The sequence below is a fragment of the Dromiciops gliroides genome, chromosome 1 (genome assembly GCF_019393635.1).
Source record: "Dromiciops gliroides isolate mDroGli1 chromosome 1, mDroGli1.pri, whole genome shotgun sequence".
In the NCBI taxonomy this organism is placed as follows: Eukaryota; Metazoa; Chordata; class Mammalia; order Microbiotheria; family Microbiotheriidae; genus Dromiciops; species Dromiciops gliroides.
Window position 1 is genome coordinate 754,643,621 of NC_057861.1, and position 1,153,433 is coordinate 755,797,053.

A 1,153,433-nucleotide genomic window follows, 5' to 3' on the forward strand; every position below is an offset into this window, starting at 1 on the left:
CAGAAGAGCAAAGAAACAGTGATCTGGAAGAGGGCCAGTGGAGGGGCTTTCCAGCTCGGATGAGATGCCAAAGTCGGATGATGTGTTCACAGTGCATGGCAAAGTAGTTTTGTTCCTCTTTTCTATAGGAAGGAAAGGAAACAAGCACCTACTGTGCGCCAGGTTGAAATGGCTAGAACACTGGGCCTGGAGGCAGGAAGAACCCACTCAGCCTCAGATGCTGACTAGCTGTGTGGCCCTGGGCTATGCACTTTGCTTCAGTTTCCTCAACTGAAAAAGGGCTATTAGTGCCTCACTCCCTGGGCTGTCTGAGGATCATGGGAAATGCTGATCAAGTGCACAGCACATAGTAGGCCCTAGATTTGTGCTTATTCCTTCCCCTGTAATTGTCTTTATTTTACAAATGAGGAGACTGAGGCAAACAAAGGTAAAACGACTTGTCCAGGGTCTCAGAGCTTGTACGCATCTGAGGCTACTAGAATTCAGGTCTTCCTGACCCCAGGCTCAGCGCTCTACCCACTGGGCCACCGGCTACCTGTGGCAAAGCATTCCAGAAGAGTCAAATGAACTCAGCCACGCCTGAGCGATGGCCTCCTGCAGCACAAGGAACATAAGCCACATTTGTAAAGAATTAATTGTTATTTGAAGTTTTTATGACCCCATCTTTTGGCTAGAATTTAAAAAAAACCTCAATGTGCACTGGCCTGGGGCTCTGGTTGTAGCCATTGCCATGGCGCTGGTACCTCACGTCATCACCACGCCTACATGGGCCTGGCAAAATTATAATGATTGGAAGCCTAGTGAGAGCAGTCCTGTGACTGTCAGAGCAGCCATCCCATCGGCTGGGGCTCTGTGGGGGTGCTGGGAAGAAGGGAGTTTTTTTCCAGCATTCTAGCTGGAAGCTGGAAGGCGCTGGAAGACGCTGCTGTGTGTTCTCATCTGATTCCTGGGTGGGGGTGTAATCCAGGTTGTATAATTTTCCTTTCCCCATTTTATTTCCTTTCCCTTGATCCTACTGATCCTGTTTGTGTTTAAGTTCGTTCTTGTTAAATAAATCCTGTTCTGTTTTGAGGGAGGCTGCCGGTCTCCTTCCTTGCCCCAATATTGCGGCGAGCCGTCTAGCTAACACTCCCCAATTAGAAATTGGTCCCCATACATTTCTGTGTGGGAGGAGTGACAAGGGAAAGCCAACGCTGCCAGGGCTTCCCACGGAGCTGCTCGGCTCAGCCCGTGGGCTTGGCCGGCACAGAGGGCAGAGCCTTTGGAAGGCCTCGGCACGAGATGGCAGGGAGCCCAAGGCTCTCACTGAGGTGCATTTGGAAACAAAGGAACAGACCAAAAAGCCAACAAGAACAAGGCAGAACAACAAGGCCTTGGGGTTCAGTAGCCTTGGCGGCCACCTCTGGCTAAGCCCAGGTCCCAGGGAGGTTCCCTGGGCATGCCGGGCTCAGGTCCTGCTCCACCACTTCCCATGTGGACGGTGCTACCACCTCAAAACCCTCACCAGTAAAATGGGATGAATTTACCCCCCACCCCCCATGGGACAACCCTGGCTCGAAATCAAGCAGTGAGACCTTCGCTTCTCTGGGGGAGGGGGACCTGCACAACCACCCTCCCTGGTGATTCTGGAGAGGACTTTGTACACCGTCAAGTGCTGGAGAAACGACACTGGGGCCGGGTCACACCCCGTGTTTCTGCACCAGGGTCTACTCTCGCCACACCTCTGAAGAACGGACAGCCAGGGGCGCTGGGCTGGAAAGGCCCCATCAATTCCAGAGCTGTGGCATTCACCAAGGAGCCCTACGTCCCCCCAAACCCTTCTCGGGCCTCACTGTGAGAAGCCCGGGGGCCCCTGAAGGCTTGGTTGGTGAAGCACAGGCTCTGTCAGGGCCTCCCGATGGGGAGAAGCTACGAGGATGGACTGATGCTGGCCTGTGTGGCTGTCCTTCAAGGCCTGGCCCAAGTCTGGGGGGGCTCAGCATCAGTCCGGCCCCAGCTACTCTTGAAAAGCCTCCCCTGGGACCCAGAGAGGCTTTGATTTAGCTTGGTGAGACAACAGCCTCAAGGGCATGCCTGCCCTCTGAAGTGTGGAGGGGGGGTGTATGTGCGTGTGTATGTGTGTGCACAAATGTGTACATGCATGTGTGTACAGGGCATGTATGCATGTGTGCACAAATGTGTACATACATGTGCGTGCACAGGCATGTATGTGTGTGCTGGGGGGAGGCAGACATACGAGCAGAAGTATTTGAGGCTTCCCACCTTTCAGGAAGACCACGGCAGAGCAAACACTAGCGTGGCCAGGCCTCGCCCTAGGCCTAGCTCTGTGTCTTTAGAAGTCTGGGAGTTCTCTCAAGGAGTCACTTACTGCTGGGGAGTCTTATTAGGCGCTTAAGAATTCAATTTCCCTCTTTGGCTTTTGTTTTCATTACTGAACAAAGGCCGCACCAAGGGCATCAGGGATGAGACGCATCCTGTGAAACCCGACGGAGGAGGAACAAACTGTCTTTTCTGAAGTAAAAAGAAAAAGCTTCAGCTCCAAAGTCAGAACCTGGAATCCTTTATGGTTTTTTTGGAGAGGGAGGGAGGGGAGGACAACATAAACATATATAAATCTCTCAACCAAATGCTTTTGTCGTACAACAAGGAGGCGACAGGGATGGGGATGACGAAGAGCTGGCTACTTTTTCATCTCCAAGATGGTGCTTCCTGGGCCCCGGTTCTTAGCGCTGCAGATGTTGCAGAACTGTCCAGTAGAATTCTGAAAACACAACGGGACAAAAGAGATCCATGTAACAACATGAGAACTCATTTATTCCCCCACCCATGGAGCATGGAATAATCTTTCCTGTGTTCTTGATTACAACTGCTCATCTTTGAGGCTGCTCTTGTCCCACCTGGCGTGTTCTGGATGAGCATTATGCCCAAGAGAAAAATGCATCACTCACAAGGCTGGAGCAATAGATATGCCTATGCACAGGCCAGTGAACACGGATGTGTATATGTACGTGTGACTGGTCTACACGGACATGACTTTAGTTAGGAGCAGCCTGTGATCCCGGGGCAGATCCTGGAGGTGGGGAGACCTGTGCCCACTTCCGATCTGTGAGACCTGCCGGCCACATGGTCTTGTCAGGACCCCGAGAAGTCTAAGGGTCTCAGGGCTACTGAACACCAGAGGGGAGAGCTGAATCTAGGCCTGCACCCCAGCAGCTGAGCCATGATGCCCTCTCTGCCCCCGCCCATCTCTCTTGCACATGTATATGAAAGACTCCTCGGTATGGAGAGGGGTCCATGCGAGGAAGAGCAGAGGAGGTGCCTGGAGCTGCTCGGCAGGGGCTACCTCCTGACCACCCCTCAAAGGCTTGGGGCAGTGCCCGGGATGACGTCCCTCCCCCCTCAGTGCCCAACGGCAGCTCACCATGCTGGGGACGGGCAGACACTCTTTGTGGAACATATGCCGACAGTGGAAGACGACCATGCTGAAGGGCTTCGCTGCGTCTGTTTGGGGGGAAAACCAAACTCAGTTTCCCCTTTGCTGTAGCTGGCGGTGACGTCCCCATCCTGCCTCCCACTACCAGGGGCCGAGTGGAGGTTCCCGCGGGATCGCGCCATCAGAGGAGGACAGAGCCTAAAGTAGGGCCGAGCCTGCCCCTGGAGGGGTCTTCTCTATGTCATATTGGACCTTCTCTCGGAAAAATAAATGTTTCTAAATGCACCAAATAAAGCCCACAAGATGACAAAGAAAACCCCAGCCAAGTTCACATGCCCCCTGCGATTGGCCCTCAGCCCCACCCCCAGCACTGGGGGCACCAGCCAACCTTGGGCCCTGTGGCTACAGCCCAGCCGGGCACGAGCCCCCTCTGGTCTGAAGCCCCACAGCCGCCTCCTCCTGCAGCTCATGGGGCACTGCCTGTGTCTCCTCTGCCTGTTCTAGATGCCGCCTGCCCGAGGCCCCCGCTTCCCTCTGCCCCACCTAGAGCACGCCTGGTACACGGGAGGCCGTTAATAAGGGCCTACAGAACTGCCCTGAATATGAGCCCTGGTTAGTTAAAGTCTACCCTGGCAGTAACCCCAGGATGCATTGCACTGCCCACGATTCGGCATCACTGGAGGAGAAGACAGCAGTGGAGCCAGATGGGGTCCTGCAGGGACAGTTAAATGGGAGAGCACAGACTGGGGCAGGGGGGACCCCAGGCAGGATGAATGGGAAGAGAGTGGCCCAGGAGACCAAGGCATCTGGACTTAGGGAACAGGGATCTGGGCAGACAGTGACCCAATGAGCACCCAGTGCTGCCCTTAGGTCTTCGGGGAGCCGTTACAGACATTGTCTCCATGGAGACTCACAAAAGCCCTGTGACGGAGGAACTAGAGGCCGGCTTAGCCTCACATCAGCATGTGACTTGCCCAGAGACACTCAGCCCGTGTTAGAGGCAGAATCTGCACCCCAGACTTCCTAACTCCATCCCTGGTACTCTCAGGATGCTGTGATGGCGAGGCGAAGTCGGAGGAAGGTGGGACCAGGGGCTGCACTTCGGCAGGTGAGGGGAGGTGAAGGCCGGAGGGGGAGGGGGAGGAAGGGACAGAAATGAGAGGTGTGGGAGTAGGGTCCCAGGACTTGGGGGCTGGGGGACGAAGAGAGCGGGGCCTCCCCAAAGCCAGAGAAGGGCCTCGGGGGCACAGGTTCAGAAGGAATTACTCCTTGGGGCCCAGGAGGCTTCTCCAGGCCCCGCACTGTCCCATTAATACCAAGCATCTGGACTGTGCTTTCAGGTCTGCCTGCCGCTGCTCATTTCATTCTCCCAACAACCTGGGAGTCGGGGCCTTTCCCGTTACGCCCGTTTTAGAGATGAAGAAGCTGAGGCCCCAGGAGTCCAAGCCTCTGAGGCAGATCTCCCGACTCCAGGCCTGGCCCTGTCCCCTGCCTCGCCTTGCTGCCTGTGGCCCGAGCTGGGAAGCCGCTCCCAGCTGAGTCTCTTCCCGAAGGACGCCCTCTTTCCTTCTCCTCAAGCATCTTACCTGAAGGGAGGATAGGGGAGAGACAGGACTCGCAGATGTTTTCTTCTGTAAGGAAACAGAGAGAGAGTCAGCATCCTTCCCCGCTGCCCGCCTGGAGCCGCGGCTCCTCTCCCAGGCCTTGGGCTCACCCACCATCGACGAGGACACCTTTCATCTGCGTGCGGTGCATCTTCTTCAGGAGGGACAGAGAGTCGGCCACCAGGATCTTCTTGCAGCCCTCGCGAAGAAGAATCTGGGGGCACAATGACCAACACGGATTGGTCAGAGACCCAAGTAGAAGAGGAGGACACAGAGGAAGCGGCTGTGCCCAGCCTGGTGCCCTCCTTGTCCTCCTCACGCTCTGCACACCAGGGGCACGGTGCCTCACTCCCTTAAACGCCACCTGGGGCTCCCTAGTACCCACCAGATGAAATCAATCTGTCTGGAGGGGGACTCTAGGAACGTGCGTACATGCTTGCTCCCCCCACCCCCCCAGTACTTATAGAAGGAGAATCCCATGGTTCCAACATACCTAGACTGCCTACCAAGTGCTGGCCCAAGGGCAAACACCCTGAAAGGGGAGGGGAGGCGCTGTGTACCCGGAGGGTCAAACCACTGCCCCCAGGAGAGCCAGCCCAGGACTGTGGCTGAGGCCCTGGGATGAGCTGTGCCTCCCGGACCCCTAGCCTTGTTTCCAGCCTAGCTACCCCCACTCCACTACAGGGACCTGACAACTCCCTCTCAACGTGCAACAGGCCCTGCCTCCTCCTCAGTGGCCGCAGCCGCTGAAACCGTAGGAAAGAAATCACTTAAACCAAAACCATCGGCACCAACGGAGGGCTCCGGGCTGGAAGTAGCACTGTCTTTATCAACAGAATAAAGAAGGATAATCGCTAACATTTATAAAGCACCTACTATGTACCGGGTACTGGGCTAAGAGCTTGACAACCATTCTCGCATCTGATCCTCCCAAGGCCCCTGAGAGGGAGGGCCTGTTATTATCCCCATTTTACGGCTGAGGATACCGAGGCAGACAGAGGTTGGGTGACTTATCCAGGGTCACCCAGCTAGGAAGTACTTCAGAGGCTGAATCTGAACTCAGGTCCTCCTGACTCTAGGCCCCAGAACTCTGTGCACTAATTGCAAAGAAGAGGCCCCACCACCTGCTGGTCACTGGGCCCTGAGGATCCCCGGGACTTTCCAGCGGGCTTCTGGCTCAGAGCTTGTGTGTGTGTGTTTCCCTGCTCGAGGGAGGGCCCACCTTGTTCTTCCTGCAGAATCCCCATTCCCTTGGAACACTTGGTCCCATGCTTTTTACACCAAGCTAGTATGTTCTGCTCCCTTCCCCCTTTGTTTTCTCTCTTTTCCTCCATGTTCCTTCTCTCCATAGCTGCAGTTGATACAGCGGTACCTAGTTCTAGTGCTATTGATCCACCTTGGCATCTGTTTGTAGCCAGGCAGCCACTAGGGGTGCCACAGGACACAGAGCTCGGGGCCTGGGGTCAGGGAGACCTGAGTTCAAGTCCAGCCTTAGAAATTTCTTAATTGTGTGTTCTGGGCAGTCACTTTGTCCACCTGCCTCAGTTTCCTCAAATATAAAATAGGGGTGATAACAGCATCTTCTTCCCAGGGTTGTGAGGATCAAATGGGATTAAATTTGGAAAGCACTTAGCACAGTGCCTAGTATGCAGTAGGGGCCACATAAATGCCAGCAGGTAGTAGTAGTAGTGTTTTACATAAGGATTCAGGCAAAGGGACCCTCAAGAGCATCGATTCTAACATCCACACTGGGCAGAAGAGGAAACGGAGGTGAGAGGAGCAGTAAGTAGTGGATGCCCAGCAGCCTTTGGTTTACGTCAGGTGCTCAGCCCCTGCACTCCAGCTGGACCAGACTCCCAGAGCCCCAGATTATTTCCATCTCACACCTTTCACTCCTGCTGCTGCCTGTTCTTTCTCTCCCTGGAATACTGCCTCCCTTCTACTCCATCACCTCAAACCATTCTCTGCAGGCCAGGCAGGAGCATCCTCTCTCTGATCAGCCTGTGAGTCCCTTCAGAGCAGGGACCTGTTCTTCCCTGCTTTCATTTTCTGCAGGGCACCAAGCACTCTGGGCAGTTTCCCTCAAAGTGGATGATAATGAGCCGAGTGAATCCAACCTCGGGGTGGAGGACCAAGAAAAGGGCCAGGAAGAACCAAACCATCCCCTCGGATGGTCCGGGGCTCTAGAAGGAAGCTGTAGCTTGGTCACTGTGCCCACAGCCTCCCCTTCTGCCTTCCCACAATGCCCAATAATGAAGAGAGACTCCTGTGAGGCATCACAACAGACCCAGTGTCCCATCCTCCTGAGAAGGATGATGGCCCTCACTACACTGGCCCATTCACTGCTTGCCTGATCGTCCCTTGTGCTGCAGGACAGATGTTTTTGGGATGGCTTCCCCAAGTCAGGGCTTGGGTCTCCGAAAGAGAGGCACTGAAGGATTTACATGGTTAACAGTGCTCCAACCAGGCAGTTCTAAAATCTCTCTAATTTTGGTGGGAAAGGAAAAAAAGACCCCGCTCTCTGAATCGTGTGGCTGTGACCCCCCTTTCTTGGCTGGGCCTCTAAAGTGAAGGCGCCTGCAGGATCAGTGGGAAGACGAATGACTGCAGACCTTTTGATGAATCCTGGCTTGAAAGGAGATCAGCTTAGCCTTCGCTTCAGGGTCTCGCGAAGTCACAAAAAGAGTCAGGTAAGAATATAAGAGAAATACTAATAAAATTAACTCCAGAGAAGTCTTTGAAAACTGATTTCAAGTGGGTTAGTGTGAGATGTGAACACACGGAAGTGAAAGAACTATGGATGTTTGGTTTGGATAGGAGGTGCATGACAGTTGTCTTAGTGCACTGTGTGGAAGTGGCACCAAATGTGCTCTGTCTGGCCCTAGAGGAAGACAGGAAGACTAGGGCTGCCCAGCTTGTCCCCGACTGGAGTGGCAGGACTTGGAAGGTAAGGCGTTCCCCATCATCGGAGGGCTCCAAGGGGAGGCTGGATTTCCTACGTCGGGGAAGTCAGGTACAGCTTGAACTAGATGATCTCCGAGGTTGTTTCAAAATCTGAAATCTGTGGTTCCCAACCCAAGAACACAACTGAGTCACGCTTCCTGGTAGAAACCTTCACAAAGGAGTGGGGCTCATCTTGAATGGGTGACAAGCCCCATTCCACTAACTATACAATAGTGAAGGTAAGAGGCTTCTGCAGAAGAGGGAGCTTGTAAGACTCAGCTCATTTGAGTGAGAGATGAATTAGATGAATTGATGATTGGTTCATAAGAAAAAAAGTGTCCAAGGGGGAAATGTTAATGGATCTAAAGGAAACAGGAGAAATCAGAATGAGCAGAGAGGTGAGCGCCAGTCAACAGATCTGCACGTCACCTGGGAGGCCAATGGCAAACCCAACCCAAAGTCTGACTTGTCTAGGGACTCTGATGCCAAGCCCAGGGCTCGTTCCTCTGGGCCAAAGGGGCCCTGACCTCTGTGCTCAGCCCAATGAATGTAACTACAACGGGCCGGCGGCGCTCACTGCCCTCTCCTCCACCCCTGCCAGTGGCCTCAGTCATTCTGGAACCATCCCTCCTCCATGCCGTCATTTCCAATCCACTGCCAAGACTGCTAATTCTCCCTCCACGACACCCCCTGGCCATGATTCGGGGGAGCTCAGGGCCTTCCAAACAGCCTCCTGACTGGTGTCCCCACTTCCGGTCTGCCCTCTAATCCACCCCCCACAGAACTGCCAAAAGTGTTCCTGAAGCACAGGCCTAACCGTGCCCGAAGCATCCCCACAACACGCTCAGGCCATGCTGAAAGTGGGCCTTAGGGAAGTGCGAGGGGTTTGGACCCCCATCTGTGCTCACAAGACGGTGCCCCCTCGGTGATTTCGGAGACATCTCCCTCCACACTTTCACACACAGATCGCTCCACGGTCCAGGAGGACAGTGCCCGCTTATCTCCTCCTCCCACAGTCCTTGTCTCTCTCTAGGGCACAACTCAGCAGGTACGCCCCTCCTTGTTTCATCCTTATCTGTGCCCATGTCCCCCAGAAGATAAGCCCCTCCTCCCCCAAGGGCAGGGGCTGCTCTGCTTCTTCTGTTTTGTCTTGTGACCAACACCTGGCCCCTACGAGCAAGTGCACCTTGAATGAAGCTGAGCCCAATGAGCGCTCTTCTTCATGACTGCTCTGGACTTCCCTTTCCCTCCTTCATGAAGTCAAGCAAAGGTGGACAATGAGGCATCTGATGACCACCAAGTGCCATCACGTCACCGCTATGGGGGTGGGTTTCTGGCCACACTACAGGGCCACTCTTCTCTCGGTGACATCCACAGCCAATTCCTATCACCTCAACCAGGGTAACTCTTGTCCCTCTTCTCCCAAAAATCTTCCAATGGGCAAGAGTCCTCCCTTCCTCCTGATCTCACACGTGGTGGGCACCAGTGAGTCTTCAAGCTGCCAGCCTTCTGTGCCTCCGTCTCCCAACATGACTCCCAACATGATCCTGTGTTTCTTGGGATAGATTCCTTCTGCTCTCCGCTGAGCACGATCGTCACTGGAACATCCTGGAGAAATCCCTGCCCCCCATTGCAGATCTCTCCAGGCCCTTTGGGCACCATCACAGGGATAACTGGCCAGCTGCATGATACTATGACTTCTGATAACCCCAGGCTTCACAAGGGGACTCGGGGTCAGGGGGCAGACTGGGCCCCCGGGTCTGTTCTCTTTCCACAAGTTAATTCTGGGGACACTAATTCGCGGCGTTACCCATCCTATCACATGCGCATGCTTGAACAATGGGCAGCTCACGTCCATGGCTTGTACTTTCTGACCTACTGGGCCAGTCTCACTAGAGGAGTCACCGATCACACAGAGGATGACCCCACGGTCACTGGCATGGGCCTGGCTATGAAAAGGACTGGGGAACATCCCTCCGTGTTGGACTCTGTGCCGGGCACCTTCCTGGCAGTGGTGAGCCCTTCCTGGGAACATACACCTCCTCTCTCCATGCTGGGAATCAGTGTCCCCACAGAGGGTGCTTCTGCGCTCGCATTTATCGAGGAATCGTTCTGGGAGGAGATGGCTTCACAGAGAATTAACTCCTATGGTCGATCACGAGGCTAAGAGGCCCAGGAGGAGGACAGGGCTTTGGGGGCCGGGCTCCCACTCCCAGCTCTTCCAGGACTCCATCACACTGCCTTTTGATCTATTTCCTTGACATTGTTCAGCCTGATAAGCTCACCGTGAAGCAGCCATAATGTCGTCTTTGTTACGGAATCACAGGATTTCTGGGTAAGTGGGCCCTGAGACGTCGACTCTTCTCATCCCCCGATTAACAGGAATGCTCACCACAACCCACCCCAGGGGTCACCCAGACTTGCCAAAGAGAAAGCTCTGTAGGGAGCTGCTTACTCTGCAGTCTGTGAAGGGACCTTCACACCAAGAGAAGCTGCTTCATGGAGACAATGCCCCGTCTTGGTTCTGCCGTGGAGGCTTTGCCCTGGAAGGGACGCCTGATTGTAAGGTGTCAGGAGTGCCCCAAGTCCTTCGGGGAGACCCGCAGTCTGTCCCGGAAGCAGCCGTCGGTGCCTCGGAGTGTCTGTGCCTTTGGCATCCCCTGAGCATCTCCCCTCCTTTGGAATAAGACTCACAAACACCACTGTCCCCCCAGGCCTCGGCCTGCGCTGGCCACAGGCACCTTTGCCTGCCCAGCATCGCCATGGTGCTGGGAGACTTCCAGGCGCTGACCCCTTCCTGCCTAGAGAACTTGGCTCTCTAGACGTGTGACTAAACTTCTGGGCTGTAAGAAGTGCCAAGGGGGATGGCTTCAGAAAAACCTGGGAAGACTTGTATGAACTGATGAGCCAGGAGAACATTGTATAAGACCTACCTTCTTAAACGATGGGGTCATGATCCCACTGTGGGGGTCACGAAAAACTGGCAACAGTAAAAGATTCTCTCTGCCTATTTTATACATCTATATACCCAGGTCGAGCAAAAATGTCTTAGGTGAAAGGGTCTCGAGTGGAAAAAGTTTTAAGAAGCCCTAAAATACGGTACCAGCAATAATGTCAAGGTGGTCAACTGTGAAAGACTTGGCTACTCTGATTATGACAACGATCTAAGACAGTGCCCAAGGACCCGTGATGGGAAAATGCTGTGCACCTGCAGAGCCCCCTGAAGCAGACCTTCTTACTTTCCTTTTTGCACGTGTGTGTGTATGTGTGTGTGTGTGTGTGTGTGTGTGTGTGTATGTGTGTGATTTTGCAATATGGCTAATGTGGAAATGCTTTGCTTGACTTTACATATATAGTCGATATCATATTGCTAGCTTTCTCAAGGAGTGGGAAGGTGGCAGGAGGGAGAGGGAGAATTTGGAGATCAAAATTTTTTTTAATGAATGTTAATTTTTTAACAAAAGTTATTGGGAGGGGCAACTAGGTGGCACAGTAGATAAAGCACCAGTCCTGGATTCAGGAGGAGCTGAGTTCAAATTCGGCCTCAGACACTTGACACTTACTAGCTGTGTGACCCCAGACAAGTCACTTAACCCTCATCGCCCCACCAAAAACAAACAAAAAGTTATTGGGAGGTAGTTAATGAAATAAAAGTATATTAAAAAATTAAAAACAGATCAGTAATTCAATTTCTTTTCTGAATTTCTTTCAACGGTGAGAGGGGGAAAGAGGTGAAGGGAACAAGCATTCACATATAGCACCTATGGGCCAGGCACTGTGCTAAGCCCTTTACAAATGCTATTTCACTCGATATTATTCCCATTATACCACTGAAGAAACTGAGGCAGGCCCAACACTCTGTGCACTGTGGCACCCCTAGTGGCCTCCAGCATCTGGGCTTCCCTTTTGACAGAGAATTTTTTTTTTAAATAATAAACATTTGGGTTCCAATTTTTATTCCTCTTTCCCTTCCTCCCCTCCCACCTCGGGTTGAGTATTTTAAAATAGTCACTGATCATTTGCTCTACAGGATTTTTCTTCCTTTCCCCCTCTGACATGACCATCAATCTATATTTGTTTTAATGCAGGAGTATTCCATAAAAAATTAATCCCAAACAATTTGCACACAACAGAGCTGGTGACTTTGGGCTTAGGAGATCTATTAATAAAGCCTGATTCTGGGCAGCCTAGTGGAGTCTTTCTCTCTTTCCCTCTTTCTTTCCCTCTTTCTTTCTTTCTTTCTTGCTGGCTTGCAATAAGGGTTAAGTGACTTGCCCAGGGTCACACTGCTAGTAAGTGTCAAGTGTCTGAGGCCGGATTTGAACTCAGGTCCTCCTGAATCCAGGGCCAGTGCTTTATCCACTGCACCACCTACCTGCTCCAATAACTGATAATTAGAAGGTTATAACCCAGTGAGGAGGGGGAATTATCACAAAATCAGAATTAATGGGGATGCTCTAAACTTGCTCCTGACATAGAGTCAAGATGAATGGAGGCGAATCATTAAAATGCTAGACGTTCTTCTCCAAAGGGGGAACACCGATGTTTTCCTTACCCTGGCATGGCCTGTACTTGGTTTAAAGGAAATAAACTTGAAATGAACTGACAGATTCAAGTCAGGCACAAACACCTCCCAGGAGCTGACAGAGCCACTGAATAGTCTATGTGGGGCAAATGAGGCAAAGGAGAGATGGCGCAGGTGCCATAAATATCACATCCGGGCATCCCCTGTGCTCCCCAGGTATCCTGGAGAAGGCCCCTGGCCAAGTGGGCAGATGCCTGATGGGAGTCATCCAGGAGGGGAGGGCCTGGAGGGGCTTCAGGGGTTCTGATGATGACGATGAGACCACAGAGTCCTTACACACTAAACTGATGACTTGTTAAGTCATAACTGAGCAGGGGAAGAGATCTGCCCTGAGGCCCAGAGAAGGGAATGACCTTCCCAAGGTCTTGCAGGTGGAATCAGGGCTAGGCCTCAAACCTTAATCCTCTAACGTGAATCCAGTTCGTCCCTAGGCCATCTAAGAGTTTCTGGAAGGTCATCGAGTGATCAAGCACTGAGGTCAACGACGCTGAGCCTCAGGCCACAGCTACAGACCGGAGGCTGGTGTCCAGGCCCCGCTCCCAGCCTTCACTAAAAGCCTGGCAGCAGCACTCATGGAAGGCCCAGAGTGCCCTCCACGCCACGGCAGGTCAGGACAGGCGCCTATGGACAGGAGAGCCTGATTCCCAAGGGGTGGGAAGTGTTACTGTCACTGAACCAGAGCTGGCACCTGGCAGAAGGTGAAGAGGACCGTGGCTCTGGTGCCAGTCCCTGGATGGGCACCATTCTTGTGGACCACAAGGGCATTTCTGCCAGGCATCGGGAGACGCACCCAAGGCCCCCTTCTGTTCTGGAAGGGGCCACTTACTTGAAGATTGTAGTCCTGCAGGATTTTCACCAGGGAGTCCCTCAAGTTGGGAATCTCCATTCCCTCCTTAATCCGGTGAATGAGGAGAATGGGGTCCACGTGGGTGCCGATGTTGTTTAACAAGCCGGTGATGAAAGCTGAAGGAAGACGCCATGAACACATTAATGTATGGTCACAACGTGCGTCCAACACAGCCTGCCCCCCCCCCAAGCCAGGAGCTTATGATTTGGGCTGGGGGAGTTAGGGGGAAATGGGGGGGGGCAGAGAATGAAACAGGGAGATTTGGAGGAGGAGCTACCAGGGAGGGGATCCTGGAGAAGGGGGATGGGGGGGCAGGGAGGAAGGTGCATGGGCACAGTACCTACTGTGTGCCTGGCATTGTGCTCGTGCCTCCAAACAGCATCTCACTGGATCCTTATAATGACCCTGAGAGGTAAGTGCTGAAGGAGGAGACGCAACAGGAGGAGCTCTGTAGGTGTATGAGTGTGAGTGTGAGTGCACTGTAGGAGTGTGTGTGTAAGAATGCATTGCAAATGTGAGTGTGCATGAGTGTGTGGGCATATATGTGAATATGCGTGTATGAGTGCAATGCCCATGTGAGTGTATATGAGCGTGCACATGTGTGTTAAGTGTGCATGCAGTTTGTGTAAGCATGTGTGTGCACATGTATATGCATGTGTGTATATGCCTTGAGTGCCTGCATGAGTGTAACTGTTCATGCAGCATGTTTGTGTGTGTGCATGTGTGAGTGCATGAGTGTGCATGAGTCCACATAGCATGTCTGTGTAAGTGTGCAGGCATGTGTAAATGTAAGTGTGCACACCTGAGTGTGTGTGCATGTGTGTATATGCCTTGAGTGCCTGCATGAGTGTAACTGTGCATGCAGCATGTTTGTGTGTGTGCATGAGTGTGCATGAGTCCACATAGCATGTCTGTGTAAGTGTGCAGGCATGTGTAAATGTAAGTGTGCATACCTGTGTGTGTGTGTATGCCTTGAGTGCCTGCATGAGTGTAACTGTGCATGCAGCATGTTTGTGTGTGTGCATGTGTGAGTGCATGAGTGTGCATGAGTCCACATAGCATGTCTGTGTAAGTGTGCAGGCATGTGTAAATGTAAGTGTGCAGGCATGTGTAAATGTAAGTGTGCACACCTGAGTGTGTGTGTGTGTATAGCTGGGGGTTCAGGAAGGAGGGTGACGAGTGTCAAGGAGCCAAGGACACGCAGAGGGAAGGATGGCGCTGGGAGAGTGGATTTGGTCCAGCCTGGCCCAAGTGCTGAGCCCACAAGCGGCAGCAGAGTGTACCCTGGCATCTGCAGAAGCTGCTGGGGGCCCTGAGGGGGACAGCAGGGGCACACGGGGAGGCTGCCAGTTACAAGGAAGCGTGGGGCTGGGTACCCAAGGAGAGGGGTGTGTGGAAGGGACTATCCTCTGATGGAAGAAGACTGGGCACAGTCCTGCCGACTTGGGGCAGAGCCGGCTCAGCAACAAGAGAAGGGCCACCCAGGTGAGTCTTTGGCATCCGGGCCCTGTGGGTGACCGGCCCCCGCTTCCGTCCTGTGATGCTGTATGTCCTCTGAGAGGCAGAGATGTGCCGGGGACAGGAGAGGAGCAGGAGGCACTGTGGCCTCTCCCTTGTTTCCCCAGCTCCTGCATCCATCGATGCAGCACAACTAGGCCTGGCCCAGGGAGGGCAGCTTTCCGCCCCCCAAGTGGGAGTCCCCCATGGCTCTCCTGCAGCCCCCTCCTCTTGCTCCATCACAAGGAACCAGCCAAGTCTCCATCTCTAGCTCTGCCTGTCGGTCACGCCCTGTCTCTCCAGCTCTGACCGCCAAGGGTGGGGTCCGGCTGTTTGTGAGCCACGTCCAGGTGAGGCGTCCTGGCAGCGGCTCTGAAACTGGACTCGTCTGTTTCCCTGACCATCTGATCCTTCCCTCACTTCCTGATTTACCTTGATGGTGCTGCCATTCTCAGACTCACTGAGACTTGAGCTAAATGCAAGGGGAAGAAATAGATGGAAACCAAGGAGCGTGACCAGAGGGGGAGGAGAACAGGACAACAGAAGCCCAGGAAGGGGAAGCCCCGAATGCCAGGACCAGAGGGGCCCCTGTTGGGAATCGGCCAGGCCACCTCTTGTCCGCATCCTGCTCCTTGTCGGCGACGTTTCTGGCCAGAACGAGCCCCTCCCTCCTCCCTTTCTGGGGCAGCTTCCTGGGTCTGCGGGGATGTCTCTGACGCTGACTCAGTTTCCCCCCCAATAATCCCCCTCAATGGCCCCAGTTCTGCCTCGTGGAGCCATGAAGAACACATCTAGTCCTTTTCCTCCGTGCCTGACCTTCAGTTCTCTGAAGGATGATAATGCAGACGCCCTGGCTCACTGTCCCAGTCTGTCCACAGCGCCACGAGAACGGCCCCCAGACCCAGAGCCGCCACAGCACACATGTCCTCGCCAGGATTAGGTCAGTAGGAGCAGGAGGGGCAAAGGCTTCAGACGCATCAAGGAAGGTGAGGCCTGAGAAGGGGTCGGGGGAATCCCGGTGACCTCGGACAGAGGGGTGTCGGGAGAATGGTGAGGATGAAAGCCGGGGAACAATGGGCCAAGCAACTGGAGGCCACAACAGGGGCTCGACTCCTCTTTCGAGACGTCTGTCCCTGAAGGAGGCCGAGGGGCTGGACGAGCACGGGGGAGGTTTTCTGGGGGATTCCGTGGCCCGGACATGAGGAGCGCAGAAGGGTGTGACGGCGGCATTCCCAGGGGCCGGTCTTCTCTCCCTCCTCCCTTGGGCTCGTGGTGCGGTGGGGGCAATGGGAAGGCGAGGAGCAGATGCCACCAGTGCCCGGCCTGTGGCAGATCCTTCGGGAATGCCGGGGAATTGCCCAATCAATACCTGTTAAGTCTGAGGGGAAATGGCCGAGCACAGGGTCAGGATTAAGGGTAGAGAAGAGGTCAGCCCGGGCTAAGAGGAGGGTGACCTGGAAGGAAGGAGGGGACAGGACACAGCTTGCAGAGAGGTGCAGGAGAGGAGGCCAAGGGAGTCTGAACTGGCTGCGTCTCCTCTTCCCAGGCCCATGCGAGTCAAGGCCGCCTCCTGAGAAGGAGAGAAGTCTGGAAACAACCGCGGGAGAGGCTGGGACTGAGGCGCTCACACCAGGAAGGCTCACGAGGCAGGCGTGAGGGCCCAGCTGACGCTGGACAGCGTGCGGGCTGACAGGACTCAGACAACACGGCCTCTTGGACTTCTTCCTGAGGCCTTCAGGAGGACTCTGACGTGGGCATGGGGAAGATGGACGGTGGGAGCTCATCCTGGGCTGGACATCAGCAGCAAAGGAAGAGGGGAGGCCAAAGAAAAAATGACTCAAGGGGAGAGGAAAGCGCACTGTTGACAAGGTGGCTCCCAGGGCCAAGGCTGTGACCAGGGCGGCCACGCTGGGAACAAGAAGGAGGAACCAGAGGCTTGGACGTTCCCACGAGGGCAGCGGGCAGTGTCGGGGGAGAGGGGGCAACAGGAGGAAGGAAGCCAGAAACTGTGGGCAGGGAGCGACTTTCAAGGCTGGAGGCCCTCCAGGTAAGGTGGGTAAGAGACAATGAAGGCTGAGGGCAGGAGCCCACCTGCGGTGGCTGGGATCATGTGAAGGCAATAGGGATCTTTATCAGGAACCCGAAACTATTCCTATGAGGTCAGCTCTGAAACCTCCCGGCTTCCCAAGAATGAATCTCCTCCAGGCCATGAGAGAGACCCCCAACCTGCCAGGAACCAGGGGTCTCCTGGCAGAGACCAACTTTGATCAGAGGCTGAAATTAAAAGACGTCAAAGATTTTTTCATTTGAAAAATAATTACTCCCATGAGGCATAGCCGGGCCATTCTGACGGGACTTTCCAGGGCATTCTAAAAGCAGCCAGGTGCGATTGAAACAAAAGCCCATCTGCTCTACTTCACCACAGCAGGTCTTAAATTAGGGGCTGGGGAGACAAGACTTAGGGAGAGCCTTCTATCCCAAATGGAAAAGGCAGAACCCAAAGTGGGTCATCAGACTTCAGGTCAGCAGAGCCAACGTGGTGCCAGGACATGTGGGCAGAAGCCAATCTCTCATTTCAGAACACCAGGAACTCCAGGTTCTAGGTATGGACCAGGTTGTGAAACAAAGATGTCTATGCATCAAAAGAGCCCCAGAGGCTTCTGGGGTCATACTCTCTCTCACATACCTACACCCTCCTATCCAACCCCCCCCCCCACACACACACGTGTAAGCGCCTGCACTCTCCACTTACGCGGCTTGTCAATGGAGTACAAGATCAGGTCCTCCCACAGCTCGGCGTCGTCGTGCTCCTTGGCAAAGTCGATGGCTTTGTCGACGTCATGCAGCTCCTCCATGATCATCTTCAGGGCACTTCGGCTGTTGCCCATTCTGCCTGGGGGGCAGGGAGGTGAGCAGGTGTCACCTTTACCTTACAGGATGTTTATCTCCTTCAGAAATTAGCTGAACAGCCCACGGACTTGCCCGCCAGCCCTGGCGTACTCTACTGGTACCAGGGCTCGACAGGACCCATCTCTTCCTCTTGGGTTTGTGCTGCGTCTACACTAGCACAATCAAAGAGACAACTCCCAAGACAAAGGGTGGCCCCTGTGCTTACTGAGAAAGAGAAGCCGATCCCAAGAGGAGAGGGGGCTTGGCTAGGGTTGCCGGGGAGGCCGTGACCCTGCAGCGAGGGCTCTCCTGCACCCAGGGGCCTCAGGCCCATTGGGTGCAGCCTCCTCAGTCTACAAACCAAGAACCTGCCAGGTACGCTTGGCCAAGGTTACAGAACCAGAACCAGAACCCGGGTCTGGAGGCTCTGAAGCCAGGCCTCCGTCTCATGCAGGAGCCATGTTTGCCCTTACAAGGGTCTCACTTTCTCTCCCCAGGTGTGGAGGGGCAGGAGGGAGTTCCCAAACAACAGATACTTTTATCTCTGGAAAAGTCTGGGTGCCTCCTGGGCCACCCACACAGCCCTTTAGTGAAACAAGCTCGCTAAGGACACTTGGAAAACCTTTTTTGGCTCACCAACTGAACGCTTTTATTGAACATGTTACCTGTGAAAAATGTTACTAAGGGCTACCAACAGATAATTTTTAGTTAATTTTAAAATGAAAATTAATGGGGGCAGGGGGAAGAAGCATAAAGCACACAAATATCAGAAGGTGTAATGAAGAAAGCCCTGGGTCTGCTGTCAGAGGTCCTGGATTCAAACCATGACCCTGCTGCTTACTATCTTTGTGACTCTGGACAAGTCTCTAACTTGTTTGGGAACTCAGTTTCCTCATCTGTCAAAACAATCTATAAGGTCCCTTCACACTCTGGACGCACGGTGTATGATGTGTGAGCATGGTTTTCTCTAGCCTGAGCTTCTCTATCTATAAAACGAGGAGATTGGACGAGATGGCTCTAAGAGCCCTTCTAGCTCTGAAGTTCTGTGATTATACAAAGTCCAGTTAAGAAGGTGCTTTAGCGGAAAACACATTTTAGAAACGTGCAGGTTCTGACGCACGATGGAGTCTGGGTGGGCTGTGCGCCAGAGCTTATCCCAAGGGAGGACGCTACTTACTCAGGAGATAGACGGTCTCTTCCACAAAGTTCCTCTGCTGGCAGATCTCAAGAGCCTGCATTAGAGCAGAAAACAAGAAGAGGTGACACCGGGTCCCCGAGTGGCAGCACCGAGGTCTAGCGATTCAGGCTTTTTAAGCCGAGGTCTTTTCCAGCAACAGCAACAGCTGAATGACGGCCATGTTGTAAGAAGGATAATCAGGCAAGGAACAGGCCAGTGGAAGATGGGGGGGTGGGTGATCAGTTGGGAAGCTGTAAAAACTTAGGTATTCCGTGATGAGGACGACCTGGCTGGTTAATAGTGGTACTGGAGAGAGAAAAGGGAAAACAATTAAGAGAAGAAGAGGCGGTAAAGGAGCCGGGGAAGGAAGGTCACAGGACAGACAGAAGGGACCTCAAAGGCTGGTTTGACCCTCTCCGATTTCAGATGAAGAAGAGCTCAGAGATGCTGACCAAGGATTCAAGGGAGGCTTCGAGCCAAGATCCCGGGCAGCCGGCTCTGCTCCACTCTAGAACACAAGGATGTTCGTGTGGTGGCATGATGCAGAGGCACCGGGACAGTGGCCCGAGTCTGGGCTCCCTTTTGTGGGCATCTGGTTCTCCTTCGGTCAAGGTTTGATTTTGTACCGTCTGAGACCTCAGTGGAGAAGGCGCTCCCCTTCTCTTCCACCATCCCTTATGGAGGGATGTCATTTCCGCAGCTAACAACGATTTAAAATCTGGGCTTGGAAGATTCTCAGAATTCTACCAGCTGGAAGAGGTCGCCGGAAGCCGGCCCCACAGGGCAGGACACGGCAGCGTGCTCAATGATTAAGGCTCCTCCTCTTCAGACATTAGGAACAGAGAAGCTGCTCTGGAGGGCTAATCACTGGGCTCAGGATTCAAACACCTTCCTCGGAGCCATTTCTATCCCCTTTCATTTGCATGTCTAAAATCCAAACCGGCTGAAATGTGTATATGTATGTGTATGGGTATGTGTAAATCCATGTATGTGTGAATGCATATGTGTGCGCATCTGTGTGGATTGCATACATATGTACATTTATGTGTGCAGCGTGCTGTCTATATGTGTACATGTCTATGAATGTACACATATCTAGTTTGTGGCCTGGCAGCATATTAGAGCTGTACACCACTTCTAACACACAGCCCAGACAAGAAGAATACTTTTAAAAGCATCAGCCATTTCCCAGACGTCCGTTCCCATCGGTCAGTCACTCCGCATTTATCCAGCACTTCCTGTGCCTGGGCCAGGCCCTGTGCTAGGAGCTGAGGAGACAAAAAGAGGCAGAAGACGGTCCCTGCCCTCAAGGAGTTCATGGTCCAATGGGGGAGACAACAGCAAACAGATGTGCACAAAGCAGCTTTGGACGGGATGAAAAGGCACTAACCCACAGAAGGAAGGCTGTGGCATGAAGGGGGGGACACACTTCCTGTAGAAGGAGGGACTTTGGTTGGGACTTGAAGGAAGCTGGGGAACCCAGAGGTGGCGATGAGGCGGTGATGAGGCATGAGGGAGAGCAGAGAAAACGCCTGGGGCGAGATGGGGGGTCTTGTTGGTGTCAGTGGCCTATGCGGACTACATGGTGGGGAGGAAGGGATAAGGCTGTCAAAAGAGCAGGGGGCTGGGCTACCGAGAGCTTGGAATGCCAGACAGGACACGCGGCAGCTGTCCTTGAGTTTACTGGGGGGTCAGACCTGGGCTTTAGGAAAAGCACTTCAGTAGCTGAATGGACGATGGCCAGGAATGGGGAGACTCCAGTCAGTCAGGCCCACCTGGGGCTGCGATAGTCCAGATAGGAGGTGATGAGGGTCTGCACCCGTGTGGGGCAGTGTCAGAGGAGAGAAGGGACCGTATTCGAGAGATGCTGCAAAGGGGAGATCGCCGGGCCTTGGCGACAGCTTGGATGTGGGGGCCAAGAGATAGTGAGGAATGCAGGATGACTCTGAGGTTTGGAGCCTGAGGGCCTGGGAGGATGGCGTGTCCTCCCAGTAACAGGGAAGGTAGGAAGGGGAGAGGACGTGGGGGAAAGGTCATAACTTCTCTCTCAGCCATGCCGACTTCATCTACTGGACAATCAGTCTGGGACAGCTGAGAGGCAGAGATGCAAGGATGGAGGTCAGCAGAGAAGCTGGGCAGGAAAGGTAGAGCTGAGAATCGTCAGTATAAAGATGGCAATGAAATCCACAGGACCAATAAGATCACCAGGCGAGGTTGTATGGAGGGAGCAGAGATGAGAGCCCAGGACAAAACCCCAAGGGACACCTGTGGTTGGAGGGCTTGTTCCGGGGGGGAGGGTGCCCAGCAAAGGAGCCCGAGAAGGACCAGTGAGAAAGGGAAGAGGAGAAAGAGGAGAGAGAGAAACCCCGGAGAGGAGCAGAGAGTGGGGAGCAGGGCCAAAGGCTGCTGAGGGGTCAAGGACAATGAGGGCTGGGGAAAGGCCTCTGGTCTTGGCAGCCAACAGACCCCTGGCACCTCTGGAGAGAGCGGAGTCGCTGGGAGGATGTCCCTCCTGAAATGGCTCTTCGTGGGTGGTGCAGTGCACGCCAATGGCCTCACCCTACAGTGCGGCTGGACAGCAAGGCCCACCGGGGACCCCAGGGGATGGAGGGAAGAGAGGAAGGGTCTGCAGCTGCCACTCCACGGGGGGCTGGGGCCCAGGCACACGCCCTGACCTTTGTGCTCCATCCTATCTGAGAATCCCCAGTGCTTTTACCCGAATAGTCCCATCTTTTCATTCTTATTCCCAGGCCAAAGAAAGGAAAGGCCCCCCGGGGACCGCCCAGAATGTGGAGGGAGAAAGCTGGTGGGGGGGGGGGGGCCTTCCAGGACGAGGATTTCCCAGAGCAGACAGACAGGACCAGACCCGGGAGCAAACACCATCCAACTGGATCCAGGCTCATTCCCGGGCCGACGTGCTCCCTCTAGAGGGAAGCTGAGGAAGTGACAGGAGCTCTCTCCTTTCCCAAGAGAGAGAGAAGTGAGCAGGGAGAGAAGGAAGGGAGTGGGACAGGACCCACAACTGACCACTCCCACCTCACAGACAGCAGCGGCTGCATCACGTGTCCAGCCATGCCTGGCCGGGCCTGACCATCTGGTCCTGTCCTTCTCTGGCTTCGGCCACTAGAATCCCACTGGGATGTCTTATGGGGCTGGGGGAGAGTCTGGGGCCTTGAAGGCTCTGCTCACAGTCTAGGCATGGGGCCAGAGGTCACGTCTGCTGCTGAGGACCCGCCCGGCTAAGCTCAGGGAAGGCCCTCACCAGGCTGACCACTGGGAGATGACTTTTCAGCCAGAGCAGCTTTGGAGGACCGAGTGATGGAGGGAGCGTGGGCTACCCTGGTGGATGGGGAACACCCAAGGGTTAATCACCTCGCCCCAGAGACTACACTTTGCTCTTTCTTTTTGTGCTTAAGTTAGCGAGAAGCCCCAAGCTCCACAGAATCTCCCCTTCCCAATTCAGGCAGAGGTGGGCTCCTTGTGAATTCCGGTTTAGGGAGTACTGATTACTCAAGAGGCACACATTTAATGAAGCAGAAAAGTTTAAACGCCCGCTTTTAGCCCTGGGAGCTGAAGAAAGTCGGTTCTTAAGATTTCCAGCCTCTCTCACACCACCTGTATTCCTTAGAGCAAATGAAGGGAAGTGCTCAGGACACCTAAGGGACCATAAGCTGTTTCAAAATAATTAAACCCCTTTTGAAGCCGACACATTTGTCCCCCTCCTAACCCTACCCTTTTTGGGGGGTGGGAGACCATCTACTCGGCAAGTGCAGACACTATGATTTCCTTTAAATTTTAGACCTCCGTTCAAAAGGCAGTCGAAGGATTGAGCAATAGCGTAAGAGCTTTTCATGTTGGGATTTAAGGGGGCAATGATTTGTGACCTTAAGCTCCGGGCTCAAAGGTTTTCCAAGACGTCCTCACTCTAGAACAGAGCTTTACCACTAGAGGGGCAATTGACATCGGGGGACAGAAAGGGGCCCAGTACCAGGCTGGCAGGAATTGCTCAGCATCACATTCCAACCTTCTACTTCAGTTACCCTCCCCGCTGAGCCCTTGACCAGTACCGATCTGTGAGCAGCTCCCCAAAGACCAACATACCCCACACACTGAATTAAGAGGTGGCAACAGAATGTATGAAGTTGTGAAAGGCCAACTTTAAGCCCCCAGGTGCTGAAAGGGCTGATGAGGAAAGGCCATCACTAAAGTGCTCGAGCGGAGATGTGGGCATCTGAGGGTGCTCGTGGAGGTCCCGAGACCCTCCAGTTTTCTTCTTTCATTGACAACTTTCTAAAAATTAGAAGAGGTCTCTCCCTTCTCCCAATGCCGACGTGGTGTGACAATGGCTTGATTTCACGTGGGATTTTTGCTCTGTGTCAATGACTGGCCCTCGATTGCTTCCCTTCTATATGCTGAGGCACGTGCATCTCCTTAGCTTTTGGAAGGTGGTGGGTTAGAACCTGAGATTTCGCTTGAAGTCCTGGACTGACAAGCTGCTCATTCTATCCCGGGTGTCTAAGCTTTTTGGAAGCTATTTTCAGTGTGACAATGGGCAGGACTCAGCAGAAGCAAATCCATTATGGGCACAGGCTTGATCTGTGTTTGCTCAGCCTGGCGTCTAATGGCCTGAGCCGCATATTCTATTAGCTGGTTGAGATATAAAATGGATTTTTCACTTTCCAAATAAAAATGTTACCACTGCTGGCTTCAAAATATGGTAATGTGTGAATGGAACTTCTTTTTCTAAGAAGAAAAAAGACTGACAAATGGACTGTGAGCTAATAAGTCATTCCCATCTCCTTTAAAACCACAGCAGATGCTTAGGTAAGTGTAAATGTGCCTCACCCACAATGAGGACATCCATCTTTCAAGCAATGCTCTCCTTCCTCGGGAGACAACAGCAACTTATTCTAAGCAAGTCTCCACGAGTTACCAAGGCAAAAGTCCATTTCGGGAGCTGAGCAGCCTGACTCCATGTAACGACCCAGTCTCCTGACGTGTTCATGATGCCTCCAGGGATTGAGTCGCGTGAGGAGCCCGAGTCTGTTCTGACCTTTGCGGGGCACTGCCTCTCGCTTGCTGCCCCGTCTGGACATCGCAAAGCACAGCTGAATGTCAGTGCCTGGGGTTTCGCACATCTGAAGAAGCCGGGTTCTTCAGACTGAAGAAAATGGCCAACCACGTTCCCTGGGTTCTAAGATAGTGCTCACATCAAGGACGGGAAAGGCGGACTTTATGATAAGGGTGTTCTAGGCATCTCTGCTCTCTACCAAGGATGGGGACAAGAACCCCATGGGCTTGTTGGCTGAGGGGAGAGGCTCCAATCTGTGTTGGAAAAGGGGGGATCCACAACAAAACACTGTGGGCTTATGCAAGTCTGTGTGTCTTACACATCAGGAGTCGACTTACAAATGATACGGGGGGCTGGGAGCGCGCTGGAGCTACCTAGAGTAAGAGGCAAGGTAGGAAGAGGGGAGGGAGTGGGCGGAAAGAAAAGGAATGAAGCATAAAACTTGCTGAGTGTAAGACGTCTATGGGATATCCAGTCACAGTCGTCCAAGAGCAAGCTGCAGCCACGAGGCTGGAGATTAGGAGAGAGGTTAGGGCTTGATAAATCTGAGACTCGTTGACTTAGAGATGACCACTGAATCCATGGGGACTGATAAGGTTATGAAGCAAAACAGTCTAAAGGGAAGAGAAGAGGGCCCAAGAGAGGCCGTGAGTCACCACAGTTGGTGGGCAGGGCTCGGGTGAAGATCCAGAGAAGTATCAGTCAGCCCAGTAGGAAGAGAACCAGGAGAGAGAAATGGCATGAAGACCTAGGGAGAGGAGAGCGGGTGGGGACAGTGTCCAAGGCTGCTGAGAGGCCAAGAAGGATGAAGATTGAGAAAAAGCCTCTGGATCTGGACAACTAAGAGATCACTGGGGTCTGGAAAGGGTGGATGTGGTTTTCTTTGCTGTGGGAAGGAAGGAAGAGAGAGAGGGAGGGAAGAAGGAGGGAAGGAAAGAAAGAAGGGAAGAAGGAAGGGAGGGAGGAGGGAAAGGTGGAAGGAAGGAAATAAGGGAAGGAGGAGAGAAGGAAGGAAGGAAGGGAGGGAGGGCGGGAGGGCAGAGGGAAGGAAGGAGGACTTCCTGAATCCCTGACCTTGGCTGAGCAAGCCTGAGGCTCTATCCTGGCCACTGACTCGGGACCAGCCATCTGGCTCTGACTGCTTCCTAGTTACTAGGTCTGTTTCTCCCAGATCTTTGGCACAGAGTGGGTTTCCCAGCCCGGCCCGGCCCCCTGGATGCCAGGTGGTTCCCTTGGCTTGAAGCTCTGGAGCGTCTTTGTCCCCAAGACCTAAGTAAGCCCTCTCCCCACTTATGGGGGGGTGTTCAGTCATCAGGAAGGCCCAGAGCTGCTGCTGCTCCCCCAAAGAGAGGCTCCGGCATCAGGGGCAGCGGCCTCTCCGCCCTGGGCCGGGCAGGCAGGAAAGCTCAGAGGGAGAGGGGTGGCTTACCTTCTCCAGGGGACAGTGGGTGCTGTCTCGGAGAAAGGGGAGCAGGTTGGGGCGGTCGTACTCGGCATAAAGGCTGATCTGCTTCTCGTGGAAGCGCTGGCCCTTGTGATGGTCCCTTTTGAAAAGCTTGTGCAGATACTGAGAGGAAGGAGGACAGAGCAAACAGGATTAAAGTGGGGAGGGGGGACCCGGTCCGTGTCATGCTTTTCAGTTCTCTCAGAGCCCAAGGAGTTTCATTAGAAAGATGTGGATTGAGCCCCTTCCAACAAACTGGCCCTAACCCAAGTATCCTAAGGCCCCTTTCCAAGTGGGAAGCACACGGAGATGAGGGGAAGCATGAGGTCAGAAGGCCTAGGTTCTAATCCTGACCCTGGCTGAGTCTCAGTTCCCTCATCTGCAAGGTGTGGGGTTAGAGCAGATGGCCTCCGAAGGCCCTTCTCCCTCCTGAGCCACGTAACCCTCTGAAGAGAGCGGCCACGGCCTGGCCTGTGGCTGTTTTGGAACCGAGATGCTCACAGGTAATTAATTCCCCACGGCCCCCATTAAGGAGGCCCAAGAAGCCTTCGGTCAGTTACGGAGGCCTCGACAAGGTTGACGGCTGAGTTGCTGACTGGGGGCCGGGATTCCCACGGGCTGGCCACCCAAGGGCCAGCCCTGCCAGCAGGCACCAGCAGCGCTGGGTAAACACCAGGGAAGCCTGCCGTGTGTCCAGGCTGTGTTTGAGGCCTGGCACCCCTTTCACCTCTAACTGACACTTGCCCCCTACTCTCAGCAGTCAGATCTGACAGCACGTCACCCCGACATCTCCATAAGGCCCCACCATGTATTCATGTCCAAGGGGAGCCGTGCCCCAGGAGGCTCCATGGTCAGAGCCCTGGGGCACAGGAGAGCTGGTCAAGCGGCTCTGCGCCGTCTTATCAAAGGGCTGGATGGCCTGCGATGTCTCCTGCTTCGGGCCCTCACTGTCCAAAGGCCGAGCCTTGCTGGTGGCTCTGCAGATGGACAGGGCTCAGGACCAAGGACACCCACAGAGGCCTCACACCAGGGAAGGCCTCACACTCTCTAGGGTCAAAGGGCGCCCAGCGAGGGACAGCTGAACATGAGGGCAGGAGCAGCTCTGGCGAGGGGGCCGGAGGGCTGAGGGGGATCAGCTGGGCTTGGCTCAGCCAGCGTGGGAGACACGCGGCTCGCATGCAGAGAGAGAACAGCGGCTTGAGACCTGATGCGAACTGTGACTAAATGAGGGGAGGAGTCCCCAGAAGTGCTCTCTGTGGTAAAATATGAAAGTTTTTAACAGTCGGTTAGGATAACTGAAAGACGCCAGTTTTTCAAGGACCACCCTTTTGGGGAGGCGATTTTTATGCCTGCAATTGAAATACCTTTTAATACCACACCATGAGATATGGTATGATAACCTTTCCATAACATTTTCAGGTGTCATGAACACATACTAAATTTGACTTTGATCCAGACACATGGTGGTAAAAAGTGTTACTGATTGCAAAACTACCTCAACCCTCTATTGGAAGTCTAAGGATATAAAGAAGGGAATGTAATGGAATTTATTAATTTGATCATTGACAATGCTATGCTAAGGTTTAGTAAAAAAAATACAGCAATTCAAACAGTTAAAGAAGATAATCCAGCTTTCCAGACCAGAGTCCAGAGTCCAGAATCCAGACCAGAGTCCAGAATCCAGTTTTCCAGACCAGAATCCAGTTTCCTCCTGATGACATCTTACCACTTCAAGAAGACAAGAGAACTCAGAGACTTTATATGAACTGTTTTGCTTTATTAGCTTTTACTATCTCCTTTCTGTTATATACTATCTGTAACATGTACTCTCTGCAGAGGCTCTCCCTTTGCAAGACTAATGTCAAAGCATCGGTTCATGAGGAAAAAAAAAAAAAATCGCCCCTCTGGACAAAACTTTCCTCTCTTTCTTTTCTGTATTGTTGTTCGCATATTATTAGTCAGCAAAAGTTATTATGTTCTTTTTACTGTTCCATCAAGGAAACATTCCGTTTCTTGAGGAAGCAAAGGGGGGAAATGTGGTAAAATATGAAAGTTTTTAACAGTCGGTTAGGATAACTGAAAGACGCCAGTTTTTCAAGGACCACCCTTTTGGGGAGGAGATGAACAGTCCACCTGCTGCGCATGTCAGACTGCCTGCCGGGCTCTTGACTTCCGGGGTGGAGAGAACGGCAGTAGGCCTTTTTGCCTGCTTGGCGGGACTCCTGACGGCGCGGCACAGATGGTCTCTCTCTCTCCAAAGGTGGCCTTTTCGGTTTGGTGAGTTTTTATAAGGAATATAGACTAAGCCTAGATTTAAGACGATTTGTATTGTATTTCTATTTTCCTATCCTTCTAATCAACATCACCTTGTGACTATCATACAATAAAGGCTTTATCTAGAAAACCAGAAGCTTCTTCCATTTACTAGTCTGGGAGATAAATTAGGGAAAAGTTAAGTAGGGGAGATTTATGATCTAATATCCAATTTTAAATCTCACATCTCCCTGACGCATGTGAGAGATGACAAGACCAGGACCAAAAGCCGTCTCTTCCTCTGCGGAAATGCTGCCGTGGGTGAATGCCTGGGCGCATGCCCGCTCTCCCATGCACCAGGGCCCCCGGCCTGGCGAGCAGAGGCTGGTCTGTATCATCTACTCCTCAAAAAACAAATGCCGCCTAAGGGGGAGAGAGGAAGCGGCCGGACTCACCACATGCTGCAGCTCTGGTCTGTTTTCTAGTTCCTCCACGACTTTTTTTATCTGAAGAAAAATGACAATCACGACGTGTCAACAAGGATATATGATCCAACAGGCCTGCGTGAAGCGCTGGTGTAGCCGCAGGCTCAGCGTGCCTGTGCCCCACAGCTCTGGGCAGCCGGGCCGGAGCTGACGTGTGAAAAATTTAAAAAACACTCACGGAAATCTTGTCTTCGTTGTCCAGGAGCATGTCGACAGCTTTCTGAAACACAAAGAGACATGCTGCTAAGAGCGGGCACCTGCCGGCTCCAAGAGAAGCTCGATCTAGCGCGTGTCTGGCTGAGTGAACAGCAGAGGAAGGGTCTCCCACACTCCACAGGAGGCCGGCAGTCGAAAATGCCAGCGATGGACGGCGTGAAGAAAACGCGGCAACGTCTGCCCCAAAGTCCCGGCCACTCTGAGGTCCCGGGTCTGCCGCCAGCAGCCGCACAGAGCCTCGCTCTACGTCCACGCCCTGTCCGCCTCAGCATGTGCCTCTGGATACACCGGCGAGGTGTGGCCTCCTGCTGCTGCCCAAAGGAGGAGCCACCCTCCCCAACACCCGCTCTGTACAGCGCCCCTGACCTCCGGGGCATCTGGTCTAACGCTCTGCCTCTCAGAATGAAGGGGGGCAGTAGAGAAACGCAGGTTTGGGAGACGAAGGAGCTGGGTTCCAATCCCACTTCTGACTCCAACTGTATGAGCCTGAGCAAACCGCTTCCTCTTGCTGGCCTCAGTTTCCTCCCCTGTCGATGAGGTTGGCCTGGCTGACCTCTGAGGTCCTGTCCGCTCTAGAGCTGGGACCCTATGAGCCCTTGGACTGGGGTCTGAGGATCAGGGGCTGGGAAAGGCCTCTCCAGACCCACCCACGAGGACGGGTCCCACTTGGGCCCAGGTACCACTTCATGTTTAACAGCAAAGGGAACTCAGCGGGAGGCGAGGGATGGACACCCCAAGTGGGGAGAGGCTGGCAGCGGAAGTTCTCCCCTCAAGCCTATTGGGGGAGACCTGAGAGACCCCGATGGATCCAGAAGCCAGTCAGTCTCAGGTGTCTCAGTGTGATAATCACACCCACAATAAAAGTACTGCCAGTTAATCGCTCACTCACCTGACCACTAACGTGTCCCTGCTAATCCATCACCCGCCCTCACTCAGTGGCGCCCCTGGCGTGCCAGGCACTGGGCTGACAAGCCCTTTTCAACCACCAGCAAGCCTGGGAGGTCAGGGCTAGATCATCCCCGCTCTACGGATGAGGAAACTGAGGCTGACAGAGGTGAAATGACTTGCCCAGGGTCACGCAGTCAGAAGGCGGCTGGGGCAAGATTTCCACTCAGGTCCTGATTCCAGGCCTGGGGCTCTATGTGCTGCCCCACCTCCCCGGCCTCTAACAGGAGTGAGGCTTGGGAGGAAAGGTGACGTTCTCCCACAGCTCACTCTCTGTAAGGAGGCTGGAATTGCTCTTTCAGAAGAAAAGAAAAGTCCAAGGGTTTACAAAAGCTCCCCCAGGAGAAAAGGTTACTGGTCTGAGCTCATTGTGACAGCTGCTGCTTCGGAACGGGCCGCTATCAGCCTCGCGGGGCCTCTATCAGCGCCCCGCTCACTCAGGGTGCAGGCGTCCCCATGAGAGCTCACCTCCTAATTCCTGAAAGTGTGGGGCAAAGCCAGCGTGGGGCCTGGGGCATGACCATACATACCTCGGAGTCGAAGTCCATGAGCAGCACGATCTTATCTTGGATGGAGCTGAAGAGATTGTGCTTGTGGATCAGCTGGAAGACGTCTTTGTGCCGCAGCGTCAGGTAGATCTGCAGAGCTTGGCTGTAGCTTTTGTCGTAGGTGTACCTAAGGACACAAGGGAGGGCGGTGGTCAGTCCCCGAGGGCTTACTGAGCACCGGCTGCATGCCAGGCGCCGGGCAACACTCCATCTGGGGGACGACTGGCACAAAGGTCAGTAACTGGGGACACGCGGGACCCCGGGCCTGTTACAGCTGTGGGCTGGCAGAGCGTTCACACTACACTAAGACTTCTGGGACACCCGGTGTGTTGGGGGTGGTCGAGAAAGGAATCACGAAGAATCAGCACTGAGGAAAGAAGAGATCCTAAGAGGAAGGACAGACAGCATAGCAGGCAGGAGGGACGGCCAGGGCAAAGGCTCCGAGGCAATTAGGCCAGTCGAGGGCCGGAAGCTCCCGACGGCTGAGTAGGGGAGGGAGCGACCGATGTAGGGAGAGACCTGAGGCTGGGGGCTACTGGGCCAGACTTGGAAATGATGAGACGAGGGGGGGAGGGGGAGGAGGGGCAAGGAGCATGGTGAGGTTGTGGACGTAGGGCACTGGAAGCCTGGAGGTGCCTGGACAGAAGCCGGGGAGTCTGGGGGAGCGCTAATTAACAAGCGTGACTTTGGCCAAGTTGCATTAGAGAGGCCTACAGAACATCTACATTGGAAAGTCCAATGAGCAGCTGGTGCCAGGCCATGAGCCGGCAGCAGGAGCTGGGGGGTCTGGGCTCCTCTGCAAAGAGATAAAAATTAGACCCAGAAGTGGTGAGGTCGCCGGGGGGAGAGCGTAGAGGGAGAAGGGGCCCAGCACAGAGAGCATGACTAAGTTAAAGGCCACCCAGACTTCTAATTTCAAAGAGGAACGAGACAACGCAAAACTCCCCAGGGCCACGGCCTGGCACGAATGTGGACGTGAAACAGAGAATGAAGAGGGCGTGAGTCCAGCACTGACTGAGATCAGGTCTTAGCCAAACGACCTCGGAGGAGTCACTGGAGCCAACAGAGCCATGGTCTTTACTGGCAAAACAAGGGGTTGGCCAAAGTGATGCCCAATGCCCAGCCCAGCTCCAACACTGACCCGATGCATTTCTTCTTTCTGAACCTTTGCTGTCCTTCTACCACAAACAACAACAACAACAAAAGCAGCCTTCCTAATCCTTGTGCTGAATCTTTGTTCCATTGGGCTTCACCTAATTTCTGATGGGTCACGGGTCCACCTGCAGACCAGACTCCAAGACCCCCAGGATCAGAACACGCCACCTTCTCCTTTGGGCAGGAGGGGCCACTACTAGGGGAAGCATGACCGTGACCTCAGCCTGGTCTCCCCCCCACCCAGTGACTCCCTGGTGGCCCTGACCCCCTTCTTTCACCATGAATGAGAGATGCCATTTTAGGTCGGCACAACTGAGGCTAGTCTGCAGCTAATTAAAAATAGCTTCACTTCTCCAGGCAGGAAAACTGGAAACTCATTCCCAGCCTCCATTTCACACTTATCGTGCTGACGAAGTGCAAAAAGGGAAACGATCATGCCATTGTACATTTAAGTGGGTAGGTGTTCCAAATCGATACTTGTACATGGGAGATGGGAGAGAAAAAGATCCCTGCTAAATCACACCGGGGGGAAAGGGAGGCAAGGCCCGGTCAGGATGGAAGCATGCCCAAGGAGGCGCTCACAGCTCGGCCAGCGTCCGCAGCAAGGTCCTGTTCTGTGGGTCCTTCTTCAGGTGGTCCCGAACAGTCTGCACGATGACCGAGTTGTTGTAGAGGTCCCCGGGCCACTCTCGGATCAACGTTGCAAAGCCCTTTGGGAAAGCAGGAAGGGAAGTTCTGGAGTGGATCCTCACCCACAAGGGCCCCCCAGGCTCTGCTGGCAGGGTCTCCGTCTCCTGAGGCAGGCCGGAGGGCCCGGCAGCCAGACGACCAGGCCAGGTTGCTGGCAGGGGCTGAACACAGCAAGTGCTGAATATTGGTCTGTGGAGCCAAACTACCTGTCATCAAAGCTGCCGCTCGGCACCATCCCTGCCGCCTGTTGGGCCAGAGAGGGTCAGGAGGGATCCGCAAAGCCCACGGCCCAGAATCTGCAAGGACTCAGCCTGGATGAAAGGCTCAGTCTGCTGGGGGCAGGGTGGGCAGAGGAAAGCAGAGAATGGACTCCGGCAGCGGCTGGAGGCCCAGGCCTGATGCCTCACGGCCGGGCGGCTGGCCTGCACCCCGTGTGAGCTGATCTGTTACCCTGCATTCAGTAAACTCCGGTGGCTCCCATCTCCTCTGGGCTCAAACACAGAATCTTCCCCTTGGCATTGCAACCCTCCATCATCCACTCCCCTCCCCACACCCACAACCTCTCCGGTTGTCTTCACACCTCGGAGCTTCCCCTTGCCCTCCACTTCTGGCCCATTCTCTCCAGCGATCTGGAGCTGTACCTTGTAGCCCACAAAGCTGTTCTCTCCCCCTCACCCCAGGTTTATCAAAGTGGGAGCCAAGGGACAGGGTCCCCCAGGCTGACTGCTCTGTCCTACTGTTGGCCTTCACCTTGCACCAGGCAACCTTCAAGGGAAGGAAGTCCTTCGCACACATGAGGCAACGACCTTCCCAGAACATGACAGCTTACCTACCCTCACACTCAGCCCGTTTAAGAGAACCGCGGGGGCTCCAAAGCCAAAGATGGCGCAAAAAACAGACGAGGACTCGTGTGAGTCTTTAATTGGGAAGGTTTGCCTTTTTGAGAGGAAACAAAGGAATAGGTTGTGTCAAGATCTGATACCTCATAGTCACTCTCCAAAAACTCATGCAGGATCATTTCATAGATGAGAGGCTTCAGAACGGGATCCCCTCTCGGCAAATACGGACTAATGGCCTGGAGGACGGAAGGGAAAGAAAACAAGGGTCAAAACAAATAGGAGCAAATCTCAACCCTTCCCGGCATTCAGTAAAGGAAAAGCATGCATGGCTTTCCCTGGAGGTGTCAGGGAGGGCCATGGCTGGACCAGCTGCAGACGACGCTGCGCCAGGGCGTCACCTCCAGAAAGAGAACTGTGGCCGCTGCCAAGAGCCGGGCCTCATGTGGGTGATGACTGTCTCCTGTCATGATCGGGACACAGTCAGAGAAACTGCCTAGAGCAATCGGCCAGCACTACACTGGCTGGTGACGGGCACTGCAGATGGACAAGGTGCTGGGCCCAGACACTTCAGGCGGGACTGCCTTGGGGAAACTACTGAGGGTCTCAAGGGGCTTCTTGTCACAAGAGCCCTTCTTTTTGAGCCTGATGCTCTCCTTGTCAGGCGCGTGGTCGTGCAGCATGATGAACATGGTGTGAACAGCCCGAGTCACCAAGTATCCAAGTTACTGCTGACCCAAAGGGCCATGGAGAGACACACGGTGGATTCAGGGGAACTGATTCTGAATTCTTCTGTAGACACGTTATTAGCTGTCTAATCTCTTCATCTATAAAATGGGGACAGGGGCAGCTGAGCTTCCAACTTCACAGCCCTGTTGGGAGGAAAGGCGCTTGGTACACCTTGAGCAGCCATGGAAACGTGAGCTCTGGTGCTGGGCCCAGGTCACCCCAGCACATTTCTGAGGACAGATGAGCGTACAGCAGAGGCATGAGAGAGACTGTGCAAGAAACAACAGAGCAGGGTCAGTCTGTCACAGAGAGAAGGTGGACAGCCCAGGCACTGCCCTGGACCGCCCCAAAGGGAGAAACACCATCCTGTGGGCAGAGAAGGCTCCCTGTGTGCTGGATGGATGGCCAGTGGGTGGTTGCTCAGTGGATGGATGGTCGCTGGATGGAAGGTCACTAGAGGATCTCCAGGTGGACGAGACCAAGAATGGCTCAGGAAGGGTTGTGACTTAGGTCACTAGAGGGACCCCCTCCCCTTCATGCATGTGGTGCCCACTTCGCAGATATCTTGGTGTATGCTACAGAGTGCTGCTCTGCTGCTCACCTCATGGACCTTGGTGAGTGCAAACAGGTGAATCCTTTGGAGACCGACCTTGTGACAAGGAGAATCTGTGTGCTGGGTTAGGCTGGCCTTTGCCCAGCGGGCACACGTGGTACTGCCAGGCAGATGGGGGAAACATTTTCACCTTGGGAGAACCCACCAGACCTTGTGCTTGGTTGGGATGGTCAGTGAGAACAGGGTAATCCCACGTCACTACCCAATGCATGCCATCCTCTGGGCAAACTGCACTCTTGATCCTCTTTGTTCTGTGAGAATTCCTAGACTTTCAAAGGGTCAAAACTGCTGGGGACCCAAAGGGGAGGGGAGGGGAGTGTAAGTGACTGGCCACATATCACTCACTGAGACACGTGCACAAGGGCGTAAGAGAATCAGTAAGGACACCCGGGACAGGGCAATGGGACGGATGGATGGCACCGCCGTATAAGAGTCAGAGCAGGCCTGCAGTACAGAGGACTCGTGGAAGGACATGCGGAGCCCTCCACAGAAGGAGAAGGCCTCCTCCAGCAAAGAAGTGCTGGCATGGACAGGATCCCAGATCCAGCAGAGTAACGGGCAAAGATCCATGGGCACATGCGCGTGTTCCAGCAGCCGACAGAAGAAACCCAGAACACGAGGCAAAGCTCCCTCTGCAAACGTGGCCTCACTTTTTACTGAACTCTTACATCCTCCATCCTTCTGCTTAACGTGTCTAGCTGAGGATGGGGGACAAATCAGGCAGATGTCTAACCTGCAGGTTGGAACCAAATCATCACTTCTCTCCTTCTGTGGCCATCGACAAAGGGAGAAAGAGCCCGTGGAAAAGACAGAAATGGGAGCGAGACCTTCGGGAAAGCCAAAGATATTTTGTATTTTACAGTCTGCTGAACAGCACAGACCGAAATCAAAATAACAATCTTCTCTCTCGACTCTAATGTTGACTGGGAAATGCCTCTCCTCCATTAAAAAGCACTTCCAGACTTCATGGGCTCCTTACTGGGCAGAACTAACTGAAATGAGGTCTCATATACATGATGGCTCAAAGCCACCGACCTGGAAAAATCCTGACAAAAGACCACATCCTCCCCCCATAAGCGTGGCTCCAACGAAAGTCGTTCCTAAAACCCATTAGAATGAAAATACCTCCAACCCAGAGGAAAATCAAATGGCTCAAAATCAATGGTGCACCATATTCTAGAAAGATCCTCATACACCCATTTTGGATTATTGGCCTTAAATAGACAAAAAGCAACTTCTGAGTGTTGGGAGTGGGGAGGGAAGGAGGAAGAAGGGCAGAGGAAGAGGAAGAGATGGGGGGGGGAGGATGAGAGAAAGAAGGCAGGAGAAAGGGAGGGGACAAGGAAGAGGGATACTATGGAAGAGAAAAGGAGTACTCGTGGCTGGCAAGGACTTCCAGGCTGCCGGTGGTGATCCTGACATACCCACTGATGGAAAGAATCAATGTCGCTTCCCCAGTAACAGAACCTGACTCCTTCATTAATAATGACACTGCACAGGAGCAGTCGAGTTCTTCCCCTTCTTCCTTCCATATTCACAGAAGACGCCCTCCCAGGGAGTCATGAGCCCACTGGGGAGGGCACAGCTTCTACCAGCAGAGGTGCCATCCTTCCCCCCACATCCTGTGCACTTTTCACCCTCTTCTTCCCAAATGTTGTCCATCATGGATTCACCCCAAGACCCAGACAGCTTCCCTGGACCTCCAGCATTGTCCGGCCACCAGGGAAGCCCTCAGCTGCCTATCCGTCTTTCCTTTCCCTTCTTCTGAGGCATTTCCTTTTCCCCATAATCTCCCATATGCCTTTTTTTTTTTTTTTTGCACAAAAGCTTATCATTGGAAATAGAGAAAAAGAAGGAAGTTTGGAGGCGTGTGTGTGTTCCTCCTTACCTATATCCCACATCTGCACCTGAAGTCCCATTTCCTGCTCCCTGTTCTGCACTTATGGGACCCAACACAACCCATCCCTCTTCCATACAAGAGGACTTGGATACAGCCATCATTTCGTGTTCTGATCTGGATGAGAGTTTATGCGTCTGCTCTTCCAGGGTAACCAAACCTGATTCCTTCAGTGCATCTACAGATGGCCTGATTTCCACTCTTCATACACACTGGCTCCTTACGGTCCTTCCTAAAATGTGGTGCCTAATCAATCAACGAGCATGGATTAAGTGCCTATGTAGCGTGTGCCAGGCACTAAGGAGAGTACGGCAAAGAACTGAAGCCAATCACCCGGTGTGGCCTCCCCAGTCCTTGGTTCCAAAAGCATGCTGGGAACAGAAGTCAATCAGACTGTTCTATAGCCCATAGACTTAAATGCTCATCAGTACTTTGGAGCATAAGAACAGTCATGGAAACTTCCCTTCATGATCCTTCAATGAAAGGAGCCTTGCTAGAAGCTCAGTGGACACACCGGAATAGTCATTCAGGACCCAGGATGCAGTTGGGGAGGGCCTGGGGGCTTGACTCTCTTACCATTTCCCTTGGGAACCCACTGCCTCTTAGCTATGTCTCCTCTGTTCTTTTTCCTGCAATGATCCTTCTCTTAGGGGGAGAAGACAGAAGTGAAAGGTGAGTAGTCTGCCTTGTCTCCATCATTGCTTCTTTTTCCTTATCTCCTCCCAGATGACTTTTCCCAACATGGCTATGAAAGCTCTTTCTGTGTCCTCAGAAAGTGACCACAGCTCATTCACAACTTGATTGTCTCGGATACTCCTCAGGCAGAACAAGGCAGGGTTCTGATGCTCATCCCCTGTTGTGGGCCCTCACGTGGTCGATGAATTTCCGATGCATCCACACCGATTTCTTTGGAACTTTGCCCCTTTTCTGACAAATGGCAAAGCTGCTGTCTTCAGAATTCCATTCTTGAGACTTCTCTGTTGGGTTGGTTTTACTCCAACGGAGACCTTGGAACACCAGAAATCTGCCTTTCTGAACTGCAGGACATCTATCAGTCTGGGCCTGGCTTTCTTCTCCTCTACCATGAACCTGAAGACACAGTGAACACTTCCTGCCAAGGTGTTCTTTGTTTCTCAGCAATCGCCTTCTCATTGAGGTTGGAATCAAGTAGAGGGCATTTGTTTCTGTGGTCTCTTCCTCTAGCAAGGGAAGGAGAGACTCACAGCCTAGGAGGCTGAGGAGGGCTTTCACGGCTCCAGCATCCAGCTCAGCCTCTCCTTAATTCAGGAGCAGAGGAGGGCGGAGAACGCCCAAGCTCAGGCGTGAGATGCCCCCCACACCCACTGAGACACGTCATCGCGTGGCCACCAGCACAGAGCCCGGTAGATTCCGTCCTGTGACAGGCAGGCCATGGGCACAGAGGCCAGAGCCAGGCCTGGGAGGATGAGGCTCCAACATTGTCCCTCGGCAGAGCAAAGGGCAGAAGCCCGAGGAAGTCGTGTGGACAGTTAAGTGAGGTGACTGAGACATAGGCTCTCTTCCCCAGAACTGCCTGTATTAGAGTGCCGTGCCATGGGAAATCTACCCATGCTGAGGAGACTCCGGCAATGAATGCTGCCCTGGTCCAATGCAGAGAACAATATGGTGGAGCCCACGGAGAGAGCGGGCTCCAGGAAGCTGCTGACTCAGCCTCACTGACCTGTCTCTGCTGGGCCCCTCTGCCGTGCAGACCAGCACCGGCTCTGAAACCTCTGGTCCGAGAGATCTGCCGGGGCACCAGTGGGCGACTCCTCAGAGTCACGGTGCGAGCATCAGAAGCACAGTGGGCACAGAGGAGCGAGGCCGGCCTCAGGGCCAGGGTACCAAGGTGCAAGCTCTAGTCTCTCCTGGTCAGAGATGATGCTCTTTAAAACATCCAGTCCTACAGCAGGATGTGGCATACAGGGTAGACAGGCAGAAATTAGTTTGACATACCTTCAGCTGTCCGATTTCTTTAAATTTGTAAACTTCATATTCCCAGAGGGCTGCATTTTTTCCAAGAACTTTCTGACATTTGCTGAGAATGAAAACAGAGAAAAAAAAATGACTGAGTGAAAGAATATACACAGAATGTACAAAAGAGCATTTTCCCAATTTGAAAGTTATCAACACCTTATTTTTTTTTCTTTTTCTCTTTCTTTCTCTCTCTCTCTCTTTCTTTTGTAGGGTAATGAGGGTTAAGTGATTGGCCCAGGGTCACACAGCTATTAAGTGTCAAGTGTCTGAGGCCAAATTTTAACTCAGGTCCTCCTGACTCTAGGGCCAGTGCTTTTATCCACTGCACCACCTAGCTGCCTCCTCATTTACTTTTTTTTTTTTAAATGAGGCAATTGGGGTTAAGTGACTTGCCCAGGGTCACACAGCTAGTAAGTGTCAAGTGTCTGAGGCTGTATTTGAACTCAGGTAGTCCTGACTCCAGGGCCAGTGCTCTATCCACTGTGCCACCTAGCTGCCACCCCCCCCCCATTTACTTTTAATGTACTTTAGATGTGTGTGTGTGTGTGTGTGTGTGTATACACACACACAGAATCTTTATTACTCAAGTAGTTCTCTTTTCAATCTTTTGGAGCCACAAAGAGACACACAGATACATATATATGTATATATACACACATACATAGGCCCACATATCACTTTGTCAATGGCACCAGTGACTCAATTTTTCTCTGTTTGGGGGAAAATGCATGGTATGGTCCATTTATCTGGTCCACATGAAGAAATTCAATAAGTAATTCCTGAACCACAGTTATTTGCTGAAGACACGTCCTGACCCATGCTGGAAATTCTACCACTGAACTGGCCTGAGGAAATGAGAACCCTGTCAGCAGTGGTCTGTAGACTGGAGATCCTTAGAAACACTTATTTACTTCAAGTGACATCAGAGTTCCTAAAATAAAGTCTCAAGAGCAGAGCCTGGGCCCCCTGTTCCTCCAGTCTCCTCTGTGACCTCCCTATTATCACCTTAAGCCCAACAACCACTGACTGCAGCACCCAGGCTTCCCTGGGGCTTCTGCTGCCCATCCCTTCGGACTGATATCCTGTTTCACTAGATCTGAGGCAGCTTTTCCTCTCATCAGTGTAATTCTTTGGCAAAGATGATGTAGTCGGGGCTACATAACACATGCTGATCCCAAAACCTTCTTTTCCTGGTTGGAATCCTTATTCCCCGGGTAATGCCCCTTTCAAACATTTGGAGCCACAAAGAGATCCAGTTCAGATCCGAGAAGGCAAGAACCCGTCTCTGCTCTGTTCCCGTTCCTACACCAAGATGGCGGCTGCGCCCAGGAAGCTGGAATAGATAGCAGGAGCGTCCTTACCGGGCTGCCATGTCATACTCTCCTTTCTCCACCAGGTGACTTATATAGGCCAGGCCTATGTCCTGAGGAAGACAAACAGAGACATCCCATAAACCTGTGTCGTGATGTTCGACCAGACACGAGAAGAGGTTCTGGCTTCTCAGCTTTTCTGGCCTGGCTCCCAGGTTCATGGATCATAGATTCAGAGCTAGAAGGGCCCTGGGGCTCATCTAGTTCAACCTTCTCATGTGACGCATGACAAGACGGAGACCCAGAGAACTCTTTCAGTTTGGCCGGGTGGGATTTTGTAGGGGTGCTGCTCCCTGATCTGCAGGGATGAGCCATCAAAGAAAGGCTTCACCCCCTTTCTCTCTTAGAACAGGAGTCCCCTGACTCCTCCCCCAGTGTCTCCTCAATCATTTGGTGTCTCCTGTGCTGGGAAGATGGAAGGACAATCTCATAGCTGGTGTCTATGCTGAGCTGACCTTTGTCCTCAGTTTCCATCTCTGTCAATTCTGGGCCTGCAGGAGGTGGTCACCTCTTATGTGCCATTTAGCTTTCGAGCCAGTCCCACCTCCCTCGTCCTGCCCCAGCCCCGCTCCCTGCACTGTTCACCTTCCCAATGAATTTGGCAAAGGTAGCACACACTTCATGCTGTACTTTACTTCACAAATGAAAGGAATTCTAAAAAACCGAGGTGTGAGGAACATATAAACTGTAAGTAATTCAGCATCATCAGAGCAACACAGCTCTGCCGTGTACTCCAAGACAGAAACAGACCCCTTCTCCAAAGTGCTTCGTCTGTGTGATCTCGCTGGCATGGATTCTGCCCATCTTCCCTAGGCTTGTGGACCCAGAAAGCTCCGTACAGAATGAGCTCCTCACAATCACCGCTCACAAGAGAGCGCTCCCTGTTAGCTTCTTATCCTTCCTCGTTACCTCTGGCCATCAACGGTCAACAAACTTTTATTCGACCTTCCCAGGTGCCAGGCACAGAATTCTTTTAGCCCCACAGATGACTGAGACTAGCTGGGAGGCCCTCTGAGTCACCCCAGGGAGTGAATGCTAGGTTTGTACTCACCAGAATCTTGTGTCTTTTAATATTCCTTTGGCTAATTTCAGCAGCCATCAAAGCTTCCTATATGCACATGACCAGAGAGAAAGAAGAGAAGAAGAGGCCTAAGTGAAGCTCTCTTTGTAGGATATCTAAAGTTCTGAACCCCATAAAAAGGCATCTGCTTTTTGATGTTCATGGGCTCTGTCTGAAGACTTTGACTGTCATGGCTGAACAAACATCTCTGAAATTAAATTGTGAGACAAAAGCTCTCAACTAACAAGACGACTTCTGTTTTCATCAGGATCACTGCACTGGGCTCAAAATTCTGCTAATCTGACAAAATCTACCAGTTAATTTTCAAAAATCACTTGGTACCCCAAATCCCCCAAACAGGCCAGAAATGGCGCTTTGTGGTTTTCCCTCTCCCCTGTCCCACCCCTCACACCCTTTGTATTTGCATCTTCTATATCTAGAAGCAAATGACCAGATCCCAGCCAATTCCTGACATTTGGGAAGTTTTGCAATTCTACCTTTTGCCAAAGGGATGTCTGAAAAGAATTGTTGCTTGACAACCACGGAGGGAACCGGACAGTAAGACTGTTTACAGACTTTTGGACTGCCAGGTTTTTACTTTTCAGTGCAACCCCATGGGAATTGGTGAGGTTGTAAAGCAACAATTCCACACCTGGATGACTCAAACCAGTCTTTCTTTCTTTAAAAAACAAAACATTAAGTGAACTATTTCATAAAAGCCTTTGATTAATACCCAGGTAGATCACTTTAGGAGGCTAATGATATAAAGGCTGTTACATAGCAATTTAAGTGAAGAAATCAGTGAATTTCCTTTATTCTCCAATTCTTTAATTTTTCAACCTTTCCTCCAATCAATGTGAATCAAGCACATAGATTCCCCTTTAAATAAAGTGTTTCTATCACCTTTGTTGGTGGTAAAAGCTGAGAAAACCATCTTTACTTTAAAAGGAACAGCAGAACATCACCTTTTTAGCTTCATCTGAATCAAGCCTGCATGAAATGGTCAGATATTACTCTGCCATTGTGCTTTGAAATCTCAACTGAATTGGCATTTTGGGGATGTGGGTTTGTATATCAGATAAGAGCAGGAGTCATAATTTCACCAAGATTCTAAAACATTCATTCACTGCAGCGACACTGAATGAAGAGTTTGTTTTGTGGAGCTAAAAACCTGGCTTCTTTTTTCATGGTCTAAGAGCTTGCAATTCAAACAAAACACATTTTTTTAAAAGTAATATAAAATTTCCCAGAAATTACTTCATATTTTTTCTTTTCCAGGAGCCAGTCGATGTGATCATCTTGGTCCCGTTCCTTAGCCACAACAACATCTCTGGGACTGACGATATAAAAGAGCGATTCACCTTCAGAATACTCTACAGACAAGGAGAGGAAGAGAGGGCCATTAAAAAAAAAAAAAAAAAGGCTCTTTGTCAAAAAAACCAGTAAAGAAAAGAGGCAGGATCTCAGCCCTAAGTGCTTCCCATCCTAAGATGGCTTTTGACGCTCCGTGTCCCAATAAATTTAAATTCTGACTTCAATTGCAACACAGTATTCAAAATAGTGCGTTCCTTCCTGCGTGTTCTGATTCATCTACCGTGTATAAACTTTATTTATGGCCATTTATAACACTGTTCTACTTTCACAGGACAATTACACCACACAGCCAGCAATAAACGTCTCTTCACCACCAAGGTCAAGGCCATAGAAAGCATCAGTGATAGATGCCCCCCTCCCCCCTGGGGCACCATACATCACACAGGCTGGTATTTACAAGGTGGCCTGTTAGGGTTGCATGAGGAATTCAATTATCGAACCCCAATTCCGAAGGGTTTGTAAGTAGGTGGCAAAGTTGGCTTTGGGCAAAAACAGAAGGTGATGCCTCCTGGCTGAAGAGAGTATTCAGATTTTGACAAGGTGGGAAAATAACCTCACGTTTTCCCCTTGTTTGCGGCTCCCTGCAAAAAGAGGAGACAAGAAGGGTCCTGACCTTCACAGCCTACCATACGTCCCCCTCTGGATTGGCTGGGGTTTAAAGGTACCTGTTCACCAGAATTTGGCCTGGAAACACCCAACAGAGCAGCAGACACTGTTCAGAGGTTCAGTCACCCAACTGTGGGGGCTCTGACTCTGGTTTGTTTTTTCTCTGTGTCTGTTACTGGTCCCCATGACTTAGCAGGGTTTTCACCTACTTATTTTGGGGCTCCTTGATGATCCCCCCAACTCCCCCGGTTGCTATGATAGCAGCAATGCTCTGTTTGTTCCAACTGAGAAACCCACCTAAGTTGGACAATTCACCCCCCCCCCCCCCATTTATTAAGCACCTATTAGGCACCACTGTCTCAAAGCTAGAAAAGAGACTGCATGAGGCCACTTTATGGACAAATAGTAGCAGCAGCTAAACTGTGAAGCTCATTCATACTGGGGTAGGTAACTAAAGGCTTCTCATCCCATTTTATAGACAACAGAACCAAGGCTCAGCAGACGTAGCTCACACAGTCATAAGCTGCTAAGTGGACAGCACCACAACTTGAACCCAGATCTCTGGACTCCAACTGTAGAGATCTTTCTGCTATAATCTCCTACTGCTCTGAAAGCAAGGGCACAACATGGGCTGAAAGATCTGAGTGAATAAAAGTAAAATGAACTGTCAGATGTGTGTGTGTGTGTGTGTATGTGTGTGTGTGTGCATATATCTATGGATACAGATCTATATATGCATACATACATATAATATATCTAAACACACCCAGAGTCATATATGTAAACATATATAATAAATACATATACATAATTTATGGGTGAAGAGTAATTTTTACAAGAAGAAAACCCAAAGTTCTGGAAGCCTGAAGGCCAAGCAGGAGGGGAACCCCTCAGCTGGAGGAATGACAAAGCCCAGATCGGTCCCTTCTCACCCAGGTGGTAGTCTCTGCATTCATTCTCCTGAAAACCTCTCACTGTGAGGGCATCAGAAGAGATCTCTTCACAGGTCTCCGGGAGGGGCTGAATGATGTCTAGTCTTGGCCGGGCACAGTACTCCTTCTCCTGGGGGACAAGGAGAGAAAGGCTCCCTTGGTCACATGATCACAAATGACCTGAACTGCTTCTTCTGGACCCCCACTTCCCCTAGCATGGAGAGCCCTAGGCCACACCATAAGGGGGCTTTCTCATAACCCTGGCTTTTCCGCACTTTCTGGGTTCATTTTCAAATGAACACTTGAAGTTGTTAGAAGGAGAAAGAAGTCTGAATCTTAGTGACTGACTTCCCCCTGCCCAGGCTTGGGCTCACCCAGGGCACCACACTCTCATCAGTGTGGGAGAGGACCCAAGGCGGAGCACCCAGTGATGACACTCCTTTTGGGGGGGTACCTCTGCCTGAATTGGGGTGGGGTGGGGGTGCTGTGAGTGCTCTGTGAACTGCAAAGCTTTATACAAACACAAAAGAGTCTCACTAGCCAGATTAGCCCATGGGCTACTTTTGCATCTCCCATTGCTATGCCTTTGCCCTGGCGGTATCCACTGCCTGGAATGCTCCCCCTTCCCCTAGAATCTTTAGTTTCCTGCTGAGAAGGGCATTTCCTGGCCCTCCCAGCTGTGTGAGCCTTCCGCTCTAAGCTTTCCTTCCTTCTACTCTGAATGTCTCTTACACACACACACACACACACACACACACACACACACACACACACACGTCTCCCCATCAGAAGGTAAACCCCTTGAAGGCAGGAGCCATTTTTCTCTCCTCAGCACCTGGCACAAGGCCTAGAACACAGGGAGTGCTTAATGCTGTCTGACTAACTGATCTACCATCCAAAACTGTAAGGAAATGGTGAGTCAGTTCTTGTCATTTGAGCCAGCGCCACCACAGGAAGTGGATTTCTTGGCCACTTCTGTGAAGGAGAGGTTAGAACACAAAGCTGTGAGGCAATCGGCTAAAGACTCACGAGTGGACAATTCAGAGCAGCTCTGGACATATTCCTCAAGTCCTGTCCGGGCCCACTTGAGAAACTCAAGTTTCCTTTGGTGCTTAAGAGTGAACAAAACAATTCCACACACACACACACCCCAAGAGAAATGACAACAACAATGCCCCACCCTGGATCCAGTCCCCAGAAATGAGGCCTCTTGGCTAATATTAAAGATGACGCCCTGAGCCTTCTTCCCACTTGAAAGACTCTCCTCCCAGTGTGTCCCACAGGCTTGGCCTGGTGAGGTTGTGCCCCCCCCCCCCGCCCGCTTCTTCTTGCTCTTTTCTAAGTCCTTTCCAATAATGCTTTTCATTAACAAAGGCTTCTGCTGTCCTTGTCAATTATTTATTAAGTTTTTCCTCTTTTCATTTGACCTCTTCATTTCTTGCTTGCCTTTTATCGTCCTCTCCCCTCCACCCGCATCAAAACAGTCGTGTGTTAATTCCCCAGGGAGTCACTGCTATTTTTTCCCTAAAATAAAATAATAAACTGATGTCCTGCAATAGGGCTAGACACGAACTCTATCGATTTCTGTAGGTTGGAGTGCTCACTTAAGCCTACAGCATTTGGTCGCCTAGCAACATGGGCATCCAGAGCTTCAGGTTACCATAGCGATGACTTCCTAATGCAAGTGCGCTGTCAGAGAAACCTTCCTGAGCATTTCCCACTCTGAAAGTGAGGCTCCTAGGCTTTTCTATCCTCTTTTAGTCCTTGTATTCAGAAATAAGCAAGACACAGACAATGAGAATCTACTACTATGAACAGCTGCCCAATCAATTGTCCTCCCTTTTAAACACAGTTATTGAAATAAACTCTTTTCCAATCAATTCTCAGCTGTCTGGACTCATCCATACTTTCTGATTTTCCTTCCCAGTTGTGTGCCCAGCAACTAAGAGCAGGGCCAGGCTGGCAATGGGCCCGTAGCAGGTGGGGAAGATTACTTCTGATTAGACTCCCTTTCAAGCCCACAGCCAAGTGTAAAGATGTCCATGTCATGGGGCACACATGGCCCCAAAGAGCTATGAGAAGGTGCTTTGCTGCACTCCTCTGCAGAGGTCAGGGTCCATGAGTGTGGAATGATGCACACAACTTCAGATTTTTTCTCAGTTTCTTGATCTATTTTGCTTAATTTTCCCCATTTAAACTCTCTGTTGTGAGGGATGGGGCTGGGGAAATGGAGGAGGAAATCTAGGTGATATAAAAGCACAAAATCACAATCAAAATCTATTTTACAATGTTTTGTAAAGGCATGGACACCTGAGAGTAGACCACCTTTGATTTTAAAGTGGGAATATCCACTTAATCAGAACCCCTACACCACAGGGGGATAAGTGAGTGCATCTGTGGAGTAAGGAAACAGGAACTAACTGCCCTTTGGGTAACTCCCTGACCACCCTGACGCTGGAGCCAGTCACATTTGTGGTGATCACTTCTGCTAATGCACAATGTCAACTCAGTTTCTTCTGAGAGAGAGAGGAATTCTTCATCCCTTCTCTCACTGCAGGGGGGGGGGGGGGGAGCAGGAGGGAAAGGGGCCGTGGACGCGGGAGAGCAGAGCTTCTGAAAGGCAGAGAGGTTGGTCTTCTGCGTAATTGCAGCAGACTTCATTTTCTATACCTGGGAGTCTCACCAGGCCTCTTAATGCTCCACAGAATTTTGTGTCATGTTTAAAATAAACTCACAAGCGTCTTCGTATGGAAACGTGGAAATTGTTACCATTTTGTCTGAGGTCTCCTTGACGTACGAAAGCACCACAAGCTGGTCACAGAGAGGCGCGAGCCCGCTGATGTAGAATTCCATGTCAAACTGAGACACTGCAAAGAAAGGGGGGACACAGCTCTGTGAAGTGGAGGGGGACAAGGCAGTGTACGACCAGAAGAGGCGTCCACACACACCAGAGCCATCCCTTCCCCAGCCACAGCACGGGAACTGAGAAACCCCCACACCCTTCCCCAGGAACCTGACAGAAAAATGGAGAGAGGAAGATGCTGATATGCATTAGGGCTAACAGGCTTTTGACAGAGGTGTCCAAGAAGGCTGGATAAGAAGTAACCATCTAAAAATGAATCCATCCGAGTTAAAAAACAAAACACTTCTCAAAACATCCGAGGAAAAAAGACCAACAGGATGATCTTAAAGCCAGTTAGGAGTGAAAAAACATACAGAATCGTTCTAAAAACCAGCAAAAAGTCATGCAGATTTTTATCACATGTTGTTGGCTAGAAGAAGCTCCCGCAAGGGCAATGCCTGAAGCTGGCCAAGGTCAATGTTATTTTCTTGAGCAGAGCATCAGTCTAATCATGAAGGGAAAAGAAGTTTGTAGAATTCCCTTTTATTTGACCTGTGGCTGTTTTTTTCTATTTACATGATTGTAGTGACTGTGAACACTGTTTCCTTGGCTCTAACTTCCCTCTGCATCAGTTCATGTAGCTCTTTTTAGGCTTCTCCGTATTCGCCACATTCATCTTTTCTTACGGCACAGTGGCGTTCTATTGCATTGTTTTAGCCACTCCCCAATCACTGATTTCCACTGTATCTCCAATTCTTTGCTATCACAAAAAGTGCTGCTACAGATATTTTGATCTACGTGGGGACTTTTTCTTCCCCATGGACTCCTTGGGGTACCAGGCGAGTAGAGGAATTTCTGGGCCAAAAGAGCCAGATAGTTTAGTCACTTTATCTGCTTCACTCCAAATTACTTTCCAAAATGGTTGTAAGATCCACAGATCCCGCACGATGTGCCTCTCATCCCACAATTCCTCCAACATGGGGGCCATCTCCAGTCACACTGATGGCTCTGGAGGAGAGAGTGAGGTTGGTGACTCTGAACAGCCCTCCCTCACTTCAGTCACCGAAAGGTATGACATCGCCTGCCGATGTCATGGTCCCCTTTGAGAAGAAAGGACCAAGAACCGCCTCCAGCACCAACTCTTCCCATTTGTTGTTCTCTTTGCCCACTTGTCTCTTAGCATTAATGAGGTGGAGCATTTCCTTGGGGTTGTTAACAGTCTGTGATTCTTCTCTGAGAATGTTTGTTTCTATCCTCAGATCCCCTCTCCAACTCTGCAAACTATCCACGACCAGGCACCAGCCTGTGCTTCCCTCCATCCTTCCAGCAGCCCCTCTCTTGTACCAGAGTTCAAGCAGGCTGGGCTGCTCTCTGCTCCTCAGACGTGCTTCTCCATTTCCCACCTCCTCGCCTTTGCACAAGGGGCCCTCCCTGTTGGGAGTGTCCATCCTGCTCATCTCCACCTCAGAGACGCACCCTCTTCCCCCAAGTTTTGGCTCCACCAGACCCATGACATGACCCCTTTCCTGATCCCCCTCCAACCCCCAGTGGCCCATGCTCTCCCTCCCTAACTACCATGCCTTGTATTTATTCTATATATATATTTATGCATCTGTAACATCTATATGCTATATGCCATATATTGATAGACATCTTAAATATCAATGAAATGTAGTATGGCACAGGAGATCAAGACCTGGTCTTGGAGCCAGGAAGACCTGAATCCAAATCTGTGTGTCAGTCAGTCAATGAGCATTCATTAAGCACCTACTGTGTTCCAAACACTGTGCTAAGCCCTCCGAGTACAGAGAAAGGTAAATGAAAGTCCCTGTTCTGAAGGTGCTCATAGTCTCATGGGGGAGATAAGATGCAGATGACTCTGTACAAACAAGTTATAGATGGGATAAACTGGCGAAGCACCAAGGGGAATGAGGGAAGGCTTCTTATAGAAGGGGAGGTTTTATCTGAGACTTGAAGGAAGCTAAGAGGCAGGGTTGAGGAGAGAGTCCCAGGAATGGGGGACAGCAGGGAAGATGCCCATTCAGGAGAGGGAGGATACAGATTGGGGGTTAGTTAGTGTCTAGCTCAAGGAAGACAACATCACTGGCTAACAGAATATGTGGGAGTAGGAGGAGGAAGGGGGTATAAAGAGGAGCAAGATGGGGAAAGTACAAAAGGGCCGTGTTTTGGAGGGCTTTAAAAGTCAAACATTTGATCGTGGAGCCAACAGAGAGCCAAGGGAGTTGACTAAAAGTAGGGCGGGGAGGTAACGGTGGGGGGCATGTGTCAAAGCTGTATGGTCAAACCTGAGCTTGACAAACTTGACAAGTGACTGGCTATGGGAGGGATGACACCTACATTGTGAGCCAGAGTGATTTGGAGGATATAATAGAGAAGTTAAGAAGGGTAGAGAGTTTGGGGGGGAGAAAAACAATCACTAATGACAAAAGACTACCAGGAGAAGAACAAGCAAAGGGGCCTAAGCAGTGGTCTGAGAGGCTTGAGAAGTGAGCTAGATGAGGAGATACAGAGAATGGGGAAGACAGAAGGAGGCTGGTTAAAAACTGAGAGAAGGGGGCGGAGCCAAGATGGCAGAGAGGAAGCAGCAAGCTGCCTGAGCTCTCCTTCTGTTCCCTCAAAATGAACATTAAATCAAGCCTCTGGACAGATTCTGAAACTACAGAACCTGCAAAGAGACAGAGAGACACAATCCTCTGACCAGAGATAATTTAGAAGACTTCAGGAAAAGGTCGGTCTGACTCGGGCAAAAGGGAGGCCCAGCGCAGGGCAGCAACCCAGCGCCGAGGGGGTCAGGGCAAGTCAGCAGGAGCTGCGGGCCACAGCCGGACAACTGAGGCTCCCGGAACCTGGTTCAAAAATCTGGTGGCCAAGAAGGACAGTGGAAAAACCTACCTGCACTGGCCGGGAGGGAGACGAACAGGTCAGGCAGGATCAGACGCCAGGGTCTGGCACCTGGCTGGCCTAGCACAATCAGACAGGAAGTGGAGGGCAGGGGATCTCCACACACCATAAAGGCCTCAGAGTAAAAGCCCGGTCACACAGCACCTATACACCTGCACAAGAAGCCCAAAACAGGGACCCTGGTGCCCCCAGAGCAGACCTCAACTTAAAGAATAAATAAATAAGCTGCAATAATGAGTAAGAAGCAAAAAAGAGCCCTCTCCATTGAGAGCTTCTGTATCAATAGGGAAGAAGCCAACACAAACTCAGATGAGGACAATAGCCTCAAATTGCCTACATGTGAAGCCTCACAAGGGAAGGTGAATTGGTCGCAAGAACAAAAAGCCTTCCTGGAAGAGCTCAAAAAGGTAGAAGAAAAAATGGGGAGAGAAATGAAAGCAAAACAAGAAAACTATGAAAAAAGAATCAGCAGCTTGGAAAAGGAAGCTGAAGAAAACAATGCCTTAAAAAATTCACTTAGCCAAATGGAAAAAAAGGTGCATAATCTCACTGAAGAAAACAATGCCTTAAAAATTAAAGTGGGACAGTTGGAAGATAAGGAATCCATGAGACACCAGGAATCAGTCAAGCAGAATAAAAAAAAATGAAAAAATAGAAGAAAATGTGAAATACCTCATTGGAAAGACAACTGATCTGGAAAACAGATCGAGGAGAGACAATTTGAGAATCATTGGACTGCCTGAAAGCCATGACCAGAAAAAGAATCTAGACACCATATTCCAGGAAATTATTAAGGAGAACTGCCCTGATATCATAGAATCAGAGGATAAAATCATCATTGAAAGAATCCACCGATCACCTCCTGAAAGAGACCCCAAAAGGAAAACTCCAAGGGATACCGTAGCCAAATTCCAGAATTATCAGGTGAAGGAGAAAATACTCCAAGCAGCCAGAAAGAAGCAATTTAAATATCATGGAGCCACAGTCAGGATTGCTCAGGACCTGGCAGCTTCAACATTAAAGGACCGCAAGGCTTGGAATATGATATTCCGGAAGGCAAAGGAGCTTGGATTGCAGCCAAGAATCTATTACCCAGCAAAAATGTGCATTTTCTTTCAGGGGAAAAGATGGACATTTAATGACAATGGGGACTTTCAATCTTTCCTGGTGAAAAGACCAGAACTGAATAGAAAATTTGATCTCAACATACAAGACTCAAGAGAAGTTTAAAAAGGTAAACAGAGGGGAAAAAAAAAAGTTACCCTATTAGGTTAAACTGTTTATATCCCTACACAGGAAGATAATACTCATAACTCTTAAGAACTGTAAATATATTTGGGCAGAGAGAAGGACTTTATATAGAGGGTATAAATATAAATTGTCTTTGATGTGATAATACAAAAGATTTAAGGGGTTAAAAAGGGAGTCTATGGGGAGGAGAGGAAAGGGGAGGTGGAATGGGATGAATTATATCATATGAAGAGGTGGAAAAAAACCTATTACAATAGAGGGAAAGAAAGGAGGGGGGAACATTGTTTCAACCCTATTCTCATTAGATTTGACTCAAAGAGGGAATAACATATACGTTCATTGGGATAAAGAAACTTAACTCATTCTTTAGGAAAATAAAAGGGGAAGGGAAAGGGGAGGACTGATAGAAGGGAGGACAAAAGCAAGGGAGAAAAGGGTAAAGAAAAGAGAGGGGGGTGATAAAAAGGGAGAGCAGATCGGGGGAGGCAGGGGTAAGAAGTAAAACATCGGGGAGGAGGAATACGGTGAAAGAAGGGGGGAAAAGTACAAAGGGGGTAAATAGAATGGAGGGGAATAGACAGTCAGTAATAATAACTGTGAATGTGAATGGGATGAACTCTGCTATAAAACGGAAGCGAATTGCAGAGTGGATTAAAAACCAGAACCCTACAATATGCTGTTTACAAGAAACACATTTGAAGCAGAGAGATACACACAGAGTAAAGGTAAAAGGCTGGAGCAGAATATACTATGCCTCAGCTAAAGTAAAAAAGGCAGGGGTAGCAATCCTTATCTCAGACAAAGTGCAGGCAAAAATAGATCTCATTAAAAGAGATAAGGAAGGAAATTACATCTTACTTAAAGGTACTATAGATAATGAAGTAATATCAATATTAAATATGTATGCGCCAAGTGGTATAGCATCCAAGTTCTTAGAGGAGAAGTTAAATGAGTTACAAGAGGAATTAGACAGTAATACTATACTAATGGGGCATCTGAATCTCCCCCTCTCAGAATTAGATAAATCTAGCCAAAAAATAAATAAGAGAGAAGTGAAAGAGGTGAATAGATTACTAGAAAAGTTAGACATGATAGATGTCTGGAGAAAATTGAATGGGGATAGAAAGGAATATACCTTTTTCTTAGCAGTACATGGCACATTTTCAAAAATTGACCATGTATTAGGGCACAAAAACATCATAGTCAAATGTAGAAAGGCAGAAATAGTCAATGCATCCTTCTCAGATCATGATGCAATAAAAATTACATGTAAGAAAGAGCCAGGGAAAAGTAGAATGAAAATCAATTGGAAACTAAATAATTTCATTCTAAAGAATGAATGGGCCAAACAAGAAATCATAGAAACAATCAATAACTTTATCCAAGAGAATGACAATAATGAGACAACATACCAAAATCTATGGGATGCAGCCAAAGCAGTGCTTACGGGAAAATTTATAGCTCTAAATGCTTACATGAATAAGAAAGAGAAAGAGGAGATTAATGAATTGGGCATGCAACTTAAAAAGCTAGAAAAAGAACAAATTAGAAATCCCCAATTAGACACTAAATTAGAGATCCTGAAAATTAAAGGAGAAATTAATAAGATTGAAAGCAAAAAAACTATAGAATTAATCAATAAAACTAAGAGCTGGTTTTATGAAAAAACCAATAAAATAGATAAAATATTGGTTAATTTGATTAAAAAAAAGAAAGAAGAAAACCAAATTACCAGTATCAAAAATGAAAAGGGTGATGTTACCACCAATGAAGTGGAAATTAAAGCAATAATTAGGAAATATTTTGCCCAACTGTATGCCAATAAATTTGACAATCTAAATGAAATGGATGAATATTTACAAAAATACGAACTGCCCAGGTTAACTGAAGAGGAAATAAAATCCTTAAATAAACCCATATTAGAAAAAGAAATTGAACAAGCTATTAATGAACTCCCTAAGAAAAAATCCCCAGGGCCAGATGGGCTTACGGGTGAATTTTACCAAACATTTAAAGAACAATTAATTCCAATATTATACAAATTATATGGAAAAATAGGTGAAGAAGGAGTTCTACCAAATTCGTTTTATGACACAAATATGGCGGTGATACCAAAACCAGGCAAAGCAAAAACAGAGAAAGAAAATTATAGACCAATTTCCCTAATGAATATTGATGCTAAAATCTTAAATAAGATATTAGCAAGGAGATTACAGCACGTGATCACCAGGATAATACACTATGACCAGGTGGGATTTATACCAGGAATGCAGGGCTGGTTCAACATTAGGAAAACTATTAACATAATCAACCACATCAATAAGAAAACCAACCAAAATCATATGATTATCTCAATAGATGCAGAGAAAGCTTTTGACAAAGTACAGCACCCATTCCTAATAAAAACACTAGAGAGTTTAGGAATAGGGGGAGCTTTCCTTAGAATAATAAACAGTATCTACCTAAAGCCATCAGCAAGCATTATATGCAATGGAGATAAATTAGAGGCCTTCCCAATAAGATCAGGGGTGAAACAGGGATGTCCATTATCACCCCTATTATTTAATATTGTCCTAGAAATGTTAGCTTTAGCAATCAGAGAAGAGAAAGGAATTAAAGGAATTAGAATAGGCAAGGAGGAAACAAAACTATCACTCTCTGCAGATGATATGATGGTATACTTAAGGAATCCTCGAGAATCAAGTCAAAAATTACTTGAAACAATTAACAACTTTAGCAAAGTAGCAGGATATAAAATAAATCCACATAAATCATCAGCATTTCTATACATGACCAACAAAGTCCAGCAGCAAGAGATAGAAAGAGAAATTCCATTTAAAGTAACGGTAGATAATATAAAATACTTGGGAGTCTACTTGCCAAGACAAACCCAGGAACTCTATGAACACAACTACCAAACACTCTTCACACAAATCAAATCAGATCTAAATAATTGGAAAGATATCAATTGCTCATGGATAGGCAGAGCTAATATAGTAAAAATGACAACACTGCCTAAATTAATTTACTTATTCAGTGCCATACCAATCAGACTACCTAAAAATTTTATAGAGCTAGAAAAAATAATAACAAAATTCATCTGGAAAAACAAAACATCAAGAATATCCAGGGAAATCATGAAAAAAAAATTCACAGGAAGGTGGGTTAGCAGTACCAAACCTGGAGCTTTACTATAAAGCGGCAGTCATCAAAACTATCTGGTACTGGCTAAAAAATAGAGGGGTAGATCAATGGAATAGGCTAGGCACAGGAAATGCAGGAGTAAATGACACTAGTAATGTAGTGTTTGATAAACCCAAAGACTCCAGCTTCTGGGATAAGAACTCAGTATTTGACAAAAACTGCTGGGAAAACTGGAAGACAATATGGCAGAAATTAGGCATAGACCAACATCTTACACCTTATACTAAAATAAGGTCAAAATGGATACACGATTTAGACATAAGAGGTGATACCATAGGTAAATTAGGAAAGAAAGGAATAGTCTACCTATCAGATCTTTGGAAAGGAAAACGGTTTATGACCAAACAAGAGATAGAGTATATTATGAAATGCAAAATGGATGATTTTGATTACATTAAATTTAAAAATTTTTGCACAAACAGAAGCAATGCATCCAAAATTAGAAGGGAGGCAGAAAGCTGGGAAACAATTTTTATGGCCAGTACTTCTGATAAAGGCCTCATCTCTAAAATATATAGGGAACTAAATCAAATTTATAAGAATCCAAGTCATTCCCCAGTTGAGAAATGGTCAAAGGATATGAACAGGCAGTTTTCTGATGAAGAAACCAAAGCTATCTATTCCCATATGAAAAAATGCTCTAAATCTCTAATGATTAGAGAGGTGCAAATTAAAACAACTCTGAGGTACCACCTGACACCTATCACATTGGCTAAAATGACAAAAAAGGAAAATAATAAATGTTGGAGAAGCTGTGGGAAAACTGAAACACTAATGCATTGTTGGTGGAGCTGTGAACTGATCCAACCATTCTGGAGAGCAATTTGGAATTATGCCCAAAGGGCAATAAAGCTGTCCATACCCTTTGACCCAGCAATACCACTTCTGGGTCTTTTGCCCAAAGAAATCATGGATAGGGGAAAGGGACCCACATGTACAAAAATATTTATAGCTGCTCTTTTTGTGGTGGCAAGGAATTGGAAGTTGAGGGGGTGCCCATCAATTGGGGAATGGCTGGACAAGTTGTGGTATATGAATACAATGGAATACTATTGTGCTGTAAGAAATGATGAGCAGGAAGAGTTCAGAGAAACCTGGAGGGTCTTACGTGAGCTGATGATGAGTGAGATGAGCAGAACCAGAAGAACATTATACACAGTATCATCAACATTGAGTGTTGACCTACTGTGATGGACTATATTCTTCTCACCAGTGCAACGGTACAGAAGAGTTCCAGGGAACTCATGATAGAAGAGGATCTCCAAATCCAAGAAAAAAAAAGAAAGAAAGAACTGTGGAGTATAGATGCTGATTGAACCATATTATTTCTTTTGTTTTGGGTGCTGTTGGTTTTTTTTTCTATTTTGAGGTTTTGCATCACTGCTCTGATTCTTTCTCTTGTAACAGGATTAATGTTATTATGTGTATATATATGTGTGTGTGTGTGTGTGTGTATATATATATATATATAGAGAGAGAGAGAGAGAGATATGTATAGAGATATATAGATATAACCTATATCAGATTACCTGCTGTCTAGGGGAGGGGGGAGGGAGGGGAGGGAGGGAGAAAAATCTGAAATTGTAAAGCTTGTATAAACAAAAGTTGAGAACTATCTTTACATGTAACGGAAAAAATAAAATACCTTGTACATTAAAAAAAAAAAACTGAGAGAAGAGGAAGAAGTGAGAAATGAATGACTGGTGACTGCACTCAGTTAGAAAGGCCCTAGCAAACTTCTGATGGGCTCTGAGGGTGGTAACTGTCCAGTAAAGGCTGTTGAGCATGTGGGTCTCTGCTCCTAAGAAAAGTCAGGAAGACCAAGAAATCACCAGGCTTGGCCTGGGCGCCAGGCAGACTACCACGAGAGCCAGCCTCCAATGTTCCTGGCAAAAGTGACTGGAGATGAGGCTTGTGCCTGCAACAAGTGGAGCCTTTCCGTGACTTGTCAAGTGTCAGGAGCACTTGATCTTCTACAGAGTCTGAGAACTATGTATACAAAATAGGCCTGTGAATTGGTCCACTCCCTTTGTAAAGTAATTGGGAATTATACCAAATGAGAGAAATCATTATCAACAGATAATCACCAATATCAGGGCAAAAAGGGTTTTGTTTTGTTTTGGTTTTTTTCCCTTTCTATTTCTTCATTTAGTTACTAGGCTAAGGCAGCCTCTGAAGGAGAGGGCTAATGAGGAGACCGGCTTCAGTCTTGGGCAGGACCTCACCAAGCCAGGAAAGGTCAGTTCTGATTAAAGAGTAAAGACCCTCTTCTCTAGGTGGAATTCTTGCCCAAGCCACCAGGGTCCTACTCAGGAACACCAGGGAGAGGGGGTAGATCCTTTCATCTAGACTGCTGGAGGTGGGGGTGATCTGGTAGAGATGAGTCGCTTTGTCCAAGAATGACATAACCAGAGTCCTACCCAGCCTCTCATTAGAATATTCATTCTCTCATTAATTGTTAACCAATCAGAGTTGATTTTCCTGTCAGGAGCACCCACTCTTCCAAGGATATTTAAATGTCCAGCAGCCCTCAAGGTTCATCTTTGGTTTCTCAGAATGCCACTGATCTTATTTTATTAAGTGTTTGCTAGCCTTAATTAAGAAACTGGTTTTCTGGGGGCAGCTAGATGGTACAGTGGATAGAGCACCGGCCCTGGATTCTGGAGGACCTGAGTTCAAATCTGGCCTCAGACACTTGACACTTACCAGCTATGTGACCCTGGACAAGTCACTTAACCCCCATTGCCCTGAAAAGAAGAAAGAAAGAAAGAAAGAAAGAAAGAAAGAAAGAAAGAAAGAAAGAAAGAAAGAAAGAAAGAAAGAAAGAAAGAAAGAAAGAAAGAAAGAAAGGAAGGAAGGAAGGAAGAAAGGAAGAAAGAAAGAAAGAAAGGTTTTTTTTTTCTCTTTTTTTGTCCTTTCCTATGGAATGACTCTCTGGAAGGTAGAGGTAGAGGGTTAATGAGGGAAATAGAGGTGATATAAAAATACAAATGATATAGATACAAACTTTTGAAATACATTAATGGCTTTGGAAGAATTGGGTAAATCCTTACTCATGCCTCCCTTCGTGACTAATATATGAGATGACATTTATGAAATGTAACAATGTATCCCCTTCTAACTCTTGAAGCTCCTTACAATCACATGGCAACTAGAGCAAATGTGAAGCAAACAAATCTATTTCTCTGTGGGGTCAGCAAGAGATCTCACGTGTCCTCCTTAACTCTTCCAAGGCCTCCTGTGACCCAGGCACAGGGCAAAGTGGCTGTCTGAAATGAATGTGATGATCAAAGTGGGAGAGCTTATGCTTGGGATACAATGATGCCCATAAAGATAAGAATTTAACCTAGGAAGAGTGGGGGCCATGCCTCCTCTCAGAGTCTGGCATAACTATTTCCCAATAAAGGCTTTGCCTTCCACTGGGGTCCCCCATTCCTCACCCCAGCTTTGCTAAAAAGCTAAGAAGTCATATTCACAATTTATAAATCATTCCATTTACACTGCAGACCCGTAGAACCCCTTATTACTGCCCAATACCATTATGCCCTTGCTATCATGCTTCCCTGCCACCCAGCCTCCCTCTGTCCATTGTCAGTGGGTCACAGACAGGGTTCTCCCCCCAAAGTACCAGGTTGGCCTGCTATGGGGTTGAGAGATTCTTGTGTTGTTACAGCTGCTTTCAGTTTCATAAAAATCATGTTCCCTAATAATTACCAAACCATGACCATACTCCCTTAATTTTCATCCTTGGGAATATACAAAGTAAAAGTAACCCTCAAGGACATATCGTGTGTGTGTGTGTGTGTGTGTGTGTGTGTGTGTGTGTGTGTGTGTGTGTGTGTGTGTGTAGCGGGGAGGGGGGGGTTCTTTTTAAAAAATCCATATACTTCAACTTCACTAATTCCTTGCAGGTCACAGTCAATTACATAAAATTTCAAAGACTTTTAAATAAACGTTGACATTTCAATCAAACTGACCATTTGATCTATGAAAATCTAACTACAACTGTCAGCCGCAAAAAGAAGGAACCATAAACATTCTGTCATAGACCAAGGCTAAGATACTGGCCTCTGAGACAATGAATACCTCACTCACGCCAGCTGCCTGCTAGCCACCCAGGCCAACGGGAAAGGCTCCTCTGGGGGCAGATGTGAAGGATGACTCTTCTCACACCCACCTGAGGTGCTCCTTTTGCATCTACTCTATTAAGTCCATGGCTGTAACATTTCAAAACCAAATCTGGTGACTTTTCCTGAGGCTGATGAAATAACAGATTAGTCCCACAAGGGTTGATAAGATCCAGCTCAAGAGCGGTGGTTCTCAAGGTGTTGTCGGCTGAGCCCCAGGGTCCCTGTGACCCTTTCAGAGAATCTGAGAGGTCAAAAGGATTCCTATGATAATACTAAGACATCATGTGCCTGTTAAAACACCCCTCCTTCTCCCAACTACATATTGTGGGTGGGGCTGGATTTTCTTCATATGGTTCAACCAAAACAACTCATCACAACAGATTGAATGCAGAAGTAGACAGGAGCACCCAGCTGTTTTCTATCAAGCTAGACATTAAAGAGCTTCATAAATAAAACAATGCTACTCTCTCACTGGTTGTTCTTGGTTTGGCAAATATAGCTATTTTCCCTAAAAATATGTTATTTGTGTTACCGTGTAATGGGTTCATTATTGTGATTTTAAAAAAGAAATTTTTAAAAATCTCATCAGTTTTAAAGTCTAATACAGTAAATATCAACATATATGACCACATAAACAAAAGGTCTTTGAGGTGCTTGATCCTTTTTCAAAGTGAAAAAGGCCCTGAGACCAGGAAGTCTGAGAACAGCTGGTCTAGAGAAAAAGCCTCTTCTTTTCCATCTCAAGATATAAAGTGGGGAAGTTGGGAGCGTGAATGAGGTTTGTCTAAGGCTTTTCACAATTCTTACTCTCATTGTTTAAGGCAACATTGAAGTGACTGACCCAAACTGATCTGGCCCTTTCAAAGTGGCCAAGTGCCCGACATCCCTCGCCTCCCTGGGAGGCTGTGACCAGATGAGGACACAAGGCCCACGATCACACAGCTCCAAAGGGTCAGGGGGCTTCCCAACCCTGAGTCCAGCCCTCTCCACCCCATGCACACTGCCTCTCAAAGATATGGCACGAGCCTGTGGTAGAGGCAGTGATCTGGACTGCAGATGTCAGGCTGCATGTGCTGGGCACATGTAAGACCATCATCCTACTCAGCAATTGTATCAGGTGGGTGTTTTTCTATTCGAACAGAAAGCAGCGGGGGGGGGGGGGGGGAGGAGTGATAGAACACTGGACATAGTCAGGAAGACCCAAGTTCAAATCCTCCCTCAGATACTTATTGGCTGTATAGCCCTGGGCAAGTCATTAAACCCTCAACCTGTTTCCCTATCTGTAAAAGGGGGTCACACGGGCACCTATCTCACAGAGGTGTCATGAGCATCAAACAAGAATATGTGGAAAGCAAATCTTTAAGAACTACCTCAATGTGAGCTACAACTATGATCCCTACTCCTGATAAATGCTCCAGGCTGCCAGGTTATGCAGAAAAATGTCCGGGGTCTCTGGAGAGCAGAAAGTGAGCAGCAGGATGAGAGCAGGAGCAACCGGCTCATTTCTGTCTTTGAGCCCCAGGTCGACTACAATTCTTCCCACAGAGTGGATGCTGAATACTTATAAGTCACAATGAAGCCTTGTAGGTACAGGCAGAGCAGACCAGCCATACTCCAGAATCTGCATTTGTTGTTTATTTCCAAGTGTGAGTCAAGACCTGGGCTTCAACTTAGAAATCCTTTCATTATTCGTTTGACTCTCGGTTACTCTGGAGTCCCTAGAGTTATTTCAGGTGCTCCTCCCCAAAACAGCCCCAATCAAATCTGAGGAAAACAAGAAGTTTCCTTAAAAACCCAAACTCTCCTACTTGGGGGCATGGCGGGGCATGCCTGTAATCCTGCCCCGAGAAGTTGAGGTTGTTGGATCTCTGGTGTATAAAGGGCTAAGCTGGTATCACGTGTCCACAACAATCTGGCAGCAGGAAGTGCCCTCAAGGATGGTAAGGAGGGGACAACTAGTCTAGGTCCGAATTGGATCAGGTGAAACTCCCACACCAACCAGCAATGGGCCCATGAGTGTATGCCGAACCTCCAGCATGACAGATACAGAGAGACTCAGGGGGGAAAGAAAAAAAAAAAAAAGGCTTGTATCTCTTACATTTCATTCTTCCAGCGACCCCAGAAAGCTCAAAGCTATGACCTTGTTCTCTCAGGACTGGGACGTGCCTTCTGAGTGAAACTTATCATGAAGTAGGAATCAAGTCCTTTGTGGTGACTGAGGCTTTCCTAATTGTACATTTCAATGTGTCAATTATGTGTGCCTATCTGTTACACAATAGCTTACCACAGAGTTTGTGATATCCCCAAAACACCCAGGTGTAAGCCCAGAGAACATGGTTCTACATGGAGCTAAAGAAAAACAGCCAAGTCTAAGGGACGTCCGACAAGAAAACAAAGCACCACCTGATTGCTGATCACTTGGTGGGCCCTTAAGAGAAAATCTCTTCCGTAATATCATAAGCCCGCGCAGTCTTTACTGAGAATGTCAAACAAGGGAGACAACCCATGTTAAATCACACCTACCAGAGCGCCGGCAAACCCCAGAGTGAAGCCCAAGGTTACCAGGTAGGGAAACGGCAAATTTAGACTGGAACAAAAATCCAAGGTCACAAGAAGCCTGTTATCTTGCCACCGTGTGTTCCTCCCCCTGCAAAGCCACGGAACCCTTATTCAGCTGACCTTTCATGGAGTGACCTCTCTTTTAACCGGACAAGGCCGTCCCCTCTGGCTCTGCTGGGAGGACTCGTCGTAAAAGGAGGCCAGGTCCGTGTTCTCCAGGGTTCTTCCCGATGAGATCCAGAGGTGTCCTTGCAGACGGCAGCCCAGCCATGACCAGGTCACTAAGCCCTTGCTAACTGCATTCTCCAGTGCGCTGCTGAGGTAATCTTCTGAGGGTGTGGCTCCAACTTTGCTAGGATCTTGCTCAGACACCCTGAGCAGCTCCCCAGAGCTCACTTGGCACCTGAGGCCCACCCCAAGCCTACTCCAACCCACCCTTCTCGCCTTAACTTCCATTTCTTCCCATCACATAATCCTTCAGATAGGTGATGGATACACAGGACGACAGGGACGTGAGAAGGGATGGGCAAGGACCGGGATAATCCTGTGGGAGGAGGGTGAGGAAGCACTACAGAAATGCTGATGCTCTGGGTCCTCTGCGAAGGGCACCTGGGCTCAGACAGAGCTTGGATGCCCATTTCTCAGGCCGACTGTGGAGGGGATACCTGCACTGTGAAGGGCCCTCCTCACTAGGAGAGTCTCTAAGGCCTCCCTGTACTATTGCAGGGCACGAAGACTAACGTTTGAAAGGATGGAACTGTTCAGGAAGTTCTCCTCAGTCTTCTGGGATGCTCTGGTCACTAAGGCAGCCGGTTTGTCGCGTACTTTAGAAAGATTCCCATCAACCGCAGGAAAACTGACGAAAGCTTTGTGCTTGGAAGAGTTCGTTATGCCAGGTCTCCTGCCTCCAGGGAAGAGGAGAAAGGCTCTGACCTCGAGCCTTTGGGGTCAAAGCAGATCTTTGTAAAGCACTCAGCATGCGCCTGCACATAGCAGGTGCGTCACAAGTGCTTCTTGCTCTTTCTCTCTGGGGTGAGGACAGATGCCATCCAGTTGTGGTAGGTCTCCTGATGCCACCGCATCAATCCCGGGTCTCCTGTCTGGTCTCCTCCCTTCTGGCTTAAGGGAGGGACACTCCATATACCAGCAGCTCGCCCCCAGTCCTCCCCAATGAGCCACTTCACACTCCAAGACGACTCCACCCTTGATCTTGCCACTGCTCATATATGTTCAACTCTGTAATTCCTCATCACAACCGGCTGCCGCTCCACCTCTCCCTCCGCCCACACCTCCAAGCTCAGTGCTGGGCCCTCACCTCGACCTTCAACACCCCCCACCCCGCACCGGCTTCACTCTCTTCCCTCCCCAGCCTGACCCTGTGGTGAGCCAGTTCACGTCTACACTAGCCTCTCTCTCAAGCCCTCTGCTCCTTTGCCATATCAAAGACCGTGCCCTGCCACATGCCAGCCTTGGATGACTCTTGCCTTTCACTCCTCCTGATGCCCTGCTGGTTGATGCTGGAGAAAATCATGAAACCATGGACACCGAGCCCACTATGAGTTCAGGTCAGACATTCTGCACCGGGCCCTCACCACAGCGAGGCAATCCTTCCACGATGCCCTTACGTACGCCTGCTTTCCCAAACCTCTGCACCCCTCCTCAAATGCCCCACGGCCCCTCCTACGCTCACCCTCTCAGCTGAGAACCCGGCTTCATTCCACTGAAAAACTGAGCCCATTCACAGACAGCTCCCTCATCTCCTCTGGCCGCCATTTCCTGCCTCAGCTGTTTCACATGAGCTTCACTGGGCCCTTCTGGCCGAGGCAAACCCCTCTGCACGCACACGGGTTCCCCTTCCATCTCACCTCCTCCAGCGGGCTTCCCCTCTAGCATTCCCCTCCCCACCCCCACGGGCTGTTTCTCTCTCTCTCTCTCTCTCTCTCTCTGGCTGCTTCCTTTCAGCCACTAACCATGTCTGTGTCTCCCCATCTCAAAAGCCTCTCCCTTGATCCCTTGGTCCCTCGGTCCCTGCTGGCTACCATCCCACATCCCTCCTGCAGCTAACCTCCTTCAGAAGGCGGGCTAGACGACTGATGCCTATGCTCCCTTTCCTCTCACTCTTTTACCTCTCTACAGTTTGGCCTCCAACCTCATCATTCAACTGAAACGGCTCCACCCCAAGTTACGAGAGATCACTTCAGCTGCCAAATCTAATGGTCTTTTCTCAACCCTCTTCTCCGACCTCTCTGTAGCCCAGGGCACTTTTGGTGCCCACTTCTCCTTGATGCCCTCTTCTCTCTCCTGGTTATCCTCCTGTCTGCAGCCAAGGAGACTGAGAAGGACTGATCACCTTCATCCAGGGGATGCCCACCAACCGCAGAGATGCCCCAAGGCTATGTCAGGGGTCCTCACTTCTGCTCCCTCTATACTATCTGACACGCCAGCTCCCATGGGTTCAATTATCATCTGTGTTGGTGGTTTTTAGATCTACTTATCCAGGCCTAACCATTCTCCCAACCTCAGATTGGCATCTCCAACTGCATCTTGAACATTGAGAACTGGATGTCATAGAGATATTTTTAATACAATTTTTTTTTTCAGATTCACATTTTCCTCCCACCTTCCCCTCCCACTGGGAAAGCGAGAAAAAGAAAATTCGTTACAAACATGTCAAGCAAAACAAATCACTGCACCGTCACATCCCCAAAGCCCCCCTGCACTTCAATCTGCACTCTGAGTTTATGACCTCCTTTTTGTAGGCCTTTCATCATGCGCTCTCAGGAATTGTGGCTAGCCACTGTCTCAGTCAGAGTTCCTAAGTCCATCAGAGTTGTCTGTCTTTACAATATCGCCATCTGTATTAAACTGTTCTCCTGCTTCTGCTCACTAACGTCTGCATCAGGTCAGGTAAGTCTTCCAGTGGTTCCTCTGAAACCATCCCCTTCAGCATTTGTTACAGTAAAATAGCATCCCGTCCAAAACTGAACTCAATATCTTCTCCCCAAACTCTTCCCTCTTCTTAACTTCCCTGTGACTGCTGAGGACATCAGCACCCTCCCAGTCACCCAGGCTAGGCAGCCAACATGGGAATGAAAACCGCGGTAAATCAAATTCATCATTCAGAGAAGGGCTAATACTGAATAAAAAATGGGAACTATATTCAGGAAAGTTTTGTAAACTTTAAGACAAAGAACACTTTCCCATTCTTGGACATCACACCCTGCTGTTAACAAGGCATTGAATGAAGGGAAGTGCAGAGCCACAAGGCCCCTGACAAAATGCCTAACGTTTCCCAGTGTTTCCCTTCCTCAGAGACAAGGGGCAGAATCATACCTATTTCAACGTAACGGTTTGGCAAGTCTCGTATTTCACTGGCGTGCCTCTCCTTCACCGAACAGATCTGGAAAAGAAACGTAGAGGCCACTGGAGTCATTACCATTTACTGGGAGATGTTCCTGACTGAGGGGTCCCCTCGGCCGAGGTCAGCTCAACATAACTCTGCAGCAATGGCAGCAGAGCCCAGACGACCTGACGCAAGAAGCAGCTTCAAAGAAAGCCAGAAGAGCAAGAAGAGCTGCTCTCACCAATGACAGGCCCAGAGGGCGGTCACAGAGAGAAGATGCCTTAGCCTATTATCTCGTTTGACTTCTCATGACCACAGGCCCTGGAATATGGACCCATTTCAGGGCCTCCTTCTGCAGTGGCCTGGTCCGGCCCAGCCAAGGCTCACGTGGGAAACCCCGGCTAGGTCACTCTGGTGACCAACATATCATCGACGCAATTGTTCTGCAAAACTGCATTAGCCAAGATGCAATGGCAGGCAGAGTTCCCTGGGAAAGAAAGTGCTGAGAGTTCCTCACTCTGTATCAGCTGTAAAAACTGAAACCGTTTTACTAGTGAGCGCCCCATTGGTGCGGATTAAAGGGAGTTCTGAGCTGTGCTCCCTCTCCCCTCCCACAAAGACCCTCCCGTGGGAAGGCCTTCAGGAACAAGGCTGAGGCTGCTCTCCACTGCATCCACCACACAGAGAGGCTTGTTTATCTTGGAGTGGTCATCGCTCTGTACGAATCTAGCCACACTCATGCCCAGACTGAGGAGTCATTGTGTGGTCAGAGTGCCCAGCTGGGGCCCGGGCCCATGCCTTCAGCCTTGCTGGTGTCAGGTTCTAACGAGATGGGCTAAGCAGGCCCGCGCAGGCCCGCGCCAGCCAGCCTCAAGCAGGAGGACAGATTCCCATCTCCTCCCAGTCTCTATCAAAGCCTTTCTCTCCCTGGCTGATCTGCCTGTGCGGACAGCTCTCTATCTAGGGCTCCTGCAAACCCAAGGGACAGAAGCTCCTGCAAACCCAAGGGACAGAACGCTTACTTAGCTCAATCATGATAATGACCAGGGGAAGAACAAGGCATGGAAGTGGGCTGAGAAGACAGCTGTGGAGGCTGACACCTGCGGGCAAGCAAAACAATCCTAAACACGGGAAGAATGACATGGAGAAGAAAGAAAAAGGGAGGGAGGGAGGGAGGGAAGGAGGGAGGGATGGAGAGAGGGAGGGAGGGAAGGAGGGAGGGAGGGAGGGAGGGAGAGAGGAAGGGAGGGAGGGAGGGAGGGAGGGAGGGAGAGAGGGAGGGAGGGAGGGAGAGAGGGAGGGAGGGAGGGAGGGAGGGAGGGAGGGAGGGAGGGAGAGAGGGAGGGATGGAGGGAGGGAGAGAGGGAGGGAGGGAGGGAGGGAGGGAGGGAGAGAGGAAGGGAGGGAAGGAGGGAGGGAGGGAGGGAGGGAGAGAGGAAGGGAGGGAGGGAGGGAGGGAGGGAGGGAGAGAGGGAGGGAGGGAGGGAGAGAGGGAGGGAGGGAGGGAGGGAGGGAAGGAAGGAGGGAGGGATGGAGAGAGGGAGAGGCTGCGTCCTCCCCTCCTCAGCCCAGCCCTTCTGGAGAGAGCAAGAAGAGCATGTGGCCTGTCCCCAAGGAGCACTGGCTAAGAGCCGCCAAGCCACGATCTCCACCGCCAACAAGTCCTCTGTGTCACCCGCTGGAGAGAAAGGCAAAAGCAGGCTCTTGGAAAACTGGAGCCCTTTACTGGAAAGCAGGATGTGTGTATGTGCATCATGTGCACACTTGTGTGTGTGTATGTGTGCGCCTCTGTACCGACTCACACACATACCACCCTCCTCGTCTTGGTTCATTAGCTTCATGCCTCCTTCCTTCATTAACACTTTCAAGTGACAGCCCCATGTCCCAACGATCAATAAACCAAATATGAGAATCGAATATAAACCCGAGTGCCCACGCCCCGCCCCATTCCCTCAGGACGGAGCTCATTCCTTTGGTGCCTTTTGGTAACTGTGCCCATTAGAATGGATCAGCATTAGTTTTCTTTTCCAAAGTAGATGAAACCACACAAGAAACATTAGATGTCTTGCTTTCTTGGTAACGAATGGTCTACATGTGGGGTATGTCCCTGGCGGAGGCACTTCACACTTTGTGGGTCCCACGGGACCCTGTAGCTCTAGACCTCAAGGGTTCTGCTGATCCCCAGATCTACTTCTTGCTGACTTTGTCTAAGGTGACTTCCAGGCAGGTCAGGAAGCTGACGGGGGCAATGTGGAGCTGACGGCCCTCTCAGCCTTGGTGACCCATGTGCAAACAAGAGCTGATCATTCAAAGGCACCAGCATTCTCAAACTTCATTTCCACCATTAGCTTCTGCCTTCTGTTTCCTCAAACTTTTATCAAAGCCACCAGTAACGAAACAAGCACGAAGGGGATTGATGGGACTGGCCTCACTCTTTCCTCTGATGAACCAAGAGAGAAAGGGAAGAGAGGCAGGAGAGAAGTGAGGAGGATTATGAAGCTGGGGACAGAGAGAGGAAAAGTAATATCCATCTGACATTTCAGAGAATCTCTTAGCACTCAGAGGTAAAGCAAACACATATGACCTGCACTGTCTTATATATGCGGAGCACTGAGCCCCAGCCAGACTTGTCACTGCCAAGGCCAGTCTACCACAGCCACAGGGCTGAAGCTGTTCTTTCAGAAGGAATGCCCCCTCTGGTTCCTTCAGGTCTATCTGCCTCCATGGGCCCTTTCCCAGAGGGTCTAAGGCCCAGGATAAAGGTGAGTCCCGTACCTTGACAGAGGAGCCCCAGCCAATGATGAGAGTGACATTATCCTTCCAGCAGAGGCTGCAAGGATACATATCGGGACGAAGACTGATGTCATCTCGGGGCACGTTGGTGATTCTCTGCTTTGATATGATGTCAAGGATCTTGACACCCTGGAAAACAAAAGGTCATTCAATGTTCTGGGCTGTGAAAGGGAAAGCACCACCCACCTGCCCGGGGCCCATGGCTATGCAGTCACCCCATTGAGAAAGGGGCACTGACTGGCCCTGGGACAGAACCTGCCAATCATAGCACCGGGGGAGCTCCAGATCGCTGGCTCACCATGTGCCCACCTCCCCAGGCTCCCACTGGTCCTGGCATCAGTGGCTCTGCCTCCGTGCCAGTCTACACCGGCAGATTCTCACCCTTCCCCACTAATAAGCACATGAATAAAAGAGGAGTATGGAGTCAGAGAGCTCCAATGCCCAGGAAGCCGTGGGAGGGAAGGCATGAGAAGCAGCGAGCACCTTCTTTGGAAACCACGACTTCTCAATCAACAACACCAGACAGCCCAGCTAGACCCAGGAGCCCCAGGAAGGTGTCTAAGCCCTGCAGGAAGCAGCAGAGTGAACCAGGAGAGGGAGGGTCTCACCCCTCAGGAAAAGGACACGCCATGAGGCGTGAATGCTCGGTGCTTTGTGCTCGGCCTGGATTCTGGTTTGCACCATCTACTCTCAAGCCTTTCTGGCCAGGCCTCGGGTCTCTACTGGATTCAGTGAACCAGCCTGACCTTTTGCTCATCCATGTTCCTGCTCATCCATTCCCGTTATGTGGACCTCACTCTTCTCAAACATGTGCACACACTCACGCACGCACACACACGTACACACATGTGCACACACATGCACACACGCACACCCCCCACTCCCCACTCCCCAATGAATGCTTTTGATTCCAAGACTATTAAGTGCCCTGAATCAGCATTTCCCCTTCCCTACTGCTAAAAGCCAGCTTGGGGATGCAAAGGGAAGATGATGCTTGTGGGTTTGGGCACATGGCTCACACAAGATTTTTTTCTTTCATCTGATCTTTCTCTTCCCAGAAAAGAAAATTCTGTCAGTGGGATGATCGAGATAAAACGATCCCTATTTAGTGGAGAAGAAGGACAGGGCAGGGGGAGGAGATATGTGCTTCTGTGCTTCTAAGATAAGAGGTGGCCAGATAATGCCCCAAATATAGTTTTCTCCCAGAAGAAGACAGTTTGCATTCTTAAAAGAAAACACAACGAATAAAAAGCCCTTCATCTTATAAATGGGGAACAAACAACCGCTATCCAAAGGGGGCAGCTGCAGAGAAGCAGCCAAGAAAAAGGCCTCTCACAGGTTAAAAAGATGCTTGTCTCCTCACATCAGGCCCAGGCCCAAGCCAAAGGGCACCCATAGCCTGGGCTGATGGCCCGTGCTGGTCAGTGCCACAGCAGAGCTGAAGGGTGTATCAAAGGCTAAATTGTGAAGGAAAACAGTATCACGGCAAACTACCCAAATCTGCCTTTGAGTACATTCCACATTAAGCAAAGGCAGAAACGCACAGACAAAATGACTGAGGGACTTTCCATCGCCCAACAAACCCCCAGCTGCCGTTCCACAGGAGCACAAGACCTTCCCCCAGTCCGGTTTCTGTGCTTCTGTGGTTGCCCACCTCAGGCTAGCGGACAAATGTTACTGCCCCGGCTCTCTGACAAATGCTCGTTTTAAGTTTATTCAGCCGGCCTTTCATTCTCTCGGCTCCTTTCTGAGCCTTGGATTCCTTGTCCTGAGATGGGTTAAGGAATGAGCTGGGGATGACATGCCATTTTTATGTCTGTTCCTATGCCTTTGGATGCCCAGACCCCCTTCTCTAGTCAATACAATAGGAACACGATGACCATTGTTCTTACAGTAGGCCCCGCATGATATTTACCATATTATTGGCCCAAGCGATTAGATTTCCCCTCCATTTCACGTTTCTGATGTTTCCTTCTCCTTCGTGCAAAACGGAAGACTTCCATCTGCTCATCCAAGATCGTTCAAACAACACCAACTGTGGAGAAATGTCACCAAAATGGAGAATGTGAGGCATGAAGGCACAGTCCAGTGTCAGACTGCTTGATTACTGGGCTGGCATACTTGTGGAGAAACAGCATGGTGAAGCAGAGTCGGGAAGACCTGGTTCAAGTGCTACTGACTGCACAAACATGGAAATGTCACAGCTTCTCAGGGACACCATTTTCTCTCTGTTAAGAACATGAAGGAACTCTAAGGTCCCTTTCAACATGAAATCTATGATCCTCCTCATCTTCTCAGGGAACTCAGACCAAGGCCACATGTGGGTTGCTATCAGCAGAACAGACTTTTTATGTTGGGAGTTGACTCCCTACAATGACAAAGTTACAGGTTTGGACCAAAAATACATTGTACAACTACAACAATGAAACAAAAATCCAGCTAACCAAACCGAGGAACTTTCTTCCGCACCCCTGACAAGTTTCATTTTATTAACACAGATTGTAGTTGGCACAGTGCATATGGAATCAGGAAGACCTGAGTTTGAATTTGGTCTCAGACTCTTATTAAGTGTATGGTGTGTGACCCTGGGCAAGTCATTCAACCTGTTTGCCTCAGTTTTCTCATCTGTAAACAGGGGTAAATAACAGCACCTGCCTCTGGGTGGTACTATGAAAATGAAATGTATAAAGCCTTTAGCAAACCTGGAAGTGACAGAGAAAAGCCATAACCCCCCACCCCCTCACCATCACCACCACCATTATCATCCTATTTTTATTCCCTGACTTTCATCTTTTTAAGGTTGGGACATTGGGGAGAGAATCAACACAAAAGACCAAGAATACACTAAGTGGAACCAGCACAAATCTTTCCCAGAGGGACTTGTGCGTCAGCACACCTCATTACGCCATTTGCAATAAAGGAAGAATCCCTGGGTAACAGCGGAACTGATGACCATCTTCAATTGCTTTGGAGGCACTGCCAAGTGAAGCCACAAGATGGCACCAAAACACAGAGATTCATTGAAAACATGTGGGCATCTGTGACTGCAGAAAGACTTTTCTTCACATCCCCTATGAAAATGCTACCCTTGCCCCAACTGCATGGAGGAAGAAAAGCCTGGCCCACTTTGTTTAGCAGATCAAAGGAGCTCCACACCGGCTCATTTAAAACAAAGCTCATTCTGTGCCTCTCTGGGAGCCGGCCAGGGCATCCTGAGAAAGCAGAGGGATGCAGCAGGCACGAGCCCGGCCAAGCCCCAGCCGCTCTGGACAAGTGTCCTCATGATGGCCCAACAGAGGAATAAGTGGGTGGTTCCTGGGGCCTCCTCCCGGGGCAGCAAAGACAGGAGAGCCCAGTGGAAAGCGTCTTCCCCTCCTCATGGCGTGTCCTACAAGAGAAGTTCATGGAGTAGGTGACCAGAGACTCCGTGGAAAAGCAAAGGTGGTGAGGCCTTTCAAAAGCTCCCGATCCCCACTGGGCAGCAGCCCCCATGGGCTGTGTAAGGAGACTCCAGGGGGGTCAGGAACCCCCCTCCCACTGCCACAGGGACCACCAGCACCAAGGGTAGGAAAGAACTTTCAGTTCAGGAGTGGCCGTGAGATCTGCCCCCAGATCATAAAACCACTGAGAACCCCTGAGTGTGTGGGAGAGGAGGGAGGAGAAGAGGTGGGAGGGAGGTGAGTTCAGGAGGAGGCAGGACTAGAGTCTTGATGGAAAGCAGGGGGTGGAGGGCGAGCGTCTTAGGCAGGGAGCTCAAAGACAGAGGAAGGAGAAGCTGGACCACTGAGGACGAGCCAGTGTAAGAGGCCTGGGAAGGAGGAAGGGGCCCATCGGGGACAGAGGGAGGTGGCAGGGAGCCGTGGGAGCTTCCTGAAGAGAGTCACAGCGGCAGCTGAGCTGGGGATGGATGGGAGACAGAGAGACCAGAAGTACGGAGACCGGCGGTCCAGAGGAGCAGCAATGGAGGCCTGTGCTGGGGTGGCCACGGAGCGAGGCAGCGCAAGGACCAAAATACCAGGATGTGATGACAGATGAGATGTGTGGGGTGCGCGAGGGGGCAGGCAGGGATAACCGAGGTCTGGCGGTCCTCTGGACACTGAGAGGAAGGCGGGAAGACAGGAGATCCAGTCAGAGCTATCCAAAGGTGAGCCAGGCCAAGAGCCCGGGAAAGAGCCGGGGCCAGGTCTGTCACCCTGGGAATGTTCTTCATGGAGTGGGCAATATCAGTGGGCCAGGAAGCAGAGGGGGAGAGAAGAGGCCCCCGCATGGAGCCCTGAACAACACTGAGGTGGGCGGGTCTGACTGGCACGTAAAGGCTAGCAAAGGCACCGGAGAAGGAGCAGTCGGACAGGGAGAGGAGAGGCAGGATGGAAGTTCGCGGTGAAAACCCAGAGAAGCAAGGCCATCCAGGGAGGAGGCTGAGTGACAGTATCAGAGGCTCAGAGGGTCAAGAGGATTAAGAAAAGGTCACTGGACTTGTCGATTCAGAGACCATTCCTAACAGGGACGATGAGATCAGAAGTCAGACTGTAGGGAGGTGAGAAGACAGGGAGAGGAGCGGATGGCTCTGACTGGGACGCCTTTCCCAGGGAAGACTCACTGGGCTGGCGTCCGGAGGTTTTACTGGTCACGGGCTTCCTGTGGCTGAGAAGGATGTCCTTATCCACCAGGTACTGTGCTGGGCACTGGGGACATGGGGACAACCCAAAGGCTTACCTTACAAAGGGGCTAGGGACACAACAAGCACAAACACACACACAGCACCAATAGAAATATACATACACAGATGCAGCCGACATCACTGCAAACAGCTTTCATCTGTCTCTATCTGCCGCAAACACGTGTTGACTGACTGCACGTGATGGGCCACTGGGGGGTTCAGGATGGGGGCGTCTGGGTGACTGGTGGATACAGCTGTGTCCTACAAACCCAACCACCCCTTTTTAAGTGTCCAAGGGAGCAGACTCTCCCCATGGTGACTGAGGACTTGACCGTTTCTCTTTCTTTCTTTCTCCTGCCTGCCACCTGGTGGCAATGCCAAACAGAAATGGGGTTCCTGAAGTCAGGCCTCAAATGAATGTATTGGACTAAAATACCAGAGGGGGAAAGGATGAAGTGAAAACACCAGGGACGTGGGGGCACATGTACGTACTCTTTGTCCTTAGGAAGTCCATAGGGGAGGGAGGCTGCTCCGGTTAAGCTCAAAGCTTCAGGGAGAATTAAGAAATACATGACCGCTCTGTGTTGGCAATAGGATCATTGATTCCAATGGAAATGATCACACCTGGGGAACAACAGCCTGAAACTGGAGTGGTCAGTGGCCTTAACAAAGCTGCCGAGAGGCAGATAACTGTGAACTGAGTGATTCCAGATATTCTCCTAACCTCTCAGCAGACCCAGGATGTAGCCCCTGGCCTGGGCTGGGGAAACAAAGAAGCCTTTTTCCCTTCACACACTCTGCTACTCACTGGGACTCACTTTATTCAGGAGGTTTGTACTTAAAAAGCTTCCTGTCGATCCATTTTGTAAACTGCAAAAATTTCCTGTGACAATTTCCAAGATGCTCCCATGTTCCGCTCCCTATCCCTCGGCAGGGCAGCCCCCACCCCCAGCAAGCAGCTAAGGGAATCCTATCGACCTCCGAGTTTCTTTGCTGGGCAGACTGGCACTTATGTCAGCCACGTCCAAACTGTATGGCAGAGTGCAAACGGAGGTAACAGAGAATACTGATTTCCACATGTCAAACCCGGGAGGGTTCCTGGGAGAAGAGAAAGAGCCCCAGCCTGGGGGCCAGGAGCCCCGAGCTTTGGGGCTGGGCTCAGGCACTAGTTAAGTGGGGCCATGGACAAGTCACTCAACTTTGGGGAGCCCCAGCTTTTTTCCTCCCTGGAAAAGGGGCTTTGGCTTTGCAGGGTCTTTTCCAGCTCACAAGCTGTTTCTTTTTTTTTTTTTTTTTGGTGAGGCAATTGGGGTTAAGTGACTTGCCTAGGGTCACACAGCTAGTAAGTGTTAAGTGTCTGAGGCTGGATTTGAACTTAGGTCCTCCTGAATCCAGGGCCAGTACTCTGTCCACTACGCCATCTAGCTGCCCCACAAGCTGTTTCTCTGTGGCCCACAAACTTGGCACTTTAATAAGAAACATTCCTAAACCAGTACCAGCATCCCGGGGAGTGGGGAGCATGCTGCCGGATGCAGGCAGAAACTCCCCGAGGGCACACGGACAGAGGCGCCAGCTGGCGAAAGAAGCAGCCATAGCTCGGCTGGAATGAGCCTCCATGGGTCAGTGCAGGGAGGCAGATGGGTGCTCGGGGGCCAGAGGGGTGGGCCGAGGCGCTCCTCACAGCTTGTCTGGGCCTTTCTCCCCATGTCTTGGCCACTGTGGTCTCAGGACTCCTGCACAGCTGGGGTTCCTGCTCATCCACAGCTCCGGGGTCTGCACCAGGGTGAGGTGCCCAATACGTACCATGCCAACCAAGCTAGTTCCCAACTCCCCACCCCAAAGAAACAGTGTCGCACCGGGCAGACCCGACACTAGTCCTAGGTTGTACAGTAAGCTCCCACTAGAAGCCGAACACACTATCAAACAATTTACAATGACAAATTTGTCTTTAATAACCTTGCAAAGTAGGTCAGCAATGGTTCAGCTGTTTCAGTTGTGTGACTCTTTGTGACCTCACTGGGGTTTTCTTGGCAGAGATTCTGGAGGGGTTTGCCATTTCCTTCTCCAGTTCATTTTACAGATGAGGAAGAAACTGAGGCAAAGAGAGTGAAGAGACTTGTCCAGGGTCACACAGCTGGTAAGTGTCTGAGGCCAGAGTTGAACTCAGGTCTTCCAGAGTCTGGGCCAGCACTCTGTCCACTGAATCACCCAGCTGTGTGCAGTTCAGCATTACTGTCCTCATCTGACAGAAGGGGAAACCCAGGCACAGAGAGATGAAGGAAACTTTTCAAGGGCATAGAGATGGAGGCCACAGTCCCAGTCAGCTCCCACTGGACCGCCGTCCAACTAACTCAAGCTTGCTTTCTTAAAAGAGTTTTAGAAATGAAAATGTGCCCATTACTCAGATGTCAGAGTTAAGGTACACTCCCACATTTGTACCTTCCCTAGGGGCACTCCTCTAGGATGACCGCTGGCTCCTACCCAACCTTCATGGCCTAGGTTAAGGCCCATCCCCATGGAGGCCCCCAGATGGCCTCTCTGGCCACCACGACCTCTCAGTGTTGAGATGCCTCTTACGTTGACTGCCTATGATGCAATAATGAGAAAGAGCCATCATTCTCTCTCCCCGTCTTACTTGCTTATACTTCTGTCAATGCCGCATCTCTCATCTAACACACGTCTATGCATGCACACACGTCCATGTCGCGCTCTCTCTCTCTCTCTCTCTTCTAGCACAGGGTCTAGGCACACAAATGCAATAAGAAACACAACAATATTTGCTGACCGACTCGCAAGGAGAAAACATTACATCTCAGGAGTCTCCCTTCCTCTCAAACAGATTTCAACAACAGTAACATTTTCCTCTCAGAGTGAAACTCCTAAAAGACGAGGTGACTGTACAAGAAAGCAGGCCAAGGGAAGGGTCTCTGGGACCTCCAACCACACCCTGTAGGAGATGCAGCATGGTAGAGTGGGAGAGAAAGCTGCTGCAGAGCCAGAGGCCCCTGGTCCACGTCGAGGGGAGAGATGACCTTCACCTGAACCTCAGTTTCCTCCTCTGTAAAATGAGGTGGTCAGACTCACTGACCCCAAAGCTCCTGGTCATGATCTCATTCCTGTCCACAGCTTCAATGGTCACCTTGCTGAAGACACTAACCTTATCTTCAGTCCCAAGCAGGTCCATGCCTCGTGTTTCCAGTGGCCTACTAGAAGTTCTCTCCATATAGAAGTCCTACCAGCCCCTCAAATTCGGGATGTAAAAAGCTAACCTCATTTCCCTCCTAAGCCAGCTCCTCATTCCAGTTTCCCTTTTTCTATTTAGACCACCATCTTCTCCGTCACACCAGCCCAAATTCTTCGTCATCTTTGGTGCTACCATCTCCCATGCCCCCTTACAACCAATTGATCAGTGAACAAAGCTTATGGCTGCCTCCTCCACCATCTCTCTCAGACTTATGCTCCTTCCTTTTCTCTACCATTGCAACCACCTGAGCTTGGGTCAGATCCTCAACTCTTACTGTAAAATGATTGAAAGAGTTTCTTAATTGATCTTCCCACCACAATGCACCTCCTCTCTGATTCACCGCTCAGACTGATGCCCAGTCATTTGCCAAACTAAACTAAACTTAAACTAAAACAAAACTAATAACCTCTCCAAGTAGGCCTACCATGGCCAAAGTCCTCTAGACCACACGCTGTGGTAGGTGGGAGCCTACATGGGCAGGAGAGTGACTGCAACCCTCTGTTAGCCTTTGCACTCCGATACCTGGGGATTTCCACTGGAACTGGCCTGAAAGGCAGAGGTGCCAAGAGAAACGCACGCACTTCAGCTGCTTCGCTTTAAAAAAGAATTACAGAGCGCCTGCCTCGCAAACACTCTCCTAATTTAATGGCAATGAAATGATATGCCTGGATTTCTAGTGATATTTAATAAAATCTATTTCTTTCTTCTTGCCAAAGAGCCTGTGAGAGCCCAACAGAGCAGGCCTGAATGCTCTACAAAGCATTTTCAAGGGGAAGCCATTGAGTGTTATTTCCTTAAAAGCAGCTGGTTAATTTATTTGGTTCATCTTCCCCATCTCTGTAATATTGAATTGCCATTATCACAATGCTGAGAGCAATTTAAGCTCAATGGGAGCTAAGTACAGAGAAAGGAAAAACAGCTTCCAAGAGGACACTTTGTGTTGCTGTTGCTGTTGCTGTTGCTGGGGAAAGTATTTTCGGGCTTTTTTTCCTGTAAATCCGCCGTCTGGCAGGCGGCATTCACAGGGCTTCCATTTCACCAGAAGCAGCCCAGTCACCCGCTCCTGCCTGCTCCTCCCCACCCTCCACAATATACTTTGGTCCTCCACGGGCAGTATGTGACGGTAAATTCATCTACACTTGGTCACAACGGGGCAGCGCTTAAGATGCACAACCCTGCAGCCCCTGTGCTCCTCACAGGGTTGGCAGTGGGCTGGAATAAAGTGGGGCAGTCCCCTCCGCACACTCCTGCACTCCCCCTAGACCCACACAGCCACACCTCTACTCCCCAGACACGTACCCGCAGCCCCTCTCCTCCTGAAGAGGGGAAAAGGAGGAGCATGTCTGGCTCCTCTTTGATCCGTAGGTACTTGGATATGGGGGCTTCCTAGAGGCCTCTGAGCTGCTACAAAGTGGTGAGAAGCAGGTAGCAGTGGGGGACACAGGAGGGAGCAGATGACTGGAAGAAAGGGGGGAAATAGGGGAAGAGGTTGAGAAACATGAGCAAATCCAGGCAGAAGAGAGATGAGTGATGGTGGGCAGCACTGGGAAGAATTGTGGGCTAAAGAAAGTAAATGAAAGAGAATGAAAACAAGCAGGAGAAACAACCAGGACCCAAAAGAAGGGATGCAATGAAGGTGAGGAAGAAAGACAAGAAAGGCTCGAGTCCAGAGGAGCTTGTAAACCCAAGAATGAAAAGAGAGGGTTCTCCTTGGAGAAGGGGAAGACAGACAGAAGCTCTTGGGGTGACTGGGCTCTACTGACGCTGCTGTAGGTGAGAGGCAGAAGAGGCTCAGTGCCGCTGTCTCGCTTCCTGCTTCGGCCTTGCTCCCGGGTCCAGGGGCCTGCCTCTCTAAGCAATATGAGCATGTTCCATTTTACTAATATGAATTCTTCCCAACCCTCCTCTCAATCCAGACTGCTCTTCCATCGAGGGTATTTACCCAGTTTCAGTCTTAAGTATAAGTCCAATACTTTATGGTGGTTATGTCAGTTAACTGCTACCAGGGCAAGCAGTGATGCTTTGTGGTGGGTACAAAGAGCACTGGGTATGGAGTATGAGGGCCTGGGTTCAGTTCTCACTTCTGCCACTTATGACCTATGGGATCTGGGACAAGTAACTTACTCTTCCTGTGCCTCAGTTTCCTCAACTGTAAAACGAAGGGGTTGGGTTAGAGGACCTCTGGAGTCCCTTCAGACTCTAGAACCGTGATCTTTCAAGATACCTGGATCCTCACGACATCTATCACCAAGACGACTGCAAGCTGTTCTCTGATCCTAGGCAAGTCACTTCACCCTGTTTGCCTCAGTTTCCTCATCTTTAAAATGAGCTGAAGAAGGAAACAACAAACCATTTCCGTATCTTTTCCAAGAAAACCCCAGAAGGAGTCATGAAGAGTTGGACATGACTGAAAAAGCAACTGAGCAAGAACACCACTATCCCCTTCACCCTGAGTGTCTGTGTATAAATATTCTGGATGTTCGAGGATATGGGTTTCACTACTGGCTTCTTTCTTGGGATCTGTCTTCTTTTGACCCCTGGGTGCCTCCTCTACTCTGCTGTCCGGCGTAGTGCAGGTAAAAAGGCCTTTTTCTCCTTCCCCTGCACTTCCCCTTCTTTCAGTGATAATGGGGAGTCCTTGAGCAGTGAGGAGAGATTCTCCAGACTTACTTTGTACCTTCATAGAACCCCCTACCCTTCACACTCATTTCTGCCTGAAATCTGTTACCTGCCTAAAAGGAACAAGTAAGCCACCTGAACTCCCAACCAGCAAAGAACTGTTGAGGCATTCCCCATTGATACATGTTTGGGTTGGCATTAAGCACCTCAGGTTTGGGCTATCACACACGTAATGCTCCTGCCCTACTTTTGTGCTATTGATGACAATTGCTGACATTTGTCCGGTGCTTACCCTTTGCAGAGTGTGTTACCTCCACTATTCTGGGTTATCCTTAGCACCTCCCTGCAAGGTTGGCGCATGTCCTTGTTGCATGGTGTCAGCAGGAGGACCTGGAAGCAGACCTCTCCCGGTCTCCTTGCCAGCAGTCTTCTGACAGCATACTGTTATTTCCTGCAATGTTTTCAGTGTTCTGAAGCACTGGATATTTTTGCTTCTTTTATTCTCACAGACATTGTAGGAGATAGATCTTGTTGTTGTTATTCATTCAGTCTGTCCTGTCTGACTCTTTATGACCCCATGGACCATGGCACACTAGTACTTTCCATGTGGTTTTCTTGGCAAAAATACTGGAAAGGTTTGCCATTTCCTTCTCCAGTGGATAAAGGCAAACAGGTAAAATGACTTACCCAGGGTCACACAGCTAGAGTCTGAGGCTGGATTTGAACTCATGTCTTCCTGACTCCAGGCCCAGCACTGTATTCACTAAGCCATCTAGCTGTATCAGGATATAGGTGGAAATTTTCATTTTTGATACTAGTAATTTGGTTTTCTTCTTTTCTTTATGAGAATGTCAAACTATTTATTTGCAAGGTAAACTCATAAGGAAATCCAGAGGTCAGTTCACCTCCTGCTAGAGAGGTGATCAACTTAAAATGCAGAATGAGGCACATTTTTGGACATGGCCAACATGGGAACGTGTTCTGCTGGACTATGCATCCTTGTTATGAGGACTTTCTTTCCTCTTGCTCAATTCAGGGTGAGGCAGTGGAAGGGAGAAATAAGAAATGATGGTAAAACAAGAGGGAGCACGGGAGGTCAATGGAGGCAGAAAACTAATCAGAGAGCTCATCCCAAACCCCCAGAGAAAGAAGGCAGAGGCAGGATGATGCCCCAGGGATGGGTGGGCTCCGATGACCAAGACACTAACCATCAGTAATTCTGGATTAAGAACCACATCATCCCTAATCAGAGTCAGGGTTGGGAACTGAGCTCCTTCTAAGCACATGGCTGGCCTGTGGCCGGGTGGGGGTCGGAGTGGTGCGCCTAGAGTCCACAATGGGCTTAGGATCCATCTTTTCTGTTTTCAATGAGTTTTACCCTGTTTGGATTCTTGGTGTCCTAGACCACCGAGACAGCTGAAAGTGCTTTAGCTCTTACAAAGAATCCCTGTTTTGGAGAGGCTGCAGAAGTTGTGAGGACCAGGGAAAACGTCTAGTCCTCTGTCTTGTTGCTCATGTGCCTCATAAGTCTGCTTTTTCTTCCAATATCCAACCTGGCCCTAGTTACCCCTTGCTTACAACGTGGGTTAGGAATGGATGATCTTGAAATGAGAGAGGGGATGGACCATGGAGAAGATGAGCCCGGTGGCCCTCAGACATCAGGTAATGAGGCTAGCAATGGAAGCTGCTCCCTAGAAAGAGTAAAGCTATGGCCCCAATCTTTGGCTGCGCAGAGGTCACCAATCCTTCTGCCCCTCAAGTCTCCCAGTCCAGCAGCCCTGCACTGCTACTCTTGCCTGTTCTCTGTCTTGATGCCTCAAGGGATCCCCTCCATTCTGCTCTGTCAGCTCTCCTGAACTGATCCCCATCCTATGACCCAGCATGCCCTGCTGAGCCTTTGACCAGTCCCCCTATCCATGGCCTTCGCTCCCACTTGCCGGCTGCCCAATGAAGCTGGAGAAGATCGTGGAGTTGTGCCAACGGAGTCCACGGTGTACGGCAATTCCATAATCTCAGCTGTCCCTCATGTTGCAAGGCGATCCTTTTGCATTTCCTCCATCTACTCCGTGTCTCACTCTCCACTGAAGCAGCAGGGAGGGTCCTCCTCAAATGTCCCCTGCCCCATCCCATCCTCATATTCTAGGGGAAGAATGAAGGCCACTTGCTCGTGCTCCCCTTTGCTCCCTCCTCCTCACGTGACACCTCTCAGGCGCCTTGGGCAACTCTCCTTCAGGCATTCTTCCCCTTGTAGGAAAAGGGGAGCCCTCGTCCTTGTGAAGACAAGAACCTGTCCATGCATAAGTGACCCTGTCACCTTCACTTCTCTAGCAGATCCCCCTCTGTTATCTACCCACTAATCTCTCATCCCTCATCTCCACTGCCTACAGACATCTCCCTGTGCTCCCATCCTCAAAGCCCCTCAACAGACCTGTCTGTGCCCACCAACTCTCCACTATCAATGCTGCCACTGTTTTTCCTCTCACTCTCTTATGAAGTCTCTAAAGTCTGGCTTCTGAGCTCATCGTTTCACCAAAACTCCTCTTGACAAAGTGAATGGCCTTTTCTCAATGTTCACCCATCTTGACCTCTCTGTAGCCCAAGGCACTAGGGTATTTTTTTTAGGTCATACATGTGCAATTATGAAAAACATGACCATATTAGTCATTTTGTACAAGAAAACCTGAATAAAGGGGAAAAAAATGAAAGAAAGAGAAAAATAGCCTGCTTCAGTTTGTGTTCAGCGAGTATCAGTTCTTTTCTTTGGAGGTGGATAGTCTGCTTCATCATTAGTCCTTTGGGACTGTCCTGGATCATTTAAGTCACTCACAGTTCTTCATCCAGCAGTACTGCTGTCTCTGTGCACCACGATCTCCTGGTTCTGCTCTCTTCACTACATGTCCGTTCATATCAGTCTTTCCAGGCCTTTCTGAAATCCTCCTGCTGGTCACTTCTTACCACACAACATCCCATCACCACCACATACCACGCCTTGTTTAGCCATTCCCCAATGGATGGGCCTTCCTTTGAGTTCCAATTCTTGGCCACCACAAAGAGCCGCTAGCACTATTGTTGTGCACATCTTTGGGGATGTCCAAGGCGCTGCTGACCAGCTTCTCCTCAATCTCCCTTCTCTCTAGGTTTGCATGACATGATTCTGTCCCGCTCCTCTTCCTGGCCGGCCCTTCCTCTTCAGCTTCCTTGGAAGGACCTTCATGCAGGTCACACCTGCTAATGGCAGGTGTTCCACAAAGCTCTCTCCTTCCTTCTCGTTCTCACTTCATGATCTCAGCAGCAGCCAGGGCTTCAGTTATCACCTCTAGTGTGTGCTGCCCTGGCCTAACCACTCTCTAGCCTCCAGACTGGCATCCTGACGACCATACAGCCCACATGTCTAAAACAGAACTCCTCTTTCCCACCAAATCTTCCCCTCTTCCTATATTCCCTGTAACCACAGAGAGCACCACCATCTTCCCAGTCACTCAAGTGTCAACTGATGGGCCATTTTCTACCCTCATAGCCAATAAGTTGTCACGTCCTCTCAACTCCTCGGAATGACATCTCAGAATCCACCCCCCTTGCCCTGACCTCGCAGTCACCGCAATCCCTCCGGGGGCCTGCCTGCCTCCAGGCTTTCCCCACTCCAATCCAGCCTCCATCCAGCTGCCAACGTGACCTTCTTAAAGCACAAATTTGACCATGTCACCCCATTCAAAAAACGCCAACAGTTCCCAGTCACCTCAAGACAGGCAAAACCTGTCTTGTATTCAGAGTCTGTCATAAGTTAGTCCTTTCCCAACTTTCCAGTGTCATTATGCCACATCCCGCCCTGCAGACCCTGAGATCCAGCGACCCCAGCACCCTCACTGTGCTAACAGAAGACGCCCCACCCCTTGATGGTGCACCCTCCCTCTGTTGATTCTGTCACATTTACCCTGTAAATAGCTTGCTGGTACATCATCGTCTGCATGTCATCTCCTCCATTAGCAACTCGAGAGCAGGCACCATGTTTGTGCCTTTCACTGTTATCTCTAGTCCCCAGAATGGTGCCTCATACATGGTAGGTGATTAATTAATGCGTACTTACTCAACCTGGCCATTCAGAAAATAGACACAAATGGGAATAAGCTCACTGTCTTTATGAACGATCCACTCTTCACATAAACATTGTGCACTATTTTTTGTTGTTATTAAAGTTGCATCATGTTTGTATTTGGTGGTGATGTATTGATTAGGTCCACCAAAAGGGAGACCTGCACCCCTTCATCTCTCTGCATTGTATTTTTGGCACAGTCTGATAAACTTTGCTGAAGGAAATCTGGAGGAATTTTTTTAGTTGGCATCGGGAGGCCCCTGCAAACTATGCCATGTGGATTCTCTTCTGATTATGTGGGATGGGGCAGTGATTGATCCTCCCCAGAAATCCCAAGACCTTTTCAGAACCAGGGATGTGGACAAATGCACCCTGTGCCAGGAGGGACTGTGTCAGTTAAAAAAAAGAAGTTAAAATACAGGCAGCTTCTCCCCTCGTTCTGGAGCTAAGGAATGCAACTGTCTCCCACAGATTCCAAGGAAGGATGAACAAGAGCTCTGTGGGGCTTGAAGACATGGCACCAGCCTGGCCCCTGAAGAGAGGGCGCACAGACCAGTGTGGACGAGGTCTCTATCTTTGAGGGGTTTCTGCATCACGTCTCTCCAAACACTGGCTAGTGATCTAAAGCTGGATATCCCTAGTCCTGGGAGCCGTCTTCTCAGTTCTAAGCATCCAGAGCTCGATTTCTCCAGTGGAGACTGCCAGACAACAGGAGAAATCTGCTGCATTGAAGAGGCGGCCACTCTGTGCGGCATGACCCCCCCCCCCCCCAGGAGCCTCTTCTCACCTCATCAATGGAGTGCATCAACCTAGGACACTGGCACTGTCAGTGGAGGCTTGGGAACTATGACAATGCAACAATCTATTTCTCTACAAGTCCTACCCACGCTCTAGCTCTTTCTTGCACGGCCAAAGAGAACAAATCAAGTCCCTTTCCCACAAAACAGCCCTCAAATACTTGACAACAGTCATTGTGTCTCCCAAGATGCCCCCGGTTTTTTTTTTGGTTTTTTTTTGCAGGGCAATGGGGGTTAAGTGACTTGCCCAGGGTCACACAGCTAGCCCCAGTTCTTTCTGGGTTCTCAATATGGAAGAATAAACCTCAACATCATAGTCATCCTCTGCAGGTTTCAACTGATGAAGACCCTCCCTCAAATGTGGCATCCACAAATAAACCAATACTCGGAACTTGGCCAGAGCACACACAAATGATCTTTTTCATGTTGGACGCCATGTGTCTGCTCATGAAACTGAAAACAATTCCATCTAGTGCTAGAAGGTAAGGTAGGAAGGAGTGGGTGCCACAATATAGAGCACTGGACAAGCCCTGAATTCAAATCCAGCCTCAGGCACTGACCCACTGTGTGACCCTGGGCAAGTCACTGACCTGACTGCCTCAGTTTCCTCATCTGTAAAATGGAGATAATAAACTCCCAGGGCGATGGTAAGGATCAAATCAGGTCACATTTGAAAAGTGCTTTGCGAACTTTAAATTGCTGTGTAAATGTGGGCAATCATTGCTACTGTCGTTATTATTACTAATTCAACAGGAGACCAAGGTGGCATCCCTCGCCACCACATCACAGTGCTGAGGGACACTGCTTTAAGTTCACAAATGTCCGTATCCTCCTTCCCCGGGTGTGGCCTCACTGTGCGTCCCCTACCTTCCACTCCTGATCTGGATATTTCCCATCTTTAGGCAGACATTTTCAGATGTGGTCCCACCTCCACTGGGGAGGAAAAACTCACTGTGTTCACGGGGTCCCCTTCCAGCTAAGCCAGCCTGCAAGACTCTCTCTACTAAGCCTGGCTTGGCACTCTAGAAATTTGACAGGCTGGTCTTGGCAGGAATTGAAAGAGATTATTGATGATATATAAATGTTACCTATTATTATTGTTACAATAATCAACCTCATGGGTTTATTGTAAGGAAATCTCTCTTTAAAGTACCACATAAACGTAGTTTACCATTAAAAAAAAAAAGATAAGCAGGATGCTATCAGAAAAACCCAGGAAGACCTACATGAGCTGAAGCAAAGTGAAATACAGTATACAAAATAACAGCAATATTGTGAGATGATCTGCTGTGAATGACTTGGTTATTTTCAGCAATACAATGATCCAAGACAACACTGAAGGACTTATGAAAAGTACAATCCATTTACAGAGAGAGAACTGATGGTGTCTGAATATAGATTGAAGCATAATTTTTTTGTTAGTTTCTTTTTCTAAAGTTGTGTGTGTGTGTGTGTGTGTGTGTGTTTTCTTTCACAACCTGACTAATGTGGAAATGTTTTGCATGACTTCACATGTAAAACTTATATTGAATTGCTTGAGTTCTTAACGGGGTGGGGAGGGAGGGAGGAAGAGAATTTGGAACACAAAGTTTTAAAAATCGATGTTAAAATTTGTTTTTACATGTAATTTGGGAAAAATAAAATTCTAAAGAAAAAAAGAAAAAAAAAAGAAAGATCCTTGACTTCTGAGGTCTCTAAGGTTGTACTTTGGGAATGACACATTGAAATGGAACTCAACTGGGTGCATTAGTAATGCACCCAGCACAGACAAAGGCTGGTGGCCAATAGCCCCCTCCAAGCACCCATGGGTCCTACCTGAAGAGTGCAAAGAACCGTGGGCATCCTCCCCACAGCCCAGCTCTCAACCAGGGCAGGCTGGTCTTTCTGAGTGTCTGTGCTGGGAAAATGTCAGGGCCTCATGGCCTGGTCACGGGCTGGTCCTCAGATGATTAAAAGACATGCCATCCATGGGAGGACTCATTCTCTTGTGCTTTTTCTGCTTTGACCATGTGGCCTGGTGGACAAAGGGCTGGACTGACATCAAAGCTTTGACCTTGACTAGATGAGTCAGACCTCTTGGAGCCTCAGTTTCTTCCTGGATAAAATGAGAACAATGCCCAGATATCTGTTTCAGAGCTGCTGGCACTCTCAATAATGTACAATAAGGCTTAAAAACTGAATCGATGCCAGGCATGTGCAGGTTCCTCTGCCGGGGCCTGTGTTCTCACTGGGACAGTCGGCATGAATCCAGACTCCCTGACACGCCAGCAGGGCCTGGAGCAAGACTTCAGTGCGGGAAGAAAAGAATCGTGGGGCTTGTTGTCGTGGTGACTGAGTCATTTCAGTCCTGTCCAACTCTCTGCGACCTCACCTGGGGTTTTCTTGGCAAAGCTTCTGGAGCGGTCGGCCATTTCCTTCTCCAGCTCATTTTACAGATAAGGGAACTGAGGCCAACAGGATGAAGTGACTTGCCCAGGGTCACACAGCTTGTAAGTGTTTGAGGGCAGATCTGAACTCGGGAAGAGGAGTCTTCCTGACTCCAGGCCCGATACTCTATTAACTGTGCCACACAGCTGCCCCTATACTGGAGCTATTAAAATACAACACATCTTGACACCACTACGATCTCTTTTTTAATGAACATCTTCCTTACCCAACTTAGAACGCCTACAGGTTCTGGTCCGAGATGAAGAGAGCGCGGGTCGATAGTAAAACCAGGAAGCTCAGCTCACGTTTGAGTCCAGCGCCACAACATGTGTGAGGCCGCACACGGCAGCCCCATGGCTCACTGTGCTCGGCCGGCCGGCACTTTACAGCTTACGAGGCAGTCTGTCCCTGTCGCCCAGCCACCACCACATCAAAGAGCTGACTCTCTGCTTTCTAAAAATGAACTCTGCCGCCAACAGCATCCTGACAATTTAATAATTTGTCAAAGTTGTCCGCCCCGCTATTATGAAGAGAGTTCAAAGGTAAAGGGCACCGAAAGCACGAGTGAATGTGCTGACTCTGAATGTCTGGCAAGTCACCAAAAAACACCGCGATCCTCGGTGGCGGCTCCTCCAAATAGGAGCCTGGCTGCCACCCCACAGCTGCCTGCAGAGGCCCCGAGCTCCGTCCCTTGGACCAGGACTGGGGAGCCCTTTCGGGGCTTTGGCTGTGCTGCTTTGATCAACTTGGAAACAAAACAGAATTCAGAATAAGCTCTTTATGCTCCCACTGATCCGGCCTTGGCACCCGAGTGCTAAGAAGCTCCCTTGAGAATCCCAAACAGAAGTCTCCGTCAGACGGGCACAAATTCCCCCTTCATCCCAGGTGAAGGCGGCTACAGCGCCAGCATCCTGGTAGCTCACTGTACGAAAGAGAGAAGATGCCCAGAGAGGAAGCGCAACAAGCAGTCAGGGCTCACGGCCTTCTCTCACCTCTGCCCCCACCTCGCAGTGCCATGGGAAGCCCATTACGTTGTCTTCCCATGGCTTAGAGAAGCCAATGATAAAAATCTCTCCAATTCCTTAGACAGTAACAGCCCGTGTGCCTCCCGTTCCAAAGAAGCATCCTGCCTGATCTGCCTCCTCACTTTAGACCAGTGTTTGTAGGGGGCATGCATACAACCCCACATGCTCCATCAGCTAGCTAGCTTCCAGATGATCCCTGCCCCCAGAGTGAAGGGCAGGTTCCCTTCAAAAGCCCTTGTGACCTTCTTTGGGTATCCTTGGGAAGCAGACCCCCCCCCCCCAGCCCCACCTCTTCAGAGTCCAGGGAGCTCACTGCTGTCTCTGCTGCTTCCCAGCGAGATGGATCTGAGCCACCTTCTCCCCCAAGTTCTGAGTGACCCTGGTCTGTGTGTTCTTGTGACAGGGACCCAGGGAGGCCGCCTCCTTAGGCAGAGCGGGCCTCTGCAGGACAGGTCTTCTCTGTGCTCCTACAGAAAGCTCTGCCCAGCCTGGCAGCCGGGCTTATACCCCATCGGCCAACTCCAAGGGCCCAAAGACAGGAGACCGGGCCTCGCACCCTTGGCCCCTCTGAGCTATGTGATTACAGCGAAGTAACAAAGAGCCTCAGTTTGCTCATCTAAAGATACCCAGAAACCTTGGAGCGCTCTGTGAATGTGACCTGTCAAACTTTCCATCATCGGAGGGCTGGCCTAGGGCTCAGGGCCCTCTGCTTAAATGCACAGCTGGGGATGAGGGCGTGAACACACACGTGACCACAGGACAACCCAGACTGCAGCTGAAACCCCATCTGACTGCGCTGAGGCACCCAGACCCTTCTCTCGGTGCCTCTGGGAAGTCCCAGCATTGGGATTTAAGCTATGACTAGAGTGTGAAGAACACTGGGCTCCGCCTAATCCTTGCCTGGAGGGGGGATGGTAACAGCTGTCTACCAGGTGTCCTCCACATGATGTCTGCTCATGTCGGCCTCGGATGCAGCCCAAAGGCCAGGCAGCCGAGGCTGGGCCCTTGGAGGCCCCCGGGGAGAAGGCCCCCTCCAGGCTGGGCACCCTTTGTGGGGCGGGGGGGGGGGGGGGGGGGGGGGGGGGGGAGATGGTCCGCCTGGGAGAGTCTGGAGAACTGGGTAACAAGAAGTACAATCACCTGCAGGATCACGCTCTAGCTGTGGGGGTGGGGAGGCATTCTGTGGTCCGGATGCCACGTTGCTTTGTGGTGGGCACATGCCGATGCCAGGCACGTCTGCTCTCTCCCCTCCTACTCTAAGCAAACACCACTGAAAAGCACTGAGACCGATCTGCCTTCCCCGGCCAAACGGGCATTTCCCTTCCCTTTATGATCACTTCTGAAATACAGTTTGTGGAATTACTTTAATAAATACTATTTTAAACTTTTCAGAATAAAAGAAGGGTTTGATAAACTTCATGACCAAATCATGAGAAAGCCCAAATCTGGCTTTTGAGGACAAAAAAGCATCACTTGCCACTTACCTTCTTTCCTCCAGTTACAAACTGCTTGCAATGGGACCTCAAAAACTGGGGGTGAACCGCAATGATCTGCAAAGGAAGCAGAGGAAACACATTTCTACTCATTAGCCTCCGTGGCTCCAACAAGGACCTGGATGCCTCCCTTGGCAGAAGAAAGGGTGCTTTCACTTAGGACCTTCCCAGGCCATGAGTGGCTCCTGCCCCGTCCCCAGGGAGTCCTCCGAGCCCCTGTGCAGCCCACAAAGCTTAGACGCTGCTCACCAGGAGCCTGTGCCACGGGAAACGCCTGCAGGACTGATGTGGGGTCTGCAGGGGCACAAAACTGTCCAAACCCAGTCAGGACGGAGGGCGCAATTCCTCCCTCAGAGTGAGGTGATAGCTGCCGAAAGAATCCAGGTCTCCCCTCCAGCTTCTAGCTTTCTGGCACACCTGCTGTGTTCTTACATCGGCCAACCCTGTGAAACAGGGGGCCCAGGACTGATTTAACAGCTGAGAAAACTGAGGCCCAAAGAGATGATTTTCAAACAGCCAGCGCATGTGGAGCCGGGGTCAAAGGCTGGACAAAGGCCGTGGCTTCGCAGTGTGACCATGTGCCTTCCTCGGGTTACTGAACACCCCCACAGGCCCAGCCCCAGCCTAGGGATGACACGGCAGGACACGGTCCCCAGGCTGTGGGCGCATGGAGCACCCTAAGAAGGGTTTCACTTGATACCTTCACTAACTTTCTGTCTGGCAGACTTTATGTCCGTCTTCCAGGGATCCTTCTCAGCCACCAGAACCCCTGCACATCCAGCTTGAGCCGGCTACGAGAGAATGGCCAAAGGGAGGCTGCCGGGTGAAAGGCAGCGGGGCGGGGGAGGGGGAGAAGCGGGCAGGATGCTGGCTCAGAGGTTCCCCTGGGGCTCGGTCCCCTCTCTACACCCGTGAGCCGCATGACCTCGGGCATATAGCCCCTTCACTGTCTGTGAGCCTCAGCTTCCTCACTGATCACACGGGGGTAACACCTAGATGACCCGCTTCACACCGTCTCTGTAAAGCACTCCACAAATGATCCTGATGCCCAGAACATCTTCAGAACTTCCTTATGTCCTCCCGAGCTTTTACAAATTCTCATAAAAATATCTTTAATGACGCAGTGGTCAATCTCAGTTTCTTCCCTCATAGCCCTGAATCCAACAAGCAGTCCCATTAAAGACCAGCCAGTAAGTGCCGGCTGCCCTTGAGTGAGTGCCGGCCCTCCCCGCGTGCCCACCGATCCTCCCTTTGCTCCTCTCCTCTCCCAGGTCTTCAGTCAGTTTCCTTTCCATTTGTCCTCATCCCCATAGGTCACCAGACTGCCCAATCTTTATCCAGGGTCCTTGGAAGAGGACCAGATCTCGGCATCAGGCCTGGTTTGATACCCAATTCCATCTCTGATGCCCTCTCGCTGTGCAACCTTCTTGGAATGAACCTCTGCTCCCTTATCTATAAAATGTGCACGGTGACGCCCATCCTGGGTTACCCACAGGGCCACGGCTGTTGTGAGAAAAGCTTTCTGTAAACCTTAAAGTGTTTGAGAAAGGTGAGTCTATCGCCTCCTCTTCCTTCTCAATGTCCCCTTCCTATTTGCACCCTCTGTCAATTTAGGCAAGGGCAGCTTGGTGACACCATGGTACAGAGATCGCCAGGCCTGGAGTCAGGAAGATGCCTTTCTTAAATTAAAATCTGACGTCAGGCACTTCCGAGCTGTGTGACTCTGGGCAAGTCACTTCACCCTGTTTGTCTCAGTTTACTCATCTATAAAATGAGTTGGAGAAAGAAATGGCAAACCACTCCAGGATCTCTGCCAAGAAAACCCCAAAGGGGGTCGTGAAGAGTCAGAAATGACTGAAACAAGTCAATAACAACCACCACCAATTTAGACTCTTATTACATCTCCCTTAGTCTGCTGTAATAGGCTCACAGGACCTGCTGAGCCAGGGACCTCAGAGCTATCACCTCCAACCACATCATTACACCACTTTACAGATAAGGAAACTGAGGCATAGGAGTAAAGTGACTTGTCCGAGGCCACATGGGTGGTGAATGGCAGAACCCAGAGATGAACCCAGGTTGGCTTCAAACCCAACATCCTCTGCCCTACACCTATTCCCTCTCAAAAAGCCAAGAGCCGCATGCCTGCTCTTACCCCACACAGTCTGTCCCTATCAATCATCCTCATAGGTCTTGGCACCAAGGAATCTTCATAAAACCTATGCCCAAGAACCTTGACTAGTTTTTTATTACCTTCCTCCCCTGGCATTCAAAGCCCTCGTTCTAATCTCCTTTTCATTCTTATACCCTATTATTTGTTCTGCATGCACCTTCTCCTTCGGTCCAAGGGGCCCATTCCCTGAACAAGCTCTGGTTTTTTCTTCTTCAAAATATTTGCTTTTCCTATCACCTCTGCTCAGAATGAATCCTGCCCTGCCTCCTACCTCCCACCCAAGCCAGCCCAAATCCTACCCCCTCACACGGAGGCAGAAGGAGCTTTGGAGCCACCTGGTCCAGATTCCCCATTGTCCGTGTGAGCAGCTGGATGACTTGTCCAATCTCACAGATAATCAGGGTCCGTATCTGAACCCTGACCTCATTCTCTCCATTCCCCAATCCCGGGGCTTCCCTGGGCAGGCCCCCACCACCTCACACCAAGATGAGCGCAGGGGCTGCTGAAGGGTCTCCCTGCCTCAGCTCTCTCTCCAGGCTAGTCCATCCTCCACTCAGCAGTCAGAGGGATTTCGGAGAGTACTAATCGGACCACATCACCGCCCACTCAATATTCTTTAGTGGCTCCCTGTCCCTCCAGGATCAAATAGCAATCAATAGCCCCTCCGTGTACTTGATGGCCAGCAGCCTTCGTCCTGGTCCTTGCAAAACAGTCTTCCGCCTCCCACCGCCATGTCTTAGCCCTGCCTGTGCTTGTCCCTGGCGTGTTGCCCCCCCCATTCTGCATCCCGGCTTCTCTGGTTTCCTGTAAGACTCCCCTCAACCCCATCTTCTGAAGGAGATCTCTGCCGGTGCTCCCATCTTCTCCTCTCCCAGGGCTAGTGCCTTCCCTGGAAGATAACCTGCCATTCAGGCTGCACCTATTTTTACAGGTTTCCTCCTCAAAGTGCAAGCTCCCAGAAGGCAGCACAGCATTTTCCCTTCCCTACCTCACCCAGGACTGCCTGCTATTGCTCAATAAACTGCTACTTCCAGGCAACTTCCAGGGAACCTTGTCCATGAAGCCTCCAGTCAGTCCAGTCAGAGTTCTTTCTTCCTCTGAACCCTCAGCACATTTTGTTTCTGTCCTCCATAGCATTTGGCATCAAATCTCTTTGCTACTTTGGTTTGTTGTTTGGCTTGTCTCTCCCCCATAAGACTAGGCCAGAATCTTGTTCAACTTTGTGTCTTTCATAGCTTTGAAATTACCAGGCACACAAAAGATTGAACAAAAGGATAGAGAGAAGGGAAAATTCTCCTCGTGCACCAGGGTGGGTCTCCTGTCTATGTAGGTAAGGACCCTTACAGGAGAAAGTGACCGCATACTTACTTTAATCGGACAGTCGAAAGTCTCATGAAATTCTTCCCCGGAATACAGTCCAAATACTTGCACCTAAAACATATAAACGGATCAAGTCAGCTCATCTTCCCTCCCACCAAAGATTGCTGAGTGGGGGACAATACATGCTTTCATTAAAATGTGTAGAACATTTAATAATTCCAAGGCCTTTGCAATTTCCATTAAATAGCTTATGAAAACAATTTCATCACGACTGAGCTTCTCCACTGTAATTAAGTTTTTACAAGCACCGCACAGACAAAGAGGTCCCTTTGCTCACCACAAATCTGTTCTATTGAATGGAAGAGACCCTTTCGAAATGAAACAGATATGAATAAGTTATTAATATTCTTTCACTGCTTCCACAGACTATTCCTAAAGGGGCCTGGGTTTGTGTGAGTCACACAGATCCTCATGCAGACCTGCCTTTGAGAGCACAGAAGAGAGAGCAAGGCTGACTTTTATCAGTTTACCCTGAAGATCGGGACATTCTATTTTATTCACCACCTGTCCCTTTTCTACAAGGTCTTCCAACAGCTTCAATTAATTTCTTGAATTCCCAAAAGGAAATGAAAATACACAAAAACATGTTATGTCTTAACCTTTGGGAGCCGGACCAATACAGGGAAATACTGAGCTTCAGGAATCTCAATGTAACCTTCTGTCTACTAGATTTTGGCCCTCACACCGTGGAGTGCAGGCACAGTGAATGGACCCCAAGGTAGTGAAGACGAGAAGCTTTTACTGAAGGATGACAGGGTGCCAGGCACTGTGCCGGCCAGTGGGAAGCTTCCAGGACATACCTCCCTCCTCAGCTCCTTCCACATCAGATTCCTGGCATCTCTCCGCCTCAGCCCTCATGACCTCATCCCATCAGGAGCTCCCAAAGACCACCCGCCTCCCTTGGCCAATGCTGCCCAGCAAGGGCTGGACAATGAGTCATCCAGAGACGCCCGGGTACTGAGACGTCAGGGAACTTGCTGAGCTCACCCCCAGAGCCATTCAGGGTCAGAGACAGAACTTGAACCCAGGTCTCCCCGGCTGCAAGACTGGCTCTCTCTGGTTCTCAGCTATGTCTTTTAACATTGGCTCTCTGAGGCCCTGGCATTGGCGGGGAGCTGTGGTCAGCTGCTTCACAACAACAGGGGAGGTGGTGGAGGGCACACACCTGTGCCCGACATTCAGATTCCAGAAGATTAAAATGCTTCCCGAGGATGAAGCCAGGTCTGAACCCTCCCTGCTCTTTTCTCCCCTGGAGCAGCAGTGACTCTAGCGCCCACCCTGAGAGCGGAGGCCTCATCAATGCTACCCAACAGCCCAGAAGCTCACGCCTGATACTCTCGCTGGGAGGGGCCCTGTGAGGGGGGAATGAGGGGAGAAGGACAAGGAGAAGTAACAGCCTTGGCAGTGCCTTGGAAGGTGGATGGGATCATTCCCCCCAAATCTCCCAACGGCGGGTTTAAGGTTTTGCCAAAGATGACAATGCTTAGATTCAGCTGAGCATTGTTTCTCAAAGGAAAATTGAAAAATCTACTGTCTACAACTGGAAAGAGTGCAATCCATCTCCCTAGAGGAAGAGGGCAATGGGAGAGTTCTGAGCGCTAATGCGAGGAAGGGGAGGAGGGTGATTGATTGGAGGCAGAAGCTGGGGTTCAAGAGCCAAATCCCCTGACCCCACGTCTCCGAGAACCTGAAGGAACAGGCAGGCAGTGGGAACTTGCCGGACCCGCCTCCAAGTTTAAAGAAACCTCACACTTTGTTTTTTTCTTCTCTCTCCTTTGGGCTCCAGAAGGGGTCAGCTAAAGCAATTATCTCCGTGCCTCTGTTTGTGAATTCGGCTGCTCCTGCTAAGAGTCTGGCTCTTTTAGTGAATGGTTTGCTATTTCTCTGGGTTATTTAATAAGCCAAGAGAAGAACAAAGATTCTGACTGAGCACGGGGGCTGGGTTGGACCGGGCTCCAGGGAAGGGCTGAAGGCAGTGACAGTGGGGAGTCGGGGTGGCACTAGGTGATCCCCTTACAGCCAGTATACCGCACAAAGCTTTGTGTTACAGTCCAGTCATGGGAGGGAATACTTGGGGAGTATGTGATCTCGTGTGTGTACGTCGTCTTCTTACACACATGCAGACGGCTATCTCCCTAAAATGTAGTAAATGGAGAATTACTGTGGCCAACAAAAACACAAAACGGCTCCCAGGTTTTGGGGAACTCCTTCTGTACCCCAGCGATAACAGTGAAGAGGCAGAAAAGCATGATGATGATAATCGCCCTTTTCATTTCAGCAGCCCTGGACAGCTCTAAGTCATGAAATAGCAGCCTCCAAAGAGCAAGGCAGAAGTGGTCGGGAGTCATGAGCTTCAGGAAGCACCCCTGGTGAAGAGCTGCTGAGGAGAAGCCCCGCAAGGGAAGCATCAGAGAAATGAAGGAAGGGACCAGAGGGAGACCAAGGGCAGACACAGCCAACAGCTGGCCCAACTCTACTGGGCCCCAAAAATGGGACGTGACCTAGTGGACGGTGCCGGGACACTGGGCTAACGGGGGGAGAGAAAAGAGAAGAAAGTGCAGCTGGGCAGCCATCGGCCCCTGAGAAGGCCAGTCCACAGACACAGAGCGAAGCTATGGAGCACACCTGGGCTTTCAGAGAGCCTTGGTCCAGACAAGTCGGGCAGGTGTTTACGGCGAGGATCATCACCTACATGTGTGAGGTGAGCAGGTGCAGAGAGATGAGGAGTCATTAGCAGGACAGCGAGTGACTTGCCAAGCCAAGATGACACGCCTAACCAAGGATGGAGAGTGGATCAGAACCAAGGCCTGGGACACCAAGATCGGCTCCTGGTGCTTCACCCTGAAGCTGCCAGGCATCACTGAGCTTGTGATCAGACCAGAGACACTCATCTAAATTTCTGATCATCTAAATTTGAGATTTCTATCCACAACTAAGGAAATTCTGCTGGATGAACTCCACCCCACACAAGGACGCTACAAATGATACTGGGAGGAACCATGCCCCTGCAGGGAATGGAGGGCGGCTCACAGACTCTGAGCGGCGAGCTGAAGGCAGCTTCATTACCCAGCAAAGAAGAGACAGGCTGCTTACTGAGACCCTGGTCATCTTGTGGTCCTAAGCATAGATTACAGAGGTTCCCAAGCACTTATCTGTTACAGAGGGCAAAGTCGTAGAGAAATGTTTTTGAAGAATTTCACATGAATCTTCAAGTCGACATCTACCTTGACATTCAATATCATGTCAATATGAAGGTGGGAAACAATGGAAAAATGGGGGAAATGGAAAAACAATGAAAAAAAAAAAGGTTGAAATTAAGAGGCAAGAAAGGCCAAAGGCTTGTGGACTAATCAGAAACTTGCAGAACATGGATACTTAACTCAAGGGGCATATTAAAAGGCTAGGGATGGGGCGGCTAGGTGGCGCAGTGGATAGAGCACCTTCCCTGGAGTCGGGAGTACCTGAGTTCAAATCCGGCCGCAGACATTTAACACTTACTAGCTGTGTGACCCTGGGCAAGTCACTTAACCCTAACTGCCTCACTTTAAAAAAAAAGGCTAGGGATGGGCAGCTAGGTGGCTCAGGGGATAGAGCACCGGCCCTGGATTCAGGAGGACCTGAATTCAAATCCAGCCTCAAACACTTAAAACTTACCAGCTGTGTGACCCTGGCAAGTCACTTAACCCCAATTGCCTCATCAAAGGAAAACAAAACAAAACAAAACAACAAAAAAACAAAACACAAAAGGTTAGGGATGGTAAACAAGCCCCCAACAGCATCACACACACACACATACAGCATCTCAGGACACACGATTATATGTTTAAAGCTGAGCACCCTTAGAGGCCACCAAGCCCAAACCTTTTGTTTTTTACAGATGAAGAAACTGAGGCCCACAGAGGGCAAGTGACCTGCCCAGGATCACCTGGCTAGGAAGTGTCTGGGGCAGGATTTGAAGCCAGCTCTGACACTGACTCTGGTATAGGAGGAAGAGGATGGGATTTGGAGTCTGGGACCTCAGTGACAATTCACACCCTGGAAACAAAAGAGGAACAGGATAGGCCTTTCAACAATCCCACGCTGCTTGCCACCAGGGAAGCCCATACCTCAATCGATGATCTGAATGGATAAAGACACATGTAGATATATATGTGTGTAACTACATGTAGACATACACATATGCATGTGCCTGGTGTACGTGCATACACATATGCAAATACCTGTGTATACATGTGTCTGCATGTACATGTGTGTGAGCACAAACATACATGTATATACATATTCTTATATAATATGTATATTTTCATCATTGTTGTTTGTTGGTTTGTTTGGCTATTTGGCTCAGAAGTGATTTTACTGATGTAGGGAACTACTTGTTCTGTAACTCCCAGGTTCAGAAAGTCGCCGCAGGCCCTGACGGGTTCCATTACCTGTCTAGGGTCACAAAGACCATCTTTTTAATATCAGTGTTTTCCAGGCATTGCAGTGATTCGTGGTATCAAAATTACAAGCCAGATAAAAGGCTGTGAGAAGACAAATGGTCAGTATTAAGTAAAGCTGGTTGGTTATTGTCCTTCATTCTTGAAGGGGAGCAAAATGACATCACCGTTAGAATCAAGTGACAGTGGGTCCGACTGTGGCTGATCAGACCACTATGAGCTTGGAAGGCTCTAATACAGGTTGGGCACAAATAGGCCACGTGAACATTTGGGTTCGAGTCTCTAAATTTGCACATCTTGATTTCTTTTGAGCTACTTCAATTCTGCTTTTGCTCACAGAGCACAGCACCTTCTCTGATGTGGGCACACCATGCTGGGCAGTCCTGTGCCAGTGTCTTCCATACCATGCAATCAATTCCAGAGTTCTTAAAAGAGACCTTGAGAGTGTCCTTGTATCGCTTCTTCCAACCTCCGTGTGAATGCCTGCCCTGTGTGAGTTCTCCATAACATAGTCTTTTAGGGAAGCGCATTCGAACAGTGTGGCGCATCCATCAGAGCCAGGCTCTCTGCAGTACAGTTTGAATGCTTGACAGTTTAGCTTGAGAGAGGACCTCAGTGTCTGCTATCTTATTTTTCCAGGTGATCTTTAGAATCTTCCCAAGACAAGTGGAAGCAATTCTGTTTCCTGGCATGGCACCGAAATACTATCCAGGTTTCACAGGTATACAACAATGAGATCAGCACAACGGCTCTGTAGACTTTCGCTCTGGTAGTCAGTCTAATACCTCTTCTCTCCCACATTTTCCTTCAGAGCCTCCCCAATGCTGAGCTAGCTCTGGCAGTGCGTGTGCCAACCTCATTATCAATGTGTACATCCCTGGAAAGTAGACTGCCAAGGTAAGTGAACTTATCTGCAGTATTCAAAACTCCCTTTGCTGTAACTGATGGTTCTACATATGGATGCTGTGGTGCTGGCTGGTGGAGCACCTGCGTTTTCTTGGTATTCACTGTTAGGCCAAAATTAGCATAAGCAGCACTTTGTTGCATCTCAGCTGCAGAGGCTGCAATGAGTGCCCAATCATCTGCCAACAGACAATCATACACAAACACTCCCTCTTCTTTAGTCTTGGCTTGTAGCCTTTTCAAGTTGAAAAATTTACCATCCGTGGGGGAGCTGACCCGGCTGCTGTCTGTCCTCACTGAAGGCGTCTGACGACACATCCTGCTAAAAAGCAAAGCACGGGAACAAGCACGCGGCCTCGTTTCACCCCAGTGGTGACTGGGGAAGCACAAGAGCATCGTCCATCATCCAGAGCCCGGGCAAGCGCGCTGCTGTGAAAACGACAGGACTGATGAACTTCTCCAGGAAGCCAAGTTTTGTCATCAATGCCCTCATGACCGACAGTGTCAAAGGCCTTGGTCAGGCCAACAGACATCCCATGCAGACCTCTGCTCTGCTCCTGGCATTTCTCCTGGAGTTGTGAGGCAGCAAACGCCTCATAGGCCGGTCCTCAGCCCTTTCTGAAGCCACAATGGCTCTCCAGGAGATAATCATCTTCTAGGCGAAGGGTCAGCCTATCAAGGATGACTCTGGCAGGCATCTTGCCAGCAACGACTAAGAGAGAGACCCCACCCTGTGATTGTCACAGGACAATCATTTTCCTTTACCTTTATAGAGATGGACAATGGAGGCATCCTTGAATTCCTAAGGAATAACCTCCTCTTGCCATATAATCTGAAAGATTTTAGTCAGCTTTTGTATTAGCAATGAACTCCTGACTTTGTAAATCTCGACTGGAATAGAATCAGCACCAAGTCCTTTGTCACTGGAGAGGACCATAATGGCATTCAAAGCATCTTCTTCAGTTGGAAATTTGTCTAGAGAGGGATTGACTTCAACCTGAGGTAGAAGGTCAATGGCTTCAGCATTGATTGATGATGGTCTGTTGAGAACACTATGGAAATGTTTGGCTTATCTCTCCAGGATCATGTCCTTGTTACTAATCAATGTGGCTCCCTCAGCACCGAGTGGCTGAGAAGTACCATGGTTATTTGGCCCATAAACAGCCTTCAGGGCATCATAAAAAGTACTTTGGATTGTTACTAGCACCATAAAACTGAGTTTATTTATTCATTCATTCATTCATTTATGTTTTTATTTATTCACTTGTTTGTTTATTGATTAATTGATTGAGCAGGGCAATGAGGGTTAAGTGACTTGCCCAGTGTCACACAGCTAGTGTCAAGTGCCTGAGGCTGGATTTGAACTCAGGTCCTCCTAAATCCAGGGCCCATGCTTTATCCACTGCCCCCATAAAACTGAATTTCATCTACCTTCTTACTGAGTCAAGAATCCTGCATCTCTCTAAGCTTTACTTTACTTTTGATGGAGTTAAATGCTGCCTTCTTAGGGGTGGACAAACTGTCCTGCTGGTAAACCCTGAGGAATTCTTTTTCACCTAGCAGCATCTGACTTTCCCCATCATCTTCATCAAACCAATCTTGATGTTTGTGAGTGCTCTGGCCCACATGCAATGCTGTGCACCAGATCCCTGACAGCAGCCCACTCCTTGGCTGCTCCACTGCCACCATTTCTGTGTTGGCTCCGCTTTCCTCCAAGTTAGCAACAAACTGTTTCTGCTCCCAGAGGCGCTCCGATCTGCGGACATGGGCCGCCAAGCACTGTTGGTGAATGGGAATATTGAGCTTGGAGAGGATAAGTCTATGATCAGTCCAGCACGCTATGGCACGCAGTGCCTTTATCACTCTCACAACCTGTCCTTTGTTCTCCTTACAATCACACGGTATACGAAATGCCACAAAGTTTTATTTATTTAGGTAAATAGAAGACAGGGTTGGTGCTGAGAAGGTCGTGAGATGCCCAAGTCTTCAGCAGTAAAGGACTGCTGCTGTTGCTGTTTCCAAATCCGTTCCTCCCAAGGACTTCCTGCCATGTCTGGCAATCTGAGCCTCCTCTAGTGTTACAGTCACTCAGAACTAGAAGCTTGTCCTCTTTTGGCACATTGAGGATGAGGTCTCCAGGTTCATCACATTTTTCTTTGACCTCATCAGGGTTTGTCATGGGGGAAGCATGGGCACCAATGATGGTGGCTTGGTGCTTTACTGAAAGTGGCAATCACATTGTCATGAACCTGTCATTCACTCCTTTGGGGAGGCATACAAGTTTGTTGGCTATATTAGTTTTGAAAGCAAAACCTACAGCAGAGTCACAGCGCTCGCCTTCACTGCAACCACTCCAGAACAATGTATATCCAGCTTGGGCTTCAGTAAGCTGGCCTTCACTTGCCAGCCTTGTTTCACTCAGGGCTGCTCTTTGGATGCGATACCTGCTGAGTTCTCTCGGGCATGATGCCTGCTGAGTTCTCTCGGGCATGATACCTGCTGAGTTCTCTCGGGTACGATGCCTGCTGAGTTCTCTCGGGCACGATGCCTGCTGAGTTCTCTCGGGCATGATGCCTGCTGAGTTCTCTCAGGCATGATGCCTGCTGAGTTCTCTCACAACAAGGGCTCTACATCTTTCAGGCCTATTGGATTCTGTGTTGCCCATATAAGTGTGTGCACATTCCATGAACCGATGGTGAATGGAATCATCTTTGCAGAAGTCTTTGTACATTTTGTGTTCCGACCGCAGGGTGGGATCCCTGCCTGCAGTGGTAATCAGGCCAGGGATGGGTAAACAGACAATTTTGAGGGCACCTTTTCTAGTCCTGTCCTCACACTAGGAGATGAAAAGTGTGGTCCTGAAAAGGCTGCTCAGACCCCCAGGGGCTGCCAAATCCCACTGCTGCTACCAGTAAAAAGATAACCCCGTGGCCTGGGCTGTCTGTGTACAGGTTTATGACTACTGTTCCCAGCGTATCAGTACCTGCTGCTTCATCACTTGCCTGCCACCACAGGACCACGAGATAGGTAAAAATGGTAAAATGGTATGGGTGATGTCTTTTGACTCACGCATCAGTTGCATTTAAGAGATTGCATGAAGTTGTTGGCCTCACTCTCTCTTCCAGAGTCATCCCAGTCCAGTGGCAGGACAAAGTCAAGGTGACTGGTGATGGCTCAAGATGCAGTGATTGACCCTGGAATTTTCAGTGTCTAACCAAGGCTCCACAGAGTCGGCTTCAGCTGCCTTCGTGGCCATTGGAATCAATTGTTCTCAGCTGCCCATTCCACCAGGAGAAGTCTTCACATACTTGGGTGAGATACCCCCAACTCACCGACGGGACTGAGACCCCTCATTTACCCTCAACCTGGTTCAGCCTTCCTGCCTAAATGGTTTACCAGGATGTGGCTACTGAAGGTTCCACATCTTCTTGGAGCCAAGGTGAGAGTCAGGTGGCTCAGGTAGACACTAGAGGCAGAAAGCGGCCCTGCAAAGGGCTGGGCAGCCCTCACATCAGAGCTACTAGTCTTCTCTGTGTACGCCATACAGCCCACAAGTGAGGTACAAAACTCAGGGACAATCGACTATATCCTTCCGGGGAGGAGCTGAGTGAGAAGCAGGCAGGCTGGCCACGTAACAAGAGGGAGCACAGCTTGCTAGCTGAATCACCAAACAGACGTGGTGATCATTAAATATTAGAGAAGCCAAAGGAGGCCCCCAGGACATGGGACAAATCCTTTATGGCGATTTACAGAAAGAGACAGCCAGGAACTGCTGAGGATGAGAAGATGCAGATGGGCTGTAATGTGCATGAGTGGAGAAGGTGCCTCCACACCAGGAAGTCATGGTCCCAGTGAAGTACTGAATGATGGCCTGCTCTGAGCTCCTCTACTCCTCTGGATGCCTGTGCTTGCCTCGTTTTGTCTGTCCAAACTCATCCTTAGGAGCCAACAGTTTTATCATCAGTGGAGTGAAGCCACAGATGTTAAAGTGGTTATCTCACCTCAGTTCCTTCCATCAATCTGAATTCCTGGTGACCCAGGAAGAAGGCTTGATTCTTCTGAAATATACCCCTTTGTGTTATGCTCAAGAACACATTCACTGAATCTCCCCAGGATTGCACACAGAACATGCCTCTCTTATGTTAATCCCATACACAAGGTAGTCTGAAGTCCACATCTAAAAAACAAATGTGTGAGTAAACACTGCAAGCAAGACCTGAGCATGCAACGGGCAGTAACGAGAGCGCTTCAAGCTTCCAAAGCTGGGCACATTGGCCCTAAACTCAACCGACCTTTATTCCTTACGGTCAAAGCAGGAAAGTTGTGGGGACACAACTGATACTCAAGATGAGATATTTTTTAAAATAAAGGACACATTATTTTTACTCAGTTGAAGGGTATCTAGGGGTAAATAACTGGTGGTGTGCACCTGATGGAAAAGATTGATGTAACAGTAAATGAACAGGCAGATACTACCAGCTGAATAATGGTGTAAATGATCTTATAAATGCCAGGTGATGAATGTGCCTTGAAAATTGTGAATGCATAATGCAGAGGGGAGCACAACCCTCAGACGGAATGACTGGAAACAGCTGAACACATCATCAGAAGCTCCTAACAAATGGACCCGACGACCTCTTGTCCCTTTCTTGCAAATCACAAGAGCACCAGTAAGAGCGCTTAAGCTGTCAAAGGTCTAGCACCCACACATCATGAATATTAGTTGGATGGATGCATGAATAAATAAGACATTATTAGGAAATGAGCTAGAAAAATACACAGAACAATTCAGATCTGCACCTTTTCAATTCAATCTCCAGCAAGATGCTCACCTGCTTCTTACTACTAGCTTACGTTTACATAGTCCTACTATGTGCCAGGCACTGAGCTAAGCACTTTACAAATATTATCCCATTTGATCCTTACAACACCCCTGCATTATTATTATCATCTCCATTTTACAGTTAAGGAAATTGAGGCAAACAGAGGTTAAGTCATTTGTCCAAAGTCACATAGTAAATGTCCGAGTTCAGATTTAAACTCAGCTGTTCCTGCCTCCAGGCCCAGTGCTCTACCCACTAGGCTGCACAGCTACCTTAGTAGTCTGATATAGAGATAAGTCACTATGCCTTACTCAGAATTTAATAAAACCAGTATCGTAAATTATATATGGCTGGGTGCTCTGCAAATCTCTTCCCCTCCTATTATTTCCTATAACTATGTCCTGCTTACCCAGCAAGGATATGAAACAGCATTATACAAAGTAAGTTGATCTATATTTCAAACTAAAAGTCTTTTCTAGGTTTTGGTGGGCCACATTTCTGAAACTCACATTGCTATATGAAATAAACCCCCTAAAAGCTCTCTTGGAAGCTTGAAGGGCTTAGGAAGATCAGGTGTGACACCAGGTGTTCTCTAGGGAAGATGCAGAGGGAAGGAGTGGAGCTCCAAAACTCTGGGAGTCTCCGGCTGCAGGTACCAAGCAGAGCTTTGGAAGCAAGGCAAGGGTCACTCCTAACTGGCTTCTGCGCCGGTGCCCCCCTCTACAGGAGCTTTTCCTGGTGCCCTGCACTCTGGTGCTTCCCATCTCTCCTAGATACAGCTGCTTGCTTGTTGTCTCCCCCGTAGAACAGCAGCTCTGGGAGGGCAGGGATTGTCTATTCTCATTCTTTGCCTCCCTTGCCTGACACACACGTGGGGCTTCATAAAGGTTTACCAACTAGGATTCTTTCTGCACCTGATCTTAAAGCAGCAGAGAGAAGGAAGCAGTGAGATAAGCAAAGAGGAATGGCAGGAGGCCCAGGGACCAAAAGAGGAGCTGGGCCTTGATCAAGGGCCGGGCCTCCTTGAGGAGGGGGTGGGCCCTGCACGCACCAGGCCTCTTCCTCTCCATCCCTCCTTGGTCCTCACCCCAGGCTAGGGTGCATTACACTTTTCTACCACAGTCATAGCCCAGCTCTTGGCATGCAGGGGATGGCTAAAGACATGGCGGCCCACGTTGGAATGTTGTCAGTGCGCTGCTGTGAGGAGCTCAGAAAGACTTCTGGGAACGAATGCAAAGAAAAATCAGCAGAACTCACCCCACCGGACACAGAGCCCACAACAACGGCAACTGAAGAACAAAACCAACAAAACAATAGGAGCATGGCAGAACAATAAGGGCACACCAGGGCCCAGAGAAGAGACCTGAGAAGACCTCCCCCACTTCTCTGCAGAGGTGAGGGGCCTTGGGTGGGGAACACTACCTATGACATCAGGCTTCTAGCGATGGTGGCTTTGCTCTATTTAAACATCCTTACTGCTCAGGGATGGCTCTCTGACACTGGTAGGAGTGGGACACAGTGAAGGTATCAATAACCTTTTAGCTGACAGAGGTGGGCATCGGTCACTTTCGAACTCTGAAATCCTGTGGTCTTGCCAAGAGCATCTGTTTCAGCACACTGCAAAAAGCCCTCTCCTTGGAGAAAAAGGCAAATTGGCTTTTATTCCCCCCACAAAGAGATGAATGCAAGAAAGGCTTAAATTGTTTGGTTAATCCTCCTCAATTACTAGACACGCTGACTCCTTCCTCATCTTGCTTTGACATCTGTGTTCATGTTCAGGCTTCAAAAAGCACTGTGGAACCTGACAACACTTTGGGGAAGGCATGAGGTTTCCAATTATGGTTTCAAAAGCCTTTCTGAGAAATAAGAACAAATGGTATTGCCATCTAAAAGAAGAAAATCATTCTCTAATTGTGACAGAAGAAATGTCCTCTTATCTATGCATCAATAAGGCTGATGCTGTTTTTAATTTCCTCACTTTTAATGGGGACCCTGGATCATGATCACTTAAAAAACAGACAACAAATTAGTTAAGCCTGGCCTCTCCTTAGCAAACAACGTCACTGTGGTTCAGATGTGATTTTTAAAGCCCCATCTGCCTCCTCAGAATGTTACTTTAAACAAGGAGCTTAAATACATGGTACATTAGAATTTTATCATTGCAAACCCACACTGGAAAAGACTTCCATCGACTTAAAAACAAAAAAGACGTTCTTCTAAGTGGAAGAATCCATCACCTCCACCACTAACTGTCAGCCGCCCCACTACAGAGAGGCCCTGATAATTGTTAGTTACACCCGGCACCAGTGATCTATGTCCTCTGATGGCGAGGACGTCGCTGCCAGTTTTTTAGAAAACTGTACATACATTGATTTTACATTTATTTAATGTGGCCGTTGTAAGACACTTTATTCTTCTGATAAACTATGATTGCTTATCAAAAGATTCTATAATTCAAGAGAAACATTCATAACTTGTGGGTAAAAATGAAAACCACCAGCCCACAGAAATCATGCCACAAAATCCAATTTCGTGGATTTATGGTAGAAAGGCGTTGAACTACTACTGTCTTGCTGGAACAGCAGACTAGTCCTAGAAGTCTAACTGGCACAGAGGTAATGATTAAAGATGCCTGCCCCCCTGCCAGAGCTGTTCGGCAGCTGAATCTCAGTTACATTATTGACATCCATGTACTGTAATGACTTTTCCTAAGGCACATTTGTGCAAAATATATTTGGCTTTATTTATTATAGGAGGCAAGTCCAGTGCTCAAACACAGTCCAGTCCCACTCCATGCAGGTGTCCCCACCTCCCGGCTTTCCTGGTCACCTGGACTGCATTGACTGCTGGAGATAGTGAGACTCTTCAGTGGCCACTAGCACCCCCGTACCTTGCCATCCTCCGAGCACACACCCATGTGTTCTCCACTTTCATCCAGGCTAATCTGATTTATCTTCACGGGGCTCTAAAAAAACCCAAAAAACAAAAGAACATTAATTTTAGGAAAAGGTACGTCAGTGATCAATTACCCTTCTTCTTTGCAAGATTTAAGAAATAAAAAATGTGTAGAGGTTTGCCAGCACAAGTTCAGAAAATTAAAAAAAAAAAACAAGGTCTTTCTGCATCCAAAGTACAATACAGCTTTGTTAGCTAGCAAAGTCCAAACCCAGACTCTAGACATTTCCACTAGTTTTCTATTTTAAAAAGATAATCTGCATCGTTCCATTTTTGAAATTGACACCCCCCCAACACACACACACACACACACACACACACACACACACACACACACACACACACACAAAATGCTGCTCTCACAATCCAAAATCTTCATTTTTAAAGAATCTTATAAAAAAAAAAATAAGTGGAAAAGGCATGTGTTCCAGTTTGTTTCCTGATCATTCAAACAGCTTTTTTCTCTCAAGTCTTGATTCTAACTTTTTTATTTATAGCTTACATTAAGGCAGCCATCAAAAGCATTTAAAGTAGAAATAGGCTTCCTATCAATAACCCAATACTGTTTTTAGAAAGTACTTAAGTTTCAGGGTCTAGATGCTTTTACTACCTTTGTTTTCTCCCCCTTTAAAATACTCCTGAAAGTGTAAATCATTGAGGACATGAAGCATGTGGCTTCTTCTGACTGTCCTCCCCCCCAAAGCTGTGCACAAAGGGAAGTGAGAAGGCACTTAGAGAAGGCAATTCTGCTGCCTGCCAGCCCCTCGAGCCAGCAGCTGTTTACCAACCCATCCTGAAGTAGGCACACAAGTGGCTTCTCTCACAGAAAGGAAAATAATGGATGTGGATACCAATGAGACTTGCTACTGTTCTCCTTGCCCAGATAGACAACTGCAATTTTTCTTTTAAATTTCCTGAAGCGTTGGATGTATTCTGCTTTAAGAAAACATCTCAAAACAGGAAAATCTGAATGCATTCAATGCAATCTTTTTTTTTTGGACGTGGGGTGGGAGGGTGGAAAAGGACACTAGGATTTCCTTGGTGATGAGAAATTCTGGTGAAGAAACTTCCTCTTTAGAGTCTGAGAGGGATGTCCAGGGCAATGAAAGTGGAAGTGCCTTGGCCAGAAGTCACTCAGGCAGTCTGGGTCAGAAGGAACTTGGGCCCAGGGTCTCTCTGACTCCAGGGCAAGCTGTCTCTCAATTGACAGATTAGGAAATGATTTTTACACTCAGTCTTTTAGCTTTGGTTTGGTTGAGGTTTGTTGTTGTTACTGTTGTTGCTCTTGTTCTTGTTTTGGCTTTATCCAACAGCCAGATTTCTTGAAATGGCAAGTTCTAGCACATTCAACACATATCCCTGTTGATTCAAAGACAATCCCAGGGGGCAGCTAGGTGGCACAGTGGATGGGGCACCGGCCCTGGATTCAGGAGTACCTGAGTTCGGGTCCAGCCTCGGACACTTGACACTTACTGGCTGTGTGACCCTGGGCAAGTCACTTGGCCCCTATAGCCCCGCCAAAAAAACAAAAAAAAAACAAAGACAATCCCATTGGGTCCCAATTTTGCCACTGATGAGGAAGGATACCAACGAAAATACAACCTTGAAGATCAATTTTAAAAATATTCTGGCTAGAACTTGAGCCACAAACCTTAACTGGAATGAAAATCAAGCAAAGGAGGCAAAGGCCAGAAAAATAACCAATGTCCAACTCAGAAACTAACAAAAATCCAGATGTTATGGAAGAATATGGTTAACTACTACTAGAAGGCATCCCTAAGATATTTAATTGTCAAAAAAAAAATCAAAAAGACTTATATGATCCTCAAATGAACCATGCCACTCCAGAGAAAAATTTTTAAAAGACTCTAATTGAGATAATTTATCCTGCAGCAGTAAAGCAGCAGGATACAAAGTAAACCCACAAAATCACTAGCATTTCTACACAGAAATAACAAAATCCAGGAGGAAATAACAGAAAGAAAAGACCTAGTCAAATTACTACAAAATGCACAGTTTCAGAGAGTCAATCTACCAAGGTACTCTAAACATACAAATATAATTACTAAATACTTTGTTAGCAGAAATCAGGAATAGGCCAAAACTACCTATTCCTGAGAAAGACTGAAATAGGTACATGCCCTCAATGTAAAAGGTCATACAATTTAAAAAAAAAGAACAGAATATCTTTGATAATGAAGGCTGCAGGAGAAAATGAAACAAAGGATACAAGAATTCAAAAAATAAAATAGATATTTTCAATTACAGGAAGTTGAAAACTTTTTGAACTCACAAAATTAACGAAACTAGGTTAAGATTGAGAAAAAAATCTCTAACAAATATCTCTATACAAGTTTGATATTCAAGACATATTGGGAATTGTGAACTGGTCTAACCATCCTGGAGAACAATTTGAAACTATACCCAAAGGGCAATAAAATTGTGCATACCTTTTGATCCCATGATACCACTATAGGTCTGTATCCCAAAGAGATCAAAGAAAAGAGAAAAGGAGCTGTACCTATAAAATTATTTATAAGCAGCTTTTTTGTGGTGGCTAAAAATTGGAAACTGAGGAGATACCCATCAATCAGAGATTGGCTGAACAAGCTGTGGTATATGAGTGCAGTGGAATACAATTGTGCTAGAAGAAATGAGTAGGACAGTTTCAGAAAAACCCTGGGAGGACATGAATGAACTGATGCAAAGTGAAGTGAGCAGAACCAGAAGAACATTGTACACAGTAACAACAATACTGTAACAAGGATCAACCATGAAAAATTTAGCTACTCTGATCAAGACAAAGATACAAAATAATTCCAAAGGATCCCTGATGAAAAATGCTATCTCAATGTAGTCTTTTAGGTGGAAATGCAACAAAATATGGAGTCTCTGATGCTTGTACAAATTTTGGTCTAACAATTAACATCAAGGAAATAGAAGTTCTCCTTCAACCAGCACCATACTACCTATACATGGAACCAATGGTTACAGCAAATGGAGAAATTTTGAATGCTATGGATAAAAGTTCACTTACCTTAGCAGTATACTTTCCAGGAAAGTACACATATATGATGAAGTATTAGACCACACACCAAACCAAAGGTCTACAGAGCTGTTATGCTGACCTCATTGTTGTAAAACATGGGAAACCTGGACAGTCTACCAAGGCCATTCAAGGAAACTAAATTGCTTCCATTTGAATTGTCTTAGGAAGATTCTGAAGCTCATCTGGTAAACTGAGGTTCCTTCTTGAGCTAAACTGTCAAGCATTCAAACTCCACTGCAGAAAGACCAACTCCAACAGGCTGGCCCCGTGGTTCAAAAGCCAAAAGTACGTTTGCCTACAAGACTATTTTATGGAGAACTCACAGAAGGCAAGCGCTCACATGGACGTCAGAAGAAGCAATACAAGGACATTCTCGAGGTCTCTCTGAAGAACACTGGACTCAACTGTGAGAAATAGGGAGACACTGGCACAGGACCACTCAGCATGGTGTGCCCACATCAAAGAAGGCACTGTGCTCTATGAGCAAAGCAGAACTGTAGTAGCTCAAAAGAAAGGTAAGAAATGTGTAACGGTGTAAATTTAGAGATGCCTCCACGCCAAATGTTCATATAGACTCTTTGTATCCCCCCTGTGATAGAACCTTCCAGGCTCAGACTCGTCTGATCAGTCACAGGTGGACGCATTGTACCTAGATCCCAACACAGTGATGCTGTTTTGGTCCTCTTCAAGAATGAAGGATAACGAGAGAGAAGGGATGAATGCTGAGTAGAGACTGAAAATAGAACCTTTTTACTTTCTTTAGTTTTCTTGGTTTTGTTCAACATGACTGATATGGAAATGGGTTTTGCATGATTTCACATGTATAACTGCTATCATATTGCTTGCTTTCTCAATAGGCAGGGGAGAAAGGGAAGGGAGGGAGAGTATTTGGACCTCGATTTTTTAAAAAATGAATGTTAAAAATAAATAACATTTTTAAATAGAGACATCTAGGGAACAAACAAAAACATTCACTTCTCAGAGCCATTCGCCAATGGGTAAATGGCAAAAGGATATGAATAACTGGCTCTCAAAAGAAGAACAGAAACTCCCCAAAACTACATGAGTATTTTAAAACACTCATAAGAGGAATGCAAAGCAAAACAACTTTGAGGCTTCACATAATACCCAACAAACCAACAAGGATGACAAAAGATGAAAATAGTGAAGTGGTCACTGAATACAGATCCTAGCACACTAATAGGTGTACTAAATGAATGAATGAATGAACAAATATATTGTTGGTGGTATAGTGGTTATGGGGTTCTAAAAAAGTCAGGTGTGGCAGTCCACACCAGTAACACCTCATACTGGGGAGGCAGAGGCTGTCAGATCTCTGGGGCTTCAGAGTTCTGGGCTACAGGGGCTAAGTTAATCAGATGGATGCTCTAAGTCTGACCCCAACATAGTGAATGGACTTGCAGAAGACCAGAAGCTGCCAGATTGCTTAAGGAGGGTTAATGGTATGGGTTGGAAATGGAGCACGTCAAAGCTCCCATGTTGATCAATAGTAGGGTTGGGCCACGACAGGTCCCAGTACTTCCAGCCTAGGTGAAACAGGGAAACCCGGGTGGGGGTGGGGGGGCGGTGAGGGAGAGGAAGAAGGGAGGGAGGGAAGGAGGAAAGGGGGAGAAAGAGAGAAAGTCACTAAATTCTTGTTTAAAAAAATTCTGAATAACAATTTAGAATTATGCTAAGAAACTGTCTTTGCCAAAGAGTTTCATTACTAATGTAGTCCCTAATGAGGTCAACAAAAGAAAGAGTGGAGATAAGCATGTAGGACAATCAGTGAAAATGCATGGCATTGAGGCAGGCCCTAGATTCAGGAGAACCTGAGTTCAAATCTGACCTCAGATACCTGACACTTACTAGCTGTGTGACCCTGGGCAAGTCACTTAACCCTCATTGCCCCACAAAAAATAAATAAATAAATAGATAGATAGATAAATAAATAAATAAAAACATATACAATACCCTGCAAAAAAGAAAGAGAAAAAGAAAAGAAAATGCATGGAGTTGAGAAATGCAGCATTTTGTAAGAGGAACAGCAAGGAGGCCAGAGTCACTGGAACACAGATGACATGGGAAGGAGTAAGATTTAAGAAGTTTGGGAAAGTAGGAAGGCGCCAGGTCAGGCAGGGCCTTAAGAGACAAAGAGGAGGTAACACGGAGCTACTAGAGCTTAGTAAGTAGGGGAGTGACATAGTCAGCCCTTCACTTCAGGAAGAGCATGCACTGGGGAGGCAAGAGAGACTGGTACCCGGCCAAAAGTCACGATGTTTTAATGACTTTTTGAAATTTATTTTTTCTTCACTTTTTGCCATTTACCAGATTCAATTCCTCACATGTAATGTAAATTCATTTCCTATATATAACGTACATGCTGCTATGGTATTGTACATTAAAAACAAAAAATGAAGGAGTTATTAAATATGGAAACCCCTTTGTGACTTCTGGCCCTCCCTGTAGAGGGGAGAGCAACTGCTAGGCTACAGCAACAGTCCAGTTGTGAGGTGATGATATGAGAGAAGTCAGGAAGCTGGAATGAGCAGGACTTGACAAAAGATGGGAAATGGGGTGGGGTGGGGGTGAGGGCAAGAGTGAGACATCAAGGATGACATCTAAATTTCAAGCCTGGGTAACTGGGGGCATGGTGGTACCCTTGACTGCAATAGGAAAATTTTTAAAAAGGGGAGGTCTTGGGGGTGGAGGAGAGATAATGAATTCAGTTTGGGGCATGATGAATTTGAGAAGCCTATGAGACAAGCAATTTGAGATGTCCAACAGGCAGCTGGATAAGTCAATCTGAGAATTATCAGCAAAGAGATTATCACTGAATTCATGGGTCTTAATGAGATGGTGAAGCAAAATACAGTTAAAATAGCAGTCAGTTCTGCTAAAATATCTTTCAAAAATGTGAATTTATTGTAATGGGATCACTCTATTAAAGAGTTTGCTTCTGTGCAATCCTGGGAAACAATGAGAGAACCCAGAAAAGTGATGAGGTCACCAGGAGTGAAAGGCCCAGGACCAAGCTTCCAGGGCACACCCAGTGAGGACATGGACACAGATGCTAATCTGTCAGAGGAAGCTGAAAAAGAGTAGCCGGAAGGTAGGCAGAGAAATCGAGGCTGACTCCTGTGACAATCCAGAGAGGAAAGAATGGCCTGGAGGAGAAGATGGTCCCCGGTGTCTAGTGGGTGATCATTTTCATCAAAGCAAGGCAAACCACCCCAGAATCTCGCACGAGTGTTGTCTACAACTGCCCCAACAGGTGGCGATCCAGCCTTTCTCAGGAGACCCCCAAAGGGTCAGGCTGCTCACCACCTCCAGAAGCCTCTAACCACTGGAGAGTTCTTCCTCACAAGCAGTTAAAAGCCCGCCTACAGCTCTTCACTCGTACAGGATGGACTGCGGTTGGGATGGAGAGCAAAATGGGGCAGGGAGATCAATTATGTATGGGGTCATTGAGATCATCCAAGTGAGAGGAAAGATAGATTCACGCTAGCTTTGTGGCAATGGGAATGGAAAGAAGAGTGTGGATGGGGTCTCTTCACTGGGTTTGATATTGGGATCCATTCCCTGAAGAAAGGCTGGGCAACACATTTTTATGTGCAGTGCCTACCATGTTACCTTAAGTAACCACTCGGGTATCATGACAGCAAATCAAACCAGGGCCTGTATAACACTAAGAAATGCCAGAGGGCCATTTGCATTGTCTTTGTTCCTTCTTAATAGCACAGCCACGATAATGAGCTTAATATTTCTAAAGAGAAAAGTAGCCTTGCGGTACTATCACATTACAGGAGCACACATTTATCTCCTAGAGAGAAAAAAACATTGGGATAATATAATCTCTATAACGTAGCATTATTCAATTCATCGGTTTATTCTTTGTTGTGTTCTTTCTCGAATCAATGCGGGGAGGCCTACAGGAAACAGTGGATTTCTAAATTGGGTGGACAAGCTTTACAAAATTTCGAAGAATTAGGAAAATGTAAAGCATTTTATTTTCACCATTCCATCCTTCATGACACTGCCCAGTTAAGTCTCCCAAGCCATTCTTCCATTCCAAAACCTTCCGTGTCTCCCCTTTGCCTATGCAATACCCACAGACTACATCAACCAGCATTTAAGATTTACCACCATCTGAAGCCAACCCAGCTTTCCAGCCTCCCATTATATTACTCCCTTTCACATACCATCAATGCTAACCAACCTGGATTACTAGCAATCCCCCAAAATCAATCTGGGTGATATATAGGTGAGACATAGTGGAAAGGGTCCTGTCTGGTGTTTAAACATTTGATACTTCTAAAGGCTTTAGGGCCAATGCATCCAATCATAAGGCAGCTAGATGACACAGTGGATGGTTTTAGACTTGGAGTCAGAAAGACCCAAGTTCAAATCTGGCCTTGGACACTTACAGGCTGCGTGACCCTTGGCAAGTCACTTGACCTCTTAGCTTTTCAGCCTCAATAGCCTCACCAGTACAAACGAACAGGTTGGATGCCACGGCCTCACAATGGAGTGATCTGCTGCCTCCCCATGTGGACAGCGGCCATCTCCAGTATCTGGAATGAATCCCATTCCGACACTCGTTCCAGCACAGCTGAGATGTTGTCTCCAGATGAAAACGTTTTCCTGGATCTCCTTTGCTTTTATCACCCCAACTTTGCATTCTACTTAGGTGAAGAACATAAAGGCAGGGAGCAGGTCACTTTTTATGTGGGGATCACTACCCTGATGCCTTGCACATGGTGGTGACTCAATAAATGGATCAGCAGAGCAAGCCTGAACAGAGAAGACCTTGATCTCAATGAACTTCCATGCTTCGAGCACCTCTGATTGCAGAGTTCCAGGCACTTCCTTGACCATCACAAAGACCCTCTGGCAAGTCAGCATTGGATATGAAGAGAGCTTGAGTGCAGAAGCACCAGGTCCAGTGCCCACCTAGAACATCTCCATTTAAAAGGACCCCAAAAGGACAAAGACCACAAATACCCTTTCAATTGCACTTGCTAAAAGGAACCAAGAATAAGAGATGTATGGGATTCACCTTCCTTAGCCACCACATCCCGTATCAGATCTAGGAATAAGTAGCAAAATGGGGCCATTTTGAGTTTCTTCTCCTTTTACTTCCCAGGCTTACCTTTTGAAGAGTATTGTAGGCACATACAGGGAGTCAGAGGCACAGGGTCTATCTAATTCACAAATTGGATAAATAAAACTGCAAAGTAAATGTCGAGAGATTTGACATGAGCACAGGCTTCTACCATGTCATTTTGCAAACTCATTAAAGTTATCAGTCGACAAGCCATGGCCTTGCTGCCTGTTGACAGCATCGTCTTGGCTATTTTTGTGTAGAACTGGACAAATCAATATCCTAAAAACGTGTGCACATGCAAATGGGCACTACCATTATTTACTTATTTTGCTCTTGGTAGTTTCTCCATGAACTACTATGGAAGAGTAACAAACTCACTCATCTAAAAAACCTGAAGCTTTACAGCACAAGCCTTCCCTGAAGACCTATGGCTATTCTGATCCCCTCGGTCAATGCCACGTAAACCTGGCTGCCATCAATTCTTTGTAAAAAGAAAAAGTGAGCAAAGCCAGGATTTCAATATGACGACTCTTAGTGGTGCATGCTGCAGCTTCATCAGGCTGGCATACAGGAGAGGTTTTCAAAGTGAATGGATAACAAATGTCTCCCATCCGTCTGCCAGCTTTATTTCCTGTCCAGCAAAAGGAAGGGGCTGGATGTGAACAGACTTGGAGAAGACTCTCCCAGTGCACAATAAGAGTCTGTATGCCCTAAAGAACTCATTTTTCAAACATGCAGAGCCCCCGGGTCATCCTAAACTGCTCCACTGAGAAGTCTGAAGAAACTTCAAGTGAAATACATGCTTATGTCAACCTTCCTTTTGTAATCAGCCAACTAGGCCAAACGGGGCTACAGAAGAGCACACACACCCAACACAATCAGAATTTCAGAGAGGAAACAGCTGCAGAAGGCGGAGGGGGAGGCAGGGAAAGGGCGGCAGCCGCGGGAGCAGGGGGCAGAGAAAAACGGCCTCCGCTGAATTTCCCATTAGCTACAATCTTATTTCAGATGGAGACACGTTTGGAATTCTGGACAATATAAGTAAGTTTGACTGTTCAAAGATCAATAATGTCAAGCTGACACCACAGAACACACAAAAAACGTTCCTTTAATGGGGGGAAAAAGAATTTTAGAGGAAGGGAAAAGGCTCGTGTGCACCTTCTCCACGTAGGCCCACTCCAGGCTATTTCAAAATCTTCCACTGGAAAAAAAGGTAAAACTGCCAACAAACAAATACACCTCATGTGATAATCAATTAGCTAATGTGAAATGCCTGAAATAAACACACTTAGTATGGATTATGTCAGCTCTTCAATTAGGAATAAATTCACGGTCATTCAGAAAGCTGCTTTTAATTGTGTTCTTTGTGGCAAGCCCTTCTCCCCGGACACCACTCATCATCCCACCTTAGCCTATCAGGCCCCCAATGGTGAACCTCAGAAATCAATCTGCTAATGTATAATTTGTAAAGCTCCTCTGACTAACAAATGGATAATTGATTCTTTTACAAATGCTTTATCCCCATGGATATGTGGGGTAGAATGAATGAGAAACAGAAGACTGGATTTCACTTTCCTTCTCCCAGAGATCCAATATTTGAAAGCTGAAAATCCAAACATTCTAATAGCTGCCTTTGTGACTTCACGCCTATTAGTCACAGTTAGCGAACAAGCAACACTTACATTACAAGTGTGAGAATCGCGCTGCTGTTCTGTCCTACTTAGGGCAAGCTCACGCTACTTCAAGGGGCTCCCATTGAAAAAACCTATTCCAATGAGATAAAAGTGTCACCTCGCTTTTAGGAAAAGCTTTAAAAAGTGACTCAATATTAAAAGCAAAATCTGAGCTACTGAATTTTAAAACTTTACTGTGCATTATACTCCCCCCAAAAAAACAACCTTAAAATGGTTTATGCCAATGAACATTATGATCATTTCATGTTGAAAGTAGGATCTACATAGTCTATACAGTGGGATTTCTCCAAGTCTACAGTAGCATTCCCTGTATCGCCTGCCAAATATAAATTGAATCTTCATTATTTAGGAAATGGTTATTAGGCTGTCTTGATGTGGAATTAAGGATTAGAAAGCAGAGGCCAGAAGCGTAAGTCAATCTTTTAAGTAAGGAAAAGGAAAAGATGAACCATCCATCTTTTAAAATGTGAGCCGAAAAAAAAAAAAATAAAAAATTTAAAAATAAAAATAAAATAAAATGTGAGCTGTCTGAGAATAGGGTCTGTCTTTTATACATTCCAAAGACTTTTAGCAAATAACAATAACACAATACAAATAAAGGGTGATCCCTTTGCAAGAATGTCCCATAAAAATAAGAAGGATAAATATACATTGTGGTTGATTCCATCATAAGAAGTAGCTGAGGTTTGAAATCACCAGGTTAGCAACAGGTATGCAGTAAACATTAAGGGAGGAAATCTGTGAAATCCATGGGGAAAAGATAAAGATGGATGCTCTCAAAGCACAGAAGATAAGCCTCAGAGAAGAATGAAATCCTAAATTAAAAAAAAAAAAAGGTTAAAGAAAACATTTCAGAAGTTGAGGGTTCTAGGAAAAAAAATGTGTATGTAAGAATACACACACACACACACACACACATACACACAATCTCATGCCAGAAAAGAGAAATGATGCTTAAGCAACAAAGGCTAAAAACTGGTTTTTAATTTTTAGAAATAAAGTGTTTTTACACACCAAGATAGGCACTAATTATGAAATCACACACATCTATCCCCTCCAGACCAACAAAATAGGAAGCTGACAGTGTAGGGATCTCTCTAGAAAGATGATGGTGGTAATGAGCATTTCTGTAGTGCTTTAAGGTGTGTAATTAAATTTGCAGTCATTATCCCACTTTCTCCTCACTACTGTGGGAGGCAGGTTATTTCTATCTCCATTTTATAGTTGAAGGAACTGAGACTCAGAAGTTTCTTGCCCAGGGTCACACGGATAGTTAAGTGTCTGAGGGAGGACCTAAACTCAGGTCTGACTCCAGTCCCAATGCTCTGTGCACTGTGGGAGGGCCAGGAGATCAGCATAGAGGCCAGAACTCACTCCAAGCACCGCTACTGGGAATGAGAAGCTCGGCGGTCAGCAAGCCTTCTTGCAGGTTCTGGTGGGAGATGACAAGAGAGGAGACAAATGATTTCATCCAATGCCCCAAACAACAAGCTCCAGGATCTGGTCATCACACGTTACTGCCGTGCTACGTAGGACTGGCAAAAAGACCATGCAGAAGGTAACTGCAGCTTCAGCACCAAGAAACAGCAGCTGCTGAGGTCAAGGGGCAGAGAAATTCTAGGAAGAACCTGACAATAAGATCACGCAGAGACTGAACCATAATGTTTCTGCTTTTGTTTTTGTTTTTACTTTTTTGAGGTTTTTCCCTTTTGTTCTGATTCTTCTTTCACAACATGACTAATGCAGAAATGTGTTTAATGTGATTGTACATATATAACCTCTATCAGATGGCTTTCTGTCTTAGGGAAGGGGGAGGGAAGGGAGGGAGAAAAATTTGGAACTAAAAATCTTATGAAAACAAATGTGGAAAACTATCTTTACATGGAACTGGAAAGCAACAGAATACTTTTATGATTTAAAGAAAAGAAGATCATGCAGAGCACTGATGCTGGGTGACTCTGACGCCTCGGTAGAAAGAGGGAAGGACAAGGAAACACATGGGAAAGCACAGTTCAAAAAGAAGGAAGGATAGAATCCAAAGACTTGTGAGATCCAAAGAAGCTTCACAGCTTGAGATCAAAACCAGAAAGAAACAAGTGGCCGTGGGCACTGGGCACTAGGTGTGGCACACACCCAGAGGCACGACATAAAGAATGAAAGACCCACTATTAACCAGGGGAAGGAAATGATTCTTGAGGCAGCTGGGTGGGGCTTTCACCAGCTCTGAGCTATCTAAGCAAGTCAGACTTCTCACTTGTTAGAACTGAGATAAGAATTTGTAAAAAGAAAAGGAAGGAAGGAAGGATAGATGAAGGAAGTAAGTAAAGAAAACCAAGAAAAAAAAATCAATCCACATTTAATGAGCTCCTACTATGTGTCAGGTATTATCCTGGAAGCCAGAATACAAATACAAAGGAAATAATCGCTACTCACAAGAAGACACCAATTCACACAGGCATCCCCAAAGTCTTGGTGCAGTGTGAAGCTATCAAAATTTGACAGTATTTTATTTTTATATTTATTTAGACCATTATAGCTTGAATTTTAGCTATTAAACTATCCACACATATAATCATTGCACCAAAACTTTTGGGACAGCCCAGAGTGTGTGGAATGAATGAATACAAATATGCAATGATGCTAATTATAACGTAGTTCAGGATGGAGAATGGGAGAGGGGGGTGGAGTGGGCGGTATAGAAGGTGATGCCTGAAGGAAGACAGGGATTCTCAGAGGCACATGTGAGGCAGGTGCTGGCCAATGCAAAGCCATACAGATGTGAGAGGCCAGTTTGTCGGGATTGGGGAGTGCACAAAGTGTCCACCCCTGGAATTCTGACACCCGTAACAGACTGGAGAGATCCAAATTTGGACAGAAGGGGATCGCTCTCATGGGGAAGCTGGGTGGGGCTTTCACCAGCTCTGAGCTGCTCTGGCTGCCCAGTCTGGCCAGTCCCTTTGGAACCAATAGCCTCCTGGTGAGGCTCTCGGCCTGCACGTCTCAAGAGAACTGGAGCCAAGGCACACCACAATAAATGGAAAGATGAGGGAGTATCCAGGTGAGCTAAAGCAAGTCATCACAAACTATGAATGTGCAAGAAAGCAATCAGAGGTGTTGCTTGTGAAAGGCAAACAGAGGAGACGCTTTTCTTACCTGGATTCTTTTATAATGAAGTTCCTACTGTTTTAGGTGATGGTCATTATCCTAATATCAGGTAAGAAAATATTACCCTCTGCACAGCTGGTGCTGAAGTGGTATCTGTTGACTTGGATTGAATGGATGCACCTAAAGAATCGGCCCTGAGCCTTAGGTACCAACAGAAGGTACCTACAAACATTAGCTGCTGGCAGTTACGACGCCATCTTCGCCCCACACGCTGATCCATCACTAGTAGAAGTGACCTAGCAGCTGGCGGTGCCTCTCCCTAGGAATAAAACTAAACAACACACAGAGGCTGGTGCTCCATCCCAGGGTTTCACGAGCATTTAGTGTTCAAGGACAGTCTGTTGTGCACACTCCCAACTTACAGCATCACAGTCGCAAGGTAACACGTACTAACCAAACCTTCTACACGATGCTTTCTCATTTAACCACTGAAGTAAGGTACGGCATCCTTCTAGGCCAATCTTCTCCTTACCTGGCCTGTTGTTACATTTGTATGAATGCGTCCATAGGCCTCTTCCCTATAAACAAAGCAACATACAGGCTAATGGGGGGTGGGGGGAGTCGGAGGCAACTGGAAATCTGCTCTTGTGCCTCAGATCTGCCGCTTCCTTGCAGTAAGAGCTTGAGCAAACTATGGGATTCCCCTGTGTGGTTCTCAGTTCCCTCATCTGCAAAATGGGGGGCTTGGATTAGAAAATCTCTCAGGTCTCTCCTAGCCCTTCCAGGAGGTGGAGCCAAGATGGCAGGGAGAAGCCAACAAGTTGCCTGAGCTCTCCTTCGGTTCCCTCAAAAAGAACATTAAATCTATTAACCTTCCAAGCACAGAGCTGTCCACAAATGGACTGAGATGCCCAGGATGGAGGGAGTCTCTCCCTGAGAGAGTCATTAGTCAGATATACAGTGAATCAGAGGATTCACAAATAAGGCAGGGGGCTGGACTAAATGACCTCTTAAGTGTATGACTCACTTCAGCATCATCTCCTATCAGCAGAGTTACCAAGGCTGTTTTTTTCCCCTTTGTGTAATTTTCAACTCATTTGACACATTTCTTGTCACTCAGAAGCACTGAGCCCTAATGTGGAAAACTGATTCTGGCAGTGCACAAGATCCTTGGACACGTCAATCAATCTCGGGCAGGTATCACAGGCTCTCACACACAGAGCCGAGGAAATGGCGTGCCATTCTGACAATGTCAGAAGATACATGGCATGCTTCCCGCCTGATGATGATGTCAAGGCTCGAATGGCGCACTTAGAGCAATATTTGCTCCATGCTGATAAGAAAGTCACAATCGAGCATCATTGTGGAGCAAGACATCTTTGCTAGGAGACAGATTGCTTCCGTTTCCGATTCTCCACTCAGAGGGCTCTCTCGGTGAGTCATCCCAAACACCTGAACATTATCCCACTCCTGCTGGGAACAGGGCCCAGATTGTTGAGCTGCCTCCCAGAGGGACAGGGATCATGGAATATTCGGGCTGATCAAAAGAGGCAGAGAAGTCCTTGTGTATAAGATACTCTTCCTATAGGAGTGCCAGAATCACTGGAAAGGACAGAACCCTCCTCTAGGCACAATGACCTCTAACTGGCCTAAAATGATCCTTCTGCACTTACTTACTAGCTGTGCTTCCCTAAACAAATCACTTAACCCTCCTTGCCCAACTCTCCCAAAAAGAAAAGAAAAATAACAACAACAACAACATACAAAAAAAGATACTTCTGTTTGGGGGCAATATGGTATATTACTTAACAGCCTCTGGAGAAGTCAGTCTCACAATTCATTCCGCCATTTTCCTCTGATTGCCCAAAGTCCTTCCTTACACCTAAATCCAGCATCCATTACAAAATGATTGTGTCTGCAACCTTCCATTATCTCCTTAAGGGAGTTCAAAATGTTCAGATCTTGAAGAGCGCTGATGGAAACAGCAGCCTCATTCACACAAAGCTCTACGCTGGTTATATATGCAAACAACTATGGGCCTGTGGGCCACAGGCACAGGACGTAAGGGGCTCCAGATGTTTCTTAACGGTTTGAAAATTCAGGGCTCTCTCCTATGATGGCTACAGGGAAGAAGATCTCTAGGGCTGTACTCCTGATTCGAATATTCTACAATGACAATAACACAGACTCTGGCCCAACCGAGTGAGCCAGCCATCCAGCCATTCACCTCTCTGCTTGTGGTCTGCAGCACCGAGGCTGCTTCCTGGTGCTGAGCTGCTCTGCAGCCCTTTGCAGAGAGGCCCACGGGCTCTCCTAGCATTGCTGTACACCTTCTAGAGACACGGAAGACAATGGAGGCCAGGGCACACAAGACACAGCAACGAGAGGAAGCAGAAAGGCCACGGGACTCCCACAGACTCTAGCTCCTGTGAGTAATGAACTAGCTCAGAGAAAGGGGTCTTCTTGTTAAGCCAAGAAGAGTCTTGTGTACGTACCAGCAAATCGCAGTGCGTGAGAACAAACGGAATTTAAGCTTGGAGGACTGAGAAAGCACAGCAATAGACAGGTGGAAATTCTTCTTAGAAGACACTTTTAATTGGGAGAATGGCCAAATATTAGCTTGGGAAGAGAAAAGCACCACATCTGTACCACAGAGTCCAGTCGGCTCTTTCCCATACAACCATGCTATCATTTGTGGTTGGGTCTCCTTCCATGCCCTCAGCTAATGAACAGCTCACTCAATTATGCAGATGCTGCTGCAAAACAGCTGATTCGGTACTGCCCTGTGCCCCATATTCACAGCGTTTTCACTGGTCCTCAAACTAGAAATATAAAAAGCCAGACAGTCAGTGAAGCATGCATTGCGCACCTTTTCTATGCACTAAGGATAAAGGGATCATAGATTTACAGCGGGAAGGGACCATACAGAGGCAAACCTACCCTCAGGGACCTTATGTTCTATAGGGAGACAATACATGCTCATGAGAACACACAGAATACAGCCACATCCTAGCTGTGTGAAGCTGAACATGTCGCTTCCCATCAGCCTCAGTTTTCTGGCTTGTAAAATGGGGATAATAATAGAGCCTACCTCACAGGTTGTTGGGAGGTACAGATGAGAAAGCTATCAAGTGGTTAGCACAGTGCCTGGCTCACTGTCAGTGCTTAACAAATACCCCCTCCCTCCCATACACCAAGTAGTCTGGGGAGAGAGGGAAGGCCTGAGCAGGCGAGGATAGCAGGTTAAGGCAAGGGAGACATGCATCATGTGGTTAAGTCAAAATGTTGCTTTAGAATATCTGAGGAGAAGAAGAGCTTGGGTTCCTAGGTTTAGGAAGCAGAGTGGCCATGGGCTGGCAGGGCAACAACCTACACTGAGGGCCATTATGACCATAGTGTTGTTGCATGTACACTTAGAACATACTTGCACACTGGCTTCAGATGCAAACTAGCAAAACACCAATGTCAGCAAATGGGTTTTTCGTGCTTTGTCCTGCCCTAGGAGCAACTGGGCACAATGGGGAACACTGGGACCTCCACTGGATGAGGCACCTGCTAATTACTCCCTACGTGGCCTTGCGTCAGCCACTTAACCTTAAAGGGACGTGGCCTCTTTGTGTCAAAAATGAGGGCTGGATGCAGGTCTTAAAACTGTTACTGTGATCCCAGCACCTCACACGGAACCACTCTCTCCACAGTGGTTCTCCTTTCCTTCTCTTACTCATCCCTTAGCTTCTTAAACCATGGGCTACAGCCCCGAGTGGGGTCCCATAACTGAACTGGGGCAACATTCAAAGGTCGTGTCCACCTCTTTTATGCATCCATATACCCAGGGTCACTTAAAAACTTCTCAGGCACAAAGGGAGGAAAAGTCTAAGAAGTTTAAGAAGCTCTGCACAATCCCCAAGAAATAAACCAGATCTTTGATCATTTGCAAATGAAGGGTCAATAGCCCATAGCAAACTGCTTGCCATCTCAGGGGAGGGAATTTGGAATTCAAAATCTTTGCAAAATGAATGCTCAAAATTATTTTTACATGAAAAAAAATTTTAAAAAGGAACTATGTCCCTTTCCTGAATAGTCCCATAGAAAACTGAAACACTCATGTACCACTGGTGGAGCTGTGAACTGATCCAACCATCCTGGAGAGCAATTTGGAACCATGCCTAAAAGGCTATAAAACTGTGGATACCCTTTGACCCAGCAATACCACTACTGGGTCTCTATCCCAAAGAGATCATACAAAAGGAAAAAGGACCCACATGTACAAAAATATTTATAGCTGCTCTTTTGTGGTAGCAAAGAATTGGAAATTCAGGGGATATCCATCAAGTGGAGAATGGCTAAACAAGCTGTGGTACCTTATTATAATGGCATACCATTGTGCTGTAAGAAATAATAAGATGGATTTCGGAAAAACCTGGAAAGACTTAAATGATGCTGAGTGAAATGAGCAGAACCAAGAGAACACCGTACACAGTACCAACAACATTTTGTGATGACTGATTGTGGTAGATTTAACTCTTCTCAGCAACAAAATGATCTAAGACAAGGTCAAAAGACTCATGGGGGAAAATACTCTCCACATTCAGAAACAGAACTATGGAGTCAGAATGCAGACTGAAGCATACTATTTTTATTTTTGTTGTTGCTTTTTTGTTATTGTCCTGATTTATTCTTTCTTGCGCCCCCCCCTTGGCTCTGTTTAATGTGGAAATATGTTTAACATGATAGTAATGTATAACCTGTATCAAATTGCTTGCTGGTCTTGGTAGGGAGGAGGAAAGGGAGGGTGAAAGAAAAAATAGGAACTCAGAAATATCTTTACATGTAACAGAGAAAAAAATTAAAAATAAAGAAATAAATGGATAAATAAGTAAATGAATGAATAGATAAATAAATAGATAAATGGGTGAATAAATAAATGAGTAAATAAATAGATGGATGAATGAATAAATAAATGGATGGGACGGAATAGTCCCATAGAAGAATTGTAAATAATGAATTTTGGAAAGACTATTGACAGAATTGGACAAAACAACAACAATAAAGCAAATAATACAGCACTTTAAAGTGATTCAGACCAGGAAACTACAAGAAAAACATTTAAGAATCCCCGTGTGTGTATGTCTACCTAAACATCTAGAGAAAGCAAACCCCCAAACCAGAAAATATTAGAAAAATAAAAAAGAACAAAATCCTAAAAACAAAAAGGTCATAGTAGTGCCTTACTTACTTGAGGGATCATTTCTCTCAATCCTTTTCCTTGCCACCCCCCAAAAGCCACACACTAGAGCTCACACCTTCCCAAAGAACCCCAGAAGATGCTCACTCACAGCCTACTTGTTTAGACTTTAAATACCATCCTAAGAAGTCTAGTTTTCTCATTTCCCTCTTCTGAGTAGATTAGAAAAAAGAAGAGGAAGAAAGCACAAGGCAAATCGGACAGCAACAAGACCTAAACATGGACAGTCTCACAATTGGAAACAAACAGAAAAAGTTCAAAGGACAGAGGGAAACACTTCAGATGCATACAAACCTGGTGCTACCTGGAGCAGGGCTTCTTAAACTTTCTCGCTGACACGACCCCGTGTACATAGATATATTAAATACATATACAAATCAAACATTTACTGACAAATTTTTCACAACCCCACATTCAGTTCCACAACCCGTGTGGGGTCATGTAAGAAGCTGTGTCCTGGAGGAGGAATAAACAGATCTACTGTACTTGAAAACTCTTGGGGCTTTTGTTACATGGTAATGACTTCAATATAACAATGATGATGATGCTATTTGAGTTGCCACAAAAAAGACTAAATTATGTTCAGCATTTTATTTCTAAAAGTGGGAAATGGTTTAAATATATTTTAAAACTATTTCTACCAAAAACGTTTATTTTTGTCAACTGTGCTGGGAAAGGGTTGGCTTCATGAATCTGTAGGATTCACTCCCAAAGGGCCTGATGAATGAGGCCAGAATAGGGTTAACAGACAGACTCAAGGGACCAAAGTAAAACCATGGGAGGTGAGGAAGGAGCAAGGAGGCCACCAGAGGTAAGAGGGATCTGTTCAGCCTCAGATTTCTCCCAGCTCTTTGTCTGTATCTGGCCATAATGATTTTGCTCACTCCTAAATCATGGCGACATTTTGATATGCCTTCTATTCAGTAGACACATATTAAATGGTGACTGAATCCAACTGGTCAGCATTAGGGACCAAGGGAATCACTCCCCAGGGCTTGTTCTGCAAACAGTGGTCAGGCTCATCTGGCTTCCAGACAGAGCCGAGGAGCAAAAGAAACACCACGATGAGTAAAAGTCAGGTTGGTCTAACGTCCTCCTTGCCTTAGAAGCCTCGTCCTAGCCCGAGGGTGAACCTTGCGACCCAAAAGCCAGGCCAGCACCAGAGCAGGTTCCAGGTTCTAGCAGGCTGTGGGCCAAGCCGGAAGGAAGGCTGCAAGGAAGCCACTCAAGAAGGACCCTCGACTAAGAGAAGCTCTTCCGGAGAAGGTGAGGCACCAGGGAACTGGGGGTTTGTTTTCTTTTCAGTGTGGCCATAGGCAGCTGATCAAAGTCCAGTATGCCCAGCACACATCTGTGAGAGGAACATATGCAGTGGTGAAGTCACGGATCCTCTGAAGTAGAAAGGAAACGTCTGGATAAAATCTGTGATTGTTCACTTACCACCCACAATGCCTGTAGAAGGTGAGGTAATGATCCTATACCCCTGCTCTCAACAACCTCACGGCACAGGGTTAAGGGAAATGGTGGAATGTCATGACTGAGCGAATCAGGTAAGCTAGAATGTGACAGGCGCCAAACAAATGTTGAAGGCAGTGAGTGCCACAGACTGGAATGCAGAGAGATGGCCAATGAGTGGGCATCAGCGTGATCTGGGAAGGCTTCAGAAGACATGGGACATGGTCCAAGTGGACCTGAAAGGAGGGTTGGGGTCTGGTTGAGCAGAGACAAGGCATTCTGAGTGGGGAAAGCAAGGAAGTATGAAGCAACAAGGCAGGTCTGGGCACCGGTGGGAAGGGAGGCCTGGAGCGAGCTCCTGAAGCAAAGGAATGAAAGACAGGACCAGAAGAGGGATGGGAAGGGGGCCGATTGAGGGGAGCCCTGAAACCAGTGCTAAGGACTTTATACTTTCTTCTCCAGCGATGCGAAGTGATTTAACAGGGAAGGGGCATGAGGAAAGAGCTGTTCACAGAAAAAATAGTGTAGCAGCATTGTGTTGGACAGATGAAGGAGAAGGGGAGGGGGTGGTGTTGGGAACAGTATAGAGCAGGGAGAGCAAGCTGGGACACTACTGGAACCGTCGAGCCATGAATGGGATATGAAATCTGATAGAAATCTTAATTTTTCCATGAAAATGTAAGCATCATTACACAGTCTATTAATTCCATCTCTTCAAACCATATCAAACACAAAAGCGGGCATTCCTTTGTAATCTCCTATCTGGGAGAGAGAGAATCTTGGGACCGGGCCTACTCTGCCCTCCTGGGATATTACTTTCAATAGCTGTGTATTGATCTTAATAAAACTCCCCAAACACCCTTGGGGTTTTCTGTAATTCCTTTTCTTCTGCTGCTTCCTATTTCCTATGTATTTATTTACCTATTAGCCCCTATTCTGCCAGGCATAGTGCCCATGGGCTCCACCGTGAAGCTCTACCTGCAGAAAAACAGTGGGCAGTCAGAATTCCAATTCAAGAGGTTTCTTCTGCCCACCCTCGGCACTTAGGGGAGACCAACCTCAAGGCTGCTTCCCCACTCAGAATGCTTCAGCCAACTCTCCCAAAGGTGGACTTAATTTGAAAACTGGTCCAAGTGGGCTTTCAAGTGAAATTATTCTCGTTTACAAGTTCAAAGAGAAAGAAATAACTTATTAAATGCATTATCTTCTCAATTGAAAAGTCATGTTGGTGTTTTTTTTTCCAGGAATGTGAAACCATCTGAAAGTTATAATTAAGTATTTAGAAGAAAGCATTGGTTATTAAGGCAATGTAAATTATCTCTGGTTGATGAAGATAATTTTCTCAGCAACTTGGATAGTTTCATAATTGAAACTGAGCCTATTTTAACTTTTTCATTGGTTGAATTTGGGTCAACTAGTAATTATCTTTATAAAAGTTTCCTAAATTAAGTCTAAATTAAGTTAAAGTTATATTATAAAAGCATTTCCAACGGGGAATATCCAAACATATGTGGCTAGAGTATCTTAATTAACTTGTATATTTACTACCTATTCTCATAATTCTACTAAAATTAGGGCATTAAGGTTCAAAATCCTCCATCATATTCCAACTATTTGTATCTAGTTAACAGATCTGCCCTGATATTAAAACACCAGATGCCTCTATTGGCCCCTCCCCCCACCCTGCCCCCAGAGTTGGAGGGGCAACCTCAGTAGATCTAATCTCAGTGTTATCTTGTCATATGCTAGGAAGTCATTATCACACAGATGGATTTATAGTTAAGAAATCCAGTGGCATTTTAGATGCAGAAAGAAGGATTACTTCAAGGGAAAGACATGATTCTGCCACTTACCAAGCTATGTGGTACAGTAGATAGAGCATTGCACCTGAAAACAGAAAGACCTCAGAATGAGAGTTCAAATCCGGCCTCAGACACTTACCACCTGTGTGACTCGGGGCAACCCACTTAACCTCAATTTCCTCACCTGTAAATTGGGGATGATAACAGCACCTGCCTCCCAGAGTTGCTGTGAGAATCAAATGAGACATTTAGAAAGTGTTTAGTGTAGTACCTGGCACACATTGATCTGAGGGCAGACTTCACAACTATCACGTTTTCTACACTGTGATGGGACGAGGTCAGTTGATTCCCAAACCTCATCCTGTCGACTAGAAAAGCCACACTCAACAAGCAGCACACGGGCTTGACAGAAGGTCCAACACAGTGACATTGGGCACCTTCATGAAATCAGTGGCCTCCTTTGGCCTCAATTTCTTTCTGGCACCACCTGAAAACAAGGAAAAAAGCGATCCGCTACCAAGGAGCCGGGGCCTACCCAGGCATCTTTGCCATCTGCCCTGCTGCTTTCCACTCCCCACCACCCTCTCAGAACCAGTGCCCTCTGGACATCCAATAACGCATTTCTGCCAGTTAGATTTACAAATCTTTAATAAGGAAGCATTTAAGTATGAAAAACAAACAGGATTTGGGGGGTTGGGTTTTTTTTCAGCTATGATAATCATTAAAGTCAGGTACTGAGGCAAAAGATGGGAAGTCAATGATGAGAGTGATGAAAAGAGGGGCACATGCTTTTTTTTGGCGGGGCAATGGGGGTTAAGTGACTTGCCCAAGGTCACACAGCTAGTAAGAGTCAAGTGTCTGAGGCCGGATTTGAACTCTGGTCCTCCTGAATCCAGGGCCGGTGCTTTATCCATTGCGCCACCTAGCTGCCCCCATGGGCACATACGTCTAACACATGGTTGCTGGTGAGGCTATGAATTGGTACAATCATTCTGGAAAGCAATTTCGGATTAAAGAAAGTGTTCAAATGCCCATACTCTTTGGCCCAGGAAGATTCCACTGTTGGCCATACACTTAAAGGAGAGGTAGAGGAAGTCAGTGACAAAAAGTAAGGTTCTAGATACATAAAAATATGTCGAGTGGCACTTTTTATAGTGGCAAAGAAGGCACAACAAAGTGAATGCTCATCAATTAGGAAATAGCTCATCAAAGTAACAATAGAAAAAATATTATTATAACATAAACAACAATGAACAAGAAGAATATAGAGAAGCATTGGAAGCCTTATGCCCTGAGGCACACAGGTGCTAAGTGTCTGAGACCAGATTTGAACTGGCATTCTGAGGTCTTTCTGTCTTCAGGTCCAATGCTCTGTACCACATAGCTTGGTAAGTGGCAGAATCATGTCTTTCCCTCAATGCACAGAAAAGCAAGGAGAACCCAGCAAATAATAAAGACAATGACCCTAACACTATAAAAGGGAAAGAATAAAAACCACAGAAACCACACTTTAAGCTATTATGAACAAGCTTGAACCAAAGAAAAGAGGTAAAAAAGGACACCCTCCTGCTGCTTTTCAGTACTGCAGAGGGGGGCTACAGCTGGGGAACACTGCATATAATGTCAGACTTTTTCAGTGTGTTACTTAGGTTTTATTTTGAACTTTTTTTAAATTAAATTTAAGCCCCCTTCTTTCCCACTTTTCCCCATTAATTCCCTTGAGATACTTTTTTTCCATTAATTCACTTGAGATAATTGACCTTTTGCTCCTCCTGGCAATTTTGCTATTATTTCTTTTTGCTCTATAGAGTAATTCTTTGGTAGTTTGATTAGTATGGCACTGAATAAATCAATTTAAGAAGTACTTTTATTTTTCTATATTAGCTTGGCCTAACCATGAGCCATTAATATTTCTCCAATTATTTAGATCTATCTTTGTGTAAAGAGGGTTCTGTAGTTGTGTTCATAGTTCCAGTGAGTCTTTGCAGGTAGACTTCCAAGTATTTTATATTTTCTGTGAATTTTTCTTTCCATGTCTTCTTGCTGGATGGTGTTAGTAGTATACAGAAATGCTAATGATTTCTGTGCGTTTATTTTATATCCTGCAACTTTGCTGAAGTTAATTATTTCAATTAGTTTTTGTTTTGTTTTGTTCGTGGGGTAATGGGAGTTAAGTGACTTCCCCACTGTCACACAGCCAGTAAGTGTCAAGTGTCTGAGGCCGGATTTGAACTCAGGTACTCCTGATTCCAAGGCCAGTGCTTTATCCACTGCACCACCTAAATGCCCCTTCAATTAGTTTTTAAATTAACCTCTAGGTGTTGTTGGTTGTTTTTTTTTAAGTAAACCATCATGTCATCTGCAAAAAGTGATCATTTTATTTTCTTTTTGCCTAGGCTTATGCCCTCAATTTCTTTGTCCTGTCTTATTAATATAGATAGAAATTCTAGAAGCATATTAAATAGTGATGGTGACAATGGACGTCTGTGCTTTATCCTTGATTTTGGTAAGAACAACAACAAAGGGGCAGCTAGGTAGTACAGTGGATAAAGCACCGGCCCTGGATTCAGGAAGACCTGAGTTCAAATCCAGCCTCAGACACTTATGCTTACTAGCTGTGTGACCCTGGGCAAGTCACTTAACCCACACTGCCCCGCAAAAAAAAAAAAAAACAACAACAACAACAACAACAAAAACACCACCACCACCAACAACAAAAGCCTTTAGTTGATTGTCATTACCAATGATGCTGGCTCTTAGTCTGAGATACCACTTAGCACTGTATATTACAGGAATGGGTATTATAACTTGCCAAAAGCATTTTCTGCATCTACTGACATAATGATTCTTGTTCTTCGTATTAATATGATCAAGTATATCTGTAATGCTCCTAATGGTGAACCAGCTCTGTATTCTTTCTATAACCCTAACCTGACAACAGGGCACAGCCTCTGTGATACAACAATGGCTAGGCACTTTCCATGGATGATTTCTGTTGGTCCTCACTACAAGCCTGAGAGGTGAAGTGCTATGTTTATCCCCATTTTATAGCGGAGGAGACTAAGGCAGAAAGAGCTTATGTGACTTGCTCGGGGTCGCAGAGTCGGTAAGTGTCTTAAGGCTATATTTGAACTCAGGTCTTTCTGTGTCCAGGCCCAGGCTCTCTCTCCTCGGTGCCGCCAAGCTAGCTGCCTCTGTGATGTGTTGCTATAGACTCCTTGCTAACATTTTTAAATTTTGATTCAATATTCACTGGGCATATTGGTCTATGGTTTCTTTCCTTTGTTTTGACTCTTGCTGCTCTAGGTGTCAAGAACATATCTGTAAACTTAGTATGATTTGGGATTTTTAAAAAAAAACATGTTAGCTAAGAGATTATTTAATTATATTTTTAAAGCTAGTTTTTATTTTTATTTCTTTTGCTTTCAATTTTAAGTTTTAATTTTCTGGATTTTTGTTTTAGTATTTAATTGGGGACTTTGTTGATTTTATACATTTTTTTAAATGTTCATGCCCAATTCATTAATTTGCTCTCTCTTTTATTGATAAAAGGATCTAGAGATATAAATTTTCCCTTAACGGTTGTTTTGGCTGAATCCAAAATTTTCTGGCATATTGTCATATTGTTGTCATTATCTTTAATGAAATTATTGATATTTCTATAATTTGTTCTTAGATCCCTGTTTATGGCATTAAGTTATTTAATCTCTTCATCATTTCTTTGACATCTCTTTATTGAATATAACTTTACTGCCATAAACATTTCTGCTTTTCTGCATTCATTTGTGAGAATACTTGGTCTATTTTTGTGAAGGTATCATCAAGAGTCAAGATATAGATATTCTCATTTCCATTCATTAATCTCCAGAGATCTAACATATCTAGATTCTACTCAGGTTTTACACATTTTTTATTTTTTGGTTAAATTTCTCTAGTTCTAAGAAGGGTAAATTGAGGCCTCTCATTATTACAATTTTACAATCTATTTCTGTAACTCATTTAATTTTCCTCTAAGTATTCAGACGCAATGCCATTGTGTGTACATATAGTTTATTATCAATATTTATTCACTATCTGTAGCAGCTTTCAGCAAAACGTACTTTCTTTACCTTGTTGTTGTTGTTGTTGAGTCACGCCTGACTCTTCAAGACCCCATTTGGGGTTTTCTTGGCAAAGATAATGGTTTGCCATTTTCTTTTCCAATTGATTGGACAGATGACAAAACTGAAGCAAACAGGATTAGATGATTTGCCTCCAGAAGACAGCTAGTGTCCGAGGCCAGATTTGAACTCACAAAGATGAGGTGTCCTATGGTTTGACATTCCAGCCACGGTGCTACCTAGCTGCATCATTTCCTTACTTACCTCTTAATTAAGTTTAATTTTGCTGTTGCTTTGTCTGAAATTGTGATTGCTACTCCTGCCTTTTTAAATTCAGGTGAAACATGATATATTTTGTTCTAGCCACTTATTTGAGCTCTGTGCATCCTTCTGTTTCACATATATTTCTTGTAAACAACATTGTTAGATGTTGCCTTCTCATCCAATCTGCTACTCTCTTCTACTTTATGGGTAAGTTCATCCCCTTCCTATATGCAGTTAGGATAGTTAATGGTGTTTTTCCTCTAATCTATTCTCTTATAACTTCCCTCTCAGCTCCAGGTTTGGTGTAAGCTGCTGCTTCTGTCCTCTTTCCCAAACCCAGAGCCCAATAACAGATTCTTATCTTTTTTTTTTTCTCTTCTTTTAAGCCCTTCTTTGAAATAGCTCTTCCTCAGAGTTTGTTTTACTTAAGATAAGTCTCCCCTCCCCCTCAAGATAAATGGCTGTTTTTATCGCCCCCATCCCACAAGTCTTCTCCTATTTCCTTCTTCCTTTCCCTCCAGATGTGAAATGTATTTCTGTACCCAATTGTGTGTGCATTTGCATTCTTCCTCTTTCAGATGAGAGTAAGGCCCAAATGTCACTCACTTCTCCCCCACCTCTTTCTCCTTGCATACCTCAATTATAGGAGATAATGTTCCCCATTCTTCCTCTCCCTTCTCCCACCCTCCTGCCTCTTCCCTTCGATTCTTCTTTTAAGATCACCAAAATAAAACAGAAGCGCTGCCACGCCTCCTCCTTCTGAGGGGACCTAGATTACCCCTTTGAAGGTAAATAGTTTCTCTGTTCCTCATGCTTATTTGTCTCTGTTTTTCTTGACTCCTGAGTTTATACTTCAAAGTTTACACTTGGAATTCTTGGAAGTCCTCTATTTCATTAAAAACCCATTTTTTCCCCTTTGAGGATTATTTTCAAGCTTTTCTGGTATGTCATCCTTGATTCTAAGACTGCCTTCCGGAACATCCTAAGCCAAGCTCTCTGCCCATTTATACTGGAAGCTGCTCCATCACATGTGAGGCTGACTATAGCTTTTCAGAATTTGAAGTCTTTCTTCTGTCTGCTTGCAGTATTTTCTTCAGCCTGGAAACTCTGGACTTGGGCTATAAACATCGTTGGGAATTTCTTTCAGGAGGTGATCAGTGGGTGCTTTCTATTTCCATTCTGCCTTCTGGTACTAGAAGATCTGGGCAGTTTCCTTTTCCAATCTGTTGAAATCTAATGTCTAAGCATTCTTTCTCTCTGTTCCTGTATCTCACACAAGATTGGACCCCAACAGTCTAGATCTGGAACTACTTCTTGCCCTCAGTCCTCTTTTAGTTCCAGTGCACCCCCCACATGCCACATCCCTGGCCAGACCCTAACCCAGGTGTCCACAGACCTCTCTGTCTGTCTTCTTATGCTGACCTGAGCTGGAACTCTGACTCACTGTGATGTTTTCTTAGATGGCCCAAAGAGGACTTGGTCTGGATCTTTGTGGAATAGCTGTGTTGGAGGTCCCAGACTGACCTTCCCTCTGCGACTCCGCCATCTTGCTTCTCCCTCCCCCACGCCACTGGCTAGTTTTGTTCAACTTTTTAGTTCCTCTTTTTTTGTGTCTGATATGGGGGATGGTGTACTGAGAGAGAGAGGAGGATGGCTGGGATATAGAATTGATATAAAAACAAAAGAAAATTTTGTTGGTAAAAAAATCAAAATAACGTGAACTTACAGACAGACCTTCAAATTGCTTTATCATGTTGTTAAAGCAAGATTCTCAAAAATGAAGGATATTGGGGCAGCTAGGTGGTGCAGTGGATAGAGCACTGGCCCTGGATTCAGGAGGACCTGAGTTCAAATCCGGCCTCAGACCCTTGACACTTACTAGCTGTATGGCCCCGGGCAAGTCACTTAACACCAATTGCCTCACCAAAAAAAAAAAAAAAGAAGAAGGATATTATATGCTAAAACTCTCTCAGTAAACATCATTATGTTATGTCATTAATAAAATTTTAAAAATTATTTTAAAATAATATTCATTTCATTGTTATCTCATCCTTTTAAATTTCTATTTGGGGTTATTAGTTATATTGTGTGTAGGATAGGTGGACTTGAGTCAGTTCAGATTCTGAGGATGGAGTCTGGAAAGTACCCAGCCCCCAGTCCCTGTTACTGTTAGATTATTCTGTTCATGTTTTATTTCACTGTTAAAAACAGAACTTGATGCACCCTGGTATCATCCCTCTCTGCCAACATTCCTAAGCCCCCAGTTCTTGCTATGGTTAGCCATGCCGTTGCTACAACATATGTCTTACTCCCCCCTTGTTCTATGACCAGGCAAGAAAGACATCTCCTGCTAAAGCAGACCCCACCCTGATACTACCTTGCCCTTGGTGCATTCCTAAGCCATAGCTCCTGGTACCATTGCTCCCTTCTTCCCCCCTGCCCCTCCTTACATGGGTGGGGTGGTTTCACCCTTTTCCCCTTTTCCTTTCCCCTCACTTTTGGAATATGCATCCATACAATGATCACGAGGTAAGCACGTATACTGGGTGAGACAGGATTGGATGTTAGATTGTGAGCTCACCCTATGCACGAGGGGACTGCCCCCCGCCCCCGCGCCCCCCGCGCCCCGCAAAACTTCCATAAAAACCCAACTCATGAGCTCATTAGTGCGCTCCTCATCCTTTGCATGGGGTCACCCATTCTCATGAAAATGTAATAAATCTGCCTCTGCTTGACTTGACGGTCTCCTCGAGTTACTTGGGTACCCTGAGGCAATCCGTCCCAAACATATTGTCTATAACATATTTACAAAAGAGTACACATGATTTACAAATGTTAACTATACACATATTGGAATGTTTGCTCAAAACGTTTCCCTGATCAAAAGGTTTGGGACTGGAATCCCACGCACTCCTGCTTCCTGATAATTGGGATTCTGCGTGTCCTGACCCTCCACACGACTAAATCAGCTCAAGATTCCTACGGCTTCTCGGTATCTTCACCTCTTCCTCCAAACTCCCAAGCTCTTACGGGCTGATCTCTGACTCCCAATTATGATTGAGAGCTGGCCAACCCTGGCACTGACTCCTTTCCCAAGACGCTGTCCTGCTTTCCTAGACCGATTCCTGGCCAAGTCTAGGTCCTGGGATTTGACTCTGCTGCTGTACAGCCCGCACTCTCTGGACCGCCTTGAAGAAAAAAGCAGAAACAGCAGAAAACCGCAGGGTGCTCAGGCTCCCAGTCCTCCACCATTTCCACTGCCCCCCGTAATAACCAGTGAACAACCGCGTCTCCCCCTTAAGAACAAGGTCCCTGAGGCAGGAACCACGATGCTCTTCTTTGGTTAGACAGTGCTTGGCACAGCAGGCAGTCGGCCGAGAACAGAAAGAACGCTGGATCCGGAGCCTCAGCGCCTGGCTTCGGATTCCTCCTCTGCTCCCCACTCCCCGTGGGACTTTGGGCAAGTTAATGCACCTCTCTGTTCCTCAGCTTCCTTATCCATAAAATCAAAGAGACTGGACTTGATGCCCCCCCCCGCCCCCCAGGCCCTTCTGACTCTAAATCCACGATCCTGTAGGTCTTGTGTGCATGTTAATAAAATGTACCACAAAGAATTTCACCTCTTTAGTTACTTCTACCCAGCATCACCCACACCCCAAACCACCAGAGGGAGAACCTATGCTTCGAGGCAACCCAGGCTTCCTCCAGAGCTTTCTCCTAAGGAATCCAAACCGATCAATGAAGGAATTAGATGAAGTGATCCAAGAAACAAGGTGAATGAAAGCATCTCCGAGTATAACGAGCATCTTCCACATCCAACAACACTGCCCTCATTTCATTTGCCTTTTCTCTTTATAATTTCTTCTGAACAAGTTTATCAAACATTCAGAAAGCTCCCTCTCTGTGACCTGGCACAGTCCTGGGCAGAGACAGGATGAGGCCTCTTCCCAAAATAAGCCCCGAAAAGAGCAGCAGGCGTGAGCTCTTGGAGCCCTTCTATGATGCTCTGTTTCTCACCATCATCTTAGACTGTTCAATGACACGGCCCTAGCCTGAGTGTCCCCCGTCGGCCTCACTGAGGACACACAGCTTCGGGGACTGGCCTGACCACCAGAACTCTCTGCAAAGTTGGAAAAAAGGAGCAGTATTCAACGTCAGACAGCTGATAACCTCAAGAGATGGCAGGGCCAGTCAACACAGAAAGAGGCCAAAGGGCTTTAGACAAACTTTCGAGTGACACAGGAGCCACAAAAACACCTCAAAGAGGCTCGGGCGGACTTAACTTTGGAGGCTGATGTCCAGCAGAAAGAAGCGTCCACCCCTCCAAGCACACGGTGACTCACACAGAGTAGGGGCCCAAGGCATCTGCTGAGTGAATGAATGAATGGCACTGCCCCTGTCCTGAGGTCTCACTGGGATGAATGAAGTAAGGGCTTACTCAGTAACAGCAATTCAACTAGAAACTGTGACAATGCAAAGCGGCCTTCACAGAGACAAGCTGGTCCCAGAGAGGAGCACCTTCCTCATGAGCTTGGACACTTGGGAAGAATAAGAGAAGGTCAATGACTCAGGGAAACAAGACATCCAGGTCCCAGAACGGACCTGAGGAAAGACAGGCCGCCCCACATGGACCAAGACAGGAAGGCTTCTGACTGGCTTGTCATGAACTGGGTCGACATCACTCCAGCCAAAGCACCACCCAAACTCCCATCCTGGGCTCTCCTTCCCTCAATTCCACAATCTGATTTTTCAAAACCAAAAGGAGACGACTCCCCCAGCGTCAGCTTTAGAACACACAGCCCAACTGACAAGCTGCGCCATTATCTCCGCCATGTCCTCTGGCAAGGGCTGAAACGCTCTGAACAGGAATGCCGGCCCGTAAATACTTACTTCACCAGCCAATATTCTCAAAATACATCCCCACACACACGTATACGTGTAAGTTTTTCATACTGTCAAGGTCCATCTTAAGATAGCAGAATACAGCTCTGAGTTCAGCATTTCATTCATCCTAAATGATTCCAAGAACCACAATATAATACAAGCCTGGCTCTTCTCCTTCAATCAATACAATCCCCTAAGAGTCCAAGCTTCCAAACATTCACATAAAATATTAGCTTTATATATTTGGAGTAGATAAACTGAACTAGCAAGGTAATCAATCAATTTTCAATTACATTTGGCATCTCGATAAGACGATAGGGCATGGCACTAACAATCGACAATAGTCAGCTAATGAGTGAGCTCATTCCTTTAGGATCTTACAAATCCCTTGAAATATGTAAATCAGGAGTGTTATTTGCTAGCAGAAATGCAAGATGTTTCCTCTTTTAATAATTTATCCAGACAATATGTGCTTGTATATTAACAGGGACACAGACACATGAGACAACTGAAAGCAAACTCTAAAGCCAAATACCATTGCATTAAGGTATTTAAATAGGATTCGATGTAACTAGCCCCTGTTTGTATGTAACTACTGAAAAGTTATTTAAGCTGAGAGGGAGAAAATTTCCTCTTCCCTTAACTCCATATAAATAAGACTTCAGCAGCTCCCATGAAAAAGGAGGATATGTACTCATGCCACACAGAAATTGTTGCTCAAATCTATTTCCTTAAATGATCCAGACTGAAGTTCAAAATACATTTGTAAAATATTGACATTTTAAGGCTTTACTATGATTTGATTTATAATATCAAGTTTAGCCTGTGAATGGCTATCCATAGTGTATACTTACAATGTCGAACTTTTGAGTGATATTTCCTTGGACATCAAGCAAATAAACCTTGCCATAATGCGTGCCCAGTGCCAAAAACTGTAAGAAGAAGAGAAAGGTCAATTAATCAACATGGGATTAGCACACATTAAATAAACCAGTTTTGAAAGTCAAGATGCTTAATGGGTGAATGATTAGCAATGTGTCAAACAAATACATGCTTTGGACAAGGGTTGTTTTAGCTTCCTGAAATGACAGAACGGAGCCAGCAGCTCCTATTATTGGGATAGTGCAAGCTGACTGTCAGAATGAGTCACGAGGACCCTCATCTACTGACACCTAATGGGATGTTTGCCGTCTGCACCCAATGCTTGATGGTCTGTGGCAGCAAATTAAAAATGCAGTGTGAAAGAAGACATGGAGCCCAACACAAAAACAATCACATCCAAGGCTAATCACCAAGACTGTTACGAAACATTTACTTAAGAGGCATATGTACAAGGTCTTAGCAGCCACGTAAGAAAAAGCTGGGAAAAAAAACAAAGCTTTCCTTGGACCATTTTTCTACAGGGCACCCCCCACCCCCACCCCGCAGGGAAATTGAAGAGGAAGAGACTCGTATACATAGATTTGTAGAGTCAGATGTCATTAGAGTACAGTTCAGAAAGTCAGTCTTGAATGCTCTGGGTAAATCTCCATTTTCTACTTACAAAGCAAGGTCTTTGTGCATCACAAAATTACTGGAGAAGAGCACATGCATTCGGCATAGATGTGGAAGGCAATAAGAGGCAAGCATGCCTTGGGGACTTGACCTCCTGAACTAACCCTAAGTCAACCAGAAGCAACTTCAGGACTGCTTGGAATACACCAGAGAACTCAATGCCTTTTATTTTTCTCAGCATTCTTCCAATGGTCTCAGCCCCTAAATTCTTAGTATTTCGCTGCATGTAAGCATGCTTCATTGCAACCTATAATGAAATGCTCAAATTTACAGGCACTGCTAAGCGTGTCAGTCAAGCAGCACAATCTTTAAAAAATAACCTTACAGAAAGTCAAGGTTTAAAAGGATTTATCAAAATGGAATTGCTTAAAATGAAATTTCAGCCTGGGCACTTAAAATATGAAGCTCCACTAAAGAGGAGTCAAAAAAAAAAAAAAAAAAGGAAAAGAAGGGCTTCATTAGAAATTCATCCCCTGCAATGCCTTTCACTCCTGCAAGGTTGCCTTTTTTCAGGAAGAAAAAAGTCCCCCGGGTACAAAAATCAATACTGGTTAATAAAACATCAGGTGTGCAGACATAACTAGGGATGACTATTCCAGTGCACAAGGCCTGCCTGAATGCACCAGGTGCCATGATGATTAGTTGTCCAGTGCAGACAGCAAGCCTGGTGAAAATAGGATGCCTTAGCACTTGGGGGCCCAAGGGGGAGAGCATTCTGGGGGCCAGGAGTCTGAAGACTGAAACCAGACCCATGTGGTCACTATGAAGCCCAATTATCCTCATCAGAATACACCTTAAAAGTCTGAAAGATTTTGCAGTGCTACTTTGGCAGTGTCTACAAAGGCAAAGAGCGGTCTGTCCTAACAGCCCAAAGTAAACCCCACCTTTGTTTGGAGGCCCCATGGGGAAAAAGCCTGATTTTCCAAACACCACTGTACTCCAAGCATAGAACACTACCGATTCTCCTGACAAACAATTCTTGTTTTTGTTTCTGATTTTTTTGTTGTTGTTTTTTGGGTTGTTTTTTTTTTTTTATTTAAAAAGAAAAAAAAAACCATCTTGGGTACATAAACAGCTTTCCCTACATCACTCTCCCACACCTCAGCTAATATGATTTTTGCATGCTCCTACTATTTGGTGGGCCTCCTAAAAACTAAAAATTTAAGTTATTTTCCACAAAAAAAGTTCTTCCTTAATTTCCATAATAATGTTTGTTTAAATTTGGACATTGAGCATTCAATTTTAATTCATTTAAATTTTGAGCTGTCAATAATAAAATAAAAACTACTTAAACCCACTGTGATTCCAAAGGACTACAATTGGAAACACTGTATCATGCATTTAAAGGACAAGTTAACAAGAAAACCTTTTGGAAACATATAGAAAACATCCCAAACTGAGTCCTGATCAGGAAAATCACAGTGAATCTTTTTTCTAGGGCAGGTTGATATAGGTAGACAGATAGGTGTACAGCCAAAAAAGGTCAGGTGGAGCATTCCAGAGCACAAAAAAAGCTGGGATCCACGGCAAGAAGAGGTTCCCGATCGAACAGAGAGGAGTACAGGAACAGCTGCCAACTGACAGGTCATCCCCCCCAGTTCTAGGTCACAGATCCAGGGCTGACTGAGGAACGGACCTGAGTTGACCCAGAGCTGACCTGTACCTAGAACATGAGACACAGTCAGGAACTCTATGCTGGGTACCAAGAAAGGAGTAAGTTCAGACAAAAGTAGCATTTCTCTGGCTCAGAACCCAGGGAGAGGGACCAGCTCTCAGTTCCACGCCGGGAAGAATTCCAGACCAAAGAAGAACCTGCACATCTATCTTTCGGAACCAGCAGAGCTTTCTACCTGCTTGATAGCTGTTGAGTCCACCCACAGTCCACTGATACTTCAACTAGAGCAAACCCACAGGCACATGGCTTAGACCCAAACTCAAGCCAGGACCTGGAAAAGCTCAGACACAAAGGGCAGAAATCAGGCTTTGCCCTCAATCAGACCACTGTAGGAATGTTGAGAGCTTGCAGGTTCCCAGCCTGACTTGTTCCCTGAGATCCTGGAATAACATAACACTGTAAGCAGCAGCAGCAGCATCTATCCCACCCCAAAAGCATGCAGAGCCAGGCTATAACATAAAGTCTGAAGTCAGAAGTAGGCTAGAAGAGTAAAAAAACAAGCAGACAACAAAGAACCCCACCGAAAAGCTATGCTGACAGAAAGACGCAAGACCAACTCAAAAAAAGAACAATTCCAAACATCCACAAAGCCTCAAAGAAAAACACAGAGCTAGGGCACAAGTTCAAATAGATCTCCCGGAAGAGATGAAGCAAAAGTCTGGGTTATTTTAAAGAGTTAAAAAACATTTCTATAAATGAAATGATGGTGATAGAGGAAGAAATTGGGGAAGACGGGGAATGAAAACTACTGAGGGAAAAAGCTAGAAAGGGAACTAACAGCTTGGAACAAGAAGTACAAAACCGTACTCAAGGAAAAAAAAAAAACACCCTGAAAATTATAATACCCCAAACAGAAGATAATGACTCTGTTAGACAACAGGAATTATTAAAACAAAGTAAAAAAAAAAAGTCTAAACAAATAGAAGATGTAAGGTATCTAACTGCAAAAACAACTGCTAGAGAAAATACATCTAGTAGAGGCAATTTAATAATCATTAGACTACATAAAATTCATGATGAAATAAAGAGCCTAGATGATACAGTTCAAGAAATCATCACTAAAACAACTACCAGGACAGCTTAAAGTTAGAGAGCAAAGGTGAAATTAGAAAGAAAGCTCAAAATACAAACTTCTAGAACATTATAGACAAAATCCAGAGCTTCCATGACAAAACTAAACTAAACTACAAATCCACGCAACCAGAAAGAAAATTCAAGTACCAAAGATTCACAGTCAGGATCACAAATAATTTGAAGCCAACACGATAAAGAACTGGAGAACTGGGAATATGCTATTGCACAAGGCAAAGGACATAAGCTCAGAACCAAGAATAACTTACCAGAAAAACTGAGTATAATCCTAAATGGGGAAAACTGAATCTTAAGTATAATAAAAGACTTCCAGGAATTTCTGATGAAAAGACCAGAGCTGAGTATAAGCTTTGAAGTGCAAACATAAGAGTCAAGAGAAATATTAAAAAGTAAATACGGGTGAACAATCAGAAAGGACTCGACAAAGATGAATTGTTTACATTCCAATATGGGAAGATGATACATGTGTCTCTTATGATCATCATCAGGAAGCACAAAGGTTAATTAGACATAGGGCCTGGGAATTTTCTATTATGTTCTGATGATCTTAAAAAGGAAGGTAGCAAAAATGCCTTGGGGCACAGGGTGGGGGGGGGGGTGGAGAAAAGGAAGGATGGAAAAAATTTTCTCCCATAATTGGGATACACAAGTAAAAGTCTATAAAATCAGGGAAAAGGGGTGGGGGGAACAGGTGACACGAACTTCATTCTCATCTGAACTGGTCAAAGGAGGAGAAAATAACACACATACAAGGCTGGCTAAAGAATGCCATTTCACTCAAAAGGGAAACTTGGGAATGAGAAAAGGGAGGGAAGGAATAAGAGAGAGGGTCCGTTAAGCAAAACCAACTTAACTAAGGGCACACATACATATAGAGTTATAGGAGCTCTTTTTGCGTGATAGAGAGCTGGAAGCTGAGGGAGCAGCCAGCCACCAGTGGGGACTGGCGGAACAAGTTATGGCCTATGAGATAGTGGAATACTATTGTGTGGTAAGAAATGACAAAGGGCATCGTTTGAGAACCATCCAGGAAGACTCATATGAACCGAGCAAGATGAACAGAACCAGAAGAGTCTATTTAGTGACAAATAATTGGGAAAGGTTTGGAAACTCTGACCAACACAATAACCAGCTGATATTCCAGTTGAAACATGCTATGTCCTGATAGGGAGGGGATATGACTCAGATATAGAAGGAGACATATTTTCTTAAGACAAAGCCAATGTGGGAATTTGTTTTGTGTGATCCTGTTTTTATTGATTTATTTCTGTGGAAACTGAGAGAAAGAAAGAAAGAAAGGGGGTTCATTGAGGCACTTTTTGTTGTTTTTTGTTTTTTTGCGGGGCAATGAGGGTTAAGTGATTTGCCCAGCATCACATAGCTAGTAAATGTCAAGTGTCTGAGGCTGGATTTGAACTCAGGTCCTCCTGAATCCAGGGCCAGTGCTTTATCCACTGTGTCACCTAGCAGCCCCCAACCCTATATGTTTTTAATGGGGCATTTAACTTTCTTTTAAAATGAGTTTTCTCCACTACATTGGTAGGAAGAGGTGAGAGGTAAAGATGGACTGTCATTGATTGATTGAAAATAAAACGGAATTTTATTTTAAAAGTATATATCAAATTCAACAAGAAAATAAGCAGGGATGGGGGAGTGGGGGGTTATAAAGGAAGATAAAACTGAAGAGGGAATACCTACATCCAAAACAAACTTCTTGATCCTGCAGAAGGATTAAAAGGAAAAACAGAAAAGCAAGGACTAGAATCTAAGAGTGTCCATCACCTGGGGAATGGCTGAACAGATTGTGGTGTACAAATGTAATAGAATGCTACTGCACTGTCAGGAATGATGAAGGAGATGATCTCGGAGGATCCTGAAGACACATACTCCTGTGATATGGACAGAAATTAAGTCAGCAGATGGACAATTTATACAAGGACAATATTGTGAATAAAAGCAACTTTGAAAGACCCAGGAATTTTGATCAAAGCAATGGCCAACCATGTCTCCTATGGACATATAAACAAGCATGTTACCCACCTCCTAGAAGCCAGGTGATGGACTTAAAGAGGAGAAAGAGAGAGACATTTCTGGACATGGCTGGGATATGGAGGAATTTTGCCTTACTATGCTTGTTTGAGATGAGGCTGTTGCTGCTCCTGTTTTTCTTTCTCTCCATTTTTCATGGAAGACAGGAAGGTTGGGAGAAAGAGGTTTTGAATTAGTGATGTCACCCTGCCCCTTCACCTCCAAAAAGGGTATTTTTAAAATACAAAAAAAAGAAAGAGAAGGAAGAACAGATAAGCAGAATAGTTTTGAAAGTAATGTGGGTTGGGGTAGCTAGGTGGTATAGTATATAAAGCACTGGCCCTGGATTCAGGAGGACCTGAGTTCAAGTCTGGCCTCAGATACCTGATACTTACTAGCTGTGTGACCCTGGGCAAGTCACTTAACCCCCACTGCCCCTCGAGCAAAAACAAAAAAAAGAAAGAAAGAAAGTAATGTGGAATTATATGCTGGGGGGAGGGGGGGAGAAAGTGGTATGTGACACAGAGATTTAGTATTCTATACAATCCTCTTTTTTGTGTGTTTTTTTTCTGTATATATGGAAATGCTCTTTCTTTTTGGAATTAGAGTTCAAAAGGGAAAAAATGAAAATGTAAAAACTTTGGATAAGACATCTCTTTTGTCTGAGAATTATCTATTTACATCTGGATTGAGATAAATCATTGCCCTAACTTGGAGATGAATAACACTCAAAGCCCTTCAATCACTGTAACTTTACAAAAGTGAATAATGGCACCTGTGGAAACACCTAACTAAAAATTATTGATGAATGTCATTCTCTTTCATCTCCTGATATTTTCATTTCAATGTTTTTTCTTCTCAATAACAAATAACAAAGACGGGCATTTCCATACAAAGTAGAACAGTGAGCACTGCACATGACATCGTAAATCTGCCTCCCTCCAAGCATACACATGCAAACTGTTATTTTCAAAATTGAATGCATCCCTTGAGGTTTTGCAGTTGCTTAAAATGTAAAACTTATAATGAAATCATGAAAATGACCAACACATGAAGGAGTTTGCAACATTCAACTTGGAGCAAAACTCAAAATCTCACTTCCTTCACTTCTAGTCCCCTCTCTCTTCTTAAATCAATGTAGGCTTTCGCGACCATGACTTCTATCTTTGCTTCCTCTTGTGGTAAAAATTATTTGGGATAAAATTATTATTGCAGTTTTTAGCTGACTCATTTGGGAGGGGCCACACCTGGCCCACCCTGAGGTTACATATGCTACTGAGGTCAGGAGAACTCTCCATAGGCAGTTTTTGAAGGACCTCCCCTTTTGGGGGAGGAAAGACTGAATGGTCCCTGAAGGGAAGAGGAGGCTCTTCCAGAATTCTAGGTGTCTTCTGGAATGTTCTTTCTCTCTGGCAGCTGCTCTTTCTCAGACTGCTCCCCTTCCGGTGGTGGCACGAGTTCTCTCACTCTGGAGCGGCTGCTTTTCCCCGTGGTGCGAGCAACTTTAGAGGATCCAAATGTTAGTGAATTAATTATGGAAAACCCTAAATTCCTTTGAACTAGCTTAATTGGAAACAGTCTGGAGATTGAAGAGGTTAAGTTTAGAGTTAAGAGTATTTATCTGTATTTCTATATTCCTATTTCCTTATCTTTGATTTTTATTAGTTTTACCTTTGTTGTTTAATTAATTCCCAAGTAACAAAATCTGATCCTTGTGTGAATTAAAGCTGTAAGGCTCCTTTCTTATTGGCCTGGGAGAAATATCTAAAAAGGGCAGTTCAGAGGGGCGGGTGAACCTAAAAGGTCCCTCATTATTTCCGGAACCCCAATATTAAAGCGAGTCACCCAAATAACACTCTGTATATCAAATTTTGGCCCTCAGCCTCTTCAGGGGCCTTCAAACACTTAACAGAAAGGGAGCAGGGGCAGGTGGCCAAGATCACAGCATCATACATCAGAGAAGCTAAGTCTGGATCTCTGGAGTCCCACCGCTGAGCCCATCTTCCCTACTTTACAAACGAAAGGTGGAGTGACTTGTCCAAGGTCCCATGGGTAAACATAGCAGCAGGAGCTATAGCATGGTCCTCTGAGTCTGCAGCCAGCCAGGCCTAGCCACTGCCCCATCCTGCCACACAGGAAACTCATTTGGGGAAACGCCAGCACACTGTCCAGAGATGAAAATGTCCAGGGCTCAGGTGAAGGGAGAGGCTTAGAGGTCAATGGAACAATGGGGCTGGAGATCTAGAACAGAGAGCCAGCTGCGCAGTGCCTGGTACCTGGCTGACCCTTAATAAAGGCGTGTTGGTAAATGGACTGATCTCCACACAAGTGGTGGCTGAACCCATGGAAACAAATGAGACTATCAAGGGCAAGAGAACAAAGGTCAAGGTCAGAGCCTTGGAGGACCCGACAGAGTGGAGAGGCTAGGAAGAAAGGGAGCCTTGGAGGGAGACCCAGAAAGAACAGTCTGACACATAGGAAGGGAACCAGGAGAGAGCTACTAACTAGTTCCTCTCGGACCTCACTAGAAAAGCCTTAGTTATTTGGCAATATAGAGAGGCAGCCAAATGGCATAGGCTATAGGGAGCTGGACCAAGAATCAGGAAGACCTGAGTTCAAATCCATCCTCAGACACTTATTAGCTGTGAGACCCTGGCCAAGTCTCCATCAGCTTCAAGATAATAAAAGCACATGAAGAAAAAATATTTGTAAAGGACTTAGGATAGTGCCTGGCACATAGTAGGTGTTTTAATAAATGTTTGGGGCTTTGTTTTTATATAAGACGTGAATATCTCTAATCCTTCTAAATCAGGAGTCAGCAAATTATGGCTTGAAGACCAAAGCCAGCCCAGAGCCTCTTTTCTTACTGCCTGTGAGCTAAGAATGGTTTTTATATTTTTAAATAAAGTGTTACTGTATTTTTTAAAATTCTAAGAACCCTTCTTAGTGCAGCAATACAAGATCTGGTGGTGGGCTGATTTGGCTTTTAGGACCACAGGTTTGCTGACCTCCTGCTCTAAACTACTCTTTGATATAACTAAGTTTATTCTGAGTGACTCTGACATAGACAAGAAAATAAGAACTGTGAATAATACCTAGTCCACGAACCACATTTTTTTTTAAAAAAGAAGAGATCCAAACTGAGCCAGCCCCTTGGTTTATCATTCTTAATAATGAGATATATCAGACACTGTCGAAGATTTCCAATTTCATTACTGTGGGGACACTTATCATGGAGGCATAGAACCAACTTGGCTCCCATACTGATGAAACTGGAGATCTGACAATGTTGGCCATACAAGTGTAATTAAGCTGACAGAGGGTACAGACGGGAAGTGCTTTGTCATCCTTCCCAAACCCATAATCTGGCCTCTTTAACCAGACTACAGAGGCCTGTTTACCAGTGCTCTGTCCCAGCTAAACATCCAGCAGCAGTTATTTTCCAACCCTTCCTTAGGTTAATAACTGTATTCTCATCCTCCCTCCCTCCCTCCATCTCTCTCTCTCTCTCTCTCTCCCCCTCCCTCCCTCCCTCCTGTCTGTCTCTATGTCTCTGTCTCTCTGTAACTCTCCCACCTTCTCTCTGTCTCTGTCTCTCCCCTCCCTCCCTCTCTCTCTCTCTCTCCCTCCCTCCTGTCTGTCTCTATGTCTCTGTCTCTCTGTAACTCTCCCACCTTCTCTCTGTCTCTGTCTCTCCCCTCCCTCCATCTCTCTCTCTCTCTCTCTCTCTCTCTCTCTCTCTCTCTCTCTCTCTCTCTCTCCCTCCCTCCCTCCCTCCCTCCTTCTGTCTGTCTCTATGTCTCTCTCTCTCTCTCTCTCTCTCTCCCCCTCCCTCCCTCCCTCCTGTCTGTCTCTATGTCTCTGTCTCTCTGTAACTCTCCCACCTTCTCTCTGTCTCTGTCTCTCCCCTCCCTCCATCTCTCTCTCTCTCTCTCTCCCTCCCTCCCTCCCTCCTGTCTGTCTCTATGTCTCTGTCTCTCTGTAACTCTCCCACCTTCTCTCTGTCTCTGTCTCTCCCCTCCCTCCATCTCCATCTCTCCATCTCTCTCTCTCTCTCTCTCTCTCTCTCTCTCTCTCTCTCTCTCTCTCTCTCTCTCCCTCCCTCCCTCCCTCCCTCCCTCCCTCTCTCCCTCCTGTCTCTCTGTAACTCTCCCACCTTCTCTCTGTCTCTGTCTCTCCCCTCCCTCCATCTCCATCTCTCTCTCTCTCCCTCCCTCCCTCCCTCCTGTCTGTCTCTATGTCTCTGTCTCTCTGTAACTCTCCCACCTTCTCTCTGTTTCTCCCCTCCCTCCATCTCCATCTCTCTCTGTCTCTGTTTCTGTCTGGATCTGAATGCCCCATAGGGTCCCTTCCTTCACCAGCGCAGATCTCCCACTTAGGGTCCCAGAGGGACACCTGGCCAGAGAGTCTCAAATGACTTTCTCACAGTCAGGGTGCGCCAAAGGCAGAGCCGCCTAGGTCCTCCTCACCCCCTCCTCTACTTGGGGCTCCTCCCTTCCCTCTGGGGTCACCGAGAGCACCTGCCACCTCTCTGCGGGGATTGTGAGAGCCCATGGGGTGGGGGGTGCCCAGGGCATGGCCCGATACCTTCTCGTGCACCGTCATACAGCTGGCGGCGTCTTTCTGTAGGATGTCCGTCACCCCATTGGAAAGCCGCTCATATCTCAGCTTGGGCTCCTCTTCACTTTCTTCTTCCTGCCAGAGAAAGGGACAAAACAAGGTCGGTCAGCACCCAGGAGGGTGGGCGGAAAGGACACCCTCTCCGGGGGTCCTGCCCACGGACGCGGCATCCGCCCTGTCAGGCCGCTCTCCTTCCCACCGGAACACGGTCACGCGGGAGGGCACTGGCCCCAAGGTACAGAGTGGACCTGGACAGTCAACCCTCAGCCCCTCGGGCCGCCTCTCACACCCTCCCCCCCACCCCCCAAGCTCCTTCCTGTTCTCTCCTCCTTCTGAATGAACAGACGCTCCCTGAGCACAGGGACTGTTTGGTCTGGGGGTCCACACCCGAGCCCCGCGGCAGCACTTCAGGAAAGCTTCCTGAATGAAGCCGAACCTGCAGCTCCCAGCCCGGATCTCGGCCCGGATCTCAGCCCGGATCTCGGCCTAGATCTCGGCCCGGATCTCAGCCCAGATCTCAGCCCAGATCTCAGCCCGGATCTCGGCCCGGATCTCGGCCCGGATCTCGGCCCAGATCTCAGCCCGGATCTCGGCCCGGATCTCGGCCTGGATCTTGGCCTAGATCTCAGCCCGGATCTCAGTCCGGATCTCGGCCCGGATCTCGGCCCGGATCTCAGCCCGGATCTCAGCCTAGATCTCAGCCCAGATCTCAGTCCGGATCTCAGTCCGGATCTCAGATCTCGACCCAGATCTCGGCCCAGATCTCAGCCTGGATCTCAGATCTCGACCGGGATCTCGGCCCAGATCTCAGCCCAGATCTCAGCCTAGATCTCGGATCTCGGCCCAGATCTCGGCCTGGATCCCGGATCTCGGCCTGGATCTCGGCCTAGATCTCAGCCCGGATCTCAGTCCGGATCTCGGCCCGGATCTCGGCCCGGATCTCAGCCCGGATCTCAGCCCAGATCTCAGCCCAGATCTCAGCCCAGATCTCAGCCCAGATCTCAGCCCAGATCTCAGCCCGGATCTCGGCCCGGATCTCGGCCCGGATCTCGGCCCGGATCTCGGCCCGGATCTCGGCCCAGATCTCAGCCCGGATCTCGGCCTGGATCTTGGCCTAGATCTCAGCCCGGATCTCAGTCCGGATCTCGGCCCGGATCTCGGCCCGGATCTCAGCCCGGATCTCGGCCTAGATCTCAGCCCAGATCTCAGCCCAGATCTCAGCCCGGATCTCGGCCCGGATCTCGGCCCGGATCTCGGCCCGGATCTCAGCCCGGATCTCGGCCCGGATCTCGGCCCGGATCTCGGCCTAGATCTCAGCCCGGATCTCAGTCCGGATCTCGGCCCGGATCTCGGCCCGGATCTCAGCCCGGATCTCGGCCTAGATCTCAGCCCAGATCTCAGTCCGGATCTCAGATCTCGACCCAGATCTCGGCCCAGATCTCAGCCTGGATCTCAGATCTCGACCGGGATCTCGGCCCAGATCTCAGCCCAGATCTCAGCCTAGATCTCGGATCTCGGCCTGGATCTCGGCCTAGATCTAAGCCCAGATCTCGGCCCGGATCTCGGATCTCAGCCTAGATCTAAGCCCAAATCTCAGCCTGGATCCCGGATCTCGGCCCGGCCGCCACAGAAGCCCTCTCTCCCAGCCACCTGCACACACGTGCTCACTTGCCAAGCCGGCAGCAGCTCTCTAGACCCATTTTACAAGTGAGGAAAGGCAAAGGTCTGAAAAAGGAGGAGCTCCTCTCCTGGGGAGTCACTACCAGATGCCCCTTTAGCTGGGGAGGACCAGAGGTGGAAGGAGCACAAACCTAGTCCAAGGTTCACTTCTTAATTTATTGTATTTTTAATTTATGGAAAAAACAAACATTTCCATGACCCTGGATAATGAAGAAGGCGATTGCACAAGAACCTGCGACTCCATTGTGTACAACTTGCTATTCCTTTTAAGTAAGTATCTAATAAAGATAAAAGCGTCTAACAGAAATAGACTAAATAAATGCTTATTGACTGAATGACCAGACACCAGAGGATTTGAAAACACAGGAGAAATCAAAGCCACCCAAACCACAGAAATAAGAGCAGGGAGAGCAAGAGCGTCACGGAAGGTCACCAGCCTTGGGGAAGCAAAATATGCAGGTGTGTGTGGGTAGGTATGCACACACATACACAGAAACACACATTTATAATGAGTGTTGTGACAGGAGCAGTTTCTCTTGATCAAACCTGAACTAACAAGGTGAATACTACTTAGGCAATCAGAAAACATTAAACACCTACTAGATGCCAAGCACTGGACTAGGCCCTGATAAGAATAAAACCACGCTGCCCTCAGGGGGCTTACAGTCTGCTGTAAATGCAGACTGTCTCCAAAGTAGACACAAGGTCACTTGGGGGAAGGCAGAGCCCCTGGCAGCAGGGGTCAGGAAAGGAGGCCCAGAGCCTGCAGCTCTTGAGCCAAGCTTGGGGGAGGGGAAAAGGCTACCAAATGGAAGAGGTCTGTTCCCGGCATCTTTAATTGTAGGGACAAAGGATGCTGTGCCAGCACAGCGACAGAAGATGCTCCGTGATGATGGATGTGCCATGGGTCCCGGGTTGGGTCTGCTGAGTTTTCATGATCAGCGGTATTCAAGGGGCAGCCAGTGAACTGGATGGAGACCAAGCCTCCCAGTCACAAGTCTCTGACCCACCGAGGCTGAGTGACCTCTGAGTGCCCCGTTCACTGTAGAAGATGCCCTGCTAGAGTCAGCTTCCTCTTCAGGGCGCCACCTCATCACTGAAATCACAGCCTAGGACAAAGAGATGCTACTTGGCGTGCCCCATCCACGGCTCCAGCCACAACAGATCTGAATGGCTTCTGTCAGGCTTCTCCAGGGGACTAACAGCCAACCAATGTGCTGAGAAGATGGGTGGCTGACAAGGCCTGAAGAAAAGGGAATCCTATCACTGGAGAATTTGGATAGCAGAAGCCAGCAAGTGGGGTGGGGATTGGAAAAACAGCACTTGCACTGAACTGGATTTCAGTGAAGGAGGGCTTTGCAAAATCACCAACCTCTCTCACTCCAGAGCCTTCTGGGTCCAGTAGCAATATATGAGGATGACTGGAGATGGCCCCAGATGTTTAAGACAATCGGGGTTAAGTAACTCACCCAGGGTCACACAGCTGGCAAGCGTCAAGTGTCTGAGGCCAGATTTGAACTCAGGTCCTCCTGACTCCAGGGTCCGTGCTCTGTGCTGTCACCTAGCTGTTCATAGCAGATGCTTCATAAATGTTTAACAACTGACAGAAACAAGAATAACAACAATAATGGCTTCCATACAAGCACTGGACTTAGAACCAGGAAAAATCGGGTTTGAGTCCCAACCCCAGTGATACGAGCCTGGGCAGACTACAGAAGCCAAATCTCAGTTTCCTCATCTGTATAAAACATAATTGCGTCGCAGTCTCTCGGTCCCCAAACGTGCACCTGTTCCCAAGAGTACCCCCCTCTAAGAGGCCCAGAAGTGATTTCCTAAGAATGATAAAAACAACAACTCAGCTGTCAACAGTCTGGGACACAATTATCTTCCATATCAAAGAAAGGCGTCTTATTAAAAAGCAAGCCTCTAGCAAATCCTTGGCACAAGCCAAAAGGTGACACTGTCAATTTTTACATTAATCAGCTAATGAATGGAATTCCCTTTTTCAAAACAACAGAACTAACAACTTCTGTTTGTCTTTTGTAGGTAATGACTAGAGCATCATTACAGAACTTCCATTTAATGCTGCCTGGATGGCCTGTGCATTCTGAAATGTGTTAAATAAAAATTGAATTCCTGGCACCTCGTTTAGATAATAAAATGCCACATGTTGCTGAAGCCTGGACATCCAATGTGCAGCCAATGTGAAGAGTTAATTCAAGTCTCTTGCCTATTTTGCATAAAAGCCCTCATCCACGGCCCATTAGATAAAGTTACTGTAAATAAGTTTAGCCTGTCTTATTCATGAGTTAAAAAGGAAGTCATTTCTCCCACATACATATACGAAAACATATACTTTCCAAACTCAGTGCACTGAAGCATTCTTGCCAGGCTTCAGAAAACAGAAATAAAATGAAAACTTGAAGATTAGGCACCTGATGCAGCATTTCATGTTTTCCTGACAGGTATCTTTTATGTTAAGTTAAAGGTGATTTTTATTTTTTTTTCCTTCCTATAAACAAAGAAAAAGGAAAATGATTTATAAAAATCCATTTCACTGAGCTTCTAATGCTGCAGAGTCTAGATAACATTGTAAGAAAAAATAGCAAAACACCAAGGGGATTTAATCTACCTGAATTTCACTTTAATTTAAAAAAAAAAAAAACAGAAAAAAGCTTTCATGCAGTTTGAACTATGGTAAACACAAGCCGGTGTTAATAAAAAGTAAATCAATAATTTTTGTTAAATTTTAATAATCTCGCAAACCTACAAATAAAACCATCAGTAGCTTGAGTTGAAATGACAGTTAGCTGCGTTTCTATGACAACCTGGTAGAATAGTACAAGTCCTGACTTGCAGCCAAGCTAAGATATGAACAGAGTGACATTTACCCCATACAAGGAAACTCACAGCTTTCCTTTAACCAAGGGGAAAAAAAAAAAAAAAAAAGAAAAAAAAGAAAAAAAAAGAAAAGAAAAAGAAAGAAAAAAAGAAAGAAATCAATTTCTCAACGACTGGATTTTTACTAAGTGTTTAGATAGCACTTTTAATTAAAGGGAGGCTCTTCAAACTCCCCCGTAGAACCCTGGAAGACCAGTTTAAAATAAATTGTGTATTATTTGTACTAAAGATGCTGAGTTTTCACATTTAAAAGAAAAGTCACTTTTGGGGGGATGACGGATAAAGTACTTCCTTTCAGAGGTTATCAAATTTCTGCCAGAAATGCCAATAAGTACTTTGTAACCTCATATCATGTGGGAGATTTTCATGAGAGAAATCAGGCTACACCATCTTGATTTGAATGCAGCCAAAATGGTATATAGGTTTCCACTTTCCAGGTTACACAAATCATTTATTTAAAATCCATCTGAACCACTTGCTTCTCTGGAGGATGTAACAACAATGTCATAAATAGGCTTCTATAATACAGTTTTACAATGGCCTCCGAATTTTCTCAACATCCTTCATAAAGTGATATATACGGCATGTAATGCCACTGAACTTGCTATAATTCAAAGGGAGAATTAGAATGTCTTTCATTTGAATTCTGGAAGTCAAAGGGAAAGAGCCTTCCTTCTCCATTCCTTACTTATGAAGGACTAGAGTCCCCTGCGGGTCATTATTCTTTACCAAAGTCTGAGCTTATTATCAAAATAAAAAGACCAGGATGCTTTGGGGGTAAAAATGGTGACAGACAAGCTTGACCAATAGAATGCCCAAGCCAAGATCATCCAGAGCTCACCACCCTTCTCCTGAGATGCTCTTAATCATGACCCTACCATGCACCCTAACTGACTTCAGTACTTCAAGAATCAGAGATGTCCTTGGGGTGCACCTGCCTTCTCTGAACTCCACGGGCACAACGCACAGGAAGCTGGGGTCTCAGCCACATGAAGCAGTCGGGGGCCCATTCACGCCTTCTCGTCTGCACGACCCTTGGCCGTGTGCTCCCAGCTATCAAGGCCAAAAACTTCCCAATCACCCAATGTGAATGCGCTGTTGGCCCCCTGACTCCAGCCCGTGTTGCCTCTCTCACATGCCCCCAAAACATGGGGCCTTCTCCCCAAGTACTTTTCTCAAAGGTTCGCTCTGGCCGGTCATTGTTTTTGCCCCTTTATTTCAGGAAATCAAATGCACAAATAATAAAGGAGCACCCTCTTTCACCACCTTTGTTGAATTCAGCTTTACCTACTCCACAAATGCCAGTGGCTTCCTATTGCCCCCAGAATCCAAAGTAAAGGACTGTCTGTCATTTAGAACCAGAGGACGATAGATTTAGCGGTAGAGGGGCCCTTAGAGACCAAGGCCAAACCCTTAGTCTGCAGGTGAGGAGCCTGCCACCAGGAGAGGTTCTGTGACTTGTCCAAGGTCACACAGCTCATAAGAGGCTGAGGCAAAACCTGAACTGATTCCAAGCCCAGTGCTCTACCCACTGCACCACCCAAATGGCTCTCATTTAAACCTCTTCAAACCTCGTCCCCCCCACACACACTTCTACCTTTTCTGGGCTTCTTAGTACCTTCTAGCAAGTAAAGTGCTAGAACTTTGAGGCACCCCCCAAAATGGGTGAACATTCACTGGCACTGGAACCTGTCCATCAACTCAGCTCTACAAATGAACAACAAATGAACATCAAAAGTTTCCTCAGTTATCTTTTTTTATAACATGACTAATGTGGAAATATGTTTAATATGAGTGTAATGCATAACCTATATCAAATTGCTTGCTGGCTTTGGGAGGGGGGAGGGGAGAGAGGGGGAGAAGAAAATTTAGAACTCAAAAATATCTTTACGTGAAATTAATAAGTTTTTTAAATAAAATCAAATTAATTTTACAAAAATAGATGAAAAAAAGTCTCCTCAGTCAGTGGGAAGTCCAAAAGGGAGAGAGGAAGAGGGAGTCCAAGGGGCCAACTGCTGGAGACCCTTGTAAGAGAAGACAGGTGCAGAAGAAAGAGACTGGAGCTTCTGGGCATATAAAGCTCAGATGCACATTTAGGGCTAAATCCCCCTAAAAGGGCAGAGCCAGTTCAAGAATTTGCTTCAGGAAAACCACCCAGAAAGCAAGAAGGTGGTGGCAAATCAGCTGAGATTTGTAGGAGCCAGCCCCACCACAGTTGAGCAGAACTGTGAACCCTGAGGCTGTCATGTCTTGTCCCGATCAGGGGAGCAGCACATGTCCCCTCTGGACCAGCTTCTCAAGTATTTCAGTTGTTTTTCTTTAAAATATTGGGGTTCTACAAACTCTTCTCAGGGCTTTGCTCCATTTACTCAGCATCTGCTCTTATGGGACCTCCCCGTTTTCTCTGAAACTGTCCAGTCCTTTTCCTCTCTCTTCAATCTCTTTGGGAGAAAGGCCTCATAGCAAAGAACATGTGCACAGTTCAATATGACCTTCCCAGAAGAGTGGGACTAAGGCCCCACCAGCAATGCGTTATTGGGCCCGTTTTCCCAAAGCCCCTCCCTCACTTGTTATTTTCTTTGTCTGTCACCATTGCCAATCGGACGTGAGATGAAAACCTCCGAGTTGCTTTAACTTGCATTTCTCTAGTTATTGATGATCTAGAGCATTGTTTTCATAAGTTTAACAGCTTCTTACTTTTAAAACTGTTTACAGCATGGGGGCAGCTAGATGGTGCAGTGGAGAGAGCACCGGCCCTGGAGTCAGGAGTACCTGAGTTCAAATCCGGCCTCAGACACTTAACACTTACTGGCTGTGTGACCCTGGGCAAGTCACTTGACCCCAATTGCCCCGCCAAAAAAAAACAAACTGTTTACAGGTGATTTGGGTCATTTATCAGTGGGGGGCTGGTTTTCTTTCTTATAAATTTGAATCAGTTCTTTATACAGAGTGTTCCAAAGTCTTAGCGCAATCTTAAGCAAGCAAAGTTTAAAACTTTGCTAAGACTCTGGGATGCCCCATATATCTTGGATGAGGCCTCTTCTAGAAAAACTGGAGGCAAAGATTTGATTTCCCTAGTTACCTTTTTCCCTTCCAATTTTAACTGCAGTGGTTTTGTTTGTGCAAAAAAAAAAAAATTTAATTATACGATCAAAATTATCTATCTTCTGTGATCTTCTCTATGCTCTGTTTGATCATAAATTTTCCCTCTCTTCATAGATCCAAAGGGCAATGTCTTCCTTACTTTTCTGATTTGAAAACTAGCAGTCTTGCCAAACTGAGCACAATTCCTGGCTCAAGCCCTGGAAGAAAGGGTTGAGTAAAGGGAACAAAATAGTGGAGGCCTAACCTTCAATCACATGGAAGGAGCTGTTAGCCTTCCAGAGCAGGACTATCGGGACTTTTGTTTTCTTTTATCTTAAGTCCTTGTATACTTTCCAATAATAAGAAATCTTTTTCTTTCTTTCTTTTTTTTTTTTTAAAGAAAGGACGGAGGGGCAGCTAGGTGGTGCAGTGAATAGAGCAACGGCCCTGGAGTCAGGAGGACCTGAGTTCAAATCCGGCCTCAGACACTTAACACTTACTAGCTGTGTGACCCTGGGCAAGTCACTTAATCCCAATTGCCTCACTAGAAAGAAAAGAAAAGAAAAGAAAAGAAAAGAAAAGAAAAGAAAAGAAAAGAAAAGAAAAGAAAAGAAAAGAAAAGAAAAGAAAAGAAAAGAAAAGAAAAGAAAAGAAAAGAAAAGAAAAGAAAAGAAAAGAAAAGAAAAGAAAAGAAAAGAAAAGAAAAGAAAAGAAAAGAAAAGAAAAGAAAAGAAAAGAAAAGAAAGGACGGGGCAGCTAGGTGGTACAGTGGATAAAGCACCAGCCCTGAATTCAGGAGGACCTGAGTTCAAATCCAGAAGAAAGAGAGAAAAGTCTTAAAAAAAAAAACAAACTAAAAACTAAAAGAATAGCAGAAGGAAAATAGACAAGGAACATGGTCCCACCAGCACCTCAGGAAATTTTCATGCAGGCAGAATACTAGAGAGGGGAGTGTACTTTTAAAAACTAATGTTCAAGGGTTTAAAGCTCTATGGAATCATTTTGTTTGCCTCCTTGGTGGGGAGGGAGAAAATTGGCAACTCAACTTAAAAAGAAAAGGCATTGCTAAATAAAAAGGATTTTTTTTAAAGCTCTATCTACTGGGAATATACAATTTCACACTGAATCTCTTGAAGAGTTCTTCATTGTGTGTGTGCACACGTGTGTGTATGCACCTATGTGCATGTGTCTGCATGTGCATGCGTGTACATGTGTGTGTAAAAGTGTTTATGCATGTGCAAGTATATGTGTGCACGTGAGTGTGTAGGAAGGCAGGGGGAGAGCAGGAAAGAACTCTCGCCTGCAGAAGGTATATTGGAGTTGAACCTTTGAGAAGCCAGGGATGATGGGAGTCGGATGGGAGGAGGGTAAGCCTTGAATGCCAAGGAGAAGGTTTTACATTTGGTCCTAAAGGTAGCAAGAAGCCACTGGAGGCTACTGAATGTGGATGGGGGCTTGTGTAACATGGTCAGACCTCAGCTTTGGAGAGACCACACAAGATGGATTAAGGAGGAGAGACTTAGACAAGGCACAAAATTAGGCCAGAATGCTCACTCTATAATTCCAGGTACCTGGAAAGAGAATTCAAATTTTCAAAATATGACGCAGTTCGTGTAATTTCCTAATTTGACACTTTAATATCAAAAATTAAAATGCACCCTGCCTGTTTTGTTCCTTGGATCTTGTGACCTTTGCTACAGCAAGGAGGCTGAGGTGTCCCCACTGGGATGAGTCCCCAGCGAGCCTGCCCAGGTGAGGAGATGCAGCTGATCAGAGCTCCAGGCTGATCCAGTGGGATCAGGCCAAGAATGATCTGGGTACTGCTGGCCTGGCCCCGATGGGGAAAGCAAGTCAGCCCCCCAGCCTGAAAGGGGCTCTTTCTTTTCACCAAAAGACTTGTTTGAGTGCGTTTTCACTACATGTCGAGGGCCTGGATAAGAGGAAAGACTGTAACGGCATCACCTGAGAACGCGCACGGGAAAGGATTTCTGATTTCTGACGGTCCGACGTGGCACAGCCCTGCAGGACCCACGCGCCACCTCCAACAAGCTCCTCCTTCCTGTCCCTGGACCAGGAGAAGGCCCAGCAGAGTCACAGAAGCAGAGAAGGGGGCGACCTCAGTGGCCGGCTGGTGCAGCCCGTCCATGTCCATGATCACCAGCCAGGGAAGCCACTGTCCCAGCCCTGGCGGGTGCCCTCCACAGAAAAGGAAACCCCGAGCCTGGTCCAGAAAGAGCCAATTCCACCCCTGCAATCACTAACTGTGAAGATCAGCTCTACGTGTGCGACGTGAACATTGTAAAACCGACACAGAACAAGATGCTACAAACGTCTTTTAAGTAACAATAGACCTGACAAAAAATACTGTTTGCAATTGTTTTATAGCACCCAGCTTCTGATGCCTGACATAATGACTGGGGAAAGCAAGGCTGGGGTGCGGGACAGGGGAGGGGATAGGAAAGGGAGAAAGGGAAGGAGAGAGACAAATAGAAAAACAGACAGGCAGGTAGAAGACAGATCAACAGATAGATGAGCACTTTGTAAAAATGGAAGCACATTAATAGATTAGAGAAAAAAGAAAAAAAAAATAAGATATTTAAACACCTAAAAGAAACTGATACAAGGCAAGTGGCCCAAATTCAACAAAAGGGGAGAGATTCTCCTACATAGATGTAATGGTTAAGATTCCATTTGAGGGGCAGCTAGGTGGTGCAGTGAATAGAGCAACGGCCCTGGAGTCAGGAGGACCTGAGTTCAAATCCGGCCTCAGACACTTAACACTTACTAGCTGTGTGACCCTGGGCAAGTCACTTAACCCTCATTGCCTTGGGGGGAAAAAAAGATTCCATTTGAGCAAAGAACTGGAAATATAGGAGATAACCCTCGATTGGGAAATGACTAAACAAACAGTGGTATGTGAATGCCCAGAACCAGGAGAACAATCTTACACCAGGCTCCAAGGGGCAAGCGGCCTGTCTGAATTCCCATGGACTGATGGGAAAACAAGCCTCCTACCTCTGGGCCAATTAGGGGGCAGTGATACACCACCCCCTCCAAAAAGAAAAGCAAAGAAAAAGTATCAGTGAAACGGTTTTCTAAACCGCACAGAAAGGGGTACAACCAGAATGACGGGTGTGTCAAATTTAAGGTACTTCATTAAAACTTGTGTCACAGTCCATGGTTTCATACACATTTTTTTCTTTCTACATTGAAACATTCAAGTTTGATGATTGTGACATTCATAATAAACATTTTAATAACTGAAACAAGGACCTGCTGAGAACAAATCAGCAGCAGTCCCTTTGTTGTCCGATACCCTAAAGCCACAGCAGTGAGAGAGCAGAGGAAGAAGGACGGGCTATCTTCTGGGTCTGGTTCTCTGGCCAGGATCCTTTCCCTGATCCCCGCCCTATCCTGTGGCCCTTGGCAGCAGCCGGCATCCCTGGCAGCCACCACTTAGTGCTCCCGGGCAAAAGAAACCAAAGCTCCTCTCTTTTTGCCTCCTGTGACCTCCTCCTCATGTTCTACCACATGCGAACATAATAAATGTCTCTGCAAACTTTCTCATTCAGCCAACTAGCATTCATTGCTTCCTGTACAGGCTGGTGGCAGACGCAGTGTAACCGAGTCTATAGTCAGGCAGTAACTCATTTCCAGGTCCTGGAAGTCACTTTCTAGGCCCCTTGGATATTAACCAAAGTACTGTCTGCCACCAGCACAGGTGTGACAGTGCCTACTACAAATATCTGAATGCACTGTGGAATGGGGCCAGAAAGGTTTGCTCTCACTCTGAAAGCAATATTTAATTGGATCCACGTGGGCCCCACCTCCCTGAGCTGAGATCAATCCTATACCATACTGGGTGATTTCCTGAGTTTGGCCCCAAAACACGCAGCCCTAGCACTCCAATCCAAACCTAGTGGAGTTAACCCTCTGTCAATGTAAATAATAATAAATCCAGCCTCAGGCTGTACTCAAAGTCTTTACCTCTCAATAGACCTGCCAGACTACAGGACTGTCATCCCAAGGTTGCCTCTAGACCAATACATTTTCTTTTTAAAATATTTTTTTTTAAATCCATACACCAGAAAGTGAAAGTGTCCAATAATGCATTAGTTGGACAAAAGTCAAGCAACATGTTATCACAATACAGACTTCCCTAGACTAAAATAAATCCAAGGAGTTAACAATAATTTTAAAAAGAAAACTGTATGGTAGCTAGTTCATCAATAAGAGAGAAAATTGGGCAAGAGAAAGGAATATGAATTTATTACACTGGAAGACTTGGAGTAGAGGAGGCAGAAGGGAGCCAAGTGTAACCAGGACCCTCTCTGGCGTGGGGCTAAGAAATGCTAAGAAAGCTAGCCTGGTCCACAACCCAATCCACTGACTGAAGAGAAAAGCCCGGGGGCCATATCTCAAAAGAACAATGTCAGCTTTCTCCCCACCCTGGAAAAGACAGGGGCAGACAGAGCATGCCCAGGACTGGGGTGGGAGGGAAATGCTGGCAGGGACCTTGCAGGAGAGATACTGGGGTGGTGCTCCTGGGAGGAAGATGACGGCAATGGGTTCCCCCTCCCCCTACTGATCCCTACCCAAGAAGAGGCATTTCTCTCTCACTCCAAAGCTGACCTCTACTGCTAAAGTTACCTCTATGATTTCTGCTCAATCCATTTGAATGCCACACTTAACAATAGTGGGGTGGTCATCAGGTGGACGGGCCTCCTCCAGCCAGAGTAAGAGAAGCCCTTAGGATTCCACCTGGGTATCTGAGGACCAAGTTCCGTCTCCTGCCTACTGTGAGCCCAGATACTGCCACACCACACTGTGACAATAAAAATCTGAGACACAGTTTCTGCGTAATGAAATCACATTACTAATAAACAATCACGGTGGCCGGGCTAACAGCTTATATACCCTTGAAACAACAGGTGCTTCATCAAACAGCAATCAAATCTAATTGGTTAAACGTGATTGGAGGTAGGCTATATTAAAATGACCGCCCCCAGCCTTGGGCTATCAACTAGAAGAATATACACCCTTTTCAATGGGTGGGCTAAGGGACCCCTTCCAGAGTGGCCTTCCTGGAGGAGACAAGACGATCAGTCTCCACTCAAGGCTGAGCAGAACACAATGAGCTCGATTAAATTCCTTGCATGCTTGGGTAGGGTCTGGCCTAGATGAAGAGAGTTAATGCAATCTTTTTTATTATAAAAGAGAAACTGTACCTGGAAAAACCAGAACTTTGGAAGGAGGGAAGCTCTACATGTCCCCAAGATTCAGTTCTTAATAATCCCTTCTCCCTCTGCCCCCAGGGAGATACTATCAGTCTGATAAACATCATTGCTCTTGTCTCTGTCCTTCCTCACCTCACATCTCACCTGGCCTAGCCTAAGAGCCTTCTGATTGGTCATCAAGCTTTCCAAGCCTTCCTTCTCACAAGAGCACAGTAATCTTCCTAAAGCATATGTCTACCCACATCACTTTCCTACTCAACACCCTTTAGTGGGTAGGTACCCTACTATCTCCTGGATTAAATATAAATTCCCTACTTTGGCATTCAAGGCCCTCCACCATCCATTTGTACCTGACATTTCCAGCCTTATTTCACATTATTTCTCTCTACTCTCTACTTGAGTCAAACAGCCTACTAGATGTTCCAAAATGTCAACAGGCCATCTTCCATTTCTCTGCATTTCATCCAGGCTGCCCTATTTACTCCCTCACCTTGTCCCATGTACTTCCTCCTTATCCAAGCCTTTCTAAAACCTTATCTTCCTTTGAGGCAGGGACTATCCTTTCTTTGTTATGGGCCTAGGGCACCCCAGAAGTTCTCTGGGGGTAAATCAAAGAACCTTCTCCTTGAGAAACTAAACCAAAGGACAGACACACCTAAAGAGATAAGCAGCACCCAACTGGAACTGAGTGAGCTCCAGGACCACCACCCTTCTTTCCAGTCTCCCCCATGCCTTTGTGGCATGAGGACAGAGATGGCTTAAGAGATCCTGAGCCCTCCCCCCCCACTAGTCGGGGATGGTCCTACCGCAATAAGGGAACTTTCCACGGTCAGATGATCTCCCCCATCAGTCTATCTGCCTGTCTCCTATTCAAGGAGATAGGTATCTCAGAGCCACACCTCCGTGCTATGCCTTCTCCCCATGAGAAGTCGTCCAAGGATTTCTCTCTTGGTTTCCTTTCCCTAGCCCCTAAATAAACTATTATTTTATTCTAATTGGATTTGTGTGCAAGAGGGTGTAATTCTTTAAAGAGGAATTCCTAAGAACCCCTATCCCAAACCCCCACCTATTTCCCCATAACACTTTCTCTATCCTATCACTTGGAATACTGTCTATACCTTTCAGTAAATTATGATATTCAAGATGTGGTCTGGTATAAAAAAAACTTCCAAAAACCTCTCTGTTCCCTTCCCATATTTTTGTTAAGGATATTCATATGAATGTATGCTCAGAGTTTTTGGAGCTGAAAAAGTAAGCTGGGATCAAAATTAATACTAGGTTAGAATTTTAAAAAGAGAATATATGAAATTCAAATAAGGCAACTCTAACCTGACCTATTTAAATGAGCTGTTAATACTGAAAAACGAGAAATAGATAAAGGAACTGATACCAACAGTCTACCACCACTTTTAAGGAAAGTTTAATTTCTATAAATCAAGCAACATAAGACCAAGAACCGAGACAATGTCTTAGCTAGCAATTATATGATCTTCCTGCCAAGTCAAGTCATATAGCAACCACAGACAATATCAACTTATAGTAAAAATTCACTTGTGAAATCTAACAAAGGTGGATGGTAGAGAATTATAAGAAGCATCACCTCGTATAACTGTAAGCACTGTTAAAAAGAAAAAAGTTAAAAGCAAGCTTGACAAAAAAAGCCAAATTAGGCAAAATCATTCCAAGAGTGCTTAAAGATGAAATTGGAAGTAGAATGTCAAACAAGCCAAAAATGGAAACTATCTGTCAAGATTTCCAGTGACAAAAGATCCTCTCCATCAAGAGCAGCATCGGAGTCTCAGATGTGCTGCATGAGAAAACAGGCTATGGCACTAAAGAAAAAAAGGATGGAAAGAGCAGCTGAATGAGACAGAGGATGCCCACTCTGGAAGTGGCATCATTTTGAATGCCCTGAGAGAACAATTCTCAAGAATAACAAAAGGAGAGGACACCAAATACTTGGGGGCTGGAAACCAGACCTTATGATTACCAGAAAAAGACAAAAGAAAAACATGTCAATAAGTAATGGCCCATGTGCCTGTTTTCCCATCCTCCTGCATTCTTTATGAAAATAACCAATGTTCAACCCCAAAGTGTCTTTGATGAAGGCCAGAGAAGAGAACAAGATACCTCTGCAAACAAGTTCTCGAGCAGATGACGTCTTTCATCACGGAAGTGACTGCAATGGCCGAATCTAGTGCCCTGTCTTATCTAAGCTCATCCTTGATGTGCTTGCTGGGCTGGACTGTGCCTCGGTGAGGGCCATATATCTCCTGTTTTGTCCTCCTCCAAGCAGAAGAACCCAAAGTTCCAGAGTGAAATGTACCACCGAGTAGTCACTGCCTAAGATGACTCTGGCTACCTACGCAGGCTTCCTGGAGCTGCCTCCAAAGCCCCAAGTAGGGAGCACAGGATGCTCTGAGGGGAAGAGTACAAGAACCAGCTTGGCAAGAAGGGGTGGGAGAAGTGTGGTGAACAGGAGCTAAGTTAACATTTATAATGGGGTGGCTTTAGTGGAAAGTGGAAAATTCTCAAGCAAGAACCACAAGACTGAGGCCAGGAGTTCATCTGCCCCAACTTTCTCACTGAGAAAGTGATAAGTGATGCAAATAACATTTATGTACAAAGACATTTGGATGAGGTATCTTCTGTGATGAAAACACTATCAACAATATTATGGCATTAAAAATCTGATAGGATGATTTTTTAAAATGTCTTCTCTTTGAAAATAAGTACACTCTAAGTCTGCCCAGTGGAGCATGGTGGTTGTGAGTTCCCTGAAGCAGGAAGTCTTCAACAGAAGGATCAATGACCCCTTGCCAGGCTCCTGCTTTAGGCTGGAGTCAGACAAGATGACTTCAAAAGTCTCCAGCTTCAATCCTCAGCTCCTCATGATGACCCCACAGGGCAAGCAAGCTCTCCACAGAATTAGGGACAGAGACAGGCCCAATGGCTTCAATGGTGTAGGGAGACCCTTCTATCAATGCAAGTCATCACCTATCTCTTCTGCAAATGAGCACCAAGAGACAGAGGCCCAAGAGTTCATGGTCAGAATGAATCCAAGGGGCTTGAATTCAGGTCTCCCTAACTGAAGCCATGCCTTTATTCACTGTACCAAACCGCTTCTCTGTCATATGTAAATATAGTGCATCACACAGTTAAGGCTTCCTGAAGGACACTGACTTGCGAGGTGACCCCGTCATCTCTCTGAATCTCAGCTTCCTCACTGAAAACACTGGAGCTACTAAACTATAGGGAAATTGTCAGGGAAGCGTTCTGCAAACCTCCGAGGCTCATATCAACCCGAATTCTATTTCCTAGTATAATACAGCATCTGCCCCGGGTATTGTTTTTGCACACCAACAAGGGTATGTGCACCATTTCTGGCAATTATGATGATATCTGAACATAAATTTTAGATTCTTAATCATTGAAGGATCTTTCTACTCAGAGACAAACATAACTAATGACCTCAGTCCCTAGAGTATCGACAACAAGTGTTTGCATTAGCTTCTTATTCCGACTGTTTACAAAATTTTTTAAAGTCCTTGTCTGTAGATGATATCAACGCCACCAATAACATCAATGGGAACCATAAGCTTCTCCTAGAGGCTCAGTAATAACCAAGGACTAAGAAGCTGTTCATTTTATTTTTCCCATTAACATTTTCTCTCACAGTAACTAACAAAATTCTTCTGGGTTAAATTTCCTTCTGAATAAGGCAACTGTTCTATTCAGAAGAATCAGTGGATGTAAATGGAAAGACCAATGCCTCCATCTGCTGGGAACGTTTTCTCAGCTCCATTCCTGTGAGCTGGCCAAATGCATGGCAGGGAATGAGGAAATGGCAAGGGTGGGCTGGGTGAATAATCTCCAATTTCCATCAGCAACAGAAGCTATTAGAGCTGCCTCAGCAACCAAAGTTTTTAGGTGAGTGACAGGTAGGATGCACGCACAGCAGAGTATGCGAGTCCCAGCCCAAAGCAGGGCTCTTCAGGAGACAAGTGGCGAGTAAGCTATTACATCCTTGTGTGATCGGGATTTTTCTACAAATACTTTTGTTCAATTTTCATGTTTCAAGGGGAAATGCTAAGTGAAGAAAACATGAATAAACAATGACCTGAGCAAGAACATAACCCCAGTGTTTTGGTCTCCCTTTCACCAACAGAGTCACAACAACATTATTTGTCTTCACCTTTATTTCTAATGATGTTACAGACATCCCGAACACCCCCGGATCCTCTGAGAGACAGTGGAATGTCAGCTTCTCTGAGTAAGTCCACAAGCCTTTATTTAGTGCCTACCATGTGCTAGGCATCGTGCCAAGCGCTAGGAAAGCACCCGGGGGTTTTAGGATGACCTCATGGTTTTCCTATGGTGTGGCTTTAGCACCAAAAAGTCCCTTCTCAACACCCTGTTGAATACCACACGTCGGGGGCCCAGGTTCTGGGCCCCAGAGTGTCTGTCCTCATGACAGTGAATCCAGCCAGAAAAGTAGGGAGGACCCGAGCCTCTCATAGCAGGGCTCGCCTCAAGATTCACAAGACATGCTGGCTTCATAAACCCTGGTCTCTCCTTTGCCCTGCAGTAGCAAAAGAAAGAAAGTTGAAGGTCCCACCTCTGGGTCCCACACGGCAAACAGGAGCAGCTTCCATCATTTCTTGTAGATGGGGAAGGAGGTAAGAATATCCACAGGAGAAGGAGAAAACCCTTCCAGGAAAGCAAACATGCTTCTCCCTTCCAGCAGTACAGAGGAATCCCGGCAAAGCATGCCTTGCAGGGGCAATCTTCTCCCTTAACTCTAAGACAAGCGCAGGGCCCTCCCTCCCTTCCTATGTGCTCCTTCCAGTTCTCAGAAAAGCTACTGGAGATGTGGGGGTTTCTAATGCCAATAAAAAGAGAAACCAATTAAAGCCGACCTACCTAACTGGGAGAAGCAGGCTTTCCCCACCAGCCAGGCCATTCTGCAGATGAGAAAACTGAGGTTTGGGAAAGCTCCTGCCCCATGGGGTACGGTGTTCTCTCCCCAGTGCAATGACTTACCATACATAATGATTACTACTCCTACTATGCCATTCATATAGTGCTTGACAAGCATTTTCCCATTTGATCCTCATGACAATCCTGGGGCATAGTTGTTATTATCCCCATTTTACAAACGAGGAAAACCAAGTCAGAAGGAAGTGAACTGACTTGCCCACCATCACACAGCTAGTTAGTTATTTACAGCAGTATGTGAACTCAGGTCTTCTTTGCGCTAGCTCCTTCACTTCTATCTCAATACAATCAAAGCTAGATCCTAAACTCAAGTAGAGGAAAAGCCCCACAAACCTTCTAATCTAAGCTCCTCATTTAGAATATGGGGAAAAGAGAGTGTGAATGAGGGGCAAGTGCTCATCAGAGATTTCCTTTGCAAAGCATCTTCATTAGATGCAGGCACATCCAGGAAGGCTTAGCCCTGAGAGTTCCTGGCAGTTCTCCCCTAATGAAGGAGCGAGCCACGCCTATAATCAGCCCATCAGCTCCTACGATCAAAATGGATGCTTCTATGCTAGAGTTTGTGGGTGGCTTTAAAGCTTCACTCCCCCCTTGTGCTTTTTAAATTATTGTGCTAGACTGGGTTTTTAAAATTATTGCTACTTATATACTGATGGCTATTGCACCCATTTTGGCAGTGTTTGTTATTAATTAATATCACATATACCAGTAAAGAAATGACTGTGTGGCAGTTAGCACAAGCAGGAGAAAAGCCCTCTCAGAGCGACACCACATGGTCTCAAAGCCTCCATCCCCACATACCCCTAAGCAGTGGAGCTGGCAGAGAGGGCAAGAGACCAAAAGAGAGGCTGACCCTGGTGTGGCCAGACAGGGGAGGGTCACCGGACATTGATTACCGTGACCAGAGGGCCATCTGAAGAGTATACCAAAAGGGTGAATTCCCAGGTCTAGGGGCTCTTCCCCGGCTAAACAAAAGAATCCATCTGCTTTCCTTTTGTTCACCTGGGCTCATCCCAGGTAGGAACTGCCCTTTCTGGGGTGAGGGGGAGAGGGCAACCAAACTAAATTGGATATGCCCTAGAATCCATTATGAATAATGATTTTCTCACATCCTCTGAAGGCAGGCCGGCAGGGCTTGGTTTCTCCTCCCTGAGAGCTTTCAAGGGATCTGTGAGCTTGATTTAAATACGCAATGTCCTTGTTCTTCTTTGGTAATCCTGTGCATTGAAAAGTCTGGTGGGTTTTTTGTTTGTTTCTTCTTTCTTGTGGTTTTTTTCCCCTTTTGTTCTGATTCTTCCTCACAACATGACCAATGTGGAAATATGTTTAGCATGACTGTACTGTAAAGCCTATATCATATTGCTTGCGGGCTTGGGGAGGAGGAAGCGAAGGGCGGGAAGGAAAACAATTTGGAACTCAAACGCTTACAAGGATGAATGTTGAAAACCATCTTTGCACATAATTGGAAAAAAATAAAGTAAAATACTATTTTTTTTAAAAAAGAACAAAAAACATGGTTCTGAGGAGCCTGTCATTTCAGCCAATGCCAAAGTGGGCCTGGAAGCTTCTCCTATGTCTCCTACACTTCCAATCTGTTAAGAGCTTCTTACAAATGCCCTTATTTATGGCCAGTGGGCTCTGAATAAAAGTTTGAGTGTCAAAGAAAAAACGTTAGTACTAATAATGTACTTTGCAATTCAGGCTCATCTGCCAGGAACAATTTTATCCCATTTAACATTAATCTATAGCCAAACTGGCCTGGTTAGTCCCCCATGCCTTTTGCCAGGGCTCTCCCTGCCCCGAGGCAATCTGAGGTGACGTTCCTAGGAATCCTGAACAAGGATATCTGGAAGAGTCACTGACTCGGTTCTTTCTGGACCACTTCCCCGGAAGAGCTTCTTTCTGTTGTCATCCTTACTTTTCTAAGAGGACCAATGGCAGCATGAGGGTGATGGCAGACTTTCACATGAGCTGGATGTAAGTGAGGGGGAGTTGCACAGAGTCCTCAGCCAGTCGTCCGAGTCCATTGGCAGGACAAAAGTCGGGATGATCGGCAATGGCCCAGGATGCAGTGGATAACCTGAGCATCTTCATGTCGGACCGAGCTCTGAGCACTCTGCGCTGCCCCCTTGGCCGACTTTGTGACCTTTAGATCGGAATGCTCTCATCTGCCCATGCCTCGGCGGGGTGGGGAAGACTGCATGTGTTTGGGACAGATACCCCCTTACTTCACCCACAAGCTACGGTGATCAGTTATCTTAACCCTGACTTACAAAAGAGAAGACTGTTCTCAGGTCTGCAAGTGGGGGCAAAGGCCACCATCCCACCTGTCTGGTAACCAGTCTTACCCCCTTTCAAAGGAAGGCCTAAAGTTTTGTTCTTCCCACCTTCCTAAAGGAAAAGTCTGATTTTATGCTGGAGAAAAAGTATTTCTTAATATTCCCAGAGAAACTGAAAAGGAGAATTGTTTTTGTTTTTCAATATGCTTCCACAATGGTGTCTCCTGGAGGCAAAGTAAATTAATTTTAACCCCTAAGTTGTGTGGCATCTATAGTGGCTGCTAAAAGGTGGATCCCTTTACTTAAGTTCTAGGTTTGGGCTATTTCCAATAGTAAGGGGTGGGATAAGGGACCCTGGGTTAGTGAGCTGCTACCGTCATTTGGAATGAAACCTCTCTTGGACAGTCCACAAAGACTCCATTTTATTCATTTACTGGCTTCCCTCCCAAACTATCTTCTGTTTCACCACTCTGCATCTATTTGTATTTATTCTCTTCTTCTTGTGAATATTTTTAGGTGGGCTTGTGATCTCTCCCATTAAAACGAGAGCTGCCTGGGAGTCAGGATTGGTTCTTTGTTTGTATTTTCATCTCCAGCACAAAGAACAACGTATGGGGCTTAGTAACTGAATAAGAAACAGCTAAGGAGCAGGGAAGTGCCCAGTCTGCGGAGAGGCAGGACCTTCAAAAATATCCTCTACCCCAATACTTCCACTGTTCCATACAGAATTCGCTCCAATGACAAAGAGCTAGGTGGGTATGATAAGACAGAGCCCCTGCCCACAGAGGAGGCTCACAGGATCAAGACTCTTCATAGCAAAGAGGAAGAGAGACCACATGATGTAGGGCAAGGAGAGGATGAAAATGGAAAGTTAAAGAGAAGATCCAAAGGTCAAGACAGAAGGGATGAGAAAGCAAGGAGAGCAGAGAGGATGCAGGGAGCAGGTTGGAATGGGGCCAGGCTGTTCCAGACTGTCACAAATTCTGGCTTTTCCACCCAAATCAACAGAAGATTCAGTTTACTGAAATTCTAAGCAGAAATTCACCCATCTGAGGAGAAGAAAAATGGCAGTGCCCAGAACAACACCAGGCCTGTGGTCCAACCCCCTCGCCGTCCTGCTGAATTCATCTAATTAATCACTCACTCACACAAGAGGAAAGCATGATCAAAGATTTTTAAAAGTGATAACTGACTCTCTTAAGCACTCTTTGCTCAGGTGGGAAAGAAAGCTGCAGAGGCCAGGTCCAAAGCTTCCAGCTTTCAATTACGGGCCTCGCACCATCCTCCTTACCTCCTTTCCCCCTGCATGTTACTTCTAAGTTAAATTTAAAAGCCATTCACTTGCTAATCTGCGTTAAAATCATCCCTGAGGTGCACAGGAGCCCCCCAAAATAAAAACAGAGACACAGCTTCAATTCATCAGATCATAAAGACATTTCCCCCCCCACCCCAAATGCAAATTTTCCAACAGGAAAGGAAAAAGGCATGGCTACTGCTTGCTGTAACCCTGAAGACATAGGGGACAATCTAGTATTTGTAACAAATATAAGGTTCATAAACAAAATGTGTCACCAACCACAGGAAGTATGATTCTCCATAAGCCAAGTCTGTCTAAACTACCCAATCACTGGTGGAGGAAATGTCAACGATAGATTAAAATCCTAAGATAGCTCAAAGGTTTTTTTTTTCTTCCCCTTCTGATGCCATTCTGGAGGGATTTACTTAATCCACTGGGCTTTTGGAAAAAACTCCGGCATATTCTAAAGCACAGAATTATGATGACATGGGTGCCTGTGAATATCTATATTAAAGACCACGGCTCTGAAAGCTATGAGAGCCGACAAGAGGAAATCGAAGCAGCATTTCCAGGGAATGCCCGTCCCTTCTAGTCGGTCAGAAGCCAATCGAGCCCGAGCCGTCAGGCAGATTTAACGACGAGCAGACACACTGTACATAAGCAGTCATCATAAATGACACTTTTTTAAAATCCAGTGTACATCAGCCACGCTAGATCTGTTCTCCCCCAATCACATGTGCTCCCAGAAGCTACATGGGAGAGAACGTTCCAGGAACCAGGATCAATCTAGACTGTTAGGTAATAATGCACTGGGAGTGACACGAGATGGCAGGGACAGCAGGTATGGACCTGGATAGGCCAGGTCAAATCCAGGGCTGTGAGAGACAGATCGAATCGATTCCCTCCTACTTTATTTAGTCACAGGCTTCCACTGGCAATCCCTGCTGCCTGGACAGGTCAGTAGAACAGAGGAGCCTGTGCCCAAGACTGGCGGGTACTTGTTGTTGTTTGTCCTTCATTCTGGAAGAGGACCATGACATCAGGTGATGTCATGATTTGCACTGAACTGGATTTCAGTGAGGGAGGACTGTAAGGTCACCAGCCTCATTCTCTCCTCTAGAGCCATCTGGGTCCAGTGGCAAGACAGACATCAGGACAACTAGAGATAGCTCCAGATGTTTATGGCGATTGGGGTTAAGTGACTTGCCCAAGGTCATACAACTAATATGTGTCTGAGGTGAGATTTGAACTCAGGTCCTCCCAACTTCAGGGCCAGTGCTCAATCCACTGTACCACCTAGCCGCTGTGGGGTATTTCTAAACAAGAGAGAATAGCATTTGGTTACCTACTACTTGGTTTTCTTGGTGGCTCACTTGCATATCCTTCTGGATCCTCCAACAGGGCACCAAAGGAACTCACCCACTCCCCTTCCAATCTGTCCCTCTTCTAAGATCTCCCACAGAGTACCACCATGCTCCTGGGCCTCTCTGCTTGAAACCTGAAAATCAGTTGTAGAAGGCCCCTCCCGTACTCTTCACCAAGGCCCAGTGAGCTGCCAAGCTCATACATATCCCATCAGTCGTGTAAGAAGCATTTTATTAAGCACCTACTCTGAGGGTCATTGTGATCTAATGGCAATAGGGCCTACCTTGGAGCAAGGCAGAACGCAGTGCAAAACTAACAAGATCACCACTATCATGTTGGGGTGAATATGTACTTTTCATAAAACACAAAATGGCAAAAGTCTGTGATAATCTTTTTCCTTGTTTCAGTTTCTGAATGGGAGAATACATGTTTACTACATTTATAGTAAATATTTTTTTCAAAAGAAAACACCTAAGTATACTCCTGGGGGTTTCCCATGGTATATTAATAAATGTGTGTACTATAGGCTGAAAAAATAATTTGTCTGACACCCACCAACCCAGACACACTAATCAGGACAACTTGTTAATATTAATGATTCATTAAATGAAAGAAGCAGCTTTTTAATCCAAAGCCTGTTGTGCTCTGAGGAAGAGAAGAGGGGGATAAGCCCACACTCCATTTTTCTGGACAGTTGATCTCTTATGAGCTCCTCATCACTGCAAATTTGTTTTTTAAAATTAGTGCATGTAAAGAATCCATTTGAGCTTCAGTCAGTGATTCACAATACTCTGCACAGGAGAGGCTCAGACTGAAAAATGATTCTGCAGGATAGTTTCTGGATGACCGGATCTGGGGTTTTGTTTTTAGCACCCTTCTCACCCTTTCATGGGAAGCTAACCACGGAGCTAGTCGGCTGCCGGCTAATGTATTCGGAAGTAACTGTGTACTCCAAAATAAATTTAAAATTCAACACAAACAGCATCTAACTTGATTGTAAATGGGTTCAGGTAGTTTTTCAGTCCACTTGGATTTAATAGAACCTGTCCATCCACCGCACCCAAAGACAATGGACTGTACTTGCTCGCCAATGTATGGGATTTGTTTTGGAGACCTATCCAGATGAGCAGCCAGTGAGTAGAGAAATCCTGAATGGTGAAATTCATCAACAAACCAAACAAGCTGTACTTTCCAAAATCAGATTATCTACCAGGGGTCAGAGCAGAGAGAAGTTCTGATTGCCAACCTCCATGTACTCTGTTTAAATGGCTTCTAATCTATGCATGAGTGGTTCTGTTTGTAGTTCACAATGAACTGAGAAATCCTTTACAAGAACTACAAACATGCAACGGAGGGATTTTACTTTTTCAAGAAAAATAAGTAAAATGCACAGAAACAATACAGAGATGTGTACCTTTGTTGCCTGGCTCTACGGTATTGGAAACACTAAGCAGAGTTTGTATATAATTATGTCATGTCAAATTTTTGGAAAAGTGAGATTTTCAAAGGAGATAATTTAGGATTTATCTAAGAACACAAACTTGTTCTGTTTGAAGTATCACTTGGCTGTTGATACTTCAAACAGCCAATGACCAGAGAGCAGAGAAGCTACCACAGGGAATGAATAATCTCCCTCTTTCCATTCTCCCTCTCAACAAAACAAAGGCTGAAGGAAGCGAGAGGCTCAGCAGCCAGACAGCTCCCCCTTGCCCTCAGAGAGGCAAACTCAGGTGTCAGGAGGCTTGATTTTATCACATATCCAAAGGTCCCCAAAACAGCATTTCATGAGAGATCTGGTCACCTCCCATTACGGGGCTTGTGAGGATCTACAGAACCATCACCATGGGAGAAGGTGCAGCTTATGCAGCAACATGCATTGCAGAGGCTGATGAACTAGAGAAGTCAACGCAATCCCCCAAGCTAAATCCACATGTATTTTAATGCCCACTGACTTCCAAGCAAAGGTGTGGACAGGGAAGGCCAATGGACAATTACCATGGAAAACATGGATGGGGAATGAGGAATGGGAAAGGGCCAAGACTTGTCAACTAGAGAGAAGCTTCATACCTACAGAGCATGAGTGCTGTCTTTGAAAAAAGAATGGGAATGTGCCGGACAGAGTGAAATGGAAAAGGGAAGGGAACAAGCATTTACTGAGCACCTACTACATACCAGGCACTGTGCTGAGTACTTTACAAATGCGATCTCACCTGACCCTCTGTGAGGCATGTGCTATTATTACCCTCATTCTACAGGCGGGGAAACGAGGCAGAGAGGTAAGAACCAAACATCATAACAGAAAATAATTCGTAACTGAAGTGGGGACATTACTGAGTTAGCTATCAATGTATGCAGATGCAGCAGCAAAGATTAAAAACTCGTATTAAAGGGTGACAGATTAAGAGGTGGAAGGTTCCTTAGAGACCACCTTGTACAACTTCCTCATTTTACAGAAGAACCTGAGGCTCAGAGATGTGAGAAGACATGACCAGGGACACACAGCTATTGAGTGTCAGAGTCAGGATTTGAACCTGGGTCTTCTGCACCCCAAGGCCAATTCTCACTCTATCTCTGGCACCAAGCTATCTCTAGAACAATGCTAGAAGAATAAAAATGAGGAAAAAAGATGGCCTCTTTCTAAAAAGTTATTGAAAACGGGATATGGAAGGAAGGACAGGCACAATGATTAATACAATGTCATAAAAAACTTAACTGACATAAAAGAGCTGCCATCTTGATGGGAGCAAAGGAGCCTGACAAGTACCTTGGTCAGGAAACATGACCTATTTACCGAGCGGAGATGGAGGCCAGGAACAACACCCGTCACTGACTCACTTGTACCATCTCATGGGAAAGGATGATGAAAGGCGATGAGCGGCATCACCTCCCAGAACAGAGAGAGAAACACTGGAAGGAACCCAAATCAAGTCTGGCAAGAGATCGGACTCAGCAAAACCCCAGGGTATCTAAGGATGACAACTGTATGATAGGAAACAGATGAAAGGTAGAAAAGATCTGCAAAGATTCAGAGAACACACTTATTTTTTAAAATCATTTAAGGTCATAATGTTAACCCATCCGCAAAGGAAAAATCAAATAGATTTTTTAAAAAGTCCAGCATCTACACTATGACACAGGATTAAGACAATTTATAAACTCATTTGAATGAGTGTGTGTGTGTGTGTGTGTGTGTGTGTGTGTGTGTGTGTGTGTTTATCTTGGTTGTATAGAAACGGAAAAGAAACTGGGTACAGAATAAAACTGGATGGAGGAGAGCATGATAGATTTCAACTGTCTAAACTCAGTTATTTTGGTGACCCCAGACTTGCTTTTTAATACAAATATTCTCCCAGGATTCTTCTGTGGCTGTGAGTCCCTAAACACCACAGTCTCTGGGAATAAGCGAGGTAAGCAGGAACACATGGAACATGGAACTGTGACAGAGACCAGAGTTGAGGATGTCAGTGGAGAAGGTGGTCCTAGGACAGTGAGCAATGAGGGTTGGCCCACGTACTGATGCATCTGGTCAATGCGCTCAGTCAACATCCTCACAACATCAAAAGAAGAGGAGGAAGGTCTCTGGCCTGCTGGCGATGAGCTCCTCACAGTGGGCAAAGACAGGCAGGGACAGGCTGAAACCGAACCACAGAAAGGAGCATTGGCTCAATGAAAGATCCCTCTGGACACTGGGCTCTTGCAAGGTGGTTCCCCATCACTGCTGGGCTTCGAGCCAAGGCTGGATGACCAAGTGCCCAGGGTGCTATCATATGGATTCTTTTCTGAACATAGACTGGGAACCCTAGATGACCACCACGGTCTTCGAACTCTGAAATCCTGGGACTCTGGATGGAGAGGAGTACAAAACCAGACAGCCAGGAGCCATCACCCAGTCAAACGCACCCTGACTGTGGTGGAGGAAAAGGAGGAAGGTCATTAGAATAGACCAAGAGGCCTCCAATAAAGAGGGGAAGGAGTGAGGGCAAGGGCAAACCAGGGCCGCAGAATCCATTTCCACCACACTTCCCATTACAGTAACACAATAAACTTGGGGTTTTTTTTTGGGGGGGGGGGGCGGGGCGGGGAGGCATTTGGGGTTAAGTAACTTGCCCAGGGTCACACAAGCTAGTAAGTGTCTGAGGCCAGATTTGAATTCAGGTCCTCTGGGGCCTGTGCTCTAGCCACTGCGCCACCTCGCTGCCCCAACCCTATAAACTTCTAATGATGTAAGACAGAATGAGAGAGAAACAAACACCAGAGAGCTAGAAATCAAGGGAGATGCTGCAGGATCCCCTAACAGATACCTGCACCTTCCAGGACACTTCACCTGAAACAATGAGGGAGCAGCAAAATTAAATGCTCAATGGGGGCAGCTAGATGGTGCAGTGGATAAAGCACCGGCCCTGGATTCAGGAGGACCTGAGTTCAAATCTGACCTCAGACACTTGACACTTACTAGCTGTGTGACCCTGGGCAAGTCACTTAACCCTCATTGCCCTGCCAAAACAATTAAATTAAATTAAATTAAATGCTCAAGGTTTCGACCCTTTCCCCCATCACCTTCTGGGAAGGGCTAAGTACAGCATTCTCTAGGCCAAACCCTTTATAAAGGAGTGGCACATAATGCGTAATGATTAACCTTGGGAACTCCATAATTTCCATTATAGCACAAGATGAAAAAAAGAGGGCTCCAAACCTCCCGAGCGGCCTGCTCCTCATGGTGACCTGTGTACTCTTGGTGCAGGCGATGGGAAGGGCCAGAGCCCCAAGTCTGTCCTGGCAAAGAGCTGCTGCGCCACGCACCTGTCCTCTCTGGCGAAGGCAAAGCTGATTTACAGCTTGTTTGTACTAATAAAATATTACACCATTGACTCAGTAATAAAGGGAGATGAGAAAGTTCAAGGAGAAATGGTTTAACAACAGCACCAACAAAAGAATGTATCTTTCTGAACTTCTTAAAATTGTGAAACCATAATAAACTTTGTGGATGCAGGGCCGTGGACCAAAATGACTGATCTTACTGCTCGGTTTTTTACGGTTGGGCTTGAGAAATTTATTTGTTTCCATTCCCAGGCTCAGCCCTGAAAGTGCGTTGGACATAAAGACAGGAAAGACTGGCTTCCCTGCCTTTCTACGTCGTTTAAGATGAGAACGGCACGTGGGCCCAAGTGCCCGGACACCACAAGAATGCCGCACGAGTTGGAGACTGTAAAAATACACACCAAGAATTACAGCAGGCACCACGAGGAAGAGGGAAAATATTCACGGAAAAGCTAAGGGGCAAAGTAAAATAGAAGCAATGAATGCAAGTGAAGTCAGAAGAACCAGGGTTGAATTGAGGCTCCATGACCTATGAGACAGCTGTGAGACGTGGGGCAAGTCGTGTAACTTCCAAGCCTATTCTATCATCCACCTTAAACTTCATAGAGCGTCTGGGGGCTATCACATGAAATGCAGCATCTCCACGGTTTGTTTACCTCTACTTGACAGCACTGACAAGCCGAGAGTCTCACTCCTGGGCACTGAGTCACCCGTCAGTTATTCGTACATCTATAAAACTGAGAGGCCAATTAATGGGCGCCCAACTCAGACTTGGGCATAATCTCCAAAGATCTGTGACTTCTTCAGTGTGGGGTCAGTAGGGACAGTTCAGTACGGGGTTTGGGGTTTTTTTAAGAGTTCCTGTGTCCAGAAACATCAATCACCCTGCTGCTAATTTGATGAGGAGGCTATATGCATTGTCAGACAGCACACACAGTCTGTCACCAGGTCTTTATTTGAAGTCAGGACCTGCCATTGGTACAGACTTCTGGAACTCAGGATCCTCACCACGTCATGATAAGCTATCAGAGGTCTTTAATAGAACTCATAAATAATGGGTGAGGCAATGGATAGAGCACTGGGCCTGGAGTGAGGACGACCTGAGTTCAAATCCAATCTAAGACACTAGCTGTGTGACCCTTGGCAAGTCACTTAACTCTGATTGCCTCTGGAGCCCCCCCTCCAGTCATCCTCATGTATATAGGGCAGCTAGGTGACACAATGGATAGAGCACTGGCCCTGAAGCTGGGAGGAGCTGAGTTCAAATCTAATCTCAGACACTTACTAGCTGTGTGACCCTGGGCAATTCACTTAACCCTGATTGCTTCTGGAACCCTCTCCAGTCATCCTCATGTACATGGGGTAGCTAGGGAGTGTAGTGGATAGAGCACTGGCTCTGAAGCTGGGAGGAGCTGAGTTCAAATCCAATCTCAGACACTTACTAGCTGTGTGACCCTGGCCAAGTCATTTAACCCCAAGTGCCTTAAATATCCGGGGCCATCTCCAGTCATCCTGCTATATATCTTGCCACTGGACCCAGATGGCTCCGAAGGAGAGTGAGGTGAACCATAAAAAGTTACTATGGCAACAGGGAAGCTCAAGGCATAAACTCAGAAGAATACGACAACTTGAAAACGGCTACAAACCCAGCCTCACAGATCCAGCTGAAGACTTGAACTAAGGCAGAGCCAATCAAGACAGCAGAAAACATTCCCTCTGTGCTGGACGCCTGAGTGCAGAGAAAGGGCAGACGGAGCCTGAAGCCAGAACACAGCGTTTCTTGCCCCAGACTTACCTCAGACTCATCTGTAGATTCTTCAACAGATATTTCCTGGGGGGAAAAAAAAAATCACAAGAAAAAAAAAAAGGTTAGTCAGTAACCTGGCCCAAGAGTTAAGGAAATGTACCTGCAGAGGTGGGGGGCTATGGGTCTGGAATGTTGCATATGCTGTCAGAATAAGGTAATATGTTAGATGGTTTTGTTCAACTGCTTTTTTTTCCCTTTGTTACACAGGATAGCTTGCCAGGGCAGTGGCAGGGCGGGGGGGGGGGGGGGGGGGGAGGAATACTTCAGAAATAATGTAAATAAAAATATAACAGTAAAAATTAATATCTGTACAGTCAGAAGATATATGTATGTATGTATGCATATAGACATATACATACACATATGTATACATACTTGAAAACTGGAAAACTGAAGAATGTTTTTCTTTTCCCACATCCTGCTTGCTTCTTATTCTATTTTATCTGAAAACCACTAGGTCCCCACTGGTGAGATGCTAAGAAGACTTATCCAATAAAGTGGCTAAGTAGTATGTCACCCCCACCTTGTCCAGTCCCTTTAATGTATCCAGGCCCTGTGTCAGGTAGGCCTCAACTCCCAAAGCTGCCAACACTATCTACCATAGTCAACAACCAATACCACGACATTCCCCCTGAAGCCCACCATACAGGCAGGATTGGGAATCTTCTCTCCCCAACCATGGGCCAATCTCCCCAAGTCACCTCAACCCCAGCTTCAGCCAAGAAAATTGTAGCCTCGAGCCTCTTATAAGAAGGCACCGCAATGCCATTAGCATAGATGGGACAAGAAAGGCCTCTCTGGCTGACCCAATTTTCAGAACAATCCCCTGTCCATTGGTTACCTCTTAAATACTTCACCAACCAGTCATTTGATCTCCATCTATTTTTCTAACTCTCAAACTTTACACAAACTCTTCCTTTAAGCACACTTTTTTCTCCCATTGGACAATGAATCTTGCTGTCCCAGAGGAAAAAAAGAAAAAAAGGGAAAAAATTGACTTTACTCCTGTCTGCTAATCTCTCACCTGTCCACTGAAAGGGAGAATCTGCTGATGCCGGGCGTCCTCCAAGAGGTCAGCAAAATGAAGATTTACTTAATGTACTTATAGTTATCAATAGCAATAAAAGGTCCCCACTAATATGCTGACGGTGAAAGTAAGCATTTTACAAGGCCCTCGGATAGAAACCCCAAGGGAACAAAAGAGCCAGAAGCATCCCTCCAGTGCAGCACTTTGACAATACACAAAGATGCCCATCTTAGCAGTAAAGACACATTCATTAGCTATAGAATGAGGGGAAGGAAAACAGCAAGCGGGCAGGAAGGCCACGTCATTTACATTAATGAATGTTGGGGGACAGGAGGATGGGCAGGGGATAAAGCGACAGAGGAGGCATTGTCATCAGGCTGGCAATGCCAGAGGGATGGCCAGCGATCCAGCCAAGAACCAGCTCGACACAGTCGGTGCTGCCGTGGATGAGGTGCCACACGGGTATCAGGAACGCCAAGTCCGAATCCAGTCTCAGAGCATGTGACTAGCAAGTCACGTGACTGACCCATCTGCCTCAGTTTGCTCATCTGCACAGCAGGAGTAAGAAGAGCCCCTACCTCCCAGGGTAGTTTAGAGGGAAAAATGCGGATTTATAAAGTGTTTCGCAAATATTACACTATAAAAATGCTCATCATTACCATCATGTGACTACTGCCGCCACCATCAAGGCTGAGCTTCCTAAAGTTCCCAAGCAGAACGCAGCGGCAAGTCTTCCAGTGTTTTATCCTTTCATTGAGAAAATTCATTGTTCTTTTGGGGCGGATCTTAACGAAAGGCCAGCAGGGCTCATCAATAAAGATGCACCGCTTGGGGCTTCACAAGTAGGTTTAAACTTCTCAAGATCTGCATTTCTCACAAAAAGCTGAGCAGAGCCGAAGAGGAGAGTCAGGACTTCAAGAATGAATTTTCTCATACTGGCTCATCAAAGCATAGCTCCTTCCCTCAGATTTGCCTTCTCTTCGTTTCACTATTTCCTCTAACTACAAAGATCACAGCTCCTCCATACCCACCCACCCCAGTTCCCATCCATGTGCTTCTCTCAGCTTCCCAATGTGGGTGTGTGGGTGTTGGCCAGGCAGGGGGGTCCACGACTTTCCCAGAGTCCTTCTGCAGGATCTTCACATGGCCCGAGAGCAATGGAGGAGGGAGGTGGGGGGCTGTCCACTCCCTCACTCGCATGTGACTGGCCTTTTGTTTTAAGTCATGTATTTCTGTGACAACATCCTAATTTCTATTGCTTCACTTGCACGGTTTATCATTTGCAGTGTACCCTTACACCTACCAGGGGCCTCTCCACTGCCCAGTGGGAGTGCTCAAAGTCTGCGCTTGCAAGAAAGCACTACCTGACTCAAAGACCTGGTGTTAAAAAGACAGATCTTTGTGCGGGGCAAACCTTAGGAACTTTGCAATTTCCTAAAAACACCAAGACAGCCCTTGTCCTCCTCCTCTTCCTGTTCCAACTCTGAGCCCAGATTTTTGTCCACATGCAGGGTTTGGCCAGGAGATATACATGGATGCAACCAAATTTTTGGCAAAGCATTTGACAAGGTTCTCACATGATTCTTGTTCACCACACGGAGAGATCTGGGATCGACAGAGGCGTGGTCAGTCCAGTGCTTTCAGAAATGGTTTAGCATTTAAGGTAGGGGGTTCAGAACAGCCCCAAGAGACCTTGATTTACCGGCATCAGCTTGGAATGAGATCACTCCCAGATGCTTCCTCGGGGATCGGGGCTGTGCTGCTATCAATGACAGACAAAGGCTTGGGCAGCACACTTATTATATGTGCAGATGACTCAAAGTGAGGAAGGACAGCTCAGAGGCTGGATGATTAATGAGCAGAAAAGAGCTGAACAGACTAATGTGATAAAATATAAGAAAGAAATGTCCAGTCTAACATCTTGGTTCAAAAGTTCAACTTCAAAAGTACAAGACAGAGGAAACAGAACTGGAAAAGAGTTTGTCTGAAGAGGATCTAAAATTCCCAGTGGACCACAAGCTCAAGGAGTCAAGGAAGTAACACGGCGGCCACAAGAGGGCTTCATCACTGTGCCCGGCTGCTTTCTCACCCTGGGGCTTTGCCTCAGTTCTTGGGGCCTCCTCACCCTGGTACATCTCCCCCTTCCCTCCCCCAGGCCAGGCCCTGTACCTCAGGGGCTTTCCTTCTTAGAGGACCAGGTCAGCCATACTCCTTCCTTTCCTGGCTATGCCGCTGACTCTCTAGACTGCGCAGCTTTACCCTCTACATGGGTCCCTTCTTTCCCCCACCAGCTTTTTGCTTTTCAGTTCCCCTCTTGGAATGGAAGCACCCTTAGGACAGGGGACAGCTTTCCTTTTGCTTGTGTCTGCACCCCCAGCATGTAGCCAGTGCTTCATCAATGCTTGCTCTGCCGGGCCCGCGGCAGGACAATCCCACAGCACTCTGCCTTGGTCAGATCGCGCCACCTTGGACTTCCTCTTCACTGTGGTGCTGCCATATCCCAGTAACCGCATGGCCGTAACTCCACAGGAGAAGAGTCGACCGCCTTCCTTTGCACCTGTTTCTAATGGGAATCTCTTCCCATTGGACATGATGCTGGAGGCTGGTTCAAATAGAGTCTTCTTATTTCTGATGCTTCCTCCTTCTGTTCACTGGAGGGATCCTGGTGTACATTGAGTACAGGCAGAGGCTCGATGTGTCAGCCTACAGGACTGAGGATAACAGTGCACGATGCTGTAGCAGCATCAAGAAATCTTCAAAGAGACCTTTGCAGCCTGGTATGGCAATGAAAAAGGTTCAAGAGACACAGTCTCTGGGCAATTGAACCCTTCTGTTAATGAAGCCAGTCAAGCATCCCATAAGCAATTTTTCAAAATGTCACAGAAGAGACCCAAGCTAAAGAAAGATCTGTTTAGATATTCAGCCTTAGCATAATAGTTCTAACATGTTGGCAGGCAGTCAAGATGCCAACAGTCTGCCACTGCACAAACCCTCCAAGAGGCAGGCCAAGCTTGTGGTGCGACACCACTCAACATCAAAGCCAAAGCTAAGGAGCTCAATGGCCAGCACTCTGTGGCGCTGCTAAGACTAGTCTTGTTACAGCTCAAACCAGAAGTCTAGCTCAGAATGAGCTCCCCAATCTCTGCTCTTCCCCTGGCACCTTGGGCCTAGGAGCCATCCTCCCTACTCTCTCCCACCCTTGTCTCCATCCATCAGGAGAAGGCCAGCCTTTCTTGCACACAGTGGCTGGTTAACATCAGTTCAATTAAATTGACCTACATCATATAAATCAGGAAAAATAAGGCATAAAGGAAGAGAAGGTAGTTCCTGTAAGTTTGAGACTCAAGGGTGTTACTCTGAATGAAAGGCAGGTGTAGTGACTCTTACAGCTGTTGCCAGATGCTCCAGTGATTTTTGCTTTAAAATTCCCACTTGGGGCAGCTAGGTGGCACATTGGATAAAGCATCGGCCCTGGATTCAGGAGGATGGACCTGAGTTCAAATTTGACCTCATACACCTGACATTTACTAGCTGTATGACCCTGGGCAAGTCACTTAACCCTCCTTGCGAAGAAGGAGGCAAGTCATTTCACTCTATTTGCTTCAGTTTCTTCATCTGTAAAATGAGCTGGAGAAGGAAATGGCAAACTACCCCAGTATCTGAGCCAAGAAAAACCCAGATGGGGTCACAGAGTCAGACAGGACTGAACAACAAAACTGTTCCTGTTGCTGTTCTAGATTCTGCAGAAATCTTCTCACACTAACCTAGTACATTTAGAGTTCTTCCACGATTGCAGTTTATTAAAATTCTATTAAGTTCAACAGCTTCTACCATGAACAAGAAACTGTTAGCCTCGGAAGGATAAACGGAAAAATTAATTCTTAGCTCAAGGAATTTACATTCGATGGGGCTACGACCTTTAAACAAATAAATAATCAAGATAATTTGGGGGAGAAGAGCGTACTATCTAGCGCGGAATCCGGAGAGACTTGTGCAGAAGGCAGCACAAGAGATGAGCCTGAAAGGAAGCCAGAGGCGGCAACAAGAGGGATACCGGGTGTATTAGGAGAGACTGAGGCACAAGGACCTGAGGGGGGAGAAACACGGAGCAAAACATTAGACAGTAAAAACCACAGTCAAGGAGAAGCAGAGAAGGGGGAGAGGAACAGCATAGGGCTGGAAAAGATGGGAAGTAACGAATGGAAGCCTTCCCTCACCCTTCCCTACTGAAGTCCGTCCAGCTCCATCTTCCACCAACCTTCCTCTGCCTCCAAACTATTTGGGGGGATCCAGAAACAGCAGGACAGTCTCTGCCCTCGGGGTGCTCACACTCCGTGGGGGAGGGGAGGAGAGCCACAGCACATGGGGGGGAAGTCAATACAAGAATACAAAGTATCTTCAGGGAGGGAAGCTCTAGGCTGCTCAGCTCAGCACATCGGGTCAGGGGGGGCTTCCCGTAGAAGGGGGCCCGGGGCTGAGCACCCTCACAGGAGTCTAGATTTCGAGGACACCGGATCCAAACTGCTCGTTTTACAGATGAAGAAACTGAGGCTCCAAGTGCCTTGAGAGAGGCCAGCCGGGTAATGAGGCCAGAGGCTCGGAGTCCGGGGCTCTGCCCACTGTGCCATGCTGCCTCTAACCCTGCCGCGGAGATGCCGAGCCCAGCCCCCTCCTCACACCCAGCTGCCGAAGCACCCCTGCCCCCAGGCTGGACAATGAGATTGCTCCCCGCTTTCCCCTCCCCATTACGGCCCTCCGGCAAAGCCCCTCGCCCAGCCCCGGCACCACACCCCATCCCTGGCCTCGGCGCCTTTGCACTGGCCATGCCCCACGCCTGGCGCGCCCCTGCTCTCCTCCCCCCGGCTTGCTCCGGTCCTCGAGATGACTTTATAATGAGTCTGGGGGCGGCGTCAGGCAGACAATTGGGAGCTTCCCACCCGCCTCCGTGTCCCCGCCGCGCTCCACCTGATGCTGACCCTCGAACGAGGCCCCCGCCACCCCCCACCCCCCACTCGCTTCTGGAATATCCCACCTTTTCCTCAGCTTCCGCCATGGTGCTGCCGGCAATATCATGTGACCGCCCCGAGAAGTGACATACCGGATGTTACAAAGCTGCGGCCCCGGTGCCTCCTGGGAAATGTAGTTCAGCTTGAATCCGCCAGCTCGGGGAGCTGTCCAGCTTCTAATGGAGCTACCAGTGGTGGACGCTCTCTGGTCCCCGGCTCTGGGTTCTGGGCTCCCAAGAGCCAGGAGGAAAGTGGGTGCCTTCCCACTGCTTGACGAGGGAAGAAAAAAATTTTAATAGGAACAAACCCACCTTCTGTATGAAATCTTTTTGATCTCCCACAGTTGCTTGTGTCATCCCCACAAAATTACATTTTATTTATTTTGTGTCTCAGTTATTTATTTGTGACTCCCCACTCAAATGTGAGGTCCTTAAAGACAAGGATGATTTTCTTTTTATTTCTATATTCTCAGTACCTAGAAAACCATCTCACATATTACTTCTTAATTGATTGGTTAATTTATTTTTTAAAAAATGTGTACTTTCTAAAAATGGATTGAGCTGAAGAGATAGTGAGAAATCTATCAATAAGGGTCTCTAAGCAAGAACTGGATGACCACTTGTCAGAGATGTTTTACATGAGAATTCAGCTCAGGTATGAACTGAACTACATGACCTGACAGAATCATAGACTTTCAAAAACTGGTGTCCTCAAAGGACATTGCTGATAACAACAATTTTTACAGTATCCATCAAAATGTTTATCCGGCCTATACTTTCTAGTAGGGAGTGGGGTGAAGGGGAGGAAGGTTGGCTATCTCCCATACTAGTACAGTGGATAAATTGCTAGAACTTAAGGCAGAAAGACTCATCTTCATGAATTTAAATCTGGCTTCAGACACTTATTAGCTGTGTGACCCTGGGAAAGTCATTTCATCTTGTTGGCCTTATTTTTCTCTTCTGTAAAATGAGCTAGAGAAGGAAGTGACAAACCACTCCAATGTCTTTGCCAAAAAACAAAAAAATAAAATTCCAAATGGGGTCATTAAGAGTTAGACAGGACTGAAAAATGACTGAAAAACAAACAATACTTAGTTTCCTTCAAAGACTTAAGTCAACAGGCCCAAACAAACCACATCCAGGATACTGAAGAAAGCCTGATAGATAATCATTGTTGAACTGTAAATGATCTTTGAATGGTTTTAGAGGATGAGATGAGTGCTACAAGATTAGAGTTGCTTTGGGGACACCTAGGTGGTGCACTGGTCCTAGAATCAGGAGGACCTAAGTTCATATCTCACCTCAGACACTTACTAGCTGTATGATCCTGGGCAAGTCACTTAACCCTTAAATATTCAGGGTTAGTTCCATTTGTCCTGATGTATATCTTGCCACTGAACCCAGATAACTCTGGAGGAGAGAGTGAGGTTAGTGACCTTGCACAGCCTTCTCTCACTTAACTCCATTTCAGAGCAAGTCACAACATCATCCTTATGCCATGGTCCTCTTTGAAAATGAAGGACAAACAACAACACCACCACAAGACTAGGGAAGAGGAAATACTGTCTTGACTTCCAAAAAGAGAAAGCAGTACATACTGTAAGGCTCAGTATGAGATCAACATCTAGAAAAACTCTTGAATGTTTTATTGAGGGAATGTTTGGTCAACATTTTAAAAGATAAAAAACACAATCATTAAAACTGAGAAAAATGGGGGTAGCTAGGTGGCGCAGTGGATAAAGCACTGGCCCTGGATTCAGGAGGACCTGAGTTCAGATCCAGCCTCAGACACTTGACACTAGCTGTGTGACCCTGGGCAAGTCACTTAACCCCTGTGGCCCCACAAAAACAAACAAAAAAAAAAACCTGAGTAAAACCAACATTACTACTCTTACTTCTTTAGTCACTTCTGGATTGAAGCTTTCACTGAAGACACAACGATGCCCCTGAGACCCTTGGACTTTACCCATAAGACCTTTTGCTCCCTCTCTCCTTAATCCATAGGGACACCTCTACGCCCCATTGTTCAACCTTGAAGAAGCTAAAGAAGATGGACCTTCACTCCTTTCTCCCCAGAAATAAGAGAGGGGGGAAGTTGTGGGATGAGGGACCCATCATTAATATGTGAAGGTCCCTGGTAGAGTGACCCATGGATTTCTCCTTTTTGTGCTGTTCACCATTTTTACTAATGATTTGGATGAAGGCAATGGAAGATATTCTTAACAAATTCATAAATTGCACAAAACTGGGAAGTTTGGGTGACAGCATAAATTCCAGATTTAAAAAAAAAAAAGCTCTCTCAATGACTAGAATGAGTTGAAATTTAATAGATATAAACTAAAATTTCTACAGTAGAACTCAAAAAACTGCAATAGTAACAGCAATAGATTACATTAATATAACACTTTAAGGAGTGAAAATCACTTTAAATATATTATCTCATTTGATCTTCTCAACAACTCTGTAAGGTAGCTATTATTGTTATTCTTACTTTACACATGGGGAAACTGAGTTTGAGAGAAATTAATTGACTTGCCCAGGGTCACACAACTAGTAAGTGTGAGTCAGAACTTAAAATCATGTTTTTCTGAGTCCGGCCTCTAATCACTATGCCATCTATTAGAGATTTGAGGAGGTGTGGCTAGATAACTGTTAGTGTTAAAAGATCTGAATAAAAATAGTATGATATAGGGTGGTTCTTGTTGCCACTGTTGTTTATCGTTCCTTCTAGAAGAGGACCATGACATTGGAAAGTGAGGTGATGTCATGACTTGAAATGAATTGGATTCAAGTGAGGCAGCTGAGGAGGGTCACCAACTTCACACTCTCCTCCAGAGCCATATGGGTCCAGTGGCAAGATAGACATCAGGACGACTGGAGATGGCCCTGATTATAGTGGGATACCTTGTCCTTTTAAGCTAAGGCTTTTCACAGGTCTCAGTTTTCCAGAGGCAATACCCATTCAGTGATTAAGGCTAGGCATTGTTGTTGTTGCTACTGCTGTTTTTGTTATTGTTGTTGTTTTTTTTTCCTTTGTTCTCCTAGAGGACCATGACATCAGGGTGATGTCATGACTTGCAGTGGATTTAGATTTAAGTGAGGGAGGGCTGTGCAAGGTCACCACTCCCTCCTCCAGAACTATCCGGGTCCTGTGGCAAGATAGATATCAGGACAACTTAATGGCCCCGGATTTTTTTGGGGGGGGGGGCAGTGAAGTGACTTGTCCAGGGTCACACAGTAAGTGTCTGAGGTAAGATTTGAACTCAGGTCCTCCTGACTTCAGGGCCAGTGCACCACCAACATGGTAAGGAGACAAAGAAAGGCCTCTTTTACCTAGTCAAAAAGAAAATAAATAAATAGATAAGGGGAGACCTTCAGGGTTTCTGGCCAAAAGAGAAAAAGTTGCTATTTATGCCCACTCTGTGCCATCAAGAGGCCAAACAATGGCAAAATGAGGCCTGGACTGGGCCCAATTGTTGACCACTATAGGGAAAGAATACTTGTTTGAAGCCAAGAGAAAGCTAGGGCTAGTCCTCAGAGTGAACCACTTGGCACAAAGTCCCTCTGAGATTCTGTGCTCTATGGATCTAAGAATCTCTCTTGCTATTACTCTACAAAATGCTCAGTTTTAGAGTCAGTGGTCATCATCTGTTGTGCAGAAGCTTTCCCTCTCACCTGCCAGCTCCAAACTAATGGAAGCTCAGGCTTGTAAATATCTCAAACTCACAAGCTGCCTTCAAATGTACATATACCCATTCAGAGGTTGATGTTCATTCCATCATCTACTCAGAAAAGGACTCCTGAAGCAGAAAAGCTGGTAAGGAGGGGCCAGGAACAAGTGCTCCTACTTGAGTTCATGTTCTACATGAGGGTAGTACAGAGCACCTCCAAACTCCCAATCATGACCTGTACATGAAAGTCACATCCAGGAAAGCTCTCTTAACTAATGTAATACCCCACTGACACTGCCTTGGAAGTGGAGGAAAACCAAGAGACCACCAAGGGTTTATAGTGCCATACTAAAATGACACGTGTATTTTATGCCCAAAAGACTGAATTGATAAATCACCATAGTAGGAATTAGCACACTCACCAAGATCCCACATTCTTACTGGGAATTAGGAATGGTGACTCTGAGCATGCTCCAGACAGGAAGAGGGGAGGGAAGTCTACACCTCTGTAAGTAAGACATAAAATATTAGTATTAGTTCAATGAGAGTTAGAAAGTGGTCGTTGTTCAATTATTTTTCAGTCTTGTCAATTTCTCTATGACCCCATTTTGAGGTTTTCTTGTCAGAGATACCGAAGTGCTTTGCCATTTCCTTCTCCAGCTCATTTTACAGATAAGGAAGTGAGGTAAATCTCATTTCTAGGTGGTGCAGTGGATAGAGTGCTAGGCCTGGAGTCAGGAAGACTCATCTTTTTTATTCAAATCCAGCCTCAGACACTTAGTAGGCATGACCCTGGACAAGTCACTTATCTCTATTTGCTTTGATTTCTTCATCTATAAAATTAGCTGGAGAAGGAAATGGCAAACGACTCCAGAATCTCTGCCAAGAAAACGGCAAACAGGGTCATGAAAAGTTGGATATGACTAAAATAACAGTAAAGGTTGCAGGAAGGAGAGAATCTTAAAACAACAGTTCTCCTTCCTGGCCCTCTTCATTCATAAAGAACTATGTTATAAAAGCTCTTAGCACCCCCCTGTGTCCCTTTATTTGGATGCCACACTCCAAACTGAATAAAGAAAATCTGAGTCCGAAAACCACTCCAGACACTTACTAGATGTATGACTCTGGACAAGTCATTTCTCTTCTCTAAGAGTGAGTTTCCTTACCTGTAAAATGTGAAGAATATTATGTGCATCAACTTCAAAAGTTGTTTTGAGGATCTTAGGATCAGATATTTAAAATGGGGATCTTATTGGTCTGATACAATCTTCTCCTATTGCATAGAGGCAAATTGAGGCCAAGGGATGCTGAAAAACTTAGATAGATAGAAAGAGGCAGAACCTGAGTTCAAATCCAGTCCTTTGACTCCAAGTCCAGATCTCTTCCCACTTTACTAGGTTGCCTAGTAAATGAGATCATAACTATGAAACCTTAAGCAGAATGAGTTATTAAGGTGGCTATTATTTTGATTAACAAATTACTAATATTTTGGAATTTTTAGCATAAATATATGCCATATGGCATGTTTTGAGCTTACTACCCAAATGTGTATAAATCAATTCCATAATTGATTTTATTTTTAAAATATGAACTACAAGCTCATATGAAGGCAGGGTTATACCTACACTTTGAATCTGCTTCAGGAACCAGCATAGTGCTTTGTACCCAGTGGGTACCTGACATATGTTCAATTAATGGTGAAATAGGATAGCTATGTTGTACAATGGACAATGTCTGGGCCTGGAATTAGGGAGATTCATCTTCCTGAGTTCAAATCTGGCCTCAGACATTTACTAGCTGTGGGACCCTGGGCAAGTCACTTAACCCTGTTTACCTTGGTTTCCTCATCTGTCAAATGAGCTGGAGAAGGAAATGGCCAAACCTCTCCAGTATCTCTGCCAAGAAAACCCCAAATAGTGTCAGGAAGAGTCAGACGTGACTGAACAACAACTGAACGACAGCAAAAAACGGTGAAGTGAATGAGCAGTAGTTTTCCCCCATCTTTGCCTTCGGTATTTTCACTAAAGAATAATGAAATGATGATAACGGTAGTAATCGCTGACATTTATAGAAATCTTTAAAATTTGAAAAGTACTTTACAAATAACATATTCTTTAATTCACACAACCATCTTGTGAGGCAGGTGCTTTCATAATCTCACATTTTACAGATGAGAAAACTGAAGTTGAAAGAAATTAGGTGACTTGTCCAGAGTTAAATAACTAAGGAGTATCTGTCAGGATTCCAACCCAGGTCTTTCTGACTCCAAGTATAGCACTCTAACTGCCACAGTGCATAAAGCACTGACCCTGGAGTCAGGAAGACCTGAGTTCAAATCTCACCTCAGACACTTACTAGCTGTGGGACCCTGGGCAAGTCACTTAACACCAATTGCCTCAGACATCCAAGGCCATTTCAGTCATCCTGCTGTATATCTTGCCATTGTACCCAGATAGCACTGGTGGAAATAGTAAGGTTGATGACCTTTCATGGCCTTCCCTCACTTATATCCAATTCAGTGCAAGTCTTGACATCACCTCCTGATGTCATGATCCTTTTCAAGAATGAAGGAGAAAGAATAGCACTCGACTATACACATTTTCTCCCACTCAAAGCATTTAGGATTTTAAGAAGTGGCCCGTGAATCCCTGGTTTCATTTGCCAACCAGCCCCTTCCTCCTCACAGGGCAACAAACACTTTTGTTTGGAAGTGCCTACCTCAAACATGAGCTGTATTCCAAAGGTTCTTTGGGTGATAGAATTGAGCAATTCCAGAGCTTTTTTTATTCAGACTGTGTCTCACTAACAAAGAGCTCAAAGAACATCTGTTCTCAGTCTCTCCTGACATAGACTAAACAGCTTTTAAAAGTACATTTCATTTACAGAACTTCTCGTATCTTTCACCAGAAAAGCACAAAACTAATTTTTCCTATTTTAAACTTGGGCCATGAATTCAATTGACTCTGAATGCAGGTGTTTAGCTCTTCCAGGTAAACTTGTTATTTTATTGAGAAGCTTTCATTTCCAATCAGAATTTGGAAACAAAATACTTCATCTCACCCTGCCATTGGGTCTGCACATCATCAGGGCACTAGAGGCTCTTCTCTGCAGCAAGAGTACAGTCCCCAAAGATGTTTATGGTCCCAGAGGCTGATCTCTTCCTGTGTCCCTGTTCTGTTCAAATGCAAAAGTTTTATCATTTAAAAAGAGGGACTTGATTCTTGAGTTTCATCTGCAGAAAATCCTCTTGGGAAAGGACAATGGCATTGGAGTGGGGGGAGTAGGGGAAGTGGGGGAAGTGGGGGGAATGGGAGGGGGGTGTTAAATACTGGTTTCTACTTCTTATGGCCTTGGACAAGTCATGTTTCCACTCTAGGCTCTAGTTTTCTCATCTGAAAATATAATAGGGAATTGGACAAGATGAAGAAGTTTCATTCTACATTTAGGATCTAGATTAAAGATAGGATACTCTGATTTTATGATCCTATTCACTTGGCACCTGTTTTCATTCTGTGTGTATCTCTGAATTTCTGTGTCTCTCTCTCACACACACACACAGCAATAAATACTTAAATCATACCTATGTTCCAAAAGTTGGTCATTTGGAATTTAGAATGCATTTTCTTATAGAACCAATGTTCAAAACCAGGAAAGCAACATGTTGCCCCCCAAAGTGTATCAAACCTGCAGTGAAAAGCTCTTCATACTAAGCCCTGCTATATCTATAGGGCCATGTGCTAATAATCACCCTAACTTCTTTGAGCTTTGTCATTTACCCTCTATCAAGTGGGAATCTTGATACTTGCCCTGCTTGCCTCCCAAGAGTTCAGAGAGGAAAGCATTTAGAAAAATTTACAAAGTAATGCTTGGTTGTGATCTCCCATTATAAATGTTGCTGTTCGCTCTGAATCTAGCAAAAGTCCATCCGAGGGGAAGCAGAGCCAAAAAAGCATTTATATAGTGCCCACCATGTACCGAGCACTATGTTAATGCCTTTTACTAATCTGATCTTATTTGATCTTCACTTCGAGATAGATGCTATTATTATCCCTATTTTACCATTGAGGAAACTGTGGTAGACATAGCTTAAGTGACTTTCCCAGAATCACACAACTAGTGACTGTCTGAGACAGGATTTGAACTTGGGTCTTCCTGACTCTAGACCCAGCACTCTATCCACAGCACCACCAGCTGCAATCTCATATATTGGAACTATGTGCAGTAAAAAATAGTAGGGAACAACAGCTATTACAAGGATACTAATTAAACAAAAGAGAAAGACAGATACTTAAGAGAATTGTTTCTTTTGAATGCTGGTACTTAAGCAGAAACATCTTTCATTAGGGGAGAATGTGCTGATAATCTGCAAATTGTGCAGATTCTGATGAAGAAAAATTCATCTCTGGGAGCATTCAAGGAATTTGAGAGTTGATCAATCAGTGTGGCAAGCCCTATGATAGGGACTGGGGATATAAAGATCAATGAAATAGTCCCTCTCCCCTTTACCTCAAAAAAAAAAAAAAAGCTAGCTTTCTATCAGAAACAAATATGTACACACGTGCATTTATACAAAGTACCTGGACTCTAATTTAGAGAGAGCCAGAAGCAACTGGGAAATCAGTAAAAGTTTAAGGTAGAAGAAGGAAGCTTGAGCTTTGAAGGAAATGAGGGTGAGAGTGAGGAGAGAACACATTACAGACATGGGGGGCAGGATAAATTCTTCAAAATCTGTATCTTTTTAAAACTTTAAATTTATTGGCACATTTTGTTTTGATACAATGATACTTTCTAATTATAACCAAACCACCCCCTCCTTTAAAAAACACATCCCCCCCCAAAAGATTTTGAACTATTAAAAGAATATTGGTGGTTTATTTTAACTTTAACAATCTGTTAGCAAAATTGACCATTGTAATTAACCAGAGTTTTGTCCCTTCTCCCTCACTCAATTTATCTACACTGCTATAGACATTGCTCACATTATTCTTCTGGATCTGCTTTCTTTGTTCTGCATCAGTTTATACAAATCTTCCTATGGTTCTCAGAATTATCCTTAAATGTCCTTTCTTATCATGTAATAGTATCATGTTTATACACTGTCATTTGTTCAACCATTGCCCAATCATTGGGAACACATTTTGTTGGCAATTTTTTATTTATCGTGTACAATTTGACTTCAGATTTTATGGCTCTCCTTTTCCTTGGTATAGTCATGCATGGATTTATTGTTTATCTCACAAAGAGAAAAAGGACATGGAGAAAAATGAAGGAAAAGAGAAAGGGGAAACAGAAGAAAGGAAAGAAGTTTTCCTAAGAAAACTGGAAAAGATTTGGAAAATAGAGGAAGCAAAAAGGTGGTGGTAGATGGGATGGGATAAATAGAATGTGTGGGAATACCTAAAAAATGCTTGAACTAGAATTTACTGAGATGCCATAGGGCAAACCAAGGAGCCATGGCTGGAAATTTTATAAACGTAAAGATTTCGGCATCAAGTAAGGGGGTGTGAGTTACTAACCATTAATAACTAAGACAAAGTAGAATGGATTGCCTTAGGAAAGTAGTCTCATTGGAGGTCTTTAAGCAAAAGCTGGATACTGATTATGTGTATTGCAAAAGGGATGCTTTTTTTCAGATAACAGTTGGATTGGATGAGTACTAAAGTCACTTCCAACTTTGAATTTATGTGATGCTCTGAGTGATGGAAGACAGAAAAAAGTGGTTTCAAAGTACACACACACATACATACAAACACACACACACACACACACACACACACACACACATATATATATATATATATATGAAATGTGTATATACTTTTATATAGTAGATATGCACACTGAAATGCATATGGATCTCATTGATTCCTTCTGGCAATGCAAATTACAACCCATTGAAGCCTAACCTATGTCACTTTTGTCCATGTGCTACCACAAGTTTTCCACAAGGGGTCTACCCAACATGACAGAAGCCTTCCTTGATTTCTCCCCACATTACAAGGGCATCAGTGATTCAGTTTAGCTATGTGTCAGTCATCCCTCACTCTCTCTACAGGACCAAGCCCCATCTCCTTTTTCTGTCAGTCAATTCTTTTATGACATCCCTAGGCTCCTGTTTTATTTTGTGGTTCCTTATTATGTTTCAGCTTGTTCCTATCCTCATAGAGTAGGTTTTTGTGTGAATATGTGTAGATGTGTGGATACATACATATACATGTGTAATATGTATATAGTTTAAATATTATATAAAGTACCTAAATATAATGAGCAAGCATTTATGATACACATATACAGTAAATAAGGATGTGCACCTAGATGATGTGATGGTTAGAGCAATGGATTTGCAGGAAAAAAAAGGACTGTGTTTGAGTTTTGCCTCAGAAATATACTGTGACTTTTGACAAGTCATTTAACCACTATCAGCCTCAATTTCTTTATCTGTAAAGTGGGGATAGTAATAGCACCTACCTTAAAAGGTTGTTATGAGGACCAAATGAGATCATATATATGAAGTACTTTGCATTAAGAGAAGCAATCTCATTTTATCCACAGGGAACTATTACCTTCAAGGTGCTTCATGGAAACTGTCCATGGCTAGGTGACTTCTCTTTCTGCCTAGAAGACCACCATTTTTATAACTCTTGTTAACCTAAGAAATCATTTGTTTCCATTACAACAGTACTTCTATGACTGTCTATGCTTGGCCTTCTCTATTTCCTGTTAGCCAAGTTGAGACTCCCAGAGATTGTAACAGAATTACACCCTGACATGCTACAGGTGGTGAGATGGTGGTGCCTCATGGAGAGCCACAGGTTTTGATCAATGGTTCTCAGTCATCTTCAACTCTGATGCCAAGAAAGCAAAGCCCTGCTGGGTTGTCGCTGGTCCATCTTGACATTCACTTGAGCTGGGAAGGCACTGTCACTCTGCCCCCGAGTTACTGTAGTTTACAAATACTAAAGCTGATCAAATATAGTGAAAATTGTCAGAGAAACCTGAGTTCAAAGAGTTTTCTATCTTTGGTGGTTTTAGAGAAACTTCTGCAAAGAATTCCCTTTATCATAGACTGTCAAAGAGTTATTTGGGGAGAGCATGTTTTCCATTGGTGTCAAAGCCTCTGTGAAGTTTAACCTTGAAGCAGCCTCTCCTTTCTGACATACTTCTATAGGTATGCTATCAGAAATGCACACTTCAAAATATTAATAGTGTATTATTCTTTGCACATTGCTTTTGGAAGCCATTGGAAAGGGGACAGAGAGGAAGTCTGGTGTCATGAATAAAGTGATGAACCTGGAGGCAGGAAAACCTTCGTACAAATACACATCCCAATGTTTACTAGCTTTGTGACCATGGGCAAATCATATCATCTCCCTAGGTCTTCTAGTATTAGATCAGGAGTCAGAAAGACCTGGGTTCAAATCCTGATGCTTCTACTTCTTGTCTCTTTGAATGTGACTAAATCGCTTAACTCATCAGAACCTCCAGTAACTCACTGAGAGACTTTGCTCCATCATTCACTGGAAGGTTGGGAGCACAGGACAATAGACTTAGAACTGGACAGGACTCAGAGATCAAGCCCATGCTTTTATTTTACAGATAAGGAACCTGAATCTCAGAGAAGAAAAATAACTCGATTGGGATTACCTCGATAGCAAAATTGATGGCAGAACTGAGAACTGAACCTAGGGCCATTGATTCAAAGACAATGGTGTTATTTCCACAGTGCTATAGAAATGTACAAAATGAATCAAACAGCGGGCATTTATTAAGCAACCACTATGGGCTAAGCATCATGCTAAGTGCTGGGGCCAAAGATGTAAAGGCAAAAATATCCTTTGTACTTAAAACACTTACAATCTGGTATATTGGGACAAGGTAGGGGAGGCAATATGTCCAATCCAAAAAAATAGATACAGGGTGGGAAAGGGAAGGTCCAAATGGCTGGGGGCATAAGGTAAGGAATCATGTAGGGAGGCAGCTAGGTGGCACAGTGGATAAAGCACTGGCCCTTGATGCAGGAGGACCTGCATTCAAATCCAGCCTCAAACACTTGACACTTACTAGCTGTGTGACCCTGGGCAAGTCACTTAACCCTCATTGCCCCACCAAAACAAACAAAAAAAGGAATCATGTAGCATTAAAGGAAGTAAACCATTCTGAGAGATAGAGATCTCTGACAAGGGAGTTTATTCCAGCTATGGTGAATAGCTAGTGCAAATGTCTAGAGGAGGGAGACAGGGTCCTGGGTGAGGAACAGAAAGAAGACCTGTTTTATAGGACCACAGAGTGCATAGATTAGAGATTTGGATGGATTGGACTGGATGACCTCTTTGGTCTTCTCTGATTCTGAGATTCTGGGGCTCTATTGTGATTATATGATTATAGAAGAGGAGGAGGAGAAAGGAAGAAGAAAGAAGAAAGGAGGAAAGGAGGAGGAGGAGGAGAACAAGAAGAATGAGAACAAGAAGAAGAAGAAGAGAAGCTATTCATTTCATTTTAGGTCACTTCTCCAGGTATTCATTAAGAAAAGCTCCAGCTTATTTTTTTTATAATGAATATTATTATTCGTTGCTAAGTTCCAGGACTATCCTGCGTGCTGGGGATACAAAGATAAAAATATCCTTGTCCTTCACAGACTTGCCTTCTTTGGGGTGGGGATGGGGGAACACAAAATATAAATAAATGTAAATTTATACAGAGTAATTTAGGGCATGTGACAGAGAGGACACTAACAGCTTGGGAAATCATGAATCTTCTCATGTAGGAAGTGTCTTTCCTTTCAACCTTGAAAGCAGCTGGGGAACTTAGAAGGCAGAGGTGAGGAGGAGGAGGAGGAGGTGTATTCCAGGCAGGGTGAAAGCACCAAGGCTGGAGATAGAATGTAATGAACAAGGGGCATCAAGGAGGCAAGTTTGTCTAGAATGTATGAAGAACTATAACATGTTGGCTGCTTGGCAAGATAGGCTGGGATTAGCCTGTGAAGACCTTTAAATGCCAAGTAGAATTTGTATTTTGCTGCTTGGCAAGATAGGCTGGGATTAGCCTGTGAAGACCTTTAAATGCCAAGCAGAATTTGTATTTTGTCTTAGGAAGGATGGTTAGGTACTTCTTGAGTTCCTTGGGAAGGGGGCAAGTTATATGGTCAGACCTAAGCTTCAAGGATCTCATTTTGGATTAGTTTGGACAATGGAATGCGGAGACTCTAATCTGTGGCTTTAGGGAGCCTTATCCATTACTATTCCCTTACTACTATTACCTATCACTACTGCTGCTGCTACTACTACTACCACCAACAACCACAATATTATCTCTTTCTGTCCTTTGCCTTGTACTTCACTTTTCCCCCAGTGCATCTACTCATGGCTAATGGTTAATAAATTTAAAAGAGCTGTCTACTCAAGGTGAGGTGGTGACTTATCTACACATGAGCATCATGAAGAATTTTTATATCTGCTCCTTGTCTGTAAAATGATAATAAGCATCCACATATTAGATACTTTCCAGAGATGTTGTGAGATTCAAGTGAGCAGGGAAAGCATTTTGAAATCTTTAAAGTACTAGATATATGTAGTTGTAACTGTTGTGGCTTTGTTACTGTGGACAAGCTCACAGTGGTGTGAGCAAACTGCCACACATTACAGACAAGGAATTAGGAAGGACAAGTACAAGATGCCATCATAAATATACTACTACCACTACTACTACCAACACCACTTAGACCACCATTGTTACTGCTGCTACTCCTTTGGGAAAATAAGATAGATTCTTTCTAGTCATAAGATCATAACTTTGGACCTGGAAAGGATTTTAGAGTTCATGTAGAGCAACTGTCTCATTTAACAGAAGAATATACTGAGACCCAGATAGCTGAGTAGTTCATAGCCTTAGAGAGCTGCCTGGGGTACAATGAGGTTGAGTGACTTGCCTGGGCTATTTACTTGTGAATTAAAGTGGTAACTATTTCAACATTATGTTCCTCAAGGCTCTCTCTGAGTCTTATTTCTACCTGTTAGCTTTTAGGAGGATCAGGGAAGGTGAATAGTAGGTTCTTCTGTGAATTGATAAAACGGAATAACTTCTTTGTGATTTCCCAAGATGTCTGAATTGTAGACCAAAAGCAGCTTCTGGCAAACAAAGTCCTGAATCACAGCAGCATGGCTGGCCAGCTCTATGAAAGTCATGGAGCTCAGAGCAGCAAAGGTTCATGTCCACCTTGCCTCTGGTTTAGAGGACCACAGCATTCACTATTTTAAAGCTGTGCCAGGTAGTTTATCCTACCATCACCCCACTCCTACCTGGTTTAGGGACTGACTCTGAATTTCCACTTCCTGAATTGTCTTTCCAACTCCAAATACAGAACACTCAGACTATAGTAACTGTAAGAATTCTTTTCCCCCTGTTCTTTTTGCCTGGGTACAAAACATTATATCTAGAGTTTACTTTTTTTTTTTTGTCCAGACCTAAAATGTCACTAGTGTGCTGGGGAAACTCCTTCCAACGATGCAGAGCAGCAACACATCTGTAGCTTATAGTCTTAGTAGTCTGCCTGGCACCCAGAGAGGTTAAATGGCTTGTCTAGGACCATACAGTCAGAAAGTATCAGAAGAAGGACTTAAACCCAGTTCTTTCTTTCCCCAGGGCAAACCCCTCAGTCACTGTGTTCTGTTGTTTTTTTTCTGGAGTCTGTTCCTGGGGGAAATAACTGGAGGACTGACTACTGACTTCTCTTTGTTTTCTGGGAAAATGTATTTCCCTCCTCAAGGGCTGCTGTGTTATTGGCATGGCATTCCCCTCAGCAGTGAAGGCCTCAGTCTCTACTAGATTCCAGAGATGCCACTAGCAATCTTGGTACCTGGGGTCAGGAGTTCAAGTCTTTCCTTCTGATCTACTGTTATAAACAAATTCGACCAAAACTTTAAATAAAAATGTTTATTTTTAAAAAATAAAGTAGAGGATGACTTGACACTTTGATAAAAGACAAATTCTGTTGGTTTGTGGCCATGAGATAGCAAGAGATATTGGCCAAGAGACACAATTGGAGAGAACTTGGGGCACAGCCCAAGTGGGAAGAAATCAAGATTTCTAGGGCTTCCCAGCTCCACTGAACAGAGACCACAACTCCAAGAGGCTGCTGCTGGGGAAGCTGCCACCAGAGAAGGGAAAAAGGCAGGGTCAGGCTGGGCCACGGAGGAGCTTAGCAGCTCAATGTCCAGAAGAAAAAAAACATATGAGTGTTAAAATCATCACATTCAGAAGGAAATTAAAGGGAGAATGAAATAAAAAAGAGAGAAGGGGAAAGAAGGAAAGAGAGGAGGGAGTATGGGAGCAGCAGAAGGTGAAAAGGAAGATAGGGGAGAGAGAGAATGTGTGTGTATTTGGGAATCATCTCTTTGTGCTTGAAAACCCAGTAGATTCTTATCTATTTGGGATGGTACCGATTCCAGACAATAAAAAATAGGCTGGCACCATCCCTCAAGTCCCCTCCCAGCATTATGATTCCATGCTACTATGTTAATCATTTCTCGGTGGTAAATTGGATTTAGCGCCCCAATTCTCAAGTACTACAATTCAGTGGAAGGCCTTGGTCAGAAGGTTGCCTGGATTGTGAAATCTGGCTCTAATTGCTGTTGGAAAAACTAGGGTAAACAACCCATATCAGAGCATTGAGAGAACTGATTTTTTTCATCCTGACTGATAAATTCTCAACCCCCTACATGACCCCAGGTTCCATCTGCCCAAAGTGCTCTCCTTGGGGAGCTGAGTGCTTCTTGAACTCTCTCTAATCATAGCCTCACCTCCCAGAGGGGCTGCCTCCTGCATTACACTTTCCACTGTATGGAAGGTATCAAGCCCTTCCTCCTGCCTTTTGTCTTCCCAAAGTCCCTCAGGAAATGGTCCTTCCCCCACAACATGGAAGCATGACTGTTCACCCTGGGGCAGCTCCTGATTATAGGGGAACAGAATGGCTGAGCAGACCTCAAGACCCTGATAGCCTTGGTCTAGGAAGGTTGAACCACTAAGTGCTGCCTAAGTGCCTCCCTTCTTGCCTTCTCAGGGAGCTGCCATCCTGAAAGAAAAAGCCATTGTGAAATGGGAGCCCCATCCTGTGCTGATAAGAAAATGGTGGTTTTAAGGAAGTTACAATGCAGTCCAAGGACCTGGCAGGGAGCAGTTATCAAGCCAAGGGCCTCACTGGAAAGGAGAACAGTCTTTATTAAGAAAGTGAATCTTCTACCCAATCCAGAGGGAATTTTAGATCTTTTACAGCTGAAAACCAATGACATTTCCAAAAGATTGTACCTCATTCAATGGCATGGAGCGCCATCTTCTACCAGAAGCTTTTCCTGACTACCCCCCACCCCCAGCTGCTGGTGTCTGCCACTCCCAAATAAAATATTCAAATAGAATTGGGACAGGATCAGTTTGGGAACTTGCTCCAATGATACAGAGAACAATCCACCCACCCTTATCCATCTACTTCCATCTCTTTCATCTGCTCCTATGCATTCTCTTCTCTCTCACATTTCTTGTATGTACTTTGTATTTTTTAAATGGATAATTGTTGTCATCTCTTATTGACTGGAAGCTGTAGGGCCTTTTTTCACTTTTTGTATGTGCATTCCTATCAACAACTGAATATTTATTAAGTGCCTACCATGTGACAGACACTGTTCTAAGTGCTGGAGATGCAAAAAAAAAAAAAAAAAAAGGCAAAAGATATTACAGCCATGGAGGAGTTCACAGTCTAATGAGGGAGGAAACATGTGAACAAATATGTACAATCAAGCTATTTATGATAAATAGGAAATGATGAACAGAGGGAAAGTATTAGAATTAGAAGGATCGGGAAAGACTTCTTGTAAAAGGTGAAATTTTAGTTAAGACTTGAAGGAAGCTAAGTAGGCTAAGAGGCAGGAGTGAAGAGGGAAAGTATTACAGGCATGAGAGACAGCCAAGGAAAATGCCCAGAGCTGAGAGATGGAGGTTCTGGGTGGATGTACTGTCTTATAGATGGAATATCCCTAGCACCTAACACAGCAACTGAAATATAGTAGGTGTTGAGTAAAACTTGATTGATTGAGGAGAAAAATTCCAATTCAATGGTTCTATCACATAATCCAAGAGTCAATGAAATGGCTACATATGCATAACAAAGCAAAACTGTCCCCCTCTCTTCCAATCAAGTGGTCTTGTCACCATTCTCATTTTGTTCAGACTCAGAAGAAATTTAGGAAGTCATGACCAGGTGGCATCTCTATGTGCCTGCACTTCATAATGAGAGCCAGTAGTCATGATGTACCCCTTATCCTCTACTGACTCCAAAGGACTCCTAGACCTTGGTATTGGCATCTCAGAGAATGCTTATCTTGTGGGTTATTACCTAATGTCTGGTATGATGCCCTCACATCTGGATGAGTAGGTGATTTGGTATTTCAGAAAACATACTGCACGTGATTTATTTAAATGAGGTAATTTATTTAAAGAACTTTGCAAATCTTAAGGCTCTATGTAATTTTTTTTGCTCTTTTTAATAAGTAAGGCAGATAAAGGTTAAATGATTTCTCAGTTAATAAGGGTCTGAGGCTGTATTTGAACTCAGGTCTTCCTGACTCCAGGGCCAACACTCTATCTGCTGCACCACCTAAAAAAAAATTAAAATAGTAAGACTTTTCATCTAATTTTAAGGGTGGAGTTGACTGAGCAAATCAGTCAAGTCACCCCATCCAACTCTAAATGCTAAGGTTCCCCAATACCTTCATGAGGGAGAATGTTTTAATCAACCAATTAGTCAAAGATTTTAGATTAAATATGAAAAGTTCTTGGAAGAACTAGATTGTCTTGACAGGAATCATGTTTAGACTAGCCAGAGAAACTTCGTCTCTCCCTGTGGGTAGTCTATACAATAGAAGACCAGTTTAGAACCCAAGTTATTTGAGCATCCAGTGGAAGAGTGATTGCAGCAAACAATGAAAAAGGAGCAATCTGGCCAACTGCACTTAGGAAGGAGATGGTTGGGAGTGGGGGAGAGAAGAGAACTTCCGCTTTGGCCTTAGTCTCCAGTGTCACCACAATAGCCCCTGCCTCAATATTTACTAGAAAAGTATATTTACAAGGTATTGCACATTTCACAAATGTGTAGCTTTGTGATCTTTCACCTTCCTACTGATGTATGAGCATTGCCACCTGGGACTGCAGAGGCAGGTAGTGGTGTCCACATTGGGAGCCAAGGACAAGTTCTATAAAGAGCCTAAAAAAGAAGCTCGACCAAGTCCAAGAGGAACTCCTTGAGTATCCACTAAGGAGTGAAGAACTTCCACCAGCCAGAATTTGTGAGTTGTCCCTCCTTCGTGTGCTTGATAAACTTGACTCCACTTTCCTTAGGACTATGTATATACTTATAGGAGGGTGTGTCACAGACTCTGATTGGGGGGCAGGTGAATGTTCTTACCAACTGTTCTTTCTCTATTGCCTTAGAAAATACCCCATTGCTAAAAGCTACTTAAAGTCTGTCCCTTTTTTTGATTTGTAATAAACATTTATTTTATTTTTCCAGTTACATGTGAAGGTAGTTTTCAACATTCATTTTCATAATATTTAGAGTTCCAAATTTTTCTCCCTCCCTCTCTATCCTTCCTGCTCCACAAGACAGCAACCAATCTGATATATATATATATATACACATATATATATATATATATATGCACACATATATATATACACACACACACATATATATATACACATATATATACATATATACACACACACACACACATATATATATATACACACATACACACACACAAGTGCTCTTTTTTTTAGTCTGTGTTCAATCAATATCAGTTCTTTCTCTGGGAGTGGATAGTATGCTTCATCATTAGTCCCTTGGGATTGTCTTGGATCATTGTGTTGCTGAGAGTAGTTAAGTCATTCACAATTTCTCATAGAACAATACTGTTGTCACTGTGCACAACGTCCTCCAAGTTCTACTCACTTCATTATACTTCAGTTCATATGAGTCTTTCCAGGTTTTTCTGAAATCATCCTGCTTGTCACTTCTTATAGCACAATAATATTCCATTACAATCATATACCACAGCTTCTTCAGTCATTCCCCAATTGATGGACATTCCCTTGATTTCAAATTCTTAGCCACCACAAAGGGTTGTTATAAATATTTTTTGTACAATTTCCCCCCTTTTCTCTTTTTCACGCTTACTATTGTTAACTGTTTCCCTCCCCCAAGATATTTACTTCATTATCTATCTTCTTTCACCCTATCCCTCCTCAAAGGGGATTTGCTTCTGACTGTCCCCTCCCCCAATCTGCCCTCCCTTCTTTTGCTCCTCCCTCTTTATCCCCTTCCCCTCCTATTATCCTGCAGGGTTATATAGATTACTCCACCCAATTGGGTGTGTGTGTTAATCCCTCCTTGAGCCAAATCTGATGACATTAAGGTCTTTGAGCCCATTCTGATGAGTGTAAAGTTCATTTACGGTCCTGCTCCTCCTCCATCTCCTCCCCCACTCCATAAGCCCCTTCCTGTTTCTTTCATATGGGATTTCACCCCATGCTACTTCTCCCCTTCACCTTCCCCCAGTTCATTCCTTTCACCCCTCAGTTTTACCCTAAAGATGTCATCATGGGGCAGCTAGGTGACACTGGGAACAAAGCATCCACCCTGGACCTAGGAGGACCCCAGACCCAATCCAGCCTCAGACACAAGACACTCAACAACTGCATAACCCCAGGCATGTCACCCAACTCCAACTTTTTAGGGTTCTCTAGAGTATTGAATTTGAAAGTCAAATTTTCCATTCAGTTCAGGTCTTTTCATCATGAATGCCTTCTTTTTTATTGAAGTCCCACTTTTTCCTCTGAAAAATCATACTCAGTTTTGCTGGACAGGTGATTCTTGGTTGTAATCCCAATTCCTTTGCCCTCTGGAATATAATATCCCATGCCTTCCAATCCTTTAATGTAGAAGTTGCTAGATCTTGTGCCACCCTCACTGGAGCTCCGCAATACTTGAATTCTTTCTGTTTGGCAGCTTGCAATATTTTCTCCTTGACCTGGGAGCTCTGGAATTTGGCTATAATATTCCTGGGAGTTTTCATTTGGGGATCTCTTTCAGGAGGTGATAGGTGGATTCTTTCAATTTCTATTTTACCTTCTGCTTCTGAAATATCAGGGCAATTTTCCCTGATAATTTCTTGGAAGATGATGTCTAAGCTCTTTCCTTGATCATGGTTTTCAGGTAGACCAATAATTTTCAAATTATCTCTCCTGGATATATTTTCCAGGTCAGCAGTTTTTCCAAGAAGATATTTCACATTGTCCTCTATATTTTTATTCATTTGGATTTGCTTTATTGTGTCTTGGTTTTTCAGTAAGTCACTAGCTTCCATATGTTCAATCCTAATTCTTAGGCAAATATTTTCATCAGAGAGCTTTTGTATCTCCTTTTCCATTTGGCTTTTCAAGTTGTTGACTTTTTTCTCATGTCTTTTCTGCATCACCATCATTTCTCTTTCCATTTTTTCCTCTACCTCTCTAACTTTATCTTCAAAGTCCTTTGTGAGAGCCTCTATGGCCTGAGACCAATTGGTATTTTCCTTGGAATCTTTAGATATAGGGGCTCTGACATTGCTATCCTCTTCTGAGGGTGCACCTCTATCATCCTTGTCACTAAAGAAATTTTCTATGATCCTCACCTTTGTCTGTTTGCTCATCTTGTTTTTCTTTTACTTGACTTTTAGCTCCTTCAAGTGGGGCACTGTTTCCAGGATGCACTGTCCCAAGCTTCAGGGGATCCCAGGTCGTATGATTTAAGGAGGGGCAGGTTCTTCACTCACCTGGCCTGTTCCCTGGTCCGTAGATAACCCCAGGCCACTAATCAACCAGAAAGCAAAACTTTGTGTGCTGTGGTTGTCAGCTCCAATTAACCTGTCCCCTTCCCCCACCTGGGTCACTGCTACTCAAGCCTACCTACTGGTTCCCAGCAATGGTGAAAAACCCAAGTTCTTCCTCAGCCCCAGCAGGGACCCTTGTAATCTTCCCCCTACCAAGGACTCAGCCCTCTCATCAGACTGTGAGCTTAGTTCTAGACAACACTGACGCTGCAGCTGATTTAGAGGTTCTGGGGGTCTCTTTCTCTTGCGAGGCCTTCCTGAGATGAATCTGTGTCAGTGTGATTGTGGGGTTGGGCTCCACTCCTGTCTCGGCATAGCAGCTCCCTCTTTCCAATCTTCTAAGCTGCCTTTGGTTGGAAAATGACCTCAGCACATTCTGTGGATTTTGCTGCTCTAGGAATTGTCCTTTCAACTATCTGGAGGCCTGGGATAAGTGCGCTGAATTTAACTGGTCTCTGCCAAGCTTTGCCCAATGAGTCTCTGAAGTCAGCTCCACTTCTGCCTGCTAATTAGCCTGTGAGTTCCTTCAAGTTTGACGGTCTTAATGACTTTCACTTGATAATCATTGTGGGAAACACCTATAGGGCCTCAAGATATATAGCTTTAAAAAAAAGACATTACCAAGCCCCCAGGGATACCCCCTAGAATGCTGAGGGGATGCAGTAGCAATGTTCTTGGGACCCAACTTATCAAAACATAATTACAAAGAGCAATCGTTTTGTCCAACTACCCAATATTCTGCCAAATATTAAACATGAAAGAACTAAAATAGAATAGTGATTTGTTTGGGGATGATTTCTCTAATAGTCTGAACTTCATCAAATGTAAGATGAAAAAAATGAGAAAAATAATAAAAGTAATTTTAAAATTAAAATGAGAAAAACAATTAAAATAATAAGGAGAAAATAATAAAAATAAAACAATAATTTAAAAGTGTGCATAACCAACCCTGGAAGAGAGGAATTCTGTGTATAATTACTATCATTTTATAGATGAAGAAACTGAGTCACAGAGAGGTTAGATGCCAGAGCCACACTGAGAGTAAGCATCAGAGACAGTATTTGAACATGAGTCTATTTGTCTCCAGGTCTTCCATTCTAAGATGAGATAATGTACTACGTATCACACAATGCATCACAATTACCCAAGTACACAATAAAGCACATTTCAGTTCAGTTCAATTAAATGAACATTTATTAAGTGCCTCCTGTGTGTACTAGGTGAGGCAGTGTGGCATAAAGAGCATAGATAAGAGAGATATCTTCAGTGCTGGAAAATCTGGGTTCTCAAATCCTGCCTCTGACCCATCTTGAGTGACTTACCCTAGGGAAATCACTTAACCACTTAGTGCCCTAGGAAAACTTCCAGAGATGATCAATCGCTGATCTTTACTGGTAAGTTCCTCACTCAGCATTCCCTCTATCAGTAAAATCACAATAAAATCAATAAAATTGTGTGCTGAGCCAGGCACTTGCATTTGACTCTCCCCTACATTCTCTCACTGGATCATTCCAACAACTCTGTGAGATGGGTAGTAGACTGATGCTCACAAAGGTTAAGTGAATGGTCCATTGTCCCATGCACAGTAAATGACCAGAATACACATTTCTCAAGAGTTTTTAAGTACACAAAGTACTTTCTTCATAACCACCCTACAACGTAGGAAGCCCAAGTCAGGGAACCCAGGGCTTACAGATGAGGAAATGGAAACTCCTCAGAGAATTCAAGAGACTGATTTATGTGGTCACAAAGTAAGTTTTAGAGATGGAACTTGAACTCGGGCCTTCTGACTCCACACCTAGCTCTGCTACTACATCCTGCTGTCACTCCAAAGCTTCCTGAGCCTCAGTCCTGACCTTTGCATTTCGCTGATCCTGAATGAGCAGACTGATCTGCTAGGGTTCAACACGATTGAAAATAAAAGTGGGAATGCTAAAGCAGACTCTTCTCAGACAGCAAATTCTTTGGAACATTTGAAGGGGAAAAATCATCCCATTGCTCCATCTGTCAAGATTGACATAAAAGTGATTATTTGGGAGGAAGTGTGGGGATGGCCCTGCTTTGTCCCTAGAGATTTTAATTTCATCTGTAGAAGAAAGAACATATCTGAGAACCTGAGGCCTTAAGATTTCTTAAGCATCAAGTCTCTCTCTCTCTCTCTCTCTCTCTCTCTCTCTCTCTCTCTCTCTCTCTCTCTCTCTTCTTTTGTGTCTGTCTCTCTTTTTGTGTCTTTCTCTCTCTCTGTCTGCCTACTTTCTACTGCTCCCCCTTTCTTCCCAATTTGGATGTTTTTTGTACAATCTCTGGGTAGTTTTACTTTGGGCACGAGAGAGAGAGAGAGAGAGAGAGAGAGAGAGAGAGAGAGAGAGAGAGAGAGAGAGAGAGAGAACACATTTTAAAACACAATTAGAGATTTATCCAATAAATGCAGAACTAGATTTTAATCACAGCAGTAATCCAGACAGGTCATAGCAAGTGGTCAGCAAAAATGCCAAAGATACATTAGAGAAATTGACATTCCTTGCGGCCATCTTCAACAATTCTGATTTTGTTTATGAGTTAGCTGGTCTCCTCACCATTCTGTCTTTCTTCCTTGACTCACCTCTTCCCAATCTTAAAATGGGGGTGGGGAGACAGGAGAGGGTTAGTGGTTAATCTCAGATCTGAAATGCACTGCTTAGCTGCTCATGCAGAAAGGAGAGAACTGGAGAAACAGGTGTGAGAGATGGAGCAATTTCAGAAATTTAGAGCCGATTGTTCAGCTTGGGGGAAAAAATAGGGGACAGAAACAAACCAACTAAAAGTTTGACTGAAGCAGGATGAGATTCAGAGGCAGTATATTTTTTAATCCAGGTTTTCTTTGCAATGTTCTTTCCAGGTGGTTAAGTTTTTAATATTTGCCTAATGTTAGAAAGGAATACAGCTGCAAGCTTTAAAGTGGGGGGGGGGTGCAGTGGGGGGGTTCTCCCATAACCATGGAAAGTCTGAGAGCAAAATTTCCTTTCCTACAGACATCACCCTTATCACTGAGCAGATATGGATTTCCATATCTCTCACTAACCCCATCCTCTTCTTCAAAAAAATAAAACCCCCAAACCTTCAAACTCAAAGGATTCCTTTGGGTTCCTTTCTTCAGTGGGCATCCAGCTCATCAGTTACCAACTATTAGTCAACCAATAGGGGGTGCTCACTACACATTTTGATGTGGGGGAAAAACCCCTCATTCAAAAGCTTCTCCGGTGTTATCCTTTCTTTAGCTTTTTAACTAAAAATTAAGGAGACCTTTTTTCCCTTTAATACATTGTCGTTTTTTGTCTTTTGTTTTTGAAGAGGACCCAAGGACATGACAGGTGATATCTTGACTCATGCATGAATTGGATTTAAGTGAGGCAGAGCTATATGAAATCGCCAGGCTCAGTCTCTCTGCCAGAGTCATTGAACTCTTGTGGCAAGATAAAAGTCAAGATGTCTGGCAATGGCCCTGGATGCCGTGGATGATCTAGGTGTCTTCTCTGTCTGACCACGCTCTAAGCTCTCCACAGCTCCTGCTTCAGCTATCTTTATGGCCAATGGAAGAAATTGTTCTCACCCCCCCTCCCCATTCCACTGGGTGAAGTCTTCACTTGCTTGGGGTAGATGTTTCCCTGACTCATCATTGTGTTTGAGGCCTGTTGGCTACCCTCAGCCTAGTTTAGCCATCTGCCAAGATGGTTGACCAGGGTTTGACTGTTGTGCTACAGCTATAGCCTCTTAGAGCCATGAGTGAGAATCGGGCGAAAGGCAGACCCTGAAGGTGGATGAGCAGCTCCCCACACCAGAGGCACCAGTCCTCTGCAAACACTCCATAAACCTCTCTGAGACATTCGTATGAGTTCTGAAAGCCAACATAGAGATATGAGGATGAATGACTCAATGAATTAGGCCTTAGAGGGGATATTTAATTTAATTCAATTCATTGAACTCTTATTAAATGCCTTCTACATATCAAGCTAGGAGAGATGGATACAAAGACAAAATAATGAAACAATTCCTGCACTCAAGGAGTTTACATTTTACTTCAGGGGAAAACAATATCTACACCGTTAAGTAAATGTAATATTCGAGAAGTGAGAACAATAGCAATTTGGTGAGAAGGTAACTCCTGGGATTTTGAGGCAGAGTACTTGGGTGTGGCTCCTGGATTGGACAGGCAGGTATTCACTTAACCCCTCTGCACCTCAGTTCCCTCATCTGTAAAATGAGGTATTGGACTAGATCAGGGCTTCTTAAACTGTTTCCACTCGTGACCCCTTTTGGCCTGAAAATTTTTTATACAACCCCAGGTATTTAGGTATATAAAATAGGTCTACATAACTTTTTACAATTGCCGAATTTTTCGCAACCCCCACATTCATCTCCACAACCCCATATTGGGTCTTGATGCCCAGTTTAAGAAGCTTTGGATTAGATGACTTCCCTTCTAGTTCTAATTTAATAATCCTAAGGCCTAGGTCTATACCATTAAATCAGAAATTGAGCTCAAGGGGCCTGGAGTCTTGTCTGCCTTAAAAGTTTGTTTATGAATTTTACTTGAATTATCTAGTTTAGGGTGATTCAATTTATGAGATAATTTACTAGCTCCAAAGCACATGTGTGGTTGTATACAAGTGTCTTTGCATGCTTATTCCTTCATTTAATAATCAATCAATAAACATTTATTAAGCATCTACAGTGCTAAGGAAATGGAAGAATTTATTAAGTGCCTATTAAGTGCCAGCATTTTACTAAGTGCCAGGATGTCAGGACAAAAATTTAACAACTCCTGCCCTCAGGGGACTTATTGGTCCCTGTACACAGATGAGTATATGCATGTAGCAGGGGGGCTGCACATGCTCAAACAACACCAGCTTGTTCTCAGCTGATTCAATGCCTCTATGTAGACCAGTTGAAAAGTCTGTTTCCTAGAGACTCATTATGGCTTGAAAGGGAAATGAGTTGGAGAGACTGTGGAGTATGTCTTGGCCTCTGAGTTTGTTTATTTCCATTCTAGGTGAAGAAAATAGTGTTGGAAGAAGGTGTTATAAGAGTCCAGGAGTCGCTCCAGACTCAATTTTGCTGCCAGCTGAGTATAGATGCCCCAAGGAACAAGCAGTAGCCTTTGGAAGTGACCTTCTGGACCCCAAACAGAGGAAGCTGAGACAGGGACTCATCTGGGAGCAAGAAGCAGCTGGACTTGAACTTGGCGGAGTAAATGCTATGTAGGAACTGAAATTAGTTATGAGCCTCTTCCCAATAGACACCAAAGTGGACTAGGGGAGAATATGCCCATAGGTGTTGGGGAAAATATTTGTTCCTATGTTCTTGACATACTTTTGAAGTAAATTTCCCCTTTCTAAAAGCTTCTTGATATTAAATAGTTAAATGGGACTAGTCATTGCTCCCTAACAATGGCATGGGACACAGATACTGGGGGCTCGAGCCAGTAGCAACAATAGAGATACCTCAATGCTTTGGAGTACCCTGGAGGGGTGATGTAGTTGGCCTGGGTCTGGGAGAGGTAGCCAGAGCATCCTTGCTACATACAACGGCATTACGGGTATATCGGGAAGGGCAGTCACTGAGGAAGTCCTTGTGCATGAAATAGCATAGTAAGCTTTGTAGAAAGCCAGGGATCCTAAGGGGTGGAAGTGAGGACTGTGCACATGCCAAGAAGGAAGAGAGAGTTTGCACCAGGCCTGATGGATTTTAGTGGAAAGGGGCATCCCATGTGTGCCATTTTGGCTACAGCATAGAGTGCATGAATGGAAGTTATGTATAAAAACCTGGAGAGGTACTGGTGTTTCTTGATCAGGGGAGTGACATGGTGACTGAACCCCTAGCATGGGATCTTGCATCCACCAGGAACTTAATATATACCTGTTGATTTTGGTAGATGACATATAGATGTGTTGGCATAGACATAGACCTAGGACACATCAGGAAGCATCTTGGCACCAGAATCTCCCCTTGTCACATGTGGGAGACAACTAGGTGGTTCTGCCTCAGACTGAATAGGGGAATGTTGTATCCCCCTGTTAAGAACCAGGACTCCACACCACTTCCCAGACATCTCACCATCTGCACCTCTACTAACCCCAATTTACATGGTGGGCTTCCTATTAGAATGCAAGCTCCTTGAGAGAAGGGGTTGTCTTATTGGCTTATTTTTATATCCAACACTTAGCATAATGCCTGACACATCGTAAATGCAGAATCAATATTCTATCTCTCTATCATCTCTCTCTCCATCCATCCATCCAGACAGCTAGCTAGCTATTCATCAACCATCCTTCTATTGATCTCTATTTGGGACAAGGGGAGTTTGTTCTCCCTCTCTCTCAGAGGGTATCTCTAGCTCATCTTCTGAGTGATTGTACCCAAGAGGTGATTAGCAGAAAAGACATTGGCTGAAGGGATAAAGAAAGAGAGTAGGGCTAGTGGTAACTTTCTGATGGAAGAAAGATTGGTGAATTCTTTGGATTCAGAGTGGTATATTCATTTTAAAAGAGCCACGAATCCTACCTAAATTTAGAAAACACATGAAGCATATTCTGATTTTGTCTGATTAGTTGTAATGTTTAAAAGATCAAGGCAAAATCTCAGAGAAGGAGCCTATTTTTTTGTTGAAAGTTGCTTAAATACCAATGACAGATTCTGACAGAAACAAGCTATTTGTATCTCTCGCCTCAGAAGACAGATGAAAAAGATTGGGGGGAAAACTTGGCCTCATTAGAAGAAAATGTACTGTGTGGCAATCCCTATCAGATTGATCAGGATGGAGTATGAAGAAACATAAGGAGGCAAAGGTATGTAGCAAGAAATGAGGAAAAAATCGCTAATCCAACTTCCTTCTTTCAGCCTAATAAATAAAGGGGCAGAGTTTCGAAGAGCCTTCAAAATGCTTTCATTTGGATTTACGTAACCAACACAGACTGGGGGAAGAAGGATGAATAGCTCATTATTCAACAAAAATCAGAAGAAAAAAAAAAAAGCAAAGCTTGTCTTAGAGACACATTTTGTTTTCTCTTTCTGAAGCCCAAACAACTTCTAGCTAAAAGACATATTTTGATTAAGATAATATTTTTCCCTAATCAATATTTTTTACCTCTGGGTTATTGCTTCCTTGCAGACTGCTCTTCTCACACACACACCCCCCTTTCCTTTTTCTAAATTGGTCTGTGTAGTTTATGAGAAACCTGCAGCAGGGCCTGCCATAGGCTGCTGTTTACATTAAATCTCTCACGCGTTATTTACTGCCCACCACGGCAGTGCTTGTCTCCAGCAGACTTTATGGCTTGGCATCAAGCTCTTGAAATGTGTATTTTATACATAATTGGGGTGGGGGCAGTGGAGTAGAATTAGTCAGGGACAAAATCCGCCATTTCACTGTTACTACTCAAAGCACACTATCCATTCCAAGCAATTAAGAGGTGATTGGTAAGCACCTACTATGTGTTGGGCACTGTGTCTTGAAGGAGGCTACATGAATCCTTTGAAGAGCACCAGGAAGGTGCTTTCCTATCCAGATGATAAGGCATCTGAAATTCCAGTCAGACATTCTTTACTTTGATGGCCTCTTTTTTTAAAGGGCAAATGCTCCTATGAAGAATATTAGGCATAAAGAGATTGTCCCACCTGGGCAGAGGCTCCTTCCTCAAAAGCTCTGATCTGTGCTCCCTAAAATCAGCCCTCCATGACATCTGAGTTCCATGAGAGGCACCAGAGTGCAGCAAAGAGCACTGCACTTGGAGTCAGGGAGGACTTGGTTCAAAGTCCTGTCTTAGTTCCTAGTTGCACGACCCTGGGCAAGTCTCTTCTTCTCTCTGGACCCCAGTTTCCTCATCTGTGGATAGACTCCAATGTCCTTTCTAGCCTTAAACCTGTGATCCTGGAATCACAACAGATATGAGCTTTCACCACAATTTCCACTGGAATGAAAAAAATAAGGATACCCACCCTACAGACAGGAATGGGGACAGCCCTAAATGAGACTGGGAGGGTAAAGGGGAACTCTGTGGGCAGATTCCTCACCTCATTGAAAACTGTAACTAGGGACAGATAACAGGAGCTATTTCTCAGTGGCCCCAAACTGAGAGGGTTCTGCTAGCACTGGCAGCCCTTCTGCAAAGTGGATACAACCGAGTTTATCACTTACTTAGTGAGAATATTCAGATCCACTGGAAAGCTCTTATTTTCTCCTTATTGGCCATGTCCCAGCTGAGGTCCTCCCTGGCCTGGCCTGATTTCCAGCAAATTCCCCTGAGCATCCTCTCTAGTATCAGGTCCTTGAGGCACATTTCCTTCCCCCAAAGTGAGATCCTTCACTCCAAGTGAGATCCTTCCTGACTGGCCCACTTCCCCTCCATCTTTTCTGCTGCCTCAACCAAGCACCAAATTGCTAGTGATAGCTCTGTTTCTCATGTCATAAAAGCTTCTGTTTCTAGGAACTTCTTCCCCTGGCACTTTGTCCCCTCATGCTATCCTCTGGATACCAGAATACGAGATGTATCATTCCACCAAGGCTCGCCTTTCCTAGGATACTGGCCCAAGTTTTAGGTCTACCTTCCCTCTCCTGTCTGGGTCATACAAACTCTGGTTAAGTGTCCTGCAGCCAACAGTATGCTCAAGAGAATAGGATTATAGATTGAGAAATGGGGGAGGCTCTAAGAGTCATCTGGTCTAACTTTCTCATTTTACATATGAGGAGACCAAGACTCTGAAAGCTTAAGAGATTTCCCCAAGGTCACAGAGCTCAGATTTGAGCCCAGGATCTCATGGAATCTGAGGGTTGGAAGATGCCTCAGTGGCCATCCAGCCAAACCCTTACTTGAAAATGAATCCTCTCTATAACCCACCTCCTTTGTTTGAAGTCTATAAAGGAAGTGAACATCACCACCTCCTGAGGCAGTCCAATCCACCTGTGGAAAATTCTATTTGTTAGGATATTTTCCCTTAAGCCCAGCCCAAACCTGTCTTTCCTCAAATTCCATTCATTATTCCAGGCTCTGGCCACTGGTTCCAAGCAAAAATGTCCCCCTATCTAGAGCCCTTACCTAGATACTCTCTGACTTACCAATGCTGAAGGAAAGGGCTTGGTGGGTGTTGTCAAGATCATAGTTACTTCTGACCTCACAAGAGTCATGACTGCCCATACTTTCAGTGTTTTCTATTCACAGAGAAGACCCAAAGGTTTTAGATAGTTTACAGCACAGCTTGTTACATGAGACTTCCCCAGGCATCTAGTCATCAAAAGCCACTTAAGGACACAGGACTGCCAGCATCACATTGCTTTCTCATATAAAGATATCCCTTATCTGTCCACTTTTCTTCCTCTCCTTCCACCACATACCATTCTATTACTCGAGTATAATGGGCTAGCCTAGAAATTCTGCCTTTCTATAATTTTATAGGATAACTATAGGTAGCCTTTCTCACAAGTCCTCTTCTGATCATTTCTCTTGGAGGTGACCCTGGCTGGGTTCTTGAAGGCTGGGCCAGTGGAGTGCAATATCTATTGAGATGAAATGAATTGGCAGGAATTACCAAGTAGAGAATTCATTCATTATGGACCCAGTGATGCATGGGATGTTTCTTGTCTGAGGATAAGCATGGATTAGGTCTAAGAGGCTCATCGCCAGGTTGTGGGTGCATGAATATGTTGGCTACAATTTTTGAAGATCTTGTACAAAAAGAAAAAAGTTTCAGCCTTTATTGGTGAAAAGAATAACCATACCAAAAAAAGTCCCAGGTCCTTAAGGTATGGAGGCATTTATAGGCCACATCAGTGGGTGAATGACTAGTTCCCTTTTGGTTCTATTCACAGCACCTCCTGCCTTCCTACTACATGGCTCAGTTGCTTTGTCCCTCTCCTTCTAATAATGTCTGCCCCCTCAGGGTTTAACTTTGAACCAGCTACCAATCCAAAAGAATTCATATGTGTTTGACCCTAATACAGGGCTTCTTAAAGTGAAGTCCATAGATAGATTCAGAGGGTCAGCGAACTTGGATGGGGAAAATCTCATGTTTAATTTCACTAATCACTAACCAAAATGGAGCATTTCCTTTATTTAAGAGCATAGGCCATAACTATTCTGAGAAGGCATCCATAGGTTTCACAGACTGTCAAGAGGTCCATGATTTAAAAAAAAAAAAAAAGGTAAGAACCGCACCCTCCAAGTGTGAATGAATGACAAGAATTTAATGTGTTAGTCATAGAGTTTGAGCTGGAAGGGATTTTATAGGTCATCAAGTCAAACTCCTCCATTTTACAGAGGCTCAGAAAGGAGAAGAGACTTGCCTGGTATAAGTAGTTGAGCTGGAATTCTAATTCAGGTCTGATGAGTCCTAGATCATCATTATTTTACTGCCTCAAAGCATTTGCATTTTATTAGAGGACTTTTGACAAGCCAAAGGAGGTAGAGTTGAATTTCTCCACTCTCCTAGCACCCCTTTCTGATCACAGCTCTCATCCCCATTCTCCCCAAATCATTACAACTGCCATCAAGATTCATTTGACCTGCATAAGTGATTTCAGTCTCTGGCTCCCTCCCTCTTTCTTTTGACTCTGAACCTTCCCTTTAGTCCTAACTACTTTATAACATCCTGGATACCTCCTCATCAGATCCTTTGACCTCACCTGGCACATAGTAAGCAATTAATAAATGGTTGTTGATTTAAATACATAGACAGAAGTCTTCTTTGCACATGAGCCACAAAGCTGCAAAGACTCTCCATGCCTGAATAACCCTCTCTTTTCTTGCCCCTACATCACAGACTCTCTAACTTCCTTCTAAGCACATCTAGGTGTTACCTCCTATAGGATGCCTTTCCTAAACAATTCTCTTCTCCATTCCCCTGCCCCAATAACTTTTAATTTACTCTGCATTCATTTTACATATTTCATGTGTACATATTGTTTCCCCCAGTAGAGCATTAACTCCTTGAGGGCAGGGACTGTTTCATTTCTGTCTCTTGTCCCCAGTGCCTAGAAGAGTCACTACCACATAGGAGGCACTTAATGTTGTCTTGTTCGCAGATTTTCCTTCACTTGAGAATCCATATAGTCCTATTCTGGAACTGCTCAGCATGATGAGAAAAACAGATTTTTGGAAACGAACAGCTACGGAATAAGATGGTGTCTGAAAATGGAAATTATCTTTATGGATCACAACTTGAAATATAGGAATATCAGGTCTTTTCTTAATCTGATTCTGGCCACAGAGTTGGTTGCTGGTATAAGAAATGATTGGAAACTGGTAGGAAAGTAACAACTCTAAGAATCTGTGGTCATGAAGATGGAGAGGAAAGGCAGAAATAAGCTTTCATGCACCCTAGATTTTTCTGGGTAGTGCATTTTAAAGGGCACAGAGAAGGAACTGCTAATATCCTATGGACAAATGTTATATAGCAGATGTCACACCAAGAACCACAGGAATCTCAGGAAGCTCTCAGTAATGAAATCTTGAAGACATGAAGAGAAATCACTCCAATAAAGAGGAAGAATGGGAACTTTACAAAGAAACTGAGGCAGATGCCAAGAAACTCACCACCCAATTTTGATTTTTTAAATACAAGAGCAGAAAATAGAGGCAAAGGCAGGTAACGTAGAGGTGATGGAGAGAGCACTGGATTTGGAATCAGAGAACTCAGGTTTGAATTCTGGCTCTTTGACCCTCTGTGCCTCAGTTTCCCTAAATAACAAATGAAGTGTTTGCCCATGATGGCTTTGAAGGGCCATTCTAGCTCTAAACATATTATTTGTGGAAGGTAAAGGAGAGCACAAACCCACAAAAATGAATCAGGAAGCCTAAAGCCCAGAATGACCTAAGGTTGTTGAGGAAAGGTAAGGACAACAAAAAGGGTTTTGTTTGCTTTAGCCATTTAATTGTTCCTAGATTCAAGAGGCATCTACATGGCACAGTGACTAGAGAACAGGACTTGGCATCAGGAAGATCTCTGACCTCAGACACTTACTTGCTCTCTGACCCTGGGCAAGTCATTGCCTTCTCTCAGCCTTAGTTTGCTCATCTGTAAAATGAGTGTAATAACATCTGAAAAGGTTTTCTAAATATTGGTTATTATGATGAAGTGAGGGCTGGGACTTAAATGGCCCCTCTGGTCCTTTCAGCATGAAATCTGGGATCCTCTGGGTCTCTTTGAAAGGGCTCCATGTGCCTCTTCCTTGTGGTAAATCTATCCCCTAGGGAAATCTTACATTTTGGGCTATGCCATGTAACTCCTTGAGAACTTCAAGTAGGAATGTCAACTCAACTCAGAAATCATTTATTAGGCATCTGTGATGTGCCAGGCACTGTTCTGAGTCTTGGATGAGGAACCTGTCACCAAATCAATGAAGAGAATACCTCCTTGAACATTCCTTCTCTCGGATCATGTTGGAATCAGTTCAAGGGCTCTACCAGTGAGAAGCCAGAGGACCCTTGCAGAGGATCCATCAAATTACAGTGACACATATAGAAAAGAGAAGACATTTGGGAATCTAGGATCACCATCCATACTTGGATACTGTAGGTCTTTATGTTAGCAAAATTGTAAATAGTATCCCATACATCTGCAGAAGAGATGTCACCATTTCCACAAACATTTTCTGACTTCTCTGCTGTGAGTGCACTCTCCTGAGTCCTTGCTGAGCATAGATGGCTGCACTTGCTCCCTCCCTACCTTCATAAATTGATTGTATCTCTTCATCTGTACTAACACTGGCATTATTTGTCAAATTTACCAATTTCCAGCTCCTCTACACCCATCTACACTTCACCTCCTAGTCACTCAGCCTTGCTATTTCAATTAGCCCATTAGGGTCAACTTCCTGGATACCCTAAACTGGCCTAGAAATTCATGGTTAGTCACTTTGGATCTGGGCTTATCATCATCCCATCCTTCTAAACTCCCTTGACCTTCTGATGTGAATACCTAGCTATTAATTTTGGATGATGGTAACGACTAACCTAATGTGTGAAAAGACCTTAATCATTCCTGCCATTTGCTAACTTCAGTATAGCAGCTGGGAAGTAATGCCCTTTTCCTCAAGAACCTGGTACTCTTTACGCTCTGCCTTCATTCTCCATAGATAACCTTAAATTTCTTAGTCATAGAGAGGATGGAGGTCACTCTTATTATCATTTATCATATTAGCTCTCTTCTCTATCTGATCACATTTGTTTCTAGACCTAACCTCTTGCCATTCAGTATCAGAGAAAGATTTCCATCTTTTAAAAGCAAACCCCTCCAGCTATGCCTTTGATACCATTCCTTGCTGACTCCTGAGGAATCTAGCTTCCCTACCTATTCTCACCCATTCTAATATCTTCACCCTCTCTCCCATAACAGGCTCCTTGCCTTCTATCTACAAACATGTATTGGCCTCACTTTTTCAGAAAAAATTCTTTGTTTTATCCTGTTGCCCTTCCCAATTGCCTTACCATTAATCTTTATCCATTATCAAGTTTACTGAAGGCTAGATCAGTCAACTTTTTGTCATCACCCCTTCACCTTTTAACTCTTTGAACTCTAGCTTTTTGTTCACTGTTTTCCTGAAACTAATTGCCTGAAGATCCCCAATGATCTCCTTGTTACCAAAACCAATCACCTTTTTCCCAGTCCTAAATTGCCTTAACCTTTCTTCCATATTTGACACCACTGGCCACTCCCACTCTCTTTGCTTTCAAGATTCCCTACTGTTCTGATTCTCCCCATTTCCCAACATTTTGTTGTTGTTGTTGCAATCACTGGTTCTTCTTTCTACTTCCATCCCATGACTCAGGACCATCCCTAATACTTTTCAGGTGCTCTACTCTTCTCTTTTCCACTCCTCCTTAAAAGAGTTCAATCATTGGTACAGCTTAAACTATCACCTTTATGTGGAAAACTCTCACCACTATATCTCCAGGCCAGTCCTCTCATCCATGTTCCACTCTACCATCATCAATGGCATGTTGAATATTTAAGCATCCTACAGCAGATAACATGGGGTGGCAGTATGAGGTAGTGGAAAGACCACTAGGGTTTGGAGTCAAAGGACAAGACTTTCTGGGTTCTTGACGTCAAGTAATTATGTGGCCTTATGCAAATTACTTAGCCTCAGTTTCCATTTTTGTAAAATTAAAGGGGTTAGATTACAAAATCTCTAAGGTGGTGCCACATTTTCCCAAATGCCCTTATTTGAATCCTTATATTCATCTTTCTCTCAAATGTCTTCATTTCTTATGTCCATTAGCTAAGCAAATTTTAGCATTTTCCCTTTCCTCAAAATGTCATTATATCCCTTCTAGTTCCCCACCACCACCTCACTGCCAACACCCTCATCTAGTTCCTGAATCTTTACAAGGCCTGGCCTCTTTAGCTATAGATTCTCCACCTCTCCCTCCACACCATTTTTAGATCGACCCTTTATAAGCATCATCTTTATCATGCCATATACCTCTCCAAAGCTTTCAGTTGCCACCTATTTCTACTACATTCTCTAAACCCTTCTGTCTGATTCTAAAAGCCCATCCAACCTTATTTTCTTCAGCTCTAGCCTTGCTAGTTCCTCACTGGCCTTTGAATGTGCCATGCATACTCTTTGTTTTCTAAGAGATGGTCTTTTGGAATTTTTTAAAAATAGATTTTTGCAACTCCCAGCTCTTTTAGAAAGTAGATTATATCAGAGGGCAGGCAATAAAGGTGATGGTTGCTCTGGGAATGATCAAACATACAGTTCACCCTAAGCCAAGCTAAGCTATGGAACAGAAGGGAGGGGAGAGGTTCAGCCCAAAATGGAAAACTGAGGTAAAGATGTCAAGGTGGAGAGGAAGTTGCACATGAATGGAAAAGCTAGTCAGAGAGAGAATCAGATGACACATGAGATGACTATAATCACTCCCTTTTAGTCTTTTGCCATGGAGAGATGACAGCTGAGAGTCAAACAGAATGTAATTCCTTTATAGCTCAAAGACCAAACCAGGATATCCCTTTATGTAAATGTAGCATCCTACTAGCCTGTTGGTGGCCAACTGAGAAGAAAAGCTCTGAACACTTTGAGAATTAAACACAAGCTATTTTTGACATGCATCAGATTTAGAAAGCTAGATTAAGGAATCCATTGTCATGGCCAAGTGTAAAACTATTTCTAAATAAATAATATCTGAGAACAGTTGAGAGTTAGCAAGGAAGGTACCAAAACACATAACTAGAATTTTCCTCTAAAGCTTCACTCTTCAAAACTCTGTTTAGTTCTTTAAAAAACAACAGAGTTCTACTTTTCTTTTTAAAAATGAATGATTGAGTGAAAAGACATGTTAAGCTCCCTTCCAGTTATTCTTGTTTACCTGTTCAGTTCACGAGAGCACAAACCAAATTGTCATCATAATTGTCATTATGGTTGTATGAGTGAGAATGAGTGATTGGGGAGAAAATATCCAGGTGTGTGTCTGAAGCCAATTTGAGGTCATATTGGGAGACTCCAAGTGCAGACCCCTGCACCAAATTTTATGTTGAGAATGAGTCTTGAGTTTCAGATGCATATGGTAAAAGTAGATTCTAGGGTGAGTCAGAGGCAGGCTTCCTGTAACTTAGAAAAACCTTGGGTCTTAGTCTTGATTCCCATGCACTCAAAGTCAGCAAGTGGGGAATTCTGAAGACAAGGTCCTGCAAGCTATTAGTTATGTGACCTATGTTATCTGAGTCCTCCGTTGTATCTGCCCAAGAAAAGAGAGCACCTCCAAGGTATGCTTCTGAGCCATAGGGAGAGTTTAAGTGAGTTTGTGTTACTGTGTAATGTTTTGCCTCGTTCCTTTTGTTTTGTGGATATGAGTTGTGGCTCCCAAATAGTCTGCAGGCTCATTGAGGACAGGGGCCATGCCTTGCATCCTCATATTCTCCAGAGTAACTATTAGAACACTGGACATAGAGTACTTGTTCAGTAAATATTGCTTGATTGATTAAACCAATTCAAGAAAGCTGGCTGTGCTAGGTTTTCCATGAGCTATGTCTGCTGCCACTTAGGAAGGAGAGTAGAAGCAGCCAGGAGCTGTCCAGCTATAACTCATATCGGAGAAAATAGGTGCCACTGGCTTCATGAGTCCAAGCATAAAAAACATGCGCATGCCCACCAGAAGCTGAGTGCTACAAAGGGTTAGATTTGGGGGCTCAGCCACTCTCCTCTTTGGGTATTGAATATCTCTGGTTTGCTTTGGGAGGTCATGGTTTGTCCCCACCTGGAGGTCTTCAAGTGAAAGGTAGGATGACCATTGGATAGACATCTGGTGCAGGTGATTCACATTTGCCTATGGATTAGACTGGATGACCACTGAGATTCTTCCCAATGTTGGAATTATGTGATTCTGACGCCTCTCCCCAAGATAATGCCATTTCATTTCTTCAAACTTTGAGCCTGGGAATTATCCATGTTTCTGGCTTAGACCCCAGCATCTGACTCTGGCCCCTCAATTGATCTCTGGCTCTGCTGGACCAACCTGGCACTTCTCTATGTGCTTCCCCATCCTCTCTCCATTCATGAGAACCTTTCAGTCCTGGAATCCAAAACTAGGCTTGTGCATTTAAACATATAAGTGGAGCTCATAAAAAGTGCCCTAGTTTAAGCATTATGTGTGTCTCCAGTAATACCCTTTGGCCTAGCCTAATGCTTCTATCTCCTCCCTGAGCCAGAAGTGCCTGGCTTCATCTTTTCCCAGCTCTATGGCTTGGTAAACTTCTGTTTATGTCCTGGAAGTCCAGAGGAGAAAGACATGGCCGATCCTGTCCATTACACTGCCTTGGGGTGGGTCGGGGAAGAAGATTATAGTAGGGAACAAGCACCAAGGATAATGGTTGCTTCTACTTCCTGAATTTTCTACTATCTTTTCTCTTTTTTGTTTCTTCAATCTGTTACCCTGTAGATTTCAGCACTGGTCACTGCTTACTTTCATTAATCCTTGTCTTGGGGGCGTTACCCACCCCCTAGATTATACCCACCTCAGTTCCCTCCTGTCTGGTTGACCTTTTCTAACCCCTGTCTAAATACGAGGGTGGATTGTAGGGGACTCAGGGGAAGTGGCAGCTTTGCCACTTCTCCACAGTTTGGCATGCTCACGCCCTGAATCCTTAATGCCTACAGCTTGCCCTGTGACTAACCAGAGACCGTATATCAAAATAAAGCCTTTGATATTTTGTTATTTCTTGTGTTCTCGTTGCCCAGAATGATTAACATCGCTTTTGAAATTGCTGATGCTATTGGAAAAGCTGTAGCCAGGAATACCTCTCACTATCTATTTTACACGATTACTGAGATAAAAGGAACACTTCATCATAAATGGCAACCCATTACTATGTCCTTTAGCAAGAGTCACCCAACTTGCTAAGGAAGCCTGGGACAACTTCTGCCCAGCTGCCCAGATTTTCAAGTTGAAGAATGTCATTCCATTCAACTTGAGAAACCCTCTTATCAGGGTTTGCCACACAGCTTTCTCTGTGTCTTTTGCTGAAGATGAGGTTTAATAGCCATGAAAGGAGCAGATCATAATGCTTTAGTAAAGTGAACTTCAAGAGAACTCATTTCTTTGTAGCTTCAGTGGGGAGATTTGCCTCCTACTTCATGGCTTTGTGAAAGCTAATGTGTGAGTGTCTCTAATAATTCTAACTACTATTTAGATTTAAGCTTTGAGGTTTAAGTACTTTACACATGGGATCTCATTTGATCTCCATAACAAACCTGGGAATAAGTGCTATGGTCATTATTATCCCCATTTTTACAGACGAGGAAACTGAGGCTAAAAAGATTAAGTGCCTTGTCCAGGATTACATAACTGGTAGCATTTGAACTCATGCTTTTCTGACCCCATGTCAAGCACTTAATCCATTCCATTACTTCATTTCCCCACTGGAATATAAACTCCCTGAGGTCAAGGGCCAGCTGTTATTTATCTTTGTGACCATAGTGTCTTGTGAATTTCTCAAAAAATGTGTATTTATGATTTCATCAGTACTGCGGAAGCCTCCATTAGAGAGTATGGATACAGAATGACACCTGCATTTGCTCTTAAAGTCTTAGAGAGTTCCCTGGGGCCTTGAGAAGTGACTTGCCTAAGGTCACACAGCCAGATGTCAGAAGTAGATCTGTACTGTCCCATTAGGCCACGCTGCTTCTCTATATTCTTTTTTTTAATCTTAAAAGCATTTTATTATTTTCCAGTTACATGTAAAGAGTTTTCAACATTTGTTTTCATAAGATTTTTAGTTCCACATTTTTTTCTCCCTCCCTCCCTTCGCTCCTCCCTCCCCAAGACAAAAAGCAATCTGATATAGGCTATATATGTACAATCACATTAAACACATTTCTGCATTAGTCATGTTGTGAAAGAAGAATCAGAACAAGAGGGAAGACCCTCAAAAAAGAAAAATAAAACAAAAAAAAAAGTAGAAACAATATGGTTGAATCTGCATTCAGATTCCACAGTTCTTTTTTCTGGATATGGAGAGCATTTTCTATCATGTGCTTCTCTATTCTTTACAAACAGTAGATACTTTATAAATGTTTGGATAGCTCCATTCCCTAGATCCTCCACCAAAGTCCAAGGTGGATGTGTCAATATGAGGAGGTCTGCAGTTCAAGCTTGATCAGGTCCTACCAAGCTAGAAAGCCTCACCATTCATGTCATGTTCTTTATCTGAAGGCCTGCCTAACTACGTTTATCTCTAGAGGGCTGGACAATAAGTAATGAATATCTTTTGTGTACAGTATGAAACAATTTCCTAAGACCTGGAAGAACTTTGTGGTCTGCCTTGGCTGAAGGGGTACCCACAATGAAAAAAATTAAAGACCGCAGAGCTAGGAGGGACAGAGAGGTCATCTAGTTCATTAGTCTCATTGCACAGAAGAGGACACTGGGACCAGGAGAGATGTAGTTACTTTCCCAGTGCCACACAAGTAGTAAGGGACAAAACTGGGATTGGAGCTTAGTCTTCTGATTCCCAAACAAACATTCTCTGCCTGGTACCATTTTGGAAAGTTCCTGAGGTAAGAAGTGTGATGTTTTCCATAGTTCAGTGGAAAGAACGTTGGATTTGGGATCAAAACACCTGTATTTATGCTCCAGCTCCAGTGTTTATACTTCAGGTGGCTTTGGTCAAACACCTAGCTTCCCATGGACCTGCAGTCTCCATATCTGTAAAATGTGATTCGTGATAGTTGATGACAGTGACTACAGCCATCTCCTGGCACTGTTGTGAACCTCTGGGGGATGATATCCATTGAAACATTTGATATGAATTTAATTGAACAAGCCTTAATTAAGTGCCTGCTGTATGCTAGGTTCTGGGGATATAAAGACAAAAACTAACGCTGTCCTTGCCCTCAGTGTGCTTACATTCTACTGGGGGAACCACGTAAATAGAGGCGAAAATATAAAGGTGTCTTGGTCTGGTTTTTGGAGGACCAGGAGAAGCCTCGTGCAGGAGGTGACACCAGAGCTCGGCCAAAGTGTCCTCTAAATGTCCATTTCCATCATCACTGTGAATTACAAACAGGTAAAGGCATTTTCTTTTTGTCCATTTGTAAATTGTGTATCTGAACCCATTAAGCAGTTCAGATAAGTGGATAGAGTCTTGGACCTGCAGTCAGGAAGACCTGAATTCAAATACAGACTTGATACTTGATAGTGATGTGACTCTGGATAAGTCATTTAACCACTTTCTGCCTCAGTTTCCTCAACTGAAAAATGGATATAATAATAGCACTTACCTCACAGAGTTGTTGTGAAGATAAAATGAGATATCATTTGTAAAACACTTAGCACATTGCCAGGTTCCGAATAAGTACTCAATAAATGTTTCTTCCCTTTTCCCACTGAGTAGATTAGCATGTGTGGTCACAGAATCATGAAATGTCAGTGTCAGAAGGGATCTTAAAGATACTTAGTCCAGTCTATCAACCCCAACACCTGGAGTCCGTAAACTTTAAAAAGAAATATCCTTGATACTGTATTTCACTGTACATTTTTTCTTCATAATCCTGCATATTTTATTTTATACACTTAAAAACCTCATTCTGAGAAGGAATCTCTAGGCTTCAAGAGACTTCCTAAAGAATCCATGACACAAGAACAGGTGAAAGAACTCCTGTCTTTTAGGCTAGAGAGATTTCACAGATGGCTCTTCTGATAAGAACACAGCCTGTGTTCCAAGCACAGAATTGCCTGCAGATGTTAACCCGCCTTCTTTGTCACCCTTCCCTTATTCAGTGCTTTCTTCACGAAATAGTGTAAAAAGCTAGCCTCTGTCATCTCGCGGCATGCTACATAACACAAAGAGCATGTTTTCCCTGCTAATTCTCATGATTTAAGAGCAGATATTGTACGTCCCTAACTTGGCCTTTTGTGTATGCTTGTGGATTAGGATGTCAACGGTCACTTATCTGCCATGGTGTTATCTGTATTCTAGCGCCTCTAAATGTTTTCCTTGACAATTCTGGTGTATTGACAAGGAATGCCCCAGGCGAGTCCATGACATATGGCTTGGCTTTTGGCTTTTGGCTTGGTTGGTATGTCATCTGCTTTCTCATATCCTAGAATCTCAGAGTTGACAGCGAGCTTAGAACATCATTTGTCCAACCTCCCAGGGCATGAGGGCATCTCTGGCCAGTGGTCACCTAGACTGTGCTCAGACACCTTCAGTGACAAGTTTACACATGTAAATATGTTTGATCTCTCTTCTAGAATATAAGCACCTGGAGAGCAGGGCTGTCTTACTCATCTTTGTATTCCCAGTGCTCTGGATATAGTAGATGCTTAATGAGTGTCTGATTACATAGCCCCCTCTATTTGTAGGAAGCTGTAATGTAATAAGCTCTTTTTAATCCTGAAATCTGACTTCCTATACCTTTCATCCCTTTTTGAGAATTGTGCCTTTCAGAGGGACACAGACTAAGTCCAGTTTTTCCCTTGTGTAAGATCCTCTTACAATAATTAGTCCATTTTAAACCTAGGAGCAATGTATGTCCCCACATATCCTCTGCTGCTTTATGATTTTTGTTGTTGTTTGTCCTTCCTTCTCAAAGAGGACCATGACATCAGGGTGATGTCATGACTTGCACGGAATTGGATTTAAGTGAGGGAGGGCTGTGGAAGGTCACTAACCTCACTCTCTCTTCCAGAGCCATCTGGGTCCAGTAGCAAGATATACATCAGGATGACTGGAGATGGCCCTGGGTGTTTAAGGCAATTGGCAATTGGCAAAATGACTTGCCCAGGGTCACACAGCTAGTAAGTGTCCGAGGTAAGATTTGAACTCAGGTCCTTCCAACTTCAAGGCCAGTGCTTTATACATTGCACCACCTAGCTGCCCCTTTATGACATTTCTATTAGATACAAAGTTAGGAGTAGTTACAACTACTCTAAAGCCCCAGTTAAGAAAATTCCTATAGTTTAGGCAAAAGCTTGACTCTCTAATTTACATTTATATCTATCTCTAGTTAACACCTAGCCTCTTCGTGGTTGAAGCAGTTTAGAATATTATCATGTCTATTGATAGACAGATCCAAAAGGGGAAATTGGACAAAGAGCTGACATTTTCTTGGAACTTAATCCTTAAGGAAGTGAGTAGGAATGGTGGCATAAATTTGAATGTTCTGCTCTCAGGTGTAAAGAAGAAAAAAGAGAGAGAAAGAAAGGAGGGGGGAATCAGAAAAAAACAACAACTAATAAACATATCCAAAAAAGCTGACATCACATGCAATGTTCTCTGCTCATGGACCCCCACAGCAAAGAGTGGGGTGGGGATATTTCCTCACATATCTTCTTTAGAGCCACACTTGTCCTTTGTCCTTTTGCATCATTCATTTTTTATCATTTTGGGAGGGTTCATTCCATTTACATTGTTATAATTTTTGTGTCTACTGTTTTCTTGGCTCTGTTACTAATAATACTAATAATAGCATTTCCATAGTGCTTCAATGTTTGCAAAGTGTTTTACAAATATCACATTTTCTTACTTATAATATCTATTATCTATGCGATATGAATTCATATCTTCCCTATCTATCAATTCATGTCATCTCAGCCTTCTCTGTAGTCATCATATTCATTACTATTCAGTTGCATCCATGTGCCACTTTCTCTGACTGAGAGCCATCAACTTTATTTCCAGTTCTTTGCTACCAAAAAAAGTGCTGCTATAAATATTTTGGCATCTATAGAGCCTTTCTTTTCATCAGGAACTGTTGCCCCACAAGTTTTTAATTCTCTCTCCCTCCTCAAATTGCCATATATTTACTTTTTAAAAATAGCTAGCATTTACATAGTATTTTAAGGTTTGCAAAATGCTTTGCATTTTAAAATTTTCATTTGATCCTTATGACCACCCTTGGAGGTAGGTGCTCTTATTATCCCCATTTTATAGATATTAAAACTCAGGCTGATGAAGGTATTCTATTTTTCCTAAAGTCACATAACTAGGGCTTATCTAAGGCAGGATTTGAACTCTGGTCTTCTTAAATCCAAATGCAGCTCACTGCCTATTCTACTGCCTAGCTGTATCCATTTCTTTATGTATGTGGGGAATCTCCCAATATGTCCCAAGGATATAAGTTCCTTGAAGGTGAGAGCTGTTTTGTTTTTGGCTTTGAATCCCCAGCAACCAGCAAAGGGCTTCTTTCCATGTGGTAGTCTTGTCATGAGTTTTTGTTGAAATGAACACTTGAGAGAGTTGGCTGTCTCTAAATGCTCAGTCATTTTAACGTGTATTTCTCTCTTCAGCAGGCATGGCCTCTTAAGTGATGAGTTCCTGAAGTTTTCCCACTATGTGGAGGGAGCACTACCTCTATTCATTTGCCCTAAATGTACCTCGTTCAAACTGTAAGGAGTGAGTGGGCATGAGGTGGGGAGGGAGAGATTAGATTGAGGGGAAAAATTCAGAAGGATATATTGGTAACCAAAACAAGCTACCTAATGCCTTAATTCAACAACTTCCCCCGTCCCCTCACTCTAAGGATTTCCTGAATCTTTCCCTTTTGCTATTTCTTTCTCCCTCCTCTCTGTTCTTGCAGCTACTCTGCCAATTACATTGGAATTCACAAGCAGTCTTTCCCTCCTTGAGCCTACGTCATTGCAGAGCAAATGTCTCCTGACTCTTTGGCTTATGTATTCCCCTCTCAATAGCCCACAGTGACTGTCCACTGCCTCTCCATCAATGTTGACTGAGTGCTGAACTGGAATAAACCAACTTGGTTTAAAAGATAAAAGACACTGGATCAGAGGAAAAAAACACAAGCAGGTTTGTTTCTTCCCGCAGATTGACAACCCAGTGGAATCAGCAGCATGGCCAAAAGGATTCAACGTATACGACATGGTCCCTGAGACTCTCAAGGGGAGGAAGGAGCCTTTGGCCCAAAGCTGGCTGATTCAGTGACAGTTTGTAGATGGGACTTTAGTCTCAAAACACACAAGACCAAGGGCATCCTCAGCAGTGACAGGTGCCGGGCTCCCATGAACACAGTGAAGGCTGTTCATGGATATGTGGGCAGTAATGCAGCATCACAGATAGAGGGCAGTCTTTGGATAAAGTCAGACTTGGGTTCGAGTTCTACCTTTGACATATACAAGTTATATGAGCCGGAACAAATCCCTTGACCTCTCAGAGACGCGGGCCTTATAACAGGAAGTTAGATGCAAGCAGTCAATCTGCCTTGGTGGAAGGAGTCTCCAAAGGGGAGTTTTCTATTCTCCCCCACCCACCCCCTCACCCACACTATGAATATCGATATCTCTATGTGTTGGAGAGAGTGAACCAGGTTAGTACCTAGTGAGCCTCAAAAGGCTGGGAAAGGCATGAAAAGTCCCCCTTTGGGAACTGGAGCCAATACCTGTCACAGCTGGTGATGAGCTGGCCTTGAACGCTTACTTGCCTGAGCCAGTCCAGGAGTGGACTGTCCCCTTAGTAAAGTCACTCTGTCCTGCAAACAAGGTTGTGCCTTGTCCACTGGCCATGCATTGGCCAGAAGTGAACTTGGGGTACGGGCAAAAGAGGAGGAAAGAGGATGCTTTAAGCTTGAGCTTGTTCCATTTTCTGTGATCTTCTATCTCTTCATTGTTTGCTTTGTCTCAAGTGAGGGCTCAGCCTGTATGAGGAGGAGGATTAAAATGATTGTGATATAAAGACAAAAATAATTCAATAGAAAGTATTTTTGCAGGGGGCAGCTAGGTGGCACAGTGGATAAAGCCCTGGCCCTGGATTCAGGAGGACCTGAGTTCAAATCTGGCCTCAGACATTTGACACTCACTAGCTGTGTCACCTTGGGCAAGTCCCTTAACCCTCATTGCCTTGAAAAAAAAAAGTGTGTTTGTAAAAAGAAAAAGAATGTAAGCCTACTCTCTCCAGGGACCAAGGAGGTGGAGGAGAATAAGTTCTCTGTTTGGGAAGTTGTATTTCAGTCCTTGCTATATCTTCTCAGTAAATATCCCTTTGAAAGTACTAACCGATTTTAACTGGTTAACTGATATTGGGGAAATTAACAGGTGATTGAAATTGGAGGGAGGTCTACCAAATGGGGGCAAGTAAGCAAGATCCTTGAACCACACCAGCCATTCAGGCTAACTCCCAGAACCCTGAGGGGAACAATCTTGTTACTCTGGGGTCCTGACCTGCTAATCCAGATGTGGGTTGAGAGACTGAGTTCAAGGCTTCACTCAATTCTAGCCCAGTCCCCTTATTACATATAATAAGCTTCAAAAGTCTTATCAGAGGGGCAGCTAGGTGGAGCAGTGGATAGAGCACCAGCCCTGGAGTCAGGAGCACTTGAGTTCAAATCTGGCCTCAGACACTAAACACTTACTAGCTGTGTGACCCTGGACAAGTCACTTAACCCCAATTACCTCACAAAAAATAAAAATAAAAAAATAAAAAGTCTCATCAGGCCTGGTGTCTCTTACATATATGATAAAATCAGAAGTCTCCTGGGATGACTCTATTCATGATTTGCTGAGTGGAGACATCAGGTAAAGTGCTGAGTATTGGAAGATGTCCAAACTAAAGAAGGATTTTCTAGTAATGATGGACATCTCTATGTGTAAAGTGCCACATACCAAGGGAAAGTTCTGCCATGCTATAAAGCTTCCATAGAGAATTCACAAGAACTCAACCTAAGCATCAACACGGAGAAAACAAAGAGGATGAAATACTATGTACATAACACCCAGATTGTACATGATTGAAATTTGATGGGGAGTCTGGGGGTTAGGTAACCCCTCTATGCCTACTCCCCATGATAGCCACACTGGTAAACCTGCTCTTCTCCAGATGGGCATGCACAATCATAATAAAAAGGCCAAAATTTTAGGAAAGATGAATGGTCAGCAACCTGGGTCACCCTGAGTTAGCTTCCCAATTGGTCAACGACTCTCCTATCCCTCAAACCTTAGACCTGCAACCTGTCTTCTTGTTTACCTCATTCCTTTAGATCTTGGCATTTCTCAAACAACTTGGGCCCAACCTGGCCTAGCTTTTGTGCTTAGACTTACTCCATTCCTTCCTTTTATGACCCCAAATAAGGCTTACATCCTTCTTCTCCACATATCATATGGGTCTAAGGACCATAAGGGTCATTGGAGTCAGGGTACAAGAAACACATCCAGAAATTAAAGGTTTTCCTCCTGTAGTATTCCATCAAATTGCAACTTCAGTTTTCCCATGGCATTTGGAGTGGGGCAGGGGCTGTTCTTATTTGTACACATGTCCAGAGCCCAACTAGATGATCTCTGACTGCCCTTCTAATGGAAATTCTGTGATTCTGTGACCCAGGCATATCATCACATCAAGGTGGGGCATTAGAATAGAAAAGTTGCTCGTTCACAAAAACATTGGCAGTCTGAGTACGATGGGCGGAGGGTCTTCAGGAATTGAGTAGGGTCTGCACCTTTCCCTCCTCGTTCAGAATGGGGCCTATCAAACCAATGGTTCCCTGGGTCAATCTGGCCCTGAAACTGAGAAGAGTCAGTTACAATAAAATTTCACTTTTTTGGGGGGGGGGTAATGAGGGTTAAGTGACTTGCCCAGGGTCACACAGCTAGTAACTGTCAAGTGTCTGAGGCTGGATTTGAACTCAGGTCCTCCTGAATCCAGGGCCAGTGCTTTATCCACTGCGCCACCTAGCTGTCCCCTAAATTTTTTAATTTAAAAAAGTATTTTCCCATTTCTAGGATATATTAGATTTTCTTTCTCTTTTGGGGAGTGGGGGTGAGAGGGAGGGAAAATGTGTTCATTGGAAAACAACATTTAATTGAAAAAACAAAATTAAATAATATTGATTATTTTGGTTTTGATATTGCCTTCATTTCTGAATGCATCCTTTTCCTTTCCCCAACTCAGATAGTCATTACCTACAGTAAAGAAGGAAAAAGGTAGTTCAGCAAAGGTATAAACCAAGCAAATCTAGCAGCATCTGCTTATTATACAACCACACTCCCCCAAAGAAGGGAGGAAAGTGTCTTCTATCTCTTCTTCAAGGCCAAACATGGTCATTATAACTAGAGAACACTCAGCTTGGTGTTTTACTCCATTTTCATTTTTGTGCTTGTGTATTCTGCTCTGCTGGGTTTATTCATTTGCCTTTGTATAAGTTCGTGTCTCCTTCCCATGGTTTTGTGCATTCTTCACATCCCTTTTCTCGTATGGTACACAGTAATATTCCACTACATGTACCACACCCTTGTACCCATTTCCCAACTGATGGGCACCTACTCTGTTTGCAAATTGTTGCTACCACAGAAATACCACTTTAAATATTTGGGTGTCTATGGGCCCTTTGTGGATCATAATTTTACATTTATTAATATTGTTTGAACTCAGCTATGTGCTTAGAAACCTAGGCACTATGTGTACCCAGAATGCCATCCTGACCCCAGTGACTCTCTAGTAATGCTAGAAATGGCTACAAGGTATTTCAGGTTCCCCCAGGACCTGGATTCACCAAAAGCATTCTTGTATTGGGTCTCCATAACCAGCACTTGTGTAAGGGTTACCCAAGCTTCCTCCATGTGATTTGTGTTTGTGTGTCATGTATAATAGATACCTTGTCGGATGATTCGTGTGTGGAAAACTTTATCAAAATTCTACATAATGTAAATCCTCCAGAACCTAGGGTAGGGAGCCACCCCTTCTTTCCAGCTTTCTCCTCTACCAAACGAACTAATAAATTTCTTTCTAAAACTATTGTAGACTTTGCATAATCATACATGTATAACCCATATCTGTTTGCTTACCATCTCAGGGAGGAGGGAGGGAAGGAAGCATAAAAATTGGAACTCAAAACTATAAATAAAAATGTTTATTACATTAAAAAATAAAAATTAAAAGTAAAACTATTGCAGATTCTGCGGTTTGTCCTTGTGAACCCAATCTTTCTATTATTAACCTCCATGGAGTGTACATTTAGCAGTGGAATTTCTGGGTCAAAAAGTCACTTTTTTGCATCATTCCAAATTGTTTTCTAGTGTCATTGGGCCCATTCACAGTTCTGTCAACAGTCTATTGGTATTTCCATCTTTCTGTACCTCATCCATCATTGCCGAGGCCAATCTTCTGACTTTCATCATCTTCGCCAATTTTCTGAGTATGAGATAAAAGCTCCGAGTTGTTTTGCTTTTTCTTATTGGTGATATGGAATAAACTTTCATACACTTGTTAATCATTTGCAGTTCTTTTCAGAGCTTGTTTGATATACTTCTACAAATGCACTGGAAATGGACAGTTACATTCTTCATGAGCACATACAAAATGCAGTTACTTGGATATTAAATATGTCATGTTAGGTACCAGTACGCACATGAACCTCCATAGAGAAGGTCTACCTCCAGCCTGGAGGGAGAAGAGTCAAAACCAGAGTTACAGAAAGGTGACAAAAGCAGCCAATTCTGCAGCTGGCAATTTTGTGTCTCCAAAGCATCATAAAAATTGTGAATATATATCTGTGTATGTATATATAGCATACACACACATACATATATATATAACTTTAAGATTTGCAAAGTACTTCACACATTTTCTCATTTGATCCTCACAGTAGCCCTATAATTTACATAATATTATAATCCTCATGCTACAGATGTGGAAAAAATATTAAAGGGGTTTAAATGATTTACCCAAGGTCATACAACCACTGTGTGTGAGACAGTTTTTGATGCTAGATCTCCCTGACTTCAAGACTAGCACTCTATGCCCTGTACCACCTAGCTGTCTCCATCTTGAATGCCTTTCTTGTCTTTCCCCCTGGAAGGTATGTAATTATTTCCCCTTTGAAGCAGAAGTACAACAGTTCAAAGGAGCCTTAGTGTTTAAAACTGGCTTGAGACAGCCCCAGGAATGCTTCTTTTCTCCTGAAGTTCTTGGCAGCAATGCCTTACATGGGGGAACAAGGCATTTGTGCTGTTTTTAAAACAGATGATGGAGGGAGCGAGTCACAGTATTGCATAAATAGACCAGAAACAGGCTAAATTTAAATTAAAAATTCATTTAAATCTTTGCATGGATTCCTTAAAAAGATTTGTTTCATCATCATGGTGTAATTAGAAGATGGCTACATTTGGAACCAGGGGATCTGGGTTCTATTCCTGGTTCTGTCTATTACTACTTCTGTAACTTTGAGTAAGTCATCTAATTTCTTTGTGTCTCATTTTTCCTATGTGTCAAATGAAGAGGTGAGATTATATGACCTTTAAAGTCCTTCCCAGTCCTAAATTATGATCCTATATTAAGAGTTGGTAGCCTCTGCAGCTGCAGTAATTCTAATCTTTCCATTGTTTTGACAAACGTGGTCTTTGTGAGAGCCTTGTTCAGAGACAAGGATCACTGCAATTGGTTAGGCTGGTCCTCAAGCAACAGTCCGACAATCCATCACTGGTCCCATCCTTAAAGTCTTCCCAGCTCAGTGGCGCCTTTCAGTTTGTGTTCTGTTGGCATAGCTGGCAACACCCCATTTCTATATATACTTTGGAGGCAATGGGAAGGTTGGGATGGAGAAACTAGAGAGAGGGAGATCCATCAGCAAGCTATTACCATTGTCTAAGAGGTAAAAAATGAAAGCCTGGATTGTGGTAGTGGTAGTGAGAGTAGAAAGAGGTAAATGTGAGAGAGACTAGTGGAGTCAATTCACCCAGTCACAGGTAGGAAACGAGAAAATGGAAAGTCAAAGATGGTGCTAAGGCTACTGTGCTGGGAGAATAGTGGGACAACCAACAAAAAATGTGGGACGGATTTGGGAGGGCAAAATGGTGAGTACAAGATGAGACATAGTTGAAGTATCATTAAGTCATCCATATGTTGATGTTGAGTAAACAAATGGTAATTTAAGACTGCAGTATAGAAAGACCAGAGCTGGAGGAACACATGGAGTAGTCATCTATGTAGTGAGGCCATGGGAATGGAGGAAATCACCAAGAGTTAGGATGTAGAAGGAAGGGAGCCAAGGATAAATCTTTGGGGGCATGCTCATACTTAGTGGGGGAGAGGACACAGGGGGAATAATGAAGCATAATGAGGAGGATCAGTAGGAAGCAGAAGTGCTAAGAAAAGAAGCATGGAATCCAGGGAAAGAGAGAGGAAAAGCATTTTCTATCAATCAGCTCTATCCAAGAGTGGACTGGACCCTGTAAGAGGTGCTGGGTTCCCCATTCCTGGAAGTCTGCAGGCAGAGTCCAGATGACCCCTGGGAGAATATGTGGTAGAGGGCATTTGTGTTCAGAATCATGTTGGACTAGATGGCTTCCGAAGTCCTCCAAGCCTAAGGTTCCATGAATGGTATCAGCTGATATCAAGAATGAAACCCAAGAAAGGGGCTTTGGATTTGACAGCTGGAGAAAGCAGTGTCAACAGTGACAGGTCAGAACTGAACTTTCAACAGGTTCCTTATATAACTGGCCATACACTAGACGAATGGTAGGGAGACTAACTATAATCCACTCTTTGCAGAAGTTTAGAATCAATCGGTCAGTTAGCAAGCACTTAATAAGCATTTACTCTGCTAAGTGCTGGGGATACAGTGAAAGGCAGAAATACAAAAGAGGAGGAGAAAATCTGTGCAACAGCTTGAGGAGCCAATAGGATTCAGAGAAGATCTTTATAGGAAAGAAGTGAGCAAAGCATGCTTGTAGGCAGAGAGAAAGGAGCCAGCAGAGAGGACCAAAATGGACATGGAAAGACTAATAGGGAGACATGTTAGAGCAAGTGCTCAAAGGAGATGAGAGCAAATCCAGGAGATGGTGGAAGGCTTTGTCCTCACACAGAGCAGAACCACTTCATTCTCTGAGACTGGAGGGAAGGGGGAAGGAAGCTGAAGACACAGGGTTTCTTTTTCTTTTCTTTTTCAAAGCAGCCCGTGAAATATTCCAGCAACATGCGCTGTCATTCTGTTGCTGAGTCTTTGCCAGATGGAAAACGGGACCATTTTCAGGCAGTGTCAACATTTGCAAGCATGGTGCTGCTGCCTTAATGAAAAAGCAGCACACCCCATCACAAAGTTCCTGACCCCTAGCCAGGCATACTTCATCTCCAGGAGAATTTCTAGCCTGTCGTTTTGGAAAGCCAATCATTTGCTGCCCATCATTCAGCTGACTGGTAGCAACAGTGATGTCAACCTCCATTACGATTGGGCAGCAGGAGTGACAAACCCACCAAGCCATTCCTGTTGTTGAGGGCCGCCGATCCTCCTTCCTCTGTGAAACCTAAACACAGTCTGGAGCCAGGCTGGAAAGATGAGGCACATTTCAGAGTTCATTCTATCCTGGGATCGTTAAAACAATCAGTGCCAACCGGCATGGGCCCACCTGAGAGAGCCCAGTTGGCTGACTTCAGCTGTATCTCCAGTGTGCACTTCCGAAGGTATAAACTGCAAGGTCTCGGCTCTTTACCATCTGAGGGAAACATGTGGCAAATTTATTTGGAACTCGGGATAATGGAATAATAAAACTGAGATCTTTTACCTCTGGCTATTGCTTTGTGCTAAAATAAGAGCGATTGATAACTATGCTACATGGAATCCAATGGGGGGGGGTGTTTTGTTTTGTTTTCTGCTACAAAACCCTTCCCAGATTCTGCAACTCAATTAAATGGCCTGTGGTTGAAGCTTTTTTCCCCTGTCAATCTCTCTCCCTCTTCCAGGGAGTTAAATGTTGTTTACAGATAATGCAGAAGAAGGTTATGATGTTGTTCTCGTACAAATATCTGTCAGTGTTGCTGCTTCGAAAGCCTCTAGTCAAGATAAAGCATGACTCCATAAAGACTGGAGAATTTGCTGAGAAGGGACAAATTATTCACCTCTCAAGAGGCGGCTTCATATTATGGGTCACATGCTGGATCTGGAGTCAAAAAGACCCAGGTTCAAATCCTACCTCAGACATTTCCTATCTGTGTGACCCCCCCCCAAAAAAAAAAACAACACAAGTTTCCCTAAGCCTCAGATTCCTCTTCTGTAAAAGGAGACTAATAGACCTTCTGTCACAAGGTTGTTGTGAGGATGAAGTGTGATGATGTATGTAAAGCACTTTGAAAATCTTAAATTTTATAATTATAAATTGTACAATCATCAGTTATTATCCACAACAAAGTGATGAAGCTTGTCCTGAATTATTCCTGGTGTTCTTAATTGTGAAGCTGTCTCAGCCTCCCAATAAAGAAGGTACCACCAGGCCTATTTTTCAGAATTTTGATTTGTGTTTATTGTTGATCAAATCAATGTTTTTAGAGAACAGGGATTGTCTTCATACCTTCACAAATGGAGCTATTATATGCCTGGGCCCAAGAGCTTTCACATGGGGCTATGTCAGGAAGCACATATCATGTTCATGCTGGGACCACACCAGCCCATCAGTGCAGGGTAGGGGTAGAAAGTGCAAGCAGTCACCATGAAAGAATGAAACTTTGGAGAGAGACTGAACCACAAGTAAACTCTCCCCACATCCCTCTGTATTTTGCCTCTTGTTCCAATATTAATTCTTACTCTCCCTTTCTGAGCCAGCTCTAGGGCCTGTTCTAGCTTAAGGCTTGAATAATAATAGCCCACAAGCCCATCTATGGAGCACCAAGCCAAAGGCCTGCAGTGAAGGTAAGTCGGCTTACTTCTCTCCTTACATATTTTGGAGACTAGAGGCTGGCATAAGAGAACTGAATTCAATTGGACGTTTGGGCTCATTTGGGCCCCTTTGTTCTCATATGAGCTGGTGACCACCTGTGAAGGGAAGAAGGTTGTCTACAGCTCAAACAAGGCCAAAGCCACCCATGATTCAGATGTTCTCATGACTTCCCTTTGCTCCTTCAACCAAATACAACGTTCGACAGTCCCAAAGTACATATCTAAAAGCCAAGGTAACATAGCACCTTGTTTTCTATGAATAACTTCCTGGGAGTCTTTGAAAAGCAGAGGTCTGACCTTAACATGTGCTAGAGATGGAATTTTTCCTCTATGTATGGGGGAAATTGAGTGATCATTTGGAACTTCTATATCAGTGTCCCAATATCCGTGTACATGGGAGCACCACCCCATCCCTATGTCTCCAGCCTATCTGAGGCCTTCTAGTGCACAGGATATCAAGTGAGGATGATGAGTTGCCACATTTGGAGAGGCCTTTGACAACAAATATAGGAAGTGAAATGGCTGGGAGGCTCATGAAGATACTGATGAATCTTTCCTTTAAAACTCCTAGAATTCACACCAAGAGCCCGTCGGTTTAATTCAGCTGTTAATATTCTTTGGGTCTGTGAAGCCCACATTTATTCCCCAGTCAATGATTTCTCAGCTTGAGCTTCTTACCACTGGAACACTGAGCCTGAACCAATGGGTAAATTGTTGGGGACCATCCTACATCATCGCACTAGCCTAAAATTGTTCTTAGTGTCACTGTGTTATTTCCTTTCTAGGTTAACCTCCAATGGCTTTCTATTACTGGTAGGATCAAATGCAAATTTCTATTTCATTAAACCTTCCACAACTTGGCTCCAGTCAGGCAATCAACCTTTATTAAGTACCTACTATGTGCCAAACACTGTGCTAAGCACTGGGGATACCAAAAAAGGCAAAAGAAAGTCCCTGCTTTTAAGGGTCTCACAGTCTAATGGGGAGACAATGTGCAAACAGCTGTGTACAAACAAGCTATTGACAGGATGCATTGGAGATCATCTCCAAGAGAAGGTACTAGTTAAGAGGGATTAAGTAATTGCTTAATAAATGACTGATTGGATGTCATTCCTTTTTGCAGCCCTATAGGCAAAGCCTTAGAGGCTTCAGTTTTCCTCTCTCCCTTCCCACTCCACCCAGTGGAGGGTTTCTGGTTCTGGAGTCTGCCTTCATCGAGTAATTGTTACACTTTCTGGCCACATTTCTGGCCATCAGTAAAGCAGCTTCTAGGGATGCAGGGGGAAAGTCCCTTCTTTGTGGAGCACCTGTGCATTGGAAATATTCAGTTACATTTTTGTTTGAAAGTAAATGTGATTTGACAGCATAATAAACTGTCATGGAAGCCAAGAGTCTGAAGGAGTTGGAGAGCTACCTACTCAAATGAATGATTATAATGAAATATTTATTTTAGACTTCTAACAATTTAGTTGCTTGTGATAACAGGCCAGTACAAGGATATGGATTTTCATTTATTTTGTGGTGTGTGTATATATATATATATATATATATATATGTATATATTTAAACATATATATATTGTAATGGAATGTATTAAATTTGATCAGTGACAATGCTATGCTAAGGTTTAGTAAAAAAATCCAACAATTCAAACAGTTAAAGAAGAAGAATCCAGCTTTCCAGACCAGAATCCAGCTTCCTCCTGATGACATCTTACCATTCCAAGAAGACAAGATAACTGAGAAAAGACTTCCAAAGACTTAATTATTTTTTACTGTTTCATCAAGGAACACCTGTTCCTAGAAGAAACAAAGGGGGGAATGTGATGAAATAATGGGATTTAGCAGATACTCAAAGACCCACCTGGAGATTAATCAAGACTGATTGAATCAAGTGAGAGTAATTGACTTCTGATTAAGCCTACTTCAAGTTAATTGGATTTGGATGATGCCAACCAATCACCTTGAAGCAGTGTGTAAAGACCGCCTCTGTTCCAGATCTATAAAAAAAGCTTCCACAAACAGCTTGCGGAGGAGTTCCTGATTAAGACAGGCTCATTGAGGAGTTCCTGATTAAAGCAGGCTTGTGGAGGAGGACTTCAGGAAGAACCCAACCAAGCTGGAACTCTAGGCTAGGTAGGACTTCTTTTTCATAACCTTCTGAACTCTTTGTAAATATCTGTATGTTCTAATAAATGTTTAATGCCCAAAGACTGGTACTGAAGCCTTTTAATTTTTGGCGACCACAATTAAGATTTTAAACATCACAATTTATATATATTATACAGTCTGATGGGGAAAATATTGTGGGCTGGTCATTTTTTATTCATTGGCAACACTGAATTATTTACCAAACACTTAATATCCAAACCCCTTTTAAGTGGACAAAAGAGTGAAAAGTGCAGGAAAAAAAACTTGTCTTTCCCAGAACACGACAATGTTTACAAAGTTAATAGAGAGCTGATCTTTGAAGCAAGAAAACCTGAGTTCAAGTTCAGTCCCTGATATATACTTCCCATGTGACCCTGGGAAATTCACTTAAACTTTCAGCACTCTGGGCAACTTGTGTTAGGAGACAATCAGTTATACAGAAGGTGTTGAGCTGCAGTGCTAGAGGACTTTCTTCATCAGAGATTTCCCTAACCTTATAATAACAGTGATCAATATTGTTGTTATTAAAATATATGTCCAGAGCCTTAGATATGAGTATCAATTACCAACCTGAAAGAAGGAAGTTCATGTGATCTCAGGCTACATTAAGAGAGCCATCAATTCCAGACATAAAGAGATAATGAGCATCCTTCTGTCCTCTGCCCTGCCCAGAGCACATCTAGAAGGGACCTGGGGTACATTCATTTCTGTTATTGTGTTCATTTCTAGGCAGCCCAGTCAAAGAAGGACATCGATAAGTAGGATTGCCCAGAAGAGGTTACCAGAATGGTGAAGGGCCTTGCATCCATGTCCGGTGGGAATCCTCTGAAAGAGCCGTGGGCATTTAACCTGATAGAAGAGAATGGGAGGGGACATCAGAGCTGTTCTGGAGTATTTGAAGGGCTGTCAGGCGGAAGAGAGACTAGTTCTGTTTGGCCCCAAGGAAAGAACCAACAGTCACGGCTGGTAGAAGTTGCCAAGAGGAAAATTTAGTCTTGCCCTCTTTTAAAACTTCCTAACAACAAGAGAAAGGGAACCAGCTACTTAGAGAAGTGTGATTGCCCCTTTCCTTGGGGGTCTTCAGGCTAAGGCTGGATAAGCCCTTCTCAGGTATCTTACAGTGGGGATTCCTCTTGAGTAGGGATTGGGCTACAGAGCTCAGGACAGAGCTTCTGACACTTAAATAACTTGATTCTATGATCAACACTTCTTCTTTGTTGTAATTTGCAAGTAGGAAGTATTTCACCTAGTAGTAGAGTTTAGAAGATTGCTTTGTTTTCCAGATCATGAATACTTTCCAAACACAGGGATACATTTTGGGAGGGGGTGTGATTCCCATGCTATTGATGCACTCAGAGGACTTAGATTTCAAAGATCAGGAGGAAACTTCTCACTGCCATTTAGAGCAGGACTTGAGTGAGGTTGATTGTGATGTTCTGCAGAAGCCAACAATACCTTCCAATTAATTTTCATTCATTTCAACAGCTGGAAAGAACAGAAGGCTAGGACCAGTTCCTAAAACGAGCATATTTGCTCGTATCAAGAACTCAGAAGGAGGGTGAAAATGTAAGTTCCTTCATTTTGAAAACAATCATAGCTGGCAGAAATCCTTTCCCAAGTTAATAAAAATCATGTAACTATTGAGGAAGAGAAAATTTTAAGAAACTTAATTTACTTTTACTTTCGGCATTTTTATTTAATTCAGTAACAGTTCTATTTTATTAGTGTATTTGTGGAGGTCTCAGCTGAGACCAAGATAGAAGTAGCCAGTTTCTTTTTGTTCCTATTTAGTATCACTGTTTCTTTCCATGAATGGCATTTGTGAATGTCTCAGATCTCCAATGCCAGCTAGTGAAAGGATAACAGAAATCTACAAAATACTGCAGATACCAATTTCTAAAAAGCACAAATGGCAATAACTTTTTTCTTGAGCAAGAAAGGTTTATTAAGTACCAACACTTCTAGGCAACTTGAAAAGTCCGTACTTACATTGGAGTTGGGGTGGGAGAATACATGTTCATAAACAAATATTAATGAGAAATATACAAAAATACTCAGTAGATATGGGGTGGTGGTAAGGACTGAAAGGATCAACAAAGGAGTCTCGAAGAAGATGAGATTTGAGCTGGCTTGAAAAAAGGTATGGGTTCTAAGAGGAATGTGTGAGGAGAGAGGATTGGCATTTCAGGGGTCAGGGACAGCTTTTGTAAAAGCATGAAGGTAGGAAACAGAATGTCATGTATGAGGAACATCAAATAAGCTGTTCTCTCCAAGAAGCGTTTCAGTGGGCACTGGACAAAGCAAGAATCAAAACATCTGGGCTTTGTTTAAAGACCTCCAGTGATGGGGAAACTCACTACCTCTTAACACAGCTCCTTCCACTTATTTTTTTTTTAATTTTTTTAGTGAGGTAATTGGGGTTAAGTGACTTGTGCAGGGTCACACAGCTAGTAAGTGTTAAGTGTCTGAGGCCGGATTTGAACTCAGGTACTCCTGATTCCAGGGCCGGTGCTCTATCCACTGTGCCATCTAGCTGCCCTACCCTTCCACTTATGAGAGCTCTTCTTGTCAGGAAGGCATCCCCTTCACCCCACTTCAAGCCTAAATCTGTTTCTTTTCTCATAAAGTGAGTGGTGTGAACTGAGGCTCTCAGAGCCCAAGCTACTTGTCCATGATCAGCCAAATAGGGAGTTAAACCCAAGTCTCTTGACTTGTTCAAGTTCAGGATTCTATCCATCACACCATACTGGCTTCCTTGTCAAATAGTTATCTGGATAAGGAACTAGTACAATGAGGTGTGGTAGCCCATTCCAATTTTGAATAGTTTTAAATGCTTTTCTCTGTTTGTACACCTACCTATTACATCCCATATACGTATATTATTACTGTACACCTATTGCATCCCATATGTGTGTTATATATTATTATTGTACACCTATTACATCATAAATGTATGTTATATGTGTATGCACATGCATACACATGCATTTTCATGTTGAACCAAATCTTTATCTCTGTGATATCTCATTGCTCCAATTGCTCCTACTTCTGCCCTCCGAGGCCAACCAGAACAAATCTAATTAGAGTTAAGACATCTCAGTTTTCTCCTTTCCAGGTTAGTGTATTTACAATAAACATGTTGCTTTTTCAATATTTCAGTGGGCCCAAGATCTCATAAATGGAGGTGTAGCTACGTCATGTAAACCACAATTGTTCCCCACCTTCCCATCCTGTGGGTCTCTTGGACATTTAGAGTATCCATTGTGTGGCGTACCCACTACCTGAGCCATAGCAGTCTATGATCCTTTTTCTACTGCTTCCCTTCCATCACTGAGAGCCAGCTTCAATTTTTCTTTGTTTTCTGGATCATCTTCGACAAAGAAGTCATCACAAGCAGCCAGCCCAGTAAGGATGCTTCTGTATGCTCACCCTTGGACAGCAGATGACCTGTGACTGGGACCATGCTGGAACCTCCCCAGCCTAAGAGATTGTCCTCTGCCCTCCTGGTACGAATTTGTGAGGTTTCAGGCTTCTCTTTACCAGGTGGCCAACTTAGGACTCTGATTTGATTTTGTGCTTCTTCCTAGTGACTGTTGTTCTCTTGGATATTTTCCTTTCTCTGTTGGACTTCTTCCTTTCTAACTTCTTCTAGTACACCTTCTCAGGGGCTTCAGTTTTGAGGCTGCTATAGAGGAGATGGAAAAAATAGAAGTCCCTGTTTTCAAGGAAATTATAGTTCAGTTGTGTGGGCTATACCTAATGAAAGAGTTCTTAAAGATCACCAGGACCATTTCAGAGTGAGAAAAATGAGACCCAGAGAGATAAAGTGGCTTTTTCCAGGCCCCACACTTAGATGTATGAATTAATTCAAGAATAATCCAAGATGGCACCATCTGCTTCACATCTCATCAGCTAGCAACTAACTACATGCTAATGCATGCAGTAAAGAATCTAAATGCCATTGAAAGCCACAGAGAAAGTGCATGTGGAGGTGGAAGGAGTCAGGATGGAAATACAACTTACCTTATGAGACACAAAATGCACTTCAGAAATAAACTGAGCCTTAAACTGTCTCTCATGAAGCAAACCATTCCAGGTTAAATGGTCCTCTAGCAAAATTCAGATCACTTTCTGGGGTTTTCCAGCTTCAATACCTTGCTGAGGTCGCCTCTGCCACCACATAAATCCACCAAACACCGGACAGGTGTCTATGCAGAAGCAGGGCAATTTGTTGCAAGGATATTGTTCTAAAATGTCCAGTTTATGTCTCAAGACCATCACATTTGTTTTCTCCTTTTTTTCTTATCTTGTTTGTGCTTTGGGATCTTTCACACACATCATAAGCTCCTGGTTTGCCCATAAAATGAAGGTCTATTTTCCTCCAAGAGTATCTGGAGCATCTCTCAAGTCTTAATGCAATATTATCATTGATTCAGAAAGCATTCCCTCCTTGGAGGATATCACATTTAGGACACTTATCTACAGATACTTGAGTGTAGATCTAAGAAATTTCAGAAATGAACAAGGAGGTTTTCAACTTGCCCAATAACCAACCATTAAGATGATGAATCGTGTACAAACCAACATCCACAAGAGTCCTACTCTGATGCCTAATTATGACTTCAAGGGGCTCTTGAGTTTTCAAAAGGTGTGTTAGGAGGAGGGAATCAATCAATGAGTCACCAGTTATTTCCTAAGTGCCTCCTCTGTGCAGACACTAGGTTAGGCATTGGGGGTCCAAGATCAGTGTGAGACAGCGCCTTCCTTCAAGAAGCTTCTGGGTTACAAAGACATTACAACATCATCACAGAGAAGTAAATTTAGGATTAATGCCAAACAAATGGACGGTGAGCTCAGGATATTTCTAACAACTGGAGGTTAGTGCCATCTCCTCGCTGGTCCTCATAGAAGACACTCCTCTGTCTACCCGCCATGCCTGTGTGGTTCTCCCTTCTCTCGGTAGTTCTGAATGCTTGTTTTCCTTCAAGACTCAGTGCAAACTCTCCTTTCCATGGGACCCCTTCATTGTTCTCCCCCAAGCACTAAAGCCTTTCCTTCTGAGGTGATCTCCCATATATTTGATGTGTATATACATGTATGTATAGACACATATACATGTATATATGTATACACACATAGATGTTTGATCCTTGAGAGCAAGGTGGTTTTTCTTGTTTTCCCCTTTGTGTCCCCAGTATTTAGCACTGTGCTTGGCACTCAATAAGAGCTTAACTGCTGTCATTGTTCAGCCTTCATTTTCGAAGAGGACCAGTGTCTTCATTGGGTGATGTCTTGACTCTTGCATGAATTAGATTTCCCAGAGTCATCCAAGTCCAGTGGCAGGACAAAAGTCAGGATGATTGGAAATGGCCTGGGATGCAATGGATGACCTTGACTTCTTCATACCTGACTAAGCTCTTAGCATTCCACAGTGCCTGCTTCAGTTGCCTTCATGACTGTTGGAACAAATTGCTCTCATCTACCTATTCTGCCAGAGGATATCTTCACATGCTTGGGGAAGACACTCTTCTAACTCACTCACACATTTGAGGTCTATTGGTTACCCTCAAGCTGGTTTAGCCCATCTGACAAAACGATTTGCCAAGTGTGGCCACTGCAAGTACTACAGCTTCTTGGAGTAATAGGTGAGAGTTGTGTGACAGATGGACAAATCCCAACTCTGACACTTCCCTATATGGCCTCAAACATGTCACTGAATTCTTCTGGGCCTCAGTTTCCTCTTCAGTAAGATGACCGGGTTGATGAGAGGATCTCTAAGGTCCCCTCCTTCAAGCTCCCCTAGTGAAGTGTTAAAGAAAAACCTATTTAAAATGTTAGCTTTTGTTGGCAGCTAGCATAACTTAGAGCAGTAGATATATAGAACCCTGAACCTGAAAGATCTGAGTTCAAATCCAGTCTCAGATACTTAAAAGGTGTATGACTCTGGACACCCCTGTCTGCCTCAGTTTCCTTCTCTGTAAAATAGGGATAATAAAGACAACTACCTTCCAAGGTTGTTGTAAGGATCAAATTATATTACTTTGTAAACCTTAAAGCTATTGTCATTTGTTAGTATTGTTGTTGTTCTATTTGTCCCAAGAGGACAGAAGTAACACCAATGAGGCACAATTTGAGGGAGGCCAATTTAGGAGGAAAAAAACCAAACAAACTACTTAACCATTAAAGTTCTCCTAAAATGAGTAGAACCTCTTCTGGATGTAGTATGTTGCTCATAATAATAATAATACTTGCATAGAACTTTAAGGTTTTATATGCATCATCTGAGTTGATCCTGACCACAACTTTGTAAGGTAGGTACTAGATATGTCGTTTCCCTTTTTTCTAACAAAAGGGGAAACTTAGGCTCAGAGAGTTTGGGACTTGGCCAAATTCACACAGTGGATTTCAGAGGCATGCATGGCAACAAGGTCTTCCCTGATTCCAAATCAAAGTTCTCAAGAGAACATTTCTTGAGTATTTTATCAATGATGAATATTTTATCTCCTCTGAGACTAATGATGGATTTTGAACTAGATGAAGACGTTTAGAAATTAATTGAGTCTGTTGGGTTTAAATCTAGACTTCATTTATCAGAGCCATGTCTAACAATTTTGACACCCTGGGCAAACAGCACACAAGGCGACCTAACACTAATCTTTTAAAGACAAATTCAGTTGAAGATGAAGGAGAGATATCAGACTTTGGCAGACAAATCACAGTGTGGAGAAAGGCTCTGGGATACTAGTTGCTCATCAGGACCCTGCAATAAGGTGAGGGAATAAGAAGAGACTGGGCCCAGGGAGGAGCTCACTTGCACTGCTCAGTTCTTTTTATTTGCAGAAAGAATACAAACACTGTTTATGTCTGAATTTTAGTCCCCGTTGCCCTGCCCTAGTTGTGGATCTGCTATTTAAGGGCAGGGTAGACTAGAAGATCTTTGAAATACCTCTGAACTAAGAGAATCTGAAAGAGACATTGAGAGCCAACTTTAACCCCAAATACTTCATTGAATTTCTCTTATGTTATTTGTGTTTGAGTGATGGAATTTGGTCTACCACCCTGTATAGTGAAAGTGGCATACAGGTGGATTTTCTTCTTCTGTTATATTAGTGCAAATAGAATCATCTGTAATAATAGAGGAGTCATACTCAAAGTGGCTGCCAAAGAGAGCAATGAGATTGGAAAGTTCCTATTGTCATATTGATATTCATACTTTCACATCAATCGATTTTATATATGTGTATGTATACACACATGGATATCTCTGTGTGCATGCATGTGTGCATAGGTAGAGCCCCCTCTACATTACCTCCACACTCACACACATTGATTGGGTTTCTCGAGAGATCAATTGTTCCTAGTTTCCAATACTCTATGGGTCTATAATCCTCAAGCTACCACTTGCAAGTCTCCACTGATGTACAGGCAAGTACAAAGCCAAGACATTGGCTAAAATGGCAAAGTGAGAAAAGTAGCCAATAAAGACCAGAGTAAAATCTTCTGCAAGTACAATCTGCTCGGGAAAAGCGGACACCCATAGAGGTCACATGCAGATAGGCTCACAGGTAGGGAATCGATGTTTCCAGGACATTAGGGAAAAACAGGTGTCCTGGGCAGGTATGAGAAGCCATTCCCATCTCTCCATGCTGCAGGACCAGACACATTCATGCTGCTCCTGCTGCCCTAGTTCTCATCCTCAGCAGATTGCTGCTCTACTGGACCTTGTTCTGCCATAGTCTCCCTGAGCTATAGCTTTTTGCTCAGGTGAAACCTCAGCTAAGATACTGTTACACTTTTCAGAATGACAAGGAGAGAGTAGAAACTCTTACCTAGAACCAGTAGAAGCCTCCCCAGTTGTAGTCCCTTAATTTCAACTCATGTCAACTCTTTTCCAGGCAGGAGCTAGAAGAGCAGGGTCAGCCCAGCATGCCAATATCCACAGGCTTAGCCTTTTCTTATGGTTCAACACTTTGGGTGCAGGCCTGGGGCCATTCAGAGACCTCACCTTAACTTATGCTGACTGTTCAAAATACTTTCTATAGTTCATCTTAGAAGGCTGAAACATCAACTGGACTTTGATGCTGTTGTTGTTTGGTCATTTCAGTCGTGTCCAACTCTTTGTCTCCTTTTGGGGGGTTTTCTTCACAGAAAACCAAGGGCTTTGTCATTTCCTTCTCCAGCTCTTTTAACAGATGGAAACTGAAGCAAGCAGGTTAAGTGACTTGCCCAGGGTCACACAACTAATAAGAGTCTGAAGTCAAATTTGAACTCAGATCTTCCTGACTCTAGGGCCAGGGCTCTATCCACTGCCCACCTAACTGTGCATAAAGAGTAGCCACCAAAACACTTTGGGGTTAGAGTTCCTCAATTTTGAAATTCTAAGAATCTCTAGTTTGCCCAAGAAAAAAGAGTGAATGAAGGAATTTGTATCCAAGACAATAGGATCTTTGTCTCTGCATTCCTAAGATTTCACATGCGAAAGTGATCACTCATTATCTCAAAGGACACATCTCATTTTCTTTGTTACTTGCCTCTTTCATGCTATGAATGAAGTCACTCAAAGACTGAGAGGACCAACCTTTACATAGATACATGAAAATATTCCCAATGTCCTGATTTGTCAAGGACTGCCGGAAAACATTCAGCCCACCAATTGTTTGTGTCTTAATTAGTAGCTATGAGCCAGTATGACCAAATACTTGATCATGTGATTCAACTGAAGTTCAACGTGGGAGTTCAACTCCCAGTGTTTTAGGCAAATTACTAAGTACTTAACTACTAAGTCAGAGAAAAGTGGCAATATGTATTTGGTAGATGTAATTCCCATACCAGGAGTTTCCTATATTGATAAAAATTAACAGATCATTTAAATATTACAGTTTGATTCTGCTGAATATACATAAATGACCCAGTACCAATTGGCTCAAAGATTTACAAATAGATGCTTTGAGATACAACTCCCTATTTTTAGAGATAAGCAAACTGTAGTGCAGAGAGACTTGATCACTATTAACCCAGCTAGAGGCAGAACTTGTTTTGAACACATACTCTAATTCTAAAGGCAACAAATACTCATCCCACTCTACTGTGATGCTTTCTCCATATGCTTTTCTCTTCCTTTCAGAACAGCTGATGGGATGCATAAAGTCGCTCATTCTTTCTCATCTTAGGACCAGTGTAATATTTTTCCCAACTGAATGAGCAGGGTTAGAAATAGCATGAAAATATGTGATCTCCTAACTGTAAATCCTGTTATTTCTCATGATCGCCTATTATCTTGTTCACAGGAAGGCAGTGTGATTACAATGGAAAGAATATGATATTTAGAGTCAGAGGGCCCAGTGTTAAAATCATAGATTTGCCACTTGCTAGAGGTATGACCACAGCTAGGTGAATTGTCTTCTTTGAGCCTTACATTCCTTCTCTGTAAAATAAGACTGTTTGGCTACTTGACCTCTTAGGTCCCTTCCAAATCTCAATGACTGTTGGTAATCCCATGCTCTGGTCTAAAGAGTCAGGCCAACTGGCCCTGACCCAGGTAATGTCTCTTAGAGTTGATCAGGCAAATGTGCCAGCTATGAGGAGTTCATCAGAGCAGGATCGAGATGTGGCCAGTGGCTGCTGTTTGTGGGATGTTACCCATTGCATGGGACAATTTCCTCAGTTTACCTAAATAATTCAAGAAAACCACAAAGTCAAGCAGAGAATGGGAGACCCTATGCAAGGAATGAGGAGCATGCCTATGAGCTCAGGAGTTGGGTTTTTAAAGAAGTTTGAGGGGGCAGTCCCCTCATGCACTAAGTGGGCTCACAATTTAACATCCAATCCCGTTCCAACCTGGTGCTCATGTTGAGCTTGTGATGAGGGTACAGAAGCATGCTCAGCTAGATCTGGGAGCTGGGGAAAGGAGACAGAAGAGGGTGTAGGTGGTTATGAAACCACTCCACTCCTGTAAGGAGGGAAAAGGGGGAAGGAGGGAGGGGTGGCATCAGGAGCCAAAGGGGCTTTGGAATGCTAGAAAGGAGGGGTGGTACCAGTGTGGGGTTGCACTAACAGGAGACAGCAAAGAGGAGGGGGTTGGGGTACACCATGTTCAGGAAGGCAAAATTCACGTCTCTCGGGGAGATTGCTACAACACCCTGTTTGGCCAAAGAACAGGGGTGGGGGGAAGTGTGTTTTAGTACCGGGATGGAATATGGACAGAATGGTCAAGCAATAACAGGGACTGGGAGCTGGGTACTTTCCAGACTTCACCCTCAAAGTCTGAACTGACTCAAGTCCACTATATCCCACTCACTCATCAAATGTGGAAGTGCCATTCATATGGAGCCTGCTCTTATCAGGTCTTAGGGAATGACTAAACTTCCTGTGTGTGGGCAAAGGCTGAAGGAAGGAACTAGAGTAGCGGGGAGATCATTTTGAGAAATGTTCAAGTTGCATAGACACATTGCTCCAAAATGACAGGGCCTGGTGATCTCTTTCCTTATTGAAATAGGAAGAGAGAGTATGCTGGAGTGAGTTAGTGGTAGAGAGCCTCAGAGTCAAGAAAAACTGGGTTCAAATCCTGTCTCTAATTTTCCGGTTGTGTGACCCTAGGCAAATCATGTAACCTCTCAGTGTTACCAGACAATTCTAAATGACTATAAATTAATTACAGGTCTCTATAAAGAGTGTCAACTTTCTATACTGGTGAAATAACAGGTCTGTTTCTCCTCTCAAAAAAAAAATGTAGACATGCCTTGTGGAAGAGCCAATACTATGGAATGTGTGTAATTGGGAAATATCAGAAAGCTTGCTCTGTTTTTTGAAGTCCTGCCTGGCGCTATAGGGAACCTTCAATATAGTGTGTTTTAGGGAAGCCAAAAATGCCTCCTTCCCCAGATACCTCAAGCTTTGGAATCTGGAAATCCACCATTCATTCCTCTGAATTAAGACTTTGCCACTTTCAATACTCTCTTCAAATGCAAACATCCCAGGAGTGTGAGACCTTATCAGCTATTAACACCTTGATAAGATTAGTTTTTCTGTTGCTGACTAAGAAGAGTGCTCTGTGGGCTTGATAGCTGGGAGAGACTAAGTTTGTTAAGCTTTCCCCATTGAAGTTCAGGTAGACTACTGGGCCACTTGGAAAGATCTGTAGGCTGAGTGACAGAACTTTAGTCTCCTCTTGGCCCAGAATTCCTGCCCTGGGTATTTCTCTGAAGGCTGGCTCTGAGGACCAGCTCTACTCTTGCTCTATTCTTGCTGCTTATTCAGCATACTGGATCTCCACCCCTATGTGTGGGTTCTGTTTTGAATCCATTCTGGTCTGTGACCAGCCCTGAATAGTCAGTGATAGTGCTTCCAGTTACCATCCATTCCTGCTCCATATACAAGGTCTGGGACCCCTCCCTGATGTCCTGCTGAGAACAGCCCTTCATTCAATGTCTTCCCATCACTAAAATACTCTGTGGGATACACCCTTAGCCAGACCCCATGCCTAGTGTCCAGAGACCTCTCTGTCTCCATTTGCTAACCTAGGCTGCAAAAAAATGATTCATGTTGTTTTTTATGATTATTTCTTACATTTCCTCACTGGGACTCAGGCTGATGTATTTTCCAGATCTTTGTGGGGGTAAACATGAGGGAGATGTTGGCTATGCTCCTCCTTCTTTGCCATCTTGGCTGGTCTCCAAACATTATTTTTAAGAAAGTTCTCCACACCACCACCCCTTGCTGTCTTTCATGTTTTCCTCCCTTTCCCTATTTCCCAAACCGTAAGCACTGGACTATTTTTGAGAAGACTCACAAAAGAAATGTTTTCAGGAGAGACTGGAAGAAATCCTAGCAACATGATTGAGTTGGATGTCACATGGAAGAAGAGCAAAGCTTGATATGAGTAAACAATGAGACATGTCAATCAAGGAAACGACTTTCTTCTTGGGCTGTACTAAGGAGCCAGAGCATCTGGGACCAGGGAGACAAGAAGCCCCCTGCAAGCTGGCCAGGCTAGATGGTTATCAGAGTACATGCTACTCCAATTCTAGGTGCTGTATATGAGGGATGGCAAGGGAAGGGAAGGCAAGGCAAGGCAAGGCAAGGGAAGGGAAGGCAAGGCAAGGCAAGGCAACAGCAGGGAAGGCAAGGCAAGGGAAGGCAAGGCAAGGGAAGGCAAGGCAAGGGAAGGGAAGGAAAGGCAAGGGAAGGCAAGGCAAGGCAAGGCAAGGGAAGGCAAGGCAAGGGAAGGGAAGGAAAGGCAAGGGAAGGGAAGGGAAGGGAAGGGAAGGGAAGGGAAGGGAAGGGAAGGGAAGGGAAGGGAAGGGAAGGGAAGGGAAGGGAAGGGAAGGGAAGGGAAGGGAAGGGAAGGGAAGGCAAGGCAAGGCAAGGCAAGGGAAGGGAAGGCAAGGCAAGGCAAGGCAAGGGAAGGGAAGAAAAGGCAAAGGAAGGCAAGGCAAGGCAAGGGAAGGAAAGGCAAGGGAAGGGAAGGAAAGGCTTAAAAACAGAGAACCTGGTGGGGATGTGATAACAATCCCCCAAAATTTAAAGAGCTCTTAAGATGAAAAGGGATTCGAGGCATTTCCCTTGGCCCTGGAAGACAAAACCAGCAGCAATAGGGGGAAGTGGCAAAGTTAAAGACCAGTTTAGGCTTTGCATCAGGAAACATCGCTGGGCTGTCCAAAAGTAGAATGAGCTGACATTGGAGGCAGAATTCCCCCTTCTCCCCCATCACCAGGGTTTTCAAGAAGAGGCTGGGTGAGCATTCGTCAGGTATGTTGTGTGGGATTCTGTTCGGGTACGTGCATGGGATTATGAATCATGGGACTATGGATTTAAGAGACGCTAGAGGCCATCGAATCCAAGCCCCTCATTTTACAGATGAAGAAACTGAGGCCTGGAGAGGTAACGTCACTTGTCCAAGGTCACACAAGTGGTGAGTGTCTGAAGCAGGATTCGGCCTCTGGTCTTCCAGGCCCCTTTGCAGCTTTCCATGCACCAGGTGCCCTCCATGCCCAATCGTTGTCAATCACAGCATCCTGAATCTGTGGAGCTGGGAGGGAAATGAGAGTCCACCTAATTCAGGCCCCAGGACCTAAGAGGACTTGCCCAAGGTACAAGGCAGAGATGGCACTTCAGCCCGGGTCCTTTGACTCCACTTGAGGCGATTTCTTGCTGCCCTTGTTCTTCCTCCTGTACCCCAGGGTGATAATCACTAAGGTCCCTTCCAGCTGCGATCTTGTGAGTCTGTGACTCAGAGCGGTACATTGGGGGGCTCCTATGAAGGAACTGAACTTTGAAAAGGAAGGGCAGCATCACAGCAGTTGGGTCCGAATGACTCCTGGCGTCTCTGGAAGCCTTCTTGCTCCTGTGTCAAGTTCGGCTTGATTCTCGGCTTGACTACCATCAGTGTCCTCTGCTAAAAAAAGAAGAAAGCCCTGATGATGTAACAACCTACATGACCCCTGGAAATGGGCCTAAAGGATGTGAAATAGCATGAATACTCAGGACACCAATGTGAATTCAGAAAAGTGAAAATCTAGGAGTAGACTCTGTTGCCATTTCTAATGCCTGCGCCTTCCACCTCTGGTCTGGTCCTTCTTCCCAACTTGGCTGGCATCATTTCCTCCACATGGATGCCCAGGAAGGCCTTCCTTCCTTGGTGCTGGGTGTTGCAGATCTGATTCTTCCCCATCAGGTGCCGTTATGTCACTGCTCAGGGTGGCTCCCTCTCTGCTGCCAGCACCTCATAATCTGAGGAATGGCTCAATGTAAGCTCGTTAGCATCCATGTCAACATAACCTGTCATCTTCTGCATGCCTGAAAGTTGGATGTAAATAAATGGAAACTGTTGCTTGTATTTTGCAACCACCTCTTTCATGTCTAATTGTAATTGACAGAGCAATTAGGGTCCCCAAATTTCCCTACACTGCTCTGAAAACAAACCTGATTATCTCATTACTGTACTGATCATCTCTTTATTACAGTAAAATCTTGGGTTTCTCCAAGGACAATCAGTGGCTGTCCTTGTTTCTATCTTTTTATAGATATCCATTTGCCTTCAGAATGTCCAATACTAAGTAGCCAATATCAACCCTTCTAGCTATAACATTATCCTGAAAACTCAAGTTCTGTTGTGCTAGGGAGATTACTGTTAGTAATTACTGTCACTCTGATTAGCATGGCGAGATAATGATTTGTTTCAAGCCTTTTCATCCATTTGTTAGCCACAATAGTTAGAGTCAATGAATGTTTGAGTGATAATGGTTTTTATTTTATGTTTGGTCCATAGACAAAGTCACAGACTCAGATTAAGGCATGACAAATAGTTTACAGCTGGCTTTTGATTGTAAAATGAGGGGGCTGGACTGAGACATGGGATACTGGAGACAGCAGGGGACTTAAAGGTCATATGATCTAACCCTCCCATTTTACAGATGAGGAAACTGACACCCAGAGAGGTGAAGCACTTTCCCAAGGTTTCACAGCTAATAAGTGGCAAAGCCACATCCCAGCTCAGGTCTTCTGACTTCAACTAACTCACCAAACAGGGAGATACTTCTCACTCAAAGAAAACAGCTGTTCCCAGTCCAGACAGGCAGGACAAGGCACTGAATTTCCAGTTTTTGCCTTGCCTGCCACTGAGGAAATTGACACGGGGACCTCCTGAAATGCACGTATTGGGTGTATCGATCTTAAGATGTTTTGATTTAATCCCCCATCCTGATTCAGGTCTTGAAATGGTTTGTAAGAGATCATAGAACTAGAGGTGGAAGGCACCTTAAGGGGCATCTAATGCAACCTTTTCATTTTGTAAATGAGGGGACTGAGGCTTAGGGAGAGGAAATGACTTGTCCTAGATCACGCATCCTCAGAAACGACTTTAAAAGCAAAGGTCACAAGTTAAGAAGCAGCTGGCAGGGCCCCTGATTTCTGAGTCTGGATTGGATAATATAGATTTAACCCCTAAACTGATGTGAGATCATTTGTACCATACAAAAAGAGTGGCAGCTAGCTGCTCCAGGTCTCTCTGTGGGTTTGTTCCAATTCATTCCGCTTCTGTCTTGCTTGCACATCATTGTTTATGTGTTGGCTCTTCCAGACTAAGCTTTTTAAGAGCTGGGGTTGTCTTTGGCCTTTCTTTGTACCCCTGGTGCTTAGGTCAGTGGCTGGTAGGTACACAGCAGGCACCTCATAAATGCTGGTTGACTAATATCTGATAGAAAAAACACAGGGAGTTGGGGGGAGTCTCCCCAAGTATCCCCTAGGTGGTGTACATCACACGTGCTAAACATTTACCACTAATGAACAGTAATTAAATAAAAGAACTTTTCAAATGTTAATTGTGTCCTCTTTGATATGCCCTTCCACAAGTAGTTTATTCCTTGTTTGAGGGTCCTCTTCTGTGAAATGAGACCCCTTTCAAGTCTCAGACATTATTAAATATGTCAGCCCCTTCCCTAGAAGGAGAAGGGGTAGAAGAAATCACCCCCCACCCCCGCCACACACACACACACACACACACACACACACACACACGCACATGCGCACACACATGCTTCATGTGTGATCAGTGAGCCCTGCAGAAGCTCCCAGTTCCTATATGGATCCTGTTAATTGCCCCAAACCTCTACAGTGAACCAAGCTCTTTGATCTACCAAACCACAGACCATGTTCTGGGCCTATTGATACCACAGCATAAAGGCACAATGGTAGCTTGGCTTCTGCTGACAGTGTGGCCCTCCCATCAGAGGACAGAAGAAAAGCCCCTCAGTGAACAGTTGCCGGGAGAATAAGGGATGCGTGTTTCTATTCACCAAGGAAGATTTCTGTGAGGAGTTACAAGTTAGCATCTCGGCTGAGGCAACAGAAGGTAATTACAGAAGCTACTGGGAAACCAAACAGCTTTTCAGTGCAGTTTTCAAAGGGCACCCAGTCGACCATCCAACTCTGAGATTCTCGAGCCTGTGATATTGTCTGAGGCAAGAGCTGGAGCAAATTCTGGGTGTGAAAAATGCTGATTACCAACCACAGTTCTTTAGGAAATGGTTAAAAAAGGGGGGGAGGGGGCAACAGCTGCCTCCCTCTGGTTGGCCTTTGTTTTGTTTTTGTTTGTTTGGTCCCCTGAACAAGGGATGACAGTGGGGGCTGCCACTCTCTCGATGGATTCTCAGGCAGCTCTCACCTCAAGTGAGCCGGCTCTGGAGCAGCGGCCCAGCTCTTTGCTTTGAAGACAACGGCATCTCTCCCGCTCTTCCCCCCCAGAACAGGGGAAAAAAGCCTTCCACAAAGAAGGAGGAAGAAATAAGTTGAAATCAAAGGATGCTGTACTGTGTTCAACAGTGCCAATCCCACTGCCAAGGCCTCACTTCCTGGGCTTAGTCGGGCAACTGGATTTCTTCATTTTCTTAGTCTGCCTCTGGCTCGATTTAACATCCTGGTCTTCTTCCGAAAACAAAACAGAAACAAACAAGCAGAGATCCAGGATAGGTATCATATTTACTATTTCATAGCAAAAGAAACCAGGCTCCCCAAGTAAGTGAATACTGAGCAAATGTTTTTCTCCAAACACAAATGGATGCTTGGCCCATTTGGAGATGTCACAAAACTGTCGGAAGAGTTAACACACTGTAGGACAGAGTCAATATCCAAAAGAGACAGCATTAGGATAAAACATTTAGCCCAGTCCAAAAGGGCACGACTGAATTAAGGATGAATTTCAAGTCTTACATCTGGGTTCAAAAACATCAGCTTCACAGGTACAGGATGTGGGAGGACAGGCTAGAGAGCAGTTTGTATGAAAGAGATCTGGGGCTTTTAATGGGCTGCCAACTCAATATGTGTCAATAGTGCAAAAAAGTTCATTGATTAGGCCCTCATTAGGCTATGCTTAAAGATGAATGCCTTTCCCCTAAAGGTCATCCCTTAAAGTATATAGGTGATCATCCCTATTTTCTTTACCCCAAGGAATTCTCCCATTAATGCAAGTCCTAGAAGAAGGAAAGTTAAGGGGATGCTGATATGCAAATTTTATAAATTATTTAAGAAATACAATTAGGTACAGATAGATAGCCAACACAACCCCACACCGCCTGGGATCTAGTTTCCCATCCTGTTTCATACAAACCTTTGAGGACTGAGGATTATAAAATCTGGGTTGAAGATACCCAACCCTAAATATATGGAAATTCACAACACAAGAAGAATGCCAAGGGTCAGGTCTCCGAAATATCAAAGGGCCCCTCCAGCCCAGCTTTTAGCAAGAAAACACAGAAAAGTAAAGCAAGCAGAGGGAAAGATTTTGACAATAGAAATGCTGGACTTCAGAATCGAGAAAGAACAAGACCAAGGATATTACAGAGTGAAGGATACTGAAGAATACTGGAGAAATGAAAATGTAAACAGATGAGAGGGGTGGATTTTTAATTTTTTTTTTTTTGCAGGGCAATGAGGGTTAAGTGACTAGCCCAGGGTCACACGGGATTTGAACTCAGGTCCTCCTGAATCCAGGGCCGGTGTTTTATCCACTGCACCACCTAACTGCTCCCCAGCTTTTTTTTTTTTTTGATGGGGCTATGGGGGTTGTGACTTGCCCAGGGTCACACAGCTAGTAAGTGTCAAGTGTCTGAGGCCAGATTTGAACTCAGGTCCTCCTGAATCCAGGGCCAGTGCTTTATCCACTGTGCCACCTAGCCGCCCCTCCCCTCCCCCTTTTTGAGACTAGGTCTCCCTATCTCTCAGGCTAGATTGACAGTGGCCTCTCCTAGGCCTAATCCCTCTGGTGATGGGCGCAGGAGCTTTGACATGCTGATAGTTTGCTTCCTTCTTAGCAGTCTGATACCCCCCATTTAGGATACCTGATTGGCTCAGCCCGCTGTACCCCCAAACTTCTGAGCTCAGGAGGTCTCCCAGTCTCCCAGTAGCAGGGATGATAAGAACTCACTGAGAATGGTTCACTTCTGTCATCATCACTGGTGATCTTATGTCTCTATTCAGCACAATCAGAAAGATTTCTGGTCACGAGAATTGACATCTCCTTGAGTTTTTCTCAGTTGTGATGACTTTTGTTGAACCACCTGCATTTTCCTACAGAGTCTAATAGTTGGAATGCCCCTCCAGAGCTAATGAGTCCATCTGCATCCATACGAGAATCCTCACCGGCTTCAAAGACGATCTCTGCCTTCATGGAAGGCTTGCTAAAACTGTCCAGCAACACTGGGTCAAGGACAGATGCCTGGGCACTTCCCTTGACTGGAGCAGAGCCAGGTCCAGGCCTGCTACCAGTTCCAAATTCACCTAACTCCATGATGGCCCAGCTCCCATCTCTACACATTGTGTCCACAGGCTCAGCAACAGAAGTTCTTTCAAATGCTTTGCTGGAATCTAAGTATATACTATGTTTATAGCAGTTACTTCTTTGGCCAGGCTAGTTACCCTATCTCCAAAAAGAAAAAGAAAAAAAAAACAAGGCTATGCTGTTAATTTCTCAATGAGCCCTTGCTGGCTTCTAGTGGTCACGAGAAATCACCCCTCGTTGTGATACAATATTATCTCCCTTGTATCTATACTATACTTTAACTTCTGCCCATGCCATGCCTTCTTACCTAGCTGACTTATTTTCCCCCTGGATCCGGGGAAATGATTAAACAATTCAAAGGCAGTGAGTTGTAAGATAGTTTCTTACAAGCCCCAATTTCCTTCCTCTGGGAGTCTGGGAGAACACATGTTCTTGAGGGCAAGAAGCTACAAGAGAGGTCTGGGAAGTTAAGAGAGCCTTTGAGAGAGAATTCCTATCTTGCCACATAGGACATAAGGAACAAAGAGCTGCAGTGATCAGTTCAACCTCGGACTTTCAAGACTTCCATCTTGTTAGCGAACAGAAAGCCTCTGTGAGGACTGACGCTTTGGGCTCAGGGTCAGGGGTGGGCATCAGCTTCCTTAGAAACTGGGAACTGCTGCGTGAAGTGGCTTCAGGTCTCTATAGCTCGAGGCTCCATCTGCTTTGACCAGGAGTGGAGGGAGAGCTGAGGTCAGGAGGGACCAGAGTTGGAAAGGTCTTGAGAACCTGAGAATACATGTTATCTGGGATCCTGCTGGGGAGGGAGCCAAGAGCAAGAAGTTTTCTCTCCTCCCCATGTTTCCACTGCCTGATCTTGTGTGGGTGAGTGTACCTGAAGAATTGAGAGCACAACTGAGAGGCATTTGCAAAGATAGTTGCATGAAGGAACACAATATTTTCTCTAATAATCTTTGCTGAACTTGCTGAACTATATGGCCACATTATGTTGAATGTCTGTCTTCTGAGAATGTGGGGGTTACTAATTGAGAGAGAAAGTTCCAGATAAAGGTGAGGTTGATAGCCATAGGTTTTCTGTTTTGTTATATACTGAGAAATATTTCTATTATTTGGTTTGGGAATGGACTTGGGATTTCATTTCTGTAGGAAACTCCCATTTTTCTACCAGTGCAGACCAGCATCTGCTTACAATTTATCATCTAGCAGAGTTCCCTGAGAACCTGAGAAATTTGGTGACTAGACCAGGGTCACCCAGCCAGAAGTGAGACCTGAAACCAAGACGTTCTTCCTTGGACCAGCTCCCTAACCACTACTCCACACTTGTTTTCTGCTCTCTATCAGCATCTAGCTAAATCTACATCTGGCCATCATTGAGTTAACCAGCCCAGTGTTCGCACTTGCAGCCCCCTGCTGCTGTGTTTGGAAAACTGCCCTCTAGTGGCCAGAGGGGACACTAAACCACCCTGGGAGGCTTTCCTTCTCATGCCTCAGAGACCACACCCTAATGTTGTAACCTGGGGTCTATGAATTTCTGTCTAAAAACATTTTGACAATTGTATTTCAATATAATTGGTTTCCTTTGTAATCCTCTGCATGTTGTTTTGTGCATTTAAAAAGATTTTTTTGAGAAGGGTTCCAAAGATTTCACTTGTCAAAGGGGAACATGATAGGAAAAAAATAAAGTGAAGAATCCCTGCAAATGAAGACCATGTTCTTGATGCTCAAATGAAGTGCCCTCTTTGGGGACAATCAGACATTTGGCTCCTTCACTTGAAACAGGCTTCAGAAATGGGATGTGGGCTGCTGGTCCAAAAGTCATCTGGTGGGCATAAAAGTGGGGCCCACAGGTATTACAGATGTGCTAGGATTTTGCTAGAAACTGAAGTTAAGCTCACAGGTCTATAGTTTATAGATGCATCTCCCTCCTGGTTTTTGCGAGTGAACCCCTTATGTTCTTCTCTAGTAGTACAATGCCCTTCCTGTTCTCCATGATGGGTATTTTTTTCAATATTACTTTTTATTTTATTTTTAAATGTTTCATTGTTAATTCTATGAACTTGACAAACATCGGCAAACATTCCATATACACAGGCAGAAAAATAGAATTGTACACGAGGCCACAAATGTTTATTATATGCTTCTTACATTTAAAAAAAATAATATGGGCAGCTAGGTGGCGCAGTGGATAAAGCACTGGCCCTGGATTCAGGAGTTCCTGAGTTCAAATCCGGCCTCAGACACTTGACACTTACTGGCTGTGTGACCCTGGGCAAGTCACTTAACCCCTATTGCCCTGCAAAAAATAAAAAAATAATAAAAAAATAATAATATAATAAATTCAACTTGTTATTTTCAAAGCCATCCTAACTTTCTGTGTTTCCCGAACCTCCTTCTGTTCTCATCTGCAGATTTTAGAAACATCACAATGATTCTTTTTTCCTTCTCTTTTGGGGAGCATCATTATTTCTAGTTCTCCCCTCCCTCCTCTTCAAAAAGTTATTATTTTTTTAAGATCATGAAGATTTTTTAATTGGGGCTAAATCTACATGATCTTCAAAAGATTAACAACTCCCTCAGTGTTCTTTCGGTATCCTGAGATGTAGTATTTCTGAGCCTAAGATAACCTCATTAAAGGCAGTCAAATGCTTTCTTACTCTTATATTGGGTTTCCAATCCCTACTATAATTTTTTGTTTTATCCTTTCTAGTCCAGAGGTCATTTTCCCTGGAAGATTTTTTTTAAAAAGAATCAAAATAAGGCTTGAGTAGTTTAGCTTTCTCAGTATAGTCATCTGTTATCATCATTCCCTCCACCTTGGGCTGCAGCTCAGAAAAATTTGGTCTGACTTTTCCCTAAGATGGCTAAAAAGCCCCTTTTGTTTCCCTTTTCTTAAGGATTCTTAAGACATAATAAAAATTAATAGTAATTCATAGTTAAAGCAATGTGATGGAGCTGACAGCATAGTGTCTGGAATAAGCCAAGATCTGGATTGATTTGGAATAGTCAGGTTGCATCACTATTTTGAGTTTATTGGTCATCTGGTATAATATGTTGGTCTAATCCTAATTTCTGCCAAACTGCTTTCTAGCTTTCTCTTTTTTCTTTTTCTTTTTGGTGAGGCAATTGGGGTTAAGTGAATTGCCCAAGGTCACACAGCTAGTACATGTCAAGTGTCTGAGGCCGGATTTGAACTCAGGTCCTCCTGAATCCAGGGCCGGTGCTTTATCCACTGTGCCACCTAGCTGCCCCTTCTAGCTTTCTCAACAGTTCTTGTTGACCAGGGAATTCTTCTTCAACTATGGTCTTAAATTTATCAGACACTGAATTATTGAGTTCAATTGTGACTGATTTCTCCTTATCTAATCTGTTCAAGTGTTCTAGTTTTCTATTAGTACTAAATTATTTAGATGTTTGCTACTTACTACTAATTTATTTAATACATTTTTTCATGATTTCCCCTGAGATTCTAGACCTTTTCTTTCTCCAAGTGAATTTTATTATTTTTGTCTATTTTGATAAAGCATCTACCTGGTAATTTGTTAGCATACTAAATTTGCGTATTAATTTAAGTGATATAAGTTTTATAATATTGTTGCAGCCCAGTCGTGATCATTAAACATTCCTACAGTTATTTAAGCTAGTCTTTATTTCTCTAATAATAATAATAATAATAATAAAGATGATTTTTATCTATATAAATTTCAAGTATATCATGGTCAACTTAATCCCAAATATTTTGTGCATTTTATAGATATTTTAAATAAGTCTTTCCTTTCAAAAAATTTTTCTTAGATTTTGTTATTCCTGTATAGAACACTGTTGACGTATGTGAATTTACTTAGTATCCTGCTGCTTTTCTTTTGGACTGAACCTCTGCTTTCCCGGATATGGAACCTCCCAATAAGGCCAAATAAAATGGGGAGTAATGCCTGCTCTGCAACTGAGTCTTTAGGGAGTTAGCTTCCACTTTACTGAAGCTATTGTCTCAATTGGTTTCTTTACTGATTTTGGAGGATTTTCTAAGCCCAACATATTATTATCAGCAAATAGGGATGGTCTTGTCTCCTCTTTGCCTGGGTCTATGATTTGATTTCGTTTGCTTTTCTTATTGCTATTGTTAGGATTTCTAGAACTATGTAAAGTGAGAGAGGAGAAACAAGGAACCTTGACTTTATTTTTGTACTTCTTGGGGAAGCTTCTCATGTTTTCCCATTGCAAGTAGAGTCACCTTTTAATTTTAGATAGTTTTAAAATTGTATTAGTCAATCAAAATGTTTACCATTTAAAAGTGATGTACTTTACCAAAAGCTTTTTCTGTGTCTATGGCTATAATTATATGGTTTTGGATGCCGTTCTTTCCAATATGATTAATGATAATAATTATTTTCCTAATATTGAACCATACCTAGTCTGATTCCTACTTGAAATTAATGAATATATATTTGGATCTTTTTGTATGTTCAGTTTGCCAGGATTTTGTTTAAAATGTTTGTAATCAATATTCTTTCCTGGGACTGTGTGTTTCTCAATTCTCTTTAGTGCTTTTATCTTTCTGCCCATTCCCATCTTTGCCTTTGAGTTCAAATGCTCCCTTTTGTTTTGGTTGTTTGGGTTCATACAACAGGAGTCTAGATTTCTGATAATCTATAATGTAGATGCTGTTACCACATTGTCAGTTCAATTTATTAAGTATTTACTAGGTACCAAGCATTGTGGAATCCAATATGTCCTTACAACAAGCCTGTCAGGCACATATTTCAAGTATTATTTGCCTTGCTTCACAGGTGAAGAAGATGTGGCTCAGAGGATGAGTGATTTACCCAAAGTTACACAATGGGCAAGTTTGAGAAGCAAGCCATGAACCCAGGTCTTCCTGATTTCAAGTCCATTGCTCTTCCCACCATGTTATCCCAGTTTCTCAAGAGCACCTATGGCCTTAAGAACAGTGCTAGACTTGAGGGAGCATCATGGAGAAAGAAGTTCCCAACAAGTCAAATTCCCAAAAGCACATGGATTCTGATCAGACCTATTGGGCTTCCAGAGCACACCAGGACTGGAAATAGCTCCAGTTATACCAAGCACCTCACCAACTTCCCCACACTGCCCCTCGGAATGCTGGAAGTTGTCCCTCCCCAGTACCACAACCTTCCAATTCTCATGGCAACAGTATATCTGCAGGTAGTAGTCCAGCAGAAGGTGGCTTGTAGGGAACGGGGTGGGGGTGGGGTGAAAAAAAACTCCAGGCTCTCCTAAGACTTTGGTAAAAAAAAAAATGAAAGGGGGGGAGCCTGAGGCACTGACCAGGAACAAAGGGGAGGGAGTCAAACTATGATAACTCATGCTTGCATAGCTCTTTAAGAGGTACTAATATTATCCCCATCTTATTGATGAGACCAGTGAGGTTCAGGAAAAGTCAGCCTTTTCCCTAGGGTAGCACAGTAGGTCTTCCTGATTCCAGGCCCAGGGCTCCATCAAAGCATCTGCCAGGTGCAAAGCAATTGCTGGGATGCTAGAGATGCCAAAACAAAACAAAACAAAACAGTCCTTGCATTGAAGGAGCTTACATTATCCTAGGTACCCTAAATACGAGACCAGAAAGAGCACCTGATTTGGAGTCAGCCTAGATTTCAATGAGAGCCCTGAGATATCGTGCCATCATCATTTGTCATAAGGCAGGTCATCCACCTCTCTTTGCCTGAGTTTCCTCAGCAGTTAAATGAGGAATGAGATCCAGTGCTGCTTTGGCTACTTGTGAGTTTTTGTCTTCTCCCGGGACCTGTTTCCTTATCTGTAAAGAGGAAGAGTTTAGATTTGATGATCCCTGAAGTCCCTTCCAGCTCTGGATGGAAGATACTGGGATCCTATGGGACCTCTGAGGTCCTTCCTAGCTCTAAATCCTCATTCTTATGTAGTTAAATAAATGCAAGGGAATTTTAGCAGGTGAGAGCATGGCCAACCAAGAAAGGTTGAACAGCTTCCTCTAGGACCTGAACCTTAAAGGAAGTTAAGGATTCTGAGAGTCAGAGGTGAGGAGAGAGGGCATTCCAGGCATGGGGGATACCTATGTAGAGCCAAGGAGACAGGAGAAGAATAGGAAGGAGCCAGATTGTGCTAGGTCTGAAGAGCCAAATGCATCTCCAGGCAGGAGGGCTGGCTGCTAAGGATATAAGAGGTGTGGACATACCTAAGCCAGGTCTGGAACAGGAGTAGTGATCCTGAGAGGCACCCCCTTTCCCTCTCCCCATTGAAAAAATGTCCACACTAAGACTTGTGGATATCATTTATTGGTTTGGACAGGACACGATTATATATGAAAATGAACAGTGGCAAGGCACACAGACTGTCCAGCTGTTTCTCAGAGCCAGGTGTCTGCCATCATTGTGAAAGGGTTATTAACAAGGTCCTGGGATAGTAACCCATCAGGTGTCTCAGTTTTTTTGAGACAAGGGAAGGATGCTCTTGGACAGAAAGAAATGAATAAACAATCTTGAAAAATCTTGCAAACAGCTTAGCTGAGAGACAAAAAATAGGTATCACTTTGCTATCACTTTGTATGAGTTTGGAAGGATAGTGAACAAACCAACTCAGCCTTTAGAAAGTCACAAATGCACTTTAAAAAATGCTAGTGAAATCTGAATGCTTTCTGTTTTGAGTGGTCATCACAGTTCACTCGAATGGTTGAGTTTTATAAATATCTCTAGTCAACAAATATCACAGGACATGGGTGAGTTCTTAGGCTGTCAAGCTTGCAATTAAAAGAAAATAATTCTGTAACAGTTCTTTCACATAGTCTAAAAGTAATTTAAAGAATTTGTGAATAAAATCATTGGGTAGTCAGAGAAGTAGCACAATGAATTTCAAAGGAAAAAAGAGAAAGAGGGAAAGAAAAAAGATGAAGGAAAGGAGGAATGAAAGGGAGAAAGAAAAAGTAAGAAAAGGAAAAGAAGACTAACAAGGCAAAAGAAAGGAATAGGAGAAAGAAGACAAGGAAAGAAAAAAGGAGAGAAAACAAAGAAGTAAAAAGAAAGAAGAAATGGGAATAAAGAGAAAAAAGGCGGAGAAGAAAGATCAAGAAAGGAAGAAGAGGGAGTAGGCAAGAAAGCAAAGGGTTAAAGTTTCAATAACTGTGCTTAAAAATAACACCTTAACAAGAAAGTTCAGGGTTTTAAAAAAAGCTTCTAAATTTGTTAAATCTTTAGCTGAAGATTACAGCAAATGTTTTGTCTTTGGTGGCTAGCTGTTTGTCCCACTTTATTTACTTGATATTGGATATTTGTCAATGTCATTTCATATCTAGAGAAAATTCCTCCATTCCTTGGAAGTGCCTCTGTGTGTGTGTGTGTGTGTGTGTGTGTGTGTGTGTGTGTGTGTGTGCTGGAGGTCACATGACTGTTTCATCCTATTTGGTGGAGCCGCTGGACTTTTTTTCCCTTGCTTTTGGTGATGGTTGGGAGTGCAGAAGTTGATTGACAGATGCATGCCAGAAAGCTCCATTCTTCTTTTCAAAGACAACGTATGATGGATTGCGATCTCTCAGCTCAGCAGGACACATGGACCATGCAAGCTGTAATTGGTCAGGTATGGAGTCAGCCATCTCTCAACTCCCCTTTGATTTTTTTTTCCACAAGGGTCTCCCCATATGATTCACATAATTCATATTTACAGTACCATCTTTCTATCTGTATTTCTGCTGCCTTCCAGCGTAGTCCTGAGAGTAAGACAGCCACAAGACCACATTAAACCTGGCCGGGGTAGCAGTGGTTAAAAGTCATATCGAATAAATGCTTTTAAAAATATCCCACCTTAAAATGTTGTCTGAGTTTTGCAAAAACTGGTTTTTAGATCTTGCTTTAGACTTTGCTACTGTGATTTGAGAGAAAGACGAAGTGAACGAAGTAGAGAAGAAAGTGATGCATTTACTGGGTACTTATGGGTTTTATTTTAAAATTTCTGATGTTGTTCAATTTTAAAAATATTGACTGTAATTCTTATAGTCCTGTCTACAGATTTTTCCTTTTATTTATTTTTTCTTCTTTTTCCTTCTTTATCTTTTTTTTTAAACTTTTACTCCTAAAGCTGATAATGTGTGCTTGGTAAATGGGGGAGTCTTGTCTGCTGACGAGGGGGCCAGCTGCCAATGGAGCCCGACCACAATCTGGAAGGGCCAGGTGGCCGGCTCTAATGCAATCCCGGACAACAGCTCTCATAAACAGCTCTATTTTGTTCCTGGACTCAGGGAGGTGAGCTGGGCTGGGGCTGCTGTGATGAAATGTCAGAAGAATCCCTCGCAGAGGCCTCCCCAGCTGATTTTGCTTAGAGCTTGGCTGTTTGGGCGTCTTTGTCTGCCAAATGGGTCAGTGTGAGTCCCGCTTCTCTCTGTTTTTGTGATTGCTGTTAAATCTGTAGTTTCTGTCCATGGTGAAATGTTGGTGTGGAGAGCAGAGAGAGGAGGCATAGGCATTGTCTTTGAATTTGCCTTCCAATAACCTGAGGGGGGAAGAAATAAGAGGGTCCTCTTGTAGAGGGAGGTTTATTTGTCTGTGAGTATGATGGGGGTGGGAGGTGGAGAAGGGGGTGGGGAGGGATGCCTGGGATTCCTGGGCTTTAAAAATCCTCGTGTATCTCTTTTTTTTAGTAAGAATTTTCTAAGTACTCTCAGTTTATTCATTGACCATTGAGTCAGAAATTCTGAATACAGTAAAAAGATATTTTAAAACTCTCAAAAGTTTCTTATTTTTTTATTTTTGCATGTGTTAGGTTCTTTTTCTTTTCTTTTCTTTCCCTTTCTTTTTCTTTCTTTCTTTCTTTTTTTTTTTGTACACACAGTGTCTAATTAAGACAAGCGAGGGACGTGGAATTTGTCCCCTGTATTTTTAATACAGTCATAGAAAACCCACCGTCCTACGCGGTTTTCAACTAAATTACAGCCCAACATTTACGGCTCGGAAAGCACATGGTTTATTAATACCAGCGTGCCTTGTAATGTATTTTTAGATGGAGAATGTGAGATAGAGAATGCCTTGTTTACCAGTGAGTTGCACTTATTTCAACGCAAGAAATAGGGCTAGTGGTTGTTTTTCTTTATCAAGGAAATGTTTTTTTTTTTTAACTTTAAAGCTTTGTTCTCCCATGCAGTCTTTCAAGTAATGAAGTGTGGGCAGTTATTTGTCAGGGAAAAATACATATATAGACCCTGTTGTAAAGTGCTCATTTCCTTCTGAGACACGTGTGCCTTGCTCGATGAGTCCAGGAAACGTTCCTGAAACAATCGTGGCAGTGAGGAATCATATAGGTACCACCACTTAAAAACAAATACCACAATGAAACTTGAGTTCCTGAGAGCTTTCCTGTCCTGTTTCATCAACCCATTCCTCTCCTGTTCGTAAGCAAGGCGCTTGTTTAAATACATGGCAGTGAATAAATACTGGGTGACATGATTTTGCCCTGCTCTCCAACGAGAAATACGATTTCCTTTCGTGTTGCTTATTACATGGGTGTCCCCCTCAGCTGAGGAAAGGTGGCTCAGGCAAGAATCAGGTGCGATCTTTCTATTTTGTTATTTTCAATGTTCTTCGAAAATCAATAATAGCGGGGTGGGCCCCAGAAGGAAACAGGTTTTATATAGACAAGACATAGAGGATTTTTTCCTTTTAGGGTTAGGATAGAAAGCTGGGGTAGCATCATTGTCATCATCGTCATCATATGATTCTGAGTTTTTAATGCACTCCAAATATCGTTTCCAGGAACAGTATGCATGAGTTCCATATACATCAACAACTTGCTGTGCATTCTGACATTAGAATAAATACTTAATAAGTCATTATATTGAAGGACTTAGTTTGGAAAACAAGTCTATCTCTCATCACTTATTTGGTTAAAACAACAACTCAGGAATGTGTTTTCTGGCTGGTTAAAATGAGGCAAGTTACTAGTTTGCAAATTGCAATTGAAATAGACTTCATGTACTTATTTGGTTAAGGGGAAAAGGGACCTTTTTTATTTGAACCTGAAATACTATACTGCATTTGAAGGAAGGAGAAAAATGGCTAAAGATCATCCTCTCCCTGAAAATCAGAAAGCCAAAATGAGGTAGATGCATTGCGGCTGATGTAGGATGAAGTAGGGCATGTTCGTATTGGAAAATGAGTATAGTTTCCTACTATGGAAAGACAGAAGAAACAAGTGATAGCAAATGACTACCTAACTTCTAACATTGTAAAGATGCAAAACTTTAACACAATTCTGTAGCTTTCCATGTCAAGATTCCAGTAGCTCTCAATTTAAATACCATTTTCAGAGGTCCATCAGAGTTGTGGACCTGCCCATTTGTCAGAATTTAGTGTGCATCCCTTTACATGTATATTTTAGAACTCCAATGTCAATCTCAATCTCTCTGTCTCTCTCTGTCTGTCTGTCTCTCTCTGTCTCTGTCACTCTCTCTGTCTGTCTCTCCCTCTGTCTTAGTGTCTTTCTATATGTCTGTCTGTCCATTTCTCCTCCCTCCCTCCCCATTCCACAATTGCCAGCTTAGTTGCTAAATGACCAGGGTTACAGGAGTCAATTATCTGCTTTTCAGACACATTCTTCCTCCAGACTGCTTAAAGCTTCTTGTGGGAGGGCAGCTCCAGATTTTCCTTTATCTCAATTTCTTGCACCTCCAGGAGCCGGTGTCCACAGTGGCTTCCCTTGGAGATGACAATGGGTAGACAGAGGCTGGTACTGCTGCCCATTATCTAGCAGCTGGGAATGTGGGCTCCAAGGTACATTGCTACTCCTCTACCTTTCCCCCTGGATTTTCCCTCCCCCAAGCAAGCAATTAAGCAGCCCAGCATTCTGCAGGCCGGTCTCCTTGCCTGGCATGTCAAGATCTAGAAACTCATTGCTCATAGTGAATTTGATTCATAACTGCACTGTTTGGAATCCAACCCTGATTCCAGGGAGCAAGAAGCTGTGTCAGGCTTCTGTATGCCCTGAATTTCAGGATGAGTTTTTACAGCATTCCATTTTTATTTTCCAACTCTTTAAAAATGGAACCACGAACTTCTGGACCTCCTTCATCTTTCTCCAGTAAATCTGAATAAATTAAACTAATGTGCGTCTCTAATGGGGTCTGCCCATTTTCAAATAAATGAGTGTTTGCATTTCCACCTCGTGTGGTCACTAAATATTGACTGCATCTTCTCTTTTTTGCAGACCTGAGCTTGTGAGTGACAGGTTAGTTCATCAGCATTACAGACCTCCTGTTTTTGTCTCATCTCATGCAGACAGGTCACTGTGTCCAATCACCCTTCTGGCACTACTATCCCCAAGGGAGTTCAGGCCAGCCTGCCATCTTGATCCACAGGCCTGAGGGTCTAGGCTGGCTGCACATTTCTGCATTCACTGGCTTTTACAAATATAAAAGAAGAGAGGATATTGAATTAGCTGGTAATAAAAACAACAGATGAAGCAAATTAGATAAAAATATTCACATTGCTCGTGAGGATATTAGGATGTGGGAGAAACATGGCAGATAGATGGTTTCTGGGGAGGTCCCCATTGATAGGTTTTGTAAAAAAAAAAAAAGACTTGTCAAACAGGGAAGCAAGAATATTAACTATGCTAAGAAGAACCATGAAAAGCCCAAGCCCATTTTTCCATTTTTTACCCCCATTGGTAAAACAGGCACCCTTCCCAGGATGGATTTAAGTATTTAAAAAGTTTTCCATTTATAAATTAAGTACTAGGGTGTACTAATTGAGGGGAGCAGTGGTGAGACCAATCAGAATCAACAGAGAATCTGAAGGCTTTTACTTGACCATTTTTAAAGCCTTTGTAATATATCTGGGATTCTAATTTTATTTGCTCAGTCTAGCCAGTTTGTAAACAAGGATACATGAAGACCCTTCCCCACCCCATGTGCTGGGTACTGTGCTAGGCAATACAAAGACCTCAAATATCTTAAAGTTTTAAAAAATTCCTTCAAAATCCAGCAACTAATGAAAAGAGGAGTCAGCTTTGCTGTGGTGGTGGTGGTGAAGTCATTTGTAGTCAGGTCTGACTCTTCATGACTCCTGTGGGGTTTTCTTGGCGTAGATACTGAAGTGGTTAGCCATTGCCTTCTCCAGTGTCCCTACTTTACAGTAATAAGGGAAAGGGAAGAAAGTCTGGTACTAAGAATTTTGTTTTGCTTTTTAAAAGAGAGGGAAAGCTGCAGATTATCCATATTCAGATGTCAAGTGTTGACTACGTGGACATACAAGGAAATTGCCTTTTTGCAGATAAACTTTTATGGTCAATGTAACTATGTGTGTGTGTGTATATCTATGTGTATGTATGTAGAATATATACTATATAATACAGTATATATGTATGTAAGTCAAGAGGTAAGGCAATGGTCTACAGCAGAAAGAGCATTGACTATGAGGTCAAAGGATCCTGCTCCAAGCCTGTTTCTCATGCTTACTATGTGTGTGATCTTGATCAAGTCAATTCCTCTTTATGGGCTTCACTTTCTGCACCTGTAGAATGAGGGGGTAGGATAAGATTGTCTCTATGATCTTAGTAGAATGTAGACCATTTTTCCCTCAATATAAATCCCTGCTTCTCTTTCAGAGGGACCTGGTTTCTCCACCTCCACCCCCTCACTTCCTAGGCTGGTAGTTTGCTTGACCAAGACTGGGGAAAGAGTGCTTCCTATCCCTAACGGAAATTAGGGTTTGTTAACGGATGTGATTTAGCAGAATGGAGAGCAAGCTGACCTTGATGACCAGAGACTTGAGTTCAAGCCCTGGTGATTCACATTTTAGGCAGACTGAACATAAGCAAACTGTTGGGTTTCTCTGAGTCTCAGTTTCCTTCTCCAACAAAATGATAATAATACTTGTACACCTCCTCCTTCACCATCCCCCCCCACACACACACACCCTGGGATACACTGAGGGAAAGATTTCATAAACTCTAAGCTAAGTTTATGCCAGAGAAATGGATGCCATTATTTCCCTAGGTCTGAAGGTTTGATTTGAATTTGAACATTTGCTATTCTCCATTTTTCACTGGTGAATGCTTTAAGAAGAGAATTCAAACCAGTCTTTGGGTAGTTCTTTCTAGATGCAAAATAGTATTTAGACAATTTTATAGGCTTCTGAGTCATTAAAATTGAAATGTATCTATTCAGAGTTCTTGAGGATGCTAAACCTCCATGGGTGCCAGGAGAAGAATCCTATATTAGTGGTGGGATTTTTTTTAACTGGAATGTATCTATGACAATTTGACAATTCATACTTATTACCATAAAACTACTTTGAACTTGAATTTCAGAAACATTTCTAGTCTATGATACCTGAGCTATCTAGGAGAAGTCAATATTAATAGAGAAACCAGGTGAAATGGTTGGTTTTAGTAACATTAAACATTAAGAAGATACTTCTATGTTAGAAAATAACTCCATAATTCAAATAATGAAGCATTGAATAGGATTTGAGCCTACTGTGTCATGACACCTCATATAAAATAATGGAACCTTAAGAATGAGTGTTGTGGGGACAGCTAGGTGGCGCAGTGGATAAAGCACCGGCCCTGGGTTCAGGAGTACCTGAGTTCAAATCCGGCCTCAGACACTTGACATTTACTAGCTGTGTGACCCTGGGCAAGTCCCTTAACCCCCATTGCCCCCCAAAAAAAAAAAAAAAAAAAAAAAAAAAAAAGGAATGACTGTTGCTAGAATAGGGACAGATAAGGCCACAATATTTTACATAAAACATATGGAAAGGAAGTTTCCATGTCATTTTCACATATGTTTAATTTCAGGTTGTTGCTCCAGAGTACAATGGCAGCACACGTTTCTCAGTTGACTTTTTCTTTGCCATATGAATTATGGGCTATTACTAATTTTCTTGTATATCTTAAAACATGTTGTTATGTCCTCTTGCTTTTTGAAACAATATTAGATTTTAATTGGTCTACTTCAGGTACTATTCAAAGGAACCTCTGTGTATATGTGTTTGTTTGTGTGTGTGTATGTGCTCATGCCTACACATGTATGTATAAAGGAGAAAGATATGGGGGGAACAGACAGGGGAAAAGGGAGGGAGAGAGAGATTCTTCAAGCAGCTCTCCTTTTACTACCAAATATCTGGAGAATATGCAGTAGAATGTTTAAAACAAACAAACCAGTGTGTGAAAAGGACAACATTCCATCCTCATTTGAGCACACATACAAATCTACCCAATGTGACCTTTATATTGATGGGCATTTTCCAAATGTCCCTGGGAGAGAATAGTCAGGATAAGGATAACCTCATAGATGTTCATTTAAATTTGGGGGTATTTTTTGAGATCTGAGCTGATAAACTTAATTGAAGTAGTAAAGGCCATATTCTAGTGCTCAATGTATACATAAAGCACTCCCAACTCCTAGACTGGAAGTCTTTGGGGGCAGAGATAGCTTTGTGCTAAGTGCTTTTCTATCAGAGCAATTTAGTATAGTGTCTGGCACATTAATAGGAACCTAATAAATGCTTTCTGAGAAACTCTCTCTCTTATGCTGCTCTGGAATAAGCCCTTGATTGCCCCATATGATGGTGATGGTGATGTAGTGGTGTTTTTATAGTGCTTGAAGTTTTGCAAATCCCTTTATAAAATGATCTCATTTTATTATTACAAAAAATCCTGGGAGGAAGGTACTATTACTCCCATTTCACAGATGATGAAACTGAGGCAAAAACCATTCCATCGCGTCAGAGGCCAAATTTGAACTCGGGTCTTTCTGATGGCAGGTCCAACACTCTGCCTCTACCAAAGTGACCTACATCTCAAATTGGCAATGGGACCATAGTGTAGGCAAAGGAAAGAAGCCCCGGAACTCCATGTGTGGAAATACTTCTTAGTAGGTAGGTTTCATTTCTGCTTCTTCATGCTTACAAAGTGTGTGGCAGTGGGCAGATCAGTCCCCCTTATCAGCCTAAGTGTTTTCACCTGTAAAACGGAAATGTGACTGCCTGTAGTAGCTCCTTTACAGTCTTGTCGTGAGGCTTCAAAGTGACCATGGCTGGCTTTTCAAGGACTGTAGACTTGTCACTGATGATGCTCCTATGGGGTGATCTTTGTTTCTGTTTTCCTCATTTCAACCATGAGAACCAGCCATGATAATTTCTGTTCCAGACAATGCCCTTGGAACCCAGTTTAGCCTCCGAGGTAACCTGGCTCCCTTAGGAGCCACCATTCCTATGAATGACTGTCACCCCCGGGAAAGGCAAAGTGGTTTCCTTTAACTAGCAAGGCAAGAATTGGAATACAAACTCTTTAAAGATCCAGTCTGACACCAGGCATTAAAAGTGGCCATCTCTAATTCTTCCCCATTTGCCAAGGGAGCCTTGGCTTCAGGTAAAGGAACTGACCCCACTTAACAGGTTTCTGTTTTATCCCAGACTTTGAAATCTCAGTGATTCTGAGGCCTGCTTCTTCTGTGGCCTGGAATTGGCCATTGCTACTGGCCACAGCTTCTTTCCTGACAAGTGGAGTTGTTCTGTAGGGGAGAGTTTTCTCTAACCGTTAAATCAAAAGGGAATCTCGAAGATCAAGGGACTCTTCTAGAGTTCCTCTCTATTTTAAAGGTGACTATGGGGGGACATTTCCCAGCCTGGAGACTTTTTTCTCCTCCCCAGCCGTCCTCCATCATCTTCCACTACAGGTGTGGATGAAATTGTGTCCACGTCTATAGTACAGTTTCCTAAACAACAAAACCCTTTTGGGGAGGGTTCCTCCCCTCCTCATTCTCTTCCTGTGTGGTCTCTCTCACATGATAACCCCAGAGTCAGTGTGATAAGTGATAGATGGAGTGTAGATGCTCATAACTCTCCCAAGCAGGAAAAGACTTCAAGGAGAAACTCCTAAGGCCCAGAGAAGATCAAAACTAAACCCCTGAAGGTGGGAGGTGGAGGGAAAACACACACACACACACACACACATGCCTGCTCTCTCTCCTTCCCTGAGTCTCTTTCTCTCACTTTCACATACAAATGGACACGTAGGAACACACAAGAAGAAGCCCTTGTGACTTGAGTCTGTGCTTATTGTTATTTTCAGTGGTGCTTATTACAAGGCAGGAAATGTGTTAGTGATGGGAGGTGGAAAGAGAGCTAGCCAGCCTTTGATGCAGAAGAGCTGTGTTCAAGTCATACCCATGATGTCACATCCTGGCTGTGTGACCTTTAGCAAATTATGTAACCCCTGAGTGCCCCAGGCAACTCACCAAGTGTTACCCTCTGCATTGGCAAAGGGAATTTCCTCATCAGTTATTCCTGACATCAGTGAGAATGACAGATGGACAAGGGATAGGGAGAGGGGATAATTCAACCATCCTATACAACTTTAAAGAAAAAACTTTTTTGGTTTGAAGGAACTCCAAGTCGAGAAACTCCCTTCTCCAATGGGGTTCAATTCTTTCCAGTCCTATCTGACTCTTTCTGACTCCATTTGGGGTTTTCTTGGCAAAGATATTGGAGTGGTTTGCCATTTCTTTCTCCAGCTCATTTTACAGATGAGGAAACTAAGGCAAGCAAGTTTTAGTGAATTGCCCAGGGTCACAAAACTGGTAAGTGTCTGAGGGTGAATTTGAACTCTGGTCCTCCAGACTCCATGCCTGGTGCTTTATCCAGTGATGCCTAGCTGCACCCCACCACTACAACCACAACCCACCTCCAATGCATGTCAGCAATTCATTTGTAATTCATAACCTTTGAGATGGTCAGGGCACTGTGGGGTTCAATGACCTACCCAGGCTACCGAGACAGTACATATCAGACATGGGACTTGAGCCAAGATCTTCTTACCTCCAAGGAGAGCCCCTTATCCACTAGATCAGTGTCTCATAGAATGAGAAATTTACATTTGTATAAGAAGCCATACCACCAAAGGATAGAAATTTTAAACAAATGTTTGGTTTTTGTTTTGTTTTGTTTTTTTTTTTTAAAAAAGCTTTCAAGATTCTTCTGCAATAGAAACAAGAATTTCAAGACTAAGAGAGATTTAGATGTTACTTGTAAAGTTCTTGGAAGGGGGGCAGCAACTGGACCTCTGATTTCATTGGTCCTAGGAATTCTGTGCAGAAACTCCCTCCACTAATGTAGATCTGCACCTTCTCTGAAACTTGGAGTCTTAGAGTTGCCTGCAGCACTCTGAGATTTAGAGACTTGGCCAGGGATACATGGCCACTGTGTGGCAGACACAGTACTGACCTGCTACACCATAAATATACTCACAGCTTTGTGAATGCCTTGGAATAATATTAACATGAAAAGTTGCACTTAGTGGATGCAGTAAAGTTTACAAAGCGTTTTATAGACAAACCCTATTATAGGGGATCCTCTTCAATGCAACTAGTGAATGTCACCAACTCCAATCAATGTTGGTACCCAATATTACTTATTTCATGAGTGAATTCCTTATCAATATTTAGAAATATTTCTATTTTAAAATTCCCTATCCCTACTGACCAAGAATCTTATTGGTAATATGATATGATGGACGCAGGAAGACCTATGCTCAAATTCTACCTCACAATGGCAAGTCGTTTAATGCTTGCTAGTCTCAGTTTCCTCATCTGTAAAACAAGAGAATTGGTATCAATGACTTCTAGGGTTTTTATGTGTCTAAATCTATCCATGCCTTAAGAAATGCAAGTCACTTTTTAATTTTTTTAAGTTTTAAAATTTAGTATTTTATTTTTGCCCAATTACATGTAAAAACAAATTTTAACACTCATTTAAAAATTTTTTGAGTTCCAAATTATTTCCCTTCCTTCCCCCTCTCCCCTCCCCATATTGAGAAGGCAAGCAATTCAATATAGGCTATACAAGTGTAATCATGCAAAACATTTCCATATTAGTCATGTTGTAAAAGGAAACAAAGGCCAAAAAAAACTCAAGAAAATAAAGTTTAAAAAATTATGCATAAAATCTGTATTCAGACACCATCAGTTCTTCCTCTAGGTCTGGATCACACTTTTCATCATTAAGTCCTTCAAAATTCTCTTGGATCATTGTATTGCTGAGAACAGCTAAGTCATTCATAGCTTACAATATTGCTGTTACTTTGTACAGAGTACATTTCACTTTACATCAGCTCATGTAATTCTTTCTCAGTTTTTCTGAGAGCATCCTGCTCATCATTTCTTATAGCACAATAGTACTTGATTATAATCACATACTACAATTTGTTCAGCCACTCCCCAATTGATAGGCACCCCCTCAATTTCTAATTCTTTGTCACCAGAAAAAAGCTGCCATTAATATTTTTGTAACTATAGGTCCTTTTCCTTTTTTTTCTTATCTCTTTTTGGATACAGTCCTAGTAGTGGTATTGCTATGTCAAAGAGCGGGCATGGTTTAAAGCCCTATGGGAATAGTTCCAAATTATTCTACAGAATGGTTGAATCAGTTTATAACTCCACCAACAGTGCATGAATTTCTCATTTTCCCCTTTCACATCCTTTGCAATATTTGTCATTTTCCTCTTCTGTTGTATGGACAATCTAATAGGTATGTTTTAATTTGCATCTCTCCAATCAATAGTGAATAAGAGCATTTTTCCATATGGCTGTAGGTAACTTTGATTATTTCATCTGAAAAATGTTCATATCTTTTGTTCATTTATATATGTATGTATGTATCATGAATACATGATACATATTCAGAGAAACTTGCTCCAGTCTTTTTTCAGTTACTGTTGCTAACTGTATTTCTCTTCATACTTTCTCTTCCACCCCCATTTATTCTCTTATTTTTCTCTTTTCACCCTCTCCCTCCTCTAAAGTGTTTTGCTTCTGACTACCCCCTCCTTCTTTCCATCAATGCCCCCCTTTTCTTATCACCTTCCCCTTCTACTTTCCTATAGGGTAAGAAAGATTTCTATACTCAACTGGGTGTGTTATTCCCACTGAGCCAGTTATGATGAGAGTAAGGTTCACTCTCTCCTCCTCACCTCTCCCATCTTCTCCTCCATTTTAAAAGCTTTTCCTTGCTTCTTTTATGTGAGATAATTTACTACATTCTACTTCTCCCTTTCCCTTTCTCCTAGTGCATTCCTTTCTTGCCCCTTATTTTTATTTTTTTATATGATCCCACATTCAACTATCACCTGTGTGCTCTCTCTCCATATATATTATAAGGGGCTAAAATTCTAGCTATACAGTCTAAAATATCTAATGAGTGGTCACCAATAAATTATAAGCTTTAGCAAGAGTTAGACTTTTAAGCATTTATTAAGGAGAATAAAAATTTGGTAAAGAGAGAGAGAAAGGCCTAGATTAATCTATCTATTAAAGGGAGAGCGTATTTCTAGCTTCCTTCTCTACCCGAGTCCTGAGGAAAGAGAGCAAGAGTGCCCACCTCACCCCCTCTTCCTCCCACAAGCAAACGTCACTTCCTGACGCCAAAGAGCTGGATGTCTTGCCCTCAGATGCCTTCTCCTCATGGCAGAGCTTTGCTACAGTAAGTCTCCAGCAGGTGGCATCATTCTAATTGTTACAGTATATATATGCACACACACATATGTATGTATGTATGTATGTATGTATATACATATATATTCCTTCCAACTGTCTTAATAATGAGAAATTTCTTATGAGTTATAAGCATCATCTTCCCATGTAGGAGTAAAAGTAGTTTAAACTTATCAAGTCCCTTATTATTTCCCTTTCCTGTTTACCTTTTTATGCTTCTCTTGAGTCTTGTATTGGAACATCAAATTTTCTATTCAGTGTTGGTCTTTTCATGAATACATGAAAGTCCTCTCTTTCATTGAATGCCCATTTTTCCTCCTGAAGGATTATAATCAGTTTTGCTGGATAGGTGTTTCTTGGTTGTAATCCCAGTTTCTTTGCCCTCCAAAATATCATATTCCAAGCCCTCTGATCCTTTAATGTAGAAGCTGCTAAATTTTGTGTTATTCTGACCATAGCTCCACAATACTTTCTTTCTGAATGCTTGCAATATTTTCTCCTTAATCTGGGAGTTCTGGAATTTGCCTCCAATATTCCTGGGAGTTTTCATTTCAGGATTTCTTTCAGGAGGTGATTGGTGGATTCTTTCAATTTCGATTTTACCTTCTGGTTCTAGAATATCAGGGAAGTTTGCCTTGATAATTTCTTGAAAGATGATATTTAAGCTCTTTTTTGTTCATGGCTTTCATGTAAACAAATCTTTTAAAAATTATCTTTCATGGATCTATTTTCCAGGTCAGTTGTTTTTCCAATGAGATATTTCACATTGTCTTCTATTTTTTCATTTTTTTGGTTTTGTTAAATTGTTTCCTGATTTCTCATAAAATGATTAGTTTCCATTTGCTCAATACTAACTTTTAAGGAATCATTTTCTTCAGTGAGCTTTTGTGCTCCCTTTTCCCTTTGGCCAATTCTACTTTTTAAGGTGTCTTTTCTTCACTGAATTTTTGCATCTTCTTTACCAAGATCTTGACTACTTTTTTCATGATTTTCTTACCTCACTCTCACTTCTCTTCCCAATTCTTCCTTTACCTCTCTTACTTGATTTTCAAAATATTTTTGTGCTCTTCCATGGCCTGAGACCAATTCATATTTTACTTGGAGACTTTGGATGTAGGAGCTTTGACTTTTTAATCATCTTTTGAGGGTGTGTTTTGATCTTTCTTGTCACCATAGCTACTTTCTATGGTCAGAATTTTTCCTATTATTTGTTCATTTTTCCCAGTCTGTTTCTTGACTTTTAATTCTTTGTTAAAGTAGGGCTCTGGTACACTGTCCCAAGATTTAGGGGGTTTGTGTAGCTGTTTTTAGAAATACTTCTAGGAACCTGCAAGTTTTCAGTTCTTCCAAGGTGGTATGATCTAAGGAGAGGTGCATTTACCCTTCTCTTGGTCTGTGAGAAGCCACAAACAAGTTTCTTTGCCCTGGAACTGTGAGGAGGGTCCCTGTTCCACTGTAGCCAAAAGCTCTGGCATGCTAACACTCCTCCCCACCCTGAGACTTCCCCACCCTCTAAAACTGCAACTTGGAACTGAGTATGGGAAATGCAACAGAGTTCTGCCTCACTGCTAACAAAGAGACTCACGTAATCTCTTTTTGACTAGTTGTTTAACCCCCTTACCGTCTGTGGTGTGAGACCTCTGGAAGCAGCAACTGCTGCTGCTGATTCAGTGGCTCTCAATGCGTAACCCTGGTTTGCCAGGGGCCAGGTGTGTACTGGAGGTGGACTGTGCTCCAGTCTCACCCTGGTGTTACAGACCTTTCCTGCCAACCTTCTAAGTTAATTTTTGGTGGGAAAATTATTTCACAATATTCTTTTGTCAGTTCAAGAATTGCTTTACCAGATTATTTAAAGGTATTTGGAGGGGTTGTAGGGAGTGCTCAGGTGAGTGCCTTTCCTTTACCATCTTGGCTCCACCCCCTGAATTCTAGTCACTTTTTAAAAAGAATAAATCATTCCCCAATGTTTGACCTATAATAGTTCTCCAAAGGATGTCAATTAAACTGCTCTTCTTTTTGAGAGTTATGTTCTCAGGGTGACATTTAACCAGATTTTTAAAGCCCCAGAAATTTTATTTGGGAGAGTGAGAAGAAAGCATGAAAATAAAAATATCAATAACAACTACTATTAAATTAGCAATATTAAATGTATTGAACTAAAATTAAATATTAGAGTATTTTAAAGTGTACAAAACACTTCCTAGGTTATATATATATATGTATATATATATATATATATATATATATATATATATATATATATATATATATATATATATATATATATATGTAATTTTTTTTTTTGGTGAGGCAATTAGGGTTAAGTGGCTTGCCCAGAGTCACACAGCTAGTAAGTGTCAAGTGTCTGAGGCCAGATTTGAATTCAGGTCCTCCTGAATCCAGGGCTCTGGATTCAGTACTCTATCCACTGTGCCACCTAACTGCCCCTTATATGTCTTTAAAAGCTCAAAACTACCCTATGGTAGTATGGAAATAATTATCTCCATTTTTCACATGAGAGACTAGTGACTTTGATCCCAGGTATGCCTGACTTCAGCCTGAGCACTCTAGCTGCACAGAGACTGCCACTTTGGGGTCCATAAGCACCCCATTAATAAAAGAACCCCAATATTTTGTGTAAGCATATTCATGTCTAGTGCACAAAAGCCATTCCTACTGTATGATGTGAGTCATCCATAAATCCATGATATAACCACATCCCAACCACTTGCCCCAAGAGAACCCTAGATGGGTGCCACTCTCTACAGAATGAGCATCCACCAGAGCCCTGAATGGGACCAGCCAATGATACTCCAACAGCCTTTCGGAGGGAAGGTTGAAAGCTGTGGCACATGTAAAGGGCCTCCTAATGGGCTTGAATAAAGCAGAGAACATCCAACTCATTTCACTTAGTGTCACTCATGATGATTTATCATTCGAGTCAGGGCAAACTGTGGTCTCAGAGCTGAAACAATTTTATCCATTTTTTTAAACAGAATGTTCCAGCTTGGTTCTTATATCCTTAGGGTTGCAATATTGAATTCAGAATCAGGAAACTTAATCTTGCAGGCCAGGTTGACAAGATGTTGGCTGAATGGTAGACAGAAGTGATGCTTTGTGGGGTACAAAGCCCAAGGTCAAAGATTGGGTGAAAAAGGGAAAGGGAGATGCTTGGGGGAATTTGGCTCAAATATTGAACCCCTGAAGTGGAGATTTCCTCTCCAAGAGAAAGCATTCAGGCATTCATGGGTCTGGAAACTAGACCCGAGTTGGATTTGGTCTCTGCCAAAAACATCTTGCACTAGCCACAGAAAAAATAAAATATAATAATCATATTTCAAAGTTCTTAGAGGTTTCAAGGTGATTACCAAAGGTCAGCCCTGTGATATAGGTAGGGCAAGTATCATTATCCTCATGTTACAGATGGAGAAACTGAGGCACAAAGACATTAGGTGACTTGCCCATGCTCACACAATTAGTAAGGGTTAGGCATAGAATTTGAGCCAAGGTCTCCAGATGTGGTGTCCTTGACTAGAGTCAGTGCAACCAGCGTGGGGCACCAGACAGGGTTCTAGGTTTGTAGTCAGAGGACCTGAGCTTGAATCTTGGCTCTAATGCTTATGTGCCCTTGGACACATCCCCTTAGCTCAGTGGGCTCCGGTTTTTCATCTGTTAAATGAAGAGATGAGACTAGACATCTCGTAAAGTCACCTTCAGCTTTAAATCTATGATGTTATGAATGTTTACCTGTCCCAAATCAGGCTGGCTGGGACCAAGATTGTAGGACTTAGCCCATGTAGATCTTGTCTCTTGACTAGAAAGATGGAAAGAGAATGCTGTGGTTAGAGCATTGGGTCTGGATTCAGGAACATCTGAGTTCAAATCTGGTCTCACTTAGTAGCTATATATAACTTAACCTTTTCCCTTAACCTCTGTCTGCCTCAGTTTCTTCAACAGTAAAATGAGGATAATAATAGCACCTATCTTTCAGGGTTAGGGATTATACACAATCATATTTGCAAAGCCCTTAGCACAGAGCCTCATGCACAGCAGGCATTTAATAAATGCACGTTCCTTTCCTGTAATACCTGTTCAGGTTCTTTAGTGAGCCTTCACACATGCTTCACTCTACTGCTTATTTTGCTGACTTAGTAAGTATCTATGGTAAATAAATATTTCATGACTCATGTATTCACGTGACTTCAAATCTAAGACCATCACATTTGATGTCAAAAATATAAAACCAGAACCTAGGGGGATGTTCTTAGGATCATAAATAAAGAACTGGAAAGGACCTTAACAGCCCCTGTCTAGTCCAACTCTCTCATTTTAGAGACAAGGAAGTAAAAGCCCAGAGATGTTGTGACCTGCCCAAGGTCACTCAGCTCATAAGTAATAGAGTTGGGAATCCAACAGGGCCCATAACCCCAAGGTAAGCACTCATTACACTGACCCATGCTGCTTTCCTTTGTTATTCTTGTCTTGATACCTTTTCTCTTCCATTTGGTTCTTAAAGAAACATAGTTAGAGTCTCCAGGACACGGGAGACTGAAAACAGACAATGAAATGGGGATTTCCTGTGATTTGCCAAGAAACCTGAAAGATGCTTTTGAACTCTTTTTTTGATCCAGTCCTGAAAGTTCATTGGTTATAGGCAGTGCCTATGAAGGAACTTTTTCTACTAAAGCATATCGGTAACTGTACTGCGACTTAGCAGTGTACGGCATTGTCCAGGGTCCTGACAGATCAAGTGACTTTCCCATGTCATAGTCAGTATGTTTGTGTCTGTGTTTTTTGTGGAGAGGAATGAGGGCTTAGACCTAGGTATTCCTGACATCAAGGCTTTCTCTCTATCCACCACTAGGCTGCCTAGTTTATTAATCTTAACTATACCTAAAAGACAAAAAAACAAACAAAAAAACCACTTTTCTAAAATCTTAGATTTTTTAAAAAATTAAATTTAATTAAGATTTTTCAAATAGGAATTGAGTATAAGACTGACATTTTAAATAATCAAACTATAATGGCCCTTATGTTTTCAAAGCATTAGGTCAACAATTGCAAATTAACATTTTCAGAGAAGTTGTTTAGCTATAAGTAAGAATAGAACAGAAGGAAGGCCAGACGGAAGCAAAAACAAGCTGGGCAGCTTTGAAAGTTCCCTGTGGAATTTCTTATACCCTTAAAAATAAAAAGAAGCCAAGCATAGGAAGAGACTTGTAGTTTCCTGCATAATCTCTTTCTGTTCTACTTTGTATATGGAAATGCTCCTTGTGTGTAAGTTCAGAATTAAAATAAAATTATAGTTTGTGGTCCAATTTGGTTTCTTTGAGCATGGTAGAATAAGTCTCTGTTATCAAAAGTCTTCTGAAGCTGAAGGAGTTTGCAAGATAGTTGAGAGGTACTCTGAAAAGAGAATCTATGGGTATGGTAGACTGGGGGAGGATTTACTTCCAAAATAAAGGGGTTATTTGACTGCAGATGCTCTTGGAGAATTAAAAGACATTGCCTCTTGTTGGTTAGATGTTGACAGAACCCAACGGAATCATGCATGGGTCAATAAGTGACATTTGAGGATTCTGCAAGGAGATCTACAAGGAAAATCTTTTAATGTAAATGTAACCAGGGATTTTTTTTCATGAGTGAAAGCACCACAAACTGCTCCCTGGTCACATGGTGCGAAGAGCCCCTTAGCTGAACAGGGGATGATGTACAGAGATGCTGCTTTGGAGACTGAGGCAGGGGAAGGTGGAAGGAGAAGGGGGAGATTAAGGCAAGTGAGGAGAGAAATTTGCTTTAGAGTCCTGAATAACTAACTGTAAGTGCTATCAGCATCCTTTCAAAACAGCACCCTGGAACAAAGCCCAAGTCGTCCGGTCCTAGTTATGACTCCATATTTCATCCCCTCTGTCTTTTAATACAAACTTTAAAAAATACATAAATCTACTAATGGAATCTGCTTTTAATTGTCTCCTTTGTGAAGAGCAAGTCAGTGGGTAAGAAACTGGATTGATGGTTAAGATGTTTCAGAGGAAAAGACCTTTACTATTCTTGTATTGAATACTCAACCCAATTAAAATAGCCGCAAAGGAAGCATTACTTTATTCAGTAACAAATAAGTAAGAATAATAGTGAAAGAAAGAACAGATTTTTAATCAATCAAGTGCATTATGGTTTTAAAACTTCCATGTTCCAAACCATCGACTAAGCTGAACAAAATACCCAACTTCTTTCTCATGGATCTCAATGTTATTTATAAAACCAATTGACAAAGATATATGTTTCCAGTGCTTGATTCAGTTAGTACACATAGATTAGTGAAAAAGAGACCAGATGAAATTCATGGTAATTAATGTCAGCTAAATTCCTGGTTTCTATATTTCATATTGTCAGACTAATCCTTCAACTCTGATTCATAGGTTAAATAATGCAGCTATGGGAAGGAGGGTTGAATCCAAACTTATTGGTCTACTGTTAATAATTTAGAGAAACTGGCCAAAGAGCTAAGACGTCTACCATTCTCCTAGTTGCAAGAAAGGAAAAGAGCATTATGAGGATTTTTGAAGGCTACCATCTCTGCTCATGCCCTAACCATATTATCTCAATAATTCTCATGAAATTGTGGTGAAATATTGGAACATTGTTATCCTACTAAATGTAACTTATCCAATGGGGAGAGTCCCATTTTACATATTTAATAACAAACAACAAAAACAACTAAGGCACTGAAGGGGAAGCTATATATACAAAGTTTCCAGATACAGTGGAAAACAGCACATGCTTGTTGTTAAAGGACCAAAGTCAAACCCAGCTCAGCTACTTACTACCTGTGTGACTTTTGGCAAGGTGCTTTACCACTCTGGGTTCTATTGCTCATTTGTAAAATGAGGGGATTTGATGAAGTTATCTCTGAGGTCCCATACAGGTCTAAATCCATAAAACTAAGTGAACCCAGTCCTTTCCTGTGTTTTTGCAAAGAAGCAACTCAAGTATCCTGCTGAATATTTGAGAATCCTTAGATTTCTGGTCTACAATGAAGTCTGTGTAAGGGTGGGGATTAGGGGTTTCTACTCCCCGCCCCTAATTAATGCAATCATAGCAGCTCAAGACAAGTTTAATTGAATCATTGAACCAAAAATATAAACTAGGTGTCAATTAGTACTCTTTTGGGGGGGCTTAAGTGACTTGTCCAAGGTCACACAGCTAGTAAATGTCAAATGTCTGAGGCCGGATTTGAACTCAGGTACTCCTGAATCCAGGGCCGGTGCTTTATCCACTGCGCCACCTAGCTGCCCCAAACTAGTACTCTTATAATTGGATAAATGTGTGATCCTGTCTGATGCCCCAGAGGAAACTTTTTTTTGGTTTGGTTAAAAGAATCAGACACATTTCTGGGCCTATTTCAAAAATAGCAAGCCCATTTTAAAATAGGACTATGAAGCAACCAGTGAGTCTAATGGTGGAAGACCATAAACCATGTTCCTCAGTAAATTTTTGGAGGAAGGACAGGGTTTCTTATTGTCTCCTCCTCCCTCACCCTTGATGACTGTGTGAGTTCCAGGGGATCCAGAAGTCCCTCAGAGGTCCCACTGATAACCAGTCATGGTAGCTATGACTGACAAAGGAGGTATCTACATCATATGGGAAGACACTAAAATGGGAGCAGCTGCAAGGATTGTGATACCAAATGGCAGAGAGAAATGTTGGTTATGGACACAATAGATACACCCAAGCCTGGAACCCATTAGACAGCTATACATAAGAAGAATACATTGTTCTCTGAGACTCTATAAAGGAAGAAAAATATTTCCAGTGAGCAGGTTCTGTGAGTAAAAGTGCTCCAGCCCCTCAATGTTATCCTTAGAATCCTGGGAGGAATAATCACTAACCAAGATTTTGGGGGCCCTAACCTCCCAGTGCAAGTTGGGGGAAGTGGCCCAGAAGGAATGTTGCATTTGTTCATTTCCCTTCCCAATGACAGAGAACTAGTCATCAGGCAATCTCTTTGGCTCCTTGAATCAGGCACAAAAATGGCTATAAATTGTGACCAAGGGCTCTGTCTAGTATAGGGGTAGTCTTTATTTCACTGGATGGCCCAGATGGGCAATTAATGTCTTGGCCCAAATGACCATTGCTTGTCAATACCTCATACCCAACATTTTCTTCTTGACACCAGTGAACACTAGGTATATTTAAGACCTCCCCCCACCCCAGTGAGATGTAGGAAAGCCATCTCATACAGGACAGAAAAACAATGGAGAAGGACTTTACTACCTAAGCCCTTGCTTATCACTTGGTTCAAGAATTTCACCTCTTAGGATTTTGACAAACAAATCCAGATTCACAGCCAGCAATGATTCAGCTAGCATCACATTCATTGTGAAAAACCAAATTTCCAATTGGAATTTCTGTGAAGGCATTGTGCTTGACACCTGATTGATGCAAATTTGAGGATAGCTGTCTGGGACTGCTTTCTGACACTGTCTCCTTGCAGTGTGGAGTAATATCCTGGGAAAGACATTTCTCTCTCTTCTCATTCATTTCACATTTTTGCCCATGATTGAAACTGTTCTGCTAATATGAAAAGGGGGTCTTACTTTATAAAATTCCTTGGTTGTATAAAGTCTGTCAGCTGACAGGACAATCTTCCTAAGGCACAGGTTTGGCCATACCACTCCTCTGCTCAAAAAACATTTACTCCCCTTGCCCTTTAGATAAAATAGAACACCCCACTTTGACATTTAAAGCCCTTTATAATCTCTCAAAGGCCTTTCCAAACTTACAAGAGATTTCTCCCCTTCACACGCTCTATTTTCCATTCAAGCTGGCCTAGAATCTATTCCCTGAGATTAGCATTCCATTTTCTACTCTGTGCCTTTGCCGTGGCTGGTCCACATACCTGACATGACTCCTTTAGAGTTCAGAGATTACTTCCTTCAGGAAGTCTTTCTCCTTCTAAGGCTCTTTCCCACCTCGAATTATCTTGTATTGTTGATATGTTTACATGCTTTATACCACAGCAGAATCTGGCAACAGGCACTGTTTTTTCCTCCCTTTTTTCAAGTTACCCATAGACAGAAGAAATTACAAATCTAGACCAAAATAAGACAAAACTTCCCATTGCCTTATAGTGCCTGGGAAGTGTTTAATAGATGTTTGTTGAATGACATTTGAGGTTGATGAAGAGGGTGAGTAAAACATTGGATTTGAGGTCAGAAACTTCCAGATCGTTATGTGACTTGGAGCTAGTCAATGTTCTTTGCTAGTCTTCAGTCTCCTTATCTCTAAATGAGTGGCTTGGAGTCAGGAATCCTTAACCTTTATTTTGGGGGCGGGGCATGGGTTCATGTACCCCTTGAACAGCAGTCTCTCAAAGCCTAGGGACCCTTTCTAAAATTGTATTTGTAAGCACATAAATAAAATTTCAAATATACAAGATCAGAAACTGACCCAATATGATATGTAATGTGATATCATATGATTTGCTCTCCTGTATGTCTCTCCCCATCTTGCTTCAAACTTCAGCTCAAGTGTTGCCTCCTCCAGGAAGCCCTTCATGATCTTACCAGTGCTCAGCATCCTCAATCTCCTCCCTCCTCTGAAATTACTTTGCATTCACTGTGTGTTTATTTCATATTTACTTTCCTGTTTACCCACTGTTTTTCCAGGGTGGTCTATCAGTTCCTCCAGGGCCAAGAGGATTCATTTTCTTCTTTGTAACTCTTGTACTCCCACTAAGAAAGGGAGCAAGACATAATAGAGAGTCAGGGAATCAGGGAGATCTGGGTTCAGTTCCTGCTTATGGCACAGCCTGGTTGTGTGACCCTGGGCAAATCACTTAATTCCTCAGTGCCCCCAGGCAAATTTTGAAGACTATAAATTGCAAAGGTTCATTCATTGGTGGAAGGAGTTTTCTCACCTAAAGTTCTCAACCCTGATGAAATCAGAGGTCCAGCATAAAAAGAATTCCACTCCCTGCAAAAAACAAAACAAAACAAAACAAAAAAACAGTGCACAGTATAGTGTATGGCATCTAATAGGTGCTTAATAAAATCTTATTGAATTTTGTAGAGAAACTCTCTTCACTAGAAGTTCTGTCCACCAATGAAATTACAGGTACAATACAAAATAATAGAACAAGAGATTCTGAAGTAAAATTCTTCTTTGTGGACAGCATCAGAAAGAGCACCAGACTTGGCCAAACCAAATTCATTGGCACTTACTGTCTTCTCCTGTCCCCTCCAAACACCCCCCCTGACTCCAGGACAACCATCATCTCGTATACTTTACTTCCCCTCCCAATGGTCTGGGCTGGATTAAGAACTTGTTCCTTTCTATTCTTAGATTTGGCTGGGACAGCCTTCCACAGAATTTCTTTCTTTTGTTCTTCTCTGCTCCCATATCATGTCCCTGACAACAAAAATTTCCAAAAGATCTTTCTTGACTTTTTTTTTGTTTTGTGGTTTCCTTTCTTGATGACAACAAGGAGAGGAAATAATGTATCCTAAGGAGATGAGCATTTTTTCTTTAGAATAAACCAGAAAAAAAACTAATTTAAGAAAATAAAAAACAGAAGGATTTTACACCAGACTACTGACCTCAAGTGTTCATTGTTTGACTCTGTTTATATAAGTAGCGTCCATGTAGAACAGCTTCTGGATTTGAAGATCAAATTCTATAATAATCTAGTTGTGGAAAATGAAGAAATGTATATGGGAGATCAGAAAACTACATCATGTCAACAGAAGTATGTTTATTCACAACTTTAAAGGGCAGATGTTTCCCAAGATAAGTGTTCACACTGGCCACCAAAGCTTCCCTTCCAATGGAAGTCTTACAGAGCTGTATGCCTGAGTTTAGGGTATAGCCATCAATAAATCAATCAACCAATCAATAAGTAATTATTAACCATCTAGAATTTATCAGGTGCTGTTCTTGGGATACAAAGGCATAAATGAGACATTTCCTGCCCTCAAGGAACTTATATTCTATTGTAGGGGGAGATATGCATACATATGAATATATACAAACCATGTTCAAAAAAGACAAGGTACTTTGGGGGTAGATACTAGTAGCAAGGGCATGAGAATCAGGTAGCTGAAGCTGAGTGATACTGATCTTCATATCTTCAGGACTTCTATATAGAATGAAAAGTAGCAATATCCACACCTGGGGCAACCATTGCCCATTGCAAGCAATATTAGTTGGAGAAAATGCAAAAAAAGTACCCTCATATCAACTTCATTTTTTTCTCAGGTACCCAGATGGATCTTTGATTGCTTGATGAGTACCTTCTATCAATTCAAATCACAAACCCATCCATGCCTGCCTACTCTATGACTTGTATCCATCTCTGTTGCCATAAGTTCACCATGGGGGAGGAGGGTTTCCAATGAACTGGAGACCTTTCTCACTTCCTCCTCCCAGTGTAAGGGTACTTATGGAGCACTCTCACTTCAGACCTGTCATCCTTTGCCCTTGTCACATGACCAGCCTATCATACATGACATCTCTTCAAAGTTAATCATTAGTTATATGTAGAAGCTTGCTCAATTCACCATTTTTCTTTCCATTGCTTGCTGTGGAGTAATCATTTTTAATTTTTCAGACTGTTGTGTTACATACCTCACTGCCATATAGCTACACTGGCCAACTGTTGATAGGAAAACTGATGGGACTTTGTGTCTATGGGAAACTTGAGTGTTTTTTTCAGAGAATTTTGCAATTTTGAAGGCAATCTAGCTTCTTTTCCTCTTCTAGAACTTTGTGCTCAACTTATTCCTCTGAACTGACAGAGGAACACACACACACAGGCTTTCTCTATAGATGTTCCATCCAAATATATGCTGAAATGTGGGCAATATGTATTCTTCAGCCACGTGGTCTCGTCTGTAGAGATAGTCACATCAAACTCATCTAGGTTGTTGCAATCTCTTTCAGAGGACTCTATAAATGTTCCAGGATTTGATGCAACTATGATTCAATGTCATCCACCAATAGGACCATTGGAAAGACCTCACAATCCAGAGAAACAATCCCTCTTCAACTTGGACTTTGTATTAGATGTCCTCCATTCCAGCGGCAAATACCTTTGTCAAGCATGTATCTCTCAGTTCTAAAACAGGGAGATAACAGAAGCATAAGCTCAGTCTGATATTTATGATCCAATAGTCACTGGATACACTTCTGTTGTTAGGTCTTCCAAGAAATCTTGAACGATTTTGATGTATAAATGGGTGACACCCTAATGGGGAAAAAACTTTAAGGTGATACTTTGAGCTATCAAATCACATTTTTTTATCAACAGACATTAAGTATGATGGCATCTCCTATTCTTGACATCTTTGGGTCAGTTTGTAAATTGCTCAAGATATAGTACACTGTTAAATATAACTTGTGAAAGCCTACTTGTTCCCTACTAATTCTTCTGTTGATGATGCTGTTGATTTAGGTAGAGATGACTTGCATAACATTTTGTATAGGCAGGGGGAGTAGGCCACTAGGTACACATCTTGATATTTTCTCAGTTTACTTTTTTTGTTGTTTTTATAATGTCCAAGAATTTTTTCAATCCTTTGACATCTGACCTTCCTTCAAGTACCTTGCATTTCCATCTCTCACAATTGTTTCTCTTCCTGTACAAATATCCTTGATATACACTTGGTCTAATTTCAATACTTTCTATATCTTTGTTCTCATTAGTGCCATTGTATTTCACTCCTGAGCACACCCAGGACCAGAATGCGTGAGTCAGGGTTGTGATTCTATTGTCCTTGATGGTGAAAACAGTTTGTTATAGTAATAATTACAGATATTTTCCATTTTCTTCAGTGTGTTGTCCTGCTTATATATTTGAATGTTTTGGGGGTGACTTTGCTTAGTTAAGTTTTCTTTAAATTATTTTTACCACCTCACTGCTTTATGAAATGATACTACTCATTATCATTCACCATGTTTCTTCATCAAACTTTCCAAATGAGTTTGTATTCTATACAAGCAATGCCTCTGTCCACTACTTGGCAAGTAAATGAAGTGTTTGTTGATTAAGATGTTTCCTGGGCTCTTTTAATATGTTGTGGCAATAACTTTACAGATGTAAAGCTTCTGTATAAAATCTTTGTAATTGGGGTGATACTATTTCTGATGTCCATCTTCCATGTCTATTTTGTAATTATTTCTTTAAATATTTTAGGGTAACATTGTTCCAATTATGCCAAATGGATTTCTCATGATTGTTCTTCTTGTTTTTGCTAATCCTGATCTTTGCCTTGACAAGTCAGCAGCCAGATTACTCACAGAGAGCCATCTTAGAAGAGCCTGCCATAACAATAATGAGTCTTCTACTATTTGTTAAAATATCATGTACTTCATTTTGTGATGTCTTTTGAGGTTTGCTATGTCCAGCATCTGCAATTATTTTCTCAAACAAAAAGAGATTATGATATAAAAGTAAGGGGCTGGGGGCAGCTAGGTGACACAGTGGATAGAGCACCGGCCCTGGAGTCAGGAGTACCTGAGTTCAAATGCGGCCTCAGACACTTAACACTTACTAGCTGTGTGACCTTGGGCAAGTCACTTAACCCAATTGCCTCACCAAAAAAAAAAAAAGTAAGGGGCTTCAGTACAGTTTATATTGTCTTATAGTGTTTTGTCTCATTCATTTTTCCTGAATCATGATTTCCCATGTTTCTCACTATCCTCACCTTTCCCCACTTTTGCATGGAGGCGACTGAGTATCAATGAGTATGTTGATTTAATTATGAGTCAAATCAAGTTATTAATAGACTTTCCCCATCTCATCTTCCTCATAAACTAATGTTCTCCATAAGCTGTGATCATTTCCACAGTGGTCTTTTTGCAAATACTTATCAGTAGCACAATATGAGATTTAATTTCATGAAAGGCTTTTTCTTTATGCCTTTGAAGATACTATAAAACCAAATGTGTTAGTTCCATTCTTTGCCTCTCCAATGGGTACTATTGACTCATCCCTCCATTTTAATGACATTTCCTTCTTCTGATTTTGTTTATGTCAAGAATGGCAAGATTGAAACAAAAGAATGAGATCGAGACAGTTAAGTTCCTCCAGTACTCTGTCCTTTCTTGGTCATTGGACAAGTATCTCTTATTTAGAGTACCAAGAATCAAATGGAACTTTATAGACAGCTAGAAACAATGTGATTCTTAGCAGCCTTTGCCCTGTTCCTTTTCCATGACATCATCATTATTAATAGCAGAAGTAGAAGGGGATTGAAGAACATTTGGTATTTTTCTTTGCTTCATGGGTTTCCACAATTAAAGCATCCATCGTCAAGGGACCAGCATACTGATGATGGGCCTCTCCATCCATAGCTGTCTTGATGGACATCATGTAGACTGTCTCCTACTGGGTAGTCTTCTAGATCCACCTATAGAATTGAATGTCCCAGGTTTCCCCTACGCTATAGTCAACTAGTGTACAGTAGATAGAATGGTAAGCCTGGAGTGATGAAAACCTGTGTTCAAATCTGTGTGACCCTGGGCAAATCACTTTGCCTTTGTTTATCACTTAATTTCTATTTGCTCAGTTTTCTCAACTGTAAAATGAGGATAATAATATCACCTACTGGCTGGGGTTGTCTCGAGGCTCAAATGAGGTGATGTTTGTAAATAAGCACTTAGCACAATGCCTAACATGTGGTAGGTACTATATAGATGCTCATTCCCTTCCATCCTCCCCATCCCACCCTCTTCCCTATATTAACAAACACCTCAATTAGATTCCTTCCCAGAAAGCACAGGGGAGGAAAGATAGCCCCAGGACTACTTGGCCTTAGTGGGGTGAAGGTCACGGCTTGCAAAAAGGATGGATAGGCTTAGACATCAGAAAAGGATGGGAGGAAAGGAAAGTTCTGGGTGGGGGGAAAAGATGCAGAGGAGGGATTTCTTTATGGGACTCATTGAGAGCTGCAGCTGTAGTCAATCTCCCCACAGAGACCAGAAATTCAACTTCTGCTTCTTGCCCACTCCTTGTCCAGTTAGTGAGCTCACACATACTTCACATTCTGCACCATAGGAGGAGCACAGGTGTGACATTTTTGCACACTCTAAATCTTTTTCTTCCCTTGGGTAAAATCCTTCAGCCCCACCTTAGTTGTGGCTCTAGTCTATCACTTGGAAGAAGAGCCAGGCCTGTGCATTTCACTATTGCAATCTTTTCATTTTTCCTCATAAGAAGGAAAAGTTCAGGAAATCTTGGTGGAACTGAGAAAGTGCTTCAACTTTGATACAAAAACTCTTAAGTAAGAGAAATACCAGATGTGTATGCTTAAGGATGCTGAGAGTCTGATCCTGCAGCAACACTAAGAGAATAAGCTCTTTGGTGAGAGACTGAAGCATTTCTGCTAGAGGGGTCATTTCACTCTTGGAGGACATTGGAACAGTCTTTAATGTCTGGGAAGAGGTTATTTACTTCCAAGTCCTTCAAACTGCTATGAAGGTACCTCTGGGAGCACTTTACTTTCCAAGAACTCCAGCCATTTGAAGTTCCTTGAGATGATAGTAACAACTTATGTTTCTCAAGTGCCTTAAGGTTTACAAAGTGTTTTCTTCATAATACCTTATGAGGTAGGGAGTGAAAGAATTATGATCTCATTTTACAGATGAGAAACTGAGGCCCAGAGAGGCTAAGTGACTTGTCATGATCATGGAGCAACTATCAGAGACTGAATTTGAACTCAAGGCTTCTAACTCCATGACTGGCTTGCTTTCCACTATATCATCCTGCCTCTCAGAGAGAGGTGGAGATAGTTATTCTTTATAAAATCAGCTCCTGATTATTCCCCAGATATCATGTTATTCTTTGTCTGTTTGGTGAATAATTCTTTCTCTAGATTTGTTCCAATCATCTCTTTAATCATCTATTCTAGTATGTTCTTGGGAATCTAAGTTAAGGTCACTAGCTAATAGCGTGCAGATTATTATCTTCCATAATTGGAAAATAATCAAGATATTTACACTTCTATAGGATTGTGATGGTCATTTTTCATGATCTTTCAAGTATCACTGACAATGGCTCAATAATCACATTCACAAAATCTTTTAGTACCAATGTATGCAGTTTATTAAGACCATGTGACTTGAATCCATTAAGGGCAACTGGGGGCTTTTTTTACTATTTCCTTATCTTGGATATTACCTCCCTTGAAGCCCTTCTTGTCTTGTCATTTCCAGGACAATGGTCATTCTTCTGGGCAGAAAAAACAGAGGCAGAAACCAAAAACGAATGAGCAGCTCTGCCTTCTCCTTGTTGTCAGCTACAATTGTTTGATACCTTCCAAGCAGCGATCCTGTACTTTTTTTTCTTCCTCCTCTTTCCCACAATGAAGGTTTTAAAAATAATGACACAAACCCTTTTAATTTTCTTAGATTACATCTATCTCAATGCATTCTGAATTTGAACATTCTCAACATCATTTTATAGGACTGTGCTATACTCACACTCCAACTCTATTACCTCCCCTTGCTTCCATTTTTTTTACCCTTATCTTTAAAAAGTCTAATTTGGAAAGTGAGTTTCCTATGCAGCCATATCAATTTATTTAGACCATTCCCTGCATTTTTTATTTCATCATAATTGTTTTTCTTCATTTCTTCAAAATTTCTTTATTGAGAGTTTCCCATCTAACCTGGGTTCACTATCTCTCTAGAATTTTAGTCCATGGGATCTTGAGTATCTTTCCTTTGAACCCTTTGAAATCTGCTTTCCCCAAATCAAGGGGGCATATTTGACTCTGCTCAGTTTTTTTCTATCACAAATTTTCAAAGGGAATGTTTACTTCCTCTGAAGGTTCCCATAAGCCCCAGCCCCAGCAGCCAGTTCTTCACAATTAGTGAGAATCAGAATAGAATTTCCCCTTGATGGGAACCTTCTCTTCTTCTGTATTCCATGTGTTTGTTTACAGCTTGTGAACTGTTTCCCAGATTAATTTACTTTCTCTTCCTATTAAGCAGTCTATAGAATCCTACAATGACAAAAATTACTTCTTTAAAAAAAGAATTTATGGAACAAAATTGCACTTTATACATGTAAATGTTGCTTATTAACCTTATTATCCTAGAGACTTAGGGGCCTAAAGGAAATGTGACTGGTTCTTAAGATATCTGAGAATTTCTTTTTTTCCTTTTTTTCGTGAGGCAATTGGGGTTAAATGACTTGCCTAGAGTCACACAGCTAGCAAGTGTCAAGTGTCTGAGGCCGGATTTGAACTAAGGTCCTCCTGAATCCAGGGCTGGTGCTTTATCTACTGTGCCACCTAGCTGCCCCTATATCTGAGAATTTCAAGTTAAATAAAAACTATACCCTGCAATGCTGAAGCAATAAATATTATACATATAAATTCTATTTTAAAAATCACTTCTTTTCCTCCTTCCATTAGTCTTTACCCACACACTCTCTATCATGCTTCCCCATTCTAGTTCTCAGATTTTCTACTATGACTATACTTTTTTAATGTCTAATGCTAACATACTGTTAAATAGCCTTATTTCTTTTGAGTCAGGTGTGTCCATTAAGATTGACATTCCAGTCAGGCCTTCATCTGCCAAGTCTCTGTCATGCTTATGAAGTGATTCTTGCCTCCTTTCATTAGGATCTCTAGTTGGAAAATTGGAATATAACCATGATTCGTTCCCATGTGAATCAGCAGAAGTGGGTAGCTAATATCTATTTTTATTAGTCTTAGGAAGGTCTCTGCTGTGTCTTGGATACATGCCCTGGGAAGACACCAGATTTTCCTATTGCTGTTACCAAGGCTGACAGAGAGCTGCCTCTACTCCTGAGCAAGGAATTACCAAGTGTCACTACCCTTCCCTTCTTCCTCTGAGCCTCATTGAATAATCTCTGTTCCGGGGCTACCTGTAGCTCTACTGTCTTACTTCCTATCAATGTTGCTGCTTCCTTCTCTGAGTGTTCAGCACCCGCTTTTCCAATAAGAGCCTCAAATGTGGTTTTCAGTACCCACTTGTCTCTTCCCTCCCCTTCTTCCTCAATGGGATGTCTGTTGCCTCTCCAGCCTCCTGACAAGAGTCCAGTTTACAATTTCCCACTTTGGATCCTTTTCTTCGCTTTGAAGCCCCGATTCTGTTTTTTTAAAGGCATTCTGCATTGTCCTTGATAGCTAGCATGTGGACAGGAGTTTGATGAGCCCCTTCATCTTGTTTTCTGAAAGGAAGACCAACCTATATTTGGACTGTAGAGATCAGTTCCTTAGTAGTTATAAAAATGACATCACTCATTCCGCTCAAGCTACTGCAGAATTCACCCCTTTCTCTAATGAAAATTACTTTCAAAACTCCCAGTGGGACCTAGGCTCTGCCTTGGACATAGTTAGCACTCAATACATATTTGTTGGATAGTCATTTGGAACCAAGGAAATCTGCCATTTTCTCAAATGTGTACATCTGACCGCTTGACCGGGTATTACTTTTTTTTTTGTACAATCCATGAATAAGCATTTATCAAGCATCTATCTGGATAAATGGGGTAATAGCACCTACTTCCCAAGGTTGCTGTGAAGATCAAATGAGATGAGAATCGTAAAGTGCTTAGCAAAGTGCCTGGCACATAGTAAATTCTATATAAATATCATTATTATGGAAAGGAAGGGGAAAAGGTATTTATTAAGCAAGTACTATGCACCAGACATTGTGCTAATTACTTTGCAAATATAATCTCATTTCATCTGCACAACAACCCTGGGAGGTAAGTGCTATTATTCTCTCTAAAAAGATGGGATTTTGCATTATGAAGCAGACTGAGATCATTTGAAAGTCCTACAGTTTGCCAAATGCAATCCAGCCTACTTGTACTCTCATATAGTTCTGGGCCCAACTGAGGACATGTCTTCCACATGGTGAAATAAAAGTATGACATGGTAGAAAGAGTAATAGATTGGAGTCAGGAAGACCTAAGTTGGAATTTGGCCACAGGCATTCTTTAGGAGAGTGATCCTAGGTAGGACAGTAGATAGAACGTAGGGCCTGAAGTCTGAAAGATCTGAGGGAATACAAGGCAACTTCTAACCCTGTATGTAAAGAGGTGTGCAAATCCTAAAGCACTAGCTACATTTTATTACTATTATTGTTAATATTGATAGTTATTAATATTGATTGTTGTGGGCAATTAAGAAATATTTGCAGATGAGGATAACTTGAGTCATCAATGAATCAATAAACCAACCAGCATTTATTAAGTGCTTACTCTGGGCCAGACACTTTACTAGGCCCTGGGGATACAAAGATAAAATTATACAGTCCCTGAGCTCAAGGAGCTCACATTCTCTCAGGGAAGACAACAGACATACAATAAGATGTTCATATTACATATAAAATGAGTACAAGGCAAATTCGAGGTCTAGAGATAACTCAGTAAAAACACCGATCTGCTTTCTCTAATTTCCATTCCTATTTACTTCATGGTGCCTATAGGATCCTTCTAACCATTGGTTGGTAGGTGGCATAACAGATAGAGTCTGGGGCCTGGAGTTGGGAAGACCTGTATTCAAATTTCACCCCAGAAACTTACTAGCCATGTGACTATAGGCAAATCACTTAACCTCACCTTGCCTCAGTTTCCTCAACTATAAAATGAAGATAGCACTTAACACCTTGCCTGGCACATAGTTGGGGCAATATAAATGTAGTGGTGGTGATGATGATGATTATGGCAGGAGACTTTGATTTTAGAGATTGAATCTTCTTATGTGGATCCATCATCTCAGGAACAAGGTCAGTTTTTCATCTGGTTCTCTGAGGCCTTTTGGCTCCTACAGTACAGGTTGGGGTCTATTCATTTCATGGGGAAACTAGGACCTAAAGGGGCCTCATTCCATTTCTCATAAAATTGGTGGGGGGTGAAGAATATACTAGTAACCAATTATGATCCCCCCCACCAAACTATACACACACACACACACACACACACACACACACACACACATATATATATATATATATATATATATACATATACATACACATACCCAGGGTATCTAGCAATTTACCTGGTACCTAAAACACACATCTATGATTTAACACATATAACTTATATAGGAATGGATGGACAAATACATGAGCAATGTCTAAGTATTGCACTTGGAAGAGGGAATCTGTGGGGACAGGGCAGATAACAATTATCATTGGTAGCATTTATATGGTCCTTCCAATGTGTAGGCACTGTGCTAAGTGCTTAAGATAATTATTTTTCTTGATCTTCACATCAACCTTAAGAGGTACATGCTATTATTCTCTTCAGTTTAGAGATGAGAAAACTGAGGCCAATGAAAGTTCAGTAACTTGCATCTGAGGCTGTATTTGAACTCAGGTCTCCCTGACTACAGGCTCAGCACTCTATTCACTGAGCCACTAGCTGCCCTATCCTGACAGAATAATGTGGATGGGATAGTGGATGAGTCAAGCTGATTGATCAATCTTTTTTTTAAATGGGGCAATGAGGGGTAAGTGACTTGCCCAGGGTCACACAGCTAGTTAAGTTTCAAGTGTCTGAGGCTGGATTTGAACTCAGATCCTCCTGAATCCAGGGCCAGTGCTTTATCCACTGTGCCACCTAGCTGCCCCATGGACAAATCTTTTAATCAATAAGTATTTATTAAATTCCTATTATATGCCAGGCAGTGCTGAGACATCAGGGATACAAAGACAAGATAAAGGTCAGTCCCTGCCTTCAGGGAACTTACGTTCCATCATGGGAGTTCACATGCACACAAGTACATACAAAATGTTCACAATGGAAATTCAAGCTAATACCTTGGGTGTGAGGCACTAGCGAGTGGGAAGATCTGGGAAGGCCTTCTGTAGGACTTGGCACTTGAAATGAATCTCAAAGGATCCAAAAGATAGAGTAGGCTTGATGGGGGATAGCCTGTGATTATAGTAAATAGTAAGATCCTTGAGGGCAGGGACTATTTCACTTTTCCCTTTGACTCCCCAGTGCCTGGCACATAGTGGTGACTAATAAATTACAGAATCTCAGACCAGACAGAGAGCTGAGAAGCTAATGAGCCCAACCACTAAGTCACAGTCTCATCAAATGTGAGCACTGGGAGGTACCTGAGAGATGACCTAATTTGTTCCACTCCCCACAGGACTCCCCAGTACAACATTCCCACAGAACTTTCATCTGTTTTCTTGCAGACCTACTGTAAAGGGAAGCTTGTCAGCCTCCCAAGGGATGCTGCCTCACTTCACCCTATGCTCTCCCCCAAATTTCTAGTTATAGCTCTGATCTTGGTGACTGATGTTTCTCCCTATGTGAATTTTTTTTCATTTCTGGTAGAAGTGTCTATGGTCTGGGTCTGGTAGGAGGCAAGTTCCACAGTCTATACCACACTTTCATATGTCAGTGGGGCATTCCTTGGGACCTGGTATTAGTGGTGTTGGTGAATGGCACTGGGGAGGGAAAACATCTGTAAAACCATCATGCCAACTTTATCTCCATCTTCAGTTCCTAGTGCACAGAGTGCCAAGTCCAACCTTCTCATTTTACATGCAAGGGAACAGACCCCCAAAAGTCCAGTGTCAGACTGAGGTCAAACTGCTTTTATGACCCTGTGCAAGTCATTTGACCCCAGTTAGCCTCAGTTGGACTAGATGGATTCTAATATTCTTTTCAACTCTAAGTCTTTGAGCCTAAGTGTCCCCTGAGTGGATGAAGGATTTTTATACTGACTGTGCATGGTGAAGACTTCACATAAGTATGTATATGTGTGTAAGTGTATTATATGGTACATGTCTATGTATATGTAATAAAATGGGGCTCAATTACAGTTGTGGAAGTGATAGGCTTTCTCCGTCTGGCCAGACTCTGACTACCTAGGACCTGGGCTAATGAATGCAGAGGCATCTTTGGCCAGCTATGCTCAGTCCTACAATTCCACTGGCTAAAATGTTTTCTTCTTGATTTCTGAATAAAGCCTAAATTCCTCATCCCTTGACACTGAACTTAAGCCAGCTGGAAAGTATGACATGAGTTAGAGTTTTATATGATCAAAGAAACTTGTCTCATCCATGCGATGGGGTGGAAAGGATGCTGGACTCTGAGCCAGGAACATTTGGCTTTAAATCCCTCCCCCCCCCCCGCCCTGATAACTGCAAGCTTCCTGAGGACAGGCATATTGCTTGACCACTATTAGTCTCAGTTTTCCTTGCTGTGAAATGGGGACAATATATCTACAATATTCACCTTACAGGGTTATTAGGAATATTAATTTAGGTAAAGGATGCATGTATGTCAGTTAACAATAACAGTTAGCATTTATATACCACTGTGAGACTTGCAAAGTTATTTACAAATGTTTTCTCTTTTGATTCTCACAATAGCCCTGGAAGAAAGGTGCTACTATTAGCCTCATTTTACAATGAGGAAACTAAGGCTGAAAAAGCTTAAGTGACTTGCTCAAGGTCACCAGTTAGGAAGTGTCTGAATCACGAATCAAACTCAGATCTTTCTGACCTTATTCTATGTACTATGTTGCTTAGCTGCACCTAGTATTACAAACAAGGAAGCAGATGGGGTGATTTAATGTAGAGATCCATATAATGGCCAAAGAGGGACACCAAACAAATACATATAAAGGAACAGATTCCTCACAGGTGCAGGAATGAACCATCCCCTGCCACTGCCTTGAGTATCTCAACCAGAAGTCTCCTAATAGTGTGTAAGAGAAGGGTCCCATACCACCCAGTACCAATTACTACCATTTATGGGGTACTCTAGGCTTGGTGTTCATATCCAGTGAGAACACAGAATTAAGCATTCAGTTAAAGGTATAAATCAGCCATGAATAAGTCCTTAGTTAGAAGGAGTTAAGTCCTTTGACCTTTTGTATGAAATCACATGGTGCTACACAGGTAACATATGAGGGCTAGTTGAAAGAACCAGATACCCCTTTGAAGTCTGAGAAGGGGTCTTACCAGTGAAAGAGTAAGGCTTTAGTCATTCTTTGAGGATCAAGACCCTGGTGCCTATACCAGGGGACAGTAATGGGGAGAGAGCAGGTGAATCCAGAGGAAGTTACACCCATCCCCATCACTGAGCCTGCCACCAGAGAGACAAGATCCATCACAAACAATGCATCTAGCTGAGAGCTGAAAGAAGACAGACTAGATGCATTAAGGACAGGCTGTCTTAGGGTTCTACAAAAGCCACAAGGTCAGCAGATAGCTTCACTTGAGAAAAATTAATGAGGAATCCATGAAGGGAGAAAAGTACTTGCAAAATTCAGGAAATGTAAGTTACCTTTTGGCTACATGTGCTCTCTAAGCTAGGACCCATTTTCTCCAGAAATCTTGAGTGTAAAGGGTAAGACTTGGAAAGGCATGGGGGGTAGATATTTCCATAACAATGATTTTTACTATACTATATTAGTAAATTTCATTGTCGTTGTTCAGGCATTTCAGTTGTGTCCATCTCTTCCTGACCCCATTTGGGGTTTTCTTAGCAAAGATACTGGAGTAGTCTGCCATTTCCTTTTCCACCTCATTGTTCATAGAAGAGGAATTAAGGCAAACAGGGTTAAATAACTTGCCCAGGATCACACAGCTAGCAGGTGTCTGAAGCCAGATTTGAACTCAGGAAGATGGGTTTTTGTGACTTTAGGCCGAGCACTCTATCCATGGTGCCACCTAGCTGCTCTTAGTAACTACCTTTTTTTTTCCTAAAAGAAAATGAAGTCTAACTGACTGTTAATCAATGAGGAACACACCAGATTGGGGCTCATGATCAATCATACTAGAAAATCCTTAACCTCTTAGAGTTACTCATAGAATTTTCAGAAGAGTGGTCAGCTACCCTGTTAGATTCATGACCACTAATGTCAGTGGAAATTGGGAAGAAATGCTTACAGGGTTGTTGTGAGGATCCAATGAATTCCCAACATTTGTAAAATGCTTTGCAAACCTTAAGTCACCATATGAATTCTAGCTATAAGTTAGGTGGAGTAGCTTGCTCTACATCACAGAGCTTGAAGGTATCCTAGGTGAAATTTAGACTAAGATTGCTGTGACACGAAAGCCCAGGACTCTATCCCTGATGCCAAATTTCACCTCAGCTCAAGATCTGGATTCAAGTCAGAATTTCTGACATGCACCAGCTATGTGACCCTGGGAAAATCATTTCCCTTCTCAGTGTCCCAGGGAACTGAGACAATTAGCTCTGGAGAAATGGCACACCTGAATTGGCATGAGAGGTTTCTTTACAGGGAACTCCTGTAGGGATTAAGTAAAACAAACAAAAAATCTGTGAAGCATTTCATGAAGTCTTTTGTGTTCTCTTTATGGACAAGATGGAGAGATGTGGGAGTAAATTATATTAGAGCTAGGTGGAGGGGAGACTAGTTAATTGTCTGTAATCAGACAATGACTGTTCATTGATTCTGGGCAACTTGGAGCAATCTCCCCAGTGAAGAGCCCGAGGAGTTGTCCTTGGTCCTGGGCCATTTAGCTCTTTTTTTCAATGATTTGGATGAAGGCATACACATTATGCGTGTCAGATTTTAAGATGACACCAAATTGGACGATTCAGTATTTTAAAAGAGCTGGACAGGCCACAGTGACAGACTGAATCTAATAAAACCAGTTGAAAGGTCTGGGAATGTTAGCCTGGAGGAGACCGAGAGAGTGGAGGGTATGATATATCTCTTCAAGTATTTGAAGAGGAGGTATGACTCCTCTTGCTTGGCCACATAGAGCAAAATAAGGAGTTGAATTGGGTGGTAGATTGCAAATTTAGCCTCAATTTCAGGAAAACTTTTTTCCTTACAGTGAGAGCTCTCTAAAAGTAAAACGAGCTCCCTCCCGAGGTGGCAAGTTCCCTCTCATTCAAACAGAGGTTCAGTGGTTACCTTTAAGTTATATTGCAATGAGTTGTACTGCATGACTACTTAGGTACCTTTCATCCCTCAAATTCTCTGATTCTATAATAAGATGAAATCGAATAGACATCACTGTAAATAAAGCTTACAATTGGGGTCAAAAAATAAATCAACTTCAAAACCCAGGATGGGGGAATGATGACTACATCACCAACTATTCCTGTGAAATATCTGGAGGTTCCAGGAGACCATTGGCTCAAGATAAGTCAACTATGTGTTGTAACAGCGCTACACCTGGAAACTATTAGAACTATTATTAGAACTTCCTGACTATTAGATGTGGGGCAAGCTGCCTCAGGATGGAGCTGGTCTCCCTTCAGTTTATAAGGAGATTGAAATCAAATAGAGGTGCTTGACCATGTGAGGATGTGGTGGAGGAATTCTTGCATTGATACATATTGGTAACCTAGGAGGTGCCATTTCTGTGCTAATTTTGTGATGAGCACACATATATTAGCATACACAAGAAACTCCTTTTACATCAAATGAACAGAGGTGGAGTTTTGTCTACTGTGTATCCAGGAAGGGGCCTGTAAGGGACACTTCAATCCCTTCTCTTTTGGTGCCCTTTTTTTCTGAGGCCCATAGAAACCCCTTGATCATCTACAGCTGATCAGACTCACACTGAGGTACAAGCCATGGCCTGTCTCTCCATCAGCACTGAGGATCCACCTGCACCAATCCTTCTTCCAAATCCAAATGTGCCTGTTTTGTTTCTTATTGCCAACCAATCTAATAAGGCGATTCACGACTAAACATTATTGTGTCTCGTTGCAGTAACCCATTCATGTTTCAAAAGAAGTTTTAAGGAAATAGATACCTTTACGCAAAGAAGTAGGTGTTTCCAGGCAGGCAGGTGTATGTCATGTTTTTAGAAGGTTGGATTTTCTTAATCACACTTAGCCAAAGGCATCTCCTCTGCTATATGGAAGGCTGTTTCTGGATATAATCTTTAGTATACGGACACTTTAAAAATGACTTCTTCTGGGGGTAGCAGCAATAAACTCACTTTTGAAGAACAATATCTAGGATATCAGAATAGAGACCCTTGAGATATCCATCTTCTTCAATATCACAGGGGACAGAAACCTCTCTTTTCTCTCTGCATCAGACAACCCAGCATAGTGCCTAGAACAATTGAGAAGGGGAGGGACGCTGGAAATCATCTCTTGGGAAATGGCTAGATGAAAAAAAAAATGATGGTGGCAGGAGAGGATGAACTTAAGAACTGATTCTGTGATGGAAATAACAGACTAAAGTGAAATGTTTGGCTTCAAAGTCCCCCTACCCCAAATGCCTAGAAGTACCAAAGAAGTAGGAAAATGTGTAATTCTCTGTGTTTCTCTTGGATGCATTTTGTGTATACTTATATGCCTACAGGTTATTTGTCTTTATAAAAAGTAAGCTCCTTGAGGGTAGGGCCTCTCTTTCGGTTTTGTATCCCCGATGCTTGTGATAGTGCTGGCACATAGAGCTCAGCAAGTATTTCTGAAGCACCAACTAATAATGATAAGGAATAATAACCACTGATGGTATCAGATTAGAAGGCTCGGTCCCACCTCCCTTCTCAAGGCAAATTTACAGCCAAAGCTTGTAAATGAGGGAGAAGCAAACAATTCCAGAAGCTCCCCTCTTCTCCGTGGGGGTGGTAGACGGGGATGATCACTCAGAGTACATTTCAATCAGGGTTTAAGGCTGAGGGGAGGTGACAACAATTCAAATGGAAGATCTGCAGGCTCCCAAGGCACCTATGATCCCTGCCAGTCAAAAGTGGGTTATGGCAGCCATTGAGAAAGGCCATGGGAGTCCGATGCCCTGGTGAGACCACATCTAGAGTCACATGTACAGTTTGAGTGCCACAGTTTAGAAAGGCATAGACAAGCTCCAAGCGAGGCAGTGTGGTGTAGTGGAGAGAGTGGATGTGCACAGGCCAGGTATATTGCTTGTGAATGTTTCTTGTGAAGACCAGTAAGAAGGCTGGCTGGAAGGGGGAAAATGAATATTCTGCCTGGAAGCATGGGTTGGAACCAAATTGTGAAGAGGTTGAAATGCCAAACAGATGAGTTTGATTCTCAGCCTCACAGCAACCTTGAGATGTGATTATTGTGGGAAACACTACCTGCATTTTACAGAGACAGATACTATGCCTAAAAGAGGACAAAGGGGTGGCTCAGTGTCACATAGATGCTAGTAGCAAAGGCAGGATTTGAACCCCAGTCTTCCTGGCCTGATGTTTAGCTACCATGTTAACTTTTGTAAAGCACTTCACAAATACTATCTCCCCCCGCCCCAGGGGCAATGAGGGTTAAGTGACTTGTCCAGGGTCACACAGCTAGTAAGTATCAAGTGTCTGAGGCTGAATTTGAACTCAGGTACTCCTGACTCCAGGGCCGGTGCTTCATCTACTGCGTCACCTAGCTGCCCCCAATACTATCTCATTTAAACTTCACAGAAATGCTGTGAGCTGGTATCATTTATTATTATTATTATTATTATTATTATTATTATTATTATTATTATTATTATTATAGCCATGTATACTAATGATATTCCATCTCATTCATAAGCTGTGCAGGGCTGCTTATAGAGGAAGAGAGACAGGTCCTTAATCTTAAAAGACAAAGCTGTGAGGTGGCAGGATTCCTGGACTTGAATAAATACCTCCTTGACCACTTCCTACCTTTGGGACCTAATAAGCTTTGTGACTTCCTAGCAAGTGAACCTTAGTTTCCCCATCTGTAAAATGTGACTATTGCTAATGGTACCTATCTCCCTCTGGGAGGCTCAGACAGAACATCTGCATGTGTTTTTGTACATATTAGCTGTGATTCATGTGTTTTAACCCTTTGCGCATGATGCTGTGGCAGCTAGTCAGACCCTGCAGGCAATGGCTCTGATTTCATTAGGGTATCTTGGTTTTCACTTCAATTATTATTGTTTTTCAAATGCATGTCTAGGCCTCATTTTAGAAAATTTAATTAAGCATGATCTCTTTGAAAGTGAAGGGCCCAGAGACTTCCCAGAGGTTAATCCTCTCTTTGCCATTATGACAGTTAATAAATGAAAGTGGGTTCCTTACCTCTCTGCTGGACAGCCCCTTGAAAGCGCTTCTCAGGAGAAGCCATTAAGCCAGATTTTTGCCATCTTGGGAGAATCATTCCCAGGAGCTTGAGGAACGCCATAAAGTGGATGGGGCAATGGTTTGCTCAGACAGGAAAAGGTACAAAGCCAGCACACCCATTTACCTTTGTTTTTCTAATATTGGTGGGCAGGCAAAAGGAATGTTCCAATATATTTCTCTTCTACTTTTTTCTATTAAGTAAAGATTCTTTGGGGGAAATAATCCCCATCTACTTAAAAAAGATTTGGTCTCCCTATCTTGTTTAGGATGGAAGTGAAGGGGCTATTCACAGGTCAGATCTCATGGGAGTTTTAGTCTGGTCCACTTCTGACCTTGGGTGGTTCACCCCTCCTTTGGCTGACGTGTGGCTCTGCTCCCTGGGACTCAATATATACCAATACAAAACTTAGTGTGGACAACCAATCAGCATAGCCCACTGCAGCTCACAGAACTCTAGGGCTCAAGAGAGGGGCCAGCCTCAGTTTCCCCAGCAGGTGAGATTACAGGCATATGCAAGATGAGGTCAGCCCACTTTTGAAATGTAAACTAGCAAATAAACAGCAAGGTTCATCGAGTCTCTAAAGTTACAGAATCTCAAAGCTGTATGGAACCTTAGAGATAATCAAGTCCACCCTATACTTGAATACAAATCCCCTCCACAACATATCAAACCAAGACATCATTCAGCTTTTGCTCAAAGACCTCTGGAATTGGGAACTCCCTCCCTCTGAAGGCAGCCCATGCCATTTTTACACAGCTCTAATTGTAAGGAAGGCAACTAGGTGGTCCAACGGATAGAGGGCTGGCCCTTGAATATGGAGGAACTGAGTTAAAATCCAGCCTCAGGTACTTACTAGCTGTGTGACCCTAGACAAGTTGCTTAACCCTGTTTACCTCAGTTTCCTCATCTATAAAATGAGCAGGAGAATGAAATGGCAAACCACTCCAGTATCTTTGCCAAGAAAACCCCAAATGGGGTCCCAAAGAATTGGACATGACTGAAATGAATAATCAACACCAACAAATTCCTAGGAAGATGAGATAGCTAGTTGGTACAGTGGGTAGAGCATTTGACCTGGAATCCAGATGGCCTGACTCAAATCCCACCTCAGACATTTAGCAGTTGTGGGACTGTGGGTAAGTCACTTACATTCTGCCTCAGCTTCCCCATCTGCAAAGTGACAGTACCTCTCTCACAAGGTTGTTGTGAGGTAAAGTGAGATAATGTAAAGTATTCTGAAAACCTTAACAGGCTACATGGATGCTAGTTATCACTGTTATTTAATACTATTATCATACTGAGCATAAACATGTGTGGTTACAACTTTCCTTCCTTGTTCCTTTGTTCTGGCGTCTGGAGCCAGGCAGAACAAGTGTCATCCCTCTTCTAGGTGACAGTGCTTCAGATACTTGAAGAGAGCCATCTTGTCTCCCCTGAGTCTCCTCTTCTTCAGGTAAGATGTCTTCAGTTCCCTCCATGGACCCCAACAAAGCATGATCTTGGGGCCCTTCACCATCCTGGATTCCTAGCCTCTGGATTTTTTCCAGCTAAACCAAGGATTCCTGAGCTGAACCCAATCATCAGATGAGGCCTGACCAAGGCAGAAGATAGACTCTTCCCTTTTCATTCTGGGCCCCTCAGCTTGTGTTCCTTCAGCCTGATCCAGTGCTAGCTTGTCCACATGGAATAGAGCTAGCCTTACTGAAGTGGGGCTGAACTGAGGACAGGGAGCAAGGAAGGGAACATGGGAAAGAACTCAGAGCACTTGAGGATGGGCAGAGCTGCTCCAATGGCTTACCATGATTGCAGCTATATTGTTAGAGCTGAAATTTACCTTCAAGATCATCTAGTCAAATAATCGCATTTGATTTTTTCCATTTTAATAGTATTTGATTTTATCTAATTACATGTAAATGTAGTTTTCAACATTTATGTAAGATTGTGAGTTCCAATGTTTTCCTCCCTCCCTCCCTCCCTCCCTCTCTCCCCCATCCCTCAGAGAGCAAGCAATCTGATATAGGTTCTAGAGTACAATCACGTTAAACATATGTCCACATTAGTCAGGTTGTGAAAGAAGAATCAGAAAAAAGCTAAAAATTCCAAGAAACAAAAAAAAAACAACCAAACAACAACAAAAGTAAAAATAGTATGCTTCATTCTACATTCAGACTCCATGGTTCTTTCCCTGGATGTAGAGAACATTTTCCATCATGAGTCTTGGAATTGTCTTGGATCATTGCATTGCTGAGAAGAGCTAAGTCTATCACAGTTGATCATCCCACGGTGTTGCTATTACTGTATATAATGTTCTAGTTCTGCTCACTTCATTCAGCATTGGTTCATGTAAGTCTTTCCAGATTTTCCTGAAATCTGCCTGCTCATCATTTCTTACAGGACAATAGAATATGAATTACATTCATATACCACAACTTGTTCAGTCATTCCCCAATTGATGGGCATCCCCTCAGTTTCTAATTCTTTTCCAGCACAAAAAGAGCTGCTATAAATATTTTCGTACATGTGGGCCCTTTTCCCCTTTTTATTATTTCTTCAGGATACAGACCTAGTAGTGGTATTGCTGGATCAAGAGGTATGCATAGTTTTATAGTCCTTTGGACATAGTTTCAAATTGCTCTCAAGAATGGTTGCATGGGTTCACAGCTCCACCAACAATACATTAATGTTCCAATTTTCCCCCATCTTCTCCAACATTTATCATGTTCCTTTTCTGTCACATTAGCCAATCTGATAAATAATCTCATTTTAAAGATGTGATGAGTGAGTCCTAGAGAGGCAGTGATCATCCCAAGTCCTGCAACCCATTAGCAGACAGCAGAGCACATAAAAAGTGGCTTCTGGACCCAGGGTGAGCAGCAGGAAATGTGAACCTCAGTATTTGGGGGACATAGAAGATTATTTCTCTATTGGGTAGGACGCAATGGATACAGAACTTGAGGCCCCTGCTGGGAATTTGAGAAGGAATAAGATGGCTGGGCATAGAGCTCGACAATTGGTGGCTCCCTGTTTCATCTCTATTTACAATGACTAGGTGTTAAGCTCTCTTGTGTCTGTCTTGCTAAATGATTACAAGTGTGGTTGTCACCCCCTAAATTCAACACCCTGGAACAAAGCCCCTTTTGCTCTACCTTTGTTAGATCTTGAATGAACAAGCCTGATATCATTATTCAGAGCTCAGTCCCCTACACTAAGATCTATCAGTGAGAGCTCTGGACTGCCTGCCTGTATGAAGTTGTTTTGGTTTGTTGTTTTTTCAGGGCAATGAGAGATAAGTGACTTGCCCAGAGTCACACAGCTAGTAAGTGTCAAGTGCCTGAGGCTGGATTTGAACTCAGGTCCTCCTGAATCCAGGGCCAGTGCTTTATTCACCATGATACCTAGCTGTCCCCTGTATGAGGTTATAAAGCAATTGGGGAACAAAAGAGGAAGCCCCTGGGTAGAGAAGATGCACAAGGGCAGAGGGGAGATGGTGTTAAAGATAGTTTTCCTTCCTGAATGTATGGCCCCAGGGGCATGACTGCAAAAACTCACAGATGGGCAGCCCTGGTGCCCCTGACAATCAGCTCTCAGCCAGCAGAGATGTCTCCTCTGCCCCCCTCCCTGGCCAGCTCAAATGGGGGCTTCCCTAGAGGCCACTTAGAGATTCTGTATTCCTAGAGTTAGAGATATTTTAGGCAACTTTATTAATAAAGATAATGCAGTTAATTTAGTTGGCTTCCTCAGAGGAATACATTGCTGCCAGAAGGGGTTGTGGTTAATTGAGCAGATGTTGCTATTCACTTGGAATTAATATTGACCCCAGTGGCCTGGTGTGTGTGTGTCTGCGAGTGTGTGTGTGTTTGTGTGTGTCTGTGAGTGTGTGTGCATGTGTGTGTGCATGTGTGGGGGCAGCCAAAGCGTTTCTATCTTGAAGAGACCTTACAAATCTCACCCACCTTCCTCACTTTTCAGATGACCAAACTCAGCCCCAGGGGGGTTAATTAGTGACTTGTCTAAGTTCACTTGGCTGGCCTTTCTGGATCCCTCCAACTTCTAGAGCCTTCTTCCCCACAGTTACCATTTAATGGTTATGAATGTCTTTTTTCATGTACTTATACATGGACACGTTATCTCCCCCTATAGAGTGTAAGCCTCTTGAGGGCAGGGAGGCAGCACGGGGCAGTGGACTTGAAGGAAGGAAAGGAAGGGAATAAGCATTTATTAAGCACCTGATGTATGTCATTCCTGTTATATTTCTTTTGTTAAGTCATTTTCAGTTGTGTCTGAGTCTTTGTGACCCCATCTGGGGTTTTCTCAGCAAAGGCAGTGGAGTGGTTTGCCATTTTCTTTCCACCTCATTTTGTGGGTGATGAAAATGAGGCAAACAGGGTTGCTGAGGGTTACACAGCTAATAAGTGTCTGAGGCCAGATTTAAACTCATGAAGATGAGTTTTCCTGGCTCCAAGCCTGCACTCTATCCACTGTATCACCTAGCTGCCCCATCAGCAAGTATGGGCTGAGTTAATATTGGTCAAGAAGTAAAAGGGCTCAGGCAGATGAACAGCCAACAGTGGCATCTTCACTTTGGTATTTTGTAGCTAGGTTTCCCTGCCCAACAGAACCCCTGTTTAGTTTCAGGGCAAAGCATCATCTGAAGCAATGGTCTCTTACTCTCTCAACAGGAAGCTGGAGTATGAATAGAAAGGAGTCTAAAGCTGATTTTGCCCTGACCATGTGTCAGGCACACAGTATTAACTAGAATAATCCCTGTTATTCTAGTGGCTGTTTGGGTAAAGATAAGGTGACAGAAAAGAGAGCTATTGGGAAGGTAGACATATCCAGACTTGGCAACAGATTGAATACGTGTGGGTGAAGAGTCAAGAATGATACCTACAGTTCAGACCTGGGTTACTGGGAGCATGGTGTAGCAAGTTGGGAAGAAGGGAGGGTTTGAGAGAGAAAGATAATGAATCTGTTCTGGACCTGTGAAGTTCAAGATGTTCATTGGCAGTTGGTGATGTGAGACTGGAGGTTGAGAGGGAAGGTCTAAAGAATTAGATCTCAGAATCATCTAAACAGAGATGATAACTGAACCCATGGGAGCTGATGAGATTGCCAAGTGAGGCATTGTTGAAGAAGAAGAGAAAAGGGCTCAAGACAGAGCTCTGAGGGATACCTGTGGGTAGTGGGTAGGACCTGGAGGAAGATCCAACAAAGGAAACAGAGAAGGAGAGGTCAGAAAATAGGAGATCCAGGAGGCAGGTGTCATAAAAACATAGAGCAGAGTTTCCAAAGGAGGAGAGTGAACAACAATATCAAAGGCTGCAGAAAGGTTCAGAAGGACGATGATTCAGAGGAGGCCATTAGATGGAGCAATTAAGAAATCCTCAGTCACTTTTGGAGACAGAAGTTGTGGTTAAATTGGCATATCCTGGGAATGCCACATAATAGCCATGTGACAAATCTTTGGCAAGTCTCTGAACCTCTGTGGACTTCAGTTTCCTAATGTTTAAAATGCAGGAGCTGGATTAGATCAGAGCCATCAAACAGAAGGCCCTCAGCACAAGCTTGCCTGGAACCAAATTAAAATGTAATTGCGAGGGGGCAGCTAGGTGGCACAGTGGATAGAGCACTGGCCCTGGAGTCAGGAGGACCTGAGTTCAAATTCGGCCTCAGACACTTAACACTTACTAGCTTTGTGACCCTGGGCAAGTCACTTAACCCCAACTGCCTCACCAAAAAAAAATGTAATTGAGAAATAGTTACCAAAATGAATAAAAATACCATGAGACAGATAACATTGCATTTGAACATTAAGTTCATACAGGGCCCATAAGGATCCTTACGTGCAGGTGAGTGGCCCCACTTCTGATGGGGCTTGGTGCCCCTGGGTTAGGTGACCTCAAAAGAGCCTTCCAGTTCTCCTTTAATCCTGAATCCTGAGGAACCTGCTCTCCATCGGTGATGCTGGACAGAAGTAAATGAATCCAAAATAGGAACAAAATCACACAAAAGGATTTCAAAAGAAAGCAAGTGCTCAGTCTTGGGGAGGGGGCATCAGGAGGGTCCCCAGTAGGAGGAGGCATGGGAATTGCTCGTTGTCGTCATGTTATAGCCATGGCGAGCAGTTCCCAACTGACCCTGCACAGAACACCTGGAAGCATCTGCCTGCCCAATAAAGCATCTTAGTGGGGCTCCGCCTGAGCTCTCAGCTCATACCTTCTGCCACCTGTGGGGCTGGATCTGAGGCTGGGACTGGAAGGTTTCCTGCTTTTGTGTGAGGCAGGGAGAGTCAAGGTGAGTGAAGGAGCACTTCCCGCCAGGTTCTTGGGCCCCTCACCTCATCTCCCTAATCCCTCCCGACTTCCTTCGGGTATTGATCGCCTGTGTCACAGGCCCTGGCAGACCAAGGCAGGGGGCTGAAAACCTTTCCAAGCAGCTGTGGCTGATGCGCCTGCTCCGAGCGCCAAGAAGAAAAGCCTGCTGTGAAAACAATCAGTGCATTTGCTTTAGATCTAAGTGATTTCAACTAGGTCGATGCTTCATGCTGATGTGTTGAAAACATTTAAAAAATTTCTCCGAGTTGGGTTTCGACTGAAACATTGTGGCATGGGTCCTCTAAGCTACCCGTGCCATTTCTCCCTAATGTAGCTGACCCTTGTTTCCTGACACCACACACAAAAGCAGGAGGAAACTGGGCCTTTTGTCTGGATGGGTCACGTCGTTAATGTGGGGAGGGGAGCAGAGAGAGATGTGTGTGCAGGCTTGGCTGCAGAGCTGCCCGGCAGATTGACCTGCTGGGGACTCCCCCCTCCCATCTTCTGAGGCAGAGGAAAAGGAGGAAATGGCAGGCAGGTGGCTGGGGGTAAGGAAAGACTGGTGCACTCTCTCCTTGCTTTCGAGGGACGCTCCCAAGGCCGATTTGGATCTTTAGAACCAAGGCAGGAGGGCTGCATTTTCTGAAGGACCAATCCCATCTCTGCAGAAACTTGTTTACACTCTGAAGTAATCAGTCCAGCTCGCCGCTGGACTCAAGAGGCAAATGAAGCATTGAGGGGGAAAATAGCTATTCTTCACCCAAATTAATATTTACTCAGACTCTGGCAGGGACCCAAGCCTTCATTTAATTACAGGAGGCTGGATGACAATCAATTTCCAAACTGGAAGGTAAGTTCCTGTTGTAATTAAATGAACATCTAATTGGAGTTTGACAGTTGGACAGGGAGGGGGGCTGTCAGGAGGTCACTGAGGTTCTGACTTTCATGAACACACCCCAAGATCATAGACTGAGAGCTGAAAGGGACCACAGAGCTCATCTATTCCAACACCTCCCCCTTTCTTTTAACAGATGAGGAAACTGAGACCCATAGAGCTGAAACAACCTTCTTAGGGTCCCACAGCTAGCAAGGATCAAAGCTGCTCTGGCACAAGAGTCTATACCACAATGAATTCAATTCATCCACATCTCAGTACACAGTTCTATCAAAGTAGCAGATTTCTTCTCTCTGAGATGCTGCCATTTAAATACAGTGTTGAAGCTTCCTGCTAGGAATGAACAAACTCTCTTGGGAAGTGTTTCCCTTTTTGCTTCCTACCGTCATAATGAATGGTTCAGGAGCAAAGGGCAAAATATGGATCTCCTCTGGTCTGTTTGTTAATTTTTGATTCTTGTTTTAGGATGTCTACTGATAGGAAATCTGAAAAACACCCTTGTTCCTGGTGAGAATGGAAGGGGGTGGGAATTGTTTTAATATCCACAGTGGGAAGAGAGGGATTTCCCTCTGCCCAGAACTGCTGCTCCCCTAAATGTCAGGCAGCAGCCTGCCTCCATCTCGGGTGCACTTTGCCTCCACAGGTGATATTTTTGTGCTTTTCCTCTTCCTGAGCATAGATGGACAGTGAGACAGTTGTGTCATGGCCAAGAATATGCATATGTCTGCTAGCAGTACACAAGCTAGACTAGTAGATGCTATTCTAAACAAGTAAACTGCACCTGTACCAGTGCCAAGTTTAGGGTATGCATGTGTACTATATATATGTGTGTGTGTGTGTGTGTGTGTGTATGTATATATATACACACACCTACCTATGTATATACATATGTACCCAGGTAAATATATATGTACACACATAACATGCATGTATACAGACATGTATATACACATATACTCTATATATGCATATAGAGACTATTAATTACCTTCTCTGGATTTTTAAACAGTTGATCTTCCCTTATTTTGATCATTTCATATTTTTCATTAGAAGTCTTGTCCATGGTCATCTTAAGAGATAGTGCTGTATTTGGTGGGAGTTTTTTATTATTAAATTTGTTCTTGAGAAAGGAATTAAACACTCTCACTTGTTTTCACATAGAACTTTATATGTGCTCAATAATTATCAGTGTCTGTGTGGAAAGGCAGTGTAGTTTTCTGGATAGAGAGAGTTGGGCTTTGAGTTAAGAATTCCTGGGTTTGAGTCCCACATCTGACAATGACTGACTGTACGACCCTGGGTGAGTCGTTTAATCTCTCAGTGCTCTGACCAACTGTCTTAAGACCAGGTAATTACCCATGGATATCAGGGGTTTTGAAGTAGAGAGCTCCTTACCCTGATAAAATCATGTTTTCTAGCCATATAACACCCACAGGAAGCATATAGGTGTGGTCTCTTGCTTTAATATCCCATTTTGAGAGTACTGGGGCTCATGTGCCATTCTACTCCAGATGATCACAAGGACTATTGGATTCAATGTGTAGGATGACAAGTGGACTTCATCTGGCTTAGGCCCCTGGCCGAGCTCATCATAATCTAAACTCAGTTTGGACTGGGCTAGCAGCCCAGATGAGGAATATGCCTTTTGGCATATCATTTAATCAGAGCTAAAACAACAAAGGAATGGGGGAATCCCCTATGCACTGGCACCCTTGCTCACTATTGAGTGAATAAATAGTGTGGCAGACCATCTCTGGGAGGCTCTTACTCTGGTGGGGAAGGGCAGGGCAAATGGTGAGGGTGTGACCCAATCAATGAAAGGGGCCGGGCAAGATTCATGCAAGCTTTGCCTAAATCTCTCCACTTTAGCAGGCGTGCCCCTTCCTGAACCAGACACCACCATGACAATCTTGTCCCCATGCAGCTTCTCCCCCTTCATCCTCTCAGAAGTCTCTCTGCCCCAAATAGAGTGTGTACTTGGTGACATTATTGTCCTGGGCTTTGAGTTTCCTTCTCTTAAGGAAATGGAATCCTGAGAACTTGTATTAGTCACTTAAAACCTGGGTGACCTTGGATAAGTTGTTCCCCTCGCCCCCCTCCCCAGGCTCTTGATTTCCTCATCTATCAATTAAGGAGGTTGGACTAGATGACCCTGGGGGTCCCTGCCAGCTCTAAATATGAGTTCCTATGACAACTTCTTAAGGACTAAAGCCCCATGGGAAATGAGACCCCCATTGCTTGGTGTTGCAGAAGGGCTAGCTGGTGGGTGTGAGAATCAAGTTTGTCATCTGATTTCTATTCCAGTTTGCCATCCTTTGAACAGTAGATGTGATTAGAGTGTCAAGGTCCAATTTGACTTTTTTTTACAGTACTAATCTCATGGGGCTAATGGTCCCTGTGTTGTTCATGTTGCTGTTGGGCATTCTGTAGTTTAAAACAGTAGACATTTCAGCAAGATCCCACCACCTCCTCACTCCCCACAACAGTGTTCATCTAAAAGCATTCAAAGAGCAGAGTAGCTGTGAGTCAACAAATAGGGAAAAATAATTCTCAAATGTCATCTTTCTAGAATCATTTCATTCGTTTTAAAAATGAACTCCTAGGGTATGCTGGAGAAGTGCTATCCAGACTTTAAATGTGCTACCAAGAGCCCCATTTGTAAGGGATTTACGTACTTCATTTATGTCCTGGGGTTGTCAAGTTACTGATTTTCTGGGGTCCCCACCACCACCACCACCCAGAGCAAGCGGCAAAGCTTGTATGAGCACACAAGGAAGAATGATAGGCTTATAATAAGCTTATTCTGGCTCCCACTATTCTATAGCTTTTCCAGAAAATCAAATATGGATACGGCCGAAATCTCCTTTCTAGTCAAAAGAAAACACTCATTACTGGATCATCAACTGTGTCTCTGGGAAAGCTCTTTAAGCAGAGACATCAAAGCCCATGTTTAGCAATAGAATTTCCAAAAAAGCACAGTCCAATGATGGCAGATGTCTAAATCTTTTTTTTTTTTTTTTTTGGTGAGGCAATTGGCGTTAAGTGACTTGCCCAGGGTCACACAGCTAGTACGTATTAAGTGTCTGAGACTGAATTTGAACTCAGGTCCTCCTGACTCCAGGAGGCGACCTAGCTGCCCCTGAATCTTTTCTTTTAAATGAATGTGAAGTCAGGTGAGATGATGGAAGTACCAGATTATCAGAGTTCCTTAGCAAGTGTGAAATTGAGTAGTCCAGAAGAAAAACAACACAAAATTGATGGTAGTGGGTGAGGATGGTTAGGGTCCATGATGAGATTGAAAGGGGGATATGTAGCTGAATGAAATTTTTTTGGGGGGGGAGTGAGGCAATTGGGGTTAAGTGACTTGCCCAGGGTCACACAGCTAGTAAGTGTCAAGTGTCTGAGGCTGGATTTGAACTCAGGTCCTCCTGACTCCAGGGCTGGTGCTCTATCCACTGCCCCACCTAGCTGCTCTTGGATGAACTTTTAAACAAATCTTGTTTAATAAGGCAATGCCCCAATTCAATTCCATGTACGTAGGATCACCCACCACATACAAAGCTTTATCATGAGAACTGAAATTCCAAGGATAAAAATGGATGGTCCCTGACTTCAGGGAGCTTATGCTCTATCGGGGGGAGATACCATGAATATGGAAAAGTATGGAAATAATAAGGGTGAGAGATAGAGAACTGCACTTGTAAACTTCTTGGCACAGGCAGCTTCCAGAGGAAGAAACTCCGTCCACTAATTCAGGTCAGCATTTTCTCTGCCACTTTTAGACTTAGAGAATTGCTCAGAGCCACATGGCCAACGACAAGACTTGGACCCAGATCTTCCTGGATCATTATCCACTGTTATATTGTTCTTCATACAGAATAATTACAAAATAAATAAATACAAAGAAGTTTAAAGAGGGAAGACACTAGCAGGTGGAAAAATCAGAAAAAGATTGAGCTGAATCTTGAAATAAGTAAGGGGTTCAACAGGGAAGGGGTATGGTTATTGCAAAAGATAGAGACATCTGATAACTAACATTTGTATGATATTTGGATAATTCAAAGATCTGTAATTTTGTGGGTGTGTATGTTCCCACTACTTGCACAGACAGCAAGGTTCAATAACTGAGGTCTTTAGGGGTTATTGTGGCTGAAGCATTCATCATCCTTCAACCAACCTGGTACAGATCCTCTTTGAACTCAGCTAGGCTAGACCTTGGAAAGCAGACAAACAAAATATTGCTGAGCCCATAGTCAAATAAAGCCTGTCCAATGTGAGAAGTAGGACCTGACACATTGTATGCTCTACAAAGAGTGGCCTTCAAATAGCAGGGTCATCTCCATACCATGAAGAAGTATTTGGAAAAGGAGAATATTGGGGTTTTTATTTTTTAAAAATGTTTTATTGATGCCATTGATTTTTAGAAATTGTTTGGGGAGCAGTTAGATGGCACAGTGAATAAAGCACCGGCCCTGGATTCAGGAGGACCTGAGTTCAAATCTGGCCTCAGACGCTTGACACTTACTAGCTGTGTGACCCTGGGCAAGTCACTTACTCCTCATTGCCTTGCAAAAACAAGAAACAAAAACCAAAAACAAACAAAAAAGAAATTGTTTCATGTTATCTTTTGATTTTATATCATCTTAATCTCTCAGTATATTCCTCCTCCCTCTCACAATCAGATAGAAATCTCTTATACAAAATAATTTCCAAAACAAAGAGAAATGACCAATAGATCTCTCAAATCTGACAGTTAAAGGATATGAACAACTTACTGACTCTTTTTCTTATAATTCCAAATAGTTTTAGAAGATTGTTGAACAAAATCACAGTTCCACCAACATTGCATTAATGTACCTTCCTCCCCACCTTTCTTTCTTTCAGTCTTTTGTAATCTTTGATCCTTGGTGGAGGGGAAGGTGGAGTTTCGAAGTGAATTAATTATTCTTTCATCCCCTCCCTTTATGGTATGGGAGATAAAATGGGTCACTGCTTAAAGGATGAGGGATAGAAGTGACCAGTCAAAGTTTGAAATGGAAGCCTATATAATTGCCTGGGGAAGTGTGTGCTGGATTTTAAGGAGGTATTTCAGAAGACTTTATATTTGGTAAAGATATTCCCCATATTTTCCTTTTCTTGATGCAATGTTTCTAATTGAACTAGACTCGTCCTTGCCACAAATCCAATAAATATTCAACAAGCCTTTGCTTGAAGATGCCCAGTGAGTGAGAACCCATTATTTCTTGAAGGAAACCATTCAAGTCTTGAACAACTCCAGTTGTTGATATGATTCTTTTGACAATCTTCCAGAAATGCTCTCTACCCTTTGCAACAAAATGTGCATGGGGGCAGCTAGGTGGCGCAGTGGATAAAGCACCAGCCCTTCAGTCAGAAGGACCTGAGTTCAAATCTGGCCTCAGACACTTGACACTTACTAGCTGTGTGACCCTGGGCAAGTCACTTAACCCTCATTGCCCCAAAAAAAACCAACCAAACAAAATTTGCATGCATGTGTGTGTATTTGTATGTGAGTGTATATGTGTGTATGTGTAGAAACAACAACCATGTTTTTCCCAGTCAACTCAGGTAACAGTGGAATTAGAATAATATAACTGATGAATTTTAGAGATGGGAAAGGGGGGACTGAAGTCCTTTCTAATCCAACCACTCATTATACAGGGGATGTAAACTAGGTCCAATGAAGTGAAGGGACTTACTCAAGGACACACAGGTAGTAAGTGACAAATTCAGGGCCTCAAACCTACCAGATTTCCTTCCTCTAGTTGCTCACTTCTTTTGATGCCATGCTTTAAAATGGGCAGACCACTCTGGAGACACTTTGCTTGTTATGAACTCTTATCCTCACCCCCAGATGATGCCCCAAAGACAACTGAATCTACAGCCCTTTACTGGCCCTCCTCTGACCAACTTTCACGGCCTTTTAGACACATAAACAACCCGGGACCTCTTGCTTATCTCTCTTTGCTCTACCTCCCTCAGAGGAAGGCAAAATGGGAGGCCACTGGGAGAGAGAAACTGGAGAGACTAGGGACATGGTACAGAGAGCTGAATGTCACGGTGAGACTATGCAGACCAGCAGCAACCTCTCCTAGCTTCTCCACACCTAGAAGGAAGTCATAATGGATCTTGGATTGGAGAAAGAATGAAGGTCTAAGTCTGACGGGTGCTCTGTTATCCATAATCTAAAGGATTTTTAAGAAGCCCAGGAGACCCTGAAAGGAACAATCTGGGTATATAGGACAATTCTATGTAGAGAAAGAAATCGCAAATTCCCAGTTTCACTCTTCTGGTAGTAGAATACTATAATTTATTTTTTTCATGATCATGAATTCCAATCTAATTCAAATTCTGCTTTAAAAATCCAGCACTTGTTGGGAAGTATTTGCCAGCAGAAAGATCAGCCATATATCACTCCCATGTCCATTGTTGAATCTGTGCTAGGTTCTAAATGCCATTGCATCGAGCACCTGGAAAGCCCTCTCTTCTACCCTGGCCATGCAAATCCTATTCATCCTTCAAGATTCATTTTGGGTCCCACTTTGTCTTTTGGTTTTTGTTGAGATAAAATGATGTAGTTCAAAGACCTTGGTTCAAGGTGTGTCTGTTTCTGCCTAATTGTGTGGTCTTGAGTAAGTAACTTGGACTTCTTTAGATCTCAGTTTCTTCATCTGTAAAACTGGGAGCTTGGGCCAAATGATCTATAAGGTCCTTTCCATACCCCTCTCCTGGTAGTATCTCTTTCTTCAAGGGTTGTATCAATACTGAGCAAACACCCATTTGCTAATGCTTACACCTCAGCGAGATGTCTGTTGCTCCTTGCTAGTTACTTGCATTTTTATCACTGATATAATGGCGTTTGCTCTCATGCTAGTTGGAAACTCTACTATGGGGCCCTTCTCTCCTCAGATCTTCCAGCAATTAACTAGAGAAATGAACATTTAATTATGTTGTCTTTTATAGTTTTCTATTTTCTTATGTGTCCCATTCCTTTCCTCGATCACTAAAATATGTTTCTGAGTAGCAAGTTACTACATTTTTGGAGTCAGGAAAGTCCAGGGTTCAAATCATGCCTCTACTACTTAATGCTAAGTCACATGACAAATTAACTTCTGTAAGCCTCAGTTTTCTTAACTGTAAAATGGAGATGATGGTACCTGAACCAATAGTACCTATCTATTGGGGTTATTCTAAGGGTAAAATGAGAAAATAATAGCTAACATTTCTATTGTACATTTTGGGGAGCAATGAGGGTTAAGTGACTTGATTTCTATTGTACTTTAAGGCTTACAAGCTACTTCACTTATATTGCCTCATTTGATCATGATAATCCTGTGAAACAGGTGCTACTATTATCCTCCTTACACAGATGAGGAAACTGAGGCTGAGTGACTTGCTTAAAGTCACACAGGTGATAAGTGCCTGAGGTAGGATTTGAGCTCAGATATTCCCAACTTCAAGCATGATGCTTTACCCAGTATCTACTGCACCACATAGCTGCCTTTACAAAAGCACATTACAACCCTTAACATACCACATAAATGTCAGTTGTTATGTTAGGTATCTGTATTTCCCACACAGTAAGCAGCTAATTGTTCGGTTGGGTTTAGGACTCTTGTGACTCAATGTCATAGCAGTTCAGCAAGTGTTAGGCTGTCACCAGATGGTTCTTGGAAGTTCAACCAGGACCCTCAGTAATGAGACTTGGACTCTAACAAAGCTCTCTATCTCCAGGGTGAAACCCTTTGGTTTCAAAGACTGTCATCATTTCCAAGGGAGCAAATTCTTTTTTTGTTGTTGTTTTTTTGGTTTTTGCAGGCAATGGAGGTTAAGTGACTTGCCCAGGGTCACACAGCTAGTAAGTGTCAAGTGGCTGAGGTCGGATTTGAACTCAGGTCCTCCTGAATCCAGGGCTGGTGCTTTATCCACTGCGCCACCTAGCTGCCCCCAAGGGAGCAAATTCTAAGTCTGTTCCAGTGAACTTATAGCAAATCCTCCTTTTGTTGGCAAGGGTTAAGAAAGTGATTGCAGCAAGAGAGATAATAATGGGAGGGAAAGAAGATGGATTAAAGGGAAAACTTTCTCTACGGTTTTAGCTTTTCAAGGCTTCAAGACACTCACATGTGTCTAATACTTTTATTCTCTTTTTTAAATAGCTAGATGTAGAGATGCTGAAACATGATACAAATATCACATTTTTTATTCAGTTCTCCATTGTGGTAACTTGCTGATGATTTTGTATTGCAACTTTCAGGCACCTCTGTCCAGATATTTTGAATTGCCTTGAAGATATTTGTTATAGTGTTCTCCTCTTGAGAATGATGTTGTATTGAGGCAATACTTATCCTAGGCGTACTCATTCTGGTGTGTTCTCTCCAATATCAATAACCAGTGATTAGTGCCCAACCCCATTAAGTAATTAGCATCAGTTGGTTTTCATAAAAAAGGAAGTTTACTGAGAAGATTATAGCAAGAACAGAAGCACAAACATTCCCCCTCCATAACTGGGGTTGCTCCCTCTGTACCACCTTTGGCCCTTGGGAGAGTGGGCTCAGGCTTAAAGCAGTTGCTATCAAGCAGCTGATGTGAGCAGTACCACCAGGTTCACCTCTTAATGTGCCAAAGACAACACATGAATTTCTCCTTCTTGGCTGCTGGATCAAATGGGGACTCAGAGCCCCGCACTTCACCAGGTTTGGCTTCCCATAAACTGTTGTTGCATGCAGACCAGTCACTAGACATCTAGTAGCTTATTCTTTTGAACTTTTGGAGTTCATAGGATCACTGCTCAGTCAATTTCACCTCTAATGCTCTCTCATCTGAAGATAAAAGGATAGGTACTATTGGGACAGAAATAAAAGCAGGGCTTCAGGCTCAAGGTTTCACAACAACCTGTGCTGGAGAGAGTAGGACACTGGTGCTCCCTCTACCCAGGAGCAAAGAGGGCAAAAGAACAAGGCCAAGTGTTTGGGAACTTTGCTACACATTCTCTGTTCTGGCTCCCACTATTCTATAGTCCCTCCATTCCAGGTTGTCCAGCATATCCAGAAGCATCCTTACCAAATGTGCACGTTCCCAGGACTGAGCCCTCATTGGTCAGTTCCCCAAGTACTTATACTCTATTGCTAATAGGTAAAGAACTCAGGAGACCAAACAAGAAGAAAAGTTATTCTATGTAAGAAAGGTAGACAGAAGAGAGATGAACCAGAGTTAATCCGTGTACACTTAGTAAACAAAAAGATTTGGCATCTACCAACTGGGTAATGAGAATGAGCAAGCAATGATAAAGAGGACAGAGGTAAGAGGGTTTTCTCTGTCACCATCAACAGGTCTGTCTCTGTGTTCCTAAAGGTTAGCAAGTGGCCATTGTAGTCTCTGGGTTTGCCTAGTGATAGCTTAGATAGGCTGAACCCTTGAAGAGTTGAGTCTAAAAAAATTGTAAAAATTGAAAAAAAGAGTTGAGTCTAAAGATTTCCAACCCATACAGGTTAAACCTCTCCACTGATGACCTCCTCTAGGTGTTAGATAGAGTGCTGGACTTGGAGTCAGAAACATGTGAGTTAAAGATCCTTGCTCAGAAAGTTTGTGACCCCAAACAAATCATTTGATCTCTCTGTGACTGAGTTTCCTCATTTGGAAAATAAAGGGATTGAACTTAATGTCCTCCAAGACTCTTCCACAACTAAATCTTTGTTCTTGCAATCCAATGACCTCTTTATGGCATGGAGATTAATATGGCCTCCCAAAGGTTAGGCCAATGGGAAAGAAGCTTTATCAGGCCCTATCAACCTCACAATGTTGGAATCTAGTCCCAGTCATAGACCTGGCATTGAAAGCCCTCCAAATCAGTTTTCTACCTACCTTTCTAGTCTTATTTCCTATCTCTCTTCTTCATGTACTCTCCCTTCTGATCAGTCCTGCCTGCTGGCTCTTTATCATGTATCATTTCATCTCTTGTCCCCATGCACTCTCTCTTCTCCTTATTTCAGCCCTTATTTCCTTCAAAGAAAAGTTCAGGTGCCACCATCTATTTAGGAAATTTTGTGGTCCCCTTCAAGTTAACACTCCTTCCTCTTGGATTACTTTGTATTACTTTGTACATTGTATTTAATGACTTGTGTGCATGTTCCATACCTTGAATAGAATATAATTTATGCTCATTGAAGGCAAGGACTGTTTTGTTTTGATTTTTATCTCTAGCACCCAGCATAGTTTCTGGAATATAGGTCTTCACTAAATCTTTGTCACTGAACCGAATTTTTGTCCAAAAGACGAGCCTAGCTAAGTACTAAGTGCACTAGGTTGGTGAAAAGATAAAGACTCTTTCAGCCATAGCCATTCTTGAAGGCCACTCCCCCAGGCATAGAGGTTTCATAGGCTGTATTGAGGTAAGTAAGGCCTATACTGGCAAAATGACAGATTCTTGGCATATTGAAATACTGAAATATTAAAGTCCAGGCCAACCTGAATAATGTCAAATCAGAATTTTAAAAATAATAAATAATCTAAACCTGTTTACCCTTCAACAAATTCCCCTTGAGATTTATCTGAAATTAGTCTTTGAAAATGTGGTGTCAGACCATCTGATGTGCCACAGGTGGACCCCAAATCTTACCAGTATTTGAGTGCCAGCCAGCATTGCATTAGTACAGGATTTTGCCCAAAGATTATGCCATTAGCCAAAGTCTAAACATTTGATTCAAAGAGTCATTCTATTAAAGGTATGACAAAGGGCAAGGGTGAAGGTCAGAAAAATTTGTGGCTACTCATGGGACATTTGAGATGGCACAATGCAAATATAATGTGATCCAAATGTCTTTTTTAGATAAGAACACCTCACAATATATAAGCTCATAAGAGAGACGTTTGCCTGGAAAAGAAAATGGGCCGGCTATGTAATGAGAGTGAGAGAAAATCAAAGACCCTAAGCTCCACTGGTATCCTCATGATGTCAGGAATTCTAGAGAAAGGCTTCTAACACATTGGACAGCCCCTCCTGGGAGTGTGAGGAAGACTATGATAAGAGCTGCCCAGAGGGATAAGAGGGAGCAGGGATGGTTAGTGATCCATCCATGGAAGCAATAGTGGTGATTGCAGTGGTGGTTGCCATGGTGATCATGGTGGTAGTGATGGTGGCAGTACTAACAATGGACTTTCATAAAGCACTTCATGACTTATGAAGCATTCTATTCTACACGTTATATCACTGGAGCCTCCCAACAATCTAGTAAGATAGCTGTTATGAATGTTGCTACCCCCATTTTATACATGAAGAAACTAAAGCCCAAAGAAATGAAATTATTTGCCTGGGGCCACACAGCTAATGATTGCAGGAGCCAGGATTCCAGCCTAAGTCTTCCTACTCCATGTTAAAAGCTTCTCCCATTATGCCTTATCTCAAATGAGGTAATGCACAATGTTTCATCAAGTACTACAAAAATGCCAGCTATTGTCCTTATTATTCTCCCCACAGTATGCCTGAGTTAAACAGTGGTTAATTGACTAGAACAAGGTCATACAATGTAACTGTGTGAGCTAGGACCTGAACTCAGGTATTTTTGTCTCCAGATCCAGAAAGTGAAAGTGCTTACTTTACTGGATCCATAATTTCCAACACAGACCAGCATCCAAGCATGCCATCCCATTGGAACAATCTGATAGAATCTGTGTCTTTTAATTGATCCTATTTATAGTTAATTGATTTTGTCCTGTGACTGCCTAAGTCATGATTCTTTGTCTCTCAACTTAGTTCAGAAATTCAGCTGTCCTATAATGAGTTTAATTTAGAAACCCAGTTCTCCTTTTAATTGCTGTTCTATTCTTGTGTCAAGGAAATCTGTTACCCTTGAAGGATGCCAGTGGACACTAGAGAGTCTAGTATAGTATCTTTACACCACCAAGCTATCCTCAAGGATGCCTGGCTTGACAATGAACAAACATTCTTTAGTCACAGGAGGTAAGGAGGGGGTTATTGCTAGCCCTTATTCCCAATCTTTTTCTAATCCTATTCTCTTTATCTTTAATGCTAGTCTTCCTGTTTTCCATACTCCCCCAAACTACAAAATGTTGTGTTAACCCCATAACTGGATCTTGGCTTTGCTATGGAAGCTGAGATCCTATTTATTTGGTAAATTCTTGCTTTACCAATAAATTTATCATGCTTGGAATTTTGTGCCTCAGTCTACCTTAATTTTTTTTAACTGTTGCACCATCCTGAGCAACTCTTGGTTTCAGTCTTGCACCCTCTCAGGAGGAGCTGTCCAATGTGTTGGAACCCTTCCTCTAGAATACCTGACATCAGCAGGATACCAGTGGAGCAGGAAGTTTTACCGTTGATTCTCTCTCACTCATAACATAGCTTGACCATTTCCTTTTCTAGTCAAAAATCTCCCTGATTATCTTACAGAAATGTGAATTATTCTTATTTAAAAAGACATCTGAATCCCACTGGATTTCCATTCTGCAGCCTGAAATCACTACCCATACCACTGCCACCATCAGCAAACCCACTTAGACTATCATCATATGATTTCCTCTGCCAATGCTTCTACTAACCAACACCACTATTACTTCTGTTACTTTCACTATTAGTATAATCTCATCATCAGATTATTGTGAGCTAAACTTTCAAATGCTCCTGAAACAGGAATGATTGTTATTTTCCTGGGGGGGGGGGGGGCTATCTTTCCTTATCACCTGACTATCTTCAGTTTGATGGACTTTGGGGCCCTAACTTAGAGACCATGTCCTAGGTTATTGAGGAATTCTGTTCTGCATCAGTCCAGGGAGTATCTACACATAGAAAATCACCCATCCTTCAGGTGTTGACCTAGTCCTTCACTAGAATGGATAAAACTTTCTCCAGACCAAAGGAAAATCTAAGTAGGGATTTAACTAGAAAAGGTGTTTCTTTACATGTATATGCCATTGCATCTATTTTCAAATTAAAAGTAACAAATATGCAAGTAACAAACTCTCTGGGATGAAGGGGAAAGTAGGAATCTATGAAAATTATGCACAGAGTAGCATTTACTTCAGCTCACATCAATGGCAGCTACTGAATGCATGCCCAAGGTTTAGTACAGTCCCTGGCACATGTTTTGTTTAGTCATTTTCTTTTCTTTTCTTTTCTTTTTTGGTTGGGCAATGAGGGTTAAGTGACTTATCCAAGGTCACACAGCTATTAAGTGTCAAGTGTCTGAGGCTGGATTTGAACTCAGGTACTCCTGAATCCAGGGCCAGTACTTTGTCCACTGCACCACCTACTGCCCCCTAGTCATTTTCAGTTGTGTCCAATTCTTTGTGACCCCATTTGGGGTTTTCTTGGCAAAGACACTGGAGTGGTTTGCCATTTACTTCACCAGCTCACTTTACAGATGAAGAAACTGAGTGAAACTGGGTTAAGTGACTTGTCCAGGATCACACAGTTAGTAAATATCTGAGACTGAATTTGCACTCGTCTTTCTGACTCCAGGCACTATGTTGCCACCTACTTGCCCTCAGATACTTAGTAGGCACTTAATAAATGTTAGTTGAATGACTGTGCGAATAGCTTATTCTGGAATTATTCTATGTAGTGCCAGGCCCATCACATTATAATGTGACCCATATTATTTGTACACTCCTCTTTCTGGAGAAACTAAATTTTATAGATGTTAACTTCCAACAAAAGGGTCGCTTCCCCATCCTATATCAAATCCCTACTTTTTGTTTCCTTAAAGGTTCAGTTCAAGTATCACCTCCTCTAGGAAGCCTTTCTGGATCTCCTTGAAGCTGCTGGGGGCCTTCCTCCCACAAATTAGTACATTCGTTTTGCATCTGTCTTGAATATGCCTACAGATATACATGTTGTCTCCCCTTATAAAATATAAGCTCTTTGAGGTCAGGAACTGTTTTGTATTTTTCTTGTCATCCTCAGCACCTAGCACAGAACTTGACACGTAGTAGGTGCTTAACAAATGCCTTTTGTCTGATCAATTGATCCTTTGTTGGATCTTCATCCATATGGCAAGCCCACCAAGCATAGGAGTCCCTCCAGATTCTGTTCTGGGTCACCTTTTTCTTTTCTCTCCATAGACTCTCTCATTCATGGATCTCCTCAGCTCTCCTAGGATCAGTTGTCATCTCCAGAGTGGTGATTCTTAGATCTATATATTTCAATCTGGATGTCATGAGACATCTCAAATTCAACATGTCCAAAACTGAATCCATTATCTTTTCCCCAGAACCTTACATTCTTCCAAGCTCCCCATGACTACTGAGGTCACCACCATCTCTCCAGTCACTTAGTCTTAAAACCTAGGTGTCCCCCTTAATTCCTCCCTCTTCCTCAGCCCACTTCTCCAATTAGTTGCTGTATTCTCTCATTTATTTCTCTGCAATATCTGTCACATATTTCCTGCTCTCCACTCCCATTGCCATCACCTTGCCTAGGCCCTCATCCTCTCTTGCTCGGTCCATTCCAATAGATTTCTAATTGTTTTGCCTGCCTCAAATCTCTCCCCACTCCAATAAATCCTGGCTTAGCTGCCAGCTTCAGATTTCATTCAAGGTTGCCTTTTTCAGTAAGTCCTTCCTACTCTTCCCAGCTGCCCCTGCCTTCTCCCACTAATGTGGGGACTCTACATTGGCAGCTAGGTGGTGCCAGAGTACATAGAGTGCTAAGCCTAGAATCAGGAAGACCTGAGTTCAAATCTAGACTCAGTTTCTCATATCCAGCTACTTACTGTGTGATCCTGGGCAAGTCACTTCACTTTAGTCTCCTTCCATTTCCTTAGCTATAAAGTGATAGAATAATAGCAGGTACCTCCCAGGGTTTTTTGAGGATAAAGTGATACAATATTTGTCAAGTGTCCAGCACATGAGAGGTGTCTAATAGATGCTTCCTTCTGTGTGTGTTTTGGATGTGTCCCTTTAGGGCTAGAGTATCTTCTTCATTAGAACATGTCAGGACTCTTTTTATTTCTTCTTTGGATCTCTAGCACTTTGTGCAGGGCCCGGCACATAGTAGGTGTTTAATAAATGCTTATTGATTCATTCATTCATTGACTGAAATACAAAGACATTTTCATGAGCAGCTGCCCTTCTCAGACTCAACTTTTTTTTGTCCAGATAATAGTGGACTCATGATAGAAATCATTTTCCTGGACACCTGCTAGGTTATCCACATTGGCAAGTCATGGTGGTGGTGATGATTATACTGAATATTTTTATATCAATTTAAGGTTTGCAAAGTGCTTTACATATGTTACCTCATTTGATCCTCACAACAACCTTGTGTAATAGATACTATTAATATTTATCTCCATTTTACAGATGAGGAAATTAAGGCTGATCCAATTTAATTGACTGGCTCAGGGTCACACAGCTGATAAACATCTGAGGCTAGATTTGAACTTGGGTCTTCCTGATTCCACATCCTGCATCCTAGCCACCTCATCTATATAAAATAACTTCTTTAACACCATATGAGGGAATGCTACATGCTTCTTGGAAGGCTATGATGGAAAGCTGTTCTCTGGGGCATTTTCCCATCCCTAGACTTGTCATGATACACAGTTCATGCCTACTTCCTATAGCATATTACTTAAGATTTCAAGTTGTACTAAAAGAATTTTGGAGCAAGGACTCCCAGACAACAGAATGGTCAAGAGCCATAGCTTTCTAGCTGTGTGGAAAAGGGACAATTTGCTAGTGGAATATGGCTGGGGGTCATAAAACTCCCATGCTTGGGAGAGAAGGTTCTGAGCTGCTTTGGTTTTTTGCAAGAGGGGAGAAAGGAGACTGTGGCCAGAAAGGACCATACAAATGTTGTGACTCGGGAATGTGTCCTTCCCTTCTCCCACCTCCTCCCAAGGAATAGTGATGCATGTAGATGGGAGGCATACAGGGTCATAATCGCCTCTGTAAACCAGGCCACTGTGTGTACTTGGTTGGTGCCTGCAGAAGGCATATCATATGGGCACACACAGGGAGTGATATAGTAAGCGGCGAATATGTGTTTGCGGGGTAATGACATTTCCTTGTATCACATCTATCAGGTTACAAACAGCTAATAATTTTCTTTTTCTAGTCACTGCCAAGCCTCATAATGGCATCTCCCCATAAATCACCATCAACATGGAGCCTTGCTTAGCAAATATAAATGTATGTGCATTGCAGAATGATTCCAGATTACAAAAATATATCAGAAGTCCAAAGAAGCGGGTGGAGACGCGCTATGATGCCTTTAGCTTATTGAGATTGTTTGGAGGGTCCTAATGCACTGTCACTGAAAGAATAATTTTTTCCTTTACAATCTACTTAGCAAAGATTTATCGATCCTTTCCCCCTTCATAGAGAATTACTGATCCATTTTAGAAAATCAGATTTTCACACCTTTCAGGAGAATGTGCCCGGCACGGTTCCCTGGGGGACTGCTGGGGAAGCTGACTTTGACACGCAGTCCCTGGAAAGCTGCGCACAAGATGGTCTCATCCCTGATTTGTGGCATGGGGTGGTAAAATACTTTTACACATTTATGGAGGAAGGATTGCCCTGCAAGGACTGATTTTTCCATGCTAGTGGATGTATTCAGGGGCCTGTTATTTGTGTAAACAGCATTTTTCAGGTGCTGTTCACTCTTACCCCTCCTTGCCTAGAATGCTCTTAGCTATAAGGTAAGATAAAAGTTGCTGGAATTTGTGTTGCTAAGATTGGGTGGGAGGAGGAGATACTGTTGAATTTTCCCAGCATTGCATGTAAATAACTTTCTGGGAGGGATGTGTTAGCTCTGTCCTCATTATGAAAGTATCCCAGGTAGCACGAGGCCTGCTCTACCTCAGCATGCATACATCATAACAAAGGTGATTTATTATAATTAAAATGGCGTGGGGAGCAGCTTTTTATCAGACATACTGTTGCACAGGAGAGCTTAATAAAGAGCATTATTATTAGTTATGGATCGAGGTGACGGATGTTGTTTACTGAGAGTTATAGGGGTATTAGTCAAAATGTGAAGTTACTCATTGGAGCTGTCCTCTACTTGGGGAGAAAGGCATCAGCCAAGAGAAGGATTCTCAGATTGGTGAGAAGAGGTCAGGGTGTGTGTGTGTGTGTGTGTGTGTGTGTGTGTGTGTGTGTGTGTGTGTGTGTGTGTGTGCTGGGGAGCGAGGAGGGAGGGAGAATAAGAAGATACCAACTGCATCTTGTAAGAAGCAATCTTGGAATACTTGATTACACAGAGGTAGAGACACTGGTTTGGACTGTAAGTAGCTCTTGCTTGTCCATATAATAATGCCCATAAAGTGGGGGTCAGGCCAGGGGCACCCGGGGCTTTGATGATGTGGAAGGTTGCTGAGGGATCGATGGGCTACAAAGAAACCTGAACTTCAGGCCATCAGGGAGATTTTTCTACTTAAAGAAGACTCTGCTGGGTGTGAGGCTCGGGCTGGGCTCAGCTGGACCAGGTAGGATGAAGGATGTGATGGAAATGAGTTGCTTTTTTTCCTTAATGACCCAGTGACAAGAGAGGTACCAGACAGAGCAGGTTAGATTTTTGCAAGTCTTCCACTAAATGCTGCCCAGTGGGCAGATGGGCAAATTCAGCCCCTTCTTGTGTCTCTGCTAGCTGGACAGGGTTCCTAAATCAAGGAAAAGGAGATAGGTTAATTGTGAAGATGTGACTCTTCTTAGAGTGGTGACAATGATTACAAAAAGGGAAGAAAAATACAACAATCATCACAGCAAAGAGGCAGTTTGACCTTCGAGTTGGAAAGACCTGAGTTCCAGTCTTTCCTCTGATTCATAATACTGTGTGATTCTTTTCCTGTGTAGGTTGGAATAGATGGCCTTTGAGGTCCCTCCCAGCTCCCCAGTGCTGTGATTCTTTGATTCTGGCAGCATGCCAAGTCCCCTAACCTTTTAGCACTCCCCCTCCCTGCCCCACACTTCCCTAAGCTTACAGGATTTGGAACAGGCACCAGTATTCAGTGGTAGAAGGAATTTCCTCATTGGAAGTTTCCTATATGGATGAAATAACAAAGCTGGCAAAGTAAATGGAAGAACAGATGAGAACAGAAGAGTACATTGGGCATTGTTTCTGACTAAACAGTTGAAAAAGATGAAAATGCTACGATGATGTAACTGATGTGTATGACTCTAAGGTTTGCAAAATTGGTCCCTCTTCTTCTTCCTGCCCCTCCCACTTTGCCCCACTTCCCTTTCTCATTGGTTGGTCCAGAAATGAAATCTTTGAAATTCACGGCCAGATATCTAAGTTAGATTCTCCACTGTAATTTCCTATGTCATACCTAACACAAGACTTTGAAAATAAGAGGAGAAAAAAGTTTTGACACCATGGGTGAAGCTGAGAGATGCTGGGCTCTGGGCTGTTGTGAGCAGCTCCCTGCTTGTTTTCAGGGACAGACCATAGAAATGGAACCAACCCTAGAAGACAGTCTTTTGGGCTTCTGGGAGAGGTTATCCCTTTGTAGGGCCACTCTTGCTACTGGCAAGCACAGGTTGTCATTTGGAGGCAGAGCTCTGAGCAGGATTGGTGGAGGAGAAGGGTCCTTCCTTCCCAGGTGACCTGGGGGTAGTAGTGGTCTGCTCTGTTATGGTAACCCCATGAAGGGTTCTTCTGACCGTAGGATGGAATGGGAGGAGCATAGACCAGATGCTGCATTTCACCCTCCCGGAGAAAGGTTCTGGGTAGACACATGAAAGAAAGAATTTGAAAGTTTCACTTACTGATACCTACTACTACTACTACTACTACTACTACTAATAATAATAATAATAATAATAATGATGATGATGATGATCAGCATTGATAGAACACTTGAAGGTTTGCAAAGTATTTGCTGAACATTTTCACATTTGATCTTCAGAACAACCCTAGGAGGTACATACTATTATAATCCCCCTTTGATGAGGAAACTGAGGTAAACAGTGGTTAAGCAACATACCCAAGATCACAGAGTTAGTAAATGTCAGAGGCTAGTTTTGAACTCATCCTCCTGACTCCACGGCTAGTGCTCTAGGCATTCTACCCCATAACTGCCCTGATGATTATTATAATACTATGCCATTGCGGACAGAGAGGTAGCCTTGGGGTTAAGATGCCCTGGGTTCAAATGCTGCCTCTGAAATTCACTGACTGTGTGGCCCTGGGCACAATATGTGATATCTCAGTGACTGCAGCCAACTCCCCATCGCTATAAGTTCCAGCTGACTGCAGAGAGTTTCACACTGAAGAGACACAGGTCGGGATTATTTTTGTGGTTGTTTCTGAGATGGCATAGTGGATAAAGAACTGGATCAGAGTCAGGAAGACCTGGGTTCAGGTCTTTAATATATATTGGCTATGTGACCCTAAGACCTTAATGAATATTTATTCATTACAGTAATGATCTGAAGCTAGTATCACTTGTATTGTTATGAACTCTCTCTTACAGATAAAGAAACTGAGACTCAGAGAGGTTAAGAAAATTGCCTGTAGTTACAGTCAGTGCCCTACTGGTGAAAAAAGAGTTGAAGGAGGTATATTACCATTCCCACATCCCTGTCACTATTCAGCACCTTCTCCCTCCCTTTCTGTGAACGAGCCCGCTAATGTCCAGTGGCATCTAATTTAAATTTAAGTCTATCCAGCCACGATGTTAACTTAGTAAAAGACTGAGAAAAAGGAGAGTATAAGCACTGTAGGTAGATCCATGGGAGAGCACTAAGCACACATAGAACCAGAACTGTGCCTTTGACCCTTTTTCATGTAAATTCAAATGTTATAAAGGAATGGCAATGTGAGGAATTCCCAGTTCATTTACTGCTGCTAGAAACATGCCCCTAGGAAGAAGTAGACACATTGGAATAGTGGAAAGAGTAATATCTTTGAAGTCTGAGAACCTGGATTCAAATTGTGGCTCTGGTTCAGGCTTGCTGTGTGTGAACTCAGGCAAGTCCCCTCCTCTCTCTGGGTCTCAGCTTTGAAGTTTGTCAAATGAAGAATTTTGACTAGATCATCTTTAAGGTCCCTGCCCGCTCTAATTGGATGAGCCTTGTACCATAGAGCAGCCTGGAATAGTCCAGGACCCTTTGCTTCTGACTGCTTCTAGATAGGTAGGCCATCGCCAGTTGGAACAGAAAGCTTCTTCAACTGAATTAATTCAGATGGATGCAATGACTGTATTAAACACTCTGACCAGGCTAATGCTGTCAGATGGGTTTGGGGTGATTACCATGAATTACCAATCTCAACAGCACCTGAAACCATCCAGAGAAACAGCCTTGGATCTAATAAAAAATTTAAATCTCACATTTGTTTTATCACTAGTTCTTGTCTTCTGTTTTCTTCCTTTCTTTTCTTTTTTAAATTCTTATTTTCACTTCCAAACACTCCCTCTCCCATCCATTGAAAAGGTAAGAAATGTGATACCCATTATATATATATATACATATATATATATATACATATATATATGTATATATATATATATATATATATAGTTCATGCAAAATATATTTCCACATTAGCCATATTGCCATATTGCAGGCAGTGGGGGTTGGGAAGAGAGGCAGGAAGCAGGGAAAATAAAGAAAAAATGTGCTTCAAATGACATTCAGAGTACATAAGTTCTCTGGAGGCGGATAGCATTTTTGAGCTTGAGTCCTTTGGAATTGTCAGGGATCATTGTATTGATGAGAGTAACTAAGTCTTTCACAATTGATCATCTTTACAGTATTGCTGTTATTGTACCCAATATTCTCCTGGTTATGCTCTCTTCAGTTTGTATGAGTTCATGTAAGTCTTCTCAGGTTTTTCTGAAAACATTTTGTTCATTATTTCTTATAGCACAGTGGTACTCAGCCATTCCCCAGTTGATGGGCATCTCCTCAATTTCCAATTCTTTGCCACCACAAAAAGAGCTGCTATAAATATTTTTGTACATATTGGTACTTTTCCTTTCTTTTTCATCTCTTTGGGTTGCAGACCCAGTAGTGATATTGCTAGGTCAAAAGGGTAGACACAATTTTATAGTCATTTGTGCATAGTTCCAAATTATTTCCCAGAATAATTAGACTAGTTCACAGTTCCATCAACAATGCATTAATGTACCTATTTTCCCACAACCCATCCAACATTTGTTGTTTTTCCTTTTCTGACATCTTTGCCAATCTGATGGATATGAGGTAGTATCGCAGAATTGTTTTAATTTGCATTTTTCTAATTATTAGTGAGAGTATTTTTTCTTCTGAAAACTGCCTGTTTATATCCTTTGACTATTCATAAGTTAGGGAATGGCTCTTATTTTATAAATTTTCTCAGTTCCCTGTATATTTGAGAAATGAGAACTTTATCAGAGAAACTTGCTGTAAAATTTTCCCCCTGCTTCCCTGCTTTTCTTTTAATTTTGGCTCCTTTGATTTTTATCTTTTAATTGAATGTAATCAAAATGATCCATTTTACCTCCTGTGAACCTCTCTGTCTCTTGTTTGGTCACCATCTCTTCCCCTATCCATAATTGGACAGGTGATTTTTCCATGCTACTCTAATTTGCTTATGATATGTCTAAATCATGTACCCATTTTGAGCTTATCTTGTATGTCAGGTGAGATGTTGGTTTATGCCTAGTTCTGATATACCACTTTCCAGTTTTCCTATCAGTTTTTGTTCATTTGGTGCTCTTGTCCCAGTAGTTTAGATCTTTGGGATTACCAAACGCTAGGTTACTGTGCTCATTTCTTTCTGTATGTTGTGATCTGTGATCAACCACTTTATTTCTTATTTAGTACCATATTGTTTAGATGTTTACCACTTTGTAGTATAGTTGATATCTCATACTGATAGACCCCTTACCTTCACATTTTTCATTGATTCCCTTGATATTCTTGAACTATTGTTCTTCCAAATGAATTTTGTTATTATTTTTTCTAACACTATAAGATGATTTGGGGGTAGTTTGACTGCTATGGCACTAAATGAGCAAATTAATTTAGGTATTATCATCATTTTTATATTGGCTCACTCTACCCATGAACAATTAGTATTTCTCCAATTATTTATTATTTGTAATTGTGTTCATATATTTCTTGTGTATGTCTTGGCAGGTAGACTCTCTATTGTTTTATATTGTCTTCAGTTATTTTAAGTGGCATTTCTCTATTTTTTTCCTGCTGGGTTTTGTTGGAAATATATAGAAATGCTTATGATTTAGGTAGGTTTCTTTTATGTCCTGCAATTTTGCTAAAATAGCTAATTGTGTTGACTAGTGTTTTTTTTAATTTGATTCTCTAAGGTTTTCTATCATCTGCAAAAGTGATAGTTTTTTTCTTCATTGTCTCTATTTATTACTTCAATTTCTTTTTCTTGTCATTGCTATAGCTAGCATTTCCAGTATAATATCAAATAATAATGACAGTCTAATCAATCTTAAACAAGCATTTCTACCTACTATGTGCCAGGCACTGTGCTTACTTATCATGCAGGTATTGGGGGAAAGCATATTTTTTAATCTTACACATGTCAGGGATGTGAAGGATATACAACTTCCAAAGTTTTAAGTGTAGTGGGGACAGGAAAAAAGGACTGGATTGTAGTTATCCCACACATTATGTATGTCGCTGAGCAGAACTTCTTTCCCTGGACACTTCTGCTGATGCAGGTAGTGCTGCACTGAAGAACCTATACTTTGGGATGACAAAACCATACCTTTACTGGTTCCTTGGACTACATATGCCTCCACTACCATATGGCAAAATGCTATGTTGAAGTGGATTGGCCCCTGATTCAGGAAAAATGGTCCACTCAGTCAACTCTTGTGAAAGAGGGAACTTTTATTCACTAAAACATTAGTAGAAATAAAAAGTTGACTGGAAATTTTCCATATTGACCTAATGGTTTCTCAAAGGGAGGGAGGAAAGGAGGGAGGGATAGGAAGGGAGAGAGAGAGAAAGAGAGAGAGGAGGAAGGGGGAGGGGATAGGAGAGAAAGGAGGGAGGGAGACAGAGAGAGACAGAGGGGGAGGGGGAGGGGAGAAGAGAGAGAAGGAAGGGAGAGAGAGGGCAAGAAAGAGAGAGAGGGGAGAGAGAAAAAGAGAGAGAGAGAGAGAGAGAGAGAGAGAGAGAGAGAGAGAGAGAGAGGAAGAAGAAGAAGAAGAAGAAGAAGAAGAAATATTCCTTGAACGAATGAACTGGATTGTGTTGTTTAAAGCTTTTCAATGTACTGTACAAGGATTCCAAACAATTAGACATGTGTGTCATTTAATTTTGAAAATCCCCTAGTCCTTGAGCCCTGAGGGTCTATGGCAAAAGGTCATAAAGACTCAGAATCATTGAGATTTCAAAATCATCACTATTTTAATGTGAACTCTCAGAGAGCCAGCTGTTGTTTTAGAGAGTGTAGGGAATTTTATTTTATTTTTGTTGGCTAATGAGAAGAAATAGAATGGAGAATTATGGTAAAGGTTTGAAGGCTTTCCTAGGGTGAAGTGGAGAGGAAGGTTTCTATGCATTGAACAGTATGCCATGCTGAAAATTAATCTGATTCTTTTTGGAGATCTGGGGAAAATTGGTCCAATAAATTAAAGCTTCCCCCCAGGCAGCCTTAGCTTGGGAGACCAACACTTACTCAAAGGATCACCCCAGGTCTTACCGACCTTGGCAATGTTAGAGGGGTCATATTTTTACCCAGATGAACTGCTCGTGACCAGTTTTCCCAGCGCGTTCTCCCCAAACAGGCTTTTCTTTGATTTCAGAGATGAAGGTGGCCTTCTCTTTTGTCTTAATTTTTTTCAGAGAGACATATTTATAATGGCCATTTCAGGGAAAATCCTCCTTTGCGCTAATGCCTGCTTTCACCGGTGTGAGTCTTGCTATATATCAGCCTAATAAAGAGGCTTGGGATCACATGTGGTGCTATATGTTTTTATTTTGGTTTGGAAAAGGCCCTGCCATGATACCACAAACACACAACAAGTGGTACTTACTATTGATTCTTTCCAAGAACCTCCATAGTTTTGAGAAAGAAGTCCTGGGGCGGAGGAGGGGTACATTGTGATTGATGGGCTTTCCAGAGTCAGCTTTTTTCCCCATATTCTGTAAGTGTTCAGTGGCACAATCCAAAGTGAGGAAGGTAAAAATAAAAACAAAAGAATTCTTTAGGGTCTTCTGAAGGAGGGGGTTAGGTCTCTTTCAGCTCTAGACCTAAGATCCTATAAGGCCAATAATAAATGCCGAACAAAAACATGATCCCTGGTTACTAGGAGGTGGGGGAGATGAGAATGAGCAGAGAACACATCTTGTTTCTAAATCATCCTCAGCAGATCACAGCAGCACCCAAGGGTGCTGTCCTTGAGGGGCCCTTCGCTCCAGTGCTTAGCACAACACCTGGCACAGAATGGAAGTTTAATAAAAGCTTGTTTCCTGACTGCTTTTTGTGAACTTCATGGTCTCTGGGATAACCTAGTGGAACAAACAGCTGTGCTCTCTTCCAGACTCCTGATAAGAGGGATGGGAAAGATGACCTTTTTCTTTACCTTATCATATCCTCTCATTAGGAGGCAGTGCCTTGCAATGGAAAAGGTGTCAGATTTGGAGTCAGAACCAAGCTTCCACATATGAACTGATTGACCTAGAACAAGTCCTTTCACCACTTCCCGATCTATAAAATGAAGAGGGTGGACTACATTCCTGTAAAAGTCCCCCCTAGCTTGAAATCTGTGATCCTCTTATCTAATTTCCGATTTCTGAATCCAGTTTCTTTGAGGAATCCATGGAGTGACTTTTCTCTTGCACCATGCTCCAGGATGGTGTAGGATGGCCCAATGAATGGCGTCACCACCCAAAAGTAGCATACCATTGTGGCCAGAGAGCTAGACCCATAGTCCAGAAGACAGTGTCCCATGTCCTTTCTCTGATATACGCTGCAAGACTTTGAGAAATTTACTTAATTTCTCTGAGCCTCAATTGATTTTTCTGTAAAATGGTAATAACATATAAAATCCAAAACTCACTAGGCTGTTGTGAGACTCAGACGCAATCATGTCTACAAAGCCCTTGACAAATGAGAAAAAAACATAGAAAGGTCAGTGATTCCTTTCTCATGGGATTGACATGAGGAAGTACTTTCCAAACCCTAAGGCATCATAGAAATGGAAGCTATCATTATTACACCAATCAGAAATGGTTCCCTGCACTCAGGCATCACTTTTCTCTAGCTTTTTTTCCTTATGGACCATAAGCAGTTACCCATCCTTCCTCTTGGAAGCTGGCCCCTGGAACTTGGAAGTTGAATATGTTCAACCTGAGGGGGCTCAAGTGAAGGTAAAAGAAATAAGTTCAGCAACAACAGTCTCTCCAAAAAAACAAGCTGGCAAACACTTATGGGATCCACAACCAGCAGGCAACTAGAAACTTGGCAAAAATTTCCTCCTAACTTGCAATGCTACTTCAATTTCCTGTCTCTTTCAAAGATAATATTTATTTTTCTTCTAGAGATGAAAGTAAATACTTTACATATACCTTAGGAGACATGGTGTACCCTTGACACTGTTGACTGTTTGCTTTGGCCTGGAACAATGTCAGAGAAGGACTCTTGGCCTGAGGGACTCGATCTTAATTTTGTGATAAGCATGTATATTCCAAGTACATAAGTATGTCAATAGAAGGTTTGTGTAGGTTGCATTAACCAGATACTAGTTATGAGAATGCTTGGTTGCCTTGACCAATAATTGGACTATCCAAGATCTATTTATCATAAGCTATTTACTAAACATATAATAATTCCCTTGAAGTGTTATATCAATGTGTACTCTAATAATAGCATAAACAACCTTGGCCATGATTTATAGGTGCTAAAAGCTGATTGGCTAAGTTCCCCTTAACACAGGACTAAACTCCAGGTTATAGACATCTACCTTGACAGCAAGGTTACTTTGAGTGCAAGTTGCTACTCCTGATTAGGGAAGAATGGCCTGGTGCTGCAGTGGAGATCAAGTTTATCATTAAACAAAGTGGAACCAAGAAAGCCCATTTGGGTAATGACCTGGCACCTGAAACTTTGAAAGTCTGATTTCCTGGAACCAGAAGGAACCTCCTAAATTCTCACCAGAGGTTAGATGAGGCAGTATCCAGCCCCCAGCCATCACTGCTCAGAGCTGCATGGCCTATCTGCCCAGATTTACCTTCCCATGTCCTTTACCCTTAGAATTCCTTTCCACCATTGTTTTTCCACTGTCCTGAAAGTGGTAAGATTACTGGGGTTAGTATGAATGAGATGATGGCCTGGTTATTGTCTAGGATCTATCTCAGGGAACATAGGTGATTTCCATTGTGTGGTGTGGGAATTAGAGTAGGGGCTTTCCCCCTCTCTCTTAAGTAAATTGAGTAAAGTAACTGAGTGCATATATCGATCGGAGTAAATAAAAGCAATTTGATTGACCAAATCATTGAGTGCCTTGTCTTTCCTTGGAGGATATGTGTTCAGTTTGGGCCGCTCTTTTTCACTTAATGCCTTGGGTACTTGTACTCAAGAAGTCAATAAAAAAATTCCTACATAATCTCAACGGCAAAAGACAAGAATGTTGATCAGTGATGGTCATAATTGTGATCTGGAGACATGCAATGTGCAGAGTGCCTCTTGAATCACCAAAGGCAGACTGAGTTATGGTCAGCAGAGTTTTGCTGAATGAGAACTGCTTGGGAGTGATAATCCTTGCAATATTTAGCAAATTTACTCAGAAATAAGGGAAGCATGCTATTTATAAGAAGTAAACAGTTCTGGGTGGGTGGCTGGCTGTTAAACCTGGAATTGACACATGAGAGTATATTTTATTTCATGACTTCATCAATATCAGTGCATCTCTCCTACCCAAAGTGGACTGCAACTCCATCATGCACTTATTTTGCATGGACTTAGATGTGTTAATGTATAGATACGTACATTTATTTCGCATGGACTTAGATGTGTAAATGTATAGATATGTACATTTATTTTGTATGGACTTAGATGTCTAAATGTGGTCTGCTCCAATAGAATGTAAGTTCTTTGACAGCTTGGAATGTTTCACTTTTGTCATTGTATCCCTGGCACAGTCCCTGGCACATAGTAGGTGTTTAATAAATGCTTATTGATTTTTTGACTGATTAACCCCCGCTTGCCAAAAACCATCAAAGAATCACAGAACTTCAAAGCTGAAAAAGAATTTTAATGGACTTCCAGTCTGTCGTTACCCTAGAAAAAGGCTCCCCCATCAACCCCACACCACTCAATGCACCCAATAAGGAGTAATACCCTTTTACAATAAAAACCTCGTTTTAACCCTAGCATCAATATGATAAACTCAATGACTTGCTCCCGTGTAGCAAAATCCCTAATATATAGACAGAAATTTGCTATTTGTCTTAGTTTACATTGATATTTGCCAGTTTCTAAATCCTGGGCTCTTTGTGGCTGATGCAGAATTGGGGTTTCCAGAAAAGTTTGGGTAAAGAAACAGCAGAGTATAGGGTAGTATATATGAATAGGTGGCTACTTAGAGGGAAAGTTGGGGGGAAAGCTGACCTTTTCTTGGAACTTCCCTCAGTCTTTGAGTAGATGGGTTGAAATAATAGTGTTTTCTTGAGTCTTCCTGTCTGAATGAGAATAAGTTGGTTGCTCTGATCAATTTCTTTCTCCTGCGAGCCACAGTTTAGTCTACTTTCTCCTTTTCCTTTCTCCAGTTGGTCCTATACTGCCAATTCTTTCCAAATGAGCTCTTAATATCCCCCTTCCTTCCTCTCCATTCTCAAACCCTTGAAATCTCCTTGCTTTTATGCCAGCCCTACAGGGCATTACCAAGTTTGTCACCCAATCAGCACATTGACTTTCCACCATCAATATCACTACAATTTATCCCATGACTGTCAATGGGTTTTTTTTTTGTTGTTCTTGTGATCCTTAGTACAAAATAATGGTTATTAAACTTTTTGTGTCATAGATCTCTTGTAAAGTCTATGGGACCTCTTCTCAGAAAAAGGTTTCTAAATGTATAAAAATAAAATGCATAGGATTAAAAAGGAAATTAATTCTATTGAAATATAGTTATCAAAATAGTTTTTAAAAATAGTTTACAGAGCCAGGACATTATCTCAGCTAACAAATGTATCAGGGCTATGTTGAGATATATTCTCACCTGACAAACATTCCAGGGCTAAATGGGTATGGGGTAGCTAGTATCCAACCCTCAAACTCTGCCACTAGTTTTAATATTTGCTGTCTTCAGCAAACCTACTGGTGTATGTTTGGCAAATTCCATAGTCGCAAATCTGAAAAGCCCTTTGATGACCTGTGCTGGTTTTGCATTTCCTTTTGGAAAGTTTTACTTTGTACATTGCACTAAAGAGCCTTGGGGAAAGTCTATGTGGCCATTTTTAATCAAATATAGTAATTAAAACTCTTCCAAATACATGGTGATTCTATTTAACAAAGAAATGACATTTTACAGAATTCGAATAGATTGCTTGCCTCTCAGTGGTTGTAAAAGCCTTCCCCTATCCCCCCAAAATAAAGAAAAGGAATATTAAGTCTTGCTTCTTGGAGGAAATACCCTAGTTCCTTAGCATGTGCATGAGCATGTGCAGTTCTTCCCACAGTAATCTGGGACCTGGGATTGATTGGAAGTCATCTCCCCTCACTCTTCAGAATGTGACTAGAATAGGGCTGAGGAATGAACATTAGCAGAGCTTTTAAATAGCTCATGCAAATCTCACACTGTTTTCTGCCTCAGTTTCTCAGTCTGTTAGAATTGTTCTGCCCCCTTGGAAAAGGCAATAGAAAGAATTGTGGATGATTCAGAAGTATCAACAACAAAAGTAACTATAAACAACTTGGAGCTCTTTGGACAAAAATGATACACAAATACAAAGGAATTTTATCCTGTGGATTTAAGCCAGTTGGAATTCACCTAAGATTTGTTGAACAATCGTATCAGAATATTGACTCGAGTCCAGATATATCGGTCTTGGTGCATTCTCTTCTTTACTGGTTTGCAGTTTATTGTTTCTACAACCCCATTATTCTCTATCTGATTTCCTCAATATTTTCTCACTATTTTACTGTGGTCAAATGTTCTCTTTAGCCACAGTAAACACGGAGGGGTATTCTTTCACTAAAACTAGGACCACATCTGCTCTCCCTAGTTTAAGGACGACCAGTTGGATCTCCATGATTTAAAATATGGACTGTAGCATCAGAAATTTGGAGCTCAAAGGGACTTCAGAAGTTGTAGCTCTTAGGATCATATTCATAGATTTCTCAAAGGAAGCTCTGAGATCATCTAGTCCAAATCCCCCATTTTACATTTGAGTAAACTGAGGCCCAGAGAGGTTAGGTGACTCACCCAATTCTTTTACCACAAAACTCTCCTTTTATAAAAAAAGAAACTAAGTCCTAGGGAAGTCCAGTGACTTCTTTGGGTTCACAAAGGTAATAAGCAGCAGAGAATGGATTCAGTTCTTAATCATCTATAGTTCTAAATCAAGGGCATTTTTTTCAATTTTGCCATGCTGACTCTGGTGGAGAGCTCGTTGCCATTTTTAGTTAATTTCTTTAAAATATGCCATTCCTTTTCATCTGTCCATTGGTATTTATGGATCAAATTTTTTGAAGTGCAGCAGACATATTTCATTCCTTCCCCATTAGAATGAAAGTTCCTTGAAAGCAGAAACCATTTCATAGCTGTCTTTTTATCCACAATACTGAGCATAGTGATGTGCTCAGTGATGCAAATGGAACGTAGTAAGTGCTTAATAAACGTCTATTGAATAAATCCATATGTACACATACTTATTTTGATCATTTCACACTTTGACAAATATGTACAACAAAAACTACATTCAATTATGTGGATGAATATATGAAGTATCATCTTTGTGCTCTGGAGAATCAACTGGTGAGGAAGGTGGCTAATAATGAACATTTATGGTGAAAGAGCACAGGACTGGAGGAGGGGTTGGATGGGGGAGGAGGTGGTCATCTGGAAATTCAAAGTGTTAAGGCCGGAAGCTGGGCTGGGCTTAACTCTGTGAGATGTCAGCTTCAAACTCAAGCCTGATTAAATGGCTTTAAATCCCCACACAAGCAGGTCATGGGAATCCTGGTCCCTAAGTATTCCTTCCCCTCCTTTTTATCAAATGTCTGTGTTGACAAGCTTCTCGTTATTTCCTTGATTCTGGTGCTGGCTCTTTCTTCATTTTTCTGGTTAAAGAACAGTGGACAGTTCTCTATCGTAGGCTGACCTGTGGTTCCATTCTTCTTCCTTCCCATTTGTTAATTGGTCCTTTCTCTCTGAGCCCACTCAGTCCAGCTTTAGTTGGGAAAAAACCTTCTTATTTCTTCTAGTCTCTTTTCGTTAGTATTGACTCATTCCATTTCCTTTTACCTTTCTCTCATGTTTGTTCCTTGATAAGCTATCAGGCCAGCTTTTCAAAATTAAAACTTTTTTACTGATAGGTTTTCTTTTTATATTATCTTCATATCTACATATGTCCTCCTCATTTTCCCTAACCAGTGAGTTACTCCTTGTAACAAAAAAGAGAGAGAGGAAATTATAGCAATAGCTAACAATTCTATACTACTTTGAGGTCCACATGTGTTATTTCATTTGATCCTCATAACAACCCTGAGAAGGAGTTACTATCATTATCTTTGTTTATAGATTAGGAAATTGAAGCTGAGAAAAGGCAAGGCATTTGTCTAGAGTCACACAGCTAGTATCTAAAGTGGGATTTGAACTCGAGCTCTATCCTGACTCTGAATGAAGTACTTTATCCTCTCTAGGAAGCTGTCTCTCAAATACATATGCATATAAATGTACACTTACATATATGCATATGTGTGTGTCTGTGTGTAGCATTTCAGCAAAACTAACTAACCGAAGAGCCAGAGTTAATATATGCATGCAATGTATCATACCCATGGTTCTCCACCTCTGTAAAGACAGGAAGGAGGGGTGTTTTCTTATCTCTTCTTCAGGCACAAGCTTGGTAGTTATAAGTACACAGTGTTCAGTTTCTAGCAAATCAAACTTCTGTCAATTCTACTGCCTGTAAGATATACACACACACTATGAGTATCTTCTATCAATAAATATGTCCTAGATACATGAGAAAGGGAGGAAGGGGGAGGGGAAGGGACAGAGCAAACAAGGGAGGGAGAGATGGAGAGAGATGGGGGAGAGAGAGAGAGAGAGAGAGAGAGAGAGAGAGAGAGAGAGAGAGAGAGAGAGAGAGAGAGAGAGAGCCGAACTATTCACTTAGGCAAAGAGTAAGGTTGCTATTCTCTCTAGTGCTGGCATATTGCAATAATAGGGCATCAAACAGGTAAAATTGCATGTGTTGTCAATAGCCATAAATATAATTTTATTGATTTGCAAAGTTTAAAGTGAAAATATGATTTCAGGCTTATATAAGGTGTCACATTGGAGTAATTGCACACCAACTTGATTCTATGGCCAGAAAAGCATGCAGTAATGCCCGTACAGATTCCTCAGGCTACCCCACATACATTTCTATTCTGGGATGAGTGTGGGGTGTAGGTCTGATGAGCAGCTTCACAGCTTGAGTAGGTGGGCACACAGAGTTGAGAGAGAGAGGATCTGAGATCAAGTAGTGTTAATTTATCCACCTAAATCATTGGAAGAAAGGTTTTCAGCTTGCTTGCTTGGGTTGCTCCAGCCCAGCCCCATATTCTGTTAAACATCGGCTCTTCTTTGTTACTTTCTCTTCTCTGGGTTTCTGTGACACGGATATCTCATTGTTTTCCTCCTATTTATGTGACTGCTCCTTCTCAGTCTCTTGTTGCATTTTCATCTGTGTCATAGATACTAACTATGGGTATCCTCCCATAGTTATGGCTCTGTCTTGGGCTCTATGCTCTTTCCTTCTACATACTCTCAATGATACCATCAGCTTCTCTGGATTGAATCATCATCTCTTTGCAGATGCCTCCCAGATCTGTATATTCAGCCCCAGTCTCTCTCCTGAGCTCTGGCCCTGCATTATTTTCCAGTCTCCAAGCTCTGGCTGGTCTACACAATGGGACCCACAGGCATATAGCCTGGTACCCACTCAGTATTCTCTTCCTTCTGCTGTGGTCTCTTCCAGACACTCCCTGCCCCCCACACTCCACCATTCTATGGCAACAATCCACAAACCTCCATTCTGCACACATACTTTTTTGTACAGAAGATGGAAAAGAAGCAAATCAAAAACCTGTACTGCCTGAGGAGGCAGCATATTCTGCTGTAGCAGAGATCCGACAGATACCTGAGGAATAGAGAAAACTGGGAAAGGACACTAGGTTTGAAGGAGAGGGAAATGACATCCAACTAGACCAATTAAATCCCCCTAGAAGTCACGTGGGGTAGAGACTGAAGCCAGCAAAAAGTAAATTGTCGGGGCAGCTAGATGGCGCAGTGGTTAAAGCACCGGCCCTGGATTCAGGAGGACCTGAGTTCAAATCCGACCTCAGACACTTGACACTTACTAACTGTGTGACCCTGGGCAAATCACTTAACCCCCATTGCCTGCAAAACAAACAAAAACAAAAAAAAGTAAATTGTCCACTGTGGGTGGAAGCTGAGAAAGCCTTGCAGTCTAGCCATGAAGGGATTCTGCTGTTAAAGGGGATGGAGACAGAAAGTGAGTGATACTGTAACAGAGGAGGGGAAAAGACTAAAATGACCAAAGATCTCAGGAGGAAGAAGATTTAGTTATGAACTCTGAGCACAAGCAGTTAAACCAGCGGAGAAGATATTCATCACAGAAAGAAATATGAACTCCAGCATATCTGAATAAATCCAAATGCCTCAAAATAAAAATTACAAGACAAAGGAAAATGAATCAACACCCAATGAGGCAGAGGGTACTGTGGATTCCCAATGGAGAAGGGAGCCACAACAGGCTCAAGAGAGAAATAAAAATTATGAAAGCAAAATTTATATCTTGTATGGAGAAAATAATTGAAAGGAAAAAATTTAAATGTAGCAAAAGAGGCCTATCAAAGAATTGAAAGAAAGAACAATTATTTGGGAATGCCAATACATGGAAAAGTGATATCAAGGTCTTGAAAAGAAGCAAAAGTAATAATGTTACAGGAAAATATGTTCTCTATGCAAGCAAAAAAACTAATCTCAAAGACAGGATGTGTAAAACTTAAGGATTATATCCCAGAAGAATACAACAAAAAAGTAAGTACTATAATGTAGTGGTTCTCAAACTTTTTGGTCTCAGATCCCCCTTACACTTAAAAAATTATTGAGGAACCCTTGAAAGGGTCTTGGGGACCCCAAAGGCACTAAAGACCACACTTGGAGAACTGATGCAGTAATGAAAGAAAAAATAAAGAAAACATTCAGATCTTCTGAACACAGAAAATAAAGTGCCAGGTGAAAATCCATAGATTACCTCCAGAAAAAAAAGTATTCTAAGCTGCAAACTCCAGGACAGGTTAATAGTGGTTAAATATAACTGTTCCCATGACAAACAATAAATTCTGCAAGTAACCAGGAGAAGGTCCTTCAAAAGGAAAGGAAAGGAAATTTGAATAACACAAGACAATTCTGTACCCACCAAAAGTCAGAGGAGGAAATGCAATAATGTGTTCCAAAGAGCAAAGGAGTTCAAGATGCAATCTAATTTAATGTATCCTGCAAACCTGAGTATAATCATCAATGAAAAAAGATAGATATTCAATATAAGGGAGGCATTTGAAGTTTCCCACAAGAAAAGAGACTCACTATTCCCGTGAGATGGATAAGTTTGAGGCTTTTCCTCTCTATAAAGGGTTGTAGTCAGCTCAGATGATCCTTGAAATGAATGGAAAGTGATGAATTTACTCTGATTCTATTCCTCTTTCTTTCACCTTTTCATTGCTGTTGTTTAGCCAATTGGTCCTGTTCAACTCTTCGTCACCCCATTTAGGGCTTTCTTGGAAAAGATACTGGAGTGGATTGTCATTTCCTTCCCCAGATCATCTTACATATGAGGAAACTGAGGAAAACAGGGTTAAGTGACTTTCCCAGGGTCACACAGCTAGTAAGTGTCTGAGGCTAGATTTGAACTCAGGTCCTCCTCATTCCAGAGCTGGCCCTCTCACCATTGTGCCACCTAGGTGCCCCCCTTCATCTTAATCATTTGTACATTATAAAGAAATAAGAGAAACAAGGATGAAAGTACTAACAGTGACTCAAGGCAATGCCAATTTTGTCCTGGAAGGAAATTTTCAATGGAAGCCCACAGTACTTTTGAATCTACATACAGTGCTTAGTCATATGCCGCTCTTTCGCTTCTCCCTTTTCAGGGTTGGAGGTGATGTGACAGCAGCCTGGCTTCTGACATGGCAGGAGCTATCTCATTATGTTTAGTCTGTGAATCCACTAATCTCACAACCACGTCGTCGGCAACCTTGTCTCATGTCTGACAGCCAAACCTGCTGTTGTGACTACTAACCACATTTAATCCTCCAGCAAATCATATAGACCAATTGTGTACTTATCTTTTTATTTTCCAATTCCTTCCCTTTTATGGATGAGTGATTTTTTTTTCAAGAAAGTGGGTCATAGAAGTTACTTCGTCTGTAGGAAGTACTCTGAATCTTTTCAGTGATATCTTGAGATGGGCCGGGGAATGGTAGAGGGATCAGAGATTTTGAGCCAGAATGTACCTTAGAAGGAACCTAGTTTAACTACCTCATTTTACAGATGGGGAAACTGAGGACCAAAAAAGTGAAATGACTTGACACAGGTAACATGAATGGTAGAATTTGAACCCAGTTTCTCTTCCTCCAAGAAAAAGGATTTTTCTTTTCATTATGCCAAGCTTTTCCTGTTTCTTTATCTTATAACTTTTAAAAATTCATCTTTTGGCCTATTCTTCCCTATCCCACTTCATCTCTTTTCTGGACAGCTCCTAACTCACACCAAGAAGATACAGTGTGAAATGAAGCAGGTTTTCCAGAAAAGTTGGAAGATAGTCAGCTACTCAAGAGGAGGAGGCTGCTAAAATATTTCTCTGTGCATCTCCCCTCCTGCTTAGCATAGTGGCTTATATGTAAGGTACTTGAGAAATTTTTGTTGAGTGAATGAATGGATAAATAGCAGAACTGAATTCCTCATCTGAAGGAGAGATATGCAGTAGAATGTCATCTTGAGGACAAAACCAACTTAACTTGTTTTCCTCCTCTAGCCTGTAGGAGGTACTTAGTAAGTATTTTCACAGTATCTTTCTATGCCCCCTAAACTTTTTTTCTTTTGAGCTTCCTTATTTTTAGGAGGATCCCACCCTCCAAAGTACCTGGATTCCCAAACTTGGTTTATCCTTCACTCCTCATGCTTACTCACCTCCTATATTCAACAAGCTGTAGAAACTTAGAATTTTTTTCTCCACATCATCTTTTGTATAACTTCTCTCCTCTCCACTTACATAGGCACCATGTTAGCTCAGGCCCTCATCACCTCTCATTTGGAATTTTCCAGTCACCTTCTAACTGGTTTCCCTTTATTCTCTCATTATTCCAAGCCAATCCTTTTCACAGCTGCAAGCTGATTAATATAAAGGGTAAGAATGACTAGTCACCCTCCTACTCAGTACAATCCAGTGGCTCCCTATTACCTCCAGGATAAAACTCCTAAGTCCTTTGCTTAGCATTTAAAGCTCTTCAGAAACTGGTCTCTTCCTACTTCCCCAGTCTTCCCATACTTTAGTACCCTCTACTCACTCCAGAATTGGGTGATACTTGTGTCCTTGTTGTTTCCAGCCCCTGACTCTGTGACTTTAAGATGGCTGTCCTCCATGACTGGAATGCTTCCCTTCAGACTCAGCTTTGATCCCATCCTCTGGAGAAGACCTTTCCAGATATGCAGGCTTCTCGAGTGTGAGCTTAGCTTCCTTCAGCTCACTCTGCAGATGAGCAGAACCTACTTATTTCCATGTTGTTTACCTCATTCAAATTTGGGCTTCCTGAGGTTAGAAATTGTTTTTATCTTTTTTTATACCACCAATACCTAGTACAGTGTCTGACAAGCAATAAGTACTTCATAAATATTGATCAATTGATTGAATGGCTGATTTGGATTGCATTGAAAATCATTTCTCCTACTTTCAACACACCTCGGATCCAGTTAGAAATGAAGCTTGAACAAAGACACATACATAAAGACACATATAAACTCCTGGCTTCCCTGGTACTCTCTCCACTCCTCATTCTCTCTGTCTCTGTCGATGTTTGCCTCTCTGTATCATGTCAAAGACACATTGATAATTAAAGTTAAATCATAAATCATTGAAATAGAGTTGAAAGGGATCTTAGAGGTCATCAAGTCCATTCTTGTTGAGCAAGTTATAAGAGGAGATTCTTGCTTCAGACTGGGTTTAGAGATTATATGACTTCTTTTGGGCGGGGTTGTGGGGCAATGAGGGTTAAGTAACTTGCCCAGGGTCACACAGCTAGTAAGGGTCAAGTGTCTGAGGTCAGATTTGAACTCAGGTCCTCCTGAATCCAGGGCCCGTGTTTTATCCACTGCACCACCTAGCTGCACCGCCCCCCCCCATTCTTATTATTTTACAGATTAAGAAACTGTTTTTGTTTTTTAGTGAGGCAATTGGGGTTAAGTGACTTGCCCAAGGTCACACAGCTAGTTAGTGTCTGAGGATAGATTTGAACTCAGAAAGATGAGTCTTCCTGACTCCAGGCCTGGCACTCTATGCACTATGGTGCCACCTACCTGCCCCAATAAACTCTAGTGGCTCCCTATTATTCCCAAGATCAAATGTAAAATCTTCTGACATTTAAAGTCCTTCATATCCTGGTCCCTTCCTACCTTTCTAGTCTTTTCACTCAGCTCCCCACCACAAACTCTATCATCCGGTGATGGAGGCTTACTTGATAATCATCAGGACAGTCTCTCTCAACTCGGAGCCAATTCCCTGGCTGTTCCCCTTTCCTCGAATGCTCTCCCTGCTCCATCGACTTCCTGGTTTCATGAGCTTCCTTCCAGGCTCAGCCCAAATCCCACTTTCTGAACCACACTCCTTTCTGCTAGCATTTTCCCTCTGAGCAAACCTTCCACTTACACTGTATATACCATGCATGTCTCCTTTTGTACATGCTGTCTCCTTCATACAGTGTGAGCTTCTTGAGGGCAGGGATAGAATTTTCACCTCTCTTTGTGTCCTCAGTGCTTAGTGTAAAGCCTGGCACTTGTGAAGCCTTAGTAAATGCTTGTTGACTGGCTGACTGCTGGGGAGTTCTCTTTCATTTTCTTAAAATCATACTGGAATATAAATGAAAATCTACACTTTAAATAACTTTAATTTAGGCCAAGATTGTTACTTAGCAGAACCGTCACAAGTGTTTAGCTTTTATTCAGGGAAAACTCAAACAGAAACAAATACCTGGATTGATTTTTTTAGTGAGGCAATTGGGGTTAAGTGACTAAGTGACTTGCCCAGGGTCACATAGCTAGTAAGTGTTAAGTGTCTGAGGCCGGATTTGAATGGATTGATTTTTAACATTTACTTTAATGAAAGTGAATTCATGCTCATAAGAGTGAACCAAAGGCTTCACTTTCTGACATGGTAGTCATGCTTCCTGAAACCCAAGACAATGAAAAGGAATCTTTCAGAAAGACTTTGCAAGGAAATAAAGGTTTGACAGAAGACATTTGGATGGTACCATTTTGATAAGATGACAAGATAGCATATCAATACAGATCATCCTCATTTATTGTATGGCATATCACCTTGGGTCACATTTCAGAAAGATTTGATCATCAGCTTTTGAGATCTTGAAAAGATGAGGCATTTGAAAATTAAGGGAAGAAGCCATCAGTCCCATCCCAATTGGATTTTTGTGTTAATGTTTAATCACAGATTCCCTAGGACACTCTGGATCCTTCCTTACAGATTTCCTGATCTGTTTTAGTCTTCTTTCATAACTTGTATCCAGTCCTCATTCTTGGTGACCTTACTATCTGAGTTCACAATCTTTACATCCTAACCTCCAGGGTTTTGCTGGACCTTCTCAACTCCAGTGACCTCCTGTGCCACTGATCTTCTGATAGTCTAGTCACATCCACGGCCACATGGGAGCACAGGATCACTTATTTAGAGCTGGAAAGGGTTTTCAGAGATCATTTAGTCCTATCTCCTCATCTTACAGTTGAGGACACTAAGGCTCTTCCAGATTTTTATATGAAGTATTTATGTTAATAAAAATCTTTAAACACTCTTCAAAGACACAAGAATTTAGAGATATTTCCACCATCCTTCCTCCCAAGATGCATATGAAAATTCAACACAACACAAAACAGGAGAAATTGAGCAAATTCCATATATGGGCTTATCGTACTCAGTCTACTTCAGGACTCTCTGGTTCTTGAACGAGTCTGAGATCCTTCTAATATATTTTGATGTGAAATTTCCATATCTTCAGCACCTGATTCTGTGTTTTCTTCTACCTCTTTCTTTTGCTTCTTTCATCCTGTTTTTGTTAGCAAATCTCCATTTTCCAAGATACACAAATCCTCAGACTCTAACTCTCATACCCTATACAATCCTTATCATGTCAGGTTTTGTTCTGTTGGAAAGGGTTCAGACTTTACCCTAACACTCTAGCCCTTGCCATCCCTCTATGTGTTCACATTACAAAGACATGAACCACACCACCTGCCTTCCCTTGACTCTAACTCCCCTTACACCTGTTCTTCGTCTTCACTTTAACGGCCATTCCTTCAACCTCACCCTCATTCTCCAAGCCCATTCATTGACCCTTCTCTGGCTTCTCCTCCCTCCCTGCCTGCCTGATTGTGCCTACTCCCTGCCCTCAGCAAGGATGGCTATCTCAGCATTATCCTCATCATCATGCCAAAGTCCTTTAGCTGCCCACCCCAAGTTGTCATCATTTTTCATTCTTCTAATTTCCAACCCGGAGTAAATCTCAACATCTCATTTTCCCTCTCCTGCCCTGAAGCTGCCAAATACTCCTGAAGAAAGCAACAAATTCTATTCATTAGAGATTCTTGCCACACAATCTTAGCTAGACCCACATTACCATTTGTCAGAACATTACTTTATCACTTACTAACTTCCTTTTGCAATCCACATAGCACTTACTGCAAATCTCCTTTCAATTTAAGTTGATTCAACAAGCATTTGTTAATCATGTTCTCTGTGTAGGGGAATGTCTAAACAATGTGGGGTGGAGGTGGGGAGAGATACAAAGACAAATTCAAAGCATTCCCTGTCCTCTTTGAGCTTCCATTTTACTGGGAGGTGGTCACAACATGTACACCGATAAGTAAATACAAGTAATTTAATTTAACAAAGAGAGAGCAGTGACAACAAGGAGGTCAGGGAAGCCTTCAGGAAGAGTGTCACCTGAGCTGAACTGTCAAAGAAGATAAGACAGAAATGAGAAGGGAACACATTTCTGACATAGTGATGATTTATGTGGATGTGCAGAGGCTTGGGATAGGAAGTAAAGTTCAAGAAACATGTATCAGCCACTTTGATTGAATGTGAAAGAAATAAGGTCAGAACGGCAAATGGGAACCCAATTAGAAAGTCTAAAATGGGAGGCTGAGAAGTTTGCCTTTTTTTTTCTTAGAGAGAATAGAAAGTTACTGAAACTCTTAAGGCACAGCGGGTATAGGATCCCAAATTTGCTTTCAGAAGTTTACTGTGGGGGCTAAGTGTAAAGGATGGATTGGAAAACATTGAACAGACTGGCAGGGGTGATTGATTATTGAATGATCACCACTAGCCTCTGAAAGACTGTGGAGAAGCCCCAGGACAGTGCAAGGGCAAATGCTTGGCCAGTTTTCAAACAATGGGATGGTTAGTGAACATTCAGAAAAGGAAGCAATGATCCCAAAGAATCAGCCAGCCCAGCTTCTCCCAGAACAAGTCAGGCCAAAATGACTCCATTTACATTTTAAACAAGCTTGCTAAATTGGTACATCAAAGGAACTCTGTAGGTATAGTTGACCTAGATCTCATCGAAGTCTTTACTAAAGTGCTTTGTGCTATTCTTTGAGGACAAGAAAGAGAAACATGAACTACATAATAGTATAGTTAACCACCTAACTATATAGCCACCTAAGAATCTCTGACTGATTATGTAATTGAATCCAAAGAGTACTTTTTAAACAAACCAAAAAAATGTGGACTATTCCAAACATCTGTGTTTGGCCCGGATCTGCTTAATATTTTCTTTTAGTGATAAATTTCATAAAAACATAAAAGGTATATGTATGAAAATTTCAGTTGACCCAAAACTTGGAAGAACATCAAATATGCTATATGACAAAATAAGGACCCCAAAAGATTTCAACAATCTTAAATGCTAAGTTAAATTAAGTAAGAATAAATTCACTACGAATAAAAATAAAGTATTATACTTGGGTCCAAAAAACCAATTCACAAGCATGGTATGAAGAGGTATGGCCAGAGTGCAACTTGTCTGAAAAAACCCTAATGATTTCAGTGTAAGCTCAGTAAGAGTCACCGAGGTGATGAGGTCACCAAAATAGCTAATGATATATACTCCATCCAGTACATCCAGAGAGGAACACTGTCCCAAACAACTGACCTTGAGAGTCACACTGTCCTCTGCTTTTGTCAGATCAAAGCTAGAATATTATTGTCAGGGTAGGGCAGCACAGGTTATGAAAGAAATCAAGAAGTTGGAGAGTATATGGATGAGGGTGGCCAAGATGGTGAAAAGTCCCCAAATCAAGCCACTTGATGACCCATTGAAGCAATCAACTCTCAAGAGCTGGTATGAACTGACTTGAGGATCACCTTGAATGTGGGAGACCAAGGGAATAAAGAGTTAAGAATGATTCTGAATTTACAATCCTGGGTGTCCCGGAGAATGGTGATGCCTTCAACAGGAATAGGAAAGTGCAGAGGAGACACAGGTTTGGGGAAGGAGACTATGATGAGTTCTCTTGGGGCATGATGAGTGTGAAGTGCTGATGAGACATCCCCTGTGGAGATGTTGGTAGACATATGTGAGTGGAGTTGGGAGGGGGAGATGATTATTTTCTAATAAAAAGATAGTGGTCAGAAATTTTCATCCTACAATTTAGTATCCACTTATATGTTAGGAATCTCCAAAAAGAAAAAGAACAGCATTGGATGGAAAATACATCATTTCAAAGTGAACCTGTCTGTGACTCAGTTTTTATTCAATAGAAACAAATTCTAGGGCAAAAGTCATGGATGGAAAAAATAAGGATAAAATGAATGGTGATCAACACGTTTCATAGCAGCCATGAGTGGAAAATTGAAGCCTGAATCATTACGAATTTCAGTGAATTAAAAGGGAGGGGAGTAAGTCCAATAAAAACATCTTATTAAAAAGGAAAGTGATGTATTCAGTTGTGATAATGGTATCTTGGGGTGGTGAAGCTTGTTGGCTCTATGTCCAAATGTCTCCCATTATCTGTTTCTTTCCACTGGCTCCATTACATGTCCTTTGCTCCACAATCCCCAAATTCCTACCCTATTCTCTTCTCCCCCTTCTAACTGTTTTCCTGGCTCAAGTGTCTCACCTTTTTAATTCATTCTTTAAAATGTTGTCTGTGTTATCTTCATTACATGTGACTCTAATCACTTAACTCCTTTGCTCAAAACCTTCCCTTTACCTACAGAGGCAAGGATAAGTTTCTTATCCCCATGAGGATTTGCAAAGGTTTGGCATACAGCTTGTTCTCCAAATGTTTATTCAATTGAAGTGAAAAAAATTAAATAGAATAGAGACCCTGCCATAGGAATACATGAGGAGAAATGATTCAGTGCATTTTACTCAACAAACTTTTGTAGAGCACTTCTGGTGTGCCTGATGCCATGTTCAATGTTGAAGATATAAAGTTACAAATGCACCAAGTCTTGTGCTCAAGGCACTTTCTTAAGCTAATTAGACCTTTTATATTATCACTTAAACCCCAAGGAATCAGATCATATATTTAGTGGGCAAAATCTGTAGAAAACTCTCAATGCAACATGTGCAAAATGAGACATGCTTGTGCAGGATGGGTTAACACTCTAAATAAGAACCTTTTATAACAAGAAAAAAAAGAAAGAAAGAACCTTTTAGTAGGAGAACATTGCATGAAGGTGTGATCCAATGATTGATTTGTGAGAATTTATGGACCATGTTTAAATGACCTTCACACTGTCTACAAAGAAATGGCCAACCAGATCATGATGGCAATTTCAGGGGTTTGTTTGTTTTGTTTGAACCAAATCTTGTTGGTTCTATTTTCACACCATCTTTCAAGTTAGTCCCTTCTGTTTCCAGCCTTAATTGAGGCCCCCTTTCACCTGAGCTATTCTGATAGCTTCCTCATTAGTCTCCTTGCCTCTTGTCTGCTCCCTTTCCCATCCATGTGCCCAATGTGGAGATTCCTAAGGCATGGGTCTGGCCTCCTCACTCCTCTGTGTAAGGAGGCCCACTGATGCCCCAGTGCAAGTCCTGGATTTCAGCCTTTCATGCTCATCACAATCTGGCTATAATATTTCTTCCCAGGCTCCTTTCCTGTTATTACCCTTCACTTACCACTGCCAAAGTAGCCTCCTTGCTGCTCCACCTTCCTCTCTGTGGCTTTGCACAGACTGTCTTTGATGTCTGGGATGCTCTCTGTCCTCACCTCTGGCTCTTTAGATCCCTCCCTCCTTTCAAAGGTCAGATCCTGAGCTCCTCCCCACATGGAGCTTCCTTAATTGCCTTTTGGTTAATGTTGCTTCTCCCCCAGTTGGCCTTTCTGTTGACTTTTCCTCCATTTTGTCCTTCCTGACCTGGGTCTCTTTGGTTGTTTCCTACCCTTCTCCCCCCCCAAGGGCACCCAAGGGAAGCTCTTTGATTGAGGGGTCTACTTTGTCTTTGTCTTTGTATCCTTAGATTCTGCATGCCTACTTCAGTGCCTTGAACATAGCAGGTGCTTAGGAGATACTTGTTGAGCTGACTTTTTTACTAAACTTTTAAAACTTACTTTTTGGGGACAGCTAGGTGGCGGCCCTGGAGTCACGAGGACCTGGGTTCAAATTCGGCCTCAAACACTTGACACTTACTAGCTATGTGACCCTGGGCAAGTCACTTAACCCTCATTGCCCTGCAAAGAAGAAAGAAAGAAAGAAAGAAAGAAAGAAAGAAAGAAAGAAAGAAAGAAAGAAAGAAAGAAAGAAAGAAAGAAAGAAAGAAAGAAAGAAAGAAAGAAAGAAAGAAAGAAAGAAAGAAAGAAAGAAAGAAAGAAAGGAAGAAGAAAGGAAGAAAGAAAGAAAGAAAGAAAGAAAGAAAGAAAGAAAGAAAGAAAGAAAGAAAGAAAGAAAGAAAGGAAGAAAGGAAGAAAGGAAGAAAGAAAGAAAGAGAAAGAAACCATTTTTAAAGTCACTTCGATATCTCCTGTGATTCCCTTGGTATAGGGAGCTTCCAGTAAAGGGACTCCCTTTATCAATATAAGTCAACAAACCATCTGTAATGAATAGCTTTAGAAAATACAGAGGGGAAAGCAGAGCCAAGATGGCAGAGGAAAGGAAGGGACTTGTCTAGGCTCTCTCCCAATCTCCTCCAAATACCTTTAAATAATCCCATAAGATTATTCCTGGAGCAGCGGAACCCACAAAAGGACAGAGTGAAATAATTTTCCAAGCTAAGACAACTTGGAAGGTTGGCAGGAAAACAACTGGTCAGAATGAGATTACAGGGGTCTCTTTGCTACAACTGAGGCAGGACTTTGTTTCTTTTCCCATACTCAGATCCAGGTGGCAGTCCTGGGTGGCAGTCCCAGGCTGAGGAGGAGTACTAACACACTAGAGCAGGGACCCTCATCACAGTTCCAGGGCAGAAAAAGAGTGCTTCTGGTCACTCACAGACCAGAGCACTGGCCAGGAGAATAAGAAACACACCTCTCCATAGATCATACCGCCTTGGAACAACTGAAAACTTACAGGTGCCTAGAAGTATCCCTTAAAACAGCTACACAAAACCCCTGAAGCTTGGGACAGTGCACCCTCCACCCTGGAAGCAGAGTCCTACTTTAACAAAGAGTTGGGTCAAGGAATAGGCTGGGGAAATGAGGAAACAAAAGAAAAAATTCTGACCTTACATAGTTACTATGGTGATAAGGAAGATCAAAATATAGCCTCAAAAGAAGATAACAAAGTCAAAGCTCCTACATCCAAGGCCTCCAATAAAAATATAAATTGGTTTCAGGCCATGGAAGGGGTCAAAAAGGTCTTCAAAAATAAAGTAAGAGAGGTAGAGGAAAAATTGGGAAGGAAAATGAGAGTGGTGCAAGAAAATCATGAAAAAAGTGTAAAAATCTTGGTAAAGGAGACAAAAAATACAGAAGAAAATAACATTGGAAAACAGATTAGGCCAAATGATAGAAGAAGTACAAAAAGCCAATGAGAAGAATGCCTTGAAAAGCACAACTGGCCAAATAGAAAAAGAGCCACAAAAATTCACTGAAGAAAAAACTTTAAAAGTAGAATTCGCCAAATGGAAAAAGAGGTACAAAAGTTCACTGAAGAAAGTAATTAATTAAAAATAGAATTGAGCAAATGGAATCTGACTTTATGAAAAATCAGGAAACAATAAAATAAAACCAAAAGAATGAAAAAATATTAAACAATGTGAAATATCTCATTGGAAAAATAACTGACCTAAAGAGATAATTTTTAAAGTATTGGACTACCTGGAAGCCATGATCAAAAAAGATGCTAGACACCATCTGCCAAGAAAATACCAAGGAAAACTGCTGATATTCTAGAACCATAGGCTTAAATAGAAATTGAAAGAATCCACCAGTCACCTCCTAAAAGATATCCCCAAATGAAAACTCCCATGAGCATTATAGCCAAATTCCAGAGTTCCCAGGTCAAGGAGAAAAACTTGCAAGCAGCCAAAAAGAAACAATGCAAATATTGTGGAGCAACACTCAGGATATTACAAGATTTAGCAGCTTCTAAATTAAAGGATGAGAGGGCTTAGAATATGATATTCTGGAGGGCAAAGAAACTGGGATTACAAACAATAATCATCTACAAAGAAAAACTGGCTATAATCCTTCGGGGGGAAAATGGGCATTCAATGAAAGAGAGAACTTTCGGTTATTCTTCATGAAAATACCAGAGCTGAACAGAAAATTCTATATTCAAATATAAGACTCAAGAGAAGCATAAAAAGGTAAACAGGAAAAGGAAGTCACAGGGGATTTAATAAGGTTAAACTATTTACATTCCTACATGGGAAAATGATACTTGTAACCCAAGAACTTTCTCATTGTTAGGGTAGCTGGAAGGAGTATATATAGACAGAGGACACAGGTTTGAGTTGAATATAAAGGGATGATATTTTAAAAATAAAATTAAGGGATGCGAGAGATGTACTGGGAGAAAGAGAAATGTATATATGGAATGAGGAAAATTACCTCATATAAAAGTGGCAAGGAAAAGCTTTTAAAATGGAGAGGAAGATGGGAGAGGTGACAAAAGTGAGTGAACTTTAATCTCATCAGAATTGGCTTAAAGAAGGAAATAACATACACATTCACTTGGGCATAGAAATCTATCTTACCCTGCAGGAAAGTAGGAGGGGAAGTGGATAAGAAAAAGGGGGACTGATAGAAGGGAGTGTAGATTCGGAGAGGGGGCAATCAGAAGCAAAACACTTTTGAAGAGGGACAGGGTAAAAGGAGAGGGAGAATAGAATAAATGGGGGATAGGATAGAGGGAAATAGCAATAATAACTGAAAAAAATTTGAAGCAAGTTTCTCTGATAAAGGCCTCATTTTTAAACACAGAGAGAGCTGAGTCAAATTTGTGAAAAACCAGAGCTGTTCCCCAATTGATAAATGATCAAAAGATACAAAGTTTTCAGATGAAGCAAAGTTATTTATAATCATATGAAAAAAATGTTCTAACTCACTCAATTGGAGATGTAAATTGAAACAATTCTGGGATGCTACCTATTAGATTGGCTAATAGGACAGAAGAGGAAAATGACAAATATTAGAGGGAATGTGGGGGAAATGAGGCATTAATACAATGTTGTTGGAGTTGTGAACTGATTCAATCATTCTGTACAACAATTTGGAATAGGCCCAAAGGGCTATAAAACCATACATGCTTTTTTACCTAGCAATACTACTACTAGGTCTGTAATCAAAAAGAGATTTTTAAAAAAGGGATAGGACTTATATGTAGAAAAAAATTAAATTTATAGCAGCTTTTTTCTGATGACAAAAAACTGGAAATTGAGGGGACACCCATCAGTTAGAGAATGACTAAAAAATTGGGGAATGTAATTTTTATAGAATACTATTGACCTATAAGAAATGATGAGCAGGATGTTCTCAGAAAAAAACATGGAAAGCCTTACACGAGCTGATGCAAAGTGAAATGTACTGTGTACAAAATAATAGCACTATTGTAAGCAGTGAATGACTTAGCTATTCTCAGCAACACAATGATCCAAGAAAACTCTTAAGGACTTATGAATAAAAATGCTGTTCCTCCTCAGAGAAAGAACTGATGGTGTCTAAATACAGACTGAAGGAGTTTTTTGCTTTATTTTTCTTGAGGTTTCTTTTGTCTGTCTTCTTTCACAACATGACTAATATAGAAATGCTTTGCATGACTACACATGTATAAACTATACCAAATTGCTTGCCTTCTCAATGAAGGGGAAGGGAGAGAATTTGGAACTAAAAGTTTTAAAAACGAATGTTAAAATTGATTTACATGTAAATCATGTTGGAGAAAATAAAATACTAAATAAATGCAAAAAGAAAAAGAAAAGAAAAGACTGAGGGCTCTGAGAATTCAAGTGACTTCCCCAGGGTCACAAAGCCAATGTATGTCAGAAGCAGAACCTGAACCCAGGTCTTCTTGTCTCTTGGGTTTCTATCCAGTGTGCCATGTTGCCTCGTTTGTTATCAGGGTTTTACTAGATGCTGCTGCTACTTTCAAGCTCTCCTAGAAATTTATCAAAGCCCAGAGAGACTTCTAGATAACACATAGTCAGATAGAACAAAAGGCTACATGGGACTATCGTTTCCTTCATTTGGAACATTCTACCCCTTCCATGGCTGGCTCATATTACCTTAGAATTGAGTTGGCCCTTATATACAGAGCTTACCATCAACACTATGCTATTGCTTCTAGGATTGTGGATTATTACTGGAGAAGCCCTAAAGAGCCATCAAGTCCAACTTTTTTATTTTATAAATGAGAAAACCAAGAGGCAGGAAGCCTAAGCACCCTGCCCAAAGTGGTCAGTAGCAAAGCTGGAATTCGAACTCAGGTCCTCTGTCTGGAAAAACCACGTCACTAAGCCATTTCCTTTTTTCTGCATGAAAATTGACATGTCAAATCTCTTTCATGTGGATGTGTGCCGTTAATGTTTTGAAGCTAAGTGCAGCACTTTATATTTACTTTATTAAGTCTCATCTTGCTGGCCAATCATTCAAACCTGTCAAGATCCTGTTATAGCCTAATTATGTCATCTAATGTAATACTTTTCCCTCTTAGCTTTGTGCCATCTTCATCTATGTATTCATGGGGGACAATTTCAAAGAGTCAGAGTCAATAAACCACTTAGTACCTGCTATGTGCCAGGCACTGTGCTAAATGCCTGGGGTACAAAGAAAGGCATGACAGTCCCTGCCCCCAGAGAGATCACTATCTAATGGGGAAAGACAACACACAAAGAGAAACTGAAACTCTGGGGAGTAGAGAGAAGAGAGAGATTACCTGGAGTATAGGGGCATAAAGAAGCCCTCCGGCAGGGGAGAAAAATTATCAGAGGAGGTGAAATTATATGAAGTGATTTCACCTTGAACAATGATGAGTTTCTAGAGTTCGAAAGTCCAGGGAATTAGCCAGGGAGCAAATGATAAGGTGAATTCCCCAAGAGCCTTCTTAAGTGGTGGAAGATCAGGGAGGAACTCTCCAATGGCCACCCTCCCACTTCTCCAGGGACCTGACTCTGGTTGAGTCAGACCAGAGACGGGGGCACCCTATTCCCCAAACAATTTCATCCTTGTTCACCATGGGTTTGGACTCCAACAGAAAGCTTCCTACACAATGATGGACCCGAGTGTGGGAGGCTCAGAGACTATTGCCTCAGCCCCAAATTGATGATGAAGAGAATGAGCAAGACTCACTAGGGTGAGATGAAATCCATTGCTCTTGTCCCTGAGCATCAGGAAGCTTAGTGTCAGGCAGAGAACTGGACATGGAGTTGGGCATCCTGGGTTTGAATTCAGGCTTTGATAATTACTATCTTGTGAAGTCAGGATGATCCCTTTCCTTTCCTGAATGAAGAGGATGAATCACATGATCTGTAGAATCCCTTCTAGCTAGAAATCCAATGATATCTACTCCCAGGAGGTCTTTGGGAAAAGGCTGAATGACCACTTGTGACTTATGTCGTACTGTGGATTCTTTTCTTTTGTTTTTGATTTTGCTTTTTCAATATTGCTTGAATCAGATGGCCACCGAGGTCCCCTCCCAACTTTGAAACTTGGTGATACTTTGGTAAAGGACTACCTAAAGACAAATGTTTTCATTGTTGCAGCTGAGTCATTTTCAGCTGTGTCTGACTCTTCATGATCTCATTTGGGGTTTTACTGGCAACAATGCTAGAGTGGTTTGCCACGTCCTCCTCCAGCTCATTTTTCATATGAGGAAATCGAGGCAAACAGGGTTAAGGAACTTGCTTAGGGTCACAGCTAGTAAGGGTCTGAGGCCATGTTTGAACTCAGGGAAATGCATCTTCCTGACTCTATAGCCAGCATTCCAACCACTGTAGCACCATCTAGCTGCCCTTAGAGAAGATGCGTGATTGTCCAAAGACTGACTAAGCAAACTCCATTTCTGAACCATAAGCAAGGTGTGTTCCCTGGAGCAGAAGAAAATTAATATAGAGTAATAGATGTTGCCCTTCTTTAGAAATGATGCCACATAGTGGAAAATATGCTAATGCAAAGTCATGGCAGCTGAGTTTAAATACCACCTCTGATATTTGCCTCCTGTGTGATGCTGGATAAGTCACTTCACATTCCCAGTTGGACTGGATGACTTTTAATGTCCTCTCTATCTCTATCTATAATACTATGATCCCTTGCTATCATATCATGGGAGATGGTGGGGGAAAGGAATTCTGCTATAGCCTAGAAATACTTGTTTTTCTGGGAGGAAGATGTCTCTCCTCTAAAGACACCCCACCTTTCCTTGTTTCACCTCTTTCTTGCCCTTCCCCCTTCCCGGAATATATCCATGGTTGGAATATTCTATGTTTGGAAAATTCCAGGCCAGAAATGTCCAAGTTCTTGGATAATCAGTACCCTTCCTTTGTGTAAATTTAGGGGGCAGTAGATCCATGCCCCTTCCAATCAAGCACCCGGCCCTTCTTCCATGAGCCTGTAGGAATGCCTGACCCAGGAGTCCAAGCCACTGAACTGGCTGAAAGCTTGATATAACAGGACACCAGCTCCTAGAGAAAGCCTCTGTCCAGACCATCCACTGTGGACACCTTCCACTTCCTTTGGCTCAAAGAACATAGTTCCTACAGGTGTCTGGGCATATCCCAGGTTGTATCCCTTGAGAAGCAAACATGGTATTATGAAGAGAATGCAGCACTTGGAGTCAGGAAAATCTGGGATTAAACCCTATCTCAAATATTTACTAACCATATGATGTTGACTAAGTTTCTTCATCTGTCTGTGCCTCAGTTTCCTCATCTATAAAATGAAGGTGTTGGACTTGGTGACCCCTAAGCTCACTTCTAGCTCTAAATCTATGGTCTATAGTTTGCCTTCCTCTCCCTTTAGTCAGTCTTAACCTAGTGTGGGGATTTGGAAAGCTTTCTGAGGTTTGGCAGCCTCATATCTTGCTAACTCATTTTGGTACTAACTCATTTGAGTGGCTACTGCCCTAATATCCTGGTCTTGTTATTCTTGCCTCTGATTCTATGGTCCCACTTAAGCTATGTGGTCTTGCCTTAAACACACCAAACAAAAAGGTCTATCCTTTTCTTCATTAATGGGCTGGTCACAGTCTATGGTGAAGTCCCTTTAAGTCCCAACAACAGACCCTGATGAAAATTTCATAGAAGCTTTACATAAATATTGGATCAGACCTTATCTTACATTTTGCTATAGGAAAACCCATAGAATATCTTCATTAGTGGCTAAAGAAGTTAGCAAATAAATGAAATAACAAAAATACTACTTTGGGAATAATGAAAACATGAGATCTCAGATCCCCAAGAATAATAAGATTTAGTTCATCTTTCTACCCCATCTCCCATCCCATTCCCCCATCCCATCCCCACTTTGGAACTGTTATCACTGTTCCTTTTTAAAAGCTCAGAGGACTTTTGAATTGGAGTGGCATTTGAAGGGTTACCCTTGGGATATTAAGGAGAGTAGATTATAGATGATAAAGTGAGAGAGCAGTGGGGTGTTAGAGGAATGGGAATACCAGGTTTAGCTAGGATTCAGATGAGAGAAATCTGATGGAGCAGCAATTAGGTAGGGAAAAGCCGATCAGGAAGCTGGTGAAGACAAGGCAAGAATGACAGAATATTATGAGATTTAGAGATCATCTGACCCAATTCTCTTATTTTACAGATGTGGAAACTGAGGCCCAATCAGATTAGAGAGTTGTAGAGGGAGTTCTTTAGTGTATGGATTGGCCTATGTAGCTGCTGAAGGGCCTTTCAACTCTCAGTGAGATTCTGTGACCTGTCCACAGTTCAATAGTTGAGATCCTGATTACAAATACAGATCTCTATCCAAGGCCCTCATATTCCCAAGACCTGGAACAATGGGACACAGCAGATTCTTAATAAAGACATTATTTGACCAAGGTACATATTTGCAGGTTAGAGTCTCTCCACCCCGCCCCCACCACATCTCTCAATTTCTCTCTATCTCTCTCAATCTCTGTCTCTATCTCTCTCTGTCTGTCTCTTTATCTGTCTCTCTCTCTTTCCTCTTTGCCCCCCTCCTCTCCTCTTTCTCTCTCTTTCTCCATATCTGTTTCTCTCTATCTCTCCCCCCCACCACTGTCTTTGTGTCTGTGTCTGTATTTGTCTTTAGCTTGGTCTCTTTCTGTTTCTATCACTCTGTGTCTTTGCCTCCTTCCTTTCTTTCTCAAATGTATCAAAAAAAACCCAACATTCTAATTTGAGTTTTAGTTTGGGTTTCCCACATAGAATGTTGTGTGCTTATTTTAGGTCCTATCAGATTATAAGAAGGCAGGGACCAGTAAAGGTGTGATATCTCTAATATGGGGCCCAACGACTCTCTCTGGTCTGTGTTCCTATTGATGTATTTTCACTGAGGAAGCAGAAATGAAATTGATGAGACAATTAGAATGTCAATAGCTGTCCCTAACCATCCTCGAAGGTGTGCCCACTATTGAGCAGAGAAGAGGCTATGTCTATGCAGTACCTCTCCCTTCTCTGAGGCCACAATTATTGAGAAATATAAGTCACAGGTCTTTTGAGGAGAGATGGTGGATAGGAATGGCCTGAGTGGTTTGCCTGAGGAAATGTGGGGATCTAGAGTTGAGAGGTGGGGTTTCCGTTCTCTGGATTTAATTTATTTCCTAAAAGTTTGCCTTCATGGAACAATTTGAAAAACTATGAAACAAAATAAAATGTTTTCTGTTCCCTTGTGAGCAGAATTCTTTCCAGGTCATCTCAAATAGAATTGGACCCCTGTGAGCGGGGACTCAAGTGGGCATGGGCAGCATCATATTGGCACCATCAAAAGAAAAGATTTAGGCTCTTTCCTTAAGGAAAAATGAATGGCATTGCCCTCATCCCAAAATACAAACACACACAAATGTACATGCTCACACACACACACACACACACACACACACACACTGGCAGCACAGACCCTGTTCTTTTCTTCTTCCAGGTTCCTTTGGATCCTAGTTTAAATCATATTTCACCTATGGGCAAGGGGAAGGAGTAAAGCAACATCTCATCCCATTATGATTTGCTCGCTTCCATGAATCACCATAAGATATTGCTATCTTCAGTTAAGACCTTATAAAACTAGAATTTTTTGAGCAGGATGAAGAGTGCATGAGGAGACTCATCTAGCATGCAACTACCTGTAGTATGAAAGTCCTAGAATTTTCTACTTTTACTAAATCTTCTCACTAACTAGGTGCTGATTGCAATTCATTATTATGTTGCTTAAGGACTGGAAGTACTATCACCCTCTCTAAATTTCAGAACTCTGGAATAAAACCCTAGTTGTCCCTCCCTGGTTTTGGCTCTGTCTTAAAGTCTTCAAAGAACAAAAGGAAGGACTTCAAGGATCCTACCCTCAGGACGGTCCTTCACAGAGGATTTGTGGGAAAATCTGAACAAGATTTGCATAGGAAAGGATGGGAAAGGAATTGGTGGAGGAAATATTTAACACTTTGCCACAGATCTTTGGAAAGAGCAGAGTATGATAGAAGGCATTCAGAGGAGAGCAGTTAGGTTGGTGAAAGCTCTCAAGGCCTTGCCATGTGAAAATTTGTTGAAGAACTAGCAATGTTTAGCCTGGAGACTTTGGGGAAACATGCTCACTGTTTTTAGATATTTGAGGGGCTGTTACATGGAAGAGCGAGGATTAGCCTTGTTCTTTTCAGTCCTGGAGAGAATTAGGAGCCACAGAGAGGAGAGCATTGCAAACAAGCAAATGTCAGCCCGACAGAAAAGCTTCCTAGAAATGAGAGTTTTCCTAGAGTGGAGAGGGCTGTCCTGGGCAGTACTGGGGTCCTCCAAATAGAGTTCTCCAGCCAAAGTCTGGAAGACCACAGGTTAGGTATATTCAGGTATGGGTTATACTAGATGGCTAGCAAAGACCCTTCCAACTTTGAAAATGTGATTTTAAGGCACTTGCTGCAAACTTGGGTAGAAAATAATGTCTTCAGTCTGGTGGGAAGAGGGAAGATCTTTTGCACCCTTGAAACGGCAGAATATTTTGAATTTAGAGAATTGTGGTGGATTGTAAGCTCAACATGATTCTGCAGTGTGATATAATAGCAACCTTCACCCCGCCCCACCTGTGGGCTGCATCAGGAGATGTAGAGCTTCCAAGGATCAGGTGCTGATTTGTCCCACTGTGCTCTGCTCTCACCAGAATACCTGGAATACTGTATTCCATTCTGAGCACTGTGTTTGAAGAAGGACATTAGTAATCTAGTTGTGATCTGCATTGGGGGAAGAAATACACACAACAGTGAAATAATAGTCCATCCAAAAGATCAAAGCAAGCTAGAAACAATGAGAGAAGAGTAAGCAGAATGGTGAGGAGTCTTGAGCCTATGCCCTATGAGAATCAGTTGAAGTAAGTGGGAATGTTTAGCTTAGAGAAGCTTAGACTCAGGGGTGACATGATAGCTGTCTTCTAGTATATGGAGGGTTGTCATTAAAAGGAGGGGATCATTTTGTCCTTTTTGGGACCAGGGAACAACAGTGGTAATTGGTAATAGGAACAAAGAGGAGATTTGGGCTTTATGTCAGGGGAAAACATTTTGGGCTGTCCATCCCACAAAGGAAGGGACTGCCTGGAGAGCACTGGTGGGTTCTCCCTCCTTAGAGAGCCCAATGACCACTTGGTGAGTATGTGACAGCGAGGATTCCTTTCACTGGGCTAGGTAACCACTGAAGCCCCTTCCAATTAAAATTCTGTGATTTTGTGGCTTAATTTGGGTCTTAACCAGGTGATCTGGAGTTCCATGCTGAGTTATAATTGGATGCTTTTATCCTAAGCAACCTGCTTTGAGGAAAGTGAGGTCAAGGAACTGACTTACCTAAGGTCATGCAAGTGGTAAGCATCAGTGATAGGATCTGAACCCAGGTCCTCTGATTCCAGAGACAATATTCCTTCCATGGCATCATACTGGCACTTACCACATAGATCATTGTGGGGCTGAAATAAGGAATAAAGAGCTTTTTAAACCATAAATTGCAGTGATGATAATGGTGATGGTGGTTGCAGCTTGGAGGCTGGTAGCCATGGTGGTGGTCATGGTAGTAGCAACAGTGTAGGAAGGGTGACCGTTGCTGCTATTTCCCTTCTGTTCTGTAATCATTTTGTAAAGAGTTGGGGGCAAAGAATGGGAGAGATTAGGCACAATGAGTAATAGCTGGCTTTATTAGCCAGAGGATGGATATTAACCTGGAATGAAGATTTTGCTTTCAACAGTCTGCATGGAGATAATCAAAAGTTGATTTTTTAAAAAAATGTCTGTAATTTGAGCTCATTTTAATGTAATTTGGGGGTTTGCTGAAAACACAGAAGCTTCTTCCCTTCTCAGGTGGCTGTCATTTTTCTGATAAGAAATGATACTCAGAGTGAAGTCTGGTTTCATTTCCACAGGTCAAATGGAATGGCTTTTTTTTTTCAGAATTATTAGTGGAAGAACAGAAGGAGATAATCAGAGAATCATAGCATTTTAGTTATTAACTCACCCCTAACAGAGATATTAGGATTTAGAACTGGAAATAACCTTAAAGATCAACTATTCCACACCCTCACTTTACAGGTAGAGAAACTGGCATCCAAGGAGTTTGAGGCATGCCCAAAGCTACATAGGTAGTAAGTAGCAGAGATGGTACGTGAATCCATATCCCTTGATTCACATTTTATAGTATGGAAATAACTTATTCTAAACCCCTTCATTTTCTAAAGATAATTTTTAATTTTTACAATAATAATACTATTTTACAGTGATTTGATGTAAATTTTTTTTAATCATGGGATGAGCTTTACATATGTGTTAACTAACTTGAGTCCACATTTGATTCTAACACTGTAAAGTAGATTCTATTATTATCCTTACTTTACAGATGAGGAAATTAAAGCACACAGAAGTTAAGTGACTTGCCCAGAGTCACACAGCTAGTCAGTACCTAAGGCCAGATCTGAACTTAGGTCTTCTGACTCCAGGTCCAGTGCTCTACCTCCTACCTACCTTGCTGCCTCCAATTCAATTTCATATTGTTAAAAAAAAAAGACATTACAAAACTTCTTCCAGCTATATTTCATCTTATTTATTAAGCAGTAATGAAATATGAATAGCACCTATGGCTTGTGCCCTTGTCCATTTTCCACAATTGAGATGACCTTTTATTCTCACTCAACAAACTTCCCTTCCTTTCCATTTTGGATTTGGGTGCTACTGGCTACATTTTCTTGGAGCAAGCATATGAGATAAGTGAAATGATAAAATTCAGTGTAATGCCTTCAATAGTTCTACAGATCAACATAGGTGATGTTTGTTTAAAGATTCAAGTTTTGCAGACCATAGGCAGGAAATCCCCCTGAAATCTCTCTGATTCTAATGGCTGCCATTTGGCTATTGGGTGACTAGGCAGAGATAAACAATGGCTGTGACTACGCTGGTTACCCACTGGATAGATTTACCTTCTTGGACTCTGAACACCTACTTCTCTTAGTCCACAGTTTTCTTAGGGTTCTATCACTTTTCATTTGCATATTTGAAAGCTGGCCTCTAGGCACAGAAAGCAAAGCAAAGCAAAGCAGAAAATGCCATTGTGCAATGAGGATCTAAAACTAAGGTGCCTAAAAGCAGCATAGAGAAGAAAGACACAAAATTGGGTGAGTCCATGCCATGTACAGTCACACAAAGCAGTGTGGCCCAGTTAAAAGGGTGATAGAACTGGGGCTACGAGACATGGAGCCCAACTCCTCTCTCGTTGTCCCTAGGAGAATAATTATGAACTAGTTGCTTAAACTCTTGGAACTTTACTATTCTTATCTGTAAAAAATGGGTACAATGTTGCCAGCAATATCCACCTCATGGGGCTCTTGTGAAGCTCAAGGTAGATAATATCTGTAAGGTGTTATATGAAGATGTGTGTCAGCTTTTCTATCACATGGATGACCATATGAGTAAATGTTAGAGGTGTGGGTTTGAAGTCCACCGGAATTTAGTTGCTCTGCTGTATTTTGCTTCCTGGATGAATTTTGGGTTCAGGTTTGGTCAGCAGGCATGTGGCATACAGCTAAGTGTCTATGATTCCTTTGCAGTTCTCCCACCCCCACTTCCTGCATCCTTGGCTACATTTGACTTCTCCTAAGGGAAAGAGAAGGCTTTCTCAAAGAGTAGCATCTCATGTTAGCCTTCCCTGAAGACCCTACAAATGAGTAATGTAGCTCTCCAAGGCTGGCAGAGGACAGGACCCAGTTCTCTCCTTGAGGCTGCAGAGGTTGGGTGTGGGGACTATCACTCCAGAGCCACAATCAGGAATTAGCAATGTGGACGCCAAGGCCAGTTTTCTTTACTTGGTGAAGGAAGAAGACTCCAAGACTCCTTATGGAGTGTTGGGGAAGAGACAGAGACCTTGGAACACTACAAGGTGGAAAAGCTTTCACTGTAGGAGAGAGGGATACCTGAGACAAGTTGCAGAAGAGCTCTTCTGTAGTGCAGCCAAGCAAGAGAGGAATTTACATCTTAGTAACTTCCTATTTTAATGAATTGTGCTTGCTAAACACATGTGCAACACAGTTATTTTTACCCTTCAGAAGGTCTGCAAGTGCTGACATCACCCTGTAAATTTTGATCCCCTTGGGCAAAACTCAGGTGCTCCACCCTAGTTATGCCTTTGGATTCAAGATCCGATGTCACAAGGTCCAATTTCCAAGTATTGTCACAGAATGCCAAATGAGCCTTTTTGCTTCCAAAGAAGCAACTCATCTAATTAATCAATTGATCAATGCTTCCTTAAGATACTGAGTAAAACCAATAGCCCTCATATTAAAGCCTGTTCCGAGGCTCTGCTTATGATGCACAAAGGTAATTATATGGGTTAAGGAAACAGGTAAATTCCATGAACTTTGAGTTCCTTCTCGCTACTTTCTCCACCAAATAACTTCAGAAGATCAAGATTCTTGCCACCTAATGAACACAGTAAATAAAATGCAAATACATCATGAGCAATTTAGCTTGCCAATACTATGGATCAGCTGCTTCGATTCCATTGATTTTATTTCAGATATTTACAATACAGAGACACAAGCCTAATTTATTTCCTGAAGAGTTCAAGGCAGGTATCATTGGCTAAAAACACCACACACACACACACACACACACACACACACACACACACACACAACAATGGAGTAATGTTTGGGGCACTATCTGCAATAATCTAATGCTGACAGAGAGCAGTATTTTATTTAGTAATTAACAGTGTAAAGGGGAGAGAAGCTGTCATGTTGGTTCTTAAGCTGGGGAATGTGATGAAAGATGATATCTGCGATCTCATCCTTTCCACTTGTTTAGAATTGTCAGGATGAGAAATGTCAGCATTATGAAAGCTCAGCTCTGCTCTTGATATGATAAAACCCTTCAAAAGCCAGTCTTTCTCTCTCCCTCTCCCCTCTTCCTCTCTCTCTCCCCCTTCTTTCCTCTCTCTCTCTTTCTCTCTCTCTCTCTCTCTCTCTCTCTCTCTCTCTCTCTCTCTCTCTCTCTCTCTCCACTTGCTTTTTTATTTATCCTGTTTTGTTAGATGGCAGAAATATAATTCTTTTCTTTCTTCCTATTATAAGCTACCATTTTTGTTTTATTATATGTTTCACAACCTCTAATGCCCCACTGAAAATTACCTTGTTAAATGACAGTGTTTCAGAGCCATGAATCCTTTCCCCCATTCCCTCAGAGATTTGAAACAGTCAACAGACTGTAAAGAATAAATAATAAAAAAGTATTGATTATTTTGATGACTGTGAGATTCAATTAAGTATTAATTTTGCCCTCCAGTGGACCTATCAAGGTATTCAAAAGGGAGGATTCGGCTCAGCTAAATGCGGGCTGAGTGCTCCAACCTTAAATAGGGAGAAAATGTGTTTACCTACAGTATTTGAAGGGAGAGGAGTGCATTGATGCACAGAGTCCGATATTTAAGTGCTGGGCAAATTAAGCCCTGGTGACAGTGACATTGTTTTCAGGGAGATGAGTATTGACCAGAGAAGTGCATTTCATGACAGCTTAAACTATCGCTATTGATTAACATTTTCATAGATTATCATGTGTCATATCAAATCCACTTTCCAGACATGACTACATTAAAAAACCCTCAGGCGACCTCAGGCCAATGTAAAGATGGGACCTGGGGTGCAGACTGACCAAGCTGCTTCCGAGCTGGTCACCTGTTCCCTGCTTGGAAGCCACTTAGGCATGAACTTGGCCATAAATAGCTGCTGTGGGAGCCCAAGGAGGTCACTCGGGTCTTTCCTCTCCCTTATGCTACTGGTCTTTCTGTTCCAACAGGACGATACGTCTTCGTTTGCCAACGAGCTAATAGAGTGTGCTTGGGAATCATACTAACCCCCAAATGCCCTCCGACTGAGCTGGAGAGAACACAGATCCAAATCAGTGAGGGAAAAAAGTTTAGTGTTGGAGGGGGGCATTTGGGGGGGGGGGTTGGTGGGTTTTGCTGCTATTTTTTCTTTGTCATATGGTGTGAGTGCCATGTCCTTAGTACAAGACTAATTGAAAACAGTTTGTAAGTATATTCACCATTCTTTTAAATAAATTTACATATGCTGTTACCTGCATATCATCTTTATCTACAGCTACATATATATCAGTATCTAACCTACTTCTATGTCTATACCTATATCCATAGCTATAGTGTTATTTTTAAACTATGCATTATAGCTGGGGTGGGGGGAGTTTCTATCCAAATTTGTAAGTGGAGTTAACTTATTTCTGTATTGGTTTTATATGACAAATACCTTTTATTTTATCAACCCATTACATCCCCACTCCCCCCTTCATTTTTCTTCTTTTCTTTGCTTTTCTGATAAGGTTTCTTTCCTTCCATCCCATGGGGAGTGATCCTTCAAAAAGCTTCTAGCTCCTGCCTGGGGAGTACTCCCTTTGGAAGGGGTTCCTGCATCCCAAGCTCAGCTCTCTCTCTCTGTTTTTCCCGGTTCCATATTAAAGCCAGAACAAGGTGTAAAAACATCCCTAGCCAAGCCCATCCCACAATTAAAGCAGTGTTGCTCATGTGGCTTTCAAAGAAGTTTTTCCTTCCAAGCATCCTGCATCTCTCCCATGCTGGCTGCACTTTAATGGGGGGGGGGGGGAGTAATGGAAAACTCATTGGATCCGTAATAGCTCTTCACTTGACTGCAGCCAGCAATAACGGCAGGAGCAGCCCGAGATAAGAGAGAGAGAGAGAGAGAGAGAGAGAGAGAGAGAGAGAGAGAGAGAGAGAGAGAGAGAGAGAGAGAGAGAGAGAGAGAGAGAGAGCACGCCAGCCAGCTAAAGCTGCCACTTTCTTCCCCCCTCACTCCTGTTCCCCACCCTAGGATCCAATGATAGCTGGACAAGTCAGTAAGCCCTCGCTGCTGCTGTCAGTGCGGAGTGAAATGAATGCAGAGTTGAGAGGTGAGGACCAGGCAGCGACTCCAGACAGCGAGCTCAATGAGCCCCTGCTTGCGCCCGGGGAATCCAATGACAGCCAGGACGCTCCCAGCAAGCTGTTCGGTAAGTGTGGCGACGTATTTCATTTCAGCCCGACCGTGTTGTCCGGAAGAGCAGTTGCGTCCCCCTGTCCCTACCCCTCCCCCCTTGTCAAGGTATTTGTCCCCTTTTCTCCCAAGTGCAAAAAGAGGAGTTCGGGGCTGCAGGGACTCAGCCCCAAGGCGGCTCCCGGATGCCTCCTGGACTGCCCTCCAAACTTTGAGCCCACTAGCAAGTTAGGGCATGCCGTTGTCTAAGCTGCCCGCCACCTGTCTCTCCCGGGTTCCGGAGCAGGGTCTGGATGATTACGGAAAAGGGAATGTGGCAATGCTTAGGATCCGGGTCCCCTCAGTGTTCGGGGCGAAAGGCATTTGGCGTTGACAGAATAAATCTATCCACTCCCTGGTGGGCTGTGTGGCAGCTTTGGGGAAGGGGAAGTGGTTCTCCTCTGTAGTTGAAAGAGGAGAGGAGAAAAATACCCAAAGAGACCACTCTACCTAGATCGACAAAGGCCATACCCCAGGGGGCCCGCTGAAAGGCCGATTGTTTTGTCAATTTCAACCGGAAGGATTTTGTTTTGTCTAAGGGGTTGGAATGTTGTCGATTTCTGCATCCCCCATGGCCCCTTTCCCTTGTTACATATTGATACACGATTTCAATCTGATGCATAGTTTCCATCTGAGACAGTTTCCGTGCGAGCCACAGTTTTGAGCTCAGTGGCCTAAGGAACACAAAAACTTGCCTATCTCAGGACCCAAAACAGAGCAGGAAGAAGAGTGTGGCTGGTCTGGCAGGCCTGGACATCTGTCATTCAAACAGATGACACCCTGTAAGGCAGCCCAGGCAACAGTGATCTCTAATCAGAAAGGGGAGCAGAGTTGTGGAGGCGCGGGGCCAGGACTGATGGATGTTGATGGATGTCTCTGCCTGAGCAGCATTTTATAGCACAGACAGTGGCATTTTGTTTTCAGAACAATTACTCCTCAAAGACTTCCTTTTAATTATTTTCAGACATGACTTTCTGAAAAGAAAAAAAAATAGACAATGACCAGCCACAGTCAGTCTGCCTTCATGTAAGGAGAATCTCCTGGCCGGGATTTCAGCAAGCCTGGAGTTGCCTGGAGTATACAGCCTTTCAAAAGTCTTAACATTGTGGTTAATATCTGAGTTGGTGATTTTACCCCTGGGGCAGAACATTCCACAATAGACTGGACTGTAGTTAGCATTTCTAGGGTGTTTTTTTAAATGGATCTCCTTTCATCATCTGGGGCACCTGGGTATCATGCTGAGCATTTTATGGAGAAACTTTTATTTGAAAGATAGGATAGGATAGGGTGTTAAAACACAACAGATACTCGGATATTGTGCTTATTTGACAATAGACTAGAATCCTGTTTTAGGATGTTGGTAGTAACCTTTCTTATGTGGAAATCTGCCATTCTAGTTTCAGTATATATGGATCAAGCTCAACCTTCTCATTTTAGTCAATTTTGTTCCAACATGATACTGTGATGTGGATTGAATTCTAAAATTCATGTAAATCCTTATTAGTAACAAACACCTGAACTTCCTGAATTTATAATCACCTTATTTTGCTGGGGAAGAGGAGGAGGTTAGGGAGAGATGGATCAAGTGATGTGCTTATAAAATATACTTGAAAAGCTTATGTAGTTTTAATCTGCCTGAAAAGATCAATATTGGATAGTTTTTTGACCCTCATGCAGTGAATTCCACATTAACTATAGATGATGAATTACTGAGCTGAAAACAGTCAGTGCCGAAAGTGGGCATGAATCCTTGTCAGTGGCCGCTTTTGACACAGTCACTCCTGTCCTGACTGACTAGTTTTCTCTCAAGTAAACCCACAAATAAACGAGCAGCTTCTCTTGCTGAGAATGGGCAGAGCTCCTGCACATTTCTGTAAGTTCTCAAACAGGGATAATTGTTGCCAACTTTTTTTTTCCTGGGGGACAAGCCAAGAGGAAGAATGAATCAACTTGTCTAATAATATTAATAATAACAACAATAACAATAATAACAATAATGAGAGGTATATTATTTTGCTAGGCCAGGAAAAAAGTTTAGGAAGCTTGTGATTTGGGGAGGACACGTTGGCTGTTGGACCATTTTTTTTCTGAAATCCCTTGACTTGCTTATATGACTCATCCTTCGAACCCTTATTTTATGATGTCCTTCATTTCACATCCTATGAGGATAGACTGAGGAGCCTCTAAACTGTATTCTCTGAGCCTAGGAAAGGGTTTTTATCTTTCCCAGTGTCTACGTGGTGTTTCAGACTTACTGTCAATGGCTCTCAGCTTTTAGTTATATGGGCTACAGAATGAGAAAATAAGGACCGTTTCTGGAAACAGGAGCGAAAGGAGACTAAGAGACAGGAGGTATAGATTTCCAAATGCAAGCTAGACCTTTGTCCTTCAATTTCCTGTAGACATTGTTGAAAAAATATTGAGAGGATCACACTCTTACGGGACTGACTTAATATAAGCCTAGGTGCTGCCTGGGCTAGGAACTTAGCCTTGACTTGAAGAATGAACTCCACCAGGCAAAGTCTGTCTTTCTTGACTTAAGCTGTCTGGGTGAGCATTTCGTGGATCTGTTTCTAATGGGAGCAAAAGACACCTACAAAACAGCTTCCCTAAATGGAAACAAAGAAGATTGTTTTCCTCAACGTTTTTCATTAGGGCCCATTTTTTTCTTGTGCCTTTTCCCAGAGAGACTTGCATTCAGGAGAATGCTTGAGAACCTGCAATGTTCCTCAAAACCCTGCTTTTCTATTTTTAAAAAATTAGGAAAAGGAAATGGGATAGAGGACAGAGATGCTGCCCTGGGGCACAGAAAGTAAAGCCACTTATACTACAACCAGAGCAGGTGGAAAGGAAGCTTCTGTGGAGCTTTTATGCCAAGATTCACAGAGAGCCCAAGAGGAGGATTAGGAACCAAGAGTAAGGCAAACAAAAGCCTCCTTTTTCAGGTCTTTGAGATTGTTGTCTGTTGATCAGTTGGCTCCAGGGGAGGATCTCCCATCCAGGCTTCCTTGGGTGGGTCAGCGAGGTCCGGAGCTGGTGCCTGGGCCCAGCCTCCTCTGTGGGCGAACAAAGGGAATCCCAGGAACAATCAGGCCCTTTGTGGTTTTCCCTAAATTATACCCCGACACTTAGAGCATCTAGGGGGAAACATACTGAGCAGAAACCACCCGTGCTTTGAAGAGCTCAGAACGGCAGCAGGAGAAGTGAGCGGCCAGATGCCGGAGTGAGCAGGAACTTCCAAAGAGGGCCCCTGTGTTCTCTGAAGTAATTATATCAGGGGTAATGCTTTGCTTAACTTGCACGGCCGTCAGCATGATGGCACACTTATGAGAGATAAATCTGCCTCGTGTGAAGGAGCCGGGGCCTAGAAATCATTAAGTGGGGTGTTATTTATTCTTGTAAATCCCGAGAAAAAGCTTGCTTCTGGGGTCGACTGGATGGCATGACAGGAAGCCCCACCCTGGATGTGGAAACCCAGCTCCTATGTCAGAGGAGGGCTGTCCCAGGGTCATCCTGTCTCCCCCTGCTTCAGATGGAGGAGTCAATGAGGGATTTCCTATAGGGTAGTCGTTTGCTATCCCCTTAACCAGGTCCACACTCTGGACTGTGATCACAAGTGGCTTTTAGGAATCGGCCCCCGGCTGAAAAGGCTAACATGTTTTTGTAGTGACATTTATACCACATACACCAATGGTGGTGCTTTCCTCTGCAGGTTTTATACCCATCCAACATTCCTTTGTCCACATTCACCCAAAGGGGGTAATCGGAATTTAAAGCAATCGTGTCCACTACTTGTTAAGAGAGATGGCCCCTCAAAGGATGGAAGATATAGATTGGATAAAAGTAACACACGGAATCAGCTTTTTTCTGATCCCCTTTGCTTTATTCAGCATGGAAAGTTAGACCTCATGGAAACATGCCTTAAATATTTCCTCTCTCCTATTTGAGCATCAGAGGATGAATTGTTAGCATGTCTCCTCCTGGGAAAATTTTACTTGTTTCAAGTTCAGTCTCATGATTGCTTTTCCTCCAGTGATGACGTGTCTCTCTCAGCTTGGATTTTGCTTTTGAGTAGGGCTGGACTGTACTTGAAATGGGCAGTGCCTTGGACGGAGGCTTCAACAAAACAGAACATAGAAACAGTGCACCAGAAAGCAAAATTGATGCCTGTTTTTAATGATACTGTATTTTTCCCAGGGTAAAAGTAATTGCATGCATGCAACTAGGTTTGAAAGAGAAGCTATCCAATGACATTCATCTATGAACTCTCTGAAAAGGCTTTTACAAGTCAGGTTGGGGAATCTTTGCTAGAAAATCTATTTAAGGGGCTGGGCTGGGCTGGGGGGGGGGGGGGGTGTAGTTCTACCTTATACTTTCCTGTATTTCTTTTTACAGAAAAATATTTATTGTAAGAATTTTTTGAAAATTATCATCTGATTTGGCTTAATTAGAATTTATTGCAGCAGAGTCATTTTCAGTTACAAAAGGATGAAAGAATAAATTGTCTTTCACTCCTCGAGATAGTGGTCTCTGCAGGTCAGAGTGGAGGTCATTGGTGGGGGATTGTGGGGAAGTCTGTTCTTAGACAAATGGTAGCCCCTGTTACAGTATCACTGGCTTTAAGAGTCTCTTTCTGGGACTTCATGTTTTCATCGTTAATAATTTGCTCATAAAATGTATTAAGGGCATGACCTCAGAACAGAAGGCCTCACCCCAGTAGGAATTTGGGGGGAATGGGGGTGGGAGGAAGAAGTGTTTAGGATCAGGCAGAGAATTTCACAAGAGTGGAATGTTTATTTTGCTTCAGGAAATTTAAAAGTTGCCACATTTTAATCAGAGAAAAAATTCACATTTCTGTTAACAGAAAACAAAGAGTTTCATTGGAGGAATCTAAGAACTCTAAAAACCAAAATTTACCAATGGCATAATTTGTGACTTTGTTCCTGTGATGATGGAATCGTTGTAAGTTTGTTTGTTTAATACTAGGTGTAACTAGTATTCTGCTCAATTAAGTCAGAACTAATTGTGATGGCATCAGAAATATATCTTTGGATGTGCTTTGATATCTGGTGATCAAGGGAAGCCGTGTGCATTTAGGAATGTTTCTTAGAGCTCTTTAATGTAACACACAGTGGTTGTTATCCAGTGGAGATGCTGCATATGTTCTAACAATATTAGTTGTCATTTACATATATTTATAGCTTGATAAAATATATGTAGCTGTACATGAGGAAAGGAGTCCACTTTTGTAGGCTTCTTATAAGAAGCCTGAAATATCCAAACTGTGAGCCATGTATTGTCACTGAGCCGGCACCATTTCCCAGCAGTGTCTGGATGGAGGATGGCATGCAGAATGTCACATAAGAGAGTGAATTGATCCCTGCTTCCTTTCTCTTCTCCTTCTTCCAAAGAGGCCTGATGTCCTCAGGTCAGAGGTTTGAAGGGGAGGAGAAGGTTACCTGTATGTCTGTCTGCCTGTATCTTTGTCTGCCTTTGAATGTGTTTGTTTCACAGTATGTAAGCACAATATGATGTCAGTGAATGAAATTCTTGACGAGGTGGTTGTGGATTTTCTTTCTTTTGATATACTGAAACTGTCAGGACTTTTCTAGCTTGCTTTAAATATCCCAGCTCCAGACCACTTTAGAATCATTTGGAAACTATCACCGTCTGAACGCTTTCTAGAATTGATCCCGTTGTGGTCAAGCAAAGCTTCCTGTGTTGTTTTTCCTCAGAGTTGGCTTGCCAATATGAAGTTTTCCTACTATCCAAAATATAGAATAATTCATAGTAAGCAAAAGAGTGCAGTGTGTGCATGCGTGCGTGTGTGTGTGTGTGTGTGTGTGTGTGTGTGTGTGTGTGTGAGCTTTAACCTACATTTCCAGCTCAGAAGGGTGTAAATCCTGAAGCAAATTTAATTGCTCAACAATGACCTGGTGGATATTATTCTTCTCAGGAGTTAACCAAATTCTCCCTTTTGCCTGCCCTCTACTATGAAGGAAAAGACATAAGTGGCTAATGGTTTCAAAGGGCATTTACTTGTTATCTGGAAGCAAACAGACAATTTGGGAGAGAGCTGGTGCTTTCTTTGATTGAGAATCTTGCTGGTTTATGTTTAGTGATTAATAATACATCAGACATTCACACATTAAAAAGGAAGTGGATGGGAATAGGGAAGGAGAGGCCCCACAGTGGCATTTTGCTCTCTATTGGCTTCCGATTACACAGGCCCTGCATGGGAATGCACCTGGGCTCAGACAGAGGAAGAGCAGGCATCCCAGGTGCCCAAACATGCACCTGGAACCACTTTGCATGGCTCCTGATTTTCCTATGCTAAAGAAAAAAGATGGAAAAGTGCTTCTAGCAAGCTGGCACCCTGTCAGGGGGCAATCTGGAGAAAGTTTCCTGCTGTCAGGTTAATAAATTTTTAAAAAATATCCAAAGGCAGAGGGAGCTGGAGAAAGCTCATAGTAACGGTTGCCATTCTCTAGTGGGTTGGTTTTCTCTTTAATATCCTATGGAGCTCTGAATTTTTCTTGTTTGGTTGTCCACCTGGCTTTGCGCTCTCGTGGCATGCTAAGCTCTGATTTCTTTTTTATTGATGCCATTTAAATATTTTCATCTTTATACTGATGCTTTTTTAAAAAATCCCTTCCAAGCCTCTTGCTTTCCCTTCTAAAGAAAAGAAAATTTTGCAATGAACATATACATATATAATACACATATGCATAAGATATACACATATGCCTATATTTCCTCTTGAGGGATTGGACCTAGGATTTCATTGGTGTGTGGTGGGTATGTATGTATATGTATGTATGTGTGTAAATAAATACTGACATATATATGAAATATATCTGAATTGCAATCACCAAACATCATATATGTTTGTATGTATGTGTGTATGTGTGTATACCTCAATTGCTCATCATAATGCTTGCTTATTTCTAGAGCTTTTAGTACTATGCTTTTTGTATGTCTTATTTCAACATATAACGTTACTGAAACATTCAAATTCAGTTCCTTTAGAAGGAATCCCTTTGGGCTTTCATCAGTGCCCCCAAGTGTCCCCTCCCCTCCCCTGCCCTGCCCTTAAAGTAATTGGACTCTGCTTCTTTCTTTTAATGTAAATTCCTGCCTGGCATTTCTCTGGATGGAGAGAAGTCAGAGCCCATAACAGTAAGAAGCCAGGGCAGACTTGTCTGGTGACATCTCTTGCTCTTCGAAGTGATACTGTTTTGCTGCTATCAGAAACAGTACTAAGCCCCTTTTAGCGTGAAAGCAGAGGTCACTCAGAAAAGAATAGTGTTGGAGCTTGGCTGGCTCAAGGAGGCTTGTCCTCAGAGAAATTGAAATTGAGTTTGCTTTGTAAGTATTTGGAGGAAATAAAACCCCACCTATTTAAGATAGAAAGAACCTAATATTTCTTTTTTGAAAAAAAATCTGGCTGCCTCTTTTGTTCCAAAATGTGGCAGGAGAGATGGCATTTTATTTCCAAATTCCCAAGAATATGAATAAACACAACTCAATGTAAATGGACATCTCAGCATACCTTTGAAGTGTTTCCAAAGTCTTTAAAGGGGACAAGAAAAATGACCCCTAATTTTTAAAGGCCCCTAAGCCTGATGTGATCACTGAAAGTGTTAATAGACAACCTCTTTGTTTGTATCACCAGCAATACTCCTTAACACTATGAACAGAAACCCAAGTGGCTGCACCTTGAGAAACTGAGTAACATTGGTATCTCTGCATTTCATGGGTGTAGCAATCTGGGGGATCTTTCAGCTCATTGTTAGGGACATACAGCTTGAGTTTGCTCTCACAAAATGTGCCTCCTTGCAGACAGAAGGCTGAATGTGCCGATTAACCTCAGCATCCGGGAAAGAACCAAAAGGCTTCTTAAAACGGCTTTCTGTGTACTCCTTCCTAACAGCAAACATGAAAAGATTTCTTTAACCATTCAGCTCAATGTTTGCTTTGAGACAGGCTGTATGATCATCTTGCTTTAAGCTGTTTCATCTTCTTCTCTGAGACCACTCCTGTTTGGCGAACTGTTGCTCTCATGTACTTTGGGGGGAGGTCCCTCAAGTTTCATCTGTCTAACAAAGGAGGGAAGGCCCCAGTGGTGGTGGAGGGCTGCGTTCAGCTGGGAAAGACCAAGCTATCCAAGCTTTAAACTGGGAGCTTAGAAATAATAAACTTTCCTGCTGTTCTTCTCCCCCCCCCCCATCAGGTTGGAGTGCACATGAATTAAAGAACTCATCTAAGTATATGTGTGTGTTGGACCTTGTGTGTGTGTGTGTGTGTGTGTGTGTGTGTGTGTGTGGCTTGCTTCTGTTGTACCAACGACCATGCACAGTCAGCAAATAGCCACTGTATGTTCAACACAAAATTGATTGAGGCTAATTTACAATTATAAGCTGTTTCCAGTTTGTGCCATTCCTACAATCTCATTTAAATGCAATTCTCAATTACTTGGATATCAAACGGCTTTTGGTTAAGCTCATTTAAATTAATATCCAACCAAGGGATGGAGAGTAATGAGCTTGGTTTTCAGCATCCTCGGAAGGAAAGTGAGTCCCTATCTCTCTTCTCTACCATACTGTGAAGAAAACAGCATGGACACTCTACAGACAAGACTCTCGGGAGCTCTAGAACATGTTGGCACATCAGAAATGTTTCTTGGAAGGAATATAAAGGCTGGCAAGCTTCGGGAGGATTGAAGCATTCCAAGGGATTTTGTCTGGGGCATTTTCATCACCTACAAATGTACAATTATACAATATGGAGATCCTGTTAAAATGCCATTTGTCCAGTACTTGGCATAGTGAAATTTCATTTAATCGTGTATGAGTCATGTGTGTATCCAGACACTCTGTGGGATTGGGGGTGGACAGCTTTAGAAGGGGCAGCAGCGGCTTCCCATTGTTTAACATTAAACTGAGTGGCCATGTGGGAGTGGATAAGGTTAGAGTGAAGCCTTGCCTCTGAGTCATCCTGTTGTACATCCCTCAACAAGTCACTTAATCTCTCAGCGTCTCAAGCAACTCTCAAAGACCACAGATTATAAAGAAAAATTGTCAAATCTGTGGATGGATTTTCCACATTGGGAGTTCCCCTAATGATGAAGTCATGGGTCTGAATACTTTCTTCTGCACATGCTCACGAGATCGTACGTACACACACACACACACACACACACTCCTCTACCCCTATTTGTATTTACAAATTTATGCAATGATTCCTCTACTGAAGCCCTCTTGGGGTAGAAGTGACCCAGGGTTCCAGCAGTCTACACCAGTTGTGTGCAAGTTCCTAGACAGATGCCTTACTAAGCTAGAAAAGCTCCTTTGCCAGGCCAGGCAATCCACTGTGTATGCCACTTGCCAGGGGACCAATCTAAGTTCAGAAAGACCCCTTACTAGAAGGTCATGGGGGAGGGGGGAGTAAGTTATTTTCCTCCACAGCAACTTATAAAACTGTCCTGAGTTGTCTTAAGATTGCCACCTGTACTGGGGAAATGAGTAGCCCTAGGGTGGAAGTCACCAATAGTGAGATGTCAGAGGAAGAAGAGTCTCATTTTGTTTTCAAGTTAATTGGTTGCTTGACATTAGCTGACATTCTTTTTCAATTGAGAACCTCCTTTTGGGGGCACCTTAGTTGGAGAGGAAGTGAAGTAAGGGATGTCTCCCATGTGACAACTCCAACGACTTAATTCATCCAGCACCGGTAGAGAAAGATTGCCTGGAAGTCTAGCACCACCCACAAAAGAAAAAGGGGCAGAAGATTAAACTGAGAACTTGCCCCCTGGATTGAAGAAGCTGGTCAGGGCTTGGAATTTCCTTTCATCTGACACCCTGGCCTTGTTATGGTCTTCACTAGGGCAAAGCATCAAGAAAAAGGAAAAGGATGCAAGGAAACAGGCCAACTCCCCAAAAGATGGAAGGCTGGTACCGGTGGAATTCATGGGTTTCCCCTCTATGCTAGCCTGCTTCAGCTCCATCCCTGCCTTCAGGGTTGTCTATTGACATGATGGCTTCCAGTGCCATTCTGGAAAAGAGTTTCCACAGACTTTTGTGGAGAGGAAAGGGGTCCCAATCAGGCTCTTAAGCAGGGGCCACTTCCCCAACAGCAGAGTGCAGGAGAGATTTAATGTGTGCAAAAATATCACTTTACAGTCTGATTTAATATAACATAGACAGTTAGGTGGAGAGAACACTAGATCTAGAGGGAGACAGACCTGAGTTTAAATCCTGCATTAGAAACTTACTAGCTAGGTGGCCATGGGTGAGTCACTTAACCAGTGTCTACCTCAATTTCCTCATCTGTAAAATGGGCGTAATAATGGCACCTACCTCCCAGGGTTATTGTGAGGATCAAATGAGAAGTATGTAAAGCACTTCATAAACCTTAAAACACCATATAAATGCTAGCTATTATTATATAAAGCTCTTACTTTTAAATATCTTTAGTGCATTGGCTCAGACGAAGGCAGAAAACACAGTTGGATGGAGTGTTGAACTAGGAGGACAGAAGGTCTGGGTTCAAATTCTCTCCTTGACACTTACTAACATTGTAATAGTAGACAAGTGATTTAACTTCTCTGAGCCTCAGTTTCCTCATCTGTAAAATGAGATTCCTCAGAGAGCTGTGTGGCTCAAATAAAGGAATATCTTGAACACCTTTGCACACTTAAGTTACCATATAAATATCAGTTACTAATATTATTGTTGATACAATCTCAAAATGATTACTTAAATATTTCACTTTAAAGGTAACAGTAGTGAGCCATTCTCCATTGTTAAGTGGAGATCCTTTCCTCTCCACCACGAAATCCCCTTCATATCCTGAGACATTTTACAAAACTCAGATGCATACCTTCACAGGGTTAGCTAGCTTTTTAAAAAGCCAGTGCCCATGCTTAAAAGGCACACATATTACATTTGCGGGGAGGGATCTCCAGTCCAGTCTGATAGGGCCGATAGCATTCTGATGATTGCAGTGAGCTAACAGCAGCTCCATGTCTTGTCATCCATAGTGTATCAATATGTTTCCGTAATGATACAATAACCTGAACTCTCTAACAGTTTACGATCGTTTGGAGAATTCTTATGGATTTGCCGAATGACGGAGGTTTGAGAAAAGGACTTGAATGCTTTCGCAAAACCCTGACTTGGTGACAGAAAAACTAGTGAGTGACTGTGATTTAGTTGCTAAGGAATCCTATTGATCTGAGGCCATCATTAAACTTAGAAGGTTTTTTTTTTCTTTTTCAAATCAAGTGGTTGGGGATGCAGAGTAAGGGCCTGTGGAAGTGGTGGCCAGGAACAGGAAAGTGACAAGGGTCTGGATAAGAAGTGAAATAGACCATCCCTGGTGCTGATATTGATCTGTTGCTAACAAAGATGATTTTTTTGCATCATGATAGGCAATAGTCTACATTACACTGTGTGCCGGACCTCCTTGTTCTTAGAGAGGATGCAGCCTGCTTGTTGCTATTTGCCTTTCATTGACTAAAAATAGTCAATGATAAAGAAAGAACTTGAACAGCCTTAGGAATCTAGCACCAGCAGGCAAAACATCAAGCCAGAAACAGCAGGAAATCAGTGTAATGAGTAGCCCCACAACAATATCTGCACACAGAGCCTCGTCTTCTTAACATTTGTAATGCTGCTAATTTCCAAGTGCTTTTAAAGAGCCGCTTCCTTCCACATGAGCTCTCAAAACCCATAAAAGTGTGGCAAGGAAAGTAAATTGTTTGTCACTTTCTGACGACCTGCCATATTTATTGTCAGAAGAAATGGACATTAGTTGGAAAAGCAGTTGTTAAAGGCCAAACAATTTTTAAAGATGGCAAAGATGTGTGAGGGCTTTCCTTTTTCTAACAATGAGCCACCCCTTCAGACATCAAAAGACAAGATAATAAGACACTCCAAGCGCAATTCTAGATTATATTCAACATCTAAAGGCTCATCTCTTGTCAGTTTGCATTTACTCTCCCAGGGATGTGATGCTTCTATCATCATTCTGTCAAGAGGAGTCTGGCAGAAGTGATGAGGGCTCTTATTTCACACACTTAGTGTTTTTTATCAAATAGCCCACACTCATTCGGATTCTACCAAAATGGAGGGATAATTTCAAGAAGGTCATGCACAAGTACAAAAATCTTATATTGATTTGTGTGATTAGGAGGCATTAAAACGGCACATTTATCCTAGGCACAAGGGCAGATTGTCAGTTTATTCAGTAACATACTTTTGTTGCCTTAAAAAAAGTGATTAAAAAATTTTTAATAGACTGACACCAGAAGTTGTATGCTTTAAAGTAAATGTCAGGGGGGCATTTAGAACATGAATACAATGGTTTTGCTGTTGCTAATATGTTTATATTGGAAATTCTTTGATATGTAGTTTAAGTCTTTGGGCAAAATTTAAAAATGTGGTATCACAAAGAGTACAAAAGCAAAGCTCCCTCCCTGGGCACACAGGATGAAGTGAAGGTGTCCGATAATGTTCTTACAACATCTTTCAAACTGGTTTCGTGTATCATTCATTCCACATAGAGATGAAAAGATCATGATGAGCCCATTTTCAATACAAATTCAATTATAAGACTTTGGTTTACAATGCTTATCAGCTTTTTAAACTTTCTTCAAGTGGGCATTTTTACAATGTCAATTGATCCATCATCTCTACCACTCTTAGCATTTCAGTTTGCCATTTCTGGAGAAGGTATTGAAGCACGAATAAGGTGGTTTTGTTTGCAATTTAATTACTGTAGGGGAAAAGTCAGCCCATTTTTGTATTTTGCTCTCTGGCAACCATTCATCTGAAAAAGAAAAATGCATAACAAGAAATAATTATTTAGTAAGTGGGGAAATGGTATAGTGGTTTGGGCTACCACTTTTTTCACCCCAAGGAAACAATTTCAGGAAATTCCATTTAAGAGGATACCTTCAAAGTATTTCTCTATTGAATCTCTGAAATTGCCTCTTGGGAGATGTGTTGTTTTTTTTCTTGGCATGTATTCCCATCACCCTGAATCCCCAGGCCTTTTGTTTCCGTCCTTTGCTAATCAGCTTTTCCTTATGGAAACAAGGAGAAACTGAGGGATATGAAGAATTTGGAACCTGGCTTTGTGAATACAAATAAAAGCGATTGTACTTGGCTCCAATGGAAAATCGAGTTGAGTTCTTTTCCTGATTTATTTAAGCTTTTCTACAAGATAAAGCATGTGGGAGGAGTCCGATTGGACAAACAAGCATCGCACAAACCCAGCCTACAATATCATAGATCCCATATTGACGGGGAAACCTGAGCAGTTTCGAGAGACTGTGTGTGTGAGGTGGAGAGGTGGGGGTGGCAGTGAGGTTGTGAGTGGGAAGTGATAATGCACGGGCGGGGGGGGGGGCCGGCATTAACTGGCCCACCAACAATGCTAAGCACCCTCCTTTCCTTCCTAACCATTTGTTCCTTACTTTCTGTTGCTGAAAGGAATGGTGAGCCAGGTTTTGTTCTTTCTTTCCTTGACTTCCCAGGGACTTTTTTCATTCTTTTTTCTTTTTATAGATTTCCATGCTATCTTAAAAGTTAGAAACAGGATACTTACCTTTTTTTTTCTCTTTTAGAAAGGAAGTGATTAATTGGTAGCCAGTGAGACTGGATAAACAGTCAGACCCATTATCGAGAGCCCTGGAAAGATCCACACGCTTCCCCCTTAATACATGTGATCCCCCAGGGTTTTCCTGGCCCAGTAAACGAAAGGTCAGGCATTCTCTTCTTTCCCAAGGCAGCTCTTCTTCTTTTACCAAATGCATTACTCAGCCACAGGATCCTAGAATCTCAGACTAACCTCATGTCCTTTTATGTCAGGGTTATCAAACCTAGCATTCCAAGAAAGGCTGTGGAAATAGGTTACCTGGATTTTAGCAAGGCGTTAGCTAAAAAATACTTACAATCTTCTGGGTGGAAATGGAGCAATGTGGGTATGACAATGCAATCAGATAGATTTTGGGCTGATCGAATCCCCAGACCCAATGGTAATCATCAATGATCTCTTGACAACTTAGAAAGTGGTCTCTAGTGAAGAATCCCTGAGATTTGTGTTTGGTCTTGTGCTATTGAATATTTTTGCCAGTGACATAGATAAAGCGATAGATGGAGAAATCATCCTATTTGAAGAACACACAGAGCTTGGAGGGAGAGTTAAGACTAGGTGAGTAGCACCTTGTTAGTCATATCAAATAAAGTGCAATTGAGTATCAATAAACATAAAGTCTTATACTTAGCTTTCTAAAAGCATCTCTCCTGCTAGGCTACAGCTCATTGTGAAAACATCTTTGGGTTTTAGTGGTCCAGCTCCTTATATTTCAGCTGTGATAAGGTGGCCAGTGTCCAGGCCCAAGGAGATGATTCTTCCGCCATACTCTATCTACCCTGTTCAGAATCCAGCTCGGTTCAATTCTGAGGATACATTTTAGGGAGGACACAGTTAAGCTGGAGTGTGTCCAGAAGAGAAGCAGTCAGGATGGGGAAGGGCCTTCAGTCCACCTCAGATGAGGACAGGCTGAAAGAACTGGGAGTGTTTACATGGAGAAAAGAATACTGGCGGGGGTGAAGGGGGGGTGGAGAAGGGGAGGATAATCACCTTTCTCAAAGGTTAGAGGCTCTGACACCTGGAAGAAGGATCATATGTATTCTGTTTGGCCACAGAGTGGAGAATTAGAAGCAATGGGTAGTTGGTATGAGAAGGAAAATTTATACTTGATGTCAGGAAGATTTTCCCAACACTTAGAGCTCTCCCCAAGGGAAATGAGCTACCTTAGGTATGAATGAGCTTCCCTGTACTTAAGCAAACAAGGAGGATCATTTGTTGGGAGGCATGGGGGTGGAGGCAGGATTCTTGCCTAAGTGTGGGTTGTCTAAGTGAGGCCACGAGGCCTCTTCTGATTTTCAGATTCTGCGATTCTTTGGCAATTTTAGAGCTGGACAGAACCTCAAAGGGTGTCTAATCCAACTCTTTCATTGAACAGAAGAGGACCCAGGGCCCAGAGATGTTGAATAACTTGCCTATTGTGTCAGAGACTAATTGGCAGAGTGAGGATTCAAGCCCAAGGCCTCTGAGTACAAATCCAAGACTGCCCACCGTGCTGGGCTGCCTCCCTTTCTGCCTACCTCTACCCAGGACTCTGTGACCTGCACCCAGCAGCATGAACCATGAAAATCAGATTCTCATGCCTGCACAATTTTCCATTTTCCCATAGGTAGAGAGTAGGAGATGTAGCATCTTGACCATGTCTAAATCTGAAGCAAAAGGATAATTCTTGCAAAGATGAACATTTCAAAAATAGTTTTTGTTGTACAGAGGAATCAGAACCCAGATGACTGTGGGTGGCAGCAAATGTTCTGTGAACTGGCAGGCCTGCCAGCCCCCTGGGTGGCTAGACTCCTTCGGCATCATTTTCCTAATGGTTTTAGCTCTTTCTTTCTAAAGGTTCTTGGGTTTGAGGAAAACTCTACAGGGGCTTCTCTCCAACAGTGGTGACACAATTCTTGAGAGGATTTGGCCTCTGGTAATCTTGTTCTGGGCCAGGTGGGAGAACCTCACTGGAGACGACACTGGCTGTGGTCAGGAAGTAACATCTCTGCTTCCCTACAACCCTTGCTAAGCTCCTGCCACAAATGAATCTGGTCATATTTCTTCAGAGAGTCCCGAGTCTAAGGTCTAGAGGAGGACCACCAAATCCAAGCCAGACCTTGACAAGAACCCTTTTTGGAAAGCCCCAATAAAAGGGCTCGCAGCTTCTGCTGAAAGGCCCCAGGGAGGGGCCCCAACCTCCCACAGTGCAGCCCATTCAGCTCTGGGAAAGCTCTTCTTCTGAAGAATGTTCCCTGACACACTGAGCAGCTCCATTCCTCTTTGGGTCTTCCACACATTCAGTGGGCATTTATTAAGCACCTGCTGTGTTTCCAGGCACTGGCTTAAGTGCTAAGGATACAAAGAAAGAAAGGTGGGGAATCTGTGCTCTCAAAGAGCTAATAATCCAGGGGGTGAGATGACATGCAAACAGCTATTTACAAACAAGCTATATAGAGGATGAAATGAAGATAATCTAACAGGAGAAGGGGTGCTAAGATGAAGGAGTACAGAGGACTGTGAGAGTCTTATCACAGAGGATTGTACTTCAGCAGTGACTTGGAGGAAGCGAGTAATCCAGGAGGCAGGGATGAGAAGGGAGAGAGTTCCAGGCGTGGGGGAAAGCCTGGGAAAATGGCCCAAGTTGTAAGGTGGAGTCTCATTTTTAAGGAATAGGAGGCTGAGGTCACTGGTTGAAGAGTATGTGGAGGGAAATGAGGTGGAAGAAGACTAGAAAGGTGGGAGGGAGCCAGAATGGGCAGATTTTATATTTGATCCTGGGATGATAGGAAGCCACTGGAGTTTATTGATTAGGAGAGTGACATAGACAGACCTGCATTTTAGGAAGATTAATTTGGTAGCTAAGTAAAGGATGGACTGGAGAGGCGATAGACTGGAGGCAGGAAGACCCCATCCCAAGCAGTCATTGAGAGAATCCAGCTGTGAGGTGATGAGAGCCTGCAACATGAGGTGGGGTAGGTGTTTCAGAGGAGAGAAGGGTAAATGTGAAAGATATTATAAAATCAGTAGACCTTGGCAACTGATAGTGGATGGGGCAGGGGCAGAGGTGAGGGGGTGAGCGAATGAGGGGTCCAGCCAGATGATTGGAAGTATGGTGATGCCTCAACCAGAACAGGAAAAGAAGATGGTCTGTGTGGGTCTTCTTCCTTCTCTATACTCTCAGTTCCCATGAGTACAATGATCGTCTCTGTACACCTACTACCTATAGATAGTCCTCTCTTTCCTGAGCTCCAGCCCCATATTTCCATATTCCATCTGAATTTCCTCTCAGCAACTCATGCTCATTGTATCCAAAATGGAATTCATTATCTCTCCCTTCTTCACAAAAACCCTGATACTTCCCTCTTTCTGTCAGGATACTGCTATGGCCTTAGTTGCTGAAATTTGCCACCTCTAGGTTTGACAGCCTCTCATCATCACCCCCTTTCCAATCCCTTCCCATGCCTGCGTGATTCTGCCTTCACAATATCTCTTGCTTCCATCTTCTCCCCATGTGCATGGCTATCACCATAAGTCAACTCTTTGTTACCTCTTGTTCAGGCTATAGTAATAGTCTATAATCATCATCAATCCATTCTCCATACAACTGCCACCATAATCTTCCTAAAGAACTGGTTTTACAGTGTTACTCCTATGCTCAAGAATCTACAGTGACTCCCTGTTGCTTTTAGGGAAGACACAGAATCTAGTTTCATTCTTGATTTCATATGAATGTGTGTGCTACACGTACAATTGCACAAATGCGCGCGTGCACACACACACACACACTCACAGTTTCCCAAAATTCTTAATGTAGATTTAAGCTTAAATCTACACTTAATCATGCTTAAGCTTAAATCTCTGCTAAGACTTTGGAGGCATCTCGTATGTAGTCTAGAATCTCATCTGATCCACCCAACAACCTAATAGTATCTATCCTGGAAGAGGATACAATGGGTGCAGAAAGAGTTAAGTGACTTTCTAAGGGTCACGCAGCTAATAAGTGTCTGGGGCAGGATTTTAATTCAGGCCTTCTTGACTGAAAGTCCAATACTCTATTATCTACCGTGTCACCTAGCTTCCTTTTTACTTGTTTAAAAAAAATAGTCTTCTTCCATATAACAGATCTTCAGACATTTATTTATTTACTCATTCATTCATTCATTTGTTCATGTATTCATTTATCCATTTATTTATTTGTTTGTTTATTTACCTATTTGTTTATTTGCAGGGCAATGAGAGTTAAGTGACTTGCCCAAGGTCACACAGCTAGTAAGTGTCAAGTGTCTGAGGTCGGATTTGAACTCAGGTCCTCCTGAATCCAGGGCCACTGCACCACATAGCTTCCCCCCTGCCTTTATACTTGTAAAGTCACCATTTTGTACCTCTACAAATCTCAGTCTCTCTGTCCTGCCTCCTTTTTCTTTCTCCCAGTGCATCTCCAACATTCCTGCATCCGCCTCCTACCTTCTGTCCCATAGCCCTTAAGGTGCTGTCCTTGGTGCTGTTTTAGCGGTTGCTTCAGTGAACTGTGTTCCTCCCATTCTACATGGTCCTACTAAGTTAATGGCATTTTGTTACTGTAGAGCAATAACAAACTATGGTTCTTGTAAGGATTCACCTCTTGTGCTAATAGCGTATCTCATGAGGCCAGAGGGTTGGTTATACTGGGGAAAGGATGGTTGGATGCTCTTTTCTACTATCATTTAAAATTCCATTGTTTTGATACCTGATAGATGCTGCTGTCCTGAGTCTCCCCAGTTTCCCCCATTTCTTTCATTTTCTGACTCAGAGATGAAGAGGTGATATTTGGGTCCTAGGGATTGGTTCTTTAGTCTATAAACATGAAAGACATAAAGGAAGGCCCATGATGGAGGGTGAGTGTAGTGGGAGGGATGTGGGAGCACAGTGTGCTCAGGCTTATGACAGACCATTGGTTGCAGCAAATGAAAATAGATTTCCCAAACCTAACATATTAAGTTCAATACATTTTTCTTTGGTAATAACAGACAGAGACTTCGGTGATAATAAACCCTTTCTGTGCCTTTCTTTGTAACACCAGTAATTCTAAAGAGGGATGATCTTGAGAAGGATAGTTGTTGGTATGTGCCAAATGAGGCTATGGGAGTTCATGGGATTATTGTTGGTTGTAAAAGACCTCATAGAATCATAGACTCATAGATTTTGAGATCTGGAGGTTCTCCAGTTTATCAGTGTCCTGCCTAAAATGAGGTGCCCAGAATTGAATGAAATACTCCTGATGTGATCTGACCAGGGCAGAATACCATGGCACTAAGACCTCCTTATCCCAGAGACTGATACTTTTCTTAATGCAGCCCAAGATCACATTAGCCTGGGGAGCCATGATATCATACTGTTGATTGGAGCTTGCAGTCCATTAAAACCCCAGGATCTTCTTCAGACAAATGACTTTCTCATTTTGCCACTCCCTTCTTATATTCCTCTATTGGATACTTAGAGCTCTTCCCCACCTAATCCCTTCCTAGATTTACAGTCTTCTTACACACTGTTCTCCTCTATGTTTCACATTCCCAGCATACTGATTGCCTCTTATAGGTTCCCTCCTTCAAACACTCTTTCCTTAGCTCTACCGTCTGGCATTCTCTTTGAGACTCAATCCAAATGACACTTTCCACATGAAGCATTTGCTGACCCCTAGGAGTGCTCTCCTCTCCAAACTAACTTGGATTTGTTGTGTATACATGTGTATTGACATGATATGGACACATTATTTCCCCCCATTATAAGGCAAGCAGCTTGAAGGATAGGTTTATTTCACTTTTGTCTATCACCAAGGGCCCAGTACATTTCCTGGCACATAGTAGGTGCTTAATACATATTTGTGGGTTGGCTGGGGAATCAGTTTTCTGAACTGAAGTGTGAGATAACACTTTGCTTATTCAGTTTCTTATTAGATTTGGCCCAGTGTTCTAGCCTGTCAAGGTGTCTTTTGATGCTGACTCTGTCAACCCAGGTATTAACAATCTTTTTCTCATCTTTGTATCATTTGGATGTCTGGCAAGCATACCTTTTGTGCCTTGGTCCAGTAATTAAATTGAACTCAATGCGTAGAATCAGATGTGTCCCCATTGTCTAAAAATATGTCTCTTTAATTAAAGAAGCTCCCAGTTTGAAGGTTCATTCTGGGAAATTTATCTGTGTTGAGATTTCTTTTGAAGTATTTCTCCCCTTTTAAAAAAATTCCACTAAAAATTGACACTAACTAATATATGACTCAATGTATAAAGGAATTTTATTGGCACTGGAATGGACATTCCGAGCCTTTCAAAGTGGGCCATTCAAATGTGATCTAAAGTGCTCTCTTTTAAAGGGGGAATTAGGAGACACACACACACATGCACACACATGCATGCACATGAGAGACACATACATGCACATGCACATACATGCATGAACTCACCAGGAATATTTCCTGCAATTACACATAGAGAGAAGGGATAGAGATGGAGAGACACAAGGAGACAGAGAAAACACATGCTATGTCATAGTGGATGGGGGATCTAGAGAGAGCTTCAGAATCAGTAAGACCTGACTTCAATTCCTGACTCTTACCCACACTGGCTGTATGACCCACATCAAGTCACTTAAGCTTTCAGTGCTCTATGAAATTCTTCAATATTACAAATTTCAGATCTCACACTGGGCAGCATTGGCAGAGGGAATTTTCTCATTTGGAAGTTTCTTATATCAATGATATTGTTTATGTAGTTTTTATCCATATCCTTTTATATTATATGAATTACAAATAGAACATTTGTGTTTATTCATCAGTGATGTCATAAGTAAAAGTGTGTGGTATCTATAGATACATAGGTAGGGATTTCTATAGATAGATATGGATCAAAGGAATACTATAGTTCTGTGGTGGTTAATTAATAATAACTGACAAAACAATCTGGGCAGAAGTAATTTATTAGCTAGGCAGTCAGAATAAATGGGTTGGTGGACCTCCCATTCAGTTCAAAGACCCTGAATACAGAGTGAAGCAGACTTCTTCTTCTTTTTTTTTTTTTTTTGGTGAGGCAATTGGGGTTAAGTGACTTGCCCAGGATCACACAGCTAGTAACTGTCAAGCGTCTGAGGCTGGATTTGAACTCAGGTACTCCTGATTCCAGGGCCGGTGCTCTATCCACTGCACCACCTAGCTGCCCCAAAGCAGACTTCTAAATGTAAAAAATATTAATCAAGTAAGACCAATTAATTATAATTTTAAAAATTAACTAGGATACAAATTAGGATATAAAATTAGGTAATCTAATTTCTAATTGGAGGATAGATTAGGGACTTTCCAAGTTTAGAGGGGGTAAGAGTGAATTAAGGTTGGGTTGGAAGGAGATGAACAGGTTTCAGGGTCTTCTATTCATAAAATGGAAAGATGGTGATTAATTACATCCACCTGCATTTATGAAACAATAGATGGCTTAGATAACCTAGCTTCCCATGGATGAATAACAGAAAAAACACCAAGATGGAGGAGAATACACAAGATGGAGACAGCTCGTAAGATAGAATCTGATTGGTTCTCACACCTCCTGCTATAATCTCCCATCCCAGAAGTTGAACTTCCTCATCCCACCTTGCTGGGTACCCTCCCCCACCCCAACCCTTTTTTGAGCTTCTTTTCATATGGTGTCTTCCTTCATTAGACTGTGAGTACCTCAAAGACAAAAACTGTCTCATGGCCCCACTCGTTTGTATCCCCAGAGCCTAGCACTGGGCCTGGCACATAGTAGGTGCTTAATACATGTTTATTGACTCTGACTCTGACTCTAACTCTGAGATAAGCAAATGAATCGTTAAATCAAGAAAGATTTCTTAAGCAGCTGCCATGTACCAGACACTGTCCCAACCCCTGGGGATGTAAGTACAAAGAATACATCAATCCTTCCTTTCAAAGTTCTGACATTTTAATGGGCAAGATGACAAATACCTCCTCAAATATCTCCACCATGAATAGAAAGTTAACTTATATACACATATACACATGTATGTGTGTGTACACATCTGTGTACATAGGTCTATTCTAAGGCAATTTGTGAGGGGGAGCACCTAGGAAAAGCTTTACCTAGAAGATGGTACTTGAGCTATGTTCCTGTTTTTGTCTTTTTTTCCCCCACATTTATTTTATTTTTTATTTACGGAATGCAACAAATATTTCCATAACATAGTATAATAAAAAGTCTAGAGGGGCTCTATCAGGTGGAGATAAGGAGAGAGTGCATTCCAGGCATGGCACCCAGCCAATTCAAAGGGGAGGACAAAGGAGAGGGAGTGTCCTATCTGTCCCCTAGTGAGAGCCCTTTGCTGAGGGTAGCAGCACATTGGAGGGGGAGGCTGGAAGCCTGGGTTGGCCTCAGGTTGGGTACTTTCGGTTAAAGTGAGGAGTTCCCACTTTATTCTAGAGGCAGCCCTGCCGTCATTAAGAAGGGAGTCACGTGGTCAGTTCTTGCCTTACTCTCAGGGCTATACAAAGGAATCTTAGGCAGGGGAGACACCTAAAGACCAGGAGGACCAGAAAAGGCTTCCTGTAGCTTCCAGCTCTTGATCTTGATGGGAAAGCTGGGATGTTAAGAGGTGAGGAAGGGAGAATGTTCAAACATAGGAGATAGTCATGGAGAGGTCACTTTGGCTGGAGCCCAGAGAGTACAGAGGGGAGTAATGGGAATCTGTGAAGCAATAGACTGGAACCTGATTTCAAGAGCTTTAAATACTAAGCAGAAGAGTTGGTTTTGTCTGAGAGGAAGCAGGCAGCCACCAAACCTTCTGGAGTAGGGGATGGAGTAGGATCAGATGGGATTTTTAGGAAAATATGTGATGGGCCAGAAAACTGGTAATAAGTGTACATGTGTGTGTTTGTGGATGTATATGTGAGTGTGGTTTTTCTTTCAAATTCCTTATAGAATCTCTGTTAAAATCAATTGTGATTGAAATGTAACAGAATTCATTTAGGTTTTATGTCTCCAAGGCTTGTTTTTTGGTCAGAAATTTACATCTTTTCAAGCTAAGTTAACAGTCGGGAGGGAAAGAGAAGGGAGAGAGAGCAGGACCTACACCTGTTGTCCTCTTTTCTTCTCTCACCTACACTAATTCTGGCCTCTACTCCACTACCAGCCTAAGTCTCCCAGTCTAAAACTACTGATCTAAGGCTTGCCAGCAATGCATCCAAGACATGACTCAGACTCTCTCTGGGCTTACTGGCTGGGTTTCTTTGTGGAGCCGCCTGATTCCAGATAGATCACTGGATAGATAACAGATCAATCGATAGATGATAGACAGAATGTTTAAATGCTTTTCATGTGTCAGGCATAATAATAAACACTAAGCAAGCAAAGCAATCCCTGCCTTGAAGGAACTTACATTCTTTTTTAAAGTAAAATTTTACTGGTATTTTTTACATTACTAAAATTTCCTACAGTATCCCTCCCCCTTCCTCTCCCAAATAGTCATCCCATACAACTATAATATTTTGAATACAAAAAGGGAAACAATCAGAAAAGCTGATCAATACATTGAAGATGTCTGAATACATGTGCAATATACCTTCTCCATATGGGACATCCCCCACTTCCACCTTGGTCCAGGCTGGGGATGCCTTCTTTCTCTTCTTTGAAGCCATGCTTATGCACTGTAATTTAACAACATTTACTCTTTTTTGTCTTTGTTTTGGTTTGTTTTTTGTGGGACAGTGAGGTGCTTTATCCACTGTGCCACCTAGCCGCCCCCGCAACATTTACTCTTGATTTGGTTTGTGGCTTCTCTTTTGATTTACGTTGTTGTCATTGTGTAGATCGCTTTCTTAGATCTGCTGACATCACTTTGCATCAATTCATGTTGGTTTTTATAGACTTCTCTGTATTAATAACATTCTTCTTTTCTTATAGCTCAGTAATATTCTATTTCATCCATTTACCAGTTTGTTTAGCCATTTCCCAATCTATTGGCATCTACTTTGTTTCCAATTCTTTGCTATAATAAAAATGCTGCAGGGCAGCTGGGTGGTGCAGTGGATAGAGCGCCAGCCCTGGAGTCAGGAGGACCTGAGTTCAAATCCGGCCTCAGACACTTGACATTTACTAGCTGTGTGACCCTGGGCAAGTCACTTAACCCCACTTGCCTCAAAAAAAAAAAGAATGGTACATACATACATACATACATAAAAATAAAAATTCTGCTATAAATATTTTGGTGCATATGGGAACTTTCTTCTTATCCATGTCCTTAAGGTGTGAGCCTAGTAGTAGAATCCTTAAGTCAAAGGGTATAGACATTATAGTAACCTTATTTACATAATTCCAAATTGTTTTCCAAAATGGCTATACTAATTCAAAGGACTTTACATTCTAATAATCAGTCAATCAATAAATATTTATTAAGTGCCTACTATGTTCTAGGCACTCTGCTAAGTTCTGAGGATTTAAAAAAGGCAAAAGATAGTCTCTGCCTTCAAGGAGCTTTACAATTTAATGGGATTTAGAAAGGGGGGAGCATTCAAGAAGGGGCTAGAAAGTTCTGAAGAGACCTAGGTTGCTGCAAGATAAGGCAAAAACTGAAAGTCATGGGGCTGAATCCAGGCTTTCAATGCTGGTGTATATAAGAGGCATGATTTGAACCCCAAACTTCTTAACTGTTATATTAGCACAGTGCCTCTTATAAATATGAATGCCAATTACTGAGTACTATCTCTTGGGCAGTCTACTTGACCTGGGTACCAGTTTTAACTACAGCATTACTGCCAGTCAAACAGCCCAGGACTTACTAACAGTGGGACAGAAGTGGAAAAAGGGATGGACTTGGAGTCCACACTCCCAAGTTTGAGCTTCAGTTCCAATACTTGCTACTTCCTGTGATTAATTTTCCTTATCTGTAAAATGGGAATAATATAGTAATGCTAACACCGTTCACCTCTACAAGGTTGTCATGAGGTATGGCCTTTGTAAACCTTAAAGTTCTATATAAATGTGAATTGTTATGTGAATGTATGTAGTAGAAACTGATTTCAGACATCCAGCCAGAAGGACCTGGTGACAACAGTGAGTGCAATGGTTTCGATGCATGAGGACAATGAATGTGATGTATCTGAGAGAAGGAAAAAACAAGTTCAGATTTACCTGGCATCTCTTGCTTCTGCTTGGATGGAACCTTCAATTAATGCCACTGGACGGCTTCAGTTGAAGTGTTTTGTCTTCAGCCATTCTCAGTGGATAAGCAAGAAATGCCTAGCTTAATGGAAGAGTTCCTTTGGTTTTTGAAAGCCTTTATAGAAACTCACTCATTAGAGGTTGGATTGTCTGTTGCCTGATGGGAAAAGAAACTCACATCTTTGACTTACCTATGCTCCCATGTGATGGTTTTGACATTATTTTCAATTTGAAATGTCTTACCAATAGGGAAGAAAGACGCTGTGGTCTGGAGTGGGACCTCCCTCCTATGGGCAGAGTCTTTGAACCAGTACACTTTGAAATTCCACAAGGCACCAAAGTGAATGTGAAGCACTGTGGTACAGTGGAAAGAGCCCTGGGTTAGGAGTCCAGGGAAATGGGTTTGAACCTTAACCAGACCACTTACTAACTCCTTCTGGTCTCCATTTCTTCAGGTGAAATGAGTGGGAGCATTGAGGAAGTGGGGCAGACTCATTGTCCTCTAAATTCTTTCTAGTTCTAAAATCCTCTGGTCCAATGATGTCAGCATTATCCCTTGCCTGACAAGTGCTTCTGAAGTGGATATCTCAAAGTCCCTCTGGGCTGTGTGCACCTCTTCCTCTCTTCTTCTGTCTTCATGGCCTCTGATAATACCAATCCAGGTAAAAGATACAAGAGCAAATTGGACTGCTGGCTGATCTCTACTCCTTATTAATTGGGACTGATGCATGGAGGAAGAAAACTAGCACTTGGGGTTTGTGACCAATCTCTCAAGCTCCTAACAAAGACAGGGATTGCCTGCTTCAAAGCCCACCCTGATCTTCACTTTCCCAATGCTCCTACAGATCTAGGAATTACGCCCAACCCTAGGGCCTCCTGAATTTCTAGGTTCCTGGGGCACATAATCACACTATCTGTACTGTTCAACACACACATCATTCCTTTCTATCTCTCTGTCTCTATATTTCTATTTCTGTCTCTATCTATCCTTCCTTCTCCCTGTCCTCCTCCTTCCTTCTTTCTCAGTCTGTCTGTTTCTCCCTAACACACACACACACACACACACACACACACACACACACACATACACACACACACTCTCTCTCTCACACACACACACACACACACTTTGTCTTTCCTATATACATTCCCTCATTCAGCAATCCACCTAGCCTCTCCATTTCCATAAACAAAACCAGGGATTCGGTCTTGCTGCCCACAACAAATTACATCAATGTGATTCATTTCAATTCAACCACCACTTATAAAGCAGATCCTATCAATCGCCCCCTGGATGCTGGGTTCTAGGAGCATAAAAACGAAAACCAAGCAGTCCTTGCCCTGGAGCAGTTTACCCTCCATGTCAAAGCATCACCAGCCTCAAAAGAATAAACCCAGCTAGAGATGGCTGATGGCATCTTCCCTGTCTGATTTCCAACTCAGATGACCCCAAGCTGTTGACACGAGGCATCCTAGGATTCCCAGCATGGAGACCAGTTCCTTTTCTAGTACAGGTTGGCTGGATGGCCGCTAAGGTCGAGGGTTGTGAAAGTAGCTGGTGGTCACATTCCTATTTCTCCTATACATCCTTCTCCCAAACCTACACTTAGCTCAGGGACTTTACTGTCTGATCTCATCTTTCCCTCCCACAAATGCTGGTGATCATGAAACATTGGCAGAAATGAAACATTTTTAAAAACCAGATTTTTCCTTGAGAAAAAATGTCCCTAGTCTAGTGTAATTCATCTTAAATTCTTTCATCAAGGGCATCTTTGAGAAATTTATGAAAAGGGAACAGGAAGGCTACAAAAGGTGGTATCTTCAAAGTCCCACAATGGACTGAAATGGGCAGAAAGCACACAATCCTTCTGTGCCAATTATTTGCCAACTATAAGAAATCATTTGATTCAGTGTAGCAAGATGCTGTCTCAAAGGCATTGTTTCAACAGTGTCCCAGCTCCATGGTCATACATCCTTGTGGGATATAACAACAGCAATAGCATATGGTGGCTCTCTGATGACTAATATAAAGCAAGGCCTAAAACAAAGATGTGGCTTCACCAAAGGAATTTGCCACCATTATACAGTCTGCTGAGCTCAGTATCCAAATGAAAGAGATATTCCCCTAGTGTTTCTGAAATTCTCCAGATGTTCCTTTTTGTGGGTGACAATGTGTTGATGGCATAGAGCCCTTTAATATTTCAGAGCCTCCTGAATCTGATCCATACTCACTCAAGAGTTCAAGCTAATTTTTCATGGGAAAAAGTAAGTGGAAGAATAATTCCTACCATCTGAACTATGATGTGATATTGGATGGATGATGACGGAATCACAAAATTCAAGAGTGAAAAGAGACCTCAATGGCCATGCAGTTCAACCCATATCTGAGAAAGAATCCTGAAAATGATATGCCTGGCCAGAGATTATCCAACTTTTACTTCAAGAACTTGTTGGAGAGAGAGAACCCAAGATATCTCAAAGAATCCAATAGAGTGAATTCAGAAATAGATCTTGGACTGTATTAAAGGCAAATGAATGAATAAATTATTTATTAAGCATCTATGCATACCCAAAGCTCTGTGCAAAGTTCTGGAGCTACAAAAAAGGGAAAAATAGTCCCTGCTCTCAAAAGGCTCACATTCTAAAGGGGAAGATTAAATCCAGGGGAGGTTTCAGCTGCTTGTCAGATGGAGGGAGGAACCCATGGTCCTTAGGGTATAGCACCAAACCAGATGATCATACCTCTTCTTTAATGTCATTTCCACTGATAAAATTATATGAATTTCTAATGTTGAACCATTTGACAATGCCAAGGTCTTTGGTGGAAAGCACTTTCCTTTCTGCTTGGAAAACAATAAATTGAATCCAGAGGAGAAGAACATGCTGGATGCTTTTTTACAAGTTGTGACCAATGATCTCAAGCTTTTCCTGGAATAAAAGACTATCATTTTAAGACCAATATTCTTCTACTGTTGCTATATAATGATAAGCCATGGAATTCCATAATCTCTAAGAAATGAAAAATTACCCATATAGAAATGAAGAGATGCATGATAGGGGCTAAAAAAAGGCTTCAGAGGATAACCAATGCTGAGTTGCATTCAAAAAGTAGCTGGAAAAAATAACTTCAGAGATATATGCCTTTTAAAGGAGGTTAGTTGTTCACACATCAAGAATGAGAGTACCAGATTAAGAACCTGTGTGCTAGGGCAGCTAGGTGGCACAGTGGATAAAGCACCAGCCCTGGATTCAGGAAGACCTGAGTTCAAATCCAGACTCAGACACTTGACACTTACTAGCTGTGTGACCCTGGGCAAGTCATTTAACCCCCGTTGCCCCGCAAAAAAAAACCCAAAAAACCAAAACAAAACATGTGTGCTGCCTTGATACCCACAGAGTGTCCAGAGACTGAAAAGGTCTCTAGAAGATTGAATGGACACCCCCCCCCTTACTGCTAGGGGATTTACAGGAGGATGTGGCCAAGTCACATAGAATGAAGAAGTATGGATGGTCTTCTATCTGTGTCACTGGACAGACAGCCACATCGATGAGATCATAGTCCATAGAATTATGGAAGAAACCTTCTCTCTCCTTAAAGATTGAGTAATTATAAGTGTTTTATTATCCCCAAGAATATCATCAATGGTTTTAGAGGTAAAATTCCACTTTATAAACTTTTTCCTTAGGACTTCAGGCCAAGTCGTTCTTCTGATTTGTTAAAGAGGAAGCTGGATTGCAAATGATCTCACTTCTTGGATTTCTGGAGGTTGTGAAGTTGATATTTGAAATGTGATCTCTTGTGAAGGTGGGAATGGAAAACACTTTCTGCTCAGTTGCACATTCATTTGGCGCTTTCCTCAATAAGAAAGCAGCAAGAATTAAAATCAGGAATGATGTTTCTTAGATTGACACAACCACACTCCCTGTAATTATCATCATTTTACCTGAGGATAATTATAAGGAAAAATGAGATGCTGAGTTAATTATGGGTGGGGGGGGGAAGGTGGGGGTGATGCAAACTATACACACACACACACACACTGAACCAGCTTCTTATATGTACCAGTCAAGCTCTCTATCTACCCTTCCAAGTTCAAATTCAATCTCTGACACTAATTCTGTCAGACTGGGCAAGGCACTTTATCTCTGTCTGCCTTAGTTTACTCAACTGTAAAATTTGATTATAATAGTACCTACCTCCCAGGTACTATTGTTGTGGGGATCAAATAACAGGATGTTTGTAAAGTGCTTTGCTGAACGGAAAATGCTATACAAGCGCTAGCTATTAAGGCCCATATAAAGGCACTGACCCATCTGCAAATGGGCCCAACCAGCTGTAAATTGGCAGATTTCCAAGCGATCATCTCAATAAAATTCTTAAAAGTTTTAATGAATATTTACTAAGCCTTAAAAAATAGACCAAAGAACTCTTACTTATGTGCTATTTACAGAAGGATAGAATAGCTCATGGAAAGTTGGGCTTAAAAACAGAGAAATGGGTTCAAATCTCACCTCAGACACTTTCTTGTGACCATAATTTAACTTATGGATGCCACAGACAATGCCCTAGGACTAAGTCGATCTCTTTCCCCCTTCTGTGCCATTCTGATTCTGCTTTGACCATTCCCTCCATCTCCTTCCCACCTGGCAACATTATGGCTCATAGGTCTTTTGGCTCTGATAGGTCAACTCCTGCCTCAAAAAGACACAGATCTTTCCATCTCTCTTCAGCCCTGCACAAAGCCGCACTTCTAGCCTACTGCCACTAGGCCTCTCCATGTCTTCCACAAGAGTTGTCATCCTGGGGGATGCTAGGGGGCACTGGCCTCCGAGTCAGGAGGACTCAAATCTGGCCTCAGTCACTTGACACTTACTAGCTGTGTGACCCTGGGCAAGTCACTTAACCCTCATTGTCCCACAAAAAACAAAAGTTGCCATCCTTTATTAGGTTGGAAGCTCCTTTAGAGCAGGGACTATTTGGCTTACTTGTATTTGTATCCCCAACACTCAGCATAATCCTTAGCATTTAGAGGTACTCACTGAGTCTTCTCTGTCTCTGTCTCTGTCTCTGTCTCTCTCAGTGTGCCTGTGCATCTCTGCATCTCTGTCTTTCTCATCTCTGTCTTCCTCTCTCACCATCCTAATTATTGCTAGAATTTCCATTTAAATGCTAACCATCATATGATTTGCAAAGAAAGCACTTCATAGATAATATCTTAGTTTCTCCAAACAGTCTTGTATAGAAACTATTATCATCCCTATTTTATAGATAAGGAAAATGAGGCTAAGAGGTTAAGTCACTTACCCAAAGTCACAGTCTAGTACGTTTTTGAGTCTATATTCCTGCTGATCTTTCATACTTCAAGTACAAGGCTATATTCCCTTCTTTTTGTAGCCATTGCAATCTCAGAAGGGATCAGGGATGTGGGGGAGCCAACTAAAACAGGAGAGCCAATTGTTAAATTATGAGAACTGGTTGTTAAATATTTACCAGCACACCATTAGCCAGGGAACCTGTGTTCATGGAGGGAATTTTTACATTGTGATATGACTATATTGATGAGATGTCAATTCATTCTTGATTTACGTATCTAGTATTTTATGATAGCTACTTTGTTTTACATTCATGACAATCATATGAGACATATACTAAAGGAACCATCCTATTTTGCAGAGGAGGAAACTGAGGCTCACAGACATTGAATGACACATGTGCCTCCTCTACGACAAAATACCTCTGTAATTGTTTTGGATATGTTTCTATGTGCACATATTCCATCACCCGAGAAGAATAAGCTCCCTGAAGGTAGAGAATGTATTTCTATCACCTAACACACCTGGCACACAGTACCCACTTAATAAATGCTGATCAATCGATCGATCAATTGATTGATTGGCTTGGTACAGTGGAAGAAGCACTGAATTTGAAATCAGAAGACCTGGGTTCAAATGTCCCTCACTCAATGTGACCTCGATCCTCAGTTTTCTCATCTATAAGAGGAAGAAGTTGAATTAGAAAGCTTGTGGGGTCCTTAACAACTCTAAGTCTGGGATCTTATGACTTGCCCATGATCATACATTATCATATATGCACAAGACGCATGATTTGAATACAGGTACTGTGTTCTTACCCTGCCCCCACTATTTCATGCCTCATACTTAGAAGAGTCTTCAGAGACCATCCAGTACAGTATGGACACCTCCATACCAACATGTGGCCAAGCCCTCACTTGATCTCCTCTTGTGATGGGTCCCTCTCCATCTCATAGATCGACCCATTCCATGTTGTGGAAAGCTCTATTTATTAGGAATTTCTTCCTCATATTTTACTGATACCTGCCCTCCTGAGACACAATCTCACACTCTGAAAAGTATGCCTTAAGAGCAACAGATGTTGATATGCCATTGACCTTTGGTTCCTTTGCTATAGGGAAAAAAACCAACAAACTTGTGGGAACCAATAGTGTTGCATGAGGTCTACAGAAACTCCCTTCTTTGCCTCTAATAACTCAACTAGTGAGTGTCCCAGGTGGGAGCCGAAAAGGTTTTCCTGGGTCCAGTTTCTAGTCTACCGTGCCTCTCTATTGATTAACAAGCAGTTCTTAAGTGCCTACTGTGTGCCAGGCACTGGGGCTATAAATTCAATGAAACCAGGAGAAAATATTTGCAAATCACTTTGGAAAACTTGAAGTGCTAAAGAACAACAAGAGCAGCTAACGTTAATCTAGTCCTTACTATGTGCCAGGCTAGTAGTTTACAAATATTATCTTGTTGATCCCCACAATGACTCTGGGAGGTAGGTGCGGTTATTATCCCCATTTTGTGGATGAAAAACGGAGTCAAAGAGAGATTAAGTGCCTTGTCCAGAGTCACACAGCTATTAAGTGTCTGAGGCTACATTTGAACTCAGGGCTTCCTGACTACAGGTCTGGCACTCTATCTACTACACCACCTACATAAATGCTAGCTACACTTATCACCACTAGTCTTACTATTATGGATAATAATAATAATTAAATAATCCCTACTTGCATCACTATCTCCCAAAAGCAATATGTAGATATAATGTGAATATATCATAACATAACACAACATAATACAATGTAATATTATATTATATGAAATCTTTTAATAGCAAACACCTTTACAAAGAAGTTTTCTTTATAACAAACATATTCCCATTTTCCAATGAATATCATATAACAGTGGAGCTTTGTGGTCTATTAAAAGTAGATAATCCTATAGAACAATAGCTTTCTCTGTTCCTTGTCAATTAAACCCTCGTTCTCTGTGATGAAAGTACCTTATTGTCTGCTATGGGTGCTCAGTTTGCTCAAATAGTTCTCCAATGTCCCCTTTAACCCTCGCTTTTTTTACAGTTTAAATGGGGAGGGGATGGAGAAGTAGGGAGGATAAGTACTCAGCAATGTCCCCCGACAACAGTAAATACCTACAGGCTGGGTAATTAGAGTCACTGAGCTTCCCAGGGCTAGATGAGAACTGTGGAAGAAGTGTTAACAGTTGTTGTAGGGAAAGTGTTTGTGCTGAATTTATACATTATCCTTAGTAGGATGTAATTAGGTGAAAGAAAAGATCTGTGTTTTAGTTGGGAAAAAAAGTTCATCAGTGAACAAAAATGAGATTTGCTTGGCATCTTGGAATATTAATTAAGCTTAGTTCTTTAATAGCTTTGTGCTGAAAGGATCTGTGTTGATTAACAGCTAATCAGAATGTCAAATGATGTGGAGAGCTCTGATGGGACTGATATGATAGGATTATACTTTCTGCTCTCCAGAGAAAAGGTGCCACATTTAACCTCTAGAGGTGGCTCTAGACTTGGACCAGACACAGCTAGGAGTTGAAAACATTTTCATTTTAATCCTACAGTAAATGTAGAAACAAAATTTCTTCGGGCTGCAGCAGAAAGAGAGCTATCCCATACACTCAATAAGCATTAGATTTAGAAGGGGAATGTGGGAGCCATTGAACCTTAATTCATTTTACATGTTCTTCCTGATGTGGCAGCAGATGACAGGGGCAGAGCTTCTCAACCAGTAGAGGATGCTACTATGTGGTTCAGCCTGTGGAGAAAGGGATTCTTTGGACGGGGCCAAGATCCTAAGAAAGTGCCAGGACTGAGTCTTTTAGACAGAAGAGAGTTCATGGTTGGAGCCAGTCCCTTGGAGAACACTTGCTCCTAGGGCTACTCTCCCTAGAGCAGAAAGATACTGAGCCATGATATGGGAGCGCAAAAACCTGGAGCTTACCCTCTCTTGGACTTTTCATATATTTCAGTCAGATGAGGGAAATGTTGCATCTCTAGATACCTCAAATTTGTTTCATTTTCAGGGGAAGTCCAAACACATAGATAGTACTATGAGGCTAGAGGTCTGCAGAAGTCCCTGGGGTAAAAGGAGGACTCACCAGAAATGGGAGAATTTTATCAACTATTGAGGGACTACTAAAAGTTCTTTGGGTTTTCTGAAAATTCTGTCAAGTGAAAAAAAAAGACTCTCCTATGTCTAATATACATTGTTACCTTGAGTGCTTGTCTGGAGCTTGGGGCCCTTATTGATGACAAGAGCCATGGTCTGAGGTATCCAAGGATATTCTGGTGCAAAACAAGCTGAGAGGTGTAATTTGGTGTGAAACCTCCAAGACTTCATGAACCTGTGCTATGTCAATCCAGAGCTTGGGATCTTGGGATGTGGGTTGATTTCACATTCCTCATTTCTTTTGGCAAATTATTATTTTAATATACTTATATACTATACTTTCTCCTGTCAAATCTAGTGTCCTTCTCTTGACCTGGCCTAAAATAGAGAGAAGCACAGAAATAGCACTGGAAATTTGCCATTTCCATGAATTCACACTACATCAGGAACAAGAATAGTAACTGTATGTCGGCTGTTGTGAAAAGGCATCACCGCTGTTTGCAGAAAGCACTATGATCAAAGGCTTCGCCTTCTCCCTAAACTAGCAGAAGGAACAAATAACAGTTAAAGAGTATAGAAATGAGGAAACCTTGCCAGAATGTGCTGTCAAAAGTCTGCCCAGAAACTGTAGCCTCTTGTCTTCTGCCTTCAGAGGTTTGTAGCTGCTATTGACAGTGGCAGTGCACCTGGGGGAACAATAATATAATGGGAGAGGCAAAAAACTATCTTGGTGTGTTCTAAGAAACCCAACCAAATTGTGTGGGAGGGGAGGAAAACAAAGCCAGGACCTCTGTGAGTAAATAGGGTAATTAAGATGCACTCAGAAAAGGGAGAACTGAGGGGCATTGAGATGTAGCTAAGTGATATGCACTGAATTGTTCCTTATAATTTGGGCCATCATTTTCTGCTGTTGTGAAGCAGTAATTACCTTGGTCAGAATCACAGAGTTGGAAGAGACCTCAGGGGCCATCTAGTGCTACCTGTACCTGCACAGGAATCCTTCTTACCATGTGCTGGTGTATGTTCATCTAGTCTCTGCATCATTACCTCCGAGGATGGAGAATTCCGTATCTCCCAAAGCAGTCTGTTCCATTTACTGACAGCTCTCATTGCTAGGAAGTTGCTACCCATTGCTCTTTGTTTTGCCCCATGGGACTAAGCAGAATAAATCTAGTCTCTCTTCCATGTGACTGACCTTCATATGCTTGAAGATAGTTGTTTCTTTTTTCCATGAATGGTGGTTTGATGACCCACTTCCTCAGTGGGTCTTTTGGGTTACCTTTAATATTCTGATATGTCACTCTCCTTCTACCACAAACATTACCAACTAATCTACAGAGCCATCAAAACATAGAGAAGTAGACAAGATGGAGGTTGATGGAAGTCAACACTTGGTGGGTCCCAATTTTTCCTCCCTACCTTAAAGAATTTTTATGAGGAAATATTGAAGTGGCTGAGAATTAGTAGCTTTTATTAGGGTAAGGGTATTTTCAGATGAAAATAGGCCATGAAGAAGCTGGTTATCTTCTTTGTTTAAGCCCCAGATCCTATATACATTAGGAATGTGACTTGTAACCCTTTCCTTGTTCTAACAAGATCTCTCCTATGGCAAAATAATGTGCATGGTTCATTGAGAAAACTTAGAGGGATTTGCCTTCATAGATCTGGAATACAATACTAATGAGACTAAAGTTATAAATTTAATCCTTCATGTTCTAGGACCTCATATTTGGTACTTAGATAACACACAGAGGTTGTGTGACAAAATGTAGAGAACACTGGAAGTGAAATTAGCAAAACATAGGTTCACATTCTGTCTGAGGTGCTTGGCATGATCATGGACAAGTCACTTAACCTCTGTGAGTTTGAGTTTCCTCCTCTGTAAAGTGGTGGCAATGATAGTCTATCTCTCCCTGGGCTGTTGTTTGTCCTTTGTTTTCCAAGAGGACCATGACATTGGGAGGTGATGTCATGACTTGCAGTGAATTGGCTTTAAGTGAATGAGGGCTGTGCAAGATCACCAACCTCACTTTCTCCTCCAGAGCCATCTGGGTCTAGTGGCAAGATATATATCAGGATGACTGGAGATGGTGCTGGATGTTTAAGGCAATTGGGGTTAAGTGACTTGCCCAGGATGACATAACTAATCAGTGTCTGAGGTGGTATTTGAACTCAGGTCTTCCCAACTTCAGGGCCAGTGCTCTCTCCACTGAGCCACCTATCTGCCACCTCTCCAGGCTGTTTCACTGACCAAAGCACATAAAGTCCTTTGCAACAGATATTAGTTATGACTGAATTAGGGCTATTAGTCATTAGGAGAATCGTGCCTAATATTGTGCTAAAACAACAATAACACTCAACAACTATTTGACTCCTACTGTATTTCAGTATTGTACTAAACTCTGTAGGATAGAAAGAAAGGCAAAAGATAGCCCCTGCTCTCAAGAAACTCACAGTCTAATGGAGGAGACAACATCCAATACAACTTTATACAAGAGCACAAATTGGAAATAATCAACAGAGTGCAGTAGAATTAAGGGTGGGAGGGAAAGGTGGATCTCTGTAGACGTAGGCCTTGAAGGAAGTCAAGGAAGCTAGCGGTGGAAAAGAGGAGGGAAGGTATAACAGGCTTGGGAAACAGCCAGAGAAAATGCCCAGGGAAAGGAAATGGTGTTTATTGTTCTAGGAACTTCAGAAGTACAAGACCAAGTCCCTGCCCTGCAGACTTTACACAGAAACTGTAAAGGAAACCTTCTAGGCCTTCTGCAGGAAGCCTTTCCTGCACCCTCTTAATTCTAATTCTGCTGATTAGCTCCACCTGATCATTTCCTTTTTAAAAATGTTTAATTTTTAAAAAATTTTTTCACTGCTCAACCCTTATTTTTATTTTTCCATATATATTTATTTAGAATTTTCCCCAAGTTACATGTAAAAACAAATTTTCACACTGATTTTTAAAAACTTTATGTTCTGAATTCTCTTTCTCTCTCCCCACCCCTCCCTATGAACTCAAGAAATCCAATATGTTATATATATATGCAGTCATGCAAAACATCTCCACATCAATCAGGTTCTGAAAGAAAACAGACAAAAAACTTTAGAAAGAGGAACTAAAAAACAAACAAAAAATTATACTTCACTGTATTCAGATACCATCAGTTCTTTCTCTGTAGATGGATTGCATTTTTCATAAGTTCTTCTGATAGCATCCTGCTCATCATTTTTTTCACAGTTACTATTACTAATTGTATTACCTTAAATCCTATTCCCTCCCCTTGATATTTACTCTATTTTCTATCTTCTTTCACCTTATCCCTCCTCAAAAGTGTATTGCTTTGGGGCAGCTAGATGGCGCAGTGTATAGAGCACTGGCCCTGGAGTCAGGAGGACCTGAGTTCAAACCTGGCCTCAGACACTTGACACTTACTAGCTGTGTGACCCTGGGCAAGTCACTTAACCCCAATTGCCTCACAAAAACAAACCAACCAACCAAAAAAAAAGTGTATTGCTTCTCACTGCCCCCCCCATCCCCTTCCCCTCCCACTTTCCTTCAGGGCAATATATATTACTATACCCACTTGAGTGTGTATGTTATTCACTCTTTGAGCCAATTCTGATGAGATTAAGTCTCACTCACTCCCCTGCTCCTTCCCCGTCTTCCCCTCCACTCCATAAGCTTTCTCTTGCTTCTTTTATATGAGATATTTTACTCCATTCCACCTCTCCCCTTCTCTTTTTCCCAGTGCAGTCCTTTCATCCCTTAATTTTATTTTAAAGATGTCATCATGGGGCAGCTAGATAACACGGTGGACAAAGCACCAGCCCTGGACCTAGGAGGCCCCAAGCCCATAAGCCACCCTACCCTGATTACCCCACAAAAAAGGATAAACAAAACAGAAATGCTTTGCAGATGTCATCCCTTCGTATTCAATTCACACCTGTGCCCTCTGTCTAAGTATACTCCATTCAGCTGCCCTAATACTGAAAAGTTCTTATCAGTTAGAAGTATCATCTTCCCATGTAGGAATGCAAACAGTTTAATCTTTTAACATCCCTCATGATTTATTTTTTCCCATTTACCTTTTTATGCTTCTTTAGGGTCTTGTATTTAAAAGTCAAATTTTCTATTCAGTTCAGGTCTTTTCATCATGAATGCCTGAAAATCCTTTTTCATCAAAGTCCCATTTCTTCCCCTGAAAGATTATAGTCAGTTTTACTGGGTAGGTGATTCTTCGTTGTAATACCAATTCCTTTGGCCTCTGGAATATCATATTCCATGCCCTCTGATCCTTTAATGTAGAAGCTGATAGATCTTGTGTTATCCTATGGCTCCACTGTACTTGAATTGTTTCTTTCTGGCTGCTTGCAATATTTTCTCCTTGATCTAGGAGCTCTGGAATTTGGCTATAATATTCCTGGAAGTTTTCCTTTTGGGATCTCTTTCAGGAGATGATCTGTGGATTCTTTCAATTCCTATTTTACCTTCTGTTTCTAGAATATCAGGGTCATTTTCCTTGACAGTTTCTTGGAAGATGATGTATAAGCTCTTTTTTTTTTGATCATGGTTTTCAGGTAGTCCAATAATTTTCAAATGATCTCTCCTGGATCTATTTTCCAGGTCCTCTGTTTTTCTAAGGAGATATTTCACATTGCCTTCTATTATTTCATTCTTTTGGTTTTGCTTTATTGTGTCTTGATTTCTCATAAACTCATTAGCTTCAATTTGCTCAATCCTAATTCTTAAGCAATTATTTTCTTCAGAGAGCTTTTGTATTTGGCTTTTCAAGCTATTGACTTTTTTCATAACTTTACTACATCACTCTAATTTCTCTTTCCATTTTTTCCTCTACCTCTCTTACTTTATCTTCAAAGTCATTTTTGAGCACTTCTATGGCCTGAGACCCATTCATATTTAACTTGGAAGTTTTGTATGTAGGAACTTCGACTTTGTTATCTTCTTCTGAGGGTGTATTTTGATCTACCTTGTCACCAAAGAAACTTTTGATGGTCTGCATCTTTTTCTGTCTGCTCATTATCCTAGCGTATTTATTAATTTTTACCCCTTCTTAAAGTGGGGCACTGCTTCCATGATGCATTGTCCCAAGCTTCAGGGGGTTCCAGATGGTATGATTTAAGGAGACACACATTCTCAGCTCACCAGACCTGTGCTCTGGTATGTAAGTAACCAAGGGCCTGCTTGATTTTTAACCTGGAAACAGAAATCTGATTCCCTGTGGTTGCAAACATCCAGTGCCTGCACCCCTCCCCCACCTGGGCAAGCCTGCTTCCTGGTTCTCATCATGGCAATACAACAGTGTTCTGCCTCAGCTCCAGCAGAGAACTCTGCAAAAACTCCTCACCTCCAGCCAACAGGTGGCCCTCCTCCAAGCTCGGTAGCTCCTTTCTACATAGTTGTTTGCATGTTGTCTCCCCCATGAGATCATGAGCTCCCTTGTAAGGGCAGAGATTATCTTTTACCTTTCTTTGTATCCCTAGTGCTTAGCACAGAGCCTGGCACATAGTAGGTTCTCAAGTGTTTATTGACTGATTAAACACACTGATACAACATGTATTGGATACATAACAGCTGAAAAAATGTCTTGTCTCTAGAGAATGCCTACATCAATATTTCAAATTGGTCTTTCCTGTTCTTCCCATGTGCTACCATTCCTTTACCATATTATCTTTTATCTACTTTTTATGTATTTTCTAGCTGCTTGCAATATTTTCTCCTTGACCTGGGAGTTCTGGAATTTGGCTATAATATTCTTAGGCTGTCTGATGAAAATAACTGCCTAAGAATTATGTATTTTCTATATAACTATTTCATAACCTTGCTGCCATTTGAGTTTAAGCTCCTTGTGAGCAGAAACTCTCACTTTTGTATTTGTGTTCAGCACTTCTGGGACTATGAGAAAAGAATATTTCTCTCTTATATTTAATAATTATTGTAATAGGACCGAGGTTTTTTTCTCTTTTCTACTTTCTCATCCAGAAACCAACTAATGTGAAAAGTCTTTCTTATAAATTTACCCAGGCCAAGATCTAATCAGACAGTAAAAGAAATTCCAAGTTTGGGCTAATGGATGCATTCCTGCTTATTGTGTTTGCTCATAGATCTGGGAAAATGTTGATTCTCCCTGTTACCAAGATAGGTGGTATGGAAGTGATGTCTCTTTGACCAAGATTTGAGTGATCTAAGTTACATACCCCAAGATAGCCCAACTTCCATTGTGTTAACCAATCAGAGCTGATTAGGCACCCATCAGAAATGTCTCCTCTTCAAAGGGCATAATACACTGTGACTCATTGCCATGAGGAGTCTTTGGTCCAAGAGACTCAGCCAAATGACCATCCTCTTAATAATAACATGCTGGCATTGTTAATAAAATTATTGACAATAACTATTTCTCTTGAAACTTTTTAATCATCACAGTACAGAGTAGACACAATATTTGTTAAATGATTGGTTGCATGTTGTCAAACTACCACCACTGGAAGAATGTAAGCTCCATGGGACTATTTGACATATTATCCTTGTATCCCAAGGACCCACCATAGAGCATAACATATAGTAAGTGCATAATAAATGCTTGTTTATTGATTGATTGGATATTTCATTGGTAATGGCTGGTCTTTTAGAATTTATGTGGAGGGGCAGCTAGGTAGCACAGTGGATAAAGCAGTTGGATTCAGGACGACCTGAGTTCAAATCTGGCCTCAGACACTTGACACTAGCTGTGTGACCCTGGGCAAGTCACTTAACCCTCATTGCCCTGCAAAAATAAAATAGAATTTATGTGGCTAAAATTTTCCTCACACTCTTGCAACCCTGGTAGTGAGACTTTCTGAACTCAGTGAGGCTAGTTCTTGAATGTCAGACATGCTGTTCATTGCCAGGACCCAACACAGAGTCCTTCTAATTTGGTAGGACCAGCAAAATCTTCCACTCCCCTAGTAGAACCTTCAAGAAACCAGTGAAACCTTCACACCAGGGAAATCTTAGGGATACTTTAATGGAGGATTGGTTTCATTGAAACTGAGGCACAAAAACATAGGAACACACATTTAGATATATGTATACACATATGCACAGGCATACACACAAATACTTCCCAGAAGAGTCTCTTTAATTTCTTGTGAAAAGATTGGCAGTTTCATCAGTTGATGCTTCTCCGAGTTCGGGTAATATCTCTCCCCAACTGATCCACACCTTTCCTAGTTTTATCCTTTTAGGTTAAAAAGAAAAACAATCCCATTCCAGATCCCAGCCCAACTGTTGTGCCCTCAGTGTCTTCTCCTGTCCATTCATCACTAATTTCTCCTCCTGGTTCTTCAATCCACTTTTGAGTGCCATAGTCTCCTACTCCTTCACCATGTTGGTCCCTTTCCTCTGTAACCATGCCACCTTGTCAGCATCCTTTCTAAAAATGGAAATGAGGATTAGACAGAGGACTCCCAGTGCAGTTTGGCCAGGGTGGGGGAGAGCAATCAACTCCCTTGTTTGGAACACTGTGCTTCCATTGATAGAGTTAATAGCATTAGAGACATCATAATGTACTTGATAGAGAGCCAGTCTTGGAAGCAGGAAGACCTTGATTCAAGTTCTGCCTTTGTCTCCTACTGACTGTGTGACCTTGGCTATATAATTTAACACCTAAGTGATCTGTAAACTAATCTGATTAAAGTTTCAAAGTGTTCACCTCCATTGGGAGAAGGAGGTTTTTATCCAGGGAAGTCCCTTATACCCATGAAATCACAGGATGGGTCTCCTTTCATCTTTAAAATAGAATCATGTTTTGTTATTTTTGTTGTTTCTTCCCCACACTGCTTGCAGTCCACTAACATCCCAGATCCTTTTAATATGAATTGTGGCTTAGTCATAGCACTTCTACCCAGATCATCAATCAACCAATCAATTACTAAGCATTTACTAGTCCTTTAATATGAGCTGATCACTTTCCTTAGCAGTAGGGATACACAGGGGGGAAAAACCATGCCTTCCTCAAAACCTGACATTCTACTGGAAGGGATACCATGTACATAAATACATACGTATAAGACAAATACAAAGTAGATAGAAGATGAGCTCGAAGAGAAAGTTAATAGCATCTGGGGATACTGTCAATGGCCTCCTACAGAAGGTGTTGTTTAACTGAATATTAAAAGAAGCCAGAGACTTTGTTAATTAAGTGATCCTGAGCTTAAATATTGTGCTTTGCTTTTAATCCTTTTAAAGTTATGAAAATAAATTTCAATTCATCACATTATTCTGATATGTCAAGTTCTTTTTGGATTTTGGATCCTGTGTATTAATTAACTACCCCTCCCATCTTCATGGTATCTGCAATTTTGATGGGATTCCATCTTTGCCTCTATCTAAGTGATTGATACAAATCTTGAACAGAACAGGACCAAAGAGAGTTCCCAGGGTAATCCATCAAAAAACTCCTCTTTCCCCTTCAGGTTGACATCAATTCACTAATTCTTTGGATCTGGTCATTCTGCTAGCTCCCAGTCCAACTCACTGTCATCTTTTTGAGGCCACATTTTTTCATCTTGAGCAGAATGAGAGACTTGATCCAGTGCTTTACTGAAATCTGGATCCCCTCTGCTGATGGGGTCTTATGATCTACCAGTCTAGTAATGATGCTGAGTCTCACTTTTCAGCTGCTACTAAAAATCTTATCCATCTCACAGTAATTTAAAGAAGCGCCCAGCTCATCCATCTCTTTCAAAGGGTTAGAATGAATATTTGGCTGCAGGAATTTAGCATTTACCCTTCATGGGTCAGTGGATAGGTTAGTCTTAAAGACTCTTTAGGGAGAAATTATTCTAATAGAACTTTTTCCTTGCCTTTACAAGGCCCTCAGTCACATCCTCTATTTCTTAGCAGAAATAAGACCGTGGCTGGGCAGAGTCAGTGCAGATAAACTAGGTCATTTCCATGAAAACTATCACCCCAACTTTCTTAGATGATAGTTTTATAAGAGGTTGAATTTTTCTTGAATTGTAGGAAGGATTTCTACCCTCACCCCTACACTGTTCAGTGTCATAATGATGAAGGCATTGATTTTTTTATTCTGAGAAAAATGTGGTTTGTTAAATCTTTTATATTAAGCCAAATGATCCTTAATTGCCTTCAACTTTTGGTTTCCATTTTCAATGTTCCAAACAAAAGACCACTAATTTCACAATCTACTGAATGTGTCACAGCCAAAATAACAACTAGGAAAGGCTATAGTTAAACAAATGAGAGTTTGAGATATTGGCAGTTGGGCTGGGATTTAGGGAAAACTACAGGGATTTTCCTGCAACCCCTTCACCCTGAACAGTCAGGGATTGCTAGCTCTGCCCATACAAGAAGCCAAATTGAAGAAGCTTCTCGTTAAGGAACATTTATCTTTTTGAGGATGGCTGCTAGATAATGCTCATCTTCACTGGCCTTCTGAGTTGTGACTTTGAGAAATAAGTCTTTTTTTTCCAGAGGATACAACTCAATGTTCCCGAAAGGTCATTCAGTGGCCTTGATCATCTAGTATCCATTATGACTAAATTATTATCACAATGAATCTTGGCTTTGGCAGTGGTGGTCAAAAAAAAAAAGCTAGACCAAAATACCTTGAGCATATGGAGAGATGCAATTGAATTTTCTTCCTTTTAAGAAAATCGGGGCATAATAGGATCCTTATAACAGGGTGACAGGATAATCACTCAATCAATAAACATTTATTAAACATTCACTTTGTGCCAGACACTGTGTTAAGCATTGGATGTAACCATGGAAATGGAGACATCGATGGAATAAAACCTGAAAGGTGTCTCCACTTTCTGACCAATTAACGGCACAGAGTAGGCTTAAAGTTGCTCTTGTTCCTCATATCTCCATTCCTCCAGAAGGCAGAACAATACCTGTCAGTTTTTTAGAGTGGCCTGGGGAAGAATAACATATTAATATCATACATGGGACCATTCCAAGGCACTATATATAAGTAAATCTCTGAAAGGAAAATCTCTAGCCCTTGGAAAATTCAAAGGGTGGGATTAAATCTTTTTTGAAGGGTTACTGTTCAGAGATTCTCCGAATTAGAAGGGAGCTCCTGGGGCTGAGGAGTCTGACCTGCTTCTGAAGAAAAGTTCTCTTTATAATGTACTTACCAAGTAGTCAACCACCACTGGTTTCAAGACTTTAAATTAGAGGAAGCCCTCACCCTCCCAAGGTAGTCACTTCTACTATGAGACTGCTCCAGTTGTTAAGGAATGTTTTTCTGACATGGAAAGTAAATCTACTCCTTTTCACTTTCTCCCCTTTGCTTCTAGCTCTGCTCCATTTTAATCCTTCTTCCACAAGACAACCTTTCAGATGTTTTCACACAACTATCATGTATCTCCAAGCCTTTTCTTATTCTGGCAGCCATGTGGTACATGAGTAAGAGCACTGGACTTGGAGTTCAGGAAGAACTGAGTTTAAATTTAGCCACACTTTCTGCTTTGACAGAGAGAACAAAGAACTACAGGCAGTAGGGAACAAGATGTTGTGGGGGTGACACTCCCCCAAGAAAACCCTTTTCTGCAACCTCTTCTGGCCTCTTCCTGTTCTTCTTCAAATGGATCTTCTTCCTGATCATCTGTTATTATCCTGATGTAATCATCCTTTCCCTAGGCACACAGTCTCATAGGAATTGAGGTCCAAAGAACTTCAATCGGGTCCACTTTCGAGGCCCATGGCCTCATCAGGGAATGCAGTCCTTTCCTTGCTGCTCTCAGAGACTTGGTATGAAATAGGGAAGGCATCAATTTGCATTGACATTTTGAGTCCCCACCCAATATCTCCTTTCAGATTGACTTTTCTGAGCATTGGGATAAAATGTCCACCCTCAGAGCTGCCCCTATTGGGCATAATTTCCCTGGTTATTGGAAAATAAGCCATTGTTTGCTTTCTCCCTCCATGCTGCAAACTTTGGGAAATCTTTTCTGTTTTCATTTTTCACTTGCACAGGAGTTAAAGTACAATAACAATCCTTCTATTATCTCTCTCATTCTCCAGATGTCTGGGGCATTTTTAAAGTACCTATTATAAGTGTACAGGCCTATAGCAATGACTCCTGAGTTTGTGGGAGAGCGAAACTCAGCCTTCCTTATCTTGACCTTTATTCTACTTCTCATTCTTTATTTTATTTACAGTTACATATACTGACATTTGAACGACTTCACACATGTCAAGAAGAAAGGTCCAGAAGCTTTTGTTTGGAAATTTAGGAGGGGAATGAATTTGTTATTTGTGGGGGTATACATGCGTATGTATGTATGTATATGTACACACATATGTATGTATGGTATACATATATAAAATACATGTATACATGTGTCTCTGGGCATGTTTGTATGTACATGTACACATACACATACATGTAGAAACCTGCATTGTACATTGCACATGTGAATCCATTAAACATGTTTACATATATCCTTACATAAATTACATGTATGCATTTTGGGATATGGCTAATGTTGGAATTTCTCTTGCTTTACTATCCATATATGTTACAAGGGTTTTATTGGTTTTTTCGCCTTGGGGGGAGGAGCAATGAGGAGAAAAACAAATGCTCATTAATTAAAAAATTTTTTAAATATTTGTATGACTGCCTATAAAAAGCTATCCAAACATTTCCACATGTTTGTATATAAATAGACATGGCCATGTCTATTTATACATATCAATACCTATGATTTCATCAGTATAAGAAGCCCCTAGGGGGAGATGCCCACTCCCAGTATGGTAGAAACCTTCTCTCCTCTTCTCTTTTGGTCTTGGAGGGTCTCCTGAGCCACTCCAGTGAAGTGAATTGCCCAGAGTACTGTAGCTTATGTCTCTAGGTAGGACTTAGACCTGTGTCTGACTGCCCCTAGACTGGCTTCCTCTCCATCCCCCTGATGCTGCCTCTCAGATGCATATTTATCCCCAGTGATTTTCGTGCTTTCTAGGGTTACCTCTCCTGCACGGATGTTTTTCTGCATGCAATGGTCTGAGATAGATGATCTTCCTGATTTCTCTTCATCATTGGCATTTCAGCTTCCTCCTCTAGCACCCCGGATCGGGATGTGGCATAGTTGATATTGCACATGTGTGTATGTTGTTGTTGTTCAACAATTTCCATGTTCCGATATCTTCAAACTCTCTTCTTGAAAATAAGTGTTCCTGATCTGTAACTCAGGGGCTTGGGAAAATCTGAAAACTTTCGGCCCCTTTCTTCATCCTGATTTACATTTTCTAGCATCGCTGTCACCTCACTCTCTCTTTGCATTGAAGTCACCAAGTCTGTTATCCCATAAAGAGGAATAGTTCTCTTCCCGGTGGTCTTTTTCCTTATGTTCCTGGTGACCATGGCAAATTGGCAGGATGATCACATATCCCACAGTTTGATATTTCTTATTGCCATTTGGTAACAAGGTAAAGACATTGATTTCAAGTCCATCTTTTTAAGGTCAGTGTTCATTATTCTTTGTAAAAAGAGTCAAGAGGCAGTGAACCTGGTGAACACCAAATAACACCATAAAAAATCAAACTGATTATATTTTAACAGACAGGAAATGACTGGTTCCTGATGGGGAAGTGAGTTTTGAATAGCTGTCTAAATGCTGCATTGCTCCAATGCCGAAATGGCTGTATCATAAGAGAAAGAACTCGAAATCAACATCCAGTTAGAATAAAGAATAAGAAGAGAACGCACAGCACACAACTGGGAGCTACTGTTTCAACAAATTGTTGACCCTGAAAAGTGGGAAACAGATAAAAAACAGATGTCAACACAGACTATCATTCTTTCCAAAGGATGTTTAGCTCACGCAAGCTAATTGCCATTATGAGAAGCAGCGTAATAGAAAGATAGTGGAAATGGATAGAGAGCCAGCTTCAAAGCCAGAAGGGCCTAAGTTCCATTCAAGCTCTGATACATCCCGTATCTGTGACTTTGGGCAAGTGTCTTAATCTCTCAGCTCTCTAGGCAACTCTGCAAGACTCTGAGTTTCAGAGAAGTGCCAAACCATCTTGGTAGATGGAGTTCTCTGTAATAATGAAGCTACAGATTTGGTTCCCACCCTTGTCCCTTTGAGGACATAAATATACTCAGAATGTCCTCAGCCAGCAAGCAGTTGATGTCCTTGCCAAGAGGAAAAATATGGCAGCCAAGGGAAACACGAGTTTAGAATTTAAACTCATCTATGAGATCTCATGGAAGAAGAAGACTATGAACAGCAACATGTAACTAAGCAAAAAAAAGTAGGGGAGGAGGAAAGCTTGGCATGAGATCCATCTAAGCCAAGTCCTGCTCAAGGGCATAGATGCTCTATGAGCTTTATCATTTTGTGAAGTGCTTACATTGATGAAATTATGATTCATGGAAATTTTGGAACAAAGTATCCATAATAACCATTGGTGGCCATCTATTCCAGAAAAAAAAAGAACTCAGGGCCTGTTCTAGATTCTAGACTGTGCCTGTGGAGTATTTTCCCCTAAATTCTTCAGGAAATGTAAACTAGAGAAATTCAGAATGTCAATATTAAAATAGTACCAGTCCTGGAAATTCCAATCCTTTTTCTGCCAACCAGTATCAAACCCCTGTAAGACTGGGCTCACGAAGATGCTTTTGAAGAAGTGTGGAAGGAGGAAGAAGGAAAGTGACAGCTCATTGAAAGGCCTGAACTGTCATCACTGAGGCACTTCATTCCCCTGGAGCCACTGCTGGCTCTGCTGCCCTGTTTTCTTTGATAATCACTCACATCTTACCATGGAAAGTTTTCTCCCTGAGACATCAGAGATATGATGCAGTGGCTAGACCTCTGGATCAGTTCAAACCTTTCCTCAGATACTTAATAGCCATGTGACCTTGGACAAGACACTTAACCATTGTCTACCTCGGTTTCCTCATGTGTAAATAGATGCCTGGCCTCAAACACTGACTAGCTGTGTGACCCTGGGCAAGTCACTTAACCCTGCCTGCCTCAGTTTCTTCATCTGTAAAATGAATTGCAGAAGGAAATGGCAGTATCTTTGGCACTTCAGTATCTTTGCCAAGAAAACCCATATTGGGTCAGGAAGAGTTGAACGTGACTGAAAACAGCTGAACGACAATAAAGAATAGGTATGATAACAGCACCTAAAACTCAGGGTTGATCAAATGAGGTGACATAATCAAAGTACTTTGTAAGCTTTAAAGCATGATTAAAATACAAGATTATTATTATTATTATTATTATTATTATTACAGTGATCTCCTGGATACGACCATACATTATTTTTTTACAGAAGTAGGTTCTCTAAAATAAGCCAACCTTTAGGAACATCTGTTTGTGTATAACCCCAGTATCTGTCCAACCAAAAGATTAGATGGCTCTGAGTCTGTGGCTCAACTAGTCAGTCAATCAATAAGCATTTATTAAGTGTCAACTATGTACCAGTCATTGTAGTAAGTTCTGGGGATACAAAGAAAAGGAAAAGATAGTTTCTCTTCTTGAGGGACTCACAAGCTAAGGAGGAGACAACAGGCAAGCACCTATGTACAAACAAGCCATATGCAGGCTAAATTAGAGATAATTGACAGAGGGAAGGCACTAATGTTAAAGGGAATCAGGAGAGGTTTCCTATGCAAGGTGAGATTTTATCTGAGACTTGAAGGAAACCAGGGAAGCCAGGAGGCAAAGATGAAGAGGGGGGAATTCCAAGCATGGGGGACAACCACTGGAAATGCCCAAAGTCAAGAGATAGAGGGTCCTGCTGGAGGAATGGCCAGGAGGTTGGTTCATGAGATTGTGACAAAAATCAGTCCTCATCTGGGGCAGTGAGGTGGTGCAGTGGATAGAGCACCGGCCCTGGATTCACGAGGACCTGAGTTCAAATCCGGCCTCAGACACTTGACACTTACTAGCTGTGTGACCCTGGGCAAGTCACTCAACCCTCATTGCCCCGAAAAAAAAACCCAAACAAAACAAAGAAAAAAATCAATCCCCATCAACTGTTTCTTGCCAGTGACAAAACATTCTGATGAGCCTCAAATATATCAAACTTTCACTCATGGATATAGCCCTTTGTTCAATCTTGGGGTTCTATAAGTTCAAATTTCCCTTTCCTTGTCTTTCTCATCTCTAGATTTTTATTTTGTAAACAGAGTTCCTATGAATTACATGGACTATGGAAGCTATGTAGCAGAATAAGATAAATTATTAATCAACCATCAATTAATTACTAATTATTTACTTTTAACCATTCATCACTTTCTTGATTTTTATTTATTTTTTTTAGTGAGGCACTTGGGGTTAAGTGACTTGCTCAGGGTCACACAGCTAGTAAGTGTTAAGTATCTGAGGCCAGATTTGAACTCAGGTACTCCTGACTCCAGGGCCCGTGCTCCATCCACTGCTCCACCTAGCTGCCCCTTCTTGATTTTTATTAATGAATTACTCATTAATCCATAAGCATTTATAAAATGCCTGCAATTCCCTAAGCACGGGGGCTTCACATACAAAAGTGAAGTATTACCTGCTCTTAAGAAGCTCACATTCAGCCAGATTTAACTAATTTCTGCTTCCTAGAGGCTTCAAAAGGCCTGTGATTTCATGGCTGTCAGCAGGGGATGTAGACAGCACCCCAGTCATTGATGCTTTTATGCCTTGCTGTGACCAGCCTGAGCCTCTCTGAACTCAGGTGGGGCAGTCCTCCGAGGAGAGGCACAGTAATCTGTGCCATAGGATCCTACTTACTGAAGGTCTTTCAAACTTAAGAGCAATGACCAACCAGACGCCATCCCAGGCCAGTTGTATGGTAGGATCAGGCAGCAGAGGAAGGTTTTTGTGCCAGTTCATAAAAGTGATCCTACCCCCAAAAACCTCAATAATTACACTAAATAATGTATGTATAAATGGCATCCTCACCTTCATATGCTAGGAAGTGGGTCCAACATTTCAAGGAATGGCCCTGGAGACTGAAGAGGTGAAGGAAGTAAACCTTTGACAAGGACAGAGACATACAGGAGTGATTTGGTCCTTCCACCCAACAGAATTCAGGAGAAGGAAGACTTATCTCAGCAGAACTACCAGTAAGCATACCAAATCCTTTTTGCATACCATCGATATGTGTGTGTCTTTATTTGCTTAGATGGTACTGATAATAACAAGAATAGCAGCTAGGATTCAGAGAACATTTTAAGGTTTGCCAGGCATTTTCCCTATTATCTCAGAACAACCTTGGGAGGCAGGTGTTGCTATTATCCACATTCTGCAGATGAAGACATTAAGGTTTACCAGTAGGTGTTGATGCTGAGGATCCAAGTGCAGGAGTAAGAGCTGGGGGGCAGACAGTGGTTAGCCAATTACCAAAAGTGGAGCATCTTTGATCTAAACCTGGAAGAGACCTCAGAGTCATCTATTCCAACCCCTTCACTTTTATCGTTGAGGAAACTAAGACCCAAGAAAGTGAAATTAATTAATGGTACAGTATCCCAAAGGAAGTAAACCTCACAGGTGGAGGGATTTGAATCTGGATCCTCTGACTCCAGAGCCACCGTTATTTTCACTGAACCAAAAGACTAAGCCAGATTAAAATCAGAATAATATTTTAAAAAACATGAACTTGCACCACCAACATGGTGAAGCAAAGGGGCACAGCCTGAATGGGCAGTCACCAGTGGGAGTTGTTTACCAAGAGGTCAAGTGTGCGGGCTCTTTGTGCCAGCCTTGCTCACCAAAGAACTGTCCCCCACCTGCTCTCATCATGAAGTGTTGATACTTGGATTCATTTCTGCTGATCCTGAGTCCAGAGTACTCAGCCACCCCGATTCCTGCCCTTGTTCATCACACTCCATTACTGTCTCTCCCATCCCCTTAATATTAGCTCTGCCTTTGTTTCCAAGGTATATTTGTTCTATTGGCAAATGACAACATCTTATGATTTGGCACTCCTGGAAATCATGGACGCGGCGCCCTGTTTATTTGGAGACTTCCAAACAGATGTGAGGGATGGAGCCGTGGCAGCGTTCAGCAACAACGACCCCCTACGCTCAGATGTGATGCAAGCTGGTCGTTTTTAAGCTGAAATTAGATTCGCTGCTTTGATTATTCTGTTGTGGGCCTCCAGTTATATTTGAGTGTCCTTCACTCTTTCCTCCTTTATTATTTATAGCCCCGTACTCTTTGAGCAGTGACCAGTACTAATCTGTAACCTTCTGTCCTTCTGCCTGATTCGACAGCTTTTGAAACTCCAAGATTGAGGCATATATTTGGTGACTCTCTGTAAAAATATCTATATTGCTTTTCTTCCTATTTCTGAGCCCAAAGTAAGAGTCAGCATAGGGTTTGCCCTTCTCATTCATTTTGAGCAGACTGCCTTCAAAGGAGAATAGGCAGGCTTGGGGAGGTAAAAATTTGATATTCATTGTATTATAAGGTGTCTCTCCCCTCACCAGAGCACACACACAAATCTCTGTACATATCATGTATTGTGTATGCACAGACACGTGGGCTTTATCTATCTAGACATACACACATCTACATATGCTTAAGGAGTTTGTTTTCCCATAGTAAGGGTAGGTGCAAATGAGATAATGCACATAAAATGCTTTGCAAATCTCAAACACCAGACACTGTAATGATCATCTTAATGAACTTAATGACAGTCTTTTTTGCCTCCTCCCTATGTTGGTGTTAGATGGACATAAAAGACAAAGTCTAAGAAGTCCTCAGTGCTTATTGGGCACTAGAAAGAAGTGGGACAGCAAGCAGCCTTTGTGGCAGAGCCCCCGAGGACCACAGGCTCTTGCCAGGCTCTGGGTCTCTGAACGGCTCCATCCTCCCAAGCACTTGGGACTAAAAGCAGGTCCAGGGCCATGGGAAGCTTCCAGTTTCCTTTTGCTGGACCAAGGATTCTGAGGTAGTTTTGCATGGCAGCCACCAGGCCAGGCCAGATCAAACCCAGCTTTCACAGAGGAACAGGGCACCCATCTCTCTTAGGGGGCTGGAACCAGGATGCACACTCCTGCATGGAGAATTCAACCCTTAGATAAGCGAGGAAATGATTGGAATAATTCAATCATGGATGTAATAAGTGTTACAGCAAAAAACATCATGAGAAAATGGAACAGGATGTTTTTGACCCACTTTTTAGGCTCTTCTTGAGATACATACTTTTAAGAAAGCCAACTTAGAGAGGATTCAAGTTTGTTTAAAATCCAGAAACATATCTCTCTCTCTCTCTCTCTCTCTCTCTCTCTCTCTCTCTCTCTCTCTCTCTCTCTCTCTCTCTCTCTGCCTCTCAAAGCCTGTTAATTTTCCATCATGTCTAAGATCTGTAGTTTCTTGACTTGAGCTCCAGCTTGCTGTATTTCCTAACCTTTGTCATCTTTCCCACACCCTTCAGGAACAGTCACATAGCCCAATACATTTCCTGTAGTTCTAGGGAAGCTCAATCTCTGCTGACCAAAACTTCAGCTGTTGAGGAAACTTTACCCCAAGTCAAATCAAAGCTTTTCCACAAGCCTCACCAGGCCTGAGAGGTTACCTTGCACTCCCTGCTCTTAGCTGGGTCTCTGAGGAGAGAGAATAGCAGTGGAGAAAGGCTTGGCTATTCTTGAGAAAGCTAAAGTGAGGTATCTCTGAATTTGTACATACATACGCCAAAGACCCCTCTAGGCTTGTCTAGTCTTCCTCTAAGTGCTGTATGTTAAGTTCTTCCAGGGCAAGGACTCTGTCTAATTCTTCTTTGTTTTCTTAGCATTGGGCACGGTGATTTGCATATTACAGGTGCTTGGCAAATATTTGTGGAATGAATGAATGAATGAATATTGTATACAATGACATCATTACCTGAATGGAATATGATTATCTAAGTCAGAAGCAGGACTGGGTGTTGAAGACAATAGACACTGAAAGAGAAGGATGATAGGAAACAAGCATTGATTAAGCCCCTACTGTATGTCAGGCACGATGCTGAGTGCTTGACAAATATTACTTCATTTGATCCTCAGAGCAACCCTGTGAGTGAGGTGCTGCTATTATTATCCTCATTTTACAGTTGAGGAAACTGAGGCAGGCAGAGCTTAAGTAGCATACCCAGAGTCACACAGCTGGTAAGTGTCCGAAGTAGGATTTGAATTCAGATCTTCCTGACTTAGGGCCAAGCACTCCATCCACTGTGCCATCTAGCTGGAGATGGTAGAGGAGAGGACATGTCCCCTACACATGGACAAAGACTCATGAGAATGATTTAACACTCCAGAATGGAGAGCAGAACTCAGAAGTAAAAATTAGGCTTTTGGTAGGATCAACTTTGGCCATATTGACTTTTCATTTGCATCATAAATTTGAATTTTTTATTTGCTTGTGTATGTATTATCATACACGAAGAGAGGAATGGTGGATAGAAGATGTGACCTTGAACTCAGGAATGCCTGGGGTAAAGTCCTCTACAGGGGTGCTGTCTATCCCTGGGCAACTCCACTTTTGAGCACCATCAGGCAACTTTCAAAGACTCTAAGGACCAAGCAATTACTGAATTGAATCAATAAAGAGCATTTCCACCCTGAGAAATTCAAGGGACTGGGCTAATGATACTGACAATGGTGATGGTGCCATGCAGAATCTTACCTTTCCATTACACTTTACAAAATGTCTCCTCACCTATTAACACCTCAGAGTCATAACCCTGCGAGGTGGACAGATCTGGTGTCATCCTTATTATCCAGATGGGGAAACTGAAGTTAAAGAGAAGTCGAGTGACTTACCCAAGGACACTAGGACTTGAGCTTTGACCTTTTGATTCCTTTTCTATTGATCACTATATTAAGATTAGATGGTAAATTTAGAGCATGTAAGTGCTTAGTGAATGCTTGCTGATTAATTACTAGTACCCCAAATGGCTACCCAAGATAATAATAGGTGACACATAACATTTTAAGGTTTGCAAAACACTTTACTGTATGTTCTCATTTGATCCTAACAACAAGTCTCTGAAATAGGTGCCTTTATTACCTCCATTATCTCCATCGATGAAGAAACTGAGGTTCAGAGAAGTTAAAAGACTTGCCCATAGCCTTATCACTTTTGTGTGCTTGAAATGAGATTCTAACCATGGTCTTCCTTGACTCCAAGTTCAGAGCTTTGTTCTTCGTATCATGTGGCCTCATAGAAACAAAAAGGAGCCACTAGAATTTAGTAAGCATGAGAGTTACTTAGCATAAGATATGGCTTAATATAAATAAGGAGAGGACTTGTGTAGTGTTCACCAGACAGTCTTCACTTGGTGGCTGGATATGAAAAAGTAAACAGATAGCTCATGGGAGGGCACAGCAGTGAAGCTTGGCTCCCCTCTGTACTCATAAACAGTAGGTGCTTAATAAATGTCCATCGAGTGACTGAATGATGACTCATGAAAAGTCCAGTGTTCTCATTTTTTTGGTCTTTTTTCCTGGTATTGACTTAGGGAAGGAAGATTTATTTGAAAACCCCCCTACACCCCCCCCAAAAGTGTTAGAAATGCCTCCCATTCTAAAGGAACTGCTTTCTTTGCTGCAAGGAGCTAAGGCAACATTCAGAATCAATGAATCAGTCATTCCACAAGTATTTCATTAGTACCTCCTATGTGCCAGGCACTGTGCTAAGTGCTGGGGAATTCAAAGAGAGTGAAAAAACAGTCTCATATGAAATCATTTCATATCATGAGCAGTGATTGGAGGGGGAGAGAAGGGAAAGGCTAAGCATGATGGGCTGGGACTCATGACTCTGATGTTCCTTTTAATTCTGGGGTGGAGGGAGGTGTGGGCTGAGAGGTGGCCTGACACCAGCAGGCGTGGTCTCCTGGTTTGGCTATGGTGGGAAGGGACAGAAAAGGGCTACAGAGAGTCAGACACGACAACAGAGCTTACTGCATGTGTGACCCTGGTCAAGACACTGCACGTCTGGATCTCTGTGTCGACTCTCAGCTTCTTATTCACAAAATGAATGGCTTGGATTGGGCTGACTTCTGGGGTAAAATCTGGAAGCTCGGGGACACAGGGAAGTGTGTGGGACTGTGAGTCAGGAAGACCTCAGATCCAGCACTCCCTTGGGCAGTTACCAGCTCACAGTTCCCCATCTGTAAAATTGGGATAATAAGAGCCCATACTTCATATGACTGTTGAGGATCAAATGAGATAAATGGAAAGTGCTTTGCAGACCTTTGTCTTAACATGTAATTGGGGATATATATATATATATATATATATATACACACACACACACACATGTATTACCATATATTCCATATATACATATATCTACATGTATATATATGTATTTATATACATAAATATATAGGCTGCATAACTTCTAACTATTGATATCTTTATTTCCCCCCAGCCAAACCTTTCTGAGCTAAGAAAAGAAAAAAATTAATTTTTAGCCCAGTAGAGCCCCTAGACTAAATGTTTTCTCCTGTGTGTGTGTGTGTGTGTGTGTGTGTGTGTGTGTGTGTGTGTGTGTGCTAAGTAGGGTCTAGGTAAGATTGTCAGTCCTATATAAGGCAAAGGAAGCGGTGTCTTCAGACACCCCCTTCCTTGCAACAAACCACCCCATGTAATTAAATGCTACTGCTGGGGGCTTCACTGCATTCGCATTTCAAAAGGCATTTTGGCTCGCCTGCTCCCACCTGCTGCCAGGCTGAGCCCGGAGCTGCGAGTGCCCAGGGTCTTACAGATGCAGGTGAGCTCGGAGCTCAACCACTTTCACAGTCCAGAAAGCATGACATTCCTCGTTACCAAGGGGAGGAGAGGCTAATTGAGAAGTGTGTATAAAAGCTGTAATGAGTAGCATTTACATGTATTGATTAGAAGCCGGGCCACCGTTTCTCATTTATCACCACCAGCAGCTGTGAAATTTCCCCCACGCGCCCGGCACGGCTCAGATTCCCGGGCCCTGGGTTCTTTATTGCTTTTCTCCCTCCTCCTCCTGTTCCAGAATGCTGATCCACCAGCTGGAATGGGCCCGTAATTACTCCAGCCCCTCCGCCAGCTGCCACAATTGCCAAGCCGCTGGAGTGAAAAATTCCATCCGGCATTTCCGATTTTTTACATTACCACTGCATAATCATATTTGACGAATAATTAACCTGGGTTAATACTTCAGGGAGCCATTTGCAAGTAAATTGATAAGCTGAGTGCTGGAACGGTGCATGGGGACTGGAGGTTGGAGCCCTGGCACAGGAGACACCCCCCCACCCCACCCCACCCCTGGCTACATTGGGCCAGGATGGCCAGGATGCTTGGGCTGGGCTGCACAGGTCTGATCAGTGCCGGCTGGCCCTCCGGTCTCTGGGGAGCTGGGCCCACAGCCCAGAGCTTGGGTGCAGGGGCATCAAAGAGCTCCAATCTTGCCATGACTTCTGCCAGCTCGTTGACGGAGCTGCCATCTCCTTTTTTCTGGAAGAGCTAATTCCATTGGATGCAGGATCCCAGTCCAGGAATTGCATGGTGTGCATTCCAGAAAATTCTCATTGCTGATAAAGAAGCCCCAATTTGGATTCACTGACTCAGCAGCTCGAAGCCTGAAACCCAGAAAATCATTCATATTGCCTTGTCTTGAAATCTTTTTTGACTGTAGAATGAAGAATTTCCCCAAAACATAAAAATCTTCCTTTTCTTACCTAGGATAGCTAAAGGCTGATCTTTTCACATTTGTTGGAGTTGTTGTTGTTGTTATTGTTGTTGTTGTTTGTCCTTTGTTCTTGAAGAAGACCATAACATCAGGGTGATGTCATGGCTTGCAATGGATTTGGATTTAAGTGAAGGAGGGCTGTGCAAGGTCACCAACCTCACTCTCTCCTCCAGAGCCATCTGGGTCCAGTGGTAAGATATAAATCAGGATGACTGGAGATGGACACAGATGTTTGAGGCAGTAAGAGTTAAGTAACTTGCCCAGGGTCACACAACACAGCTAGTATGTGTCAAGTGTCTGAGGTCAGATTTGAACTCAGTTCCTCCTGACTCCAGGGCCAATACTCCATCCACTGCACCACCTAGTTGGCCCCCATTGGGGGTGGATGATGGGTAGAGAAAGCAAAATCTATGAATGTAGGCAGAGATGAGATGACTCTGTGTATATATGTGTGTGCATATGTATGTATGTGTATACATGTATGTATGTGTGTATGCATGCATGTATGTATGTCAGAAGACAAGTGATGCTTACCATTTGAAGGCTGACAATTTTTAAAATTATCCTAAGCATTGCCTTATCTCTTCTCCTTTCCTCCTTTCCTCCTTTCCTTCTCTCTTTCCCTCCCCCTTTTCTTCTTTGTTCCTTCCTTTCTTCCCTCCCTCCTTCCTTCCCTTCCTTCCTTCGTTCCTTCCCTGCTTCTTTCCTCCTTCCTTCCTCCCTTCCATCCTTTCCTCCTTCCTTCCTCCCTTCCTCCTTTCTATCCTCCCTTCTTCCTTCTTTCCTTCCCTTCTTCCTTTCCTCTTTCCTCCCTCCCTTCCTTCCTTCCATCCTTCCTTCCTTCCTTCCCTTCCTCCCTCCCTTCTCTCTCATGCTTATCTGGTGCTCCTTTAATCTTTCATGCCCAATCACAATGGCCTGTGCTTGCAGAAATTCTCTTCATATCCTGCTGCCATCCCCTGATTGGTGAGCTAACCATTGAGGACTCTGTGGACAGAACTGCCACTGGCCACCCTTGGTATTTGTCACTGTGTGAGGCAACACTAGGCAAAGCAGGTCCTTTCAGAGCTGCTTTGTAGCACTAAATGAAATCAATGGCCAAACGATCTAACACAATTGGTCACATATTGATAGAATTCAGCACTGCTGCTAACGTGACTTGTCATTGATCTGACAAAAACAGACCCCAGGCTCAAAGTGGCCAGGAGCCTTTGGCTCTGAGTTTATGGAGCCAGGGATGGGGGGAGATTATTTGCTCCATTGGCTTCAAACATCATCTTTTTTATTATTTTTCTCTCTGACTATGTACTGTCCCTCACTCTGGAAAGCACTTTTGGAACTTTAACTGTCTTGCCATGGGGAACCTGACAGAAACAAGTGAAAGACTCAATTAGAACTGAGACTTGGAACTGGGTTGGCCGACTAGCTCTGCTGCAAATGTATTCTAGGGGCCCTTGTCATGGGAAATCCAGTAGAATGCCAGGGTCAAGGCCAAGACAAGTCAGTGAGAGGCATTCCACCATCTCTAGCAATTTGGCCCATTAGAATGGCAGGGATCCCCTAAAATGACATTGGTCACTGTCTAGAGGCTGCTAAGTGACACAGTAAGCTTGGGAAGCCAAGGAAGTTTGGCACCTCCTTCCAAATTAGGTCTTCATTGCTTCATTGCCCATGATCCTCCCCTTCTCTAAGTACTCCTTGTTCTAAGGAAGCATGTAGCTGCTTGGAAAAGGACCCTTTTGTATTAATTAATGCATAACCAAAACAACAAAATTTAATTTTTGCATAACGGTTAGCATTTGTATAGTACTTATGTAAAAGTGCCAGACATTGTGATAACCATCACTCTGGGCTGGGATCAGCAGAAGGGGCAAGAGAAAATCAGACATTTGGATTTTTTAATGACTTAACATAAGAGGTAGGAGACCAAAGTTAGGTTCAGGCACAGGAAGTGGTATTTGGGGAAACTCCATCATCAGATAATCCACAAGCCTTTAGTAAGCACCAGGCACTCTGTTGTGCAGTTGGGATACAAAGCAAACAATAGCACATGCCCAGCCCTTAAGGAGCTGACATTTCCTCTGGGGACACAACCGGAGCACCTCTAAGTAATGATTAAGTAGATAAAAATAAAAATGAGGTCATTGGTGGGGTGGTGGTGAGGAGTTAGCTGCTGGGGGATCAAGAAAGGAGAATGTTTTAGCAGTTGCTGAGAGATACTCTCCTTATGTGGGATGGTAGAGGAATGAGATCCTTGAGTTTGAAGGGCCTTAGACCCATCACAATTCTCTGAAGTAGAGGGACTATGTCTAAGTAGTCAAAGTCAGATTCAGATTTCCCCCTGAGGGGTGAGCTGGGAAAAGCGGCAGTCTCCCCATGCACCAGGCGACAAGACTCCAGGGGGCTGGCCAAGGACTAAGAGGCAGGTGCAAGGACAGAGCAATCAGCGGGTCTCAATGAAGAGCTTACTATGTGTCAGGCAATGAGCTGAGCACACCTCAGATAGAGAGAAAGGCAAAAAACAGCCCTTTCCCTCAAGGAGCTCACATTCTAATGGGGAAGATAATGTAGAGGAATAGTCATACCCCAAATACTAACGGAGTAGATGGAAGGTGACTTTCAAGGAGAAGCTAAGTAACTGGCACAGAACAGAAGCAGGAAAGTCTTCCAGTAAGAGGTGGCTCTCAAGCCTAATTGTGAAGAAAGCCAGGGATTCTGAGAGGCAGAGGATGGAGGGGGAGCATTCCAGGCGGGTCTTCTGAGGGAGGACATTGTACCTCTCCCCTAAGAATAGAGTGTACCCCGACCCTTTTATGTCGGCATCCTGAGACAAAGCTCCGTTTGCCCCGTGCTTGTTAAGGCTCTGCACTTACTGTAATGATCCAAATGAATCCTTATTTTACCTCATTGTAGAGAGGCAGGTTAGGAACGGGATTCTGAGGAAGATCTGTGTTCTATTCCTGCCTTTGCCACTAACTAGCTGTATGACCTTGAGCAAGTCACTTGACCTCTGCCTGCCCCTGTTTCCTCATCTGTAAAATGAGGCTAATAGTAGCACCACCCTCCCCAGGGCCATTGGAAGGATCAAATAAGATAATATTTGTAAGGTGCTATAAACATTAACAATTATGCTATTACAAAAGAAAATGAATGAAGAATGGATGGTTTTCATCCAAGCTACAGCAAGAGTGGAGTGATGTGATCATTGAGTTCACGTATTTCCGTGACACTGATGTTTGTGGGGCTATTCTGAGAATTTGGGTTTTGTCCCTGTAGCAATCATCCCAGGCAAAGGAAGCTCAGGTTGTATTTTGCTCACAAGTCTAGCTGGGCACGTTTTTGGATGCGCATTTCAGTGTGCAAACAGGGGATACACTGCTGCAGTGATCCTGCCAGCCTATGGTGCAGGGGCCTCAGACGCTGTGATGTCGTGCACTCGCCATGCTCGCAGGGAGCTCTCATGCCAACTGGCTGCACTGTTCAGGAAAAGGCAGGATGGCCAAGTGCTTGCCTTCAGTCTTCTGTTGAGAGAAGCCTCAAGCCTACATGATAGCTGGAGTGACTGAATGAAAGCAGCTAATGGCACATAGAAAGCCAAGCACTTCAATTTGTGCTTTATACAAAAGAAAGCAGCAGGCTGGTCCAGGGCAAAGAGAACTGAGCTGTGAACTCGGTGACTTGGCCATGAGTCCTGGCTCACCTGTTTGACCTTAGCAGAGTCCCAACAGTCTCAACCTCGGTGGCCTCCCCAAGAACCAAGCAGGACCCTGTGATCTTGTCAATGTGGGGATCCCTTCCATAGAGACGGAATCACAGAAACAGAGAGTAGAATATTGCAGAGCATTTAGCAGAGAAGCCATGTAAGGCAGGAGCACGCAGAAGGTCCATCCAGAAGCTTTGGTCATCATATGAGATGCTGCAGTAGGAGACAAAATCTTCAGAGGGGCTGGTCCCATGGAGGGCAGGTGCAGTGTCCTGATGGTGGTGCTGAGGTGGGCTGTTGTGGATTCTACTTGGAGGGAATCAGGAAAAGTATGGAGTAAATCTGTTTCTTAGGATTAGGGATTGGTTCCTGTGTTGTCTAGCCGAGTACTCGGCACAGAAGGCAGTGCCAAATACATGTTTGTCACCTAAGTGACTTAAGAGTGTGACATGGAAAGAAATCAAGATGAAAACTCTTTCCTTGGGTACCAGCCTCATGAACCTGGCCTTTCCTAGATTAAAGGAGAGTAGTTCGTTCAGGGACTGTCTCCTTAAGGAAGAAATGCTCAGAAAAATATGTCCTGGTGAAGACGGGGCTCATAGAAACCTGGATGAGAGAGAGAGAGAGAGAGAGAGAGAGAGAGAGAGAGAGAGAGAGAGAGAGAGAGAGAGAGAGAGAGAGAGTGTGTGTACACAAGCCTAAGACTTGGTTAAAGCTGGTAGACAGGGGGTAGCTAGGTGGCGCAGTGGATAGAGCACCGGCCCTGGATTCAGGAGTACCTGAGTTCAAATCCGGCCTCAGACACTTGACATTTACTAGCTGTGTGACCTTGGGCAAGTCACTTAACCCCCATTGCCCAGCAAAAAAAAACAACAACAACAAAAAAAAAATAATAAAGCTGGTAGACAACCAGGCACCAAACCCTTATTCAGTGCTTCCTGTGGGTCAGGAACTATGCTAAGTGCTGGGGCTGCAAATACAAGGCCCAAGAAGCACAGACACTGGAATTTCCATTCTAACGAGGAAGACAACCCAGGAAAGGGAGCCGAAGCGAGGGGCTGGAAAGTCCCGGTGTCGGGGCACAATGCCAAAGTCCAGAGTGAGGGAGGAGTGAGGGCAACCAATCTGGACCCTTCTCCAAAAGGGCGGCTCTGGGACAAACTCACCAGTGGGGAAAGGGGGCAGCAAGGGGAGGCATGTTTTAGAGAAGGCAGCAGAGGCACAGAGGTGACGTCACCAAAGTAAGAAGCTGAGCCTGGGGAAGAATGGCAGGAGCTCATTAGAGCCTCCTCCATATGATCTGGGAACAAAACTCGGCCCTCATTCAAAAGGGAAGTAGCTCAGGATGGCAAGGACATGCATAGATCCCTCTCTGCGCCCCATGCAATGCCTCACACACAGTAGCTAGGAGATAATCCAGTCTCTGCTGATGTTTATGCCTCCAACTTCTTTTCCTTGCCTTATTGCTATTGCTCATATTTCTAGGTTGAAATCAAGGAGCACAACTGTGCTTTACTCTTTGATTTATTGGGAAAGTTCCTAGTGTTTCCCAATTTCATGTAATTACAGCTTTTGACAAATACCCATGTGTATACATATTTCTATGTATACCTATTTTGACTCAAGCAAAATATATTATCTTTTAGAAGGTATTTCTATGCTTTTGCCTTCTAAGTTTATTTTTATGCATAAGTAAGTGTACTTTGTCAAAGGCTTGTTCTTCTATTCCTATAATGCTGTATTTGGGGATGGTTTTGCTTTTAACAGGATTAATTGTGGTCATTGTTTTCATAATGTTGTATCATCCTTGCATCCCTGGTATAACGCCAACTTGATAATAGTGAATGATTTTTAATCTATTGCTATAGTCTCTTTGGCAAGATTTTATTTAAACTTTTTGAATATATATGCATTCATGTCATTAGGTTTCCTGAGCAACCAGCCGCTGCATAGCTCTTGCTGCAACCTGAAATCAGTAAGGCAACAAGCATTTATTAAATGCCTACTATGTTCCAGGCCTGCAAAGACAAAATGAACACCTCTTACCCTCAAAGAGCTTATGTTCTATCAGATTAAAGAGCATGTGCTCATATTTGTGAGTACAAAATACATGCAGGGTAAATGCAAAAAAAAAAAAAAATGTGAGGGAGGTACCACCAGCTAGGGAGGATCTGGCCAGGTCTTGTATAAGAAGCATTAGCCAAAGCAATTAGCCATAAGCTAGACATTAAGGGTGATTTCTTATCCCCTGAAACAGAGAGCACATGACCACCTGCTGAGTATATTACAAAGCTGGGCTTTGTCACCATTTTTGTGTACTGGACCCCTCCCACTTTGGCAGGAAGCTAATTGACCCTTTCTCAGAATCACGTGCTTAGATGCATACAATAAAACACATAGGATTTCAAAGGAGTTCAACTATATTGAAATCAAGAAGGCATTTTCCCCATCGAAGGTCATGGACTCCCTTGGTGGTCTGTGGACGCCAGGTCAAGAATCTCTGTTACAGAGGGCTTCTTGTCTAGGGAAGTATGGAAGCAGATAGTCTCCGATGGCTCCCTGGGATCCGCACTGACTCCAGCGTCTTTGACTGGCCTGAGTCAGAACAAAAGCAGGCCTGGGACGCTCCCTGATCCATCAGTTCTGAAGTCGGGGGTCGGGGTGGGGGTTGTTAGAGGAACAGATCAGCCTCTATCTCATCTCCTGGTATTCCAATGTATTTAGGGGTGGGGTTCTGTTCTAGGATATCCAGACAAAATAATGCAAGCCCAGGAAAGACCTGAGTGGCTGTTCATCCCTGGCCAGCTCTTCAAAGCAGCCCCCAAGCAACCCCTGAGAAAAGTGTGGGCTCGGTGAAGTCTGCCTTCTGTCTCAAAAGAAGATGGAAGTACCGTCTGCCTCTCCAAGGCAGCCTTTTTATCTGACTTGCATCTAAACCCTCCTATATATTCCCAAACACACACACTTGAAGTGAGTTTCTCAAGAACAGGGACTATCTCAGTCTTCCATTTGTATCCCACGTACTTAGCACAGTGCTTTGCACAAAAATACATTTTCATTCATTCATTGTCTGGAATATTCTAGAGGCTCTTTGTGGGGAGGGTGTAGGATGGAGCAGATGGTCTCTGAGTTCCCTTCCATCTCTAAAAGTCTGTGAAAATGCCCTAATGGCAAATAAAAGCATTCTCTCTGTGCAGTACACCCAAGTGTCTCCTAATCCATCAACCCAGAAGAGATTGTTGGCATCTCATCTTTTGTGGCCAATGGACGATGATTACTAAATGGTTTGCCAGTTGCACTATTTGTCATGAACTTATAGCAGCCTTGCAGATAGCTGGGAGCCTGCGTGGAATCTTCAGTCACCTTTTGTCCTGAGCCAATAGAAAAGATGGTTTGTGCCCTTTGTTTTATTGCCTCTCTATAATATCCTCTGCAGTGCTGCGGGGTGGAGGACTTCTCAAGACTTTCTAAGCAAGCCTAAATTCAGTGATTCATGTTTCTGAAAGCCTATTTTAACAGAAATAGAAAAAAGTTTAGGGCTAAATTAAAGAGAATGGAGTGTGGTTTTCTTTCTTTATAAAGGTTCATTATTTGAATATTTTGGCACATGCTCTTCAGTTAAATTCACCCTAAAGTTACATTGTATGTCCTTAATTGAATTTCTTTGCCCTCACCCTTACTTTTATCCATCATTATTGGTACAGAGTTTCATACACTTGACATATTGTTAGGTCAAATAAGCTATGTCAAGTGCTTCACAAAACTAAATGTGTTGTATAATTGTCCGCTATGATTGGCTGGACAGCTTTGGAGTTAGTCTGTCAGAAAATTTGCCTGAGACAGAAGCTATAGATGGGCCATGATCTGGGTCCAGAACTGATTTAAGAAGAGGAGAGCTGGCTGGGTCATATCTGGGAAATTGTGTGGCATTTTCAATTATCCCAATCTGCCCATGGCACAAAAATCAATATTCTTCTGCCCGTGTGGCATGGGCTGTAAACTGGGGACCACTACAATTCTCTAAAGAGCCAAAATTACAGGTGGCCCATGAGAATGGTGCCATGCACACTGGCCGTACATAGACTGCAGGTTGTGGATGTAGGAACAATAACAATAATAAATAGCATTTATCTGACGCTTGAAGGTTTGCAAAGGGCTTTACAAATGTCATTTCATCCTCACAGAGACCTTTGGAAGTTCTATTCTCATCCACATTTTACAAATGTGTAAAATGAGCCAGGCAGAGGATAAATGATCTTCCCAGAGTTCCACAGGTAGCAAGTGCCTGAGACCAGATTTGAACTAGGCTCCTCTTGACTCCAGGTACACCTAGTTTCCTTCCTATGTGAGAGATGGGGGCAAGAACAGCACACAGTGAGGAGGCACCACTTCCAGGCTTCACTCCTGTCCAGAGGTGTATCAAGGAATCTTTGCATGTGCCTCAAATTGAGCCTGGAGCAAGCCTCAGAAATCATGCCCTGAATCACTGTGGTGGAGGGGACACAGTTGTATGAATCCTATGCTAGGAAGGAAGCTTGGTGGGGGCCAAAAAAGGGAGCAGGGCGAGGAAGGGAAGGAGTCCTTTCCTCCATACACACATTTCTAGGCCCCCACCTGGTAGCTTCCTACTTTAATTGGTTCTGCTTGCTAACTTGTGCTTAGTTCAGTTACTTTTCTGTACTACTAAGGTTCTGTCAATGCCCTCTAGATTCAGCACCCTGGTTAAAAGCCCCAGTAACCTCAACCTAGTTCCAGCTCTGCCCACATGGGTAAGATCCCAGATCCAATAAACTGTGAAGAATTGCACATGTTGAATTCAGTCTTCCCAGAGAGAGTTTGGTATCCAGGGGAACCTGTGAACAGTTCTCCGAATGAGAAGGAGGAATGCAGGGGAGAACTTTCCCTAGGTCTTCCTTTTCATGAAATATCAAGTTCATGTTGGTGTCTTAGAGACCAGTGTTGTTGATTCTCTTAACATTGCCCCTTGCTTGATGAGAAGGGCTCTTGGCAAAGAGATATGGACATCAATATGTGATCACAAATGTCAAGACAGTCTGGCTACATTATTCCATGTGCACAACTGGTTTAAGGGGAGAGAGGCAGGGATTGCAATTGCTTCCATGTATTAAGCAACTCATTAATTACTGGGCACATGTCACATACAAGGTGCCAGGCCTCGAGCTGTGCTTCTGTATTTTTTTCTGAAGAAAATCTTAAGATCTGGATGATGTCTGGCCTGAAGAGGGGACATGAGATGAGTATCTCATCCATCAAGAGCACTTGAGGAGATTCAGACTTTATAGAGGTGTCTGTATTTCTCTTCCCTATGATAGTTTCCTAATGGATTCTTCTAGGGTTACAAGTGATCTAAGTGGCATCAGACGTGGATCAGCCAAAGGGAAATGCATTAGTTAGGGAGAAAAGATGGAATACCTACTGTGTATGAAATCCAGTCCTGTTAGGCATGGGGAGTGGGGAGGGCCCTACAAGAGAAATAGACAGGGTGGTGTAGTTGAGAAAAAGAAAGTGCACATACAACATCTGGAAACTCCTTCAGGGAAGGTAGTGTTTCATTTTAAGTTTTGTATCCACAGCATCCAACACAGTGCCTGGTACATTGTAGGCACTTCATAGGTCTATACTTATTAAATGAAGACAGCTACAGAAGGGGGTATGCACATTGGGGAAAGCAGTGGTGCTGGAGTTAGAAGACCTGGGTTCAAATCTTACCACTGATGGTTCATACTTGTGTGACCTTGGGCAAGTCACCTAAATTCTTTGGGCCCCGGGTTCATTCATCTATAAAATGAATGGTTGGGACTCGAAGGGCCTTTCAGCTCTGTAGCTATCATACAGTGAATGAATGAGTGAGTGAGTGAATCACAAGGACAATACCAAGCAATTCAGAAAGTATCAAATGAGAATGCAGCTCAAGCAGCTGGTCTTGGCTAGAGCAAGGTGGAGAGTCATGGAGTTTGGTAAGAACATGATTCAGTTATCAAGCACCAACTGTATACCAGGTACTTAGGATAGGAAGACAAAGTGACACAGTTCCAGGCCTTAGGGAGCTGCATTTCTACTGGAAATGACTGACATCTTTGTGATACTTTAAGGTCTGCAAAGGGATTCATATAAATTTTCTCCCTCAACCTTGATTTCCTTGGTGTATGGAATTTCCAGGGAGAAAAATACCCTACTAGAACTTAGAGTTTGAGAGAGTTGCCTGGAATACTGAAAAGTTACGTGACTTGCCCAGGGTCACACAGCCAGGATGTGTCAGAGGTAGGACATGAACAGAGGTCTTCCTGACTCTGAAGCCAGTCCCCTATCGACTAATCCATAAGCCAGTCTTTATTTTTAAGTGTATATAATTGATAATTATATATAATTGGAATACATAATTAGTATACACTTTAGAATTATTAGATAATTAATCATTCAACATATAGTTATCGATTCCTATAATATATACTCAGTAAGTTAAATATTTAATATTATTTAAATATATAGTTTAAAATATGGGATTAATTCAATCAGATTATCTGTGTGTATATGTATGTGTGTATGTATGTTATTGCACTTAACCCTCCCAACAATTTCATGAGTTGGGGTGACTTTTATTTTATAGCTGAAGAAACTAAGATTTCTCAAGGTTAAGTGATCTGCCTGTGGTCATAGAGCTATTGAGTATCAGAGATGGAATTCATGCCCAAGTCTCTCCTTGCTCTAGGTCTAGCTGAGCCTCTACCCATGGCACCACTTCGCCTCTCCAAAAAGAGGCTTAGGGATGAGAGGGGTGAGGCTCTTGTCAGAAGATTTTGCCTCCTCGTTTAGAGCCACAGATGTGCTTGGTTCCCAAGTTCTACAAAGAGGAATAAGCAGCCTTTTAGATGCCATAGGTCCCTCCATTAACCTAGCCTTCCCCCAAGGTCCATTATTGCTGTGCCAGTGAAGCACCCATGACTGTGTGAGAATCGTTAAAATTTCCCCAAAGTTAGACTGTCAGGGGTCATGTTCAGTTGTCAAACAAAGAGAGGCAAATGTGCCTAGAATTCGTACGATGTGGGATTAATTGTTCTGAGCCCAGCACGGGTCAGAAAGGTAGAAAGGACATCTTCAGAAGAGAATCAGTTGTTTTTAAAACTCCTGTGCCATGACTTGTTCTAAACAAAGCATCCTGTCAGTCATTCAGTGTGCATTTATTAAGGGTTTACTATGTACCAGGCACTGTGCTAAGTACTCGGGTACAAAGAAAAGTGATAATAGTCCAGTCCAGTCCTATTCTAACGAACTCCCTATAGACATGATAGCTAGATGGATAGAGGAGGAGAAGGAGGAGAAAGAGAGAGAAGAGAAAAGGGGAAGAGAGAGGGAGAGGGAGAAAAAGAAGATGGAAGGTTATTTCAGAGACCAAAGCACTAGGAGGATCGGGGCAGGGGGGAACCAGGAATGGTCTACAGAAGAAAAACCATCCAATCCAGGTAGAGACAGTCTTCCTTTATTAGAGGCTAGCTGTTCATGAACCTCAAAATGACACGAGAGTCTATTAAGTAGAAGAGAACCTCAATTTGTACCTAAGGACACATTCCTGAGCAACCATGTGCAAATAAAACCTTGGAAAACCAAAACCAGAGAAGGATCCAGTGATCATCTCAGACAGAGATAATGCTTCTTCATTTCAGATTCACCTTGAGTTTTTCAGTGGCTCCTGTCATGAGTTATCTTTGACTCTCTTCAATAAATCAATCAAGTTGGGGGCAGCTAGGTGGCACAGTGGATAAAGCATCGGCCCTAGATTCGGGAGGACCTGAGTTCAAATCCAGCCTCAGACACTTGACACTTACTAGCTGTGTGACCCTGAGCAAGTCACTCAACCCTCATTGCCCCGAAAAAAAAAGAAAAAAGAAATAAAGTTTTAATCACCTCCTATGTGCCAGGGACTATGCCATGCATTGAGAATACAAAGACAAAGAATAAAACTATTTCTGTTCTCCAGGAGTTTAAATATATACATCTAAGATATGTGAAATAAATGTGTAAATACAAGATAATCACTAGCAACTCCTTCCTTTCTCAGTTCCATTAAATTCCACAAGCATTTATTAAGCACCTACTGTGTGCTTAGCCCTATGCAGTGTGCTGGGAGTATACATACACAAACAAAAAAAAAGTAGTCCCTGCTCTCAAGGAGGAGCTAGAACATACAGAGGAGTAAATAAAAGGTTTAAACAACATCTGTATAAGGTGACACTGGATGTGAGTCTTGAAAGGAGCTAGATTCTGAGATGTGGAGAAGAAAGAGAATTTCAGGCATGGGAGGGAGCCTGGGCAAAGACAATAGAGGTAGATAGAATATTGTATGTAGGGAGTGGCCAGTAGACCTGTCTGGATAGAAAGCAGAGAGGTGTGGATTAAATCAGGAAAGAGGGAGAAATCAGAATAGAAAGGTCATTAAATGCCAAAGAATGGAGATTCTATGTTATTCTAGAGGCACTAGGGAGTGATTGAAGAATCTTGAGCAGCAGAGGGATGTAGTCAGAGCTGTGATTTAAGAATATCATCATAGCAGTTGTGCAGCGGATGGATTGAAGGGAGAGAGATTATTCAGGGACATCAATGGAGACCAGAGAGACCACCTAGGGCTTCATGATGTCATTGGTTCTCTTCGAAACAAAGTTCAAACAACTACGTGTCAGGCACTTTACAAATATCTCATTTGATCCTTACAACAACCCTGGGAGGTAGGGGCTATTATTACCCCAATTTCACATTTGAGTAAACTGAGGCAGACGGAGGTCAAATGACTTGTCCAGGGTACGCATGTAGGAAGTGTCTGAATTTGACCTCAGGTTTTCCTGACTTCAGGCCCAGCTGCACCACCTAGCAGCCTAGGGCGCTACTGCAGTGGCCCAGGGGTGAGAGGATTAAGTTCTGAATGACAGAGGCAGCTGTGTAATTGGAGAAAAGAGGGTAGAATGATGAGGTTGTTGTGGAAGCCCAGTTGCCTCCGTCAAGCACCTACACAGCCACAGACAAACATTTAAGTGCAGGGGAATGACTGTTGATAAGTGGATGTTTTATCTACTTAAAGAAACCCTTCCCTGAGTCCTTGTGCAAAATGAAGAGACCACCTGCCCGAAAATGTCTGCACCAGGCTTCTGGAAGAATCCAGATGTGATGGGGGTGGGGGTTCTAGTGTGAAGACTTGTGGTCAATCTCTGTCATTACTGTGAGTGTGGTCTCACTGGGAATACACACTCGTACTCATTCACACTCACACTCATGTATTCACGCATTCACTTACACAATAGTAACTAGCACAAGGGGTATACTTGTCAGGGACAAGGCAAGATGCTCTTCCATTGGGAATGTCAGCACTGGCTCCCTTGATTTTGTGCCGGACAAGATTCCTGTCCTGGAACTCTACTTGTGCCATCAAGCAAAAGAGCTTCCCAGCAGATGCCCTGGTGCCCACTCACGCCCAGTTTACAGGGGGTGAAACTAAAGCCTAGGAAAGAGAGGTGACATCTCAGATCACAGAGAGTAAGGGTCAAGGTCAGGATTCAAACTCTGGTCTTGGGGCTCCCATGTTCTTCCTGTTGCACCATGACCTCCAATAGGAAGTGATCCGGAAGGTCTGGCAGCTTTCTCTGCTTCTTAAGGAAGACTTTGGGCTGTTGCTCAGCCTTTAGGCCTCCCAGCCTCTGTTTTATTTCATTCACACACACACACACACACTACATGAATAGTTCCCTATACATTCATGAAACTTGACACAGACCCATTCTGATGGCTTCGAGGACTCCATCTATGGACCTCAATAACATTCGCTTCAGGTCTCGTCTCTAGCCCCACAATTTTCAGACCTCTCCATGTACTTTTTTCTTCAAGAAAAAGTAAAGAGGGAACCAGTTTCTGTCCATTTGCTAAAGTGTTTTTAATGACAAAACAATGGCAGCAACAGCCCAAGAATGCTAAATATACTCTCCCAGATCAGCTAATTAACACATGCAGTGCAAGCTCCCTTGTGATAGAGTGTATAGTTGTGGGGAGAAGCAACAGCCAATCTCACATGCCATCAGGAGTGAGTCTGCACATGTTTGTAGGGAAAGGGTCAGAGGCAGTGACAAGATCACAGGGTGTCATCGCTCTTCTGGGTACTAGGGAGACAGGTTTTCAAAGCTATCAGACCATGTGGCCACCCATTTGCAGAAGGAAGAAGACTCATTTGCACATCAGTTACCCACTTCTGAAAGGGAGAGAAACTCTCCACACTTGGCCGTCCCTGTTTGCAAAAGGCCTGCACAGCTCTGAAATGCTTGTACTGTCTCAATCAGTCAACAAGCACTTACTGTGCAATTGTGCAAAACACTGGACATGAAAAAGAAATAAAAACACAGGCCCTGCCCTCAAGGAGCTCACAGTCTTGTGGGAAGACAAGGCAAGGCAAGGGAAGGGAAGACAAGTGGAAGGATGAGGAGAGAGGAAGACAGAAGAATAGAGAGAGGAAGACAAGAATAGGGAGAGAAAGGCAGAAGGATGAAATCATTGCTACGCCCTTCATCTACCCTCTCCCACACACCTCTTGTGAATAGGTCACAGTTTAGGATGATAAATCTAAAATTGCCAATTCACAGTATTGTTTAGATGACTAGCACTCATCCTCCATTAAACTTTACCTCTCTATAACAAAAATTATACTTTGGACATTGAGACAGTTTTATACTGAGAAAAAAGCCCTAGCTCTGGAGTATGAGAGGCAGGTAGGTAACTCAGTGGAAGCACTAAAAACTTACAGACCCCTAGAACTAGCTCTGAAAATAGAAACACAAAAAAACCTGAAGCTTAGGAGAGTGCTCCCGTATGCCCCAGAAGCAGAGTCCAACTTTAATATAAAGTTAAAAGTTAAGAAATAGACTGGAAAAAATGAGCAAATAACAAAAAGAACCTGACCATAAAAAGCCACTATAGTGATAGTAAAGATCAAGAGAAAAACTCAGAAAAATACATCAATTTCAAAACAGCTGCAAGCAAAGCCTCAAAGGAAAACCTATGAATTGAACACAATTCCAACAAGAATTCCTGGAAGAGTTCAAAAAGGATTTTAAAAATCAGATAAGAGAGGTAAAGGAAAAATTGGGAAAAGAAATGAGAGTGATGCAAGAAAAAATATGAAGAGCCAACAGACTGGTTAAAGAGGGGGGAAGGGGACACAAAAAATCCTGAAGAAAATAACACCTTAAAAACGAATGGTGGGCAGCTAGGTGGTGCAGTGGATAGAGCACTGGCCCTGGATTCAGGAGGACCTGAGTTCAAATCCGGCCTCAGACACTTAACACTTACTAGCTGTGTGACCCTGGACAAGTCACTTAACCCCAATTGCCTCAAAAAAAAAAAAAGAATGGTAAAAGAGGTGCAAATTTTCACTGAAAAGAAGAAGTCCTTAAAGAACAGAATTGGCCAAATGGAAAAAGAGGTACAAACACTTATCCAGAGACACAATTTAGGAAACTGAAGAGAAGGTGGGAAGTCCAACATCCTCCCTACCCCCCCAAAGCTGGAAGTTCCTCCTCTGGTCAAAGGCAGGTAGAGGAAAGAAGACAGGTTAGTGCCTCCACCTTGGGGCAGAGCCAGCTGGCATTTCTTGAAAAATGAATCCTCAGCATCCCTCAAAGCTCACCATAAAATACAGGGCTTGGACTGGATGATGTCTAAATGACGTTTGTGTTATTACTCCATGATCTATCTCCTCAATGAATGCTTACTGTCCCCAGAGGCCTTTTCATATTTCATGAGTTCTAGCAGTTCTTGGACTCACTCTGTTATCTGACCAGTTCTCCTCCATTTTCACCTTTACCCACCCTCCATAGCATCTTCTGTGTCACCTCTGGTATGCTAGTCCTCATGCATTACCCTAGGCATCCGTCTAGCTCTCAGGTCCTTTACCAAGCAGGAGCGTTGCTTTGGAGTCTAACTGGCTTTCTATCTTCTTAATTATCCTGTCCTCAGCATCACATCTGTAAGCTTTAGGAACTAGTCACTGAACCCACATGCATACACAGGTTTACAGGGCTGACGTCACACCAGCCCCAACTACTGCACAGTGAGAGTGATTTTATCTTTCTAAAATCTGTCCTAAAATTGCCTTAGAGGTCAGCGTTAATCAATAGAGCCTCCTGACCACATGTGTTCTCTATGTGGGGCTATTAGCCGTTACGGATGACTTTGTCCTCAGCTATCAGCTTTCTTCCATCCAGGTCCCTGGGACCACAAGTTCAGATCCCAGTTGGGCTTGAGGGAGCCCAGGATTTTTCTGAAGCAGGTCAATTGAACATCACAAAGATGGATGTGAGGAAAGTTCCTTCTCTGCTCCCCACCATCAGAAAAGGCCTCCTGGCACATTTTTAAAAAAGAAAGGCCTCGACCTTATTATAGTCAATTCTCCCTACACCTGTGCCCCCAACAAAATAATAATAATAATAATAAATAGTTAACATTTTTGTAGCCCTTACTATATACCAGGCACTATACTAAGTGCTTTACAATTATAATCTCATTTGGTTCTCACACTCTGGGAAATAAGTGCTATTATTATCCTCATTTTACAAATGAGGAAATTGAGGCAGACAGAAGCTAATTGACTTCTCCAGGCTTTCTTGGATTGATTCTTCCATATAGGTAGATTAGTGGACCATCAGGCACTGTGTGTTTTGAGGTATGCAAAGTTCCCTTTTTAGGACCACCCTGTGAGGCAAGATTTGAACTCAGTTCTTCTGGACTTTAAGTCTAGTGCTCTAACCCACTGTACCACCCTGTTCTTCTATTATATTCAGTTTTTCCCTAAGAGTGCAATGCTAGGGACGGCTAGGTGGCGCAGTGGATAAAGCACTGGCCTTGGATTCAGGAGTTCCTGGGTTCAAATCCGGCCTCAGACACTTGACACTTACTAGCTGTGTGACCCTCGGCAAGTCACTCAACCCCATTGCCCCATAAAAAAAAAGAGTGCAATACTAAAGGTTGCTTATGCATTTTTCTATCACGTAAGTAAGTCAAAGGCCACTGGGGCCTTCACTCTCTCAAACACAAGGGAGTTACAAAGGGCTAATGAGGCGTGAGTCCTTTGAGCATATTACAGCCCTCTTAGAAAGAGCACCTCATTATTCCAGATAGGTCTGAGTACCTGTGTGACCTTAGACAACTTATTTCCTTCCTCTGGGGAGGTTTCATCATCTGCAAAACGAGGGCACTGGCTTGGCTGACCTCTAAACTGCTCCCCACAACTCTCGAAGACTTTCTAGGAGGAGATTTCCAATGGGAAGGCCAGAAAGGACCAGAGGATGGCTGCAAGATGAAGTTTGCTTTTATACACTCAGGCTCCTACTTCTGCCTTCTGAGGGGCTGATAAAACTCTGGGGCTCCTTGCTCTTCCTCTCCCGCTACCTGTTTCCTTGGGACAGCCGCCTGCTTGTTTCCCTTCCTATAGGCAACTCAAGCTGCAGATACCCAAGTCTTTCTCTCATTTACCAACAGGGTTGTATGATTTTTTTCCAAGGTCACTCAGTGGCAGAGTTGAAAGTAGATGTTGCATCCCCTGGCTCTCCATTTGATGCTCTATTCATTAGGCCATGTAGCCTTCTGTAACTGGGCGGACAGACAAGGGACACTTTAATTTTGGAGTTTGATACAAGACCCATTTTTCAGTCATTCGCATCTACATTCTGGGGAAACCGGGGTCGAAATAGCCTGCAATCCAAATCATTTCCTAGTTTACTTGGGAAACATTCTGATTCCCAGGCTTCTGGAAGACTCACAGCTTGATAAAATGGGCCTTTCAAATCAACCTTTCCCAGTTTTTATATAGAATTTAATCATCCAGATTAGAAAAGGCTTTCTCCCCTTCCTGAGCTTCTCTCCTCTTGGGAGAAGGGAGCACTGGGGGGATAGTTCATGCTTAACCAGAAAGATGCTCTATTTCTAATCAGCAATAAGGGATTTTTAAGGCAAGAAGAAAAACTTGAAATTTATGTAAGGCTCCAGTGTTTGCAAAGTACTTTACAGTACACACATTATCTCACGATTCTTATAATAGTTCTACAAGATACATATTATTATCATGTCCATTTAAAGTGAAGAGACTTGCCCAAAGTCACACAGCTAAGTGTCCAAGGTAAGATTTGAAATCAGATCTTCATGGGTCTAAGAGCAGGGCTTTTCCCCCTCCACCACCAACAGCACAGGAACAATGTCTTCTGTAGAGCAGACCAGGGAGGTCTTGTGTTGCTTATGAGCAGATTTTTTAAATCCTTCTGGCTAACTCTGCTAGCTGTCCTCTGGCTTCAAAGCCAAGGACAGTGGTTTCTTTGTTTTTACTTCTTTTAAATAATTGGGTTTCTATTTGAAATAGTAGATCAGTGGTGACTGGACGTGGAGATGGGATTAGTCTGACCTCTCCTATAGTTTCCCTGACCATGAGAGTCATTCTAATAGCAGGTTTTTATTGCAGCCACTTTCTGCCACACCAAAGCCCTCCATGTCTGGAGCCAGTCCTGATGCCCCTGATACTCTGAAAAGAGGGGAAGCCAACTGTTGCGATCTATTTGATGTATGGGGAAGTTTCCCTTGAGGGTCCCAGTCTACTGAATAGGAACAGAGACCTCTCCCGACGCAGAGGACAGTGAGACTCGGGGCATCAAAATGCTTCATTTGGTTGGACATTAGGATGTCAAGACTGGAAGAGGTGCTGGGTCTGAACAAAATGGCCTTTGATTTCCAAATGTTTTGATAACCCCCCAAAAACAATATATCCTGAACCAGATTAAGAGAGATGCAATTCCCAGGAATGAGGAGGGGCTGGGCTCTGTGTCCTCTGCCCTACTCCATCTTGAATCTTGTGCTCAGATGCAGGAACTGCAGTTAAGGAAAAATACCAATAAAGGAGAGAACATCCAGGGAGATCAGGGTGATGAAGGACCTTGAGTTCATGTCATGTGAGGATTGGTTGAAGTAACTGGGATAAATTCAAATCCTAGCTTTAGTACGTCCTACTTGGTTGACCCTGGCCAAGTAAATTCACTGTTCTGGCCCCCAGTTTCCTCATCTGTCAAACAAGAGGGACTAGATGAACTCTAAGCTCCTCTTTAGCTCTAAATCTATAGAATTTAGTATGGAGAAAAGAGAGCTGGGTTGGGGAAGAGACTCAAGTTGGCCATCCTGAAGCACTGGATGGGAAGGCTTGGGAAAGAGGAAGAGGACTGGTTCCATCTTGCTCCGTATGACAGAACTAGGAGAGATGGTTGGATGTTCCAAAGAGGCAAATTGGGGCTCGATGCAAAGAAAACTTTCCTTACAATTAGACCCCAAACAAAGCCACTAGAGTGTGGGATCCCACTGTAAAACCAAGATCATGATAGCACCTACTCCCCAGAGTTGTAAGGATCAAAGGGGATGGTATTTGTAAAGCACTTAACACAGCACCTGGTACTGTGGAGGTGTCCCCTGTACCAGCCCTCCCCTCATGTAGGTCCTCAAGATTATGAGAGGACCTGTCATCTAATCCCTGTCATTTTACAGATGAAGACTTTGAAGTCTAGAAAGGCTAAATATCTTGCCTAAAAATACAGAGGCAGACATCAGCAGAGCTGGGATTTGAACTCAGGGCCTATGCCTGCAAGTTCAATCCTCTTTTTCATAGCACCATATCGCTTCCATGAGATATGTTGCAATGGGGATTCTTTTAGGAGTATGGATTGGATTCAATGTTCCTTGCAACTGTAAAATGGAATAATTCTATGCTTTCTACCTTCTTCCTGGGGGGTTGATTTCCCAGAAGGGGAGAAGATAGAAAGAATAAACTAAGTCACAGGAACTGAAATTTAGGAAACTGCCATTGGGAACAATGGCAACATTAACCTTTGGCCCACGAATTGGCCAGGCTTCTGGAGGGACAAGAGACAGAGCAAAATAGAAAGGGGAAAAGAGATGGGAGCTTTTGCTGGCTGTGAGAAATTCAATCAAACACCCACTGCTCAAATGCCTATTGTGTACACAAGAAGTATCCTGAGAATTTAGCACATTTTATAACTTGCTGCTCCCAGGGCATCTGTGACCACAGCAGGATAAATACATCGGGTATCTGGCTGTGATGGTCCTGGCTTTAGGAAAATAATGCAGGTTGCTAATTTTGTGAAAAATAGGGAGAAAAAGTGAGAAATAGGTGGGGAAAGTAGAGGTAGTGGGTGCTTTAGAGTCAAAATACCTGGGCTAGAAAACAGGATTTTCTGCGCTCTGCCTGTCTGAAATTGTGGCATCAGGCTGTTTACATCCCCTCTCTTGGCCTCAGTTTCCTCTTCTGTCAAATGAAGGCGGTTGACTAGTTGATTTCTAAGATTCCTTCCCAGCTCTGAATCATTTCTCCTAGGATGGTGATAATAGTGTTGGTGATGTTGGTGGTGATGATATGGTACAGTGGATAGAGTACTAAACTCAGAGACAGAAAGACAGTTAAAATTTAGTCTCAGATACTTACTTGCTGTATGACCCTGGGTAAGTCCCTTAACTTTTATCTGCCTTACTTTACTTATCTGTAAAATGGAGATAATAAGAGCACCTACCTCCCAGGATTGTTGTGAGGTTAAAATTATGTAATATTTGTAAAGCCCTTTGCAAACCTTGTAGCCCATTAAAATGCTAACTGTTTCTGTTGTTGTTGCTAGTTGCTACTATTATTATTATTATTATTATTATTATTATTATTATTACAGCAATTCAATAGATGCTATAGCCATGCATTTGTTTTCAACTCACACAGAAAGATCAGAGATTGCAAATATTGCTTGACATAACACCATTTTGCCTTAAAAGGTACAGAGGATCATGGATTTAAAGCTGAAGCAAAGCCTTCGGGTCACAAAGTCCAACCCCTAAATTTTCCAGACAAGAAAACTGATGCCCAGAAAGGTTAAGCAGTTTACCCAAGGTCACCCAGGTTCTAGGTGATGGAGACAGAATTTAAGCCTGTATCTTTTGCCTCTAAAGCCAGCACTCATTCTGCAGGACTGCTGGCCCTTAGATAAAAGCATACATTAGTGGACTATTTCCAGGATGGAGACTGTTTCAACACCTTGGGAATAGGACTTCATGTCTTGGTTTCTGTGAAGGCTATGGAAAACAATGGGTGCTTCCTTCCTTGGAAGGAAGATGCTTCAGATGCACTGAGGGTAGTCTGTCCTGGAGAGTACTGGACCCTTACAAAGCTCGTTTCCTCAATGGTAGAAAAAGCCAATAGCAGCTGCCTAGTGGATAAAGCAGAAGGTATCTGCCCTTTCCCAGAGTATGTGGCAGGGCGATGGTGGGAGACTGACATGCCCTTTTTCTAGCCCTATCCAAATGCTGACTCATGCCTCTAAACCATGAAGGGAGGTCTCCAGTAGAAAGCCCCAGGGATCTGTGCTTCTCTCTCCCCCCACACACACATTGTAGTGCTTGCCACTTTTACCAATGATCCTGATAACTGCAGAGCTGGAATGTTTCTCAGTTATCCAGCTGCTAGGCAGTAGAGCTAACACAGAGGATGATAGGACTCATAAAGATCTAAACAGGCTATAGTATTAGGCTGAATTTACTGATTTACTGAAATAATACTGATCAATGTATAGGCTTATAATTTGGTTCAAGAAATTGACTTCATCTGAATAAGTAAATACACACACACACACACACATATATAACACCTATATCAGATTACCTGCTGTCTAGGGGAGGGGGGGGAGGGGAGGGAAGGAGAAAAATCTGAAATTGGAAAGCTTGTATAAACAAAAGTTGAGAACTATCTTTACATGTAATGGAAAAAAATAAATAAAATACCAAAAAAAAAAAGAGCTGGGGGTTTAAGTGGACAGTATATCCAATATGAGTTAGCAGAGGGAAGAGGCAGCCCACGAAGCTCACAAGATTTAGGATAGATAAGAGAGAGCAGCAGAGCTACTTTTATAGTAGCAAAGATCTGGAAACAACATCAGCAGTCAACTTTTCTTCTTATTCAGTCAAATTTCAATCACGTTCTACTTTTCGTGATTCCATTTGGGGTTTTCTTGGCAGATATTGGAGTGGCTTGCCTTTTCCTTCTCCAATTCATTTTACAGAAGATGAAACTGAAGCAAACAAGGGTAAGTGACTTGCTCAAGGTCACACAGCAAAATTTGAACTCAGGAAGCTGAGTCTTCCTGACTCCAGGCTCAGTACTCTATTCACTGAGCCATCAAGCTACCCAGTCAGTCAATTAGCACCAATTAAGTACTTATTATATAGAAGATACTGGGTCAAGTACTAGAGGCATAAAAAAAGGAAAAAATAGTCTCTGCCAGGGGCAGCTAAGTGGCTCAGTGGATAAAGCACTGGCCCTGGAGTCAGGAGGATCTGAGATCAAATCTGGCCTCAGACACTTGACACTTACTAGCTGTGTGACCCTGGGCAAGTCACTTAACCCCCATTGCCCCACCAAAAAACAACAACAACAACAAAAAACAGTCTCGGCCATCAAGGAGTTCAGTCTAATAGATGTTCATCATTTTGGGAATAGTTAAATGGGATAGAGCTTAAGTGTATGGGAACATTATCATGCTGTATGAAATGAAGGCTGTGACGAATACAGAGAATCATGGGAAGACATGTGAACTGATGCAAAGTGAAGGAAGTAGAGCCAGGATAACAACATACACAATGACTACTGCAACCCAGACAGAAAAAACAACCAGCACCCAACAAATGAAACTGACTGCTGCAAAAGGGTAATGACTAAGGTTCTCCTCCAAGAAGAGATATGAAGAGACAAGTCCTCCTATCTCTCTGTAAATGGGAGAGGGTAGCAGGATGGAGAACCATTTATAATGAAAAGCTTTTTTATATATTGGTTTAACTGACCTGTTTTTTTCCTTTATGTTTTGTTCTTTATTTTAAGAGATCGTTCTTTGGAAGGGGAAAGAAGGGATAGATGCATTGGGAAATGTCAGTACCATAATAAAACAAACAAAAAGATTGATACAAATTATTTAAAAACAGAAATAAATCAATCCCATACCCTTGTGACAAATCAGCATATTCTAATAAAACATATGCATGCCATTACCATGTCTGAGGGTGCATGCCTCCTTTGTCACCTTGAGTCTGTCCCCTCTTTGTCACTGGATGGATAGCAACCTTTATCATCTGGGGAGAGTCATGGTTGGGCATTGAATTGTTCAAAGTTACTAAGTCTGTCAACCCCATGATTCTAACAAATAAGGCAACTGTGACTCAGAAAGTGTGAGTGTTTGCCAGTGTTCACAAAGCTAACAAGTAACGTCATCACCACCATCGTCGTGGCTATTATTTCTATAGCCTTTAAGGTTTGCAAAGGACTTTGCACATATTTCCTCATTTGTCATTTTGGGAAGTGGGTGCTATTATAATCCCCATTTTATCGATGAGGAAACTGAGGCTGAGAGAAGTTAAAGTCAAGATGCACACAATTTTAAGTGTCTGTGTCAGGATTTGAACTCAGGCCTTCCTGACACCAAGTCCATCTCTCTATCCACTAGATAGGTAGACCATGTCACATGAAGAACAGCTGAAAGAAGTGGGCAGGTTTCGCCCAAAGAAGAAAAGACTGGGCATAATAGTTATCTTCAAGTATCTGAATACTTTTTATATCAAGGAGGTTAGAACCAGGAGCAATAGCAGTGAGCCATAGAGACTAGTTTAGGCAGAAAACGCTACTACACATCAGAACTAACTGTCCAGAGGTGGAATGAGCTGCCATGGCTCTGAGCTTGTGGGAGGACTTAGCTTAAAGCCCGGATGAACTTCATCAGGTATGTCATAAAGGGGAATCTTGTTCAGCTATATTGTGGATTGTATGGCCATCTCTGATGGGAGGTCCTCTCCACCTCAGAAATTCTGAGAAACAGCCCAGGCCAGCTGGACCCTGGATGGCTGATGGCCATGTGCTTGTCCAGGCAAATGGGGCTGGCTTGGAAGTCTGAGCAGCTGCATAGACAGGTTTCATGGACTCAACAAGTTTGAAAAGCCCTAGCTGTGAAAATGGATTGGTACGGGACAGCTAGGCGCAGTGGATAGAGCACCGGCCCTGGATTCAGGAGGACCTGAGTTCAAATCTGGCTTCAGACACTTAACACTTACTAGCTGTGTGACCCTGGGCAAGTCACTTAACCCCAATTGCCTCACCAAAAAATAAAAAAAGAGGAAAATGGATTGGTACACTGCAGCCCAGAGCAGCATGGATGCAGGCAGGCAGAGCCAGATCAACAGGAAGGTAAAGTATTTAGGGGTTTGCAAGCCACAGAACAACTTAGGGAAAGGAAGGAGGATTCCAGACCAATATTTCTGACTGTTATTGACTTTTGAAGAGTTCAATACTGGAGAATATTGGCAGAAGGTAGTATGGGGGGGGGGGGGCTTTTTCCGTCTTGATAAAATATTGTTATCTCTCAGTCTTTTGTTTTTACATTTGCATTGTTGCTATGATGAAAAGTCTGCATAGTGTTTTTCATCTTAAACATAATAATAACACTCAAGAGGGTGATTCTAAAAGGTGATTCTGGAAAAGTAAAATTTCCATGGAGAGAAAAACTTATCTTACCACAGAACCTCAGCTCTGAAGTAGAACATGACCTTTAAAAACTTTTGCAAACCAAACCAAATCTAACATGTCCAAGAGAGTTCAAATCCTGCTCCTGATGTTTGCTATCTATGTGACTAGCAGCCTTACTTTCCTCATTTGTAAAATGAAGTAGGGAGTATGGACAAGTTGGCTCTGAGGTCCCTTCAACCTCTAAATCTGTGATCCTGCAAACCCAAGATCCCAATGGGAGCATCTCTGTTCCACTTATTGGGACCATGTGACCCTGTTCAGTCACCAAACAACTCCCAGTCATAATCCTCCACCCCTGCAAGGGCTTACAGGGCAAACAGGAATCTGGACATGTCTTCGTTTTTTCTCTTCCGCCTTCCTCCATCATGAAGCCTTGCACAGATTGGTCAGTCTACAAGTATTCTCTAGGGCTTATCAGTAAGGCTATCAGTGAGGGAAAGCCCTAGCGAGTTCAGTGTTTCAAATGTAAGTTGTTTCCTCACAGAGCAGTCTAAAAGCAGAGCTTGCTATCCTATCACTGGAAGATTTCGAGTGGAGGCTGGGTATGGTTACATGTGTCATCAGGAGATTCGTAGAATAGATTGTTGGCCAGATATAGATTCAATCTAGTGACCTCTGAAAACTCTTACAATTTAGAGATTCTGGGATGAATGAGATTGTGCTATCTCACATTCCTGCGCTGTCTTGGACCCCCACAAGTGACATAATACACCTTAAAATTTATGTAAATGCTAGCTATTTATTTAGTAGTAGTAGTAGTGGTGTTATTGTTGTTGGGGGTGGTGGTGGTAGTTGTGGTAGCAGTAGTACTATAGTAGAAGAAATCCTCTAATTAAACACTTTGCTAAAAATGTTGTCTCAACAAGAGAACTCCCCTAGCAAATTACTCAAGCTTTCTTAGCTTCGGTTTTCCAATGCATAAGACAAAGGTAATATATAATACTTGCAGCACATACCTCCAAGGACTATGGTGAAGAGCAGCTGAGATTACTTATGTATCATCATCATCTAATTATTATTCTGTTTTAATTACCATCCCTGACTCAAATGGCCACGTATTTGGCAGTGCACACTGTATGTATTGAATTATAGCACGAACCAGAAAGAAATGTGGACAGAAGTTGAGTTTCATATGGAGCCATTAGGGTAAAGGCCCATATAGCTGTTGTACAAATGATATTCACAAGTTACTCTGCCCAGATGTAACTCAGAGGCAGGGTTACTTTCCACCATCATCAAAATTTGGCACCTCCCTTGAACCAGCCCCGGTATAGGTCTCTTTATTTCTCTTTATTAAAAGCTGCCTTACTCATCGCACTCACTACCATGCGTGTGCTCAGAATTTATCTCCTCTTTATTTATTTTAATCTGCGAATATTGTGTTTTACAGGCAGTAAATTAGATATGTGATTGAATGCCAAGGCAGAACACAGAGTGTTAAAAAAAAAATCTTCAATTCCAGTGGGGAAAGCTGAGAGCGGCTCAAGCCTGGTGCATATAACGTTAATATTACATTAACTACTCTGTTATTGCACCGGATGCTCATTGTTAATGTCTTTGGGGAGGATCAGTCCCAGAGATTTCAATTTCAATAAACAGATTACGCAGTTCCACCATAGACAATTAGGGGGGCAGTAATGAAATGGTTATGAAGTCCCTTGCCAGGCCGTCATTGTTTTTTTTTTAATTTTGTAAATAACATCAGGAGCATTCTAGAGGGAAGTGCTTATGTATTTATTTATTATTGATTTTTTAAAAATACATTTTGCATTCCTCGTTATTGCAAATCCAGCCTCCATGGGTTGACGAAGATAAGCTGTTTCTACATTATTAAATGCCAAAATGTATGGGGAATTGAGAAGTGATATCCCTCATATAAATATATTAAATATTAATGAATGGTGATTACAGAAATTAATTGACAGATGCTTTTAATTTGCAAATAAAACCTTTTCATAGTTAGACTTTCTTTGTTGGCTATGATACATATTTACAAGGTACCTTTTGATCATTTGCTTGCCTGGGATTGCAAAATGACTCTCGCCTGCTCTAGGAACAGTTGTTGCCTCCCAGAGATGGCCCTCAAGCTGCAGGAGGAGGCCCAGACTGTTGGAAGACCCATGCCAATCCCTAAAGCAAATTGCATAAATCTCAAATGAGCCCTAAATATTTGCTTGATTTTTCTCTCTGTCCCAGAGTCTACTCAAGGTCCTACCATGTTGTTTTAACTTGGTGGGAGTTAGGTAGAACAAACAATGCAAAAAGTATCTACTACCAGTCATATCTGGTGAATTCAAAGAAGCTGGCATGGGACTGTTGTTGCTGGTTGAACATCACAGTCTTGTGACTCTCCCAGATGTAACAGTCCCCTCTCCCCTGTGGCTCCTCATCTCATCTTCTTTGCAGCCAGTGCTTAGCCAACTGTTTGGCCGTGGTTAGGACCCAATAAATATGCACTGAGAGGATACTGAATGTTCACAAAAAAAAAACAAAGGCAATCTATGTCCTGGGAAAGAACTGTGAGGTCGTTACTGACCTAATATAGACATTTCCCCCCACAATTTGTACTTTTAAAGTTTTCTGACAATAATTCTTTATTTGTTTATTTTAATCTTTGTCAACCTTTATTTAGGCTTCAGTTGGTTATGTGTATTTTTTAATTCCTTTCCATTGAAAGGATAGACTCAGTGAATGGACAGGCATTTATCAAGCACCTACTATTTGCCAGGCATCGTGCTGGGCACTGAGAAGAGAAAGACAAAAGTGAAACAGCCTCTTCCCTTGAGGAGCTTACATTTGATCAGGGGAGGCTGCACAGACAGAGCCACATGTCTGCACGATAAATACCAGGAGATTTGGCTAGGGATCAAACGTGAGCCAAGTCTTGAAGGAAGTAGAGGAAGCTTATAAGAGGTGAGAGAGGAAGATGGAGATAAATTCTAGGAATGTAGTTCAGGTACTACAAAGGAATGAAGGCAGAAGTGCTCCTCTGCAAAGCAGGAACAATTTGAGGTTGGGTTTGGTATCTCCAGTGGCTGGCACCGTTTTTCCTCTTTGTTTTCTTTTGGTCTGGGTGCATGATTTCAACAGAACTCTGGGGTGTGGGAACTCGGTCCACTGAGCCCTGAAATCTATCATCTCGGCTCGCTGCCTAAAGCGCTGAGAGATTCAATGAGCTGCCTGTGGTCACACAAATGGCATGAGGCAGAGGCAGGGCCTGACCCCAGACCTTCATCACTCCAAGAGCAGCCCCTGTCCACTAAGCCACATGGCTTTGAAGTCACAAAATCCCAAAGTCAAAGGGAACCTCAGATGCCAATGAGAACCTGAATAAGGACCCTTTGACAATACTCAGAGAAACTGCTCCTATAGCCTTTGCTTGAAGAACTAGAGTAAGGGGAAACTCACTACCTCCTGCAGCAGCCCACCCAAAGGAACCAGTGAGATTCCAACACTAGTTCTCTATCATCTCCCACCATTCCATAGTCCTTGATTTTGTTCTTCTAAATTAGTCACTTTCATGGGTGGATTAGAGATACCTGTAGGACTGTTAACAAGTACTTTTTCTTTGGGAGTAAGCACTGTACCTGGGATAAGTGATATTAAATGGGCCTGCAATAAACTTTCTAAGATAAATACAATTGGGAGAGGGAGACTATAAAACAGTGTCTCTACTGTACATAGCGGGAAGGCAGGGAAGGAAGTGCAACCTTGGTCTGTGGTTGGGAAGGGGCTCACATAGGAGATGTATGATGAAAGGAGAGAAAGCATTCACTAGTTTCCTATATTAGTTAGTTATTTTTGCTAACTAGGTGCTAAACTCTTCTGTGTTTTGTGCTGGTAAAGGACTGTGGGTATCCTCTGAATTTATTGTTCTTGAACAAAGCCCTATTTGCTCCACCCTAGTTATAGTTCTGATACCTGTGTACATCATGACAGATTCTATGATGGATGGATAGCTTCATCCTGTTCGTGTTAATTCATTCTACACATCAGCCCCTTTGCCACTCACTTATCACCATCTGCTTTGAGTGTATTTCTCTTGTGCTAACTTGCTATCATTTCTGCAAAATCCAATAGAATCTCAGTACTAAGATTCGGTATTTCTTCCTACTTTCATTCTAGCCCAAAAGCAGTTATGTGACCAATCTGTTAGTCTGAATATCAGCCACATGAGGTAGGGTCATACTGCTGTCCTACTTTAGAGATGAGGAAATCAGGCAGGGCATGGGAAGGCAGCCCGGTTGGAATTGGAATGGCCTCAGCAGACTGAAGAGCTTTCTGTCATGCCCCCAAAGCCAGAAAACTCAGACTTTGCTTGACTTAGTCCCATAGTGACTGAGAAGGGTAAGAGCAATGTTTGTCCTTATGAAAAGTTTAACTAGGGTAGGGTCAGTGGGGCTTTTTCCCAGGGTGCCAGCATTGTAATAGGAGATCTCTTTCTTTCTGCTTGCCAACTGTCCACATGCCTTTTAGACTACTGCCAGCCTTGTCCCATTGCACTTTTGCTTTAGTTCTTTCAGGGGCAGATGTCTCTCTCTCTCTCTCTCTCTCTCTCTCTCTCTCTCTCTCTCTCTCTCTCTTCCTCCCTCTTTCTCTTTCCTTCTCTACACACACATACATACATCCATACACATGTGTATACACATACACATATATGCATACCTACATCCCTATATATACATGTATATACATATGCATACATACATCTACTTGCCAATATGAGTCATCAGACAGTAATAGTGTTTATTTAAAGTTTAAAAAGCACGATATGTTTTAGCTCATTCAATCCTCACAGTAACCATGGAAGGCAGATGCTATTATCTCCATTTTACAGATGAGGGAAATGAGGCTAAAAGTTAAGTGATTTGTCCAGGGTCACACAGCTAGAAAGTATCTGAGGCAGTATTCAAACTCAGGTTTTCCTAACACCAAGGGCAGTTTTCTATTCATTGTGCCACCTAACTGTATCTTTTAAAAATTCAAACAGCCCACCTAAGCAGTTGGCTAGTTAATATACTCCAAAGAAGAAAAAAGAGAAGAAAAAAAAGAGAGAAAGGAATCAACATTCTTTCTTTCCAGTGACATGCCATGCCTTTGCATTATAGAATATTATGATCTACAAAGAATGCAAGAGCAAAAAGCACTGGGCAGGTCCATGGTGGACAAATCTCCCCTGAGGGTTAACACTTGGAAAGTAGCACAAAGGACATCAAGGGTTTCCAAAGGAGCTGGGTGGGACAGGTAGTTGGAGTGAGGAGTATCATCTGGACAACCTCAGAGTATCACAGTCACCACAGAGTATTACAAAAACCAGAGGGAGGTTTTTCACTAGCCTTTGTGGCATCTATAGGGGTGTTATGTTATGATATGGACCAGAACAGCAGAGAATAAGAAAGCATGGATGGATGGATTGTGTGTGATTCGATCATAGACCCATGTGGGGAGTTACACTACCCAATCATGTCTAATCACAAAACACTTTTCAATCTAAAATGAGCTTATCCTTCTCACCAAGGTGTTTGTAATACTGTTAGATTGAAAATCCTTTTAAGATCTAAAAATGTAACTTTTGTATTTGGGAATTTCAAAAGATTAATTTATGACTCCCTACCACCACCACAAATTTGACTGAAGTGGAAGTGTTCTGACACGAGAACGAAAGAAAATTTGAAAATTCTCCACCAATCTAGAGAACCAAGGGGATCATGATGGTCAGTACTTTGAACTTGGAGTTAGAAGGACATGGTTGCAAATCCTACCTGCTAGTTGTGTGACCACAGTCTAGTCATATTCTTTTTCTCTACCTCAGTTTCCTCATCTGTAAAATGAGAGAGTTATACTAGATACCTAGCCAAGGGGTTGACACTGAAAGCTACCACTGTCTACACTGCCATCTGATCTTAATCTGTAGTCTTATACCAAAGCCCCTTTAAATCTCATTAGTGGTTGGGCCTGGTACGTTTTATTCAGGAGTTGGCCTGGTTTGGTGGAAAGAGAGCACTGAACTCAGCAACAAAAAAGTTATTTGGAATCCTGGCTCTGACATGGATTAGCTATTTGACCTTAAGTTTAACTTCTTGAAGACTCAGTTACCTCATTTGTAAAACGGAGATAATAGTGTTTGTATTAGAAACTACCCATAGTTGTAAGAAAAGTGCTTCAAGAGTCATAAAACATTAGAAGAATCATAATCAAAGTTCACAGGTCTAGAGAGCTCTGAGATTTATGAAAGGAATTCAAATGTCCAAGAATTACCCACAGACCTTCTGACATCAAGCACAGTGTTTCTGCCCCACTCTCCAGCCCAGCAGGTTGCTGGGATCACCATTATTGTTATGGAGAAAACAGTCTTCCCCTCTTGTCTGCTGGTCTTAGAGCAGTTGTGCCAGTCTGAGTCACTACCCTGTTACTATTCCTTTTCACTTGAGGTTCTGTGAACTGTCTCACGGGTGGAGAAAATCACTTCTTGTTATAGTTGAGCCAAAGTATTATGGCTTAACCTGATCTCCTGGAGGCTCACAAAAAGCATCTTTGGCATGACTCCAGGAGCAGGTAAGATGATGAGGCTGAGATGACCCTCATTTGGATTTCTTTTGCTACGTCTCTGTATTTTGAAAGCCTTTCTTTCCATGTAGCTTGAAGATTAGGAGTATTTGATAGGACAACATCTATTAAAAACATTTGGTTCTCAGTTTCTATGGATCAATGTTATGTCTGGGTGACTGGGGGCATAAAATCAAGCTGTGATACTGTCTTGGTTTCACTAGGTCCTATTGGCTAGATCTCAAGGTTATGCTGTGGTCTCTTTTTCTTCCTTGTCTCACATCATTTCCAATTATCTCCTTCACTCCAGTCTCTGATGATGATGACTCTTTGTATGTCCCTGGATTCCATCCCCTCCCCTCCCATCTTCTCCAACAGATTGCTTCTACCATCATCCCCACTGTCTCTAATCTTCATCATCTCCCTGTCAGCTGGTTCCTTCTCTGCTGACAAGAACAGACTCAAGTCTCCCAGTCTTTTTTAGGGCAGTCCCTTTATTTTTGCAGGGCAATGAGGGTTAAGTGATTTGCCCAAGGCCACACAGCTAGTAAAGTGTCAAGTGTCTGAGGCCAGATTTGAACTCAGTTCCTCCTGAATCCAAGGCCAGTGCTTTATCCACTGTGCCACCTAACTGCCCAAGTCTTCCAGTCTTAAAAAAGATACCTCATTAGATCATGCCCAACAGCTATCAGCCTATAGTTCTCATCTGCTTGGCCAAATCCTCTAAAAAGCCATCTATAATCGATACTTCTGCTTCCTCTCCTCTCTCTTCTGAACTCTCTTCAATCTGACTTATGACCTCAGCAGTCACAGGACTGTAGACTCATGAAGTCATAGGTTTTGAGCTGAAAGGGACCTAAAAGTCCATAGGGTCCAGGAAGGAAACTTAGGCACAGAAGGGATAAGTGATTGTACGTTGTTGTACAGCTAGTGCATGTCTGAGACAGGATTTGAATTCAGGTCTTCTTGACTATAATTCTAGCACTCCATTATATTGCTTCACTACCTAAGCAAATGGAAATACCCAGGACTGAACCCAGGCTTCACAAATGCAAAACCCATGCTGACTCTGATCTACAACTGAAATCGCTCACTCCAAAATTACCAATGATCTCTTAACTGCTCAACATCATGGCCTTTTCCTATTCTCATCTTTCTTGATATCTCTAAAGCATTCAACATGATAGTGGATCCTGTCCTCTCCTCTCTGGATTTTCAGGATTCTGCTTTTTCTTGCTTCTCCTTCTGCTTGTTCAGTATATCTTTTTCAGTCTTTTGTTGCTGGATATTAATCCAAGATACCCTCTAACCATAGCAACACCCCTTCCAAGGCTCCCTACTGGACCCCCTTCACAATCTCATTTGGTGATCTCATCAGCTCCCATGGGTTCACCTATGACCTCTTTTCTGGTGACTCTCAGAGCTTTATATCCAGCCCTGGTCTCTTTCTTAAGCACCAGACTTGTACCACAAGCTGCTGTTTGCATACTTGGAATTGGACAGCTCTCTGAGATTATTTTCCATTTACACTGAATCTATATGGTATGTACAGTTTTTTCATTTGCATGCTATCTCCATGATTAGAATGTAAGTTTCTTGAGGGTAGGGACCATGTTTTTGTCTTTCTTTGTATTCCCATCCCTAGCACTCAGAACATTTGGCACATAGTAAGTGCTTAATAATTTTTTCATTCATTCTTATTATTGTTATTGTCATTGTCATCATCATCAATGATTTCTTGAGTGTAGATAATACTCAGGATGGTTTCCTGCACTGATGCAAATCATGAACTTCTCTACAAATTAGTAGGGAAGGAAATAAGCATATATTAAGTGCCTACATAATATCAGGTACTATGTTAAGAGCCTGTCAAATATTATTTCATTTAATACCCACAAAAACCCTGTGAGATATGTATTATTACTACACCTATTTTATAATCGAGGAAATTGAAGCAGACAAAGATTAAGTGACTGTCCCAGGATCAAACAGCTGGTAAGTGTTTAAATCCAAATTTTAACTCAGGTCTTCCTGGCTCTAGGCCCAGCACTCTATCTATTGCACCATGTAGGTGCCTCTAATTAGAATCATAGAAAGAAGACTGGAAGAGATAGATAGATAGATGATAGATAGATGGACAGACAGAATCTACTTGGATAGAAATATATTATTTCAACTAATAGAATATAAGTTTCTTAAGAATAGCAACTATTTCAATTTTCCCTTTGCATCTCTATTGCCTAGCACATAGTAGTTTAATAGATTCTTTTTAAAATAGTATTTTTTTTACATCATGAGTCTTATGGAACTGTCTTGGATCATTGTATTGCTTAGAAAAGCTAAGACTATCACACTTGATCATCACATAATGTTGTTGTTACTGTGTACAGTGTTCTCTTGTTGCTCATTTCACTCAGCATCAATTCATGTAATTCTTTCCAGGTTTCTCTGAAATCTGCCTGCTCCTCATTTCTTACAGCACAATAGTATTCCATTACATTCGCATACCACAACTTGTTTAGCCATTCCCCAATTGATGGTCATCTCCCCAGTTTCCAATTCTTTGTCAGACTTTAATAGATTCTTGTTGAATGATGGTAGTGGTGGTGATAATGATGATGGGAATCTGGGAATGAGGGAGAAAAACAAAAGCCTCTTGCTGAAATAAAAAAGATAGTTTTATTTCTGAATTTTGCCTCTGGAACAGATTGTGGTAGCAGAGTAAATAATCGCTGTTTATCCCACAGTATGTCAGATGAGTGTTTTTTTTACCTCTTTCAGGTCTCCATTAGCCCTGATCTTCCCTCTCATAAATATTAATCACCACGCCACTTATTATTTCTATTTCTTTGAAGTCAACTTTGGCCTATTTATTTAAATTATGCAAAGGGTTTGCATTTCCTAAGATTACAACTTCACTAGGGATCAATTACAATGTCCCATCTCTCCAGAGGAGAGCCAGTTCTGATTGATGGACATATTCAGGAACTCGATAGGAATTTTTCATCTCTGTTCAACATCCTTGATTAAAAAATAGCAGAACCCCTTTTAATAAAGGAGTCTGACTATTCCATGCCTTACATGGTAACTTTATTATATTGCTTTTTGCTGTGGATATTTTCTGTGTTTTAAGGCCCAAAAGGAACATTCATTTTGTGGGTGAGGGAAATAAGCACATTAATTCATTTACTAAAAAAATCATTTAAGTGTTCACCATATTACCAGAAGGGTACTGGATTCTGGGGATACAATGGGAACGGTATGTTTATATTATCTGCCTATACTCTCCAGTGGATTGAGTGCTGGACCTGGAGTCAGGAAGACCTGGATTCAAATCTAGTCTCAGACACTTTCTAGCTGTATGTCCCTGGAAAAGTCACCTCTGTCTACCTCAGTTTCCTCATCTATAAAATGAAGGTAATACCACCTACCTTCCAGGGTTATTGTGACCATAAAAGGAGATAATATTTGTAAAACACTTTGAAAACCTTGACACACTATATAAATGCCAGTTATTATTATTTGGAGAAAATAACATATATACAGATAATTAAATATAAAGCATGTACAAAGTAAATAGAAATCATAGGAATTTAAAGATTTGCAAAGCATTTTACATATGTGATCTCATTTGATCCTCCCAATTACCCTGTGAGAGAGATGCTCTTGTCCCAGTTTTACAAATGAGAAAACTGGGGCTAGGAGAGAAATTTCAGGGCACCAGTGATGGGATGGGGGAGGGCCAGGATAGGCTTTCTGGAGGAGATGGCTCTTGCACTGAGCCTTGGGGGTAGCTAGAGATTCTAAAAGAAGCAGGATGGAAGGGAGAACATTCCAGGTAGGGAGTGGGGTGGCATTGTATGGAGATACAGAGATGGGAGAAATCATGTACTGATGAGCGTCCAAAAGAAGACCATTTTTACTGGAATTTAGAGTGTACAGAGGGCATGAATGTGTAGGGAAGGTGGGATGGAGGCAGATGGTGAAAGACTTCGAGCCTAGAGAAAAGAAGGGTCACACAGCTTAGTCAAGAAGCCAGTCCTCCTGACGGTCCAGCTCTGCTCACTATGCCTATGTTTGAGGTTGGTTTCTACCGAGCAATAGCCCCGGCACCAGAGGACCCGGGTTCAAATACTGCCTCTAACACTATCTGGGCAGCCTTGAGCCAACCTCTGACTTTCTCTGTGCTTATGAATGGACATGTCATAATGGCTTACATAGGAACGCGACCATGCGATTTGGTGGGATCCTTACAAATAGCTACCAATAGCATGACAATCTTATTTTTTATTTTGGGCTAATTACGTTCTTCTGAAAGACCAACTCAAGGAAGCTTTGGGGAGGGGCGAAGCAATTCCATTTGCTCTTCTCGGGCATGACATTCTATCCATCTAGCCCTTGTTCTATGAACCTGTGTGTTTTATTAACATAAAATTACTAACGTAACTGTGAGGCCATATCAGCTTATTCATGCCCTGTCTGTGCTGACCTCCAGTAAAAAATTCGATTTTCCCCTTTTTAATTGATCATTACTGAAATGTATTTCATAGATGTGGTGACTCCCTCTAAGAGTACAATTCCCAACCCATCCACACCTGTGCTTCCTATGTATGTGGATCAGCTGAGGGGAGTGGAAATGATTAACACACAGAGAGAGAAGCCCTTTTGGCAATAACAGAGCGGGCTTTAAGTATTTGAAGGACAGTCACACCCAAGAAGACTGGCTTTGTTCTGCTTGGTCCAAGAGTGCAGATCTAGAAGAATATGAGGAAGTTGCAGAAAAACTGATTTCCTATCCACGTTTTAACAATCAGCGTTCTCCCAAAGCAGAATAGGCTACTTTAAGAGGTGGGAGGTTCCCCCTCATTGGAGGTAATCGAGCAATGGCCAAATGACTACGTGTCAGAGATGGTGCAGAGGGGATTCTTGTCCAAGCCTGGGTCATACTGGATGGACTCTAAGGTACCTTCCAACCCTGAACTACTGTGATTGTAATCAAAGAATATCAAAGACTTGCTTGGACACCCTGTGAGCATCACCATCCTTACGTCTGGGTGTGGATAAGCTGCAGGAAATTTGAATGCTTTGTCTGAAAGAGAAAAGACTCGGGGATGGATGTTATGAAGCTGACATCAAGTATTTAAAAGGATATATTCTGCTGGTCTCCAGGAAGAAAAACCAGGAGCAATATTTCTGTAGAAGCTACAAAGAGGCCAGTTTGAGTTGCTCGTTAATGAACTTCTGAACAAGGAGAGCTGATCTAAAATAGAGTGGGCTGCCCAGGGAAGCAGTGGAATCTCCTCCATTGGAGATTTCAAACAGAGTCTGGATGGCCCCCCTGGGAGTATGCCATAGGGAAGATTCCTTTTCAGGTATGAGTTGGACTCAGCAGCTGCTGAGTTCCCCTTCACCTCTGAAATTCCATGACTCTAAGGTATTTTAAATATAAGCCAGAATGATTTCTTTTAATCAGTTCAATTATTTCTGCCTTACCTATGAGAAATCTGAAGCACAGAGAGATTGAGATACTGGAGTAAAGTCACCCAGATCATCTGACTCCCATCCCATTACTGACTTTCACTTTAATTACTGGGTTAAGCATTTTCTCTTTTATAGAGAAAAACATGAGAGACCTAGGCATTATAAAAGGAAAAAAAACTCATATGAGTTCTGTCCTTTATACTTTTGATTGCTGAGGTGAGTTCCCTTCCACCCCTCTCTTTACTTCAAAATGTCTTTGCTTCAAAGGATCTGTGAACTCATAGATGTGGTGACTCCCTCTAAGGGGACAATTCCCAACCCATCCACACCTGTGCTTCCTATGCAACCTTGACCATTTTTTTCTCATCAATCCTTGATGGAGGGGTTTCCAATGTGCAGGGATAGGGGGCTTTCTCTAGTTCTTTTGACATTATGTGAATACCATTGGGGAATATGGGTTGTCCACCCCTGCCTTTCACATGTTAGATGGTCTTCTTTTCCTAGTCGTATATTTCTCTAATCATCTTTTTTCTAAACCAGCTCTCTTCTGCCACTCTTCTGTGGAAATATGCCCTAACCTACCAATTCTCCCCATGTACCTCATCTTCATCAGGTTCCCTGAAACTTTGATTTTGGGGGACTGTGGTTTCCCATTGACTCATAGCCATACCGTCTCTAGCATAATGGCATCTAAAAGTTGGTCCTTGGTTTTAGGGAGAAGCCCAGAGTCCTTAAGAGCATAGAACAATTTCCCAAAGGCAATGTCCCTTTCATGACCTGAGGAGAAAAAAGAAAAATAGAAAAAAGAAATTTCAGTATTGATTTTCTAAGATCCTCGAGCCCAACTCCTTCCACTGATCTTTGGTCTGCTACTGAGGTCCATAGCTGAGCAATGAACCTGCTGACAAATGGGGTCTCTGATGGCTGTACCCATGTAAGCTTGGCTATTAGCGGCTGTGGGGCAGATTGTGCCTGTATGATTCTTAATACAAGGAGGAAGAAAATTGCTGGTCCCATTGAGAGTGGTTAACACAATCGAGAGGCCCCTGAAAGAGAAGCCTGACGTCTCTCTCCTTCATGGTGCTGGGCTTTTTTTAGGGCTATTTTCAGAAGGGATAAAATGACATGACATTGGGAAGAGGAGTCCCCCCCACCCCCACCCCAGCCACAGTGATTGCTGCTTTGAATGCCCGGGCAGCTGCTCCTTTGGAGGCCGATTGATCCATTCCAAGGCGATGACCATTATATTTCGTTTTACTCAGAAAATGCAGGCCTTTTCTTTCTGTTCCCAGTTGTCTGCGATGATGGATAGCATGACACTGTCTCTTAGTGCATTATTTTATATTGAATAATACTTCATCAAAGAATTAGCCAGGTTGGGCCATTCAAAGGTCTCCTTAAAGAAGATGTTCTATGAAAAGAAAGCAAATGCTACCAATTTAGCAAGGAGACCATTTATGGAAAGGGCCGGTCAAACAGGCCTGAGAGTCTTCTGGTGAAGCTGCAAGTGGCAGATATAATTGAAAACACACATACACACACACACACACACACACACACACTCAAAGGTAGAACTCTTCCTAGATTTTGTTAGTTTCATGAGCTAATTTCTTACCCAGGTATTCCTGGTTCTTATTTTATTTTTAGAGGTATTAGATAATCTGTTTGTCCATATAGGTCAGAACTAGAAGCCCCAGTGAAAGATATAAAGAGGCAGATTTAGACTGACTGAAAAATCTGTGCTAACTTCTTGGGGCCCATATTCTACCCTCTTCAGTAGACTGTAAGCTCCTTGAGGGAAAGATCTATTCTTTGTTCTGTTCTTTTCTTTGGGTTCCAATACCTGATACAGTTCCTGGCACATACTAGAGGTTTATGGACAGTTGTTACATAAGAGCTAGTAAGTGGCACAGTGGATAGAGTGATAGGCCTGGAGTCAGAAAGATCTGAGTTCAAATCAGGCCTCAGACACTTAATACTGTGACCCAGGGCAAGTCATTCAACCCTCTGTTTGTCTCTGTTTCTTCAACTGTAAAGTGGAGATAATCATAGCACCTCCCTCCCAGGGTTGCTGTGAGAATCAAATGAGATAATCATTGTAAAGTTCTTTGCCATCTTAACGTGCAATAGAAATGCCAACGATTATTATCATTGTTAGTGCCCCACCCTCATCATTTATATGTGTGTATACGTATTTGTGGACGATAGATATGCATAGACTGTTCCACTGTGATTATAGACTTATTTGACTCAGCCTTGAAAAGTGGTGTTTTGATCTGCTATCGTCCAACAATGTGTGCCTTCCCCCCCCAATATGTGTCAACATTACACAAAAACTCCCTTAAAATATACAGTATAAATATGTGTGTGTTTATAAATAATCCTGAAATACATACTAAAAATGGTAGGAAGTAACCAACAACTGTTATTAATCCTCTTTGTGCCAGGTCCTATCCACTAGGAGCTGGAGTTACAGAGATAAATATTACATGGTGCCTGTCTGGGTGTATGTGTGTATATATGTGTGGTATACACATATTTATATATTATATATAAGATCTATTATATGTGTGTGTGCTTGATATTTACTTCTTCAGGTCCTTGCCATTTCTTCCTAATGTTAGCTCTTTAGGAAAGGGACTATCTCATATATATCTCTGTATCTCCAGTCCCTAATTTATAGTACCTACCACATAGAAGAGGGGTAATAACAGTTATTGGTTACTTCCCTGTGCCCCCCCATTTTAGTGTGTATTTTAGGCTTATCTATCTCTATATATCCATACATCTATCTATCTGTCTGTCTGTCTATCTCTGTCTTCTGTCTCTATCTCTATTTCTATATATCCATATCTATCTATCTAGAGAGATATATATAGATATAGATACACACACATATATATACATATGTTGTATGTGTGTGTATATAGATATATAGATATATATACATATGTGTGTGTATTTCTCCCTGACAGAATGTAAGCTTTTTGAGGGCAGGAAATACTTCATTTTTGTTTTTCATCCCTAGCACCTAGCAGAGTGCCTGGAACATAGTAGGTGCTTAATACTTTTGTTGAATTGAATTGAAGAGAGGAAGATTTGTAAGAAACAGTTGCTTCAGGAAGGCAGGGGCTCCCTCTTGCTGGCACTGGATGCTCACTTGTTAACTAGGAATCTTGTTTAAGCCTCAGTTAAACTTGATGATCACTGGGGTCTGATCCAATTCTGAAATTCTATAGTGGAGATTTTCTTCCTGGAAAAAAGACAAATGCCCTACAAAGTTATCTCCAGTTTACTTTTTGCTTTTCCATTTGCTGGTTCATTGTGTTCATAGCAATGACTCTCTCTCTTTCTCACCAGCCACTGGCTGGAAGTCAACTTCCATTGCTGGCCAACATTTTTAGAATTGCTTTTCAGTTCATTGTTCATGAGATATCCTTTCAAGGCTCATTGTTCCAAACAAGCATGCCCTTTGATATGGTTCTAGGATTCTACTTGGGTAAACCAGAGAACTCTTGGGAACATGGGGCAGTGGAAAATATAAGCACTAGGCCATACTCCACTCCAGTGTTCTGACTCTTCTACACCAATAATGTTCCGTTATCCACAAAGCGTCTGTAACCTCAGCCATGGGAGCTTTCCTCCCAAAGATGAAGATTGAAACCTGGGCATGTCTACACACGCCGTTTAACCCCTGTCCATTCTTCCCATAAGTTCAACACTGAGGGTCCATCCAACATGCTCAGGGCCTTCCTCCAGACCTGGTGACATTTCAAAGATGCCTGTGGAGCATTCCAGCTATCCAATGGTTATTCTTTGCTTTCTCTGTGTGACTGACCCATTGGGTTTTCTGATCATACATTTCTCTGAAGATTTTCTTTATATGCTTCTCCCAAGAATTTCCCATTTGTAATGTGTTGCAACTGATCGCTTCCACCACGTACTTACCCATGATCCTCTGGAGGTTTCTTAATTGTTCAGAGATGGTTGTACACCATGATTTGTAGATAGAAAGATGTTAGTCTTAAAAAGATGCGCCATTGTTTCAGGTAGAAGCTTTCAGGTCATTACAAGGACTTTGCTACAAAGAATTTAAAAAGACTAAAGTATCAATGTGGAATGATTCTTTTTCTGATTTCCTTGATCTTGACAGTTGCAACACCCCAAACAAGCCCCAATTCCCTCTACAACCTGCTGGGTGTTTGTCAAGGGCCCAGTAGGCATTCTTTTGGCAGGGAGGTTATTTTGTGGAGGATGTGATGTTACTTTTCATGTGATTGAAATTTGAACAGATTGTGTTTGATCTTTTCATGGCTAAGGGTGTGTCCTGTTTGTCCAATTCATATCTCCATAGCTGTGTGTATAGTGTTTGACTTTGCACATTAGTTGGTTAAGTGGGTCAAAATGTGTACTCTTCTCTCAGAATTTCTTTCTTTCAAAGAAACATTGAGCTGAAATGCAGAACCCCTCTTCCCCAGAATCCTTTGCAGTCTACTAAGATTGCAGTTTGGCATTGAGGGATGCCACCTAAACCTTTGTCAGATGGATGAGGTTCTATCACCTAATGAGGCTAACTCAGATTGGCCACCTCAGTGTTGTACCAGCATCCTCTCTGCATTCAGCTAGTCATATGTTAGCTTTCATGTAAACAGCAGGCTAATGAAGACCTGCCTAAATTTTATCTAACTGAGGCAAAAAGGGTCCCAGATTTAGAGTCAAGATCAGCGTGGGTCCCCATGCCCCTTCTGATCCTGCCTATGTGACCATGGGCCACCTAATTAACCTGTCAACTTTTCTCATCTGTAAAAGGGAGGTCATTTGACCTGAAGGCCTCCCTCATGACCTTGCTGAGAGGATCAAACGTATATAGACCTAAGAACACATATGTAGAAATCATGCATACAATAAATAGGACTTACCAAATCATAAAGCACCACACAGGATCACTACTATTCACTGATCCACCAACCTTCTAATTCCCACCATTAGCTCCTGACCAGTTCAGTATACTTTTCAGAAAATGTTCACAAGCTAGGGAAATGAAATGAGGTTTTCAAGGCTTTTTCCCAGTTTACACTATGAAATCTGTTACTGCTGAGGGGGTCAGAACCTGTTAGAATCCCAGGACGTCTTTTTAATGTTTAATGTTTAGAAAACAGTATGCAGGTTCCATCATGACAGCAGTTTTCCTCTGAGCTGGAACTAGAAATTCTCATCTGGATAAAATTCAGTTGGCCAGCAGGGCAGGCAGTGAGGGGTAGGAGTTATCAGAAAGTTGTCTGCTGAAGTTGGATGCAATGATAGCCAGAGAGCAGATGGTCATCACACACACACACACACACACACACACACACACACACCAGGAATCCTACCTGACCCCATGTGGCAGTCAATAGTTCTAGATCCCCTTATTCTCAGAAAGAGGTGGGGTGGAAAAGGTAACAGCTTATGGGGAGCCAGAAAAAAGCAGTCTTTGGGAGAAGGAAAGTGTAGGTGTTAGCTCAGGGCTAAGCAAGATAGTAGGGAAATTGTATACGGGGATGGCAAAGGTAGAAAGAAATACCCATGTTTCCTTTCTCCCACCTGTATACATATTAGTCACCTGGGGATAAATTCCTGGTCCCTTTGCCATAGGTGTGTCTCAGGATGCATTGTTCACATCTGTTGATTGTGAAAACATTATGTTGAAAAGTAGTCTATAATAGTTTAAATAAATGCATATCTTAATCACTAGCATATCATCTACACATTTAAAAAGGATCATAAAGAATTCCAGCTAGCACTTATGTAGCACTATAAGGTTTGAAAAGAGCTTTACATATATCATCTCATTTGATCTTCATAACAACACATCAAGGTAGATGTTATTAACTTCACTTTACAAAAGAAGAAACTGAGGCTGAGAGAATGTAAATGTCTTGCCCAAGGTCACACTGCTAAGTAAGTGTCTGAGGTGGGATTTGAACTCAAGTCTTCCTAACTAAAAGTTCATCATTCTATCTACTGCACTACCTAGCCATATTTTTGTATTACATATATGTGTGTATACATATATGTGAATATTTGAGTGTAATGTGTGTGTTTGTGTATATATATAGTTTATCTACAAAATGATAGTTCTTGGTACATATATAGATTCTTGTCATCTTTACTGTAGCTCTGTGGCTCCCTAAGGGTCCATGACCCAGAGATCACAAACCACAGGTCTAGTATAGGATGCTGATATCTCCACATGGTATAGAGGTGACCTTGTATTCTCAAAGACTATTCCAGAAGAACTCTCTTAAGCAGGTTCTACCACACTGGGAAGGCTTCAGACACCATTGTAGTTTTGTCCCTTTTTCCATCACTCTGCCACCATCACTGTACAAGTAGATGGGAGTCATGCTGGACCAATGACACCTTTTTAAAACAATCTGGGGGCGGCTAGGTGGTACAGTGGATAGAGCACCGGCCCTGGAGTCAGGGGGCCTCAGACACTTAACACACACTTACTAGCTGTGTGACCCTGGGCAAGTCACTTAACCCCAATTGCCTCACTAAAAAAAAAAATCTATAAGCATTAACTTAGCTGTTGGTGCTCTAAATTTGGCAGCCTGGCCTAAGGACCAATGAGTGGACACAGTATTGGATGAACTGAATGGTCTCAATCTTAATATTCTTGTTGTGAATAAAACCAGAAAATAAAGGAAGTTGCTACTCACTTGAAAGTTGGATTACAGGTTCTCATTGGAGAAGACAAAAAAATTTAGAAGAATTGGTTTTATTGTGTGTCCAAAGGCAACACAAAACATAATTTTCTGAGATATCTTGTATTCAAGTGCTCATATTTGCTAAAAAGAAAAACATATTGCCCCTAAAAATAAATGTAGCTTATGTACCAACATTTGTTTCAGAGACTAAAGACAAAAATTTTATGAAGAAATTAAGTTCAAGGTAAATCAAAATTTATTTTGATTCTGGGTAACTTCAATGCCAAGTTGGGCAAAGGTAAGGATGAAAAAAAGTTGGAAAATAAATATAGTTAAGAAATAAAGGGGCAGCTAGGTGGCACAGTGGATAAAGCACAGGCCCTGAATTCAGGAGTACCTGAGTTCAAATCTGGCCTCAGACACTTGACACTTACTAGCTGTGTGACCCTGAGCAAGTCACTTAACCCCTCATTGCCTTGCAAAAAAAGGAAGAAAGAAAGAAAGAATAAGAGGCCAACAATGTGTGAACTCTCCAGAAGTTTCATGTCTACATACTCTACACTCTCTTCTGAAGAGAGTACACAATACTGAATTACATCACAAAAATGAAATTAATCATATTTTCAGAGATAGGAAATAATTCATCATTGCTGAACTTCTTTTCTAATTCAGTTGTTCCTAAAAATCAGACCATTAAATTGTGAGCAAAGATCATAAATAACACAAAGCTAGAAGAATAAAAATATAGAAAAAAAACTACAAGGCACCCCCATTTTATCACCTCTAACCTCACCTATTTAGATAAATAATTGACATGGAAACATGAGAAATGGATGGATGAAGGGACATTGACACCAATTATAACAATTTTGTACAGAAGTTTAACTCCTTTAAATTTGCCTTAAGGGATAAATCAAAAGAGACTAAAATTCACCTTAGTCAGCAAACACTTTCCTGACTTTCCAAGTAGAAAGACTCAGCACCCTAAGGCAGCACAAGTTTATAATAGAAACTTCTTTGTAAAATCTTATTGAGAAGTATGGTAGAAGATCATGAGCAATGCTGCCTGATAAAACAGCAAGAAGCCATGGAGTGAAAGAACAATTTAAAGAAAGCGTGGTTCGAGAGGCAACTCAGCCAAGTCATCCTGAGGGCATTGAAGGCTGAAACTGGAAGAAGAAAAACAGACAAAAGAAGGAAAATATTTTTGTTTGTTTTTTTTTTCATTTTTTATCATAAAAGTATTTTATTATTTTCTAGTTATATATACAATCACATTAAACATATTTCTGCATTAGTCATGCTGTGAAAGAAGAATCAGAGCAAAAGGGAAAAACAAAATAAAAGAAATAGGAATAGTATGGTTCAATCTAAATCTAGATGCTATAGTTCTTTTTTTTTCTAGATTTGGAGAGCATTTTCCATCATGGGTCCTTTGGAAATATCTTGGACCATTGTATTGCTGAGAAGAGTCAAGTCTATCACAGTTGATCAACATACAATGTTGTTGATACTGTGTACAATGTTCTCCTGATTCTTCTCATCTCACTCAGCATCAATTCATGTAAGTCCTTCCAGATTTCTCTGAAATCCGCCTGCTCATGGAAAAGATTTTTGTAAAGAACTTCTTTCACTTCCAAGGACAGTGGAGCCCCCACAACTGAATTAACATTTGCCCCAGATGGACTTCTAGAAAGGGAAATAGCATTGATCACCTTGTTTCTACTCATATACATTTTGTGAAGATAATATACACATGTGTCAAGAGCAACCTTTATGAGAGTGTTAGAAGGGATCAGGCATCTGTTCTTAAGTGATGTTCCATGAGCAACCACATGTCTGCCATCACACAATTAACTGGGAGATATGGAGAATGCTAGATCCCAGTATGATTATTGTAAGTTTATTATAAAGGCTCTGACTCAGTGGAGTAAAACACTAAAGGCTGTCGTCCAACAAGGTGTCCTCTGTATATGTGTCAACATTATAAAGAACATCCTGGAGAGATATAAAATAGATATTAGCCTCTGATCATTAATATCAAGGGAGATACAGAACAGGGAGATCGCTAAAAGTGTTTGCTCTTGTCAGGAAGGAAACTCAGCGTCGAATTCAAATCAAAAATGGATTCTTTGTGTAGTTGCTCCTACTTGCATATAATATTTTGATTATTGCATCAAGCCCTGGAGCGTTGCAGAGCCTTCTAAATGAAATCCAAAGCACTCCAAGAAAGTTTGATATAGTTATCCACACAGGAAAAACCAAGTAAGTGAAGAATCCTATGATATGTGATTGAATAGGCGATGTTTAAGGATTATCCATCTCTAGATAAATCTTGGACAAACACTACAGAGAGACACTGAAGCAGCCCTAGAATTTAACAAGAGGAGAAGAGTAGACTGGTTTGGCTTTCTAAAACTACACTTATTTGAGTGAGCCCAAGCTCCTTCCTTAAACAGTGGCCCATCTTCTCCCAGTGATGTAAGGATAGGAGTTGGGAAATGAAGTCTTTAATTAAAGGGCTAAAGTAATATTCTGCTCCTGGACCGTAAACGCTTATTAAACTTTGTCACCTCTTCAATGTCTAGCACATGTTCACTAGACCATGTCATCAATCAGTGGTTTCCTGAAGGTGGCAACTGCCCCCACCAATCATTGTCACCATCGTCATACAGAGAACGAAGGCCCTTAGCAGCCACTTTCCTAACCTCATTTTCCATGAGGAAACTTAGGCCCAAGTAGCTTAAGGGACCTGAACAAAGTCCCATAGATGCTAAGTAGTCAAGACAGAATTTGAACACAGACCCTGTTGCAAATCCAGAAGTCTTTCCACTGCACCATGCAGGATGAAGATTGAATTCCACATGTAATTGCACAGATAAATCATTGAATGAGGGGCTAGGAGGAGATGAATGACATGGTCTTAGTTGTAGTTCAGAAACAAATCCCTGTGGTGGTTGTATAGGGTTTGGATTTCCATAGGCAGAGACTCGAGGCTAGATGGCCAATTAGAAAAAGTAACAGTCCTTGCCCTCAAGAACTTACATTCTATTGTGAAAAAACAACATAGACACAGATAAGTCAAAATGAAATATATTCCAACAATCAACAATCATTTCCTGGTGGTGGTGGTAGAGCCTCAAGCTCCCGGCTCTACTCCTCCTTCTTCAGACTTTTTCTCCTCCTCCTCCTCCCCAGAAGCTTTGCCCTTTCTCACCCCCTCACTTCAAACTCCCTTTTACACATTTCTTTCTCCCATTTGAATGTAAACTTTTTGAGGTCAGGGACTATTTTTGTATCTGTATCCCTGGGACTCAGTACAGGGCTTTGCCCATAGAAAACACTTAATAAGCATATTCTATCTGTCTATCCTTCTAGACATCTCTCTAGAGATGGAAGGATGCCCTGGAGTCAGGAGGACCTGAGTTCAAATCCAACTTCAGACACTTGACATTTACTAGCTGTGTGACCCTGGGCAAGTCACTTAATCCTCATTGCCCCACCAAAACAAAATGAAGTGCAGAAGCAGCAGCAGCAGCAGTAGTAGTAGTAGTAGTAGTAGTAGTAGTAGTAGTAGTAGTAGTAGTAGTAGTAGTAGTATGATAGTGTTGGTGGTGGTAGCAACAGCAGTAGCAGTTGCATCACAATGGCAATAGTAGTGGTAGTAGTGTGAACTTCCTTGCCAGACATTTCCTGTGCCACAAAATCACCAGTGCAGACCAACCATCTACCCAATACTTCTACTACTAATCATAACCTGTATTTTTATGGCACTGATAGTTTCCAATTATCCTTTATGGACACACATGGTTTTTCTCTCGAAACAATTTTTCCCTGAAAAAACAAAATGTTGATAGAACTAAGTCAAACCAAATAGTTTGTGCTCTATAACAGACTAATGTGAATGTTGAAAGTTCAAATATGATGTTTTTCTCATCACCCAAGAGACTATAATCAACAAATATTTGTGGAATGAATGAATGAATATTATATAAATGCAGTCAATGTGTCCTTATTGGCTAAAGCCAAGGCCAATTGATTCATTGGCATCTCTCCAGGTAGAAGTTGGTCAGCATCACCCCAACAATTGATTTCATCAGTATTGTAAAACTGTCCTTGGATATAGACCAGGTTCATAATGAGTCCTCCAAAAAAAGCAACAAAGTGATTCTTTAGCCTTATGGCTCATCGGCTTTCAAAGCAATTCTAATTTTCTAAAGCTATGTCTGGTGCCATTCATGCAAAGTATAATGCAGGAATCATAATTTAGGCATGTACATATCAAAATTTCCATATATATGAATTGTTAATCATAATTAGAGTGACAAGGAACCACAGAGATTAAACATGGACAAAGAAGAAAAGACCGAGAGACAGGGACAGAATAGTGAAGTAAAGCCAGATCAATGATCTGTTATTGATGGAGGGAAGATTCTGCATACCATTGGTTCCTTACACCAAGGAAATCACAGGTACATCATACTCCTGACACTATCTCCTCTAGTACCACCACCACTACTACTACAACAAAAACATCCCTGATGTGAAGCAGCATGGTGGGTAAAGACCTACCCTTGAAGTTGGGAAGTCCCATCCAACATTCAAGGCCTGCTTCTGACACATTGTGTAGTCTTAGCCTCTCAGGCAGCTCTCAGTTACAGAGAAGGTGGGACTCTTCTGTGGTAGAGGGAGCTTCCTTATCCAGAGTTCACTATATTTCTGACCACACGAGTCTATACTCCTGGAGCCCACAGTTATAGTAACACTAGTAACACCTTGGGGTGTATCCCCGAGAAGGAAGCAGGGATCAGGTTGGAAAGTGATTGGATCCAAGAACTCTTTTTGAGCTTGCGGCCATTTGTTGTTGCTCTTTGAATTAGAAGTGGCTTTTTCTTACCTCGCGACCTTCCTCCAAGCTGAAAGGGACCTCAGAACCCTTCTAGTCTGGCTTTAACCTAACGAAAATCACTTCTCATCTTGAATGACATCTGGTCATTCAGCCTTTGCTTAAAGACCTCTGGTGAGGGAAGGACTCCTTACTCCAAGAAAGGGTTTGTGTCTCTTCAGTCTTGGTTGTGTCTGTATAGCCTGGCCAGTCATGGGAGCTCAGAGGAGTTAATATGTATGAAGTACTTTGCAAATCTCAAAGCACTATTTAAATGATAGCTGCAGCTGTACCTGGTCGCTATAATTAAGAGTAGGAGAGTTAATTGGTTTTGAGAGAGTGGCTCTAGAATGAGATTGGCCAAGAGTTAGGTCAAATCTGGCCAGGTCCACTCCAACCAAGCAGGTGGTAAAAAAAAAAGTCAATAAGACACAATATCTGGCTAGTATGTTCTCTTTCAATGAACCAATCCAATCCAATTCAGGCATTATGCTAGATTCTGAGACAAAGCAAATAATGAGAAAGGTTTCCTTGCCCTCAGGGAGATTGCATTCTAGAGAACAATCAAGACCTAAGAGAGGTGGAAGGCTCTAGTCTGAGTTCTTGGCCTCTGAGCAGCCTCCAGAACTTGGACATGACCACTGGCCAAGGGTAAGTCGTTTTTCTCTGCAGACTATGAGAAATAGTGTTTCTATTCATTTTCGTAATGGAGTCTTTGTGTGCCAGACAACGTGCCTGCTATCAATGGGCTAGTAAATCTTGTAACCTTATTTTCAGAGCAGCATTAAAATAAGCTTGAGGGACACTCAGGAAAATCACAATAATTGGGACAACTAATTTCTCTTTTGGTTTAAATTGGATAAGTTTCCCCTTGGATTTGGGGGAGCAGAGGAAATGGTCCAGTGTCAGTTCTTTTCATTGGATTTTTAAACATACAAGTGTAAAAAAAATCAAATAGCCCTTTTAAGCACTGGGGAAAAAATTAAACTTAATGAGGACCAAATCAATTAAGCAAATTGCTTCTAAAGAAAAATAAGAGCCAGACCTTCCTTTCCAGAGGAGACTTGTTTTGCTAAGTCTTAGGCCAGAGCAGTTTCTTTTTTCTTTCTTTCTTTTTCACAGCTAAATTACAAACTTCTGAGAAGTGGGAAGTTGGGAGGGGAATTCTGACCCAGCCTTTAAGGTGTCAGCAGGAACGACTGAGAGACATTCCCATGATGGTGCAGTTTTGACAGCACTCATAGGCTAATGCAATACAGATCCTTCAAGCTAAGTGCTTCTGCTTGGACCTAATTTACTCGTGTGGACATTCCTATTTAAACCATCGGCATGCTGATGTATAAAACAAGACACTGTCTCTTCTCCTTGGGGCCACTGGACAAACACACACAAAACATGAAGTTGCCCAAAGCGTGGGGGGTGGGGGACAGTGTGCCTGCTGAGGTAGCATTTCTTTCCCCATTTTTCCTTCTTTCTTCTCCCTGCCTTGCATTTAATAAACAATAGCGCAAGGGCCATATATTCATTGGAGTGGTAATCTGTAACCAGAACTAACAGAGGACACAAGAAAGGTGGAGAGAAGTTAGATATATAAGCAAGAAAAAGTGAGTTATTGATTTTATTGACTGGTCTGTTAACTTCTGACATCGCAATAAAGCCTTATTTATTTGTATACAGAGGACTCAATTACACAGATACATATCATTTTAACAACTGGGTTATTTACAGGAGAATTGCAGCTTCATAAATAATATAGACCTGGAATTTGTCAAGCTGATCTTTACCCATTGTTACCTTAGGAAGTCGCCTGGTGTCCACAGATACACCTCTGAGAAAAGTCATTAGAACAGCGTCATTTGTTCTGTGCTGGAGGAGAGCCGAGGGAGGGAGGGACCAAGCCACACTGTACAAAGGATGAACTCGCTCGGCTTACTAAAATGTATTGGAAATGGTTCTCAGGGGGATCCCAGCGACTCCCTGCTTCCTGCTGTTGGCCATTTTCTCCTGTGTCATTGAGTTTACAGCCAGAAAGGTGAACAATTAAGTGTCTTAGGTTAAAGGACTTCTCATTGTACAGGCAATTAGCAGAGATGTTCATGATTTTTCCTCCATATATGAGGCAGCCTAGTGTGATGAATAAAGGGCCAGCCTTAGAGTCAGGAGCACTTGGTCTCAACGCTACCTCTAACATATATTGTCTAAGTGACCCCTGGACAAGGCACTTAACACCTCTGGCATTTGGGTGCTCTCCAAATTACAGAGGGGGTACAGACCTGCCTTGGAAGATGGAGTCTCCTCCTCTGGGAATTCTCTCTGCCCGTGAAAGCATAGACAGGATCACACACAAAAGCAATGGTGTATCCCTTGCTTGCTTGCTTGCTTTTTTGTGAGTCAATGAGGGTTAAGTGATTTGCCCAGTGTCACACAGCTAATAAGTGTCAAGTGTCTGAGGTCGGATTTGAACTCGGGACCTCCTGAATCCAGGGCCCTGTGCCACCTAGATGTCCTCAATCCCTTGCTTTCTTGAAACCCCACCCCAGTACCTCATGGCATTGTGGAGATAACCCCAGACTCCTGAAGAGCCCACCAGAAGAGTTCATTGTCTGGTAGGTTCATCCCAAAGGGAAAGGCTCTCACCAAGCACATGTCTGGTGTCATTGGACAAGCTAAACAAAGGTCAGATGGAGAGGTCCATTGCCTGGATGGCCCCATTGATTCTTTTTTTTTTTTTTTAGTGAGGCAATTGGGCTTAAGTGACTTGCCCAGGGTCACATAGCTAGTAAGTGTTAAGTGTCTGAGGCCCGATTTGAACTCAGGTCCTCCTGACTCCAGGACCGGTGCTCTATCCACTGCACCACCTAGCTGCCTGGCCCCATTGACTCTTAAAGCTGATCTTCTGATTCCAGGGGGAGGGAGGAATGGGATCACAATTGCTCCCCTTCATATAGTGCTTCAAAATAACTCATTTGATAGTCACAAGAATTCTGTGAGTTAAGTGCTATTGTTCTAACCATTATACAGATGTGGAAAGTAAGCCTGAGAAAAGACGAATCATTTACCCAGGGTCACGCAGCTACTGGCACAATCTCTAAGATCTGTTTAGGAGGTAATGGTGCCTATAAAAGGGGAGAGGAGGAGGAGAACTCATAGCGTATTTCATCCAGCTTCTTCATTTTACAGGTGAGGAAACTGAGACTCAGGAAGGAAAGTGACTTGGCTATCATTATTCAAGGAGGCAGGAGTCCAGCTTCCTCATTTCCCAGATGAGGAAGCTCAGAGCCAGAGAGGCTGTGACCTGCCCCAAACCACTGATAAGGGGGACACAATGAAAGAAAACATCATAGTCCCTGATCCCAAGGAGCTCGTGCACTGAAAGGCCTAGAGGTCCTGAGGATTCCTCAGCTCCTGAGGAGCTGAGATTATTTCCAGAGGGGAACAAGGTCACACAGGTAGGAAGGATTTGAACTCAGGTCCAGTGGTCCAAGTTCAACCCTTTATCCATGTGTACTTTGTGGAACTGAATTGGGTTGGATTTTGACCTGAATCTAGAATAACTTTACATAATTTTAAAATATGAGATTTGTCATAGACTTCAAAGTAAAGTAATCTGAGCAATGGATGTTTTGGCATTATTATGTAGCAGAGTTAAATAATGATCCCCCAAGAAAGGATGAACGCCAATATTGTTAGAGTTCAGTGAAGTCTTCACTGTCTTTGACTTTAAGGGACATTAAACTCTGAGGCCTGAGAACACAATAATGTCATGTTTTCTAAAGAGGGTGAAAAAATGTGGCTGATCTGTCAGTGCTGGAAGATACCATGAACACTCTAACATCAAGAGCATCTTTTAGCAGGAGATATTTTTCAATTATGGCAGTGCTGAAAAAAAATCAACCAAGTAATAGAAAGTGGCTGGCAATGCATAGGGTTGGTTCAATTTTTAGAAAATAACTTCCCCCCACCCAAAAAAAGGGTCTTCTGCTCCCCTGGTGGCTTGGTGGGAACTCATTCCAGTTGGTTATTGCAGTTCCCTCAAAAGCCTTCCCTGATCCTCCCCTCCCTTCCCCCAGATGTCAGTGCCTCATTCCCTAAAGGTTATCTTGTGTATAATTTTTGTATAAATGTGTATGTGTACATGTTGTGTTCCCCAATAAGGAAACTCCTTATGGGAGTGACTGCCATTTTTATTACTGAATCCCCCTGCCTATCATAGGGTCTGCCACATAGCAGACACTTAAGAGATGCTTGTTGATTAATTGATTGATTCTAAGCTCAGTTCTCTGCCTCTCCCCCTTTCAGGGGGTTCCATCACCTGTGGGGTTGTTCTAGGAAGGCTGAGCAGCATCCTGATGACTGGCACAGTCTCGTGCTGCTTTATACTGTTATTGATTCTTCCTCATGATTCAATTAAGTGAGCAATTGTTGTTGTTCTTCCTTTTCAGTTGTGTCCAATTCTTCATGACCACCCTTTTAGAGTTTTCTTGGCAAACACATTGGAAGGGTTTGCCATTTCCTTCTCTAGCCCATTTTACAAATGAGGAAACTGAGGCAAACATGGTTAAGTGACTTGTCCAGGATCACACAGCTAGTAAGAGTCTGAGTCTGTATTTGAATTCAGGTCTTCCTGACTTTAAGTCTGGTACTCTATCCACTGCGGTGCCACCTAGCTGCCCAACTACAACAACAACAGCAACAGACTGAGATGCTTATGAGACATCACCAGTGTGGTCACTATTGTGATTGTCATCACTATGACTGGGGGGTAGAGGAGGCAAGCTTCTTTCCTTCCTGTCCTGTGCAGGTCTTTAAGTGAGGTGAATTTGGCTTTACTCCCTAGTCTTGAATTACTTACAGGAGGCATCTGCCCTGTTGAAGGATCCCTGAAGACTCATGGCTCTGTTTGGGCTTTAATGGATTGTATATTTGGGGGACTAGTTGATTTTTATCCTCTTTTCCCCCTGAAACTGTTACAGAAGATGCTTTTGCAATGAGTGGGGAGCTCTGAGAGTAAATCAGTAAAATGGATCAGTCAGCCACTTAGCTCCATGGATCCCCACAAATAGATGAGCAAAGATATGGATATGGAAAGGAAAAGTGGGCAGGAAATTGCCATAAATCACAGAGCAATAATATGGAGTCAGATTTGGCATCATTTTTGTTGTGCTGTAAGAAGGATAAATATGTTTCCCATTAAGAATGTAGGACCAACTTCCCCCCAGCTGTGAATCTCTCCTCAGTGGGAGCTCTCCCAAAGAGTTACATCAGGGTGAGAAGTGCTCCGATGTTATTATTTTGATTGAGTGTTTTTCACTTAACCATTTCCTCTTTCCACATTATCACTCCCCCCCTCCCATGGGGAGGGGGGAGGGTAAGCAATGTGAAGTTAAACCAAAAAATGTCCACTGCAAAGAGCTTGAGAGGTGTGAGGTTGGCAGGGAACTTTGAAATGCTGCCCAAATTGTAGATTTGCTTTCTTTTTCTTTGTCTCCACAATTACTTACTGTTCCTTACACCATGGTGAAGAATACCATTTCTCATTATATCCACTGCTTATTTGAACTAAGAATAGAGTCCTTGGCCCTCAACCACTTCCACCCCCTGACCCCAGTGGAGGAGACAAGTTCCCACATAATTTCAGAGCTGGAAGGGATGTCAGTTGCCACCTATTCCAGCTCCTATATGAACACAAATCCCCTCTTAGGACATGATTACCAGCTTTTGCTTGAAGACTTCCAGTAATAGGAAGTTCACTGCTTCTAGAGGCTGCCCATTCCACTTTCAGATAGCTTTCATCATTAGAACATATTTCAAGTTTTCCTTGAGACAATTTCTACCCATTGCTTCTAGCTCTGATCTTTGAAGCCAAGAAGAAGGAATCAATGGGACATTGGGTTGTATCTGTAGAGAGGTACAACTTCCAGGAAGAAGGAGCTGATAGTATAAATTTCTCCTTGGTTGGCTAAGGGTCAGAACATCAATAAGCTGGAGAAGATTGAGAGGAGAGCAAGCAAGATGAGGACTGGCCTCAATTCCCAACAAACCAGAAGTTGAAGAAACTGCAAATATTTATTTGAAGGGGTCTAGCTTCAGACACATTCAGTTCGATATATCAACATGTCCAAAATGAAACTCATGATTTTTCTTCTCCAAATCCATCCCTCTTCTGAACATTCTTGTCTCTGTCAAGTGAACACCATCCTTCTGATCTCCCGAATCTACAACCTCAGAGTCATCTCCATTTCTCTCTCATCTCACATATCTAATCTGGTGCTAAATCTCGGGATTTCTATCTCTTCAACATCTCTCATATCCATGTTCTCCCCTCTGGCCACACAGTCACCACCCCACAATTCAGGTCCTCATCACCTCTGACTACAGTGTTGCTATAGTCTCCCAACTGGTCTCCCTTGTCCATGTCTCTTGCCACTCCAATCCATCTGACCAAGTGATTTTCCTAATGTACACATCTGACCATGTCACTCAATAACCTGCAGTATTTATTACCTCCAGTTTCAACTATAAAGTCCTTTGACATTTTTTTGTTTTTGTTTTGTTTTGGGGGGTTTTTTGCGGGACAATGAGGGTTAAGTGACTTGCCAGGGTCATACATCTACTAAGTGTCAAGTGTCTGAGGCCAGATTTGAACTCAGGTCCTCCTGAATCCAGGTCCAGTGCTTTATCCACTGCACCACCTAGCTGCCCCTGTTCTTTGACATTTAAAGCCCTTCATGATCTCACCCTCAATTTCAATTCTAGATTTCTTAAACAAGACTCCTCTCAATTTACACTGGCATCCAGACAAACTGACCTCGATGTTCCTTTCCCACCTCCACACCTTTGTACTGGCTATTCTTCGTGCCTTGAATGTACTCCCTCCTTACCACTGCCTCTCAGAATCTCTAGTTTCCTTTGAGACTCAAGTCAAGATCACTTTCCATAGGAGATATTTTCTACTCCCTCAGCTGCTAGTGCCTCCTGTATGACCCAAAGCAAAATTTTGAAGTTGAAAAAGTTTATGCTTTCCTAGTCATCTTCTTTTCCTTTGCTCACTTTTAGTATCCCACCCCTCTCTTGTACCTGGCACTGTCATGTTACAGAGGAGCCTCCCACTGGAAGAAGCTGATAAGTCTCTTTATACTATGGTAGCAGTGACTTTGTGTTTCTGTCTCAGCAACATTAGCATGCTACAAAAAGAGAGAATGCAGAGGAGAGGGCAGCCTTAAAGGGACCACTACGTAGCTGTTGAATTTGAGGATGGGAGATGCTTTGAGCTGAGTGAAGGATGGCCACCAACCACCTTTCAAAGCAGATCATATAAGTGACCACCTCCTTTCCCTGGACTCCAGTTCTCTTGGTTGTAGCAATTAAGGCATAATCATCGACTGATTTCTATTGGAAGCATCTGAGCTCTTGTAGCATATTTATTAGGAACTGTGGGATCCAGATACCATCACTTTCTATTGGAATAATGACTTCTCTGATGGCAACTCTTGGTTCAGTCTTGCTCTGACTGTCCAACTATCTGTCTGCCTCAATGCAGAGGAGGCTTTCTGCATTCAGGAATTTCTCAAGGAGTCAGGGACAAAGGGAGAGGGGAAAGGTTTCATTCATATATATATATATATATATATATATATATATATATGTGTGTGTGTGTGTGTGTGTATATATATATATATGTATACACACACATACATACACATATACATATATATACACACACATATGTGTGTGTTTCTTTTTGTTAAAAGAGTTGCTTAAAAGCTTTTCTTTTTATACAACTTTAATTTTTAAAATATCTCCTTCCTCCCTCTTTACTGGAGAGCCATCCCTTCTAACAAAGAAGAAAAAAGAAAGAGAAAACAATGACCACCAATACTTCCACCATATCAGAGACATTGTGCAATTGTGCATGTGAGGAGACATGTAAAGAAGGGAGAGAGCTGGATTCTCTCACTTCTTCTTCAGGGAAAAACTGGTTCATTATAATCACTATTCAATTCAGTTTTATTATTCTTTCCATTTCCAGGGTAGTAGATTGTTTTCTTGATTACCTGCACTTTACTCTGTATTGGTTCATATAAGCATTCTTATGCTTTTTTTTGTTTATTTATTGTTTATTATGTACTCACACACCACAATTTGTTTAGCCATTCTGTAACTATATATAGGCTTGGTGGTATAGTGGATAGAGCTGGACCTACAGTCAGGAAGACTTGAGTTCAAATCCAGCCTCTGATACTTACTGTGTGACTCTGGTTAAGTCACTTACCCTCTGTCTGCCTCAGTTTTCTCATTTATAAAAATGAGATCATAATAGCATTTACTTCCCAGGGTTTTTGTGAGGACAAAATGAAATAATATTTGTAAAGTATTTAGCAAACCTAAAACTCCATACAATTGCTAGCTATGAAGTATTGTATGTTTGTATAAGTTGTTAATGCCTCCACTCACCGAAAAGAAATTACTTAGTTTTATATATATATATATACACATGTGTATATATATGTACCTATTTTTGTTGTTGTTCAGTCATTTCAATTGTGTTTGTCTCTTCATGACCCTATTTGGGGTTTTCTTGGCAAAGATACTGGTGTGGTTTTGCCATTCCCTTCTCCAGCTCATTTTACAGATGAGGAAACTGAAGCAAAAAGGGTTAAGTGACTTGCCTAGGGTCACACAGCTAGGAAGGGTCTCAGGCTGGATTTGAGCTTGGGAAGATGAGTCTTCCTGATTCTCAGCCCAGCACTCTATCCATTGTGACACCACCTAGCTGCTCCTGTGTTACCTAGCAGCCCATGTGTACATATATGTGTATACATATGTTTGTATTTACTTATTAATATATGTATATTCTTTTGCCCTATTAAAGCTGAAGCTCCTTGAAGAAAAAGACAGTTTTGTTTTTAACTTTATATACATAGCTCCTAGTATTGTGTTTAGTACACAGGAGGTGCCTACTACATACATATTTGTTGAATGAATGTGCTGCTCTAAGTTCTAGAAATAAAAATGTGTTTTTTGTAAAATAGTTCCTGCCCTCCAAAAGCTTCCATCATAGTATGTGTATAACAAATGCCCTGCTAAGTAAACACAGATTATAGACAAAGCTCTGAAAGATGAGTTGTTGGGTTTTTTTTGCGGGGCAATGGGGGTTAAGTGACTTGCCCAGGGTCACACAGCCAGTAAGCGTCAAGTGTCTGAGGCAGGATTTGAACTCAGGAACTCCTGAATCCAGGGCCGGTGCTTTATCCACTGCGCCACCTAGCCGCCCCCTGCCCGCACACTTTTGCCATCATCGTCAACTCTCCATCTCCCTTCCATGAAAACCTAGAATCTCCTCTGGCCTTGGAGCCGCTCTGGGTTCTGCTGCATGAGGTTTCTCCTGTTTGTGCCTGGAACCAAATCTCTGGTAACTTGATAGTTTCCAAGTCATGGCATCCCCACCCTTGCAGTCCCTTTTTAGAAGCTATGAAGCAGAGTGATTAGAGTGCTGGACATGGAATCAGGAAGACCTGATTCAGACTCTCACTAGTTCTGTGAACCTCAGACACTTACTTGTTGTATGAATTAACCTCTGTATGCCTCAGTTTCTTCAGTATAAAATGGGGATAATAGCACCTAACTCACAGGGTTGCTGTAAGTATTAAGTGAGACAGTGCTTCACACAGTACCTCTAGAAGGTGCTCTAGAGATGTTTATTCCCCGCCCCTTCCCTTGCTCGACCTCTCCTTTCCCTTTCCCCTTTATGTGCTCCCATTGGAATTCAAGCTTCTTGAGGAGAGGAATTATCTTCCTTGCTTGTATTTCGAAACTCGGTTCTCAGGACAGTGTCGGGCACACAGGATGGATTTAAGAAGTGCTTCGTCACGCATCCATTCATCTTTTAGCATTTACAGTAGCTCTCCCACTTCTGGACAGCTCTTAATGGAAGCAGATTTTTCCTGCCATTAAGTCTAAATCCGCCTCCCTGTGGCTTCCATACATAGCTCCTGATGATGCCCCCTGAAGCCTCTGAAGCAGGCAGAGGCTGATCTCTCTTTCACTATGGCTATCACCGCCTCATTAATGACTTCTTTTTTCCAGAATAAACACTCCTAATTCCCTGATAAGGCATGATCTAGAGGGCCTTCTGCATCTGGCTCAGTGCAGAAGAGTCTTTCTACTCCATTTAGACGCTCCCCAGCTCATCAGTGTCCTTTCAAAAATGTAGAGCTCACAATGGAACCCAAGCCTCCAGATGAGGCCTGACCTTAATAAAACATGTTGGCGTATCCTCTCCCTAGACGTGGGCAGCGCGTCTTTCTTCCTGCAACCTAAGATTGCATTAGCTTCTTTGGCTACCATATCCTGATACTGACGAATGTTAAATAGATATACAAGGAGGGGCAGCTAGGTGGCGCAGTGGATAAAGCATCGGCCCTGGATTCAGGAGGACCTGAATTCAAATCCAGCCTCAGACACTTGACACTTAACTGTGTGACCCTGGGCAAGTCACTTAACCCTCATTGCCCTGCCAAAAACAAAAAACAAAATAGATACACAAGGGGCAGCTAGGTGGCGCAGTGGATAAAGCACCAGCCCTGGATTCAGGAGGACCTGAGTTCAAATCCGACCTCAGACACTTGACGCTAGCTGTCTGACCCAGGGCAAGTCACTTAACCCTCATTGCCCTGCAAAACAAAAAAAAAACAAAATAGATATACAAGAAGATAAATAGATGATAGATAATAAGCATATAGCTGGATAGATGGAAGGATAAATCAATGGATGGATGGATAGATAACAAGCAGATAGTTGGATAGATGAAAGGATAAATCAATGGATGGATAGGTTGGTAGATAGATATATATCAGATAACTATCAGCTAGACTGATAAAAGTATAAATCGGTGAATGGATAGGTAGATTTATGATGATTGAAAAAGAGATATCGATAATAGATGATTATACAGATCATGGATAGATGGACATAGCTAGGTAGATATAATTATAGGCATATAAGGATGAATAGATACGTAATGAACAAATGCTGGACAGTTGATGGATAGAGAGCTAGATAATAGATTGATAGCTAAAGAGATAGAGATGGATATAGAGATATGTGGATAGATAGATGATAGATGGACAGATGATATGTAGACAGATCATCAATTTTTAAAAATCTTGATAAAAATAAAAAATGCTTAACAGTTTCAGTAGCTCTGAAAAGATTTTCACAGATCTGACCACTCCCGTCTTGGCATTTAGTGAAGTTTGAAGAAATAGAAAAAAAGCCAGGTGAAGGCAGAGAAGCACAAGGCTGGTATTGATGAGAGGACATAAATGAGCACTACATCCCACCACCCATTTGGTAATCAGTAACCTTTCCCATCCTCTTCTTCTCAGGTGCTAACAGCAAATGGGAAGAGAGGGATGTCTGAAGAGCAGACAAAGCATCTGAGCTCTCGATGACCTTAATGTGATTATGTTTGTGCTAATGCATGGAGTGGAATGTGACCTCTTGGGATGAAGGGAGGGCCCAAGTTATAAAAGCTGTCTGGGCCATTACAGGGGTGGGAAGCTTTCACAGGGAGCCAGTGGGGAGCAGGGATACACGCTGGTGATTTTATTTCCTTCTCTTCTCTATGGTATCTCCCATGTCCTCTTTTAAAGGGAAGAGATGACATCAGAACACTATACTCTCTTAAGAGAAAAACTGATATATTTGTTTCATAATATGGCTTAGTGGAAAGGCTCAGTTTGGTAATGAATAAATGAAGGAGAGATGTCTCTGGGTTGGGTTTCCTTTTGGAATGGCTAAGAGATGCGCTGAAGAGCCTTTGCTCCAATCTGAGACCTTTCACTCTGGATTTCATGCCACAACTTTGCAGTGTGTTCTTGCCTCTTAATCTGTGCCGGGCACTGCACTAAGTGATGAGAATACAAAGAAAGGCAGAAGCAGTCCTTGTTCTCAAGGAGCTTACATTCTAATGTGGGAGACAATGGGTAAAGTCCTGGCCCAGAGAAAGTGTATTCAGAGAAGATGAGAGGTAACCCCACAGAGAAGCCACCAGCTTGGGGAGGGGGATAGGGGAGAGACTGGCAAAGGCCTTATGAAGAAGCTGAGATTTGAGCAAAGTCTTAGAGGAAGCCACAGGAGGCAGAAGTGAGGAGAGCATTCTAGGGATGAGGCATATGCAATGCACAGACATGGAATGCAAGTAGACCAGTTCGGGGGAAGGGAAGAAAAAGCCTAAGAGGACTGGAAAGAGAGAAGGGGATCAACTTGTGAGGGGCTTCAAATGATCCTGGAGAGAATGAGGAGCCACCAAGACCTTTGGAATTGATTGCATAGAATGGGAAACACTGGCACAGGACCACCTAGCATGGCATGCCGTCATCAGAGAAGGTGCTGTACTCTTTGAGCAAGGCAGAATGGAAGTAGCTCAAAAGAAACAGAAGATGCGTTAATTCAGAGAATCCACCCCAAGTGTTCCCATGGACTGTTTGTGCCCAGCCTGTGGGAGAGCCTTCTGAGCTCCTATTGGTCTGATTGGCCCAGTTGGACAGACTGTAACTTGACTCTAACATAGGGATGTCATTTTGGTTCTCTTTGAGAACAAAGGACAACCATTGAGTGGATGCAGTGGGTAAGAGGATATAGTCAGTACAGGCCTCTGGAAATATCCTCTTGGCAGCTGAGTGGGGGTTAGATTGGAGTGGGGAGAGACTCGAGGCAGGAAAGCCAACCACAAAGCTATTGTGAGGATCTACTCAGAGGTGATGAGGAACTGAAGATGGGTGATGGCCATGTGAGCAGGCATTCAGGGATATAGCCAAGAGATGCTGTGAAGAGGCCGTTAGATGGTGCCACAGATAGAGCATTAAACCTGTGGTATGAAAGACCCAAGTTCAGATCTGTCCTCCGACACTTACTAGCTATATAATCTTTAACCTTTCTCAGCCTTGCTTTACACATTCGTAAAATGGGGACAGTAATGATAGCTCCTGAATTCCTAGGTTGTGAAGATAAAATGAGATAATATTTGTAAAGTACTTTGCAAACATTAAGGTGCTATATAAACATTAGCTAGTTATTATTACTGTCAAGCTTAAAATGACAGTATCTTTACAACAAATTAGATTTGATAAGGGAGAGAGTGGAGCATGGTTGGGAGTATGGGTGGCAGAAGGTTGTGGTGCCCTTAACTATAATTAGTGTGTTGTTTAAAATCTAAATTGTGGGTTCTAATCTGCACCCCCCCCAAGTCTTGGGGAGAAAGCTGGCTAAAATCACTGATAAATTCAGCAAGAGTTTAGGCTTTTAAAGATTTATTAAGGGGCAGCTAGGTGGCACAGTGGATAGACCACCTGCCCTGGATTCAGGAGGACTTGAGTTCAAATCCGGCCTCAGACACTTAACACTTACTAGCTGTGTGACCCTGGGCAAGTCACTTAACCCCAATTGCCTCACCAAAAAAAAAAAAAAGATTTATTAAAATATATATTGTAAGTTAGTTAAGAGAGAGAGAGATTACGAACAGATTCCTTATAGAATGGAAATCCTAGCTCGGTATAGCCAGAGAGAAAGAAATCAGTTTCCTTTCCTAGCAGCCCATGCGAAATCTCTCATCACCAAGCTGGTGTCCAAATGACTAAGAGGGCTTACCTCCCCCGACCCCTGCCATTCTCCATTTGCCACCATGCTGGTTCCTCACCCAAAAGAGAGTTCTTCTCTGAGCAAGCGTTCACTTCCTTATTCCTCTCTCCCAGAAACCTCCTCCCTAACAGGAAACAGGGACACACACACACACACACACACACACACACACACACACATACCCAAGCTCATTGGCTGGTAGCTCTGATTGACAAGTCCCACGGGTGGTTCTATAGATGTAACTTCTACCCCTTAGATGCTCTCTAGGTTATTAATGCCCTTTCCAACATGTGACAGCCAGAAGAAAACAAGTTTTGCCAGCTTGTCATCTGACCAGGGCAGAGTAAAGCAGGATGATTGGCCCCCATCCCTTACAGAGTTGTTGTGGGGATCAAATGGGGTAATATATGTAAAGTGCTTAGTGCAATGCCTGTCACATAGTAGACATTATATAAATGCTTGTTCCCTTCCCCATTCCTGGAAGCTCTGCCTTTCAGTGTAGCCCAAGATCCTAACAGCCTACTTGCCTGCATATCATATCCATCACTCATATTGGGCTTGAGGGCCACTAAAATCCTCAGATATTTTTCAGATGAATTACTGTTCAGCCACATTTCCCCCATCTTTGACTTCTAAGGTTGATTTTTGAGCCCAATTATATGGTTTTAAATTTTTTCCAAATAAATTTCATCTTATTAGATTTGGTCCAATGTTCCAGCCTCTTAAGATCTTTTTGAATCCTGACTCTTTCAAACAGGTCACTGGTTCTCAATCTTTTTGGGCTCAGGATCCCTTTTTTTTCTTAAATATTGTTGAGTATCCTGCCCTCCTCAAATGAGCTTTTGTCAATGTGGGTTATATCAATGAATATTTGCTATATTGGAAATTAAACTATCTTAGAATTATTCTAAAAATAGTTTTGAGCTCACAGATCCCCTAAAGGGTTCTTGGGGACTCCCAGAAATCTCCAGACCATCCTTTAAGAACTGCCAGTCTCATATAGGAAAAAGAGATACAGCTGTACACAGTGATTAAGCACACTTCAATACACTGGGAGGGAACCCAGCACGCCAGGGCCTGAGTACACCTCTTCATAAACAATATCACCCCCTCCCCATCAGAGTTCATTGTCCAGAAACTGAAGCTAATGGAATAATTCCCTGCTTCTGAAGAATCAAAGTGAGAGCTAGGAGGGATGTTATCAGGCACCTAGCTCAACCCTTTCATTTTACATACAATGCAACTGAGGCCTGGACAGGGAAAGTCATTCATCCAAGGTCCCATGGTTGTAAGTGGCACAGTAGGGGTTCCAGGCTGGCTCCTCTGATTCCGCTCCCAGTGGTCTTTCTCCTCCCCTAGCTAGGCTAGTATGACTATCTCTTAGATGAATCACTTTCACTCTGCCCAGAAGGTCCTGCCAATATATTACATGGTGGCTGACCATTCCTCCCATTTGATGAGGTATACGAATGAAACCAAATGATGTAATGTGTATAAAGCACTTTGCAAACCTTAAAACATATATTAGCTATCATCAGCATTGTTAGCAGCCACACAACTACCACCATCAGCAACACCACCAGCCATAGGGAGGTGACTGGGTTCATTATCAGGCTCTCTAGATTGACCAGACATGGAAGATCCTAGTTGTGGTTGAGGGCTTCGAGTGACTATCAACCATAGTAGATCAGTGTTGACTTCATGCATTCTTGAGATTATCAACAGACATAGGGGCTAGACCATGAAACTTGTCAGCATCTTAAGTGAATAGAATCGAAATCCTTATAAACTGTGGGTGGGAGATTCTGTAACTAATTGTCCATGCTAAGCTGCGCTAGGGACACCATTTGTGTGTAGGTCTAGAGAAATTAGAAGGTAATCAATCCTAAAAGCTACAAGTTCCTTCCAGGTTAAAAGACATTTGGTTTAATCTAAGTTCATGGACCCTATGGTTTCCCTTTTGGGACTTGTTTACCAGTGGAGCAGATATTTGGAATTAAATAGTTGGGCTGATGGGATTTAAAAAAAGAAAATGCTGAGACTATTTCATTGGGCTATTCTAGGCAGGCTTAGTGTGAGTCCTATAGCAATTCTTTTCACAAGTAAGTGGCTTAAATATTCCCCCATAAGCCATTGCCTTGACAATATAGAGGTAATTATGGACTGCCTCCACTGGAAGGCTGAAGGATGCAATTCATTTTCTGAATAGCCATTCAGAATGTCACTTAAACATTTTCCCTAAGAGTATTGGTCGCCTTCCAGTTCTCTTTGCCTGTTATTCTTCACCCATAGTACTTCCAGACTCTTGGGTCTGTAAGAGGCATCTCCAAATATTAGCATAAAGGAAAGAATGCCAAATTTGGAATTAGGAGGACCTGGGTTTGAATTCTGTCTCTGACCCTTTCTAGCTGTGTAGTTTGTTATGAATACATTATCTAAACTCTCTGACCCTTGGGCTCTTCATCTATAAAGTAGGGATCGTGATTTCTATACTATCTTCATCACAGACTCATCATAAGGATAATAAGGAACAACTTTGCAGACTTTGAAGGTTTCTCTGTCCATTATTATAATCAGTCCTCTGTGAAACCCTAAGAAAGGTTCAACTGGTGGTGGATAATGGAGAGCTCCTAAGTGTTGTGGGAGCAATCCACCAACCAAATCAAAAGGCAAGCAGTCTTTACACCAAGGAGCCTGATCTGGACACCTCCTGAAGAAGCTGGGAAAGTCTTTGCTTGGGCTGCTTCAAGTCACTAAAAGTACTTAAGACTTCCAACCAGAGCCGAGGACAGTGGCTGAAACAGAGTCCACACTTCTACCCTGGGGAAACCACAAGGAACAAAGAGTATTCCCAAAGAACACAGTATCAGGGAACTTGATGGAGATTTTGCTTGTGAACTTGTTTAGACATCAAAAGGAACTCAACAGATGCTTGAAAAGTCTGCCCCATGCAACACAATGGTATAGAAATACAAAGATGGATAAGACAGATTCCTTCCCTCAGAAATTTTACAAACTAGTAAGAGATAGGAAATCCTAGCTCCCTCCAAGACTCAACCCACATTCCAACTCCCTTACAGTGTGATGATTAAAATATGAGAGACATAGTTTCTGCGTAATTTAATCATTTTATTAATAGGCTGGCAGGTTATTAATAAAAGGATGGTCAATGGATGTCTCTCTCAGACCAAAGACCTCTAATGGTGGTGGGGGTCACAACTTATATACCCTTCTAACTGAAGGAGGTCCATCACATAGCAATCAAATCTAATTGGTTAACAGAAATCAAATCTTTTCAGTTGACATTACTGAAGGTGCATTATATTAAAATGAAATCTAGGGATATGTGACATAGGTCACTCAAATCTTGGTCAAAAAGACATCAGAGAAAGAATATAGACCTCACCCAAACTGATCAGAGCACAATAGTTTCCACCTAGGTATGGTTTGGTGCAGGCTAAATCTCATCAGTAAAGTACTTCAGTTATCTAGATAAACAGATCTGTCTCCACCCAAGATTCTTTGTAAGATTGAGTTGGATTTGACCCAGATGAATCTTATTTTCAATCAGAACTACACCTTAAAGTTTTGGAAGAGAGAAAGAACTAAGAAAAAAAGGCAAGAACACCGGGTCTCCTCTCCCAAGATACCAGTTATAAATATTTCTCACAACTGTCACCTTTCTTTAGCACTCTGGTTATGAGTGCCCTCCCCATTCCTCTACCTTAACTTATATTGCAGACACATACATACAATATGTACATACAGTATATATAGTTTTTATTAGTCAATAGGCATGTATTTATATACATTTATGTGTGCACACATACACATATAAGAATATTAATATGTTGTTAATGATATTAATCAATCAATGATATACTAAGTCCTATTCCATTCAATGAAAACAAACTTTTTGAAGGTAGGGATGGCTTCATTTTTTTCCTTCTACCCTTAACATTTAACAATGCCTGGCACATAAAAATGTTTACTAAAATATTTCTTTTCTATAATGAGGAGAATGAGGAGGAGGATAACACTAGTAACAAGCCTGCAGTAAAACTTTGTATAACACTTCAAAGTTCATGAAGTATTAGACATGTGTTATTGGACCCTCACAACAGCCCTGGGAGGTAATTACTATTATCACCCCCATTTTCCAGATGAGGAAACTGAGGCACAGAGAGGTTGGGATCTACCCAAAGTCACTGATGTGGCAGAGCTGACATTGGAATCCAGTCCTCTTGACTCCAAAACAAATTTTCTTTTCACTGAACCTCACCGCCTTGTCGAGTTCTTCATGAATCCTATGTGACTTCGACGTAAGGCCCTTGACCATCCTGGCTACCTTGCTCTGTATCCTTCCCATTCATCTATGTCCCTCCTAAAAGAATAGTCAACAAATTAGCATGGACTAAAGCAAAAGTAAGAGCATTTAAAGAAGGGAAATGGAACAGCTTTGATCGTCAGTGGGACAGGGCTAGTTAGAGGTGAGCTTTTCAAGGTGCTCACTAGCTGGGTGGTTCTTTTAGGCCATAGAGAGAATATCGGGAAGTCTGAAAGGCCAAGAGTCCTGGGAGAGAAAAGAATTCAGAGGGGGCTTTACACAATGTCCCATTGTGTGCATTCTTTTCAAAAATAACTAAGCCTCCATGTTTTTGAAGAATAAGTTAATCAAACATTAAAAAAAAAACCTCAAACAGTCGAGGTCTTCTCTTGCAGCTTCCTGGGGAATTGCTGGCACCTCTGCCTATTATGATAGGTCATCTCACCCTTGTTATTAAATGACGGCAATCATTAAAATGCCAAACGTACTTTGACAGAATTCACTTTATAAAATGTCAGCAAGTCTGTGTTTTTATTAGTTTGTTCCAAATCAATTTAGGAATTTCAATAGAATGCTTGTAAGTATTCCCTGAGCAATGTCCATTTCAGACTTTCGGCACCAAGAAATATTACAAATTAATCAGATTTCCAGGTTTCTGCATAATGGCCTGGCTCACTGATTGCGTAATCTCATTATCCAATGCGGTTATGATTGACACATCGCAGTGGAGATAGAAGTCAATTGAATAATGTGTAGCACTCAATTTTATTTGTAGTTTAATGTGCTGCAGTATTTTTGCCACATTTCCATTATTTATAAGTCTGTCCCTTTAGAGAATATAGAGAAGAATTTGTTTTAAATGAGCCGATAATACCTTCTTTAAAATTTATAAGTATGACAGAATCATGCCCCCCCCTTTTTTCCTTGGCAGTTCATGGTGTGCCAATAAACAGGTTTTGACTTGTCTTCTACTTGCTATTCCTAGGACAAACAGTGGGGAGAAGGGCTTGTTCAGGTCTACATAGAATTGGATTCCAACTACCCATCAGAAAATGCCAAGAGAGGTCACAAAATTGCTCCTTCCTTCCTTCCTTGTTTCCTTCCTCTTTCCTCCCTTCCTTATTTCGGTCCTTCTTTCCTTGCTTCTTTCTTTCCTTTCATCTTTCCGTCCTTTCTTCCTTCACATAGGGAAGAGAAGAGAAAAGTCCTTCTACTCCTACAGATGAGGAATTGTTCTCCAACTAGGGCTCCAAGAGGTTAAGAGAGATGCTCAGGGTCATGTGTCCAAAGCAGGACATTTGGGCTCCAAGGCTAGTCCTCTAGCCACTATTCACATTACTGCTTCTTCCTTCTCTTAATCTTTACCAGGAATTGTCCAGACATAAAACATGCCTTTGAGAAAGACTTGGCCATGTTGCCATCATCATCTTTGACAAGATTCTGGTCCAGCCAATACAATCCAAAACAATTTTACAAGCCCCTGCTATAAAGCAAACCCCCTGAGCATTTTCTCTGGCTGTCCCCCATGCCTGGAACTCCCTCCTTCCTCATTTGTACCTCCCGACTTCCGTGGATTCTTTCATGTCTCATTTAAATCTTCCCTGATCCCCCTTAATTCCAGTGCCTTCCCACTGTGGATTATCTCCAGTTTACCCTGGATCTTTCTTGTTTATCCAGAAGTGGTTGCAAGCTATCTCCTCCATTAGACAGTGAGCTTTTTAGAGCCAAGACTTTTTTCCACCTTTCTTCACATCCTCAGCACCAACCACAATGCCTGGCACATAGTAGTCACTTAATAAACACTAGTTGGTGAAACACTAAGGATACAAACATTAAAAACCCCCAAGTCCCTGCCCTGCATTCAAACTTTGCCTTAGAAGCTTACGAGCTGTGAGGCCCTGGACAAGGTATTTAACCTCTCTGGGCCTCATTTTCTTCATCTATAAAACAAGGTGGTTGGAGGTGATAACTTACCTGTACGGTGCCTTCAGAGTCTAGAACTAAGGTCTTATGCATCAACCCAACCCCCACCCCATCCCCTCTCTACCCTAGGTGCCTCACTCCGGGAGCCTCCCGGTATATAGTGGTGGATACACCACATGAACATATAAGTAAACACGATGTAGAGGCAATGTTTATACAAAGTAATACATCATTTGGTGAGGAGGTGGGTGCCCTGGATGGGAGGCGGTGTCTGGATTGGGCTTTAAACAAGAGTGGGAACTCTCTGATTTGGAAACGAGATCCCTGAATCAGTCCAGGCACAGGAAGGCAGGCAGGAAGCGACACTTTGGGTTCAAGCCTGATTGCTTCTATAAGCATCCAGGAATTCTGTTTCTCTGCTTCTGTTTAAAGAATTGCCTGAAGTGACATTTAGCCAAGGTTTTGTTTTTGAAGAACTTGTACATAGTCATGAATTAGAATCTAAGTGTGTATTGTGTGGGAGGCAGGTGGGGGAGAGGCCTGGGGAACACTTGATTAAAGAGAGACACAGGAGATGTGACTTGTTCACATCGCCAATATTTTTTTTTGCTTTGAGGAATTAGAAATGCTGTTCCTCATCACAGCTGAAGAAACGCAGCTCCCACCTGGGAAGAGAGTGCTTGTGCTCCACGTAAAATGATGTCTAATATAAAGCACATTAGGCAGGCTGACGGGGTCTTCAGTTTCCCTGCTGTCAGCTCATGAGATATCTCTGAATGAGTTGGCCAACCTGAATGAGGGTGAGCATAATTGATGCCACTGAGAAGTGATTGGCGTCCTGGAGTGACTGATAAGCCCACTTGGGCCCATCACATTGGACTTGGGGGCTTGTGACATCACAGTAAGAGGAAAATGGTGAGTTGTCAGCCTGGATATTAAGGGAAGGCTTCTCTTTTGATTGCCAGGGGCCAGAGGAAACCCACCACCTGCTGACACGAGCATTGCCGACCAACACTCGTCCAGCCAGGCCCACCCAGCAGCCTTCCCTGTTGGGCCCCAGGTCAGTATCTTTCCCATGCTTTGGGGTGGTGAGGAGTATCTAGCAAGACTAAATATGTAAATAAATAATAATGAGTGAAAACCAATTAACTCCAGTGGAGCAAAGTTGGTGATGAATTATTGTTCGGGAAGCGGCTGGAGAGCCTCATTATTTATTAAGGGGATGAAGAAGGGAGGTACTCTCTTTTAAGAAATATGCCCCTCAGGATGATCTGAGGCCCCCCAAATTTGTTTTCTTTGGGCTCCCCACAAGTGGGCCGCTGGGTTCCTTTACAGCTTTCCAGAGAGTAGACCGTTAATGGCCTGGGTGTGAATACAATGAAGTTGTTTCAATGTTCCCAAGGCCTTTTTTGAAATCTGACATGATTTAATAGAAAACGTTAATGCAATTTTAATGCAAGTGCGGCTTATTGGGTTTGACAATACTGTACATCATATGCAGCTCCTGCATTAATAAAGAAATGTAGTCATGATTTTTTTAAAGCCCAATATTTAGGGGGAGGGCAATAGGTTTTTGTTTGGCTTTCTTTTTGTGTTTGTTTTGTCTTACTTGCAGTCTGTTGGGGATAATAGAATCATAAAAGGCTAGACTCTTCTCCCTTGTCATTTGGTATGGGGCTTCCGATGTTCACCTCACACTCCTGGAAAGGGGAAAAGATGCCCCCACCCCATTTGTAGCCATATCATCAAATCTCCCCTTTTCTACTATTGCTGTGCCTAGAAATTAACCGTCTGGCATATACTGGGAGGTCAGCAACTCAAGGCTTCTAATCTCAGCTTTATGATTCGCGTGGCCTGGGCTGCACTGCACCCGTCATTACAAAACCTTGTTTGCAGGAACTCCTTCTGTGGCATGGCTCATGGCTTCCTGGGATGGTCAGAGCCTGTGCACTTAAAGGTTAGGGAAGACCCCCATTCATTTTCAAAGGTGCAGATGCAGCCCGAGTTTAAAGGTACGGGATCAGTCTTCCTGGCTTCTAGGTCATAGAATCACAGATGTAAAGAGAGACTGAATTTTAAAGACCATCTGGTCCCTCAGAGAAGTCAAGGTGTTGCCTAAGATCACACAGGTAGTAAGTGGCAAAATCAGGTTTTAGCCCAGGTCTTCTGGGGCCCAATCAAGCCTGCTTGTCACTGAGCCCAACTCTAACCCTGCCCCATGACTCACCGCAGAATTATGGCATATTTTTGGCACTGCATGACTGGTGATCACAAAAATAGGGGTTGAGTTTCCAAAGACTCCTCCAGCAAGGTCCTGCTTACAACACATCTTTTTTTTTCTTTTCCTTTGATATAAATTTGGATTTTGTGAATCCAGCAGCATTTACATAATATTTATTGGAAAACTAGTCCCATATGGGGGTGTCAGACATTTCTTACTCAGACAGCAAGGCTTCTAAGCACCCTTGTGATAACTTTTAGCCCCCAACAGGGTGGGCAACCTACACACTGGCAACTCCTGATCTAGCCCACATTTCTCTACCCACTCCAGAATGATAACATGGGAGACTTGCCTAAAGTCTGGGCAAATCACATCAACAGCATTCCCAGAACAAAAGCAGCTAGGTGATACAGTGGATAGCCTGACGTGAGTTCAAACGTAGCCATAGATGCTCACTTATAAATCATTTCGTTTTTGTATGAGTTTCCTCATCCATAAAAATAGGATAGGGTAACTAGGTGGCACAGTGGACAGAACACCTGGCCTGGAGTCAGGAAGGCCTGAGTTCAAATCCTTCTTCAGACACTTGCTAGCTATGTGATCCTGGGTAAGTCCTTAACCCTATGTGCCTCAGTTTCCTCATCTGTAAAATGTGCTGGAAAAGGATATGGCAAACCACTCCTGCATCTTTGCCAAGAAAACCCCAAATGGGGTAATAAAGAGTCAAACGTGACTGAAATGACTGAATGGCAACAAAAAAGTAGGATAATAAAAGCACTGACCTTGCAAGGTCCTTGTCAGGATTGGATGAGATAATATCTACAAATCCTAAAATACCATATAAATGTTAGTCATTCTTATTATTATTGGTTTTCTGCAGCTAGGCAGCGTAGTAGGTAGACCTAACGTCTCTAAGAATACTCTTCCTGAGTTCAAATTTGGACAACTGAACTTAGTAGCTGTGTGACCCTGGGCAAGTCACTTAACCCTGTTTAACCTCAGCTTCCTCGTCTCTAAAAGAAATGGAGAAGGAAATGGCAAACCACTCCATATCTTTGCCAAGGAAGCCCCAAATGGGGTCACAAAGAATTAGACACAACCGGAAAATGACCAAACAACAGATTAATCTAACGTGGCTTGTTCTTTCTTTTTCTTCAATTAATAAGCATTTATTATCACCCCTTCCTACTGACCTGCATTGAGGGGGGGGGGGGGAGAAGAAAACCAAAAACCCTTGTAACAAACATATATACTCACACAAATGTCCACATTGGCCATGAGCTTTAGCCTATATATGTCTTAATTCCAAAGGACTTATGATTAAAAATGCTCTCAATCTCTACTAAAGGAACTGATAGAATCTAAATGCATATTGAAACATTTTTTACAGCTTTCTTTTTTTTTGGTCTGTGTTCTATTTCATAACAGAGAATAAAAAGTATATTTCACATGATTCCACATCTATAACAAATTGCTTGCCTTCTCAATGAAGGGTAAGGAGGCAGAACTCAAAAAAATTTAAATTAAAGTTTAAAATTGTTTTTACATGCAATTGAAAAAATAAAATATTTCACTTAATGTATGTATGTCTTGATCTGCTTCTTAAATCACCTGTCTGCCAGAAGGTGAGGAGCTGGAGCCACAATGGCTCCTTCTGATCACTGCTTCCCTTTCTGGAAGTTGACTGACCAGCCCTTGGATAATAGATCTTAGAATTTTCCCAGGAATCAGGGTTAAGCTTGCTGCCCTGTTGTTTACTTACTCTACTCTTTTCCTTGCCCTCCTCCCCTAGCCCAACCTCCTTTTTCTTTACATTCACTTACGACTTAAGGAAATCAGTTTGATGCCCTATGTTTGCATCCCTTCTTTGTATTCCATTAAATGAGGAATAATAGCTTTTAGTTGTCTTACTATAGGGAGAGAATGTATCAGTCATGTCAGTCAAATCTGTAGGTAGGCAATATAATAATAGCTAGAATTATATAGCACTTTAAGGTTTGAAAGTTCTCTATATATGTTATCTCATTTGAGCCTCACAACATTCTTGTCAGCTCAGCACTATTATTGCCCTTCTTTTACACATGAGGAAGCTAAGACTGAGAAATTTGAAGGGTCTTGTCCAAGGTTACACAGCTAGCAAGGAGTTGAGGCTGGATTCAAACTCAGGTCTTCGTGACTCTGGTGCTACCCAGCTACCCTACCATCAGAGGGAGACAGTATGGTAGAGTAGGAAGAGCCCTGGACTTGGCACTCAAGACCCAGGTGCTACTCCTGGCTCTGCCGTTCAAACAGTGGGACTTTGATCTACTCCTTTTGCCTCAGTGGGGCTGATCTTCCTCATTGGTCAAGTGAAGAGGTTGTACTAGATGTTCAAAGGCCCATTTTAACGATTGTCTTTAAGACTTCAGCTTTCTCAGTGAAGGTCACCAACAAAATTGGATTACCAAGCATCTAGAGAAGCATCATGGAAGATGAGTACTGATTGGCCAGACATGCAGCTGGGTGGGAGTTAAAGGGGCATCTTTGGTAGGAGAAAGAATCCAAGTCATGCCCCAAACCACCTTTTCATTTCTAGTAATAGCATCTAGGATAATACCAGCTTCCTCCCCACCATAACCCCATGAAGATGAGCCAGCAATCAGAACAAGAAAAAAGTTGGGAATCATTGGTTTAGAAATAGATTGTAAGGCTAGAGGTGAGAAGATGTGAATTCTAGCCCTAATCCAGATTTAGATTACTGTGTCAAATCAAAAATTATGTAAGTGCCTACTGTGAATCGGGCACTGTCCTAATTGCTGAGGATACAAAGAAAGACAAAAAATCCAAAAGAACAAAAACAAACAAAAACAAAGAAAGGTCCCTGCTCTTAAAGATCTTACATTTCTGTGTGATCTTGGGTTGGTCACTGAATGCCTCTTGCCTCAGTTCCTCTGTCTGTAAAATGGAGGTAATAATGTCTATCTTACCTGCTTCCAAGAAAGGTAAAGATGAGATCATAAATATATCCTAGAATTTCAGCATATCCAAGTCAGAAAGGCCCTCAGAAAGAATCTTAACTTTCCAAGCAATGCTTACTTATTTCATCACATTGTAAAGAAGTGACCGTCCCTGCAGTGACAAAGAGCTCACTACCTCACCAATTAAGTCATTCACTTGTGGTTGCTAAAAAGTTCCACTTCCATTGAGCCTGGGCTCAATGCTGCCCTGTGATTCTGACTGGGCCAGGGTCTGCTCTCAGGAGCAGTTCAGATCAGCTCTTCTTCATAACCAGACAGGCCTTGGGACTGGATCTGTGATTTTACCGATCTAGTCTAGGGATCTAAACCAATCTAAATTGGTCTAAAGAGCTCCCAGGTGAGGAAATGCCCTATACCAATACAGGTCAGGACCTTCTTTGCAACTCTGCAACAGAGAGAGCAGCCTAGAGCCCCTCTGGGTCACAGAACAAGGATGTGTTCAAGGAAGGACATGAGCCATGTCTTCCTGGCACTGAAACCAGTTCCCTAACCATGATTCCATACAGCCATTCTCCACATAATAGTATCACAAATATTTAAAGACATCTACTATAGAAAAGCTCTTGAAAAGGACATGGAATCACAAAGAAGCTGTGATTGTATCCCAACAATGCCAGCATGGTAATTCCCTCCACTGATGCTAATCACAATCTACCATAAGCAAATAAATCCTAGTGAGTTGCCTGAGGCACATAGAGGTAAAGGGACTACTCCAGAGTCACAAAGCTATTGTCAGGTTTGAAGCCAGGTTGTCCTGACTGCAGGAGGGGCTTTTGATCTGCTGTGCTGTGCAGCCTCTACAGGAGGACACAGCTTCAGAAATGGGAGTTGTCTCACTTAGAAATGTTTGAAATCCTCATAAGAAGACACAGCATCCAATTAGCTCTTGCAGAGAATAAAACATCACACAGAAACACACACACATTTCACAAACACTTACTGCCAGCCTACCTATTGTTATGTCTTGCTCAGACTATGTACTGGCCGTGATAGAGCCTGCTATATACCAGGCCATTCCAAGAAGCAAGTTGGAAATGCTTGCTGGGTTTCTGGGTGCCATGCTGAGCACTAGGGATTCAGAGACAAAACAAAAAGCAATCAGCCCACCAGGAAATCCCATTCTTCTGGGTGAGAATATGGTATGGACAAAGGAAAGTCTATACATGACAGTGCAAGGGGAGGAGAGAGGGATGGAGAGAGGAAGAGAGGGAGGGCGGGAGAGAGAGAGAGAGAGAGAGAGAGAGAGAGAGAGAGAGAGAGAGAGAGAGAGAGGGAGGGAGGAGAGGGAGAGGGAGAGGGAGAGGGAGAGGGAGAGAGAGAGAGAGAGAGAGAGAGAGAGAGAGAGAGAGAGAGAGAGAGAGAGGGAGGGAGCGGAAGAGGGAGAGGAGAGAGACACAGAGACAGAGAACTGGCAAGTAGGCACAAGCTATGGATTCTAAGAGGCTAAGGTAAGGAGGAAGGTCATCACAGGCAGAATGGACACTCTGTGGCAATGACAGAGACTAGAGATAGAATGTTGAGTTCAGGGAATGACATACAGAAGAGTTTGGCTGGGACAAAACATATCCGAAAGGGAGGAGGACAAAAAATGTCTGCCAAAATGGTAGGCATTAGATTGGGGGGACATTATAAATGCTAAACTGAGGGGTTTTAGTTTGGTATTTTGTGCTAGAGGAAATAGGGAGCATCTGAGGGTTCTTGAGCAAGGAAGTTCCATGGTCATACATGTTTTGGGCAGCTGAGAAAAGGAAAGAAAGGATAGAGATAAAACTGGATGAATTCCATCATTCTATTGTATCTGTAACTCCGGTGATTCTTTGGAGCCTCCTGTGACAGTAAAGCAGTTGCTTCTGTTTGTTTTATTGTAGCCGCTCCTGACAGCACAGCAGCTGGCCTCTGCCGTGGCCGGGGTGATGCCAGGGGGCACACCAGCCCTCAACCAGCCGATCCTTATTCCTTTCAACATGGCAGGACAGCTGGGCGGTCAACAAGGACTGGTTCTCACCCTGCCTACCGCCAATCTCACCAACATCCAAGGGCTGGTTGCAGCCGCAGCTGCAGGAGGCATCATGACTTTGCCATTGCAAAATCTCCAAGGTAAACCTCTTCTATCTGTTGTCTTTCCTCATGTGAGCAGGGTTTCCCATTGCACAGAACTGATTTTGTGGAGAAGTCTGAAGGCTCTGGAGGCAGTGTTCCACATGACAGAGGGAGTTCATGTTTGTTCCCCAGTGGTAAACATGGAACTTACACACAGCCCAGAAGCTGCTCCTCATTTCTAGGAGGGTAACTCAGCATTGTTCAAGTAGCATGATTTGTGCATTAATCTTGGCTGCTTGTGTACTAAGGATCAAGTCTCTGGAATCTGAATCATAACAAAGGTGGGGCTGCCAAGATTTTACTGCAGGCACCAGCTTTAGAGGGGACAAAACTGAAAAGGTGCTAACAGCAGCTGTAGTTCTTCAGCAGCATAGAAACACTAGAGCTTAGCACTTAGGTAACAAAAAGAATCAAAGTGGGAAGGTACCTGGTGGTGTGCTGGGGTGAGCTTCTCCCTTGCTCCACTGGGCAGGTTCTCTTCCAAACCCATGTGACAGTCTCCTAGCAGACACTTCATACCAGGCTCCTGGGGCTCCAGCTCCCCAGATGAGGGCAAGCTTCATGCCTCTTGTCCCACACACTGTTTCTGGTACTGGCCTTGAGCATAACAACCTCAGTGATGGCTTTTTGTAGGCTATTAGGCCTGTCAGAGTCATCTGTTGGCAGCTGTCCCTAAGGTTGTGTCTATACATAGCAATTCTTAGTGGAGGGCCTGGGTCCTCATTTTCACGATGTTTCCCTTTGCTCATCTGTGAAGTAAAGGAGAGTACTTGGAAGTCTGGACCAAGCTGTTCAGGCCAGCCCTGTTGCCAAGTGTCACTAGCTGTTATTTCTACTCTTCAGTAAAGGAAATGCCATGGAATGGGAGCTCAATCTTCTGCTGTGTTGGGAACATGTACCCTTATTTCTTTGCCCTATTGAGTGAAGCTACCATTAGAGAGAAGGAGGTAACCTCACTTAGGAAACAAAACACATGTTGTCAAATGTGCATATATGCCCTGCTTGTCATCATGAAACAGCAGGTTCATGGTTCTCCTTTCAACAAAGAGCTGAGGGAATTGTGGGAATTGAGTGAACCATACTGACTCCATCTTGTGACTGAGTTCTGGAGCTAGCTCGGTTTCCTTTCTATTCAATTATGGGTTTTGTCCAATTTCTGTCTTATGAGACAGGATTGCATTTTTAAGCCTAGTCCTGTGTGACTGGGAAGCTGGACCACCACTATCTGCTGCTTACACACACTAAGCAAAGGACCTAGGTTATGTTGACCAAAATCCCAGTAGATCCAAAGACTGATGCAAGAAATGTTCTCACAATTATACATGTCAAGCAACCTATATGTCTTATATAAAAACTGGCCTGGTCAATCAATTACTGTTTCTTTGTTCCTTTGAATGAAGACACTTGGGGTGGGGAGTATAACACCTCATTTTCTGATTTCAGGGAAGAGCACCTGTTCACTCTCCTCCCTCCCAACTTGGCAAGTCCCTAATCATTCCTCAAAATGAAATCAGATTACCTAATTATATCATGGCTTATATCTCACTAGAATTGATTTCTTTTAATGCATAAAATCTGTCTCCCCCTATATTCAGTCTAGTGCCACGATAAGGAGGCTTGGTACCAATTTGTTATGCAATTGACATACATCACTTAATAAATTGGTGTGCTTGGAAGTTTGAACCTTTGTTTCCTTAGTCATTTCAGATTGTACCCATCGCAAAGACCAATTCACCTGATTTCTCACCATTATTGACATTAAGAGACAAAAATAGAGACAGAGAAGCTGACAGAGACAGAGAGAGAAAAAAGAGAAGAGAGAGGAGGAATAAGGAGAATAGGAGAGGAGAGGAGCAGAATAATAATTTTAATGGAACTGGAGAAAAAGGGTAGGAGTTTTATAAAGGTGTCACCACAGGACACCAGGGCAACTGAACTGTAGCAACAGCAAGTAGCAGCTGCAGGCAGCCTCCCCCAAAATGGCCAAAGCCTCTTTCCTACTCTGAGGTTGCTTTCAAGTGGTAGATAAAGGCTGCTAGAGGCACACTCTCTGGTGTTGCCTTGGGCTGACACATGCTGCGCTGCTGCTGCTTGCAGTCCACAAAGAAACCCTTTTCACAGTGGAGTAGTGGAGTCAAGGTGGGACAGGTGTTCTTGGGTGACTTTCTCCATGTATATGTGTTTATATTTCCCTTTGTTCTGTGTGTCTTTGGGACAAGTCATATGTGCCAAGTTATACTGCTGTGAATGAGGTTTTGGGTGCAGAGAACACAATAATTTAGCCAAGTTGAATCTGTGTCACAAAGTCATCATCAAGCATGCTCTTAACCTTCTGAACCTTTCTTTTTGTTGTTGCCTGTGTTTGTTGAGGGACCTTAGTATAAATAAGTCAATTTCCAACTTAATCCTTGTAACTGCTTTTTAGGGGGCACCCTGTGATCTCACCAAAGTGGTCCCTTGTCTATATCCCCTGACTTCCCATTGCTTTTCCATAGCTGTGCTTCTGCTCATCCTTTCCCCTGTCTGGACTGTTTTCCCCACTTATTTCTGCCCCACTCCTATGCTTCCCCCTCCACGAAGACTTCCTGAATCTCCCCAAGGAGGAAAAGCATTTTGTTCTCTCCTCTCCAACATGCTTTGTAAAAAAGATAGTTTCTAAGACTATAAACTGAAGAATAGTTGTCAATCTCTACGGGTAGAAGCAATCTCTTCATCAGGAGTTCCCTACACTAATGAAATCACAGGTCTGAGCTCCACCTAAAGTTATCTGTGCCATTTGCAGTTATGATCTGGCTCTCCAATTTAAAAGATGAAATTCAACCTTGAGGGCTAACCTAAAATCGTTCTTTCTGGATCATTTTGTCACCCTCCCTCGAAAAGATTACTTGAGTTTTTCTATTGCTATGTCTACCTTTTTATATATGCAGACAAGTGGATTTCCAATTTCCATCTGAGCACTCAAGATAACATGCATGTTGGGTAGATACATTTCAGCCTTTATCTCACCATGTAGAAAATGTGAAGGTCCACAAACAAATATTGAAAACCACACAATAAGGGATTCATATTGTGAATAATCAATACAATTCTCCTCACTTTCAATTGAATCTAACTTTCTCTACACAGTACCAGCCAGGTTCATGGTGCTGTGCACCACTCTGACACCTATCTTCCAGAGGAGCCAAGAGATATACTCACACCGTTTAAAGGGAAATGCAATGAAAGACTATCAACTCTGTAAAGTCACCAGTTTGCTTGGGAACTCCCCTGGTGCCCCTCCGTTGTGTATCAAAAGTTTCACAAAGGCTCACCCCACCCCCAGCAAGTTTATCATATTGATCAAGGAACTCTATCATATTTTCCTATTAGACAGCAAGCTCTACAAGAGCTGAGACTTTATCTTATCGAAATTTGTATGTTTCCCAGTGCTTAGTACAGTTCTCTGCTTATAGTAAGCACTTAATAAATGTCTTATGATTTGAGTAAAATTCCAGTTCACTTTGTGACTTATCAGCTTATTTAAAGCCTTGGTTTCCATAGATAGACCAAAGAAGAACCACTTACCACATCAAGCAAATGTTTTTGCATCCACTCAGTGGTCCATCCACACACCTGTTGGTGTGGCTTCTTATCTTACCTTGCCTGGATTTTAAATGGTTTTCCTGTTAATGTTTCCAACTATGTCTTTCTCTTACCATTCAATTGTGTCTAGAAACTTGCATTCATAAATCATGGATGCACAGAATTCAGTAAAGCACAAATGTGGTGTGTGTGGAAAGCAGCCGGCTTGAGATTAGGAAAAAGAATGCAGGAGCTGTCCAAGGTAGAGCAGGCCCTGCCAAGTGAAGGGAGAGGCTTTTTAACATAGGTGGGTGATGAAATCTTAATGAAGAGAGGGACATTATAAAAATGCATCCTTCCATTTGGAGCAGTTGTGCTTATGGGGATCCTGAGAATTATAAATAAACATAAGCTCCCACAACTCCGAGGTCATGAATTCATTCTGCCTTGCTCAGCCCGCCAGGGCAGGCCGAGCTGGGAAACGAGCTCACTCTAGTTCTGGCAAATGTGCGGGCTCTTGTTGCCTTGACACATTAATATCACTTTGGTCATTTGGACGTCCCCAGAGGAGTGACCTGTTCAAATGAAGTTTCCGATGGAGATAAGAAGCCACCTGACATAGGAGAATGAAAACTAGAACTCTTCTTTGAATAGACCTTTGTGGCTTACGAAGCACTTCCTTCCCAATAGTGCTGGGACAAAGGGCTGCAGATATGGTTATCCCCATATTGTAGATGAGGAAAATGAGGCTGACAGTGGTGAAGTGATTTGCTCAGGGTCCCAGAGCTAGTAAGTAGTAGAACCAGCATTCAAACTTGAGGATGTGGATGGTAAATAATGTTAGAGTTCTCAACTCCAGCTAGTTAGTGAGAGGCAGTGATTCTAGCTAGTTTCTAAGGCTTGGCTGATTTGTGAGTCTTGTCACAATGTGGGTAGAGTTTAGGATTTGGAGACAAGAACAGCTGGTGCTTGCTAACTGAGTGATCTTGGGTAAGTCACAACTCTATAAGCCTTGGTTTTTCCATCTCTAAAATGGAGATTTATATTAGTAACAACCTCATGGGATTGAGGGGGGAAATCAGAGACAATATAAGCAAAGTACCTTTCAAATCTTAAAGTACTGTTGAAGCCTTACCTATGAAGATGATGGTGGTGATGGTGGTATAATTTGTACTCATCTCTATAGGTGACTGTCTCAACTCTGTCTCTGCATAGATTATCCCTCCCATGGTTAAAATGATCTCTCCTTACTTTTATCAGCAAGGGACTGAAGGAAAGACTGAAAGATGATAGGAGACAGGAACTGCATGGAGTGGAGAACTTTAGGGAGAGAAGGGCCAGAAGTATGAGTTCAAGCAAGCACCTGCAGCCATCCAATTGCTAAAGAAGGGAGAGCATGGATACCTCAAAACGAATCTAATTCTGAGCAGTTGGAGGCTTAACTGAATCACAGACCTGCTCACAGAGAGAATGGGCAGCTAAGGGGTACAGCGGAAAGAGCACTGGCCCTGAAGTTGGGAGTACTTGAGTTCAAATCTCACCTCGGACACTTACTAGCTGTGTGACCCTGGACATGTTACTTAACCCTAATTGCCTTAAAACATCCAGGGCCATCTCCAGTCATCCTGATATCTGTCTTGCCACTGGATCCAGCTGGCTCTGGAGGTGAGAGTGAGGTTGGTGACTTTGCATAGCCCTCCCTCACTTAAATCCAATTCACTACAAGTCATGACACCCCCTGATGTCATGGTCCTCTTTGAGAATGAAGGACAAACAGCAACAATAAAGAGAGAGTGATCTGCTAAGAGAGAATGATCTGCCAAGAGAGAATTTTGCCATTTTTCTCTGTCTCCACTACTGGGACCTGGTGCATTTGTCCCTTCCCCACTTCCTTTCCCTTCCTTGCCTTATCATTGCTGGTAAATTCACATCACTTACTCCTGGGACTTTCTTGTTCTCTTTAAGTCATATCTGTTTGCTGTATGAACTTTTATGATGGGTTTTGTCTCCAGACAAAGATAAGCAGATGAGTGTTTGCTATAAAAGGGTGAACCACACACTAATTAAGGACAAAAGGAAAGCCATGAGCTGACAGCCTTGGACCCATGCATGGGCCAGTTCAGAAGCCCTTGTGCTCCCTCTGGGGAGACAAAGATGGGCCTCATTCTGTTCCTTCCTCTCTTGAAGGCTCAGCTCAAATGTGACCTCCTAAAGGAGGCCTTTTCTTATCCCCCCATACCCCACAATCATTTCTATGTTTTGTGTTTACTTATCTGAGTGCATGTTTTCACCTGGTAGAATACATGACCCTTGCTTATCCCCAGGGCCTAGTACATAATAGGTACCTAATAAATGCTTGTCATTCAGTAGTAGTATACTAGGATTACAGATCTAGAGCTAGAAAGAACCTCAAAAGCCATGTCTTCTAACACCCTTGTTTTCTAGATGATGAAACTGAAGCCAGGGGAAGTTGTGACTTGTCCAAGTTCATATAGAAATTAAGATATGGGATGTGGAGGCCAGTTCACATCCAGACTCCAGAGACAGTTACCTCTCCACTGTACCCTGCACAGTGCCTCCTCTCACATATTTCCAGAGGCGACAGCATGCCTTCCTCTCCTCCCCAACTTCACAGTCTGTGGCTGCAGCCCAAGTGGCCACAAGCTACTCTGAGAGATTTCCAACAACGATCTGTAAGTTTGTCTACACTCCTAAATCCTACCCTCCAAAGTACTGTACCAAGAAGAAGATTTTCTTAGTTAATGTACTGATGTGGGTTTTAAAGTTTAAACAAACCCCTGGGACTAAAGGAGGACTTGTTTCCAGACCATTCATACAATGCATTCTGATTGTTTTGGTCCTGGATATATATGTCTATTATTTTTGCTTTCCTTCTAGAAAGCTTTCCCTGTAGAGGCTTTTTTTTTTTGTAGTAGCTGAGCCCTGAAAAGAATCTTAATAGACTGAATACATAAAGAAAGCAGGCTCTTCCTGCCAACTTGTCTCTGTGTATTCTCCTGCCCTCCTAGTCTCCTTCCCAGCCCTACCAAGCTCCCTGCTCACCCAGATCAAAAGCCACAAATCAGGTACGGAAAAGAAGAGATGCTCACCTCGGTCTCTTAATAATGTATACTCCAGATTCTAGTCTTCAAATATTCTTCCCTTTTACCTAAAGTGATCCAGGGCCCATTCATTTACATTCTTCTTTAAGGACCATGAAATGCCTTTCAGAGCTCACAGAAAAGTCATGCATTGCCTATGTATTTTAATGAGCACCAATGTCAGTAATAATCAAAATAGCATTTCACTTCGAAGATTTGTTTCTTTCCAGGTGCTTCCTGGATTCTGTTGCCAGTGACAGGGATCTATAGTATCACAAGAAGTCACTTCTTTTTCCTGGGTTTCCCCAGTTCCTTACTTGTGAAATGAAGGAGTTAAACTAGAGCATCCCTTGGGTCAAAGTACCCCAGAATGGTAGCAGTTGTGAGTCAGAAGGGATCTGAGCAGCCACCTAGTCCACTCTAAATGAGCTCCCACTCTTATATGTTAGACGAGCAGTCATTCAGCATTTACTTTAAGACCTCCTGTAAGTGCAGGAATACCCAAATCCTTGCTGGCATGCCCCTTCTCACTTTGGGGCAGCAATAATTGTATGAAGGTTCCTTTCTTTTTTCCCCCCTAATTTCAAGTCTAAATTGGCTTCTGGGATATTTCCCCCCATTGCTCCTGGTTCAACTCTCTAGGTCCAAGCAGAACAAATCTAATCTCTGTTCCATAGAACAGCCTTTCAAATACTTGAAACTCGCTACCATGTGTCCTGAGACTTCTCTTCTCCAGGATAAACACCTTGTTTCTTCAAGCATTTCTCATGCGGCGTGAGCTCAGGGCCCTTTGTCATCCTAGTTGTTTCTCTGTCCTTCCTGCTATTTGAGGCCTCATAATGAACCCAGTACCGCAGGTGTGGTCTGACCTGGGCAGAGTATACGAATGCTCTTACCTCCCAAGACAGAAAAGCAGAGTTAGTGAGACTTAGCTTATTGAGTTCATGAAACATAGTGACAAGTCTTTGCTTATTAACTTCACAGGGCAGGAATTACCAAAAAATGAGACTGAAGCTAGAGACCCAGAGAGTATAATAGTGTGTTTTCACCAGGCAGATGTTTCTGAAGCCAGACTGAAGGAACCAGGTATCCACAGGCTAAGATGAGAACCCATTTCTACCATGGGACAGCATCAATAAAGGGGGGGAAAAAAGCTTAAGGAGAGGTTTTATTTTAAAGTATGAACCATTAAGTTTAGCCATGCATAATCTTTAAATTAATGACCCAAGAATGCATTAGAGAGATGCTGTTTAACCTGAACAGGGAAAAGCCATTAGGTCCAAAGCCAAACAAAGAATCAGGGCCAAGTCTGGCTAGCCTACCCTTATCTATTCTCTCTCTAATCCATTCTTGGCTTGCTGATGATGTCACCTCTTCGGAAGAGGGAGGAAGCGATGAGGGAATTCTGAACATATTCTAGCCAATAAGGAAGAAGTGGCAGGTGATGCAGAGATGATGGGACCTGTGGGAGGAAACAGTGGAGAAGGCAGGGAAGAACAGGCATGATCTGACCTGGACTCTAGCCTATAGGCAAACATATTTCACAGAATTCTGAGCCACTAAATGGGAAGTCAACTCAAGAGGGATGGGCCACTCTCAGGGGTTAAGAATCCTGATGCTGAAGTCACAGTTGATTCTGAGGAGGAAGAAACAGAGGGGCAGCAACTAAAGGGGCCAGTGTGATTAACCAGAAATCACTGACCTGCCCCTAACTTGCAAAGTCTGTGCCTCCTTCACTAATGACCTGTCTTCCATTCTATCTGTAACTAACAGCAGCAACAACAACGATGATGTTGTTATGTCTACATCTGTTTATGGTTTGTCCAGTGCCTTATGTCGTTGTTGTTATTTAGTCATTTCAGTCATATGATGCCATCTGGGGTTTTCTAGGAAAAGATACTGGAGTGTTTTGCCATTTCCTTCTTCAGCTCTTTTTTTAGAAGAGGAAACTGAAGCAAACAGGGTTAAGTAAGTTGTCCAGAGTCACACAAATAGAGATTATTTGAGGTCAGATTTGAACTCAGGTCTTCCTGACTCCAGACCCAGCACTCTATCCACTGCGCCACTTAGCCACCCTGCTGCCTTACACAGATTATCTCACTTGAGAATCATAAGAACCTCGTGACATAGGTGATGATGGTGATGAAGATGATACTTATTTTATAGATAAGGCAGAAACCCAGAGTCCCAGAGCTAGTGAATTGCTGAGGCAAATTCAAATCTGTTTGCCTGACTCCATGTCCACTATCCTATCCATCGCATCAAGCTATTTATTGTACAAGATTGGAAAGGTCATGTAGAAATATTACCAGATCCTTTATGAACAGAGAGAAGAGCTTTTGGTTGAGTTTCTTTTCTCTTATGTTGGAGACAAGAGCAAGATCAAGATAATATCACAATTAAGTTCAGAACTGTATCCAAAGAAAGCTGATCAATGGATTTTTGTCAAAGTTCAGGAAGGTCTTTAGTGGAATGTTCTTCTGTTCTTGGCCCACCTCTGTTCAGCACTGTTCTCAATGAGTTCAGTGAAGGGGACACAAAGTGGGTGCTTAGCACATTTACAAATGATGCAGAGTTCATATATCAGACAGCAAAATTCACATAAAGAAAAACCTGCCACAGGGCAGCACAGTGAGACAGAGATGGGATTTAGGGATTTATATATGTTTAATTCTTCATAGTTGCCTTTTGTTCTCATGTCATGGTCAATTCTGGATAGCCTCCCTCTTCACATGACCACTGAGGCAATGAATCTTCCTTATGACAAAGAGAAAGACTTAAGCAAAGCCAACCAACCCAACAAGCTTATCTGACTGCATCTGCAACATATCATACCCATAGGCTCCCACCTCTCCAACAAAAAGATGGAAGGGAAGTTCCAAAGATGATGGTTAAAAACTACATCTCACCCAAACGTGTGCCCACCAGGTGACACTTCTCCAAGTTTGCATTTTGACAGTTTTATAGCAGACCTTTGGAGGAAAGTGAGAACACATGTTCTGACTGGTTGAGGTCCTAGGATTCTGGGATAATGCTATAAACAGAAACCACTACTGCCAAGGTTCAGGAGGTCCAGAACCTCTGAGGATAGTAGGGCCACCAGAAAAGCCAAAGAATGTGGCCCAGTATTCTTAGAAGACTAGTTCCCTTCATTACCTCCCTATTACTGGGTCAGTTTCTGCTTCCCCTCATAGGTCCAATTCACTGAAGAAGACAGCTCCAGCCAGCTCCAGAAAGAGGACCTGTGCTCATTACTTAGTTCCTACAGTTGTCAGCAGGATCAGAGGAAATAATGATAAGCGTATATACATATATCTGTATATACATTTATAGCAAATAGCATATTTTATAACTTGTTTGTTGTATTATATATAGCAAACAAATACAAAATTTCATCTCCACCTCACGGTACTAAAATATTACAGGTTTTCTTAATGTGAATTTTGCTATCTGATATATATGTGTGTGTGTGTGTATGTGTGTGTGTGCAAGTATATAGTGTATACACAAAAACATAAACACACATATACAATTATAAGGTGTACATAGCATTTTACATATATTATCTCGTTTTATCCTATGAGAAACCTGTGAGGTAGGTGCTATTATTAGCCCCATTTTACTGATGAGGAGACCGAGGTAGACTAAGGTCAATTGACTTGCCCAGGGTCATATACCTAGTAAGTGTCTGAGATTGAATTTGAACTCAGGTCTTCCTGACTCCAGAGCTATAACCACTGTGCCACATAGTTGCCTAAAGAGAGAGGTGCCGGTTATCATCGCTATAGTTCCTGGCACTGGAGGTAGAGGTGAGGGGTTGGGGTGGATCAGGATGGGGAAACATATTAACTTTAAGGGAATGGGAGCTGATCTATACCAAAGGTTAATAGTAATAACAGAGGTAGAGAGGAAGATGTGCTGGGGGTAGAACGAAGGCAGCAGAAGGGTGTGTGCAACAGTAAATTATAAGAGAGCTTTCTTCACAGGAGGTCACATTGTCTATTCCTTCCTTTTATAAATGAGTAAACCAGGATCCCCAGAGGCCCAGTGGTTTCCCCAGACATGGGAACAGCCTATACAAAGGAAAAGAAGTGGCCAAGGAGGAAGGATGAGAAGGGGGAAACCCAGTACGGTTTGGCCAAAGGATTCAATGAATGAAAGGGGATGGGATGAGATAAGACTGGATGAGAGGCTGGGATCAGATGGTGGAGTCAGTGGATGCTCACACAAAAGGTCTACCTTGGCTCCCCATTCGAGGCTAATCTTCTATTTATTTATAAAGTTGCTCTAGGCAATAACGGCCTTAACTCTCAAATTAAAAACATTTGACCACAGAGCTGCACATGCTCTGCCTAGAAGCAATGTTTATTTTAAATGAAATTGCCTTTAAATCTGCTTGGCCGTGTTTTATTGATCAGAGAAGAAAATATGGGGAAGAGGTGGTGTTTACAAAGCTTTTGGCTTCATTCTTAGTAAAGGCAACATGGAAGGGGCCGGTCCTGACTTTTACCCAGGATGTGATCTGGTGTTCCTCTAAGGCTATCCAGACCCACGGATGACCTGGCAAGTGCTGGTACACTGCAGCTCTAAGGGGCCCTTGGAGCAGAGAGCTCATTCTTCTCCTGTCATTGTTCATGGAAGGGGTGTGAGCACAGGTTGGGAAGGCATAGTTTAGGGAGTAGGCATTGGTGTCACACAACCTGACATCTATGTGAAGATTATCAAGGTGAATGTTAGGAACACCCAAGGCATCAGTGAACATTGAAACAGTTTTCCTGAAGACCTTCCTTTGCCAAGTAGGACCATGGTGACCAATTCATTGCTTTTTTTTTTTTTTAGTGAGGCAATTGGGGTTAAGTGACTTGCCCAGGGTCACACAGCTAGTAAGTGTTAAGTGTCTGAGGCCGGATTTGAACTCAGGTACTCCTGATTCCAGGACCAGTGCTCTATCCACTGCGCCACCTAGCTGCCCCCATTGCTTTTTTAAAAGCTAGAAACATCTTTCCAGTATCTTATATTTTGACTGTTTTTCAAACCTCGATGTCACCAAGATGCCTGTTTGCTTTGTTTAAATTACCCAATAAGCAAGCACACTGCTCAGTACTTTATTCTCTAAGTGCACCTTGCGGAGGTACTGGAAGCATCAATTAAAATTGGAAGTACTTGAATGAGGAGCCTGGCACTACCAACCACACCTCCAGGCATTTTAGAGTCATCATCAATGGGATAAAACGTCATCTCAGGACAATGGTCTCCAGCCAGCACATAAATGTCAGCTCTGAAAGCAGCAGAAGGTGGGACTGGAACAGTCACACATATCAGCCAAAAATCTATCAGGACTCTTGAAGACATCTGAAGAGCCATCCACGGTGGGGAGTGGACATTGTAGGGAAATCAGAAGGGACCCTGCTGGCCATCAGCCACTGCCCAACGTGACCATTGCCACTGTACATACATGTGAGAAGAGGCTGTTTGGCCCTCCCTTGGCCAATGAATAAGGTTAACTCCATGGCAGAACTGCCCATGCTCATGTCCCTTTAGTGGCCATGATGTCATTGATTCCTGTCCTTTCCTTCTCTACATTCCTAGAAGTCCTCACTGCCTTCTGTGTTAGGAAGGCAGAGAGTGAGTGCTATCGTCTTGGCAGTTGTGTCCTACAGGAAGCTTTAATGTAGGATTTAGGTTTAGGGCTGGAAGAGACCTTAGAGGCTTTCGAGTCCAGCCCCCTCATTTAACAGAAGAGGAAACTGAGACCCTGAGAGTAAGTGACTTGTTCAGTGTCATACGCCGCTAGTAGGGAGCTGAAATGGAATTAGAACCCAGGTCTTCTTTTCTTCTGGTCTGGTCCATGTACCATATGTCTTGACAAACATGAGCCTACAGTCCCAGGCGTGCCCAGTGGTCTCCCATCCAAGTATTAAGCATGTCTGACCCTGATGAACATCTAAAATCAGACAAGATCATGCCCATTCAATGTAGTATGGCCATAGATGACACTGGTGGCTATTGTGGCTGGGAAGGAAGGGAGACGAACACAGAAGCCATTGACTGTTTAGCAGGTAATCTGGTCACTTAATACCAAGGTGGAAGGAGGGTGAGAAAAGGTTTTCTAAATACAGGGCTGTGTTCTGTCTTTGGGCAATTCAGAGTATTTTGTTTGATAGTCTATGTACATCTTAGCAAATTTGAGTTAAATTAATGTCCCTTTATTCACTGCTATTATTTCCATCTGCATAGTACAGGCATAAGTAAGTGAAAAGTTCCACCCACTTAAATTAATCCTACCTGTCTTCTCTGGCCCCTTATCTGTTTTTATAATCATATTATCCATTAAGGCAACTAGGTGATATAGTAGATAGAGTCAGGAAGATTCATCTTTCTGAGTTCAAATCTGACTTCAGACACTAGTTGTATGACCTTGAGCAAGTCACTTAACTCTATTTGCTTCAGTTTCCTCATCTGTAAAATGAACTGGACATTTGTTGTTGTTCAGCCATGTCTCACTCTCTGTGATCTCATTTGGGATTTTCTTGACAAAGATGCTAGAATGACTTACTATTTCCTTCTCCAGATCATTTTGCATATTAAGAAACTGAGGCAAATATTAGTGACTTGCCCAGGGTCACAGATTGTAAGTGGCTGAGGCTGGATTTGAACTCAGGTTTTCCTGACTCCAGGCTAAATTATCTATCCAATGTACCAGCTGGTTGGAGAAGAAAATGGCAAACCACTCCAGTATCTTTGCCAAGAAAAGCCCAGATGAGGTCACAAAGTGTTGGACATGACTAAAATGACTGAACAATAACAACAAAATTGTCTATTAATCCTTTCTGTTTCCTCCATACAAGTAACACCAGAGCTGTTCTATGGCTACAAATAATAGCACTCAAAGTCATGGTTCTGAAGAATCCAAAGTAAGCCTCACCCAGAGGACAATGGAAAGGTGGATGGTGGGCTGCAAGAAGAAGAGGTGGAGTGTGGTCATTAAAGAACCGTCTAATGGGGCAGCTAGGTGGCACAGTGGATAAAGCACTGGCCCTGGATTCAGGAGAATCTGAGTTCAAATCTGGCCTCAGACACTTGACACTTACTAGCTGTGTGGCCCTGGGCAAGTCAATTGCCTCAGCAAAAAAAAAAAAAAAATAGAACCATCTGATTACAGATGTACATCTGGAAGAGACATTTGGGGCCTACCAGCACCACTCCTTCATTGTATTGGTAGGTAGTGAGTGATAGAAGTTGGATGAGAGTGAGGGAGGATTAGATTAGATGGCCTCTGAGATCCATTTAATCTTGAAATCTGTGATCATTTGACTCCAGAGACTGTGTCCTTCCCATTGGATGGGCTGGCCAAGAGGGAAGAATAAGGGATAAGCCCACAGGCTACATTGGTATTCTACCAATGGGAGGAAATCTGTGTGGAGGTCTCCAGTTTGTCAAAGTCCCTATGGTCAGTGCATGGAGGGCATGGAAAGGAGTTATGAAAGACAGAAAAGAATGGAGGGGCTTTGAAAGGGAGGCCCCAAAGATCCAAGCACTGCAGTGCTATCCATTAACCACCATGGACTATTCAGTAAAATATGAGATGGAATCTCTGGAGAGTCTTCCAATGTTGGACCACATCAGCAATGAGGCGAGGTCTTCAGTTAGCTAAATTTTGGGATGGACAATTAAAAGTGTGGACAAGAGGTAACTTCAAAGGAAATCTACAGTACCCCTTCCAGTGAGGCTAGTAACCCTACTAAAATAATATAACAACAACATTAGCTGACATTTATATAGCACCTTGGTATGATGTTTCTCTATCCTTCCTCTTGGTTGAACCTATGTGTTTCTCACACTCTTCCTTCTATTGAACTTCCACACAGACTTTCATTTGAAAAAAGCATGGAAACCATGTTCAGAGTGAGTCTTTTCTTGGCATCCTTATACTGTTGTGAGAAAATAATTATTAATAATGGGGCTTGGGGAGGGACCCAGAGACTCCCCCACTCAGAAACTCTGGCTGATTTCTCACATCCAGCCCAGAATCCTTAGAAATGGAAATCAGAGTAACTGGGTAGAGATAATAGAGATTAAAACCACACCTACCTGAAAGCCTTTTCCCCTCAGAGTGTCTGTCCTCTGGACTCTGAGCACGTTCTGCTCATTTTAATATGGACCACCCTCAAGTCCAGTAAACCAATAGATTTGAATGATGCTAGCCAATTAGCTTTGGGCAGTGTGGAAGGGCTGCCTCTCATCTGGTCCACAAGAGGCTTTCGTTGCCTTGCCACAGCCGGACATCCCCTCTCCTCTCTTCCCTCCCTCCCTCCCTCCCTCTCTCTCTCTCTCTCTCTCTCTCTCTCTCTCTCTCTCTCTCTCTCTCTCTCTCTCTCTCTCTCTCTCTCGGTAATGTAGGATCTCTGAACTTTGAGGAGCCATGTGCTCACTCTCTGTGGTGCTGGGGATTTGGGGCTTGCCTTAAATGCGGTCACCTCTTTATTAACATTTAATATGATTTGATAATAAATGCTTAATGCCAAAAACTGGTGCAATAGCCTCTAATTTAAAAGTAGCAATATATTAGAAACCCTGGCTAAGTTCCCCAATAACTTAGAACAGAGACAGGCCTCCTCCCAATATTTCAAACAACATACTATGTATGACCCATCTAAGGTCCAGCAAGAAAGAGGTCAAGACTAAACCTGTTAGTTCTCTTTTGTTTCTTTGTTCAGGGGTTCTTTTTTGGTCTAGACTTTTGTTTCTGCAGGGGACCCCTATTAAGAAAATTCCTCCAGCCAATGAAAATTAGCAACTTTTCCGCAGATGACAGCCTTTGTGGCACAAGGCATTGAGAAATTAAAAGACTTGCCAAGGCTCACACAGCCAGTATCTGTCAGACCTCGGACTCGAACCAGGTCTTCCTGCCACTGAACTTGCCTTTTTATAATAAAGATACAGGGCAGCTAGGTGGCGCAGTGGATAAAGTACTGACCCTGGATTCAGGAGGACCTGAGTTCAAATATGACTTCAGATACTTGACATTTACTAGCTGTGTGGCCCTGGGCAAGTCACTTAACCCTCATTGCCCCACAAAAAAACAAAAACAAGCCAACAAAAAACAATAAAGATACAACACGTGCTCGTGTAAGAGAAGCCTATTTCAAGATCTCATGAATTTAAAGTAATAGTAATGCCCAGTCTTTTCCTAAAAATCAACTAAATGAACTTCAGTGGGCATCTTTTGCAGTAGAAGTTATAGACTGAGAGTCTCAAACTTCATATTTCTGATCCTCCCCCCGCCCATTCTTGAATAGTAGCTCTCCTTGATGCAGAGGCAGCTTGGCATAGCAGCTAAAGAGATTGCCTCAAAATGAGCAAGACTCAGGTTCAAGTCTCACCTTCTGACTCATATTGGCCATGTGACCCTGGGCTAGGCATTTAACCTTTCAGCAATCTAATCGACTCTCTAAGCCACAGAGAAGGTATTGACTTGCACTGGAGTTTCCTCTCCTAGGAATTCCCCAATCCCAAAGAAATAACCTGTCCAGTCCCTATTTATACTGATACATGATCCGGAACCCAGCTGGCACTGGAGGAGAGAGGGAGACTGGTGACCCTGCACAGCCCTCCCTCACTTCAATCCAGTTCACTGCAAGTCAGGACATCACTGCAATGTCATGGTCCTCTTTGAGAAAGAAGGACAAACAACAACAACCTACTGATAGAGCTTCAAGTTTATTCAGTGCTTACCTCATCACAGCCCAGGGAGGATTATGGGTTCACTAACTTAGAGCTGGAGGGGGCCCTAGAACCCACTGAGTCCAGTCCCCCTTATTTTGTAGATGAGGAAGGTGAGGCTTAGGGAGGCTACATGACTTGCCTAAAGCCATACAAGGAATGTCAGAAGTTGGATTTGAACCTAGGTCCTGACTCTAAAGTGCTTTTCCCACTCTGCCATGCTCAGAGAGGGTGACTCACCTACAGCCACAGAGCTAGGAAATGTCAGAGTAGTGATAAGTGTCTGAGGTTTCTAACAGCAAGTGCAGTGCTGTTTCTGCCATGCACTACTGCCTCTTGAGTCTCTGTGCAAACATGTAAATAGCAGTATTTCCAACGTAAGATGAGCAGCTTCTAGGGTGGGTGGTGGAGCAGAACTTGGGACCTTCCTTAAACAAGAAAATGCATCACCTTAGTTCTAGAAAAGGGGGAAAAGGTGTTTCCCTCTTAAATATAGGAGTCTCATTTGTCTTCTTTCCCCTCAGTGCTGAATTAGGTACAATCAGCTTGCAGCAAAGAAAATTGATTTGCTAAACCCTTTTGGTTCCACTTTGCCTTTTCCTTTTACTTAGAGAGTCAGAGTGGTAGGTGAGAGTAATATTTTCCTAAATTACATTTATCTGGTGTGACCCAAGGCTCCAGGCTTACAGCCAAAGGTACAGTAACACCCCTAATGCCTGTGTCATTTGTCTGCCATTCATTCTCTGCAGGAGGATTAGCAAAAACATGGGGATCCATTACCAAATATTCTCTTGCATTTAGTCACTTTGTAAGCTATTACTAAATATGTAATATACATATGCATATGTGTATATGCACACATGTGTGTACGTATATAAAGAGATAGACAGACGGATAGATAGATATATTCATTCAACAGTTGCCAAAAGATCATTTGAGTTGGACTATATTGGGGAGACATTCCCAAGGGAGAGAGTTACATTAAATAAATAATCAAGATAAAATGTTTCCATCCCTATATTTCAAAGTGAATGCAGCCCTTTACAAGGGAAGACACAGAGCTCTAATTTGATTGATTTGTTTTGACAGCAGCGAAATAATTGAGAGTGAAAGGTGTCAGCACAGATGAAATATTATCAGAGCCACAGTCAGAAAAGCCAGCCCCAATTGCAGCAGCAGCAACACCAAATGGAATTTTATTTCCTTTTATAGGACATCGTTACTCACTTCCAGTTTATTGTATAATCATGAAAGGGACCCAACGTCACCACAATGAGGGTGGCTTTTATGGAGAAGAGAGAATTGGAAGATTGGAAGTGCATCAAATGCTCCAGGGATGGAAACTAGTAATGGATCCAGGACAGACTACCATAGCATCCAAAGCAAAATTATTTTAATCTTTCTGTTTCTCTTCTCTTAAAAAAAGAAATATATATATATATATATATATATATATATATATATATATATATATATATATATATATATCCTACTCCCCTTTCTATCCTGCTTCTTCTGTAGTATTTTATCTTGAGTTTAAAGGGCAAGTGACTACTTCTAGAGCAAATGTAGATGGGGCATTTTCAGAAAACACATATACAGTACATATGTATATATACACAAAGAGATACAGATGGATATAGATATGTGTATAAATGCAAACATACATATATCTATATAGGTGGACATACATGAATACGGATGTACATATATCTAGATAGATGGATTGATTTACCCAGCTCCACATATAGGATTGTCATGGGAGCAATAGTTCTTGAAACTGCCACTGTTTAAATGAATGGTTTCCTATTTATTCTATTCTATTCTGTTCTGCCATTCATTCAAAATTCATTCATTCAAGCACTTACTAGGGACTAGGCACCGTATAAGGGTCCAGGACAACAAGGACAAAAAAATGAAACAGACTCTACCCTCAACGAGCTTATATTAAATTGGGCGGGGGAAGGTAGTAGAACAGTGTATTCACTGGTAAATAAATACATATTTGTCCAAAATAAAAGAGAATTATTTCAGCAGGGAGGGTACCAGCTACTGGAATGACTAGGATGGATCATGTTGGGGGGTGGTACTTCAACAAAGTCCTGAAGGAAACTGGAGATACTAAGAGAGTAAGGGATAGAGGACCAGCATTACAATTATAGGAGATGTGTGTGCCAGGAATAGGAAATGGAGTGGCATAGGGAAGGGAAAGGGAAGACAAAGGAATAAGTATGTAGCATCTACTTTGTACCAGGCACTGTGCTAAGCATTTTTTAAAACATTATCTCATTTCATCCTCGCAACAACCCTTTAGGGTTGACACTATTATTATCCCTATTTGGAAGTTGAAGAAAATGAGGCAGAGGTTAAGTGACTTGCCCAAGGTCACACAGCAAGCAGGTGTCTGAAATCTGATTTGAACTCAGGTTTTCCTGACTCCAAGCCAAGCATTCTATCCATTGTGCCACCTAGCTGCTTCCTGGGAAACAAGCAAGTTGGCCAGTTTGGCTGGAAGGTTTGATAGGGATTAATGGAAGACACCTAGAAAGTTGGACCAGATTGTTATGGCCTTAAATGGCAAATGGGAATGGGGGGACCAGCATAAATAGGTACCTGTCAGGTCAGGAGAATACTGAAGAAAGGGTTCATGAGAGATTCCTCTCAGGTTGACCCCAAATCCAATTGTATCCTCTGAACTTTGTACAGATTCATCACTCAACCAAAACTGTTTTCTTCAGAATTACTAATGATCTCTTAAGAGCCAAATCCAGTGGCTTTTTTTTTTTTGGTGTGAGGCAATTGGGGTTAAGTGACTTGCCCAGGGTCACACAGCTAGCAAGTGTTAAGTGTCTGAGGCCGGATTTGAACTCAGGTCTTCCTGAATCCAGGGCCAGTGCTCTATCCACTGTGCCATCTAGCTGCCCTGCAATGGGCTTTTCTTAATCATCATCCTTCTTGAGTCCTCTGCACCCTTTGATGCCTCTCTCCTCTTAGAAAATGTCTTCTCTCTAGGCTTTCAAGGGACCACTCTCTCCTCCCACCTATCTGACCACCCCTCAGTTCTGTTGTGGGCAACACATTTGAGGAAATACATCAGTGACTGAGAATGGGTCCATAAGAATACAGCCTGGATGAGAAAGAGATTGGACACTATACTACAGCAGATGAGATGCAGGCACTGGGGATATTTGACATGAAGAAGACAAGACTTGGGGGGAATGAGTATGATCGACATCTTCACATGTCAAATGGGCCCCTGGGGGACAAGAATAGCTAGAGTCTCTAGAGCACCATACGTTTCAAAGCATTTAGCATATGTTATCTCATTTCATTTTCACAACAACCCTTTAAAGTAGGTGTTATTTTAGTAATCCTACTTTACAGCTAGGGAGACAGAAGCTGACAAAAGTGAAGTGACTTGCCCAGGGTCACATAACCAGTAAATGTCTGAAGCTAGATTTAAACTCAGTCTTACTGACTTCACCTCCAACACTCTATTCACTGTACCACCTACCTGTGAATGGGATTTGCTTGTTTGTCCCTTAAATGCAGAAGTACAAATACTGGGTGGTAGTGGCAAAGAAGAGAATTTGAACTTAAAGAAAAACTTGCTAATGGGCAGCTAGGTGTCACAGTGGATAGAACACTGTCCCTGGAGTCAGGAGGACCTGAGTTCAAATTCAGCCTCAGACACTTACACTTACTAGCTGTGTGACCCTGGGCAAGTCACTTAACCCCAATTGCTTCACTAAAAAAATAAATAAATAAAAATTTTAAGAAAAGGAAAACTTGCTAACAATGACAGCTGCCTAATATTGGAATAGGTAGTGTCACATGGTAAGAGTTCCCTGTCACTGGAAGTCGCCATGAGCAGACGGGATGAACATTTGAAAGAGGTGTTTGGAAGAGACTCCTATTGTTTTCAGTGGCATTAGCTCTGGGGTAGAATATGGCTAAGATGTCTTCTATTCAGCAACATGTATTGATCATCTATGATATGCAAGACATCGGGGATCCAAAGATAAGAACAAGTTGGCCCCTGCCCCCGAGGAGCTTCAATCACCTTCCTCCTAATGCAAAGTGCGCACAGATGAGAAAACAAAATAATCTGTAAAGAGAAAGAGAGCGACAGGGACAAGGAGATACAGAGAGAGACAGGGGAGTCCCACTCTTCCTTTGACCCCCTTCTACTTGAAGGTTTTTCTGATCCTGCCCTCCCAAATGATTAGTCCTTTGCCTCTTGTTGTTGTTCAGTCATTTTTCAGTGGTGTCAAATTCTTTGTGACCCCATTCAAGGTTTTCTTGGCAAAGATACTGGAGTAGTTGGCCATTTCCTTCTCCAGCTCACTTTGCAGGTGAGAAAACTGAGGCCAGCAGAATTAAATGACTTGCCCAGGGTCACACAGCTAGTCAGTGTCTGAGGCAGGGTCTGAACTCAGGAAGAGGAGTCTTCTTGACTCCACGCCCAGTGCTCTATCTACTGTGCTGTCCAGCTGCCCGTTGAATTTGCCTACTTTGCATTTATATTTATTTTTTCTATATTCATTCTGTATACACCTCTAGATGTACCCCATGGTTGTGTCAGTAAACTGTGAACTACTCATAAGTAGAAATTGTTTTTATTTAGTGTCTTTGCATCCCTGGTCCTTAGGGCAGTGCCTCACACACTATAGGTGCTTAATAAATAGCTGTAGTTGATTGATAAATTAATATTCTGAATATAGACTAAGTCTTGTAAACTCCAAATATTCAACCAAGTACGCAAGCATTTATTAAGCACCTGTTGTGTACTAGGTATTGCGCTCAGGGCTAGTGATACACATACAAAAAATGAAATGAGGTTTTACAGGGAGACCCTCCCTCCATAGCAAAGATATTAGAAGAATGGAATCCAACCCATCATCACAGAAGGATGAGCAGCCCTGGGAAGATCTGAACTCTAGAGCATGTTCCTAACTTGATATTTAGAAGAAAGATTTCCACTCTTCAAAATACCCCCAAATGTTTCTCAGTGCAAAAGACAGCTCACTTTTAAACTAGTTTAGATGAGGTTTGTGTATAAACTCTGTGATTTCCCAATGCAGCTAGGATCTCCCTGGTGTGGGTAGGCCCTCCGTCAATGCAGATCTCAACCCATCCTTGCCTGCCCATCCTGGGTGGCTCTCATCTACATCCTCCCATAAGCTCTCCCTGCTTGCAGAGGCCCGCCTTATTGCCCTATGACACCGAGACAATACCAATGGAATTCATGAGCCATCCATTGCTTACATTTATAGTAACATACCTTTCTTGATGCCACATTAAGCAGTCACACGTACCTTGCTGAAGCTTAGTCCAGAACAACATTTCTTTGGTTTCAGGAGAAGTTTGCTTACAACGGAACAATGTTTGGCCATGTGATTTCATGCTTCAGAACCACATCTGCATTTTCAAGGGAAGAGAGGGCAGCGGCCCAGCTCCCATGGCCAACTTTAATGTAAAATTAATTCCTTTAAAAAGATTTTTGAAGGAAAAAAACCCAGCCACTAGCACAACCCCAACATTTTTCTAATGTACATTAAGAGCAGTGGAGGGGCTCACTGAAGCATATGCCTTGGGCTTTCAGGAGCAATCTGTACTCAGGCATTTTAAATGAAAATTGATTTGTGATTTACATGGTCAGTGGAAAGAAAATTAACTTATGGAAGGTTGTAATGAAATATTAGACAAGTAAAAAAGTAGATGGTGATCTAGTGGAACTAAAAGTCCCATCTGGAAGAATTCTGTGACATTTTTACATTTATCTGTGTTCTGCATGAGCTGTAATGTTAGGGGTAATTTTATGGGACTGAGCTGAAATGAAAAGGGTGTTATCACAGATTGCCTACAATATAGGATTGTACTCAGTGCGCGCGGCGGCGGGGCGGCCACATCCTCGTCTCCATTTTCACATAATATGACTCATTGCTCTTTTTTCAGCGACTGGAGTTGGAGCTATTCAGCCTTTTACTGGAGACCATTAGACAAGAGCGTCAAATGGTCCCGAAGAGTATCTCACAGCACATTGAAAAGCCTTTGCCATGGCTCTCACTTACTTCTGCATTGTCTAGGCTGGCACCCAAGAAAACACCTGCACAATGGCCCCTACTATGGAAGGGACCTTACTGGAGACGGCAGCTTTGGCATTGGCCCAGGCCTGCCTGCTTCAGAATGCCGGCCCAGGCTAATGCAAGCGTGTGACGCTAGCAGCAAAGGAAAGTCGTGGAATCAAAGGATCGTAGACTGCACGTAGACTGAGAGCTGGAAGGAACCGTAAGAAAGAACATTCAGTCCAGTGCCTTATCTTACAGGTGAAAAGGATTTCAGAGTTTAAGAAAGTTGCCTGTGTTTGTTTGCACAGCTAGTAAAAGCTGTAAAGTAAAATCAGGAACTTTGTTGTTCGGTCACATCTGACTCTTCATTGCCCCATTTGGGATTTTCTTGGCAAAGGTACTGGGGTGGTTTGCCATTTCTTCCTCTAGCTCATTTTACAAATGAGGAAACTGAGGCAAGCAGGGTGAAGTGACTCGCCCAGGGTCATGCAACTAGATTTGAACTTAGGAAGATGAGTCTTACTGAGTCCAGGCCCAGTACTCCGTGCACTATGGGGCCACCTAGCTGCAGGAATATGTAAATTCAAGTCATACCTCAGACACTTGCTCCGTAATCTTGGGCAAATCACCTAATATCTTTATACTTCTGTTTCTTCACTAACAAAACTAGAGGGATGGATTAAGTGGTTTCCAAGGCCTATTTCAGTTCTAAACCTATAGTTCTATGGTCATATAAGGAGTGCAAGAGACTCCAAATACAGAGCTACCCACCACACCGTGCTGCTTTCTTTATTGTGTCCTTAAACCTCCCTTTCCTGAATGTGATCTTAAGCTGGGACAACCCTCATTGCTCCTCTTACCATATTCTTACAGAATGACGAGGAGCATAGGAAGCTTTGCATCAAAGCCAAATGGGGATCAATGAAAGGAACGGATAATATTTAACGTGGAAAAAAGGAGACTCAAGGGACACAAGAAGTCCCCCTTCAAGTGTTTGAATAGCTGGCATGTAGAAGATGGGTTGGAATTTTCTTTGGCCCCCAGAGGGTCCACCTAGAAGCACTAGAAGGAAGGTTCCTCAAAGCCAATTTAGGCTTGAAGTGAGGGGGAGGAACAAACAACTTAATAGTAATCAGGTGTGTGGCTGTCCCCAAAAGAGAGTGAGCTGTCTCTAGAGGTGGTAGGTTTGCCCACACTAGAAGTCAAGCAGATGCTGGAGGACTACTCATTCTTAACACAGGGCTTGGCACATATCAAGCACTCGATAAATGCCTGTTGACTGACTGACTGATTACCAGGTGTGTAGGAGAGGGGCCCTCCCACCTCTGAGAGTCTCTACCTAAATAATGAGGAGCTAATTCCACCCCATTTCTTTTTCCCCATTTCTTCTTTAATAGAACAGACTCTTCCACTTGTGCAGGAGCGAAAATGGAAGGCAGGGTAGCAGTGGACACTCCAAAAGGGTCAGGGCTGGTGGACCTCACTTCTTTTCCCCCAGTCTTCATTTTCCTCCATTCTTTTTTGTTCTTTTTAAAATGTTTTCCAATTCCAAGTAAGCATCGTTTTCAACATTCATTTTTGTAAGATTTTTGAGCTTCACATTTTTCTCCCTCCCTCCCTTCCCTTCCCCCTCCTGAAGCCAGCCAGCAGTCTGATATAGGTTATGCATTACAATCGTGTTAAACATATTTCCACATTAGTCATGTTGTGAGAGAAGAATCAGAACAAAAGGGAAAACTACAAGGAAGAAGAAACAACAAAAAAGAACAAAAAGTGAAAATAGTCTGCTTTGATCTGCATTCAGACTGTATAGTTCTTTTTCTGCATGCAGAGAGCATTTTCCATCATTAGTCTTTTGGAATTGCCTTGGATTGTTGTATTGCTGACAAGAGCTAAATCTGTCACAGTTGATCATTGCATAATGTTGCTTTTACTGTGTACAATGTTCTTCTAGGTCTCACTTCACTTAGCATCAGTTCATCTAAGTCTTTCCAGGTTTTTCTGAAATCTGACTGTTCATCACATCTTATAGCACAATAGTATTCTATTACATTCATATACCACTAGTTCAGCCATTCCCCAATTGATGGACATCCCCTCAGTTTCCAAATCTTTGCCACCACAAAAAGAGCAGCTATAAATATTTTTGTACATGTGGGTCCTTTTCCCCTTTTTATGATCTCTTTGGGATACAGGCCTAATAGTAGTATTACTGGGTCAAAGGGTATGCACAGTCCCATAGCCCTTTGGGTACAGTTCAAAATTGCTCTCCAAAAAGGTTGGATCAGTTCACAACTCTACCAACAGTTCATTAGTGTTCCAATTTTCCCACATCTTCTCCAACATTTATCATTCTTTTGTCATATTAGCCAATCTGATAAGTGTGAGATGGTACTCAAAGTAGTTTTAATTTGCACTTCTTTGATCAATAGTGATTGAGAACACTTTTTCATATCATCCATTCTTTTTTAACCAATATTCCTAACACCTTGAATGTATAGTTTCTGAATTAGTGTTCTTAAAATGTGGTAATATTTAAATACCTTAATGCTTTGCAGAAGCAGACATTGAAATTATTTGGCCTAAAGCATCAAAATCCCCTTTCTATCTTATTTTTTTTCTTTTTCCATTTAATTTTCTGAGAATTTTATTAAATGCCTACTTGGGAGCACAAGAATAAGACAGCCCTTCCCTCAAGGAGTTTGTATCATCTGTTAAACACCTTTAGTTTCCTCATCTGTAAACTGGGTGTCATAATCTCCTACCAGTTAGGATTATCATAAAACTCAGATGATATTATTAGAAAAGTGCTTTGCATATCTTAAATATCTATACAACAGTGAAAATTATTATTATTATTACATTCTATTAGGGAGAAAAATAAACCAATCCACTGATGCACCCAATATAGACAGAGTAATATGGGAGATTAAGAACTTCTAACACTGAAGAGCTAAAGAACAGTATGGTAGAGGAGGTTTCACTGGAGGTGAGCTTTGAACTGTAATACTGACCTCTGCAGCAATCTGTGAATACCAAGTCATGCCTGCTGTCATTTGCCACCCATCTGTTTTGTCTGAGTGCCAGTTCCACTTTGTAGGGCCCATCCATGACCTCCCCACCCCAAACATTTATACACTGAAGGCTGTTATAGCAGAGATGAGGGCCAAACATTTGTTTAATGCTCATCAGGCCCTGCCTTGGCATGATGGACACAAGACTTTCATGGTGGACAATTAGCTTCCCACTTAGACCGTCCAGTTTACAATGAAAGGGATAGCATGTGAGTTCCAGTCCATGTTTTGTGAACAAAATAACATTTTTGATCTTTTCTCTATAGAACAGATATCTTCCAGTGTGTTTTATAATGGAAATGGCCATTTTGTGTCTGGGAGGTAAGAAAAGCAGAGCATCAGGGTGTGGGGGGTGCAAATCTTTGTCAACAAACTCCATCCTGTTACCTCTCGGGGTCTTAGTTTCTTTCTCTGTGAGTAGTTAGCCTCTGAGGTCCCTTTTAGCTTAAAACCTTTGACCCCAATGCCCCAATGGAGAGCCAGCAAGATGATATTGATTCCAAAGCTCTGGCCTCAAAGCCAAGAAGTCCTGGATTCAAGACCCACCTGACTTTGATGGGCTGAGTGACTCTCATCAAATCATCCAATCTCTTTGTACTCTGGGCAACTCTCCAGAACCTCAAGTTATGGAGAAGACCCCAATAGGTGCTGATAGGGTTTCCTTACCTGGGCACAACTAAAAGACAGGTGCAGCCTCTCTGCTGGGTCCCTCTTGTCCTCATATTACCCAAGCACCTCTCAGCTGGAAAAGTAGCATCAACAAAACCACACAAGGTGGATTGTTTTGAGTGTACTGCCCAAAACAGAAGGGACTATGATTCCAATACCCCCCATCAGAGAGAGCTTCATAAATAGGGCATCGATTCTGAGCTCTTAAAGCTTGCTATGGCCTCTGAAAATTGTCCGGTGTACATGAGTAGGAGCCCCAAAGGGAGTCTTGTTCACCAGGCTGTATAAAGAGAAACGTTTTGTAACCCTTGGAGCTTTATGGAAAGTGGCCTTGTTATTAGCATGAGGGGACACATGCAGGTGGTGTGACCAGGGCAAGTCCCTTAAGCTCTCGATGCCCCAGGCAGCTCTCTGAGACTAGAAATTGCAGAATAGTTGTGAATCTTCATTGGCCAGTGGAGTTTTTTCATTAGTAGTTCCTACCAATGAGGAAATCACAAGGCAAAAATTATTATTATTATTATTATTATTATTATTGCTGGTTTGTGTAATGGGTACTCATCCTGTACCCCCAACACAAGCTGTACCAAGATATTCCACTGTTCAGTGTCTTCGATTAGAACCGCAGGTTTTCTTTCTGACCATGGCCATCCTGTGTAGTTTAAAAACAAACAAACAAACAACTCCAAAACTTCCTCACAGAGAAATGGGAAGTGATAGAAATTAAGATGCATAAACTTTATAAATAAATTGTATCTGAATTCAATAGTATCAACATATTTAACAGAGTAAGACAAGTGATTAGAATAGCGATCCCTAAAATCTTTCCTATTTCTACTAAGAGCAGCTAGGTGGCACAGGGGATAGAGCTCCTGGAGTCAAGAAGATCTGAGTTCAAATCTCACTTCAAAGACATACTAGCTGTGTGACCCTGGGCAAGTCACATCACCCCAATTGCCTTAAATATCCAGGGCCATCTCCACTCATCCTGATATGTATCTTGCCACTGAACCCAGATGGCTCTGGGGGAGAGAGTGAAGTTGGTGACCTTGCATAGTCCTCCCTCATTTAAGTCCAATTCACTGCAAGTCATGACACCACCCTGACGTCATGGTCCTCTTCGAGAACAAAGGACAAACAATACCAACAATAAACAGTTGTTTCTACTTAAATGACTGTAATTTTCTTTTTCTGTTTGGAGAAGTTGACTCAAGTATAGAAGAATGTTCTCTTCTGATAAGAGAAGGCGTTATTCACTCCTTAGAATTTAAGGGGAAGTTCCAGTCAAGCTATTGTTGTGGAACATGGAGGGAGAGGCATTCAATTTCCCAAATCCATGCTTTTGCAGAGTCTCAAGGAACCTTCTATCAAGTTCTCCTAGATAGACCCTCTGGGGCCAAATGAAGTCCACCCCATCTTCTACATATCAACTATTCAGATACTTAAAGAGGAATTCCCTATGTCCCCTGAGTCTTTTCTTCTTATATAATCAGCAGCTAGGTGACAACATAGAAAGAACACTGGAGTTAGGAAAACCTTAGTTCAAACGTGGCTTCAGAAACTTACCAGCAGTGTGGCCCTGGGCAAGTCACTTAATTTTGTTTGTCTCCATTTCCTCATCTGTAAAATGAGCTTGAGAAAGAACTGGAAAACCATTCCAGTATCTCCGCCAAGAAAACTCCAAACGGGATCCCAAAGAGTCAGACACAACTGAACAAAAGCAAATATCTATAATCCATCCATCTTTTTAATATCGAGGCAGGACTCGATGTAGCATTAAACAAATGTCTGGCCACTCATCTCAGGGGAGGTCATGGATGGTGCTGAGCAGCACAGGTAGCACTCAGACACAACAGCTGGGGGGCTAATGACAGCAGCAACGGGCTGGGTAATCACAGATTGCTACAGAGGTCAATATCACGTATCAGCTTCCCATCCTGTCCATCAGAAACATTAGCCTAGAGTGAATGTAATCGGGAAATGGCAGCAGATGGATCTTGGAGAACTGTCAGCATCACAGGACCACAAAGCTTGAGAGGAGATGCTAAATGGATCCTTTCAGTTGTGATTGCAGCTCTGGGAATAATTACCCTAATTAATTGCTGCAAACCTGGGCCCCTTGCTCCTGGCCCATGCAGGAGTTAATGATCACTGGTCTGGGAGTGTGTTTTTGGCAGATTTGCAGAAAGTGTCAGCAGGGTAAGAGGGCCCCTGGGAGAGGCTCCAACTCCCAAAGCCCTCGAAGCCCCCATCTCTTCCTGACCGCAAGTACATCACTGGATGATTAGATAACGTCCCCACAGACCACAAAGTGAAGAGCAGGATTTGAGGCAAGCCAATGAAGTGTTCTCTCTCAGCGCCAAGATTGGGCTTAGCCGAGACAATCTTAAATATGGGTATCTTCAGATTGATGGCACTTGTTGGAAAGGGGCTTTTATTCCTGACATAGTGAATAGAGAGAGACCTGAGGAGGAGGCAGTGGGAGAAAAGGGATGCCTGATTATATTGCCTTTAGACCCTATTAAAATGGAAGCCTGGGCAGCTAGGTGGCGCAGTGGACAGAGCACTGGCCCTGGAGTCAGGAGTACCTGAGTTCAAATCCGGCCTCAGACACTTAACACTTAGTACCTGTGTGACCCTGGGCAAGTCACTTAACCCCAATTGCCTCACTAAAAAAAAATGGAAGCCCTCCTCTTGGCTACTGCAACTCATCCAGAAAGAGAGGCACCAGCCCCAGGCAGATGGGGGAGATTTGACTTCAGAACCTCTAGCTTTCCTTCCTTCATCCTCTTCTCCACTCAAGAATCATAGATAGAGAGTGTGAGGGATCTTATAAGTCATTGAGTACCAGCTCCTCATTTTACAGGTGAAGAAACTGAGGTCCAGAGAAGGATCACATAGGATCCTGGATTTCAAGCTAGAACCTTAGAGGTTCAATCCCCTTAAAGAGAAACTTGGTTCTCATCTTGGCTCTACATCTTACAACTGTGGGACCTTGAGCAAGGCACTAAATCACTCTGGGCCTCAGTTTCCTCCACTATGAAATAAAGGAGTCAGACTTAATGACCTCTAGGGTCCTTCTAGTTCTAGATCACAGAGGTTCAACAAGTTGGCCAGGGTCTCTGGTGCTCCCAGGCCTCCTTCCCATTCAGCTGTCTTCCAGGGTTCTGGAGTACTTTCAGTTCAAGCCAATTCCAAAACTATTAAGAGATGCTCTTTAGAGAGCATGGTGCTGTGTTCTGGGGGGTGAAAAGACACAAAGCGAACCAGTCCCTGGCCTCAATGAGATTACATCCAAGTAGAGAGATGCTACCAGGACACAACTAAGCATAACAGACACATAAGGAAATACAAAGCAATTTCAAGAAGGATTTTTCAGTCGAGTAGGACTCTTTGTGACCCTATTTGGGATTTTCTTGGCATAGATCCTGAAGTGGTTGACCACTGCTTTCTCCAGCTCATTTTAGAGATTAGAAAACTGAGGCAAACAGGATGAAGTGACTTGTCCAGGGTCACACAGCTAGTAAGTGTTTGAGGCCAGACAGTTCAAGTCTACCTGACTTTAGGCCTGGCATTCTATCCACTCTGTCACCTAACTGCCCTTCCAGAAGGAGCAGACACCAACAACTAGGACTGGGAAGGGCCTCCTGCATAAGGGAGCATCTGAACCATGCTTTGAATAAAGCGGGGATGCCTGGAGGTTGAAGTGAGGAAGGATTAGACTTCAGCCATGGGGGATAACTGATGCAGAGGCACCGACAGAATGTCTGTCATCTGCTGGCAATAGATTGTTTGCTGGTCAGATTCTGTCTTGTAAAAACTTGGTTTCAGGAAATACTGACTTGCTCAAAGTTCTTGAGCTCTAAATGACTAAGACAGCTGAGAATAGTGCTTCTTTCAGTTCTATCTGCATTTTAGCCACCACTCCAAGTTTTATGTCCAAAGAATGAAGTCCTCCTTGGGAGTTTCAGGTTTCTACAAGTTGATTGATATGATAGAGAAAGGGAAGAAGGAAAAAGGATCATAGTTTTAGGAATCAAAGAGACCACAGCAGTCATCTGGTGAGGAAACTGAGGCCAAGAGAGTTTATGTGATGTGTCCAGGTTTGGAAGGCAGTAGGGGCTGAGCTGGGATTCCATCTCCGTTCTTCTGCCTCTAAACCACTGCTCAGAGGGCAGACCTTGGACTGTCTGTCTTTGGCTGGGCCTGATAATACTGACTCTTCAGCCCCTGATCCCTTCATCCCCTCCATCTCTAAAGCATAATTTCAGAGAGCTACTGGCTGCTAGTCAGTGTGTAGGCTTCAGCAGTGCATATATTATCTGCATGCAATGAATGTAGCACGCGGAGAATTTATGTGCAGGTGGGAAAGGCAAGCCTCTCGATGGGTTATACAACCCTTCCTTGTGCATGGAAAACCATCTGCCCCAAGCAAGCTCACGCCATCAGTCAGGCAACTGTGGCCCCTCTCCTCAGGACTTTTCATCTAGAGACAAAATGGAAACTCGATCAAGAGGGGGCAGGCTACCCAGATGTGCTTGAGTGATAATAATACTAATCACCGTGCTCTTGCATGGCTGAAGAAAATCCCACCCCCATGGATGAGCTCACAGATCCATGGAAACATTAAGGTAATCTTGAATATTTTAAACGATGAGGAGATGAATAGAATGCGACGTTAAGATTTTTAAAAGAAAATCATTCTAATTATGATTCTGATCCTTTAAAATACCTCCCTTAACCTCCCTCTCCCCCCAAAAAAGTTCTTTGTGATATAGGAATAGGAGCTAGACATGTTTTCTTGGTGTCAGGAGCTCCCCTCTACTAAGGCAGCTAGGTCCCCATTAGATGATTAGTTGTTGATTAGTGGATAAATGAATCCCCTGAAATGGCGATTATTATTAGAATTATTTGGATGTTCACTATATATTTTCATTGAGTTGGAAACAATTGCCATATTTTACATTATAATACTTTGAATAGTACAAATTTGAATACATTGGGCCATTTGAGGGTAATTCATTATTTGAAATTATAGCAACTGAGCTGTAGACACCTTCTCTGTAATTTACAGCTTTAGAGAGATGCCCAGGGTACTGAGAGTTGAAGAGGGCTGCCCAGAGCCATAAGACAGTGTATGAAAAGGCAGGACTTGAACTTTGGTTTTTCTGCTCCAAGGCCAGCTCTAGTCACTATACCACACTGCCTCTCTTCTCTATGACAATTCCTTTTTTAAATGCAGTCTAATTGTATTGATATCATCTCTTATCACTTTTATTTGAAAACATCCTTTCCCTTCTGCCACCTAGTGAACCATCCCTTGTAACAAAGAATATAAAAGAAAGAGAAAAAAATAATCAAAACTAGGCAACCAACAGATGGAATGTGTCTGATAAAAGCAACATTGAAACACTTTCCCCAAGGTCCCCACCAGTGCAGAGCAGTGTGGGACTAAACCTGTTCATAATTTTTTTTCCAGGGCAATGAGGGTTAAGTGACTTACCCAGGGTCACACCATGTTGACCCTGAGTGTCTGAGGCTGGATTTGAATTCAGGTTCTCCTGAATCCAGGGCCAGTGCTTTATCCATTGTGCTATCTAGCTGACCCCCATAAAATTTGTTACTATTATCTTCCCTTTACCCAGCACGCAGCAGAATATCTGACACATGGCAGCTACTTAGTAAACATTTTTTAATTAATTAGGGTTCGTGTTTTTGTTATTATTTGTGTTTTTATTGTGGTTTGGTAGCTGTGGATTTATCAGTTTCCTGATTCTGCTTATCTCATTTTTATCTATTCCTGTAATTCCTTCTGTGCTTCTCTGAATTCTTCACATGTATTACTTCTTTTTTTTGGGGGGGGGGGGCAATGAGGGTTAAGTGACTTGCCCAAGGTCACACAGCTAGTAAGTGTCAAGTGTCTGAGGCTGCATTTGAGCATGTATTACTTACTTCTTACAGTGAAATGATATTCAATTACATTCATGTGCCACACCTTGTTTAACCATTCCCCAATCAATCAGCAATGACTTTCTTTCCAATTCTGTTACTAGGAGGAGTGATACATAGTGTGTATTTTTTTTTAAACTGAAGTGTATTTAAAAATTGAATTGGGTGGCAGGGGAAGAGAGTGTCCCAGGATCCCCTTGAGATAAATGAGACATCCAGAGGCATCATAAAATCAAAGTTTATGATTACCTTGCTAAAGTGACTTTGGGATTCTGAGTAACTATAATAATACTTGGTACTGGGATAATAGTAGATTTCTTCACCCAGCTCTGTTTTGCTCCCAACATTCTGGAACCATGAAGTCTGATCCAAATTACATGGTGGAAACTAGGGACAGCCCTGCTGCTCTGTGCCCTGCTCATACCACATCTGGAGTAGGGTGTTTAGTGTTAGTACCACATCTGTGGGGGCATACTGACAGGTTAGAGCACAGCATGAGGAAGTAGAACTGGAAGGTGAAGGGACCCTGTCAGAGGAGATCAGGTTGAAGGAATGAGGCATGGTTAGTCTAGAGAAGTGAAGCCACTGAATCACCACTTGGGGAATGTAGCAGGATTCCAAGAGGTGGAGGAGTCAAAGAAGCATTTCCGTTATTCTGCTCAGTTATAAAGGCTAGAACTAGGACCAAATGGAGGCCATCCAGGCAGGTGTTTGTCCTTCAGTCAAGAGTAATGTCCCAAGAATGAAAGCTATTTAAATGTAGGATGGCTGGTCTCAGAGTGGCTCCTACTTACCTGGGGTCTTCAAGTGAAGGCTGGAGGACCATTTGCTGAGAATGTGCCAGGTGGGATTCTTGGTCAGGCATGGGTTGGATTCAGTAGCCTCTGGGGCTTCTTCCAAGGCTAAGATTCTTTGTTGTTGTTGAGTTAAGTTGTGTCTGACTCTTCATGACCCTATTTGGGATTTTCTTGGCAAAGATATGAGTGGTCTGCCAGTTCCTTCTCCAGCTCATTTTATGGATGAAGAACTGAGGCAGACAGAGTTAAGTGACTTGTCCATGGTCACAGAGCTAGTACATGTCTGAGGCTAGATTTGAATTCGTGAAGATGAGTCTTTCTGCATCAGGCCTGGCACTCTAGCCATGTGCCACCTAACTGCCCTATTCTTTACGGTATAATTAATAATAAAAAGGTTCTTTAGGGTATAATATTCTCTTCCTGTCTTTTAGGGTTTCTGTGAGCAAAGCGATTTGAAAGCTTTTAAAGAATTGTCTAAATGTCTGTTGTCTTTAACAGAAATGTGCTCTTTATATTCCTTTCACATACTAACATGTTGTATCATTTGATATGTTTATACCTTATGGCCCCGAATAGAGAGAAGCTCCTTAAAGGGTAGAAATAACGCACAGAGCAAACAAGGATTTTTTGGTTAAATGAATGAAATGGGCTCTGGTTTCCTCCTGTGTAAAATGAGGGCTTTGGATCAGATTCTCTCTAAGACCCAGTTCAGCTCTAAATCACAGGACCCTAGGGAAATGAATGAATGAGTTTGGCAAAAGAATATGAAACATCAGTTAAACCTGATGAACTTTACCACCAAGGCTGAGTGTGTCTATAAAAAAAAAGGTTTCATAATTATTTCAGGATATTTTCATAGTTTGTTACTTGGAGTTACTTCCCTCCCCCCAACTAAACTCCAAACAGACATAGCATAAGATTCTTTTCCCAAAATGAACATTTGATACCTTTTCAAAATGGGAGTTTTATTCCACTGGAGGAAGGAGCACCGGCTGGCCAAAGACAATGATAAACTTTCTTGTGATCTCAATTCTGGATCTTGAAAGAAAAAAAGACCGAAAGGAAAGAAGTAGAGATCTAAATAAAGATGAACACCACCATCTCCATTTACATCTGAATCCCTCCTACTTAAAGCCCGGGAGAGAAATCCTCCTAAATCCTTTAATTTTTAGCCTTTTGCTTTCCTTGGGTTTGAGATAGAATACTGTGGTGAAGAGTGAAATTAAAAGACTCGTATTTAAAGTAATAAGGTCTGAAGCAATTCAGCTGACACCTCCAATCCAAGTCCAACCAGCTGCAATGGATAAACCAGGTCTAATACTATGAATTCCACACTTATATCTGCTTAGAGTTACATGGTCTCACTCATAAGTAACACAGTTTCTGCCCTTCTATTTTGTAAATCAATTCCTTCCCCCCAAGAAGTGGAAAAAATAAATGCATTGGATCACAGAGTGTCAGAGCTGGAGAGAGCCTTCAAAATCATCCGATGCATCCCTCTCATTTTACAAATGAGGAATCAGAAGCCTGGAGAGGTCATAGGCTCTTTGGTTTAGAGCTGGAAGGCACCTTAGACATGAGCATTTCTGTTCCTCTCCCATCTTGAAAAGCCCAGACAGGAAATAGAGGGAGAATGAAGCCCAGCTTCGTGGGAGAGTATAAATTTCTGGAAGGCAGTTATCCCCAGTGCTGAGCCCAGTGTCTGGGACAGAGTAAGTAGCTACTTAAATGCTTTATGAAATATTGATTGATTGCCCAACATTGCACAGGTAATATGCTGCTGAAACAGGATTCAAACCCAGAGCCCCTAACTCTCAATGCAATTGTCTCTTCCCTACACCAGCCTGCTTCCACTTACACATTTTAAATTGCTAACAATTCTCATGTGGCTTCTGGCTTCCCATGACTTCACCAATGTTCCTGTAATTAAAGCCAAGCTTTTGCTGTGTTTTCACTTGACTGCCCCTAGTGAAGGAGGGATGTGCCTGGATGGAGACCCTTTCTCTCTTTCAGTCTTGCACCTGCTGGAGGGAACCTTCCAGCATAACATCAATTTCCTTGGTGTTAAGCTCTTGATTTGCCCATGAAATGGAGTTTTGTGCTCCCTCAAGGACATCAGTCAAATTCCTTGACTCTGCATGTAATATTTTCATTGTTTCCTAAACCATCCTCTTACTTCCTAAAGTCTCCATGACACTTGTCTGCAGACACTTGCTAGATGACCTGTTGTCTCTAAATATTTTCTAAGACAACAGAACATCAAATAGAGTTACTCTGTTTAGGCACCTATGTGTTGTCTACTCCCAAATCCTCAGTATTGGAGCATATTCAACCTTCACATTTCAGACGATGTCACTGAAAAGGGAATAAGGTCTTCAAAACATCCAAGCCCTTTTTTACTCAAAGATATTCCCATAAGTTTTCCTCAGTGAGTTTTCAGATATATATTCTATGATATAACTCTACCAAAAAAATGCACAATGGTTCCTTAGAGATGTAAATGGTGGCTCCCATTATCCCTGCTATTATTCCCAATATATGAATAATAACTGAGTCACTGAGCACTTGAATGTTTACAAAGAACTTTAAATACATTATCCCATTTGATTCTCACAATTATTCTGTGAGGTAGGTATAAGTATTATCCCAGTTTTACAGATGAGGGAACTGAAGCTTAGACAAGTTAAGTGATTCGCCCAGGGTCACACAGCAAATGACAGTTTGCAGAGGTATTGAACCCCAGCTTTTCCAGATGCAAAGTCTAATGATCTGTCTACAAACCAGTTCAATGTAATATAATTCAACAAGCATTTATAACGGATCCAAGTACGGGGAATCCAAATATAATACTAAATTGTCCCTCCCTCCCAGGAGTTTGCATTTTATCTTGAAGTTACAACACAGTCACAACTTGAAGAATCACAGATTTACACTTAGAAGGGATCATAGAGTCTTAGAAGGAGGCATGTGGGCTGTGCTTTGAAAGAAACCAGGAATTCTCTGAAATGGTAAGGAAGGTGTGCATTCCAGACCTAAAGAATGGTACAGTGGTCAGAAATGGAATGTCAGAGAAGGAACAGATAAGAAGTCAATTTGACTGGAGCAGAAAGGGGAGTAACACAAAATTGGATAAAAGCCACATTGTGGAGGGTGTTCGATGCTAGGCTAAAGATTGTGCATTTTATCCTAGAAAGAAAAAGGGAGCCACTAAAGTTCTTGACCCAGAGTGTGACATGTTCAAATTTGTATTTTAGAAATCCATTTGGCAGCTCAGTGGAACTTATTGGACAAAAGAAAGCCTAGAGCAATGAGAACATTTGGAAGACTATTGCAATGTTCAGTCAAGAGGTGATGAGGGCTTGAAACAGAGTGGAAGCTGTGTATGTGAAGAGGGTGAATTAGATGTAAGACACGTCGTGAAGTTGGATTGACAAGACTTCGAAGTTGATCAGATATGGAGATAAGGGAGAGTGAAGAGTCAAGGATGATACTGAGATTGTGAACCTAAGTAACGAGTATGGTTCAAGCACTAGCAAAAATGGGGAAATATGTAGGAGGGAGGTTAGTAGAAAAGATGAGTCTTGTGGTATATATTGATGTAATATCTATGATATATATCCAGGTGGAGATGAATAACAGGAAACCAATGATGTGGAACTAGAGTCAGGGAGTGACCAGAGCTTGATATATGAACGAGGATGTCATTTATACAGAGATGATAACGAAGGGAGGGACTATTGAGATTTTCTAAAATGAAAACATAAAGAAAGGAGAGGGACCTGTAGACAGTCTTGGGTGATACCTACAAGTAATGGGCAGTAAAGAGATAGTAGTGATTTAGCAAAGGAAATTGAGAAGGAACAGCCCAGAAAGTTAGAGGAGTGCCAAGACAAAGTGTCACAGAAGCTGAGGGAAGAGAGTGTCCAGGAAGAGGATAAAGTGGTAAACACTGTCAACACTATAAAGAGATCAAGACGTTAAGACTGGGGAAAGGTCATTAAATTTAGCAGTTATGATATCATTGGTACCCTTGGAAAAAGCAGATTATGTGGAGTGGTGGGACCAGATGCCAAACTACAAGGAATCTTTACTCATAGTGCAATTAACTCTTCGGATTGTCTTTTCAGGTTTGGTACTCAAGCAGAAAAGTGTTTGGATCTAAAAGCACCTGCAATAATTTAGGATGAAGATTCTTAGCCTGGCCTCTGTGATAGGTGTGTGTGTGTGTGTGTGTGTGTGTGCAATTACATATATACACATAAGCACTGGAGATCCAAAGACAAAACTAGATTGAAATATAGTGATTGAAATATAGTGATACATATATATATATGCATACATATATCTGCACATGTCAATATTGCTATGTATAATATAATTGTCTCCTTTGTAATCTTACATATTTTATTTTATGAATTGAGAAACATTATTCTAAGAAGGGGTCCAGAGGGTCACAAGACTGCCAAAGGTATCCATGACAACAAAAAGGTTAAAAATCCATGATCTGGAGAGGCTATTTTCCCAGGTGCTTGAATTAAATCTTGTTAGAGATTGCCGATGGCCCTTCATAGTTGCTGTGGCATTGCTCTGTACTCCTGATCACCCCTCTGTCTTTAAAAGTGTCAGCCTAAATTGAAAACCTGCCATCTTTCCTAACATTAACAGTAACCACCTCCTTAATTAATGTGTCAATACTGTCAATAGCATAGTTCATGACTCCCTTAGAAATGCATTCTCCAAGAATATTTTCTTCCATTATTTCTTTTATTTGCTCCCTAGAATCATAGAATGGCAGTGTTAGCACAGATCATCTAGGTCATTTAATCTGGCTGCCCACTTCCCCTCCTTTTACAGGTGGGGAAATGGATTCCCAGCGAGGTTAGAAGTTGCCCAAGATCCCACAGCTAATGAGAACCTGCACCTGGTAGTCAGGGTCAGTGCCCTTGCCACCATCCAACATGGTGATTATTCTTGGCAAGTGCTTTTCAGTGGGATCACAAAATTAGAGCAAGAAGAAACTGTAGGAACCATCAAATTCAACCACCTCATTTTATAGAGGAAACTGAGGCCTAGAGGAAGGAAATTACGTACTTGAAGTAGTATAGATAATAACTAGGAGAACCAGGATTTGAACTCAGGTCCTCTAACTCCTAATCCAAATTAATTCAGAATTTGAGTTTCACTCCATGTCACTGTCTTGCTTCATGACCTTGATGAATTTCTCTTCCATAACTGAGCTTGGGATCATATGTGTGTATTGGTGTTATTATTTGACTACAACTTTAATTACATCAATCAGTTGTTTCCATTTTTCCTTAACTCACTCTCTTCTCCAGACTCCTGGTCTTGGAAAGAGGGGCTCCGGGACATATCCTCTGACAGTGTGTATTAAATGGCATTCAGCACCTCAGAAGTCAATGTTGATCTTTAATATTCTTCTGCCTATGCATATGTGGGTCTACAGTCTTTAATGCTTTAAAATAAATTTCATGGAAGCTACATCTTTAGGATACGCTAAAAGAGCTCCATTCTGTGGAGAATAAACCAAGGACATTGTATTTTCTCTGTAGAATGAAATGCACATTTCCCATTTAAAGATTATTCCTTCCATTCAAAAGGCAAAATTAGGGTGACACTAAAATACTGAATGGTTAAATTTTGAGCATGGAAAACAATCAGAGCTAGGAAGGATTTGGGGGCCTCTAGCATTTTAACTTCACTGTGAATTGTATACATTTCAGTTACTTTAGCCCAGAGCTAAAGGACTTGAGAGATTCTCATTTTCAAAGGTTTGTTAGACTTACTTCCTCCCTTACTTAATCATCTCTTCCCATTACAATGCTAAGTGAAAATGATTGCTGGTTGCTGATATATTTTTAGTGATGGAACATGATAGAGATACTCTTGTTGTCCTTACTTGTTTTACCTGTCAACCCAGCCTTCTCTTAATTACTCACAAGTATATTCTTTCTTTTCTTTGAAATCTAGCCATTTAACATGAAAGTTGTGCCTAAGTATGCTATGGCCAGTCATGGCAAGAGAAAAGAATAAATTATGCCTATGTGTGCTATAGTCAGTCAGATGACGATGATACCAGCATTTATATAGCAGCGAGAGACATGCTTTATAAATATTTTCTCATTTGATCCTCACAGCAACCCTGGGAAGTGGGTGTTGCTATAATCCCCATTTTGCAGTTGAGTAAACTGAAGTAAACAGAAATTCAGTGACATGCCCAGGGTCACCCAGCTAGTGTCTGAGGCTAGATTTGAACTCGGCTTTCCCTGACACCAGGCTCAGTGCTCTATCCACTTTTTGGTTTTGGCCGGGTAATGAGGGTTAAGTGGCTTGTCCAGGGTCACACAGTTAGTAAGTGTCAAGTGTCTGAGGTCCTCCTGAATCCAGGGCCGGTCGGTGCTTTATTCACTGTTCCACCTAGCTGCCCCTGGTCTATCCACTTTATTACTTTGTTGCTTATATCAAGGGGAAAGAATAAAGTAAAATGGGGAGCTGTCAGTTGTATAACCTTTAACAGAAGCTTTTTTTTTTTTTTAGTGAGGCAATTGGGGTTAAGCGACTTGCCCAGGGTCGCACAGCTAGTAAGTGTTAAGTGTCTGAGGCCGGATTTGAACTCAGGTCCTCCTGACTCCAGGGCCGGTGCTCCATCCACTGCGCCACCTAGCTGCCCCTAACAAAAGCTTTAATACAGAACTGTTGCTAGGTATGCAATGAGTTCATCCTAACTTCCCAGTTAGGGAATGTTTAAGAGGAGGGAAGAAAGAAAAAAAGGCGGGATGATAGAGTAAATGACTGATGGGAAATTACACTTCCATTCAGGTTTTGCCACCCTGGCTAATAGGTCCATATTCACCATGATGTTGTGGAAGGAACTCTTAACTTAAAGTCAGGAGAAAAGTGCTCGAGTCCTGGTTATTTCCAACCCCTCGATGTCCTTTACTATGTTGTGACATGCCAACTGGGTGAAGTAGTTTTCAGCCTCTCTGGTAGGCTTTTCCATTCTTCTTAACTTTTATTGCTGAATCTAACCTAATCCTTTCCTTTCTGGAATCTAGACCTTCCTATCGACTTTCCCTCATCTTATGACTCCCCTCTCTTTGCTACTACCCAGATTTGCCCCTATTTAAAAGGACTGACAACAAGGCAATACCAGAGGGACACAATAGCTGCCACAATTCCCCACAGTTGAATGCGACAAATGGTCACCTCCTTTTTTCCTGCAGGTCACTTAGATTTCTCCCACAGTGTTTAGCTTTTTAACCCATTGTCTCTCAGTGACATTGAAAGTTTAATTTAGATTATACTCCATTTTGCCAAATGATTCCTCAGCCTCTTCCTTTCTGGTTCCCTATTGTATCTTTTATTGCTCTCCTAGACCTACAGTAGTGCTGTCAATGGCACTTATAACAATTTACACTTATTGACACAGTATTACAGCTAATTCACCCTTGGGAACTGTCGATTGACACTGTCACTAGAGCAAACTAACAAGGGGAATTCTTTAAGGAATGGTTCTATTCCTCTCACACTAAGTCTTTTTGTGATGCCTCTTTATGTCATGGAAGCATAATGAGTTCCTATAGAGTAGACTGATGGATCATGTTTTTGTAGATTCCTCCAATCTCGGAAGACTTTGAGTATAGATGAGGTAATAAGTTGTGCATCTGTTGCCCAGGGATGAGATTAGCAAAGTTGCTTACAATTCAATTAGTTTTTTTGCCTAAAAGAATTTGTAAGTAGACAACTAAGTACAGAGGTAACATATGTTAATAGGGATAATGTAAAATATCCCACTTGTGCTCCAAAAATTCAACTTTCCAAGTACAAAATCATAGAATTATAAAGTTAAGGCTGACAATGACTATAGAGGCCATTCAGTTCAACTCCCTCATTTTACAGATGAGAAATTGAAGCTTAAACAAGTAAAGACACCTGTCCCCAGTCACAGAGTCAACAGGTATTCAAGGACTTTAATGTAGTTTTCTTGACTCCTGAGACCAGCTCTCTCTCTCCACCTCACCATGCTGCCTCTCTTCCACTGTGCTTGCTTTTGTCAAGTCATCTAAACATGTCTGGGAGTTTTAATGGATTCCAATGTCATTATGAGTCAGTACCATGAAATCCAAGAAAGATAATGCAATGTTAGTGTGACGTTTAAAATCTAATGTGTGGTCACTTTTTCCTGCTCCCAGTGTGGGGAGAAACTAGCTAAGGTTTACTTATAAATTAGAAACTTCGGCAAAAGTTTAGGCATTAAGCATTTATTAAAGTATATTAGCGGTTAGCAATGAGAGAGAGGGAGAGAAAGCCACCTTCACCTAGCAGGTCACGCTATTAAAGAGAGAGTCTCTGAGTCAGTTCGAGAGGAAGTTCCCTGTGGGACTGAAAGAGGGGTGGTCCCCACACAGAGCTCCAAGCTAATTGGCTGGTAGCATTCAAGTCCATTGATTGACATGACTTAAAGGTGGTCCATGAATTGTGAGGCAACTTCTGGGGTGCCAATTCGACCTTAGAAACCTCAGAAAGGTCACCTCATGCTTTCTCAGCAGGGGGCCCTGGAGAGGAATATTCTCACAGTTAGGCTGTTTTAAGAGAGGTGGAGCTTCCAAGGATAAGGACAAAATATCCCTACTATTCTTTTCCATGGTCAGACCACATCTGCAGTGTTATATCCAATTTCTGTTGCCGTATTTTGGGAACAATATGGATAAACTATAGAGAATCTTGTTATGGACAGCCACACCTTATCAATTGAAGTTTTGCTTGACCTTGGATCATAAGAGTAGGACCAATGGATAGAAATTGCCCCAAAAAGGGCAAATATAGACTTAATGCCTATATTTAAACTTACTAACAATAATGGTCTCAAAGTGGTCTAGGAAGTGGCAGGTCCTGCTTATTAAAGATCTCCAAGCAAAGATTGCATGAACATTTTCTGGCTACATAGTGGATCAAGGGATTATTATTCAGATATCCATTCAACTAGATGGCTACTGAGGGCCCTTCCAATTCGGAGATTCGGTGCTTCTATGATATCTATAGAAATAAAAGTAGGAATTCTTGAACATTGAAGTATTATTCCATGCATTTTATGCCTGCATTATTTCTCTTAAGAAAGAACCTTGACATCTGTGCAAATATCAACCCTAGAAAATTAACCCACAGATCTCAAGTGATCCAGTGTAACCACCCATGGTCACGAATTATGGATTATCAAAGTTGGAAGGGGCCTCAAAAACTGTCTAATCCAATCCACCCCCAGTGAAGAATTCCCTCTCATGCTATAGACAAATGGTCATCTAGCTTCTGCTTGAAGACCTCCAGTAAGAGGAATCAAGCACCTTCTAAAGTGGCTTATTCCCCTTTGAGATAGCTGTTTTCTCCACATCAAGCTGAAACTGGTCTCTCTTGAAACTTCCACCCATTGCTAGTTCTCTTTTCACCCCTCTCTCTCTAGTCTTTTCTGTTTTATGGGTGGTTTGAGTTTTGGTTTTTTTTTGGGGGGGGCAGGACAATGAGGGTTAAGTGACTTGCCCAGAGTCACACAGCTAGCAAGTGTCAAGTGTCTGAGGCTGGATTTGAACTCAAGTCTTCCTGAATCCAGCGCCAGTGCTTTATCCACTGCCCCACCTAGCTGCCCCCTGAACAAATATAATATCAATTCCACCTGACATCCCTTCAAATACTAGAAGACAGCTCTTATGTCTTAAGTTTTTTCTTCTCTTGACCAAATGTCAACAGTTTCCAAAATCAATTGCTTCTAAGTCTTCACAACATGCCAATTACCCTCTTTTAGTCCTGTTCCACCTTGACAACTTCCTAATCCTATAGAATTTTACAGTGTCAAGACTTTCTTTGTAATGTAAAAGTTGAGTGTTGTATGCTTCCACACCTAACATAGGGGGTAGGGGGTAGGGGAAGAGATTCATTGCTTACAATTTAAGATTGAATTCAGTAAAAAGCTTGGTTTTGTCCATAGTTAAAATTCCATGTACCTTATTCCTTCTTCCCCAAAGCTCAGTGGCCACAAATGTCTCTGGTGAACCTTTTACCTAAAACACAGCACATAGATTCATCCTTGTTCCTGAATTGTGGTGTCCCACACTGAGCACAATCCCCCAGCTGTGGTGTGAGCAGGGAAGAATACAAGGAGCCTTTCATAACCTCCATAACTCCAAAATACCTTTTAAATACATTGTCTCTGTAATAGATACCATTAATTTCTCACTCTATTGCCAGCTTTAGTAATGAAGATAAGAGATTTCTATCAATTCATCCATGAAAGAAGTCCAGCCCTATATTCAGACTGCCTCATGTGTTGGCATCATCTCTGAACTTCAAGACCTTAAATAGTTAAAGCGCTAGCCTCAGCCAATATGGAAATGTGGCTGAATTTGAAATTTACTGTATGATGTTTCTGCTTTTCATTTTTTACCATTTCACACCTTGTCCGCATCTTGAGCAAGCTTGTAAGTTTCCAGCGCATACATTTCTCGTGATGATATATTGTCCTGGTGGAAAATTTCATTTACTGGCTGTGCCCTTTGCTGAACCTGTTGCTAGTCAGAGAACATGATAAGCGTATAAGTAGCATGCCACTTCATTTATCATACATCGTTTTAGACACTCAAATATCTCATATACAATTCTGCATTCTGCATGGAGGGAAACGACTAAACTCTTAGGAAAAAAGATCTCCAAATAAATTGTCAGTTTCTAATATAGAAATGCATCATCTTAATAAAAATTAATCATGGTTTATCCTAAACCTGTAAGTGCCCTTTATTTTTTTTATAGTCCTGGTAACCACCTGCTATCAAACACTAATAGAAAATATCTGCCTTTTGTGATTTGGAATCTAAGAGAATTGAAAGATATAAAAAGGCTGTCTATTTTCAATAATGGAATTACATTGTGAAATAAATCAGAGCAGGGAGAATCCTGGCTGGGTTTCAAGGGTTCTCCAGGGCCAATACTTCTCCCTGGGGGAGGAACCCCCTGGACCATTTTCCTCCCATAAGTGAGAGCCACTGTAAGTCAAAACCAACATTTTTCGAAGTTTGAATTAGGTTGGAGAAGAAGGCTATATCTGACCAAAAAAGAGATCAGGAGAAACAAAGTCTTGTGCCTTTGCTTTGGGAAGGATTTTCCTTCAGACTTGTTTTCCTTGTGAGTTCCAATAGGTCAGGATCCCCTAATATCAGTAACTTTTCATCTATTGATTTCTGCTCTTCCTTGGCCAGTCATTACAATATTTCACCACCAGCTGTGTTTTATGTTTCACATAAAAGAATCTACATCCTGTCACAGTGGGGCACTGACAATTTTGAATAGAAAACTTGATTTACATTAAGCAGCATTTAGACTCTTTAGGGTCCTTTCTCAAGAACTGGGATCTATGAAACACAGTGAACAATTATACCATTGGGCTTTTTTTTTCTCTTTTACTTTAAAGATCCTATAAAGGATGTGGATCCTGCCACTTGCTTCTGAAAAGAAGCCCACCTAGTGGACTCTTCATATATGAATATTGGCTTCAAATATAGGTATAGACACAGATAAAAGGTAGCATGGCAGAGATTTAACTGTAAAGTCAGAAAGATGTGTTCAAATCTTACCTCTGATAGATGCTGACCATGTGACCCTGAGCAAATTATTTAATTCCTCAGTGGCTCTGGCAGCCTTCTAAACTATAAGTTGTGGATAAATACGGAGTAGAGGAGAAACACTGAATTTAAAGTTGGGAGTGCTGGATTTAAATTTCACCTCACTATTTTTTGGGGGGGGCAGGATCATGGGGGTTAAGTGACTTGCCTGGGGTCACACAGCTAGTAAGTATCAAGTGTCTGAGGTCAGATTTGAACTCAGGTCCTCCTGAATCCGGGGCTGGTGCTTTATCCACTGCGCCACCTAGCCTCCCCCCACCTCACTATTTCTTATCTAAATGACATTGGAGAACGTAATTGATCTTTCTGGGCCCCATTTGGCTTATATATAAAATGAAGGACTTGGGTGAGATGGCTTCAAAGACCATTTCAGTTCAGCATCTATGCTATATGATCTATGATTAAGTAGTCTGCATCTATGACAGGAGTTTCCACACTAGAACTTTTGTATCTTGATGAAATCATAGAGATAGACCCCCAAAAGGGCATAACTCTCCTGATTTACATAGAGAAAACTCCCTTTGAGAAACAAGAGCAGCCCAATTGTGTGACTTGCTAAAGCTGATTTGAAGATTATCTCTTTAGCCCCTGCACCCCAAGGGGGTGTGCCCAAAGGGCCAAGACCATCTCTAGTAGAAGGAAAGCCACTCATTTTAAAGACAAGAAACAAGAGTGTTGGTTCTGAAACATCAGCTCAGAACCTAGCATTCATAGAGCTTGGCATCATTGCAAGCCAACTAGCAAAACCCTGTGTCAGGACTGGCTCAAAAAACCAGAATGGTTTTCTACACAGTGGATATTGATCACCTTTTTAAGGTGAATCTGCTGAGTCCCCAAATCCTTGCAAAGATAGTTAGTAGAGTCCCTAATCCCTCTAGGGGTGTGGCCCATTCTTTATCTTTCTCACTCATTGCTACCATGAGCCCATGAGAAACTGGTTGAAACAAGTGTCTGTCTTGGCTTTGGTGGATGGTTTGAGGTAGTTATTGTGAATGCTGGTTGAGTCCTTAGAGTCCACTCCACCGGAAGGCTTGTGGGGATTATATTCCTTATAAATACTTTGATCAGGTTATGACCAAAATGGGGTGTGTTGAGCCCATCTCCCCTGTACCTGGAAGGCTTCCCTGACTTCCGTCCTCATTTCTGCCCCTTAGAATCCTAGATTTCTTCAAATGTCAGTTCAAATTCCACTTTGATACACTTAAGAACTTTCCTGATCTCTCCCCCCAACCCCCCCACAACTGTTAAAGCTTTTCTTCCATCACCTTGTATTTATTTTGCATCCTCTCCTTGTATGTATGTATGTATGTATGTATGTATGTGTATGTATGTATGCGTGTATGCATTTGTATGTGTGCATGTGTATGTGTGTATGCATGTGTGCACATGTGTGTATGTATGCATGCGTGCATGTATGCATGTGTGAGAGTTGTCTCTCCCAGTAGAATATAAACTCCTCCAAGACAGGGATTATCTCATTTTTTACTTTGTGTCCCAAGCACCTTGCATAGTACCTTGGAATTAATAAATATTGATTGGATAATTTATTTATTAATCAAATAACTAGTATTTATTAAATGCTTACTATTTGCAAGGAATTGTGTTTAACCTGATTGATTTAAGGTTGTTGTCTACAAAATTCTCCATTAAAAGAATATCGTAGGAATTATGAAGATCATTTTAGGCCTATGGAGGGGTGAGGGGGAAAAAGACAAGGCAGCTCAATCCGGGAAAACTTCCTAAGTGTGGACTTCTCAAGAAGGCTTGTGATTGTATGACATTGCCAGGTGAAAATTTGTTCCATTGATATCAGAAAATTGCCATGTCCTGGAAGGGGTGTGAGACTTTCTCTGAAGGATCAGGTGAAGAGTTTTAATGACCACTGACTCTACCTGAGGGTTGGTTTGCTTTTTTGAGAAAAGAAATCTTTGTGATAGACCTATAAGCTGTGTCAACTCAGATTAAAGCTATGGGTATTTGAGGTCCTCTGTGGAAAGAAACAATGCTTGTCCCAGTCTCATTTGTAAATAAAAGGCTTCAACCTTTTCATTTGTGATCAAAGGGATCTTTGCCAAGACATACCCGGAGATGTTGATTTTTGCTTCCTTCCCATCTGTTAATTACCAGAATGAAACAGTTTGATTCCCTTGCTCACCCAATGGCTAAGGTTTGTAGAGCAAGGAAATACTCAAGTCAGAGCGAGGTATGAGAAAAGATAGGAAAAACAAGCAGCCTAGATAATTCCAACAACTAGAAAAACGGGCCTTAGATAACCAAGACCTTTGTTCTAGTTTTGGAAGTTTGGAAATCCATTAAATGAAATCATGGTTGTCCCATGATCTAAGAACATTATAAAACTTATTAGTTACCTGCTGTCATAAAGTCATACATTTTTTGGTGCTGCTGCATGTTGCCAAGTCATCACAAAATGTACTTTTGGGATAAGAAGGCCATAATGAATTTGGAATAAAATGGAATGTTATTTAATTGCTTTAGGTTTTGTGAGGCACTGTTATCAATTAAATTTCAATTCATTTAAATTAGCAACTTATCTGCTCCACAAATATTGATTGTCTAATTGGTAGTCAGTACTGGGTGATCCATATTTTAAAGCCAAGACAACTTTCAGTAATTTTACAAAAGTTTTAAAAAAATTCTCCCCTGCTAGCCAGCCCTGCAACAATGAGACTCTCCTAACTTGATTGGGCTGGTTCGATTTTTTGGGGGGGTGGATCAATGAGGATTAAGTGACTTGCACAGGGTCACACAGCCACACAGCTAGTAAGTGTCAAGTGTCTGAGACTGAATTTGAACTCAGGTCTTCCTGAATGCAGGGCTGGTGCTTTATCCTGGGCTGTTTCTTGAACAAGCAACATACTTCTTAGACCATACTCAAAATCTTTCTAGCTTAATAGGACTGAAGAGAGATTCTTCTTCATTGTTCAGTCATGGCCAACTCTTTGTGACCTTGTATACAATAACATGCTAATACTGTCTGGGGTTTTCATGGCAAAGATACTGGAGTGGTTTGCCATTTCTTTCTCTAGTGGATTAAGGCAAGAAAGTAAGTGGCTTGCTCAGGGTCACAGAGCTAGTAAGTATCTGAGGTCAGATTTGAACTCGGGGCTCCCTGACTCCAGGCCCACTGTTACATCCACTGAGCTATCCAGCTGCCTCTCTTTGTTCACTGTGGTAGCCCTCAATGTGTTTCAATTCCATTTACTTTAATAAGCATTTTTCTGTATCATTAATTTAACCATAAGGTTAAATTATACTATTAAATTATATTCTATATATCCATGGTGGGACTTAGTTTCCTTTTTAAAAAAACTTTGCATTGGGGCACCGAGGTGGCACAGTGGATAAAACACTGACCTTGGATTCAGAAGGATCTGAGTTCAAATTCAGCCTCAGACACTTGACACTTACTAGCTGTGTGACCCTGGGCAAGTCACTTAACCCTCATTGCCCTGAAAGGGAAAAAAAACACCTTTGCATTGATATCTTACATACATTCTCCAATATGGCCTTCCTATCTCCTCCTCCCAGGGAAACATCCCTTATAGGAGAGATTTTTAAAAGAGGAAAATAACAATTCAGTAAAATGTCCCCAGAGCGGCAAAGTCCAATAATATACATAGTGTTCCTCACCGAAATCCACCCCTTCAGCCCTGTAGATAAGAAAGGTGCCTTCTCATGCCCCTTGCTTGGAGCCAAGCCTCCCCATTGGCATCTTGCAGCATTTAGCTTCCCTTTTTATTGAGGCTAAGTATCTTAGAATATGAGCTCTCTTAGGGGAGGGATTCTTTTTGCCCTTTTTGTATCCCCAGTCCTTGGACAGTACCTCAAATAGACCACACATAGGATCCTTGATAATTATTGACTTGCTATGCTGTGGCTTTTTCTATTTACATTATTGTGGTCACTTCCTACATGTAAAATGTATGTGTATGTGTGTATATATATATATATACACACACACACACACATATATATATACACACACATATATATATGTGTGTGTATTTGTATATGTATTTATATATATATATATACATATATATATAATGTGTGTGTGTGTGTGTGTGTGTGTACAAACACACATGGGGCAGCTAGGTAGTGCAGTGGAAAGAACACCCATCATGGAGTCAGGAAGACCTAAATTCAAATCTAGTCTCAAACACTAGCTGTATGACCCTGGGCAAGTCACTTCACCCTGTTTGCCTCAGTTTCCATGTCTGTAAAATGATCTGGAGAAGAAAATAGCAAACCACTCCAATATCTTTGCCAAGAAAACCCCAAATAGGGTCAGGAAGTGTTAGATACTATTGAAATGACTGAACAACAACACACACATATATAGCTGTACATATATCTATACATCTGTATATATCTGTATTTATATAATATCTGTACCTATGTAGGTTACATAGGTACATGTATATCAATATGTATATATTATATTATACAACATATTAGTTGATTTGTTATGTACATATATACAGATATATGTGTATATAAACTAGTTAATTTTAATACGGACAAACTTCCTTAATTAAAGGCTCCTTTGTACTAAATGGCCACCATTCAAAATCAACAGCAAAATAATCCCAAAATGGATAGTCTTGTCACTCCACTTACAAAGCCCTGCCCCCCAAATCCCAGTTGCAGCTGCTGCCCCTTTATCAGCCAGCAGGGGGCTCTCGGAGCAAAACGGGTGTGATTTGTGTGAGTGTGCTAAGAAAAGGTCTATCATTTTAGCTTCCCAGACTGCTTCTTATGGGGAGAATTACCTTCTGCATTAAGCCCACCCTGATCCCACCAATTGTCAGAGCTCCCCCGACAATTCCAAAATTACAAAAATCTACTTTAGATATCTTTTTGGTTTTGCATTTGTGTGTATGGTATACTTCCTAATGAACATTGGCTCTCTTTGAAATGAACAGATGGGATGGGGTTTTTTTTGGCTTTTTACACTTAATACCTGGTACACTGTTTTTATTCAGTCATGGCCCCGTGTCCCATACTATCCATGAGGTTTTTAATACTGGAGTGGTTTGCCATTTTTTTCTTCAATGGATTAATACAAGCAGGGTAAAGTGACTTGCCCAAGGTCATATATCTAGAAAGCCTCTGAGGCCAAATTTGAACTCAGGTCTTACTGACTCCAGGCCCAGCTCTCCATCCACTGAGCCATCTAGCTCCCTCTACCTGGTACATGGTATTTACTTAATGCATACTTGTTTAATTGAACTGAAATGAATCTTGGGACTTTCAGCCCCAATCATAATCTTTGAAAAGATGTTGGTCAGGAAGATCTTAGTCCTATCAATGTGTAGACACTTCCTTAAAAGCCAGTGTGGGGTTTGACTCATGAACTTTATATGTTCAGAATTGAGTGATTTGACATTCACTGAGGCACACTTCAACTTTGGTCCCATCAATTACAGGAACAAATTTGAAAATTAAGGAAACTGACTACTAGACATCTTGCCATTAGGTGAAATTGGCAGTTAAACTTAAGTCCATTTTGAAGCAGGCATAGTTCTTGTCTTTAAATGCTAAGCCTTCAAGTCATGGCTCTGGGATGAAGCCTTGACAATACTTGACTTCAGCACCATTCTTCACTGTTCTCCTGGGAAATAACTAGGATGGTGAGGGGTTTGGGGCCCATGCTGGAGGGTTGGGGGTGGTCTGTGAATGTGTAACTTTAGGGAGAGAAGTGATTGTCCAGTACTTGTAGGCCTGTGATATGGAAGAGGGATTCAAGTTGGTCCATAGAATTTAAGCTCCTTGTCTGCAGGGACTGGTCTTCACTTTCATCATTGTATCCCCAGCAATTAGAAGAGTGCCTCGCAAATCATAGGCAGTCAGTTAAGGCATTGGTTAAGCATTTACAATCTGGCAGGTAAGCAATAAAACTGGGGAATTGAAGTTCTTGGCTCCGGAGAGTAGAATGGGACTAATGAGAGGATGGTTGGGGACACGGCATAGTCCGTGATAAAGAAGGAGATTTAGGCCTGAAATAGAGAAAAAACATTCTTGATGATTAGCATGTACTGAATCATAATATGGAAGTGAAGGAGATCATAGGGTCCTAGCACTAAAAGCCTTCTGTCCTTGGCTGACATTTTAGGGAATTCTTGTTGAGATATGCACTAGATAACTTGGTATTTAGTTCACTAGAAAGAATGGAAAGTCATTGGACCTGGGTGGCATTAAAGTAGAAACAGCCACCATTTTGAAAAGTCATTCTCGGCTTCCAAGTTTATTTATGATCAATTCTTCACTCTTGCAATTCTTCCTAGACGGTCGTAGGAAACTGTGACCCAATACCAGAATTCTGTCCAAGTCAAATCAATTGAATATGTGCTTATTAAGTACTTAGACTGTGTGTTAGGCACTGGCAATACAAGACACACACACACACACAAACCCCTCTGCCCTCATGGAGTTTATATTCTATTGTACATAAAGAAGAAAATGCAAAATATGGTTAGAGCAAATACAAAGTAATGGGGGGGGAGTGAAAAGAAGTACTAACCCTGGGGCTCTGATGGAGATCAAGAACTTGGAGTTCTTCAGTTCTCCCAAAAGCCATGGCTTCCCAGCAGAAGCACATGCTCTGCCGATGAAATGCCTGCAGGCCCTCCACACTTTCACAAAGGGTCGCCAGTAATTGATGTGACCCAAAGATATATATATATATATATATATATATATATATATATATATATATATATATATATATATATTACCTGGAGGACGACCTACTAGCAAAGAGCCTTGTTGAATTCTGATAGGCTGGTCTTCAGAAGATAGACACCTAGTCTGTTGCCAGTTCTGTCCTGGGAGCCTTCTCAGCACAGCCTGCAAGAACCCCCATGTTATAGTAAGACAGTATAATGGAAGGAAGGAAGGAGGGAGGGAAGGAGGGAAGGAGGGAAGGAGGGAAGGGAGGGAGTATTTAAGTGCTTACTGTGTACCAAGCACTATACTGTGGGTCAAGAATTCAAATACAAAAGCAAAAAAGTCCTTGACCTCAAGAAGCCCACATTCTATCAAAGGAAAGCAATATATGTAGCAGAGTGGTGGCCAAGGAGAGTAGGGTGTTTTAGTCAGTGAAGTCAGGGCAGAGGGTTTCTTTTGTTGTTGTTGAGTCATTTTTCAGTTGTGTCCAACTCTTCATAACTGTTATTTGGGGTTTTCTTGGCAGAGATAATGGAGTGGCTTGTCATTTCCTTCTCCAAATCATTTTACAAATAAGGAAACTGAGTCAAACTGTGTGAAGTGAGTTGCCCAGGGTCACACAGCTAGTAAATGTCTGAGACTGGATTTGAACTCAGGAAGATGAGTATTCCTGACTCCGTGCCAGGCACTCTATCTTCTGTGCCATCCAGCTGCCCCGAGGGATTCCTTTAACCTGTCTTAAGTCTCTGAATGCCGAGGGGAATCAGTCTTTGTTTGTTTGGTCCTCTTTGGGGGCCATTGAACTGGCAGTTCAAAGAGGCAAATTTCCGAGTGGACTTGACTACCTTGGGAACCAATGGGCCCCTTCTCAATGAAAATCTTTAGACAAAAGCTAAAAAGTAGCGGTATAAGTGAACCTGGTTAGATGAGAGGTTGGAATAGACACCACTGAGGTTGCTTCCAACACTGCCATTCTGTGTCTCCAGCATTCCCCTACAAATTTCAGCTCAGTATCAGAATCTTTCCCAAGTCCCACTCTAAGCTCTTCTCTCCTTCTACAACTCAATTCCTGGGCCTAGGCCTTGAAACTGGATTGTGACATCAGTGCCACTAATGTGCCCACACATCTTAGCATCTGAGGTCAACCATGGAACTCCTATCTGACTTGAATTCTCTTCTGTTTTTGAGCCCCCGAAACCTTCCATAAAGAAACCCCTGCAGTTGGAAGGGGGCTTGCAGATGAAGGACAAAACTTCTAGGGAAGTTTTTCTGAATCCTTACTGATCCTCTGACATCCTTAAGCTTCCCCAGCTTTTTGGGCACGGGTAAAAGCTCCTCCCTTATTCACCTGAGATGTAATAGGCTTCAAAGCACTTTACTAGATATGGAGAAAAGCTACATGGAAAAATAAGGAGCAATTACCTCTTATAGACAAATTCACAGTGAGGCACAACATCATGGGGGCCAATCTGGGAGTCCAAAAGACCTGGGTTCAAATCCCATTGTAGCACAGACTGACTGCGTGAGCCTGGGCAAATTTCTTCACCTTTTAGTGCCCCCTGGCAGTTTGCTCAAACTATAAATTACAGAAGTTGCTTATCTACATTCAGAAAGAAGGAAGGAATAAGAATTCATTAAATGCCTACTACATGCTAAACACTGCACTAAGCAGTTTGCAACTATTTTCTCATTTAATGCTCACAAAGACCAGGGGAAGTAGGTGTTATTATTATCCCTGTTTTACAGTTGAGAAAACAGGCAGGGAGAGGTTAAGTGACTTGCCCAGGGTCACACAGCTAAATGCCTGAAACCAGATTTGAATTCAGATTTTCTTAACTCCCAGTCCCAGTGTTCTCTCTCCACTACGCCACCTAGCTGCTATGGGAATCTTCACTGCAATGTCCCTATATCCAGAAAATCATAGGGCCATATCAAAACCTCGTTTACAGAGATGTGAAAATCTTCCTTTCATTTGGCTCTGGCTTATGGACCTAAAGGACCAAGCCTGGTCACACAGCAGTGGAGACAGATGGGCCAGCTCTCTGGGACTCTGAGCCCAAGTGCTAGAAGGAGTTTCCTTTCCCTTCCCATCTTGCTCCTTCCCTTTCAGAACATGGGCAACAATAAAAGATTCTCATGTGCTTGGACTGCACATCACTAAAGCCTCAGTCCATTTTTACATCTGTTTTTAAAGCCGTGGCTTCTGAACTGTCCTTAATTCCATTGGAAAGTTGGGCTAAAGATTTGGGTGTTCTTTTCAAATGCGTTTGATGTGGAATCAGATATTTGTATTATTTGATCTTTCGGTTCTCACTTAAGTCATCCACTTACACCACTGTGGTAGCTCAACCCAAAACACCTCTGTTCCTACAATGTGTCCCAACCACACACAGGACGGAGGAAGTTATGTGTCCTCCTGAGAAAACATAAGGATGGTATGTGGTAATCAGGTGTACCTCTCTTTTTCTCTGTTTTTCTGTTTCCCTGTCACTCAGTGTCTTTCTCCTCTGTCTCTCTGTATCTTTCTTCTCTGTCTCTCTGTCTCTTTTTCAGTCTCTCTCTACTTCTCTGTGTGTCTGTCTGTCTCTGTCTGTCTCTGTCTGTCTCTCTCTCCTTCTCTTGTTCTCTGTCATTTGATATCTTCTTTATTGCTTGGGCTGTGTCTCTCTGTCTTGTTATTATCTATCTCTTGATCTCTGTTTCTCTGTCTCTAACCATTTGTCTATTTATCTATCATCTCTCGCTGTCTCAAAATCTCTCTTATTCTCTCTCTTTCATCTATCTCTTAGTCTCTGTTTCTCTTTATGTCTATCTGTCATCTATCTCTTAGTCTATGTTTCTCTTTATGTCTATCTGTCTGTCTGTCTACTATCATCTATCTCTCCAACCCTTGGTCTCTGTCTTTGTCTCTTCCTGGCCTCAGCTATCCTGCCATGCCATGCCCTTGAGTCACAGTTTAGCTTTGAGATTTTCATTAAATCAGATTTATTTCCACTGGCCTCTCAGGGAGGACTTTTACTTTTGGAGTTCTTCTCTCGTTTCCTTTGCCAGCCAAAGTGCCCCCACCCCGAGCTGCCAGCACCACCATCTGGCCACTGGCACCTGGCACTTCCTTGGGTTTGAAGGGTGCTGCTGATCCTTGCCCCATTATCCCAGACTATTTAATGTGCTGTCACAACAGGCCTGTGACCCCCATTCATACTCAATTAATTTCAAGCATTGTTTCCTTCATCATTAAATTCTTATTGGTGAGTGTCTGTAAAGCTCCACTTAAATCCATTAGCATTTTAAATGAGGGCTGCCTTTTATCTCTGTCTCTCCCTTGCTCACTGGATCTCTGCCTCACCGTCTCTGGCTCTTTCTTTGTCTCAGTCTCTGAATCCCTTTATTTGTCTTCGTCTCTAGGTCTCTCTTTGCTTCTGTCTCTCCCTTCATCCCTGTCTCTATTTGTCTTTCTGTGGCTCTATCACTTTCTTTCTCTTAGTCTCTCTGCTTCTGTCTCTATTTGCCTTTGTGTGTCTGTCTCTGTCTCTGTGTCTCTCTATTATCTCTGACTAGATCTGTCTACACCTTCCTAACTGTCTCTCTCACATCTGTAACTCCCAGCCACCCCCACCATATCCCCGCCCCCACCATTGCCCTTTTTTTTCTTTTTTCTTTTTTTCTTCTCTGCTCTCCTTACAGTCTCGTCTAGGGGGAATCGGAGAAGCACCCTTTGAAGGATTACATTACGGCTTAGATTTTTATTTATAAAACATAAAGGACTAATATATATCAGTTGGGACATTTTGCTTCCAAAGTGCATTGTAGCAAAATAATTGGAAAGCAGTTGTGGTGTGAAATATATGACAGCTTTACGGGGCATAAAAAGCTGCTTTTTCTTTGTAATCGTGTAATTGCCTTAAACCCCGCAATCATAATTGTTATCAAAAAATAATCCCCAGGAAAGGCTAATATAAGGTGAGCAGACCATTCTAAGAGCCCCATCCACCGGGCGCCGGCCCCGCCAAGCCGCCTCTCAATCTCGGCTGTTGTTAGTGTCACTCAGCCCGCTCCGGCGCTCCTGGCCAGCGAGCCCACCCTATTGATTTTTCCTCCGACTGAAACAGCCCATATAAGCATAAATTTTGCATGAGCCTTTCACTTTGTAGGCTCTCCTTTGGTCAGATGACACATGATGGGAACATGAAGACTGTATAATAACAATGCGTGGTCAACCTGCAGGCATGAAAAAGGGGCCGCCTCGCCCAGCTTTGAAGGACAAAAGCCGAGTCGGGAGAGGGGGCGGCTCGGCGGGTGTGAGAGAAAAAAACAAATATCATTTCCATCTTGACAGCTGGTGTTCAATTTTCTGCTCCCTCTCTGTCTCTGTTTTGGGGTCTCTCTGTGTGCCTTTCTGTCTCTGTCTCTATGTATAAATGAATATAGAGAGACAGCATAAATACACACACGATCTGTCCATTTCTACGTATCTCTGTGTGTTTCAGTGTGTGTCTCTGTCTCTGTATGTGTGTGTAAACATATATACACAATTACACACACATCTGCTTCTGTATCTGTCTCTGTGTGTCTGTTTCTGTGTATCTGTCTATATATATATATATGTGTGTGTATGTATGTATATACACATATATATGTATATACACATCTGTTTCCATGTATCTGTCTCTGTCCTGTCTCCCTCTGTCTCCCTCTCTTTCTGTATATATATGCAAAAATATACACACGTCTATTTCTGTGTCTGTCTTTCTATCTCTATATATGTATATATGTAGACATACATACGCACACATACATCTGTATACACTCACCTCTCTCTGTTTCTGTATGTCTCTCTATCTACCAAATATACATATATATGTAAACACACATATATACACATATATCTGTTTCCATGTGTCTATCTTTCTTTCCCTCTTTCTGTCTCTTTCTCTGTCTCTCTCTCTGTGTCCACACAAACGTATATCTGTGTCTCTGTGTCTATAGCTTTCTCTTTTGCTCACATCCCTCTTACAGCAGACACACACATACACACACACACCCTGCACACACCTATCTGCACGCATCCAGCGGCCCCCGCCCACATGGCTGAACATGAATGCATCCCCACATCTCTCTTATCCTCTCTGTACCCTCTTCTTCCTCCTCCCCTCAGTTCTCTGCTCTCGCTCTCTCTGCCGCTCACTGATGTTTTGCTTTGTACTTGATGCCATTTCTTTTAAGGCCGCCCTTGAGACTGAATCTTGTACAACAGCTTTTGATAACATCTCGGATCATGCTGGAAAAGCCTTATCTTGAGATGGGGCCCCTTGATAGACAGGCAGAAGCAAACAGGCTCCTTAATAGCCGCCTCCCATTCAGCCTGGCCTGCTGCCCCTCGTGCCACTCGCCTTCACTGTTGGTTTTCTGGTTTCTTTCCTCTTCACTCATCAGCTTATTGCTGTTCAGAATATAGTCGGGCCGCTGGGGGATCAGGTCAGCACAACAAAATGAACCAATCAACAGTAGCGTATTAAGCTCCTGCCTCTTTATGCACCTGGCGCTGTCTAAGCTCAAGGGATGGAAAACACAATGAAGTTGCCTCTGCCTTCAAGGAGCTTGCATTCTAGCATGGGGCCCAACAAGTACACAGAGGAGTAGGCAGAACATGCACAGAGTGAATGCCGAAGATGCACTGGAAATGACCAAGAGTCGCCTAACTACCTGGGTACCCCAATGGTGCAGTGAAAAGGATCTGCATTGGGATGACAGGACCAGAAGGCAAAGGCCCTACATGGCCTGGTGTTTTTTCTTTGTTATCCCCAGAACTTAGCACAGCGCTCAGGACACTGTAAGTGCCTAATAAATACTTTTTGGATGATTGATTGACTACGTCATTATAGGCAAGTCACTTCAGCCCCCGGGTTTCATTTGGCTCATCTGTGACATGAGGATGTTAGACTAAGGGACATCTAAGCTCCCACGCAGCTCGTAAAGGAGGATGAGATGGGCTGCAGGACCCAGATGTAATTCACTGACAACTTGATGCCCACTTCTCCCTCACCTCCTCCTCTTGACACATACCTGGCTTCTTTGAAGACTCACCTCCAAGCTGTCTCCTACAGGTCTTCCCAGCCACCTGAGTCACTCTGAAATGATCATCCCTCTCTATGGATGGATCTAGCCTATATATGCTCACGCATTTACATGTTGTCTCTTCCATTTGTGTGTGAGCTCCTGGAGGGAAGGACTAAATTCTTTTTTTTTTCTTGATATGCCCAGTGTCTACCATGGTGCCTGGTCCATGGTACATGCTCATACTTGCTTAATTGATTGGTTGAGATGAAGTCACCTAGAGGGAAAGTTCTCTGTATGACATAGTCCCTAACCACCAGCTTTAGTCATTCAAGAGAACCTCTATTGTTACTGCTGTTGTTCATCCCCATCTGGAGGCAAAGAAGAGGCTTACTCTCTGTTCGGGTGTCAGTGCTTGGGGTGACAATCACTTGCAAGCCCTACACTTCTAGAGGAAGAGAGAATTCAGCCCCCCCCCCCCATAATATCCAGTTAAGTGTTTAAGCTTCACACACAGGAGCAGAATTAACGTATGGTTGGGGCGAGAGAGCTCTTGATATATTTTTAAAGGGAAATATTTCTGGTCTTTCTCTGAAATCCCCTGCTGGGTAGGAAGGAGAAATGTATCCGTCCATTGTCCTCTTGCTCATTTCATGCATTTTGGCCCCCCCTCCTCCAGGGACGCTGGCCTGTTTATCGGCCAGCTCTGGGCCCGCTGCTCATTGTCTGATGGGAGACGTTGGAAAATTACTATTTTTATTTCCGGTTGGTGGCATCACTGGAGATATTTCTACTTAAAACCAAAGCTATTACAGTAAATGACGTCCTCTAAGATGAGCTCGGGCTGGGGACAATAAGCAAACTGATCCTTAAGAACTGAAGCCTGGGGAGAGCTTATTCAGAAGGGCAAGGAGTGAAGAGGGGAAGGGCTGGTGTGTTTGTCCTTTATGGAAAAGGGGGCGGGGGGACTCACTTCATTTAAAGGAAAGCATTCTCTTGCTTCAGCTCTATGCCCTGCTTACAGTTTCTCCCCATTAAATCAAGCTAAGATTTCAGTTGGAAAAGGGCAAAGATGTACAAGGCATTTAAGGTGAAATAAATAAATAAATAGGAAAGTAAAACAAATGGACCCTTAGCTGAGCTCAGGACGCACTTGGCAGCCGCCTCTCTCACATGGAGGGAGCCAAAGCAATCATGAATCTCAGACCCAGCTAGATTCTACCCAAAAAGACCAGAGTCTATAAAATGAGTTAGGATTTAACAGAGAGTGAACCATAAAAAATAATCTGTTTTAATAGACTAAGAGGGTTGGGGAGTGTTGTGATGAGGTTTCTTTTCTTTCTTTTTTTTTAGCCTCAATGCCCCTGTGATATATTGCTCTGCCTGTAGAAGGGAAATGTAGTTGTAGGGAGACTTGAAGACCTAAGGGGCTGGTAAAGGGATTGGCAGAGCTTTATCTCTGAGTCTCTTATTATTAATCCCTCTCTGAGTTGAGAGTGGCTGAAAATTGTTCCTGTCCATTCAATGGCCTGTCTGAGGTGTGATGACCATCTCCATCACGTTCCTAGTGTTTGCTGTCCTTGTCACCGCTCTCCCTCTGCCCAAGTTTCAACAGAAGGATAAAGGTTTCTAATGGGCGAGGATGCTCAGAGGCCTTTTCTGTCCCAGATTATCCCTTGAGTATTTGCAGGAGGTTATAGATGAGGTGTGGCCCCCCTCCCCGAATTTCACCTGGCTTTCTATCCCACAGCCCTGGCAGCTGGTCTGGGACCAGCTCTAAGAGCAGGTTAAAGCAATGCTTAGATATCTTCCTCTGTACTCCCCAAACACTCCCAAAACACCGAGCTGCTGCCTCCCCCACCCCTAAAAGGTGCCCAAAGACATACATCTCATTACGATCAGCTTTAATCCCCCCACTACCAAAGGTGTCCAAAGAGCTCGTTATGATCAGCTCCTCCCCCACCCTGTCCTAGCACCTGGGTGCTCTTCTATTAAAACATAACCTTCTTGTTTGTTGTGGCATCCTAGTGCCTAGTGTAGTGCCCAGCACTAGAAGGAAGGTGTTTAATAAATGCTAGCTGCTAGACTGAGTTATACTTGTATGGGAGCTAAGGGTCAAAGTAGATAGAATGTCGGATCAAATACCCCCGGACATAATTACTAGCTCTGGGAGCCTAGAAAAGTCACTGCACCTCTGTCAGCCTCACTTTCCTTATTGGTAAACGGAGGATGAGACCAGTGCTTGCCTTACAGGACGACTGTGAAGATCAAATGAAATCAGAGGCACGGTGCTCTGCTTTTCCAGAGCACTAGAAAAACGCTGGCTAGCTCTCCTGACCCCAGCCCCAAGAGAAGGGAAGCTATGTGAGGACCCTTTGTTGCACTTCAGACTTTATATCCCATCACTTAGCTCAGTACCTGTCACATACTAAGTACTCCATAAGTATTTGTGGCTTGACTGACTATTTGGGAATATCAATGGTTTGGGATGGCTTTGGACCTGACCCAAACTTCCTGGGATAAAAAACCCAAATGAGACTGCTCACAAAGATCAGGGAATGAGGGAATCACTAACCAGAATCTTTGTCTCTTCATATATGTTTTACTCCTGAAATCCTGAGCATTGGATAAAAGGATATTGCTTTATCTTGCCAAGGTTCTGGGAATTTTGAAAATACTTTGAGAACAAGAAAATGGACAGGGGAGATATAGGCTCCCTCACAATTGCAGTCATCTAGAAATAAAAGAATGAAATCATCTACTTTAATAAATTAGGGCTGGAAGCCCTTTCGAGTCATCTAACCCAACAACCGCTTCCTCTCCCTGTCCCCTATCTTCTAAATGCTGGAACTGAGGCCCAGAGAGAGTAAGTTACTTACCCAAGGTCACAGAGTGCCTAGTAAAACTAAAATTCAAATCCAGGTCTTATGAGTGCCAATTGAGCCTCTTCTTTCCACTGCATTCTTCAGATGCCTAAGGGGGATGGGGGAAATTGGCCAGAGGATTTGTAGGTATCCAGGAGGTACAGAGTCAATATTTATTGATGGGTGGATTTGTTGAGATAGATGATTCTTGGGGGGTTTTGTTTGGGGTCTGGACCTAGGGACCCCTTTGGCATATGAAACTTGAGGTGTGGAAACTTCTTCCATGGATGAAGCCCAGCAACTTCTCTGCTGATTATTTTCTTTGAGCAAGGGTTCTTAGCATGGAGTTCATGGAGCCCAGGGATCTGTGGATAAATCTCAAGAGGTTCATGAATGTGGACCTTTTAATATTTTGATAATCACATTTCAATATAACCAGCTTCTTTTGTCATCCATACATTTTGTTTTATGCATCTTCAAACATTCTGAAAAAGGATTCCCAGGCACCAAAGGGAGGTATAAGTGACTTGCTCAAGGTCACACTGCTAAGACATGTCAGGGATAAAAATAGAACCCAGATCTTCATTACTCACTTCATTCTATCAAATGATCTCTTTCCTAATAAAGGCAATAGAGGGATGGCAACAGAAGAATGGAACCAACTGTGAGATGGCTTCTACATCTTTGCTCACCCAGCTCCATGTCAGGAATTCCCCTCCCCTGGCTCTGCCTCTTGAAATCCTGCCTGCCTTCAAGGCCCACCCCAAATGCTGCCTCCTCCAACCAGACCTTATCTTTCCTTCCATGGGAAAAGCAATTCTCCACATAAAGGGATTGGCCTCATTCTACATCACCCCAGAGGGAAGAGCTAGATTCAATGAGAGGACATAACAAAGAGGCCGATTTAGGTTAGACTTCAGGAAGAAGTTCCTAAGGAGGAGAGCGGCCTCCACAGGTGGTGAGGTCTCTCTCACAGGAGGGCTTTGAGCAAAGGTTACAGACTGCTGGTTAGAGAAGTTGTAGTAGGAATCCCTTTCCAGGTACAGGCTGAACTGGATAGCCATGGGGCTCCCTTCAGACTCGAAGAGTCTTTAGTCTGTGAACAGATATGAAAGGCATTGCTATAGCTCTCTTTCCGTGTTCCCTTTTTCTCTATCATCAGTACAGAGGAAGGTCTCTGCCTCCATCCAAAGATGTTCTTTTAGCTCCCCAAGTAGACCAGAGTAATGTCTGAAGTCAGCAGGCAACTTGAAAATTTCAAAACTGTAAAGGACCTCAGATGTTCATGTAGCACAATGCCCAGGTGAACAGAAATATACTCTACAATATTCTAAACAAGTAGCTATCTGGCCTCCGCTTGGTCCCCTGCAGTGGGCTGGGAGGGAGAAGGAGATCCTAGTCCCCCAAAGCAATCCATTCCACTTTTGAGCAGTTCTCATCATTGGGAAGGTTTTCCAGGTATCAAATCTAAATCCATTTCTCTGTCATTTCCCTCAATTACTCAGTGGTCACATCCACCCATTCTTTAGTTCTTCTGGAATTGACTTTATCTGGGCCAGCAAGCTTGAACTTAGAGTGAGAGCAGCTACTCACTCTCTTACTCTTCCCTCCTATCTTGGGTCCTAGAGCCCTCTTAACTCTTTTTGAATCTGTTCTTCTCATTTGAAAGGTCACCATTCCCAAGAGGCGGAGGTGAATCAAAATGAGAGTTAACTAGCTCTGCCTTCTCTCTGACTTACTTTATAACTATCCTATCATCTCAGGCAGTGGTCCTGTCCCTTCATTTATTTTTCTCTTGCCCCCATTTTAGGTCACGTCATGACTCCATTTGAGGTTTTTTAGGCAGAGATACTGAAATGGTTTGCCATTTCCTTCTCCAGCTCATTTTACAGATGAGGAAACTGAGTCAAACAGGATTAAGTGACTTGCCCAGGGTCATACAGCTAGTAAGTGTTTGAGCCTGGATTTGAACTTGGGAAAATGAGTCTTCCTGACACCAGGCTTGATACTCTATTCACTGCACCACCCAGCTTCCCAACATTATTAAAGGAACATTGTCTGTCATCCATAGCTTAACTTATTACTTCTATTCATTCTAAGCTTTGGGAGAGTGTGATGCAGGGGGAAGAACACTGCATCTGAGGTCAGAGGACCTGGATTTGAATCTCAACTCTGCCACTTATTTCTTGTGTGGCCTTGGGTCAATTACTTAGCCTCTCTCCTATCACCGCTTTGGTAAACAGAGACCGTTGTATGAAATATCCTCTAAGTACCCTTAGGCTCCAAGTTTATGCACCCAGATCTATTATTCCACAAGAGGGTCACTCCTTTTAGTATATAGAAACTGATCTATGAATTTCCTATGCAGCTCCTTGAGTGTCTCATGAGGCGAAGAGAGCATTGGCCTCAGACTCAAGTCCCAATTCTCTCCCAACCTACTGTGTGACCATAACCAAGTCACTTTATGTGCCTAGTTTCAGTTTTTTCTATAAAACACCTGGGTTGTGTTTTCTAGAAAACCCATTCCAGCTGAATATTTTCTGTTTATGTTGACACGACTGCCTTTTCTCCACATTGATACCAGCTGTGTTTGTGGCAATCAATCAATCCATCAACTGGTGAATCAACAAGCATTTGTTAAGTGCCTACTATGTGCTAGGCACAGTACTTGATGCCAGGGAAGGAAGCAATCCCTCTTCTCAAGGAGCATCTATTCTAATGGGGTAACAACAGTGACGTGTATAGGCATAAGAAGAATCAATACAAAACAGTTCATAGAAGGTACTTGGAGAGAGCATGAGAAGTTTCAGAGATTATCAAGGACTCACTATGGAAGATGGTACTTAAGTAGTGTACTGAAAGAAGAAAATGCTTTTCTTGTCCTCAGACTTTTTTCCTGAAAACATCACATCTCTCTCAAGGGCTACTGGAGAGTTTGGGCATGGGGCCCAGTCATTCTTTCCCTGAACTCTTTAAAATCCTCTCTTCTTAAATCCAAGCCACACAAACTATCCCCAATTTTTTCTCTTCTCTCTCTTGAATTAAAAAAAAATTATGTGATCCCTTGTTTCTGTTTCCTGGCATTTTTCATTTAATTTAATTTTTAATTAAGAAAAATTTATTTGCTCTCTTCTATCACACACACACATTTATAAAAAGACAAAATTCTTGTAACAAATATCATACTCAAGCAAAATAAATTCTGCATCAGCCATGTCCAAAATAACACCTGCCTTCTTCTGTACTCTGGGTCCATCGCTTCTTTGGCAGGAAGTGGGTAACTGATTGTATCATCGGTCCCCTGGTTTGTCATTGTGTAGATGAGAGCTCTTAAGTCTTTCAAAACTACAGTGTTGCTCTTCTTGCATATGGCGCCTTGTGGTCCTGGTTCTGCTCATGTCGAACTGTATCATCTCAAGCAAGTCTTTCCAGGTTTCTCTGAAACCATCCCTCTCATTTTACAGCACAATCGTAATCCAAGAGACCAAAAGCCATATAAAAGCCTTCTCCAAATCACTAATAACGGGAGAAATTCGAATTAAAGCAACTCTGTGGCTCAACCTCATAGCCATCATGCTAGCAAAATTTACCCAAAAAACGAAAATGTTACACATTGGAGGGATTATGGGAAAACCCAAACACTGATGTTAATGGAGGCATTTTGCATGCCCCCACATTCACACACACTTTAGGCCAGTACCACTCCCAGGCCTCATCCCCAAAGGAATAAAAAAACAAACAAGCATCTGTATGTGTAAAATGGACCATGTGTGCATATTCTTCCCTTCATTACTTCCTCCATTATTTAAAAAATGAAAAGGTAAGCACATTGATGCTAGGATACAAATGAGCTATTCTGCTGTTAGCACAAAATGGCTCCTAGAAGATCTCAGATAGCTGTACACCTCTACAGAGTACAGTGACTGGAGCCCTGCACTCAGTCTGGAAGATATGAGTTCAAATCCTACCTCAGGCCCTTATTATTAACTATGCGACCTTGAACAAAACACTTATCCTCTTTCTTCCTCAGTTTCCTTTTCTGTAAAATGAGAATAATAAGAGATAGCACCTACTTCCCATGGTTGTTGTAAGGATCAGATGAGATAATATAGCAAAGTGATAAAGTACTTTGCAAACCTTAAAAGTATTCTGTAAATACTAGCTGTCATTTTCACCACTTAATGGCTTGCTGCCAAGTTTGTTATTTGTTTACTTAACTCGATCATTTATTTCCTCCTTCTGGCCAGGTGGTCTGTTGTCCTACCATGGTCTCAACTCTGTTTCCCTGCCCTGGTTTGAAGACACCCTCATAAGAGTATTCCCTGTTGTTGTATGCCACTATAGCCCTTTTATCTCATCTGTAAGCAGTATCGTTGCCCTGGTTATTCAGAACTGATTGAATTATTGGGCCCCTTTACTGCTACTTTTCTTCCTTTTTCGTCCTTGCTATGTTTTGCATTGTATGGATTACTGAACGTACATGGGCACTTTTCTCCCTCTCCCCACCCCCAACTTCCTCTTTAAAGCCTCCCCTAAAAATCCACAACTCTCCAGGTAAATCCATTTTTATTGCTTTTCACTATCTGCATGGTATCCTTAGCCCAAAAAGTCATCCTTCCTTTATCTGATGCCTAGGTCCAGAAGTCCAAATCTCATTCTCCAACACACTCTTCTAGACTAGCTATCGACTTCCCATGTAGAATCCCCTCTGGGCTTATTCTCCCGATTCACAGTCAGATTGGAAAGTTGGGTCATCAGAGGTTGGCTGGTCACTTCTTCTAGGGCCAAGCCTGAGGAACTGTCTGGTGAGCCCCTTCTGTGTCAATCGGCCAGCAGAATTCTACCAGCTTCTAGAAAGCGGATTTACTGAGGATAGAAGGTACAAAATGTTCAGAATGGAGCTTCTATTTGAGACTCTCTAGACTTTTCCACCTCCACCCCAGCTGCTTTCTCAAGCTGGAGATGCCTGCGAGGCCCACACCTCTACTCCTCTGCAATGAGTTCCTGCCTGAAAAATCCTCTTGAGGAAGTGCCCAGGCAGCCGTGCTCACTTCTCACCCAGCTCAGCTCCTGACTTGGGACTTTTATGCCTTTTGCCCAAGTGGGTCCTTTCTCTTCTACTCCGTGATTTTTCTTTCCCTTTCCCCCTTGGGAAGTAGAGAATGTCTTTCTTTGTATTTCTCTTCTCAGTGCTTAGAACAGTTCCTGGCACATAATCAGGATTTAATTAAATGCTTTAGCTAGTTAGCTAGCTGTCCTCCACTGAGGATACATCCCTTGCCTTGCCTGCACATACAAGTTCCCCAAGGATAGTGGGCTTAAGCTTAAAGCATGGTGGTGGTGGTGAGGCTCATATTTTGAAAGCACATGAGGCTGAGGGGTACATGGAGACTCCCAGCCCTGGTGGTCCCTTTCTTCTCTATGGCATCCTCATGATGTGCCCCTTAAGTGAAGCTCTCTGCTGGGTCCTGAGAATGACTGCCTTTCTAGAGTCTATAGCTGGTGCTTCTCTTTATCAGATGCCTAGGACTGTGACTCTACTTGGGGGACTGACTTTCCAGATCTGTCCGCAGGCACTTGCTCTCTCACTGGCCACAGCCACCAACTCTACAACCCACTAGTGCTTCTATTTACCAGGAAGAATATGATGGCTCATCTTACCTTTTGTGGTCCATAAAGGCATAACTGATGAATCCTGTCTCCCGATAGTCCTTCACCTAAGACCAGGAAAGAGTGAACACAAAAGAAACACGGGCTCCCCATGTTCAGGGGCACATGAGCAGGAGACAGGAGGAGATAATGACCACCGCTTCCCCTTCCCCCCCCCCAAGCACACAGCAGGAAGCAAAAGTGTAAAAGGGTCAAGGGAGGGACATCCTGATCATTGTATGTAAAGGCAGTGGTCCATGGCCATTCCCAGCTCTGCAAAGAAGGGCAAGTTTAACTCATCACTACGTAGCACTGCCTCCCAGTCATTCAGGTCTGAAGAACCATCACAAGCCTTCAGACTTGGTCAGTTGGAGTCAGGGTAGAAAAAGCTGCGTACACTCGTGTGATCCATGAGGAAGGGGATGCTGAACATGTTCTAAAGCAAGCCCCTCCCACAACTTCATTATGACCTCCTTCCTCTTCTAAACACTCTTATCCCTAAGGTTCTCATTGTTTAGCCCTGGGCTTCATCATCCCTAGATATGCCTTTGAGGTCTCCTCTAGTAATGGCCTTTATCCTCAGGTAAATCCCCAGACATGGATATTGATAAGACTTGGAAAGCTACATGTACCTGGTACACAGCCCAGGAAAGGCAGCACATCTCCTGAGTGCTCATTGGAGTCAGCCAGATGGTTTGGTGGACAGAATACTGAACTCAGAATTAGAGAGACCAGAGTTCAAATTCTGCCTGCTCCAGTTCTGTAAAGTGGGACAAGTCATTTAACCTCTCCACCTCAGTGTCCTCATCTAAAAAATGGGGATAATATTACTACCTACTTGGCCAGGTTGTTGACAGAATCAAATGAGATATGTGTGAAGTGCTGGTAAAATTTGAAGCCCTATAGAAATGTCGGTTGTTGATGATGATGGTGATGTCAGAGGCCAACCACCTCACCTCATCTCTTCTTGCTGTGACCAATCAGCGTCCCTCCTTCCAGCAGCACACCAGTGTCTGGGCCCTTGTCATCATTCTCCAGAGCCAGGGGAAAGCTCCCACCTTAGCAAAAGGAATGTTGAAGAGGGAGGAATAGCCAGTAGGCCAGTTAGGCTGGAAATTTACATTAGTATCATAGTCCAAGAATGTAGCAATGGAATCTCTCTGTATCTCTCTTGTTTCTTTCTCTGTGTCTGTTCCTCTGTCTCCGTGTCTCTTTCTGTCTTGTTGTCTCCCACTGTCTTCTCTCCCCATCCCTCCCTCATTCTCTCTTTCTCTTTTTCTCTCTGTGTACATTCTGAGGATGATATGTCCTGTACTAAGACCTGAGGGGGACAGGAGGAGATAAGGGAACAGTAAAGAGCCTGGTTTGACTGAAACCAAGACACAAATTGGCCAATTGTATGAGATTAGACTGGAAAGGTGGCTTGGAGTCAGATGGTGGGGGCTGTTGGTCCCAGGAAAAGAAGACTGGACTTGATTTAGTTGTCAGGAGGGAGCCATGGAAGCTTTTTGCTTAAGAGCAAAAGATCCCCCTTAAATGGTCTAATTGAAGGGTTATAATAGTCTTAATTAGGCTGGTGAAGACCAGGAGAGAAATTAGGGAGATCAACTTAACAGGTTTGGGTAGTTGCTTAGGTGCAGGAAATGAGGGCAAGAAGGAAGAATCAAAGAGAATGCCACAATTTTAAGTGGCCAGAAAGGTGAACTCGACCCCGGGAACAGAGGCTAAAAGGAGGGGTAGCTCTGAGGTGGATATGATGGGTTCAGCTTGTAATAGCTTTGGAATCAGAAATGGAAGGAGCAAAGAACATGCGTTGGCCCTGAATCCACTTGTCTGTGCCCATCCTCATTTGGACAGTGCCAGGTCATCTGGAGAATTAACAGCTATGTGAATTGTCCCCACTGCACACTGTGTCTGGGTGGATGGGCAGCAGTGAGGGCATCTAACGAGTCTGAAAGTCAGAGAGAATGGAAATAATGGCAGGCCACCAGCACTTCTGGAAATAATTTCTTCCATGCCCATCCTGTCTGATTAAGAAAAATGAGAAATGAATCTCTCCATAGCGACATCAATACCTAGAAATCAACTATCCCAACCCCTTTACCAGTTTTACAGAAGAGGAAAGTCAGCTCCAGAGAGGTGAAAGGATAACCACAACTAGGAAGTATCGGGGCAGGTCTCAAAACTGGGATTTTTGATGCTAGGTAAAAGAAACCACCTTATTAATAAGGAAGCCAAGATAAATGTAACATAAGTCCGAGCCTTGTCTGATGCTTCTGCCTAGGGAGTTAAAGGCTACTTGAGAGCACTAGGGGTATACATATGAGAAGTGTACCCTTTCATTGGGGTGGGCCATCCCTAACCAATGTCCCCACTCTGAAAGAAGGCATAGACTTGGGTGCAACAAGAATAGCCTAGGATCCCCAATGACAGTGAATCTCTGAAAAGTAGCATTTCTACAAGTCTGCTAACAAGGAAGAGGCTAGGCTCTCTCCTGGCAAAAGTCAGTGCCAATTGAGCAAATGGTAACTAAAAGGGAAAATGGAACCTATAAGGAACAGGGCAAAATTCCCTTGCCAGTTAACAAGAAAATGTTGCGTCTCCTTTAAGGAATCTTCCTCCTATCTCTGGTGAGCATGAGAGCCCCCCTTTCCCCCTCTCAGGAAGCTCTCTATGTGGAGGAGATGAAAAGTGAGCAGGATTAATTGACTTGAGTGGTTAAAAGGACTGGGTTGATTACTGTCCTTCCAGTGATGTTCCTGTGAATTCCCAGTGGACCCCGGGTGCTGCAGGAGAGAGCTGATCGGATTGATCGCTCTTCCTGCCTCTGCTCCTTCTCCTCCTCCTCCTAGTCCCTCCCTTTACTTCCCAGAGAGGACAGAGAACTTACTCTCTTGCACTGGAGTTAGATCTCAGTCCCCTGCTGGAGGTGAAGTGAGCGGCTGCTGGGCAGAGACCACACCTGGAACATCCATGGGTCCTTGTCATAACATGTGATTTGGCATTCTGACAATAAAAGAGACTCAAGAATTACTTCTGGAATGAATCCGTGAGCAAATCTTATCTCTCTGACTTCTAGTCTTTTCATTAGTAAAATGAGAGATTCGAGAGATGACCTCTAAGCCCTCTCCCAGGTGTACAACCTAAGCTACTGTTTCTGAATGCGTTCTAGCAAAGGAGCAAGAATCATGACTGTCTATTTCCTTTTGCCATTGCTTTCTCGGGTTCCTTGAGCCAATCCCCTTAGAGATTGGAAAGAGTAAGGAGCATCTGTCTGCTGTATCCCCATCATTCAAATCTGTGGTTTGAAATAGGGCTCCAACCTGGCCTGAAAGGTTAGCTCCCAGGAGAGAGGGGGAATAGGACTGAAGAGTAAGGCTGTGTTAGCCTCTGGTGGTGGGCGAGAGAGCCGCAATGAAGATCAGAGCATGGCTCAGTCTGGGCATGAGCATGGAACGGCAAAGGGAGATGTTTAGGCAGGGACATACTTCTCATCACTTCTCACCTACATATTTTTCTACATCTAAATGTTTCATCATACCAGGTTATACCTGCCAACCAGATGTTCTCTTCCCTTGGAGTTTGCCTGGAGACTAAACTGGGTGAGGGGAACTGTGGGATAGGTAGGAAAAGCTAGAGCTAATGCCAAACACCTGTGCATGGTTCTTCCCCACACACACTTGACATTCCAGCCAAACTCCCCTCCTCAGTATTGCTTCTTTCTCTTCCACACCTTTGCTGAAGTTACCCCTCATGCCTAGACTGCTCTCCTTCCTCTCCTCTGCCTCTCAGAATTCTTACCATCCTTCAGGTCTTGCCTGTGGTGTCACCTCCTGAATGGAAGCTCTTCTGAGTTCTTTTTATTTCTGTTGTTGTTGTGGCGGTTGTTGTGATTGTGCCTACCTTCATTCCTTTGTGAATGTTCTCATCCATTTGGCCACTCGCTGAAGCAATGCAGATGCCAACCCATCCCTGCCTGCCACCAGGTGCCCATTCTTGTCCAGATTCTCCCAAAAGTCCTCCAGAAGGGATCCAGCCAACCTGCTCTGGGTTCTCTCAAGAGCATGTGGGATGACTATTATTGACGACTTGCTCTGCCCAGGTGACCAGCCCATGTTCATTTCTGATCATGCATTTCTCTGATGGTATCCTTTATCATGCTTTCTATAAGCAGTTCTTAGTTGGGAGTGAGCTGTAGCCTCCTAGCAGCTGTAATATGTCTGATAGGGCTGACTGGGGGAAGAATCCAGGACATTGTAAAGAAAGAGACTGTTCAGGAGAAAATACTTTTCATTAGCATCCCAACCGGAATGACAAAGAAGCATAAGGGCACACACACACACACACACACACACACAGCAAAAATCTTCCCGAACAATCTGAGAAAGTGGGTGGCAAGAGAACAGGAGCCCCATACTGCTCGGTCACTTCCAAATACTGGATGATTTAAACATCATGTACATTCAAAGGAGATGTCAGCTAAGGAGAGGTGTGGCTCCAGTTGGGCCATTGTCTAGACTTTCTGAAAGCTCACATACTCCTGCTTGATTTCTTGAGCCTTTTAAGGTCTACTGTCCCTCCTCAGATGACTATAGCTGACTGGGGGTCATGGGCCTAACTTTAGCTACAGGTGCGAATGTGTCTCTTGACCTAGAGCATCTTCCTCCTGGCATCAGTGAAAAGTGGTACTATTTACTGGTGCTCAGCATAACAGGCTGGACATCAATCTAGAAATCTTAGATACAGTGATCAGCACAAGATTGCTTTAAAAACTGTTTGGCTCCTATAGAAAGGATGTTGGGCAATAGATAGCCCATCTGACTTACTTACACATTATATTCCATGGTGTCACAGATAGCTACCTGGGAAAGCTGGAAATGAAATGGCATGAGCCAATTGTTCAACTGTTCAAAAAGAAAGCCACTATCACTTTGTATTCCCAAAGCCTAGCACATTGTTTTGCCTGAAGTAGGCGCTCTATAGATGCTTTTAAATAAGATAAAATGGAATGTAATGCTTTCAAGCCAGGAAATGAATGCATGAATAAGGGATTGAATGATCGGGATGCTGCTTGGAGTAGCAGCTAGAACCCTGGACTTGGAGTCAAGAAGATTTGGTGGGGAGTAGAGGAGGAAGTAGAATCTCACCTAAGAAACTTATTAGCTGTGTGACCCCAGATAAGTTCCTTAACCTGTCTGGGCATTAATTTCCTCATCTATAAAATGAGGGGGTTGATCTTAATGGCCCCTAAGATCCTTTCCAGTTCTAAAACAATCCTGTGAGGCTGTGATTACAAAGAATAGGAGAGACCGAGTAGCTACCTGTAGTAGAAAGAGCCCTGGGCTTGGAGCCAAAGGATTTGGATTTTCTCCCTAGGTCACCCTACAACCAACTGGGTGACTGACTGTAGGCTAGATGCTACATCTTTCCAGATCACACTTCCCTTATCTGTAAAATGAAGGGGCTGGACTGCTTGATCACCTCTAGCTCTGAAATGCCATGATTTTGTTCTTACTAAAGTGTTTTCTTTTCAAGCAAACTGTGCTCAAGACAAAATTAGGTAGAAGTTCTAGCAATCAACTATATCCAATGAGATTTGGGGGTGGAGGCGGCCTGACTTCGATCTTAGTGAGGTGGGTAATGGGAGGTCCATCAACTAAATGGGGGCTTCTGTGGAGCTTTTGTTCTGGAACCCTGGAATTTAGCCAAAGAATCCCAAATGTGGATAATAGCCTTATATTTGTGCTCTCCCTCGGTCCCAGTGATCTGTCTTAGTTGGTGGTTATGTATCAGTAAAGTTTCACATAATAAGAACTCCTTTGCCTTCTATTTATACATCATATGTAATAAACTGAGCAACCCATCTATTTTCTGGCCATTTCAGCTGGTAGGGGAGCTTCTTCTTACCACAGGACAATCTGCCTTCCTGTGTGCCGTGGTTCAGTAACACTATAGTTGATTGCTAATTCTTCAGCCTTAACCATGGGATTACACGTGGGTCTGGGCTCCAATTATATTTAACAGCTTTTCTGACATCTTGGATGTAAAATTCACAAATAGCCACAAATTGTTTTCTGGCTGATTTGTAGATTTCCACTGTGGATGAAGAATGGAAAATGGGAAATGTTGGGAAATAGCCCAGGCATGTAGAAAGTCACCATGACAGACATAATCTCCTCCCTCATCATCTCATCCTAAAGCAAACAAAAGACTGTATGAAAAAGAAAGACTGTGAGAAGCAATGGAGCTAATTAGAAGAAGGTTTTTTTCCGTTAGGTATATATCAACATGGCACCCACCTCCCAGCCAAGTTCACTCTTCTGCTTAGACTGATCCTAATACTTTCCCTTTTCTTGCCACTTGAAGGACAAACGCATGCTTCCCAGACATTGCTCCAGTGGCCCAGGGTTCATGTACCTTGTTTAATCATTAGAGTGATTTGATAACATTACCTGGTAATCACTCTATCAAAAGGTGATGATTATCTCAGAGATGTATTAAACAGGGATATTGAAGAGGCTGTGAATTGATAAAGACAGAGCTCTTCATTTTAAACACTCCAGTCTATGAATTTCATCAACCGCTAACAGGTCTGTTCCACGTTTGAGTGATGCCCTTTGTTAGCTTAAGAATAAAACAGTAAGAGATTTTTTTTTTACCTAATTCCCTATTTCTTCCCATCCCCAAATCATCCTTAAAGAAGTACTTTATCATGACCATCAGTTTGGAAATGGGTCAGGCCCCATTCAAGTGACCACGTGAGGACAGAACTTACCTTAACCTGACCAGCAGCTGCCTCTGGATGACTTGTTCTATAAGCAGGCATGTCCTTGAAGGTGAACTCTGTAAACCTGGAGATCAAGTGGTGTGCAAGGTGGCTGATCATAACAGAGTCAGGACAGAGAACAAGGCCAGAGTAGCCCATCTTGAGAGAGCTTTACCAGATGATTTAGAGAAGGGGTTCTTAATCTTGGCTCTGATTCCCAAGGGGTCTAGGAAGAGATTTCAGGAAGTCTGGGCATTTTGATAGAAAAAATTATATCTATTTCTCATTGGAATTAGTTTTCTATGTCATCCCATCCATGTTTCTTTTATGTATTTTAAAATATTATGCTAAGAAGGAGTACACAGATTTCTTCAGATTGACAAAGGGGTCTGTGACTCCCACAAAAAGATTAAAAACCTCTCATCTAGAGAAAGTTACAAAGAGACAAGTTTAGACTTCATGTAAAGGAAAATCCAGATAAACACTATCATATATTAGAATGGGCTGCCTTGGAAGACAGTTAATTTTTTCTCACTGGAGTCTTAAGAAAAAGACTGGATTCAACAATTCAGTCCACCATGCATTGATAAGGTGCCTACTGTGTTCAAGGTACTTACTAAGTACTAGTTAAATAATGACCAAAATGAAAAAGAGTCCCTGCTCTCAAGGAGTTTACAGTCTATGTGGCAGCCCCACGGCTGATGGACTGAAAGGGAACAGAGCTGAGTTGAGGCAACCAACAAGGAGTGTATTACAATCTTTCATTCAAGAGGTGATGAGACCCTGGTCTAGGACAGTAGCCAGATGAGTGGAGAGGAAGGGATGTATATAGGAGCTGTTATGGATGTAGAATCACAAGTTTGGCAACTGATTGTATTTATGGGGCAAGAGTAAAGAATTAAGAATGACTTCAAAGTTGCAAGTGTGGGTGACTGAAAGAACATAGGTCCCTCAACAGAAATAGGGAGGTACACCATGTATATTTACTCTCCCATTTCAGAAACAAGTTCCTGTATGTTTTACAAAAACTATAGTTGAAGACCTGCTCCATTTTGTTACCCAATTTCTTGGGGTTTTTTTTAATTTCAAACAAACTTCCATGACTTATATTATACTACATGATTTATATACAGTAGGTAGAGGGCTGGACTTGAACTCTCATGATCTTTATTGAATTGAGAGTCAACTATTTGCCCCTTTGACCCTCCCAAATGGTCATGCCCACACCAGTTATCCTAGAACACCAAGAGGCTAACATACCATATAGAATGGTAGAGTTTGTCTCAACTCTCTTAAATTCAACCATACTATATTTGAAGCACTGTCCTCAGTTTAGAAGATGTAAAGACAGAAAGGAAATAGTCCGTGCCTCAAGAAGTTTACACTTGGTTTGTGGAACTGAACATATATTTGAGTAAGAAAATTCAAAGTATGCACAAACTAACACAAAATAATTTCCAGAAGGAAAAAGCCTTAATAATACGAGGGATTGGGAAAAGGTCTTTGGTGGGAGATGGAGTCAAGCAGTTCTCAAAAGGAACCTAGCAATTGTAGGAGACAAAAGTGGGGGGGGGAGCGGGATACATTCTAGAGTTGGAGGAACAGCCTGGGCAAAGACATAGGAGTAGGAAATGGAGTATCATGTAACTAGAAGACCAATTGGACCAGAATAGAAAGTGAGAAATAGTATGACAATAGGAGCTAGATCACTTGCTGTTGCAGTTGTGTCATTTTCAGTTGTGTCAAACAAACCCCCAATTGGGGTTTTCTTGCCAAAGATACTGGACTGTTTTGCCATTTCCTTCTCCAACTTATTTTACAGATGAGGAAACTGAGGCAAGGAGGGTTGAGTGACTTGCCTAGAGTCACACTGCTAAGAAGTATCTGAGGCCAGATTTGAACTCAGGAAGACCAGTTGAGCCTGGGGCTCTATGCACTATGGTGTCACCTAGTTGCCCCTCCAGGCTCATACTCTATCCACTGAGCCAACGAGCTAGATCATAGAGAACTTTAAATACCATGTTGGGGGAGGAAGAGAGAGGGAATCATTGCATTTTATCCAAGAAGCAATAGGGAGCTGCTAAATTCAAGAAGACTATGGTTCAAATACTGCCTGTGACAAACACTATAGGCAAGCCACTTAAACCCTGAGCCTCTGGAAACTCTCAGATATGATAAATCAGAGCTCTGTCATGAGCTGTATAATTCAAGGAAACTCCCACTCTGAAAAATCTGAGGTCTTTAATACGATTTTAATTTTAGCAGTCTGCTTTGAAATATTTGCAGAACTTACAAAGGCACATTAATCAAGTTCTAAATTGTTCAAATTAAAAGGAAACTTACAAACCATCTAGTCCAACCTCCTCATTTTATTGATGAGGGGACAGAGGCCCAAAGAACTTACTATTCATGGTAACTCAGAGAATTCATGGCAGAGGCTGGACAATATTTCAGAGCCATAGACTCCAAGTCAATTCTCATAATCATAGACTTCGAACTGGAAGGGACTGCAGAAGCCATTTACAGATGAGTAAACTGAGGCACAGAGAAGTGAAGGGAAATGTCCCAGATTGTGCAGGTAGTAAAAGGTAAATGTGAGGTTTGAACCTAGGCCCTCTGGCTTCTGACTGGACCCATGTTCCATTATACCATCCTGCTTCTCTTCCTACTATACCACAATGCCTTTGTTGGAAAGCTTTTATTTAAGCAATCAGCCAAAAATCAATCAATAAATCTCTAATTCTCCCATCAGAACATAAGATTCTCTCATTTCTAACCTTCCAGTTTGCATCATATTTAGGTTGTGGTTGGAGACTTTTTCCGACATCCAGGAATCATGAAGCATTTTTAAGCTAAAATACGCTGAGAGGAATAACATATACTTAACAAAATTACCCAGTGCATTTGCCGTGAATGGTGACCAGCTGCCTTTCACTTCTCTTCTGACAAGAACGCGATTGCCCAGAAAATCACTGACCTGCATTTCCACCTCACTTTCATTTGGTTGAAAACAGTCAAGTTTTCTATTGGTTTCCTGAGGTCCTGCATTCAACTTATTTTGTACAAGATCACATTAAAGAAGATTGGGCCAATTTGCCACATCGTGTTTGGAAAGTGCACAGTGTCCCTGTAAACCACAGCCGTACTTATGCAGAACCCTAGCTCTCTGGTAGAATTCATAGAACCAAGTATTGTATGCATGAGGATGGGATTACTTAGAGCCCAAGCAGGAAAGCAAAGATGCCAAAAGAATCCAGAAGTCACATCTGGGGACAGAAGGCATAGTTATTCTTGGAATAAAAGAGCGAATTCTCAGAAAAAGATTCATTTGCATAGCTTCAGAGTGTTTCACCAACATATTCAACTCCAACTGTGTTCACCCTTCTCTCAACTCAGTCCAACCAGTGTCATTCTTGGGTCTTATTCAATGCAGAGAAGTAGAGGATGGTGCAAGCAGCAGCACTCTGCTTCAAGACAGGATCCCCACAGGCAATTCCTAAGGTCATAGGTTAAGATATAGAACAGACCTTAGGAAGGTGTTCTTAACCTGAGCACCCTGAACTGGGTTTTTTATTTAATATTTTGAGAAATGTATTTCAGTACTTGGTTTCCTTTGTGACACTATTTTTGTTCATTCGATTCAATCGTGTCCAACTCTTTATGACCCTGTTTGGAGTTTTCTTGACAAAAAATACTGGAATGGTTTGCCATTTCCTTCTCTAGCTCATTTTACAGATGAGAAAACTGAGGCAAACGGGGTTAAGTGACTTACCCAGGGTCACACAGCTAGTAAGTGTCTGAGGCCAAATTTAAACTCAGGAAGATGAGTTCTCCTATCCACTGCGCCATCTACCTGTGACCCTATACTTTTTATTTTATTCATCTAAAAATGTCATTCTGAGAATGGACAGGTTTCACAGACTGCCAAAAGAATCCATGATACCAAAAAGGCTCACAACCCCTGCCTTAGATGTCTTTTTTTTGGAGGGGCAATGAGGGTTAAGTGACTTGCCCAGGGTCACACAGCTAGTAACTGTCAAGTGTCTGAGGATGGATTTGAACTCAGGTACTCCTGAATCCAAGGCCAGTGCTTTATCCACTGCACCACCTAGCTTCCTCCCTTAGAAGTCTTAATAGCTAGATAGCATTTACTTAGCATGTTAAGGTTTTCAAAGCATTTTACAAATATTATCTGATTTATAAATATTATTTGATTTACAAATGTTATTTACTAATATTTACAAATATTATCTGTTTTACAAATGGTATTTACAAATATTATCTGATTTTATCCTCACAACAACTCCCGGAGGGAGGTTCTAGCATAGTCTGCATTTTAAGGATAAGCAAATGGCGGAGAGGTTAGGTGACTTACCTATGGATGCATAACCAGTAAATGTGTGGGTAAGATTTCAAGTCAGGTCTTCGTGACACCGGGTCCAGCACTCTCTCCACTATACCACCTCCCCAACATCTCCTCCCCTCTGAGTGTGGGTTAGATAATCTCTGAGCTCCTTTCCCACTTTGAGATTCTGTGATTCTGAAAATAAATTTTCTAATCTAGAAATCCAATATGTCTGTGTAAAAAAAAAACTGTTGTATAACATTCAGTTACTCAGTACACCTAAGCATTCATTGTCTATTAAAAAAAAAAACCTTCAACTTCAACTCGATGGTGTCCAGAAGACAAAGGGCTTACTGAGGCTCTTTGCAAGGAATGTGAAATGCCACTGTTCAGTACTTTCCATTCATTATTTCCTGAAGGATTGTACCCACTCTGTGAACAACACTCTGATAAGCAAACACACCAAAACACCAAGGCCAATAGACAGACCCCATCCTTAAAGAGTCTGTAGATCTTAGAGATGTGATAGGGAAGTGAGGAATGGAAACTTAAATATCAGTCCTTCCATATTTCTATAGAGATGATTCAATTCATTGGAACAAATATGCATTAGGTCCCTATTATGTGCAAAGTTCTTTACCAGGCTTCAGGGATACAAAGACCAAAAAAAAAAGGACAGACCTAGGTGGCGCAATGGATAGAGTGTTGGGTGGGAAGTCAAGAAGACTCCTCTCCCTGAGTTCAAATCTGGCCTCAGACACTTACTAGCTGGAAAGTCACTTAACCCTATTTACTTCCATTTCCTCATCTGTAAAATGACCTGGGGGTAAAATGGCAAACCATTCCAGTATCTTTTGCAAGAAAACCCCAAATGGGGTCACAAAGAATTGAATGCAACTAAAATGACTGTCAGAAATAATTATCAATAACTGATATCCTGGGGGGAGGGGGAATTCAGTGCTCTCCCCTTCTTTTTTTTTTTTTTCGGGGCAATGGGGGTTAAGTGACTTGCCCAGGGTCACACAGCTAGTAAGTGTCTGAGGCCGGATTTGAACTCGGGTACTCCTGAATCCAGGGCCGGTGCTTTATCCACTGCGCCACCTAGCCGCCCCCTCTCCCCTTCTTTCTTGATAGTCTTTTTCCAGCTCCCCTCCCCTTTACAAGATCCAGTTTTCTTTGAAAGCAAGATTACATTGCATTTCTTCATTATGGTCAGCCCCAACCCAACTTCACAAGGAATTTTGAGTGAAGACAGATCTGTTTATCTAGATATCCAAAGGCTTCTCCATCCAGGGGTGTAGTCACAAGAGGGTCCCCACTTGAATAGGAGGCCATTCTTTTTCTTTTTTCTTTTTTTGTGAGGCAATTGGGGTTAAGTGACTTGCCCAGGGTCACACAGCTAATAAGTGTCAAGTGTCTGAGGCCGGATTTGAACTCAGGTCCGAGGAGGGCATTCTTTGAAGAGCCCAAGGCTGGAGATAATCTCTCTGTCAGGAGTCAATTCATGGCCCTATTGTCCACCTTCTGTTTCAAGTGTATAAAAACCATGTGCCCCACCATCATGGGATCTCTGGTAAGAGAGAGACATCCATTGACCATTCTTTTATTAATAACCTGCTGGCATTATTGATACAATGATTAAATTACCCAGAAACTAAGTCTCTCATATTTTTAATCATCACAAGTGAACAACAATAACAGTCCTCAAAGAAATTACCTTATATTGGGAGGATGTGGGATACATGAATAAGTGGATAAAAAATTACATACTTCAGAGGGAGAGAGAACTAATGACAAGGGAAATCATGAATGGCTTTGTGTAAGAGGTGCCACCTTGCCACTCTTGTTTGAAGGGATCAAGAGATTCTAAGAGTCAGAAGGAAGAAAAGAGTTCATTCCAGGAGCAGGAGACAGTTGTGCAAAGGTACAGAGAAAGGAGGTGTTCTATACAGATCACAGGCAATAGGACATGAGCTCTCCAGTGTGACTACATTCCTCTCTTTGAAGATTGCAACCCATCCATAGCATTCTCATCACACACAGCTCTGGTCTGTGTCCTTCCATAAGTTTACCAAAAGGAATCCACCAAATATGGTGGGAAATTTCTCCTAAACCTCTTGCCAGTACCTGAAATGAGACAGAGAGACAGAGACAGAGAAAGAGAAAGAGAGACAGGAAGATTATTAAGTGCTTGTTAATTGTTGATTGACATCATAAGAGATGATAATAATATAGGACAGCAATATGAGGGATGATAACGCAAGTCACTACATAACTACCAAATGGTTACCAGATATACAAGAAGTACAAAAGATACTTTAAGTCATTTTTAAATTGTATTGATTTGTTTTGTTTTTTACCTCAGCTACATTCCTTTATGTAGTCCTCCTCCCTCTTCCAGAGAATCATTATGTGTGTGTGGCCAGTTCAGTAAAAACACACAACACATTAAACAAGTCTGACATTCTCTGTCCCATTCCATACCCAGAGTCAACTTCTGCAAAAAAGAAGGGACCGGGGCAGCTAGGTGGCGCAGTGGATAGAGCACCGGCCCTGGAGTCAGGAGTACCTGAGTTCAAATCCAGCTTCAGACACTTAATACACACTTACTAGCTGTGTGACCCTGGGCAAGTCACTTAACCCCAGTTGCCTCACTAAAAAAAAAAAGAAGAGACAGGTACTTCCATACCTTTTCTTCAAGACTAAAATTAATCACTACAGTTTTGCAAAGCATTAGTAAATGTTGAATTTCATTATATCACCTAGTTATTTAGAGCCTGAACTTCACCAGCAGAAAAATGGAAATAATAGTACCTTACATACAGTGTAAGATTGTTGTGAAGTTCAGAAGATATAATGAACTTATTTTGAAAAACTAGGAAGTGCTCAACAAATCTCAGCTGATGTTTTCATTATTTTTTGATAGCAAGCAAGATGAGAGATCACTGAGGGCTGAGGTCATCAAGGAAAGATGCATGGAAGGGACTGGTCTTGAGTTGGACATTGAAGGACTCATAGAATACCTCTGAAGAGGCATAAAGAGGGGGAGCATTTCAGAAGGAATAGATGGTAACAACTCAAGAGTGAGAAAGTGTCCAGTGGGAGAACAATTGGATTTGGAACCAGAGCACCTCAGTTTCATTCCTGTGGCTGCTACTTAATACCCTTAGGGGAACATGGAAGTGTCACCTCTCTGGGTCTCCATTTCCTCAGTTGTAGAATGGCATGGTTGGCCGAGGTGGTCTCTAAATTCTTCTCAATCTCAATATGGCAACTGAATCATATAGTAGATGGCACACTAGAACTGGAGTTAGGAAGGCATGAGTTCAAATCTGGCCTCAGACTCTTACAAGCTCTGTGACCCTAGGCAAGTAGCTTGATGTCTCCATTTCCTTATACACCAAATGGGGGTAATAATAGTGGCTATGTCCCGGGATTGTTGTCAGAACAAAATGAGGTAACATCTATAAAGCTCTTTGTAAACTTTCAAATTTTATATAAATGCTATTAACCTGTGATCCTAAACTGAAGAGGCAAAGGTAAGCTTGATGTAAGAAAAAACAGCCTAATCATCAGAGGTATACAAAAGTGGAATGAGCTGCTTCAAAACAGGATAGGCTCCTCTCACTGAAGGTCTTCACGCTAGACCGGACAACCACTTGTAACATTCTGCTATAGTTGGGACTCCTTGGTATATGGGCTGGCTGCCAAACTCCCTTCCAATTCTCAAGTTCAGTAATTCCTAAACTAAAGGAATTTCCCTCCTCAAATTTTTCTCCAACATTTTGTCTGGATCCCTCATCTCCTTCATCACCCTCTACCGTGTATCACATATAACATCACATATATAATATCACATATAACTGTACATTCCCTACCCCTCCCTATTCCTATTAGAATGGAAGCTCTCTGCAGTCAGGGTCTGTGCCTTAGGAATAGGATGTGAGAAAGGGAATATTCCTAAACCTCAGCCCAGTGCCTTACACACACTCACTAAGATGATCCCTGAGTCAGGCTTTCTGTAAATAGCAAGATAGTATCTCAGCCTGCCTGAGTGTTGCCTGTCCTGGGACTCCATTAAAGGAAGCTTCTCTCAGCAGATGTCAATTACCACCAGTTTTAAGGATTTGAGAATCCAACAGTCTTGCTTAAGTAAATGAAGGCCTGAAACTGATCTCTGGTGAATTCTTTGAGCAGCTACACTCAGAAAGCTCACAATGAATCTGAGTTAATGACTGGAGAAGATCAAATTAATTACGATTGTCTCCAAGGAACTTCGGGAAAGAAATCTCCTTTCACAGTTGGCCCAAGGCTGCTTTAACCCTTTAAGGGCCAACTCCTCCTTTGATAAGGAGGACACTTTCAGGATAGGATGGGGCTGGACCTGTGGGGTGGGGGTGGGAAAGGTAGAATAAAGCTGTCCCTACCCAACATGTGCTATAACCTTGAGTAATTCTATAGGATCTAGGAACCCTTTTACTCACATATATGGAAATATGAGTCATATTCTGAAATTTTTCAGAGAGAAGTTTGAATGAGGGCAAAAGCCAAAAGAAAGAATATTTTTTACAGTCATGTTCCACTTCACCCCAGTATTGGGCACTGTCTATATAAGTCCAGAACTGAATGTTCCATGCCTTGTACATCAATGCCATTTTCAGTGGCATGAATTGGCTAAATATATCCTAAATCTCAACTGGATTGGGGGAGAGGGGTGGGAATTAAAAACAGCTTTATTAGATAAGTGTGAGGAAATGTCAGCACAAATTGGTAGAAAGAATGGAGAACTTTCAAAACTAGTGTGGTAAAGAGTGTCAGTATGTGAAGAAAGATTAATTTCTAACTTCAATGAAAATGATTTTGGAGAGCAATCTGGAATTATGCCCAAAGAGTTATTAAACCACCTATACCCTTTAACTAACTATACCACTACTTGGTCTATTTCCAAAGGTGATTCGGAAAAAAGGAAAAGAACCTATATATCCTAAAATGCTTTTTGTGGCGGAAAAGAATTGGAAAGTGGGGTGTTGCTCAGCAATTTGGGAGTAGCTGAATAAGTTGTGCTCTAAAACTGTGATGGAATACCACTGTGCTATAAGAAGTGATGAGCTCAATGATCTTAGAAAAACATGGAAAGACTGGCATGAAATAATGAAGAACAAAATGAGCAGAACCAAGGGAACATTGTATACAGTAATAGCAGTGTTGCTTTAAGAATGGCTTTGAGCAAATAAGTTACTTTCATCATTATCAATACCCAGATTAACTATAAAAGATGCTATCTGAATCCAAAGAAAGAACTGATAAATAAACATGTATAGAATAATTTTACATACATGCACATACCTATTTGTGTCTAATGGTAGTGATCTCTAGGGTGAGGGTGGAAAGGAGGGAAGAAAAAATGGACGTGATGATTTTATTGTATATTTAAAAGGAATAGCGATTTGTACATAGTAGATTTTCCATTTCATGTACAATCATCTTTTTATTGTACTATGCTATGGAAATGCTAGCTTTACTCCATAAATTAAAATGAAATTTTTTTAAAATCCTATTTGAGCACCTGTGTGCTAGGCATGGTAATAGGTCCTAGGGATACAAATGTAAAGAATGAAAATATTTCTACTTCAATTACTCAGTAAGTATATATTAAGCCACATAAGCTGATAGGTCACCAAGAGAGGGTAGAAAGAGAAAGAAGAAGACCTAGGGCAGAGCTTTGGGAACACACACCGTTAAGGTTCATGAGATGGATGATTAATCAGCCATGGAGACTGAGGAGTCAGCAGACATTTAGCTGAACCAGGGCAGAGAAAGTGTCCCAGAAACTCAGAGAGGAGACAGGGTCAAGGAGAACGTAGTGGTCAACAGTGCCAAATGCAGCAGGTAGGTAGAGAAGGATGATATGTTTGAAAATACAATCTGCTTTGACAATTAAGAGATTCAAGATTCGATTGAATTAAATTGAATTGAAGATGGTAACTGTGGAGAGAGCAGTCCCAGTTGAATGATGAGGTCAGAAGCCAGTTTACAGAGTGTTGAAGAGTGGTTGAGAGGAGAGAACGTGGATGCAGTGAGTATTCATAGCTTTTTTCCAGGTGTTTCACTGAGATAGGGGGAAAGATGTTTCATAGTAGTTTGAGGGGATGGTTGGATCTAGTGAAGGATTTAATGATATGAAGGATGGAGAAAGATTTGGACATGTTTGAAGGCAACAAAGAAAGAACTCATAGAAAGGGAGACATAGAGCAGCTAGGTGGTGCAGTGGTAAAGCACTGGCCCTGGATTCAGGAGGACCTGAGTTCAAATCTGGCCTCAGATACTTGACACTTACTAGCCGTGTGACCCTGGGCAAGTCACTTAACCCTCATTGCCCTGCAAAACAAAACAAAAATGGAGACGTAAGGTTCTGGAGTTGAAACTGCATTCTCAGGTGCCATCTTCTTGGCTCTCTTTAAGTACTGGAAAAGCAGTCAGGTGGAAGAGGAATTTGGCTTATCTTTCTTAGCTCTTGAGGGCATAACCAAAAGCAATGGATGGAAGTTAAAAGGCAGCATATTCCTTTTCAATCCATCATCAAGTGTTGATCAATCACTTACTCTGTGCTAAGCACACTATGCTAAGTACTGAGGGTGCAAAGAAAGAGAAAAAACCACAGTGTCTGCCTTCAAGAACCTTACATTTTAATGGGAGGAGCTAACAGGCACGGGGACATACAAAATACCTTGAGAGTAGAAGGAAGGTGGCCTTCAAGAGGAAGGCTCCAGCCCATGGGAGGATGGAATAAAGCCTGCTACAAAGAGGACGTTGGAGCTACAGGAAAGCAGTATTTCTAAGACATTGAGGTAAGGAGGGAGAAAGAGCCAAGGATAGAGGAGAGCTGATGCAGAGGTTCAAGGATGGGAGATGGAGTATATTTGTATATGAGGAACCACAAGCCAGCCAAAATGGCCAGAGCAAACAGTTCATGGGGGTGGGCAAGGAGTGAGAAGTGTGGAAATACAGAGAGAGCCTCCAGTGGGAGAGGGCTTTTAGCTCATTCTGGAGGGGATGGGGAGCCTCGAGAGGTTACTGAGGAGAGTGTCACATGGACATGACTTACACTTTAATCAGGAAAAGCACCTGGGTCACTGAGTGGAGGCTAGATTGGAGTGGAGAGAAACAAACCAAGGAGAACAACAAGAAGGTTATTACAACAGTTCCAAAGCGTGAAGTCATGAGAACTTTCATCAGGATGCTGACTTCATGAGTACAGAAATGGAGGTTACAGAAGAGGTGTCATGATTTGGTAAATGGTTGTGCCTGAGAAGTCAGGATGATGCAGATGTTGTGATTCTGGGTGACTGAGGAAATGTGGTGGGGCCCCCAGAAATCACAGGGAAGCTCATTAGAGGCCTGGGTTTGGAGAAAAAAGTAATGAAGCGGGGCAGCTAGATGGCGCAGTGGATAAAGCACCGGCCCTGGAGTCAGGAGGACCTGAGTTCAAATCCGGACTCAGACACTTGACACTTACTAGCTGTGTGACCCTGGGCAAGTCACTTAACCCCCGTTGCCTGCAAAAAAAAAAAAAAAAGTAATGAAGCCTGCTTCAGATCCTCCAAGTTTTACATATCTAACAGGCAACTTAGTGATAGGGGATTGTAACTCAAAAGAAAGACTTGGGCTGGATATAGTGATTTTAAGACCATCTGAATGGATGATCCCATGAGAACAGATGAGATAACTAAGAGACCATAGAGAAAAAAGAAGAGGGCTCAGGACAGAACCTTGGTAGACACCCAGAGTTAATGGCTACAACGCGGTTGAAGATCTAACAAAAGAGACGGAGAAGGAACCTTCAGAAAGTACATGGGGAACCAGGGGAGAGCAGTTCTTTACAGATACAGAGGGGAGAGACTATCCAGTAGGGCAGGTGGGTCAGCATCAAAGAATGAAGATGAGTCAAGAAAGAGGAGAACTGAGAAATGACTATTAGATTTTCTTTCTTTTTTTCTTTCTTTGTTTTTTTGGGTTTGTTTTGGTTTTTTTGGGTTTTTTTGCAGGGCAATGAGGGTTAAGTGATTTGTCCAGGATCACATAGCCAGTAAGTGTCAAGCATCTGAGGCCGGATTTGAACTCAGGTCATCCTGAATCCACTGTGTCACATAGCTGCCCCTCTATTAGATTTGACAATTGCATGATTGTTTGTAACTTTGGAAAGAGTACTTTCAGGTTTTAAATATTTAGAATATTTTAAACATGGAACAGGCATACTCAAGAGGTAATAAACTCCTGATATCACTGAATATCATTTAATGGAAGCTGAATTGGCATTTGTTGGAGAGTATATACTGTAGAAGGTATTCTTTGTCAACTCTCATTTAAACTAGATACCTGTGAGGTTCTTTCCAAACCTGAGATTCTGTGATTCAATTAAAGGTATCCAAACACTCAGGTAGCATTATGCAAAACTACCTTTTTCCATTTCAGCCTAAGAAGTGGTGTGAAACCCATTTTATGCATTATAATATGTGGGGGAAATGTAATGACAGACACACAAGATTCAAGTGTTTAGTTTGAACCCTTTTTTCAGACAATTATAAAATCCACGGAAGACAATGGGAAGGAAACCAGATAAAATGGCACTATATGCTCTCTACTCATCACATTGTAACTTCTGTACTAGGGTGGTCATTGACATGTTTTGCTCATTCTGACATTATCTTTAGGAGTGGCCCTACTCATAAACCCATAACACCAACAAACATCTCTACTGGCTCAGCTGGTGCTGTGAGAAAAGTCTTTTGAGAACTCAAAATGCTATACAAATGAATTGTCATTATTACATGGGAAAGAGGACTTGACTTGGGGTAATGAGAAACCATATGGAGGATCTTGCCCCTGCCAAGAACTTCCCAGTCTTTCTTGAGGCCAGCTGGGGAAGGCAGCCTGAGAACACGCCATAGCAAGCAGCATGAAGAGAATTTTCTAGCTGCAATTTACTGTAATTTCAAAAACAACAACAAATCAGGCACAGTTCTGTGGTTGCTCAGCAAAATGACCATGGACCAGTTAGGAATAATGGAAGGCACCAAACTCCAGCAGCAAAAGTGGATGCTGTGAGTGTACATGCTCTAGGGAACTTTGGGTAGACACAGTAGCAGCTTCTAGGTCTCCCCCAAATCTCCTTCTCATAGGTGAAGAACCCGCTGTTGAGCCACAGAACTTGGTCTGGAAAAAGCCTAAATTCTCAGTGGCAAGCCTTCTCTCCAATCAAAGTGATCGTTTACTGGGATGTTGGGAAGGGAAGAACAAGAAACCAGGGAGTAGGTCAGCCAGTCATTCTATCTCTGCTTCTAAGTCATTTTTTTAAACACACAAATCCTAAGAAAATCAAATGTTTTTAGCAAGCCCACTTTGTTACAGGAATAAACACAGCAAGTCAAATGATTTATGATCAAGCAAATTGCTAACATTGCTTCCTTCCTTCTCTCCTTTTTTCCCTCCTCTCTTTATTCATCTTTGCTTCCTTCCCTCCCCTGGCTACTTCCTCCCTTTCTCTCTTAGTTTCCTCCTTCTGCCTCTCTCTCCCTCTCTTCCTTCTTTCCTTCCTCCCTCCCTTCCTTCTTCCCTTCCTTTCTTCCTTCTATCCTTACTCCCACCCACCTTTCCTTCCTTCTTCCCTCCCTCTCATCCTTCCTGCCTTCTTTCCAAATGATCCAAAGAGGATGCATGAGTAGCCTTCTCCTCAAGAGATATGAGTGCACAGGAACAAGTGCTTCTTGAGGGAAACTTTAAAAAATCTTTTTGGTAGCAAATTCATCAGGAAATAGTGATTTTTAAACAGTGATAGTGACTGACATTTATATAGGACTTTTAGTCTTACAAAGCACCTCACTTCAGTGAGCTTACCTGAGCCTGACTGCAATCCTGTGAGATATGTGCTACAGGTATTATTATTATTATTCCTTTTTCCGGATGAGGAAACGGGGACCCCAAGAAGTGAAGTGGCTTCACCATGGTCTCACAGCCGCAAAGAGTCAGAGGTGGCATTTGCAAGCTGATCTTCTCATCCCCAACCCTAACATGCTGCCCCATGGGATCAGAAGGTTTAGAACTGAAAGGATCTTGGAGGTCGAGCCATCCAATACCACCATTTTGCAGAAGGAACTAAGCCCCAGAGAGGTTAAGAGGTTTGACTTCAGCCACATGGAGAGTAAGCAGGAACAGATAGAACATCTTCCCAACTCAAAGCCCAGTACCCCCTTTCCACTATACCATCCTGCTACTTCTATATGTTGGTGACTTAGAAAACACTCTGGGAGCCCCCAGATAGCAAGATAACTCAGTTATTATTTTGTTGTTGCTGAGGGCATCTAGGTCAACATAACTGTCTCCAAAGGGGCTCCAAACATTCCCAACTAGACATGTGAAGCACAGCTGAGCATTTATATGGTACCTTAAGGTTTGCTAAGTGCCCACCATACATTATCTGATTTTGAGCCGGTCATCAATTTGACCCAATTATATGCAGCACTCAAATAGGCAATTAGGCCTATTTTGAAATGCTTCCTTTTAAAAAGTATAGAAAGGAAGGCCGTATGGAGCCCAGCACTATATCTTTTTAAGCCAATTTTTGATCAAAAGTGTTTTATACTTAAACCTTCCAATGGTGTATCTAGAAAATCGATTGAATGTTCAATATATATAGTGGACCATTAACCCAATTTGATGTGCATTGTTTTTCAATCCAGGAGGGATGACATTTTTCTAAAAGGTCGATGTCCAGGAAAAAGGACGGTCTTAAGAAATTGTTATTGGCTCACCGGTTTCCCCTGCCCCCATACCTGTGCCCCCTGACATTGTCCTCCTGACATGAGGAGAGGAATTAGTAATCTTCTAGGTCTGCCCTCAGTGACCTTCATTAATATTTGATATTCTTACCCACATTTGCTGAAGCAAAGTAACTAACCCAGCATTACCCATCAATCAGTAGCAAAGTTAATCATGCTCTATAGCTCCTCATTTCTGTCTTCCTTTAGCAATTTTTTTCATTCTTAGGGTAAAAGCATATTCTAAATGAGGCTATAAATATTTTTGAGAGACAGAGACAGACAGACAGAGAGAAGCTGTGGATACTTTAGATTTTGTTTTCTTTTGCTTGTAAAATTCAGGGAATCTTCACATCCATTTAGAATCTTTAGAGCTTTCCTCTGGATGAGCAGGATGGCAAAGGGCCTCGAATTACTGTCATAAAAAGACCAGTTGAAGGAATTGTGATTGCCTGGCCTAGAGAATGAGACATGATCTTTAAGAGTAGTCTTTAAGTCCTTGAGGGGTTATTATATAGAAAAGGAATTTGACTAGCTCTGCATTGTTGACCCAGAGCACACACTTAGAAGCAATGAGGAAAAGTTACAGAGAAACACGTTTGAGTTCTCCATTAGGAAAAACATTCTCTCAGAAATGTCCCCAAATAAAATACAATGGACAGCTTTGGGCAGATGACTTATTTATTCATCATTAGAAGTTTTTGAGCAGAAGCTCAGTGATCAGTTGTTGGGGATTTGGGGGCAAAATTCAGGATTAAGGTAAGGATTGAACTTGATGACTGCTCCGATTGCTTCTATCACTAAGAGCCTAGATGGTTCCACATGGATCTAGGCAGTTCCTTGTGCCTGGAATGCTTTTCTTCCTCGCCTCATTGAAGCCCTAGCTCCCTTCAAAGCTGGACTCCCATGCCCCCTATTTCAAGGAACCTATACTAGTTTCCCCAGTTGTTACTGTCCAAATTATTGTACATTTATTTGATTGGTATTCTTTCTACCTGTGAATATGCTATATTCTTCTATTGTTGTTGCTTATCGTTCATTCTTAAAGAGGAACATGACATCAGAAGGTGATGTCATGACTTGCAGTGAATTGGATTTAAGTGACAGAGGGCTGTGAAAAGTCACCAGCCCCACTCTCTCTCCACAGCCATCTAGGTCCAGTGGCAAGATAGACATCAGGACAAATGGAGATGGCCCCAGATGTTTGAGGTAATCATGGTAAAGTGACTTGCCCCAGGGTCACACAGCTAGTAAATGTCAAGTGTCTGAGGCCAAATTTGAACTCATGTTCTCCTGACTCCAGGGCCAGTGATCTATCCACTGCACCATAGCTGCCCCTATCCTCCAATATTGAGTAAATCAATCTACCCCCACACCACTTAAAGTAAGTGATAAGATAAACAATCAATCATAGACTTTAGATTAACTATGAAAAATCCTATAATTACTTTGCACAAGAATCATGTCCAAATAGACTAAAGAGATTTTTTCCATGCCCTAAGGGTCCTCTATAAACTAGCAAGCTAAGACAACTGGAGTTATTAAATCAAGTGTGGCCTTCCAACCTACACTTGAGGAAAACCTGCATGGAGCAGAACTCACTTTAGACAGAATTGGACCTTGCTGGCTCTGAAGGGTCCAGAGGACGTTGGACTTCCCATCTTCCTGTCAGTATCTTTGCCCTATCACCAGATCAGCTGATGGTAGTGTCTGTATCCAAAGCTAATGGTGGATGGATGCCAATTCCCCATGCCTAAGAGAACTTCTTGAGTACCTCCAAAAATTGGAGGAAAGAATATCTAGCAACCAGGAGCCATTGAGTTATGCCTTTGCCACTTGTGCTTTCTAAACTTGAGTCCATTTTCTCCAGGACATTGGGGAAATGTTTTTTACTACCTATGCCACCTAAGTAAAAATCTCTTTCTCAAAAACTACTTAAGGCTGGTGGCCTAAATGGATTCTTAACTGATAACCTTGAGGAAAAGAATGTTAGTGGGATTCAAGCTAATGGCATTGTAGAATCACCCTTGACTCCTAATGGATATCCCCCAAATCCTGTGACGTAGTGACAGCCTTGCTCCATGACCCAAGATTCAAGCAAGAGAGTAAAAGCTGAAATCAGGATCCCCAGAATTGTCATAGGCTATATTCTCCTTAGAATATATGTTCCTTTAGGAAAGTGTTTATGTCACTTTTATATCTGGAACCTCATTACCTAGCACACCTGAAACAGTGGAAGCTAAATAAATGCTTGATGATTGATTGAGTTATTAATTGATTGATGTGCATTCTGATAAGTGCCTAAAGGTGATGGAAGTTCGTTAGGGTATGCCTACTGAGTGGGTTAAAGATGAATGCCAGAGAATCAATATCTTCATTCAGAATTCTTCATCAGTATTTAAGCTATGGGGTTCCAGTGAAATCACAAAGTAATTGGTTGTTTGAATATTCCCTCTTGACTACATTGTTTTACAACCACTTAAGTTCTGTGTTAACTCAGGGAAAAAATGCTTATCAAATTTGCAGATTAAAAGAAACTAGAAGAGATTGCAAACATTGTTAATGACAGTGTCAATAAACAGAAATATCTTGACAGGCTAAAAAGATGGGTTTTATTTAACATAATGAAATTCCATAGGTAAAGATATAAATTGTAATATTCAAAAGATTCACCTTCTCATCTCACATATACTTTTTTTCTTGAAAAGTCAGAGGAAATTATGGGAATAACAATCACTGATTAACATCACACAAAAATAAAATTGTCTACATCTTAACTGATATCAAATTAGTGATTGCTGTTTTAGAAGTCTTTTCAGAATAACCTATCTATATACAGTAAGAACATTAACTAGGGAAAGATCAAAATAAATACCAAAATAGATGAAAGGATAAAGATAACAAAACAGTGCACAAATACAGCAGTCCCCAACTGACCTATTTGCACAATCTTTTTACTATAAAAAATAGGAAATGGATTTTTTTAAAAACTGATTTAGCTGTCATTAGTTTTTGCAGTTTAACTGATTTCCCCCAACCTACCACCATTAAAAAGAAATGTGCATAGGGCAGCTAGGTGGCACAGTGGATTAAGTACTGGCCCTGGATTCAGGAAGACCTGAGTTCAAATCCAGCCTCAGACACTTGACACTAGCTATGTGACCCTGAGCAAATCACTTAACCCTCATTGCCCTGGAAAAAAGAAAAAGGAAGGAAGGAAGAGAAAAGAAATGCACATAGTGATTGAGACTGCATTCCTCCAAGTTTTTCTTCCTTTTATTTTACTATCATGGCCTTGGAAATTTACTTTGGAATATTGGTTGTTGAATGTGGCTTACTCTGGATAGGTCTAAACTTAGGGGGAATTAGTTAAATGAGGAAATAACTGTTGAAGTGGGGAGTTGTATCTCTGCATGGACTATGGGTAGTCAATAGTAGGCACTTAAAGTTGCTTGATCCAAAATGGAGGTATTACAACAACATGCTGGCACTCAAACACTGATCCTATAAAGGAAGCTAGGGGACAGAAGTGGGTAGAGCTGTGGGCCAGGAGACAGGAAGGCCCAAGTTCATATGTGGCTGTGTGACCCTAGACAACTCCCTAAACCTCATTTGCCTCAGTTTCCTCCATTGTAAAATGGGAATCACAAGAACAGCTACCTCACAGGGTTGTTGTGAGGAAGCATTTAGCATATGTTTGGCATGTAACAGCCACTAAAAAAATACTAATTTTCTTCCTTCCTTCCTGTACCACAAAACATTTTTTTCAATTGTTACTTGATTTTTAAAATTTCATTTAGTGACATTTTTAGTCTGCTTTTCATGTCTCATATCCATTCCAAGTTTCATATTTGTTTTCCCATAAAAATTACAATTCAAATTTACAGAGAAAGATTATAGGCAGCATTGTTCTACAAGATAGCAAAAATGAATAGAGGAGTAAAAAGCTGGAAGTGAGACCCAACCGCACTAAAATAATCCCCAAGAATTTATCAATAAAATTAGAAGGACAAAAAAAATTAAAAAAAGAAAGAACAGATTTTATAGCATTTCTCTACAATCAATTCATGTAATCATGGATGGAAAGCTGGAAGAAACCTCAAGGGCCACTGAGTCTAGTCTCTTGATTTTACAGGAGGAAATTGAGGCCCAGGAGGTCAAGTATATTGCCCAATGTCATCTGAGCATGAATATCAGAAATGTTTGAGGGGCAGCTAGATGGCGCAGTGGATAGAGCACTGGCCCTGGAGTCAGGAGTACCTGAGTTCAAATCCGGCCTCAGACACTTAACACTTACTAGCTGTGTGACCCTAGGCAAGTCACTTAACCCCAATTGCCTCACTAAAAAAAAAAAAAAAAACAAACAAACCAAAAAAAACCAAAAAAACCCCAAACAAACAAATAAAAAAAGAAATGTTTGAGCCTAAGCCCCCTGACCCTATATCTCTTTCTATTCTACCAACTTATGACAATGGAACTACTATACTTGAACCCTGCTACCTCTGAACTGGATGTGCTCCCAGAGAAAAAGACCTTGGAATCCATGGCTGGACCAGGACAACTCTGCTGGAGGAGACAGTTTTAAAAAAGTGAATCAACACAGATTTACTAAGTACTCACTATGGGCTAAGTCCTGGAGATACAGAGTAAGGCAAAAAAACCCAGCCCCTGCCCTCAAGGAGCTCACAATTTATTGGGGAAGATATCATGAAGACATCTACAAATAAGATATATAGAGAATAAATTGTATATGATCACAAAGGGAAGGAGGACTGGGAAATGCTTATTGCAGAAGGCAAGATTTTAGTTGTAAGCTTGGAGAGATCAGTTCTCAACATATCAGAAGAGGAAAAGATAGCCCCCAAAACCATGGCTGAGTAATGACAAAAATGTTTCTGATAATCATTTTGTGGTGGTATATTCTCAGTACATCTTTTGGAGTCCTGATAGAGTCTATTAACATATACCAGATTTTTCTTGTATGTTTTTTTTCATGTATTTATAGGCATACAAATGACCCAAATTTTCTGGAGTAAGGAGCAAGATTGTAAGGAAAAATAAACCTTTGACCATTTTGCTCTAAAGACTAGGTCCTTTCCATCATTTTTTTCCTATATGTTTGCAGCCTTTTAAAAGAAAAAAAGCTGTCAAGCCTCAGAAGGGTCACACTATCTACAAATTCTTCTCTAATGAATGTACTTTGAAGAAATTTCTGCTAACAGGTTTTTATGACTACATTCATGCACAAATGACCAACCGGCCATCTCTCTAGAAGAAATAGAATTATATACTGTTCATCAATTTACTGCCAGCAGGTTGCAGCAATAAACATTTCATTTGATCTTCTTGCCTTACAACAGTAAGACAGATGCCTGGGTGCCTCCCTTTGAGAACGACATATTGCTTGTGATGCATGCTAGTCTTCCAACAATGCTTTGCATGCTGACATGGCACATGGAATTAGTCTGTTTGATGTTCAATGAATCAAATTCTTTCAGTGCTTTCAGGAAGACAGGAATGGATCCCTTCATTCTGAGAAATGAGTTTTATCCATGTGTCTGTCTAGGAGTGACTCATTGACAATGAATAGCAGGCCTTTTGTCTGGAGGCTTTGCGGGATCCAAAGCTTGAAAAGAAAGGTGACTGCAAGAATTAAATCTAGTTTTACCTTCTGATGTCCCCAGCATCTGTACTCCCCAGTTTGATCCCTAAAAGTATGTTTGTTATTTTTATCAACAATGAGTTATATAACAATGCTGACAAGTAGCAGTCCATGAATATTTCCTTTGTGTATATATGTACATGTGTATGTATACATGTATGCATGTCTGCATGCATGTACATATATATGTGTATACTTTAAAAAATATTCTTCTGAAAATAGTCTATAGACTTCCAAAGGGGCCCATGACACACACACACAAATTTTTGAAACCCCTTTTGTACAGGTCAGAAGAGACAATGCTTAAGAACAAAGCATGTGAAGGAGACCTCATGTTTTCAGTGGACCACCACAAGTTTAATATAAATTAACCATGCAACATAGCTGCCAATCAAAGCAAATTTCAACTGCCTTACTACAAATACTGACTGTTTGCAATTTTATCACTTTGTGGTTTTGAAACAATAAACAGAGAAATACCAAAATAAATGAGGGAGAGATACACACAGAGTAAAGGAAAAAAGGCTGGAGCAGCATATATTATGCTTGAGGTGAAGTAAAAAAATCAGGGGTAGCAAAATTTGGCCTAATTAAAAGAGATATAGAAGGAAACTACATCTTGCTAAAAGGCACCATAGACAATGAAGTAACATCAGTACTAAACATGTATGCACCAAGTGGGTAGAGCATCCAAATACTTAGAGAAGTTACATGAGTTACAGAAAGAAATAGACAGCAAAAATATATTAGTGGGGGACCTCAACCTCCCCCTTCCAGAACTAGATAAATCTCACCACAACATTAATAACAAAGAAGTTAAGGGGGTGAATAGAATTTTAGAAAAATTAAATATGATAGACCTCTGGAGAAAACTAAATGGGGATGGAAGAGAATATACCTTTTTCTCAGTGATACATGGCATGTACACAAAAATTTACCATTTATTAGGGCACAAAAACTTCACAGTGAAATGCAGAAAGGCAGAAATAGTAAATGCACCCTTTTCAGCTCATGAGGCAATAAAAATCATGTGTAATAAAGGGCCATGGAGAGATAAACCAAAAATTAGATAATCTCATCCTAAAGAATGAGCAGGTCAAACAACAAATCATAAAAACAATCAATAACTTCCTCCAAGAAAATGACAATAATTAGACAACATACCAAAACTCATGGTATGCAGCCAAAGCAGCTCTTAGGGGAAATTTTATGTCTCTAAATACCTGCATGAATGAAAGAGACAAAGAGGAGATTAATGAATTGGATATGCAATTTAAAAAGCTAGAAAAAGAACAAATTAAAATCCCCAATTAAATGCTAAATTAGGAATTCTGAAAATAAAAGGAGAGATTAATAAAATTGAAAGTAAGAAAACTATATAATTAATAAGTAAAACTAAGAGCTGGTTCCATAAAAAACCAATAAAATAGATAAACCTTTTGTTAATTTTATTTTTAAAAAGAAAGAAGAAAACCAAATTACCAGCATCAAAAATGAAAAGGGTGAATTTGCCACCAAGGAAGAGGAAATTAAAGCAATAATTAGGAGCTATTTTGCTCAACTATACTCCAATAAATTTGACAGTCTAAATGAAATGAATATCTACAAAAATATAAATTGCCCAGATTAACAGAAAAGAAAAGAAAATCCTTAAATAAGCCCATTTTAGAAAAAATAAATGAAGGATAGTTTCAAAGAGTTCTTTACTGATCAAATCTGTAGACTTGTATTTAATTCTGAGTGTCATGCTTTGAGAGAGATATTGACAAGCCAGAATGTGAACTGGGAAGTCTGATAGAAAGTGAGAAGTCTAAAAACCCAGTCACATGAGGAGCAGTTGAATAAACTGGGAGTATTTAACTTGAATGGGGAAGCCGCCTTGCAGTTGCCCATTTCTGGTCAATCACTGCTTTCTTCCAGGAGGCAGCATAGTATAATGGATAGATCACTGAATTTGGAATACTAAATACCTGGGTTTGAATCCTGCCTCAGACACTTACCAGCTGTGTAGCCCTTGGAAAATCATTTAGATTCTCTAGACCTCAGTGTTCTCATATGCAAAATAAGGGAGTTGGAGTCAGTGGCTTCTAAAGGACCCTTCTATCTCTGAATCTATAGTCCTATGGTTCTGACTGTCATCCAAATTGATTTTTTTCCAGTTTTGTGTCTTCTTCAAATATGGTGAATATGGCTTCAGGGGATTCCTTCATCTTATTGAGAAAAGTGTTGAATAACATAGGGCCCAACACAAAGACCCCACTGGAGATCTCCTTCCAAAATGACAGTGATACATTAGTGATTATTCTTTAGGTCTGATCATTTGAATACTTCCACTGTGTGATGATCTAGCCCACAGTTCTTCACCTCATTCACAAGGATGGCATGAAAGACTTGGTCATGCACTTTGTTAAGATACAAGTAAATCCTATCTTCTGCATTCCCCTGATCTATCTGCTCAATAGCTCTCAGACCTCTCTGTCCCCCCCCCAAAAAAAAAAGTTGTGGGGGAAATAAAGTAAGTCTGGCATGACCTGTTCTTGAAACATCAAGGCTGGCTTTTTGTAGTCACTGCTTCCCCTTCTAATTGCCCACTAAACCATCCCTTAAAGGTTATGCTCAAAAACTGTTGTTAGGAATATGGACTAAACTCACTACTCTCTATCTCTTAGACTCTTCCCTATTCCCTTTTTTGAAATCTGGGAGAACAATTGTCCTTCTCCAGTCCTATGTCACTTTCTATTTTCTTCACAGTCTTTCAAAGATAACTGACAGTGGCTCAATGATGACCTTTGCCAATTCTTTCAGTACTCAATGACACAGTTCATCTGGGCCTAATGACTTGAATTTATTAAAGGCAGCTAGTTATTTACCATCTTGTCTTGGGTTTCTACTCCCTGATAATCATTTTTGTTTGATCTTTCACATTTCAATGGTCGTTTTCCTTGGAAGAGAAAATAGAGGCAAAATAAGAGTTAAAGAGTTCATCCTTCTCACCATCATCCATTATCATCCCATCTGCCCTGAGTAGCAGACCTGTCTCTTGCCCTAAATATAACTAAATTCTCTTTAGAGCTCTGTGACTCCAACTCTCAGAGAAAAGACAGAGTGGGTTCATTTTACTTTGTGTAGAGTATGGGGGAAGGTAGAGGAGGAAGTAGGATTAGATTAAGTTGTTCTTGAGAACAGTAAATGATAAAAAAAAAAGGTACCTAATTTCATTTAGGTATGTTCATTTCTCTTAAACCTTACTCTAAATGGTTCTTCTTATTCAGTCATCTAGTTAGTCAATAAGCATTTATTAAGTACCTACTACATGTCAGGAATTGTACTAAACCCAGCTTTGAGGATACAAAGAAAGGCAAAAGTCATTCTTTGCTCCCAAAGAGCTCACAATCTAGTGGGTGAACCAACATGCAAAAAAACAAACAAACAATGGACAAACTAACTTTATACAAAGTAAAAAAAGTGGTCTTTAACATTTGTGTTCATTTTTTCAGTAAATACTTTTTATCTGAATGAAAAATTTGCCTCTTCTCTCTGTCTCAGTTATCCAGATCCATAGGAAGCCCACCTGTCCAGACCATGAGGCCATAATGTAGATAGCATTATTTTGTGACTGTGGCTTTTCTTGTATGCATGTGAAGTGTGCAGGTGGAAACTGGCAGTTTTCACTGAGTGATAATCTTGACATCTTCCACATAAGAAGCTATGGTCAAGCCACAGAAATGAAGGCAAAGAGCCATTTCACAATTTTGTCTCTGTCCAGCCTTGAAAAGCATGGTAGAATTTAGTAGTTGAATATTCATCCATTCTGCAATCAAGTAATCAAGAGAGTTAATGTTATGATTTTATTCTTTAAGGTATGTTCTTAATCCCTGCATAAAAGTCAGAATTTGTTAGAAGAGAGCCTTTGAAGGCTGTGCTTTGTTAGACTGAATCAATAGCAACAATGATAATAATAGCAATCTGTCTATCTATCTAATATTTGCAAGGCTTTTATGTTATTTCATTTTATCTTCACGATCTGGGAAGTAGGTGCTATTATTATCCTCATTTTGCAGAGGAGGAAACTGAGGCACAGAGCAGTTAAGTGATTTGCTCAGGGTTACACAAGTAGTATCCAAAGCAAGATTTAAATTCAAACCTTGCTGACTCCAAGTACAGTACTCTATCAACTATGCCACCTTGCTTCCGTGATCAAATGCTTTTTATTTTAGTTGACAAAAAAATAGAGACTGATGGATCTTACATACTCCACATATTTCGATGACTTGTGCAACTGTGAAGATATGACCTATCACAGGGAAATTATACACATATAAACCTTCCCATTTCTCTTCTAAGATTTGATCAAAGATATCAACTGTCAATGCTTGTGTAGAAGAATATTATCATTATGAGAAAATAAGCCTATGGATTAGGACTTTGTAAAAGTTTCTTCATCACCATTTTAGGGTGATATTGCCATTCATTATTTTCCCATTCTTTTCATGTTTTCAAAATCTCTCTGTGTGTGCTTTCAAGACCGTTTCATCTATAACACAGATTGCTTGTGGATGTATTTGGTGTGATACTACTGGTCTTCCTGACATCTTGCTTTTGCTCTTCTTCTCTTTCTCCTCTCCTTCTCACTACTATGCCTCTCCACTTGGCAAGAAGCTCAAGTGTTTTCTTGGCATTTGACCTCCACATCTAAAAATTTCCATGGGACATGGGGATAGTCAAAACCAATATTTTTTAGTTTTATTCATTTCCTGTTTTTCAGAGTCAACATCATCCTTTGATAGGTTGGGTAAGATCTGTTCTAAGTACACTCAGTGTCTTCTCATATTTATCCTTCAATTTAGTATTGGCTTTTTTCTTTGCTCAAACTCACAGATCGTCTTGCTGCCCATAGCTGATTTTGAAAGGATGCCCATGTGAGTAGCCAATTGGCTTTTTTTTCTATCTGTTTGGATCTGGCCAATTTTTGTGATGGGGGAAGGCTCTGTCATTAGGATTCAATGAATCAATGCGGGTAAAGCCCTTTGCAAACTGTTATGTGCTATATTGCTGTTCAGTAGTAATAATAGCAGTTGTATTCTTAGTAGTTTCCCTTATGAGACGGGGAAGCATTGCTATGAAGGCAGCTAGGTGGTACAGTGGATAGAACAGTGAGCCTGGAGTCAGAAAGACCTGTGTTCAAATACAGTTGTGTGACCTTGGGCAAGTTACTTAACCTTTGTTTACCTCCATCTCCTCCTCTGTAAAATGGAGGTAATTATTGCACCTCACTTACAGGGTTGTTGTAAGGATCAAATGAAATAATAATTGTAAAATGCACAGCCCAGTCAGTACCTGGTGCCTAGTAAATGCTATATGTGTGTCTGTGTGTGTGTTATCTATTATTATGGAGGACCATTAAAACCTTCATGGACAGAGGGTGCCCCCATACCAGGGGGAAAATGAATCTGTGTATTAACAGATTTCGATTTGGAGGCATTGGCTTTCCTTTTCTTTTTTTATTACATTAAACATTAGAGAACACATTGGACACACCAGTGCAAACACCTACACTTACTTCAGGTGTAACCATTTACATCAAAATTGATTTCAATGTATATATTCAGTTCAGGTCAAGAAATATTTCTGAAGTGCCTCTTTTGGGACAGGAACCGAGTGAGGGGTTAAGAGCATGAAGACAAACGTGACCAGTCCTTGACCTCGAGGAACTAATGTTCTTTGGAGAAGTAATGATATGCATGTAAAAAAGTGCTAAATGTGTACGTACATCTTCTGTATGTCTACATACATATATGTGTGCATGTGTAGTATGTTGTGGTATGTAAACATAAGTAAACATGCATACAAATGGTTATATATATATATATATGAGGAGAAGGCATCTGAGGGCAAGCCATGTGGTCAGTTCCTTGGCGTCAGGAAGTGACGTTTGCTCATGGGTACTGTCTATCAAAGCTACCAGCCAATCAAGTTGAGGAGCCTCCCATTTCTGGGAGGAGAACACAAAGTAGGAAACAGATGCTGGCGGAGGGGTTCTTCCTCTTTGGGTTCGAGACATTGGCTTGGTGGCAGGACTTCACGTAGGAGGTTAAGAAGGCTAGGATTTCCATAGTATAAGAAATCTGTTCTCAATCTTTCTCTCTCTTTACTATCTTATATCTTTTAATAAACCCTTAAAAGCCTAAACTCTTGGTGAATTTATCAGTGATTTTTAGCCAATTTCCCCCCAAAACTGGGGGGGGGGACAGATTAGAACCCACATTTTGATTTTTAAACAACACAACACACATTACATATATTTCTTTGTACAGGGCATATACACACATACATAGGCATTTGAGGGATGTGTGGAAGAGGTCTGAACCTGTGATTTCATTGCTACAGGGATCTCCTACAAAGAAAACTCCTGCTATTGGACTCACATCTATCCTGCAACATTTAGGGAGATTCCTGAGGGTACTGAGAGATTACATCACTTGCCCAGAGTTCCATATATGTCACACACACACACACACATATACTACCTGCATATACATTATATTTATGTATTATCTATATCATGCATATGTGTATCTATTTATAAGTGTAGGTATGTATGTAAGGTATCCCAAGTCTTAGTGTAGTTTAAACCTTTTAATTTGCATGTATTTATATAAAAATTATGTGTATAATAAGATATAAAACATATATATACACATATACATAAACACATTCATATAGAGTAAATATGAGTTTGGCGTTTGGGGGAGAACAACAACAACCAGTCAGATCAGAATGTTTCCTTTAAGAGGTCATACCTGAGTTGGAGTTTGAAGGAAAATGGGGAATCTAGGAGGTAGAGTTAAGACAATGGGTTTTTCCATGAATAGGGGATGGCCAGGGATGAGACACCGAGATGGGAGACAGACTCTTGTGTACAGAAAATAGCCAGTTTGGCTTGAACATAAAATGTGTGAAAGAGAGTATTGGGTGATCTGGTGTCATACCGCTTTTCTAGTTCCTTCCCCTAAGTCCCCCTCATCATTTTCCACCCATTCCCATTCCATTTTCTTCTTCTACGAAGGAGAAGTAGACTATCTTTTCTAACTTAGACTTGTAATCAGTTCATTTAGACTTTGCCTTTCCAACATGGTTTCTCACAGTTTGGTTCTAATCTGTCCAAGTCCACTTGTCCTTCCCCATTGGGCTGGCATTGCTATGAACTGCATAAATAAGAACTATGGAGTTAGCAATGACCTTCGCCAGGCACTCTATTAAGATTTCATGGTCAAGTGAATAAGTATTTATTAAGCACCTACTATGTGCCTAGCACTGGGTCACCAGCCTCCTCTTTCACCACCACCCCCAAAATTGGTTTCCTGGTTTTGAAATAAAATCTGTCTTTTGTCATTCTTCTTCCTGCTCCTCCTATTCTTCTCCCTTGGAGTTTACATCTGGAAAAGGCTGCTGTATTTCCAAGCTGGAACAAGGTTCTCCTCTTAGAATTTGGCTTGCTTCTCATCTCTCCTTAGCTCAGGCCTCCTAGAGGTCAATAGTGATGTCACTTGTTTCTCTTGATCCCAGAGCAGTTCAACTGGACCTGGTGAAACTGATGTATGGCTTTGCAAGGTGGCTTTTTAAGGAAATTGAGTTATTTTGATATAGAATCAAAGTATGTTATAGTCAATGTTCCTCATTTATCCATTTTAGGCAAAGAGACATTTCTTCATGTGGAAATCTTTGATTTTTTTCCTTTAGGGAAGAGGTTATGGTCTATGCCACATATGATTGACCCACTTTCAGTAAGGTGTGTCCTTTGAGTGGTTATTACTGTACTAGTGATAGATTTGTAATAATCTATCCACACCCTCTTGAGCCATACTTTTTGGGATAAATGCCTCAACTTTTTAAGATGGCAGGCCTGCCTTGTAGGGTCCAAGTCCAGGACCATGAAATAGAGCCAAACTAATTGACTCATGTGGGAATTGAACTCCTAACTATAGACTCAACAGCACCATGAAGTGGCTAATCAGCAGAAAGAAGATGACTTTCACACACACACACACACACACACACACACACACACACACACACTTTAGTAAGCATTGGCCATTTAATGTGTAGGATACTCCAGTGTCGAAGCTCCCCACTCTGCTCCAGACTCATCTATAATTTATCAACCGAGCTTTTCCAATCACATAGCTGAGGAGGTGAGAGGCAAGACTTAAACTGAGATTTCCTTGAGCCAAAAGCTGATTCTCTAGGTACCACACCACACTGCCTCTCGTGCTTCATTTAAATTATAAAGTCTTGAAGTGGAGAGGAGATCAGAAAGTTAGCTAGTCTCTCCCTACATAGTCTGTCCCAGTCAGGCCACACTGGAGTACCATGGTCAGCTCCAGACACTTTTTTTTTTTTTTTTAGGAAAGACATGGACAAAGTGAAGGATATCTAGGAGAGGCCACATGGGCTGGTGAGAGAATTAGAAAATTAGCCATAGGATTGATGGAAATGGACACATTTAGCCTGAACAAGAAAAGACATAAGGGCAGACATGATAAGAGTCTTCAATCTTGGAAGAATAAATTATATTATTTGACCCCAAAAGAAAGAACTAGAAGCGTAGGCTGGAGGTTAGAAAGAGCTGATTTTTACTCACTATAAAGAAAAAATTCCCCAAAGAGAATAAGCTGCCTCAGGAGGTGACAGATTCCTTCTCATTATTGTTGTTGTTTGGTTATTTTCAATTGTGTCCAACTCTTTGTGATCCCATTTGGGATTTTCTTGAATACTCCAGCGATATGTCATTTCCTTCTCCAGCTCATTTTATATATAAGGAAACTGAGGCAAACAGGGTTAAGTGACTTGTCTAAGGTCACACAGTTAGTAAGTGTCTGAGTAAGGTCCCTCTCATTGGAGGTCTTTGAACTGAATGGCCACCTGGTGTGTGTTTTTTAATTCATTTGTTCATTTGTTTTAGATAGAGTATTATTGAAGTGTGGGCTAGAGCATAACATTGCATAGGCCCATAAAGGGCCTCAGAGTCCATCACCACCCTTTATTTTACAGAGGAGAGAGGAAGTGACTGGCCAAGGTCAGAAGTGAAAGAGCTAGGATTTGAATCCAGGTTCCCTCTCTAACAATGTGAAAAAAGCAATTGACTCTCCAGTGCATTCTTTCAGTTTCTACCTCAGAGTGGACATAACAATAGACTTAAAGCAATTACTCCTTTTCCCATGTTACAGTCCTATTTGGCAGCTCTACGCTTTCAGATGTACCTCGTCATTCCTAAATAAATATTCATCATTCCCTTCCACTTTCAGATAATTAAACTTGAGCTAATTGAATGGTTTTTTGCTACTCTTTGAGCTGAAATCATTGGATCGTTTTAACCTACATCTGACCTGTTGTAGACAACATGTCAGACTCACATCCAATCAATGGATTATTCCAGACTTGACATTATATTGCTGCTGTCCAGCTTGTAATTAGAAGGAGAGAAAAAAACATATTTGTTCTTTTATTTATGCTGCCTAATTTCAGATGGCGTCCAGATCTCCAGCTTGTCCCCCTTTCCCCTTATGAGCCACAGGGTCATTGCTGTGATTCAATTACCCTGGCACGGAGCTTTGGACCTGCTATGAGTTAATTACATTTTTGCTCATTCAAACGTTTATGCTGTGCGTCTGTTTCCAAATCATCCTCACTCCAGTGGCAATTTCCCGGTGAGGCTGTGTGAAGAGATGCCCTTTGAAACCGGGCTTGCTCTGTAGTGCTTAAGAAAGAAAAGCAGGACATGAAGAAGAGTCTCAGAAGATGAAGGCCAGGCTTGAAGCACGATTTCATTAATACTGGATGGCAGGAATGGAGCCAAGTCCCAGATAATGAGGGAGGAGTTGCCATTTTTTTAAAAGCTATCTGGTGACAGGGAAAACAAAAATGACATTCAGCTGACGAATGAGCAGAGTTTGACCTAGCCTTTTGACCTTTGACAATCAATCTTACCTGCTACTTCATAAAGAATTATAGCTATGCCACTCACATTTGACTCTGGAGTCTTACCATTCCCTTTACCTTCTTTCCCTGCTGAATGCATGGTCTAAGAAGATAAATGTTTATGTTGTATATACCAGTGTGTAGGAAATATGGGATGCTTGCTGGGGAAAAAATATTGGAGAAAGAGGGAGGGAGGGAGAGAGAGAGAGAGAGAGAGAGAGAGAGAGAGAGAGAGAGAGAGAGAGAGGAGAGAGTAGGGGGAAGGGAGGGAGAGAGAGGAGAGAGGGGAGAGAGAGAAAAGAGAGGGGGAGAGAAAGGGAGAGAGGGGGGAGAGACAGAGACAGAGAGAGACAGAGAGAGAATGGTTTATACATGCATTTCAGAATAGTCAGGGATATTTTTTATGTAGCTGATCAAAAAAAATAAAGTGAAAATAACTGATGATCCCAAAACATCCTTCCTCCTAGCTTGCCTCTCTACAGGAAGTTCAAGAGCCAAGCCACTCAATCTCATTCTGAAGGTGCTTTGCCAACCCCCTCAGCTCCCCCTCCCTACCTCCCCCCCCACCAAAAAAAAAGCATTAGAGAAATCACAAGAACTTTATTAGTTGTCCTTATCCATCCTGGATGGCGGTGTAGGCTATTGTGGGTTTTGGTAAAAGGGCCATGGGTCTAGGCCACTGAGCTGCTTTCATTATCTGTTAAAGGTGTTAGTGCCAATACTAAGCAGTTTGTGTTATGTCGGACCTACCCTGGTGTATTCTGGGAGCGTGGCATGAATCATTCTGCCTAGGCAGAAAGTGGAGCCCAGGAGGGAGGGGGGTGAGGGGGCTGAGTGGAGAACACCTCAGGAATAAGAGATAAGGTCCTCTTCACAACAGCACTTCTTTCTTTGCCTGGAATTTTTGCCTGGAGACATAAAAAAGGCTCAGCTAGTCAGCAAGTGTAACTTTATGGTAGCTTACCCAGTACACAAACTGACCACAGGGAGGTTTTCTCACCTTTATAGGTCTGAGATCCTTTTTCATGACTGTGCTGGAGCAAAAGCTCCAGGCTCCTCACAGAGCAGGAGGGAGGGCCCTGGATCTGGCCGCTGCCCTTCCCAGCAAGGTGTGTGTCTTTTTCCTCAGCTTCCTTTGGGGCACAGCCTATGTACTGCTTGATACCCAAAGCCATTCCAGATTCCCCATTCCCACTCTTCCCTCACCTCTACTTAATAACACTTTGTTTTATTTCCCTCTGAACATGTGTCACACACTTATCCCTTTCCCCAATAGAATTGAATGAAGATCCTTGAGTGCAGGGACAGTCATATTTTGCTTTGTGTCCTCAACTTTTGGTATATAGTAAGAAGTAAGTTCATAAATGTTAACTCTATCATCTTCCTGAGTTCAAATCTGGCTTAAGACACTTACAAGCTGTGTGACCCTGGGTAAGTCACTTAACCCTATTTACCTCCATTTCTTCATCTGTAAAATGAACTGGAGAAGGAAATGGCAAACCACTGCACTATCTCTGCCAAGAAAACTCCAAATGGGGGGTCATGAAGAGTCAGACATGACTGCAACAATTAAATAACAACAACCTTGAACCCAATACGGGCTCCATGATGGAATCTCTCTTTTTGTCATGTGTGCTTTACATTCTCAGAAATCCATTTCCAAACAGAAATCATGATCTACAACAGCAACTTTTGTCTTACTAAGGAGGAAAAAAATGACTAAGCAAACCACAGTAACCACAGCCAAAATATAGTAACTACCCATCTACCTCCAGCTACTTTGTCTGGAGGTAAGGATGAAGTCTGACTTCTCTCATTTCACATACCTAGACACTTTCTTTTGTCTTACTGTGGAGTCACAGAGAGAGTGATGGAGTTGGTGTTGGAAACAGCTGTGTTCAAGATGCCACTGATAATAGATGTGTGACAATAGGCAGGTTATTTCATCTCCTCATTTGGTTTTCCCACTGGTGAAATGGGGGTACCAGTAGCCCCTACCTTCAAGGGTTATTTCAAGGCTCAAATGAGATAATGAATGTAAAGTGTTTCATAAACGTCAGTTGCAAGTTGTTGGTGTTGTTGTAGGTGACGAGGTGGCTCTCTGAATCACCCTGGCTAACTTCCCTGCTGTTACCATTGAGCTCATTACTCCCAAAATTCCAAGGAAGGAGCAACAAGATACTGAGACTTTTAGTCTGGGTTGTGCCTCTCTTTCTCTTTTATCTTTAAGTCTCTGAGTAAAATGGGGGCAGCCTTGTTAATGGAGGAAGTGAGGTCAGTGGTCTTGACAATCCTAACGAGATGACAGAATTTATGAAGAGCCCCAGCTGAAGGCAGTAGTTACCTGCAGCCTATTCATATAATAAGCCCACTTGGGGCCCATTGTTATTCCCCTTGAATGTGTTTTCCTTTCTTCATTGGCTTTTGTTGTCTGGCCATTGCATTGGCCTCTCACTGCCACTTCTGAAGCTGTCTTAGCCCAGGTAATTAAGCACTCTTGGTTTGGTGAGGTTCGTTAGGAAGCTCTCTGAGCTGGGGGCTTCAGCTTCTCTTTGTGGAGAGGAAGTTGGCTGCTGTGTCAGGAAACTGAGACAAGGCCCCCTGATCCAAATGGTGAAAAACCCAACTGTGGGGCCAAACCCTCGTCCCAAAGGCTGGCATCACCATTAGCGAGACTAAAGGGGAGTCTCACTTACTGAGGGCCTGACATCAATATGGCATTTTAAAGGGCCTGACATCAATATGGCATTTTTCCATTCAAAGCATATAATAGCTCTGTGTGGTAGGTAGGGCAGGCATCACTGTCTGCATTGTACAGATGGAGATACTGGGACCCAGAGGTTAAGTACTTCCCTAAATCTTTTGGGCTAGTTAGGCAAAGAGCTTCATTTAAAATCCAGATCTCCTCACACCAAGTCCAAGAGTGAAGCCATGTTGCATGGGGTCATGACTCTTTATGACCCCATGGACCAAACTGTCCATGGGGTTTTCTTGGCAAAGATACTAGATGGCTTGCCATTTCCTTCTCCAGTGGATTAAGGCAAACAGAAACTAAGCGACTTGCCCAGGGTCACAGAGCTAGTCTCTGAGGCCATATCTGAACTTAGGTCTTCCTGACTCCAAGCCAGCACTCTATCCACTGAGTCATCTAGATATCTCTGATATTGGGCTACTTGGGTTCAAATCCAGCCTGATGCTTATTACTTGGGTGCCCAAGGTGGGGAAATCACTTAATCTCCAGAGTGTGAGAGGTGACAGTCCTGCTATGGACTCCCCCAGGAAGACCATATGTGCATTACTATTCTTAATACTAGGTTCTGAGTTTCAGAAGGAGTAGCAGCAAGCCAGTAGGGGAGTGAGCAGGATATAAAGAAGAACTTAAACCGTAGAGTAGAAAAAGGCTCCCTTTGGAAACCTGGAGATACTTAACCTGCAAAAGAGAAGACTTAGGGAAAACGTGCTACCTGCCTTCAAAAATCTGAAGAGCTATTATGTAGCAAAGGGGTTAGCCTTCTGCCACTTGGTCATGGAGAGTAGAAGTGGGAACAGGGGGTGGAGATTATAGGGAGGCAGAATTGGATTCATCCTAAGGAAACATTTCCTAATATTTAGAGGTGTCCAAAAGGGAAATGATTTATCTTGGGGTTGAAGGAGGGAATGTGTCCCATGCCACTGGAAGACTTCAAGCAGAGGGTGGGTTAAGGGTGTTGTAAATGTAATTTCAAGTTTGTGTGGAGAGTGAACCAACTGATTTTCCTTTCTAAGTTCAGGATGCCATGATGCACAATTTCAGTTTCCTGTGTGGTGTTGTTAGTCATCTTACCATTTTTCACAGTTGACAATCAGAGATATGCAAAAGAAGTTTCCTGTTCCAGATGGCAGCCGAGAAATATTTGCTAAGCTTTTCCCAATGTTCTAACATTACAAAAGTGCTTCCAGTGTCATGGAAGGTTCCTATACAAAGCTCCAAAGGAAAAGGGGATTCACTATGGATGGAAAAAGTCTCTAGATGATCCCACACAAGGCTGATGTTGTGCTGACTGTATCCAGCCTAGAAATGCTACAGGTACTTCTTATTCATGGCCAGTCCAAAGAGATTCCCTAACCATTTTCACAGGACAAGCAGAGTTGGCAAAGAATGCATATTGCCCAAATTATGCCATGAAGTCAAATGGAGACTCCGTTGAGTGAATTCAGCCAATATGGACAAGTACACACATCTCCTAAATCACACAACATCACCTAAAATCACACAACATCAGAGCTGAAAGGGATTTCAGAAACTATCTACTCTGACCTGGACCTACACAGAAATTCTCTTTCTGAAGGAAAGGGATTTGAATAAGCGTTTACCTACACACCTACTATTGCTAGATGTGCTAATCATTTTACAAATATCTTCTCACTGAATTCTCACAAAAATTCTGGGAATTATCCCCATTTAACAGTTGAGGAAACTGAGGTCATGAGAGGTTCAAGTGATTTACCTATGGTTGCACAATTAAGAAGTGTCTGCGGCTGGATATGAACTCAGGTCTTCCTGACTACAGACTTCCTCACTGCCCCACCTGTCTGCCTCTAACATGCTGACAAATGGTCATTCAGACTTTGCTTGAAGTTCTCCAGTGAGGAGGTCAACTTTGAACTCAGATCTTTCAAATTCCAGGCCCAGGATTCTGTCCACTGTGCTACTTCAATATTTATGTTAATAATAACTGCCTCCGTATTTCCTTTAATAGAATATTAGATTGTGAAAAGAAAAAAATTAAAAATTCAGAGTTACTCCCAAAGTATTCCCATCCAATATAATCACCCACAGGCCTCATCTCCTTCATGAAGTTCTGCCCTGTGTGTGTGTGTGTGTGTGTGTGTGTGTGTGTGTGTGTGTGTGTGTGTGCTCAATCAGCTCTGGAAGGCCCTTTGCTATTGACAAGGTCCCTCAGGCAGAAAAGACTCAGGAGGGTTTTTACTGGGGGAGGAGAAAAAATACCAGGACACAGATTCTTTGGCTTAGCCCGAGGCTCCTTGCCTCGGGCAGCTTCTTTCTGGGCCAGTTTTCTGCCACAGGGCAGTTATAACCCTCCATGCCCCCAGCCAGGAGTTAAGGGCTCTTTATCATCACTCAGGACTGTCCCATTCAGCAGCCAGAACCATTATGGGGCAGCTAAGTGGTGCAGTGGATGGAGCACTATGCTTGGAATCAGGAAGACATCTTCCTGAGTTCAAATCCAGCCTCGGACACTTAGAATTTGTGTGGTCCTGGGCAAGTCACTTAACCCTGTTTACCTTAGTTTCAACATCTGTGGCCTCATCTCTAAAATATATAGGGAATTAAATCAAATTTATAAGAATCCAAGTCATTCCCCAATTGAGAAATGGTCAAAGGATATGAACAGGCAGTTTTCTGATGAAGAAACCAAAGCTATCTATTCCCATATGAAAAAATGCTCTAAATCTCTAATGATTAGAGAGATGCAAATTAAAACAACTCTGAGGTACCACCTGACACCTATCAGATTGGCTAAAATGACAAAAAAGGAAGATAATAAATGTTGGAGAGGCTGTGGGAAAATTGGAACACTAATGCATTGTTGGTGGAGCTGTGAGCTGATCCAACCATTCTGGAGAGCAATTTGGAATTATTCCCAAAGGGCAATAAAGCTGTGCATACCCTTTGACCCAGCAATTCCACTTTTAGGTCTTTTGCCCAAAGAAATCATGGAAGGGGGAAAGGGACCCACATGTACAAAAATATTTATAGCTGCTCTTTACATGGTAGCAAGGAATTGGAAGTTGAGGGGGTGCCCATCAATTGGGGAATGGCTGGACAAGTTGTGGTATATGAATACAATGGAATACTATTGTGCTGTAAGAAATGATGAGCAGGAAGAGTTCAGAGAAACCTGGAGGGTCTTGCGTGAGCTGATGATGAGTGAGATGAGCAGAACCAGAAGAACATTGTACACAGTATCATCAACATTGAGTGTTGACCTACTGTGATGGACTATATTCTTCTCATCAATGCAATGGTACAGAAGAGTTCCAGGGAACTCATGATAGAAGAGGATCTCCAAATCCAAGAAAAAAAAAGAAAAAAAGAACTGTGGAGTATAGATGCTGATTGAACCATATTATTTCTTTTGTTTTGGGTGCTGTTGTTTTTTTCTTCTATTTTGAGGTTTTGCATCACTGCTCTGATTTTTTCTCTTGTAACAGGATTAATGCAGAAATAGGATTAATGTTATTATGTGTATATATATGTGTGTGTATATATCTATATGTATACATATATGTATAGAGATATATAGACATAACCTATATCAGATTACCTGCTGTCTAGGGGAGGGGGGAGGGAGGGGAGGGAGGGAGAAAAATCTGAAATTGTAAAGCTTGTATAAACAAAAGTTGAGAACTATCTTTACATGTAACGGAAAAAATAAAATACCTTATACATTAAAAAATAAATAAATAAATAAAGCGTAAAAAAAAAAAACTGGAGAAGGAAATGGCAAACCACTCCAGGATCTTTGCCAAGAAAATCCCAAAAGAGGTTGCCAAGAGCTGGACATGACCAACCTAAAAAAGTTTCTCATCAAAAAGAAGAAAAACTAGGGGGGGGAAGCTAGGTGGCTCAGTGGATAAAGCACCAGCCCTGGATTCAGGAGGACCTGAGTTCAAATCCAGCCTCAGACACTTGACACTAGCTGTGTGACATTGGGCAAGTCACTTAACCCCCATTGCCCTGCAAAAACAAAAACAAAACAAAACAAAAAAGAAGAAGAAGAAGAAGAAAAACTTGGAACTTTCCCCAAATAGTAAACAAGACAGTTCTTTTGTCAGGTTATGTCTGACTCTTCTTGACCCCATATGGGGTTTTCTTGACAAAGATACTGGAGTGGTTTGCCATTTCCTTCTTCAGCTCATTTTACAGATGGGCAACTGAGGAAACTAGGGTTAAGTGACTTGCCTGGGGTCATACAGATAGTAAGTGTCTGAGGACAGATTTGAACTTGAGAAGATTCATCTTGCTGAATTTGGACTCAACACTCTATCCACTATACCATTTGGCTGTGAAAGACTCATGGTATCACAATACTTTAAATTGAACAGGTAAATCATCAAGAGTTACCTAAAATTTAGAAAAATTACATGACTTACTCAAAGTCTCCAGGCAGAAATGACAAAGCAGAGATTTGCAGCCAGAGATTCAACCTTCCCTCTGGACTTACTTTTTCTTCTACAACAGGATTTGAACTGGGATCTTCCTGGTCTCAGCCTGCTACATCCACAGCATACTTCCTCTCTGTGCTGATAGCTGGTCATCAAAATGTTTATACTTCCTGGTTCAATATTTTGAGGATCTTCCCAACACTTTCTCAATTACCCTTGAAAACTACTATATATTTTTTCTCTTTACCTGCTATTGATCTTAGAAATGAGAGTAAATTATTATGGCATATGGATAGGGGGGAGGGAGAAGTTGAATTAAAATAACAGATGGTACACTTCTGGAAATGGGTACCTGGGAGTAAATATTTCCTCAATTGCTTCCATGCACTAAAAATCTTGAAGTGTGAGCCACAGGGTTGGCACATGTGTGATTTTCATGGCATGTTTCTAGAAGAAAAAAAAACAAAACTAAACATGGCACTAGACTTCTTTGGTAAAATGACCTTCACTATTATAATAAGATACTAAATGTCTACAACTATTGGGAAGAAAATAGTCTCCAATGGACAAAAGAACCAAGAGAAATAGTTATAAGTTGCAAAGAGGCCAAGTTAAGCTGGGAGTCTGGAAAACCTTCCTTATGATGAGAGCAATCTCAAAAAAGGAATCTGCCAAGAGTGGGCTCCCTTCACTGAGGATCCCCAAGCAAAACAATGAGAGCCATCTGAAAATGCAGTGTTTTGGAGAAGGTATTGACCTCCATTGGCAGAGGAAGTTTCCTTATCTAGAAGTTCCCTGAACCAATGGAAGTACAGGTTCTGTCCCTATCCTGATTGGACTCAGTGAAATCCCCTCATCTATGTGTGAGACCCAAAGCATAGAAAAATTTATGAGGAAACATATACTTCTATATCTGTGTGTCTGTGTGTCTGTGTGATGGACCTTTGAGTTTAGTGATCCAGTTACCATCTTCAGCAATGCAGATTGCAACCCCTCTATGCCTGCCCCTTCTGTGGAAACTTCGTCCAGGTTAGTTTCACCACTGGTGGTCTACCCAATAAGTAAGCCATTTTCCTCTAAAGTTCTTGACATTGATAGCATGTCTGTGGAGGTCATGGGCTGCCCATTAGTCATCCCTCAATCTCACTACGTAACAAGTCCATCTATTTTCCTCTGCATCCTATCCATTCCTACAGGAATATATGCATTTCTTTATTTATATTTTTGTCTGAACCTAGGATTTACATATAGGAAATTCTCCATGAGGAAGTCCCTCTCCTAATGTAGATCAACACCTTCTCTGCAACTCATAGTCTTAAAGTACTGTCTGAAGCACTAAGAGGTTAAGTGACTTGACCATGATCACTAAGCCAGTATATGTGAGAAAAGATGTGCTCAACGGTGAGGGCAGCTCCCTATCCACCATGCCATGCTGCTTCTTTGATGTTTTGATGAGATATATAGAGGCATAAGCACTTGTGGGCTTGAGGACAAGAATACCTTGTACCAAGAATTGGACATTGATTGAGTTCCTGCATAGTCTCATTGGGTAATTTGGGGTCTCCATGTATGGATAACTCTTGTAAAGAAGTCATTTGTCAGGGACAGTTAGGTGATGCAGTGGATAGAACACTGGCACTGGATTCAGGAGGACCTGAGTTCAAATCCAGCCTCAGACACTTGACACTTACTAGCTGTGTGACCCCGGGCAAGTCACTTACCCTCATTGCCCTGCCCCCCCCCACAAAAGAGGTCATTTGTCAAAAAAAAAAGAAGTCATTTGTAAGATTACAAAAGTTTACAAAGAAGAATTCTGGGAAACCATTGAGATTTCAGCACCACACACACACACACACACACCCATTCACTCACTCACCAAAAAAAAAAAAAAATAGCCTTTCCAAATGGGAAAATTGGGTTGAGTGAATTTCACACCATTTACAAAATATTAAGAAAACACTAACCAAGTATAAAAGAGCTTGTGTGGTTATACTATACTTGAGTGCCTTGTTATGTTTTAGTTTTCCTAATTTGTCTCACAGGCAGCAGACAGGTAGATGAGAAACTTTTGTCCACCTCAACCTTCCCCCTTTCAGTCATTCATTTCCCAGAAAAAGCGCCAATGAAAGCCTCATCAGCATGCTACAAAAGCATCTGTCGTGGTCAACCAAAGCAAAATTAAGATGATGGGTTCAAAAGGAAGGATTTTATAAAGGAAAAAGATGTCACTGCTATTTTCATTTATATTTGAGGGCTAGAAAAGATAATTTTAAATTACATTTACGCACTGACCATCTGTTGGCAGCAAGTATTTTGTCTTCCATTAACTGGTAAATTAAGATTGCCTCAAGTAAGTGATTTTCCCTAAATGTGCCACTACTTAATGTCCTTTGATTCCAAACTAGGCACTTGGAGGAGCTTCAGATGGCTAAGTGACTCTCTGACCTGCAAGAAATTCCAGAGTCTTTAGTGAATGAGTTTTTACTCCAAAAATGTATTAGTGTGTAGTCCATGTAATCTATGAAGATCCTTATCCCAAATCCTACTTCCACTCTTATTGATGGATTGGGTCCCCATAACTTAGCCAAACCTCCCCCTCAGAATTCTAGGAGCTTCTCTTATGGTCAAGGGTAATTCTTTAGTGCCATCGGCTCAAGCCCCAAACAGCATTGCCCTCCTCCCTCTCCCCCTCCACCACCACCACCCCCCTGCTTATCCACTGAGAGTCAATTTAGTCATCCAGCCTTAAGGAGTTTTTTTCAGAGAGGTATTTGCTGATGTTGTACAGTGGAACAGTTGGTCTAAAACATCCCCCCAAGTATTTATGGCATACTCTCTCACCAGTACATACAAAGTGCAAGGGAAAGTGGGCTCAAACTTAAAGAGCACATGTTTCAAAGGGGTAACTCAAAGCTCCTCATTGCTAGAAATTCTTTTCTTCCAATTTGGGAGCACTCAAGAAGTGCCCTCTTAGATAGGGTGAATCAGTGTCCATCTTTGTTCTTGGTTCCTGTGGTAGACACTATCACCAACTGATTCGTGGTTGTAATGTAGCACATCACTGGGGAACATGGAAAGTCCAACATCCTCTGGACCCTTCCAAGCTTAAAGGTCTTCTTAGAGTCAAGTGTATAGGGGAGGAAGGAGCCTAGCCAAAGCTGAAGCAACTCCTTCCTCTTCAGTGATATGTTGAAAAGCCACACTTGCTCCAGTTTCTGGAATAGTCTCTCATTCCAACTAACTCAGTGCTTTTATAAGTGGCTCCAGAGAGTAGAACAAGATCCCACAGCCAATTGGAACAGATCTCTTGTCTGTAGATGTTTTCGTTTCATTAAATGGCTTTTAAAGACTTTTCAAAATGAGTCTAAAGTCTTTTTCTTACATTTAATTTTTAATTTATTTTAAAGTCTTTTGATTTATTAATTGAAAATAATTCTCATTCAACTAAGGAATCAAACTAAAAAATGGAATAAGGTGGTTATAACACCACCCTTATAAAGGTCTTTTTTTTTTCATTTTTCTTCTACATTTTCTTGGTCTCTGTCTCTCTTTACCTCCTGTTCCATGAGTTTATCTGAGCTACAAGGTGATTAGAGTTCAAGTAGGTAGATTGTGTCCAATTGCCTTGTTGTGGGAGAGTATCTTTCCTAAAATTTTAAGGCCCTTCATCCTTGATGATTTGTCTTAGGGAGGTAAGTCCCCCTAATAGTTCATAAGACATATCTTATGACAAAATAATTTCAGTAATGGTTCACATATAAGTAGTGCTTTACAACTGCAATAGCATTTAGCATATAAAGAAATGGATATGGATATGGACAGTAATTCTACTGGGAAAGAGAATTCCTTTATGTGGAGACTGTCTACCAAAACAAGTCATCATCTTCTCTAGAATTTATAGTCTCAGAGAGATGCATAGAGCACTGAGAAGTTACATGAACTACCCAGGGAAATACAGTATGTGTCAGAGGCAGAACCTGAAATCAGGAATTCCTGGCATTAAGACCACTACCATACCACACTGCTGTATAAAGATGAAGATAAAAAGTGATTCATGAATCTTCTGTTTGAATTAGCTCTGTCCTGAGTCCTCTTCTCTTCCCCTCCAGATTATTTTACTTTCTCATTGGCTCCTATGGATTCGACTATTATCTCTATGCAGATGATGCTGAGATAAATTTGTCATCCTTAACTTTTCTTCTGAACTTGATTTTTATATCCAAATGCCTATTGGACATCCCAAACCAGGTTCCAAAGATATCTTAAACTCAACATGTCTAAAACTGAACTCATTATCTTCCCCACCACCACCAAAAACCCCTTCTCCTCTTTGCAATTTCCCTATTACTGTGAAGGGCATCACTATCACCCCAATCACCCAAGCTCACAGACTAGGTGTTATCCTTAACCCCCCCCCTCTCTCTCTCTCTCTCACCATTCATATCCAGTCAGTTGTCATGTCCTATTGCTTCTACCTTCACAAAATCTCCCCTAATATGCCCTGCTCTCCTTTGACAAAGCCATCACCCTAGTGCAGACCTTTATCATCTCATACCTGGAATATCAAAACGAGCTGCTAGTCTACCTGATTTAAGTCTCTCTCCACTGTAATCCAGCCTCTACTCAGTTGTCCAACTGGTCTTCCTAGGGGCAGATAGGTGGCGCAGTGGATAGAGCACCGGCCCTGGAGTCAGGAGTATCTGAGTTCAAATCTGGCCTCAGACACTTAATACTTACTAGCTGTGTGACCCTGGGCAAGTCACTTAACCCCAATTGCCTCACTAAAAAAAAAAATCCAACTGGTCTTCCTAAAGACTTGGTCCAAACATGTCACCCCCAACCCAGTCAATAAACTTAAATGTCTCCCTATTACCTCCAGAATCAAATGTAAAATCCTCTGTTTTGCTTTCTCTATTACCTAACTTCTTCCTTCTTTTCCAGTCTTCTAAAACATCACACACACACACACACACACACACACACACACACACACACACACACACACAACCGAGTGCTGTGCATTCCTTGTTGTTCCTTGAACAATATACTCCATATCTCAACTTAGGACATTTTCACTGTCCCCCCCCATACCTGGAACTCTCTCCATCCTCATTTCTACCACCTCACTTCCTTCAAGCCCCAGACAAAATGTCCCCTTATATAAGAAGTTTTCCTAATACTCCTTAATGCTGGTATCTTCTCTCTGTTGATTATTTCCACTTTATCTTAAATATAGCTTATTTGTACATAGTTGTTTACATGTTTTCTCTCCGATTAGTCAATTCCTTGAGAGCAAAGGCTATGTTTTGCCTTTCCTTGTATCCTTAGAGCTTAGCACAGTGCCTGGCAGATAGTAGGGACTTAATAAATAGTTATTCATTTATTGGCTAATCAATACAGGCTTAGCCTTTATTTTAACCAGACTTTTCATAAAATTTTGTTATTATTGATTATAATGATGATGACACTACATGTATGGTTTTGTTCCCTATGGGTGTAAATTGAAGGAATTGGAGATATTTAGCCTGAAGAAGACTTGTTTGGGGGTGTGACAATGAGGGGAGAGCATGCATGGTAGGTGTGTCTTCATATATTGAAAAGCTTGTTACAGGCTAGATGGACTTCTGCAGGGGTTAGAACTAGGAGCAATGAGTAGAATATTAAAAAATATATGTTTATGAACTGATGCTGAATGAGATGAGCAGAACCAGGAGAATATTGTACACAGTATCAACAACATCGTGTGCTGATCAACTGTGATAGACTTGATTCTTCTTAGCAATACAATGGTCCAAGATAGTTCCAAAGGACTTGTGATGGAAAATGCTCTCCAAATCTAGAAAAAACGAACTGTGGAATCTAGATGTAGATTGAACCATACTATTTCTATTGTTTTGTTGTTGGTTTTTTTTTTTAGGTTTTTCCTTTTTGCTTTGATTCTTCCTTCACAGTATGACTAATGCAGAAATATGTTTAATGTGATTATACATATATAACCTATATCATATTGCTTGCTGTCTTGGGGAGGGGGGAGGGATAAAAATTTGAAACTAGAAATCTTATAAAAACAAATGTTGAAAACTATCTTTACATGTAACTGGAAAATAATAAAATACTTTTATGGAAAATTATATATATATATGTTTAGCCTTAAGGTAAGGAAAACTCTTCCTAACATTTAGACATGCTCTATCCCAAAGTAGAATGGGCATGACTGGGGCAAAGGGATGGGGGAGATCTTCAAGTAGACACTAGTAGTCAGGATATGATGTTGAGGAAGACTTGTTTTTGCATGGCTTGGACTATGTGGCCTCCAAGGGTCCTTCAGACTCTGGAATTGTGTGATTTCTTGGATATTACTCCAGGGAAAAAAATTCTCCCCATCAAGCTGAAGGGCATGCACTGATGTTCCCATTACCCTCTAGCACAGAGGTTCCCAAACCTTCTAGGTTTGAAATACCCTTCATATCTCAGTACCTAGATAAAAATAAACACTTGTCTGTTCATTAAGTAAATAGTTTAAATTTTGATATGTCCCACAGTATTTCCGCAAGTTTTCTGTGGTGCCCCTTGGCACCATGGCACATAGTTCTAGTGTTCTATAGTTTATAGTTCATAGTGGTTCTAGTGGCAATGCATACTATTACTTGGAGCATCTTGCTTCTCATGAGTTCTTTCCACAAACCTTCCTAACAACATCTATTTTCTCTAGTCAGGATTTTATTATTTATCCAATTAATTACTTTAATATGTCATCATGCTATCTTCCTTTTTTATTTTATTCTATGTAAAAATCTTTAAAATTAATTAAATTAATAGAAAGATTCATGCATATATCAATACAAAGTGACCAGGTTTCTCATGCAATAAATTTGTTATGTCACTGGGGAAACCTGTGAGGACAGAGAGATTAGAAAGAAGAAAAAAGGAGAGTACTAGCAGCGTGAATCCCCTTCTGAAGTTATGGGCAAAGTCATAACATTTACAGTAGAACATGAGTGGCCACATTTTCATCACTAACATTTTTGTTGTGCTATTAAAATCACTTTCATCTGTTACTGGGAAATCTGCCTTGGGATAGCCAGTCCTGCAAGGGTACAGACTAGTCATTTTGCTCAGGATTCATAAATCTCAAACTCTAAGGAGAGAATAGAGGAGGTTTCAGAGGAGGGAATATGATGGTTTTTTGTCAAGGGCATGGAATGAATCCCTGGGTCCTGTGAGCCTCTGCTAGTCTGTGAATCTGAGATTCTGCATTGGTAAGATGGGCACAATATATGCTGTCTACTCATTTTAGGATGTCAAGATGAAGGATATATGACTTGTAAGCCTTTTGGCAACTCCAGGATAAAGCTTTGGAACAAAAATCAAGTTGAACATTCAGGGAGTTTGAAAACTTACAATAGGTAAGGGCAGCTGGTAGGTGTCGTGGGGTAAATGAATTAGAAAAAGCAGATGAATTCTCAGGAGAACCTCATCCCAGGAGTCCTAGCAATATATACCAAAGAGTCGATCTAAAGAGAGCAGCACCCATGGCCTTGTCACTTGACTTTCATTAAACTGAACCAGACAGAGTGCTAGCACAGAAGATGAATTAAACCAGCCATGAAAATCAGAGTTAGCCCTATCACTGGAGCCTCAAGAAATCTGGCTGAGCCTAGTTTGATATCCCCAAGCTTTAGCCAGCTTTCATATCCCCGAGATGACCAGTGCCAGCTTCTTCTTAGAGATCCTTCCAATTGGACAGAAGCCATTGCTTTGGAGAGCAGGCCAACATCTTACATCGTTCTATGGGCCAGAGATGTCTTTGGAAGAGGGGAGTGGGAATGTTTGACACCTTCCCCTTTCACACAGACACATAGGTTTCAAGGTGTAAAGGCCAAGAAAGGCTGATTAGTTCAATCCTCTCACTTTACAGATGAGCAAACTGAGCCCCGAAAGGTGACGTCTTGTCCGAATTCACTCCGAGCCAGCGTTTGAATCAAGATTCTCTGGCTCTAAAACTGGTGCTTTCTCTTTTCCTGAGCCTCTTTTTCAGTGAATCCTGGGGATTTTTCTAAGGAAAAAAAGGAAATAAAATACTTCTCTCAAAATCAATCAGTAAGCATTTATTAAGCTCCTGTGTCTCCTCCTTGGTACCGGAGGTACCAAAACAAAAGGGAAATGACTTCTTTGTGGAGCTTATACTCTATCCATGCTTAATTAGAAGGTGATGGAGCAGATCTTGCCAGGACCCTGGAGAGCTCTTTCCGTCTGTTCAGGGAATCTCATCCAGCCTAATGATGCCCTGCCCTTTGTCAGGAGGCTGGATGGGTGACATCTTTCAAAGCTGAACTTGCCTTAGTCCTTTATTATCTCTGCAACAAGATGGTTTGGCCTTGATTTCCTTTTAGCATTTTATAAAATGTGAAAAGTCATCAAGGATGGATGGGACAATATTGGCGAAATGTTTTAATATCTGCACTATATACATATATATGTATACATACATTGCATATGAATTTAAATATATGCATACATAAAGATATATATGTCAAACCTCATTTTTCCAGGCTATTAGGGAGTAAAGATATATGAAGTTGGAATCCCAAGCGTCTTTCCAAATAAATCTAGTAAGGGAAGAAACAAATTGGATTAGTGACATTAATAATTATTATAATGATGATAAAATGGCATTTATACAGCATTTTGCAGTTTGCCAGGTGCTTTTACAATCTTCTTTATTTGATTCTCACAACATCCCTGTGAGATAAGTGCTATTAGTATCCCCATTTTACAGATGAGAAATCTGAGGCTAACAGAGGTGAAGGGACTTGGTTTAAAAAAAAACAAAAGAGCTGGTACGCTTGGTCTCCTTGACTGGGAGTCTCTAGCCAGTAGCCCCTCCCCAATCTTGTCCTGTGCTGTCCAGATTCTTCTGAGCCCTTTGAGAGCAGGACTGTCTCACTTTTTTGTCATTTATGTTCCTCTTTGTACCCCTGGTACCTAGCACAATGCATCCCACACAGGAGCTATTGAAACAGTTTGTTGAATTGGATTGAATTCCTATAGGCTGCTCCCCTGACCTAAAAATGGTTCTTTCCACATGTCTTCTAGAGAAGTCTTTCTCATGCTTCAAGGACTGATTTAGATGCAGCCTCCTTCAGGAAACCTTCCCTGATTATTTCCTACCTGCGGGGCTCTCTCTTTTTTTCTATTTTCTTAGGGAAATGGGTTATATTTTGCCCTCTGTCTTAAGAACATTCTCTGCCCAGTTTATGTGGTCTTCAGGTTTCCCCCACAATGTCCACTAAATTGTGGAAACATTAAAGAAACAGACTTGGAGAATGTGCAGGATCAATAAACATTTGTTAAGTACCTACTATGTGCCAGGAACTGTGCAAAGTGCTGAGGATACATAATGAGGTAGAATACCGGCTTTGCATTTATATTCTAATAGGGAAGACAACATTCAAACAAATATACGCACAGCAAGCTACATGCAGGATACATAGGAAATAATTAACAGAAGAAAGGCACTGGAAGTAAGAGGGGTTCGGTAAGGTTTCCAGCAGAAGGTGGGATTTTGCTGATCCTTAAAGTAAGTCAGGGAGATCATTGGGGGAAGGAGAGTGTCCCTGGCATGGAAGAGAGCCAGAGAGAATGGCCAGAGCTAAGGGATGGAGTGTCCAGTTCAGTGTCACTAGATCCAAGAGTACATGGCAAGGAGTAAGGTGTAAGAAGACTGTAGGGGCAGGAGGGGTAGGGTAAGAAGGGCTTTGGATGCCAAGCGCCATTTTGTATTAGCTTCTGAAGGCTATAGAGAGGTGCTAGAGTTTATTGAGCAGGACATGACATGATCAGACCTTTGGTGGCTGAATGGAGGATGGCCCAGAGTGGGAAGATCTTGGAGGCAGCAGGCCCCCCAGCAGCTATTGCAGTAGTCCAGGAGTGAGGTGATGAGGGCCTGCACCAGGGTGGGGGCAGCATCAGATGAGAGGAGGGTGTGTATTAGAGAGATGGTGCAAAAGTGAAATCTACAGACCACCCACCTACAAGGGTAGGTACAAGGTGGAAACAGAATTCCTGACTGATTCGTTAATTTGGAGTTTATGGCTGGAGGGTTCTTCTGAATTTGAATTTGTATTTTGAAGTAGCATGAAAAAGGCCTTGACAAAAAATTATATTCGTACAGATAATATATGAAGGCGATTGAGTATAAAATCCAACATTTATAAATATAGAGACATGACAGGCAGACAGACAGACATTACAGCACAGCATGGTGAAGAGGAAGGAAGCTTTAGAGTAAGGATGACCTGGTTTCAAGTTCTGACACATTCTGGCTAAGTATGACCCTGGAAAAGTCCCTTCACCTCTCAATGCCCCCAAGCAAATCTCTAGACTCTATGAACAGCAGGGGCCAACCAATGCTGGTCTAAGTGGTCCATAAATGAATTTTCATTAAATCAAAGGCCGCAATATTTACAGATGCATATAATAGATATGTATTGTATATGTGTGCTTGTGTATATGCTGTTGAGTCATTTTAGTCGTGTCTAACTCTTCATGACCCCATTTGGGGTTTTCTTGGCAGAGATGCTGGTATGGTTTGCCAATTCATTCTCCAGTTCATTTTACAGATGAGAAACTGAGACAAAAATGGTTAAGTGACTTACCCAGGGTCACCCAGCTACTAAGTATCTGAAGCCAGATTTGAACTTAATTCCTCCTTACTCCAGAGCCACCTAACTGCTCCTGAATATATGGATATATGAATATGATATGTGGGGGGGGTGGATAGGGACTGGATGCATGCAAAGTAAACTCTCAGATGATTAAACTGCTATCAAGGCAAGTTGGCATCTTCTCTACAATTCAGTGCTAGAGAATTGCCTAGAGCCTTGACAGGGTAACAGAGCCAGTCTTGGGGCTTGATCTAGGGCATCCCAACTCCAAGGCTTGCCCTCTGCCCATTCCTCCATGCTGCCCCCCCTCATTCTCTCACACATTTTCTCTCTCTCATTCCCTCTCTAATATTCTCTGTGTCAATCTCTGTTAATCTCTGTCTCTCTGTCTTTGTCTCTCTGCCTCTATGTGTGTGTGTCTCTCTCTCTTTCTCCTTCATTCTCTCCCTGCTTCTCCATATATAAATGCATATATGTATATGCATATATGTATGTTGTGTGTAGTATTGTGCACGTGCCTGTATTATGTGAGTCATTCATGTGTTCAGTCCCTAGGTCTATATCACATTTGTTTTTACATGTATGTACATGTATATGATTGTATATATGCAGGTGTATGCATATATGTGTAATGTGTGTATATAGTGTACATTTACCTACAGACTTGAGTATGAATAAGTAGGCAAATACACACTGCTTCCATACACATGTGCACACATGCATATAGCCTAGGGAGGTGGGAGTTATTTAAAACTTTGAGTCTTTAAGGTCGATTTTGAATGACTTTTCCCATTTGTGGTGCTTTAGCCCCTTCCCTTTTCCCAGGCTATGAGGTGTTGCAGTGCCCAGAGTAATGTCTTTCACCAAAAGGATCATGTTAAACATGACCCCAGAGGAGACTGGAGGAATACTTAGAATTTCTGTGCAGGTAGGTTGAGAATTCACTGCCAATTGTTCGCATGAGTCAGTAGACAACACACGCTGCACTGTTCATAAAGATAGCCCACTTCTCTCCCTAGAACTGTGTCACCTCCGTGTCTAAATATGTTTCTGCCCTTGCAAAATGCAAATCTTTCCAAGTTATTTTGGAAGTCTTCGTGTGTGATCCTGCATCTGATGTCCTTTAAAAGGCGCCTCCAGTGTTACAAGCAAGGGATGGTGGTGGAGCCGCATTACATTATTCAGACTTTCAGCAGAAAGATTCAAGTCTGAAAGGGAATGAAAGGAATTGGCTTGGATAGGAAATGAAATCCATGTCACTGGCCATCTTGGTGATCACTTTATCCAGTCTCTATTTTCTCCTTGTGTTTTTATATTAACAAAAATGATCTGAAATCCAATGATAGGGAGCATGTTTTATTTGGACCACCTTTCTTTCTTGGAGGTAGCATGTTGGCAAAGATAGAGCAATGGACTTGGAGTCAGGAAGACCTGGGTTCAAATCCTGCATCTTACACATACTGGCTGTGTTACCATGGACAGGTCCTTAAACCTGAACCTTAGTTTCTTCATCAGTAAAATGGGGGTGATCATAATGCCTATGATACTTACCTTATATGCCCCAGTGGGACATATATGTATATATTCACATACATATACATATGTACATATACACATGTACATATATATAATGCAAACCTTAAAGAGCTATAGAAATGTAGCATTTTTCCTGTTTCTAGAAAAAAAATTCAATAAACTCTTGTTTTGTCCAGATCCCAACCCAGGATAATAATCAAGATGAATACCAATAAATGGTAGCAACACCTGACTTTTCTCTAGGGCTTCGAGGTCTGTAAACAAACTTCCTATGTGTTGTCTCATTTAAGCCTCCTCTAGAGATTCTGATCAATCACTAAGCACTTATTAAGTGCTTGCTGTGTACCTGGTGCAGTGCTAGGTGCTGGGGTTCAGGAGCAAGCAGAGCATCCTGTAAGACATGGTTTTAGACTGAGCTGTGAAGGTGACCAAAGATTCTAACATAGGTGGTTGCAGATATTATTGTCACCATTCGTCATATGAGAAAGCTGCATCTCAGAGAGGTTGGTGTGGAGCACAATGGGATATTATTGTGACCTTGGCAAATCACTTGACCTCTCTGGGCCTCAGCTTCCACGTCTGTAAAATAAGGCAGTTGTACTAGCATTTATGTAGCATTTTGAGGTTTGCAAAATACTTTACATTTTTTCTCATGACTGCCCTATAAGATAGGAGCCATTATTTCCACTTTCTAGATGAAAAAACTGAGATGCAAAGAGGGGAAAAGGATGGGCCAGAGATGCACAGCTAATAAATGTTGTTGTTTTTTTCTTGGGGGGGGGGTGTTATAGGTCAATGAGGGTTAAGTGACTTGCCCAGGATCACATAGCTAGTAAGTGTCAAGTGCCTGAGGCTGGATTTGAACTCAGGTCCTCCTGAATCCAGGGCCAGTGTTTTATTCCACTGTGCCACCTAGCTGCCCCCCTAAATGGTTTTTTCAAAAGTTGGATTCAAACCTAGGTCTTCCTGCCCCCCAGTCTAACATTCTGGCCACCCCGCTACCCTGTTAGAGAGGAAAGGACATTCGAGGTGACTCTGAACCTTTTTCTCATGCACCATTCCATCTAATGATGATATGCAAAGCTGGCATTGAGAATGAACGCTATGGCTCTTCCTATCCAGGCAGAGGAAGGAGCCCCAGCTGTTTCCCTATTCGAGGTCACCACTCCTGGAGTTTTATGGGGGGTTTTATGTTTTACCAGAAGCTTCTTACAATGACCCTTAGGTTGAGATTCCTGTGGAGAAAAGGCTCCACATTCTCATCTGGAGTACCCTCAGTCAGGCCACCCACATCGTGTGGCTTCCCTCCATTGGAAATTGGGCGGCATTTCAAGGAGGTATCTGAGAAAATTGAATTTGCCAAGTGCTGAAAAGGCCTCTCCTGCCCATCCCTATTTTTTGTAGAATGAGAAACTCTTGAGAGATTATTTCATTCTTGCAATTCCTCCCATGCCCTTGAGGTTGCTAATACATGCTCCTGCCTTCGAGAGAAGTGGAGGGAAGCACAATGCCGAGTTACAGAGTTACAGTCAATTCCCATCATGGAGCTAAGCCTTCCTATTTGGCTAGCTCTCTCCCAGGGCTCGGCAGAGCTGCAGGGGGATGGGGACCAGTGCTTTAGAGCCCAGCAAAAGGAGGAGCTGGGGGCTGTGTTTACAAGGTAACTCTGGAGCTCAGACCTTGCCTCCTGAGCTACTTGATCCAAGTAAATAGAATAATCAAGAATTACAAACCATTTCCCTTATTGCGTTCCCTTATTGCCTTTGAGGGTCACTTACAGGACCCTCAAAAAGGTGAATCTTAATTTCCAAAACACAGCTGAAATACCCTGGTCTCCCATTTGTAGAATCTTTAAAATGTGAGGACAGGACTTGACAGCCTCTGAAGTCCCTTTGGATTCTAGATCAGGGAGCGGATAGTCTTCTGACCTGTGTTTTTTCTAAATCAGGTCTGTTGGGTCCATAAATATTGAGCTGGGGCGGGGGAGGGAGGGGCAGCTAGGTGGTGCAGTGGATAAAGCACCGGCCCCGGATTCAGGAGGACCTGAGTTCAAATCTGGCTTCAGGCACTTGACACTTACTAGCTGCATGACCTTGGGCAAGTCACTTAACCCTCATTGCCCCACAAAAAAACTAATAATAATAATGGAGCCGGGATTTGAACTCAGTTCCTAAACCAGTTTGCCTGTACTTAGTTGGAGATAAGATTAAAAGTGGGTGATTAGCCAGAAACTACAAGAAACCTCAGCTTAGTTGCAGGGGAAGAGGGGAGAGTGGATAGAAGACAAGGACTGAGTGAAAAGATATGTTCTTTTGTAATTTCCTCCTTTTATTTGCCATTGCACTGTCTCTCACATCTTCCTATAGACTTCGTCGTTATATTCTTTATGATGCCGAACAAAGTTCCTTTGGGTAGGAAGAGGCTGGAATGAAAGATGGGATCATCTTCTACACACCTAGAGAATCTCAATGCTGAGATTGTGAATGATCATTTTAATGAGGAAAGGCAGGGAGAGCTAGATCTCAATAGGGGTATGTATCAGTGATCTACTCTGGGGCCAGCTGGGTGCAGAACCGTGAGCAATATGGGACAAACAGGACTTCTTCCAGGATGTCTGTTATAGAGGAAATAGAGAGCAGTTTGGTGTCAGGGTCCTTAGGGATTCCTCTTTAAAGAATGACACCCTTGGGGCAGTTAGGTGGCGCAGTGGATAAAGCACTGGCCCTGGATTCAGCAGGACCTGAGTTCAAATCTGGCCTCAGACATTTGACACTTACTAGCTGTGTGACCTTGGGCAAGTCACTTAACTCCCTTGCCCCACAAAAATTTTTTTAAAAAGACAAAAAAAAAATAGAATGACACCCTCTTGCACACAAATCCAATTAGAATAAAATAATAGCTTATTTAGGAGCTAGGGAAAGGAAACCATGATAGAAGTCCTTGGACTTCTCATGGGGAGAAGGCATGGCACAGAGGTGTGGCTCTCTGAAATACCTTTCTCTTTGAGCAGGAGACAGGCAGATACTTTTTTTTTTTTTTTTTGCGAGGCAACTGGGGTTAAGTGACTTGCCCAGGGTCACACAGCTAGTAAGTGTTAAGTGTCTGAGGCCGGATTTGAACTCAGGTCCTCCTGACTCCAGGGCCGGTGCTCTATCCACTGCGCCACCTAGCTGCCCCTGACAGACACTTTTATAGAGGACTGATGATTGTCCGATGAGGTGATCATCTGACTATAGAAAGTCTCCTTATAGGGGGAGGACCATCCCTCACTGGTGGTGGCTGGGGGAAGTTGGGTGAGGGGCAGCTCTGGATCTCTCAAGCCATCTCTCTCCCCTTCACACCACAAAGGCAGCAGCCACACTCTAAGGGGTGGGGAAGATTGGAACGAAGGGTGGTGGTCCTAGAGCTCACTCAGTTCCAGTCGGGTGCTGCTTATCTCTTTAGGTGTGTCTGTCCTTTGGTTTAGTTTCTCTAGGAGAAGGTTCTTTGATTTACCCCAGAAAACTTCTGAGGTACCCCAAGCCCATAACAATGTCTACATGGCAAGAAGCATAATTCATTTCTAGAAACTTCTCACAGTGTCCACTGCCCTCATGCCTTAAGAGGCAGGATATATTCCATGTCCTCAAGGAGCTTAGAGTCTAATGGTGGAGACAACATGCAATTTAAGTGAGGTTAAATAGGAAATAATGAACAAAGGAAAATGGCTAGGACTAAGAGGGGCCTGACTTCATGGTCTTTGCTGGTCTCGGTCACCCTGTAGCACAAGAGAGCTGGACTAATTTGGCCCTCACCCCTGTGGAGGTTGGGGCCACCCCACTTTGCCATAGGATTTCCATTTGCTGACCAGCTCTCCTTTCCACCCTACCTCACTTCAGTGGCACCGTCTGCCCTCTGGTCTTTGCCAATCCAGCCTGAAAATCCCACTCGCTGCCTCTGGCTAGGCCTGCGAAGGTGAGATGGCATTTTGTGGTCTCACCTCTAAAGTAACTCTGCTGGCTGGCGGAGGAGGGGTGGAGAGAGCAGAAATTCCTCCCTGGGGTTTATACCCCGCATTCTTATCTAAATAACCTTCTTAGCCATCTGCCACGTGGATTCTTAAACACTTCTAAAAGTGACAGAAGCAGACTTTCTATTTCCTGACAAAGCAACCTGGAGGTAGTGGAGATATCAGGAGAAGATGCACTGGCTTGGGATTCAGAGGAGCTAGTTTCAAATCCTGCCCTTAATGCTTACAAGCTGTGTGACCTTGGGCAACGCGCTTAACTTCCCTGGGTCTCAGTTTACTCACCTAATAAAATCCAAGGAACGGAAGAGATGACCTCTGAACGGAACAGCTGTAAATCTCTAGACCTACGGTCCCAAGTGCTATGGACTTCTTGGAGGACTAAGAATCAAAGCAAAGTCAGTTCCTCAGCTTTGCCCATGGAATAACAATCAGTAACATTTCTGCAGCCCCAGAAAGTTTGCAAAGCACCTTCCATGAACCCTCTTATTGGAGGTAGGTCCTGAAGGTATTATTATCCCCATTTAATGGATGAGGAAACTGAGGCTTCCCGTGGTCATCCAGCTAAGAAGTGCCACAGGTGGCCTTTAAGCCATAGTAGGATCATGGATCTGGAGAAAGAAGAGACCTCCAAGCCCAGAGAGTTCAGCTCTGTCCACGGGCAAATGAGGAGATGGAGCCCCAGGGAAGTGAAGCCACCTACCCCAAAGGCCACAGCCAGGCAGCATTTGAGTCAGAACCTGAATCTGTTCCTGCGCTCAATTCACTCCTGTGGGCTTATTTAATGGGGAGAGCTCAGAACAGGTTTCCTGAGGGTGCTGGGCCTTCTTCTCCCCAGGCATGGTGCCCTGGACACCTAGACAGTCCGGAGTAGAGAAGACTTGAGTTCAAGTCCAGCCTCAGATTCTTACTAGCTGTGTAATCCTGGACAAGTCACTTTACTTCTACCTGCCTCGGTTTCATCAACTTTGAAATGGACTAAAAATAGCCCTGAACTCACATGGTTGTTGTAAGAACTGTGATGTTTAAAATCTAATTGTTATGATTAAAAATCTAATGTGTGGTCGCCTTAAATTAGAAGCTTATAGCACCAGTCTTTGGGCATTAAGCATTTATTAAAGTATGTTAGAAGTTATCAAAAGAGAGAGAGGAAGGACACGTGGAATTCAGAAAGAAAAAGCCTAGCTACACTGTCCCTGCAGCCGCCCCCGAGACCTCCAATCGAAAAAAGGATCCCTGTTCTCCTCCATCAGAAGCTGCCTGTGGGACCGCAAGAGGGGCGGTCCCCACACACAGCTCCAAGCTAATTGGCGGTAGTATTGATTGACATGACTTACAGGCAGTTCTATGAATAGATGTAACTTCTGGACGCTAGTCACAGGCTTTCTCCTCAGGGTGGCGCTGCCCTGGTTCTCACAATGTCTTTCTCAGCAGGGGGGTGGCACCCTGATTCTCACAGAATCAAATAAGATGTTTGTCAGTGGCTGGCATATAGTAGGTACTCAATAAATGCTTGTTTCTTGCCCCCTTTCCTTTAAGCTAACCCTCCTTCCTTCTCTCTGCTTGTAGCTACCTCATCCTTGAATTCCCAACTCCAACAGCTTCAGCATCTCCAGCAACTCCAGCAGCAGCAGCAGCAGCCCCCACCGCCCCCCCAGCAGACCGGACCACCCCCCCAGCAGACCGGCCAGCACCCGCCACCAACTGCACAGCCATCCCAGCCTCAGTCACAGCTGCAGCCGCAGCCTCAGCCACCTCCACCCCAGCAACCCCCACCTCCACCTCAACAGCCCCCGCAGCCACCAGCACCGTCACAAGCCCAGCAGAACCCAGCCCAGACTCCGACATCAAACCAGTCTCCAGCCCAGCAGGCCTCCGGCTCTCCCCAGAAGCCCAGTCAGTCCCCCGGGCATGGCCTTCCATCACCTCTCACTCCATCGAACCCACTGCAGGTAGGCTCCCCATGGTGCTCACCCTCTCTGTCCCAGCTGAGCAGAAAGCTCTTCTTGGCAGGATAGAGTGACATTGTGCCCCAAAGCAGGGGCATCTGTTTCTGGAGAAATCATTTCTCCTTGTTCTAGGCATGCCTCCAGCCCTGGGTCGTCTCATTCAAACTGGTCTCTTAGATATATGGAAGAGGAAGCAAGCAGCATGCACCTGGGAGTGCATGAAAGTAAAACGAATGGACCCACATAGAAGCTCCCTCCCCTGCCCCCCCCCCAGGATAAATGGGCTCTCTTCCCTCCTGAGAGAGACCCTCGCTGTAAGTGCACTTGTAGAATGTAATAATTCCACTTTATGATACTTTCTGAAAGGCAGCAAAGAGAGTGTCCAATTAAAATTATTACTGGCCCAGCTCTGTTGGCCAGAGAGGCTGCAGTGGGCCGCCCACGGGGCACAGTGGTTATTAGTCTGCATTATGAATACAGCAATTGGTACACTTGGGCAGCTGTTCTCAAAGCCCTGCAGGGTTTGTGGGAGTCGGGGCCCTGGGGCCCCAGCTCAGATACTACCCATCCCATCCCATCAAAATGTGGAGGGTCGGAAATGCCATGGATAGGCTCTCCAAGAGCATCACTTCTGAGAAACTCACATGAGAAGTCCTTCAGTTTACCCCATTTAACATATGAGCTGTCATTATTCCCCTGGAAAAGAGAGGCTCATTACTGGAGCACTGACTTCCATTGTCTTTGGGGACAATAGGAAGGTCTTGGGTCTCTATAGCTCTCATGAGATGCCCCTTAAAAACCCCAATCACCTCCTTGATCATGGCTGCATCGCCAACACCACAGACTGACAGCTTTGTCTCTGAGGACCTAGACTCAGACCACAGCCCTTCCACATACTACTTGTGTGACCTTGGGCAAATTCTGTCACCTCCCCAGGCCTGTTTCCTCACCCATAAAATGAAGAGGATGGAATTTGACCGCCTGGATGGTGATCTCCCCCTCTAGCTCCATAACCTCCTGATCTTGGGGTTGGCCCAGGTGTGTGGCCACTCTAGCTAACCACCAGTCTAGTTCATTTCCCCCATCAGTGGAGTGGCTGCTCTGCCCCATCCAAGACACAGACCTTTGTGTAGGATGGTGAAAAGAATGCTGGCTCTGGAGACAGAGGGCCTGCTTTCAGAGGCACTGTCAATACCTGAGCAACTTTGAACAAGTCCCTTGTGGTTCTAAATCTGTGACTCTGATCAAATCCTGTCTGTGATACTCACTAAGCCATCCTACCTTTGCAAATCATTCAACTCCCCGGGACCTCAGTCTCCTCTTCTATAAAATGAGGGGCTTGGGACTAGACAGCCTCTGAGGTCCTTCCAGGTGTGATGCTATGATCCTAGCCAAGAACTTATGACAGATTGGGGGGGGGCGCTAGGTGATGCAGTGGATAAAGCACTGGCCCTGGAGTCAGGAGGACCTGAGTTCGAATCTGACCTCAGACACTTGACACTTACTAGCTGTGTGACCCTGGGCAAGTCATTTAACCCGCATTGCCCCATCAAAAAGAAAAAAGAACTTATGACAGAATGGCAAGACCCTTTGCTAATCAAATCTCTAATTGCCCTCCTTATGGCATGGGGCACAGTCAGTGTGTTCACTGTTATTGGCCAGTGTTTGAAAATAACTACAGTATTTGGATGTAACTGAGTCCTCAGGCATAAAAGAGCTCTCACCATTTTGGGTGTGTTGGCCAAGGAGGGGGTGGGGTGAAGATTCTTGTCGATTGATGTATTTATGCAGACCAAAAGGCCATCGGAGCCTAGATTTAAAGCTGGAAGGGACCTTGGGAGCCTGAAAAATGAAGACAGCTTCACGAAACCAGTTAGACTGTTGTCATGGCCAATGAAGTCATTTCCCCAGTTTGACAATGTTGCTAGGTCAGAGCTGATGATCTTTGTCTGAGCTTCAGAGTTATGTGATGATGATGACAACTAGCATTTTTACTAAGGCTTACAAAGGGTTTTCTCTATGTGATCTCATTTGATATGTGGCCACACAACCTGTAGACATATAAGACTGGGATGGATACTGGCCCAAAGGATTTTGTGTATGTCAACATCTGCTCAAAAGGGCAGGTCGGTCCATTTCATGACTGAAATGCATGGTGTGAGTCTTGATTGTTACAGGGCTCTCAGTGTTTTTAATTATCCTTTAGGAAATTAATTCTGAAAGGGGGTCTAGCTAAGGCCTTTGATGGGGCTAATACTAGACATCGACACATTCCAAGATGCCAAGATTCCAAGACCCACATTCTGTCTGCCTCTGACAATGAAATCCATACACCTTCCAGCAGGGAAAAGAATTTTCTCTCCCTAAGAATGCAAGTCTTTCCCTTTGTCTTCTGCCATTGAATGTGAGTGCAATATTCCTTTCATTTGGAGGTAAAAGCATAGGTGCTGGTGGACATTAACCTTTTCCAAGCACTGTCAGCAGCCTATAAATCTCTATTGAGCAGCAAAAGCCTAGTGTAGACAAGTCTTTTTCTGGAATGGCTGAATAAGTGTTGACATGTCCTAAGATGGGTTGTACTCCAAACTGCCCAGAAATATAGTCTCTTCCAAGGCTGTACTAGAGAAAGCCCATAGGAAAGAATATGGTTTCTGTTTACAATGAATGAAGCTCTTAGCCAAATTGTGATGCCATAAAAAATGTAATTTTTCCAACATTTGGGCTGGTTAGAACTTTAGTTTATGATTTAAATAAATAGAGTTTAAGGATGTGATTTTTTTTCTTCTTCTTTATCTCCAGTGGATGGTTTTATAAAAGGGAATTTTATATACCTGTAGGGCTGGAAGTGAATTTGGTGGGACAAGTAGCTGGTTTCATCCTGTTCTGTGGTTCATGCTAAGAGAAGGCTAATTTGTAGAATGACCATAGGCCTAATGAAAGGGGGCTATGGGAGATAATAATGAATCCCCTCTTGGTATGCATGAAAGGAAATTCACAGCTAAGTTAGTTTGCTGCAAACATACCCTATAGCACAGTGGAAATGCCAACCACCTTGTTGCAAATTGTATTTTCTACAAGACAACAGCTGCTAGCTTTTAAAGTTTGGAGATACAGGGTCTGGTGTAACTTTTTCTTTTAAAATAACTATTTGGAACAAAATACAAAGATATTGAAGTCTCTAAGGTAATGATCTTTATGAACTAGAATGAAATGTTTTTTGTCTGAAGATTATTAAGGGAATAAAGACCAACTAAATTCAAATTTGACAGCTCAGATTTCATTTCTGAATTCTGGATTTTTCATGTGGGCTTTCTCCTCTTCCATTATTCAGAATCTGTCTGAGAGATATTAGTTTAGAACAATGCAACTTGGAAAGATTGTCAGAGAAAGGCAGTAATTCAGAAGGATGATTGCATTTGTTTCAAAAACTCTGAAGGATAACAACAATTATTTCTTGAAATCTACAGATGCTGTCATGTCTTCAGGAAGGAAATTAAATGAAAGTGACTTGCTTACCTAGGTGGGGTGGCTTCTCCAGCTGAACAAAATTTCATGATGTTTCTGGGTATGACCAAAGTTTTCCATGGGATTCCTGGAAGGTCCATCTGTGCTTTGATTTAGCTCTTTGTCTCAACCTATTTGCTAAGCTGGGCTCTTGCTCTAGAGGCAGAAAGGAGGCCACAGTATCATCAGAGAAGGCTCCAATTGGGGAATGGTTTGAGTCAGTTCCTTTGATCTCTAGGGGCTGGAGAGGTGCATTATGGACTGGAAAGTAGCACCAGGGACGGATTTCAGGGAGTCTGTGAACTTAGATGGGAAAGAATTTCCATCTTTCTTTTCACTAACATCTAACTGAAATTTAGGGTTTTCTTCAATTATCAATTTTAAAAAAATACAACATAATTCTGTGAAGGGGTTCCTAGGTTTCACTAGATTGCCACAGGAGTCCATCTCTCTCTCTCTCTCTCTCTCTCTCTCTCACACACACACACACACACACACACACACACACACACACACACACACACACACACACACACACACACACATAGATTAAGAACCCCTGCCCAAAGAGGAGCGTTCTTCCTCCATTACTATCATCCCTACAAGGTCAAGTTAGAACAGGAGATGAGGCCTCAGTCAGATCCCCCTCCAATAGTGGGGCTTCATTAGAAAGAAAGTGGTCCTAAAGTCATTCCAATATATATGTATTGAGCACTTGCCATGTGCAAATCATAGGAGAGGCAGCATAACATGGGATCCATAGGGCTATCCTTGGAATCAGGAAAACCTGGCTTCAAGCCCTGCTCCCAATACATATTGATTTTGTGACCCTGGGTGAGTCATTTAACTCCTCCATGCCCAGCCAACTTTCAAAGACTACAAGTCACAACTGAGTTACTGAATGACATCATTGGACGGAATTTCAACATTGGGGATTCTTGGAGACTCCCAATGAAATAACAAGTCTAAGAAAAAGAAGAGGAGAGAAGAGAAGAGAAGAGAAGAGAGGAAAGGAGAGGAGAGGAGGAAAGAAGAAGGAAAAGGAAAGGAAGAGAACAGAAAAGAAAAAGAGAAAGGTCCTGTATTAAGTGATCACAACATAAAATTAAATGTGCCTGCCCTCAAGGAACATGTCTTCCCACTGGGGAACTTAACAAGCACATGGGTCAATTAACACAAAGTACATGGGGAATAAACCAGAGTAATTTCAAAGAGAGTATTGACAACTAGGAAGAATTGGGAATGTCTGGAAGGATGCTAGGGATTCCAAGAGGCCAAGGTAAGAAGGGTCATGGGCACCAACTGTGCAAAAACATAGATTCAGAAGATAGAACCAATTAGCAAACAAGTCTGCCTGGCATAAAGAATGCATGAAGAGGGAAGGATGAAATAACCCTGGAAAAGTTATCTTTTGCAACCAACTTTCTGAAATTGTGTTACCAAATTAGCACTTAATGGTATTGAGATGTCAAGTAATCGATGATAAAGTGAAGGGATAGGATCAAGTGGCCTCCAAGGTCCCCTTAGTGCTGATTGGCTGATTCTGTCACCCATTCTTTTCTAGTCTTAGCTCTGCCACTGACTCCCTGTGTGACTGTGGCCAAATATATTCCCCTCTCTGCTACTAAATGAGAGGGTTCAATGAGACTTTCTGAATTTTCTTTCAGCTCTAGCGTTCCAGGCCCAACTCAGGGTGGGCCACTAGAATTGTCTTGGCATGACAAGGAGTTTGCTCTAAAAAGTCCCTGAGTCCTCCTCAAGGTTGAGATAATTGGTTGCCTTGGCAGGGGAGGAGCACACAGTCAGGGGCCAGGTGACCTCACTGAAAGTGGCTTTTCACTTAGCCAGAGAGCCCCAAACTAGCCATTAGAGAAGCTTAAGATCCCAAATACTGCATTTAACACTGCCGGTCTAGGTGCCATCTTGCCCCACAGGAAATGGGATAATCTTCCTCTCTCTTTGCTTTGTGCATTTTAATATGCAGCATAGGAGCCAGAGCAACCACTGGGGCCCTTTGAGGGTCAGAAAGCTCTCTTCCTTGTTTTGAGGAATGAGGGGCATTGAAACCCCCCTGAGAGGTGAAGTTGCTCAGAAGATAGTGGAATGCATATTTTTACCCATATGGATGTACTTATGGGGGAAAAACTTAACAATTGTCCAAGAAAATTAGACTAAAACTTGTACTGGGGTCTTTCTCCCACTCCCAGTGCAGCCTCATACATAGGTACCCACCTGCCCCCCCACCAGGTCCACTGCCCAGTGAGGATTCTTTCCCAGCCCTTAGGGATGTGTCTCTAAGGCTATTTAATCTGTGTTCAGTTCCTACCCGACAATCACCTTGGACTGCAGGGAACCAGCAAGGTCACTGTAATATTTTATCCCATTTCAAGTAAAAGAGCTACAATCCATGAGCTCCCTACATAAAGAAAGACCAAAACATAAGAAGTCACATAGTCTTGCTCATGCTTGCCTCCCCCTCCTCACACCATTTTTCCTGACTATTTTCTCTTTCTGTTAACCATTATTTAATCTCCCTGGTTTCCTTTGCTTCGTCTGTGTAAGATGGTGGCAGGTGGGGGTGGGGATGAGGTGGGGGATTGAACAAAATGATGCCCCAGAGCGCCTAGATCTCTAGAAATCTCCAGTGATCTAATCCAAAGCCTGGCCATTGTTGCCGTGACCAGTGACCTCCATTAAATGTAGGTAACCTGCATCCTCTGCTCTCATTCTCTGCCATGGGCTTCTTTCCAACCTTTCCAAGGAGGCACAAGGATGCACTTAATTTTCCAGGGAATAGAAAACTCTGCTTGTTCCTACGTAGATGTCTGTAGGAAGCTGGAAAGCATAGCAGCCCCGATTTTCCTCGCTAGCTATCTGCCAAGGTTCTTGCAAACCATTCCCTTGCTCAGTTTGGGAAGTTCATAAACAGCTGCTCTTTGGAAAAGCAAGTAATGGGGTGAAGGGGAGAACTCAGAGAAGGCAAGACATTTTCAGCTGTGTCTATACCAGAGTATAGCAAATCAAGCCTTGTGGCTGAATTAAAAGGTTCATTTAGCCCAACAGCTCATTTTCTCTGAGGCAACCAGAGTGATGGGACTGGTAGGTCCTTTTGGTCCAGAAGGTGAGAGCATCTTAAGCTGGAGTAGAATCTCGTGGCTACACAGATAGCACTTCTCCTAGCTGTTCTACAACAGGAGTTGGTCCACATAGACTGTTGAGAAGCAGCTCTGCTCCCTGATAACATGGAGGGACTGTTATACTGAGGCCAGAATCAAATATTTGAGGCACCATAGTAGAATGAGCAGCAGGAGAGATTTCACATCAAGAGCCTGGATGTAAATCCTTCCTCAGACAGTCACCACCATTGCTATCCTGAACAAACCATTGAAGGGCCTCATCAGTAAAATGGACGTGATAATGCTTGCAATGAGAAGCAACAGGGTATAGCGTATCTTGTTGTCGTTGAATCATTTCAGTCTTCTCCAACTCTGTGTTACCCCATTTGGGATTTTCTTGGCAAAGATCCTGGACTGGTTTGCCTTTTGTTTCTTCAGCTCATTTTATAGACGATAGTAGACTGGTATTTGAATCAGAAAGACCTGGCTCCAAGTCCTACCGCTGACACATTCTGACAGTGTGACCAAGAGCAAGTTGCTTTACTGCTCTGGGCCCCAGAAAGAACTGTTCATTATAGATGAGCTACTGATGTTCATTGATAGGGGGAGGTTCAACTCTGAGAGTGTCTCCACCAAAAAGCAAAACTCCCAAAAGCCTGTACTAAACACCTCCTGGGGTTATGGGGAAGAAAACAGTTGGCAAACTAAAAGGAGATTTATCATTATTATGTATCAACCTGGGCAATGAAATCCAAAATGTCACAATACCTATTGCTGCATTTTGGAACCTGGTTCTTTGGCAATTGTTAGGCCATTGACACAACACGAGAGTCCCATCTCCAGAGCAAAGTGATTTTTTCCCCTTGTGTAACAACTGGCATTTTAGAAAACCATTATTTGAGACGACTGAAAATTTTTTGAAGTTGTCAATCATGACTCTTCTTCACATAATCCTGGACAAGACGAGCTAAATCTCAGTTCGATGGGCTCCCTCCCTCCATTCTCTCCTTGGGATAAGATCCCAAACCGGACTTGGGAGGCACAACGACAATTCCTAGTTTCAATTCAACAGGCATTTATGAAGTGCCTACTGGGCACTGGGCACTGGGCACTGCGAAAATCTCTTTTTTTAAAGCCTCATTTAAGCAGTACTTACCTTTCACAACTGTAGCCCAAGCATTTGCAATCAAGAAAAACAAAACACAAATTCTCTGGCTCTCAGAGGGATCAGGGGCAGGGGGCAGGTATTAGTTTTTTGAGAATGCAGTGACCAAGGGTGGTTCCTTTGGATCATGTCCTAGATTACTCACTCATTCCTAGATATTGTCAAGGACATTATTCAAACCCTCTAGAAAAAAGACTGGAAAACAAGCCTATAGACACAGGATGCTGACTGTAGAAACTGACAAAAGGAGCCAAGGACCATAATGTAAGGACAGATGTAATGACACAGTCTTAAAACGTTTGACATCCCACCATTACAATTTCCCCAAGTCTGGGTCTCAGCAAGGCAACATGCAGAGTATCAAACACACTCGCAAGGGGGCTTTGGTGCCATGTATGGTTTCACCTGCATGGCCCCTGTGATCAGGAAGGATGCAGAAGGAGCAGAGCCTCAGACCCCACCATTATCCTACCCTAGCAAAGCTGGACAGTCATCCCAGAGTCTGGGAGGACGGTTATGTTGCCTCTCAGTTCCTTTATGGGTCTGGGGTAATAACATTAAATCCCAGCTCACATTTCTACAGTGATTTGCAGATATTTGGTATCCCTTCCCAACAACCCTATGGGGCAAGTGGCATAGGAATTAACATCCGCATTTTCCAGATGAGGAACTTGGGGTTCAGAGGGGTGGTCATACAGTTGTGTAAGAGGGAAAATTCACATCTAATTTTCTCCTAGCTCCAATCCAGCTTCCATTTCATGACTCCATGTTCTATAGACACAGTTTCAGGTTCCATTTGCAAAGAGACATCCCTGAAGTTTAGTTGGTTCACCCTGAGACAAGAGGACACAGAAGCACTAGGCAAAAGTCAAAAAAACAAAGATTCAGTTTTACTTAAGGAAAAACTTTCCAGGAATTTTAGCTCTTTCAGACAGAATCAGATACCTTTGGAGGCTGTGGGCTCTCTCTCACTCATCAGAGGTCTTCAAGAAGAGGCTGGATGTTAATTATGTGTGTTTAAAGAGGGAATAATTGTTCAGGTGCAGATTGGAGTCCGGCAGTAAGATAGACTTGTGGGAAGGGGTAGCAACCTAGGCAGGAGGTTCCTTAGGGTGTAGTTGAATCAAGCCAACTAGTAGCTTCCTATTTTAACTAATTATTCTTGCAAAGTAGGTAACAAATCAGGTCATTTCAGCACTGCTGAAGGAGTATCACCACCCCTTAAATCTCAGTGCCCTGAGACATAGCTCTAATCACCCCACCCAAGTTACAACTCTGCATATAGGAAAGCACTTAAGGGATTACACAAGGACAAGTTATTATTACTATTTCTATATAACTTCTCAAGTCCTTTCCAGCTCTGACATTTTCTTCTTCAAAACATGACACTTCTAACATAATTGGACTGTTTTAGAAAGGAGGCACATTACCATCAATTATCTGGGCAGTGCAACCTTCCAGGGAGTGGCAAACATGATTTATGAAAACCCTGAAACAGCATGTGAAGAACAGTCTCAACTTGGGATCAGCCTCCTAGGGGTGTTTGGGAGGCCACAGACACCCAGGGGATCCCTGCCTGCTCCTGTCTGCTCTTCACCCACGTGAGCACAAGGGGGAAGTCTGGTTGGTTAGGAACCTGTGGGGAGGCAGTGACTCAGGTGTGCTTCATCCCTGGTTTGGTAGAAGCAAATGTCCTTCAGAAAAGGCAACAACAATTACAGCAGCAGCAACGGCAATACTCAACATCATCATCAACAAGCCAGAGAACTAGAGAATGGATAAGATTTGAAAGTGGGAAATGGGGAGAAAAGAAGACCTGAGGCAGGACCAGGATGGGGTGGGAGAGAAGAGAGGAAGAAGGGATTAATCAATGACAAACTCTACTGTCCCCAAGTACTAGGAAGCGCAGCTGGCCAACCTTAAAAAGACTGCTCCATCTGTGACCATTTGGTTTTTTTCAATCCCTTCCTTTCTCCCATTTCCTGTTGAGAAACAGGAGTTACATGTTTCTTTTCCCTTCCATGTATCCTCAGCATTTAGTAACTCAATCTGACCTTTCTAGTTTAAAAGCCAGACCATGGGGCCTCCAAAATCACAAATAGATGCCAGTAAAAGAGCATTCCAGGGCACAGTCTGCTCATCCACCCCAGGGCAGAGTCAGTCTTGAAGGTCAAGGGGTCAGCTTGCCTTGTCCTGGCCTGGCAAGGTACCCTGACCTACCCACAATTGATTCAGGCTTACAGAGTAGTACCAGGCCTTTGGCCCATCTACTGTTGGCCTCTTGGTGAGGTCAAGTGCCAGTGGCAGAGGGTGAGCTCCCAGTGGCATTTTTATGCCATCTGGTCATGTGTCAGAGCCAGCCCTGGAATGATCACTGAGGTGCCTGACTGGGCTCTGACCAATGCAACCTTTCTAAATAGACATGTTTTGTCTAACCCACATCTTTAACAGTGGTGGCCTCGCCCCAACCATCTGCTTTATATAGCAGAAAGGTCTTGTCTGTCATAAAAAGAGGTGCAGTTAGGGATCCCCTTCTTTTTCTCAGCAGGGCCTCTTCTCCCAAAGACTTGCTATTTCTGGCATCGAAATACCTCGTCTTCCAATTGTGAGGCTGTGAATACTGCATTTAAAGGGAACAAAGCAATGTTTAAGGGTTCAGAAAGGAGAGTATGAAAGAGACCTTCAGGGTCCCGGAGGAAGGTTTGCTGGAGACGGAGCAGCGCACAGCCTGGCTGCTTCAGTTGGCAGATTTGCACAATCAAAGCAAGGCTGCATCTTGACTTCCCATATAACAACAATTAACTGTCCTGATTAATGCCACTGTGAGTTAAACTTGACCTATAAGAGGTATCTGACCACCCGGACAGGGGCTGAGGCCAATATCATGAAATCATGGGATCCTAGGCCTGGAATTGGATGGGACCACACCATGGATTCGGTTCCCTGAGGGGTCAAGTGGCCAAATCTTTGGAAGAAAACTATGGCCTCGGGGAGCCTCATGCTAGAAAAAGATGGGCTCACCCTGCTCAGGACCTCCTTGGTAGGCATTTCTTAGTTTCTCTAGTGGGGAAAATTTGTCTTCTTTTCTCTTTTGAAAATTCAAAGGGCACCTCTCAGCCAATGATAAAGCCAGTCCTTACCTATTTTCTCCCATACTCAATAGTTTAGCTCACTTCTTTTCTCTTGTTAGAGGCATGTTTTTCAAATTTCTATTTTAAAAAAAACCTTCCAAACCCCTGATCTCAGAAACAAGCCCCTAGTGAACATCTTTCCATAAAGAATGGATTCCAGAGCAGGGAACTCCCCAAAGGGCCATCCAAAATCCTCTTAGCCTTGGTGGCTAAATTGGTAAAGGAATTTTCTTTTATAGAAAGTTGAGCTTCCTGTCTAGGACTGGGACTCTCTTAGGATCATCGTTTTAGAGACTTCCACCAAGTCCACTACCCTTATTTTACAGAGGAGAAAGCTGAGAGCCAGAGAGCAAAGCATTTTACCTAGGGACACATAGCAAGCAAAGTACCTGAGATATCATAGGAAGCCAGGTCTTCCTGTCTACAGGCTCACTGCCCCACCTTTCCCAGTAAGCTGGCTCTTCACAAGGGGATGAGCCTGCCTTGCTTCTGCCTTTTTTCTCCCTAGGACCATGGACTGTTAATATTAACTAATGATAGCTAAGTACTTTAAGGTTTGCAAAGGGAGATTTTATATATATATATATATATATATATATATATATATATATATATATATATATACACATATATATATGTATATGTATGTGTGTGTATATGTATATGTGTGTACAGATATGTATGTTATTTAACTATATACATATATATATAATATATTTTAACATCAACTTTGCAAGTATAGGATGGCTAGACAATGGTTCATGTGAAAAAGATCTAGAGATTTCAGTGGACTACAAGCTTGAATGTTTAACAATAGGAGCCAAAAGATCAACATGGCAACCTAAAAAAAAGTCAATACTATGCTATGTACATAAAGAGAAGCAGAATCCAGGAAGAAGGAAGTAATCAGCCAATCAATAAACAATTATTAAGGTCCTACAGTGTGCCAAGCACTCTGCTAAGCACTGGATTGATCCCTCTGCTCTGCTCCCTTCAGCTCTACATTGGGTCACAGATTTAGAGCAGGAAAAGACCTCAGAGGTAATGGAGTCTTGGTCTAAGGTTACACATACATGTAGTCATGAGCATTCTCTACCTACAAATCGATGCTCTTTCTACCATACCATCCTGCTATCACCAGGAACCTTATGGTTGGTCATGGGTGCCAATTTTAGGAAAACCAGTGACACCAGAGCATGTTCTAAAGAGGGTGGCCAGGCTGGGGAGAAGACCAGAGAGTATGGCACATGAGTTGGCACATACAGAAGTATGAGGAGGGTCTCCAGGGGGGCTGGACATGACAACTGTCTTCAAGGATGACCTTCAAGGGATTAGCCTTGGTTGGCTTGCGCCCCCGCCCCCAGACTGGAATGACTGGAAAGTGCCCAGGCAGATTTAAATTCAATATCAGGAAAAACTTCCTAACCATTAAGAGCTGTCTCAAAGGGGAAAGGACTGTCTCAAGATATAGTGTAGTTCCTTCAATGGAGTCTGCCAACAGGGACTGGAAGCCCATTTGTCAGCTATCTCATGGAAAAAGGATAAAGGGAGACAAGCATTTATGAAATGCCTCCTATGTGCCAGGAACTGTGCTAAGGACTTTGCAAATATCTTATTTCACCCTCACAACATACTGAGAGATAGGTGCTATTATTACTCCCATTTTACAAATGAGGAAACTGAGGCAGACAGTGATGAAATGATTTGCTCATGATCACCCAGCTAGTATGTATTTAAGACCATATTTGAACTCAGGTCATTCTGAGTCCAGACTCAGCATGCTATCCACTGTGCTACCTGCCAAAGAGATTCCAATTGGGATGAGCTAGGTGGTTTGTGAGGTTCCCTGAAATTCTAAGTTTATGTGATATTTTAGAAGAGTCATGCATTTTCTACTTATTTTAGCAAAACCTCAAAATTGTTAGAAATGGACCTACCTATATGATTGTGATAGAATATTAATGTACCATAAGAATGAAAACATAAGTACAAGAATTTTTTTCTGGTACTTTCCCCACAATCTTTAAGAAAGATATCAAAGCCAAGGGTGAGTCAGGACCCTGTAAAAGTGAGAGGGCCTCATTTTAATTCTCTGCCCCAGGTGGCTTTTAGCCACTGGCCTCACCTCTCCCTGCCTTGGTTTCCCTGTAGTTAAAGGCAGGTAGTCAAGTTTTCTGCCTGCCTGCCTCCCTGCCTCATGGGACTATTGCAATGAGTTCCCTGTAGTCTTCTCACCTAACAGATACTGGTGGACTCTACCTAGGTCTCCATACCTTCAGAAAATGAGGCCAGAAGGGAAAAGGGTTACCTCCTATTTCACAGACTGAACAAATAATTGTCTAATACTGATGGCATTGATAAATTACATCTGTCTGGGGCTTTAGAGTTTTCAGAGAACTCGGTGAGTTCATTAGGAAACCTGGAATGAAGCAGAGGACTGACTGACTTTAGATCCCAAGCTTTAAGAGTTGTAAATAAGAATGACAAATATTGATTAAGCACCCACTACATGCATTCCACTGTGTTAGATGCTGGGTATGTTTGCCAAGACTTAAGCAGATCTGAGGTCTTATCATGAACAAGATGTGCAGATTGCAGCCCATCTCTTCCTCATCTTTTGGGACTCTTGTCCTCCCATAAATGAAAGCCTCCCATAAATCCTCCCCAAGGAGTCCATCCACTGTGCTGAGGACTTTCCACTAGATCTCTTGACATTTAATGGATGCCAAATGTAGCACCCATCTGACTGCTGCCTATTCCATTTTCTATTTCTTGGTAACTGCCCCACCTTTCTTTCCAGTCGATGACATTTCTTATAACAGCCAGTATTTATATAGGTCAGCTAGGTAGCACAGTGGGTAGAATGCTGGGCCTGGAAGCTAGGAAGACTCATCTTCCTGAGTTCAAATCCAGCTTCAGACACTTTCTAGCTGTATGACCCTGGGCAAGTCACTTAACCTCAGTTTCCTCATCTATAAAATGAGCTGGAGAAGGAAATGGCTAACCACTCCAGTATCTTTGCCAAGAAAACCCCAAATGGGGCCATGAAGAATTGGACACAACTGAAAAATAACTCAACAAAATGTGTATAGTGCTTTAAAGTTTACAAAGCTCTTGACACATGTCATCTCATTTGATCTTCATCAGCACCCTAGGATGTAGGAGCCATTATCCCCATTTTACAGATGAGGAAATTGAGACTGAGGCAGGTTAAACAACTTTCACAGCTAATCAGTGCCTGAAGCAAAGATTCAGACTCGGGTCTTCCTGACTCTAAGTCAAAAACTTCCTCTACTGTGCCCTCTGGCTGCCTCTTTATGCCACTTTTCTCAGTCAGTCTTGGTTGGCAATACACTGCAGCCTACGTAAGCCTGCCATTTACCTTTCTGTTGGCCATAGGCAACCTTCAGCTTTCATTATTCAGGAATTATGAAATCCCCTTAGTCTAATGATGAAGAGATAAAAACTAAATTTCAATTCAATAAACCTTTGTGGCAGATCTATGGAAGGCATTGTGCCAGCTTGCAGGGCAGCCTGTACAAAGTTGCTGGACTCAAGGGATTTATGGCTGGGTAACTCACTGAATAGAGTGCTGAGCTGGAGGCAAGACCCAAGTTCAAATCTGACCTTAAACACTAGCTTTGCGACCCTGAGCAAGTCATCACCTCTGTTTGCCTCAGTTTATTTAGCTACATGGTACAGGGGCAGCTAGGTGGCGCAGTGGATAGAGCATTGGCCCTGGATTCAGGAGGACCTGAGTTCAAATCTGACCTCAGACACTTGACACTTAACTCGCTGTGTGACCTTGGGCAGGTCACTTAACCCCAATTGTCTCACAAAAAAAATTTGGGGCAGCTAGGTGGCACAGTGGATAGAGCACCTGCCCTGGAGTCAGGAGGACCTGAGTTCAACTCCGACCTCAGACACTTAACACTTACTAGCTGTGTGACCCTGGGCAAGTCACTTAACCCCAAATGCCTCACTAAAAAAAAAAAAAAGATACATGGTACAGAAAGGAAGGGAAGGGAGGAAGATTCTTTCCCTTCTTGCTCATGGTTCTCCAGCTGTGTCCTTTTGATTTTGTGAGATTTACCTGAATCTCAGGTTTCTTGTCAGAAATGGAAAATTCCTTTTAGAATGTGGAGCTGGGAAGCCCGGCAGGCATCAGAGTTTTCTTTATGAGACCAGCAGAAGCCCTATAATTATCCTGCCCAGCCTGGGTGTGGATTTGGGCTCTTGTAGGGCTTTGTCCTGGTCCAGAAGCATCTGTAGACACAGCAAACTAGGCATCTGGCTGAGAGGTTTGCAGTGACTCACAGGGTCACAGGTCCCTAGTTTTAAAGCTGGAAGACACCTCAGAGATCATCCAGTCCAGTTCTATCATTTTATAGACAAGGAAATTAAGGCCCAGAAAGGGAAAGTCACTACAAGGCCTCACTGGAAGGCATCCTGAAGATTTAAAAGCAGTCAGGTCAGCAAGCAGTTAGCAGACTTTTACTGTGTGCCAGGCACTGTGGTAAGTGTGGGCTAGGAAGACAGACAGAGGAGAAACAACTCCTTCCCTCAAAGAACTTAGAGTCTATTGGATGAAAACTGCCTTGCACAGGTTGGTCAACTTAGTGTTTATTCTTAGTTTGGTAAGCATATATGTGTGTATACACATGTATGTGTGCACACATATGTGCATATACATGTGATGTTTACATTGCGTGATACATACATATATGTATATGTTTTAATAACGTAAAACTGCTCTAAGACTTTTAGGGAGACCCTATGTGGAGACAGAAACAGAAAGACAGAAAGGTAGATAATAGATGACAGATGGATAAATAAATGACAGATGGATAAATAAATGATAGATGGATGGAGAGATAGATAGATAGATAGATAGATAGATAGATAGATAGATAGATAGATAGATAGATAGATAGATAGATAGATAGATAGATAGAAAATATGAAGTATTTACTATAAAGCAATTTCCAGGGGAAGCACTAACAATTGGAGGATCACAAAAGGCATTTGACCTGAGTCTCTAAAAGGACTGGAGATGTGAAAAGGTGGAGATACAGAGAAAGTGAGTTCCAGCCTGGGCAAAGTTTGTTACTGTACAAAATCTTCATAAAAGCTTCACAGTGTAAAATAATAGGCACAGACAACCCTCCCTGGGATATCCAGGAGCTGCCCATTAAAAGGAAAGGTGAAAAGAAAAAGTACCAGGCCCACATCTGCTTACCAAGGCCAAAGAGCCATTTGAAATGTATTTGTTTGGTTGAGAATGTGCATGCGTTCTTCATTTATTCTGTTATTTTATGAAGAGATCTAGTGTGTGTGTGTGTGTGTGTGTGTGTGTGTATGTGTGTGTGTGTGTGTGTGTGTGAGTGAGACAGAGAGTTTAAACCCCTTTTCAGAAATGCTGCAAACAGAGATTATCTGAAGTGTCCACTTGTGGGGGCTCTTTGCTGGCACAGGGAAATTCAGTGAAGTGTGAGCATGGGGGGCAAACCCAGAAAGCTATTGTGTGGCATTGTGCTTTTCTCCATCCTTCCCCTCTCGGTGCTGGGCTGTTCTGAGAGAATGACTAAGCAGCCCAGCGATTAGGAAATTTGCCTAAGTGCTAATGGTTTGGTCCCAAGCCGGAGCCCCCCATCTTGCCTGGAAGTTGATTGACTGGTGCCTCGGGCCTTCGCACTTGACGCTGGGATTTGCCTCGGAAATTCTGCCAAGTCTTTTCCTCAGAAATTTATCTTAATTAGATCGGAAGGGCCTGCCACAGCAGACTAGTCACACCGATTAAAATGAAAAACAGGAGAAATTACGGATCAAATTAATCATAATGGCGGGTTACAGCTGTAGGTCTGATGTAATTTGCCACTCCAGTGAGTTACATCGGCCCAGGCAGGGCAGGAGCGGCTTCGACGCTGATCCGTGACCCCGGCAGCTCCAGGCGGCCCATCAGTGGCTGATTCCATTCATTCCCTGGCTTAGGTTGACCCTCCTGCTGCTGCTGCCGCCGCCACCACTGCTGCTGCTCCTGATGCTCTGCCTGCTGCCACTAGAAACAAATACGGCAAAAGAAAAGAATTTTCTCTGGGTTTGCTTCAGCCAAGTCATCCTATCGCCATCAGAGCTTGCCAAGCTGAGCCCGGCGCCAGGAGCTGGGGGTGAATTTTTATTATTTGTTTGGTCTTTGCTCGGCTTCCTGTGATTTGGGGCTTGAGCTGACCTAACGATTTGGGCCATGCCGAGTGGGGATTAAAGGTCAAAGGAGGAGACCTTTAGGGGAATTCTCCTGCCAACCTGCCCCTCAAACAAGCTAGAGGAAGGAGCAAACTGCTGCTGGGAGCTGAGGGGTCAGTTTGCATGCCACCTCCTACAGGAAGCCTTTCCGGATTCCCTCTGGGGGCCAGACCAGAGCATTCTGAGCCGTGGAAGGTCAAGTTCCCTTTTTGTCTTTGTATTTCTTGTGCCTATCAGGGTGCTCACACATTGAAAGCACTTAATAAATGGACGTTGAATTGAATTGAGTCTAATTAAACTGGATTGAGAGGGGCTGTAGCTAGTTATGGTGGTAGTGGACAGCTGTCTTTATAATGCTCATTGACTCTATAGCTCCCTGGTGATAAACTCCATAGGCTCCCTGTTATCTGTAGAATCAAATAGAAACATCTTAGTTTTCAGTCAACAAACTTTCCTGAAGCACCAAGCGATGATATCAAAAGAGGCTTAGTCCCTTCCCTCGGGGAACTTACCATGGAATGGAAGAGACCACACATAAAGCCCTTCACAACCTGTCTCCCACTAACCTTTCTGGGCTGATAGTTTTTATTCTTTTTCATGCACTTCACGGTTTAGCTTCCTTAACTGTTCCTCACACACAACCTTCCATTTTCCAGCTCCGTGCATCGGTATGATCTGTCCCCAAGGCAAGACAGATCCCTTCTCACATCTGTCTCTTAGAATCCCAAGTTTCCCTCTAAATTCGGCTCAAGGGCCACCTCTTCCATGAAGTCCTTCCCAATCTCCCCTACTAGTGCCTCCCCCGACTAAATCATCTCATAATTCTAGTGTATTTTGTACAGGCTAAGTGTGCATGTTGTTTCCTCCATCCATCCAATAAAATGGAAGCCCCTTGAGGTTCAAGACGGTTTCATTCCCACTTTTTTGTATTCCCAGGCCTTAGAACAGGGCCGGATTATTCAATAGAGCAGTACACTTGGACTCAGAAAATCAAGGGTTCGAATCTTGCCTCAGATACTTGCTAGTAGTCTGACCCTAAGCAAGTCATTCTCTGAGCCTCAGTTTCTTTAGCTGTAAAACTGGAACAATGATAGTACGAATCTCATGGTTGTTGTGAATAGTGAACGAGATGTCTCTAAAGTGTTTGACATAAATAGCGACGATCACTGTTCATTCTCAACTAGGTATGGAGCTGGCCACTGCCTCCTACCTGAACAGACATGCTACAAAACCAAACAGTGCCCATGTGTCTTCTTTTTTTTTTTTTTTTTTTTTTTTTGGTGAGGCAAGTGGGGTTAAGTGACTTGCCTAGGGTCACACAGCTAATAATTGTTATGTGTCTGAGGCCGGATTTGAACTCAGGTCCTCCTGAATCCAGGGCCGGTGCTCTATCCACTGCACCACCTAGCTGCCCCCCCATGTGTCTTCTAACACGCATGAGATCCCGTCTAAACAGGGTGAGCCCTTAATGCAGTTCCACTGGAATTCCAGAGACAGACAGGAATTTAGCCCCTCAGTGTCTGGTCTGGCAACCTGAGAGCCTTCTCTCCTGCTTTCCAGGCCCAGTGTCTCCTCACCTCTGCCTCTGAGAGCTCAGACCTTCCTTTAAGGCTTGCTTCAGTTGTGGGGAATGAAAGGAGACTGTGTGTTATTCCCAGGAACCCACTTCTTAGAATAACCGTATGTTACATTCTGTCATTGGGCTTGCGTAGCCCTGCTACATCCTCACTCTTCCTGGAGGTGCCTGTGATCGGACCATGCTGTGTATTGTGCTTTGCTCATGATCAGACCTTGCTGCCTTTTGATTGGGTTAGACTTCTGCGTATAGACTGTAAGTCCTGACAACCAGCCAATGGGGGTCAGACATGGGTGGGAGAGGGTATGGCATTAGGAACACATACATGTTGCTTGCTTTTGAATTTGAGTGCACACTTACCATAATCAGATATGTGCCCTTTCTTGAGAGAGAAAATAAAGCTTTCTTTTCTGCTTTCGCTCTCTGACTCCAATTTTGAGTGGTTGGTCATTTTTGTCCCACAGAAGGTGCCACATCCTGTCTTGATCACTGTCCTTACTTGTTTCCTACCTTAAATAATCCACCATACATAGACTCATCTCTTTATTGGTATTTTCCTTAATAGCAAAATAGAAACATCTTAAGAGCAGGAACAACTTTTTTTGTTGTTTTTTTCTTTGTATCTGAAGAGTCCAGAACAAGACTTTGCTTAATTAGTGCTTCTTGGATTGAATGGGATTGGGCTGGTTTGGACTGGATTAGATTAGATTGGTTTGGCTTGGATTGGACTGGACTAGATTAGGTTGGGTTGACTTGGATCGGACTGAATTAGGTTGAGTTGGATTGGATTGGAAATCTCCCAGGATTAAATATTAAAGCAGACCTTTCTCCTCCTTGTAAGAGAAGAAAGTAGAAAGAACCCACCTTTGTAGAGAGGGGTTGTGAAGGGCTGCTCAGCAGAAAACGGTCAGGAAGGTGATGGGGGCAAGACTCTTGTTCTCAACCAACCAAACATTAACCTCAGATCCAATCGTGCAACAGGCAGAGAGTTCCCTTAATTGTACCATCAGACACTGGTACTGCATTGGATCCCATATCTCAGAGACTTTCTTTCTCCTCCACCCACCCCACTTCTCCAGGGTATGTTTCCAAACAATGCTCCCCCTCACCAGCTAGTATGAAGACAATGCCCCCCCCCAAGAAGATAGAGATCACTTGGACACTAGAAAACACATATCCATCATGGAGAGTCATAATCACTCCATCTTAGTGAGAGCTGCACATATAGATTAAGATGGTATATCCTGTACACTGAACTAGGTTGTATCCTTGCCAATCAAGCATGGTAGACAATATAACAGTAACAAAATGGGGCAATCGGGCTTTGTTCATAGGCACTGGAGTTTAGAGGATCCAAAAACCTCAAAGAGTCAGTTTAAAAAATTGTGCAACTTAAAAATTAGTTGTATCTTGATGTCACTTTTTCCCCTTAAGTAATGCAGAAACTAGTTAGAAAGAATTAGTTAAGCTAGGGAGCTTCCAAGAAGCACACATTCTCCCCTGAGCTACTCTCCAGCCCAGCCCTGCCCTAGACCATCCTAAAAATGGCTACATGATTTCCTAGGATGCCTGTCTGCTAGTGTTCAGGGACTCTTCCATCCAAGGGACTTGTTCTATTTGACCCCAGAGGGGAGAACTAAGAATGAATGGGCATTATGTAAGGAAAAAACTTACAGTAAGTGGTGCCCCCAAAGTGGAAGGAGCTGGCTCAGGACCAGCCCTCAACTATAGCACTCTTTTCTGGGCAACTAGGTGACATGATAATTTATTTGTCACATTATTTACTAGTGTGACACATAGAGTATCAGGAAGTGACTGTTGAGAAGACTGAAGTTGGAAGCCTGTCTAAGACACTCACTAGCAGTGTGACCCTGGGAAAGTCACTTAACCTCTCTGGCAAGTATCAGGTTCTTCATCCATAAAATAGGGAGACTAATCTCAATGGCCTATAAGGTCCCTTCAAGCTCTAATATCACTGATGTTCCCTGTGATCATATGAAGAAGCTGGGTAGAGGAGGACAGCTGAAAGGCTGAGAGGAAGACCTGGATTTAAGTCCCACTTTTGGCACCTACATTACACAATCTCCCAATGTCCCCAAACAACCCTCTAAGACTCGTTACTGACAAATCACTGAACTCTGTTGGTAGAGGGAGTTTGGATGCTGGGAAACTCCCATACTGATCAGGACACAGAGCTGGATCACCCTTCCTCCATGAAAAACCATCATGTGTGTATGCCCAAATTCACATCTATAGGATGAATACCCCGCCCCCCCATATAACTCCTATAAGGATGACTGCCCAGACACCCACACATACATATATACAAAGAAGTGCGGGCACATGGCCATCTCTGTTAGACATTGGGGCATTTGACATTTCTCTTCCCATTTTTGGTCATTCTCAGATCTGTTTCTAGGACACAGCCTTCCTTTCTCTACAATTTCAGGATATTTCATTCAGTCTAGCTAATTCAACACGCCTTGGGTAAGCACTCACACCAGGCACCAAACCCAGCCCTGCTACTACAAGGACAAGAACAAAACAGTCCCTGTTCTCAGGGAGCTTGGCTTTTACTGTGTGTACATGTGCACAAATCAGTTCAGTACAAGGAAACTGAGGAGGGAAAGGGAGCACCAAAGACTCGGAGGGATGGGAAGGGGGCAGGGAGAAGGCCTTGTGGAGGAATGGCACTTGAGCTAAGGGGAGGAGGGAAGAAAGAAGTGTATTCCAGTCAAGGGGATTGGTTTATGAAAAAGCACAGCTCAGGGAGATGGAGAATCAAAGGTGGGGAATGACTACTAGTCCAGTTTGTCTGGAATGCTGCATGACTGAAGAGGAGTATTGGGGAAATAGGACTTCATAGGTGGGTGAAAGTAAGACTGGGAGGTCCTTAAATTAAACCATTATCTTTGTTGTTGTCGTTGTCATCATCATCAAGCTAACTTTTCAAAATCACTTTCAGGGGCAGCTAGGTGGTGCAGTGGATAGAGCACCAGCCCTGGAGTCAGGAGGACCTGAGTTCAAATCCGGCCTCAGACACTTAACACTTACTAGCCGTGTGACCCTGGGCAAGTCACTTAATCCCAACTGCCTTACAAAAAACAAAAACAAACAAACAGAAAAATCACTTTCAAGTGAAGAGCCATACAACTCATCTGATCTTCACAACACTGGGACATAGCTGCTGTTATTAGTATCCCCCTTTTACAAATGAGGAAACTGAGGCCCAGAAAGGTTAAGAGACTTGTTCAGGCTTGCACAACTAGTGTCTGAGGCAGAATTCAGGAATCTTCCTGACCGGAGGTCCAGCACTCTGTCACCACGCTTCAAAAATAAGAAAATTGTATTTTGTCCCATAGGTAGATAGAGGGGAAGGAGGGCAACTAAGTATGCAGTGGATAGAATGCCAGGCCTGGAGTCAGGAAACTCATCTTCCTGAGTTCGAATCCAGCCTCAGCCACTTACTAGCTGTGTGACCCTGAGCAAGTCACTTAACCCTGTTTGCCTCAGTTTCCTCATCTGTAAAAATGAGCTAGGGAAGGAAATGGCAAATCACTTGAGTATCTTTGCCAAGAAAACCCCAAATAGGGTCATGAAGAGTCAGATATCACTGAAAAATCACTGAACAAAAGATAGAAGGAAGCTGCTTCCAAGGTTTTGAGCAGGGAAGGGGCATGACCAGGCCAGCCTCTACATGAGTTCCCAACTCTTTTGTTCCCATACTTTTCACATCCCTGTTGCTTCTACAAGCAGGTCACCATAGGACCTTGCATGTGGCAGCCAGACACCATTCCTCCCTAGTGACTTAGGTTTTCAGCCCCATCATTGTGTATTTCCAGTAAGATGGGCCCTGTCTCAGACTTGAAGGGGGAGTTCCAAACTCCGAGTCTGTGATATTTTTTTTAATTACTTTGATTACTGTTTTTCAATATAATTAGTTTCCTTTGTAACCCTATGGGTTTTGTTTTCTGACTTAAGAAGCATGATTCTAAGACAAGGTCTATTGATAGCCTTCCCCAGATTTCTGCTAGATGACTTTATGAGACACACAAAAAGGTTCAAAACCCTTAACTTAAAGGAATTTGACCCCCCAAAATTATAACTTATATTTACATAGTGCCTTAAAATTTTCAAAGTACTTAACACACATTGTCTCATTTGAGGCTCATGACAAGCCTGTTAGGGAGATGCTGCATGTGCCATCGTCATCATCATCCCCATTTAACAGATGAGAAAACTGAGAGAAGTTAGGTGACTTGTGTACCATCACGTAGCTAGTAAGTGGCAGAGACAGGATTTGAACTCAGGTCTTCCCAGCTCCAGGTCCTGTACTCTTTCCAGGCTACCCACTGACTGTCCAAGGGGTGTCTGAGCTCCTCCCCATAAGCCCAAAGAGTCCATCTAACTTCCTGCTTTTCCACTTCCCCAGCAGTACGGTTCACCAACAGTGTCTTTAACATCAGTCTTTAAAAATATTGTCTTCTACACAAAGCCTAAGGCCCACTTGCCCTTTAGAAAGAATGATGTATTTCAAGATAAGCTTTGAAAATCCCCCCCTTCATCTGTATGAGCTGCCTACAGGGCTGACCTAGCAACTCCCTCTAAGTCTCTCCATTTGCCTATAGCTTTATCACAAAGACTTGAGATCTAACATCAAAGGCCAGTAGAAATCCCACTACAGCTAGCACCAACTTGAATGTTTGTTAAGTCTGTTGATATGGGATACACCTGTGTGTAATATACACATATGTGCAACAAATGCAGGCATGTGGTGACACTAGAACAATCATCAGTGTTAATGGAGACAGAGCTTCAAGGTTTACAGGGTGCTTTGTATGACATCTCTCCTTTTAGCATCACAACAGCCCTGGGAGGGAGGTACTGCTATTAGCCCTGTTGTATAGATGAGAAAACTGAAGTGAATAGAGGTTGAGTGACTTACCCAGGGTCACACAGCTGACAAGTGTCTAAGGCTGCATTTGAACTCAGGTCTTCCTCATTCCACATCCAGAGCTTTATCCCTCTGCTGCCAAGCAGCACATAACAGAGAGAGGCATCTCAGTGGTGTAGCAGAAAAGGGAGTTCTTAGTTTCTCACCCAAGCTCTGGTCACACTTCTTCCCATCATTTTCTTGACCTTAAGGTTAATCTGTTTCTCTACTCAACATCTTCTCCCACTGAATCAGAATCCTTTGTCCTTTTATCTTACAGCCACTCTTAGCCCCACACTGGGTGACCTCCACCATCCACCTTCTCTGTTCCTACTCGCAAGTAACTGATCACTGATGCAGGAGCTGTGCATCAACTCCAGATCCCCATGATCCGTCTTCACCTGGTGCCTCATTCCTATGTGGCCATCCAGTGATCCGTCTCTAACGGACTCTTTATTATGCTCCCTGCAATATCGTGCAAACCTTCTCCCCCAACTCATACCCTGACTCAGCTCAGTGGTATCAGGTGACTGATAAAATAAATGCCATCAGGCATTGCCTCCCCTACTTCCCTCACCTCCCTGGCTCCACCCTTCAGTGCCCTTTTACAGCCTCATTCATCCTACTCTCCTTTGTTCCAGTCTACAAAGGAACTGGGGAGGGGAAGGGGAGGGGAAGGGGAGTGGCTCCTCCCTTCACTTGGCTGAATTCCTAAACCTTTCTATCTTTTAAACTTCTCTCTCTCTCTCTCTCTCTCTCTCTCTCTCTCTCTCTCTCTCTCTCTCTCTCTCTCTCTCTCTCTCTCTGAGGCAATTGGGGTTAAGTGACTTGCCCAGGGTCACACAGCTACTAAGTGTCAAGTGTCTGAGGCCGGATTTGAACTCAGGTACTCCTGACTCCAGGGCTGCTGCTCTATTCACTGTACCACCTAGCTGCCCCCTCTCTTTCTTTTTAGGGCATGACCAAGCCCTCAGTCACCTAAGTTTGAAGCCTTGGAGTTCTCTTTGGCTCTTCTCTCCCCACCTTGACCCTTAGCCAGTTAATTGATAGATCCTGCTAACTCACTGGCTACCATTTTAGGTCCGTATCTTTGTTTCCCCTCATGGAGCCCCTACTCTTGAGTCAGACCCTCATCACCTTTCACACACAATTGCTCTCTGTCTCTACTCTCTTCCTTCTCCAATTCATCTACCACATAACCTACCCCTTAGAGATGAATATGACCATGGCAGCCCCCTACTGCAAAGCCTTCCCAGGCTTCCCACTGCTTCTGGGGTAAGCCTGACTTCAGATGGTCTGGGGTTCAAGCCCTGTACAAGTTGAGATTGGAAGCAGGTCACTCAGGCTTTCCTAAGTCTTCTTGTTGTATCTGAAGGATGTCAATAGTACTTGCTCTGTCTGCCTCCCAAGGCTAATCGTAGAAAAGGACTTTGCAAAATGTGAAGCATTGTGTAAGTGAGGAGTCGCTAGCATTTTCTGCTCGTATATTTTAACAAGACCTTCTGATGAAAATGGAGAATGTCCAATAGTAAGTGATGGAGGTACAATGCAGGATGATACTTTTTGGAGTCAAGGAGACCTGATTTTGAGTCCAGCCTCAGACACTTACTGGCTGTATAACACTGGGCAAGTGGCTTAGCCTCTCTGGGCCTCCAGAGGGTTGGATTACTTGTTGATAATCTCCAGTTGCCCCATTCCACCCCTCTAGAGGGCTAGCCCAAAAGTTAGTGGTGATCCTGCCCCTACCTAGCATTCTTCAGGGGCTCCGTTGTACCTGGTTTTGAAATTCTGTCTTTCAAGTACAGACTGTCAGTAGTACCATTGTGTTCTCCAGAGATGCCCTGGATCAGCTCTGTTCAAACCTAATGCTGGTGTCTTCAATTTAGCTCCTTAATAGACATCTGTTGGATGAAAATGACTTGAAGTGAATTAAAGAAACCCACTCAGACTTTCATAGGTGGCCCCACAGATGGAGGGTTGGTCAGTCCAGTCCATTGACTAGTCCATGCTAGTTTTCACAGCTTTCCCAATTTGTTGAAAGGACAAACACACTCCTAACCCTCTCCATTCTCTTTCCTTGGCATGTCCTCAGAAGAGGCTATCTAGCCTCTATGGACAAGAACTGGGGAGGAAAGGATTCCTTGAATGGAGGATAACTAAGCAGAGGTATTTTACTTCTGTTCAGAGACTCAGACTACATGAAAACAAATCAAATCAAATAAGATGACATTGGATAAGGCGAGGTACCACCTAGCCACCTGCCTTATCAACTTTCATCTTACTTGATTTGGGTTTTTTCACTTAACCACTCTCGGCTTCAGTTTCCTTGTTTTTTAAATGAGATGTTTGGGCTAATGCTATCAAAGGCCTCTCATGAGGCAGCCAGGAGGCACAGTGGTTAGAGTGCTGAATTTGGAGGCAGGAAGACCTGCATTTATATCCAGACTGAGAAACTTCCTAGCTGTGTGACCCTAGACAAATCACTTAGTCTCTGTCTCATTTAGTTTCCCCATCTGTAAAATGGACATAATAATAGTACCTTCCTCCCAGTGTTGTTGTGAGGATCAAATGAAATCATTGTAAAGCATTTAGCACAGTGCCTGGCACAAAACAGGCCCTCCTTAACTGCTTGTTTCTTCCCTTTCTTTTCACTCTATTCCTAAGAAGTTCAGGTTTAGGAAATCACTGTGAGCACAGAGTGATGCTGGCCTCTGGCCTCTGACTTTTTATGGAACCACATGGAAAATGGGCCCATGGAGATCTGAGGCAAAGCTGGATGTGAAACTAAGAAGGAAGCCTGAGGAAAGGGGATTCAAGACTGAGGTGCAGGTGTTGGGAGCTCCTTTCCTGCTGTTGATCAGAGTCTTGTCAGATGTTCTAATGAAAGGCTTCCAAAAGTTAATTTGTCTCCTCATAATACAATAACCAAATTTACTTTAACACTTGAAAAAGCCCATCCATACTAAAGAGAATCAGTTGCTTAATCCGAAAATTAAAGGTTATTGCATGCAAGAGAAAATAATTACATGCTCAAAATATGGAAAGAAGGAAACTTTTTAAAAAAAAAATATGTAGGTATTTGTATAATTAAAGACTAATCAAGCATGAAGGGCTGCTGACTAACCCAGAAAATGAGATTGTTGGCAAGCAATATTGTAATGTAAATGCCATTTTTGTTTAACTACTAAAAAGCTGGAGGAATGATCTCTTGAACAGATTAAAAGCAAACAGCATTGATGATAAATATTTATCAGATTTCAAATGCAACACAGAGACTTTTATATTTTACATGCAAGATGTATTTGCACTGAAGTATTCAACCACTTCTCAAGGGGTGGGTGACATCCTTATTGAAAATTGCATTTTTCAGATGTTGTCTACTTAATGTTAAAACGCATGTGAATTATCAGGCAGAAAAGGGGGCCTCTTGGAGGGCAGGGAGCCCCCAGTGCAGCTATCTTTTCATTGGGACTCAGTCACATTAAAGAGCACTCCTTAAATAGTTCAGAGTTTGAAGGGGGGAAAAAACTAATGCCCACATTTATAGGCCCATAATACTTTAGCAAGCACAATTGTAATATTTGTTGAATGAATGAATGACTTTTTGTCATATATTCATAACTATCTGTATACCCAGAGAGAGAGCATAGCATAATACCCTCAGAGTGAGGAAGTTCCCAAGCTGCCTCTGACTCATACTGGCTATGCAGCTCTGGGCAAGTGTCTTCATTTCTCAGGACTGGGTGACTCTCTCAGACCATATGGTGTAGGGAAGGTGCCAACCTGCACTGCGCTGCAATGGGAGTTCCCTGTCTATACCTCTGAAATCAGAGGTCAAGTCCAGAAATGCATATATTAAACCACATGTGAGTTAGCAACCAGAAAAGAGAACCTCTGACATACAGCCCTGATGCAAGTGTGTCCTCATTGCAGTTCAGTCACATTAAATAGGTCTCATGGAATATTTCCAAAGTTGCAAAGTATTCTAAATGCTTACATTCTGAGGTCCACATTGCCTTGCACATAGGAAGCACCCAAAATTCGATTTAGATAGATCTGAATGAATGAGTGAGAAGCACCATAGAGCCACCACTTTAATTACTACAACAGCATGTAATCATATAGACAGGGAAGGTAGGATTTCTTAGAATTTTCAAAGAATCATAAATGAGGAAAGAGCCCTTAGAAGCCTTCAAATACAATCTCTTCATTTTAGAAGAAGAGAGAACAAGATGGGGTGGGGGAGTTACTTTACCTGGGCATTCTTGGCACTTCAGGGTACTGAGAAGAGATTCCTTCCTTCTCTTGACCTGTGTGCACTCAGAACTGAACTTGGAAAGGAAGGGCTGGCTGCCATGAGGTGAGCCTACCAGAGCCCTTGAGTGGAGCCCCTTCTTTGTTTCTTCTTACTGGCTTTTTGCCTATTTTAGGTGGGCAAATATTGCCCTTATTTAAGGAGAACTCTAAAGTGCCCAGTTCTCAGCCTGACAGTGAAACAGCAGGTTATAGTGGAAAGAGCTTTGGATTTGGAGTGACAGAACTTGGGTTCAAATCTAGTCTCTGTAACTTCTTACTACAATACATTCTCCTCTCTCCCTTCCCCCCCTTCCCTCCAAGTCACCAACTCTCTGCACCTCAGTGTTCTAATCAGTGAAATGGGTTGGCTGAGACTATTTACAAGGTTCCCTCTAGTTCTATATCTGTGACCGTAGGCATGTTTCTAAACGTGGTGTGTATTCCAATTATTTTCCCTGACTTTCTATCAACACAAACCAGCGACATGGTATAGTGGAAAGACTGCTCATTGGGGAGCCAAAGGACCTAAGCTGGAGTGTTCCTGCCATTAGTTGTGTACTTCCTGGATGGCCTTCCCTCTTTGGGATTTAGTTTCATTTTCTATAAAAAGAGGGAGGGAGTAGGGGCAGCTAGGTGGTGAAGTGGATAAAGCACTGGCCCTGGATTCAGGAAGACCTGAGTTCAAATCCGACCTCAGACACTTGACACTTACTAGCTGTGTGACCCTGGGCAAGTCATTTAACCCCCATTGCCCTGCAAAACAAAACAAAAAACAAAAAAAAGAGGGAGGGATTAAACTAGATTCATTAATTTATTCATTCTCATACCTGCTGGGGAGAAGAGACACTGCATTGGCCACTAGGAAAACAAAGACAGAAACAAAACAGTCCCTGCACTCAAGGAAATTACATTCTCTTAAGGCAAGGTCTCTCCTAACTCTAAAACCCATGTAAATTGGAATCTTTTCTGCCCACAGTCTGTTCAAAGAGCATCCATCTCTTTGTGGGTTTTCTCAAAACTGATACTCAGTGACATGAAAGGAGCTACAGGGCTGCCTTCATTTCTGCTTTTCCTCCTTCTTGCTGGTGTAACTGTGGGAAATTCGCTCAGCTTCCTGGACTCAATTTCCCCATCTGTAAATGAGGTCATTAGCTTAGATCACTCTGAGGTCCTTTGCAGCTCAGGATCTAGGCTCCTGCCACTGTTTTGGGCTTTGGGGAGGAAGCAGAGAACTCACTCGTGCCCAAGGTAACCAAACAAGGTCCTTTTGGCTTGGTGGGTTTTTCTAAATCATAAATCAATCTCTTCGTTGTTCTCTAGTTCTTTTGGTGATGATATTATTCTGTGTTGTTGCACATCCCCCACCCCCAAAGCAGGGATCCCAGAGGCCTCTCTAAAGGCACTTGGGGCTTCCAAAAGCAGATTATGGAGTGACAACTTGTCAGACCCAGAGTCTTGATTTAATTCATTTCCCCCCAATGTAATCAATCATAGCACACACCTACTTTCTAAAGATTACAAAGCATGTCAGCAACTGTCGGAAGACAGGAGGGGGGTAAACATTTTAAAGTTTATTTTTTTTCTTTGGGGTAACTTCCTTTAAGTTCCTGGGAATAGCAAGAAAAGATGTTTTTCTCACCACTTTCTCCACTTATGACAATCTAGAAGCTCAGAAGTAGGGAAATTTTAAGTCCCTAGCCTTAGACAATAGATTTTCTCAAGGGCTTTAGCCCTGGCTTCTTCAAGTGTTTATCAAGACATTTCAACTATTTTTGAGAGAGAGGTGCTCAGGGCATGTGGTGGAGTGGAGTCAGCAGGAAGACACTGAGCCTAGAATGGAGAAACTATACAGCCCATCATCAGAGTGGCCACCTAACCTTCCTTTGCAAATAGCTGTGGCCAGCCTTGGAAGTCTGTGCTCCTCAGCCAACTCTTCCAGGGTAATCGGACCCTCCCCGCACTCCCCCGAGCCTCCCCCCCCCCCCCCCCCGCATTCACCATCCTGAATAGAAAACTGCTTTATCAGTGAATTCATGCCAAATTATAATCGAGATTTGAATTGCTTGAAAAACACTTTCCAACCCAAATGCACCTTGGTTTTTCATTCGTGACCAAATTTCAAGCATCATGCACTTAGGCAATGCTTTCTTATTTCCTATTTAAAGTGATCAATAATGGGTAAAAAGGAAATATGCAAATGGGGATGCCTGTGGGACATGAGGAATGAGGGAAATGAGACATGGCCCACCGGAATCTGCCTAGCAGTTCGACAGTTCTTGTTCCCAAACCCATTACAAAGCTCTAGGGAATGAGACCTACTCAGTTCCCAGACAGAAAGGGTGTCTGCGGTAAAACCAACTCACATCTCATCATCCATGCATTAGAGGACTCTGTAAAGTTTCACCTCTCAATTTCTGACACGATTTTTATCCTTTGGTTAATTATTTTGACCATGTTATATAACAGTAAAACAGTAATAACACATTTAAATCAAGTTTAAGAGGCAACATGATATAGAGTAGGAGTTCTCAAAGTGTGGATCAGAGACCTCTGGGGATCCTGAGACACTTGGGGGGAGAGGGGTCTGCAAGGTCTAAATTGTTTTCATAACAATACCAATACATTTTGATTTCTGATACAGTAAATATCAATAGATAAAGCCCACATAAACTTCTTTGGGGAGTCCTCAATCATTTTTTAGTATAAAGGGATTCTGAGACCACAAAGTTTGAGAAGTGTTGATGTAGTGGTTAGAAAGACAACCTTAGAGCTAGGAAGACTTGGGTTCGGGTCCTCCCCTTGATACATACATGTAACCCCGGGCAAGTCACTCAAGTTCTCGGTGCCCTAAATGCCAACCTGTACTGGTACAAGGAGTTTCTTCATATAAGACTTCCCTATACAAATGAAATTATAGTACAATAGCTATCCCTGTACAATGACAGTAGAGAAATGGAGATTATTATTATTTATTATTATTATTACAAATCACTTTATATCTATTATCGCATTTAATCATCATGAGACTCCTGTGAGATCATAAGTGTGAGTGTTCTTATCTCCCATTCTGCATGTTGGGAAACTGCATCTCAGAGAGACTGAGCGACTTCCTCTATTCCCAAGTTCAAGATTCTTTCCATTGATTGGTCCACACTCCCAAGGTCCCTCCAAGGTTTCAAACTACAGAAGGAACCATAGTTGGATTGAATTGTTCTCCCAGGTATTCTGGTTACCTGTGAGTGGTGTTAGAGAGAGCTGTATGGCTGAGTTCAGTTTTTCCCCCGACATGAGAATGTTGGTGCATTTAACTTAAAGTAATCTCAAAGTAAATTTGTCTCCTAGCACCCCATCAGTGAAGATAAATATAGTTTGAAAGTCTGAGAATGTTACTGTGAAAAAAACAGTCAGTTAAAGAAAGCCTGGCAAAACCAACACAAGCTCAGTTATGTGGAACCTCAGGGAGAGAATGACTATGAAGAGTCAGTCCCATGTTTCAGGTAGCTGGGGGTTAACCCTTTAAGTACTAGGGGCAGGTGGGGGTTAAGTGAAAAGAGTTCTAAAATCATACTCCATGTACTTTCCTGCCTTCTTAAGCATAGTGTATTGGATACACCTTTACCCTTTCTGGATCACAAGGAATCATCATTATGAGCAGCAAGTCTAGTAACTGTAGAGAGTGACATGTCACAATAACATTGTCTATCATTGTAGAGAGCAGGGCAGATACAGTTGCTAGAGGAAGATCCATATACACATAATTCCTCCCTATACTTGCCTCAGCCTCTTGACAAAATATTGCAGATTATACAGATCATAGGCTGGGGGCTCATCTATCTTGACAGGGTACAAGGTTTATTGATAACAATGTCTGGACCACCTCCACCTCTTTCCTTCCCCTTCCCTGTCTCCCACACAGAGGATAACTTGAGTTTACAAAAATTCTAAAGAAAGGCACCTCTGATCTCCAGATCCTGGTACCATGGAGCAGAGGAAAGGGGATGAATTCATGCCACATAGCCTGGAAAGCAGAATGGATGAGGTCTTTTCCAAGGGAAATCAGAGTAAGATTCTATGGACCCCAGAGCAAAGGTCAGAATTCCACAAATCTGATTCTGGAGGCAATAGAGACCTAGAAAAGAAAGAGCATTGGCCTAATTTCCTTTTTTTCCATTTCCCAGCCTCTTCTCCATTAACATGTAGTTCATTAGCTACTATTTAGCCTGGACTGATTTTTGGCTAAACTCAGCCATACAGCACAGCTCATCCTGACACTACTCACAGGTAGCCAGAATACCTGGGAGAACAATCCAATCCAACTTGAAAAACATTCATTTCACATGTGACGCGCAAGAAAAGAGGCAGCTAGCATGGCCCAGTAGCCAGAGGGGTCCATCTTAGGAAGCAGGAAGTCCTGGGCTTAAGACCTTCTCCCATGTGACCTTGGGCAAGTCACACGAGCTCTGAGCTTCATTCCCTACCTGTTAAGTTGGACAAGATGGCCCCACAGATCCTATCTAGATCTACATCTCTGTTCATACTGTGATATGTTAGTCCTGTGATCCTGAGTCTGTTGTTTATCTTCTCAACCGCCCCAGGCCAAGCCTAAATTTATAAGTTACAGAGGCATCTCCCCTCTGTGCTTGATAAACTACCTCATTCTCCCCTGAGGCAGGCCAACCTTCCCTAAAATCTGACCAAGAGCCATATTCCCAGCATTCTAAACTGTGATTGTAATCCAAGGCCGACCAATAGGCTAGGCCGGAGATGGTCTTTACCTTGGCCTAGGTGGCCTATCCCAAGTGTGGGAAGAAGGGAGGGAAACAGGGATGGGTGAATTTCTATACTCAATGTCAAGGGGGAAGCTGAATGCAAGGCAATCACTGGAGGGCCTGCCTACCCACATCTTGAGTCCAGGAAAGAGAGTTAGACAAGGAAGTCAAGTTTTCCTAGGAGGTTAGGAATTGATACACCGAGCAAATGAAAGCTCAGCTCTCAGATTTGCATTAGTGAAATTTTCCACCAATAGTGTCTGTCTAGCATACATCTAACATACACTTGGCTGAGTTTCTTCCTCACATTTCTTAAAAACAAGAAACACGGTTATACTTCAGCCCTCCTGTGATGCTCGTGTCCCTTGCACCATTGCCCAGTGCTGGAATAGATCTTACCTCTTAAATCTACCCATTTCAAATAGAAGATGAGAGAGTAATTATGGATTCCCCAAATAAAAAGATTTTGCCTTATTGCTTTGATAAAGATTTGCCACCCGTGACCCTTTAAATATTGACCCGAGGCTATAAAAATATCACTCCTTATTGATCACATGGTTATTAAAGTCAGTCAAATGCTGGATTTATATGTCAAACACTTGTAATATTTCCTGTAAATATTAGGGCAAAGAAAGGGGCTGATGATGCCACTATGGGCTGTCATGTTCGATTCATACAGCTTTTTGTCACTGAACAATAATAAAATTGTCATCAAGAATTTAATTATTGATGCCAAGCATTGGTCCCCACACTGCCCATTCCTATAGGGATGTGTGAATCTGTACAGGGCAGAGCCGTAAGTAGGAAGGCTTGTGCCTGGGAAAAGTAGGACAAACAGAACCAAGGGTAAACAACATAAAACGTGTGCCCTGCTGCAGTGGCCTCTTTAAGGGGAAGAATGGAACCCAGGGAGGTTGAGATGGGGGAGGAACTCGACCAAGCAATTCTCTGGGAGTTTCTGCTTTCAGCTTCTAATTGCTGTTGACTAGGTGCTAAACTCTGCTAAAGGATTGGGTACTGTCGAAATCCAGCCTCAGACACTTGACACTTACTGGCTGTGTGACCTTGAGCAAGTCACTTAACCCTCATTGCCCCACCAAAAAAAAAAAAAAGTACTACTATCAGCACCCTCAAAAGAGAATGCCCTGAACAGAGCCCCCATTGCCCCTCTTTATTTATGATTCTAGTCTGGAAACCCGTCAAAATGTGCTAGGGATATAAAGACACAAAGGAAACACTTGAACATACATTCTATCAGGAAGAGAGTAGATATGTGTGTATATGTATATGTGTACACATATTTATGTATACATACACCATATAAATACATGTCTATATTATATACAATATGTATATATGCATATTGCATGTATCTGCATATGTACCATGTGTATGTGTGTGTGTGTGTGTGTGTGTGTGTGTGTATATATATATATATATATATATATGCAGCACATATATTTATTTATTTGTTTTGTTTTGACCAGACCCATGACTTCAATTGGAGTAGGGAATTCCTCACTCCAATGACCAATGCAGATTCTGCAATTTACAGTCTCAGAGAGTTCCCTGGAGCACTGAAAGGTCAAATGATTTGCCCAGCATCATACAGCACACAAAATATGTACGAAATTGCTTCACAGTAATGGGGAAGCAAAGGGGAGGGGGCCTGTGGCCTTGAGCTGCGCTTTGAAGGAAGAAAGCTGGGGTTTCTAAGAAGTGGGAGCTAAGAGGGAGGGCATTGAAGGCCATCCCCTGGGGAAACATACCTGTAACATTCCCTCTTCTCTCTCATATGTGTTTGTGTGTATGTGTACACACACACACACACACTGTGTGCATACACATTTATATGTGTGTGGAAGACAATATTAACCTTTTGAAAACTGATACATGAGCCCTGAGTGTGGGTGTGGGCAGGTGTGTATGCACAGCCTGTGACTCTTTGTTGAGTCCATAGTAAAAGAAGCAAGGTATCACACACACACACACACACACACACACACACACACACACATCCCCTGGGCATGTGCACACTTGGCTTTATGTGGCTCACTCTGGTTTATGTGTCTTTGCCCAAGTAAAATCTTCCTGGGCAGATGCTAACCGATTAGCTGGGTGGGTTTGGGAGAAAATGTCGAGAACTCAATAAGTCAACAAATATTAATTAAATGTTTAAGACAGCCTCTGAATGCTCCTGCAATAACTATCACCCCTAGTAGCATTCAGGCATCCTTGGGGGAGAGAGCCGCCCAGACATCCGGAGACCCCCGGCTTCTCCCCAGACATCTGGCCATAACCAAATGCTTTCAAATGAGTAATCGAAAGAAACCTTTTGTCAATCGCCAGGGAGTCTTTGTGGCTGGCCTTCGATTGGAGCCTAAGTGCAGACCCGCCAGCCTCGGGGAGGTGTTTGGAAGCATTTCTAATGGCATTTTGATGTACATGCCCAAAATTGATGTCGGAAGGATCATTGTAAAGTCCCAAACAGTGGAATATTGAGGACATTTTCAGGTGGCAGTCAGATTCTGGCTGGGTGAGCCCAGTATATTTTCTCATGTCACACTTGATTAGGTTCACAGGGAAGTGGAGAGAGTAAAAAATTCTCTTATTACCACGGCCCTGCCGTCTCAGCCTCTTTTCCCTGTGAATGCAACATTAGTTTTTGTCCAGAAGTCTAACTGCTTTCTACAGTTTGGGGAATTGTGAAGCAGAAACAATTTCCCCAGCTAGGCTGACCTTCACAGTAATGAGAAATGACTGGAATTTCTCTAACGTTTGGGGAGGGTTAGAAGGGGGGGTAGGGAGAGAAGGAATATGCTTGTTTTACCTGGTATTCTATTGTGGGCATCTATTTGGCACTCGGGGCCTAATTTTTTTCCATTCAGGAGATTACATGGACTGTTGCGCCATCTGACCCAGCCGTCAGCCTGCGAGTGGATAGAGAAATGACAGTAATGCACTCGAAACCTTTGGTTATCACAACAGAGATGGCATTTTGTTTCAGCTATTAAATGAATAAATATTTCTCCTCCTGGGGAATGGCTATCTTCATTTACTCTCCGGCCCTTACTCAGGTGATGAACAATGGTGTCAGGAAATTTAAAATTCATTACAAGGCTAAGCATGTCCTGGCCCCCTCTCTGGTGCCCTTGGAGGATGTGACTGACGGACACGCATTCTCCCAGCATGCCCAGAACTTCCAGGGCCCAGCTGTCACCTTACTAGCCAATGGCCCTTCTTCCTGAGCCATTTCTTCCTGTCCTCCTGATCATTTACCCTGATAATGAGGCTAATGTTTGGTTTATTTCCTGGCTATCACTTTCATCTAGATTTTTTCAAATTTTTGTAGTGTTTTTATGGTCACAAGTAAAGGTCTCTATTCAATCTATTTTCTTTCTCCAAGGGAAGCTATTCTTTAATTAGACAAAAGGAAGGGAAAATAACTGGTCCAACCTAAGTGAAGAGACAAGCCTGAAAGGGACATTTAAAATAAAAACCCCTGTAGTTGATTCCCAGTGCTTTTGTGGACAGCTGGGTTTGTGTTTGTTGTTGTATTCTTCCTCCTTTCTGAGGGAATACAGAGGCAGGATACACGCAGGTCCATCTGGGGACTCCCAGCCACCAGCTTTATGTCCCCTTCTCCTTTGTCCCTACCCCTATGGTTTACCTTTGTCAAAAACCCATAACCACCTCTAGGCCCCAATTATATCAAAATTTCTGCATAGAGCTCTGGGGAAGCTACCCTTAAGGTGATGTTAAAATCCAATGTAATTCTATTCAACAAACATTTATTTAGCACCCACTATGTACTAGACACTTCACTAGGTGCCTCAGATACAAAATGAAAGCATCTGCCCTCAAGGAGAAAGAATGCCAAATTGGGTCTCAGGTTCTTCATCTTTTAAATGAAATGTTTGGGCTAAATTCTCTCAAAGGTCTCTTCAAGCCCCAAATTTTAAGATTGTGCATGGGAGGCATTAACATTTTCATGCTCCAAATATCCACAAACACAATTTTAGTAGCCCCGGCTTTCTAGAATAGATACCTAGAGTTTCCAAATGCCATTTCAATACATTTGCTTATCTATAATTGAAATATTTTTAAATGGTCAGGAGTTTGCTGACATAAGGGACCCTAAATATCTCAGGGTTTGTAAGTCAGGCACAAAGTAAAGAAGAGCCCCCTCAAGTACTTCCCAATATTTTGAACAGCTTAATTTCTTTTGAATTAGACTTTAATTGAATTACATGACTGGCTTGTAGGATTCCATGCCCTAAATCCACTGTGAAGTTGAAAGAGTGATGATTGAGTTCATCCTTTCCCATGGGGAAGTTATTGGTCAATCAAGAATTCAGAGCAATTGATGGAGTGAATCAGTAGAGAAACTGGAGATCAGAGGTCAGTGACCTCTCAGATGTGCCATCCGAGTCTTCATTTATTCATCCTCATTTGGTGTCCGTTTGTCAATAGAACCTTCTATGCCCTCACCCCATCTTCACCAATAATTATGAATTGAGGACTCTTCTGTCATCTGGGGCCCAGGGAAATAGAAGGCTAATTTGTACTGTGGGTATGCAAATGAGAGTCTAAGGTAGCTGATGAGACATAGAAAAAAAATCACAGAACCCAGGACTACTCAGATGGTTTGGTGAAGTCTAAGCAGGCAGTTGTGAAATAAACAAGCAAACATACTTTTAAAATAATCTGTTATTTCCGGAATGGAAAGAAACTGGTTTCAGTTTCAACTCCAGCTCTGGGACTTAGAGCCTTGGTCACCAGGACCCCACTCAGTACCTTTCCAGCTCAGAACTGGTCAAAGTTTCTTAGCTGAATTAAGAAGGCATGAAGTCTCTGTCTCTCTTTAGCCAAAGAAGTGAGGCACACAGGGATATTGGAAAGAATCTGGGATTTGGAATCAATGGACATGGGTTTGAATTCTGGCTTTGATTCTGCTAATACATATGACCTTGGGTTTATTTCATCACTTGTCTTGGTGGCAATTCCTCCTGTCCAAAATGGGGGAGGTGGGCAAGATGACTTTTAAGGCCTCTTCTTGCACTATATTGAGGCTCTTACGAGACTGTGCACTTTTATGCACTGGTTGACTCCTCAAGAGGAAAACAGAGTACAGTTGGACAAAAGGCTTCACTGCTAAGTGGAGATTTGAATCCAGTCATCTCCCTTAACTCTTCTGAAAGGTAGATATGCAACAACCCTGGATTATTTCTGTGGTTATAGAAGAGCTTCCACTGAAGTCCACAGACAAATTGGGGCAAAAATTTTTGCCATCTCTTTCTCCTGGTGTGTTTATATATAGAGAGAATTATAGTCCATCTGCTTTCTCCCAAATCTTTGTAATAGAATACAAGATTTGGGCCTCAAATGAAATAGAGGAAGCTGTTTAAATATATCTTAAATAGTAGCAAAACATGGAAATAGATTCTAGAGACCTTTGATTCCAAGGCTAGTTCAATAATCCATGGCACTGTCTAGTGAGAGGTCAGAAAGTGGTGGAATAAAGCCAGAGTTTCCCCAGTGGTTCCAATTTGGACCAGGAGAATTGGGAGAAAGAGCATTTTATTAGTTGTGACACATAAAACAATGGATGTTTCATTTCTAGAAATACCTATAATCAGTTCAGATCCAATGCTTCTGGGCTTGGCTCCCACATTCTGACTGGGGCGCTCTCTCTTTGTGGTAACTGACAAAGCACCCTGCTAGAGACATTACTAAGTCACAAAAACACACACAAAAAGCTTTCACAACATATTTTGTAATTATTCGAGTTTTCAAGTTGCTTACAAGTGTCCATAGCCTATGTGTACATAATGCAAAGAATTATATCTGCCCAGAAATCAAGGGAACTAGTTAATCTCCAAAAGCCATTTTGCAATTTTCCCCCAAAGTTCCCGAATCTACCTTGGATAGCCCACAAATGTCTTGACAAGAAGCTGCAGCTTAGTGTGAGAAGAGGCAATGTGGTAGCATGAAGAAAGTGATGGCCTTGGAATCTGACAGGCAAACTTCAAGTCCTGAGACCTCAGTTTCTGCATCTATTAAATTAGGGCTTTGAAGGTCTTCTTACCAAGGCTGTGGGCTACATCGTAGAGAGGGTTCTAGTTTCATCATGATCTAGACGACATTGATGTCTCCTGAGGTCCCTTCCAGCTCTGAGATGAGACCACAAGGTTCTGGAAGTAGATTATCTCAAATGTTCTTTTCAGTCTAATAGCCTCAGAGTCAGGAACCTACAGTAAACCATGTTGTTACAAGCCAAATCATCCGGGTAAACTTTAAAATAGCCACTCATTAGGTTACTTCCAAAAATCCTGCTCTTTGGGGCTCAGCAAACAACCAGTGTGGATATTCATTCCACCCTTTCCTCTGAGTTTTCCTCCCCTTGACTTAATGTCTTTGTCTCTGGGTGTCAAGTAGAGTGTCCAGATGAAAGTCCTTTACTAAGCTCAGTGAGTCAGGTGCCCCTCAAGTCTCATCTCATCTTTAGCACTCCTTTGATAAAAGAAGCAGGAAGCAGAGGAGGAGAAGATGGTGGAGGAGGAGGAAGGGAAAGGGGAGAAAGAGGAGGTAGAAAGGGAGGAGGAGGAAGAAGAGGAGGAACTATGTGTAAAATGACAGAAGAACTTAGACATGCTTAAAAATAATCCTTATTGCATTCTAGAGGAGTATCTAGCATATGAAAGCCCCATAAGAACCAGTCGAAAATTTAGCAGAAGCTACTGATGTTTTCCATGTTGTGAATTCTCTATTGACCCAGAAAAGCTATTGTTCATGCTTAGCTGAAGAACAAACCCATGGATTATGGGGGTGATCCTGTGCTCAAATTCTCCCGGCATGACTTACTGAGGCATGGAGGTGAGCTTGGGTTCATGAAAGTCATGAGGAGAACTAAGCCTCCAGCGGGTCCAAAACTAGAAAGCCTTAAAGCTCAGAACCAGGGATGGAAGAATGGATGATCTACCATCTCAGAAGCAGCCAGGACAAGTCAGAAACATTCACCACCAGAGAACTGGCCACCAAGTAACAGATTCTAAGGAAAGCAACAAATCACAAAACTTGTTGACCAAGGAACAGAAGGATAATAATCTATATCAGTGGTTATAGGTAGAGATATAATCAATGGAGAGATCACACCCAAATCTGCTGGCATGTTGATGAAGTGAAGTTTAAGAAGGAATTCACCCTAAATTCATTAACAACTGAAATTTAACTTTTATACAATGTTTACTCTTACAAAGCACTTTCCTTTTAAGAAGTTATTAATACCTTTTAGGGCAGCTAGGTGGTACAGTGGATAAAGCACTGGCCCTGGATTCAGGAGGACTTGAGTTCAAATCCAGCCTCAGACACTTGACACTTGCTTACTAGCTGTGTGACCCTGGGCAAGTTACTTAACCCTCACTATCCCACAAAAAAAAAAAGTATTAATACATTTTGACTTTGTATCACCTACATATCAAAAAAAGAAAATTCTTTCCTCCTTTCCTTGCCAGTGATCTTTTGTGACAAAGAATTTTTAAAAGAATAAGAAACAATTCAACAAAACTAACCAGTTCATCCAAGTCCAACATTACAAAGCAGTTTTCCAAACTCATAGTCTCCCACCTCTACAAAGAAAGAAGGGATGATACCTTTTCATATCTCCCCTTTGCATAATTTCACAGCATTCAGTTTTGTTTGTTTTGTCATAACTGTTCTTTCTATTTACATTGTTGTAGCCATTTTGTCTGCTGTTTCCTAGCTCTACTTACTTTGATTTACATCTGTTCATGCAAGTCTTCCCATGCTTTTCTGTATTGCTCACATCCGTTTTTTTTTCTTAGAACACAGTAATATAACATTACATTTATGTGCTTACTTACTTACTCATTCCTCAATTCATGGGAATCAACTTTGTTTCCAGTTTTTTGATGCCAGAAAAAGTGTTGCTATAAATATTTTGATGTATGTGGGACAAATCCCTTTCACATACACTATCTCATCTGATCCTCACAATAACCCTGCAAGATAGATACTGCATTTATTATTGTTCCCATTTTATAAATGAAGAAATAGAATCTCATCAAAATTATGCAACCTGTATAATATCATGCAGTCAACAAGGGGTAGATTTGTAATTTACTATAATAGTAATAGATATATTGGAAACCATGTTTCCAGACCCTCAATCTGGGCTATGTGTATTATTAGCAAATATATAAGAGACCTGTGCATAAATGGAACCCAAATTTAGATTGGAATCTAAACTAATTATTAAGTGCTTACTATATTCCAGACACTCTGCTAAGTGCTGAAAATAAAATTAATAAAAGGAAAGAGAGTCTCTGCCCTCAGGCATCTTAATGGGGGAGGGGAGGAAACAGTGAACTAAAGGAAGCAGGAAATGTTGGGGGGGAACACCAAGGCATACTCACTCCAAGGGGCTGAAACCAAGCAGAGAAGCAGATGAAGAGTAGGATGGGAGTCTAGATTCTGCTTTCTGTAAAGTAAGGAATTGAGAGGAATTTGATACTTCCCTCCTCCCCCAGCCCTCCAATCAAAGAGGAGAGAAGACTGTGGGAGGTGATGTCAATCAAGGTGTGAGTTCAAAGCATGGTAATGATGTGATAAATTCAACCTGGGGAGGCGGTGGCAGGGCAGGGAGTAATCTTATTCCATGCAGGTGAAAAAAGGCAGAGCAACAGATGAAAAGTGGAGACTACACACTTTTTATAATGCGGCAGATACACCTTAGAGTGGCATAAGGTTCAGGGAGGTTAGCTGCAAACCTCAACTGAACCTCCATCTCCTTGATTTCAAGTTCAGCTTAATATCCATTGCACCATAATGACTTTTGTTGTTATCACGTAGAAACTAAAAACTAGGAAAGGGTAACGTAGGAACAACCAATAAGCTCCTGGCACCTTCCATAGAATTAATTTAGTTTCCAGGACTTTCTCATCTGGGAAAAGTCTTTTCTTGCCCACTTGGTCTCTATGATTATTAGCAATGCTTAGTTCATGAACCCTATTTTATATCTGGGACCATCTCTCTTTGAGATAACCTATTTTCTAATGTTCAGCACTATTACTGTTTGAATACTAGTTTACAAAGTTCTTGAAAGAGAATTGCATTAAAAAAATGCGTTCAGAAGATTACAGGATTGCCTCAAGAATTTCTGAAATGGAATGCAATTTTCTCTGCATCTCCTGGGATTATTTCCCATAATTTTATTGTTTTATATTGAGCATTTTATAAACTTTCATACAGCAAACAGATTATTGACCCCCTTTTTGAGGAGAAGTTGGTTGTGGAGAAATCCATCCAGAGCAGTCATATTCGTAGGAATGATAACTATAATAGGGACAAAGAACCAAAGTACAAAGTTTCCTCTTTTGTTTACTCTTTCAAATGCAAGCAGACAGAAGGCTTACAAGGAAAAGAAAGGGGTACACAATTGCCTCATATTTTATATGAATTCTTTTTCAAAAAGAATAATGCCAAAAAAAAAGAATAATGCCACATGTGATGGCTTTCATCCAATTTTCTTCAGAACAATCACACCACTGACAGAAGAAAATGTGTCATGGTTGCTTTTTCAGAGACAGGCTTTTAATTGAAGAATTTAATTGAAAGCTATTTAGAGACATTGTGCATAATGGATGAGGCACTGAACCTGCAGTCAGGAAACCCTGAATTCAAACTCTGATTGCAAAACTTACTAGCTGTGTGACCCTGAGGCATCATTAAGTCTTTCTCAGCATCATCTATAAAAGAAGAGGATTGAACTCAATGCTCTCCAGAAGGTCTCCCTTCCTCTTCTTAATCTATGAACTGTGGTACCTCACAGCCAAGTGGTTTATAGGACCTCGGACAGAATCCAAGGGAAACTGTAGATTCTCGGTAATTATTGCAGTAGTGAGTCGCACGCTCTAGATCCCTAGACACAAATCTGGCCCATCATTAATATTTCCAGGATGGTATTGGGTTTTAATCCTGCGACCATATAATTCATTGTCTTATCAAAGTCAAGGCAATGAAAGAACACCTGCCTCTATGTAATCGTTGACATCCCACTCAACCTCATTTCCCCTGGGGGGTTAAGCTATATGGCTTTTAGGTTCCCACCTCATTCTCAACTTCGATGGTCCCTACAGACATCTCTGCTCACTTCTCTAGGACACCCCACCCAATGCATATGTTTGTTATCTTTAATGTATGTGCTTCTGCTAGAAGTGGGGGAAGGGGTGATGGAGGGGAAAATGCCATAAATATATTAAAATGTGCTTCCTTATTCTATGAACTGGTACAACCAAGGTTCTGAGAGAGGATTTAAAATATGTTGTGATATACTTCCATCTCCACTGAAGAAAACTCAAGTCTTAATGGACATTTTTTTTGCCATGCTCAGCACTTCACTGCCAACAGCCGACTTCAACAAATCCACACTGAATAATGACAAGTACAGGGCAATAAAGAGGCAGGAGGGCAGGGCTAGGCTTTTTGCCACTGATACATAGCCCTGTGTTAGTTCTTGGGGCATTATACCACAAAGGCTCCTTCCCCCTTTTTTTCATTCTTTTTTTTCTTTGTTTCAGTCCCCCTTGCTCTGCAAAGATAAATCTTTCCTTTTCCTGAAGTGTATCTTGGTGTTATAGAAAAAGGTGTCTATATGGATGTGGAGATAATGGTAATGAAAGGGGATCCTCATTTTCTTTAACTTTATTTTTAATTTGTGGAATAAAGCAAGCATTTCCCCAACATAGTAAAAATATGATTATTGTGCATATGCATATATAAACATTTGCCGATCATTTCAAAGCAACACTAGAAATGGTTCAAGAACTGCTTATCTTACAACTGACTCTTACTGGGATCTTTTTTTTTGGAGGGGGGGAAGGTGCAGTTTGTTTTGTTTTGTTTTGTTTTAGTGAGGCAATTGGGGTTAAGTGACTTGCTCAAGGTCACACAGCTAGTAAGTGTTAAGTGTCTGAGGCCGGATTTGAACTCAGGTACTCCTGACTCCAGGGCCGGTGCTCTATCCACTGCTCCACCTAGCTGCCCCAGAAGGTGCAGTTTTAATAAATTTTATCTCAATTCAAAGAGAGTTTACATTACCAGCCCCTTGCAGTACAACTTGCTCCCTTGCCACTCTCCTGAAGTGTCTAATGTCACCAGCAACCTCCTAATCACCAAACGCAATGATCTTTGCTCAGACCTTACATTCTTCATATGAATGGATGGATGGATGGATGGATGGATGGATGGATGGATGGATGGATGGATGGATGGATGGATGGATGGATGAAGCAGCCCTGGCCCACAAGGGTCTCTAATACAGGGAGATAACACACATAGGGAAGGCTGGCCAGGGAAGAAAGTTTTTGTCTAGGGAGTCAGAAGGATGGTAAGTGGATCCAAAGAGCAGTTGATTGACATGCCCTTTCTAGAAGCAGTGGTACTATTGATTTGATTACTATGCCCAAAGCAAAAGGGGGGATGGGGAGAAGGGAGATATGTGCTAGGAAGAGCAGACAGACAGCAAGATGTCAGAGGTAGATGGATGCGAAAGGTGAAACTCTAGGGCCTGTTACCTTTGACTATACCTCATTCTGTATGTCTCTCTCTCTCTCTCTCTCTCTCTCTCTCTCTCTCTCTCTCTCTCTCTTCCTTCTCTCTCCCTCTTCTCTCCTCTCCCCTCTCGCCTTTCTCTTTTCTTCTCTTTTTCCATCCCCCCTTCAAAGAGTACAGCGTCTCCTGGTATTCCTCCTCCATTTCCTTCTTTAGCTCCTCCTCTTCCCAGATGCTTAATATGAGGGTTAATGTAGAGGTTCTTTTCTTTCCACTCTTTACCTTTGCGATTTCTTCTACTCACAGAATGACTGAATTTGAGAGTGGCAAGGGAGCTCAGCTTCCATTCAGTCCAACTCCCATATGAGAAGAATCTTCATTCTAACCTATCTGCCAATGAGTCACTTAGCCTCTAGACAAAGGCCCCAAGGAGAGCTTGGCCCCAGAGCCTCTCAAGGTCCCCATTCCAGTTTGGGGCAGCCCTTGTGGTTATGACATGGCTTCTCCCCCACCCCCACCCTGATATGAAGCTGAGAATGCAACTTCTAACCATTGTTTCTGATTCTTCCTTTGAGGGTCAAACAGAATAAACCTAATCCCTCCTCCACATGACATCCCTTCAAATATCTGAACAAAGCTATCTCGTCCCCCTGAGTCTTCTCTTCTCCAGGTATAACATTCTGAATTCCTTCAACTTATCCTCATGTGCCAGGACATAGCAGCCCTGCACCATTCTCCTTATCCCCCACTGAATGTCTTCCAGTTTGTCGATGCCCTGATGTGCTCCAGATAAGGTCAGGATAGGGCAGAAAACAGTGGTACTCCCACTTCTCTCTTCCTGTGCCTCTTTATGCACAACCTTGGCCCTTCCACATCAAAATGTTGACTCATGTGGAATTTGCAATCCATGCAAGCCCCTAGATCTTTTTCAAAACCACAGTTGTCTATCTACACCTCCCTCAAAAAGTTCATTTTTGTACCCACATAAAAGACTTTGCATTCTTAAGCTTCTCACATCTATGCTAGACTGACCTCCTCAACTAATTTCATCCATGGTATGATACCTACCTTTCCTCCAAACTCTTTGAAATCAAATCCCCCAAATCTAGGATTCATGTGAAACCATACCCAGATTATTTTTCTTCTCTTACAGACTCTTAGTTGGAGTAGTCACTTCTCCCCATTCCTACAACTTCAACCCCCAGCTCCTTGTAGGTGACTCCCAAATTGCTATCTCCTTCTCTTGCCTCCTCTCTCACCCCTACCCCTCCAGCTTCAGTTTTACTGATACACTTCCTGAGTTTCACCTCAGACTCAACACATCCCATCATCCTTCCTTCAATCCCCGCCCCTTCTTGTTACTTTATACTCTTATATAAGAGACAAGGCAGGCTGATTTATGTTACAGTAACTGAGGTTCATAAGTCACTCTGGGTATAGTTAAATGGTTGTATTGGAGGGCATTCATCTGGGATGCTTGTCTGGTTCACACTGTATCTGCCCCAAGTAGGATCACTGTGGATTCATATTCCAATTCTCAACCCTGTGGCTTCCACTATTCATCTTCATTCATTCACTGAGGAGTTATAAAATGGAAGTTAACTGATTCTCACCAACCAAACCCCCACGAGACTGTCTAATTTAACACTTTAAAATAGTGGTTCTACTTTGCCAATAACTGCAGTATTGGCATCCACTGTCTAGCATACCCTCCTCTTCCACTGAGGAACTATGTGGCCCTAGGCAAGTCACCTCACCATTCTCTGTCTCAGTTTCCTCACCTTTAAAATGGTGATGATAAAGAGGACTTACCTGCTGTGAGGCTGCTATGAAGGTCAAGTGAAGTGATATTTGTAAAGTGCTTTGTCAACTTTAAAGCACTATGGAAATGTTAGTTATTACTATTATTGTCATTATTATTATCATTCCTCATATGAAATCACTTGGGAAACTGACTCATCAATCACCTTACTTAGTGAACATGAGATTGGAGTAAAAGAAATCGAAAGTTCTTGAACCATTTCACCCAGACACTGAAGGGCAGAGGAGGGGGAAGGGAGGGTTGGGGGCCTGATGATTTTATGAGGCAGGGTGTTACAGTAGAAATTCAAAATATCCAGAAAACATTAAAGGCATGAGAAAAAAGAGATTACAGGGAGGCATCATGGCCTAAGAGGAAAAACATGGGGTCTGTAGTCAGATCACAGAAATTCTCATTCACTAGTTGTGTGACCCTGTGTGAGTCACAACCTCTCCGGGCCTCAGTTTCTCATCTACAAAATGAGGTGATTAGACTAGATGTTCACTGAGGTCCCTTCTAGCTCAAAATCTGGGAATCTGTGAGCTCATTATTCCCACTCCACCACAGAGGACATCTTTGTAGTGACCAGACGCATATGCCTCCCCAGCTCAGTACCTCGCTGGCTCAGACAGCAGGGGATGTATACTTACCAGTTTTTATTATTGGCCCTACTCTTGCTCCCAGACCCTTCTGCATCCATATTCATTACATTGCCAAAGATTACATTGAAAAAGGATATTCATGAGGGGCAGCTAGGTGGCGCAGTGGATAAAGCACTGGCCCTGGATTCAGGAGGACCTGAGTTCAAATATGGCCTCAGACACTTGACACATACTAGCTGCGTGACCTTGGGCAAGTCACTTAACCCTCATTGCCCCACCAAAAAAAAAAGAAAAAGAAAAAAGAAAAAGGATATTCATTCTGGTAAGTAAGAGCAGGACTTTGGAGTCAGAGACCTTGGATTCAAATCCTGCCTCTGATCTTTCTCACCTCTGAGACTTTGGACAAGTTGCTTAGCTTTGCTGGACCTTCCAGCTCAAGAGCTAAGATCCTATGATCTCAGTGTCTCCATGACGGGATTTAGGACACAACTTAGTTGCTTCCATTTGGGGAGGTATCTTCAAACTATCAGCAAACTGCTATTGCCCACCCTCTTCTGGGTATGTTACTGCTGCACTGGAAACTATTCCATTTTTGCCAATTCTTTTTTTTTCCCTGAGAGACAATAAGGGTTAAGTGACTTGCTCAGGGACACACAGCTAGTAAGTGTCAAGTATCTGAGGCTGGATTTGAACTCAGGTCCTTCTGAATCTAAGGCCAGTGCTTTGTCCACTGTGCCACCTAGCTGCCCCCTCTGCCAATTCATTTTAGCCAGTGTCAAAGGGCCAGCAGCTGTGGCACAGTGGATAGAGTACTGGGTTTGAAGTCAGAAAGACTCATCTTCCTGACTTCAAATCTGGCCTCAGACACTGACTAGCAATGTGACACTGGACAAGTCACTTAACTGAAGCCTCAGTTTCCTCTTCTGAAGAATGAGCTGAAGAAGAAAACCCCAAATGGGGTCACGAAGAGTCAGCTATGACTGAAAAATTACTAAACAACAATAACAAAGTGTCAGAGACTTGTTGGAAACCTAAAGCCCCTATTCATGAACTGCTACTTAATCTGATAGCTCATGAATTGCTCAAAGATAGAGTAACTTTGCCTTTAAGAGAATATTTTTTTTTTAGTGAGGCAATTGGGGTTAAGTGACTTGCTCAGAGTCACACAGCTAGTAAGTGTCAAGTGTCTGAGGCTGGATTTGAACTCAGGTACTCCTGACTCCAGGGCCGGTGCTTTATCCACTGCACCACCTAGCTGCCCCTAAGAGAATATTTTAATGCACCAGATTTAATGGCACCCAAAAAATACAGTGATTTAGTAATTAATCTCCCACCCCTAGTTATTTTGACAAATCCCAGGAAATCCCATCCTAGCCTATCCCTTCCTGTCATTTTCTAATAAGGATTCACGCCCCACCCCACCCCCTTCCCAAATAAAGAGGAAAACATGACACTGGGAAAAACATCTAGTCTCTATCTCTTTCTTCCACTTTAAGCCTTCTGGAGCCTTTGGTGCTCTTTCCTCCTAAAGGTGGTTTTCAGTTCTCTTTCCTTTCCACTTTTAGCCTACAACCTGAGAGTTTTACTCTCAGGATCACAAAAAGCACAGAAGAATTAGGAAATGACTTTTTACCAAAAGGTGAGGATAGGGTAATAAGACCCAAATTTGCCCATGCTTCCATTATAATGGGAGAAGTTAATCAAGGTATGGTTAGAATCACTCACTGCCCAGTTACTGGGGTTCAGGGATAAGGAAACTGAACAATCTACGGGGGCTCCATAGGAAAGCTAGGTTAATACACCAAAAGTAATTGGAACTGGCCTTATTTAAGCATCTAGCCTGTTCTAGGTCAGATGTAATCTTTCTTCTGGAATGAAATACTATCACACTTCAAGAAACTGATACGCTAATAGGTAAAGAACCTGTGATTTCATTGGCATAGGAACTTCCAGTGTGGGCGCACCTACCAATAGAGATTGCAGCCTATATATAGCTTAGAGTCTTAGAGAGTTGCCTGAGAAACAGAGATTGAAGGATTTACCCAGGGCTACATGGTGGGGAGGGTGGGGAGGGTGTGACAGGGCCATTCTTCCTGATTCCAAGCTCCTTGGGTGTTCTGGGAAGTGTTTAACAAGCAGTTCTGTGGAAACAATGCAGCACACCTTTGTAAATTTAAGCTACATTATTAACATTTTCTCACTTTTTTAAATCTAGACAATCAACAAAACCATAAATCCAGCTGGGATTTGTAATGATTGCTGAATTCTAAGATGTAAATGCTCAAAAAATCACCTCTTGAGAGCAGGATCTAGCATGCCAGGGTCACACATTTTTCCTCTGCAAGATAAGGGAGTTATACTAGATGACTTAAGCGGTCCCTTTTAGCGTTAAAATAATACAACCTCCAAAGTTATTTATCTGTCTTCCAGAGCTTCACACCACTTTCATGTTTGACTATGCCCTCAGTCATAGTCCAGCTTGTTTTGTACATCCTGCAATGCCCATGCCTTACCCACCAAGCTTTAGGGCCATGTGATGATGGCAGAAAAACTGAGAGCATAAGTGATTTAAAAGAGGAACTGACTTGAGTGTGAAGAGAGAATTTCATGGACTGGTCCCTGCTAAAAGTGTCAAAATATTCTTCCCTCTTGTGCTTTTGACCTGTATAGAAAATACCCTCCCTGACCCTTGTCATAGTGAAAAGGATAAAGATGCAAATTAAATAGGTGCCTCTCAAAAGCTTTGAGGACCAAGGAGAAGAGGTAGCAACAATTTGGACAAGCCCTAAGGGCTGAGTACAAGCTGTGGAGCCCACATTACCTCAGGAAAAACAAGTAGAAGTGCTTAGAGTTCCTGAGTCACCCTAATCACATGGGCCACCGACCCATTGGAAGGGTTTGAAATTAGTTAAAACTCCCTAAAAACCCTAGGGTGAGTGCTTTGCTTATTCATTCCTAATTTTCTGACTATAGTTTTAAAGGCCATGCCCTTGATTTTAAGGTGAAGCAATAAAGTTCATGGTCAATGACTTAAGGAAAGGAGATGTTTTTCCTAGTAATATGGGGGCTAAGCCATGATCTAATTGCATAATCCACATGTTAAAAACCCTAGAACAATTCACAAAGGAGTAGAAATCAGGGGAAAGAGTCAACCATCTATTTGAGAGTTCCAGAGAACTAGACGTTTGCTGCCAGAGGTCCCTTTCTAGTCACTGATCCTACATACTAGTGTAGGTAGGGACAAATACTTAATAGGTTAACCCTATCATAAGATCATAAGCTTCTTTAGATTTAGGCCATGATCTGTCTCATTTCATCTTTGTAACCCTAGCAATAAGCACAGCAGACTGCATGCAAGAGGCACTTAATAAATGCTTGATGAATTATGACCCACCCACCACATAATTGTTCACATTGCTTAAAGAACGGGAATGTTTCAAAAGTGATTTTCTCCTGCTGGACTCCTAAGCCAATGAAATAAAAGAAGTTAGTATCTAAGTTGCTGGGGTGGGGGAATGAAATGGCATCAAGAATTAATATCCCCAGGGCGGCTAGGTGACACAGTGGATAAAGCATCGGCCCTGGATTCAGGAGTACCTGAGTTCAAATCCAGCCTCAGACACTTGACACTTACTAGCTGTGTGACCCTGGGCAAGTCACTTAACACCCATTGCCCTGCAAAAAAAAAAAAAGAATTAATATCCCCATTTTCCTAAAATGGACCAATCATCAATATAGGGAGCTCTCAGTAAGGAAAGTCCCTCCACTGGCCCAGATAACTGTCTTCTCTGAAACTTTGCTACTTATAAATTTTGAGATATGCCTGGAGCACTGGACAGTGAGAGCACTTCCCCAGGGTGGCATAGACAGTAGGCTCAGGAGTAGATGGTGAACCCAGGTCTTTTTGACTCCGAGCCTATTTCTTATACCATTATACCATTCTACCTCTTGGCTGCTAATGCTCTAATCCCCAATTTGTGGATCAACTAAAACTCAAAATGGCTAAATAATTTTCCCAGAATGCTACAGCTGATAGATGTCAAAGATTCACACCCAAGGCTTCTGGCTCCAAGGTACACCATGTGACCAGAGGAGACCCTGCTCTCATTCCTATCCAGGCCAGGATCTTGAGATCAAACTCTTTTCTTTTCTGGCCTTTCATTAAGTGAAAGATACAGCACAGATATGTTTTGTATGCATACTGTAACTCAAGGGGCTTTTTAAAAAGTATTGCTCAAAAATTTAGAGCTTCATACTGTCCCTTCATAAAATTTGTGAACTCTTCCATAGACGAAGAATCGGGTCCTTTGTTAAGATCGAGCACAGTACAGTACATAAACATTGATGTATTTAATGGACACAAGCCTGGTTCATTTAGAATTAAAGGAAATCTTCTAGACATAAAATACTTTCATCCTGAACATTTTGATTACTTTTGTCCCACTTTGGGACCTTCAATGATAAGATGATGAGAGCCGCCATTTTAGGAACTTCCAACAAGCTCTTATCTAAATTATGAGATTCTTCTCACAAGACTTGATCCCTAAAGATTTCCAGACATAGTCCTCTATCAGATAAAGCCAGCTTAGAGAAATTCTTGCTAATAATTGTATTTTAGGAGACTTATCAGAGGGTGACAAAGCTTTATCATTGTCTTGCAGTTACCTTTAGCCATTTTTCAATTATACGATGCCAACACTCAAAGGGAGCTTAGAGATTGCCCGATCCATCCCCTTCCTTTAAGAGAGGAAGAACCTGAAGCCAAGAGAAAGGAAGTAACCACCCCCCCAGACCAGAGCCCAAGCCTCCTCATCAGAAGTATAACTGGGATGCAGTGGCTGGAGCTTTGACCTAGGTTGCTAGAATTTTCAGGACTTGCAGTCCTTTGATAGCATGGAGAAAGCCAAGCTTAGCTTCATGGACTTAGCAACAATGCTTACTTAAAATAGGAAGCTAGCAGATAGTGACCCTTTCTTCTCCCATCCAGGTAAAATAAGGATGTTATCAATGCTCCAGCATGGCCAGTTACAGCTCTGTGCCCAAATGCCCCCATACTGCTTCCCTCAGTGCTCTCAGCTTCCTTCCTATACATGAACTGTACATAGTGAATTTCATTCCAATCATTATAAATATGAGCAGAACCTACTTTTAGTCACTTCTCTATTTGCTGATGGGTTACTTACTCATGTTTTTATTGCGTCCTCGGTGCTGGGCTCCTTTCTCCCTGAGTGAGGATAATTCAGATGCTTGCTCCCGGCGAGATTAAGCGTTATGTTTTTTAACCTGTGTTCTGTTTTATTAATGGGAACTTTCCCAACAATCTATATGACAACTTTTTCTATTTCCTTGGCTTAGGACTCTAGCAGGTAGTAGCTCTAGCTGTTTACTTAATGTTTTCAGTGCAACCTATAAGCAATACATTTTGTGAGTGAGAAGGATTGTATTTACCTCTGTGCATTCCAGTCATGTTTGGGTCTTTCTCGATCATGTACTTAGTCTGACTCCTTTACAGAGTTTAGATTTTCTCTTATAATTTGGGTTGTTTGTTTTTCATGATGGAATCATTCTTCTTCCATGTACTCTTATTTCAGAAGGTTTGATGAGCATGTAAGATGGTGCTGCTTCTAACATGCACACCTAGGTTCAAAAGTTAAACTTCAAAATTACAAGCTGGAAAGGGTTCCTAGACTAGAGCTCTGAATGGGATCTAGGGGTGCAAGCTCTTGGGCTACAAGCTCGATCTGAGTCATCAGTGTGATATAGTGGCCATGCCACTGAATATACCCTTAGGTTAGCTGAAGGGTGGTGTCATCTTCCAGATAGTGAATGAGCTGTTATCCACACTGTCCTCCACCCTGCTCACACTAGGTCTGGAATATCAGGTTCAGTGCTGAATGTCATGTTTTAGGAATAAGAGTGATAAGGTGGAGAGAATCCAAAGAAGGGCAACCAGCATGAGGAAAGACCTTGAGATAGTGATCTATATGGCTGACTCCCATCCGCTTCTCTAGGCTTACTTCCCATTACTTGCCTTCCCACACTCTATGGTGATCCATCTCTTCAACCCATGTCTTTTCCAGGCAGTACTCATACCTGAACTCCCTCCTTAACTCTGTCTTTTATCGGCTCCTAATGCAGTGCCTTACCTACTAGGCTTTTAGTGAGGCTTCATTGAATTGAAGTTGAAGGAATTGGAGATGTTTACCCTGAAGGACAGAAGACCTGGGATGACATGATAGCAAGGTGGTGTTTCTAACCATAAGGATATACCATTCATTCAATGGCAGTCACTGAGCCTTGTGGCAACCATTACTTCAGTGGTACATGTGTTATTTTTTTAAAACACATCTAGCCCTCCTGTTTCCTCCATCATTTGGAGAAGCTTCCTGATAGAAAGCAAGCGGAAATGGATGATTTTGGAAGACAAAGAGGTAAAGTTCCATGTTGATACCTCATCAGAGCAGGAAGGCAACCTTGGATTCTCAAAGACTATCCCAAGTAGAACAAAAACTCTAGCCAAGCCAGTCAAACCAAAAGGGCTCTGAGTGTGGAATCACTAATGAACTGCATAGCAATCACCCAAAGACTAAATTTAGGGAGAACCATTTGTCCTTTGAATGTTGACCATTGCAAGCTGGGGGTGGTGGGAGTCAAAATCTATGTAATTGCCCACCACAGGGAAGTGACAGGATATTGAAGAAAGTTGAAGTAAGTTCACCAACATGCCAGCTTGGTCATTTCTGAATAACAGGAGCAATACTATAAATATTTACAAACTCATTAAAATAGATTTTTTTGTGTTATCACATAGAACACTAGAGAGAAAAAGACATAGTGCCTATAAAATTATAGTCATACAATACTTTTCTGCTCACACTTGATCAAATCTCATTTAGATCCTGGTGTTTTTCCATAACACTGACCTCATAATTTCCAAATAGAATATATTGGATTAAGATAAAAGCTACTTTTATCTCTCAGCCTAAGAGGTAACTATTGGACCAATAAATTTGCATTGAAAAGAACTCTATTTGAGGTGGTTTGTTTTGTTTGTGGAGACACGTTTTGGCTTTTGCATCACAATCATTTCCAAATATAAGCCCTATCCCCCAACCTTGTAACAAAGAAAAGCAGTTAAGCAAAATAACTACATCTGAGAGTGTAAGCAGCCCTCTGTCTCTAATAATAGCAGTGATGTGTGTTTCACCATCTCTGGGTCTGAGATTGGCAGTGACCACAGATCAGTGTGTTTTGTCTTTTTAGTGTTGTTTTCATTTACAATGCTGTGGCCATTGTGCATGTATAATATTCTCAATGCTTCTGCTTATTTCTTTCCTGTAGGTTTGTTCAAGTTACCCTATGTTTTGGAAAGGGTTTTTTGGATAGTCTTCCCCCAAATCATGCCATAGCACACTTCTGCAGGTTCATTCTTTGGTAAATTTCAGTGATTCTGTCAGATGTCTTTACCAACACTCTGTATCCATGATGGAGTCAGGGCTCTTAGTGCCAGATTTTACAGCTCGAGATACTTAGGTAAAGACATTCTCTGCCTTAGATTCTTGATAGGGACAGGCAACTTGTATCAGGCTTCACATGACAAAAATGGACTCCCATTCCCATTATAATGTTCCACTTCCCTTCTCACCTCAGCTACCTCTGTCTATGCATAACAGAGTTTCCCATAAAGCTAGTGGAAATCCTACACAGTTTTTTGGAAGTCAAGAGTGGCTTCATTCAAATCCTATTCCTCATAAGGATTTATTTTACCAGTGATTCCAAATTAGGGTCACTGGACCAGCAGTCCTATGGAAAAGACCATTCCAGGCGGTTCTCAACTGCATGTGAAGATTAGAAAGTTGATTCTTTCACTATTTACAAAAAAATTTACCTTCCCAAAGAAGTTAAATCAAGATTGTTTAATCTTGTTTAATTGTTTAATGCTGGAACCTAGCCTAAAACAAGGATGGTGTTATGTTAGCTGAGCTTCCTAAGGATGATTCTATGGTAGCTCAGTACAGTGAAGAATGAGTGACCTGAAGTCAGAAAGACCTGGATTCCAATTCTACCTCAGATACTTACTGGTGGTGAAATTTCCATCCAGCGACTGACTTCCTCTTTGGTCCCATTGCATTAGAATGACGTCTTGGCTGCTCATATTCTGGGCTCTTCCAAATTGCCATTCCCAATTCCCCTGCCACCCCTGCAGCGATCCTTACCAGCCCTTAGTTCTATTCCATGTGATAGCTACAATACTGGCACAACTTCAGGCTTCTCTGACAGGTAGATTCCTTTTCTTCCTACATTAAATGTCCTCAGCTTTCTATTTTATTCTCTCTCCCCTCTTAGTGCTTCTCACTGTTGTCACTGGGTCTGAGTGAAACACCCCCCCCCCACCACTACCATTTTTATTTCTAATCTGCAAATCTGCCTCCAAACATCTCCATTTTACACCCAATAATAAGGCTTTAGACTCTAGACTAAGGGGGCCTGTAGAGTTATTGTCCTCTCCTTGTGTCCTTGTGTTATGAAGAGAAGGCAGAGAAGGCCCTCATCACATTGGGTTCCCCTTCCCTCCACCATGAATTTCTGGGAGAATGTGGACAACAGTCCCACAGGTATGGATGTGCTATATCACTTATGGAAGACCCATGTGGTTGAGATCACACACAGGTGGAGTGGAGTATTGCCCACATTGAGTGTGAATTGAGATTATGATCTATTTATCACCTGCCAGCATTAGGTAGTGGAAGGACCATTGTACTGGTGGCTCATAAACATTGGTTCTAGACCTGACTCTGTAGTCTGTCACTATTTATCTGTTGACCTGGACCAAACCACTTATCCTTCTCTTTGGCTTAATTTCCTCAGCTATTAAACTATTCAAAAGTAGAATGAACTGCCTCTGGAGGTAATGGGTTTCCCTTCACTGGAAGTACTGGATCAAAGATGGTCAGTCAAGTAATAAACATTTATTAAGTGCCTACTATGTGCCAGATACTATGCTTAGCCTGGCTGACCACATGTTTGGTATATTATAGGGAGAGTCTACATTCTAGGGATTGGACTGAGGTTCCTTCTAACTCTTGGAGTCAAGGATTCTGGGATTATCTCTACATTTCAATCTCAAATGTCTCTTCAAGCTTTAGAATTTGACAATGACTATTTGATTATCTAGCAGAGAGTAGAACCCCAAGGGAGTTGACAACAACATAATTAAATTAGATTCAACATCTTGTCTCTGATGAGCTCATCTCATCAATTCTTTGATGGCATCCTTCATGGCAGACATGGAGAAGCAGACAGGGCACTAGGACTTTGACCCAGTGGGTTTGAATCCACCTCAGATGTGTAGTAGCTGTGAGACCTTGAACAAGATTTCTATCTTCTCTTATCCCTAGTTTTTCCATCTGTAAAATGAAGGGGTCAGTTGCTACAGCCTTCAAGGATCTTGCCAGTTTGGGATCAATGCTCTTCTGTCCTTCCCAATTCCTCATCTGGAATGTGTTTCAGCCAGCTCATGTCTACAGGCATCTCTGAGCCATTGACCTCCGGGTCATAATCATCCTCTATTCTTCCAGGCCCATTCTGTGCACTGACTTCAGTGACAGAACTCATTATTACTGAAATAAAGACACCAAATGGCAAAGGTTCCCACCCAGACAACAACCACAGGACCTTTTCTTTCCTTCTCGGCTCAGCTCAAACAAGCTCTGTCCTGTAGCTTTTCTGGGCCTCCCATCCACGAAGGCCTTTCCTCCATCCTCCTAATAATGATCTGGTAGGGATTCTGTATTTCTCTTGAATACACTCGGGATCGCATGGTTACTGTGTCACGTCTGACTCTTTGTGATCCCATTTGGAGTTTTCTTGGCAAAAATACTGGAGTGATTTGACATTTCCTTCTCTGCCTCATTTTTACAGAAGAGGAAACTAAGGCAAACAGAGAGGTAAATGACTTGCCTGGGTCACATGACTAGTCAGTATTGGAGGTCCAATCTCCTCATCTTGAAGAATAAGGACACTGAAGCCCAGAATGGTTAAGTGGCATGCCCAGGTTCATCCATAGTGTCATATAATTAGAGCTGAAGAGTATCCCCAAAAACCTTTGAGTCTAACTTCTTCATGTGACAGATAGGGAAACTGAAGCCCAGAGAGGTTAAGTAAAGGGCAGTCAGGCGACCATGAAGAGAGCACCGGGCTCCAGCCACATCGGGAACACCTGAGGTCAAACCCACTCTCAGACACTTATTTGCTTTGTGACCCTGGGCAAGTCATTTACCCCTATTTGTCTCCATTTTTCATCTGCAAAAATGGGATAATAATAGCACTTAACTTCCCAGAGTTGTTGTGAAGATCACATGAGAGGATCATTGTGAAGCACCCAATACAGTGTCTGGCCTTGAGCGTCTAACACAGGGTAGGAAGTCAGCCCTTTCTGCCTCCACGTCTAGCAAGAACATCAAGAACAGTGTGAGGTAATTCCCATTAAATGGTTAGCTTCTTAAGGCAAAGATGGATTCATTTCTGTCTGTATCTGCATCCCGCTGTGCCTAGCACAATGCCTGGCACATAGTCACAGTTTAATAAATGCCTGATAACTGATTGATTGATTGATTGATAGCCATAATTATTATCCCCGATGCCTATTACATTGCCTGGTGCAGAGGACAATTAATTAGTATTTTTGATTACTTGCTTGATTTATAAAATCCATTACAACAATAATAATAATTGCTAGTATTTGTAAATGCCTTATTACAAAGTGCTGTACATATATTATCCCATTTGATCCTTACAACAACCCTGTAGGTAGGTAGGTACTATCATTATGGATGAGGAATCTGAGATTGAGAGAAATTCAGTGACTTGCCCAGGGTCAATAACTAGCAAGTGTCTGATCCGGAATTTGAACTCAAGGCTTCCTGATTCTGCCCCTGTATCCGATCATCAGCTGGTGTAAGGGAGAGGTGAATGTGGTCACCCTTCCTCCCCAAACCTTGCTGCTGGTTCCCGCTGCAGATGTTCCCCGGCCATTTGAAGTGAGAGACATGGTGAGGAAGCCACCGGAACAGCTGGCCCATGTCTATTTTAAGACGTATGGAAAAGGTTAAGTGCATCATGGGTATAAACGAACTAGCCACCTCCCCTCTGCCCTTGAGGCTTTCTGCAGACCCTGCTGTGCTCCCCGACACCAAGAAACGAGCAGTGTCCTGTGAGGGATGACTGCATAAGCATCCTCATTTAAAAACAAATAATGCAACGATTCCAGGGGCCTGGACAGAAAGTCGGTAGCAAAAAGAGCAGCCCCTATATCCATACTCTATAAAACACACATAGCTCATGAGGGGAATGATGTCCTATTGATCATGAACAATTATCCTGGGGACCTGAGATCTGGGCTCCTTCCACCCTTTAGTATGAAGACTGCTATGGAAAGGCTGAGATGTTGAGCATCAACATAAGAATATACTTATTTCAATGAATTATATGGCTCTGATATGGCATTGAAGCTAAGCTTGCAATCACATAATATCAAAATATTGCTTTTTAAAAATATATTTTCATGGATAACCAGATCACACTGCTCAGAATCTTAAGGTTTGGTTCCTTTCCACATGGTCCAAAGTGCATCAAGGGCAACATAACCATTTGGACATTTGACATGTCTAGAGGCTCCAAGGCCTTAAGGAAACATTAAATAATCAGATCATAGCTGGCATTTCCACACTGTACCCAGTGCAGTGGAATGCCAGTTCCTTGAAGTCCCCAACTATTGTTATTTATCTTGCTTCCTTTGTAATGAACCCCAGCAGGCAGCATGGTTCCTGGTACATAGAGATGGGAACGGGACCTGTGATTTCATTTATATTGGGAACTCCTAGGTGAGAAATCTCCCTCTACCAATGCAGGCCAGTGCCTGCTCTACAACCTACAGCCTTAAAGTAATGCCTTTCAGATAATAGGGGTTAGGTAAATGCTTAATAACAGTGGATTGGATTTTTGCATTCTGGCTTTAAAGTCTGCAATATGCTATACATATATTATTTCATTTGAGTCCCACAAGAACCCTTTGAAGCTGATATGATGGGTTTTATCATCCCCTTTTACAGATGAGGAACCAAGTCTTGGAAAGATTAAGTTACTCTAATACAGTGCAACTTTCTTGAGGTTGGGGGCCATTTTATTTTTTCTTTTGAATCCCTAATGCCTAAGATAGCATAAAGGAGGTGATTGATAAGTACTTGTGGAATTGAATTGAACTGAACTGATATTGCCTATGGCCAATGAGTTAATAAATGTCAGAAGTAGGATTTGAACCCTGTTCTTCCTGACCCCAAATCCAACATCCTACCACACGGCCTCTCCCATGGCCCCAACAGTTATCTCCGAGTGTCTATGAAACAAGAGGTGAAAGACAAGGAAAAAACCATTGTGAGCTCCTTGCTGACTCAAGAGCATCACCAGGATGCATGACCCTGACCGGGAAAGATTCACCCGAGGCATTTTCAACAAAGCCCACATCTCTCTCATCTTTTTTCCTGAAATTCCAATCAGAGATTCCCCAAGAATAAGCAGAGAGAATTGCAGGCTTGGGGCTGTAGCTGCTACACTGGAACCCCAAGATCTTAAATATCCAGATGTTAATGAAGTGTGTGTGTGTGTGTGTGTGTGTGTGTGTGTGTGTGTGTGAGAAAGAGAGAGAGAGAGAGAGAGAGAGAGACATGGGGAGAGACACCAATAACAAAGACAAGGGTGGGGGAGGGATATTGTATATATGGTTTTAAAAAAGATATGGCAAATAATTCATTAAAAATTCTCAGCCCCAAAGCTAGTCTCTTTCGGATATTGTCAGTCGCTTCCTGCGGGAGAATTCCCACAATATTTTGATGTGCTGAGAGAAATAAGACCCCCAATGTCAGCAACAGGAGGGTTATTGTGGATGCGAACAAAAGTAAAAAATGAGCTGTAATAAGAAGGCTGGGGACACAAAGGAGGGAGAGTGTCCCCTCTTGGGGTTCTCCCCTCTGGAGCCTCACCTTGAGGGCCAGCCATTTTTCCTCCTTGAATGAGTTCCTGACTCCCAGCAAAGGGGAACAAAGAGAATTCTGAGAAGGTAATGTCTCGGCCAATTCTTCCTAATTCCCTCCTACCTGAAATGTGCTCCGATTGTGCCTCTGGTAGCTCAATCGGGAGAGTTCCCTCTCCCGTGCAATCAGGAGTTTTTTAGTTTAGCTGTTGTTTCCTTGTAGTCTTCCCTTAAAGCAAGCAGGAGAGCACAAAAAAGGCCTCTGCAGAGAAATGAGAGTAAGATCCCACTCTGGACTGTTCTTTTGCCAAGAGCTGCAAGCAGCTTAGGGCTAGATAGTCTAGTTTACTTAAATTGGGTAGTAGAAGTAGCCGTTGTCATTTGCATAGACTTGACATGGCTTGGTGCCATGTTGGCACTGGACTTGGAATCGGAAATACCCAAGTTCAAACCCAGCCTCTGATTTTCATGAGCTGTGGGACCCCAGGAAAGTAGCATAACTTCTCAGCCTTCATTTCCTCATCCAGGCTTAATGACCTCTAAGGACCCTTCTCCAGATTGCTCCTAATAACAACCCTGTGAAATAGATGCCATTATTACTCCCATTGTACGGATGATGAAACCAAGACTCAGCGAGGTCATGTGTCATGTTCGGAGTCACACAGCTGATAACTGTTTTAAGCAGGATTTGAACTCATATCTTCCTGACTCTAAGTACAGTATTCTCTTCATTATGCCATGCTGCATGGGCTAGTTTGGGTCAATGGGGGGAGAATTTTTAAAAAACCTAAACCCTGCTCTGAGGCAATATTTTTCTAGAAGATTCTGGAAGAGATTTCTGTGACATGCTTCAAGTAGGGTCATAGCTGTGTATGTCTCCTATCTCCTGGGAAATACACGTTCCTTGAAGACAGCCCCTCTTCTTTGGTTGTCCATTCCCTGGCCCATGAGACGAAGCTGGGGAGTAGTGGATAAAAGGAGATCAGACCCAGAGACAGGAAGACCCTCAGACACAGACTAGCAAGTCACTTCTCTTTGATGGGCAAGTCACTTCTCTTTGATGTTCTTTGTAGGCATCTTCTATGTACCAGTTTGTATTCATGTCATCTCCTCTATTAAAATGTAAGCTCATTGAGGGCAGGCACTTTCATCGCTGGCTAGTCACAATGCCTGAAACAGAGTAAGCACTTCCTATGTGGCTGTTAAAATTGGTCGCCTGATTTGTGGATGTCTTAGTGTGCCCAGGCAATTTCCTAAGTCTTTAAGTCACAGGAAGGCTGCCAACCTGAAGTGGCCAAGGAAGGCTCTGGGCCAGCGGCTCCTTTAACGAATGACATCATGGGGTAAAGAAGAACAAATCAAAGCCCCAAAGTCAGGATCCAGAACTGGAGGGGAACTTGGGGGTCTTCTAGTCTAACTTCCTCTTTTTTGTAAATGGGAAAACTGAGGCTGAAAAACATTAAAGTGTCTTGCCCAAAGTCACACAGTGAGTAAGGAGCAGAGCTGGGATTTGACCTGGCGTCTTCTGACCCAAAATGCACACTACCTGAACCATAGGAGGCAGAATTAATAAAGTCCTAGAGGATTGAATTGTTAAACTATTGTTCATATACAAGTCTCTCCTTTCTTATCCTATGAATTCCTGGCCAATGGGGATCGTGGCCTTCCCCTTTGGTCTCCACCCGGCACCACTCTGGCCACCTTATCCAGAGTTGGCTATTCAATAACCGCTTCAATCACTTTGAAGAAATTAGTTTTATGGATCAGAATTGAAAAAACTCGTTTCCAGCCTATATATGATCCATAGGTTTCAGAACTGGGACTTGGGATATGTGAGACACAAAAGCAAGTGGACATCAAATAGAAGCAACAATCAACATTAATATTAGTGCTTTAAGGTTTTAAACCATAAAACAAGCCTAAAATGTAGGCATTATGGATTTTATTTTATCCATTTTACAAAAGAGGAATAAGATTCATCAAGGTTAAGTGACTTACCCAGAGTCACACAGCCAATATAGCAACAAGATTGGAACCCAGATCTACTGAGTAGGTCTGCCACTCTCAGAGTCCTGATGTGCACATCAGAATTCTAAGACCTCATCCTATAAAAATAGCATAGGGAGGGGGAGGTCCTAGAGGCTCACCTTTTAGAAACATGCAGACAAAGAAAGATGGTTTCCAAGTTGGCCTGTTTGAATCAACACCATGTCATGTAGGGGAACCTTAATTGGGCCATCCTGAGCTTGCTGGGCACATTGCTATTGAAATATCTGAAGGCATCAACCTGGCAGGGACATCCAGAATGTCTGGTCCCTCCTAGAAAGTTAATGTGCTCATTACCTGCATTTGTCATGCCTCGGATCTCGGCTGTCCAAATCCGAACAGACTCACCCGTCAGGCCCGAGCCTTGAGAGTCAGGCTGCTCACAGGACATGACTGGGCACAATCCAAAGTGACATGACCTGGGGGGTAACAGCAAGCACACATCTTACTTACCACGGATTATGATATAACCATGGCACCAGCCACAGGAGAGGCAAGCTTTGGAAACATTTAGGGAACCGCATCCCCAAGCAGGCACCAGGAATTGTCACCTTCAGATTAACTCATCTCCACAGTCTGTAAGAAATCCCCGTTGCTCTGAGTCCCCATTCAAGTGAATAGAGCAGCACTGCTCATTTCTCCCTTTCATGGGACCAGCTCTCCACACTGATGGGGATATGGAGCCCATAAAAGCCATTTCCAGTAGCATTTGCTCTATTAGAGAGGAAAGGCAGACAGTGAAAGGAGATTGGAACAGGGAAAGGAAATGGCATTCTGTACTGGTAAGAGAGGAGCAAAAAAAAAAAGAGAGAGAGAGGAGCAGAGAAAAATATGAACAAAACCTCCCCGACCTGGAATAACACAGACAGTCCTTGAGAGCTGCCCCAAGTTCCTTTCCCCAGCCCAAAGGACAGCCCCCTACTTCCCTGTCTTATTGGCAATTTCAATGGGCATTAGCTTTTCAAATTTCACTTAATCCCTCCTTTGATATCTAAAGTATCACCCATAGTAGCCACTTAAAGGTTGCCCCTCCATCTGTAAAGCTGGGCCCAAGCAGGATGACCTACATGCAAGGAGTTATTAGATCCAACACATTTGGATCCATCTCAAGAAGACAGAAGAATGTTCTGTTTTTTACTGCAGTAATGGTCCAGGCTGTTGGAGCATGCTTGTGGTCATTTCGGTTCCCTTTGTTGCCCTGAAATTGTGTGTCCTCATTAATGGGAATCCACACCTGTCTCCCTCCATTAGCGTTTAGGATGGTGGGACCTAGCCATTGAAAGAATGAAATCCTCAACCCAAAATTAAGAATGAAATAAACTTTTTAGCAATCTAACAACAACTGAATACATAAATGCAGCTTTCCTTGATGATTCAGAAGGCACTTTGGGAATTCAGCATCGCTACCAGGACCATTAGTTTCCACGGTGTCAGTAAAGTGTAGGATGGAAAGGCTGACAGCGAGCCATCTGATGGAATATCAGAGAACAGAGTCTCCATATTAGGGATCTGGGAAGGAGATTCCCCAAGATCTTCTTAGCCTTTTACCCAGACTGACAGATGTCTATCTCTCCTCCACCCTTCTTCCATCACCACCATGTCCAGAGGACATTTGGGATGATGTGGCCAAAACTGACCCAGGGCCGACCCCAATTTGACCAGAGCCAGATTTCACAACGAAGACTTGTTTTTGTTTTCTTTGTTTACCTAATGTTGGAGGAATAGAAAGGCAAAAAATGTGTTTAGTGATGGACTTGAATTCCATTGTTTATGCAAACAATATCTTTCATCAATTCAGTTACTGCAATAATTAGCCTTGTGGGATTTGTTTGGGGCAAGGCCTAACATCAGTGAGGCCTATGTGTCACCTAAACCAAACATTCTTATGAACCAAGAGATTTGGTGGAACTTTCCAAGAACTGATATCCCATTTTCTGTTCTGTGATAAAACCCAGGGAAAAAAATTTGAAGAGATAAACTTTAAAATGTCTCTGTGAAAAAAAGGGGAAATGACACGTTTTTAAAAGAAGAGCTTCAAGGAATAGAGCAGAATTCAGGGTGGCTTTTAAGGCTTTCTGTTCCCAGTTGTCTTCTAAGTAGAATCCCTTTAAAATAGAGGAATTGGCACCAATGTGGGAATCTGGGATGGAAAATACATTATTATACATAACAATTGTTGTACTTGAGAGAAACTATCTGGAAAAAAATAACACCCTAGAATAAATACAAATGAAATTCATGTATCAAAACCAGGACTGTGAAAATGGTTTAAATGTTTCTTGAATTTATATCTAGTCATTAACCTAAATGCAGATTTTTGTTCAAGCTATACTTCTGCCTCATGGTCAGGAGGCCCGAAAACTCGTGGCGTGGAAAATTGGCAGAATAAAGTGGATTGAATTGGCCTCCATGGAAAAATAGATTTTGGCAGCTGCAGCCTCCTCCTTTCTTGTGCCCCTCTCTTGGCCCATTCCCCTCTCCACACATATGCCCAGCCTCTTTTGGCACTGCCCCTCCTGGCTCTTGTGGCTCCAAAGCAAAAAGGACAAGAAGGACAAAGAGGGCAAAGCCCCAGACAGATCACAGTGGGTATCTTCTCCTTCAGCCCCTCTTGGCTCTGAGTGAAGAGAGGCCACCAAGGCCTTCCTAACGCTCGCAGCCAAATGGGAACAGCCCGTCCCTATCCTCACCCAAACATGCTCAAGTTGAATTCTCATACCCCTGATGCCTATTCCCCCAAACCTTTCCCCAATGCATGCAATGGAGAATGAGATGTCAGTTCTCAAGAGGGGGCCCCGGAAAGCCCCAGGGGTTTAATAGGAATTCCCATCCCCTGCTGAGCTCCATTTTCTCTCCTCCTTCCAAAGCTCGAGAGGGAAGCCACGGAGGCTGCTATGCCTGGACAGGCAGCCCGCCACAACCATGGGGAAGCAGTGACAACTTGGAAACCAATCAATAATCGTTCATTAAGCACTTACTGTGTGCCAAGCACTATGGGAAGTTCCAAGGATAGATACAAAGAAATGCAAAAATAGGCACCACTTTCTTGGAGCCGATATGTTAATGAAGCAGACAAAATCTATGAATCAGAACATATAAGATGCGTGCAGTTTACCTGGCATTTATACAGTGCTTTGGGTTTTGCTAAACAATGTCCACACTCTCTCATTTGATCCTTAAAACACCCTGAGAGGTAGGCGCTATTATGATTCCCATTTTACAGATGTGGAAACTGAGGCTGAGAGATGTTAAGTGACTTTCCCACAGTCACTCTGTCTGAGACAGAATTTGAACTCAGGACTTCCTGACTCCTGCTAGTGCAGCATTCTATCCATTGCACTACCTGTGGAAGATTTCAGAGGGAAAGAATCAGGAAAGGCTTCCTGGTGCAAGTGGCCCTTCCGTTGAGTCCTCTAGTAAGTCAGAGATTTGAAGAGTTAGAATTTGGAAGGGAGAGCATCCCAGGTATGGGGACCAACCTCGCAAAGGCATGGAGTTGGGAAATGAAGTATCAAAGAGCATGAAATAGGTCAGTCTGGCTGCATCAGAGAGTGGGTTGAAGGTAGTAGAAGGCAAGATGTGAGAGGTAGGGAAAGGTTAGATTGTGAATATCCTTAAAAATCCAAACAGAGGACTTTATATTTGGTCCTGGAGGTAATGGGGAAGCACTGTATTTCACTGAGTAAGGAAGTGACCTGGTCAGAGCTAGGCTTTAGGAAGGTCACTTCAGCAGCTGGGTGGAGAATGTGCAGACCATCCATACAATTCCTACCAATTTTAAGAATCCACTCAACTGATTTAATAAGTAGGCTTCTCACTAGAGTGATTCTCAGATGCCCAGTTTGAAAGCCAGCTCCGAGGGCTCCTTCTAGGAATCTCATCTTCACAGTCTCCTTTAGAAGCAAATCCTCAGCCCCTTGCTGGTTCAGGCAGCTTTCTTCACACCTTGGAATGTCTCCACAAGCCCTTCTTGCCCAACCTCACACACACACACACACACCTCTCCTAGTTAGTGGCATGAACCTAACAGCAGTCCTCGATAGACTTTCCAAGAATGGGACATGCAGTGTTTGCAGAGGTTTTCTTCCTGTGGGAGCAGTCACATTCCCTCACCAGGTGAGCAGTGTGACCCCAAACACCAGAGCTATAACATGCAATTTTCATGCCCGGGGCAACACTTCCTGGGGAAAACAGCACCAGGACAGGTAAATCTAGTGAAATTCACCCTTGAATCAACTAAGTTATTCATAATTTTAAAAGAATTAAGGAAAGAATTAAAATAAATGCAGTTAAGGAAAAATAATCTAAAAAAATAAAACAAAATAAAAAAGGAAAGAGAATCTCTTACCTGAGTGACTGAAGGGAGAGAAGTTCAAAGCTAGAAGGGATCTCAGAGGGCAAATAGTCCAACCCACAGCATTTGGGGCCCCATATCCTTTGCAAATCACCAGCTTGAACAAGACTCCCTGGTACACCAATAGCGTGGAGTGGGGATGGAGCATCAGAATAACTATTGTCTGTCTGGTGGGAATTGTCAGTGCTCATGAAGGGAGTTCAGAAGAGAGACTGGTCCCCTGAAAATAAGAAAGGGAAGTGGAAGTCCTGGAATGGTGACAGAGCAGCCAAGTCTTGGGGATTTCTTCCTAGACTGAAGGAAAAAAAAGGAGGGCACAAGGGAGCCTTCCCCCTTGTAGTCCCCTGTCCCAATCACCTCGAGACCTCAGACCTTCTCTTTCCCACTCACCATTAAACATGTGATCTCATGCTCTCCTAATCTTCCTTTTCTCTGCTAAAAGACAACACACTTTAAATTTTGTGCCTTCTAAATCCTCACCCTGGGACAAAGTTCCAATGGCCCTGGGCTAGTAGCCCCTCAGCCAGATGAGGAACCTTCAGATGGGTGTTTTACTCTCCACAAGAAGCCAGCCGGCTTGTTTTGCAGAAAGGTGCTACCACAGAGTGAGCGTGGGGGCTATCTCCTTAAGTGTTGTGTCCGTGTTCTCTTCCTGTAACCCTCAGTGGTTTTCACTGTAATCTTTTCTCTCTTTTCAGCTGGTTAATAACCCACTAGCAAGTCAGGCAGCAGCAGCAGCTGCGGCAGCAGCCACCATGAGCTCCCTAGCGAGCTCGCAGGCTTTTGGCAATGCACTCTCCAGCCTTCAGGGGGTCACAGGCCAACTAGTTACTAATGCCCAAGGACAGGTGAGTGGGAGTTGGGAGAGGACTTTCTCATGGCAGATGGATCTGGGAAAGGAAATGTTTGCTTTGGGTTTTGGATTTGCATGATGATGATATGTGACCGCACATTTTGGAGGCACATGAGCACTGTTTGCTAGCCATGCCAAGGATGAAAACAGGGTTGAAAAGTCATTTCTTTTTTAGAACCCAGAGTTCTCTGGCCCAGAGGTCAAAGGTGACTCTTCTACTATCTACACAATCCCTAAGAAAAGTAACACGATGCAGTGCAGAGAGGGGCCCATAGGGTCAGGAAGACCTGTACCCAAGCTCTGCCTCTGGCACATGTTAGCTGGGTGACTGTGGGCCATGTACTTCTCCTCCCAGTGCTCCCAAGGAAATTTCTACAACTCTAAGTCACAAAGGAGTTGTTGGTCTGCAACAATGGAAGGCTGCTCACATCAGGAGATCCCCCACTGATGAAACCACTGGTTCGGAACAAAATCAACCAACCAAAGACTCCTGAGTCTATGATTGAAGAAGTAATATTTTAGTACACAAAGACACTGTGATTTTGTTGACTTTGGGAACTCCTGGATTTGAAAAGCCTTCTATTTAATATAGAACACAGCACATCAGGGACTGATGCTAGGTAGCCAATTGCTGGAGGCACAAAAGAAATTAAATTATATGCGAATGGGGGCGGCTAGGTGGCGCAGTGGATGAAGCACCGGCCCTGGATTCAGGAGGACCTGAGTTCAAATCCGGCCTCAGATACTTGACACTTACTAGCTGTGTGACCCTGGGCAAGTCACTTAACCCCCATTGCCCCGCAAAAAAAAAAAAATTGTTAAAAAAAAATTATATGCGAGAGTCCTAGACTCGAGGGACACAGGATCACAGATTTAGAAGTGGTCTCTGAGGCCTCCTAAGCCAAGCATTCATTTTACAGATGAAGAAACCAAGACCTAGGAAAGTTAAGTGAGTTGCCCAAAATGACAGAGGAAAAAGCACCAGAAGTAAGATTTAAGCCCAATTCTCAATCAATCAATACTTATTAAGCATCTCTTATGTGCCAGGCATTGTGCTAAGTACTGGGGATACAAAAAAAGCAAAAGACAGTCCCTGCCCTAACAGTGCTTACAATCCACTGGGGGACTGACTGCAAGTCCCCCACTCTGTCCACCACACCTCTTTCTCACAGAAACACATCTTTTAATCCATAGATTTTAGTATAAATATATATGCATGTTATAGATGTAATCTTAAGAAACAACAAAGGGAAAGGATAAGTGAGAACCAAGCCATCTGCCCATTGGCTCTGCCCCATCTGCTTCTCTCATGTCACTTCTGCTGCTCCTGTTGCTCTTTCATCATCATCACTACCAGCCCATCCATGGGGGCCACTGATCGTTTGTCATCAAGTTAACAGTGCTGTCCATTTCACAGCAATAGAAGCTCACAGACCATGATAACAAATGCATTAACGAGGCTTCCCAATCATGGAGTTTATCATCCTGATAAACCAACTCGAGGCTATATTCAGGCAGCTATCAGACATTTCCCCTGGGATGAGATGGCCAAATTCAGTTGGAGACATCCTTGATGAGACCACTGCAGTTCTCTTCTCTTCATGCTGAGAGATGATAAGTCCAAAGGGTAAAGCCCCTTCTTTACTGAAATATTTCCTGATGGAGACTTTTGCTCACCTTAAAGCTTACTTGGTGCATTCTGGGGCAAAGGGGATCCTGCTGCCTCCAACTTTGTTTTGATTATACATGAGGAGTAAACAAAGATGCATTCGTAGCGAAAATGTCCGCATAGAAGGCCCAAGGAAAAAATGCTGACCTTGTTCTATTTCCTGGGTGGGTGCAGAATTGTTCTATCAGTACCCAGAGGGTTGAACGATGGAGCTTGTCAAAGAGAGCCCTTATCTAATGAATCATCTTATCGCAGGGGCGCACCACACATATTAAAGGGGGATTGTATGAACAGTGTGCCCTCTACAATAACCTCTCAATGTCTACTTTAACCCTTGTTTCAATCCCTTTTCATCAAGGGATCATTTGATGCAGCCAGCTTTAAATGGTGCCTCTCAAAAGCCTATTAAGATTTCTGGAGGGATGGGGGATTGGGATGGAAGAAAAGTTGGTTATAATGGTCATAAGTCATAGTCAGATCAGTTCCATCTCAAAAGCTGGTTTCTTGCTATCTGTGCCCCAGAAATAGACCAACCCCGCCTCTTCTCTTCTCCTGGGATGCGCTGGACTCTTTTTAAGATGCAAATTGGAAGAGAAATGCTCTTCTCTCATCCGTTTACCCATCTGGTTTTTCTGTTCAAATGTTCACGTAGAAAGCACTTCCATCCCTCACTATTCAGGCATTTTCAATGATTCTATGCTTGAAAAAATACATAAGGAGCCAGCTGGGCTTTACTTTGCTGGTGGGAAAAAAATACCCAGGAATGCCACAGGTTGTACAAGCAGCAGGAGGAAAGATCCTTTTCCTGCTCAAGGGCTAATGTTGGCCTCATTTGTTGTTTGCACAGATCTCCTCTGCTCCCTGTCTGGAGAAGAACTCCTCTGGTCTGTTAACTTTTCAAGTGAGTGCTGTCCACTGGCACTGAAGGTAGTTTTGAGTAAAAGCTGACTTTAAGTCAGTTCAGAATGACTGAGCAGGGGGTGGCTAGGTGGTGCAATGGATAAAGCACCGGCCCTGGATTCAGGAGGACCTGAGTTCAAATCCGGCCTCAGACACTTGACACTAGCTGTGTGACCCTGGGCATCACTTTAACCCTCCTTGCCCCGCAAAAAAAAAAAATCTATTTATCTTCTGCATCTAAGGACCTTACTCTCAGAAGAGGTCCCTAAGATTCTCCAGACTGCCAAAGGAGTCCAGGACAAAAAAAAAGGAGGACCCACGTTCTAGTCCAGCCCCTCATTTTACAATGAGGGAGCCAAGGTCCAACAAAGTTGAGAGGCCTGTGAAAGGCCACACCAGGAAGGTGAAAGAACCTTCCATTCGAATTCCCTTGGCATAGGCCTTGGCACCATTCCTGGCACATGGGAAGAACTTAATCAGTGCTGATGTAATGGGTGATTGGAGCCCACATCTGCCCTTTGGCTCACAGTACTTGGTTCTGCTTTCTGTGGGCAAGCAGAAAATAATCCAATGCTCTGATTGCAAAGCCAGCATTCTTTCAACTCTCTTGGCCACCTAGTAGTTGTGTGAACATGAGGACTTCACAGAACCCCTCTAGGCCCTGGACATCTCTTGAGGACTATTAATTATCAACGGGCCATTGATTGGCATTAGTGGGAAGAGTTTGATCCTCAGGAGATCCCCCCAAGAATGGCCTTCGTGCATGCAGCAGTGGGGCTGATCAACATTCCTAGGAACAAAAGAATAAAGCTTTCAAAACCCAGGTTAAATGCTTCTCTTGCCCTGGAAGGCCCTATTATGGTATCAGCTTATGTCTAAGCTGCAGCTATATGTGCTCATGGTGCTAAGAGAGCCAATAACTTCACAAACCTCTGAGCTCACGCTTCAGAGAAGGGAGAGTCATCCTTCCTTTTGTTTGTTTTTTCTGGTGCCTTTTGTTCAATGCTAAGAAACAGGGATTCTGGAAGCAGAAAGGGCATATCTGGGCTCAAAAGGGGTTCTTGGCTCATATACCATAGTTAGAGAGCCAACTACTTATGGGAAACCAGGAGAGGTTTCCATTCCTTAGAGAATTCCCATAAAGCTTTAGTGCATCTATCAAAGCCAATTCAAAAGAACGTGCACAAAAGAGATAAGCAAGAGTGGGCAGCTAGGTGGCGCAGTGAATAAAGCACCAGCCCTGAATTCAGGAGGACCTGGGTTCAAATCCAGCCTCAGACACTTGACACTTACTAGCTGTGTGACCCTGGGCAAGTCACTTAACCCTCATTGCCCTGCAAAAAAAAACAAGAGTGAGCATCTCAGGTAGCATAGCTAAAAACAAATGGGGGACACTGGGAACATTGAAGTAAAGCTTGTTTACTGAGCTTAGGAGATTTTGTACACACCCTTTGAAAGAGTATGTTTCAAAGGATTCTTTCTTCCATCCAGGTGGACTCTACATCCGGCGGATCACAACCTATCCATACTTTCTCACCCACAGAAAGGGAGGAAAGGGATCCAGGGGAGGGAGAGAGGACAATTATTTATTAAGTGCCTACCATGTGCCAGGCACAGTGCTAAGCACTTTAGAAATATGATCTCCTTTGATACACACGACAACCCTGGGATGCAGGTGCTATTATTATTCTCATTTTGCAGTTGAGGAAACTGAGGGGAGCAGAAGTTAAATGACTTGCCCAGGGTCATACAGTGAGTAAATATCTAAGGCTAGATTTGAACTTCTGTCTTCCTAACTCCAGGCTTAGTTCTCTACCCGTGCTGCTATTTACCTGCATCCTCTTGGAGGTCTTTGTGAATTCTCATACCACCCTCCAGTTGTCACCTCTTTTTCCCCCTTGCTGAGCTATCTGCCTGGAATGAAAATCGATTCTACTTAGGTGGCAGTTTGGAAGGCTTGCTTGCCATGACCAGTCCTTACCATAAGGTTTCCAACTCCAGAGTCCATTAGTGTAATACACATGGTCAGCTGGACAAGGGCTGCAAAGTTTCATAGAACCATAAATCAAGACCTGGAAGAGATCTCAGGTCATCTAGTGCAGCCCTCTCATTTTACACAGGAGGAAACTGAGGCCCAGGGAGATGAAGCCCCACATCACATACACAGTCCCAGCCAGTATCAATGAGTCATTAAAAGATAGATAATGGCAATAAACCCTGGCATCTTAATTAAATAAAGCTACTAGCGCCCTCCCTCCTCAAATTAGCTGTATGCTGTGTGTTCATACTTATATTGTACATGTGGTTTTTCATTTGAATCACATTCAATTTTTTGTTTCTTTGGTGTCCTGAAGGAAATTAGTCCCTTATTTTCATTTCCAGAAGGTTAAAAAAATAAAGGAACCCATGTTAATTTCCATTAACTTAAAAGTGACGGAGCATACCTCTAGGAGATCATCATTATAGATAGTTCCCAATTACGATTTTTTTCTCCCTTGAATCTAAAGGTGAGGTTGGATTTCTACAGGTGCTCTGAGCTCCTACAGTGACATATTCTCCTGGGTTTATGTGTGTTAATACAGGGCTCTCCAAAGAGCCCCCGGGTACTTCTAATACAAAACCCCTCCACCTGAGGACAAATGCAAGTCTTGCTCACTAGTCATTCATTCAGTCGTGCCCATCTTTGGAGCTTTTTAATCGATAATTAGCTGTCAGACCCAAATAAGGAGAGCATCCTTGTTGATTCTCCCCTCCCCCACCCCATCTCAGATAATAGCAGGGCCTACTTTGGTCCTCATTATCCTGATGAGCTACCGTTTGCCTTCTGAGCTGCTTGACGTTAAATGGTGCTAATGACGCCTGATGGCTGGGCTGCTCCTAACAAGGCTCTCGGCAGGAGCAGCAATGAGAGTGATTACAATGGAGATAGATTGGCTGGGATGGTTTGCTTTGTAGTGTCTCAGCTGCTGACACTCAGCGACATAATCAGGTCACAGAGCTGGTCAGAGCCATCAGCAAGAGCCCTCACTAGAACCCTCATTATAAGAATGCATTATGCAGCCCCGGACCTTCCCCACACTACCAAGGGCCCTTCCCCCACCCCCTTTCCCTTTTCCATTCTCTCACTGTCTCTTTATGAAGAGAAAGGAGCTGAATCCCCTTTTCAGAAATTCAAGGGTTAATCAAATCAAGTCCATTAAGTGAAAGAAAGAGCCTTCTTAAATGAATGAAAACAGCCCCTGAATTATTTTCCACCCTTCACCCCCAACTCTAATTCTCATTCTCTCTCTCTCTCTCTCTCTCTCTCTCTCTCTCTCTCTCTCTCTCTCTCTCTCTCTCTCTCTCACACACACACACACACACACACACACACACCAGTGTACAATGAGATCTATTTTTTTTTCTTGGACACTGGCCTACAAACCACCAGGCAATGCAGCTGCCTCTCTGTTTCTTTATCCAGTCCCTTGTCCAGATGGATTTTCTTTACCTAACCATAGGATGGGGATGAAGGGGGAGGGAGAAGCCTCTAAGGTTTTACCTACAGGAATTCTAGACACCTCCCTTCCTGTTTAGGAGAAAAGAGACTAACTAAGGAGATAATTAATAAATATACCTAAGCAGGTACAGTAAGAGTTCTTAATTGCTCTGCTCCAGCCCCAAGCCAGAGCTTTGTCACTTACTCCCGCTTTGCTGATCAATTAATCAGCAGTCATTTACTATATGTCCACTCTGTGCTAGGGACACTGCTCTCTGCTGGGGCTTGAAAGGCAAAAATGAAGCAGGCAATTGGGTGATGTGGTAAACAGTGTCGGACTTGGAGTCAGGAAGACCTGAGTGTGAACCTTGCCTTACGCATTACTAGCTGTATAGCCCTTAGACAAGTTGTTTAACCTTCCTAAGCCTCAGTTTCCTGATAAATAAAATGGGGATAAAAATAGTACCTACCTCATAGGGATGTTTTGAGGGTCAAATGAGGTGTGTAAAGCATTTGGCAAACCTTAAAGCACTCTACAAATACTAGCTGTTACTCTAAGATTGTCCCTGCTCTCAAGAAGCTTGTAATCAGGGGCAGCTAGGTGGTGCTGCAGTGGATAGAGCACCGGCCCTGGAGTCAGGAGGACCTGAGTTCAAATCCGGCCTCAGACATTTAACACTTACTAGCTGTGTGACCCTGGGCAAGTCACTTAACCCCCATTGCCTCACTAAAAAAAAAAAGAAGCTTGTAATCTATTAGAGGAAGACAATGTGCTCAGACAAGTAAATATGGGATTGTGATTGGGAAGGAGCCAAAACTATAACTATGCATCGCAAGTCTGTGTTCTTGCAGTAACGTGTACAGTTAAGAAATGAGGCTCAAACGAGATTATGTATACAAACATATCATTATATCAGTGTCAGGCTTGGCGTGGGGTTTGCTGCAGACCTGTAGTCATTGTGGAGAACTGCCTTCCAATGATGCAGATAGCAGCTTTTCTGTAACTTACTTTTATTTATTTGTTTGTGGGGCAATGAGGGTTAAGTGACTTACCCAGGGTCACATAGCTAGTAAGGGTCAAGCGTCTGAGGCTGGATTTGAACTCAGATCCTCCTGAATCCAGGGCCGGTGCTCTATCCACTGCACCACCTAGCTGCCCCTCTGTAACTTACTCTTCTGCTTTCTTTTTTTGTTTGTTAGGTAATTGGGGTTAAGTGACTTGCCCAGGGTCACACAGCTAGTAAGTGTTAAGTGTCTGAGGCTGGATTTGAACTCATGTCCTCCTGACCAGGGCCAGTGCTCTATCCACTGTGCTACCTAGCCGCACCTGTAACTTACTCTTAAAGCATTGCCTGGGCCACTGAATGAAGGGTCCATTGACTTGGCCCAGGCCCTACAAGCAGCATGTCAGAGACAAGACTTGAACTCAGCTCTCCTTGACTCTAAGCCTGGTCCCTCAGAGATGCCACACTGGCAGTTATTTTTATCAGCCTTGGAGGTATTCAGGGGGTGCCTTCACTTGGAGAAAGTATTTGTAGCATTCACCTTTCCTAGAATTCGGTCCTCTCAGCAGGGGTCTCTTCTGCCAAGAGCATTGGGATCACAAGACCTAGGAATAACGCCTGCCTTTTCCGCTTAATCTCTGTGTGACTGTGGGCAAATCACTCTCCCTCTTTGAGTTTCCGTATCCTCACCAGCGAAACAGGACTGCCTTCCCAAAATCCCAGAGCTAAAGCCAGGCTCAAAGGAGGCAATATTTGTGGAAATGGCATTGTGTTCAAATATGAGCTAGCTGACAGTCCAGAGAAAAAAACATTCTAAAATCAGATGGCCTTCCCTAGCTTCCTACTTCCCTCTGCCACAGATGTAGCCTACACGTGTCCATGGCTGAGCTGGGAGGCAAATCTGAACACATTGGGACTGTGGACTTTTAATTGCTGTTGTTCAGTCATGTCTGACTCCTCATGACCCCATGGATGCCAATATTGTCCATGGGATTTTCTTGGCAATGATGTTAGAGTGGTTTGCCATTTGCTTCTCCAGTAGATTAAGGCAAACAGAAGTTAAGTGACTTGCCCAGGGTCACACAGCTAGTAAGTATCTAAGGCTGACTTTGAATTCAGGTCTTTCTGGCTGTGCTCTATCCACCGAGCCACCTGGATGAAATGCTTTCAAGGCAAAATTACAACCACTCTGTAACATATCTTCTGGAATAATAGATTTTGAGCTGGAAGGGACCTTTGAGGAAACTGAGTCCAACCTCTCCATTTTATAGATGAGGACACTGAGCTTCAGGAAGGTTGTTATCCTTTTTACTAGGTAAGAAGCCTTTCTGTGCCTCCTTTCTTGCCTAGCCTTGTTGTTGTTGTTTGTTCTGGAAGAGGACCGTGGCATCAGGAGGTAATGTCATGACTTGCCGTGAATTGGATTTAAGTGAGAGAGGGCTGTGCAAAGTCACTGGCCTCACTTTCTCCTCCAGAACCATCTGGATCCAGTGTCAGGACCACTGGAGATAGCCCTGGAAGTTTAAGGAAGTTGAGGTTAAGTGACTTGCCCAGGGTCACACAGCTAGTAGTATCTGAAGTGAGATTTGAACTCAGGTCCTTCCAACTTCAGGGCCAGTGCTCTATCCACTGAGCCACCTATCTGGCCCTATACCTAGGCTTAATCACTGGCTGTGTGGCTATGGGCAAGTCACCAAAACTCTCAGTCTCCAAGCAACTCTTTGGGGGGGGGGGACAGGGCAATGAGGGTTGACTTGCCTAGGGTCACACAGCTAGTAGGTGTCAAGTGTCTGAGACCAGATTTGAACTCAGGTCCTCCTGAATCCAGGGTCAGTGCTTTATCCACTCCAAGCAACTCTTAAAATGAAGTTCTAGACCAATTCAGAGTCCCCACACCAGAAGTCTTCGACAACATTGAAATCACAGGTCCATCCCCAAATGATAATAATAATAGCTGATACTTACAGAACACTTTAAGCTTTGCAAAACATTTTACACAGATTATCTCACATAAGTATCATTTGCAATAGGAAAGTTGAGAAATTTAATTAAAAATCTTTTTTCTACTCATTTGTAGCCTGAGTGAAACCAAGCAAAATAATACTGAAAATGTATCCCTCCTGCAGCCCAGACCTAGATCTTCAATGCAAGAAATCCCAAGTCCTCAGCTAAATTTAAACAACCATGTTCTCTGCTAACTCTTCTTCTCTCCTGATGCACACACCTTTTTTAGAAAAGTTAAGAAGCAATTTTTTAATCTTGGAAAAGAGTCAAATGTGGATTAAGTTAAATGTTCAAGTGACTAAATAGCCCCTCAGTTCTCCAGGCTCTCTCAGCCACACCGGCTTACCCATCTCTTTCATGCAAGAAATGACTGATTTCATCTGACCCTAAAGTAGAAATTTATCCCCAGTGAGGCTGCCCTTTTAAAAAATGCTCTTAAGGTAAAAAATGCCAAAGATTGTGCTTTTTTGGGTGGTAAGAGGATGCTAAATCTCTATGTCCAAACTAGAGAGTTCAGAAAGCATTGTTTTAGTATCTTTCTGTTTGTTAGTATCACGGCCCCAGAATGCACTTGGACTCTCCCCCAATAGATCATCCCTCAATATCCCACCAGATGAACATCAAAGGAGGGAAAGTGTCATATGAAAGCAAAAGGAGCAGGTGAACTGGAAGACTGCATCCCACTTTCTTAACTATGATCTTTCAAAAATTAAAAAACCTATATGATGGTCATGGATAAGAGGGCAGATTGCTCCTCTAGGGAAAATAGTGGTGTGCAGTTTTATGGGGAAAAATCATCAGCATAATTCTAATGAGTTACGGTCTTTGTTGTGAGAAATGAGAAATCCTGTGGTCTCACCCTAAAGAACATTAAAAAAAGTAGTCCTGGCAGGAAATTGAAAAAGTAATATATGGTAGAGGGAGTGGAGCAACTTTTCTCCTGATGGAGTAGCCTGATAAATAGTGTTTGCGAGTATCAAAGTACATTTAATTTTGCCAAGACAAAGGCCATCCTCTTCAGAAAATGCATTCTGATCATCTTGGACTTGGGAAACTGATGGCAATAAACAGGTGATTTGTTCGTTCTGTCCTCTCCCCTTCCCTACTGTCTGGCTTGAGTTTGTTGTTAGGTTGGAGGAGAAGGAGGTTGCGAGCTTTTTAATTATTTTTTTTGCTTTTGCCCTCATTTGAATTTGGATTTAAGGCTTGAATGCTCACTGGCTGTAAAGCTTTCTTGGAGAGCTGCTGTCCATTTTCATGACAAAGTCGCCATCAGTATTAAGACTTTGGAGACTTGAAGGACTCTGCTGCTTGGTTTCGCTTTCTCTTGGGGAGGATTATGAAATGCACAATTCATAAGGGGTCCAGAGGCTTCATTGAGACAAGCCCCCTAAAGCTTCGGGGGATGATGGCAGTGTTGTGCCGAAGGTGCTCTCCCAAGCAATAAATAACTTTAATCTGATTTACTCCCTTAATCTGGCATCAACAGGCAGCTGCAGACATACTCCCCAAATTCTGGGTATTTTTAGCTGGCTTAAAACGGAAAGCCTCAGACCGAGCCAAGTGAAGGCTTACAAAGTTTCAGGAGTCTTTCTGTAAAGATGATGGCTTCACTCCAGTTGGGGCTCTTCTAAAGGGTAAAAAACCAATGTGAGTGTTAGCCATTTCACAGTGTTGGCAGCCATGAACATGTAAAAAGTGTTCATAGTCCATTTCAGAGTCAAAAGAAACAGGGAACAAAGCAGTGAAGGTGGGGCAGGGGCCTGTGAGGTGAAGAATTACTCCTACTCTGTTCACTTATTCTATATATTCAAATTTGAGTTTGTTTCCTAGTACCCAGACACATCTTCCTGTTTCAAAAGATAATGGAAAAACACTCAAAAAACCACCTTGACCAGAGAGAATGCTAATTAGAATGATAGATAGAAATTACTTTATAATTTATACTTTATATTTATACTTTATAATTATCAAATAAGATAAAATACTTTGAAATCTTAAAATCTATGTTATCATTGGGGGAAAACTGAAGAGTAATATATTTTATCTAATTCCAACTCCAACTCGGACTCTAAAACTGGCTTCTTTACCTGCGCTTCACACTCCAGTCCATCTTCCCTAAAGCTGTCCCAATAATTTTCCTTTTTCTATTCTTTAATTGTTGGGGAATGGCTCTTCCTCAATTCAATTAAGTCAGAGCCATAACTATGGTGAGGCTACTCTAAGTACAGTCCTTCGGCAGCAGATAAAAAGAACTTAGTACCTACTTAGTAAGGCAAATGAGTCAAAATGGGAAGCCCTGCGACCCTATTCCACTACCTCCCAGGCCTCTTTTTCCTCATTTGTAAAATGAAAGGATTGTAGGAGAAAGCTTATGAGATCCCTTCCAGCTTTATAGCTGTGAATCTATGAGTCTTAATTCCAACAAAGGAATTCAAGGGGAGGTAATAATAATAACAACAATAACAGCAATAATCAAAATAGCATTTATAATCACTCTAAGGCTTGCAAAGTACTTTATAAATGTTACCTCATTCAGTCTTCATACCAATCCTGAGATACCTATTATTACCCCCGTTTTACAGATGAAGAAACTAAGAAAAACAGAGATGAAGTGACTTGTCCAGGGTCCCACAAGTGTCTGAGGCAGGATTTGAACTCAGGTCTTCCCAACTCCAGACCAGGCCACCTAGCTATGTATGTATCTATGTACGTATCTTGCATAGCATTTAGGGTAATAATTCACTGACCATTTTTTCTTATGGGTCTGTCTCTTATTTGCACTGTTTAGAATAGGTATTTTTAAGGACTAAAGACTCATGAGTTTTAAATGTAACATAGGCTACATCTTAAATGCATAATTTAAATGCAATAGAGACTATAGCTTTGTCTTTTGTTAGAGAATTGCTGCCCATTTTTCCCAAGTGCCCCACCTGCACAAAGCAGTGAATATAACTGAACAGTTTTTACAGTGTCCTAGTAATTTTTTCCTTGTTTTTATCTCATTTGCTGCCATCTTGTTTCTCTGAGGCTTTCTGCTTCCTTGTGGGTTAATTTCACCTGTGAGGAGGAGATTGATTGGGTGCCTTAATTTGGGTGCTCCAGAGTTCAGGTTCTCCAGTGTTACCAACATCCCCTAGAAGCTCTTGAGTGTTGAGTGTTCATGGGTGCAATATTCTGTTGGTGACTGCAAGTCACAAAATTCCACAGTGTCCACAGAACTAAAGCCACAGGTCACCCAAAGAGCCCTAAAGAGGTGTATGAGGGAAAGGGGAACAGTCTGAAGATATTGCTAATGAACCAGCATAAACTATACTATCAGAGAAAAGGGGGCAGGTGGACCATGTACCAAGTGGGGAATGACCAGTGTTCAGCCCACATTCATAGCAAATCAAAAGCACCAGAAGTGAATCCCCTGTGCAAGATTTAGGAGAGGAGAGTGTATGTTGGGGGGGGGAATGAACTGTACTGAATATTAGGCATACAATTAGGTAAGACAGCACACTACCTGCCTACAAAGAGGTTACAACCTAATTGGGGGAGTGGGAAGGAAGAGGAGCATCAGATTTGTGTAAAGTATGATCAGGACCAAGGAGAGATCCAAAAAACTATTGCTGTAAGGAATTTGAAGGCAAGAACTTTCCGGTGGGTGATCAGGGAAACTTATGGTAAAGGCAGCCCTTGATCTGCACCTTAAAGGCAGGGCAGGGTTGCACCTGGTAGAAACAGGGAAGTAGTATGGATTGCATAGATGCATGGAAGCAGAAGAAGTCAGATAAAATTGCAAGAGTTGGCAGTGCAGTCTGACTGGAACAAGGAATTATGTGAAAAGAAATAAATTGAAAAGGTCATCTGGAACTGGACTGTATAGGGCACGCAATGACGGGCTTCAGAGTTAAGTATTATAGCCTTTGGGAGCAAAAAGGAGAGACAAATCAACAGCAACTAATTGGGTTGGGGAAATAAGAAAGGGAGATAAAAGTGGCATCATTGGTTCTGAGATTTCAAATCACATTTAAAATGAGCAGAAACAGAGAAGTTTGGATGTGGGCAAATGGAGGGGGGTAAAATGATGAGCCCACTTTGGGCACACTGTGTCCAGCAGGATTTTGCAAATTCTTGACTAGAGCTTGAAGAACAGTAAGGACTATATAAATAGGTCTGGCACCATCTGCATAGAAGTGAACATTGAAGTCATGTGAGCGGATGAGTTCAACAAGAGAGAAAGTATAGAAAGAGTAGAAGGCCCAGGATAAAGCATTTGGGAAGCAGTAATAACCAAGCTCTGGCAGATGTAAGTGTCTAATTGCACTGTTCTGAGTTCTCAGTGGACTTTTCAAAGACAAAAAGAGTGCTCAGGAGGGAGAAGACAATGGTCTCAGTGTCTGGATACAAAAATTATTCTTGACAACTGGGAAGTGCTTATGAGTGGGAGGAAGAAGGACAGGATTTATGTCAAGAAAACCAAACACCTTATTTTCAAGTTAAGGAAATTGAATCCCAGAGGAATTAAATTATTGGTGTGGGGGATTGACTGAGTTCCCTGGCCAACCTGGTGAATTTGTAGGGCCTTTAGTTGGGACTTTGATTGTGTCTCATCAGTTGGGAATAAGTTGGTTGGCTTGGGTTGTTATGGATCAACAGTTCTGGATAATTGCTTGGTTCGAGGACTGTTGTGGGTCCAAACTACTCCTTTGTGCTGGCTTATAAAATGGGGAACTTTTGCAAAGTCAGCCTCTTTGCCCTTCTTTCCCTTCTTGGAAGTTAGATTAAACATCCATGGAATGAAGTTTACCTCAGTCCGGGGGGGTGAGGGCAAAGGTGTCCCACCTCAGGAGCCAATAATGGCTGCCTTGATGCACGTGGAAGTTGCACATACTTTCAACCACATGATCTAACTCTCATTCCTGGACTCCAAGTTCTATAATCTAGATTTCAAGAGACATGGAGAGAGAAAAGTGCATTACCAGACAGTATTTTGGGAATGTCTTCACAGCAACCCCAAGTTTGTTCATTCCCAGACACAGCCTTCTAGAGAAAAGAGAAATTCTTGAGTAGAAAGAGCCTCTTAGGGGGCAGCTAGATGGCGCAGTGGTTAAGCACCGGCCCTGGATTCAGGAGTACCTGAGTTCAAGTCCGGCCTCAGACACTTGACACTTACTAGCTGTGTGACCGTGGGCAAGTCACTTTACCCCCATTGCCTGCAAAAAAAAAAAGAGCCTCTTAGAGGGAAGAAAATCACTCACCAGCATGCCCCAAGAGATAGAAAATCAGCACAGGACTAATAAGTGTTGGGGGGTGAGAGAGAAAACAAATAGCATACACTTTGGTCCTCTGTTTTTACCATAAGCTCTTCAGATAGTACAGCTCTAGTGGTAAGGGGGTTGATGCTCCAACAAACCCAACCTTATTTTCCCTCTATGGGGAGTCCAAACCTTCAGGATTGACCAATAAGGTTTTTTGTTTGCATTGTCCTCTTGGATGAAATTGAGACTCACCAGAATATCAGTGGGTTGACTGTCTAGTGTCTCCAAGTTTGTTTCCATGATGAGGATAGTTCAAACCTCAGGCTAGTGCTATAAGTCCAGGAAATTGTATAGACCCACCTGGGAAAGGTGGGTCTCACCAAAAAGGGAAGAAAAGTATAAAACTATATTAATTGTTTATGGGCTACTGAGTCGGTCCTATAACTTTAGTAGCTAAATGGAAGATGGATTGGAGTGGGAAGAGACTTGAGGCAGGCAGACACCCCCCCCCACCGCCCAAGCCCCTATTACAATGGTCCAGGTGTGAGATGACAAGGGCCTGTACCAAGTTTTGGGCAGTATCAGAGAGATGAGGAAGTATGAAAGAGATGCTGCAGAGGTGAAATCAACAGGACTTGGCACCATATTTGATAGGGAGGAGTCGAGGATGATTCCTAGCTGGGGAACTTGGTAAGTTTGGAATTGGGAGGATAGTGTTCAGCATACTTTGCTATTTGAGGTTACATATTCAATTCAGTTCAACATTTATTGAGCATCTACTAGGTACAAGGAACATATAAGATTAACCTGATATTTTCAACTCATTTCACAGTCATGTCAGCTGACAAAACATTAAACCAAAGTAAATAAAATTAAGACCCTTGCACAAGGAATTTCTCGTATAAAACCACTGAAGGCAATTGAAACGGCTACATGCTTAACTTTAATCTTGGTATAAAATCTCATGCAAATTTAATGTCTTGCCTCAGTACTTTTTGATGCTAGCTTTGAGAAATCTTCTTTCTCTTTTTAAAATAGATTTTTTAAAAATGCTCAACAAGTAACCCAATAAAACAAGACATGGTATCTCCCACAATGTAAAATAGATTACCATGCATCTTTTTTTTTCAGTTGTTTCCTCACATATAATGTGGATGGTTTGGGTTTAGTTTTATTCCAGGGACATGACAGTCATCTTTGTATAGATTTATTGACAGGTGCTCAGAACAGTATCTTCATTGCTGGCTTCTTTTCATCAATGAGCTGGAGATCAATTTGGGTCCAGTACAGATGATCACTGTGGCCATTGGATTCACTGTTTATTACCTGGAAAACTTGTCGGTTTCCTTGAGCTGTGAAATTATTCCTGAAGGTGGTTGCTGCTAATGGGCTGCACAACTGGGGGGGCCCATAGTAGCCTTATATAAGCTGTTGGATCTCACACAAACCCTTTGAGGTTACCATTATTCAACCTGTCAATGGGAGGGGGCGCAGCTAGGTGGTGCAGTGGATAGAGCACCAGCTCTGGATTCAGGAGGACCTGAGTTCAAATCCGGCCTCAGACACTTAATACTTACTAGCTGTGTGACCCTGGGCAAGTCACTTTACCCCAACTGCCCAGCAAAAATAAATAAATAAATGGATGGATGGATGGATGGATGGATGGATAAATAAATAAATAAATAAATAAATAAATAAACAAGTAAGCAAGTAAATAAATAAATAAAGATGTACTCCAACAGAGATTTCTCCACTCACCCATCCCTCTACCACACTTTCTCCCTTATGATTGGGTAACAAAGGAGGGCCCATTAGTCATGACTTTTTCTAGTTCTTCGCAAAACTATTATTATTCATGATTCAAAAATCAGAGGGTGATAGATTTTCTCAGCTGTTGCTCAAATAGCTATGAAACTATGGTCCTAATGTGTCTTGGAATTTATAGGGTAACAAATACATATGATGAAAAAAAGGAAGTGGGAAAGTGGTTGGCATGAAACAAGCAGGCTCTTTTTATTGTATCTAAAATATCACTGGTTAATCAGGGGACCTATAATCATTTTAATATAATTTGCATCAACGCCATCATTAGCATGATGATATTTGGAGTTAAATCCAAGATGTGTGAATTCAAGCACGTCACCTGACCTCCTTGAGCCTCAATTTCCTCCTCTTTAAGGTGAAAAGATTGGACTAGATGCCCTCTAAGGTCCCTTCCACCTCTAAATGTGTGATGCTATGATCCCATTCTTGGCTCCGCTGATGTTTCCTCCGATTGTCCTGTAATTTTTCTAACAATTACATGATCTCTGTCCTTGGTAGATATTTATGCAGTGCCCTTCCTCCAATTTTAATATTTTCAATGGTTTTAGAGAAGCCTCTTAACAGCCAATAAGGAAATAACTTCTTAAGATTCTCAGCTCCACATTAGTCATTTCTTTGTTGATATGGTGGTTGGAACAGCCTACCACTCTGCCTGCCAGTGGAGCAGAGAAGTCAACAACCAACCAGGGCAATTTGATAGAGGCATTAATAGCTCCTAGATCCTTGCTATTTGTACGTTTTTGTCCATGTGCGTGATTACAGATTGTCAGAGATAGAAGAAACCTTAGAGTTTGCATTGTGTTGCATTCGATTGGAATGGAATGGATTGGCTATGGGATGATGCAAAGGACAGATAGTAACTAAGCTTGCTTAGCAAACCTGTCACACTCTATCCCTTCCTTACTTCAAAACTCTGATGACAACTCAGCTCTTCTATCACCAGCCTATGATCCTGTTCACACTTTCCATCTAGTTCATCATAGGGAACATAGCAGAACACCAGCAGGTCCTAGAAAGCCCATCAAGGAAAATGGTTTGCTCATGAAATAATAGTATTCTCTTGCCCTCCCTGGCATCAGTATCATACTTGAAGCTGTCAAGAGTAATGAGTAGCATTTAACATTAACCCAAGGAACACAGTGAGCTCAGGCTGAACATATTATACCAAGAAGACAAAGCCGTCAGTGAATAAAGTAACTGAAGTGACTGACTTTGGCAGGATCTGAGAGGAAGGAGAAAGGGTGATTGGCCTTTCTTTTTCACATGATATTACTCATCACCAGTGCCTTGGGTGATCAAGTTCTATGAGCCCTTTGATCAAGAATGGAAGGACAGCTACTGGTGTTAACAAATGCCTCCAAATGAAAAACGCTGAGGTTACACAAATATTTGGGAGAGAATTATGTCTGCTGATAGATTGAAAGACAGGAGAATGGAACTGATTTGCAGTGTTGACTGGGATCTCTTATCTTGAAGAAGCTTGCAAAAAAATGAGTTGTCAATTTGACGTCTGGAATCCCATTCTCTGAAGCATAGTTTAACAGCCCATCGGAAGCTGTTGCTGGGCTAGGGCCATCAAACATCATGTCTGCATGTCCTAAGCTTCTGGGATGCCAGCAGAGCCTGCTAGAGATAGCTGTATATTGACAGCCTATTGGACTGGTCTGAGGATTGCTTGGTGTTCCAGCACTTTCCATGCCTGTGGCTTCCTTGACTCTCCTTTTCATCATAGTGACTGATGGTTGTTCCCATTTCCATATGGAGGCCACTTAAATTTTTTTCTGATTGTAAATCTTATGAAAGGGAGAGAGTATGAAAGCCACATTATTGTGGGGTTTGGGAGGTGGATTATTGGTCTGGTCAAGACTTGTGATTTCATCACTCCAACATTGACCTTGGACAAGTCATTGGAATGAAGGATTTGGAAAAGTCAGTGAGAAAAAACAAATAGCCTATTTATTATTATATTATATTATCAGGTAATATTATATTAATTACATTATACCCTTACTCAGAAACAAGTGATCTTTTCACTGTACCACACTCTCAATCTCTCTGAGCCTCAATTTCTTACTCTGTAAATTGAGGATGATAATAGTTCCTACAACACAACATTGTTGTGAGAAAAAAATGAGATAATATGTGTAAAGGACCTTGCAAACCTTAAAGTCATAGAAATGTGCACTATTGTACTAATCTTTATATATGTATATATGTGTATGTGTGTGTATAGATAGATAGATAGATAGATAGATAGATAGATAGATAGATAGATAGATAGATAGATAGATAGATAGATAGAGATATATAGATATAGATATCTAGACCTCCCACCATGCTGGCTTCTCACTTTTCCTTCCTTGTTCCTTGCAGATTATTGGAACCATCCCTCTGATGCCTAATCCAGTGCCATCCAGCCAAGCTGCAGGAGGAGCACAGGGCCTCCAGGTGCAGCCAATTACCCCCCAGCTACTGACAAATGCCCAGGGTCAGATCATTGCCACAGTCATCGGGAATCAAATCCTGCCTGTGATCAATACCCAGGGAATCACACTCTCCCCAATAAAGCCAGGCCAACAGGTAAATAATCTAGTAAGCAAATTGTGAATGATTCCTGTGCCTTCTGAACATAAAGGCACCTTGGGTTTGTTATGGGATGCCTTTCCTTTGCTTTTATTTGGTTTCAGTCCATTATGGGTATTTTTAAATTACAGGATAATCATCAGTCCCATTGCCTATCATTTGAAAAGTCAAGTAGTTTCATTTTCCCTCTTGTCGAAGGCAAGTGTCTGTCTGTCTGTGTGTTTATGTGTTTATGTGTGTGTGAGAGAGAGACAGAGACAGAGACAGAGACAGAGGCAGAGGCAGAGACAAAGATGGAGAGATAGAAACAGAGACCAAGAGGAGAAAGAAAATGGAGAGGGGGGGGGAGAGGGAGGAGGAAAGAGAGACAGGGGAGAGAGAGAGGGGAGAGAGAGAGAGAGAGAGAGAGAGAGAGAGAGAGAGAGAGAGAGAGAGAGAGAGAGATTCTGTGAGATAGAAATATGAATTTTGTCAGACAGCAATAGGGACAATGGCTTAGATCCACAGGATTTAATGTGCCAGGTGAAGGAATGAAAGTACCTTTTCTTCTCTGCCCTGGTCAGACCACATCTGGAGTTTTGTATTCAGTTCTGGGCGCCACAGTTTAGGAATAGCACCGATAAGCTGGAGAGCATACAAAAGAAGATAGCCAGGGACCAAGAGCTCTGAGTCTGGGTCATATGAAGATCAGTAGAAAGAAGTGGAAGAAGACAAGACTCCACGGGCAAGGGAGGGTATATCATAGCTGTCTTCAAGTGTCTATAGGAATAGCACCTGGAAAAAGGACTCATTTTGCTCTGGGCCCTGGAGGACAAGAAACAATAGAGGAAGGAAGGAAGGAAGTCACAGAGGACTGTTGTCAAGAAAAATTTCCTGACAATTAGAATTGTCTAAAAGCAGAGTGGGCTTCCTTGGAAGACAATGGCTTCCAATATTAGGATGTTGTCAAGCAGAAACCATATAATCTCTCATCAAGTTCATTGTGGGCACCTGGATAGCATACTGGACAGGAAATCAGGAAGATCTGAGGTTAAGTCCAGCCACAGACACTAACCCTCTGTCTCTGGGTGGTGTCAGCCAAATCCTTTGACCTCTATCAGTCTCAGTTACCCTCATCTGTAAAAATGGAAAAAAATAATAGCACTTACCCAAGAGTCACCATAAAGATCAAATTATATGTATTTAAAGCGCTATAGAAATATTGGCTATTAGCTACTGTCAGAGGGGATTCTTTTTCAGATTCAAGTTGGACTAGATGGCCACTAAGAGCCCCTCTGACATCGGGCAGTTGAATCATCAAAGTGGTTTTCTCAAGACGTTTAATTTGGGGAATTTTTTTTTCTTTTTATCCCTTTTACAAAAGGGGTAGGAGGAATTTAATGCCAACTGCTTATCTGTCACCTCCAAAGGAAGGAAAAGTGAGCACTGGGAGAAAAAAGCTATTTCAAGACTGGCTGGTTGCTCCCTTCTAGAGAGCTGCCTCTTAAAACAAAGAATGAAAGCAATTTTTTTAAATTAGCAAAACTAACCATTACATCAACCATTAATATAATATATACATAATATATATAATAGCTAAACTTTGCAAAGAAGAGAGTTACATTCTCATCTCTTTTCTTTGGGGCCTAGCTTCTTCATTATCATTTTACTGCATTAAATTTCAATTCTGTTGTTGTTCTTTCTATTTATATTGTTATACTCATTGTGTATATTGTTTTCCCACTTCTGCTTCATATCAGTTCATAAATCTTTCCATTTTTCTCTGTCTTATTTTTCATTTCTTGCAACATTATTTTCATGTATCACGACTTGTTTAGCCATTCCTTAATCACTGGGCATCTACTTTGTTTCCATCCCTTTATTACTCAAAAAAAGAATGCTGCAAAAAAAAATGTTGGTATACATGCAACCTTTCTTTTTATCACTGACCTCCTTGAAGCATTTTCCTAGAAAGAGTACCTCTGGGTCAAAGGACATAAGTAGCTCATTTTAGTTTCATAGCACAATTCCAAATTGCTTTCCAGAATGGTTGGATCAAATTATAACTCCACAAACAGGGTCCTGGCACGCTCATCTTTTCACATCTCCTCCTGTATTCATTACCACCACCTTCATCATCTTTGCCAATTTCTTAGATGTGAGGTTAAGCCCAAGTTATTCTTGATTCACATTTCTCTTGTTATTAATGATTTGGAATGATTTTTCATATTCTTGCTAATAGTTTGCAATTCTTCTTTTGAGAGCTATTTGCTAATGGCCTTTGACCAAGCAAGTATCCAATAGGAAGATTATTCATAGAGTCAAAGAGCCCATCCTTGAACCTGTATATGGCATAGTGGATAAAGTGCCAGACTTGGAGTCAGGAAGATCTGTGTTCAAATCCTGGCTCAGACACTTATCAGCCATATGACCCTTGGCAAGTTATTCAACCTTTCCCAGCTTCAGGTTCTTTAGCCATAAAATGAACGTTAAAATAGCACCTACCTTATAGAGTTGCTATTGGTATCAAATGAGATCTAGCCATATAAAGTGCTTTGCAAACCTTAAAGAGTTATAGAAGTTATATACATGTTAGCTATTCTTATATCATCATCATTATTATAATTATTTCTATTAGCTGGCTGCTGCCTGAGCCCCATTTCCCTCTCCAGTGCTTGGTGCTGTCCAATTGTCATAGTTGCCAATTTCTGTTATTCATACCTTCTGACAGCTATGGCTTCACTGCCATAAAAATTTTTAATGTGTTTTTTTTGTTTTGTCCCTAATTCCTAGCATAGTTCCTGGCACATAGTAGGTACTTAATTATTGCTTGTTGATTGATTGTTTCAATTAGGTAGGAAGATGGCTTTCAGATTTCTTCAGTCTCAACAATGTGATTGGAGGTTATATCAGTATCTCAAAAAGATCCATATGAGTTTAGCTGTGTGATTCCACCAGTGTAGATTCTCATCCTTCGAGGCTTAGTAAAAGGTCTTCATGAGCTGTTACAACCAAAGGAATCATTCCATGGTAGCCAAGCTTCAGGCAAGAGACTTTCCCACACAGCAATGCTGCTCCACCTAATGCAAGCTACGTGGTTTCTGTCACCATGCCTACTCTCAAGGCCTTTCCAACCTGGTAAGACCAGTCAGATTTTTCACTACAATGTCAGAACCTTCAGAGAATTAGATAAACAAAGTTGGAAGGAGAATATATTCTAATCCAATGCATACCTGTCTGAGAACCCTTGCTAATGAATCCCCCATCAAGTGGCCATACAGCTTTTCCCCAAGGAATCAAGAGGATGCCACTTTCTCCCAAGTCAACCCATTCCTTCTTCCACATGACAGTCCTTCAAATATTGAGGACAAACATCACGAGTCTGTCATTCTGCACACTAAACATCTCCAACCCATTTCTTTCCTGTGATCTTATAGCACAGTCTGTAATCACTCACCATTCTGAGCACTCCTCACCTCAGATTCTCTCCAAAATGTGAAGCCAAGAACTAAATACAAAGCCATGGAGATGTTCTGACCAGGGAAGAATACAAACAGGCTATTATTTATTCTGGACTGCTCCTATTTAGTAAAGGCTAAGCACAATCATTTTGGGCTGGCATATGAATCATTCCTTAACCCATAGTGTATTTGTAGCCCTCTAAAACCTCACAATCTTTCTCAGATGAACTGTTGTCTAGGCCTGACTCTTCTATCTTGTATTTATGATGTTGTTTTTGAACTTTTACATTAATTTCTATTAAATTTCATCTTATTATATTTGGTTCGTCCTTTTAGTGAATCAAGATATTTTGGAATCCACACTCTGATATCCACCATGTTAGCTATCCTTCCCAGTTTGTGTCAGCTGCAAATTGAAGAAGTGTGCCACCCTTGCTTTTGTCTAAATCATCTGTGGCAATGTCCCAGTAGCAGAGAGCCAAAGACAAATCCCTGGATCACTTCATTAGACTCATCTCTCCAAATTAACCTTGAGCCGTTAAGGACTACTTTTCAGTTCAGGTATTCAATCAGTTCCAAATCTACCAACCTCAAATGGCTCACAGTTGCTTGCCTAAGGTCAATACTCTAGCCAAAATTCCAACCACCATCTTCTGACTCAAAATCTAGGGCTTACCCCCACTGAACTATATACCCTTTGTCTTCCTCATTTGAATTATTTATTTTTGTCTTCAGAATTTCATTCCTGAGCATCTTCCATTCCTCATGGACTGACTTCCCCTATAAAATATTAGGCTATGGGATTCTACCAAAGTGTTCTCAGAACTTTCTGAAATCTGTTCTCTTCATAGACGAGGGGCACACCAGGGGCTCCTTGTTTGAACATCAGAGTAGCTGGGCCCTTTACCATTAATTCCACCTATTGAAGGACCTGATGTCACTATTCTAGGCCACAGTAAAATGAGTGGTGGAGGACCTGAATGGAAAAAAACAAATAAATGCCCTGATAGAGAGAGCATACATGCACATAGCCCTTCCCCTAATTCTGTAAATGTGTGTTTTCCTCTCTCTGTGAACTAAGGAAGTTTCTGTTCCCATATTTTGTGAAATATTTTATTGCTGGAACCAGCCTGCTTTGAAATCAAATATTTGTCATAAATCTTTGGGAGAAATAAATTGTCCAACTTTTCTACCATACAGTAGAAATCCTTATTTCTTTCAGGGCTGTCTGTGCTGTATTTCTTCATGTAAAGGGTTATATTGAAAGAAAAAGTTCCAAGACTGATCTCCCTCAGCCTACCAACGGTTTTGAGCTCTGTGCCTCCTCCCGCCTCTGCGGACTTTATGGCCCATGGTCTCTTCTGAGTCACAGCCTTTATATCTGGGCTTCAGGCTTGCTCATCTCCTGCCGATTTACCCGACTTGTTAACTTTACTACCTGTTTCAAGGCGTTTCAAATAGATCTGAGCTAGACTTTAAAAAGTTAACACCAGAAAATAAAGGAGCTCATTTATTTCCACTGCTTTCCATGGAAAGGCAATATGGGGTGTCAGAAAGAGTCCTGTACTAGGAGTCAGAAGGCTTGTGTGTGAATTCCATCTCTCACACTTAAGAGCTATGTGATGCTGGCCAGGTCACCTGACCTCTGTTGTTTTATCTAGAAAATGGGGGTGGTGCCAGAGTACCATCTATGTCACTGTGTTACTGTGAAGAAAGCGCTTGGGGAATCTTAGAACATAATACCTGTGTATGTGTGTTTGGGTATATGTGTGGGTGTGGGTATATATCCATATTCAGTCTGGCCAGGTAGCCCTGTTCTTGTTGCATCCCCACAGTACATGGCATGGAGTGGATTCTCAGTGGATATTTGATTGATCAATTCATCGATTGATTGAACATCCTTTAACTCTGTATGTGTCACGCACATGCATATTTATGTATAAGTTGTCTATCCCATTCAGATAGACACTCCTTAAGGGCAGCAACTGGTTTTACTTTTTCTTTGTAATCTTAGGAACACTTAACACAGGGCTTCCATAAGTGCTTAGTTCACTCATGGAATTAGAACACATGCTATGTTCATTAAACAAATGCAAAAGACAGTGTTAGGTGAGGCCCCAAAATCTAGTGACAGACTCTCTCTCTGCTGGCCAATGACCAGCCTGGCTATGTTCATAGAGGCTCATCATCAGATGATTAGCTACAGAATGAAGTCTTTTTTTAAAAAAGTATTAACTTATATGGAGATTGTTATTTATATCTTAGAGCAAAATGCCTATACTGATAAAGATCACTACTTTCATAATACATGCTGGACACTGTGGTAGGCACTGAGTATAGAAAGACAAAAATGAAAATGATCACATGTAAATGATTGAGCTTATAATTTATTGTGCTTCCTCTGAGATATTCCCTTAAACTGTACTTGTACTCACTAATTGGGTTCCCAGATGGCAGATGCTTCTCCAAGGATCATGGGTACCCTGTAGATCTGTACTCCTAAAATTATAGCTCATGAGCCCCTACTGGTGGGCTTTCACTTAATACTCAGCCAGTAAACACAATTAGCTCACAATTAGCAAAGACATTTACTAAAATGGTACATTAAGAATAGTAGATGTGGGGGGCAGTTAGGTGGTGCAGTGGATAAAGCACCAGTCCTGGATTCAGGAGGACTTGAGTTCAAATTCAGCCTCAGACACTTGACACTTACTAGCTGTGTGACCCTGGGCAAGTCACTTAACTCTCATTGTCCTGCAAGAAAAAAAAGAATGTAAGCTTAGGGGCAGCTAGGTGGCACAGTGGATAAAGCACCAGCCCTGGATTCAGAAGGACCTGAGTTCAAATCCGGCCTCAGACACTTGACATTTACTAGCTGTGTGACCCTGGGCAAGTCACTTAACCCTCATTGCCCCACAAAAAAAAGAATAATAGATGTAGATGCGAAACATTGCCACCATAAACCTGAGATATGCCCTCCCACAATCCATGAAAGGGATAATGTTGATGAGACACACATGAAGGCAACTGCCTCGTCAGTACATCAGGGCCTTAATGTTCCTTGTCACCTTGTAGCGTAATCTCTGCAGCTATTCCCAGGTACTTCCTCTGATGAATAGATTGCCCACCCAGCTCCCTAGGGTCTGCTCCTCTTTGACCAACTCTTGATTACAAGATTACAAAGGCTACTTCTTCCTTGAATCTATGGTTGGCTCACTTCTTTGCTTCTAGGGTCAGTTTTCACTTGAACTGCTACCTCTCTCCAATATTTCTGTGTCTGTGACTATGTCAGTCTGGGGAGCATGTGTGCCTATTTACTCAATGGCTGGCTCTTTCCTGAACTCTCCTAAACTGGAAAATTCATAGCCTGCTGCATCAGGTTCTCCTACTAAGCTAGTAGCTCTGCTGTTAGATGTCATTTCTTTTTTTCTTTTCTTTTTTTTTTTTTTTTGGTGAGGCAATTAGGGTTAAATGACTTGCCTAGGGTCACACAGCTAGTAATTGTTAAGTGTCTGAGGCCGGATTTGAACTCAGGTCCTCCTGACTCCAGGGCCGGTGCTCTATCCACTGCGCCACCTAGCTGCCCCTGTTAGATGTTATTTCTAACAGAGGAAGAAGGAAAGAGAGATTCTCTCCCATGGCTGCCTTCTTCGAGGCATAAGACTGCTCTAAGTCTGGAGTCTCTCAGTCTCTCACTGTGGTGGCCAACCTAGAGCTGACAGATGTAACAGTCTAAAAGGTTCAGAGATGGACCCAGCCAATTCTAAACACCCTTTTCAATTCAATCCAAGAACTTATCCATATTTCATAAAAGGATCACCAGTCATAGCATTAAGCTCTTGGCATATGCCAGGCATTCATTCCTCATTACTTCTGCCATGTGCCCTTTAATTTCAGTCTCATCAATTGGAGAGTGGTAGGATAAGTTGAGTAGTGATCAACCCCTCTGCTTTTGTCCAGCTACCCTCCCACCCACCTCCCCCACGCCTAAAACAGAAAAGCAAATATAAAGAAATGTGAAGAGTAAAAGAGTCCTCACTGCTTTGGGGAATGGGGAAGGCTTTGTGGAAGAGGAAGCGCCTGAGCTGAGTCTTGGGGGGAAAAAAGATGAGGATGCCGAAAGTTGGAGATAAGAAGGAGAAACATTCCTGGCAAGGTATAAAGCTTGTGCAGACACAGGAAGGGGAAGGATGCAATGCCAAGCATAGAGAGGAGCCCACCCAGTTTGGCAGCAATGTGGAGTGAGGGGAGCAGGGTAGAGATAACCCTAAAAGAAAGGAGATCATATTCCCAGAGGATATCTGGAGGGAAGAAGAAAGGTGAAAGGTAAGAGCTGATACAGGTGACTCTCCCACAGATAATGTAACATCAACCAGAGATCAAATGAGATAAAATATATGTAAAGTGCTATCCGAGCTTTAAAGCCCTGTAGACATTTTAGCTGCTGTTGTTCTCATTAAGCTGGGGAAAGGACCAATAATCCTCTGTAATTTTTTCTGATATTGCCCCAAGGTAGTACTGAAATCTCAATCAATAATATTTCTAGAAAAGGAAAAACTAACTCTCTTACATACTATTTGATAGCTCGGTTATTTTTAACATAGAAAGCCAGGAAATAAAGAAAAGTGTAAAATGACCCATGGCTCTTTGCAACCCCCTTTTGCTTCTGTGGTGATAGTGGCATAATGGGGGAAAGGGGGCAGGATATCCAAAATGTTTCAGTTATAAGATTTCATATAAAGATTGAGTAAATGATGCATGAACAAAAAGCATTCATGAAAAGCATGTACTAGGCAGCTAGGTGGAGCAACATATAGAACACTGGACATGGAGTCAGGAAGATCTTACTTCAAATCCAGCCTCAGATACCTACTAAATGTGTGACTATGGGCAAGTCACTTAACCTCAGTTTGCCTCAGTTTCCTCATCTGTAAAATCAAATATTAATAACAACTATTTCTGAGGATGTTGTGGGAACAAAATGAGACAACATTTATTAAGTCCTTTGTTAACATTAAAATGCTATAGAAATGCTAGCTATTGTTATTCTTACTGTATTTTTGCTTTATAAACTCTAAAGTGTTATACAAATGAGAAAGAAAGAATCAAAGAAAGAAGGATAAACTACATTATCATTTCCCAGGATACAAATATGGAGAGGGCAGGAGATATGCTAAGATCTAGGCAAAAACAAAAGTGAGACTTTACCCATCCTCGGGGAACTTACATTCTAATAGAAAGAGGAAAATACATATAGGAGAGTCAATCAGCAAAGGACCAGCCACTGAGCCAAGTGCTGGGGAACAGTGACAAGACAGGGGTGCTCTGATGGAGATGGTGAGAGTGGCCACAGTGGAGCTGATTGGCAGGACCTTTGGAGCAGCAGTGGAAGATTGAATTGACTTCAGTTGCAGAGGTGGCTGTGAAATTCTTGTCCAGTGACCAAGGAGTGGACAAAGTGCCAAGGGAGCTGAAGCATATCAACCTTGATACCTTCATGGTAAATGAAGGCAGAAAACAAAAGGCAGTAGTAGATCAAGGAAAGGATCGCTCAGAGACTCTCCTAAGGGAGACAAAGGGAAGAGCCGGGGAAGTTGGTATCACTCTCCTTCCAAAGGCAACAGGAAACATCCCTTCATGGGATACTTAGTCATCTTACTTGGATCATGATAAGCATTTTTAAAACAGATACCTTGAAAATAATCACAGCCTAGGTGCCAACATCTATTAAAGAGGGGGATGAAAAAGTGAAATTCTGTGAAGAACCTGATGAGATCCTCCAAAAAAACCCAACATTGGCACTCATACCGTATGATTTCAATGCCAATAATAACCACAAGCAACAAGATAATAATAATAAATATTTCATACATACTGCTTTAAAATTTGCAAAGTGCTTTAACATATTATCTAATTTGATCCTAAAATAGACATAGGGGAGGACAGAAAAAAAAGTTGGAAAATGTGTCAGGATTAGGAAATAAAGGAATTTGAATTCTTGTAGACTACACAGAAGCCACACACACACACACACACACACACACACACACAAATGGAATTATGAACACTTTCAGAGAATTGGGAGGCATTAGACCTTATTAGTAGGGAATGATACTGCCATAAATAATATTTTAGTAATAATAGTTAGCATGTATGAGGCATTTTTGCAAGAGTGTGCTAGAGCTAGTTTGTATTGGCCCTCAAGAGCTGATTGTTAAATTTTCAATGTGAGCATTTACACCTCAGAAATTGACGAATGCTACAAATCAAGTATTGATTTATAATTTTCTTTATTGTCTAGACTTAAGAAAGTGATGGAGAAATTGTTAAGAAAGCAGATTAAAGTGTATCATGCGGGGCAGCTAGGTGGTACAGTGGATAAAGCACCATTCTTAGATTCAGGAGGACCTGAGTTCAAATTGGACCTCAGACACTTGACACTTACTAGCTATGTGACCCTGGGCAAGTCACTTAACCCTCATTGCCCTGCAAAAAAATCAACCAAACAAAACAAAAAATAAGGTACTCTTTACTCTGGGTATAGTGTTCTATACATTATGCCACCTAGCTACCTAGTTACCAATGAGAAGTCATTTCTGAATGAACATTGGGTTGCTAAAATAAAGATCAAAATCAATACCCAATTAGAAGATATAATATTTTAAAATATGAATTGCAATCAAAACCTCTAAAGCCAGATCTATTTAAATATCAGTCAGTCAATAGGCATTTATTCAGCACCTACTGTACACCAGGCAAGCTATCAATGGACAAAATAAATAAAGGAATAGATTTCAAAATGTCACCTTTTTCTATCCTTCTGATTCCTTCAAGTCTTTAACCAATATAAAGAAGTAACCACAGCGAGGCTGTAAAAAGAAAGCATAGAAACTTCCTCATCCAACAAATACTTGATCTCCTCGCCAAGCACGGAGATAGGAAGGCCAAGGGTGGCATTAATTTTTAATATAAACTCATTTTTAAAACTTTTAGGAGAAGGATTAAGGAAGATTATGAAGATCACTTATAAAATAATGAGAAATAGTAGAGAGGAAAATGAGTCCATAGACAGCTTGGCAAGAGACGCAATTAAGTTAGGTGATCCAAAGAGTATTTGGGGAAAAAAACCCACCAAATAGTATTTGAGGGCAAAATTGGAAGGCAGACAATAATCAAGCATAAATGAATAAACAACAAATGCATAAATTAAATTTCTAAATATTTCTCTAACAATTTTCTCCATCAACAACAGTGGAACTATATTTGGATTTTTACCTAACAATCTATATTGTACTACATCATGAAGCAGAAATAACACCAGAGAAAACAACTCCTCCTCCCTCCCCCCTCCCCAAGACAGAAAGCAATCTGATATAGGTTATATATGCACAATCACATTAAACACATTTCTTCATTAGTCATGTTGTGAAAGAAGAATCTGAACAGAAGGGAAAAGCTCAAAAAAGAGAAAAAACAAAAAAGTAGAAACAATACAGTTCAATCTGCATTCAGAATCCACAGTTCTTTTTTCTGGATGTGGAGAATATTTTCCATCATGTGTTCTTTGGAATTGTCTTGGGTCATTGCACTGCTGAGAAGAGCCAAGTCTATCACAGTTGATCATCACATAATGTTGCTGTTACTGTGTACAATGTTGTCCTGGTTCTGTTCACTTCACTCAGCATCAGTCCACTTAAGTCTTTCCAGGTTTTTCTGAAATCTGCCTGCTCGTCATCTCTTACAGCACAATAGTATTCCATTCCATTCATATACCACAACTTATTCAGCCATTCCTCAGTTGATGGGTATTCCCTTGATTTCCAGTTCTTTGCCGCCACAAATAGAGCTGCCATAAATATTTTTGTACATGTGGGTCCTTTTCCCTTTTATATGATCTCTTTGGGATACAAACCTAGTAGTGGCATTACTTGGTCAAAGGGTATGCACAGGAGAATAGGAAGGATTTTGCAAACAATTTTTATAGCAGACCAAATGATTACAATCATATAACTTATTAAAAGTCGTAGGGCATACAGAGCTCCACTGGTCTTATTAGTTCACTTTTTTAAAAAAGGACATGATTTGGCAAAGTTAAATGTCACCATAAAAACCCTCCTCGAACAAGGTGCCTTCCATGCATATGGTAAGATGTTATAATGGGAAGAAACCAGAACAGAGAATATTTGGTTTGATGCTCCTCTGGTTGTTATTCTCCAGTAAGACACACAGCAAAAATTAAAAAGCAAGATAGATAGCAATGCTCTGTCCTGACATTTGTCTAGTGCATAGTACATAAGAAAGGGAGAGCCCCAGAGATGGTGAGGTGCTCCAGATGTTCCTGTTTATGGATGATACTGTGAGGATTTCATTAAGCCTCATCACATTGCAAAGTCTTCTAAATGGGACCAAAAATCACTCAAGAATTCAGCTTAACTAGACACACAGGAAAACCCAAGGGGTTAAAGAATGCCTATTATCGAGACTATAATATACAGCTGGATTAACAGTGCATAGATCTAATTCTTCTGTGCATATCCCTTGGACAGACAGCACATAGGAAGTAAACTGTATTTGGAGCTGAAGAGGTAGAAGAAAGAGGGCTGCGTTGCATTTGAGAAATCATGCAGTGCTTTTGGTGACCTCAAGCATTTCCCTTGAGCAAAAACCCATTTTGGAAATGCCTGTATTCTTCTGCTAATTATTTATGGTTCTAGATCATATAATACCATTATCCCCAAAAAATTAAAATTGAAGATCCTTCAAAGGATAATGGATACATGCATAATGTGGATGAATAGACTGAAACGCATGAGTAATGATGACTCATATTCATGAAGCATCATAAAAATATCACCAAAGAGTCACGAGATGAGAAAAGGAGTTGGATTAGTCAAACAGTAAGATCAAAAGATGGCAGCCGGGATGCTCCTTTAGCACCCAGGTAATGCTAAGATATCCAAAGGAAGACATTGACAATACTGGCTGGACACACATCTCCCTACCACCTCTGGAGAACCTCTAGGAGGACATGAGAAGAGGAATGAGAGTAGCACAGATTATGCTGAGTGATAAGTTATGTGATCTGCATCATTGGAGTAAAATCACAGACCTATTGAAGGATTAAAGAATTTTTTAAAAGATGTGAAGCATACTTCATACTTTTCCACACTTTGGGTAACTCATCAGCCCTTCTCACTTCTCAGTGATGATTGTTGATGGATACAGCCAGATGTAACAGATAATTCTGATACCATGTTATGAGTATTAAAAATAGATATCCAGGGGCAGCTAGATGGCACAGTGGATAGAGCACCGGCCCTGGAGTCAGGAGTACCTGAGTTCAAATCCGGGCCTAGACACTTAACACTTACTAGCTGTGTGACCCTGGGCAAGTCACTTAACCCCAATTGCCTCACTAAAAAAAAATAGATATCCAAAAAAATGTTTAAACAAAATAAAAATAGATATCCATCTTTTCCTTTAATAATCAGTAAATCACAACAGTACAAAGCATCATATATTATCATCCACAACTACACAATTTGAGGGAGGGTGTTACCTAAGCTGTTTGGGGAGACTATGCTTTATAGAAGGAATTGTTTCAGGGATTACTAGGAAATATTTATTGTGTCAAAACCAAATAATTTTAAAATAATTTTATTAGAACAGGAAAATAAACTCTTAGCTGAGGGAAAAGGTCACTCATTTTTGTTTTGTAAACAGTTTCATATTAATAAGCCATTAAAAATAAAGAAGGAAGGGGCAGCTAGGTGGCACAGTAGATAAAGCACTGACCCTGGATTCAGGGGGACCTGAGTTCAAATCCAGATTCAGACACTTGACACTTTTTTGTGGGGCAGTGAGGGTTAAGTGACTTGCCCAGGGTCACACAGCTAGTAAGTATCAAGTGTCTGAGGCCAAATCTGAACTCAGGTCCCCCTGAATCCAGGGCTGGTGCTTTATCCACTGTGTCACCTAGCTGCCCCAACACTTGACAGTTAGTTACTAGCTGTGTGACTCTGGGCAAGTCACTTAACCCTCATTACCCTGCCGAAAACAAAAACAAAAACAAAATAATAAAATAAAGAAGGAGAAACAAATTTTTCAAAGCATGAAAGTATAGAAAGGGTGGGAAATGTTTGTTTCCTATTTTGAAGTACTGATCATAAACACAGAACTTTTCTGAGTATCTGCTTTAGAAGATTGTTAAATATAAACATTGTGCTACATACTCTGGAGTAGGGCAGGAACCATTTTAGCCTCGGCACCATTCCGAAGTCATTGTTTTCATACAGTAGCATATAACTGAGAGAGAAACAATGATTCTGTTTTAAGAAAATAATATAAAGTTTGACAGGGAAAGGATAGTGATAGCAATTTTCTAGATTCCATCTAAACTTCAGAATCACGGTTTGAATCATAAGACATGAGAATAAGTTGAATTCATTTTTTCTGAACAAAGAAGTTATAACTTTAGTAGTAATAGAGTAAAATCCCTCTTCCAATCCTTGGGAAGAGAGTAAAGAATGTCTGGATGAGAGCTAAAATTATGGGAATGATGAGCATGGGTCCAGGGATAGAGTTAATCTAATAAGACCTAGTAAAAAGATATTTGCCTACAGTCTCACAAATCTGATCATGAGGCTTTTAATACTGAAAAGAAAGAGAAAGGAAGAAAATAGCCTATTTATATTCACCAAGCTAGACACCATAGAGAGTAGCCACAAGACAAAAAGAGCAGCAATAGTGATGCCCAATAAATCACATATGGTAAAATTTAAGAAGGGAGTTAGTAACAAAACCCATCATCTCAGACACATATATGTATCTACAATAATGCCTAAAATATAGGGATCAAGGAAGGTGAATTAAAGATCCTAATGCAAGCAAAAGTAAAGTGACAAATACCATTTGGTGAGAATTAGGAATCAGAGGAGCTAAACATTGTGGAGAAGGTTTAGATGAAAACCAAGGGCAGAAAAGAGAAGGAATATTGTCATGGGAGCATACTATAGTCCACCTGGACAGAAGAACAAAAGAGATGAACATTTGGGGAAATAGATTCCAAGTGTGGAAAAGCAGCATGATGTCATAGTGATAAAAGATTTCAGTTATTTGAACATCTATTGGAACTCTTGCTGCCCAAAATGGAGCAACTAACAAAGTTCAGCTTTGCTTTAATGACAGTTTCATCTTTTAAAAGTTAGTGGAAGTGGGGGCAGCTAGGTGGTGCAGTGGATAGAGCACTGGCCCTGGATTCAGGAGTACCTGAGTTCAAATCCAGCCTCAGACACTTAACACTTACTAGCTGTGTGACCCTGGGCAAGTCACTTAACCCCAATTGCCTCACAAAAAGAAAAGAAAAAGTTAGTGGAAGTGAAGAGACAAATGCTATTCTGTGCTTGATTCTGACCAGGGAGAAGTAAATGTTTGTTCAAGTAGAAATGAAGGAGACTTGGGTAGAAGTTATCGGGATTCATGATAGAAAAAGAAGGAAAATGGCATACTCTGATATACCACCAAGATTTTGGAGAGCAAAGATTTCAGAGGGTTCAGAAAAGTTTCACTAGTATTATGTAACCTAAAATCTAAAAGGAACATTGTCCCAAGAGGTATGTAATGGGGGGCTTTTTAGGAAATACAATTCTGAGACACAGAGAGATCTAATTCAAAGGGCAATGAAATTTGAACAAAACAAAAAAATGAATATTATGGACTTGAAACATAAAATCAGTTAGTTAAGCAGCTAACTTCCCTCAGTGAATTCAAGTCTTCTAGCCCCAATTGGCTTGTATCCCAGGGTATTAAAGGATCTAGTGGATTTGATTGCTCAGCAACAGGTATTTATCTTTGAAAGGTTGTGGAGACATGTACAAAAATATTTATAGCTGCTCTTTATGTGGTGGCAAGGAATTGGAAGTTGAGGGGGTGCCCATCAATTGGGGAATGGCTGGACAAGTTGTGGTATATGAATACAATGGAATACTATTGTGCTGTAAGAAATGATGAGCAGGAGGAGTTCAGAGAAACCTGGAGGGTCTTGTGTGAGCTGATGATGAGTGAGATGAGCAGAACCAGAAGAACATTGTACACAGTATCATCAACATCGAGTGTTGATCTACTGTGATGGACTATATTCTTCTCACCAATGCAATGGTACAGAAGAGTTCCAGGGAACTCGTGATAGAAGAGGATCTCCAAATCCAAGGGGAAAAAAAAGAACTGCGGAGTATAGATGCTGAATGAACCAAACTATTTCTTTTGGTTTTGATGCTGTTGTTTTTTTCTATTTTGAGGTTTTTCATCATTGCTCTGATTTTTTCTCTTATAACATGACTAATGCAGAAATAGGATTAATGTTATTATGTGTATATATATATATATATATATATATATATAACCTATATCAGATTAACTGCTGTCTAGGGGAGGGGGGAGGGAGGGGAGGGAGGGGAGGGAGGGGAGGGAGAAAAAATCTGAAATTGTAAAGCTTGTATAAGCAAAAGTTGAGAACTATCTTTACATGTAATGGAAAAAAGTAAAACACTTTATTAATTTTTTAAAAAAAGAGTTAAGTGGGTTCCAAGAGGGGTCTTTGGCATTTGAGAGTGTTCCTGACCCCTTTTATTAATTACATAATTAATTACATAATTAATAAAAGGACTAATTAATTACCCAGGAAAAAAATAAAAAATTATTCAAGTCACTATACAAAATGACTGATATGGAACTGTTTTACATGATTGCACATGTATAACCTATATTAGCGGAAGGGAGGGATAAAGGAGGGATAGAATTTGGAACTCAAAACTTTTAAAAAGTGTTTTAAACTGTTTTAATATGTAATTGGAAAAACAATAAAATATTATTTAAAAAAAAAAGGTTGTGGAGAACCAAAAAGGTGCCTTAGAATTGGAGAGAACCAAAAAGGTGCCTTAGAACTGGAGAGCTGGTGTGTTTATCAAATTTATAGATAACAAGAGCTGGGAGGGAGAGCTCACATGTTGAATGACATGAGAATTCAAAAACATCTCCCCAAGCTAAAAGATTGGTCCAAATTTAATAAGATGAAATTTAATAAAAACATGTAAAACCTTATACCTGTGTTCAAAAAAAATCAGCTTTGCAAATACCAGATAGGGAATCCATGGTTAAATTGCAGTTTATCTTTGAAAAAAATAGAGTTTTAGTGGAATTCAATCAAAATGAGTCAATAATGTGACAGGACAGCCAAAGAAGCTATTGCAAGCTTACACTGTGTTGAAAGGCACAGCATCTGCAATGAGGAAGGCAATGGTTGCCACTGTACTCTCCCCTGGTCAGATGACCTCTTAGGTGTCATGTTCTGTTCTAGGTCCCACATTTTTGGGAGAATGTTGCTAAACGGGACGTCATTCAGAATAGTCATCCAGGATAATGAAGGGCCTAAATCATACCACAGTTAAAGAAGTCAGTGGAGTTGAAACTATTTCGTTTAGAAAGAGAAGACTTGGCACAGGGTTATGATAGCTGAAAGAATGTCATATGGAAGAAATCTTAGGTTTGTCCTCCCTAGTCCCAGAGAATGGAGCTAGAAGCTGTGGTATAGACATAACAGAGAGGCAAATTACTGCTTGATATAAAAAAAACTTTACAATTAGAGCTATCCAAAAGTATATCCCATTGCCTTTGGAGATCAGGGATTCTTCCTCACTCACTTCAAGGGAAAACTAGATGGTCCTAAGTTGATAATTTGTAGTGTAAGTACAAGTAGAGCTAAATAGACTCTCAAGTCTCCTCCAACTCTGAGATTCTGTGAGATTTCTGTGACGATACCAGTGGGTGTTGCTGTGGAAGTTAGAAGATACTCCATCCTTTCTCTCTGTTCTCTTCTCCCTTTTTGAAAAAGCTGGAGCTGAATCCTTACCAGGCTTAACCTTTCCTCTTTGGGGAATGATTTAGGCTGTGCCCTTTTCTACAGTCACCTCCCTCTCTTCCTTGTTTCCTCCCTTTCTAGGGATTTAATCAGTCAATTGACTTACCTTTTGCCTAGGAACAATATAATGGCCCCCATGTCTACGATTCATGTTGTATTTTATGAAATTAGGCTCAAACTGTGTTTTCTAAATTAATTGCCATTGCATTGGTTTTAGCAGTAAGCACTTATTATTAATTAATATTATATATACATATACACATATATACATGCATACATACATATATATCAGTAAAGAACTGACCAAGGGATAGTTAGCTAGAGCAGGACAAAAGCCCCAGAAGACCCATGCTGTCTCTCAGAGAGACATGGTCTTAAGGAGAGTTCAGGAGACCTACAAAACCAACACTATCCTAAGAGGGAGAGCCAAAAACAGAGAGGTTCTGAGAGCAAGAGTCAAGCACCAGGCAAGAGTGAGAGTGAAAGAGAGAGAGAGAGAGAGAGAGAGAGAGAGAGAGAGAGAGAGAGAGAGAGAGAGAGAGAGAGAGAGAGAGAACTCTTCCAATTTTTATCCTCTTTTGATAGAGGCAGGTCATTATACATTGATCAAAGCTAATTGGTTAGCATCATTCAATACCATTGGTTGACATGACTTGAGGGTGGTCTAAATTAAAATTAACTCTACAGATGACTTCAAGGAGAAGACCCTCATTCAAATTGTTTAAGTCAAAGTCCATTTTCTAGATGTGGTCCTTCACTGAGCTAGACAAAAGAGTCTATCTCCATTTCTTTTTTTCCCTTGGATTTGTCCCAGGCAAAATCTGAACTTTCTGAAGTAGGGGGGAGAAAGGACTAGGGAACTTATCTCTGGGTCCCGGCAAGAAATCCATTATTAGTAATTATTTTCTTACAATGTGATCCCCTTCTCTTTTATGGAGTTTGGATCAAATGAAAAGTTAATACAATCACAATAGCTCAGAGTTCCCAGTTAGGAAAATTCCTAATATTAGGAAAGAGGTTCGACTCTCTGCCCTAATTTAAATTGTATTAATTTCTAGCTAACTCCGGACTTCTATATATTTGGGACCAAATCAGTATATAGTAAACACTTAGGTACAAGGAGTAAACTGATTATGTTATTGTACCTGTTACTGGGCAGGCACAGGGAAGGGAGAGGAGGAAAGTAAATCTTTCAGAACTTCCCTTAATCTTTGAAGAGGTGAGTATAACTGGGAGCTTCAATCCTCTCACCTGGGATTTCTACAAGTACTTGATGGCTCACCTAGATGTCTTCCTTCTCTGTTTCAACTCAGTTCTCCATTCATTTTATTCTCTTACCTGTTGCCCCTGTGCCACCAATTCTTTTCACCTTCATTTGGCTGGACACACCATCTCCTTCACAGCTGCAATTGCTCAACTCATGTAATCCCTGCTCTTTCCTCAGTCTAATATCTCACAGATCATCTGAGCTCCCAGAGATGACTCAAGTCCACCTTCACAGTAGTCCAACTTGCTCTAAGAACTAAAAGGGAATGCTTGTCCTTCTGAACTACAAATCCCAGGGTGTCTTTCAGTTCTCAAACCTCTACAACACTGTGCTCTAAAAAGCATAGCTAAAGAGGACAATAGTGGTATTGGTGTTGGGGGTTATGTTGTTAGAGGTATTAGTAGGTAGACTTTCTCAATATCCCCCCCTAAAATCTGCCAAAGAGGGGTAGGATGGTGTTGGGAATAGAGATCTGGCTTTCAAATCAGAAAGCCCTGAGTTCAAGGCCTGCTTCTGACATATTTTGGCTAGTGACCTTAGGCATGTCACTTAACTCCTCACTGCCACAGGCAGATCTCTGAGAAAATAAACCAAGCAGTTGCTGATCCACACTTATGGTGTGTTTCCTCCCCTAGACCAGTGAAATCACAGTGTAGTGAAAATAAATGTAGTGTATCCTACATGGTTTGAGCAGAGATGTAGTGGCAGTGGGGTTATGATTGCTCAATCAAGTCTCAGAAGTGCCAGAGTGAGCTGGGCATTTCTGAAGAGAAATCCCTCCATGAGATTCACTTCCACACTTCTGCCCGGACAAAGAATACAGGCTTGAGATCACATTTTTAATTGGGTATCAGTATATTTTCCTGTGATCCCACCTCATTTGTTCATAAATAGCAAATTGCCTCCAGGCCGTCTATGAATGGGACTAGTGTCTCAAATCTTCACCTGCTCCAATGACTGGGATCTCATCCATGCATACATTCCCCCCAACAATGCAGATTGTGACTCACCCATATCCGGTCATCATTGTGACTCCCATACATAGCCTCCCATAAACCTACCAGGGGGCCCACCCAATAGGGTGGATACCTGCCTCGCTTTCTCTTAAGGTATGGCGTACCAGTGGAGTACATGGGCTACTTGTTGGTTTAGCATTGCTCTCTCTGAATGACCAGCCCATCTTCTTTTTCACTCATACCTTTCTTTGGTGGTATCTTTCACTCTAGTCCTCTATTGTAATTCCTTGTAATATGGCAAGGACTACTTACTCTGTTCCATGAACTTCTCCATTGACCCCTGAATGATATTCTGCTTGAACTCCGGATATTGTCATTTTCCATGACTCACAGCATTCAGCAACATCAGGAGAATATCAGTATTAAAGAGGTGGCCCTTTGTTTCAGGGAAAAGTTTGGGATCATTGGAATTATTTTGCAATATTCCAAACACTGCCCAGCTATCTCCTGCTCCTACTCTATGCTGGGCCCCGATCATTGTCCATTTTCAATGTCTGTTCCAGATATATGTCCTGGCAGTTGAGAGCTAGAGGTTGTCCACCCAACTACATGTGTTATTTACACAGGAATTTTTTTAATTAAGATCTCTGAATAAAAAATTAAATTAGTTGTTATCAAGCCCTGTCCCTTGATAGCTCAGCATGCTTCATCACATCTGTGATTAATAAAGTTTTTACTGGAATAGCCAAGTTCTGAATGTTCTCTCATGGCCCGATAACTCATAACCGCAGAATGGTTGTTCTGTGAATGACCTTGGAAAGGTAACCCAAATGGTGGTAAACTGATTTGTAGGCAATATTCGGCAAATTAAAATCAAATCTAGTCTTCAGTGTGTGAGCATGTCCCTATAGAGAAAGAGTTTACTGGATTCAGTTGTTGATTGAGCAATGAGCAGACTGGCTAGTGACCATGAGCAGATGCTTAATGTTGCTCTAATGGGACTCTGGGCTATGAGACACAAGCTTTCTTTCACCTTGTATTTGCCAGAACCAGGCCACCATACCCCATACCATTAGCCAACTACTTCCAAACTGTGTGTAGCCTCCCAGCTGCATGAACCCTTTCTACCAGCTGTTCCCCATGCCTGGAATGCTCTGCTTCTCACCTCTGTCTTTTGAAATCCTGAGTTCCCTTCAAGGCTCAGCTTATGCACTACCCCTTACATGAGGTCATTCCCAATTTCAAGTCATCAAGTCAATAAGCATTCATTACTTGCTTTGTGCAAGGCATGGTGATAAGCTCTGGAAGCTGTCGGGGGCAGCTAGGTGGTACAGCAGATAAAGCACTGGCCCTGGATTCAGGAAGACCTGAGTTCAAATCTGACCTCAGACACTTGACTCTTACTAGCTGTGTGACATTGAATAAATCACTTAACCCTTATTGCCCCCACCCTGCAAAAAGTAGAGGGAGATTGGGAAAGGCTTCTTGCAGAAGATAAGATTTTATCTGGATATTGAAAAAAGATAGGAAGTCCTAGAAGAGGAGAGAAGAGGGGGAGAGAATTCCAGACTTGGCAGAAAGCATAGGAAAATATTCAAAGTTGGGAGATGGAGTGTCTTGTGTAAAGAATAGCAAGGAAGGCAGTATTTCTGGATTATAGTGTTGGGGGTGGAGAGGTCTAAGAACACTGGAAAGGTCAGAGGAGGCAAGTCTAGGAAAGGCTTCCAAAAGCAAGGAATTTTATATTTAATCTTGGAGGTGATGGGGAACCACTGGAGTTTATCGAATAGGAGGGTTACATGGTCAGAACTGGTCGTTAGGAAGATCGATTTGACAACACAATGGAATTTTCCCAGTCATTAGTACTTTCCTCCATCCATTCTACCTGAAATTACTTTGTGCTTCCTTCTGCGTGTGTTTGGTATTGATGTGTCTGTGTACATGTTATGTTCCCTTGACAGAGTGTAAGCCCCATGAGGGCAGGGGCTGTCCTTGCATGCCCAGCTCCTGGCATGGACTCGGAGGTTAATCCTTGTTCAGTTGGCACCAGGAATCCTTCAATAATATATCAGGGCTCAAACATTCAAAAAAAATGGTGGGTTGGGGATATCCAATCCACAGAAAGGCTTCCTTTCCCCCCTCCAGAATCACGGATGAAATGGTCATTAGGTATGGTGCAAACCATGGAAGGAGAAAAAAGCCTTCTCAGCTATGTCCTCACAGACCTCCTTGTGACTGACGGGCACTCAGCCTGTCCTCAAAAGGCTCAGGATGATTTTTTTCTCTAAATCTCTTTCTCTTTGTCTCTCTGTCTATCTCTCTTTCTCTTTAAACATTTCAACATATAGCTCCATCAACCCTCCCAGACACCAGTGGGCCAAGCTGCCTCCCAGGCCAACCTTCTGCATCTGGCTCACAGCCAAGCATCCATGTCTCAAAGTCCTGTCCGCCAGGCTTCCTCTTCTTCCTCCTCATCCTCCTCCTCTTCAGCTTTGAGTGTTGGCCAGTTAGTCAGCAGTAAGTATCCTGCCTGTCTCTGTATGTATTGTCTCTTGTCTTTTGCCTTTTTAGTGTTGCCTCTCTCTGTCTCTCTGTCTGTCTGTCTCTCTCTGTCTCTCTCTGTCTGTCTCTGTCTGTCTCTCTCTCTCTGTGTGTCTCTCTCTCTGTCTCTCTCTCTCTCTGTGTCTCTCTCTCTGCCTCTCTCTGTCTCTCTGTCTCTCTCTCTCTGTGTCTCTCTCTCTGTCTCTCTCTGTCTCTCTGTCTCTCTCTGAGAAAACAATCCCTCAACCCACTTTGCAAAAGTGCTCTGGACCAGCTACATGAAACAGCAAGTGTAGAGAAGATGGAAGTGCATTGCCAGGGCTCCACTGTAACTGAAGTCAAACAGAACCCCTCCCCTTCTCTAGGAAGCCTAGCCTGGCTTCATCAATCTTCCCATAGAGAGCCAAGTCCTAGTCATGAATGAATGAAAAGGCATTTATTAAGCACCTCCTATTGGCCAAGCCCTATGGACACAAATGCTAGCAAGCAAGGCAGTCACTGCCCTAGAAAAATTTGCATTGCAGTAGAAGTAGGTAGCACGTATGGAAAGTGACAGCCTGGAGGGCTTGTTTTGGAAGCCACAGGGATGGGGAATGCGGAGCCACAGGAAAGTTGATCGCAATGTCCTTTCCCAAGATGGCAGTGTTGATTTGATGTCGAAAGCAGCGGGGGAGGGGGAGGATGCTACATACTCTGCCACCAAGCCAGTCCTGCCACTCCAGAAGGAAGGCATCTGATTATTGCACTGGGCTGTGTGCTCAGAATCTCAGGCCTGGAAATCAGCAACAAGAGGCATCCACTTGGGGGGCCAGGTTTCTGCTCGGTATGTCTGAAGTCTCCTACTGTTCTGTTTGTAGGTGTCTGAGGAAATAAAAGAGAGTCCATTTGTGTGCTGGTGGGTGGGTGGGTATTTGTGCTTAAAGGACCACCTTCCAGAGCACAGTACCACTCACATGTATGTTAGAAGGCCAGTGAATTGAAATGAAACAGAAAATCCACGTACAACCATGCAAAGATTCCAGGCTACAACTCAATACATTAGTCACCAGGAAGGCAGCCCCTACAATTTGTAGAAATAGTGCTTGGCCTGACACAAAGGCCACAGAGTTAAGGTGGCTAAAATGGAAGGATCAGTGGAATGTTCTCTTTTAATGCCAATTACTTACTTTGATTACATCTTTAATGTGCAAGTGTTCACAAGGAGAACATTTGCCCAGGAAAGCATTTTTAAAAGAAGCATCCTCGTTTTTTGAGTAGCTTTAGTCTGAACTTCAATATTATTCTTTGAAGTAATGTGTCTACTCCCCCATTGTGATCTTTTTCCTCTGGAAGCTCTACAGATTGGACTAAATAAGGGTATAGCCAGACTGAAGAAAGTCCAGGGAAAGATCACCAGGATGGTAGAGGGCCTGGGACTCGTGCCATACATAGACCCATTGAATAAAATGGGAATGGATGATCTGGAAAAAAGATTCCCCAGGGGGGAACATGATAGCTGATGTCCTGGCCCTAGAGAGCAAAGTGAGGAACAGTGAAGAGAAGGTACAAAGAGGTAGATTTCAGATCAACATAAGGGAAAATTCGTAATGATCAATGTTATCCATATTTGGAATGGACTCCTTGGGAAGTCAGTTGCCTAGACTAGAGGTCTTCAAGGGGAGACTGGATAACCACTTGTCTGGAACATTGTTCTGATATGAATTGGACTGAATGATAGCCCTTTGCGAAGAAGAAATAAAATTAACTCACATCCAGGTGGCATGTTACAGTTTGTGAGGCATTTTCTTCAAAATAGTCCCATGAGGTCAGTAGTCCCTGTATTATGATCCTACTTCGTAGGATCAGAGAGGTAATTTGCCTAATTCCAGACCTCAGTCTGGAAAAATCTGAGTATGAGAAATGTTGAAAGACCAAGAAAAGTAAATGTCCCAGTTTCCAAATATGGAAGACAGAGGATTCTTCAAAGTGTAAAGGAGTAAGCCTGACTTCAGTTCCTAATAAAATTCAGGAATGTGTCATTAAGAGGATGATCTGTCAGCACTGGGGAAGGTAAGCATTGATCAATCAGAGCCAGCATGGGTTCATCAAAAGTCGGTCATGCAAAGCTAATCTCATTTCCTTTCTTGACAGGGTTATTAGTCTGGTAATCAGAGGAATGATACAAACACAGCACACTGGAATTTCTGCTAAGAATGGGACAGTCTTATATGGTATCCCTGGAAAATGCGGAAAGATTTTGGACTGAATTTTGGGGGGAATTGAGTCCCCCAAAGATCTGTCCAGAGTTTAAGAAGGACATTGATAAGCCAGAGAGTGTCCAAAGGAAGGTAGCTGGGATGGGGAAAGGCTTTGGTTCCATATCTCACGAAGATTGGTTAAAAGAACTAAAGATGTTTAGGCTGGAGAAGAAAAGAATTATGGATCGCATGCTAGCTATCTTCAAGTATCTGAAGGGACTTCAAGGGGAAGAGGAATTAGCCTAGTTATGTTGGACCCCAGGGAGCAAATCTAAGAACAAGGTAAAAGGAGCTGTCCTCGCTAAGAGGTGCAGGACCCCTCTGGCCCCCACCCCTTATCTTGGAAAACTTCAGATGGAAATCAGACAACCATTTGTCAGATATTAGAATGAAAACTCCTTCTAAATCCAGATTCAGTCCCTTCCAGGCCAGAAATTTTGAGAATCTGATCAGAATTCTGTCCTTGGCTCTGTTCTGGTCCTCATTTATATCAATGATTTGGACAAATACATAAAGGGATATTTATCAAATTTGAAGATAACACAAAGATGGAAGGATAACTACTCTATTAGATGATAGAATAGGACTCCAAAAGGACTCATTGGACTAGAAAAATGATACATCTAACAAGATGAAATTTGATAGAAATAAACATAAAGTCCAGTTAAAAAATCAATTGCACAATTAAAGGATGGAGGGACATGGAACTATAAAATAGATCATCTGAAATTCCCTTTGGGGATTCCAATGGACTCCTCAATAGCACAGAATGAAGGCCAAAACAATGGATGAAATTTTAGGGTTCCTTGGCATAAGAGCCAGAACTGGAAAAATGGTACTTCCACTGTTCTTTGCCATGGCCAGACCACAACTAGAGTCCTATACTCAGTGCTGGGGACCAGATTTTAGGAAGAACATTGAAAAACTAGAGAAGGTTCAAACAAGGGCAACTGTGGTAGTGAAGAACTACAAAGTGCAGCCGAGAGAGAGTTCATTTATTAACTTGGAGTTATTTAGAAAGAAAGACAAGGTGAGGGGAGACACAATCACTGCCTGCAAGTATCTCATGTTGATCATGAGCAGAGGGAATAGCCTTGTCCTGTTTGGCTCCAGAGGGCCAAAGGGAGTTAAAGGGCGCCGTACTCATTCTCAATATAAGGAAGAAACACTTAGTGATCAGAGCTCTTCAAACACAGAATGGGCCCCCTTATGATGTGAGACACTCCTCATAACTGAACATCTTCTAGCAAAGCTTCTAAGACAAATTGTTGGGGGATGTTGAAGAAGGGAGACCTGCTCCTGATCTAGCTCGATTCCCTTCATTTCTGAAATTCTACGTTTATGATAAATGAAGCAGCTAATTCTTGGATCCAGTCATTCCAACTCCAAGTCTTGTGTTCTTTCCAGTGCACCTATTGCCTCTCACCATAGAGACCGAATTTCTTGTTGGGTGGCCAAAAATAAAACCTACAAAGAAGCTATTAACAACCCTAAGTATAACCAGGTTCACCACCAGGTATTGCCAGATATTATTCTGTAAGCTCTGAGTGACAAAATCAGTTTACCTTCTGAATAACGGGCAGCCACGTGCTCTTCTAGTGACCTCTTAGGGTCAAGAGACATTGCCCCTGAAAATGCTGTATTTCACATGGAATATAAGAAACTAATCCAGGAGAGGATGCATGGTATTGTAAGGGGCTAAAATTCTAGCTGGACTGTCTAAAATATCTAATGAGTGGTCGCCAATAAATTATAAGCTTTAGCAAGAGTTAGAGTTAGCATTTATTAAGGAGAATAAGAATTTGGTAAAGAGAAAGAGAAAGGTAAAAATCTAACTCTTTGTAAGAGACCCTTTCATCTGACCCCCCATCCGCTTCCTACTTCAAGTTGATTGGCTGGTAGCCTTGATAGACAGTACCCATGAGCAAACGTCACTTCCTGACACTAAGGACCTTGACCACATGGCTTGCCTTCAGAGGCCTTCTCCTCATGGCAGAGCTTTGCTACAGTAAGTCTCCAGCAGGTGGCGTCATTCCAATCGTTACAGTATCTCGGATCACCAGGGGGCCAACACTCAGAGTCAGAAAGACCTGGATATTCAAATTCTGCCTTAGATACTCACTTGCCGTGCATCCCCAGGGGCAGTTCAGTTAATCCCTCTGGGCCTGTTTTCACATCTATAAAATGAGGAAGTTGGACTAGAAGCTCCCTAAGATCCTTTCCAGTTCTGTACCTATGATCCCATGATCCTCTGAAGGATTGTGCTTACTGCCCTCCTGCACAAGAACAGCACAAGGAAACCCTAGAACATTAGAGCAAAGAGGAGCCTTCCAGTCCAGGCCCTTCATGTTAACCATGAGGAAGTAGCTATAATCATCTGTATTAAGTTTGTTCCCTAACCTAAGTCAGTTTGATGACACTATCCATAGTTTCTGAGACTTTTAAAGGTTTATGTAATAAGTGTTTTGTCTAAAGACTGAACAGAGTAGGAGAGAGTGTCTAGTAACTTTGTTTACTAAAGTCTGCAGTAGTTCTATTGTGAATAATAATGAATTAACTTAAGGAAAGACAGGTAGATTGATTACAGGCCCTGGAAGGTAACCATAATGACTGCTCTCTGACTAAAATGCTCAAATACACTTTGTGAAGATTCACAAACATTTCATGAGAGTGAAAACACACTCTGGGGAAATGGACACACATTTTCTTTTCGGAATAAATAATGACTGTGGTGTTGGGCAGAATGCTTAGTTAATACTCACCAACAAACGGCTAGAGTCGAGAACTTCAGCCCAAACAGGACCCTACTGAGAGGAAATAATGATTGTTCTTCCTTCTTATACAACTGTCTTTTTTACTGTAATTTAAACACTGTGTTTTGCCTAAATATAAACAAGTCCATCCTCCCTGTTTTTCATATGACCAAACATCAAAATCCTCCAAAGGTGAAAGGAGATAATCAGACTCTAAAGTCCAAGGTCTCTCACACCAGCACAGTCAGGGTCTCCTCTGACTTTATTCTGCCCAACACCCTCACTCATCGGCTCAAGATTCCTTCCCTGGACTCCATCCCATATCCACTCTTCATCCTCTACTCTTTGAATGTAGGAGTGGATGACTCAGTCACTGGTCAAGGGTGACTGGCTCAGTGCAGAATGGGGGCAGTCCTGTAATATTTTTCCCCTATTCAACCTCTATGTTCTGATGCACCCACTTTGCCTAATATGCCTGGTTGTTTTCTCTCTTAACTCAAATACATCCATTTGATCTGTGATCTCCTCAATGTAGACTTTCCTCTAAGTTGTAGATCACAGTTTCTCCATGCCTTCTCATCCTATGTGATGAGAGAGAGAGAGAGAGAGAGAGAGAGAGAAAAGCAAGAAACTGGGGCCCCTTCATTCACTTGTTATTCCCAAAGTGAATTGTTAGACTAAATTCTTATGAGTGATCCCTAGATCACTGCAATTTCATCAGTGGAGGCCATTTGAAGTGAAGGATTGCCTCTCCTAAAAGATACCATTTTCTCTGAAATGTATTATCTTAGTGAGCTACTTGATCCATTGAAAGATGAAGTGAGTTGTCTAGGGTAATACAGCTAATATTTGTTAGAAGTGGGACTTGGACTCGGGTCTTCTTGACTTCAAATCAGTTCTTTCTTGATCTAAGGCCAACTCTCTCCCCACTGTGTGATACTGCTGCTATAGAAATGATGATAAATCTCATTCTGGAGACTCTGAAATGTTCCAAGTCTTGATGGAATCACCACTAAGTCATGCACAAACAGGAGAATCTGAAGGACCCCACTCTCTTGAGGGAATTCATTTTTAACTTGAGTTCTGTTGGATCTCCTCTTTGACAATGCAAACGCTGCAAGCAAAACAAAATTATAACAAACTCCTTTTGCCCTAAGAGACAATGGATCTGCCATATTTGGATGTTATCATCACTGTCCCAAATGTTTTTATAGAGGAAGAGAAAATGGCGCTGAACAGAAGAAAGGTGATGAAAAGCAAATGAAATAGACCAAGCACATATAGAGGAAGAATATCCTGACAGCAAGCATTACAACTTAAAGGAGGAGAAGGTAACAAAGGCATAGAAAAAATCTGAGATCTTCTTACCCAAAAAAAGGCAACTAAGAAAATCTTGATAACTACCAATCATATGCCTACTTTCTCACCTATATAAAAGGTCTTATAAAAATCAACTACACATGTATTGAAAGCATCCTTAATGATTATATTAGGAGGGGAGAGGCATGCTTTTGAAAGGTGAGGTAGACTCATCTTTACCATCACAACAACTGACAGAAAGATGCAGAGAATGCCCAATCCCTCTACAATTGTTTTTTGCTGACTATAAAAAAATTATATTTGTTAGAGCAAAGTGCCACCAATAAAGTGTCACTCACGCATAGGTCAAAATTATTCAAGATTTCTTGAAAGATGAAGCAACAGAAACAACCTCGTTTGGAGACCCTCAGATCAGTAATATCAAGGGACACATCAAACAGGAAGATTGATGGAATGCCTGTCATGAAATGAAGAAAGTAAATATTCACACACTGAACTCCATAGTTTTTAGTTGTTAAGATGGCATTGTTCAGTGGTCAGAGAAGGTCAAATTCATGCAGGGAAGTGCCAGTCCCTAGTTATGCCAGTCCTGCGGGTTCCGTGACCATGCCCATGTGTGGCTGAGATGAATAAGGGAATAGGCTATGGGACTCATTGAGGCTGGGGGGAATAGTGAATTTGTGGAAGCATCTCTATGAATATGAAAGTATAATAGTAGGAGTTAGGGAGGAGAAGATGGTGAGACAGGTGCCAAACTCCTTGAGAAAAGAGGGAGGAAAAATCAGCGGTTGGTATACTTTTTGGTTCAGTTTTTCAATCATGTCTGACTCTTTGTGACTCCATTTGGAGTTTTCTAGGCAGAGATTCTGGAATGGTTTGCCATTCCCTTCCCCAGCTCATTTTACAGATGAGGAAACTGAGGCAAACAAAATGAAGTGACTTGCCCAGGATCACACAGCTAATAAGTGTCTGAGGCTGGATTTGAACTCATGATGAGTCTTTCTGAGGTCTGGTGTTCTATGCACTATGGTGCCACTTAGCTACCCAAGAAGCTATACTACAGCCTCCATAATTTAGGTTGTGTCATATATGTCTGGCAATTGGAGAATGGCTCAATAGAGTCTGCTTGATGCAACAGGGGCTGTGGCTATGTATCTAGCTGACCCTTTTCAGGGCTGAGAGCACAGATATTATGGTCCCACACTGACCCTATTCCTTATGCACTAAGTGCAACACTGGAGAGGATGCTGGGGAAATTCTGAGCTCCCTGTGGCTCTTAGAGAGTAGTGACTGTTCTCCTTCTAGCTCTACCCCTTGTCAATAAACATTCCATTGGGACTGTAAACTCCTAGGATTAGTATAGGGACTGCCTGTCTTTTACCTCTTTTTGTTTTGCTTTTTGGGGGAGGGCAGTGAGGGTAAGTGACTTGCCCAGGGTCACACAGCTAGTAAGTGTCAAGTGTCTAAGGCCAGATTTGAACTCAAGTCCTCCTAAATCCAGGGCCAGTGCTTTATTCACTGCACCACCTAGCTGCCCCCTTTTACCTCTTTTTGTATTCCCACCACTTAGCACAGTGCTTGGAACATAGTAGGCACTTAAAAATGTTTATTTATTGAGCAACTATTATATGCCTACTATGTGGATTACTTATTTCCTTGGTCTATATCTAAGTGTATTCATCCAATTAAACTTCACTCAGACCCTACCAACTATAAAATTCTGCCTATGTCCCTCATCTCAGTGGACATTAATCACATGAATGCAAGTGATCACACACACACAGGGTTTAACTATAAACATACTTTATAGGGCAGCTAGGTGTCACAGTAGATAGAGCACCAGCCCTGGATTCAGGAGGACCTGAGTTCAAATCTGGCCTCAGACATTTGACACTTACTAGCTGTGTGACCCTGCTCAAGTCACTTAACCCCAATTGCCTCACCAAAAATAAAAATAAACCACACCCTTTACTCATATTCATAGAAGCAAATGGAATAATAAAATCTGTTCAAAGATCTTTCATGTGAGCTGTGAATCTTTCACTTCTCCAAAGCCTAGATAGTCCATACACAGAGCCTGAACTCAGGAATCGTCAGGACACCAACCATATGCTTGGGCTTAAACCTCTCCATTAGCTCTCAGTGCTGGGAACTGACAAGCATCCCCTATCTGTTTTTCAACTCATGACCATCTAAAGTATCAGTGCCCAGTAAGTGAGTGAAACTCTGGACCTAGGACACTAATTCCCCCTCCATCCACCTTTCCTCACTCACCACACTGTTAACTGACTCATATCTCCAATCCTGGCTCCAGTTGTTTCAGCTAAGTGTCTAGTTTGGGTCCTTAGGACTCTGTACAATCCTCAGTTCTAAGGAATTGTGGATTGGTGGTGTGGAGTTAGAGGTAGACACAGGCACAAGGAGAGGTTCCTCCTGTTCTAGCCATCCTCTCTCCTTGAATCCCCACCACCATGCAGATGCATCAGTTCTTCCCTAACTTTTCATCATTTTTCAGTACCAGCTGAGTTAGCATTGTCACCTTCAGAAGCTTCATGGGAGAGGTGAAGCCAAGGCTTGGGCCTAAGGGCTCATCAGCAGAGACAGAGATATGATCTGTATTAATAGTACTCTTATTCATACACATGTTGCATGACCTCCTGTAGAATATGAACTCTTTAAAGGCAAGCAGCTTCCAGGACTTGGCACAGTAGATACTTAATATCTGTTCATTTGATTTGAGTTGAAGCTTGCTGCCACTAATAATCCCACAGTCTCCTAAAGTATTCAAAACAAGCTGTAGTTGACTCACCTTCATTCTTCGAGCACCTTGAGACATCCATACCATGTTTCCTCTCTCCTATGCCAAATGTTAGGAGCCTCTCTCGATCCAGTATTTTCTCTTTCTGAACCAAAATTCCTTCCTTCTTTCCCCACAAATTCTTAACATGAAAGACAAAGAGAGGAGCTTCAGGCACCATGGAAAGACTTGTGGCTTTCCAGGACCCATAAGGAAACTCTGAAGTTGCTATAGGCTTTGGGGTCAGCAATGGTGGAAAGAACACATCCCTGACTGGGATATCGTCAAATGAGGAATTCTGTCAGTTTGGGAAGATGAAAGGGTTAGAGACATGATGGTGACCCGGCTCCACGAATCCTCATTCCTTGATGGATTCCACATTTATCCTTATTGGTCTAAAATCACAGAATCTTTCACACATACCCAGGGTATTGCATGGCCAGACTGAAGCCAAAGAAAGTGTCAGATCTATCAGCAGCAGTAACAACAAACAGGCAAACCAGGATGAGAGATCAGCTCCAAATACAGTCAGCTCATGAAGCCCCCACCTTCTCAAAAGAAAGATAAAGAAAGAGAAGGGCTATGAGATCCTGAGCCAACCCCAGTGACTGAACACTGACCTTCATGGAGGCTTTGTCCTATGTGGGAAGCCTTAGGGTGAAGACTCATGGGAGTGACTGGGAGAAGGAACTGAGCTTTCTGTGAAAGGACTGGTGCCTTTGGGTACTGTGTCAGCCCCAGTCCTTGAGCGACCACCTAAATGTACAGAAATGAGTGGGCAATAGTGCTGAGAAATGTCTCCCAAAGAAGTCTCCAGACCCACTAAGTTGAAAGCAAAGGCTTTCGGAGAGCACGTCTTCCCTCCAGGACATCTGGAGATGCCCTGTGAAACCCTCCATCAGCCCAGTCTGCTGCTACTGACTTCTTTATACAAGGATCACGAGTTGAGAAGAAGCAGCTTCCTCACCAGTATTTGTGCTATCTCCCTCGAGAAAATTAAACTGTCCAAAGCTATCCAACACCAACCTCGACTTCTTGGGCAGGGGTCCTAGATCATGCGCCTTGTCAGGGGCCAAAGCAGCCTCTGGCAATAAGCCACTGTGGTGGAAAGGCGCAAATGGCTTCTTACAGCTTCATAAACATGAGCTTTCTAAGTAAGTCTCTACTGTGGAAATTAAAAACTAGAGAGCCTAATGAAATGACAGCCAAAAAATGAGAAATCCCAACTGCCTTGATGGGCTAAGTCAAGAAAAAACTGAAAGAATATTTTCTGTAAAGAAACTAGCCATTGAACACTAAAGAATCCAATTAAAGTATTTCAAATAGAATTCTATTTCTTTTTACATTTGAGCTAAACTTATGTGTTAAATTCCCTCACTCCTTCCACCCCCCAAAAAAAACCCCTGTTCTATGAGGAGAATATGCTGTGTGGCCATAGGCATGTTTCATAACCTCTCTGAGTATGTTTCTATATCTGCCAAAGTGAGACAAATAGCTTTTTCTCTGTTCCTCATGCATACCACCTCTTGTCTCCAATGGTCTGGCCATCTGTTATGCCAAGAATGCACTTCATCCTTCCCTCAACCTCAGAATTCCGCATTTCCTTCAAGATGTTATCCAAGCACCTCTTTCCCAATACATTTTTTCATCGTAAAAGTATTTTATTATTTTCTAGTTACATGTAGAGATAGTTCTCAACATTTGTTTTTATAAGATTTCTAGTTTCAAATTTTTCTCCCTCCTTGCCCTCCCTCCCCCCTCCCCAAGACAGCAAGCAATCTGATATAGGTTATATATGTATAATCACATTAAACATATTTCTGCATTAGTCATACTGTGAAGGAAAAATCAGAGCAAAAGGGAAAAGCCTCAAAAAAATAAAAACAAAAAAGTAGAAATGGTATGGTTCAGTCTGCATCTAGATTCCACGGTTCTTTTTTCTGGATTTGAAGAGCATTTTCTATCATGAGTCCTTTGGAACTATCTTGGACCATTGTATTGCTGAGAAGAGTCAAGTCTATCACAGTTGATCAGCTGTGTACAATGTTCTCCTGGTTCTGCTCATCTCATTCAGCATCAGTTCATGTAAGTCATTACAGGTTTCTCTGAAATCTGCCTGCTCATCGTTTCTTACAACACAATAGTATTCCATTACATTCACCCAATATATTTTTTGATCCCTTGACTACCAGAGCCCAATCCTCAACTGACATTGCATTAAAGTATATTTCATTTTTTGTCTTTGTATGTCCAGCCCTTAGCACAGCCTTTGGCACATAGGAGCCACTTAAATGCTTGTTAATTGACTGATTGAATGTTCTGAAAATCAAATGTTACAATGTATCAAATGTGGGGCGGCTAGGTGGCGCAGTGGATAAAGCACCGGCCCTGGATTCAGGAGTACCTGAGTTCAAATCCAGCCTCAGACACTTAACACTTACTAGCTGTGTGACCCTGGGCAAGTCACTAAACTCCCATTGCCCCGCCAAAAAAAAAAAAACCCACAAAAAAAACCAACATATCAAATGTACTTTGCAAACAAAATGTTTTTTGCAAAAAAAAATGTGCTTTTGAAAAAAAAAAATCTTACGCACATATTATCTATCATGGTAAGTAAGGATATAACTTTCATTGGGGAAGTATCCCAAAAGACTAATTCAGGACTTATAAAAAGCTCAGAATGAGGGGCAGAAGTGATGTAGTGAAATAGACCAAGAGGTAGGACTCCTGATGTTTGGTTTCTGTCCTAACCATCACCATGTGATTTTGTGAGTCACTTCATCTTTCTGGGCCTCAGTTTCCCCCTCATTCGTCCAGAATGTAGTCCAGAAGTATATTACTAAACAATCTCTCAGGTCCCTTCCTCAGAGCAAAACATAAGAGTGTTTCACTATATAAATTCTTCCAGCATAGCATACCAAAGAGAACCTTGGGAAACAGAAAGATCTGGATTCTAGTCCTGCCTTTCACCCATATTGTCTGTGGAGCCCCAGGAAAATCCCTTACTATCTTGCTACCCTGGGAGGGTGGAGCATGAATAAACTCTCTAAAATTATGTTTTAATAAGATGAAATGTAATAGGTACAGAATTCAAGCTTCATCCTTTGATGCAAAAAATCCATTTTATCAAATGGGAGAAGCATATCTAAATAGCAATTTAAAAAAAAAAAAAAGACCTTGAGGCTTTGGTAGCCTACAAGCTCGGTATAAGTAAGAGTGGGATGTGGCAGCCAAAATAGCTAATGTCAGATTGCAATGCACAAAGAGAGGCTTCTCTTCCAAGGAATAAGGCTGTAGAGTCCCTCTGCCTGCGCTCTGCCCAGATCACATTCCAACTGGAGGGTTGTGTTTAGTTCTGGACACCAGGGTGGATGAAGGACAATGGAACAGTAGAGAATGTCCAAGGGAAAGAGAGTGGATGGGGGCAGGGATTTGGGTATACGCCATATAAAGACAGGCTAAAGGAACTGGAGAAAAGCAGACTCCAAGGCACCACAATTGCTCTGTTCCAGGACCTGAAGGGCTGTCACCTAGAGGAGGCATCAGGCTTGTTCTTCAGGTCCCAGGAGGGGAACAGGGAATATTGGGTGGGGAAGTTTCAAAAGGGAAGTTTGAGGGGGCAGCTAGGTGGTGCAGTGGATAGAGCACCGGCCCTGGAATCAGGAGTACCTGAATTCAAATCTGGCCTCAGACACTTAACACTAGCTGTGTGACCCTGGGCAAGTCACTTAACCCCCATTGCCTGGCAAAAAATAAAAAATTAAATTAAATTAAAATAAAAAAGGGAAGTTTGAGGTTTGATGAAAAGGAAGCTCCCCTGCCCAGTAGAAGTGTCCGATTAGCTCATGCCCACACGTGCCGTGCTCTCTCTTGTCTCTGTGCTTTGGCACATTTCTGGGTCATTCTCCACATAGCCACTTCTTGCAACCAAAACTTCCTTTAAGTCTCAGTTCAAGGTCACTCTCCTCCCAAACTCAGCCTTTGTGACTGATTATCTCCAGTGTTAGAACTGGGGACCCTTTTGATTTGCAGAGATTTATCTTGTAGAGATCCTGTGTCTCTTCTCTGTGTACGTGTTGTTTTTGCCGATAGAACTTAAACTCCTAGAGGGCAAGAACTGTTGTGTTTTTGTCTTGATGCCTCTGATGCCTCATGGGATGCCTGGCACACATTACGCATTTAATCCCATTTTATTGAGTTGTGGTGAGCTGAAGAGAACTGAGATAAATTGGGGAATGGGAGGGTTTGGAAGGTCATGGGAAATCACAAATCTGGACCCCCCAGAAGAGAACCCACTACTGCCCTCCCATTGAGGAAGCTCCTTCACATAAGCCAATCCAAGCAGACACTGCCTCCATGTGCTTTGCCATATTGATGCCCTTTTAAAAACCATCTCCACAGATCCACAGACAGCAGCTGGTGAGGTGGACGGGGTGAATCTGGAAGAAATCCGAGAATTTGCCAAAGCTTTTAAAATCCGGCGCCTGTCTCTTGGTCTGACGCAGACCCAAGTTGGCCAGGCCTTAAGTGCCACAGAAGGCCCAGCCTACAGCCAGTCTGCCATCTGCAGGTAACCCCTCTGTCACCCAAGCTCAAACTTCCTTGCCTTTGGGCCTGGCTCTGGTCTTTGATTCCTTCCTATGCTGTGGCTCTTCCTCAGGCATGGGGGGTAGGAGGGGGAAGGTGGGCGGTGGAGAAGGAGGGAGGCAGGGGATAAGACAAAGCATGGGAGCTGTGGGAGCTGGATGGTCCTCATTGGAAGGAGGTGAAATTGATCGTGTGTGCTGTAAATTGAGGGTCAGAAACTTTGGGGGAGCAAGGAAGGGAGGGGGACATGATAAAGGAATCTGTATCTGGGATGTGTGTGTGTGTGTGTGTGTGTGTGTGTGTGTGTGTGTGTGTGTGTGTTCCTCCCAGGGAGCTCAAGTCTTTGCTCTGAGTAACAAGGGAAAATACCAGACAGTGGGCCTGGATTCCCTCCCTGCTGATGCTGCATATGTACTTGAGAGGCCTCTTCTCCCTAGGCCATTTTCTATAGTTAGTCTTATTGAGCAAATGTTTTGAGGCTGCCTGTCCCTGTTTGTGTCAGAGCTTCCAACATTTCTTCTAAGAAATGACAATGGGGACTCCCCAAGGAAAAAGAAGAGAAAATTAACCATTACTATGCAGGGGTGTTTGAGATTTCCTTTTCTTAAAGTTTGAAACTACAGGAAGGGAAGGGAAGGGGTAAAAGTTGAAGAAGAAAGGGAGAAAGGAGGAGGAAGAGAAGGAAGGAAGGAGGGAAGGATGGAAGGAAGGAAGGAAGGAAGGAAGGAAGGAAGGAAGGAAGGAAGGAAGGAAGGAAGGAAGGAAGGAAGAAAAAGAAAAGAAAGGAGTTCTTTAAAAAGAAGAAGAAGAAGAAGAAGAAGAAGAAGAAGAAGAAGAAGAAGAAGAAGAAAGGAGTTCTTAAATAGCAGGAAGAAAATGTTTGAGTATATCTGACCTCCCCTTAGTGAAAACAGAGCTCAGTTATTGTGGAGTTAGAGTTGATCCCAGTTAAGTAGTCAGGAGCAAAGCCCATCCCTGCATGTATGTGTTCCTCTAATCCTATGTTTATGCATGAGGTAACAAAGGCACTTAGGTAAGAGCTGTTTCCTCTTGGGCAATGCCTTATAGTCCTCTTCCATCAGGGAAAGCCAAGAAACCAACTCTAAACTCATTTAAGTGGGTTTTGTTCTTGGTGATCCATGAAATGCTCTGTCTTTTTATCTGCTCTTTATACTTTTAATGTATTCCCCAAAGAACGGAAGTGTACTTTCCTGCAGTTTAAGACTAAGGTTATAAATAACATCAGTATGGGGTAGTGAGCTTGCGGCTCACATTTTGCTCAATGATTTTCCATAAAACCCATTGATTGTCGTTAAATACAAAAAGCTCCATAGGATCCTCTCACTCCTATGGCCTCCCCTACTGTTTTTTCTTATAAGATACCTCCCTGTAGAAAATAACCTTTATTCAGTCTATACAAGGATGCTGCTGCTGAGAAATTTGTTTCCAGACTTGTATATCGTTATACCAAGCAACATGGCCTGAGACATCCTCCCTTCCAACAAGGAGGACCAAGGGTAGGAAATGGGCCATCTACCTGTGGCCAGACATTATTTGTATTTTATTGGAATGCTCTAATGATAATAGGAGCCACAAGTTGTTGTTGTTGTTTAAGTTATGACCCATTTGTGGTGGCTGCTGAATTAGTCTCTGGCCTATTTATCTGAGATACGATTTCCTCACTGTCTTCTGCGCTTCCATATTTAATGGAGCCAGTCGGTTGCTTAGACCTCGCACATCATGTAGGCTGATTCCTAGAATCTTCCCCTAAGGGCCTAAATGGAGGCTGAAGAACAGAGCAAAGTCTAGAAATGAAAATAAAGCCTGCTGATTCTCTTACAAATAAAATTGGCTATTGGTGATAGTTTCCCTTTTGTGGGACCTTTACATCTCCAGGAATTTTGGTCCCTTCTACCCTGACAAGGTAGAGAAAGCAGCTGTTTACTATTATTAAAATGTAAATCCTTCCAGAGGGCTCAATCCTATTGGGGGAAAATTGCTAACTCCAGTTAATTTCAGAGACAGAAAGAAATCTCCATGTAAACCCATGCTCCACAGTTCTCCAGATTTTCCACACTGGCTATTTTGCCCCTAGATGCTGGATGGCAGGAGACCACTTTGAAGGGGGGCTACAGTGGCTCTGAATTACAGGGAATCACAGCTGCCTCTTCCCTCCTAGGAGCTGGGGTTTTGTCTGAACCTCTTTGGATACAAATGCACTATTAAGTAGGATCAGCCTCTCCAACACATGGGTATAGCTCAAGTACTAAGATCTGCTTTGCCCCAACTGAGTACAGAATAGTCAAATCTATTGTTGTAACAACAAGAGATGAAATGGGCCTCAACACTGGACTTCTGTGTCATAAAAGATGGCCAAGTGCTTAAATAACACAGCTTTTATATCAGTGGAGAACTGAGGATGGGAAGCAAACTTAATAGGGATAATTTTCACCCAATGTCATTCAAGAGTTATCATTACCCTTTGCAGTGTTCATTCTTATTTGTCCCACCCTTTCCCCTTACTTCCAAACGGTCCTGAAGTTTAGGATTTTTTTTTTTTGGTAAGGCAATTGGGGTTAAGTGACTTGCCCAGGGTCACACAGCTAGTAAGTGTTAAGTTTCTGAGGCCGGATTTGAACTCAGGTACTCCTGACTCCAGGGCCGGTGCTCTATCCACTGTGCCACCTAGCTGCCCCAGTTTAGGATTTTTTTAATGGGAAAAATGCACCTGGAGAAACATCTAACGATGTGACCATTTGGCACCTCTGTAGAATTTGTTTTACTTTCCTATCACAGCCACAAAAGATTGTCTAAACACAGAAGTCCCTGAACATCAGGTGGATATGAAGGAACTCACTCATTCTGTATCCTTTGATGTTATTTTTTTAAAGGCATATTATAATTCCCCAAGCAAGCATAGCTCAGCACCTTGAACTATGGACAGCGCAGCAGAATAATCCCACCACGGAAGGCCAACGCTTTTCAGCAGCCATCCCTATTTATATTATTACATGCATACACACATACATATATATACACATATACATCATGTATGTATACATATAATATGTGTATGTCTATATGGAGAGAAAGTGGGGGGACAACCTGAATGGCTAGAGTTGCCATGTAGAACTGAGAAACCCCAAAATACAATTAATCATAGCTGAGTTGCTGTTTTATTGAGCATGAATATGAATTTACTAAGATAACTCCTTAAACATTTACTTGTATATGTTTCTGTAGTCCAGATGTTTCCTATTGTTTGTTTGATGTAATATAACAACAAAAAAGACTTCTGATTGCAAAATTATATCTACATAAGATAGAAACCTCATTTACAGGAAATGATATTATTCCAATACACATGGCTACTATTCCACAATAAACCCAGCTTGAGGCCTCCACAATATTAGTGTACTGTAATGTGTCACTTCATCTGAAAGGCATGAGTTTATCTTAGCAAATCCAGGTGTGGGGTATTCAAAATAATTATAGTACATTGAGCTATTTGAGCTGAATACCACAGTAGTAATGGAATAGGTTTTACCCAGAAAAAAGCACTCAAAGCATGTGGTGAAAAACAAAATTTTAAGATAAAGAGAGAAGCAAGTGGGAGAAAGGGGGAAGGGAGAAACAGTAAGGGGAAGGGCAGGGAGAGAGAAAGAGAGAATAACACTAGCATGGACTATTATAAAATTCTAACTTTTAACTAATATTGACAAATTGGGAAATCATTATAGGATTTTTAAGGATAAATGCAACTGAAGAAGGATGAAAATTGGTGCCTTTGATGTCATTTCCTGCCATTAAAGTTTTGCCTTAAGATGGTTAAAAGATTTCTTGACTAAATCCAAAGCTTAGATTTTATAGTGTAATGAAAAAACGTTAGGATTTCCACAAATTATGGTGTCTATCTTGATCCTATTTGTCTCTTTCTGTCTCTGTAGCTATATGTTCCCAACCCCCCATCCCTGTATTCTGTCACCTGTGTATTGGTGTGTGAGAGTGTGCTTGCGTGTGCATGTTGGGGCAATAAGTTGTCAAGACTCCGCCGGTGGTTTTCCTAACCCATTGTCAATTCCCTCTGCCAGTCCATCAGGCAGGCAGGCAGGCAAGCCCACCCTGGCAGAGTGCCCAGTGTAAGACTCTTCTTTCTCAATTCTCCCCCCAGACACACCATCCTGAGAAGCCACTTTTTCCTACCACAGGAAGCCCAAGAGAACACTCTAGCTAGCAGTCTGACAGCCAAACTGAACCCTGGCCTTTTGTATCCTGCCAGGTTTGAAAAGCTGGACATCACCCCTAAAAGTGCCCAGAAGATCAAGCCGGTGCTTGAACGGTGGATGGCTGAGGCTGAGGCCCGCCATCGGGCAGGTATGCAGAACCTGACCGAGTTTATCGGGAGCGAGCCCTCCAAAAAGCGCAAGAGGCGCACCTCCTTCACGCCCCAAGCCCTGGAGATCTTGAATGCTCACTTTGAGAAGAACACACACCCTTCAGGGCAAGAAATGACAGAAATTGCAGAGAAGCTGAATTATGACCGAGAAGTAGTTAGAGTTTGGTTCTGCAATAAGAGACAGGCCCTGAAGAACACAATTAAACGTTTAAAACAGCATGAGCCGGCCACAGCCATCCCGATGGAGCCTTTAACAGACTCTCTGGAAGAAAATTCCTAAAGGGAGAGAAAAAGAGACACACACACACACACACACATACACATAGACACACACACATACCCCAACCAAAAATAAACGTAAGAAAAGGAAAGCCTGCCGCTGGGACTTGGCAATTGTAGCTCCACTTGTCCCCTTGTAAGAAAAAGACTGAGGAAACAACAAAGTGGACAGAACACTTTCCAAATGTCCATTTGATTTTCCCAAACAATTAAACGTTCATGAAGAACGTACCACACTTACTCTGTGTGGCAGCATTTGCCCCCTACTCTCCCCTTCCCCAAAAAAGCCAGTTTTTTAATGGACTGAAAGTAAACCAAATAACTGAATATGTTTTTCTGTATATTATGAAAATGTGGACACATTTTAAGGGGAAAAAAAGCAAAAAACAAAAAAAACAAAAAACTTTTATCTGTTCAAAGAGAATACAAGCCTGCCACCTGGAGGGGAAAACGTAACCCTCCAGGTACCAAGTGCTGATTCACTCTGGAACCTATTAACCAAAGTCAGAAACACGTCATTGCCAACTCGGGTGATTGTTAGTCTACACTTTTATGAGTGTAAAGTTGTGTTATGAATTTTTACATTTGTACTTTCCAGAAATAATAGAAAGTCTGTTTTTTCCCATCTTTCCTGCCTGTTATTCTCACCAATAGGGTGGGACCACTTCTTGAAGCCATCCTGTGACGCTCACAATGATCTGTCACCTGGGGCTGAGTGGTCTCCCGAGTGGCCATATGCCAAATTGGTGGTGCTTTCCGCTCATGATGACTTGTGGGTTTCAAAGAAGAAAAGGGATCAAGTGACATTTGTTCCTTCTCTTTTATGGATTTCTGTGCCTCTCCCCACACCTGCATCCCCAAAATTCTGCCCTAAAGGTCCTAAGAGGGGGGAGTAAAAGCATCTTTTGACTCTGACGGAATGGAATTGGGAAACTTTGAGCTAATTAGGAATATTCCCAATGGACTGTCAACATTAACCCATGCTGTAATTGTGCTCATTGATGTCCATGGCTCCTGATTTTTTTCTGTCTGTTGACATGGAACATGGAGAGCTCACCAAAATTCATTTTGTAAGAGAAATAAAGTTGCACATTTGGTTCAATACTTCCATACAACATGATGCAGCCAACACTTACTTATATTCCTGTGTTGGGGCCCTGTGCAAAATGATTTCTCTCCAAAGTCTTCTAGCCAAAGAAATTTATTGAAATGCCAGTAAAAAATATATACATTCATACATAGGCACCCCCATCTCCAAAGAAACAGGTCAAGAAATAAATGATGCTGTTAGGGTCATTCCAGCCTATCACATCATGTCATGCTGTTAGCCTCATGCTTTCTGCCATATCTTTTTTCATTCCAATATGGATTGTCGGGGGAGTTACATTGGATTGTCACTCTAGGACTACATATAATATTGGTGCAGTGAGTTACAGTGGGTGTGGATGGTGAGTCACAGAAGTATTCAACAATCAAAATTCAAGAATGAGTTCTAGAGACAAGAGAAGCTCTATGAGGGTGGAGAACAGCCCACATAGGAGATTATAAGTTGAAAGAAAGAGACAGACAGACAGATAGAGATAGAGAGGGATGGAGAGAGAAATAGAAAGGAAAACAGAAATGCAAAAGAGAGGAGGAAGAGAAGAGAGAGATGGAGAAGAAAGGAGAGAGAAATGGAGAGAGAGAAGAGACAAGAGAAGGGAGAGAAGAGAGAGGTGGAGAAGAGAAAGGAGAGAGAGAAGCAGAGAGGAAAACAGAAAAGCAAGAGAGGAGGGAGGGAAGAGAGAGATGGAGACAGAGGTTGTTCAGTTTTTCAGAAGGTCCTTCAGTATTGGGGCAAATAAATTTATTTCATTTTATAAAAATCACCATCTTTTCCTTCCATTTGATGAGTAGACAGTAACAAAATTGTGAAACTGAGAGAAGGTAGAAGCAATGACTAAAAGGTTGAGCCTTTTAGCTCTCTGGTCTTTTTCAACGGACAGAAATGGAAGGGGTTTGTTTAAATGGGCATGTAGGAAGGATTCACATAAGTTTCCCTGTTGTTGAAATGTAAATATATGTTTCTAATAAACAAATAATAACGTTACATATAATAGCTTCAGGCAAATTTTCAAAGCAAAAACCACTACCCCAACGTCAAGGTGTCCAAACATTCAGACTACCCAGAGTAGCATCCACCCCTAATTTTCTCATGGCTTGGTTTGTTTTTCTCTATTGGTTAGTCTGCTAGTAATGTCCATATTGCAGGAGACTCATTGGGTCTGTTGAATTCATGCAGTGTCTGGGAGACCACATCAAAACCAGCAGGGAAACTAAAAAAGGCAGATACTCCCAAGGTTCCCATCTTTCTAGCACACTGGCAACTGGACTGAGGCTTCTTTTGACATCAATGCCACTTGACCCATTTCACCACTTACCCACTCCACCCCGCACTGGCACCCACCACCACCATCACCACCAAAACTGCATAAATGCTTATAGGCTGGGAGTCAAATGGGCAACACTTCCTGAAAAACTCAATGTGTAATCTCCTAGGAACTGCTCCAATTTCAACAAAGAAAAACTCCCCATGAAGAAAAGTTCACAAGACCCTGAATGATGGATGCTAAATGTTTAATCATATGCCAGGAGCAGTTACATAAGGTCTACTCAGTTCTGAGATCTATATTGGGAGAGAACAACCAGGATGGTGAAATGTAGAATACATATAATCTTCCAGAGTAGCGCAAAAAGGAATCTATTCATCCCACAGTCGTGAAATCATTTATGTGCAGTGATTTTTTTTACAGTTTTCTAATTTTGTATTATGTTTTGTAAGTTATTTATAAGGTGTTGTAATGCTTCTTATATTAATTTTTTACAAACAGATTTTTGCTATGAGGCATAAAGAGGTGCCTGAACAGGTTCTTGGGGATATAAATGACGTATGTGTGGGTAACTCACTTGTGGGTCTTGTGGACCACACCTATGCTTTGACTCCATTGTTGACTCCATTGGGAAAGGACAGTGCATTTTCATGTTTCCATACCCCTGAAAGTTAATATCGCCACCAATGATTCACAACAGAAAGCAGTTTCCAGCTCATGGGATTGTCTTTTGAGCATTGCCCCTCGTTTCCAGTCGGTTTCAAGCTCTCTTCATTATTTCTACCTGACATGCAGACCAACGGTGACATGTCCTTTCACCATATGTTCCTGTGATTGGTTTATGGTTTTCTCCTCTATGGATTTTGGGAGGTTTCTTCTGACCAAAAGCTGTTTTGGATAGTTACAATTATAAATAACATTCAATGGTTTCAATTTATTTATGTTATACCAACCCACATCTCCTCCCCCACCAAACATCTACACACACACACACACACACACACACACACACACACACACACAAAGAGAACAAGGAGGCAAAAGGAGCTAGGAAAGAACAAGTAGAGGCGTACAAAAAACTCAAGCTATAACCAAAAAGTCATTATGAATTGCCTTTGCTCGTCTTCTCAATGCTGGACCAAAGCTCAATGTATGTAGGTATATGCACATTGTATAGATATGGCTAAATGTTGCTGACAATCTTGCAATACTAAACTGTTACTATTTAAGAAAAAAGATAAACTGTTCATCAGTGTTTACCTCAGCACTCTACTTGTACCCCATCAATGACCAACACAAAAATGAGAGACAGAGATGGAGAAAACGGAATTGAATTTCCCTGTCAATGTTTGACTATAAAATCTTGTTGGGATAACATTTTGTAATGAGCTTTTTGTCATGTGGTTTGCTTGTCTCTGATTTGATATTCTGTGAGGCACACTTGTTAGTTTCTTGTCGAGGAAGTGAGTTTCTGGTTATTATTTTTATGTCCTCTGTGCTATAATCTACAGAATGGTCACCAGGGTCACTAATGAAGCCCTGCCAAGAGATCTGATTTGCCATGCATGCAGCATGCTGCAGGAAGGGGGCAGTACAAAGAGGGACTCTATTGTTTTCCAATAATAATAATAAGGATACTGGTATTAGAGGAGTTGCCATGATGGACTTGTGACCAAGAAGCCAAACTGGATATTCAAAAGCTCCTAACTTTCTCTGACATTGAAACCAAAGCTGATTTACCTGCACAGGTTGCTTAATGTTAAAAAAAAAAAAACACTGACAAACTGTACTTTATCTAGAGCAATATCTGTATGGTCAGTAAAGCTGCACTTTGTGTATTTCTTAAACAGCTTCAGATCTGTCACTTTTAATTTGTATCATAAAAAATAAAGAATTGTTTGACATGAGTTTGTAGTTGGCATCTGTCTTCAACTCAGGTGTACTATTGACATGATCAGTGTTCGTGTGATGTCACCGCCAAAAGTGTTGAGTTCATATTGCTATTAAATCACATTTTAAATGGAATGTTTGTGTCTTCCACTAATGTCCTCTCCCAATACCATATTGGTGGAGGTGAGCCTGCATTCTAACCCAAGGGAGCATAAGCTCCAGAAGATCCCATTGGGCCAGTAAGCCTTCAGGTACAAGTTTAATGATCAATTCTGTCATCCAAGAACTAACTTTATTTTATTCTGGAGGCTTCTCTCAAGTTTGGCCTCAGGGTGAGCAATGGCAGACCCCACAACTCTCAAAGACTAAGGAGCAGGGGGGCAGCTAGGTGGCACAGTGGATAAAGCACCGGCTCTGGATTCAGGAGGACCTGAGTTCAAATCCGGTCTCATACACTTGACACTTACTAGCTATGTGACCCTGGGCAAGTCACTTAACCCTCATTGCCCTGCCCCCCAAAAAAAAAAATTACTAAGGAGCAGAGGGGTTGTAATATGCATTGATGAAGAGGATCTCTACATCAACAAGCTGAAGGATCATTGCCATATGGAAGGAAGGCAGGCAAGCAGGAAAGGAGGGAGGGAGAGAGGGAGGGAAGGAAAGCCTATTTATTCCATGTTTGTGTCAAGCACTGTGCTAAGTGTTTGGAATACAAACAAAAAGAAAACCAGTCCCTTCCCTCAAGGAGTTTACACTCTAGTAATGGAACACAGACTATATAGGGGAGTAGGGTGGGAGGGGGAGGAAGAAGGACAGTTTGGGTTTGGTAAGTCATAGGGATGGTGAGTGAAGCCATAGGGAAATTGATTGACATACCCTTTCCATTAGAGATGGAAGTATTGATTTGATTACAGTTCTAGACCAATAATGTGGTGGCAGCAGCATGGATGGCAAGAAGATGGCCATGGCAGAATGTGAAGCATGACTAAGGCTGGCTAGATATAGCCACATGATGTACTACCAATCAGAACAGTGTAGGCCCAGGTTAATGGGGAAGACAAGGATGATAAATTATATTGTATGGTTCACATATTCAAACAAGATGCTCAGAATATCTTGAGACATAGACTAGTAAACAGGCTATATCTGCAAGTACAATACCAATATTTTAATGACTTATATGTACTTTTGTACCACATTGTAACCTATATCTGAATATAATGGAACACTGATTAATAAGGTGAGGCACAGTAACAGCCAAATCTGAACACCCATGAATTATCCACATGGAAAGAAAATAACCAAGCTATTGATTAATTACATGGGATGCATATTTCCTGAAAGATGCAAGTCTGCTTTTCACGAAGGAAGAAAAAACTAGAGCTCAGAGCAATGGTTGGATATTTCAGAGAAATAGCCTTAGTCTCAATGTAAGCAATATATTCCTGACAATAAGAGCTTGCCCAATGGGTCGGGTCAGGAAGTAGTGAGTTCCCCCTCATGGAATACCTTCAAGAAAAGTTTGGATGGCCATTTGTCAGGACTATTATAGAGAAATATATGTTTCTAGAAAGGGCAAGTTCCTGAGGTCCCTGTATGCAAAAGGTCTCTACATGGAAAGGGAGCATGCTGAAGTGTGTGAGTGACCAAGAATGCTGGTTTCTCACACATGCAGATGGTGGCACTGAGAGGAAAAGGTGCAGAGAGCTTTAAGAATCCCACAATTCCTAGACCAGATACAAAAAAAGACTGAATTGGGGTGAAGGTAGTAATGGGTGATGATAAATGCAAGTAAAAATTTTATAAATACAAAAAAATAGGCTTAGCTGTTAGAACTTTGAAAATGTCCTCACTATCCGATGCATTCATTGGTTAATGCGCTACTACAGTAATTGAACCATGTCTATATTGACATTTTTGCTATTAATGATACTGGAAGACATTTTTTTTAAGTTTCAGTTAAATGGAAGGAAGCCTTACAGGTTTTCATTGTAGAGAAAAATAAAGAAGTCGATTTCTTTGTACACCTACAGATAACAAATAACACTTTATGAGAACCTTGGTTATCTTGCTTTCAAGAATCAAAGTTCCAAATAGACAGACAGAAAAAAGATAACTGTATCAATGTGTCACAGAATGTGAAGAAAGAGTAAAAGTCCATGGAGAACTTGACCAGACCTTCCAAACCAAGATTCAACTATACTTTGATGACTTCATTGTAAATGTGGTTATAAGAGAAGACGGCAAAATCTATTTTGGAAAATATGTTGAGTCATTAGATATGTGACATGGGTGTGTCAGTTTCTTCTTCACCTAAAATGGGAGTAATTATACATATATACCTACCTCACAGGTCCTTGTGAAGAAAGTATTTCCTAAACCTAAAGGCACTATAGAAATGTGAGCTTTTCTATTTCTTCCCTCATCTAATAAAAACCAGAGAGCATCATTCAAAGCAAAATGTTGGAAAATTACCAAAATCATAAAGTAATAGCAAGAAGGAGTCTCAGAGGTCAACTAGACTAACCTCACTATTTTACAGATGACAAAACAGAGACCAGCATATAGACGCAGACCTGGACGCTGTTTACTATTTCACAAGAAGAAAGACAAGAAGATTGAGATTTGCGTAAATCAAAAGGACTGAGCTGTATCAGAATACAAACATGCTAAAATTGTTTGCATATGTTTACAACCATAGTCACTGTGAGCTGCTTTCAATTAATTGCTTTTTTTGTTGAAGGGGAGGCTTCTGAGGACAAGTTTTAATGTAAAATGACTGTGATCTCCAAAAAAAAAAACCCACAAAGTATATCAATAACATTTTTTAAAAGAATGCGGTCAGAAGGTACTCAGTCATGAACACTGAAGATCAAAAAAACCTCAGATTTGCTATATCTTAAAAGATATAAAACCACTATTCACATGAAAATCATCTCAGAATAAATTATCTCAGGGCAGCTAGGTGGTGCAGTGGATAAAGCACTGGCCCTGGATTCAGGAGGACCTGAGTCCAAATCTGGCCTCAGACACTTGACACTTACTAGCTATGTGACCCTGGGCAAGTCACTTAAGACCCATTGCCCTTCCAAAAAAAAAAAAAAGAAGAATAAATGATATCTACAAAAGCAGATCACTGTCTATTATTAACTAATTAGATGTCCAAATAAGTTAAAAAGTAGACAAAATGATAAGAAATAAGAAGACACCATATGTGATTATCACATCTCCAATTGGATTGATTTAACCAAAGTATCCATTCTGAAAAATGAGAAATAGACAAAAGTAAAGACATTGACTCAGTCACCATTACTCAAACAAATTTAATTGAAACAAAAGTCACTAGAACAAAGAAGGAAAAGGAGCTCAGAAAATATGTTAGAAAATGCTTGATTGGGGCGGCTAGGTGGCGCAGTGGATAAAGCACCAGCCCTGGATTCAGGAGTACCTGAGTTCAAATCCGGCCTCAGACACTTGACACTTACTAGCTGTGTGACCCTGAGCAAGTCACTTAACCCCCATTGCCCTGCAAAAAAAAAAAAAAAAAGGAGTATAGAAAATGCTTGATCTCCTGAGCAGAAGACTTGATATGAGAGTAAGAACAGCAGCAGTTTAAAGTAAAATCTCATTTGTAAAATATTATGTGGAAGTCAACCGAGCAGAACCACCTCACAAAATGGCAAAGGACAGATGAGGAAGAAGTACTTACATGAACAGCTTAGTATGCTCAGCCAGATCATCCTGAGAAATTCCTAGATGAACCTGAAAGAGGACACCAAACTTATGTAAAACGGAAAGTATATGCTAGTGTTCCCCACATTTGGTGTCTCTAATTCAGTAGCAATGTGCTATGCAACAAAATGGCAATGATATTTAAGATGGACTTGAAAAGAAATGTTGAACCTCCATGCCAAAAAAAAAAAAACCCACTTTGCTTAAGGCAACATAATTTCACATCTCTCTGGCAGAAATTGTTGAGATATCAGAAGGGAACCAAAAAAAATCTAAAAGAATGGGGGAAAAAATCTTACATAATGCTTTTCCCTTGCCTCCAAAAAGAAAAAAAAAAGGAGGGAGACCTCAAAGACACCACCAATCATTGACCTGTCTTATCTCTATAAAATCTTTTTCAGAATGGTCTATATATGCATTGAGAACTGTCAGTCTTTTGTTGATGGTTTTGTACAGCTACCCAAAAAGAAGTTACCAGATGTGAGAATCTATTCTTTCTTTTTTTCTTTTGTAAATTTTCTTTTTTTATAGTGAACTTAACAATCACCAATAAATGAGACATTTCAATATGAAAAAAAACAAGAAGAGAATAAGAAACTCCTTCAAGATTTGTATTAGATGGGGGCAGCTAGGTGGTACAGTGGATAAAGCACCGGCCCTGGATTCAGGAAGACCTGAACTCAAATCTGGCCTCAGATACTTGACATTTACTAGCTGTGTGACCCTGGGCAAGTCACTTAACCCTCACTGCCCCCCCCCAAAAAATAAAAGATTTGTACTAGATCAATTTATCATCCCAAATAGAGCCCAGTAACAATTATCAACACCCCTCTCCAGGACTTTTCCCTTCCTCCTTCAATGAGTTCAGTATCTGGCTTACAGGCTCTCTCTTCACCCCAACCCCAGCCCTCATAACAAAGGCAATATACAGATTTAATACTCTAAGTTCTCAGTTCTCCAGTCTATTTAATTCCCAAGACTTCAGCTGATTCCATTGCAGAAATGGTCATACCCTTGATCTTCCCATCATCTTGCAATTATAATTCCATGTTCATTTCCATTACCTAGTCATAGTCTTTTTTCATTCCATCTTTCCCTAAACCTAGTCATCCCTTTACTCTATTTTTCATCCTCACAGTAACCTCTATTCCCTCCACCCCTCTGGTCTTTTCCAGGATTTCATGGCTTCCCTCTCTTCCCTTCTTAGCAAACACGTTCAACTCTACACTTTTCTCTTTTATAATTCTTTGTCTTATTGCCGATATTTTAACAAACCCCAACCCTGTAGTATTCCCATCTGCCTCTTTCACTCCTATCCATGTGCTACTGAATGGAACTGAAGAAAATCCTCAAAATATGTTTATTATGGAGAGCAGCTAGGTGGCACAGTGGATAAAGCATCAGCCCTGGATTCAGGAGAACCTGAGTTCAAATCTGACCTCAGACACTTGACACTCACTAGTTGTGTGACCCTAGGCAAGTCACTTAACCCTCATTGCCCCACAAAACAAAAACAAAACAAACAAACAAAAATGTTGATTGTGCCCATGACAAATTTACGTTACATAATTTCAACTGGGCTCTCAATGCAACAAGGAAACCCTCTTCCATATCCCTAAATGATTTGTTATCCTCAATCCCTGAAGTGACTATTCTGAACTTTTTTGTCTCATCTCAGGCCTCTGAACCTACCTCCTCACCCACCATGTTAGTTAAGGACCCCAGCTCCCATGTCACTGGAAACAAAGGTACCTTTTCACCCCTTATCCTCATCCCACATCACTCAAACATTCCCCCCAATCCTTCTCCTTATTAAAATAAATTTCTTTAACATGCACTCTTGATCCCCTAATCAATCCCCTCCCTCCCTTCACCCCACCAGTTTCAATCTCTCTCTAATAGTGTCTTCCTTGCTGCCTACAAACATCTATGTCTCCCTCATCCTTAAAAAAAACCTCTCAATCTGATGAGCCTCCCTAGCAATTATCCAATACCTCTCCTCCCCTTCTTGGCCAAACTCCTTGAGAAATATATCTCTATTTGGTGCCTCTAAATTCTGTCTTCTCACTTGCTTCTAAATCCTCTGAAATCTGGTTTGTGACTTCATCCTGCAAATGAAACTGCCTTTTTCAAAACTATTAATGAGCTCTTAATTGTGAAATTGAAGTTTAATGGCTTTTTCTCACTATTTCTCCTTATTTCTTAAAATTTGTCCTTGAATTTATCCTCTCTGCAGCCTTGACACCATTGATCACCATCTCCTCCTGTATTTTCTCTTCTTTTCTAGTTTTCTTTATATGTATCTGACCACTCCTTGGTATCCCTTGCTTAACCTTCATCAATATCATACCCACTTACCTTGGGTATCCATCAGGAATCTGTCAGGGGCCTTTTTCTCTCCTCCTTCTACACTATCACCAACTGCCTTTTGGATGTCTCAAACTGGAAGATCCACAGGCATCTCAAACTCAATATGGCCAAATGCGAACCCATTATCTTCCCCCAAAACCTTCTGCTCTTCCCAACTAACCTATTACTATTGACAATACTACCATCCTATCATTCACCTAGGCTCTCAACCATGGTGTCATCCTCGACTCCTCAATCACACTTGCCCTACATATCCAATATGGTGCCATTTCTACCTTCACAGCACTTCTTGTCTATACCCCCTTCTCTTCAGTCACAGCCACCACCACTTAGTACAAGCCTTATTCACCTCTCCCCCAGACTACTGAAAAAGTCTCCCCAACAGTCTCTCCCACTTCAATCTATCCTCCACCCAGCTGCCAGAATGCAGATCAGACTGCCCTAAGCAATAAGCTACAGTGGCTCCCTATTACCTCAACATCAAATATATTTTATTTGACAGAGCCTTGCCCTTTCAATCTTCTTACAGTCTACTGTACTACCTTCCATGATCCATCTACATTGTTGTATTTAGTGTTTCAAACTCTCCATCTCTCAACTGCATGCTTTTGCACTGACTGTCCCCCATGCCTAGAATATTCTCTCTCCTCATTTCCATCTCTTACTTTTCCCAGATGCCTCCAATACTCAGCTTACAGACCACTTTCTTCAGCAGCTTTTTACCAATTCCTTCCTGCTGCTAAGTATCTTCCTTCCGTCTGACATTAACTCTTTATCTCTCTTTGTCTCCATCTCTCCATCTGTCTCTGTGTGTCTCTGTCTCTGTCTCTCTCTGTCTCTGTCTCTGTCTCTCTCTCTCTCTCCCCCCACCCACCCCCTCCTTAAGAGCACAATGTTTTTGCTGTTCTTGGTATAACCAGCATGTAGCACAACACCTGCAACATTGTAAGAATTTAATAAATACTTGTTAATTGACCAGTTGAAGCCATGAACTTCTGTCTTTTGTTTATTTTTTTTAATGCTTGACTTTAAAGAAAAAAATATAGCCTCAAAGAATGTTTCCAAATGACACCTCTCATGTATCCCTCAAACACATGTTCAAATTACACAGAATTCCTAGGTTCATTGGAGCAAAGATTTAAAATTGGAAGTGACCTTAGAGGATATTGAGACCAATTCTCTCATCTTATAGATGAAGGAATTGAGGCCAAAACAGATTAAGTGGCTTGCCCTTGGTTCATACAGATAAAATGTGTCTAAGGCAGAATTAAAATTCAGGTCTTCCTGACTCAAAGTCTAGTGCTCTATCTACTCTGAGTAAATGACAAATATAACTAGAGATGACTTTGTGCTATGATGGCTGAGTTCTGATATCAAACAAGGTACAAAACATGCAAATAAACTTACATAAGGTGGTTGTTGTTTTTTTCAGAAGATACTCTGGGAAGAAAAAAAAAAGATATTCTGGGCAGGGTCCAAACAAAAGATATAGTCCCCACTGATAACAAGGTTCTCCAAAAGTAGTTCATAGATAACTTTGTACCAATTAGCTGGAGCCCTCAAACAAGCCAAAACTTTCTCAGTGAAACCTGCAGCAATGAGAAAGAGACAAGTTTGAACATCCACACTAGTACAACTAAATGAACTTAACCATCAATAGCATACAGCTGAGAAGGGTAAGCAGCACATTTTGTGCTCCATTACTATGGATACATCCTGAACAGGGGCTCAAATGGACATGAGGTTGGTCCAGATTTGGAAATAGAGAGAGATTGGACTGGATGACATTTTGGAAAGATTGCAATGCTATATACAATCACAAATGGTTCCCAGTGTGCTACAAAAGTTTGTGGCTTAAACATATGTATTCTTCCAATGATGATATGTGACTGCATCTCATAAAATAACATGGTTTCACATAAATCAAAATTGCAAGTAACTCAAAGGACAATAGGAAGACATATGGTGGATACAAATAGGCTATAGGTACATGACAAGTGGAATAAAAGACATAATAATAACTGATGCTTATCTGGTGTTGGAAGGTTCCCAAGCCCCTTTGCCATTACCCCCATGTGATCCTTAAGACCCTCCTGTGAAGTAAGTACTGATGATACTACTACCCCCTTTTTGTAGAAGAGGAAATGGAAGTTGAGAAAGGGTAAGTGACTTAACCTGGGTCACACAGCTTGTAAATGGCATAGGCAGGATTCAAACCCAGATCCTATTGACTTCAAGCCCAACATTCTTCCCACTCCAAAGGTCCAAAGGTTGCCTCTGCCCAGATAACAGAAAAACCGAGGGCACAAATAACAGAATAATGCCAGGCCAGGTAAGTAGCAAGCATGAGCCAGAAGAAATGAGCATTCAGAGCATCTTCTCTACAGTATCCATGTTAAAACATGGATAGGAATCATGCCATACGATGGGAGGAAGTCCTGGTCTATACCTATGACCTCACAAATCAAGTCAATTCAAGGAACATTAATTACACGCCCATAATGTGCAAAGCATATGGGTTAGTGCTGGGTTTACAAAGACAAAAACAGGGCCTTGGCTTAAGGAGCTCACATTCCCCTGCGCAGTAGGACCATGGGAGTGAAGAGAATGGTATGTGAGAGGTCTTGTGGAGAACAACTGAACAAGATTTAACTGTGGGTTAGATTTGGGAGAGGCAGGAGGCAAGGACAGTGCCCAAGTCATAAGCTTGGGGGACTAGTGAACAATTCTGGTGAAAACAGGGAAGTGAAGAAGAGAGAAAAGACTAAGGGAAAGATCATGATGATATCCATCTAAGTATGTAAGTGGATTTGGGAATAAATGTGCAACTTTTTAAAAGTCCATCCCCATGATTTGTTCTAAGTAGGGAACTCGCAGTGTCTAAAGCCCCTCCAGAAATCTAGTTCAATAGATCTACTATAACTTATTTGCTCATCTGAGGAAGCCACCTGGACCTCTGAAAGGTAAAATGATTTGTCCAGGATCATAAATACAGTCAGATTTAGAGAACGAATTTGAGCCTGGGTCTTCCTGACCCTGAGGTCAGCTGTTCATCCACTATCCCATGCAGCTTCATGAGATGTGTAAAACATATAGAATCAGGGGCATCTAGGTGGCGCAGTGGATAGAGCACCGGCCCTGGAGTCAGTAGTACCTGAATTCAAAACCGGCATCAGACACTTAACACTCACTAGCTGTGTGACCCTGGGCAAGTCACTTAACCCCAATTGCCTCACTAAAACAAAACAAAACAAAACAATGATCAAGCCATACCCATGCTATCCCAGCTATACAATCAGATGGGGTATAGCCACATAGCAGCATGAATAAGGAAATGAATCCTTTCTGCTCTCTGCCTACAGTAGATGTTCTTAACTCAGGATCCAGGAACTTATTTCCTTAATATCATGATAGCTGTTATAGCTTTCCTTTGTAACCCTACATATTCAATTGGAGCATTCAATAAGCATTATTCTCCAAAGAGATCCATAGAGGTTACCAGACTGCGGTCCAAGGGGTTCAGGACACAAAAAAGCTGAAGAACCAGTCCTTGAGCAAATGAATTTGATGGAGCCATGTTTTAAATAATTCAAGAAAAATACTGTTGTTACTCCATATTGAGAACTCTTCAGAGTCCCTCTCTACTAAACATTTTGTCCAAAAGGAAAATAATTTCTATCCATTCAATTTGATTTTTTTTACCCTATGAAGAGAAGTTATTCATACCAAAGTATCTTGATTTGTGGTCAGCTCTAAAGCTTTAACAGTCAAGTTCATGACCAATCATCTTTTTTTTTAATGTGAACTGGGGCAGCTAGGTGACGCAGTACATAAAGCACAGGTCCTGGATTCAGGAGGACCTGAGTTCAAATCCAGACTCAGACACTTGACACTTAACTAGCTGTGTGACCCTGGGCAAGTCACTTAACCCTCATTGCAAAAACAAAACAACAACATGCAATTTTTTTTTAAATGTGGAAATGGTACAGTATGAAGAAGCCTTATGGGTTATATCTAATGGAAATTACCTCAGTGGGAGAGGAAGGATGAAAGATAGGTGGCACAGGGGATAGAGTGTTAGATGTGGAGTCAGGAAAACCTGAGTCCAAATCCTGCCCCTGATGCTTACTGGCTGTGTGACCCTGGGCAAGTCACCTAATCTCTTGATCTTAGTTTCCTCATATATAAAATGAGAATAATAATAGCAAGTACCTCCCAAGGCTGATGTGAGGGTCAAATAAAATAACATGTAAAATGTTTTCAAACCTTAAAGAGCATTATAAATGTCAGCTATTATGACTCCTAAAGAAATACACCATATTAATTTGCACATAATCCATATAATTTTCCCAAATCAGACTTGCACAATCCTTAGCAGAATATGTGATCTTACTCCAATCAGTTTTTATCTGACTTTCTCATCCCACTCCAAGACTAGCCAGCCCCCAGTTTTCTCAGTGCATGTAATTTACTACAATGATTTTTTTTTCATAGAGCAAGGGGCAGCAGATGGTGAGACTCTTCTCACTGGTATTAACACAATGTCAGGAAAAATTAACAAAGTCCCTCAGCACATAGCATGAACCTCATATGGCAAATTTATAACATGACATGGGCAAGATTCACACAGGATGAATAGGCATGGGCATGTTGCCATATGCATCGGTGGAGGGAGTACCCACATTGATGTGATCACAAATCCTGTAATATTGGAGTCACTTTGTTCAATTGTTTTTCAGTATAAACTTCTATTTTCTTTCTCTTTTCCAAGAAGATCTCATTTTAAGAGGTCAGCCAACAGTTGAAGGAGAAATATTTTCATGCCAACGTAGTATGAGGAATGCTTGCACATTTCATTTTTGACAAAATTTACCACATCATGGGCCAGAAGACTAAATCAAGTCAAATCAACAAGCATTTATTAAGTGCCTACTATGTGCCAAGCACTTTTCTAGGCAAAGTCTAAAGAAATATAGCAATTATTGTGTTCCAAAGTATAACAAGCCTCAACTATCTAGAACCCCCAGAAAATGAGACGTTCTAATGATCAGGTTTTCCAAATGGTTGAAGGTTTAACCTTTTTTGAGAAAATAATGGGATTTGGCAGATGCCCAAAGGCCCCACCTGGAGATTGTTTTAGAACTCCACTGTTCTCTCTTTACTATGCCTTAACAAATGCTTAATGCCCAAAGACTAATGCTAAAAGCTTCTAATTTAAGGTGACCATACATTTAGTTTTACTCATCACACCTTTCAACTCTCTTATCCCTTTTCAATTAAAAAAAATAGGATGGGGCAGCTAGGTGGTGCAATGGATAGAGCACCCGCCCTGGAGTCAGGAGGACCTGAGTTCAAATCTGACCTCAGACACTTGACACTTACTAGCTATGTGACCTTGGGCAAGTCACTTAACCCCAATTGCCTCACCAAAAATAAAAGGATGAAAATCTTTTCTTAAATGTGCTATTTGTTTTATCGTATCTTACAACAGAATATATACTACACACCACTTGACCTTTTTGAATGACTTAGGATCACTATTACAAATATTAATTATTATGCTGTGTCAGGATTCTTTGTCCATTCATTATCATCACTTTTCCTTATTCAATTAAATTCCATAAGCATTAGGAGTTTGGGCTCCTAAGATGTGCAAGGCAAAATATGAGGCCCTAGGAATACAAATACAAAAATACAATACTCCCTGTCCTTATGGAGGTTCTAGTACATTCTCATGTGATCACCATTAATATATTCCATTCTTTTCATTATACATCACTTTGCCTTTTCTTCATTTTGCATGCTTTTATAAGAGTAACTTTAATTTTAATTTTTTTTTTTTGCAGGCAATGGGGGTAAAGTGACTTGCCCAGGGTCACACAGCTAGTAAGTGTCAAGTGTCTGAGGTCGGATTTGAACTCAGGTACTCCTGAATCCAAGGCCGGTGCTTAACCACTGCTCCATCTAGCTGCCCCAAAAGTAACTTTAAAGGTGGTGTACTAGATATAGTGCCAAGCCTAGAGTCAGGAAGACCTGAGTTGAAATTCAGCCTCAGACACTTACAAGCTGTGTGACCCTGGGCAAGTCATTTAAAACTGTTTGCCTTAGTTTCCTCATCTGTAAAATGACAAACCATTCCAGTATCTTTGCCAAGAAAACCCTGAATGGATCACCAAGAGTCAGACATGACTGAAACATGACATCCAGTCTTCCTTGAAGATGAGAATTCTTTTATTTTGTCTTTACATCCCCAGGGGATAACACAGTGCTGACTGGTTAGCAGCATTGCCAGGGACATCAGGGATCATCTCTTCCAATGCCTTCATGTTACATATGAGGAAACTGAGGCCTAAAGAAATTAGATGGGGGCAGCTAGGGGGTGCAGTGGATAGAGCACCAGCCCTGGAGTCAGGAGGACCTGAGTTCAAATCCGGTCTCAGACACCTGATACTTACTAGCTGTGTGCCCCTGGGCAAGTCACTTAACCCCCATTGCCACAAAAAAAGAAGAAAAAAAAGAAATTAGATGACTTACAGCTGGGACCTAGAGGTCATTTAGTCCAACACCCACCTCCATTTTATAGATGAGGAAACTGAGGCTCAGAGAGGTCTAAGATCTCACAGGTAATGAGTGATAGCCCAGATTCTAACCCAGGCCTTCTAACTACAGTACAAAGAGCTCTGTCCACTATACCCCACAGCCCTTTTAGAGTGGGCCCAGTCCTTTTGTGTCAGGCTGAAGAGTGTGAGCTCCATTATCAAATGAAATCATGCATGTATATAAAGAACCTTACAAACCTTTAGGTGTTATATAAATGCTAGCTACTATAGCCTGGAGGACACCAAGAGAGGGGAATGATAGGATAAAGAGAAATGTTTAGAAAGAACTGGTAACACGGAGAAATTAAAGTGAGAGGGAATTTTATGGGGTGGAGCCAAGATGGCGGAGGAAAGGCAGTGAGCTCTCGAACTCATGACACAATCACTCCAAAAACATCCAAATAATGCGATAGGAAAATGCCCAGAGCAGCAAAACTCACAGAAGAATGTGCTGAAATCATCTTCTAACCAAGAACAGCTTGGGAGGTCAGAAGGAGGGAGCTGCTGTGCTGATACAGGAGTCGAGCCCAGCCCCACAGTCACCCTGACACAGATCCAGTCCCAGGAAGGCCTCACCAGAGAAAGAGACCCCCAGAGCCTATGAATCAGCTGAAGCACCAGTGTTGTCTGGAACTAAGCTCACAGTCTGGTGAGTCTGGTGTAATCACACCTGGCTAGCCCTTAAGAAGGTATTGTTCTCAGAAGCTAGACTGTGAACTCGACTTGAGAACACCTTCAAAACCAATGGACTTGTATGATGCCAACCAATCAGCTTGAAGCAGTGTGTAAAGACTGACTCTGTTCCAGACCTATAAAAAGCTTCCACAATCAGCTTGCTAGAGAGTTCCTGATTAAAGCAGACTTGTGGAGGAGGACTTGAGGAAGAACCCAACCAGGCTGGAACTCTAGGCTAGATAGACCTTTTCTTAACTTTCTGAACTCCATGTTAATACCTGTATGCTTTAATAAATGTTTAATGCCCAAAGACTGGTGCTGACACTTCTAATTTAAGGCGATCACACAATATAGATTTTAAACATCACACCATTAAAATGTAAACCCCTGTTATATGGGATGGAAGGAGGAGGTTAAGGAGATGGGGAAATTGAGATAATAAAAACAAAACATATCAGTCAACATTTACTATTTTTTAAAAATCAAAGAATGTAAGCTTCTTGAGGGCACGGACTGTCTCACTTTTTATATTTGTATCCACAAAGATTTGTACATAGTCAACTGTTTTCATTCATTCATTATGTATATTGAGAGAGTCAGTGTTGTAGAGTAGACAAAGTACACTTGGTATCAGAAAGACGGGTTTAAGTACTGCAAGACTTGCTATGTGACCCTGGGCAAGTCACTAAATCTCTCATTGACCTAAGTAATATTCTTTTTTAAAATTTTATCTTTAATTTATGGAATAAAAGAAGCACTTCCATAACACAGAGCAATCAACAAGATAAACTGTACATGAACTGTAAATCGACTGTGTACAACTTGCTATTCCTTTCAAATATACATCAAAAATATGATGAAAATTTCTTTTTTTCTTCCCCTCCCCATAGAGATGGCTGCCATTAGACAAGTAGGTAAATATATGTGAAATATCCTATACATACTTCTATCTATCAGTTCTTTATCTGGATGCAGATAGCATCTTTCTTTATATGCCCTTTATAGTTAATTTGGGTATTTGTAATAGTCAAAATAATTTCTCTCAAAGTTGTTCTTAAAACAATATTGCTGGGGCACCTAGGTGGCTCAGTGGATAAAGCACCAGCCCTGGATTCAGGAGGACCTGAGTTCAAATCTAGCCTCAGACACTTGACACTTACAAGCTGTGTGACCTTGAGTAAGTCACTTAACCTTCACTGTCCCTCAAAAAAAATTTAATTTAATTAAAAAAAATAAAAATAAAGTCCTTTTAACTAGATTTGCCATTTTTAACTAGATTTCTATGTAAATGCATTTTATGGATACCCACAAAAAAATTTGTATGGGCACTTAGATACCATCTAATCCAACCCATTCATTTTACAGATGGAGAAACTGAGATCCAGAGTTTTCATGACTAGCCCCAGGTTGTGAGGTTAGTGAGAAGGGAGCCCTGAGATGTGAGCCCAGCTTCTCAGACTTCAATCCAGGTTCTTTCCACAGAGCCAGGCTGAAGGGCTCTTGGCTCTTAACAAAAATGCCAAGTGATTATTTTCCAGACATTCTATAATTGGCGTTATGTTGCCTTCAAAGTCATTTTTTTTGGAAGCTGAATTTTTTTTTCAGTAAAGTTGCTACTTTTCAAATCTTCTGGGAATTCTTCTTTCAAAATTGCCTTCGGGCATCAGGCACTCTCTCCAGAATGTTCTCACTAGGGCAAATTTTGGTCCCTTGAGGGTTCGTTTGATTTTTTTTTCCAGAAATACTAAAAAGCCATTTTGAGTCAATCCTGATGAGAAAGTAGCAATACCCTCTTTGGGGGAGGGATTAGGGGGAGCAAAATGAAGAATGATGTAAAGTCAAAGATGAGGCAGAGAGGTAGCTCAGTGGATAGAGCACAGACCTGAAGTCAGGAAGACCTAAGTTCAAATCTAGTCTCAGACACTTACTAGCTGTGTGATCTCAGGAAAGTTGCTTAACCTCTTTTTTGCCTCTGTTTCCTCATCTGTAAAATGGGGATAATAACCGCCCTACCTCCCAGGGTTACAGTGAGGATCAAATGAGATAATATTTGCCCAACATAATAGTAAGTGTTAGACAAATATTAATTATTACTGAGAAATGAACTTGCCCAAAATCAAACAGGTCATCAGCTGAAAAGTGGGATCTGAATTCAAGTTCTTCAAGTCCTGAGGCAGTCCTCTTTCCCCAGTACCAAACCTGTCCATTGGACAACTGAAGATTTCCAGTGTACCGACAAAAAGACCCTGAGGAAGCCTCGTGCACATTGAGTGAGAGATCTATGGAAGCACATGGTCGAGAAACCATGGACAGGTCCTCGTGTGCAGCAGTGAGGCATTATGAAACCACATGAATGTATGTGTTACAAAGGACAGCACTGATTTGGTTGTAGAGCATAGGTATTCTTGTTTCTGTTTTTAAATCCTCTTGGAGATGAACAAAGGAAAGCCCAGAACCCTTGTGACTTGCCCAAGATTGTATAATAAGACATAGAACATATTGAGACTCTCTCAGGACCCTTCCCACTATGCCACCTTCATTGCCTGCTAGCCCACATAGTCTGTCATTCTTCCTAAAAAGATATTCCTAAAGTGTTTTTTGTCTAAATCTGACAACATTGTGCTGTAAGAAATGATGAGCAGGCAGATTTCAGAGAAACCTGGAAGGACTTACATGAACTGATGCTGAGTAAGATGAGCAGAGCCAGGGGAACGTTGTACATAGTATCAACAACATTGTGTGTTGATCAACTGTGATAGACTTGACTCTTCTCAGCAATACAATGGTCCAAGATAGTTCCAAAGGTCTCATGATGGAAAATGTTCTCCAAATTCAGAAAAAAAAAGAACTATGGAATCTAGATGAAGATTGAACCATACTATTTCTATTTTTTTTTTGGTGTTCATTTTTGAGGTTTTTCCTTTTTGCTCTGATTCTTCTTGACAACATGACTAATGCAGAAATACATTTAAAGTGATTGTACATATATAACCTATATCAGACTGCTTGCTGTCTTGGGGAGGGGGGAGGGAGAAAAATTTCAAACTAGAAATCTTATCAAAACAAATGTTGAAAAATTAATTAATTAATTAAAATAAATTTAAAATAAAAAACTGTTGAAAACTATCTCTACACATAACTGGAAAATAATAAAATACTTTTATGAAAAAAATCTGACCACATCATTCCCTCACTAAGTGAACATCAGTGACTCCCCATCAGCCCTGGGATCAACTAGAACCTCCTCTGTTTGGCATTTAGACTCAATATAACCTGGACCCAACCCACCTTTCCAGGTTCTGCTTCTTCTTCATGTCCCCTATTGTTCAGTTAAAATAGCCTTCTTATCGACCTCACACTCCATCTGCCATCTCTATGCCTTTGCTCTGACTGTCTCTCATTCCTGAACCAGACCCTTGCCCCTCAAAATCCTTAATTTCTTGGAAGACTCAGCTCTTGACACTTTTCCTTTCCCCCACCCCAAATTACTTCGTATCTATTTTGTATACATTTCTATAGATTGTAAGCTCCTTGAAAGCAAGGATCAGCTTTCTTTTTCACATTTATCTCTATAGCTCCAGAAACTAGGATAGTGCCTGGCATCCAGAAGGTATTTAATAAATGCCTGTTGACTGATTGATTGTATGTTAATGTTCTGGGCTCACAGTTAATAAGGTCTGCATTTGGGGCTACTTTTCCAGTGATGATAATGGATTCATGCTAAGCAAACCACTCTCCTCTTGTCCCGCTCTGGCTAAGGGAATGGATTTCTTAGAGATTTGGTAAAGTATAGAATGGTCTGTAACCATGCATCCTTTTTGCTTTGTGTGAAACATACTACCTAATATTGGGGTCACTCATGATCTTGGAATCATTAACAGATGCACAGACACATAGGAAGAATTGGGTGGGGGTGAGGGGGAAAATGAGACAGAGACAGAGACACTGAGAGATGGAATTTCAAACAATTGCCACCTACTAAGTCCTAGGCACTGTCCAATGTGCTAGGGATTTGTTAAAGAATTTTCAAAGTGGCAAAGGTGATGGCCTTACACTCTATTAGAGGGGATATAACATGTAGACACATAAACACAGCACCCAGGAGAATGCAAACTTGGGGGGAGAGCAAAATCTACATCATGTGCTCTAATGGTTTGGAAGTTTTTCCTGACATCAAGCTGAATTTGCCTCTTTGCAGCTGACGCTCTTGGCTCTGTCCTCAAGGGAGGAAGAGAACAAATCTAGTTTCTGAGAAAATTGAAAATAGGAGTAAAGCAAGAATTCTTCTGTCCCCACCACCACCACACCCAATTAAGATTCAACATATTTCTAGAAAGGCCAGCAATAGCAACAAGACAAGAGAGGGGAATTAAGAGCATAAACATCAGCAAAGAGGAAACAGAATTATCACTATTTTCAGGCCAATCAGTCAACAATCATTTATTAAGCACCTACTACATACCAGGCAGTGCCCTAAGCACTAGAGATACCAAAAAAAAAAAAAAAGGTAGAAGACAGTCCGTGCTTTCCAGAAGCATATAAAAAGAAGCTGGAAAGGGTGGGGAGGTGCCCCCGCAGCCAGTTGGGAAATGAAGAAATGGCTGCCCTGGGCATCCTCTGGATGGAAGATCTGGGAAGAACTCTCAGATGACCACCCTCCACCCCCATCCAATCAGAGGGAAGGAGGGGCCCGAGGGGAAGGTATGAGTTTCAGAGCTGTTTTGGTCTTTCAGGATAATTCTGGAGATCATGATAAAGTCCACAAGAGCACCCAGGTGGGAAATGATAGTTTACTGAAGAAAACCCTAGAAAATCAGGGAAGAAACTAATTTAGATTATCAATACCTTCAGTAAAGTAAAAAGATACAAAATAAGTACACAAAAAATTGACATTTCTAAAGAGCAATAACAAAAAACAAGAAGTGATAAATCCTATTCTGGGGAAACTAGAAGAGGGAAGGCTCATTTTCAGCTGGGAAAAAGAGGAAGAGTGTCATGGAGGCAACTGCACCTGAGCTGGGTAGGATTTCATCCCAAAGCACACTTTCTGATTGGTTTTAAGGTGGAATCTCTGACGTTTTCAAACAGATACCATAATCCTAGGGTTTCTCCCCTTTATGTACGATTTCAATATCACGAGGATTGGCTGGCAGTCCAATAGAAAATTTGCCCCAAACTTACCACTCTTAGAAAGAATAAATGAAAGGATTTTTTACAGAAACCCTTTTTTAAATCTCCCATTCAAAATAACCTCACATCTAAGCCTGAGAAAGAGCACCTCAAGAAAATAAACTGCATGAATAACATGGGTATATATTCAGTGGCCCAGAAGAATACCCCTAAAAATGAAAGTCGACTAGAGTCGTGAGATAAAATTTTTAAAACAGACAACCCCAAGCACAGAAGGACAAGGGAAAGGAAGGAAGAGAGGAATCAAATGAGGCAACATGAAATATAAGAAAGAAAAACAGAATTATAGATCTTAGGGCTGGAAAAAAAGGAAAGCCCTCACTGGTTCTATAGAGCCCCAAGTGAGGGCAGTATTGTTCTCTGTGCTAAACCCTGACATGTTTCATCTAGTTAATCCAGGAACCACCTGGTGTGGAGCCCCTCTCTGTAAACTCATCCACTCACTCTGCTGATAGAAAGTTTGTTCCTAAGAGTTTAAAGTTTCCCCCTGCTCAGACTAGGGCCATTATTCTTTGTTATACCCTTAACCACAGTCAATAAGCCATCCCTTTCCTTTCCACTCTCCCCCTTGCAGTATTTATAGAGGCATCAATAGCTCCTTTCCTTTGGAATGTCCGTATGCAATTCCCTTGCTCGCTGATGCCCTCCAAATCCACAGTTGTGAAAAGAGGAGGGGGTGAAGAGAAGGGTCATCTTTCTGATCCTTTGTATTCCCTCCAATCGATCAATCTTTGTCTCCTAAAGAACGAGCAAAACTAACCTGCACCAGGCAGTCACTGCACTCACTAAGTGGGCATGTCTGCCAGCCCTTCTGAGTATTGATTGGCTGATTGATTTTAAGATTTATAGAAATGGACTCACTGCCAAGGTCTCAGGGCACCTATATGACAGCAACATTAAGCAAAATAAAAAAGTGGACATTACCCTGTCCCAAAGGGCTTCCCATTGCCATTCCAACAGGAAAAAATAACCCATCTACATTAAAAGGTGGGCTTTGTGCCATTCTCTGAAGGTCAATCAAACAAGGCTTTGTCAGGGGCAAAAGGGTGTCCAAAGGCACAACAGGAGATGATATGTACAGATTGCTTTATGGCCTTTATCCCCACGACCTTATGAGGCAAATCCTGTAGGCATTATTGTCATTCCCATTTTACAGATAAGAAAGCTGAGACTCCAAGAAGCTAAGTGGTTTGCTCAGCGTCCTTTAACTATTTCTCTTTTAAGTAACTTTTCCTTTTTCACCAACATGGAGAGATAGGATGTGTTCATATACTAGTTGGTCTCAGAAAAGAAATCCAAAGGGAATGGGAGCTCAGAACACTAATTCAAAGAGATGTGAACCTGAGGCAGGTCCCTAGGGAGCTTCCTGTATCATTGGGGTGTTACATCTATAATGCAGTTGGTAAGAACAGAAGTAGAAGTAAATACCAGTAGAGCATATATCTGGTCAAGTTTACCTGGACTAACATAGTTTATTTCTTTTTTAAATGCTGTACCTAGAGTCAGAAGCATTGGATTATAATCTTGACTGTGACTCTTGTGAGCAGCCTGACAGTGAACCAACCATCTTCCCTCTCTGAGCTTCCATTTCCTCATCTATAAAATGGGCTACTTACATACTGCCAAACTCCCAGCATTGCTGTGGAAAGAACACTGGCAAAATGAATTATCCTAATTGTTGTTATTATTTGGGACATAACTCCTTTGAGTAAATGAATAAATGAATGAATGAGTGAATTAATGAATGAGTGAATGAATGAATGAATGAATGAAGCACTTATTAAGTGCTAATGTGCCATGCAGAATCTTTATTTAATGATATTCAGCCTCCCAGACACGCAGCTACTAGTCAGTACCTAAATGATCCTAAGAACAGACTTGGGGCATAGTAACTGGCTAAAACATCCAAGTCTTTTCTTCTCTAGGCTAAGCATGCCTAATTCCTTCTCTCTTTTCTTAAGGTTAATGCCCCATTTAATCTTTGCATGATAAATAGTCAACCATTGATTTTTCAGGGATTTCTAATACAGTTTATATCACCCTGTTCCTTTTCTTCCAAAGGCAGCCTAACATAGTAATTAGAGCACTGAACTGGATATCAGAAAGACCATGGGCAAGTCACAGAAATTCTGACCCTCATAACAATAGATAATGTTTTTTACAGCTCTTGAAAGTTTGCAAAACTCTTGAGGGATATGATCACATTTGAGCCTTCCACCATGGCCCAGTGAGGTTGGTACTTGGCCTTATTAATGGCCCATGACTTGTAGGGTTGTGGGCAGCTCAGATGAGATTGTAAAGTGCTTGACAAAGCTTAGGGTTGTCATAGAAATGTGGCATTATTATCCCTAATTCCTTCTAACAATTCTCAAGTGGCATTGTCTGGAGGACCTTCCTTATCCTGGGTGTCCTATTCTCTCAAGCTTGATAGCTTGTCAAAGTCCTTTCCAAAATATGGTACCCAGAACTGAGCACAGTAGTCTACAAGTGGTTTGGCAAGTCCAGAATAAAATGGGGCATCTCCTCCCATATTCTGTACATTGTGCCTCACTCAATGCAGCCCAAAATAATTTTGGAAGATAGTGATCACTGTTGAGTTTGGAATCTACTAAAACACCTGGATATTTTTCAGACTGCTACCTAGCGAACCATGTCCACATTGAATGAGGAAAGTTGGGTTTTTGAACCCAAGGAATATCTCACACTTATACTTCTTAAATTTGATCTTATGAGATACAAACCCTCACTCTAGCATCTTATCAGCATGTAATAGAGACTTAATGCTTCTTGGTTGGTTTTTGGATTCTATCATTGACTGTGTTCATTCTTCTTGGTGGCTTTATGTCATCTGCAAATGTAAATGATCTGGTAGAGCCAATATAGTTGGGATGATAATGCCCAAAGTACTTTAGGGATCTGATCAAAACACCAATGGGACCCTTTAGTAGGTATATAAAATCATGCCATTTTCTGGAGAAACAAAATGTTAGGGATATCAAGGAAAACTATGGGAAAAAATGGAAGAAAGTCATGGGACATTGGACCTTAGAAATCATCTAATCAAATCCTCTCACTTTACAGGTGAGAAAACTGAAGCCTAGATAGAGGAAGAAATAAGCATTTGTTAAGCACCTACTATGTGCCAGGCACTGTGATAAGCACTTGTTACAAGTATGATTTCATTTGATCTTCACAACAACCCTGGGAGGTAAGTGCCTTTATTTCCATTTTATAATTGAGGAAATTAAACAGAGGTGAAGTGATTTGTCCAGGGTCACACAGCTGGTAAGGGTCTGATGATGGATTTGAACTCAAGACTTCCTGACTCCATGACCAATACTCTATCCATTCATTGTACCACTGCTGCTAGAAAGAGCAAATTGCTTGAAGTGCATTAATGTTATATTGGAAGTTAATAGGCATTCATGCTTCTGATGCACAAGACACCCTGTTAGGGTCTAAAGATACAAAGGCAAACACAATAACAATATTCCCCTATGAGTCACTTCCAGTTAAATGCGGTTACCCAAAATGCCCATCAATTAGGGAATGACTAAACAAGTTGTGGTATATGAATGTGATGGAATACTATTGTGCTGTAAGAAATGATGAGCAGGAGTAGTTCAGAGAAACCTGGAAGGACTCACATGAACTGATACTGACTGAGAGTAGCAGAATGAGGAGAACATTGTACACAGTAACAGCAACATTGTGTGATGAGCAATAGTGATAGACTTGGCTCTTTTTATCAATGCAACGATCCAAAGCAATTTCAAAGAACTCATGATAGGAAAATGTTCTCAACATCCAGAAAAAAGAACTGTGGATTATTAATGCAGATGGAACCATACTATTTCTACATTGGGGCTTTTTTCCTTCTTTTTTGAGCTTTTTCCCTTGTACTCTGATTCTTCTTTTGCAATATGACTAATGTAGAAACATGTTTAATTTGATTGCACATATATAACCTATATCGGATTGCTTTCTGTCTTGAGGAGGAGGGAGGGAAGGGAGGATGGGAGAAAAATTTGGAACTAAAAATCCTATGAAAACAATGTTGAAAACTATCCTTACATGTAACTGGAAAATAATAAAATACTTTATTAAAAAAAATTAAAATGTGGCTACCCAAATCCCAACTAATTCTAACTCTAACTCTAAGCCAGCTTAAGCTGCTGTTTTGTATAGGGCTCCCCAGATTGGTTTGTTCATAGCAAAGCTGGTCCTATGGTCACAAAGCTAAGAATACAAACTACAAAACACATACAGTCAGTTTGACAAGTCCTGGGTGACTGGAAAGACCACTGATGGTTCCATTCCAACTGAAACAAGTATTCAAAATAAATCAAGGAAGATCAAGGGTCCTGGTTTCCTTCCAGTAAACACAGTCAAACTGTGAATTGAATGTATATCTGTGTCTCTAGGCCAGAGGTTCCTAACATTGTTTGGGTCATGGATCCCTTGGGCTGTCAATCAGATGAAACCTCTACACTCACAATCATGTTGTTAAATGATTGAAGGAAATGCTAAATTAGATAATAAATAAATAATTGTGAAATAGTGAAAATTAAGATACATTTTTTCCCTTCCAAGTTCCCAGACCCCCTGAAATCTATCCACAAACCCTTTAAAGATCCATGGACTCCAGATTAAGAAACCTACTCTAGGGTAATTAACTATCTTTTACACATTTTCCTTTCTGGAAAAAATACAAACTGTGCTTTGGGGCTCCAGTCACCAAAAGAATAGTCTTCCTTGAGACAATTCCTGCAAATGTAAATGATCTGGTAAGACAAACATATTAGGCATAATAATACCCTACTGAGACAGCTGTGATACCATGGGTAGGCAAGAGAATGAGACCACTTTGGGCAAAATCCATCTTGCTCAGACTTAGGGCTCCAACAAAGAGGTAGCAGCAGCAGCAGCAGCAGCAGCAGCAGGAGGAGGAGGAGGAAGTACTGGTGTTGTTGGAGGAGGAGGGGGAGTTGTTATTTTATGGTAGTAATTGTAGTTGCTGCTGCTGCTGCTGCTACTGTTGTTACTGTTACAATGAAAGGACATCTTTGATCATTTTCTTTTAAAAGTCTGTGATTTCCTTAGTGTGGACACAGCTCCTACTAATCCAGATTTTGATTCCTTTCTTTAGCACCAGCTCTTGTAGCTTTGGAAAGCCTTTCCTCATGCTCCTAATTCTTGATACTCTCTCTTCAAATTACCTTATGCCTACTTATTTGTGTAAATGTCATCTCCCTCCAATAGTAAGTCAGTTTCTTGAGAGCAGGGACCACTTCAGTTCTGCCTGATATTCATAGCACCTAGAAATCCAAATACTGATGGCTTTAGAGCCCAAGAACCGGCTTTTGAACCCTGTCTTTCACTTATTAGCTGTGTGATTCCTTAACCTCTCAGTTTCTTCCACTGTAAAATGACAAAATTGGACTAGAGAACCTCAGTATTTCCTTCCAGTTATAATACTTCGTGCAAACTCTGTTCTCAGAGTTGTCTGAGGCCCTGAGAGGTTACCAGATTTACCCAAGGTTACACAAAGAGTATATGGCAGAGACAGGATTTGAACAGAGGTCCTTATGACTCCAAAGTCAATTCTCTCTCCTTGGCACATGGCAAGTGCTTAAAATACTTGCTGATTTGTTTATTATTATCACAATGATCATTTTCAAATTCTATTTAGAAGCAAAATTGAAAATTGAAAATTTCCAACTACCTCCAGGAAAAGGAGGGATTTTCACAGGAAGCTTAGAACTGGTTAAGATCATTTGTCCCCCTGAAATTGTGTCTCCTAAACAGAGCGACACCTCCCTCCCTCCAAGGTCAAGGAACTGCTACATCATCCCAAACCCTTTCTTGACCAACCTCAGCAATACAAATACACCAGCCAAACAGTGCAGTTCTTTTTCTCTGACTATACCTCCATCTGTGATAGCTGCTCCTGTCTACCCCCAAGTACCATTATAAAAATCAGAAAACAAGGCAAGAAACTTGGGCTGGCTGGGAAAGGCAATAAACTTAAAAGCCATAGGTTGATTCTGTCTCTTCCTAAATTGACTTTCATCAATAAATATCCATTTATGCCTCAAGTCAAACACCTGAAGCTTAATTATTCTGGTCACATGTGCACCGAAGCCCCCACTGGCCCTCCAAAAGCAAAGCATTGAAATCAAGCATTTTTTCTTTATTAGATTTTGTTTTCCAGCTGTTTTAACTTAATAGAATCTTTTTTGTTTTTAATTTCAAACTGGATGGTGCTTTTGGCTAAAAGATGATCTTCTTTCCAGCCCACTGGCCCCTGCTCTGTCAATGACTATTAAACTCAGAACAATGATTTGCCTTCTGACAGGTCAAGATTTTTGTTTTCTCCTTGTACTTCAGACTTTTTGTTTGAGGCCACCAAGTTCTGTCAGGCAAATTACATTTGATGAGACAAGACTTAAAGTGCTCCCATTCAAATCCTGATTTCTTAGGGACATGCCCATTGCAGTATGCTGCTACAGAATTACTATAGGGTTTTGTAAGTACTGATAGAAAAATAGAAATGTTATTCAGATATCTAGTTTAAACTTTATCTAAGTAAGAGCCACTGGCATGCTAATAAATGTTTAACAATCAGCTCTCCTGGGGGGCGGCTAGGTGGCGCAGTGGATAAAACACAGGCCCTGGATTCAGGAGTACCTGAGTTCAAATACGGCCTCAGACACTTGACACTTACTAGCTGTGTGACCCTGAGCAAGTCACTTAACCCCCATTACCCTGCAAAAAAAACCCCAAAAAAACAATCAGCTCTCCTGGGGAAGAGAGGCAGGTACTATGCACATAAATGACTTTTTATCTCAATCTGCATTAGTAACCTTCCTCCCACCACCACCACCAACTGTTTTCTTTTTTTTGTTTGTTTGTTTGGTTTTTTGTTTGTTTTGGTGAGGCAATTGGGGTTAAGTGACTTGCCCAGGGTCACACAGCTAGTGTTAAGTGTCTGAGGTCGGATTTGAACTCAGGTCCTCCTGACTCCAGGGCCGGTATTCTATCCACTGTGCCACCTAGCTGCCCCCCCCCCGACTGTTTTCTTAATTCTAGATCATAAACAAAGCATAAATCAAGCCCTAATTTGTAGCATTCGCCAATTTCCAAAGTACCGAAGTTCACAATGAAAATTTAACAATCAGCTCTTACAAGCTAGTACAAGCTGGCTCCAACATACCCCTGGCTAAAGCCTTCTCTCTAGCACTCCTAACAAGATGACAGTTATCCACCTACCTCCAATGATGGGGAACCCACTCACCATCTCCCTAGGTAATCCATTCTATTTGGGACAGCTCAAATCTGCTTTAACATCCACCCAGTGCTCCTGATCTCATTGATCTTCCACATGACAGCCCTTCCAATGCTTGAAGACAGCTAGCATGTCCCTGACACTTCTTTTCTCCAGGCTAAGCATCCCCAGTTGAGTCTGTCTCTTCTGTTTTCTTGGAGCATTTTTTCCAGGTCCATTGCTCTCATTTGGACATGAAGCCAGGAGGCATACACCAAGAGTGGTGCGGCTGAATGGCCACTTTGCTGTAGTTGAAAAGGAAAAGCTATATTTGGGAACAAATGCTAAAGACATCAACCAAAGGTGTATCCTTTTAGTTTTGCTTGGAAATAGAGGTGGATAAAAAATGGATAAGATGTGAGTGCTCAGGCTGAATGGGTCAGTAGTAACTGATGGCATAGGAAGGCAAAACTACTCAAACTCTTTTGTCTTTGAATTATCTTTGGGCTGGAAATGATGGGATTAAAAAAGCTCAAAAGGAGCTGATTTGCACAAGGCAAGTAAAGAGTTGATAGTAGAGCACATAGCATCTCTTGATGAGTTCAAGTTGCTTGACCAAGATAAAGTACATCCTTGAGTTCTGGAAGAGATGGTAGATGTAACTGCTGAGCCACCATCCATGATCTTTGAAAGACTGCAGAGAATGGAAGACTTAGTTTAGGGATTGTTCTCCTGCTTTTCCAAAAAGGGAAGGAACAATTGAGTCTGAAAACTAAATGTCAGTGAGTTTGACTTCAATTCCTGGAAAAATTCTAGAGCATATTAAAAGGATGGTTAAGGGGACAGCTAGGTGGCGCAGTGGATAAAGCACCTGCCCTGGATTCAGGAGTACTTGAGTTCAAATCTGGCCTCAGACATTTGACACTTACTAGCTGTGTGATCCTGGGCAAGTCACTTAACCCCCATTGCCCTCCAAGAAAAAAGGATGGTTAGAGAATATATAGAAGAAAAAAAGGTGGACACAAAGAGCCAGTGTGATTTCAGTAACAGGCCCCACCAAAGTAAACTCATTTCCTTTTATTAAACAGCACTAGGCTAGTAGATTAGGAGAATGGAATAAATCTAGTTTATTGATATTTCAACAAAGCTTTTATTGATATCTCTCATGCTATTTCAACACTACCTCAGGACTACTTCCCCTAAATCACACTCACATTGTCAGAGTCCCCATCAGGCAGCTGACTAATACCCTCAGGCTTCTAGAGATAACCTTGGGGGACTAGGTTTCTAGTACTGTCATCAAAAGCCCCCGCTGATGTGCTTCTATTGATAATCAGTCTTAATTAGAACAGTAGTAAAAAAAAAAATTCCCTCCAAAGGTCTCAACCATATTCTCCTACAGTCTGTGGTGAGTGTACACAAAATACAAATGAAGTGAGGCATACATGTAGAGGACACATGTGGCAAAAGAATCACTTGGTTACTAGAAGTCCTTGCCCCCTTCAAAGATTCCTCATGGAGTTTCCCTTATGTGTAGCTCGGGGCTAAGCTCTGAAGGTGAAGGCCTTTTTAGAGTCCATAGCCATCACTTCTCTCCACCATAATGGGTCACACTCCTGTAGCTACCCTTTCTTGGGTGACTATCACTCCCATCTTGTTTATACAGTTTACACATGAGTACATTGATTGACTGACTGACAGACTGACTGATTGATTGATTCACTAACTGATTGATTCAATTGAGGTGTATGCCTTCTCTGATTACATCAATTGAAGTGAGGTGGTCCCCCTCCCTTACATTATCCTTCTAAAAAAGATGAAGAGATCTGGACTAGACAACAGAATAGTTCAATGGATTTGGAACTGGCTAAATGACTGGACACAAATGGTTCAAAGTTAAGATGGAAGGTCACCACCAAAGTTCTCTGTCTATGACTGGCCCTTTGTTATTCAACATTTTTCTATTTACTTGGATAAAAGCACAGATACCATGATTATCAAATTTGTGGATGGTATAAAGCTGGGAGTGATTTCTAATACACTGGAAGACAGACTCAGGATTCCAAAAGATTGTGGCAATGAACCTAGAACATAGTGTTAAATCAAATGAAATGAAATTGAATAGGGAAATATGTAAAATCATACATTGGTTTAAAACCCCAATTTCACAAATACAAGATAAAGGAGGTTGACTTTTTTGGGGGGGGAGGGGAGGGACAATGAGGGTTAAGTGACTTGCCCAGAGTCACACAGCTAGTAAGTGTCAAGTGTTTGAGGCTGGATTTGAACTCAGGTCATCCTGAATCCAGGGATGGTGCTTTATCCACTGTGCCACCTAGTTGCCCCCACCTGACTTTTTTAATTTGAAAAAGATTCAAAGATTTTGGTGAAAAATGAGTTCAATACGAGTCAAGAACATGGCACACTATCCAAAAACTAAGATAATCTGGGGCAGCTAGGTGGCACAGTGGATAGAGCACCGGCCCTGGAATCAGGAGTACCTGAGTTCAAATCCAGCCGCAAACACTTGACACTTACTAGCTGTGTGACTCTGGGCAAGTCACTTAACCCCAATCGCCTCACCAAAAAAAAAAAAAAAAAAACCAACTAAGGTAATCTTAGCCTACATTAAGAGTAACCTGGGGGCGGCTAGGTGGCGCGGTGGATTAAGCACCGGCCCTGGATTCAGGAGTACCTGAGTTCAAATCTGGCCTCAAACACTTGACACTTACTAGCTGTGTGACCCTGGGCAAGTCACTTAACCCCCGTTGCCCCGCCAAAAAAAAGAGTAACCCAGTGTTCAACATTAGGGAGGGAGAGTATCCAGAGCTACTCTGTCCTCTGCCCAAGTTTGACTATGGCTTGAAGGACTGTATTCAGTCTCTGGAAACTATATTAATCAGAACATTATAAGCTGGAAAATGTCCAGAGTAGAGCAACCAAGATGGTGAAGGATATCATGGCATGTGCTTGACCATAAGAGAGAAAGTATGTCAAGAATGTGAGAGCTTTCTGCAAGTATCTGAGGGGCTATTACATGGAAGAGTCAAGGACTGCCTCTGCTTGTCACCAGAGGGCAGGACCAATAGCAATAGGGAGTGGGGAAAAGGTTACAGAGGGATGAATTGAGGCTTCATGTGAGCAAACCCTTCTTGTGACTTAGAGTTATCAGAAAGTGGAATGGGTTGATTCAGGAGGAAGATCCCACCAAACTGGGATGGCCATTTGTTAGGTAGGATGCAGAGCAGACTCTTGCTCAGGTATAGGTTGGAATAGAGAGATTCTGAGATCCCTGCAGATTCTGAGACTCCATAAGAATCTGGGATTGTGAGTCACAAGACTGGGTTGGAATCTCAGATCTACTTCTTACTCCCTGTAAGATCTTGAGCCAGTCACTTCTCCATACACTTTAGCTTTCTTATCCGTAAATATAGATGCCTGGAGAGACTCACTGGATTCAACAGTCTTCCAGTTGTAGGTCCTGAGGAAATTAGGTCGGGAATGAAGAGAGGCACTCTGCCACCCACTAGCCAGGGGGACTTGGGCAAGCGGATTCTGACTGCTGGAGCTCTAACAATCTATGGTCAAAAGGATCTGTGGGATGGCAGAAAGAATGCTGGACGTCGTGGGGCAACTAGGTGGTGCAGTGGATAAAGCACCAGCTCTGGATTCAGGAGTACCTGAGTTCAAATCCCGCCTCAGACACTTGGCATTTACTAGCTATGTGACCTTGAGCAAGTCATTTAACCCCCATTGCCCCGCCCCTCCCCCAAAAAAGAAAAAAGAATGCTGGACGTCAATCCTTGCCAGTGGCATAATTTTGAAAGAGCGTCAGTTTCCTCATTTAAAAAATGGCAGCAGGGGCAGCTAGGTGGTGCAGTGGATAGAGCACTGGCCCTGGATTCAGGAGGACCTAAGTTCAAATCCAGACTCAGACACTTAACACTTACTAGCTGTGTGACCCTGGGCAAGTCACAACTCCAATTGCCTCACCAAAAAAAAATTTTTTAATTAAAAAAATAATAATAAATGGCAGCAGTACAATATGCCCCTTACTGAGTTGCTGTAAAGAACACATGAGAGAATTATGAGCTATTATCATCAGAAAGAGAGGTTTAGCAATGATCAGTGCTACAGTTCCAAAAATAGACTTTCTGTAGTCTGTAGCAGTTAGCATCATGTCATGAAATGTTGGGTTCCACAAAGAATTTCAACTCACACAATTACCATTAATTAATTCATTGCTGCCTACCCAACACATGTTAGTTTCTCATGAGAATCAAAAAAAGGAACCAAATGAGCTGATAAATAGCTAATCCAGAAAAACTGCATTTTGTCCTGGAATAAAAAATTCACCATTAAGAAGGATGCTATAGGGGCAGCTAGGTAGTGCACTGGATAAAGCATGGACCTGAGTTCAAGTCCAGCCTCAGACACTTGACACTAGCTGTGTGACCCTGGGCAAGTCACTTAACCCCCATTGCCCTAGGGGAAAAAAAAGACAAAAAAAAAAGGATGCTATAAAATGTAAGCTCTTTGAAAGCAAGAGCCCTTTGTGTCCCTAGTGCCTAGCACAGAGCCTGACCCAGTATTTAGGTATTTAATAAATATTTGTTGAGTGGATGTATTCTGAAAATAGTTTTAATTTTCACATTTCCTTCCCTCCTCCCTCTTTCCTCTTCTACAGTAGTAGTAGCAATAATAATAACTAGCATTTATATAGTGCTTTAAGGTTTAAACTTTACATACAGTATCTCATTTGACCCTTACAACCACTCTCTGAGGTAGGTGTTATTCCCCATTTTACAGGTGAGAGAGGAAACTGAGGCAAACAGACATTAAGTGACTTGCCCAAGGGTCACATAGCTAGCAAGTATATAAATTTGAACTCAGGATTTTAACTCAGATCTTCCAGCCCCCAAGTCCAGTGCTTTATTCATTATGCCAGCATCATTATTATAACTAAGATGTATATAGTACTTTTAAATCTTCAGAGTTCTATATACTAATGTACTCATTTGACCACCTATCCTGTGAGGTAGGCATTTGTATACCCATTTTGTGATTTGGAAACTGAGGCTCAGAAAGCAGAAGTGCTTGGCCCATTATCACACAGGGAGCAAAAAGCAGAGCCAGGATTCAAACTTGGGCCCTCTAACCTCCAATTTCACAACCACACAGCCAGAAGTGTCACAGGCAAGATCTGAACTGAGGCTCTCATTCTGAGCCATTCTCTGTGTGGATGCGTTTTCAGTACTTTGAAGAAAAGTACAATTGGACCTCCTCCTAGAGTAGGGTCAGTTTTCCTGTCCTTTTCTTCACTCCGCTGACAAATGGATTGCATTCACTGGAACATACACAATCCACTTGATCTTATTCCCTCAACTGGAATTTCATTTTTTCTGCTTGGGTTTTATTCAGCAATATAAATACAATTAGCCCCTGTCAGTAGGATGCCAGGAGCCACTGATGCTGAAGCTTCACCCTTCCCCCGTCCATCCAAAAAAACATGTCTGTTATATTTGGGACTAAGTCAGGGAAGCAAGAGGAGATAGATGGGAGACATTCATTCACTCAAAATGGTCTCCAGAATCCCAGAATTCGAGCGCCAGCAGTGACCCCAAAGTCCATCTACTCTGAACCTTATGCAGAAAGGAATCCCCAGACCAACATCCCCAACAATTGGTCATCTGGCCTTTTCTTGAAGACTCACAGTGAGATGCTGTACTTTGTACTTTGGGATAGTGCGAATCATTAAGACTTTTGTCCCGGCTGGAAGTCTAAGCTGACCTCCTTCCAACTTCTACTTTCCTTTTCTCTCTTCCCTCAGTCTTCTGGAGGAAAATCAAATCTGACTTCATTCTGTCCTGGTTTATCCCTGATACCTTGTGGAGAACAGGAATATCCCCAATTCCCTGTTTCACTACAATAATGATTCCCATCATCACTGATGGGGGCCCTACCTTCACCAAAGTTGATCACAAATCATTAGGGAATGGTCTTCGTGAGTGAATGGGGAGAAGTCCATTGTTAACCGGTGGCCAGCCCTCTGGAGATGAGCCTCTCCAAACATAGCTTGGCTGGTAATGTTCCTCATTCCTAAGACTGTCTAGGTGTCTTGAAGCCTACATGAGCAGCCCCAACAGAAAGTGAACTCTGAGAGAAAACATCCTTTTTTTTATTCTAGTTTTATCTTTGTGTTCCCCAGCCCCTAGCTCCACCCTTTGCACCCCGAAACACTTAAATGCTTGAGAAAGTGAGTTGAATTGAGTCATTGCTAGGAAGCTGCCCTGAGCTGTTCCAATCTTGTTATCTAGGGGTCACATGTGACCAAAGTTCTGGGTTCACATGGACAGAGCTCAGTCTAGGGGTCTCCCCGACCACATCTTTCTTTGGCTCTTTATTCCTTCACCCAGCATTTACTCCAGAAAATCTCCAAATATAGCTTGTGTATAGGTCTTTACAGATGTGGATAAAAAGGTTCCCCAGATGCCATATAAGCACTCAAGTTAACAATGCATGCATTAAGTACAGGGCAGCCTTAATTCCACCCCACAGAAAATGCAAAGAGTTCACAGGAGTCCATAAACAATGCAGAAAACCTATAAAAGACTAATAGGAGATCATAAACAATCAATACTTCCTCCTTTCTCAGCATGGCCTGCTTTCCTCGTGGTCCTAATGTCCTCTGGGCTCACTTCACCATGCTGTTATTTGGACTTCCCATGAAAGGGAAACCCTTAGGGCTTGTAGCCTTTCGGTGAGTCCTGCTTTCACCCAACAAAGATTCTCTGAGGGTCTGAACTCCTCCAGAAGGGGTACACGCCTGGGGCTGCCAACCCATTGACTCCCCCCTTGCTCCTCCACAGCATGACTTTAGCCCGTTGTCATTGCTTCTCTCAGCACTGGGAGCCACCTTGTGCTCTGGTTCTCTGATCAATGTGTGATGCCGGAGAAATTCCTCCCTTTCACTAGAGGCTGAATTACCAAACCCCAGGTATTTTTAGAGATAAAGTTATGACCTCTAAGCCACAAAGACCTCGGTTCCTGTCTCACCTCTGACATATCCTCTGTATGTGGCACTGGACAAGTCACTTCTCTTAGTGTTCCTAGCTATGATCCAAGGCTATAAGTTTAGAGAAGGGTCCAACCTACATGGGGAGAGTTTCCTCACCTACAGGTTCCATAAATTAATGAAATCACAGGTCCTCTCCCTAGAATTAGTGTGGGAAACAGAAGAAGAAAAGAAAGAATGTCTTCTCTGGTAGACACCCCGAGGGATTGGGGGGGGAAGGGAATGATGAAAAGGAAAAAAACAACCACCACCCTCTGTTTACCTCCCTATAATGCTTCCCCCATTTTGTGGGGTAGGAGAAATAATTAGCCACTTGTGCGGGTTTGAAGATTATCAGCACTAAAATGGGGATGGAGCAGCAAAAATAAGGTAAAGTTAGCAGGGCTTGGCTTTTTTCAGCCCCCAGAAGTGGTTTAACTTGAAGCTTGTTCTCAGCGTGCAGCATGGCAGCATCAAGCATCTGCTTCGAAGGGGGAAAGTTTGTAATTTTCTGTTAAGCAAAGTGTTGTTTACTCCGGCAGCCCGGTATGTAATCGAGCACTTTGTGGCTTATTAAAGCACTTTGCTAATGTAGCAGAGCACTTTCAGAAAACAAGAGAAAAGAGAGACAGCCCTCTTTCAAACTGTCTTTGAAAATGACTGAGAAGTTTTGGTTGCTTTTTTTTTTAACTCCAAAAAAGAAAAGAGTTCACAAGAAAATGAGCTGTATGCAAAACTGCTGAAAGACACTCTTGGAACCCCCAGTTTGAGCACAAGATCTTTTCTTCAATCCCTGTTGACAAATGGCCCTCGCTTCTTCCTTCTTGGAGCTTTGCCTAGACCAGCCCCTGTTCCCATTCCTTGGCACAGAGTGGACACTTCAGAAATATTTCTTCAATTGCACAGACTTGAAAATGATTTTCCCATTTCATTAAACATATGTCCGCTGAACTGAAAGTAAAAGGGAAGCAGTGAAAAATGAGGGATAATAATTGCATGATAAAGGAGGCAAGTGAACTATCTTTCTGTCCCCTCTTCCCTCCACCCCAAGACACCCGCACCCTGCCAGAACATAATAATAACAATAATAGCTAGCATTTATAGAGAGCTTTAAGGTTTACAAAGGGTTTTATATCTTCCTCTTCCCTGCATGGGAAAATCCAATAATTTTCAAAATTGAAACTGATGGATGTGTCTATTCCTGGCAAACATGAAAACTGATTTTTCCCCTTTTGTGAGATCTAGAAGTGGAAAGGACGTTAAAAGTCTTAGGACCCAGTGCCCTCATTTTATCTAGACCGGGTCTCCCTATCTTGTCCAGACTGGAGCAGCCAGCCAGGTGCCCCCCCTCCCACTACTGATCAGCATGGAAATGTGGACCTCCTCCATTAACAGCCTGGGTCAGTTTTCCCTTCCTTAGGAAGCCTGTGGTTCTCTACTTCCATGGGTTTACCATGCTGTTGCCAGACATAATGGACACTTTATCAAAGTGCATCCTTCATTGTGCCATCATTATCCCTGATTTTTCATCGCTTCCCTTTTCCTTTCAGCTCAATGGCAGTTTAATGAAATAGGAAAATCATTTTCAAGTCTATGCAATTCAAGAAATATTTCTGAAGTGCCCACTCAGTGCCTGAGTATAAGAACAGGAGCCAGTGACTCAGAACTCCTGGGTTCAAACATGATATGCCTCCGTTTCCCCAGTGGCAGGGAGCACAATGCTCAGATTGCAGCCCTTATCTTACAAGGAAAAAAAATACTAAATCATGGGGAAACTAAATTATTTAGGCACAGGCAACAAGCGGGAGATATGAAATTAGAACCTAGGTCATTAAAAATTAGAAATTAGAACCCACCTCCTTCCCAGGTACAGTGTTCCTTCCTGTAGCACACTGTCTCCCATAATAAAGGAGAAGGAATAATATTCATTAATAAATTATGTCAGAAACCACCAAGATTCCACAATGGATTACTTTTTTTTCAGTCCATAGCTGTAAATTTCTAGTCAATCTAGCCTTCTGCAGATCAGGACAAATAAATGATAGATGATATTTCAACAGGGCTTAAATGTTTGCAGAGGCCCTAGCATACATCAGCCCTTTGGTTCCATAAGATAATAGGGTGAAGTAAGTACTATAGGTGTTAGCTCTCAGGGATTTGCCTGATACTGGTGATCAGATGAGCCAACACTCTAAGCTGAGACAAGTTCTTGCAAAGGGGTGCCACAGACGGATATTTAGGTAGGATCTTGTACTTGAGGGAATTTCGATCCAATAATATATGGGAGCATCTCTTCAATCCCCCTTGAGTGTGAATCTGATTGTGTCATGCCACAGGCTGACCATGTCACTCCCCTTCTCAAAAAGCTTCAGTAGCTCCCTTTCACCGCTGGTATGAAATACAAACACATCTGTTTTGCATATAAAGCCCTTCACTATCTAGGTCCAATTTACCTTTCCAGGATTGTTACACATTATACCCATTCAGAAATAATACATTACCAACTGGCTTGTTTGCTTCACACACACACACACACACACACACACAAACATGCTATTCTTTATCCTGCACACATCCTTGCACAAGGTTGTCCAATATGGCTGAAATGCAATCCCTCCCCACTTCCTTTATGGCAGAATCTCTCATTTCCTTTGAGATCGAAGGAAGGTGCCACCTTCTACTTGAGACATTTCTGGGTCCCTTAAGCTGTTAATGGGCCCTCAGAATATAACTTTGTAAATTTTTTTTCATTTATCTGCAAATATCTTGTATTCTCCCTGTTGGATGTAAGCAGAATGCTGCCAGCTCACCTGTGCCATTCTGGGGAAGGTGAGAATGACCCAGTCAATTCACTTAGGGCAATGGAGTTCCTTCAGAGATAGCCCCTGATGTGAATTGCCCCAGCCAAGACTTGCCAAATTCTCCCTTAGGTACTGGTTCTCAGATGCTCCCTGTCTTTAGGGACAAGATGGTGAGGCTGATTCTCATGCTTTCTCCTCAATGATTCCTGCTTCTTCTAGAAGGTATATTAGCTAGCTATCACTGTAAGATCAGTTCATTAATAGCTCAGTCCATCCATCTGCCCATTTATTGAGGCTTTCATTTATTAATTTCCCCCTTCTCAGAATGCTCTGTACCTCCTCCCCACCAATACATATTCATCACTTCTTTCAAGGTCCAACTCAAACCAAGAGCCTTCCATATCTGACCCAGCCCTAAGGTAGTAATGGCCACCTCCACACATCCTTTCTGAACCCTCTATGCAGCCTGATGTCAGTTGCAGCTGGTAGCTAGATATCATGCTAGACTTACAATCAGGAAGACCCAAGTTCAAATTATGCTTCATATAGTTACTGGCTACCCTAGAGAACTCATTTAACCTTTCTCAGTTTCCTCATTTTCAAAATAGGAATAAAAACAGTGCCCATTTTACAAGATTGTTGTGAGGATCAAACAAGATGATGCATGTAAAGAATTTTGTAAACACTAAAGCATTAAGATAATATCTATTTTATTATTATTCCTAACCTGTGTGCTCCACATCAGATTTGAACTCAGGTCCTCCTGAATCCAGGGCCAGTGCTTTAGCCACTGCTCCACCTAACTGCCCCCTCCATTGGTATTCTTTTGTTTCCTCATAATGCCCTGTAGATGCTCCAAAAAGGCTTAACAAGTGAATGCATTAATAAAGAGTTTGTGCTATCTATAGGAGTTCCACGAAGGCAGCTAGGTGGTGCAGTAGATAAAGCACCAGCCCTGTATTCAGGAGGACCTGAACTCAAATCCAACCTCAGACACTTGACACTTACTAGCTGTGTGACTCTGGACAAGTCACTTAACCCTCGTTGCCCTGCCCAAAAAAAAAAAAAAAGAGTTACAGAAATGAACCCAAATGTCCTGATTTGTAGACCAACAATCATCCATTGGAATCTTACATTTGCAGGAAGTTCATTATGGTTATCAGCTAAGGTAGAGGCAAAGTCAGGACAAGTCAACAAGCATTTATTAAGCTCTTGATGTGCCAGGCACTGTGTTGGGTACAAAACCCAAAATGATACTATGCTGCTGCGACAGATCTGGGATCTCTTCAATTCCTGATACATAGATATGGGATTCTCTACCAAAATCAGATTACAACCCCTCTCTACCCTGTCATCCTGAGTGACTCTTGCCTATGATCTCCCAAGTGATCTGATAACTCAGAGACAAAAAACAGCCCTGAAGTTCTTTTCCTCCAAGATTCTAAGCCTCCATTCAGGAAGTTTGTCCCCACAATAAATTTTGTCTATTGGGCACAGCAAGATGGTATTGCAGGAACACATGGGCTGCCATTACTGAGAGGTACATTATAGATGTGTATGCCCTTCCATTAAACACACATACACACACACACACACACACACACAGAACTGTGACTCTAACTGGGGTCTCAGCTAGGCAAGGAACTTTCCAAACATTGCTTTTAAAGTTCAAAGGCAGCTCTTTTCTCATCCCAAATCGTCAGAAAGCAAGCATGAAATGGTAAATGCCCCCCTAGTGACTGGTTGGGCTGGCTGGGTGCTTTTTTTCCCCTTCTACTGTGAAAAAAGAAAAGACAGTAAAAGTTCCTTCTGTGAGTTGCCAAGGTGCTCCCAGCCCATTGTGCAGAATCATTGTCAGGTTAAATTAGGGACTACAGACTCCATGAGTGTAAAAAAATCAATACTTGATGGAAGATTGCTCCCCGGAAAATCTGTTTTGATTCCAGGATTAATTTGTGACCAAAGCCTTCTGCAAAATGACATGCCATTAGTCAGAAAATGAACGCATTCTCCCCTTGAAATTGGATGGAAATATGTCAGGTGATTGACCCATTCATTCTCCTGAATCTCTAGGCAGAAAGAGTGGGTGTGGTAGCTGTGTGAATTAGGGCCCCAAACATGGACTATTTTCCAAACAGGATTAAAAAAGAATATTTTTTTAAAAGTCCAGTGTGAATTGGGAGTATTCTCCAAGCCGCTGTCGAAAGGCTATTGCAAATGCATTCCGTCAAGGCCGATGCATTTGTCTGGAAGGCTTGACTCTCCTGTGCTTTCTAAATCTCAGAATAAGCTGGACTAAAAATCTTAAAATAAAACAAGGTTCTTTTTATTTGTTATTTTCCAAAGCAGCGGCTTGCAATATTAATGACAATGTAATTTGTGTGTCATAGGTAAAGTTGAATTCTTCCTCCACCCTCTCCTCTCTCAATCCCCATCTATCCTTTAAAAAGTTCTTCAATTGCAAAACTTTGGAAAAAAGTAAATCCTGGACTTTGACACGCTTCTGAAGTCATCCTTCAAGGCCTTCCCTGAGTTTGACCAAGACAGACTCCCAGGGCCCCCAGGGCAGAGGCATCTGGAGGGGCTTTCAACTCTCCTTCTCTAGATACCAAGCTGTGAGACAGAAGGGCATTTTAACTTCTCGGTTTCTACGTTCTGAGCTCAGTCTGAAGCTGAGAAAGTGTTATAACAGCTAACACCATAGAACGGGAGGGGCACCATTTGCCCTGAGAGGTTGGTGTTTGTTTCACTGGCAGAAGGATCACTGAGGTGGTGTTGGCAACCTCGGAGGAGGGAGGCTTCCTTCCCACAGGTCATGAAGACAAAGACATCAGTTCCAACAGCCAGCTTATGGCCGGCCACCAGAGATGCACCTCATAGCTGATGGCTCCAGCAGCTTACCTCCATCATGTGCAGCGACTTCATAGAATGCTCAGACACCCAAGACCATTGCGGGTGCAGGGGACAGTTCTGAAATCTGTATCACTAAGAATATTTTATTTTTTAAAAACCCACAGGGGGCAGCTAGGTGGAGCAGGGGATAAAGCACCGGCCCTGGATTCAGGAGGACCTGAGTTCAAATCCGGCCTCAGACACTTGACACTTACTAGCTGTGTGACCCTGGGCAAGTCACTTAATCCCCATTGCCCCCCAAAAACCCCCAAAAAACCCACAAAACTGCCATATGGGTGCTAGTGTTCCTGAGATATGTCTCTTACTCTTTGGGTCTACCTCTTTTGGAGGCAGCTATGGGGTTCAAACCTGACTTCAAATCCAGCCTCAGATACATACTAGCTGTGTGACCCTGGATAAGTCCCTTGACTGTCTGCCTCAGTTTCCTCAACTGTAAAAAGGGGATAACAATAGCACTAACCTACCAGGATCTTGTGAGGAGTAAATGATATAATAGTTGTAAAGTGCTTATCACAGTGCCTAGCACACAGTAGGTACTTCACAAATGCTTGTTCCTTTTCCCTTCTTCCTAACAGGGAGTTCTACATAGTACTGAACAGCTCAGGTTGGCCAAGTTTCTGAACTAGGGAAAAGATAATACCTTATGAGCCAAGGGATGCAGAAGAGAGCTAGCTTTCAAGTGAAAGCTAATTAGCTCAGCTGTTTACACCTTGAGTCCTAGTCACAGATTGGATCCCCATTTTTTTGAGGCAAAACAGTGCATTGGGAAGACTGTTAATATGGAAAGGACCTCAGTGTTCTTATCTGTAATATGGGCTGATTTAGATGCCCTCTCAGTCTCTTTCAGCCCTTGAGCTAGGATTCATTCTGTCGGCTGTGAAATGTGCCAGTACTATCCTAAGATCTCATCCATATTGATATTTTCATGACCTGAAGCCTGTTGGGCCAAGTAGGCAGACCAAAGGGCCACAGGAGACAGTTTGCCCAGCCTCAGTGGGATCAGATGACAAATGAAGATGTCTGGAGTTGTCCCCAACTCTCACTGTTCATGCAGAATTGACCACAAAGATCATTGAGATAAATAATGATCCCAAGGAGTTTGTAGAGAGAGCTAGAAAAGGCCCTGGGATGGCCATGTCTCAATAGCTACTACTAGTTGCTGCCTTCTGTTGGTAAATACTCCCACACTCAGCAAGGCCAATCCTTGGACAGCAGGCTCAGTCTGTCTTTCTAACTTGTTTCTCCCCAAATAGGCACCAGCTAAGTGAAGATGAAAATTAGGGACACCACTTTTGACCAACCCAAGAACTCCTGCCTCTTTATAGGAAATGCACCCAGATTAGCTAGATGCATAGCTTAAGCAATAGAGCCCAAGGTGTAGAATTGGGAGACTTGGCTTCCATTGCTGGTTGCTCCACCTATTAGGTCCTCCAGGCTCTCTACCGGTCCCACTGGAGTCACCCAAGCTAGTTTGAAAGGTCCTTGGGTGGTGCTTCCAAAGGTCTTCTTGGAATAGATCCTGTACAAGTGAACCCAAGATACCGATGTGAAGCTGGAAGGGACCTTGAAGGTGACCACCACAACTTAAAAGGAAAGGAAAACAACAAAGAAACTAGAAACTAAATGCATGTGATTAGAATGACTTAACTCCAAGAGAGAGACAAAACATGGCGCCTTCCTTCTTAGTAACAGTGAAGGACTGTGGGTATGGGATACTGCATACATCTGACTTGGTGGTAAACTGCCTTGTTTGACCAAACTGTCTTTTCTCCTTTTTTATTCTTTGTAATAAGAGCTAAGTCATTATAATTACCCCCCCCAAGCAATTTGACCCACTCTAGGCAAAGATTTCAAATTAACTAATAATCTGTGATTAGGATAAGAAAAATTGTAGATAATAATTATAGTTAATAGTCAAAGAATTAGCAGTGTTATATCATAGGGAAAGTGCTTGTCTGCCATCTAATTTCACAGCCTGCCTCTGACACTAAAAAACAAGTCAGCTGTCTTCTCTGAGACTGTTTTCTCATCTGTAAAATGGGGATATTAATCATGCTCTCTAGGCTATTGTTAGGATCAAGTGATAGAAGGAATATAGAAGGTAGGTGTTACAATGGTTAGAGCACTGGGTATAAGTCTAGAAAACCTGAGTTCGAATCATGCCTCAGACACTAACTGTGGGATCTTGCTCATTACTTAACCCAGCCTGACTCAGTTTCCTCAACTGTAAAATGGTGATAACAATAGCCCCTAACTTGCAGGATTGTTTGGAAGATCAAAGGAAATAATATTCTTAAAGTACTTAGCACAGTACACAAAGTAGGCACTATACAAACGTTTATTTCCTCAAAGTGATATGTGTATGTATGTATGTGTCTTATTATTTTGTGCAACCTGGGACTATTATTATCATCAGAATAAACTGTCTCCCTCAGAGACCTTTCCCAAACCCAAGCTTGAAGGTTGACTGCAAGGACAAGATCTCTCAGAGGTCTCTAGAACTGTGTTATCACAGCCTCTACCATAAGGCTATGCTGGGGGCAGCCAGGTGGCGCAGTGGACAAAGCACCAGCCCTGGATTCAGGAGGACGCGAGTTCAAATCCGGCCTCAGACACTTGACACTTACTAGCTGTGTGACCCTGGGCAAGTCACTTAACCCTCATTGCCCTGAAAAAATAAAAATAAAAATAAGGCTATGCAGAGGCAATACTTGGTTTTCCTCCCTGGGCAGTGGAAAGGGAACTCAAGTTGGAGACAGAGAACCTGGTTTCAAATCCTGGCTCTTCTATTTCCTATGTGACTTCTCTGGGCCTCGGTTTCCTTATCTGCCAAACAAGAGGGTGGAACCCAATGACCTCTAAGATCCCTTTCATGATGTCTCAGTGCTTGCCCATGGAATTTCCATGGGTACTAATGACCTGCACGTCAAGATCCATGGGCCCAGATTTCTGACTTGGGGTTAGAAAATTCCTTCTAACTTCATTTTAACCTATGGCTGTGACTGTACCCCCCAAAAAACCCACCATGGCCATGTGGAAGCTAGAGGGACAAAACCCACAGGTTCCCCAAATGCTCCTTGATTGACATGCAGACAAAGTGAAGCCAAGAAAGGTAAGTTCTGGGCCACATTCTTTCATTCAATTGTCCTCCAGCAACCCAACCTCTGACATTCATTTGCTTTGCATTGCCTGGCACAGAAGTGTTTTCTCTGTACTCTTGAAAATGAGGAGGGTTGGACAAGAATGATTCCTGAGAGGGGCAACTAGGTGGCGCAGTGGATAGAGCACCAGTCCTGGATTCAGGAGTACCTGAGTTCAAATCTGGCTTCAGAGACTTGACACTTACTAACTGTGTGACCCTGGGCAAGTCACTTAACCCCAATTGCCTCACCAAAAACAAAAAACAAAACAAAACAAACAAACAAAAAAAGAATGATTCCTGAGATTCATTCTGGCTCTGAAAATTGGCAATTAGGTAAAACACAAGGTAGTCATGGAGAGGTCAGTAGCCTTTATAGAGCATATAAGGTTTACAAAGCACTTTTCTCACAATGAGCATGTGAGAGAGAGGCAAGACAAGTGATAACCATTATCCCCATTTTCCAGAAGGGGAAACTGAAGCTGTGATATTTTTACATTCATGCAGCTAGGAAGTTTCAAAGCTAGGACCTGAACCCAAGTCTTCTAACTGGAAGTTCAGTGCCTTGTCCAGGTCTGCAGGCTGCTATTATCTTAGGAATTGGTCTGAAATAATGGACTTTAAAATCAGGAAGAAGTCAGGCTCCTAAATTTTGACAACAAAATGTCAGTTCTGCCTCTGGTGTACCTGGTAGCTAAAGTCTGTGAGTGCCTCTTTCATCTACAACACAGAATATCAGCACTTTCAGGCACTTGTCAGGGAATTCAACCAAGGTTTGACTGCAATCCAGCTCTTGTCAAAAGCTTTCCTGAGACAGCTGATGTTTGAGAGAGGAGGGGATGATGGAAATGGTAAGCAGTCCTTTGTCTAGGTTCTGGAAGCTTTCTCCCTGGACTAACTGAAATCATCAGAAAGCTCCAGACCCAAGGACCACCAGGGTTATCTCAGCTCCCTCAGGGTCCTGGACATAAAGCTGGAGGGAACCCCAGACACCATCAAGAACCACCCACTTATTTCACAGATGAGGAAAGTGGAGCTCAAGGATGTTAAGTGATTTGTCCAAAGTCGCCCAGGTAGGAAGCTTCTGATCAACCTAAGAGCAGCCCCTGTTCCTATGGGACTCTAAGGGTTACAAAATGGTTTGCTTTATACAATTTCACTTGTTCCTCACAAAAGCCCTGATAGGCAGGTGCTATTGATTAAACCTCCATTTTACAGCTCAGGAAACCATGGATCAAAGAATTTAAGTAATTTGCTCAGGACGACTTTCTAACCTGAGGCTGGATTCAAACCCGGGTCATCGTTATTCCAAATCCAGGATTCTAGCCACCAAACCACACAGACACTATCAGAAAAGATCCACCTCATAAGACCTTAATATCTGTATAAAAGAGAACCATTGTTACTAAGAAACTACTTTGACTTCCCCCAAGCTAGAAAAAAAAGAAGGCAATGGGTAGAACCTGCATCCCAGGAACTAGTACTTATATAATATGGGAAGCATATGTTAAATTGACAGAATGACAATTTACAATCAGGGATGTATTCTAGGAAGAAAGGAAGGAAAGAATGGAGGAAGGAAAGAAGGGAGGAGGAAGGAAGGAAGGAAGGAAGGAAGGAAGGAAGGAAGGAAGGAAGGAAGGAAGGAAGGAAGGAAGGAAGGAAGGAAGGAAGGAAGGAAGGGGAAATTCTAAAGTAGATAAATCATGCTCAGCAAGTCAATGAAAAATGAGAAATCCCCAATAAAAAAAAGTAAGAAATTTCTAAAGAATAAAGAGATCAGTAACAGAGGTCTTCACCTAGGAATAGACTGACTTGCACAGGTTTAACCAATATGCCAGGTGTCATTCATCATTTAAGCACCATCTAGGCCCCAGGTGGAATTTGGGGGAAAGGGGGTGGAGTGGATTCCCAGAGTGCCTGGCCAGGCTAGCTATGCTGCTGGAACAGCATCTTCAGAGTTTTAACAGTTATTCAATCCCAGCAGGAAATCAAAGACAAAGAGAAAGGGTGAAAATGAAAGATAATTGAAGGCAATATTAAATGAAGTTTGTCCAACCTGATAAACAGTTGGGTGTGAATTGAAGGTTTGCAAGACTCTTATTAGTCTGTTGTATTCTATCTCAATAACTCCTAAGCATAGTCAAGAAATTAATTCTTTGTGATTAAATAGAATGATTTAAAATATCTTAGCACACATTAAAAGACAGTCCCCAGAGGAGCCAACTAACAATTTGGCAACAAGAACTGGCCCCAACAGTGACCAACAAGAATGAGAAAAGACTGAGGATACCACTTCCAACAAATATAGAGCCCAAAGGAATCTTTGCAGAAACCAACAAAGAGTGTGCAATGTCTATTGCAGTCAAAAATTATCCAGGCAAAAAAAAAATTCTCCTGCTACCACTCTCCATATGCTCATCCCCATCCACCTCAACCGCCATCCTGTTCACTCTTCCCTTCCATGGTACTCTCTTTTTAAAATTTTATCACTAATAAACTGCCTTTTGTATCAGATCTCTTTTGCTCACACTCCTAACATCTTCTTGCAATCATGGAAACCTGACTCTTCTCCCCCCCCCTAAATCCCATATCCTTTGCCACTGTGCCCAGCACTGGACATACCCTCTCTCGTGGTACATCATGACACATTGCACCCATTGATTTATGTCTACACACAAATGCACGAAGGTTGAAGGAGTCACGTGAGCTAATAATACTACCTCAAGAGGGCACACCTGATCTCATGAAAATCTCTAAGTAAGATGAGACCCAACACTGGAACATAGCTGAAGAAGGGACTACCTTCTCCAAAAATAAAAGGAGTGTAAAGTAGTGGTGTGTGTTTAATTAAATGTCATCCAACAAGCATTTATTAAGTACCAACAAGTATTTATTAAGTACCTACAGTATTTCAGTCACTGTACTGGATTCAAAGACAAACATAAAACAGCCCCTGCCTTCCTGGAGGTTAGCTAACAGGACTAAAGTATATGCCTCAGTTGGGAGCGGCTAGGTGGTGCAGCCCTAAATTCAGGAGGACCTGAGTTCAAATCTGACCTCAGACACTTGACAATTACTAGCTGTGTGACCCTGGGCAAGTAATTTAACCCTCATTGCCCCACCCCACCCCACCCCACCCCCCAAAAAAGTATATGCCCCAGTCGCTAAGTGTTTGCCTGTCTTCGGTCATCATTACTCAGGAAGCCTCTGAGTCTGGGCATTTGCAATGAAGTCACAGCATGTGAAAAGAACCAGAGAGGCTTGGGCCAACAAAGAACAGTCGTGACAGGCTTTTGAGGAACAAAGAAGTGCCTATAAAGGAAGGGAAAGGTGAAGGAAAGCAACATGGCGATCAGGGCAAAGAAAGCGTTCTGTGGCCCTGCTCCCAGCTCTCCACAGGTGTTGGTGCCTTTGGGTAGAAGCATACAAGCCACACAGGGAGACAGGAGAGTCTGGATGCATGGGCTGGAAAGACAAGAGCAGCAGACAGGAAGAAAGGGTGGGGGAGCTGTTCTCCTAAGCCCACATCCCTCGGCCAGGAAGAGAAGCTGAGTCACCCTGAACCAGTCCCCAGATAGGGCCAGAGTCAGGGTGGAGAAGGTCGCCTACTCTCTGAGAACCAAAAGGGTCCTTCGTGCAATTCCCTTCAGGGCCCTGAGTGAGGACAAACTTGCTTGGGCCAGGTTTTCTCATGGGTAATTTGGATGAGGTCAGTGGCAAGAAGTTATTGCACGTGGGTTCCAATCTTGGGGGTGCCTGGGCAACAAGGACCACAGCTAGAGAGCAAAACCAACTTTTCTAAAGGGGGATATGGAGGAGCTCACACTTCTAGCAGCAGGGAAGACCCTGCAAAGACCTTCCAGTGCTCTCTTTGCCTCTACAGTAATCTTCTAGTTATGCTGGCTTGAGGTGGATCCCCAAAGCCTTTAATGTAGCCTAGAGGGCAAGCGCTGTCCATGTGGCCTGGCCAAGAAGTACTGCATATAGTTCAGATGGTCAAGCTCAGACAGGGGTCATCACTGCTACAGCTGGAAAGGAGACAGACAGCCTTGGCTCCCACAAATTTTCCATCTCCTATAGTCCACTCCCTTAACAAAAGACTCTGAAAGGCTTTTGTTTTGTTGGGATGGTCCTGAGAAGTCGACCCTTAGAGATGCTAAGCAATATTCCCCACAGGGGTATTTGGGGTGGGATCAAGGAGTCACTTAGGACATGGGTTTGCATACAAGTCCACCCCTGAAATGCGCTAGTATGCTTTTTGGAAACAGCTCTTGTGAGTGTAGTGGGCTAGCCAGAGCATTCCGGGAAGGAGGCTTTTCTTTCCTCCGAAGGCAGTGAATGAGGAATCCCCTCACTGGCAAAGTCTGCTGTCCCATACACTCCAATGCCTACAGTCCATGAAGAGCATCTTCTGTGATGAGGGAGTCTCTTGAAATGTGGCTGGCATCCATCCACCATCCCAACAGTAGCCCACAGAGGACTGTAAGGATAACTTGGGGAGAAAGGAATAAATAGGGAAGTATTCTTCCCAGATAAGTCCAGCTCCTACCCCCAACTCCAGCCCCACAAAGACAAAAAAGTAGTTGTTTGGTGGCTAGAGGGGTCCTAAGTGGGCTGCAGTAAGGAGCCCTCCAATCTTCTCCCAGCCAAAGCACTTCCTGTGGAAGTAGGGAGACTGAATGGCACCCTTGGCATGCACCCACATCAGGCACAGTAATGTAGCCTGGCTTTATCTCAGACAGTCCAGCTTGTATGAAGATGACTCAGGAGGGTGCCTTTGTTCTATTTATTTTTTGTTTGTTTGTTTGGTTTTTTAGTGGGGCAATGAGGGCTAAGTGACTTGCCCAGGGTTACACAGCTAGTAAGTGTCAAGTGTCTGAGTCTGGATTCAAACTCAGGTCTTCCTGAATCCAGGGCCAGCGTTTTAACCACTGAGCCACCTAGCTGCCCCCCGGTGCCTTTGTTCTAACAACTCCCATTCATTCTTTCTCCTCTCCCTCTCCACAGCTGATGTCTACTGTCAATTATTCTACTTAGCTCCTCTGTCTTCACCCCCAGAATGTCATTCTAGCTTTGAGGATCCCATTCAGGCCCCCTCACCAACAGGTGCACATTATTCATGGGTGGAGAGGACCTATATTTCCCCTTTCTCTGTGCAGTTCAACATCCTTCACTGAGTCGTGACCTTATCCCTCTTATCCTTATCTTTAGCTCTCTCTACTGATGGTCTAGGTAGAATGTGTTGATCCCTCCTCCCCTCTTTTTGCTTTCAATTATAGCATGGCCTCACTTTGCAGGCCCCATGATGTTCCCCAGCTCTGTATACCATGGGACTTTGGCAGAGGGTCTGGGTTAGAACCACAGGTTACTGGGACAATGAAAACCCCAATGGGGTAGCAAAACGACTTTGATGAGGGAGTCATAGAAGGAAAAAAAGATGAATGGGACAGTCTACCCTTCTGGCAGCAGAGAAAGAACCTGCCAAGATCTGCCTGTGTGGAAATCTTCCATCTGGCTCAATCTACCTGAGGGCTCTGAAAAGTCAACTAGACCAGTCACTTTCATAAAACCTACGGAGCAGGGATGGCATATGGTTTCACTGGCTGGGTTCAGACAGCCTTCATTGCTATAGCTGAAAGCTAGAGAGAACCATTTTGTTCACCCTGTCTTTCCATGGAGAGTATTCCTCCAAATTCCCTGTCTCCTCCAACAGGGCTCTCCAGTGCTTAAACTTGCTTTCTATTGAGGATGTACAACATTTACCCACATGAGCAAATATACAGTCACCTGAAAAGAGAAACTCACAGCTCAGGAAGTCAGCAAAGGCTTGACAATGGAGGAGCACCTGGAACCAAATCTAGCTTCAGGCCTATCACTGACCTTCTCAGCCTCAGTTTCCTCATCTGTAAGATGGCGGTAATCAAACCCATCCATAGTGTGCACCTTCCAGGGCTATCCTGAGTAACCAAAGAGATAAAAACAAACTTTCCAAGCCTAAAGACTTTGTAAATGCCAGCTGTTATTACTACTCTTGCCTACACAGCACTGAGTGTGTCTATGTCTATACCTGTGTTGTAGAGAAAATAAAATAGCATTTGTTCACAGAAGGGGAAATAGGTTGTTGACCCAGGCTTAGTTAGATACTTGCCAACTACATTTCCAACTGTACTGTCCCATCCTAGACATATTAAGTAATAATAACGAGTGTAGGAAATATAGTAATACAGGAGAATTAGAAACATATGCTGTGCCACTCATTCTCTCCATCTTAATGGAAATCAGAAAGCAGTAAATGCTATTTCAAATGCACGCGTTAACTCCCAAGTGATGTGTGTACATGACATGAAGCTCATTTATAACTAGTGGAGGCATAATTAGATTATCAATATAGATGAAATATGAACTAAGAAGTAAGCATTTCTTACTACATAACATTCATTATTTATAGATACTCATAGCTCGCTTGCATCCTCTTACAGACTGCCAGCCCCAGATGCTTGTCCCTGCTGTAATTTCTTGGAATGGTGTGTAGGAATGATGTCAAAGAAGTCCTCACCAAGAAAAGTCAAAGAAGGCTCTGCAATGGATAAGTGGTCAAAGCGTATGAGCATACATTTCTTAAAAAAAGAATTGCAAACTATTAACAACCATATCAAAGATTGCTCTAAATTACTACTAATAAAAAATGCACATCAAAATTACTGTTTTTACCTTACACCCAGCAAAATGGCAAAGATGACAAAAGACAGAAAGAGTCGATGTTGGAGAAGCTAAAGAGAAGTAGGCACACCAACGCATGCTAGCTATTATTATTAATATACTGTTGGCAGAGTTGTAAACTGATACAACCATTCTGCAAAGCAATTTAGAGTTGTGCCATAAATGTCACCCTGATCCAGAGATCCTACTACCAGACATGTAACCCAATGGGACCAAAGAGAGAGAGAAAGGTGTATTCATAGCCACATTTTTATGGTATCAAAAAATTCAGTGGATAGAGCACTGGCTCTGGATTCAGGAGTACCTAAGTTCAAATCCGGCCTCAGACACTTGACACTTACTAGCTGTGTGGCCCTGGGCAAGTCACTTAACCCCAATTGCCTCACCAAAAAAAAGAAATGCAACTGGAAAGAAAGTAGATATCCATCAATTGAAGGACGGCTAAAGAAGTGGTGGTGTATGAATGTGACAGAATACTATTGTTCTATAAAAAGTGATGAACAGGATGGTTTCAGAAAAACCTGACAAGACATATAAACTGATGCAAAGCGAAGTGAGCAGAAACGGGAGAACAATGTACAAAGTAACAGCAAAATTGTAACAATGGTCAACTGTGAAAGACTTCACTACTATGATCAAGACAATAATCTAAAACAATTCCAAAGGACCCATGAGGAGAAATGCTCTCCACCTCCAGAGGGAGGATTGATGAACTCTGAGTGCAGATTGAAGTGGACTTTTTAAATTTTCTTTTTCTTTTTCCTTTTTTTTTGGGAGGGGGGGTATTGTATTTTCTTTTGCAATGTGGCTAATGTGGGAAAACTCTTTCTACAATTTAACATGTATAATTGATATATCATTTGCCTTCTCAAGGAATGAGGGAGGGAATGGAGGAAAAGAATTTGGAAATCTATTTTTAAATGAATATTTTTAAAATTGTATATATATAATTGGAAAATATTTAATAAAATAAATAAAATCTATTTTTAAAAACAAAGTAGATGGGGCAGCTAGATGGCGCAGTAGATAAAGCACCAGTCCTGGATTCGGGAGTTCAAATCCAGCCTCAGACACTTGACAGTTACTAGCTGTGTGACCCTGGGCAAATCACTTAACCCTCATTGCCCCACAGAAATAATAATAATAATAATTTTAAAAATAAAAAAAACAAAGTAGATGCCCCATCAATTAGGGACTAACTAAAGAAGTTAGGGTACACAATTATAATAGAATATTATTATATCATAAGAAAAAATTAATACGATAAATACAGAGAAACATGGGAAGATTTATCTCATCTGAAATGATATGAAATAAGGGAAGCAGGACCAGGAAAACAATATGCACAGTGACTATAACAGTTTAAATGGAGAGAAAACAAACACAAAAAGGAAAACTGAGTGCTGCATAATTACATTGATCAAGGCTGGCCACAGGGGAGAGGTGAGAAAATGTATCTCCCCTTGCTTCACTGAAGACACCTGTATGGACAGTAGGTGTGCAATACTGCTCAAAGTACCAGATATGAAAGATGTGTTGCTTAACTTCGATGAGCAATTTTTTTTCTTTTTTAATCTTTGTTACAAAGGAAAGTTCAAAGGGCAGGAGGAGAGGGCAATATGCAGAGATCAAGGTGATGCAAAAACAAAGGACAATGGGGCAGCTAGGTGGCACAGTTGATAGAGCGCTGGCCCTGGATTCAGGAGGACCTGAGTTCAAATCTGGCCTCAGATACTTGACACTTACTAGCTTTGTGACCCTGGCCAAATCACTTAGCCCTTAATGCTCCACAAAAAAACAAACAAACAAACAAAAAGAATATCCCTTTTGGGGCAGCTAGATGGCACAGTGGTTAAAGCACCAGCCCTGGATTCAGGAGTGCCTGAGTTCAAATCTGGCCTCAGACACTTAACACTTACTAGCTGTGTGACCCTGGGCAAGTCACTTAACCCCAATTGCCTCACTAAAAAAAAAACAAAAAACAAAAAACAAAGGACATCAGTTGTAGAAAAGACATTTAAGTCAAGCAGAGTTTTGCTGCCAGTGGACAAATCCAACACTCAGGTCCAATGCAACAAAGAAAGACTGAAGAAAACTTTTATTTCAAAGTGAAATTGCAATAATTTTTTTGGTTTTTTACATAAATGATTATACAAAATATTATCATATTTGTCATTTTGTACAAAAAAACTTGATTAAGAGAAAAAAATTAAAGAAAGTGAAAAATAGCATCCTTCAGTCTGTTCCAGCAATATCAGTTCTTTCTTTGGAAGTGGATAGTAGGTTTCATCAATAGTTCTTTGGGTTTGTCTTGGATCATTGTATTGTTGAGAAAAGTCAAGTCATTCACAGTTCTTCAGCAAACAATTTTGCTGTCTCTGTGCACCATTCTCTTGGTTCTGGTCATTTCACTATACATCTTTTTATACAAGTCTTTCCAGGCCTTTCTGAAACCATTCTGCTTGTCATTTCTTATAGCACAATAATTGCATCAATTGACATTCCTTGTTCAAGTGTAAGAACTTGCTATGCCCTAGTGAATGTAAACAGTTTGATGTTCAAAATTAACCTAAACTCTCCTCTTACAAAGCACTTTGGAAGGGAGGGTGACACAGTATGAATGACCCATGTTTTATAAAAGAGAAAACTCAGGTTCAAAGCTCTCAAGGTCACATGACTAGCAAGTGTCCAAGACCAGAGTTGAACCTGGAGCCCCAGCAAATCCCCTCTCCCCTAGATCCGGACAGCTATTAGACAATTTTTAAACAAAAAGTTGTACCAAGGTTATAATATGGAAAATTATTGTTACACTGTTCAACAGAGCAAGTTCAGGCCCATTGCCTCTCATATTCTTGGTTGATCTCCTTACTTCCAGTAGCATGCCCTCTGATCCACTTTCCAGTCAAATCTTCAAATAGATCTCCAGTCTCATCCATGTGTGTATTACCTCCAATGAGACAGATTGCCACCATCCATCTTCCACCCAGCTGACAAGGAAATCTATCTGATCATGCCACTCTCCTGCCAAAATCCTCAATGGATTCCCATTGGCCCAGGACAAATGACAGGTTCTTCCTGGTTTTTGAGGCCTTCTCTAATCAGGTTCCTTTGTGCCCTTCTTTCTGCCTTATTTCATATTCCTCTCCTTCCCCCACTCCACTATAGCAGCACCTCTGCACAGGTAGTCTACCAGACCTGGATGGTTCTCCTGTGCAACTCTCAGAATCTTTATCTTCCTTCAGGGTTAGGACTAGGATTAGACTGTTTTATCTACCTGGTGATCTCCCCCAACCATGTTTCTATAATTACCTATATCATCTTCAAAGCAATAGCCCAATCTGACTCTTCCCTGGAAGCCCTGGAGCTCAACCCAAGGAGGAGCAAGCCCATTTGGCAAGCCACCAGGAGCTAAACCCTTGGCTCACAAAGAGTAACAGTAGGGCACTCTCTTGTACACAAATATATGCAGAGGAAAATCCTCATGTGTGGGCAAATAGGAGTCAGAGGTGCAGCCTGCAGAAAATAATGCTGGTGTGCAGCACCAGGCTGGGCCCAACTGCTCAGACACCTGGACTAATATATTGCTGGAAATATAGGAGCCACCTGACTTGAGGCTAAGCTCCATGAGAGCAAGAATCATATCCTAACATCTTTGTATGTGCTTAGCACCTACCACATGATCTGCACAACATTGAGTAGATGTTTGTAGAATTGAACGGAACTTGATTCAAAACAGAAAGTGCCCTCAGATATTCTAAGCCCTTAATAACTTCCACTGATACAAGAAGTCATGTATTTCCCACATGCTCCCCGTAATTACAAACATATTCATCAGAACATGAGCAAACAGACACTTGGCACAGTTGAAAATGAAGGAGTTTGTAAGTGGTGGGTTATAGGTGGCGCTTTTTTTTGCAGGGCAATGGGGGTTAAGTGACTTGCCCAGGGTCACATAGCTAGTAGTATCAAGTGTCTGAGGCCAGATTTGAACTCAGGTATTCCTGAATCCAGGGCCGGTGCTTTATCCACTGAGTCACCTAGCCGCCCCCATAAATGAAGCTTTAAAATAATTATCAAACCTGAATTATGCCCTACCCACCCAAACATGCATTATGATGCTGTGTTCCAGGCAAGGCTTACAAGTATTTAGAGCTTTTCTTACTAGAGTATAAACACTAAATGTGGCTTCATTCACTTCAATGGGTGGTCTGGCACTTCGAACAGGGTCTTATAAGACAGCACGTTATTCAATTCTGGCCTACCTAGATTGCTGTCTAGTCTAATACTAGACAAGTCAGATTCCATCCCTGAGCCTCAGTTTTCTCCTCTGATTGAAGGGTTTGGACTAAATTATCTATTCTAGCCATGATCCTTTTTTTCATGGAAAGGGGGTTCTGGGATCATTAAGTTCATAATTTTTAGATAACCATTTTAAAAGGTAGATATGATTGTTGGCTCAATACTTTTCAAGGTAATAAGTCTGGGGGCAGCTAGGTGGTGCAGTGGATAAAGCACCAGCCCTGGATTCAGGAGTACCTGAGTTCAAATCCAGCCTCAGACACTTGACACTTACTAGCTGTGTGACCCTGGGCAAGTCACTTAACCCCCATTGCCCACAAAAAACCAAACAGACAAGGTAATAAGTCATCTGGTAATATATCTTCATGCCCCCCAAACTCCAACTATATTGAAATGTGTTACAACTCTGTAAGTAATTCTCATTAGTATCACAGAATCTCAGAGCCCAGAGGAACATGGAACACATTTGACAGAGACAAACCAGTCCTCTAGAAGTTTTGTCCAAGATTACAGAGGTGGTGCAAATACCCAAGCCAAGGTCTCTACACCATTTCCACCAGGACTTGAACTCTCTCTTGCACTACTTTAGTAAATATTGCTCTTTTTCCAGATGGTTCCATAGTCCATTGACATAAACAATGAGTGAAAGAATGAATAAACAATGAAAAAAGCCAGTATTGATCCACAGACATTCAACCTCATAAGGATCATGTCTATAATAAGGTCACCTAGCTTCTCAATTCTCAGAGTCAACCACATCTCCTACAAAAGGAAGCGAAAGAGGAATTCCATTGCCTCCAAGATTCAAAAGCTCTACCATCCAATGGTTCACACACTCATTCCACCAACTGTGTTCAGTTCAGTTCCATTTAATTCAAGAAACACTCATTAAATGCCTAGTGCACTATGGGTGGACCCTATTCCAACAGTCTATGTCAACCCCTTCTTGGAGAAGGCTCCTCAGTGAGGCCTCCTTCAGAAGGAAAGCTGTCCAACTCATTGTTTATAGAAATCCTTTGAGAGCTTTGAGTGAAAGGTGGGATAAAGTGACATGTACTTATATTCATTGATTCACAAACTGTTAGTAGTGCATCCAATTTTCATCTGACAGAGAAATAAACTGAGTTTATTATTAAAACGATGGTTAAGTGACTTGTCCAAAGTCACACGATGACAGCCAGAACTCAAACCCAGGTCCATTCACTTCTAACCCAATCTTTTTCCCACTGCACAACTCAGGTGAGGATTGAAAGGATTTTTAAGTCCTCTTTTTTGTCATTTAAAGCCCTTCACAATCTGGCTCTTACCTACCTTTCCTAGTTGATTGCACATAACTTTCCATAAGACTCTGCATTCCAGCTCAACTAGCCTCTTAACTGTTCTCATTGTACAATGTTCTATCTCCTGCAGACTTTTCTTTGCACATTCATACAACCCCATATGAATGAATGAATGAATGAATGAATGAATGAATGAATGAATGAATGAATGAATGAATGAATGAAGTCATTCATTCCACTTCAGTTGAAGGGACTAAGGACATTTAGACCAGAGAAGGGCTGTGCATGGAAAGGGACAGATTTGCTCTGCTTGTCTCCAGAGGACAGAATAGAGCCTAGTTCACCCTATGGAAGCTGCAAAGGGGCAGGTGTAAGGAAGAGCTTCCTAAGAATTTGTTGTTGTGATTCAGTCATTTCAGTCATGTCCAACTCTTCATGTCCCCATTTGGTATTTTCTTGACAAAGATACTGGAATGTTTTGCCATCTCCTCCTGCTCATTTTACAGATGAGGAAACTGAGACAAACAGGGCCAAGCTACTTGCCCAGGGTTACCCAGTTTGTAAGTGTCTGAGGCTGGATTTGAATTCAGGTCTTCCTGACTCCAGGCCCAGCAGTGTATCTGTGGTGCCACCTACCTGCCCTCCTAGGGTCAAAATGGATCAGAAGAAGAGAGCTAGACGGGGGTTTGAGCACCAATAATACATCCCGAAGATTCTGCCTGAGAATTGTTTATCTGACCCTCAATGCCCAAGGTCAATCCATCATCACTGGGAAAGATGAATAAGGAATGGACATCATTGAGGCAGCTGCTGCAAGTTTCCCAGGACCCTTCCTTCTGGCTTGTTCCACCCTGAAAGGACAACTGGGCTGGTCTAACCAGTCTAAGTAGTGCAGGAGGAAGGACGACACTGGCTCTGATAAATGCTTCCTCCCTAGAGTGGGCATTGGTTAGAAGCCTTTATACCTGTCAAGATCTTAGGAAATACCCTGTTTTCCAGAGCTAAAGTCCAGCAAGCAAACTGTTCCCTGAGCTTGGCATAACAACAATCCTTTGCACTCAGCCTCTGAATGATCTCACCCTCTGGCAGAATCCATAATTATTGTATTGCTTTGACCAGCACCAGGTGTTCTCTGAGCTTAGACAAACACCGGACAAGCTCAGACTAGTATCCATGTTCTGATCATGAAGTCCTGCTATGAATCAAACTTGTCTTACTGTTGCTGTCACCCCTCATTTTCAGGGCTACAGCTCACTGTATTGTTGTTTGTCCTTCATTCTCATAGAGGACCATGACATCAGGAGGTGATGTCATGACTTACAGTGAATTGGATTTAAGTGAGGGAGGGCTGTGCAAAGTCACCAACCTCACTCTCTCCTCCAGAGTCATGTAGGTCCAGTAGCAAGATATACATCAAGATGACTGAAGATGGCCACAGACATTTGAGGCAATCAGGGTTAAGTGACTTGCCCAGGGTTACACAGCTAGTAAGTGTTAAGTGTCTGAGACTGGATTTGATCAAAGGTCCTCCTGACTTCAGGGCTAGTGTTCTATCCACTACGTGACCCAGCTGCCCTACAGCTCTTTGTGTAGCTATTGGCTTAAGTATTGAGTATTGAGATCTCCCCAGACTACCCCCGGTCTCCCCACTAGGGTCCACAGCACATATGTCTGACTTACCTCCTTGCTTGCAAGTCCTTTCCCTCACTTTGAAATTGAACTTCTATTTGATTCCTAACTCTCCTGTCTCTAGCCTGCTCTGTGTTAAATGCCAGTTCAGTCTGGCTGACATACCACATATGATTTGTAACCCTTTCATTGTGTATCCACAGCCCCCTGAGGGCAAGAGATTATGCCTTAATCTCCATTTTGTACCTTTCAGAAGGCACCCAAGGGAGGAGTCCTGGGCTCAAACCCTGCCTCTGGAATTCATTAGTTGTGTGACCCTTGGCAAAGCGTTTCAACTCTGAACCCCAGGCTTCTCAGCTCTTAAAGGGGGAGAACGCCCATAGTCCCTGCACCACTGATTTGTTGTGAGGTTCACATGAGAGCATCTATTTGAGGTACCTGGCAAAGCCACTAGGTAAATGCCATCCTCATGCACACACACAGTGGGCACTTAGTGACTATGGGCTATGGTCTAATACTGTAGCTTTTACTTTCTCTTCTTTAGACCATTTTAATGCAGCTCTTCTCCCTTGACCTGGTGGGAGGAATTTTATTTTCATTTTTAAAAAATCTGTAGTCTCGGGGGCAGCTAGGTGGTGCAGTGGATAAAGCACTGGCCCTGGATTCAGGAGGACCTGAGTTCAAATCTGGCCTCAGACACTTGACACTTACTGGCTGTGTGACCCTGGGCAAGTCACTTAACCCCCATTGCCCCGCAAAAAAACCAAACAAACAAACAAAAAAGCAAACAAAAAAAAATCTGTGGTCTCACCTTGAAATTGTATTCCCCCAAACTCTAGCTTTCACCTGGAAAAGAACTTCTGAGCACTTTGGAGAGCCCCAGAAAGAAAACCTTTGTGTTAGAGTCAAGAGAGAAATGATTATCACCATTACCCTGGGCCAGGAGTGATGAAGAGCCATTTCATGGGATGGCCAGGTAGAGATATGGGGGGTGGGGGGGCGGAGGGAGGAAGAGGGGAAATTCACAGCCTGGGAGTTGCTGCTTCCCCTTTTTTTGCTACTCTAAGCACAAGCTGCTCTTCAGGTTCCTGACGATTGATGAGAAGAGAAAGTCTAAATCCAATAGCAAAAGCCATTTCAAGGGAGGATTTTTCATTTTCCTTCCGACAAGCTGGGGTGGCTTGGGTTTGGATGCTGACGGACTGCTTGGGCTGTTGACTGGTTGGTTTGATGGTTTGTGTGTTGTCTGTAGCAAATTCAGGGACGTTATCAATTCATCCCTTAGCCAAAGCTTTAGAAAGAATCAACCAAGGAGGAAAGAATGAAGCCGGGCTAGAGTTGATCTGGTCAGAGCATCCGCTGGAATCAGGCATAATTAGTACTTGGCAAATCAGCAATGAATAGGCAGAATTAGACCCTTTCTCTCTGCAGACACCCTCGGCCCAAAGAGGAGGTTCCAAATTCAGTCTTTTGGCGCCACTTGGTGGCAACTGTGACAATCACTCTTTCTACCAAGCAGAAAACTACCTTTAAAGGTCCGATCCCTCTCTGGAAGTGATGAGAGAAGAAAGCAGAATTGGAAGGATAATATACACAATGACCACATAACATAGATGGAAACGGCATGAAGAGATGAGAGGATTCCAATGAAATGCAATGACCAATAGAAGTTCCAGACAATGGATGATTTAGTTAGAGTCAACAAGAATTTATTAAACTCCCACTAGGTACCAGCCATTATGCTCAGCACCGGTAAAGAAATGAAGCAGTCCCCAACCTCAAGGAGCTTACAATCTACAGGGAGGGAAGATGAAGCCCATTTCTCTTCTCAGTAGAGAGGGGACAAACTATGTATGGCAAATGTAATGTATGCTGTCAGGCATGAGCCATGTTCCCATTATTTCTGATTGGCTGTTTTTCTTGGTCAAAAAAAAAAAAAAGCTGTTTATACTAAAGAGGAGTTGGTGTTATCAGAAAGTGATTATGGTGTAAAAAAAGTACTACTTAACAAAAATACTCTTGTTTTTGTTTTTTTTGGGGGGGGTTGTTTTTTTGTTGTTTTTTTTTAGTGAGGCAATTGGGGTTAAGTGACTTGCCCAGGGTCACACAGCTAGTAAGTGTTAAGTGACTGAGGCCAGATTTGAACTCAGGTACTCCTGACTCCAGGGCCGGTGCTCTATCCACTGTGCCACCTAGCTGCCCCCTTAACAAAAATACTAAAGCAGTATGGCATAGTCAATAGGGAACTGGGCTTGGAATCAGGAAAACCTCAATTCAAATCCCACTTCAGATGTTCACTCGTTGTCTTTCCCTGCACAAATCACTCCATTTCTCTATACCTCAGTTTCCTCATCTTGTACGATGAGAGGGCTGAACAAGATGACCCTTCCAGTCCTAAATCTGTTTCCATGATCTTATTGATAGTATTGAGACACATTTATTGAGCGCAAAGCTCTGCTGGGTGCTGAATATACAAGGACAAAAACAAAGAGTTCCCTGCCCTCAAGGTGCTTATAGTTTACTGGGAGGAAACAATACACATACATAAAGGAAATTTAAGATAATATGGGAGAAGGGGGGGGAGGAAAGCATCATGGGGGCCTTTTCTGCCTGTGCACCGTTAATGCTGCTTTTACAGTTTAGGCTGAACCTTGGAGAGAGCTAAGGATTCCATGAGATGGAAAGAAAGAGGGAGAACATTCCTTCCCTGGCTTTCAAGGCTTTTTGTAATTTGTCTCTTTCACACACACACACACACACACACACACACACACAACACACACTTTCTGCTACTCTTTCCTTGTCAACTGCCATTATCTGTATGTACCATATTCATTTATTCTGGGCAAGTCCTTTAAGCCTCAGTTTCCTTATCTGTAAAATGAGGATAATGAGTCCCTACCTCCCAGGGTCATTGTGAGGATCAGATGTATAGTATACCATGTGAAAGCACTTTGCAAACTTGAAAGTGCTCTATTTGTTAGTTATTATTATCATGGTGGTTGTTATTGTGGTTGCTGTTGTCATCATTCCCCTTATTCCTCCTCTTCACACACTCTACATTGCAGCCAAACTGTTGTATTTGCTGTTCCCTATACAACATGCTATATCTCCCACCTCCCCACCTGGATAGTGGCCCCATTGCCAGAATGCTCCCCTCAATTTCTGCCTCCTAGAATTCCCAGCTCCCTCCTAGGCTCAGTTCAAAAGGGAAGGACAGTGATCATGCCTCAGAGATCACAATGGCTGTCACAATGCCTTTGCTGACTCCTTCCTCCCCTCCCCTGCAGATGGTCTATTCCTCTATATTATTTTGGATGTCCTCTGTTTATATTGTGATTTCCTTATCTCTGTGTGTTGTTCCCTATCCCCAGTAAAATATAACATGAAAATATTTAAATAAATGAGGTAATTTGGGGAGGAAAAGGTGGCACAGTGGATAAAAGCACCAGCCCTGGATTCAGGAGGACCTGAGTTCAAATCCAACCTCAGAAACCTAACAGTTACGAGCTGTGTGACCCTGGGCAAGTCACTTAACCCTCATTGCCCTGCAAACATAGATAGATAGATAGATAGATAGATAGATAGATAGATAGATAGATAGATAGATAGATAGATAGATAGATGAAAATAAGTAAATAAATAAGTAGATAAATAAATAGATATATGAATGAATAACTAAATAAATAAGTGAATGAATGAATAAATGAATGAATAAATAAATAAATATCGCAGAGGAAAGCTTCACCTCCTATAGGAAGCCTTCCAGATCCACCTAGATGTCAGTGCATTTTCCTTCCTCATATTATTTTGTATTTACTTATCTGTTTAAATGCTGGATCAATCCCTTTATTCCCTTCCCTCCCCAACCCACATTGGATAGAAGCTCTCTGAGGGCAGGGACAGTTTTGTTTTTGTCTTTATATTCCCAATCACCTACCATTTGACCTTGTACAGACTAGGTGCTAAATATATTTTTGCTGAATAAAGGGATGAATGAATGAAAAGGAGGTGTGATGACTATATGTTCAGAATGTGGGAGAACCACCAAACAGGCAGAACTCTGTCCTGGTAGCCACACCTATTGCAGAGAGAACACTAAAATAATCTGATTCTTGTTATCAATATTGTCCCTCATAACAACTAACATGGCATAAGCTAAGGGAGACCAAGAGAGCAATGATATCTTCTTTCTCTGCCCTGGAAAAGTTTGGAAGGTTGAATGGGCATCTTCTATCATCAGCTAAGCACTGATCTTGCTACCATTGCTTCCTATTAGGGCCCTGGTCTCACTGACAGAAGCTATCACTGACATCAATAATTTAAAGACAGAGACACTGTGGAGCTGTAAATAATTTAAAAAACATAATCTGGGTCCCTCCTTACTCCTGGGAGCACACTGATCTCTCAACTCTCTTGTACTTGATTTTTTAAAAAGCTGAGAAAGTTGCCTGACCATTAATGGACAATTATAGAAAAGACATCCCAGGTCAATTAGAAGCTACAAATTAAGCAACATAATGAAGTGGGATTTTATGTTGCAGACTCCAGGGCAGAAGGTGTCCAATGGGGGTGGGGGGGCCCTCTGGGTCTGTTCACTGTGTGTGTGTGTGTGTGTGTGTGTGTGTGTGTGTGTGTGTGTGTGTTGGGATGGGGGAGGTCTATGTTTCTAGCTCTGCTAACATGATAGATACCAGTGATTGTTCAGTGCTGAGAGGGGAGGAAAATATAGCCCATCTAAAGGGCACTCTCTGAAATTCTGTCTGTAGGAATATTCCACAGAAGAATGGGAACATCATTAAACCCCAGAAACACCTTAAATAAATAATCATTCCACCAAAAAGAGAGAGAGCAAGACCAGCAAACGAAGGTCTCTCATGACTCACAAGAATATTATACAGAAATATGTCAAGTTGCCCAGTAATAGAGACATGTTCTTCCTAGCAACCCTCACTCCAGATGAAAAGAAAAGCATAAAGAAAAGAGAGGAGGAGGAGGGATAGAGGAAAGGAGAAAAAAGAAAGCATGTGAGAGGAAGGGAAAAAGAAAAAGGAACAAGAAAATGAATTGGAAGCAGAAAAGGGAGAGAGAGAGGACATTCATTTGCTGAAATTCCTGGAAACACAAATTATCCAGTGAGAAGAAACTTACACAGCTTAGAAGTCTTTTGGAGAGACCAATTTCCTACTAGTGACTCCCCCCCCCCCCCCGCACAAAAAAGGAGGGTGTTAAAGCTTTCTTCTTTGTTAGATAGATGGGAAAAGTTACTCCTCATCAGTCTTCAAGCCTCCGAAGGGAACAGGGCAGGCCTCAGACAAAACTGGGAAGAGAAGGAAATGGGTCTTCTTTGCCCCATGCACCCCAGGACTCCGTGCTACCCCACCTCACTGCATCCTGGCATTTTCCTGTTCCCTTTTCCCATTGCACCCAGGGTCTTCCTGTTCCTGCACATGACCGGGGTCCCCATTTCAGTCTCCCCTGATCCCATCCTCTCTAACGGCATTCAGTATTCTAGAGTTCAGAAGTCTTGCTCCATAGTGTTTTCTATGTCTTGCTTCTTAAAGACCCCTGCTTTTTTCAAAAGGCTAACGAATCTGAGAGATTAACCTAAACATTAATTGGCCAAAGGTAAAAGTGTTATTTTCCCTGAAGCTCCACTCACCTTTAACAATCACTTCCTACAGATTGTGCTGAAATCCAAATGAATGATGGAAAGGATGGGAACTTCAGGCACCATGGAAGGTCAGTGGAGAAAGATACAGGGGCAGGCAAGGCAGAAGTATTTTAATATTATGTTACAGGCTGTAAGTACCTTCTTCTCTGCCTACTCACAGGACTAGCCTTGGGTGAAAGTGATTTACTAATGACTATAGAAGGACTAGCTAATCAACAGTTAGAATACCTTACTCATACGCAAAGAAAGCTGAGGGACTTTGACCAGGGTAGAATTGAGTGTGTGCATGTATTTCTCATAAGTCAGACCAAGGCAAAGGTTTCTAAATAAGAAAATTTTTTATCTAACAAAAGCTTTCTGTAAATATATGGCTAGCTTAAAAAATAAACATCTTTGTAAACTCTTCATCCTCTTGGATCCCAGGACTGCTTTGTATCAGGCCAAACCATATTCTAGGGTAGCCAATAACATTCTTTGGACATGACAGACCTGGAGTTCAGCGAAGCATTTGACAAAATTTCTCTTACTGTCCTTGAAGACAAGGAGAGGTGTGGGATAGATGAAACTACAGTTAGGTGGATGAGGAATTGATTGAATGATTAGACCCAAAGAATGTGATTCAATAGTCCCCCAGGGCAGTGTCCTTGGTCCTAGGCTGTTCACCATATCATGCCAACTTAGAGTAAGCTCTCTAATGGAGTCCCCCAGGGAACTGTCCTTGGTCCTATGCTATTCACCATATCTCTGTGACTTAACTGAGGACATATTTGCCTAATTTGCAAATGCCCCAAAGCAAAAGACAAAGGACTCAAAAAGATTTCATCAGGCTACAACATGGGACCAACTCTCCAGAGATAAAATTTAATAAGAATAAATGTATAAGGGGCAGCTAGGTGGTGCAGTGGATAGAGCAGGAGAACTCAGGAGAGCCTGAGTTCAAATCCAGCCTCAGACACTTGACACTTACCAGCTGTGTGACCTTGGGCAAATCACTTAACCCTCATTGCCCAAACCATCCCCCAAAATAAAAAAATAAATTAAAAAAAGATTAAATGTATAATTCTTCCCTTCAGTTCAAAGAATCAACCTCATAATTACAAGAGGAAGGAGGCATGGCTACACAATCATTCACATGGAAAATATCTGGGAGTTTTAGTGGACTGCAAGCTCAATGTGACTCAACAGTGTGACGTATCAGTGAAGAAAATTAAATTAATCCCAGGCTTTACTGAGAAGCATCATGTCCAGGTTACAGTCCAATGACCTGCTTAGACCATATCTGGATGATTGTATTTACTTCTGGGCACCACAGTTTAAGAAAAACACTGATGGAGGCAGCTAGGTGGCGCAGTAAATAAAGCACTGGCCCTGGATTCAGGAGGACCTGAGTTCAAATCCAGCCTCAGACACTTGACACTTACTAGCTGTGTGACCCTGGGCAAGTCACTTAACCCCCAATTGCCCCACAAAATAAAAAAGATCACTGATAAAATAGAAAGTGTACAGAAGAGAGCAACCAGGGTAAATAAAGGTCTCAAGTTCATGCTATATCAGTGTCAGCTTAAGGAACTAGGAACGGTTAGCCTGGAGAAGACTGGCATATGGAATGTCAAGAGACTATTAGGAGACACCCTCTTTTCTAGAGCTATGGCCCAGGAAGCAAAATCCCAGAATTGTTTCATGATGCCACCAGGTGTTCCCTGACTTCAGACAAACCTCTGCAGTACCCATTTCTGGTCATGAAGCCCTGCTATGAATCAGACTTGTCTCATTGTTGCTGTTACCCCTCCTAGTCAGGGCTAGAGCTCGCTGCATAGACATGGGTATAAGTACTGAGATTTGCCCACATTAAAGCGAGTCTCCCACTGATGGTGGCTCAACATGCATCTAGTTTCCCTCCTTGCTTGGAAACCATTTCCCTCACTATAGAAAATAAATTTCTGTCTTAGTCTCTGCACAGTTGTTCTTTCCTGCTATGTCTGTTTGGCTTTGGCCTCTGCAGGCCAAGAGGTTCAATCCAGTTGACAGGAAAAAAGGATAAGGCTGGTTCTCCTTGGCCCATTAGGGAGAAAATTGGAATAACATGTAGAAGTTGCTGAGAGGAAGATGCAGGATTAATGTAAGAAAATGCCTCCTTATGATGAAAGCTATCCAGCAGAGGCAGGCCAAGCACCTGGCAGGATATCATAAGAGGATACTTCGGTATGAGCTGAGCCTGATGGTCTCTGAAGTCCCTTACCACTCTGAATTCCAGATACCTTAATTCATTTCAACAAGCCTTTTATTAAGAAAGTTTATTAGAAAGACATACCATGCTGGGCATCATGGATACAAAGGCTAATGAAAAAATAGTCCTTGCCTTCAAGAAGCTTATACTATGAATAGGTATAATATGTATATAGCTATAACACACATATATCTCTTTAAAATTGGATCACTTATTTTCTAAGCAACATCCCCGAGTTCATGCCCCTTTCTCTTTCTTTGACTTTTCTCCCCATCATCCACTCTCCATGTCTATTCAGCAACCCTCCTACCCCTCCTCTTTGTCCTCTCATTTGTAAAAGCCAGAATGCATAGTTCCTATTTATGAGTTGCACTGAATCTGACCTTGAGATGGAAAGTGTCCCAGTACTGAGGTGTTAGATGGGAGAGGAGGCATTATATCTCTTTTTTAAAGTCTCAGGAAGCTGAATATTTATGATATGCCATATCAACACATCCTGGTAAAGAAATGGAATTCCTCTCACCTATGGCTACTGAAAAATGATTTCCCAGAGCCACTGGTGGCACTTTTTATCTCTCCCATGCTGACAGATAATGGGATTGTGAGCCTCACGCAGTAATCTCTCCCATCTTATTGAGGCTTTTGGAAACAAACAACAAAAAAAATGGCAAACCAGTGAAGCTCTATAGTGGCGTGAGTGAGAAGGCAGACAAAAATAATGCTTCACAACAAGCACCTTTTCTTGAGGAGACCCAAAGTCCTTACCGCCTTTCCAACTGAAGTCAATGCTGTTTCTTTCTAAAGATGAAAGAAACAGTTGGATGAGTTGGCCTTGAATGGGACATAAGGTTGCATGGAAATCCTGACTTCAGCTGTGTGACCCTGGGCAAGTCACTTAACCCCCAATTGCCCCACAAAATAAAAAAGATCACTGATAAAATAGAAAGTGTACAGAAGAGAGCAACCAGGGTAAATAAAGGTCTCAAGTTCATGCTATATCAGTGTCAGCTTAAGGAACTAGGAACGGTTAGCCTGGAGAAGACTGGCATATGGAATGTCAGATATCTGAAAGGAACTCTGGAATGAGAAGTCAGGCTAGAGATAAGAAAACAAGGAGCCTCATGAAAGGATACCCGGAGTGACGTGCTTAGTTCTAGGCCACACACTGGAAGAAAAAGGACTTTGAAAAGTTGAAGAGTATCCAGAGGAGGGCAGTCAGCATGCAAAGGGGACTAGAGAACATGAGAGATGAGAATCATTTGAAGTGCCTGGGGATGTTTGACCTAAAGAAGAAAAGATTTGGGGAGAACATGATCATTATCTTGTAAGTCTACTAAGTGTAAGAAGTGTTAGACTTATTCCTTAGTCCCAGTGAGAAAAAGGAGAGGCAATAGGTAAAAGTTTCAAAGTGGAAAATTTAGACTTGGTTTAAGAAAACATTCCCTAACTATTAGAGCTCTCCAAGAGTCAAAAAGGCTGCCCCAGCAAGCAGTACAATCTCTCTCCCTTGCTAGATGTTATTAAGCAAAAGTTGTATATCCATTTGTCAGGGATGCTGTAAAGGCAACTTCTCTGTTGATTTGGCAGTGTTGTACAGGGGTTATCAAGGAAAGAGAAAATAATTCAAAGTCAGAGGATGTTGGGTTGAGTCCTGGTCCTGCCACTGATACTATCTGAGTAGCTTTGGTCAGGTTACTTCACCTCTCTTGGCCTCCATTAGGCACATCTCCAAAATGAAGGTCTGGGAGGAGTTGAGTTCCAACGTCCAGCCAGAAAAGTTCCTGTCCAATTCTGAGATTCTGTTACCTGGTGATACTCAGTCCTTTGTCTCTACTATATCAATGCAGCGTAAAATGGAGGTAATTTGGTTCGGCTGGTTTGGGTTGGGTTTAGTTTGACTGAATTGGGTTAGATTTGGTTTGGTTCACTTTGGTTGGTTGAATTTTATTTTATTGGGTTGGGTTTGTTTGGATTCTGTTTGAATTGCTTTACTTTGCTTTGATTGGATTTGCTTTGCTTTGCTTTGGTTTCACAGCAATATTCTGCTGCCATTTCATTAAATTAAACTTCCAGATCTTTTTAGGTGAATTGCTGCCAACCTCCATGAACTTGTATTTGGAAAATTGACTTTTTGAGTCTTATTGTAAGATTTAACATTGATTCCTGTTATAGTATATATTGATGGTTTGGGCTCAGCATCCAGCCCGTGAGCATAATTTTATATTTAGATTGTCTTCTGTGGCTTTAGATATAATTCCCAGCTTGTTCCCTGTGTAAATTTAATAATCAACCCTGCTATGTCTTCCAAGTCATTGACAAAAATGTTGGACAGGACATGGCCAAGCACAGAGTTAGGCAGCACTCCAAGAGACCCTAGTCCCACTACACCAAGCTCCCTTAGTGAAACCGTTTCTCTGTAGCGGAATAGATTTGCTCTATTCCATCCACTTCCTATGCTGAACCCCTTTGTGGCCAGTAGACAGATTTGGGAACTATCTGTCCAGGGATAGGTTTACATTTTATGGTGACTAGATAGCACAACAGATAAAGCAATGGACCTGGAATGAGAAAGACCTCAGTTCAAATCTCATTTCAGATATTTATTAGCTGTGCAACTCTGGGCAAGTCACAGTTTCCTCAACTGTAAAATGGAGCTGACAAAAGCACCTACTTACCAGGGTTCTTGTGAGATCAAATAAATAGTATTCATCAAGCACTTTGCAAAGCCTGAAAGGCAATCAAGATGCTAGTGATTTTACCTAGCTATGAAGCAGTGTGAAACTAGATTAGGTAGAGAAATATGGTGTTTAGTGTATTGGACCTGGATTCAAGAAGATCTGGGTTCAAATCCCTCTTCTGACACTTGTTGGTTGTATGGCCCTGGGCAAGTCACTCAAATTCTGTCTGCTTTAGTTTCCTTTGTGAAAATGGAAATAACAATAGCATCTACTTCAGAGTTTTGAGGATTAAATAAGATATGTAAAGTACTTTGCTAATTTTAAATTGTCTAGAAATATCCATTATGCCTTCCCCCAAACACCTTGGAATTAGTGATAGCCATAGTACAATTAATTGGGGATAGAATAATAATAGTACATGCAATAGCTATAGGGAAGTGAGAGGAAACAGCCCTGTGACCTGTTCTCTGATGCACCCTGACTCCCTTACCGGGTTCAAGAGCCACACTGAGTCTCAAACCCTATTCCAATATATACTTCTCCCAGCTCTGGGCTTCAGAGAATTTCCCAAAACATAATTTATATTAGCTACTCCTTATAGATAAGAAAAGGTTAGAAGATATCTTATTCAGCCCCAAGATTTTTAGGCTGGTGGCTTATGTGTACGTATCTTTACCTATTCTCTTCAGTAGTTTCTCTGCTATCATGTTACTGGGTACTAAATGCTTCAGTTCTTCTAGGTCCTGAAGCATCAGATGCCTATACAATAGATGTGAAACAGAGAGGATCCTTCAGACTAATCCGACCCCCCTTTTCTGCTCTGCTTTTTCTTCCCTGTTCTTCTCTAAAGGACTTGCTTGGGCTTCAAGAATAGCCCATCCTCAAAATCCTAATATGTTTCATGGACTATGTGAACTAACTCAACTTCATCCTTTTTTTTTCATACTTACATGGATAGGTCTTGACCCCTTTTTTCTCCTCCAAATATCAAGCCACCTGGCAGCCTGTATCACAGCATGAGTGACTTCCCTGCTAATGTATACTCAAAGAGCAGGACCTCCCAAGCATGAGAATAAACTACACTCCTTACCTCTGATTTTCATATCTCTTCTCTTTACTCCCCAGCCCCTCTCTCTCTCTCCCTTGGACAGTTCACATTAGTAATTCACAGAGGAGAGCCAGATTGTGGGAAGGGGGAGCTGTAGTGCCTACCAGGGCAGTCATGCCAGATAAAACTGCCCTTGAATAGCAAGTTAGCTCTGCAGTCTGGAGTTATGTGAGAATCACAAAGGCACAAGTCTAGGAGGCTGCTCTTGACTTCAGCCTCCAGAATCTCACGTGCAGGGTTGTAACATACATATCTAAACACAAGACATGATCCGACTCCCAGAAGTGAACCACAAGAGACAAGCCAAAGCCATTGGTTATTCCAGTCCATCCCTGGCCTGGACTACATTGCCTTTCCCACTGTACAAGTAAGAGTGCATCCTCCAATCTATTTGGAAGTGTCTCCAGCAGTGGCATTTTTGTAGCTTCCCACGGGAAGTCTTTGACTTCTTAAAGTCAGAGAGAGGGGGATTTTTTTCTTAGATATTAAGTCTCAATTTTTCCTTCTGCTCATTTCTTCCCCATTATTCTTTGGAATCATTCCCCATCCTAAGTGTCGCCGTCTCATTTCCTTAGTATTTACAGAGGCTCTTCCCCCATGCAGTTACTGCACAACTTTGGCATGCATATTCTCCAGCCTCAGAGATCAAGGAATCTGTAAGAAATACAATGACAAATAAAGAAGCTGCCATCTGGCAGGCATAAACATAAATGAGATGTGAGCCCCAAATCTCAATAAAACCCAGATCACCATCAATCTGCTCTCTATGCCGCGTCCCACGACAACAGGAGAATTACTTGGCTGTGAGCGATGCTTCGCCAAAGGGACACTCTTCACGTTGTGATTAATTTTCACAATCTAATGAGTTCTTCTTTCCCCACCCCCCCAAAAAATGATTTTATGAAACACTAAATTTATTTTACAGTTTGTGTCTTAAATTCCATTCTCTCCATTTGTTGTACTTTTTATTTTATTGTACTGTGGCACGGAAATGCATGCCCTGCCGATGAGTTCCCATTGCAGCAAGGCATGAAAAGCTGTTTGTTCCTTACTTTGGGCAGTAGGAAGAAGGTGGGTTAAGGCAGGAATCCTATAATGGCATGTAGACTGTTTCCAGACCAGTGACCTTGGGGGTGGAGCCCATAGTAAAATTAGACGCTAACAATGAATGGGATGCCCCCTCTACTCCACCTACTTTCCCTACATAACTAATCTCCCTTGACATTCAATATGGCTCCTTCTCTTCAGGCAGGCCAGTTTCCTGCCCCCAAACCATAAAGAACTAAGTTTATATCTGGAACGAGACTACTTGGAATAACAGGTGTATATTTTATATATGCATCCCAGCTCTGCATTCCTGGGGTAAGAGTCTGCCTTGTCCTTGTGGCTCTGTCCTTAATTGCCCTTACATACGCCTCGCTCATTTCCACTTTCATCCTTTTCATTGTGCTATTAGCTTCTGCCTGGAAATCACAGAGCACAGTATCTCAGACATGGAGGAAACTTCAGAGATCATTCAGTCCAACTCTCTCATTTTAAAAATGAAGAGAATGGGGGCAGCTCGGTGGTGCGGTGGGTAGAGCACCGGCCCTGGAGTCAGGAGGACCTGAGTACAAATCCGGCCTCAGACACGTGACACTTACTAGCTGTGTGACCCTGGGCAAGTCACTTAACCCCAATTGCCTCACTAAAAAAACGAAAAACAAAAATTAAAATAAAAAAAATGAAAAGAATGAAGTTCAGAGAATTTAAATGACACTCAACATCACTGAGGTAACAGCAAAAATAGATTCCATTAAAACAGATAAAGAGGAAAACTATGCTGAAAGGTACCATAGACAATGGATATATATCGATACTCAACATATATGCACTGAATGGCATCCCATCTGTATACTTACAGGAAAAGCTAAGCAGGCTATAGGGAGAAATAGACAATAACTATAATAATACAGGACCTCAATGTATCCCTTTTAGACCTAGAGAAATATAAAAATCAGTCACATAACTAGTAAGTGGTGAAGCTGGTACAAGAATCATGTTCTTTTTTTTTTTTTTTTTTTGCGGGGCAATTGGAGTTAAGTGACTTGCCCAGGGTCACACAGCTAATAAGTGTTAAGTGTCTGAGGCCAGATTTGAACTCAGGTACTCCTGAATCCAGGGCCAGTGCTCTATCCACTGTGCCACCTAGCTGCCCCGATCATGTTCTTTTGATGCCTAGCTCAGGGCTTTTCCAATTCATGCCAGTCAATTATATCACCCATTCCACAGCCACATTGCTTTTTATCTATAGACTGCTAGGACACTTTTACATCTTACACGATGACCCTAGTTCACAGTCTTTTGTAACTCACCTGTTTATTTTTTAAATAATAATTAACATTATATTGTTTTGTGAGATTTACAGAGTCCTTTTACATGTTATCTAATTGGATCCTTTTAACAACCCTGTGGAGTAAGTGCTATTATTATTCCCATTTCACAGATGAGGAAACTGAGACTGAGAGGTCAAGTGACTTGCCCAGGGTCATATAGCTAGTAAACTTCTGAGACAGCATTTGAATCCAAGCCTTCCTGACTCCATCATGGGCACTCACGTCCTCTGCACCACCTTGTTGCTTTTCTGCTGCCATCTAAAAGGAGCCTTTCTGCCTCCCAACTTCACGGTTTCTCTACTCCATGCCAATTACAAATGGGTGTAGACCCACCATCTCACCAGATCTCATCATAACCTGGAACTGGCCTCAGAAATTTCTCTGAGCATGTTGTCACTACCTTGCATATATTTTGGATTTCCTTTTGTTTCTCAACAATAAAATGCAAGTTTCTTTAGGGCAGGGATATTTTTTAAATTTGTTCTTGAATTCCTCAGTGCCTAATATAGAGCCTGGCATATAAAAGACACTTCACAAGTGTTTGTTGAATGACTAAATTAACAATTTCCTGTCCTTCCACATTTCTTGCTCTCTCACTCCTACCAACCAAACCTTTTCACTCACTTTCATACCACCAGTCCTTAATGCTCCCAATCTATTGGCTCAGTTCTGGCTTCCTCTGCCCCCTGACCCAAGTGGGACTTGGATTATAGAATCAGCCATATCCATGATGTATCCACTACCACTTGAAAAGGACAATTCATCATTGATATAAATATGCCCTAAGAATACCTTTTTCTTGATTAGAGAAATGCAAATTAAAACAACTCTGGGGTACCACCTCACACCTATCAGATTAGCTAATATGACAAAAAAAGGAAAATTATTTATGTTGTGGGGAATGTGGGAAAACCAGGTCACTAATGGACTGTAGGTAGCACTGTGAACTGATTCAACTATTCTAGAGAACAATTTGTAACTATACCCAAAAGGCTACAAAACTGCATACCCATAGATGCAGCAATACCACTGCTAGGTTTGTATCCCAAAAAGATTTTTTTTTAAAATGGGGGAAAGGGGGGCAGCTAGGTGGCACAGTGGATAGAACACTGGCCCTGGATTCAGGAGGACCTGAGTTCAATCTGGCCTCAGACACTTGACACTTACTAGCTGTGTGACCCTGGGCAAGTGACTCAACCCCCATTGCCCCGCAAAAAAAAAAAAAAAAAAGAAGAAGATGGAAATGTTTTACATGATTACACATGTATAGCCTATATTGGATTACTTACTATGTCTGGAAGGAGGGAAGGGAGGGAGGGATAGAATTTGGAACTCAAAACTTAAAAAAAACCCAAATGTTAAAAATTATGTTAATATGTAATTGGGAGAATAAAATAGACAGACAGACAGAGAGAAATTCAGGCTTAAAAAAATTCCTTTTCCCCCTTCCTTTAATTCTTTACTCACCAAGTAATCTTCTAATCTCTACTTATGTTTCCTGAGTTACCCAGAGGAAAGTGACCTAGATAGATAGTAGTCATGGTTCTTGGGCAAGGTATCTTTCTGATTAAAGCATCAAAAATTAGAACTCTAGTTTGTAAATCTGTCCCTTATCAATTTGAATATTTAAAATCAACCTCAAAGCCTGGATGATTTATTTACCATTCAATTAACTGAGGGGAGAGTGGGACAGGGGGAATTGTTTCTTCAACCTGAAAAGCAGAGGACTAGATTCTGGATTCCAGTGAGATCCAAGGTGTAAATACCCTCTGAGGTGCAGGCTAAAGAAGCCAATCAATTCTGCCTTCCTTTACTACAAAACTGAGCAAATGAAATCTAAAAATGTCAGGTAAACAGTTATTTTGTCCATATGACACCAAATATCTGAATATCGGATGATTTTTTTTTCTGTTTTCATCCAGATTTTGTTAAGCAAGATGAAGTCCTAAAAAAAAGCTCTTTCTTTCAGCTCTGCCTAATGTTCTATCTAGCCAGGGAAGCTCTAGAAAATCATTACCGGGGGGCAGCTAGGTGGTACAGTGGATAAAGCACCAGCCCTGGATTCAGAAGGACCTGAGTTCAAATCTGGCCTCAGACACTTGACACTTACTAGCTGTGTGACCCTGGGCAAGTCACTTAACCCTCACTGCCCCTAAAATTTAAAAAAAAAAAAAAAAAGGGAATTAAATTTGGGGCAGCTAGGTGGCGCAGTGGATAGAGTACCGGCCCTGGAGTCAGGAGGACCTGAGTTCAAATCTGACCTCAGACACTTAACACTTACTAGCTGTGTGACCCTGGGCAAGTCACTTAACCCCAATTGCCTCACCAAAAAAAAAAAAAAAGAAAGAAAAAAAGAAAATCATTACCAGGGTCTTGCCACAGACAGACAGACAGACACAGTGTAATTTTAATCAAGTGAAGAGGGGGACCATTATCCACATGATTTTTAATTCTTCTGAAGAAGAAAAATGACAACTCCATATGATTCAAAGGGCAATGGGAAGATAATGGGCAACAGCAGGGTTGTCAGTGATAACCTGAGTCCAAAAACTGAAGTGAAAAACCCAAATGATTTTGTGCACTTGCGCACGCGCGCATGCACGCGTGCGCGCGCACGCACACACACACACACACACACTCCCGGGAAATGAAGTAGACTGGTAACACTGAATAGCAATATCAGAAGCAGCACGGCCTGATGGACAGAGAGCTAGACTTGGAGTAAGGGATCTTGGGGTTCAGATCCTGCCCCAGACACTAACTCTATAGCCCTAGAAAATCTTTATCCTCTTTATGTCTCAGTTTCTAGGAGGGTCACATTGTAAAATGAGGGGATTTGTCTTGGCCTTCTAAGATCCCGCCCGGCTCTAAATCTGGGATCCTATGAAGAAGAATGACACTCTAGACCCTTAACATGAAAAGGATGAGAATCATGCCTCCACTACAATAGGTTTACCCTCACTGAGGAGGCTGATGAAACCAGGAACAGAGCTGCAGAAGAGGAAGAGGCATGAAGGGGCTGCAATCTGTGTCAAGGGCAGAACTCTAACCCAAATGAACTCCTGGACCAAAGTACCAAAGCTTCCTCAAGGTTTAGAGCAGGTTAATTCCAAATGGAATGCTTAAATAATTGATGTTTTTGGATAATTGCTATTTTTGACCTAAATTAGGTAGAAAATGGCCCTACCCATCCATGTCACTTAGCATGTGTCCTGGCTCTTTCCAGCTCTACCCTGGTGCTATTTTAAGCAAAAATCACAAACCGGACTTTCAAAGCAAGAAGCCTCACTCCTTTCCTGTTTGTTTAAACTATGCTGGTGTCTGGGGGATGTTTTTCTTGAAACCTAAGTTTGGGAAGCTGCCAAAGAGCATTTTATGGTGTTCAATCATTTGCTATACTTTACTCTTACTAATAAAAATCAGGAGGAAATCAGATGTTATTGGATATGGAGCAGAAAATTAAAATGTGGCTGAACAACTTAAAAGTCTGACCCATTGAGTTCAGTTGTAGCGGAACAAAGAACAAAAAAACGGCCCTTAATGAAATCTTTAATCAGGCACCCAACAGAGCACAGCCTGTGCTAAAAACCGATTGCAATGAGATTTCCAAAACTGGTGAATCCATTTACTTGGAAAGAAAATTGTTATTGTTTTTCCCCACCACTACCCCTACCCTCCACTGTCAAGAAGTCAAAAGACTTCTTACATTAAGGACTTCACAGCAAACGCCCAGGATGTTTAGAGTGTTGGAGGGCTGTTGTTTTAAGTAGAAACAGGTGCATTCACCAAGGGCACATCCAGCTCCCTTTGTTCTGCAAGATCTGAGTGAGGAGTTGATAAAGCCTGCAAAAGGTCAATACTAGTGCCCCTCTCAATTCTATGAGTCACTTTCTAGTTATCTTAATTTGGGGATCCTCAGCTTCCCTATAGTTTACCTGATCTTTCCAGAATCTATATAAATCATAGAAATAAAATATCTTTTCTTCAAGGGCCTTGAAGCTTTTGAGAGAGTGCTACATCACAAGTAAGTTCAGTAAAGGTAAACTGAGGTACATGCTCTAAGCAAAATCAGGATATTAATAGTGACACATGTAACTGTTAGCAAAGTGGGTCAGACTGACTACCTCAGGAAGGCTGGTGACCCCAGTGAGAAGGTGGGGACCCTCTTTATTGAAACACAGGAAAGGGGGAAGTGCAGGTAGTTGGGAAACATTATAATTGGCTCTACTAAGAGAAGGGGGTTGGCCTTCAAGTGTGGCTAATCATGCCCTTCACTGACAATAAAGGAACAGTCGGGGCAGCTAGGTGGCACAGTGGATAAAGCACCAGTCCTGGATTCAGGAGGACCTGAGTTCAAATACGGCCTCAGACACTTGACACTTACTAGCTGTGTGACCCTGGGCAAGTCACTTAACCCCCATGGCCCTGAAAAAAATAAAAAATAAAAATAAAGGAACAGTCAATGTTTTATGGAACTCATCTGCAACCTGTAATCTTTGTTAGGGGATCAGTATCACTGGCCCTGCTGTCCTCTTGGAGGACATCAAATCTTCCTTAACTGCACAAGGACAGGTAGGGAAAAACAACATATCTTTGGGAGGTGGAACCAGGTTAAGTCAGCTGGAGCTTACAGACAACAAGCAGATTCTCAGAGGTTGACAACATGCAAGGTAACAACTTTTCCTTTCAACCACACCTTTAAACTAATTCAAAGGGAAAACTGCATTCCAGAGCTTAACTCAAGAATGGAGAAGTGTGGCTTGACAGAATAGGACAGTAATGCAGAATAGGGTCAATTACAGAATAGAATCAATTATTAAATGATACAGGATAATTTTAATTTCTCAGCTGCTGTGAAGATGCAAGGGGATGTGATTTTATTAGTAGGGAGGACAGCAAGTTTGGTGCTACAGAGAGGACAAAAGCCATGAGGTTCATCCGCTCCTTCCAGTCTTTCTGAGTGAAGCTCCTGGAGTGCAATTTGCATGGAACGATCAGAGGCATTTTAGGAGATGAAAGGAGTTAAATGAAATTTTCTCACTCTGTGTCTCCATGCTATTTTTCACCTGTTTATCCCCCCCATCTGACACCCATCCTCTCCCTTCTCAAAAGTGTTTTACTTACGATCACCACCTTCGCCAATATCCCCTCCCTTGTATCAGTTCCCCATCCCCCTTCTATTATCACCATCCATTTTTAAACTTCCTTATAGGATAAGATAGATTTCTATATCTGAGTGGGTTTGTTATTCCCTCTTTGAGCCAACTTTGATGAAAGTCAGGTTTAATCTTTGCCCATGCCCCCCATCTTCCCCTCCATTATGATAGTTCTTTCATGCTTCTTGTGTGTGTGTGTGTGTGTGTGTGTGTGTGTATGTGTGTGTGTCTTGGGGGGGAACCAATTCATCCCATTCGATTTCTCCCCTCCTTCTTCCATGCAATTTCTTTTTACCGCTTTGTTTTCTGGAGTGTCTTTCCATCAATGTCACCTTATGACCACACCCTCTGTCTACATATACCCATAATTGGTCTAATAATTACTCTTATAATAAAGTTATTTAAAGTTATTAAGATGTACAAATATTATCTTATCATATAGAAATATAAACAGTTTAACCTTATTGAATCTCTTACAGTTTTTCTTATTTTTTTTATCTTTTTATGTTTCTCTTGAGTCTTGTATTTGGAGGTCAAATTTTTTGTTCAACTCTTGCCTTTTAATCAGAAATGTCTGAAAGTCCTCTATTTAGTTAAATGTCCATTTTTTTCCCTGAAAGAATATATTCTGGGCAGCTAGATGATGCAGTAGATAAAGCACCAGCCCTGGATTCAGGAAGACCTGAGTTCAAATCTGGTCTCAGACACTTGACACTTACTAGCCGTGTGGCCCTGGGCAAGTCATTTAATCCTCATTGCCCCACCAAAAAAAAAAATATATAAATATATATATAAATATATATATAAATATATATATTTTGCTGTGTAGGTGATTCTTGGTTGTAAACCTAACTCTTTTGCCTTCTGGTATATTATATCCCAAGCCCTGCAGTTCTTTAATGAGAAAGCTGCCAAATCCTGTGTAATTCTGACTGTAGCTCCATGATATTTGAATTGTTTCTTTTTGGCTGCTTGTAATATTTTTTCTTTGATCTGTGAGCTTTGAAATTTGGCTATGATGTTCTGGGGAGTTTTCATTTTGGGATCTTTCAGGTGGTAATTTGTGGATTCTTTCGATTTCTATTTTGCCCTCTGGCTCTAACATTTCAGGGAAGTTTTCTTTGATAATTTCCTGAAAGATATTGTCCAGGCTTTTTTTTTTTTTTTTTGGTCATGGCTTTCAGGTAGTCCAATAATTCTTATATTATCTCTACTGGATCTATTTTCTAGGTCAGTTGTTTTTCCAATGAGAAATTTCACATTTTCTTCTTTTTTTTTACTGTTTTGATTTTGTTTTATTGTATCTTGGTGTCTCATAGAGTCATTAATTTCCATTTGTTCAATTTTAATTTTTAAAGAATTATTTTCTTCAGTGACCTTTTATACTTCCTTTTCCATTTGACTAAATCCATTTTGGGGGGAGTTATTTTCCTCAGTAAATTTTTGTATTTCTTTTTCATGGTTCCCTTGCATTATTTTTATTTCTTTCTCCAATTTTTCTTCTACTTATCTAATTGGGGGGGCAGGGCGGGGCAATTAGGGTTAAGTGATTTGCCCAAGGTCACATAGCTAGTAAGTGTCAAGTGTCTGAGGCCAGATTTGAACTCAGGTTCTTCTGAATCCAGGGCCAGTGCTTTATGCACTACGCCACCTGGCTGTCCCCTAATTTTCTTTTAAAATCCTTTTTAAGCTCTTCCAGGAATTCTTTTGGGGCTTGAGACCAAGTTGCATTTTTCTTTGAAGTTTCACCTATAGCCATTTGTTACTATTGTCCTCTATGTTTATGACTTGATTTTCCCTATCACCAAAGTAACTGTCAATAGTCAATCTTTTTTGTTGTTGTTTTTGTTGTTTGCTCATTTTTGTGCCTTTAAGTTTTTATTCAAGTTGGGCTCTATTCATCAACTGTTCCAAGGTTTGTGCTGAGGCTCTGGGTCTTATTGGTGGTTTTCATTGGGCTTCAGGGTTTAGCTGCTTGTTTTTGCTGGGTTGCTAAAGTTAACAGTCTTTCTGGTGGCTGGTCCTGGAGGCGTGATCTTGTTGGTCAGCCCCAGGGTGATGTCTTAGTGCTGAGTTACTCTTAGCAGAGCCTGGAGGAGTAAGTTTGTTTCCAATCTGCCCAAGCGTGTGTGGGGCTGGGGGTGGGGGAGTCCTGCTGCTGGGTTGCTATGGTAACTAGTCACTAAGCTAGCAGGCCCTGAAAGGGTAATTTTGTTGCCATCTGCTGAGCCCTAGGGACTGGTTTGCCCTGCAAACAGTCTCTCTGCTAGGAAGTCACATACTAGTGTAGGGACCAATTTTTAATTGGGGAGTGTTAGCTAGGTGGCTTGCCACAATATTGAGGCAAGGAAGAAGACCAACAGCCTCCCTCAAAAACAGAACAAGATTTATTAACAAGAACGAACTTAAAAACACAAGCAAGATCAGTAGAATTAAGGGAAAGGGGGGCAGCTAGATGGCTCAGTGGATAAAGCACTGGCCCTGGATTCAGGAGTACCTGAGTTCAAATCCGACCTCAGACATTTGACACCTACTAGCTGTGTGACCCTGGGCAAGTCACTTAACCCCCGTTGCCCCGAAAAAAAAAACAAAAAACAAAAACAAAGAATTAAGGGAAAGGAAATAAAATGGGGGAAAGGAAATGATACAACCTGAATAACACAATTGCCCAGGAATCAGCTGAAAACACACAGCTGCATCCTGTTGCCTTCCAGCTTCAAGCTAGAATGGTGAAACTCCTCCTTTCTTCTTCCCAGCCGACCCTAGGCTGACCACACACAGCCCCAAGCCAATTGGCTGGCAGCCCTGACTGACAGTCACATGACTGCCCTCCCTGGGCTTCCAGTCATTATATTTTGCCAGACCCATGTAGGTGTCAGCATGTGGTGATGACGTGAGGTGCCAGCACCATGGCGATGGCTACAACCAATGGGTGGAGCACCGTGCCATTTGCAGAGGTGCTGCACCTGAGCCCCAGGCTGGTGTGCATGCTGGGGTTTTTGTTTTGTTTTGTTTTGGGGGTTTTTTTTGCAGGGCAATGAGGGTTAAGTGACTTAGCCAGGGTCACACAGCTAGTAAGTGTTAAGTGTCTAATGCCGGATTTGAACTCAGGTCCTCCTGAATCCAGGACCAGTGCTTTATCCACTGCTCCACCTAGCTGTCCCCCGTGCTGGGGTTTTTTTAATTCTAGCCAAAAGATGGGGTCATAAAAACCTCAAATAACAATTAATTCTTTTTTTTTTAAGTGAGGCAATTGGGGTTAAGTGACTTGCCTAGGGTCCCACAGCTAGTAAGTGTTAAGTGTCTGAGGCCGGATTTGAACTCAGGTACTCCTGACTCCAGGGCTGGTGCTCTATCCGCTGCGCCACCTAGCTGCCCCTAACAATTAATTCTTTACACTAGTGAAGGAAGAGATTTCACAGAGAGATCTGGAGGAGAAAGGGTGGACTATAGCTGACCCTGACACCCCATTCAGCATCCCAGGGCTGGCAGAGCATTATCTAAGGTAGAAAACCACTGAGAAGTGGGGTGTGGCATAAGGGGAACTCAGAAGCCCTGGGACCATGTCTTTCTCCCCTTTCTTTCTCTTCTGACCCATGTACTTCTCACTCTGGCCTCCTAGGGGGCACCATCTTTGCGGCACGCTGCTATAGAATTCTGGGGAATATGGTATCCAAAAGACCATACTGTCTCCCAGGCCGGGATATGCCCCCTCCTTATGGAACCTTGTAGAAACTTCACCAACTTTCCCCATATTTTCAGCTTAATCATATATAAAAAAAAATCCAATGGCAATGAGCAAGTGGAAGTATTTTACTATTTCCTTTTGAATAAATGTTCTCAATTATTTTTCTTGCATGCAGAAGAATAGGCCTTCATAGATCTACAATTAATGTTTGTGCCCTTCCATTCCCACAGCAAATCTAAAAAGTTTGACAACCTTTGACCCCAACCAGCATTCACTTGGGCCTAGAGCAATGGTCTATAGTGTCTTGCTACAACATGTCTCTGGATTTGTAAAACAGTAGCTAAATTAACAGTAATTAAGCCCTGCAAATGAATATGGGCTCGAGCTGAATGAAGAATCTGACTGGTGGAATAGAGAAGGGTCCTCTCTTCCCTGCACTCAAAACACACAGAGGAAAATCAAGTTCATTTTAAATTTGCATACAGTCTGGTTTCTTTTGAATTGTGATCAAATAATGGAATTTGGTACATGCCCAGGGGTCCCACCTGATTTAGTATTGTTTGAATTGGGTAAGAATGAGAAACTGACTAAGTACCTACTTGAGAATGATTAGATTGTAGCCACACCTGGTTTGCCCTGAGTGACTATACTGCTGATGTCAGCAAAGGGGCCACTCAGCCATGCAACTTGAAGGACCTCCCTTTTGGGGGAGGGAGAGAAAAAGTAGAAAAGGGAAAGCTCTCTCAGAGGAGCTCTCTCCTGTTGGTGAACTTCTGAGAGCAGACTGGAGAGGGGCTACACAGCTGACTCCCATAGAAACTATGGACCCCAGGTGGTGAGTTAATAGAAACAAGGTCAACTCTTTGAATTAGCTGAGCTGGAAGCAAGTTTGGGCATTGAATCAGTCTTTGCTAGAGCCAGGGAGCTTATCCATTTTTCTCTTTCCCTATTCCCTTGTCCCTGGCTTTATTAACTTCACCTTGTTGTATATTTTATTCCCATTAATAAAACTTGATTTGTTTGTGCAAAAGAGGTTGTTAATCTCCTTTCTTATTAGCCTGGGAGAAATAACTAAAAAAGGCAGTTTGGGAGAGGAAACTTTGGACCTAGAGGTCCTTCATTATTTTCTGAACCCCAATATTATACCAAGCCACCCAATTAACTCTCCCTATATTAAATTTGGCCCTAACAGGATACAAACTAATTTCTTCCAAGGCTTGGCCTTGTAAAACCCATGGTAACTTACAGATCACAATAAATCCTTTACAAAAAAGAGAAGGAAATAAAGGAAGAAAAGAAAAAGAGAATGGAGGGAAGGAAGGGAGGGAAGGAAGGGAGGGAAGGAAGGGAGGGAGGGAGGGAGAAAGAGAGAGAATTAAAGGAAGGGAAGAAAGAAAGAAAGAAAGAAAGAAAGAAAGAAAGAAAGAAAGAAAGAAAGAAAGAAAGAAAGAAAGAAAGAAAGAAAGAAAGAAAGAAAGAAAGAAAGAAAGAAAGAAAGAAAGAAAGAAAGAAAGAAAGAGAAAGGAAGGAAGAAAGAGAAAGGAAGGAAGAGAGAGAGAGAGAGAGAGAAAGGAAGGAAAGAAGGAAGTGGCTAAACATTCTCCAATACATGCAATGACAATGAGGCTGCTATTGTTTAATAACTACTTCCAAAAGCATTCTTTTGCAGCCTTTTTGCCCTAACCAAGGCATAAAACTAGTTTAGCATGCTGAAAGGGATTGTGTGTTCTTCCTGCTCACTGGGTGTCCAGTGTAGGGGCCAAATTCTAATTGGGGAGTGTTAGTTAGGCGGCTTGCTGCAATATTGGGGCAAGGAAGGAGATTAACAACCTCTTTCAAAAACAGAACAGGATTTATTAACAAGAACGAACTTAAAAACACAAGTAAGAGTAGTAGAATTAAGGGAATGGAGGAAGAAAAATAATATAACCTGAATCACACCACCACCTGGGGCTCAGCAGAGCATACAGCTGTATCCTGTCTCTTTCCAGCTCAAACGCCAGAATGGCAAATCTTCTCCCTTCTCCTTCCCAGCAGACTCCAGGCTGTCCACACACAGTCCCAAGCTAATTAGCTGGCAGCACTTGACTGACAGTCACATGACTGCCCTCACTGGGCTTCCATTCATTATCATTTTGCCAGGTCCATGTAGGAGTGAGCGAGTGGTAATGATGTGAGGTGCCAGCGCCATGGTGACGGCTACAGCCAGTGGGTGGAGCACCACACCGGTGTAGAGGTGTGATTGATGCCTGAGCCCTGGCCAGTGCACACATCGTTTTGTTTTTTTTTAATTCTAGCCAAAAGATGGGGTCAAAAGAAACTCAAATCACAATTAATTCTTTACATTAGCTGTATACAAAGCTAAACCTAAAGAGGGGCCAATAGTGCTTTGCCCCAGGGTGGGCAATACCCCCTTCTCAATCTCCTCCCTTGCTGAACCTACCCTTGCTAGTAGGTAGGTTCCCTGATTCAGGAAACACTTCCTCCCTCCTGTGGCTGGCAGATCTAAATGCCAATCCCTTGCTCTGGACTCAGTGTTAACAACCAGCCCTTCAGCACCAATGAAACTTGGCAATGCCCCTTTTATACCCTGATAGCCTCACCCTAGGTGAACCTCTTATATCTCCATCCCCCTCGACTTCCCCCAGCACAAAAGTTGCTGTTAAAGCTATGATTCACATCCCCACATATCCACCATCTAATGAGTTGGTCAGAAAAGGAAATTCTGCCTTCACCACAGCCACCACATTTGTGTTTTCCAACATGGTAAAAAAAAAACCAGCTTTTCCCCCTAAAGTAAAAGTTCTTCTTCTAAGATCAAGTCGCAACCCAATCCTTTGCCCTCAACAAAAGTAGTTTCCAGGGGACTAGTCTTCCCTGACCCACATAGAAGGTCCACATTACCAGAAAAGGGAATGGATTGGAACAAAAGGACTTAACAATGGGTTACACGGGGCTGTCAATTCAACAAGCATTTGTTAAATGTTTACTATGTGCCAGGCACTGGGCTATGCCCTGAGAACACAATACAACAACACAACACAATACAAGCAAAGAGAGACATGGAAGTGAGTCGGGGAGGATTCAAACACTGAGCTTCATGAGCAGCTCACTCCAGCACACAGAAGAGAGCTTCCATTTTATTGCTACAGTAAATTTCTGCACAGAGACTGATAGGACATTGGCATTTCAATTGAAGCAGCTACACACACACTCGTGACTCGCAGACCTTGGCTCACAAACTCACCCAGACATGCACCCTCCCTTGCCAGCCCCTTCCACTCACACATTGAAAGCTTTATGAGAACAGGCCTACAGGAGAGAGCTGGAGATGACTCACCACACTCAAAGGAATGGAGTTTTATAAAATCCCTATAAAGAAACCTGGAGCCCTTGTCAGTGTGAATTTGAAATATGTCCCTCAGCAACGCTGATGCTTCAGAAAGAAAAGGACACATAGGGTGGGTGGCTACGGAGTGATGAAGCATATAGGCACCACCGTCCCAGCTCTGCCTATAAATTAGAGATGTCATTCCTTAGGAGCCACAGGCCCATGGTACTCCAGAGGTGATAGCCACCCATTTAGCACCTTTTCTTTTTTTTTTCTTTTCTTTTTTTAGTGAGGCAATTGGGGTCAAGTGACTTGCCTAGGGTCCCACAGCTATTAAGTGTCAAGTTTCCAAGGTCGGATTTGAACTCAGGTACTCCTGACTCCAGGGCCAGTGCTCTATCCACTGCTCCATCTAGCTGCCCCCATTCAGCACCTTTTCAATCATTTTTCAAACTAGAAATCAGAGTCAAGTCAGTGACTGAAAGCACTCGGGAAGACATGATTACATGAGGCACACACTGAACAATGGGTATAAGAAAAATGGGGTAATGGAAACGACAGGGGAGAGAACATGGTACCTCCCTGGCCCAAGACCCAGGTACACTGTGGTCTGAGGTACATTTGTTTTTGGTTTTGATTTTGGTTTTGATTTTGGTTTTGGGTTTTTTGGTGGGGCAATGAGGATTGAGTGACTTGCCCAAGGTCACACAGCTGGTGTCAAGTGTCTGAGGCCAGATTTGAACTCAGGTTGTCCTGAATCCAGGGCCAGTGCTTTATCCATTGTGCCACCTAGCTGCCCTGAGGTACATTTGTAAATGTTTTATATATCACTTTGACAGAGGCTCCCTGAAAATTGGTTAGGTTGGCTCAAGGATAGAAGATGCAGCCGGTCCTTCAGTACATGATTAGATATGTAGATTTTGAATAAACCAGAATGCTCTGCTCTATTGTTACTAACGAAATAGAGTTCTATAGAACTGGGCCATCCCAGAACAAGAGATTCCATGTGACCAGGTTACTCGAATGTCTTACTTCTGACACACGCCGGCCAGTGCCAGCAAGGCACCAAACTCCCAGGACGTTAAGCAATGAGCTGCATGGGGACAGGGAACTTTCTATGGCAATGCAATCCAAAGTCCACTCCCCTTAATGGACATGTTGGTCATTAGCTAACTATGGAATCATAAAAGACTAAGGTCCTAGAAGAGGCCTTAGAGGCCATGTAGCCAAATCGCCTCGTGTTTCAAATAAAGGAACTAAGATGCAGTGAGGAGAAAGTGACTTGACCATGGAGCGAGTAGCAGAGGCAGGAATTAGACTGCAACCCTTTGATGTGGGCCAACACATCACTCTCATTTAATTGAGGGGTTAGTGGCATTTCAAACATATGATGACAGACTCCTAAGAACTACTGGGAAATGAGACCAGCCAAGAATTAAGGAAACGGGGGCAGCTAGGGGCTCAGTGGATAAAGCACTGGCCCTGGATTCAGGAGGACCTGAGTTCAAATCTGGCCTCAGACACTTGACACACTTACTAGCTGTGTGACCCTGGGCAAGTCATTTTTAACCCTCATTGCCCTGCAAAAAGAAGAAGAAGGAAACAATCAAAGAGTAGTAGAGTATCATTGCAGAGTCTTTGTCTTCACTGGGCTTAGAGACAAGTGCCACCTCCAAATACAGAAATCACTCCTGCAGAATCCCCAACAGTTGAATATTTCCAAAAACAAGGAACTCATTACTTTGGAAGACAAGCTGGAATACTATTATGCTATAAGAAATGATGAGCAGGAGGATTTCAGAAAAACCTGGAAAGACTTACATGAACTGACTTTGCAATTGGTTGGATGTTTGGTTTGGAGGGGAGGAGAGTGAGGAAGAAGAGAGAGTGAAGAAAATCATTAAAGTTTCAGGTCTAGATGACAAAGTAGAATGATGGTTACTGCAGGACCTCCCTCTAGTTAGGTCCAGCAGTCAGCCAGAGACATAGGATGGGAGCTGTGATAAAATAATGGAATTTGGCAGACGCCCAGGGGCCCTACCTGATTGATTTAGTATTGTTTGAATTGGGTGAGAATGAGAAACTAAGTACCTACTTAAGGATAATTGGATGGAGGCCACACCTGGCCCGCCCTGGGTTGCTGTACTACTGACTGATGTCAGCAAGAGCTCACTCTCAACCAACCAGCTTGAAGGACCTCCCCTTTGGGAGAGGGAAAAAGGAACTAGGAAGGGGACACTCGCTCACAGAAGAAGTTGGTTTTTGGTGAGGAAGAGGCGCATGGTGGCAGAGGAAGAACAGGAGTCCCCCTTGTCATTCGGGACATCAGTTTGGTGGTGAGAGATTTCACGTGGGTTGCTAGGAAAGGAAATTGATTTCTTTCTCTCTGGTTATACCAAATTAGATCTAAGCTAGAACTGCCATGCTATAAGGAATCTGTTCTCAATCTCTCTCTCTTCACTAACTTATAATATATATCTTAATAAATTTTTAAAAGCCTAAACTCCTGCTGAATTTATCAATGATTTTAGCCAGCTTCCCCACCAAGACTGGGGTGGGGGGCAGATTAGGACCCACAATTTAGATTTTAAACAACACAGAGCTCATGGTAAAAGTCAGGACTAGAGACTTGGGAATCATCTCCCTAGAGGTGATTTCTGAAGCTATGGGAGTGGATCAGATCTCAAAGGGAAAAAATAAGAAAGAAGAGAGCAGGAATAGTGTCCAAAACATGAAGACCACCAAAGAGCTAAGAAAAGTTACAAATGCTATGGATAAAGAAGGGTCAGGGAATGGGGGGGGGGATGAGACCAGTCAAGTTGACTTCTATTCCTAATGGAATTCTAGGACACATTCTAGATCAGACCCAAGAAGTAGCCTTTAATGGATCCACATCAACCCCAAGGGAGATCTCTAGTAGAGTGGGAGATAATGGGCTCCTTTTCCTTTCTTTAAGTTTTCAAGCAAATAATAAATGACCACTTGTCAACAAAGTTATAGAAGGGTTCTTGCTCGTGTTCAGGTTGGGCCAAACTCTGATCTGATTGTGAAATTCTGTGATTCTGGAATCCTAAGGACCACCCCCTTCAGCAACTACCATTGTTGTTTTGCATGACACATACAACTGTCACTGCCAGGGACACTACAGTAACACGAAGGGTTTAGAGACAATGCATACATTGTTCAAAGGGTCCCAAGACTGATGCCTTGTTTGCAAGTATCCAAGTCACAACGGTAGCACTTGGAAGAACCTTCCATTAACATAGTGGATTCCCTAGGTAAAGCTATCTCAGATTCAAAATACTCTGCGGTTCTATATCCCCTCAAAAAATCATGGCTTATGAGCCTCCACCAATGTGTTGACCTTTCTTAGTCAGCCAGTAGACGCAGTTCACTCAAAGCAGATGCATCTAAATAAAATAGAAGTCCAGAGAGTGAGTTCAAGGGATGAATGAAGGCAAACATGCCTGGAGCTCTTCCTGAAATAGGGGCAAAGTGAAAGAGTACCATGGGCCTTGGCTATACAACTTCACTGATGGAGAGAACCCTGAAGATCATTTAGAAAATATACTTTAGTCACTGCTGCGGTGCCACAGTGGTATTTCCCCATCCATATGTCAGGAATCTGTGATTTCCTTGGTATGAGAACTCCTTCCACCCAGAAGGACAACCACCATATTTTAACTTAGCAAATAAGTCTTGGAGTTAATTGTCTGATATTCAAAAAGGGAAGTGATTTGCCCATGATCACAGAGCTAGTACCCATCAGAGATGTAGATGTGCACCTAGGTCTTCTTTGCTCCAAGTTCAGCTCTCTAGTTGCTAAATTGTGCTGCCTTTCTGCCAAGATGGATACCAGCAGTTAAATGTTTTCCCCTGAGGCTGGCTGTTTTTTGTGGTCTAAAGTCACAAGTCAAGCTAGTATATCACTCAATAGAACTGGTGAACATTCTAGAGACCCCATTCCTAAAATGGGGTTTTAGGAGGGATTTGGAGGAGTAAAGAGCATTTATATTACTGGACAGGTTGTTCAGTATCTTGTGAGCATCCCCAACAGACTATAAGCTTTGTGAAAAATAGTAGGAAAGCTCACAGCCCTCTGTAATTCACCACATTACACATAAATTGTAGTTTTACAAAAGGCTCAAATGTGTGTGCAGAAGACAAAAAATGGAACAAAAGAATAGGAAGAGAGGAATGATATTTTTTAAAAGATCTAGAAAACTTTGAAACAAAGGATGAGGGTAAAATACAAGCAGAAGTAAGGACAGAAAATAGTACTGTCAAAAAGCTCATATGTCAGAATTTACGGGAAAGACACTGAGCTAAAAAGAAAAGCACACAGAGTACTCTGGGGGAAGTTTTCACAGCAGCATCAAAACGGAGTCATCCTGGATTTGTAACTTTTGTCCCTTCTCAAAGCCCTGTGTCATGAAGCTGTGTCTACTGCCAGGCACCAAGGGTAACTGGGCTAGAGACCTTCTCTTCAGTGCCCCATCATTCACAATGATGGCACAGTCTCCAGTGGAAGTCCCAAGCTCTCAGCAGCACTTCCATCTGAAGGGGGCCAGACAGGTGAATGGCCAGCTAGAAACAAGACTGAAAGGGATTGAAAAGTGACATGGGAACTTGGTAGTGGAAGAAAACTAGAGGCTGACAAGCTGAGGCTTTGGCTGGGTCAACCATGACCCAAACTGCTTTACACCTGAGTGTTTACAGAATGCGGGTAAGAAACTAGTTAAGTAGCTAGAGAGAAATAGAAATGGACAGAGACTCAGGAGAGTCAGCAGACAGAGAGAGGAGAATGATTGATGAGGCAGATTTCTGAAGCCACAAACTCCGACTGGCAGCTATGATGAACACACTCCCAAGGCCCCTAATGTCTTCAATTTCTTGATCAAACTTTCTTCATCTGAAGCAAAGCCTTCTTTCTTTGTCTAGGCAGCAACGATTCTTCCTACGTCACCAGAAAGTAATAGCAGTCATGTTTACAAGTCTTACAAAGTTGCCACCTGGTGCCGTAGGAAGCATTCTTATCTTGGGAGTCAGAGGACTTGGGTTCAAATCATAGCTCTGTTCCCTACTTCCTGTGTATTCTGGAGCAAATCACTCAAACTCTCTGGGCCTTAGTTTCTTGAGCTACAAAAGGAAGGGGTCAAACTAGATGCCCCATAAAGGTCCTTTCACCTTGATCTATGAGCCTCTGGTCCATGCCCAGACACATGTATTGGGTGAATAGATCTCCTTTGATCCTCACAACAACCCGGTGAGGTAGGTGCTATCATTATCCCCATTTTACATTTGAAGAAACTGAGGCAGAGGGGAAGTGACGTGTCCAACATCACATGACGTCAGATTTGGGCTCAGGTCTTATAGACTTGGGCAGGCCTGGAGCTCCATGGGTTCTGTGCCCTGTGGCACACACACACTTCACACACACCCCACCCCCACTGCCTCAACAACTTATTCTCTTTTGGGGTCCTGAGGTCTCCATCTCCAAAATAGGTCCCACTCAAAGGGTTCTCGGGAGGCTCCAATGAGGTACTCGATGGGAAAGCTAAATTATTAAACACATAAGGTATTATGGAGTGCCAGGTTCCTCTGGGCGACAAACAGAACCGAGGCAAAGTCCCTGACCTCACTGAACCCAGGCCAGTCCAAAGGCATCCGTCTAGTCTTGTAGGCTCCTACTCGAGTCTTCTCAGAAGGGGCAGATAATCTCATTGCACCGCAGGTGATGAATGCTTCACACTGAGCCCGTTCGCCTTCATTCAGTATGAGGCTCTAACAGGGGAGGTAGATGTGGGGCCGGCCGGGGGGTGGGGGTGGGGACAAGTGTTGGGGGGTAGGTACGACCCACAGTTTCTGCCCTCATGGTACCTGAATTCTGCTGGGGTGTGAGATGTCTATAAAAACAAGGGTGACCCAAGGTTCACCGATCCCGAAAAAGGGATGCAGACAGAGCGGCAGAAACGTTATGAAGATGAGGAGGGGGAGGTAGAGAAAGTAGCCCCTGCGCTGAAGAAACCTTAAAGGCATAAGGGAAAGAGACGAGTCTCTGCTCCGGACACCTCCTCCGAGAAGTCCATGCTGACCACCGGGCGCCTCCTCCGGGAAGCCCCTTCTGATCGTTCCTGTGTCTTGCGCTACTTTTCTGAGAAGTTCTTGCCTCCCCCCAGTAGTCTGTAAGCCCCCGAGGGTAGGGACCCCATCACCGGGGGCGCAGTGCCAGACACGTGGTAAGGTTAATCCTTGTAAATTACAGTTTGGGATCAGAACCCCACGGCTGGAGGGCGGGACAGGGAGGGCGAGGATTCCCAGGGGAGGGCGCTCCCTTCACCGAGGCTGGCCGCACCACAGAGTCCAGGCAGGACTGGAACCTCCTGGAGGCTTTTGGGCTAGCGCGCTCTCCACCGGTCCACAATGCCTCTCTTGGGGCCAGAGAATCTGGGTTCCAAATCTGCCTCTAAGGCTCACTAAGTGTGTATGACCCTGGGCCTGTCCCTTCAGTCCTGCGAGTCTCAAGTTTCCCACTCAATCCTAGCAGTCATGCAGATAAAATGGGGTTAGACCGCACGGCTGACGTCACAGAAGCGGTGTGGCCCTGGCTTCCTCCTGGGCATGCGCAGAAGCAGTTACTGCAGGGGCGGGGCGGAGTAGCGCTTGCCCTTCACAAAGATGGCCACAGCGAAGCAAAAACTTCCGGTTCACCTCGGCCATCAACAACTCCCTTCCGGATATACGTATAGCAATAAGGGAAGGGCGGAAAGGAGGAGCGCTTGCCCTTCACAAAAATGGTGATTACAGAACAAGAACTTCCTCTGTTAACACCTGCCACCAATGACACTCTTCCGGGAATGCATAAGAGGAAAGAAAAGGAGAAAGGGCAGGGCTTGCCCTTTACAAAGATGGCCATCATAGCGCAATCGTGCCATGAACAGAGAAGGGCGGAGAGAAGCAGTGTCCGCCCCCTCCGAAGATGGCCATCATAGTACTGACGTTTCTACTTCGGCTCCTCCCCGGGCATGCGCATAACACTTGGCAGCGCCTGCCCTCTCCAAAGATGGCTGCGCAGGTGCCTACCGCAGGCCGACTTCGCGGCGGCACTCTGAGAACGAAAGGGTGAAGCTCTGGGGCTCGTCCCACGATCCCCGGAAGCAGGGACGTGCACTTCCGGGGGCGGGGTCCGGCGGTGGCTGCATCGCGATGTCGTGGCTGAGGGCGGCATGCGCGAGATCCGGACAGGACGGGGGCGCAGATGCGGACGTGTTTGACGACGAAGCGGACGAGACGCTGCCGGCGCAGCGAGAGTGGAGGAACCGCGTAGAGCGGCGCGTGCGGGTGAGGCCCGTTCCGGAAGCCCCTGGAGTTCAGGAAGGCGGGGGTCGCGGGGGTGACGGAGGGCGGGGAGCGGAAGTGACGTGTGCGGTCGTGTAGCCAATAAGTAGTGCCAAGGGCGGGACTAGGCCGCCGGATTACCGCACGTGGCAGCCAGCCCCTCCCCCTGGGCCTGGCTCCCTGGCCCTGACATTGACTCAGAAGGGTCCCCTGGAGACGGTGGCGGCGTGCACGTGTGTGCGGGTTACCTAGTGATCCCGGGCTGGGTGTGCACCCACGCCTTGTCGGCGCACCCCGAAGTACCTGAGAGGACACACCCCTGACATCTGTGAACAGAGCCCTTAGCCATGGCAAAGCTCCAGTCTGCCACCTGGAGTGGCTGTTTCTACCTTATTTTGTTCTTAACACGACAGCGTTTTTCGTTTATTTTTGTTTCCTACATTTTCTTTTATTTTTATTTGTCTGCATTAATGGAAGTTAAATTAAGACCTAGAATCTTTTGCCTTCTCTGTGTCGGGGACCCCTTTGGCGGTGGCGTCCTAAAGATGCCGGCGCCTTCTCAGAGTCATGTCTTTAAGTGCATAAAATATATAGGAAACCAAAAATTAGTAAAGCGGCTGGTGCCTGGAAGATCCCCAGAATTCTGGCCCCCAACAGGTTTGGGGGACCAGATGCCAGAAGATTTGAAAATAGTTTAGAGATGGAAGGACAGTTAGGGTGTGTCCAGGCCATCACCAAGTACTTATCTAGCTCTTGGTAAGGTTTCTCCTTGTCCTGAGGGCCGTTGGATGAAAAGTACTGAGGTGCCTCTTTCAGCACGGTGTCCCAGAGGTTTCCTTGGGAGGAACTGAGTTCCCCATCACTGGTTTGGTGGTGGGGCGGGGGAAAGGCTTTTTAAGTGGGTGCCGGATGATTACTTCCCGAGGAGATCCAAGAGAGCGTTCCCATCCAAGCCAGGGTCTAATGAGACCCTTGGGTCTGATTCTGTGTCCTCTCTGCTTCTCTCAATGGATAACACTCCTGCTCTTCTGAACCCACCTCCCTCCTTTTCTCTCTATTCTTCCTAAACTGTGGTTCCCAAAACTGAATACAGAAATTCAGACGTGATCTGGCCACAACCCTGGAAGAAAGATAAACAGTGTGCCCCCTGGAACCTGGGCAAAGGGACCCCTCTGAGTGTGGGTTAACTCAGTGCTAAGGGATCCTGGGCCAGGTCCCTGTCCTGCACATAGACCATCCTGCTGAAACCCCAGGCACCCTTTGGAAAGGGACATCCGCAGAGTAGCCAGGACTTTTTCCCTATGATGCTGGTGACTAAGAGGGGAGGCAGTGGGGCAGCTAAGTGTCACAGTAGATAGAGCACGGGCCCTGGATTCAGGGGGACCTGAGTTCAAATCCGACCTCAGACACTTAACACTTACTAGCTCTGTGACCCTGGGCAAGTCACTTAACCCCAATTGCCTCACCAAAAGAAAAAAAAAAGAGGGGAGGCAGTGAGAGGAGACACCTTCTACCTGCTCCTGGCCTCCGTCGTCGCTGTCTTCTGGATTGCGTCTGGAGCTCAGGACTTGAGATGCTGTTGGCAGCTCTTCCTTACAGTGGTCATTTCTCTCCGGCTGCCTTGCTTCTAGGAAGGTTATAGAGATGGTGTCGATGCTGGGAAAGCAGCTGTCCTTCAGCAGGGCTTCAATCAAGGTTATAAGGAGGGTGCCGAAGTCATTGTCAACTACGGGCAACTCAGAGGAACCCTCAGGTGAGGCTGAAGCCTACTTTCTTTTGGGAGCTGTAATTTGTCAACAGCTTCCTGCTTAACCACTGGAAAAGTATTAGAAACTGTTGTGGAAGAAATATCTGAAAACAATGGGTTTCTTGTGTTGTTCTCATGTTGTAGAAAGTCAGCCCTGCAGAGAATGAAGTTCCTGCTTGGGGGGTTGGGGGAGGGATAGAAACAAGGTTGGTTTTTTTGTCTTTGCTCCTGTGTGGGCTACTCAGCTCAGGAATACAGTGGAGAGAGTGCTGGGCCTGGGGTCAGGAAGACCTGAGTTCAAATCCCCACCTCAGGCATCTCCTAGCTGGATCCTGGGCAAGTCACTTCACCTCTGCTTGCCTCAGTTTCCTCATGTGTAAAATGGGGTGATAACCCCTCCCTCCCAGGGCTGTGGTGACGATCAAGTGAGGTCATATTTGGAAAGTGCTTAGCCCACTTCCCCAAACATAGTGGGTGCTATATAAATGTAATTTCTTTTTCATATGCCTTGCCCCTCACTCATGAAGGAACACGAGAACTATTATTAATAATAAGTGCTGAAAACCTAATGATCATGACACCCAAACTCTATTGCACAGACTTCAGGGGGGAAAGCCTTTAGCTGCCCCTAAAATACCAGACGAGCTTGGTTACTTCACTGTCTTTGGCACGGAGCGCTATCATCAGTAGTTGCACAGTGTGTTTGGTGTGGCTCCCCTACAGTCTGGCTGCCCTCCTGAGATGCCCTTTGCCTTTTCGATTTGTGACCCTTACTTTTGTCCTCATCCAGCGCTCTACTCTCCTGGTGCCGCCTTCAGGGTGACAGGTCACCGTGGATTACTCACCTGAATGACCTTCTGGATGCCGTGGGCCAGTGTGAAGAGTTGGTGCTCCAGCGCCTGACGTCGGCCCCTGCCCAGCCCCACGTGGGAGATCTATTGGATTCCATCCAAGATATGGACCTTTGTTCCACGGACCCAGCTCAAGAAAGGACAGGAGAGGAAAGACTCAGGGAGCCAAGTGTCGACTTAGACGAAAACTGCCACCATGAGGCCTATCAGAGCCCTCGACCCTGTTCTCCAGGCTGTAGGAGGCAGGGTGGGACTCACCCTGCAAAGCCGAGCTTCTCTTGGATTTTAGAACAAACTGCCAGCATTGTGGAGCAGCTGGGCCTACCCTCGGACATCCTGCAGAACATCGAGCCGCCGGGAAACTAGCTCCACTTGGTCACAGTTAGTATTCTAAAATCCTTTTTATGGACGCTCTTTGACCTTATCTGTAGTTGGACCAAAATATTTATTGAAATCTGCTTTTCATCTGTTCAGCTTTTACCAGTGCTCTTGCAGACATTTAAATTTGTCTTGAAGGAAGCTTCTCTCTCCATCTCCTGGCCCTTTCCACCTGATTCCCCCCACCCCCGCCCCCGCCCAAGCTGTGTCTGCTCTCTTGCTCAGGTAATAGTGGTCTCTGCTCCCTTGTCTTATGACACAGGAAGGGGGGTGGGGGGGGAGTTCCTTTGATTCCAGAAGAGTTTTCCCAACCCTTCTGTAATCATGAGCCCAGTGCACTTTTGTGCATGCTTCAGAATTCCAGGAGTCAGGTCAGCATTGGTTGGGAACCGGAATCTTCAGAATGAATAACAGAAGTGGGCTAGGCACCCGTTTCTTCCCTGAAGTCCTTATTACTAATCTCATCACAGAATCAAAAATGAATCCATCCAGCCCCCAAACCTTAGCCCCAAGGCACACACAAATCACTGTACTTTCATTCTGCCCACACAGAGATTAAAACCACTCCCAGTTCTTGATGTTGGCTTGCCAGTGACATCACTCAGCAACAGCCTGGTGAAATAGGTCATGGGGATGCTATCAATCCCCTTTATGTGGATAAGATAAGCAAGGCTCCTCCGGCCTGTGGCCACACAGCCCCTGATTATCTTGGACTCAAGCTGAGGTCTTCTCCAGCCGTTAGGGCGGTCACCCCCAACTGTCCCTGTAAAAATGTGGGAAACGTTCAAGCAACATTTCTGACTTTGCAATGAGATTAGTTACAGAATCAGAAGAGGCCCCATTGGTTGTCATGCCTCACCCCAGCTGCTGCCCGAGTCTCCTTGTTCACTTCCTCATGAGTGACCACGGGTTTTCTGTTTGGATCTTCTCTGTGAGGAGAGCTCACTACCTCGTGAGATCATCAGTCCTTCCTCAGGGTTCTCTGCTTGTGAGCAATTCCTTATGTTGGGCTGAAATCAGCCTTTCTCCAGCTGGTCACCACTGTGCCCTCCAGTGCCACACAAAAGAAGGTCAGTCTGGGGGCAAAAACCCACATGTAGCCTTTGGTCAGCCTCAGGATGTACTGCGGTGCCTTCTCTTTTAGGCAAATACAATGGGGTGGGATTTTGATGGCATAGTGACCACAGCACCAGCCAAGACACTCAAGCCAAGAGTCAACATTCGTCCTAAGCTGCCCAGGCAGGTATCCCCTCCATCACAATCTCCCCTGGCCCTGGGCACAAAGGAGGATATGGAGAAGCATCGGCTGCCCCACTTCCACCATCCTTCACTGGGTACTGACAGTAGTTCAGGAACTGCGCCGGCCAGTTTTCTAGAGCCCAAAGATACAGTTCTCCTAGTGCTGCCCTGAAGTCATCATCAGGGGCAGCTGGACCCGCTCTTAGCAGCCCCCTGCCCAGCACGGTTTGCCCTGTTGTTCTTTCCGGCCCAAAGATCATTCATTCCGCTTGGCAAAGGATGCAGAAGCAGGGGAAGAGCTGAGCAGTCCTGCCACTCGCCAGCCTCAGCCCCCTTCCCTCCAAAGCCATTCTCAGAATGGCCAGGCTCTCTCTCCTCCTCGTGACCTGCTGTGTGGGCCTTCTTGAAACCCGAGGTGGACCGTGAGTTCCTTCAGCATCTCAATGGTTTCTTCAAACCTCTCCCCCCCAAGCCCCGGCACAATGCCAGGCACATTGCAGCTGCCGGGAAGGCTTTTTTAGTTCTTCCGCTCATAGTGGGTGCTCAGTGAGTGTTTGCTGAGGGACTGATTGGCTTCCAGTCTGAGTGGTTTCTCTTTGTCTCTTCGGAATTTCATCCATGAGAACTTCCTGTCCCCCAGTGGAGTTTTATTGCTTAGGACTCTACCTATCCTTCCTCTGAACCCTCTAAAGTATTTCTTTAAGCTGGGGTGTATGGGAAACTATGTCCCACTTTCTTATCCACTCTCCCAATCTCTTAAAAGTAGCCTCTTCCTTTAATTATATTAAACAATAATAATCTAAGAGACAGCTAGGTAGCACAGTGGATAGAGTGACAGGCCTGCAGTAGGGAGGACCTGAGTTCAAATCTGACCTCAGACACTTACTAGCTGTGTGACCCCGGGCAAGTCACCTAACTGAGTTTGCCTCAGTTTCCTCATGTGTAAAATGAACTGGAGGAGTAAATGGCAAACCACTCCAAGAAAACGCCAAATGGGGTCATGAAGAGTCGGGCACAACTGAAAAATAAAAACAATAATCCAAAATGACCATTGGACTATAACAGTAGCCTCAGCCTTCCAATAGATTCTATAACCGAGTGACCATTCCACTTGTGAGACCATTATTTGGATATAGTGTCTAGAGGCAGTGGACTTGGAATCAGGCAGAACCAGGTTCAAATCCTACCTTAGGCACATACTAGCAGCAAGACTGTGGGCAAGTCATTTAACCCCTCTCAGACTAGATTCCCTAAAAATAGCCCCACCTTCCCAGGATCAAATGAGGCAACAAGTAAAAGTGTTTTGTAAACCACAAAGATGATAGCGACTCTGGCCTTGATTATTGCATTTTGTAATAGAATGGTGTGGAAACTTTTTTTTTTAATGAGATATTTTATTTTTTCCATTACATGTAAAGATAGTTCTCAACTTTTGTTTATACATGCTTTACAATTTCAGATTTTTCTCCCTCCCCCCTCCCCTAGACAGCAGGTAATATGGTGTGTGGAAACTTTTAAAGGGCCCGACCCTTCCTCTTCTGACTCCTGTAATTGCTGGAGGTATCACTGTGAAGTGCTTTGGCTCTTGCCCAAGCAAGCTAAGGGCGTCCTGGGAGCAGGAAGGAATTTTCCTTTATCTTTTTTTTTTTCTTCAAGCATCAGGAAAATCCAATGGTCCTTGACAACTCGAGCCTTGGTTGCTATTTCCCCAATAAACACACCCCTCCCATCTATTGTGGCCCGGGTCCTGCTGTGATTTGTTGTGGTTTCACCTCAGTGTGAATATGGTTGCTAAGCTGCCTGGGGGGTGGGGGATCAGCAGCCTTTTTGTCTCAGCAACAGAGCAGCGGGGGAATCCTGCGATGTTGGGCAATCTTGGGGAGAGCAATAAATAAACTCCATGTCCCAGAACTACTCATGTAAATAACTGGAAGTTCTAGGAGTCCGCATTCTTAACAATGTTTTTGAAGCAATCAAGTTCCATAATAATATGAACTCATTTCTTTGCCTGATAGTCTTTGGAGTTCAAAGGAGAGATTAATAAAATAGAAAATGAAATTAAAAAAAAAACAATTGAACTGATAAATAAAGCCAGGAGCTGGTTTTATGAAAAAGGAAAAAACAATGAAATAGATGAAACCATTGGTGAATTTGATTAAAAGAAGAAAACCAAATGACCTCTATCAAAAATGAAAGGGGGGGGGGCATCTAGGTGGCGCAGTGGATAAAGCACCAGCCCTGGATTCAGGAGGACCTGAGTTCAAATCCATCCTGAGACACTTGACACTTACTAGCTGTGTGACCTTGGGCAAGTCACCTCGTTGCCCTAAAAAAAATTCTTTTAATTAAGTTTTAATGGCACAAATTGCACCAAATCTTTTGGGGGCACTTGGGATATTCATTTTAATCAGCATCTTCTAGAGACCTAAGCAGGAGCCCAAAGGAGTATCCTTAATAATGGCAATTACAAACTCCCTCTCATACAGCCCCCAGCTGTTAAGTACCTCCCCTCCCCCCAAAATTTACCGTGTATTTATTTTTACATATTTTGTACTAGAATGCTATCTTTTTGAAGGCAAAGACTTTCATTTTTGACTTTGTATATCCCCTTGCCTAGTGCATAGTAGGTGTTTAACAAATGATTGTTGATTGATTGGTCAATAATTTTGAACTACTCCCTCAAATCACATGTTATAGGCATCTGTGTATTCCACCTCCCTGTAAAACTAATCCGGGGTGTCTGTCTGTCTTTGTCAATTAGCAGTAGTAATAACAACAAGACTTCTCTCCCCCTCCCAGCTCTTACCAGAAAGGGCAGCAGGAAAGGTATGTCACTGATTTAAGGAGCTGTTAGGAACAGATTTCTTTTACTCCTTGTATGGAGCAAGCTGCCTCAGTTTACCCAAATAACTCGAGGAGACTACCAAGTCAAGCAGAGACAGATTTATTACATTCCCGTAGGAATGGGCAAGTTCAATACATGAACCTCGCCAGCCAATACATGCCTTAACCTTATATAGGAATGCTGGTCAGAGGGGAAGTCCCCATGCACACTAGGTCGAGCTCACAATCTAACATCCAATCCTGTCTCACCCAGGGTGGGTGTTCAGCTTGTGATCAGTGTATGGAGACATGCATACATGTTCCAGGAGCAAGGGGGAAAAGGGGAGGGGGAACAAGGTCAAACCAAAGGAAGAGGAAACGGGAGTGACAGTCAGATGTTTCAGATCTCACAGTTCCCACTGACTCCCCTCTGCCAGGCCCCTGTCTCTAAAGATATTCAACCTGAATAACAGGAAGAGTTACTCAGGTACTTCAGCATTGTTAAGGATGACAGGGTTAAAATTTATCTTCCGCTATGTTGGGAAGTCAAAGAAATAGAATAAAGAATAAAAGAATAACATTGTTGGGACCCTAGGGTCAAGGGGATTCTGCTCTGAGAAAAAGAGACATGTCACTTAACATCTGGTCTCAACTCAATTGCTGCATCCTGTGCCAAGCCCTGTCCTTTCTTCTTGAGTCCCAAGTATTGAATTGGTGGGCAAACTCCCTGACCCACTGACTAGGGTTCTGACACATGATGGATTGCAGACAAAACTAATAGGTAGCTGACAAGTGGGGAGACTGAGCAGAAGTAAAAATACTGTTAATTGGCAATAAAACTTAAAGGAGACAGTGAGAATTTGACAAGCAATAAACTTCTAAACGAACTATACTGGGGCAGGGCTGGGTACCTTCCAGACCCCATCCTCAGAGTTTAATCTGACTCAAATCCATAATCATATCATACATCCTTGATCACTATCTCTCACAATTTTCATGGACCTGAAGGAGGGGAGAATGAGAATTATTTGTACTTCCTCTTCCATGGAAGAAAGAAATGAAGAGACCATCAAGCTGTGTGGCTTTTTTAAAAGTGATGCTGTTGGGGCAGCTAGGTGGCGCAGTGGATAGAGCGCCGGCCCTGGAGTCAGGAGTACCTGAGTTCAAATCTGGCCTCAGACACTTAACACTTACTAGCTGTGTGACCCTAGGCAAGTCACTTAACCCCAATTGCCTCACTAAAAAAAAAAAAAAGAAAAAGAAAAGTGATGCTGTTGAATTAGAGGACCATCCCTGGGTGGTGCTGGTGCATCCAGAAGACATTCACTGTGGTTTGGGCTTTAGGAACCATAAATGAGCAAGAAGTGGGTTTCTTCTGAGGGTACCGATTATTTAACCTAGCCCCAAAAGACTGGGTAATATCCAAGGTTAAAGGAGGTGGCAAGGCATATGGGGAATTCTTCCAACCTCAAGAAATTGGGAGTGCAATTACCTAGATTCCAAAGAAAAATAAAACCATGTCTCAGGAAATCAGGTGAAGACACCTCTAATGGCTGCACCTGAGGAAGAGAGTTCCATCTCTATGTAGTGAATGACTGTAACAGTCCAGAGAGCAGGCTTCAAAGCCAGAGGACCTGAGTTCAAGGCCTGTTTCTGACACCTACTCCTGTGACTCTGGGTAAGTTACTGAGCCTCTCAGTGCTCTTGGCAGTAGGCAGCAGGTGCTGGTCTCTGTGGGCAGAGGGAGCTTCCTCCTGCAGGTGCTGATCCCAGGAAAGTCACAGGGCCAGCCCCAGGATCCCCATAGTTTGTGTGAAAACAAACCTCTCCCCAGCTGGCCTCCTCCTCGGATTATTGCAGGTAGCCAATGGTCAATAAGCCTTTACCGAGCCCCCACTATGTGCCGGCACTGTGCCAAATGTGGGTTATCCAAAGGAGATGAGCCACATCTTACAGATAAATAGCCAAATAGAGTTGGTGATTCATCCTCAAGGCAACAGGGGGCCCTGAAGGCTCTTGAGCAGGGGAATAGGATTCCCGTTGTAAAGAGACCTGGAGAAGGGATGTTGAGAGGACACCTGTGAGGGATTTGTGAGGAGACCTGGACAAAGGTCTTCAGAGAGCAGAAGAGGCCGGAGTTCTAAAGCCAGCAGCAAAGAGCTGATGGTTAAATTTTCAGGGTGAGTGTTTCCACCTCAGAACTTGACACACTCTACAAATTAGAAATTGATTAATTTTGCTGACTGTATAGAAGAAAGTGATGGAGAACATGTTAATTATGTAGATGCAGCCTAAGAGTGTGTATATGAGGTGGGGGACAGAGGCAGAAGTAGCAGAATGTCATTGAGAGAGGCCTGTGCTGGCCTGGCCGTCCGATTGTTTTGGTTTTCAGGTGCATAGCATGAAAGGGCCCTCTTCCCTAGTAAGGAAGAGTTGAAATCTGCAAACCTCTGTGGGGATAGGGATGGGGTTAGAGTCTCTGGAGCATCTTGGTATTGACTCCAAGATATGGCCCAGCCCTCTGAGGTATGACATTCACTAGACAAAATATTCTGCTGATGAGCCACAAGAGGGGGGCCCCAAGAAGTAGGGAAGACCCTTTGCATGACTTTTCATTATTTACTCTTCCCTATAAAAAGTTAGCCATTTCTTTGCTTTGGAAAGGTTGAGATCTTAGGCTCTCTCCTCCTGGCCAGCCGGTGTGCTAGTTTAATTCTTTAACAGAGGATACCTACCTGTGACATATATCTTACATAATTTTTGTTCCTCCCCCCCCCCAGGTAAGCCTGTTGTTAAACATTTACTAGCATATCCCTGATGAGAAGGCAGGAATGGGTGGTGACCCTTGTCATCTGCACAGTGAAGGGAATAGCCCACATCAGGGGGAGGATGAGAGGTTCTCTATCCACTCTTTTTTTCCTTTTTTTGTGTGAATCCATTCTTTTCACGAAAATGGATAACTATTGGTACTTCTTTGTCTGGGAGAGTTTAAGCACAGTCCTGTTTAAAGAACAATCCCACCCCCATCCACTCCCTTAGCCTGCCCTTGTTCACATAGAACAAGCTGCTTTCCACACCCAAGAAGCTGACCCAGCCCCCTGCCAGGGGCAATGGCGGCCAGTTTTCTTGTTCACTGAAAACAGGCTTTATAACTCTTCCTCATACCAGGATCTTGTCAAGGAAGAAGCAAAATCTTCAGTCTGGGCCCATCAGCCTTCTCTTCTGCCTTTGTGAAGCCCAGCTACCTAGGGCCACAAACTTTGGCTCTCTGACCTCTGCTGCCCCTGGCCGTGGGCTGGAAAAGTGATTAACTCCCTGCCACCCTCTCGATGGTCCCCAAGTCCATCTCACCATTCCTCTTCTTCTTGGACCTGGTTCCCTGAGATCCCTAGATCTCTCACATGAAGTGTTATATAACTAGGCCTCCCCCTTTCTCTACTTGCACAGTTCATTTTTGTTAACCCAAGTACATATATGGATCCAGCATCTAGCACCAAGCTTTGCCCATAGTAGGCACTTAAACACAGTGTGTAGAACTGAATTTGTCTGTCTGGAATTTCATCTTGTTGGGCGTGTCCCATTAATATCTTTGTGGATCCCGAAGCTCTTTTCCAACGTTAGCTATTCCTCTTAGTCTCCTGGCAGCATCTGTGAACGTGCTAAGCACAATGCCTTCATCCAAGCTGCCATTCTTCATCACCCTCTTCTCCCCACCCCCCAGGCCCCACCCCAGACCATCTTTTCTGTCCTTACTCTCCCTTTCTGTGACCTGACCTGCTTCTCTGTTCTGAGTCATCACCTAGGTGCAGATGGGTGACTTCTGGCCCCGCCTCACTGCTGCAGGGCACCTAAGGACATCTCACACGGCCAAAACCTGAACTGCTCCTCTCCACCAGCCTTTCTGCTCATGGCTCTGCCCTTTCCCCAGACCCTCCACTTTAAAACATGAAAGGTGTCTTTATTTTTTTTTCAAATTAAAAAAAATTGAATTATAGTTTTGAGTTCCAAATTCTACCCATTCCTCTTTCCCTCCCCTCCCCACTCCCTGAGACAGGAAGCAATCAAATACAGGTTTTGTTGGAAGTTCTCTTTAACTCTTGCCATTCCCCAGCTGGTTTCCAAATCCCAGTAACCCATCTAACCTTTCATTTTACAGATACAGAAACTGAGGCACAAGGAGAGTAAGGGACACAAGTAAGGGTCAGGGACAGGATTGGAACTCTGGTGTCCAGAGGACCTTTCTCACTTTTCCTAGACATCGTGAATATGCCACAGAGCCTGTGGGCTGTCCATCTCTTACTCTTGCTCTCTGACCATGGTTTTCACATACGGATGATTTTTTTCTCATCTCATCTCTTTCAATTTTGCCTCTTCCAATCAGGTCATATTACTTTGAAGCAAGAATTGTGTAGCCTGTTTGGTGAAATGTCATCAATGACAGAGCAATAGGTCTGTCCCCTGGGACGTTACACACTGTGGCGGATGTTCATAACCTTTTTTGTGTCATAGTCCCTTTGGGCGATCTTATTAAAACCTTTAGGTCCTATAGGTCTCTTCTCAGAATAATATGTTTTTCTTTTTAAATAACATTTTTTCCAATTACACATAAAGGCAGTTTCTTTTTTTTTACTTTTTAAGTGAGGCAATTGGGGTTAAGTGACTTGCCCAGGGTCACACAGCTAGTAAGTGTTAAGTATCTGAGGCCAGATTTGAACCCAGGTACTCCTGACTCCGGGGCGGGTGCTCTATCCACTGCGCCACCTAGCTGCCCAAGGCAATTTCTAATATTCATTTTTTAAAAACAAATTTGAGTTCCAAATTTTCCCCCTCCCTAAGATGGTAAGCAATTTGATATAGGTTCTATATGTACAATCATGTAAAACGTATTTCCATATCAGAATAATGTATAATTTAAATAATTTAAGGAAGTGGTCAATTTCCATTCAGGGTTATTAAAAATAAAGATGTATTTTTTGCCATCCAAAGTCAAGGCCCACCACAATTTGACAGTATGGTAACTGTTCTAAGCTTGTCTCCGATTCTGGCCCCCCTCTATTTCCTGAATATATTTCTGAAGTTTTCCCTCTGTAGGCCATGCCCTCCTTCCCTCCCTCCCCCTCACGCATTCATTAGGTGAAGGACAGTTGAGAGGCCACCACTTCTACCTGACCTTTCCCCTTATCTACTCATTCTCTAATTTATTCATCACACCAGAGTGTGTGTCATTGCTCTTCACTCAGCGTCATCTTATGACAAGCATTTATTCAACACCTACTTGTGCCCGTCATGGTGCTAGGTAAGAAAGACCTGATCAGCCCCTGCCCCCAAGGAGCTTATCTCCTGCTTCGTATATTAGGTATACAAACAGATAGGATATCGATGATGAGTCAACATGAGGGGGGATGGGGAAGACTTCCTGCCAGAGCGTTGAAGGAGGACAAGGACCCTGAGGGCCGAAGGTGAAGAGGGAGAATCTTCCAGGCACTGGGACGTGGGATGGACAACATGGCAGAAGCACAGCGTGCATGAGGGGCCCGGAAACTGGAGCCAGTGTGAAAGGCTTCTCCTTCCTCCCAGCAGCAGCTAGAAGTCACTGTGGTTTCTTTTACAAGGAAGGGCATGGTCGGAGCCTTGGTATAGCAACATCAGGCGGGCAGCAGTGTGAAGGAAGGACCTGTTAAGAGCCTTCCCCAGTGGGGCAGCTAGGTGGCGCAGCTAGGTGGCGCAGTGGATAGAGCACTGGCCCTGGATTCAGGAGGACCTGAGTTCAAATCCGAACTCAGACACTTAACACTTACTAGCTGTGCGACTCTGGGCAAGTCACTTAACCCCAATTGCTTCACTAAAAAAAATTAAATTAAAAAAAAAAAAGCCTTCCTCAGGAGCCCAAGCAGGAGATAATGAGGGCCTTATGGGAGAAGAGGAGGCAGACAAGAGGGATGTTGTGGAGAGAGGATGGCAACTGACTGGACCTCAGGGTAGGGGGATAAAGGAAAATGACCCCAAAGTTGTGAATCTGGGTAGGAGGGTTGTGCCTTCACACACATAGGGGAGCTGGGGGAGGGGGAGAGACAGTGAGCTCTGTGTTTAATATATTGCATTTGACATTGCATCCATACTAGGTCGTTAGGCAGGGATAGCTTCTTGTTTCAATGTTTTCTCTTCCCCAGTGTCTTGGCAGCGCTCTCCACAAATTTGGTATTTAAATGTTTGTTGGAGTATCTTGGCAAATTAACTTTAGCCTTCAAAACGGCATCTCCTGCTCCAGAATCTTGACAATTCAACATTAGATCAAGCCACTAAAGCCCAGTTGTATTGGAATTAAAGGAAAATGTATGAAGGGCACAAGAACAAAATAGGCTTTGTTTTCGTGTTGGGAGATTTCAGTCTTTTAGGACAGACACAAAAGTTCTCTAATTATGAGCGGTGTGACCTTTATCTTATTAAGTCATTAAAAAAAAACCAAACCACAAGGCAATGGAAACCAAGAGGGGAACTGATTCTGACTGGCAAAGAGGAACTGGTTGTTGGGATAGAAATTGAGGAAGGCTGGAGGAGAAGTGAACATCACGTCTTAGGATCTGTTTTAGAGGAGGAAAGAAACAAAGTCGGATATACACCCTGGGCTACTGGAGAGGACATTTTTTTTTTAGGGGGCAATGAGGGTTAAGTGATTTGCCCAGGGGCACACAGCTAGTAAGTGTCAAGTGTCTGAAGCCCGATTTGACCTCAGGTTCTCCTGAATCCAGGGCCGTTGCTTTATCCACTGCACCACCTAGCTTCCCCCATGGAGAGGACATTTCAAGAGGTTCAAGAAAAGATGGGTAGACTCCTGTAGTCTAAAATTGCTAAGGGGCAAATTCTACTCTCCAGCAAGGATGGGAAGCTCCTAAGATGGAAGCTCAGAAGGTGCAAATGGAAACATTTCAAATAATGAAGGAAGGAAGGGAGAGGGGATTGGGGTGTTAGTCACTGTGTATGTTAACAAGTTCATTGACCACCTTAGGTTTTGATGATCACCTATTTGTGTAAGAAATTGATCAGGGGAGTTCCCTGACCCATAGAATCAATTCATCACCATATGAATGACCTGAGGTTTGACCCAGTCTGTGAGGTTTGATTGAGAATGCATTGGTTGCCAGAGTAGCCATTCCTCTGTGCTGATATATAAAAAGGGAGTCTTGAATGTAAGAAATTCCAAGAAACATTTGTATGATTTGTATTAACTGATGAAAGACTGCATAAGCAGGACAAGAATAATGACTTTAACCACATAAATGCAAAGATCAGTAAAAGGAAGCCCTGCTCCATGTGACTGAAAAACCATCAAGGGGCCTGGGAAACATACAATGACTGTATACAGAAGGCAGCATAAGGTGTCAATTAATCAGTCAACCAACAAGCATTTATCAAGCTCCTCCCATTCACGAAGCACTAGGGATACAAAGACAGATGTGAGACAGCACCTGACCTCAAGGAGTTTTCATTCTAAGGGGGAAGACACAAAAATTACAGACAAAACATGTACAAAACATGCAAAACTCAGTCGTGTTGACTGCCTTTGCTTAACTGGTACCACTTGTGGAGTATGTGATAGTAGGGATTCCTTTCACATGGGTTGGAGCAGTTGGCTGCCAAGGTCCCTTCTCACTCTTAAATTCTATGATTCTGTAATTCAGAGGAAGATCCTCAGGAATGATCGGGATATAAAAATAAAAGGCGTCAGCAAAACTCTTTAAAAGGGAATCTTTATAGAAGGCTCAGCTCCTTGCCTTTTCTACCATGTTTCTGTAGCTGGAAGATCAGGATCACAAAGTAGGCCACAGCTTCTGAAGACTGTCTGTAAGGAGGTAGAGAGGATGTCATTTGTCTGTGAAGGGAATGCCCATGCAGACCCCACCTGTGACCCTGGACAAGTCTTTTCACCTTTCTGAGCCTCCAGTGTGTCACCCATAAAATGGGACAATAACAGCACCTTCCACTGGGTCCTGTTGTGAGAATCAAATGAGATTGTGCGTGCAAACCTTAAAAAGCTGTGCAGATGTAGGCTTTCGTTATTCTGATGACATACCATCCATATTCAAACCAAACCACAAATCTGGATGTATGGGTTATTTATTTCCTTTGCTAAATTCATGTGCTATATAATTAGACCAGAGAGAAGGGGAATCCTGGAAAGAATCTGTTCACCAGCCCTTCTTCTACTTTGATATCTAAGTCCCAGGAGCAAATTAAACATGTAGTTTTTTAAATTTGGTGGCACTTTAATAAAATGTTTTGATTTGATGCCAAGATGCCAAAGCATATGTTTTCTAATTTATTTAAAATTTTTTTGCTGAGATAGATTATCATTTTATTTGGGATTTAGAACTCAACTGGCATGAGGTTTTTCTAGTCCAGGCACCTGGTGGTTTGCTCAAATGATCTTCCTACAATTCTTCACATCCCATCCGGTGACTTGAGTGCCTTGCCCTGAGCTAAGGACAAAAGGTTGATTTGATGAGCAGTAGCTGAGACCAGACATGAGCCATGAGTCCTCTCAGATCTATGAGGTCCTTTCCAACCTCTTCCTCTCTTAAAGTTCTGCAGATGATCCTATTGAGGAGACTTTACCTCCGAGGAGGAAGCCATAGGAAAGGCCAGAGAAGTGAGTGACCAGCAACAGACTGCCCACTGCTGATAGAAAGCTGGTGGAAAGCTTTACCCCAGACAGACTGTCTGCTCTGGAAATGCTCCGTGTGATTGGAGATTCGGAGAACAGCAAACAGGCCCACCTCCTAACAATCAGGTCAGTAGATGTGTCATACAAATTACAGACAAGTGAGAAGTAAGGGGAGTCTCCAAAGAGGAAGTCATGGGGAAATTTATCCAAGTCTAGTCCGGTAAATGGTCCAAAATAGATCATTTCTGTCTGACAGAGAGTGGAGGCCTTACCGTAGGTGCTTGCTGGACCCTGGAGACCCAAACCCCCCTGTAATGCTGGACAAAGCCTTGCTTATTTAAGGTCAGAGGCTCAAGCTCTCTCCCCAGAGTGAACACTGGGTGTTACGTTGAAAGGAGAACAGAGCTAAGTTTGAAGGTTTTGTCAAAGCTAAGGCACAAAAACAGAGCTCATTTCATTAATAACAGATTGTGGCCGTGTGCTTATGGTGAGCTCTGAATTCACTGAAGCCCAGGCAGGCATGGACCACATCAGAGTCCCTCATCATTGCCCTTTGGGACACTATTAGAATATTTGGGTGCTCTCTTCTGTGGAAATTTACTTTCATTCCCTGGATACCTACTAACGCAAGGCCTGGGATGGAGCTTAGAGGCTGCATTTCTTTAAAACATTCAGTGTCTTTCTACTTTTAATGGAACCAGACTGAGACACTGAAGCATGTGATATCCTATTGCCCCAGAGTTAAAAGAGGCAAAGGGATGTAGAATCCTTTTGAAATAGCATTCCCCCACCATGCTAGCAACAGCTTTTCCATGACTCTTCCTTGCCCACATAGAGCACATCTCCAAGGTATGTAATGCAAGTTATCAAATAAGAGAAATCAGGCAGAAACTATAGAAAAATGCAACTATAGGAAATATACGACTTCTAATTTTCCATCCCTGATGATTTAATCCCAGATGGGTCCAGGACAGGAAGAATTTTCTAGCCTCATTTCCTCAGTTTTCCACTGTGATGGGATTGTGCCAGTCTATAAATTTGGTGATGCTTGCTGGCACTTCTACATGGGTAAGTTACCAGCAACTGGGAAACTATAGCCTCTTGGTCTAAAAGTCTAGGTGGGGCTAATTAAAGACATAAGTTATGAGAGGTCATGTGGAATTGCAGGTATGGTTCAGGACTCAGCATCAGGAAACTGCAGGTTAGAATCTCCCTTCCAACACTTCCTGTCTTTGGGGTCATGGGCAGGTTACTTAGCCTCCTGTGGCCTCAGTTTAGAACACCTATGTCCCCAGGTTATTGAGGCTCAGAAGAGATAATGGATGGAAAGTACTAAAATAAAAAGTAATAGTAATGAATTTTTAAAACACAAATGATGTCCCCTCAGCTTTTTTTTTTTTTAAAGTTCAACCAGCTTTAATTAGCCACATGATCACCCATCCAACCCACATTTTACCACATCATATAACAAATGTAGAGGAAATGCTGATGGTGACCCTGGGTCCTTGAATAGGAACCCAGTGATAGACTGTAATCTCAAGACCAATCCAGCTAAATTTCAAGATCAAGGCCACACAATATTGGATTTTTCAGCCACAGAAACTCTCGAAGGCTACCTAACTAGCATTACAGAAGAGCAGAAATCTGTGTTGGTGGAGGGGGCATCCATACTGAGAAAAACCACTGATCCTTGAGCTGTGGATTCATCAAACTTTGCCCTACACCTGCCATTGTGCTAACGCCATCCAGAAAGGAAATGGTTAGTTCCTGTCCAAACCCATCCATGGAGAAGTGTCATGCCATTTACTTAAACTAGGTAAATCCAAGTGAAATCATTTGTTGCTTGCCCCAAGCTCACCCCACTTTCCCCACAAAGGTGAAAGTGATGTCTCCCTTCAATTGAATTGAATACCTCATTTCCCTCTCTTGTGGCACTTTATATAGGTCTGGTAGTGTAGTTAGTGGTAGCTTCTCTCCTACTGGATTGAATTCATTTTTGTATATTCCACAGCACCTTATCTTTAGTAGGCGCTTAATTTTAAAAATAGCTGAAATAACAGTATTGCATTTAAAACACCTCCACAGATGTAAAGAGTGGGACCAGCAAGGCACATCGGATTAACTAGATTTAGTACCATCAAGTTGGAATAGCTTTCAGCAGAGGCTATGATGTGTTATTACTAACCAAACCACTCTTAACTTAATCGAGGAGACCCTTTTGAGACTCCCAGTGGTTATTAGGAGACACTGTACCATCTACAAGGGCACAATTTGAAAGTACAGTATAAGCAAGGCTATTTAGAGTCCAGTCCCTTCATAAGAAACTGAGGCCCCAGAGGTGAAGTGACCCCCCAAATGAGGCCACACGAGGACAAATGGGCTCGGAGGAAGGATCAAGAACATGGGGTAACTGAAGAGAGGCCTGGGGGGAAGGTAAAAAAGCCTTCCCTACCTCACTCCTGCCCTGCCTACTTCATAGGGATAATAAGGATGAGATGAAAGACCAAGAGGGTAAATATTTTAGGGGTGAAATACACTCTTCAATGACCATAAGCTACAGGTACCAAAGGTCGAGGACTGTCTCCTTTCAGGACTGTCTTTGATCAGTGCTGCACATAAATAAGCAAGTATCAGGGGGAAGAAACGGGCACAAGAATTACAGACCATCAGAACTAGAAGGGACCTTGGAGACCACAGAGAGCAAGCCCCTCAGTTTACAGAAGAGGAAACTGAGGCCTTATGGGAGGAAGTAACTTGCCCAAGGCTACACAGTGCATTAGTAGCAGCAGGTCTGGCTCTGTTTAAAGTTCCATGAACTTTGGCTCAGGAAGTGCTACCGTATCTCAAGTTGCAGAACAAATATTCAAAGGCCAAGGTGCAGGAGGAACACAGGGGAGCCCACTACCAAGCAGCACACGAGCCAGCAGCCAGAGCACAATCACAACACCGAACTGGAGGAGTGAGGGCCAGTGAACCAGCAAAAGCCGAGATGGCGTCCAAGGCACGGCATCTCGACAGGGGCTCCAGGGAAAGTGGGGCAGGACTCCTCAGCTACAGGCCAAGCTCACAAGGGAGCCTCCCAGCGTTGTTAGCTTTACAAAGCATGGTCCTCTCTGGCCTTCCATCCTGCAAACAACTCAAGGCAGCTCCATGCTCAGTTTTGCTTGTTTAAAATGTAACAACAGTACAGTCATTTTTAATCTAAGAAAACGACAGATAACTCCATTTTAAGGTAATGAAAAACAATTTAGATAGCTGTGTGCAGAATTCCTCAGGATTTACTTTTGATTTTCCTGCTTTATGAGCCAAAGAAAATTATATTAAGTTTATTTATTAGTGATTCTAAGTGTTTTTATAACAATTAAATGTGATAAGTGAATTTAACATATTAGAAGAGTTCTATAGTATCTGTCCATAAAAGACTGATTATATACTATACAAACTATGTAAATCGTACAAAGCCAGTTTTCAGTGCCTGTTCAACTGAGAAGAATCCTATTCAGCACGCTTCTCCTCCTGAAGTGGTTCATACTGAGCAAGCTTTGTTTTCAGTTTTTTGTTTTCTTCTACTACAGCTTCATATTTTTCTTTCACCTCGGCCAATTCTAAGCGAAGCAACTCTATTTCTGGATTTTCTGGAGTCGCAGCTCCCAAGTGATGCTTTAGAAAATCCAATGCACTATTGGGTTTTTCTGGTTCTTCATACAAGGCGACCAATAGTTTGGTGAGCGTGTCCAGCACTCCCGACTTCTCTAGGTACCTCCGGAACTGCTCCCGCTTCCAGTCGGCGGCTTTGTAATGGGCCATAGTGACAGCGGCAGCGAGCGGCGTAGCCTGCGAGCCCCACACCGTGGCTGCCGGGTTCCTGGGGCAGGAACCTCAGTTAGCTTTTTTAGTAAAACAGGACACTTTGTGTCAACAACAAAGAATCATAGTGTCATTTGAAAATATTGGGGGGAAGCTTGTCTCTGTTCTAAGTTATTGTGGAACTTAGCTGAGGTTTCTAATATATTGCTACTTATAAATTAGAGGCTATTGCACCAGTTTTGGCAGCAAGCATTTTTGGGGGGGTTGTGAGGCAATTGGGGTGAAGTGACTTGCCCAAGGTCACACAGCTAGTAAGTGTTAAGTGTCTGAGGCTGGCTTTGAACTCAGGTCCTCCTGACTCCAGGGCCGGTGCTCTATCCACTGTGCCACCTAGCTGCCCCAAGCATTTATTAAATCATATTAAATGTTAGTAAAGAGTTCATCACATTTAACACAAGCCGAAAACCCCCAGCATCATAGAGATAGAGCGCATGGCTCCAGAATTCAAAGGTCCTACATTACTAAAGCTAGAGAGCAAACAAGAGTATGAGGGGGGGCCATGGCTGCCTCCTTCAGTGTCCCTGGCCAAGAGTGTGTAAGCCCCCTGCGTACCAGAGGCGGCCCTTACACACTGTTCAAACCTGAGTGTGGTCCATATCAAAATGAGCAGTATATGCTGAGGTCAGAGTCCAGGCAAAGACAGACCCTGTGAAGGGAAAAGGCTTTCACATAGGTGTGATTGGGGGCAGCTAGGTGGCGCAGTGGATAAAGCACTGGCCCAGGATTCAGGAGGACTTGAGTTCAAATCCGGCCTCAGACACTTGACACTTACTAGCTGTGTGACCCTGGGCAAGTCACTTAACTCTCATTGCCCTGCAAAAAAAAAAAAAAAAAAGGAAGTGTAAGCTTGCAATCACATAGGTGTAATTTCTATCTCTACTGGGAGTTTGATTTGCATTTCTATTGTCTCTGGGCTGGCTCTGAGAAACCAGCCAGAGTTCCGAGTGGGAGGGGATCTCTGGGTCTCCCCAAAACACGTTATTAATAATTATTTTCTCACAATCATGTTTATAAATTTTAGAATAATGTATTTTAATGAAATAATTTAAATTCATATTTAAAGAAATACAAACAATAAATACAATCAGAAACTTTATAAGGTGTCTGTTTTCTATTTCACTCTCTTCTCCCACTCCCTCCTCTTCTCTAACACTGCCACTACCTGATTCAGGTCCTTATCAACTCACACCTGGACTCCTGCAGTAGCCTCCTGGTTGGTCTCCCTGCTTCAATTTTCTCCCTACTCCACTCCATCTTTTACTCAATTGTTAAATTAATCTTCCTAAAGTGTAGATCTTACCACGTTCCCCGACTATTCAATAAACACCAGTGTCTCACTCTCACCCGCCACGATCACATGTAAAATCTTCTTTTTGACATTCAAAGCCCTTCACAGCCTGGTCCCCTACTTTCCCAGTCTTCTTATACTTGACTCCCCCCACATACTCTAAGACAGTGACACTTACCTCCTAGCTGCATCTCAAACAAGATTCTCCATTTCCTAACCAGAATTTCAGGTGGCATGTAGGCAAAAGTAACTCAAACTACCCTGTGTCTGTTGTAGAACAAGTGGGCTCACAGCAGCCCTGACTGGTAGTTTGGAGATAAAGGCATTAACTGAAGCTGCTCCAGGATCTGCTGGTATCCTGCCCAAAGAAAGGTGAGAATAAGTATGTACAAAGTTTGATATGAGACAGAATTAAACCTTATGATTCCAAGCATATTTATAGATGAAACTGGCAAAACCAGACAGAAAATTGAGCATTTGTATCAGAATTTCTTTAGGGACATCTTTTTTACTTTAATTACAAAAATTTTCTTGAACTCTTTTTTATATCACCTTTATTTCTAAATAAATTTTCTCTCTCTTTTGAAGCACCTAGAAGACACCCCGTGGATGGCTGTAATGAAACAAAGACAGGAAAATAAATGAAACATTTCAGTAAATCTAACCATCAAATTAATTGACTCTAACAGTATTTGAAATGTTCCCCACCAACAAAGAAGGAAGGTGTATTTTCTCAATTCTTCCCCAGGACAAAGTGGTCATTATCACAATGATTAGTTTTAGATTAATTGTTGTTATTCTTTCCATATACTTGGTTAGAATCACTGTATTATTCCTTTTCCAGGTCAATTTATGGCATCATTTATATGTCTTATCATACTTTTCTCTATTTCCCATATTCACAGTTTCTTATAGCTCAGTGATAATGTGTATATACCACTCCTATTAACCAGTCAGTGGGCAACTACTTTGTTTCTAATTATTTGCTAGTACAAACAGGGCTGGAAAACAGTAATTTTCCAAACTATCTGATACTAGATAAAAACACAGACAAATAGATCAGTGACAAAGACTGGGTAATAATGAGCTAGTACCAGTGGTACTAGCTCACACTTGGGAAAGTATTCATCAATCAACAAAAACTACTGGGAAAACTGCATAGTAATTTAGTCAAAAGTGAGAGCAAACTGGCATCTCCTACCATATATCATAATACATTCCAAATCATTCAGTAATCTAAACAGTTTAAAAATCATTAATAAAACTAAAGAACATTATGTCTTTCAAAATACAGAGAGGGATTAAATTCTTAACAAGCCATAATTTACAGGGAAGTTGGGTTATATAAAAGTAAAATAATATTAAAAGGAGAGTTTATATCTCCCTGGCAGTCTCCATTGTCTTCCCTCTTTTTCCTTGTGGCCTGAAAAGGGAGCCACCTCTTATCTACTGCTCTCCTGGAAGCCACTATTAAAACCAGTCTTATCCTTCCACTAACTCTAGACATTCCCCAAACAAACTCTCTACTTTCCTCCAGTCTTCCCAGAACCAGCTTACTCTGTCCCCTCTCTCCATGCACCAGTTCCATGTAAACCTAAAAAATTCCCAGGGAGTGATGTATTTACTTCCTGGAGAATGACAGCCATCCATGGGGTGTCTACTAGGTGCTCCAAATATTATTTCCCCAAAAGAAATCATGAACATGAAGAATTTAAGGAAATATGCGAAGAGTTTTAGGAAGTGAAAAAAAGCAAACAAACCTGGAACTCATCATTCCTATTGCCTTTACCTCTTTCCCTTCCTCTAACTTCTTTGTTTCTGTTCCTGGCACTACCATTGTCCTCCCTGTCAGCCCAAGTCTGTCATCTCAAGCTTCTTAGAGCACCTTTCTGGAAGTCCTTGACGCTCTCTTTTGTCTCATCTTCACAGATTTTTGCAAGCCTCTTTGCCCTGAGAGGAGTGTCTGGATCATCCCTACCTTCTCATCATCAGCATCTATACCGGTCCTGTTCTTGGCTGGCACCAGCAATAGCATCAGCACCAGCGGTGTCCTGAGGTACAGATGTCAGAATTGATGGAGGAGGCTAAAAGGGTGAACAGATAAGCTATCAATAGTAGTTATCAATAATACCTAAAAGGGGTTAACAGAAAAACCTAAGACCCAAGCTCTAATTTAGATCCAAGAGGGGTTATAACTTACAGGCCCCAGTTCTGAAAGGGATTAATAAATAATTTAAGACTTGGGCCTTACAAGTCAGGGCCTAGGCTCTTGTTACCCACATTAATCACCACCCATAACAAGAACAGAAAGAGGCAGGTCATAGAGCCCTTAACTATAACAGTGATACACAGACAGGGCATAGAAATTCTAACTGATAAATGAAAGTATTTTGAAACTAGGCCTGGGAATGAAAAGGCCAAATTTGTCCCCAGATTCACCTTATGATGGGTAAACCCCAACAGCACACCTCCACAGAAAAAGGTACCTGCCTTGGGGGTTGGCTCAAGCCCCCAGGAACTCCAAATGAAGATAAGCCCTCCCCTGTATCTCCCTAAGGAGGAGATTATTATCATGAGACTGATAATCAATTTATTCATACTATAAATATAACTGTCTTTCCTTTCCCTATTCGAGAGATACCTTTCCACTTTTCTGGTTCTCTCCTTGTGTTCACTCACAGTATTGCAATAAAACTTGGGATACCGAGTCACTGAGTCTTTCTGCTACATTTTTTGTTTTTGTTTTTTTGCAGGGCAATGAGGGTTAAGTGACTTGCCCAGGGTCACACAGCTAGTAAGTGTTAAGTGTCTGAGGCCAGATTTGAACTCAGGTACTCCTGAATCCAGGGCCAGTGCTTTACCACTGCGCCATCTAGCTGCCCCCAAGTCACTGAGTCTTATAATTCTTTTTTGGGATGACTCATGATCAATTTGACCCTAAATCCAACCCACATCAAGAATGAGGGATGATGGGGGCAGCTAGGTGGCGCAGTTTATAAAGCACAGACCCTGGAGTCAGGAGTACCTGAGTTCAAATCCGGCCTTAGACACTTGACACTTACTAGTTGTGTGACCCTGGGCAAGTCACTTAACCCCCCATTGCCCTGCAAAAAAAAAAAAAAAAGAATGAGGGATGATGGATGGTCCAACAGAACTCTTGGAAGACAAATACTGGCCTCCTCAGTAGCAAGAATTTCCTTCACTCCTTAAGACAAAAGGAACCTTAAGAGAGAAGTGGAGGTGGGGTAGAGTATTGTTCTTTATTCTAACATCAAAGACCAAGTAAGAGTCTTGTTAATTAACTCTAGGAATGTCAGAATACAAAGACAACAAAGAGTGTTCACACACCACCTCTAAGCTCATGTGCTTAGTCTGGGGAAGAGAACAGGGGCCTGGGATCCGAGGTAAAAGTGCTGCTCCCCTGGCACGTCTAGTAAGGTGAGCCAAGTTATCCCACTGGCTAGGAAGAGGCTAGAAAACGATGGAGCTGAAAAGGAAGGCGACCAACCAGAAAGACATTTTGGTACACCAGGTCTCTATTGTCCTGGATTCTCTTGAGTTTCTCTATTGAAAGGTGAGTGGAGGCAACCCCTAAAACAAATCCTACTAATGTAATAGAGGTAGTACGGATGGATTATATGGATCAAACTGATGGTGAGGCACGCCAAAAAGAATTACAAGACTCAGTGACTCAGTTTTCCAAGTTTTATTGAAATACTGTGATGACCACAGGGAGACACCAAGGAGATAAGTGTCTCAAATGGGGAGAAGAAAATGGTTATGTTTATCATGAGAAAAAGTAGGTTATCTCCTCATTATCTTAATCTCTTCCTTAAGGAGGTACATGGGGGTCTTATCCTAATTTGGACTTCCTGATATCCTAAAATCACCTCTGACGTGAGTACCTTTTGCCTTGAGAAATCAATTCTATAATATCTCCTACAATTTGTTTCCATGCCTGTCCTACCAAAAAAAAAAAAAACAAAACAAAACAGATAAGAGAACATGTCTAAAAACCATATCAGAGAACATAATGTCTCCTACAGGACAAACCAGATCATAGACAGGAAAAGATACCAATTTATTTTGTCCCAAGAAGAAATATAACATGATCATGCTGGAGACCCTTCCAAAGAAGGGAGCTCAAAGACTCCCTCTTTCTAAGGGTATTTAAGGTTTCTTTGCTTAATGATTACAGGGTGATGTCAGTTTTATTAGCATGATACAAATTAACCTAAAGCAAATACCATAACAGGCAGCTTAAAGACACAGTAAGGGTTCACCAAGGTCAAGGATGTCTAGATATTTGCTAAGGAGAACGATAAGATCTATTTACTCTCTTGGGGAAAGAAGATAGTGAATGGGGACTTCTTAGTTGAAGTTTAGTTAAAAGGGGCATTTTCATTTGTTTACTCTTTTGGGGAAAGAAGTTAGTAAGTAGGGACTTATCTTCTAGCGATCTGGGTTCAGACTGAAGTTCTAGTCAAAGGACATTTTCCCAGGTCTCGTAAAATCCATTTGGACAATAAGGCAGTTCCATCAAATCCAGGAGATCCATACATTCATATTAACAGGGTTTACACATCATAAGGTGAACCACAGGACACCTTTGGCCCTTTCTGTGCATGTTCCTAAAGACGTGCTTAAACTTGTCAGACCCAGAGGGCCTCTGGGTTTTTGATATCTCTTTACTTAAGATCTGGTTTCTAGGTGTCTTGTCATTTAGGAATGTTAATGGTCCCTAGTTACTGTCTCTGTTGATGGTATTGGTCGATAGGGACTTGAACCCTCTAGCTTACAGCACTGTTGACAGGAACACGAACCTTAGTTTCTCTATTAACCCTTTTAGGTACTATTGATAAGGACTCAAACCTCAGTTTATCTGTTAACCCTTTTTTAGAGCTTGGGTCTTAGTTAGAGCTCAGATCTTAGGTTGTCTTTTTAGCCTCCTCCATCACTACCATATTATCTTTGATTGCCTTTATCATTGTAAGGGGTGGACTCAGAGTCAGGAAGACTTGGGCTCAGATAATGTCTCAGTCGCTATGTGACCCTTAGCTTATTTGAGCCTGTCTTTCCCTCTGTAAAGTATGGGCAATTATAGTACCTACCTCACAGGATTGTTGGGATAATCAAATTGGACAAATTGGAGATGTGCAAAGTCCAACCTTAAAGCACTGCAGAAATATCAGCTACTGTTGTCTTTCTTTTTTAGAGGTTGGATTGAGGCTGATTTATGGGCAGGATTATGGGATCACAGATTTAGAGCCAGAAGGACCTTTCAAAACCATTTTACAGTAGAGGAAACAGAGGCCCAGAGATGCAGTGATGTGGCCAAGGTCACATGGGTGGTAAAGGGCAGAGCCAAGATATAAGTCACAGCCTCCTTCCACTGTACCTTGTGTGTGGGTGGATGGCAGAAACCTATTCTTGTTACGGGAAAAATAATTCTCAGTGCATATTACAAACATCAGCTTCTTGTCTCAAAGCACAAAGTGCTGAGAGATTTCTGTTGCCAATTTTGCTTTTATCTAAAACAGATCCAGCTTTTTTTTAGTGGATTGACTCTCTGCTGAAGAAGGGTCCATCGTTCAAACCAAACCAAACCACGTCCGAAGTGAGAGACCGCTTTGAAAAGCCCTTTTCTGGACAAAGGTGTCGAAAGTGTTCTACCAGAAGGGTGTCAGAGAAGACTTTTAAAAGTCAAAAGAGGAAAAGAAAATACAGATTCACATTAGAAGCTCTTTTGGCTCAGAACACCCTTTGGTTTCTGACATCAGAGAATACAGAACTGGCACATGGGAAAAACAGCTCAAAAGTCAATGATTCAGGGCAGCCAGGTGGTACAGTGGATAAAGCACCAGCCCTGGATTCAGGAAGACCTGAGTTCAAATCTGGACTCAGACACTTGGCACTTACTAGCTGTGTGACCTTGGGCAAGTCACTTAACCCTCATTGCCCTGCAAAAAAAAAAGTCAATGATTCCCCTCATACAATTTTACCAACCTGCAGTTCAGAGGCTCACAGGATCTGGAGCTGATGAGAACTTAAGTGATGGGGGAAGAAAAAAGGCAGGACAGTGTATGAACATTTATAAAGGGCCTACTATGTGCTGGGCAATGTACTAAGGTCTGGAGATATAAGTACAAAAAAGAAGCCAGTCCCTGCCCTCAAGGAGCTTATGACAGAATGGCCCCGGGGCAGCTAGGTGGCGCAGTGGATAGAGCACCAGCCCTGGAGTCAGGAGGACCTGAGTTCAAATCCGACCTCAGACACTTAACACTTACTAGCTGTGTGACCCTGGGCAAGTCACTTAACCCCAATTGCCTCACAAAAAAAAACAAAAAAAAAATGACAGAATGGCCGAAGGGCACACAAAAGAGTTGGTGGGAAGGGGTGGGGGAGGGGGCAGGGGGAAACGGGCTGGGGACGACCATCCCACAGCCCGAGAGTTCAGGGAGTGGAAAGGGCCCCCAGTCAGAGGGGAGAGCAGGTGGAAGGAGGTGGGAAGGAGTGAGTATCTAAGGAGGAGTTAGCAGCGATGAGAAGAGATCAGCTTATCCTGGGAGGGGGCGTCTTGTCCCATCCAAAGCAGGATGTGTGATTGTGAACCTGGAGTTTCAGGATGTGAGTTTACTTTTGGATTCTGCCATCTTGGCCTCTAGCAAATCAGTCGTTCTCATCTGTAAAACGGGGGCGTTGGACCAGCCAGCCTGCAAGGGCCCTTCCAGCTCGAGACCTAGGATCCCGTCATCTAGTCCAGTCTTCTTACTTTGCAGATGAAGAAAATGAGGGCCAGAGATAGGAGTCATGTGACTAGCCTAAGATCTCCCCCCCCCCCCCCATGAGAAGGAGCAACGCCAGGCTTCAATCCGAGGCTCCTCCCCCTCCAACTCATACTTCTACAAGAGTATGATCATAATGTGGGTAAGACTTGGGAAACCAGGTGGTAGGACCTAGGACCGCTTCCCCAGACGTTATGGGAGGAGGCCCCTTTCCCCCACTGTTCACTGGGGAATTTTCAAGGGTGCTCTCGATGAGAATAAAACAAAGGACCGAACAGGTTGCCATTAATAATCAACCTCAGCTCACATCGCCACAGTCTCACAACTGAATGGAAGGTGCAGAGTGGCAGGGGCCCCAGTTATGGACTGAGGAATTATTGTAAAAGGGCCCACAAAACCATTGTACACCAACCACTGCCGTGGGGATCTTATAACTCCAATTAAATATGCCGCATAAAGAGTTGACTTTGTGTTGATCACTTCATTCAGTACTAAGAGAATGTGTTGTGTGCCTTTTAGAATGAGATACAACATTTAATCTCGACAATATGGAACTCATGGCCTTGGTACAGAGAGTTTTCTCACTAGGGTGATAAAATCTTAGATCTAGAACAAAATGGGTGGTGAAGTGCTTTAAGGTCTAGACTAGGAGTCAAGAAGACCTGAGTTCAAATCCTGCCTCAGATACTTCCTAGCCAGGTGACCCTGGGTAAGTCATTTAACCTCAGCCTCAGTTTCCTCCTCTGTAAAATGAGAATGATAATAGCACCTATTTCCCAGAATTGTTGTGAGAACCAACTATATACATAAAGTGAAACTATATACATAAAGTGCTTTGTAAACCTTAGAGCACAATGTAACTGCTAGCTGTTATCATTCATAATGATACCTGACATTTATATAGGACCTTGACGTTTGTGAAGCATTTTGTATATGATCTCTTTTGAGCCTCCAGTTTGTCCACTGATCCCCTTATTATCAACATCAGCCAAGGCCGGAAACAAACAAGGCCAAAAGGGCTCCATCCCACGGCCCAGGAGGCTCCACATAGGTTCCCATTCCTTGGAGATGGTGGCATTCTGTCCCTAGAGGACATTCTTGTAGATGACCTTAAGCCCCAGACAACTAATCAGAAGGAGGTGGGCCTGACTCCTTGCAGGGGATTAGATGACTGACCACTCTCTGACCTGTCTGTCAGGGCAAATGCAGCCACCACAGCCCACAATGAATGAGCAGGAGAGCGAGCCTTGGATGGCAGCTGACGTACCTCAACCCGCGGGCACCTGGGATCTGGATTTCACTGCCTTCCCGGACTGCTCCCTCTCCCTCACCACCCAGAACCACCCAGTTTCCGAGTGTCCTGATCTCCCCCTCTCCACCGCCCCTCACATCACAGCCCTTCTCTCTGCTCAGGGATTACCTCTCACTGGGACTGCGGCAAGAGCCCCTCGTTCTTCTCCTTCAGCCCCTCCACTCTTCACTTGGTCCTGCCCTCACCTGCCACAATGACTTTGCCAAAGCTCGGGGCGGTCGGTGGCTTCCTGTTAGCCTCCAATACAGACTCGGCTGGTTGGGTTCGGGAGCTCCACCACCGGCTCCACCCAATGTCTCCAGCTTTAGTACAGATCATGTGCCTTCATGTCTTTGCATCCCAGATGGGGCTGCTGAGTGTTTGCCCCGTACAGTGCAGCATTCCATCTCCCAGGATGTGAGCTGTTCTCGCCCCTGCCACCCCCTTCAGGAGGGCTTTCTCGGTGCTCCCTTGCTCCCCCACCAATAAAAACCCAGCCCCAAAGCTGTGTATTTGCTGTCCTTCTATTCCCTTCCCTATAGCAGGAGGCTCCAGGGTTCATTGCTGCAGCAGCTGGGGCCACACCATACTTATCTCGGGCTGTTCAGGTACTTTCAACATCTAGAACCTTGAAGTAGAAAAAGATTAGCTGGGGGCAAGAAGAGCAGTCAGAAGCCCTTCCTTGAGCTTCCTCTGCCTCCAGGTCACCTCCTCTAGGTTCTGATTTATTGACTGGGAAAAGGGTCTTGCTTCGAAAAAGTAAATTCCCAAGTAGTTTTCATTGGTGCCTGTTTTGGTTTTGGTCTTTGGTCTTTGCCAGTGCCCAGGATAGTAGCTGGCACCTGACCGACCCTTTAATAAATGCTTATTGACTGATCAGACTTCAGCTGAATCTGGAACATCACAAACATCAAAGCCATTTCTTTTTTGTTATCTATTAATCGAGCGGGTTTCACTTTATAAAGAAGGGAAAGAATAAAAATTTATATTGTGCCTTTTATGTGCCAGACACTGGGCTAAGTGCTTTATAAATATTATTTTATTTCATCCTCACTACAACCCTGCAAGGCAGGTGATGTTATTACCCCCATTTTACAGTTGAGGAAAGTGAGGCAGGCAGAGGTTAAGTGATTTATCCAGGGTCATATGGTAAGTGTCTGAGGCTGGATTCTAACTCAGGTCTTCCCAGCTCCAAGTCCAGCACTCTGGGCATTGGGTCACTTCCCTATTGCTTGTAATATATTTTTTGTTTGTTTGTTTGTTTGGTTGATTGGGTTTTTTGCGGGGCAGTGGGGGTTAAGTTACTTGCCCAGGGTCACACAGCTAGTAAGTGTCAAGTGTCTGAGGTCGGATTTGAACTCAGGTCCTCCTGACTCCAGGGCCGGTGCTTTATCCACTGCACCACCTAGCCGCCCCTTGTAATATGTTTTTAAAAATAAGAATAAAATGCAGTAAAGCCTTGAAAGGAAAAAGGGGAAATGTCTAAACAGGCACCATGCAATGAGGGAGATTTGGGAAGAAGTTGGGAGCAGGTTGGCAATCCCAACCTGCCTGACTGACCACCGCTTCTTCCCCAAATCCCAGCCCCTCACCGAGTTACTCCAGCCTGGATTCTTTAAGGTAGACATTCCTAGTCTTCTTCCTTGGTCTGTACCTGTGATTTCCCAGCCCAGATCCTTTCCTTCTTTTTGGCACTGACTCCTAATTTGGAGAGTCTCCTGGGGGCGGTGGTGGTTAAATCACTCAGCTCTTGGTCCTCCGATAAAAACAACAGGGCTGGGAAACTGACTGGACTTAGGGGCTAAGCTATGAGCCTGGGGGCCAAGGAAGATGGTGGTACCCTCAACAGTAAAAGAGAAGTTAGGAAGAAGAGAGGGTTTGGGGAAAAGAGAATGACTTCAGTCTTGGACTTTTGACTTTAAGATGTCTATGGGACATCCAGTTTGAGATGTCCAACAGGCAGTGGGAGATCCAAGACTAGAAGTCAGGGAAATGTTTTGGTTAGACGAGTGTGAGATTAAAATTGGATATTAGATCATAAATCTCCCCTACTTAACCTTTCCCTTAATTTATCTCCCAGGCTAGTAAATGGAAGAAGCTTCTGGCTTTCTAGTTAGAGCTTTTATTGTATGGTAGTCACAAGGTGATGTTGATTAGAAGGATAGGAAAGTAGAAATATAATACAAATCATCTTAAATCTAGGCTTAGTCTATATTCCGTATAAAACTCACCAAAACCCAAGGCCATCTTTGGGGAGAGAGACCGAGTCAAGCGTGTGCTGTTAACCGAGAGCCGGGCTGAGTCAAACTCCAGTCAGTGTCTGTCTGTGCAGCACAGCCAGGAGACCAGCGGAGCAGGAAAAAGGCCTCACTTCCGTTCTCTCCTTGCCTTTTAAGCTCGCACCCTGGAAGTCGAGTGCTCAGCAGGCAATCTGGCATGCGTCACAGGCGGACTGGTGTGCGTAGCTCGTGCTGTTGGTCTCCTCCCCAAAAGGGTAGTCCTAAAAAAAACCTGGCGTCTCTCCATTATCTAACCGACTGTTAAAACTTTTTACCACACGAGTCTATCTAAAAGTCATTTGCACAGAGAAGATAGTTGAAACCTTGGAAGCTGATGAGATCACTAAATGAAAAAATATGGAGGAAGACGAGAACATGGTCCAGGACAGAGCCAATGAAATGGGATGAAGATGAAGCAAAGGAATCTGGTCGGACAGGCAGGAGGAATGTTTTGACCTTCTATGACCCACCCTTTCCATTCATACTGCCAACACCCTAATATAGACCATCAGCTCCTCAGTAACCTACTGTTGGTCCCCCTGCCACAAGTCTCTCTCCACACCAGTCCAGCCTTCAGTCAGTCATCAAATTGATCTTCCTAAAGTCCAAGTCTGATGATGCCAGGGGCAACTCTGGGAGCAAATATACAGAAGATCCTCCCTTGGGTTTTCAAATCCCTTTATAAGCCAGCCCCCTCCCACCTTTCTATCTTCTGGCCCTTCACTCCCCTCCATGTATAATGTGACCCAGTGACATTGGCCTCCTCGTTGCTTCTTGGTGCTCTTTTCCCTCCTCTCTTCTACCTTCTGGCTTCCTTGGCCTCATTCAGATTTCAGCTACAGTCCCATCTGCCGCAAGAAACCTTGCCCACTCTAGCCATAGTGTCATGCATCCGAGATCCTGTCTGTGTTGTGTTCATATATAGTTGTATGCATCTTGTTTGCTACACTGAGTCATATTCCTCAAGACCAAGGATTTTCTTGCCTTTCTTGGTATTCCCAGCACTTAGAACTCTGCCTGGCACATAGTAGGTGCTTAATACTCATCGATACGGTAGCTTAACTTGATTAGACTAACCCATTATCACACTGCTAGTACACAGTGGAGGGACAACTCACTTCTTCCTGGCACCAAGGCCAACTCTCTCCTTCTCACCACACGGCCTTTCATATACTATTTCGGGGGAGGAGCAAATAGTGCCTGGAAATTTTAGAAGATTCGCCTTGGTCTGTCCCTAGTGACAGAATGAGGTCACCTGTGGATTGGAATAGGCAGTTGATTGCTCCAGACAAGAGAGAGAGAAAATGTGTTAGGTCATCAAGACCTGGAAATCATTGTATCAATATTTTTTCCTGGGGACATTAAAGCTAACATGCCCAGTGAGGCTAAATGCCTCCAATGCGTTTTGGAAATGCCTGGGGAGGTGGGAGAAAACCTAGAATACTTGTTGAGGAACCAAAGAGTACCAATGTCAGAGCAGAGCTCCCTTAAGGCTCCACACCCCCCATTAGAAACTCTCCATAGCCATATATCTCCCTGGAAGGACCTCCCTTGTCTGTGTGGATTTCCCTGTTATAATGTAAACTCTGTGAGGGCAGAGGCTATTTTCTTTTTTTTTTTTGTGGTTACACTTAGCACAGTAAGTGGCATATTGTCAGCACTTTGTAAATTGTAATAAATTCTTTCATTCAACTGTTCCATTTTGGAGAGAACCCAAACAGATATGCTCAGTGCTCTGCCCACAGTCCTCTACCCTTCTCTACCCCTCTTCAAGAACTCTTGGGGTGCTTTTCTGAATTCCATCCCAAACTGGGGTGTGCTCTTCTTCCAAAGACCTTCATTCTGACAGGCCTCATTTCTGGCCTTCATGCCACTCTTCTTTTTGGATTCTGAATTCTGTCTTGCTGAACAGTGGGATGAATTCACTGAGTATTAGAATAGTGAGAGGGAGCCAGATTTAAGCTTACTTGAAAGAACTTTCTGTCCATGAGAGCAGTTCATGAATGGCATGGCTCACGGGTGGAATGTTTCCCCAGAAGCTGGATAGTCATGGAGAAGGGGTCTTGTTTAGACGCCTCCTGCCTGGATGAGAGAGTGGACTGGATGTCCTTCCGTTTCTCTTTTAGGTTTCCTGCCTTTATTTTGTGGGGTAGACAGGATGCTGGAACACAGGAAGACAGAAAAAGGACAAAAGGAAGAGAGCCCCAGGGCATTCTTGGGAGCAAGGCTATTCAACCTTTGTGTCACTGGCTGCTTTGGCAGCAGTTTGGTGAAGTCTATGGATCCTTTCTCAGAATCATGTTTTTAAATATATAAAATAAAATGCATAGGATTAGAAACAGAACTAATTATAGTGAAATATGGTTATCAAAATATCTAAGGGGCAGGTAGGTGGTGCAGTAGATAAAGCACTGGCCCTGGATTCAGAAGGACCTGAGTTCAAATCCAGCCTCACACACTTGACACTTACTAGCTGTGTGACCCTGGGCAAGTCACTTAACCCTCATTGCCCCGCTAACTAACTAACTAACTAAATAAATAAATTCAACAAGTTCACAGAGGACAGGTTAAAAAAAAAACTTGCTTTAACAGAATCATCTCAATATGCAGTAAATTTTTAGGATTTAGACTTCATGTTCACATATAGTTTCCTCATTTTTTAGCTTCTAAAAGTACATTGAAAACGAAATAATTTACTCCTTTAGCCCGTATTTAGTTTGTACTATAAGAAATTGGAAAGGCAGCAAAAGCTTTTTCTCCCTTCTGTATGGTACAAGCTAGTTTGGGACTGAAATCACAAGCAAAGGGGACCAAAGAATGTAGGGATACTACAGAGATTATCTCTTCCCTGGTAACTATGGTTGTACTAGGGGGTGGAAGGGAAGGGCGGGCGGAAATGGTAGAATGCTGATAAGCCCAGTTGTTATATTTGTATATACGCTCAAAGTCGTGCCCACAACTTCATATCTCTGTCTGCAAAGGCAGATTTTAATATCCCAGACCTCAAAGCAAAACCGTTCTACAGAATCCAAATCCAATATAACTAAGTAGCATCTGTTTAGTAAAACACAAATCTGTCCAGCACTTGATATTCCATGTTTATCAAATTATGAAACTGGTGGAGACTGGTGTTTCACCCTTTATCAAATGCAGTGGGTGTAAACACCATTACTGTAGACACACTGAGGGAAAAAGCCATCCTCTTCTCAATAATTCTCAGGAACTCAGCAGCGAGGTGACAAGGAGGCACCCTAGTGTGCAGCTAGTGGGTGCCCAGAAAGGGGGCTCCCAGGCCCTGTTTTATACCCTAGTCCCTAACACGAATGGACCTTCCCCTTTTTCATCACTGGTCGGGGTTACAATTTACTCGAAAAAACTAGCTAATCAGAACGCAGTATTCCCACCCCTCTTCCTTGTATGGGCATAACTCAGGAGTGGACCTTATACTTCCTTATATGGACAGAACTCTGGAGAGGACCTAATTGAGACCAGGGCTCCTTGAACCATGTGACCTTGCTAACCTGAGGGGGAGGAGGGGATCTGAGACCTTTGTCCTACAAACAGGTCTGGGAAGTATGACTGACTGTTATATCCACATTGAGAGGAGACAACTACCCATTTCTCACACACGTACCTATAAGGTGACTGTCCTACCTCTTTCTAACTCCTTGTCTTTCCATTTCCCCCAAACAGACAAGGGTTTTTTGTTTTTTTCTACTCTCATCTGAAATATTGGCATATCTTTTCCAGCATAGATGTCTGAATTGGCTTTAGTTATTTGCTCCTTGAAAACAATGAGCTTTAAGCTTTAAGCGACCACTAAGTACAGAAGTAAAAGGTCTAGCCCTGAGCAATGTGACCTTCCAGGCTGGGATTCTTTCAAACACAGATGTTCCTAAACCCCTGTCCAGCTTTCCCTTTACTTCTCCTTCATTACTACCATCTATTCTTTCAGAGTGATTCATTCTTTGTTTACTAAGATCTCTCTAGGATTCTCTGCTATCTGTCTTTTCCTTTCTTTCTTTTTTATCTTTGCTCTTCATTTAAATTACAATTATCTCCTGGCCAAGTGTAAGATCTCTTCATATTTCCTTACCTGCCGATGTTAACAAAGAAATAAGGAAGGAGGAAATTTCTCAAGTACTACCTACCTAGAAATTCACAGGAGACAAAACAAAACAACAACAAGAAAAGAGCCAGGGAAAAAATCCCTGGCTGCGCACCCTAACTATTTATGGGGAAAATCAGTCTTCCAGTTAAAGTAGGGATTGGAGGAGTGTCTAGAGGGGGTGCTACAAATAAATAAAAAAGTCAGAGCACAACACTCACTTAGAAAGCCAGAAACTGAAAAGGACTTGTCCTATAGGCATAAGGAATGAAAGCAGAAGAGAATGTCTAGGAAGTGGTCTGCTGTATGAAGTATTGCAGAGAGGTTAAGGACAATGGGGACTAAGGAAAAATTACTGGATCAAGCAATTCATCCATCAGTGGTAAACCTTGGAAAGTGAAATTTCTGAGTGGAGTCTGAAGCCAGATTGCTGTAGGCTAAAGATTGGGTGTTGAGGGAAGAGCAGGGCCAACTGAAGGTTTTTCTTTTTTTTTCCTTTTCTTTTTTTTTTTCAAGGACTAATTAGATCTGACCATGTTTGTAGTGAGGTGGCAGTAAATTGGGAGACTGAAAGTAAGAGATTGGTCAATAAGTATTTATTAAATACCAGATATATGCCAGGTACTCTGTTAGGTACTGCTGTGGATACAAAGACAAAAAAATGAAACATGCTTCAAAGAGTTTATATTTTATTGGGGGAGGGAGAGAGAGAGAGAGAGAGACAGCGAGAGAGAGAGAGACAGAGAGAGAGAGAGAGAGAGAGAGAGAGAGAGAGAGAGAGAGAGAGAGAGAGCGCGAGTGATCCTGTGAGCACTAAGTACAGAAGTAAAAGGTCTAGCCCTGACCAGGTCATTACTTCCTAGGACAGTGGTGTGAGAGAATAAAGGATAAGTACAGTTGCAGAAGATGTGGAGCAGAGATGTAGGACTACAATGAATGGTCTTGATTTTGTCTGTAAAGTAGGAGAAGTGAGGATGATGGGGGAGGGTGTTGGCTGTGGGGGTTTTCAGAAAAAGGAGGAAGTTTCTAAAAGAAGACTTGGGGAATGGGATTGAATAAGTCACAGAAGAATAAAAGTATTGCCACTTAGTAGGAAGGGCACTGTTGACTTTAAATAACCTCAGTTTGTGGTAGAGTCAATCAGTTGTTGTTCAGTTGTGTCTGACTCTTCCTGACCCTATTTGGGGTTTTCTTGGCAAAGATCCTGGAGTGGCTTGCCATTTCCTTCTCCAGCTCATTTTAGAGATGAAGAAACTGAGGCAAACAGGATTAAATGACTTGCCCAGGGTCACACACAGCTAGTAAATGTCTGAGGCTGGATTTGAACTCATCAAGATTCCTGACTCAAGGCCTGGTACCCTATGTATTATGTAGCCTCCTAGAGGCCTTGGATCAATCAGTTTGATGTTGTTAATTCCTCTAGTATTCAACAGCAGTAGGATGCATTCAAAAGAGAAGGCAGATGGTAGAGGTGATTGATTAGCAGTGAAATAATGACCATGGGTACAGAAAGAAGTATAGTTGAATTTGTCAAGAAAGTGATGAGAGTAAAGTAGGATCAGAGCAGGGCTATTGGACCAGGAGAGCAAGGTGGGGTAGAGAATGGGGTTGCAATGAGGGTGAAGCCTAGGTTTAGGAGAAATGAGATGGAGAGATGAAAAGATAAAAATTCTAGACGAACTAAAAGAAATGGATAGAATTTTAGAGTAAGAACACTAGAGAAGACATAAAGCCTAACTCTAGTTAAATCCTACTTTTCTTTTATTTCATAATTTTTTTCATTTATTTAGAATTTTATTTTCCCCCAATTACATGTAAAAACAAATTTTAACATCTTTAAAAAAAATTTGTGCTCCAAATTCTCCTTTCCTCCTCGTTCCCCCCTTTCCCCCCGACCCCAACTCAAGCAATTCAATAAAAGTTATACATGAGTAGTCATGCAAAACATTTCCACATTAGCCAGGTTGTGAAAGAAAACAGACAAAAACAAAACTTCAGTCAGATAAAGGAACTGTGAGAAAATGGGTAGTTGTCTCTTCTCAATGAGGATATAACAGTCAATCATACTCTTCCTGATCTGTTTGTAGGACAAAGGTTTCAGATCCACTCCTCTCCCTCTGACTAACAAAATCATATGGTTCAAGGAGCCCTGGTCTCAGTAAGGTCTGCTCTGGAGTTGTGTCCATATAAGGAAGAATAAAGTTCACTCCTGAGTTATACCCATATAAGGAAGAGGGGTGGGAATACTGCATTCCAATTAGCTAGTTTTTGCGTGTAGATTGTAACCCTTGAGTAATCAATCAGACTAATTATGAAAAAGGGGAGGGTCCATTCACCTTAGGGACTAGGGTATAAAATAGTGCCTTCGAGCCCCTTTTCTTTGCACCCACTAGCTGAACACTAGGGTGCCTCCTTCTCATGAGAAGGAAATAAAAGAGCCTTTGTCACATCGATGCTGAGTTCCTGAGAATTATTGAGAAGAGGATTGTTTTTCTCTCACAGGAACTAACAAAAAAATTATGCTTCAATCTGTATTCAGATACCATCAGTTCTTTCTCTGGAGAAGTAAATCCTACTTTTCAAAGATGGAAACGTAATTTTAATGTTGCAAGGAATTCCCAATAAGGAAATTACATCTACCTATGCGATCAGCCACCTTTTCTGACACTCATAGAGTTGTCTGGGACAATGAGAGGTTCGAGGACTGGTGGGGGGGGGGGTGTCATTTAATAGAATGAGTCAGAGGTGGAATGTGAACTCAGGTCTTCCAGACTCCAAGCCTGCCACTCACAAATCATTTTCTTTGGGATGTAAAAATGCATATGATAACAACAGGTTCTAGGAACTCATTAGTCAAGTCAATCCTTTGTTATCTTTAGACATTAACTATTGTATAATATTTTGTATTGTTCTACCTTAATATGAATAATATTTTTATTAACGTAAAATCATCTTACAAAAAGGCATTCTTTAAAATCCTTTAACAGCCTTTAAAAAAAGTTAAAAAAAAAAAGATACTGTAGGGGCAGCTAGGTGGCACAGTGGATAAGGCACTGGCCCTGGATTCAGGTGGACCTCAATTCAAATCTGGCCTTGGACACTTTGACACTTACTAGCTGTGTGACCCTGGGCAAGTCACTTAACCCTCACTATCCCACAAAAAAAAGAAAAAAATATAAAAAAGATAGTGTAGGGAAAGGAACAAGCACTTATTAGGCACCCACTATGTGCCAAGCACTTTACAAATATTAGACCACAATAGTCTGATAAGACTATGAAAATGCTTTCAAGTAAGTATATGGTAACACTAGTAGTAGTGAATCTTACATTAATAACACTTTACTCTTGGCTAAAACACATTTACTAATAGACAATGAAGTGTTCTTGAATAAAATCAAAACTAAATTCATCCCCAAACCCCGAAGATTATATTTTGTTTTAACAAAAGCCTTGACGTCTTCTCTTGGTAAATGCCCAAATTCAATCGTGCTTTAGGGGATAGTGCTCATTATAAATGATATGTCCTTTCATTAATACCTTTCATCCAAGAACCTCAAAGAGCTTTTCAAACATTAATTTGTTATGTCTCCTAACATCCCTGTGAGGCAGAGCAGTAGAAAGTTATTATTATCTCAGTTGTACAGCTAGAGAATCTAGGGCACAGAAAGGTTTTAACTCTCTTAGGGTTACAATGTGGGGACAAACTTATTTTCTCATTCCCTGTATAGTGGGGGCATTACAATAAATGGTAACAGCGAGCCATAATTTAGTATGGCTCTACTCTAGGAAAATGATTTGAGTAAGAAAAAAAATGGTATATGAATAGTGTTGAGTCAATTAATATTGACAAAGTTGCTCTTCCCTAGTGTGAAAATGTAAACAGGGAGCCAAATCTTCGTCTTTCTAAAGGGCAAACACGGGGAGAATGGTTGTGGCTCCAGCTGTTAGGTGGTTTTTGAAGCCTTTGCTCAAAAGTAAGTTGGACTATCCTGTTAGGAGGGAAGTAAGCGAGCCCAGCTGATGTTGTGTCACCATCCTCCCACAGACCGCATCCCCCTCAGCTCTTTGCTGGACACTCATGTGGTCATCCTGCCGAGGCGGTCACCCTGCTGACGTGGCTATCTTGCTGTGGTGGTCATCGTACCGTCGTCCATCCACGGAGAGGTCCACGATGAGCAACTGCCCGAGCTAAAACCGCCCCGAGTATTCACTCTTCACGTCCCGAGGTCGGTGCCAAATGAGCGTGCTCAATTAGCGTGCTCGCCGTGGCTTCCCAGGCACGTCCGTCAGTGACTCCCGAGGCACATTACATCAGAGAGCATCCAAGCCCGTGTCCGGGCCGGTGCTGGGGTCTATACTCAATGAGAACGGTACAGCAGCGCTCGGGCCACCAGTGACCCGGGCACCTGAGAACTCGCCCAGATGCTGCTGGGCCGATTTCTTTCCATCCTGATAAAAAGCGAGTAGTTAAATTAAAAAAAAAAAAAAAAGATAACCTGGCCTAGGAGGCCCAGTCTTGAAGTCTGGAAGACCCGAATTCAAGTCCTGTGGTCTAATCTCTACTCATAGACGGTGACATCACAGTCCAGTTTGGGAAGGCGGGAAGTCCTTCAGAAATCCTGGCGTCCAGCCCTAACTCTCCCTAAAGCCCTAATCCTCTATAAAGGCCTGGGGCAGGTCAGAGGCTCCCAGAGTCCTCCAGGCGTTCTGGGGGAGGGGGACGCGGCAGACGGGGGTACCGCTTTCAAATCATTCCGAAGCTCCTTGTTCTCCAGGGAACTCAGCAAGTCCTCCCCTTTCCTGGGCCTCGGTTTCTCTATCAGTATCTTCTGACAATGCGTCCATTATCTCACGATCTTATCCACACCCCACCCCTCTGCCCCTCCCCCCATATCATAGACTGCAAGAAGGGCTCCAGGGCTTGGGGGGAGGGCAGGGGAAGGAAGCGCATGCGCCCCTGGGGTCCTCGGCCAACCCCTCCCGTCCCCTTCCCCGCCCCCCTCCTGGCTCTGCTCCTCCACTGGGAACCCTCAGAGGTGTCGGGGCCGCACAATCAACCCTGCCGGAGGAGGATGAGACAACAGTGGGGTGGGGAGGGGGTCGATCTTTACAGCTGGAGCCTGAACACAACTCAAGACAAGAAGCCTCTCGAAGCCCAAGATGGCGGTGGCCCCAGAGGGAGCACGAGCCCTACGTTGGCGAGGACGTCCGGACGTCGGTGACGTCAGCATCCGGGAATCTCGGCCGGGATTCTGGCGCCCTGACCAATGCGGGGAGAGCGCTGACGTCACCGCTGCGCAGGGGGCGGGGTGGGACTGCCCAAAGGGCCAGGACGCTCGCACCTGCGCAGACGGGCCCGACGCTCAATTTTTTTTTCCCCCCCCCGCCCCCCATCTCCCCCTCCTCCACCGCGGGCGGGGCGACGAGCCGGGTTCCCATCATTGTTCTCCAGCCCGGCCCGGGTCCTGGTCTAGGTTGTGCACTCCGCCGGAAGTCGCTCCCGAGCTGGGGGGGCCCCCTCCTAGGGTGGTGCGACCCCGGCCCCCCACGCCCCGGAAGTGATCGGCTACGGCGGCGGCGGCGGCGGCGGCTGCCAGGAGGAGCCTCGAGCTGTCCAGCCCCGGTCCCGGCTCCGCGGCGGCGGCGGCGGCGGTGGCCGCCTCGGCCTCCCCCGGCCGGACGTGCGTGCCCGCCTCCGCTCCTCGGCCGGCTGCAGGTGAGCGCGGGCTCGCGGGGCGCCGGGCGGTGGGTGTGTCCGGGCCGGGCCGCGGGAGCGCGGCCCGAAGGTCACTCCGCCCGAGGCGGGGGCATCCATTAGGCGCCTGCTGTGTGCTGGGCGGGGGAGCAAAGGGGCGCCCCTCCGGGGGGAGGGGAAGAGCCGCTGCATCCATCAAGCGCCTGCTGTGTGCCGGGCTGGGGGGGGGCTGCGGGGGAGGAAAGGGGCACCCCTCCTTTGGGGAAGGGCGAGGAGAGCCGCAGCATCTTCCATCCATTAGGCTCCTGCTGTGTGCTGGGCTCCGGGGTGACCGAGGGAGAAAGGGGCGCCTTTGGGGGAGTGGGGAGGGGAGCTGCAGCATCCTTCCATTAGGCGCCTGCTGTGTGCAGCGATGGGGGGCGGAGGAACGAGAATCCCCCCCCCCTTTGCGGAGGGTGGGAAGAGCCGCAGCATCCATCCATTAGGCGCCTGCTGTGTGCCAGGCTTCGGGGATGCGGGGGAGGGAAGTCTAGTCTCTCCTTTGGCCGGAGGAGAGCCTCAGCATCCATTCATTAGGCTCCTGCTGTGTGCCGGGCTGGCTGGGGGGTTGGGGGGGGGGGAGGCGAGAGGCGGTGCCTCTTTTGGAAGGTGATGGAGAACCGCAGCTTCCATTAAGCACCTGCTGTGTACCGAGGAGGAAGGGGGTGCCGCTCCTTTGGGGAGTGTAGTGGGAGAGCCACAGTATCCATCTATGAACCGTCTGCAGTGTACCGAGCTTGGCCAGGAGACCTGGGAGGAAAGGGGCGCCCCTCCCGCACGAATGAGGGGAGAGCCGCAGCCTCCATCCATTAAGCACCTGCTGTGTACCAGCCTCGCCTCTGTCTAGGGCGGGGGAGGCGGGGGCACTGGAGGGTCTCCCAGAGAGGAGAGTAAAGGGCAAGCAAGCCACTGCGTGTGTATGAGATCTCTGCAGTACCGGGGCAGACCGTTGCCTCTGCCCCCCGCCACCCCACCCCCCCAATCCTGCTGGGCACTAGAACAGAGACATCTGTAGATGGACATCTATTAAATACCTCGTGTTGGTGAGCATCTCAGGCTCTGACCCCCAGGCCAGCCGCGTGACCTCTGTGCTAGGGGACGGGAGTGGGGGGACCCATCAGCCCCTGCCCTTTCGGAGCTCACCTGGGAGTCAGTCCATAACATTTACTAAGCTAGCCTGCTAAGTCTGGGGAATCCAATCGGAAAAGAAAAGACCATCTCCTTGCCCCCGGAGATGATGATCTAATAGGAGAAGATAGCACACCAAAGGAAGGGAAGGGTGGGGAGGCACCTGGCACCAGGGGCATGATGGGGAAGTCCAAAGGGGTGCTGTCTGCCGAGAAATAGGTGGCTGGCTTGGCCGCCCTACTCCTGGGGAGGTTCTGGAGGACGCTGCGGCTTCACCTAATACATACCGAAGTAACAATGAGGGTGGGGAAAGGGGTATTATCACTTTTCTTCTCTGCCTCGGGAGGCTGAGCTAGCGGGGGCTCCTCCCTGCCCCCAGAGCATCAGCTCGAAAGCCTCCTAGATTGGGGAAGGGGAGGCTGATCCAGGATTCCAAACATTTGAAAGGATTTTCTGATTTTGTTCTTCAGTTGGTTTGGGTGTGGGTATGGTCCACAGTTTGTTTTCCGTTTCTGAGGAAATGGGGAGGGGAGGGGGAGTTAGGCAGCCACCTGAACCTTTGTGGGAGTTACCCACCTTAGATAAGATCGCTGGATTGAACTAGATAAGGGGACTAACAAAAGAGCCGAGGGTGGAGCAAAGGGAGCCTTCTCTTGGCTTTCGGTTTGATTGAATTCCAGTCTTTGCTCATTCGCCGACTTCACATGTGACTTTCCCGTTTGGACCTCAGTTTCTTCATCTGTAAAAGGCCACAATTAAACTAGAAAATCTTCTAAGGGCTTTTCACAGTCTAAACCGTACTGACAGGCTTTTGCCTAAAACCCGAATTTCTCGACTGAGCAAGCTCCTGTGTCAACTCCAGTGCCACACCCTAGTTAAACTGAAAAGCACTTAATTTATATATCTGGGGTGCCCAGATTGCTTTTGTTTTTGAGCTAAGAATTTAGTTTCTATATGCATTTTTGAAGTGGTAAGATTTATTTTAAGAGTTTAGTTAAGAGAAAAATTGACCTGATAGGATCTTTATTTTATTGAAACTTTAAAAAAATGTTCTTTCTTTATTGAAACACAAATGATTTCATTGTTGAAAGTAATTCCTCAGGGAGCCAGCCTGGCATAGTGAATGGAGAGGATTGGGTTTGGAGTCAGAAAAACCTAGCTTTAGATCCTGCCTTCATAGAGACAGGACTAGAAACTTCTCCAGGCCTCAGTTTTCTCATTTCTAAATGGGATGATAATACCTGGAATCAGGGATGTTAATTTCCAGCAAATATAATCTCTAAGCCCTCCATAGACTTAAAAAATGTTATACTGATATTAGTTATCAGTTCTAAAAATCTAATTCAGTTAAAGAGCCTTCCACCAGATATTTGATTATATTATATTTCAGGTTAAGATTTATAAGTCATGGTTAGAATTAAATTGTGAAAAAGAAATGATGGTACATTTATCTCCAGTAAGTTAAATGTGAAGTATTGTGAGTACTCCTGTGACCTCTTTCAGCTGTGATTTCTGTATTTCATGTGGACCTATTAGTGATGTTCTTATTGTTTGTATGGATGAGGATTTTTCTTTGTGACTTGGAATTCAGCCTACCGAAGAGGAAACATCTAGGAAAGAGAGCTTTTAAAACAATTTCAGAAAGATTACTTCAGAGATCCTTGACTTGGCTGGTGCTGGTGTCGACAGTTATGGGGGTTGGTTGGTTGTTGACCAAAATGACATCATTATGTTGGTGTCAAGGTACACTGTGTTCAACTGTGGCTGATCAGACCAATTCGAACTTAGAAGGTTCTACCACAGGTCCGGCACAAATAGTCCACATTAATATTTGGAGTGGGGATGTCTCTAAATTTGTGTGACTCGCATTCCTTTTGAGCTGCTGCCATTCTTCCTTTGCTCATAGAGGACAGCGCCTTCTTTAATATGGGCATGCCATGCTGGGCATTCATTTGCCAGCGCCTCCCATGGAAGACCTTGAGCCCTTGGGTGCCCTTGTATTGCTTCTTCTGCCCTCCACATGAGCACTTTCTGTGTGTGAGTTCTCCATAAAAATAGTCTTTTAGGCAAACATATATTTGATATTTGAACACCCCCCCCCCCCTCCTGTCAGAGTTGCACTCTCTGCAGTAGCGTTTGAGTGCCTGGCAGTTTAGTTCAGGAAAAGGACCTCAGTGCCTGGTGCCTTATCTTGCCAGGTGATCTTCAGAATCTTCTAAGAGGATTCAAATGAGAGCGATTCAGAAAGACAGAATTCGGATTTTGGGATCATGGTTTAAAATATAGGAATGACAGGCCCTTGACTAGGGTTAGGGTGTAGCTGATGAATGCTAGAAAAAAAGATTTTCATCAGTTGTTATAAGTGAAATGAAAAGAGAAGGTGAAAACTACCGACCTTTATCTAAGCTGCTTGACACCCTAGAAAGTAGCTAGAGAAGGAAGAGCTACAACAGACACGCTCAGCAATTTATGGGAGAGGCCCAGGCCACGGAACCCAGCCCTAAACCTTTCTGGCAGCTACTGGCCTTCCTGAAACCTGCAGTGGGCACCAGACTCACTGAATTCTGAAGAAACAGGGTGGGTGAAAGGGGTGATGCAGTGCTTTTGGAAAGCCACGGGGACCAGAGCTGGGAAGCCTGGGGGGAGCTTGGAGGGGAAGAGGAGGGGAACTGAGAGTGAGTAGGCGTGCACTGGAGACCACTTGAGTAGAAGAAGTGGGGGGAAACAATGTAGCCCTGCATGCCGCCATTATGTAGTAATAACCTGTCAGCAAGCTCTCATGAACACCCAGTGGAGCACTGTGTGAGGTGCTGGAGCTGCAAAAACAAGAAACCTAGGCCTGCCCTCAAAGAACTTGCTTTTTTAGTGCAGAAAACAACAGATGCTTTTAGGGGTGGATCGTGGGGGAAGGACTTTGAGGGGTATTGGGGATTCTTAGAGGCAGAAGAATGGAGGAGGGACGAGGAATCACTGAAGGGAATGCATCCTGCACTTAGGGAGTCTCCGGTACAAAGGCACTCAGAAGGGAGATGAGGGAATGTGTTTGAAGGACAGCAATAAGTGGGCCACGTGTATGCCTGGGAGGTGGTAGATAGGAGCCAGGGAGGGAAGGACTTTGGGCACCAAAAGCTGGAGGTAGTGTTTGATCCTAGATGTAATGGGGACTGTTACACTATTAGAACCCCAGCTTGTCAAGATGCACAGGAAAGATTCTAAAGATCTGGCCCAACACCAGAAGAATGCTGTCTCATCAGGGTAAATGGCGTTTAAGGAAGACACAGCCCCATCTGCTTTGCCCTGACCATTATGACCTTTCCCACTCACTTGGAGCTAAAACTCATGTTGTGGCCCCCACTAGCCTGGGAGCAACTTGCGAGTCTCTTCTGTTGGGGAGTAAGCATTTCATAAATACTTTTCCATTGTGGAGAATTTCATCTGGACATCTGGAATTCTTCCTCTGCCAAAGTAACCAACCAGAGGTGATCAAGTACCGTCCTGCTTTAATGATCACATCCTCCTGGTGGTTTAGGAAGCATTGACTGCTCTCCTGGCCTGAACAAATTCTGACCAAAAGGAAGAGACTGATTATAGAGAAGTTGTCAGCTTAGATTTGATTTGATTTTTAAAATTAACTTTATTGAGACTTTTTGTTTTTAGGGCTAACAGCTAGACCTGTGATTTCACTACTCTAAGTCAGAAGTGTCAGATGCTCCTGAGGGCAGCAGAACCAGATTACAGTGTAATTGGGAAACCGTTAAAACACATTTAATGTTAATATGTGGTTTTCCAAATCATTTATATGGCGCCTTTTTTCTTTGACTTTGGAGGCTGGTGTAGGTAAAACTCCCACTCCTGGTGCAGTTTAGACTCTTAGAGAATTTCCTTGAGAGACTGAGGGACTTGTCCAGGCTCATCTCCCAGGTTTGGTCCTGCTGCCTCATTTATTTCCCATATGCTTTTACCCCTTGTGCCTTCCATCTATCTGATGAGCCTCACCTGTAGTAGAACCTGCTGACACAGTGACCACATCTGCTAGTTAGTGTTTGCACTGCTCTGCACCTCTAGCCCTCCACCCCTAGTGAAAAAGAGGTCAATACTGAGAGTTACTGACTCAGCCTTTGGGTTCGTTTTAGTGAACTTTCCATTTATGTTCTTGTCATTGTATATTTAGTATTCGTGGTTCTGCTTACATCACTGCATAGGATTGAGCCTCAGAATTCTTCATCCTCATCCTTTCTTACGGTGTAACAATGTTGTCACATTTACAGACCACGATTCGTTCAGCTTTTCCTCTGTGAGGAGGAGAGATAGCTGGGGCCTCAGTTAGCAACCTCTCTGTTCAAGTCTTGCCTCTGACCTGGAGGGGCTTTGTCCGGAGCATGTGGCTAACCCTCTGCATGCCTGAGGCCATGCTCAAACCTAAAGCACTAGCTCTTTTACTTGGGGAAAGTTTCCTCACCTGAGAAGTGGCATCACAAATGTCTTCCATAGGGTGTGCCCCATGAGATTCTTGGGTCAGAGGTGGGAAGGTTCAGCATCTCTTCTCGCATCATTCCAGGTTGATTGTCTACAGCAGCTGACGTTTCAAAGATCCTGTACCTGGGATCTGGGGGCTTGCTACCCCAGAGCTCCTCCAGCCTTGGTTTTATCTCTTCGCCATCTTTGCCAGTTTGTAGGGTGTGACTTGTGCCCACACTTGTTTCCATTTGCACTTTTCTTATACATCATTTGGAGCAATCTTTCATATGGTTGTTGCTGATGACACTTCTGTTTTTAAATGGCATCCTTTGACCACTCATATGCTGGGCCTGCTTTAGTTGTGAAAAGGTAGGCCCCTTACCAGTGTGAGGGAATGGAGGACGAAAGCTTGGTGTGTTGTGTTAACGTGTGTAAAATATTTTTGAATCGACTGGGCCTAATTTGGGGGCTGAAGCTGACTGGAGGACTAATCTGGGGACTGTAACTATTTGGCTATCTGACTCCGTTAATTTAATGTGGGCCGTTTATAAAGTTCCACCACACTGCTCCCAAACTGATAGACTAAAGATTAAGAAGCCTCTTAACCAAATAATCAAAGCAGAGTTTATTTATGAGATACTATTGGAAATTAGGAATACAGGGAAATAAAGTGTACAACCTGACTGCTTTCCTGTGGGCTCTTTCGCACCTGCTGCTCTTCGAACTTCTTGAATACAATAAGGGCCTTGGCCGCCTCGGGCCTCAGGGCACGTTACACTTTCCCTGGTTTGTGTTAAGGCCGGTAACCTTGTCAGCCCCTTCTCTCCTTTTCAACCCGAACTCTGCTCCATCCTTGTCCGGGCTCCCCTCTAGTCAGCCTCTCTCCTAGTCCTTCCTCGAGTCTCCTTCCTCTAGTCTGTCTCCTCCATCCGTCCCCCCTGAGTCTCCCTCCCAGGTCTATATATACCTTTTCTCTCCACTCAAATCTCGGGGCTTCCTTTGCCCCCACAGACCAAGCTAATCCGCCAGCCGGGGCTGCGGCCGGTTTGGGGGGGGGGGTGCGCTCCAAGTTTCACGTGCCTCAGCACAGGCTATCCGGGATCTGCTCAGGTCAGAGGGAGCTGGGGGCTTTTTTTCCCCCCAGCTGTCTGACCTGGCGTCTTGTATAGCCCACGGGGCTTTTTCGATCAGCTGAAGCTGAGGAGGAGGGGGGAGACCCTGAGGGCCTAAGGCTTTCTAATCTCAGCCTAAAGGTAGGGTCCCCAAATCAAAATAAATTTCCACATGTGCCAAGAAGTGGAAGATTCTAAATGAGACCAATGGATTCTGTGAGCAGGAAGAAGGAACCTTAGAGCTCATTCTTGGAAAAGAGAAGAGGGCAGGGAGCAAGGGGCTGGAGGCAAAGCCGTGGGAGGGATTTTGCTTCTGTTTCCTCTGCTAAGAAGAAGAATCCTGGATTGGAAGAGAAATGCTCAGCACAGAGTGGGTGCTTAATAAATGCTTGTTGATTGACTTAAAAAATGGCTTTGTGAGAAGGTGAAGTACAGTCTCTTTAATTCTAGTGCCTTCCTGCTGCAGATTGTTTCCTTCCCATCCTGAGTAGAATGTGTTTGTTTGCATGTTGTCTTCCTCATTAGACCATGAGCTTGAGAACAGAGGCTGTCCCTAGGTGTCCCCAGGCACTTAGCTGGGTGCCTGGCACATAGTATGTGCTTTAATAAATGCTTATTGACTGTCTGATGAGTACCTTGGTGCATTCAGGTCATCAGGCATAGACTGATTCTGCCTTCTGGGATGACCAAGCCACTCTCATTTTGTGGAAAGATGGTAGGGAACAGGAGAGATGCTGGAAGGGCTGAAGAATGGCAGGTATCATGGGGCAGAGAAAGGAGCAGAATCTCTACACCTCTCTACACGAGCCTGTGAACTTGACCCACATTCCTAGTAAAACTCTCAAACTTGTTATTAAGGGAATGATAAGTGAATGCATAGAAGAGGCAGCCTTGATCACAGTGAGCCAGCCAGCTTCATCCCAAACAGGTTAGGCCACCCTTTGCCTTATTTCCTTTTTCGAAGATAGTACCATTATGTGGATGCAGCACTGGTTGAATGGCCACGCACCAAGACTAGTCCTTAATGGTTCAGTGTCACTTAGGAAGAGTTCCCATGGGGTGCCCCTGGTATCTGTACCCAGTGCTGTTTCATGTTTTTAATTTTTTTTTTTTAGTGAGGCAATTGGGGTTAAGTGACTTGCCCAGGGCCACACAGCTAGTAAGTGTTAAGTGTCTGAGGCCGGATTTGAACTCAGGTCCTCCTGACTCCAGGGCCGGTGCTCTATCCACTGCACCACCTAGCTGCCCCCTGTTTCATGTTTTTATCCACAACTTCTTTCTCAGTCTTGACTTCATTTCCCATCAGCTGCTCTGCTTGGAGCATCCCACATCATCTCCTCAGCACCCTCTGATTGGAAGGGGAAGCAGTAAGCTCTTTCCAAAGCCTCCCCTTATGATGGGCTCAGGATTCTCCATTAGCTCTGCTTGCTTTCAGCTCTGTGAATAGCCCTGGATGCCCTGTGGAAGCCTCCTGTCCTCCTTTTAGCGTCCTCAACACTATACAGTGCCTAGAACATAGCAGGAACTTAATAAATGTAGTCAGTCGGCTATCAGCAGCTTCCAGATGAGACTTGGATTCCAGTTCTCTTTCTGGGGGTGAGGAGAAGGCGATTTTCCAGTGGTACCTATTGTGTGTTCCCAAAGGACTGCATGGCACTTGTAAAAACCACAAGGCTCATGGGGAAGATGAAGTTGGGGCACAGAACTCAAAAACGTCAGTGACATGTCAGAAAAAGGTTGGGTAAGAAGTATGTAAATATTCCAGAAAGTCCTGTCCCAATCCCCGTGGCCTCAGCCGCAGCTCAGAGCATGGTGGGGATGAAGATAGGGCTGCTGACCAAGCTCTCCCTGCACCAGAAGATGAACAAGAAATTGAGACCTTGACCGTGACCTGAAGTTTGCTTGGGTTGGGGAGGTAAGAGGGGGCGAGAATGGCTCGGGGCTATAGCTTGTCGGTTGTGTGGTGATGCCTTGCACTGTTGTAAAGCTGGGTAGAAGCAAACTCAAATTCTTGTTAAGCCCCAAATGTTCCCTAACATGCCTAATGCAATAGACATATCATTCCCTAATGTAATCATTGCATCAGAACAAACTGGCCTTTTTGAAACTCAGGAATAGCAGACTGACTATACAATCGAGTGAGAGTGAAGAGATTTCTGCATTTAGAGCCAGAGGATGTGGATTTGAATCCCCAGTGCAGCTGTTTGCTGTCTCTGTGACCTTGAGCACTCACTTAACTGCTCTGGGCCCAGTCTGTAACACGAGGGGGCTTTAAGGGGATGACCTTGCAGGGTCCTTTCTAAGTTCTCTGTGACCTGGAATTCTGGAAGTTAGAGCTAAAATAAGAAGTTTGACTGTACCATTTGGTAGGAAGCATCCTCACTCTGGTATCGGGTAGTTTGGGTGCTCCAACTCTGAGGTTCAATTGTGGCACTTGATAGAGGCAGTTTGGGTACTCAACAGATTGTGCCATAAAAAAAAAAAAAAAAGGTAAGGGGCAGCTAGGTGGCGCAGTCAGGAGTACCTGAGTTCAAATCCAGCCTCAGACACTTAACACTTACTAGCTGTGTGACCCTGGGCACGTCACTTAACCCCAGTTGCCTCACTAAAACAACAACAACAACAACAAAAAAGGTAAATGCTACATTCTTAAGTGTCTCCTATGTGCCAGGCACTGTGCTTATTAGCACTGTACAAATACCTCATTTGATCCTCTGGAAGGTAGATGTTGCTATTATTCCAATTTTATAGTTGAGGAAACAGGCAAACAAGTGACTTAGCCAAAGTCACATAGTTAGGAAGTGTCCTGTCTCCAGGCCCAGCACTCTAGCCATTTGAGGCTAAGTATCTATGTGGTGTATATGACCGTATTAAATATTGAATTTCTGTGTTAATCCTGCGCAACCACAGGCTTATATGTGAAGTATCTAGTTGGGAGAAAACCAATGTTGGGTTGTTTAGAATTGGGCCATAGTAGACTTTGGAATTGATGTCTTGCTTTTCTTGGACTGCCATAAAGCCCTCAGTATTAGCTAGAACCTCAGTGAGGGAGTGAGGGATGGGGAGAGCCCCTGTTTGGAAAAGTGATCTGTTACGGAACTCTGCAATGTCTCCATAGCAACCAAGGAAGGCTCCCATGAAACCTGATGACCCCATGTGCCTGGGAGTCAGATGCTGGTCCCTGCAGTGCCTGGTAGACTATCTACACTGCTTTTCTATGGAGTTGTTGCTACTGCAGTGCTGCTTCCCCCATTTTAGTTTTGTTTGTTTGTTTTGTTTTTGTGGGGCAGTGAGGGTTAAGTGACTTGCCCAGGGTCACAGCTAGTGTCAAGTGTCTGAGGCTGGATTTGAACTCAGGTCCTCCTGAATCCAGGGCCAGTGCTTTAGCTACTGTGTCACCTAGCTGCCTCCCATTTTAGTTTTAAGGAAATAATTGGACTTAATTGGTCAAGATTTTGTGAGCATTCAGCTGAAGAGACTTTAATCTGTTTTCACTTCAGTGGCATGTGCATTGATGAAAACAAGTCAGTTCAGAGGCTCAGATCAAGGGGGGAGGGGCCAGGGGTGCTGCTGTTTTCTATGCTGTGTCATTAGGCTTAGAACAAGAGGACGTCAGTTCATCCAGACTTTCCAAGTGGCATTTTTACATAGAATATAGCAATGGCATCAATTTTAAGACCTAAAGAAGATCTGAGGTGGGCAGTGGATGGTGGAGGTGGGAGTTATGTGTACAAGTATCACCTTACTGTGCTTGGGGGAGGTGCTGGCACATTACATTTTATCTTTCTTTTCTTAATACTTAATTTTTTTCCAATTACATGTAGAAACAATTTTTAATATTCATTAAAAAAAAGTTTGAGTTCCAGATTCTTTCCTTCCCGCATCATTGAGAAGGCAAGCAATTTGATATAGATTATTTATGTGGAGTCATGTAAAACATTTCCATATTAGTCATGTTGTAAAAGAAAATACCCCCCCCCAAAAAAAAACCCCAAACAAAACCCAAACACAGACAAACCCAAAGAAAGTTATAAAAAAAATTAGGCTTGTAGTTTCTATAATTTTTTTTCTCTGGAGGTGCATAACATTTTTCATCATAAGTCCTTCAGAATTGAGTGGATAAAGCACCAGCCCTGGAGTCAGGAAGACCTGAGTTCAAATGTGACCTCAGATGCTTAACACTTACTAGCTGTGTGACCCTGGGCAAGTCACTTAACCCTCATTGCCCCGCCCCCCCCCCAAAGTCCTTCAGAATTGTCTTCAATCATTGTATTGCTGAAAATAGCTAAGTCGTTCACAACTGATTATTGTACAATATTGCAGTTAGTGCATACAGTGTTCTGGTTCTGCTCACGTGCTTTGCATCAGTTCATGTAAGTCTTTCCAAGTTTTTCTGAAAGCATTCTGCCCAACATTTCTTACAACACAGTAGTAGTCCATCATAATCATATACCACAACTTATTTAGCCATTCCCCAATTAATGTGAATCCCTTCAATTTCTAATTCTTTGCCACCACAGAAAGAGCTGGTATAAATATTTTTGTCCACATAGATGCTTTTCCTTTTTCTTTGATCTCTTTGTGGTATAAACCTAGTAGTGGTATTGCTGGGTCAAAGGGCATGCAATTTTATAGCCATTTGCTCATAATTCTAAATTGCTTTCCAGAATGGTTGAATCAGTTCACAACTTCACCCATCCAATTTTTCCCCATTCTTTCCAAAATTTGTCATTTTCGCTTTCTGTCCTATTAGCCAATCTGATAGGTATTAGGTGATACCTCAGAATTGTTTTAATTTGCATTTTTCTAATCTGTAGTAATTTAGAGCATTTTTTCATAACTAGAGATAGCTTTGATTTCTTCATCTGAAAACTGCCTCTTCATATCTTTTGACCATTTATCAATTGGGGAATGACTTGCATTCTTATAAATTTGATTCTGTATTCTCTATATATTTGAGAAATGAGGCCTTTATCAGAAAAAATTGCTATAAATTTTTTTCAGTTATGATTACTGTATATTTCCCCTGCATCTTATTCCCCTGCCCAGTTTATCCTTCCCTCTCCTTTGACCTCCCGCAATCTGCCCTACTTACTATTATCTCCCCCTGTCCACCCCCTCTGCTTTCTGTTCCTTCCCTTTAGGGTAAGATAGATTTCTATACCAAATTGAGTATGTATGTTTATTCCCTCTTTGAGCCAATTCTGATGAGAGTAAGTTTCAAGCATTTTCTGCCACACACCCCCTTTCCCTCCACTGTAAAAGCTCTTTTGTGCCTCTTTTGCGCCTCTTTTTTTCTTTTTTTTTTTGGGCAGGTACTGAGGGTTAAGTGACTTGCCCATGGTCACACAGCTAGTAAGTGTCAAGTATCTGAGACTGGATTTGAACTAGGGTACTCCTGAATCCAGGGCCGGTGCTTTAACCACTGCTCCATGTAGCTGCCCCCTGTGCCTCTTTGTGAAACAGTTTATTCCATTCTACCTTTCCCTTCCTTCTCCCTGTGCCTTCCTCTTTCTTACCCCTTAATTTAATTTTTTTAGATATCCTGTCAAAGTCATCTTTCTTTCTCACCCCTTTAGTTCTATTTTTTTAGCATCATCTCATCATAGTTAACTCACACCCATGCCTTCTGTCTATGTTATACTCTTTCTAACTGCCCTGATAATGAGAAAGTTCTTAGGAGTTAGAAGTATCATCTTCCCATGTAGGAACAGAAATAGTTTAAACTTATGGAATTCCTTGTGATTTCTCTTTGCTGTTTACCTTTCTATGCTCCTCTTCATTCTAGTATTTGAAAGTCAGATTTTCTATTCAGCTCTGGCCTTTTCATTAGGAATGCTTGAAAGTACTTTATTTCATTGAATGTCCATTTCCCCCCCTGAAGGATTATATACAGTTTTGCAGGGTAGGTGATTCTTGGTTGTAATCTAAGTGTTTTTGCCCTCCAAATATCACATTCCCAGCCTGCTGCTCTGTTAATGTTCCATCTCTGTCTGATGTTCTAGAGGGAGGACCAAAAAAGAACAACTTGAATCTATACCTTGGTGGATTGTGGGGAGGGCCAGAGCCTTTGGGGTGGCCTAGAGGAGAGCAGCCAGGAATGTTCTTTCACTTTTGGAAACAGCTTGTATGTGTGCGTGTATGTGTGTGTAATTTAGGCAGAAGTTACCGAAGTCCGATTTGAAAACAAGGTTTAAGGCAGTAAGCAATAGTGTATGTGTTTTATGCACATGTGTATGTATATACAGCGCATGCACACATTATAGCTACGTAGGCATTCACAGATTCAGCTCGTTATTTCTTGGCCGAGATTTCAGCACTTGAGTTTAGTCATGCACATGCTTGTCTATCTGTCTGTCTGCTCTTTGCTAGGAACTGGGAAGCCCTTTGTTCTCTTGGAATACCTGGGTCTAAGAATGCTTAATTGAATTCAGGATCTGAAGAGATCAGATCGATCATTTCAAATTGTATCCAACCCGCAGGGAAGGATGACATTAGCTAGCTGGAGGCTGACCAGCTCGCTGAGAACATATCACTCAGGATGAGCTGGTCTGGAGAGATGATGACCTGGAATGCAAAGGGGCAGGCTGTCCTTGGTGTGGTTCTTTTCAAAGACTTATAGGGTGCCCCCTGGCTACCTGATCCTAATTCTTACCCTTGTCTATGGACCCATTCCCATTTGCAGTGATACTTTGTTATTCCTCTATTTTGTATAAGGGTCCCTTGTAACTCAGGAGGCTTCCACTTTGGATGGTGGTGGGGAAGTATTATGACGTGTGCTAGGGCCCATAAAAGAGCATCAGTAATACAGTTTAAAAGGTGAATTTCAGTCACTAGGTTGCTGCCATGAAGTGGAAAGAGCGCTCGGTCTCAGAATCAAATCCTGGCCCTGCCATACATGGATTAGCATTGGGACGATGTTCAGATCCCCCAACCACTGGGCATCTCTGTCTGTTCATAGTTCATTTGTGAAATGACCTGCTTTGTTGGGGATGTACTTTGATAACAGGATTGTTAGGATTATGTGTGGAAGCACCTGTAAGCTGCAAAATGTTTAAATAAATGTAGTGTACTTATAATTGGGAATGTTCTTTGTTTAAATTCAAAATTTGTAACCAAGGGGGAACAAAAATGGTATTTCTCTCCCCACCCCCACCCCTTTTTTGTTATTTTGCTGATATAGGAAATTTCCAGGGAGGGACTCCCTCTGCAGATACACAGGCATCTGGAGACGGGCCTGGCGTACTTCTGTTTAAATGGCTTCCCATGTCTAGGATGTGATGAGAGATGGGATTGGAACCCTCCTGGCTCAGACCCATTCTCTAGCCACTGCTCTAAACTCCCTTAATCCTACATTTTTTTGAACACAAGATACAAAGTAACAAATGACTAGATTTGAACAGTTACTAATGATAAGCAGTTATTAAGTTGTTAAGCACCTAGTACTTTGTATCAGGCATTCAGTGAGGTACAGGGATACAAAAACAGGAATGAACCATAAAGCAGGAACTTGGTGTCTCTTTGGGGAAACAACATGTACCAGAAATATACTCGGTGTGGAAATGGATCTAGTTCATCATCAGGCATTCTGGTCAGTGGAGCCCTAACTCCCCGACTCCTCCCAGTCCCAAGAAGCTGTTCCTTGTGTTCTCTGTACCTCCATGGAGCACTCAGAGAATGTCTTCCAGGCCTTGCTATGGGATGGCGTTCTATAGAGGGCATCCTATGGGATCCTTGCAGCATCTCTGGAGGCTAGTCCTTTGATGGTGCTGCTCGGTATTGACTTGTCCTTCCACAAGAGGGTTTCGCTGTGCTAGTGCACACCTCTAAGGTAAGATGTTCTCACCTATAATAGAGTATTAACTTTGCTTCACAATAAGATGTCAGACTGTGTGCCAGCATCTGGCACTTTTATCAAGATGGAGCCTCCTCACTCTGAAGGGGTATTTTATACATTTTCTCCTAATGTTTAGTACAAGTGTATGGATCTTGAAACATCGAAACACAGACATAATAATTGCCAACTCCTTTTTTTTTTGGTGAGGCAATTGGGGTTAAGTGACTTGCCCAGGGTCACACAGCTAGTAAGTGTCAAGTGTCTGAGGCTGGATTCGAACTCAGGTCCTCCTGAATCCAAGTCCGGTACTCTATCCACTGTGCCGCCTAGCTGCCCCATAATTGCCAACTCTTAATAATCTTGCTGCAGTCCTTTCTATACCTACTTAACTTTGTTTTTCAAAAATTTGAGTGTACTTGTACAATTGGCAGCAAGTATTTACCATGATGGTATTATACTGTACATTAATTACCACCTAAAGTTTCAGATCTCTGCTAATTACCAAATCTTTATTGAGGGAGCTCATGAGTAAATTTTTTTTTTTTTTTGGCAGGGCAATGAGGGTTAAGTGACTTGCCCAGGGTCACACAGCTAGTAAGTGTCAAGTGTTTGAGGTCGAATTTGAACTCAGGTCCTCCTGAATCCAGGGCTGGCACTTTATTCACTGTGTCACCTAGCTGTCCCCATGAGTAAATCATAGCAGAAATGCTTTGGCAAGGTGAGGGTCCATGCAATTTGATACCTACCCCCTCCCACTATTGCTTCTTTCTCTCTCTCCCTTTTATATTTTTCCCCCTTTCTGAGATGGTAAGCAATCTGATATGGGTTATATATGTGCAATCATGTAAAACATTTTGATATTTATACTGTATTAACTTTAAAATGAAAGTGTTTGCTGCTCTTGTATTTTTACTATTAGCCACAAATTTAATTTATTTTTATATATGTGTGTGTACACACACACATGCACACGCAGAATTTAAGACCCTTCAACACTGATCAACATCCAAAAGTTTAACTAAAGTAAATCAATTGCCACAACAAGGAGACCAAGAAATCCCAGAAAGCATTTTATTCAGCAAACATCTGACTGGCCAAACAGAGAGAGAGAGATACCAAAGGCATCACTGGGTTAGAATATAAAGTCATTTGAAAAATCTTTAAAAGATGCATGATTATGAAAAATACCTGCTTATAAAGAAGAACAGTGGAGGGTAAAACCTAAGGCAAGGACACTTAAAGATGGAAATTAAAGTACCTTAAATAGAGAAAAATGGAAAAGATTTGTAAAAACCATTTTAACAAACTCTTAAGGCCAGTGGAAGTATTGTATTTGGACGCCCCCCTCCCCCACAATATTCCATACTCAGATTTCCTTATAGAGGAGGAAGAAGGCCATTAAAGAGAATAGAGATAGAAGTCATTGAATTTTACCCTGCATACTCTAGAGGAGAGATAGTGAAGGCAGCATTGAGCATTGAGAGGCTGATGTATTCACGGGGTATGAAAGAGGAGAAAACAGAAAAGGTGTGGGAACCAATGTACCTTCTCTCACATCTATATGAAATTCTTTTTTTTTTTTTTGTGAGGCACTTGGGGTTAAGTGACTTGCCCAGGGTCACACAGCTACTAAGTGTTAAGTGTCTGAGGCCAGATTTGAACTCAGGTCCTCCTGACTCCAGGGCCGGTGCTCTATCCACTGTGCCACCTAGCTGCCCCTATGAAATTCTTTATGTGAGTCATCTATACACAAATTTAGGGTATCATTGATGAAAACAACAGGCAGCCTTGCACAAATGTTGTTCAGCAGTGAATCACGTCTTTACCATTTCCCCATTGGCTGAAAGATGTGGAGATCTTAACCGGTGAAGGTCCCAGGGAAAAGATGAACTAGCACACATCCTAGTCCACATGTACCCATGGGCACTTTCCTAGGAGAAAATACTGTGTATATTGTTGGTGTAGCCCAGTGTTTTTCCTGAATTGTTTATCTCCTTCCCAAGAGGTCAGTTAAGGATAAGGGGAGGGATGGTGTTAAAACGACTGATATAAAGACAGAAGCATCGCTAAAACATTTTGAAAACATGGATACATTTATGTGTGTAATACACACACTCCTTCCTTTCCATTTCCCTTCTCATCCCCAAATAACTTTGGTGATTAAAAAAATATTGCCTTTTCCACTGGTTACTTATAATATAGAGTGTACTTTTTTGTTTTTTGATAAGGGCTTTGTTAAGATGTCATGGAATTTCTGCCTATTTAAAGATTGGTGAAGTCAACTTTCTTATAGTTCATTTACTTTTTTTAATTATTGTTTTGTATAAGTCACAAAATTTAAGATGGGCAGGAGCTAGATTTTAAAAATATGTTGGTATAAGGGGCAGCTAGATGGTGCAGTGGGTAGAGCACCGGCCCTGAATTCAGGAGTACCTAAGTTCAAATCCGACCTCAGACACTTGACACTTACTAGCTCTGTGACCCTGGGCAAATCATTTAACCCCAATTGCCTCACCAAAAAAAAAATAAATGTTGGTATGGAGGATCCAACCTAGATCTTGCCCTTTGCAAATGCTATCAGTTAAATGCATGGTATATATAGACTTGGGAAATGAGCCTTGAATGAAGGGTGGGTAGTTATTTAAGTGTGGAGAATGTATAGGCTTTGGGGAGGATGAGGCTTACTGGAGGAAGGATTGACTCTTTTATGGCTCTTGGGGATGGCATGTGGGTAAAGAGTGAAGGGTCAACTCTAGGTAGTATCTCTGAGTGGAAGGAAGGCATGTTGTCTTGGCTGCCCAGAAGCCCTTGTCCGCCATTTTGGCAAGTGGCAGCATGACCCACATCTGCTGCTCTAAGCAGGGCAGACAAGGGAAATGCTGGCTGAATGTCTTAGCCGTGTGGGAGGTACCCAGATGGGCATTGAGCTGCCTTGGGAGGTAGTGGTTTCCCTCACCAGCAAAGGCTGGTGGGTCATTTGTTGGGGCTCTTGTGGGAATGATTCTTTCTCTGAGGCAGGATGAACCAGATACTCTCTGAGGTCCTTTCCAAGTCTAGGATTCTGCAAGTCCTTTGTGTTTCCTGTCAGGTGGAGTATTTTGAGTCTGCGTGGGAGGTCTCTTTGTGGAGACAGATGTGAGCCAAATCCTTCTTTTTTTCAAGGAAAATCCTGGCTTGGGAGAATGAGCCAGAGAGAGAACATCTCCTACTCATTATATGGAAATAATCATGAACCAAAGACCTCCTTTCTGAGAGCAGCCACGTGTAAGGAGTTTGCCCCATCTCAGTAATCTCTCACTCATCTATATTGCTTGTCATGCTTCAGCTCCTTTCTCCTCACAACAACCTTTTCTGGTCTGGTGGCCAATGTTAGCCCTGCTTTACAGATAACGATCGACTCTGAAATGCCAAGAGATGAGATGTGATCTCCTGCTTGTCCAGGGTTGCATCCAGTAAAATAGCACAGAAGTCTATGGACTAAAAAAGTACTTTACCCCCAGGAATGGCTTCAGTCAGCCCTCTTCCTCTTGTTCTTGATACGGTTATAACAAGCCTCATTATCTGGCTTCGAGGCATTTCTGAAAAGTGGGGAGATAGGCAAGAAAAAAGTCGAATTTGTGTTCCCTGTCTCCCTTGTCACTGCACCTTGCCAAACCTCAACCATGGATAACTCCTCCCCACATTTGTTCCCTTTGCTCCTATAAACATAGTGCCGAGCAAAGGTGGAAAAAACCACATGACTGTTCTGACTGGGTACACACTCCAGATATACGTTACACAACCTCAGCTGGGCCCTCATTGTCACCAGGTGATGCTCCTGTACATTATCAACTCACTGTCCTACTGTCCACAGCTCCTCTCCCCTCATTCTTTGCCAAGAACCTTGTCTCATATTTCTTTTTTTTTCTTCGTCTCACATTTCACAAAAAAATCAAGGCCATTCACCAGGAGCCCCCTCCCCTACTCGTCCCTCTTCCTTATTTCCTATGAGTGCAATGCCTTCCATCACTGTCTCTTCCTTCACCCGATCTCACTTGAAGAGGTGGCCTCACTCCTTACCAAGGCTGACCCCTTGGCCTGCACAAGCAGTTCCATTCCTCTTCATGTCCCTCTGTCCTCTTCACTCTATCACTTCAATTTTGTAAGAGCTCAGATGCAGGCAGGTGGAGCAGAAGGAAGAGATAACAGGTATCGTGGGATTTGGGCCTCTCTACCACTCTGCCTTAGACCTCGCTAAGACCTTCTCTGTTCCCTGTCTTTTTGCGTGCTGCTCACCACCCCTGCCCCCACTGGCGTTTGATTTGCAACTGTAGTGTGCTGGACCTCCCATCAACAAATAGTCTCAAGCAACAATACCCATCATAGGGTTTTAAAGTGAGAAGGAGCCTTGATGGTCATCTCATACAGCCAGCCCTTATTTTCACAGAGGAGGAAATCAGGACCTCACAGAGGTTCCTGAGACCCACTTGAGAGAATCAGTACAGGGGGCAGCTGGGTGGTGCAGTGGATAAAAGCACCAGCCCCAGATTCAGGAGGACATGAGTTCATTTTCAGCCTCAAATACACTTATTAGCTGTGTGACCCTGGGCAAGTCACTTAAGCCTCATTGCCCTGCAAAAAAAAGAAAAAGAAAAAAGAATCAGTACAGTCTCCTTCATTTCTCTTCTAGGGTTGGAGACAATGGCAGTGTGATGTCTTGTCAAGCTTGTTAGAACAACATTCTGCCCCTAGAAGGTAAGAGGCAAAGTGTTCCCATTTAATGGCGCTTTCTTTAAAAATTAAATCATGGAAAGGACTTTTCTGAGGTACTGGATCGAAGGTGGCTTGTGTGTCTTGAACTAAGCTCCAGCTTGTCTCCACTTTACTTGTTCTCCTCTGCCCATCATAGTCAGGAGCAGGTTCATGTCACAGAATCTTGTCTGAACTTCACAGCAACCCTGATCACACAACAAGAAAGTGTCAAAGATGGGATTGATATGATCCCAAGGCCACTGTCTTTTCTGCTCCACCCCACTGGTTATCTAGAGAAGTTTGGCCTTCTTTCTTTTTTTGGGGGGGGTGGGGGGTGGGTTAAGTGACTTGCCCAGGGTCACACAGCTAGTAAGTGTTAAGTGTCTGAGGCCGGATTTGAACTCAGGTCCTCCTAACTCTAGGGCCGGTGCTCTATCCACTGTGCCACCTAGCTGCCCCTGGCCTTCCTTAATACCCTGAAGAGCCAAGAGGATTTTGGAACAGTTTTCAGTTTAGAACTTGTTTTACTTTGAGATGGCTTGCTCCTTCAGTTTCATACTCAGACTCATTTGAGATTTGGAGATGGGGGAGAACCAGTCGTTAAGAATCTTGCTGCTGAATAGTTTTTTAAGGGTCCATTTCTCCAGTGGTTATTAGCTACTTTGCTCTCAGCTTTTGACTAACATGAGCTGAGTAATATCATTCATTGTTTTGTTTCACATTTGCTGCTGGGGTATGCCTTTCTACGTTATTTTCTTAGTGACCATCCTCAAAGGAAACATTCATCTATTGAGATTAAACTACATCCCAGATTCCACTTTTAGCTTTTAATGTAGTGGAAAGTCTGAATTATGTCATCTTTCCATTCATTTAAAAGTAAAATGAAGGGGGCAGCTAGATGGCGCAGTGGTTAAAGCACCGGCCCTGAATTCAGGAGTACCTGAGTTCAAATCCGGCCTCAGACATTTGACACTTACTAGCTGTGTGACCCTGGGCAAGTCACTTAACCCCCATTGCCTGAAAAAACAAACAAACAAAAAGTAAAATGAATATTCCATTTAGTTCCATGAAGAGCCAACAAAGAAATTTTTTTGTCAGAATCTTGGACCTTCTGAATATTGACAGTGCTCATAAGCTTTGTAATGTATCCTCTGAGTGTGGAAAGGTCAGCTGAAGTGTTGTTGAATGGTGTGGAGGCAGCATCTGTGACTGTCAAATACTTCCCACCTTTGCAGGGTGGGTGTGTATCTGTTTGTTTTCTCAAAAGGAGGAATAGGAAATTGCAAACAACCTTCTCTTCTTCTAAATCCTACAGGAGAGTGAATTCCATGAGGGCAAGAATGGCGTTTTAAATAATTCCCTATAGTGCCATAAACATTGTTGTTTTTCAGTCATTTCAGTTGTGTCCAACTCATCTTCCTGAGTTCAGATCTGGTCTCGAGATGCTTGTTGTGTGACCCTGGGGAAGTTACCTTTTTTTTGTTTTGTTTTGCAGGGCAATGAGGGTTAAGTGACTTGCCCAGGGTCACACAGCTACTAAGTGTTAAGTGTCTGAGGTCGGATTTGAACTCAGGTCCTCCTGAATCCAGAACTGGTGCTTTATCCACTCCGCCACCTAGCTGCCCCCCTGGGGAAGTTACTTTTAACCCTGTTTGCCTCAGTTTCCTCATTTATAAAATGAGCTGGAGAAGGCATTGGTAAACCACTCCAGCATCTTTGCCAAGAAAAGCCCCAAATGGGGCCACAAAGTTGGACTTGACTGAAAAACAACCGGACAACAAAGTTGCCCACAAGCCTAGAACTGCCTTTTTGGTTCTCTTAGGGAGAATCAGCCTGCCAGCATTTGGGCCTATCCTGTGGTATTTTTTTAATCTTAATTATCATCCCCTTCCACCCCCCCACCCCCCATTTCTTTAATCACTTAAGCTGGTATTCCTACATTATCTTTGATGCATTCCATATTACCTCCATGAGCCGGTCACCAAGTCCCATTTCTGCTTTACTGTGCCTCTTGCATCTCTCTCTTCCTTTTAAAATTCATTGCCACCGCCCTGTTCCGAGCTTGTATCTCCTAAGACTTGGGATATTGCTGTTCCCACCAGCTCTTCTCAGTCTAGCACGTGGCCGCCAGATGAATCTCTCTAAATATGCTTTGTTGCGTTGGTAACATGCTGGGAGGTAAGTGGGGCCTTAGGGCGGTAGACGGTTCTCAGTCCAGCTGCAGCCTGGATGCCAAGAAGACGACCACAGTGGGCATTGTATGGGATGTGAAGGGTGGCACCCAGACAGACGTGGCCTCTGTAACTGACTCCCCAGTCTGGTCCCAAACTCAATGGGTTAAGTCCCTGAGGGCGTGGTCTTTGGGAGGGCCTGTGGCCCAGAGTTTGTAGAGAGTCAGAGTCAATAAACGTTTATTGTCTTCTGTGTGCCCTGCACTGTGTGCTGGTCCTGTGAATGTGAAAAGAGAGACAGTCTCTGACCTCAGGGAGCTTCCAGTCTAATGGGGGGAAGACAAAACACAAAGGGAGGGGGGACAGGCGTGGTTCCTGGTGGAGGAGTCAGTCAGAGCAGGCCCAGAGCCGGGCAGTCAGGTGAGAAATGAGGGGGTGTCCTAGCTGGGCTCTCTCCTTAAAAGGCGCCGCCCTCCAGTCAGAGAGGCTGAGGGGTCAGGATGAGGCGGAGCCCCAGGGCCGATGAGGTCATCCTGATGATGGGCTTCCTGGGGCCTGGTGGGGAAGTCCCCAAGCAGGGCAGCCAGATGAGGCATAAGGAGGCAGGAAAGTTGGCAAGACGGTGACTGAGGTGGGAAGTCAGGTGGGATCTGAGACATATCACGGGGAACTCATTTCTTGTGATGTTAGAAAGGGCCTTCAGTATTTAGACATCTCTTTACAAACTAGTCTGCTTTGATCTCCTATTTCATTATAATTCATTCTGAGCCAGTTCTGCAACAGGCTTTTAAACCTTGAGTTACTGCGTGAACTTAAGAGTAATAAAATGAGTGTGACGAATGAGGATTTATTAAATGCTTGATATGTGTCTCAAGCACTGGGAATACAAGTAAGAAATCAGGGCAATTCCTGCTCTCAAGGCATTCATTCTAATTGAGGAAGGAGGTACACTGAGGCAAGTTCACCTGTAGTGGGAGCAGACAGTAATATCCTTGAGCCTGGAGGATGATGCTGCCAGGAAGATGATAGGCCCAGAGAGCACATAATGGTAGGCCTCTGTTATAGTGAAAGTACTGAGACTCATCACAATGCATTTATTTTTTAGTGTTCTCTAATTCAGACTTTTTTCTCATCACGAATGGACTCTGCTGGCCCAGTTAGTCCAAATTAATGTTGCTACAGTGCTGCCAAGCAAAATACCAGCTAGTAGAGGGCAGTAAATGTGGTTGGGTGGTATGCAGAGGGCTTTGGAGGGCTCTTCATCCCCTTCTTCCTCAGCACCCTGGAAAAGAGGCCAGCATTTTAATCAAGCTATTATAAGAAGGAAATAATGAAACCAGTAATGTGCTTTTGAATTTACACGTGCATTTCCACCAAAGAATTCCTCTGTTGTTTCACTGAAATATCAAGGTAATACTAGCTTGTTTCACTGAAATATCAAGGTAATACTAGCTTCTTACAGGCGGCATCATGAAGCCCAGGCTGGTGTGTCTAATCATGCTGGAAAGGTTTCAGTGGCCCAGTGAGACCTTTGTCTTTTGTCTGAGAATCAGCCCAGTGAACTTTGAAAAGGTTCATCATCAAAAGATTAGACCCAAGGTGATGAAATAGTTGGCTACAGTACCTCACAAAGGCTAAGTAAGCTTGTAAGTAAGGATCGTAAACTGTGTCAGCAAAGGAAATACCCACACCAACAAAATCTGAGTTCTGTGAATTATATTGTAGCAGAAACCATAACTTTATTAACCTTTTACATGACTTAATTCAGGCAGAACTGTATTATTAATCATTATTTGACCAATCATAAAAATCTGAGACCAGGGGCAGCTAGGTGGCGAAGTGGATAGAGCACCAGCCCTGGATTCAGGAGGACCTGAGTTCAAATCTGGCCTCAGACACTTAACACTTAGTAGCTGTGTGACCCTGGGCAAGTCACTTAACCCCAATTGACTCACCAAAGAAAAAAAGATCTAAGACCACATGTTTTCCTAATGGAGGTCTGATTATGCCATAGAATTTTTTTTTTTAAGGAAGAATACAGTTAGTGATATTCCTAATTGTGGGTCTTGGAGCACTAATAAATTCTTTATTGTTGGTAGTTTTTCAGCACTCTTCTTGAAAACAAGATCCTTAGAATTTTGCCTTTCATTGAGACAGTCTGCTTATATATATATTTTTTTATAAAGACTTATTACTGGAGGAAATTTTACTTCTTTCTTTAATATTTGGCATGGTCTACCAGCATGATGGAGGCCTGATTTCTTCAAGTTGAATAAATTTTAAAATGAGACTCGGGTATTGCAATGCACTAATAAAATAATTTACTGGATGGACTCTTGAGCCATAACCAAACCAGTTATATGCAGAGACTGCTACATAAATACTTTCTTCTCCTGAGTACTGCCTCCCGTGAACAGTGGGAGAACTCCATTTTATAGACTGGTTTCTCTTGGCATTATTTTGTCTGCTATGGTTTTTGTTTTTTGTCTATTTGTTTTTTTTTAGTGAGTCAATTGGGGTTAAGTGACTTGCCCAGGGTCACACAGCTAGTAAGTGTTACGTGTCTGAGGCCAGATTTGAACTCAGGTCCTCCTGAATCCAGGGCTGGTGCTTTACCACTGTGCCACCTAGCTGCCCGCTTTGGCGTTATTTTGGTTATGATGGAAAAGCCTTATGAAAATAAGTCCCAGGCAGCTGATACATTCTTCAGTCACTGTCTTTACTGAGTACCTGCTCTCTACTGAGCCACTGCTCTGAGTGTGGTGAGGGGGGTTGTGTTGGCTTTCAGTCCAGGGGAGAAGAAAGAGTGGGTACAGAAAAGGCTCTAGAGTGGCAGTGATGGCGGCATGGTGGGAAGGCTAGAAAGGCTTTATAGAGGCGATGGGGCTTGAGCTATGGCGACTCAAACCTGAGGGCCTTGGACAGTGCTCTGACGCTGGGCAGACTCCTCTCCTCTCTTACAGAGTGACTAACTCACCTTCATTAACCTCGTAATTACCGGGAACTCTGGAGGTAAATGCTGAGGTGGAGCAACTCATAAATATATGTATTTCTGTGTAAAAGGACAAGAGAAAGAGGACTGGGAGAATCAGTAAAGCCCACCTCAAAAGTTTGTGAGGATTAAATGGGGTAATTAGTGTGCTCTAAGTATGGGCTCCTAGTACTGTTTATTTCTTTTTGCATATCTTACTATTGTCAAGGCAGTAAGGACAAATGAAGGGAAAATTGTTAGGTATTTAGTGAGTCATTTACTCAGAAATTCCAGTGCACTAGTGAATATGCCGGCATACGAGATTATACCATGGGGGAGGAAGTCAGGAGCCTTTACTCCTCCTCTGAATCCTGACGTGGGCAGGTCTGTGAGCAGTCAGGGGTGATCATGACGCCCCCTCCCAGCGTCCTGCTTCGTAGAGCTGCTGCCTTTAAAAGACCAAGTATTTGAGGGAGATCATGTGAAACTCAAGTTGGGTGAAGGGAAGGGATGACACACCTAATCCTGATGACCTTAAATTGTTTTGATTCACCAAGGAAGGGGCTTGTCAAGCAGTGGCTGGGAAAAGCACAACTTGCTCCAGTGCCCCCCTGGGGTCTCCCTTTAGAGGCTTGGTCTTTTTGGGGGGACATGGTTGAGGTTTCACAGGACCCCATCTTAACAGCATAGTGCCAGCAATATGTGATGAGGGACATTTTAGCTTGCTTAGTTAATAAGCAGGCTACTTCACCCTCCCAAAGCTGTCACAATAATGGAAACTTAAATCAGCAATCTTGTCTGTGAATACAAACGAGGCCTTTCACTTCTTTTAGGCTGAAGAGAAGGACAGATTCTCTCATGAGCAATTTGGAAGGCTGTGGTGTGTTGTCCGTCCATGTGGGGTCAGGGCTGCACAGCATGAGAGCATTGCTGTAATTTGGCACGATTGAGCCAAGGCCTGGTCAGGCCTGCTACAGGGGCCTTGCTCCTGGTGGCACCGCTGCAGTGTGTCTCTTCCTGGTGTGTCCAGAAGGATACGATGGTGGACGTTTCATCTGCTTCCCCTTCCTTGCTCTCCCTCCAGAGCATTGTTGCAATGAGACCACCATCTGTCATCCAAGGCAGCGGTGCATCCTTGGGGCCCCAGCAGTGGCAGCACATGCAGTCACACGAATGCTGACATCTCACGCTCCTCATGTGGATACCAGTTCTGCCTTCTTCTGTGAGAAGGTCAGTGAGCCCTTGGACTCATCACCCAGACTCCTGCCGTCAAGACTTGCTGCCCTATCTTGGTCTTCCTCCTCCCCATCCTTTTCACATCTCTATTCACCCCAGTTCCCCCAGGTTTCCAGCCTCCCTGTCTCCCTCTTTTCCCATCCTTCTACTGGGCCCCTCCTCTGAACACATTTCCCTTCATTCTGTGTGTTTTTTCTGTTCTGCTCATTCCCACTTGTCACTTGGCCTTTCTCAGCCTCAGTTTCTTCATCTGTTAAGTGAAAGTTGGAACTGATTACCTGTAAAGTCCCTCCTATCTCTAATCTGTGATCTTTGCAGTAAGCAGCTTTTCCTTGAGGATGCTGTCTTTTCTTGCCATCTGTTTAACCCCTTTCTCATGGTCTGGAGATGGCATCAGTATATTACTTGTTCCCCACTGCTACTTCCAGACCCTTGTTCTGCCACCATTGCTCCAGTACCCTCTTCTCTGAAATTGACCCCAGTGCCTCCTGCTGATGGGACAGTAACCCTAGGTTCATGGTGGTTTTTTTTAAATCATAAAAGTATTTTATTATTTTCTAATTACATGTAAAGATAATTTTCAACATTTGTTTTCATAAGATTTTTAGTTCCAAATTTTTGTCCCTCCTTCCCTTCTCTCCCCCCTCCCCAAGATGGAAAGCAATTTGATATAGGTTATATATGTACAATCATATTAAACATATTTCTGCATTTGTCATGTTGTGAAAGAAGAATCAGAACACAAGGGAAAAACTTATAAAAAAAAAACAGCCAAAAAGTATAGTTCAATCAGCATTCACAATCTACAGTTCTTTTTTCTGGATGTGTAGAGCATTTTCCATCATGAGTCCTTTGGAATTGTATTGGATCATTGTATTGCTGAGAAGAGCTAAGTCTATCACAGTTGATCATCACACAATGTTGTTGTTACTGTGTACTGGTTCTGCTCACTTCATTCAGCATCAGTCCACTTAAATCTTTCCAGGTTTTTCTGAAATCTGCCTGCTCATCATTTCTTATAGCACAATAGTATTCCATTACATTCATATACCACAACTTGTTCAGTCACTCCCCAGTGGATGGACATTCCCTGGATTTCCAATTCTTTGCCACCACAAAGAGAGCTGCTATAAAAATTTTTGTACAGTGTGGGTCCTTTTCCCTTTTTTATGATCTCTTTGGGATACAGACCTAGTAGTGGTATTACTGGATCAAAGGGTATGCACAATCCCATAGCCCTTTGGGCACAATTCCAAGTTGCTCTCCAGAATGGCAGAATCAGTTCACAACTCCACCAACAATGCATTAGTGTTCCATTTTTTCCACAGTTTCTCCAACATTTATTATTTTCCTTTTTTGTAATATTAGCCAATCTGATAGATGTGAGGTGATAACTTCAGAGTTGTTTTAATTTGCATTTCTCTCATCAGTAGTGATTTAGAGCATTTTTTTCATATGATTATAGATAGCTTTGATTTCTTCATTTGAAAACTGCCTGTTCATATCCTTTGACCATTTTTCAATTGTGACCCTGGGTTCTTGGAAGTTCTGCCTGGGGAGCACAAGTTCCATGCCCTCAATGGCCAGACTGGCCTCCATCATCATGGTGTCACAGTTGTGTTTGGGGCGCTCTTTCTTTCCTTCCCTGTCTTGAGCCCATAAATCCTTCTCCTTTACCCTTGCTTGAATCAATTACCCATTGACTGCTCCCATCCCCATCCCCATCCCGCTAACTCTCCAGTCCAGCAGTGGTGTGGAGGCCAGTCTCATCAGCCACATCAAATGCTCCTTTAGCCTGTGGCCAAACCTTTTTTCTCTTCTCCTTCCTCATAGTGATAAGGAGAGCCGTGTGCCAGGCAGGAGGCTGGGCAGAACAGTAGTAAAGGCCACACGAGGCAGTCTCCTCGTGCTAAGGGTCATGCAGAGAATACAGCTGCTCCATGTGCAGAAATGACTCATAGGACACTTCACAAGTCTCAACTTTTAAATGATTTATTCTAAATGCTATGGAGGAGATGGTGGCTTTTATTTTTGTTTTGTTTGCGTCTTTTTGACCTGTGTTTCCTGTCATCTTTTGTCTTTTTAATGCTAATACTAGGTACGGGGCAGCCTTCAGTGTTCATTCTGAACGTGAAGAATTGCTTTTTTACTTTCTTGTGGGTTACCCAGATGAATATGGATTTGATTTAAATTTCAGCAAGTTTGGCTGTGTGGATGACAAGCTGACCTGTGATTTTGCATTTTGTCCTTTGAAATAAGGCTGGTTCAGGCCGCTGGGTGGCGCAGTGGATAAAGCACCGGCCCTGGATTCAGGAATACCCGAGTTCAAATCTGGCCTCAGACACTTAACACTTACTAGCTGTGTGACCCTGGGCAAGTCACTTAACCCTCATTGCCCTAAAGAGAAAAAAAAAGTTAAAAAAAAAAAAAAAGAAGGCTGGTTCACAAAAATTAATCCATTTTGATATTGTATTTAGAAAATTAAAAAAAAAAAACCCTGGTTTCCAGTTTAGCTCTATTTTGGTTTTTAGTTGGTTTTTTGTTGTTGGGTGGGTTTTTTTGTTTTGTTTTTTTGGTGAGGCAATTGGGGTTAAGTGACTTGCCCAGGGTCACACAGCTAGTAAGTGTTAAGTAACTGAGGCCGGATTTGAACTCAAGTCCTTCTGAATTCAGGGCCAGTGCTTTATCCACTGTGCCACCTACCTGCCCCCTATTTTGTTTCTAAATTTAAATATATCCCTTTCTAATCTTTAAATGGGGGTTTAAAACTTCCATGATAGATTGATTTGAGTCTTGATTGCTCACAGACCTGACTAGAATATAAGTTGCCTACTTATAGTTTGTTTTAAAGGCTTACTATTTGTTTATTCATTTATTCATTATTTCACTTATTTATTATTGCGGGGCAGTGAGGGTTAAGTGACTTGCCATGGGTCACACAGCTAGTAAGTGTCACATGTCTGAGGCTGGATTTGAACTCAGGTCCTCCTGAATCCAGGGCCAGTGCTTTATCCAGTGCGCCAGCTAGCTGCCCACTTAAAGGCCTATTATTTAAAACCCGCTGAGAAATTACCTTTGTATTACCTCTTTTAGATCCAAGTCATTTCTTCTTTGATGAAAGAGATGGGTGATTTCTAGGCGCTAGAGCATCAGGCTAAAGAAAGTTCCATGTTTTCCAGTTGAAATATGGGGTTCATCTATGAAAGAGAGATGAGGGAAGCTTTCCCAGAATGCTAGGAGAACAAGAGAAAAGAAATCCTTGTCAGCTGAGACATAGTTATATGAAAAATTCACGGCTAATCCTAGAATAGTTCTTTGATAACAGTGGGAGAATGAACTCTTGAATTAACTTGCATTGGTGAAAGAGCCTTAAGACATTTCTTTTTTTTTTGCTGGGGCAATGAGGGTTAAGTGACTTGCCCAGGGTCACACAGCTAGTAAGTGTCAAGTGTCTGAAGCCAGAGTTGAACTCAGGTCCTCCTGAATCCAGGGCCGGTGCTTTATCCATTTCGCCACCTAGCTGCCCCCGCCAATACTTTCTAAAAAATTCCTTTGGAGCGCTAAATGGCCATTCTTACTGGGTGGGTCATGTAGGGTTGGCTTTATTGGCTTGTCAGTCGCACAAGAAGCCTGAGAGCTGAACCTTCTTTCCTGTGAACCAGCGAGTGTGCTTGGATTTACCTTGTTTGTAATGATACCTGTCGCACCTGCTTCTCGAAAAACCAAGTAATTTTATGCTGTTTTGAATGCCCAGGCATAGAGATCATAGGGAAGGGAGCAGATGGGGTTTTGAAGTCATTATTTTATATCAGACATAGTCACAGCTGATGTTTAGTGAATTCAGGATCCCACTATGCTTGCTTATGGTTTGACACTTAATTTGGCTCTCTTCCAAGTAGGTATCTCTTACTCATTCATCAAAGCCATATAAGAATCCTTGGAAGATAACAGCGGAGGTGATGTTGTTCAGTCACCTGATTATTGAGTGGTAAAATAGAGCCATCTGTACTCACCAAAGATGTTTTCCAGTGTCATGGAAGATGCCTGTTGCTAAGGCTAAATGGGAAAGGGAGCTTTTGTTTGTAGATGATACGTTGGTTCCATCAAGCCCATGATTCTTGTGTCTTCCAATGAGGTCCACATTTGTTTTAACTCCATGCAGGAAAAACAAGCAGATGAAGCCTGCATACAGACTGTGATAAAGACAGGCAGCCTGCTGTAATGGATAGAGTTAGGAGGACCTGAGTTTGAATTCCACTGCAAAGACTTATTGCTATGTGCATGAGCTTTTTTTCTCCTCTAGAAAATGTGGGTCATAGTCCCTACTACTTGTATCTCTTGTTTGGTTAGAAAGTCTTCCCTTCTGACAGATAAACTATTCCTTGCTCTCCTAATTTGTTTATGGTGTCACCCTGTATGTCTAAAACATTTACCCATTTTGACCTTGTCTTGGAATATGGTGTAAGATGTTGGTCTACACCTAGTTTTTGGCACATTGTTTTCCAATTTTCCCTGCAGTATTTATCAAATAGTGAATTCTTATCCCAGAAGCTGGGCTCTTTGGGTTTATCAAACACTAGTTTACTATTACTACTACCATGTCTTATGTACTGTGAGATTTAAAATTGGATATTAGATCATAAATCTCCCCTACTTAACCCTTCCCTTAATTCATCTCCCAGACTAGTAAATGGAAGAAGCTTCTGGTTTTCTAGATAGAGCCTTTATTGTATATAAGGTGTTGTTGATTAGAAGGATAGGAAAACAGAAATACAGTACAAATCGTCTTAAATCTAGGCTTAGTCTATATTCCTTATAAAAACTCACCAAACCGATTTAGGCCACCTTTGGAGTGAGTCAGACCGTCTGTGCCGCGCCGCCCGGAGTCCCGCCAAGCCGGCAAAAAAGGCTACTCTCCTCTTCTCCACCCCGGAAGTCAAAAAAAACCCGGCAGGCAGTCTGACATGCGCAGCAGGCGCACTGTACCTGGCAGGCAGTCTGACATGCGCAGCAGGCGGACTGTACCCGGCAGGCAGTCTGACATGCGCAGCAGGCAGACTGTTCATCTCCTCCCCAAAAGGGTGGTCCTTGAAAAACTGGCGTCTTTCAGTTATCCTAACCGACTGTTAAAAACTTTCATATTTTACCACATTTCCCCCCTTTGCTTCCTCAAGAAACGGAATGTTTCCTTGATGGAACAGTAAAAAGAATATAATAACTTTTGCTGACTAATAATATGCGAACAACAATACAGAAAAGGAAGAGAGGAAAGTTTTGTCCAGAGGGGCGATTTTTTTTTTTTTTTTCTCATGAACCGACGCTTTGACATTAGTCTTGCAAAGGGAGAGCCTCTGCAGAGAGTACATGTTACAGATAGTATATAACAGAAAGGAGATAGTAAAAGCTAATAAAGCAAAACAGTTCATATAAAGTCTCTGAGTTCTCTTGTCTTCTTGAAGTGGTAAGATGTCATCAGGAGGAAACTGGATTCTGGTCTGGAAAACTGGATTCTGGACTCTGGTCTGGAAAGCTGGATTATCTTCTTTAACTGTTTGAATTGCTGTATTTTTAAAACCTTAGCATAGCATTGTCAATGATCAAATTAATAAATTCCATTACATTCCCTCCTTTATATGGTTAGACTTGTAATAGAGGGTTGAGGTAGTTATGCAATGTGTAACACTTTTTACCACCATGTGTCTGGATCAAAGCCAAATTTAGTATGTGTTCATGACACCTGAAAATGTTATGGAAAGGTTATCATACCATATCTCATGGTTCTGAGACAGCCAGTGATTGTGCTAGGCCACAGGTGAATTCAACTGAGTGAGATAAAAAGATAAATAAGTTCAGTTAAATTAGGTTAAATTAGGAGGGAGAGAGGATGAATACTGGACTGTGCCTAGTAATTGTGCTCTACATAGTCACCATCATAAGCAAACCATGGACTTACGTATACCTGTCTCTCCTTTTGTTGCACATATATTCTCTCCAGGGCCTGCGTCAGAGTTCACAGCAAGTTAGTCTCTGAAATGATAAGTTTCCATATTTCTGAAATCTCATTAATTTCACCAAAGACAATATGATGGTAAAAATGTGTGCTATGCTGCATAACTGAGAATATATTAGTGATATATACAATAATTCCAAACCATACCCAGAGTATAATGACATATAAATAATAAACGAATGTAAATAGCTGATTATATTAGACATTGTTACATAATCTTCTTTTAGACATTATTACATAATCTTCTTTTAGCAAGTAGACCACATCATCTTATACATGAATTCTCTGGTATAACAGTAGCAGATACTTAAAGTGGTGATTAATTCATCAAAAAGAAATAAGACTTCAATTAGCAAGATTCAATATTCAATGTTTTCAGTGAGGTATCAAGCAATTTCTGGTACTTTTTAGTTAAACAGAACAACATACAAGAGAAAGGAGAAAAATAAATAAATAAAACAAAACTCATTAGAACTCATGGTTCTCTCAAAAAGAAAGAGTAAATAAAAAAAAAGAAGAATTCTGGTAGCTTCTGAGGCCCGATAGCCTCACCCACAGCATATACTTAAAATGTCTTTGAATAATCACTTAGTTTACAAAATTTAGTTTTAAAGAAAAGCAAAAGAAACAAAAGTAAAAAAAAAACCAAAGCAAAACCAAAAATAAAAAATAAAAAGCAAAAGATTCGCTAAGCACCCTTTTGTGCTCTTAAAGAACTTAAAGGTGCAGTCAATTCCAGGTCTTTTCAGTGCCTTTCAAAAGTCAAAACAAAAACAAAAAAACCCAAAAATTAATAAAAAAAAAAAAAAATAGTTGAGGTAGGCCAGAAAACTAGGCCATGTACTTCAGTGCTTTTGCCTGTAGAAGGAAATGCTTGTTAAATTATAAGGTATTTAAGCTGCTAGAGTTTGGGGTATGCCACATTGTTTTAACTGGTTCCCCAATTCTCTGCATGCCAAAGTGGCAGGGGTTTCTGAATTGTCATTGATCTTTCTAATGCTGTCATAATGTTCTTTATGGTAGAAAATGTGGAGTTCTGTAGCATCAGTTTTGTCTGTGCCACTGATTTTCAATAAAGGCTGATTTAATTGATGAACCACAACATTCAGCTGATGCTGCTTAGCAAATGCTACAATTGTATCATTTCCTCCCCACTTTCCAAATTTCTTTAATTCATCAACATATTCTTCAAAAGGGGAGTCATTTACTATAAAAGACTCAAACTCTTGTCTATGGTTAATCATATAAGAAGCAGCTTCTTGTCTGTGTCTGAGATGATTTCTACAGTGACCTTCTAGCTGGTCTGCTAAAGCCCTAAAAAGGCAATTTCCGTCTCCTGATACTTTACGAAGACTGAGTCCCAAAGCATTTAACTGATCAGTGGGATTCTTAAATGGGAACTTCCTGTTTCCTCTGAACTTTCTTTGCTCTTTAACAGTTGCTATCGTTAGGGTTTTTACCTCTTTAGCGTCTACCTCAGGTCTATCTGAAATCTCTTCACCTATGAATGGTGCAGGCTTTATATGAGAGCAATGAATCCATGAGTCTTTTTCACCAATTTTAATGGCGGTAGGAGTTGTCAATAATACCTGAAAAGGTCCTTCCCAGGCAGGTTGAGTTCCACTGGTTCTCTGAAAATTCTTTACATATATTTTATCTCCTGGGTTGAAGTTATGCAATGAAAAGTCTAATGGTCCTGCCTGGACCACAGCTCCTGCCTCATGGAGTTCACGTAGCCTGGTCTGTAATTCCTGTATATAGGAAGCAACAGAAGTATCACCTCCCACCAGTGATGTATAAACTGGGGAAAAAGTTTTAGCTTGGATAGGAGGGTGACCAAAAAGCATTTCATAAGGAGATATATGAAGTTCTCCTCTTGGTCTACTTCGTAGATAGAATAATGCCAATGGTAGAACATCAGGCCATTTCAAATGGGTTTCAGTACATAATTTGCCAATCATACTCTTAAGCTCTTTATTCATACGTTCGACTTGGCCTGAACTTTGTGGATGGTAGGGCGTGTGGAATTTTGGAGTCACTCCCAAGAAAGAGTAGATTTGGGATAAAATCGAATCAGTGAAATGTGTGCCTTTGTCAGAATCGATGCGGGCTGGTGGGCCAAAACGAGGTACTATCTCTTTAAGAAGAATTTTGGCAACAAAGGCAGCTGTGGCTCGGGGGCTGGGAAAGGCCTCCACCCACCGAGTGAGCTGATCAACTATAACAAGGCAAAATTTATAATGTCCTGCTTTTGGCATAGTAATATAATCAATTTGTAAGTGCTCAAAAGGTGTATATGCTAGAGGACGCCCTCCATAAGCTTTGGCCTTAAAAGCATACTGATTATAAGACTGACATGTGGAGCAGCCCGAGCAGATTCGAGATGCTGTATTAGTCACACCTGGTGCTATCCAGGTTCTCTTAATAGAGTCTACAATGCCTTGTGTACCAAAATGGCCTTTTCTGTGAACAGAGAGGCATACCTGGTGGTAGAATTTCCGGGGAAGAAATGGCTTACCTTCCGGAGACACCCAGATGCCATTGATCTGTTTCGCCTTAAATTTCTTTTTCCACTTTTCTACTTCAGAATCGTCATAGGTTAGGTTGGAAGGAATATCCTCAGAAGGTGAAAGGTTAAATACATGTTCAGGAGCTTCTAATGCAGCAAGCTTGGCTGCAGAATCGGCTCGTGCATTTCCCTTTGAAACAGGGTCACTATTCCCTGTGTGGGCAGGGCAATGTACAACGGCTAGGGAAGAAGGCAGTTTTAGGGCATCTAAGAGGTCCTTGATAAGGTCCCCATTGGCAATAGCCTTGCCCGAGGATGTTAGAAAGCCTCGTTGACGCCAAATCATACCAATAAAGTGGCATATGCCAAAGCCATATTTCGAGTCAGTAAAAATGGTGGCACTCTTATCTTTAGCTATATTACAGGCCTGTGTAAGAGCCACAAGTTCAGCAGCCTGTGCACTAAAATGGGAAGGCAGAGAAGCTGCCCAGAGGGTGTCATAATCAGAAACTACAGCAGCTCCAGTAAAACGGGTTCCCTCTCTCATAAATGAGGAACCATCTGTATAGAGGACAAGATCAGGATTTTCTAAAGGTGTATCAAAAAGATCATCACGGGGTTTTTCAGCCATATCAACTAAAGAAGCACAGTCATGCAACGGTTCCCCCGAGAATGGTAAATTAGGGAGTAGTGTTGCTGGATTAAGAACTGTGCAGCGTTTTAAAGTGATATTCTCATTACCTAACAGGGTTATTTCATACTTAGCCAGCCTTTGATCTGAAAAGGCTTGTGTCCTGTGACGTAGTAAGAGAGCCTCCACTTCGTGAGGGCATTGCACAGTTAGAGGGTTACCTAGGACCAAATCAGAGGCTTTTTCTACCAAAAGCGCTGTGGCCGCCACTGCTCTAAGGCAAGGTGGCACTCCAGCCGCTACAGGGTCCAGCTGAATTGAATAGTAGGCTATAGGACGCTGGTTAGGCCCCAGTGACTGAGTCAGGACTCCAGAAGCCACCCCCCTTTGTTCATGCACAAAGAGAGTGAAAGGCTTACTATAATCTGGCAGTCCTAGGGCAGGTGCTGATAACAAGGCCCGTTTTAATTCTTTTATGGCTGAGAGATGCTGGGGATCCAACTGTAAAATGTCTGGAACAGAACTTTTTGTAAGAGCTATGAGGGGTTTAGTAATTTCACCAAAAGAGGGTATCCATTGTCTACAGTACCCAGCTGCTCCCAGAATGGCTCTCAACTGCCTCTTAGTAGTGGGGGCAGAGAGTTGTTGAATGGCCTGGACTCGCTTAGAAGAGACAGAGCGAGTTCCAGCAGCCAAAATAAATCCTAAATATTCTACCTGGGGCAAACACCATTGTACCTTTGTCTTAGAAACCTTGTGTCCTCTCTTGTGCAGCTCCAGCAGTAAGTGACGGCTATCTTCCTGACAAATTTCAGCATTAGGAGAGGCCAAAAGTAAGTCATCAACATATTGTACTAGTGTGGAGGCTTTAAAGGTAATAGAGGCCAGATCCTGCTGTAAAATTTGGGAAAATAATGTGGGACTGTCTACAAATCCCTGTGGGAGTCTAGTCCAGGTCCACTGTCTATTTTTCCAGGTAAAAGCAAATAAATATTGGAAGTCCTCATGTACTGGTATGGAGAAAAAGGCAGAGCAAAGGTCTACCACTGTGAAACATGTAGATTCATAGGGAATTGAGGAAATTATCATAGCCGGATTTGCGACTATAGAATGTCTAGGAATAACATAATTATTAATCGCTCTAAGATCTTGCACAAAGCGATAAACAGGTTTACCATCTGGCCCAGGCTTGGGTTTTTTAACTGGCAAAATGGGAGTATTGCATGGAGAGTGATGACATGGAATAATAATACCCTGGCTTTTCAAAGCCTCAATTATAGGGGTGATCCCTTCTATTGCTTCCCTAGACAATGGATACTGTGGAATGGAGGGGGGTGGTCCCCCCTTAACTTTAAAGGTAACAGGCATGGCAGACTTAAGGAGCCCCACCTCATTAGGGGATGAGGCCCATAAAGACTCAGGAATGTCAGAGGGGATTTTGGATACCTCCCCTGCTGTTCCTTGAGCTTCTGTAAGTAAAATTGGTAATAAATGAACAGTATCCTCTGGCAATTGTAAGGAGACAGCCCCATCTGGAGCACAAGATATGGTTGCTCTAAGCTTGCAAAGGAGATCACGACCTAATAAATTTACAGGGGCATCAGGCATGAGTAAAAATGAATGTTCTACTGTTAAGGGCCCCATAGATACCATGCGAGGATTCAATTTTGCCACTCTCTGGCTCTTTCCTGAGACTCCCACTACATTCAAATATCCTACAGGTCTACACCCAGCATCTGGTTTGCTTACTAATACTGATTTAGAGGCTCCTGTGTCTAGCAGACAATCATAATAAGTCTCCCCCACTTTTAAGGTGACATGTGGTTCATTACTCTGGGGAGGTGAATGGACTGGCACAAGTGCATTCAAAAAATCCGGATCTGGGAATATATGGCTTTCATTATCTATGTTCCATTCCTCCCCAAGACACCATCATTCCTGTGTCCTCTTCTGAGGGGGGTCTTGGTTACCATTATTCTGGTACTGCCTTTCTGTATTCCTCCAAAAAGATCTATTTCTATTTTGATTTCGCCTGTAATTAGAATTAGAATTTCTTCTCCAAGTCCTACATTCTCTCAATTCATGCCCCTCCTTACGACAGTAACAACACACCTTAGTGTCCTTGTTCCGGTGTCCACATGGCTGACTAGGAATCGCTGGTGCCAGAATGCTCTGTTTAGGGTGATCTGGATCTTCCTCACGTGAGTCAAAGACATAATTTGCAAGTTCCTTAATTCTATCTACTGAGAGATTTCTCCAGTCTGGACATTGTTTCAGAAAGTATCTGCGTATTTCTGGCAGTGAATTATAAACAAATGTGTTGAGAATGATACAGGAATCTCTTAAATCTACTGGATCCAATCTGGTGTACTGTCTAGCGGCCTCACAAAGTCTATCATAAAATCTGTTTGGTCTTTCATTAGCCTCCTGAGGTAGGCTTAAAAATTTCTGCCAGTTTTCCGGTTTTCTAGAGCAAGATTCCATTCCCTTCAGAAGTGTTTCTCTAGCATCTTTTAATCTTTGGAAATCCCTATCATCATTATAATTCCACTCTGGATCCTTTAGAGGCCATTCCACATCGGCCTTACCTTTCGCAACAAGGGCATTTCCTGCTGAGATAATATCTGTAATCTCAGTTGGGGACAGTAAAGTTTCCAAAAGGCAAGTAACATCAGCCCAACTGGGTTGATATGCATTAAATATAGTCCTTAACTGTGAAATTACAGTGTTTGGATTTTTCTCAAAACTAGGGATGATTGATTTCCATGCGCTCAAGTCACTTGGTCTAAAGGGGCTATATTTTCTGACTTGAATTGGCACTCCCTTCTTACTATGTTCTATAGCTTCCTGCAGAGGGAGTAGTTTCTGCTGATCTGATTCTGAATTTGGATCATCTCTAGTAGAAACAGCCATTTTGAGGTCTCTCTCCATATGTGAGAGTTTCCCCCACATCATAACAATGATAATAACAAAAACAATGATAATAACAAAAACAAAAAAAAAACAACAAAAAAAAATAAAATCCTTAGTCGTATGAACTATGGATGTGGTATTAAAAGGTATTTCAATTGCAGGCATAAAATTTCTACTTATATTAAACGTATTTTCCCAAAGATTCTCACGTATACTATTATACAAAAAACTTTTTGCTGCCTGAATGAGGAAAAAACCAATAATGTTATGAAGGACCATTGAGTAAACTATTCCTCTAAGTCGGGATGTTATGCTGTCCCAATACATTCCGATGAGAAAAATCAAAGGGATGGTAGAATATTCGAGCATCTTGCCCTTTAAACTGGGCTGGCTTTTCTGTTTAAAGCAAGACTTTTAGAGGCTTAAAGTCTTTAAGGGAGACTAGACAAAGGGAAAGTCCGCGGGGGGGGGGGGGGGGGGGGGGGGGGGTATTTGGAAAATCCACCGAATTAGCCGGCTTATGGCCAAACTAGGGAGGGTGGGAGGGTCCTTAAGGTCCCTTCGGGGTCGCCAAACTGTGAGATTTAAAATTGGATATTAGATCATAAATCTCCCCTACTTAACCCTTCCCTTAATTCATCTCCCAGACTAGTAAATGGAAGAAGCTTCTGGTTTTCTAGATAGAGCCTTTATTGTATATAAGGTGTTGTTGATTAGAAGGATAGGAAAACAGAAATACAGTACAAATCGTCTTAAATCTAGGCTTAGTCTATATTCCTTATAAAAACTCACCAAACCGATTTAGGCCACCTTTGGAGTGAGTCAGACCGTCTGTGCCGCGCCGCCCGGAGTCCCGCCAAGCCGGCAAAAAAGGCTACTCTCCTCTTCTCCACCCCGGAAGTCAAAAAAAACCCGGCAGGCAGTCTGACATGCGCAGCAGGCGCACTGTACCTGGCAGGCAGTCTGACATGCGCAGCAGGCGGACTGTACCCGGCAGGCAGTCTGACATGCGCAGCAGGCGGACTGTTCATCTCCTCCCCAAAAGGGTGGTCCTTGAAAAACTGGCGTCTTTCAGTTATCCTAACCGACTGTTAAAAACTTTCATATTTTACCACAGTACCTAATTTATTCACACAGATTCTTAGCCAGTACCAGAGAGTTTTGATGATTGCCACTTTATAATGTCATTTGAGATCAGGTATGGGTAGGCCACTTTCCTTTGAATTAAAAAAATTAATTCCCTTGATATTTTTGATCTTTTGTTCTTCCAAATGAATTTTGTTTCTAGCTTTATAAAATAGGGGTTTTTTGGTAGTTTAATTGGCATGGCACTGAAGAAGTAAATTAATTTAGGTTGAATTGTCATTTTTATTATATTGACTTGGCCTACCCATGCGCAGTTGATATTTTTCCATTTGTTTAGATTTGGCTTTATTTGTGTGAAAAGCATTTTGTAATTTTGTTCATATAGTTCCTGGATTTATCTTGGCAGGTAGACTCCCAAGTATTTTATGTTGTCTACAGTTATTTTAAAAGGAATTTCTCTTTCTATCTCTTGCTGCTGGGCTGGGCTTTGTTGGTAATATATAGAAATGATAAGTGTCAGACACTTGACACTGTGAGATTTAAAATTGGATATTAGATCATAAATCTCCCCTCTTTAACCTTTCCCTTAATTTATCTCCCAGACCAGGAAGAAACCTCTGGTCTATAGTTAGAGCTTTTATTGTGTGGTAGTTACCAGGTGATGTTGATTAGAGGGATAGGAAAGTAGAAATACAAAACAAACAGTCTTAAGTCTAAGCTTAGTCTATATTCCATATAAAACTCACCAAAAACCCAAGGCCACCTTTGGGGGGAGAGAGAGCCGAGTCAAGCACGTGCTGCTAACGGCAAGCCGGCCACGTCCAACTCCAGTCCGAGTCTGTCTGTGTGTCGCGCCAGTCATCGGACCAGGAGAGCAGGCAAGAGATCTCACTTCCGTTCTCTCCTTGCCTTTTAAGCTCGCACCCCGGAAGTGGAGTGCTTAGCAGCCGGGCTGACGTGCGTAGCCCGTGCATGGCCACCATTGGTCTCCTCCCCGAAAGGGTGGTCCTTTAAAAACTGGCGTTTTTCCGTATTCACTAACCGACTGTTAAAAAACTTTTTACCACAACACTTAATAGCTGTGTGACCATGGGCAAGTCACTTAACCCCCATTGTCTAATATATATATATATATATGATTATGAGTTATGCAACTTTGTTGAAGTTGTTATTTCAAGTAGTTCTTTAGTTGATTCTCCAGATTTCTCTAAGTATATCATCATATTGTCTGCAAAGAGGGATAGTTTTGTTTCCTCATTGCCTATTCAAATTCCTTCAATTTCTTTTTTTATTGCTATAGCTAACAAATCTAGTACAGTATAGCATACTACTGTAATACTAGAGATAATGAGCATCCTTGCTTTACCTCAATCTTGTTGGGAAGGCTTCTTGCTTATCCCCATTATAGATGATGCTTGCTGATGGTTTTAGATAGATACTGCTTGTCATTTTAAGGAAACCTCCATGCATTTCTGTGCTCTCTAGTGTTTTTTTTTTTGTTTTGTTTTGCGCAGGGCAGTGGGGGTTAAGTGACTTGCCCAGGGTCACACAGCTAGTAAGTGTCAAGTGTCTGAGGCTGGATTTGAACTCAGGTACTCTTGAATCCAGGGCCAGTGCTCTATCCACTGCACCACCTAGCAGCCCCCCTCTAGTGTTTTTAATAGAAATGAGTGTTGTATTTTGTCAAAAGTTTTTTCTGCATCTATTGAGATAATTGTATGATTTCTGTTGGTTTTGTTACTGATATAGCCAGTTATGCTGATGTTACTTCCCTAATATTGAACCAGCCCTGCATTCCTGGTATAAATGCCAACTGGTCATAGTATATGATCTTTGTGATATATTGCTGTAATCTCACTAGGATTTTATTTAAAATTTTTGCATTGCTATTTCTCATTGGATTTCTTAATCATCATTCAGTCAGCGGTGAACTTCTGTATTACTAGAGTGGTGGGTGGCTTTCCCTTCAGGCACAGGCATCTTCAGTTCCCCCTATTTCAAATTAGTGAGGCTTAACTCTAGTATGAGAAACCATTTACATAATTGCAACAGGCAGGTCTTACCAGCGATCAACCTACTTATTTATGGCAGAATGCATAAATGATAAACTTAGAGTTAATCTGCCATTGAATCTGAAGCAGATGAAGATAAGATTTTTCCTCAGAACTGCTGATTAAGTCTGTAAACAGTTTTTGATCAATTTTTTCTTGTTTACAAGCATTACGTGGTTTTTGTAAAAGATACTTTAAATCATCCAAGGGCTTTAAGGATAAAATTTAAAACAAGATGATAAGTAAAATCCATTTGATCCAGTATATATGAGATAGATATGTGTAAGCTTTGTAAGCTCTGATGGATTGCTGTCTTGGTAAGTTGTGGTTTTCATCAATCATTTCCCTTCTCCCCCTCGGTCTTGGTGTGGGCTCCCCATGAGTGTTTGAGGGTTGAATGAGATGCCTTTCCTTTCAGCAGTTGCCCCTTCCTAACTGGTTGCCAAGTTCAGGTGAGTGAGAGATGAGCCACACTTGAGGTCTGGCACCCTGTTGCATGTGGAGAGAATGAATGGGACAGATGGGCCAGTTCAGTAGAATAGGGTATATGGGGTGTAGGCTCCTCAATTTAGAGCCAGAAAGGACCTTGGAGACTCTTCACTGTACAGAGGAGGAATCTTGGCTTTAGTGTGAGAGAGACCTCCCACTCACAGAGGTGGTAGGCCTTGGCTTTGTCCCAGGTCAAACAGGTAGGATTTGAACCCAGGGCCACTGACTCCAGAGCTAGTGTTTTTCCCTTGTATCATATTGCCTCCCAGATAGTAAAAGGCAGAGTTAGGGTCTAAATCTGGATCTAGGGTGGTGTAAAGATGGCATAGAGAACCTTTTAAAAAGCAGTTTTCAGGTGAGTGTAAGATTAAAAGCCATATTGCCAAGGGTTGGAATTGGTGCAGGGCATATGAAATATAAGACAGTAGCCTGAGGGGTGTGGTGGTATCAGGGACTTTTTTTTAAGGATGGAGGAAGACAAGGACACTTGTAAACAACGGGAAGGGAAGAAAAAAGGGAACAAGCATTTATTAGGCACTACTGTATGCTGAGCACCATGTTAGACGCTTCACAAATATTATTGTCTTCAATCTTCACAATAACTTGTAATTAACCCTATTTTAAATTTGAGAAAATGGAGGCAGAGGTTCAGTGACTTGCCCAGGGTCACCCAGCTAGGAAGTATGTAGGGCTGGATTTGAACTTAAGTCTTCTGACTCCAGGCCCAGTACTTGCCTTTTAATCTTACGATCTGTTATTGGTGGGGTGGGCTCCCTTGTCTTGGCAGGAAACTAGGAAAACAATAGAGCGGAAGATCCTCTAGGCAGCAGCTGCAGGGACAGAGGACATCCTCTCCCCAAGCTCCAGAGTTTTCTGTTTCTTTACTTCCTGCATAGTCGGGGTTCACAAGAGTCTTGGTGTGAATAACTGGGGAGAATTCCTAGAGAAGGAAGGTCCAAGCCCAGCACCCATCTTTTGACAGAGTGAAAAGTGAATTGTGGGGCATGAAACATTTTTTGTTCATTTGAAGGCTGAGCTTTAGAGGATTCATCTTGGAGCATCTACATCTGTGGATTCTGGCCTGGAGGGTGTTTGGTTCCATTTGTTTGTGTTCCCCCATCTTCCTGTGCTGGAGCCAGCAAGCTGTTACCCTTTTGAGGTTTTCTATGTGGCTGGGAAACTGATGAGATTTTTTCCCCCCTTAGATTCTTAAGAAAAGATAACAACTTGCATGAGTTCAAGTTTTTAGGAGCACAACAAAAAAATGTGTCAAAGACTGTCTATTAACTGTGTTTCAGGAGAATGCTCAGATTCAGGTGTCTGTACATTTTTGTGTCAGGTAGTGATTGATCTACATTGGTGGAGGGCACTTCCTCACCAGGTTTTCCCTGTAACAATGAAATCACAGGTCTTTTAAAAAAGAAAAAAAAAAGCAGATGAGGGTCTGGGGTCAGTCAGTGGAAGTTGTCCAGGGTCTTGTGGAGGGGGCAACAGTGAGTGTGGAGACTACCCCAAATCCTCCCAAACCTATGAAGGGGATACGATGGAACCTCATGGTGGCAAGGACAGGAGCAGATTTGTTGAGAGCTGTCCTCCCAGTCAAAATAACTACTTAGATGGAGTGACTTGCCCAGGGTCACACAGTAGTGTCAAGTGTCTGAGGCCAGATTTGAACTCATGTCCTCCTGAATCCAGGGTGGGTGCCTTATCCACTGTGCCCTAGCTGCCCCCTGTACTTTTTTTTTTTAATTTATTTTTTGGTGAGGCAATTGGGGTTAAGTGACTTGCCCAGGGTCACACAGCTAGTAAGTGTCAAATGTCTGAGGCCGGATTTGAACTCAGGTCCTCCTGACTCCAGGGCCGGTGCTCTATCTACTGTGCCCTAGCTGCCCCCTGTACTTTTTTTTTAACCAACAATTTGCCGGTGGTTCAAAAATTAATTTTCCCAACTTAACAAATAGATGTCGTTGCTGTTCTTCTGACAAACAGGCCATTGGCTCCGGCTGTTGGTGGTCAGTGAGCCCGGCCCGGGGCCAGAGGAGTGGTTCTCTAGCTGCTGTAGCAGTGCCTGTGTTCTGGTAGGCCGAGCTGCCCCCCGCCCCCCCGGGACACAGACACACACCCAGTATCCCTGGACAGGGCCACGTATCTAAGGTGCCGTGTTGTTCCAAGGACTACTGCTGGGCAGGCTTTGTTATCCCTTCCCCTCGTTGTTGTTTGTCCTTGGCTCTCCAAGAGGACCGTGACATCGGGAGGTGATGTCATCACTTGCACTGAATTGGATTCAAGTGAGGGAGGGCTGTGCAGAGTCACCAACCTCACTCTCTCCTCCAGAGCCATCTGGGTCCAGTGGCAAGATAGACATCAGGACGGCTGGATGTGTGAGGCAATTGGGGTTAAGCGACTTGCCCAGGGTCACACAGTGTCTGAGGTGAGATTTGAACTTAGATCCTCCCAACTTCAGGGCGAGTGTTCTATCCACTGTGCCACCAAGCAGCCCCTCATCCTTCCCTGTGAAAGACTGGAATTAAACATTTTGTTTTTCTTTTCTTTAGATTCTTCTTTCTTCCTGGGATACTTCCATAACCAAAGATGGCAGCCAATAAGCCCAAGGGCCAGAATTCTCTGGCCTTGCACAAAGTCATCATGGTGGGCAGTGGTGGCGTGGGGAAATCTGCTTTGACCCTACAGTTCATGTACGACGAGGTAGGTCAGGTTCCTTGGTCTTCATCCTTACTGTGAGTGGCTCTCTGTGATTGACAAAAAGGGCCTGCTGTGTGCCTGGCACTGCCCTGGGTGTGTCACAGTTCTCTCGTTTGGGCCTCAAAAGAGCCCTGCGAGGTGTGGGCTGTCTTGACCCTGCCCTTGTCCTCTTCGTGACTCGTGGCCCTGGCCTAGCCATGACACGCCAGGGAGCTGGAGGTGAGTCATAGACAAGCCCCTTGCCAGCCTGCTCTCCTTGGACAGGGGGCCCGGGGCCATGTTCTCTCATTCCAGATGAGGAGCCCTGAGGCCCCAAGAGTAGAGGGGCTGGGGCCTCATCTTGCCTGAGCCACGACTCCAGGCCGGCCTTCTTTGCCTGGAGCTTGCTGGCTTTCATTATGTAGCATCTTCCTGAACTTTCTCTGTCTCTTGGCCTTGGCGGAATCTCCTCAGGAAATATCCTGGTTCAGTTCAGTAAATACTGAGCCACCTACACGTTCCGGGTGTGCTGTGTGACAAGGTCCAGAACTGCGTTGGGCCTCAGTGTCCCCATTTGTAAGGCAGGGGTTTTGTGTGTGTGCAGGGTTTTAACCCTGTAAAAGTCCACAAAGATTGTGCAGAAAACAGCCTTAGCCATAGGGAGACAGAGTTTCCACACTGGGATTCTTGGATGAAGGTCCAAACTCCAATAGGAGCAGGGGCAGAAAAAAGGCTTTTGAAAGCCCTGAGCTTGGCGAGCTCTCCGGCACTGGATGAATAGGAAGCATCGCTCTTGGCATGGCCTTTGTGGTGTGGGGATACACTGTAGAGGTTGAAATGTATGCCGATCACAGATGGGGGTGCCGGGAGACTGGGGGGCTCCTGAAGGGGAGGCCCCAAGACTGAAGAAAGGCAGGGGAGGGGCAGAGTCAGGATTCGCACCTGGGGCCTTTGCAGAGCCAGCTCTTCTCTTGCAGCACACAGCCGTAGTCCTTCCTTCATGATAAGCCTAGAACAACAAACAAAGCCATCTTTTGACCGGGGCAGGGTTGTTGAGACTTCTTCAGGCTTGGTCCTGTGCTTGGTTGGGCACGGGCCTACCCTGACATTTGGTCAGATGGCGGATTTGCCCAAGAGCCCTGAAGGCTAAGCCATTAAGATGGGAGTTTGTTCTTTTCCAGTTTGTGGAAGACTATGAGCCAACCAAAGCCGACAGCTACCGGAAGAAGGTGGTCCTAGACGGAGAAGAGGTTCAGATCGACATCCTCGACACTGCTGGGCAGGAGGACTACGCGGCCATCAGGGACAACTACTTCCGAAGCGGGGAGGGCTTTTTGTGTGTCTTCTCCATAACAGAGCTGGAGTCTTTTGCAGCAACTGCTGACTTCAGGTATAGCTCCGGAGGGACCTGTTCTCAGCCTCCTCGGGCTCTCTGCCCTCTCACTTTTTCTTTTCCATCATCATTCTCTAGTTCACATCATAGCCTATGATTCTATACCAGTACGTGTAGACAAGCGCATTCTTTTAATACCTGGTATAATATTCCATTGATCGTGATGCGCTTTGTCACGTAGCTTGGTTTTGTGGCCGCCTCCCCTGCCTGACACCCCTTTCTGGACTAGTCACGCATTTTCAGGCCCACAGTGTTTGGGGGGACTTGGATCCCAAAGAAAGAAGCTGGATCAGGAAGAAAATGTATCTGTACAGTAGGTCAGTCCCTCAACACCAGCTTTTGATCAAACCTGTTTGGGAGCCCCCATGTTTGAAACCCTCATGGCAGACCCCTCCCCCAGCTTCTTTAAAGTTTCCAGTTTCTAATTCTATCCCTCCCTCCCCACCCCCTCTTTGAGGTAGTGAACAATCAGATAGAGGTTCAGCGTGCACAGTTATGTAGGACATTTCCACATTAATCATTTTGTCTGAGACTTGACTAAAAGAAAAGAATGAGAGAAAGTGAAAAACAGCCTGCTTCAGTCTGTGTTCAATCAGCGTCAGTTCTTTATTTGGCGGTGGATAGTCTGCTTCATCTTAGTCCTTTGGGACTCTCCTGCATCGTGTTGCTGAGAATAGCTAAGTCATTCACAGTTCTTCATCAAACAGTATTGCTAGTGCTGTGTTCTCTTCACTGTGCATGAGTTCATGTAAGCCTTTCCAGGTTTTTCTGAAACTGTCTTGTTTGTCATTTCTTATAGCACAACAATATTCCATTACAATCATGTACCACCTGTGGGCGGTTAAGATTAGCCCTGGGCTCTCAGGGTTGTTCTCTGAGCTGGGCTTGGCGCCCCTCTCCCTCTGCTTCAGCAGCTGAGCCGAGAAGTCCCCTGAGCTTTGCAGCCTTCGGGGGTGGCCAGGCTTCTTCTGCCCAGCCCCAGCTTCAGGTGCGCACAGCACAAAGGCTTAGTGCCCCTGCCAGCCTTGGACACCTGTGCTGGGGGAGCCAATGAATTAGATTGGCGTTTGGGGGTGCAGTCAGCCCGAGGTTTGAGGGGAAAGAAGGGTTATAAAGCCTGGGAGGTAGAGACACTGGGGGGTTTTCGCTATGGTGAAGCGGGGGTCGCTACAGAGAAAGACGTGAGATGGAGAAAGGAGACGCGGCTAGGGGGTTGTAAGCATGGGCAATGGCAGGAGAGAAAGTTTAAAACGCAGTCAGGTTGTATTTTACTTTTGTTATCCTTGTTTCTACATTTAACTCCAAGTTCATTCACCCAAATAAACCCTTTGCTGGTATTTACTTAAAATTGTAGGAGGCTTCCTAATCTTTTTCTTATCACTTTGGGAGAAGCAGTTGTGGGGATTTATACAAGGCCCACACTGAATCAAAAGCAGTCTGATCGCCAGCCAGGAGTTCACAGATTAATATTTGTTTTACATTGAATGGCGACCGACCGCAAAGGGACTTATGAACCAGTTATAATTTTACAGAGAGCTAGATAGAATTTTTTCAGATAGCCTCTAGTTATAAGTTTTTCAGATTAGCAGTTATAGTTAATGTATTTTTTTCATACAGTGTTGTTTAGCCATTCTCCAATGGATGGGCATTCCTTTTATTTCCAATTCTTAGTCACCACAAAAAGAGCTACTAAAAATATTTGTGTACAAATAAGTCTTTTTCTCTTTTGGGGGGATATCTTTGGAACATAAACCTAGCAGTGGTATTGCTGGATGAAAGGGTATGCATAGTTTTATGGCCCTTTGGGCATAATTCCTGATTGCTCTCCAGAATGGTTGGATTAGTTCACAAATCCACCAACAGTGGATTAGCATCCCAGTTCTCCTACATCCCCTCCAACACTCAGCATTTCCCTTTTTTTGATATATCAGCCACTCTGATAGGTGTGAGTGAGGAAGTGTACCTCACAGTTGTTTTGATTCTCATTTCTCTGATCAATATTGATTTAGAGCATTTTTTCATATGACTATAGATAGCTTTAATTTCTTTGTCGGATAATTGTCTGTTCATATCCTTTGACCATTTCTTAATTGGGGAATGACTTGTATTTTTGTATATTTGACTCACTTCTCTATATATTTGAGAAATGAGGCCTTTATTAGAGATACTTATAACAAAAATTGTTCCCAGTTTTGTTTTCCCTATAATCTTGGTTGCATTGGTTTTGTTTGTCTAAAAGTTTTGGGTTTTTTTTGTTTTTTGCAGGGGAATGGGGGTTAAGTGACTTGCCCAGAGTCACACAGCTAGTAAGTGTGAAGTGTCTGAGGCCAGATTTGAGCTCAGGTACTCCTTAATTCAGGGCTGGTGCTTTATCCACTGCGCCACCTAGCTGCCCTGTATTTTTTTTCATTGATTCCCTTGATATCCTTGAGCTTTTTGTTCTTCCAGATGAATGTTGTTATTATTTTTTCTAGATCTATAAAAGAATTTTTTGATATTGGTAGGCAATAAATAGGTAGATTAATTTAGGTAGGATTATCATTTTTATTATATTAGCTCAGCCAATCTGTGAACAATTAATATTTTCCCAGTTATTTAGAGCTGACTTTATTTGTGAGAAGTGTTTTTATTTTTTTTTTTTAGTGAGGCAATTGGAGTTAAGTGACTTGCCCAGGGTCACACAGCTAGTAAGTGTCAAGTGTCTGAGGCTGAATTTGAACTGAGGTACTCCTGACTCCAGGGCCAGTGCTCTATCCACTGCACCACCTAGCTGCCCCGTGAGAAGTGTTTTTATAGTTTGTGATCATATAGTTCCTGGGTTTGTCATGGCAGATAGACTCCCAAGTATTTTTTATTGTCTACTCTTATTTTAAATGGAATTTCTCTTTCTACCTGTTATTGCTGGACTTCGTGTTTTTTATATATATATATATATATGTATGTATGTATGTATGTATGTATGTATGTATACTGATGATTTATGTGGGGGTTTTTGTATCCTGTAACTTTGCTAAAGTTGTTAATAATTTCAAGTAGTTTTTAGTTGATTCTCCAGAATCCACTAAGTATACCATCATAATGTCTGCAAAGAGTAATAGTTTTGTTTACTCATTGCCTGTTCTAATTCCTTTAATTTCTTTTACTTCTCTTATTGCAATAACTGACATTTCTAGTACAATATTAAATAATAGAAATGATAATGGACATCCTTGTTTCACCCCTGATCTTATTGGGAATGTCTCCAACTTATCCCCATTACATATAATGCTTGCTGATGGTTTTAGATAAATAGTACTTATTATTTTAAGGTAAGCTCCATTTATTCCTATGCTCTCTAGTGGGTTTTTTGGTTTTTTTGCGGGGCCATGAGGGTCAAGTGACTTGCCCAGGGTCACTCAGCTAGCAAGTGTCAAGTGTCTGAGGCCAGATTTGAACTCAGGTACTCCTGAATTCAGGTCTGGTGCTTTAACCACTGCGTCACCTAGCTGCCCTCTCTCTAGTGTTTTTTGTTGTTGTTGTTGTTGTTGTTGTTTTTGCCGGGCAATGGGGGTTAAGTGACTTGCCCAGGGTCACACAGCTAGTAAGTGTCAAGTGTCTGAGGCCGGATTTGAACTCAGGTACTCCTGAATCCAGGGCCAGTGCTCTATCCACTGTGCCACCTAGCTGCCCCTCTCTAGTGGTTTTAATAGGAATGGGTGCTGTATTTTGTCAAAGGCTTTTTCTGCATCTGTTGAGATAATCATACGATTTCTGGTGGTTTTATTATTGATGTGGTCAGTTGTGCTGATAGTTTTCCTAATGCTGTACCAGATAAATCCCACCTGGTAAGTGTATGATTCCTTAGGATGTATTGCTGTAATCTCTTTCCTAGCATTTTATTTGAAATTTTTACATCAATATTCATTGGGGAAATTGGTCTATAATTTTCTTTCTCTGTTTTAGCTCTTCCTGGTTTGGGTATCAGCATTATATTTGTCTCAAAAAGAATTTTGCAGGACTGCTTCTTCACTTGTGTTCCCAAATAGTTTATATAGTATTGGGATTAATTGTTCTTTAAATGTTTGGTAGAATCCTCTTGTAAATCCATCTAGTCCTGGGGATTTTTTTCTAAGGAAGTTCATTGATGGCTTGTTCAATTTCTTTTTCTAAGATTGGCTTATTTAAGTATTTTACTTCTTCCGTTAATCTGGATAATTTTTATTTTTCTAAATATTCATTCATTTCAGTTAGATTGTCAAATTTATTGGCATATAATTGGGCAAAATAGCTGCAAACAACTCTCTTAATTTCCTTTTCAGTAGTAGTGAATTCACCCCTTTCATTTTTGATACTAGTAATTTGGTTTTCTTTCCTTCTTTCAAATCAAATTAAACCAATGGCTTATCTATTTTATTGTGTCCCCCCCAATAAAACCAGATTCTAGTTTTATTTATTAGTTCAGTGGTTTTCTTTCTTTGAATTTTACTAATCTCTTTTCTAGATTTCTAATTTGGTTTAATTGGGGATTTTTAATTTGTTCATTTTCTAGTTTTTTTAGTTTCATGCCCAATTCATTGATATGCTTTTTCTCTATTTTATTGATAAAAGCAATTAGAGAAATACATTTTCCCCTAAGTACTGCTTTGGTTGTATCCCATAAATTTTGATATGTTATCTCATTGTCATTTTCTTTAATGACATTATCAGTTGTTCTTTGACCCACTTGTTTTTAAGGATTAAATTATTTAATTTCCAATTAATTTTTAATCTCTTTCCATTGTCCATTTTTAATGTCATTTTTATTGTATTATGATCTGAAAAGGATGTATTTACAATTTTTAAATCATAAAAGTATTTTATTTTCCAGTTACATGTAAAGATAGTTTTCAACATTTGTTTTCATAGGATTTTTTAGTTCCAAATATTTCTCCCACCTTCTCTTACTTCTCCCTCCCCAAGACAGAAAGCAGTCTGATATAGGTTATGTATGTCCAATCACATTAAACCTATTTCTGTATTAGTCATATTGTGAAAGAAGAATCTGAACAGAAGAGAAAAACCTCAAAAAAGACCAAAAAAAAAAGTAGAACATTTTCTATCATTAATTCTTTGAAATTGTTTTGGATCATTGACCTGCTGAGAAGAGCCAAGTCTATCACAGTTGATCATCACATAGCGTTGCTGTTACTGTGTACAGTGTTCTGGTTCTGCTCCTCTCACTCAGCAACAGTTCATTTAAGTCCTTCCAGGTTTCTCTGAACTCCTCCTGCTCATCATTTCTTACAGCACAATAGTATTCCATTACATTCATATGCCACAGTTTGTTTAGCCATTCCCCAATTGATGGGTATCCCCTAGATTTCCAGTTCTTTGCCACCACAAAGAGAGCTGCTATAAATATTTTTGTACATGTGGTTCCTTTTTCCTCTTCTAAGATCTCTTTGGGATACAGACCTAGGAGTGGTATTACTGGGTCAAAGGGTATGAACAGTGCCATAGTCTTTTGGGCATAGTTCCAAATTGCTCTCTAGAATGGTTGGATCAGTTCATAGCTCCACCAACAATGCATTAATGTTCCCATTTTTCCACAGCTTCTCCAACATTATGAGATGAGAAAGGGAATCCTCTGTAGACATAGAAAGCTAGGGTTCATTTGGGTTTAAATTGCAGGGATTTGAATTGTTCTCTGGACCAAAAGAAAACTTTGCTTCTTAATCTTTGGTATTAGCATCCTAGTGAAACTGGTAATGTCTTTATGTTTCCTTTCAAATACAAACTTTATGTGCTTTTGCCTAAGGCTTTTCAGCTTTACCATAATAATTCTTTTTTTTTAATCATAAAAGTATTTTATTATTTTCCAGTTACATGTAAAGATAGTTTTCAACATTTGTTTTCCTAAGATTTTTAGTTACCAATTTTTCTCCCTTCCTTCCTCCCTCCCCTAGACAGCAAGCAATCTGATAGAGGTTATATGTGCCATAACAATTCTAATGTGCATTATGGTTTGTAATTAGAAATGTTACTGTCACTGAAAGTGTCATGATATTTCAGTTACTTTTAACTCCCATGTAAAAATAAAACTTTCTTTTGGGTTTATCAGCTATTTCTCTTATGCATAGGTAATTAATGAATTAAAAATGATTTGTGAGCCACTTGTTTCCAAAGTGTTGTGATAGTCCTAAAGAATGGTTGATCATGGGCAGCTAGGTGGTGCAGTGGATAGAGCACGGGCCCTGGAGTCAGGAGGACCTGAGTTCAAATCTGGCCTCAGACACTTAGCACTTACTAGCCGTGTGACCCTGGGCAAGTCACTTAACCCCAATTGCCCAACCAAAAAAAAAAAAGAAAGAAAAAAAGAATGGTTGATCATTATGCTTTTCAGAGGTTCAGAAAGGAGACATTATGGAGGAAATCTGCTTCTAAATTGGACTGGAATTATACCTGGTAACCAAGAATCTCTTTGAATTGAAATGGATATGGGGTAGTATAGAAATATAATTTACTGATTTAAGATCAAGAGCTGTTCTAACCAAATGGTAAGGACATATTCGGCACTTCTTGATAGAACCTTTCTTCCAGAGAAGTTCTATTTGTCTAAGTTTAGTTACCAGTGATATTCACCATCTGTTCTTTGTGCCTTTTTACTCAGTCTGGTTACGTACCTGCTTCTGTACTGGTGAGTGGTAGTGTTTGATCATAGCCAATTGAACAATTTATTCATCACCAAAGAACAATGAACCTCTAACTTTTACCCTATAAAAATAAAATAAAGGACAAACTGTGCCCTGAGTGGTTCAGACAGTGTACACAAAGTCAGGCCCCCTTCCCCTTTGTCAGTCAGCTCTGCTAGAAGTTAATGTATCCCTTTTATGAGAGTCTTTTTCTTTCCAATATAAATATTTTATTATTTTCCAGTTGCATTTAGAGATGGTTTTCAACATTTGTTTTTATAAGATTTCTAGTTTCAAATTTTTCTCCTTCCCTCCTGTCCCTCCCCATTCCCCAAGACAGCAAGTAATCTGATATAGATTATGGATATACAATCACATTAAACATATTTCTGCATTAGTCATATTATGAGAGAAGAATCAGAGCAAAAAGAAAAAACCTGAAAAATGAAAAACAACAACAAAAACAACAGAAATAATATGGTTTGATCTGCATCTAGATTCCATAAGTCCTTTGGAACTATCTTGGACCATTGTATTGATGAGAAGAATCAAGTCTATCACAGTTGAGCCACACCTGATGTTGTTGATACTACGGACAATGTTCTGCTCATCTCACTCATCATCAGTTCATGCAAGTCCTTCCAGGTTTCTCTGAACTCCTGCTCATTGTTTCTTACAGCACAATAGTATTCCATTACATTCACATACCCCAACTTGTTCAGCCATTCCCCAATTGATGGGCAGCCCCTCAATTTCCAATTCCTTGCCACCACAAAAAGAGCCCCTATATTTTTGCACATGTGATTCTTTTTCCCTTTTCCATGATCTTCCTGGGAAAAAGACCTAATAGTGGTATTGCTGGGTCAAAGGGTATGCACAGCTTTTGTAGGCTTTTGGGCATAGTTCCAAACTGCTGTGAGAGTCTTTTCTATTTTGTTTCTGTTTTGTTTTTTAGTAAGGCAATTGGGGTTAAGTGACTTGCCCAGGGTCACACAGCTAGTGGGTGTTACGTGTCTGAGGCCGGATTTGAACTCAGGGACTCCTGACTCCAGGGCTGGTTCTTTATCCACTGTGCCACCTAGCTGCCCCTGAGAGTCTTTTCTAAAGGAAGGGTGGTATCAGGCCAGCCCTAAGCCCTGGTGGCTCCTGTTGTGTCCAGGGGTCAGCACTCTGACTCCAACCTTCCTGCATGTCACTGCCTTCACTCACTCTCCTCTGGAGCCAGTCAGTCTTAAGCTGTTTCTCATGGTCTTCATTCTATGCCTTTGTCTTTGCTGTGGCTGATGCCTGCAGTGGCTTCTCTCTCTTAGTGCCCCTGGTTTCCTTCAGGCACCAGCTTCTGGCCCTTTGAAGCATTTCCTGTAGCCCCATGCTTCCCCTGCCTTCATCCCCTGAACTTTCTCTGTCCATGCTTAGGTATACTCACTCACGGTCTCGGCAGTGGTTTCGGGTTTCCTTTTTGTCCTCGTATTCCCATCCCTTGGCACTGGGCCTGGCACTCAGTAGGCACTTAATGTAATAAATGATTGTTCATCAGCAGACGAAAAAATAAGACTGAGTCTTCTGATCTTGTGAGTATCTGTCCAAAGACAAGTGGACTCAGTGTATCAAAACAGATGAGAAATCAAGGGGAGCGAATAGGATGGAGGGAAACATAGTTAGCAGTAGTAACTGGGAAAAAATTTGGAGCAGAGACAAGAGCAATGTAAGGTGATGATGACGGAACTTTGCTGGGCTATTGTGAAGAAAATTTTTAGTCAGGTATAAGGTACTATATAAATGTTAGCTATTGTTGATGCAATAATCAACCTCATGGGTGTTTTGTAAGGAAATCTCCCTTTAAAGTACTATATATGTAGTTTACTATTTAAAAAAATAAAGATGAGCAGGATGCTATCAGAAAAACCTGGACTTATATGAGCTGATGCAAAGTGTGAAATGTACTGTGTACAAAATAACAGCAATAGTGTGAGATGACCTGCTATGAATGACTTAGTTATTTTCAGCAATGCAGTGATCCAAGACAACTCTGAAGGACTTATGAAAAATGCAATCCATCTACAGAGAAAGAACTTATGGTATCTGAATACAGATGGAAGTATATTTTGTTGTTCTTGTTAGTTTCTTTTTCTAAAGTTTTTTTGCCTCTTTTGCATGACTGCACATGTATAACTTTATTGAATTGCTTGAGTTCTTAAGGTGGGGATAGGGAGGAAGAGAATTTGGAACACAGTTTTAAAAATCGATGTTACAATTTGTTTTTATATGTAAGGTGGGGAAAATTCTAAATAAATAAATAAAAATAAAGATAAATTAAAAAAAAAATTTAAATGGATGAAATCAACTACTCTGTGTAGATTTCCATTTGGTTTTTTATTTTATTTTTTTATCTATAGAGAAAGAGTGTGCTGATTTTTACTTCTTAAATTCCTCTTTTCCAGGGAACAGATTTTAAGAGTCAAGGAGGATGAGAATGTTCCCTTTCTTCTAGTTGGTAATAAATCAGATTTAGAAGATAAAAGACAAGTTTCTGTAGAAGATGCAAAAAACAGAGCCGATCAGTGGAACGTCAACTATGTAGAGACCTCAGCCAAAACACGTGCTAATGTTGATAAGGTAAGTGGTTGGCCAGGCTTTGGGTCCTCCTGTTGCTGGCCGGCCTTCCCAGGACCCCTGCAGCTGCTTTGTTCCTGCTTCCCCAGGGAGCTCCCTTTGTCCCTGGAGGGGCTCTGCCCTGACTCTGCACTGGGAGAAGTTTTTTCTGTAATGTCCTGCTTCAATTCTCCCAGGAGTGACCGCCAGTGAAACTTAGTGATACCATGAGTAGCAGGCACAGCCTTGGGGTTCGCCAGCTGCCTCAAGATGGGACAGGGCTGGTCGTTTACCAGGGATGGGAAGGATGCTTATTCTGCTAGAAGGATCATTGTGTTGCCTCTGCACTTGTGCCCTCCCCTCAGCTCAAGGCTGTCAGAGCTAGTGGGACTTGACTCAGTGACTGTATAATCACGTCCCTGCTCTGACAGAGTCAAGTCTGTGGAGAAGCAGCAGAGAGAAAGGAGGTAGAGATTTCCCTGCTGGTGACAGAGAGATGATAGATTTGGTCTTAGATGACAGCTGAGTGTGGCCACTACCCAAAACTCATTAGTGGTGGAGAGGTGAGAATCAAGGTGATATCCCACTTTCTCCATTGACTCCTAGACCCGGGATTCCTGAAGAGCCCCTCATTTTATGGAGGAGGCCCATGGAGGTTGGGGTTGGAACCCAGGTCCTGGGACTCCAGAAGCAGGGCCCTTTTCACAGTCAGTTGCATCACTTTGGGCCATGGCAGAGGCCTTGAGTGAGGCTGCTTTAAGAGACTGAAACACTGGGAAGCACATCCTTGTGCCTTTCTCCTTCTGGCCTCCTGTCCTGTCCGTGATAGTTCGACTCCAGTTGAGGCTGAGTTCACCAAGCATCATGCAGTAGGTCGCTCTAGATTCTTCTTTGTCAGGCTGATCCTCCTCCTCTGTGGATTCTCCCCCTTCTGATGCTCAGCCAACTTGAGAAGACCCTGATCAATGCTTCTTGAGTCATTGTTTGTGACAGCAGATACATCATCAGGAGGCTGCTCTTCTGTCTCCATGGCCAGTTGCTATGGAGCAGGTCTTTGTCATGCTGTGAGATAGGGTGGCTTTGCCGTTTCTTTTTCTTTACTTTTCTTTTCTTTTTTTTTGGTTGTGCAGTGAGGGTTAAGTGACTTGCCCAAGGTCACACAGCTAGTAAGTGTCAAGTGTCTGAGGCCGGATTTGAACTCAGGTCCTCCTGAATCCAGGGCCGGTGCTCTATCCACTGCGCCACCTAGCTGCCCCGGCTTTGCCATTTCTTAATGTGAGATATTTGTGAATGTGGCCTTAGAGAGGTTTGGTTTAATGAAATGGGCTTTTCTTAGCCCTCAACAGGAAGTAACCATTAAGACTTCATTCCTTCCACTGTTGAGAAGATAAACCTTCTCTATGAAAAAGGACATTTGTATACGTGGTTTTTGTTTAGTGATTTGAAGGCCTTTTCTAGTCTGATGCAGGAGTCGAAGGCAGTCCTATTCCCTAGCTCCATGTTTGCTTTCAAGTGATGGTCGAATCAGTGTTTCCTTTAGAATTTTGTCATTAAAAGCTGGGAGACTAAAAACATCTTGTGTTGCGTTTGCTCATTAAATGACCCTAGTTTCTCTCAGCATGGATTGATTTGCTGGAGTGTTAGACATGAGCTAATTTTGAATTCAAAAGTCTTCCCATGCCGATAGAGTAGAAGGGCTTCTGCCGCTGTCCTCAGCATAGAGAGTGCGCTGTATCCACAGAACGCAGATGCAGATGCTGCTGAGATCAGGTTGGGGGTATAGCAGGGAGGCTTTGGTAGAAGGTCAGTCCTGAAGAGCCACTTAGTTTCTCTCCAGTGGCTTCTGTGCAAGAGGTTAGAGACATTGTAGAATGTCTTTTATTCTAGACATTTTTATCCGAACTCTGCCTTCATGACCCCTCAGTCTTAGAGGAGGGGGCTGGGGGTAGAGGTTTGGAGAGGACATTAGAATAAGTAACAACCTGGATGTAGTGTCTTCGGATTTATAAAGCACATTCCTTACAGTACCCCTGAGAGGAGAGTGCAGGTATCTCACCAATGGAGGTGAAATCACCGAGCACGCCAGTGTGCGCACTGAGACCTTACCTAACTGTGATTCGAAAGCGTGGCACATATGGAGGGAACGTAGATGGGGCACTTTGCAAATCTGAATGCAGCCTATACATGTTAGATGGTGGTGTTCTTCATGTTGTTGTTATTGTTCAGTCACAAAAGCATTTGGACCTGATGCCAAGACGACTTGGGTTCAAGTCTTGCCTCAGATACTTGGCAAACTCTGGAACCTTCCCCTCCCTCCCTTCCTCCCCCCCCCCCCCCCCCCCCCCGCCTCAGTTTCCCATCAGTAAAAGGAAGAGGTTGGACTTGTAGACTCTAAAGGCCCCTTCCAGCTCTTAAGTAAGTCTTGGTTCTGTAATTCAGTTCCCAGTGTCTGGTCTGCAGCTCACAAGCAGTGGGAAACTGAACAAGTCACCCCGCCTTGCTGTGGATTTCTTTACCAGCGCAGAGAGCACTCTGGACTCTGGGGGCCTCTAAGGCCCCCATCCCCATGGCTTGCTTTTCCTCTCAGTGACCCATGGAGTCCAGGGGCCCCAGGCCACCCAGTCATCTAATGGGCATCTTGTTTGGTTATTGTAGGTATTTTTTGACTTAATGAGGGAGATCCGAGCGCGAAAGATGGAAGACAGCAAAGAGAAGAATGGAAAGAAGAAGAGGAAAAGCTTGGCCAAGCGGATCAGAGAGAGATGCTGCATTTTATAATCCAGGCCCAAACTCCTTCCTTATCTTGACCACACTAATAAATGTAATTTATAAGCATTGCCTCGGAAGGCTCAAATGACTGAAATTACTTTAGCATTTTGGAAATGGCCGTGTAATCACTCAAAGCATGAATGGGAACTGCACTGAAAGTCACTCACTGAGGAAAGAAAAAGATGAATGTGGCTTCACCAGGAAGCAACGTTCAGCCCATTTCATAACTGCCTCCATGATCATAGCCCCCGAATGTAGAGAGTGGGAGGGAGGGAGGGAGGGAGGGAGCGCGCATGTGCGCGTGGGTGTGTCTCATGGACAGTGTTTCTTGAGCTGTTAAAAATAAAATAAAGATTGGGGTGGGGTGGGGGTGGTTGAGGGGGAGCAGGGGAGAAAAGATCACTTCCTATGGTTTCTTGTAAAGCATAAATTTTATATCATTTAAAAAGTCTCGATCTACTGCCTTGAAAAATGACAGTTGTGAACACAGTAGCTAACAGAATAATGGGCGTCCAGCTGATCTCTGATGTTATGAGAGAGGAGCAAAAGACTCTCTCTGCATCCCTTTACAGGGAGAGCCTGTAATCCGCATGAATCCGTAATGCCTGGAGGGATTCACTGAGAGAAAGGAGGGGTGTCAACTTGCATGGGGAGATGTTTGAACATGCCTTAATTTAAAATCTGAAAACTAGCAGGTTGCTGCATGGTTCTGCGTCAGTTCTGTTCGAATACCCGGAAATCCGTGGGACTCTAGTTCCTGGGCCTATCATGTATGTGCACAGGGTTGGGAGGAGGCCAGTTTTTATGTGAATGATTCTAAGTGACTGAGCTTATCTGCTCATCTCCTTTCATTCATCTGAATTTGAAATGTGTGCCATCCTCTGCTTCTTGGAAACCAGGATCTGGAGTCGGTCACATTTAATCAAGGAAGTTTGAAAGGGAAGGCCGGTATGGAATGATGGAAGATGAGGGGGTCCTGCATGCAGGGAGGGTCTACCCCAGCCCCTCATGGAAGAACCTTCTCTCTCTCTTATGTTTGGTTGGAGAAATTAACCTTGAGTAAGGCGTGAGCTGCCCTTCAGTGTCTGACACTGCATGCCTGGCTCTGGAGTTCGGCATAGTGAGAACTCCTCCCCTAGGGGTGAGACCTCTGGGGAGAAGGTCCTCCTTGCCACTGGTTAATCACTGGGCTTACATTCACAGAGGGAACATAGGATGGCCACATTGGCATCTGTATACTGGAGTGAATCACAGCTCTTGTCATGGTGGTTGGAGTGTGTTCATTGATGGAGAACATTCTCACCACCATTTCATACTTGCTTAGTACCAAGCAAATGAATTTCCCAGAAACCTGTTTTTGGCATCGGCATCTCCAATGTGAGCACCGATCAGATCAGCGTGCTGCCCCAAGGCAGGTGGGCCTCCTGTGGCTCCCCTGGAGAAGAAATGATACGCCAATATCTGACTTATGTGGAGCTCCGGGGGGAAGTGGGGGAGGTCCTGTCGCACAAGGTTTTCTTTGTACATCTGTAAACCGATCATCAACAGTTCAAAAATGTGTTCAGGCATTCTAGTTAGTGAGTGTCTGCCTGCAGCTCTCCACAGTAGACGTCCTAGGGATTGGTTTTAGAAGCGGCCTTTGGCTTGTCGTGTTAACTATCTATCATTGAAGGATTTTGTATATGCAGCTTCCATTTAGTAGGCTATACCATGTGCAGAATTAAAGTCCCTGTTGTAACCATGGCCAGGAATGCCATTCTATCTTCATGTGTACTCATTTCATTCTTATCAACCAGGGAACCTAACCACTAACATTGTGATTCTGCTTCGATACCTTTATCCTGGGTACTGAGGTGCTATGAAGCCAGTGGACACAGAGACCTCCTATGTCTTAGGCTGATGCCATTACCCAACTCTTTTACTTGCAATTTGAGCCATTTAAAGACCAATAAACTTCTGGTTTTTTTAATCCTCGTGGAGTTGTTTCATGTTTAGAAAAGCTTTGGTATGTTTCTATCTTGGCCATGAAGTCATTGATGCACAAAGCTTTTGAACTTGTGCCGGCTGGGTTTTTTCTTTGAGCATTGACTTTACATTAGCAGGTATTTGGAGGTTCACCATCAGGTCTGGGAGGGCTTTGTGTGGAAGGGGAGCTATAGTGTACACACCTGGTGATGGTTCACTGGCACAGGTAGGAACAGGCGGCTGCTCTCTCACCAGGACAGCTGCTAATGCCTGCTGAATTCCCATCCCGTGGGGAGCCCGGGTGATTGTCAGAGGCATGATTTCCAAGCTTCTCAGATGGCATTATCGATTTAGAACAAAAAGGAATCTCAGAAGCCATCTATCTAACCTTCTCACTTCAAAGTAGTGAAGTGCTATGGTCACCCATGTTGAATAGTAGAGCCAAAAATTGACCCCAGGTGTTCTTGATTCCAAATCCACCACCCATTGCTGTCTACCATGGTACCTCTTCACACTAACCAGCCTACCCATTCGATTCTATTCAATTCAAGGAACATTTATTATATAATTACGATGTGCCAAGCACATGGCAGGTGCTTGGTATTTCACAGAAGTTAGGGTTGGAAAGGACTGCAGGGCCATTCGGTCCAAGTCATACTTGAAAAGGAATCTTTAGTGTAACATCTGACAAGTAGGTGGGCGTTGTAGACCAGTGGGGGTGGGGAAGGAACCCACTTTTTCTAAGGCAGTCCATTTGGGGACATCTTTAATTTTCAGAAACCCTTTTCTAAATTCCTCAGTTTTCCCTTTTGTAACTTCCACCCATTACTTCAGTTCTGTGGCTAAGCAGATTATTTAATCTTCCGTAGACTAGTCCTTCAAGTACCTGAAGATATCTGTCCTCCATTTTCTCCAGGATAAACACCCCCAGTTTGTTGAAAGACAAAAAAGTGCCCTGACAGCTGATGTCCTTGGGAAAAGCATCCCAATGAAAGACTCCTATTTTCCCTATACTTAATTCCTACCATCCTCAAGGCCATTAGCTGAGATAGGGATCCATTTTAATGGTTAGACCACTGCGGGGTCTGCAAAGTAAAAGGAACCTGGAATGATTTTGAGCTCAGAACTTTTCAAACAGGTTCGTCTGAATGTAGGGCCTCTGAAAAGTGTCGTCTTCGCTTTGGGTGATGGTCACAAAAAGGCTGTTTCTCCAGGTTGAGTCAATGGGTTTGCTTCCTGCTTCAGACACTCCAGCTACAAGTGTTTGGGTGCTGGGTATCTGGGTATTGGTGGTGTAGCAACACAGCCCAGGATTTCACATTTAGTTTGAACCCCAGAGTAGCTGGACCATAGCCTAAGGGTGTCTCATGCTATGATTCTGTTTTCTCCATGAGATGTGATCCAAGCAGTTACTAAGCCTTTTCCTTCCTCATGACAGACCAGCCAAGGCAAATTCTGTGTCTGGAATATCATCTTTGCCTCTTTGTTAAGCTCTATTAACCCCAGCTCCCCGGCAGTTCTTGTGAACATCCCCATTGCACCACACCCATTATTGCTTCGCCTTTTTTTTTTTTTTTTTTTTTTGGTGAGGCAATGGGGATTAAGTGACTTGCCCAGGGTCACACAGCTAGTGTCAAGGGTCTGAGGCCGGATTTGAACTCGGGTCCTGAGTACAGGGCTAGTGCTCTGTCCACTGGGCCACCTAGCTGCCCCTCATTGTCGCTTCTCTTACCTAGTCATGGGAAATAAGGAGAATGGCCTTCAGGTCTTCATGGTTTCATTAGTCCCGTTTATTCCCTCTCTTCTAAGGAGAGCTGAGCCAGTTCTGTGGAGAGCCTTCAGGGTTTCCCCTAGGAACAAAAGCACTAATAATGACTGTCTTGGGGATAACTTTGATGGCAGCAGAAATCAGGGAAGGCAAGGAGAGGAAGATGTTTGGGATAAAAACGGTCATCTTTGGTCAGCCTGAGTTTGATTGGTTGGTGGGACATGTGCCTGTGGTCCTCTGCAAAGGCTGGTCTGAAACAGTAGAAGGTGGGCTAGAACACCAGTGTAGGGCATAGAAATTCGGGGTGTCCTTATCCCAGCTCCTACTTGCGTTGGCCTGTCAGGCCATTAGAGGGCCGCTGACCACATCTCCTGAACAATCTGAGGAGTACCCCTGAGGGTCACTGGGTTTCTTGGATGACTGGGCTTGAGCCTCCATTTTGCTGTGTTTTCCATAATTAACCTGTTAGCCTCCCTGCCCCACCCCCCATCATTGATTGACTTAAGTGATTAACTCCCCATTTCAAAATAAACATGGGATGCCCAAATTTTGATATCTCCATTCCAAACGTTCATCTGGACTATTTGTGCCTAACCTGTGGAGGAGCCTTTTGAGCTCATGGTGGTCTGATCAGCCACAGTCAGAAACACTGTACCTTGTCACCAGCAGAGTCACGTCGTTTTTGGTCCTCTTTGAGAACAAAGGACAACAACCAGCCAACCAACAACAGCTCCTCATATCGATGTCACTAATTAACTAGCTTTCACAAAGGGAAATTTACCAAGAAGTGAGGATAAAAATGACATGCTCGCACCTCTGGTTTGAGGACTCATTGAGCCCTTTTCAGGACTGTTCATCTCCCTTTGGTGTCCGCCTGTCACCCAGCTCGCCCCTGTGGCTCCAACAATTGTAGCATGTACAGAAGCAGCAGCACAGCAAACCATCTTGACAGATGAGCTAAACCAGGTTGAGGGTAACTGAGGGGTCTCAGACCTGTCCGTGATTTAGAGAATGCCTACCCCAAGCATGTGAAGACTTTCCCCCTGGCAGAACGGGAAAGATCCCAAGGTCATTGCATCACGGGCTATTGCTAGTAATCCTGACTTTTGTCTTGCCACTGGACTGCTTTGATTGTGTGTGACCCTGCCTAACGTAAATCTAATTCATGCACAAGTCAAAACACCACCCCATGATGTCACTGGTCCTCTTCAAAATTGAAGGATGAAGAACAATAATAACCATTGAACTTAAAAAGCATTTTCCCCCAATACCAGAGGCAAGCTGTCTCTTCTATCACCTCAGTCCCAAGGAAGAGAGAACTCAAATTTAAAGGCATCCTCCCCTACCAGGTTCACTTCTGAAAGTGGCATTGCCAGTAGACAAGTCATTCCCTTTCTTACAGGACAGATCTCAGTGTCAGTCTACTACAGGGCAGGGTTATTGGTGGTGCCTTAAGGGCTGACCTCCTCGTTAGGCTTGGCTGCCAGAAAACTCTGGCAAGGACTAATTTCCTAGGCATATGCCAGCTTGCTCTTCAATCTTGGGAAATTCACAGATATCTCCTCTCCTCCTTCACCAAAGAGCAGGAAATAACATGCAGAGACAAAAGGGTGGAGATGCCACAGGTTTGTGACCAGTGGGTGAGCCTAAGTAGGGTGCCAATATGTCTGGCACTCCCCTCTGGCTACCCAGAAGATTATAGCAATCATTTCCCTGACCAGTCTCAGGAAAAAGAGACCGAGGTAGAGTCACTGAGAATTTTTGTTGGACACTCAACTCTAGGCCCTCTTTTCACCTTGTTTTAAGCAATCAGGAGAGAGAATACTTGAAGTCCACTCGGGGACTGCATCCAGTAGATCGTGCTGTTTACAGTCCAAACACTGGCCACTCATTGGCCAGTACCTCGTTGCACTTGACTTGAGAGTCATCCACAAGGAGGTTGTGGCCAGAACAGAGGGACTAGACCAGCTCACCAAAGAGACAGAAGGGAAGGCTGAGGATGGATCTTGAAGCTTGGAGGGCTGACCTGTAGAGGACAGGGAAAGGATGAGGAACTATTTTATTCAGATTGATCACACTTTCTGCAAACACACCCTGTGCACCCTTGCCTGTGATTTCCTCTCACCTACAAAGGTAAGCTGGTTCCCATCTCTCCCCCTGCCAAAAACTTACACGTCTCAAGGTCCAGCCCAAACAACTCTTGCTGTGAAGTTCTCAACATGTGCTGCCATGCATGTGGTCAACCCCCGAAGGCAGGAAGTGTGTCTAGTGCCTTTTCTTTTCTTTTCTTTCTTTTTTTTTTTTAGTGAGGCAATTGGGGTTAAGTGACTTGCCCAGGGTCACAGAGCTAGTAAGTGTTAAGTGTCTGAGGCCGGATTTGAACTCAGGTACTCCTGACTCCAGGGCCGGTGCTCTATCCACTGCGCCATCTAGCTGCCCCTGTCTAGTGCCTTTTCATGAAGCACTTGCCCCTTCCTGAACTCTGCCTTTCATCTTTTTTCTCCTTTTCCATTTTTAGCATTTTGTAGTTATTGTAGACCCCCAAATAGCTTTTGATGGTGGTGCTTTTCAACTTTGAAGAATTAATAAGACTTTATTAAGCACCTACTATGTCCAAGAACTTTGATAGATAGACAGATATTGAAGACACAAGGACAGAAAAATGAATGACCCTCAAGGAGTTAGCAGTCTGTTGGATACTGGCAACATGTATTTATGTTGGGTATATGCAGAATAAACAACACAAAAAGGAATTAAACACAAGACCCTTTGGGAAGGAAGGGCACTGCCCAAAGGGAGGGAGAAGGGGACAGGAAAGGTTTTCATGCAGAAGGTCTTCCCTGATCTTAAGAGATGGAAGTGGGGAGAAGGGGCATTGCAGGAATGGACGCATCCAGTGCAAAAACAGGAGAGAGAGGCTGTGTTGTGTGTGAGGAACAGAGAGCAATTTAGAAAAGCAAACATTTCCTCACTGATTGTGCTGCATTTTTCTTGCAGGCTGATGATAATTGCAGCACACATACAAGGTTTTTACCTCTAAAAACAGGTTTTATATGACTAGAAATGGTCTTCAAAAGAAGTCACGTTTTGTTCCATTCACATCAGCTTGGCAATTATTCGTTACTCTGCTTTATACATACAAAGCACATATGTGATGGTGCTGCAGATGTGAAGGTCAGAAAGGCCCTGCCCTCAGCATGTGTGTGTGTAGGGGTCAGTTGCTAGGTATAGACAGAGGTAAGTGTTTTGTCTGAACTTGCACAAAGTTCCACTTGAGGTGTGACTTGATGGAGATGATGAGAAACCAGGTATTCTCTGCCCTGACTGCCTTGGGTATGGGAATGAGTAATGGGCCAGATTTGACTGCACTGAAGAGAATAGCCAGAGTGTGAACTTATTAGAATAGGCAGAAAAAGACAGGGCTGGAGTAGAGAATACACCCCAGCAACAGCAGGAAAAATGACTGATGGATCACCGGGAACTGGCCAGTGGTAACCCGGCTTGTAGGAGGAGGGATGGCATACTCTATTGCACCCTATCTCCCCAGTGGACTTTGGAGGTTGAGTGGTATTGTGTAACTGTTTCTTGTTTACTCCATAGGGAAGAATGCTGAGATCGCTGGGGGTACTTAATGACCAAACTGTTCTCTGAGTGAAGGAAAGAAGATGCTGCAAGCCTCTAGGTGGGGGGAGCCTCCTCCAACCACGGGGTCTTTCTTAGTTGTATCTTCTTCCTTGATCCAGGTTCTGGTGAAACTGCAGATGGTCAGAAGAGCTGCCAGATGTCCAATGTCTGAGCCTTGGAAGGAACCAGCCCTTTGAAGCAACTGGTTTATCCCAGCCTAGTACTGACTCTGCTCAGGAGCTGAGACACTGTGACCTGTAAGCAAGGTCATTCTTCTGCCATGCTGCATTCAGAGGTGAGTTGGGGGGCTTTAAGTTTGAGCTGATGCTCCTCAGGAACTGAGGTGGTATAAGAGAGCTCGTGCCCCATTCCATTTGGGGTAGGGTGGTGGTGTACTTCTTGCTATATTTTGTCATTAAAAATTTCTTTGTAGGGGCAGCTAGGTGGCACAGTGGATGAAGCACCGGCCCTGGATTCAGGATGACCTGAGTTCAAATCCAACTTGAGACACTTGACATGTACTAGCTGTGTGACCCTGGGCAAGTCACTTAATCCCCATTGCCCCACAAAAAAACCCCCCAAAACCACCACCAACAAAAACCCTCTTTGTAAAAGTTGATGGTAATGGGTTGATAGTGAGCTGCTAATCATTGGGTTAAGCAATGATATAGGGGAGATGCTTATTATTGGTAATTGATACTGGGGAGAACATACTGGAATGAGAGAGACTTGAGGCAGGAAGACCAATTAGGAGGCCTCTACAAAAATGTAGGAGAGAAGTCGATGAGGGCTCCAACTAAGATGGTAACTCTCACTGATGAGAAAGAGATGGTGGAAGTCCAATCAATGAGCTTTGGCACTAAGCAAATGTGAGGGGTGAGAGAGGGAAGAATGGAGAAAGACTCCCAGGCTGCAAACTTGAGTGACTGCAAGGATTATGGCCCCTCAACCCAAAAAGAGAAGGCAGCAAGAGAAGTGGGTTGGGGAGAGGGGCGTCCATGAGTTCATTATAGACATGTTGAGTTTGAGGTGTCTACAAGCCATACAGTCTGGGAGCTGTTGATGTGAGACTGGATTTGAGGAGACAGGTGGGGTCTGAGCACAGCGAGATGGGGGAGTCCTCTGCATGGAGGTAATGGTAGAATTCCTGGGAGCTGATGCAGGAGGAGAATGGAGAGAGATTACATCTAATGACCTATCTCTTAGCAGCAGCAGGAGGAACAGAGCCAACAAAAGACAGGAGCCTTTAGATTTCCAAATGCCAGACCACCTGCCCGTTCTCTGCCTGGCATCCCAGTGAGAGGCAGGGGCACACACTTCTGCCCTTACTCTTCTCCCACTGTGCCCTCTGGGAGCCCTGTTCTATAGGTAACAAGCTGCCCTTCACGTTAGACCTTTGCCCTCTCCCTGGAAGGTGCTTTGCACATGTTGGGGGCAGGGACTGCTTTGTCTTGTCTGGGTATCTCTAGCAGCACCTGGCAGAGAGTGGGTGCTAAGTAAGTGCTTATTGAACTCTCTAGGAAATAAGAAAGAAGAAGAAAATCAAGCAGCTGCCTGGGCATCCAGGCTCCCTGGGGCTGTGGGGCAGCCACTCCAGATGGCCTCCTCGAGGTGTCAGGGAGGGGCACCAGGGCATCCCCACCAAGCCTGTGTTTTTTATGCACAGGGATTTTTAATGTACAGACTCCCAGGCAGGGCTTTGGTCCCTGCTGGGAGGATGCTCTGCTGCCCCCTGGTGACCACTGGGAGAGAAGGCCCTCTGTCTCTGACATGGGGGCTCCCTCACTTCTTCCTCCTTCTTGCCTTTTTTTTCTGAGATGGAGGGAGCTCAGTATGGTGGCCTCTGCTGGCAAGGTTCTCATCATCAATTCAATCAGCAAGCAATTATTAAATACCTACTGTGTGCCGGGCACTGTTCCAGGCCCTGGGCAAAGGCAGCAAGGCACACATCCCTGGCCTCCAGCTTGCAATCGGCTGAGGATGTCGGGGAGAAGAAGGGACAACATATTCACAGTTTCATAAATACCAGGTAGATCCTCCTGAGTCAATAGTGAACTAAGGCAGGAGTCAGATACAAATAAAGCACAGGGCCAACTCCTGGTGATGCAGAAATAGAAAAGAAAAGCAAAGAACTTACATCTCCCGCAAGGAGGGTGCATCCCCCAAACAGCATCCCACCATATGTGTATATGTATATGCATACACAAATCAGCATGGTGTGAAGGACCAAGATCTGGCCTTGGAGTCAGACGCGGACGAAAAACCCGGGCCCTGGGCGTGGCACAGTGCGGCCCATGCACACAGTGGAGAGGCATACGGAGGGACACCGGAGTTTGCTTTGCCCAGTCCCCAGGTCCTGGTGCGCGCAGCAAGGGGCTCAGCAGCAGCCCTGGGCGCAGCCAGCCCGAGTTTCACCTGAGAGAGGAGGTTAATAAAAAGAGACGCAGGGAGATGTAAAGGGGGTCAACAAAGTGAAAGGGGCTTTCAGTTAGAAGGAAGAGGACTAAGGAAACAGTATGGAGAGAGCGAGAGGATGCTACAAGGATGCTAAGGAGACATGGAGAAGGCCAGAGGAATGGGACAAAAGAAAAGGGGGCTTTTCAGTTAGGAGGAGGACTAAAAGAGACGCTATGGAGAAAGCAGATGCAGGGGGACGCTAAGAAAGTTGCAGGTGCAGCTGACAGAGAAAGTGGAGAGTTTGTTGGCCGAGGTTTCAGGTTGTATGTCTTATTTTCCTGTATTCTTATTTTTAAATTGTCTCTCATAAATAAACCCTCTGCTGTTAAACTGGAAGAGGCTTCTTAATCTTTTGCTTATCAATTTGGGAGGAGCAGTGTGGGGTTTTATAAATGGCCTGTACTGAATTAAAAGCAGTCAGATAGCCAGCCAAAGTCTACAGATTAGGCCCAGTTAAAAATATTTTTACATTAGAATGGTGACCCAGATGGGACTTAAGACCCAATTATAATTCTTCAGTTATTGATATAATTTTCAATTATAGCTATAATTTTTCAGATTAGCAGTTATAGTTAATTTTTTTTACAGTATATATTGGCTGTGTGACCTTGAACAAATCACTTGGCTTGGCACATAGTAGGCACCTTTTACATGCCTATTGACTTGTTGACCTAACATCTTAGTGCCCTGGGCATAGATCGAGACGGAATCCTTACTTGGGATTCCCTGTAGCAGTAGTCTTGTCCCTCCCCAAACCCTATAGACATGTAGATTTTTATCAGCCTACCCTGTCTTGAGCAAACATATATGCGCTGCAACAATTCATCAGTGTCCTTTTCCAGTCAGCTCACCCACCTTGACTAGCTGTCCTGTTTTTGAGGGGGCAAGTGATAGTTCAAAGGCTTTCCTAAGCCCTGCCCGAGTCACAAGTTTTCCATTATACATCCCAATGATGCCTCAGGAGACATTCAGTCCTATAGTGTGTTGTTTAAAATCTAAATTGTGGGTTCTAATCTGCCCTCCCCCCAGTCTTGGGGGGAAGCTGGCTAAAATCACTGATAAATTCAGCAAGAGTTTAGGCCTTTAAAGATTTATTAAAATGTATATTATAAGTTAGTGAAGAGAGAGAGATTGAGAACAGATTCCTCATAGCATGGAAATCCTAGCTCAGATCTAATTCGGTATAGCCAGAGAGAAAGAAAGCAATTTCCTTTCCTAGAAGCCCACACGAAATCTCTCACCACCAAGCTGGTGTCCAAATGACTAAGAGGGCCCCCTGCCCTGTTCTCCATCTGCCACCACGCTCGTTCCTCTTTACCAAAAAGAGTTCTTCTATGAGCGAGAGTCCACTTCCTAGTTCTTCTCTCTCTCCACCAAAGGGGAGGTCCTTCAAGCTGGTTGGTTGAGAGTGGTCTCTTGAGGCAGCTGGGTGGTGCAGTGGATAGAGCACTGGCCCTGGATTCAGGAGGACCTGAGTTCAAATCCGGCCTCAGCCACTTAACACTTACTAGCTGTGTGACCCTGGGCCAGGCACTTAACCCCAGTTGTCTCACCAAAAAAAAAAAAAGAGAGAGAGAGAGAGAGTGGTCTCTTGCTGAAGTCAGTAGTACACCAACACATCACTCAGGGCCAGCCAGGTGTGGCCTCCATCCAATCATCCTTAAGTATGTACTTAGTTTCTCATTCTCACCCAATTCAAACAATACTAAATCAACTGGGTGGGGCTCCTGGGTGTCTGCCAAATTCCATGATTTTATCACAGTAGGATTCCCCATAAAGCAAGCTGGTGATGCCACAATGGAGTGGAAGGGATGAACAATTCACAGACACCACAGAGTTTGGGTAGAGATGGAATTGTGCAAGTTCTCTGAGAGTGGGCCCCCAGATTGGAAGTCCACATGTGAGGGGGCTGTGGGAGTTTAATGATACGATGAAATTCAGCTTCGCTTATGCTTATTCATTGATCACCATGGCTAGGCCAGGGAAACAAAGATCTGGTCGCCAGTCACTTAATAAATGCTTGTTAACTGCTGACTGAATGGCTCACACTCTCGAGAGGATGGCTGTCATTGGGAAAGAGCAGCATGAAGACCAGTAGAGATGGAGCGCAGGAATCCATGGAAGGGAAGCCGCCAAGACAGGCCCCCCACTGGACTGTGTGTCTCTCATCTGAAAACCGGCATTCCTGAATGCAGCAAGGCTCATCGCCCATGGACTGACCATCTGCTGATGAATTGTTTTGACCACACCAACTCATTAAGAAACCTACTAAGGCATGGGAAAATTAAAATGAGTGAAATGTGCACACACAGGGCTCATTGAGCCAAGGAGCCGCCTACCCCTAACCCTCCCATCTGTTACAGAAGAGTATTTTCACAATTAGCCATGTTGACTGTTCGTAGAGGTTTGTTTTTGTTTGGTTTATTTTAATGATGTCTTTTACCATTTGGCTGCAGGGTGAATTTGTATAATTAGAATTTTTAGATATGATCTAAATGGATTCTTTCTATAGAAGAAGGTCTCTCAGATGTTCTGGTGGGCGGATGGCATTGTGCTAATTGCATCAAACCCCAGAACATATTGAGGAACCCCAAGGGAGGTTGGCCTAATAATTCATGGAAGAAAAACTGATAAAGAAGCCTTGGCTTCTGACCTCATTCTTCCACTGAAACTGTTTTCTCCAAGATCAGAAGGGATGAATCAGGAAGCCCCTGAACTGTTGGGTAAAGGTCCCCAACAATTTGATGAGATCGTAGGGCATGGAGCTTGCTTTGGGGGTACTTGAAGGGCACTTCTCAAGGGGTAGGTGTTTCTATTGGCACCTGAGGGAAGAGGGCACAGAGAGTCTTTTTGATTGGGGCTGCCTCCAAAACAATCAATGACTGAGAATCAGGAGGAGGACTGCCGAAAGGAGATGGTTGTTGAAGTAAAAATGATCAGGATCAAGTTCCTGGAAAGCTGACCAGTTGGAAAGTCAGCTATCGGTAGAGGGGATCCACAGAGTCTTGGGCAGGAGCTCAGCTGAAGTCTTCCCACATTCCCTTCCAAACAACCTTAAAATACTGCCTCACATCAAATTCTGAAGTGGCTGGGCAAACGAAAGGTTGGGCAAAGACCTTTTTCCAGCCCCAGACAACTCAGAAGATCAGCAGAAGGGGTAGTGGTTAGCCCCGAGTGCAGGCAGGGCACCCCTCTGCAGCACCAGCAGCAGGCTTGGGGGCAGCTGCACTAGCAGAAGCAGCAGCTTTAGGAGCTCTCCACCCACAGATAGCGGTGAGGTTGGACAACTGGTCAGAAAGAGATTGTGGGGACCCCGTGCTGGCATTGGGTGTGGTATGCTGCTGCGTTGCATGGCCCCTACACAGTCCTGGGTCACAGTGCTAGGGTGAAGAGCAGAACGAGCGCTTGCAGCCATAGGGTAGGAGGGCAGAGCTGAGGGAGTAGGAACCCTGGTCTCAATTCCCAGGCAGAAATGGCATTTGTGAAGCCATGCCATTGGCACTGTGCTGTGTGTGTAGCTGGCTCAGTTGCTGAATTGCCCTGCACTGAAGAATGGCTTGTTGGCTTGGCCCCGTAATCTGGGTGTCCTTCTGAGCCCCAAGCTGCAGGCTGTGGAACACTGCCTTAGAAGACGAGGCCCGGCCCACCCCACACCTGTGCCCCACACCCCCAGCTCAGCTGTGGTGGACAGAACTCTGGGCCAAGAGTCAGGAAGAGCTGAGGTCAAATCTAGCTCGGACACTTGCTATGTGCTCTTTGGCAAGTTACTTGACATCTATTTGCTTCAGTCTCTCCATCTTCAAAATGAGGATAATAAAACCACTCCCTCCCAGAGTCCAAATGAAAGGATCAAATGAGATAATATTTGCAAAGCGCTTAGCACATAGTAGGTGCTGTGTAGATATTAGCCATCTTCATTTTATCTCTGCTACTGGCTTATGTTTTCCTATCAGAGTAAAGGTTCTGAGCCTCCTTTTCCAGACCCATTAAAGGGAGAGTTTGATGCTGCTTCATTACCCCTTTGTTGGGATGTTATGAAACGAAAAACTAAAAAGTCCTTCAAGGGGGTGGATGCAAGATGGTGGAGAAAAGGCAGGGAATCGCCTGAACTCTCCCAAATTCCCCTCCAAACAACTTTAAATCAAAACAAATTTTGCATTGGCAGAACCCACAAAAGAATGGAATGGAATGATTTTCCACACCAAGACAACTTAGAGGAAAGGTCTGTGTGCTGGGGTGAGAGTGGACAGCAGGCCACACCAGCATAGGCCAAACCAGCAAAGGCTAGGCCAGGACAGGCCCTGGCACAGAAAACCAGCAGCAGGCCTTGGGGGTGACCAAATCAACAGCTGCTTCTGGAACTCCCAGATCACAGACTATAAGGGAGTGGGAAAACTGGTCAGAAGGAGATTACAGAAGTCCCTTTTACTGCCGCTGGGCATAGGTCTCTGTTGCATTGCCCATACTCATATTTGGGACATAGTCACAGGGTGACAAGAAGCACCAGAACATCAGAACCACAAGGGAACAGGACCCTGGTCACAGGTCCAGAGCAGAAAAGAGTACTTGTGGTCACTCACAGACCAGAGCACAGGACAGGAGAGCAGCGATCACACCTAGGGAGAACTGAAAACTTACAGACAGCCAGAACTAGCTCTGAAAACAGCTACACACACACACACAAACAAAAAGATACAATTGTGGCATAAGAAATAATGAGCAGGATGCTCTCAGAAAACCTGGAAAGACTTACAGGAGCTGATGCTGAGTAAAGGGAGCAGAACCATTGTAGACAATAACAGCAACATTGTACAGTGATCAACTGTGAATGACTTTGCTATTCTCAGCAATACAATGATCTAAGACAATTCCTTAAGAACTTATGAAAAATGTTACCCACCTCCAGAGAAACAACTGATGGGAGTCAATCTAGCTTGAAACAGATTTTTTTTTTTACTTTTTCTGTTTCCTTTCACAACATGACTACCAGGGAAATATGTTTTTCATGACTGCACATATATGACCTATGTCAAATTGCTTGCTTTCTCAAGGAGGGGAGTGGGGAGGGAGAGAGGTAAAGAATTTGGAACTTAATGTTTTAAGAAATGAATGCTAAAAACAAAAACAAAAGAAATGAATGTTAAAATTGTTTTTATGTGTAATTGGGGCAGAAATATTAATCTAAAAGTTCCAAATCTTTAGACAGGCATAAGACGGTGTGACCTGGATTACTTAGCTGTGACATCATGCCCACACAACATGAAGGGTGGCCAGCTGGGCCACAGTAAGCCAGCTGGTTATCTGAGGTGAGTGGCTTTGTTCTGGTAACTCGGGTGATAGTGCCAATTAGGTGTAGCAGCTGCAAACTTGTTGGTCTGTGGGAAGGTCTGTGAGGATGACTGATCTGTCACGTGTCCATGTTCTGGTTTTGTGACAGAGCTACCAATTTGGGTCAGGGACAGAGGTGGTTATGAAGGCATGAGAACCAAGGGCAGTAGACCTGGCACTTACTGAGCCTCCGGGCTGTCTGGGAGTGATGTCTGTGAGTCCTTAGGGCTGGTGCGGATGCCACTGACAACCCCTTCACACTTCATGGGCTGCGCTACATCTTTACTGATCATTTCCCTTGGCTGTACAGCCCTTCTGTGCATTATTGGTCATCACACAGAAGCACTGGCAGGATTTGGAGGAGGCTGGAGAGCCAGGTAAGAGGTTGGAGACAGAACGTGGCTGGTCTGGGATGGGATCTTCCTGCAGGTCAGGTTGTGTCAATATGAGAGCTGAAGTGAACCCGTGTGAGGTTTTCCCTGAGTATTCTGCTTTTGCCATCTGTGAAAAACTGCTGAGATGCTTCAGGGGATCAGGTGCATTAAATATGTCTGAGGTTCCCTTCTGGGCTTAGATCTTCTAAATGTAGTTTTATTACCTTGTTGAAAAGATTCTTCCTAATCTCTATTTGTCAAGGCTTACTCCATATTCCAAAGTCCTGCATGTAACTTAGTTAATGTGGATATAACTTACTAACAAACCAGGGCGTATCACGCCCACCCCCTTAAACTCAGTGACTGATCTTTGAGCAATTCTGTGGCCAAAAAAACCTCACTGAGATTCCAAAGGGAAAGGGGAAATACACTTCTCATCTACAAAACCCCTATAAAGGATAAAGACCTTATTTCTATGAGTAGAGGATATTTTATTTATTATATTCAGATCCCTTGCAGCTAGCTCAGTGCCCAGAACATAGTGGAAACTTAATAAGTGCTTACTGAAGGGGACAGCTAGGTTGCACAGTGGATAAAACACTAGCCCTGGATTTAGGAGGATCTGAGTTCAAATCCAGCCTCAGACACTTGACACTAGCTGTGTGACCCTGGGCAAGTCACTTAACCCTCATTGCCCCCCCACCCAAAAAAAAGTGCTTGCTGACTCAGTTCATATAGTGCTACATAAATGTGTGTATGCTTATATATATATGTATATACACATATACATATATATACATACATACATATATATATATATATATATATATGCTATGGAAAATAGTTCCAAAATTCTAAAAAGCAAGACCATATTCTCCTACAAATAATAGGAAAGGAGAATAGACACTACTGAAGGGAAGGTGCTGCCATTTCTGCCTCCCTCACCCAATTCCCAGAGACCACACAGCCTACCCTTGGTAACTGGCCTTCCCCCTGCAGCCAACCTGGGCATGAGTCTCCCTGAGCTGGGGCCAGCTGGTCCCCAGAGGACAGAGGAGGAAGAAGTGAGGGAGCCAGGGACAGCTAGGTGGCGCAGTGGATAGAGCACCGGCCCTGGAATCAGGAGTACCTGAGTTCAAATCCAGCCTCAGACACTTAACACTTACTAGCTGTGTGATCCTGGGCAAGTCACTTAACCCCAATTGCCTCACTAAAAAAAAAAAAAGTGAGGGAGCCCCCATATCAAAGATAGAGGGCCTTCTCTCCCAGTGGTCACCAGGGGGCAGCAGAGCATCCTCTCAGCAGGGACCAAAGCCCTGCCTGGGAGTCTGTACATTAAAAATCCCTGTGCATAAAAAACACAGGCTTGGTGGGGATGCCCTGGTGCCCCTCCCTGACACCTTGAGGAGGCCATCTGGAGTGGCTGCCCCACAGCCCCAGGGAGCCTGGATGCCCAGGCAGCTGCTTGATTTTCTTATTCTTTCTCATTTCCTAGAAAGTTCAATAAGCACTTACTTAGCACCCACTCTTGGCCACGTGCTGCTAGAGATACCCAGACAAAAGTGGCTCAAACTCACCAAGACCAGCTCCTAAATCACGGCCCTGTCTGTCTTGGAGGTAGCTGGGTGGTGCAAGGGGTAGACCACTGTCCCCAGAGTCAGAAAGACATGGATTGAAATCTGGCCTCAGACACTAACTAGCTGTGTGATCCTGGCCAAGTCACTTAACCTCTTTCTGTCTCAGTTTCTTCAACTCTAAAATTCTGCGGTTCTATTGCAATGCTTTTGCCTGCTGAAGTTGGGCAGGGTCACAGTTGGGATGAGATAACCGAATAGATCATCCAGAGGGCACTGTGGAAATAGTGCTCGTTTTGGAGTCAGGAAGATCTAAGTTCAAATCCAGCGTCAGCCACTTATTAGCTATGGGACTGTGGGCAAGTCACTTAACTTTTGTTTGCCTCAATTATCCCATCTGAAAAATGGGAGTCATAATAGAACCTACTTCCCGGAGTTGTTGTGAAGATAAAATGAGATAATGTTTATAAAGTAATTAACCAGTTCCTGGCACAAAATAGGCACTCAAATGTTTGTTCTTCCCCACCCCCACCCCCACTCTCCCCAGAAGATTGGCTCCCCTACATTTCTCTCTCTCTGATTTTGAATATCTTCGTCTTATTAGCTCCTTCCTTGCTGCCTCCAAACATGCCCTTGCCTCCTGTATCTTCAGGAAATGTTCACTGTATGCTACACTCCCCACAAGCTCTCATCTTCTGTCTCTCCTCCCTGTGACAGACTCTGAAGAAGTTGTCTCTGCTCAGTGTCTCATTGTCCCTCCTCTCACTCTCTTCTTGGCATCCTGCAGTCTGGCTTCCAGACTCATCACTCAGATGAAACCGCTCTCTCCAAGGTTACCGGCAGTGTCCTGTCTGCTCATCTAATGGCTGTGCCTCAATCTTCAACCTCCTTGGCCTGTCTGTTGTGCTTGATGCTGCTGAATACCTGTTCCTCCTCCCTAGGTTTTCAAGGCACAGATTCCTCTCTGTCCTGATGCACGGCTCCTTCTCAGTCTCTGATGCTTATTCATCACCCATGGGACAACCACTGACTGTGGATAGACTCTAAGGCTCTGTCCTAGCCCCTCTTCTTCTCTCTCTACCCAACTGCTCTTTGTGACCTCATTAGCTCGAAGGGATTATTTATCAGTTCTGAGCAAATCAAAGCTGCTTAAACTATGGATTACAATCCCATGTGGGTATGTGGTCATGTAACTGAACGTGAGGATCATGAAAAATTTGGCAGCAGTTAAAGGTTATGTATACCTATTTCATATACCTATATACCTGGCGTCGCTTAAAAATTTCTCTGGTGAAAAGGGATTGTGGGGGCAGCTAGATGGCGCAGTGGATAGAGCACCGGCCCTGAAGTCAGGAGGACCTGAGTTCAAATCTGGCCTCAGACACTTAACACTTACTAGCTGTGTGACCCTGGGCAAGTTACTTAACCCCAGTTGCCTCACTAAAAAAAAAAAAAAAAAGGGATTGTGACTGGGAAAGGTTTAAGAAGCTGCTGTAGAGGACTCGCAGGTCTTTCTGTCTACTTCTAGTCTCCCTGAGCTACAGCCTCACACCCCAGCCCACCTCTTGGACTTTTCAAACACGGCAGATCGGTGATAAGAGTGGGCAGAATGGTGTGATTGGGCTCAAGAAGACTTGAGTTTGAATCCCATCTTAGTACCTGTATGGCTCTGGGCAAATCACTTCATTTCTCAGCCTCAGTTTTCTCAAGTGTAAAATGAGAGGCTTAGATCGGATGATGTGTAAGGTCCCTCCCAGCTCTTAAAGCTATGCTTCTATGACTGTCCCAGGGGCAGTCCAAAACATCTCTCTCTCTGCTCCCCCAATGATTCCCCTTCTGAACTTCCCTATTACTGTGGGGGGACACCACCATCTTCCCCTTCCCAATCCCTACCCCAAGCTCACAACCTATTTCATCATGGATTTCTCACTTTCATATTCCACCAGCTTCGAAATCTTGGCATTTCTATCTCTACACCATCTCTCTAATATGTTCCTTTCTCTCCACTGACATAGCCACCACTCTGGTTCAGTCCCTCATCACCTCTAGCCTCTTAACTTGTCTCCTTGCTCCCAAACTCTCCCTATTCCTAACTCTTCTCCCCCCAACTGCTAAAGTGATTTTCCTGAGATGGAGTTCTGATCTTCTCATTTTACAATTGAGAAAACTGAGGCTGAGAAATGAAGTGATTTGCCCAGAGCCATACTGTCCCAGACAGTGTTTCCCTCACCTTCCCTTTCTTCTTTCAGCAGAGACATAAACCTCCGAATGCCAGCTTCCTCTTATACTGCCATAGTAGGGATTGGTGGGATCTGTGAAAAAGAGGAAGAAGCAGAGAATGAGCAGAAAAGAAGGTGAACTTGGTTATTCTTTCAAATCCTGACATCTCCCCCTTGGATGTAAGACTGGGTAAGACATAATGTGTGGGGGCAGCTAGGTGGCACAATGGATAGAGCACCTGCCCTGGAGCCAGGAGGACCTCAGTTCAAATCCAGCCTCAGACACTTAACACTTACTAGCTGTGTGGCCCTGGGCAAGTCACTTAACCCCAATTGCCACACACACACACACACACACACACACACACACACAAACACACAAGAGACATAATGTGTGTCCAAGGAAATTCCATCACTCGTTTTATGGAGGACATAATTTGGAAACTTGGCATATGGGAGTCAGCAGCCCCCAAGATGTCATTATTTATTGCTGTTGTTTCTCAGTGGTCTGTGAAAGAGACCTGAACAGGTTGGGGTGTCTGAGTGTGGGAATTTATTGTGATTTAGGGACCCTGCCTTTGGCTGAGATTAAAAAGCCTCTGGCCCTCAGGGGTTTTCTCTGTGTAAGAGGGGCTAGTGCCCCTCCCCCTCCACTTTAGCTGAGCACAGAAGCCCATGGGCCTTAGAGAATGCCAGCTGGGCGGACAGCTGGGGAAAGTCCCAGCTTCCTCCGCCCTGAGGGGAGCTGCCCCGGAGATCCCAGGCTTGTCCTGCCAGTCCCTGGGCACGCAGCAGGGGGCAGGGGGCACGGGCCCCTCGAGCCCTGGGTGTGGTATGTATGGTACACTTGAGCCCTCCCTGGCCACAGCCCTAGTGTGGCTGGGGGATTAGCTTGGTGTGTGCGGGGGCGCAGGGAGCCTGAGGTTTGAGGGGAGAGAAGGAAGATATATACTGGGGAGTTAGACAGTGAGGGGGAGATGGAGAAAAAACCTAAGAGCAAGGAAAGAGGATGGACAGAAAGGGGATGGATAGAAAGGACACTAGAGGACTAAGAGAATGCAAGGAGGTCTGTGAGAGAGATGCACAGGGGTTCAATGTGGCAGTATGGAGAGGAAAGTTAGATGGTAAGGGTGGGGGTTAAAAAAGTGAAGGGGGCTTGGAGTTAGAAGAAAGGAGCTGAGCAGTGAAAGCAAAGCAGGGGAGCTGGAGTGAAGGTGAAAAAGAGTGAAAGTTGGAGAGGATTGGAGGCAAACTGGTTCGAGCAGTGTACCCTCAGGCAAGAGGTGGCAACAGCCCTTATTATATTAAAAGCAGTCAAGGGGGCAGCTAGGTGGCATAGTGGATAAAGCACCAGCCCTGGATTCAGGAGTACCTGAGCTCAAATACAGCCTCAGACACTTGACACTTAACTAGCTGTGTGACCCTGGGCAAGTCACTTAACCCTCATTGCCCTGCCCCCCCCCAAAAAAAGCAGTCAGGTCTTGTATAACTTTCATTTCTTATCTCTTACATTTATTTTTATAAATAAACCCTGCTTTGATTATTTAGTTAAAGAGGCTTCTTAATCGTTTACTTATCAATTTGGGAGCAGAGCAGTGTGGAGAAATGTTTAAAAGGCCCTAATAGATTGGCTTAGGAAATTAATAGCAGTCAGATAGCCAAACAGTCAAAAGTCCCCAGATTAGGCCCCCCAGTTAGATGAGTCCCCCCAAGCTAATAAAATATTCTTTGTTGTTGTTGTTGTTGTTCAGTTGTTTCAGTTGTGTCTGACTTTTCTTGACCCCATCTGGGGTTTTCTTGGCAAAGACACAGGAATGGTTTGCTATTTCCTTCTCCAACTCATTTTTCAGATGAGGAAACTGAGGCAAAGAGGGTTAAGTGACTTGCCCAGGGTCACACAGCTAGTATGTGTCTGAGGCTGGATTTGAACTCAGGGCACTCTATTCACGGCGACACTTGGCTACCCTAGGACAATAAAGTTTAGAAGTCACTAAACAGTACTTCAGCAACATAAGAACAATGAAGCTTTGCACTTAGCAAGAATTAGGTTTTTTGGAGGGGAAGGGTCTAGATGTGTTGATTTCATCCATATAGAGAGCTCTCAGTAAGGAAACTCCTCCCATGGGTGGATCTGGGCACTTGCTCTGCAAATTATATCTGTAAGAGTTATCTGGGGACAAGGAGCATTTGAGTCACTTGTCTAGGGTCTCTCAGCCAGAATGTGTCATTGAACCATGATTTTCCTGAGTTCACGGTAAGCTTTCTATCTGTGCCACCCTCCTTCCCCCACAAGAACAATTAGTTAATATTGGAAGCCACCAGAATTGAACTCTCTGCTGCCCTAGTGGCTGGACCTCAGGGGATTCATTTCCTAGCATGATCTTGCCCCAGGTCCCACTCTTCCCCTTGGCCTCACCAATAGTGGCCTTGTAGCATCCTTGGGTCTCCCCAGCCACTGTCCTAGCTGAATTGCTAGACAAAGCATCATTTTTATTTGTTCAGCTAAGGGTGTGTTTTGTGGGTTTGCTTCCCCAGCATTTTGTCCCTCTTGCCCCCTGGGCAAAAATAGCTTGGTGCCATCTGCTCTGACCTGAGACACACATGAAAGAACACACCTGTAATTTGGACTCACTTCTAGGAGGTGTAGTACCCAGGGAGGGCATGTATCCTGTAAGGTCTAAAATTGTAGCTGTGATGTCTAAAATCTAATGAGTGGTCACCTTAAATTAGAAGCTTTAGCAAGAGTTTACCCTTTTAAGTATTTGTTAAAGTGCATTAGAAGTTAGTGAAGAGGGACAGCTAGGTGGCACAGTGGATAGAGCACCGGCCCTGGATTCAGGAAGACCTGAGTTCAAATCTGGCCTCAGACACTTAACAATTACTAGATGTGTGACCAAGCCCTAGTTTGGATCTATTCAGTATAGCCAGAGAGAAAAACTTGCCTTTCCCTAACAGCCCATGTGAAGTTCTCCCTATTCTGTCTCCCCTGCCGCCAAGCTGGTCTGGAAAACGAAAAGACCCCTGCTTCTCCCCAGCTTCTCCCAGAAGCCTCCTGTGAAACAGGAAACAGGGCCATCCACACACACACAGCTCTGAGCTAATTGGCTGGGAGCTCTGATTGACATGATCCACAGGTGGCAGACATCACTTCCTGATGCCAATCCGACCTTTGAAACCACAGAAAGGTCACTTCCGGATGCTAATTCACATGCATTCTTTTCTCATGGTGGAGCTTCCCTGTAGTATCTTTCTCAATAGGTTGGTAGCGCTCTAATTCTCACAGCACGTTGCTTCACAACCCATTTGTTTGGAGAATACAGCAGGAAAGTGACTGTTTGTTTTTCTCTTCTCTTCCTCATCTCCTGTCACTCAAGTCCCTTCTGCTGTGGTCTCCGTGATGTCTCCTATGATGAGGTGGCCTTGCTCCTTACTGTGGCTAACAAGCAAACCCATTCTATCCCATCTCCAATGACAGATCGCCTCCTCTGTCATCTGTTACTCTTTCACTTCTTTTCAATTCTCCCTCTCTACTGTCCCTTTCCTCACTGCCTACAAACATGCTCTTGTGTCCTGCATCCTGAAAAATCCTTCACTTGACCTTTCCATCTCCACTATCATCTTATATACCTCTTCTGCCCTTTGTGGTTCAAGTTTTTGAAAAGGCATCTACAATAGGTGCTTCCACTTTCTCTCCTCTCACTCTTGTCCTAAGCCCTTACAATCTGCCTTCTGACCGTAACATTCCACTGAAACTTCAGAACTCAAAACAGAACCCGTTAGCTTTCCCCCTCCCTCCCTTCTCCCCTTCCCTTTCTCCCTCCCAGTCCCTCAGGCTCCCAACCTAGGAGTCATCCTAGATTCCTCATTATCTCTCATCCCCCAAATCCAAGCTACTGCCGAGACCCGTCAATTTCACCTCTGCAACATCTGCCAATATGCCCATCAATTTCACCTCTGCAACATCTGCCAATATGCCCCCTCCTCTCCTCTGACACTCCCACCATCCTTGTGCAGTTTCTCATTACGTCATGCCTGGATTATTGCAGTAGCCTGCTGGTGGGTCTGTCTACTTCGAGCCTCTCCCTACTCCAATCCATTAAGCCACTAAAGTTATTTTCCCAAAGCTTAGGTCTGATCTGGTCATGTCACGTCACTCCCCTACTCAGTAAAGTCCAATGGCTCACTATTGCCTCTGGGATCAGATACAAAGTGCTCTGTTTGGCATTCAAAACTTTTCATAACCTAGTTCCTCCTATCTTTCTGGTCTTCTTACCCTTACCCCTTGCTACCCCACATGTACGTTTGGATCCAGTGACTCCAACCTCCTGGCAATTCCATGAATAAGACTCTCCGTCTCCAATTCTGGGTATTTTCTCTGTCTCCCATGCCTGGAAAGCTCTCCCTATTCAACTCTGCTTATTGACTTCCCTGACTTCTTTTAAGCCCCAGCTAAAGTCTCACCTTTCGTAAGAAGCCTTTCCCAACTCACCTTAATTCCAGCACTTTCTCTCTCTCAATTACCTCCTATTTATCCTCTCTATTCTTGCTTTGCATGTTGTCTCCCTCATTCAATTGTAAGCTTCTTGAGGGAAGAGAGTGTCTTTTGCCACTTTCGGTGTCTCCAGCACTTAGCACAATGCCTGGCACAAAGTGAACATGTGCTGACTCATCAAAATACGAGTCAGTGTGGTCACTAACATGCTCTCCCCGCCCCCACCCCAATCTTTTGCCTTCCTCTGTCTCTCCAAAACTGTTATGGCTCACATATAGCCCCCCATAGAGACTAAGTCTTGTTTTCAGTTTCGTGTGTGGAACAGAGGAAAGGGAAATGGGGGTGGGGTGGGAGAGGAAGCACAGGGGGAAGGGGTCATCATCTAAGCAAAAATCCTCAGTGAAGCTTGTTTGTCTCAGGAGGTGATGAAGTTATTGACTGTGGCATCCTATATGCAAATGCAAAGAGAAGGGAGGTTCACTAAGCAGGCAGAAAAGAATTCAACTGTGACCTTCCAAACATGTTAATAAGATCATCAACATCAGCCTTGTAAAGGGAAACAGAATCACTGGAGAACCTTCTCAAGGTCCAGAAGCACATAGCAGAGACTGCTTCACCAGTTACCCCGTTTGAAATAAAAAAGCTCACGGGAAAAACTATTTGGACTTCGTGCTAGGTTCCCATTAAGAGTTCACAACTATGATCAGACTGAAAAACCAATGGCCTAAGTGTGGGAGTCATCAGAATGTGTCCTGCTGAGTTAGGTGCCCCAGCCATGGATTCTTGAATCACTCAAGCTCGACACAACAGGGCCATGACCCAGAAGGAGGACAGCTTCTTTTTGTAATGTCTCCTCCAACTGCGGCTGTGCCTGACCCCAGGGCAGAGGTCGGGGGCAGAGCCAAAGATGCATTTAGACACACAGATTGACCGATGCCCTTGGGAGCCACACAGAATTGTGTGTGACAAAGCGGAAAAGCAAGCCCTAGGGGTTGGAAGCCTTAGGTTCAAGGCCTGGCACTTACCAGCTATGACAGTCAGGGTACATTGGCCAATGCCTCTGAGCCTGTTTCTACCTCTCCAAATGAGGATAAAGTTCTATTCACTACTGACCTCAGAGGCTGCTGGGAGAAAAGTGTTTTGCCAGCTGTATAGCACTCCTTTGGAAACCTTTCTTTTAGACTCTCACATAATGCAGAGGGCTGGGACCAGACTTTGGGGGAAACTGTCGCTTCTCCAGCTCATTCCTCCCACTCAGACAATCTGGCAACTTCCCTCTCGTCCTGTTCGGTACGGTGCTACCAAACCCTGCTGGTGAGCACACAGCTCACAGGGTTCAGTGCATGGACAGGTTTATTTACAAAGCAAAGGAAACAAGCAGTGTCCACAACACAGACGAGGGAAAACAAGGTCATACACTTAAGAGAAACACACCTTGAGGCCTCAGCAACTTGAAACACCTATAGCCATGTGCTGGATAAGTCTCCCAGAAGTGTTTCTGCTCTGAATGCTGAGGACGCATCTCTCACTGAGCTTCTCCGCAAGTCTAGCCGGCAAGTCTTCCCTTACCCACTTCCCCTCCACAATTCCTCTGGCTGCTCATTGAATTTCCCCGTTTCCTCAGCCTGGAGTTTTCTGTAGCTCCCAGCAGATGGCAGGGGTCACTGTTCCCCACTGCAGCTTCCCTTTGTGGTTGCTCTGCCTCTTGAGTGGCACGGTTCTCCCTGTGGTTCACTGGTAGAGTGTTGGTCCTCTTCTGAAGTTCTCTGCTAGGGATGTTCCTTTGGAAGCCAGCCCCAGAGATCTGGAAGATATCCAATGACTGCTTAGGAACATGTAGTCTGCTCATATCCAGTTCCTGAAGTAATGTCCAGGAAGGAGTCCCATGTTACATTTCTGCCTGGTTCAAAGACTCTGCTGATCTCTGACTTCACAGAAGTGTTTCAACAGTCAGAGATACCATTCCTTTCACATACTCCACATGGAGCTCCTTTCCCAATGCTTCCCCTGCACCACCTCTTTTTTCAGTCTGAGATGTCTTTGAAGGTACTTCTTGCATGCCAGTCATCAACATGCTATAGCCTTCTTCAGCCCACCATGAATCCTTCCATTGGGTGGCTCTTGGTCTTGGAGAAGAGAGAGCAGGTGAACAAGCCTGCCTATGTCAAGTAGTTCCTGAGGTTTCTCAGTCATTATCTTCTTTTATAATATCATTTTATATATCTGTGACTTTCCCCTCATTGATGTGTCTTGAAAATCAACCCTTCACTGCTTTGAAAACGCTGTTGGAGAGAAGAAATGTGCACTGAGGGTGACACAATTTGGAAGTCACTGAGGGACTGATTTCAAGTTGTTTCTAATATGAAGAAAAAACAATGTAGGGATATTTGGTCTAATATATTTCTACATCTTACAGAATGTTCATGATTAAGACAATCTAGTGTGGAATTATGGAAGCACACAAAATCCCCCTTCCCTCTTCTTTTAGTAACATTAAGAATTTGAATAAGAAACTTATCAGAAATTCTAATTTCTGTTTTGTTTTGTTTTTAGTGAGGCAATTGGGGTTAAGTGACTTGCCCAGGGTCACACAGCTAGTAAGTGTTAAGTGTCTGAGGCCAGATTTGAACTCAGGTACTTCTGACTCCAGGGCCGGTGCTCTATCCACTGCGCCACCTAGCTGCCCCAGAAATTCTAATTTCTGAAGCAATGTCCTGAATTTAATCTTTTTTCACATCATTCTTATTGAAAACCTAATCAGTTTCTAAGGGAGAGGGCTGGTCAATCCTAGAAGGACTTCACTCTGAAATAGATCAAATTAGTTGACCAATCCTAAATTTTGTGCTGGTTCATCTTGATTATGGAATTTTATCTTTTTGAACACTAGAAAATTTAACTAGAAAAGGACTTGGATTTTAGATTTTTATAGGCAGAATGACTCTCTGTCTCTTTGGATATCTCTTTCTTTAATCAGATATACTTATGTAACACTTAGGTGGAGTGCTTTCCTCAATCAATCTCTGTGCTAGATCATTTACTTCACCCTGCCCTCACACTGGTAGGTTTGAAGTCCTAGAGAAGCACCTCTACCAAATGGCTAAATTCACCTTCTCGAAGGAGCATAAGAACATACCCCTCTTCTTACCACTATATCTCTTAAGTCCTTACCAGTGTGATTCCCATTTACATAGAATCAGCCACTTAGAGCGATGTCACCATTAGATCCTGAACACAACCATTTATTTAACAATAAGGCAGGTGTTGAATATAAAACAAATTCAGCAGTAATTATTATATCACAGTCCACACATAGACCTGAGTCATTCACCAATGTACACAGTATCAGTGGGTATACAAATGTAGAAACCTGGCCAGAAGGAGTTAGGAAAACCTGTGTGCTCAGTTGTTCAGTCATGTCTGATTCTTCATGACCCCAGGGGAACCCACAATTCTGAAATATAGGTCCTGATGTAATGGTTCCATTTAGGAATTTTTTTGGGGGGGGGCAGGGCAATGACTTGCCCATGGTCACACAGCTAGTAAGTGTCAAGTATCTGAGGCTGGATTTGAACTCAGGTCCTTCTGAATCCAGAGCCCATGCTTTATCCACTGTGCCACCTAGCTGCCCCAGGAATATTTCTATAATGTCACTTATTCTGTAAATTACTGCTCTTCTGCTTCTCTCTACTCTCCTGATAAGCAAATTCTCTTTTTTTGTCTGCTCTCAGAAAGATGAAGCAATGCCAAGCTCTTTCAATCCACAATCACTGTCTGTCTGTCTCTGTCTGTTTCTTTCTCTCTCCCCTTCTCTCTTATTTTTCTCAGTTACATGTAATTTTCTAAACATTCATTTCTTAAAATTTTGAGTTCCAAATTCTCTCCCTTTTCCCCTCCTCCTTCAGAAGGCAAGCAATTTGACATAAATTATACATGTGCAGTCATGTAAAATTATTTCCATATTAGTCATGTTGTAAAAGCAAATAAACCCAACAAAAAGACCAAACCCCCACCCCCCAAGAAAAATAAAGTTTAAAAAAGTATGCTTTGATCTGCATTCAGACTCCAATACTTCTTTCTCTGAGGTGGATGGCATTTTTTCATCATAAGTCCTTTGGAATTGTCTTTGATCATTGTATTACTGAGAATAGCCAAGTCACTCACAGTTGATCATTGTACAATATTATTGTTACTGTGTATGATGTTTTCCTGGTTCTGTTCACTTCACTTTGCATCATTTTATAGGTTTCCCAGGTGTTTCTGAAACTATCCTGTTTGACATTTCTTATACCACCATTGTATTCCATCATAATCATATGCCACAACTTATTCAGCCAACGCCAATTGATAGGCGTCCTCTCAATTTCCAATTCTTTGTCACCAGAAAAACAGCTGATATAAATACTTTTGTCCATATAGGTCCTTTTTCCTTTTTCTTTGATCTCTTTGGAATAAAGACCTAGTGGTTGTATTGCTGGGTCAATAGTTTTATAGCCCTTTGGGCAGTTTCAAATTGCTCTCCAAAATAGTTGGATCAGTTCACAACTGTACCAATAGTGCATTAACGTCCTAATTTGCCCACATCCCCTCCAACATTTGTCATTTTACTTTTCTGTGATATTAGCCAATCTGATGGGTATGAGGTAGTACCTCAGAGTTGCTTTAATTTGCATTTTTTCTAATCAATAGTGATTTAGAGCATTTTTTTCACATGACTGGGTAGCTTTAATTTCTTCTTCTAAAAAATGCTTGATCACATCCTTTGAGAATTTATCAATTGAATAGACTCATATTCTTATCAATTTGACTCATAAGAGACCTTTATCAGAGATACTTGCCATAAATTCCATTCCCCCCAGCCCAGTTTCCTGCTTTTCTTGTAATATTGATAGCATTGGTTGCATTTGCACAAAAAAACTTTTAAACTTAAGGTAATAAAAATTATCCATTTTATATCCTGTAATGCTCTCTAACTCTTGTTTGGTCATAAGTTCTTCTCTTATCCATAAATCTGACAGGTAAAATTTTTCATGCTCCCCTAATTTGCTTATGACACAACCCTTTATGTCTAAATCATGTACCCATTTTGACTTCATCTTGATATACTATGTCAAATGTTGGTCTTTACCTAGTTTCTGCCAAACTACTTTCCATTTCTCCCAGCAGTTTTTGTTAAATAATGAATTCTTGTCCCAAAAACTTGGATCTTTGGGTTTATCAAACATTAGATTACTATGGTCATTTACTACTGTGTATTATGTACCTAATCTATTCCACTGATCCACCACTTGATTTCTTAGCCAGTACCAGATTGTTTTAATGATTACTACTTTGTGATACAGTTTGAGATCTGGTGCTGTTAGGCTACCTTCTCTCACATTTTCCCTTAATGATTCCTTTGATATTCTTGAGCTTTTGTTGTTTCAAATGAATTTTATTGTTACTTTTTCTAGTTTTATAAACTAATTTCTTGGTAGTTTGATTGGTAAGACACTGAATAAATAAATTAATTTAAATAGAATTATTTTTATTACATTTGTTTGGCCTACTCATGAACAATGAATATTTCTCCAGTTGTTTAGATCTGACTTTATTTGTGTGAAAAGTGTTTTGTAATTGTGTTCATATAGTTCATGGGTTTGTCTTGGAAGGTAGGCTAAGTTATTTCCTCTTTGAGCCAGTTCTGATGAGAACATTCAGTTGAGTAGAGAAATCTATCTTACCCAACAGGGAAGTGAAGGGGAAAAGTGGATAAGAGAAGGGAATGTTGACAGAAGGGAAGGTGGATTAAGGGAGGCAGTAATAAGAAGCAAAACAGACTTTTAAAAAGGGATAGAATAAAAAAAGAGAAAATAAAATTGCATTTTTTTTGACAATTCAGTTCCCATTATGTTTTGTCTCAATGTCACATACTGCCTACTTGTAGAATTCCCCTCAGCCTCATTTACCACAGAATGCTTGAAAGTTCGAGATGTGATACTGTGATGGCTTCTTGAGAGAAGCTCAGTTACTCAAGTCAAAGGTGACTTACTTCTGTTGGTCTCAGCTTGGATCCTCCATTGCTCTGGACTCCTGCTTCTTGCCCTTCTCTGGGAAGAGATACTTCTTTAGTGAATTCCTCAAGGACATTCCTTTCAGATCCATGCTGCCTAATAAATGGGAACTAGGCTCTTGGAGTTTTGAAGTCACTTGGGCTATTATTTTCTGTATCTTCCCTAATGGAAGGTTCTATAGATGGGTCATGTTTGTTCTCTGAATCTGGGGTTCCATTACAGTTCACATATATTTCCAAACTAAATCTGAAATTACCACTATTTGGATGTTACTCTCACTGCTCTCTAAGATGGATTTCCTCTCTGTCCACTTCTTATTGTACATCATCTGCTGATTCTCTGTTCTCATCCCTGTTTTGTTGTGGGGGACCTTCTTTAATTTGATGAAGTCTTCTCAATAATTCTTTTTCTGTAATCTCACCTGGGGTACCTAGCAGATTGCTATCCTTCATAAACCTATAATCTTCACTCAGATTATTTACAAAGTGGTAGAAAGCTTCTTCCCAATCCAGTCAATCCAGTCAATCCAGTTGATGCCTATGTTGAGCTTCAGACTGATCAATTTTTCCTTTATCATTACATGTTTCGTTAAAATCTAGGTAAACTTAACTATAGCACTCTTTTAAAGCTATATTTTAGTGAGTCTATCAAAAAGTAAAATGTGTTAATCTAGCATGACCTAATCTTGGTAAAGCCATACTGGTTCTTTGTAATCACTCCTACTTTTGTTTAGATGTTCCCAAACCATACACACAGGCCAGAAATGGGCAGGTGCTTACTTAACTAAGCTCTCTGAGCCTTGGGTTTTTTGCTGGGCTTCCTAGGCAAAATCATAAAACTATGGGAGGTTTATTGGGCTAATGGGGAATTTCATTAAGGTGCAGAAGTTGCCAGGGAGGAGGAGGAGAAGATGGATCTGGGGACCAGAAGGGTGTCAGCAAGCTATGATACACACATTTGGAGCTATGAAATAAGGGTAAAGGCTGTCCTGCTGACCTTGGGCTCCTACTGTATGACAATGGAGCCATTTCCTAGGACTCTACAGAAGCCCCTCAAAAGTTATTTCTTCATCCTCCCTCCCCTGTTTATCTACATTTACTGTGTCAAGCAAATCTTTAATGTATGTTCTTTGATTATGTCTTACCAACTTTTTAAAAAAGCCCTCTTTGGGGGCAGCTAGGTGGTACAGAGGATAGAGCACCGGCCCTGGAGTCAGGAGTACCTGAGTTCAAATCCAGCCTCAGACACTTAACACTTACTAGCTGTGTGACCCTGGGCAAGTCACTTAACCCTCATTACCTGGCCAAAAATAAATAAATAAATACATAAATAAATAAAGTCTTCCAGTTTTACTAGTCCAGTGGTTGGTTTTGTTGGTGATGGTGGTGGAGTGTGTGTGTGTGTTTTTTAACTCTTAATTTTGTTAATTTTCCCTTGATTTTCAGGTCAGGATTTCTGTTTTAGTATTTAAATGGAGCTTTATACTTTGTTGATTTTGAATTTTTTTTTAGTTGCATACCCAATTTATCGATTTAGTCTTTCTCTCTTTTACTGATGTAAATATTTAGAAATATAAATTTTCCTGACTACGGTTTTGTCTGCATCCCACAAAATGTGCTCTGTTGTCTCATTACTGTCATTATCTTTAAAGAAGTCATTGTTTTTATGATTTGTTCTTTCACCTACTTTTTCCTTAGCCTTGTTAGTTTCCAATAAAATCTAATCTGTTTCAAAGATCCTTTATTGAATAGAATTTTTATTTTTATTATGGTCAGAAAAAGATGCATTTAACATGTTAGCTTTTATGCCTTTGTTCATGACATTGTAATTCCCTAATATGTGATTAATTTTTGTAAAGGTGCCATGAATAGATGAGAAATAGATATACTTTTTTATTCCTTTTCAATATTTTCCAAAAATCTATTAAATCTAATTTTAAAAAATAACTTCTAATGTTCTTTAAAATTTTTAGTTCCAAATTTTCTCCTTTCTTCCTACTCCCTCCCATAGCCACTGAGAAGGCAAGCAATACACACATGTGAAATCTTGCAAATCATATTTTCATACTACCCATATTTCAAAAAAAGCAAGAAAAAAGTGAAAAAATTATACTTCAATTTGCACTCAGAGTTCATTATTTCTTTTTATGGAGGTGAATAACATTTTTTCATCATGAATCCTTTGGAATTGTCTTAGATCATTGTACTGATCAGAGTAGCCAAGTCTTTCACAGATGATCATTATTACACCATTGCTATTGCTATGCACAATGATCTCCTGGTTCTTCTGACTTTATTTTGCATCAACTCATATAGATCTTGCCATGTTTTTCTGAAACCAACTCTTTAATCACTTCTTATAGCACAATAGTACTTCATCGCAATCATATACCACAACTTGTTTAGCTATTCTTCAATTGAGGAGCATTGCCTAGATTTCCAATTCTTTGCCACCACAAGAAGAGCTGATATATTTTTGTCCGTGTAGGTTCTTTTCCTTTTGATTTCTTGGGATACAGACCTAGTGGTGGTATTGTTGGCTCAGAGGGTATGCATAGTTTTATAACAATTTGGGCATAGTTTTGTTTGGTTTTTTTGTGGGGCGATGAGGGTTAAGTGACTTGCCCAGGGTCACACAGCTAGCAAATGTCAAATGTCTGAGGCCAGATTTTGGGCATAGTTCTAAATGGCCTTCCAGAATAGTTGGGTCAGTTTGCAACTCTACCAACAATTCATTAGTGTACCTATTTTCCTTTTGTCCCCTCTAGCATGTCATTTCTGCTAGGTGTGAGGTGCCACCTCAAAGTTGTTTTAATTTGCATTTCTCAAATTAATAGTGATTTAGGGTATTTTTTTCATATAAATATAGATAGCCTTGATTTCCTCTGAAAACTGTTTGTTTATATCCTTTAACCATTTCCCAATTGGAGAATGGCTCTTGTTTTTATAAATTTGATTGTTTTATACTTTGTATATATTTAGGAAATGAGGCTTTTATTAGAGAGACTTGCTGTAAAATTTCTTTGATGTTTCTTCATTGTCTATGGTACCTTTTAACAAAATGTAGTTTTCCTTATAAGCTCCTGTAATTAGATCTACTTTTGATTTGTCTAAGATCATGATTGCTACCCCTTGCCTTTTTTACTTTAGCAGAATCATATTAGATTCTCCTCCAGGCCTTCATTTTAACTCTATGTGTGTCTTCCTGTTTCAAGTATGTCTCTTGTAAACAACTCTTGCTGGAGTCTGGTTTCTAATCCATTCTGCTATTCATTTTTGTTTCATGGGTGAGCTCATCCCATTCACACCCATAGTTATGATTACTATGTATTTCCCTCCATCCTTAGTGTTTTTACCTTTGTCTTGAGAGTCATATGACTCTGGAGGAGAGAGGTTGATGACTTTGCACAGCACTGTCTTACTCAAACACTATCACATGCAAGTCAAGGCATCACCCTTATGATGTCATTATTTCTCTTTGATAACAAAGGACAAACAACAATAATCCTCCGTCCCATTTTATTCAGTTTCTTCTTTCTCTTTTTATCCTATTTCTTTTCAGAAATTTATTTTGCCTTTAAATACTGCCTCCCTTAATCTGCCTTCCTTTTTACTCCCTATATTTCTTATCTCTTTCCCCTCCTATTTTCTCATCGGGTAAGTTAGATTGTTAGATTTCTATACATAACCGTGTGTGTATTCATCCCCCTTTGATGAGAGTGAGTTTTATGCACTGCCCTCCATCCCCCCTTGCCCCTTTACTTTAAAAGCTGCTCTTCCTTTCATGCCTATTATATTAGAAAAAAAATTCCCCATTCTCTCACTTCCCCCTGTGCATTACTCTTTCTTGCTGGTTTTTTTTTTTTTTTTTGGAGATCATTCCAAGATTTTAAACTCATAGCCATGTTCTTTGTCTATGTAAACTTTTAACTGCCCTAAAATGATATAGGTCTTAGGAGTTACATGTATAATCTTCCCATAAAGGAATATAAAATGTTTAACTTTATTGAGTCCCATCTGATTACTCTTTCATGTTTACCTTTTTATGCCTTTCTTGAGTCTTGTATTTGAGAATTTTTTATTCAACTCTAGTCTTTTCATCAGGAATGCTTGAAAGCTCTCTCTATTTCATTAAATATCCATTTTTTCTCTTTAAAGGATTATACTCAACTTTGTTGGGTAGGCTATTCTTGTTTGTGATTCTGGCTCATTTGCTTTCTGGAATATCATATCCCAAGTCCCCCACTCTTTTAACGTGGAAGCTGTTTAATCTTGTGTGATCCTGAATGTAGCTCCACAATATTTGAATTGTTTCTTTCTGGCAGCTTGAAGTGTTTTCTCTTTTACTTGGGAACTTTGGAATTTGGCTACAATATTCCTGAGAATTGTTGTTTTGGGATCTTTTTCAGGAAGTGATTGGTGGAGCCTTTCAATTTCTATTTTACCCTCTGGATCTAAGATATTGGGGGCACTTTTCCTTTTTAATTTCTTGAAAGATGATATCCAGGCTTTTTCTTTGATCATGGATTTTATGAAGTCCAATAATTCTTTTTTTCTTTTTGAGGAGCAATGAGGGTTAAGTGACTTGCCCAAGGTCGCACAGCTAGTAAGTGTCAAGTGTCAGAGACCAGATTTGAACTCAGGGCCTCCTGAATCCAGGGCTGGTGTTTTATCCATTACACCACCTAGCTGCCCCAAGTCTAATAATTCTTAAATGACATCTCCTTGATCTATTTTCCAGTTCACTTATTTTTTCAATTAGATAGTTTGCATTTTCTTCTATTTCTTCATTCGAGTCATTAGCTTCTACTTGCCTAATTCTAATTTTTAAGGAATGATTTTCTTCAGTGAGCTTTTGTTCCTATTTTTATATTTCTTCTATTCTGCTTAAGGAATTTTTCTCTTCAGTGAATTTTTGTGCCTATTGGACAATTCTGGTTTTTAAGATGCTATTTGCTTGTTTTTTGTGCCTCTTTTACCAGACTCCCATTTTTTTTTTCTACCAGGAAGTTCTTATTTGGCTTGGGCCCAATTAGCATTTTTCTTTGAGGCTTGGTTTGTAGCTATTTTCACACTGTTGTCTTCTTAGTTTAAGTCTTGGTCTTCTCTGTCACCATAGTAGCTTTTTATGGTCGTTCTTTGTTTTTTTGTTTTTTGTTCATTTCCCCAGCCTATTTCTAGACTTTGGAATTTGTGCTAAAGGTGGATTCTGCTCATGTAGAGGTAGGGAGGAACTGTTGCAAGCTTCATTGTTTTCATGCTTCTGTTTCCAGAGCTAGTTCTGAGGGTCTGCAAATTTTTGATATTTTCAGAGATGTGGTTTCTGCTTTCCTGGTTTGCACTCTAATCTTTACCAAAGAAGGGCTCATGGTCCCCTGTAGCCACAAGAGCTAGCAATTCCCCTTTTCCTTGAAACTGAGACAGGGTTCCTGCTCCTTTGTGCCTGACCCCCAGCCCTCTTCTTTGTCCTGCAACTGCTACTGAAAACTATGTATGGGCAATTGAGTTGCCAATTAGCGCCAGCTGTACCCAGTGCCAGCAGAGTCCCATTATCTTTCTGACCTTCTTATCATCTCCAGGTTGCTCTAAAAGCTCTCAAAGTAACCTTGTTGCCTTCAGGTATATGCATTCCAGACAGCCTTCCACTCTGGCATCAAAGATGTTTCTTGCCAACCTCCTATATTTTCTTAGGCCTGAAAAATATCTCACTCTGATCTTTTGTTGACCCTGCTGCTCCAAAATTTGATTTGATGTATTATATCAAAGTTGTTTGGAGGGCAATGTTTATAGTTCAGCTTAGTTGTTGCTTCTAATGTATGATTTTGATTTTGTCCTACATCTTAAATTTTCTAATATTCTATTGATTTTATTAATGTCTTGTTTGTTTTATGGTTAGATTTATCTAGGTCTGAAAGGGGGTAAATTAGGTCCCTCACTATTTTGGTTTTACTATTTCCTCCTGTAATTAAAATTTTACTTTAAGAATTTAGATATTATGCTATTTAACACGTATATGTTCAACATTGATATTAATTAATTGTCTTTGGTATCTCCAAGGAAAGTATAGTTTTCCTGTTTATCTCTTTAAAATGGATCTATTTTTGCTTTTACTTTGTCTAATGTGTAATTTAAGATTCTAAATGTGGATTCTAATCGGTTCCCCCAGTTTTGGGGGAAACTGACTAAAATCACTGATAAAACGAGTTTAGGTTCTTAAGGGTTTATTGAAAAATAGAAAGAAAAAGATTGAGAACAGAATTCCAACAGCCTGGCATTCCTATCTTTCCTCAAATTTCCTGTGAAGTCCTCTGCCGCCGCCACCACCATCAAGTCAGGAACCCAAAAGCACGAGAGCTCTCTGCACAGGCTCTCTTTCCTCCTTCCTGTCTCCTCCCAGAAAATAGGAGGCTCCTCAAGTTGATTGGCTGGTAGCCTTGATAGACGGCACCCATGAGCAAACGTCATTTCCTGACGCCAAGGAAAAGCCACATGGCCTTGTCCTCTGAGGCATTTTCCTCATGGCGGAGCTTTCCCACAGCAAGTCTCCAGTAGGTGGCATCATTCCAATCATTACACTAAGATCAAGATTGCTACCTCCACCTTTTTTTTTAACTTCAGCTGAAGTATAATAGATTCTGTTCAGGCCCCTTATTTTAACTCTGTCTCTCTGTTTCAAGTGTTTATTGAAAACAACATATTGTTAAATTATGTTTTCCAATCCATTATCCTAGCTTCTTGTCTTTTATGGGTGAACTCATCCCATTTATAATTATGATTGATTATCATGTATTTCCCTCCATCCTAGTCTCTTCTACTTATTCTTCTTTCTTTTCCTCCCCTCTTTGAGTCATTTTTGCTTCTAAGCACTGCCTTTCTTAATCTGCCCTCCCTCTTATTCCCCTACTTTCTTTTGTTTCTTTCTTTTTTTTTTTTTGCAGGGCAATGAGGGTTAAGTGCCTTGCCCAGGGTCACACAGCTAGTAAGTGTCAAGTGTCTGAGGCTGGATTTGAACTCAGGTACTCCTGAATCCAGGGCCAGTGCTTTACCACTGTACCATCTAGCTGCCCCCCCCCTTCTTTTAATCAATCAAGAAAAATGTATTAAGTGCCTACTGCATGCCTGGTATTGTACTAAGCACTTGATCCTTTTCCTTGTCTACTTCTGTGAGAGTCAAATTGGATATACAGAGCATTAATCTCCCCCTTTAAACTTTCCCTGATATCTCACAGACCAGTAAGAAAAAGGAGCCACTGAGCTTTAATCTATGATGGATCAGTTTTTTATTTTATTGCTTGGAAATTAATTAGACAATAAGAGTTGAAACCAGTTAAGGAAATAAGGAAGGAGAAATACAAATGAATAATCTTAGATCTAAGCTTAGTCTATTCCTTTATTTTATTTTATTTTATTTTTTGGTGAGGCAATTGGGGTTAAGTGACTTGCCCCGGGTCACACAGCTAGTAAGTGTCACGTGTGGGAGGTCAGACTTGGATTCAGGTCCTCCTGACTCCAGGGCTGGTGCTCTATCCACTGTGCCACCTAGCTGCCCAGTCTATTCCTTTATAAAACTCACCGAATCCCAAACTGCCTGCCAGACCACAAATCCCTGAAAAGACCGAACACCAAACCATGTGCACTCCTTTCAATCCCGCTCCATCGTTGCTAAATTCACCGCCACAGAGAGAGCGAACTTCCCTTCCTGCCCTCACTTTTAAATTGATGTCTGGAAGTTCCTCACGTTCTCCTCCCCAAAAGGGAGGTCCTTCAAAAGCTGCTTCAGTAGCATGCACAATCTCTCAAATGATTCAGCTAAAACTTCCAATATATATCTTTACCACAAATAATTTTTACCACACTTCCTTGATGGGTAAGATCAGTTTTTCTATCCAATTGTGTGTTTATTTTTTCCTTGAACAAGTTCAAAGATGAGATGTGAGGTTCATGTTCCTCCCAACCACCCCCACATTCCCTTTCATTGTATAAATTCTTCCTTGTGCATCTCATTTATGTGAGATTATGTCCCCCATTCTCTCCCTTCCCTCCTCTGCCAGTACATACAACTTCCTTATTCTTTCATTCTTTTTTTGAGATCATCCAAAAGTAATACAACCATCCATACCCTATTTAATTAGACTGTCTCTATGGACGCTGGTGGCAGTAACATTCTGGGGTTTACATGTAAAAATGTAAACAGTTTAACGTTGTTTAGTCCTTTATGATTTCTCATCCATGTTTGCCTTTTTATGTTTCTTTTCTATGTTTGAATATAAAATTTTCTATTTAGCTTTGGTATTTTTATCAGAAATGCTTCAGAATCAGAAGTCCTCGATTTTGGCAAAAAATCATCTCCCCCGCCCCAATAGGATTACACTCACTTTCACTGGGTAAATTATTCTTGGTTGGAATCTTATATGGCTTACAGAATATAATATTCTAAGCCCTTCTTTTTTTTGGAGTAGTGGCTGCTAAATCTTATGTGATTCTGTTACTTCTTGGTATTTGAATTTTCTTTTTAGCTGCTTTCAGTATTTTCTCCTTGACTTGAGAGCACTGGATTTTGGCTATAATAGTCCTAAAAATTTTCATTTTGGGGTTTCTCTCAGGAAGTGACTGGTAGATCCTTTCAATTTCTACTTTGCTCTCTGGTTCTAAGATATTTGCCTAGTTTTCCTTTATAATTAAAAATATGTCTTAGCTCTTTTTTTATTCATGGCTTTCAGGTAATCCAGTGATTATTGAATTGTTTCTTTGATCTGTTTTCTAGGTCATTTTTGAGAGAGATAATATTTTCTTTTATTTTTTTCAGTCTTTTGAATTTTTTTTTTAGTCTTTTCCGGTCTTTTAAATTAGTTTTATTATTTCATGTTTCCTTGAATCATTAAATTCCTGATGGCCAATTCTAATTTTAATGGAGCCACTTTCTTCAGTAAGGTTTTGTACATCTTTTATCAAGCTATTCTTTGCCTTAAATTTTTTTTAGCTCCTTCTTTAATTCTTCTAGGAATTCTTGTTAGGTTTGTGTCTAATCCTTATTTTCCTTAGAGGCTTTGCTTGTAGATGTTTTCAAGTCATTGTCTTCTGAATTTGACTTGACTTTCCCTGTCACCATAATAGCTCTTTATGCTTATTTTTAGCATTGTACTCCATTAACTTCTAGAGGCAGATGTCTGGTCTGAGTTTCTATTTTTTTATCTTCTGCATTCACAGCTCATTCTGAGGGCTTGCAATTTTTTAGCATTTCCAAACTGATGTGATCTGAAGAGACATGTATTCACTGCCTTCCTGGTCTGAGCTCTGTAAGTTGGAACTGTTGGCTTGTATACTGGTGAATTTCAGTAGACTGCTGCTGGACTCAGTCACTGTTATTATCTGCTGGGAGGTTCTAGAGGCTTAGAGTGACTAAATTGCTGGCTCTCCTTTGGTCCAGGTCTCTCCTAGCCTGGTTATTCCACTGAAGTCTTATGAACTGGGCTAATGGTTATAACTGAGCCACTGCTCTGCTCCTAAGCTCAGGAAAACAGATTAGTTTTTGTAACTTATAACTTACTCAGTACTCTTAGGCTCACTGGTAAACATTCCTCTCTGCCCCAAATCTATAACCAGAACTGGGTAATGGGCAACAAAGCTGTAATATGATACTTGCTCCTACACCCAACTAATTCAAGAGTCCCCTGGGATCCTTCTGCCTCAGTGTTTCCTGCTCTGTGTTCTGTCTTGGGTCCTTTTCTGTCCCTGGGCATGGGAATGTTCTCTGTCCCTGTTGTCATGCTGTGCTCATGGCCAGACCTTATCCCACTGTCCACAGACCTATATTCCTAAGCTTGTCTGGGCTGGAAAAATGACACATTGTGACTTTCTTGATTTTCCTGATCAGAATTCAGCCTGGTGCATTTTCTAGGTTGTTGTAGAGGAGGTGTGCTGGGTGAACTGGGCAAAACTGTTTTCTCATGTAATCATCTTGACTCTACTTCCCTCCCTCCCCCAGGAGTTTGTCCTTTGTACTCAAAAGAGGACCAATGACATCATGATGTTGGGGTCAAGGTAAAGTGTATTTGACTGTGGATGATCAGTCCAATATGAGCTATGAAGGCTCTACCACAGGTCAGGCACAAATTGTCCAAACATTCTAATGGAGGAAGACAACACATAAATGGAAGTTGAAAAGTGAAGGAGGGAGAAGAGAAAGTACCTACAAAAGAGTCAGAAATGCTGCCTGGAGAGGAATGACATTCAGGCATGAGAATTGAGTTCATACTATGCTTTTCAGCCCATCATCACAAGGAGAGACCTTAAGAACTCCTACTAGAGGTAGCAGAGATAAGGACTCAGCCAGCAGCAATGCCACATTTGGATGCGAGCTTATTAAGATGAATAACATGTAGACACTGTGTTAAGTCAGAACCCACTTTCACCGGAGACAGAGATGATATAGCAGTGCCCTGTTAGAGTGAAATGTTTGTACTTCTAGTCTTGTGTTATCTTTGAACTATATATTCCCTTGCAGATGTTGATTGATGGTGGCTGGTTAAACAGAATGGGTTATTGGTGACTAATAGTAGGGGCAATACACCTAGAATGGCAATACACATTAGTGACACCCCAACACCTCAGAAGAACTTACTCCTAGAAATCTAGGGGTAAGATGTGGCCAGCCTTGCCACATCTGGAAGAAAGAATCTAGATTACTTGCTACTTGCTACATTAGCAATGCATCTCCTACCTGCCTCTTGTAACACTGTCTCTCCAAATGTTTTATTCTTATAGAAGGCAGCTAGATGGCATACTGAATGCAGTACTAGACCTGTAGTCAGGAAGACCTGAATTCAAATCCACCATCAGATACTTACAAGCTGTATGACTGGAAGTCAGCCATTTAACCTCTATCTCAATGTCCTCATCTATAAAATGGGGATAATAATAGCACTCATTTCTCAAGGTTGTTTTAAGGATGAAAACCATTTGAAAAGTGCTTTGTAAACCTTAAAACACTATATAAATGCTAGCTACTACTATCATTATTACTATTTACTAAATATGACATTATGCAGGTTAAGACTGAATTAGTAATAACCCTAACACTCAGAATTGAAATTCAGTGGCTTTCCTAAATGTTAACAAGAAACAATAACACAGTAGTAGTGGGCAGTAACTGATTGAATGTGGGAGGGAAAAGTACAATATATAGGTCCATTCTGACCTGGTCATCTAGGCATAAGAAGATAGCTAGACCTTTTAATCAACCAAGTCCACTATTCATCTTAATATTGTATTTAGAATAACCTCCCTGAGGGTTTTGAAAGACTGCCTGAAGATACAATTCCAGCTTGACTTCATGCAAATAGGTCCTACTAATGAATTAGTATGTTTTCTTAGAAACAAGAATTTCCAGATAATCTGGATGTTACTGTAATACTGATGTGATCCCATTGGGCAATTAATCTGGTCAATAAACAGAAGGAAATGACCGAATTACTTTGGTGTCACCACTGAAAATTATATACTACATATATGTGTGTGTGTGTATATATATATATATATATATGTACACACATACACATACTATGTATGTGTATACATATTTATTCCATTTCTGAAAATCACATGGGTCCCTACCCAACAACAATAATGATTTGGTTTCCATAAGTCTTCACACAAGATAACCTGAATTTAGATGACCAATTGATAATTGGTCAGTTATTCAATAAGGAATTCAGTACCCATTATGTGTCAGGCACTGTGCTAAGCATTGGGAATACAAAGGCAGAAAACAGCCCTTGATTTCAAGAAGCTCACAGTCTAATGGAGGAGATATGTAAACAATTATGTACAATAAAGACATAGAAGGATGTGTGGTGTTAATCTTAGGGGAAAGGCACTAGTATTAAAGAGGGTTGAGAGAATCTTGAAGAAGGTGAGGTTTTAGCTAGGACTCGAAGCCAAGGAAACCAGGTGGCAGAAAGGAGGAGGAAGAGCATTCTAGGCATGGGGAACAGTCAGTGAAAATACAGGAGCAGGGAGATGGGGTTACTTGTCATTGTCACTGGATTCTAGAGGACATGGAGGGGAGTAAAGTATAAGGAGACTGGAAAACTAGAAAGGGCTAGATAATTAGGGGTTTTAAAAGCCAAACGGAGGATCTTATATTTGATCCTTGAGGTGAGAGGGAACCACAAGACTTTATTCTAAAATATACTATACAAATATTAGGAAAAAATTGGATTGTTTAAAAGGTGTAGGCACTTTTTAATTGAAAGGGAGGTGACATGGTCAGACCTGTGCTCTAGGAAGAGAAATCTGACAGCTGAGTGGAAGATAGACAGGAAGCGAGGAAAGATTTGATATAGGAAGACCAATCAGAAGCCTATTGCAATGGTGTAATGAAAATGGCCTATCCTGGAGTGGTGGCAGAGTCAGAGAAGAAAAGAGGGACTTGATAACAGGCTTGGAAATGTGGGGAAGGCAGAGAGCAAGAATGATGAATCAAGGGTGATCCCTAGGGTGGGAGCCTGGGTGACTAGGGGATAGCGGTGCCTAAGACACAGAACAATTAGGAAGAGAAGAGGGCTTGGGAGGAAGGGTAAAGCATTCAGTTTGGGGCAGGTTGTGTTTAAGATGTCTGTGGAACGTCCAGTTCAATATGTCCAAAGGAAGTCAGAAATGCAAGACTGGAGATCAGGAGACTGTCAGGGTCATATAGGCAGATCTGGGATTTGTCAGCATAGTGGTGATTACTGAACCCGAGAGAACAGGTGAGATCACCAAGTGAAAGAGTACAGATGGAGAAGAGGACCCAGGACCTCGCCTTGAGAGACACCTGTGCTTAGTGGGCATGGCCTGGAGACAGGTAGGAGAGGGCAGAGTGGTGTCATAGGAGCTGAGAGAGAAGGGAGTATCAAGAGGAAGAAGGTAATTGACACCCTCAATTTTCAGTCTCCTTAAAGGCCACAGACTGGTCAAACGATCATTATGCAATTAGTTTAATATAAATTCTTCCTCAGAGATGTTTTAGGAATCTTTAGAACTTAGGGGCAGCTAGGTGGTGCAGTGGATAAAGCACCAGCCCTGGATTCAGGAGGACCTGAGTTCAAATCCAGCCTCAGACACTTACTAGCTGTGTGACCCTGGGCAAGTCACAATTGCCTCACCACAAAAAAAAAAAAAAAAGAAAAAAAGAAAAGGAATCTTTAGAACTTTATAAATCTTGTACAAACTAGCTGGAAACTTACGGTCTGGATGCACTGGATGCTATTTTACCCTTTGTACCTGAGAAGGTGCTAGAGTTCTTTTCCTCTAAGGAGGTAAGAGCTTCCACCTTTTCATTCCTTCTGACTCTTGCTCAGCTATTAAAGGACCTGGTTACAGTCACTTGTAATAAATTACAGTGGGAAGAAAGGCATCATAGACACTAACGGTGAGGCAGTAAAGAGGCCTGAACTGTTCTGGATATGAATTGGGAATTCTGCAAGAAAGATGACCAAACTGTGCACACCCTTTGATCCAGCTCCTGGGATTATATCTCAGAGAAGTCACAGATAAACGCAAAGGTCCAACAGATAGCAAAGCCTTAATAGCAGCATGTTCTGTGGTTGCAAGTGTGACAAGGGCCCACGGCTATCTTTCCAGGATCTGATCCACTGTGTGGAGTGAGATTCCTGACATGTGTGACTCAGGCCCTCATTAAGTTGCTAAGCTGGTGGACCTTTGAAATGAAGAGTTTCCGTCCAGGGTCTCTTGCCCACACCTCTTTAGGTAGCAGATAGGATTCCAGTGAAGAGCCTGCTCCAGTTATCATGGTGACCCTCCTCTGCCAGCCCTCGTGGAATGTGGATTGCTACGAGTTAAGTGACCTCTGCTGTGGAGATGAGTTAACAGGGACGTCCAGTGACTTCCCCTCTGTCACAGAACTAGTATCTGAGGCATGATTTGACTTCAGGTCTTTCTGACTTCAAATACGGTGCTCTACTCAGTGTGCTACCTAGCTATGTAACAGAAGAACAGCACAATGGCTCCAATATAAGTGCAGAGATCCCTAAAAGGACTTAACTCCGAGTAAAAGAACAGACAATGAAACAAAATTCTCCCCTCCGTTAGAGGTAGACAAGCACTACGAAATAATCTTATATATGTTCTCAGAAGTACTACTGGAGCAGAGATATGTTTAATGTGATTGTACATATAGAACCTAGATCAGATTACTTGCTGTCTTGGGGAGGGGGGAGGGAGGGGAGGGATGGAGAAAAATTTGAAACTAGAAATCTTATAAAAACAAGTGTTGAAAATTATCTCTAAATGTAACTGGAAAATAATAAAATTTTATATGGGAAAAGAAGAAGTACTATTAGATGTTTTTGCTTGTTACTTTTCACAAAACAGGGTTAAATCAGGGCAGGGGTGGTATTAAATTGACTGTGACATAAAGACAAAAGGCATCAATAAAACAGATTTGAAACAAACCAGACCAAATCAGGCCAAAATTCCTTCCAAGACCTTCAGTAGTGCCTTCTGCACAGGAAGGGATGATTTAATCACAATATACCACGGTTATGTCTTCTTTCAGGGGTGTAGATCGCCATAGGTATGATAGAAACCATCATGTTCTTTTTCTCATTAAGTTCTCAAAGACTCTGAGCCCTTATTTCTAAATGAGGTGGGTGTATCATTAAATTATCAAATAATATTTTCATCCTTGAGGATTATTTTTACATTAAGAACATGTAAGAGATTTCATACCCTCCAACTCCAATTAACCTAGTTAACCAGGCCTTGATATCAACTTCTCTGGGTTACAGAACCACTCAAAAATATAAACTAGTGCTTCAAGCCACTGGATGAAATCAGATGACGGGGATTATTGGAAAGAATGAAGACACAAGTCTGGACTGATGTAGAAGGAGACTGCAGCAAGGGTGTTCCAGTAACCGCTTTGAAAGTTAGGCTTTGGGATGCTTTGAGAGGCCAGACATTGAACACCTATAACCAGAGGGCAGGAGGGAGATCAAGCATCATGCTCTTCTTTCCTCTCCTTGCCCCCTCCAACAATCTATTACCAGAGACACTAGACTAGTAACAAACAATGCATTTGCCAGGAGCTGAGATGATAGACAACTGGATAAAGCTGAGATCAATCAACTTCAGGATTTTATAGGAGTATGGACCTTTGGGCCCCAACAGAGAGACACATATGTCTTTTTTTTTTTTGGTGAAGCAATTGGGGTTAAGTGACTTGCCCAGGGTCACACAGCTAGTAAGTGTCAAGTGTCTGAGGCCAGATTTGAACTCAGGTACTCCTGACTCCAGGGCCAGTGCTTTATCCACTGTACCACCTATCTGCCCCAAGAGACACATATGTCTCGGAGGAAGGTTATTATGATTCCAAGAAGGGAGAAAAGGACTTTTATCCAACCAGGAGCAATGAGTTATCTCTTTGCCAATGTGCTCTCTTAAGCCTGAGACTACTTTCCCTTGGATTCTGTTATTTACTTGAGGGAGAACGTGTCCCAGGTTTTTAGGGGGAATGTTTTATACCAACTGTTTTATAGCAGTAAATACCCCTAACTAAAAGCTTAAAAAATCCAGATAGTTAATTGATACATGATTGTCAATTGGGAGCACACAAGTTGGGGCTTGTGAGAGATAGCAGTAAAAAATAACCCAATCCCTCAGTTTATGTCTAAAATTCTGAGGGGAGGGGGGCAGCTAGGTGGTGCAGTGGATAAAGCACCAGCCCTGGATTCAGGAGTGCTTGAGTTCAAATCCAGCCTCAGACACTTGACATTTGCTAGCTGTGTGACCTCAGGGCAAGTCACTTAACCCTCACTGCCCTGCAAAAAAAAAATAATAAAATAAAAAAAAAATTAAATTAAATTAAATTCTGATGGGAACAGGGGCAGAGCCAAGATGGCGGAGGAAAGACATTAAACCCACAGGGCTCCTGATACAATAAGCCCAAAAATAGCAATAAAAGAACCCTTGGGACAGAAAAACACAAATACAGGCTGAGAGTTTTCTCCAGCTATAGATAGATTCTAGGGGACTGTGCTGGGCCACAAATAAAGCCTAACCCTGCAATCGGGCTGACACACCAGACACCCCCTGGAGGAATTTGCCCCAGTGCCTCTGAATCAGCTGCAGCACCGGTGTCTTCTGGAATAGAGCGCACGGTTGGACTGAATGGCTGGGGGGGGGGGTAAGTGCAGGGGCACCAGTGGACTGGGGGGGAAGGACTCAATTGTCCCACCCCAGCGGGGAACCAGGAAGAAATCCTGAGTGGCAGGAGACCCAGGTGGGGGAGGGGAGCAGTCTCATCAGAAGCTGAGAACCACACCACAGAAAGCTTTGCTGGTTGGTTGCTTAGTAAAGTAGGCCTGAGGTTATCTCCGGACCTGAGAATGGGCCAGGTGAGATTAAAGCCTGCCCCACCTCAACCAAAAACACCTGGGACCCTCTGAAGCTGAGAACAGGAGTAGAGCCGAGAAGCAGCCCCACCCCCCACACCCCAATGGAGAGTTTAAAATCAAATGAAAGGGAGGCCAGGCAGGCTGAGAAGAAGCCCAACCATCCCCCCAGGTCACGCTGTAGCTTGAATAGTGTGTCCTGGAAGCAGTGCCACACTTAAAGAAGGAGTTAAAAGCCAAGAAATAGTAAGCCAGGATGAGCAGGCAGAGAAAGCAGAAGACCATCGAAAACTTCTTTGGGGGTAAGGTAGACCACAATACAACCTCAGAAGAAGAAGATAACAGGGTCAAAGTTCCAACATCCAAAGCTTCCAAGAAAAATATGAACTGGTCTCAGGCCATGGAAGGTCTCAAAAGGGACTTTGAAGAGAAAGTAGGAGAAATAGAAAGAAGATGTAGAGGAAAGGAGGAAAGAATGGAAAGGGAAATGAGCGAGATGTAGGAGAGTCATGAGAAAAAAGTCAACAGTTTGAAAAGCCAAATGGAAAAGATTTAAAAACTCTCTGATGAAAATAATTGCCTAAGAATTAGGATCGAACAAATGGAAGCTAGTGACCTTATGAGAAACCAAGACACAGTAAAGCAAATCCAACTGAATTAAAAAATAGAGGGCAGTGTGAAATATCTCCTTGGAAAAACAGCCGACCTAGAAAATAAATCTAGGAGAGATCATTTGAAAAATCATTGGACTACCTGAAAACCATGACCAAAACAAAAGCTTAGACACCATCCTCTAAGAGATTGTGAGGGAAAATTGCCCTGATATTCTAGAAGCAGAAGCTAAAATAGAAATTGAAAGAATCCACCGATCACCTCCAGAAAGAGATCCCAAAAGGAAAACTTCCAGGAATATTATAGCCAACTTCCAGAACTCCCAGGTCAAGGAGAAAATACTGCAAGCAGCTAGAAAAAAGGAATTCAAATACTGTGGAGCTCCAATAAGGATAAAGCAAGATCTAGCAGCATCTACATTAAAGGACCAAAGGGCATGGAATGTGATATTCCAGAGGGCAAAGGAACTGGGACTTCAGCCAAAAATCACGTACCCAACAAAACTGAGTATAATTTTTCAGAGGCAAAAATGGGATTTCAATGAGAAAGAGGTCTTTCAAGCATTTGTGATGAAAAGACCTGAACTGAATAGTGTGAGATTTAAAATTGGATATTAGATCATAAATCTCCCCTCTTTAACCTTTCCCTTAATTTATCTCCCAGACTAGTAAATGGAAGAAGCTTCTGGTTTTCTAGATAGAGCTTTTATTGTATGGTAGTCACAAGGTGATGTTGAATAGAAGGATAGGAAAGTAGAAATACAATACAAATCATCTTAAGTCTAAGCTTAGTCTATATTCTGTATAAAACTCACCAAAAGCTGAAGGCCACCTTTGGGGAGAGAGAGACCGTCTGTGCAGCGCAGCCAGGAGACCAGCGGAGCAGGAGAAAGGCCCCACTTCCGTTCTCTCCTTGCCTTTTAAGCTCGCACCCCGGAAGTCGAGTGCATAGCAGGCAGTCTGATGTGCGCAGCAGGCGGACTGGCGTGTGTAGCTCATGCCGTTGGTCTCCTCCCTGAAAGGGTGGTCCTTAAAAAACTGGCGTCTTTCAGGTATCCTAACCGACTGTTAAAAAACTTTCATATTTTTTTACCACAATAGAAAATATTACTTTCAAATACAAGATCCTGGAGAAGCATAAGAAGGTAAATAGGAAAAAGACTTCATGAGGGATATTAAAAGATCAAACTGTTTACATTCCTACATAGGAAGATAATACTTTGAAATCACAAGAACTATCTCAGTAAGAAATTCAGGGGCAGCTGGGTGGCACAGTGGATAGAGCACCAGCCCTGGATTCAGGAGAACCTGAGTTCAAATGTGACCTCAGACACTTAATAATTACTAGCTGTGTGACCCTAGGCAATTCACTTAACCCCAATTGCCTCACCCAAAACCAAACCAAAACGTCTTCACAAGAAATTCACAGAAGACAGGGCTGAACTGAATATGAAGGGATGATGTCTGTAAAGCATTTAAGTTTTGTTCTTTGTAGGGCAAACAGGGTGGGGTGTCTTATGTCTGGGGCTAGATTTGGGCTTGGGGCCTCCTGGGTCCAGGGCTGGTGCTCTGTCCACTGTGCCACCTAACTAATCCATGATGACATCATTAAAATAGGGTTGAGGTGTAGGAATAATAAACTGGGGAGTGAGAAGGGGAGAGATGGCCTGGAGAGAGGTAGTTCACATGAAGGAAACGAAGAAAGCTTATGAAGGAGAGCAGAAGAGGGGGAAGAAGTTGGGGAGTGAGTACACTTTAATCTCATCAGAATTGGCTCAAAGAAGGACTAACATACATACTCAAGTAGGTATAGTAATATATTTTTGCCCTGGGCGGGGAGGGAGAAAAGGGTGGGGGGGGGAAGAAGGGAAGGAGGAAAGGGCAGATTGGGGGAGAGAGCAGTAAAAAGAAAAACACTTTCAAGAAAGATGAAGATGTTCTGCATTACTGCACCAGTATGACATATTGAATTGCTTGATCTTATAGGGAGGGTTGAGGAGGGAGGGAGGCAGAAAAATTTAGAACACAGAATTAGCTCAGGGACCCTGATCTCATTGGAGCGGGCTCATGGACAGAATAGCTTTCATACCCAATTGGGAGGAGCAATCTATGTAACCCTGCAGGAAAATAGGAGGGGAAGAGGACAAGGAAGGAAGGGTGAAAAAAGGGAGTGCAGAGCGAGGGAGAGGATAGTCAGAAGTAAGGCACCTCTGAGGAGGAATAGGTAAAAAGAAGATAGAGTAAATGTCATGGGAAGGGAGTGGCACAGAGGGAAATAGTTATGATGATTGATTATAATGGCAAAACGTATGGTACCTACTTTGCTGGGCTTTTATGAAGAAAATTCTCTGTCAAGCTTAAGGTACTATATAAAGGTTACGATGAACAGGATACACTCAGAAAGACCTGGAAAGACCTACATGAAATGTACTGTATACAAAATAACAGCAATAGTGGGGGATGATCTGCTGGGAAGCGTGTGGTTATTTTCAGCAAGGCAATGATCCAATATAACCCTGAAAGACTTATAAAGATTGCAGCCCATCTGCAGAGAAACAGCTGATAGTATCTGAAAACAGATGGAAACACATTTAACATTTTTTTCTTCATTTCCTCTTTGACAATTCCTTAATCTGAAGTTCTGTTTTTTTTGACTGTTTTCTCTCACAACTAGCTAATATGGGAATTTTTCCATGACTACTCTTGTATAACTTATTTTGAATTGAGTTCTTGTGGGTGGGGGGTAGGAATGGAGGGGGGAAGAGGAGTTGGAACACAAAGTTTTTTAAAAATTGATGTTAAAATTTTGTTTTTACATATATTTTGGAAAATAAAATTCTATTCAGAATAAAAAAGAAATATGACTATAAGGGGCAGCTAGGTGGCATAGTGAATAAAGCACTGGCCCTGGATTCAGGAGGACCTGAGTTCAAATCTGTCTCAAACACTTGACACTTACTGTGTGACCCTGGGCAAGTTACTTAACCCTCATTGTCTCCCCCCCCCCCCCAAAAAAAAATTCTGATGGGAACAGTCAGCTGCTCACTAGTAAAACAAAGCATTAGTGAGAGTGGGAATTGGAAGAGTAAACCCAGGTATGGTGTTGAAAGCAATTAAGATTTTTTTGGGGGGGGAGTGGGGAAGAATCTTTCAATTAGCATGAAGAAAAATTTACCATTTAAGAAGAAAAGGTTTATTTGCTTTCCCCTATAAAAGCTTCTTTTATCCTTAAATTCAATTAGCATTTATTGAATGAATATTATGTGTAAGATTTGGTGCTTCTGAAACTATTTTAGTATGTATAATCTTCACCTGATTTTTTTTTTAATGGTTAGAAATCGGTACTAGAAAGTTCTTCCCTTTCAGTAGGAAGTAAACTTTGGCCCTGTCAGACACTTTTCCACTTTGTTACTTTGTCCAAAATTGAGAACTGGTGGGACTTAGGGGCAGGGACACTTGCCCAATCCTTTTCCCTAAGGGACAACTCTGCTCCAGATCTATTCATAGGGCCCAAATCTGGTTCAGCCCTCGGGAGCCTGGCTTCTAATGAGAGGCCAGTCTTCCCCTTCTCAAACTTTGACTTGTTAAATTTTACTCCCCTGTCCCCATATCCAAGGGGAAGTATTTATTTATTTATAGTCTAGGATTTGACTCATGTATAAGGACTCCCTAAAAGAGAACAAAAAGGAACTCAATGTACAATATGACCCAGAAATGGGAGAAGTATCTATTTCCTACACACAAAGTGAATGCTCAACCCAGAATACTAATATGTACACGTGACCAAACTTAAAATAGGATCCCATAACAACTTATAACCTCTGTTACAATCTGCTGGCGGACTTGATCCTTAAACTCGGTACATAGAGCAGTCTGAGGGATTGCTGATATTTTCCCTTTCACCTCATATCTTCTGGAACAACCGGCAAGGCTCGGACTGGTTTCTTGCTGGTGGTCGGTCATCTTCTCGAGGAGAGTTGAAGTAGAGCTGGGGCCTGCTCCCTTTGCCACCATAAAGAATCCAGGACCTCTGTCTCTTTCCAGTTCACAAGGTCACCTCCAAACCCGGACATGTCCATCTCATCATTCACCTGAGATCCAGAAAGGACGTGACTTCGGAAAAGGCAGCCCAGGACGCAGGGAGGAGCTTCTTTCAGTCTCTGGCTCCAGCTGCCATATGGCCAGTAGCACCATGAAGTTGGGATGCGGGAGGGTCAGCCTTTTTCCAGCCCCTGTTGGAAGTTTCCAAGTTACGCGATGCCACCTGCTTGGTCCAAGGAAGCAAAAGGCAGCCAGAAGCTGGCTCCTGTAAGTGATGTCATCCCCTACCACTATCACCAGGACTAAGGGACCATTCCAGGTTTGCCACGTCACACCCAAACACCAACTTCTTTAGTCCGGGATTGCCGTATGGCAAGAAGCAGCCAAGTAAATTGACTATAAATGGATGTCATCGTTTTCAATAGGATTTTCTATGGTATAGTAAAAAGAGTCCTGGACCTGGAATCAGAAAAATCTGGGTTCAAATCTTGACTGAAACTTTTATTCTTTAGGTGATTATGGCCACATTATTTAACTTCTCTGCATCTGACTTAACTTGCTAGAACTAGTTACAAATGATATCTCTGTAAATGGAATTCCTGCATGGATGAAATATTTTATCATATTCCATTTACATTTAAACCTTTGTCAGAAGGTTGTTGTGAGATCCACTTAAAGGTGGACTTTTAACTCTTCATAATCATCTGGAGGAGACCTTGGGTTTTTGAAAATTGGGCAAGAGAATGAATGGCAAACTGTCTGGTCTCTTAAATTTGAAATGCTTTTGAGTACAATCCTGGAAGGAATTGCTTTTCCCCTCAGTGCCTTGCATACAGCAAGCATGTGAAATATGACTAAGTGACTCTTGTCCAAGTTCGAGTTTTGCTGGGTCCAGACATCACCAGATGGTTGGATACCAAGTCAAGATCTTTGTTTTATGGCCATGGAAATCTATAAAAACACAAAAATGACCTTTAGTCCTGGGGGTCCCCTAGACTGCTCTCTGTGCACGGTCAGATCATCAACTGTTTAAAGCAAAAGTCTAAGTAAAAACCAAAGCAGAAGAAAAGATCAAGATGAGAAGACATTAACTCATAGCTCTTTAAATATGGCTATCTTCAGCCCGAGTGCCTCACCTCTGAAATCAGTGAGCCTTGGACATGGATCCAAAATGTGTCACAGGTAACCAGTTTTGGAGTTGGGCATCTTCTAAGTCAGTCACAAAGATGGTCCCAGAGCAGGACATTCCCAGGAACTCCTAATCCTTGGAAATTAAGCATTGCCTTCTTGAAATGAATGCTAGACGTGGCACCTGAATCCTAACAAAGCTTCGAGGAGCCATTTCTTACAGAACTCTTCAACAAAAGATGCTTTTCTTCCAGACTTTTTCCCCCTTCAAATTCCTCTCTATTATTATCTCATTTTGTTGCTGCGGATATAGAGCAAGAAATTCCATGGGCTAAGTTTGAATGTGAAGGAAGTGTATCTGTTTTGATGCAGACCCAGAGGTCTAGAAGGGCAGCTAGATGGCACCATACTGTATATAGCTCTGGCTGGGCCTGGAGTCAAATCTTTTTTTTTTTTTTTTTTTTGGTGAGGCAATTGGGGTTAAGTGACTTGCTCATGGTCACACAGCTCAAAGCTGTTTTGATTTGCATTTCTCTATTAGTAATTTAGAGCATTTAAAAATGTGGTTCTTTGTAGCTTTTATTTTTCTTTTAAAAACTGCCTATTCATATCTTTTTTCTGATTGTCTCTTAGGAAATCCTATTCTTATAAAATTGAGTCAGTTCTTTATATGTCTTAGAAATAAGGCTTTATTATGAATTAGAGAAAAATCTATTCTGTTTCAGCTGAATACAAAAAATTGGAATAGCAGTTGTGTTTTTAGATGAGTATGATAAACATAGATATGATAAAAGGATATGTGATAGATAATTAAGTCAATATCAATATTTTAAATATGTGTCCAAGAGCACAGCATCTAAATACAACAATTAATAGAACTGGAGGGAGAAATAGTATTACTATAACAGCAGGGGACCATTAGATTTTCATATAAACCCAGACATATTTAACTAAAAGATAAATAAGAAACAAGTTAAGGATCTGAATATAACTTTACTGACAATTACTGAATAGGATAGAAAGGCCTTTATCTGGTGAGGCAGCTAGGTAGCATAATGGACAGTGGTGGACTTGGTTTTGACATGTATTAGCTGTGTGACTTTGGGTAAGTCACTTAACTTCTCAGCCTCTTGTTTCCTCACCTGCAAAACAAGGTAACAACAGTACCTATCTCACAGGATTGTTGTGAGGATGAAATGAAATAACACGTAAAATGCTTCGCAAACCTTATAGTGTTATATAAATGCTAGTTATGATTATTACTACCTATTTTTTTTTTTTTTTGGTGAGGCAATTGGGGTTAAGTGACTTGCCCAGGGTCACACAGCTAGAAAGTGTTAAGTGTCTGAGGCCGGATTTGAACTCAGGTACTCCTGACTCCAGGGCCGGTGCTCTAGCCACTGCACCACCTAGCTGCCCCTATTACTACCTATTTTCCAGTTGTACAGGGTACCTCTACAAAAACTGACCATAAAGACCTTTACATAACATGTAGAAAAGCAGAAACACTAAGCACATCATTTTCTTATTACAATACAATAAAAATTATATTCAATAAAGAGTTCTTAAGAATGAAAAAAGTAATTCAAGGCTAAATAACAATATTAAAGAGCTGTTAAGTGAAAGAATTTTCATCAAAATAGAAAATTTCATCAAAGAAAAGGCCAATAATGAGACAAAATACTAAAATTTATGGGATGCAGGTAAAGCAGTTCTGAAGGGGCAATTTATATCTCTACACACTTTCATGAACAAATAAATGAACTGGGTATACATCTAAGAAACCTTAAAAAGGGACAAATAAAAAATCTCCAACTAAATAACAAATTAGAGATCCCAAAATGAAAGAAGACATTAATAAAGTTGAAAAAAAAAGACTAATGAATTGATAAATGATTAAAACTTGGAGCTGATTTTTTTGGGGGAAAAAAGATAAACAGCCAGCTATTTTGATAAAAAAAGGAAAACCAATTTCTTTCAAAAAAGAAAAAGAACACTCATGACAATTGATGAGGAAATATAGGAAATTATTAGAAATGAACTTGCTTACTTATATTCAATAAGACTAATAACTTAGGAGAAATGGATGAATATTTATAAAAAAGGAGACAGACTATTTAAGTAACCTAATGTAAGAAGAATAAATCAAACATTTATGCCTTGTTCAATTTCCCTTTTCTCCTAAAGGAAAAAAAACCCCAACCCATCAGGACTTAAAGGATATATAAAAAAGTTCTATATGCAAAGAACAATTAATTCTAATATTAAACCAACAGTTTGAAATAATAAAAAAAGGCATTCTTCCAGTCTCTTTCTATAATAGAAATATGGTCTTCATACCTAAACCAATATCAGACAAAGTAGAGAAAGGAAATTATAAACTGATATCTCTAATGTACACCTATGGAAAAATTTAAAATAAAATATTAGCAAATAGGCTACAACAACATATAAGAAATCAGGTCGAGTTTAAGAGAACATGGGGCACAGTTTAACATAAGGATGACTATAAATATAATAAATCATGTCAATAATATAGTATTGTAATGATTGGAATGACGCCACCTACTGGAGACTTGCTGTGGAGAGCTCTACCATGAGGAAAATGCCTCAGAGGCATTGTGGCTTTTCTTTGGCGGCAGGAAATGACGTTTGCTCATGGGTGCTGTCTATCAAGTCTACCAGCCAATCAACTGGAGGAGCCTCCTATGGTCTGGGAGGAGACAGGAAGGAGGAAAGGGAGCCTGGGCAGAGAGCGCTGGCCTTTTTGGCTTCCGGACTTGATGGTGGTGGTGGCAGAGGACTTCACAGGAAATTTGAGGAGAGATAGGAATGCCAGGCTGTTAGAATTCTGTTCTCAATCTTTTTCTTTCTATTTTCCAATAAACCCTTAAAACCTAAATTCGTTTTATCAGTGATTTTTAGTCAGTTTCCCCCAAACTGGGGGAACAGATTAGAATCCACATTTAGAATCTTAGATTACACAGTATAAATAATAAAATTCATATGTTCACATCAATAGATGCTGCTGAAAAGGGTTTTGACAAAATCTAGCATCTGTTTCTATGAAATAAATTCTAGAAGGCCTAAGAAAATTTGGATCTTTCTTTAATATAATAAATACTATCTATCTAAATCCAAGAATAAACATATGTAATGCAGAAAGGTTAAGATGCCTTTATAATAAGATCAAGTGTAGAACAAGGATGGCCTTTATCAACACTACTACTAAACATAATGCTAGAAATGCTTGCTGTAGCAATAAGAGAAATAAAAGGAAGAAATACAGGGAAGGAAGAAACAAAATAATTCCTCTTTTGGGAGATCAGAGAAAGATTTACTTATAAAACACCAGAATCAACCAAAATTTTAATCGAAAATACTTTAAAAATGTGTCGACATTTCAGGATATGATATAGAACAAAGTCCCATCAATCATTAGCATTTCTCTGTTACTAACAATCAATAACATTTAACATCTACTATAAACCGTGCACCATGCTAAGTGCTGGAAATACAATCCTTGCCCTCTAGTTTACAAACTAATGGGAGACTCGACATGCAAACCCATATATACAAAGCAAGCTATGCAGGATGTGAACAGGAACAATTCAAAGAGGGAAGGCACTGGAATTAATGGGGGTTCAGGAGGGCTTCCGGTAGAAGGTAGGATTTTAGTTGGGACTAAAGTCAGGGAAGTTAGTAGTTGGAACAGAGAAGGGAGTGTTCCGGGCTTAGGGAATGGCCAGAGAAAATGCCCAGAGCCAAAAGATGAAGTCTTGTCATGAAAAGCCAGGTTGTCAGTATCACTAGATGGAGTCGGGTTGTCAGGAAGTAAGGTTTAAGGAGACCGGAAAGGTGGAAGTGAGCTGGGTGAGGAAGGGCTTTGAATGTCAGAGAGGATTTTGTATTTGATGCTGGAGTAATAGGGAGCCTGGAGTTTCTCATTTGGGGTGGGGGTGGCTTTGTGGGGTTCAGACCCAGGCTTCAGGAAAATCTCTTTGGGGCTAAATGGAGGATGGGTTGTAGTGGGGAGTGACTTGTGAGGCAGGCAAAACCACCAGCAGCTGTTGCAATAATCAAGCTGGGAGATGATGAGGCACTGCACCAGGGTGGTGGCAGGGTCAGAGGAGAGAAGGGGACACATTGGAGAGATGTCGCCCAGGTGAAATCCACAGGTTTTGGCATCATACTCGGTATGAATGCAGGATGACTCCTGGGTTGGCAGCCTGAGGGGCTGGGAGGATAAGGTTCCCTTCTACAGACATAGGAAAGCCAGGAGGTGAGGAAGTGTTTAGGGAGAAAAAGAAAAGAGCTCCGTTCTGGACATAGTGAGTTTGAGATGTCTGAAAGCCAGTCGGAGATGCGAGATTGGAGGTCAGCAGAGAATGCGGCAGATGGGAGAATCATCAACATAGAGATGGTCATTAGATCCATGGCAGCTGATGCAAACACCATGGGAAGTAATCCAGAAGGAAGAGAAGAAGGCCCAGGACAGAACCTTGAGGAGCACCTCTAATTACAGGCCATGACCTGGAGATGGACTGAGCCAAGGACACTGAGGAGCAGTCAGACAAGGAGGAGAAGCAGGAGAGAGGTTTCCTGAAAACTTAGCCTCTGCCTCAAGTCTCTCCCTGCTTCAGTCCCAAAGCGATCTTCCTAAAGTGTAGGACTGACCGTGTCATCCCCACCTCTAGTAACTCCTTAGTTACAGTCAAATAGGAAATATGCTTTTTTGGCTTTTAAAGCCTTTCACTACCTGGCTCTTCTGTTTTACCCTCTCTGTGTGTCTGATCTCCAGTCCCAGATGTGCAATCGCAATGAGGGATGCAAAACTGAAGTAAAGAGCATGGTTAGGGTAGATAAACTGATCTAAAAATCATTTATCAGCACAGAGATAACAGAATCTATGGGAGCTGATGAGCTCACCAAGTCAACCAGTCAAGAGGGGGTAGAAAGGCCTAGGGTACATTGGGGAACACTCCTCCTTAGCAGGCATGAGCTAAAGATCTAGCAAAAAAGACTTGAGTAGTAGTTAGATAGGTGGCAAGAGAGCCAGGAGAAAGCAATGCCATGAAAACCTAGAGTATGGTGAGGTGGGTCTGGAACTTAAAAGATCACCGGTCACTTTGGAGACAACGCTTTGTTGAATGAGTTCAGAAGCCCCCAATGCAGAATTCCAAAGACAGTGCGAGGAAGTGGAGGCATCCATTGGAGACAACCAATAACTAGTGAGGAGGGTTTTTGGATCACTGAGAGTTTTTAAGGACGGGGGAAATATGGGCATGTTTGACTGCTGACGAATAGCCAGGAGACAGGGTGAGAACAGAGATGAATGAGTGGAGATGATAGAGGGGGCGATCTGCTGGAGAAGAGGGATGGATGGGATCAGCAATGCTTGAAGCAGGCTTTGCCTTGGCAGGGAGAAGGACTACCTCTTTACATGAGGCACGGTGGGGGAGACCTCAGAGTAATGGGACATGAGGTGGGGAGAGGGTGGGGAAAGGGGGAACCACAGAAGGATCGAAGAGGTTTGAAAAGGTCTGACACAGCTGCTATGGCCAGTAGGGCAGCAACCCGATTCTGGCGATAGGAAAGGACTGTCTGCGGTGATGGCTTAGCTGAGATCATCTAACATGAATGCATGAGCAGTGTCCCCTAATTTTTTCCAACTCTATTCGCTGGGTAATGCCAGTATGTGGCAGAAGTGACTCAAAGCTGGGGCTCGGTTGTATGATAGGTGGTAACAGGGGAATCGGCTCACCAGAGGATTGAGATGGGGAAGGATCAAGGAGAGCGGAGCAGAGACAGGCATGATGGTGCGGGAAAGGAGAAGTGAGGGGATTCTTCCTAAGCTGCTCCTCCTTTCAGTCTTCCAGATTCATCTCTGCATCACCCATGACTGTTCTCGTCAACAATCTAACTGCCAAATCTGATGCCCTCTTCTTGGTCCTCATCCTTCTTGGCCTCTCTGCCTACCCTTTCTTCCAATATTTATTCTTGTCTCTGTGGCCTGTGTGCCATCTATAAAAACTCTTATCTGAACATTTAAAAAACTTAGTAATGGAATTCCCAACCTATTTAAATCCTTTGAAACAAAGAATTTCAGTGGGTTTTGAACTCATTTATTAAAAATAAACTGTAACACCTTCAGATTAGCTTGTAAGCAGATGGAATTCTAATGCCAAATATCAATGATATCACTAAATATCAACAATAACCTTTGCATAACTTGATGATAAGACTGAAAAATGAGTATCATGATGACAAGAACAGCTACTAATACATTTTTCCCATATGAATTTGCATATTTTTCCCCCAGATATGATAGTCCTTAAAAACAAGGATCAAAATAAAAGTGAACTTAGAACCATACCTTTAATTACTGGGTCACAAAGTGGTAAACCAAGATTTAAAAAAATAGGCAAGTATATTGGATCCATTGCTCTTACTAAAATGGATACTTTCTGTTTTAGTGCTGCTAAGACAATATTATTGTCTTTATTTCACTTTTTTAAACTTATATTTTTGTAAGTTTTATAATGTACATAATTATCAATTGTCCTTAATGTTAATACTCATTTAAAAAAATTATACGTTTCAGGGAAGATAGTGAAAGACAGTGAAATGGAAGGTCAACAAGAACTTGCTTCTTTACCATCTCCCTCAAAAAGAAAAATGTTCCAAAGAGCAAAAAAAGAAATTCTCATCCAATAACTAAAAACTAACCAAAAGGACGCTGATCTAAAGAATTTAAATACAATGAAAAATGTTATAAAAATAAATTATAAAATCTAGCAAGGAGAAAAATATCACAAGACTGACATATCCAAACAGCACCAGAAACTCAGAAACCATGAAGGAAATCTTGAAGATACAATTAAATTACTAATAAAATACATGCTAAGAATTAAGGAAAATAAAATCAGAAAAAAAATCACAACAGTTATAGTGGGAACTGAATCCGCCCTCCAAGTCCAGGGAGATGATGAGGAAACTCAGCACAAAAATACCTGGAAGAAGTTATGAATACTGGAGGAGAGAATGGTAGAAAGCACAGTTGAGATAGAAAAATAAATTCAGAAATAAAATCAGAAAATAATTTGACTAGGAATACAGATGAATCTACTGATCAAGGAAAGACAAGCTCAGAATTAGTAGTTTCAGAAAATTAAAAAAAATAACTATATCCAGGAAATCAGCCAAAAAAATTTCCCTCAAAGAACAAAAAGTAAAATTAATATTTGATAAATATAAAGAATTACTGGGGGCAGCTTGGTGGCGCTACAGTGGATACAGTGGCCCTGGATTCAGGAGGACCCGAGTTCTAATCCAGCCTCAGACACTCGACACTTACTGGCTGGGTGACCCTGGGCAAGCATCAGACAGATCTTATCTGACTTAATCCTCACAACAATCTTCTTAGAATCCCTGTTTTACAGAAGAGGAAACATTTTCTCTATATCTAAAATTGTGATTTAAAGAAGCCCAAAGATGTGCAAGGACTTGCCCATATGCTCAAACTTCAAATTAAAAAATACAAAGTAGAAAGATTTGAAAATTGAAAGACAATTACAACAACTCGGAGGTATCACCTCACACCTACCAGAGTAGCAAATCTGAATAACAAAAAGGAAAACATTGGATGTTGGAGGGGATGTGGAGAAACTGGAACGCTAATGCACTGTTGGTGGAGTTGTGAAAAGATCTAGCCATTCTAAGGAGCAATTTGGAACTATGCCCAAAGAGCTAGGGAACCGTGCATACCCTTTGATCCAGCTAGGTTTATATACCAAAGACATCCCCCAAAAAGGAAAAAGACCTATTTGTACAAAAATATGGATAGCAGCTCTTTTTGTGGTGGCTAAGAATTGGAAATCAAAGAATGCCCATCAATTGGGAAATGGCTAAACAAGCTGTGGTATATGACTGTGATGGAATATTATCATGCTAAAAGAAATGACAAGCAGGATGACTTCAGAAAAGCCTTGAAAGACTTATACGAACTGATATATAGTGAAATAAGCAGAATCAGTAGAACTCTGCAGACAGAGACAGCAAGTGTTTGATAAAGAACTGTGAATAACTTAACTATTCTTAGCAATGATCCAAGACAATCCCAAAGGATTATGATGAAACATAATATCTACCTCCAAAGAAAGAACTGAAAATGATTGAACACCGATTGAAGCATGCTATTTTTCACTTTCTTTCAGTTTTTTCTTTTATTTTTCTTATACAAAATGACTAATACGGTAATGTTTTATATAATTGCATGTGTATAACCTATATCTGATTGCTTAGCACCTCAGGGATGGGGGAAGGAGGGATAGAATTTGGAACTCAAAATTTTAAATAAAAATGTTTATTAAATAAAAAAAGAAACCTGCAAGACAGCACTTTTCAAAAACATCCATTTGGGTTTCACAAGATTTTTCTTGAACAATCAGCACTGATCAAATAAGTTGAAAGAGGAGGCGTACGGTTTTAAAGCATGGTCCCTGATAGCAAATTTATATCCCCCCAAATCTAAGCATTGTTTGAGAACACAAGGTGGATATTAAACATCCTGAGGACCTTCAAGGCTTTGTGAAAAAAACAATGGAAGTGACTCTTGGTAAAACCAATCCAAGGCTGGAAAATTTAAGTTAATGCACTTTTCAATTATTATTAATTGTAGTCACCAGAGTGACTGGAATTTAGTATTGCATTATTTAATCAGTGAGTGACGATGCTGCTGAGTTACACAATATTGACTCACATTTACAAAGAGTTTTGAGATTTGCCTTTTCCTTAAAACAATATGAAATGACTGATTGGCTGGGAGATTAGGTAACTTATTCAGGGTTACAAAATAGTGAGTGTCTATTTTTAGTGGGAAACAGAAAAAAAAAAGGTAAAATAAATCTAAATATATAATTAAAAGATCATTCAGGCAATCAAGGGGTAATAATTGATAATGCAAAGGGGAACACTTAAGATAATTGGAAGTGAGAATGAACTTGGTGATATTGATCAAACAATATAAAATACAGAAATGTTGTTTGTTTCTTTAAGTTTAGTTAAGGATCAGAAATCCAGCTCAAACCTCTAGGGTGTGGCAAAACATACTCAGTGCAAATTAATAGCAATGCATGTCCATTTTAAGGAGAGAAAAAGAAAAACTCCTTCAGCTGATTCTGTATTTAAAGTACTTAGAGAAAGTCAGGAAGGTATGAGACTGAAAGTAAAGTTTAATAAAGGAGCAGAAATAAGATAGATCACAAAAGAGACAGAACTGGTCAAACTGTAATGATATAATTAACATTTTTATAGGGCTTTAAGACTTACAGAGTTCTTTATAACAAGCTTGGGGCAAGATCAGGAGGGCAAGTACCATTTAAGATTTTGGGAAGTTAGGAAATTTGCCCTTGATTTTATGTAGAGTAACCAGGAGGCTTCCCTGTTCCAAGCTCTTGATTTTGAGAACACTATACCATGACACTTCTCTCTCAAAGTCACAAGCTACTTCTATTAAAGGACCAAAGATAAAAGAGAAAAAATTCAGGCTATCTAAATTAGGACAAGAATGTCCTTATGAGTGCAACAAACATATCTTCAAAGACTATTGTGCTTAGTTTTATAATTTGAAAACTGAAAAATAAATGGCTGAATATCAAATACAAAATTTCCAAACCGACGAAACGGAAAATAACTTGAATTGACCTATCTTAGGAGGAAAAATTATATGGGTGAGCAATGAACAGCCTTGTTTGGTAAAACCACAAACAAAAATCCAAATCATAGAATGTCGAACTAGAAGGTACCTTAGTGACCAATCTAGCCTAATTCTATTGAATTTATAGCAGGTGTTCACATATACCTACACACACATAAATATCATGGACAACTCTCCCCACTCCCTACTATGAAGAAGCCTCTGGACCCCTTCTTAAAATAACATTTTAAAATTCATAAAATAAAACACATAGAATTGCAAAGGAAACCAATTACTTGGAAATATAGTTATGTTTATGGAACTTTATGTCCCAGTTAAGACATTTATTTTATAGGGTCACAGTTACTAAGTAGCAAAGAAAGGATTAAAATAAATGTTTTGACTACTGTAGGTTCACTATATTGAACAGTAACAACAGGTAATCCCTACAAAATTACTGTTAGTTGATATGAAGATAGCATATTATTAATTTCTTTCTATTAGGCAAATTTGGTTTTGATCCACAGTAAGGCTGAAAAAGAACACTACAGGCTAATATCATTAATGAATACCAATGCAAAAATAGTACATAAAGCATTGGCCAAAATACAAAAACATTTATTCATTTTGATGAGGAATTAATGTGAAATCAAGTATACTTCTATACTGGGAAAACTATGAGCATCTTTAAAAAAATTTGATCTGGACCTGTGATTCCTTCAGTGGATTTGGGGGGGGGTGGGCGGGGCAATGCAGGTTAAGTGACTTGCTCCGGGTCACACAGCTAGTGTCTGAGGTGGGATTTGAACTCAGGTTCTTCTGAATCCAAGGGTGGTGCTTTGTCCACTGCACCACCTAGCTGCCCCTAGTGGATTTTTTAAGAAATGAAAATGGAAACTAAAGAAATCTTGAAAGCAGACCCTCCTTTCACTCAGGAAGAATAAGTCACACCATAACTTAAACTAAGTGAGCAGCCTAGAGCACTGAATGGAGAGAGGAGTTACCTCAGATCCTGCTGGTAGTGTGACTCAGGAGGGGCCAACCTCTGATTTTCATTCCTTCAAGGCAAGCCCTCTATCTGTAGTACCAAATACCCCCTAATCATATCAATATGAAAAACATGATTACATCAATAGATGTATAAAAGGTTGAGGGTAAAATTCAATGTATTTGTTTAAAAAATCAACTAAAATATATGAAAAGAATGATTTTTCCTTAATATAAATGAGTGACCTGGTTTTTATTAAGTACTGGTATATGGGCACTTGAGTGGCAAAGTTTAGATCAGACAATCTTCCTGGCTTTAAGGAATTTACAGTGTAGCAGAGCCGTCTACTATCACCTCTCCTGTCTGGCATCATTTTAGGAATGTCAGTTCTAGCAAGGAGACATGAAAAAGACATGGGCAATGAAGAAACTAAATCTCTCTAGTCTAAATCCTTTCCTTTTATAGATGAGGAAAAGAAGGTCTGAAGTGAAGCAATCTGCCCAAGGTTACAGTTAGTAAACAGCCAAGCTGGGATGTAAGAACCCTTGTTGCTCTTTCACCTAGAATAGTCAGCACACAGTCTAGATCCCAGCAGAGGACACATTTTGAAGAACAATTCATCTGTTTTGTAACTCCCAGGGGGAGTTACAAACAATCTGCCAATATGCTGTTGCTCACTTATGTTATCACAGCGATTTAAAATAGCCATTGAAAATTAGGTGGCTAAACTTTAACCTCTAAAAGCTATATCTCATTAAGGCTATTAGAGAGGCTGCATTACTAATTATAGCCATGCCGAAAGGTATTTGTGTTACAGTTGTTACTGCATTAGTTGTATAGCAAGAACAAGGTTGTAGGTTTAGAAAAACTGAGACAATAACTTTTGAAAGGGAGTACAAGATTAGCCCACAAATATCTATTTTTTCAAACAAATCTTAACAATCAAGAAAAACTAAGAAATACTATTTACAAGAAAAGAATGAACCGAATATCTGGATTTACCCTATATATACACACATAGGACCTATAAAGACAAATTTTAAGTTATTTCTGATAGAAACTAAAGACTGAACGACTGTAAGGCTAGACTATCTCCTACAGGTTGACAGATCAAGCTAACGAGTAAATATGTTAATACTTCACAAATTAATCTAAAGATCTGATGCAATCGCAGTCAAAATGTTAATGGACTAACAACCCTAGTGGTAATGTAGTAGGGCTTTAAACCCAGTAACACCAGCTAGAAAGACTGTGCATCTCTGGGAGGCACAAGTCCACTGGAGTTGTTTTGCCGTTTACGGGCTCAAGGAGTTCATTCTGGCTGTTACATCTCCTTAAATAGTTTGTCCCAGATACTTGGTGGCTTGTTCGGGATCTGAGGGGTCGCTATTTTTTGAAGAGCCCAATTCTGATGTTCTAGGGGGAAACCCTCGGATGAGGGATGGAGCGGGTGAGAGAAGCAAGTCAAAGGAAAACTGTAGGAAGCAACAAGGCTGCACCTAGTTTCTCTATGGCCCTCTGGACTTGGAACACAAGTTACATTTATAGAACTACATAACACGATATGAAAAAAAGCAAAACTTTTGGACTTATGGAAAGATAAATGAAGTAAGGTGCAACCAAGGAAATAGGATTAGGGTATAAACATAACCGTGCCTCGTTAAAAGGAGGTACAGAATTAGTTTTTTAATGTTCGTATTTTAGAAGAATTTCAGGGCTCCAAGTTCCACTGGGCATGTCCTTATTTTTTTATTCAATTCACAATAGACAATCAATGTGTTAGGTCCGATCGCGGAGGTCCCTCAGCTCCACTGGTGGAGCCCAGTAACACCACCATCACTACCACCCGACCCCGACCCTTTGGCTTTTCAGTTCTCCAGCCCATGTGAAGCTCTTTTTGGTCAGGATCGACAGCCCGGCTTCGGCTTCTCTTTCTGAGCGTGGCTCGGACACTGACTGACCTTCCAGGTCCGGGGAATCCGAGGCCACCGCACCGCCGGGACGCGCTCATTAGGTCCCTACCGGGTCTCCTCGGCTCCGTGACTGGGGGGGGGGGAGGGGGAAGAGGAGGGCGAATTCCCGGGCCGGAGGCGCTCAAGGCTATTTGGGGAAGGAATCTTCAAGATCCCCGCGCGTGGATCGGCGGCCAAGGGGGCACCACACACGCTGGGGGCGGGGGGCATCTGACGCCAGGCTCTGGCGAAGGGGCACGCAGCACACACAGGCAGGCACACCGACAGCAGCGGGGCCGCCCGGGGGTCCCCAAGGGGACCGCCGGGAAAACCTTCCCGGGGGGGGGGTCCTGAACGCACAAAATCAAACCTCTGCGATCGCAAAGGAAGCCAATCAGAACAGACCGCAGCAGGAAACGCAATTAAAGGGCACGTCCCGGGCCTGGCCCAGGGAGGGCCGCCTCAGATCCCTCGCTCCGGTCCAGCCCCGGCCCCCGGCTCCGGCCCGGGGGCGGGCGCGCTTTCCCGAGCTGCCCGAGGCCGGCTGGGGTCTCGTTCCGGGCTCCAGCCCGAGGCCGCAAGAAGCGGGGCCCGGCGCCGTCCCCGGGCCTGCGAGGCCTCTGCTCCTTCCTACTCTTACGGCCCCGCAGGGCGGCTCTCTTCTGGTTTCGGGAGCCGAGGCCCCCACACCGCCCAGCCCGGCCCCGGCGCCGGAGGCGGGGAAAGGGGCCGGAGGGGAGGCCGCGGGCAGAGCCGCAGAATCCCGTCCTTCAACCCTTTCCGGTAACGCTCCTTCTTCCTCCCCCCACCTCTCCGGAAGCAGAGGGACGTCGCCTCGACGACTTCCGGCGCACGCCCAAGGCGCGAGCACGCCGAGGGCGGCGACGAGGCGACCCAGAGGGCATTCGAGTCTACTAGCCTCCGCCGCCATTCATCTCCGCTTATGTGTGTGAGGTGTGCGTGCGCGCGCCCGGCCCGAACGCCCGCGCGCCGAGGGAGGGGCCGTGGAGGCTCTAACTCCCGCCCCTCTTCACGTTCCTCCTCCTCCTCGCCGTCCCCCTGACGAGGGAAAGGGGAAGGGGCGGGGCGACGCGCTCCATGAGCCCATCCGAGTGGAGGGCCCGAGAGTGGGTCGAGGAGGAAGAGACCGTCCGGGCCCTATTCCCTGGGCTGCCCGCCCCCCTCCCAAGGCCCCGCCCCTCCACCCCATCCCCCTTCGGCCCGTCAGCGACGCTCTCCTCGATCGGCCTCACGCAGCCGCGCGCCCCGTCGTCGTCGCCGCCGCCGCCGTCGCCGCGCGCGTGCCCGTCAGTCCCGCTGGGGCCGCTGCGTGCGCGAGGCTGCAGGCCGGGAGTTGTTGTCAGGCCCAGGCCTCCGAGAGGCCGCCGACGCCGCCCCCCCCCAATCGCTACCGGGACCGGGACCGGGACCGGGACCGAGACCGGGACCGCGAGAGAGTGAGGAGGAGGAAAAGGAGCGAGAGAGCGCGCGCGGGGCCGCCGCTTCCTGGAGAGCCCGGAGAGCCCGGCCGACCGGCCGAGGATCCGCGCACACGCCCGCCCGCCCGCCCGGAGCCCAACGTCGGGGCGGGATGGAGTGAGGCGCCGGGGCCGCGGCCGCGCCACTTCCGCCTTGTGCGGCCCGAGGAGGAGCCGCGGCCGGGGGAGCCCGAGGCCGAGCTGAGGCCGCCGCTCTTGTCGTCGCTTCCGGGCGCGGGCATGGCCGGGCTCCGGGTGTGAGCCAGGCCCGCCGGAGCCGGAGAAGGAGGAGGAGGAGGAGGCCGAGGCCGCGCCCGCCCCGCCCGCCCGCCGTGTCCGGCCCGTCCCGCCGCGGGCCCGCAGCCGCCCCCCCATGCCGAGCAGCTCGGACACGGCCCTGGGCGGCGGCGGCGGGTCCGGGTCCGGGTCCGGGCTGAGCTGGGCCGAGAAGAAGCTGGAGGAGCGCCGCAAGCGCCGGCGCTTCCTGTCCCCGCAGCAGCCGCCGCTGCTCCTGCCGCTCCTGCAGCCGCAGCTCCTGCAGCCGCCGCCGCCGCAGCCGCCGCCGCCCCCGCAGCCGCCGCCCTCGCTGCTCTTCCTGGCGGCCCCGGGCCCGGCCGCCGCCGCAGCCGCCGCCGCCGCGGCCTCCTCGTCCTCCGCCTGCTGCTTCAGCCCGGGGCCGGGGCCGGGGCCGCCGGGGCTCGAGCTCAAGCGGCTGCCCCGGGGGAAGAGGCGCGCCGCGGCCCGGCAGAAGCGGCGCCGCGGGGCCCGCGCCGGGCAGGAGGCCGAGCGGCGCCGGCTCTTCGCGCCGCAGCCCCCGCCGCCGCCGCTCCCGCCGCTGCCGCCGCCGCAGCAGCCGCCGCCGCCCTCGCCCTCGCAGCCACCGCAACCGCCGCCGCCGCCGCCTCCGCCGCCGCCGCCGCGCCGGCCGCAGGACGGGGGCGGCGGGGCCGGGCCCGGGGCCGCTAGCCCTCCCGCCGCCGACTACGACGACGTGAGCTCCCAGTCGGAGCAGGGCCTGGGGCCGCCGGGCGCCGCGGGCGCCGGGACCGGGCCCGGGGGCAGCGGCGGCGGCGGCAGCAGCGGCGGCGGCGGGGCCAGTCCGGCCTCGTCGCCCGGGGCGCCGGCGCGGCGCGGGGACGGCCCGTCGGAGCGCCGGCCGCGCCGGGAGCACCGGGGGAGCGGCGGCGGCGGCGGCGGGGGCCGCGGCAAGGAGCGGCACCGCGAGCACCGGCGGCGGGACGCGCAGCGCGCCGGGGCCGGAGAGGCCTCGGCCAAGGCCCGCGGCCGCCACGGCCACGGCGACGACCGCGCGTCCGACGCCGCGGCCAAGGGCGGCGGGGGCGGCGGCGGCGGCAGCGGGGGGCGCCGCAAGGGCGCGTCGGGCGCGTCGGGCCGCAAGGAGCGGGAGGCGAAGGCGCACCGCAGCCGGACCAAGGCGGCCAAGGAGCCGCCCGCCGCCTACAAGGAGCCGCCGCGGGCCTACCGCGACGACAAGAGTGAGCCCAAGGCCTACCGGCGCCGCGCGCGCTCGCCCAGCCCGGCCGGCTCCCGCGAGGACGGCACGGCGCGCGGGCGCAAGTCTCCGAGCAGCCCGGCCGGCGGCGCCAGCCCCTACTCGCGGCGCGGCCCGCGCTCGCCCAGCCCCTACAGCCGCCGCCGCTCGCCCAGCTACAGCCGCCACAGCTCGTACGAGCGCGGCGGGGACGTGTCGCCCAGCCCGTACGGCGGCAGCAGCTGGCGCCGCTCGAGGAGCCCCTACAGCCCGGCCGTCAGGTGGGTGCAGGGCACGGGGGGGGGGGGGTTAGAGGGAGAGAGGAAGAGGGGGGGGAGGAGAGGGAGGAAGGAAGATGGGGGGGGGCGGCCGCCGGTTCTCCGTGCTTCGGGCCCCGGGTCAGTGTCGGAAGGCCAAGGTCCGGAGCCGCTTGGGGTCCGGCCCGCCCCTGGGCCCGCAGTCTCAGCGCCTTCCCGTCCCCGTGCAGGGGCCCTGAGGCTGGTCCTTGGCACAGTCCAGGGGCCGGTCCGTGGCTGCTTCCCCTCTGGGTCACCCCCAAGCCGGCCTCCGCCGCCAGGGGCTGGCGGCTCTCGCCGTTTTGGCCGCTCCGGGGGCAGGTGGCGGGGCTGGTTCGGGGAGCGCATACAGCCTCTGGAGGCCCGCACCCCCGCGGAGCGGGAGAGCGCCCCCGGTCTCGCGGGCTCCTGTTTGGAGCCGCCTCTTCCCCGGCGGCTTTGGCGGAGCCCGAGCCTGGAAGTCTTTGTGAAGCCCCGGCCCAGTGCGGGCATTGGCCGCCCCCGTCCTCGGGGAGCTCCGGAGTCTCGGAAAGAGGCGGGGCGCGCAGCTCTGGGTGCTTCGATAGCGGAATGAGGACGGACCGAGCCTCGGGGGTGCTGGAGGCCCAGGGGGAAAGGGCCCACGGGAGGGAAGCCGGCCGCCATTCACCAGGAGCAGTGTTTCCCCCGTCAGGGAGTTCGGTTGGAGACCCACCTTGGAGTGAGACTTGAGTTTAAATTTGGCGGGTGAGCCTGAGCCAGTCCTTTAAGGGCTGCGTGTCCCGGTCACTCCAGACCCGAGGCCTTGCAAGGAGTTTGCTCCCCAGTGGAATGACAGGTTTATTCCCTCGCTTTTAGAGCTGATGTCAGTAGGTAGAGCAGATTTAAAACTTCAATTTTTGGTAGGATTAACGTGTGGCTGGAGGTTTGATCCTTTAAATCGTGTGATTGTGTTTATGTTTACACTAGTTAGGCCCGAGTCCAGAACTTTAAAGTTCTGGACTCGGGGCCTGAAGCGGCCTGTGGTTGGAAGTTTGGATGGCAAACGTGTTTGTTGAGATGGGTTGGGCCAAAAAGTATTTCAGAAGTCACCTATTTAGTGAAAACTCCCACCTGCAGAGGAATTCTCTTCTCTGACATCCCTGAAGAGCCTTTCAGGTGAGACAATCATGCTTCTGTGCATGGGCGTAGCTCTTTGCCCACTGACATAGCGCTTTTCATTGTTGGACAGTTCCAAATGGTTATTAGATAACTTCTTGAATCTTAGGGTGAAATCTGTCTTTATTTTCACTTCTCCCTTTTGGCCCTAATTCTGCCTTGTGGAATAACAGAAATGAAGTCTAGTCTTTTTTCTAGGAGTCTTTCAGATATTTAAAGAAAACTGCCTTGTCTTTCCTTAGACTTCTCTAGGCTAAACTTATCTAGTATGCTCATCTTTTCCCTCTCGTTTCACATGGAAGCTGTAATTTTTAGACTTCAACTGACTTTAAGAACTCTTTTAGTCCATCTTGCTCATTTTAAAGGCAAGGAAAACTGAGGCATGTGGGGCGAAGTAACTTACCCGAGGTTATACAGCTAATAAAGAATGGATCGGGACTGGCTTCTAACTGGTTTCAGATTAACTCCTTCATCACCACACTGATTGCCTTATTCTGGACACCGTCTAGTTTGCTGGTGTTCTGCTTAAAATGCTGTTGACAGAATTGCGAATAATCTGACTAATGCAGGGCACGGTGGCTTAGTTGGTTATCTTCTGCCTTATTTGAAGATTTTTGCCTTTGAGGAATAGTAAAAGTTGATGGGATTTCTCGGATGCCTTAGATGCGGGCAAATACCCTGTATGGGAGTCAGGGGAGCATTTAAAAAGTAACATTAATTAGGTGAAGGGATGTTCTGGGGTCATCTAGACACATTGGAGCAGTGTTATAAATGGATGATTATCAAACAATGTTATCAGGCTCTTACTGTGTAATGGAGGGGTTTGGCTATAATAAAAGTCATTTTGGGGGCCAGAATTAGTTGGGGCAGTGATGTATGTTCTAAGAATTGCCCAGTAGACTTAATACTATGTTTGAAGGGCAACTAGGTGTCAAAGTGGATAGAGCACCAGCCCTGGATTCAGTAGGACCTGAGGTCAAATCCGACCTCAGACACTTGGCACTAGCTGTGTGACCCTGGGCAAGTCACTCAACCCTCATTGGCGGGGCCCCCCCCCCCCATCCCCATACTACTTTTGAGCTATATAGCAAATGTGATTTACAGTGCTTTAATGTCATGTGAGGTTTAATGGTAGATCAGTCATTGAATGCATGAGAAGTAGTTAAATGAATAGTTTGCAGTTAGATATGAGGATTTCTTCAGGGACAGTTGTGAAGTGTTTATTGTTAAAATAAACCTTCCAGAACCCCTTTGGATGCTTTGCTGTTAGTGGAAAGAGTTAAGGTGGATTAAGGAAATTGAACAGCTCTTCCTGTTAACAGTTTTTTCTTAAGTTGCAAAGATTCCGTAATAATACATATATTTTAAATTTCATAATGAACATTTTGTGCAACACATACTGCTTTCAATGCCTAATATGTACAAGGAAAGGTATGAAAAATGCATAGGGAGAAACAACTCGCTGTAGCAGTTCAGATATACTTTATATCGAGCTTATAAACAAGCTGGAAACTATTCTAAGATTTTAGAAATGGTTCATCTGAACTTGTATTGCCTTGAAGTTTTGTAGGGACTATAACTGGGTATGTGCCATATGCATAAATAATCTTATGCTTGACGCTAAAGGTCTCAAAAGTACAATGTTGGTTATCACAGAGCACTAATTGTTTATCAGAAAGCTCTAATAACATAGTTAGAAAAAAAATGAACTAGTGAAGCAGATAGTATAGCAAGTACTCAATTCTGTGGTACAGACAGAAAGTAGTATTGAAAGTGCTAATGGGGCAATAGAGATGAAGACCAAAAAGTTATAATAAGGAAAGGGAAAGTTGATTGTGGTCTGTAGTTGTCAGAGAGAACTTAAGGAACCAGGCCAGTGGTCTTGAGCCTGAAGGGATTGCTAACTAAGGTCTGGATTGGTGGAGTGGGGCTTGTTCGCAAAGTGCTTTTCCAAACATGAAGTCATTTGAACCTCTTTGGTCTCTCCTCCCCTGCTTTGTTTTCCCTCTAACTCTTAAATGTAGGATTCTCCCAAATCTCTGTTTATTCAACGCATTAAGTAGGAATTCTGCACCTTCTCTCAGCCAGGTACCTAGGTCGGGCGCTAGGGATGGATGTTGAAGGACTCTCTCCTTCAGTGCTTCTGGAGGGACTTGGCTGTTTGCATGTAGCCCTTTCTCTCCCCACCCCCAGTAGAAGGATAATCTCCTTGAGGGCAGAGACTGTTGAATTTGGTCTCTCTGCTCTCCTGCAGGGGTGGGGAGGCTAGATAAATAGCTACATGCTCTTTGAAGAGTGAGGAAGCACTAACAGTAGGGGGAAGAGAAAGACTTCTTGGAGGGGCAGTCACAGGAGCATTCCAGGACTTTGCTTCCTTGTACCCTTCCCCTCTGCTTTCATTTGGTTCTAGAATTTTAGCTGGCAGCTCCTTGTACATGGAGGGCTCCTTAACCTGCATCTCTGTTCCAGAGCTTTAGCTCCTCGTCTCTACCTGCCTATCTACTGCTGTCTAGGTGTCACACGGACACTTGAGACTGAAGATGCCCCAAACCAAACCCATTACCTTCCCCACAGATCTGCTTTTTATTACTTCTTTATTTCTGGAAACTGCTCTTGTCAAGTAACCGAAGCTGATGGTCCATTCTTAATCTTCACCTTTTCTGATCACTTTGCCTCGTTGGTCATTGATCATCTTGTCCTCCTGGATTCTCTCTTCTCTCTGCAGCCTCACCTTTTTTCTCGGTAGTTCTCTTGTCTGTCTGGCTTCTTTGCTGTATCATACTCCAAATCGTGTCCTCTGTGTTTGTGTTGGAGCTCTTTGTCCCCTTCTTTTCCTACTCTCAGTGACCTCATTAGTCCCCTGAGTTTAAATTTCATCCCTGAAGATGATTCCCAGATGCATATGTTCCGCCCTCATTTACACCTTACTCTGAGCTCTAGGTTCTTGGAGCCAGCAGCCCCTCATTTACACCTTACTCTGAGCTCTAGGTTCTTGGAGCCAGCAGCCTGTTGAGTGTTTTGTAGGCATTTCAAACTCAACCTGCCTAAAGCAGAACTTATCTTCCCCACCAGCTCCCCAAACCTGCCCTTCTTCCAAACGTCCCAGTTTCTGTGGAGGGCATCACCATCCCACTAGTCCCTCAGTTCTATAAGCTCAGCCTAAGCTTTAACTCCTTACATATTTGCTCTTCTCCTACATACATAGCCAGTCAGTCAGCTGTCGAATCTTGTCATTGCCAGCTTGACAAACAGCTCTTAACTGGTTTCCTTTGTAGTCCCGTGGATTTTATTTTATGCCTTTAAAGGCACGCTGAGAAGGGTCCCTGACACAGCCATGGTGCGGAAACCTCTATTCTAGTTTTTGTCAGGAACAAATACAGACTCTACTGTTTGGTATTTCAAGTCCTTCACAGCTTTCCTCCAGCTTATCTCTCCAAGCTTATTCTGCATTTCTCTCCATGTACCCAAAGCCAAGCTGGCCTCCTGATTGGGCTTCACACGGAGTGCCCGATGCTAGTCTTTGTGCTTGGATTTTGTTCCTTCCTTAGCTCAGAGGACTCTTTTTTGTTGTTGTTGTTGGGTTTTTTTTTTTTTTTGCGGGGCAATGGGGGTTAAGTGACTTGCCCAGGGTCACACAGCTAGTAAGTGTTAAGTGTCTGAGGCTGGATTTGAACTCAGGTACTCCTGAATCCAGGGCCAACGCTTTAACCACTGCGCCATCTAGCTGCCCCTAGCTCAGAGGACTCTTAACTTAGCATCCCCATCTTCTACATGTATGGCTCCCCCCCCCCATCCTATATTACTTTGTACTTATTTCAAACATACTTTATATAACAGAACACAATCTTCTGTTTTATTGCTGCCTTTGCAGTTGGGCCCTAGTGCCTAGCACTGTGACTGGCATAGAGCCAGTGCTTAACCAAGGGTTGTCCAGTGAATGATCCTGCTCTTCCTTATCGCCCAGGCTCAAATCCTGAGCCCTTGTTGACTCCATGCTCCGTCACTTACCCAGGGTTTGGATGCTGCCACACATGCTCTTTCCAACCTGTCCCCTCTAGGCTTACATCTCTATTGCTTCTCACCCAGACTGAAAAATCAGAGGCACCTTTAAGTACTCCTCCTGGCCTACCCAGTCCATTCCACACTCCTCCTTTACCATTGGAAGGCCTCCATCATCATACGTAGTTCCCAAATTCCTCTCGTCCGTGCTCAGATTCCCAGAATCTGAGTTCTTGAGAGGGACTTTAGAGTCCACCCCCCTAAATGAGAATCCCGTCGAGAACATTCCACCCTTTGCTTAAAGACCGTGAGTGATGGGGAGCGCATTACTTTCTTAGGCCCTTATTTAACCTTTAGTTGGTAGGTTATTTCCTTACCTTTCTCTCTCTTGTTAAGTGACTTGCCCAGGGTCACATAGCTAGTAAGTGTCAAGTATTCTGAGGCCGGATTTGAACTCAGGTACTCCTGAATCCAAGGCCGGTGCTTTATCCACTGTGCCACCTAGCTGCCCCCACCTTTCTCACTGTTAGGAAGTTTTCCCTCCTTTTTCCCCCCATCATCCATCCGTTATTCCTGGCTCTCCTGGAGCAGAGAACAGCATGTATCATCGTCCCTCCCCAGTCCTACTTCCTTTGCATTATCCTTTGAACTGTCCATGAAACTGCTGTCCTCACAGTCACCAAGGCCTGCAGCCTTAGTGGCATCCTTGCCTCCTCACTTTGACTCCACACAGTGAGTTCATTTCCAAATCTGGTTCTTGCCTGCACAGTCTGTTTGGAATATACATAACCACAGTGGTCCAGAGCTTCATCACCTCACCTCATCTGCTGGCTGACTTCAGTAGCCCTTGTTCTCCCTGCCAAAGTGTAGGTCTGACCATGTTAGTGCTCTGCTCAGTGAGCTTCTATGGCTCTCTATTATCACCACAATTGGATTGGGGAAGGAGGCCTCTATGATCTAAAGCTCTTCATAACCTGGCCTCTTCTTGGATGGTACTAATGCCTTTCATGCATTCTTGGATCTGGTTACACTTGGAGATCCTCAAACCTGTCTCCACCTTTTCACCACAGCTAGACTCCTCTCTCTCTCCTCATCCATCCACTCTGCCTGCAAGCTGCTCTGACTCTCCCAGACTTTGCGCATCCCACCAAATAGAAGGAGCTGTTTCCTTGTTTTCTCCCTCCCCCAGTAAGAATGTGGGCTCCCGGAGGGCAAGGACAGTGTTTGTTGCCTTTCTTTGTATCCCCAGCATTTCCTGCAGTGCCTGGCACAAAGCAACCACTTAAGAAATGCTTGTTGACTGACTGTTAGTCGGGGCTAATTTGAGGAGTGAGAGAGCACTGAACCCTGGGGTGGGAGGGAAGCAGTGGCTGGACATGGCTCCGGAGGTGACCTTTGAAGGAAGCTCCTGTGATGAGGAGATGGACTGCTAAGCTTGTAGCCTCCTTTAGAGCCCTTAAAGGAGATAGAAGATGGAATAATGAGTCTAGAAAAAGTGGGCTCAAGCCAGATGGTGGAGGATTCAGAGAAGCCAAGTGGAGGGGTTTGGATTGTATTTTGCAGTCAGTGCCGAGCTCCTGAAGATGTTGGGGGTCGGGGAGACCTGTCGTGAATGAAGCTAGGTGGGGGCATTTCTAAAGATGCTATTGCTGGCTGTTTGGGGACTCACTCAGAGGAGCTGAGTTTCTGCTGTAACTGATCACTTTCTCTCCAGATCATGAAACATTGTATCTAAGCATTTTCACATCTTTCTGCTGTTTCCTTTTCTAGCTCTGTCCAAGGAAGAGAATTTGAGGTGGGCTCGTACTAGTTGCAACTGCAGGCCCCCCCCCCCCCCCCAGCACAGCGCCTGGGTGTGGTGCGCAGTAGATAAAGGGTCAGAAACCCCATACCTACTTTTTTATAGCGCTTATAAACTCTTTACTTACTACTAATAAACGACAACAACAATAATAATAGCAGCTGACATTTAATAGCGCTTGGTATGTTCCAGGCTCCGTTATTATTATTCTCTCATTTGATCCTCACACCAACCTTGGAAGGTAAGGTGCTGTTATCCCCATTTTACAGATGAAACTGAGGCAAACAGGTTAAGTGACTTGTCTAGTGTCCTATAGCTAATGTCTGAGGTCAGATTTGAACTTGGGTCTTCCTGACTCCAGGTCCAGCCACTCTATCCAGTGTATCACCTAGAAGCCTAATTTCTTTAATGAGGGTACATAACCATCATGGATTTTTGTTTAGCAGCAACAGAATTATAGAATTTTAAGGCTAGTCTAATCTCCCCATCCCATTACAGACGCCCCAACAGGTGGTCTCATATTTCACGCTTTTCTGCTCGGAAAGTTCTACTGATGGAGACCAGTGCAGGGAGCCTTAATGCACCGTTAGGCAAACACTGCTGTTGTGAGTAGCTTGGCTTGAAAGCTTCTCTTGGTAGTACCAGAAACCTGCCTTCCTGTGACCTGTATTGTCCTTCATCTAGGCTCAGACTTTGTAGAGATTACTGATTCACTTTCTCCTGCCTTTGTATTTCCTTTTATAGCGACTTGGAGGGACCCCATTAAAATGTGCATTCCTCTAGGGCCTAGCTTCTTAAACTGTGGGTCTATGATCCCAAATGGGGTCTTGCAACTGAATGTGGGGGTCATGAAACATTTGGCAACAGTAAAAGGTTGTATATGCCTGTTTTATATACCTCTGGATACTCAGGGCCTTGGGTGAAAAGGAGTCACAGGTGGAAAAAGTTTAAGAAGCCCTGCTCTAGGGCGAGGGTGGTGTTTTTGTTTTTCTTCTTTAGCCTCAATGATAGTAAATGTTTGATGACTGACCTGATAGGGTTGGCATTGACTGAGGGCTGTGGCTTCTTTAGGCAGCATAATGTTTTCTTCCTTCTCTCCTCCCCTCCCCCCCCCTCCCCTTTGCGGGGCAATGAGGGTTAAGTGACTTGCCCAGGGTCACACAGCTAGTAAGTGTCAAGTGTCTGAATTTGAATTTGAACTCAGGTCCTCCTGAATCCAGGGTCCATGCTTTATCCACTCCGCCACGTACCTGTCCCTTGAGTAATGTCTTCTCCCAGGTTGGGAATCTCAAATGCAGGGAGGGCAGACGTTTGGGCTCAGGGAGTTGGGTGGACCAGCTGATTGGCTAAAAGGCTCCTGTTCCAGAATCTTGGTCAGAATCAGACATTCACAAGATCTGGGGCAGGAAGAAGTAAGATGTGAGCCGGACGAGGATCCTCATCATTGGAGGCAAAAGATGACTGCCATTGCCCCTTCCGGGGATACTTCTGCTACCTTTTGTAGCCAAAGCTAGGCTAAAAGCTTTGAGGCTGCTCCCAGCTTTTCTGCCTGGCTCCTTCTTGGTCCATCTCCAGCTGTAGGCTGTACTGGATGTACTGGGTGTAATACTTAAACCTTCTGGACTTCTTTCCCCAGGAAGTCTTTGGTTTTTAGCTAGTGTTGAGGGTGGGCAGAGGCCTAACACTTGTAGGTCTGGATCAGTAGTTGGTTGGAATCACAGTCAACTGGCCCTTATTAAGCACCTGTTGTGTGCCAGGCCCAGGTGCTGTGTTGAGTTCTGGGTAAAGAATAGACAGAGATGTCATGGCCAGGGTGGGCTGAAAGGCATGAGATTTCATTCCTTAGGCAATGAGGAAGGAGACAGCCTCTTGGTTCTCTAATTGCCAAGGATGCCCTGGGATCTTATGATTCTCTGACAGCTTGGTGTCAGCTCTTGGGTGCCCATTCTTTTTTTTTTTTAGTTTTTTTTTTTTTTGTTTGTTTGTTTTTTTGGTGAGGCAATTGGGGTTAAGTGATTTGCCCAGGGTCACACAGCTAGTAAGTGTCAAGTGTCTGAGACCGGATTTGAACTCAGGTCCTCCTGACTCCAGGGCTGGTGCTCTATCCACTGCGCCACCTAGCTAACTACGGTGAGCCCAGAGGCCTGTGGTCTGGGTATCTTTTATAGATGAGGAAACTGAGGCTGAGAGTGGTAGAATAACAGTACCAAGGTCAAATAGTGTCAGAGCTGGGATTTGAACCCAGTGCTCTTGTTGCTGCACAAACAGTGGGAGGTTCTTGTGATCTGGCTGTTGGCGTATGCTCTTGGAACTACGTGGTGGGCCTCCTAATACCAGCTCCCCTTTACACAGGGCTTTGAGGTTTACAAAGAGCTGTCCTAATAATGAATTCAGTTTTACTGGTTGCCCTCTTCTCCCTTTCCTCTTCCTTTTCCCTTTCCATTCTTTTTTTTTTTTTTAACGGGGCGATGGGGATTAAGTGATTTGCCCAGGGTCACTTAGCTAGCAAGTGTCAAGCGTCTGAGGCCGGATTTGAACTCAGTACTCCTGAATCCAGGGCCGTTGCTTTATCCGCTGCGCCACCTAGCCGCCCCCTTCCCTTTCCATTCTTCAATTTTCTTTTACTTCCAGTTCTGAGTCTCCCCCAGGCTCTTCCCCCCCAAAGGAAAATCATTGAGAAGGTAAGAAGGCAAGAAAAACAAAAGTGTCGTCTTACAACATAGATTTCCGAATCAGTTATGTCCAAAAAAGAAAAGAAAATTTGCTTTAGTTTGTTCTCTGGGTCCATTAGCTCTCTACCTGGAGGTGAACATCATGTTTTTTTTTTTTGAATTGTGTTTGGTCTTTGTGTTGATAAAAATTACTTAAGTCTTTCCGAGTTCATTATCTTTACAGTATTTATGTTCTCATTTAAATAGTCCTCCTGGTTCTACTTACTTCCTTTTGCTTCAGTGTGTAGAAATCTTTCCAGGTTTTTCCGAAATCATCTCCTTCATTTTCAACAGTAGCACAGCATGTACCATAGCTTCTTGTTCAGCCATTCTCCAATTCATGGGCCTCCCCTCAGTTTCCAGTTCTTTGCCACCACAAAAAGAGTTGCTATAAATGTTTGTGTACACGTGGGTCCGTTTCTTTTCTCCTTAATGCCTTTAAGGTATAAACTTAGTAGCAGTGGTGCTGGGTTAAAGGATAAGCATGCTTTAATAGCTTTTTGGGTGTAGATCCAAACTGCTGTCCAGAATGGTTGACCTAATTCACAGCTCCACCAGTAGTGCATTAGTGCAGGGCTTCTTAAACTTTTTCCACTCATGAGCCCTTTGCACCTTAGAAATTTTTATGTGACCCTTGGCATATAGGTATATAAAGTAGAGATACAAATCAAACATTTAATGCCAATTTTTTGTGACCCTCACATTTAGTTATGTGACTCCATATGGGGTCCGTGACCCCCAGTTGAAGAAGCTTTGCATTAGTGTACCTATTTTCCCCACATCCCCTTCAGCATTTGTCTTTTTCCTTTCCTGACATCTTAGTCAATCTAATGGGTTTGAGGTGATGTTAATTTTCATTTCTGTAATTATTAATGATTTAGGGCATTTTTTTCATTTGCTTTGCTTTCTCCCTTTGAAAACTTTGTACTCATGTCCCCATATCATTTATCAGTTGGAGAACAGCTCTTATTCTTGTAAATTTGACTCAATTCCCTACATATCTTGGAAATGTGGTTTCTGGCTTCCAAGAGGCAGCTTAGAATGTAGCCCCTCCTGGGTTCCCTGCTATTTTCTTGGCAGTGGGCAAAATTCTGGTGTCCCAGGACATGTTGGAGTTGTGTTAAGTCTCCAAACCCTAAGAACACTGGAACCTTCACAGGTTTCTTCTTTGGGGTCACTTGTCCCATTTTCTGGAGTCAGCTAAATTTAGTCTTTGTTAGCGCCAGGCATCTTCAGGGGAGGTGGTGTGTCCTCCCTCCTTCCCCCCAAGCACCACATTTGAAGATATGGAAGTGGAGCACCCCAGGGTGGGGGTGGGAACAGGAGAGCAGGTAGGTTTCATTTCATTTGGCGGTTTCTGTATGGACTCCTGTACAGGCAGCGCAGCATGGCGGAAAGAACGCTGGCTTCTGAACTGGAGGGTGGTCATGACTCCCAGCACTGCTGTGGTCTCTACTGGAGCCTTGTAGCTCATCTCCCCACGTCAATTCCTCTGCCACTCAGCTGTCAAGTGTATGCTTTAAAATTGTGGGTCTGACCATGTTACCTTGGCGCACATAGAGCCCCGGTGGTTTTCTTTTGCCTCTGGGGTCAAATATAACATTTTCTGGCCTTTAAATTTCTTCCTGACTTGGCCCTTTGCAGCTTTCTTACACTTTTGGACTCTGTGATTCCGCTCCAGTGACCTCTTTGCATTTCCTCACACATGACACGCTGGCATCGCCTGTGTCCTGCGGCCCAAATGCTCTTCCCCCTTCCCTCCGTCTTTGAATTTCCTTGGCTTCCTTTAAGACTCCTGCTCAAATCTCACTTTGGCTTGAGGCTTTCCCCAGTGTTTCTTTGCCCCCTCCCTTCCTTCTCACAACTGCTAGTTCCTTCCCCTTTCAGATTACTTTCTGCCCACTTTGTATATGTCTAGTGTTATACATGTACACATATGCATCTATACATACACGTACACACATACAGTCACATGTGCTGTCTCTCTCGGTAGAGTGTATACTGCTTGAGGACCGAACCCCCCCTTTGTCTTTGTATCCCCATTACTTTGTGCAGTTCCTGACACATACGAGGAGCTTAATAATGCATGTTAACTGGCTGTTATTTACTCCTTTTGTGGCTTTGGGGGCAGATCCTTTAACTGCTGTAAACTGAAGGGTTTGCGTTTGCTGTCTTGTGAGGTGCCTTTCAGTTCTAGATTCTGTACTCCTGTAAACCTTTTCCCTTAAGCCCTTGCTTAGGTATGCTGCTGCATCATTCCCTGGTAATATGCCTTAGTATCACTGTGTGCCCCCTCTACAATAAGCTTGGCTGATTTCTCATGTCAGTCCCTCTTCTGAGTTTCATGGCTTCTTAAGGAGTGAAGTTTGGAGGAGGAAGAGAGAGGCAGTGTGAACCCAGCTGGGCATTGAGGCAGGTCTTGTTTTGGGCTTTGTTTCTGATGATCCCTAGAGGGTGGCTGCTGGTTCAGTTGGAGATACCTCATTTTAGATGGGATCTGTTAGACTGATCAACTAATCTTTCAGAGTTGCCTAGTTCCTTAGAAGTATTGGATCCAGAAGCTCCTTGTTGTGCTGCTCAATTGATGGAGGTAGATGGTTAGCTAGTTGAAAACTTTCATACTCCCTGTAGGAAGCTCTTTTGAAGTTGGTGAGCAGGTAGTGGTCAAGCCAGGCTTCAGGGGACTATAACATATCCATGGATACTTTGGCAAATACCCTGATTTGCAAGTTCCTCAGTCTACTCAATTTCTCTGATCTGTTCCTTCACTCCACCTCAGCTGCACATTAATGATATACCCTGGAGTTTGCCAACACCCACAGGTATTCCATTGCCATATCCAGGAATCTTGGCATTCCTTATCCAATCATAATCTTCTAGTATGACATCTTCATTTTTTTATTGATATATTTTTTAATTCATCAGAATTTTTCTCCCAGTATACTTACTCTACCCTGCAAGAGATAATCATTTTTGAAGAAAAAAAGGACAAGTTGGAAAATAAATGAGGTGTCCCACACTTGTTAACCTTTCACCTCCACAAAGAAGTGGAGGGGGAGGGTGTCTTCTCATAACTTGCCTTCTGTGCCATGATCATTCCTTCATTGTCTTTTTAAAAAAATAAAAAAAAAATTTTTTTTGTGGGTCTATGGGGGTTAAGTGACTTGCCCAGGGTTACACAGCTAGTAAGTGTCAAGTGTCTGAGACTGGATTTGAACTCAGGTCCTCCTGAATCCAGGGCTGGTGCTTTATCCACTGCACCACCTAACTGTCCCCCATGATCATTCCTTATAAATAAATAGTGACTTTTGATTTTTATGTTTGTTACTTCCATTTCTATGGTTGTAGCCATTGTGTACTATTTTCTTGTCTCTGCTGACTACTCGACTCAGGAGCAGATCATGTAACTCTTTGCATGCTTCTTCGTTCATCATATTTATCATTTATTTCTTAAAGCGCATGAATGCTATAGTCATGTTGACACATTTTGTTTAGCTGCTTCCCAATCAATGAGCATCTGATTTTTTTTCCAGTTATTTCTTGCCAGAAAAAGTGCTGTTCTAAACATTTTGGTGTCTGTGGGCACTTTATTCTTATCAGTGTCCTCCTTGGGGTATAAAACCTGTAGTGGAATTTCTGGGTCAGAGAATATGGATATTTTAGTCACTTTGTTTGCATCATTGCACCTTTTTGTTTTGTGTATGTGTGTGCGCAGTGCAATGAGGGTCAAGTGACTTGCCCAAGGTCACACACAGCTAGTAAGTGTCAAGTGTCTGAGGCTGGATTTGAACTCAGGTCCTCCTGAATCCAGGGCTGGTGCTTTATCCACTGTGCCACCTAGCTGCCCCAAAACTATTTCTCTTTCTTTCTTTCTTTCTTTCTTTCTTTCTTTCTTTCTTTCTTTCTTTCTTTCTTTCTTTCTTTCTTTCTTTCTTTCTTTCTTTCTTTCTTTCTTTCTGTGGAGCAGTGAGGGTTAAGTGACTTGCCCAGGGTTACACAGCTAGTGTCAAGTGTCTAAGATGAGATTTGAACTCAGATCCTCCTGAATCCAGGGCCAGTGCTTTATCCCACTGCACCACCTAGCTGCCCTACATCATTGCAAGTTGCTTTACAAAATGATTGTACTGATTCTCAGCTTCACCAACCATGTAATAGTGTGCCTATCTTCCCACAGCCCATTCAACATTGTCTCTTCTCATCTTTTGCAGTTTTCTGGGTGAGGCAAAATCTAATTGTTTTGATGTTTGTTTTTTTTTCCTCTTGTTAGTGACTTGGAGCATTTTTTCATTCAGTTACGAAATAGTTTGGAATTCTTTTGGGAACCGTTTGTTTACATCCATTGACAATTTATTAAGGGATGCTATTATTACATCTTTCCCTCTGCTTTATGAACCATGCCGTCACCCCTGCACTGAGTACACTTTCTTCCATTCCTTTTCTTCACTCCTTGGTGAAATAGTTCAGATTTACACTTGAGTCCCTTTCATCCTATTCATCATGTCTTGTTAAGCCCAAACCTAAGATTATACCAACCATATACTACTTTTGCTCCTGTGCTGAGTCCACTACAAATTTATCTCATAATTTCAAGTGGGCTCTCAATGTATCAAGTCATTCCTTTTCAATTTCACTAATTGATTCACTGTCCTGTTCAGTACAGTGGCTGTCCCAAAACTTTTTGTTCTTCCTCAAACTTTACAGGGCATCCCTCCCTTCACCCTCTCTGTTGAGAAACTTTTCTTATTTTTCATTGAAAAAAAAATGATTGAGGTCATTTACTAAGAACTCTCTCTTCTCCCCTTCTCATCTCACGTTATTATGTCTCCTGTGAAGAGGTGGACCTTCGTGCCAAGGCAAACTCTTCTTATATGCCGAATCAAACCCATTTTCTCCAGCAGATTCATCCTCTTTATCACAGGTACTCTCTCACTAATCTTCAGTCTTTCTTTATCTACAAACTGCTTCCCTCCTGCCACTCCCCCCCATGTTTCTGTCATCCTTAAAAAAGCACTATCTTGATCCAACCACCCCTACTACTTATATCTTTCTTCCTTTTCTTGGTCAAACTCCTTGAGAAAGCTATTGACAGTCAGTGTATCTATTCACTTTCTTCTTTTTTTTTTCAGCAACATTTATTTTATTTTCCAATTACATGTAAGGTAGTTTTCAACATTCATTTTCATAAGATTTAGAGTTCCAAATTTTTCTCTCTCCCTCCCTCCCTTTCCTCCCCCCTCCACAAGATCGCAATCAGGTTATATATGTACAGTCCACAAGTGTTCTTTTTATCAGTTCTTTCTATAGGGGTGCATAGTAAGCTTCCTCATTAGTTCCTTGGGATCGCCTTGGATCATTGCACTGCTGAGAGTAGCTAAGTCATTCACAATTACTCATTGAACAATACGTTGTCACTATGCACAATGTCCTCCCAACTCTGCTCACTTCACTATACATCAATGTTCATTAGTCTTTCAAGGTTTTTCGGGGATCATCCTGTTTGTCATTTCCTGTAGCACAAGACCATTCCACTACAATCATATAGCACAGCCTTTTCCATCATTCCTCAATTGATGGACATTCCCTTGATTCTCAATTCTTAGCCTTCACCAAGTGTTGCTATAAATATTTTTTGTACAATTTCCCCCGCTTTTCTCTTTTTCATGATGACTATTGTTAACTGTTTCCCTTCCATCCTATTCCCTTACCCATGATATTTATTCTATTATTCATCTTCTTTCATCCTATCACTCTTCAAAAGGGATTTGCCTCTGTCTGTCCCCTCCCCCACTCTGCCCTTCCTTCTTTTGCCCCTCTCTCTTTATCCCCTTCTCCTATTTTCCTGAAGGGTTAGAGAGATTACTCCACCCAATTGAGTATGTACATTATTCCCTCCTTGAGCCAATTCTAATGAGGTCTTTGAGCCAGTTCTGATGAGTGTTAGGCTCATTTGCTGCCCAGATTAAACAGATTACTACACCCAGTTGGGTGTGTCTGTTAGTCCCTCCTTGAGGCAGCTCTGATGAGTATAAAATTCATTTACTGTCCTGCTTCTCTCCCATCTCTTCCCCTACTCCATAAGCCTTTTCCTGTTACTTTCATGTAGGATTTCACTTCTGCCCTTCCCTCTCCCCCAGTGAATTCCCTTCACCCCTCAATTTAACCCTAAAGATGTCATCACCTAGCTAAGTGACACAGTGGACAAAGCATCACCCCTAGACCCAGGGGGATCCCAGCCAAAACCTGGCCTCAGACACAAGACAGTTGCCCACTGTACAAACCCAGGTATGTCCCCCAGCTCCAATTTTTTCATGGTTCTCTAGGGTCTTGTATTTGAAAGTCAAATTTGCCATTCAGTTCAGGTCTTTTCATCACAAATACCTGAAAGTCTTCTTTTTCATTAAAGTCCCATTTTTTTTCTGCTGAAAGATTATGGTGAGTTTTGCTGGGTAGGTGATTCTTGGTTGTAATCCCATTTCCTTTGCCCTCTGGAATATCATATTCCATGCCCTCTGGTCCTTTAATGTAGAAGCTGCTAGATCTTGTGCTATCCTGACTGGGGCTCCACAGTACTTGAATTCTTTCTTTTTGGCAGCTTGCAATATTTTTTCCTTGACCTGGGAGCTCTGGAATTTGGCTATAATATTCCTAGGAGTTTTCCTTTTGGGATCTCTTTCTGGAGGTGATCGGTGGATTCTTTCAATTTCTATTTTAGCTGCTTCTTCTAGAATTTCAGGGCAATTTTCCCTGAGAATATCTTGGAAGATGATGTCTAAGCTCTTTCCTTGATCATGGTTTTCAGGTAGACCAATAATTTTCAAATGATCTCTCCTGGACCTATTTTCCAGGTCAGCAGTTTTTCCCAGAAGATATTTCACATTGCCCTCTATTTTTTTATTCATTTGGATTTGCTTTATTGTGTCTTGGTTTCTCATAAAGTCAATGGCTTCCATTTGTTCAATCCTAATTCTTAGGCAATTATTTTCATCAGAGAGCTTTTGTGCCTCCTTTTCCATTTGGCCAATTTGACTTTTCAAGCTGTTGACTTTTTTCTCATGTCTTTCCTGCATCCCCCTCATTTCTCTTTCCATTTTTTCCTCTACCTCTCTAACTTTATCTTCAAAGTCTTTTTTGAGCACCTCTATGTCCTGAGACCAATTCGTATTTTTCTTGGAAGCTTTAGTTATGGGGGCCCTGATGTTGACATCTTCCTCTGAGGGTGCCCCTTGGTCTTCCTTGTTACTGAAGAAACTTTCTATGGTCCTCCCCTTTCTCTGTCGGCTCATCTTGCCTTTCTTTTACTTGACTTTTAGCTCCTTAAAGTGGGGCACTGTTTCCAGGCTGCAGTATCCCAAGCTTAAGACGTCCCAGGTGGTATGATTTAAGGAGAATCAGGTTCTTCACTTGCCTGGCCTGTTCCCTGGTCCTTAGAAGACCCCAGACCAACTTGCCAATCAACCAGCTTTGTGTGTTGTGGTTGTTAGCTCTGATGAGCCTGTGCCCCTTCCCCACCTGGGCCACTTCTACTCAAGCCTACCACCTGGTTCTCAGTAGGGGTGTAAAGTCCAAGTTCTGCCTTAGCACCAGCAGAGACCCCTGTAGTCTCCCCCCTGCCCAGGGCTCAGCCCACTTACCAGACTGTGAGCTTAGTTCCAGACAACATTGGTGCTTCAGCTGATTCAGAGGCTCTGGGGGTCTCCTTCTCTGGTGAGGACTTCCTGAGACTGGATCTGTGTCAGGGTGATTGTGGTGTTGGGCCCGACTCCTGTATCAGCACAGCAGCTCCCTCCTTCTGACCTTCCAAGCCGTTCTTGGTTAGAAGATGATTTCAGCACATTCTTCTGTGAGTTTTGCTTCCTCTCACTTTCTTCTTAATCCTCTGCAGTCTGGCTTCTGACCTCATCATTCAGCTGAAGTCACTCACTTCAAAGTTATCAGTGACCTCCTAGTCGCCAAATGTAATGGTCTTTCTCTTCATCCTTTACTTGACTGTGGACTTGGACACTATCACTACCTCTTCTCTAAGTTTTCAGGACACTGCTCCTAGTTTTCTTCCTTCCTGTCTGATTGCATCTCCTCGGTGTCTTTTGCCAGATCTTCTTCTAGGCCCACTAATGTCCACTAATGGTGGGTGCCCCCTTAGGCTCAGTTGTTGGCCATCTTCTCTTCTCCCTCTATGTATCTATCTTGCTTAGTGATCTCATCAACTTAAAGATTCGGTCGCCATCTCTAGGCAGATGATTTTCAGACAGATTTACCCATATGTAACCTCTCTCCTGAACTCCAGTCTCCAATGATTGGACGTCTGGTAGTATTGATCAGTGCTGTACTTATCTTTTCCCCAAAGCTCTCCCTTCATCTTAATTTCCTTAACACTCCTCCCAGTCACCCCAGCTTGCGACTTGGGTTTCATCTTTTACTCCTCATCCACATTCTCCACACATAATCTAACCTGTTGCTAAGTCTTGTCTTTTCTGCCTCCGCAGTGGTTTACGTATGTCCTGTTTTTCTCTACTCACACTTGCCCTCTGGTGCAGTCATCACCTCATGCCAGGACTCCTGCAGTCACTGCCTGTTTGGTCTCTTGGCCTCAAGTCTCTCCCCATTCTAGTCCGCCCTCTACTCAGCTATCAAAGTGACCTTCCTAACGTGCAGGCTTGACTGTGTCACCTCTGTTGCTCCCACAGTCAATATAAAATCCTGGCAGTTAAGGATGCTGGACTGTGCTCATGAGAGCAGCAAGACTAGCTATGTAGATTGGAGATCCTTGTCTATATTGAAGACAAAATGAGCCCTTGGGAGATGATAAAATTACTGAGAGAAGGGAAAGAAAAAGGTGCAATACACTGGAGATTCACAGTGAGCCCTGAGAGGGAGCTCCAGACACACCGTGCCTTGAGGCGGATGATCCAAGATGTCCAGCTCATAAAGGGACGAGATTTTGACTCACATTATACTCAGACTATATTGGCATATTCTGGCCTGTACATTGACTCACCCTTTTATTACAACCCATCCCAACCCTGTTGGCTAAGGAACTTGGTGACCACCTTGCTGACTTGGGTCTTCATAAAACCAGGGTACCCTTGGTTCCTTTACAGCTTTGTCATGGGGTAGAAACTCCTGTGTGCTACACACAGTCTGTACCCCCAAATCCTGTGAGAATGATTGAAAAACAAGTGCCGACTTTGATCTGGATCCTTGTGGGTCTGAGTTGGGTAAGAGTTATGGGGCACTTGGCCTGTGTTCTCTTTTCAGTAGCACTGGGCATCTCCTGGCCCTCGCTGCATAATCCAGCCATTGTTTGGGACTCCTTGAAGGTCACCTGTTCCTAGCACTGCTGGGCATGTTGCCTGGAACTGTACCATTTCCTTTGTCTATCAGTACTATTAAGATGCGTTTAATGTAGTTCAGTCAGCGAAGGACACTGCATGTATCACCCCATGAGCTGTTCATTTGTATGAACCACCTTGGTGCCTCAGTCCTAGCTAGCTGGATCTTCTAGTTGACCAGGACAGACATGGCAGTCCTACAGAGTTCTTGGAAAAGGATAAAAAATCCATCTCTATCATAGAACTAGTATTATTTATTAAAACAAAATTGGTAATCCCCTATAGAACTGGTCCCCCCAGCTTTGATACCTAAACTTGATAAACCAGTCGGCAGGAGATGGATATGGACCATATGGGACCCCTATGGGGGTACAACTTAAAATAACTTTTTGTTTTATTTTCATTGTTTATAAATTTTATTTTGGAAGCATCTTGAAAGTTCTTCCATAATAAAAGCATTTTGGAGAAAGAAAATGAGAGTAGACTCATTCCAAATTTTTTCAATCTTGAGTACCAAAATAATTTCTTAAATGATAAAAAAAAAGTCTGCTGTAGCCTAATGAAAATTAGCAAATCAGATTGTCAGGGTACAGCAGGAATAGAAATTTTGTTTTATTTTGTTTTTGTAGTAGTAATAGAAAATTAACAACAGTCCATTAAGAACTATTTTGCTAAGACAAAGAGGGAAAGAACCTAATCAAAATCTGGAAGCCAAAGAGGAAGGTGGGTTTGCCCATCTATTATTGGAGAATGGCTAAGAAAATTATGGTATATGGCACCATAAGAAATGATGGAATTGATGGTTTTAGTCAAATCTGGATATATCTGTATGAAGTAAAATATGAAGAACCAGAACAATTTTTGCAGTATTAAGATTATAAAGAAAATAACTTTGAAGGACACTGAACACCAGAGGACTGATAATGAAGAAAGCCTACCCACCTCTAAAAGAACTTTTAAAAGAAGGAATAAAGACTAGAAAACAATTTTCCAGACCAGGTTTTTGTGGAGGGGGGGGGCAGGGCAATGAGGGTTAAGTAACTTGCCCAGGGTCACGCAGCTAGTAAGTGTCAAGTGTCTGAGGCAGGATTTGAACTCAGGTCCTCCTGAATCCAGGGCCAGTGTTCTATCCACTGTGGCACCTAGCTGCCCCCAGACCAGGTATATTTTTATGTGACTATTCATATAGGCTAGTGTACTTGTAGTATTAAGAGTTTTATAGATGACTAAATTTCTTTTTTTCTTTTTTTCTTTTTTTTAAGTTTAAATTTTATTTTTCTTTTTAGTTCCACATTCTCTTCCTTCTTCCACTCATAGAGAAAGCAAAAACCATGATACACACACACACACACACACACACACACACACACACACACACACACACACTCATGCCAAACATTTCCGCATTTTCTATGTTGGAGAGGGAGGAACATAAGAAAAAGGAAGGAAAAAAGATGTTTTAATCTGCACTCTGAGTCCATCAATTCTCAATCTGAAAGCAGATAGCATTTTATATCATGAGTTCTTTGGAACTGTGATGGATCTTGTATTGATCAGAATATTTAAGTCTTTTATAATTGATTGTCATTAAAATATTGTTATTACTGTGTAGAATGTTCTGCTTCTGCTCACTTCACTTTGCATCAGCTCATTACAGATCTTCTCTGGTTTTTGTGAATCTCTGCTTCTAGCTGACTAAATAAATCTTAAAAGTGCTTCAGAACTATGTAGGTGGTACATTTTCATAGTCACTTTTATTATTGGAATCTTCCTGAGTTTGCCAAATTGATCTGAGCTGTATTTGAGTTAAGCCATGCAACCTTTCCTTGATTAAACTGATGATCTAATTCTTCCACAGAGCTCCCTGGGCAGTAGATGCATACCACTGTGCATACCATCTCCTGTATTCAAATAGGATGCCCTGTAGGGGCACATTTCACCTTTATCCTGCTTCTTCTGTTCAAATCTTAGAATACTATGATGCTGGATTTTGAGCCGGAAGGCAATTTGGGTTCATTAAGTCCAGCCAAAATGAGGAAACTGAGTGGTAGAGAGCCTGTGATTCTCTCCTGTACTCACTATTAATCTCCACTGTCTTTTGGTGAACTGCAACTTTAATCCTTTGGACATGAGTATTCCATAACTTTCATTCACGGTGTTACCACAAAAACACTGATATTGCTATTATAAGTCTTTGTTTCATGGAAAATCTCAAGGGCATTAAAACCAGTCCTCAGTTTTCCAGTGGCAGTTCAACTAGCTCTCCTCCTAATTAGTTCTGAGCCCACCTCATTGGCCATCTGCAGTGTCTGCCCAGGATATCTTGTTCTGATGGATGAGCTCTGCTGGTGACCCAACTGCTGATGACAATCTGGACAGCAGGCAGTCTTGGGCCCCCTTGGTTTTTCATGTGTTGATAGTTGTGTCATATGCTTGAATAATTATGGATCTCATTTTCAGATGCTTTGCAGCATTTAAGGGATTAATGGATTCAGCACAGTGTTACCTGCAAACATAAATGTCAGGAGGACCATATGATTTGAACTCATTTCTTGGTCTTTTCTATGACAGTAGCAAACATCATGGAGTTGCATAATCTGTTTTAAGCCTCAATTGATAGTAATAATCAGAAGATCAAAAACTCTGTTACATCTTTCAATGACTCCAGTATGATTTTAACATATGCATGGGGCAAAAAGCTACCAAGAGAGCCTGGTCTTACTATGCACAAACACACCTTATGCATTTTCACCTCCATTCATGATTCAAAATATTTATCTGGTCTGAACTAAGGTTCTTCTGTTGTCATTGTAACCACTCTGGTGATCAAGAGAGGAGAGACTTGAACCAAGGAGAACAATTAGGAGGCTGTTGCTGCATGCAGTGCAGGTGAGAGGAAATGAAGGGGTAGTGTAGTGGTGGCTGTGTGGGTAGAATTAAAGGGATGGGGTTGTGGAGATAGAAACAGCAAGGTTTGGGAACCTATCATTGGATTTGTTGGCTGAAGGAGAGGGAAGAGTTTGGGATGACACCAAGGTGATAAAACCAGGTGACTGGAAGATGATGGTGCCATTGACAGCTGTAGGGGAAGTTAAAAGAAAAGGGAGGTTTGGGGAGAAACAAATTTTGAGTTCTATTTTAGACATAAGTCTGACATTCTAATGGGACATCCGTTTTGAACTTTTAGGCTGTTGATGTGAAATTGGAACTCGGGAAAGAGAAGGGCAGGAGATTTGTGGAGGTAATAATTGAACAATCCATGGGAGTTGAACCAAAAAGTAGATCCACTTTAATGTATGATTACCTAGCAAAGGAGGCTGAGCTAGTAGGATCATAACCAAGGGAGAGCAGTGTCAATAAAACCCAGAGAAAAGAGACTATCTAGGGAGAGCCTGGTCATCAGTGTAAGAAGTTGCAGATCAAGATGAAGAGGAGAATGTGAAAATGACCATGAATCTGGTGATTAAGAGATCGATCATTGCTGACCTTAGAGAGAGCTCCTCTTTCGTCTCTTTGATAATTCATTCCTGATATAAATTCAGCCTGGTTATAGTATGTGGTTTTTGTGATATGTGGCTATTACCTCTTTCCCAGTATTTTATTGAATTTTTTTGCATCAGTATTCATTAGAGAAATTAGTCTTTAGTTTTCTTTCTGTTTTGAACTCTTGCTGGTTTAGGTATCAAGACCATATATGTGTCATAGAAGGAATCTGTTTTTTTCAGATAATTTATGTAATATTGGAATTAATTGTTCCTTAAATATTTAGTTGAATTTGCTTCTAAATCCATCTGGTTCTGCGATTTTTTTCCTTTCGGAGTTCAATTAAGTTCAATCTAAGATAGGGTTGTTTAAGTAGTCTATTTTCTTTAATAAATAAAACTAAGAACTAGTTTAAAAATAAAATAGATAAGAAAAACAGATTAACAGTATCAAAAATGGAAAAAATAATTAATAACTAACGAGGAATAAAAATCATTAAGAACTATTTTGCCTGTGTCAAGAAAACCAATAATCTAAGTGAAAGGAATGTTTTAAAAAATATAAATTGCTCTGATTAATAAGAAAGGAAAAGCATTATGATTTACTGTTTCCTTCTGTAACACATTTAACTTTTCAATTAAGAATATAAATGCTGTTTTATTTGGTACATTCAGTATTGTTATTAATTCATGGTACCTTTTAGCAAAATGTGGTTTCCCTGTTTATCTCTTTTAATTAGGTCTCTTTGCATTTGGTTTGTCTGAGGTAATGACTGCCATGCTTGCCTTTTTTTTTTTTTTTAACTTCAGCTGAAGTGTAATAGATTCTGCTCAGTGCCCTTATTTTAACCCTGTGTACTTCTTGTAAGGAGCATATCATTTTGGATTCTGATTTCTAATCCATTTTGCTATCCTCTTAGCTTTTATAGGTGAGCTCATGCCATTCACATTCACAGTTAGGCTGTTGTATAGTTCCTTCTGTATTCTCTTATGCTTTTCCTTCCCATTTCTTTGTCCCCTCTTAAAGAGTCTTATTTTGCTTCTGACTAATGCCTTCATTAATGTACCCTCCCTCTTACCTGCCCCATCTTCCCTTAACCCCTTTCTCTTCCATTTCCCTGTTGGATAAGAAGAATTTCTATACCCAACTGTAGGTGTATGTGTATTCTTCCATCTTATGATGTACCAAGTACTGTGCTAAGTGCTTTATAATTATTAGCTCATTTTATTCTCACAATAACCTTGGAAGATAGGTGCCATTATCATTCTCTTCTTATAGATGTGGAAACTGAGATAAAGAGAGGGCAAATGACTTGCCCAGGGTCCTACAGCTAGTCAGTGGCTGAGGCAGGATTTGAACTCAGGCCTTCTTGACCTCCAGGCTGACACCCTCTCCTCTGTGCCATCTAGCTAAGATCTTTTAAATCTTGTGTGATCCTGATTGTGTCTCCTTAATACTTGACACCCCCCACCCCCCTTCTTTCTGGTTGCATGAAGTGTTTTCTCCTTAACCTAAGAGCTCTGCATTTTAGCTATAATCTTTCTGGAAATTTTTATTCTGGCATTCCTTTCAGGAGGTACCTGGTGGATCTTTTTAAGTTTTACCCTCTGATTCTCAGACATCTTGGCAGTTTTCATTTATGATTTTGTAAAATAAAATGTCTAGGTATGTTTGTTATTGTTGTTCATGGCTTTTAAGTAATTTAATGATTTTTAAATTATGTTTTAAATTAAAATGTTCTATTCGCGTTTGAAGGATGCAAGATAAAGGTTTGTCTGATTTCCAAGTCAGTTATTTTTACTGAGGTATTTCCAAACTTTTGACTTTGTTTTATTTATTTTTTGATGTCTCATGGTTTCATTAGTTTCTCTCTGACCAATTCTAATTTTCAAGAAGTTATGTTTTAGTAGGGGAGCTAGGTGGCACAGTGGAAAAATGCTAGACTGGAATCAGGAAGACTTTTCTTTGTGAGTTTGAATCTGGCTTCAGATACTAGCAGTGTGACCCTGGGCAAATCATTTAACCCTTTTTGCTTCAGTTTCCTCATCTGTCAGATGAGCTAGAGAAAGAAAAATGGCAAACTACTCCAGTATCTTTGCCAAGAAGACCCCAAATGGGGTCATAAAGAGTTGGACATGACTGAAAAATGACTGAACAAATACTTCATTGAGGTTTTGTTCCTCATTTTCCAAGCTGCTAAATTCTCTTTTCATATTTTCCCTTGTTCTTGATTCTTTTCCCATTTTTTGGTCTACTTCTCCCAGTGGGTTTTAAAAATCATTTTAAGCTGTATTTTATACTTTTCCTTTAACTCTTGAAATTCTTGTTGGACTTGTGTTGCAGCTACATTTTTCTTGGAAGCTTTGGGTGTAGACATTTTCAAGTCCATGTATTCTTTCATCTCTTCTGTGTTTGTGTCTTGAGATTTCCTATTACTGTCTTGCTCTTTATGATAGGATTCTTTTGTTTTTTTCTTTGTTTATCCTTCCTGCCTGCTTCTTGACTTGAGACTGAATTCTGGGTGCTCTGGGGGCTGGCAGGGATAGAGGATATCTGGTTTGAATTTGTGTCCTTTTATATCATTCTTCTGCTTCCTAAGCTCTTTCTGGGGCCTGCAAACTTTCAGTGCTCTCAGAGTAGTGTGGTCTGGGGAGAGGTGTGTTTACGTCTCTCTTGTCTGAGTCCTGCAAGTTCCTGACCCAGGTCTGAGTCTTTGGCTTGTTCTTTTTGGAGGGGTCAATGACCTGTGACTGGACTTGGTCACTGGCAGCCCCTGGGAGTCACTGAAAGTTCTGCAGCTTCCTAAAGACCGAACTGCTGGCTCCTTTTGGTCTATTTTTCCTCCCCTGGTGATAGCTACAGGTTTCCCCACTGGGCTAAGGGCCAGAATGGGCTTGAATGCTGCCCATAACTACATTGTAGGAACTTGTTCTTTGCTCAGTTTGCTGCTAGGGCCTTGGCTTGCCAGCATGCCTTTCTGCATCTGGTCTGTGACCTGGAACTGGGTGGTGGGTGATAGACCTCACAGATGGCCCTGGTTTCTGCAGCTAGCACTAATTAAGAGGCCCCTTGGGGATCTGTTCTTTCTCAACCTTCTTTCTGCCCCTGCACACTGAGAGAGCTTCACATCTCTGGCCAGTGCCTTCGCCCATGTCTGTACCTACTTTGTCTTCCTGAGGTGCCCTGGGCTGCCCACAAGACTCACTTCAATTTTTCCTTGGCTTTTCTGATCAGGATTCAGTCTGCTACTAGCTCTAGCTCTTCTAGAGCTAGCCTTACTAGCATTGGGGTGCCTTTTCAGTGCACCTAAGTGATTTTGTTGGACTTGCTCATCATACAGCATTTTCCAAGTAGTTTTTTTTTTTTTTTTAAAGAAGGTAGTGTTATTTCAGTGTCAGGTATAAATGAGTTTTCAAATTCTTCATTTTTAAAATTAGAAACACATGCTCCATGAGACTGTGTCTTAATGAAAATATTCCTGAGAAGAAAAACACAAAATACCCCTGTATCTTTAGAAATACGACATGAATCTTTAATGCATTATCTTGAAGGTTTTTACTGTTAAGGTTCAAATATTTGTGAGATGTCTGATTTTTTTCCCCCCAGTTCATTACTTCATTTGATCTCGGCATCTCTAACATGTAACATAAATATAATCTATGTCATGAAAGAAAAATTATTTCAAAGATTCTTTTAAAATTACTTGAAGCATTGACATGTTTTCAGTTTGATCTATGTAAGTATTGAAAATTTAGTACTGAGCAATCTTAATTCTTGTGAAGTCAAGTGGTTTTTTTTAATCAATAAATTTAAAAACTGAATGTACCAAAAAATACTTAGAGGAGAGGCTTAACTTTCTTAGTCTCCTTCTGGAGACAGTTGATTATTTCCAATTTATCCTGTATATAGTTTCTACATAGTTGTTTGCCTGTTGTCTCTTCCATTTGATTGTTACCTCCCTGAGAGTAGAGGCTTTCACCTTTCTTTTTTCTTTTGGAGAGGCAATGAGGGTTAAGTGACTTGCCCAGGGTCACACAGCTAGTGTCAAGTGTCTGAGGCTGGATTTGAACTCAGGTCCTCCTGAATCCAGGGCCGGTGCTTTATCCACTGCGCCACCTAGCTGTCCTCTCCCATATAACTTTAATACATTTTTGAAAAATTGCCACAATTAAGTGAGTACTGACTGAGTCAGTTGTGGAGCATGTGGTCTCATTGATGATTCTCAGGTTGCAGATTGCAGCCCACCTGAACCATCTCAGACTCTGTGACTAGTAATTGGACATCTAGAACTTCTTGGGGGGGGTGGCATTCTGCTAGTGGCAGGGACTGGTTGGGCCACCCAGCCTTGGAAGCTTTCTTCCAGTCTTAAGAATATTAACCATGGCGGGGGTGGGGAGGGAGAGGGGGGGGAATCAAACAAAAATTATATAAGTAAAAGTTTAATTTGGTTCCTTTTTATTTTTAAGGAGGAAATCTAAAGCATTCCATTCTTCTATTTGAAAAAATCATCGAGAAGCTTAATCTTTTACTCTTTCCTGTCCACACCACTCCTCGATATTTCCCTTTTAGTGTCAGTGGCACCCTCTGCTTTCCAGGCCCCTAAGTGTTCAGCCATAGCTTCTTATTCTGCATCACCCTAAAAAATAAATCTGTTGCCAAATCTTGTTACTAGTCATTTTGTATAAGAAAACTAGAATAAAAGAGAAAAAGGAAGAAAAAAAAAGAAAAACAGCATGCTTCAGTCTGTGTTTAATCATTATCAGTTCTTTCTTTGGAGGTAGACAGCATGTTTCATCATTAGTCCTTTGGGATTGTCTTGGATCATTGTATTGCTGAGAAGAGTTAAGTCATTCACAGTTCTTCAAACAATATTGCTGTCTCTGCAGTGTTCTTTTGGTTCTGCTCACTTCACTCTACATCAGTTCATGTAAGTCTTTCCAGGCCTTCCTGAAATCATCTTGCTTGTCATTTCTTATAGCATAATAATATTCCATCATCAACATAAAGCACAGCTTGTTTAGTCATTTTCCAGTTCCTTTGATTTCCAGTTCTTAGCCACCACAAAAAGAGATGCTATAAATATTTGACAAATACAAAAAGCAAAAAGTCACGCAGAAATAGTCTTAAAACAAGGATATCATTGTGATCCTTTTATGTCAATGTTACATTTGCATGACCTTGTGCATAAATGGGAATATCAGCTCTTAGTACTTGCTGCATGAAAGCCATTATATCAAAAGGATAGGAGAACAACTGTTTTACCAGTCTGTTGTTTTGATAAAGGCAGAATTTTATTTATTTATTTTTTGGGGGGCAGGGCAATGGGGGTTAAGTAACTTGCCCAGGGTCACAGAGCTAGTAAGTGTCAAGTGTCTGAGGTCAGAGTTGTTGAACTCAGGTCCTCCTGAATCCAGAACTGGTGCTTTATCCATCATGCCGCCTAGCTGCCCTAGCCAGAAATATTTCTAATGTATTATTACCTCATAAATTTGGATTAGATGGTTTAGTTATTGACTTTGCTTTCTAGTGATAGTTTCCATATCAGTCGTTTTCTTCAAAAGTCTATTTGTCTGTTATAGATTTATCTTTAAAGAAAGAGGCAGTTTTGCTATAGATCAAAAGTTGGTGTTCCTTGTTCTTCTGTCTCTTACTATTTATGTGATAAAGAGTAAGTCATTTAATTTCCCTGAACCTCAGGTTTTTTACCTGTAGAACAGGACTTGATATTTGACCTGCCTACCTTATGGGGTTGCTTGAGCATAAAATGAGTTAATGTCTGTGGTTGTGCTAACAAGTCAAAAGTGGTATTCTACCAAATGAAGCATTTTCTTAGTTTCAGACCCTGGACAAGGGACTGGAGTTCCAATTCTGGCTATGCCATTACTTTTATAACGTTGGGCAAATCACTTTTGCCCCTGATACCTCAGTTTCTGCATCTCTGCTGTTTGTATAATAATACCTGCCTTACTACCTCCCAGGGTTTTGTGAGGATAAGAGAAATAATGGTTGTTAAAATAGTTTGAAATGCTGAAAGCACTTAACAGATGTAAGTTGCTATTAATGACTTTCTATTAATTCTTTTATTAAATGCTTAAGTATTCTTGGGGCAGCTAGGTGGCTCAGTGGATAGAGCACCGGCCCTGGAGTCAGGAGTACCTGAGTTCAAATCCGGCCTTAGACACTTAACACTTACTAGCTGTGTGACCCTGGGCAAGTCACTTAACCCCAATTGCCTCACCAAAAAAAAACAACAACAAAAAAAACCAAAAACTGCAATTTAAATGCTTAAGTATTCTTAATGCTTAAGATATTAATAGAATGGTCATTTGGTAAGAATCAAACTGCTCTGCTCTGTGTGCTGTTGGGTCAGGGTAGGTGCTGCCCAGACAGAGCCTTTGGTCTCTCCACCAGGAGAATCCATACTTAACAGCTGTTACTGAATTCCATCACCACCATACCCTTGTCTTGCCTGTATTTCCTGAGCTAGTAGTCTTGTCTTATGTCCCTTTCCCCTTTTATGTTTATTCCTCTCAGAGACTCCCTCTACCTCTATCATGGGCGACCTTGGGAAGATTGGCAATTTATTTCTATGACTTGCCTAATTTTGAGTCAATAATTATACTTTCTATTGGTGTTTCTATGGTTCTTTTTGTTTTCACGTATCTTATGGTTTTTGTTGTTGTTGAAGAGCTAAAAGCTTTCTGGAAGGGCAGTCGAATTTAAGGTCACTGTTGTAACCTCACAGGTAGAAGCCTCCGGTTTCATAATAATCCTAAATTAAGTCAGTAAACCGTGTTTCAGGGTACAGTTGGGAAGTAAAGAGTAGAACATCACCCTGCGGGGCCCCCCCCCCGCCCCCCCATGAACATTTGCTAACACTGTCTTTACTATTTTTTAAGCAGACGATCTGCCAAGTCAAGAAGCAGAAGCCCTTACTCATCTAGGCATTCGAGGTCCCGCAGCAGACATAGATTATCTAGGTCCCGGAGTCGCCATTCTAGCATTTCTCCTAGCACTCTGACTTTGAAAAGTAGCCTGGCTGCTGAGTTGAACAAGAACAAGAAAGCCAGAGCCGCGGAAGCAGCCAAAGCTCACGCCAAAGCGTCCAACACCTCGACGCCGACCAAAGTGGGGAGCACAGACCCTGCAGGCGCCGGCGCACCTCAGGCCAACCACGTGAAGGATCTGAAGAAGCTCAAGGCCGAACACACGCCTTCTCCCACCGGTGGCGGGACTCTGAAAAATGACAAGGCAAAAGCAAAGCCCCCTCTGCCGGGAGCAAAGGTGGAAAATAATTTGATTGTAGACAAAGCCACCAAGAAAGGTGTGGTGGTGGGCAAAGAGAGTCAGCCGACTGCAGTGAAAGAGGAGCCGGCCGTACTGAAGGAGAAAAGCAAACCTCGCACCCCGAGCTTGGGCACCAAGGAGAAGGAGCACCATGGGCCGCTGGTGACCTCCACTTTGCCACCTTTGCCTTTTCCTCCCCTGCTGCCTGAAGACAAAGATGCCGACAGGTGAGTTCTGAGACTTGGTATTCTCTGAAAAGAAAAAGGGATGTTCTGGGGGAAAGACCAAGCAAAAAGCAAGTTGCTGCTAACAGACTCAAAGGAATCAAATTGTTTTTTTACTGTCTACATTTGGAAAACAAATTAGTTACTGCAGAATCAAAGAACAAAAAGGAATGTCAGCTAGAAAACTACCACCCAAATCTTTAAGGGCTGGAGTTTTGTGAAGTTCAGTGTCATCCCCGCCCTGCTGCTTGGGCCCTGCCAAAGAGTCTCAGAAATGGCAGCTTGCAGGCCCGGGCCTTTGGACCTCAGATTGGGGTTCTGGTGGTAGGCGCCTGGGGACGTTTTGTTGGAGAACTTCACTCTCCTCCGAGGGTGGGAGCTGGTGCCCAAAAGGTCCTCAGATGTTCCTGTCTCCATCAGTTTATGGCCCTTCCTGAGGCTAAGCCTCCATGGGTCTTGTGAATCTTTCCTGCGTTATATGCCAAGTTCATGATGCTGGGGACCATCCTAGCACTTACCCTGACCAGTTGTGTAAAGTATTTGGCAAAAGCACCACAAAACTGTTGGCTGTTAGAATGCATTATGACTGATAATCATCACATAAACTTCAGAGAAGCTTTCATTGTTTGTATATGATAGAAGCTTTTTTCCTCATTTGTTCTGCATTATTATGAATATTCAGTAAGTTATAGGAGAATGGCTCAGGCTCAGTTGAAACTTGAGAGTGAATTGAAAGATGAGTTAGTGTGTTTTCAAGGGATCTTTGAGTGCACACGTGTTTCCGGTGTGGAATCTTAAGGGCTTTGCTTCCAAGAAGCAGGCAGGCCATTTGTGGGCTTTCTTGGGTCCTTTATTTAAATGGTTTCCTTGTCTGTTTGTTTGTTTGGTTTATGTGAGAAGCAGCTAGAACTTTGTGGTTCTGTTCCTGTGACTTTATATCCTGCTGAGCGGCCCCCCCCCCCCCAGTCTGATCTCTTTTTTGCATAATCTGAGAGCAGGTTACAAAAAGCAGAGCAAAGCGCTGCCTCGTGAATGATGTGCTTAGTAAGTCTTCATACTAGTCTCCCTTTCTGAGTCCAGATTATTTCTTCATGCTAGCCCTCCCTTCCCCAGTCTGTTTCTGCCTCTCCGTCTCCAGCCCTTTTTTGTTTTTCACAAATAGACGAGATCCTTTAGGGGCGCAGATAGGAAGATTGTATGCCATTAGTGAATATGCTTTGAACCAGAGATTGCTTTACATTATTCAGTAATTGGTTAATTTCGAGTGCCATCAATTGTCAGGCTTCATACTCTGAAGATTTTTCTTCTTTTTTTTTAGCCGAGTTACTAAATTATTAAGTTTTTATTTGGTATAACTAGAATGATAACTATTTTTATCTTTTATTTGGTTACCCCATTTTTTCTACTTTGTTTTGGGGAAGCTAATGACAGGTGAATTAAACCCCAATTTCCTCCCCGCCACACACATGTATGCACATACCTCCACATGCATGTGCTGCACCCATGTGCATGCACATGCATTAATGACTAAAGTAACGGATTCATCAGTTTAAAGCTAGAAGAGACTTTAGGGGTGGAGTAGTCTGGTCTTCCTCCTTTAAAGAAGAGACAACTATGGCATAGATGAATCACACCACCTCAGATACCACTGATAATGAAGAATCATATTTTGAAATAATCACTAAGGTTAGGCCTGAATTACAATATTTTCCAATTAAATAACATTTATGACCGTCAAGTTTTGGGAACATGATGGAAATATAATGGACAAATCATTGGACTGGAATTTAGTGTCTTCATCTCTTCTTCGCTTTCTGGGCCTTAGTAAGTCACTTGTCTTCTTAGCCTAGACAACCTCACCTGTAAAATGGGACTATTCCTCCTACCTGACACAGGATCATTTGAGGAGCCAGCGAGATAATGGGTGGGTTCTGGTCTTTCCTTGGAGTTATAAATGCTGCCTTGGAGAAACAGGGAGGGGACTGCTTCAGGCTGACTTTTTTTTTTCCATTAAAAATAGTTTTATTGATGCCTTTTGCTTTTTATATCAGTCATTTTCTCTCTCTCTCTCTCTCTCTCTCTCTCTCTCTCTCTCTCTCTCTCTGTCTCTCTCTCTCTCTCTCTCTGTGGGGCAATGAGGATTAAGTGACTTGCCCAGGGTAACAGAGCTAGTAAGTGTCAAGTGTCTGAGGTTGCATTTGAACTCAGGTCCTCTTGAATCCAGGGCTGGTGTTTTATCCACTGTGCCACCTAGCTGTCCCCCATAGCATTACTTTTTTTTATTATTATTTTTTTGGTGAGGTAATTGGGGTTAAGTGACTTGCTCAGGGTCACACAGCTAGTAAGTGTCAAGTGTCTGAGGCCGCATTTGAACTCAGGTACTCCTGAATCCAGGGCCGGTGCTTTATCCACTGCGTCACCTAGCCACCCCCAGCCCCATAGCTCTTTTTTTTTTTTTTTTTTTGGTGTGAGGCAATTGGGGTTAAGTGACTTGCCCAGGGTCACACAGCTAGCAAGTGTTAAGTGTCTGAGGCCGGATTTGAACTCAGGTCCTCCTGAATCCAGGGCTGGTGCTCTATCCACTGCGCCACCTAGCTGCCCCTCCCATAGCATTTTAATAAATGTTTTCTTATGCCTCAGAAGTGGTGCTTTGACCAATTTTTCCATGACCGAAAATATTTATTTTCCTTAAAAGGATTCCCCAGCCCCAGCCCCAGGCCAAATCTGCTTTGGATTGATTATCTGTGTGGTGGGAGTTGGTGGTATCATCAGAAATGGAGAAATCCCGTCTCGTGACAGCTTGGGCTTTTTTCTTATCACCCTTTCAGTGAGGAACATGTATTTGTTCTCTGGTTACAGGCAAAGCTGCACAGACCCAGGTTCCTCCATGTCTGTTCCGTGAGGATGCACTTGAAATGGATTTGTAATCGAGCACTTTTTTATTTCTTTCAGCATACACTTGAACACATTGAAATGTTTTTGTTGTGTAGACATTTTAAGCTGCTTCCAATTTTAGTCGGTTTCAAACCTCTTTTTTCATAACCAGTTAGAGTCTTATACTGACATAAAGGGATTCTGTAAATGAAGGAAGCTGAAATAATTTTTAGCCAAAGAATGAAAAAAAAAAACAATTATTAAGTGGGGAGCGAATAAATTGAACATTTCTGTAGCACCTGCTATGTATTAGGCACCGTGCTAAGTGCTGTACAAATGGTATCTCATTTGATCCTCATAGGGACTCTAGGAAGTAGATACTATTATCCTCATTGTATAGATGAGGAAACTGAGGGAGTCAGAGGTTGTGACTTATCCAAGGTCACATGGCTAGCAAGTTTCTGAGGCCAGATTTGAATCCAGGTCTTCCTGATTCCAGTTTTGCTGCTCTATGCCGTGTGCCACTATTTGTGCCTACTTCCTGTGCTACACACTGTGCTAATAAGTGCTGGGGCTACAGCTAGAAAAGCTAAGATAGCCCTGCTTTCCAGCTCATTTTCTAGGAGGAGGAGATAGCACAGAATAGAAATTTCAGCTTGAAGTAAATCACATGGAGAGTCTTTATGATCCTTAGAATGAGCGACCAAGCAGATGGTGAGGTCTCTTCATTGGTGTCATTTCTACTGATGAAACCATATTTGTTTCTGACATTGAACCATCTGATAGTGCTAAGGACTTTGGTGAGAAGAACTTGGTTGTAGCTGCGATTGTTGAGAAGGCAGAGGCTGCAGCTCCTGGGTGAATTGGGGGTGGTCTCCATCTGGGTTTTGGGGGAAAGTGGCAGTCAGGGTGTTAGGAGCGGTTTGACTCATTTGGAACGGGCCACTCTCCTCCTGTCCCTCCTTAGGGTGCCTTGCTACTACTGCAGCTTGGTGGACTTCCCTGGGGGATGGTAGTGGGTTGAAATGCCATTTATTATTGTTGTACAAAAGATGGAGGGATGTGAACCAAATGGTAGTATAGAATTAGCCAGATTTAGAACTAGTCAGCAGAGATTGTACTAATGGATTGTTCTCTATCAGCTTGGATTGCGATACCAAGAGAGGAGTATCCCAGGAATCCTTACTTGGCCTTGTGCTCTTGAGCTGGCTGTATTTAGGTCTGGATAAAGAAATGGATGGCACACTTGTCAAATTGGCAGATGGCAACAGAGCTAGGCGTGATTGAGTGATTGAGTTAGGATCCAAAAAGGTCATCTTGAAAAAATGGGATTGTTGGACACAGTTTGATGAGATGAGATTTATGAAGAGTTGAGTCTAAAATCTCCTACTTGGGCCCTAAAAATCACTTGTACAGATACAAGATGGGCAAGGCACAAGTGACTGACCAGGTCGTGCTTTGGGTTTTAATGGACTCCAAAGCCAATGTTAATTAATAGTGTGATGTTGTAGTCAAATAAGTCGTCCCCCCCATAGATGTGTGCATGCGCGTGCGCGCACACACGTAGTCTGAGGGTGTGTTAAGGATGACCCAGTGTCCAGCACCTGCTCTAATGACATCTGGAGTGTTGTGCTCAGTTCTGGGCATCACTTTTTAGAAAGGATATTGAACAGGTGAGGTGGGAGACCCAGACTGTGAAGGGCCTTGATTGAGGTCATTCCATATGAGGAGTATTTGAAGGAACTGCTGCTCTTTAGCCTGGAACACACGACTCAGGACGAGAGGGGCTGCTCGCAGTTTGGACACGCGCTTGTGTAGAAGTAGGGTTAGATTCATTCTGCTTAGCCTCAGAGAGCTAGGAACAGAGGCCTTGGAGCCGAGCCTTGTGCTGGCCATGTGCTGGGCTGGACTAGGAACTCTTATTCAGTTCTGAATTGGACTCATTTGCCTCTGAAAGTCCTTCCAGCATAGAAATTCAATAATTCTATGAGCATGTTTGAGAAAGTGTTCACTCTTGCAGAAACTGAATGTTTTGGATAACATATTGCTATGGGGAAGGTGTGATTTCTTTACTGCTGAGTCTAAAAACATTCTCCCCCCCCCCCCAATTTATTATTTATTTTTGGCAGTGATTTTTAAAAAAAAAAATGAGTTCCAAATTCTCTCCCTCCAGTCTTTCTCCCACCCATTGAGAAGGCAGGCAATAGTTGTATTAATTATAGATGTGAAGGTCATGCAAGATATATTTCTGGAAACATTCTTCATACTATTTCTGAGCATGGCTTCATCTAGAATAGACAATTGTAACTGTTTTTTAGGATCCTCCATAAGATTGATAATTTGATTCCCTTTCTGAAAATTCTCTAACACATTTGATTTGACTTTCAGACAAATTTAAGAACTTTTAGCTTGCTGAAGCTTGGATTACACAATGAAATCCCGCGGGAGGAGGTAGTATCTGCTAGGAAGAGATGTTGCATATTAATTAGCACATCGAGACTGAGAAATGAAAACAATGCCCCGTCACATATTGAGGTATCAGTGATAACCTGAGAAATGTTCTTACTGCTTCAAAAACCACTTTGTCAGTTAGTAAGAGTTCCATGAACAAAACACATTAATTTAAAAATTAATGACTTTTATCTTGTTTGGTTATGACTGTTTTAGTTTTAATGAAAAAAAATGTGTTTAGTATGGACAGAGTGAAGGAAAATGTGACAGTATTACCATACATTAGTCACTTTTTAAAGATTGTACATTTTAAACCGGAATGCTGTACTGTAGGACTCATGAACTTCAGTAGCTTGGTGGCAACTCCCTTTCCTTTTTACTTGGAGTGAGTTTGGGGCCCATGTAGGGGGGTGTCATCAGTGCCGTGAAAGGTCAGTAGTGGGAAGTGGGGGAGTCTTCCCTAGATGGCACTGGCCAAGGCAAATGAGTGTGAGTGTGTCATTCACCTGATGACCTTTCTTTTCTAGTTTGCGAGGGAACATTTCAGTGAAGGCGGTAAAAAAAGAAGTGGAGAAGAAGCTGCGTTGTCTGCTTGCGGACCTGCCTCTACCCCCTGAGCTCCCAGGAGGGGATGACGTCTCCACGAGCCCCGAGGAGAGGAAAGCCTCTGCCCCTGTGCACAGTAAGAGAAGGCCCAAGTACGTGCTGCCCGGCCCTGAGTCTTGCTTTCTGCCTGCTGTTCAAACTTGCCTCAAATATTTCTGCTTTATCTGGAAAACCTGAAACCTGAAATCGAATTTCAAAATTGGAAAACTAACCCCAAAACCCAACCCTCCACAAGAACCCTAGACCTTTTCTATTAGTAGCCTAACTTTTTAAATGCAATTTTCAGTGTATTGCAAAAATTAAAACTAAACTATCTTCATCATTACTTGGTGTAATCTGTCAGTTTCAATAAAAAAAAATCCAACAAGTATATGAATTGCTTCACCTGGAAGAGGTATTGGACTTGTTTGCTCGGAGGGAGAGAGCTAGGAGCAATGAGGGATAGTTGCTAAGGTATTTGATTATAGAAAAATGTCCTCATAATTAGAGTTCTCAAAAGGGGGAGTGGGCTGCCTTTGGATTTAGTGGGCTCCTGGAACCTCAGTGGCTTTCCAGGAAAGGCTAGGGGTAACTTGCTGGGAGCGTTGTTGGGTTGGAATTGATGCTTTCTGACTCTAAAATACTGTGATCTTTTTATCTTGTGAATTTCCTGTGGCTCTAGTAAATATAATTCTCTTTTATATATAGGATAGTCTAAACAAAGTAGAAACAATAAAGCCTAGAGGCAAGGGAAGGTGTTTGGTGAATTCTGAGATGCCACACAAAGTGAATTGTGGGAAAGCTGATACACTTCTTTGCTTTTAGTTTTTAATTATTTTCTTGCCTTTGATAGCTCCCATGTATCTCACTTTCCAACAAGAACTGGAATTTAAAATAGGTTTGAGTTTTATCCTAGTAGCTTCAATAAGTAACTGAAAGAAATCTTCTTGCAACTTAATTTGACCATCTTCAAACATACTGCCTTTTTCTCATGGTTTGCTTTCCACCAAGGGAATTTGTTACTTAGATGTAAGCTAAAAGAGTGAAACATTCCCTGTAGATTAACTGGAAAAGTGTGAGATACTCTTCAGCCCTACCATGGACTGGGTTATTAGCATAGGTTGGGGAGCCAGGATAGTTATAAAATTCTTCCTTATTTGGGTATTAATAGGTGATACTATTTTATTTGAATGGTTGTAGCTATTAAGACTAAGCATTTCATTTAGAGAATATAAATTTTTTTTCTGAAATATTCCTGTGTCTCATTGTGGGGGTACTAGAAAGAGTTTGTTGGGGAAAGTTAGGGAGTCTCAGAATCTGGGTTCACATCCCCTCTTCCACTTATTCCTAGTGTGACTGTCTTTCAGTCATTTGACTTTTCTGGGGCTCCGTTTCCTAATATTTAAATTAGGGGTGGGACCAGACAGTTTTTAAGGTCTCTTCCTGCTCTAAATCTGTGGTCCTGAGATCTGATCTTAGTGTAGGTAATGGATTTGGTTGAAATAAAGAATTGTGTATGATTCCTTGATTTTAGAGCTGAGTGCTGATATGTGCATTTGTTGATATAAATTCCTTTGGACATAACTCTATATTAGTCCCTAGAGCCCAATAGTTTACATTTAAAAATGCAAAGAGATGTGGTTGATGAGTGGAAAATGGGCCCTTTTATGTAATAGTGAAGGGCTGAATCAGTTGGGTTTTTTCCCCACAAATGTTGATTTCCTTGACTTTAGTGATCTGCCATTTTGGAAACGCATTCATGGAGTTTCTTCCATATTGTTCTTTCTTGGTTTATACACAGAATGAACAAATGCCTGGGTGATAAGACCCAAAACCCCATTGTCATTGTGAAGATGGGGGTGGGGGTGGGCTAAAAGGGAGGAATGGATTTTATTTTGGTGATTAGTACTTAAACTAGACTTGCTTGACTACATATAAACTTCAGAACTATATTTAATAGAATATGTGGGCCTCGCTATGGTGAAATAAAAGAAAAGGATATTGACTGGGGAAAGCGCTGCGTGGATAAATTTGATATCATTGGAATTATTGGAGAAGGCACCTATGGGCAAGTGTACAAAGCCAGGGATAAAGATACAGGTAAGAGCTCATTGAATATGGTGGTGTTGGGCTATGCCATGGGCTTGGCTTGGTTTCATCTTCTAAATATACAATTTTAGGAATTTTCGAGAATATGGTGGATGTAGAGAGAATAATTATGTCATAATCATGTAGGCTTCTTTTGCCACATTGTGATTCTTGATGGAATCAAGTTTTTTATTCTGATTTCTTCTGGTTTTTAAAGAGAATTTTACATGTTTAAAAAAATATCCTTTGTTAGCCATAATCATAAAATTAATTTAGCCTTAATGAAGGCAGGGTTTTTTTGTTTGTCTGTTTGGGTATCTTTTATTATTTAAAAACTTATAAGCAATTGTTTGATAGAGAAAGATTCGGAAAAAAGCTTACAAAGAATTCTTTTTATGTAGCCGATTTCATTGTAGCAAGTTCAGCAATGTACTTTTCCTATTGTTGGCAGTGGTCCAGCTCAGGAGAGTACTTAATGCCATGTGCAGAAACATTTTATTTACATAGTAACTTTATACAGTCTAGCCCGATGCAGGCTAGGTGTTTGGCAGGCAACCTTTAGGAATGTGGATGGGAACTTAGAAGCTAGCAAGAAATGTTTGGAGCATTAAAGGATAAGAGCAGGTTACATGGATAGAAGAAAGAGGGAACAAGAAAGTATAAATTCTGTTCTGTTCCCTCATCTTAGGCCATGACCACTGAAAGGTCAACAATTAAATTAATAACAATTCATGTTAATAATGATTCCCTGGATTCATTAGTAGTCAAGGAAGCATGACATTGATTTAAGATGATTAAAATAAAATACATGAAGCAACTATACTCTAAATGAAATTGTTGTTATAACGGTATTTGTTACAACTTATAGAAGTGCATGGTTACAATTGTTTTACCTAAATTTTTATTATATAATAAAATATGTGATATAATATACAAATTTAAAAATATATATCTCAAAAGGATACAGGACTACAGTTCGCTTTGCGAATGCTTCCTTTTGACAAGCTATAAAAAAGAAAAGATCTTAACTATTACTTTTTTCTCTTGTCACACCATACAGTTACTTTACATCCTACGTGCCTCCACTTACTTGTTTAATACCAGTCAAAAAGTGATTCCATTCTCAGATTGGTGCAAGAGAATATAGACTAGTTGTTTTTAAAAAGTCACCAGTTAGGGGGCAGCTAGGTGGTGCAGTGGATAAAGCACCGACCCTGGATTCAGGAGGTCCTGAGTTCAAATCCTGCCTCAGACACTTGACGCTTACTAGCTGTGTGGCTCTGGGCAAGTCACTTAACCCTCTATTCCCCCCCAAATTCACCAGTTAAGAGTTGGGATTTTGGCTGTAGTTTTCTTGGATATAAATAATCTGGGTCTTATTTACATATAAATACAAATATGGGTATGCTGAATGAAAATATTTGACATTTATAGTGGGGGGAGCTTTAGGTAATAGGAATTAAAAATTGAACTAAAATTTAAAATTGAGAAAAATGACATCTGACTTGCCCAGTTGTGATGTAGTTTGATTTGTTTAATTTTGTTACAGGAGAAATGGTGGCCTTAAAAAAAGTCCGGCTAGATAATGAAAAGGAAGGCTTCCCCATCACAGCCATCCGAGAGATTAAGATCCTTCGGCAGCTTACCCACCAGAGTATTATCAACATGAAGGAAATTGTGACAGACAAAGAAGATGCTTTAGATTTTAAGAAGGACAAAGGTATGTGATGTTTATTTAGAATACTCGCTTTCTTTAGTGATAGCACCAGCTTGCAGATCTAGCTTGTTATTTGATTAGAAATACATTTTGGGGGAGATAATTGACCTTTTTGTAGTAAACAGTTAAATGAGAGCCTGTTAACCTAAAGAAAGCCCTTCATTTAGAAATTTAGTGAAATTGAATATGCTTCAGTACTTCAGTGGGTCACGAGCCATCCATGCCTTCTCATTGTGTGCCATTCTTATCCATGTCCTGCCATGAATCTTTCGTACCAGGTTCTAGAAAGCCTTCTTTGAGCTGTCTTACTATCTTATTGATACCAAGAGAGTCCCCATGCTGTCTTGTCTCCTCCCCTTCACTTTTCCTGTGGGCCTAGCCCGCTCTCTTTTCTGGTTATACATTGCCTTGAGAGAGGAGGTCTTTTATCCTTTTCCCATCTAAGCCAAAATCTGGAAGTATCCTGCATCCTCTTCACACTACGTCATTCTATTGCCCTTTAGGTCCTTTTGAGTCTTCTGGGATCATGGCGGTCTGTGATCTGTAGCATCCTTAGGATTTTATTTGTCTAAAAAGATGTTCCTTTTTGCAGTAGGGCTTCCTGCAGTCATTGAAAGCCCTGCTGAGTTTCCCCAAGGCACCGCAGTCTGCCCTTGTCCTCCTGCTGAGCTCTGGGGCACTGGGCTGCCTGGCCAGCTTCATGCCCCGAGCCGGGCTGTACGCCTTCTTCATCCGCTTGGTTTTCCTCTGTGATTTGCCGTCCCGTTTGAGTAGTTGTGGATGTCACTGAGCAGGCTTGTGGTGTTCGGAGCTCAATGTGTTCAGCACCGTGTCATCTGTAAGCGGCGTCTGGGCATTTCCTTAAGCGGATTAGTTCTCTTGAGTGGATTCTTTGTGCCAGCTAATTAAAGAGGCACAAACAGTGCATTTCATCTCTTCAGTCTTAGAACCTGCGTTTTTATATCTTGTCACCAGTTTGAACACATTTTAGGGAAGAAAAAGGCTGATGTCGGCAAGTCCTGGATAAAAGCAGATGTTTTATGATTAGTACCGTATATCTTAGTCTTACTGACCTTCAAAATTTTAAATAACGATGATAGCTCCCAAACCTGGAACTTTCTGGAAATGGGTATTGATCTGGAGTTCTGCTGGGTAGCTCTTCCTGGGTCTGGGTGATAAGCGGCAGAAACGACTGTTCTCAGGTCCTGCAGAACCAAGAGCCCAAGGCTGGGCTCCTTACTACTTTCCGTAGAACTTGTGTGTCTTTACGCACCAGAGCCTCTTTAGTGACACTATAGCTGCTGAGAATAAGATTGAGAAAAGAGGAGGGTGTTCAGAGCTCACAGTGCGGGGGAGTCATTGTGAGTGAAGAAATACCTGTTTGAAAGCACTCTCAAGTCAGAGTTTCATTGTCAGAGGAATGTTCCTAATAACCGGCCTGACATTCCAAAGCTCTCAGTGGGATAGGGGACACGGGGTGAAGTACAAAGTTATCATACAGATCGGTATGACAGAGAAACCAAAAAACTAGTTGTAAATTTAAAGAAAAGAGCTTTTCTTTCCTATTTATGAAAGTTGATAATAAATTATTATTGAAAACTCCCAAACTTTTGGAGGGCTTCCATTGTTTAGAGCTTGAAACCTCCAAAATCTTTCATTCGGAGCCCTTCCTCGCTTTGGTTCCCTTGTACTTTCTAACTAGAATCCTCAAACGTCAGAGACCACCCAGACCAGCCCCTTTGTCCCTGCCCCCCAGGACTGCTCCTTGGCTTCTTTTGGACCTGGTCTTCTGTCTCTCAGCATCCTCCAGGCGCTTCTTGGCTCAGCTGGATGGTGTTTCTCTAGGCCAGGCCTCTCCCGCTTTGCTCCCTGACCCCAAACTTGATTTGTGTATGTTTTCTATTGGCTTATCTGGCTGTCTCCAGGAGACTCCTTTCCCTGGTCGAGAGGGAAGAGTCTTGTCTATATTTGTCTTTGTATCCCTAGCCCTGAGCCCAGTGCTTGGTGCTCCAGCCATTGTTGTGAAATAGATGGCTTTAGTGACTTTCCCAGGGTCACACAGTCAGCTGCTGACACAGCCTTTGCTAAACCCGTAGCCAGGTTTTGTGTTTGCTGGTCTGGACCTGATAGGAGCCCAATACACGTGTTCTGAATATGACTTGTATTGGGCATTATAGGGTGAGGAGACAGAGATGGCACCAAGTGTGAGTTCAATCTTAACCCTAAAGGCCTAATCGCTAGGTATTGCCTGGTCCAAGTGCCTCACTCCCTCCAATGCCAGCTCCTTAGTGTTAAGTGAGAGAAGTCCCCAGGAATACAGGTACTATGACTGCCCTTTTTGCTTACGTGAGACTGGACTGCCCCTGCTGGGCCTCATCGCCTATCCGTTGGCTAGCAGATGCCCCAACTCTCTTTCCTGATTTCCTCTAATTCTGAGTTGCATGTTGCTTCTTAGGAGCAAAGCCTTAGCTAAACCCATTTTCCCTGCTAGCTCTTTCAGTGCTATCTTCCTTATGCATTGTAGCCCCTTTTCCCTGATGTCCCCTTCTGTTGTGTCCTTGGAGACTCATGGTGTGATAGCAAAGCCCTTTCCCTTAGTTCTCTTCCACAGGCTGACTCTGCATCTTAATGCATTCAGGGGGATTAGGTGAAACATATTGGTGACTCCATCACAGAATCCTGTCCCATTTCTGAGCTTTCTAACTTCTGTCTCTACTGCTAATTTAGGTGTTTGATACTTTACATAATTCTGAAATAGAAATTTAAGGCCTTAGAAACCAGTCTAATTTGTAACTGAGGAAACAGATTCAGAGATTCAAGCTCCCTTCTATGATGTCAACCTTGAGTTGGCCCCTGAAGAATGGGGTATAGGATCTAAAAGCATGATCTAAACTGTGGGGCAGAGTGAGGAATGAAGACAGAATTTTTATTTTTTGACAGTATTTTTCTTAAGGGAAAAGTGGGGGAAAGTGGAGTGTGTGTTTTAAGGAGAATGGCAGCTTGGAGGGAGTTGTATGGCAAAGTAATGGCAGATAGAGTTGGAATAAGTGTGGTAGATTGGGGCCTGGTTATGTGTGGACTTTGGTGACGGGCTGACAGTTCAGAAATGCATCTTAGAGGGAGTGGGGAGCCACAGAAGGGTTTTGGGAAAGGTAAGTAGTCTGAGGAAAGCAGGAAAAGCATTGAGGAAAATTCTTGGGCTGGGGTGATAACAGGGGGACTGGAAGAGACATTCAAGGGACACGGTGGTAGAGTTTACAGAGTCATCCATTTGGGGGAGGCCTGGTTTGAAATCTTGTCCTCAGTACAAATGGGAGTGTGGGCAAGTGACTTAACTTCTCTGGAAAGGGGGGGTGACATTATGCACGGGGTCTCTTGTGGTCTCAGCAAATGTTTTACCAAACCTTGGATTGATTCTTAAGTATGGCACTGAAAGGACCCTTGGAAGTGATCGAGTCCAGTTTTCTCATTTGAAAGACAAGGGAAAATTGAAACCCAGAGAGGATCAGGGAGGTTTGCCTCAAGCCACACAAATAGTGAGTGGCAGAGCTAGGGTTTAAATGCAGCACTATTGCCACTGAGGCTCTCTCCCAACAAGAACAGGAGTGAGTCACGGCAGCTCACTTACTTGTACCATTATTATTGGACGGGGCTGCTTTTGGCTTCTTTATGCATCCCCAGTACTCAGCATAGTGCCCAACACAGAGCAGTCACTTCATCCATGTAGGTTTGGTTGAAATCAGCTACAGTAATAAGAATACAAAGAATATACAGTTGTTTTTTTCAGATGATAGGACAGTTTATTTATCATTCTTAGGTAAAACAAGAAAAAATGAGGTAATTTTAGCAAAGTAGCAGAAAAAAAATTCAATTTCCTAGTCATTAAGTTTTTTACATATCAATACTAAAAATCAAAGTGATAGCAAAATACTATTGAAAAGAGTAATTCGTTGTATTCATTATCAAAAGACTAACCTACACAATACACATGCAGAATTTATATAAAGATGACTGTAAAACACATTTTAGAAATAAAGGAAAAACTAGCGTTAGTATTTGCAGTTATAAAATATAGTAAAGGGCATACAATCCAAATTAATTGACAGATGTATTTTTTTGTATAGTTAACATAACTTAATCAATAACAGGTCATGCCAGAATAACCAGAATTCCTACTTTGACAGGACACTAAACTGGTAGATCCAGATGGACTTCGCTTAGATTTAAGTTTTATAAATCATTCTAATAGAAATATTTACAAATTAAAAAAAAATTAAACATTTGGGGGCAGCTAGGTGGCATAGTGGATAAAGCACCAGCCCTGGATCCAGGAGGACCAGAGTTCAGATCCGGCCTCAGACACTTGGCACTTAGGAGCTGTGTGACCCTGGGCAAGTCACTTAACCCTCATGGCCCCTCTCCCCCCCAATTAAACATTTGAACATTAAAACCATTCTCCTTCCTTTTCCTTTTGAAAAAGTGTCTTATTTTTATCTTTTGTTTTTATATCACACTTATTTCCTTTACATAATGAATTGTCCCTTGTAAAGTTTTTTTTTTTTAAATCAATTAAATAAAACAAAACTGTACTTATGGTATTTTACGATAGAGCCAACAGTCCATACCCATAGTCTTAACTCATGTAATGAAGGGAGAGAGATATATTTTCTCTTCTTTGCCTTCCTTTAAAAAAAAAAAGTTTTATTGATCTTTTGTTTTTGTTTTTGTACCGTTTTCATTTGCACTTATCTTCTTCCCCATCCCCTTTGCTAGAGAGCTGTCCTTAGTAGAGAAGAAAGAAGAAAGAGGGGGAAAATGCAGTTGGGCAAAACCAGCCAGCATCTCGTCTGACAGCCGTAACTTCTCACCTTCCCAAAAAGGAGGGAGGTGCATTTTTTGCCATTTCTTCTTTGGTGCCACAGTTGGTCATTAAAATAACATGGTGTTCAGTGTCCTTTTTGTTTTTCTTTCATGAACATGTCATCATGTGCAGTTTTCCTGGTTCTGCTTACTTTACTCTCCATCAATCCAGATAAATCTTCCCATACTTCTCTGAATTCTTTGCATAATCCTGGTTTCTTGTGGCATAGTCATGTAGTTTCCCTGCTTAGCTCTCTTGTTTTTGTGAATTTTTATTTTTGCTATATCTGATAGTACAGTGACAACTTCAGCTTTTATGGAATTATCTTGCGCATAGAAAATTTGATTCCAGTCATTTTCTTTCTGTCATGTGTCTTTATGTTTTACATTTACTTTATTGGGTTTTGTTTTTTATATGCTTTGCCACTATTTCTTTTTTTAAAAAAAATTATAAAAGTATTTTGTTATTTTCCAGTTACACATAGAGATAGTTTTCAACATTTGTTTTTATAAGATTTCTAGTTTCAAATTTTTCTCCCTCCCCAAGACAGCAAGTAATCTGATATAGGTATTTTATATATATAACATTAAACATATTTCTGCATTAGTCATAAGAGAAGAATCAGAGCAAAAAGGAAAAACCTCAAAAAAGAAAAACAACAGCACCAAAAACAAAAGAAATAGTATGGTTCAATCAGCATTCATATTCCACAGTTCTTTTTTCTTCTGGATTTGGAGAGCCTTTTCCATCATGAGTCCTTTGGAACTATTTTGTACCATTGTATTGCTGAGAAGAATCCAGTCTATCACAGTTGATCAACACATAATGTTGATAATACTGTGTACAATGTTCTCCTGGTTCTGCTCATCTCACTCAGCATCAGTTCATTTTGCTACTATTTCTTAAAGATTGTTTAAAAACTATTCACGTTAATGGTTAGGCTTGTGTTTTCCTCTGTTAATTCTTTTATGTTGATTTTTTTTTTAAGTGAGTACTTTGTCCCTGACGCTATTTTTGCTTATGCTACTTTGACGCTTGTCTATTTCCAAAGCCCCCAGCTCTATTTACTTTCTCTGTCCCAAGTTCCTTTAATTTACTTATGTTGTTAACTTATATTTTCTTGCTTTTTAAAAATGTGGTTTTTCCCTTTTGCCTTTCTCCATTTAAGTTTGGCAGCCAAAAAAATTCATCCTCTATTTAAATTTTAATTCTTTTTTTTTTTCATTAGGTTTTCCTTTATTTGGTTATTTTCTTTTCTCTTCTCTTATCTGTTCTGAGTTGTTTTCTGTTTCATGTGCTATATGCTTACTTGTTCTTTATTTCTTATAGCCCTAGTTAGGGTAGAGTTTCTGAAGTAGACATTTTTAATTTTTGTCTATCCCATTTCTGTGTCATTGTAGCTCTTACTCTGTTCACCCCTTTCCCCCCCTTTCCTTACTCTTATAAATGTTAATTCATGGGGGATGCAGTGTCAAATGGAAACAGTATCATGTGATGAGAGTTGCTCACCATTCTTACCATGACAACTCTTGACTTACAATACTAGGTTATCCGATGTCTGGTTCTATCTGCTCTGCCACTCTGGGTGCTGGCTGCCTTTAGCCTCACATAGCTCTTCTCCTGTGGTTGGTCAGGTATTGGCAGGGAAGCCCCTTTTGGAAGGTGGTCTTCAAATCTATAGATTCCTCTCCCATGCTGCCAACCCCTGTAGAATGCACTATAAGATTCTTGTCTCTTAGCACAAACATACATCTCTACCTTTATGGGAATATTCTTTGATGGCACCCTTCTCTTTTCCCTTGTAGGACAAGACTTTTCTTTCTATTCTTCCCACCCCCAGCTCCCATCCCAGTCCTTCCTCTATATTGCTTTTATCACTGTCTCTTAATGGTGCCCCAGTGTTGATTAGAGATGAAAGAAATTATTAGCCTTTCATTGTTCACCTATGGATTTGGTGGGGATACCTCTCCATCTATCCTTTCACTTATCTCGGTAGGTGGTGCAGTGGATACAGCACTGGTCCTGGAGTCATTGAGAAGGCAAGAAACACTTGACATTTACGAGCTGTGTGACCCTGGGCAAGTCACGTAACCCTGATTGCCTCAAACATCTGGAGCCATCTCTAGTTGTTCTGCTATATAGTGGACCCAGATGGCTCTGTAGGAGAGAGTGAGGTTGATGACCTCGCACACAGCCCTCATTCACTTACATTCAATTCACTGCAAGTTACGGCATGTCCCTGATTTCATCGTCCTCCTTATGAATGAAGGACCACCACCACCACCACCACCACCACCACCACTCTGTTCTTCCTAGTCTTATCTCTCACTAAAGATTTATTAAAGGCACACTGGGCATGGGGGTATGAGTATTATTAACTTGAATCCAAGGAGTTCGCCTCTTCTCTCCCAATTTTTAAAATTCTCCTCAGATTTTTAGCTTTTTAGATTTTGATTATTCTTTTATACCTCAGTTTAAGCAATAGGATATAAACATAAGGAAATTGACTTCATTTCTTAGGCTTGACAGTTATACTTATTGATCTTTCTTTAATTTGAAAGTCAGATATTCTGCTTTTGTCTTTCTTTTTTTGTAGGAATGCCTCAAATGTGTTTGTTGCTGAGGGGCCACCTTTTTATTGTCTCAGTTTAAAAATAAATGTTATCTTGGGTTGAGCTTGAGATCCTGTGGTTTTTTTGTAGTATATACTATTATATTCTGTTCTCTTTGATTACTTGAGACTATTCTCTTGACTGCTTAAAAAGTGTTATTTTTCAAATTGTACAGTATAACCAGTATAAATGTGTTTTTTTCTCTCCGGTGGTAATTGAAAAAGTAATTTGTCTATATTCAAATATTCTGGGCAGTTCACTTGTAATATTTCTTGCTATATTGTATTCGAATTTTTTGATGTATCATGTTTGTCTGGGAGATCTTGAAGTTATATCAGTATATCCTGTTATCAAAGGAAGTGGCTTTGACTTCTGTAGAATTAATGTGCTCTTTTAACATAATTGCCTTCTTCTCTTTTTGCCAAATTATCTTCCACTTCTTGATTTTTCTGTCTAAAATCTGTCATTTGCACCTTTCATATCTTATTTCTTCGGTGAAAAGTCCATTCTACCCATTAAGTTCCAATTTCCCCCCAAATGATGTGAAGGGTTCTCTTCTCCCCCCCCCCCTTCTGTCAGAAGTTCTTATATCTGATATTATTTCATTCCTAACTGTCTTTTAACCTTATTTCTTGTTTGAAGCCTTCTGGATTTCTTGCTCCCTAATCTCTGGAATGTCCCCAAACTCTGATGGAGCATTATAGTTCATCGTTTTTTGTGTTTTAATCTTTGTTCAGAGTGTTCAGGCCTTCCTTGGAGCTCTTCTTTCCATCTTTATGAACTCCTTTGTTTTCCTTTTTGTGAGTAGTGTTTTTGCTCATAGGTTCTCTCATGACTTTTTGCTTTTTTTCAGCCTTATTCTTGCATTTCTAGTTGCTTGGCTTTGATTTCCCACCACTTGCTTTCCCCCTTTTTATAGACTCGGCCTTTTCCAGTAGGAGATGGAGAAGCCTAGCCTGAGTCTTTAACCAGAGTCAACCTGGTGGGGAGAGTGCTGGCTCTAGGTGGGTTTTTAGACCCCTTTTCCTTAGGCAGAAGCGCTTTCCCTTCTTTTCCTTCATATGGCTGCACAGAACCAGCAGATGCTGCCTTTTTGTGGGGTCTGGGGTGGCACTCAGGGTGAAGTGACTTGAATTTGAAAGCAGGTCTGGTGCTCTACCCGCTGTGCTACCTAGCCACCCTGTAGTGCCTTTTAAGGGATGATTTGGATTAGAGACTGAGTCATTGCCCTGGGGACGAGGGGATGAGGGGAGGGAGAAGGGGAGGGAGGACAAGAGGGCAGGAATAAAACCACAAGCCTTCAAGGTTGCTTGTAGGGAAGGAAGGATAGGAAACTCTACTAGGTCGATGCCTTAAAGAATGTTTTGTTTTACTTTGGTATTTTTTTTTTTAGTGAGATTTTAGTGAGGCAATTGGGGTTAAGTGACTTGCCCAGGGTCACACAGCTAGTAAGTGTTAAGTGTCTGAGGCCGGATTTGAACTCAGGTACTCCTGACTCCAGGGCGGGTGCTCTATCCACTGCGCCATCTAGCTGCCCTATTTTTACTCTTATCTTGAGCTTTTCACTTTAGTTAACACTGACTGGTCCATAATTCTCCGGGGGGAGGTTTTGAGGTTCAAGAAATTTTGAGAAAACAACTAAAGCATATTATTGAGCACAGCTTTCCATTGACTTAAATTTGGGCAAATGATTTCATAATCTCATGCCCTTCTTGTGGGTTAGTTGATAGTACAGTTAGGTGGCTTTATGGCCCTCTCTAAAGGGTGGTCGTCGATGGCTTGATGTCCTCTTGGCAGGGTATCTCCGATGGCATTTCCTGATGGTCCGTGCTTTAGTGTCTGTATACAGGTAAAGTCACAGATGGCGTGACCAACAGGCTGGAAGACAACTAGAATTTCCAAAGGCTCTGACAGGCTAGAATGGTAGACTGAACCCACTAAGATTACATTTCACAGGCTTTATTGTCAAGCCTTGCTTTTAAAGCTGGGGATAGGCATCTAGTCCAATACTTGTATTTACAAGTGAGGACAGTGAGGGTCAAAGTAATTAGTTAAGAGACATACTTGGCCTTTCAGATGCCTTGCAGCTTTTTCGAGATAGAAGTATTCCAAGATATCACCTGACAACTTTCATTATGAAGAAGAGGTGGCCCTTTTGTTTCTTGGAGAAGCCTGGGGTGATTAAAAGTAATCTGTGGTTTTCTAAAAGACATTCTTGTCAGCCCTTTCCCCCTCTAATTCTGGGTCTGGTTCCTTGTCCATCAGCAGTGTCTATCAGAGATACATGGGCTGAAAGACCAGCTTTATGGGTTATCCATCCAAGTTACTTGGGTTTAAAAAATCAGTTTTAGTTACTGGTTGGGAAGACACTGCCAGATTGCAGTTTGTCTAAGAAAGAGGTGAGGGTCTAGTGGCATTACGTGTCCCGTATCTGTCATCAGTTTGATATCACTGCTGAGAAAATGAAGGTGAAAAGGCCAGGTTGCATTGCTTGAAGCATCGCTTCCCTGAATAAGCAGGTGAAGGTTCTGCTGTCATCTCCCCTGCTCTGGGACTTCTGTGGTATTGTGTACCATTTCAGGGGACATGCTTTAGGAAGCACATCAGTAAGCTGTCTAGTATCTAGAGAAAGGCAACTAGGATGCTAAAAGACCCTAAAGTAAACACCATGTGATCATTGGTTGAAGGAACTCTGAGGATGGTTAACCTAGAGAGGACACAGGGAGAACATGCCACATGTCTTAGAAGTATTTAAGTAACTGTGATGTGGAAGAATGATTTATCTTGTTTTCTTTGTTAAAAATTGCAAAAGTGAAATAGGCATGTTGTCTTGGAAAAACCAAAAACGCAGCTAACCCGGTGAGTTGAAAGTGAACTGGAAATACCTGATGGTGGAAGCACATTCTCCTTGATGAGGCTCTTCAAGTAATTGCTGCATGGCCATTTGTTGGCTGTGTTATGGAAGAAATTTCTTTTTGAGTTTGGGTTAAACTATTTGACTGCCAAGGTCTCTGTCATTCTGAGATTTTTCTCTTAGACATCTAAAATTGGTCAAGATAATTGGGCAGGGGCAGCTAGGTGGTGCAGTGGATAGAACACCGGCCCTGGATTCAGGAGGACCTGAGTTCAAATCAGGCCTCACACACTTGACACTTACTAGTGTGACCCTGGGCAAGTCACTTAACCCCAATTGCCTCACCAAAAAAAAAAAAAAAGATAATTGGGCAATAAAAATCTCGGATGGCATGCCAGTCAGATGATCAGTGTGCATTTTATTGATCATTGATTAAATGCTAGGCACTAGGACTACAAGGAAAGGCAAAAACCTGTCCCAGCCCTAGGGGAGCTCCTAGTTTAATAAAGGAGACAACATGTAAATCTCCAGGTACAAGATCTGTAAGTAGAAAATTAAGGTCATGCAAAGGGAGCAAGGATTGGTAGCTGGGAGTTCTGGGAAGGACAGAAGATAAGATCAGAGCTGACTCATGAAGGTAGCCAGGAAGATCAGGAGCTGGTGGGGAGAATACAGAACATTTTAGGCATGGGAGGCTTCCATTGCAAAGACATGGAGAGAGAAGGTAAAATGTCATATTTGAGGATTTGAATTATTAGGTGTGTGTATTGAAGGTGTGATAAGACTAAAAAGGTAAAAAGTCTAGGTTATGAAGATCTTTAAATGTTAAACAGAGGTTTTAAATTTGATCTTGGAGGTAATAGGGAGCCACTGGAGGTCCTTAGGTGGGAGGGTGACATGGTCAGACCTGTGTTTAAGAAATAGAACTTTAGCAACTAAGTGAAAGTTGACTTGGAGTGAGAGAGACTTCAGAAGGAAGACCACTTAGAACTATCTATTGTCAGTTGTAATTTTTTTTTTTTAAGTGAGGCAATTGGGGGGTTAAGTGACTTGCCCAGGGTCACACAGCTAGTAAGTGTTAAGTGTCTGAGGCCGGATTTGAACCCAGGTAATCCTGACTCCAGGGCCGGTGCTCTATCCACTGCGCCATCTAGCTGCCCCTGTAATTTTTTTGTAGGAAGAAGGGATTTGACAATTCACTTGGAAGATAATTATGACCTTAGCTTTGGACATAGTGAGTTCCAGGTGGTGGTAGACATCTAAGTGGAAATTTAAATGAAAGATCTATTGCTCAGCCAGAGAAAGGAATGTGTGCTGAATATTCAAATGGAGGGATAAGTGGAGGAAGAAAAGTCAAGAAGATTTGGAAAGAGTGGTTCTGAAGGTCATGTGCGTTGTGTTTAGGAAACAAAAGTAGATACTTCTTGGGGGTGTCACCTGTTTCATTTGCCAGAGAGGCAAGGATCAAGTCTTGCAGGCTTTTTAAGGCTTCTGTGGCCTTTGACAGGGCTCTCTTCAAATAAGGCAAAAAAAATTTTTTTTTTTGAATTTTTTTTGTGGGGCAGTGAGGGTTAAGTGACTTGCCCAGGGTCACACAGCTAGTAAGTGTCAAGTGTTTGAGGCTGGATTTGAACTCAGGTCCTCCTGAATCCAGGGCTGGTGCTTTATCCACAGTGCTGCCTCCTCAAATAAGGCAAATATAAATATTGGCTGAATCGAATTTGAAGGACAAAAAGCCCTTGGAATTTGGCCCGGAAGACCAACCTTGGAGAGAACATTGAAGTTCAGTGGGGTTGGAAGCCATGTTATAGGGCTTTAAGCAAGGAAATGGAGGTAGATGGGTAGAGATCAGTCTTTTTCAGTAGTAAAAGAAAAAGAAGCTGATGAAAGGGTAACAAGGTAAGATGCAATGATCCTTCTAGGCTGAGTGCTGCCCCGTGTATGTAGTGGAAGACTGGGGAAAGACAGTGAGTCAGCTGGAGGAAGTAAATGGGGAGGGTTTGCAGTGAGTTCTGCAAGTAGGAGGGAGGGATCGAGTTGCTGGCCATTCTTTTGGAGACAGATGAGAGAACTGTTACGGACACACATGGGAAAGGAAAGGCTGAAAGAGGGCACTCCCACCCAGTCTGCTCAGCCCTCTCCATAAAGGAGATGATATCATCAACATTGGCCAGTGGGAAAGAGTTTCTCACTTGAAAGCTTCACACTGTAATCAGGCGTGCCTGTCAGTTGAGGAACATTTTGGTGTCTAAAAGTATATTTATAGTCATCAACCATCATCTATAGGTGTGAGAGCTGTAAGAAGCCTAAGAGGGTATCTGGTCCAAATCCCATATTTTACAGAGAAGAAAATCGAGGCCCAGAGAGGCTAAGTGACTTTTATAAGATCATGTAAGTCTTGGTCAGATCTCAGAATGCCCTTTTATTGTTGGGTTCCAAGGTTAGTTCCCAAATTGCTGTTTTCATATGAGCTTTGGTAGACAGTTCAGGGCGTTCCTCGGTCTAGCTATGTGAGCACTTTCCATGTCCTCTGGGGGTGCCTTTTGCATATAGTCCATTGCTGGTCACATGCTCCAGCTCTCTTATACCTGCTGCTCATTTTTCCATTACCCTTTGAATTGCTGTGATGTTCTGTGATTCCTAGCGATCAATCATCAGGGTCAAGACTTTACAACTTGGTGGGACGTGGGGAAGAAGTTGGGAAGGAGGGATAGTAGTCGGGAAGGACTTGAAAGTTGGAAACGTGGATGACTCAAAGGGGGGTATACCCTTAGTACAAAGAAGTGTGGAGGGTAGGCAGTTTGTCAAAGAAGACAAAGAGCTCTGCTTTGGATATACTGAGTTTGGAATGCCAGCGAGACACCTCACTAGAGGTCATAGGCTCTTGGACTGAGAGGTGACAGGGAGAGCTAGCTCAGAGATCACCTAATCCAGTCCCTCTTATTCTGTAGATGGGAGAACTGAAGTCCAGTGAAGAGCAAGGGACTTACTGAAGGGTATGGAAGCTTGAACAGTGGAGCTGGGGCAGTCATGCAGGTCCTGAGGATGTCAGTGCTAGCATGTGTTTGGTGAAGGAAGCTTAGAAGTCAGGAAGGAGATGAGTGTTGGGATATGGGTTTGAGAGCCAGTGACCTAGCAAAGGAGACCAAGAAAGAGCTGTCAGACAGGTAGGAAAGAACCAGAGAGAACAGGGCCCTGTGTAAGCTGGTAAGCAATTAAATCTAGGTTATCTGTGTGCAGTCCTGTAAAACTTGAAGAGTTTGCATCTTCATACTTTTTATTTAGTTATAAAAATCAGTCATTTGATTCACCTGTATAATAGTCTGAAGAAATGTGAAATATAAAAGGACAGTAACATTTGAGTGACTTGTCCCAGGTCCATTTCTATCTGAACTTCACCAAAAAAATGAGCTGAGAACAAGTTTGCAAAGCACTGGATCCACGGTACCAAGTTGTTGCCTCATTAATAAGGGCAGGAAGGATGGAGACTGAGGAATGACCTTTGAGCTCGGGACATCCATGGTCACCTCGGAGAGAACAGTTTCTGCTCTGGTGAGATCAGAAATTAGATGATGAGGTAGAGAGATGAGAAGGCAGAAGCAGCAGCAAGTATATGCTCTTTTTCCCACCATTCCTCCTGTTCCACTCTGGCCCCAGCTCCTCATCTAGCTGCATTTCCTCTTCAAGGGATCTGCGTGGATGGCTTGATTAACTTGAACTGACTGCTCATCCTGCTGCATACCCTAATCAGGGGACTGTGCTTGCTTGAACCACTTGACTTCTCCCACGTGGCTGGTGAAGCTGAGTTGATTAGTGGTAGAACTCTGAACTATCACTGTCATATGCTTGAATTTTGAGCATTCACCATGTGTCGCCTGCAAACACTTCCCCTTGAAGGACATTTCCACTCCTTATTAAATATCTGGAGAAAACTATTATTATTGAATCTTACTTTTATTTGGATTGTATGTGCAGTGACTTCTAAATAGATACTTTTGGTGCACAGGTGTTTTCCTGTTTTATGCCCACTTTGATAACTACAGGAGTGTTCATTAAAGTTCCTTGATTGTATTATCAAGTAATTGATCCAGTGTCACCTTCTCATTTGTGCAGGAAACACAGTTTTTGGGCAGAAAGCCTTTTAAAGGTTGTTTTTTGCTTTACCAAATGAAATGCTGTTCAATCCTCCAAACAAATCACAGGAGGAATGCTTGTCCCTACCTTTTCCTTCCAGTTATTTGCTTGAATATGTGGTCACCTGTAAAGAATTGTGTACAAGGAGCATTTATTCAGATTTTCATCAAGACGACATACATATACAGGCCATTCTCAAGTATTTTACTGAGGGGAAGAGTCAGGCTCTCAGACCCGTAGTTGTGGATGCTATTGTCTCACTCACTTTCTGGGGTAATACCTCTTGTGATCTTTTCCACTCTTGGAAATTCCCCCTCCTTGAGAGGTATAAAAAGGCCTTCCCTGAGTCCCCAGCAGCCAGGACCTCCCATGGTCAGCCTTCCTTCTGACAGTCGCTAACTTGGGGACCATTTCTGCTTCCCCCTGTGGCAGGTGCTGAGTTTGGAAAAGTAGTGTTTCTTCTGTCAGGTATAATAAGCAAAGAAAACTTAGATAGGAACAGAATCTCTTCCTTATTTGTTTTTGTCCTCTGAGTAGTTTACTTAGAATTATTCTTTGTATGAATGCTCACCAAGCTTGCTCTTTTGTGAAGTGATATTGTTAATACTCTTTTGTCCTCTTTATTCTAAACGTGTGTGTTCTGCTTGGTGAAGTGAAAAGGGTTTGCTGGCTAAGGTTACGGTTGGACCCTTTTGCCCTTCTTGTTGGGACAGTGGCTGAACTTCTTTCTCTAGGAAAGAGTGAGAAGCAATCCGAATACATGCAAAGGAATTGACTGTACGGTAGGATCTAAGGAAGGATTTGTGCTTAAGACTGTGTGAGCTGCCTCTTGGAGGGGCAGAATTGTCGTGAGGATCAAATGAAGATGATCGTTGTAAAGTGTTTAGCACAGTGTCTAGTGCATAGTAGATGCTTATTCCTTCCCTTTCTTCTCTGTTAACATTGGAGACTGTAATGAGTTGTTGATTGAGGTTGGAAGCCAGACTGAAAAGGGTTGAGATCTTAGCAATACTCACCATGAACATTGCAAGGAAGGAAGACTAGAAGTGCTTTGAAATGATTTCTTGTCACTTTGGCATGTGAGAAAAACAACCTCTGCCAGCTCTTAGATTTACTTCCCTGAACCAGGAAGCTGTCCTGCCATTTCGCTCTAGCTTCTTTCCTCTTGTAACTTTATTAATAGGGAGAGCCTTGGAATGACTGTATGCTAATTCATTCAGCAGTCTGAGCCATTCATCTTGTCCATTCTCTTTCCTCCACCCTTCCTGTGGAAGTCGGTCCTGGAATGGGAGAGAGGGGAGGGTCCTTTTGTCTTGAGCCCCTTGTTGATTTCCAGCTTCTTAGTGTTGGATCTCTTTGCATTCATCTCTTGTGGTTGACCCTTGGGTGGCAGACATGGCCCACGGTCAGCTTGGAAAGCTGCCAGACCTCTGCCTTCAGCAGCTTATGGGTAATAGGATTTTGGTAGGGATAATTGAAATGCAAGGCAGACAGTGCTTAGCAGAGTTAGGGATCCCTGGTGGAGGAGCCTAGTTATGGCAAGAGCAGAAAGAGGGCCAAGGTTGGTCTTTAGAAGAATTTTGGAACTTTCCCTTTGTTTTTCCATCTACTGCTTACCTAGTGACCTTGGTCTTGAGCCCTTAGGCTGTTGGAAGCCATCCACTTCTAGGCCTCAAGTACATTTGCAGTAGCCTTCCTAAGTTGCTGTAAACCACTCCCCATTACTGGCCTTCTTTACATCCTGCTTCCCCCAATCAGAATGCCCTATTTCTTTTAGGCACTTGTTTTCCTCCTGTAGGCTTGTAGCCTGATTGAATTAATTCACATTAATTTTTGAATACTAGCCTCTTCCCAGAGATATCTGTAGTTTTAAAAAGATAATTATTTGAAATTGATTTTATTTTCAGGGGCAGCTAGGTGGCGCAGTGGATGGAGCACCGGCCCTGGAGTCAGGGGGACCTGAGTTTAAATCCGGCCTCAGACACTTAACACTTACTAGCTGTGTGACCCTGGGCAAGTCACTTAACCCCAACTGCCTCACTAAAACAAAACAAAACAAAACAACTTTGTGTTCCAGCTTCTCTTTCTCCCTCCCTTCCGTCCCCCCACCCACAAGAACTCAAGCAATTCAAATCAAATTGATTTTTACCTGATGAGATTTCAAGTACCATTTTTTTAAAGCTTGGGAAAAAATTCAAGTTGTACAGAGAGATTTTGTGGGTGGGATAATTGCAGGTAGCCTTGTCATGGCTAGAAATTGCCTCTATGGTGGTGACCCTTAAGATTCCTGTCTCCTCCTTCCCTCCCATTTTTCATGACTCTTCTATATATGAATCCATGGATTTCTCCAGGTGCTTGGCATGATTTTCCATGATTTTCATAAAAGAGGCAGCAAGGTTTTCCTGACTTCTAAATTCAATTCCTTGTCCACTCAGGCTGCTAGGTGGCCGAAGAACTGAGTTCAAATCCTCCATCAGATATTTACTGGCTAAGTGACCTTGGACAAAGTACTTAGTCTTTGCCTCAGTTTCCTCATCTGTAAAGTAGGGATAATAATATCATGTACCTTCTAGGGTTGTGAGGATCAAATGAGATAATATTTGTAAAGTGCTTAGGACAGTAGGTGCTTAATAAATGCTTATTTGCTTCCTTCATGCCCCTGAAAGTGGAGGATGGAAGGCAGGTTTGATGATAGTCCTTTATAAACTCAGGGGCAGCCCGTATCCTTTCATATCTTAGCATATTTCGTATGATGATATTTCACATTATAGCATAAATATTCATCAAGAAATAATTTTGTTAAATTAGTCAGCATGTATTAAGAATCTTTTGCAAGAAGAACCCATTACTTTGCATTTGGGGGAGGGTATTGAGGGAGGGGCAGTTTGGGGGGTATTGATCAGGTGGCCTTTGAACCCTGCCTGTTCCAGTACCATATCTTGGCCTTCAGGCCCACCAAGATGAGGGCTTTGTGAGTTCAAAGGTCTGTGGGTTCAGAAGGTTTGAATTACAAGCCTGCCCTTGCCTAGTAACCAGAGAATTCTATTGCAAGATTATTCAGGCAGGGGAGCTCCAGTGGAGGTGAGCAAGGGCTCTGTCTCCCCTTTCTTGACCTCCTGTTGGTGGCAGTATGCAGCAGGTCCCTCAGAGAGGAGCCAGCCTGTAGGAGAACCCAGTGAGCAGCCCTTCTTGGCCTCATTGTCACACTCAGGTCACCACTGCCAGGTTGGGGCTATACTAAGCCTGAGGGCCACTCACAGTGGATGCCAGTGGCCATACCCAGCTCTCGATTGTCCTTCGAGTGACCTGCTTCATTCTAGTGCTGATGGGTTTTGTTACCCCTTTGAAGGGCTGGATGGAAAAGTTCTATCAGTACACTCATGACTCTGGCTCAGATGCTAATAAGCACCTGAGAGTTAAGCCTTTGAGAAACTTTAGACGAGACTCTCTTCTCTCTGGGAGGGGGCTGCCCCAGAGCTCGGGAGGAGTGGGCTCTTTCTGCTGGGCAGGGGTTTATGGTGCTTCTCCCAGTTCAAGATGAGCAAAATCTACTAGTTTACTAATGAATGAGAATTCTGTAGTCTCTTTCAACTAAAAGGCACATTAACTTCAGAAAACCAACCAACCAAGCAGAATAAGAGCTCATCTCAGGATAATAAAGCCTCCTTAAGTCATAGAATGTGGGATTTGGGTGAGAATTTAGAGAGCATGTTTATTCAAATGAACAAACTGAGATACAGAAGGGAAGTGACTTTTTTCTAAGGTCACAGAGACATGAATAGAAGGCCCTGTGGAATCCTTATTGCTCCCGGCTTCCAAAGGTTCTTGAAGTCTGGGACTCTGAGACTCTGGACCTCCTGCCAATGGGACTGATTTATTTCTTCCTACAAACCTTAATTCAGTCAGTCAGTAAACATTTATTAAGTGCCAGCCAGTGTCAAGCACTGTGTTCAACAAATGGGGATGCAAAAAGAGGCAGAATAGAATCCCTACTCTTTTTTGGGCAGGGCAGTGACGGTTAAGGGACTTGCCCAGGGTAAGGAGCTTACAGTCTAATAGGGGAGACAACATGCAGACAAATATATACAAAGCGAGGTATGGGGAAAATGGGAAAAAATCAAAAGAAGGAAAGCACCAGAATTGGGAGCCACTGGAGAAGCCTCGTAGAAGATGGGATTTTGTTGTTGTTCAGTTGTTTTTATCCATGCATGCCTGATGCTTTACTACCCCATTAGGAGTTTTCTGGGCAGAGATGCTGGAGTGGTTGGCCATTTCCTTCTCCGGCTCATTTTACAGAGGAGAAACTGAGGCAAACAGGGTGAAGTGACTTGCCCAGGGTCACACAGCTCGGAAGTGTCTGAGGCCAGATTTGAACTCATGCAGAGGTCTTCCTGACTCCAGGATGTGCACTCTGTGCCCTGTGGCGCCACCTAGCTGCTCTCTGCTGGGATTGTAGTTGTGACTTAAAGGAAGCCCAGGAGGCCAGTATGAACAGAGGAGGGAGAGTGTTCCAGGCAGGGGCACAGCCAAAGAGAATGTTTGGAATTTGTTTGTGGCCCAGCCAGGAAGCCGGGGTCACTGAGTCGAAGAGGACGTTTTGGGGTATAAGGTGGAAGAAGGCAGAAGAGGGCCAGGTTATGAAGGGCTTTGAATGTCCAACAGAGCATTCTGTATGAGATCCTCAAGGCCAGAGAGACCCCTGAAGTTCGCTGAGCGAGGCTGGGGTGAGGTGGGACCTAGAGCTGTGCTTTAGGAGATCGCTTTGCTGGCTGAATGTAGAATGGTTGGAGGGAAGAGCTTGGAGGCCGGCTCCTCGCCAGCAGCCATTGCACCAGTCCCATTGTGAGGTGATGAGGGCCTGGACCTGTGGAGGATAGTGTCAGAGGAGAGAAGGGATGCTGCAGAGGTGAAAGCGACAGCTTGGATTGGATGGGGGTTTGTCAGGCAGAGGCCAGGACGGCTTCCCTGCCGGAGCTTGGGATTGCCTTCCACAGTAATGGGAGGGAGATCTGTGGGGAAAAGACAAAGAACTTGAGTCAGTCTTATTATTTAAAAAATTAAAAGAAGAAAAGATGTGGAATTTACTTAGAAACTAAAAGAATTTGAGATATAGACACAAGTCATAAAAAAAGAAAGAAAACAGATCGTCATCAAGCCTTGTTGGGAGAAGTTGTTGGTGTGTTGAAGGTGGGAGTTGTGTGTAAGGTGGGGAGAATCTCTGCCCTGAGACCTGTCAAGCATGAAGGGTTATTGAATTCAGGATGGTACTAAGGGAAAGGCAGTGAGGAGGGAGGGGGCTGTGCCTGGCCCACTTAGTGTTAGCCCAGTCAGCCAGAGAGAGTAAAACAGGGAAGCAGGCAGAGTGCAGACCTTTCTGGCCTGCTTTTGTCCACTTGGTGGCACTTTGCGAGGATTCGGCTCTTGCTTCTTGGCCAGGCTCCTAGAATATGAAATATTTCTGCTTCTGGAAACTCAGCCGTGTCACTCCTCCTGCTTTTCATCCTGCGGCTTGTCTTTCTTTCAGAGCCAAACGTCTACAGAGCTATCTAAACTTGCTCCCATCTGTCCTTGCTTTTTAACCCTTAGGAATGTGATTTCTTTCCCCCACCAGTTACCTGACCTACTGTCTCCAAGGTTACTTCTCATTTCTTTTAAAAATCTTTTATTGTTACTCCAGTTAGCTGCCAGATTGATTTCACTAAAGTGACCCTGTCACTTCACACCCCCCCCCCCCCCCCCAAATAGTAGCCTCCAGTGGCCGGCTCTCACCTAGCATCAAAACCCCAAATCCTCTGCTTGACATTCAAAGCCCTTCAGGACCGCATCCTGCTCTACATTTCCAGGTTTCTTGTGCCTTTCTCCCTTGAGTACACTCTTTGATCCAAGGACCCTGTCTTCTAGCTGTCCCCTGTGCCTACAGCGCTCTTGCTTTTCATCTCTGCCTTAGCTTCTGGAGTTTCTTTATAAAATCCCACCATTGACAGGAAGCCCTCCTCATCCCCACCCCTTAATTCCAGTGCCCTCTTTCTGTAATTATCTCCTATTTATCCTCTCTATTGCTTACTTTGTTTATATTTTATTTCCATGTTCTCTCTCCTGTTAGATTGTAAGCCTCTTGAGGGCAGGGTCTGCCATTTGTTTCTTTTTGTATACCTAGCACTTAGCATAGTACCGGGGATATAATTTGGAGCCAGCACATAGTAGGTACTTAATAAATGTTTATTTGTGTGACTTTTACATCCCTTGTAACCAAAAATTAGGAAAAGATAAAATAGATGAGTAATATCAACCAATATCAACAGCATATGACAGTCTGTGCAGTATTTTACACCCATAGGTCTACCTTTGCAACAAAGTGAGGGGAAGATATTTTTCTCATCTTCTCTGGGTCTAGTCTTGGTCGCTGTAATCGCAGTGAGCACCGTTATTTTTACTGCTGTTAGTTACATAGTCATAATGATCTTTTTTTTTTTTTTTTTTTTTTTTTTGGTGAGGCAATTGGGGTTAAGTGACTTGCCCAGGGTCACACAGCTAGTAAGTGTTAAGTGTCTGAGGCCGGATTTGAACTCAGGTACTCCTGACTCCAGGGCCGGTGCTCTATCCACTGTGCCACCTAGCTGCCCATAATGATCTTTTAATGACTAAATCCATTCTTTTCTGGTTTTCCTTCATTACTGCAGCTTTTAAGAGTGGCCATCCTTTGCTTCTTGGTGTACTCTCTTTCTTCACATTCATGACATTCTTATCTTTCTCATCATTATTTTTCAGTCTCATTCATGAACTGCTCCCTAAGTATAGCTGTGTACCCAGATTCTCGCTATACTTTCTCTTGTGGTTGCCTCATCAATTCCCATAAGTTCACCTGTTAGCTCTATAGTAGAACTCCCTAAACTACATATTTAGCCCTTCCCTCCTTCCAGTACTTAAGTGCCAAATAACTAGGTGCACATTCACAACCCCAAACCAAGCTCATTATCTTTCCCCTGAACCTGCCCCTTCTCTAACTTGCATTTTTGTCCAGTGCCCCACTGGGCTTCTGGCCACTCTAGTTTGTAATTAATCACAGAATTTAGAATTGAAGAAAACTCAGTGGCTGTCTAGTCTAACCCATATCCAGAAGGAGTTTCTACTGTAATGTAGTTTGCAAATGGTCCTCCATCCTCAGTTTGAAAGACCTCCAAAGAGGACAGCTAATTCTACTTGGGGGCAGTTCTCATTATTAGGAAGCTCTTCGGTGGCTATTGGTTCTGCCTTTCGGGTCCAAACAGAACTAATCAAATCCCTCTTCCATGTGATCGCTGTTCAGATGCTTGAAGACATCTTGTATGAGTTTTCTTGTCCAGGTTAAGCATCCTCAGCTTAAGCTCACAAGGTCCTCTTTAAACTGGCACTCAGAATTGAATATATTGTTCCAGATGTGTTCTGATCAGAGCAGAGCAGAGCCTCCCGTCTGGGAGTTGTGACCCCTTTGGGTGGCTTCTTTTGACTTCCACGCCACTCAGCTGGCTCATACCAAGCTTGACCTTACACTCAAATAAAGTTTTGTCTGGCATGTTGGCTTTTTGTCATCACTGCTTTCTTGCCCAGAGATTCAGAATTTTTCCAGAACTCCAAGTCACAATCATTGTAGACAAATGATGAGAAAACCCTTGACTTCCTCAAACTTAAGTGTCCTCTCTGTCTTCTGTGGCTACTCAGACAGCACTGACAGTGGCTGTATTTTCATTACCTGAGGTTGTAGTTAATCGGGGTTAGATCTCTTGAGCTCATTAGAACAGTTCTGCTGCTCCTATTATAAGTTTTTTCCTGCTATTTGCCGTGTGGAGGTCATTCTTGCTGGCAGAAAAAAGGAGCAAAGTAAGAACCATTGGCATTATATGCCCGGTCACATTCCTTTCCCTTTTGTGCTCTTTCAAATAACTGAAATGCCAACCAAACAAAACCTGCTTTCTGTTCCATTCTGAAATGTGGCTCTCCTGCTCCTCTTAATTTTTAGAAATCTACTCCAGCCTCCCATACACATCTCATTAGCATTGATGTTGGTTCACTTCAGGCTCTTCAGACAGCTCCCATCCCAGCTTTCCTTCATCTTGGCATCCTCCTCCTTCCCTATTTCCCCTTATTTCTGCCATCCAGTCCATTGCCTATTGATTTCACTTCTACCATGTGTCTCCCATTTCTGCTTTTTTCCCTGCTGACAGCCACCTCTGGGTTGAGACCCTCATCAGTTCTTGCCCACACAATCAAAATAAGCATCTTCCTTCTAGTTTCTCCTCTTTCTAATTCATCCTGCACACCTGCCAAACAGGCTTACTAAAGCACACGGGAGAGGGAGACTGTTAGATTGCCGGCCCTCCCTGTCAAAGGAGCTTCTCTGTTGCCTTTAGAATAGGAGAGAAATGGCTAGGCTCGGCATTTGGAGCCGTCTGGCTGCAGCCTCTTTTCATGCTTCTTACACTTTCTGTATTCTAGCCCACCTGAATGACATCCTTTCCCCTGCTTTATGTTGTGTCTCCTGCCTCCAGGCCTTTCTAGACTCTCTTCTTCTTCATGCCTGGAGTCCTCCCTTCCTTCAAGGCTTGGCTTAGGGTGCCCTTTTCTTGGAGAGCAATCTTGATTCTTTTGTGTGCCACCCTCAACCCCCTCCCATGTTGCTTACTTTTATGTATGTTGTATCATCTAATAGAATATAAACTTCTTAGGGCAAAGAGAGCTTTATTACTGTATTTTCGATCCCTGTGTCTTATTTCTGTTAAACATTGAGAACTGTTTGTTGGGTCGACTATACAGCATGGAAATCCCCTCTGCTTCTGGCAGCTTTTAGTGGTTCTGACCATTCCATACATTTTTCCTGTAATAAAATTGCTTCTAGTTGCTACAGTGCTTGGAACATAGTGCTTAATAAATACTTGTGAGATTTAATACTATGAAGACAGGAATCAAATGGCATATTAAAATTAACAAATGTATTGGATGGACAAGATAACCGGTTTTTGTTGGCTTGCCCTGGTTCTGAGGGTGTTTTCCTCCATGAAACTTAAATTCCTCTTTGCGCCTTGTACCCAGGGTTTCTTATTCTGTTGTCTGGGGCTCAAGAGAGCAGATCTGATCACTTCCCCCTAATGCCTGTTCCCAAGAAGTCTTCTCCTTTACAGGCTGAGGGTCCCTACTTCCTTCAACAGCTCTTCTTCCTGTGGCATAATCCCCGGTCCCATCACCACTCATTGGTCCTCTTCTGTGTGCTCTCCTGCTTATCACTGTCTTTCCTAAAATGGGGTGCCCATTGCTCTGATGTGGTCTGATCAGGGCAGCGCATAGCCAGATTGCCATGTGCCTTGTCTGGGACATACTCTTAGTGTAGGCTGGGGTCACATTAGCTTGTTGCCTGTCATGTCATACTGTTGACTCATCTTGAGCTTGTAGGCCATTAAACCCGCAGGTCCTTTTCAAATTGCTGCCCAGCCATGTTTTCCCCACTTAGTGTAATAACAAATTTAGCCCTACCAAATTTTGTCTTCTTAGATTTAGATCTTTTTTAATCCAGCCTCTGTCATGGAACACAGTAGCTCTCCCTCCCAGCTCTGTGTCATCTACCAGTTTGATCAGGATGCCATCCATGCCTTTATTGAATCATTGGTAAAATTGTTAAGCAGCACAGGGCCAACACACATCCCTGGGGCCCTCCACTCAAGACCTCCTTCCCAATTGACACGGACCCATTAAGTAGTCTTTGCTTCCAGCCATTCAGTGAATTTTGACTCCACCCAACTGTATGATTGTCTAGCCCACATCTCTCCATCTTTTCCACAAGAATAGCATGAAAAACCTTGTCAAATGCATTGGTAAAATCTAGGTAGATTATATCGACATCATTCCCCTGATGCACCAGTCTAGTAACACTGTTTAAGAAGGAAATAAGGTTAGTGTTGCATGACCTATCCTTGATGAAGCCATGCTGGCTCTTTGTGACCACTGCTTCTTCCTCTTCCTCCTTCTTGCTTTGCAGGGCTCCCTGCTTCAAGGAACCAGCACTCAGGCAAGTACAATTTATATTCTAGTTCAGCTTTGTTAGACACGAAATAGGCTGGGACATTGCTTGAGGTAGAGACCATTAGAACTTTCTTTGTGTTAATCACGATGATATTGAAAGCGTTGATGATGTCATTTGTATTCTTGTCCTCTGCCATAGTTACCCTACTTAGAACTGTCCAGAGCTAGGGGAAGGAACTGGGAAGACTGGTTTGATAAACTGTAATTGTGACGGTAAATTGGGAGGGTGGGGGCGGGGGGCCGTGGCTTTGGGGAGGAGGAGGGGCATTCAGACGTGAGACGATAGCCCAGTGTGCCCAGTGCCGATGCTCTAAAAGCGGGCAGTACGCTGGCCAAAGAGAACCCCAGAATCCCAGTCCTAGTTAAAGGTCTGAAAGCTATGTGAGGTATGCGTGTTTTTCATTGAAGTGTAGGTAGACACACACAGACACGTTCCCTCCCTAACATTAACCTCATTTCCTTTTTTGACAGGGTCACTATTGCTAGTTGGTTAGAGGAGAGGAAGGATGTAGACATAGTATGTCTGAACCTCATCTGGATAAAGTCTCTCATGATATCCTTGGATGGTGTCCTGATAGGGAGAGATGTTTGCTGGATACCAGCTGGATACTAGGTGCATTTGAAACTGGCTGGATGACTCTCTTCCTAGAGTATCGATTTCATGGATTGTTTTTAACATGGAATGGAGGTGGGGGAGGAGGTCTCAAGTTTTGTGCTATACGCCTCAGTCTTTGGTCCCGTTATGTTAAATAGTTTTATCGGGGACATTGATTACTTATTTGTCAAATTCGTGGCTGCCATGATTCATTGGATGAGTGAATCAAGTTTAATAAAAATCTTGACATGTTGGAATGTTGTGCCAAATTAAACAAGAATTTAAATAAGGTTAAAATTGAACTCCTCAACTTTGGCTACACAGAAAACCGTTCACATTCAAAGGATTACAGGTTTTAGTTAGCCTGTAGACATGAGTAAATGCAGTGTGCCTGTCAGAAAACTCTGATGTTAATCCCTTAGGCCACATTCACCAAGTAAAGTTGAATAGCCTTTGTGCTGGTCAAACCATACATGGATAACAAGGGCTGTGTGTTTTCACTTTTAAGAGCCATATTTTAAGAGGAGAATTGACAAGGTGTAATCAAACCAAAGACGGGGACAAAGATGGTGAGACAATGTCATTAAAGGACTATAGCTGGAGTAACTGGGGATGTTCAAACGAGAGACAAGAAGATGCCGTGTGAACATGACTGCCTTTAAGCAATTGAAGGGCTTCTGGGTGGAAGAAAACACTAGAGTTACTCTTTCTGATGTGACTCTAGTGGGCTGAAATCAGGCCAATGGCTAGAAATTGTAAAAAGCCAGATTTTTTTTAGCCAATGTGATATGTGTTGTTTGAAAATGAAACGACCTAATTCATTGAGCTTCACAACGATTTTTCATTTTTGTCTTTGTATGCTCAGCGCCTAGCGCAGTGCCCTGCACACAGCAGGCACTGGACAGGTGCTTGTTGAATGGAATGCAAATTGAATCATGAGGGCAGGTAGCTTGCATTGCTGGGAGTGAGTGTGCAATCACTCCTCAGGTGTGTTCTAGAAGTGTATTTGGTAGTGGTTGAAGAGTATGACCTGTAAGGCCCCTTGATGTTATAAACATTAGTGAAGCAATTATTCAGAAAGGTTTGTAATGGTTTGACACAGGTGGCATTTCCATGCTAGAGAATAGGAGATTTCTAAATCTGCTCTACTACATTGTACAGTAGAAAGAATGTTGGACTCACACGGTCCAAGGTCCTGAGTTCAAACCTGGAATTTGCCACTTATGTAGCCTTGGACACGTCATTTCACCTCTGACCTTCAGTTCCTCATCTCTCAAATGAGGTGATTGGTCTAGATAACCGCAGAGGTATTTTCCAGTTCTAACCCTATGGCCCCATGACCCATGAACACTAAAGATAATGGCTCGTTTTTCTTTATTTATCCTCATCTTTTGGGGGAAAGCTTCTGGGTTTTCTATGTTATGAATAATGCTCTTGGTTTCAGATATTTTTGTTCATAGTAAAGGAAGTTCTTTTACTCCAATGAATCATAGTGCTTTAACATATGTCAATGCTGTATTTTGTTGAAGTGTTTTTCTTGGATCTTTTGATACGATCATATGATTTTAAAATTATTGCCATTTATTATGTGATTTATTATGTTTATGACATTCTTAATGTTGACCTATCTTTGCATTTGTGGTAAAAACCCCAAACTGGTTATAGTGAATAATTTGTAAATGAATTGCTGTAGTTTCTTTGCTAAAATGATTCCATATTTTTGCATCAGTATTAATTAGCTGTGGTGCTCTATCGTTTCTGATTGATTGCTTTTTGTTTTGGGTATAGTTTTCTCATAGGAAATTGGGTAAAGTGTCTTCCATTTCTGTTTTTGTTCTCTCCTCCCCTCCCCCCATTCCTCTCAAGCCCCCAAACTAAAAAAAACATCCAACCAACCAAAACCAAGTGTAAGTAACAGTAGGAATGTCTTGTGTTTGAGGTGCTGCTTAGTCTCGATCCCTCCCTGACTCTCAGTTTTTTCATCTGTTAAATGAAGGTATTGGACAAGGTGCTTTCTAACATCACATTGAACTTTCAGATGATGATCCTGTACAACTTTATTTCAAGGATCTGCTAGAGATGGTCATTACATTGACATTTAGTGGTGATCTGTTCCCTAGGGAAGTCAACTTGAAGAAAAACTGTTGGGGGTTTCTGAAGGTTTTCAGCCATTTTGAATGTCAGCTGTAAAAGGTTTGCAGTGCCCCATTTTGTGTGTCATAAATATATTCTCTTGTTATTAGATACCGACCTTGTAGTTGTGGTTCTCACTCACAATGACATATCCAGAAGTGGTTGGGACTCATGAAGTCCCTTTAGTCCAATTGAATTAGTTCAGTGATGAGGGCACTGAGGCCTACAGTGGGGTCCCAGAAACTGTAAGGAGGCATGATTTGAACTGAGACTGTCTGTTTCCAAATCACAGGCTCTCTCCCATCCCCCAAGACACACCATTTATTAAGTGCTTACTCTATACAAAACATAGTGCCAGGTTCTGAGTATTTGGAACTAAAGAGTTCTTACTTCAGAGAGCTTATATTTTATTGGGATATGATCCATTTTGTATTTAGCTAAGTTATGGCCAGTTTAAAGATAAAGAGACTATTCATAGCTTCGATGTTAAAGAAGACTTCGTGGAGAAAATAGCTTCTGATCTGAGTTGTAAAGGAAGAGGAGAATGTTCGAAGTTTGAAAGATGAGGAAGGAGTGCAGACCAGGCAGAAGGGACATATACAGATTGTGAAAAGGTCAGAACTGGGAGAAGGGATGCCAAGTTTAACAGCTTATGTATTTCAGTTTGGCTAAAAAGTAGAGTGGATAAATGAAGGCAGTGATGAATGTGAAATAATCTGGAAAGGTAGGTCAGAGCTAGACTGTGAAGGACTTTAAGTTAGGGCTGTCTAAAGGATTTGTGTTTTCTCATAGAGGCAGTACGAAGCCATTGAAGGCTTTTTTGAGCAAAGGAGTATAACCTGGTTAGACTTTAGGAAGGTTAGTTTGGGAACTATGTGGAGAGACTAGAAGCAGGGAGGCTAATTTGGAGTTGAGGTGAGAGCTGATGAGGTCCAGGACTAGGGTGATGGCTCTGTTTGTGGAGATCAAAGGGATGGCTATGAGACTATGGACCCCTGACAAAGGATTGGGTTTAGGAGAGAGAGATGAAGGAGAGGGCTCCAAAGCTGACCCGCTTGGGTGACTGACTGGAAAGATGTTTGCGCCCCAACAGAAATAGAGATGTTTGGGGTACGGGTAGGTCAGGGTTAGTCTGAGATAGCTAGTAGGCCATCTGAGTGGAAATGTCCATTGGACATTTGGCAACATGGGACAGTAGTTTAGGAGACACATTAGGGCTAAATATTTAAACTGGAAGTCTCTTGCAAAGAGCTCATTGAATATGTCTGGTGCGATTACACAAAGGAGACCATGTAGAGAGAGTCCTGGGGGAAGATAGTAAGGAGGCAGTAGATACATGATGACGTGGCAAAGGAAATAGGAGGAAAGGAAGACGAGGAATAAATAAACGAAGGCCATTCGATTGAACAGTTAAGAAACCACTGGTAATCTTGAAGCCTTCCATTTCTGGAGAGCGATCGGGTAAAAGGCAGGTAGTGGGTGATGAAGTCGAGGCCTCAAGAGGAGACCACTCTTTTAGGTATTTGGCTGTGAATGGGAAGAGATCAGTCAACAAGTTTTTATTAAGTTCCTACTATGTGCCAGGCTCTGGGATATAGAGATGCAACTTGGGCAGATGGCAGGGGTCAAATGTTGTTTGAAGGATTGACTTGTTTATGGGCCTCCCTCACTCCGGTAGAAGTGGGGGAAAGATATGAAGAAGAGAGAGGGGAGGATCATCGGGGGAAGTTACTAGGAGAAATAGGAGGAGAGCCAAGGGCAGAAAGAACAGTGAAAAGATTTATGTCTTCCAAGAAAACTGAAACAAAGAAGCTGGGGCAGGGGGTTGAGGGGGAGGCTTCTGTGTAAGGAGCTTCTCTGCCTTTGCTTTGATGTGTGGTGGAACAGATGGTTTTTCTGAGAAATTGAGACAGATTATCTACTGAGGCATAAGAGAAAACAATATGTAGGGGCACTACAGCGAGTAAAGGAGTCTTGGGATGATGATTGGGGGCGCATCAGGTAAATTGGAAGAATTGCTGTGCATCTGGGAAAGCCTGGTGAGTGAGATCAGATGACCCCTTATTCAGCATGGAGAAAGCAACTGACATAGGACGGACAGAGCATGATTGCTGTAAAATCCTGGGGACAGTGAGTTCTAGGCAAGAACATTTTATCTAGTTGATACCATAGGTGAACTGTAGGGATTGTGAAGTTACCTTGGGTACCAGCTGCATAGCCTCCACCCAGTATGGGGGGCACATGGTGAAGAGAATCCCATACTTGGTGAATGTGAGCACAGCTCCTGGCCTCTGATCTTCCAGAGACTCCAGGGGCTCAGGCTTTCTGAAGTATCTGGCTCCCTGGGCATCTCTTCCACACCTTTCTCACCGAGGAATCAGGTTTCATTCAGTCTCTTCTCTTCTTCCACACCTATTACCTTTTTCTCCAACTTCCCCTTTGCCCTTACTGTGATCTCCTTTCTCCCGATCCCTTCCTCTTCGCACAGTTCATCACACCCATTGTAGCTTTATTTCCATCCTTTACAAGCCTGACCTTCTCACTGCCCATTTCAGAGAGGCACTGCCCCTCTCCCTTGGATACCTTGCTTCTTCCAAGTGCCCCTTCTATCCCAGACCTTCTGTTGTTCTCACTCTCCCTGTCTTCATTTGTTAGCTCTTCAGCGATGAGCAGGCTTGGCTTTATTAGGGACCCTTCACTAGCTGGGGTCACTTAGCTCTGCATGGATGGACTGTGTTAGAACGATGCAGGCTGTTAGGAGGGCAGCTCCTTATTCACTTTCTAGACTTTAATCATATAGAGCAGTGCCCTGAGCACTAGAGTATTGGTCTTAGACACACCTGAAGTCGAATCTGCCTCGGGACGCGTTGGCTGTGTGACCCTGGGAAAGTCACTTCAGCTCTAAGCTTCAAATAGGGATAATACCTCTAGCCCCTACAGTATTTCTAATTTTCTAGGTAGGGGACATCAGCCTGTGAACATACTTAATGAAACTCCTGCCCTCTGGACCAGAGTTCACACCTAGAAATTGAAATGAAGGAAAATCTTAAATTCAACTACTTGTAGTCCCTGTCTCTGGCTGCCCCAACTCATATTCATATCTGGGCAAGAAATTTTGTTAGGAGAACTAGATTTTGCTTCACATTTCTGTAGATCTGACCATGCCAGTCCCTTACCAAACAACTCTATTGGCTTCCTCTTGTCTTTAAAATAACTATAAACTCTCTCAGTTTAACTTTGAAAAAGACCATCATAATCTTGCCTCAGAGAATCCGTTTCCTAGAATTACTCTCTTTCAAGCCTCATCTTTTATGGGAAGCTCCTGATCATTCAGTCTGTGTCCTCTCTGCCAAACAGCCTCATAGTTAACTACTTTGCATACATTTTCTTCCTATTTATTCTTTATATAATAAAGAAGAGTATGTGTGTGTGTGTGTGTGTGTGTGTGTGTGTATGTGTGTGTATATGTGTGTGTGTATATATATATATATATATATATATATATATATATATATATATATATATATATCATCTCATCTCCTTGTTGGATCTCTGACGTACTCTCCTTACTCTGGTAAGCTCCTTATCAGTAGAGCTTCTTTGGTTTGTTGTATTTGTGCCCCCATTTCCTAGCACAGCGTCTGGCACAGTGCAGGCTGCTCAGCATGCAGTCACTTGAGTGCTGAACTTGGAGTCAGGAAGACCTGATTTTAGATCTTGCTTTGTACCGTTACTTACGAACTTATTTTTCTCAGTGTCAGTTTGTAACATGGATATAATAAGAGCACCTACATCACAGGGGCATTGTGAGGTTTAAATGGGGTTATATGTGTAAAGCATTTTATACAATTTAAAGCAATACATACATTATTTTGTAAATTACTGTTATTGATTGGTGCAACTATGACTAGGTCATTACTCTTCTGTAGTTTAAAGTCATGATTCTTGACTTCAGTGGATATGTAGGGCTCAGGCCTTCTTGTCTTGCAGTACACTCAGTGACCTCACCTGCTGCCTTTCTTCCATTCTAACTTCTTTGCTCCTAATCTCTCCCTCCCCCCCCCCCACACACACATACCAGTCCCTCATTCATGTCTTGCTAGAGATTCATTCTTGCATCAGCTGCCTACTGTACATTTCCATTTTGTATTTCCTGGATACTAGTAGAGCACTTGTGGGGGGGGGTGTCTCTGATACTTTTAATACTTTTCTTTGATATTACTCTTTTTGCCACTTCTTACATTTTAGACCATCATTTCTTAAATTTTCATCATTAGAAACATTGTCATATCCTTTCATTTCCCGTAGTGTCAACAATGTGGATTCTTCATATTGTGGTGCTCCAAGATTCACAATGATATAACACCACTAGAAGGACTGCTCATGTTGCAAGGATGGATCTTTGCACTGGAGAGCAAACAAGACTTTTACGCAATAATTTGGAATCTTCCTTTTTAATCCTGGGCCCAACCTTTTGTCCATCTTACAGTGCCCATCCCAGATCCATCACTGCTGGCCACTAGCTCAGTGAACTGGATGTTCAACTATATGCTATCATCTGGAAAATAGGCATTTTTTTGTCCACTTAATTTTTCTTTCTTCTTAATTTTCCTTGGTCTGGAGCAGTTATAGGTTTCTTGAGAAGAGACAGTCTTGTAATATTTCTGGGGCTTGATGCATCTGGACATGCTCATGATCTAGAGGGATCCCTGTTCCATTTGGTCCCTGCCTTAAATAATCCTTCACAAATGTATCTCTCTCTCTCTTTTTTTTTTTAATGTCTTGCTTCACAGTGATCAGGAATACTGAGCACAGCTCCCCATATCTGCATTTATCAAAGAATCTGATATGATTGTAACATACAGATGAGAGATTTCTTAATGATAAGTGATTATCCTTCTGTTCTTATTGAGAGAGAGCCTTTAAGACTGTTCTAGTATTCTGTGGTCCTTTCAGCCAGTTGGGCTACGTAACAGAGTGTTCTGTTCTTGAAGAATCATTTCCTTTTTACATTTTCTTGAAGGACATCTTTGATATATGTACACTGATTATTCATTCTCATAGGTTTTAGAAAGATAAGAAAGCAGGTGTTTTGGTTGGTAATTACTGCCTTTAAAAAAATTAATTTTATTAATGTCATACATGGTTTTCTTTGATTCTTTTTGTGTCTTTACCTCCCTGAAATTTCTTGGAAAAGTGTCTCTCCATGCTTTTGAGACAGATGGAAATAGGGTAAATGTTGCCAGCAACATGTCTTCAGTGTGTCCACTTGATCTGGTTCAGCTATGGCTCCCAGCTTGGTCATTTGGCTTGCTAATTTCCACTAGGTATAGAACATCAAGGATTGAGTGTAAAGGTCCAGACATGGTGACGACTCCTTTGTGACTTGTGACGGCAAATGGATCTGTATAGAAATACTGACAGTCTTGATCCCTTTTGATTTGCTGTCTCATGGCTTGCATCTTAATGCTTTTGAATTGCTGGGGCTCAGCTGCACTTATTTTCATTTCTACTGCTTTTCCTTGTTGTATGAGGCAGTATTGCCCATAATTTTCTTCTCCTTCCCTTTGTACTTCATAAATTTGTTTATATTCAGAACGGGTCTTTCTCATTCCCACTTGGCAGAGAGATCAGATGTTTGCTGCTCAAGGTGGTTTCTTGGCTTCTTTGGCCTTCTCGTTTGTGGCAACTGTTTTCTTTCTGTTAAACTTTAGTGAAAAATCATGGTAATCATTCATAGTAAGGATATTTTTGTTTTTTTAACATTAGCTTGTTTAAGTAGGTTGGGTTCAAGCTTTTATAATTTTTCACAATATTTTCTACCTACCTTTATCACTTCTTGTAATTAGATAAAGATTTTGACCCTGGCTCCAAATAGTTGATGCTTCTGATATAAATATTTCTGATATGATTCCTATATTTGAATCAGTCATTTCCTGTGCTAAAACAGTTTCACTTGGTGCTCACTATGTTATATAGGCCTTCCAGCTCTCCTTTTGAAGGAAGTATTGCTGGTAATGATGTGTGATTTCTTGAGTCTTTTTACAGCCTTTGCCCTCCTTTGGTTTCTCAGACTTGAGTAATGTTTTCTTACGTTCTGTACTCCATTGCTTTGTGTTCATTGAAGTCACCAAGTATTAATGCATGTATGTGTAGGAGTGTGTGTGTGTGTGTGTGTAGGAGTGTGTGTGTGTATTTTTTAAACCAGGTTTTGAGGATGTTGTCAGGTTCTTTGTAGATTTTCAGCTTCTTCATCCTCTGCCACAGATTTGAGTATGTAAACTAGTTATCCTTAATGATGATCTTTTATTTATACCTATGATTACCAAGTGTACCGTGAGAGATGTTCCTTATTGTCTTTAGATACTGAGAAATGCCCATGTTGATGTGACTTAATTCTACTAATTCTGTGTTGTTTGCGTTGGCCCTTAGACAGACATGTAATGGTTAGGGTGGCTGAAGTTTAATATTTTATGAATGGTCACAGCTGTGATTGAAACCCTTAGTCCCCCTTTTCTACACACTTGATCACTCTCACTGGGGACTCAAAAAACCTTGTGGGGCTGAAGACCTCTTTGTATATTGGGCTTTTTGTTTGTGGCTTGCTATAGCCCAAGACTATACCGCTTGGTGACCAACATCTTTAGATGTGCTTGGACTGACTCTTCCACAACAGTGGCATGGGCAGAACCTTAGGGAACTCAGGGTAACGGTCGTGCCAGAAGGAGGCATCAGAGGACTATAGAAAAGAGGGAGAATGATGGTAGTGAAAAGGGAAGTGTGGCATGCTGAGCCTTTGAACAGTGCTTTTTGGGACACTGTCATTTCCTGATAGGCCTTTTGGATCCTCCTTTCCTTATAACAGCAATAAAAACTCAACAACAGCTGTTCAACAAAACCAGCAGAAAGCATGGGCAACATTCAGAACTTTCTGTCCCCTCCCTCTATTGAAAGCAAGAAAAGCACTTTCCTTCTCTGCTCTCAGAGGCCAAGATAGGTCAGTAAAATCTTCCTAAATTGTCTTTGTTTTATTGTTATTTTTGTGTACAATATTATAGTTACAATTAATATTGTTACCCTGTTTCTGCATCACCTCATATGAGATTTCCCATTTCCCTGAAATCCTCACATTTGTTGTCTTTTACATCGCAATCGTATCCTATAACATTTGTAGTCCAGTTTGTTCAGTCGGTGCTTAGTCAGTGGATATTTACTTTGTTTCCAGTTTTTTGCTACACAAAAAGTGCTGCTGTAAATATTTTGGTACTTGTTGAACCTCTTTATCTTTGACCTCCTTTTACTGTATCCTAGTAGTGGCATTTCTGGTTCAGAGGATAGAAATAGTTTCAGGACTTTTTCTCATATTTCCAGATGGTATTTCCAAATAATTGAGCCAATTAGCAGTTCTACCAACAGTTCATTCATGTGCCTATATTTCCGTACTCCCTTCCACATGTACTGTTTTCATCTTTGGTAACATTTGCCAGTTTGTTGGTTGTGAGATGAAGCCTCAGAGTTGTATTGTTAATTTGAATTTCTCTTATTAGTGTTGTGGAGCAGTCTTTCATATTGCTATCGGTAGTTTTAAATTATTGTTTTGAAAACTCTTGGTATCCTTTGGGAATATAATTGTGTGGTGAACGACTCTTAATCCATCTCTCTCTCTCTCTCACTCAAATGCACACACATGCATCACTTCTGTTAGATATCTTAGATATCAGAATTCTGCCACTGGTATTTGACACTAAGACTTTCCCCCCTGTTCAGCTACATTTTAACCTTCTCATTTTATGTAGTTGACATGGTTGATTTTCTCTTTTCATGGCACCCCCAGCCCTTGTTTGGTTGGCATATATTGAGACTTAGAATTAATTGGCATCATAACCTTGTTGTTTTCCCTCTATAGACGAATCATGTCAAATATCTATGAATATTAATGTATTTGGGGTTTTCTGACATAAAACTTAACATTGGCTTTTCGTGTGCTGCAGAACACAGTCTGTCTGTGTCCCTGCTTCAGTGGTGTCCCCTTGGTTTGGGAGTGCGAGTGATTCAGACTTGATCTAGTCTTGGAAGGCCTCATTATCCAGAGTTTATTCTGATGAGGCCTTTCAAGTTTTCTTCCTCCAGTGTCTCTCCATTTACCACTGGTGGTGGTGCAGCAGTCTCCTGGAAGTCTGACTCAGTGTGTGCCCCAAAAGGCTTGCAGTTCTTTTGGGTGTGTGATCCAGAGGGACTCCAAGATGAGATGCTTCTCAGTTTTACTTTTCAAAAGTGAACATATTAATTTTCCCCAAAAAAGATCTTCTAAAATAATTTTTTTAAGCATGGAGGTTCCTATGATTGACCTTGCCAGGGGAGTATAAGCTCTGCAAGGTTCTACTCTGCCCAAAAGTTGAATCTGTGCCCACTGTTTGACTTTCCAGGACCAATCTTATTAAGTGCCAAGAAGCAAATGGTCTCCACTCGGCTGACCAGGAGGTCATAAACTCTTAGGTATTGATAATCTATGAAGCACAGGAAAATCCAGAATGACCCTTGTCTCTGTGCCCTATTCTATTTTTGTTGTGGCAGGTTCATTGGTGGAAATGGGACAGCTGTACCAAGAATCAGGCAGTTTTTGACTATCTGAAATAAAAGTATTAACTTAGTTGTTGGTATTCTCAATGTGAAATCCTTTTCCAGGGACCGGTGAATGTACACCCTCCTGGAGTAAATGAATCATAACACTTTTTACATTATCAATATAAACCAATCAAGAAGACAAGATAATTTCAGCTCAGTTGAAGGATGGATGGCTTGTGAGTTCTGGGAGGAAAATAAATCCAAGAGTTGGCTCAGTAGACTTTATTATAAAGTGTCTAAAGAAGGCAAGTAGAAACCTGCTTTCTTGGGGCACTTGGTGGCCTGGGTTCATGGTGCTCCGAAACGGTATTTGTAGAAGGGCTGCCATGAGGACACTGACTATGCCAGTATCGGATACAGAAGTTCAGGAAAGAAAATCTATAAGAAACTTGAATACAAAGCTCCAAATGAAATAATTTAGTTTGGTGCCCAGTTAATAGTTGGCACTTAATAAATGCTTGTCTTGATTTTGATACTTGTTGACTTTGTGACAGGATGAGCATTATGGATAATGGTGAAAATATTTTGAAAAATAAGGATTTTTTGAAAAAGACCAAAGGCCTTTTGATTAGATAAGTTTCATGCCCATACTCTCTTCTATACAATATCCTACAAGTAGTTATCTACCCTTTGCCTGGAGATCTCCAGTAACAGGGAATCCCCTGCCTCCTGAAAAAAAAACAAACCCGTTCTGCTTTGGGGTAGCTAAATCTGACCTAAATTAAGCTCTTTGTGAAGTCTTTCTACTGTTCCTAGTTCTGCCTCCTGGGCCCAGACAGTAATACACTGTGCTAATTGTTTGTTAACTTTAAGAAGGCGTTTAATTTGGAAAAGTGAAATGTTGCTTTAAAGGTCTTTTCTCTCACATGGCATGTGACATTCATGTTTTAAAATCAGACAGGAAAGGTTCCATATCAGAGAGAACTGGTCACATTTGATTATAAATAGCTCATCAAAGGTGTTGGCCGTGATCCTGGACTATGTCCAGTGAAGAGGCCCCATTGAAGGGAGCTTCCTCTTTTTGGAAATAAAGTTGTGTTGGTTGACTCAAGTCCCAGGACATCACTGAGATTCAAAGCCGCTTACAAGCTCAGTTTGACATAAATATCCCCACAGGAAGAAGCAGGTGGGTGATGGATGCTTCCTGTCCTGACTCTAGCCCATCACACTGATCCCTGACTACATCTGTCTTCTTTGCTTGAAAAGACACTTTTATAAAAATTCCTGGACTCAGGGACAGCTAGGTGGTGCAGTGGATAGAGCACCGGCCCTGGAGTCAGGAGTACCTGAGTTCAAATCCAGCCTCAGACACTTGACACTTAATAGCTGTGTGACCCTGGGCAAGTCACTTAACCCCAATTGCCTCACCAAAAAAAAAAATATTCCTGGATTCCTCTAAAACTAAAAGTCTTGACAACAGGTTTTGGAATGTTAACAAGAAAAAAAAAAGATATCCTTTAATTTTAATTGGATAGGATAGTACTGACATTGACCTTTGTATTTGTCTGGATTTTTGTAGTTCCTCATCGTGGATTTTATTCACATTGTAAAGCCATTGTAAGTTGTCTTCCCCAGCTCTCTCTAAGTTTCTTAGGTTTGCTATGGGAGCATGATGCCAAGGAAAGAGACCTGGGCTGGTGTCAGAGGACTGTGCTTCAGATCTTACCTCTGATGCTTCAAACCTTTGGGGCCACTCTCCTGATCTAGCTAACCTCAGTTGCATGTTTAAATGAGTGAGCAAGTTGAGTGAAGTTCATTTGATCATTGAATGTTTGTTTTTGTAATGGAGACACAGTGGACACTTCCTCATTAAGATTGGTATAAAACCATTATGCTATTGTCTCCATTACTCTTTGACATAAAGCAAGAAATGCTGGCATACAGCAGTAAAACTAAAAATTAAGAAAATAAGCACAGACAAAATTAACTCTTATTTCCAGATGTGACAATTAGCCTAAAGAATGCCAAAGAGTGGAGGAATAATTTAATTTAGACAAAATCTTCAGTAAAGTATCAGGATACAAAATCCACAAAAATCCAATGTTTGATATATCACTATCAAAGCTTGGGATGATGAAATAGATTGTATTTGAGATAACAAAATGCTTTTAATGTCTGGTAGTTACCCTACCAAACATAGTGTCAATTTTCACAGAAAATTGGGACAAAGACCAAAGTTAAAATAAAAAAGTTAAAAAATAGATTTGTTTTTTTTGGTGAGGCAATTGGGATTAAGTGACTTGCCCAGGGTCATGCAGCTAGTAAGAGTCAAGTGTCTGAGGCCAGATTTGAACTCAGGTCCTCCTGACTCCAGGGCTGGTGCTCTATCCACTAGCTGCCCCCAAAAGTTAGAATATTAAGGGATATAATGCAGAGATTAGTGATGGAGTTGTTTGCCTAAAGAACCTTGACTTGAAGATGTAAGCAAAGGGTGTTCAGAAGTTGTCAGTGTTTTTAGTCCAATTCTTGGCATTTTATAGATAAGAAAGTTGAGATCCAGAGAGGTAACCTGATTTGCTTAAGGTCATACAATAATAAATATTAGTGCTAGGTTGTGAACCCATGGCCTTGAATGTAAAATTTGACACTCTTTTCATTACACCATTCTGGAGGAAGGTTGGCATTACGAGTTTCCAAACCTTGTTACAAAATTGTCTGGTATGGGGTGGTGATGCAGAAAATTATTGATGGAATAGACCAGATAAGGAAGATCTAGAAATAAATGTGTACAGACCTAGAAATAAATGTCTTAGCAGCTTACAAAATATGACAGTACATGCCAAATGAATTAATAGCCTAAATAATTAAAAATGTCCCACCATAAGAAAATTAGAGGATAATAGAAGGTTATTTGTTTTCCAGTAATAGGGGTAATATTCATAACCAGATGTGGGACAGAAAAGTTTTAAAAGGTAAAATTGACTTTGGAGTATATGAAATTCAAAAGCTTTGGACAAATAAAATCAGTGCAGCTAGAATTTAAAGAAAAGATATAGACTTGGAGGGGAGGGAGAATAATGTCTTTCTCATGAAAGTTCAGCATCCATCTTTTCTTGGATTGCCACAAACCTAAAATAGTAAGAAATAGTCTCCATTAATCAGGGGGTTAAAAGGCATAAACAGTGTTTTATAAGTTATTATATTATTGTGCTATAAGAAATAACAAGCAGGACAATTTCAGAAAGTCTGGAAAGACTTATATGAACTGATGTATAGTGAAGTGAGCCGAACCAGGAGAACGTTGTGCATAGAGACAGCAGTATTGTTTGGTGAAGAACTGTGAATGACTTAACTATTCTCAGCAATACAATGATCCAAGACAATCCCAAAGAACTAATGAAGCAAACTATCTACCTCTAAAGAAAAAACTGATAATGATTGGACACAGACTGAAGCATGCTATTTTTCACCATTTTTTTCTTTTATTCATTTTCTTATACAAAATGACTAATATGGTAATGTTTTGCCCGATTGCACACATATAACCTATATCTGATTATTTATCACCTCGGGGAGGAGGGTGGGAAGGAGGGATAGAATTTGGAACTCAAAACTTTAAATAAAAAAGTTTATTTTAAAAAAAAGACTTAAACAAAGGTAAAAAAAAATATTATTTAAATGTTTTTCCACTAGCCAAGGTAGTTAAGTAGAATACTAACAGGAGTGAATCAACTAGAATAATTCTGTGCTGCAGAACACAAAATGGATACAGTATCTGAAACCTTCTAAGATGGTGGATGGGATAGAAAACTTAGGAAAACTATCCCTTAGCACATGGGCAGATGGGGTCAGAAAAGTATCAGTCGGTCCCCCTTCTACCTTTACCTGTACAGAGATGCTTGCAGCCATCCTGGCCTGGATTAACCTTGTGTGGCTTCCCCTGGGTTGCATCTTCTGAGAAGAGATGAAGCACTCTTCGTCTCTTGGCACATGACCTCCCTACCATCACACTACTCCAGTCCAACTCTTCAGCTTAGGGGTGTTCAAGAACACTGTAGGACTTCCCGATTTCCCGCCACTTTTGTCTTCCTTTTCAAGAGGTTCCCCTTCTCCAGCTCTTCCTTTTTCAAGACAAGTTTATTAAAAATATTTTTATTGATGCTTCTTGTTTTTGTATGACCTTAATTGCTTCCTCTACCCTGAGAGCCATTATTGGTAACAAAAAATAAAGATGGAAACAAGGCATGCAGAGCTTTAAAAGGAAGAAATAGAAGATGCTAGTGAACATGTTTGGACAGACTCCTTGTGGCCTGTGATCTGGGCTCACTATTGATGTAGGAGGAAGAGAGAGGGGCCTGTGTAGCTTCTAGGAAGTTTTGCAGGGCTTTGAATGACAAGAAAGGGCAGGCTTGTTTAGCTGAGTTTTCTGAGTGAGGCTATGGATGCCTTCAAATCAGGGAACTCTAGGTCTCTGAGAATCAAAGATGTACCTTACTTCAAGAGCCGATGACGGAATGAATGATGAGTGTGAAGAAATTTCAGTATAGTACCAGTGAAGTCTTGTGTGTGCCAAGAGTAGCCTGAGGGATCTTGTTGAGAGTGTGTGTGACTGGAAGGCAAGGGTGGCTGATTTTGTATTGAGAACAGCAGAGAAGCCAGTGGATGACCCATGCGGATATGTTGGCATCCTTGCAGTGTCAAGAAAGCGAGGGGAAGGCATTTGTCATGCTGGGTAGATCCCGATCTCTTGTGTATCATGAGAGGTGATGAGGGATGAGAAAATGGGGACGGATTCCAGTTGGAATCATTGGAAGGCACGTCTACATCAGTGAATCCTTCTCCTCCTCTTTCTCCTTTGCTACCTCCAAGCAGCTACCATTTACTTAGTGCTCACTATGTGCCAGGCACTGTGCAAAGCACTCTATAGGTGTCTCCTTTGACCCTCACACAACCCTGGGAGGTAGGCACTATCATTGTTCCCATTTTACAGATGAGGAAACAGGCAGACAGGTGAAGTGATTTGCCCAGGGTCACACAGCTATTAAGTGCCTGGGGTTGGATTTGAACGCAGGTTTTTTGACACCAGGCCCAGTGCTCTGCTCACCATGCCAACCTAGCTGCTCATGTGTCTCAGGGATCAGTGAGGTCCTGGAGCCACCTTTGTGGCTCTGTATCGGCCATCGATGCCTTTGCGTCCCCAGCACTTAGCATAGTGCCCAGCACACACATAATTCATCCATAATTCTTGATTGATTTATTAATAGTACATAGTTTTAGTGTAAGAAAATAATCTTCTCCTTGGCATATAGGTATTTTATTTTTATGTCAATCACATGTGAAACCTAAGCTTTCAGTAGATGTGTCAGAGAATAAATATTGCAAACCTTGTCTGGGAACCACAGATTCTGTGCACCCACTCTGGCCCCAGGCTCTTGGACTGTATCACCCAAATTCCTGGTTTACATGTCTGTCCATCCCATCAGGCTATTTGGCAGGAGTTGGCCAAAGCCAGTTTTGTTTCCTTGGGACCTGCTCATTAATGCTCATAGATAATGGCCAGGTTAAATGTTAGTAAGCACTTTGCAAACTGTAAAACTGGATGGAGTTGTTATCATTCTGTATGATATTCATCCAACACATGTTTAAGACCCTAAGCACGGGTAAGGCAAAGCAATAGACTCGGAACCCATAGCATATGTGGAAGGGTAATACTAAATCATCCTTTATTAGCTGTAGATTCTTACTGCAGCAGTTGTTCTAAGAACACTTTACACAATTGTAAACACTATGAATATGAAGTTAACCATCACCAATCAAATGTATTCCTATCACTTAGCTTTGATGCCTGGCACGTAGAAAACACTGTATTAAGTTCTTGTTGATTGACTGATTGACTAATATGTTAGAATAGGGTTTTATTGGTGTGTTATTCTTTCCACAGACACAGATTGATATTATTAGCCTTCTAGAGTTGTTGTGGGTGCAATCATACATGTAGCTAACTTACTGATATTTCTCTGAGTTGAATTAGGCTGGTCTTTTCATAGATATTTCCAAAGTTCTTTCAGCCTGGTTGCATCTGCTTGCCCACCATTGGCATCACCTTTGAGAACCCAAGGCTTTAATCAACACAGCATGGTGTTTCATGGTCATATTATCATGCAAACATAATATCTGAACCTAAACCATTGTCTTTGGGAAAACAAGTGCCTGGATTTCAGTATGCCGTGTGAAAAGTTTCAATATATCCGTATGGACGAGACTGAGACAAATAGGATGGAAAAAACCATAGTCAGCTTGGTTCATAACTGTTGGAATATCTGGATTCAGGGCGGTGGTCCATAGGGTGATGTTGTCTCTGGTGGTAGGGCTCTAGGTACCAGGGGAGCACCCTACGGTTCTCTCTGTGGCCCTCTGGAGAGTAATAGCCTACTGGGGGGTCAGGTGGAAGAATCAGGGTCCCTAAAGATCTTGACAGACGATTGACAGGTTTTTGTGGGTTTTTTGATTGGGATCGGATTTCACCCCTACTAGGAACTCCCAGTGTGGAAAACCCCTCCATTGATGCCCTTTGTAACTTAGGGTCTTAGGAAGCTGCCTGGATGCATTGAGCAGTAGCGAACTTGGTTGTGGAATCAGCATAAGTGTGACACATGTAGGATTTTTAACCTGTGTCTTCCTGACTCCAAAGCCAGCCCTCTGTATATTCTGCCACCTTGCCTTTCTAAATGAAATTTAATAAGGGTTAAATGTAAATTCCCATACTCATGATTTTTTAAAAAGTATATAAGGATGGAAGAAATGTTGCTAAACTGTTCATGTGAGGTAAATTTAATGAGTCAACAGTGTGATGGTAGCTCAGAAAGTTAGTATTCGATTGTGTTTGTAAAAAAACATTGTCTCTAGATCGAGGGAGCTGACACATTGCCCTGTTTAAAATCCGTTTGGAGAATAAGAATCTTGATAAGCCGAGTGAGAGGCCATCCAGAAGACAGGGATAAGGGTAGCAAAAGGATTCCAAACAAATAACAAATGAGGATCAGTTGTAGGAACTAGATCTGAGAGAGAGATTTTTGTCTGTAACTCCAGCAGCTAGCATGGGATTTGGTGTGTTATGGGTGCTTACTGAATGCTTGTGGATTGATTGAGATGACTGTAAACTTAAATGAGTAACCCTTTGTTAATTCTTTTCCTCTTCTCTTAGGTGCATTTTATTTGGTGTTTGAATACATGGACCATGACCTGATGGGACTCCTGGAATCAGGCCTGGTTCATTTTAATGAAAATCACATCAAGTCATTCATGAGACAACTGATGGAGGGTCTGGATTATTGCCATAAAAAGAACTTTTTACATAGAGATATTAAGTGTTCGAATATTCTACTAAACAATAGGTATGACTGTCTTTTTCAGCTACATATTTGTGTATGTGTGTTTTTAGGGGTAAAACATGTTTTTAAAGTGTTTGTTACGACTACCCATTCACTATTGTTTCACATGATATTAGCTTGATGATAGTTTGAGTGTAGGACTGACTTTCTGCCTGCTCACAGAGCTATAAAAGGACAGAATTGAAATTGAAGCGTGTACATTTAAACTCTTCGTTCCTTGCTTTTGGGAACGAATAAATGAAGACAGGATACCTAAGTAAGCAAGTGATTTGGCTTGCGCCTAACGTGACATTTGCCTTGTACTGACTAGTGAAAATGCCAGTGTTTGGAAAAGTACATACCTGAAACGCTTCATTCTGATCATGGTTTGCAAAATGAAATGAAAATTGCTACTTGACCTAGTGGTCTTGGTAATATTCTACCTCACACATGGGGAGGCCTTTGGGAAGCAGGGCCAAAGCTCCAATGGCCTCATACAGACTGAACTCTTGGATAAACCTTCTGACTGCCTTCTTGGCCAGGTCAGGAAATATCTTGCTGCCTTGCGTCTCAATGTAAGGGGCTAATGAAATCTGAAGAGATATTTTTGTTCTTGGGCCTCTAGGAATTTTTGAGTTTTTCTTAGATGACCAACTTAGGAGGCACTTGCTTGGAATAGTAGCAGTGCTGACGATTCCCCTAAATTCCTAAAATGAGCCTGGGCTAGGAATGTAATCCTTGAGACTGCTTGCTGAAAATCAGGGTGGTTCACCCAGGTTGCCTTAAGTTCCCACCTCAATGTCAGAATCATCTGGAGATCCCAGGACTAAGTGGGACCTTCTTACCCACATCAGCATGGCCATTGGTGACCAGTACATAACTTAGTGTCCTATGCCTGTTTCATCTATGGGGACACTATATACATTTCTTTCACTTTTTATTTATAGCACTCCTTCCTGGGTTGGTGTGCTTGAGGTATAGCTACTTGGTCATTGTGAGTAAATGAACTCAAGGAATTTATTTGAATTTTACGAAGGACTTCTGAAAATGCTTGCCTAGCTGAAAAATGTGGTCTTCACATGATTGCTAGTAGAGTTCGTTTTAGCATTCATTAAATCTCATGTGTGTTAAAGTGACCAACTTCTGTAACCTCCCTGGGCATTTTTAGTGTATATTAGTGTCCATGCTGTATAAGCCATGAACAGATGATATTTCTGTCATGATCCTGCTGTGAGGACACTGATGGAAACTAGAAAATGATCAGGAGAGAATGGTTGTGGGCAATACTTCTAAACAGAATATCAGGTTTCTTTGTTTGGAGATTGGGAAAAAGAAGACCCCAGATGTGATGTTTCCTGCTTAATTTGCTCGATATTCCAGGTAATTTTTACAAATTCGTTTTTGACCATATTTTCCTGTAGCAGTGATTGACATTGTGTGATTTGATTTGAATAGACAACTAACAACTGAGGTGATTGTAATGATATTCCATATTTTTTCTCTTCTTTTCCCTAGGGGGCAGATAAAGCTAGCTGACTTTGGACTTGCTCGATTATATAGCTCAGAAGAAAGGTAAGAGTGCAACAAATATTGTGAACTTAGTGGCCCCACCCTAACAGTCCTGCTGACAAGCATGTAATCAGTCACTGAAAAGCATGACGTGACTTTTCCTGCCTGAGCTTGGGAAGTGTCGCTTAGGTCACCAGGTGGTCTTGTAATAAATGACTCCTGGTAGCATGATCATCTTCATTACCAAATCTCTGTAGCACCTAGCAAAACTTCACTGCGTTGACTTTATAAAGACTTGGTGCTTCTGAAAGTTGGGAACCCATTTATTCAAGTCAGTAGAATTGTAACAAAATGCTTTATACAGGCTATCAAATAAAGTTGACTTTCTCCAAATGAAAACACTTTAAGTTTACATTTATTACCTGTACGTGTTATCTGAATGGCGTTTAAATGAATAAATGTAACATTAGTTGGCTGATTTAGTGTTGGTCCTTGTGTTACTGCAGTGACACTTAAATGTATCCCTTTAGTCTTCTACAGGACCTGCTCTAAGTGTGGATTTCATTAGGGGTTTAAGATTTTGTGTCTGCTTTGCTTTTCATATGGACATGTTGAGGATTTTTTTGACCCTCAACTCTAAATCTGCTAGTCTACATTTTGTGAGGACACCTCTGAACATAGGAAGTCTGGGGTGGGCTGTGGTTGGGGGCTTACCCCTCCAGTCTCTTCCCTACCTTAATTAAAATGCCAAGGATATTTCACAAGAGAGTATGTTTTATTTATGAGATATTTTCATTTGATTTTAAATTGAGTTTTCCTTTTGCCTTCTCCCACAAATAAAAAAAAAGTGATTTGAAACAGTTTATTTTCAGAAATGACATGGTCTGCAAAATAATACTTTGGGTGGTGTAGAAAGAGAATGAAATGCAGATTTTTATGGAAGCAAATGATACATGGAATCAATGCTTCTTGGATTGAATTTAATCACAGAATTTGGAAAGGATCTCTTAGAACCATGAAATACAGCCCCTCATTTACAGACTCTTAAGTTAGTTCAAATTTGATTTTAACATCGTTTTCTTTCATGTCATTAGGGAAGGCAGATACCCAGCTCAACTCATTGGCACCATAGCGGGCACTGCAGAACTTCAGTGGTTCCGACACTTGGAGGAGAGCATGCTCTCTCTTTTTTTTTAAATAGATCCCTGGGATCCTCTTCTTTGAACTTTACAGTCAATGAAGGTTTTTAAAGGATGGATGCCTTGCCATTGTTCTGACTTAATAGAGTATACTGAGAATAATTGGATTCAGAAGCTTGCAGTGTCTTATTCTTCTGAGTGTCCATTCTTGTACTTACAGAGTATTGGAGTTGTCTGGGACTTTTTAGATGTCTTCTAATCTGCTTTCCTAGGGCCTCTCCATTTTACTGATTAGGAAACAGAACCCCTTAGATAGGGATTGGGCCTGGCACACATAGTTTGTAAAAGCCAGAGGGAGGTTTCACTCTGAGGCCTCCTGACTTAGGCTTGTGTCCTTCTACTGGACTGTTTTCACTTCAAACTGGGAAATGGAACTGAGTGGACACTTGTTCCAAGGCACGGGTCCAAAGACATGGGTCCTCTGCTCGTTGCTTCCTTCTGTCTGCTGAAAGGGATGTAGCACAGGGCAAAAAAACTCTGTTTCCAAGGAGGATTCATGGATGGGTCCACACTGGATAGACCCCAGAGGCCAATTAGTCTAACTCCCTTATTGTCCAGATGCAAACACTTAGGTCTGGGGAACCTAAGAACCTTGGGCCTCTGTTTCCAGAGGTATATTTGTTGTTCATTGAAATGACTATAAGATTATTGTGTTTTCTCAATGTTAGGCTCTATGTTTCTTACTTGAACAGAATGTCCTTTTGTTAGAGAAACAAATCAAGTATGAATTAATTATACTTTCCCATTTAACAATCTTTCCATATTCATTGGTCTGGTTAGAAAAATATATTCCAACAGAGACAGAGCAACAATATATGTCTAGCTCTTTTCCTTTTTCAGTTTAAAATGGGAGATATCTTGACCAGGAAAAGCTGGAGATTCAGTGACACAATATACCGACCTGGAGAGTTGTAAAATGGGAACCAAGAGCTGTTCTCCTAAATACTCTCCAGGTGATTGGGCAAGCCACCAATCTTCTCCAGGATTGTTTTCCTTGTTGAATTAAATGTATATTTGGCACTTACTCTGAGGAAGGCCCTGGGCTTGGTGCTGGAGAAACAGAGATGGTCCCAAACGAAGATGGTCCTTGCACTTGGGGGGCTCGTTTGTGGTGGTGGTAGCCTCCCAAAAATAATGTCACAAGGAAGAATAGTCTGGGTTATGAAGGAGGGATCAGAGTGAATGGAACTTGGGAAGATTCAAGAAGGGGGTGGGTTGGGAAGGATCGTAGACAGTATCATGGAGGAGCTACTGCCTGAGCTGGACTTTAAAGGAAGGACAGGGCCAAGGTGGGCGTGAGTGAGGGTGCCCTTGCACAGATGTAGCAAGCTCTGTGAAGGGGTAGGGGAATTAGAACAGTCTTAATTTGTCAGGAAAATGACGCAGGAAGAGCCAGCGGTAGGAAGGGATGCTGCAAAAGTGGGCTGGAGACCAATTGTAGGGTCTTGGAGCAGCAGGTTGTGGCTTTCTCAGTTTCTCAGGAGGTTATGCAGAATAATTGAAGATTTTCTAACAGGACGGTGACACGAGGACATTGGCGTATTAGGAAATTCCTGCTGCTTATTATACCACCCGCTGATCGTTTTTATTCTCTCTCTCTCTATATATCTATATCTATATCTATATCTATATCTATATCTATATGTCTATATCTATATCTATCTATCTATCTATACACACACACACACCACACACACACAAACACTCTATAAATGTGAGCTTATTGGTGAAAGAAATGTGTAGTGTCTCATACTAAATTGTCTTCTGTAATCTAATATGTTATGGAAGCAAGAAATTTAACTCCAGAATGATATATGGGGGCAGCTAGGTGGCGCAGTGGATAAAGCACCGGCCCTGGATTCAGGAGGACCTGAGTTCAAATCCGGCCTCAAACACTTGACACTTACTAGCTGTGTGACTCTGGGCAAGTCACTTAACCCTCATTGCCCCACAAAAAACAAAACAAAACAGAATGATATGTGTTTAGGTAACACAATGGCTTTCTTTTTTGTATGGTCATTTCCAGAATATAGAAATATATATATTCATTTTTCACATGACAATAACTATTTTAAGGATCAGAGCAATCCTTCAACATTCCCTTTTATGGACTAAATTTATGCTAATTTTAATAATTTATTAAAGGAAAAAAAGTATACATTATCTTTAAAATGTAATTATTCTTCAGGAATCCTTTATCACCACCTTAATTTTAAAAATAAAATTATTTCAATTATATGGAAAATTTCCCAGTGTAACCAAGGAGTATATATTTTTATTTATAGAATTTTCTGTAGATGTTAAATTACAACTTCATTTCTTCAATTATCAGTCAGTAATTAGTGGGTATGAAAGGACCATTTTCTGACTATATTCCCCCCCCCCCCCCCCCCCCCACACACACACACACTTTCAGTTCTGTTCATTTCTGCCTCGTGCTGAGAGGCGGACAACTTTCACCCCGCATGGGAAGAGAGTTGATGTTGACAGTTTATAAAATATGGGGCAGTGAATCTTTCCCTGTTTTCTCTTATTATAAGACATGGGTAATGTTGAAATCTTAGAATTTCTTTCACTTTTTCATAATGCACTGTGGTTGACAGGAATTTAGAAATACAGTTTAAGTTAAGTAAAGATAAAGTTTAGTAATAGGCAAAAGCCATTAGATGGCTATAAAAGCAAACTGGGAAGACTAAATGAAGAGAAAATGAGATTGATCTATGAAGTTTCCATTTCTCCTCTCTGGCTCATCCTGGAGAATAGAATAAAGCATTCCTCAAAAGATGGGAAGAAGTGTTTCAGAAGGAGCCTAGTGAGGACAGAATGGAAGGAGCTTGAAAGCTTTGGAAGCTTCTTTCAGGAAGTCCCAAGAGAGAAGAATGTGGAAAAGCCAGCACAACAAAAGAGCTGCTGACCCTGGAGAGCCTCCTGAAAGTCTTGGGCCTCAGCCCTGGCCAGGACTGCTGGGGGCAGAGAATGCCCTTCAGGCCTGGTCAGGGAAAGGGAGAAGGGAGTGGGACAAGCCTGTCTCCCTCTGCTTGGTGGCATCATGTTGAGTGGCCATGGCCCAGCCCACTGGGATTTGTGCTGCCAAGACTTTTCTTTTCTTTTTTTCTTCTCTTTTTTTTCTTTTTTTCTTTTTTCTTTTTGGTAAGGCAATTGGTGTTAAGTGACTTGCCCAGGGTCACACAGCTAGTAAGTGTTAAGTGTCTGAGGCCGGATTTGAACTCAGGTACTCCTGAATCCAGGGCTGGTGCTTTATCCACTGTGCCATCTAGCTGCCCCTTCCAAGACTTTTCAAACCTGATGGACTTGGAGCCAACCTCTGAAATGATCTCTGGATTTCAGTGTTTTGGGAAAAATAATTCAAAGGCTTTAAGGCCCAATTGGTCCTTAACCATGGCTGTCAAAGAAGGTTTTTAGAAAAAAATACTTGGTTTAGAAGCTGGTGTTGGGAGACTGGGGTTTGAGTCTCTAGATGAGGACCTAAAACACAGAAATAGGGAGATGGTAGCTAAAGATGACATTCGGGGCAGTTAGGTGGCGCAGTGGATAAAGCACCAGCCCTGGATTCAGGAGGACCTGAGTTCAAATCCAGCCTCAGATACTTGACACTTATTAGCTGTGTGACCCTGGGCAAGTCACTTAACCCTCATCGTCCCACCAAAAAAAAAATAAAAAGACGACATTCAAGTAAATAGATAAATAAAAATGTGTTTGCATGGAGATTGGATTTGATTAAAAGGGATTAACTGGAAATGGAGCAGGATTAAGTCCCACAACTCTTCAAAGGCAGATATCACAGAGAGAGGCAGGTATGTAATAGAGGAAAACTGCTGGTGGAGGGGCCCCAGTGATTCATGGGAGACAAGATCCAAAAACAGGGCCATTAATGATGACTTCAATTGTCTATATACATCAGGCAGAATATGGAAGAGAAACTGTAGCACTTGGGGAAAGGAGACAGATTTTTCCTTTTTGTCATCATTATGAGTCATGACTAAAATATGGAAATTGACAAATATGCTCCACTCAAAGGAGGTAGATTAGGTAAAGTTGTATTGCATCACAAGAAGATATATTATTGAGAAAATCTGTGAATGGCATCAAGAAGGGGGGGGGGGGGATAGTATTATGATGGCAACTATCTTTTGGTAATGATCCCAGAACCACCAACCTGCTTTGGTGGCATGGTGCAGTTGTGATGGGTGTCTTGAACTGCCTGAATATGTCCCTTGGAGCCTTCAGAGGGTGAGGAACTGGTCCTGAAGTGGTGATAGGAACCTTGAGAGGAAGCGATCACTCCATCCTAGGGCTCGGAGACTGAGCCAGCCTCAGTTTTGAGAGAGCAGGTTTCCAAGGGTTCGAAGACTAGGGAGTGGAATCTGGAATCTGCCTACAGAAATGGATACTTAAGAAAACAGTTTGTAACATTGCTCTGTGAGAAGAGAACATTGGTATGAAATATAATTTCAGTAACAATAAGAGATTTTCTTCACAGAGTTTAAGGGGAAAGATGAGGGAAATAGCAATTTTTAAGTTGTGATTCGATTTGTCCTCTTTAGCCCCAGAGAAGAGATGCAGGAGCAAATGGGAAATGGAAGAAAAGGAGACTTAGGTTAATTGAAGGGGAAAATTTCCTCATAATGATGGCTATCCCCAGATAGCATGAGCTATTTTGGGGTATAGTGGGTTTCCTCTTATTAGTGGACTCAAAGTGAAATCTAGATGACCACTTGCAAGGTATGTTTTATATGTACTCAGCAGTCTTTGTTATGGTCAGGCTGGAGTTGGTGACCTCTCAAGTCCCAACGGAGGTCCTGTCATACCCTGGTCTACAATCCTGTAGATTTGTTCTTGTTGTTGTTGGTCCTTCATTCTCAAAGAGGACCATGACACTGGGGTGATGTCATGACTTACACTGAATTTTATTTGAGTGCGGGAGGGCTGTACAAGATCACCACTTCACTCTCTCCTCCAGAGCCACCTGGGTCTAGTGGCAAGATAGACATCAGGATGACTGGAGATGGCCCCTGATCTTTAAGGCAAAGGGGGTTAAGTGACTTGCCCAGGGTCACACAGCTCATAAGTGTCTGTCTGGGAAGAGATTTGAACTCAGGTCCCCCTTACTTCAGGGCTAGCGCTTTATGCCCTGCCCCAAAATCCTTATAGAAGGAGTCAGCTCAAGGAAGATAGAATGCTTTGAGGAACAAGTATGAGTGATAACGGTGAGATAAAAAGAGGGAGCGGGGGGCAGCTAGATGGTACAGTGGATAGAGCACCGGCCCTAGAGTCAGGAGTACCTGAGTTCGAATCCGGCCTCAGACACTAAATACTTAACTAGCTGTGTGACCCTGGGCAAGTCACTTAACCCCCATTGCCTCACTAAAAAATAAAAAAATTAAAAAAAGAGAGAGGGAGCTGTCTGCAGAGACCCTGGATGCTTAGGAGCTGACTGAGCAGACAACCAACCATCTTTAAAGGGCACTTGAGAGAGAGAAAGCCCTGTAATAATCATTTCAGAACAAGCTGAACTTGGCAACAACACAAAGGGAAACAAGGCTTTTAAAAGTGCCTTCCAAGGATGGAGTTAAAGGACAAAGGAAAGTCGAGAACTGAGCATGTGGGGCTGGATGGAGGAGGAGAAGGCAGAACTACTCAGCTCTCTGGTGGAATAGTGGCAGTGCCTGAGCAGAGGAAGGGCGGCCTTGGGCTGCGACCTGGCCCTGCTCCTTGCTGCTGTCCGAGGTGGCACTAGGCCTGCTCAGCTCAGTTTCTTTATCTAGGGTTACCTAGACAGTGTTTATCATTACTTTTATATATTTACAGTGATTTTTAATAAATTCACTCAAATTCTGTATATTTAGTGTTTAATAGATTTAACCAGTTATGACAGACAGATGGGAAGAGGGGGAAATGAGGATGAGAAGGGGGAGATAAGGAGAGATACAAACAGTCCATCCCCCACGCCCCAGTATTTGGTATAAATGGAGTATCTTTTTTTTTTTTTTTTTAGTGAGGCAATGGGGGTTAAGTGACTTGCCCAGGGTCACACAGCTAGTAAGTGTTAAGTGTCCGAGACTGGATTTGAACTCAGGTCCTCTTGACTCCAGGGCTGGTGCTCTATCTACTGTGCCACCTAGCTGCCCCAAAATGGAGTATTTCTTGATGTTTGGCACAAAGACTGGGGAGGTCCTATCCTATTCTGTGATTGTGTACTGTGGTTTCCATCTAGCTTGTCAGCTTCCCTGAGGGCAGGAATGATGCTGCTTATGTGTGTGTTCTCTTGGGACATTGAGCTGTAATATCAGGTGTGATTCATAGTGGTTCTCTGAAGGCCTTCATGCTTTCTGGTGGGTTGGACTGTTGGGAATGCCACAGGAAGCCCAAAGAAAGGCAGGCCCTTAGATGTGAGTTGAGTCCAGGGCAGGAGTGAAAAGCAGGCAGTGCTCACACCACTGGAGTGACCTTTGTGCCACTCTCAGAGTAGCCCCGTGCTTCCGTCTCCTTGGGTCAGCCCACTGAGAGTCTATTGCTTTGGCTCTTCCCAAAGGGTAGAACAGCTTGGCAAATGTATTTGTTCCTTGATCTCCATCCTCCCTTTAGCACTGCGGGAGAGGTCAGCCATTCCAGCAGGATTTACGTGTCCAGAATTGTATTTTTTAAATGCTTTTGTTAAGTGTCCGGGACGAGAACGTTTGAAGAATACTAAAGGTTAAAGATTTCTATCAGATTCCATATTGTCAGGATTTCTTCAGCAGCATCGTTAATGTATGAGCCTTTGAGATTGTAAAACTCTTAATGATCCCAACTTTCTTCTGGAAACAGTCCCATATTTTTAATCCCAACATTCTGCTGGGGGGGGGGGGAGAGGATGTCAGTGGCATGTTTTTGAGGCTTGGAATTTAAGAATTGAAAATGGGCATAACAGAAGAGTGGAGGGGTTGGTGTGGGGTAGAGATTGGCTGCACCGTGTAGCTGATGGCGGGCTCCTAAGGACAGGAGGGAGCAAAGGTATCTCTAGGGAAGGGTAGACTGAGGCAGGTGCTGGCGACTCTGGAGAGTGGGCAAGGCCTCCTTAAAAGGCAGAAAGGTTGGAAAGCAGAAGTTAACGTTTGAACCCACTCAGCTCTTTGGGCTCCAAAGCCATTTTCTTGCTGTTATCTGGATTCAAAATGAGATAATAACATGACCAGCCCCACTGCCCTGCTTGCTGCCATTAACTAGCCTTGCACAAGTGGTGGTTTGATGGACACCCTCTTCTCTTTGTGGGAAGATGCCGCCACCTTGTGGGCTTCAAGGATATTGCCCCTGAAAGATCTTGGAAACCAAATCTGGCAGCTTTGGGCTTCCTGTGGTATTCCCAACAGTCCAACCCACCAGAAAGCATGAAGGCCCTCAGAGAACCACTACGAATCACACCTGATTAATGCCACTGCAGATTTGGGGTTGTCTTGGCAAAGAGACTGGAGCCATTCCCCAGCTCATTTTATAGATGAAGAACTGAGGCAAGCAGGGGTAAGTGACTTGTCCAGGGCCACATAACTGGTAAGTGTTTGAGGCCAGATTTGAGCTCAGGAAGAGGCGGCTTCCTGCCTCCAGGCCCATTGCTATCTACTCTGCCACTTGGCTGCTCCTGATGTAGGAGGCAAAAAGGGGTTAATAGAAAAACCCAAGATCCAAGCTCTAATTCAGATATTAGCTCCAAAAGGGAGTCAGACCCCAGTTAATGGATAACTTAAAAGTCAGGATGCTTGGTTATCATACCCACAGTGATCAGTACCTATAATGGGACCATAAAGGGTCAGGTCATATAACAATAAGACACAAGACAGGGTATAGAAATTCTAATGAAAAATGTGAAACTAGCTATGGAAAACAAAGACGTGTGCAGAAAAGGCCAAATTTGTCCCCAGATTCACCTTATGATGCATAAACCCCCAAAACACACCTCCGCTGAAAAAGGTACCCACCCTGGGGATGGGCTTAGGACCCCAGGAACTCCAAATTAGAATAAGCCCTCCCCTGTACCTCCCCAAGGTGGAGAATATTATAATGAGTAGGACAGGCCCTCCTTTGTATCTCCTCAAGGTGGAGATTATTATGAGATTGATAATCAATTTATCCATACTATAAATTTAAAAAAAAATCTTTTCTTTTACTGTTCGAGAGATACCTTTCCACTTTTCTGGTTCTCCCTGTGGTCACTCGCAATATTGCAATAAAATTTGGGAAACTGAGTCACTGAGTCTTGTAATTCTTTTGGGATGACTCACGATCAATTTGACCCCAAATTCCATCCCACATCACTCCTATGAACTATGTTTACTAATCTGTTTTTTCCTCTGTGTTCCCACTTGCCCCTCTTTTCACCATGACCCCCCCTCCCCCCAACACCTGCATATTTTTTCCCATAACTATCCCACTCTACTGATCAACCAGTAGCAGCTAAAGGCACGAGTATCCCATGGCAGACTTGGTATTAGCCTCTTCCAGGCAGAGGATCTGATCAAATGACTCCTTAGGAAGAAGTTGTTACTAGGGAGAAAGGCACTGTTGTTTCCTAGACCCTATTTCTTATGCTGCCAATGGAAGCAGAGAGGGGATGAATCTGTACCCAGATCCAGTGGAAGAGGGAGCCCAGAACAGGAATGACTCTGATGGGTGGGAAGAGAGAGCCATGGCAGGATCCGCAGGCTTCCTGAAGGGGCAGCAGTGACTGCGCCTCAGGCTCACAGCCTAGGAGCCATCCTCGCCAGCTCCCATTTCCAAGCTGTTTGTCAGGGCTGCTGATCTCCCCTTTCTCTCCTGAAACTGCCCCTATCTTGCTGCAGGTTTGCTTCACCTCATGCCTGCTCGGACTGCTGCAGTAACCTGCTGGAGGGTCGGGCTCCTCTATTCAGCCACCAAAGTAGTAATTTTCCTAAACCAAGGGTTCGATCATGTCGCTCAGTAAACTCCAGCGACTTCCTGCTGTCTCAAGGAGGAAGTGGAAAACGCTTTGCTTGTCGTTCAGAGCCCTTCGTTACCTGACCCCTTCTGATTTTTCTGTTTTTTTCATACCTCGCTTCCCAACACATACTCTTTAATCTAGTAGCACCGACCTCCTAGCTCTTTGATGAACAAGACTTTCCATCTCAGCTATGTCTCCCATGCATAGAACACTCTCCCTCCTGGGTTCCCAAGTCCCGTCTGAAATCCCTCGTAATTCCAGTGCCTTCCCACTGGCTTCCTATATATTTGGTTGGTGGTTGTCTCTCCTATTAGACTGTGATTTGTAAAGCACTTAGCACAGTGCCGAGCATGTGGCATGTAGGTGCCTAATAAATGCTTATTCCCTTCCTCTTGCATTCCTCCTTCCATTACTATGTATATTTGTATTAACTTATTGATATGTGTATTGTTTCCCCTGAGGGCAAAGACTATTTTGTTTGGGTCTGAGTGCATCTAGTAAGTGCCTTGTAGTAAGTAGGTACTTCATAGATGAATGAGGGAGTAAGAAGCCTGCACTCTGGGGCATATTTGGGATGAGTGTCAGCCACTCCCAGTCAGTGAGTATTTTCTGCATGAAGGTTGTATTTCACTTAGATGCCTCTAAGTCCAACACAAGTGTAGTAGATTTGCTATAAATTTTTTTCTTTGTGGTCTCTTGTTTTGCAAGCAAAGAACACAAATTTTGTTTATTACTCTAGGCTCTCTCTTTTTTGGGGGGCAAGGCAATAAAGGTTAAGTGACTTGCCCAGGTTCACACAGCTAGTTAGTGTCAAGTGTTTGAGGCTGGATTTGAACTCAGGTCCTCCTGAATCCAGGACCATTGCTTTATCCACTGCATCACCCAGCTGCCCCCTCTAGGCTCTCTTAAAATGAAATTTTCTGTGTCAAATGTAGAATTCACTTTTTGGTTCTTTTTTCTTAATGATTGTGTATGCACTATTATTTACATCAAACTATTTTCTTTCAAGTTGTCACTAGATATCTGGGAAGTTTCTGTCCTTAGAGTGTAAGTTCCCTAATTTTGTCAACAAACACAGATGTTGTCTTCATGTATTCTTGCATTTAAGCACAATTTTTCACTCATTGAATTTTAACACTAAAAATGGATTCTGTTCTTTAATGTGTGGAAATAAATAATATGAATTTATAGAATCTGTATTAATCTTTTATTTAATTCAAGTATTTACTTTCCATTGTTTTTGTTTTTAGTTTTTTTGGGGGGCGGGGTGGGGCAGTGAGGGTTAATTGACTTGCCTGAGGTCACACAACTAGTATGTGTCAAGTGTCTGATGCTGGATTTGAACTCAGGTCCTCCTGAATCCAGGGCTGGTGCTTTATCCGCTGCACCCTACTTTCTGTTCTTGTAAGAGTTAATAGCATGAATCCCCTAGTCATTATTTCTTCATATATTACAGTAGCAGACCTGTATTGTTGCCAGCATGTTTATTTTAGCTAAGTATAATTTATCTTGAATTCTTGAATTTTACATTTGCACTTGGGACCATAGAAATTGAGTAGCACTGGAATATTGGCACTTAGAGGTTTGACATGCTTTTGTTACCCCTTAGAAATAGTTTTGAAGAAGTTAGTTCCTAGAAATTTCATCAGTCTTGATACTTTGCCATGCTCAGTCATCAAAATCATGGTCACCCCAGATGTACACATTAAGTATCTTTTTGATGCCTGGCTACATTCTGAAATCCTGTCACATTTTCATTGCCCTGAATAATTCTTTCTCCACATGATTACATGATTTAATTGGAGAAATAAGACATCTACTCAAGAAGGAACCCAGACTCCCTATCCCTAGCACAGTTCTGGAAGAAAGAAAACATTAATTAGCAGATCTTACTGCACACAAGCCTATGCATTTGAGAAGGAAGTGATTCACGTTTTGTATCTCACACTTCTTTTCTCTGAGCAGGCAAGAAAGCAGAGTGTATTCTTACTAGACTTTGTCCTGGTGGTGGTGGTGGGGGGGGGGCGAGTTACTCCAGCCCGGTGGGGCAGCTTTGTGGCTGTGGTCAGTCACTGACCACTTCTGCAACCCACTTTGCTCAGCTTTCAGTGTGGCAAATGGTGGTCACAAGGGTTTGGGAGAAAATCACTGTAAAAGCTGTAAATATTTCAGGGGAGCTGCAATTATTTCTGCCAAAGCTTTCCCTAACGAGTACCTTCTTTCCTGGCCTTTAGAATACTATTCTCTTGCTCAGATGCTAAGATGACACAAAATGGCCTTCAGTGGCGACTTTTTCTACTTTCTAGCTATGCAATCTTGAGCAAGTTGTTTCACTGAAATTTGTTTTCTTCTCAGTGAAATAGGATCACTGGCTGCCAAATCAGGGGGTGGGGTGGGGTGGGGTAAGAGTCCAGACCTGTGGCTTCCTCAGTACAGGGAGCTCCTGAGAAAGGAAACTTCTTCTGCCAGGGTTTGTCAAGAAATAGTCAACAATTTATCTTTTTAAGAGTGGTTTGGGGCATTGAAAGATATTGAGAGTTGACTCAGGGTCACACAACCAGTCTGTGCCAGAGGCAAGACTTAAACCTGGGTTTTCTTGACCTCAAATGTTAAACTCCTTCACAGCCCCCTTCTTCCCCCCAACTTCCTATATGTTAGATTGGAGTGGGGCATGCCCAGTGAATTTTCCTCTGATCTTTCCTTTTGTAAAACCAAGCAAGCTTGTAAGCTCCCTAGAGTTCAAATGAATAAATAAATTAGTTTCAGGGTATCAGGTTTGATTTGGGGCTTCAGGAACTCAACCTTCCGATCAGTACGAGAATCACTCTGGTCTTTTCAATTCATCAGGCTATATCGAAATCTGACGTAGCTGAGCAGTGTTTGCTCGTCAGAATCTGGCTCTCCACAGAGCCCATCTTAAACTAGAGTTGTTAGAGAGCACTTTTAAAGTGCTTTGCAGAGGTTATCTGTCATCTCATTTGATTAAGTAGAGTGTTGTTTCAGCTTAGAAGGCAGCAGTCCCAGAATTTGAGTTCTGTGGCCTCTGCGGCCGTCTTGTTTAGAGAACACCTAAGAAGGCCTTAATTATTAATTCATTCCAAGAAGCCCTGAGATGTGGTCGTAGACTCACCATCCTGACTTTGAGGAAGTTTGTTCTCATTGCAGTCCTTCCTTCTATGCTATCCCCTCATCTCTCCCAGTTGTCCCTTCAGATCTCTTGGGACCATTCTTTGCTAAGTTGTTGGCTCTTTAGCTGCTCCTCTGGTGCCCTTCCTCTTTCTGGTTGTCCTGCCCTGGGGCACGTCCAGCTCATCATCAGCACCACCAGCTGATCTACCACAGGAAGGGCTCTGGGGTCGATGGGCCTTCCTCCTTCCTCTTGACGCTTAGATTGCTGGCATCTCCAGGGTCTTGAAGAGGTCACCCTTTGTATTGTGGAACAGTCCTGCAGCTGTGATCCTTGCTCTACCAGGGGCTAGCTAGGAAGGGGGGAGGGAAGAAAACCACTGATTCCATGCTGTGCTAAACTATGTGGCCATAGTTACTGGCTCTTCCTCAGACTCAGTTGCTGTACCTGCAGAGGGGGCTAGTGATTCTTGCAATTTCTGCTTCATGAGGTTGTGATGAGGATCAAATGAGATGATGCTTACAAAACACCTTATAAATGTCAGCTTACTCAGAAGAGATTGTTGAATTGGGGGGGGGGGGCGGGGCAGTGAGGGTTAAGTGACTTGCCCAGGGTCACACAGCTGGTGAGCGTCAAGTGTCTGAGGTCAGATTTAAACTCAGGTCCTCCTGAATCCAGGGCCAGTGCTTTATCCACTGCGCCACCTAGCTGCCCCGGTTGTTGAAAATTTTAAAAACAGAAACCTATTTCAAAATTTGCTGGCCATTTTCTTTCAAAATGTTAGACTGAACCATGAACTAAATTTAAGGTGTAAATTGATAATCTTTAGTAACATTGCAAGTTAGGTCCAAAGTGCATTAGCTCCTTCAGAATTTATTGGATGTAGGTGGACTGTCCTATTGCAGAGGCAAAACAGAAGCTGCTGCGTCACTTCAGACCTATTCCAGAAAGCTGCTGCCTTTCTGGCTGCAGTCGCACTTACCTTGGGACCTTTGGGTTCAGCCACCCTTGGAAAGGGCGGGTTTCTAGGACTTTGTTGGTATGGGGTAGAAGTAAGGAGGAACAAACTGTATTTCTATGTTTCCAGAGAAACAGGGTTTTTTCCCCCTTTTACATGTGATATTTTGTCGAGTTGTTTCTGACTCTCCATAACCCTGTCTGGGATTTTCTTGGAAAAGATACTGGAGTGGTTTGCCATTTCCTTCTCCAGACAAACAGTGAAGTGACTTGCCCAGGGTCACGAAGTGTCAAGTATCTGAGGCCGGATTTGAATTCAGGTCTTCTTGACTCCAGGCCTGGCATTCTAGTCACTGTAGTATTTTAGGTGAAATGAGTTGAGGGCATTTGTCAGGAATGAATGGAAAGCACAACAAGCTGAGTTAGAACAAAGGACCCAGCTTGTTCTGCTGGCTGTTAATCAGGTGATTCTCAGCATGCTGGGTGTTGATAATGTGTTGCCTATTTTTAATACTGAAATACCCGGTATGGAAATCAGTTGGACCCTAGCACTCATGTGTTGGTGTGCTAGTGAAAGTGACTGAGCTCCTCAGGGAGTTGGAGGGTGTTTTTGATAAGCTAGAAACACGTTATGTCAACCTCAGTCCCCGTTGTGACAGATGAGCTTTACGAGGTATTTTCTCTCTGTTTCAGTCGGCCATACACCAACAAAGTGATCACCTTATGGTACCGGCCTCCAGAACTTCTGCTTGGAGAGGAGCGATACACCCCTGCGATCGATGTCTGGAGCTGCGGGTAAGGAGCCTCTCACCCTTCCTGTTGGACTGGACTCAGTCTTAAGTTTCAAAGCAGAATAAAGCCCTTGGGTAATGATGGGTATTTGTTTTTCAGATGCATCCTTGGTGAGCTCTTCACTAAAAAACCAATATTTCAAGCAAACCAGGAACTTGCACAGTTGGAATTGATAAGGTAACCTTCTTAAGGGGCTTCTTCTTTGAGATGGGGGTGAAGCTGTCCTTGGCATTGGCGCTGCAGAACCGAGCCCTGGTCAATCAGAGCAGAGCAGTGATGTCTGTGAGATACAGGCAAAGCTCAAACCCAGCTCACTTTGGCATTTGGTGCCTGGGAATCTGGAGGCCTTCTTGGGAGTCTGTACAAGGGCTTTGGGAATTAGGAGCAGGTGGAAGGAAGGTAGCATTGGCAGGAGCAGAGAGGAGAAAGGAGCTCACTAGGAATCAGCCAGAGGGGAAGGAGGAAGCAAGTATAGGGGTGAAACAGGAATTCCTTGTGGAAGTGGCCTGCTGCGGGGAAGGGGAGATTTATCTACAGAGGGAGGAGGGGAGATGGAAGATGGCTGCAGGAGGGTCCATGAAGCATGTGCACAGTGCCACAGCTTTCTCTGAAACTCTGAGCTTGGTGGTCAGCATTTTTTTTCCCTAATTAAGAACTAATTCTCATATAAGTTGCCAAAAAGACTCTGAAAGGTTCAAAGTTATGGTTAATTCTTTATCACTAAGAAAATACCCTTCATTAGCAAAAAGCCAGATAGTTAGGGTTATTTTTGGCTGCAGACGCTAGGTGGCAATACAGCTTTGTCCATTTTTTTCTTGCATATATTTTAGAGATTTATTTTTGTATAAATAGCTTAGAAAAGTAGTGATTATTGATAACCTTTAATGTCATGTTAATGATGATTCTTTACCAGAATCATTTCCTTGTTTTAGGATCCCGTACCATTTTTTGTTAAGCAGAGGGTCAAAATCAGCTTTTGAGTCTGGCTTGCCCCATTGGGTAGACCTTGCTTTCATTTCTGCTTCTAAACCAATTTCAGATTTTTCAGTTAATTAAACAGTTTATAGCAATTGGGTCAGTAGATTGATCAGTTGCAACCACATTCTCACAAAATGAGGGCCACCATCCCTGAAGCCCGTTTTTAACCTTATTGAGATCATTTGCTCCCCCTACCCCAGCCTAGTCATGGGAAGAACTGTTGCCTCTGTGTGCCCATAGGTCATCTCTGCCATCACTGGAGATGGACAGGGTTGGCATTTGTTTGGCACAATTTCAGGGTGCCTGAGGGTGAACAACAGCTGGGCGGGGTGGGGGGGTTCTGCATAGCTTCTCCTTCTGCTCTTCTTAACTTGTGTCAGTGGATACCATTCAGATGTTCAGTAACCACATGAACCTCAGCTCTTTGAGTGCTAGAATTTAGAGCTACTGTAAGAGCTCATTCATTCCTATCCCTTCATTTTAAAGGTGAGAAAACTGAGGTCAGCTCACCCACGGTCACAGATGGCATTGGCAGAGCTGGGCCGAGGGTTCTGAGCTGTGCTAGGACCAAAGCCAGTTGGGTGTCTGGGCCACAAGGCTGCCTATGGAGAGGGTAGCTGGTCCAGGCTGGAGCTGTGGTGCCATGTTAGTGCTCCCAGCCCTGGGATCAGATACTAACCTCTCTGTCTAGTTCATAAAGCCCTTCACCACCTGGCCCCCTCTTCTCTAGTCATCTTCTACCTTATCGCCTCCCTTGGACTCTTGAGTCATTCTGGCCTCTTGGCTGTTGTTGGCACAAGACACTCCTACTTCTGTCCTTTTTTCCAGCTGTCCCAGCTGCCTGGCATGCTTTTCCTCCTCCTCTCCCCCTCCTGGATTCTTTAGCTTTCTTCAAGTCCCAGCTCAAATGTCACCTTGTAGGAAAAGCCCTTCCCAATGCCCTTTAACCTAGAGTGCCTTCCCTCTGGGATTGCCTCCCATTTACCCTGCATTCTTTTTGTTTGCACAGAGGTGTTTGCATGTTGTCTCTTGAGCATTACCTGTTGTTGTTCACTCATTCAGTCGTATCCAACTCTTTGTCACCTGGTGGACCTGTCCATGGGGTTTTCTTGGCAAAGATGCTGGAGTGGTTTGCCATTTCCTTCTCCACTGGATTGAGACAAACAAAAGTGAAGTGACTTGCCCAGGTTCACACAATTCTGAGGCCGGATTTGAACTTGGGTCTTGCTGATTCCATGCCCAGTGCTCTGTCCATTGCAGCACTGCCTCTCTGGCGTGGCTGCCCCCCCCCCCCCCCCGCCCCACTATATGTCAGAGCTCTAGAACCTACCTTTTCCAAGAAAAATCCAGTTAAACAGAATATGATGTTTTCAAACAGATTAAAATGTGATTCCTTGCTGATTCATCTTGTATATGTGTATGTATAGTTAGGTGCATGCCTGGATAGTTTCGTGTGTACGTAGCATGATTGCAAATTGTGGTTTGTAAGATCCATCTAGTTTATAGCCCCACTTCATTTGTGCCCATATCCATGTACCTCTCTATGTATGGGTACACATGTACACACGTGTGTAAACACAGCCCCGTACATCTAGCAAGCAGTACATTGAAATTGGCCTCTTTTGGGACTGTCAGTACCAACAAAACACAAATATTTCCAGTTGCTTTCAGTTATTACTAAAATGTTGACAGGTGAGTTGACACACTTTAGACATGTGGTCACCTTTTTGTTTTGTTTTTTTGTGTGACCACAGCTCTCTTACATCCATTAGGCCTGACAAAGAGGGAGAACCAGACTCAGATCTGAGTTTGAATCCCGCTCGGGGCACGCCATTTAACTTGGTGCTGAGCTGTGGGTAGTTGGGGCCACAGTGGAGATGGAGCAGGATTTAGCCCTAGCTTGGTATGTGTAGTAAGTCATGGCACCTCAGTTTCCTCATCTGTAAAATGGGTGGATAGTATTTCAGAGTTCTGGGAGCCTTAAGCTTTGCAAACTTTCAAGAGCTGTACAAACATGAGCTCCTCTTGTGTTAGTTATGAGACATAGGATCGCCAGTTTAAAAGGGAGGCCCTCAGAGAGACGTGGCACACTGTTCACAGTTAGACACGTAGAATCAGGGTTTGGATTCTGTTCCAGTGACTCCCAGTCTGGCCTTCTTTCCAGTGCACCGCCCTTTGAGAGAGAGTTCAAGGTCATTAGCCAAGCAGATAGGAAAGGAATCATGACTTCACATCTGTTTTTCATCCATAACCCCAACCCCAATTCATTTCCTTACCCAGTGCTGCCTTTTGGGCAGAATTTCATTCCTTTATTCTTTTCTCATTCCATACAAATCAGTAGGTGTCGTTATTTAGCTACCTCTGGCTGACTGATATACTTAATAATTCTGGGAAGAAGCAGGATAAGAAGGAATGTGTATTTTATTCACCAGTAGTCTTTGGATGTTTCATCTCTCCTTAAGAGACAGCTTCTAGGGGGCAGCTAGGTGGCGCAGTGGATAGAGCACCAGCCCTGGATTCAGGAGGACCTGAGTTCAAATCCGGCCTCAGACACTTAACACTTACTAGCTGTGTGACCTTGGGCAAGTCACTTAACCCCAATCGTCTCACCAAAAGAGAGAGAGAGAGAGAGAGAGAAAGAGAGAGAGAGAGAGAGTGAGTGTGTGCTTCTAAAAGAAGAAGAAATGGCACATGCTGAGATTGGGTGGGACCCTGGAGGACTGAGTTGTTCCCTGGTCACGGGACTTCATTGTTGGCTGTGAAGGCCATTGAGTTATGGGGATGGGTGGGCCTGGGGCAGCCATAGAAGGGAAGCAGCCGCCTTCTTTCTTTTTGTCCCTTTCTGATCCTTGACTGCTTCATGAAAGGTCTTCCCATTGCAGCACACACAGGGCCTGAGGTGGGGTTGGTGTGGAGGCTAGGCCAGGCCAGGCCAGCAGGTTTTCTGATGAAACTCCCTCTGATGAACTCCCTCTTTTTGCTTGCATGTGTTGCTTAGCCGAGTATGTGGGAGTCCGTGTCCTGCGGTGTGGCCAGATGTCATCAAACTACCCTACTTCAACACGATGAAGCCAAAAAAGCAGTACCGGCGGAAACTTCGAGAGGAGTTTGTCTTGTAAGATTAGAGTAAAAGGGCACAGTGGGTGGGTGGGTGCACAAGCATGCATGCATGTAATTTGGCGGGGGTGGGGGGTTGTTATTTGTTCTCCTGTAAGTGCTGCTGAATTCTGTACATCCCTTTATTTCATAGCAGTGTCTACAGTGACCATTTGTGACCTGCTAGTCACAAGTTTGATCTGTGAGCAGTGATTTTGGGGGGGGGGGTGTGAGGCAATTGGGGGTTAAGTGACTTGCCCAGGGTCACACAGCTAGTAATTGTTAAGTGTCTGAGGCTGGATTTGAACTCGGGTCCTCCTGACTCCAAGGCTGGTGCTCTATTTATTGTGCCACCTCTCTGCCCCCAGCAGTGATTTTTAATGTGCATTATTTAGTGATTATGGAGAGGATCCTCAGTGTGGAATCATGTTAGAAACTAGAGAAGTGTTTATAATAGCATTTCATCCCACATATTTTCCTTTTGTTTTATTTTAAGAAAATGACCTCTTTCATTCTTGTAACTAAGCTGTAGACTATCTGTGGAATTGTGGAAAATCACGTTTCAAAATGTAGAGTCATGTACAAAACAGTTTATCCAGTCTGGGCGGGGAGGCGGCGGGCATTTACTACAACAGCGTCCTGAACCATGCCATGAAATGTCACCATGTTTAGAGTAAGTTAAGGCACGCTGGCTACGTGCATTCCGAATGTTAGCTGAATATCAGTATCTCTCCTCGTTTCTTTGTCTGCGGCAGTATACCCACAGCTGCACTAGACTTATTCGATTACATGCTGGCTTTGGATCCTGGCAAACGCTGTACGGCAGAGCAGGCCCTTCAGTGCGAGTTTCTTCGAGATGTGGAGCCCTCCAAAATGCCGCCCCCAGAGTAAGTGGCTGTGAGATGAATTGCCCCAAACCTTTCCCGTGATCTCTGGCCGAACCGAGGCTGAGCATGCTGCCACCAACCCAGGGAACCACCCCCGTCTTCTGGGTCGGCTGCTTCCCACCTGGGTGACCTCAGTCATGCACCTGAATATCGCTTGGTCTCAGTTTCTTCATCTGTAAAATGAGGTTGTTGGGTTTGCTCTTAAGATCTCTGGGCTTTCGATGTCCGATTTTTGGATTCTGAGGACACTGATAGGCTGGCCAGGAGGTAGAGCACTGCTGGGGTGGGGACAGCTGGGGGACCTGAGGATGGAGAGGATGGAGGAGAGACCAACTGGAGACGGGCTTTCAGAGCGAAGAAGGCTCAGTAGAAGAGGAGGGAGCACCTGGCAAATGGCCTCAAGTGTTTCTGTACAACAGGAGGCAGCGGCTTCAGCCAGCAGGGCCGGGCAGGGGATTTGGGCAGCCTGAGGTGGGATGGGAAGGTGGGGGCAGGGGCCTGAGAAGGGAGGTGTAGCAGTCAGGACCCAGTGGGGGTCTGTCATGGACCCTGTCAGAAGAGCTGTGGGACTTTCTCTGCCCGTGTTTAGCAGCATGTGTGTGTGTGTGTGTGTGTGTGTGTGTGTGTGTGTGTGTGTGTGTGTGTGTGTGTGTGTGACCCGAGACTGAGGCTCGGCAGGGCACATTGAGATACAGGGGACACAGGAGGACAGCATAGAATTGAATTGGTTCACGGGGGTCAAGATAGAAATGCAGGGGAGATGGCCTTGGAGGAAGAATAAGGTTATGTAAGGGAAGTCAGAGGGAGAGGTGGAAGGTCAGGTAAGGAGAGGTCAGATTCTTGAACATGGAAGTGGTGTGTTTGTGGGTGATGGGAAGATGAAGGGGGTAACCATCTTTGTGGAGAGTGACTAGGGTAAGAAACCAAATGCTGGGGTGAGGGCAGGAATTGAGGAGTCAGGAAGGAAGGGGAGTGCTCCTGAAGTCTGCAGACAACAGCTCCTAGGCTTTTGACTAGGTGCATGTGGATTGTATGGACTGCAAAGGAGGGGAGCTTACTGAGTGATGGCCATGGGGGAAGAATGTGCAGGGGGCCCTGCAGACCAAGGCATGTTCCTCTCGATCTCCTGAACCATGAGCTGAGGAGAATGAGGGAAGATGGGGCCAGGGAGGCTGTTCTGTCAGCAGGGAAACCAGGTCTTAGGGCTGGCTAGAAGTTGGAAGGAGTGCGAGAGAGAAGTTTTTGAGATGAAGGGAAGGTTGTTTGGGGAATAGGCATTCAGGAGGTCGTGGTGATGGGAGTGTGCTGGGGATTTGGGTGGTGGGGGAGGGGGATGAGGTTTGGGTGAAAGTCTGCATGTGTGCCGACTTGCTGAGATGTGTATGGCCAGCTGTGAATTCCTTTCCCCTCACATCACTCGGTGCTTTCTTGCCCCTGCCTCACATGAAGATCTGGCCTCACTCTTTACCCTCTTCCTAGAGGTTGATCTCATTCCGTCATCTTGTCCAACAGATAGCCCTTGTTCTCATCCCCTCTCCCTCTCTACTGACTTCTTCCTGACTGCCTACAAATGGGAGACCCCACCCTGAAAAAACCCTCACCTGATCCTTCCATCCATGCTAATTATCAGCCTGTGTCTTTCCATCTACAACAGGGCCTCCTCTTGCTCTCCCTGCCCTTTCCTCCTGGCTTCTGACCTCAGCATCCCACTCAGACTCGGCTCTCTCCAAAGTCACCAGGGTCCCTTAGTTTTGATATCCAGCAGCCTTTTCTCAGTCCTCATTCTCCTCCACCTCTCTGCAGCCCTGGACACTGGGCGTGGCCCTCTTCTCTTTGAGAACTCTCTCCCTCTGGGCTTTCTCCACATCCCTGTCTTCCTCCCTCTCTGATGGCTCTTCCTCTGTCTCCTTTGCTGGATCTTCCTTCCAGTCAGCCCTTTAACCACAGGTGTCCCCTCCCTCCAGGGCTCTGTCCTGGGCCCTTTTCTTTGCTCCCTCTATATTGACTTCACTTGCTGGGCTCATGAGCCCCCATGCTGATGATTCTCACATCTACTTATCCAGCCCTGACCACTCTGCTGACCTCCAGCTGCTACTCAGACATCTCTGCCTGAATATATATAGCCATGTCCAAATCTGACCTCATCCTCTTTGCTCCTTAATCCTTATCCCTCCTACTTGCTCTGTCACTATAGAAGGCCCAGCACTCTCTGCCCAGTCCCTCAGGCTCACAATCAAGGGGCGTCACAGCTCCCTCTCTTCTGATGCGCCCCCACCCTGGTCCAGGCCTTCATCACTTCATGCTTGTACTATCGCTATAGCTGCTGGGGGGTCTGCCTACCTCTAGTCTCTCCCCACTCAGATCCATTCTTTAGCCACCAAAGGGCTTTAGTGCCCCCTGGTATTCCATAGGTGTAGTGGATAGAACCCTGATCTTATATGCCCAGGAAGACCCAAGTCCCAGTCCTGCCTGAGACACCAGCAGGGTGATTACCTTGAAGAGCACTTAAGTGTCTTAGCCTGTTTCCTCATCTCACAAATGGGGATAAGAGCACACGGTGATTGTAAGGATCAGATGAGAGAGCTGTATAAATGTTAGCTGCTGTTATTATCCAAAAGTTCTCTGATGAATTGAATGATTAGGGGCTGACTTTTCAGTCTGCTTTAAATTGAATACATGTTGTTGGCATAATGTGTGTATACAAACTTTTAAAATTGCATTCATCCAAAAATTAACTCTGATACAGGCGGTTACCATATAATAAAACTAAACTGAAATGATTTTCCTAAGAATACACAGAAAATCAGCTTCACATCTCCCAGATCTGACTTCATTTTAGCCCCAAGGTCTCTTTGCTGCTCCCAAGTTGGGACATTTGTTGGCAAAAAGAAAAGCTGCTAATCTCGACCCAGGTGGAGCATTGGGTCAGGCTGAGAGCTAGGGATTGTGGTCTAGACTTGGGATTTCACTGGTTCAGAAAAACATCTTTTACCAATGCAGATTGGCAAGTGTGACATTAGTGGCAGAGAAGCTGCCTTGAGCATTGATTGGTTGAGTGTTTGTCCAGGGTGATAGAGCCAGCTCTCTCTCTGCTGTGTCAGTTCTACCTCTGAAGGGGGCTGTTGCCTCTCCAAATTAAAACTATTTTAATTGGTGCACATTACCTGTAATTGGCTATCAGATTTTAAACATTTAATATCTTGTTCTGTTACTTGGCATGATGTTTCGGTATTATTTATAGTTGATTTAATTTGGTATTTATTCAGCATGGTTTTGGTAAATCCCACTCACTGATTTATTCAGAGGTTGTTGTTCAGTCGTTTTGAGTTGTGTCCAACTCTTCGTGACCATGACCATTTGGGGTTTTCATGGCAAAGATGCTGGAGTGGTTTGTCATTTCCTTCTCTAGCTCATTTTAATAAGGAAACTGAGGCAAACAGGGTTAAGTGACTTGCCCAGGGTCAAACAGTTATTAAGTGTCTCTGAGACCAGATTCGAACTCAGAAAGGTGAGTCTTCTTGACTCCGCGCCTGGTCTGGTACTCTATCCTCTCTGCCACCTTAGCTGCCCAGTTCAGAGGTGCTCCTTGTGAAACAACCACTAGTGGCCTTTGTGCCACCATATAATCAAGATCTTTTTCCTGCTTTGGAAAGGTTTTGTGGAGCTTAAGAAGGCTGGGGGGTTTCATTGAGCATTCATAGGGTTTCCCAGAACTTGTAACTAGTTGACAGTATTGAATATCTCCATTTTCTCTTTTAGTCTTCCATTGTGGCAAGATTGTCATGAACTGTGGAGCAAGAAGCGCAGAAGACAGAAGCAGATGGGGATGACTGAGGACACGTCTTCAGCTAAGATCCCTCGAAAAGATTTATCTCTGGGCCTGGATGACAGCAGGACTAACACCCCTCAGGGGATGCAAGCGAATTCCCAACTCAAATCTCAGGGCAACACCAATGTAGCACTTGGTTAGTAATGCTTGCTTGCTTTTCTTTTTCTTTGGAAATAATGGATGGTTTATCACTTTGTTTCTAAACTATGGATCGGTCTGTAGCAAACTACAGAGCCAGGCTTGGTGCTGCTTAGCCTTATGGCCAAAAGAGTAGCAGTCATGGCCTTTAGCATTTTGGGTCTCTCCTCATTGCCACAGTGTTCAGAAGGGGCCCCGGGGAACACAGTGCCCCTGCCCCCTGAGACTCCAGGCCTAGGAGACAAGGGAAGGTGGCACCCCACCCCCAGTGGGAGCACCCCCGTTTTCCTGAAGATGAAGCACCAGAGGGTTTTGGAGGTACATGGCATGAGGGGGAATGCTATTTTGCATCTAACTTTCTTTTTTTTTGGTGGGGCAGTGAGTTAAGTGACTTGTCCAGGGTCACACAGCTAGTAAGTGTTAAGTGTCTGAGGCTGGATTTGAACTCAGGTCCTCCTGAATCCAGGGCCAGTGTTTCATCTACTGTGCCACCCACCTTTCTTCTCTTCTCCCCCCGCCCCCCCCATCTAACTTTCTTAAAAGCTGACTTTTTTCAGACTCCTCAGTCTAAAAGACCCAATGCACATGCTTTTCACATAGCAGGTTTTTTGCTTCCTGAGAAGAATTAATGTCCTAGTCCTATTGTCTAGCCATGACAGCAGTCAGCCATGCTCATTTGAATTTTAAAAATTGTTGTCTTTGCAAGTTAAGACTTGAGATTAGGCTTTTTCCTTGCAAAGTGAGCTTCTTCAAACATTTACTCTCTATTCTGTTGGGTAGTTCTTAATGAACAAGATGTTTTATAGACCCTTTCCCTCATCCTATATGTGGCATAAAGCACTTTAATCTGTAAACTCATCTCTTTAGGCCAATGGAAGGAAACATTTGATAAGTGAAAGGCCAAGGGCTAGTGTTCTAGATTTGTTGCTGGTTAATTGGGAAAAGGATTCCAATCTCTGACCGAGGATAAATGAGAAATGTAGGACTGTTTATCTGTTACAGGTAACCAGCATTATTTGGGGATATAAGAGTAGGAATGTGGCGCAGTGCATAAAGCACTGGCCCTGGAGTCAGGAGGACCTGCACTCAAATCTTACTATAGATACTCATTAGCTGTATGACCGTGGGCAAGTCACTTAACCCCAATTTCCTTAAACATCCAGGACCATCTCCAGTTGTCCTGATGTATATCGTGCCACTGGACACAGATGGCTCTGGAGGAGAGAGTGAGGCTGGCGTTCTTGCACAGCTCTCCCTCACAGAAATCCAATTCAGTACAAGTCATGACATCAACAGCAAGAGTAGGAATGAATGAGAGGCATATATTCCAGGACTTGGGGAATTTACAGTTTTTCCACTCTGCCCTGGGCACTCCTGTACCTGTCTAGAGTATTGTACACAGAGCCTGCTTTAGGAAAGCCATTAAGAGGGTATTGAGACGATGGTGCTTGCAGTGATAATGTGCCCCATCCTCAGTGATGCTGAGAGCAGGGAACAGATTAGGAAGTGGGGATTCTCCTCCTTCTCTGGCCCAAACTCTTGATCTCTCATAACTGGCACCGTTAGGTCTATTGAGCAGAATCAGGCTTGCCTGATACACTATGCCATCTCCATAGAGTGTACGTCCAACGCCTTTGGCCACTCGCATGCATCGGCACCTTGTTTCTCTTCAGAGAAGAATGAAAGGACTTTATATGTTGTCTGACTCATCCAGTCAACACAGGTTTTAAGTCCTCCAACTCCAGAGCTCTCGCTCTTTCCATGTACCACCCTGCCTCCATCCCTTTTTATCTCTGACATTGGAGTCATTTGGCTACAGAGAATGACTGTTCTATAGAAAAATAGAGAAACTGATGACCTGCCCCCCAGTCCATTGGAGGTTGCCTGTTTCTACTCAGAAGCACAGAGATAGGCAGAGGGTCACCAGACTGGGAACACTGGCCCTTCCTAGTGTTCATGGGCTGCAGATCTGACACAAAGGCCCGGAAAAGTGTCTGTTTGGTCAGGTATGTAAAAAATGGTTAATCTGGGTAATTATTAGTTCCAGGAAATGGTTGCAAGGGAGCAGTAGCTCTCTTGGAGGGTCTGGAGAGTGAGGATAAAGAGGGTGCACACCAGCTAACCGGTCTCCATCTCTGGGCTTCACTTGCCACGAAAAATTGCTTTTCTAACTACAGGCGCCATGAGAGGGGCCTGGGTTACGGCTCTGGATTGCAGGGGCTGCATTTCTGCAGCTTCCCAACAGATCCACACAGATGTAGGTTGTGGGACAGAGAACACTCCAATGGTCAGGATCCCCAGTGGCTGCTTTCTTGCCTCTCATCCTTGCTGTAGAGTCCTTGGGGAAGGCCACAGATGCTCCCAAATTAGCCAAAGCAAGTGGCCCAAAAGAGGCATTTTCACACTGCTCCTTGATGGTGTACAGTAGGGCTGGAAGGCAAGCTTGGAACGATTTCCTGCCAATAAGAGTATCAGGTTTTCTTAAGGAATGAATACCTAGGACGGCTGCTGTTGCTCAAGTTGTGAAGAGACTTTTTTTGGTTCAAGATACGGTATAGGATTTTGGCAACAATCTTAAAATTTTTTTCCTTCTTCTTAAGAATGTACCACCCAGGGGGCAGCTAGGTGGTGCAGTGGATAAAGCACCGGCCCTGGATTCAGGAGGACCTGAGTTCAAATCCGGCCTCAGACACTTGACACTTACTAGCTGTGTGACCCTGGGCAAGTCACTTAACCCCCATTGCGTGCCCCGCGCCCCCGCCCCCCCCCCCCCAAATGTACCTCCCAGAGTAAATTTGTTAAAAATTGAACATGAACTTGAATTCTTGTCTTTTTACAATAATACATGGTAACTCTTACAAAAATATGTAATTGTTCTACATTGAGATTTTTCTTAGAACTGTTTAAAGTCACCTCCATACCACATCTGTCTTTTTCCTTTTGGTGTTATGATGATAGAAAAGGCTGCTTTGCTGGTAAAATACCTTCTTTATCTGGTCTAGACTTCAGTATTTGAATGATGATCACTGATTAATAATAATTGCTTAAAATTTTGTCTTTAGTAAAAACAGGCACTGGACAGCTTTTAAACCACAGTGAATTGGCAATACTTCTAAACCTACTGTGTTCTAAACCAAGTGTTAGCGTAGCTGATTGATTGTGTCCAAAGATTGAACATTAAATTAAATCCTCAACCTCAGTAGCAGCTAAATAAAATAAACCTTCCTCTGGAATTTTGGCAACAGGTGAAAAACAGACAGATCCACCAACACCCCAGCAGGAGTCTTCAAAGCCACCTGGAGGAGGAATGCAGCCTTCGGCTCAGCCCGTGCCACCTAAAGTGGAGACTGACGCTGCCCAGGCAGCTGTGCAGAGTGCATTTGCGGTTCTCTTGTCGCAGCTGATAAAAGCCCAGCAGTCCAAGCAGAAGGAGGCTGCCCTGGAAGAGAAGGAGAATGGAGCCGGCCATGAGCTGTCTCTGCAGCTGCGGCAGCCTCCGGAGCCCAGCCCTCCTTTACTAGGTGAGTGGCCCCTGTCCGGCTGTCTGGATCCTCCCAACAACTTGCCTTTGTTTTAGGCTTTACAAAGCATTTGGAGGTGAGCTGCACAGGTGCTGAGAACTCCCCGTTAGTGGAAGAAGCTGGGGTGTGGGAAGGAAGAACCCTCAGGGCAATAGCTCTGTGCCTAGTGTTCCTCTGTCACTGACATTAGGAAGAAAGTTCAGAGGTCAGGGAGAGAGCACTGTGAGGTCCCGGGTAGCCCAGGGCAAAAATCTCTCCTCCCCTTGGGCCTTACTTTACATTTCTGTAAAACAGGTGGGTTTGTCTTGATGGCCGATGGCCTCAAGATCCCTTCTGGTTCTAGGTTCTTTGCTAGAGTAGGGTGCTGAGGCTGGCCCCTCAGAGGCTGTGCTGGGATACCTTCCACTTCACGGAGTCTGAAGGGCATAGTTGGGGGTAGGGTTTACTTTGGCCACCACAGCTCCTGAAAGTGTGTCCTGAGGTATGGAGAGGCTGCCAACCAGGGCAGGGAGAACCCCCATTACTGAAATCACAGACCATGGGAAAAAAGGAATCTGAATTTTAGATCATCTGCAAATGGATTATCTCTGCATTGCACATTTCCCAGTGGTCCAGGCCGGCAGCGGCATTCCACAGATATCCAGGGAGCTTTTCACAAATTTAATTTCTTAAACACCACAATGATTCTTGCTTCTTTGGGCTATGCTTTTTTTTTTTTTTTAGGGCAATGGGGTTTAAGTGACTTGCCCAGGGTCACACAGCTAATAAGTGTCTGAGGCTGGGTTTGAACTCAGGTCCTCCTGAATCCAAGGCTAGTGCTTTATCCACTGTGCCACCTAGCTGCCCCCTTTATTTTGTTTTTATTATGCAAAAAGAGGTATTTGCCTTCTATAACTCTTCTTGTTCCCCATTAGTTCAAAGCAAGAGAATAACATGAAAGGGAGCAAAGAAAAATGTCATTTATTTCGAATATTATTTGTTCACACTATATGTATGCATAATTCTACATGTACATGTATGAAACAGAATCATTCAGAGTTCCCAGGCTCTTTCCACCTTTGCTTTTGTGCATCTATAGTTTATTCTAGAAGTGAGGAAAAGCATCTTCTCATCTTATATTCATGAACAGGAGATGGGGAGTAGGATGGAGCTAAGCTTTTGGTGGACAGTCACTACAAGAGTAATATCACAATTACGTATGTTCTCTAAGAACATAATCTGTTGCCAGAAATGTCATCAGAGGTAGAAAAAAAAGCAAGGAGTTAGAAGGCTGCATTACCAGACAAAAATGAGGCTTCAATGTAAACATATTCAATGCAGAACTGGAGTCAGCAAGGTTTAATGCATAGAAGTTGTTGTTGAGTTGTTTTTCAGTCGTGTCCAACTCTTTATGACCCTATTTGGGATTTTTTTTGGCAAGGATACCTGGGTGGTTTGCCATTTGCTTTTCCAGCTCATTTTATAGATGAGGAATGGAGGCAAACAGCAAACAGGGTTAGGTGACTTGCCCAGGGTCACAAAGCAAGTAAGTGTCTGAAGCCAGATTTGAACTTACAAAGAAGGGTCCTTCCTGATTCCAGGCCCAGCACTCTATTCACTGTGCCACTTAGCTGCCCAGTGGAGAGGAGACCAAGGTTCAGATCCTACTTTTGACACTTCCCAGTTGTGTGACTCAGAGAAAATCACTTAATTTCTCTGCACTTAGGGCCTTATCTACTAAATTATAAATGTGCTGTGAGCTGGAAGTTCCCCACATCTACAAAGAAAGATCCCTGGCACATTAAAATAATGGCCAACATTCTAGGAAAAAATGTCCATCCGAGAATCTGGTAGCAGAATGAAGAGAAAGTGAATGAGAAAAGAAGACATCGAGAGATATTACTGGCTATCCTTGGGTACAACAGGCCTCAAAGCCTCATTTTTGTCTGATAATGTAATCTTCTAACTCCTTGCTTTTTTTTTTTCCCTACCTCTGATGAGGTAGAATTTCTGGGAACAGATTATGTTCTTAGAATATACTTAATTGTGATATTACTCTTGTAGTGACTGTCCCCACAGGCTACTTCTACTGTATAAACTGACATTTTCATCCTTGTACCACCTGAATACAGGGATAATAGAAGTGAGATCCACAGATTTGGGTAGTGTGTAGATTGATGTGTCTTCATTGATGCCATGAGACGCTTGATATGGGTAGGCCTTAGCATGTCTTTGCACTGAATGACCTCAAAGATTGCAAAGCCATTCTTGAATTGGCCTTCCTTTGGTCAGCCCAAAGGTCCTTGACTTTTTTTATGTCATGGACCCATGGGCAAAAGTCTATGGTAAAGCCTGTGTATCTGTTCTTTCCTGGAAGGATATTTTTTAAAGGCATAAAATGCGTAGGATAACAAAGGAAACCAATTCTGTTGATATAAAAATGTACTTCTCTCCCCACCTCATAAAGTTCATGGACCTTGCTTTAGTGTCTGCAGTAAGTCCTTAGCAGGTATTTATCCATACAGTATAGACTGGATCCAGTTTTTGCTGTTTCTTGTCTGCTTCTGTGGTTTAATCTCTTCTGACACTTTGCCCTGTTGCCATGGTTGCTTCTGATCTTTGCTGGTGGCCTTTGTCTCCCACTTTTGAGTTGCTATTTTCCCTTATTTCCTCATTTCTTCTTGTTCATCTTTTATGCCAGTATTCCTTTAAAGCTCTCACTAGTCAGAGCTCTTTTTTCCTTTTTGATCATGCAGGGCCATTTACCTCTAGTTTTGGGTAGTTGGTTCTTCCTGGCTCTTTTCATTATTGGTTGATGCTCAGTGGCTTCCCTAACCTCACCCTTAGATGGTTGAGGTTGCCAGAAGTTAGAATTCCAGGTAAGTGAGGGGGGTAGGGATGGAGGTATAAAGACATTAGAGGCAGGAAATGGTTAGAACGTTTTACAGAGGTTATAGTGTTTATAGAAGTCATTCTACATTCATTTTCGGGCATAAAGATAGAGATTGTTTATCACGTTGACCCAAATGGTGCCTGAATAGTTCCAGGCCATTTATACCACATATACCAATACCAGTACCACTGTTATTTTAATATGTGTCTTCTGATCGCCATCCGTCACCCCTTGTTCACTTAACTCTTAAAAGTAAAAGAGCCTCAGATGTTTTAAAACGAAAATAACTAGTTTAACATGTAAATCAGTTGTAATTTTCTTCTTTCCTTCCCAGATCTATAATCATTTGGTGTCCTCCCTTTCCCCAAGTACTTTGAAGCTGTGCTTATAAGTTGTTTAGAGCAGTTGAATCCTTAGGGCAAGCAGTAATTAATTTTCCCCCTAATCCTCATGCTCAGGTAAACTAAAACTCTATCATAATATAATAATAATAATAATAATAATAATAACAACAACGAGTAGCACTTATATAGTACTTTAAAATTTGCCAAGCATTTTACAAATATCTCATTTAATCTTTACAAGAACCCGGAGAGGTGGGTGCTGTGGTGGGTGAAGGATGAAATGACTGAGGAAACAAAGGTTGGAGCATCTGAGCATATTAATTTATTAAGCACTGAATGCCAGTTACCTAACAAATCGGGACCAGGCTTCTTCCTCAGCTTAAGACTGGACACCAAATACAGGGGAAAGCAGATTTTTATATATTAAAAACAATTAACCAAGGAAGGCCAGTTAATTAAAAGGAAACAATTAACTGGATCTATTATTAAATAATCTGATTTCTAATTGGAGGAGGAAAGATTAAGGACTTTCCAAGTTGGGAGGGGGAGAGTGAACAGGTTAAATTCCCCGAAATCAGAAAAAGAGGTATCGTTCTCCCCCCCCCCCTTTCTATAGTCACTCAAAGGAACATGGAAACAATAACTGAATGATTAGTATGGGGCCAGTTTTCAGATAAGACACTTGGGTTACTTGAGATATGTAATTGTGAGAAAACTCAAACTCCTTGTCTCAATCTTCACGTGTGTCTGGGTTTTGGTCAGCATTAAGCTTTTATTTAAGAATCTCTAAGCAGCAGGTAGAGGTGGTCCAGCTTCCCATTCACACAGGCCTAGTTTTCTCACAATTCCCCATAATTGAGTAATTTTCTCACAATATAGAAGTTGGATTAGACCCATAATTAAATAGAAAGGGAACTAAGCTAGCTCCAGTCACAAGATGGAATCAAGTGTGGTTCACTCAATTCTTACAGTGCTATAAGTATCCTCATTTTATAGATCAAGAAACTTGAGGCAGTCAGAAGTGGAGGGATCTGTGTCTGATGCTGATTTGAACTCAGGTCTTTGTGACTCTAGGCCCAGTGCTCTATCCACTGTGGTGCCTCTAATAAAATGACTGTTCCGAGTTGCTTTTAGTTGGTTGTGAGACCTTGTGACTTTTCTCCCCCTAATTCACCCAGGGCAAGATGAACATGTCAAACACACAGAGATGAGGATGTTGGAGCTGAGCCCAGAACCAGAGCGCCCACGAATCCTGCCTCCAGACCAGCGCCCCCCAGAACCCCCTGAGCCACCACCCCCTTCTGAAGAAGACCTGGATTATCGGACAGAAAACCAGCATGTGCCCACGCCTAGTTCCTCATTGACTGACCCTCATGCTGGAGTGAAGGCTGCTCTCTTGCAGCTCCTTGCTCAACATCAGACCCAGGATGACCCCAAAATGGAAACAAGTCTGGATTATCAAGCTGGGGACACCTATGTTCCAAGTTCAGACTACAAGGATAATTTTGCATCCTCCTCTTTCTCTTATGTTAATGACGGTTTAGGAAGTGGATCTGTTCCAGCCCTAGAAAGACGAAGCTTCATTGGAAACTCGGACAGACAGTCTCTGGAGACCTACAGCACGGCTTCATCTCATTCTGGGGGCCCGCCTCAGCCGCCTGCCTTTTCAGAATCCTTCTCCAGCTCAGTCGCTGGGTATGGAGACATTTACCTCAACACTGGTTCCATGTTGTTTAGTGGAGATAAGGACCATAGGTTCGAGTACAGTCACGGCCCGATCGCCGTTCTGGCCAATAGCAGTGACCCTGGCACGGGCCCGGAGAGCACTCCCTCTTTGCCAGCTAAGATGCACAGCTACAACTATGGGGGCAGTCTGCAGGAAAGCCCCGTGGGCCCTGGCCTTCTGCACGGACACACTTGGCCTTCCCCTGCCCAGGGCCCTGGCTATTCCCAAGGATACAGGGGACACATCAGCACATCGACAAGCAGGGGGCGAGGCAGAGGGTTGCCCTACTGAGTATCTGTTTTTCCTCAGGCACATCGTTTTTATCTGGAAAGACTTTTCCTAGCTGCAGTTTCAGGCAGCAGTCCAACAGACTTGAATAATGTTAATTCAACAACAGCTTTATTTTTTATGTGGAAAAGGGTCTTGCATACAATAGCTAAAAAAAAAAAAACACCTCACACACAAAAAACCCCACCTTGGCTTAAATTCATGCTGTTCTGAAAACTAGATCTCCTGACTGTACATCTTCAGATTCTAGTTAGCAATTTTATTTTGTACTTTTCGCAGGTATTAGTGTATGCTAAACTTGGGGACACGAGCATTTTATGACCCTATTGCAGATCTTCTGAACTATGCACATTTGTGCTTTTTTTTGTAAGTTTGGACCAACTTTTATGTAAAAAAAAAAAAAAAAAAGTTTGCCAAGAATCAGAAAGGGCACTGATTTATCGGGTATTTTTCTTTTTACAAAGCTACCTTCAGCCCAAGGTCACTGTCAGTCTTTGCACCTGCTTTCAGTGTGATTGTGAAAGGTGTACTTTGTGCTCATTTCAGAAAATAAAACACAACCTTTCTCTTGATGCAACAGTTTTATAAAAAAAAAAATGGTCAATGTTATTTTTCTTTTGAATTTCCAAATTACTGCATAGCCTAGCAAAATACTAAAATGAAACAATGGGTTTTATATACAAAATATGTTGGGGTGGGGAGGGAAAGTAAGTGCCTTAACAGGTAAGCTTAAAGTTTGAAAAAAATAGCCTTTACAACCCATTTTTTAAAAAGGAGATTGGTGCCCTCAATGGAATAGAGCCCACTCTCAATTCACCTAAAGCCCCCTCCCATGCCCATCAACCCTCATTCTCCCCCTTGCCCACCCACCTGTCTGCCTTTGGGTTGGGTCACTAGTCATTACCACCTCCATTAAGAAAGGGTGAGACTGAGAACAGAGGAGGAAGTTCTTCCTCGTCAGTTCTGCTCAGAGTTTTGGGAGGGATCTGGCCGAAAGCATCAAGGAGAAGGAGGATTTTTATTTTATTGAGAAGTTCAGTTATCCATGGGATCCCATTCCCATGGATAACTGAGAGTTGACAGTAAAAGCCAGGGTCAATAACAGAATGGAAACAGTTCTAGTAGAGTGGGTAAGGGACAGACAGAAACAGCATTGTGAATTTGCCTAATTGCCATTTATTCATTTTCTATCAGCCTGCTCCACCTATTTCAGGGGTTTAATGAGAGCCATTCATTGCCCAGAATGATTGCAGAGGTGGCAAAAGCGGGAAATGTTCTGAAAGCAGATCCCCTTTACTCCCCCCCTTCTTTTAGATAAATTTTACATGACTTGTCCTGAGTTCTTCTGCCAAGTGTTTATGGAGTTTTAGTTCATTTTAACATCGTTTTTCTTTTGTAAAATAGAAGAGAATGATGGAATAATCCTTATTTAAGCTGCAAGTGGTACCAGTTTTAACTCTCTTTGCTCACGAAGAATCATTTAAAAGGGTAGCCAAAGGTAAATATCTAAGTGTTTCCATTATAATGAAATAGAATATGTCATCCCTGGGAATTAGAATTGTGCCATTCAGATACTCTGATGATAATTCAGTGCTTGATTTGGAGTTTTAAATTGGAAAGATTACTGAATCCAAACTGCTCCAGGTTAATTTCTATTTTCAGATATGCTCCCTCCACCCTTACAACCTTAGGCCCTCTCCTTTAGGGAAAAAACTTGAACCCCATTTCATGGATTTCAGAACAACATGTGGAAAGAATCTGATAAGTGAATATAACCGTTAAAACTTAAGGCACATTCATAATTTAAGTGGTAAAATTTTCCATTTCACTGCTATGAAATGAGTTGGTTATCAGTTGGCTTTTAATTTTTGGTGGAGTTTTTTTGGGGGGAAGGGAGGGATGGGGCAGAAGGAAAAAACCCCAAAGTTTTATTTGAACTTTGAGTTACTAACAACTTTATAATTCATTACTACATCGCAGGGAGTGAAGAAAAAAATTTGTGAAATTAGCAAAATAGGTACAGTATTCAAGTATCTGAAGCTGAGTACGGTGAGTCTGGTAGCTTTAGACTTGGCTATAAATGACAGTGTCTAAGTTATTCTTCATAGTCACACTAGAGAATACTGCTGCCCATAAGCAGCTAACCTGGAAATGAAGATATTTATGTGACATGAATAGCCTGTGTTTAAAAAAAATTAAATATTTTATATAAAATTGAACTGTGTTTGGATAGTTCTTCCTGATCAAACATATGTCAGTATATCTATTCATGTTGTGGGGATGGTGGGGGAGAAAGGAAAACAGCTGTAGTGCACTGGCTTTGGCACTTGAATCAAGTGTCTGCTGCAGACGGGGTGCTTTAAGACACCTCATGTGAGACTTAAACTAGCTCCGTGAGATTATACATACACACACACACACACACACACACACACACACACACACACACACACGTATATAGTGGGGCAAGCACCACTGGCCCCCTTCCACTCATGAGAAGATTGAGTTTTAATGATTTGGCCTCTGTGGACAATGTTGCTTTCTGGGAAAGTAGCCACCAAATAGAGAGCTGAAGGCAAAATAGGCAGCCTTATCCTAGAGAGGCAAGCATGGGGGGCTAACTACAGATGGCAGTATTGGGAAAGCTTAGCACAACTTGTGGGTGGCGAGTCATTTGATTTGGTAATATAGTTGAGAAAAGACCCATGAGTTTATTTTTTTTTTTTAAGTGAGGCAATGGGGGTTAAGTGACTTGCCCAGGGTCACACAGCTAGTAAGTGTTAAGTGTCTGAGGCCAGATTTGAACTCAGGTACTCCTGACTCCAAGGCCAGTGCTCTATCCACTGTGCCATCTAGCTGCCTCGAAACACAAAGTTTTAAAAAACTGATGTCAAAATTTGTTTTTACATATATTTTGAAAATAAAATTCTTTTTTTTTTTTTTTAAAGTGAGGCAACTGGGGTTAAGTGGCTTGCCCAGGGTCACACAGCTAGTAAGTGTTAAGTGTCTGAGGCCGGATTTGAACTCAGGTCCTCCTGACTCCAGTGCCGGTGCTCTATCCACTGCGCCACCTAGCTGCCCCATGAGTTTCTTAAGAAGCAGGTGAGTCTAACAGCAACTAACAAAGTAAACGAAAGCAAAAGTTTTAGATTTATTTTGTCAGCTAACCAGGATAAACCAGAAATGTTTCTCTTCTCTTGACCCATTTTGCAAACAACACATTCTTACCATATTTATGCATGTCATATAGTGTTTTGGTTTGACTCTTCTTTTTGGGAGGCCATTCCCAAAATGAAATGTCATCTAATAGAGAATAATTTTTTTTTTGAGAACAAATGTAAGTTTAAAGGACAAGCGATATCTGGGGAGGTGAATTAATGACTACAGTTGGGCCCTGTATAAGGACTCAAATGAAAGGAGGTTTTGGAGTCATTCTCTCTCCACCCCAACCCCTGCATACACTGGATTAGCACAGGAAGTATTTTCACCTCTGCCTAAAAGCTTAATAACACAAAGAATTTGCAGTTGTGTTTGAAATTTTGCTAGATTTAAGACTTCATGACTCCATTTGGGGTTTTCTTGGCAAAGATTACTGAAATGGTTTGTCTTTTCCTTCTCCAGATCATTTGACAAAACTGAGGCCAACAGGCTTATGTGACTTGCCCAAAGTCATAAAGTTAGTTAGAGTCTGAGGCCAGATTTGAACTCTGGGAGATGTCTTCCTGACTGGAAGCCTAGCACTCTACTTAGCTGCCTGGATTTAAAATAGTGGTTGACAAAAATACCTTTGTCAGGTTTGTTGGGTGATTAAGGTTTAATAAATCTATTGTGATGATAACCATGAATTCCTGGCCTAGGGCCATCATTAAGAGTAACCTGATAATTATTGTGAAACAATAATAAGGGATCAGCCTAGTGTTTACTTGTCAAGAATCAGATTTGAATGTGTGGTTCCTGGTGATGGAAATGATGCAAATTGCTAAGTTTATGAAGGAAGTGGAGCCAAAAAGATGGTTTGACATTTATGGGGTAGAGGCCAGTGCAGTAGAAAGCATACTTGCATGGAGTAGTTGTTCTGCTTTACAATTGACGAGTCTGTCACTCTCTGGTTCCTTTCTGAAAGAAGGGGTTTGGTCTTGATTATCTCTGGTAATCCCATAAAATCTACACCTGACCCTGTGAATGCTTCCAGATGTACTATTAGGTAGACAACTGGGAGCCAACCTCTCAGGTATTCCTTTATAGGAATAGAACACTGCCAGGCCACATTTGGATTTGGAAGTAGTAGCACTTTTTCTAAAAAAAAAAAAAAAAAAGACTTTGATAAGTACTTATCGAGCACCTTCTGTATGCTAGATACTGTTAGAAATAGTCCCTGGTCTAAAGGAAGGCTCCTTTAAGCTCAAGCATATTAACTAACTATAGAATAAACACAGGGTAGTTTAGAGGAAGGGCACCAAGAGTTGGGATAGGGGTGTCAGGAAAGGCTTCATGTGGGGCGGCTAGGTGGCGCAGTGGATAAAGCACCAGCCCTGGATTCAGGAGGACCTGAGTTAAAATCCTGCTTCAGACACTTGACACTTACTGGCGGTGTGACCCTGGGCAAGTCACTTAACCATCATTGCCCCTAAAAAAAAGAAAGAAAGAAAGGCTTCATATAGGTGGTGCTTGACCTCAGAAGGGAGTGCACATTGGACATGAGGCCTGGTTCACATAGAGGCTAGAGCTGGAGGCATAGTTGGGTCAGACTATAGGAAAGGGGAATCAAGTATAATGGGGAGACCTAATAGAGACAACAGGGAACCACTGGAATTTGCACAAGGTCAGAACTGGGCTCAAGGGAAAAAATACTCCTTTAGAAAAAGCCAAATGATTTGCCCACAAACCTGTAGAAGCCAGTCGTTACCTATGTGGCCTTCGGAAAGTCATTGAACATCTCTGGGCCTCAATTAATGTACAAAACAAGGGGGTCAGACTTAGTAGTCTCTCAAGTCCCTTCTAACTCGTATGACACATAGCTTGGTCTTCATTTTCCAGGTGAAGAAACTGAGGCTTAGAAAGGTCAAACAAAAGAACTTCCCAAATTACTGGGAATTCCCAAACTGATGGCAGAGCCAAGGCCAGAACAATGGGGCTCCTGGTATCTTCCACCACTGAAGGACTGCATCCCCCTTAAAATTTGCTGGACAGGCTTGGGAAGCTGCTGTAGCTGGAACATTAATGTCCCTTCTCTCCCTTCCAATTGCCTGATGAGTATGTGGGTGCTGAGCTGGACAGGTACTCACAGAAGAGACAGCTGTCCCTGAGTGTCAAACCCAGTGACAAGAACCCACAAGGATACATCGTAACAGGCAAAGCAGAATATCAAATCAGCACAAAGTCTGAATTCTGGGCAAGGTAGAGGGGGGAGGGAAACAGAAGATGCTTCTAAAAAACACAGAAAATTAATCATTTTGTAATTTGGAGAACTCTGTGCATGTCTCAATTGGATAGTTTCCAAAAGTGAAGGACAAAACCAGTCCTCAGCGAAAATGGATTGCTGTGCTCCGGAGCAATCTGTATCTGCACGATGAGGTTCGGGGCCTGAATTGTGGGCTTTTTTGGTTGTGGCAGGTGAGTGGCTCAACATCCATGTCCAGACTCTCTGTGCCTCCCTAAGCACCTGCCCTTCATAAAGGACCCGGTTTGGTGGCCAGAGTAACTTTTAGTTCTTCACCTCACCTAGTGGTCCTGCCACAAGTTAGCACAAGGGTAGTACAATGGGAAGTAGTGCAGTTCATGGGAAAGAGCAGACTTTGGAATGAGAACCTTGGTCCAACTGCCCGTCCTCCCTCTGGGCCTCAATGTTCATGTCCGTAAAATGGGAAGCTAGATTAGACAGCCTCCACAGGCTGTTCCAGCTCTAGATTGGTGATCCCATGTCAATAACTGATGTGATCTGGGTTCAAAGTGTTAGCTGGTCATGTTCTCACAGTAAGGGTGTTAGACTTGGAGTTCAGGGCCTCAGGGAGGGCACTTAACCTCTACAGGTTCATTTCCTGCACTCCTACCCCAAATTTCCCTGCATCTGTCAAGGGCGCCACAGTCCCTGATCAGTCTTCCAGCATCCCCCATCCATGCCTCCAGAGCCAGTTACTCCTCATGATTTTGTCTCTAGCTCACTGAGGTAGTTTTCTAACTAATCTCCTTGCTTCCTGTCTCTTCAGTCTCCAAACATTACAGTGCTTGTCTAGTACTTCTTTTAGAGTAAAATACAATCTCTTGAGATGGGAGGGGGAAAGAAGCAATAACACCTACTATGTGCCAGCCACTGGGCTAAGTGGATTTTCCTTGTAGCAAGTATTTAATTTGATCCTGACAATAACCCAGTGAGGGAGGTGCGATCATTATCCCTATTTCACAGTCAAAGAAACTAAACAGCAGTTGTGACACTTGCCCGGGGTCAAATTTGAACTAGGGAACCACCCCCAGCACCTCCAGCTATCTCTTAATAATGTGGTTCTAGCCAGCATACCTTCCTTGGTGCTCCAGGCTCCAAATACCCACCCCACCCAACTCAACATCCCATTTCCCCTATTCTCTTCCTGTTTCCTAGAATCCTTAGCTTCCCTCAAGGCTCACTCCAGGCTGCCTACTTCTAGGAAGCCTTTCCTGATCTCCTAGCTCTTCATACTCTCTTCCCTTCTCAGATGATCACGTGTTGCCCCATATGTTTCCAGCAGAACATCAGTTCTTCGAAGGCAATTTTCCCTATTGTCTTTATATCCTCCCTCCTCTCCCCTACAGTGCCCTGCATCCTTACATATTTAATTTTGTGTGTGTGTTAGATCTGTGATTTAATTGCAATGCCCCAAAACACTTATACTGATGATCTGCTCCTGCTTCTCTGCTTGCAGTGGAGAAATTACAAGTGACTCGCCCAGGGTCATGCATCTGACTCCCAAACTGGCTCTCTGTTGACTATGCCGATCTTACTTGTCTTTTCTCTCCTCTTTCAGAAAAGCCTTTCATTCAATTTTAAAATAAGTGATCTCAATTCCTTGGGCTCCACCACATCTGCTCAATTTTGGGGGAATCCCCAGTGCTAGACACAGGGCAGGGGCCTAATAAAATACTTGATTAATCAACAGATGACAAACCCTACAGAGATGCCCTTATAAGACCCAGGAAAAGCCCAAGCTCTGAATTCCTTGGAAAAAGACATCCTAAGGGAAGCTAGGTGGTGCTGTGGATAAAGCACCGACCTGAGTTCAAATATGACCTCAGACACGTGACACTAGCTGTGTGACCCTGGGCAAGTCACTTTGCCCCCATTGCCCTGCCAAAAGCAAAACAAAAAACAAAACCCACCACAAGACACCCTGAGAGTGTCCTTAGGAGACACTGCAGGAACAGGCTGGCTTCTGGAGTTGGCCAACCCCTCTAATGTGAAATCTGGTGGCTATTTTGCTACTAGAGAGATAGCAAGGTTTAAAATTGCTCTGGCGTTCAAAATATGATTTTAGGATGCTCTCAAGCTGTATACAACCTGTGTCCCTCCAACAATCTGACCACTTCTATAACTGTTTACATCCACCCATAGTCTTGGGGTCTTGGAACACGCAACCATGTGACAAAGCACATGTCAAAAAGGTACTCCCTTTCCTAAAATGACAAAAACCTGAAGCTTTACTTGTGCCTAGTAAGAAACTGCTGATGTTTGGGAGAGTATCTTTTCCAAGGATTTGCCTTTATTTTAGTTCCAATTTGTTTCCCACAGTTACATTCTAAAGTAGGTGCTGCTTTATCCTTAATCTTGTCTCCAGAAAGCTTTTGACAATCCACTTTAAGTTGAGTACTTACACTACACTGTTACACCCTGATTAAGAGCGTGAATGCAGAAGGCCCCATAGGTCTTAGTAAAACACAAACATCAGTGCCAGTGAGCTTCCAGACAACAGTACTAACATTTAGTTCTGGAAGCCTTTAAAAACAACTACATTTTAACAACATAATCCCCATCACTAGCCAATCAAATAATAAACATTTATTTAGGGTGAGCCTGTTATGCATCAGTCACTATGCCTATAAAGAATACTACACTCACTACGAAAAAACCGCGTCTATAGTTTGCGAGCATCCAGTGATGATTCAGGAGGAAGGGTTATAAATGTACAAATTTTCGTTTTTAAAAGTGACTAAAGGGGCAGCTAGGTGGCACAGTGGATAGAGCACCAGCCCTGGAGTCAGGAGGACCTGAGTTCAAATCCGGCCTCAGACACTTAACCTCACTTTGCCTCACCAAAATAAATAAATAAATAAATGAATAAATAAATAAATGAAAAGGGAAAAAAAAAGTGACTAAAAGCTTTCTTGCAACTTCCTTTATAGTTGAAACAAATAAAGAAAAATCAAAAACTTCCAAAAGTTGCAAATATGCGGATCCCATCACTAATACAATGTGTCTATTCCAAGGACAGATTAGTATCACCTCCACCTCCTACCTCCCACTTCAAATAGCAGCAGCTTCCAGGGGGGGAAAGTATTTTCAAAGTCATTTTCCCATCTGATTTAAAATAAATGTGATTATAATCAATCTTATTGAGCTGCAATTCCAAATTAAACATAACTCAACAGATTTAGGGTAGTAAACCAGTGTCAAGGAAACTTTCCCATTCATTTATTGTTAAACATATGCAAACATTTCTAATGATGCCCAATTATGAAAGCATGGATTTTGAAGCAAACAAATCCAGTGAACAAATAAACACCCAAATGGGCATTATCAGTTTAGAAATTTCATTTCCAAAGACCTCCACAGTTCTTTGCTGAGATGGTGTTACAAAAAACGTGGTACACAGAATTTTTTAAACAGCACAGTATTTACAAAATAGGCCATTTCATGAGTTCTAAATCTTGTCCATAGAACATCTGAAAAGCTTTACGAAGACAACATTACAAAACAAGGACTCAGAAAGCTCTTACTACAAATATTAAAACAAAAAACTAGGGGTAGTCACTAGTCCACAATAGGTGAGCACACGGCCCACATGGGGCATGAAAGCTATCAAAATCTCAGTTGCTGGTGAGTCTTCAGAAAGGCAGCGTTCTCATCCAGATGGCAGTGGAGTTCAACTTTGTTGTTTTAAATGAAGATGTCCTGTTCTTTTGCTGACAGGTCAGAGATCCATTGGAATGTCTGAAACGTCTAACTAAAATATCTCCCCCTTTTGCCAGTAAATACTGTTTGCTCATTGTTGTACTTTTGGTTTACATCTGTTACAGAAACAGGTTCTAGTCCTGCCCAAGGGTCCTCAAGCATTGAAGGTTTGAAATAGTTTTCCACATCATTAGACATTCTTTTCTCTTTGCCACGCGCTGAGCCAAATGGTGTAGATGTCCTGGGTGAACCCTTTGGAGAAAAATCATCAAATAAGGAAACATTCAGCAAAGAGACTTAGAGTGTAAATAATCTTTTAAAGAGAAAAATGAAAATGGAGCTTCTTCACAAGAGTCTTTCCCAGAAATTAAAACCAAACTCAGTTTACTATAACCTTGCCCTCCGTTATTATGGCAGAGGATACTAAGGAAAATAGAAGACTAAGGATTTACAGAAATGTTCCCTAAAAGAGTGAAGTTTAAAAAAAAAAAAGCCAAGGAGGTTTTGCCAGTAAAAAACAATAGTATGTTGACCATGTTTTAAATGTTCACCTCTATGCTTTTAAATATAGTTACTGTTCAAAACAAAACAAAACTACTACTTGGCATTAAACAGGCCCGGGCAAAACTGTCAGAGGCCAGAGGCATCATCCTGATGCCCGCAACCTGAGTCAAGACTGGCCAAAGCTGCTTTGACTCTAGAAGCTAGTCCCCAAATTTGGCAAAACTAAATATGTAAATGTATGTGTATGTATGTATAGATATAGATAAAACAGTGGTTCTTAAATTTGGTTTAAATTCTAAAACAGGGCATTGATGGAGGTTTGGAAATAGGGAATTAAGAGCATCTCTTGCCTTCCCTCCTCTCTCCTCTCCATACAAACCAGACTAGGACAAGTTCAATGGAACCTTCCGGGATGTCGACAGTGCTGCCTGCATCAAGTGGTGATGACGTACACTTCTTTTCATTTTATTGTGACTGAAAAATACAAGTGTGCCAAGGGCAAGAATGAAGTGCACGTCCACAAATTTCACATGAAAACACTTGGTGCTATAGTCATCTGAAGTTTGGGATGTGGCTAGCCTCTAGATTGGATGGAGGCAAATAACTTCCTTCAGCTCAGTCCAGTTTCCTCAAATCACCCTAGTAAAGCCAAGCCTCTACAGCTTAAAGGAGGACAGAAAGATGAAGGACTAATATGCATGGCCTTTCTCAGTATGGCCCATTATCTACCCTTTTTAAGACACTGCTTTTTAGATGCAACTCAGTGAATGATGGATCACTAAGCACCTATAGGCAAAGCCTTTCTAAGTCGGAGGGAAAACAGCACAAGTCCTTTGCTTCTAGTTATATTTTTTCAAAACTACCAAGTTTCAAACTATAACCACTTGAAAAATCAGTAAGCCTTGAAAGAAGAGTAAACCCTAGGGGGCAGCTAGATGGCACAGTGGATAAAGCACTGGCCCTGGATTCAGGAGGACCTGAGTTCAAATCCAGCCTCAGACACTTGACACAAGATGTGTGATCCTGGACAAGTCACTTAACCCCAATTGCCTCACCAAAAAAAAAAAAATAATAGTAAACCCTAATTTAGTGTATGTAAATTAAGACTAAGCAGAGAAGCCTAAACATCTAAATGGGCACAGGCCATTTGAGGTATCAAGCGCCCCTGGTACAGAACTCTATCACAGTCAGCCCTAAAACAAGCTAAGAAGTGTCCAGAATGGATCCTTTACAGTTTGTATCCATAGGGTCCCCAGCAGAAGCCTCTGAGAAGGTGTGTACATGTAAATACATGTGTATACAGAAGGGGAAATGCTCAGAATATTCATTTCTTTAAACTGTTCTTTTCTATTAATAAAATAATAATAGCAATGTTAATAATAGCTAACACTATATAGTACTTCCTGCATGTCAGGCACTGTGCTAAGCACATTACAATCATCTCATCTGATCACAACAACCCTGAGAGGGAGATGCTATGATCATCTAGGAAAACTGAAGCAGAGGTGAAGTGACTTGTCCAGGGTCACATAGCTACTAAGTGTCTGAGGGCAGCTGAATTCAAGTCTTCCTAACTCCACTCCTACCTGACCCAAATGCAAATGAGAACAGCTGAGGTACCATCTCAGATCCATCAGATTGGCAAAACTGACCAAAAAAAAGGAACCGCTGGAGAGACTTTGGGGAAACAGGTACACTGAGCAGTACCCTGCCGTGGATTGCTCTAGCCACTCTGGAATGCATTTTGGAGTGATGTCACCAAGGTTATTTAACTGGGAACCCGCTTTGACCCAGTGATACCACTGGTAGGTCTGCACCCCAACTCTTCGGGTACAGAGAAAGAGGAAAAGGACCCAGATGAACAAAAATACTTAAAGCAGCTTTTTTTGTGGTGCCAGATAATTGGAAACTGAGGGGGATGCCTGTCAATTGAGGAAAGACTGAGTAAGTGAATATGAATTTGACTAAATACTCTTGTATTGTGAAAAAGGAGGCACCTGGCAAGACTTGTATGATGAGGTAAGCAGAACCAAGAGAACAACTGATACAATAACAGAGAGGTAAACACAAGCCATTGGAAGACTTAGAACTTTGATGGATGCAAAGACCAAGCAGAGTTCCCCAGCACTCAGGATCAGACATGCTGCCCTCCCCAAGGAGAGGTGGATCCAGGAAAGACTGAAGCCCATTGTTTTGGACATGGCCAATGTCAGAATTAGCTTTGTTTGATTATATGTCTCTGTAACAGGTTTTGGTTTTCTTGCTTTCTCCCATGGCGGGGGGGGGGGGGGGGGGGGGGGGGGGGGGGGGGGGGGGGGGATGGATTTGAAACTGAAAATGAAAGGAAACTAATTTTTTTTTTTTAAGCAGAAATAAGGGGCAGCTAGGTGGCACAGTGGATAGAGCACCGGCCCTGGAGTCAGGAGGACCTGAGTTCAAATCTGGCCTCAGACACTTGATACTACTAGCTGTGTGACCCTGGGCAAGTCACTTAACCCCAACTGCCTCACTAAAAAAACACCACATAAAAAGCAGAAATATACTTTCAAAAAAGGAATCCTGGATTCTTGAAAAGAACATACTAAATTTCTAAGATTAAACTATGTTTTAATATATTAGCATTTCTTAAAATCTATGTAAGTTATAAATTAATTCCTGCCAATTTAAATTTTTTCTGGCAAACTTACTCAATATTAAAGTGAAATAAGGCCAAAGAGTAAACTGAGGAGCTGCTACCACCAAGTTTGCATAGGCCATGGTTATATTCCTTAGGGGAAGGTCCCCGCCAAATAATGAGACTTAGAGCACAGGGAAGAAAGCATTTCCATTTTGCATAAATAATAAAGTGAGTTGTAAGTGCTGTTAAATGAACCATTCCATTTCCAAATGTCACTAGTATTATCAAACATCCCAGTGCGCTGGAGGAGCCCTGCCTGTATTAAAATTGTGGTTCTATGTGGTGGATCCAGATGGGAAATTGCTCTGGGTATCTCACTGGAATCATTCAATAAGGGGCATTTGAGCAACATCCTCACTGTATGTGGACAAACCATCCTGGGCTTTATTTGGTTGTGCTCCCTGAGCATGAAGAAAAACCACAAAAGCCATCTTAAATGCTTTTCTAAGAAAGTAAAAACAAGTGTTTGGAGGTACAGCTAGAAGGACAAACTGGAAGAATATAGATGCTAATAAAATCTCAACTAATTTATAAAATACAATGCAATAAGGCTACAACACTCTCTTCAGAAACATCTCAGGTGAAAATATTGAGTCCCATAGGAGGCATTTACTCTGCCAACTGCAAGTCAAATGAAGTCAGTGTCGCAAAGCATAATGGGTAGATGTCTACTTATTTATCCCATGATTTAAACTTGTCTCTTGCAGACTTCAGTTATACTCTTCAAAAGATCTACAGAAAAGCAAAAGTAGTCAAAACATTTAAAACCAAGTATTTGTTTTAAGCAAAAACTGTAGTCTTAAAAAAAGCAAGACAACTGACAAAAATGAAACTTTAGTAAAAGTTAATGTGATCAAACCCTTTTCAAAAAATAAGTGCTAATAAATAAGTAAATAAATAATTAAAAAAAAATAAGTGCTTTGAGAAACAACAATAACTCAAGATCTTAAACGTAGTAGTTTGATCAAACTGTGTGTGTTTGGTTTTTCTAAACATGCGAAAGCACTGTTTTTCCACCATGGCACTATCTGAAATTATTTTTATTTTGTCAAGTCCTCCTCATACCACATAAGCTGGGGGGAAGGGGAGGAACTGTTTTTGACAATGAATTTTACTGCAGAAAAAAAAAAGAAGCAAGTAAAGCAAAAAGCTTAAGAACTAGCAAGAACTTCATTTTCAGTGAATTCAGGAGACTGAAATTCTCCTGGATTCAAATATAAAGACAGCTGACTCCCACAACTTTTCAAGAATGAAGGCCACCCCCCCCCCCCCCAGCAGCTAGGTGGCACATGGATAAAGCACCGACCTTGGATTCAGGAGGACCTGAGTTCAAATCCAGTCTCAGACACTTGACACTAGCTGTGTGACCCTGGGGCAAGTCACTTAACCCTCATTGCCCCTCAATTAAAAAAAAAAAATGAAGACTCTCTAACTTGCTGAGGAATAGACAGGTGAACACCACCCCTCCCTAGCCCCAACTTGATCTAGACCCTAGGCAAGCTCAGAGCAGCACGAAGGTCTGTGCACCACAAAACCTCCCTCACACTTATGTTTCTTCAAGTCTTCTGCTTTATGTGCAAAAAACTGTTGTGTTTGGAAATACATCAAATCAGGGGAAAATTATATAAAAAAGTGGAGAAATTTGTTTTCAATCCAAGAAAACTTTTCAATTTCCAGAAGTCCAGACTGAAACACCGGAATGTGAGAATTAGACCTAGTTCTACTTTGCAAAGAAACAAAAAGAAAAAGAAAAGAAACCCCCAATTTACTGCATTTTGTTTTTTCTTTCTCCAGAACAGTTTCCGAAAAGGAACCTTCAGTATCTACTGACACTGAGGAAGACACGCTGAATCCAGAAATCATTTTACTGTAATACTATTTTTTTCCAAGTTTTGCCCACTCACTATACATGGCAAAAACTAAGCCTTTCCCTAAAATTTTGCACTTTGTAACTCCATTTGCAATATTTCTAGGCTTAAAAAACCCCAAACCTCTGAAATCACTAAATCACAACAGCTTGTAAACCATTGAAATACACAGCTGATTGCACAAAACATCATTTTTGTGATGGAGATGATCCATCAAATAGTTGTATGTTTCTAAAGTGGAAGATATTTAGATGGTTCTTTTTCTGGAAGAAAACACTGATGTGGGGAGGGGCCCGGGGAGTGCGTTTCAGCTCCTAGGCTTCGGCTGCCAGGCGTTTTCCTGGCCACTGGCTCTATCTGGGGCACAAGGCTCTCTGGTGCGGGCAGAAGCTGCCGGTCCCGGCTCCTCTTCCTCGGTTCCATTTCAGCTTCCGAAGGGGCAGGAGCCCCTTCCTCGTCCCGGGGAAGGGCGGTGGGCGTCTCCCACCCGGCACCTCCTCCTCCTTCTTCCATCCTCCTTTCCCGGCGGCTTCAGTCGGTGAAGGGCCAAGCGGGGGCTTCGGCAGCGGCCGCCTGGGGGCTGAAAGGGAAGCCCCGGGGCGGGGGAAAGCCCCGGGGGGCCCCTGCCTGCGCCCCCGGCCAGGAGCGGATGCCTTCTTCCTTCTTCCTTCAGATTTTCACGAGATAAAACGTTTCCGCAAAGTAAGAGGATTACTCACCTTATTCCCAAGGTCTGGTTCCGGTGGGCGGCAGCACAAGCACCCCCCTCCCCATTTTAAAGGGAAGGGGGGCTTAGCCCCGCTGTGCCAGGCCCTTTAAGAACGGGGGTGGGGGTGATGCCAAGGCCCCCAGGATGACCCCCCGGGGGAAGAAGCCAGAGACCTGAGGGGGGCCTCGGGGGCCGCTGCGTCCCGGCTCCGCAAGGGCGCCCCCGGCCCGGGCCATGCCCCCCGGGGGCAGGCGCTTCGGGCTCGGGCCTAGCGGCTTCCCCCCTCCCCCCAGCCCCGAAGAGCCGCCCCCGCACGTACCTGTAACTGCCTGGCCGGCGGGCCCGGGGAGAAGCCGGGCGGGGGACCCGAGGAGCCGGGGCCCGAGGCCGGGGAGCCGGAGGCGGGCGCGCGGGGCCGGGTGCGAGGCCCGAAGGGCGGCGTCTGGTGCGGGCTCCCGTAGCCGTCCCGCGGGGAGGGCGGCCGGGGGCACCCCGAGGGGCTCCGGAACCCGCCGCCTCCGCCGCCCCAGGAGCCCTGGCCGGGCCCCGCGAAGGGCGGCGTGGGCGGGCGGAAGCTCGGCCGGTGCATGGGCGCGCGGAGCCGGAGCTGCGGGGGCCGACGCGGGGAGACCTCGACCTCGGCCGCCGCCGCCGCCGCCGCCGTCCGGGAACGAGAGCGAGAGCGAGGCTGCGCGCGCCGCGCTTGCGCACTGAGGCCTCCTTCCGCGGCCTTCGTCGACGCTGCCGCCGACGCTGCTGCAGAAAGGTTCCGGGCACACAAGGTTCCGGGTCCCAGCGGGAGTGAGGAAAGAGGGAAGGGGAGGGGAGGCGGGGGCAGGGGCGGGGCGTCGCCTCTCAGTTTGCAGCCTCGAAGTCCACCTCCTGTCGCTGCTGTGCACCTGCGGTCTTGAGCTCCCTAGTTCTATTGCCCAGCCTGGATCTTCTGACCGTACCTGTCCGAACTTCTGTGCCCTCGTGCCCTGTCCGAGACTCCCGACTGCCCCGGCGCGAGCTCCCCTGTGCTCCCCTGCTCAGCGGGACTCCCGACTGCCCCGGCGCGAGCTCCCCTGTGCCCAGCGCGGGAGGAGGATAGCTCGGGATGCTAGCTGTCGGGGTTGTGTCTCGGCGCTGCTGGCGGAGGAGCTGCGTTTGGAGGATGAGCTCCAGCAGGTGCCCGAGGCGGTTCCGGAGCGGCAGTCCAGGTAGTCAGTCCCTGCGGGAAGGAGCTGTAGCTCACCGGTGGAGGGGCAGTGCAGGTGCCCCCGAGGCTTCGGTCGCAGGTGCTGCTGCGCTGGCACTTCGAATCCAAATTTCTGCCCGAGCCCCCTGTCCTCTCCACTGCCCCCGACATCCCTGGGGCTCAAGGCCAGGCAGAGAGGAGACTGTTGTGCCCCACGGGGGCACTCACTCACTCACACACACCCCTGTATTCTACAGTCCAAGATGTGTGCAAGTGGGCACACACTGCGGAAGGAGATGGGCTAATCTCTGCATCCCTGGCATCCTGCACACCATGAGGCTCAGTTTCTACCTCTAAGAAGTAAGGAGGTTGCCCTAGAGGACTTCCAAGACCCTTTCTAGCTCTAAATTTGATGTCATCACTGGACTTTCCCCATTTTATTCCCATTTCCAAGACACTTAGTGTCTTAGGGGCCTTAGGGGCAGGAACACAGTCTAAGTCAAGGAAACTCATAGAAAAGGCACTGAGGCAGCTGGTGGAGAAGGAGATAGAACACTGGACCTGTAGTCTGGCTGTGACACTAGCTGTGTGACACTGGGCAAGTCATGTAACCTGTTGCCTCAGTTTCCCTGACTGTAAAATGGGACTAGTAACCACTTTCCCTCCCTTAATTGTTGTGAGGATCAAATGAAATAATGTTTGTGTGAAAAATTATTTCTCCTATATTTTATTGTATTAGGACCAAGGTTTTCCCCCTTTCTACTTCCTCATCCAGAAATCAACCAGTGTAGGAAATCTCTCTTAAAGATTTACTCCCGGGGCAGCTAGGTGGCACAGTGGATAGAGCACCAGCCCTGGAGGCAGGAGGACCTGAGTTCAAATCCTGCCTCAGACACTTAACACTTACTAGCTGTGTGACCCTAGGCAAGTCACTTAACCCCCATTGCCTCACAAAAAAAAAATTACCCAAATGACTAATCTGGTGATGTTTTACATAATTGTACATGTATAACCTATATCTGATTGCTTACTGCCTCAGGGAGGGGGGAGGGGAAGGATGGAGGGAGAGAGCGAAGGGGGGATAAAATTTGGAATTGAAAATTTTAACTAAAAATGTTTATTATTATATTAAAAAAAAAGACTTACCCAGGTTGAAATCTAATTGGACAGTAAAAGAAATTCTAAGTTTGGGCTATGGGTGCATTCTTCCTCATCATGTTTGCTTAGATTGGTCTGGGAAAAATTTTGACTCTCCCTTGTGTCAGATAGGTGATATGGAAATTGATGTCTCTTTGGCCAAGATTTGAGTGACCCAAGTTACCCCAAGACCCTCATTCTAATATAGCCTCTCACGGTAATTCCTTTTTTAGTTGATTGATAACCAATCAGAGTTGATTGAATGCCTGCTCTTCCTAGTGCCATTGGGGTCTTTTCATCTGAAGCGGCCCAATGACCATCTTTTTATGAATAAATGTGCTGGCCTTATAAAGAAAATGATTCAATTACCTAGAAACTATGTCTCTCGATCTTTTTAAAAACACCACAGTTGTTTTAAAAAAAAAATCTGTAGCAGAGTACCTGGAAAATAGTAGGCACTATATAAATGCCAATTCTCTTTCCTTCCCTTCCCTTCTCCCTTCCCTTCCCTCTCTCATGTCTGCTGGTTGTGTGATCCTGGGCTTGCCTCCCCCTCCTGTCCCTCCAGTCTCCTCCTAAGCCCAACGTAGACCCCCCCCCCCCCCGTAAATAACAAACTAGGAATTTGGTGAAATCCTGGCTTACTCAGGTGGACGTTGGACTTGACTCTTTGCCCCATGAAGTCAGTCCCAGTCTCCCTTGTTACTCTTTCATGTGGAAAGGGCACTCGATGTACTTGGAGTCCGAGCCTTGCTCTGTCACTCACTGCAGTTAAAGAGCTAAAAAGAACATTCTGTAGTCAAACTCATTTTATGAGCAGGGGAACTGAGGCCAAGAGAGGTAAAGAGACTTGTCCAAGGTCACAAGGGCAGTGAGTAACAGAGCAAGGCTGCAGCTGGGTGTTGCAGTAGATAGAGTTCTGAACCCAGAGTTAGGAAAACCTTAGTCCAAATCTAGCCTCAGACATTTACTATCCATTTGACCCTGGGCAAGTCACTTAACTTGTCTGTCTCAGTTTCCTCATTTGTAAAATACGGATATTAACAGGACCTTCCTTACAATGTTGTTATGAGGGTCAAGTGAGAGCAAATCTATAAAGCACTTCGCAAACTTTAAGATGCCATATTACTGTTAGCTATAATTCTTCTTCCTACTTTACAGATGAGGAAACTGAGACTCAGAGAGGTTAAGCCATTTGAATCAGGGTCTCCCTGACTCTAAGTTCTAGCACTCTGTTGTTTATGAAGAGTCAGAAATATGTGAGCTCATCTAGGCCATCTTTGTAGTCCCAGAAGCTAGCATCAAGCATAAAGTGCATGTCTAATAGCTGTTTGTTGTGCTGGATTGGATTTACTCAAATCCTAGGTAGGTGTTCAGTGAAGGGGTTCATCATTCTAGACCTTTGTTAGACAGGAGGCAAGAAAAGTTCTGTGTAAAACTAGGAACATGTCTACGTTTTATCCGCTAAATAAAAGCAAAACTGGAATCAAGAACTGCTATTTAAACCAGTGTTTAAGCCTGTTAGAGAATATCTTTTTCAAATTACCCTAAACAATTTTTTGTTTTGTTTTGGGTTTTTTGCAGGGCAATTGGGGTTAAGTGACTGGTCACACAGCCAGTAAATGTCAAGTGTCTGAGGTTGAATTTGAACTCAGGTCCTCCTGAATCCAGGGCCAGTGCTTTATCAGCTGTGCCACCTAGCTGCCCCAGATTACCCTAAACATTTATGTTCTTTCCTCCCACCCCTTTGTAGTCCTGGTTTATGAGGTGAACAGATTCAACGATGGTTGATAAAGCCCAGACTTGTTTCCTCTGTCCATTGAGCTGTAAGACAGTGAATTGTTGTAATGCCGAGAAAAAGGAACAACATTCTGTTTCTTTTCAATTTGTTTCTTAGCCACCACACATCCCTAAGCAGTGCCACTAGGGATGCCGAGGTCCAAGAACATTAACTGTCACACTTGGTTGTCCCCAGCCTAGTTAAGTTTGCAGACAGAGCCACGTGGCAAAAGCCCAGGAGAGACTAACACATGCTTTTCCAGACTGTTGCCTGCTTTTGTAACAGCTGTTGCAAAGTCGGGGGGAAGCGCACCAGAGACCTGGCATTCCTTGCTCTTTGTGGCTGATGGTGGTTCCTTTTATTCACCCACCCAATGTCCTTTTTCGTCTTCCATGTCAGGAGATGGAGAGAATGTGCCTTTCAAAGTAAATGCATGTTCCCTACCAGGGTAGGAGCCCTCTTCCACAGGACAGTCCTTATATCCCTGAGTCTTCTTCAGCTCAAACAGTCCAAGTTGCTTCAGTTGATACTCATACGCCACAGTCCTTTTCCATCCTCCTAGTTTACCTCCTAATTCTCAATGTCCTTCCTAATCTGGGCCTCCCAGAATGGAACCCACAACTCCAGATGGGATCTGATCTGGGTCCAGTGCATGGGGATGCTCACTTGGAAGCCACACGCACCTCCGTGTACCCCCAGATGAAGTGGACTCTTGGCTTCCTTGTCACCTGACTGTCCAGTGTTTAATTGCAGTCCACTAAAACCCCCATTATTTCCCTTTGTGACCTCAGAATTTTATTCCTAAGGACTTGATGTTGCTGCTATTAGGCAGTGTTGGGGTCACCTTGGCTGACCCAAGAGGTCAAAGACAGACTCTCTGCCCCTCCCCAGAATCCTTTCATAGAACATTTTGTGGTAGGAAAGAATTGGAAACAGTAGATGCTAGTTAACCAGGAACTGGATAGACAGAATATGGGACATGAATGAACTGGAATGTTACTGTGCTATGAGACAGATGGATAGAAGAATGAATGAATGAATGAAAAAACATGTATTAAATGTCTTTGCAAAGAAAACCCCAATTGGGGCCACAAATGGAGCAACAATTTTCATAATAACACTAAGATATTTTAGTTTCTTATATGGTAGATATCAATAAATAGAACCTATATAAACAAAAGTTCCTTAGCCTCCTCAGTAGTTTTTAAGATTGTAAAGGGGTCCTGAGGTTGGACAGGTCGAGGGCCACTGGACTAATTTGAATTTTTTACTTATACCTCAAAACACCATAAAGTATTAGCCCCTTTAATAAGTAGAAATAGAACCTGTGCAGCCTTTAACTTGGATGTAAAGGGCTTGAAAGCTCTTCCATTACAGCCTATTCTCCAAGTTCATTTCTCTCTTTTTCTGTTTTATGGATGCATTTTTGCACAGAAGGGTAATTTCCTTCTGCTTAATAGGACCAACCCTACCTCAGCAAAGAGGCACAGTTATGCAGAGCAAAGGATCCTGTTGGCCATCTCTAACAGTCTGTACCAGCCCATAACTCTCCTGAGGAAAAGGAGATAGGTTTCATACTCAGTCTCTAAGAGACAAGACTGGTCACCGAATTGAGATGAAGTCTAATGTTGCTAGTGTTGCCCTTTACATTGTGGTGAGTGTTATGTTGACTGTTCTCTTGGTTATATTAATTTCTTTCTGCATCAGTTTATATAAGTCTTTCCATGTTTTTCTAAATTTATCATACTCATTGTCATCTCTTAGGACATAATTATATTCTTACCATATTTACATACCACAATTTGTCCGGCTACCCCACAATTACTGGGGACCTTCTTTATATCCATTTTCTCAATATTCAGTACTTCAGGGAAGTGTGATCTCATTGATTTGAGTGTTCCTTTCAATGATGCCCATCCCTGCCCATCCATCCTATTTGGCTCTAGTCCATGCCTTCCCAGGTTTGCCACAAAGGGTTCCCTTGACAGCTTGGAGACATTCCTCAGTTTTTTCCTGCTAATAATCTGGTGTCTTGCTACTATTTTAAAAATGCCACTATAAATGTTCTGGTGTCCTTGCCTCTTTTCTCTCTATTGTTTAATTTCCTATGGGTAAATGCCCAGTAGTAGTCATTAGATGGATTATTTGTCTCAGTTGTTTTCCCAAATCGTTAGAGCCATTCCATCCACAGCACCACCAACATATGGATCCTTCTCTCTCATTTCCATCATTCATTGTCAGGTCATGCTGGCTCTTTCATTCCTCACTTCTTAGCTTGAACATGGTGAGTATTCTCAGGCAATTTAGCTTCTCTTGAATTCCCTGTGTTCTGTTACAGAAGGAATAATTGATACTTTAGTGTCTTGAGATACTAAATAAAATAGTTGATAAAAGAGATGATGAAGTACTTTGAGAGGGCAGTGTGGTATAGTGGATCTTTGGAAAGCTGACCTGGGAGCCAAGGAGAATCTGGGTTCCAGTCCCAACTCTGACATATACTGACTGGGTGAGCCTGGGCAGGTAACTCACCTTTTTAGTGCTGTAGGCAGAGAAGGTGCCAGAAACTCAGATGAGTGCTTGTTTTGCCTTCAGCTTCTATTAGGAGCCAGACGACTTACTGGCAAATTGTAGTTATTATCCACTCTGTGTGTGTGTGTGTGTGTGTGTGTGTGTGTGTGTGTGTGTTTGTGTGTAGATGTACGCAAAGCTTTGGGGAGATAACAAGGAGGTTAAATGTAAAGACTTGTTTTTGAAGAGCTTTCGGCCTAAGCCCATAAACAAATCATCATCAAAATGTTTACTTTTTAATCCATAATTAACCAGTCTCAGGACTGGTCTACCTACAAATGTGAATGTACAACTTTATTGTGTCAAGGGGAGCTTACTTCAATTTTGTTAAGTAGAAAGGGCCCAGACTATATTGGTGTGGGAAGCCCCCTCCCACTGTCTGGGATCCCATGGAAGTTTTTTTTTTTTAGGGGCAATGGGGGTTAAGTGACTTGCCCAGGGTCACACGACTAGTAAGTATCAAGTGTCTGAGGCCAGATTTGAACTCAGGTACTCCTGAATCCAGGGCCGGTGCTTGCCCCCCATGGAAGTTTTAAGGAGCCAGCCTGAATCTTACCAGTGGCAAGCTCTGAGCCCCCCCTTATCTTTTGTTTTCTGATTGAATATTAATCTCTCAGCCTGAATCTCTGATACAACTTCTTTCCCTATTTTCTCACCTTCCCACTTTCTAGACTTCCTAGTAACAAGGCAGCCTGGTCTTCCTTTTTAGTTAATGCTCACTTATCTTCCATCTGGGACCCTACCTCCCCCAGGCAATGATTGCCTTCCCCCTTAGCCTGGGTAGTTGATTTTCTCTGTGCCCCAAACTTCAGACCTCTTGCCAACCTGGCCAAGTACATAACACTTTTTTACTGATATACAGAGCACACAAAGGATCACTGGAGTCATCTGTCAGGAAGAAATGACTAAATGGGTTCA

General features: G+C 43.1%; 8 protein-coding genes across 17 annotated transcripts in view; 5 read left to right on the plus strand and 3 right to left on the minus strand.

Annotated features, from left to right (window-relative positions):
* Positions 1–2,539: 2,539 nt before the first annotated feature.
* VPS41 (VPS41 subunit of HOPS complex) lies at positions 2,540–180,519 on the minus strand. 2 transcript variants are annotated; one of them, XM_043978700.1, is made up of 29 exons: positions 180,466–180,519; positions 174,395–174,430; positions 144,908–145,015; positions 134,826–134,903; positions 103,202–103,276; positions 90,135–90,197; positions 86,585–86,650; positions 68,154–68,273; positions 66,221–66,367; positions 63,436–63,502; positions 45,964–46,061; positions 43,195–43,324; positions 41,540–41,655; positions 40,274–40,330; positions 39,214–39,275; positions 37,832–37,913; positions 32,765–32,857; positions 31,675–31,802; positions 29,920–30,064; positions 28,407–28,448; positions 28,199–28,249; positions 25,476–25,613; positions 18,976–19,030; positions 17,662–17,802; positions 13,392–13,528; positions 5,152–5,251; positions 5,020–5,064; positions 3,422–3,501; positions 2,540–2,761 (listed from the first exon to the last, which is right to left on the minus strand). In XM_043978700.1, exons 1-29 carry the CDS (start codon positions 180,484–180,486, stop codon positions 2,681–2,683), a joined length of 2,562 nt encoding a protein of 853 aa, XP_043834635.1. In that variant the 5' UTR covers positions 180,487–180,519; the 3' UTR covers positions 2,540–2,680. The 2 variants fall into 2 exon arrangements, with proteins under 2 accessions (XP_043834635.1, XP_043834636.1); XM_043978701.1 differs by lacking the exon at positions 174,395–174,430 and having other exon boundaries at positions 180,466–180,517.
* An 80,509-nt stretch (positions 180,520–261,028) lies between these two features.
* POU6F2 (POU class 6 homeobox 2) lies at positions 261,029–755,649 on the plus strand. Of its 2 annotated transcripts, XM_043978842.1 has the most exons (10): positions 261,029–261,146; positions 367,705–367,882; positions 492,640–492,734; positions 498,781–499,009; positions 627,412–627,794; positions 694,624–694,773; positions 713,277–713,483; positions 735,413–735,581; positions 749,114–749,282; positions 753,471–755,649. In XM_043978842.1, exons 1-10 carry the CDS (start codon positions 261,042–261,044, stop codon positions 753,973–753,975), a joined length of 2,190 nt encoding a protein of 729 aa, XP_043834777.1. In that variant the 5' UTR covers positions 261,029–261,041; the 3' UTR covers positions 753,976–755,649. The 2 variants fall into 2 exon arrangements, with proteins under 2 accessions (XP_043834777.1, XP_043834784.1); XM_043978849.1 differs by lacking the exon at positions 694,624–694,773.
* A 91,546-nt stretch (positions 755,650–847,195) lies between these two features.
* YAE1 (YAE1 maturation factor of ABCE1) lies at positions 847,196–874,721 on the plus strand. 3 transcript variants are annotated; one of them, XR_006352788.1, is made up of 7 exons: positions 847,196–847,482; positions 849,111–849,232; positions 850,017–850,458; positions 863,099–863,305; positions 864,139–864,247; positions 870,264–870,390; positions 873,875–874,721. XR_006352788.1 is itself a non-coding variant. In XM_043963972.1 (3 exons), exons 1-3 carry the CDS (start codon positions 847,348–847,350, stop codon positions 850,441–850,443), a joined length of 684 nt encoding a protein of 227 aa, XP_043819907.1. In that variant the 5' UTR covers positions 847,196–847,347; the 3' UTR covers positions 850,444–853,171. The 3 variants fall into 3 exon arrangements, 1 of the variants encoding a protein (XP_043819907.1); XR_006352789.1 differs by lacking the exons at positions 863,099–863,305; positions 864,139–864,247; XM_043963972.1 differs by lacking the exons at positions 863,099–863,305; positions 864,139–864,247; positions 870,264–870,390; positions 873,875–874,721 and having other exon boundaries at positions 850,017–853,171.
* LOC122726345 (c-Myc-binding protein-like) lies at positions 866,675–867,036 on the minus strand. Its single transcript, XM_043964017.1, has one exon. The coding sequence runs from the start codon at positions 866,984–866,986 to the stop codon at positions 866,675–866,677; it is 312 nt and encodes a 103-aa protein (XP_043819952.1). The 5' UTR covers positions 866,987–867,036.
* Positions 874,722–888,378: 13,657 nt separating the features above from the next.
* On the plus strand, positions 888,379–946,021 carry RALA (RAS like proto-oncogene A). 4 transcript variants are annotated; one of them, XM_043963990.1, is made up of 6 exons: positions 888,379–888,513; positions 907,736–907,800; positions 932,420–932,570; positions 933,728–933,936; positions 943,031–943,205; positions 945,837–946,021. In XM_043963990.1, exons 3-6 carry the CDS (start codon positions 932,457–932,459, stop codon positions 945,957–945,959), a joined length of 621 nt encoding a protein of 206 aa, XP_043819925.1. In that variant the 5' UTR covers positions 888,379–888,513; positions 907,736–907,800; positions 932,420–932,456; the 3' UTR covers positions 945,960–946,021. The 4 variants fall into 4 exon arrangements, with proteins under 4 accessions (XP_043819925.1, XP_043819919.1, XP_043819935.1 ...); XM_043963984.1 differs by lacking the exon at positions 907,736–907,800 and having other exon boundaries at positions 888,401–888,513; XM_043964000.1 differs by lacking the exons at positions 888,379–888,513; positions 907,736–907,800 and adding an exon at positions 914,034–914,169.
* Positions 946,022–1,012,366: 66,345 nt separating this feature from the next.
* On the plus strand, positions 1,012,367–1,133,169 carry CDK13 (cyclin dependent kinase 13). Its single transcript, XM_043978662.1, has 15 exons — positions 1,012,367–1,012,902; positions 1,013,014–1,013,862; positions 1,043,240–1,043,851; positions 1,049,701–1,049,871; positions 1,051,719–1,051,858; positions 1,053,396–1,053,566; positions 1,096,572–1,096,761; positions 1,098,253–1,098,309; positions 1,113,176–1,113,277; positions 1,113,374–1,113,451; positions 1,117,251–1,117,367; positions 1,118,104–1,118,235; positions 1,121,995–1,122,200; positions 1,125,448–1,125,723; positions 1,130,118–1,133,169. The coding sequence occupies exons 1-15, from the start codon at positions 1,012,463–1,012,465 to the stop codon at positions 1,130,954–1,130,956; spliced, it is 4,380 nt and encodes a 1,459-aa protein (XP_043834597.1). The 5' UTR covers positions 1,012,367–1,012,462; the 3' UTR covers positions 1,130,957–1,133,169.
* Positions 1,133,170–1,139,301: 6,132 nt separating this feature from the next.
* On the minus strand, positions 1,139,302–1,146,535 carry LOC122737036 (M-phase specific PLK1 interacting protein). Its single transcript, XM_043979455.1, has 2 exons — positions 1,146,170–1,146,535; positions 1,139,302–1,140,344 (listed from the first exon to the last, which is right to left on the minus strand). Exons 1-2 carry the CDS (start codon positions 1,146,437–1,146,439, stop codon positions 1,140,141–1,140,143), a joined length of 474 nt encoding a protein of 157 aa, XP_043835390.1. The 5' UTR covers positions 1,146,440–1,146,535; the 3' UTR covers positions 1,139,302–1,140,140.
* A 185-nt stretch (positions 1,146,536–1,146,720) lies between these two features.
* The window catches only part of SUGCT (succinyl-CoA:glutarate-CoA transferase), a 623,067-nt gene continuing 616,354 nt past the window's right edge, over positions 1,146,721–1,153,433 (plus strand). For all 3 annotated transcript variants that reach the window (XM_044004982.1, XM_044005065.1, XM_044005154.1), the window contains exon 1: positions 1,146,721–1,147,052. In XM_044004982.1, the coding sequence (XP_043860917.1) occupies positions 1,146,950–1,147,052 (103 nt within the window). In that variant the 5' untranslated portion in view covers positions 1,146,721–1,146,949. The remainder of the gene's footprint in view (positions 1,147,053–1,153,433) is intronic.

Coding starts and splice junctions, on each gene's coding strand:
- POU6F2 (XM_043978842.1), top strand. CDS start 261,042: ATGCATGCCAGAAAGCTCCATTCTTCTTTTCAAAGACAACGTATGATG. Junction 627,795..694,623: donor CTCCATCGAACCCACTGCAG/GTAGGCTCCCCA, acceptor CTCTCTTTTCAG/CTGGTTAATAACCCACTAGC. Junction 749,283..753,470: donor AGCCAGTCTGCCATCTGCAG/GTAACCCCTCTG, acceptor TTCTCCCCCCAG/ACACACCATCCTGAGAAGCC.
- VPS41 (XM_043978700.1), bottom strand. CDS start 180,486: ATGGCGGAAGCTGAGGAAAAG. Junction 40,331..41,539: donor TGGAAAAGAAAAAATATGAA/GTAATTTCTGGG, acceptor ATGTGCATATAG/GAAGCTTTGATGGCTGCTGA. Junction 32,858..37,831: donor AAGAAATCGGACAGCTGAAG/GTATGTCAAACT, acceptor TCCGTCCTCCAG/GCCATTAGTCCGTATTTGCC.
- RALA (XM_043963990.1), top strand. CDS start 932,457: ATGGCAGCCAATAAGCCCAAGGGCCAGAATTCTCTGGCCTTGCACAAA. Junction 932,571..933,727: donor TACAGTTCATGTACGACGAG/GTAGGTCAGGTT, acceptor GTTCTTTTCCAG/TTTGTGGAAGACTATGAGCC. Junction 933,937..943,030: donor GCAGCAACTGCTGACTTCAG/GTATAGCTCCGG, acceptor CCTCTTTTCCAG/GGAACAGATTTTAAGAGTCA.
- LOC122726345 (XM_043964017.1), bottom strand. CDS start 866,986: ATGGCCCATTACAAAGCCGCCGACTGGAAGCGGGAGCAGTTCCGGAGG.
- CDK13 (XM_043978662.1), top strand. CDS start 1,012,463: ATGCCGAGCAGCTCGGACACGGCCCTGGGCGGCGGCGGCGGGTCCGGG. Junction 1,013,863..1,043,239: donor CCCTACAGCCCGGCCGTCAG/GTGGGTGCAGGG, acceptor TTTTTTAAGCAG/ACGATCTGCCAAGTCAAGAA. Junction 1,113,278..1,113,373: donor ATCGATGTCTGGAGCTGCGG/GTAAGGAGCCTC, acceptor TTTGTTTTTCAG/ATGCATCCTTGGTGAGCTCT.
- LOC122737036 (XM_043979455.1), bottom strand. CDS start 1,146,439: ATGCACCGGCCGAGCTTCCGCCCGCCCACGCCGCCCTTCGCGGGGCCC. Junction 1,140,345..1,146,169: donor CGCCGGCCAGGCAGTTACAG/GTACGTGCGGGG, acceptor TTTTCTCCAAAG/GGTTCACCCAGGACATCTAC.
- YAE1 (XM_043963972.1), top strand. CDS start 847,348: ATGTCGTGGCTGAGGGCGGCATGCGCGAGATCCGGACAGGACGGGGGC. Junction 847,483..849,110: donor GCGTAGAGCGGCGCGTGCGG/GTGAGGCCCGTT, acceptor CCTTGCTTCTAG/GAAGGTTATAGAGATGGTGT. Junction 849,233..850,016: donor CAACTCAGAGGAACCCTCAG/GTGAGGCTGAAG, acceptor GTCCTCATCCAG/CGCTCTACTCTCCTGGTGCC.